At 37.4% G+C, this 1,153,433-nt stretch overlaps 1 protein-coding gene and 1 long non-coding RNA gene across 8 annotated transcripts; both read right to left on the bottom strand.

The window, feature by feature from the left end:
* Positions 1–310,162: 310,162 nt before the first annotated feature.
* LOC142063019 (uncharacterized) lies at positions 310,163–324,399 on the bottom strand. Its single transcript, XR_012662610.1, has 3 exons — positions 324,153–324,399; positions 322,632–322,669; positions 310,163–310,337 (listed from the first exon to the last, which is right to left on the bottom strand). It is a non-coding gene; the product is annotated as an uncharacterized LOC142063019 (long non-coding RNA).
* A 69,435-nt stretch (positions 324,400–393,834) lies between these two features.
* On the bottom strand, positions 393,835–914,159 carry PCDH11X (protocadherin 11 X-linked). Of its 7 annotated transcripts, none has more exons than XM_075106676.1 (7): positions 913,478–913,567; positions 864,028–864,611; positions 836,414–836,461; positions 831,321–833,807; positions 667,436–667,507; positions 542,201–542,399; positions 393,835–398,550 (listed from the first exon to the last, which is right to left on the bottom strand). In XM_075106676.1, exons 2-7 carry the CDS (start codon positions 864,565–864,567, stop codon positions 398,159–398,161), a joined length of 3,738 nt encoding a protein of 1,245 aa, XP_074962777.1. In that variant the 5' UTR covers positions 864,568–864,611; positions 913,478–913,567; the 3' UTR covers positions 393,835–398,158. The 7 variants fall into 7 exon arrangements, with proteins under 7 accessions (XP_074962777.1, XP_074962781.1, XP_074962778.1 ...); XM_075106679.1 differs by lacking the exon at positions 393,835–398,550 and adding an exon at positions 493,683–493,730; XM_075106680.1 differs by lacking the exon at positions 864,028–864,611 and having other exon boundaries at positions 913,478–914,159.
* Between the last annotated feature and the right edge of the window lie 239,274 nt (positions 914,160–1,153,433).

The raw sequence follows: 1,153,433 nt of genomic DNA, 5'->3' as shown, positions 1-1,153,433 counted from the left end.
AACATCCTTTCCCTTCTTGAATAAAAAAATTGAAATGGCTTTATTGGCTAATTTGGTCGGCTATCAAATACATACTATTTTAAAAACTTCTGTATGCATCAGGAAACAATTTGTATTTTTAATATATTGGACAAGGAGAAAATGTTGAAAGATATTCTCTGATGTTGAATAGAGAGTTGTTATAAATGTAACTCTAGATAAATAAATTTATTTAATAGTATAAATAAATCCAATTCTGTATTCTAGGAAATAAGCAGGATTGGGGCATAATTTTTTCTTATCACTAGCATTCTTTTCCAAAAAAATTGTAGAAACATCACTGAACTCTCTTAAAAGTTCCTGCTGTGCTCTTAATTAAATGAAATCTTCTGCATTTGGTCACTCTTTCAGGTGTGGATCACGTGGGCATATGTTAATGAAGACTCAAATACTTTAATTTGCATATAGCTGCAATCTCTCTTTAGTGCACGGTAAAAGAAAAATTCCGATCCTGATCCTGTTTTGCAGTTGTCTCTACAAAGAGCAGTCCTGGCTGTTACATAGTAATGATATTTGTTGTTTTCTGAGAAATTATTACATTTGGAAGGAATTGATTAGCAAAACATAATCTAACCAGAAGATTAAAGACCTGGATTATTACTTAAGATTTCAGCAACAACAGGATTTCAGATCACAAAACTCATATATGCAGCACTGTTTGCATATAAGCTAAAAATAAAGAGTATCTGTGGTAGGTTAGATGAAAGGTCTGTGCGTTTAGTATCTTTTCTACAGCAGTAGCCAAGAGTAGGTGCCTGTGGGAGCAGGTAAGAACAGGGTAAGCATATTTCATACTACTTCCAGGCACTTCCAAATGTCAGGCATTTATGGCCTAGGGACTTCCTGAACGGCATGTGGTGTCTATTTACTTAGCATGCCCTGATGCTAAGACTTGCCATACTAGTAATCAATAAATTAATCAATAGCCTTACCTTCTCATGTACCAGTTGCAGAATGAGATTGGTTAAATCTCCAGCCTTGGAGATACTCAGAGGTCCGAACAGACTGAACTAACTCTGGAGCATGTCTAACTTCATTTGACTTGTTAGTTAACGTAATGTTTGCAGACCACTCTATTGCTCCCTCCATTATCTCTTTTTTTTTTCCCTGGTTTCTTCTTTCTTTCCCATCTCAATTACAAGTTCTCTTTAGAAACTACTTGCCCTGACTGAATTTATAGTGACTACACAACCGAGCCTTTGAAGTCTCAGGGCACTGTGGAGCTTGAACACCAACTACAAAACTGGTAGGCATTAGGCAAGCTTATTTCTACTGCAAATAGTTTTGCAAAAGTTAATATCAAGTTATGTGTCCTAATGCAACTGAGCAACCAATGGCATTGCTGAGCTGTGGGACTTTCTGTGGCTCAGTTATCTCTGACTGACGTTAGAGGGGCAGCCCGCTTGCTCTTCTGACTTGCACAGTACGTAGGAACGTATATTGGTAGGAGCTATGTATGATAACAGTAGCATATGTATATGTAAAGCAACATGTAGAAAAGCAACGTTTCCTGGCGCATAATTATTAGTGTTTACACAAAAAAGTAAAAAGGGGAAAAAAAACCCACAAAACCTAGTATTTTCAGTTTAGTATTTAGTTAAGCTCAGCAACTACGCAGACAGTAATGGATTGAAGTTTACTTCAGGAGGAACACAATGATGATAAGCTGGGATATTTCCTGTCTTTGGACTTACTAAAAAGAGATTTTGGGGGAAAATATATGGCTCAGAAATTCCAGAACAGTTCTTAATTCTTGATCCTGCATATAGTGAAAAGTACTCTTCACTGAGGTTGAAGTTATGTAATATGTTTTAGTTGATCTACAGCTCCCCACCACGAAAATGGGCAATTATAACTGTCCCTGTCTGCCTTTCCTTCTGTTACTCTTCCTCTGTGTGTGCTCCTGGCTGTGCATTTCTGTCTCACCCTTGCATTGACTTGGGTGTTTCTCACCCCATCATAAAGCCAACCAGTTCAGGAGCAACGTAGCCATTTTTTGCCCAGGTTAATTTTCCTGGATAAATGAATTGAATCAGCTTACCAGGGAAGAGCTGAAGTTCTGTCAGTAACAAGCAAAATATTTCATTCCAGCGCAACCTGTTCTGATTCTTATATTATTACATTGAGCTGTACTCTAAGAAGTCAGGTAAGATTAAGTCTCTCTGTTTCTGTTCCTTGCTTGTAACTGACCTATTGAGCTTCCTGTCTCTCACTTTTGATCCGTTCTCCTTGGAACAGAGACTGTTTCTCAGTGGATGTTAAGTCTGGCACTGTAGGGCCTGGAAGCATTCATCTGGTGTAAATGAGTGATTCAGCAGTTAGCACAGAAAGTTTAGCCTTCTATTTGCAGTCAACAACAAAATAAAATCAACCTTCTCTGTCTTTTTTATTTTAGGAGAATTGTATTTTGAGATAATTAAAAAGAAATACATAATTGTTGTGTGTCGTTGTCGTCGTCGTCCCCCCGCACCCCAAAACCTGCATGTTCATTAAGTTTAATAGCATTTTTGAAAGTTATAGTATTTCCAGACACACTGATTCTCTAAGAAATCTAATTACTTATGTCTCCATTACAACTTTGGAAGGATTATTCAAATATTTTATAGTCCTAACTGCACAGAGTACTTTAATCCTATTGTTTGTAGATTGTTATCCTTCTGCCTTCTTTCTGCTTGCAGTCTCCCATCAGACAGTACAGGCACATCCTGGTAATCTCAAAATCCAGGAGAGTGCTGTCTGGCAATCAATGTCTGCCTGCCCCCTCTATTTACTTTCCACTCCTTGCATATTTTAAAATAAAAGAACTAGACTCACAGTCTTCTCTCTAGCACAGTACAAACTTTGACTTAAAAAACCCATATATAATTAGTATCTGTCCTTCTTAGTCCTGAGCTTGTCGATGCCATCTCTTCTCTTGATCCTTTATCTCCCTTCTGATAACTCCAAAGGATTCACCTGTTTGCTCTCAGACAGGGATGCCGCACAGAAGAAAGTATTAACTGAGCAAAATAAGATTCCAATCTCTTAGTTAAAAGGGAAAGGGATACGACCATACATCTCCGAGTAACGGTGCCTAAATCACAGCTCCTAAATTTCTGTGTAAGGTACTAAAGTGAACGTGACATGAATTTGCAAGAACGGTAAGTCTCCGTTTACTTCTTGCTCCCAGACCTCTCAAAGAGCAGCAGGGGCAGATCCCGAGCATTGGTGCTTCCGAGTTGAAAACTGGTTCTTACCATGTCTGGTGTAGGTAGTGCAGCCTGTTTGGCTACATGGCAATACCAGTGATTTCAGGACAGTCCGTTTTTCAAACTTCCCCAAGAATCGTAAGACAAGTTCTACTTCTCCAAATGTTCTTTACCCCTGTGCAGTTGTTGCTTTTCATTTTTAATAGAAGTCTAGAATTGTGTGGGTACATAAACATTTATGTTTATACATTATATGTGTAAATTACATGTATTTTAGTGCAAGAAAACATTGCTACCATTTATAAGAACAGTAAACAAGTGAGAAGAGATTTGGGAAGAGATAGATGCATAATCTTTTATCTGAAAGATTATTTTTTCCCTTACAGAGAAAAAGGAAGTTCCATAGTCTGTTAATGATGCCAGTAGATACCGTGCAGATGGCAGAACATCTTCCTCTGCAGTAAAATTCATTCCTTTTGATTGTTACCGGTTCTACCAAATTACTCTTTTTATTGTCACCAGTGCTGTTGATCTGGTGCAGGAAATACTTTGTCTGGGATTTATGTAAAGTAATAAGGAAGAAGAGGTTCCGGACAAATATTTGGCATTTTGCAAGCTTCTGTAAAGAAAGCGGGAGGTATGTAATAGTCACATTGCCTCATTTCTCATTAACTGTTGTGTGCTTCAGGAATCAGAAGTGTGTATTTGCTGTTCAGAGTCATCATTTGCTGTCACCGTGGAACTAATTTTCAAGCAATAAGTGCCTTTCCCTGTTTGAAAGGGGCATTTGCTCTGTAGCTCCACATGACTATTCTATTTATCACACAAGTGGGATTAACTGAAGCCTTTTTTGCACCATCATATCTTACTATATCATTATATATAATTTCAGCTCCTGGGGTTTTACCTGTTCTGCTAGAGAAAATTAAGCAAATCAAATTAAGGAGATCAATCCTCATTTCCTAGCAACCTTTGAAATGTGTTGGGAGTGGGCTAAATGCCACTTTAGCCATTCTAATTTGCTTCTGTATTCCTTAACTCCACTGTTCCAAAAGCAAAATGATCTGGGAGTTAATAGGACTGCACTTTTTATAGTCCCACTCTTCATCAGCTGCATTTCATAGCATGGCATGTCGAAATTTATCTTATTTCTATCTGTGCTTCTGAAAATAAGTGTTTTAAGCCCAGTGTGTGGTTCCAACTTTTTTCACTGCATGTGAACTCCAACCTCCCCCATTGCTTGACTAATAAACCAGTCTGTTTTTCCAGTTCAACAGATTTGTTTCACAAGTACATTACCGTGTGAGAAGCATTTGCAAGTAGCTTTGCTGACAGGGGAAAAGGCTGCCAGAGCAGATTTTAGAAATGGGGAGCTTTGGCCACCTGTATTGTTTGGAGATTTAAGAAGCTAACAGACTGGTTAGTTGACTTGTTACAAGGCCTTCTGATTACCATCTGCCACACACAGGTTGCATGACAATTTACCAACAGGGATGAGATCTCCAAATAGATTTACAGCTGGCATGTACTTTTTACAAGAATTCACAACAGTTGCTTTCAGGTAAGGACCAGAAATGCTTTCATTTCATTTAATGTTTTCTTATAAGGTGTGAATCAAACACCCATAGTTAAATGTGTAATAAGTGTGACTTGCTTTATGTTAAATAAACACCCCACATTCAAACAGGAATCTTGTTCAGTGTGGAATTGATTATTCCAAAAAATGAGCCCTTTTCCTGATTCAAAGGAACTTTTGTTTGTCACAGTGTGTATGTACTTCTCCTGCCTTTTTTTAGGGAATTCAGGTTAGTTGAACTCTTTTGCACTTCTCATGTTTTAGCTGTTGTGCTGGACCAAATCCAGTAAGTAAGTTTTTTTTCTCTAGGCAGCAAAGAGGAAGGGTTGTGGTTCTCACCTGCAATGGGAGGAATGTTGTGAAGGGACAGCGTTGCAGGAAATAGATATAGTTCTATAAAGCAGCCAGTCTGACACCCCCTGTTGTAGCTCAAGCTGGCCAGTGCATTTAATGGATGGAAGAAATGAAACATTAAAAAATGTTTTTCTACTCAAATGTTTTACTTTCATGTACAGATCATTCTGTTGTGATAACAGAAGAATTAAATTCCTTTTGTTCATAATTTTTTTCTTAGATATTAGTAAAGTATGTGCATATAATCTCAAACATCCAACAAACTTCCAACCTGCCAAACAATGGAGATTTTATTGAATTTATTTTTTTTATTTCAGAAGAACGCTACTTTAGACAAGAGGTAGAAGGAAATGCTGTTACTTAAAAAATGGGGTTATTCTTTCATGGTTATAACTGGACTTTCAATCCTGTGAATATGTGCTAAAGGAAGAATGTTGAAGGACATGAGAGAAGGACAATACTTAGGATGCATTTCTGACTGTCATGTATTTAAGTATTACAACCATGAGATGTAAAGCAACTTTTGCCTAAATGTTCAATTAAATTGTGGAAAGCCATAAATTAATGGAAGCTTTAAAGTTCAGTGGAGTTGAGTTTGGTAAAAAAAATGATATTTTATTTTTGCATCAGGTTAAGCAACTCTTACAGTCGTACCACTGAATATTCTGCCTGCAATCGATGTTAATGTTTGTTATTTATTCTGCTCTACTTATCATAATTCATTATCTACCCAAAATATAATCTCTTTTATTTGACATTCTCAATATTTTGTGTTGTTACTAGGTGTCCGTTCTGCTCATTTTCATCGCTTGTTTGTGGGCAACAAAAAGATGGTGGGAATTGTATAATGGAATGTGTTTAAACTACTCTATACCAATGGGGTAGGTATCTCTATATACCATGGAGTATAGATTGCTATTTTTCACAAAACTTCTGGTGGGAAAATAAGGTTACCTCAATAAAACCATAACCTAAAATCATGCACTGTGAATCAAATTCTTTGGTAGTTGTGAGGATAGCAATATGAGAGGGTTCCAGGGATATCAGTGGGCTCATATTTGAGGTACTTGGTAGTATATTGGTACCATGTAGAAGAGAAAGAGATTTTTTCCCCAGTTTTGCATTTAAATAAGAAGTGCTAATAATGCTGTAATACTGCCACACATTTTTTTCTACTTTAGTTGCTTCAAGGGCATGTGTCTGACTATCAAAATCTGTCTTAACCTTTCATTAAGGAAAGAAAAATTGGTTTATGGGAAGCAAGCATCTGGCCTAGGATTTCATACAATTAGGAAATAGTCAATATATAGGATTTTATTTCCTTCAGTGTCTCTGTTTTCTTTTAAAGCTAGTTCAACTCATTTATCCTTTCTCCTTTCTTCCCTAGCATTTTTGCGGCTTTGAAGATGTCCCTGTGATTCTTTAATTTTTTATTTTCCAGTAGGCTGTAGGGCATAGTAGACTAGTGTGATATTAATGGGCCTAATTGAGATAAAGTTTAATGGTTTTTCTCACACACTTCATCATTAGGCCAGTGGCACATTTTATTGTCATCTTTTCTCTGTAGTCGTTGTGTTAGCTGGTCCTAATTATAATTAAATGTTTCAAGGCTAGGTAGAATAACACTTTTATTTTTTGATGCCTGACTCCTTTTTCTTTTTTTTTTTTCTCCTCCTCCTTTTTTTTTCCCCGCCATTATGATGTGTTTAATTCCATCTGCTTAACACCAGCTGGAACAAAATATTTTTATTTACAAACTGTTTTCATTCATCCAGTTCATGGCTAAACCAATTTGCATATAGCTCATAAAATCTGTTAATCGTCTTTTACTAATGTTTAAAACATACATTAGGCAATCACAAGAATGTGTGTCATAAATATATCAAATGGACAACTTTAGCCTCTTAAACCCCTTATATCAAGGGAGGAATACTTTCTGAAATGGTCAGTCATGTCTATAGTGATCCTTAAGACATGGAAGTAAAATATTTTCATAATTTATCCCCATGTACTAATTCTGATTACTTGTGTAATAGCCTAGCTCTACAGGTTTAGAAAGGATAATACCTCCTAATGGGTAAATTTCGTTTTTAAACCTGCAACTGAATGTATCTTGTGCAGTCAGCCCTGTTTTCTTGCAATTATGTTGTCTGTGTAGTAGAAGGGTTCAGCTACTGAATTAACGAGAAGTGAAGGGGTTATTAAGATGCATACTTCTAAAATATTACTGACGTGTAGTCATTAGTAGCAGTCTTCAGTTCCATTGCACAAACTGGGCATTCACTGTGGACAGTAATGCAATTCTGTCTTTAAAGCAGATTACTAAATGTATTAAGGATTAAACTTGTCTTTGGCCCTATGCAGAAAAGTCCAGTGACAGATAATATAACAATATTTAATAAAAACATTAGTAAAGGTTTACCTGTGCTAGTACAAGACATAATGATTATACCTTTGAGTAGTCACGAAGAAATAAGTAAAATTACCATCTTAAGCAACTTGCAGGACCTGCACTGAGTATTAATCAGCAGTGTCATTTAGCTCAAATCATCGGATCTGCTGCAACAGCCAGACTTTGCATTGCATCAGAAAGAGTTAAAAAGAGTTGAAGAATGTAGTCAGAAAAATTCTACTGTATTGTAACACCACAAAATATTTTTGATTATTTCCTGTAGTTTACAATTTTAAGACAAGAAATAATGACAAAAATTCATTGGTCAAATCTTAGAGGCCACGTGACCTTACCCATGTACATCCTGTAAGCACATTTATTGTTGCTACCCTGTTGGCAAAGACAGCCTTTTAACACCTCTAAAGCAAAGCAGCTTTCTCCAGGTTCTATAAAACCCAAGCACTGTTAGTTTGTGTTCTACATTTTTATTTGCTAATGCTTAGTGAAGTCCCTCAGCTATGCTGGCTCTGATGACAATAGTGGTGATAATGGCAATAAGCACTGTAGGTAAGCATTTATGCTTATAGTATATTGGTGGAGGTAAGACTCTGTGCAAGTAGTATACAGATATCAATAGCGATTTTAAGTTTATTGTCTCCTTTCCATTTTTGTGTTAATAGTCTACATAGACTTGGCAAATTACGGTATGTGAGCAAATATAATAATCCAGCTCTCTTTCTTTTAGCTGTTTTCCTGGCATCCAGATGGATTACTGAAAGTTTAATTTGGGCAATACAATGGAAACTGGACATGAGATTAGTCTTGGAGAGCAAATCTGAAACAGGGAGGTGTCACTTCTGACAGGTATTCATAGCTCAGATCTACACTGTAAGCAGTGATTCAGTTTTCTTGCCCGATTTTTTAAAGAATATGCAGGTATTTCTGTGCAACGTTGTCATGGCACAATAGCTAATTACAAATATGTTAAATGTAAAATAACTAGAAGTTAACTTTTCTAGAATAAAATTTAAAAAGCGTGTTAGATGTGAGCATCTTTGGAATATAAAGATGTCTTTTTTGTACTTGGCGTTTTCCACAAATGTAGATTTGATTTTAATTCACCACCTTGCTTTGCCGAGTTTGTTTGCAGCTGCCTTGTACGTATAAAAACTGAATATGGTGCGTTCCATACTTTTGAAATTCAGTTGTATGCTTGGCTCGAAACTTGGTTTCAAAGCGGAAGGTATTGAGGCCTCAGTATTTATCACAGTTCATCTTTTGCAGTGCCATCTGGTGTCAATTAAAAGAATAGTAAACTCCTTGCTTTCTAGGTATTCTAGCTGAAAAATTAAACCAACAGAAAGTGAAAATACAGCTAAAGTTCAGTATAAAGCCAGCCTAAATTTTATGTTTCTTAGACATGTATTTAAAAAAAAAAGGAGGACCTGGATTTTAAAGTAGAATCATGACAATTTATCATTTGTTACTCTTTCGAAGTATTTGTGGTTAGTCCTATTTTGTATTACTCATTAGGAAATAATCTGGGAAATACAGTTTGTGGAATTCAGAAGGCATTTTGGGCGTCATTGGTAACTTGGCCTGCAAATAGCTTCATGTCACTATAGCAACTGGCTTCAGTTTCTACCTTCCAAAAAATAAAACTTTCTACCTGAAAGTCTGATAACAAATTCTATCACTTTCCATCTTTACTTTAAGTTATTAAATAAAAACTAAGGTTTTATTTTGTCCACAAAGTTTTAATATGTATGATCTGAACATCTAGTTGAATGTGGGAAGACACCGTGCAACCCTAATGGAGTATTTCATGTGTTCCTTTGACAGTAAATTTCTCATAAAGAAAAGCATACCTGTGACAGAATCGTTATTATTCCAGAATATTTTTCTTAGATTTAGGATAAATATAAAGATACAGTGGTGGCTGATGCATTATTAGCTGACATTGTGAGCAGGCTATACCAATGGATGGTGGTTAGCCAAATGAAGTTCAAATGAATACATTGTCTGGAAACTTTTCCTGTTTTGCAGGGTTTGAATATTGATGACTGGGTTGGGTTTTTTTGTCTGGGGGGAGGGTGGTACTGAAATTCATGCCAGCTTGGATATGCTGTATATTTACAGACTTCAGCACTAATATAAGCTGGGATTTCTACCTGGAGAGCCTCTTCCTATTTTTTATGGTCTCAGAGGAATTTGTTCTTTTGAAGTTAATAAAAACTAAACCAAAATATATATTTTTTGCTGACAATGGAGGTCTTGGTTTGCTTTATTCTGAATCTAACAGATGGTATTTTAGAGGACAAAAGGATTAGCTGCCTGTGCAAAAACTTGATCTCAGTACAACTCTCACTTGAGGTTACTGTAAAAACTTACTAAGCAGATTATTCTAATTGAACTGATTGACCCAATCCTTTGTCTCTTTCAATTTATCCTTAATGTACCCATCAAACTGTGCCTTAGAAAATGTCTAATTCTGAAATGCTAGACTTGGAAGACATCTGCCTTGCTTCCTAATACTTTTAAGATTTGTGATTGGCGTAATTTGGTTAAATTAAAATGGTCATTCTTTTTGATTAGTTAGAAACTTAAAAAATAGCACCAAAGAGTAGGACAATTTTCAGAGGTTAAGCATCAATGTTAACCGTTTCATTTTACTTCTCTGGACTCAATCTAGACTTTATCCATCAAAGTCAAACACAGATGTTTGTATCCTAGCCTGAAATAGGATCAGGATCTATTTCTGCTTCATTTTTCTTGACTGTGCCTTTACATCATTAATAGTTACTGCATACGCATGAGGTCAGGGAGCTAATGAGAGCTGCGCGGCTTATGCCATGTATCTGTCTGCTGTTAGTACAAGTCACATCTGCTGCACTGGCATTATTCTTTTCACCAGCACCTGAATCCTCTTTAGAGCTATCTTACACTCGTGCTTCTATGTAGTTTGTAACTGTATGACTTGACTTGTTTAGGTTTAGGTGCTTGTTCATTTAGATTGGATTCAGAGTTCATTAAAAGAAAGATGGTAAAAGCTATGTTTCTGTCAAGCTTAGTGTAATAATGATGATGATGATGATGATAAATTCACCTGCTAGGCTACCTAGCTGGAGTTTAGCTAGGCTTTGTGCTTTAAAGTCTATTGTCTAGGCTTACAAAAACAGATACCTTTAAAAGCAGGTAGATACAGTAACTAACTCCCATTGGAATAAATACAGGCTTGCCATGAAGCTTTAGTAGAGAAAAGGAAAAATTGCTGTCTCTAACTTCAGTCTCTTGAAAACTTAACCCTTCCCTTTATTTTTTTTTCTACTGTATTGAGAAAATCTCTTTAAGCATTATAAGATTGGGGATTTTTGGGAATGTTACTTTCAGCATGTATCTCACCCTTTTTGTAATCTAAGGTTGGAGGAAGAGTTCAAATAGAGTAGACCCAATTATCCAGCTTTAATCACATACAATTATGCATTTCATGTAAAGTAATCAAGCATTTCATTTTAGCTTTTATTGTTATTTCATGTCAACAAATTGCTGCTTTTCACTGTCTTCTGTTTGCCAACAGATGGCAGCAAAGGATTGAAAAGTAGATTTGGTTTATTTTGTTGGAACAAATAATTATCTACCAAGGAGCAATCAAATATCACTGAAGGCATGTTTTCTTCATCTCAGCAATATAAGATAAATTTTTAAAGATGCTTTTTAGTGATCAGACAACACAAGAAAAATAAAACTTGTGATTATTTTTCAAGGTTGTTTTTAAGCTCATCTATCTGTTAATGTGTATGCTTCAAACTGAAATTCTTTCTAATATAATACATTAAGGAACACTGACATTCTGTCATCAGCATGCACAAGGAATGAATCATAGTCTTTTTTTCTTCACTAAAATCTATATTTCAGATAAGCTTATGGCACATGACAGTTTCCATGGAATTTCCTGACATGAAGGCCCCGATTCACAGACGCTTCAGGAGCTTGGCTTCCTGCATGAAGTTCCCAGCATATTTTACCATTCTGCCAGTGTTTTTGAGTGGAGAACCATAGGAGTAGTTGAGAAGAAACAAAAGATACACACGTGAAATCCTGCTGCTCTCCAGAACGTAGGTGCCTGTCATCTACCATAGAAGAATTACCTTCACTGCCTGGACAACATTTGGCATGAGACTTAAGGGAGCACAAAGAACCAGAGCTTGAATTTGTAGGTGACTTCCAGTACTGAAATCATTGTTCAGGTGAGCTGAGCTGTATAACTCATATGCTTCCTAGCTTAGTGGCAGGGCCACACTGGTGTGGTCATGCTCCTTCCAAAACAAAGCTAGAGTTTCTGTAAAATAACGGGTTATTCCATGTGGCTGTGTAAATTTGGGTTAGGACTTTTGGACAGCTAGGGATTACTGCAGGGCTGGGACATATTTTAGGGGCATGGGCTTTCCATAGCCCATGGAAGACTATGATGTCCTTTGCTTTCAGAATACAGGGGTAGATGGTGGTGGTTCCAGCTGGGTCTTACGTGATTGCCATGTTCAGCAGTTGCTGATCTGTTTTGGGCTGGTAGAACTACCTACCACTTAAAGCTGTTTTTTTCTCTTTCTCTGATCAGTATGTTTCTTTTTCCCTTTTTTTTTTTTTTTTTTTAAAAATCTCTCTATACCCAGTGCCTAACTGCCTTTTCAGTCACCCTAGTCTTTTCATGGTCTCTTTTTGCTTTCCCTCATCACATACTGCTGCTCTCTTGTGCCTGCTGTGCCTTTGTCGCAATTCCAGTGCTGCAAGGAGGCACTAGCGATATTAGAATAATGATATAATTATGTCTTTAGTTCCCTTTCACATCTTTACAGCTGCCAGCTCCCAAGAGAAGCAGATCTTTCAAGGAACCAGCAAATCATGGTGGTGTTACTTGTCTTGCGCTCTGCCCTCATGCAATATACCAGTAAAATCTCTGCTGAAGTACCAGTTAGAACAAATTCCCAGAAAATGACAGATTTAGGTACAGTTTTAAATCAGCCAGGGGCACACATATTCACATATTCCACCTCCTTGGAGGATGCCCAAGCCACAATTTCAAAGGCTACTGTATCACTGGCCAAAGAAATGTAATATATTCCTCAGGTGAAAACAGGGCACAAAAGTAATGAGAATATATACTTGTATGACAGAATTCAATTCTACTCTGTTCCAGGGCCCATTTCTGTATTTTATCTAGTAGTTGCTTGACTAACCCAACTGGCTATGATTTAAGTACCAAAGTATGAGAGTTAGACAGGAAATGTCTTTGAGAAGCTGGGCGTTATAGCAGTGCGTTATACAGAACAGACTGAAATACAAACATGGTGTAACTTGCTTAATATCTGTATTAGAAGAAATCTTTTGAGAGTTTGCTTTACAGGTAAGGGAGTGTTGGCTTATGCGTCTCCCATGTGTAGATTGTTCTCTATTCAGTTCAATAGAGAGCTAAAGAGTCAAATATTTTAACAATTTTCCTTAGTATGCATTTTCCAGTAGCCAGTATAGGACCAAGATAATTGGTTCTAATCTGAATATTAACATTGACATTATTATTGTGTCTGTCAGGAAATGAGGACTAATGACTAAGACATTGATAAATTGAATAAATTGATGTAAGTCATATTTAATTTGCTTACTTGCTATGTACTGTAGTGAAATATTTGTGTCAGTCTGGATTCGTACCATTATGTCTGCAAATTGCTCCTTTTTTGGTTATACAAAGTATCTTTCTTTGGAGAGGCACATCATTACGTTTGAAAGTCTTGTTGACGTCTAAGCAGGCAAATTACGTTTCCACTCTCATCCCATCTCACACAACTGCTTACAGCTTTTCTAACACATGCCTGCGGATCTCTCTTCATGTGAAACTTAATCCATTTATGTCGAGGACAGTTGAGAGACTAGTCTGCTGCTCATTAAGGAACGTAAAAGGAAGCCTAGGATAAGGAACATGTTTTAAAACAGTACCCAGGAGAGGAAAGAGGTAGGCAGGGGATTGGAGTGTGAGTATTAAAACAGTTTTAATTGTCATTATTTTTTATTAAACATTGAGAAGTCTGAGGAGACTTTATAATACTAAAGATTTAATTCTCTATACGGTTTAGGGGCTGAGAGAGAGGATTTGTTTTAGAACACTAAAGTAAAAAAGAGTTGCATCGTGTTTCTAAAGGGATAGAAAATATACAAAAAGGAGGTTCTGAAAGCCAGTAAAGTCCTTGATTCCTGCCCTATCCCCTCCTTTAAACAGTAATTAAATGAAAGCACCAGAGAAGCTCTAATATTTTTATAAGGGTAGATCTAGATTAGGGTTCAGCTGTGCTCAACTGTCAGTGTGTGCAGAGCTCACCTCATGGAAAAAATGCCGGTAAGGTCTTTAGAAAATTCCTTGGAGAAAATGAGTTTGAGAAATCAGTACCTCACAGAAAATAGATTGTAAACATTTATGACAAGTTAAAAGAGATTCCATGGCAGGTTTGGCAGCCATATGCCACGGAATGATTGCATGAAAATACTGCATTCTTTCATTCCTGTACGAACCTGCAAACACTCCTCTTAAATATCTTTTATTTCTTACATCAAATTCCTATTTTCATAATCCTAAATACCAGTGTTAGAAGTCTCTTTTGACAAGCATGAATGAAGCATGATCTGCAAAAGAACTAACATTTTTAATACTTAAAATTATCTTATATCTGTTATATGTTGCCATAATGCAACAGCTCATTGTATCTGCATTAGTAAATCTGGATATTAAAGACAGCTTTTCGTCCCTGGAATCCAGAACAGATCAGTTTTATTTTAGATAGCACTTATAACACTTTTCTGACTAACGAAAAAAAAACCAAACCCAAACCTGCCCCCAACAAAAAACCCCTCATGCTTTATTAAAGTTAAATTTAGAAATTAAATTTCTATTTTTTGAAGGAAAGTTAGACAATGACACTTTGTCTTCTCAAAAAATATAATTCCTACAGAGCCATTGTTTAACTTTCCTTTAAAAAGAAAAAAAAAAACAACAGGTTGAAATCTGTATGTGTTATGAAATGTGTTTAAATGTGTATGTTCTGTCCAGTAGACACTGGGACCTGTGGTTGCCCTGTGAACGTAACTAGTATGTTGAAAATGTTTTGGATTTTCATTACCTCAATCCTGTCAGCACAGATTAAGGCCACTGTATTTCACACATGATTTCATGTCCTGTAGTCTGTATAGCTAACCTTGAGTGTGGGAGAAAGGAGGACTTGAATAGAGAACCCATAAAGTCTGATGACTGTTGTTGAGGCAAATCCACATCTTAATTGCTTAGAAGAAGGAATTAGAAGACCTTTTAGTTTTAACACTAGAATTGGGAGGAATCAAGTCAACAGCAGAGGCTTTCAGCCCACAACACCAAAATATTTTGTTGCAGGTTTTTTGACTTTGCAGGCTCATCCTCAAAGCCTTGCACTGTGGCTTTTCTTCCCCCCCCCTCCTTTGAGTTGCTACAGGTTAGTGAACAACTTCATTCTTTGTTCCTTTCTTCCTTTCCCTGGGCCTTCCTTTTCCAATAATTGTCTATAAGGAACAGAGTTTGTTGCCAGGTAGCAAAAATAGCAGAAACTTTCTAGGAAGTAATTAGCTCTGGAGAGTTTTTTTCTTTTTTTTTTTTTTTCCCCCCTTCCTAGAAAGACTGACTGTCTCCTTTCTAGGTGAGAATTTACAGATCCAGTTTTGTAGTGGGTAGCGATTCTGAAATAATGTTCAGAGATATGTTTTAATTGACCCATGTACAGGAAAAATGAGTGTGACTTCTAGGATCTATTGAAAAGCCATAGACATACAAAGTAGAGGGAGAGAATATGGTTGCCATAGACACAATTTCGTATTCTCTTCTCTGTTTACTGCATTGATAACTCCTTTATTGAAACCCAGAAAAAGAATCCTGTGGATGTTCTGAAAAGTCTGTCGTCCTTGCTATCATAACAAAACTATTTTCAGAGCTCTTCAAACCACTAATTACCATAAAGAGATTGTCCCACAGAGCTCCAGTTTAATATTTGCATACACAAGAATACATTCAAGATCAATATGTAATTATGATATGCATAGAAAGATTTCATAGTCAAATTCAGCAAAAACAGATGGGCTTGCTACATATGTGTAGTAGAGATTTAAAGTTAGTAGGAAAAGTGTAATTTCTGTTGATACACAAGAATGTAAGACTCCTTATTCTTCCATATCAGGAAGACAATATGCAAATTCATCTGAAGTCAGCTGCTTTCTTCTTTTGTACATAATACCTAAAATGTCAGTAAGAGTTGATACAAGTGTGCATGTGGCATAGGGAAATCTAGAGAAGTTTTTCCTCATAGGTTTGCATGTTATTCTACTAGTAAAATTCTCCATCTAATCACTGAAAGATGTAATCTGTTCTTATGCTATTTCAATGTCATCACAATAGCCACTAAATATCCTTGAAAATTCTATTTATTGGAAGTAGACATGAGATAGATTTTTAAAATATGAAAGGGAAGAATTAATTTTGTCTAATATAGAGTAAAAACCAGACCATTCATTTTAAACCTTTGGTAACTGGAAGCTTCCAAGGATATAATTGCTTAAGAAAAACCTGACAACCCAACATGTAGGGATTTAGTAGGTAACTCCATTAACTCTAACGGGAGCAGTTCAGCTAATCTCTGACATTGCAACTAGACTGCTGACAAGCTCAGCTGTTCTTTCAGGTGAGGGAATTGTGGCAACTGAGAAGGTGATAGTCACATATTGAAAGACGGTGTCTGAAGAAGAGTTAGACAGGATTTTTTCATTAACATTAAAGAGCTCTTGCTATGCATAATGGCAACTTGCTCTCAAGGCCATGTGAGAGTTGTCACTCGTATCTTTTAATAAGGAATGCCTGTACTGTATAGAATTGCATTTTATCTGTTTCCTTATGGAGTTTCTGCACAAAAGCAAAATACAGACAGTTTGGATTTTTTTTTGTTAAAATTATTTTATCATAAGTTTTGAAGTGATTTACTAGAATTAAAAGGCCTTTTACTGTTATACTCAAGTTAGCATACCATGTCCTGAGAAGCATTGGTGGCAACGTTCACATATAGGAGGCTGCACCAGACCTCAACAAAAATGCAGTTTCAACTTTTCAAGGCCACATTCCTTTCCTGATGCATGTGCACTGTACTGTGTTTTCCTGGTGTTATACTCCACACCAGCATCACTCTGACATGTGGTATGGTTAGTCCTTGGTTGTAAAACACTCTAGTAAAAAACAGAAGTGGTCTCTAGTTACACAAGTAACGTTCAGGAGGGCTGAACATGAGACACTCATCTCAGCTATGCAATTAATTATTAGATTGCTCAAGAAAGCAACAGAATAAGCAGCTGGCCAGACAGAAATTTTATGGTCCCATTACCAATGTCCAGTCTACGCAGGCCTACAGGTCTTCTGCCTTTTGTTCTGACCTCTAAAAGGCTGTTGTAGATTATAGGTGGTCAAAGCAGGAAACACTTAGAATACAGAAATCAAATGTGAATGCTTCAAAATAAGGATGTATGAAATTGATTGGCTTCCGGTCCCTTTTAAAACTATGGCTAAAATACTTGCCCAATTAAAAATGCGTAATAGATGTATGATAGAAGATACCAAGAAGCTAAAAGGAAGATACTAAGTGGTTATGAATTGAAGCCATTGGTCTTTGCCATGACTTCAGTAGCAGTACTCCATCATGTGCATTGATCATCAATACTAGTGTCGTGCTTGCCCTTTCTATGAAGCTTGAATAAAGAATCTGAAATAAGAAATGTCACTGGAACAGCCCCTTGTGTGGCCGAAGGAAGGCAACAACTAAGAGTACCCAGGTATAAAAAAAATAAAATGAAGATAGATATAGCCCTTTCTAGTTCAGAAGCATTTTGTTCAGTGAATTACTGCACAGGTGAGGGAGGGCACGCCGTGTTTGCTCAGGATTACGTTGCATCACAAATTTACACGGTTGCTGTGAGAATTACAAAATATAGAAGTGTTTTTCCTGCTCCTGCTGTTTTGAAGTTTATTTTGAAGTGCACCAAACAATTCCTGTTTGAAGCATTCTTTGATAATAGCAAAATTAAAAATATTGTTTCTGAACATTATCTGTATATCTTATAGTTTTGCAGAAGTCTGTAACATTGCCTCACTTACAAACAACAGTGACCTTTTTATTCTTTTGAAAGTGTTCCTAGCTAATGAGACGCATTTGTTGTAACCAGTCTTATCTCCTATGCAAACTAGATTATTCTGATGGGATTCTGTTTGGTTTATGCTTTTAAGGAATGAGTTTGTAGGAACAAAATGAAATGAATCTGAGAAGTAGTTGTTTTTTAGAGATACATTCAGGGTAGCGTTTCTTCTGCAAGACCCAATTAAAATAAGAAATGTGGGATTTTTCCCCCCCTTGCTTTTTTCCTTTTGTTCCTTCATCACATTCTTCCTTTTACAGTGGCAGTTCCAATTACAGGGGTGTACCTGTAGTCAATATGGAAACTTTCACCAAAATGGAGTCCTAGAATTGGAGGGAATGCAGGAAATGTCACATTAAAGATTGTCTGGTGCTAGATATTATTTTGGGTACATTGCTCAAAGGTTATAAAATCATTAAATCTTTAATCTAAAATTGTGATTATCTAGGAGTAGAATAATGGGAAGTCATTCTATCTCAGTAGAATTACATGAATACATGGATTGCTAATTAATTAAAATGTGTGTCAGAGATATGCTGCAATGTACAAGGTTATACTTTTGGTGTTTAGGGTAAGTAAAATACGTACACTCTGTATGCCTTTTTACATCTACTTTTTATGGGGCAACAATAAACCTTGATCTAGATACAGTTTACTACCCTCCATTAGTCATATCTAAGCTTTTAGTTTAATTTCTTCTTCTGTTGTCTTTACCACTGCATTTAAATGTGGAGCTGTACTGTGATGTTCCATTTGTTTTTTTAATTGGCTTTATTTTCTATTGTGTAGGACTTCATCAATTGTATTGGATGTTATCTGCAGGTGCCTACAGTAAGGGCATATTCATTGATTTTTCATTTTTCACATCAAACCAACTGCATACATATAGTTCTTGCTGTGTTTGCTATTGACAACAGGGTTATGTACATGCACTCAGTCAAAACGTAACACATATCAGGACAATTACAAACTCCATAGTATAGATCTATTAGACAGCAAATAAGAAAACAGTAACTTGTGACAGCTGACTATCCAAGATGAAAGATTCAGAGGGCATGAAGATCTTCGGAAAAGCATTCCACACCAGTGTAAGGGTTCTCCAGCTGAAGGTGAATGTCTGCCAAGATACTGTGCTGATGAGTGAAATACAATGCTGCCTCCCTATTATGACTATTCTTATGCATGTGGGTATTTGATTTTGTCGAAATGCGGGTCAACATATTATCCGTCATGTTGAAAATTTTATAAAACCTGTAAAAACAGTTACATTCCAAAGGTAGGGGACATCAGAGGTAGATGGAGAAAATGTATATATGCATACTTATCGTAATTTAAAATTTAACAGTTCATTTTCACTGCATACACAAAGCATTCTGGCAGTTCCTCTTAACTGTGAGGAAAGGTAAAAGAGGTGAACCTGAAAAGGCAGATATTATGTGTACTCAATGCTAACTTCAAATGTAATCCTGTCATCGTTCACTGTATTTTCAGGTATTATCAGTTTTCAGGTATTATCAGTTTTGATATTTATTTTTTTCCTTCCGTATAGTAGAGGCTAATAAAAATCTACAGCCCAATTCTTTTCTGTTGGTGAACACAAAGTGGATTGATTAGAGTCACACAACCATTTGGGAGTGTAGCTGTGTTCTGACTGAAGAAAAGGGCTGTAATCAAGCAGGCTGTCAGTAGACACTAAAGAAATGCTGCAAACAGTTCTGTATTTGTGTCAGATTTTCTTTCTAGGCTTAACTCTGTTCTTTTAAACCATGAATGACGACTTTTCTCTTGCTTTAAGTTCTTATCAAACTGTGGAGAGGTTTGGAATCATTTAAATCCAGGTTGTACATAAAATCACCTGTTTCAGTTGACTCCAATATAGAAGAAAATAATTTTAATAATATGTAAAGACTTGCGTGGCTCGATTTAGGAGTCCAGCAAGAACTTCTTCGAGACATTTTGGATGCCAGTGAATTTCCTTAGAAGGTCTACCTATGAATCTATGAAAGTGATTTTCCTTTGTCTTTGAAAACACATTTGTACGTCTAGATACAGTCTGGCCCATATACTGAATTGCTGGCATGCTATAAGTAGGTTTTACCTTGCATCTTTTAGAGATGCACTATTTCTACCCAGTCTCTCTGTAGGAGTGCTGAAAAGGAAATCTCTTTTAAGCTCCTTTCAGTTAGAAAGATCGATGTCAGAGAGATTTGGCTGTCATAGAGAAGCCACTAGTCTCTGCTTGCTGTATACCCTTGAACATTGTTAAGTATTGGGTTGCATCAGTATAATGCATTACTCTTTCTGATAAAAAAAGTAGTGCATTTCATTGCTTAAATGGAATTTGAATAACACTGTCGAAATCAATAGTAGCTTCTTATCCATATAAAGATAATTGATCTTTTTGAAGCTCTTTAAATACAATGAGTATTTGATTGTGTTTCCTTCCATTGTTCAGCTTAACATGTTAACAGTAAAATTAAATGTTGCTTGTAAAATGACTGTAACAGTCCGTGGTTTTCACTTCTTTGTGGTCTGTTTTAGCAGATTAGTTGTAAATGAAGAAAAGAGCTGCTGCTTTGAAATGGGCAATATAGCAAGCACTTTTCTTTGCAGTATATGGATATCCGTCACTTCTGTGGTCTCTGGTCATCCTACAGTATGCACGACTCACTCCAGCATAATTGTTTTTCTTATTTTCCAATGTTAGTCAGATACCTATGTTAGTCCTTGTGTGTCCGTCTGATCTGAAACTTAAAGTTTTGGACTGGAGATGCAGACTATCTTTTATATTTCAAAAATATGTATATACCTCTTAATCCTGCATTGACCCAGAAATGTACAGTTCACTGCATAAGTATGTTACAAGCATGTAGCAGAAGTAACATGGGGGATTGGTGAGAGCACAGGTTTTAAGACTCTGTTTTCCCTATGATGACACGGTAAAGAAACAGCTTCAGCTAGCGCGTGATGGCTGCCATCCTCTTCCCACTCACAACATTAGTTCCTGCTAGGATGTAATGAAGTATGGAACAAGGATCTGCCTTGTAACATTGCTAAAAGGCAGCTTTTCTTATATACCCAATTTCTTCTAGTATTCAAGGTGTTCTACAAATTTTTAACTGTTAAGGCTGTTAGAGAAAGTCCCTCATCTTTTTTTGTTTTAAGGTCTGATTTTCATTTCATTTATATTTGTGTGTACTGAACGTCGAAGTTTGGTGTTGTGTATTAGTCAGAGCAAAGGGTAAAGGTCTTTGAAATTTTCACAGTAGATCACCTCCCATAAACAGCTGCCAAGGTTAATTAATTTGCAGTTTCCCAAAAAAGCGCTATTTATTTTAATTTATTTTGATCATTTAACTATCACCTCAAACATTTTAGTTTGCTTTTGCTCTCCATTTATCTAAATCAAGCAGTTGGCCACTACACTTAAATAAAACCTACCATGATCAGAAGTAAAGCCTATCAACCTGCAGTACAACTACTATGTATTTTGTATAACTTTTTCTGTTTGAAAAATTACACAGTCTTTAGATTAAGGGGATGAAAATGTTGCTGAAAATTTTAAATGTGTGTTAGTCTGGAATGGAAGGGGAAAGTGAGTCTTTTCTATGCCACACATGCTGAAACTTTTATTCAAAGATTTTCTAATTTTATCTAGTACTAATAAATTTTACATTACCTTTCATCCCACTGCAGGTGACAAAATTTATCACATACACGTTGACAGAGGCTATGCCTGATGAAGTGGTCTTGTTACTGAACTGATGATAGGTGATCACCATTACCTTGCATGTGTTTGGTCAGGTAAGTCATACAATTACTAGCTGGCCTGTGAAAATACTGCCCTAATCCATTTCAGCACAAACATTTTGACCCAGCATAGCAGCAAGTAATTTATGCGTAGAAGACAACAGAACTTCAGAACTTCCTGCAGAATAGATTTGCTGAAGCGCAGAAGGTGTTAGTGAGGAAGTAAAGGTAAAAAAAGAAGATGAAATTAATTATTCACTGGATATTGTTCAAGGTCACTGGATATGGTACCCTAATGGAGGTGAGGTGAGCACAGCTCTGTTCCCAGGTCTGGACATGTGTTTGCTGTAGGTGCACACACGCAGAACTTTCTAAGCAGCTCAACACAGACAGAAACATTCAGCGCTCATGCAGATCCAAACAGGATCAAAAGCCTCACCTTGTTCCCTTCTCTGGCTGTTCAGGCTGGAATTCTGTTAGTAGGACTATGAATATTATATACACAATGTGCATCTCTTCGGTCACTGGCATGGGTTGGGCTAGCCTGCGGCTGGCCCCTGGGTCCGTGGCCTCCCCAGCTGCTGGCATCTGGCCATGTGAGCCCCCAGCGCCCACAGCCCCACTCCAGTTGCTAGAATAGAGCCAACTGGTCATTAGGGGAAAATTTCTGTACAACTGAGCAAGCTAAAAGAGAGCTTCAGGCTGGCCAAGAGGAGTTCGAACAAAGGCTGACAAGCCTGTTGCCTGAGGCCTTACCAAGTCAGCAAAAAGCCTGCGGCCTGTAACTACAAATGGCAACACCACACTTACTGGGCCGCAGGGCTGTGCACTACAGTGTACACAGGCAAGGTAAGTCGAGTAATAGATCTCAAGATTATAAAACAATCCCTGTTCTGTTGGAAGTGGAAAATTTTGCCCAGAAGCATACCATTCAGCTTAGTAGTTTCGGTTAAGCATATTTAAAAGTACTGAATTTGGACTGTAAATTGTCAACAGATTACATTAAAAACATATGCCATGCAGTGTATTGCAAACTTGCTCAATAAAGCAGCATATTTGTAACAGCATGGCTTAGCAGTGTGGATTATCTGGTCTTTAGAAGTAACCGGAAATCAGGCGGTCCTATTGCAGCTCTTTTTTTAAGCTTACATTGCAAATCCAGTGTGACCTACACAAAATGGTTTGCTGGATGATGATGATGAGCTTTGCTATAAACAGGAAAAAGCAGTGTTTGTGAGGGTTTTTATAATGTTTATCAGTAGGAAAACAGAAGTGGCAATTGCTTTTAATTGCGCAATAATTTTATTATTCAAAAGATGGAATTTACAGGAAGCAGCTGCAGTTGTAACTGAACCAGCTCTTTTAACGTGTTCCTGCTTTTTCCTGTATTATATTATCTAATGGCAATAAGCTGCTAGCTTCAATCAAATTTTCAATACGTAAGAGTTGGATTTATCAAGCCCTGGGATAAATACTCCAGTACTCTCACTGAGACAGACCTTTGTGTATTTGATGGTTCTGAATTGTCTATAAAAATCCCATTCCTTAAATTAAATCAACCTGCATTCTTTGTTCTCTCAGTACACAAGAATTTTAAGATTCATAACCTATTTCTGTTTGGCTTTTCTCCCTTTGTAGTTTTTCCACCCGCCTCTAGTTTGTTATTCAGTGTGTAAGAAAATGCAACCCAACAATGAACACACACTCTGAATTAATTAGCTACTTTCTGTAGATACAAATAAATGACACCAAGATCAAAATGAAAAGCAAAAAGGGGAGGACTAGCTACTGTCACACCTGTAGTGTTAGTGTTCTTAATTTTAAAAGATGTTTTAAAAGCTACTGCAGTTCCTATACTGCTGAACGATGTCGATTGTCAGTGATGCTGCTCTTCATGTGGCAACATCCCACACCACAGGGTTGTCCCTGAGGGTTGCGCTGAACCCAAAGCAGACATATGATTTCCTTTAAGCATCAGGCCATGTTTGAAGGATTGTGAACAGCTATTTAGCTAACATGACTAACAGAATATAACTGAGTCATCAGAGATGACCAAAATTGTCAGTAGACTATAATATCCTCAGCACTTTTGAGATTGTGTTGAATGTAACTTGGCCCGCTCAGCAGTGAGGAGAAGAGGTGCCAGTTAAGGTACGTGTTCATAGTTCTTTCTCAATATGACACTTTTGTCCAGTGTTAGGCAAATGCAAATGCTCCCTGTGTGATCAGGGCTGACTATTTGTGAGAGAAGCAGAATTTCGTGGAGCTGTCTTGTTCATTGCAGACTAAGACAAGAGTTTACTGTCCTTGCTACCATGCTTTTCAGGGACTTTTGGTAGTAGTCCTGATTTGCTGGTCTTGTCTTGGTGAAAATTCCATTTGATACGATCTTAATTCACAGCTGGCAATAGAGTATTGAAAACTGCAATGTGGCCTGTTACAGACCAAGCATATACTAAATTTGCAGCTTAAATATAAAGATAAAAATAATATTTTAATTTGCTTATCCTCAGATAGTTACATATTTCTTTAAAAATAACTCTGTTCACAGTTTAGAGAGCTTAAAATCTTGTGTGATGGTATTTTCATGGAATGTGAGGAAGGTAACAGTTAGTATTGTGTGCCATGTTCTTCAACCAACTCACCTACATTCCACATTAATGTTGAATAGGACTCCAGAGAGATACGTCTGTGCTTTTTGTTAATCTGGGCAGGCAATTATAAAACACTGTTGTAATTAAATTTCTCTTTTTATTTGAATGGTGAAATTAAACAAATATTTTCCTCTGGAGAAAAGTAATAATTTGATGTTAATTGCTTCTAGCTGTTTCTCAGCATTGTCAAAAAGCTATTGTAAAAGCTACTTAATATTTCCAGGGGAATGCCATATATTGCCTAACTTATTTCCTGTGCTGGTTATTTCATTTGATGGTTAAGTGGTAATTGGAATGAAAGGAATAACGAAGCACTTGTGGGTTGGGAACCACTCAAGGGATTGAGAATCTAAAGAAAAACAATGATTTAACATTTTTTCTTTTGTTAGGCTTTTTCTTTTCATATGTGAATTACATGCGAGTAAGAGAGATTATAGGGAGAAAAATAAATGGAGAATGCAGAACTCATTTAGATCAAACTGACTCTGCCTAATGAGCAGACAGAAAATCTACAAACTGTCTAATCTTTACAGTTTGTTCTTAGCCTTCCTAGATGTTGTAGAATTCACAAAATCATTCTGAGAAAGGAAATTAGCCTATTAAAAATGAGACAACACAAAAACAAAGCTTCAGCATCATATCAAGAGATATGTGGCTTCTAGTTACTGTGGAAGGGGCAATCAATAGAAAAAGCAGGAAAGGGAAGAAAGAGCATCCGCAGCAGAGATTTCCTGGAATGAAAAATGTGCTTGGATTGTTACTTTATTGAATTTTGCTACTGTAGGGCATATTAAAGGACAACTCAACTCTCAGGCATCCATCCAAAATATACAAGATATTTACATGTGAAAAAATATCTATAAATATATGTTCATTTTCAAATATGCAGTATCACGAGTGTTTATGGGCTATGTAAAAGGCAGCAGAGCTGATTACTTACAAATATTTACATATGTAATATGGGTATATCATTTTTTAAAAGGTGTGGCGGGGCAGTAAGCGGGAAGGTCTTATTTATCTTGTCCTACCTGTTGGGTTTTGAGTCAGGGAAGGTGTGTCCAGGGAAGAAACTGGTTCTTTCCTGAAAACAGCCAACTATATATTCAGCTTGAAGAATTTTCCTGCAGTACAGGATAGGACTGGGAGGGCGACACATAGGAAGTTGTATTTAGGAGTTGGGCATGCTAATTGCAAGACCTCTATGAAGCTCAAGGCTCTGGGCATCTTGGAACCTGTAGAGAGTTTCTAAGCCAGGAGTTACAGAACTATGAATCTAACATTTTAGTGGAGACATGCTCAGTTGTGCATGTGACTGTCTTTGAAGGGAAGATGAAATTGTGAATGACATATTAACCTATTGGATTTTTCAGCATGAGCTGTGAATCAACCAGTGGCACCATTATTTCTGAGGTGCAAAGTGAAATTTTTCCCTCCATTTCTATTACAGCTTGAGTCTGTCCTTCCTGCTAAATACATGCTGGATTGTAAAACCAAACCAGCAATGTAGAAGAAATGAACTATGAATTTCCTAATTTATCATAAAACCAAAATCATTAACCATGTTTTTCACTTACAAAAAAAAAAAAATTCCAGATATTTAGCAGTCAATTATTTTTTGTAAAAAAATTAAAAGATACGGGTGAAAATCAAAGAAAAATTTAGATATTGCACTCTATAACATATCTGAAGCGTGTTCTATCTTTATTTCAGTGTTCTGAAAAAGAATAGCCCTGACTTTTTGTGTGTGTCTGATTTTTCTATTAACTGATTTCTGTCAATTTGACAAATGAGTGAGATTTTGCTGGGCCAATTTTGCATCTTTCTAACCAATGAAAGATGTGACTGGCTTTCTTTGTCCACCTTTACTCTTAGTCAGTATGGATTTGGGCAGTACCTGATTATAGTTCTTATTCCTGACTGTCTTGTGAATATTCCTGGAGGCAGACGCTTTTCTTGGGTAGTTGGTTCCTCAGACTGTGTTTCATGCACTGGACCTATTGCCAGGGCTGTCTTTTTTCAAATTTCACCTCATTCTCAGGACCAAAAAATTCTTGTGTGTTTTCGAGTGGAACACGAGAAGACAACCATGAATACAGGCCCAGCAAAGGAAGCTCTTCAATACAGAGAATGTGTTAGTTCATGATGGAATGTGCTTTGAAAAATATTCTTCATAAAACTAGTCTTGCTGCTTTTGTTAGCGTCCTTAATAACAGACCTTACATGTCTTTTGACCTGATCTTCTTACGTTGTCTGATATATGAAAAGCAAAGAGCTCTGCTTTATTAAAAGGCAAAGCCAAAATATCCCTACCCTTCCCTGTTTTCAAAAAAAAAAAAAAAAAGAAAAGAAAGGAAGAAGCAGCTCTAACTGGCCTGTTTTATTTCACGCGATTAGCTGAAGGAGCTGTAGACTGCACCACTCCTCACTCTTGTAGCATCGACTTAGTTTCTGTACAGATTCTTCTTTAATATTTATACAAAACCTACCTATGTATGGCAGACAGACAGCCCTGGTGATCCTCAGTGGCACTGTCACAAATCTTCTGGCATAATCTTTCCAAAGCATCAACTTCTGTCCTAGCAAATGACTAGACTAATTCAGGGAGTGTATGTAAGAGTCACACTGCTGTTCAGAATAGGAAGCCAGAGTTTCTGAAATGTAATAGTATTCACAAAACACAGGAGCCCACAGTTTCATATGTAAATATGTCTGGTAGGGTGGGATTCCATTTTTCTTCTTTGATATGGAAAGTTGCTTTTAGCTTAAATGATACTATTTATTTACTCAAAAAAACCCCGATTTCTGAATGCCTAAGTGGATCACAGAGAGACATTTTTGCCTCAGTGAAATGGAAGAAGGGGCAAACTGGAGCATTACTGGCCTGCATGCAAATCTCCAAGTTATTCTTGGCATTTTTAATGTGAGGACCAAGATATATTAATTAAGTTTGAGGATTTCATCTCATTTATTGAAAAAGTACATGTTTGAATACTTTTTAAGGATTTCGATTAAGTATACTTAGACTTAAATGTTGCTGTTGTATTTTCCTTCCATATTCACCTTTTAATTAGACATAAGAAGCATATATGTATTTAATCATACCTTACTTAAGTAAGAGTATTTTCCAGAGAATTTTTTTTTTAATCACCAGTTCTGTCACTTTAAAGCCTATAAGTCCATCAGGTATTTAGAGTTATTTTTCTTACAGTGTTCTGGTAACATAACTGAATACCCACCAGATGTGCATTTGCACCTTAAGGTGAATATGGATACAGAGCAAGAATCATAAGAGCCAGGAACATAATCCTCTGTGCTTGGATTTCACTTGCTCACACAGTGAACTCATGTAGTTTTCATTGCCTGCTTGTACTTTTGAGTTTCACAGTTGTTATTTCATTAGCAAAGGTTTCTTCCCTGCAAAGCTTTACTGTGCTTCGTGCAGTTTTTTTTTTTAAATTATTACATAGGCTGCTGTACCTCTTACAAATAAATACTCAAGTCTAAAAATACAGGTTAGCAATTAAAGAATTAAAAGTGTGGTTTACAGTTTCCTTTTAAGTCTTCATCACAGTATGTCTGAAAGTTTTTTTGTACTACAGCCAAATTTGGAATAAATCAATCGCTCATTGTACGTAACAAGTAAGAAATTTGAAAATGGAAAAACTCTGAATAGATTGCAATAGGTCAGACTAGTTCTTGGAACCATTATGCAGATAACTCTGTGGCCACGACTTCCTCGTTTCAGCAAACAAAGACTTGGTCAGAACTTCTTTCTGAAGCAGGAGGAAGAGTGGGGAGAAGATTTACAGGAGTTGGTATATGAGGTTCTGTGCCCTTGGAAATTAATAGCTTGGGTGTTTCCCATATTTTTCAAAATAATTGCAATTGGAACAATAATTTCTCTCTCAAATAGATTAGGGCATCCTTTGGTCTTTGATTCAGCCTTAGCCATCCCCTCACAACTGCTAATGTGGTGCAAAATGATCAGATCATTAGGCAGAATCAGTAGGTACTGAGGCCTCTACAGTAACTCTAAATGTAGTTTGGGGTTTCACTGTATTCCCTTGGAGCAACAGCCACATCATGCGTGTGCTTCAAAGCTGTGACAGACCAGTTACTGATCTGGATCCTTATGTTCCCGCAGAGCCCATGCACCAGGGAGTTCAGTTCAGCTTCCTCGGCGTGGGTGTTTACATGCACCAAACCCACCGTGTGACCTGGCCTAACACATGGGGAGTCAGAATAATCAAGGGTTTTCCTAAAAACTGCTGTACTTCTCTCAGCCAATATAGTGGTATGGACACAGTCATATCCTTATGGATATTCTGTGTAACAACAAGCATGGATGGGAAGACTGAATTTATACTAGACACAGTATAAATTTATTTCCAAGCAAATTCTGCAAACTTTAAAAGCTGCCTACTTTTGTTTGGTGAAATGAGTCCACTTTACATCATCTTTAGGTGAGGCCAAGCCCTTTATGTTTTATAATTTTTTCTGAAAATTTGAAACCTGATTGGATGTAGGTGAATTTGCAGGGGGGCTGTAGAAAGAGTTTGGTTTGTGAAAGAATTAGTTCTTTCCTGCTTTGATATTTTATTTGCCTTGGTGGGATGGGACTGGGTTCTTGTTTTGACATTTTACAACTAATTCATTAAGAAATAATTAAAAACCTGTAAAACTGGAAGGTTCTCTGCTGTAGAGATAGGTGTTGTGCCCTAATGGAGTTGAGGACCTTCACATAACTACTCACAAATACGGTGGAAAATGAATGATAGAAGTACATTTGAGCCTTTAGAACTACATCATCTGAAAGCTGGATTATATTAAAATACCCTCCATTTTGCAATAAGGCTCAGGCCCCCTCCATATTAAAAAGGTTCCCCTGCAGGAGACCATCTAACCCACTCTCTGAACAGAACTATATGCTGATCACTGAACATCATTAAAGGTGATTATATATATATATATGTATGACCTGTCAGCAGTAAGGCATTATGTGACTACTACAGAAGGAAGTGTCTGCATTGGAAGAAGAAAGCTCTTTTAAAAAATAAATACTTAAGAAATTGTATTACTTCAAAAGTAGGATAATGGCAACATTGAGCATTGCTTTGAGTCTAACCCTAAAGAAAAGCAAACACAAAGTGTACAGGAGTTTGTGTCAGGAGTCAGCACAGGTGAAAACACAGAGACCTTGGGTCACCTTGCTTTACTTTTTTTTAAACACACTTGTGTGGTGATTGCACCTATTGCTAACTGGGGTTAATAAGAGTAGAATACAGTAATAGGAACATAATCTTACCCACTTAATCAAAGGAGAAAATAAACTAACGTACCCTTTCAAAAAGTAACATACCCTTCAAAAAGCTGAAGGTGCTGGAAGGTGTCCAGCAGCAGAGGGGGATTCTCAGTCTGTTGCACCACATGTCATTATCTGCCCAGAGGGCTCATGCGGTGCAGCTAGGAAATTAGAAGCCCTTTACAAGGATGTTGTGGATGTGAAGATACTGTGTGTGAAGAATTTGTGTCTTCTAATAAAAAATCCTCATCTATTGTCAGTGAGTCAAATTTAGGTTCCTCCTGGTACAGGCCTCTCCGAGACAGTTCCCCTTCACTGTCCATAACATTCAGTTGTCTGACTTCAGCTGGTGGCTGCCTCTTTTTCAGGGTTTTCAGGTTTCACAAGAACTGCATTTGTGTCCTCCTTTGCACTGAGAGATTGGGAGAGAGATTTGGGTACAGATTCTGAAATAAGTCATTAAACTAGCATTATGAAAATGGGCTGAAATTGAAGAAATAGACTGGCTCCTGGAACCTAATAGTTTTGCCAGGCATGAGCTGGGAACTGAATTTTGACTTTGTACCTGAAGTTGATTTGAGATAAAAGTCTTTCAGTCTTCTGTTAAGAAAATTGGCCCACCAAAATCTTACTGTCAAAGTCCTTCCCCTCCACTACCAAGAGTGTGTGATAAATGCTTTAAGTAAAGGGTTTCAAATTATTTTTGCAAAGTCTCATAGATGTTCCATATGTCACTTTCTCTAAAATTATAATCTATTATCTCACTCAAGTGGAATAATAATGCATTGAACAAACTAAATTTATCTCAGGTGCCCCAGCAGGTTGATTCTTCATTATGTGTTAATCGTTAATGGCAATTTTCCATGGAGCATCTGCCAGTTCTAGTGAGCAGAGCTTCCAGAAATTATATTTTAATTTTAAGCATAGACACTAACAGAAGATGAAGGGTGGGGGTTTTTTAATCAATACTTACTTTGTGCGTGTTTGTATGGGTGTAAACTAGCTGGGCATAGATATTATTTCAAGCAACTGTACAAAATATTATTATTCATAGATCTTAATTTAAAAACTATTTTTGTGCTTTTCTAACCTAGTGAAATTCTTTTACTTATAAAGTACTGAGTTTTCACCACACTCTGGGTAAGGCAATGACAATTATCAGCAGAGATACTCTGCTAGCATTTTTATGTTATATATATATATATATACATATTAGTAATATAATAATACTATACAGTATTAAGGTTTAGGATTAAATTCAGCTGATGTTGAGGAATTTTACTGTGCCATTTTGCTACAACATAAGTCAGTATTTCAGTTCTTGTTTCAAGGTAAAAGAAGTGGTGAAAAAAGGTAAAGTAGGATAAAAATGAAAACTGTCTTCAGTTTTTTGAGGTCTGCTATTCAGCACCATCTACACTGTAGGTTTAAATGGACTTGATTCAGGTGACTGCATGTATGTCTTCTCTTCATCCTGTGAATTTAAATTGGCAGTTACAGTATATTTTATAAATACATAGATGAATAGTAAGTTATAATTGTTTGAGAACATAAAAATAATCAAGGTTTACTACATTTCTGAGTCCCTTTGGAGTCTATCTTTGGGTGATGTCTAAATTGTGATCTGTTCAAGTTCTTTGTGCTCTCACACCTGAATGTGTCTTTGGCTGTTCTTAATTCCATCTCATTTAAGAAGATTTGAGGGTGCAAGGTGGGAGGAAGCAGTCGTTCTGTCTGTCCTGATCTCTGACCTGTATAGTTATGTGACCAAAATTGCAGCAGGTCAAGGCATAATCTTCATGTCTCAGCATGCCCTCTGCTTTCCTTGAGACAAAAGTTCATGCTACAGGAGTGTTATGTATCCGAATGTTGTTTCCATAGTGAAAAAGTGTACTCCAAGAATGTATTAGCAAAAAATATGCCTTATTTTCATTATACTATTAAAAAATGCTATACCTGTATTAAAAAATGACTTCATAGCAGATAGATTTACCATGTATATTAAAACCGGTTTTTAAATGACATCCAACCAATTACCCATATAAGGAACAAAAGGAACAGTGGGTTCAGGATTATAATTCCAGTGCTGTGCTAACTACTTTCTAAATACATGGAAACAAACACCTTATTTTGCTGATTGTCTTCAGTCTAAACAGGCAAAGCAAATAGCAGATTGGAAATATGGATCTAAGGGAGATGGAGAGCAACATGGTATGACCAGTTGTATAGATGGAAGACATTGAATCAGTGGTTACCGTCTACAAGTAAGGGTCCTCAGCTGCTGATTTTTGTTTTCTCCCACCTTTGAAAGCTGAGTCATTGAATTGACGGAAGGTAAGGGTACCCATAGATGAATGGTTAAAGTGGTAGCGTTGAATAGAGCTAATGTCTGATAGGGATTTGCGGAAGTGTGAATAAGCAGTTATGGGGAGTAGCATTTCTGTCTCAGTTTTTTTGCAGAATAAATTATAAGTGGAGGACAATAAAACAACTGAAAAATTAAAATACATTAAAATATATAAAAATGTGATATTTTTTCCTGTGTAATATAACATATATATATTAAAAAGTGCATAAAATTAAATAAAGTTTTGGGTTTTTTTTAAAAGTGACTTGAAGAGGCTCCTGATGAAAAGATGTTACTTGACAAAATATTCAAATTCAGTTCCTGATTGTGTCATTGAAGCATGTCGTATTTTCCAGTACTACATTTCTTTCACATCTTTCACGTTCAGTATCAACTTCTGCTGTGAACCTTGTTTATATTGTAGAATTTATAAGCAAGCCTTGCTGTTTAAATGACCCATATAATCAAGAAACTTATTATATAAAACATGGGAGGAAATGATGGGAGGGAAAAGCAGAATATATTGTTTCCTGTTTGTAAAGTCCTACATGTTCTTTTTAATGATAAATGTGTATTTGACTTGAATGTGATTCAACCTGTGATAAATATGTCAGTATTTTCTTCATACATGGCCAATTTCCCTTGAAAGTCAGGAAAACAGTGTAGTTTTCTCTAACAAATACTTTTGTAAAATCTTCTCTTTTTTTCACATGAATGCGATCCAGACGAGTGAATTAGGGACTTATAAAAGAAAATGGGCATTCAGTTTACAGGTGTTTACAGTTTTCACACTGTCTGAATAGAGGAAGAAAGGCTCTTCATTAAAAGATAACAAGTATCTTAAGGTTTGCAAATACTTAGTCTCCTGAAACCCAACACAAAATTTTGGGAAGGCATCTGTGACAAAATGATCAGTTCTCTTTTTCTTATCTGCAATATAATTAAATACATATGATTTTATCCTGTCAGGAGGCCAGCAGCCAGTTTGTTCCTGAGTTCTGAGTGGTTTTATTTGATACTCAAATTAGTCATTGGTTTTGGCTTTTCACAGTCTGGTTGAAAAGAATTTGATAGATATCTAGAGCATGCATTTATACAAAAACGCCTGATTTTATTTCCAGTTCATGTGGTTTTTTGTGTTTATAAGGAACTGGACAAAGAAGCAGTATAACCAAAGAGAATCAACTGCAGGGATATAGAAATTATCAAGATGAGCTGTTCAAGATAGATCACAGAGAAATCATCTGCTATAATGTCTCAGATAATGAAGAAGCTACATTTTAATTCAGATTTCAAAGAGTGGCTGAGAGGATTTCTAGGAAGAACCTGATCATGGGGAGTACTCTATGTAGTCAGGCTTCTGGATTCCTATTTTTGTAAGCTTTTATAGGAAAAATGCTGGAAGAATTTGCAATTTGTACCTCAACTTCGCTTTCCAGTAAAAATGCTGAATATAATGTTAGGGTTAATAAAAGGGGTTATAATGATAAGAAATTGCACATGTGCATGTGGTGGTGGTGGGGAGTCTGGAGGGAATTGTTTTTCTCTTCAGTAGTCCAATTAGTTGTTTTGGAAGGGAGATTCTTAAAAGTAGCATTGCTTTTATTGGCCAATTAAACTGTTTGCTTGCTATAAAATTGGAGGATGTAATAGCAAATCTTTGCTGTCAAATCCTAGTTCAGAATTTAATACCTTACAGGACTTGAAAGCTCTAGGAAGAGTTCTGCATATAATGTGAAACTAATGGTCTCTGATGGTCTGATAGTTTTCTACGATTTTGCCAGTATATTCATTTCTTTGAGTAAATAAGCAACTTAAAAACATTGTGGGAAAGTCTGTTTTCCACCATTAAAACTACAAAGGTCTAGTAATAAGAAGGGCAGGATATGATTATGATAGTGATTGCTTGGTCTCTGACCTTTCTTTTCAAGCAAAGTTTGGCCTTGTGACATTTTCACATTATAAATTAAGAAATACACTGTACAGATGCAAATAGAATAACAGCCTTGCTGAAGAACTGGACAGGTATTTAAAGAATACTTGGATACGTTGATTCTCTATTGAGTCAAAGGTGCTTGTATAGAGGGAAAGCTTAGGATTTCTGAGATATCAAACAGTTGCTTATACAGGCACTCTAAAATGTTGACAAACGTCCAAGGCAGTGTTTCCATTTGTCTGTAAACTGGAAACTGAATTTAAAGTAAGAAAAATCAGCATGGAAGAAGTTAATCCTTTGAACTCCAAATGATGCCATCACAGTTACTATGAATTTATCACTTTGCAAAGTGTACAGTGGGAAAACACGGTGCAGTGTTTCCAAAAGCTACACTGCTGCTGTGCTCATGGAGGATGGGCCCTGCAGTAGTAACTGGGTTTGTGCAGGGACCGCAAATGTGTCAACAAAATTGTGACTAGTCATGTTGCTTTACTTCGCTTTGCTGAGTACTGAGTTACAACGTTATTATCTTAAGTCCTAAAATGCTTAATAATATTTTTATTTGCATAACTGTACCTGACTAGAAAGTGTCATCACCTCTTTTGCAGTTCTGAAGTTATTGCATGTCTGTAATGCAGGATAGACTAGAGTAAACCTAGATTAATCACAAAAGAGATGACATGTTTAAAAGAAAAGAAAAGAAAAAAACCCCACCAAAACAGAAGTGAAATACAAGATGTAGAAATGTCTTACCCTGTGCAGAATACTTAAGTCCTGAGAAAGGAGCCTGCTATCTTTCATTGACATCATGAACTAAAGCAATGTACGTTCCAATTTCTTTGTGTTACAGGAGTTTTATGGATTCATAGTTTTTTCATAGAATAAACAGCTTAATGGAATATTACCTGCAAATGTTTCTCAGTTTTATGACACACACAATATGTTTATGGGTTTTTTTATGTTTCAAAGATCATTTGGGTTCTCACACAAAAGATATTATACTTTTGAAGCATTTTCCATATCCTTTTTTGTATTTCAACACTGGCCATTTCCTGTGAAATTTCTTGTCAAAATCTGGAAATGTCAGATGTTTGTATAAATAATCCGACGAAGAGGAAAATTAATGAAAGAGCTTTTCTTCTATGAAAGAATCTTTATTTTGCCAACAGTGGTTTTAGCCTAATTAACATGAGATGTGTTTAATTTTGTTTTCAATAGACTTTTCCTGTCTTCATGGATGAAGTAATTTTATTTTCCAGACGATGTAGTGGACAATAGTGTTAGAGTCTAGATGAGCACTCTCTTAAGTTATTGTTTGGAAAAACTAGATTCCTTTGAGGACATTGTCTAAAATAGAATTAATAGGCTTGTTGAAACTGCTGAATTCCTCTTCCATGAGGATTTGCAGGGAAGCTGCAATGACTGTAGAAGCAATAACTTTCCCCCCCCCCATCCATTTACTGATATAGTATCTAGATACAGTTGCTAATGATCTTGTGTGTGTCAAAGATTATTTCTGTTTCAGGTTTTTTCTTTATGTTTACCTTGCTTTTTGAAAAGTGCATGATTATCCTTGGCTCATTTTCAAACCCACTGTTACTCTTGCATAATAATTAATAACTTCCATTCTCTGATTTTTGGTCAGCACTTGCAGGTTGCCGTTTGATATTCTTTACTGTATGTACCCTTTTTAAGTATCATATAATGTGACAGTGATAATAGGTTCTGAACAGGAAGAAATGGTAGCAATCCATTTTGAAAGATTTATAGCACAATAGGAGATGATCTGTAATAATCATGGAGGACCACACTACAAATAATTTTGTTCACAGGGGTGACTCTTTATTTTCAGTCTTGTAGTGGCTAGAGCTATTTATCATTTTTAAAATGTTTCCATCATAGTATTGGTCTCCTGCTGTTGATCTGACAGACCAAGTTGAAGACGCCCTGTATTTTTTGCGTTTAAAGTAAATTCAGTAGGAAGGCAGCCGAAAAGATTCTGTAGCCTTCTATGAAAAATTGTGTATAAAGAGACCATATCCTTATAAAAAGTAATCTTCAAAAGTAGAGAGACTTGAGCCTTTAAAACCTATAAAAATGTTTTTTTTAAAAAAATGAATAGCAGAGTTTATGGAATACTCCCTTGATCTACTTGATATTTTTAGTTTAAAAATGTCAAAGAGTGATTTCAAAATCTCACCCTCTCTGAATGGATTTTGTTATGTAGTGTAAATCAATGCATTTTTACACATCACTAGATCATTCTGCACTCAATGCTCAGAGTTTTCTGAGACCAACTCTTATCAGTGCTCATGGGAATTAAATGAAGTTCCAAATACAAAGAGTTGTTCCTAATATGGATGTATCCTTTCCAGGGTGCAAATACGATTATCCTTTCTGCGTCGAGAAAGAAATTCACCAGGTTACCCTGTGCAAGGCACAGTCTTTTCAACAACTTAATGAAATGTGTTTGGCCCAAATTCCATGTTTATTTGTTCAACCCATCTTTGCAGGGAGATGCTCCTATTGCCTTTAAGAGAAGAACCATCCTGTCTAATGATTTGTGCATATTTTCACATTATACAACATTGAATTTTTTTAGCAATACAATTTTCATGCGGCAAAAACACTGAACTGGGTAGTAAGTAATATATTGAGAATAGGAAATGTAACATTTACTTAGCTGTTTGAAGTTTTTTAAAAAAGTCTATCTTTTTGTAATTAGTAATTAAGTAATCTCAAATTTGCACTTCATTGCTAATTGCAGCAGTGTTTTCTTTCCCTGCACCTCATTTGTCCACACACCAGTAAGCCTACAAAAACATCAGTTTTCAGGGAGTTACATGCTGCTTGGCATTTTCTGAAAAACCCTCTTCGTTTAGCTCGAATATATTTTCCAAACAGCTCAACATAATTTCGTGAGCACTGTTTTACATTCAGTATCACTGGCCACCAATTTAATACTGAAGGTTTTTTAGTTCTTCTATTAGTTCTACCAATAAAATAAGTAATATTATCTTGTCATAACGCCTTTTCTATTATTGTCATTCAGTTGCTGAGATGCTGATTTTCAGGGTCTCCTAGGTTAACTTAGCACTGAGAAAAAATGAGTGATGCACTAGCTAACTTGTGCTACATTCAGTGTACCTGAGACTTGGAACAGAATCAGCAAACAAAATCTCATTTTATCAAATTTCCACCCATTGTCACTATTCAGTTCTGAGGAAGGTGTTCTGCCTGAAAAGTTGATAGTTAAACAGACTTTTTAAAAAGGAAGGAAAAAAAAAGTAAAAAAACCACTCACCCCCCCATTGCTCAGCAGAACTTTCTTTGTTTTCATAATTTAACAATATGTTCAAGCGTTGTAAGCTTGCTATATACAATAGTGCCTCCTACTATGATCTCTGAAGTCAGTATCCCCTACGTTTTTCCACCACCTTCTAGCCTAGGAAGCTTGGAGATTCTCTTTTTCCCAACTGTTCAGACACTCTATTATGTTTCTTTCAATTCATTTTTCAGCTTCCTTTCTTGCATGGTACATTGGTTCTGTATCGTTTCTGAGCCATATCTATGGTGATCTCTCCATTCTTTTCATCTAGTCTTAGTTTCTCTCTTAGGAACAAGATCCTTTTTAGCATATGTTATGCTTAGCTCATATTGTAAAATTTTAATAAGTATTTCTAGATTATTGCATTCATATATTAATTGAAGCCAGATCCACAAGATATTTTGTAATTAGGAGGCAGAGATAAAAAACAGTCTGCTGGACAGTAATCAAACACTTCACATTCTTCCCTGTCTGTTCAAATAAGGAGCAAAAAGCAACATACTACATTGTCTACTGAGCAAAATGTACAATAGCCCCAGCCTGTGAAGTGAAGCCTCACAATGGTTGCTCTTAAAAGAGAACCCCTATACCTGTGCTACAGAATATAGAGTTTCTGCCATCAGATATGAATTCATGACTCCGGCCAAGAATATAGGTTATTAAAAAAAAAAAAAACACCCTGATAAAGAATGAAAACATCCAGAAGTCATGATAATGTTACAACTCTAAAGCAAGAAAGAGTTTATATACTTTATACGCTTTTGAATAAAGTGCAGTAGATGATAACACAGCAAATTCGTTTCTGCACATAGGAGAAAAATTCAAAAATATTTCCAATAAACATTTAAGTTCTTGAGGTATAAAGCAATACATTGGACAAATATAAGGCTTTTTTATACATCATAAATATAAACTTTAAATATAATCTATGCTCATAAGCTACCTAATGTAGTAAGTGTAGCAAGTAGGTCTGGTGGTCGGTAGAGAGAAATAAGTACTGAAGTTTTATTCCTTTTAATAATTAGCCTGCTGCATCAGTTAACTTGCTACATCATGGAGGATAAGTAGTAAAATAAGGTTTCTGTATAATAGAATACCTTGAACACTCTCTGCTCTTTATAAAGCAGGGCCTGTGAATCCTGGGGAAACTTTCATGACGTGTCTGGGGACAGAGCCTGTTTCTGTCTGCCCTCACTCCACTTCCAGGAGTGATTCAACACCCTCTGTGCGCGTGCCTTTTGGGTCAGACCTGCTTTCATTGATAATATTTTATTTACTCATTCCTAACCCCACACACACTCCTCCCATGTTCTGTAAAGTTGTGGCTCATTTCTAAACATTAAATCAACAGCACACTGTGAGAGCTGACTGATCCAAAGGGAGTTGGATCCATAAAGAAAGAATCCTTGAAACAGAGAAAGAACAGAGAAGACCAAAGCAAAAAATTACTTTCGAAATACCTAACCTAAACCAGAATTTGAACATCTGGAAAAGAGATACCTAAGAGGGATATAGAGACAATGATAACATTAAGATCGGTATAAAATAGTGATTTGTGAATTATCCTCTATGTCCTCTAATCCAATAGAGGAATCCATATTGGCCCCACAAGAAGCAGGATAATGTGCTGGATGGATCTTGGTCTCGCACAGTGTGACTCTTCTAATGATTTGTTCATTACTTGTTTGTTCTCATTCTGGTCATTTGTCTCTGTTTAAAAGCTACAGTAACACCAACATAAAATGTAACGACAAACAAATTATGGAGAGGTGAGGGTAAAATCAGGGTATTAGGCTGAGGTTTTTCCATAAGGAACTTTTTAGAAAAAGATGTTGATACTATTCACAGAATTGAGAACAGATTATGATTCAGGATATTTCAGTGTAAAGGCTTTCAAAATGGTTATTGCTCATTTCTAATGAGTCTTCAGATTATTTTTTTTTATTAGGACTCGATCCACAGCACACAAGTCTACCATTTGTAGTTTCTTTGAGAGAAAGAAACTACTTTGCTACCTGTATGTGAAGTATTCAGATCAACAGCCTGTAACCCTAGCAATACTTCCACTTCAAGCACTGGAATTTCCTCTTTTGGCTGCAGCTCCATTGCTCACCCACCTCAGCATGCCAGGTAAGTGCTTGCAACTCAGGAGAACTGGAATATTTATTAAGTCTGTGGAAGAAAAATGCTTTTTTGTCTTGATAATTCCATCAGACGTATCATTTATCCTTGCTACAGTTTCAGAACCGTGAATTTTTGAGGGTTCTGAATGGTACCTCAGCTCTACTCTTGGGACAGGGCAGAGGAAATTCAAAATGTACATGCAGATCCAGTGGTCAGGACCTAGATCTTCATGGGATATGTGGGTAGAGATAGAAGACTGTCCATATGTGAACAGGAGTAAAAATCATGATGAATAATAATTTTATTTGCTGTCTGTCACACCGTGGCATTATAAACAAGGTACTCTGTGTAGAGCATAGTGCTATGCTAGTGTTACCCATGGATAGCTAAGGAAATACTAAATCTGCTTTGTGCCATCCAGGCATAGAAGTGAATGTCTGAACTATGAAACAGCGGCACACGGTAAGAAGTGTGTTGCTTGAGGTTGCCTAGCAATAATTCATTACGGCTGCTAATAGGATGATAGGTTTGATATGAAGAGCTTTTAAGAAAGTGAGGTGGGTGGATGCAACAGCATAGTATAACATAGGGAAATGTTGTGTAGGACAAATTATCAAAAGCAACAGGACTAAGCAGAGAAAGCCAATTGCAGTGGGATGCTGTAAAGATAATACAATCACAATTTTAGCATAGGAATTTGCCTCAGGGCAATTACTGTTTAGTGAAGTTGCATAGGAATAACTCGCTTTAACCCTAGAATTTAACCTGACTTACAATGAAAAGTAGAAATGCTTCATTGCTCATATTAGCTTGAGGTAAACCATTTTGAATGAAGTAGTTTGCATCTGTATTACCCAGCTTAAATGCCCAGTTTCCACACATAAGAAAAATGAGTAATGTATGAACAATTGCTAATTAAGTGTATCTCGCATATTACCTGAAGTTGGAATAAAGGCTGCATGTGTGTACTCTCTTATGGAGGACAAAGTGTATGTATAAGCTCGCAGAGATCCCATTCCATCCTTTTGTCACAACTGCATTTGTGTTCAACTGCATTTGTTCCCTGCTTTATGCAATGTGGACCACTTACTGTTTTAAGCTGTTTTTATTAAATATATCCCGTGTTTCCTTCCTGAAGTGATGTTGATAGAGATAAAGTGCTTTGGTATCCTTTTGAATAAAGCTTGTTTTACAAACATGAAATAGTAATTAAAGACCACTGGTAGCTTAACGGTGACCATTAAGTTAGCTCATAGTAATGAGCCACGTGGGAGTCTCTTATATTTGCCTCCTTTACATTTTTATTTGGTTTATGTTTTCATTTTGTGTTTCAGAAAGAGTCTGAGAACAGGCCCCTGTGATGAGACTAGTCTGGAACCACACTGGTGGTTGCCACTCTAGAAGTAATGAAAACATATACAAAGTTACAGGCTTCATGCCCAATTAATTATTGCTCCTGCAGTGTGGGGGTTTTGTGGTTTTGGTTTGGTTAGGGTTTCTTTTCTCATAGGCAAATGTCGCTGCAGGATTTTAATTTAATACTAAGAATAATTTAGAAAAGAAAACATAAATTAATGAGTTGACTAAAGATCGTAAAGTGCTTCAGGAGGTGTTAAGAGAGTTTTGAGTGGCCGTTGCTATATCCTGTAGCTTTTTTTTTAATTCTTCCAATCTTTATGTTTCTCTTACCTCTTTTGTTTCAGGTATTGGTTCTCTAATACAATTGTTTATGTATTCCATAATTTTTCAGAGTATTTGAAGTCCCCTAATAACCTGTAGTATAAACTATCAATAAAACAGTATATTAAAATTTCCCTCACATATCTTTATATATGAATATGTTATATGTTTATATATGTTGCATGTATTAAAATTCATATATCTGTAAAATGGACCATGTCTGGAGTGCTACCGTCTACTGGAGTGCTGGAATTTCAGGGTGGATGTAGACTGTAGCACTTGAAGTCACTATGAACTCATAAGACTTGTTTCCGAACAACATAACTTGTAATCTTTCCATGTTATCAGCACAGTTAGGTCCTGCTGTAATTTTAAACTGTGCTTTCAGAGAACATCTTTGTTTGCTGAAGCAAAAATAATATTTCATGGATTTTTGGACTATCCGCAGGCAAAAGTAGATGGTACGGCTGGTCAGATTAGCTTTGATTTACACAGTATTGTGTAAAAGTAGATCCATAAACAGTCATATCCAGCCATTTGCATGTTCCCCTTGGTCTGCAACTAAATGTCTTGATCAGAACATGTTAAATTGCTACCTATCTGTTTCAGTTTGCTGGAAGGGAGTGGTGATAGCCTTTGCTGTTTAAGATGGATGGTTCACTTGTTGTTCACAGGAGGATAAAAAATTTCCAATCATTCTGCACCACTGGAGTCTGGCATGAGCCACTGAGAAAAAGGAGGATAAATGCCATCAGAAAAAAAGACAGATGTGAGGGAGCTTTCCAATGTAGACACTTATTATTACTAAAACAGGTGGCTAAAATGCACAAAATGCCATCTCAAAAGTAATAGAACTTAAAGAGTTTACCTTTTTTTAAATAACCATTATGAAGAATTTAACACAACTGACAATTTTTCTTTTTCCAAACCCCTTACATACTGAAGTTATTCAGTCATAGCAGTCTCAAGGTACGTAATAGATTATTTTCCACTCATTATGGGTTTTTTCACTCTTTGGAGAACTGTTTTTTTTGATCCTATGTTAAGTACTGCCACGGAATTATTTTGGGTTAGTTGTTGCCATAAAGATAAAAATTTCAATTCCAGGCAGCCCAACTTTTCCCATCTTCCGTGATTCTTATAGAGAAAGCTCTGAAGATGTGGGCGAGTGGTTTTGGGGGGGGGGAAGAAGTGTTATAGCAGGCTTTAATTTGTGTTTTCTGGCTCTAGCCATGATTTTCTAAGTGATTTGTGGGAAGCTGTATCTGTTTTCTGTGGCCGAAGCTGTTTGCTGCAGAGTATGAGGAAGGGAGCAATACTTTTTACTCTTTTATTACGATGCTTACTACTTTGCTCCTGATAAGACATTATTATGAATATTATTGTATAATTCACCAAGGATTAAATCTTGATCAAGATGGACTGTATCAATACATATGCAGGAGAAGAATTTAATTACTTGAAAATGCAACTAGAAGCTCCAGGGTTGCCATTTCCTTTGTCATTATGGGACAGTGCTTTTTTAATCATCTTCCTCCTCCTTCCCTTCAGCTACTTGAAGTTGCATTTCTGCATCCCGACTTACAATGAAATATTTTACAGAGTGTATTGCATCTCAACCAAAAGAGGAAAGGCTTAGGTGTGGGGTTAGTGGCTTCCCAATCAGTATTGACACGTGTGTCTGTCTGGGAGAGAAACAGTCAAGCTAATTAAATCCAATTTTGCAATTTTTTTCCATTTTTCACTGTTCACTAGAACAGTAGAATGTAGTGTTTGTTGTTTCTTGTACATCTAAGTCTTCTACCACATGCTGTTGCTAAGAAACAGTCCTATTATAAGTGATCCAAATAAAAGAACAAATTCCTATTAAATTCACTATCAAAAAAGAGGGGTTTATCTGCATGTATCAGGATTTTTGTTTTCATGAAATACACCAACCTAATCGTTAGCTTTTAATTTATATGTTTTTGATATAACAGTAGATGAAGTCTATAACGTTGAGGGAGTAGAAGAATGAAGAACATGAAGAACCCAGCTCAATGTATTTGAATGATCCCACCAGCTGAAAAGCTCATGATACTCTTTAAAGAACTTATAGCTCGCTGGTGGGGAAATGAAGTCTTGTATGAGGTACAGAACAGTACAGCTCTATGAATAACTGAGTTCCTTAGCTGAAGCAGAATAAAAGAAAACAGGACCCAATATGATCTGATCCTTGAAAAGGTGGAGAAGTTGACATTTAAAAAAGGAATAATGGTTTGGCTCAAGTTTAATGTTTTGAATTTTTTTTTCAACTTTAAAAGAAAAACTTCCTGCCAAAACAAAATATCACAGAAAGAAGCCAGCACATCAAGAAAATACAAGAAAATGATTTTTCCAGGTTGTCAGAGTTGTCATTAATTAGCAAAGAAAAAAGTCATTTAGCATTAAATGAATTTCTAATTAAATAAGTTCTACCCTGAATCATCTGAATAAGGGAGAGGGCCTAGTTCTTAGGGATCTTCTGAATGCTCACACTCAAATCCTCAGATTGTGCCTTGGTGTGTGGATGGCAGCAACGCTTTTAGAGCCAAAAATTATGTCAGTGATTTCTCCAGCGAACTTGATGACAGAATTCCATAGTATTTTCCAAAGCATAGATAATAAATTACAGTATTCATATATTAATGAAATTTTGTAGCATTGCTATAAAGTATTTTTGAAAGCTTTTTTGCTTTAATTTCTGTTTGACTTGGAGTGAGCCTGAACTGTCAGTAGTGAAATGGAATAGAGTATGTGCGGATGAAAGAAATTAAATACTAGCTGTTGCTCTTCATTTTGAAACCCTGATTATTTTTTTTTTAGCTTGCTGTCTCAACTTTGATTATTAAAATATGTATGGTAGTTCTCACCCCATGCTACCTGTGAGTGTTTGTCCTCTTTACTAATTAGGTGTCAGGATGTCAGTGATTAATATAAAATCATGAATAAATTACAAATAAAAGCCATACATATGTACAGAGCCATTTAACTAATTAAAATGCTATGCAGCACAAAGTACACTAGTGATAACCACTTCTGACCTTTGAGTCAGAGCTTCATTTGCCTGGAATTTCACTGATTGATTAAGTAGATTATAATAGCCAAGTCAGAGTCACAGCTGTAAAACTCATTTGTCACAACAACACAGAAGACAATCTCCATCTGTCATTACTGAAGAGAGTTCAACAGATTTGATCTACTTTTCTGTCCTGTACCTATTTGTCATTCAGCGTCTACATAATAGGGAAAATATGATTAAGACTGTAGCCCCAAATAGTGATTAAGACTTAATCATGATGAAAACAAGTGGGGAAAAAATAGAGATAGGTCTGGGAAAATTGTGCATTCTTGCTTAGCTATACCTACCTACTTTTTAAAATTATTTTTTCGTAGGGAGGAGGCTACAGACATCAAATTAAATGTGATGGGAGATGGACAGAATGCAAATGTAATCATTGCTGATATACTTGAATTAGAAGGAAAAGTAACTTAGGACAGAAACTGTCACCAGTTCTTAGGTAGATGCATCTCTGGGCTTTCCTAAATTCCTGCAGGGTTTTTGACCTGCATCCAACTGCAGTGACAGGGGCTGAAGCCCAGACAAATTGATGATCAATAACTGTGGGTCATAGAATCCAGTCAGAGATTCATATTCCTATACTACTTTTGCTAGGTAGTACCACTGTCGTCTTGGCTACTTAGCTGCTCTCTAACTTCAGGGAGCACAGATCCCATGTCACAGTTTTTTTGAGGGCTTTTCCCTGAACTGGTGATTGTCGTTTCCCCCTTGTCCCCTATTCTTTATCAGAGCCATTATGATTTTTTCATCTCATGAGTTATGTTTTGGGTATTTTAAGAAAGGGGGAGATTTTGCTCAGAGGCCAGCCTAAAGTATTTTGATGTTTCTGTTTCTTTTGAATGAGAGAATAAAAAGAAAAAAAGCCCAGAACAAAAACAACCCTGTCCCCCAAACTCAGGAAATAAAATACATAGCTTCCAAACAATATGTGTTGTCTCCATACCACAGCTGCTCTCTAAAATTGTTTTTTGCGTGTTCCAGTTTCTCTGTTTCTACCCAAATATCAGTTTCCCTGAGCAGATGCAGGGCTCTCAGGATCTGTGCCTTATGGCTGCTCTGTCATCCAGACTGCCTAAACGCTCCAGGACCTGGGGACCCGGCCCAGAACTTCCAGGCTTCCAGCTCTGCAGCAGGGAAGCCCCAAGTGTCCTGGATTCAACCCATAGTTTCAAGGTTTACAGGTTTTCTAATGCCAACAGAGAAACGGATAGAGCAGTGGCTCCCCAGGCTCTTGGCCTCCTGGCTCCAGAGCTGGGAGCTTGGGGAACCACGATCAGTTCAAGGGAGCGCAGCACAGGAGCACCTCAGATGGGTGTAGTGTAGGATAGCTGTCAGCCCTCCCAAGGACTGACCCGATGGTGTGCCACTGGTGAAAACCTTGATATTACCTGAGCGTACTGAGCATCTCTCCTGAATTCAGTTCCACTCTAGATGCCTAACAGCTTCCCTAGCGCTGTGCTTTAGCGGTTTACGTTTAGTCTCATGGTAGAGGTGCTGTGTAAGTCGGGTCCCTATATCATCTTGACCCGTCCTGTATGTGGTGGGTGCTACAGCTCCCTTGCCACCCAAAAATGGGGCACTGGGGAGGTAGGGCCAGCTCTGTATACTCTGATATGGGTTCAGTTAGGAGTCCGCGCCTAATCTTATAGAGATGCTTTTTGTCAGATTCATGTGGGATCAATGTCTCCTTCAGAAATAATCTGTTGGAGAATTGCAGTTCTTTTTGTTCAGGCACAGAGCTTTCAGCAGCACAAAAGCCTTCCCAGTACCAGATCCAGGATTTTACAAACATCTGGTCATTCAGCCGAGCTATCGGAAATGGAATAAGTAATATAAAGAAATCGAAATAAATCATTATTACAGATCTGTCTGAAACTTTAAAGTCCAAGATGAATGGATTTAATTAGTCCAGAACCCTTTGGTTTTCCTATAACTCAAATGTGTCAAATTTACAACATGCAGGCCCTTAGGCCATCATTTGAAGTGAGTCATCTTTATTTTACAGTGTTTAAACTGGGCATATATTTGGGTTTTGTGATACTCTGTAAAATCTGACAGACTGTGACTGGGGGCTTTATTTTCATACCTGTAAATAAACAAAGAATTGTTTTACAATATTCCAATAAGTCTATTTTATGATCAGTCATGAAAAAGCTCAGAGAACCATTTTTAGAACAGGCTGTGGCTCTGCATTATTATGCTTTCAGTTAAGGTAATGGGAATTCAATAGAGTCCTGTCTGAAAGGGTATATCCTACCAGGGGTGTAAGTGCAATAAGGACCAATTTGACAGGTTTTAATTACTTTAGCGCTCTTCTGGTGAAATTATTTTTTAAATTTTTATTGTGAACTGTGTATTACAGGTCTAGTATACATGCACAAACCTAGACTTCTTTCCTTTTTCATACTTTAAAATAGAGCTACAGCTCTATTTAGAGGCTGCATCCAGCAGTGTGGAGTGTGGAAAGAGACACACAACGTTACTGGGAACTTTGAGTTCAGGTCATTCCCCCTTTGGATCATTTGTTTTTTCTTCCTCCAGGATTATGTCACAATCTCTTTCACTTAAGAGGACAGGGCTTGCACCAGATTTCAGTATTGATGTGGATCTGAAAATGCATTAAATAAATGAAGACGTCAGCCAGGGGCCAATTACACTGCACACTATCAAATGATACTGAGAAGACCTGAGCTTCCCATTCAGAAATGATACTAGGAATCACAGCCATGAGAATATTTGATTTGCATTATAAAAGGCTGTTCAGAAAAAGAAAAAGACAAGATAAATTGCTAGTTTTATATAGCTGTATAGACAAATTAAAACAATAGCTTCTAGGGTACTAGAAAATTGTCCTTGCTCTTTGGCTTCTGTCCACATATATTCTTTGAGTTCTTGTTTATACTGGGGATTTGCCTCCATTTCAGTCAAGGACGATCTGCTGTCAGAATAGCTAAGCTGCTGTAAATGCCAGCCCATGTAGGGTGTCCCATTACCAGAGTCTATCCTCTAACTGACTGTGGTTTCAGGCAGGAGACATTTGTGTCAGTACAAGTAGCAAACTTCATTACCAACACTAAGACTGGGGTCATTGTGACATTCTGAGCTGGGTGAAAATATTGCTGCTTACAGCTGTTTGTCACTGCTCTGTCTCTGCTCGGCCCTGGAAATGAGCCCCCCTGTCTCTCTCCTCCTGTTCAGCTCCGCTGGTGTAGCAGCACGTGTGGCTGTTCCCTAGCTGGGACATACACAGCTGTGCGGGTAAATTTGGAGGAGAGGCAGTTCTGCCGTGGGAGGGGAGTGAGGGCAGTAGGATGCTTGGGTGGCTAGTAGGCTCAGCTGCAAGGAAGACTGCTTATCTAACCCAGTCCAAAACTGCATTGTACAAATAACCCAGTAGCTGATTGCTGCTAGCTATCTAGCCTAGCTAATAAAGGCTTTTTAGAGCCAGCAGAGGAACCTGTTGCTAGTGTCTGCAACAGTATTTTAAAGGAGCCAGAATGAACTACTGATAAAATAATTTTCTGCTTGTATTAAAACATTCTTTAAAATATTGCTTTAAAATAGTGCAGAGCCAGCTTTCTGCTAACAGGGTGAATGCTGTAGTCCCTTGATTTATGAAATCTAATTTCAATTGCAAACCATTGGCTTTTCTGTGTTTGTGCCTGAGCACAGTATGATTCTGCAGACAGCTTAACTAGCAGCATTGCTAAGAGAAAGAGGAAATTGGATGTATTAAACCTGAAGAATCAGTGACATTCAAATAACACTTTTGCTCCTGTATTTCTCATTTGTTAGAGGGAGTTCCTAATAAAAATTCTAACATGTCTTAGCCTTGGAAACAATGATCTGTTTTATTAACCTCAACAGAACAAATATAGGACAGAGGTTCTGACACCTTCTTATAATTAAGAAGATACCTGGTGAAGTCTTTAGCTCCCGTTTGTCTTCATCTGAACTTACCTTTTTACTCTTCATAGTTGTAACACGCTCCATCTCAACTTCAGCTTTAATGAGAAATGATAAATTGGACCGATGCTCATCTCTCATCTGAAATTCCTTTTAGAATCTGTTTTGTAGTGATATGAAGTTGAGACTGAGGGAGGTGGGAACTTCAACAGTGTTTAGTGTCATAGAAGTGCAAGTCCTCCGGCCTTTGGTGTAACTTGTGTTCATAAGCCACTAAACATGTTTGTAAAGCCATCCGTAAATACCATACCCAAGATCACAGAAGATGCTATACCTCAGCAGTTTATTCATGGGAATGTATTTAGGTAACGAAGTGAGCTCAAAGTGGCTTACCGCTTACATATTTGATGAGCTCCGGCAAAGTTAAGGACTGTGTAACAGAGGCATGACTTGTGCAAGAAGACTGAAACACTTCAATGTATGTATCTGGCTTTCAAAACACAAAAACGAGTCACCGCAATGAGTCAGTGCACATCGCTGTCCAGAGCTGTGAATAGAGTCTGCAGCTGTGGAAATACCTCTGCAGTGCTGCTAACAAAAGGGCTTTGTGATCATTTAAGAACAGAAGGCATTGCAGTTTAAGATGAGTGAACAAGCACAACGTTTCCTACGTTTCTTAGTCTTTCCCTAGCAAAATAGAGAAAAAATGGTTCACCTTTGTAGATCTGTGGGAACTGCTGATATTGGACTTAATGACTGTCTGTTCTTACTATAGACATGAGACATTGTCCAAACATTACAGTTATTAATTGGAGTAACTTATAGTAAATTTTGATGTTTTACTTCAGTTTAAGGTAGCCTTGCCATGTGTTTCAATGCAGACATATTTATATCTCTCTACCTATATTTATGTACATGTAAGTAGATATATATATGTGTGTGCACATACACAGAGAAGTTTCACTGTTTGATTTTGCAGGAGGTGCATCTACCTCTTCTCAATACCAGAGACTGTATGGTAATAAAGCTTTTTTTTCCTTTTTAAAAAATATCTAAGGCTGGAATTGGGCCACTGTTTTTCACATCTCTTTCAGAGACAGACAAAATTACAAGTATTTGGTGGCTGTACTTGTCTCTTTTTGAGAAGGCAGGTATAACATTTTTTTCCTTAAAAGCTGGTTGTGGTTTTTGTTCTTGCTGGCTAACTTCTTAACTTGGCAAGCTAAAGTTTCAGAATTAACACAGGAAATATTATTCTAGGCTATTCTTTGAAAATCTCATATTTAATGCCATTTGTAGATATGCAGGTTCATTATGGAAACAGAATATCCTTTTTTTTTTCTATACCCTCCTGTAAGTTCATTAAAAGCTTGGATATATTCTAGGGTTATTAATGGCTTGGTATTACTACCTGTAAGTCATAGCTGAACTGAGAAAATTCAAGCAGCTTGGAATAAGTGTGAGAACCTGGAGGTAGTGTTAGGTATGCAGGTATTTTTAAAGGATAAGTTAGGTTTGAATTAACATCTAGAATAATTACATTATACTGGGAACAGAAATGCAACTCTTAACTGTTACTTATGTCATGATCCCCTCCTCTTCTGTGAAACCTGGAACTCTGTTTTATGTTCGGTGGGTTTATTTGTTTTTTCATTAATGTAAAATCTCAGCTGTCTCTGTTGCATAGGAGAAGGGTTTTAAACCTCATTTCTTCCCATTGAGAAATTGAAATTGTAATTGTGCTTGGCCAATTTATACCTGAATGTGTTTTTCCATGGGATGTTAATGCTGTAACATGTATCTCTTTCTGGTTTTCCTTTCAGTTTTTCATTAGGTTTGTATCTATCAAATTATTTATATGATAAACTTTGTATTAAGTATATGCAATTTGTGGTGTGACTATAGTAACAAATCTGAGAGATCCTTAAATTTTGGAATTTCTTACTTCTGTGTCTCTGCTTATTGCAATTAGAATTTTCTGTAGGTAATGAAACATATGTGATTTGTTTGTTTATGCCTGAGGACAGAATTTGTTGCTGAATAATGCAAGGACAAGTATAGTAAATGGAATTAGGAACGTGTGCACAGAAGATGTGTGAGCAAAGTCAGTTGAAAGAGATGTTAAAGCTTTGGCTCCATCTCTACCTGCTCAGTGCAGCTGGAAGCATGTTTATGGTAATACCTGTGCAAGTGGAAATTCACCAGAGGCTGCACAAGAATGGCTAATGTTGTTTGGCAAAAAATTAGTAACTCATACAGGGTTTTACCTTAAATGGAATTAAAGGCAGCAATCCGAATGGCTCAGACGTCGATGGGCTATTTGGCAAGATACAAACATTTGCATTCCTGCCCTGTGCTCTGCTGGCAGATTCTGAGCAGAGGACTCTCTACACAGCTATCTAGAAAAGGCAGCAAATGAACATTCACATTTCACTTTCAAGTATGTTAATGTTTGAAACCAGGCCTACAGCATAAATATTTTGCTAAAATCTGTTTTGTGAGATTTTAAGGCAGCTTCTTGTCTAGGAAAAGACTAATATAATTCTACCCCAGATCAACAATTTAAATTTCTTTCCCTGACACAACCAGTCATTACTAGTCCACATGTAATAGTAGTAATCTCCTTTTTAAAAATCTGATATTTTTCAAGCGATACAGAGAAGATGAAGGAAAACCCAGTTTGTTTAATTGAAAGGTATCAAATGCTGCAGACTTATGTTAGTGGATTAGATTTTCTCCCAGAAATTACTTCAGTGGAATGGCATCATGAATGAATATGGTCCAGTTCGTTTTATAATTACATTTTGAAGGAGTGTAGAAGTAGGGAAGAATGGAGTCTTATATCCAGCTTGTATAAAAATTTCTGCCTTTGATGTTTCTTTGATTGAGAAACTGCTCTGATTTTTATAGCAGCATAGTGAGTGTAGAAGTTGCACAACACCTGCTTTTCTCTGGCATTTATAGTGATGTGCAGTGTCAATAGAGTTTTGCTCATAAACTTTGACAGATTCAGTATATAATCTCTGCCCCTGCAGACAGTCTTCAGGTCTGCTGTCTATGTTGTGGAATTAATGCCACACAGCTCAAGAATTTGCCTTGAGCATGTCCTTGTAATATTTGACTGGCCTATCTCAGCCATTCACTGTATTTTAAATGGCCATATAGAGATAGCTCTGAGCAGTATTTACCCCACGTATGCATTAAATGCCCACACCAGCACAACTAAGCTTGAAGGATCACTGGTTCAGTGCTTAGTATTTTACTGTGACTTTAATTTTACATTGGCTATAATATCAGCCAAGTATCCTCCATGGGGATTGTACTGTTCAGCTAATCAACTAGCAGAAATTAATTGAAAGTCTTTGTGCCTGGTTATGGATACAAAGTGATTTTCTTGCAATATGGAATTCAGCTAAGTTCTGGAGTACAACGTAGCTCATGGTGATTTAAAGGCACTCTCCTAAAGTATCTTGAGGTCTTCATTCTCTTATACAGAACTTCGTTATATATTTATGCACAAAAAAAATCAATTCTTATGGTTTTACAAATGTAAACCTATCTTCTGTGTTTGAAGAAACTTCCACTGATGCATATTCTTTCCCAAAGCAGCCTAATAAAAAAAAAAACCAACCCCAGACTTGTAAGAGATTATTCATCAAATTATTCATATGAATACATAACACTACTGATCATGTGGTCTGATGAGTGGATTGTTTCCCTAAGAAAACATGATTAAAAACAGTGTACATTGGATGCTGTGTATTTGTAAGCAATAACTTTGATGAGATGTTAATGTTATCTGTAAAGAAATGGTCAGTGGCTTTTTTGATGCCAGTTTTCCTAGAGGAATAGAAGTCCTGCCGTGCACAGTTCAAATATTTTATCTCATAATTTAATATGTAAGTTCTTATTAAGGAGGAAGGGTACTTCCGTACAGACTCTTTTCATCATACTTGATAAACATGGTATTATTTATGTACTAAAGGTGGGTCCTTAGTGCTAGTAAACTTCTTTGCTCAATAAATTAATTGTATGTTTATTTTCATTAATAATACAGGTAATATGCACCAGATAAAGAAAATGAAAAAATAAATTTTAATGAGCTCCAGATGTCACACAGAGATAATAAAAAGGGCAGCCCAACCCACTGATACCCACTAGAAATCTGTTACCTTGTTTTAATGACAACCTGGTATTCTTCTTCCAATGCAAGTGACCTGGAGGGGAAGGCCTTTTCCTAATGGGTAGCAGATATACTTATTAGAAAGTAAAAAATTATTGCAGTTGAATTGCTTTGTGAAACTTGCTTTCTACCCTGTGAAACTGATATTTCTCCTATATAATCATTGTTTCAGTGACCTCACCTTAAATAAACAGAAACAACATGTGAAAATATTCATTCCTTCCATGCAACTTTCTACTGCTAGGATGTTTGCGGGGTGAAATACAATTAACTATGATGGGTACTTTTGTGTATTCTGATAAACTTCTCTACATTGGTGAAAGTAAATTAGCTTAGTCAGTGAAATGCCTATTTTAGATATTCTAGACATATCACTATTTCATTGATAAGAAATAATACTTGTTTAACAGTTTTAGTGGTTTTGCACCATTAGTGCCTTGTGCTGGTGACTCTTTTAATGTAAAGGATTTGTCTTCCTTTCTGCCTCTTTTCTATTCCTTTTTTTTTCTGAGGGAAAATTAGAAAATCAAAAACAAAAGGCTGGGGATCTTTTTTTTTTAAGGAAATCCACAGATATACATTTCACAGTAGCCCAGTCCATCCAGGTGATTTTATTTTTTGCATATAAGATCACACTGGTGAGTGTGAGTGGTATATTCCTGCATATATGTATGTTTGCACTTTAACATGAATTATAAAGTACAAGGTAGTCATTGGTACACCATTGCCTGGGAAGGGAGTTACTCAGAGTAGGTATCCCCTAATCCATAAGGCTGTGTCTGCATTTGCTTAGCCAGTTAAGCCCAAGTATCTGAGACTTTCTCAAAAGAAAAGCTTTTACTGGTTTTGTTTTTAACCAGGACTATTTTCTGCTTTTTTATTTTAGGGGGCAAGCATGCCTCTGATCACATGCCTTGTCTCCCTTTCTGGCTGATTTCCCTTGTCTGTGTGTTGCCTGAGGCTATTCTACCTCAGGTGAACATCAGATGTTGAGGCTGCCTTTTGAATTTCAGCATTACCATGCGTCAGATCACAGAGTCCTCATCTACTGTGGCATGGAAGGCAGTTACTTTCCACCCTGAATTAAGACAGCTTGCGTATGCTTTGAGCTTTAATTATTTGAGTCATATTGCAGACATTAAGAAGATGTAGCCTAAAATTTTATATGCATATGTGGGCAAATGTTTGCAGAATCAGACTCTAATTTCACAAATGGGTTTTGTGGTGAGGCTTAAGAGACAGGCAGAGTTTTATAGATTGAGGGGAAGGTGGGGAAAAGAACAGGTTTTCAAGAAAATGAAAGATTAATAGAAACCATATGTAGGACACACTGAGTGATTCAGCGGGGTCTAGACAGTTGCCCTTTCTTTCTGTTCTAATGTCGTGTGCAGCAATGACAGAAGCCATATGTAAGCAGCAAATAAACCCATCCTAACTCATGTCTTCCCTGTTTAAAGTTTAATCAGTCTGTTTTAGCTGAAAGAAGATGGGAATTTAAGAGTGAAAATGTCACACAAACAGCATATCAGCATATTATACCACGAGGTATGTTATGAAACTCAAATCATACTGTGTGTACTAATCCCTTAATGAAACCGAGTAGGAGCAGTAACTCCAAAATCTCCAGCTATCTTACGATGGATACATCTCAGTATTGGTTATTCCATATCCTAACCTCTCCCTGTTTTCTCATTTTCTTTACTTCATACATCCCATGGCTTTTTGACTGGATGTATTTCCTCATCTTTGTTGCTTTTTATCGCCTTCCTGTCTGGTTTTTTTGACACACTTTTTTCCCGTTAACTTTTGTTATTGCTGAGAATCAGACAATTGGGTATGTTTCTCAGTGCTTCGTATGCCTGCCTCCTTTTCCTGTGTGAATCTCAACTTAAATTTTAATGGAAGAAAGAAAAACTTTACTGCCTGTTTAAAAAATTTTCATGAACAGTTACAATTCAGGACAACATAAACTTGTTCGGAACTTTGATTCCATTTTCAAGACTGATTTCAGCATGAAGAAACCAATCTTTGCTATCTATTTTTTCCTGATTAAACACTTCTTTTACATAATATTTGAGAAAGACTATAGGTTTGAAAATCTATTGTAAAGGATCAAAAAGGAAAGAAGGGGAAAAAAGTTCTTACAATGATGCCATGATTATTATTTAAAAGGGAGGAATGTAGAAGAAAGAACAGAACAAGTACTAATTCTCCTGAGAGCTGTACCTAGTACCAAGTTTCCAGTCTTTAAATGGCCTGTTTTGTCCTTCTGTTTCTCACAAAATCTCTTCTTCATTTGCCTGCCTCCTGTACAAAACTGTGAATTCTTCCTTTATCCTTTATTCCTCTAGTGCTGATTTCACAGAATCTTTCTGGCATGGGTTCTTGTATTTTCCTGTTAGTATTATGCTTGCATCTTCATCAGATGAGGTGAGTGATGGTTTCTGGCAGACTGGAGTAGTAATATAATGCAATTATCTCTCATACTTTAATAATTCCAATGATTACAATTATGCTAGCTAGTTAATACTATTTTTTAACAGTGATAAAGAAAAGTAACAGGTAAGTAAGGTGAAGAATATTGTTCTTAAAAGTGCTGTGAAATTAATTGTAGGTGTGTGAGATGGAAGTAATTATACCATATTTGGGGGGGGGGAAATCTTTGAAATGACTGTGGTTTTCTTTCTGAAAAACTGCATTATGGAGTGTTGGGTTGCCATCAGGAGAAAACTGTCTCCTTAATTAGCATCAGGGCTTGTACATCTTGCCAGGACTAACAGTTTGTCAGTTGGTAAATAAATATTTGACTCAAATGTAATCAGTGGCTTCGGCATTTAACACATTGTATAGCTGTCATAATATTGGGAAATTAGATTTTTCCTAGGCCAGTACAAGCCTTAATGTTCAATCCATCATAAAGCTTAGGTAGACCCTGACAAGTTCTTAAAGATTTATACTGTTACAATACATTTAGTAATGGTAGCAAACTGACTAAATATTATATTTCACTGTAATGCACATTTCCAAGGAGTTGTAAGTTTTTTTCAGTCACTACGTAAAGCAAACACACATAGATAGCAAGACATGAGATCTCTGAATTGGTCTCACTTTTAAATCAAATTATGTGATATATTAATGAATGACAGTATTAAATGAGGCAGAGTAGAATAATTCTGCCAAAGTAAATGCTCTAAAAGCTGAACTGTTTTCCTTTGTATCATTGCAACTTTTTGTGTAACTGGCCTAAAGAGCAAGGAGAATTTCTGCTCATTGGGTTTGTGGATATACTTCAGTTTCCTTAGGATTTGCCATTGATCCGGGTTTTCATTGCAAAGTATTTAGAAATTCAGTTAGTTGCAACCAAATATAAAAATGTTTTCTTATTTTAATAAGTTTCTCAGGTTTATTACTGAGATTTGGAGCTCAACTCTTAAGGACACACTACAAGATAAAGCACCTAGTATCTGCAGTAGCTTCAGAATCTCTTGTCCTGCCTTCACACTATTACTGTGGTTGTGCTGTGGCATGACATTCCCTCATTTGGGCTGGAACAATTTCCTGCAGGATTTTGCTCTAAACTGCGTCAGAGATTTGCTGTGTTTTCTTTTAGAAGCTGATCTGGGTCACAGAGAGGCCTTACAGTGTAAACTAAAGGGGATGTAACCCACGAAGAAGGCCAAAAATAAAAAGAAAGTTATTAAATCAGAGTTGCCACTAATCCTCTCTACTGGGGAGCTGTTCCCTTGCCTAATGGCAGAAGAATTCTGTTGCATCCTGAGGTGGACTTTCACACTTCTGCAATATTGTATATGTCATTACATGGGAAAGAATCTTTTGCATATATTTATTGAAGTCTGTCTTTCAGTAACTGAGCTCACTAATCTATACTGTATACTAATATACAATTTTTAAAACACTTATGCAAGGGAACAGTGTTGCTGAAATAAATTTTGTCAAAAAACTAAGTAAATCTCTCAATTCAGAACAAAGAAAAATGTCCAAGAAACTACAGAAGGTGATTTTCCCTTAATAGTCTAAAAGGGTAACTCTATAAAAGGGTTTTTATTACAATATGGAAAACATTTTTTCCTCCCAAAGCCAAACTGCCTCATTTCTGTGGATTGTTTGTCTATGCTGCCTATATCCTCCTTTCTCCTGATGAAATTTCCACAAAGCTATGCATATGCTTATTAAATGTGTGATCAGACCCTAATATTTATTTCAGGTAATGGAAAAAGTAGCTGGAAATTGGATTTCTGTATTTTGCAAAACACACAGAAAATAAATCATCTTCTAACTTATTCTGATCTTTGAGCACTTACCTTTCTATTATTTACAGTTCAGGAATGTTCCAAAAAATCTCATTTAGTGAGTGAAATTGTTTTTGAGAGGTTTATTGTCAGTTGCCTTGCTGCTTGCTTGGGCAGCTCATGTCAGCTCCACTTTCTGTCTATAAAGGCTTCAAACCCACAACTTTGATTTTCTCAAAGGACTTCAGAAGTCTTTTAGAAAAGTTTACATTTTCTGTTGAAAATAATAATCAGGTAAGTTCTATTAAAAAAACCCCTTTGAACATATTTGACTCTGCCTGTTTCCCCAGGACAGTATATGATAGAAATTGTGAAAAGGAGATATCTGATCCCTAATGTTACTGAGAAGCCTAGCTTTGCCTGGTAAGCTGTCAGTCCAAGAATAGTCTAGGGCCCTATAACTTACTTTAAAATAAAATACAATTCTCTTGATATCTGTACCATTTCTTTGGCCGTGAAAAACATCTACTATAAACTTCATTTTGGACATATGAATAAGTAATATTTCACTAATTTTCTTCAAAGAGTTGAAGACAACTCATTTTAAGCAAGTCAATACTTTTTGTGTAGTGTTAGTATAAACCAATAAACTAAACCTAGACTTTTGTTATCAAGAGTGGGTAACTAGGGCCTTTGAAAATATTTCATGCAGTGAGATGAGAAGACAGACTGTTTATCTTACAGAAAGAAAGAATAAGAAGGGGCACAATAAAAGAAATCACAATAAATAATTTTGTGCCTAGGTAGATTTGTTTAGGGCTTTATTCATTCCTTCTAACAAAATAAGGCATCCGATCAATTTGAAGTATATGAATGAAAGTAATTTCTTTGCCGTTCCCAATTAACGTATTGAATTCAGTGCTGCCAGAAAAAAATGGAGACTGTTTCTTAAGATTCAAGGAGAGTTGACAGAGGGTAATGATAACATCTGCATTTCCAACCTCACAAAAAGTCTAGTATTTCTACAGTGTGATTAATCCTGTTATAGAAAAGTATTTTACAGGAAATATATTTTCTGACTACTTAAGCAATGAAAAACTGAGCCAAAGAAAAGTATAGAGACTTCTTTTTAGCAGTTCAGTTTTTACCTGACTTGACAGTAATCCCAGGCCCTGAGATCTAGTCTAGTATTTTCTCCATTGATTTGGGAGAAATATGGACACTGCTTCAGAAAACAACTTAGCAACTCACCAGTGTTGGCTGGAAGGAACAGGTAAATGGAGCAATTTAACTTGGAACAATCAGAATGCTGTGAACTTCCCTCGGAGACATCTGATCTTGCCTGGTCTTACAAAAGTAAAATGGATCATGGAGGACCACTGCTGTGGTCAGGCATGGTGATACTGTGCTACTACGCTTGGGGAAAATGCACCAAAAAACACCCCACCTTGTTATTACTGCAAATAACAATAATATGTCCATATCCACGTGTCCTTTCAAGGCCTGGTGTCTTGGAGTATACTCTATGCCAGTTAGTCTAAAAGTAGGCATTTTGTACCTCGCTGATGCATTGTCTTTTCTTTTTTTCCATCTGGTAAGAAATCCTTTGTTTTCTTTTTTTGCTCCTTCTGTTCCCTTTTTTTAAGTAACATCTTATTTTTCAGTATAATAGCTTCAAAGAAATGGTGACATTTTCTTCAGAATCGTAGCGTATTTGTGTCATTTTGCTATTCTACTCTCTTTATCCAAGAAGTTCAGTGATAGGGAATGAAACTGTGTAAGATGAAGTTGGAGACAAGAATATTAGAGTGCTCGGTAGCTAAGAAAGTCAACTGAGAATAAGGCATAATAAACTAGGAAAACTTAGGGTAAGGAGAAAGGAAATAAAGGGAATTGGAAGAGTTGTGATGGAAGACAACTGTGAAGAAGATAGAGAAGCAAACAAGAGGCAGTCAAACACACTGGCATGGGTAAAGAAAGTATTTAATATCCTTTGTCCAGCAAATATTTGCTAGTGTATTAAGACGTCTAGAAGAAAAAATGTCTAAGATATCTGAGCTCCCAAAACGTCCAGTAGCCACAGAATAGGAGAATGTAGTCTGGATCAATGCTGGTAGAGTGATACCATACTTTCCTGCCAAAGAGTTAATCACAGCCTCTCTTTTTATTCACTTCTCTCCCTTCTGTGTTATGAATGGCCAGCAAGAATGTTTTGTACTTCAGATGTTTTTAGAAGGGAGCAAAAACCCCTTTTATTTTTTGTTTTAATTTGGTGGTCATGCACAGTATATCTTAGTGTGGCAATATTCTCTCCCTGTGAATGGTTATTGTGAACAATTCTGCACCTAATCATTAATTGTTGTCTTTAAGCTGCACTTTAATTAGTAGGTTTCATTGATAGGTTTACGTTTCCCAGATTTGTTCCTTGATACCAGCAGCGACTGAGTCCTAAATGGCATCTGTAACTAGGAAACTTAAACACACCAGGTTCCCACTCTGCTTCCCAAATTGAGTTCTTTGTTTCTCACTGTGCATTTGTATAGGTTGTGACTGAACTTGTTAATGCAGAAGGGTGGTAGAGCTTAACATAGCCGTAATATTTCTCATGATGATGCTGCAGTTCAGGGGAAACAAATGCACTAATCTATCAGGAGACCAGTCTGTCATGTTTTCATATGCCAGGATCACTTTGGAGTCATCTCACCTGTACATTGATTTGTCATTCTCTTTAACATTCCCTTTGTTAAAAGAGAAATTAAAAGTAATTAATGCACTAAGAGCTGTTAATTAAATGAAAACTGTCTGCAATGTAGATTGGGGACAAATAAAAGGAAAACAGTGTTTGGTGTTTGACAGGAGCAAATAGCGGAGCCTAAATGTGCGAGACAAAAAGCTAAGCAGAGCTAGAAAGCTAACCTTAAGGAAACTCAAAAGAACGACGCCCATGGTTACATTTTGAAGCACTAGATGCAAATTCAGGCATCCTATAAAATGATGAAGTTATATCATTGTGTCTGGAAAGCAGCCAGCAGTATTCTGCACATGTTGGAAAGGAGATGAAGTAATCCCTGACTAAGGATTGCAAGAGTCTCTTTATGAACATTGAACCGTGCAGGGAAAAAGAAAAAAGAAATTGAATTCAGAGTCAAGGCCACACTGTCCTGTACTTGGTTTTATTCTATATGTAGTAAGGGATATCAAAAAAAGATTTTCATCTATGTTTGGAAGATATCCTGCCTGGAACATTAAAAAGACACAAAAAATTGAAATGCATGAGAATGCCCTATACACCTCTGTGATCTAAACCCCAGAGAGATCTGTATTAATGTTTCTTTTCTGAAACACAGTGTTAAAAATCAAGGAGACAAATCTTTTCGTCTGACTGCTGCTTTAGCTACCTAAATCCAAAAATTGTGTACCTCTACTGCCAGCAGTGAAGTCCCCTTGATCTCCAAATTGTGTCTTAAATCTTACAAATGTCAAAAGCTAGGTGACTCTCTCAGACTTAAATCTCCAGTTCCTTTGTCTCTAATACAGAATAAAGTAGCAACACAGCAAATATATTGATGAGAGATATATAAAAAAGAATAAAGAACAAAAGAAAACTATTTATGTCATAATTAAGGAAGGTGCCAATTAAAACACTTTTGATATGTCTGGCCAAGTTAAAGATAAATTTGTGCCTTAGCATGTAGTAAATTGTGTGTCATGTGGTGGGACACAGGAGGGATAATCACTTGTATATATCTACATTGCTTTTTGAACTTTTTCTGTGATGTATACACAAACAGGTTTTTTTCAGTAGTCTCAGAACTGCAGCAGCAAACTATTTTATACAAGAAAGAATAATGTAAACTTTCTGGTCAGCTTTTGGTCAGCGTTATGATGCTGGGAGGCGCACGTTACTGGATACATCAATGGCTTCAACAAGTTTAGCATTTTGTCACTGAGTAATGGTTAGCATGTAATGCTAGCTTATCTACCATGTTTTTAATTTACAGTGCTTAACTTTTTTCCTATGGCACCACTTAAGTGGCATTGATTTTAAGATAACTTGAATATCTTCTAGTGAAGACTAGTGGCATGTAATATACCAGTGACACTAGGAAAATTTGATTTAAGTTCCTACTCCTACCTGCAATGAGGAAAATCCAGAAATCCAGATTCTGGAATGTTACATAGTCAAAACAAAGAAAATACAGTAAGGAAAATCTCAAATATTTTCTTAAAACCAGTACAGAGGAGAAATTAGAGGAAGTTTACTACTTCTGTTTGAACACGTGCGTGAGAGCAAAATGTGAATCAAAGTATCTGCGCTGAATCATCCTGCAGTTTCAACTAGTTCAGCTTTTGACTGTAGACAGGAGTTGAGACTTCAGGACCTGATGACATTCAGAGCCAAGTGCGTTTTACCAGTCAGACACAAGAACTAGTTAATCTAAGGTATATTATGGTGTAGCTTTACAAAGTGAAAGCTAATCTGTAGTAGTTGCCTTTTTGTATGCTTTTACTCCACAGGAAATAGGAGATAATAGCTCACAAAAAGTAGGTGATGTGTCCTGCATTTACTGCATGAGAACAAAACGTGTATGGGCAGTTACTACAGGGTAGTCACTGCCCCACGTATCTGCATTTTGGCTGTTTTAATGGTTACTGAACACGTAATGCTGCCAATTACACTGAGGAATGCCTACGTTGCTTGGGTTCAAAAATGAGAAATCCTTTACACAGATCTCTAGTTATTGGTTCTGTTGCATAGGTACTCGTGGACTGAGTGCCTGTTTAAAAAACAAATTTATTTGGAACTTGGCATCAGGTGATGTTTGCATGGGGGATAGAATCTCTTGAACAGGGTTGTTGGTTGCTCTCTGGGTGGTAACAGAAGTCCCTGTTGCAAGGGTCCTTGCAATGACATGTTCAGCTCCCCAAACTTTTGTTCTCCTGAATACTTTTATCCCACTGGCCAGTAGTCCTACCTGACGAATCCAGCGCATGCATGATCCATAGCTATTGATTAGCTTAAATTGCAAACAAACCATCTAGCTACCTGAGACATATTAAAAAGGCTGGTTTACCATTTCTGCACCTGTGAAACACTTCCTGCTATTTACAGATGTCTTACCTATGTACCATCTGATCTGTTTTGCAGTGGGTAGTTTCTGGAAGGGCCAGACTCTCCATGAGGGATGTTAATCAACACATCGAAGCATAGAAATTTGTGTAGGGCCAGCAGAAGCTGCAGGAGGGAATCTTCTTAACTGACTGAAATTCCCAGCTGGAGAGCTGCTGCGCCTACTAGTCAAACATTTAATGCTGAAGGTGGTTAGGAGTTCAGTCGAGCACCCAGTCTGGAGGTGATCCACTGGCTCACCTCTGCAGGGGACTGGCCTGGGGGTGCCTGGGCCAGCAGAGGAATGAGCAGGTTGAGTGCTCTGGGGGTGTGTGCTCAGGGGCACAGCCCCAATCCCCACTTACACCAGTTACGGCTCTAGGACAAACCTGAGTTTCATACTTATATCTCACTAACAACTTCAGTTCCATGGCTCTGGCCACAGTTATGTTGAACTTTTCTGGTTTTTAGAGATCATATATATTAATGCAGGAAGTAATTGACAAACTGATGAACTGTTTTCATTCACTACCTGTATATTCATTCTCTCCTAATCAGTATCGTATCAGCGACACTGTTTTTGAGAAATGATTATATAGAGAAAAGTTGATTGTACTTATGATAATTGTGTTCAATGCCTGTTTTTATTAATGGAAGTAATTTTCATAACTCACTGTGCATAGTACTGAAAATGCACATCTCAATGTCATCTTAAGAAAGAACTGTGGAAGGGTGAGGCTTTTCAATTCTGCCAATGATGATTTTTAAATTAAATTTGTATTTTAGCTCGAAGCTAGTTGGCGCATAGTGACACTGAAGACCAATTACTGTTGGGGCTCCTGTTGTGGTGTTTAGTCTCTTAGCCTTTGAGAGAGTGAAAAGAAAAAAGAAGTAATTAGTTTTAGAAGTGTCATAGTCCATTTCTTAGCTTGATCAGTCAGAAAAAAGAAAACAAATTAGGTAGGAAGAGATACTAAATTAGGGAAAAGGCACTATTGACATAAAGGTGGGCATGGAGTATTATCTTGTGTGCTTCCTTTGCTAGACAGTTAGTGGTACTACAGTAGAGTATCACAGCTAGCAGGAGTTTGGGTTGGTTGGGTTTTTTATTTTCAGTCATTAAATTAAACCAGTTTGTTTCTACAGTAAAACCAATCAATAACAACAGAACCTAATACTGCTATATAACCAGTCCTCTCGCTCTGTAAATGCACAGACATCTCAATTGTTGTAGTTTGCTGGCCAAGCAAACAGATATTGTATCTTGGAAGATTTCTTTGGTCTATTATTTTCAAGCACATTTATAAGCCCTCTTTAAGCAAGGTATTATCACATGTCTGTGACTTACTGATGAGGTTATAGTAATTGTCCTTTTCGGCAGTTGCTCTGTTGGCCTCATACATTATACCCAGCTCTGAAGTGAATTTGTCTTGTCGTGCCCAGGACAAGTTTGGGCATAGTTTAACAGAAAATCTTAACCACCGAACATACCGCATGTAACATGCTTATTACTATTATCTCTAGCATTTTTCTTTCTTTGATATGAGATAATAGATCTAGAGATTAATAGTACTTTGTATTGGACATATCTGTATCTCTTTTTATGTCTGTAAAGGAAAATAACTAGGGTTTTTTTCTTCCTGAACTCTGCAGTGCTTTTATCCAATTAATTTAATTTACAGCAATAGGTTGCTTGGAGAATTTCAGTGTTATTTATAGCTCTTTCATAAATCCAAAATAAATATTTTTTTTTTCTTTTGGAAGTAGTGGTTTACATTTTTCTTTCAAAGATTAATAAAGCAGAAAACTTAGCAAGAATGTTTATAAAGCAAAAGTACTAAAGCTTGTAAGTGATTGAGAAAGGATAGAGTTACAGAGATGGCATACTGCTTCACCACGGGAAGATAATTTTCTTAATCCTGTGCTCCTAATCTGCTTTAGTGACTGAAGGTTGAGGTTTTGAACAGGCGTATAGAGCAAAAGGCAAAGTGTGACCAAATATCACACTGCAGAGGTGTAGCTGTAGATACTTGTGACCAATTCTACAGGGAGCTTTTCTTCTCCGGAACCTCATATCATGGGCTCAGGGTCTTTCTGCTGACTCCCTATAATTAGTCTTTCCTTTGTTTTGAGAGAGCAGAATCTGTTTCACAGATTTTCCCTGAAAACCTTGGCTAAAATGATTCCCGTTTTGGTTTAGGTTTTGGTTTTTTGTTGTTTTTTTTTGGGGGGGTTGGTTTTGGTTTTTTTCTTTACTACAAGTTAAGGGGGAAAGCTAGATGTTATCTATGATGCAGGTTTCCTTGTCTGGGCCAGAGTGACGCCATCCTAGCTCTGAAGAAAATCAGCATCAAGATATTCCAGACCTTCTCTGAACTTCACACTCTTTGTCTCATGTTTGATTCCTTCTGCAGTCCTGGCATTTACTGAGCTTCTAACTGAGAAACAGCTTCATGTGAATAAAATCCAATCTTTATTCATTCACTGTACGGCTCAAAGTGCATCATGGGTCAGCTCAGCCCATCAGATGGTTTTGCCCTTTATCTCTTGTCAGCATTGCTGTCTGTCAGAGGGTTACCTCCCACTCCCTGAGGAGCAAAGTGCCCTCTGTTAGCTCTGCTGGCCTGTCAGTTTTAGTCACTGGACTCTTTGCAGTAAGTTGGAGTGAATTTGCATAACTATTCTTTGTAAGGTCCTTTGTTTTGTCTTGATTAGGTGAAATTAATATTTGTTCCTGTGTTCTCACCTGAAGATATTTTCTTTTTCTTAGTGCAAAAGCCACTGCATATCTCTAGATGTTTGTAGTCCTTGCTAGTATTTGGAAATTTCCCATGCTAGTATATATGTCTTGTCCCAGAAGAGCACATTGCAGCCTCTTAGCACGCATGTGGAAACTCAGGGGAATTAAATTAATTGGTTAAAGCCATGCAGGAGGCTGTGATAAAGCAAGTCTTCCAGATTTCTAATTTTCAGACGAATACTCCAAGTTGGTGGATGCTCCTCCCTCCCTTGTATATATTCTAAGCAAATCTTCTCCTGTTTTTCTTAAGCTATTTCCAAAATAAGCTTTACCGCATATACAGGAACCCCTTCTGTAACCTAGCTGACAAAGTATATTCTTTCCTGGCTAACAGTTAAGGTCATTTGTATATTTGTTCTGTCCCAGTTGAAACTAATATCCTTTCCCCCCACCCCCCCTCCCCACTCTTCTCTCCGGCATCTGTCTTTCCTGGCTGCAGTCCTTCTGGATTCTAATTAGGCTTCCAATGGCTTGGCTCAGGGTGTAACCATAACCAATTTATCATTCTCTTCATCTCCCTCTGGGACATTCATTGAAAGAACAGTACCTGAACATTTCCCCTTTATCTACAATTTCCAGTCTATATCAAACATGAAATCTTGACAGATGGAGTCCAATCTGTCACAGTGAGTTAGTGTATTTTTCTTCTGATTGAATTTATTTATTGCACAAAGAAATACGGAAAATTTGTAAAGGTGAATATTTAATATTTGGGATATAGAATGGTTGGTTGGGCATTTCTTTTGGTGGTTTATTTTTTTACATTTGAGGATGTGGATTATGTTAGATGAATGAGAAAACGATGTGAGACTTGGTTTTGCTGTGATAAGAGGAGGGACAAATCTGATCATAACAAAAACAGATGTAATGTGCAAAGCCATAACGTAATCTCTTATGTTATCTGCTACGCACTCTCACACTGACCAGCAGAGAATGCAAGGAAACATTCTGCCTTCTGCCAGCAGAGCCTCTGCCAGCGAATCAGTGGGAAAGATAGTTCCTGAAATACATTATGCCATAGGAAAGTGTGATAAAAAATTATTCTGCCAAAGTGCTGGGCCAATCAATCAAGTGTTAATGATGGATCATGAAACCCATTTGTTGACAAATAAAACCTGTGTGCTGTGCCAGTGAATCCAACTGTGTCACCCATCTCCCAGTGACTGCCTGAAATATCATTTGCAGAGGCAGAATTTATTGATGGAAGGGGCTAATGCTATAGATAGCCCATCCAACTGAATTTGCAGGTGCATTGTAGTCTTAACTCTTAATGGTGCTTGGCCCCACACAGGATATAGAAGTGTTCCCTAGACCAAGGGTTCTGTGGGAGGGAATGGACCAAGACCAAGTGTACAGCACTAGCTCATTCGTTTAGATCTTGCAGCTGGTTTCAGTATTTTTGACCACGTGATGCGGTTAGTATGGCTGCAGGCTTAAACAGGAATACTAAATGAAATGTTTTATTCTGGGAGGCAGCGGAGCTGAGCAATTATGTTTAAAACCTCGGAGGTTATCCAGTAGAGATCAGAGCCTGAATTCCTTCTATTGCTATGCCTACAAGCAGGGATGGGAAGCTTTCATGGAGAGACTGAGTCAGCTGGCTATCAATATGTTGATGCTCTTTGTTGCTCATGAGTAGTTTTTTTCTTTTCCCAGTGCCTAGCTGACAAGAGCGAGGAATAACTGACTGTCCAAATAACTCTGAGTGATGCTGTGTGAGATTGCCAGTGTAGGAAAGAGAGGATTTGACCAAAGGGTTACTGAGGTGTGTATTCAAGGATTCCTGGCTCTCTACCTGCCTTTACATGCTAAAGCAGTACTGTTTTATTCATAGAAATTGAGAAAGGAAATTGTGGTATAAACCTTGCCACTATTTGTTACTTCATATTTTCAACTACTTTGACCCAGCCTACACAACAGCAAAAGGCTAGGCTCTTGAGGAACTTTAATGTTAAATTGTAAACCACCTAAGAAACAGCATAGTTACCTCCTGTACTGTAGGTGATGACTGGATGTTCTGAATTGTGGTACCTAAAGACCTCTGTGTAATGGCATTCATTTCTTTGTTTTATCACTTAGTTTCTGCTGCTGATCTGTTTTTCTGTGCTGTGTTTTACCTAAAAAGCAGAGTAGCAACTCTACCATTGAAAGAAAACATATTTCATATTGCCTTCCCATTCAAAAGGACAGTTGGGATGAAATGTTTCCTGGGAGAGGGATTTCTCAGAATTTTTGAGCTCTCAGGGTATCTTAAGTGATGTGAAAACCCTTTGAGTAATGAACTTGAATTTGTTGTAGCGCCCATGCGCGAAAGAATCACAAAAGGCACTCGTTAATAATACCCAATGTTAGGAGAACTAAAAGGGCAATCTTTTAGCCCTCAGTATTATTACAGATTTTGAATTCTCTTAGCAAAGGGCAGAAGCTACCTTCTAATGGGGAGCTTGAGTGAGCATTGGGATTTTGAGGTTTATGTGCCAAATTTTTGATCTGGCATTTACAATTCCTTTTTTGTAAAGACACATAACTTTTCTCCTCCCCCTCAGTTTCCCCCGCCCCCTTCCTTAGCTTTTAGAATATTTTGTTAGTATCTGTTATGCTATATCCTATCTGGCTTTAAGATAGTTAAGGAAATAAGAGACTGAAACTAAAAAGTCCAAATTATTCCAGAAGTGGCAAGTAATTTTTCCAAAATAATGCACCTCTTCTGTTCTGCAATCCAGAAAGTATTTGACTGATTTGTACTGGACTCTCACAAAATATTCTTTTCTTACTTGCAGTGAAGCATGAGAATTTCATTTCAAAAGGTTTGATTTATTCACCACGGTGTTAGGTGATTGATGTCATATTCTGGCATAAACAAAAATATTGATTATAACTTAAATAGGAAGCCAAAAGCTACAGTTGTGAAGATGAGATGCCTTTGTCATAGTTTTCGCAGGCAGTTATAAGTGGTTGCAAGAAGCCAGTATTGGAAATATTGATGCTCACCATGCTATTCAATATGAAGGACATGAGGTAATATGTAAGAGTTCACTTCACTGACTGACTAGCTTGCCTTTGGAAAAAAAATCCACACTTTGTTGTGCATTCAAATGTTGCCTTGGGTTTTGGACACAGACAGACCATCATATGCTGCAGCAGTCTGTGCTCTTCTTAGCACAGCACAACCCCTCTCTCTCTCTCACTCATAATCTCTTATGTTAGAGCAACAGCTCCCCAATCATTTACAGGCTCATAAACACAATCCAGCAGCATCCGTCTGCCCAACAGACCAGGGGAACAGCTCAGAAATGAAAGCCAAATAAAACAATAACTCACGGCAAACAAACAGGCAACTACAACAATCAGATCATGCTGCAGGAACAGTTCCAACTACCCAGACACTTCATTAGGCGTGGAATAACAAAGGAAAATAGACCAGAGTCATCTCATTTAACTCTCTTAGGCAAGTTACCCCTCTCAATTCCCCCCCCAGTTCCTATTTATTCTTATTTTCTACTTGAGGTAAGGAAATGCAACTTACGTCTGGAGACAGAATGAGCTGTGTTTTGCAGCCACAGGACTGGGGATTGAAGAGTTCTGGAGTTCTAGTTTTGCTGTCAGTGACATTTTTCATAGTCTTTGGCATTTTAGTAACTTTCAATCCCTTTTTTTTTTTCTTTCTTAATGTACGTTTTACACCAGGCTTAACTATAGCTTTAAATCTGTAGTAGAGCTATGTAAAAGAGAGAGAATTGTTCTTCACCATGTATCAGTTACAGGCAAAATACTTTCTGTCCCTCCTAGTATTTTATCTGGGCTTTGTTTGACTCATTTGAATTATGCACATCCTTAAATTACAAGCCATTTGAAACCAATGTTGAGCCTTGTCCAGAGGGGAGTTACAAGGTTAAGTCAATTAATGGTTGTATATTATTTTGCTGATATGAATTTCAGTTGAAACAGTTAAGATTATTTTAAATATTATTATAAGGTCTGAAGTGCCTCTTTCTTTTCATAAACTTTTAATATTTAATTTCATATGTTGGGTTTTTTTCAGTCATGAATGCAGTGTTTTGTGGCAGCCTCTCCCTTACAGTGCTGGTCCAGAGTCTAGGAAGCTGGTTGTTACTGCTAGCCCCAGAGAAGCTCTGTGGCCCGTTCCCTCCCTTCTCTACTCTTCCCACGTACTTGGGTGCACACTGTCATTTACTGCAAACTTCTCAGACTGAGAGGCTGTTCAGCCTCAAGTGTGCAATGGGTACTACCGGGGAACATAAACAGATAATGTCTAAAATTTTGATCCTTGAAAACCCCTCCCCAAATGCTCCCTAAATACTGGAGCTAACCAAACAGTTTTTAGGAACCTCTGTTTGTTTGTTTAACTTGGAAGGTAAGAGTTTATTAAGTGCTCCAAACCTGAAAACTGTGTGTGCTTAGGTGTACCTAGCACAATGTACCCTAAAAATGCCAGATTTTCAAAAAGCCAATAGTTTAGCAAGATTTAAGTATTTTAAGTCCCCTAAGGGAACATAACTGATGAAATCAAGATGTGGATTAAGACTGCAACGCTGCTTGTACCAATACCAATATACATCCTATGTAGAAAATCCTTTCATGTCATTATTGAACAGACATTGTAAACAACAGATATTCTAAATTTCAGAAAAGGTCACAAACATCTACCTACTGCCAGCGGTTTGTTGAACAGGTGGGTGGAATAGTAAATCTGTGAGGTACTGAAGCTGATTTCCTTACCTCAGAGGGAGCTTCAGATCTGTGAAAAGCAATTTGGAGCCTGCGCTTTGGAATATCCACTGCTGCAAAAAGATAATTTTTATTGAATTAAAAATAGCAACTATAATCTTTGGATCTTCACAGTCTGTTGTTAGGATCTTTCTTGTTGGGTAACTGATCTAAATACACTTCCATCATTTAATCGAAGCTGACAAGCTTTACAAATATTGTTGATCAGAGAGCACTTTTTCCCAGTATTGAGTGAACTGGGATTTTCCCACAAGATATCCGTGTGACACTTTCGTGACTTTTTTGTGAAGAGGATCATTTTGCATGCCCTGGTTGTTGAATTGACACTCATGGCATTTGATACTGCAAGCGATGGATGATAGTGATGGCACTTCTTGGGTGTTTAAGGCAGGTTTGGCTGGCACATCACAGCTTCAGTGCTGAACAGGCCTCCGTGAGCCAGGTCATTTCACCAATAGGCATGTCATTAGATAAGAAGAGATAAGTAGATATTAAGGGAGAAACTGAACAGCAGAAGGTAAGTTCAGTCTGTCTTTGTAGCCCTTGTTGAAAATGTAGGTGGTAGGCTTTACAGCAAGCATTTCAGGTGGGCGAAAGAATGGTCCTGTTTATGAACTATCCAATTTAAACCAAAGCGAGCGTCACTCGTACGCAACATTCAGCTGGTAACATCTCTCCATATGTGGGAATTTGGGATAACATTTATTAGTTTTGTGACTGCTTGCATATCAGTTAGTAAAATGCTAAAACTCTTCTACACCGACATCAGTTGCATGTGCAAATGTGAGATACTCTGCTACGACACCGGTGATTAGTGTGAATTTTCTCCTGTTTTGTACCTGTTAACTTGTCCATGTGCTGATTTTAAATTCGACACAAAATGCATCATTGCAGGTTTAGTAAAAAGCTATTCTACTAAAATGCTCAATGCTTGTATGCAATTATTCATTGATATATTCTATCCCTTAAATATGTAAAAGTATGAGATGTTGTATACATCATGCATATTTATTTCTTTGGAGAATGCTAGCTTACATTCTGTGCAACAGTAAATTGTTGACCTGAATCCTAGCATTCAAATCTGGATAACGTCTTATGAAGATCTCAAACACTGTGTGTGCGTAGGAAGCATCCTGCATCAGGGTCACGGAACAGACCATATCAGTGGCAGAGACAAGGATGCTCTGATAGAAATAAAATTGATTAAACCGTAGCATTAGCCAATACTATACAAAACTCTTGTATATGTGAAAAATAAAACAGTATAGCTAGATCTCCTGAGTGTATTTGATTTATCAGGTGTGAAAGGGAAGGGTATTTTTGTATGAATGGAAGCACTGCACTCTCCTCCTTCCCTCCACATACACTCAGCTGGATGTCGGTGAAGGTGCCCTACCTGCCTCCTCTTTAGCATTTTGGTGCTGCGTTTTGTTGAGAGAGCGCCAAGTGAAAATGCAACCTCTGATCAACACCTTGGTGGAGACAAGAAGATTTGCGCAAAACGGTAGACCCTCAGCTCGGGAGGAAATCCCATTGGAACCTACTTCTGACTGCTTTAAATATTTAGTTTAATTGTCAGAGACCTGATTAATCATTCCCTATTGTTTCCTGCCTAACTTCTGTATCCCATACTGAGCAAAACCGCCCGTGTTGCTTGGTGTTCAGGTGCTCCGTTGACCGAGTTCTTCTTATCTCTCTCCACAGACCAGTCAAATGCACTCTAATATAAAAAATGTTTTCTTCATCTTCTCTCCAGCTAGATTTCTGGCTATCATCATTCATGTGAATGAAGGCAATCTTTCTTATAGTTTTTGGACTGAAAGCCACTCTGTTCCAGTTCAGAGATGAGCGATTCCTTACCTTTATTTATCTTCCCCGGTGAAAATCCATTGGCTTTCGATGCAGGCACTCTTGCCTAAGTCGCTGCTTTTGCAGATGGCGTGGTGCCTGCCCAGTCTGCAACACAGACAAACTGTCGCACTGGCACGGTTCGAGGCTCAAGGACACATTAGGGTGCTGCTGTTAAACTGTGGTCGTGTTTACAGTGTGTCCTGCTAATTTTGTTTTAGCAGCTAGATGTCTCTCTTTCCTCCATTATTAAGAAATAACAGTAGGTGAGCTGCTTTTGCCTTTGGAAAAGACTTGTTGCCCTCCATCATTTGTCCATTTTAGAGGCAAATTTAAGGTCTGGATTTGGCTATAAATCTGTAACCCAGTGAGCATGTGGCTTGATTTTGCACACAGCTTTTTCAGATCATTGATTGTTTCCCTCTATTAATCTGTTCTGGCCTGAGGCTGACCTATGTTTTTGCTTTTCATGTTCCTCTGTGCTTTCCAAGCAGGATTGTAGATTGAGACTCTTTCTGCCAGTGGCATTCTTCTTTTCTCTTAATCACAGCTGTTTTCCACCTCATGTGATAGTTTGCATTTTGTGATATTTTTAAAGTCAGAAATACTGTCCTGCTACAAGAACCAAAATCTTTGGTGTAAGCAGTGGATTGTGTGTGCAGGTCTGGAGAGCTATTCCTTTTGCATGGACCACTCTGTGCGCTGCAGGGCCATAACTGCTGCTGGGTTTAGCAAAGTCGAGTGGAATATCTGAAGTCTGGGGAGGGCCTGGCATTTTTTGCCATATAGTGGAAACCTGTGGGTTTTTATTTTAGTCGATCTTTCTTGCTTACGCCTCCACTTGCATTTCTTGCATTACCTTTTCTTTATTCAGGGTGTCTTCAGATTGTTCCTGCAGGTGTGGAATAACTGACAGGAACCAAAGGAAATGTTCCTGTTTCATTCTGTTATGTGGTGAAAATGATACGGTGGTTCTTATCTCTTTTTCTAAGCTGTCCATTCTCAGGCCAAAATACCTCCAGCTATTTCTAGCCCAGCCAGTCAATGAACACTTGTAATTAATAAAGTATGTGGCTATTTGCCTAATATGAAAATGAGACGGCACAGATATAAAACTTTCTTTTAAAATCTCTATTTGTAGTTTTAAATATTTTTATAAAAAACCATTTTCTTCAAAGGGCATTCAGAGGTGAGCCAAGGAGAATTGGTCTTTGTTAGTAAAGGCGAATGATTTTTCAGAGCACAGGAGAAGTGAATACACTGATGTTTGCTGTTGCATATACAATGCTAGAAATAGCATTTTATAAGCATCATGGGTCTTGGCATTTAAAACATTTTTTCAAGTATTTAGTATAATTAACATTGTACTGTTCAAATTCTGAAGGTGTTATAAGGCAAAAATAACTCTGTTTAAGAATATATGTCTCTAAGGTAAAATAGCATTTGTAACACCAATATAAACTAATAGATAAACCAGTCCATTTATTTCATTATAGGTAGTGATGGTGGTAGGTAATGTGCTTATATATTGTATTTATACTAGGTCTTTGCTAATAAATTTTACAAAACCTTTAGGATAATATACCATTTTGATTGTAACATGGCTGTATGTCTTTAGTACCTGGGCTGTGTCTAAAGCCAAGTCCTGAATCTCATTGATTTCCTATTTGAAGTTGATATTGGGTAGACTAAGCATGTGAATTTCTTGTATCAGGATCAAGACATAACTGTTTAATATAGTTCTATTTTAATTCTAAATATAATTCAGCAGGTGATTAGTTGCTTGGGCTCTGAAAAGAAATATGTACACATATATGATATATTTAATATACAGTAAATCTATAAATAATATGTGTTATGCCATAGGATTGTAATGCATTTATATTGTTTCCTATAATAATTATATGCATAAGTATGTATTATATAACATGTATTTATGACATATATGCCAATATAATTTATTGACATGAATACATATTTGCGCCCATATACTATGTATTGATATAAATATATACGAACATGTATTAAAATTTTGTTATGCATGCAGTGAAATATCAGTGTAAGCATATGGTACTCTTGCATGTTTGCAAATGAAATTCCACCCATGCAATTAAACATTAAGCTTTTCTGAAAACTTCTAAGTATTTTATGCTTTAGTGGAGGAAAGAAGGAAAATAGAAGCAGCATTTCTAAATGTTGAATTATTAGTTTGGCCCAGGAGCTTAGATTTGTAACTCTGTTGTAGTGTTTGAAGTCTGGACATATGTGGCTATGTGGGCAGATACGTGTAATGTATTGGAAGCGTGTAAAGTAAACTATACTTGTCACACTTGAATGTTCATTTTTACAAGTGGGTTTTGGCCCTTCATTTTTGTTGGTTAGTGTCCTGGTTTCAGTTGGGATAGAGTTAAATTTCTTCGCAGTACCTAGTATGAGACTATGTTTTGGAGTCTTGCTGGAAACAGTGGTGATAACGTGGAGATGTTTTAGTTGTTGCTAAGTAGCGCTTACACTGGTCAAGGACCTTTTCAGCTCCCCGTGCTCTGCCGGGGGCACAAGAAGCTGGGAGGGGACACAGCCGGGACAGCTGACCCCAACTGACCAATGGGATATTCCATACCATATGGCGTCATGCTCAGTATATAGAGCTGGGGAAGAAGGAGGAAGGGGGGACATTTGGAGTGATGGCATTTGTCGTCCGAAGTAACCGTTACACGTGATGGAGCCCTGCTTTCCTGGAGATGGCTGAACACCTGCCTGCCCGTGGGAAGTGGTGAATGAATTCCTTGGTTTGCTTTGCTTCCGCGCACAGCTTTTGCTTTACCTATTAAACTGTCTTTATCTCAAACCATGAGTTACCTCACTTTTACTCTTCCGATTCTCTCCCCCGTCCCACCAGGGGGGAGTGAGCGAGCGGCTGCGCGGGGCTTGGTTGCTGACTGGGGCTGAACCACAACAGTCAGCGATAATTGTTAAAAGTGATCATTTGCCTGAATAACAGTATTCTAAACGTTTTACTCATTCACAGAAGGCAATTAGCATGTGTTTGGTAAGAAGGTATCGGAATTTATTAAGGTCTTTTTAATAGAAAATATAGACCTGTAAGTTTTAACAGTGTTTGTGTGAACACAGTTTTCCAGTCAAGCTCGTACATTAGAGACTCTGTTTCTAAAGGCCAACGGACATTGCTTACATAGGTATATGTAGGCAGAGACTGTCTTTTTCTGCCTGTACATTCAGCTGGGCACATCCGAGGCAGCTTCGGCTGAAGAGCCGCCTGCGCACAGCACCATGCCAAAGCCAGAGCCAAGGCTGGTGAGCACTGTTCCCTCCGCAAGGGGTGCCTTAAATAGCACCAGTCTGAAGCAGAGGCAGAGTGAGCTCGTGCCTACCTCTATCCCTCCACGCCCATACATGTCCAAGGAGGGTTTTAGGCAAGTGCGTTTCAAACAGCAATACAGTGAAATCGCTGGGGTCAGGAGCAGGATCGGGGGGCATTTTCAAGGACAGGCAGAGGTGAGTTCTCTGCCCTACGTGGACTGGCGTCCACGGGAACTTGAGTCGCACAATAAAAGCTTATGTTTTTTAAAATATGCCCACTATGTTTATGAATGTTAGACCCCTAGCATACATGCTGTATGCATGCTGGGCAGAAAACCTTTGCATCTTTGAAAATTTCCTCCCAGTATCTTCTGCCTGCTCTATTGCAACCTACAATAATAACCCATTAATCAAGTGTCACCCTTCCTAATACAGAGGAGTTCTTTTTTTTATTGCCTTCATTTATAATAATTTAGTTTATACTTTACAATGTTATTGATTTTATGAAATGGCTCATTACATTTACACAAAGCTAAATCATTCAATTAGATGCTGTAAATTAAGTCATATAAATTTCTTACTAGATTTATTGTTGGATTGAATTGGAAATCAAGCCCTAAGAAATTATTTTTTGAAATAATTATTGGGAAGACAATTTTACTTATGTTATAGGCTAGCAAAAGAATATAAATTGCTCAGCAAGTATTTTAAATTATTAAAACCTAGACTCCCTTTTGTAAACTGCTGGGTGGCATAAGCAGTGGAAAGTTTGCTTGACTTCCTCTGCATGAACTTGAAAGGGGAAAATCACCATGAAAGGGGATTTTCTGTAGGTTCAGGTAAGTGAGAAGAAGCAATATTCTGGAAAATGGTCCATCAGTCAGCCCTTCATATAAAGGTGTATGCATAGAAACTGAAAAGACAGGGAGAAGGGTCTGTGTAAGATCTTGGCCTCCTCATGCCTTCCGCGCTGTCCTGTGAAGTAGGGGGTGAAAGCTGGTCTGCTTATTTCAACAGGAAGAAATCAGTCCACCCAATAAAATCTCTGTGAATGTCAATGCCATTCACGAATGAATTCAGTGGGTTTTTAAGTTCTTTTTCTTTTCTCCCTGGTGGTGCTATTATGAAAGGTTTTATATATATTTAAGAAAATGAAACATTGTTTTTAATTTTTAAAAATTGAAATCAAGAGGAATATGCATTAGAGGAACACAGTCCCATCAGAGGCAAGTCTATTCTGAAATGCCTAAGTGAGTCTGGAGCAGTGGTCTCGTCATCACTGTTCTTTAATAACGCACTGCTTTTGAACAAAGTTATTTTCAGTTTAGAAGCAGAGAGAAAACCACATTGGAGTTAACGTCTCAATAACTAAAATGATAATTATTTACAATTCAAAGTTATTTCCCTTTTATTCAAACTTGTCAAACTTTTTTCCCCATGGGAATGAACTTTAAAATTATATTTGTCCTAAATTGTGTCTGACCAAATCATGGTGATAGAATTTGAAGACGAGGTGGCTCATTTTTAGTTAAGATACTCCTTTTTCTCCATTAGCTTTTCCAAAACTTTTTTTCTTATTCCAAACCTGTTAACGTTACAATTTTCTAGGCAAAGACTTCCTTTTATACTGTCTTAAGAAAGCAAAAGCATGCAAGTCATTCTTCAACTGCAAAACCTTGCAGTTGTTCCTAAAGGTGGTTTTTCATTCTTTCTGTCTTTGGGAGGGACTCCCTCGGACTGTCTCTTCCCTGTGTGTTTCTTTGTTGGACAATAGGAATTTGTGAAATTATTTTTCACAGTTGCTCACAACTGTGAAAAAAAGGTCTAGTAAAACAGTGGTTCTGGTAATAACAATGGTAACTAGTGATAGATACTGTTGTTAAGATAAATGGTGGGGGACAGGGATGACTACCACAAGGCAGTGGCAAGGAACTTGCCACAGTGAAAGGCAGTGCCATAGTGTGTCCTTTAAAGCCCAGCAGTGGAGATTAGGGCCATTACTGAGTAGGTGTCGAGGTTTAATGCACTGGCCAGGCACTGGCACCTCCTATTCACTTTCAGCCACGATAGCCCTACAAAATATGCGTTTTGTTTACATTCCTGTGTCACCCTATTTCTTTTCTAGTTTTATGTTTTATTTCTTTCTCTGTTTTCTTTATTTGTCTTTATTTTATCTTTTTTTTTTTTTTTATGCTAGCTGCAGTGCAGTTTTAACAATTTGCCTTTTTATTCCCTTTGGAACAGTTTGTCTTGCTGATATTCCTGCAGCTTCTCTTTGTCAAAGATGACAGGATTACTGTCTTTAATTTTTTTGCGTAATTAAAAGCCTTGAATCTTTGGTTACCCTCTGCTGGACTGTCAGGATTTGTAGCTTTAAAAAAAAAATTAGATGCTCTGGGCTCTTCAAAGTATTCTAAAGGTTTCCTCTTGCTGGTAATAAAAGTAGCTCTTTGTATTAGAAGGGAATCTATTCATCACAAGAAATAATACTTTGTGTGCACATGTAGTTTGTAGGGGATATTTTTAATTCTTAATACATACAACTGCACTTTTTTTTTTTTATTTTGTCTTGTTTTTTATTTGTTTCCAGTGTTGCATATCACATGGATACTGAAGAATTGCCTCTTTTAATTTCATTGTCTTATGTTATAAATTATCATTAATTATGTTTACTGTTCCCCTACATTTATTCAACATTACCTAGGTGCTCTGGAAAAACACTTTCTGTCTCTCTTGAACTTTTCTCTACTTTTTGTTTGTGTGTGTGTGTCTCTCACCTAGTCCTTAGCAAACCTTTTCACTATGTCACTTAGAAGTATCTGTTCAATCTCTAATCACATTTCTGAATTTAAATGACACTTTTAAAAATTATGTTAAAGATTCTCCCCTTCAGTGCTTTTCTTCACAGTGTGATGTCCCATCACCGGTGCTTGACCCATTTCTGCTGCCTGTGGTGCAGTTCTCTTCAGCCTGTCAGCTACAAACACAGAAGACCTTAAACTTGAAACAAGTCCTGCATCCCTGTCCTCTTCTGTTGTCAAATCAACTTTGGCACAGTCGTATCGATGCCCTTGCTAGGACAGAGCCCCTTGGCTGGTAGATCAGCAGCAGTACCATGGATGGTCTCCTCTTCTTCCTCTCAGTTTTGGCTGAAAACGGCAACACTGCTTATCCTCCTGCGTCACGGTGCCTCCTGCGGCATTGCAAAGGGCTCCTGGGTCTTTCTGAGCACTCGGCACAGGTGAGTTGGCACTGCTTTGCCAAAATCTGAGCCTCATGGACAACACTGAAACAGTCATATGGGGACACACTGGCTGGAAATGACTTATAAAACACATCTGAGTTAATTCCCATCAGTGGAGAAAGGGACTTGTGTAAAGGCATTAAGCAGAGGAGGAGAGAGATCAAAATCACCTATTTGTTTTTGTTCCTTATTAGCTCACTCCACGTATACTGTCTGGTTCAAACAAGCATCTTATCCCATCCTACACTAGAGGTAAAAGGATAAAACTCTATGGATTATTTTGCAGTTTTTCTCAGAAGGCTTTGATTATTTCAACCCCAAAGTCTCTGATATGAATTACATTAGAAGTCCCTGAAATCCCAATAGCTAACATCATGCTGTATTGCTGCTCTGAAGTTGGTCCTTTTCATACTTTCTTGTAATCGTTGTTCTGCTATATATAAAGTAATTAAATATTTGTTGACTTTAAGATTTTAATCTGGGTCTCCCAAGACCCATCTTGACAGTCTTTACCAGCCAGACAGTTAGTATCTTTTCTTTCTGTGTCCTCCACTGAATCTGTAATTATTTATTCAAAAAGCAGTGGTTAGAAATCAAGAACATCTACTCAGAATAACCAAGGATATGGTGGTGAGAGAAATCACCTAGGAAATTGTAGTGGGCAGCCTAATTGAATTGCCCACCAGGAAGGAGACTTCAGTCGCTTCGTTTCCCAGGTGAGCTCAGAGCAGTCAGAGGAATCTGCACTGGGTGAAATCCTACTTTCCCCCTCTCTCCGCATGCCTTTCCTCTTCTATGCAATTGAAAAATAAATTTTTGACACTATGTAGTGCATAACAATTTTTTTGTTTCTCAACAACAACAAAAAAATAGGGTGAATAGCTTTCTGAGAGGTAGAGAAGAATGAAAAACATTTATGTAGCAAATAAATCACATAGCAAATAAGTAGTTTTGGAACACTGCATTTCATTTGCCTGTGGGGCATTAATGCCAGTCCTAGAGGACAGAACAGAAAGAATAAAATTGAGTTAAATAAACCCAAAGTGTTTAGCCTTACAAACTCACCAGCAGCCATCAGTGCCAAGCATTAATTCCTTTCCTGCTGGCAGCAGGAAGGTGGGTGAGACAATACCGTCAGTTGCACAAATTAAGTCAGTGGCAGAAACACAACACAAATGAACAGGAAAAACAATGCAAAGGAAAACAGACTGTTGTTGCTGCGTAAACCTTCTTCCAAGCTGGAGGTACAGAAAAAGGAAATGTAATGACTTGGTGCATGTCGTCTTGTAGCCTGACAAGCCCTTTCAGAATAGAAAAAGAGTGGAAGATGCCAGAAGAGGTCTCGCTGCACATTCTGATAAAGAAGAGGGGCTTGTGGGTAGCAGAAGAGTCCTCTTTTCAGCAGACTGAGAAATAGAACAAGTCAGCTGTGCTGAGCCCTGGAAAGCTAATGGAAACCCTCATCAGGGTTAAGTTGAAAAAGAGGAAAGATATGCGATAAGAGCACACGGATTTTTTACTCACTGTCAATTAACTGCCATAATATTACAGGCCCAACTTCCAAGACCCCTTTTCACAAAGAAAATAAAAATAAATCTATCTGTAACAAAAAGCTCTAGAAGTTCCCTCTTGTCTAACACCATAGGAGCTACTTTTTTTCTCTTCTTCTATTAGTTTTTAAAATTATGAGGGGAAACATATATTTTCAGTCACTTTCTATCTTTAATTATCATATTCTATAAGTTAGAATTATCTGTCAAATTTAAGTTTGTTTTTTTCAGCAGTTTTAGCACTTTCCACGCATGATCCTACTTCTTCATTATATTCCCAACTCAGCTGTTTTCAGAGAGTTCTGTTACGGGGATGAAAACAGAAGTTGAGGATAGAGAAAATATCTAAGAAAAGGGATTGAGTACATGTCCCACGTGCTTCTCACAACAAGGGGCTGAGAAATTACTGTGGATCAACTCTAATTCTTATAACAATTTAGAAGTCCACACTTGCATGGTATTCATTATCTCCTCTATTCCTAAACTAATTCAATCTAGCTACACTGATTTGAAAGTAATGCATAAAATCCAGTACCCAAAGCAATCTGGTTGCTTGCTAACTAAAAACATACTTCGGGAGTCCAAATCAATGTTTCCTCTGTAACTGTTGCTCCAGACTGACAGGAGCACAGGGGACAGGGATGTTGCCGTATCCATTAGCTGGATATAGTACCTGGAGAAGAGAGGACATGCTGAGAGAATACTGATGTGCATATCCTCACTGGATAACACTGGGTTTAAGATTTTTAGTAGGGGTCACAAAAAATCATGTCACAATAAACAAGTAACTGATGATACAGGCAACAAATTTATTTGGATGTGCATATTCTGCCTTAATAGCTAAGACTGCACATGGGCTTATGCGTGCCATAATGCTTGATCCCATGTGCTTTTGTCTCTGCTCCCCACATGAGGACTTTGCCTAGCTGGGTCTGAGCCGCGTGTGGTTGGGGCAAACCTCAAACTTTTTGGTTCATCTCATCTCACACATATTTTGTCTCCCATCCACAACAAACTCTGGGCATCATGGGAATGATCACAGATTATCTTTAGTGCATGAATCCCTGTTGTGGTGCTACATTAAGGCCAGGATAAGTAGAAGTGAGACCTGAGAGCATGAACAAGATTGTCAAACTGAGTGGCTTGGTTTGGAAGGGATGAGCCAGGCAGTGACTGTGTCCATACAGCTTCTGGGGCAGCGGTACTTTCACACAGTTGGGTTTTTTTCACTTAGGTGTAAAAGTTTCCCCAGCTGATGATCCAGTTGCCTCATTCCCAACTTGTGCCGAACTTGAACAAGGGGGCTGTCAAAATTTTTGATTTCCAGTGTGAGCTCAAACTGTGAGCCAAAGTACGAGTACAGATATTCCCTTTCATCTTGACTGAATTTATACTTTAACAGCGCTTGCTGTGAGGTGCTGGAGGTGATCATGCTTTTTTGAATATGATTAAGTATATCATCTTGTTTCTGCTTCACTGTCATCTCTGAAGACCCTATCTACTCAGCACACAGCCCCAAAGTCTACGAGGTTGTAAGGTCTTCCTAGCCGAAAAAAGGTCATTATTTTATAATGCCAGTTGGTAGCTGACATCCAAAGTTTATATTTATAGCTGTGCTTTCTTATAAAGTGATCTTGTCCTACAGGTCTACCTGAAGACAATAAAAGCTCTGGCTTCGAGGATTCCATATATTAACAAATTAAATTGTTCAGGTCATTAATTTTACTGTAAGGCAGGCAAATAATTTTTCTAGGAGTTCAGAGGAAGATTCAATTCTTATACACTTAACACTTGGCTCTGGAGAATGCATTTCATCCCATCCCCAAGAAAAGGATGTCGATATCACCCTGAATGCAGCAAGAATGTAAGCTCCAAAATAAGAGAAAGGCACCTAAGTATGTTTTTTAATTTGGGACCTAATGCTCCAGGAGTTCCCAAACAAATATGCTTGGAATTATGGAATTTCATCTCTTAATGAACTTTTAAGAATACTGTAGTCTTAGGCTTGCAATTCAATGGTTTCATAGTTACTACATTTGCTTTTAAGTTCACCTTATAGATAACCTTGGAAAAAAAAAGAAAGACAGCTGTTGCGGAGGCTGATGCACAAGTGGCTTGCACAAGATGCATAGGGGGTTTTGAGAATGTGAAAAAGGAAAACAGAAGGAGAGAACCTGGAATGGGAATGGATATCACAAATGGGATTGTGATACCTTATGAGGTCACATACTTTAATCATGTACAAATTTCTGGCATACCACTGTAGTATTTTAATCTTATCAAGCTGAAATATTCTACACCTAAGGCTTTTTCTTCCCTCCTCCCCCCGCCCACACACCCCCCCGCCATAAAGAAACTATTTTAAGAATTTACATCGGTACTTTCCATCAACTACATGCTTATGGAACATGCTCTTTAACCACTGTTAGCTTGGGCAGCTCTTTGATTTGCCAGTCCAAATCCTTTGTCAGCAAATATTATTCTAATGAATGCTTTGTTTGAATTTTTAATTTTTTTTTTTTAATAATTCACTATGTTTGACTCTCTTGTTATCAAAGATATTAATGGAGATAATTTAACTATAATTTGCCTCATTTAAGGAAGAATTCCTTTTTAACATGTCATACGTTAAACAAGTAAATAAGCATTTAAAATGTAAGCTGTGTATTTTCCTCTAGTATATCTCCTTTGAAAGTGAAGATTTATTAGCTTCTGTCACGTATAACTGGATAGAAAGAACATGTTTAACAATACTCATTGATGAGAAAAAGAAGTTCTCACTTGACCGCATGTGTCTGAAGTTACTTGAAGTGTAAATCTAAACAGTGGATATTTATTTATGAGAACTGAAACTTAAGGCTATTCAAAGTGCCATTGTTAGGTACTGATATTCTAAGTTTATATTGGTTGTTAGTGATGCATGGACAAACAGGGACTTAATCAAATAAAAAGAAGGAAAATTCTATAAATCAGTTATATATTACTTCATACGGATTAGAACGCCATTTAGCATTCAGAAATTAACAAATAATTTTGAGTGATTAATTATTCGTATTGCACCAGAAAATAAGGATATAAGCTTCACTTCAGAATTTTTTCAATAATTTTTCACAAGTTGTCATGACAAATTTCAGGGAAAGTATCCAAACATTTTAGTGTATATTTAAATTAAATTGTGGAATATATTAACCTAGGCGTGAGCATAAAATCAATAATTATGATATGATGGTGATAAAGTTACCTTCTTTCTGTTAATAGAAAATAATGACAAATTTCAACAGCAAGCAAATCTGTAATAATAATAATTCAATTCAGCTAGTTCTTAGCTTAATCTTTCCTTTAATAAATGCTTTTGGGTTTCTAATTGCTAATTAGAAAATTAATTAAAAACATTGTCTGATATTGAAATGGTCATGATATACTGCACGAAAAAAAAGCATGAGAAAATCTTTTCAATGCTACATTTCACTTTTATGTATTAAAAAAAAAAAGAATTGATCTCTAAGAAGCTACAAAAGGTTCTTGAATACAAGGTTAAAACTTGTACTAATATACTGCAACAAAAGAAAGAGGCATTCCTTGTTAGCATGTGACAGCTCCGTGAACAAATTTGTGAAGAATACAAGCAGGGCCACTGGGGTTTCCTTCCTCTCACGTTAGTTTTGCGATGAGCTCTGCCAAGAATCTGGTTTGTTAAATTTGAACTAGAAGTCCAGGCTTCTGATCAACATTATTTTTGATAATTAGTAAATTTAAAGCCTGCAGGAAGTGAGTGGTTCTTTACATATCAGGATATGATTTATTTTGGCAAATTACTATTCCAGGTCTCAAGTCACATCGCTGGAGTATGGCGGTATATCAATCCCATGTGAAAACAAGCAAGGATTTACTTTCTAAATGGGGGGTGGGGGAGAAGGGAAAGAAGAACGGTGTGAACATATTTCTTAGAAACACTTCCTAACTACAGTGGAGAAGCACCATCCATACTAACTGCCCCAGTATTATTCAAGAGATGCAGGTACTGCAGAATGTGCTGTAGCAACCAATTTCTACAGCTGATTCACCTGCAGAATTCTTCAGCTTTATATCACATTCATTGGAAAGTTGTGGTTCATTCATACCAGTCTAAATGTGAACTCATTTTTGGACTGGTCCCTGCTTTAATTTGTGGGCAGGGTGGAAGGCAGCATCCTCTGGTTTCTAAGGAAGCAAAGGGAATGAATTAATGTCAGGGTTACCAAAACCATGTGCATGAATTCGAGAGTGGGATATAGGAATGATAGCTCAGTTTTTGTGGTTTTCTGCTCTTTCTGAAGAAAAACGAGTTTGTGCGGTTAGCTCATTCTTATCTCTTTGAAGAGGAAGAGCATGTGTGTGTCTGAAATCTGGACAATCAAGCAGAATTCCTGAGTTTTCAATCAGCATGAAGCAGTGCATAATTAGTCTTCAGCAGTTATTGCTGTGAACTTCCTCAAATCTTAGTTCAGTAATCATAAAAACTCAATGTTTAGCATTTGCTTGTCAGCCTAGTTTTAAATGTCTTCCTCTGCTATTTATTTATACTGCTAATATATGTCAAAGGGTATCACACGGCACTCTGTGAAAATGAATTTCACTGAGTGTGGTCAGGTGGTAAGGTTGCAGATTTTAGCAGAACTGTCTGAAACAATATTCCCAGTTAGCTGCAAGAACTGCAGTTCTCAAGAATCTGAAATAATAAATGGCAGTCTGTCTTTCCCAAGGGCATTTTAGGAATATTTAGCACGTGAACACATATGAAAACTACAGTGGGCTGAAAAGAGTACTGAATTGTACTCAGCATTATTGAAACTGAAAGGCAGTGAAGAGGTGTAGAAATGAATGGGCTCCTAGAGGCTTTTTTATAGATTATGGAGGAAGGGTGTGTTATAATAAAAGGTAATAAGAGCTTTCCTGCCTCCGATAGACTCTAGCTTCAACTAACCTACAGCTATCAGGAGTCAGTAATCCATGTTGTATAAAGAGACTTTGAGGAGCAATTTTATTCTATTGGAATGCACCAGTTTGCACAATGGATTTGTTAGCTTTTTGCAGGCGGCCTTCCTGAGAGACAATATTTCTGACGCGCCGCAAAGCACTTTTTCTGTTTTCATTCTGCAGTTCTTTAATTGCATGAATGGGCTGCAGGGGCCTCAAAGTTGGACTGAGTAAAATTTGCACTCTTTCATAAACCAGCCAAACAAAACACATCGAGCAGTTTCACGGGACGCTAGGATAAAATGAGCATAAAAGGAAAGCCTATTTAAAGAACAGTACATTAATGTTTTAGTGGTGTTCACTTCAGGCCAGTACGTTTTACGTGAGTCTTTTTCCCTTATGGGAAAGTAATATGCTCCAAGTTGACTAAGTGCAGATCCTTTTCATAAGAAGTTGAAGGAGTAGGCATTGGGAATGCAGCAACAGTGGCGTACTGAACGCAGAATTGGGATATAGTGCCATAAGGCTAATTAACATCATGTACTCCCATTGTGTTCCCTTAGGGGGAATCGTGGTTTTAAATGATAAGTATGTAGATTGAGACGTTCTTAATCTAGGCAAGTGGTGCAGTAAAACATTACTCTACTCACTGAATAACAAAAGGAGTACGAAACCGAGTATGGACAGTATATTTCAAATGAAGTGCAGTGTGTCCTTTTTCTCCTTTTCATTGTGTTTAGTAGCACTGATTTATTCACCGCATAGAATATGGAAGATGTACTATTTTAGACTTGGAGTATAGGGTTTTTTTACTGCACTCTATAAAGAATTTTGGCTTCTGATGGGTTTGTCCTTTGGAATATTTTTCCTTTGGTGCAATCTCAGTGTTCAACAATGACAGGAAAAGTCACGCAGACTCTTTTAAAAGGGTCAGTAGAAATAAGTTCTTCAAGAAGCATTGATCTGCAAGATTTTTCCTCACATATGTTAGATGCTCCAGAACATCCTTATTGGTGCCCTACTGTAGCAGACTCAGTATAGCCAGTACCTTCTGCTACTTCTGGGAGTTCTACTTTTCAGATACTAGATAGAAAAAATACTTTCAGAGACATGCTGTCTTTTCTTTGTCCCAGTTGGCACCCAGAATTTTTCAAGAGAGTCAAGCTGAACCACTGACCTAGGATAAAGTTTTTCTGTAGTCCCTTATGACTGAGTAATTTATCCTTTTACTACAGACTTTCCTGGAGAAATTTTGCTCAATGTAAAGAAATAAATCATGACTCCAGGTGTATATATGCATGTGTTCAGATAGACCACCATCATCTTCAGAGATGACAGTAGAAAAATATTTATACATGGATTTAGTGATGGAACATGTTATGGGCAGCAGTATTTGCAACTTTTATTGGTCACTAATGTCATCCTCATAACTGAATGTAGTTGTGCATCATCTGTGAGGAATTCTGTTCATTGACTGAACATGTGCAAATATGTGGTGAGAGAAACTCCTGACCTATGCACAGCAAAAGATTGAAAAGTCATGAGAGCAGTGGGGAACCAGTCCTTCAGGAGGGCTGGTTAGTAGGCTGAGACTTTCAGCAAGATGCTGAATGGGAAGGAGAGGGTGCATTTTCTAGGGAGATGTGACCCATTCTGGAAAAAACGGAGCCTGCAAGTGTAGCAAACAGCTTCAGGGTGAATCTGGGAATCAGACCGGGAAATGGAATGAGAGAAAGGTCAGGGAATACATCATTCTTTTAAGGGTAAAATATTTGAAAGCTGCACAGGTAAAACAGACCTTTGCATGGGAAGGAGGCTTAGATGAATCAGCACAGCTGCTGAGCTATGCTGGTGTGGTGAGGTGAGAATACATTGCTATCTGGATTGTTCTTAGGCTTTGTGGCTTTGTAAGAATTTTTTACCTTGAACAACGTTTTGTCCTAGTTTTGAATGATGCGGAATCCGTGCACCTCTAGCAGACCTGAATTTTGCGACATATCTAGGAATGGCGACAATTGTAGGTCTGTGTCCAATGATTTTGAGTTGTGGTTCAAATGTCAAGTGTAGTGCAGATCACAGTTTAAAATACCTGACAGTTTTTGATTTCTCTTCTGTCACTGAAGGAGAGAGCAAGTTAAATTGTCTGTAGTAAAAAGTGATTGAAAAAATCATTTAAAAAAGAATAACAAGAATATATTTCTTTTTCTGCTTGATTACTAACAGTAGCTTTTGGGTATTTTCAAAAATTTGTGTTTTGTAACAAAAGAAAAAGTAGCACTATTTTAAAAACTGTTCATATTTATGTTTTCATGCATGTATGTATATGCCTGTATATGCGTACAGCTTATACGCAAACACACACACACATTCTAGGTGTAAGTAACCTTATCGTACCATTTCTGAAGAGTACGCAAAATAATTTCAACTTTTCCGCCATTTTCTCACTCTTTCAAAAGACTGAAAATGGAAAGCTGCCATGTTTTGAAGTAATGGATAAATACACATAAGAACAAAAATTATTGCTTCTCTCAGGTTTTTTCTGTACAGTGGCACTTCTCATAGGAGAAAATATGTCCAGGGTTTGTAACTATTATCCTTTGCATTCAAGAGCACACGTGAACTGTCTCAGCCACAGAAAGGTGTATGGTTTGGAGATCCTTTCTCAGTGCTTGTAAACACAGCACGTGTGACCGAGACAAATTAAAACTTGTGTGTGTTTCATTGAGTGAGGGGGACTTTTAGATTATATTTGGCTGAAGGCTGAATATGTGCTTTTAGCTTTTTTTCTGAAAGAAACAGTTGTGTGGAGTTTTATTATCTGTTTGTTAGGCTTGAGGTTTGGTCATTCCTACTACTGCCCCTTCCTTTCCCCTTCTTTTTCTATACAGGATGTAATACTTGTTCTCTGAATCATGCTGGGACATATTTTGGGAATTCATGGGATTATCACCAGGGCTACTGCTATCAGGCAGAACACATGCACATTATCTCATCCAACAGGTTTTCATTTTCTATGCACATTGAGTCAGCATAGAGGGGGAAACATGCTGAATTACTACTGGCAGAACTCGATAAATATTATAATGGTCTTTTCAGTGCTGCAGAAGCTCATTCTGTCATGATAATTCAAAATCTCAAAATTTCTTATAGTCCTTATTTCCTGTGCCTTCCTTTCTCTCATCTGCCCTTCCAAAATGGTCAGTATCCTGATCCTGGGCAACCCAAAAGATAGTGCATATTACTAGACTATGAATTAATTTGGTCAGTGAAATGAATTTGTGGAGCCTCTGAAATGTAAACATGCAGCTGCAGCCAGCATCCCCATTTGGGAACTGTGATCTCTGTCAGTCAGTTTGGAAGATAAGACAGGCATATGAAGTGAAAATACCTGTTAAAGAATCTAGTTACATTGGTTTTCTAATATGCTGAAGAACATCAGTCTGGTAGCTTAATAATACTTGGAGTGAATTATAATTTGTTGCATATATACAAACTGCATAGGGTGTGGATGTCTGTTGTGAGGTGACTAGCTCAATGAAACCTGGTGGGGTTTGTGAGAAAAATGCAGGAGACGAGACAAGGTTAGCTCATCACAGAAACCATATCCACATGAAGTTGACTGTAGGACAGTCTTTGTATAAGTGTATACACCCTCTCCCATGGACACAGAGTGGGGCCCCAAACTGCTGCAATGTACCAGCAGGCATCAGCAGCTCACATCTTTTTCTCTTTACTTTGGCTTTTCCCTGTTCTCCCTTTCCCCAGCGGGGCGGGGGAATCAATTTTTTCTGGCAGAATTTTGTCACTATGACTGCGCGTACCCTAAATGCAGCTGACTGCACACAGATCACCTTTCCACGCGCTCCTGACCAGGTTGCCTCTCCTGCACAGCCGGGGGCTTTGCGATGGGAATTCACACTGCACCGTCCAGTGAGTGAAAATGAGTTGTGCTCTGGCAGAATTGCCCACCAAAAGGGGAATTTCCCCTCACACTGTCTGCCTCTGACAGTGCCTTTGGAGGTTTGTTGTATAGATGTGGTTTAGTATTTTAAACAGACACTTCCTTTTCATGTATTTATTAGAGATGATGTAACTTGGTTACTGTAAGGACAAAAATTGCTTCTGTGATTATTATCATCTCTGCACATCTGAAATTTAAGGCTTAAAACTCTTGGTGTCACATGTAACACAACCTGCCCAATTCATTTAGTGGGTTTTTTTCAACACAGAAGTGCCTTTTTTCATTTTCCTATTACAATTTCTTTCCTTTGTATTGTGACTTCTGGGTCTTGGAGGAAATATTTATATTTTTGTGTGTTTCCATTGGTGCTCATTTTCTCTGAATGTATTTTCTTAACCACTTATACCAGTCCTTTTCTGTTCATTTGGAGTGTGTGATGGTTTTTGCACGGATTTTTTCTTTGTCTTCCCACCTAAATTGAGAGGTGGGTGACAGGGGTATATCATGTGCCATTTTCAGCTCTGCTGCCTTTTCCAAAGTTAAGCCACTGTTCACAGTTCTCTTTTTACAAATCTTCACATTCAAATGTATGCACAAAGAGCTTGGAAATTCTGCGTGTTCTAGTTATGGCAGTACAGAAGTTAAGTTTGGAGCTTGCATCTCTCCTTGACAAAATTTGAGGAAGGTGTTCTGAAACCTTTCATTGCATTAGTGGTGATAATTCCATCTCTGTCTATTTAAAAGGGGGAAAAAGAGTGTTTAAGTAGTCAGATCACCTTTTCACAATCAGAAATCAGCCCACCTGCAACAAAATTAATTGAAGATACTTTGCAATTTAGGGCAAAACCCCAAAGCAATCATTTCATTGTATTGGAAATGAAGCATTCAGGTATAAGTTAACTCTGGCAGTAGGAATGAGGTGCATAGGTAGGGAAGACAAACTATGCTCATAATTCAAGGGCATTTTGGCAACAAGCCGAGAAATCTATTTTTTTAATTACGTAGAATATTTTAAAAAATAAATAGTGTGTACTTTCTTCTACAGCACCTGTCTCTGATGGCTTAATCAATGACAGCAGTGTGAGAGCAAGCCTTTGTTATCCCCGATCATGCCTTTCTTGGGTTTACAGTAACAAGATCCAAATTCTAACTTTATATTCAGGCGCTCTAACTGACAATTCCCGACCATACCCATGTTCACCGTATGCATTTCTATAAGGCAGGCCTTGACATGAAATGCAGGATTCTGAAGACCTGATTTTTAGCTTGCTTTCTGTTGTGCTAGAAGTATTTGTCTTCAATATACAAGAAGAATTGCTCTGATGTGGGCCAGTCAGAAAGTACAAAGTGCTCCTCTTCAGGTGGATGGAATAGGTTAAATCTCTCTGCCCAGCATACAGCTAGGAGTGTGCAGAGAATCCATTACCCTCCATAACCCTCTAGGTAGTGAAAAACCTGAATTTTTCCTTTTCCAGCTGTGGCCTTCTCTGTTTATATTCTTTCTTTTCTGAGCCTCATCATAGGTCTTTAAATATGGGATGTTGTTTGCTAAGAAACCACTCCATTATTCCAGGAACATATGTTCGTGACAAGTACAAGTCATGAACATTTGAATAGTCTCCATCTGGCATGAATTAACATAGTATCATAATAAATGAGAAGTGTTAATACTAAGAAGATTGTCTTGGAGTTCTAGATTTAACCAATATTTATAGTTATGTATAAGGAGTTTGGTTTTGGTTTTGCTTTGAAGAGCATAGCTAAAAGTATGATTTGCTATACCAGAACTGACTGCAAGCCATGGGATGCTGCCAGTAGTGTAATTCTTGAAATAACCTGATTATAAACTAAAGTTTCTGTGAAATCCCCAGGTGCTTTTAGCTCTTAAAAATGCTTCTAAGGAAAATAATAAATGAAGAAATATATTACTGTATGCTGTAGTGAAGACAGTGATGCACGGGTGCCAACTCAGCATTATTTGTTAACATATGTACTTTAAACCCTTCAATGCCCCTTGAGTATACAACATATATCTAGCATCCATATGGCCATATGGAGACACTGCGTTCATTTAAATAACAAGTATACAGTAAAATTATCTTGGCCCCAGAGTGCATGTTGTTTATAAAAGGGAGTCACTCTTACTTCCTAAATCAAACAACAATAAAAGGAAACCGGAAGATTTTTTTTCTACTGAACCTTAAGCCTGAACTATTTACCAAGAGAAATTTTGAGATCCGGTGAACTCTTACCATAATATAACAGACACTGGATTTTACTTACTGCTGTGTATTCTGTAGAACAGCCAAATATATTTTAAAAAGTCAACATTCCCACTGCAACTTTGTCTATTTTGAGTATATATAAAGCTTTACTGTGCACTTTTGCCGTCCTCCTAAAGCTTCCCTGTTCTGTTTTCATTTTATTTTGATAATCATGCAATATTTTTGAATGCATAGAAAAGGCAGTCAATGTAATACCATTATGGAGGCTGTACTTTGTGTCGTGGTCTTTGCTAATACTGATGCATTTAAGAACACAGCAGCCCTGCCACACTTGAGTTAGACATGGTTTTTTTTCTAGCAAGCTTTTCTTTTCTGATTTTATTCCATTTAAAGCGGAATTTCCTCTGCTACTCAGACTGCGTACATCCTTGTGCTGTGCATGCACCTTCCTTACTGCCTGAAGTGGAATTTTTTAGAGTAAGAAAATTATTTTTTCTTTGGTATATCTTTAAAAGGAAGTGAAAAGGCAAAATCACAAGGTAAAAAAAAATTACTATTTTGAATGTAAAAATGTTCAGAAAAATTTATTAAGATCAGCTGTGACCTGTGGAGCATTTATAAAGGATAAAAGTGTTGGCTAGGACTTCTGAAAGTGCCAGAAAGATTTAAGCCAAAAGACAGAACACAGTTTCATCTGGTGGCTGGGGTAAAGTTTCCTCAAAAGGACAACGTGCAAGCAAAAAGTGATCTTGAGTCCCAAAGGATCAAACCCAGTGTAAGGGGGAGGGGGGGAATTGTTTTGCTTTTATTTAATCTTTCTTACTCAGCTCTGTTTTACAACACTTGATGCTATCTCAGCTGAAACACCATACATGGATGTAGGCTGTCCTGCAGTGTGTTGGTTAGGTGCCGTATAACAATACAAATTGCCAAATTTGAGGGTCCGCAATTGAGAGCAAACTACACCTCTCTATAGCACATTTTAAAAATGTGTATTCATTCTATATAGCATGGTATTGTCCAGCTGGTAAAAAAAAAACCTACAAAATATGTTAAATTACCCCAAAAATATAATTTGGAGACTTCATGTAAATACATGCAAATGGTTTATATAGCAATCCTGTACTTCTGTATGTCGTTCAAGATATTCACCTTTATTTATTTATTTATTTATTTATTCTCTCTAGTTTTGGTTAAAAGGACAGACAGTAAAGTTCCAAATTCCTTCCAAATCTTTGTTTTAGTGTAAGTCTTTGGAAAAGAATGCTTCTTGGAATAGTTCTGGACTCTGGAACATTTTGTTAGACACAGACAACGTTCCCAGTGTGTGACCAAAATTAAACTTTGAGCCCAAGGTGGGCATCTCAGCTGAGGACACCCAGAACCCTTCACCAGCTCATTCTCCAGCTCATGCTTTCATCATGCCCTGCTGCAGCAGTTGTCCCACAGTACGGCATGGGGTAGTGCTTGTGAGGACACGCACCTTCGTTAGAGACGTCCCTTTGGATTCCTTTGCACTTAGCTAAGTTACTCTCTGTGATAACCTTCAGTTCTGAGGAAAATCTGAAAATGTGCTGGCATAAGGAGTTGAAGAAACAGAAATACATGGAGCCATGAATTTTCTAAGAATTTTCAACAGCAACTCCTGTATTTTGGCTGAACCTCCGGTGAAAGCCAATGGAAGAGAAGCAGGTTTTTTCCCTTCCTTTAGACGCGAGTATGACACTATGTTAGAGTCAGTAGTAGGAAAGGTGCAGAGTCTGGCAAATTGCATAATTCAAGTCCTGTTTTTAATAAAGGTCCTAGGATTTGGCAGTGTGGAAGAAGCAGATGGGTAGTGAGATAGCAGTCTCAGCTGGCTGCCACCCACAAGTAACATACAGCCTCCTTGTTTAGTGTGTCTGAGCGTAATTTTCACTGACATACAAAGAAGTATTTTTAGGAGAGATGTCAGTTCATTGGCTGAACAGCATTGTTTGGCTTGCTGAAATGATTCCCAAAAGCACTCACTGCTTTTGAGAATGGCACTTTCCTCTTTGCAGAATGTCATTATTCTGCATGGTAATGACTGTTTTGAAGGGCAGGTCAGGTAGTCAAATAAATGTGTGGATGGTGCTTTCTGATTGTTTCTAAAATAGGCAGGCCAATTTCTGCTGAAGGAGAGTGAGTCTGAAGTGTGCCAAAATCATTCTGATTTGCTAGAGAAATTCCAATATCTGTAAGCACAGCCAGGGTAGCCGGGCTAATGTGCGCAGCAGAAATGGTCATGTAACGTTCGCAATGTGGTCATCTTATCTTAGTGCCTCTGTGCAGCCCATACAACAGAGACAAACAGGGAGAAGAAGCAAAACTGGCTCTGAATTGTGACCCAAAAATATAGGTGTAGAATTCACAAATAATTGTGCTTGTGATATGAATGCTGCTTGTGTAGGCAAGTGTGCAGTGTTTAGTGACACCAGAAAGAAAAATAATTCATTTGGGTTATTTTCCATTTATAGCAATAAGAAATGCCAGAGATTTTAAATAAGGATGATTCCTGTTTTTGAAACTGTATGGCCTGAGAAGTCTGAATTGCAAAAAACACTACCCAAATGCAGGCCAGACTCTTTAAAACATTTCTGAACAATTGAGAAACAGGTTTGTCCGAGGGAATTACTTTCCTAAGTCACTAAAGCAATCTACAAAATTCCATCTGTAATTACAGAACACAGTCAAAGAGTGAGTAATAATAAGAGGAAAATATGCTGAAAGTTGTTGCTCTCTGACAGTGTATAATGAGCATGTCAGGTAATACAGCTATTCTGTATGGCAAAGTACAATCTTTCATCCTCTGTCAAAAAGCTTCTCTAAAGTGCTTTTCATATTAAAAATGTCAGATATATATCAAGGTTTTTTTGCAATTTTATGAGGCAGAAAGTGAAGAATGAGTTAGTTATTTGCTAAGATCACTAAGAAATCAAAAACAGAATGAGGAGCCCAATTCTTCTTTCAGTCCCTTCCTTTGCTCTCTTGATATTTTAGGAGTTTTTCTTTTTAAGTAGTTTTAGAAATGTAGGAATGATACATTTAAAGACACTAGGTATTACATCCAAGCCAGGGAGGTTAATTCATTCCAGCATGTGCCTGTCATTTTGTGCCACTGAATGCTAAGCCCTCATTTTACAATTCATCTAAATGGATTTGTTCCCGGCTTCCCAGTAAATCTATTTTATAAAAAGTTCTGAGCCCTCAGCAAGTACTCTTGAGAAGAATCAGGATGAAACCAAGATATTTTGGGTTATGCTGTGAAAATTGAAAGAGAAAAAGCCAGTGGTTGAGTTGTCTCAGAGCAGTGCCAGCTATGAACTTTCTTTCCCTTTTTTTTGTTTTTGTTTTCTTTTTTGAGTGTTGTTCTATGGAGCATGGTGGTGGTGTGCTGTTGTGGCTAAAGATGAAATTCTTTTATCTTTCCTCAGACCAAAAGTATTGCTGAAAATGAGGCAGCACACTTCAGTGCAAATAAGGTCGTGTTCACATCACGGAGCTGGGAACTCTGAAATGAGGCTGGGACCCACAATTCAGAACTTGGCTCCCAAGAGTTGTGCGTCCTGCAGAGATTGGGGGAGGGCCTACTCATTTCTTACCTTCCTACGACCCTTTAATTTTCAACATATATCTGTTTCTCTTCATCCCATGGAGGCTAGCAATTTTAACTAGTTATATTAATCAACTGTTAAAAGATAAAAGCAGTTTGTACTTTACAGCAATAAGGGATATGATCAAGGGAGTTAATGCTGACCTTGTTCCTCCTGACAATCGTTCCCAAACTGTATTTAAATGAGGTTTGCTTCTTTTGTTTCATATCCCTAGAAGTGCTTGTGTGCCTGAAATAATGAATTGTTCAAATAGCAATTTTAACCTAGGTCTTGAAGCGTGAAGTTTCATGACACCTTGGAGTTCATCTAACTAACAGCTTGCTGCTTCCAGGTGCTCCTCCTGCTTCTCCTGTGCCAGCTTTAATACTTGTCACTTCTTTTTTTTTCCTCCTCCTGAATTGTTATTTTGCTGGCAAAAAGCTGAACCACTTCCCTGAGCGGTCAGATGAGCACGTGGCCAGTGCAAGAGAAGCTGGGAACAGCAGGACTGCCCCTTTTGACATCAGCAAGCCTTTTGATCTTCTCAGATGTCTCACGGGGTCCACTGCAGGGTGTATTTTGGCAAATGCTGAAAGCTGTTGCCAACAGCAGTCCAGCCGCCTCCTGCCCTGGGTAGCTCATTCCTTCCTGTGTGCTGGTCCTGGAGGCCCTGATATGGTGCCTTCTGAACTGAACCAAGGAACTGATGTGGTTTAACTAATGAGTTTTAAAAAGGAAGTAATTTTGTTGGTGTAGTTCTCCTACCTATTTCACTTGTAAGACTCAACAAATATTTACCCTGGTGTCACAGCTCCTGGTGTATTTGGGGTTTCTGCTGACTGAGGGGCAGTTTCATGAGATGTTTTCATTACTACCACCTCGGCTTTGCTGATGTAGGTGTTTGTGGAACTATTTTGGAATATCAAACCAAGAAATTATTAAGCAGCTTTGTAACTGAAGAAAATAAGTCATCGGACTACAGAGTAAACTAAACTGGCCCATTATAATTTTAAACAGACCTGAGAAAGTCTACTTATTGGTAGTGTATCCTGAACGGTTAGAAGAATCAAGATCTGTATTTTCTGTGCACCCCTATGTGCTCTTTCCCAACTAAGTAAGAAAGTGCCAACTACTCCCAAGTACTGTTGCCTACCCACAGAACACATTTCCTGCTTTTATGATTTTCCAACCGGTCTACCAAGTGAATTGATCATATTAATGTAAGAAATAACTGTGATAGTAAAAATTTTGGAAGCTTTTGAGTAAATTAGAGGACTGCAGTATTTGACTCATATCCGGTTTATCGGGATTTCTTCTATCCAGCAGTTAGACCCTCAATCCATTTAAGCAGCCCTTTGCTGAAAGCATGCATTTGCAGAAGGCAGTAAGAGGTCTGTGTGCCGTAGTGGTTCCCGTCGCTTCACCTTTTCTTGCAGCAGTAGTAATGTTGTTCCTAACTGGCAACCAAAACAGCTGATGTTGGCAGAAAGAATCTGCAAACTTGACTAAATGGGATTTAACAAATTAGATTGAACCAGGTAATGTTGCAACTTAATTTTGTTTTGCATTTTAAAAATTGTCCTGTAGTGATATTGAGACACAATGCACTATTGTATTAATGCATTATCATATTAAGGCTTCTGAATGTATCTCTTAATTTCATAAAAACTGGCTAACAGCTTGATGGAGTGCGGATGCTGCAGTTGTTACTGATTCTGAAATGCATTTAACTGGCTTTTTTTTTTTGATTCAAGAGGGTAAATTTCATTTATTTATCTTATATATTTAATTTAGAAAATTAAATGATTTGCACTAAAGCTCTTTGAATCTGTTCAGAAAAAAAAAAATTCAGCTGTATCACAAAAATTCTGGTTCCAAGCATTTTTATCATGACATTTTAGCAGTGCATCATTTTGTAATTTTACAGGTCTTTGCTATAAATCTACTCTTAGGACTTTTTAATTAGCTAACTTTTATCCTGAGTATTCCTTTATTTTGTCCCCTCTCTTTTCCTACTAAGACCTTATGGTGTTGATATGAAAATGCCTTTTTTCTACATTCAATTGATTGAACAAGTTTGTTCAGGATTTATTTGTCAAGTGCAGAGGATCTGCCCACCAGTGTTCCTTCTGCCTGATTCTGTTCACAGTGTTTGACGACCACAGCGACAAGTAACCTTTAATGAAGACATAAAGAGGTTTTAGACTTCAAACAGGTTCTTCCAGTGATTTGCACTTCTCTACAGCCTTGAATTTGCTGCTTGTGCTACTCTTTGTTGACCTACATATAAATGAAATGAACCTGTATTTGTAGATACCTATTTTGATATATTGTTTTCATTGCAAAATATGGAATAGAAGATGAGCTGTAGAATCCCTCTTGCAGAATAAAATTTTCATAAGTTCGACTGGATATATACGAAGCATTCCTGCTGCCTCAGTTTTCTGTACCTGCCTAGTGTAATGTGGACATTCTGGGTGTGTTTTTCCAGAGGAGTCAAAGACTTCTCTTGCCAAGCTGGTCACAGAACCCAACTGTGCATGGTGCTGAGGGTTTCTGTAGGAACTGGTTTGAGATTTAGGGAAAAAATATTTGAGTTGTCAATAGAGATGTAATGAGCCACCTGAAGCCTTAATGCTCAGACTGCTTACTTTATCAGTCAGCCTTGTAACTGCCAGGAAAGAGTTCTTCCAGCTATATTTATGTAGAGCATCCAGATGTCAGTTAGCTAAATCACAGTCATGTGTTCTCTAGAGAGATTTTAGGTCTTGTTTCTAGTTAAACGATACAGCAGGTGGTAATCAGAATTCAGATCAGATGCCAACTACACCAGAAGTTTTCGTCATCTCTCTTCCCCCATTTTTGTGTGTGTTTTTACATGAGGCGGACAGAGGAAAACATCAAGCAGTATGATAACACTTTGATAGCTGCAGTAAAAGAAGTTTTGCTATAAGGAAAAAGAAGGAAATGCTAATCACATTTCTTATCAGTTTATTTGGTTTTCTTCGTTTGAAGAACTGATTCAATAACCTGTTTTAATAATTAATACAATGTAAAATCTAAAGTGAAGAATTAGAAAAATGGGAAGGCATGTGTATAAAATATTTTAAAATAAATTATTTAATTTGTTGTTCTGAATTTTATGGAGAAGCAGCAAATAGAATAGTTTCTCTTTCTCCTTCACTGATACTACCTTTTCATTACAAGTATATAGTTATGTACTTTACCTTTATTTTTTTCCAAAGCCACCATTACTTTTTTCAATACATAATTTTTAATTTCATCATAGCTAAATCTGAAGATTTTGTATGTTTGAAACCTTCATGGTTATTCAATACCTATGAGTGTGGCTTTATGGGGAATGCTTGGTGGTCTAACAGGTCATAGGTTTTTTTTTGTTTCATTAGGTCTTTGGTAGAAACCTCTTTCCTCGTAATTCTTGGTTATCAATGAAATTTGTTCATTAACCAAAGTTTTATATGAAAACTTTATGTATTTGTTGTTCTTTTGCATAATAAGACAGTCGGAAAAACCACAGAATTATGCTTTTGTTGATAAACAGCACTATTCATTCATAAACACAAAATCATTATGTTATCACAAAGATTTAAATTTTTTTTTTTTGGTCAGAACCTGGAAGTAACTTAAGGCGTTGAATCGTGGTTAGTCACTTTAAAAAACAGGCCTGAGGGGACATCTGTCCAGCCCTGTGTAGTCCATCATTTCACCCAGATAAGAAAGACCTCCTGGTCTGTGGTTCCCCCTAGACGGTCTCTGACATTTCCTCTCTCAAAGGTATTTGGATTTAGTAGGCAGCATGGCAGCTAGATCTCAGGACAGCAGCAGGCTTCAGACTGCTCAGAGAATTGGCCACCTCAGGTAAAGAATATAATTTGCCCTGCATTATTGAGGTAAGATGCATCTCAAATACAGATTATTTTATTCTTGCATAAGATAGTCCATTTTTTAATACTTTTCAGGTGTTGTCAATGGAGTAAAGGAAACATTAATGCTGTCTGGGACACATTCCTGGGACGGAACATCTTCTCTGGTCATTGCCCAGAAATCTATTTTATCTTAGGTCTGTGACCTTTAGTGGATTACTCTGCTATGCAAGTCTGTTTTTATTGCGTGACCACACGTAGGCAAGAGTAGCCAATGACGGTAGAGTTCAATAAGAACCTGGAGCCTTGCTATTTGGAAAAAGAAAAAACTAAAAGCAGAAAATTGAACATACTTATTTCAAAACTTTTAGACCAGTTTTGTTTCGGGTGCACATGTCACGCAGAATGCGAGCCCTAAGCAACAAAACAACACTTTGTTTCAAAAGAAAGAGGCTAAGGGGTATGCTCATTAGATGCAATGCATGCATTCCTTGGGAAAGAAAGAACAAACCACAAAACCCACAACTTTTTTTTTTTAAAGGTAGTGCATAAGTTAAGGCTGTCCCCTGATGGCAGTAACTTTTGAACTGAAAATTTATATACATTCCACGTGCTTATTTTCCTCTGCAGTTCATGAATAAATGAACTGATAGTGCAACAACAATATTATAGCTCAATGCACTGCAGTTTTTGTAGACTGTTGGGTAGATGCTTTGTGCCATACCAGTGTGGTGTATAAGCTGTATCAGTGTCTTGGTTACCTGAAGATGAATATTGATAAAACCTCAAATGCTATAGCAGTCAATTTTATATAATTTTCTCTTTTACCAGATCTATTAATTTTTATAAGGAGAAAGGAAAGAAAAGGAATAGTACTCCTGCCTGGTTTTGCATCTTTTTCCTTGATCCTGTTGACATCACACTACTGTGGGTTATTTTCTACTAATATAATATTAGAGCCTCCAGCTGGAATGTGTGCTGCTCGTCACAAACCTTTGAGCCCAACAGTTCAGCAAGTTTTCAATCTGCTTCACTGTCTACTTTTCTGGTTCATGCCTTGTCAGTTTTTCTACGGGGCTGTTATGGGAGACAGCATTGAAAGCCTTGCTGAAGTCAAGATACACATCATCACTGCTCTCCCATCATCCACTGAGCACATCTTCTCACAAGAGGGCTATCAGATTCATTACATGTGATTTCCCCTCTGTAAATCCATGCTGACTACTCACAGTCATCATCATGTTTCTATTTCATTATTTCCAGTACTACAATGAAAGTAAGTCTTTATTAGAAAAAGTGGAGCCTAGAAAACAAATTAGTTATTTTTTGTCTTAATGCCTTAGAGAAGTCATACTTCGTTGTAATATAACCTGTATGACTCTAGATCTGTGATTTTCAGAATTTTAGGTGTAAGTAAATATGGTCATAAGTCTTCACCTTCAAATGATTATTTTTAAAAAACTTTATTGTCACACAAAAAGTGTAAATACATGTATTTCCAGTATCTGAAACAAATTGTCGTGGTTAGGTGCTGTGTTTGGTTCCCTAGGTCTAGTTCACATGGCGATCCCCTTAAAGTGTAAAACCACATTTCCATTAGTGGAGTATCAGGGCGAAAGTAGCAGAGTTGGTTTGTTTTTTTCTAGTATCAATAGAACATAAAAAAATAATGTTTTTCACTGCTTATAAAGGTTGTTATTTAAATACGTTAATTGGCCATTTCCACCCTATTTATTATTAACAGCTTGACAAGTTTAGAAAAACTTTTCAGGATCTGTAACAGCAGCTATTTCTGAGCTTTGCTAATTAATAGTGTCCGATGCATTAATTATTTATTTTCAAGTATGTTTAAAATACCCCAAGGAATTCTTGTTGAAAAATGGGATAATTCATGCTGCCGAAAATTAATGTGAAAATGTTGCAAGACTGAAGGTGGCCAGAAGCAAGCTATTTGACAAGGCCTGCAAGTCTTGTGTGTGTGTGAACTTCAGTGCTTCCATGTACTGCTTGGTGCTGCTGCCTTATTATTATAGTTGCCTGTATTAAGGGAGTCTGTATTCAGGGGTTTCTTTCCCCTAAAGAAATGCTGATTAGTGGGTATTTCATGAGTTTCTATACTTCTGTCAACTAAACAAAAGTTAACTGTAGTCATATTTTCATACATCATGGCTCAGAAATGCATGAAAATATTTGTTGTCTATTTATTGGTAGAGGTAAAATTTTCAAAATAAAATTCTCTTGAAGTCCACGTCTTTTATCTGAAGCAGAAAATACACGTAGAATATACTCAGAAATGTACTGAGAAGAATGCCTGTGGTGAGCTATGGTAAGGAAAAAAGGATTTTAATATTACAAAGTGATTAGTCTATGCCAATATGCTGTGTGAGGCTACTTCTAACCACATTGAAGATCAAAGATTGTATTAGAGGTGTTTCAGCCACAAATATTAGAAAGATCTTTGTCAAAACCTGATGATTTTGTGCTAGTAAATGTCTTCTGAAGCAACTGGACAGAGACTGGTCCATAGGCATAAAGGGTGGCTTTTGTTCTCCAAAGCAAAATCATAGAATCATTAAGGTTTGAAAAGACCTCTAGGATTGTCAAGTCCAACTGTTAAAGGGAGCGAGCGGATCCTGCCCTCTCTTTTAGAGAGGAAAGGAGTTTTCTGTCATGCAGTGGCAAAAAAAAAAAAAGGCAAACAGAACCAATGGGGAAAAAAAGTAATCCTATGCAGTTTTTTGCTTTCTGCAAATGAATTCTTGTCTTTTGCCTGTTTCCCGAGGTGTGTTTTTGGGAAGCAGTACTCGTTTTCCATACATACAGTGATATTCTAGCATCTTTGTTACCTTTTTTGTTTCCCTAATTACACACCTGTTAGTTTTTAAAGAGTTTTTAATAGGTTTTGCCCCACTCAATTTGGAAATTACCCTGAGAAGTTCTCCTTTCTTTTTTGAATCCAGCTTCTATTTTTTTCTTTATGCTGTTTTTTGTCCTCCTACAAAATCCAATTTTCTTATGAAAAAATATATTTCAAATTCCAAGTACATTGAAAACTGACATTGATACTTTTCAGCTCCATCGTCTTTGTTGGAATAGTCTCTGCCCACATACATGGCAGTGACAGCATTTTTAAATTTACCTCTAGAAGCTGAGCTGTCTTTATCTTTAGTGTGGCCATTCAAAACCAGCTAAGCCCTCTCTTTGTCTTTTAACGTACTGATTTTCTATTTGTTTCCGTGGCTGCTAGAATGCTCTTTAATACAAATGTTCTGGTTTTTTTATGGCACATCCCAAAGTAAGGAGCCTGAATGGAAACAGATTAATGAGTTGGTGTTGGCTCAGCTCTGGTGAACACGGAGCTGTTCTGTGTTCAGCACTCTCAGCACTGGCCACAAAGCCTCTACCCTAGTCATGAGTGATGTATTTATGTTACTGTTAAGGAAATATGGTCACACGTGTTCCCCTACTTCAATATCAACCAAAATAATTTCGTATGTTTTTGTATAACCAGGTATGGATGGCCCATATAATTTTAGCCATGACACTTATAGTGAAAAATAACTATGCAAAATGTTTCAAGTTTGCCAGTTCATGAATCCCAAATAGCTAATGGGACCAAAATGGAGAAAAAAAAAAAGTGAGTGCTTGCACCAAGAAGAATGCATTATCGTAATAGTACCCCTGCACTGACTCTTGTTAGTCATGATGGCTAGATTCTCTGACGGGGTGTTCAGTGTTTGATGCATATACACTTATGGATTTTTGTTTATTGTGTTTTACAGTCAAGTAGTTTTTTTTTTTATTTAAATTCCAGAGTAAGTATATATATCTGTTACACTAATAAGCATCATATTTAGACAGTGGGAGAAAAATGACAATGTACCTTAGCTATACTTTGGAAAGAGCCATTAATTTTCTCTGTTCTATTACACCTAAGTCACAGAGGTGTGTTTGTTTCCTGTGACCGTTGGGCTATATTTACTGTAGTTGTACCTGGATAGATAATGCAGTGTTGTGCTGAATTTGAATACTGGCTTATGTTGACTTCTGTTTGGAGTGCATTAAACACTGTGATCTTGAATTGTAGCCCAGGTTTTACTGGCACCTAATGAGGTTGGTGGAGTCTGGAGAAAACTGCTATCAGTCTTTTAAAAGTGCACATAGTGGTAGTTGGAATGCAGATGGAAATCTGTTTTCTAAGTAGACTTTAAACACCATACTTGACCAGGAGATGCCTATACCTTAAGATACACTAGGAATTTATTTGACTATAAGATTTGTGTTGAAAATTCTTTTCTCTTGCAACAGTGAAGACATGACAAGGAATGTAATGCAGGCCCAATACAATGTAATAAAGACTGTAATTTATACATTATCCAGTCTTGGACTGACTTAAACTATACGTGACTTGAAAATTGCTTGACATAGAATTTTTTTAAGATATCAGCAAGCAACTAAAACAAAAATGACCGCCAAATAATTTTTTGCTGGTATTATATTTTAAAATTATTTCTGCTGCTTCTATAAAAGCAAGTACATCCTTAAAATGTAAATTCTAATCTTGTACATCATCTGTACACAGTATGTCTGTATGAATATATGGAAAATCAAATGTCAGACATTTGGATGATCAGTTCTTAGGCTGAGAACTGCAGTTGGATTTGATGATCCTTGTGGGTCCCTTCCAACTCAGGACATTCTATGAGAACTTGAAGAAATTAATTCTTTTTCATGGAATATTCACAAACCTTCCATTTGTTAGGTACATTAAAGTTCCACATTTGAATATAAATCCACAAAAAATTATAATTACAAATTATCCAGAGTTTTCTGCCTTTTTTTTGTTAGTTATAAGTTATTTTTCTTTTTACCATTTTTTAACAGTAAGATAAATTCTGAATAATTTCTGGGATAACAAAGAAGCAAAGAGAAAAAGATAAAGGAAGAATAGGACTAAAAATCTTTGAAATCATACAATTTGTAAACTTTCAAAAATAAAAAAAAGAATACAAAAAAGAAGCTTTGGGAAAGAAGAGTAAACATACTTCTGAAAACCAAAAAAGAATTATTCATTTCAAAATTAATGTTTTCAGACCTGGGAAAAAGTTAGTTAAAATAATTTCTGCTTTCATTCTCATTTCATTTAGATCTTATTTTGGCAGAGAAGCTATTTCATTGAAGTGCCGTAAGAAGGTAGCCCTATTCTGGTTGTTTCAGGACTACTGCTTCTAATAGCTACGAAAATTTCTTCTGACTTTACAGATTTTCCGGTGTTACCAGTAAATACTGGGATGCTGGACTAGTAAATGGTATTTATTGCTCTGAAGGAACAGTTTAATGCACAAAGGTACAATACAGTGATCTAAGGTTGTTCATAGTTCCTCAATCACAACTACTGAGCTCTAAGTGTCAGAGTCGTGTTTTGGCAGTAAAAACATGGCTTTGAGGTCTTGTTTTTAACCATTGAAATAAACTAATATTAGTTATATTATTTACATGCATAATACATTAACTGCCTCTGTGAAGATTTTATATATTTAAATGCTTCAGAACTGTATCTTCAGCGGTATTTTCAACACTATTCCACAGTGACAAACTCAGTTACAAAGTGGTTCAAAGTATTTATTTATGAAAAAATGCAATAGACATCTCAATCTTAATTGACGTGTTTTAGAAGATTATTTTTAAAAGTGGACCAGTTTTTACGGAAAATCAAATGTGGATTTGCAGCAAATTATTGTGTGTAAATATGTTCATTTCAGGAGATTCATGTCCTTTATTATCACAGGGTAAGAACTTGATGAGATAAAATTATATGCTCGTTTATCTGATACGGGCATTTCCATATTTTTTATTGGAAAACGGAAACTTTTAAGGAGATAGATAGACCTCTACTTTTTGTAGAACTGTGGTAGAGGTTGAAGCTCATAAATTACAAAACTGCTTATTACTTTAGGACTATAGCATCTATACCCTGCTATCTGGGAATAGATCCTTGTGTGAAGTTCTTCAAGCATTCAGGTGTCAAGTCTGGCAACAGGAAAGAACTACCACTTGAATTGCACATATTGTCAGCTTAGACATCCTTTTCAAAACCCAAAGTCCAGCCTGAATACAGATATATCAATACTGTGTCCCGTTCTCACAAACTAGTGTTCAAGAGCTTTGCTTTTGTCCTTGTGTAAACACTCAAAACTCTGTCAAATGTTCATGTTTTGAAAACTCCTGAATTACTGTAAAATTGAATTTCACCTTTTGCTTAGCTGTAGTCAATTGATTTACATAGGTATCAAAAGGCAGATAATCAGTTTTCAGGGCTTTGAGAATGCTTCTAATGCATCAGTTGTCAGCAAACCTCATCCATTTGCAGTGTTTGGATTAAATATGTCTCTATTACTATAATATTCTAAATTATTTTAAAATAATGATTACTTAAACTTTCTCTTAACACAGTTCCAATGGAATTAGGATATAAAATTCTCTACAGAAATAAGGTTTTTTTCTTTTTCTCTCTGCCTTAAACATTCATTTGAGAGGGTTTCGGAAATCTGTGCAATGTGTTTGTAAGGACATAAGCATTCAGTTTTACCCTGCTTTCTGGAGAGCAATCAGTGCAGATTTTTATCTTTTGATGACTTCAAATACTTTTCTGTCTCTCTCTTTGGGGAAAAAAGGTAATGTCCTGTTTAGTCAAACCTGTTTTATAGAAGTTTTCTGTTTAATATTGTCCTGGTATTCCTGAAAAACTTTTGGTTCTCTTAAAGGAATTATCTTCCACCTTGGATATTCCATCTTTCAGATACTCTGTTTGGAAAGTACTACGTACCTTCTTACGTTATACTTGTTTGAATTACATGTGTCCAAACTTGCTCACTTCTTTTGTCCTTGAATTTCTTATTTATTGGTTCTTTGAACTCTCTCCACTGAATTTAATTGCTGGTATTGAAGCAGAGTACAAGCCAAAAAACTTATTCTCTAAAACGTTACAAACAAGTTAAACAAATGACAACTTTTGGTGAATACTTTTGACATTGTAATTCGGTAGTGCAGTCACTATATTTTTGTCTAGCCTCTCTTCCAAACCAGACAGCCTGAATATTCTGAACTGCCTAAGGACTCATTTTATCCTACAAATGTTTATGCAAATGTGTTCTGTACAAGTTAACATATTACATAAACTGAGTTTTATTCTCAAGCTTAGCATTTCATTTTATCAGCCTGTCATTAAAAATAGCCAGTTGCAAATTAGCAGTGCTAGCTGACTCTCTTTAATCAATTTCCTTAGCAATTCTGAGGTTCAGAATTACTTTCAGAAGCCTTTAATAATACTAGTGTTACATTTATATGGCATCTCAGGACAAAGGAGTTAATTACGACACAGAATCTAAACTGCAGATTGACAGAAATAAATCAGATGAGGGAGAAGAATTCCCACCAATATTATTTCACAAATGGTGGCATCTAATTGCCTTCCGTGTGTTCACCAGGACTGCTCTGAATCTTGTTTCTGAATGATTGATTGCTCAGCTCAGCTGTTAAACTGGATTTGCAGTTTATCGAAGGCTGTTTTGGACTGAGTAAGTCTTGAAAATGAGTTGAGCGGCACCGTACATTACTGTGGGCTGCTGTGTTGGTTAATGCTGCACATCTAGCCCTCTGACATTATCACAGATGTTATAATCTTCTATTACTGCAGGGGAATGGCCTGCTATCAGTAATGTGTTCAGTCCTTGGAAGATTCAGTATCAAAAGCCATTTACTTCTGTAGGAATGCAAGTTTGTTCTATGGATTCCTATTGCCTTATAAAGGCACGTATGGGTTGTTTGGCCAGTATGTTCAGGTGGAGCATCCTGAGTAGCTGCTACTACTATATATACACATAGCATTTAGGTTTGACATTCTAAATGCTGCTGGCCCCATACGTAATCTGTGTACGCTTATATACAATGACTTCCTGTACCATTTGCTTTCTCCTCTCTGCCTCTACACAGTGATAAACCTGTCTCACTATCATCCACAGGTCTCAAAGTGCAGGCATTGAGCTCCAGAGTGCAAAGCACATCCCTGGTCTTCAGTTGTACACTCATGAAAAAAAGTACTGGATGGAATAATGGAACCATGGAGGCAAACTGGAGTGATGGAGAAACTTGAAAAGTTTAAGGTTTGATTCAGAGTGTATCACTATTCAAACACTGGAGAAGGACAAAATTTTTCTTATTTTTCACAATTGTTTACGCTGACGGAGAAATTAACTGTGCAGTATGGTGTCTTGCTTTTCAGTCTAGGATTAGCTTGATGAAAAGTAATGTTATGTTTCAAATGGCTTGTTTTAGGTATTTCCCAAGTATGAATATTTTATATGAGTGAAATGTCAGCTGAACACAATGCCAATCACAGCTTTGCGGTGACATGTACAATATATTTGAGTCCAGTGGGAAGAACTAGTGAAGAATACTTGTCACCATGTCTTGTTTTTATTTAGAGAGAAAAAAAACACATTTAATAGACGTGTATGATATAGAAATATATATTTATGAAGAGACAGTGTTGATTTACAGTAGAAGCTAAGTGTTGTCCAATCTCTGATGAATTTGCTTTGTCCAGTTTTTATCTGTGTTCTTATGGCTGTTTCTAGTGCTTGCTATAGGCTATTCTGATATCTCTTACTCTGGAGAAAGTATTACTCAATGTCATTTTAGGTCACTTTCACAGAAGAGCAGCACAATCATGTAGTGGGGACTATATGCGCTGGCAGCTTGCCCAGCAACAAAACCAAAATATTAATTGGGAAGCAGAATTGCAGGTGGGGAATACTGTGGGCAGTCATTCGTTCTGCAGATCAGATGGGAGGGTTTGATTTCAAGATGGATTTTTTTTTCTTTAATATCTTGGGATTCTGCTTACTTTAGTTTGATGCCACCTTGTTAAAATATTTTCTGCATGATTCTACATTAAAATTTAAATGACTTTTCTTCCCATAGTCATTGCTTATGGGCATAATTTGAAGAAGCTGATTAATTTCACCATCTTTTGTATGTAAATCAATAATGGACACTAGGAAGATTAATGTCAGTAAAAGAAAAGATGAAATAACAGTACTAAATCTTTTGTTGGGACTCATATGTCTTCTTCAGTTACCAGTACAGAAATGAGCCAGTTAAATCTGGTGAATAATAAAGATTGCCTGTTGGTCACAGGGCAAAACACAGCAATGGTGGGAAAGGCAGGTGCAGTCTTTTTGCCAACATTGGGTGGCCCCAGTTCTGCAGCAGAGGTCTTAGCACTCTTTTCTCACTGTTGTGTGCACAACTTGCTCTTGAAGAATTCACACAGAACTTTTAAAAGCTTTGAGGAAGTAAAATAACTTCCACTTTTCCAGTGGCTTTTTTATTGCCAAACCCACATTCAATGAATTTTTATATATAAAAAAAAAGTCTCTCTGAAGTAATGTCTTGAGGAACGTGTCCCTTTCCTTTACCTTTATCATAATCGACAGGCCTTAGAAAGTCATCTCCCAAATGTTTTATGAAAAATGTTTTGCCAGGACAGCTGAGCAGGCTACACTGAAATGAAGTCCCAGCTCACATGTGAATAATCTCCACCCTGAACAATTTGGAGCTGTAGTGAGAGTGTTGCCTGATAACAGATGGGTGAGTGCATGCCACAGCAGCTGAGGGAGTTGCAAGAAATGCCGTGTGGCTGGATTATTTTTTTTTTCTCCCAAAGCCTCTCTATTGCTTCCTTGCCACAGAAACCTATTCCCCCAGCTTTCAAAGTGAGCAGGAATTTTTATTGTCTCCTTAATCTCAAAGTCTTTTTCCACCAGTACTACCTAGAGAGCAAGGGGACAAAATCTATGCTGAGACACAGCAAAGAAGTTTTCCTTCACTCAAGAGGTTTTATGTGCAAAGTAAAACATCCATCATAAAGGTCATTTTTACTCCAGTGGTTCTGGCTCCCTCCTTCTAAACAGGTAACAATGTCAGCTAAACCCAGATGCACAGAGCAATTCAAATCCTCCTTGCAAGGTACTACACTCATATCACTCTTTCAGGAGTCACAGAGAAGAATGTTCTTTGGCCATACATTTCCACAGGAAAAAAAAATACAGCCTCTATGGACTATGAAGCTTGATTTTTATCCTTCAGTTTCACCTTTGCAACATCCCTATAGGCTCTCTGTAAAGGTTATCCTGACAAACACCTAGATGAGATGGAAAAAAAACCCCAAACCAAAACAAAAAAACCCCAACAACAACCAAACAAACAAAAACAACAAAGCAAAAAATAAATAAGAAGTCAAAAAAAAGACACTAATGAGAGAATTGTCTCTGGAGTGGGAACTCCCCTTAGCATATCACAGATTCTCAACCGGCCTTCCTAAAATTAACACCAAGGGGAGATGTTTTTATTCTAAACTGAAGCACCAGAAAAAGCCTTAGAAAGTTGAATTCAGAATTCTAACTCTTCCTGAGCTAATACATGTAAGTGGGATTAAGCCAAAACAGTAATTTATGAGCTAGAAGGTGAGCTCTTCAGTGGTCCTTGATCACAGCAGCCTGCCATGGGGAAAAGGGGAAGTGATAGGCTTCTGGGAAGAAAAAGATGTTCACAGCTAAGACCGAAGTTGGATATTTCAGACTAATTCCCGAGAGTATGGCCTGAAGTGTTTCTCATACAGGAGCAACTCCAAGATTGCTGTGAGGGTGTTCAAATTTGGCATAAGTAAAATCTATGTTGGGTTTCTTTAGCAGATTGGCGGGGGGGGGGGGGTGGTGGTGGTGGTGGTTGTGTTTACCTAATCCTAGAGTCATTGTCCATTCATAGTCTTCCAAGGAGAGTCTCAGACTCTTTATCATGGAGCACATATTCAGTTACATTACAATTTAAATAGATCTCTTAACAGCAGGTGGATTATTTCTGTGGATTATTTCTGTGCTCAGACATGACTGCACTGAAGTGCATTGCTGGATGGACTGTAGATTGTAGAACTGTAGATTGTAGAACTGTAGATTCTTTGTGTGAGAATGAATTTTTTCTTGCTAAGTGCAGCCTGCCACCAGAGCTGAGATTAACTGTTTGAAGTTTCCATTGGATTTTGCAAAAAGATTAAGTTGGTTCAAATGAATTATCTAACATCAGTTAAATCATGTTAATGCTGTTTTAAGGAAGAGCTTTTAAGCTTTTTGCAAATAGAGTTTGGTTGAATTTGTGCAGCTTTATAATTTATTGAACATTTTTATACACGTTCATATTTTTCTCTGTTTTTTGTGTAACAAAAATACTGTTGCAAGAAATAATGAGTGAATGTCCATCATCTGAAAGCTTGGTGGATCTCTGGTGCCACAGTCTGTTTGAGCAGGACTGAAATGGCATTACATAATTCATTTTTCATTGATTCACAAAATCAGCAGTGCCTTTGTTTCATTCTTACTGTGCTATGCTGTTGTAAGCAGCACCTCCTCATGCTTTCAACCTGAAAAAGTACTATAACATTTTAGTGTGAAGCATTAGGCAATTGTAACCTTAATTATTGGGAATCTTAAGCTTCATAGCTTTAATCTTGAAATATAAATGAAATAGAAGCATTAATATTTATTTATTGGTATTATTCATAAAGTGCAACACAGATTTATGTGTCCAGGGATTTCTTTCAATTTTTAATATATACTTTTAAAACAGGATAAAATTAATAATTAAAAAATGCCTCACACATCTAAATTACACCAGATAATATAAAGATGCACATTATAGTAGCTCATGAGAGAATACAGTTTGAGAAAATTGTCAACATAAATTTGTCTGATAAGGTCAAAGTAATGCTGCTGCCAGTAGAATAAGGAAGAGAAAATATTTTACTGCTTCCAGGCATCTTCATGTTAAGTCAAGTAAAGAATAAAAAGAACAACTCAAGATATATATGGAAAAAAATTTCACTCAAAGGGAAAATATAGAAAAAGTTTTTGTATTGGTAGTCCTGTTGTAATGTTCTGCATAAATGAAGCGTTTTAATGCATGGAGGTTATTTCTGATATGAGCTGAGACTGAATTAGGCAGTAGATTTAGTTACATCTGGATCAGGTAAACGCATCCTTTACAACGCAAAATCACAATCAGAGTAAAGGTTTAAGTCCTGAAAGTCAATCTTATGATTTAAATTCACTTTCATATTTACATTCAATTTATTCACCATGGACAAACCTTAATACTGTGAATACAAATTGAAGGCGTAGACTTTTCTTTAGCACCCCCAGAATTTGGAAACTACCCTTGTGCATTCTGATGTTGTGTAAATACAAATCGAATCACAGACTGGTTAGGGTTGGAAGGGAGATCATCCCGTCCAACCCCTTGAGCAGGCACAGCCAGAGCAGGGGGAACAGGCAGGGTTTGAATGTCTCCAGGGAAGGGACTCCACAGCCTCTCTGGGCAGCCTGTGCCCCTGCTCTGGCACCCTCACTGGGAAGGAGGTTTTCTCATATTCAGGTGGAACTTCTTCTGTTCCAGCTTGTGCCCATTGCCCGTTAGCCTGTCCTTTGGCACCACTGAAAAGAGTCTGGCCCCATCCTCTTGGCAGCCACCCTTCAGATATTTATAAGAATTGATGAGATCCCCCCTCAGTCTTCTCTTCTCCAGGCTGCACAAACCCAGGTCTCTCAGCCTTTCCTCATAAGGGAGATGTTCCTGTCCCCTGATCATCTTGGTAGCTCTCCGCTGGACTCTCTCCAGTAGTTTCCTGGCTTTCTTGAACTGGGGAGCACAGAACTGGACACAGTACTCCAGACGTGTACTCCAGAGGGGGAAGATTCCTCCAAGCAGGTCTTCAAAGAAGCCAAAGTTGGATCTCCTGAAGCCCAGGGTTGTAATCCTACTTGTTGCCCTGTTTCTACCATGCAGGATCCTGAACTCCACCATCTTGTGGTCGCTGCAGCCAAGGCTACCCCAACTCTCACATCCTCAACCAGCCCTTACTTGTTCTTTAGTATAAGATCGAGCACATCTTGCCTTGTCGGCTCCTCCACTGCATGTAGCAAAAAGTTATCCAGCAGGAACCTCCTGGATTGCACATGCCTCGCTTGCTTTTCCAGCAAATATCAGGGTGGTTGGAGTCCCCCATGAGAGCCTGGGCCTGTGATTTTGAGGCTACTTCCAGCTGTCTGTAGAAAGCCTCATTGACTTCCTCCTCCTGACCAGGTGGCCTGTGGCAATCAACCATGACAGTGTCACCTGTATTTTCCTGCCCCTTGATTTTTACCCATAAGCTCTTGACTCATTCTTCCTCCACCGCTTGGCAGAGCTCGATGCATTTCAGGTGCTCCCTCACATAAAGAGCAATTCCCCCACCTCCCCTTGCTGACCTGTCTTTCCCTAAAAAGTACGTAGCCATTCATGTCCACATTCCAGTCATGTGAGATCTAATTTCTGCTTTCTTCTTGTGGCTTGCATGTGAACAGTTTTTAAAATCTATAAAATATAGTTTTAAAAATTTTAAAATTTATATACTTTTTAAAAGTATATAAAAATCTAAGTATAGACATAGGAGTCTATAAAGAATTTACATGGCAGATATAAATATTCACTGGCTTGTTCCTAATTTCTGTATTACTTGCTCTGTTTATGTATTATACTGTACTTGCTTCATAGTTTCAATGTTTTTCTCCTAGAAATGTAAGTTGCTATTTTTAGGCCCATTCTGCAAAGCACTAATTGTGTTCTCATTGAAATTAACAGAAGTGGTTAGCTCCATATGGAACTCCTTGTATCTTTAAGAGTAGGACCAGAATTTCATTTCTTAGATCTTTACAAAGGATGTGATGTCAGACCAATCTCAGTCTATTTACCTAAAAATGAATACATACAGCCGTTATTTTTCCTTAAGCAAATAATTCTGTCTTGCAATCAGGTTTCTAGTTTCAATGTACCTGTGACTCTAGCACTCTCCAATGTGCCTTTCCTCAAGACAGTTTATGGCATTATTTTGGGAGGGAATGAACTTGTATGGACAGTGTCCTGGTGATTAAGGAGAGTCAGGGGCTGGAGAGTCACTGGGAGTGGAGCAGAGCAAACCAAGGATAGCAGGGAGCATGAAAATAGAGCAACTCCAGGACAAATGGAAGTGGGTTATTAAAGAAGGCAGCCCACATGTTAAAAGCAGAGGGGGGAAAGTTCACTGAAAGCAAATTCCCCTGGAAGAATAGAAAAATTATAGAAATAAGACCTTCCTCTTGTTTCCCAAATGGCTAATTTTGTTTTGGTCAATGATGCTTAAGAAAAGTGTGGAATAATACTGTTTTATGTGACACAAGAAAACAAAGAATGAAAAAGGTTACTTTTATTTTGTGGAAAATATGTGTTTTCAGTGTTGGTGGATAATTTTGGCTTTTGTTTTTAAGTTTCAGATTTCTTAATAAAATCTGTATTGAAAAAGTTTAATTGGCATTTTAATTGCATTATTCAGCCTTGCTCAGGTAACAGTGAACTAAGGACAAATTGCAAGGAGAAAGCAACTTTTGCTGCTGATAAGAAATGTTTTTAGTCCTCTAATAGTATTTCCAATGTCTAATTTACTTACGTGTACCATTTAACACCTGTTTCTTTTACACATTAGGGATTACCATTCAGGTGCCTCTAAACAAACCCTGAATTATCTGTCCTCCTCTGCTAGGAGGATTTAGTAGTTGGGGTAACTCCAAAGGCTCTGTTGATGCTCTACAACATGCCTCAGTGAACTTCTGTCAAATGCTTTTAAGAATGCATCTGTAACTACCAGCAGCTGCCTGGTATAAATTCAGTTTGCAAATCATATAGACCACGTTTTTTGTTCTTTTTTTTTAAAAAAAAGTAGTGAAGTAAATCATAGGGGAATATTGTCTAGGTCCCCACTGACAACAGTGATAAAAGTTAATGGGTAGAAACATGAAATTTCACTCAGGGATGAGCTGTCTTATGAACATCTCTCTGTTCCATTTCTGATAGTTTCCATGCTGTATAAACTCTTTGCTGCTGGCTTTTCCCCTGCTGTTGAAAAGAACTACTTGAAAATAGTAAAATATAACTTCCTTTTAGTTTTTACCAATGTGCTTGGACTTTAAAATGAGCGATTTCTTCAACTCTTTATTAGGTTTCTCATACTACCTCTCTTAGAGGTCCTTACCCAGTAACACTTCCAGGTTGCTAATAGAACAAGATTCTCTTCCCACTCAAAGACACTGAGGAATTTGTGTATCCCCTCTGTGTCTGTCTGAATAGGTGTTTAGATTATTTCCATCAAAGTTGCTGTAGTCCACTTGTTCCATTTTTGTTATAATTTCAGTTGTGGTAAATTAACAATTTTCTTTGTTTAACTGTAGCTGAAGAGCTCTGTTTTCTTTCCCAAAATTGTTTGGGGTCTCTGGTCATATTTTTTTTCCCCCCTTATGGGATGCCCCACATAACCTTAGATGATATATAAGAAAGCTGAATGTTCTTTTTTGTGTGTGTGTGTTTTAAAAGTGAGTGCAACGTGAAGAAATAATGACTTCAAAGGGTACTGAATCTGTACAGAAACATTTTTTAAGGTACTTGCAGTGTTATATAACTTTCATATATTACATGAAATTATTTAAAAGCCTATAGAAATGTAATTACAAGAATGCCTCCCTTTGTTAACAGTGTAAGCTGTTCTCTTTTTACCTTATAATTATTTGATATAATGTATAAATGAGGGATTTTTGTCCCTCTCCTTCCCCCAATAAGTGTAGCCACTGTGATGATTGGTCTTGGTTCCCAAGAGATAAGCTTATTATTATTAAAATTATTATTTTTCAGCAAATGCAGCCTTTCCTGAGGCATGAGTAGTAGGCTGTAATGCTGGTTTTCTCAAGTTTCTCTCACCATAAAGACTGCTTTTCTTATTCTTACAGTACATTAGGTATTCTTCACTTTCAAAATCTATTCATATTTCATTTTTTCTGTCTGTATTTCCTCCTGTATGTATATACTTTTATGCATATTTCAGGGTGTTTTTTATATGATATATGAAAATATCTCTACTTATTTCTGCACCTGACTTTGCAGTATGGCATATTGATTATTGTTTTGGGTGCTTTCAGTCCCTGTTACAGGGACTTATGTACAGGCAAGGTGAAGTTAATTTTATAAGTAGGATTTATGAAAGAGCATATCTGCGGGATTACTGTAATTAATTGTTAAGAGATTGGACAGATTTTTCTTTTGCTGGGGTAATTAAATTCAATTCTTTGCCTGATATTTTATGTTAACTACAAGTTGTAGGCAACGTTTGAGAGTTGTTGACTGAAGCCTAGTCACAGTTGTTCCTTTCAGTCTCAAATATCCGTGTGTTTTTCAGCCAAAGCCGTAAGAGTCTTTCTGAAAACTTTCTTTTTGAAACTTAAAATTCTACGATAAAGTAGTGGTCTCAAAAATTAAACCACAAGAAAACTGTAGGATCTACTCTTTAATACTGAAGTAACATTTTGTACATCTAAGAGCCATTTCAGATTGAGTTTAATCCTCTAGCATTCCCTAGGCCAGGAATGCTCATGGTTTACTGGTTGAAGCATGTGTAAGGATCCCAAGGGCTAATCCAGGACTCAAGTGACTTGCATGAGATTACACATAACACATGTACTGACAGATAGTTACTGTGAGGTGTGCTATAAAATAAACATGAAACTGATTACTTACTCCTGCTTTGGAGTGCATTACTTTGTACTGCCCACTAGGGCTGGATTATCCACTAGTCAAAGGCCACTACCACTAGGCAGTAGTAGGGCTTTATTCATTTTAAATGTGTTCCAAGAGAGGAGTTAATGGTCTTCAACTTCTCTGATTTCAGTACTGCTCAGGGTTGATGTTTGAAGGGCAGAGGGGAGAAAACTAGTTGCTTCCTGGAGTAGGTGCCACTGCTCTCCACCTTTCTTCATTCACATAAAGCCTCATTGTACAGAATGCAGATTAAATCTCTGTGTACATCCCTATCTCTGTGTAGCAGATAGAAGTACAAGCAATATCAAAAAACTGAGCGCGGTTTTTATTCACTCTACACCGCAGGGTTCATACATGCTAAACCCTCTCAATTCTTGGCAAGAAACAGAGGGCTGAGTCTCCTGCCTAGATGCCATTGGAGAAAGCAGCATGCTGGTTTGCCCTTGACTTTAAAATTCTGCAAAATTTAGGTGAAGATTTGAGACTCTTAATGTGAAATACAAGCAAAAGATTAACTTGTTGGTCTGTTTGTTTTCATTTGATTTTTTAATAACTAAGAGAGGGGAGATCAGTTATAATTTCCAATAGGACACTATAGAGTAACTTATAGAGATTGTTAAGATACTAATCAAGGTCTTTTAGGTGAATGATACCCTTTTCATTCTGGATTGCAGTAATTTATGTAGTGTCAGACCCGACAACGTAGGCTGTCAAACCTACTATCTCAGGAATTTATGACTTTTTATTTAAGATTTATTCTTTAAAATTGATCCATAAAGGTCTTTGTTCTCAAAAGACTCGGATTGTATGTTAGGATTCAGCTATTTGTCAATAGTTTTAAACTTCTGATTGAGACATTTATATCATCAATTATGCTTATTTTTCCTCAAAAAATTTTTCCTCAGTTTGACAAAAATAGATATGCTTCCTATTTTCATTAAATATGGGAAACTTTCTAGATGGTTCTCACTATGATGAAAATACAAGATTAGTATTATCTTTAAAAACTCTAGATTTTAAAGAAAATCTAAAAATTGAGGAAAAAATTATCAATGTATTTTATTTGCCCTTTTCAATGCTAAACAGGCACAAAACCCCCATAAATATTTAACTTTGTTGTTCTATTCTTAATATAGGTCATATATTGACCAAATATTGCTTTTTGGATATTTTTGGGTTTGGGTTTTGGGTTTTTTTTTTTGTAAGCTGAAATAAATTGTTATGGATGGCTTTTCTGTTCAGAAAAATAATGAGTAAAAATTCAGCGTAGTTATAGTCCTATGAATTTTCACATTGAGGTATGAATATTAACAACGCTAAGAAAGTGCTCAGCAAAAACAGATTCTGATATACAGAAAATGAAAACCACATGTGTATCACACTGTTACTGTGTCCAGGACAGTTGCTTATTCAGCCCAACATATCAGCATTTTAAATTTGTCATCCTTAGTATTTGTTTTGTTTATCTTTTCACTTGATATCACAAAATAAACTTCTATTTGCTCAAACAATTATTCGTTATTTAAAGAAAATAACTACATCACTAAAGTAATAGTAACTTTTTTATTCATGCATGAAAAAGTAAGCTCTGCAGTATTGAACTCAGAATGAAAAAAGTATGTAATCTGTGGATTGTAATAGAAAACACACTGAAGCTTAATGAAGTTTGGTAGAGCGTATTTGATATCTGTGTTTAGTTAATGTTAGTGGACAAAAATACACAGCACTTAACTCTTTGCTTGTTGTAATCAGCAGTCTCACTGGAAGTGTTTGCAGATCAATAGGGGACCAAAACCACATGAAACTATATCTACTTTGATGCAGTCATCACTGAAGTGTGCTGGATGAAGTATGACCACACTGCTTGTGGAACATCTACCAGTGGTGGACAAGCTGATGCATTTTGCCTTCACTAAGAAAAATATCATTTTTAGTCTTGAAGTGAAGAGAACGGCACATGCAAGATCACATAGAAATTTAAAATATATTTTCTGCTTCACTCACAGTTTAAGGTATCTGATTTCAAATATTTGTAACAAGACTTATTTAATAGACAAGTATTATCAATAGCACATAGCATTTTCCAGTTTCATTATGCCTCCATTTAAAGAAATACATCCAACAGCATGATGGCAGCTAGTAAGCACATCAGAAAACTGTCATTCAGCATAGTACATAAAGTAATGAAATCAGAAGGCAAGAGGAAGAGATTTTGTGTGTTTGTCAACCTCTGACAATTTGTAATCAGTAAGGATTTGATAATGTTGAACTATGCTCAAGGATAATTTCCTAGCTGATTTTTCCCCAGCCATATTGCTTTACCCATACTTTCTTTTACTTCTCAGCTGAAGAAAGATATGCAACACAGGGTATACTGGTATAATTAACAAAAAATAGTGTATTGAGTGGGATAAATGTAATGAGAAACAAATTATCTTGTTTATAGCTTGCACTGTCCAAAACCAAATATATTTTACTGGCAGTCTTGCAAAGCTGCTCCTTTACATTTCTCAGTGGAGCCTACCTCATGTGAGGTATAAAAGACATTGCTTTTTAAAGTAAAAGTAAGACCATAGTACCATCTAGTACATAGATGTCATTTATCAGGTTTTGTGGTACAAAATGCACAAATGCTTTGGGAAATTTGGATAAAACAAAGAGAAGATATAAAATTCTATAGCTTCAGAGTTAAAATAGGTAGTAATAAATACAAGGAACCATGTGCTGACTGATACGTTAAATTGTATTTTCAATGGCTATGCTATGTACCTAGGTGATTGCTCTTTATTACTAGGGGCATCTTTGGTCAGTGGAATCCCTTTAAGTGTGTTACATGTCAGGAGTCTTTAATATAATGCATGAGATCAAAAAAATACACCACACTGCCACGTTTTGAGACTTCAGTGGCACATAAGACAGGATGCATGCAGTGTTATTTATGGTTCTCTAACAATTACATAAAATGTTTTTTAAAATATATTCAATTTGTATATACTCCTGACAGGGAAAGAAAAATTAACAGCACTTTATGTACAAAAATAGATTTAAAAAAATATTTATTTCTAGAGCAGCTATTTGTAATTTTTTCAATCTTTGTGCTTTTCTGCTACTCAAGGAAGTCATACACAGTGACCTCAGCTAAGCTCAGTAGCACTTTCTGAGGAACTTGCTTAGAGAGTGAGAACAGAAGGATCTGAGGCTATGAATTCCCCTGAAAAGGGAAATATATTTTAAAATTAAATATATTTAACAAGAAGTAGTCTTGCTCCTTTGGATTGTTTATAATTAGAAATTACTTGCTATTCTTACTTTGATGTTCAACTGAAGAGAGGGACATATTCCGAATCATGAGTGTTGTTGACTAGAACGATAAAGTTTGATGATGAACCTATTTCATGGCAAGGTAATGTTAAAAAATAAGGGAGTTTGTGGAGGATTAGAGTTCATTCCTTGATTAAGTCCCTTTTTGTGGTCCAGGCTTTGGACGAAAGATCTGTTACTGTTTGCAGAAACTTCTGGCTTGCTCAGCAGTATCTATGCCAGTCTTGATGAAATGGTGAAGCCATCATTCTTTGGTTTAGACTAAAAAGGGGATGTAAGATTAAACTTCAGCCTCTCGATTAACAGAATTAATTATGGAAGTGAGAATGCAGTGAGCCCATTAAAGGGAACCTTTGCTCTCTGTGGGAGCAAGTGCAATATATGCTCACTTTCTTTGTTGCAATAAAAAATGTTCCCATCTGTTTTGCTGATGTGAGGACAGCTGTAAAGTTCCCCTAAGGGAGAGAGCAGTTACAGAGAACCGAAGCCACGGATCTGAAGGTTCAGTGCCCAGCTCTGCTGGTAATTCTCTGAACTTCCACAAATCAGCCACTAGAAAATAGGTTTTGATAATACAGCTTGTAACACTGGACAGCCACAGACCTGCTTGAAGATTATGGCAATGGTATAGAACAGAAGTCTACTTTATAAAGAACAACTCTGTGAATCTTGATTTTCTTTAGATGTGCTTATTTGTTTGGAGTTACTAGTTGGCATACATGTTCAGTTAATAGTGGTAATGAAATTAATTTTCTTTCTTCATCAGCTGGCAAGAGAACACTGAGGTTTGTTAGCACTTTAGAAGCCTCATATTCCATTGTTAAATGAAAGCTTCCAGAAACAAAAAAGGAAAGAAAACAGTCACCTCTGGCACTTACCCAGTATTTCTTAAACAACCAGCCAAGTCAAAATTAATCAGTCATAGTGTGAAAATAGTCACATAAAATATGTTATTGTTCTTGTTCAGTGATAACACCAGTTTTTCTAGATGGGTAGCCTTTTCAAAGCTTTGATCAGGTATTTCTGCATTAACGTCAGCTGATACTTCATTGGTGAAGAAAATGATTTATTCTGCTGAGTTCTTGTGATAAAATTCTGGGATTAGAATATAAATACATCAGAAAACTAAACTTTTACTAATCTTTTAAATGTTCTGTTACCACACCATGAATAAATGTGTATCCCTTATATTAGGTGTCTCATATAGCGAGGTACTGCGTTTTAGTATCAGTTATTACAGAAATGCAAAAAAATTTTTTTTGAACTTTTGTATCAAAAACTTGTTCTGACAGGAGAATTGGCACTTCTAAATATCCTGATTTTCTCATAGCAGTTTAACGTGCTGGAACTAGCTACTTGCTACTTGTATGCTTTCTAAATTGTGTTGACCATTTATTTTTAAAGCTGCCTTTTTTCAATGATTACTGATATCTAGCATCCATTTTTGTAAAGTATATGTATTTACCACAGAAACATTCAAAAAAAATTGAAAAAGTCATAGTACCACAGTATTTTCTGATTACCTCAGCACTCAAAATGGACAGATGACTATTAACTAGGGCATTTTTCTGTATTTTCCAATAAAACCATACTGCTTTGTCTAAGTAGTTAAAAGTTTATTGGAACAGGGAATTTATTCTCTTATCCTTTTTGATTCAAAAATAAGTCTTTCTGGCACAGTGGGTATTCTTTTCCTGAATATCAAGCTTTTATTTTTGTTCTTTTCCTCTGAGTTGCATTTTGATTAAAATAGTAAAAAGGCTATAGTTACATGCAAAGGCAAAACTTTTAAACCTTGATAATCATTTTTTCTACCTATTATAATATAGCAAAAGAGGATCAATTGTAACATTTGCAAAAAAATGGGTAAAAATTTCTTTTTTTCTTAGTGTTTCAACTGCAGTAACATTTGTGACTGTATGTCTTTTTTCATTTTCTATTCTAACACATAAATTCATATTAGAAACTCTGGCCACCTTTGAAAAATTACTTTTGAATCTATTTTTTCCTTGTTATTTATGAGACACATGCTAGTACCATCTGTTAATGAGTATGGTGATAAACTACATCTTCTGTGATTCCTATCATGATCTCCTTTGAAGATGTTTTCAAGAACTCATTCCTTGATAAATATTATCAGTCTCAGACCAATTTATTACAAAATTTTGATCAAGGTACATAGAAAGAAAGAGAAATGTTTTGAATAAGCTGTATCCTATTTAAAATGTGTTACTGTATACCCTGATCCTATGTAAAACTTAAATTTAGAAGAATTATTTACAGCAAAATTTAACTATTTAAGGTGTACTCTGAGTGAGGTCATTCTCCCACACAAAATGTACCTTTATAAAGAGAATACTGATACTTCAGGACTCATATATGGCTTGTTTGTTGGGTGAGTATGTGGTTGGCACAGTGGAATGTTGGCACAATTCTTTTCTTATTTGCGGTTAGCACAGTACTGGCAGAATAATTTGATCCAGATTTTTATGAAGCTAGCCAAACTCACCTTGGTTACTGCATGCTGATTAAAATTATTTCTGTGCAGGTGAATATTTTGTAAAGTGAACATGGCAAAAAAAAGTGCACAATGTTATCTTTTGTAATCTAAAGAGTGTTCTTACCCATGCATGAACTTCTAACATGCTTACCCAAAAGCTCATCCAGCAAAGCCCAAGCAGATGTTGGCCAGCATCTTGAATTTGTCATATTCATCATGAAAACAATCCCGGTAATAAGAGCTGCTACCTCTCTCTCCACATAATGAACCACTCATTCACACAGTCCTGGTATGGCTGAGGTTGGAAGGGATGTCTGGAGGTCGTCTTGGTCCAACACCTGCTCAAGATTCCAAAATCTGCCAAGTGCATGTTAAGCTCGTGTGGATTTGAAAGTTGTAACCCACTCCCTAGAATCTGTATTCTTGCTGAACACAATGCATAATAACAAACTCATTGTTTCTTGAAAGGGACTTGGTGTGTTATGAGATCAGCTCCTTAACTACTGTAGAATTCTGCAATATTTTTTAAGTAGTTACTCTGAAAGAAGTATTTCAGAATACACACGTCAAGCAAACAGGGTTCTTACTGAGGCCATAGTTTGATGTTTCATTCATTCTTCATCACTGTTTAACCTTGATGCAAAGGCCTTTCTTTTATTGTTCTTTATAAATAAGCTACAGTAACACATTTAAGGTAGTGAAGCTATGAACTAATGCAAGTGAATCTACATTCACTGGGACTGTCCAAATCAGTAATTGTAAAACATGTTTCAGTCTAAGCAGCTCTTGAGAGTCTCTCCCCAATATTACAAAAGTTGTTTAGAGAGAGATCAGATCCTCAGATGCTCTATTCTGGCCCATGACCACCCAAGTCAGTAAAGATAGTGATGTATCAGCTGAGGCTATGATCCTCTAAAATGGTCATTTCCATAACACTGAAACAGACTGCATGGAATTTGTGCTGCATGATCTGATGGGAAAATAAGATGTAAACTATTTGAATGAATAAAGACTCCTTGTTGCCCAAGATTACAGGAATTGCATTGTTCTCAGCAAAATCTTCTATAATTCAGCACCAATACAAATGTTTCTGAAACATCACTTCTCTCTCTTTTTTATAAAAAAAAAAAAAGTTCTTAGAGATTTCGCCTACTCTTTGGGGATGAAATTATTTCCTTGACAGTTGGCAAAGGCAAGAGATTCACAAGTCTCAACAACTGTTTTCCTGGTGGAAAAATCTAAGTGAAATGATTAGAACATCTGGCAAAGCTCTTAAATAAAACAGTACTTTGAAACAGAACTGATTCAGTGTATCCTAGGACACTACATCAGTGACATTAGAACAATTAATATTCAAGATGTGCTTAATTATAATTATACTTTGCAGATGGTCTACAGGAAAAAGTGGAACATTGTGATTTCAGGTTGAGCTCTCATGCAGGCAATCTAATGCAGTGGCACTTTACTTTCTTCCTATAAAAAAATATTAACAACATTGACTGCTAAAACAAAATTATGCATGAGAATTTAGCGATGGCAAGCGCCCAGCATTTCAGATTATGTAAACAATAAATACAGCGTTTTATCAGCCACTCCATCAGCTGTATTAGACTGAAAAAGTTTGCACATGGTGGCACATTCCTGACAATTCTTTTTAGTTTAGGCTTGTCTAATGTAACGATAATGGTAAACAAACCAAGGAACTCTATGCCTGAGGCAGGTGTTCTGCTGCTTAAACACAAGTCTGCCCATTGTTTTTTGCAATCCTCTCTATCGTTCATTTGCTACCAACTAAAAATGGGGCACTCAGATTGCAGAGTGCTGCTCCTTTTGTGAGTGAACAACTCCCCACTAATGTAGTCAGTGAAAGAAAAATGGGATATTAGCATGCTATTAAAAATTAAAAGTGTTTAATGGTGCCTAGGAGGTAAACCAAGGTTGAAAAGGAAACCTTGGGGATATTTCCTAGCCTTCAGTACTTGAATTAGCAACTTTAGCAATGCTTTCATCTGTGAAAAATTTTGGTATGTATTAAGCAGTTATGAGCTAGATATAATCTAGCTAAGAACACAGGATATATGTCATTTAAGATAGCTGTGAGAGATCATTACAATTTAGTGTTGAAAATGAGGAGTTTCCACATCCAAACATGGGTAGATAACTGTATTATTGAAGACAAAGCTAAGACTGCTCAAGGCATGAGGTGTAAAAGGATTCCCTTAGCTCATCATTGTACTGACTAGGATGTGTGTGCGTGTGTTTAGAGACGAGAAGCAGAAGACAGAGCAAGAAACAAGTGTGGTCCACAACCAGGGCCACCAGAGAACACAGCATTAGGAAAAAAGCCTGACACAAAGGTTTTGTAAGAACCTTGTTGAAGAGACCTTGTTGTTCTGAGCAAAGACATTTTTCTTTTGATATCTCCTGTTCTCGAGAAGTTATATTTTATAGAACAACAGATTCTCAATTAAGAGAATATCAAGCAATATCCATTATCAGTTTCTCCTTCTAGAAAAAGAAAAAGTCAGAGTCAGTATTTTTATTTTAGTTGCTGAGGTCATAAGTACAGCTACCGCTCTAGATGAAAAAGCAGCTCCATGATTCCATGAAGTCACTTGGGAATACTTTAAGTGAGCTGAAATGCAACCTTAACTCATCTGAAAATGCAGGAGATCTGCATCTGAGATTTGATTTAAAAAAAATAAATTACTGTGACTCCATCAAGCTAATATCTTCCAATGATGAGCTGCAGTTAACAAATGCTAGTCCCATTCCACTCCTATTTAGCCACCTGTTAATCGTGAACAAACTGTTACAATAATTCATGGTTCATGGGAAAAATTTATGGACATAGCCATTTAAAATCAAATAGTGAAATATGTGAGTTCCAAGAAAGGAGGATAAATTATTGAAAACTCCTGCTTCCAGACAACTTGAAAACATGTCCAGTACTACTAATTAAAATTACTCAACTGAGCATCTGAATTTAATTAACCGAATGAGGCTGTGATGGATGTGATGTTTATGTTGTTTTGCCTGATATTTCATATCTAATGAAACTTCACATTTGTTTTCTCAACTTGTGAGAAAAATAAGTGTTCAATATATTTATGTAATTAGGTATCTCTAAAAACACTTTAAATAAACAGGGTGGGTTTTTCATAGAACTGAAATGTTCACTGCTTACAGCACCTTAAATAAATCCTTTAGGTTTAAAAACCCAAAGAATCAGGAAGGTGGTGTTTCTGCAGATCCACATGTTCTTTGCTTTCAATCGAAAAAGTCTCAGGGGTGTAGAGTGTAACATATCTGCTTGCAGTACAGTTTACTCTAAGTGCAAACACTTAACGTTCTCACATTTGTCAGTGCAAATCCCTCGTTGTCCCCTGTGTATTCTGAACAACACAAAGGAAATAATTTTCTCTTATGACTACATCATCTGGATACGAGTTTTTCATGTGAAATCCTGGGCTACCAGGCTACTCTAGTAAGTCAATTCATAATTCACCTTTCCTTTCTTATTTTTATAAATTATTACTTGAAATGCTGCTTGCAATTTTAATTTGCATTTTTTTAAAAAAAAAAAAAAGCAGTGTACAAGGGGAAAGACATGATTTAAAAAATTTTATTATTTACTCCTAGGCTAGTCTGCATGTGCCAGTGAATCTAAACTACAGACTCATTTTAATCAAAGAGTAACACTACTTTTATATATATTTTTTTCTACCTCAGCTTTAACCAAAGTTGGATTTTTTTGGTAATCTTTGGTGTAAAATCCGTGTTTTAAATTTCCACGTTATTTTCATATAGCTGGTGATTTGTGCTGCATTTGGCTTAGTTTGGGATTAAAGTAAAATTCACATCAGTACCCAAACAATGATTTCTTACTACCTTTTTCCTTTCTTCATAATTTCCTTCCCTAAGCAAGCCCTAAGATTTATTGAACAGGTTCATCTAATACATTCCTGGTTGAATGGGGGAGAGAGGAAAAGAAAACGGAGAAAAACCTTTTTTCCTTTTAATTTTTATTTCTCCTACCTAGCAGTTATTAAACTATTTTTATGTAGGAAATGTTGTATCATATTGTTTAGTTCTGCTGACTGTAGTTTATAGAGAGGCACTGAAAGCAGCAGGAGTTTCCACATTCACCTCTCCTCGTGCAGACAGCCTTTTGGTACTGCTCTTTCAATGAATCAGCATGAATTAGGATTTTATGGGTTTTGGTATGTTTTCCAGATATGTCTAGCTGCTTTCTCTTATGAATTTTAAGGTCAGAGAACAAAACTAGTCATCTTCAAAACTGCTAGTTTTTGAGGATACGAACTGCTATTATTATTGCAGTTTTCCGTAAGCTGTCATGTGGCTTTCAGTCTCATCGGGTAGATCTCTTTAGGTTACTGCTCAGAGTGCCTTGGGACTCAATTTTATACGTGAATCCTGAAAAGACCATTCTGAGGAGTGACTGTGACATGTAAGACAATACTGTCTTAGACAGTAAGCTCAACCTAAGCCTGTGGTTGAGCACTTGGCAGGTGATTTTAGACTGAAGTATCTTAAATTTGATCCAAGAGCTTATCTGGTCTGCTCTTAAGTGATAACAGGAATCAAGGTTAGTGAGTTTTTCTGTGTTCCTGAACCATTCATCTATAGGCAAAATCAGAGCAGAAACATCCAAGACAATGGATTTTCGTATGTGCTTTTTCATACTTACTTTCAATAGTATTTCAATAAAAACTTCTTATTTGAAAAACAAGGAAATAAAACCCCCAGACATGCCAAAATTCAGATGTGCATTCCTTGTCAGACATATACGTTTCTTGACAACTGGTAAAATTCAGTAGAAAGAGGGTAACATTTATTCTGAAGTTTTCCTTAAACATAAAAGTAGTATTGTTGGAGTTTCACATAAAAGGGCAAATATGCTCTGTATTGTGTTCTGTTGTGAGGTAATTGCGACTAGAGACATTTTAGCTCGAGGTTTCTATTATACTTATTAGAAGTCATTTTATTACTTTGCAAGGTTGTAGCCTGTATCTTTGAGATTCTGTTGCATAAAATTCTACACCTCCTTTTATTGGGCTATATGACAGGGACAGTAATTAGCACTAAACTCCAAGGCAATTTATTTTCATAAAATTAATAATAATGAAGATAATTTCATTTTTGAAAGTAGCTTTGTGAAAAGGCATCTCAGATCACTGCATGGAGATCTTGATTATACAGTGAAAAGGAGCTATTCACAGGAGTGAGTATTAGCATAGCCACATTCTACTAAAAACACTCTTACTCTTGCCAAGTTTCTGTGCATAAAATCATATGCATGCTGTGTTGATGTTATTAGCTTCCATCGTTCAAGCTGCTGCAGTCCCCTCTGTATAAATCTATACAGAAGAATCTTTATATGCCAGGGGAATATGATCCCTAAACACTTTAAAGTGTGATGCATTTAAAAGAATGCAAAACAGAGTATGCCAAAATCCAGAAGACTGGGTGAATGACTATTTGAATTATTTATGTTTCCTATCTGGGAAAATAGAATTGCCTGACAGTAGAAAAAAAACACTTAACCGGTTTTACTGTATTAACTTTTATTTCAGTGGCTTGTCTTTAAATTCTATGGTTCCACAATAAAAATCTTGAAGTGAGTTAGAGAAAGCAGCCTGAGACATTATGGAATCAATGGATAAATGTAAACCCTATTTGAAAAATGTTACTCTTGTTTTCCTTCAAAGCAAAGTAGTATGTGGCTTATAATGCCATTGCAACATGTAAGAATAAATTACTGTACTAAATTGCCGACTGACAGTCCTTTTAGTTCATGAATTTGTGGTGCCTGAATGCCTTCCTGAACAGAGCATATTGGTTCAGACGTATTTTGTGAGTCTACTTAGAAGCCTGATTTCTGAAACAATCATCTCATAGGGAAGTAGGGAAGAAGCTTTAGGCTTCTCCATTTATTATTCCTCTGCAGCTAAACTGTATCCACATCCTCACAGTTCTCGTGCCATTCATATGTTAAAAGATCAATTGTCTGATTTTTTGAAATGCAAAAGAAGGAACCTAGGCTTGGAAAAACAACTACTTATTGAAACCGAAAGTATTGGTTTTGGGGGTTGATTTTCTGAATACACAGTTAAGCTCTGGCATGTGCTAAGACTTCTGAAACATCATCATTTTTGGCTTTGCTATCTCAGTTCTCAGCCTTTCAGCTGAGCCAGGGTGCCACTGCACTATGGTATTTCAAACTACATCACTTTCCTTCATCCTTCTGTTACATGTTCTGAAGTTTGGAAACCCATAACTGGGCTAATTGGTGGAGATGCTGTAGGTCGGGGGATGGAGAGTCAAGATTAAATTAGTGGGAATTTTTTAGGTTTGCTTTTGGTTTGTTTAAGCATAGGAGAAGCTATTCACACAAAACACAGCCAAAGGAAACTAAGACTGCAAAATCAAACCCCAGGTTTAGAATTGTTAAGACTGAGGACGTCTTTTTGTCCCATTTAAAAGAATTGTGATATACTCTTTAACATGCAACTTATTATCTTGACCCTCGTTAGGACAGATGTGTCTGGGAGTGAACCAACCCAGTGAATGTGTACAAGTGGTTTTATACATAGAAAACCTATTTTGATCATCATAAAGGCTGCAGAATTGTCATTGTATGATGTAGTGGGAAATACTGAAACAGGCTAGAAGGATTTCAGAGCACAGTCTCCTGATTGAGGCTGTTCAGATTGACTTTTATCCAATTTGGAGGTTTGGGGAAAATACTTAAAAGGACTGAAACAAATATTAACGCTGCTTTCCTCATATATTTTTTGGCTTACAACTTGAGAATTTGACACTGAATTCCAGTTTGAAGAAAAGTAATTCAGTGATTTTAATGTTCACTGTGCTATAAATTTAAGCACTGAAAAATAGACCTCTAGGTATTTTAGACTGGACTTCCTAGTTTAAAGGAAACTTTATTGTTTCTTTGTCTCACTTCTCTGACTATAAAATGAAGATAACACTATTGCCTCATCAGGATGTGGTGGTTCCTGCTTGTTACATGTTTGACTGCTTTAGTCAGAGGATTTAAAAAGCTGATCAGGAAGTGAATTATTTCATATTCCAGAATGAGTTGAACAGGGTGCAATGAATACACACGGATGTAAATATCATCAACAGTATTTACATATTGATGAAAATGATAGGTCAGGGTGAAATGTAAAAATATTTACAAGTGCTTTGTCAAAGATTGTTGATCCTGAACTTCTAATGAACAAATGTACTTGTTCTGGCATAGGGCATTTCAAAAATTTACTTATCTTACAGCCTTTTTCACTCTTTTAATAGTTTTTTAAATTCATAGCCCTTACAAAGATTAACAAAAGACTGGAAAGCAAATTAATCATTAAGAAAACCTCAAGCTTTTGAAATAGTTTCTTTAAGATAAAAGAAACTTGTTTGTTATTAATCATTTAAACTCAGTAATTTGATTTAAATAAATTTAAATAATTTTAAAATAAAGCAGCCATATATATGGCTTATTTTGAAAACTAAGACTTTTAAGAACTGTTTTTAGTATTTTGGGGGATTTTTTGACGATAAAACATATTAAATATGGTATAGTCTTTATAAGAAAACCGTGTATTTTAAGGAATAATAGACTGCTCTGTTATCAGACTGTTCTGATTTTTTCCCCCAGATATATTTACAGTGAATTTTCACCAGGTTGTTCATTTTATGCTCATTATGGCTCCTCATAATTATGAGAATTGAACTAGGCCTCAAGATGTGAAATAAGTATGAGACAGAGCAGAATAAAATGGCATTTTTCAATGTACAGAAAAATACTGAAGTAAAGCACAGCTGTAACATAGTTCCTCTCCTGTTGAATACAGATCAAACATAGGTTCTTCCTGTTGCTTTGTTTATTATGGCTGCTCAGAACAGCTACAGAATTACACAAGCAAAAACATGATGGAGAATCAAGAGGCTAGAGCAATTCTCTATACATCAGCTCCCTCCAGGATTGCAGTGTCATAGAGCATTTGCTATTAGAAGAGGAAAGAAAGTGTGGAATATTACTCTAACTCTTCTTTCTCTCCTCTGCAGAATTGCCAGATGTCATTGGATCATTGTCTAGCATTTCAGGAAGCCTAGAGCAACTCCAGACTACCATGGATGCAGGTATATAGATTTCTTGTGTCATGAATTTTGTACCGATTCCTGACAAGGTCCCCTATGTCACTAAGCTTGTTAAGGTCTGTGCTGCTCCATGCGGTACATCTAAAATCAATTTCAGTCACATTTGACCATTGTGCAGATGGAACATTATTCATGCATTAGACTTCCTAAGTGAGGTAGAGCAGAACCTTACGTTTATTCCTTACAATTATATCTGCATTCTTGTATTATATATGGTTCAGCAACCTTTTGTAGAAGACCAGAAGATGCCTCTGGAGGCAACAAAATGTGCATCAGAACTGATTTATACTGTAACATCTGTCAACTTTTCCCTAGGACCTAGTTGTACCAGGATACACATGTCATCTTTTCTAATGACTTCTCAAAAGAGAGAGGCTGACTGTGGAAAGAGATGTACCACGGGAATGAGTCTGACACTACTTTCTGCCATTTTTCCAAGAAAAAGTATCCAATGTGCATTTATTGGCTTGAGGATTTGTAACTTCCAGTTTAAGGTGCATTTTGCCCATGGGGTTAACTTTTTTCTTAATGAATTTCTGAAGATAAGGCATAGAAATGCTGTTGTAAAATGTGTAAGTATACATGTAATGAATTTTGAAAATATTTGGAAGAACGTCATTTTCCTGTTTTATGAGGTTTGTTGAAATTTCAAAAAAAAAATCTTCAAACCAATATCTACATCTCTTCCTCTCTCCCCCCAGCAAACAGAAAAACAGGTATAGAAAGGTTTAGAATAGCCAATGCATCTTATAGCACTGATTAGCGCTTGGACTTGAAAACAGATCACTTGCATCTCACATGAACATTTTGCCTACTTGGATATTTTATCACTCTGTCATTTGGCATAACTATTATTTAGTATGCTGGGTGAGTGACAGCCAGATACTCAGAGGAGTTACCTAAACTATAAAAGATGTAGAGCCTCCAATTTGCCATTATCCTTTAATTCTATGGTTATTTTGTTTTCTTACTATTAATTTAGCTAGAATTTCCATCCTAACCTTAGAATCTTTCCTTAGCAAACTCCAAAAACACGCTTTACTATAAAACGTTCACATTAGCTGGTACAATTAATCAAAGACAGGAAACCGAAAATCAGATCACATCCACAACCTTTCCTTTATAAAGGAATGGTGTCTTCATCATATCAAAAACATAAGCACTGATTTCCTCCTGAAAAGTGAATTTGTATTAAAAGAAGTACTCTAATATTTGCATTATTACATATCCTTTATAGGATAAAAACAGTCTTTAATACCGTAACTGGACTTCACTGACATAGGCATCTCAGATCCTTGAACTGCTTCAATCGGGCAGTTCTGTTGTCTGTGAGCGTGATGTAAATATGACCATTTTGTCATGGGAGGTCTGGTTCTGTCTGTTTTGTCCTTAGGGTAATTGCTAGCTACACTGTAGCAGTTATGAATTAAGTGTGTAAATGAGTAGGAATTTTCCTTTTACTTGTTTTTACAAGAGAGGCTGAAATTATAAATTAGCATTAGCATACACTTGAGAAGTCTTATTTTAGTCCATCTCAAAATATCGTCCTATTTGTAAGTAAAGTTGCAAACTGTAAGATGGCATTTTATTATGATTGCTATTTGGGATTTAACTTCTTTTGGTTAATTTAGTTAGACCAAATAATAACTTTCTAAGGTTACACATAGTGCATGCATACACAAAAAGTAAAAGGTAAAATTCAAGCATAACCTAAGCTGAGTAAAACTTCACTTATCTTCAAAGATTTTAATTCTGCACCACGTTTCCTGTCTTTTTGTGAAAGCTGACTTTACTGCTTTTACATTAATTCGGTTTAACAGATTGTCTTATATGTTAGAGTGATTTAGCATGTTACTTTTAAAATTTATTTTCCTATTTAGATGTCTCTTGTTAGTAAAAATACACCGTGTAACCTGAAGGACATGTATTTATGAGTTAACTACGCAAAGCTGCATTTTAAAGATTGAGCATAATGCTGTAGTATAACATAGTTACGTGTTTACAACAGAATGCAGGGTAAAACTACTGTTCCACCTGAGCTGTACTAGCCATTCTGGGGACCGATCATCTTCCTGCCTCCTGGCAGCTGACCATATTCTAAATTATCTAATATTCATCAGTTAATGGGAAGAAATCTGACTTATAGAGCTAATTAGTTTAATTAGTGGAATTACCTAGAATGTGAAGCCCGGCTTCAAGCTCTTGCGAAGCAGAGCAAATCTAAAAGAAGAAGCAGAAAGCTTCCCTTGCAATAGAGAGCATCGAGGACTTGGCATGCTCACCAGAAATATGGCAGGATGAGTGATGGGAACTTGGCTAAACCTTTTTCTCAGGAATTCTCAGTTTGCTCTATGCAGCTGTGTACTGTGGTGCTCAAAAGACACCCCAGTATGAGTTAACCAAGAGCACTGCAGTGAGGTTTATCAGTTTATATATGGTCCCATAGTGTCTGTGATAGAGTTTCCAAAAACACCTATGTGCTAAGAAAGTTTTAGCAAAAAAGCATGCTGTATCAGATCAGTCCATTCTTTAATGCTAATTCATTTTGGAAAATGTAACAACAAAGGGACATGACACAATTGCTTATCTAATCAAAACGAAAACCTACATATGACAAGCAAAAAGGAAAATTTAGAATTTGCTCTTTTCTTTCTTTAGAATAGATTTCATTTACAGTTTGACAAAGAGCTGACCTATGCAATCTAGTAGTAGATCGTTTGGCAGACACCGGTTTGCAGGTTTGGGGCCACAGGTTGCTCAATATCTGGCTCAAAGTCTGTAGAAAGTACATCTGTTAATGGTTTTCTAGCTGTGTGTGGGCATTTTAATCTGTTTATTACTGCCATGTCTACAAGAATTCTGTTCTTGTCCCTTCCTCTGTGTTGCAATGCACAAAAATAACATTTAAAAAATAAACATTGTGGCTTGCTTTCTTGAGATGTCCACAATTTGAATGAATAATAGTGCCACATTATCCTCAAAAGGTCGATGGGATCAGAATGTTCTATGAAGCTGTATCAGACAACATTTGCTTACCATTAACTTTCTGTTCCAGCTGTGTTACATTTAAATCTCCAGGCCAACACTGTGGGTATAATTCCTTTTATTGTTTTGGTCAAGTGAGAGGATTTTTGTCTGTAAACATTCCAAAAAACTTGTATGTGGCTGCCAAACCAAGTATTCAGTCTGGCATTTGTGAGTTAATGAAAGAGCTTCTTCAGCTTTATAGCTGGATTTCAAAATACAGAATCTGGAGAAGTATATTGCAAGTGTAATGTTACCCAAGCCTCTCTCAATGAGAATTTAAATAAAGAATGACCCAGTGGAATTGCAGGAGTGTATAGTGCTGCCATTTAGGAGAATGGAATCATGTCTCAAGCCTAAAGCAAGTTAAAAGTAGGTATTTGAAGCTTTTGGTCTCGGGGGCAAAGTAAGTGCTTTTCAGTTGCTCAAGCCATTCTGCTGACTGTAGTGTTCTATAGATAGCTGCTAACAGAGGGACTAAGATGATTAGAATATGCCTAATATACTGAAAAAATTTACAGGCTTTATTTTCATTGTGCTTTTCAGTCAGTGAAGAAATAATCACAAGATGAATGCATTTTTAGAGGAGACTGGTACATAAAAAAAATACAAGATGAAAAGCAAAAGCATATACCTGAAACATTCAGGATTCCTGGGTGATGCCTAATTCAAGTACTAGGTAGGTCTATTACCTCTGCTTCTGAGAACTTCATGCTTCTGATATTTTCCATATTTAACCTTCCATATCTGTGGTCACATGTATAAACAGACTGGAGAGGGTACGCTAGAGTGAGAGAACAAGGACCCAGCATTCTCCCAGCTATCCAAGGTTCCCAGATGAAGAACTGTATTACCATAGATTTCCTCTGTAGTCATTACGGAGAAGGAGACACACAGAATCTGCAGTTCCTTTTAACTCCACAGTTAAATGCCTGAAGTGTGCTGGATAACTCTAGGTTTAAGAGTGTTTCACTACTATCCCTACTTACTGTCACCTTATGAAACAATTGTTACATAATTTATTTACAAGAAAAGATAAAAATGATGGGTAGTATAGAATGTAAAACGGTATCTCCGAGTTGTTGGCTGGGATCTCTTTTGACATAGTTAAGTGTTTATATAATGTAAACCATGACACGGAAATATATGTGTACCAAATATATGCTAAAAATCATTGACAAACTCATCTGGAAGACAGATACATATACGTACACATAAGACTTCCCAGTGTGTGAATACTTGTGAGGTGAGGAGATTTCCGTGGCGCTAATTGCAGTGGTCCTGCAATACATCACCATCATCGCTGCGGAGAAAATTCTCCCCAGGCCCAGTGAGGGTCGATGTTTTATATTGGTACATTTCATTCATACTTTCTTAGGTCACTTTTATTTCAATCTGGAAGTATAATCAGAAATTAGCTTAGTTTTTCTAGTGCCATAAACTGTTTAGAGGTGGATTTATGAAAATCGCAGGCTTCTTAAAATACAAGACTTGAGCAAAAGAAAGATTTGTTACCGCAGAATGCTTTACAAGTCATAAGTAATTGCCCACTACCCTTCTGAAATAGGTTTATAGGAAAATATACATCCTCCTCCTTCAATGAATAAATGAAAAAAACTGAGATAGAAATGAATTGATTTCCTCAGGGCCATAAGCTGCAATTGGAATCAAAATTATTACTGAGTAGTTTGTGATTCCAGCCTGATACCTGGGCTGTTACAGTACTTACAGGGTCTCCCATGCCTGTCTGTCACTTCTAGAATTACTGGCCCTGGGAGCTATTTCTCCGAGAATGACAATCATAGTTTACAGCTTCAGCTTATTCAGAAACAAGTTTGGTGGATGAGTTCGCATTTTTTAATCTGTCCAACGTTTCACTTGTAGATATAAATTGTGATTGAATGATTTAGTTCAGATTGTTTCTAGTGAAAATGCTGCTTTCATAACTTGCTCCATGAAATATTTCCATTTCTGTTAGCAAGTATCAAGTGTTTTCTAGTACTTGGGGAAAAAATTCTTCATTTCAATGAATATTACTGCTCAGTGCAATTGGATGCTGTAATTCCTTTTATTTAGCTGACTTGTAAAGGGTGAAGAGAGGATCAGGCTTTCATTTCCTTCTGCTTATGGTGAAGTTAAAAGTGATACTTTCACCAAGGTTAAGGGAAAAATGTTTTGATCCCTAGGAATCAGGGTTCTGCTCCTGACACCTTCCAATTCATGGGAGTTGTGTTATCAGCTGGAATGCTTAACAGGTTTTCCTGGGGTTCTTTGATTCCTGTGACCCATCTAATCCCTTTCCCGAGATGATTAAGACACCCAAATAGCATCTAGGCCTCATGTGTTCCTCAAAGTTTTCACAGAGAGACACTAAAAAGAGATCAAATAAACAATCTTGAAAACTTCAGAGATAATCCAGTGGCTATTTTCTTTGGGCCATGCAAAAATTGAACTGCTTTGGTGCCTTAATTATTGCTATAGCTGATGAACGTAGACCTTAAAAAACACACTCTGGGAAGATCTCTTAGCACTTCTGAGTTTGACTCACTAGAGCTTGCCTCTGGCAGGAGAAGGTTTATAGCTGCTTCTCAGCATATTTGAAAGATTATTACTGCTGACGCTTTGCAAAAAGGTAACATTTGTGTGCATCAGTGACTAAATTGCCCTCTATTACACCACATCCCATAAAATGACAAACCTCATCAATAAAAAAATGCAATAAAGAAGGCACTTTGGGATTTGTCTGGCTGTGGGGAACTAGAAGTACTTAACAACGTGAATAGCTATATCCAGTGGCAGATGGGAGGAGTTACTGCTTGTTATTGGAAAATTACCCACTGTGGATGACTTTTGGAAAGTTTGTCTTGTTTTCTAATTTCCCAGATAAAGAAAGAAATCAGTCATAACACCAAACATTTATAAAGTGGAAAGAAAAATCTATTCAAAAGCAAACAAATAACAAACAAATTCCAAGAGGAACAGACTTTTTAAAAAAGTTAACATTTGAAGGCTAAAGTTTGTTCGAGCTTTAATGTTGGGGGGGGTGGGGTTTGGGGAGAACCATTACAAGCTGATAGCTAAGTAGCATCCAGAACAGGTAGAGAGAATGAATAGTCACAAGAGAAGACCGATTATTGCCAGATGACCCTACAGGTTAAGACAGTTGGAAGAGCAGCATATTGAGGAGGTCAATATGACTCTGAATTAGCACCTCTAGTTCACTGGTAGTTCAATTGCCTTATTGATCTTGTTAAAAGATAATAGCTTTAATTTATTTTATTTTCCAATTTCTATAAAAACAACTAAAGTCCTTATCTTCAGCTGTGAAGAAATGGTACATGTAATTCAGCCTAAGTTAAGTTTCAGGAAGGGTGCATAGTAATGTGTGTTTCCATGACCCGTGACTTCCCTGTTGTCTTCCTTCTAGCAAACAAAATTGAGGACAGATATAATTTTCTTTTTAAGTGGCTCTCTTAAGCGCACCTACCAATGCTGTGCACCAATACTTCTTTTCAAAAGTGTAAATCGTATTACAGAATGCAGTCATCAATTTTATTTAAAGATCCTGTATTTTAGGTCTCAGGTCTTAATCTTACAAATGATTAGACATACTCTTTTTCACCACTGATAAGAGTAATCCTGATTATTACAACTTCTATTCTTATGTCTGTAAAGAAATTAAGCTTTCTTAATGCTATATTTTTGCCTGCTACAGAGAAGTAATTTCTTAGCTGTAGAACTTCTTTCTCTGAACAAGACCAAGTACTTGCGTAATTTTGCTTTTATAGTAGTGTCGTACCTGCCTATGGACAATGGCAGGTGCTCGGGGGTGTGTGTGCGTTTCCTTTAGTCTTGACATAAAATGACATAAAAAGTCACAGAGTAAAGGACAAAATACAGCATTTAGATCTTTATTTATTCATTAACAGACATCTTTACATTTAATTGTTGACTGAAAGGACATGAACTACTTCTCAAGATACATCTAACAGGTTGGTAAGACCTAGCCTTGGAGTGGGTAGATTTCAAGGCACATGTTTTGTACCTTTCATCTTTCTTTGTTAAAGCAAAATTAATCTTTTCTTGAATTTTATCCAAGGGTTACCATCTGTACCACGACAGATTTGTGATGTAAAGTAAAAAAGTCAATAAAAAGGGAAATTGGGGAACTGTGTAAGATGGAAAACCAGTAAGAGTCCTTCATGTATTTAACTTTGCTATTTAGCTCTGATGGTGATCTATTCCAGTGCATTTTATATAAGCTGCGTGTAATATCCTGGCCTCAATTAATCAGTGAAAATCTAGAGAAGCCTTGAAGATAGAGGCCTGCTTCTTCAGACAGAGCTGCATTAGTGCTTACTCTCAGTTTGTCCATCATTTCAGGATTACTTTCTCTTCCTCTTTTTGGCAGATGTTTCTTTGAACCAAGAAGGATCATTCTGCTGCTGTTTCCATCTTTTCTCCTCTCTGATGTGGGGTTTTTTTGAAGTTTATGTTTTATCAGTGAGTGAGTTACAAATCGACCTACACTTCCACTGAACTACAAAAAGCTATTAACATTACATTGTTATGGGGCAGGTATGAAAGATGCTATTGGAATTAATATCTGCAGCATTCAATGCTTCTGAGTGTTGGGAATGTTTTAGATTAATTCTGTTTATCTGATAAATGCCTCTGAATTTCAGAGGGAATTATATCTTCATCTTAGTTTGTCTGAAATACTGAAACTTTATGAATGTTACAACAGTTAATTAAGGGCAAGAGTGGGCAGGCCAGTCATAGTTTTCTTACTAGTTGAAAACTTAGATTTACCAGTTGCTATTTTACCAGACTTCTACAAATATTAAAAGTTGGTTTGGATTTTTTTCTGAAAAACACATATTTTTTTTTATTACACTAATCTTTTGGTATGTTATCAAATCCTCTGCTACTTCTGTGGTAATTATTAGCAGTAGGCTTTCTTCTGTATGTCAGATAACTCAAATGTGTGACTCTTTAGGTAGCAGACAATGCTTTTCTGGCTGCCTCATGTGGCTTTGAATTAACTTCTACTTTTTAAATCAAAGACCTGAGGAAGGCTACCCTTACATAAACTAATCACTGATGAAGCTACCATTGATTAACTGTTGGGCTTTCATTGATTGCATAGTTACAGTTCCACAGGAAGATTTCAAACTTTGTGTAGTATTTCTAAATCATAAAAGAGCATTTTGTGTATTGTATGCATTATGGTGTGGTTGCCAGGTATAAATCAGGAAGAGGGAAGAAGAAATTTTTTTTCCCTTGAAGCGCCAAGAACTTTCATATGCTTTATTCCTGATTTGCTAAAATAAGGGTTTCTTATGCTATTCACTTAAAAAAGAAAAGTAGGTTTTCCAGCATAAAGGGAAGTGGTTGGTGCTGCTGTAATTCTGTTCTGTGACTTCCGCTGTAAATAACAGTGAATTAATAACATTTTCTGTCCAAAGATCTCAAAACAGGTCATCAAACACTTTTTTAAAACTTGCAGAGAGAATGAACCACTGTGAGGTTTGGGCACAGAAGGAAATGTTTTGCTGTGGAAATGAAGAGCAGCCCACTTCCTGCGTGTGCTGTAGGCTGCTCCTGATGCATTCAATACTTTCATACGATTATTTTTGCAATTTTCGAATCAAGGTTAAAGTAAGGAGTTGCAAACCTGTTTCTTCCCCTCTTTTCTTTCACTCATACCTCCCACGTCTGGGGTACAGTTGGCTTTATCTGCACTTTTGAGTCCTGGACGTTATTTTTCTTGGTTATTTGATCCAGTTAATTATTCTGCAGCCTCACTGCTCCTTGGGTCTTTGTGAACTGATGCTCCAACAGAAGGCCAAGATTTTTCTTTTCAGAGAGCAAAAAAAGTTTTGTCACTAATATATGCAGGATGCATACTTGCTACTAACATACGCCCATAAGGAATGGAGTCTAGTATCCTGTCTAGGACTTGCAAAACTGAACTTAGGTTCAGCCACTTCATTTCATTTTCTTCTTCACTCTCATGGCAAAAATTCTACTGGCTTTTCAAGAGATTATTCCCATCCTTTGACTTGTGGGAGTAAGCAGAGCTCTCCAGCATGCCTGTTGCTTGGAATTAGGTGTTACAGATAGACTGCCTCATTAGTGCACTCTCCTAATGGGGTTCAAATATTTTAAGCTCTGCTCTGTTTTAAACACTGCTCTGTTCTGATCCTGTTCTGCTCCGACAAGTGAGCCTTAAAGCTGGCATAGCTGTGCTGACTGCTTGAGTTCTAGCCCTTCACTTCTGCAGGCTGCAACACCTTCTTTTTCAGTATTAGTTGTGTCAGACCTTTCACAGCTTAGACTGAACTACAAACTGCCCAGAGAACTACAGCTGAGCAAGTGGTGTGATAGCAGCCTCCTGAAAAATATGGGGTGATCTTTCCACCTTCTCTGAATCCTTTTTGTATCATCTTATCCTTGTTCTAGTAATGTCTTTTATTCATTGAAGTCGCGACAATGAAGTCTCATGTACCACCATCTGCAAACACTACGGCAAAAATATTCTTCTAAAATATTTTATTTATTTTTTTTTTTAACATCTACTTTGCCTTTCTCCTTTTGCTTTGCAGAAGGTGGCCTGTTTTCAGAGAGGGCAGTAACAGAGAGCCCTCAGCTGAATACACACATGTTCCTGAATGTAACGGAAAGGATCATTTGGCAATTTGAACGTGGGGGATATACTGCAGATATATTTCTGAAGTGATTTCAGAAAGAGTAGCTTTGACTAGTACTTGATCATGTTTCTACTATTTGTGGGTTGTATTCCTCTATGGCTTACTTTGGGTATGGTTTTTGTTCTTCCTGTCAGGCAGGGACATGTAAGCAGTTGTCAGAAAAGCAGCTGAACTATTTAACAAATGAAAAATCTATCTAATTAACAGTATTGTGCTACAGATGTCTGAGATCACATTTAGGATATTTGGGGATTTTAGATAGATTATTTTCAGTGGTGATATGGATAGGAACATGCTTTCAGTTAGACTGTTGTGTGATGATTACCTAGGGTAACAAAATGGGATGGTACAAGTAGATCCATACCAGAGAATGCTGTAACATACAGGAGTGAGAAGACACAGCTACATTTTTTTCTTCTAGGAAAAGAAAGATAAACAGTGAAGTGAAGTTACAAGGAAACGGTCAGGTGTTGGTTTGTGGAAGCTAAATAAATAATGAGCAGCTCTCAGCTGCATGGATTTTATTACTGAAAGAACAGATTTAATATTATTGGGTTGATGTAAAGCCCTTTATTTCATAATTTATGATAGAAATTTATAGTTAACACTTGTATAAAGAAGAGAGTGGCAGAGGTTTATAACTTTTAAAAACACACAGTGTGGAGCAACTATAATTTCAAATAATGAAGATACTTAAATTAAATAATAGATTATTCCTGTTATCATTTTAATGCCTATATTTTGCCCAGCAAAGTTGATATGAAATGACAATTTTATCATAATATTCTTCACATAATTTTAGTGCTGTAATTTGTAGCATGGTTATAAATTTGTGATTGGCATAGAAAATAGATGATAGGATTTTTTGCCTGGAAGAAACTTTTAAAATCAAATAGAAGTGAGCCTGTTTATATGCATATAATTATTATCATATTTTACAATCTTTTCTTTATATGAACATATTGGCTTTGGCAGATTGTTAATTTTGCTTTTAGGGTATGCAATCGAATTTAAAGAAAATGTTTTTATTGAAGCTATTATAATCTGAATCTGTTACATAGGGCCAGTGGCTCACTTCTTCTCAAAGTAGTTACACTCCAGAGCTGAATTATTAAGTAATATGAGAGATTTCTAAACAGAAATCATTTTATTATTAAAATATATATGGGAGAAAGCTTAAAATTGAGAAACTGTACCTTGCCATATGGCCTTACAGAAGAGAGACTTTAATTATCTTTCATAAACTGTCTTTGATTTCTTGGATGTAGCAGCTTTGAAGCACAAGTCTGACATAAACAGTGAATACTGCAGTATTTAATTGTTAGCTTCATAAAATATATGGGTGGGTAAAGGAAAAATTGGGAAAAAATATAGAGAGAGGCCATTGTCTTGAATAACTGAATCTTTTGCTTCATTTATTTCAAAGTATATTTGTGGTACACTCTGCAGACTGTAACAGCGAATGACCTATATGAGAGAGCATATGGAATTAAGGACTAATGAAGGAGAAGATTTATGCTTAGAAATGAAACCATTAATGTTATATTCTGAATCATGAATGCTTAACCAAGTAACGTGCTTGTATGTAACAATGCTGAAGTCCTTAACACATATATTCTTACAGCTGTCTCTATCTACATAGAGTTCTTAAACATTCTACAGTACTTAGTGAAGCCAGTTTTGGAGTGATGTCTATTAAAAATAAATGTTAATGTCTCAGGAAAGTGTAGATGTTTAAAGGTGATTCATGGTTTCCTTCTTTTAAAGATGAGAATTGTGTACTGCAGGACAAGTTCAGGAAGTATGAAAGCGCTTTACAAAAGAAAGAGATTGAGTACAGTGTAAAATATTAAAGCTTTATACCGACAGATCTGTTTTTATTTAAATTTTTATTGAATTTTTTCTTTGAAGTAACAACAAGAGACACATGCTGTTGGCAGATAAACGATGTTGTGCTGAATGAGTGGCTACTTAACCCTAGAACTGTCAGACTCCATTATTTTCAATGTCAAGGAGCTGGAAAGCTTTATGCAATGTATTCTCTTCTTCAAATTAAAATGGTCAAATTTCTGTTCTTTTATACATTTCTATGCCACAGCTACATTTGATATCTAGACTAGCTCAGCAGGGAATGCTGAATTTGGCTCTAGAACTGCTTACAACATAAAGCCAAATTATGCTTCAGGTTATCTTGAAAGCGCAAGCAGCAGTGCCTGAAGCGCTGATGTTGTTGTTCTTTTGCTTGGAGTTTTAAAATATACTAATGTCTGGGGCAGACATGCTATTGTCCTAATTAATAAATATAACAACGTAAAAATCTCTCAAGAGCACGGTGTGTAATTCTATGAAGGGAAGAATTTGCAATACGTTACATTCTACTTCCGTAGCTGATATTTACCTGTTAAAATTAATTTGAGGACTTATTAGTATTTTGAATTAGGGATGGTCATTATGTACATCTCTGATGAAACTGCTATCACAAAAGGCTTGTGTATTACTCTTGCTAGTATTTTCATGTTTGACCAGAGAATGTAGGTTCCCAGATACCTGATGGCTAACCCCCTGAAAGACTGGACAGACCAGTGCCTTTGAGTGATGATAGTGTATGCTGTCATTATCCCAATAAAATATCTACTTTATTTTATTTGATCAAAGTGTGGATCACCATTATGCTAATGTTGTACTGCACTTTTGGATTCTGATTTAGATTAATTTAGTAAATGTGAAAATAATGCATTGGAAAACTAAGACATAAAGAAGCCAGAACTTGTGCATTAGGATCATGGGATCAAAGGATAACTCAGGTTACAAGGTTCCTCAGGAGATCATCTAGACCAACCTTGTGCGCTAAACACGGGGTCAGCTCTGAGCTCAGGACTTCATCCAGTCTGTTCTTGGAAAACTTCCACAATCGCTCTAAGCAGCCTCAAGCAGACATTGCTTGAGTGTCCTCATGGCAATAAATACCCAGGCAGTAACTGATTAGTTCAATACATTGAAAACACATTTGATCATTATATGATGATGAGCCGATTTAAGCCAATTTCTATATCATAGAATCATTAAGGTTGGAAAAGACCCTTAAGACCATCGAGTCCAGCCACTAACCCGTCACTGCCGAGTCCACCACTAAACCATATGTGAAGATTTTTCCTCTCCTATTTGCTTTTTCTCTTTTATTTTTATCACACTACTTTTTTTTTGTTTCCAATGTGAATCAAACTTCATGAAAATGCAGACAATTTTTCCTTTGTAAGAAGGAATGTGTATGGCCATGTACTTCAAAATTCATTGCAAAGAATCCACTGGGTTGGTCTGCAGAAATACAAGAGGCCACCAATATTCTTTTAGTATCAATAAATATTTCAATACTAGTATTCAAGTCTATATTACAGCAATATTAATGAGTATTATATTAAAATTATTCTGTATATTCTTGGATAAAAGTTATAATTATTCATTGTACTCACAGTAGGCAGGCCTTACTCTCATATTTTGAAGGAAAGGATAAACTCAAGAACAAACAGTGCTTTTACCCTGAAGTTCTATAATCTCTTCTAATTTATCCTCAGAATTTCTGACAAATCATGCAGAGTTTTTGATCAGATAATTTTAACAAGTCTTCTTTCCATTTGATCACATTCTTCATTTACCTCCCAAGAAGAAAACTCATACCATCAATGAGGTGGTGAGAGAGGGTGGGTTTAAAGCTCTGCGAAGACCTTGAGGAATCAAGACAGAGCCATGGAAATGGGTATTTGTGCATTCCCTGTCAGCTTCACCCCCTGCTTTAATTCCAGAAGCATAGAATACTGGTGGCAGAATTCATTGATAGCAAACTCATAGGAATCAGTGGGTTGTGTTTAATCTGTGCATTATTTTATAATGAAGTATGCTCAGTTAACAAGCATGATGTGTTGGCACAGAGCACCAGTGTGTGTATGGTATGGACCTGGTGGACAATGCCCACAGAGAAGTTTTGAAGCTGGTGAGGAGAGGCACCATCGGTCCCTTCCCGGTCTCCATACCTGACTCACTCTTTCTTAATATAGTAACAAAACTAGTGGGGGGAAAAAAATGCTCATGAGAATTGGTTACTTCAGCCACTTTACTGCTTTACTTGAGGTGAGGACAGGATTTTCTTTGCTATCTTTTCCAAAGATAGATCTGATTTACTCTGTAAAGTGGTGAAATGTTCTGCAAATACTGCAAAGGCAGAGTTGTGGTAGTTGTGTGTTGTGCCTGAACAGCAGGAAAGGAGAAAACAGGTGCTAAACAGCAACGATTAGCATATGTATACCAACTGATGAGGTGTTAAACATAATCTCATGCGGAGGTGTCAAAACCCTGGCCAAAGGATCTGTTATAACCTGTTGTGTGAAATAATACAGATGATATATACCACAACAGAATGTTAAGGGCTTCAAATACCACATGACCTGGTCAAAATCACTGCAAGTCCTATACCAGGATATGTATTTTCAGGAGAAAATACACTGTGTGCATTCAGAACCAATGCATTTCTCAACATGGTTAATGATTGGATAATTTCATGCTGGTTTCAAAACAAATGTTTCATTGTGTACTGCTGCAGCATAGCCTTAAAATTCGATCTTATATTTTCTTTTGTCACTTGTTTCATTTACTGTGTGGTTTTTCTTTCTTTAATTTTTTTTTTCAAGGACTGCTTGCACTGGAAGCTGGAATGCAAGATTTAGTGATCTTAGTTTAAATTGTTGTCATGGTCTGCTGCTTTTCCTACACTGAAGTTATCAGGTTCTGCTAGAGACTGTGCTCCTCTCTTTCATTTTTATACCGTATATTCTTTATGATCATTTAATGAATGCACTTAACTGTAATACATGTGAATCTGACAGTCATGCATCTTTCATGATTTTTTTCTTTAACTTTTGCTCTCCATTTCATGCCCCAGGCATGGCTTGAACTTTTTTCCTTTCTATTGTCAATATAACCTTCATTGTCTCAATTTTCATTTTGTTGTCTTCATGATAACTGAAGGATTCAGTCCCCAATAGAAAAGCTTGCTACTTTCATATTAATATTTACTTGTATGTAATATCTAAGCTTTGTTAATTACAATACAGTGAAAAAGTCTGTTATTAAGATAAATACTACTTTAATTTTCTGCATCTCTTCTTCTCCTTTATCATATTGACAGTTTTATGAAAAGTGGTACTATTACAAACTGCCAATCTCCTGGAAGATGTTGTGAGATATTGTGAGAGCTGTCCACACAGTGAGACACTATCCCATGCTGCATTAATGTCTTCCTCTTCCCAGCCCTCTTCTGACAGTTTCCCCTTGGACAAAAGACATTCTCCTTTAATCACTCATTTTTTACTATTGTTATATACATAAATGTTTGTAAAAAACATACTTCTGGAATTAAGTTGTGACTCTTGAAAAGTAATCAAATGTCTAAATCTAAGGATCAGTCTCCAGAATAGTCTTATCCCATTCGATCTTGTGTGACCTTGCTTGTACCCAAGGAACGCTTCCAGGTAGGTTCTGGTGCCCTTGAAAATCTCAACATCTTCTTGTACTGAGGTAGCTTTGCTTACAGTTTGACTTCACAGCATTTTGAAGATATAACTGAAGCAGTATACCATGAGGTAGGCTGAAAAATGGAAGACTCCATGTAAACACCGTGGGATACTAGTCAATGTAAACTACTTTAGCTTGTCTGTTAATCAAATGCATTATTGAATGTATTGTCAAATGCACTCTAATGTTATGATAAAATATTACAGTTATGACTAGTAAATGAGAATATAATAAAGCTTAGAAGGAGGAACGGTACACTGGTTAACACAGTTCTTTTCCTCCCTTAATAGCAAGCACATATTCTTTATTATATTTTGTGTATTGTAACCAACTTATTGTAAAAAGACTGATTCTGGTGGGTGCTGAGCATGTTCATGTCTTGCTGATTTTTAGCACTGTATAGCAATGACTGAGGCATTGGGACTTGCATTATTTTTCAGTGATGGATTACTCCTAGTTGGCAACAGTTCAAGAAGCTTTTAAGCATATGCTTACCTTTTTCCTTTTGGGCTAGCTCAGCCATAGCAGGAAAGCATTGAAGGACAGAGTCAGATGTAGTTCTTCAGATCCTGCCAGTCAGTCTTGAGAATCACAGCTAGTCATCTTAACCTGCACAGAAATTGCGAATTTTATTTGACTTTACTTTGAGTTACAGCCTTGATATGAATCTCATATCTTAGAACAATGAGCATGTGTTTGGGGGCAGAATGTGAACTAGTATATATCTAGACTCCTGATTTTTTTTTATTTTCTTTTTTTAAGATTTTGCATTTAACAAACGAGCCATTCATTAACATGAGATTGCCACTTTCCTGGCTGATTCACCAGGTACTAACGGAGAATTTCAGAACTGAAAGCATATTAAGTTACAGAACCTCTACTTTATATAAATCAGTTCTTACAAAATTGCTTCAGAAAAATACTTTCCTGCAGATTAAAAATTAATTGCTAGCTTCTAGTTAATTAGATTTCTGAAAATATGGTGAGGTGGGCAAATTGTGCTGTGCCGTATTATACAGAGGCTGTGTGATTTAACTGTTATGTCTCATGTGAAAAAGAACACTGAAAAAAAAGCAGGAAAGTTATATGCTACTTTCGTACAGTAACTTATTTCCTTTATTTTAAAATAAATTAGTTGTTTGTTGAGTCTTACAGTCCCTCCAGCACTGTAAAGTTGGGATTTTCAACAAGTAGACGATATGTTTGCTGCACTAAGTTCTCTTTTTTGGTCTAGATTGTTAATATATGATGTGGATAAATATAGGGGTTAGCACATTTCCAGCATTGTGTTGAAACCTTATTCATGTTATGAGATGGGGGTGGTATTTTGGAAAGGGAAAGAACATGCAGCAGATGGCACTCATTAATGTCCACTCAGCTAATAGCAGAAGCACTCATTGCCAGTAGGCCTTGAGATATGAAATAATAAGTCTTCCTTGTAACAGAGTAATTAACTGTTAAAGTGTTAAGTGAGGTCTCGTTGGCTATTTTAGATGTGATTTAGAATATGGGTAAAGAATGTGTATGTTTTCTATCAGTTACTGCTCCTTATACAGGGTGTTGCAGAGAATTAAATAAAGGTAATTACCCTCCTCTGTGCTTTTAGTGTTATGGGCTTCTTTCCTATACAGTGAGAAGCAAGCTGTAGTTGTGAAGCCCTGAATCCCACTCATAAGGGAATCTCTCAGTAAGAGCTTCTGTGGCACAACTTCTTTACTGTATAAGTGCAAGGTTTAATATCTATTTTTTCCAATAATAGGTCGTTTTGTTCCCACACGTGTTAACCACAAAGTTAATTTTCTCTTTTTTGATTGTGTTAGAGATGCAAGGCAAACTTCCCAACAAGTGTAACTGAGTAATGTTTAAAATCTGGTGTGAGGGAGTTGAATTTTCATAGCTTAATTAGTGTCAGCAGGTTGCCAATTAATTAATGAAATTCTTTTGTGCTTTCTCCAGCTGTATTTAATTAGACTGTTTTAGAGAAGAGAAGGCTATTGTCTAAATGTAGATAGGTGATGAAGCTTTTTCAAAAAATTGTGCTTTGCACCTTGTTAAAGGCTTTTTTTTTCTTTCAAATTCTGAATTCTTCATATTCTGCAAATAAGTACAGTGTGTTCTGTCAGCAAATAAGCAAGGTTATTAGCTTTATGATATGACGTGGAAGCATTTCGGGATTACAGTGTTTTAGATAAACAGTTGAAGTTTATCAAGCAGAAAAACCCAGTATGATTAATTAAAAATGTATTTGTTAAGATCCAAGTTAGATGCTGGTATAATCCAGCCTGATGATACGGCATTTTAATAGTGGACTGTATTACATTACAACAGGGAAGACCAGATCATTATTTATTTTGTTAATTTAAAAGACTTACATAGGTATAATCTAAAAGTAATGACCTATGCGTTAAAATTTTGCACAAGTCAAAAATATGAATATTAATGTTGTCGGATTTTTAGTAACAGAACTTGCATCTTACAATAAAGTGAACTTTCAGTATCTCTCCATAGTTCGTAATTACATATCCCTTTCCAGTTACTCGCAACACACCCATATTAAAAATAGTGATTTCTCTCAACTTTCTTTAAAACAGAAAATGTATTTAAAAAAAATAAGAAGAAAATAAAAAAAAGAAACCTTTTCATCTTGGTATTAAAAGTAACTGTTGTAGATGATCAGGATCATCATTCTTTTCCTAACTTTCTAACTAATTGAAAAGTACAAGCACCAATTATCTGCATTTTACTCTTTCTTTCATACTTGAGCATCCTTTATGGTTATTCTGAATCACCACAAATGGACAGGCCCACCCTGGGTATTGATAACAAATGTGGAAGATTTCAGCATGTCAATGGAGAAAAGGTTTCAAATATTAATGAAAGGCAATGCATCAGTGTGTCAAAATTTAGTACTTGAGAGCCATTTTCAAGTGCAAGATTATTTAACTCCATTTTTATTGAAAAATGATAAAGAAAATAGCTGTGAGCGAAAATACAACCCTATATTTACAGGAAGATAAATTTAAGGTGTAGTCTTAATTGTTCCCTTTCCCAGGCTTAAATGTGCATCACCACTCTCTAAACTGTGAACTAGGAATGGAGGCATTTATCCAGCTGACTGCCTCCAGAAGCAACACTGAGCTTTTAGTCTGATAATCATGACATAGTTTCAGACTAGGATTCAGAAATTACATGTAGATCATCTGGACACAAGTCTGCCTGGGCCTTGGTATATGTGCATGGTGTTTTGATGCAAACAGAATGGCTTTAAATGGCTTTGCTAAATTGTTTAGTTTGTATTTAAGAAAAAAATGCCATTGAATAGTAGAATGTACCTTTACATATTTATGTATTGGTGTTAATCTCCTCAGGATTATGCCAAAACATTATTGTTTAAAAAGTATGTGCACAGGTGGGAGCAGCTATTAAATTTCTGTGCATTTTGCAATAATCTTGTCAGTTCATCATAGAGTTTCTTGGGTGTCTCCATCCAGATGCACTCAAATTGCAGTCATTGCAAATTATACACTTACCTTGGCAAACCCTCCTTCTCTCTGTACCAGCATAATAGCTCCAGCAAACTAGAAAATCCACTCCGCTGATTTTTTTTCTTTTTTTAAATTAAGGAATACAAGCATTTAAGATATTATTTATTTCTCTTAGCAGGGGAGAGTACTGGAAGGAACATCCTGCATCACTGAATCCAGTTTCCTGCTAGTGCAGTCAGGCATAGGAGAGAAATTGTGAAATAAATTGATCAAGCTACATCTCAAAAGTAATTAGGATCTTTGTGTTGGCTCTGCTGCTTTAGAACACCACAGCTCAGGGAGCTTTAATTTCATTTCAATTTATTCGTATACTCATTGACTTTCATTTATCTTACTGCATTCAACAGGGTCATTCCAGTTCTTACTCTATGATATCCCACATACCTGCTTCACACTTATAAACTTGGTTTTTAATCTTCTTTAATATTTCTGTCAAGTCGTATCCTTCTGTGTTGAAAAATGTGGTGGAGCAATGTGCTTAATGACTGAAACTGAAGGGCGTGTTTTAATTCCTCTTGTTGGAAACCAACACAGTTGCTGTCAGAGTTACCTCTCAAGGATGTTAATATACATAGCTCCTAAAAGCCATTGTTTTCAAATTGATAAATTCCTCACTTTTGGACTTAATTCCAGAGTCATGTGTATGTAAGGGAAAAAAACTTTCAGGTCATGTTCATTGCTATTTATACAACAATGGCAATTCTTGCTTTGCAAATTGTGTTGTGATCACAGGTAAGCTGATGCATCTCTGCTGACTACAATCGAACTGATCTTGCTTAGTCCAGCACTTAATTTGGCTTTCTGCTGCAAAGGTATATGAACAGAGTAGTGTGCTATAATGTATCCACTAAATCTTTCTTTATAGTTCAGTGGGGAGGTAGTTGACTATTTTAATGTGGAAAAGACTTATACTTAAAAGTTAAAGGGGCAGTGATAGCTTTTAGGCCTAACATTTAAGCTGACTTGGTAAAATCCACCTCTGGACATTTGTTTTACGTTATAACTTTATATGAACTAGAAATAAAGGCTTTTTAATATATATCTAGATACACACATCTAGAAAGAGAGAGGAGTGGCTAATCTAGGTACACATTTTATTTTCATTTTACGAGAAAATCGAATCTGAAAAGCTTTATAGCTTTTTAGAAACATTGTTGGCTTTTTTTTTTCAGAAAGTTTTAGAGCAGAATTGCTCCGTTATCTGTTCCTGACTCTGCCTTTATTAGTGACTGTGAGATTGTTTTTGGACCTCAGTAAATATTATGGTGGTTGTTTTATCTTTATTACTATATCATGAAGTGCTATTTAGGTGTCTGTGTCTGGGAATCATGTAAAAAAACTTTGTGAGCTGTGGGTAGCCAAACTGGAGTTTTCTGGTTAAAACAAAGCTTTTTTCCAAAATGAGGGAGGAGCAAAAATCTGTAAAGACAAAAATCTGCTCATGGTATTATTGTGAAAGGCTGCTTGGATTTACAGACAGATTGAATGTCTTTCCAGATGGCCAGTGCTTTCCTCAGCTATTTGCATGCTTTACTTTAATTGTCCTACCTAGAGTGGTGAAATAAGAGTGCGTAAAGGTTTGAGACTGAACATTTATTCTTAATGAGTAACTAGCTGAAGTAATGTAGCTCACAAAAGCTAAACAGCAAATGGATTCACTTAAGAGTTACATATCAGGAGAAGGCTAGGTCTTTGTTTTTAATTGTGAGATGCACACCACAGATTTTTTTTCCCTTCGCAATCTTGTCTGCTGGCTTAGGCTGTGTACATAATATGTGCTTGTAAACGGAGAGTCCGTTACTTTCCCAGTCACCACACTTGGTGTATCATGACAATATACAATGTCATGATATTAAATATTAATATTAAATATCAATAAGCTAATTAATTATTTATTAATAGTTAATTAATGTTAAATATTTATTAATATTAATATTAAATATTAATTAATAGGATCAATATTAAATGCCTAAGGCATAATTTCATGTCCGAATCGAACATCAGTATTGTTTTTTAAGCTCCTATGAGATTAAACAAGTTAATTCAGATTTTTCTTCTCAATATGAGCTTTACTTTTGTGCATGGTCATAACTGAGGTACCGGGGTTCATAATCATATCCCACTTTATATTTCTAAACTTTGGTATTCTGTCTTTGTCGCTACCATTAAATGGCAACATATACTAATATAAATTTGAACAGGTCATCAGTTGTGTTCTTAAAGAGATTTTATGAAATTTTGTCAGACAAGTTATGCCAAACTCAAAATAAAAAATGATAATAGGATTAAAGTTGTGTTTAATATATGAAAGTGCAAATTCAAGATCTTGCCTTTTTAAAATGCGATAAAAATCTTCCATTACTGTTAGAAAATTCTCAGATGTCTATTCCATGTTATAACTATACCACAGGTGGTAGAGTTTCAGACTAAAAGAGGATGCAAATGGTGTCTCTCTCTACAGTCTTCATACTGTATCATGTCATATCACTGTATCATATGGTGAGAACAATGGGATGAATTGGATTTTTTTTTGTGGTAAACTCTTCGTTGGTTCTTCTGCATGTCCTGGACACTTTCTGTGCAAGACTACGATATTAAAAATTCCAAAGTGCTGCCAAATAACATCTGATTTTGATTCTTCTTCTGATTACTTGATTTATGAGTGCTTTTCCTTCCTTCAAAATACAAAATCCCCTTCCCAAATGTCACACAAGCCAGACTGTTCTGTCTCTCAGGTTCAGGCCTGTCACATTTCTGTGTTCCTCTTGCTGATGAGATTCAAGCTGTCAGAGCTTGCAAATATACTTAACTAAATGAAAAAGAAACCACATGGAAAGACTACTTACTGTTTCTTCTATTATAATCATAAGAATCACACCTTTAATATGATTAGAAGACCCACACAAGAGGCATTTTGCATAAGTATTAAGGAACTGAATTGTTTAAACCTACAGAAGGTTGCAGTTCTATCATCTGCACTGGAATAATATGAAAAAATAACAGTAAAAGTACTCTACCTGATTTCTAAAAAACTGTTTGGCAAACAGTGCTGTCCTAGCTAGTGGGAGTAAAGTTGTTGAGATATGCCATTTTGCTCATTTTCTTAGGCCAGCTGGTTCACTACTTTTCAGTCTACTGTTCATTATCTCTGTGTAGGAGAAATGGGGGATGATGTTTCTGTGACTCCCCACAGGCAGGAAGAACTGAACAAGAACAGTGCCTTTGTCTGCTCTTCTACGCTTGTTTCTGGTCAGGATGTTGGCCAACATCTTCCACTTTCTGATGGTCCCATTGCTTGTCTGTGCTTTTCCAGCAACCTACAGGTTTCCTCTAAAATGCTTTCATGCTCTTTATACATCCTTCCTCACTGACACCTCCACTGCTTCAGCCCCTGTATTACTTAGGTCAGCTTGCCAGAATTACTGTGGCTCCTGCTGCATGTGGGGATTTTTAATGACACGTTTTCATGTGCAGCTGTTTGGGGTTTTGTTCTGTTCTTTCAGTGACTTTCGAATGGAGACGCATAACTTCTAATGGTGACTTTAGCAAGTTTTGACTGGTACCAATGTTACAAGGTGGAAGAATTGCTTCTGAACTTGAGTAAACAGGTACCTTTTATCTTTTTGGCATCTGGTCCTCCAGCTTGAAGCCAAACTGCTGCAGACCCATCTGTCTGGAGAAAGGGAATATGCAGTGATGTAATAAATAGGAAAATGCTCAGTCTAACCATAAGTTTTATGACTTTTATGCAGATGAGAACTAACCTGTGTTTCATGAGTCACTAATATCTCAGTTCTGAAGACATGCTCATGTGCCTTAATTGTATATGTATATATATATGTCTCCAAACCTTGTAAAGAAGAAAAAGAAAAGGTTCATATGATGTATATAAAGTGGGATCATCTGAGGTGACACAAATACATTTTTGTGCACTGACACCACCTTGCAGTGCTGGAGTGGAGAGGTGAAAATTCAGGGTCTGTACCTTCATGAGCATTTGCTTTTGGTTTCTTTAGTAAGCCCTTTTGACTTACAAGACAGGTTGCAAAGGTTATTGAAAGGAAATGGTGGTCCTTATTTATGGCTGCTGACTAAGTAGATTTCTGTCTGTGTATTGAAGTTTCCATTAGTGTCAGATTTTTAAATTTAAATTTTATAGCATGCGTATTTGTTCCTGGGAATTGCAGTCAGTTCATTGTAACAAATAAAATCAGAGTAAAATAACTTTGCTTTTTTGCAGATCACAGATTATTGAATTGATGCTTTAACATGGAAATTTAGCATTTAAGATGTATGTTATTACTGTCATTTTTGCTCTAAAGAAGCTTCTCACAAAGTACCTTCACTTTAAAACTGCCTAAGTGCTTTACACTACACAGAATAAGGCAAATCTAACTTTGCACTATTGAACAGTAGGACAAAGCTGCCTGTTAATAGACCAAGGAAATGATTGGGAGAAAAATGGAGTAGCTGAGTTTTAGAGAAACTTGTACTTTTTTCTTAATGAGCAGTTTAACTGCCAGTTGATCAGTCATTCAGCATTACAGTAAATGGTCAATGAAATATATAATGATGCAAGACTGCACTTTAACGAGACCGACTCTTGCGGCAATCAGGAATGCTTAAGGACAGAAAAATAAGTACAGAGCAAATTTCTCTCTGTGCTTACTTTTCAAAAAAAGCCAAAAGAGCAATAGCAAACATTCAGGCAGCTAATCGATGGTATTCTTTGTGTGTGTGGTGACACCCTGGCTCATGAGTTCCCCTTTTGTGCTTTTGTCTTTTGTTTGTTTAATGCTACAGAATTTTTTACTGTTGGATTTCAGTCAAATCTGGCTGCTAAAGAATAGTTGTTATGGAGGTCTTGAGCTCACAAATCTACTTGCTTAATTTTGTACATGCGAGCTCAAGGCAGATATCCAAATAGATGGAACTGGGAATACTGGTATGTGTTCCAATAGTAATTCCTACATTAACACTTAGGTAGGTTAACACTCAATGTAGGGGAGAATTTCTATTTTTAAAAATTTAAAAATGTAAATATTTTAGTTTTCAGAAGAAAATCGTAGATTCTAATTAAGTAAAAAAATCACAGCACATGACTGTCTTGCTTCTCAGCAAAAACATGGTATCAAACAGTCCTTTGACCAGTGACATTTGCTGGTGTGACTGAGAATTACTGGTAAAACAAACAGGTTTGTTTTTTTTCTTTTCTTTACGCGAGGTGTGAAATGTACCATTATAGGCAGCTGTCAGTGTGAACAGGTTAACATTTACCTAATTTATAATGTGTGAAAATAGACACCTACTAGCAGAACTGGAATGGAGAGAGAACAGTCTCAAAAGAGCACAGTTCACATAACTTTTACCCCTCTTCCCTGACTCAGGTCCTCTGGCACTGAGTACATTGTTTGGAGGGTTGTTAAATATTTGGCTTTTACGCTGTGACCTCCTCTTTCAAGTGTGAAGGGAAACAGAAGGGCTCGGTTTGACATCTCTCAAGAGATCAGGTGGAGTAATGGGTAGAACTTACCTTTTTGATCCCCAAGTTAAAGAAGAAACTTTTTTTCTAATAACTTGCAGTGAATGAAATTGCTGTTCTCCATGATGTGACCTAATGATCCTGGGAGGCTGAAAGAAAGTCATAGCATACATATAAAAGCAACTTTTGCCAGGAGACAGGTGAGTGACTGATGCATCTTCCACTGACAGTTTTAATCTTCAGATATATTCAGATTTCTGGGTACTATCTACTTATTTCTGAGCAAACTTTTCTATGGGCTCAGAAGGATAGGAGAATCCCTGTATCTCTACAGTTTCACGTATGTGCACTGTAAATGTGCAGCCCAAGTTTCTCTTGCAGCAGGTGCAAATAATGAATTTAATATTCAAGTAGTCTGCAAACGGTACAGGGGAGTTTGGCAATTGCAGTATTAAACAAACTAATTATGAGAGCATTAACAACTCTCTTCTGCATGTACAGCTTTAATTAAATTTGATTTTAAAGCACCTAACAGAACTGTCTCTGGGCTTTGAAAAGTGTAGTAGTTCTGTTATTGATTAAGACTGAACGTGATTAACATTAATTATTGATTAAACTTCCCCATATCTTCATATAGCATCAAAGTGAGATTTATTGATGAAGCCTGAAAGGTCTTAAAACTGTAGTTATTATGCTGTAATTCCTTTTGACTACAGCTTAAGTGGAGCATTCACAAGATACCTTTATGCATGTGGAAATTGAGCATAAAGTCCATCTCCTAAACATTACCAGTTCAAGCACTTCAAATATTCTTGAATTAGCTGTCTTTATTGAAGCATGAGTTTGTGTTGGAGGGTTTTGTTTGGTATTTTTTTAGGGGTGAGAGAGGAGGGAAATGGAGCAATGTAGACACTAGATTAGAATGCTAACCTGAGATACAGGAGAAGCAGTTTGCTCCTGATTATATGTCTGGAATAGAAAATTCTGCAGCATTTCAGACAGTCTTGTGGCTCTCTGTTAGTAATTGGCCTTAAAAATATCCTCTCTTCACTTTTTTAACACTTTCCTTCAAAGATGAAGCACTGGAAAATGCTTTGTCTTTGACAAATCATCATATAGCAGCAAAAAATAACTTAAAACTACTGTATTAATAAATAATGCTTGATTGAGGAAAATACTATAACATTGATCTTCAGGACCTTTAGGAATTGGAATGATTGTTGCATTGGATTGTTAATTAATGCAAGTCTATTGCAGAATTCTGTCTTCAAATAAATTGTCATCACTTGTAATTTTTCAGGGGAAGTTAAACAGCAGTTTAAGACCTTTTCAGATTAATTGATCTTCTTATTTATCAACTACCCCATGTGTTCAGTAAATATTCAAATGATGTATTCTGAATTAAACAAAGAACAATAGTTCTGTTAAACACAGGATGATGTAACAGGGAGATAAAGAGGATGTTGCTTTGTACAACCAGTGCGGCTGCAGGCACCTAGCACCAGATGAGGATTACACATACAAACAAGAGGCTATGAATTATGTTCAGACAGTAATTTAGGGAGAAAGAAACATCTCTTTCCTTACTGTGTCCTGCTGGCTCTACTGGTTAGGCAATTTTGGACTGGTAATCATGACTCTTCCTACATGTTGTATAGGGAACTCATTACCTGAATTGCTGAAATTCTGAAAGATGGGTGTTCCCCTCAAATGGCAACAAACCTACAACAAGGAATGGTTGGCTGTTTTCCACGTGTGTTTGTTTTCCACCTTTTAGATGGAGAAGAAAATCTTAGTGATTTTTGAGGTTGATTTGTTTGGTTTTTTTCTTCTGAAAAGCCATAAAGGTGGAAAAGAGAGAAGGTTATAACTAGCATGATATAAAGCAGGATGGTTATAATTTTTCAAAGTATGAAGATAATTAAATACTTCTTTGGGAACAAGTGTACCAGCACTGGCAAAACATTATGTACTTGTTAACACCATGGAAGGTCACCATATTCTTGTTACTGCTGAGTTGTGGTATGATTTTAATTGGGCTTTGCCCACTGATCTGCATGCTCAATTTGCAAAAGATGCCAAAGAACACGTGGCTTTGACATTAAACTCCCTACACAGTATAATTAAAGTTGGGGTTAATCCCAGTGTAGACACAGAATTTTCTAACAGCTCATGGACAAACGCAGTTGGACACTTGACACTGAATATTTGCTATCAATAATTCTTAATGTAGAGAGAAATTAAAAGTGTAGGCACATGTGAGTTGGAAAACTGGATCACTGGGCAAAATGATGTGGAAGTACAAAACTGAGGCATTCAGAAGGTGAATTATTTGTGCACTGTATTTTCTCCTATTTTTTGCCTCTGTCCCATATATTTGATTTGGCTGATGGGCGGAACTGACATACAAGAAAAAAAAAAGTTTGCCTTTACTTCAGATTCATCTTTTGGAAATTGAACAGCAACCCCACCTTCACTTCTCCGTATCCACATCAGCCCAGGCTGTAGAGAATTCCTTCCTCTGTGTGTCTTTCCTGTCTCTGAAATTTCTGCCTTGTGCTCCTGTTTTCCTGTGTTTTGCATCATGTTTAGTTATTTCAGAAGTGGATGTTAAGCAGGTGTGTTTTAGAGCTTGTAGAAACATTTCAGGTAAAAAGTTTGTTTATGAATCTGGTGTTTCCTCAGTCAAGGGCAAGACTGTTTGCACGACACCTCCAGGCAATTATTTTATATTTCTATAGTTGGCTTTAACAATTCTGTGAACAGAACTTTAAAAAAAGCAGGTGTGGATTTTTTTTCATAATTTTGGGTTTTTGTGGTTTTGGGTTTTTGTGTTGTTTGTTTTTTGTCTTGGTTTGGTTTTTTTCTTAAATTTTTTGCAAATTTACACTGAAGAAAATGTTTTACTTCCTAGACTTTATGACTTTATCTTCCCTGTCAGCGTAGAACATTAGCTGTGTTACAGCCGTTGAGTCATTCTCTGATTTATTTTTGAGCATTCTGTAGACTGCAGAAATAGATTATTTACTAGTAACAACACCTGTGTATGTATATGTAAAGGGTTAAAAGTGAATTATTTTTCCTGATGCATTTTCATATACTTCTAAACCAAATTTTATACTCTGAATTGAAGGTGCCTTAACAGGAAAAAAAAAATTGAACATTCATAAATTCTGTGTCTGGGTTGTTTTTGCTTGTTTGTTTGTTTCCTACGGTTTTCCATTGTTAGTGTGGGAGGTAGATTTTTGTTATCTGTGTAATTAATTAATAGATGATGTCAAGTCATTTCCCAAGCTGAGACACTCAAAGAGATACAAATGGAGGATTTTTTAATAATAGGAAATTCTTAAATTAAATGGCCACTTTTTGTAAGTAGAGATAGAAGTGCAGATGAGTATATAGAAGATGAAGAGTTCTTTATTAGGCAATAATTACAAATAATGAGATAACGTTATCTAACTTGGCTTAAAGGATTACTATGTTAATCTATGTCCCTCTGAGATATGATTTTTAAGTCTGCTAAGGTAAGCAGTGTGATATCTGATCTGGACACTTTGCAAGAATACCAGTGGTCTTCAGAAAAAAAATACTACATTCAGGAAATAACACGTTCTCTGTTACAATGTGCAAAGAGTGAAAGCTCTGGCACTCTGGGCAGCTGGAAAAAGCACAAGATCAAATGTATGTGCAAGGCAAGATAGTGCATTGGTTCTCTCTTCAAGAGCCTCTTCTGTCAGGCTTGTGAGCAGTGCTATGTGCCCACAGGTATCCTAGCAGGGAATTCTGGCAGTCTGCAAATCCACAAGCAGAATGTGACTGAGATTCAAACAGAAATGTAGAGCATTCTCTTTTCTATTTTTTTAAAAATCATGTTAGGTGAGAAGTATGAACATATCAAATATTGTAATTGTTATAACCTCTCAGGAGTTGATGTTCTTTAGGCAGGCTTGTTGTGTATCAATGAGTGATTCAGATAGAGGAAAACCAGAATAGACAGGTTTAGCTCGGAGACTTGAAAATAATTATATTCCGACCAATCTTAAGAAGGAACATACAGAGTATATTAACAACGGATCATGACATAGATTCTGGCACTCAGATGCAACTGTTCATGTAAATTACCAGAAGCCAGTTTTGTGATCCTGTACATTTTGCATAGTCATTCATAGCTCATTAAACCTTCACCAGTGCTGTCATTCACTAAATACAAAGGTAGCATGAGAACAGCATAATTAAGATGTGTAAGTCAGACTGTTTCTAAACAGTAACTGCTCTATCTGCAACTCACTGTGGTTTTGAGGAATAAGCGGTTAGAGCAGATAGCGAGCAGGATGTATCCTAGTGGACCCCAGAAGCTTTGGCCTTTTATTGAACTTGTAGAACTTCCTTATGTTTAAATCTTTGATTTCAAGGTGTTCTAGTTACTGAAGCTGTGGTCCTGCTGTCCTGCTAATCCTTAGATTAATACCATAATCATAGTATCATAATATTGTTATTTTTTTGGGGGGTGGGGTGGTCGTTTGGCAGCAAAGTTAAAAGCAAGTGAGTATAGGTGGACCACTTGGTGACATACTGATAACATTTGTGTGAGCCTGTGCCCACAAACACTGTTGAATTTATATTAACCAACAATTTTGCTTAGGTATCAGCTTAGATGTCAGAACAAGCAGTTAATATTTAGAGAATTTATTTTGTATCAAAATCTTAATTAAGAGATAAAATGGCTTTATGTATGTTATTGACTGCTACTATGTTGCTTCTCAGCTGCTGACTGGTTTGCTCTGGAGAGCCTCAAACATTTGATACATATACTCTTCTGCTTCCTTGACCTAAATCAGCTTCAGCACTCATGATTTCTACCTTAGTATCTCTGCCACACTTCCTTGGGAAACAGGAACGAATGACAGGGCACTGATCCCTAGACTAGCTGAGAACTGACCATAGCTCCGCATGCTGTAACTCAGCTTTAGATCAGTATTAGCATGGCACCTTCCAAACTAAGAGCTTGAGCTTAGTGTCACACTGGCAAAACTACAGGTATTCTTGACCTGAGAGGAGTCTAACCCAGCTACCTTAGGAATTTTTGGCCTGAATTCTTTTGTGCCTCTCTGACAGAAAATACAGCTACTACAGATTTAGTGAAACCCACAGAGCAGCTGCCTGTATTGACTTAACCAAGGTTGCCTCACCCTCAGCACACTGTTTCCTATAGTCCTTCACCTAACAAACAGTCTTGATTTGCTATTCATTTTTTAACTAAAAGCAGATGTGCAATTTAACTTAGCCAAGGTTTCTGAACATCTGTCATGGTTTTAGCTGGGTGTTCAGTTGACAGCTGAGGCTGAACCACGACAACATCAAAGCTGTAACAAAGAGGGAAACGTACCCAGGCACCAAAGCTAGTCACTACAACTATGATAAACGTAATAGGAACAACTACCCTGTCAATTAATTTATCTCTTCAGTTCTATTTCCTAGTCCCCTGATCATGTGTGTTGCATAAATCTTAATTCACTGATGATCTCTCTTTTGGTTTGAACTAATTAGTTCTCTCTCTAAGTTCTCTTGAATACAGGTATGGTTCTGGGGGTCACTTGCTGCGGGGACTTCTCTCATTGAGCAGTGTGGAGGAGCCTGACCCTGGTTTGGCTATCCCTTCCCTTGGACACCACTGAGGCAAGCTTCACGCTCTCAGGAGCTCAGATGCTCCAGAGCTATACCCCCAGCTGCATAAAGCATACCTGTCACTTCAGACCATAGATACTGTTATTCAGGTGGGCTGTAACACAATCCTCACATCCTAACAGTACTCATTAAAACAAAAATCCCCCACATGAAAGAATGGGACACAGTGATGTGAAGCTCAGAGGAACCCAGGGCGACTCTGCACAAGCTGGCTGCAATCTGTGGTTCATTCCCTCAATAGGGACATAATTAGCATTGTAGATATAACCATAGTTTCTTACTTATAACGTTCGGACTAAAATTACACTTTATGTAGTTACTAACTGTGACCATTCTTTGGTCACAGATGAAGTCGTGAAGAACACAGGGTCTTCCATTTTCTTTGGAAAATGCATGTCTCTCTTTCTTAGCTTTCTTCCAGTCACCTCCCCTGACATTACTTGCAGTAGGTTCTGTGTACAACTGGTGTGCAGTGAGGTGTCCCGAGAATGCCTTTAACTTCCAGGTGCTGACTTGCCTTCATTTTGCGTACCATGTTTAGAGGTACCTATCTAATTTAAGCACCTAAATTTGCAGTTTCACTGTCTGCTTAATTTGATCTAAGATAATGCTGCCTTTCGAAAGGAGGATTTTGTTCTCCCTTCTAGCATCAGCTCTAATGTTCCCACAGCTGTAAGATAACCTGGAACAGCTTGACAGAAAACTAAAAACGTTAAATAAAAAGAGTTGGCGCCATGAATATTTCAGCTCAATGGCCGCCCCAGCGCCGGCACACGAGAAAGGGTGGGAGCATGCAGCAGGGGTAGCAGTGCCAAGTGCAAGGTCACACCTTTCATTGGCAGCCTGTAACACGATCAGCTTAAGCTGATTGTGGAGCCACAGGGTCAGGCTCTTGAAAATAGGAGTTAGGTGCTTTTGAAAAAGAAATTGTTATCCCTAATGTATTCCATATCTATTGTGTATTCCTTAGCTGTTTGTATGTTATGTGGGATGTATGTATCCCAAAATACTGCATCATGTTTGTAGCCAGCATTTTTAGAAGGGTTTTCAGTTCTTGAACAAAACAGGGCATAATACAGTGGTGTTTCTCTGTGTTTTAGTTCTGCGCTTTAGTGCTGATGATAAATCTTTTTTCCTAGCTCAGAACATGTTTTTATATGTGAGAATGTTCTTGTTTTTCATTGCTGCTCAATGCAGTCTATTGTGTGTATAATTAATGTAATTATTGCTAATTATGTAATTACTGTAAATACATGCAATCAGTGCTTCTGATTTGTAATTACAGAATTTTGATATTTATTTGTGTAAAAATCCTTACAAAACTTATAAGGGGAAGAAAAATAAGTCATGTATAGCAGGCAATTTAAAAAATTTGTAAGACAGAAATTACACAATTTTTTTGCCAACTACCAAAAGGAAATTAGTTTTCATTATTTACTAATTGGGTACACATTTTTGTTTTTTATAAAAGGTAGTAATTACATTACAGAAGCCTAAAACTAATTTTCTATCCTCTTATGTTATAGCTTAAATGAGTTAGGAAAATATTAGAGTAGTAGTGTAGGTGCCAAATTTAACCTATAATTACAGTAGACACTTGAAGTGAAATTACAGCACAAAAATTCTAACCAAAAGAGATAAAAAATATTTCTGCAAAACCTCCTTCCCTCTGTCCCAGTATACAAAGTTGGTTACTTACAGAGAACTGGCTATTGCTTTCAATGCAGACACAAAGCTTCTGCTTGGGAGAGTGTAATTACCCAGTGGAGAAAAGAAGTCAGATGGAAATTAGCTTCCTACCATCTGCATATCACAAAATACTTTGCTTATTACCATCTCCTCAGTTCTCCTCCTTCCCCATCCATCTAAGCTAGAGGAATTCCTGCAGTCCTAAAACTCCACCTGGGTCTCTTTAAGTGGAGATCAATAGCTATGAGTTTCAGTCCAATTTATAGCTGTTGGTTGCTGATATTTATAGCTTCCTATTTTGTGCGGAAGAATCTATCCTAGTGGTATGTAAATTATGTGCATTTTTGATTTGGTAACCAAACTGGAAGTTAAAGAAACTAAATCAAATCTGTTCTAACTGTACTTTCCGTTTCCAAACAAAATGGACCTCTCCCTCTAGTCATTTTTTGTGCCATGAACTGCTTTACACAAGATAAACTGGGACCTTTTACACCTTTTATATTTAATTTATTTGGAATAAAAGAGGATAAATAATGAGCTAGATATGCAAATGTAAATTCATCATGATGATGATGAAGATGATGCTTCCTCCTAATATCCAAATGATAAGTGCACTAAATTAAGATGCGGGAGAACCAAGCAGAGATTTCAAATATTAGTCTAACTGGTTAGGTTTTAAAAGTGAGTATTCTCAATTCTTCAAGCTGTTTCATTTTCTATATTTACATCTTCAAAGAAAGGAGGAAAGCTCTGGCTGTAGCTGATGATCAGGGCACACTCCAAAGTTCGGAGTATTTCCATGTTTGCAGTGCAGTGTGGATTTTTGGTGTGTTTTTTTCCCAGTTTCTTGAAACTGTTCCATTTTCTATCCAGCTTTTTTCCATTAAAGTTGAAACTGCTTAAGGAAAATTTTGAAAAATATTTCCTTTTTGTTGAGAATCAAACATTTTTGCTGAAAGCAGATGGTTTTCACAAAGAATTTCCATTTTCTGTTTCAAAATTGTTCAAGGGTCAATTTTTCTAAACCGTATTATTAGAAAATGAGAAAAATAGATAAGTTTACCCAAAATACTTCTAATTTCAGAATAAAATTCTTTTTGGTGGTTCTCAGTGTTAATGAAATTGAGAAAATACTTATGCTAATATTTAATATATGTTATACTAAATATATACATAGCCTAATTGGATATTGGGATGTTAGTTGTACATATAAATCTATGTCTTATTATAATTTTATATTATAACCATTTGTTGAAATGAAAGCTGAAATAACTTGAAAAAAATGCTTTTTAACTTGAATCCAGTTCATGTACCTGAAATATCTTTATAAGATACCATTATATAGCTTCACATCAATATGTATTATGATTTTTAGAAAGATAATTAGGAATTGAGTCTCACTCTAGATTCCCATCTGGTAATCTATAAATTTCTATTGTCCTTAACATAAGAATTTCTCCAGATTGTAGAGAAAAAGTGTTCCTTAGGTATAAACATGGTGGTATTTGGGGGGATTTTTTCAAGTTGGAATTCACAAGAATTCAACAGTATGTTAAATGCACTTAAGTTCGTGTTTTAGAAATTATCAGTTCAAGTTAAAATAGCAAATTTGGAAAATAACTATCCTCGCAAATAGTGGATGAGGTTTTTCTTATTATTATTACTTTGCATTTGGCAAATGTAGATACACTTACCTGTATGCACACCTATGTGCATGTCTCACCTATGTCTCACCTCCAGTTCTCACCAACTCAGCTGTGATCTGAACTTAACCATTGATTCCAGCACACTTTTATTCTCACTTTCTTTTCTAAGGAATCTTTGCAAAACAAGGCTTTATGCTGTTTCAGAACCCTCTAAAGATACTTTTAAAAAACCCTTAATACTAGAGGAAAATATTGTTTTCCTGTTGTAGGCTAAAGTTCAGATTTGTTTTTATTATTAGATTGTCTTGGAATAAACCATGTTTATGCATTATTGGCAGTTATTTTGCCCGATCTGTTTGATTTTAGAATAACAGTAAAACGATTGTGTTAAGACATATTATTCTACATTTCTAAAATTCTGTTTGCATCTATTCCTGCCAATTCAGTATGCCCACTTCAGGCCATAAATATGCAAGAGTAAATAAAGGTAATTTGGGGGAACATGGTCTTACAGATGACACCAAAAGTTAGAGCAGCATATATGCCTGGAGAAGTGGAAAGTACTATGCGACTGCATATTCCAATTGAGATATAGCCCTTAAAATGAAATTTTAACATACAATACAGTTCAATGGAAGTGTCTGTATATGGAAGAGGATCTTTCTCTTAAAAAGCAATCTTTTGTTTCCTATTATGCTACAAATACTTAAAGTATACATGGATTCCAGAAGAGGTTTGAAAGTTTGCTGCAGGGAAATTTTATTCATGTTTGCCAGATAGACTAAAGCCTCAGGAAGCCAGGAAACCTTTTAGCTTCAAACTGATGGATTATGGGAGCATTTCCATGCAAGTGTCACTCTGAACTTGTCCTAATCCTAAATTTTTCCTTAAGAATCCACATAGAGACAGACAGGTCATTGCCACTGAGGGTTCCTTGATCTCATCCATTTGAGCTCTTCTTAATGCTTTCTATGGTGCTGTATTTCTGACTGAAAAGTTGAGGTTTATCAATGGTGTTTCCAGGTCTTGACAAGTGAAGCTTGTAATAATCTGCTTTCTGGAGTGAGCCATAATTTGTCATTTTCTCCCTACCTAATGTAGAGGTCTTTTTAATACGATGATAAATTCCATAAGTGCATCTGTTTGTGCTTTCTAATGATATAGTGCACAGTAGCAGCACATTTATGGTTTGGTGGATTCTAAACCTGAAGTGTATGCTCTGGTTTTTGAGAATTGGCTTTTAAATTATATCCCTCATCTTTAGCTTGGAGCAGAATATGCCTTCTGGAATATACGTGAAATTTCTTATTACCCACACAAAGCTTAAAAACCCCCAACCTCATAAACTTCTTCATTAAATGATGCCTGGAAGCAATGAGTTCCATGTGTTAATTATGTATTATATTAAAAAAAAAAAAATTGGTCTGTTCTAATAATTACTTCCCAGTTTTCATTAACTCTCAGATCATTTATGATGAGATGGTGCATTTTGATTCATGTCATTCATTATCTTATATACTTCTGTCATAGATTTTCTTAAATCAATACACGTAACATGATCTTTTATATCTTCTTGTTGAAGAACTATGTCATTAGTTTAGCTGATTAATTTAAAGGTTAGCACTTTTTAGATTATAACACTACAAAATACATGGTCTAAACCAGAGCAGCACTGGGGTAGTAAGCATGGATGTGGCATCTAAATTCTTAGCATCTCTGTTTCATGATTTGACAAAATGGTGCAATATTTAATAGCTCTAAATACCATAGATTGATCAAACAGCCTTATAATATACTCTCGACAGATTTTTGTAACAAAGGACTGGACTTAAGTTGAAAGTGCTTTTACATCTCTAATCAATGTTTTTCAGGCAGATTGGTAACACTGGTATTCTTGTTGAAGATCATACCATAATCTAAATCTACATCAGCTGTTTGCAGTTAGTTTTTCTTGATGAAGTGAGAACCTTCTTGCACTCAGTTCCATGCAAATATCAGTTTGGAACAGGTCAAATGTTAGTGTTTATAATGCCATGTGTAAATATAATGAATATGAAAAGAGTGAACATCTTTTTCTAGTGAGAAGTGATTGCTCAAGTGACATCACGACCTCCAGCCTATTTAAAACTATCTACTGGAAGCTGGCTGCTGAGGATCCTGGCTTTAAACTAGCATAATACATAGTAACGTTCCTAAGAACTGGTGTAAATGTGATTTTTTTCACTCCTGTAACAGTTGAAAATTACCCTCTGGTGCGAATGGAAAAAAGCATTTGTGCAGAAAAAAGGTGTGGGTTAGTATCCACGAGTTTTGTATAACTGAACTTATCCTATCCTTAGGTCCCAGAAAATGTGCAGGAGTACATTGAGGAGAAAATATCATCACTGAATCTATATACACTTGAAAGATCATATGAATATGGTACTCTAATATCGTAAGGCTAAATTGGCATATTGTCTAGATTATTGTTATGAAATGTGAAATCAGCTATCATTTTGTTCTTTATTTTTAAAATATAAAACTTCTTTGGGTTTTGCTAAAGCTTTAATGGTAGATTTACAAAAGCTATAGATAAATTTATGATTGATTATTTCTTTTTTAGCAAAGATTGGTCATTATATGATATGTCTCACTCCTAATCTGGGAAATTTAGTTTTGATTTAATCCTACAGGTAACCTTAAATCTTGATGCATATGCTACCAATGGCTTAGTTTCTTAGTTTCCATTATTTGGAATAAAACCCCCAAACCCAATGGCCTCCCCAAACAAAAGAAACAAATATGATTATGTATTAGAGTTCTTGTTACATGTGTATTTAACCAACAGGTCTGAAATCACAAAATTTAGGAAAGAAACATGGATGATGGAAATCCTCTTGATTCAACTTTGAGCCAAAATTGAACAAGTTATCTTGAAAGACGACCTGTGCCCTTATTAGACCTGTGAGTTGTTCAATATTCTGTCATGCTGTTAAATTTGCACTCTCTTACCAAACCTTAAAGTATCAGAAAATTTAGAAAGCTATACATAAAGTTTCTGTAAACATATGGTCCATTTTAAAATTTCAGTTTTAAAGATGATAAAGCATTATTTATAGAGTAGATCTGTCACTGATCAATGACTTGTACAAGGCAGGTAACTTCACTAGGATGCTCTAGAGCAGCCCTACGATGCTACTTTAAAGCAGCAGAGACCCTTTTGTTCATTTCTCTGCCCACACCATCCTGCCGTGTTTGTGCTCCTTCTGAGACCTGAATGAGTGCAGCATTACAAGCACAGGACTTGTATAAAAATCTCATTCTGAGTTGTACAGTAAAGACTACTTGCAAGTCAAATGCTTTCAACAATTCACTGGAGCCTGCAAATCCTTTCCTGCTCTTACCCAGAATATTATCTCCAATTCAGTTGTTGCTATTTATTCTATTTATTATAAAAAGGTACTCAGTATTTCCTTATACATTCAAATGAGAAAAAAGAAAGACGTTCACACATTACAAAAGTGACAAGGAAAGGGGAAGGTGATTTGTTCCATCTCCAAAATACAGGTAGAACATTAATTGGCATGGCAGAACACATACTCCACTGACAGACTGAGCCAGTCATATAGAAATCAGCTGTGGTCACCAAGTGCGTTGCACTGGTGATTGCTTTAGGAGCAGTTGCTCTTAAGGACAGTTTTGAAACTACCCTTAATGTGCTCGTAAAGCTGCAAGATTGAGTGACACAATACAGCTGCTGTTGTGGGGTTTGCTTTATTATGCCATAGTGGCATATTTGCTTCTAGTTTTGGCTAGAAAAGGGTTACCCTTAGTATCTGGATTTTGTGCCTAGAAATAGAATTATTTAATTGTTAACAAAATTTATGTAGTGCTATGCATTTATATAACAGTTTACAAACATTGACATGCTTCCTGCCCTGCAGAAATGAAGGGAAGAAAATAACTTTATTTTTTCTGATTTTCTTTTTTTTTTTTAAAGTGGGTCAGTGCCTAAGGTGCGCTAATTACAGAACAGCCATTGGGTAAAGAGTTGATGTGTTATTTTGTAGAAAACTTAGTATCTCACGTTTCTTATCTACCATCAATATATTGCAATTGTTTCAGGGTGAATAGTAAGTCAAAAATATTTTACTTTAATGGTTTGCCTTCATCTAGTTTGCCCCTACCACAATCTACTGTCACTTACAGTTTTCTTGATGGTTGTGTTTGCATTTCCTCTCTCTGTTACTTTACTTCAAAAATACTCTGGAAATAATACATGTTTTTGAAATAGATCAAAGCATATAATTTTTATTTCTGTAGTTTTGGATGGGAGGGTGATTGTAGCACGATATCAGAATACGGAGCATAATGTGTTAAAGGATTTGAAACTAGAAAATGCTGTCAATATTTATCTGTGTTTAAGCCAAAAGGACAAAATTTGCTATGAGTTACATTTTTCTAAATATAAGGGACTCCTCTGCAATCAGCAGAACTACACTGCTGCAAATTCACAGTAAATGGGAGAAGGATTTGTGAGGAAGTCTCTTCTGAGCTGCCAGACCAAACCCATGGAGCTTAGTTGTGCCAGCTGCTTCAGCCAGGCTTTCGTGGACTGTACATGTGACACCCAAGATGTTAAAAAATATGTAATTGCAATGAGGCAGGAATTGTCTGCTATTTCACTATGTTTGTAAAACTGTAACAACATTGTGTGAATAGATTGAAATGAAGCAAGGTAAGGAAGGCAGCTGCTAGGTATCCCTCAACCGTGTGGAACCTAATTATCCATGGACAGCTAAGTCTTGAACTGAAGGGACTGGTGCATATATACAGAGACTGTTAATCAGGTAAGCATGAAAAATACAACCAAAGGTAAACAGAAGTGAAAAACAGGATCTAGTGAAGCATGTGTTAATCTTGCTGGAGATTTTGCCTTCAGCAATATCATATTACATGTTGCTTCTAAGGAGTATGAACTATGTTGCTCTCAACCTACATATAAATGTGTTCAGAGAGTAATACAGTTACAACTTGGGAAAAGAGGCTGTTAACTTGAAAAGCTTATGAACTGAGTCCTGTGATTGCTTTCAAATAGTCCAAGAGACTTAGTTTAATGGCATATTAGGAATTTATCTGTCAATATTTAATCCCACAACTTTCAGACCTGAAAACAGCCTGGTGGAGGGAATAGGAAGGTCAAACCCAGTCTCTGAAGAAAGCAAGAACTTCTGTTTTCCCTTTCTTCTTTGTGATGGCTGATGAACAAAGGTCATTCTTATGAACTAAATGTGCAATGTAATTTGTGTGGTCAGTGGGGGAAACTGGGAGGAAAGATTCCATTTCCAGGAAAACATACTCTCCTTGGCCACAGACTCATAAAATTGCAAGAGGCTGGAAACAAGGGTGAATATGATATGCCATTTTATTTATGTACTAGGAATAGTAAATGTTGGAGTTTGAAATGCTTAGTTGTTAGTGTGAAATTATGCAACTATTAAATGTGTTAATTTGCATAATTTTTCTCTCATAGAAACCCAGTTTTGAGCACTTGCTCATCTGTCCATTTACAGATAATGTGGGTTTTGATTACCCTTGAGTCTGAAGGGAGGGATAGTCCTCATAACATGTAGACTGCTTTACAAAATCTCTTCTTCCTGCCCAAATACGTGAGTAAAAAACCCAAAGCATTTGTAAGTACGGGCCATTGCTACCCAGGTGTTTGTAGAAGGCTCAACACCATGTCATACACAGCAGAGTAAAAGTAAGACTCTGCAGATCAGGGTGGTATTTGGCAAGATGAAGAGACACCTAAATACCACAACTTTCAGGTCAAAATGATAGTCTTCTCGGAGCTCTTTAGAGGTGGTATTATCAAGTACAATCAAATACAAGTAATACTACTTGGATTTATTTTTTTGTCTTATGGATGTGAAAAACATTTCAACTCTGTAACTATTAGTATTATTTGTTCCTCTCAAAGGACACACCTGCATCACAGATGAAGCAACTCACAGACTAAGCTGAGGTGCTCCAAGCCTTGTGGAGCAGATGCAGAGATACTAGTCTACCTGCAGTATAGCTGTGCTCAGGGGACAGAGTGCTGAAGCCAGTAAGTCCTAATAAACTCTGACTCTGTAAATGAGTTCATTTGTGGTACTGCAGGAATGGGATGTTCGCTGGCACATTGGCACAGTGCTGCATTGAGCCATGTCAGTGTAAGAGTGCAGGGTAACACTGCCCAGGGAACTCCGCAGGGTGCTTGCACTGCATGGCTATGTCTGGCAGCACTCATAAGAAAAATTGTACTGATACTTTATAATGTAAATAACATAAACTTTCAGCTCTGGATAGTAGGAAGTTTGATTTCAGATAATATATATTAAATAAGAGCAATCAGCAGTGTGAAGAAAACAGAAGGAAGGAAGAAAAGCATTAGGCCATCTGATATTTTTGTTAGCTTCATGGCCTGAAAGTGTTTGACACGGATGGAACACGTATGCTCACCTCTGTGAAATAACCCAAATGCATGTAGGTAAACACATTACTTGTTGTTCATTGTTCTTCACTATAGCCAGTTTAATCTGAAGGTTTAGATTTAAACTGTGGTTAGAATCAGGCTTTGAAATAGGCCCTAAAATAGTCAGTTTTTGCATGCACATGATTAATAGCATCACTTATATTGTGTTGTAACAAGCATAGATTCTTCCCCAGCTTCAGGAAATACCATAGTACCTCGAAGTTCAATAGATAGAAGAGACATACTCGTTTTAGCTGAACTTGAATAAGAACTCTATAATGTCTGTCTTTAAACTACAAAAGCACATATAACTGTACACAGAATCCTTGAAGATAGCCTTTGTCTAGTATTTAAGAGTGTTAAAACATCTCATACTGAGACCGCAACTTAAGAACTTGTACAAGTCAACAGCTGTGACCTCAGTCAAGCAGGCAACTGAGTTTTCAGATAGCAAGCTGTGCCTCATTCTTCTTTGGCCAGAGCTGTGTATATTTAATTAGTGTCCTCTCACCTTCACGCTACGTGTTTTCCCACTTGACAGTTCCTGGCATCAAAAGAATGTCCTTGAGAAAAAGTCAGGCCTATTGACTCCTAAGCATATTATTTGACTTGCTGTTCAAGTAGTCTGAAGAAAGAGCTGGAAATAATGAAAGACACTGCAATGTGGAGCTGCCTTAACTGACAGTGTCAGGTGGGTCGAAGCTATTGAACAGTTCCTATTAAATTAGCTTACCTTCATCTCAGCTAGTTAAAGCTGGCATGCTGACAAATTAGTTGCTTTCTGTATATAAAAGAGGAGAGGCAGGATGAGATTCCCATTTTGTAGCTTAGTGACAGTAGATATGTCACATCACAAGGTCAATAACAATCTGCCCATGGAAGAAATGTAAATGTTTGGCTGATGTCAATACATTCTGGATTAGATTGTGAAATATTCATTCCTATAGCAGATGAGCTCATTTGCACTAATAAAGACCACTTTATTCCAACCCAGTTAATTACAATGCTTTATATTGTCTGTTTTAAAATCTGATTACAGCTTTTGTTTAGCTTTTCCAATATTAGCTCTTGCGCATTCTATATGCTATTTCTATCCTAAGAGTGTTAATAGAGAAAGTTAACAGACATGCTTGGAATGTGAAAAGGGTTAGGGTTTTATTTATTCATTCTTGCTCACCAGAACAGATGGGTTTTACAGTTTTCTTTAGAGAAAGACTCTGAAACTGTCGTAGGCTGTGTTTGAAATTCAAACAAAACATTATTCTGGTTGGCTGGTTACTATGGATGTAGATTATCTCGTATAGCTAAACTCAGATTTTAGGAATAAAAAATGTTTAAGAAGGTAAAACTGCTTTCATTTTATCACACTGTTCTGCACAGGACAAGTCCTCATAACTTTCATATGTTTTCAGCTCTACAGTAAGGGTTGGGGATACTTTGTTGCCCCCCTTGCCATATTCATTTCAAACTCCTTTATTGCTAGGTTTTGATCCTAAATTTCTCACTGCCTAAAAGACTGCACTTCTTCCTCTTTTGGGAGTAATCTCTGTTAAGGACATCATGACCTGTGTTTAAGCATTTCTAAAAGTACACTGCTAATTACTACAGAGCTACCTAGTAATGTTCTCAGTTATACCACTCTTTCTTACGTACGACAGTGACTATTTTAAAAGATTTTGAACATAAGTATTTTGAAATTTAAGTACTGAAATCACCAGTTCAAACAAATACATGATTTTTGGAGGGCTGGCAAGGTTTTTTCTTTATCGTTGTCTTTTGCTATGACTGTTCAATTCTGTGAACAGTTTCTCTCTCTTCTTCTTCATAATATTTTATGAAAACATTTCAGTCCTGTAATTATGTCCTAGAGTATAACATTGAACTCGCATCTACTGTTTTCAGGATGCCTGTAAATCTGTGAAGTTTCATTATCACTGAATTTAGTCTTGCCAAGTCATTTGGGCACAAACCAAAGCTCCAAGCGTACCACTTACCTTCTGGTCTGAAAAGGTACTGTACTGCATAGGGCTTAGTCTAAGTAGAGGTGAGGGCATTTACCACCTCAGTGGCTACCGAACCTAAAAGAAAGCTTTTACAGACATAAAAGTATTTTTTGACATATTTTGAGAATTTAACAGGATAACGGAATTTTAAGGTCATTTTCCTATAAGGAAAGTTACACTAACCGTAAGTATACCTTCAAATGTGTACGGCCCTTTTTTGTTTTCCTTCATTTTTGTATATGTTAATCTGATTTATATAACTTGACACACAGTCAAGTTAGGAGCTTGTCAGAATTCTTAGTGTCTTGCACTTCCAGCAACCTGTAAGTGAAAGAGTTGTGTACAGTTGCCTGACTAGTTTAGAAGGTGAGCGATGTGGGCAATTTGAACCATTTTCAGTGCTTTTTACTTTTATTGTAGGGCCTTGATTCTGCCAGAAATCACACAAGGAGTTAATCTGTACTTGATAATGATCATGTACATGCAAGCAAAGTCTTATGTGGAAAGGTGCCCTGCAGTAAGACACATTCTGTAGTTAGCACCCTCATTTCTCCCATCACATGGCTTACTGTACTGGTGTAACAACGGGAATGACCTCATGTGTGTATTGTGCATCCTATTATGCCAGAGGAACATCTTACATATTATGGTGTAATGCATGGAACTGACTTGTCTGTGCATTTCTGTAAACTCTGGTTCCAAATACAGCCTCAGTGTCCGTTCTCCAGGAACTAAGCCAAGTAAACAGCACATTTACACATAGTGAAGGACTACCAGGTAACTGTGAATAGACTGATTAATGTGGAAGTGAAAAGTCCAAAGCTGCTCAGCAGTTCAGACTTTAAATGTTGAGGAAATATTTCATTGGGTTGAAAATCAGATTATGTGTAATTTATTTCCTAGGATTCATCACTGAAAACCCTCCTTGTATGGCATATTTGCTCTCATGTAAGGGATGATGTTTTATCAATATTTGTATCCATTTAGCAATTATACATCTTTAAAAACTGAAAAGGCAGTCATATTGCATCAACATCATACGGGGAAAACACATGATTCTCATTATAAATAAATTATCTGGAGTCATAAAAGAACTGGTGTTTTATGAACCAACCTATCAGCTTGATGCCTTGGTGTATACCTGGAAGCAGAAAAGAAATAAAGTAGCTGGTGCTCCATGCTTCAGATTTTGATGAACATATAATAGAATATGGAAATACAAAGATATTAAAATTATAAATTTTTCATCTGGCATGCTCAGCAAGCTTGTTCTTTTGGTCTTATCCAATCTTTCAAGCCTATGAGTCTCTTTACTGAGGTTAGCAAGCTGTCTTAATATTTTAAATAAACAATAGCTGGAATGAGCACACATAAATTATCCACAGGTAGTGGGGTCTCTAAATGAACATGCTCTCAGAAGATATTCAGAATACTTGTGTCTTCTAACTTTCAGTTCTTGATGTCCTATTTGTATCTGTCTACCGATTTGTATCAGAAAATATGGAGGTCATTTTGGCAAATGCAGTGGAAATTTTAGTTTGTAGAATTAGCTATAGAAGCTGATTTTAATCTGTGCCTGAGAGAAATCTATTATTGGCAAGCAATTTTAATCAGAAATGACGACATCTGTTACAGAGGTATAAAATTGCATAAATATTTTTGTATTCTCAGTAGAAAAATAAACATTCCTGGAATATCTAGTCTGTATTTTTACATCTAAAATATATCCCTACTTTTAGCAACAGTTATTATTGACGGATACCACGTAATCTTTGTGGCATTCCATTGAATCCAGTTAACTGCACAATCAGGCCCTAAGGTATCTAAAATAACATAACAACCTACACAAATATCACTTTTATTGGTATGAAAAACCATTCATTCTATTGATGTTGGCAAGGAGTTGATTCTTTTTCATGGCGTTTCATGTATTGTTTTATACTGAATCTCAGCTTTAGACTTGTCTCCAGAGAGGAAGCGCAGAAGCATATGGAAAGAAGCACAGAACAAATTACATACTTCCCAGTTGTGAAAAATGTTGTCTCATGTGAGTGTGTCTTGAAAAGAAGGTAGTTTCTTGAACTCTAGCTGCTTTTCAAAAGTTTTTTGTGGACTGGGTCCATTATTCCCAGCAAAATCATGTAGATTTTTCTCTGTGATGCAGATTTTCTGGTCTCTTCCTTTCATGCTTCATGTTTTGTGATAAATTTCTCCTGTGAAAAAGTAAGGAGAAAGAACTAAAAAAGAGGAGAAATTTTGAATTCCAATTCCATCAGGAAAATGACTAGTGTTCTTTTTAGATAGCATTTTGTTTGGGTTTTTTTTTTTTTTGAGACTTTCATGTAGAAATAGAAGTATCAAAGTGACATGAAAGCCATGTACAAAAGATTTTCTTGTACTTTTGTTTTCAGTATAACTAGGTAAAGTCAGAATATGGTGCTATAATGTTTTAATTGAAAAGAATCCAAATTATTGGCCTATGGAAAGATATTTCTAGCTTTGGTGAGTCTGAAATTCCCTGTCTTAGAGCATAAAAGAATCCTCAAAGTAAGTTTACTAATCTGCAAAACATCTGATTGCATGATAATTTATTTTGGTTTGTCATAGATACTTCTATACTTAAGTTATTAGGTATTTTATGATTTTAAAAATAATATTTATCTAAAAAATACTAGTGCTAAGATCTGTGAAGTTTCACTGGAAAAAAAATTAAGCTGCTTACTCAGTTACCTTAAGTTAAGCAGCTAACGTGCTGACTACTTGCCTCAGCTCAAAATGAGATGGCAGGTAGCTCACAGGAGAGAATAAGGTCTCTGCTTATTCTATAGTCTATAATGAAGTTCGTCTGAAATCATACAGTATCTCTTGAGGGAATCAGTTGCTAAAGGTAGGGCAACAGTGGTAGGAGACTATCATGAATAATAGTTATGATATGACCAGCAGTGGCTGGTAAAATAGATTTCAGCATGACATCCTATTTCTGTTGACAGAAGGTATATTGCAGTTGTGTTGTGTGATAGAGGATATGCTGGCCAGAAAGCATTGGTTATCCCCATCTGTTTTCAAAATGTTTCATGAGATCTGTAGCAACGAACCCAAATCTATAACATCTCATCCAAAGAACAGCACATAATAGATTGCAGTGTTAGTTTTGGCTAGGTCCCAAAAGCCTGGTCTGGAGGACAGAACCACCACTTTCTGGCCCAGGAATAAGGGCTGCCAAAGGTCATCTTCATTGCCCTCAACAGAGTCACAGTTGATAGTAGACCTGTTACTTCCCTACATTGAACTATGAAGTGAAAAAAAACCCTGCAGCTTAAAAGCATGGCTCATATACTGCCGATTCAAATGAGTACCTGGAGGGTCATATCCGTTTGCAGGTCTGAGATGCTTATCCTGCTTCCAAACTGTCTTTGGCTATATTCATGCACTTCAGCAGCAACAACTCTTAAGCCTAAATTCCATTACTAAAGAGTGGATTACTCAGATGGTAAAAGTTAGCAGTTGTTAGTAAGATATTTAGTAACTATACTGGAGTATGAATGGCTAATATCAAGAAGTTGAGGGAGCTTGAAATTTAGGTTATTATCTCGAATCATGCAAACCAAAGAAATACCTCATTCTTGAATGATCAAATTGTAAATGTTGAAAGCTTCTCTTTACTTAAGTCCTGTTCTCAGTGTCATGCAGATTTTCTAGTCACAAGTTTCACTAGAACGCTTTTATGTATTCAGATGGTGGTACTGAAGTGCTGCTGCTGAGCTTACAAGTTTTCTCAGAAAAGCCATGAAGGAGGGGCAAAATACTAATGGGATGATCTGACACCACTCCATCAAATATTTAACCTTTTTCATTTCTCCTTCACACACTAGTTATTCCAGCAACTCTACTTTAATTGTTTAGGGCTCAAGTCTCACAAAGTGAAGTGGTATACTTGTGACCTGCTTTTAGTGCCATCTTATCCTTAATGGGCAACATGGGAGATGACACAACTGTAAGCCACTTCCAGGTGCTTCTCACTGCTCAGAGAAACTATTGCTATAATATTCCTCTGATCCATTTGAAGAATCCTTCCATTCACACAGTCAAATTTTCACACAGTTTCTAATTTTGCCATCAAATAAGTACAAGGCTGAGAGGACTAGATCTCCATTTAGTAAAAAAGAAACACCTCAGGGTTTTAATTGGCCCAAAATTTTCAATAGACCAGATTAATTTTGCGTATTGATTTTTTTGTAACTGTTGAGAGGTTCAGGCTCAGTAAGCCTGGTAACTCAAGCTAGTTTCACCCATGATATCTTGTGTTCTGGTTGTTTGTTATAAACTTACTGGTTGTATCATAATTAAGGCTACCAATATTAATGCAAATTTAACACTGCCAACAAGATAGCAATTCCTGTAGCTATGTTGCTGGACACTGCTGTACCCAATACCATAAAAAATCAAGGTAGTTTTCATTGGAGGACTAATTTAGAGTATAGGAACAGTATGTTCAACAGTGAAGTGTCTTTAACTGTAGCTGAGGTACCAATATGTTGTGTAAGGATTACTAGATAATGGAGGAGATTGTAAGTCCATTGCTAAAGTTAGCAGCATGATAGGTCTCTTCTAACCTGAATTTTGTATCCAACCTACCAGACCATGTGGTTATTGGCAACGGGAGACTGCCACCACTTCATTCTAATTCTAGATGGAAATCACTTGCACCATCTCTGCTATGCAAAATGCAGCTGGTAATAAACTGCCAGCTTGCTCACATTTCCAAATGGCCTTATAAATTGCAGAAAAAGCTTCGTGTGAGGGAACAGTACCACTATATGCCTATCTGAATAGAATTGATGATTATAACAAAATCTGCTGTTTCTTTTTCTATTATATACTCTTGCAAGACAGAGAAGTGCTTATGTATAGAGTTTTATCTGGGTCTGCTGATAGTACTAAAATCTTTGCGATTCTTGATGGAAATTCGGTCTGCTTTTCTCAGAGTTTTCTCCCAAGCTTTTACATGTTCTTTCAATGGTACTCTTGTTAAACCTGAAGTTATAGCAAGGTTTCCATTCAATGCTCTTTTCAGACTTCCCTCCCCTGCCCCCCTAAAGATTACATAATTATCCTGGAGACGAGTGGAGTGCAAAGAAGGTATTTCTCTTTGTGCCCGTTCTGATATTTATTTTACAGTGTGCATTCATCCACTGATAATTATTCAGTGCTATATGCTAGGATAATGTATTCTGCTGCATATAAACAGTGGTGCAACTTCGAAAGGTATTAAACAATGGCAGCTTCTTTGAAACGAATAAGAGTTGCAGGTACTCTATCTGTGCTTACATGATTATGTATGAATTTTGTATTTTATTCTGTCTGCATGGTACCATCATGGTTCAGCAAAACTAAATCTGTAGGGAAAAGAACTAATCAGATAGGAAACTGAGATGGGATATAAATGAGTTCACTATGTAGTCAGAGAAGAAATATAAAAATCATATTCTTTGAGGAAAGGGAGAGAAGATTAAAAATAGGTAGTGTGAAATGTGTTACAATTGTTTGCATTCAAATTAAAGTTAGAAGATGGACCATCCATGAGCAAAAGTATAGAATGAGATTTCAGTAAAAATTATCTTGGCTAATCATACTTTGCAAGTTATATAAAGTCTATTCTGCTGATTAATTCTGCAGAATTAATCACACTAAACGTGAGGACTAGAAATAGCAGGTATCTTGGTTGGGAGTCCAGGCCCCTCTATCATTAGGAATTAAAGTATATAATCCTATTGGCAAATGTTGCAAGCTTTATCTTACAATTAATTAGATTTTGAACCTGACTAGTGCTGTCAAAAGGCTATCTGAACACTCTAAAACCTTACTTCCACTTCAGGTATGATCAGGGAGAAGGTCAGTCCAGAAACATGGAATAATGGCATCCTAAGAATTGTGTGTTATTCTAGTCTATTATATCCATTTACCAAGTGCTGGCTCAATAAGATTTTGGAGGCATTGTCATAAATTCAATGCTCTAAAATGTCTAAATTGTGAGATGAGTGTAATGTGTTCACTGAAAAACTCACTGCACTTAAAGTGCTAAGGAAGAAATACTAGCAAGAGAAAAAAGCACTAATTAGTTTACTTGTATACTTCTGGTGTGGACTGGGTGTCATAGCTACAGAACAACGTCAGCTAAGTTTAAATATTTTACTACCTGTAATTCATGATGTTTCACGTTTCATTAATGTCACTTTTCCTGTCTTGGGAATGTACGAAGGAGAACCGTCATCACTTTAATTTCTATTCAGGTGGAAATAGAAATATACCTTTCAAATATGCTTCATTCTGGAAGTGGAGAAGATGCAATTTAATGACAGCAAAACCTGACAAGGTATAGGAAAGAATTTGAAACACTTGCTAAATAATTCTTAAGGAGGTTTTTTTTTATATTACTATGTGCACAATAACTCACAATTCATTTGATAGTTGCCTATTCAAAGATTATAAAGTATTTAGCAGGAGTGTAGCTTTCTGTGGCTTAGAAGAAGGGTGATGTATAGAATGTGACAAGGATTGAAGTTTTGTATAAATGTAAATATTTTTAGATTATGTTGGAAATTGATGCATCAATAAATGCATGGAATGGGATTGGACCTCCGTGTGCTCACACGTTACAGTGACAAGGCTGGTATATGTATCTGAGTAGATCTTCAGTTATTGGAATATAATTGAGCAGAATTGTCAGCAGTTTCCACTGGTACTTACTTAAGGCATTGTAATCAGTTAGTTGAACTAACAAGAGTTGCATCTAAGAAAAGGAGGGCAGAGAGAACCATTACTGGATATATTGTCCAAAAGACAAAGACTTATGGAATTCAGGGCTTTTCTTCCCATTAGAAATGGAAGATTGTTACAAATTTCACTACATAGAAGAATGTTAATTTCATCTGTTGGTTTTACAGACTTTTTGTTTAGGGTAACATGATGTTTTTAATTCACAGTCATCTTTGGTATCTGTTAGGCACAAAACCAAGAGACTATTGTTTTGTCCAGACATAAAGTTTTGAACAATATTGTCGCCTTATGTACAATCTCAGATTTACTCCGCTCATTCCTGGAGGTTTAGCCCTCTTGCCTTTGAATGTAATGACAGAATTAATTATGGCTGCTATTAAAGTAATTCCCACTGCTCCAATGTTATAGGGCCTATATGCTCAATACTATTTGTGTCAGCACTGCATTTGATGTAATATTGAGGAGACATGGCTGTACTTCAATAAATCCATAGATTCTAGGATCAACAAAGACTGTGAATGTAAAATACAGGCTGCTAAGATTTCTCCTGTAAGACATTTTTAGCATATATTATAAGGGACATAGTTTTTGAATACCTATATAGATATTTGTAGGCAGGTATATGTGGCAGTCAATAGTGCTTAGGAAGGAAAATTAAACTAAACTGTGCATAAAAATGGTTTTCTGAGTAGTCCATCTGTTGATATAAAGCCAATGGAATGATTTTTATTCTAAATTCATTGTTGAAGATCCCTATAAAAGTACTATTAAAAATTATAATATCATTTTACCACCCAGACTTTGTTTTGATTGTCATGTTTAATTATCATTTGATTATCAGAATAGAAGCAAATAAAATATTCCTGTTGGAGATACTCACCTACTCAGGGCACTAAAAATAAAGTTATGAACATCTAAATTTATATGGCCTAGATCTGGGGTCCTGTTAAAGAGCTTTTCTTAAATTGATGTTCACCCAGTCAGAACATTAAAGTAATATCCTTTTTCATTAATGGGCTCAGATTTTTCAAAAGTACTTCAGATTTATATTTTTTACAGTGTATCCTGTTCTGTATGTGCAAGCTACTTTTCAGACTCCTTATTTAGTATTGTCATGATAAATCTGTTTTAGTGAACCTTAAGAATACATTTCAGCCAAATTTTATTATTTCAGCGCTATTTCCCAATGGCATATGAGATTTTTGTTGTTCTTGTTAAGACAGCATGTATCATGTTCCCATAGCCAGTCTCCAAAACACTTCAAGAGGTAATCTATTTGTACTGCCACACGTGTGGGATTTGCAATTCTTGCTATACAGATCCTGCTTCCAAGTCAGAAGGTATGGGTTGTTTGTATGGCAACGCATTATCCTGTTAGACTTCATCCAGTCCCAATTAAGCTACATCTTTTTGACATTCCAATCAGTGTTTAAAAAGCATATTTTTTCTTCCAGTTGCAGCTTTCTTAATAAGGTCTCAGAAAACGTTCCTTGATAAATTCCACTTTTTTTTTTTTTCTATTAGAAGCTACTTTCTTAACAGAAGTGAGGTCTGAACAGTTGAAGCTGTAATTAGGGGTAAAGTTGCCATCCTAGGGGAAGATTAGTTCCACTACCTCATTCATTTTCAGCAAAATGTAAGAGTTAGTGTTTTAAATATATTGCTTGTTATGCCAGTTTATATTCATTTGTTTTGTGCCACAGATATAATGTGATGAAAGGTAACCCAATTTATTATGACAAACTATACAGGTAATTAAAACCAAGTTTAGATCACATCTATTACTATACTGAATCTCCATTTACAATTAGAAGCAAATGTACTTCGTAGTGTATTATAAATGTACCAGATAGCAGAGTTCAGAATACACACTGTCTTGAAAGGAAACCTTATCTGAATGTTCTTTCGAAAAAAATCTACATCTATATGACACAGTTTAAGAGTTAATGCAGCAACTCTAAGAGAACTAAAAGTTCTTACAGAAACGAATTGCCAAAAGCTTGGATTGTTTTCATATAGTCCTTTATTTGTTATTTTTTTTTATCATCCAGTTATCTCCACTTCGTCACTTTTAGGAATCCATGATTTGGGTCGGGCACAGTTTCGTTGGGTGTTCCTGATTATGTACACATAGAAATAGCTTTTCTCCTTTGATGCGCTCTGTCACTAGTCTTATAAATGAGACGATTAATGCTGTGAAAGCATTTATACAAACATTCAGCTTCTCAGTTAGGAATTTATTCATTACATTTGATGTGTAACCAAGTCTTAATTATCAGTTCTATATTGTTGAAATCTTTCTGTTCTAAAGTTGGTATCATATAGATTCTGTATCTATTTGGACTTCATCTGATGGCTCTTAGAAATTATTCTTAGTGTTTTAGACACTATGGTCACCTACAATGGAAAATTAAAATATTTTTGAAGTTTTTCCTGATGACTGAGCTCCTTTCTCCAAAGGACTCTTTTGTCCCTTAGCTAACTTGCCAAGTCAGATAAACTCTGAGCAGCACATCTGAGTTTTTTTCTAACCTGCTGAGCTCTACAGGCTGGCCCAAAGTATATCTAAGGTACGTGGACCTAAGGGAAGGCAAATATATCAACCTGCCTTTCTCTCCAGCAGTAATAAGAATTCTTTCCTTTTCTTCTTGATGTGACCCACTGAATTTGAAAGCATATTTAATTTCTTGACCACTGACTGGATTCTAGCCAGACAGCTCATGTGAAGGTTTGGGGTAACCTTTCACCAGGCCCCTTGTTTGCCCCTCCCTACTGATTTGCTAAAAACCCCAGTACAAGTGTCTGCATTAAGACAGAGACAATGCATAAACAAACATGACAGAGGAAGGTCATATAGAAGACATTGTTCTGTGGAACTGTGATCTGCGTAAGGCAGGGATGTGTGAACTCAAATTTATAGGCTCTCTGTTGAGCCATTTCCAGAATATTGGTCATAATGCCACCATACTCCATCAATCATCTTTCTCTGGGCTTGTTCTAACTCACTTTTTTAAATTACAAGAAAAAAAAATATTTACAACTTTCCATTTGTATTCTTATCATGAATTGAAGCTTCATAAGCACTACTTATAAGGCTTATCTTTTTTATTTGATTTATTATTTTGCTACTTTTTATAGTCCAGCTACTGTTCTAAATATTGGTTATTGTTGACATACAGATAGTATTGAAAACAAAATACTATATAAAAATACGAACTCAAATTTAACAGAGTTGAGGATTTCTTGAATTGGTGCTGTCTGTTCACTCTTAATCAGTTTGTTATTGGTATGAGTTACAATGTCTTTAAAACAATAATCATGTATTTTCCATATGACCCTACCGCCTTTAAAACAAGATGGACAGCTCTCATATAATGCACATTTTTGTTCCGTTTCTTGTCCTAAGTTATGATATGCAAGTAAAATTGCACTGTTAAGATGGAATTAGTTTCCACCTGGGTTTTGTACAGAATTTGAAAAGTCTAAGTGCTTTAAGAACATTAATTTATTTATTGTCAAAACAGTAAGATGAAATAGAAATACTCCATGTAACTAGGGAATTATAACTAGGGAATCAGGGCACAGAAAGAAGACAAAAATACTCTCTCATACAGGGTGCCCAAAATGAGAAGGCAAATGCTGGTATTTTCAGCATATTCGTTACATGGAACTTTGTATTTTTATACCATAGCTTCATTGGCTTAGTTAGCTGCTCTAGTAGCATATCTGTAAGGAAGATCAATTTTTAAAGCTGTCTGTAGGGCATTAATGAAGATACCATACTTTCCATGAGGAAAATGACCACCTGTAGAAAAACCTAAATAGAGGAATCACCTAGTATTATATATGAATTGTGCAACCAAGGCAACTCTAATTTCTGTTTTAAAAGAGCATTCAGCTGTTCTGACTGTGAGATAATCCCTTTTTCTTTTGTAACAATGATACATTTACATTCCAGTTTCTTCAGGAACTGAAACAATAAACAAATGCGCGATGGGTTGGTGTATCATCCACTAATCAGTTGCTAAATACGAGACCGCTAAATCATTATTTTCTAGCAAGGTTTATTCTTATGTTTTAGAAGTTGATTTTTTTTCAGCCCTGACACTATCATATGTCTCTTTTTGCTTGGTGACATATCTTCATTGGTTTTTCATCATATTGGTGTTCCACTTCCAGCATCAGTTTTTGAGCTTTTCAAGGTAGTTCTGCGCAGCCCTGCAGAGTACCTTACTGAGGATAACAGCTTACTACCACCCTATCAACCAGCCCCGGACAGACGAGAACACTTTACTGGTAGATTTCAGATATCTCCTGTAAAATAATACTTTAATTGTGTGTCCCATTCCAATGGACCACTTCAAACATGTCACTTCTCCCTATCTTTTTGTTCAAACTCTTCACTGAGCCAGAGGTTTTTCCCTGGACTAATTTTTAGCTCTCTCAGTCCCTCTATATCCAGAAACAGGCTTTTCACCCCAGTGTCCTTGCTCAGTCCTTCCCTCTCTGTCTGATTGATAAGCATATAAGTGATATTTCATGTCTTCCCATAACATCAGGGTATTTCCTTCTAGTTTTCAGGATGCTGCTAGTCAATGGAATTCTGGAATAAAATTAATTTTTCTGCTGCATTCAGTGATATGACTATATTGAGCCCTCTTCAGCTGCAGCTCCATTATTGCATAAGTACAATCAGCCTGGGATATATAAAATTTCCTTATGGCAGCCCAGATTTTTTTTAAAATGATCCAGAAAATTATGAGTCTACCTGCAGCTAATATAAGCAAAAAAATAGGTGATGTAAAAAGCTTAAAGATGCTGTTTGGTATGCCATTTCTCAAGTTAATGAAGAATCATTCCAGCATGAGGAACAATTGATAGTGCAGTAGGTCGCAGTGGCTCTACAATTCTGGTATATAATATTTATTTCCCAGTTTTCTTCACACATTACAGTGACTCATAAAAATTCTCCCAAACATACATTTCTTCATTCAAACCTGGTTTTAACTTCTACAGAGGCTCTTTTAAGGACTGCAGTGGGGGTCAGGTCGGGTAAGTGGTTGGCAGCCCGTGCTCGATGCCGGCCCTGGGAGCGGGCAGCCAGCTGAGGGGAGCTGCCCCCATCGCATGGCCGCTGGGCTCAGGCTTGTGCCCCTTCCGTTCGTCGACCTTGCACCTCACTGCCGAGACCCAGACACCAGCCCTGACTTCCCCGTGTCCCGGCGGGTGTCTCTGAGCCTCCGGGGCCCCAGACCCACTGTGGGTGCTGGGTATGCAGCCCCTCAGTGAGGGCACAGCTGCCCTGCAGGCCACAGGCCTGCTGTTGAGTTCTAAGATGAGGTAAATGTTTTGCATTTAATGAGTCACAAATGTTACTTTTGTCTGTTTTGAATGATTTCTCCAGGACTTGGTTCCCACGTGGAGGATGACTGTGCCCAAGCCTCTGGCAGGAGGTGGGAGGGAGCAGCGAGCTGGGGAGGGCAAGGGGCTCTCACGCAACCTAAGGCTCCCGGATCCTCAGCGTGGAAAAGGCAGGAGGATTTGCATGGGGCTGACTGGCCTGTAAAGAGTGAGGGGATGGCTTCAGTCTGTGCTCATGTCTGTCCACTGCTTATGAAATATAATAAATTTCAAGAGTGTTGAGCCATGTTTTCTATTAAATACAATGTAAACAAGGGAAAGCATAATTTCAGTGAAAAATATGTCCATAAGAAATTCCCCAGGGACTCGCTGTGGTCTGGGGATTTGGTTTGGGATTACTTTCAGAATTCAGCAGTGACTTATTGTGTAATTTTTGGTAAATCATTTAAGCTTGGAATTTTAAACTTTCTACTGAGAAATGAGGTTGATAGTTTCTGTCACATGCATTAGCATTTGTAAAGCACGCCATGTGCTTTATTCTCTACATTAAATCTGCTTCTCCTGGTGGCTGGATTTCTGTTTCTTTATATGTTTTTTAAAACTATGCACTTTCTTTTCTGGTCAAATTGCTCATGAAAAATGCCCTTCTATCTTTTAAACATAGAACTGGATTAACTCATATATATGTGGTGCGTGTTCAAATCAAAAAGATAGATTTCTATCTTTTGACTGAATATATGGAAAATGAAACTGCAGAAACAATACAAACGAGTTCCCGAGGAAACTAAAGAGAGAGGGGAGAAAAAAGAAATTCAGCCAATCGGTCTTGATTTACCAGTTGCAGATATCACTTCTCTCTAGAAATGTCTGCTATGTGAGCTGCCAGGCAGGACTTTCTGACTTGTGTGGGTTTTTGTTCATTATTTTGTGGCCAATTCTTAGTTCTTTGTTTATTGGTCATGCATTAGGTAAGTATGTGACCTTCCAGTAATCTTCATCTTATTCGAACTCAAGAATAGGACAGCTGTTCAAAGTCTGAGTTGAGTTACCCTCCTAGTTGTTAATTTCCAGTATCGTGGGAGCACTTCTGCTGCCATTACTCACCCCTCTCAATCTAGGATTATTCGCTGCTGGATACCCACTCAGAAACTTGTACTGTTGTGGAGATACCATTTGGTGTAGCTGTAAAATATTTTGCAAGACCTCCTCTAGGTGTGTAGCTTTCTAAGATGTGCAGCCTCCTATAAAATAAAGCACAGAAGCAAAGGCTGCTGGCATGATACTTTTGTTCATATCAACTCACCAGACAGTCCTCCTGGGTGCAGAAAATGAAATGGTTCCTTGTTTACCTAAGCTAAGTGAATAATTCAGTACTATTTTACATGTCTTGTCATGGTAAGCCTACAAATGTCATGGTGAGTGAACTTAATCAGGTTTGTGTTGTACTACTTACTACTAAGTTAACTTCTATGTAACAGGTGTTAGTGTTCACTTTGCGCTTGGGTCTCACCTACATAGCAGGAAAAGCTTTAATTTATTTCTTGAGCTGAGTGAATAATTCATCAGTATTTTTTAATGTCTTCCTGCTGTCATTCTGCAAACATCATGCTGGAGGAAGTTAACATTTGTCTTATGCTATTGACTACTACATAACCTTCCATGTATCAGATGTCACTGTTCACCTCTCTGTTGAGTATCAGCTGTCTACCAGGAAATACTTTCCATTTACTGTAGCAATATTGCTGAGCAGCTGGAAAATAATTTTTCTAACATGTGGCAGAACAAATTATTGCACAGGAGGGGGTTAATGGAATTGTCTGCCAGAGGAATAAATAACTGAAGGGACATGGATCTACTTATTAGCTTGAATAGAGACTTGATGTCCTAAATTATACCTTGTTAGAGGTAGGGAGCCTATGCTTTGTTTCAACAAAAGCTGACTTAAGGAAACAGAATCAGTATACCTGATATTTTTGTCTGTCACAGACAAGTTGAAAGTTGAAAAACCGGAAGTTGTTGTAATTCTCACATACAATTAAGGTACTATTAATATTCTCTACAGTGACACAACAGAGTCAGAAGGGCTGAGCATAAAGTGCCATTTTTAAAAAGAAGGCTACAGACATTTTGTATTGGTCTTGCTAATACTGCTATTAATGACAGGGCTCTGTGAAATTTAAACAGCTTGCTGGGTTCTTTTCACTATTTTTTCCATACGTTATTTTTTTAATGAAGCTATTTAAGTGATATAGCATATCTAGTTGCTGTTCTCGTATTAAGAACTTCAAACAAACTACTTCTTGCAGTATGAAGTTGTACGACTTTTCCTGGAGTCTTTTGTCAAAATGACACGGTTACTTAAAATTTTATTTCTGCTTACACTTTTTTTACATAGAAACAGAACTTAAGGCTGACTGCTTAGAATAATATTTCTTACTCCCTGAATTTGTTTATTGTATGCATTTCATAGCAGTACTTACAAAGATAGCCTTATATGTTTTTCAGCTAGGGAGAAGTATTTTCTTAAAATTAAGTTTGTTTGTTAGGTTTTTTTAAAGAAAACTGAATGTATTATTTTGCAATCTACCAGAGCAGATACAAGGCAAGGTACAGAAATTGCTAAACAAATTCAGAGATTGATTGGGTTGCAAAATGATTATAGGTTATCATATGGGCAAGAGGGCTAGATATTTAACAGTAAAACAAGTAGTCCATTGAAAATATTAGCATTTGCCTCTATGTACCTTCAGGCACTAAAAGAATTTCGGCAATCTGCCTGCAAATAAATTAAAATACAGGTTACAGTCTTCCAAAACCAGTTTATATAAAAACTGATTTCAGCTACTGATGATTTTACTGAAGCCTTGTGTTCTTCATACAATCACCTTGGAGTGCCAGCCTAAAGTTAATCCTGGGATTCTGATGCAGGACTGCTCTACAGCAGAATTACCCATAATTGCCTCAATTCCTGCTGACGGGTTATTTTTGCACCAGTGACTCAGATTAGGCACAGCTGGCCCTAGCAAGTTGGAGTTTAATAACAGCCAATTGTCAGAAACTAGCTGATGGTCAATGTTTTTGTCTCAAATGGGTGAAGGGAACAGTGACAGTTCTCCTGCCTCTCCCTCCCCTGCCCCCAGAGAAGTAGGTATCTACTTTCTGAAGCTGAAGAAACAATAACTCGAGTAAGCTTCTTCCTGTGAGGAAATGTTCTTTTCCTGCTTCTGGACAGCTGCCGTAATATTGAGATGTCTGTGCTAACCACATGAATATTTGATGGGTGTTAACAACAAAGTACAAAAAAAGTTCTCATTCATTTTTGTGCATAGGCATTGTACATTGACCCAATGAAACTGAAAAATTAAAATCTGGTTTAATCTGAGAAACTTCTTACTACAGAGGTAAGACTAGTAGCTGGAGTTCACCCAGATAGCAGTGAAAGCTGATTTGGAAATGAGACTGAAAGTGGTTGCTCAGGTACTACATTACCCTTTCATACAGCTGTTGGCTGATTTTATCAAAAATCCAGAATAATGAAACAGCAGTCCACAAATCAGCCAGAGGGAGTCTTACTGCTAAACAGGCAGTTTTCTGTTGATCTTGCTGTCACTTCTGGTTGCTGCTTCTAGCAGCAATGCTATGATTTTCATTTTGCATAAAATGGTATCTGATGCTCTTTTTCTTGGTAGAGATGGGAATGCCTTTTGTGGCAAACTTGACAGGACACTTTTTGCAAGAATATATAGTGAAGATTACAGCTCTGTCAATAACATACTGAAAACATTTTGAGAAATCAGCTGCTAAGTAAATCCATGGATATATGATGTGTAGCTGCAAGGTAATGTTTCTGCTGCATTTGGTTCTGACAAAGTGTACAAGCTTTTGCAAAATTCCCTGTTTAAATTCTTGCTGGCTATACTGTAACAGTGTGTGCCCACTGTTTCCTGCAGGTGAGAAGCTTAGATCCATTACTGTGTTTTCTTCAGTGCTGACCTCTCTAATTAATATGAAAGAATCCCTTGAAGTTAATTAATGTTGCATCAAACAAGATCACTGATGACAAATACCAAAGTTAGCCAAAGTGGAAATGCAGATTTTCATTCACTACCGTAAAACTATCTTTAAGCAGTAACAGTCTGCATTCAAAAGCAATGTGCAATGCAGACAGGCATATTTTAAAATAGCATTAAAAATTTGCTACCTGAATATTTAGTTAATAAAAAGATATTTTCTGCTTATGTCTTTCTTCATTATTTTGTGAGACCTTTAAAAATCAAAAGTGTCAACACAGAGACATTATATCAAGGCATACCCAAGGGTAAGTTGAATAAAAATTCCCTAGAGCCTATAAATCTATTTGAAGGTGATAACCTAATCACTAGTATGCCTGTCAAATCTCAAGGAAAGTGATAAGTAAAACAGTAATTCTATGAAATATGGACTTTTACTTATCTGGCTTGACCTTTCCTCCTGCTCTTTAACCTTTCTGCCCTTCAAGTCTCAAAAAATGGATGCGTACAAAGAATAATATAATACAGACTTCTACTTGGTAAGCTGGAGATGTTGAGCACTTCAATACTGCATTGAATCTTTCACCTACTGAGGATCTGTTTGGAAGCCAACATAACAAAATGTGCATAATGCGGTTGTATTCAATTGACCATTTGTCCTTTTGTGAAAAGAAAGGTTCCATGGGACAACATGCCCTAGATGATACTTTGAAGATACATTTTGGAAGTAATGTGCCCAAAAAAAAGTTAGTCAAGAGTGTACTGAGCTCTGTACTGCCCTAGTTAGCTGCTTTCAACATTGAAACTAGGTCATTCCTCTGTATTACTCAAGTATTTCTGTGCTGTAATTCAGACAGCAATACAGAGAAATGCAAAGAACTGAGCAATAAACAATTGAATCAAGGTCAGAACAACAACTTAGTTTGTATCACCTTTCTTTAATCAGTGTTGGTCCTGAACCTCTGGTGACCTGAGTGGATACCAGCTGTCAATGTAAAAGCTTGACCAGTTCCCCTTAATGAGAACCCTTGTGTTTCACAGATACGCTTAATAAACATTCTGATTAAATTCATGGGCCAATCAAGTATCCTAAATGATGGAAAGGATGATTAAATTTTAAAATTACCAAAGTGACTGAGGGATTAAAACATACCTGAAGTCTTTAATGATATGACAATTTTATGCAAAACTGACAATGGAAATCAAGAAATTGCCCGCCAAATTCAACACAAATGTGTTCTTTTGAAGAAAAAAGATAAGACTAGATTTTTGTGCATTAATTCATTTCTACTTAGTCAATAAAATAGCAAATATTAATGCCTGCATGAGCAATGTTTCACATATAGGAAATGATCTTATTTGCTTCATTTAAGCTCTCTGAGTCATAGTTTGAACAAGGGAACTATAAAGTTCTACAGATTCACTTTGCTATATTCATGCTATTCCCGGTAATTCAGCAGGTATAGTCATATGAAGATAAACATGCACATAGGCTTTTAGAAACAGGGACTCTATATGAAAACTAGTAAATGGATTAACAATTCTACTTTTAGCTGCTACTCAGTCCTGATTACAATAAATCCAATATACCATAAATTACACCCAGGTATGAGTATCTGAATTATTTCTTGAGCCATAAGTAATTAGAAGTCAGGAAAAAAAAATCGGTCAAAGACCCAGAATTTTTTGCATGCTATGAAATCAGTGGAGTACATAGTTCTTATGAAAGTGCATTTTCCCCTCCTGTTATATATTTCCAGTTGAGCTACATATTTTATTTCTTTCTTCCACTCCCCCCCCCCCAATTTGCAAATACCTTGTATGAAACAAATACAATATTTGGGGAGCAGGAGAGGACTGTAGCACCTCAAATTTTTCTAAAAATTGTAATTTACAATTTAGGTGAAAGATTAATTTGTTCCTTCAGGAGCCGACATTGCATGAGGCTAAAATCATACAACCGCAGTTTGGCAATCAGTTTTCTTCATATCATTTCTTTCTTCCCTTTTTAGCCAGCTCACAGTGTAATCAAATACCTGCTAGCTCTCATATGCAAATTCCTTGGGCTATTTTATGTATGTGTTTGTACTTATGAATTTGGTTGCATAGGCCTTTGTCTTATAGAACTCCCTTTTTTTAAGTCACCCAAGTTATTGCTCATCATGAATTTCTTTATTTAAAAATAAAGCATGCAGTGGAAGCTGGCCTCACATACCTTCCAAGAGGTTGAGGAATGCTCTCAGGTGGATTCTGGTAAATTTTCAATGGGTTTTTTCTATAAGCTTATCCAAGATCTCTTAGAATCCCATAAGAAATATCTTGGTTTAATCTGGTGTTTTTATTTATTCAGCAAGGGGAGAGCGAAGAGGGATGTATATGTGTACGTATGTGTGTGTATTAGGGGATAACTAATACCCGTATTAGAACAGCACCTGATTTATTTCAAATATATTTGTAGCTAGCTTTCTTTTTTTCTGCCTGGGACTTTAGTAAGGTGGACTCTACAGTGATTTGTTCTTGTTAGGCTTCCTGTTGGATCGTGAAGACATTGGAGAACAGAATAAGATGTTGCAGTGCATTTCAATTTCTAGATGATTACCTGAATTTGAACTTCCAGTCATATATTTTAATGTGTTAGTATTTACATGCTTGTAATGACATGATTGGTCTATGAAAGCTGAGTTTCCTATTTGTGCATTATGTGAGGCAACGCATTCTGTACCTGTTAAAATGGGTGACTGAGGGAGATCGCTGGGTGAGGTCTAGAAAAAGATGTTTTTTAACCTTCTCCTAGGCGTATTTTTCCCTTTTCTTATAGCTATTCTTTTTCTTGCTTGAGAGTGCCTCTTGGCCCCAAGACAGATTTCAATGTTTAACTTATTTTCATTTTTGGTAGGCTTCATTCTATAAGTGGTGAAGTAAGCTCTGCTGTTTGTTTTACAATTTTATTACCAATAGCTTTCAGTGTATTCAGTACTCTGCTTAGTCTGTGGTAGCAGTCTTTGGAATACTAAATCAAGATGTATTGTTCACTGGCAGTTCTTTTGTCTGTTGATTTGTATTAATTTTTTAAATGCACATAATATTTAGAAAATTTAAGGCTAGAATAGGCCATCTATGGTTGTAAAGTCTGTCTTCCTGCTTTACCTGGTTATAGAATTACACCTACATCAAATCCCACACTTTCCTGGCTAAGCCCAGCCTTTGAAAGGCATCAAAAGTAACCTTTAAGGTGAATCATAGCTGATAAGTTTTGTATAGGAGACAAAAATAATGGGGCCTTTTGAATTGCTAGCCTAGGTTGCAATCAGCTGGATATAAACCGCATGTGAGGGAAGGAAGGTCCTCAGTGTACTGTTGTTTCCCTGTGTTGGCTTCCTGAGGGTCAGCCTTACTGAGCTTTTCCTGACCAGTTGAGGACTTTTGAGTCTGGCTCATCTTTGTTACTACTGGGTAAGAAAAAGAATTTCAACTCTGGCTCAGTGTGCTCTCATTATGGCTGCTTTCCTTCATCTCACTCTTCTTTCCTGTCTACATATTTATGTACACTGACCATTTACCCTGGCTATAGCCCTGTATTACACTTAGTGGAAAAATTCCATGTATTGTCTGATTCTGCACTCTGTTGTAGAATTAGCTTCTGTTGGAGTAAGGTACTGACTGTATCTTTAACTTTTAAAAATTACTTTAGAGGTCTTTAATCAGAAAACTGAGCTTAAGCTTTTGTTAAAATGTGGTTTTGGCCATGGGAATGCTTTATGTCCAATTTCTTCTATCACACTACATATTCATTTAGAAGTGGCTTCTTATTCATGTTGTCTACTCACATTCCATATAATTATAATTTCAGTGAATATGGGCTTATTTGTTTTATGCATTTTAATTGTTAGTAAAAAAATCTCGGAAGAGTAAACTCAGGTAAGAGGAGAGGATGCCAAAGTAACTTCCATGAGGTTCCAGACTTCCCTCAAAATGTCAGATGGTTTTCCGTTTCAAAGAAAAAGAACAAACTTTTTTTTTTTCTGACAAAGTGAAAATTATGTACTTGATATTTTCCCTGAAAGGTATAGCAGTCAAATAGTTCAACAGTTACGTTAAAAGACCTCATTAGGCAAGCTAATTAAATGTGGCTGGAGCAGAGTTCTGTATTTCTGGTGTGAAAGTTGACTTCTAGTTGACTTATCTTGAAGATGTGTCTGTATGCCTTTTTTATATGCCAGAAATTTTAACCAGCCATCAAAAGAACTACGGTATCTTTGCAGAAGCATACCTATTTCAGAAGGATGCTGGTTTGATTTTAAAATGTTAATTTCATTGTCTTTCATATTTTATTTAGCTTTTCTGCTGCAATCTTACTCAGTGCCATCTGCTCTTCAGCTTGATTTTTCTCTATTTTGTTTCTGTCTTTAGGCTCTACTAGCAGGAAACTAAGTTTTGTATTGTTTCCAAGATACCAGGTCCACCTGTAATGATGCATATTGCAAATAAATGACATTTGCTTGATCTGCTATTAATACAGCAAAAAGAAGCATCCATAGAGATTCATAAAGAAATGAAGTATTTCTCCAGACACTACCTTTGGACAGTTCAGATACTTTAATCCAGCTTTTCAACAAGAGACCATCTTTACCTAAATTTATACAGAAATGCTTAACCTACATATTTCTTAACCTACATATAGCTTATATATATATATATATATATAGCTTATATATAGCTTATATGGTAGCTTAACCTACATATTTCCAAGGAATTCTCCTGGATTTTATTAAGTTACACAAAATCCAAATTACATGTGATTATTATACTCTTTGGAGTTATAGATTGGAAAATGCATTTATCAAGTACTTAAGGCCATCTGAGCCATCCACCCATCCAGATGGAGGATATTCTTTTTTGCCAGAAGTATAATATAACAACAGGGTTATTGCACTAGAATGTTTTGCTTTAAGTGCAAGCTTTTTTCCTCTTAGCTGTGATTTCTGATTGCAGAAATGATGCAGAGAGGCATCTCCTTAACACTATACTAGTTTATTTAACTATGTTTAGGTTTGTAAGGACAAACCAGATTGCAATTAACTTCCAGGAATAAAAGATGATGTGTGATTTCTAGTAGCTGAATAAGGGCAGGCCCTATCATGCTACATGTTGCAAACAGGCAGCCTAAAGTCCTTCAGCCCAGAGTTGCCCCTCTGTTGTCCTAAAGTAATGTCCCCGGAACTCCCTTTGCCTCCCCAAATAGCCACATCCCTCATGGGTTTGGAAACACAGCAATGAGGCAACAAACGTCAACAGCAGCCTACCTGAACCACAGCGTGCACTGCATAATGTCTCTGAGATTTTTATCCATGTTCTGCAGGTGCTTAGAAAATGGTAATCAGCAAATGTTAAGTTTGTGGGCATTTTGACTCTGTGCAATACATTAAGTGTGTGAAACAAATTAATTACTCATTCAAGTAATGTAACTGAAGCAGAAATAATTTTGCATCCCATAACTATGCCAACAAGTTTTTGAAGACACTAAAAACCATAAAAGCACAACCTTTGATCAGTTTAGCTTGTGTAATTAGGATATTATCCTCTAGGATACTTTTGCACTTTTTTCTTTACTAGTGAGGCGATGTAAGGGATGCAAGATTTTGCACAGTATTTTACAGTTAATATTAACTCACTAACATTAATAATCTGGATTTTGAAAGCGCATTGAGGTCACTTATTACCCTGGCTTTTTCTAGGATTTATCTGGCTGCCAGCACAGTGTGGGAGTTGTTCTGGAAGACTTTTTAAATGAGTCAAGCTTTGTTTTTATCGCCTCTAAAGGCAAAAATTTGAGTTGTTCATGAAATTGATTGCAAACTATTTTACTGCCATAATTCTTATGATAAGGGAGGACTTTTAAACTGTAATGTCCTTAATAGTAGGCAATTAATAAGTAGATAAATTGGGAAGGAAAAAAATCTAGTTCAGTTTTTACCTGATTCACTTTTAGTCATTCTCTATCAATGTTCCAGAAAAATCATTAAAAAGGTGAAACCGTTTCCTGTAATGCAGGAGAGGATGGGATGATTCTTAATAAAAAATATAAGCAGTTATCAATGATTAATTTTTCAGCAAATTTATTAGTATATGGAAGATTTTTTAAAGTGCTATTGCTAGCATATTCATTGGCAGGATGAGCTGCATCATCAAGTTTATGCACCTTTTTTTAATGTTTATTACAATTAACGAATGCCATGAAACAAACCAAGCCTTCTTGGTTGGCTAGTTTGGATGAGTTGGTGTTCCTCCAGATCAGCAAACTCCTGAACTGCACTGCACAGTTACAGGAACTGAGATTTAGCAAAAGAAAAATGAATGGCTGGGAAGAGGAGTGAGAGAAGGCGTCCTTTTTTAGCAGGAGCCTACAGTTAGAATGGGCAAAGTTTAGGGTGAAACTGCAGTTTTAAATAACTGCATCCTCGTTTACCCTTACAGTTGCATCCACGTTCTGTGAACTGGCTGCTGATCCTCACAGCTTGTTTTCTGCCTTGTTATATCCATGTAGCAGACTGAAATGGGCTACCTGTACTGGTATTTCAGTGACCTGCATTTGGCAAGAGGTAGTTGTAGCAAGATGGCACAGTCCTTGTCTCTAGCTTCCATACTGCAGCTAATGCGTAGTGGAAGAACAACTTATATGCCCTGGAGATCTGCTTTCTTTTTGCAGAGGATAAGGAAGTGAAGATCATAGAAGATAGTGATCAGCATGCTTCCTTGTCCAAGATCATTCTTGAAATAAAATTGTTAAAATCATAGCAGGGACTTATACTGTGCATGCATTCAACTCTCAGCTGCTTCAGGAGGCATTAATCTTGGTAGAAGTCCTTCAGACCTGCTCCCATAAGTCATACAATGTTCCTGAAGGAAGAAGCTAAAAGCTTCACAGCTTCTGGTCCGTGGGACCATAGAAACACTGCTGGGAACCTGTCTGAGCAATTAATTGAAAAACACTTGCTTCAGGCCTGGATATATTCAGCCTCTGCACCTTCATGTATTATATTGTCTGTTGTGGTGCTTGAGGGAAAATGTTATTGTCATTTCTTGAAGGCCCTGGCTTCATTAATAGGTTCCTCACTACCTGTTCCGTGGAGGATAATATACTGTCCTATACAATCCGCACAGAGAATGCTGCATTTAAAGTTATTATGTCTGAGGATAGTTCTAAGGTTTAAGAACAAGGCTGTTTGCATCACATATTTTCCTGTTTAGGTGAAAATGTAAAAATACTGGTATGCCAGTATTTACTACTCTGGCTGTTTCGTCAAAGTTTAAGGAAAATTTGCAATGAACAGACAAAAACTTTCTGATTAAATTAATGAAGGAGCTAATTCTGGATTAAGAGACCTGGTAATGTGAAGTTCTCCACGTATGCTGATGATATATTGTTAAATGTCAGTGATTGTGAGACGCCAGGATTTGCTTTAAGTTTACTGAGGACCCTTTCACCTTCTTTATTACCTAGCAATAACCTTAAGGGCTCATAATACAGATTGGTCCAAGCCCAGATTCTATTCTCAGCTGGGAAATCTAGGGAAGTGTGTTACAATAAGGCAAGCATTTAATGCTCCTTTCCTTGTAAGTTCTACACTGACTCTGATTTCTGTTCTTGTGCCTTCCTTGTGCTTAATGAGTGATGAAATGTGATGATGACACTGGACTCAGACAAACTTTTCTTATGTGTTTGTGCAACTGTCTCCTTAAACCACATTGGCTTTTTACCTTACTTTTTAAAGGATAATCTGTATTAACAAAAGGAGTCTTGCTGGAAGTTGATGCTTCCATGATATTGGTGTAGCTCAGGGTAGAGTTTGACCTGCTGTGTTTCTTCATAGTGTAACTTTATCAGGCTGTGAAGCCTAGCATGTGATTGCTTATATATGAAGTGTGCTTACAATAAAAAAATAATTTGGTACTTAATATGTTTTCTCCCTGAATGGTTTCATAAAATATAAACTTGTCATACTTACATGTGACCATTTATATAATCAGATGGTGGTACCTTTCTTTTTCAGACTTTCAGCATTCTGCCTCATCTTTGAGTTCGGCTACATTTGCTATGCAAATGACATGTTGCATATTTTGCTGCTTGCAGCTTGCTGTTTCATTGTCAGTTTATAAATGTCATGAGGTCAAAATTGCAATTACATAGAATATGTTTGTTTGATCAGCTGGAAAGACATTTTATAAAACCAAGAAGTCAATGTTGGTTTTTTGGTAGAAACAGTCTATGTAACCAATCATTTAATTTAGAGATTCATTATACTTTTGAAGAGGAGTGAAATTTCTAGAAAAAAGTATTTTGAATTAAAAAATATACAGTATTGACAATATCCGATATTAAGACACTTCAGGTTAAGTGTATAGTGGTTTTGGTGATTATTTCTTGGACTTCTAATTAAACGTGTTTTTATTCCAACTCCTCTTTTGAAAAAGGCACCTTGGGTTCAGCTGAAGAAATAGCTAGAACTTCATCTGTTGAATTAATAGCTTATCCAGTAATTCAGTAGATTGAGAGGATATTAGCTTTGCGATGTTCCTATATGTCTGTGTATCATCGTACCCGTTCCTAGTTATGATAATCTCATTCATTCTGAATCCAGCTTTTGCTTCATCCTTTCAATTTCTGTTTGGCTTGCCAAGTAATTGAGTGCAAACTGAATGCATTCATCAAAATTATTTAGCTTCGTATTGATAGTTTTCATAAAACATCCAATATTGTGTGAGCTCAGCTTTTTGTTAAGTTGCACTAATATAGAAATTTTTACTTGAAAAAACTCTGAAAAATATTTTTGCGTCTTTGTTAAATGATATTTAATATTTTTTCTGCAGTATCATCCTTCAAGAAAATCTTAAGACAACATTAAATATGTTACACAATTGTTTTAAGAAAATATCTTTTGAAGGTTTATATTTTTGTAAATATAAACAATATATGAAAATATGTACTCACTCTTCGAAAGTCCTCCTTCTTCATTAAATCTTTTATCTTTTACAGCTATATCTTCTTAAATAGTTTCCACAGAGAAATACGGATCACTTTCTGTCTTTACAGACCAACTTATTGAGGTCTTATCCTCTCCACAGTTTGTAGACTAAAGATAGTCTGGAATAAAATAATCTTTTCCTTGTACCCAAGATTAGACCCTTCCATTAAGACTTCTGCTTGACTTCTTTTCTGTAGGAGCTGAACGCTACACCTGTATTTTTCTTACTCTTTGGTTGTTATTATTCTTATGGTTCCTGATAGAAAACAAGGGCACCTGCAGCGCAGTCAGGGGAGTTACTTAGGAATGTCTCATTGTGTCACCAAAGGCAATATATGTGGAAATTTTCTCTGAATTGCTGGTGATTCTCCAAACATGAAAACTTGCTACTTCTACCTTCCTCCCCACCCCATCTTTTTTAACATCTTAGGGGATTCAACATCCAGACTTCATATAGTTCAGTTTTCTGAATCATTATCCTTATGATCTCAAATTCCTGAGCAGTTAATCTTACTAAACAGTATCTCCACACGCCAAGAAACCTCATTTGTATTTGCCAGGTCTTGAGGAGGATACCCACTTCTCAGGTAAAATTTTCTGATATCAGGTACTCCTTAGAAAAATCTACTTGCTTTTCATTTATTAGGAAACCTGCAATTTTGTCAGGGGGAAGAGGAGAAACACACAGAAGTAATAGAGGTGATTAATGTTAATGTTAATTTTATACATCTGTCATTGCTTTTCCCAGCAGTACTTTTAAAATTTTCTACTACAGGTAGTTATCTGTATGTGACCTATTTCTGTATCTGTGCTTTGTAAGAGTGAGGCAGTATTCTTGCACCCAACAATGGAAAGTGTGTTTAAAAACCGGTGTTTTTTGACCAAGCTACTGTTCTTTATTCAGAAGTGCCAGCATTCTGTGGAGAAAGCAAACTCCAACGTCAGGCCCCGAAAGTTTTTCTGAAGTCAAATACTTTTTTTAGTAGAGTTAAAGGTTGTACATCCTTGGATAAGCGTCTGGTTTTTACAGTGCAAACAATGATAAAGCAAAAGCTGGAATAAATCCAACTACATAACATACAAAATGTCATGGTAGCAAAAAAGTTCCAAACCTTCAGAAGCTCTAGCGCTAATTTGATCCCTTTGTGAAGAATAGTTTAATAGGAAGCTTCAGACTGACAAATCAAGAGACTGCGTGTTAAACGTCGCCTTTTTTGTTTGTTTTGTTGAAGTACTTCATCAAGTGTAACTAGGCATAGGTATGGTATCTTTTGAACTGTCATTTATAGAAAAAAAAAAAGAAAACACTTATTGTAAAGTTCTACTTGAAATGCTGGTGGTTCTTGCTGGCTACACGAAAACACTGGGCATCCATTTGGGTTAGGGAATTCTTACCCCCTTTTAATGACATAATAAACTGTATCTCAATGGAATCTCAACGGATCGCAGAATGCAGCTAGTTTCCTAAAAGAGGGAAATAGTTTCCCCTCTTTGTTGCTATTCTGGTGTTGCATAGAGCAAATACAGAGACAACAATGAACAAAGCAGAATATTTTAGGCTGTTGGGTTTTTTCCCTAATGTGTATGGGTTGGTTTTGTTGTTGTTATTGTTTTGTTCTGTTTTAGCTTTTTTGTTCTTTAATACAACAGTATCTATAAGGTTTTTTACAGAAGGGTGGTTTAGTTTTTGCTTCAAGCCTGAAAATTTTTTCTCAATAATATATTTTTGATGTATTCTTACACTCTGCAGTGATAGCAATGTTTTTAATTACGTACCCTAGTAAGTGTGACATGTTTACCCAAGGCAAGGATTTATTTTAAAATTCTTTCTGAAAAATGTTATTGATGCTTCAGTCAATTCCATAAAAAATAATTGGGGACTAATGGGAAGTAGATACTAAAATATTTCTGAATGTTTAATCCTTTACTTTATATAGATAACATCAGAAGGTACTCCATTAACAAAGTTGTCCATCTTTAATAATTTCCTTTTTACTTGAAACCAGAAGAATTAGGAACTTGTAATCAAGGTATGCCTAATGGCATAGATGGGATTGCTGATTTTAGTTCAGTAAGCCTTAATAAAATGCTTCAGCCAGTTTTGAGATTCAAGTGAAAAAATCTCATTTAGAAGTTGTAAACGTAACAATAGATCCCTGAAAAGAGAATAAGTCACAAAAGAAAACTCAAATGTGTACACACTAGTCAAAGTACGGCAGGGATTTTACAGCCACACAATACAGAAGCTCTTTTGTTCTTAAGAATTCTTTATGTTATAGTTCAGGACAAACACTGTTATTTGTCCATACCTCAACTGATTTAAGAACTTTGGCTTAAGGCTTGTGTCTTTTACAGTGCACACTACACTAGGGCATGATCAGAGCAAATCTGATTAGTGATGAAAAATATAATGTTAGAAACTAAAGACCTGAGGAATGAAAAAAGCTTCTTTCCTGAGATTGACCCTGTGGGGAAGAAAGGGGAAAGAGGGGAGACATTTAGAAATTCTTTGAAAAAAAACCCAAGCCAACCAAAAAAAAGGTGAATTTTATACTTTGCACAAACAGCATTGGATAAGTCTCATGAAAATTTTGGGAGTGTTTTAAACGGATTCTTTTTTCCCACTCATACATATGTGAAAGCTTGGCTATTATACCATATTAGCATTGGTTTTATAAACTCAGAAGAGCTATAGTATTTGTCTCTGTGGTGGTGGCAGTGTCTATTAATGTTATCTTCTGTGATTTCATCTTCTCATAATGTCTGAGAGCTCTGCTTTAAACTAGCAGTCTGCGATTGTAACTGGTGAGATAAAAATTTCAGTGAGTTAGAGAAAGCTCACACTACTATGTGTGACAAATTGCAATGACAAGGCTGTGTTGATAGCAGTTTATGATGTGAAATGAAATCACAACCACAATACCATGAAGATGTGTGCTTAGGGCATCTTTACAGAGCTCAAAGTGAAAGAAGATACGGTCAAAATGTCTGGTAGACACTGTGTTCCTTTCCTGCACTTTTTTGTTGCTACAGCTGGCCAGTACTGTTCGATACAAACTTTTCATGCATTTCCAATATTTCTTTTTGGCTTTGCTGTGTATCTTTATCCCAGCTCCTGTGTAATAGCTACAATTAGCATCTGAAAATTAGCTAAATTCACTATACAAATACAATATTTTTTGGAGTGTGCAAGTTACCTATTTGATTAATTCAGTTGGCTGAATGATCCATTTGAAAAATAGCCAACAGGAGAGGGTAAGTAACTGAGCAGATACAGAATGCACTCCATGAAACTTCAGGGTTTTGCATAACTTTATTCATACGAGCTATTTATATGGTTGACAAAGTACAAGCTGACAGTAGAATAAACTCTGTTTGTGAATGTCTTCTGGATATTAAGTGTAAAATTCTGTTGCTTAAATATTGAAATCTGGAGCCATTTTTAAAAAATATATTATAGGCACTTAAGACAGCTTTGTGGGGCAAGCAGGTATGAGACAGGATGGATGGGACACCAGCGCCCTTCTGGAGCAGCAGCTGGACGACACATATATCTAAAATGGCACAAGAAACCTATAGTTAAAGAACTGAATTATTGAGTAATGACCTTTATGGCAACTGAAATTCAGGGTTCTAGGAGAAAAAGGGCTCCAGGAATGGCAGGAAACAGCCATTGCAAAGCTGAAAAGGAGTAGGATTCAAAATTTATATAATTTTTAATAATCTCTAATATTATTAAGCCCATAGGGGGAATAGAATGTTTCCAAATCGGGACACAAATTTGGAGGTGATATCCTTTCAGTACAGGAGATGTGCGTTCAGAGCACAGTTGCAGAGATCCTTGAAATCATTTTAGTTTCCTGATATGATCTGCTAAATAAATTGCCATTGAAGAGCTGAGTTTTCACCCTTCTGAATAAATAATTGGATCCGTAATCAAAAAGGGGAAAAAAGAAAGCTAGAAAACCTTTTCCAAATCAGTCCTATTCAGAAATAACTTTCATGATAACTATTTCATTGATATTTATTGTTTATTAATTTTGGTTTAGCTTATTCTTTTTAGCATTACTCTACTAGTCAAATACCATTCAAAGAATAATTGTCAATTAACTCTTCTCGAGTTGCTTTAGATAGTGCTTTGCTTGCTAAGATTCAGGCATGCTCTGCTTCCATTTTAAAACCTCTGTTTTTGTAATTTGATTTCTGTCCCATCACACTTACTCTGCAGTTCTCCTGAGTATAAGCATAAATAAGTTAAGAAACTTCTTGGAACACTTCACATAAAAGAAAAAAAAATTCACTTTTATATGGGTTAGAACAGGTTTTCCCCCTTATTATTCTTAGTACCAGTTACTGCAGGACAATATAAACAATGGAAAATACTCTGCTAATGAAGCAGGAAGGGTGCAAGCCAATAATTACTATAAACAGCATTTCTGTTCCTGATTAAAGAGAAAATAATGTTGCATGCAAATATTATTTTCTACCAATAGGTGCCAGTATAATCTAATTAAGCTAAAGTATGTAATGACATATTTAAAGCAGACATTAGAAAAACATATTAAAAAGCCCAACAAAATGCATAAGTTTAGTGACTTTTCTTTCAATATCTGCTTTCTTTGTCTTTATCTTAGAAAAAGAAAGGTAGTCTTAAAATGTTCTGGGGGCAGAAGTAGAGAAGAATTGTTTTCTCACTGTCATTTGCAAAGAAGGTAAAAACCTTCAAAGGGACTGCTGAAATCAAGCTAGCATACAATATGGGTAATGTACTGCATCAGCCTCTACATGTGGTCTCTGCAGCTTAAAAACCCTCTAGTATCTGCTGCAGTTTAGCCATCAACTAAGCAAAAAGAGCTGATTTGCATTGGACCTGTTCGTGTTTGACTTTCCAGAGACATGAAGAGTGAGCTAGGTAAACCATATGCTAATTGTATCTCTTTATTTTTTATCCTTTTAGGTAGGGCATAACCTTTCTTGTGAGGATTTTGGGTGCTAATGGCAAAGTTTCAGTTCTGTCCCTTTCCTGCTTCTCCTCCTCTTTGTCCAGTATACCCGAATACACACATCCCTTGCTTCTGTGTCTAACTGGTAGGTCTTTGAAATTAGTCTTCTTTTTTTAAAACAGAGATTCTTTAAAGCTCTTTAACAAGCAAAATTTGCAGGGAAGAAAAACAGCAGATGGTGATCCACTACAGTTGAATCTTGCCGTTGCAGGTTTCAGCAGCTGGACCTAATTTAAAGGGAAGGAGGAAAGAAATGTTTATTATGTAATGATAGAGTGAACTATCATTACAGTATTTCTTTAGTCAGATGTTTCCCTTTAACCATTGCGAAGATGTGTTTCAAACTCAGCTTCACCAAAATGTGGCTAGCCAGTTTCATGGGAGTGTTTCATAAGCAAAGCCATGGAGTATCACTCTGCATTTTTTAATGCAACTCAGCTCCTAACCTTCTCCCTGTTTGGTGCCCTGTTGTAGATGTCTGTAGCCAACCATGTAATTCAATCTCATTTCTAGTCAGTCTTAATGGAAAGATGACCTTTCAACAGATTAGAATTGATTTGTTTATAAATCTGCTAGACTTATCAAAGCTTTGTGCTCACAGACAATAGTTTTGCTATCATCTGGCCAGTGCTGATACTTATCAGTGTATCATAGCAGCTGTAATGATTTATTTTTTTTTAAAATCTGCCAGTTTTTTTGTGGGATCTGCATGGTACAGCATGCTGGGCACCTCCTCAGCCATGCTGTCTGTCATTCTCCAAAGCCTGGACAGTGTCACCTGTAAAGCATCCTTCCATCTACCATGTGAAATGACGCAAAGACCCCTTTCTTTTCCTTCCTCTGCTCCCCTCTCACTGCAAGCAACACACGTATGCTGAGCCCCTTGTCTACATCAGCAGTGCTTTTCATCCCAAATTTTGCTTTCTATTCAATTGGCTTATGCTGAACATGGTTGTAGCATGATTGCATCATCTGTATATAGACTCTGTTGCTACTGTAAAAAGTTCAGATAGTGTCATCGCTACTTGTTATGGTACTTGCCAGATCGAACCCTTCATCCGTTTTACCAGGCTCTCTTTACTTTGTGTGTTGTTTGGGTGGGGATTTTTGTTTGGTTCTTTTTAGAGCAATTGACATGAGCCTATGACAGTAGGCTGTTTTCTGTAAGCTGTTTTCATAAAGAAGAAAAGTAAGGTACTTTTCAGGTTTGCTAGGGATCATGGAGTTATTTGCTGTATGGCTTTTTCAAGGTTGATTGTGAACTTCATATCACATCAGCAGTAACCTTACAACTGAATGCAGGCATACAGACATTTGTATAGCTATAGAAAGGCAAATTCTGAGAAAAAATTAAGATAAAATATAGTGAGGAACATCCTGTTGGTGGCAGCAATAACTTATATTTAACTTCTTAGAAGTTGGAAAGATGCCTGGCTACTATGTAGTCTGTAGTGACTGCATGTAATAATGGGCTTGCTGTTCATTAGAACACTCGACAGTGATTCTTATCTCTTAACAGCTGTTTAATCCAGACTTAAAATCACACATTGGGTGTAATGTACAGCTAATATTTTGCATAAGCCTGTGAATCTGGACTAAAGTATAGTGATATGCCATGGATGTTTAAATTTCCAGCCACATAGCCATGGTTCAGGTGTTTGGGGGGGTGTGTGGGTATTTTTGTTATTTTAAAAATTTTTTTAATTTTTTTTTTTTGCAGGAAGAAACATGATCTAATGCTTGCATGCTCTTGAGTATGCAATAGTAGAACTTTTGTAGCTTCTGTGCTCATAGTACATTTTTGATACTGATTATACAAGTCTATCAGGAAAAAAGTGGATTGGAATAGTTCGTTGAAACAGTGCCTTATATGGCGTGCATTGGATAGTAACATATAGTGAAATGCATGGGGATGCATATTTTAGATTTGGATTATCAACAGTAATTGATCATAGAGCCCAGTTTGGGCTGAATACTTAATAAACAATTATTTGAAGTTGAAACAAGATGGTTCTTTTAATGTTAAAACTTCACTTAGACTTCAGGTTTTGGATTAAGCTGTATGTTTTTGTAAAGCTTAATCAGAATTTCTCCCCACAAAATATTTAAATGAAAAAGCAAACAAAAAGAAATATGAAGGGAAATTATGGCTCCTCAAACAGGCGTATTTATTCTGTGCATGTTTAAAACTGGGTATACCTAGAAAGATCTTCTAAAACCTGACGACTATTTTTTTTTCAGCTAAGAGAAAATGGTTCCCTTTTTACAAGGTAAAGAAACTTATTCTACCAGCTAAGATGGCTTTTTCTGCATTTATGACAAGAAAATATTTTTTTCACATGTTATACTCTGAAAACAAGCACTATGTCAATACTGAGCGCTATATCTCCTGCAACATAACGGCCAAGTTCCACAGTAAATGCCACTAAATATAATTTGTGTATGTGGAGCTGTTGTGATCTCTCTCTTTGTTTTCCACTCCCTGTCTTTCTAATGCAGCCCTTAGTGACTGTGTTTCTTGGACGGTGGATCTGGCGGTGTTCAGATGACATACTATAATTTCTGACCTTTGGTCCCTCAGAGAGAAGGGGCCTGGAAGGCTCCTTCTCTCTACAGACTTACAGACTGTGCAAGTGTTACCTTTAAAAAATGCTTTCCTTTCACAACCAAAGCAAACAGTAGTTGTCTTGTTCCATTATTTCATTGAAATATTTGAAGAAGTCCTCAGAAATTTATCGTATTGTATTATGCACTTGGATACCTCATTATATATTATACTATAGTGTAGTATTACATTATAGTACAGTAAATTTCTGACGTTGTTTTGCATAAGTACTTTGATACACATCTTTTTAAGACACATGGTTGTGTGCATGTTTTCAATGACTTTCTTTGCTGCAGTTTCTATCCTGAGCCAGGCAGTGCAGAAAGGGATGCATAACTTCACAATGCATTGGTACAGCAATGACTCCCAGCAGCAACCAGCTGCAAAGTGTCAGAGTTATGTGAGGTGCAGATCTGTACTTGGCAAGGGCAAAACCAGTCCAGACAGAAAGGACAGAGAGAAAGCAGCTGTCCCCAAAATGTTAATGAACTGTCATAGCTATTTTACTTTCAACTATCTGTACTCAAAAGGAAGACAGTCTGTCCAGAACAGCTCTGTCTGTTACACAAAATCTAGGTAAGACTAGAACACCTGGGTTCTCATCGAGTTCTGGCTGACAGTGGCTTTATCATAATTATTATGGGTAGTAATCCAAGACGTTAAATTCACTGTCACGTCTGAGAAAACTGCAGCCAATCCTGTTGAGCACAGTACGTTGTGCACAATTGTATGTGTAGGTGTAGCTTTATCTCAGTACTTATGGTCCTTTCACATCTCGAAGAAATTCTTTCATTTCTGGTCCTTCCACTTCTGGGAGCAGACCAGCCTGCCTCTTATCTCTTTTCCAACATTGCTGCAGATTGCACCAGGTTACTACAGAGATGAAGCTGTACTTTACCAGAGAATGTTTTTGTTGGTTCGTTGTTCACCTGGTTGGGGGGTTTTGTTCGTTAATTTGTTCCCCTTCTACCACACTCCATCTCAGATTTAGAGGTGAAGTTAGGAAAAATGCTTCAAAATAGTTTGCAAAAATGGGGTGTGATTTTCTTTTTAGCTACAAAGAAATAAAGACTATTATTGAGGTACACATTTACAACATCGCACGGCTTTTAAGAATGAAGCAACTTATTTTTAAAGAATTCCTATTTAATAGAGTAATTGTGACCTCAGTAAATTAAGCCAGAGATTTGCCCCTACCCTTTTTTTTTTTTTTAAGCTACAGGATATATCATATACATCATTTATGCCATGTAAGGTTTGTACAGAATCACCTGTATTACTACTTCTCTGAACCAAAACATAGCTTACAAGTTGCAGAGTATATGTCCATGATTGTTAACTTTCCTCAAGCACTTCCAACATGCTGTATATCATTACTTCATAAATACAAGTCACTTTGCATCCAGGGTTTCAATACAATGTAATGAATAACATAAATTTGTTGGTTTTTGTCTGAAGTCATTCTTCCAAGCTTGTAAATGTTTTCTTATCTCAAGACCATTATTTTTTTTTCCCCTTATTTGGCTTTGTTAAATAGGAATTTGTGTCTCAGTGAGAAACTATTTCTTATTGTGGTGTTAAACCATGCATTCTTAACTGAAGATAGGATACTTATGGAATTACCATTAATTTGGTTTGTTGGTTTTGTGTTACTGCACTTTGCAAAGGTGTTTCTTTCAAGGAAGTCTTCCGGTGTTTTGCAGTTGTAAAACTAGACAAGTTTTTGTTGTTGTTGTTTTTGGGGTTTTTTTTGTCCTGAATGAATGGTTAAAGGATCTCCCCACCTGGTATTTAGTTACTATTTCTCCCCTGATGCTTATTTTTAAGCAGGAACATTTAATGCATTTGGCTGTGATGAGTAAGGCAAATACAAAGCTCATGCAGGCTGATTTTTCTGCATTTTCGATATTCCCAGCCAATTATGCTAGCCAAGATCCATGCCTAAATTAATACAGTTTTTATTGTTCTGGATATCTTTTCCAATATGTACACTGAATCATAACAAAATTGTTTACTTTGCTGCCATCATTGGTTCATAGCTTCCCAACTCCTCACAGCAGACACGATGGAGCAGGGTAGGCAGGGTCGTTCTGATTTGCTGGCTTAAAAGCAGTTGCCATTTGAGGAACCAACTACATTGGTTCTTACAAACAGTTGCTCTTTTCTGAGCACTAAGGTTGGCGACACAGGCCATGTGATTTTTATATGTCCTTCTGAACAGTCTTTAACTAAGGAATATTCTAGAAGGCAAAGACACCTTGATATAGTTTGATAATAGTTTTTTTAATAGGAAGAGTTCTTGTCACTCACAGTGCCGAGCTGAGGAGCTGCATGCTGTGCTCAGGCAACAGGCTTGTATTCATTCATTTTCAGATCATGATGAGACCTAGATTATTTAGCTTGCTTATTTTTCTGTCATGCCTGTTTAACTATGTAAAGGTTAAGGGAAAAGTACTTGTTATCAGCTGGAGCAGCACATTTTTTGACCTTCAGAGAAGTTACAGGTGCTCATACCCATCAGTTTTTGTTTATTTTTAGTCTGCTTTGAATTGTGTCTCCATCATATTACTTCAACATTTGAGACTTTCTAGAATAGAGCTCCTCCTGTTGAGTTACATTCCATAGTTATGAGCTCTGTACTGACTGATTTGAGGTTGCATATATGAATGACAGTCAAGATCATCATTGGGATTTAATTGAAATAAATTCTCTTAAAATATTGAAAAGATAGCTGACTTGACAGAAAGTAGAAACTTTGTGGGAAGTTGGATGGTGCTAAGCAAGGTGGGAGGAGGCGCAAGTGGTTTTTCTGTGTTTTTAAGCTGGAGTTTGCCCTAATTTAAATTCTTAGAGTATTAAATGTGCCACAATATATTGTGAAAGAATTATTTAAGAATTCACTGGTACTTAAGGTTAGAGAACTTAAGTTGGTAGCTCTTCAGTGTCAGACCTTTGAACTAATTGGGTTTCGTTCTTCAGCTTACAAAGCACTTTCTTAATTAGATTAGCCTGCCATAGGCTCTTGGTAATTTCAAATGTTAGTGGCAATGTGAACAAATGCAATTAATTAATCCATACCTAAAAAAGGAAGGGATAAATGGTCCAGCTACCCTGGCAGGAAAAACTCTGCTATAACCTCAGAGTCTCACTGCAACTTGTTGCAGTTCATTTATGCAGCCATGGATTATGCAAATGTATCTACTGGAAGGCACAGAAAATTTACTATGGCACAGACTTTGAAATTCACTCTTATTTACAAAATTGCAATCCAATTGCTTATTTTGCACTTACAAGGGGTACAAATCATCCATTTCAGAAATGTGAAACTGACCTCAGGAGAACCTTATGTCCTTATTACAAACCTTTAAAGCTGGCATTAATGTTTATTTCAGTAATGTTGCTTCAAAGTATAGTCAGATGTTTTAATTTTTCATGACATTTGAGAAGCAGCATAGTCTAAGTGATTTTCTGTAAATACATTGTCTTTCTAATATTAAAGAGTTTATTCTTTGGTGGAAGTTAATAGCACTGTTACCATGGAACACTTATTCCTTTAATTTCATGTACATTTAAATTTTATGATGTTTGCTTCTCCAAGATTATATAATCCCTTTTTATTGAAAAGAATCACAATTATGCAAATTATGATATCCAAGAAGACAAGCAGCAATTAACTGCAAAAGACAGGCTGTTACCATAAGAGTTTACTCTCAATGAACAGGACTTCCTTTAAAATAAACCTTTATTTAAAAAAATCAGTTTGGCATGATTTCTAGAAGAAGACAATTCATTCAGACAGAAGTTTCTAGTCTTAAGAGTATGTTCGACAGTATCTTTGTGCTTTTTTCCTTTGACTTCAAATGCATTATTTCTGTACATGGAAGACGGAAAGAGGAAAGCTTCAGCATCACCATGTACCCTGCTGGCTTTGCTTCTAAGAAAAACCATAAAATATTTGCCTTTCAACAGGAGGTTATTAACAGAGCAAAATAATCATCCGGTTCCATGGAGTTACACAGTGTAAGTTTCACCAGTCATAGCTCTGGAAAGGTAAAATAGTGCTCAAAAGACCTGTGTGGATTACTACTAAACTCCTTACAGGAGGAATTTATTTAGATTCAGCCATGTGCCATGCATTTCGCTTATACTCCAAATGCTGCCATAGTCTCCTGCATGTTTTGGAACACACTTTATAATGCTCACAGATGGCTTGAGAACATACTTGCAGAGCTATCTTTCCTTGGATATCTTCCCTGTGCTTGATGGAAGAGTTATGCTGCTTCAGATACAGGCAGACTTGCAACTGGCAGTGTGTGCTGTTATATATTATAATTAATTTTGCTTTCCTGTTTTCCTGTGTAGTGAACTACGAAGTGTTGGGAGAGGACAAAATAGCTGCTGGTGTCTTCCTTAGTAACATTGATACTATGAGTTGTTAGGGAGCTTCAAGGAAGATTGTGGAAGGGAACACAGGAGTTGAAGGTGGGATTTGAGCCAGAGAGCATGTGTGTCATAAATCACAGTGTAGCACAGCTACAAGAACAGGCCCATACACGGGCTACCAAAATCCTCTCTGCCACTACATACTAAGTAAAACATGTAGAATCACAGAATGGTTTGGGTTGGAAGGGACCTTTAGAGGCCATCTAGTCCAACCCTCCTCAAGTGAGCAGGGACATCTCCAACTAGGTCAGGTTGCTCAGAGCCCCGTCCAGCCTGACCTTAAATGTCTCTAGGGATGGGGCCTCCACAACCTCTCTGGTCAACCCCTTCCAGTGCTTCACCACCCTCATTGTAAAAATTTTTTTCCATTTATCCAGTGTAAATCTACCCTCCTTTAGTTTAAAACCATTACCCCTTGTCCTGTCACAACAGGCCTTACTAAATGCCAAACATTTTCTCTTACCTTTTTACAGGGTAGATGTGAATAAAATCTGGGACTAGGCCTACATCCTCCACAGAGAAAATGTGATGTACTTTTCCTCCTCTACTTTCTCTTCCAGTGAATCAGCCAAGGCAGCAGCCTGGACAGGGATCCATCTGACTTTAAGGAGGTCTGTTGCTTCAAACACAGTTGTTACAGTTGTGCACAAGCTCAGGGAAGTCTACTGTCTGCCAAGAGTCTGAGGAGCGTCAATAGATTCTGTGTGCTTTAAATCACGAGAACTGTCAGCAAGCTTCATAGCTACCGAAGATTGTGAGTGGCGCCCTTGGGAAAATATTTTTTCCCATTAGTGGTTTTTCCTCAATATAAGTCAAACATTAAATAAAAAGCTTCTCCCACCTAAAGATGGAAAATAGGTTTCAGAATTTGTCTGATAATTGTAAACCAAAGAGACTTCATTTTAGGAGTTTAATTTGCACTACTCAAAGCATTTTATAAATGTGTTAAATAATAGTTGTGGTAAACATTTGGCTATCACATTTTATAGGTAGGTCAACACTAAAAATAGAGAAATTCAGTGAACTCCTCATTGAATCCTTTCCTGTACACGTGTTTTATCCGTAATAGGAGTCATACGGATATGAGGTTGTGTACATGATCAACTCACTACCCTGAACATGTTGAATAGAGACAATATCAAGTGGGATTAACAGAGTTCTTATTCTATTTTGAACAGTTTTAGGGTTTTTTTTTCCCATGCTTTGGGATAATATTAATGTGTAAAGGGTTACTGTTCTTTTAGAGATGAATGTCAAGTGAGTGCCAATAACATGGATGACACATCTTTCTGATATACTATGCTGTGGTTACGGTGCAACTGCAAGGACCATAGAGATGAATTTCAGCAAGTTTCTGATACTGAAAAAGGGCTGTAATAAACTGTGTGCAGGAGCAGGGGAGCATTGGCATTTCAGTGCAGAGTGAATATAAAGTCATGGAGAGGTGTTGACCTCTAAACATTAATTATATTTACATTCCTCCACTATGGTCCCAAATGCCTTGCCCCCAAATTGCTAATACCTCAAGGCTGCATTAAAGGCATCTCAGACAATCGCTGTTAAGTGGGGTGACTGTATTTTGTTCAGTGAATATTATGTATGAGGAGTGGGCTTGACCATGACTCTAAAAAGTAAGAGACTTTGGAGGCTGCATATGATAACGCATAGAAATGTCAAGGTGGAACAGTTAACCAGACGGATGGCTCTTGCCCACTTAAGTGTAGTTTGGAATTGGCTTTCTCAAAAACAGACTTTTTGTGTGTGTGTGTGTGAACTAAGTAAACCTGTAAGGCAAACTGCCTGAAAAGCTGAGTTTCAACAGACTGGAACTTACTCTGTTTATGTTTTATTAATTTAAAAATCAAACCCCAGGTGGAAAGTGAGTGTTGATGATGATCATTTTGTAATGCCTGTACAACAAAATGAGAAAATCAGCTATCAAGACAGAGTAGAGGCTGAGTGAATATTGCATTGGCTCAAAAGTGTAATGTTTCAGCTTCTTATTTATTTCTTTAATACTGAATACAGAGGACTAAAACCACTTCTAATTAAATAATAAACTTTGGGAAATTTGATAAAATGCACAGAAAAGCACTGAGCATTTTAAAAATAGCTATGGTTTTAAACTGATATATTCAGTTGTGAGGAGACCCTGTGTAAGTTATCTATGGAAATGTATTTTAAATGTTACAATTTTCATTGTAACATAATTATAATTCTGATCTCTATGCTGATGTAAAGGTACAAGGGAACAAGAACCTTAAGATACAGCAAAGATGAGAAGAAAAGGTTAAAGTTTGTGGAAAGGTTGTCTTGAATCGCACAAGAAACGTATAATACTTGAAAAAGGTATTTGGTGATCGGTGCGTGTATCATCTAGCTGATTCCTATATCAGGATCTTTTTCTAAGAATTCTGTTGGTATACATGTCTCTCCTCTGATTTCACTCTTTCAATTTACAGTGACACAAGCACTCTTCATTTAATAAATTCTAGGTAGTACACCAAAAAATAATCCTAAAACCCATAAACCCCTAAAACTGTAGCTCAACATACTGTTGGTTTGGAGAAAAGATCTTGATGAAATAAATTATAATATTTTAAATTTTTTGAGGCAGAATTCAGTGAAACATATCCTATAAGTAGTAGTCACTGCAATAATTAATTTATACAGCTATTAACTAATTTATACTTGCTTTCTGAAATTTCTTCTCAACATGGAAAAATTCTCTTTCACAGCTAGTTTAATTTTTTTTCCACCCAGAATCAGAAATGGGTTTGGTTTTAATTCTTCAGGAACAGTTACCAGAATAAAAGGGGAAATATAAATCCACTATGTAGTAAGAGCCCCTATGATTTTGTACATTATACAATTATCACGAAACTCAACTACCTTTAATGTATTTAACTTTCTTCTGTCATTTCTGAATCTTTGAGATAAAGTGATGCTGAAATGATCAGTGGACTTTTGAGGGTTTTTCTCTGCCTACATCTCATTTTTCATTTAGCTAAAATATCATGGAAAAAATGCTGATTTCATTGAGTATCTGTACCAGCAAAACACTCCTCACCAGGAATCTTACGTACAAAATCTGTGAAATGTCAAGGCTTTCTCTTCCCCCCACCCCCGCTTTAGTATTTCTCAATTCAATGGGGCTAAAAAAGAAGCTATTGCTGATATTGCACCTCACTTACTGCCACCTGTCATATTTCTAGGAAAGCTTTAGCAGGGTTATGGTTTAACATGCTACAGCACCTTATGGAGGTTTCTTCTAGATTAGACGTTTCACAAAGAGGTTTTTGTCTTCCAGAGCTTCAGTAGTGTATGAAACGTAACTAGGATGATTGGTATGATAGAATTAGCCAAATTGTTTCAAAGGAAATCAGAAAGCTCTCAGTTAAAGGCCACTTCGATGATCAAAGGAAGCAGGCTGAAAAGGTTTTTCAGAAGGGACACAATTTATGAGAAAAGCTGAGAAAAAATCCATATATAAAGATGCAACATTGAATATACGTAACATTTTTTTCTTGTTCAGTGCCTTGGTTCTTCTAAAATTTGTGCTTCTGAACTCCAAGGAATTTATCTATAGTGAATTCTTTGAAATTTGAAGTTCATCCAGAACTTCCTGTTCTTTCTGGATGTAAAATATTTGTTGGCAATACAAACTCTTGCTTTAAGACCAAGGATCACTTTTACATTTGTTTACAAAACCTATAGGAGATTTTTATATCAAAATCTTTCTGAAGATCATAGTTCAGAAATAGTGAACTGCCCCTAGGTAATAAAGTGAAATAGGTGATATTCATATGACACAGACTTTAATGAACAGAGCAGGAGAGAGAGGAGATATGAAACACACAGACATCCCTTAGGAAGAGTTAAAAAGCACAGCCAATCTGCTCAACTAACACAGCAGTGTTTTCTGTTCTGTTTGTGCAACAGGAGATTGCGGGGGCTTAGTGGGAGAGATTGAGAGATTGTGCAGAGAGTTACTGGTGAACACGCTCCAAAACATATGCAGATGATAAGTCCAAAGCTTTGCATGTATGAGCTAAGATGAAATCTCTATTGTCCGATAGGTATTAGTCAAATATTATATGTTCTTTTAAAAATTGTTCTAAAAAAGGAGTATGAGGTGCCAGATATTCACCATTCCCTCTATTTATTTTACCTGACTCTCCTATGGGTACAGCTGTGAAGGGAGATCAGACTGTTATGTGTGGTCAAACCCCAACTGCTCAAGATCAGCAAAATCCCTCCCTAAGTTTGTTAGACTGGATTTCTTTCTCAAATCTAGTATTCTTAGGTGCTTATACTTAGTTGTTTATAAAACACTCCTAATAAATTCAGCCAGGAAAAAGCAAGCCCATGTTGAAGGCAATAGTGCAGAAAAGTACTCTGGACAGCTTGAGCAAAAAGCCTGAACTTAAGAATATGTGGTAAATATGAAGTTGTATGACGTTATGAGGTAGGAAAGGCAAAGTCAAAGGGGAGTGCTGAAATAGAAAATAAATAAATCCTGAGTATAACCTGAAAATGTTTTATAAAAAAAAGTATAAAAGTAAAAGTGATCTTGTCTAGATGTAATAAAAATTAACTAAAATAAAGAGAATGTTATTTTAAATTTATATAATTTAAATATTTTTTACATAGGTACTTAGAGGCAAAATACAGCATCTTTGATTTTTGTATCACTGTTTAAAAGAGGAAATAGAAACTTTTAAATTCAGTGCATTTCTAGTCATTTCTTTTAGCCTTTTGATCATGCTATAGAAATGTAGCTTGTACCATCTTTGTAGGATCACTTGTAGATGGCTGGCTGAGTTTCAAGTCCTTTTTCTCCTGGGAAGTCAAGTCTTTTCCAACTTTCTAGTAATTAAAAAGAAAAAAAGGAGACTCCCACTGTGAAGGTATGGCATATCAGCAGAATTTTTATAATGCTGGAACAGAATGATTTTATAAGCTTTGGTAGGACAAAAAAAAAATGAAGTTAGTGAATTGTTTCTTCATTAGATCATATTCTCTAGCTACTGATTGCATTTTAGCGTGGTTGTCATTTTATAACTCTGAGTTTGAGCCTTTGTATGGGAAGGTGTATATTTATACGTTGAAGTCCACCTTTTGGAGAAAAGCTTGCTTTCTGTACCTCAGCTGTATTTTACCTGAAAAGGTAAGTATGTTTTTATGTTTGTAAGCTCCTTAATTTTGTGGTCTAGTTTACAAGTCAGTCCTCTGTGTTTTTCAGTCTTCCTTAAAAATATAAAGCTAGTTATTCTGAACTCAATAATAGAGTACTTGACTTGAGGTGTGGCCATTCAACCTTTGGCTTACATAGCGTAATAAAAAAGAAGGAAAAAGGGCTCTCTGGACAGCAGAAAAATACTGGTAATTATGGTAAATCAGAAAATACATGTTATGGGTTAATCCTGCTGTCACAGATTACTGTCAAGAGTTGTGAGCCTGGAAAGAGAATACAGGCAATCTCTTCTGTGACCAAAGCCTCCAAAGAGAATCTCACTGTAGGCTATATACATTGTATTAGATCCAAAATATACAGGTAGTGAGGGGTTATTAACATAGCCAGAAAGATGTGCAGCTAAGTCTCCACTGCAATGCCAACATATACTGCTGTCTGTAGGAATCATAGTTCAGAGGATGATGAAAAAGTGTTTTCAAACAAATCAATAAGAAATCCCACAAGAATGAATATTCCATCAGGAGAATATCATGAGATGAAGTATTCTATTTTTATATGTATAGAATTCCTGCTGTGAAAGGAGTTGCTACAAGCTTATGGCATCATGTAGAACTTCATGTTTCTTTAGCTGTGAAGGCATTCAGGTGTTCAGGAAGGTTTTTGTTCTGTTTGCTTCTGTAGCATTAGTTAACTTTAAAGAAGTTGGCTGTGATTTGCCAAGGAGCATGACTCTCAGCTCTCATAGCTACAGGAATGATTCAGGCCACAGACAATAATCTAGGAAACATGAAAAGGTTTCCAAACTAGTTTTATAATGTTTTTACATCATCTGTATCCTCCCCTCTGGAATGTTCTTTTCTCCATGTAGCAGTGCTCGGTGTAAGATGCTGCTTAAAAGAAAGGAATTTTTCCATGGCTCAGTTTTGATCCTTGAAGCTATGGGTCTTTATGGATATCAGCGACTGTATATACTATTTTTGAGATGTGGTCTGAAATCAAAAAATCTTATTATACAATGTTCTCTTCTGAAGACTGGCTGAGAAACCCTGTTATCATCTAGTCTGTATGCTGGACTAGAAATGGACTCTGAAGTAATACGCTCATTTAAAAGTAAGATAAACTAAGAGTAAAAGACAAATTTCCCTTCTCTGGAATGAAGAAAGCATAAAGAAACAGGCCAGTTCTTCTTACATGAAGAACATGTTCTTCTTACATGAAGAACAACAACAAAGAAATAGATGGGATAAACAGAGCAAAAATGAATGAGTTCTAGTAGAGTCATTTATTTCATCTTTCTGGCAGCAGGATTTGGACCTTAATATTTATAACACCACCTCTAGTAGGACTCATTTAGACACAAAAGCAATAAATGAATAAGCATGATAGCTCTTAAAGCAATAGGTATGCTGTGTAGGGTAACACATGCAGACACATACATTCAAAGCATACGATTGTTTTTTTTGTTTTCATAATTGCATATGGCATGTGACATATAAAGAAATACCAAACAAAAAAGAAAAGGAAAATAAATAGCCATTAAGTTAAGAAAAATGTGTCTTATCTGGAGATGATGGAAATGCTACAAGTCAAGAGATTCATAGTCTGAGTTGCCTAAGCTCTGCCTTTCCCAGCTAAAATATTGCCTTCAATTTCCCCCTCCTACAGAGAGGTAGGTGCTTACATGTTTAAAAGTCATAGTAAGGCCAGGTATCCTTACACTCTCCCAGCTGCAAAAATCTCATCAATTAAATGTGAATGACTTAATGTTGGTTTTGCTCAGTACCCTTGTGATCATGCAAGTCATCATCCAACAACAGTCTAAAGCTCATTCAAAAGGTCTTATACTGACAGAAATGAAGAGTTTTTACAGCACTATCTGATTTTACCAAAACGTTTTATGTTGACTGTCACCATCTGAGGAGCTTCCTTGCAATGTCAAGCTAAATTACTATAATGCTTTTTCCTTTCTCATCTCTCCAGGTTTTCAATCATTAGAGTGGAAGCAGGAGGAGTATATGATGATGATGTTCGACATATATAGGAGAAAATGAATTCATTTAACGTGGAGGAGAAAGAGACTTAAAGTAGATTAATGACATAGGAAAAGTACAAGCTTCATAAATGATTTGGAAAGTCTTGGAAATAGAAGTATCTGCTATTTGTTTTTTTTTCTTTTTTCTTTTTTGAAAAATAATCTTTACAACTTTCTTGAATGACAGATAGGAAATGGCAAAATCTGATGCTTCATGAGAGGAGGATGGTCAAGGATAACAAAGCAAGAGCAATAACAGAAAATAAGAGAAGTACGTGGATTTTCTTTCCTACCTATTATCTGACAACTTCTGTTTTACTGTCACACTAGATTTGTCTTCTACTAAAACAAGCTACTTTTATTCACAAAAGCAGCTATTTTAGAGTGTTAGGAAAAGGAGAATTTGCAGGTTTACATCCCTCAGTGAGCGAGAACACCACAGATGGAGGGAGGCAGTCATCTACTTCCTCTAAAAAGAGCATGCATTTGTTGTCTTATAATGACAAACGCACATTCATCTCTTTCTGACCCTTTCTCCCTCTCTTTCAGTCCCTCCCTCTCTCTCTTTCTTTCTCCCTCTTTCCCCTTCTTTTCTGTAAAGCTTTTGACATCTAATCCAACTACTTTGCAGTTTGTCTTTTCCATGCCTCAATTTTCCTCAGAGAATGTTTAAAAGTGTTGGGCCACATATTCTCCGTTTGTGGACTGCCTAAAGAGTATCTGTGCTCTCCCTCCTGAGGAAAGTATTGTGTCAGACACCCACAATGAATAGCAAAAGTCTGTCTTTGACAGGAATACATATACTGACCTTCAATTAAGCTGCAGGTTAAGACAATAGTGGAAAATCAATAGCTCATTTTCTGTCTTTTGTGCTCAGATTTTGATGTTTACTAAGATAAAGGATGACAATGCTAAAGGCAGGAGTCTTTGCGGAACATCCATCGATGTTGCCACAGGCTCAAGGGCCAGGTGTGGCCTAATCTTTGCAAAGCTTCCAAACACCAATATGTCAATAGACATCAACTGTAGCTTTAGACAACATCCACTATCTCTGAATTGTCATCAAGTAGTATTTTCTGCTCTCCTCCAGTCTTCTGACCCAGAGATTCCCAAGAAGGGTCATGAGTAATCAAAACTCTGTTCATTGGAGGTCCCAGTTACTGTGAGGAAAATCTGTAGCATGAAAGCTTAAGCTGTTTGTATCTAATTTTTAGGATCAAGCCCTAAATTGCAGGTTCTGGATCCTGCAAGTTTGGGTTTCTTTTTTTGGATATGTGTGTGGGAAGGGCAGGAAGGCCGAGTTTTATTTACCTATACAATATAAATCTACCCTGATAGCTGCTTCTTTGCCTCATTTATTTTAGCATCTATACGGACATCCAGAATGGAGAGGGGACAGTGAACTCCACTTTTTGGCACTTACCTGTCTGACAAGGTAACAGCTACCTCCAAGTAACATTTGCCTAATTGTACACACAGCAACAATGAATAAATTAACCTGTGAGGCCGAAGTTAATGCTTCAAGGCAGGACCTTTTTTACAATGGCAAAAGAGAATTAGTTAACTAAAAGATAGATAATCTTGTATACAATAGGAGTAAATGTATCTTAATGGGCTTCTTTTCATTTTCACAAATTTTGAAATAAAAAACTCCACACTTTTAATCCAAGCAGGTTTTTTTTCCCAAAGGAAATATATGGAAATTTTTTGTATTTACAAGAAATACGATTTAAATATTATGAGCATGTTAAAAATGCTTGTAACGGTGAAAAGGGAAGGACATGACCCCTGTGTGAACACATTGAGACCTGGAGCTTCTCCAGATGCCATGTCAGGAGAGCTCACGTGGTGAGGCTGTCTGCCAGGAGAGACACAGAGGGGGGAGATCCAAGGAAGAAAAAGATGCAAATTGGAAGGACAGAATAGGAGGGGAGAAAGGCTAATTATCTGTCTCCCTCCAACTCCGTTTCCCCATTTACTGCTGTAATGACAAACTGTTTGACCTTAACTGTAGCTGGAAGTTATTATGAGTAATACACTAGATTTATCACAGGTATATTAATGTGGGCAAACAAATAGACTAAGCAAGTCAGATTTCAATCATAAGAAATTAACTATTTTCAAAGTATCAAAATGAAGATTGCTCCTTGTCCTAAATATATTTAAATTTTGTCCTGAAAGATATTGTCATTGACCTTCACAAATTGCTAACTCTTAATAAATTGTATTCAAATACCCAAATCATATGTAAAATTTGGACTTGGGACAATGTTATGCCATGTTGTATTGGAAACAGACTTTGGCTTTGCCCTGATGTCTGAATTAGGCCTGCAAATTAAACATTTGTTAGTATTCCATGTTGACCTGGCTGGATGGAGTGGTATTAACTACCTCTACCTGGCAGCCTCTAGTCCTTGACTAAAGATCTGGTAATTGTGATGTGAGACCCTGAAGCAGAGAAGTGTAGAGGTCAGGAAACTTATAATGTCCCTTACAAGCTGCTGGAGGGAGGATTCCCAGGAGATCATCTGCCTGTTAAGTAGGAATGCAGAGAGAAGTGGAATAGTTGTGTGTGAAGGAAGTGAAACATAGCCATGCTCGTGCATATGAATAAGAAATATTCCACTCGTTCTGCGTTTTGTGCTGGCTGCCAGAGCACCTTTTACTTTCTTTCACATTTTTGCAGGTTAGCATCTCTCCTTTCTTCAGGTCTATTTCTTGTAAGACCGGCACATCACATCCTAAAAAGAATAAAAAGGTGTAATTCTTCCCAGGCGAGGTTTCTGCCTACCCAATAATCCCGCTGACATGCTGCTTTCTGAGGCACTTGCTCTGTGTGAGTGCAAGATTTTAGAGAGGCAGAGCAGCACAGGAGCGCTGGAGGCATTCTTCTAATGAGCTGTCCAGGTTACTTTCAGATTCTCTATTTTATATACGCCTCCTTGGTTCAGGAGAAGCCAAATGCTGGGATTTCCCTACCACTTCTGTCCACACAGATTTTAGAAGGAAGAGCCTAGTTCTTTCCTGAACTTTTTCAGTCTCTCATTTTCAGTGTTAAAGTAATAGCAACCTACCCTAATACCTGAGCAATGAGTGTTCACATCTTTAATATTTGGCATGATGATTCCATTCCAAACGATGCACCCAAGCTCATTTCTTACGTATTTTAGAAACTGAAAATAAACTCAGCTTTCCCATTGATCACAGAAAAGTAAGGAAGCAGAACTTACTATATTGTTTTCTTCCTTTCCTACAAATCCTGCAGTGATAAGTAAAGGAGAAATATGAAGCCTGGCTGAAACTTTGAGTCCTCTAACTCAATTTTTTTTTTTTATGTTTACTTTGCCTGTTTCCTGACAATGTCCACAGCTAGTAGAATCCAAATATAATTCCGAAGTGGAAATATAAGCAAGGATCTGTTTCCAGTGTAGTTTTGCAACCGCAACTCAGAAAATAATAGCAAAGTCCTATAAGGACAACTATTCCTTCCTCAGCTCAATGTGATTTTATGAGGGGTTCTTTAAAAATGTGATTACAGCATTATACAGTGAGTTTTGTATGAAACTATCATTACTTTCCTCAGAAGATGATTGCATAGATTAATGCTTTAGTTCACCTTTTATACTGAAAGTAGATGAGCAACACAACTGGAATGTGTACCTGAAAATGGAGAAAAATTTATATGAATTTGAATTTTCTTACTGAGAAGTTTAATGAAGCATAGAAGCAATGATTCACTCACTAAACTGAAAAAAAAAGCTGCATTTTCCATAGCTATCACCTGTTATTTCACTCTTCTGGAGGGGAAAAATAAATCTGTTCTTAAGGGGGCTGATATGGAAGGAAAGGAAGGATAAAGTGCCTGCAAAGTTGGCATTGGAACAAATATTGGATTTATATTGTTCCCATGCAAAAAGTAAACAGGGAAAACTCTGCCCAATAGACTTCTGCAAATATGATTCTCCATGAAAACTGAAGCCACTAAAATTATAATTGAAGTTTGATGGAGCTAGGTAGTTAATATGTTCACTATAAAATCTTAAGTCTCTTTTTCTGGTGGTTGTTTATGAGCAGATTTTTTTTTTTAACCAATGTTAATAGTTCAAGAAATCAAGTTTTTGAAATAAATTTGAACTCTAGAGATCATGAGTAGTTCAGTAGTTATTGACTGCTGGAGGCTGGGATTTTATGGTAAATCAGTAAGTCCCACAGCAGTAAGCCCTTCCAGCACAAATACCTTCATGTGTGGACTTTCCTTTCCTTTTGCAAATACTGGTGCATAGTACTTTGAAATTAACTTTGCACAAATGTGCATGCCAATAAGTTAGTCACTCAAATGTGCATGCCAATAAGTTAGTCACTCAAATGTTCATGAAAATCAAACACCCCAAAGGATTTGAGCATGGCCTAAGAGAAATGATTTAATAAAGTCAGCTGTATATTCAGATATTGTATTTTCCTCAAGAAAATTGTTGTGCCATAGACAGAACCTTAATACTAACAATTTTGATAAGTACCTCTGTAACTCTGAAGCAATGTTTTGCCTAGGGGGCCTCATGCATTCAATCATAGCCAGCTTATGGGGAGATTTTTAAAAAAAGGGTGATTGAAAATGGCATCGTTTACATGAAGTAAAAATATCTTAGATGCTTATAGCTTGAGTAATGCAATTGCACTTGCTTCTGTGTCATTCCAAAGCCTTTGGAGTCTGTCAAATGCAGCTTTCTGTGGTTTAAGTAACACTGGACCAACTGCACATCTACGCTCCAGCTCAAGCTTTGCACTGCATGAGGCTGTGAAAGTTTGTACTTGGTTCTGATCATATCCACCTGGAAAACCATACTTTGGCATAGTAACCACTTGTGAAGTCCCGTCACTTTACATTTATCATAAGGAAGCAAACTGCTGCCTTAGCTAGATTTGTGATAATGCGTTCATGTGCTCACACCTTTACTCCAGTTGTGTTTTGCAATCGATGTATTTCATACATCTGTCAGCTGTGAGGCCTCCCAGAAAAGTCTCACTGAAGTCCTTTTCCCTAAGGATGTAAAGAACTTGTATCTCATTCCCAGATTCTTCTTCTCTTTCATTATGTGTAAGGTTTTAAAAAAAAAAAAAAAAGTTCAGAATTCAATTTTTGAAAGTTTTCCTTAAAAATTTTTACTTTTGTGATGGTGAAATCTCAGAGTTAGCTCTGTGAATGGGATTCAAAGGACCAGTCCTTGACCAGGTCTATGATCCCAGAACTAATTTAATTTTCAGATATCAGCTTAAGATGTGCAATAAAACATAAAGATTATATACACTATATAATTTGGCAGCTGGTCTGACAGATCCCAATAGAGTTTTCACTAAATAACATCCCTTGATATGTCCAAATTACAGCTAGCAATGACAAAAACATGGCATTTCCCAGGACTAACGTGGGTATAAAAGAATAACCCTTAGTTATGAAATGGCAGGACATGGAGAGTTACTGTTTATTCCAAAACTGTGCAATAGATTTTATTTTTCTTCATAGATGTTCAACACTTGCAAAACAACTTATTTGGAAATCCAAAAGTGAAGAGAAAGTCCAGATACTTTCTCTATAAATATTTTATCTTTAAATCTAAGCATAGCTTTGCATTGTGGTTTAACAGGATTTAAAATTACAACTTGAAGGGGCCATTCAAATGCCTATATGATTAGTAAGTTTAAATATAGACAAATATGCATTAAAATTTGAAGTATCAACAACGTTTATTTAAGGTCCAGATATTAAATTAGTTCTTCATCACCACTGAAAGTAACCCACAGAGTGCTAAATTATGCTGTTAAAATAATTCACTGGAGTCTGCTTTGTCCTCCAACATCTGGAAACTCCTTCCAAACCATGGCCATGTTTGGCCATGTTAGAACCAAGAGGAACGGCAAAAATCTGGGTGTGTGTGTTTATACCCGCTCCCTATATCAGCTTCTATTTGTCCCAAGTAGTAGTATGGGAATGTAAATAAGGAAAAAAATATGACACACACACACCCCCCCTCCGCTGAATTTAGCAATTATTTTATAATGCTTCTATGAGTTTTTAAATAGAAAGCTTACACAGAGCTTCAGTTTTTTAGCACATATGCAACTGCTTTTTAACATTGCTCTGAAATAGCACTTGCACAGATCAATGAAAACAGGAATAAAATGAAATCAAAGACATTGTGGGTACAGTTTTTTCAAAAAATCTTTCTGAGTGATACTCAAGAGCGTGTTCTTTCACAGGAAAACTGTTCTTCGATGTTTGTCACGCAAACTCACACTTAACATTTTCAGGAGTGACCAACCAATTTGTTCTGGTATAGAAGGTTTTATCCATGATTTTAATTCATCTGTTGCCATCTAAACTGAGACCAAATTAATGCTGATGTTCTCTGACCTCTTAAATTGCAATGCCGATTATATGCTACTCCCATTAGAATGCAACTGCCTTCCACATCTGGAGCAATGAAGCTGTAAATGGCTTGGGGTAATCTGGGCAGGGCATGATGTGCCACCATCAAAATAAACTTTAACTATGGATTGCAGAGGACTACGCTTTCTTTTATTGACTTCTTGAAAAAGACAGGGTATGAATTTAGTGATTTTCTCAGAGAAGCTTCTAAATTCTAGATAGCAGATTAATCTGGTGTTGAGAAAAGTTGGTTTTGCATTTTGTTATTTGGTGTCTGATACACGTCTGGAGTAATAAGATTGCGCACATTAAGAAATTAACCACCTTTTTAAACAGCAGTTGTGGTGTTACTGGATGCTTTATGGATTACGATTCATAATCATACATTCATCTGGACTAGGTCCCTTGCAACTGAAATATTCTATTCTATTGCACTTATATGTAGATGCCTGGCCTGAATAATAATAACACATTCTTGCCACAATTAAGTCTCTTCAAAGAAGAATTTTAAAAATCACTGGCTGCAAATGTGGTATTTGCTATTTAGTGCATTAAAGTGAGAAATTGGTATTGATGAAGATGTATCTCATAATAAATGGCAAATATGTAAATCATCTTTGAACAAGCACTGATGGCTCTTTTATTTCACTTCATATTAAAAGTCATCCATTTAGATTTGATGGTTTTGTTCTGAGGCATGTTAGCCAATATGGTTACTGTTGCTATACTCTTTTAAACTATAGGCATGTGCTTCTGAGAAGCCTGCCAAAGTAGATTATGAATTCAGTTCAGACTGTATGGGCTTTGTGATTTTTTGCTTTTGATGTCAACTGTTGAAGTGCCAATAAGGCATGACAAATGATGGTGCCTCATACATGTTCATGGTAAGAAATAGTTTTATTGCTGAGCTATTAACACATATAATCAGAGAAAGATATGAAATAAAAGTAAGTACAACCTGTTCATCAGAACCCAGATACAGAGGCAGAAACAGTTATGATTATGGAAAGACCTCTGCTTGAAGAGAGACTAAAAAGAATAGGCTTAGCAAAGAGATGAAACAGCACAGATGAGCTGATTTTGTCTGGATTTTACACTGAGTGTATGTTTATGAATTAGTTGACTTTTATTCTTTATTCTTTAACTCCTAGGTATATAGTTGAAACTATCCTCAATTTTCTTAGAAGAGCTAAGAATTAGAAATCAGCCATGTGCTAAAAAGTGCAAAGGAACAAAACTACTGCTAGAAATAAAGTATTCATCAGCTGTCATCTAAGATGTTTTTGTATATTTTCTGTAATATCTGGATAGTAAATTTAGACTGTTTCTGTGAGGTGAAATAGTAATTTTTCTTTGCCTGGTCTGTAGGAAAAAGGAGTGCCATAATCCTATACAGCAGACAGAAAAGTATTGAAGCAATTCTGATCACTAATCTGCTTGCAGTGCTTGAAATTTGGTAGAATGACAGTTAAATGTAGTGCAGAAAGCCCTTCATGCCTGTAAGGAAATGAAAGTATCATGGTATGAATCTTCATTGCATGCTGCATTTACCAGGTGTTTTCCATTGTTTTAACTGTAATAAGAGTTAAGATTTCAGTAGTTCATTTTACTGAATTCTGATGATGACAGCAAACAGTGATTGCACATTGAGGCTTACCGACCTGCAAGCGTGTGGCCAGCTGACCCAGAACATTCAAGTTCCATAGAAAGAATTTGTCTGAATGACATTCTCCTGTATAAAAGACATAACGACACTCTGTATTGAATTAAAGGCAAATGAGATTATTAGAATTATGCACTTTATAAATAGCTGTAAAGAGACTGCCTGTGTCTAGCAAATGTAACATTTCAATGCAGTCATATTTCACAGCTAGTTACTAAATTCCCTCATCCAAAATACAAATTAATAAACTGGCTTAAGTGTCACACTGCATACCTCAGCACAATTGTTCAAATGTCCTTTAAGTGTATTTTATTGGGAGGTGGAAAGACTGTCAACTGAAATCTCAGCCATTTCTGTCTCTAAGTTTAGCATAATACTGTGGGAGCTTTCTTGTATTTTTGGTTACTATTACTGATCATAACTTTGCTAGGTAGTGTAAAATTTTTCTACCTTTTAAATGACAAAAAGGAGGAGAAATTATAAGACTGGTAATAAGAAGCTTCTTGGCACTGCTGGGAACATCAATACTGTTTTACTGATATGGTGACCTGGAAAACAGGAATCATCATGTTGATAAATTTGCTGCAGATGAGTTTAGGAGCTCATTATACAGAGACAGATCTTTTTTAGTATTGCTGCTAATTGTTGCAGTATGCATCCTTCAATGGCCCTTGTGTCGTGCTTTGTTGCTTCACTGTGGCATATGTAAGAGCAGGGTAAGACACCATATTCCAGAACTGTTGCTTATAATTTAAATTCAGGCGCTGGTGTTTGTGTTCTCTTTGTGAGTACAGGTCCCTAGTACACGTAGGAAGTAAAAATGACTTAAAACTCATGAGAAAGTGTTCTTCCAATGATGTCCAATTACTTCATTCACTATTCACAGAAAATCACTTACAAATTTCTATACATGGAGAAAGAGATTTGTACACAGTCCTTTCTTGAGCAGAATTTTTGCCAGATGGAAAACATATCTGGTCAAATCCTCACCTGTTAGAAACATTTCGAAGAGCAAGAGAAGTTTCTTCAAAACAATACTTGTTGCTCTACAACCAATTGTTTCATTTTTCTGTATTAAAACTACTCTGATTTCTTTATTCCTTCTTTTGTTGAGCTATCCTCATATGCTATTAGATATTTCAGTGTTTGGATGTTGGGTTACTTTGCTAATTTCTTTGGATAAACTCTCATTCCAGGTCCACGAACTGCATCTTTTGAGAAATATAAGTGTATTCTACTAGTCTCATTTACGTATTTAGTAGCTGTCCTTCTTTTACCCTTTGACCTTCTTGTTTCCCTGGAGCACAGTTAGTGTACTTTCTGACTATAGTCTCACCATATTGAGCTTATCTTCCTCACTTTAGCTTTCTTTCTGCTGTCTTTCTGAAAAGAGGAACAAAATAATTATTAATAAATTCAGCCTGTAAGATAGAGTCTATTAATTGGTTTAATGACAGCAATATTGGTTCCTACAAGAACTAGCTGTAAGATATCAGCATATCTTCAATCAGAAGACAAGAAGTCATTGAATAGTAACCGAGTCACGTTTTTATGAACAGGACATCTATATGAATATATTTGGCATGTACATATGCACGTTATTTTTTAACTATATGACTAATGAATTAATCTCCTACTACTTTGAACAAGCAAACAAACAAACAAAAAAATGAACAGCTTCACAAAAATAGTGGAAAACTGTTATCAAGATGTACTTGAAATACAAGATGATGGTTACATTTTCTGATTTTTTCATCTCCAGAAAATTTTATACTTCAGGGACAAAATACAGCATAATTGATATATATCATGTCACTAATGTCTGTTGCCTTACCTTATTTTCCTTAAATATTCAATAACGATTTTCTTTTTTTGCTGGGTTTGGAAATCAGTGGTAGTATCCAGAAGACAAAGCTGTCTCTAGAGATACCTTATCTGCTGATATAAAGTATCGACCACACATTTCTCCAAGAACTGCATATAGTGGGAAACATACAGCCATGATATTTGGATAATTAGAAAACTTTCTACAATTAAAACAGCAAATTTTTTGTATTCTCAGTGGAGGCAAATCACTGTTAATTATAAACTATATTTGTTGCATTTAAGATAAGCTACTTCCAAAATGAAAATCATTATCTTTTTTAGAAAAAGAATTTTACCACTTCTTTAAAAATTATTATCATATTTTAAACAATCATTTCGTTAGAACAGCTTGGACTTGATGAAGTATTCTTGTTGCCGGGACAACCTTTAAAACACCGATTCCCAAATTCATTGGGTTATATTCCTTTATCTACCATCAACACTTCTCAGACTATCATGGATCCTTATCACAAAACTTTTAATTGAAAATGTTCCAACAGGGGTAAGATTTGGAGGCCACTTGTGGAATACTTGGTAAGGTATTGAAAACATGATTTGTTAACTACAGCCCTAAACTAAGAATCTTACAAATAAGAAGGAATTTCGCTAACAATGGGTTTACTTGTAGCTTTGGGGCATTTCTGAAGTGATATGCTAAACTGACTCTCTAAAGCAATTAAATTCTCTTTTAAAAAAATTAAGACTCACTCTCCAGCTGTCACGGCATAACCAGAAGAAAATTACTATCATGGGAAAACTAAACTCTTACCTCTCCTGGGCTTTTCTTCAGTTATATGTTGGCATGTCACAGGAAAGACACTTACTGAAATTTATGAAGTTTTATTCAGCTTTATCTTGTTTTTTAATAACTATTTGAAAAAAATTACAGGATATTTGTGGAATTGGATTCCAAGCCCCACTGTAAATCCTGTGCCTTGTCTATTTTCTGAGTGTGAGATTTTGTCGAGTTGCAATGTGACAGAAAACAGTTGGTTGAGTTCTTTGCTCTAAATTTACATCTTATTTCTTTTGTAAAGGAGTGATCAGGCAAGGTGACACGGTCTGGAGAGAGGGGAGACGGTGTCTTTCCCGGGCAAACACTGAGCATTGTCTGGGGAGATTATGCCAGGCAGAAGAGAGAGACACGGTCATAACAGCAAGCTGGGCCCTCACAAAGGATCTGTAGACTAAGCAGTGCAGGGAACAGATTTCCAGGCCTCGACAACTGTCTAAATAACCTTCCTTAATCAGCAGGGGTTATTGAGATTTTGCCACCTTCAGAAAGGTGCAGAATAGACAGAAACCGACCTGGAAACAGGGACATATCTGGGCACTTGCTTTTAGGTTGCTTTTGTATTAGCTGTTTTGAATTTTCTCTAGCAAAACAAATATCCTAACTTGTTTTCTGATAAAACCTAATTTTCGAGTCAAATGTCTTTTAGTGTTTTTAAGAACAACATCAAGACAAAACTACACTAGAGGACTGAGTAATTTAGAGTTCAGTTGCTGTAAGTTTTTTCCTCCTGAGTAATTATTTGTTGAAAAAATATATCAAAAAATAAGAAATTCTAATAAAAAATACATTTAATAGTTTGTGATATAATATTTTATGAAGCCATTAATATAGAAAAACGTGTAGAACTGAAAATTTCAGTTTTGTCTATTTTTACACCACATTCAGGGTTTTGGCTGGTGTGTTGGTTTTGTTTAAACTGTGGTAGACTTCACAGTAGTTCATTGAAAAGTGTGGTGGCTTTTATATTTTGATTCTGTTTGACTGGATCAATAGAAATAATCAGGTTTCAAAATTTCCAGTCAGTCATATTTACACAGAAGCAGAGCTGAAGTTTTTGGTGTGTGGAGTGTAACTGATCTACACTATCAGTCTTGCTTTTTCTAAATTGGGTTCAAAAGCTCAGATTTAGTAATTTTTCAGTTTATCTAGCTGTAATTTGATTGGTGCTTCTGATTTCCATTTTGCTAAATTTTTCCTCAGTCATTTCCCCTTGCCACCATGCTACTGTCATACAAGAACAACATTTTTTACAATAGAATCATAGCCTTCTGCAAAGATACTAGATATAGGATACATGTAGGTATACATGTTAACAATGAGCTGCTTTTATATATGAGATTGAAATTTTTTTCTGTCTGATGAGTGTTTGCTCATCCGTGTTCAGCAAAAAGCATATCATTTCATTGCTTTTCTCAGCTTAGAGGTGAAGATAGGCTGTTAGACTAACCAGGCTTTGTTGTTTGGAAGTATCTGTTGAATTGCCATTAGTCAAGATGAAGATGCTCATTTACTACATCAGAATTTTTTAATACACCTGGTTTGCTTGTTCTAATCTATTTTGTTCTTTTATGTTTGTAGCTAAACCTGGGTGGGAAGAACAAAGAGCTCATTATGCTTCATTCAATTTGAAAATTAAATTTTGCAATTTGAGAGTTGTAAATACTTTTGAGAAGCGTTGCTTCCTGTAATGGAAAACAACACATTCCTCTAGTGTTGTTAGGAAAAAAAATTTGTATCTTAATAAGTCATTTGATATGTTGTGCCCTTGGGCTATTGATATACCAGGAATTGTACCTGTATACTAGAAAAAATGTGCAATTTGGAAATCTTTTCTTCTTTTCAAGGCACGTAACAATTTGAATCTTGTAATAAGCCACAGCTACTTCAGCCTTTTCTTCTTCCAATAAAGCTTCTCAAAGACAGATAGCTTCCTGTCATATCTGTTTCCCACCACTAAAACTTTGCAGGTTTGTTTCAGCAGTATTGAAAAGAGAGCACAATTATATTGATTAACACACTTTCCAGGATATATTGCATATATTTTCAGTATCCTTCAGGGTCTTTGGTTGAGTTAGTTGTTATTGAATCAGACCTTCAAGAGACTAGACACTGGATAGTCTCCTGCCATGAACCTTCAAGTTATACATAAAGTATTTATTAGAAGAAAGCTGAAAAGAGAAGACCACGTTCTTTTTCCAGAGGTCTAATGTACAACAATACAGTGTACTATTGCAGCAACTCTTTAAAAGATGCCTTTTACTTTGAAAAAAAAAGCTGTATTTTGTGTGTTCGCATGCAGTCACGTTTGAGTATGTTATTTAGTAAGTGGAATTAACAGATTTAAGAAAGTCTGAGTGAAGTACTTCTTTCAATACCTTGTATATCAAGTGAGAGCTGGTATCTTTCCAGGAGTTTTTAGAATGCTTAGGCTTGGAATTTAGATAATTAAGTTTTAGAAATTGAGTGCCTGGATTTAGAAGAAGAAAGTATGCCTATTTCAATAGCTCTGACTAAGTTGTCAGAAACCTAGATTCTTTTTCTTCCACTTTGGGAAGCCATTTTACCAGCCTGTTTCTAACTGTTTTTATTTGAAAAATAAGGATAGCAGCAATATTCTCCTTTGGTCTTTTCTGGGACTACAATTTTTTTTTTTCAGGTAGAAGATACTCTGAAAATAGCTTCAGTATTTTTATTTATTCCATGGACACTGTTCTTTTCAGAATACTCTATTTTAAAAAACAAGGAAAGCATTCTCATCCAAAAAACTAAAGGTATGACAAGCAGAAAGATAGGTATCGGTTGATCCTAAGTCTTGCAAAAAATTGCATGTTCTGAAATTCCCTGATGAAGGCAGGCATGATCAGCAGTATTTCCCAGTTGTGTAACTGGCTCATGTGTTTTGTCTCATCATTTTTTTATTATTTTTTTTTTCAGACTGGCATTAAGGAATTCCTCATTCTGCGTAAATTGTCCTAGGGCCACTATCTGAATATTTCTGAACTGGGAGATAAGAAGAAACATTATTTACTTCTCCAGAGAAAAAGAAATTTGACACTTTTAAATATATTGCACATAGTTACTCTTCTTAATATATGCATGCAGAGGGCAATTATTAACTATCAAGGAATCCAGGATTGCTTTAGAATGAAGTTTTAGAAGTAAAGAAAAAAATCAATCCAGGTAAAGCAGAATTTCCTTTGAATGTAACTGATTTGTGTGTCTCTGCAGATCTTCAAGCAGAACAATAAAAATATTACCCAGTTAGAACCTTCCCTTAGCTCAGAAGCAGAAAATCATCAAGCACAACCTTTCTGCATTTTAACTTTAGCATTACATTTGACTTCCGTTCATGCTCAATAACTTCCATTCTGTTGTAGGATCCTACCACTGACTTAAAGCTTGATTCTCTTGGTCCTCAAAATATCTTTTGTGAAGTCAAACGTAAGAACAGCAGAAGACAAAGCTAAATTTTATAATTATCATTATTATGGGTAATACTTCCAGTCTGAAAAGCTGTGCTGTAGGAAAGACCAGAGCAACTCTTTACCTGAGTAATGAATGAAAGAGCTCAGGTTAAGAGTGCACTTACTCGCTATTGTGTGACTGATCAAAAACTTATCTTTGAATGGTAATAGATGAATACAGTCAATATAATTCTGAGTGAAGATGATCCAAAATAATGTGGAAGAGGACATTTCAATACTAATTTCATGCTGTATGGGACAAATTATCTCAAGGGAATTAGTTTTTCAAACTTTATCTTTGGGCTCTTGCTTCTCCGCTCCCTACTTAAGGAATATTAAGGTCTCTGTGGCACAATGAGGTGAAAGTTATCGATGATTGTTCCAATGCTTACTTGAGTTAAAATAATAGAAATAAGCCTACTGGGAGAAAAATCTTCACTTTTCTTATCAGTACCGTATTAATTTCCAGTGTACAGAATAAAATGTACTAGGCTTGAGATAATTTAAACAGAACTGTCTTGTTGATGATACTCTCTTGCTTCTCGTAAAAGTTTTTCTAACATATTCCTTAAGATCTCCGCTGATGGACACCCTACAGTTTCTCTGGTTTTCTATAGTCCAGGGCTTCATCATCACTCTGAGAAAAGTCCCTTCCCTCCCAGGTCTAGCCCTAGTTTTCCTCACTGCAATGTAAACCCACAAACATGAAAACCAGGTTATTTCTTTCCTATTTTCAAGGGCCTCTTAAATTCATAAAGAACCCTGTCTTTCCTTTCAGCTAAATAGTACCTAACTCTCTGTCTTTTCTAGTACATATTTCTCTTGACCTCTCATCCGTCTTATTGCTCTCCTCCAAGTATTTCTTGGAACACAATGTCTGAAGCTCCTATTTCAACAGAAATTCTATCCGTTCTGTGTAAATAAGGATCACTTCATATACCTTGCAAGTATTAACTCCTGTTTGTAGATCCTGGTATGATATTTGCCTTCAACAGTATCACGACATTGGCTCATACTTTGGTTGCAATCTAAAACCAAGCCTAGATATTCTTCTGAAGAATTTCTGTCTAATCTTTGATTCTTTATTTTGTATTTGCAAAACTGATTAGCCCTACTTCAGTAGCTCCTTCATACCTTGAAATTTGCTTTTAGAAATGTGTGTAGGTGTATATAAGGTTACAGAAGTATGTAAGAGGGATTAATGCATATCAGTCAGTATTAGGCAAAATCCTAATAAAAAATGTGGGGAGTTGTTGAGTTTCACTGTCTTGCCCTTAGTCCAGCAAAATATTTAAAATGCTCTTAGAAGTAAGACTCTGAAGTTGCATTGTCAGGCTGAATAAAGTAATTAAGGACATGAGGAACCCAAGGCTCCTGCACAAGAAACTGACGCTTGGTCTCAAACTCCATGCAAGAAATTGTTGGAGTTTGGGTTTTTGGTGTAGGTGGTTTTCGGTTTGTTTGGGTGTTGGTTTTTTGGTGTTTTGTCTTGTTTTGTTTTGATTTTAACAAAGCATGGGAAGAAGATATTGGTTAAGTTTGTAATTAATTATGCAGGTTCTGTTCCCATTAAAAAGTCTTATTCTATTTGTGCAAGCTAGCTTTCAAGAATAATATGAGCAGGGAATATGCGTAAGGTAAAAACTGCACAGAGAGAACCCTTGTGTAAGGAAGATGGGCTTGAGTGATTTAAATGGCTATGCCTAGGCATTTCAGCTTCTGACTTCTGCATAGGAGTTCTGTCTGCCTGACGCTAACAAGCTGAAATCTTGGACTGGGAGTGAATGCATATATTGAGTCACGTTAACTTATGCAGCTATTCACTATGTAAATAGGGCCAAGTTGCTATGGTAACTTGCTGCATAAAACAGCTATCCTTGCAAGCTGAATAGGCCCGTCTGATGTCGAACCCCATGGTGTTCAGGATCTGCTTTGATCCCAAGGGGCCAGTGTCAGATACATGGTGAAGAGGACAATACTGCACAACCATCCTGTTCTGTGTGTAATCAGTGAGCAATTTTTCTTTGTGCTATAAACCCACTACCTGCTCTTCCTCTACATGGAAAACACCTGCCACACATTTATTTTTTTAAGGATTTTTTTTCTATTATGTTGAAATGAAGGCAAATTATAATTTGCGACCATTAACTGTGACCTTCAGTGGTTTGAAATGAGAGAAATCTTCAGGTTTTTTTCTAGTGAAGAGTTAATTATTTTGTGACTACATTAATTTCTCCATTATTGTCCTCCTGTATTTGTTCAGAAGTTAGCCTACCAATCATCCTTTTTTTTGGATTTGCCTTAGTCTCTCATTGCAATAACAGAAGTCAGTTTTATTAAATTTCACTAGAAAATACATTTTTTACATATTTGAGGCAGAGTGAGCAGACTGCATTAGTAGTCAAACATCATACGAAAGGCTCTGGAATGGTTAAAAACACAGCAATGCTGTTAAAGCACAAATGCTACATCATTCATACCTTGTTCTTTAAAAGGAGCAGTGTTTATAGAAAGGCTTAAGGCTTAGCACTAGAGTAGTACAAAATATAAAATAAAGCAAGCAAGCAAACCACCTGATGAATTGGTACAGGGATTACCTTCATGATACTTTTCTTTCCAGTCTGTACGCTTACAGCGGTTACTGTGGAGACAGAGCATTCTTGTGTATTTAATTGAATTTGCAGTAGAAACTGGGGGTTGTTTAATTTTCAACCAAACTGCAAAGTTTTCTTGTTAACTCATAGGTAGACAAACCTGCCCTCATTTGCAGAGTCCTCCCAACAATCATGTTTCCTTTCTGAAGTGTGCACATCTCTTTAAAGTCTCACTGGACAACACGTTAGTAGGCTTGAAGTGATTTCAACAATCCCTTTAATCTTATTGGGAATACAGGCTTAGAAAGGCCTTCCTCCGCTGGGGTTCATTCTTAAAATTTATCAAGCTTCATTTTAAAATGAATGTATTCTTTTCTTTATTGTGTTTTCCGCCTCTCCCTCTGCCTTTACCCCATGAGAATGCTGCTTCAGAATCTCATCCTTCTGGGAGTTATAAACCAGTTTATTCTTTCTAGTAGAAATTTCTTCTTTGCTTTAATGCTGATCTGACAACATTATCAGGAGTTTTAACAGCTTCCCCCCACCCCCAGTGGTTGCTATCACTAATATATTTGTAAACAATTGCTCGGTCAATAAATATATTTTATTGTGTATTTAAACTGATGTTTAAAGTCATTCTGGAAGGCAGAATGCAAAAAAATTTTAGCTTGATTTCCCAGCAACAATTTAGCTTGAGTCCAGAAGCTCTGGTGAAAGTAAGAATGTGCTTGGAGACTTATGTGCAGGCCTATTTCCTTAAGACAGTAGGAGCTTAATTAGAGGTCCTGAGCACAGGACCAGCATTCCTTCTTTCCATTGCTAATTCTCCATCCCAGGTCTATTGTCAGCCTTTAGAAACAGTCCAAGACTCCAAACAGAGTCAAGACCGAGGACCAAAATGTATAATATGAGAAACATCACAAGAAGATGCCTATGAAAAACTGTGACCCCTATGATTTGACCAAGACAAGGATGACTATCAGGGCTGGCTGTAGATCCCATTATTGATACATAATTATGCTTTTCTTATTACACGTGTATAATTAGCCTTCAATACCAAAGCTGCCTCGCTGGATAAAAGTTGAGAACCTGGTATATGTTATAATATATTCTAAATATAGAAGTTTTGAGTGAAAACTCAAAGCACATGATCGAAAGTTACTACTTTTCTGTTGAATTGATGCAAACAAGTGTTTAAAAAGAACTTATTTAATTCATAATAACATGCTGAACCCTAAAATTAATAGATCTAGGCAAAATAACTTCCAGTTTGTATGTCTTCAGTGACTTAAAGATAATGACCTGTATACACATGTTTCTGGTCTTAAAAGGCTCTCTGAAAAAATATTTCAGACTATACAGTTCAGTGTAACCTTCAGTACAAAGTGACTGTTGCCTTAGTTGCCATTGCATGTACTGTTCTTCTAATTTCCAGAAGGGATTGGGATATTATGATTTTCAGCATTAAGCTGAATATGGTTAAAGGCTGAATGAGTGACAAATGCCTCTGGAAACATTTAGAGAGAACCATCTTTTTTACAGGGACACTTGAAAGAAAACGGCTTTGAAAAGAAAAAAGATAGAACATTTATATTTTTGTCAGAATAAATGGACTATATTGAATATAGAAAAATCCCCATCTAGTAAAAGAAACAAAAAATTATTTTTAATTGTTCCAGGGCATTGTGTTAGTAATTAGTTTTATTTCACTGTATATAACAGTTCATTTATCCACCATCATGTGGCTTTTTCTTCAGAGTTAATGCATTTGATGTTCAAAGAGATGTATTTCTTGTTCAGCAAGGCAAGATCTTATAGATTTGTCTAAAACAAGGGAAATTTTGTCAAATTTTTCAGTCCCCAAAATTCAAAGATAGCCTGATTTCTCTTTATTTTCAATGAGATGTAATCTTCTATAGTTGTAAGTTAAAGCAAGTTACCGTCTCTCAGGATCTGGTTTTAAATGATAACTGAGTCTTCAGGGGCCATAGGTATATAGATGGATACAGATGTAGAGATACACAGATAACTCTAGCTACACAGTTATGTAATCAGGCAAGAGTTTGGAGTTTAAATACATTTTAAAATACCTGGTCCTTGGAAAATTAAATATTTTTCCAGAATGATTTGTGTATAATGCATGGGACGTGGTGGTATGTGTGAGTTCGTTGATTTGCTACTGATTAATTCTTTTCCTTTGAAAAGAGCTTGCCTTAAGTCTCAGTTTAAGGAAAATGGAGAAGACCTAGTTTGGCAGTGAGGGACTGCAATAGCTTGGAAACCTGGTGAAAGAATTTTCTGTATGTTTTATTTTCTAACTATTATTCATCTTTATATTTTAGTAGTGAATAACAATAATATTTAACTGGATTCATTCAGAATGCAAGAAAGAAATGACCTATTTTTATCACCTTTCATTTAAAGTTCATTAACTAGTTTGCTTTTGGAAAAATCTCTTAATCACTTCAATTTTTAAAAGAAAACATTTACATGACAGAAAGGGGCTGCTAGGTCTGATCCTTACAGTTATTAGTAATTAACACTTTACTCAATAGGATGATTGACACTGTTGACATTAAAAGCAAAAGGATACCTTCCTTAACATTGGAATCCAGTCTTCCTCTGCAGACAAGAAGTTGTTCAGAAGGAATATTTCTATAGAGCCTCACAAATATTCAACTCTTATGTTTTCAGCTATATGTACAACCATAGTTTTCTGAACTGCTGCATTCTGTAAGCAAGAATATTTCTAAATTAAAACCAAGTTATATTAGACAGAGATCTGCCAGCTTTAGGTAGGCATCATTCATATTATGATAGTTACAACTTTATGGCTGTCTTGGCACAGCAGGGAAGAAACAGGAGGTGCCAGTGTTTCACCCTTACGGGATTGTCTTCATCAGCGACAGCAGAGGGAAGAAAGCACACTGATATATTTGTATTAAAAATACATTTTAAAACTGTAAGAAGGAAGCAGGTAAAGAATATTTGAATACTTTCCCAACCTGATATTTGTTATTTCCAACTTAAATCTCCAGCATCTGATTAAATAGCACCATTGATTCCATTAAATATGTGTGTGGAATGAACACACGTTTTTAATATTAGGTTCCAGGAGTAATTTTAGTTAGAAAGAAGGCAAACTTTTGTATAGCATGCAAAATTTTATTTTTCTTTTGTTCTCAGTTTTAATTGGATATGTTTTCTATTAAAGTTATAGACTGTCATGTGCAATTTTGGACAAGGATTGTAACTTTTGAATGCATTTCATGGGAAAGATCCTCTTAGGGATCTGGTTTTCCCCTTTGAATAAAGTATTGTTTATTAAATTATTAATAACCTATCTTTATTATTTATTGTTCACAGTAGTCAAAAATAGCACTTAAATGCTATTTGTTTACATCAAATACCACCTCACTCAAAGTTGACATTTTCTTTTTTGTTACTTGTTCATCTGAATTTGTTTTATTAATAACAAAATTAGGTTCTGAGACTGTTTTTTGCTTACTAAAGACTGTCTATAAAAATATATATAAAAGCTGTGTGTAATAAACTTTACCCAATACTTCAACAGTGCAGCTTAATGGGGTAGATTGTACTAAAACGGGATCCTGCTTTTGTCAGCTTGCTTTCCCAGCTGGAATATGCAGTTAAGCATTGAAGTGAGCTTAAGGAGTGGAGCATGGAGTCATAAGAGTGTTCAGAAAGGAAAACTAAAATAGAACAAACAAAATAGATATAGGAGGTAAATGCTGAAATGTGTATTCTTCCCTTCTGTCCATGCTTAATTATATTAACAGTAAGGTTTTAACTGTAATCTGTTCATTTTATCTCATTAAAAAATAATGGACTTTATTCTGTATTCTGCTACATTAATTTTATGTGGGGGTGACTTTAATAGAGCTTTTGAAATCAGAAACCTCAATTCAATATGGATATCACAAAGCACTGTCTGCATCCACTTTGCGTGAAATCCTGACCCAGTGAAATCGATGGCAAAATTCCCATTGACTTCAAAGGGGATTGGATTTCACACCCAATCTCCTCTTTCTTTTTTCTTCGGCCTCTCTGCTTTTGCTAAATGGGATCTCTTTTCCCAGATGGACCTTTTAATGCTATGCACAATGATCATTTCAGCTTTCTTTTAGAAAATGGTGAGAGTCTTCTAAGGAAAATTCTGTCTTTTCTTCTTTGGTTTCTTTTTAGTACAGTACTGAATTCCTCCATAGTAATTCAGGAACGCCATACCCTGATCTGTTGACTTAACGCTATTTTGTTTCTTTTTTTCACTCACAATTTAACAAGGCATGGCTTTCAGAAGTTCACATTTTAAATATAATTTGGCTGTATATCAAGGGAGCACAAGTTTTAGATAAAAGTATGTTCCACAATGTTTATATACACATATAGTCAGTTACACAAACAGCTAAACCACAATGTATTTAAAAACAAATTTCCACCTTATTCATAACCTCAACTTTGCTATGTTTTAATCACGTCCTGTTACCTTCTTTATACTTTGAGAAATAAACTGAAATATTTTATGTGTATATACTACAAAGTATCTAACTACTAGTGCTATTTTTGGCCCTCCATTTAGAAGCTGAATTCCCCATTCTCGATTCATTTAAGTTTTTTCCATGAAGACCACCACCATATTTGCAGGCATGGCTGTTCTTAGTCAACAGATAGAAAGATCTGTTTACTGCTTATCTAATATTTTACCTAAATGTTATGCCTTGTCCCTAAATGTCATAAGTACATTCATATTTCTTTAAGGATTACCCCTTTTCTTAAAAATATGTACTGAATAAGGGTCAGTCATTTATTAGGAAATGTTGGACCTAATGTACAGACATTTTCTTTGCAACCGTTGTTGAGTATTTATAGCTTTTATGTTCTGTGAATAAGGTAAAATCTTTTTACAACTTGTTACGTTACAAATTATACTTGTGATTATGGTATTAATCATAGAGAAATGAAGCATAGACTAAGCCCTCAAGTGTTTGGAAGTCTTTAATGTCATCCAAAATAAGAAATCTTCCATCGGTTTGAATGGCTTGTTGTTGCCTGTTCATCCGAAGCTAGTAAGCCTAAAACTTTCCCTTTTCTACTGAGATTTTTGCATCAGGAATGCACTTACTAAATAGCTTAAGAAAATACATGGATAACTCAGTAATTTGAATGCATTTATGGAAGACTGACTTTAACTATAATGGGAGTAGATGCTGAACCCTATTATGTAAAACATGCTGGCTACTGTATGGACATGAAACTCTTAATCATACTGCTGACAATAGTCCCAAGCTCCTCTTTCTGAAGTGCTTCCATTCTGCTGGTTTTTAGTTCCCTGACTTATAGAAAAAAACCCTCTTATTATATACCTCTGATAGTGGCATCTTGTTTTGTCTTTTGGCTCTGCTTGACCCCAATTTGTGGGTTTTTTCCTCATTATTTTGTCTTTTTTTTTTTTTTTTTTTTCTGTTTTACTAGCTGTATATGAAGATGAAGTGTTGCATTTACTATTTTCTCCATTCCTTTTTGTGCTCCCTTCACTTATTTTCAGGCATCTGTATGTCCTTTCCTCCCCATTTATTATTGTTTTCCTACTAATGGAATGAAAGCAATCTGCCAAATGTTTTTTAACGTCAATCCCCCCAAATCTTAACAATCACAATTTATACCCTTTACAGCTATCTAATATAAAAATCTATGCCACAGGCCAGATTGTTAAAAATTCAGATACTCTGATGAAATCAAGAATGTAGCCAGACTGTACATAAACCAGTAACGTTCTTAAAACACCACAGATAAAACAGTATGGTTCTTTAAAGTTACAATTTACTTCTAAATTACAAGGTATAAATATGTTCCTGCAGTTATAATATCTAACTAATTTGCAGTTATGTTCTGCCTGATATGCTCTTACTGCCTAAATATGTAATTTGACATTTCAAAAGTTATTTTTATAGTTCATGCCCTAAGTACCTAATTTTTCTTGTAACACTGTTTCACGTTCAACACCTTTGAATAATTAGTATACTTTAAAAATCACACGTAGTTTTTTCATGGAAGGTCTACAACAGATGGGCGTAGAGAACATGCAACTATCATGCAAAACAATTCAACTTATTGAAATCAATTCATGCATTAGGCTGGTTAGCAAAGGGGCTTTTATGGCATAGGTTGTACAACTTTTTATTTTTAAATAGAGGACAATTTTTGGCAATTCTTTTTGTATTATTTGATAGTTTTGCAGTTAGCTCTGTTACTTAACTCTCAGGTTACTTTCTGGTTCACGTACCCGAAAAACAAAAATAGGGTCTAAGTATACTAACCTATCAGAGTTTCTGTGCCTTTGTTTTTCCTACCCTATTGCCAATAGTATCGTTGAAGTTCAACAACATCCCCTTCTGTGAAAAGATTCACCAAGGCAAGAGTTTATGTGCACTTCTATGCCAGGTCATTCTATAGCAGACTTGGACTGTCTGCTATTACACATATGTTGTAAAGCTGTGATGGAAAGACTGGTACTAATTTACTACATGCTTTTTCTCTGCCATTGTGGGAATACTTTCTGTCAAATAATTTGTGAAACAGAGCCTTCCTTTTCTAGGATTATCTTCTGGTATTTGGTTGAATTGGTGACATACAGTGTTCAGTCCCTCCCTTTCCCAACCCTCCCCCATTACAATACCTTTAGATCTGTTACTGAGGTAAACTGGAGACATTCTGCAAATGGATGCTAGTTTCTAGCAGTGTTTGACTTCCCTCGGGGTAAAACCAGATTTCCTTACACTTACTTGGAATTTTCTGTGTTGCAAGTTTTGTCCATTGTCTCTCATCCTGTCAGCAGGCATCTCCAAGAAAAGTCTGCCTTCATGTTTTCTCTGTCCTCCCACCACACAGTTACAGATATCAATATGATCTCCCCTTCATCTTCTTGTCTGAAGGCGGAATGTATTCAGTTTCCCTGGTGTTCCAGCTCCCTGACCACCCACTGGTGTATGTTGGACTCGCTCCAGTATATGTCTGCCTTCTGCTGAGGAGCCCAAAACTGGACATACACACAAAACTACTAAATAAAAGGCAATAAACACATCCCCCAACCTCCTGGCTGCACTCTTGCTAAGGCAGTCTAGGATGTGTTCAGTTGTCTCTGCCACAAAGACAGGTTTCTCTCTCATGTTTGACTTGTTCACCAAGACCTCTAGGTCTTTTCTGCAGAGGTGTGTTCTGTACGGCTGGCCCCAACCAGTGCTGCTGTATGGGCTTATTCCATTCCAGATGCTGAACTTGCATTTGTCTTTGTTGAGCTTCCTGGGATTTTTGTCAGCCCATTTCTCCAGCCTGTCAAGGTTATTCTGAACGGCAGCTCACCCTTCCAGCATACCAGCTACTCCCCCTAGCTCAGTATGGTGGAGCACTTAGTATGCACTCTGTCCCCTATTCCAGGCCATTAATCAATGCATTTACCTCTACTGACCACAGTATTTGATACCTGAAGAATGACACTAGTTACCAGCCACCAACTGGACTTTGAAATCCTAATCGCAACCCAACAGTTGAGCCGATTTTCCATGCAAATTATCACCTACTTGCCCAGGTTCTTACTAATTTGGCTATAAAAATACCGTGAGTAGCAGTGTCAAAGGCCTTGCTAAAATTGCAAATAATATTAACATCAACTGATCTCCCCCTTCCTATGGAGCCTGTCATCTTTCCATGGTAAGCAATCAAATTGTCAGGCATAACATAGCTTTGGAAGGGCTTCCAGAAGAATTTGCTCCATAGCCCTTCTAACAACAAAGCTTTAGCTCATCAGCTTTTAAAGAAAGCTTTGTTTATGTCATCTTTTTGATCAGCTGGTCTGTATCAGATGCCTACCACAGCATCACCTGTGCTGATCCCTTATTTTCTCCCACAGGCTTTCCCCTGGCTTATCAGTTGCCCCAGGATGAAGCTGTGTGTTTCAGCTACTCCTCTGCACTGAACGCAACCTTTTCTCCACATCTCTCCAGCTCTTTCCTGAAGGGCCTCTATCTCTCTACTTTTTTCAAGTTTGATTTACATAGGTAAGGTATGATTTTGACTGTTGCACAAGAAAAAAACATGGTCTTTGCATGTCATGTTGACGGTGGAAATGGGAAATACAGGAATTTTTGTTTTAATAACATTGTCTCACACTGTGTCTGTGTCAGAAACAACTACAAAGAGCTGCCCCCATAACAGATGCTTTCACTTAAAATTTGGACGCAGGTAGGAAATAGAAGCAATAAATCTGGGGCTTATAAACAAAAATGGTTTAGAAGAATAGTCTTAATATTGCCTGTGACAGATAAACACAGTTTGAAGAATGCTTGAATTAGTTCAAACTACTCATACGTTCTATTTATATCTTCTTTTTATCTTTGAAACCATACATTTGTCTAAAAGAGCCACAGACCCATGCAGAATCATGGGTAGCAGTTAGGCAAGACTTTCTGACAACATTAGCATTTTTTTTATTTATTTTAATTATTATCTTGGGTTAAAAAATTATGTCTTCTGGTAAGATAATGGTAAAGTGGTATGTACTGCTTCAGCAGGATTTTCAGCTTTTTTCTGTTTTCCTTTTAAAAGCTAGCTAGTTTATGGGGTAGGAGCTATATACCTACCACAGTCTGAGTAGCAATTATGATAACACTGTAATAATTAAGTAGTGAAGCTTTTGCCATGCGTTTCTGAAGTTCTCTATGAAAGTTGCATTCTTCAGAAAGGATTTGTGAGTATTGCACCCAACTGCTTTTGTTTTTCTACCAATATGAATAGTTGAGTCTGTTCACCCATTTCTGCTCTTCTTGAAACGTCTGATCCTGTATAAAAGGATATTTTTTTTGTTAGTAGTCAAAAGAATTTATGTGGGACTCAAAGGCTGAATGGGACTGTTCAGGAAGGCTACTGAACTGTAGTCAGTGATAACAGTAGAAAAGGTGTCTGAAATATTCTCTCCTAAGTATATTTTGACTATCATTGAAAGCAAACTAATTGAAATCATACTACTTAATATACATCACACTTAGTTTTGTATTATTTTTGTATGTATTTGGGGCTATTAGTGCAAAATTACTAGTAATTGTGTTAGAAATATGAAATCTATAAATACCTTCATAATAAATTCTATCAAAGGTTGTTTTTTAAAATAATTAGATATGCAGTTTGGTACTGTAGTCGCTGCTGTCTCTCTTTAAAACTGAATTACATTTTCTTAGCTCTAAGAAGTCACACTAGAAAAATTCTTAGGTAAGAAGAAAAATATATGGATTTATGATCTCATAAGGAACACATCTAAAGTGTATCTGGCGTGATGATTAAAGATAATGCTATTGTACATCATAAAATTTCAGTTTTATACAAAAAAATTCTAAAATTAGATGCAAGAGTTTCTAGGAATTCAGACTAGCTAGATTTTAACTAGAATGCTATTTATTTCTATTATGCATGTAGGGAAATGTTAAAGAACTTGGCCTTCCGCTACCTAGCATGAAAGCATTTACAACTCCATTAAATTGAGGATGTATGTTTCAACTAGTCTGTGTCTTCCTCTGAGACATTTAATTTTGCCAGCATTTACTTTAGTTGGAACTAAAAGGAATTATATCAGTAAACCGGAAACAGGAGTAATGTGTCAGGATTATGAAACATCATGTTTTCTGATTTTTTTAAAGACATTTAATGGATGAGATTCTGCTGCAGCATTGAAGCATGGCACAGAGCAAGGTTTGCAGATAGAAAGTATCTTTATAAAAAACGTCCTTAGTCACTGGCCTCATAGATATGCGCATCCATTCTGAAAACACTCATGCTTTTGATTTTGAAGATTTGCTAGCAATAAATGGATGTTGGCCACTATTTTATCAGCTTACCGGTGTCCTGGATTTTTATTTTCTTGCTTTCAAAATACATAAGATATGCTGTTATGAAACATTTACCCTTAGTGTTTATTATTAGTTTTTAAATAGTAAAAAAAAGAGGTTGCAATTTACTTGTGTTGTGACTTAGGACTGCTGGAATAAACTAAATGAAAAATACTAGTTTCATGGAAAATGTTTTTCCCTCTTCTTTTCCTGTAAAGAAAGAGCGTTAGGACAAATTAACTATTGAACCGTATAATCAAATTCAGACTAGTGTCAGATACTGCTGCACCACTGTTAGGTGAGAAAATAATTTTCCCAGTTGTCTAAAGGATAGGATGCTAAAATTTAAAACCAAAGTACTGTCAATCACATTTGCTCACAATCTGGTAGGGAAATTTCAGTTGCCACAATATCTGACAGGAAGTCTTTGATGTTTTGTAGAAAACTATTTTGATATTAAAAGTTTGTATTGATTTCTCAAATTCATATTAACATTTCAATTTAAAGTCTGTCTTGGTGTGAAAATTATGTGTAAAACCAACAATGGATGTAAGGATTAGCAGAATCAAGAGGAGAGAAAGAGTCTTTTAATGTGCGACATGGGCAGGCTTGATAGTCTTCCACAACATTTCCCTCTTGACCAAGTCTATAATCCTCTTCCAGAGTTTGACTCAAGTGAAATGCAACGAGCTTCAAGACTTCATCTGCTGTCCTCAGGGAAGGTATTTTTTCTGTTTCATTGTTTCCATCAAAAAAGACAGATGAAGAGGAAGCGAGGAATGAGGGAAAAAAAGAGGTCAAACGATTTCAAAGGTCAAACAAAAAAAGAAAGTCAAGGATCCTCCTGTGAAGCTTTTTGAAGTTTATCAGGAAGCTGGTTTGACATCTGCAACAGTTCCTCTGACATTTAGATAAGATTTTCACTTATATGTTAAGTGAGTAAGTTCTGGTTTATTTTATAACATTCCATATGTTCGTGTTCTGAAGACATTTTGAACAGTGTCATTAATGACTTTTTCTCTTAGTTTTTCAGCATTTAGTCAAATAGTGTGTTTTTTAAAAAGCGTTAAAAGTGATTTTTCAGATACTTACATAGAGCATCTGCATGACAGGCTGTATCGGATAATTTCAAATTCTTTGATAAAACATAGGTTATAAGCTTTTACACCAAATCAAGTAGCTACATTTTTCATAGCTGAACAACAACAGTCAGATGTGCTGCAGGCTATAGCGTTTATCAAGTACAACATAAGCTAGATAAAATTTATCTGTGTTATTTTGACATAATTTTGAAATACAATGTAACTTAAGGCTTTTATTAATGTGGATTACCCTACTGACTTTTGTGAATGAAGAGATGTATTCTGATAATATTTTGTATAGTTTAAGTGAAATATACTTAGAGGACTTCCAGTTTTAGTGTCTGGAATACCGATTTTTGCTGAATGGAATGTGCTTACTATAAAACATGTGTCATAATAATGGAACTTTCTTGATATTAATTTCTAGCTGAAGATGTGTATTGATTTATTCATTGATCCTATCTCAAAAAAAACCCCCACAAACAACAAAAACCAGAAAAACAATATAGTTTATCCATACCTTGCGTTCAAATTTCTAATCAGCAATCACATAAGCTCCTAAGTAAATCTTAATTTAAAAATATTTGCTTATTATTTTGTTCAATTTACAATTTCTGGTATTTTCAATTAAAGAAAGAGTGGCATTGTGTAGACAAATTGAGATCCGGTGGGTCAACCGGCAGTAGATCATGGTGTCACTGAATGACTGAGATCCATGACGTAAGGACAGAATTTTCTGTATCTTAATGTGTTCCTTTGGTTTGAATCTGGAATTTGCTAAGAAAGCTTAAAATTAACAAGATGACACAGAAATCATTATTATGCAGGTAAAAAGGAAGTCAGTGCTCTCAAACAGGAAACACTGGAGTGAAGCATGTAATTCCCCAGAGTAAAGCAACCTGTTTTATTGATAACCTTTGATTTTCTGATTTTTGGTACCTCAGTTCCTCCATAAATTTCCAGAAATCTCGAATTTCTGAAAAGATGCACATTTTCTATTGTTAGTTTATTCTGGTTGTTTTCCATCTTTACCTTCCAAGAGCTGATTATTAAATCTCCCAGAATTTTTGTTTTGGGAAAAAAAAAAAATGTATTCTGAGTGGTCTGGTGAAAACTTGGTGAAGATAACACATTATTCTTACATAAATTGACCTTTAGGTTTTTCTTAATGTGCTTAGTCTTTTGCAAAAATGTTATTTTACTAAAACTGTTGATGTTTGTTCTCTTAAATTGAGTTTAATTAACACATAAATTTTTCAGCTAACAGGAGAAACTTTCCATTTATCTGTATGCATTACTCTCTGTAGCAAATTAGCATCCTGTCTTTGGGGCTCTGGTTAAACAAGGGCATTCTGCAGGGTCATCTCCTCTCCTCACACCAAGGTCTGTTTAATGACATTGTGTGTTTTTGTTGAAGTTGTATCAGGGCAGAAGCAGCTAATTATCAAAGGTGAACAATGAGTTGCCTACAGCACGTTATGTGTGAAGTAGTCATTTAACAAGCAGATTTCTAGTGATTATGAGAATATAATTTCACTAGCATTATATAAGAATATAACTTCACAAGCATTAGACGCGCTCAGAACCCCCCAATATCTGCTGCCAATGCAAATATGTGAGTGAAAACTTAGGAAATTTTCTGAAAGTGGCTCCTGTAGACCTCCTACAGCATACACTTCAGTTGATAAAATCTATGCATCATTGACTAACACAGTTACAGATTAGGGAAAAGCAAATGAATTTGCATTTGTTTTCTTCCTTTTCCTGTCTCTTTCTTGGCAGGGGGATGCCAAAATTCTTTATTCTATTATTTGCTCCACTCTGTTTTCTTCTCAGCAATATTTCCTAAATGGAAGATAGAACAACATTTAAATCAACCCTTCTAAGTGCATGATCCTGCAGATGTTTTTGAACTAAACTTAGTATGGGTATATGCCTCTAATTTTGCAGGTCACTTATCCCTCAAAGAAATATTTGTTCAAGTTATGTACTCTTTCCCATCTTACAACATTCAAGCTACCACAAAAAGCATCAGTGGCTAAATCACAAACTTTCTCATGGGTCCAGTGTGACTAAATCATTAAAGTTCCTTCTATCTGTAAAAAGTTTATGAGTATAGTTGTTTGCAAGATCTGGATACAAGAAAATAGATAATATTATATTGTCATCTTTTGTCCCTTTTGAACTTCTAACCAGAAGGGGTTTTTTTAACTTAAGTTCACAATGTAACGCATTTAGTTTTCAGCACTGTCCTGAAGGATAGATCTGTGACAGAGCACAGACATACATTTTTATTAGTTAAAGGGATCTGCATCTGTAGCAGAAGCTACTGGAAGTCTCCAAGGTTAAAATTCTTTTTCATGTATCCAGTTATGTGAAGGAAGCATTTGGTTTACTCTACTGCAAGTTTCCAGCATTGAAAAAGAATAAATATTGCAAAAGAGAACACAACTTGCCTTCCTATAAAAAGCACAATCCTATGTAAATCTCATAAGCTAATTTTCAAAAAGTTGTATTACTTGATACTGCAATTATAAATAGATTTCTAAAAATGGCTGAAGGATACTGTAGTTTTTAATCATTTGAACACAGAAGGAAGTCTACTGTAGTCACGTGGGGCACCAGGAGAAAAAGCTTTACTACAAATTTCTCTCTTTTTGGTATTGTATGTCTAATTGTCTGTCTGAATTGCAATAAGGACCTCAAAGTGTAGGTTACCCTTATTTCCAGTTAACAACATTTGAAGAGAAGTGAACATTTTCCCCTCAGTGCTCCACAAAAACAAAACTCAGACTGAAATTGTTCTTTTAAAATCAATGCGGTTAAATGCGATTTCGCAAAGGGTAAAGCAGCATATTTATGATAATATATGCAAAACAAATCACTTGCTTGTGATTTAATTGGTATGTTCATGAGACAGTTTCCTTCAAAAGATTTGTTACACAGTTATTTTAGCCTTGTGTCCCAAGGAAAGCATATTTGTGTGATCGGGCTCTCTGCCTGGCCTCCCTTGCTCCCTTCAGTAAATGTTGAATCCCTTGGCTACTTTCAACCAGATTTGACAAAGGGACGGAAGTCTTAAAGGTAATTAAGTTCCGACAAATTTCACGACAAGTGGTGTATAGGGGACAGGGGACAACTCAGATCGATACTGTACTGAGAAACACCACAAGACAATTTCTGGTTTTATCCCCTCGTTGCCTCTAGCGGGCACACTGACACGTAAAGACTATGTGGGGTGCTGCAAATAAAGCGAGGGGCTCTGTGGATTATAGACAGAGCTGAATCAAACCAGAAGGGCCATAGCAAATGTTAATGATGAAGAGATGGGCAATAACTGTTTTAAAGTGGGCATAAAGAGCAATTTAGGTTGTGTGAGGTCGGGGGGTGGGGGGGAATCTACCCAACAGGCTACTTTAATTCTTCCAATGACTTAAGATTTGTTAACAATCTTCAGATAATTGGAGTTGGTGGGTAAAGGAAAATAGAAAGCTTTCTGTTTTCAGAAGGCAGGACTTAGTAGCAGACTGACTGTAATTTCACAGTGGTAATGATGATAAAGCTGTATATTTGAGATTGAAAATACCAGGAGGCAAAAAGCCTTCAAATATTCGTTTGAATTTAATAGGTTATTTCACCAGTGTATATCCTTATTATGCTCAATTAAGAAAAGGAAAATAATTTTTTAACACTCCGTAATCTAAATCAAATGAAATTATAATTCCCTTCCCTGTATCTGTAAATTAAGTATATTCCTTGCAACAAATTTTACAAAAATCTTCATAGCCTGAAGTAATTGCAACACTTTTAATGGAAGTGTTATTTGTGACAAAAGGTAATTTTGGAGAGTTCACAACTTTCTGTGGGAACATGGCCATTTTGATGAAATCTTATTCTGGAAAGAAGCATTTAAGTCTTTCAAAATAAAAATATTTTTTTCTTTAACTTTTAAGAAACAATTAGATGAATGCAATTTCTATAACTAATACTGCCCAGTAAAAATGTGGAGTAAGTCATATTAATTATGTTGAAGAAAAAAATTTCTGTATTAAAAGAAATATTTTGAGATTTTTTAAAATATATAAAATATTTTACATCATATATCATAATTATGCCATATATACATCCTGTCATATATGCTTTGTATTGTAATTACCAATGAAATGGTAATACTAAGACTTGTGCAGTACTACAGTTATATTAAACTTTATTCAGCATAATTTATAAGCTTTGATGCATTTAATGTGCAGTACGATTAATGAGATACCACTGAGGAAATCAAAATGAAACACATCAAAATTAATGTTTACGTTAATAACCTAGGTTTATATTTTGCATTTACCAACAATAATGAAAAAAATATTTCTCAGATCTCTGAGTATAGAATAAGTGATCGCAAGTAAGGTAATGACATTTTAATTTTAGTAAGTCTAATTTGAAAGCAGGGTTTTTTTTTAAAAATGATTATCAGTTAAAAAACTGTAAGGTATTATAAAATGTTACAACTTTGGTCTATTACATGTATCATTTGGTATTAAATTATAAAGAGCGTATGTTTCTTGATGGTTTTTATTACCAGAAAAACTTATATGGTAATGATAAATATGTATATATTTTCACGGGGTAGGCAAGCAAAACTGTACGAAGTTACATAGTCCATTCAAAAAAGAAAAACAGAAACCAACATTTTCCTTAAAACATAAGTAGCTTCTGCAAAGTGTTCACCAAAATGTGTGCGTGGAAGATAATTTTTTAAATGCAGTTCAAAGTTATGTGAACCTATACAAATGAAAAAATATCAAGCCTTACAAGTAGAAGTTCCCAAGGGGTTTTTTATTTTTTTAAATTGTACCAAAACTCTTTGGCCTTGTCTTGGCAGATGTTAATTATGCAGCAGCTTACTTATCTGCAATAGGTTTTGCAGATTAATGCAGCCTTGCCTTGTGTTTCCCTTATTCCTTCCTTTCAGTTTGTCAGTATTCAGTGCAGGAAGTATAACAGAAAGTTGTATCTGAAGTTAAAAACAAAGCAAAACAAAACAAGGAACCTGAGCCTCTGGCTAACTATAAAGAACCAGCTGGGATCAAGATTAGCGATAGAAGTGGCAAAAAATACATAAAACTATTCTAAACCTCTAGCCGTTGTGAAAGATAGAACATGAAATGTTTATATAGATAAGGAGCCATAATGAAAGAACACAAATTTGATCACTACTGAGTTTTATCATGACATTGTCTGGAATAAGAACTGAGGATCAAGAAATACGACAGCCTTTCAGCAGATAGGTAGTCTTACAGAGCTGTATCCTTTATTAATCAGCAAACAATACACTGGAAAGAGGCAAAAAGGAATTGTGTCATGGTAGATATGGTAAATTGGATAGAAGTTTGGGAGTGTCTTTGGAGTGATTCAACTAGGGAAAAGCAGGTGAACTCAGGAAATATTCTTCAGTAGGTAAAATCATAAAAAACTTCAACATTGCAGACTTGAACAAATATTAATTGGGCAAAAAGGTTATGTTTTTTCTTTAAACATGCAAATGAGGTAATAGCAAAGTAGTGTGTGTTTAATATAAATCAGTATAATTAGAATAAAGTAATAATAAAAGCCATAATAAAAAGATGTGAACTTTCAAGAAGAAGATGTAAGTTTCTACCTTCAGTGCTTGCATTATATCTTTTGAATAGGAATTTCTTCATGTTGTGGTTAAGTCTAGTCTTCCACTGACTCACTGGGAGCTAAAAACAATAGATTTTTTTGTGACCTATGTAAAATTCTGGAGTCTGTACTTGGATTTAAGAATCTACAGGAAATTGCCTAAGATGGCACTAGAATACCTATGCACGCTTTACAGGGCCAAGTCCTACAGTTTAACAATTTTTATAAAAACAGAGGTTGCTGCAAGCCATTTAAGAAAGGAGGCATCTTAGTAACTGAAGCTGCAGTAACAGAATCATTTAAAGATCATAGTTACATTTGTAGCTGAAGAAATATTTGTATTCTCAGGTAATGATGGGACACAGACATATATGAGAGCACGAACTGTACAGTAATGACAAAAGTTTTGACTGGGTCACCTAATTGTTTAAAGAAAGAATGAAAAATACATGTATTCTTGTATTCAGTGTGTGTATATATATAAATCATTCATTGCTAACTATTTTTTTAAAATCCTGTTTAAATTAAAAGTCTTACAAATAAAAATTTTCTAATCTGGTATGATATAGTCCACCTCTATCAAGAAAAGTGGATCTACCATGTAGCCTATTATTCTGGATTTTGGCATGATATTGATAGAAATATTGTAAATGTTTGAGGGAAACCATTTAAATCCATATTATAGTTCCAAAGTCATTATTAGAATTGTATATATGCTCCCAATGGTCAAATTAAAAGTTTCTCTTAGAGTTATTACTGTAAGTATGTAAGCTTTTTTTAATGATTTCTAACTAAAAGGGCAGCAGCCTTCATAAGACTTCTTGCTTTAGAATGCTACATTTGCTTTCCTTTATCTGCATTTTGGACAGACTACTAAAGAAATTATTTTTTTCCCTAATAAGACAAATTGAGCTCCTCTCAGCTTTGAATTGCAAGAAAAAAATATGCTGAAGTGTAATCTTAGCTGTATCCATGGAAACCAGTTGCTTCACTGGAGAATATTCTGTATTCCATTCAATCGACTTGTGTACCATAAAAGAAAAGAAGGAAACTGGCCTGAACTGAATCATTATCCTCAAGAAATCATGAAGTCTAAGGTTACCATAAAGGAGTTTGTTATTAAAAAGTATTCAGCCTAATAGTCCTTCATGAGTTTATTCTGGATATCTAATCATTGTGTTCTCTGGCCCATCTGGACTGGAGAATTTTATTGTGGGTCTAAACGTACTTCTGATGAATAGTAGAGACCGTGGGACTCCAAATCACACTTGTGTAGTGTTGCAGAAATTTTCTCTGAGACTCCATCAGCACGTCTGTTGGAAACTACTAGATGAAAGCTCTAATCCTAAGTAATTCATAACTGGATAATATTAAGAATTGTTGTTGTTTGGGTGGGTGTTGATGCCTATATTTTAAAGGGTATGATTCAGTGAAAGAATTCACAAATTTCTGCAAAGCCTTAGTACATATCCCTCTTCTGTATATGGAACAGCATGGAAAGTGAAAACTATTTTCCATAAGTTACTTCCCACTCTGAAAAACTGAAATGCCTTGTTAAAACTGTCTAATATTGTTGTCCTCCTTCTTCTGCCTATATAAGAAAGCACTTGCAAAGTATGATGAAAACTTTCTGAAAGTGTGAAGTGTATTGGTGTCAAGAGAATGGATAAGAGGCTGTATCTGAAGAAGCTGAAACCAAAAGTTTCAGAAGGACTTGTTTGCTGAGGAGGGCAGCAGCCTGTGCGCCAACAGTGGCAGGCGGAGAAAGCGCCTGAACTGCTGGGAGGGTTGCTGAAAAACTGGACAACTAAAATTGGCAAACAATTCACTCTGACTAGGGGGTGAAAAAATTCACCCTGGGATACCTTCAGAATCTGTGGAATTATCCAGCTTTGCCTGACTTTCCCCGATATCTTTGTAAAATGACAAGAGAGAAAAAGAAATCACTGTTCTCCATACAACTTTAACAATTTAATTGAATGGTTCCTCTTTATGTCTTTGTGAAAGGTAGCATTGAAGAAAAGCGATTACAATACTGAATAGTTTATAGAACAAGCAGGAGGACATTATAGGACAATTACTCTGAGTGCTCGGTTAAGAACATCATGCCCTTCTTTAATTAGATAGTGGTCCTGGCATAAATGGCAAGTGGGGCGTGGGGTTTTGTGTGGGATGAGGTAAATTAGAAAATTAGGAGCTAAGAGGTCGAGGGTAAGTTTTGGGTTGTTATTTCTTAAATGACAGAAGAAAAATGGTCCAGTATCATTCCTGCTGATGAAGTGTTACCTAATTCGTATAACCTGATTCAGATTAGCGGTGAGTAAAAATGGATGAATTTCAATTCTGTACTGTTTTATGCCTTCAAAATATTATACTGCTGTCAACTTAATACCTCATTTATGCGTAGTTACAATAGCAAACTATGTTTCTATAATTTTGCCTCTCTGAATACACCATTGATATGTAGACACCCATCTTTGTAAAGCCTTTACAGTGCCCTGCTACTTTGACTTTCTGAAGCAGTCTCTGTGGACAGCTCTCAAAGGAGCTGATAACATTTTAAAGCCTGTTTTTTTGGCGCATGAGTTCAGAAAGACTTGACTGTACTGTGAAATGGGATTTCACAACTCCTTGACCAAGGCTGTTAGTGAATGTTAGTAAAACTCTCAGGATTCATTTTCAGAGGCTGAATAGTGAATAAGCTTGACTAGAGAAACGTTTTGGTTTTCAGAACTTTGAATAACTAAGTTTATACAACCTGTCTCATACTGAGCATCTTACAGTCAACAGTCACTTCTGAAAACAGAAATCTTGACTAGGTCTCAATTTCTGTTTATGTAGGTTGTTGCTACCATCTAGAATGCGGACTTACTTCATATGTTTTCACAGACCTCATGCTATTCCTATAGCAGAATTTTAATGTTTAGAGAATTGAATTTTTTTTAAAAAATTATAATTAAAAAGGATTTCACCATATTTTTTTCAGAGAATATTCTCATTTTAGTAATTGATTGTATCTTTCAAAAAGGAACTAATTTTAGCATGGTTTTCCTTTGATACTGTATTGGGTCTGGCTGAGATGGAGTTAATTTTCCCCATAGCAGCCCTCAGTGCTGTGCTTTGCATTGGTAGCTCGGAAGGTGGTGATAACGCACCCGTGTTTTGGCTCCTGCTGAGCAGGGCTCCCACAGCATCAAGGCTGTCTCTCTAACATTTCCCCCCTCACCGGTCGGCTGGGGGTGGGCAGGATCTTGGGAGGGGACAGAGCCAGGACAGCTGCCCCAAGCTGACCAAAGGGATATGCCATACCATATGCTGTCTGCACAGCAATAAAAGCGAGGAGGAAGTGGGAGCATTCGTCATTTACGATGTTTGCCTTCTGGAGCCACCGCTACGTGTGCTGATGCCCCGCTCCCCGGGAAGTGGCTGGGCATTGCCTGCTGGTGGGAAGTAGAGAATAAATCTCTTGTTTTCCTTTGCTTCTGCACATGGCCTTTGCTTTTGCTTTTAATATACTGCCTTTATCTTGCCCCACGAAGGTTGGGGTTTTTCCCCCATCTCATTTTCTCCCCCTACCCTGTTCTGCCGAGGAGGGGAGTGATAGAGCGGCTTGGTGGCACCTGGCGTCCAGCCAGGGTCAACGCACCACAGATACTTGGTCTATGTTCAGTTTCAACAGATCAATGTCTCTATTTCAGGCCACGATTAATGTTCTCACTCTGATGTAGTTTGGCTTCTTAAGGTTTGTGATGCGGCCGCATGTGATGACTGTAAAGAATTCCTTTTGAACATTTTTATGTCCATTCATTTCAAAGAGAAACAGCAGTAACATTTATTTCATCAGAGATTAATATTGACTGAAATCAAGAAAGGTATTTCTTTAAAAATACATCAAACATTTGACTCCTTTTAAAATAGTATTACAATTTCCACAGAACTTTTTAACCATGTTATCATTCCAGTTTCTTTGGTCTTCTCTTTCATTATTAACTAAATACTTTTGATTAGGGCCTCTGTGATTTTTATAATGAAATAAAATAATTGTTTGATCAGTGTATGAATTAAGTAACTGAAAAGGGCTCTTTCTTATAGGAAATGTACAAAGCACTTAAATTTACCATCTACTTTTATACAGTAGTCAAACAATTTAGGCAGAATTCAAAGATGTGTGTGTCCTGATTAGTATCTGCAATCAAGTAAGTCAATCTATTAGCCCTGTTATTCAGTATATCTCAGTATCTGAGTGCTGTGCGACATCTTTACATTATCTAGGGAGTTCTTACCACTTAGAAAAGTTGCTTCCCAACTAAAGTCCTTTAAGAAAAACAAATCATAAATTCTTTGAAGTGTCTATGGCAGGATTTGGAGTAAGGCCTGGTTTCAGAAGATTTTAATAGTATAAACTAGGTGACAGCCACTTCCTTTTAAGCATTAATGGATAGATTTGCAGACATAATGGACCTGAAATAGGGAGCAAAATGAAATCAAACATTTTTGACTGCATTTCTTATGTTCGTGTAGGAATGGAATGCACTGTCATGGTTTGTTCCATTTCGTCTCAAGTTCTTAACAGTGCTGACAAAAAACATAGATTATCAGAGCTGCATTATACAATTTTATAATTATGCAAAAGTCACTCTGCAATGCAAGTCAGATAATGACCCCTGAGGACAGTAGGTTTGCGTAAAACAACACTACAGGTTTTCTATAACTACTAAAATGCAGCTTTGAATGTTAAAAAAAGTTATTTCATCGTATTTCCCATTAGGCATCTGTTTAATACCAGCCAAACAGGTCTTTCTCTGAGAGTGTGTGGTAGCAATGCTGCTATTATGTTCCTGCCCCACAGAATCAAAGCAATCAGCCAGCTCTTGCTATGCGATCTGTGACAACACTTGCTCCTTTACATCTTTCATTTTGTGGCACTGAGCCAGCACAGTATTGGCGAGTCACAAAAGGAAACTGTAATACTGTAAAGGGGCAAGTTATGCTTTATTACCTTACACCTGACTCCAGGAGTGATGTGTTCTCTCTATATACAAAGACATGTGGAATGCTTACAGAAATAAAAGGAAGAATTGTGTATAGATTGAGCAAAGCAGAAACAGGAGGTCTGTTGATTCAGCTGGATACCTGCTAGTGCTACAGAGCTGAGAGCTAAGCTGCGGGTGGGTGGCATTGCTTGCTGGATCAGTCAGTGCTGGATCTCCAGCGAAAGGGATGATGCTTTAAACATCCAAGTTAAGAGTAACTGAAGTCAGTGCACTTGGGGGTAGCTCCCCATGTTCAATTCACATGTTCCTAACAACGTGTGTTGGACCAATAACGATTGTAGTTAGACCAGTGTAGTCTAGAGACACTTTTTGATTTTAAGAACTCAAATGAGAAATGGTTCCAAGTATGAGTTTAGTTGCTGCAATATGTTGTCATGGAAATTTCTTCTCTTGCTGTGTGCTCATTTTATAAAATCTTTGTAGCTTATATGGGGAAACAGACCCAATACCAAGGCAGAATGCACCTTTCAGACTCTGTTCCTGAGATTGCCTACGGTTACGTTCAGGAGGGAAGGACAAGCAAAAGAGGTAACCTGCAGCGATGCTTCTATCAGCTCACACCTCTGTGTGATTTGTGCTGTCATTGTTAAGTTTTCCCACATTACCACTGTAGGAAGGGATGTGACCTTAAGAGAAATTCTCATCAGCTTCAGATGCTTCTTCAGCACATTACATGGGACAGTGGCTTTTGGTAGTGGAGTGATGGAATGACCTCTGCAACTTTTTGCACTGATTGATTTTCATTCCCACTGCTCCAGCACTTTACCTGAATGTACTAATTGATCTGTGACTATACAGTGCTGAAAAGCATTTCATTTTCAAAGGTAATAAAATTGGCATTTAAAAGGAAAAAAGGAAAGGAAAAAATCAAGCTTAAAATATTTCTGAAACAGACATTAGTGATGGTAGAAAGCAAATTGTTACTACCATTTGGCTGACATTGATTTAATGTGCATTGATTTCAGTGTATCTTTTCTGTTGAGGTATCTCAAACAGTTTTGCCTAAGTCTTTCCTTTTAAATCATGACAGAGGCTTAATAAAAGCTCTAAACTCTCTAAATCTTGGAGATACATATTCTCAGGGTTGCAAGTACAAAATAAGATACTTGATACAGTACTTTGGGAAAGCAGAAGTTTTTATTACTTCATTTAGCTGAGCATCATAAAAGAGTGTATCTCACCATAAAACAGAACATGTCATCCTCAAACAGGAAGAATAACTTAACTGTACAACTTTCAGCCAAATAGGGTTTGGCTTTTTGTGTCTTGGCTTGGGAGGAAGGGCAGGGTTAGTTGGATGTTTTTTGAGAAAAGTGGATTTTTTTTCTCATTGCCACGTGGCCTCTCCAAGGCAAAATGACACCTGACAACCAGTCCTCCCTGTTACATTCTTTGTAAGTCATAAGCATAAGCCATAAGCAATAACTGATGCCATAAGCAATAGCTGATGGCTAAAAAAAAGTATATAGACTAAAGTTTTAAAGTATCTATTTTAGATCACATAAGAGGTGTGCTTATCTAAAACAAACAAAAAAATACTCTAACACTCCAATAATTCTCAGCTGTCTGGTGTCTTACTTTTTATCCTTCAACTCTGAATGGAAAACCTTATAATATGTCTGGACTTTTATTCTTGAAGCTTTATTGAGATCAACAAGAGACCTGTGTCACTGCCAGACTTGTAGCTCCTCAATTTTTATTGCTTGGTTTCCAGAGTGGAATCCTAACCCAGTTCAGCTTCTGTCAATGTGGAAAGATTGCAAAACTCAGAGCAGCAATTTCTACATAGAAAATAGGGAGCTGCCTTATCCCAAGGATGTATTCTTAAATATTGCCCTTGGGAACTTAAGCACGGTGGATTCAGTGCTGCCCCACTCTGAAGCTCTTCCCGTCAACAAAGTATGTTGAGTAGGATAGTTCCCACTCTTTCCCCTCCAGAAAGGGATGGAAGACTCGGTGGGGTGGGGGGCGGGGGGAACCCTAACCCAAAAACCAAGAGAAGCCTTAAAAAGGATTCTGTACTTTAGAATTATTTCTGTTCCTTGGAAAGAGCAATTGTGTTTTGGCTCTGGCTCACTGACTTTTATTAAAGTTTAAAGACTGCTGTCTTCCATTCCATCCTACAGTCTCTTGCATAAGCAGCACAGAGTAACAGTGCAGGAAAGACATAACGCTTTAGATGGTTATTAAATCTAGAGTTCGTATTAAAGCTGGAGCTCATAAATTACGAACAAGCTCCCCAGATTATCACAGCTCAATTCTCATAAAATAATATGAACCAGAGTGTCATGGTACTTCATACCTTCCTGTAACTTGGAATGCAAATTACTCTCTGAGTAAAGCACAAACAAAGATTACTAGAAGTACAACCTAAATTTTTATAATAGCAGTGCCTCTCTAGGAATGAAGGCTTTTAAAAACTTTTTTTTTCCTCTTTAACTAAAAAATATGAATAAACAGAAAGTAAATACATTCATAAGAACACCAGCCCAAAATCAAGGGTGTTCTCAAAAAAAGAACTCAGAAAAACAAATCATAGTGCTAAGAAACCTTCTTGGTTCCCTCCTGTGCCTAGCAAAATGATGTCTATATGAGCAATTCCCACCATTCTCACCCATTTGGCGTTTTTTCACCAAAGCAGTGACAGGTGAGAGCAACATGCTGAGAGAAGGTACTGGCAGTACCTATCATATTTGTTATACACAGTGCATTTGCACAAAGACTACTGCAGCATTATGCATGCTATCTCAGGTGCAGCATTGAGAAATACCTGAATATAGATTCTACTCATTGCTCTCAGTGTAGCTTCACTAAAAGCTAGCACTCTACAGGTTATTTAGAGACTAAAGGAAGATGGTGTTTGCAATGGAGCCATCTCCGGACGGGGAATTGTGAAGATGGAAATATTTTCTATATTGCTATTCAAGAGCATCAGAGAATATGCTGCAGGTCCACCATAAGTGCCTGTCCTTCAAGGCGTTGTACTTGAGGTTGTGAAGTTGTCACTGTGGTTTGCTGGCTAACATGTTTGGCTGTTAGTGTCAGAAGTTCTTCTAAATTGATGACCTTGCACAGTTCTTTTTATTTTGGCTAATTACTGTTTGTTGATCTTCTGGGACTGTTTCTTTGTGTGAAGTTTTCTTATTATAATTTGTGCTTTCCTTCATAAATATCTGCTAATGAATGTATTCAGAGCAGTGTCTTGAAGCTGTTCTGTATATTGATGTACATATCTTTCTTATGAAGAAATAGTAGAGACATTTATTTATATGCAATAAATAGGAGGTCTTTAAGATTCAGGACTGTATTTTTAGTGGCTGGAGTTTTACTGCTTGAGACTACCCATGGCTATGTCTTTTATTCTTTGGAGGGACTTATTTTCTATGTATATTTTAGACTCTAAAGCTGTTATCTTTGAGTTTCCATATGTAAAACTCCTATACAATAATAGCTACCATCATTTCTGTGTAAGGATCACATTTTTTTCTGCTTACAGAAACTACTACTATTCTTTTTAGGCATCTAAAGGCAGAAACTCTTTTTACGTAGAAAGACAACCTAATGGAGTCAAGCTGTTGTTCATGGACTGTGTGCTTGTCTCCTGGAAATGATTTGCTATTTTGAAGCAGAAATGGTTATTGTAGGACAGTAGCTGCAAAGTACTGCATGCTACAACCTGCCACATCTGGTCAGCTTATGCATCCCCATTCCATTTTTTCCCTTTTCTCTCATAACAGAAGTTTAAGCAGTTAAAACTTTTTATGGGAGCAGCTGAGATCATAAACTCTGCCTGATGAATAGGCTGGTAATAGTCTTCATCTTAGAGAGGGAATATTAATGCACCAAGGTCAAATGATATGGATAAAGACACAAAGAGAAATCAGAATAGATGGAACATAAGGATTTCTTAATCCTATTTATTTTCTTTGTCTGATAGATTAAGGATCTCTCTGTCTCACATACTTGGTGCAAAAGAAGGCTGCCTTTTGCATTGTGGACCTGACTATACTGGCTATTTTAAAAGCTGTGTCCCAAAGCTGACTGACCACTCCATGTTGGATGCAGTTCTCTGATACTATTGGGACATGAAAAAAATTTCTGTCAGTCACTCAACAAGTACAGTAAACGTCCATTGGATGCATGTGCATTATTATTCAAGCACTGAAATAATGGGATGTCTTAAGAATTGACTGAGACACCAAATACATATCCTAAGCACTTAATAATATGAACATGTGACATTGTTGAAATCACCCAACACAGCAGAGAGTCAAAAGGTTACCCTAAGTACAGCCTTATTATAATTTTCTGAGGCTTGCTCATTACTTAGCGGTGGTGACTTTATATGAAATGCAAAGTATTGAATTAAATGAAGCTTAAGTACCTTCTTTTAATGCAATCTGCATGTATTTTTATTATTGCTGAATTCAGGCCAATAATCAATCCTACGACAAAACATGTGTGTCTACTGTTAAAAAAGTGAACCAAAGTAACAAATAAATCAGTATCTTGTGCTTTACCAGCAGAATTGTCCATAAGCAAAACCTTTTTGAAAAATTTCTTTGAGACATCAGCGGAATATGTAATTTCATGTCAATGCAGCACTTCAGTAGACCTAGTTAAACCAGCCACCAGGTGTCCATAGCCAGCCACATTCGTTTATTTTCTTCCTTCTCCCCATACAGTTTTTGTTCTTTCTACTGTTACTATTACTTTGGATCACAAATTCTCTTTCTTATTATTGTAGTAAATAAAGGTCTTTCCATCTGATACCCCTTCTGTAACATGCTGTTTAGAGAAACTGTTTAAACTAATTAAGTAGGTAGGAAAACATGACTAATGATGTAGTTTGGAGGAGGGTGGTAGGAATATTTTTGCTCTCTGTATGAGTAGGAGATGAAATTTCAATAGGCACTTCAGATTTTTAAAACACAGATCCTAGCTGTTTTAAAGCTGTCTATTTAGAATCTAAAATCTATGGGTAAACTAAGTGTGCCTGGTAGACACACATTTTCATTAGATGCATGCTAATTTTTCAATATTAATTTTGCATGTAAATAATTACAATAGTGGCCAAAAATAGGTATCCGATTCACTGTAACTAATTACATAAGATTTGTAATCCGTAACTGTGTACCGGAGGAACCTAAACCTGGATTTCTTCTTCTCATTTCAGTAAATGTCAGATCAGGCTCCACCTGAAAACTTGCCTTTGATTTTTAGGGAAAACTTCCACATATCACCTGGAGGTCCGCAAACACTGACACTCTTTACACAAGTTTCATTGATTCAACGTGTGCTCACTAGTTGCTATTCAAGCTTGTCTGGCTGTGCTGATGAATTAACAGACCACAGGGGTTATGGTTATCCTAATTTTCTTCCCCTAGAAATCTAATTTCCTGCCAATTAATATGTGCTGATACAGCCACTATTTTTCCAAAGATGGGGATAACAGCCAACCGCTCTTAGCATATTAATCAAAGACCATGGTTTTCAGTGTTCAGGAATTGCATCTTGTTCTTTATTAACTTCACATGTATAATTTTTACTGAAAATATCTGTCCAGTGACAAATTCAACAGGTTGCTATTTCTGGTATTCTTGCAGTCCTGGAGCCTAACTTGTTTGAGTGCAGACAACATGACAGCCTATGCACATTCGCCAGTGGAAAACATAATGTAAGAACACACAGTGTTTTCCCCCCAGTCACATTAACTGAGCTCTAAAAAGTGAAATAAGGATATCAGTGACTTTCTGAAGCAGTTGACATGTCTTTAACGTATTTTAAACATGTCTTTATTTCCTTTTCTATCTACAAAGTAATTATACATGTTTTCTGTTCGAGTAGAAAAACAGATTTCAAACAGACCTTCTTTTTAAATGCATTTAAAAATGGGTCGGAAATAGTCACGTGTTAGACTTTCAATTATGGTTTACAAGTCTTAGGTGGTTATGGATAGCCTCCCTTCGAAACACATAGTTCCACTGACTTTAGATAGCATTTTTCTGTCAAAAGCACCCCTTTAAAACCTTTGATGCCATTTCCTGCTATCTGTGCTCAACAAAGCAAAAAAAGGCTGGGAAAATTTGGCTAAACAGCAAAGAGATTAATGCTAATATTGATTCTTGCGATACTTAGTATGTAGAACACCCATTTTTGCCCAAAACTTAAGGAAGTAAGCATGAGGGACTTCTCCTCTTGGAAAACTCCATAAGCCCTACAAATGCTAATGGATGTTTGACACGCTGTAAGTCACAGTGTAAACATGATCCTCCTGGCAATATTCTTTAACAGGTGCTGAACATCTGCAACTTTTATACAAGTTATTTGGAGCTGTGGGTGCTAAGAGACAGCTTTAAAATGAAGGTGTTAATCTCTTATTCTACACTTAGTTTTTCCTAGACTTAGAGCTACTGTGCTTAAGAGGAAGGTTAGAAAAGTGACTTCACAAACATTTTCACTGTATTCAGTCAAGAGAGAAATGAGAATCATGAGAAGTTGTTACTGTTCAAATTAGGAGTCTTAAGTGTAAGAACACTTATAAAATAAATGCATGGACTGAACACTGATAGATTAATCATCTACTGGCATCTTTATGTTTTGATATTTTGGGTTTTTTAATAAAGTTTTTTCAGGGCATTAACCAAAGAAGTTGAAATTTAAATACCTCAAAAGATAATTTTTTGAAAAAATGGCACTGGGCTCTGATGCAGGATCAGCTAGCAAGAATCTTATGCCCCAAAATGATGCTCTAGTCTGGCTATATTTCCAATAACTTTGTCTTAAGTCTATCTTACAAATTTGTTTTTTGAACTCCCATTGTCGTGAGGATAGGCCTTCTCATTCTGAGTTCTTTCCTCATGAGAACTTTAAATAAGAGTGAAAATTGTTGCAAGAAAAGATTACCGTACTCTTTAAAATAATACTTGCCCTTTAAATAGTCTAGAGATGAATCCTTGAATTTATTCTTTATTTTATCAGAACACATTCACCCATTCAATAGAAAATAGGATGTAGCAAAGTGCTATATTCAGCTTACAAAGCATACGCATCAATATCTCTACTAGCAACATAATCTGAAAAGTAATTCATTCATTTTGCGCTCCCTATTTTATGCATCACTCTATCAAGCCTGATTGGAATCATACCAGTCAAATTTGCTAATTCTAACAAGCAATAGCCTCTGGTTACTCAGTTATCAGAACAGTGCCCTTACTGAGCCTACTGCAAAGTGGATCAATGCAATTATCATCCACTGACATATGGCAAGGAGCTATGAGCATTCTCACATGAACTAAATTGAATGGGACACAAATCATTGACTTATGTCAAGGAAACCAGAGACAGCACCTGAAATACAGCTAATTTCAGAGGGGGCTGACAGGAAGTGAGTGAGAAAAACAGAACTGCATGTTGTTGATACTATTCTGGACAAAAATCACTCAAGCACAGTGCAGCTTAATATTTGCTCTGTCACCCAGAGCACGTTAAGTAGTGCAGTGTGATCTGCTTCCTGTATGTCTGCTTTATTTATGCAAGTGTTTGCTTGCTCATTTTCATATTCTTTCCAGAGGGTACATGCCCTTATTCTGTTTAACGAGTAAGTTTGGTTAGGTATAATCAGGAATGCTATAACTGCTGCTGGCAATTTATATGGAAAAATAGCAAGAGTTTCAATACTTTACGCACTCTTACCAGCTTCAGCAAAGAAGGTAACAGTTTAAAAGGAGCGGACATGTCACTTCTTTTTTCTTTTTTTTTTTTTCCTTAACATAGACTGTCAGTTTATGAAAAAAATAAGTGACTTAATTTGAATACTGGAAATTTTATTTCAGCTCATTAAGTCCACATTTATAGTCAAAGAGAAACTGTAGTTCAATGTGTTTTGTTCAACCTGTTTGGTACATAAAGAGAGTTGCACCAACTTCAGAAGTTTTTGGTGCCTAAATCGGAAACAAATCTTCTTAAGCCTCCAATGAAATTCATGATGACAGAGACAGATTTCTCCAGAGGGCAATTCAAAGTAAGAATTTAACTTGGGTGCTTTGAACTGGACTCCTCCAGAGAATGCCCTCCTTCTACTTTTGGGTACATCCTGTGTGACCGGCTTTCTAACTTAGGCACCTTAGTTAGGTGAATGAAAGACCACGTAAGTATCTCCTACAGCTCCCTGAAGATTTGGAATGGGACAAATATTTTCTTGCTAAATAGTGAATTCTTTGTGAAATACAATATACCTGTCTCGAAACAGTTCATGGACATGAGTAAAATTCACAAAATAAATGTAATTAGGTAGCTAGGTTGAGTGTAGGGAAGTACAGTTTCCTGGTGAGTGGTAGTTGCGCTTTTTATAATTAGTGTATTTGAATGTTATTTCATTTTTGTCATACTTTTAGAAAATACAAATTGAACAGGAAATGAACATGCAAAGGTTAAATATTCTCAAGAAAGAAATACAACAATGACAAATAGATATATATTTATATGCTATGTTAAATATATTTGTCACCTTGTTTAATCAAATGTTTGAAATAGATTTGCGAGTTGCCTTGAGTGTTATGGATTTGTCCAGATGCACAGCTGCTGAATATCATGTGACGTTTTATTTAATTCATATAAGACTTCATTTCAATAGCTAGTTTAACAAAGTTTAATCCTGCAAGCCATTTTGTTTGACCAACATACTTCAATGTAAGCCATCAACTCTTTTGAGACAGACACTGCAGTAGGAAAGTCAGCATATGCAGAGCATACAGTGAAAGCAATTTCAGCTTGACAGATGGTTCAGATAAGCTTGATCCAGGTTCTGAGCAGTTGGATCAGTGTACTGGGGAGGGTAGAGAGAAAAATCCCCAGTAAAGCTCAGAGGTTCGTTTCTTCACTTCTAGTCTAGCAGGACCCCCTGACTGCTTTCTGCCAGTGCAGTTCTTCAGGAAAAAAAGCAAAAACAACAACAAAAAGCAGCTGCCTAAGGATTCACTTTTGCACTTTTTGAGTTTTCCCCCTTTTGCTTCTCCTGCAGTTGTCAAAACCACCTTATTCTTTCAGTTACCTCAGGCCTGGGCACACTCTGTCCATAGACCATTTCCTTCTAAATGCCTTTTGGCTTTTAGTCAAGTCTCCATCCATCACGGCCTCCTTCTGAAAAGCTTTAAAGAGGGCAGCTGTGATGAAAACTCTGGAGAAACAAGACAGCTTTCAGGCCTTTCATATACTGACTGGACAAGGAAAGAATGGAGAAATAGGCTTAGGAGAGTACACAATGAGTTTATATTCAGTAAAAAACTACAAATACTCAACAGCCATTCTGATCTAGTCTTCTTCAGCTCACAGCAAAAAGATGGCTCAAAACCATTTTTCACTTCCATTTTTGATGTGATTCAGAGGCCATTGTGATCTCCGGTGAGAAAGCACCCTCAGAGACTGCAGCCTTTAAGTTAAGCTCTAACTAGCCAGAGTGATACACTCCCACCATGCTCCTCCATGTCAGCTAGTTCGGGGGGTAGGGTTGGTGCAGTGTTTCTCTAAACATTCTGGTCTAACTTGGAGAAAACTTTTTCTCAGAGGCCATACTGAATGTGTATTCATTAGCCATACTAAAAAAGCTCTAGTGAAATGGACATTATAGTAACAGAAAATATGGACATCAAATGCTTTCAAGAGTTATTAAGAATTAATGAATTCCAACTATGCCTCTGTGCATTTTGCCTCTCGTTCCACTACCTGGATTTGTTTTTGCTGATTATGTTTCAGTTGCATTTTTTTCCTAAATGTGTCTTAAGAAACTTGTAGCACAGAAAGAGAAGTATCTTATCCCATACCTTATGAGAGATGCTTATTCTGTTCAGATGAATAATGGAGTATTTCTATGGATATGTTTAACCATATCCAGCTCTTACCAAGCCCTAACCTTGTTAGTGATAGCTAACACCTTAGCCAAGAGTTTCCTTTAATAATTGTTGACGTCTTTTTAATTATTGATGTTTTTGTTTCAAGTAAGTTTGCAGTTCATAGTGGTGTTTTGCTATATCTGCTATACCTGAATACACGTTATTTTGTTTATATTGATGACATGTCCTTCCTTCTGTTTTTCCACACGTTGCTTTTCATCTCCCATCAGAAAAAAAAAACATTTTTTGTTCTCTCAGGCACAGAACAAATTGCTGAATTTCATAAACTGTAAAATTTCTTGGCCGCCCACTCTGAGCTCAGAATAGACATCGTTCATTTTTGCATTAACATGTACTTAATCAAATAAAAATTCAGTAGGCTGCTGTAGATAACATTTTAAGGATGAAGGTGAAAAATAATGTTATTCAGAATATTTCTGTGATTTGTAAATCTGTACAAAAAAAAACAAAGAAGAAAAAAAATGTTAGCTCAAGGTTATAACATTCCTCAGAGTGGAAGAACCTTTCCTGAGTCTAAGCCTGCTGTACATAGCTTTACTAGTAAGTAGTAGGGTTAAAATTGATTTGGATATTGCTATGTTGCACAGCAGTCGCTGGAGTACAATTAACTCTCAGCAAGCTAATCTTCGAGGAGCAGATTCTTTTTGCCTTCTTATATATAAGAAGCTGTTACTTAAGCATTACTGTATGACTAATTTATTTCAAACTTATATCATACTTATATAGCTTCTAATATAACAAGGCAAAGAGAGTATCAAGGTATCAAGTAGTATATTCATATTCAGTATTCATATGCTGTATCAGATAATTATTATTAAGAGACTGTGCTCAAATTCAAATACTTTCAAAAGTGACTTTAATAAAGCTTATACCACAATAAGTATTGGAAGCACAGAAAAGGTATTTGGGTCAAATCCAAACAAGAATTAGAAATGACTGATTCTCTGGTTTATAAAGAACTGAATTTCAGAGTACTTTTACTTTATGGGAATCCCTGGATAGAGATTCCATATGAGAAGAACTTTCTTACTGCGTCTTTTCTACTCTCTTCCCAGAAAAATATATTGTAGGGCTTGGAAAATAATTTCTTTTAAACTGAGTAAAGGAGAAGAGAGTTACCTGCAGACTTAGTATTGTCATACAAAATTTATCTTCCTTTATTTTGTGTGTGACCATTTTGGCTGAGCATGGACAAAGATGTCTCAATGTCTGGTACAAAGCTTTGCAGTGAGATATGAACAACTATGATGCTTGCATTAAAAAATCCTAGCCTATTTATATACGCATACTTTTTGGATTTTTTTGCAGTTCAGTGGAGGAGTTTGTCAGCACCACGTGGAACATGTAAGCCTGGTTAGTATGTTACCTGTAATTGTATGTAATTGAACGTTGGATTGATTGAAAGGTCAATGCACCATAAAGTTCACAGTAATCACATGGTGAAATAATGAAGGTTGAATTCTGCCCTTAAATAAATTCTGTAGCTGCCCCAAAAACCATACATGTCTTAATAGGCAGAAAGTTGCTAAGACTTTTTAAGTATCTGACTTCAAAGCTGTGTAAAGGTATTGTAAGGACAGCAAGAGGAAAAACAATTGGTCCAGAGAGCATTCAGATAAAATCAAGTCTTATCTCTTCTGTTGTACAGAGAAAAACAATTTAACAATTGTGAAGCTTCTCTTCCCTCAAGGATCTTGCAGCCTGTTCACTCCAATCCTGCCCTCAGCTGCTGTTCTGCTATCCATTTATTCTCTCTAGCACCACTTAAAAACAGGTGAACATGGACCAGGAAGCAGCAAGCGCTGAGAACACAAACCTTTGCTAGAAACCTTAGCTGAAAAAGAAGGGAGGAAAGGGAGTTCAGGAACTTTAAGTGCTGAAACACTCTTGCTGCCTTTTCTTCCACTCATACATAGCTATATCTTGCACAGATGGGAATAGAAATGAGATTAATGGACCGATCCTATCCTAGTGATTTTTCTTTTTAAGAGACTGGTTCACCCTTGGTAAAAGGTCCTTTTCTTTCCCCTAGCAATTTTAATCTTTAGTCTTATTTATTTTTTGCAGCATACTGACTTGTCTCTTAAATGAGACTCACTTATTTTTTTCCATAAAAAAACCTCCTTTCCCATTATGTTTAATCTCTGTTACTTTAATAAGTAAGCCATTTTCTAATAATTAAATTAGAACCTGAAGTAAAATATTATTTGCAGAGCCACACTTAAGCAAGTAGCTACAGCAAGAGTAAACAAATTCACAGATACTGCAATGCAAGTCCTGCAGCTATGAAGCTGTACGTGGTATAATATCATTTCACTCATTTGGAAGAGCCTAAGTCTGGTTAGCCACCAAACTGGGCATTGTAAGCAAAGTGGTACTGATTGTGTAAAAGATACATATATGTAGATAAGATGTATAAAGATATATAATACTCAGTATATTGTAAACCACACAGATTGGAAATAATTAAATTTAGCATGTATGTTTTATTCCCGACATTGCTCTCTAAATAAAGATACAGAGTGGAATGCAGTCATGTAGGTCAAAAGGAGACAGCAGAGCAGCAGTAAAACAGGACAAGGGGTATAAAAACAGGAAAAAGTTAGTAAATACAAGTTACTATTTAAAAGGTTTGTGCAATTACTGAGGGGGAGAAGAAATAAAACAGGGATATCAATAGTGAATAGAGTAAGTAAAAAGGGAATTTTTTTCAAAACAGTAGTGTCTGGGTTAAAAATAGCACTGTAAAATCTGTGTAAGGAATAATAGCTATGCCAGGATTTTAAATAAAGAAGCTGTTTCCAGCCCTTGTGAAATAGAAAGGTTGCCAGCTATAACTGGGAAGGATGAAAAGAAACATTTACTGAAAGTATACCACATGTAGTCATCTAGCCTAGGTGACATAAAACCTGGAGTCAGAGAAAAACTAACTTTGTAGTCCTGGACCAAAATTAATATCAACATTAACAAGAAAACAAGGGTTGCACAAAAGATTGAGGTTATAAACTTGCCCCATGACCTGGGAATTATACATGAACTAGAATGATATTGATTCTAAATAAAATTGAGTTGGGACTTTCAAGACAACAAATTATTACAGTGCTGATTCTTGCATTACTTGTCTGGTTTTGTGGAATTTGTCTTTTCCAACTTTCCTTTCCCTATTTGTGTGTTCTGACAGGCTTGCTAAAACAGATAGTCAGTATGATAATATCTGAGTTTCTCCAGCTTCTTTGTGATTGAAAGGTCTCATTACATGGAATAACAGAGTATTTTGCAGATTAAGTTTCAAAGTGACACCCTCACAGAAGACAAATTTAAGTTGCTAATAGGAAGAAAAGAAAGTACTGGCCCGTTACTGAGCAATTAATATTTGCTGGAGAAATACAGAGAGTATGTGGAGACATATATATGAATTTTGCAAATGCTATAACATTTCTGGACTAAGAAATTATGAGAAGGATGGGATACTAATGCAGAGCAAGGTATGGATTCAGCTGATGACCTGATTGAGGAGGCTCCTCAACAGCAGCCATGCAAATGGAGCATATTCACTGCATCAGCCCATCCTCTCTCAGGGCAGAAGTTACAAGTCCATTAATCTCTTCCTCCTCTCTCCCAGTACATCTGGTCTTAAGAATGACCTGGAGTACTTAATTAAGTGGTCAAAGTTGAATACTGATATGTATAATGATATGCATTTCAAAATGAAAACCACACACTGTGCTTACAAAGCTGGAGCTCTTGTGTAGAAATACAGTACGTTAAAAAGGGTGTTAAAGGTCATTATCAGTAGATACGCTATAGAAATTAATTTCAGAGTTAACTTGAGAAATACACTCAAAAAAATAAATTAAGGAAAATTTAGGTAATGAAAATACTTTGCCTTTTTTTTCCTGACTGTACTAAAACTACCACAGTTCAAAGGAAGTATTAAGATAATCAAGTGGGAATAAAGGAAACTCACAAAACATATCCAGAATTTGGAATATCAAGCCTTATGTCGCAAAAAGTGGCCCTACCCAAACGGAAGTTGAGAGAAGACTTGCTCTCTCTTTAGAAGTGCTATTCATGGGTGTGTTTAAATGGTGTGAGGCATGAAGAACCTTCTGTCCAAAGGCTGTTAACTGAGATTGGAGAAAGTCATTGCCTAATTACGATATGATTCCCTAGCAGTCTGACAGACGATGCAAAGATGCAAATTCTTATCATTCAGAATCTGTGATGTGACTTGGAAGAGTTTTCTAAGATGTAGAAGATTTAATTAAGCTTTTCAGAAATCTTCAGCCTGTGTGAACTGGTGAATCATTCTAAATCTTTCAGCTGGTCTACTGCATCTTCCTGGGGCATTCATGGTACATTCTTTTTGCTCTAAATACTCTCATAACACGTAGTTTTGCAAAAAAGTAACATTTGTTAGGTTCATGCTTCAGAGCCTCATTTAGACATCTGACCAATCAGAAATCAATATTTGTTTCCCCTTCCATAGGAATATTAGTTTACCATGACCTGGAAGATTCTTTCTCCTTTCTGAAACATCAGTGTTTTTTTCCAAATGAAGGTAGGATGATAAACTGTGGGTGCTTCAGGGAGATATTAGTTAGAATTGCTGCTCGGCTTGACCGATATTCTTGTCTCTCCTGCTCAGGGTAGAGTAAGCCTTTCTTCAGCCTTCTTTTTGGTAAGATAACTATATAAAGCTCCTTAAACTCTGCAACACAAGACTGATTTTCCACTTTTGGGATTATTCCTTTCTTCTTCAGTGTGCAGTAGAGCTCACCAACAGGATCATCTGTGTATCTCACACAAGGAATTTCCTGCCATTGGGGAGGTATTGGGTGTCAGTGGTCTGCTAGGCTTTTTTTCTCTTCTTACTGTCAGTGTATTTTGGAGGGTGTGCTGAGAATTCTGATTTTTGAGTAATCGAAACTGCTGTTTGTTAGAGGGAAGTCAAATGGTACAGAAGAATATATTATGTCCAGGTGGCTGACTTCAAAAGTCTAAAAGCCTGTCTAAGAACATTTAGCTAATACCTGGGTTTCAGTTAGGTGCCTGGTCTACAAAACTCATCTGGAGGTGATCTGTAGTCAGTGAATATGTTCTCCAGAGGACAATTCAGCTCACTTTTTTAAGAAGGAATTAATTATCTTCTGGTAATTGATGGTCCAATAAATGGATATTTTAGAATTAGACTATACTTCTTACTTTCTGGTGGCTGAAATTAGATGAACTCGATGGCACCTACCGTGATATAAATGCCTAATAATGTATTTTTTTAATTGAAGTATTACTGACGTAACATTTGGCTACAGGCAGGTGATACACAACATTTTTATTTAGACTTTCTGATTCATTTTTCAGGAATTGCAGTGTTACTATAGCTGTATCATTATATTAACAATTGCCACATAATTTTGGCCACACACATAACAATTACAGTATCTCCGTAGTTATTAAATGGGAAAATGAAAATGGGTTTGTTGAGCAGCATCATTAGTCATAAATGCTTCCTTTGTTACAAAGTATTATCTACTGTATTTTTCTCTTAGAATTAATAACATTTAAGAGCAAAACAATTATGCCAAATGTAGAAAGTAATTGTACAATATCTATACTCCGACATAGGATTTATAATAGATAATAAGAACATGATCAAAATGCAATTACACATGCAATTTGTTTTGATGTACATGCTTTTGTGGGATAAAAATGCTTTAATTCAAGCCTTCTTTTTGTTGTTTTGGTTCGGCTTTTTTTTTTTTATTTTAATGTCCATTACTATAAGGGTAGGCTAAATTCAAAAATGGCATGTATGAACTTCAGTCCACTTTTTGGTTAGAATTATTTCATCCCCATAGTAAGTGAAGCACAAAGTGATATGTGTCTGCTCCTGTAAGACGGAAAACCTAACCCTCAGGTCTGGCTGATATTATTACTTATTTTGGGTTTTATTATAAGATACTCATACTGTGGACTCAAACCATCATTAATAGGGAACTTCCCTGCCAGAACTGTCATCTTGTGGTACTGGGTGAGAAATTGTAGCAAAGAGACTGTCCAAGCCATGAAGGGTTAGGATTAAGAACTTGAGTGTTTGTTTCATATCTCGTTGTTATATATGGAATGACCTCCAAATGAACATTTAAAAACACTGTGATTTTGAGAGGAAGTTCACTATGAAATGAAATTTTGTAGCATATGCAGCATTCACCCCTTTGGCATATTGTCCTGTTACAGCTTTCATTTGGAGTTCATTGGCATAGATTTCCAAGAGGCGTTGGATGCAGGGTAGTGGAAGTTTAATGTTTAGATCCTGTGCTCAGCATGGTCAGAGTCATCTATGGAAGCAAACAAATATCTTAGAAGGAAAAGATGTCTAATACCCCTAAGAATAGCTTTATTTTTTGCGGCATAAAGCTATGTGTGTTTGGAGGTGAAGGGGAGGAAGGGTTACCCATTAACTGATGGTAACAAAATTTCAATTTCTAACTAATCTGTACAACTAGATTTCTCATTGAAAATGGGGGAATTTTCTCTTATTTCATTTTAAAATATTTTTTTAAAAATATTGTAATTAATCTGATCTAAGGCTGCATGTAAAAATCTATATTACAAAATGAATTAATATAGCTTCTGTTCTTATAGCTTGCTTCCTGATAGTGGTGTAGGTTCTGTGAGCTGCTGAAATATCAGACTTCTGTCCAAGAAGCAGTTAACACCATCATATTATATGACAAGTCTCTATGCATTCCAAAACACGATGATTTTGCTGCACCTGCCTAATACTGTTTCATTAGCCTCTACTCTGGATTTTTGCACTAACCATTAACCGCTTCATTTTGATTGGGATATTACAAACAGGGTATAAATTATGAGTGTGCAACTCTATCAGCCTGTTTTCATGCACAGCAGAGGTATATGTTGAGTATGCACTAGAGCTTTTCCATTATTTCAGCTCTCTCCTGCTATCAGAGTTAAAAGAGCTGTACTCCAACTCTAAGCTTGACTCCTCTGTTAAAAAAGTAAAACTAACTGCTAGGAAGGAAGAACTAACTTACTGGATGTCAGAGGACCCTTGACGGTGCTAAACTTTAATGGAGGATGAGCTGCCTCTATTTTTCCATGCTGAGATGCCTACCTATTTTGTCTGCTCAGACTGACAGGTCTGAAAATGAATGATTTTTCCTCAGCCATGATGGATACCATTTCTAGACATATTGTAGCATAATGGACAAATAACTTCTCTTAAAGACTTGTCATATAATTTGAAGGAAAAAAAAATTGTACCACTGAGACAGACATTTCTATCTATGTCCTCTGGGAATAGTGAGACCTCAGAGCAGAGTCTAAGGCTAAGAGTTGGTTCAAAATACTATGATGTGATGTGCCCTTATCTTCTTTTACAGATAAGACAGGCAGACTGTTTCTTGCACAGAAAATCAAAGAGCAGGCTGTAAAATCATAGGAAATAAAAAACAACAACTGAAATATCTCCTTTCCTTTGAAAAATGTTTCTTCCAGAAATTGTTTTTTTCCCTCTCCCTATTCCTTGGTGACCTCCATTTACCTAAACTGTAGTGACCATAGCTGAATCCAGAATGACTCATCTCAATATGGAAAATATAAACCTCTGTGTTTAATTTCAAATATTTTTGTTGTTAGTAAGCCACCTTGAAAAAAAACCAACCACTTGCTAGTTAATAATAAGAACACAGAACTGGAGGTCACTAAGTCCCCTACATCCCAAGTGTAGTGGAGACATATTCAGGACAAAAAGAAAAGCTTTGCAAATTGATATATTGATCCACCCCTTCCCTCAAGTCCTTACAAGTCCACTGAGGTTGACTTGGAAGCAGTTAGTACGAAGGTTTTGTTTTACTTAGCATGAAGAGCTCGTGAAGCGGAAGGTGGTGGGAGGCCTGGGACTCCTGCAAAACATGCTCAGGCAGTGATTTACTGTACATTTGTATAATCTCATTTGTATAAAATGTTTTTGTTGTCTCCTGGGGAGGCAACTGTTACCCACCAACCCTCTTCTTCTCCTGCCCCCTAACACACCTGTCCCCTATGGACTTTCTGAGCACCATAAGTGGAGACATGCACTCATATTGCAGTTACCCTACAGCCAAAGGTTTGTAACCTCATGCCTCCACAAAGCATCATGCACGTGCTGCGACCCTGACAGGCTGGGAAGCAGTTCCCTGAGCTGGAAAAGATGGCCTATAAACCTGTGGGAATATTCCAGATTGAGAAGCCAGCTCCAGGGCATCAGGTGGGAACTGTGCAGCTGGGACAAAGAAGAGTTCTTCTAGGAGAAGACATGACCATGTCTGGAATAACTAGTGGTAATCATGATTGCATTTGAGAGATGTGCTCACCTTAGCTCAGAAGACATCGTCGGTGTGTAAAGGAGCAATACCCTTAATCTCCTTCAGCCAGTAACTGATTAGTTTCCCCTTATCAACACAAGAGGTCAGATGGTTGCTGTAGAACTTTCTGTGTTGGTATCAAAAGCTGTTTTATCTCCTCAGGTCATAAATTTAATCAGTGCCCAAGAGGAAGGTGAGTATGCATATCTGTGGATCCAAATGGTAAAGATGCTGGTGATGGGCTCTGAGAGGCTAATCTTTTTCCCAGCTCTTCTCATCTACAGCAAAGGATTCTTCATATGTGCTGAAAGCCCTGCTGGGAGACGATGTCACGGGCTGTTACTGTGGGATGACTGGGATGTGTCCAAAATGCCACAGTCCTTAACATCTTGATGCTTTCCATAGAGAAAAGGACAGCTTAGCAAATAGTTCAGAGAAGGCTAAAAATAGACTCAGGGAAGATGTGATGTAAGAAGAAAATATTACAAAATAAAGAAAAAAGATTGGCATCTGTCAAATATCATTAAGTACATCAAATAATCATAACAAAGGATGTAATTTATTTTAAATCTGCATAGCAATACACATAGAGAGCATTATACTATAAAGCATATAATTAGTATTTGGGTACACGATGCTTGTGCATGGCAATCCGTCACTCTACCTATTTGCTTTACAAATTGCTATGTGGAACTGATTAATTGTTTTTTGTTCATTAACAAGAGAGTTCTGCTTATTTCTAAGTCTCTCATGGTTTCAGAATTGCTTATTACTACAGCCTCACCTTTTTGAGAACCTTTTTGGGAACATGCTGTTTGACATGCTTCGTTCGTTGGCAGTGAATAGCAGTCACCTTCTGTGGGTGCTGAAACAGAGAGGTATCTACAGCTGCATGAAATGTCCAGGGCAACTTGGGTCTGCAGATGTGTATGGACCGGTACAAAGCTGTAAGCAGTTTTTTATTTGGCAAGTAAATTGCATTATCCATACACACACAAAAAATAGTTTTAAGATTTGAAAAGAAACCTACATAAAGGCTTTTTAAAAAAAATTTGAAATAACATTTCATCTAGAAATCTGCCTAAAACTAAATAGCAGATTTTAAGGTTAAAATATATAGCTAAAAACAAAGTTTCATTTGACTCAAAACAACGTCTGTTGTTTATTCTAAGCAAACTAGAAAAAGATTGACCTAGAATTGATTAAAAATTGTAGTCTCTCACCAAGCCAAAAACCAATAAAATTTTTTCACAGATCTAGTGAAGTACTTCTTAACATTATATATTAAAATATCTGAGTTGTATGAGAAATCATATTACAAAATCCCTATTGCCGTTTATGAGGAGAAGTACTGTTTGCAGCCCCTAATCACTTCATAGATGTCATTTTGCCGGAGGAAATATGATTTTTATTTACTGGGAATGTGTCTCTGATGAATCAACTGTAATTAATAAAACATATTAGTACGTTTTGTTTTAAATATGGACCAGACTTACAGGATGGACCTGTTTTTTGTACAGAAGATGTGAGTGGTCCTATCACAGAATACTGTATTCTGTGTTTGATTGGACTCACACACTTTTACAACTTTTCTCAGAAGAAAAAAAAAGATAGGAAAAAAGCAATGAAATCATAGCTTTTGCTTCCCTTACTCACTATTTGGTCAAAATACCTCTTAATTTCAATGAGCTTCTTGCCTGATAGGAAAAAGGATTTGTGAGTGGATTATATACAGCATCTTCCAGCCAAGGACCATGGTTACCTTGGATGTATAAATCCTTGAATGCCTACATTTTCCCAGAGTACGTTTTCTACTGTGTTAACTGGGATGCAGAAAAAGGTAAGGCCAAAAGTTTCAAATTTTAATGCCTAATTCCAGAAAATTCAACTGTGGCTGGGTACCCTGAGTGTTGCAAGTGCATGGCAATAGTGGAATTCAGGTACTTCATTTAAAGGCTTAGAAAACTTGGAACTGAGTGTCTTTAGAAAGGGATACACTGAGAATTAAAGATCCTAAATAGCAGCTTTTATTGTTGCTTCTTAAATTACAGTGGAATTGCAACCCACAAATTAAATCATTGACCACGAGCCTCATTAAAAGTCAATATTTATGGAGATTACTGCATTCTGGGATCTGAGGAACTGAAGCTTTTCTCTATACACAGAAAAGGCAATGACTATTTCTATGGCATACATATCAATATTTTAATAGCACTACTGAGGGAAAGTACCTCAATTATAACTTCAGTGTCTTACAATGAACTGTTTGTAAATCTCTGAAAAATATTTTAATTTTCTTCTTTTTTCATCCTAATGTTGGAAAATACATCCTTACAAATGTAAACATAAGTACTAAGCTTAAATCAATCTGTTTATATAATAAGTTCTTCTGAGCTTCTAGTAGCTAAAATGAGTTAACAAAAATGCAAACCAATTCTGATGGAGGACAAAAAAACCCAACTGACTGTGGTTGCTCTGGTAACAAATTGCCTTTCTCTGTGAGTGTGTGTAGGCATGCATGAATATGAGATGGATATCTGTATATAGCTCATAGCTAGTTGCATATTTGTACACCTCCATTTACACGTGCATCATTCTCTCAGATTCCTTCACATGTTATATTACCCATGGATCTATCATTTTTTTCCTTCAAATTTCATTAATCTTCCTTGTAAATGGAATACTTCCCTTGAGTGACATTTTTATGTTAAAATTATATTATCTTTGATTTGAAAAGCAACCTAATTAAGGTAGGCTTCCTGTAACCTATTTAATTCTCACCTCCCAGTGGAATCATGGAACATTTAGAAAAATAATGAATTACATATTATATAATCTTTATTGCTACTTTTTAGAATGAATAATATATTCAGTTTGGGTTGGAATAACATATCCCTAAGGTACAATTCGTCTCCACAAATTAGATTGGTCCCTCACATACAAGATTATTAAGCATGAAGAAGAAAGTTATTGGGTTCCATGTGCCCCCTAGGAATAGTATTTTTTCCCTTCACATCTAAGCTTTAAATGTAGCCTTATTCAAACCAAATCTGGTAAACAGTTGAAAGAATGATGCAGTTGCTTGTTCTTACATATTAACCTTATTTTTTAAAATATTCCTCCTTTTTTGTTTTGAATATGGGCTTGATATGTACAGCTCAAAGAACACAAAGAACAGAGGTATTACTGTGATTCTCTGTTTTTACAGGTTATGGATTCATTCTGATTATCAAAGTAGGGTTGAGTTGTTATTTCTAGACAAAAATGTGATTATACCAGTAGTATGAAGTTGGGTGAAACGTATTCAACAGATTTACCATTAAATACTTTATGAGTCTGATAGTTCCTCTGAAAAAGGCTTGAATAACCAGTTATGTGATGAATCATGGAAAATTATTTGCAAATGATGGAACACAAAAGACTTTTTCAAATCATTGACTGAGACAGTCATGTGGTTCTCAGTGTGTTCCCTTATAATTACATTAAATAATCATTTAGTTTTTTACGTGAAGGTAGAGGCATATATTTGTTACAAGTCACTTTAATAGGTTGAGAAAAGCCGGTACTACTGCTTAGAGCTAAAACCTCCACTCCAAGTTACATTTTAAAAATACAGCTGTTTAGTGTTTATACTAAATAAGAAAACTAGTAAAATCAAAATTACATCATGCAGTATTTCCTGTCATATCTGTTGATTCTGCTAAAGCATATTAGTTGATGTAGTGAAAAGACAATAGATTTTTTTTTAAAAGTGGGCTGGTAACTGTATCTAAAAGCCTTACTGAACTGGAACCTTAAAATTGAGTAGTTTTGAAACTAAAATGAATACGAAAATAATGCTTCTTTGACTTTCATTTTCCTGAGAATTTTCCATCTTTCTTATTATTAAATGTCTGTTTAGAATAGTTTCCCCAAGTTATATTAGCCTGTATTCTGCCAGTACCTGAACTGAATTGAGGTACTGAGCTGAATGACTATTAATCCAATCTGTTCAGTGCTATAAGAAGGTTGTCTCAGTCTGTTTTTCACCAACATCAAAAATGCATGTATTTCAGCTCTTAGATAGTAGGTAGATCTACTCTTATGGTGAAGAGTATCCAAAAAAGCACTTCATACAGTATCATAATGATCAGAATATCAGACACCCGAGAAAGTTCCAACTGTTCTTGTCAGTGGAAACATTTGATCAAACTTGCTGCAGACGATGGCTAAAATTTCAAACGCCATTTTCATCTAGCCTTGCTTTATACCCAGCTTAAGTGATACAACTGGTAAGAGATGGGAAGATCTAGCATAGATAAGGTCTTATATTGTTGCTGCCCTCTAAGCTCGGAAGAAGAGATTTTAAGAGGCAAATGAGGTAAAGCTTCTGCTGTAAGCTCATTAGAATTCTTAGCATTTTTATGAATCAATAGTATAGACACATATTAGTCTTAGATTTTATTTCTTTTCCTTTTTTCTTAGAACAAATTGTGTTCCTTTAAGGGAAGGTATGAACTTACTAAACTTTCTTCAAATACAAGATATTCTGGTGGTTAGAGAGCTAAAAATCAACTAGGAGGCCAAGCCTCAACTGCTTGCTCCTTTATCTTCATTGGAGACTTCAGAAGAGTCAGCTGGAAGATGGAGGTAGGGATTTCTTTCACAAAGATGAAGGTGTAAGGAGGTCAAGCTCCCAAAGCTGCCCAGGGAAAGAGATGAACTTCACTAGCTAGTGTTTTGGAGAAGAAAACTTACACTAGTATTACAGTTCTTCAACTGAAAAATAGTAGAAATGGAAAAGGGAGATAAAAAAGAGAGCTAAAAAAGGTGAGAAATACGGTTCTGAGGATATTGTCCTGTACATGGATACTATGACTTGTATATCAAGGAACCATCTATCCATTACTTGCTAGATAAAAACTTTTCTGCCCAGTGGTTAGACCCTAGGTATTCACCTATTTAATATATTAAAGTCAGCCTATAGTATGTGTGCACACATATAGTATAGAACAACAGGATGAATTACACCTCTCCTCTTTCTGTGCTTGAATGCGGGTTTGCTTTTCCTTTAAGGAGAAAAGTTAATAGCTTTTTACTGTAACTGAGGGTCTGTTTTATTTGATGAGAAACAGCTGATTTTGATTTAAGAAAAAGCTGGTTTGTTTTAAGAAAAACTCAATGTGTGAAACAGTGAATCACTCCCAGGAAATTGCTGCCATTCAACCCAACTACAGCTGGAACTAATTTCAGGTATCTCAGGTGTGCAAGGGAAGAGGAGCATGGGGGAACTGCTGGTGTGGGGGAGATGGGAGGTTGTCTGTAGTGGTCTTTATGGTTCCGTCTGGCCTAGAGCTCCAAGGAAACCTCTCCGGGGCAGTAGAACTGCAGTGCCATAAAAACAAGTGTTTCTGCATGTTCTGAAATGTTATAATGAGGCTTTTGTGAACTCTATGCAGTGACTCAGTGAGAAGCAGGGAGTACCTCAGTGACAGAGTATATGCATTTATTGCTATTTTACCAGAAAGATGTTTTTTCATGGCCAAAGCAGGGATCCTGAATGCTTGGGTACAATTTGGCTAACATGCCTGTGTTTTACCTCTCTCTGTTTGCTTGGATGGCTTAAGGAGGCTGTTGGTATAATCTTACTGATTTGTTTAAATTTTCATGACTTGGACTTTGCTTCCAGGCAGACTCTCTGCAAAGTCATTGTTTTTGGAATTTTTTCTGGTTTAGGTTGTGGGCTATGAGTTAGGCAAGGAGTCTTTTTCTTAAACTTCTTGTGATGGTATAAAGTTATTTGCATTTTTTGTTTGTTTTTTAATTCCTTGGTCTCATGTTTTTCTTGCCCAGGATGATTCATCTATGGCAGGTGCCTGTTTTTCATTATCACCAGCTATGAATTCGACTTCTATGCTGCTTTGTCATGCCAAAACCTCTTTGTGGTTTAAAACTCCCAGTGGTGTCCCCACAGATCTGAAGAAGTGACATATGCAAAGACGACACCCTGGGCACTGTTCAGGAAACACTATTGTCTGTTGAACATAAATATCATTTATTTGTCAAAGTAGACCTATAAAAAGAGAAGGAGTGGGGAAATGAAGAACAGAAAGAGGGTTTTTAAAAAAGGTGTAATTTTGGTCCCTGGTTCTTAAATTTTTGAAATTACAGAAAACAGAATGGGATCCACAGTGCTGATTCTGCATACGAGCTCACTCCGATTCCTCTGCCTGAGTCTGGCTGGCATTTGAATTGGAGACTAGCCGTTATTATTTACAGTCTCAGATTTTCTCACCATTCAGGAAATGCCAATAGGATCATATGACACTTATGAGAATTAAGGAGGCAGGGGGGTTACCTGGAATAATGTTTATTCAAGTAGATACTATATGTATTAAAGCTTTCTGCTTTCTCTTTTGGATTGTGTGATGACTTAATCTAATGCTGCTGCTATTTCAGTCATAGAGTTGTAGTCGTCTTTGAACAGATGTTAATGTTTGTGTTTTTAATATAAACCTAAAATGCCAGGGAGACTCTGAATTTCATCTTGTCTCTGAAATAGTTTATGAATTTTTCCTAGTAAATCCTATATCCACTGAGGCCAGTGGATTTTACATTGACTTTAATGACATTACATTTTTGACCCTTATTCTGTGCAGGTAACAAATAAACCATAGCTTATACATCATATGACAATATTCCAATTCTGTCAGAATGCCTCTGATTCATCATAACCAGAATTTCATGCACTCTATTGTATCTTGGACTTCTAGGAACATGAATTAATACAAAAAAAGAATCAGCAGGAAAAAAACCACAAATCAACTGCGGTAACGAATATTTGTTATCACACATCTTTTTCTGCACTAAATTGATAAATATTCCACAGTGTTTTTCCAGTATACATATCGTCCAGTTTACATACCGTTTACAAAAAAGATGGCCTCCGAAATCCAGAACGTCCCAGGATGGCTCCCACACCAAAGGTGACAGCGCTAAAAGCTATTGCCGCCTCTCACCGCCCTTTGGCACCCCTTGCGCAGGCACACCAACACCGGGGCTCTGCGCCTGCCTAGCCTCCCAAACATCCAAACGTTCCCACCCTTGCCCGAATTGCATTTTTGCCGAGACGGCCTCTGAAATCCAGAACGTCCCAGGATTGCTCCCACACCAAAGGGGGCAGCACTAAAAGCTATTGCTGCACCTCACCACCCCTTGGCAGTGTTTGCACAGACACACCAACACTGGGGCTCTGTGCCTGCCTAGCCTCCCAAAGATCCAAACGTTCCCTCCCTTGCCTGATTCTCATTTGACTTCAGTTATTTTCCGTTTAGCCAACAACTTCTAGTACGGGTTTAGTAACATTTTATTTTCCTGAGATTTTTCCATCTTTCTTCTTATTAAATATCTTTTAGTCTATTTTCCCCGTGTTATAGCTTGTATTCTGCCAATACTTGAACTGAATTGAGGTACTATTTGAATGCCTATTAATCCAATCTGTTCAGTGCCATAAGAAGGTTGTCTCAGTTTGTCTCTTACTTTAATCAAAAATGCACCCGCTTCCCGGCAAGGGGGGCTTCAGCTCACATAGCGGTTGCTCCCAAAGACAAGCTTCATAAATAGCGAATGCCCCCTCTTCCTCCTCCTTTCTCCTAGCTTTTATTGCTGCACGGTCGGCATATGGTATGGAATATCCCTTTGGTCAGCTTGGGGCAGGTGTCCTAGCTCTGTCCCCTCCCGCGATTCTGCCCATCCCAGCCTTCCTATCTACCAATACAAATCACAGCACTATGCGTGCTGCTATGGGAAAATTAACTCCATCTCAGCCAGAGGAAATTCAGACCTGAAATTACCAAGTTACCGCATTAGGTATCAGGCCTGCATTTCAGCACTTGCTGTTGCACGTGATGGAGGTTATATGCACCCCATGCATTTATCACCACATTATAGTTACAAATTATGCACTACATTGCACTCAAAGGATGTAGAAGCTGCTGACTTGTTTGTAAGGCTCTCGGTAGATGACACAGAGGCAATGCTGCCTGAATCATCCCTGAAGTGCACTGTCAATGCATTTTTCTGCCTGGAGCTATGCAGCATGGCCAGAGGGCTCTTCCTGGGTCATATTCAGCTTCTCTGGAGAATTGATGCAGCCATCCCTAGCTGGTCACCCAGGACAGCAAAGTGGTGCTCCAGGCCTTGAAGACTGACTGATGGCTGATGGTGGATATCTGAGAGGAATGAGACCACTACATGGGAAACACCATTCTTTTTCTTTAGCCTCTTTGCTATGCAAGGTTCCCGAAGCAATGCAGTGGGATATTTGATGCCCTGGAATGGGACAAACAGCGGTTGCTGAACTGCATTCAGACTTTTTTAATACAAATTTGTAGCAACAGTTGTCTGAGACTATCACACAATCAAGAACTGTTAGTTCATCTGTCATCAGCAAGATGCAGGCAAAGACTAGACAGCCCTAATCAAGAAGAATGTTTCTGTAATCAGATGGGATTGTTTGTTAGCCAAAGAAATTAAAGAAAATTCTTACAATACAAACATTAACAGAGTTTATTACCTCTGTAGTAATTTTTTCTCTTCACAGTCTCATGATTTGCAATAACATTTTGATTTTTTTTAAGTTGTTTGGATTTTGCTACTTCCGCTACAGTGCTTCTAGGCTGTAATGAATGAAGATAATATATTATCTTAATAATTTACCATTACAATAATGCTGTGGTATTTTGGTTTGGATTTTTTTGGTCTTGTTTCCTCAAGGAAGTCAAGAGAATCTTCTTTTAATGATATTCTTTATGTGTCACCTTCCCCCTCTTATATCTGTTCCCTGCTTATGTCCGTTCATCAAGCTACAGCCATATCACCACATGAATATAGCGAGTTGAAGCAGGAGCTGCAGCAAGGAAAATATTGGTTCTTCCAGATATGTGAGTATGTCAGCAATACCTGAATGCCATCTTCCAAAAAGACTTGAACAAAGAAAGTTGGAATGCACAACAGAATGGCAGGTGTAATGCCATTAGCACACTGTGAGTTGCACTGGTACCTTGCAATCAGCATTAATAAGGGTCAATATACAACGTTCATTTCTAATAAACATCAGGATCCAGCTCATTTTTGCTTGACAGAAGGCAGTCACAGATCAGTTCCAACACTTCCGTCGGTGAACGATACGCCACGCTAGATGAGGCAGAGTTATCTGTGTCGTTACAAATACATAAATCAATTTCCCCGGGGCTATCAGTAGGTACCTTTTATCCTTCCTCGGTATGAGAAAAGAATAGGTTTGCATCTGAGCCTGTGAAACTATGTTCATGGCAACTTTAGTGTTACAGTATGAACACCTCCCAAAAACCAGACTTGCCATGCATGCAGTCAACAGTCTGAAATGTACTGGTGGCTGGATTAGATCTCCATGAGTCCTCATGGCTGTGCACGTCCCTCATCTTTGTCCTCTGCCCAGCAAGGTCTACGAAAGGCTGGCATTCTTTGACAGCTGTCTATAGGGATGCCAAACACATTCATACATACACACACAATTTGATTTTATATAAGGTAAGTACTGTTGAATCAGTAAATTGAATCACCAGAATATATGGGTCCAGATGCTCACCACTACAAAAACATTCAGTTTTACGAAAGTAAACTGAACTACAACACAATAGCATAAAGTATTGTAGAGAATAGAAGTTAAACCCTGAAGTTATTCTTAAATTAAAAATATATAAAAGAATTAATGGTCAGGATAATTGACACAGCTGGTTGAAAAAGTGCAAATAAATATTTTTATATGCTAGGATTACTTCACCCGCCAGCACACAGTTGACTATCTGCTGTGATGCAGTTCTTGTAACCTAGGCAGCATTATTATCTATCAGCATGGACTCCACATGATTGCATTATGTATTTGTGCATTGCACCGAGCAGCAGTCAGGCAGATACAGGCAAAATTAACAGGACTGCGATACTTGCAGCTCAGTAGCGCTCGGCACCTTTATCCAAGAGAAGGCTCTAGCCTTTATACTCAGTGCAATACTTTTGAACATTTACTTCAAGGAGGTAGAAAGGAGTGTTCAATAAACAAAACACAGAGGAAAGGTGGAAACTGTCCGAGTGTGGCCGTATCATGTTAGGAAGTTGCCTTGTAGACAGGTATTTGGGACAGGATGCAGCAAGAAGTCAGGTTCTGCAGGAAGTTAATCATATGCTATTTCAGTAGTTCAATCTCAGCTGTGTGGTTCTAAAAATCCAAGTAGTAAAAAAGCAGGTAGTTTTTTCCATTTCACATCTGAACTTCAAAAAGGAAACAAAAATGCAATTGCTAATTATGTTTATTTTATTTAAAATGTCACGCTCTTTAATAAGTATATATATTATATATAAATATATATAATATATAAATATATAAGTATATATTTTTATATTTCATATATCATAATTTTTAATATAGAAAATAATTCTATAAGTTATATAATATTTATATTAAAATATATTAAAAGAACCAATAAAATTACTTCTACCAACTGGTGTTTCTACTGTCTGTGCATCACTCATGTATGACGGCTTTACTCCTGGATACAAAGAAGGGTGAAGAGAGGAAGTATATTCTTCAAAAGTGCAGTGAATATAACAATGCCCAGACAGAACAGCCAGAATTGTACTTTGTGCATTAAATATGTGCAACTCCCATTTTCCAGAAGCTTTCCGTCAACTATAAAGTGCACGGCTTAACAGAAAAAATATGTCATTGTGTTACAGTGACAATCCCAGGCCTCTCTGGAGGTCACCCACTGCTTCAAAGCACCAGAGTTGTTGGACCACACCTAAAGAATTGGCAAAAGCAGCCCGACTGTCTAAGTGCTGGTAACAATTTAGGACTAATGATGTCAAAAAGCTATTGACCACTTCTATCGTGTTTTGCCTCCCTGCAGGAAGCAAAAAATATTCTCTTGTGCTAAAATGTGCCTCCATGCTCCAGGAAATGTTTTACTTTATTACAAAAATTCAATGAGATTCTATAACTTGTACTACAATACCAATTAAATGAAATATACATATGAGAAAGGAAGATTTAAGCAAGAAGTTACATCCTTAAGTTTTTTCTGTGGAAATCTAAGTTTGGAACACTATGCTACACAATGATTAAATTTTCATAGTGAAACAACTTGTTGCAAACCATGACAGGAAAGTGAATTGTTTTGGAAGACACAACCAGTGTTTATTCAACTCTCTGTTATATCAAGTATTTGACCCCAGATTAGAACTGGGGGAGGGAGAAGGCACTATACCCGCCTAAAGAAATGTCCTCATTCACGTTGCTCTGAACAAGCGGTCTGCCTATGTGCTACTTGCACCTTTGTAACACGGGCATGGTTCAGTCTGTGGCCGACAATGCAGAGTGCTGAGCTTTCTAAACAGGTTTTAAATAATTTTCTTTCACCCAACACAAGAAATACTGAAAGTACAAAAAAAAAAGTTAATAGGCCCCAAGACAGAAGGGGAAAAGGTCCTTGGAACTTGGAAAAAAGTAGTATAAATCATTTCAGACACAATATCTAATCATTCACGTAAGTCTAGTCATTCTAAGTCTCATTTGGAAAACACTGTTTTCTTCTGAGGGTTCAGATTAAAGCTGAAGAGAATTTGCAAGCCCTAGTCTGTAGCGATCAAAGTCAGAAGTCTAGCAAGAGCCTAATTAAAGCTAATGAAGAAATTAAAAAATGAAAACCAGAAAATAAGAAAAGTACATAAAGAAAAGGAGATCAAAAGTTATGGTGGTCAGGGTTGGGCTTCTTATATTATCTTTTGAGTTATCCAACCTACAGTTACAGCATCACAGAAATGCATGCATCTCTATGCATACATCATGATATTCTGGGTTCATTTTTCCCCATCAGAAGCTGAAAGTCTATGTTATACAGAGAAGCCCTGAGAACAAATTAGCTGACTCCCTGCAGGAAAACCCTCAGGGTCAGTTTGAGGGAAATCCTGCCAGTGCACCCACTTACTTGCTCTATGGGGCAGTTTGGCACCTTTCGCATTATCCAGTGCTATGTCAGCTATCACAACTCTTCTTGTAGCATTAACCTCAGATGAAATAGATGACTCTTATCCTATTTTTCAGTGGTTTCAGCGTCCTTCCTAAAAGGACACCAAGACATCGCCTATTGTGGAGGCAGAAACGATTTATAGACTGCCTGAACTTACATCCTGCATTGGAGGCAGCCTATCCTTTGTGCATGGACAGATCACCCTGAAATTAAGACAGCTGCAGAGCAACCCTGTCAGGAACAGGCAACATAACTGTATAGTTCAGGTTTCCCTCATACTCAGTGTATTTTAATGTAGTCAAGGAGGGATCATCTCTAAAAGATTAACTGGCTTTGGTACAAGAGGTTGGGTATGAAAGCTGGACCACTGTGGGAAAAAAATCAGTTCTGATGACTGTTTGGGAATGAATCAACTCTATGGGGAGTAATGACAACATGACATGAAGTCATGCAGGTCACCAGTCCATCATAAGTTATTACCTCTCCTTCTGTGGGTGCAGGAAGTTTGATCATGCTGAATCTGAGACTTCATAAATAGGTCTAGAGGGATTTTAAAAAAAATTAGTCCTTGCAGCTGTCTCTTATTTTTCTAGCAATGCTGGAATTTGTTTCCTGTTTTCAGATCCCTATGTTTTGATTCTTTTTTTCTAATATTTTCATGGATTTTGCCCTTTAAATATCACAAAAAATACTCACAAAAGACTAATTATAACCACTTCATACTATTTCAGTGCTTAAGTAAGTTTTAAAAGACTGACTGTGAAATTGGGACCTTTCCAGCTATAGGTGATTATACCCTATAAAATGACACATTTGAATCACGTACTCTGACAAAAAGAACTATTTTTTTCTTAGTCACCGTTGCATAAATAGGAAGAAAATCCAAAAAGAATCCTTAAGCAAAAGTAATAATTTTGTCTAAAACCTAGCTGAAAAGTCCCCAGGTGCACACTAGCAAGAGCCCTACTCTGCCGTGTCCTCTGATGGCTGGGTACTGGAGGTACGGCTGGGGCCGCCTACCGCTGGTTTACTGTACGTGCCTTTCGGACAAGCTTTTGGTGAAGTTCACATCTGAGAGGTGTGTACATGAAACTGGAATTCTAGAAACATCTTAAGGCTGGCATTAATGAAAAATGAGAATAACATAGCAATGATGAATAGGTGACATTCATGGCAAAAATACCCACTGCTAATCTAGACTTTGGTCTGAGAGGGGTTGGTGGTAGTTTTAGCTGTTGAATTTCTGATGTGCAGGAGAATTCTGAAATATGTTATTGAATAACAAGTGTTCGTTTGTGTTGCTTGAGTTTTGTGAGTATATTCAGTACGTACAGGGTAGTCAGCTATCTAATAATATTTAAAATATGATCAGTACGTAAGTAGACACCTAACGGATAAGACTGTGCCATACATGTTACAAACTACAAAATGCAAGTGAAATCTTCATGGTAACACTATCTACAGAAAGGAAGAGTCTGAAAGTAGGGAATCTTAGCAGTCACCCAGAGCCAGGCTGGGCACCAGACTGATCAATAAAATAATATTTTTGGTATTATTTCTCTGTAGCTCATGCATGACATATTAAAGAAAGGTCTGCCTTGACATATGGTCTATAGTCTTGTCTCTCATAAAGCTGCTAGGGCCATATCGCACCCTTTAAGTGGAAGAAGCACTATATTATTCTTTTCTATGACTTAAAAAAATTCTTTCTCATCTCTGTGAATAGGAAGTAGAGTTACCTGTCCTACAGTCATATGGGCTTTCTGAGCGCAGGTAGTTACATTCCTATTCTAGATGCTGAATTATATATAGGTTGTTTCAACCAAATAATGACATAAAATTTGACAGTTTTCTTTCCAAAAATAATAATTCCAAGTAATTGACATCATCATTACAAGGGTCTGTGAAGTAGCAGATTTCAAACAAAACTTTTTAAAAAGCACAAAATTAGAGTTTTCTGCAAATAGGTTGAAGTACAATTGCTGTTCAGGTCTTGTGAAATTATCCCATACTTTACTACCAATTTATCAGTTTCTAAAATTAACAGAAAGTGCCATTATTTTCTCTCTGCAAGGTGGTAGAAAATATTGAAGGTCTTGCAAGATCTTTTCCCAGCAGAGAAGAAAACAACTAAATGGAATCTGAGTATACATTCAGTATAACTAGATTTAGATTCAGACATAAGCTGTAGCTCAAGCATGAGAGGACTACAAGTGATAGAAGTTGAAACAACTTCATAGAACATAACATAGTTTTCAAGCACTGACTCTGCTTCAGGTATGTAAGCACCTTGTTAGGAACAAATATCCTTGTACCACTCAGAACATTACATAAGAAAAGTGACAGCAGCACTTTGCATATCTTCTAGAGACACACCATTTATTTAGAGACTTAAGAAAGCCTGGAACATTCATCTAGGCAGCTTGTTATGCAATTTATATGGTACAATTTGCTTCTAAAATAGAAGAGTACAGACTGCCTTTTATGCCTTTATGTAATATGCCATGTAGGAACTATAGGCTTTACACAGATTTGGGGTTGGAATCCATACTGGCTTCCAACGTAGTATAGTCATTAAATCCCAGCCTGTATGTTCTTTCATTCAGAAACACCCTCAAACAAAACAGATAGCACAGCTTTATTTTAAGTATTCTTTTTGCTAGATTTTATCCTCCTACAGCTTAATATTACAGGCACAAAGAATACACAAAAGGGAGTAATAAACTTTAAAAGGCAGAGTCAGTGGAAATTTGCAGATGCAGATTTCTCAGGCAGAGCCAATGTGATCTTCATGAGTTATGTGTGGAACACAGATTAGGGTTGCTATAAATCTTGGTCAACTCATTTATAGGGTTATATTATTGCATACCAGAGTGATAATTCATGTGACAACTGTAGAGATCACATGAACATTGATTTTTGCCAAACTTTCTTTATTTAGCTGTACCATCATTGTGTGTTTTGACTAGTCAGCATAATTTTTAAACTGTTAATCTAATGATAAATAAGGCTGTTTATTACCATACGAGGAGATTATCACAAAATTGTTGGTCCAATGACCATCCTTATAATAACAAAGACAAGTCTTTATGGGCTAGTTTTATTCACTCTATGTTAGCTTTGCAGTGTTCCTGCTGTCTGATAACAAAGAAAATACAAACTGCTTTGCAAAGCAGACAGACTTTCCTGCTGTGCACTTCCGATGTACAGCTTTGCAAACTGATTTGAACATTACCACTAATTTTAAATATAAAATGATTAAATAAGCAAAAAGACTAGTAAGCACATAACTCCATGAATAGCACGTACATCTTTTCACACAAAAAAGAAGCTGAAGTTAATCCTTTGCAAGTGCTTCAGACACAATGATAGATATTTTGCCATTTAACTCTGAGTCATTTCTGGACATGAGCCCTCGTTTTAACCAGTGTATCCCTTGTTGCTCTCTGCAATTTGTTCAGTATACTTACTGACTAAAAGAAAAGCGTTGAGCTGTCGTTAAAATACAAAGCTACTGGAATTGTGGACATCATAGAGAAGGGAAGAAAAGCAACCTATCACCAAGCCACAACGCTGACTGCAATAAAAGCCAGCCTTTGGCATTTATTCATCTTAGTGAGACACTGTTATTGAGTAGGTTCACACATTACATTTCATGCAAAATATTATGCGCAGCAACAACATACGGCTTGGCTGACATTTGACTGTTGAGCTAGTGATAAAGCCAGGAACCATTATCTGGATGCTGGGATTGGCACAGATTTGGGCTACTATCTAAGAAATTACTGTGCTACATCAACTGTTCTGCATATTATGAATAACCTGGACTGCATGGGCAGAATGAGTTTTTAAGGCCAGAGACATCCCTGAAGCATAAAGGGCTATTGGGCTTCTACGACAGCAGCAGTGAACAGCAAAGATCACACAATGTGGGAAAGAAGCATGTGAGACGCATGGTGAAATATCAGCGGAAGAAGCCTTCACATTGATCTATCAGGTTGCCTGAAGGAATCATCAGGGACAGTAATGGAAAGAAAAGCAGTGAGGAAGGGGGACATATAAAACTTTACAGAGAGTCAAGTACAGCAAGGTCCTTTAAGTGACAGTAAAGAGGCTCAAGTACAGTCACCCTAACAACACTGAGTTTATGTGATTGTCCTGAAATCTAAAACTTAAACTATTGGAATAGGCTAGTGTAACAACTAATATGCCAGATTAATGATTTACCTGGCTCTTTTGTTTTCCTTTGAAAGTATAACAAAAATCATCTCCTCTTAAATGAAAATAACTGAGAAAGACAGACTCAAAACAAACTTTAGATAACATGGAAGAAATGTTGCCTCTTGATTACATTACAACCACATTTTCTCAGGCATAACATAAGTAGTTTAACAGGTGCTGAGTTCTGAACTCTATTGTTGTGCTAAGTATTACATTCACCACACTAATATTATTGGTAGTTGACCTGATTAGGAAAAACGCACTAATAAAGGAAATCTTTTTAACCTATGTTGATTTTAGTCTTATCTAGATAAGTTTTGCCATTAATTACACCCCAAAGTCTAACAATTCAATTATTGCCAATGCTTCAAAAATGGTTTCCTTCATGCAACAAATTTTTTTTACTTCTTGCAAGAAATTGTAAGCTTGCTTTAAGTCTGATCATGTTTAAAGAGTTTAAAGAATTTTCAGTTGATCACTGATGTTATATTGTGTAGAAAGACAACAGTTGTTCTAAAGCTAGCATTTTTATGTCAAGCTCATTAGAAACTTTCTAGCTAAAAGTATTTTTTCTTTGGGGAAGTCAATGTATCTCAGTGAAACTAATCAGTTACGTTTGTACTTTGATAGTGAAAAATTGCTCAGGCCCAGCATGTGCTTAAGGAACCAGAACAGATGGAGAAATGTGGGATTTCAGCCTTGCCACCTGAATGAGGTGAAGCTGAACCTCAGTGTTCCCAGTGAGACTACAAAGTGCTCGGGTTTGCAAAGCAGATCTTAACAGCGTTGAGCTGTGCATGCCTGTCAGTAAGGTGTCACGTCACTATGAAACTAAGAGTAGCTAGTGGGCAACAGACATTTTTTTTTTTCCTAAACAAATTTTGCTTCTTCAAATTCAATAAAATCATAGTGAATTATACCCCTTTTGGAAAGTGTGGTAATAAAGTTTTCTGTATTTTAAAATAAAAAAGAAAATATGACATATCAAAAGACCATTTTCTTGTTTCAGATAACACATTCCTCTCAAACAAATATTAAAAAATAGGCCAGAGTGCTGAAGAAGCATTCCATAAAGCAGGTGAACATTTCACCTGAAAATCCCAATTGCAGCGATACTAGTGAGCTATGATTACAGACAAAGGCAGGAAAAGAGTTTTTCAGTTTCCTAGCTCTGCCCATCAGCATTATCGTGAAACAAATTAATCCATCATTAATAACTTTTTCCTTTTTTCTAATCTAAAAAAATACAAAAATAATGCAAGTATTTGCATAAAATACAAGTTCTGTGGCAGTCTGGGCTCTACACTTTATCGTGGCAATACCTGAAAACACTTCTAAATGAAACTTCTATCAGTGTTTTCCATTCTAAATTCTTTTTTTTAAGAGATTAATAAATAAATAAATAATAAATAAATAAATTAATAATAAATTAATAAATAAAGTTTTTTAGTGATTAATTTATTTTCCTCCACTGTACTTTCTGAACTGTGATCCAGCATGCCAAGCTACAGACCATGTGAACATCTGCAACACAGAAAATAGCATGACCTGAAAGGACAAATTAATGCCAAAGTTATAGATTGCTTCCCAAGTATGAAGATAACATGGATACCAGCCTTGGATGAAATAACCACTTATCTTGTTCATGTTACTCATGCTGCCTGCCATGGTAAGGGAAATCACCTAACGGAAAAAACACAGAAGTAATAGTTGGGTTGTTTGACTTCAGTTATTTTCTGTTCAGCCAACAACTTCTAGTATGGGTTTAGGTAAGTAACTGCATGTCAGTTTTCCCAGGATAAAAATGGTATGTGTCCTCTCATTGGAAGTACTGCAAAGACAATGTATCTGAGTTCTGAGTCAAGGTGACAGACAACTTTTCTCTGCAACTTAGAAATGTAGCTGATAATAAAGAATGGGTAAAAATCTGTTATGCTGCTGAAATATGCCGTTTGCAGCATACTGCTCATCTGCTAGTGCAGAATTTTGTATTTGTTGATAAGTTTATTCAGTGTATGCATATCTGCATGCATACACAATGTTTATTTTTTATATACTGTATTTTTACGTGTACAGGTTATGTACATATACCATTTTGTAATAGAAGTCTAATATTTTGTGTATCTCTAGATTAAACTACATACTATTACATGGTCATATTTAGTGTCAGTTTAGTAGTCAGTCAAAGGGCTTTCTTCCTACTTCTGTAGTAAACAACATACTGAGGGGAAGTGTTTTAGTGTGCAGATGCATGTGAACTCTGTTGAGAAATAATCATCCGTACTTCACTTTGCCAGAGCCTTCCCTCAAGAGACAGCACAAGTCACTGAAATGGCTTATCCCAGTACCATATTGAAGTTCGTAGACTTAGACCAACATCCAAAATTTCCCGCACAGTCAGTGGGAAGATGTTTGTATAAAAAACACCAACTACCTAAAACATACACAAACCCAAAACCACACCAAAAAGAGTACAACAAGCATGATCCAGCATGTCCACTTAGAAGCAGCCAGATTCCTTATAATGCAGCTGATCAGAGTTTCCCTCTGGAAGCACTCAGCTCCACTGAGTATTTTGGGAGCCTGTTTTTCTAAGTTAGATATTTTCCAGATACTGTTAAGGTTAAGAGTGCCTTTTCCATTGAATACAATGTCTACTGTTAAGGTTAAGTGTGCCTTTTCCATTGAATACAATGTCTCCTTGCTGATGTGATCATTTCTGTAGTTTCCTGTTCGTAACAAGCAGGTAATATTTACCTCAGAGGAGACTTTTGAGGCTAAGTACCTTGGTGTATGGAAAATTAAAGTTATGAGCCAGTATGAATGTCTACCTTGGAGTCAGTCAATAAGAGGCTTCTGATAAGTACTGATAACTACATGAGACATATAAAATGTAACAAGATAATGATGAGGAAAAGTAGTGAGAGGAGCAAGCAAAAAATTGTGGATTTTTTGTTATTTTGAAGTACCTAATTTTCCAGTAATGAAAAAGAATGAAAGGCTTTCTCCATACTTGTGAGTGAGGCAGGACAGCATCAATCAACGGCAAGATGCATGTGTACTTGAGCTAGGTGTTCTAGCTGCAGGAATGAATGGCAACTGTTTTCCTTGTAGAAGAGAAAATGGGTGCTAGTATGCAGAAAGAATTAACAAGATATAGACAATAAGTGGCATCCATGTCAAATTTGCTACCTATGTTATAAATGTGCATGGCAGGCAAGAAGCTGATGGTCTGTGTGGTGGTAAGAGATGAAGTTCTGGTGAAGGATTAAGAGCTGTTTAAAACAAGCTGAGCTGCAGCTCAAAACTAGGTGCATTAGATGTATCAAACATCTAATTAGATGATTAGAGTGATTAGAGTATCAAACAGACAAAATGGAAGAAAATCAGTCTAGGTCAGAGAAAGCAGCTAATAAGGATAATTCAATTTGAAAATTAAAATTGTTGCAGACAAAGCAGAGAGGAGAATGGGAACCAAGGAGAAAGTCTTCTGGAAGCCCATAGGGAAATATGGAGACATAATGAACAGTAAAAAGAGAAAAAGAGAAAGGAAAAAATATAATCACAGGAAGAAAAAAACCTTAACAAAAAAGAGGCAATGACGATACTGAAGACATCTTACACGTTGTGACAAGATACTGAGTCAGCCTGTGTCCTGAAGAGGAGCTGTCAGCAACAGTTTTAAACTGAGGAAACAAAAAGATTTTTTTAATCTCCATATAATTATACCTTGGAATACTAGTTACAAGAGAATAGAGAACTTTATATTGAAAATGCAGATTTGCTAGGTAAAAATTAATGCAATCTGAGTGAAATTCCTTCTCCCTGGTGGATTGCATTTCCTGAAAACAGACAGTAAAGAAATTCTTAATGTGAAAAGACTCAGTGTTATCCTAGATTAAATGAAAGGAATCCTCTTGATTTCATAGTTCAGGCATTCAGCAGAGGGTTGGGTTTTTTCCTGCATTTGGCTCAGAATGCAAAAATCTTAAATTTTAAGCACCTTGGTGAAAATCTATTGGAAAATTGCTGTGGGAGCTGACTGGTTTTGTTTGGGTTTTTTTTTTCAAATCATAGTTCAATAAAAAAAGCCCCTTTCAGTTAGCTCGTTGCTTTACCTCATTGTTGTGGAGTGCGTTTTTAATGTTCTCAGAGTTTCCTCCATGGACAAGCTATGGTGAATTTATTTCTCTTGGCATAATTATGAGTCACTCAGTTTATAAAATATATGGAAAAGCTATCAGCAATCTATCATTTTGCATCTGTAGCAAAGTCCCTCAAGCTCCTTACAGAATAAGGATCCAAATGCAATTTATTGGCTTACACTTTACAGAAGCTTGATGCACTAGACAAGAGCACAGATTTAGCATAAGTAATTTTTTTATTATATTCCTGCCAAACAGTCAGTAACTACACTGGAGGCAATGGTACAACACCAAAAATTTGGTGCCTGGCAGAGAAAAAGTAAATTGGGCAATTGAACTTAAATCTCCCTGGAAAAACATATTAGTGGGTCCCACATCTTTCCAAATGCCCATCTTTTGCTGGCACTGAAATACTCAGCAGACGGTCATCACACAGCTTATTGTGAATAAGGGTGATGATGTCACTTCTTTCTTGAAATGTTTGTTCCATATTTTACCTGACTGAGAGCAGTGTAAATTGACAGTAGTGATACCACACAGAAGGTGAGCAACGCCGGCTAAGAGCTAGGCTAAACAGGACAGTGAACTTCAGACACTGCTGGAAAGTGAACTGTTTGGAGCATTACAGGTCTCAATGGAGGTGGTATTACTGCCTCATAATAGTAGCAAATTAGCTTCAGAATTTTGAGTAGGTCAGTGCCTGGTATTAGTGCAACAGGGATTTACACCCTTCAGATTTTTTCCTTTACTTTTTATACTTCTCTTAAGACCAAAATGCACACCAAGAGGTGTATTGTAAAAAGAACGAACAGACTGACTATGTATTAACCTAGTGCTTTTATTTCTAGACTTGAACAGAACAGAAAATGGTACTTGAGGCCATGGGGATTTGCGTGAGGTGGAATGCTAGTGTCTAGAGAAAGGAAAATATTTTGTTCCCTTAGTCATTTAAAAAAAATATATAAAGAAAGTGCCTGCAGGCTAAAACATCATCTTTTCTTCTGTTCAGTCTCAAATGAGGGAAAAATGGGAAATAGCAGGTAGTGAAGAGAATGTTAGAACATAAATAGTCCACCAAGCTCTTATTTTAATTACAGATGTATGCTCTTCATGAAAGCTGTAGCAAAACCACACAGCACAGAGATCCAAAAAATGACACAGATGGGTTTTGTCATTATCTGTACCATGGCTGGATCATAAAATGTCTACTACCAAGATGCTTTTACAATATTTTTTAATTTTTAAATTACACTTACCCACCTCTGCCACATGCTGAGAGTTCCAGGATACTCCTCCTATACATGTCCCAAGATCTTGCCTTACTAATTCTAATAATAGGTGACTCTCACTAAATTTTTTGCAGGAGAGGAACCCAGGAAACAGCGATGCAGTAAGGCAGGCTTTTAAGTGCCTAAAAGTGCATTAGCTGCTTCTTAGGGACTACTGCTTACCACTTGTTAAATATGGTATTTTTATATATTATGTGTAAAATAATTATGTAGTATTATAGTCTTCTTTCTAGAAGTGCTGCTTCTTTATCAGTGATGCCAGTGAGCTTTGAAGAACTTTAATGAACTTTTTAAGCAGGCCTAAGTTTTGGATGCTAATCGTACACTTTCATGTTTGCAATTCAGGTTAGATCTCAGAACAGCAAAACTAATACTTCAAAAACATACAAATAAGAACAGACATGAATATTTTTCCTAATAAACCTTGTGGATTTAAGGCAAGAAATATTTTTTTATTTCTCCATCTCCCACGTAACTTGAAACACACAGCTAAAAATTATTCCTTTATCTCAACTATTCTCAAAGTTGAATTGTTTTGGTGATTTTGGTTGTTTTCTTGAGGCTTTTGATCTGAATCTGACTTTTATCTCTGAGCAGAGAATTCCAGCTCAGCATGGTTTTATAAATGCTTTTTTTTTTACATTTACAGTATCCAAAACATAATAGTATCTTTTCACTTTTATTTGTGCTACTGGTCTTATATAAGTATACAAATTCACTTACAAATAAAAGATGATTAATGTAATAATCTGATAGATCTCTTACTACATTTTACTTCTTCAGCTGTACAGCTGCAATTGTTTGGGGGATCATGTAATCAGGGTTAAGACTTCTGAAAAGGAAAAGAGACAGAAAATTGTTAGTCTGGATGATTTTAATATAAAGACCCCAAACACTGGTGATTTCTTTTAAAGCAAATAAGCATGGCAATGCCAAACTACTATAAAAACCCACCGTACTTTCTAGTCATCTGTTTTTACATTTATTTTTATTTTCAGTGATGATTCCTGGTCCCATTTCATTCTCCTCTTTCATTCTCCTCTTAGTTGGTACTTCACTTGTTTTCAGTACACCCATTAACTATTGCTTTTGCAGAATTCCTTTCTGAGTATTTTCAATGTAACTCTGTCTTGAACAAACATTAGGAATGAAAATGTTTATTTTATCCCAGGAGAGAAATTTTTCCCTGTTGGATGCTTTCATTTGACTTACCACCCCCTGAAGTTTTAACACGTTTTGACAATTGTTCTAATTCCACCCTCTAAAAAAAAGAACCATTATTTCACTGTGATTGACAGTGTAAACTTTGCAGTTCATTTCAGAGCTGCAGGTAATTAGTCAGTCATTACAGTGTGCTTCAGTTAGATGGCAGAACTTAGACCTATTTTCTGAGCTACCCAGTCATAAGGGCATGACAACAACATGTCATTTGCCAAGGACTGCAAAATTAAAGCTTTCAGTTTACCATGGTATAAGAAAAAATGATCCTTTACAATAGGCTCTGTGTTTTAATGCTGGATCACCTCTGAAACTGCTATCAAACTGTGCTTTGACAACAGCAGGGGAACATTTGATTAAGTACCAACAAGAAAGAATGCAGCGAACAATGAGACATCAAAGACAACAGCTTTCTGACTGCATTTATTGAACAGTGATTAATGAATGACACAAATGAAGAATGTATACCCTCCAGTATATTTAAGAGGCCTAATCAAGTATCACAAAGTCAAGTTCAAAAGAGTCATTAATTGGTAAAAACAAAGAGCAGCAACTTAAAAATATGATTAAAATTTCACATTTGCTCTGGTTTAAAAAATATCAATTGTATAGGCTGACGTAACAGCAACTTTCTTTTGCAATTTAAAGATCTTTGATTAGTTTAATTTTGGAAGATTTATGTTGATTTCAATAAGCATTACAATAACTCCTAAAATATTAGCCATGCTTTAATGAAAACTAATCCTTATTTACTGTCCTTATTTTTTATCACAGCTAGTTACTGTGGAATTTTCAATGGCAAAACTGAAGAGTTCAAGGAAGAGCACAAATACTAGAAACGTCAGCGATCCATATAAGGGGAGAGGTAATTGAATATTATTACCACTTAAGCAATCTTTCTTGTGCCCTTGGTTTATGTCACCTATAACTATTGGTCCAAATATGTATGAAATGTATTTCATTGCAATCAGATCATAGACCCATAGAATCATAGAATCGTTAAGGTTGGAAAAGACCCTTAAGATCGAGTCCAACCGCTAACCTATCACTGCCAAGTCCACCACTAAACCATATCCTCAAGCACCAGGTCTACCCTTCTTCTAAATACCTCCAGGGATGGAGACTCCACCACCTCCCTGGGCAGCCTGTTCCAATGCCTGACAACCCTTTCGGTGAAGAAGTTTTTCCTAATATCCAACCTAAGCTTCCGCAATGTTCAGACCAGTACTAACCCTCTGGTTTGCTTATACTTCTCTCACGCACTGCAAAATCCCATCTGAACTGGCCAAAGTGGATGTTGTGGTCATGATGCAGTCAGAAGCTCAAAACTGTGAGAAAAATAAAGCTTGCCACTTTATGTGCTGCTTTCCTGCCAGCAGCTGCTTGATGCTGGTGCTCCCCTTCCAGCATGTGTTCCTCACCACTCAACAACATGCTCTGCCAGAAATGAAAATGTGCTCCCTGCATGGCTCACTCCTTTCATATTTCATCTTGCATAAGCTCCATCCAGCTGAAGGGAACCAAGGCCTGTGCTAGAGACCCTCACACAGAGATGTGTACCTAGTGGGATTCACAGTTCTGGCTTAGGTACATAAGCTTATTTTTCCATGGAGGAGGAGCTGGTAATACGCTCGGATCAAAGCCAGCATGTTAAATGGTAGGCTGTGTGTGAGCTACATAAACAACAGCAAGTGCTCGGTGCTGAGTTTTGTCTCAGTCTTAACTAGTTTCTTAGAATCAAATAAGCTGAACCATCCACAGCTGGAGTGAGACATGACCAGTACTTTTCTCACAAACGGTGGCCACTAGAAACCCTCTGCTTCCCTTTGCAATAGCACAAAAATGAGTTAGTTGTTGGGATTAGAAGAGATCAGATTCAGTTCCCTCTTCTGCCTACAGGGATTGTTAAATCTCTCAGAAGTGTCCTAATTAGTGTGCTATGAAGTATTTTGTGGAAGAATGCTCTTGGTCTCTCCTGATGTTATTGCACTTGGCATTAAATAATTAAATCTTTGCTGGAGAAAAGATGCAAGGGAAAGGCAGGGGGAGGGTGGGAGAGAGCACACAAACATGTCTTTTAAGCATAATGTCTGAGAAATTCAGACTTGTATTCTCATTCCCATAAATGCACCAACATTTCACACTATGTATTCATTGAAGGAGGGAACATACACCTCCCCATCCCAAGTAGCTCCCTGTCTACGAGTCAAATCAATTTTTCTTTTAATTACATGCTAAGAGATTTCAGGGAGACACACAGAATGTCTGCTGTTGCACATGCTTATAGCACTTCTTTCTTGCGGGGAGGGTCAGACACCTTCACTGAGCAGAAATGTGCCAGTGTCCCTGAGTAGCTGGAGTTGGAGATAAATCCTTTCAGCTGGGTTGCTTAAAAGTGCAGGGCATCTAGGAGGGAGAGATTTATATATGTGATCTTGATGCTTCTGAAGTGAAAAGTTAACACGTGATAAGGCAGATGTATGGCTGAAGTGTTTAATTCAATTAGGAAGCTGTAAGACAGAGGTTTGAATGAGTGCTTCTGAGTCTTTGCGTTATGAGATCACTATGTTCTTTTTCTTATTTGGGACACAGCAACTGCTGGAAAAGAGCTGCTCTGTTTGATGTCAATCACGTTTGTGACTGAATGACCTATATAGTTCTCCTGATACCGCTACTTAAAACTGTACAATTGTACTGTTCGGGGGATTTTTCTGCTGTGAGAATTTTTTCTGACTTTAATGCTGGGTAGTAATATATTTTGTGTGTGCATCTACATATAAATCACACTAGAAAGATGTGCTTGAGAAATTACCTCTTTGGTGACACTTGTTTAACTGTATCTGTGGTCTCTCTAGGTGATAGCCTGAGTATATATAGTTCTCACAAACTGCACATTGAGGCAGTGATGAACATGTTCAATAATTGTTATTTCTGGGCTTTTTGTAATGCTTTAATAAGAGAAAGTGATACCTGAAGTTAACACTTTTCTGTGTGAGATTTAATGTGTAATCTAGTAATAAGAATTTATCTTGTATCATTCCAAGATGATAGTAAGTTTTCTGCGTTTATCAAAAGTTTTGAGGCTTGAGAAAAGAAAGATCTTTTCTTGAGACCTCTAGCATTGCCTCAGTCAGGCTAAAAACAATGTTTCACTGGTTTTAAACCCAGGAAAAGGCAGTTATAATTAGTAATGTTAACTGAAGACTTTCAAAGAAAGACTGTTACAGTCTGTGAAGGTATTATGGGTTAGGAAGGGCAAGGTCACAGTTTCCAGTGTTATGATCCTATTAGTACGGAGCACTTAAGCTAATCTGAGCTGTGTTAAGACTAAGTTAACACCAGTGTTCAGAAATGGTGTTGAAAGTTCAATAGGCAGCACTTAGGACTTGATGCGACCTCAGAGCTTCTGCATGGCACAAAAAGCCTCCCTGGCAGTAGCTGATACACGTGCCTTATTAAGCGCTTCGGCTGCAGGTGCATGTTTTTGAAGAGAACTTGCAGTACAGCAGCTCTAATTGTGCTGTTTGTGGCTAGATATTCAAAACACTAAATATGCTGTCTACTACTGAGCTACCTCACTTGTGCCTGTCTGGAAATTAAAGTCTGTGCACCTTGCTAGACACATATATACAGATTTGTATTTGAACATAATGATGGTCTCGATTTAGTGTATGCTATTCACTCCCTCATTATCCCCAAGGAGGTTTCTTTTCAGTGATGAAGGAAATTATCTCTGTATGTAATTGTATTTTTTTGATATTCCTGTGACTCAAAGGCACATTATAAGTGCGAAATAGAAATTTAATATTTTGATCTAAAGTGACAAATACAAAAGAAAGTTATTAAGCTCCCATTCATCTGAATTCTGGCAAAACCTCTGGTGTCTTATGGTGATATTCTCTGTCTGCAGCTGTGTTGTAGAAACCAGATTGTACTGCAAAGCTTTACATTTTGCACACTGTATCTGTTATGCTGCATGAAATTCAACTACAGTTAAATTATTACGACAGATTTTCTGCACTTATCTGGAATGGAAGAATAGGAAGCTCCCAATCTTGAAGGAAAAATGAGCTTAAATCCTTTAGCTCCAGAGGGTGCTGATCATCCTTTCCACTCTCAATATTGCAGTATATTTTTACTTTCAGAACTTCATACCGTGGTAAAGAGGTGATCTTTAACTGAAATTAGCATTTGCCACTAGTGTAGTCATTGCAGAATTTACTGTCTTTGGGTTTTACTAGTTGTGACTCTCCTTCATGTCAAGATGTGCATACAGATACTAATAAGCAGCCTGCAGTGCTGTCTGCTCGTCTGACCAAGGTCACCATCATTCTGCCTTTCTTGGACATTTCTCCAGGCCCCTACACGTTTGTTCTGTGTGGGTTTGCTAAGGAAACACCTGTCACAGCAAACAGCTGCATCATCTCAAGACTCAGTTCTGGCAATAGATTTTCAACATCCCCTCTCTTGACAACTGCCATGTGCATGTTTCTTTGACATCTCTGAGAAGCTGGTCTTTCATGTATCCTAATGTTTGTAGCACCTCAGTCTTGGCATTCTTTTACTGCTGCCTCCTGGCCATGAGGTGAGCGAGAAACTGCAGCCCAGGCTCATCAGAATGTGCTTTCCTGTCTGCCTCTTTCTAATTATTCATTGCCTTTTTTTTTAAATTGAACTGCAGGATCTTTACATCAATGATTATTCACTTACATCACACCTTGAGCAATGATAGAAGAAAATCATGGAAAAACAGCTCATAAGCTAATTTGGAAAACAAAGTGATGAACAAAATATTTCTTGCTGACTGTTTATCCCATCTTTAAAAAAACGTACAGATTAACCCACTAAACTTGCTTAGTTAATAAGCTAGTCACATATGTAAAGTTCAGCTATGCTGACGTTTCTAATAATCAGGAGATTATTAGAATACAGCAGATTTTAAATGCAATGTCAGTGACTCACTGAATCATGAAATAGAGTACATCAAGCCCTGGCCATGTTTTCTGCTTCCACTGCTCACCTCTCTATCGTGTATGAATCCCAGCATTGGACTTTTGGGCTGCTGGATTGTGGAGCGGGAGCAGGCTGTTAGGTATAAATCTGTAATTTACACTAGCCCATAGACTGCCTGGTTGGACCTCTTGGCTCAATTTTTTTGTTTTGATTCTGCAGTAATCTAAGTACCTTTTTCTCTCTAGGATCTTCAAACTTACAGCACTAGTTTTTCTGCTGGTTTTCAAGAGTATGTTACTCTTTGACAGATTTTTCTACTATTACTGCACTTATTCTACTGGTGCTTATTTCTGGAAACTCTTCGATATATTTAACCTTAGCTAAGAGCTTTTGCTAAAAAAGTGGCAGGGGCTTAAACAAAGGTACCTATCTCTTTTCTCCCCTAAATTCAATGTTATAATTTAGGTCTATAAACATAAAGCCATGACATGAGAGAAATTAAGTTTGATATTGCATGAAAACTATTAGGTTGTCTTCATTTTATCTATTTATCCTGCATAAATAGTTTCATGACATCTTTTGAGAAGGGCCATTTTTCTTGGCCAAAGCTATAGGAGTTTGCTAGAGAAGTAATGACACGTAAATCACCTTTCCTCTCCTGCAACCACTTATTTTCCACTGAAAGTTCAAGGCTCTGCTTTTTCTACTTGTGTGTGAGAAGTTGCACTAGCATAAGTTAGTATCTATTTACAAAATCTTTAAGTAAACTAATTTTACTCATTATCTATCTCAAAACTTGCATTCATTCTCACACCAACGTACTCAAGTGCAGACATGTGTGTTCCTAAAGAGTCCATGCAGGATGTGCTTGACACAGGTCAAAAAACATCAACTGTTGAATCCTGCCTCCCATCCCATCATGTTTCTGAGGTTCTTTCATTGTAACAGCACACTCATTTGTGGTCTTTCAGACTCAGTTGTTGCAGAGCGGGCCTTTGCTTCTGAATCTTGCCTGCATTGGTCTCCATAAACAACAGGCGAGGTTGCTGTCTTATTGTTTTTTTCCTGCTTGAGACAGACCCATCTATAGGACAAGAGTGTGTTTTCCTTGTGAGCTATCTGGAAAAGGAGCAGGCTACATGGCATGCTGCAACCCTGATGCTATTGCCTCACTTGCTGAATGCAGGGCCTTCTGCCAATACGTGGTCTGTGGCAGGATCAGAGCACAGGATTTCTGGTTTTGACAAAAGCAGCACATTCCTCATTTTATCGTTGGGTATGGTTTCCTCTGTTATCAATACAGGACATCCTTTTCAAGGCTTGTTCTGCTGCTTCATCTGGTGCTTACATACACACATGTCTATTAATACCTCATTCATACCAATCTTTGTTCTTCTATTACGAGTCTTTCAAAGGACACTTAAGCAATGTGCTCAACTGAGTAAATTAAATTGCATTAACATATTAATACCTTATATGCCTGTCCTGAGATACCACCAGTTTTATAGATATTGCCCTCTAGAATACAGTAGCAATAAACTCTGCTAAATATGTAACTCTTCCTACACAGATTGTGGCCTATAGCAGCTATGCTTTTCCTTTCCTTCTGCAGTTGCCATTTTCCCTCAAACGTTACAGTTCTAGCTATATTTTTTATGTTTGTCATAATTTTGTGCTGGAGACTTCTGGAAGACATGGAGACTTCTGGAAAACACAGTTATCCAAATGGTAGCAGAAGGTAACACGTGAATTCAGTCTTCTGCATTGCCACTACATTTACCTATGACATTCTCACATTTGCTGCAGTATCTTTAAGGAAGTAAGCTAACTTAATTACAAAGTCAATGTTAAATGAATTTATGTGTCATGCACACTTTGCAGAAGTATGTTCTTCCATGAACTTGAATTGTCATGTTAATTCAGCTTTCTCCTAAAGGGCTTTGAAAGTGATAATCTGATTTTTCTTATCTAGTTTCACATGTAACAGAGAAACAGAGATGATGAACTACTGGCCTGGAGCACAAAATCCTTCAAATACATAGTAGTATTTTAGGAGTCTTACAATATAGTGAGCTCAACATTTTCTTTTTTAAAATATATTCAAAATGAATACCTGAAAAATATGCAGCATAATGAAAAGAGATATGAAGTGATTGCCTTGAGAATAACTTATAAAGATGACTTTTACCCTTCAACTCACACTCTATTCGAAGCGTTTCTCTCACATATTAGTTTCCAAGTGGATTTTGGTGCCAATAAATAATGAGTCTTTGAAATGGCTAGAAGTAAAGGAAGTTCTGCTCCTAGGAATAAAGAACACTTTATTACAGAATCCCCTCCACCCCCTTGGACTTATTCTGGAAGCAATTTGCCACTACAGTGGACGTCCCGCTCAAATTCCAATGGACAATCAGTTGTAAGCTTGTCTAAGTGCCCAAGGGTGCTGATATGATTCTTAGTTATATGAAGAAGAGAGTATTAAATAGAAAAATTCCAGAAACTTTTCATTTGACATGGGTGTGATAATAACAGGAGTGAAGTGTCTGGTTCTGCTCGCTGTATACTTGGTAAGGTGCACATACAAAGTGACAGAAATCTGTGCAAAACACTTGGTGTGTTTTCTGTTGGACTCCGTCATCTCGCAGTCTGGGAAGACATAGGTTCTTGGGGTAATGTCAGAGCTCAAGAGAAGCAGACCTGAATATTTCATGGGAAGATCCTGACAATATGAGCATTGATAGCTATGTAAACTGGGCACATAGAAACTGAGACTGGCAAAGAGAAGGTGCATGTAAGGAGGAGTTATCCTATCAAACTTATCAGATCAATTCTGTTCCAGAATTGTTGCCCATTTCAGAGCAACCTATTGCTGTAGAGACACCCCTGAAACTCAGAAGAGCCATTGTATGGCTAGGAAGGCTTACAAATTCAGTCCGAGCATCAGCTCTGCTGGAAACAAAGCTGGCTTTGATAAAGCATGTGGATACTGAGGTTTTCGATATTGGCATTCTGAGGGAGATTACAGACCTGGGTAGGGTGCCCTCAGGAATATTTGGTAGCACAATACAGAAATAAGTTTGTGTTCAAAAACCAGATCAGACCTGGGGTGTGTCTAAATTCATATTCTTGGCTGTAAGAAGATGGTACAAGACTGGTGAACCTTTCCATTCATTGTGCAAAGTACGTTCCTCATAGCATCTTTATCTCAAGTTATATGCTGAATAAGCTACCACTGGAACAATTTTCCAAAATTTGTGTATATTCTCCATCAGCAGTAACTTAAAAAAAAAAAAGGTATGTCGGTTTCCCTTGGAATACCCCAGTCAAGCAAGAATTAATTCAAGAATATCCACTGGTTTGAGTTAAGCAGAAGGCTCTTAGACATCGTAAGTATGGTTCTCCATGGATTAAAAACTTCAACTCTTGACTCTTAAGCATTCTTGAACATGTTGCCCTCCCATGTCAGCGACCATACAGCTGTCGGTAGGATTCCAAATTGAAGGGGAATAAATTGTCTCCTGGCCAGAGCTGTGTGCTAGGAGAACACTAAAAAAGTAGCTTGTGTTTTGTCACATGAAGGAAGCCCTCTGTTTCTGGCCTCCTGGACAATAAACTAAAATGGTTCCTTGTTAACTGTTGTACTGAAAGAGATTTCCTTTCCTGCTGTTCTAATCTGGTTATAATAACAAGAAGAATGGTTGTACATATTTCCTTCTCTTTTGTGATAAAAAACACATTTCTGGGTTAATGGTGGAGGGCAATGATTCTCTAAATTTCTATGAATCAGCCTTATCTTTCTTTTTTCGTTTTGACATTTAAATAAAAATCCCACTTAGGTGCAGAATTCTTCTTACTAATGCCAAAGACTTGCCTACAGAGACCCAGTATCTCTTTTCAAATATGCATATTTTAGATGCCATGCTCTTAATTCTAACTGAGATTCTGTTATTTTTAAAAAATAAATAATTAAGTCTGCTGCCCTTGTATCTGTCTCTCTTCCAGCCTTTTCTTGGTAACAAATTGTACTATAAATGATAGCTGAATCTGGTAATTAGACAAGACTTCCCTTTTCTGTCCTACTTTTTTTTTTTTTGCTGTAATGCATTTTGTCTGTTTACTGGCTTGAGATCCCTTCGCCTGTGAGACTTATCTTTTTAATGGCAGTCATTTTTAACATGCACAATTTTTCTGTAAGCATGACATTCACTATCTCTATAATAACAATCATTTGGCTTATGATTTAAACCATTACAGCAACGTACCATGCTGTGAGACTCAAATGTTGTCTTCACTTTTACATTGTTTACTTTCCTATCAGCATGTTGACAGTTCATAACTCTTGGCTACTTCCACATTGCAATTTCTGTAAAGCTCTAGTGGAAATAAAGAACTCCATCAGACAATTGGGGTTTTTTTTTATTACTTGCCTAAGCGTGCTGTACTCTTGGTAAACTCCCAGTAAGATACTGAGCTAGATAGTCATTCTAACATGGCATGAATTTGCTAGTAAAGTGTGAAATAGTGAAATAGGTGTAGCACCACTTTTTAAAACATATCTTAAGTGTAATAGACAGAGATCAATGAAAACCTTTTCACAACATAAATACGAGATAGGATATATTAAGTACTAAAGCAATGCACCGACTGTTGCTTGACTGATTTATTTTTTGTCTTGCTCCACCCATCACCTCTCCCCTCATGAAGAATACTGCTCCATTTGAGGGATGCTTCTTTACTTAAATGTTTAGCCAAGATGCTCTTTGGGAGAAAAGAAAACAGAAGGGTCTATTTTAGAGGAGATGGTTTTATTTGGATGAGTGGAATTTATTTTGCATATGTAATGGGTCTACAGAGACCTGTGTTTCCTGCAATCATTTTACCTATTTGTCCTGCTCTTCAGTTTTCCAACTAAATCTCTGTAGCCAGCAAGAACATGAGAGTGCATTGCTAGGAAAACTCATCTTAGTGCAAATAGACTCTGGAAAATTAGCACACAGAACTCTTCAATATGAGCAAAAGACTAGGGTTTTGTTTTTTAACAGATTTATAACTTGGATAAATTGAGTGGAGATTTTTACAGCTCTTTCTCAAGTCATATCTCTGCCATAAGAGTCTTGGCCACGTTTTGAGTCCCGTCCTATTTCAAAGAAAAGATCTAAAGAATATTTTACATGGAAAGGAATTATTTTTGAAAGATATCCAACCTGAGGTGTACATATATTTAACTTGGGCAATGTTTTATGAGGTACAGTTTCTGATCTGCATATTTTAATCTTAATGAGCCTTCCTTGTACAAAGCGCTAGTATTCTGGACTTCTATACATGCAAGTGTAAGTGTTGGTATATATCAAAAATGCATACTAAAGCTGAAAATTTTTGTTGTATTCATACTTTTTTTACTATGCACTTTTATTTCTTTTCATAATTAGAGTTTGTTTCTTTTGTAGCAACTGTTTGTTATTAAAATGGTAAACAGAATGAGGGAGAACTCTTTGTCTTAAACAGTGCAGAGTCAGAACTTGTTTTATAGAAAGATAACTTTAACAAAATCTCATTTCCCAGACTTTAATACTAATCAGCTGTGGAGTTTATACTTTCAGATACTACTAATGATTTACAATCATGTTATGCTGTACATGAGTCAGTGTTACCTAGTTACACGATTATACAAGTTTGCCTGGCTTATATTTAAGCTTCAGGAAATGTGTGATTATACACTTTTAAGAAAACATTTCCAGTATGCTTAGATAGATAAAAAGCCTGAAATTATGTTTTGAGTATTGATTTTAAAGGCTTAAAACCTAGAGAAGTTAGAAATATTTCAAAATGTTTTTTAATAACTCTTATGTTGGGAAACTGACTGAAAATTTCTGAGTGACTGGAGTTGTGGTGTACTTTTTGCATATGGCAAGTGTTCTTCGTAATGAATGGGCATGTACATGTATCCTTTTATGACAGGATTGCAAAGGCAGGGTGGGTGGATTTCCTTTTCGTCCACTTTTTCTTAGATGACCTCTTGGGTACCCTGAGGGCACCATGCCCATTCTTGATGTCTGGAGCTGAAAATATTTGGGATTTTTTTTTTCCCAGTTTCTTATCTTCCTGATTAGTGGTTCAGTGAAGTTGTACAATATAAATTGATGACACGTTCTAAAGAATATTTTATACTGTTTTACAATTTGGATCATGTTAGTGTAGAAATATTTCTAAGCACTACTTCCATTTACATTGTATACTAGCATCTGAATTCATATTCTTGTAAAAGTAAGTGGGTAGGAGGAGGGTAGGGGAGAAACTATTCTCGACACATTCTTATTCCATTTGGAGTTGCCTTTGCTTTTCAGCTTGCAATTAAAATTGATAGCAGAGAATAATTTGTGTTAATGCAGCTGTTATTCAGTTTGAAAGATGGCTAACAGGAAGATAGCACTCTTAGCTGGGAAACAAAGGGTAACAAATGTCATTCCGCACATCAAGTTTTTCCAAAACTGCCTCTGAAGCAGACAGTACGCTAGCTTTTTTAAAAAAAAAAAAAAAAGAAAGAAAGAAAAAAGAGCATTTGGAGCATTTGAACAAGTGCAGTGTCAATATGCTCGAACAGTCTCCTAAACCTCTTGTCATCTGTGATAAGGACATCAATAATAGTCATTGTCAACCTCCATTAAGTTCAGATCTTCCATTTTTATGTCCCTCAGGATGCTTTTCATTGATATTTTCCCTGGGAAGAAAAAAGGCCCTACATTAAGCTAGTGTATAAAGCGTGATTCTTTTCCTTAGGGGTCTTAGTATTAAAGAAACAAATTATTTTAATTACTCTTTTTCTTTTGTTGTTATTGTGGGTTTTTTTGTTTTGTTTTTTTTTTGTTGGTTTTTCTTTTGCGTTCCTCTAAGGTGTTTAACCTGTTTCTAGATGCAGAAGAGCCCTTGCTTATTAATCCACATAATAAAGTCTAAGAAAATGGGAATGTTCCTCTTGCAAACAAATAAAAAGGAAGACGTCAAGAAAATTAGATCCATGCTTCCCCTTGTCCAGGGATTTGTCTAAACATCAGTGCTGATGCTGATATTCCTTAGTTTACACATGTCTAGAGTTAGATTTTTAGAATCTCATTAGCTCTTCCAGGTTAAGCTACCTGTGACCAGTATCATGTGAGTTCTACAGCTTTTTTTCGGCAAAGACAACGAGGAAAATAAAATTCCTGACTCTGAACAGAGTTTGAAGTCTTTTCAAACATGGGAGGTAGATGGTTTGGAGAATGGATGTGGATATGTTCAAAAACAAATAACTTAGCTCGCTATTTGATTTTTATTGAAGGAAAAAAAGAAATTATTTCTAAAGTCATTGTGTTACACTCTTTTCAGTGCTCTCAGCAGTTCTTTCCAATGTGAATAGAAAATATACTGTGTCAGATCAGGGAGGCACATTCAACACTGCCATAATTAATGTGGAATGGCATATATTGTACCTGAAGCTTTAGGAGTCCAAGACTTGGATTGTTGCTCCTTTTGAAATTATTTCCTATACAATGAGGTCTTTTCTCAACCTTGCTAGAAATTTTGGCTAGAAATAGAGAAATATTCTCGCACAAAAAAGAAAAGAAAATTTATCCAAAAAATACTTGGAAGTGCAAGCAGACTTTCCTGAGGCTGCAAAGAATTTAAACCAGATATTAGGTCCAAAGACGCTTCTCATATTTTATATTAATGTATTTTTTTTAATCTAAAATTCAGAATATCAAACCATTTTATAAAGCTGGTTCCTCTTGGCTTTCACTTACAACTGAAACTGTACAATCTAACACTCAGCCTTGCAAAGTGACTTTGAAAACAGAGCATAAAGCAATTCTATAATCTAGAAAGCGTCTTGATGCCAGTCTTGCAGACCTGTGTGAATCAAATTGCTCCAGCTGGCTTGTAAATTATTATTTAAATGTTATGTAACTTTTACTATAGATTTAGTGGTGTTACACTGACAGTGTGGTCTCTATCAAAAAATGTGAGCACTTTTAGTAAAAAACAAATTACAGCACAAAATAGAAATAGGTTTATAACAAAATCTCTTGAACGGGGTGTCATTTTCTGCTTTCAACTAGACCTACCAAAAAATCATCCTTTTTTTTTTTTTTTTTTTTTTGCTATTGCTTGTCCAGCTGAGTTGAAGTGTGTGTTCAGTTTCAGTAAACAATCCAACTGATAATAAATCTTATAAATCTTGTTAAAGAACTGAATATACTTCCAGCCTAGTTATAAATAAGTCTACTCACAAATTCTCATAAATCTGAAATTAGTTTCCAACAAATCTGGACTGACCAATTTCAAATGTGAGTAGCTGTAAAGTTTGAGTAATCTTCATCATGGTTGGGCGAGATCTGAGATCTTGTGATCGTACATTTGTGTGCCAGGCAAGGAATCTGGTGAGTAGAAAGACATGTCTGTTCAGTGTAGGAGCTGGGGTACATAAAATAGTACTTCTTTAAAAATATGTATCAGTGAAAATCCATATATTAGTTAATTTCTTTGCTTATTTGTGAGTTTTGGTTGGTTGTTTTTTGTAATGAATTTTGATCAACCAATCCCACTTGAAATTTCATTAGTGCAGTGTTTGCAGAGCTCAGGAAATTTCTTTCTCTGGCATCACTTATAAAAGACTCTTCAGGTGGTGAATGTCTTCATCATCCTTCTTTTGTCAGTGTTATGGGACTTCATTACAGTGTGCAAGCTCTTAAAAGGGCAATACCTACTGTGTGAAAGACCTGTGCAGCCTATGAAAGAAGATATCCCATAGTGTCATTATCAGTTGTCAGTGCAATTTTACCTTAGGCCATTCCCACAACATATCTAATTCTGTTCCACTCTGACCCCTTTCATGCCAGAAAATGGTAGAATTGTGCAGTTGTGTCTTTGAAAAATGGTGTAGAGACTGGCACAATAGATTCATTATAGTATCATACAGCATATTGAGCTAGACCTACAGAGATTTTGAAAGAGGTGAAACTATGCTTATCATCATCATATGGAAGAGTTAAGTCTTAACTTCAGCCTTAAAAAAAAAACACGGGCGTACATTTTTTTTCTGTTGAAAGCCACTCTATAAAATGATGCATGAAATGATCATGAAAGTCAGTGCTGGCCGAAAAATGCACCATATTTTGAAAAATAGTTCAAATCCAAGGATTCTGTGTGAGTCTTTCTAACACTAGAGTACCGGCTGACCCAAATCCACCAAAGGGACTGTGCTCTGAAGCAACTTAAATGCCTCTGGCATCCGAAGAAGTGTAACGCTCTAAGAGCTTCTTGAGTGTGAGGACCTTGGAAAGACAATATTGTTCCCTAATATGGCTTATAATTAAAAGACACTTTTTTTTCTCTCGCAGTGGACTGTAACTGGTGTATGTGACACAGCCCTTCCTCATCCCCAGCATGGACGCACAATCTAAATTCGTCACCTGAACGACATGTTGGTGGGAAGGCAGTCACTGTGGCAGCTGGTCACATTTCCAGAAGGAATGGAGTCAAAGCTGCCTGAAAGGAGGGAGGAGCACTGCGGGATCCCTCTAGGTGTAGTTTAGGGATAACTGACATGCATTTGAATCTTGAATTTATATGCAGGCAAGCATTTCCCTTCCTCACCTCACTTTTACACTTTGCTAAATTGAGATTTAGTGCCTTCTTGTTACATAGATGTGAGGACATGTAGGCCAGAAAAATCTTGAATTTTACTCCTTTTTCCTTTACCTTCCCCAGTTTAAGGCTATATTTCCTGGGAGAAGGCACAGGAATCTGGAAGCAAAATTACGTTCACCTCTTGGCTTTCTGTTGTAAGCATAATATTCAGAGTGTTTTCGCCTTATTAATGTGTAGCTCATAATTGTTAATATTGCCAGTGATTTACTGATGAGCCTCTTAACTTTAAGCAATGCTGTGACTCAATCCCTTTCCCTGTAGCATTAAGAACTAATTTGACAGTTGCTACAGGCAAAGCTGCAAGATGACTCAGATTGTCAAATGTCCTTTGTCCTCACAAATGCAAAATCCTCCAGCCAAGTTTCAAATGCAATTCCATTTTATTCTAATGTATTGTTCATTTCTCTTCTTGACATAGCAGCTCTCTAACAAGTCCGTACATCATTACTTAAATGCTTGCTCACAAAGGACTGTTGTCAATCACTGGCACAGAACATCAAGCAGAAAGAATGTCTGATCAAACACATTTTGAAAGGTCTGCCACAACAATAAAGAAAAGCTGAATCAAACTTGGGGGGAAGGGAAGGGCTAAACAATCAAGCAGATGAGATTACTTTAAATAGGCCTAAGACTCTGAAAATCATGTGGAATTAACTCATTTCTAGATACTTCTTAGAGTGCATATTTTTTTAAGCATTTATGATAACGCAAATGGTGGATAAAATACTAATACCAATGAGCATAGCAAAAATGATCCATCAGCTGATTCAGACCTTCCTGGGGCTGCAAAGAACCTTGGAGTCAGCCTGAAAATTACTAAAAATAAAATGAGAAATTATTGCTCTGGGGGTGAATCACTCCTGGGTCATCTGTATTAACAGCATCTTAAATAATCATTATTTTTTCATGCATCTTCTTGAGTCATGATTTTGATTTTATTTATTCTAAAATGCCCCAAATAAGAGAACATCTGTGGTTCAGTTTTACAAACAATATGTTCACTTTTAATTTATTCTAAGATATAATTGTTCTTTTCTTAATGAATCAAAGCCTCCATCAGTTCAAGAGGTAAACTACACAGAGGAATTGATCAATTTTAAATTCAAAATACTGAAATAGATTTTTCATTTTGTGTACCTCAATGAAAGTAATTAGATTTTTTTTTCCTAATCTGAGAGGAATTTAACAAGAGTGTATAGCCTTGAACTTCCCCTGATCTCTGCACTGTAGCTGCATACAAATCAATAACACACTTCACTTACAAGAGTTTATGTCCTTGTCAGCTCAAAATTCTGGTCACTCAGGGCTGTCATGCTGAAGGTGAGCTTTGTACATCTCTCTGGATTTGTTTTTCTCTCCTGGTGGGGTAGGCACTGTGAATGGGAGGAAAATAGTAACAGTTGTATGATTCTCTGCCAACCCTACTTCACCCCAAGACTAAAAAATAACAAAGTCTTTCCCACAAATGGGAAAATATTGCAATCCCTGAGAAATTTCTGATACGACATTCCTCTATGGACACCTCAGTTTGTTGGGCAACAAGACCAGCTGACTGGGTTTCAGCTGTACTGAACAAGGTTCCTGCTCCGGGCACTGAGGCAGGAGACCAAAAGGAAAACCAAGATAATTTAATATAGCAATAACTCACATGCATCAAGAGACAATAATATCTGGATAGCATTATTCTATCATCTCTAATGTTTACATGCCTTACTGTGAAACTGCCTTTTAAATTGTTCTAGTGTAACTTCCTAAGTTGGGGCTTTTTTTAGGTAAACAAAAATACCCACCACCTCCATTGTGTGAAACTGCAATATTCCCATGGTCCACCATTTGGCTTTATACACAGATACTTTTGGTAATTTGAAAAGTTGAACTAAAATCATTATGTGTGGCCAAACAAAATGACATAAAGTATGTGAATATCCCTGAGGCATGGTTACAGGAAATCTAGCTAGGGAGCACCATTACCCTCAGAAGAGCTGAGCAGCTTCCAAGACCAGTGTGTTGTGAACGTGTCGCCTAAACTACAATTGAGAAGAGATCCACTATTTGAAACAAGACCTCCACTCTCCCCTCCTTCAGTATTTGCTGGGCCTTGTTGGGGTTTTTTAAAGAATTTGCTTGTTTGTTTCTAACTGGTGATCTGGAACATCCCATTCTCTGGTAAGAAAGTGGACATATTGCACAATCCCAGCTATCATAATAATTAATTAATCATCATCTTATTCTGAGAACCAGCCAATAGAGATGAAGGGACTTCTGGTGAAAATGAATTCTTACTGAGCAAGAGAAAAGCTGGAACCTTGCGTCCCGGAGTCGGTGGCAGGGTCTGGAGTATACTGCTGTGACTGCAGCCCAAACCAATTCCATGACATGGCTATTCATGGAGCAAATTACAACATAAAGGTGCTATAACCTTTGTAAAAGACTCAGTGGAACCTTGGGGCTAGCTTCAGCTAGAAACTAGTAGCATAGTTAACAGCAAAGATATTTGTAGCTTTAGGGGCATTGGAATTCGTACACGATACAGTTTAGAATAATGAACGATAATATATGCATTAGGAAAGGTAATGGAGAAATACGCTACATTTATGTAAAGGTTGAACTCAAGCAAATGAATCCATTTCATGAAGGGGAAAAGCTACCATAGCATCCTCTCTTTATAATGTTATGAAGCAGGTTATGTCTTGTATTTTCTCATAGTATTAAAATAATAAAATAATTATTCAAAGGTACCATCAAAGAAATTAATGATACCCAGAATCAATGGGTGATCTTTGGTAAACCTGCAAAACCATTGTATCCTTATAGCATCAATTAAATTTTTGAACAACTTAATCTCATTGTCTTAAAGCTGGAACACTTTTCATTAGTTTACCTATTAAAAATTTTTAGAAAAAAAATCTAGGAAAATATCAATATAATTAACAGAAGTGTAAAATCTATTCAGGGAGAGCTTCAATTTTATACTTGTAGGACAAGAAAAAAAAATTTACTAACAGTGGTTTTCTTGTTGCTTTTGTTGATGACTGTTGGTTAACTTAATAATTCCATGGAATACTTTAGATCCAATGGTATGAGCATTAGAATTTTCTAAATAAGTTACTTAACTTAACCTGTGTTTGTACTCTACCCACAGAATATGTTGATTTAATAGCTATGGTTGTTGGCAGCTTAGGTTCTGTTTTGAAGTGTCTTTTTTTCCCCATGTAGAATTGAAGGTTCTGAATTGAGTCCTGGCTTCAGTTCGGAGATCGGAAACTAGAGGAACAGTAATAAGTACCATTTGGATGGAATATAAAATGTAATATATAAACAGTGGGTAAAATTGAGCAACATCAGCTGGAAAGGGAGCAAAGGCAAGTGCCAGTGTTACATGATGTTTTGGTTTGATTTATATTGGATGAGAAAATTGCTGGTAGGTTTATTTTATTGAAAAATTAAGTAAGAATCAATAGAGTTTTTAAAAAGTACAGATTGCTTTTGAATTAACAAACCATAAAGCTGATTCAGTGCTACAAAAGTGGATAACCATTGTTTTATTCTTCTCTCAGTTTTCTTTTGGTGATCACACGAATCACTACTGTGTCATAAAATAAGGCCTTAAAAGTGAGCTTGAGACAATAGAAAAAAAAGCCTTAAAATATTCCTAGGATTAAAAGATTGTTTTATTTACTTTTAACTCATCTGAACTTGGTTGCATTGACAAGGTCAATATTTTAGTATTTTTTTCATACCATTATAATAACTGTCTGGGGTAAAGATAGCAATTTCTTTTATTACACCTCAAACAGAGAATGGGTTGAGATGTAAAAGTGAACCTTTTTGTAAAGTGATCATCTCTAAACAGCCATAGTTAGTTTCCAAGATGGGGAAATCCATACAGGGAAACAATTAATGATTCATAACACCACTAAACATGTATTCATTGCCGGGGTATTTATCTTCTGCCAATTTTTTTTTCAATGGGACTCAAAGAGACCATAAAACCCTTTATAAGAGAACATACTGCTTAAATCGTGGTTAAAAGCGCTTCTGGACTAGGCAAGGTTGTTGATTGGTCTTACAAACTATGTATTCACATCCTGTAAGTCCACAATGCCTAGAAAGCATTAAAAAATGCTGTATATGCAGGTAAAAGCTTTCTGCAGTAAGTCTAGCGCTTCTTAGTATAATAGTTGTAGTAGCTTACTGCAATGAACAGGTATTTGTACAGGAAATCTTCTGAAAGCTTAAATATTGAAAAAATATCCAGTATCATTGGCACTATCCAAGCCGCTCTTCCTCCCATTTATCATTCTTATCGCCTTTGATATTCTTCCTTCTATAGTATGAAAACTAAAAATTGTTTCACTCAGAAGCCTGAGGGTTGCCCTGTGTGTTATCCAGACAAAGAGTCCCATCAACAGCTAAACCCCTCCAATAATTTCAGAATAAAAGATCTGGCAAAAGGGTTAATTCTATTAAGAAACAAGACTCTCAGTGAATGGCTGGACTAAAATGAAGCTGTTAGCATCAAGCACAACATGTACTGTTTGCAGAGTAAGTGGGTTTACTCGGCACATATTCCTTGTCTCTCAGAAACTAAGAAGAAAAAGCAGCAATTCTGTTAAAACCCAACTCTTCTCCTGTCTTGATTCCAGGTACTCTAAAAAAATCTCTCGCTATACTGATTGACTTTCATCAAGAGCTCTTTCAATGTCACAGAAACAGATTTCATTGGTTTTGACAGCCTGGCTTGATGCTAAGTGTATATCAAAAACCTACCAACAGGAAAAAGGCTGCTGAGTTGAACATAATGGTCGTATTTGGTGTTTCTGCTGTGCCTGTCTCTGTGGTGGATGTGATTTCCTCTATTTTGACCCCAAGAAGCTTGTACAGTAGCTCATTTAAAGTTCATGTCTCCAAAAGGAAAATTGTGGAAATACAACAAGCGAAATGATCAACTGCAGTTTTATTTTGAGTAGCCTTCCCACAGTCCATGAGCTCTGCAGGGGGCAGGAGATGTGAAATCAGTGTTGCCCTTAAAAGAGAAGAAATGCTTTTCTAACATGATATAAATGAAGCACTTCAGAATTCCCACTCTCTGTAAATGACTGAAAGATACTAGATGCAAAATCTAACAATGTGGCCAGCTCTCCTAAATCTCTGCCCTCTTCAAGCTTCCCATGCTCTTGTTGCCTTTTCCTATACATTTAGAATTATGTGGCCTATTAAGGGCCTGTGAATAAGACAACTATGAGCAGCTTACACATCTTCTGGAAATATTGCCATTTTCTAAAGGAGTTTGGATCAAGCATGCAACTGAAACAATACACTGAACTAGTATCTTTATACTGGCAGCTCTGAAAATCTGGTCCCAGATTGAATGAGTGTCCTGGTTTTGGCTGGGATAGAGTTAATTTTCTTCCTAGCAGCCAGTACAGTACTGTGTTTTGGATTTAGTATGAGAATAATGTTGATAACACACAGATGTTTTAGTTGTTGCTAAGTACTGCTCACACTAGTCAAGGACTTTTCCAGCTTCCCATGCTGTGCTGGGTGCACAAGAAGCCGGGAGGGGAGGGGGCACAGCCAAAAGAGCTGATCCAAACTGGCCAAAGGGATATTCCATATCCTATGACATCATGCCCAGTATGTTAACTGGGGTGAGTTGGCTGGGGGGGGAGGGTTGTGCAGCGGTGGCACCTCAAGGACTGGCAGCATTGGTCGGCAGGTGATGAGCAGTTGCATCACTTGGGTTTTTTCTCTGGGTTTCACATCTCTCTCCCTCCACCCCGTAATTTTCCTTTTCATTATTGCTGTTTTAATTATTAAACTGTTCTTTCCGTAACTCACAAGTTTTCTTACTTTCACCCTTCCAATTCTTTCTCTATCCCACTGGGGTAGGGGCAGTGAGCAAGTGGCTGTGTGGGGTTTAAACCATGACAGTGCGCTGTTACATATTTCTGTATCATTTTCTTTTCCTGTATAGTCATTGAAAAACCCCTAGAAAGAGCCTAGTACCTCACCTGAGGTATTTTATGTATCTATTAAAAATATATATTATATATGTTATATATTATATAGATACCTCAACTAACAGGCAAAATCCACTTTTAACTCCCACTCTTCCCACCCTCGTTAAGTAATCCTGGTTTGGAAACAAAAGAACAAAACCAAAACTATAACCTCTAAGAACCTGTAGCAACATCCTAAAACTTCACAATTAATTCACGTCTGCTGGGTAAGGTTTATACTACTGTTTGCTGAAATTTTTGCCAAAGCAGCAGAATGAAGCTATACTTTTATCCTTAGCTATGACTTCTTGAGAGTATGACTCAGGCATGGAAGGGAGCTTGTGGTTAAGTTCGGAGATGATGTGTGCAAATCTGTTCCCTTAACACCTTTTTGGATTTATTTATTTATTTATTTCCCCCCAATCCATAGGGATGTAAAACTTCTCATGTGGGATGTGGTTCAATTAGTGTAGAGAGATACAGTTAATTGTTTAAAAATACTTTTTAAGTGCTGTGATTTGTTACAAATAATTTGAATTATAAACAGCAAAATTAAGCTTGGTACTAATTTCTCTTGTGTTCCTCCCAGTCGGCAAAAATAGAAAATGGCTAGTCAGCTTTCCCATTGTTTACATAGTTTTGAATTTTTTATTAACATAATCTGGTTATTGCAATGTAGCTGCTAATTGCAGCCAGTTGAAAGTGAGGGGTACAAATTGCTGTGTTTATGTGGTAGAAAAAGGAGCCAAATAATTAGGGAAACTGTTTCCCATATAGAAAATGATAACATTCTCCTTCTTTACATGGAAACATAAATAAATCTGTGACCAACTGTTTAGACAGCATTTAAAAAGCACTGTAGCAAAGAACTTCAACACATTCAAATGGTTCATTTCTCCATCAGCTTGCCTGAACACATTTTTCTTTCTAATGAAAATGAAGTTTGTGTTAAAAAAGAACTCTGTGCTTGATTTCTGAGGATTTAGGGGGATGTCTGCAAAGGGTCACTGACCTTTCCCAAGACCACACTGCAGCAGAGTGCTATAGGTGCAGTGATACTAGCTGTGCACTTTCAATATCCGAGACTGTTGCCAGAATTTCTCTGAGTTTTTACAAGGATGAGTGTAAGTGTACGTGAGCATTCCAGGGCTATTTTAGTGTCTTGATTATTTGCAATTAAAATGATGGCTGTTTTTATTTTTCTCCAGACTGGAATGTTTTTAGCAAGGAAAAAAAATCAATGGTTTTGGCAAATATTCAGACAACAGACCTGGCTCTAACCATGCTTTATTATTATATATAACCCTGCAGGTGAATCAGGCAAAAAGAACCATTAATTTTGACTTTTTCTGCAAACCTAAGCAACAGAACCAAACCTAATTACGGAACTGAGCTTTGTCCCAGCCATATAAACCACTGTGCAAATTTTACTCTTCTGCACACCTCCACTGCAGCCAAATATGGTAAAGGTTATTAAGTATACTAATCTCGTAAAATAAAAAGGAACAAAAACGGATGCTGTTAAGATGACTATGTTTTCTTCAAACACAGCAAGATTTACTTTATGCTAGAGTGAACAATGATTAAGAAGGTTTGACTGTACTATTAGGAGTCTTTAATTGCAAAAGGAGAAGCAGCTATGTATTTTGTAAAATGTAATCAAAATCATTTGCAGTAGCAAATTAAATGTATTAATGAGTAAAAGTTCCAAATATTTTATCTGTTGACCTTTACCATACACTCTAAAATTTTAGTATTCATGCTATTGTAAAACTTTAGAAATAACAGTGCTGAAATATGTTGGCCTGATTCTGATTTCACTTACATCTAATGTAATTCTTCTGAACTCTGGAGGCAACTCTTGAGTGCCAATGCTGACAGACAATTGGAATCGTGCCTTATGGCTCAAAGGTTGCCTTTATGCCTACAATAATACTGATTTTTGAAACTAATAAAAAGGACAATGGTTATTGATCTATTTCAAATTAAACTCTCTATGTGCTTTTCTAGGCTTGACACCTGAGTCAGGGAAATGGGTGGTAAATTGATGGGAGGATTAAATGGCACTTTGTAAGTAAGATTTTTTTCTTTGAATCTTCCAAATCATGGTTACTAATGAAATCTCTATGCCTTCTATTTTTCTCTAAAATAGTGCCAGATATGTTCATATTTCCCTAACAGGTACAGTAGGACTGTGTCCTAAAATAGTCTTTTCTAATATCTGGTACAGCCTTTCTGCCAACAATGTTCACAGACTCAGCAAAATAATATATCAAGTGTGCATTCATGACTACCAGTTGCATAAAAGAGGCTCCATCTGTGTTTGACCTCACAAAGAGAATGTCTGCATGTTTGGTATAAGTCGACAAATTCATGACAGAGAAATCAATTAAAGGTTATTAAATACAAAGACATCTCCTCTGGGTCTGGAAGTCTGACTTGCAAAGTATTGGTGGCTGTGAGAATAATTACCTCATGTGTGGCCTCTTCATATTTCTGCTGCGAGGTCAGCACATGTTAAGGAGTAGTTGAAGTTGTCATGCATGGATAAGAGAACACAGTTTTAATACGTAATGTCTGTTTTCCAGCTTACACTAGAAAATGGTTGCAAATATTCTCCTACCAAAAAATCAAACTTCTGATTTAGAGTTCTGTTCCAGAAGAGCATGCTTAAATTTCTTTTCCCTATTTCTTCTGTTTTTATAAAAACAAGTTTGGGCAGGTGTCACAAAGAGAATATTTAATCAGGACATAATTTTTTATACCCTAATAATTTGTTCTTCAATTCAAACTTGGATGGAAGCAATCTCAATTGAAGCTAAGATGCTGCATATCTGTCTTATGAGCAAGCCAAAATCTGGACCTTCACATATTTTTAATATTAGCTATTTCCTCGATGATTTTCCACCTTTTCTTCCTACAATTTATTATGCCAAGCTTGTTAGCCCATTACATTGAAGTAAGCTCAACACTTCCTTCCTTTTTTGTGTTCACTTAGCAACAGTACCAAGGAAAGACTGCAGGTGTAAGGTGTCACCCGGGTTCCCTGATGGCGTTTTCAGGCACCACTTGGCATTGCAACAGCAGGATGTCATAGCACATGGGATGCAAAAGGCTTTGTAGTCAAGCAGGAAGCTCTGAAGAAAAATTATTACTACGGACCAGCATTTCTAATTCTGCCATGCTGAGGCCAAGTTTACTTTCAGAAAACTTTTCTGCTGTTGTTGGCTACATAGCACTTAGCACAGTGCTGTTAAGAAAGCAGCTGTCATCCATGACAGAACACTGGTGTTTATAGTAAGGTTTACCTCAGTCTGATGCTACAGAAGAATGACCTGATGAAGTGTGTTCAGTAGTTTAGCAAAGGATAATAGATTCCCCAAAAAATCCTAAAATGACCACTAACGTTGTTTTTCAGGAGAGGAGGTTCTCCTATTTACACGATATGAAGAAGGGTGATAGACTGCTTTTAGACAGACAATGAAACAACTCTTAAAACATCCTAATGACCTCAGAATACTACCTTGCCCCCCTCTTTCTGGTTCTTTATGATTCCAATCTCTTTTGAGTGAAAATGCCACAATGAAATATATTATCCCTTTTATAGAAATGACAGAGATAGAACACTTACCAAGCAATTTAAGAGACACAACTGAACCTAATCACTCCTGAAATCAAAAGAAATAAAGGGAAAAATTATTTTTTTCCCTCCTATTCCCTGGTAATGAATGTGAATACTTAGTTTTGGTCTCCTTTCACCACTCTGCCTCAATAAATGAGAATAGGCAGGGGAATAGATCTTCACATAGCTGTACTGCTTACAGCTCAGTGCTGCTGCTCCTTTATCCTCTGCTTCATTTCTCTAGTGCTTCACCAACTTTTTAAGGGGCTTGCAACAGCAGTTATCAATTGGTTCAGTTTTCAGAATAGTTGTTCTGTAACTACACTGATGAAAAAGTAAGCGTGAGGAGAAAAAAGAGCTTGTGTTTCATGTGAGTCAATATTCTCGATATATGACAGAAACCCTTAAATATTGTCTCAGTCTTTCCTGTCTTTGTAAATGGGCTTAAACATCCTGGTTTCATTATGCAGCTTTGCGCACAACAAATTCTTGGGACCACCACTTTTTTCTGCCCCCAGGGTAATTAATAACTATCAACTGGTTAGAGAGAGGATAATTTAAGCAGGTCAAACTTGCCTGTAAATCAAGATGCTTGAATGCCTTGTTTAAGTGAAGATAGGAATGCATAGAATTTTTGTTGAAGTCTGAACCAGGCACAGGCTTTGTTAGTATTGTTCATGCTAGAACCCTCCTGTCTGGTACCCGCAAGTAGAAAGTGCAAACAGACAGTGCAAAAGTACAATGATGCAATAGCTGCTTTTGCTAGATCTTGTTCATGTAGAAGGGTTTTTGTTTCCTCTGGCTTTGTGGTGATCAGGTGATGGACACTAGCACCAGCAGCACCAGAATGCAGATGGTAAAAAGATTACAAGGTGTCGCATCAATCAGTCCACATTATTTTGCACGCTTCAGTAACCTGTGGAAATCAGTGCAAAACACAGTTCTGACAACTTAGAGCAGATTAAGCAACACTTGTATAATAGATTATGAGACAGCCTTTTAGCAGTTTGCTGGCAGGGGGAAAACTATTTGGAGGGGACATTTGCACAACACACTGTATTTGATTAATTTAAATTGCAAAGGAATCAACAAATGGAACATTTTTCTTTTTCTTTTTTTTTAAATCCCAAATGAAGGGAATAATTCAGATGCTGTAATAAGATTTTTCACAAAAGTCCAAGGGATAAAGGAAATGGTTGCTGGCTACAGTGGCATCTTTGCAATTCAAATGGATTCTAATGATGAATAGGAACATCCAGAAACACTTATTTTGTTTTATTTTCACTTTTAACATGTCTTTGTAATAAACAAGTTCTATGAATAAATATACCTGATGAAACAGTGAAATATACTACATGCTATTGAGACCGTTCCTCCCCTTTCAGTAGAGTAGCTGGAAAATTATGATAGAACCGCAGTGACATAGTTCCCCCCTACGGAGCATTTCTGCGGCAAGGCAAGTTAAGAGTAAGAATAAGATAAAATGTTATTACAGGGCCATTGATCTTCTGTTACCTAAAAGGAGTGAATATAGGTGTCACAGCTGACAATGTGCTAAGCTACCCCAGCCTATGCAAAGCTCAGTACAAAACAACGGAAAACCAGCCTTATCAGCTCTTTTCCCAACTTCGGGGAGGAGGGAAAGAAGATGTCCTTTAGAACCAATAGGACTATAAAAGCTGTCAGGTTCCCAAGCAAAACAAAGCTTGGATGACAGCTGCAAGTGCATACTCCATGAAAACAGAAATTCCACTTAAAAAAAAAAAAAATGTTTTCAAGCATCAAGTCTACTTGCCAAGTAATATAATGGAGTCAGATTTTATTACCTACTTAAAAAGTCCCAATCCAGAGGTTCTAGAATAGATTTGTTCACACAAAATAATCTATAGAGACTCCAGAAGTGCTGCTGGAATGGTGGGATTCAGAGCTGAGAGACAGGCTATCACAGGAGGTGCTTCCTACTGACCAACACTACCAGCATGCCTTGGCGACACCAGACTCTGCTACGCATCCTACCATCCTGGAACAGACTGGCATGTATGAGCACAAAATCCTAATTCTGCTGTCTTAGTACTTAGTGTGATTTGCAGTGCAATTTTGTTTCTATGCTACTGAATTATAATTATAATACTCGATTCTTTCCTCATGCAGTTTGTGTTGATCTTTCTTTCTCCGCATTACCCTTTGTTTTCCTTCTTCTCCCAGTCCCCTACAGTGTGAAAGTCATTCTACCATGTGTCTTTTACTGCAGAGATACAAGTCAGTAGAATGCATACCTCAGGGTTGTTTTTCTTTCCTTAACTACCAAATCATGTGGTAAGTCTATTTGAATCAGTGCTCTTTCAGTTTTGAATAAAGTTTTAAAAGAATTTGTCTGACGCTTACATACAACATTTGTGCCACATTCAGTGTTGACAGTCATATGAGGGCTAGAACTAGAGCAATCCACTGACATAAATAATTTCTAGTCACAAATGCAAATTCCACAAATTCTATCTATTCTGAGTTCTTTTATTCTCCTACCCATGAATCATTCAGGAACTGACTGAATAGTCTCAGAATGTACCTTGTTTTCTCTCAGACAGGACTTTTTGCAAACGCCTCTTTCTGCCACCTGGTCAGATGGCTTGGTATCATTCAATGTCATTTCAGTGAAAAAGTGGAAACTATTGGGTCAAATAACTCTCCTCCCCTCTCCTTTAGAGCTGTGCTTACACAAGGGATTCTTGTGGAAGAAAATGCCGTAAGGGTGTCAGCGTGTACTCTCCATTGAAGGAATTCTGCTTTAGGAAGAAGTATTGCAGTATAATACCATAGAGCACAAAAATAAGTCCTGAAATGTGAAGAGCTTGTTTAGTCCACCCACACTACCCATGAGAGGCAGGATTAGCCTCCTGTATCATTCTGACACCTCTGTTGAACCCAGGCATCCTCAAAGCATGCATCTGGCAGTCTACTGTGCCATAAGAACACAGAAATGTGGTGACAAACCCAAGTGCCTGGCCAGAGCACATAGCTGATGGGCGCTGGGGCATTAGATGTATCCTGTGAAAGGCTCAGCAAGCAGCCGTGGGACTGGTGCCCAGGGTGGGGGCAGCTTGGGAGAACTAACAGTGACTGCCAGTGATTTTGATTTGGTTATCATGAGATGGGTCTAATCTAATCTTAAAACTCTTCAGTGAGAGGTATTTTATATTGCTGTGTCAGGCAATCTATTACAGTGCTAAGCTCCCTTTCTTGTTACAGACGTTTTTCCACTGCCGCTCCATGTATAAACCCCTGCAGAGGAATGGGTCCAGATGCCAGGAATTAGCTGCACTCCAAGGAAGGTGGATGTGGTCTGAGGGACCAGCAAGTATTATGCTACCTTTAGACTCTGGCACCAGTATTATTAAAGTTTTCCTAAGTTTGTTTTGTTTTATTTAATTTAAAACAAGCGTAGAATATGAGGAATTCGTACCAGAATGTTTCTTGTGAGCACAAAATCTGTGTATTTCCTTTTACTGTATGTGATTAAATTGTGGGTGAAGGAAGGATAAGCTAGCACCCAGTGTGCAGAAACACCCTATCCTCTATTTGTTAGTCTCTACACCAACTAAAATAAATAGCACTTGCATGTAAAAAGCATGGGAAAGAAATGATAGAAAAGAGGTGTAGTGAGCCCAGCCTAGTGGCTGCTCTACAGCAAAGGCTTTCTACCAATAGTCCTTGTAACACCTGCTGTGTGGGCAAGGCCACCCACGAGTTCTTGATGCTTTTTACTGAGGAGATTTCCAGGAAAATAGGCAGGTGGTGCATTCTGAACAACAAACTAAACATCTTTCCCACTAATTTCATAGCACTGTTGTGTGTTTATATACTGCTTGTGTTTTCTTTGCCTTAGGGAAAACACCTCAAGGTAATCCAGGTGAGTTTTGTTATGGTCTCCAGAAGGTGGCTTATATATCTTGATTATTCCATACAGGTTAGGATTTACCCGATGTGTCAAAGCACAATGGTCAGGTTTTCATTTGCAACAGTATTACTTCAACACAGATGCTCACCTTGGGCTCTTTGGACAGCATCTGTTAGAAGGTTGCATCTGAAAGAGAAATATCTGGTAAAGCTTCTATTGCTAAATAGCCATAAATGAGGACCTAATATGCACCTTTTAACTTCTCATCTGCTTACAAACAGCTTAAATAGAAGAGTTTTCCAAACCTTAATTCATATGTTTACAGATATTTATCTTATTTCAGTACTTATCCTAGCAGAAAACCAATCATATTGCTAATTATTCAACATAGTGTCTTTTCTTGGCAGGAATATTAGCAAAATACAAGGAGAACTGTTATTCGTGGGCATGACTCTATAGGAAGAACTGATGCTTAAAATCCATATTAGGTTGTTTTATTTGTATCTCTATGGCAGCGCCTTTGAGTAAATGTATTTGGATGTAATTTTTAAGCCCTTTTTAGGATCCAAAGTTTTGTTTCCACATAAGCCCTTAGACAAAGGAAAATGCATTTTTGTTGGGTGAGGAACATAAACAGCCTCTCTCACGGGAAAATGAGTTTTCTTTTCTTGTGTCTGTCCCTAGTATTAAATGCCAGATATGAAATGGAGAACGTACTAGCCAAAGACTGTGCTAAAGTGAAATCCAGTGTGAGACCACCCCCATCACTTTATTCAAGATAATTCAAGCCTCTCTGTTGCAATGGACCAGTGACATCTGTACTATGTTCAGCTTGAGTAAAAGATGTGTTCGTAGACTTTTATAGTAAGTCCAGCGATCCGAGTTTTGCACTTAAGTCCTCTATGTGCTTTTCAGATGCTACGGTTGTTTTTCATAAAAATCCATGCTTTCTGATAAATGAGATTAAACAAATTGACACAAAATAAAAACTAATTAAATCATGTGATTATAAAATGTTTATCCTTAGAGAATAGATTATAAAACAATGAAAATAAATTATGTCAAGATGCAATCTGAATAACAACAAATTATTACAGCTTTTGGCTGCTAGTAGCTAGCTACCAGCTGAGTCAAAATGCACCCTCCTCTCCTGCTTGCTGCCTTTGAACAGCAGTTATGGATTAAGTCTGACAGTGTGAAAATAAATGGGAGAGTGTAGCTGAAGCCAAGCATTTATCAAGCCTGGTTGTACTCTATGCAAGGCAAGTCTGATACAATTTAATAAGATAACAGAAAACTTAACACTGTCTTCAGGATGTCAAAATATGGATTTATGCCCTGTGCCAATGCTACTACTATTGACTTGATGAATTTTAAGCTATTTCAGGTTTTGGGTTTAGCATCCATAAGTCAGTGGTGCAATAGGAATAATTTTCAGATACAGAACTGAATACCTGTGCATATGTATGGCAGGAGTATTCAAAACTGTCATCATAAAATGCAGGGAAGAACCAGAGAAAGCATTGTGATAACAGGCCTGCTCTCTCTTTATATGCTATGTTGCGCTTTGCATTCTCCAAATGCTTTGTTTCAAGAAGTTTAGGAATTAAACCTGTGAATGCAGGACGAGAGAGACCAAAAATAAACTAAAAAAATAACATTTCCTTACCTTTGTTGTTGCCCTTTTGAAATTGGAGCTGTCTGTCACAGATCTTCTTTTCTCTGGTCTTCATTACGTTTAAACGGAGCAAACTTTGAATGCCTTCATCAACAACCAGGTTATTTTTCTGTCACTCATTTAACATTCTCACTGGTTACCAAACCTGCAACTAAAGTAACATCCTACATTGTGTGTTTGGTAGATTTTTTGCTGAGGAATGCTGTGAACTTTCACAACAAATCACATGTGGGCCTCACTGTTGCCTGTAGCACTTCTCTCCAATAAGAAAAAAAGATTAAAAATTGCATTAAAAATACTATCAAGATATCAATCATGCAACGCTGCAGGCCTGGGGCAGAGTGGCTGGAAAGCTGCCCGGCGACAAAGGCCCCGGGGGTGCTGGCTGACAGCCGGCTGGGCATGAGCCAGCAGTGCCCAGGTGGCCAAGGAGGCCACCAGCCCCTGGGCTTGTGTCAGCGCTGGTGTGGCCAGCAGGAGCCGGGCAGGGATGGGGCCCCTGTGCTCGGCCCTGGGGAGGCCCCACCTCGAATGCTGGGCTCAGGTTTGGGCCCCTCGGGACAAGAAGGGCCTTGAGGGGCTGGAGCGTGTCCAGAGAAGGGCAGCGGGGCTGGGGCAGGGTCTGGAGCACAAGTGTGCTGGGGGGCGGCTGGGGGGGCTGGGGGGATTTAGCCTGGAGAAGAGGGGGCTGAGGGGAGCCCTTCTCACTCTCTGCAGCTGCCTGAAAGGGGCTGGAGTGAGGGGGGGGCTGGTCTCTGCTTCCAAGTCACTAGTGATAGGACGAGAGGGAACGGCCTCAAGCTGTGTCAGGGGAGGTTTAGGTTGGGTATTAGGGAAAAGCTTTTCATGGAGAGGGTTGTCAAGCCTTGGAACAGGCTGCCCATGGAAGTGGTTCAGTCATAGTCCCTGGAGGTATTTAAGTGTCATGTAGATGTGGCGCTTAGGGCCATGGTTTAGTGGTGGGCTTGGCAGTGCTGGGTTAAGGATTAGACTTGATGATCTTAAGGGTCTTTTCCAACCTAAACAACTCTATGATTCTATGAGTTAAGGTAACCTTTTGGACTATATAAAAAGAATCCCCATAGTCTCTCAATGGCTATTTATCATTCTTTTCAAGAATGATTTTGACCCAAATAGATTGTTTTCTTATGCTACTCTATCTTTATACCCTAGTCCATCTTCAGCATACACTACGGCACTATCTGTTCTTGAGAGTGCAAGGACTTTGATAAATGTACTCCAGTCATTACTGCTTTTTCATCCTAGGTATGTATTGATTCTTATAATATCAACTTTCATGACTTGCATCATTTGTTAGAATTCCTCTGTTTAGTTTTAAAGGCCGTCTACCTTGATATAGAAACAATTCAGTTCTTTCTCACTAGTTCCTTTCAGCATTCCTTATGGCTCCTTTTATCAATCATGTCTGCCTCAGTTCAGGAATGACATGCCCCAGTTACTCTGGCTATTCAATGAAGTACCACAGGACGGGGTCCAAAACTCCTCCAGGGTCAGGCCTTTATACTGAGCAGAGAGAAATGGAGTAAGTAGGTGATATTCCTGAGCCCAATTTCCAGAATAGGAGGCTATGTTTAATACAGAGAAGTCAGTAAGTACTTTTTGTGAGAGAAGAAGGGAATGGCTTTGCCTTGATCTTTTTCAGACATGATCAAAGAACAGATTAAAAGGCCTGAAAGCTCTGTTCAGCCATCATTCATCTGTGTGCTGTATAACAATACTGCCATGCTTCCCTCCTGCGTTGCTGTCAGAGGTAGACAGGTAGCTCAGCTTAGACTGGCTTTTTTCCTTGTGATAATACTGCTTCCCCCACCATTCACGTATTTTCATAACTCCATGCGTAAAAACTAATTTAATCTATCTGGTAGTGAGTGGGTATATGCTTGAGGTTAAATGAAACAGGTGTCCAATAATAGGTGCAGATATTCCACCAAATATAAGGGCTGCTTTCTTGATGGGATGAAGGGTTTTCTTCACACATACCCTGGGATGGAAGTCAGGAGGCCAAGGAACAGGGAAGATTCTCAGTGAAGCAAAATGGATGCAATTTTACTGTGCAGCTTTTCCTGTAGTCAGACAACAGCAGTTCAAGCCTTACGTAACAATGAGCAGCCTACTCTTTGGAGACCATCACAGAAATAACTTGGAAGCTAACATTATAAGGAATAACATTTAGTTGACGGTATACACAGCAGTCATACCTTTACTCTGTTTAAGAACAGAATAGCTGAGCAGCTACTCTACATGCAGCCACTGCACCTTCCGTTAGTTAATCCGTTCTTTGGCTGACTTATTGGCTTATTGGACTGCTAAAATACTAGCCCCTGATTAAAATTAATAGAAGATGATTTTCCAGTACTATTTCATATAATAAATTGCCTATAATAAAATGTGGGGTTTTTACCACCAACTACTGTGATGATTGTTCCTCTGGAGCTTGATGTACGAGGCATAAGGCTATACTGCTAAAATCCATTTTAATCAAAGGAAATGAAAATTTTACTATTGTTAAATACAATTTTTTATTAACTTTTAGAAATAGTCCTAATTATTAAGAAGTCAGGTCAGGTCTTCCACTTTAGTAAAAGTACCAATACATCTTGCTGACGTGAGAGCTGATAATCCTCTTTTCTATGTTACATTTATGCAGATCTCAGACACATTTATCATTTCAGCAAAATATCTGTTTTTAAAACCAACTTTAAAAAAATGAATGTCATAGATACTAATTCAGTTGCATTGTAATTAGAAAAAGAAAATAAAAACCAGTGAGATCTACAGCAGAAACTTTTTCATAAGTTCAACTCTCTTTCCTTTTGCATTCATTATTCAGTGGGTTGGAAAAGCACTTCTCCAAAACAGGTGCTGATCTCGTTTTCACTTTTGGTGAAGAAATTTCTCCAAAAGAAATCCATAAAAGTTGTAAGGAGACCAAAGCTGACAAAAGGTTGAGGGCAGCGAGTGGTCAATAAATGGTATTTCTCCAAGCCATGTGAAGCACAGGCAAACCAAGATGCATGACTTGATCAGTGCAGTGTGATGATTTGGCACTAAAGAACAAGCTGAATAAGGTCTTTTTTCCCTGAATGGAGCTGTTCATGGCTGTCATGGTCAGAAGGAAGAAAATCAAAATATGTTCTATTGACAGGTTTTGCTTTCCTTTTTGTAATCATATTAAAGGAGTCAAATCCTTCTTATTCAGGTTGGGCTAATCTTTACAGACTTCATTTTAGTTTAAAAGAGTCCTAAGTTTCTTTCACTGGGATTGTGGGTTAAACCCTAAGCTGAGTATGGAGACAGTCCACAGTTTTAAAGGGTTAATTACAAGCTGCTCTTTCTCAAATTATTATTTTAAAAGCATATTTCTCTATCGTGTGAGTACTATCTATGCTGCCTGGAATTCTTTTTTCTTTCTACACAAGAGTAGAAGAGGCAAAAGTAGCTGGAGTCTGATATCTTACTTGATCTCTTAATAAAAAATTGATATGGTCAAAGTTATACCTCTCCTGGTAAAAATATGACAAAAGCTTTTGACAGGGAACAGGTAAGCTAAGGAACAGGAAGTCCCAGGGGAGAGGTACGAGTTGGTGGGGCTCCAGTGACATGTGCACTTGTAAGAAATGTTATGGCACATGTTCACTTGTTAACCGTGTGAAATAGAGCTGGCACTGTATTTTCAGGTCACGGATCAGAAGGCTTTAACCACCTCAGAGAACCAAGACAGGCCTTAGAAGAAAAAAAAATTTTCTGAAGGATGTTGTAATGGCAATCCAGTCCTGTGTGTTATATCCAAGACAGCAAAGGAATGAATGCAGTATGATGTGTAATTCAGAGTAATAGTCAACATTAGAGAAGGTGAATGTTAAATTGGAACTGCACAGTATGGAGCAGGGAACAGTAGCCAACACTGAACATTGTGAAGGGATCAAATATTGAATGAGATAATTACATGAACAGTTTTCAGGTAAATATAATGCACTCTTCAACTTATTAGGAAGTCAGATAATTTAAAGAGTACGTACTAGAAAAGCACTAGTATCATTTTTGAACAATATTAGGCTGAACTAGCACCTTACCATTTTACTGAGCACTGGCCTATTGTAAGTCACAGATTACAGCTCAGAGAAGAAAATAAATACAAATAGTAGGATTTCTAGAAAGCAAATGGTCATTTTGTCTATTAAGGGAGAGTCAAACTCGGTGCAGTGTAAGGGTTAAATCAATATGCTATGACTCATGAGTGTAAAGGCAATGTAAAGGAAATATGGGATGATTTGAAGGTGAAGTCACCACAATGATCACTTTATTTTGAACACAGTAAGTAGTCTGGTGGTTTCCGCAGCAAAGATGAGACGCTTATAAAATGTAATAAAACTCTCTAAAGCCAGAGCGTTTTGTTGGGTCTCAGGAGAAATTTTTTTGCAAGAAAAAATATCAGCCATGTATCAGATCTTTCACTGTTCTGGATTTCAGTACTCTTCCCATCTTGAACTTGTGTCTTCTTTCAGGAAGAACTGGACTATTAATATTTCCTTCCTGGTTTAATTAATCACAAAAAGAATGATTGCTATTTCTTTTGTCTACTTCACAGGAATCCATGTAAATGTATATAACCCTTCTAATGATTAATAATTTCAGAAGGATATTCTGTTGGGTTTTTAAAGCCTAAAATGCAAACCCAACAACCATAATACGCATGGTTGAGGGAATTTTACTTCAGATTTACTTTAATCTGATCCCTGGGACTAAAATCCCATTACCAGCTGGTGCTCCACCATGTGAAGCAAAGCACAGTCAGTGGGGAAAGTAAGTTCATATATATAGGTTTCTTAAGATTGAAGTACTTAAAATACTAAAGATCCTGACAGAGAGTAAACCACTTAATGAAGTAAAGATCTTGAGATCTTGAGCTACTCAGAATCATTGAATTCCATGTTATTCTTTATTTTTTTATCTTCTGCTTACTCCTTTATGAAGCTGTCAGGTCTGAATAAACTGGTTCTAAAGGTAACAGTCTAAATTATAATAGAAATTTAATATGTATTTAAAATTATTACAAAACATACTTAAACTGTAACTCCTTGGTCTTGCTTTTGAATGTCTTTATGAATAAGAATAATATAATTTTTATATATATTTTAGCGTGATTTCCATAAAAATACAAGCCAGTTATTGATGCATGCAGAATTTGAAGGTGATAAATACATTAGTTCCCATAATGGGACTATGTACACCCGCAGTCTTAGCTTTGCTGAGTTTATTGTGGTAATAGAAGTAGTAGCAGAGACTAAAAAGTCTCCGTTTAAAGTGGGACTAACAGGAAAATAGCAAAAGATACATCTGTTGGTTCTTGCTTTTTTCATGAAGGAGATAAAAATCTCTTGAAGGGTGTTTGTTCAGCCAAGTGGAAGCCATAAAGAGGGAGCAAGCAGCATATAAGCAAAAGGTACTTATTTCTCCCTGAAAAAGACTACAGGGAAAATGCTGAAATGGCCTTGTATGTCTGTTTGTACAAAGGCCTTCTAGGATGTGATGAACAGCACAACACAAAGAACAATGTATTTGTCCCTAACTCCAGTAAATATCTGAACAAGCTGAGATGAGAAGTTAATCAGTGGTGGCACTTGATGTATCAGTAGCTCATGTGAAATGACGAGTTGGAGGAAAGGCCATAAAGGCACATGACAGTCAGGTTGTCTGTGAAGTGACAGAAATGGGTAAAAAAAAAAACCGAAAGGATACAAGGAGAGGAAAAAAGAAATGCTCCTTGCAGAACCATTTCAGATGGCTGTCAGTAAGGCAACTCTGTACTCGTAAAATCTGCAGAAAGAGGTTGCAGATAGAAGATGAAAGCTGGACAAAACTGTGGATGAAATATGGCCCACATGATTACAGAGCTGAGAGGTCTAAGCCCAGCTTCTATCCAGGTAAGGGATTTCAGCAAGGAGTATGAAAGAACTGCTCTCCTGGGTCCACTTAGTTCATGGTCCTGTCTCTGAGAAAGACAAGTTGCAAATTCCTCTGGAAGAGAACCAATATATAAATGGAAAAAGCAAGGATGGCAATACTGACCACAGAAATAACCTGGCAAGATACTAGGACATTTGGGGACAAGGAGGGCTGACTAAGAAAACACAGCTAAGCCAAGTTCCTGTTGGCTACCTTTGGCCACCTTGTTTCTCACAAGTAAGACTGCAGCTTGAATAGAAAGTCAGTAGCTTTTTCTCCCCATCCCTTTACCAGATCATGTCAGAGGAAACTGCTATGCCTTAGTCCCCTAAAGAATTGCCCAGCAAACTCAAGAAATACTAAACTTAGCAAAGACAATGTTTCTGAAAGCTAATGGAGGAAGAAAAAAAAATCCCAAGCCCAAGAACAACAAACCAGAGATTTTCACGCACACTGTAAAGAAAAAGAAAGACAGAGATACCTGTTTCCTATCATTGTAGGTCATGCTTCAGTGTTTCGTCTTGATATGAATAGATCCCTCAATAGTTGACTTAGCCAAGGGAGGATTCAGATCAATCCTCCTCACTCCAGCCATGCCTTCTTTTAAATCAATAATGGCTGATGAATACCTCTGCCAAGCTCACAACACAGACACAATGGAATCCTGCTCTTTTAGAAAGTGCCTTTGCAACCTCTTTGGATAAGGGGTGCTTTACTGCTTCTCTGCTAAATCTCAGCAATGAAGCTGAATTCCTGATGATGCTACCATTCTGCAGAATCAGCACTGCACTGGTAACCTGCACTTTTCTGCTCTTTGAGGATTTAGCAAGAGCTGTTCAAATTAATTTGGAAACGAATTCAAGCACCCATTTTATATAGCTTTCATCTGTAATAAAGTCTGGTTTTTTGAGTTAGATTCTGCTTTCACAATACATGCAACTTTGTTTTTCAAAATACCTCTCTGATAATTGGTGATTTCCTTTTCTTTTTAAGTTTAGACTTCTGCAAGCAATGTGAGCTATCCATATTAAAATTGAGTTAGGGGGTTCATCTTCTGCAAAAACTAGGAAAAATTTAAAAGTTGGAAAGATCAGCTGGATCTTGCAGTTCACATTCATGAATCAAATCCCTTAATTGCACTGAAGCATGAAAAGGAGAATAATTTTTGTTAACTTGAAAGATAGGATGCACTTTTCAAAGAATTAAATCCTTTTTGCTATAGATATTCCCAGTAAAAAATATGTCTGATTATAACCTACAGTAGCATTGTCCATAATTAAAAATATTTATCAGGATGCTTTTTCAAAAATCTCCAATAATTAAGAATAAATATATCTTTTCAACAGCAAAACAGCATGAATCTACAATAATAAAAGAAGACTAAAGTTACAGGCATACCACTCTACACTATGCAAACAGACTTGGCAGTTATAAGTACAGATTTATGGCTGGAAGGATGCATTCTCCTTGAAGCTGTTTGTGCAACCTACTTCTCAGAAGAAAGAGATTTCCTGGAGATTTCCTTTAATTAGCTGGAATAAGCCATTAGGAAAACAAGCAACTAAACCTATAAGTATATAAGCTATTAGCCTTCTAGCGTAGTTTATTAAAAAAATTTTTTAATATATCCTAAAATTCAAGGAGGGAGTGGCCAGGTTCAGTAATAACCATTCCTGTGAGGACGACAATGTTTATAAGCATCTAGGAAGGGAAAAGTTAGTAGTCTGCCAGTAAAGATAACAAGAGGAGAGAAAAGACACGATACATGTTTATGTGGTTTATGACCCTCCCTTTTAAGCTTCTGAAAGGCTCCACTTATTCCTGTAGCAATTAGGAGTAATCATCACTGCCAATGAAGTATTTGTACTAGGTTGTCAATACAATGCAATGTCATTTCCAAAAATTCTGAATCAGATGAACTTTAAAGTTTGAAATGTAGTTATTTTACTTTGTTACTGGAGTATGCACTACCCAATGTGATTTGCATACGAATTGCGAGGTGCACTTCCAGGGGCTTAGACAGAGGCAATGGATGTGTTTCTTCTATTATCCGTAATAAGAATTGCATGACTCATTCCTCTCACACCAGGCTAAAATGTACCCCTGCGGTTCTGCACTATGTATATTGACTTGAATGAAGCTTTGTGTAATAAGATTTAAATTGTAATGAGTCATTATGTCAACCTTTTTTTTCTGGTATTTTACATAGTAAGTCTGCTGCATAGTGTGCAGTATGCTACTGCAGAAAATCCTAGCAAGTACGATAAGTTGGCAGTGGGTTGGTATAAAAAAAATCCTACTATGAAAAATTCTCACAAAATCTTAGCAGGATCATAGTTTCAAAAGGATGATTTTTTTGTGTGTGCTTACAACATCCATTTTCATCAGTCCAAAATACACCCCTGAATCCATCACATTTAGATATATGTCCTCATTTGCTTTTAGTGGGACGAGACAGTCTTGTTTACATGGGCTTGAGGTGAATGATGTCAAAGGATTATTTTTCAAGATTGTTTAAATATTCAGACATGCACACATGCAGACACACACAGAGCTGTCTTCTAGTAATCCTTTTATCATCCTGAAGCTGAAATCACTTAGTTTCTTGCAAGGATCTGTTACTGAGAGTTTCTTTTTAATAACTAGATGCTGACATTTATTTTATTAAAAAATAAACACAGCCTTTTGATTTATTTCGATTTCATAACATGTAGAGTATAAACACCAATTGCTTTGCTCAAACCTGTACGTCTTTAATTGCCTGAATCAAAAGGATTTCTGGATCAGCATTTTCTCTAATTTTTCAGTACATATTGGTGGCATGTTACCAAGGTACCTCTGAAACCGCTAAGGCTGGCTGGGGCTGAAAGTGATGTGGAAAATGTATTTTTGTGTTCCTTGTAAAGAGCATTCAAAAACACTGACAAAAACCTTTAGTTTTACAGTAGCAAAGTAACAGCTATTTTGTGCAAAATCACAGGTAGATAAATATCTTTTCTTATAATTACCTCTACAGGACCTAAAGAATTAACTATGTCTTGAGATACCATTTTGTGTCCAGTAACTTTCATAAACAAATCTTGTTAATCTACACCAAAAAGTAAACAGATTCTAAGCCTAGGCTCTAGCTCTTTGGTGTCAGCTTTTTAAAGACAGAGGTTAACAGAACTCTTAATGAAAAAACCCCACACACGCTCACAAACACCTTTCTCTGCATAATTCTGCATTAATATACAAAGCACTACTCTCCGACCAGTTTCTAAATTCCGGTGGTCCCTATTTAAATATCCACAGCAACTGTGAATGTGCATCTCTCCTTCTGCTCAACTCTTGTCTAAGAATTTAGTATCAACATTTAAATGATTTAATAATAAAAGGGAGCAGGTTGGGGAAGTGGGAGAAGGACCAGAAGATTGACAAAGAAATGGGAAAGATAACTGAAGCTTAAAGCTTCTTATAGTCCACCACAGTAGCTCATATTACTCTTACATTTGCACTTTTGCTTCTCTTAAATATTTAAGTGTTTACAAAGTAGACACCAGAGGCTGTAATTGAAAGCTACAGACCTGGCAAATATCAATATCTAATAGCTGGTGTCCTCCCCCTTTTCTCCCCTATTACATATTGCCAGTGAAATGGTGTCAATGAACAAAAGACCACATAGCTGGCTTTTTATTTCCCCGACTCATCCTTAGTTGTACTTTTTCTCACCCTCCCAGCAAACTGTTACATATTCTACGATTGGTTTGCTTGTCTTTTTTGCTGGCAGCTCTTCCTGCTCTTGTTAGTACATGGAAGTCTAATTGTGCTGGGCAGCTCTGTCTTGGCAAGCAACTTACAAATTACATGTGAAATGGGACAGGAGCCTTGGAAAAGCCTAGCACTAGATATCATTAATTCTACTCTTAGTAGATAAGTATTTCTCAGGTGAATTATGTGTTCTGCTTCTTACCTGAAGGCTCCCTCCATTTTTTCCTAAGCCTTCTGCATTGTGATCTCAATTAAGGTGTATAAAAAATACTCTTATAACTGATTAGAAATCAATGAGAAAATCAGTGTGAAATTTAGAGACCGATTAATGGAGAACAAAACAATTAATTCATGCTCAATATAGTGACTCAATATTCAGCTTGTTACCGCTGTTTATTTTTTATCTGTATCTTAATTCAGGAGCAGGCAGGGAATATATCCATATATTTTACTTCTTTTGTAGAATTAGCTTAAAGAAACAAAAATTAAAACATAAGATTGCAGACTCACCTTTTTTTTTTCCTGGAAGGATCATAAATTATTTAAAGTTTCTTCATCTTCAGAATGCCCAGATGAATACACTGAAATATTCAGAGGCTAGAACCTAAAAGATACACAGGTGATTCAATAATTCTTGCCAGCAACTGAAATAAAAATCATACATTTTCTTCATATTTTAAGTATAAGGAATTTTTTTTCTCTTATTTTTCCCCTGTATCAAAAAATCATTTAAGATAGATCAATAATAAATGAAAGCACATAAATAAAGCTGATATGCAAATATATGTTATCCATCCATTTTTATGCTCCTTGGAAATACTTCTTTTTTTCCACTTGGTTTTCTATAGTTGAAAAAGCAATATTGCTTTATGTGCACACTAGTAATTAAGTTTGGCATTCATATTTTTTCTATTACAACTTTTCTTGGTGCTTGTTTAAGAACTTTGTTTGCAAAGTTGAATACACAAGGTTCCTTTCCAACACTTGTATTGATTTTTCTCTTGTCTTTTAACAGAAAGCAACCTGTACACAACATGGAAAAAATAACAAGCAGCCAGTGCTCAAACAACAAAATCAACATTTTTCTTCTAAATGACTACTATGAGCAAACCAAGATCCAGCACTACCCCAATAGAAAAGGAGAGTCCTTTATTTCTCAAGTATCAATGATACAGTCAATAGTTAAACACAATGGGGGGGTGTCCCCCGTCTTGAACCTAAAAATGAAGAAATAAATTCAAATGGAAGGTATTTGGATTTTTTCTTTTCTTACCAGGCTTTTCAGCATACATGAGTTATTTGAATTCACTTGCCTGTCCAAAGACGGGCTGCAAATATGTTAATCCAGCAGGGCATGGAAAATTAATATGGAACATAAATTAACATTGTCACTATAGTCCAGATAGTCAAGACATGGATATGCATCTCAACTCTTTGTGCAGAACCTGACAGGAGTACAATATTATCATAGCATTTTATGTATGCACTTTCGAAAGTTCAGTCATGTGTCACACCCTTCTGCATGAAGTTATGTGAAATGGGTCTAGAGGTACTGATGTGTGTGGATGGAGAGAAAGTTACCAGAAAATAGCTGACAAGAGGGAAGGTGTGTGTTGAAAGAGAGTGTTTAAAAGCCATCCAGGGTCTGATAAGCTCTGGAGACTAATGGTCTGGCTGATTCTGCAAAAATGAATAAAAAGCCAAAAGGCTGCTGAACTTGTCCAAAGCCACCCGTACACAGTAGCATCAACAACAGGTCATATCACTTGAACCACATCCAAAAAGGTGGTGACTGCTGCAGTCAAAGAAAGATGCCAATATCATACACACACCCTTGAGCATCTTCCACACCTACCTAGCAGCTGCTGGCATCTCCATGGCTTTCCATGTGGTTGGCCTCCCCTTTGCTCCATCCACATAACCGTGACTCACCACATGGGAGTGTGTTTATGACTGAATTGATTGGGGAGTAAGTGGATGTATAGTTGTCTGTAACTAAAAATAAAGACTGGCTTCTATTAATAATACCAGCTTAATTAATATAAGGTTTTAATAAATATTAGTCCTGATCTGTGTCTCCCCCCGCTTGATCCCCTACCAGGGAAAAGGGAGTTCATAATACTTGAACATTTTTTCTACTTGGAAAAGACAAGAGATGAACCTTCCAATGCAATGTCTGCTACAAGGTTGCAGAGAAGACCCCTTTTATTGAAGTAACTTAATTTCCTGAACATACCTATGCAGCAATAAACACCTTACAATTTCTTTTTAGTAAGATCTCTATGAGTCTTCACTTCATGTTAAGTTTAAAAGGGTCATACTCTTTTGTGTTTTGACAGGGCAAAGGATTCTGATTTGGGTTTCTTTTTTCTCTTTTTAAATCTTAACTGGAGTCAGAAGGCTGGATCATCAGTAGACATAATACATTATCATTACCCTCATGAAGCAATTTCTCTTGTACAATTTTGCTAATGCAGACATTCTAGCTTTTAGTTTAATTGAATTTGTTGATAAATCTGTCATGACATGCCTTCTATATATGATCTTCCTACAGAAAAATTATTTCTACAGAATAAAATTCACTTCATGAATAGGATTAGAACAAGGCTTGTATATTGTTTAATCACATATTGAATTGGTTTTTAATAAGCAGTAGGAATGACTTAGATTGGCCTTCTGTTCATTTATGATTTTCCCATTAACATTTGCAAAATAGGCAATGAGAAAAAAACCATACGTTTTAGCAATTTTTTTCATTAAATATTACCAATTTTTTTCATTATTGAAAATGGAGTATTCTCATTTAACGGATGAATCCAGTAAACAAATGCACTATTGCCTGCAAAGTCTTTTGTACTGGAATTTCAGTTTCTACACTTGTCCCCAAGGCCAAGGAAGAGCGTGACTTTAAGTTGTCGATGTGCTGTGTTTCATCAGGTTGTGTCTTAGTATATACATGTTACTTTAGATCTAAGCAGATATGACAGAAGGTAACAGACTATACTGTGGTGCTGCAATGTCAGCCTGTGCACCAGAAAGATTAGAAAATACAGTGCTGTAAGCACGTTGACTGGAAAGAAGAACACATAGTAACATCTAGTTTTCTGACAGGAAGTCAAATAATTGGAGTGCACATGCTCCTTCATTGCAAAAAAACCTGTTACTGCCATAAGAATAATAGTGGTTTGCTTTCCCTTTTGGTTTGGCAGCAAGTGATTATCACCTTCGGCAGAACTCAGACAGTGAGTACATTGCATATAAATGGAAAAGGAAATAGTGACTAGGCGCTACTGGATTTAACACATTTTATTACTGCATGTAGTTTCTTGGATTTAAGAAGTGGAATCAATTTTCCCTTTCTGAATACTGATTGCATTTTTTTTTTTTTTAATGAAAATGCTACTAGCTTCCTTTAGCATATTTCTTGATAAGACGACTGCCTCGGTTATTATGGTGCTATGTTTCATATCTCTTTGACCACAATACAAGATCTTGCATTTACTTAAAGCTTTCTTGATGTTATCAGACTGAGAACATTTACGTCAGTAGCCCTGAAAGCCATTCCAGGAATAAGACTTGATCCTGCGCTCAATTATCTGTCCATATTCCATCAAACATCTGTAAAGAGGTTGAACAGAATGTAAGGACACCCAGGCCTTAGATTAGCCAGTAAATGTTATCTGGGAATTGACTTTTTTCTTTCCCCCTAATATAGCAAAAATTAATGCCATCCAGGCTCTTGGCTGTATCAGAACTAGTCTCACCTCCATGACTGCTGAACTGTTTTACAAACTCCATTATCAAGCATTTTAATTTCACTATATTTCACACAAAAAAAAAACCGCAGAGGAGGACTCACATCTCAGAAGAGGATGCAATACCGGTGTGGTCATGCAGAACAACATTGTCCTTAAAAGTTATTAAAGCCAGTCAGTGGGAGAAGGGAAATAAAATTAGGTCATCACAGCCCTATTTTATTTTCACTGTCATTTGGCTTTTGGTAATCATCAGCCTTATCCAACCATCAAGCTTACATTCTCTAGCTCACTTGGTAATTATGTTTCCATAAACAAGCAAAAGTTTACTTTTGGAAGCTTTTAGCTGGCCAGCTTCTCATACTTTTCAAGTAGACCTTTTCAAGGAAATGTCCATTTGACACCAAATAATTTGGAGAAATACATAATGAGTTACTGTCATGGTTTTAGCTGGGATAGAGTTAATTTTCTTCACTGCAGCTGGTGCAGTGCTGTGTGTTGGACTTAGTATGAAAACAATGTTGATAACACACCGATGTTCAGTTGTGGCTGGGCAGTGCTTGTACTAGGCAAGGACATGTCTAGCCTCCCATGCTCTGCCGGGTGCACAAGAAGCTGGGAGGGGAGGGGGCACAGCTAAGAGAGCAGATTCAAACTGGCCAAAGGGATATTCCATATCACGTAACGCCATGCCCAGTATGTTACCTGGGAAGAGCTGGCCAGGGGAGGCAGGCAGCAGTCGCAGCTCGGGGACGGGCAGCATCCATCAGTGGGTGGTGAGCAGCTGTATCGTTTGTGTTTCTGGTTTTCTTTTATCTTTTTCCCTTTTCCTTTTTATTATATCATTGTTACTATTATCATATTCTTTATTATTATCATTATTATCTTATTTTAATTATTAAACTGTTCTTATCTCAACCCACAAGTGGTTTTTTTGTGCTCTTGCTCTTCCGATCCTCTCCCCGTCCCACAGGGGTGGGGGGAGTGAGCGAGAGGCTGTGTGGTGTTTAGTTGCTGACTGGGGCTGAACCACAACAGTTACCATACCTTCTTATGTTACCAAATAAAGGACTAAATGTTAACATTATTAAGAATGATGAGCCATCCAATTTTGAATTTGGTGGCTGTGGCCACTATGGCATGCCCTGTATTTATGACAATTTCTAAGAAACTTTTAACATAGCCTAAAATTAAAATGGAAGATTATCTTTGGATAGTAGTAGTTCAGCTAGGTGTGCCCACTTGCATCTTTAAGCACACTAATGCATATAACAGCACAGGAGGCATGGAGAGAGAGTGTAAGTGCCTTAGTAAGTGGAAATACAGTGAATAACCTTAAGGATTAAAGTGCATCAGATCCTTATAGCAAGCGAAACAGGCCTGTTGTCAGTTATGGGAGAAATACGTCTGGTCCTTTCATGAAGTATCTCTCTCTGTGAGGTATAAGAACAAAATGAAGAAGTTTTGCTGGTTTTGTTTCCATCCAGTTATTAATATATGGCATGAAGAAAAACCAGGCTGCAAGGATTTTGACCTGCAAGTGTCTTGCTGTTGTTCTAGGGCATGATAAACTCCAACAATCCAATCCCTATTCGGATTGTACCCTATTTGGGTAGATATTAATAAATGATAGATCTGAAATAAAGGCACATGTTAGACAAAAGAGTTCAGAAGTTTGTTGGTTTAGTGTAGCCTTAATGGAAGGAAAAAAAAAAACAAAAAAAAGGAGACAGTAAGATTTAAGCAATATGAACAAATTGTTAGATAGTACAAGGAAAAGCAACATGAGAGAAGAATTTTAAAAAAGCAAAACCATCTGGAATTAATCAACTCTTGATGTTACCTTCACCAGTAGAGGAATTTGTCTCATTATTCATAAATATTACCAAGGAAACAACTAACTTAATAATGCTATTTCCTCCTAGTAGAAGGAATTTGAGGCATGCTTTGGTCCATCCTCCCCAAACATACAGCCCTTTCTGGACATAAAGAGTAAAACTGTAATATCTGTGTTCCAGGATGCTTTAAAAAGGAGTGGGTTTTAGTAATATTTTCCCATCTGCCACAGAAAAGTCAGTTCTGACTTTGGGATATGAAGCAAATATTTATCTAAAATCTGGGCTTCTATTTAAGTGCGTTACCTCTGTGGAACAGATAATTTCTTTAAATTACATAGCTAAGGAAATGTCTTTAATAATAATAATAAAAAATATCTCTTACCATCTTAACCTCTACACTGATGCAGAGCTTATTCTAATCTACTTTTACTCCAGGTGTTAAAAGGATCTGGCAAAAAATAAAATGAGTTTTTGAGAAGCTGTACCTAACCATGGATACTAATGTCCGCTAGATCTGCTTGTTTCTGAGACAGAAAGTGAAAACATGTAGAAAAAAGAAAGTATATTTTTGCTTTTTCCTATAAATCTAGCCTTTCGCTGAATTACAAAAAGACAAAAAGCTAGGTTCGTGGACTATTGCTAAACAAGCTCATCCTTTATTGCTGTTTACAAACTAAAACTGAAAATGGTTTAGATTCTGGAGGTTTAACTTACCTAAGCATGAGGCAAAACTTCAAATTTCAGGTGTGTTACACTGTTTGGCCAAGGTTTTACAAAAAATGACACTTACAGGTCACAAACTTTATTTTGGTGGAAGAAATAAGTGGTTTCATATGCAGTGTGCTGAGATCCAGGACAAAGAACAGCAGATGACCTGCATGTCAGCTGTCGGCTCAGGCTCTTCAATTTATATGCCCAAATTTACAAAATCTTGACCAATCTGCATGCTAGACACTGAAATTGAGAGCCTAGAACTCTAGATTTGCTGGCAACCCCAGTTTAAGCAGGCTGCTGCAGCGCCAGGCTTCGGGCCCACAGCCACAGCACATAGCAGGACAGAATAATAATTCTCAGCAATTATGAGAAACATGAGTGCTTGTGCCACAGACTCAATTTCTTGTTCATGTGGGTTTTGTACAGCAGATTACACTGTTGTCAAATGAAAAGCAGCCTTGTGGCTCTCAGTAGTGTTGGCAAGTTGGATGGGAGAGGATAGAAATATGATGTCTTCCTGCATGTTCAGGACATGCCTATGGAACTGCTGAAGAGTAGCAGGAGGATGGCTGGGGAAATTCTGGTTGGCTTCGAGTTTGATGACAGGAGGAGGTCCCTGGGCAAGTTGCTTTCTGTACTTGGCTTTCTGTGAAGAAATCTTAGTTGAGGATGAAGCTATACATTCCTAGTGAAGTTAGGAAGGACCAGGGGGAAAGGCATGTGCCCAAAGACAGCTTTTTAACACTTTAAGAGTAAAGATTCCTTAACTGCAACAGCACTGTACCTCTTAAATTTAAAGTTTAAATTTAAAGAATGCATTCCATCATTTTTAGGTTTTGTAAAAAAACTTCTTTGGCTTGTCCTTGCCACACACAGAACACAATGAAAAGAAGCAAACAAAATATATAAAATGTGCCTGACTCAAATCTCGCTGTGTCCAGCACATAGTGGTGTAGCAGGGGAAGCTGTGGTCTAAAACAAAATATTCCCCATTTAGCCTGTAGAGATCTGCCTGGTTGGTCTTGGCCATGTGATTCCCCTCCTCCCTCTCCTTCCTACAGTCCCAGACTATGGCAAGTGTTTGTCTTAATCTCTTCTTGTATATGTGGCCAAAGATAACTGCAATGAGTATGGGGAGTATGGTGTTCTCTTGATGCCAAATGACTTCAGCTACTCAAGATGGAGACCCAGAATCTCCTAGAAGGCAGCCTTACCTTCCATTTAGTCATGGAAACTTAAAAAGCAGAATCAGGCTTTTAGTTAGGTTATTTTTCAATTACCATGCACTGCAACTTCTCCTTGCAGAGAAGTCTAACACATTTCTAAACATTATAATGACTCCGGGACTTTTATTTTTTTAACATGTGTGTCCATCCACAGGAGCTTGTTTTGCCTTTCTTCAGCAGCTATACAATAACTTGGTTTCATTTTTTAAAAAGTATAAGAAATTAGCCGGGCGTCAAGACAAAACTGTTCAAAGCCAAGATTTTGATCATTTAAACATCAATGCCACTGGCTGCACACAAACTGTAGAGAATCCTTTCACAAGGTTGGCAGAAAGCAAAGAAAAATGTTTTTCACTGCTATCAATTAAGCCACTTGTGTCCCAAAGGCAACCTCATGCCTTTGGACTCACCCTGAACCAAACAGATTTGGTCACTGTCCACCTCAAACAGGAGGCAAGAATGTCTTTCATGCATTGACCTCGGTTATGTGGTCGCATAAGTTATGATTAACATTTTTAATGTAAGAATATAGGTTAGATTGGAGAAAGCAGAAGCTTCGTGGGGGATAAATACCTAATTTTTTCTCCCTAGCTATAAGGTCCACTTGTCTTCATTGCCTGTTGCAGTCCTTAAACTACAGCAGAGAGTTTGTATAGGACATTAACTGAGTCTGTTTAAAGTCTGGGTAGGCAACAATCAGGTCTGGGTATGTGCAAGGCCAATCGTAATCAGCATTTTTCCAGAACTTATCCAGCATATCTGCACATAATGAAAAAATCCATGAGCTTCAGCAAGCACGGCAGGTAATAGTCCTAAAGAGACAATTTTCCTTGTTCCTTGATTTCGCTTAGCAAGGAAGACAGCAAAACAGGAACAGGAATGTTCCACCAAGCATTTCTTTCTCTCACATAAGTGATTCAAATTCCTCCATTTCTAAAATGAGGAGACAAAAAATGGAACAAGCTCTGTGAGTTTATTATCTAATGTTTCATGCTTGTCCACAGAATGTCAATGTATAGACATTCTTGTTTCCTCCATTAATTTAACAGCATCCATGACACCTTCAGGGCAACAGGTAGCAGAAGTCTAACGAAAGCTTTTCTGAACAATTTCACTCACTTATTGTCTCCTGATGCCTCCAAACAGCCTTATAGACCAACTGGACCTCATGCTGGTCTTTAAAGTTAATAAGCAAGTAGTCATTGGCATTTTAGTATTTTTTATACATTTATATATGTTTAGTATCTCATATACATGTATACATGTGTATATATTTTTTACAAATACTGGCATTCTTTTAAGAAAATATTAACACATTAAGTGTCTGAGTGTCCCTGTAGCACCAGCATTAGAGTTAATTAGGTATCAAAAATAGAAACTGGAATCTGGTTAATAGCTTCCAAAGCTGATCTTATTAGTTGGGGATTGAGAAAGGCATTTTCTCAGCGATTTTTTCAGACATCAGTTTATGTGAATGCTAAGTTACTCAAAATAGCTTTGAGAATCAAATAATTAGAAAAATAATACGCAAAGTCAATAATATGTGATTATAAACAAGTGACAAATGTATGACCAAAGGAACAGTATTATTCTTTTAGTTCTACTTAGCTGCAGAGAGTTCCATCAGATTAATTGTTTATTCCAGTTATTCCATTCATTCAAATGTATAAGAAAGCAAATCATTGATTTACTGCTGTCAAGGAGTACTTAGTGCAGCAGTTTAAACAAAGCATGGCTGTCTCCATATATAATTCATGTGTATTATAAATATAAAGGAGAAGGAAAATGCTGCAAGAGTATGTGTAGGCTCAGCTATGTAAATTCCTGTTGTTTTCTGAATGTAATAAATACAATGTTTACCTGTAGAAATAATCAAACAGAAATTTCCTGCACTGAATAGGTAATTTCCAGAAGGAGAGATAGTGTTATTAAGAGCATTCTCCAAACACTGATTGCTTCATTCTAAATTAAAGCACATCATTTGGTATTTAAAAGCTGCCTGGATTTGCTGCTTTGTTCTTAATATGCTTGACACATATGCCTCACAAATCTTCAAATGGATCTAAAACGTGTCCTTGATTATTTTTTGCTGGGATAGCACTGACTGAGAGACTGCACAATGGTACAATCTTTCCCCCCTCTCTCAGAACTCTGCTCTTCCTTTATTGAGCTTGTTGTAATTCAATTAGTGTTCAGATGTAAAAAGGGCATTCAGATCCTGCCACTCTGACAGACCCAACTGCAAGGCTGAGTTATATTTTGGATTTAGGCTAGTAATGTATCAGAGGTTATGTCAAGTTGTCTTTAGACTTTTGAACTTGTGGTTCACTCCATTTCATTAGCTGATGTTTTCTGCTTTCTCAGCTGTGAGCATCATGTAACGGCAATGAACTCCTTCTCCTTCCAGGAGTCTGTAATGCCTTCACCAGATAGCCCCCACTTTTTCTTATCCTAATAAAAAGTAGAGAATCACTTAGGCTTTGTTCCTCAATTACATATTCACCACGTAACTCTGACATAGGAAAAGTAAAGTTCTGTGTGCTCATTTCTAATTAAAATACCAGTCCAATTACTAACTTGAAATCCAAATCCTACTGTGCAGTGGTTTATTATGAAATGTATTTGAAGGAAGCAACACAGGGCAACGCATAGCCCCTTTCTTTCAGAGACTTTAGCAAAATAATAGGCCCAGAACACCAAGCTGTTCAGATATAGCATATCAGTGTGAATGAGAGTGTGTATAAGTCCCTTGAAGGTATAATAATGATAGTGCTTGTTAAGGTCAGCATTTTCATTTCAAACTACAGCAACAGCTATGTAAAAAAAAAAAGTTTACAACCAAGAAGAACTTGGAGTCGGCACAGTGTTGCAGCATATTTACAGATGTTATGTCGTGTCATGTCTAGATTAAAAAATCCAACTTTGAAAGTAAACAATTGCGGAAACCCGTTTAGACTATAGAGAACTATCAACCAGAAATTCCAAACATTCTGGACAACAGAAGTGACCAGTCATCATCCAACCACCAGTGCAGATAGGCTGTATGCTTTTAGAGAAATAGTTGCTGTGTTAATTCCTGTCTATTTCTTTGCCTGCAAGGTCTTCAAAAAATAATAAATCTGATCTTGAAATAAATAAGGTTTGAACTTCTCTTACACTTTATTATAATTCTTAGCAGATTAGACCTGGTAAGACTCTTAGCATTTTAAATCTTAAAATAAAGTCTTTAAATAAGCTTGTCTTTGCTGACCTGTCACCTTTAAGTTACTTGCAGAGAACTTTGATTAAGTAGCATTAACTGAGTCTTCTCCTTAAATTATTTGAAAAATGTAACTTTAAATAGGTCAATTTTTAAAAAAACTTTCTGAGCTACTTTCCTCAAGTCTCTCCCCTACAGATTGTCTTAATAGGTAAAGCACTGTCTGCATTTGCTATGGGTTGCAGCCTTTACTGGCAGCAAAGTCAGCATGTTCAGTCAGACAGATTCCTACAGAGACCTCAGAGCTTTCATGTGGGACCTCTCTCTTGGAAATGATATTGTATTTTACACGGAAAGCACTTTCCCCACTCCCACTCTGCAGAGGGCACTCAAAACTCTCTGCAATCCTATTTAATCAGCAATTGAGGTAGCCCTGCTCAGCTATGGATTGTGCTGAGAGATTTTACGTTACTTTTATCACTCTTATTTGCCACCAAGAACTTCCTGTTTTATCAAAATACATGTGTGATTCTCACACGGCAAATGTCTCTTTTCCTGTATGAACAACTATTTTTGTGTTTTCCACCTATGGTTGGGGCAAATAGCTAGTTGCAGTCTAATAATTATAACAATAATAGTTTTAAATGGCTTATGTTTCCAAAGCTCTTTGATGATCTACAAACACAGAGCATCACTCTTACACCCACTATGTGAGCTTAAATAAGTCTGCAAAACCAGTCTGGTCAGCTTCTGAAGCCCATCTCTCTTCAATGCTGTTTTCCAGCATGCTAGAAGAAGCTTAAGAGTAGCATCTTAATGTTCTCACATTCTCTTTTTTTGACAGAAACATTCAAAAAGAAATTTCTTAGGTTTTTTTTTTTCAAATTGCAGGAAAGCCTAAGCTAAAGACTTGAGCTTCTGTTATTTTTGTCAAGTCGCTTTCAATAGTCAGTCACCGCTGACAGACTTCAGTCACTACTAAGGAGAGCAAGAATTTATGGATGTTTCTAAAGTAACATCTAAAATCAGGCCCCTGCTCTGACAAACTGGTGACCTAGAAATTAAAGGCTTTTGTGATATTGGGAACTCTCCTAGTCCCAGGATCTCCTGAGAAGTACTTGTTAGCAAAGGAAGACTGTGAGATACAGAATTTCATTAGCAAATAAATTTCTCTTACCTTTGAGAACTGCGTTACAGCTAAAATTTGCCATTTCAGTTTATGCGGCTGGTATATCACTCTTCATTCTGTTAGGTTCATTGGGAAGTAATCTACAGCAAAAGCCAAGCAACTAGACATATTTACTTACCAATAAAAACACCCTTCTTGGAATATTTTCATCTGACCTTTTTGGTCTTGTTAACTCAAGAAGGGGACATTACTGATATTCTTTTAGATGCAATCATTTCTTAAACATGACATTTAGGACTTGCTTAGAGGTGAGATGCAGTAAGGCACCTTTTTCCAATCAGTGAGCAGTGTCTTACATTTCTTCCCATGATCCTTATCCTCAGCTAAACACATCTTGTACACAAGAACTGTAGAGGATGCGGCAAATTTTCAGCCTGTGGGAAGTTCTAGCTGTTAAGAAGACTAGCATAGCACTAATAAAATCTAAACACTTAGAGTCAAATCTTATTCCTGATGCTGCTAAATGGGAACTTACAGCTTAACATAATAGGCAATTTAGCATATAAATATGCCCCATAAAAGCAGGATGTTGGCAGTGCAAAACTATAAATGTTAACCTTTGGGCAGGCTGTTACAAATGTGCTACAGGCTCTTGCAATTTTAATGACCTTGTTTGCACACATGAGGTTTATTTTGTACTAAACATGAGGATACACACACCCGATAAGAGGAACACTTTCAGAAATGGAGACCTGTGGGAGTTCATCATGAAGGTCTGGCCTAACAGATTTGTTAGCTAGCATTTTATTTTTTTTTAAACCTTGTCATTCTGAAGTTAAGTCCTACTCATCTGTTATCACAGGTTTATACCAGCAGGCGAGGACAATGCCCTTCTTACCCTCAGAAATGTGGCTGAGAAACAATATACCATTCTTTTAACCATGTCAGAGAAGACAGGAAGTATTTTATAACTGCAAGGGTTTGTGGTCAAGACTTAAATCCTGGACAAGTACAGATGTTAATGAATGTGATTTTTCCTGAGTCATCATTTCATTATTTTTGGTAACTTCCTGGAGAGGCAGAGAAGGTTGAAAATGTAAGAAATCTATAGTAATTTCAAATCTAAATCAGGGCTAATAGTTATCTCATGAACTAGTAAACACCTGCGATCTTTTGTTTAAAATAATTTGGGTTTGAGGAATCAATGTCTAAGCACCCTCAAAATCAGATAATCCTGCAGCGCAACCAAATTAAGTTGCTCTTTTTCAGGAAAGCACTTGCAGAAACACACATTTCCAGGCAGGTTTGCTGGTCATGGACACTATAGGCATGATCCAGGCTTGATGGTATGTTTTCAGTCCAAGTCTCTCACGTTGTTTGGCTTTGGTAGGCCACTTCATTCCAAAGCAGAATTATTCAGAGCCACTCTTTCAAGCTAAATGTGTGAAAGATGAATCATAAAAAAATTTCACTCCTATCTGACTTCACTGCCAGATTTTCTTCACCTTACACCCTATGATTGCCTCAGCAAAATATCAAGTTTTCAGTTTGCATTCACACTGTTTAATAACATGATATCTACTGAAACATGCATAACTAAGAACCTTTTTACTTGCTTATTCCTTCATGTAAAGAAAAGGAACTCAAAGAACTTTCTTTTTATTTGGCTAAGACTCTCAGTTATCCATGTGAGCTTAGGTAATGGGCTAGGAGACCTACACTGGCTGTGGGGGTAGAAGTGTCTGCTGCAGACATAATTTATTTTTTCCTTACTTGAAAACACAAACAAATCTTTAGTTACGATGCAAATCCTTCTAATAGTAGAAACAAGCAGTATAATTGTTAGGATGCCACTTTGTCCCATACCGTAATCCTTGCTTTTTACTGCTGGTCTCAATGACAGCACACAAATAAGTTGAACTATACCACAATTAAGAACAAACACGAGTAAATTGAAAATACAGCAACTTCATATTCCTTATCTAGTTATAAATGAACCTGCTGGCCTATTAGTTAGCTAAGACCTAACTTCATTGACTAGCTTTCCTGGAAGCCAGATCAAATAGTTTTTAGTGGATCAGATTTGGCTGATTGGTATGCACAGACTGTATTATTTTAGTAAAAAGGTATTTTTTCCCTTGGGTATAAGTGCAGTACAATCAGGAGTGCTTTTCATGTATCTATTCCAAACGTAGCTCTTGCCTAGTGCATTCATGTAGCAATAATTTTGTGAACGTGGCAGCAAAAGGTTCACTCAGTGTTGTAAAGGCCTGCAGAGATCCTAAGTACATGCTCTGAGTGTCTTTTTTATAACGACCCTGTGAGTGTCTTTGTGACCGACTGACTTACTGTCACATTCCTAAGTTGCACATTGGCTGTTTCATCTGGAAAGTGGCAAAGTTACTTGAACTGTGGAAGTACCCCATTAATTTTAAACAGTCCACTTATTTGAACTAAATATTTTGTATAAAATAAGATTGCAGAAGACACAATATTTGTATTATTTTTTTCCATCTGAGTTATCTGTAAGAAATTTAATAATTAAAATAAAACAAAAATGTGTCTGAAAATTAAAAAACAGAGGTTCATTCATTTAAGAATTAATCTTCATTAATTTAAAAATTATTTCATAGTAGTACGATTGAATTAATGGAATTAATGTTATCTTACCCTACTATGTATGCAGAGCACTTAACACACAGAGGTCTAAAAGATTTTAGGTTTGAAGTTTAAGAACAGAACTTCACTGGCATTGTTGGTTGCTTTTGTTGCTCTGTATTATGCCAGTTTACATACTGCTAAATATATCCTTGACATTAACTTTTTTGTAGAAAACATTAGGGAAATTATTTCCATAACTGTAAAAACAAAACCCCTTCAGGTCATTAGTACTGAAAAATATTTGTGTTCGTTTAAACTTGCCCTGTGAAATGTCCAGTCCAGTGCTTTCCAGTTGGAATTTCTTAGTTTAACTTAACCAAATCAAAGGTGATTATCTGTCTCAGTTCAAGAATGTAATAAAACTGGTTACATTAGGAAGACATTTTATTATTTGTACAAAAAAAAAGTAAAGTAAAAAAAAAAGGTTAAGAAAAAGCAATTTTGGTGGAACCTTCTATGCTTGATTTAGTTGCAGCAGAGGTTAAAACTCATCTTCTCAGGCTTAAACTTACAGAACTGAGAAATCTTGTGAATACATGAGATGGAACATGTATGATAACACAGAAATTACACTTCTTGCCTTTGTGTAGCTATATTTATATTGCAGATGCAGATTCATTCTTTTGGTGTTATTCCAGTAATGTTATGTTTTATGGTATGAAGAGTAACCCTGAAGTAGAGAAGGAAAATCCTTGGGGCTGCATTCTCTTTTTCAGGTTATTGCCTATTATGATCCCTTGGGAAAAACTGCTCAGTCACATTGTGGATCCACTTACAACAGGAGACAGAATCAGGACAGGAATATATTTCTTATTGCCCTTACTAGTCTTGCAGAAGATACTCAGTGTCAATAGGACTTGAAGATAACATGGAGTGTACAGACCTTGGATGAATGGCACAGCTTCTTCAAGCCTTATTGCCTCTGCCTTTTCTGAGTATGATTAATAAGTCAAATAAAACAAAAAACAGAGATATTTTTCAGACACATGTTTTCTAAAAACATCCCAGTAATAATGGGAAAAACATTCTTTTTCATTTTCTGGTTTAAGAAACCCAGCACTTTCTTGCCATATTACATCTGTAGCAATTGCACTACATTTGCTTAAAATGTCAGAAAATTGTGAACCTGAAATACAGCAGCCTACCTCTGGCTCATATTACTGTAATATTTATGATTTTTGTCTATTTTCTCCCTATGTGCCAAAGTTTATTTATGTCTTTGGCCCCCAGCCTCTCTCATCTTTCCATGAAAATTGTATGTTAAGATTCACAGGGAGATTGAGGCTGATGCTTAAGTGAGCTTGACTTATCTGTCATTCAGATTTTAAAATTTATTAAATTTTATGGATCATCTGCAAAGATATTTTCTCAAATTTTTTGCTACCTTAGCAGAACAAATTTGGCAAAGCCTTCAAATCCAAGGTGGTTGTCAACGGTGTGAGTTCTCCTCTTAACTCCAAATATTTCCACTATGTCTCTCACCAGACGTAGTCATTTTTGTTTGTTATTAAAGCAGATTGTGTGTTGTACACCCAAACATAGCAGCGTTTTCATGACCTGATTATTTTAATGGTACTTTTATCTGTCTCTGTTTTCAAAACATGTAAATGATAAAATTCAGACAGAAAATAAACTATCGTACTGTAAACATGTGCAATTTCATACTGAAGTGAAGGGAAAAAAAGCCCATGCAGTGGACTATACTCTAAATGACATGTTACATTACATTTGTGATGCCATTTCCTGACTCTTACGTAACATTCAGCGAATCAGCCACTTCCAGTGCCACTTCAGATGCAGCTTCCACAGCAGCCAGCACCTCACTTCAATCAAGATGCATCACCTTTCAAACCAGAAACATCACCTGATTGAATTAGATACATTAAGAATGGAATCTAATACACGGTATATTAAATCACTTGATGAGATCAACTTGTGATTACAGAATAATGCAATGATATCCTTGTCTGGATTGCCAGCGGCTTTAAGGAATTTTGCTTCTGTGTAGTTTTCTTTCTGGAATTTTATAATTAAGACGGTCTACATCCTTCAATGAGACTGACATAACTGTGTGGCTTACCAGAGCCATAAAAGCGTATTCATCTAGGTATGTTCAGGAATACTGGTTAAGAAAAAGTAAATTGTTTTTACTGCCAAACATACCTCAGCAACTCCTTTCCTGACATAGCTGGAGTTTTTCCCCCAAAGTGCTGATAATCTGTTGCTAAGCTTTCCTATCTACTGTTTGGTACCATTCAATCAAGTACATTCGTTTTACTCATGCAAAAACCTTTGTGAGATTGTGCTTATCAGGAGAAGGTTTTCTGAATGTGTTTGGCTTCACTTTTATGGTCCTGTTTCAAGACTGGCGTCTGTGTCTAGATATCCCAGAGTAGTGATAAATAAAGCAAAGGTTGTTTATTACAAACGTTTGCTATCTTGAATGTGTTGCCATCTCATTACAACATGTTTCAACTTCTGCATGGTCAGACCTCTTTTTTACACTCTACTGCATTCCTGTAGGAAACACTGATATATGAGGTGGTAGAAAGCAGAGTGAAAGCACACCATTTCTAATACATCTAAATATTCTTTTTTTTCATTATTTTTAACACCAGAAACTGACGTATCTGTATCAAACATTTAAAAGTTTCTGATTTTAGGATTTTCAGACAAAGATGGTTATGGCCAAAGCCTAGAACTGAGATAAAAATTTATGATAGTCTGGGTCACCTAAGCTTCTGGGAGCTGTCAGCCAACTAACGTATATAGACAGTGAAAAGTATGGATTGCTTTGGCCTCAGACTCCCAAAGCAAGTTTGAGGGCACTACAGTACCATAAGGACTGTCAGCCACCTTAGAAATTTCAGATGAGAAGGTACAACATGTCTTCTTTTCTGTCCCGGTTTCTAAAATGTCATTGTGTTATTTGTGATTTAAATGAACATGACAGATTTTACCTATATAGCTCTATACAGCCTCATCAGAATATTCACAGGTAGATAATCAGGACATACTCTGTATGCAACACTTATTTTAGCTGTACTCTCAATGAGTTCTGTGAAGAACTAATTTTATTATTGTACATAACAAGTGATGAAATGATAGCTAATTTCTGCAATTCCTTAAATAGATGAAGAAATTACTCTAAAAATAAAGTAAGAGCAAAATTCAGAACCTCAAGTGCATCAACTGTTTGAAGTCTGCCTGGCAGCTGATTAAAAGTGGCATTACTGAGAGCCAGTTAGCACAGCCCCTCATGTTTCACATCGCTGCCTCCCTGGATGGCAGGTGGAAGGCACCCTGTGCAACCTTACAGGTGACAACAAACTGGCCAGAGGGATCCCAAAACACTGAAAGAAATTAACTGACAGAAGCATCTCAACAAGGGCAAATGCAAGACACATCCTTGGGACATCACAGCCCCATGCAACAGTACTGGGAGGGCATCAGCTGGCCAGTAAGCAGCTCTGCAGAAAAGAATCTGTGTGTCCTGGTGGGAAAGATGAAAATGATACAGCAGTGTATCCTTGTGGCAATGAACACAAACTTCGTATTATGCCTCATTTACAAAAGCACAGCTGGCAGGTCAAGAAAAGTGATTATTTTCTTTTACATGGCATTTGTTGGACCACACTTTGCCCAGTTTTTGGCTATCAGTACCTTGCCAACTTTTTTTTAATGAGAGATCTAACATCTGTTTTAAGTTACTTAGTGAGTGTTTCATAGGGAAGATGGAGCCAGACTTTTCTCTGAGATGCACAAGACTAGAGGCAATAGACATAAGTTGTAGCAAAAGAAAGTTTTTATTAGAGGTAAGCAAAAATTTCTTCATGCTGAAGGTGGTCAGACATTGGAACAAGAGCCCAGAAAGGCTATGAAATCTCCATTGGAGATATTCAAAACTCAAAAAAGTGTTGAGCAACCTCACAAAACTAAGGCATATGTTTGAGGGGTAGACCAGATGATGCCCAAAGGCCCCTTCCAACCTAAAATATCCTATATTTCTGTACTTCTAGAATGTTACAGCTACCAATAATTTGTTTGCTTGTATCTCCAGCCAGGATTTTCTTATCGGTTATAGATTTTCCCAGGGTTGTTTGGTTTGGTTTGGTTTGGGGCAGGGGTGCTGAGTTTTTCTGATGAAACTACTCTTAGCTCTCAAAATAAAAATCTGATGCCAGAAACATTCTTCAAAAGACAGTGACTGACTGAAACTATTCCATATCACAGACTTCCAAGGAGGGTAATTCATGGCAAATATAATGTTTTCCCCATACTTCCTATAACCTATTTCTTCAAGATCCAAATAAATGCTGTCAGAACAACGAATAAACTGTTCTTCCAGAATGTGAGAAACGCAATCTTTCCACATTATACTATCTCCCTCTCTAAGGAGCGAAAAAGGATTTGCTTCAGTAAAGAAAGCGCTCTGCTATATGACTTTCTCTTTTGTAATCTCATATCTTATGTTCCAATGGGTAAACTTTGCAAGTCAGATTTATATTCAAGTCTAAAGTTATGTTTTGTTGCAGTAAAATCAAAGGAAGCAATGACAGATTGATCTATAGAAGAACAGGTGGGAACTGAACAGACCTTATTAATCTTTTTCTCTACTTGGTGGCACTCGTACCTTTAATACATGGAGAGAACTTTATCGGTGGCATGTACAGTTAACCTTGAATAAGACTTAGATTTCTAAGCATCAGATGCAATTTCTTCTGAGCTAATAACTTGCACTTTTTAGATAATTCAGAGATATTGGTAACATCCCCTCAACTTCAGTGTTCTCTGCCAGCTGAGCAACATTTAATGGGGATGCCCTTCGGAGATGTCTCTTCCCATGTTTTACATTGGAGACAGTGGGATTACTCCCTTTGTGGAAGAGAGGCCTCTGGAACGAAACTTTCAGGCACCTCAGTCCACTATCTAAGGCATTTTAGAAATTTTACAGAGCACAAGAAAGAATTTAATCTTCCTGTTGAAGTGATTTTTATTTCAGTTTAAGGCGAAAAAATTAATTGAGCTAAATATAGGCTCATTTAAGTATGGCATTGAAGGCTAATGACTACAAAAGAAATGGGAGGATCCCATGTTCAAGCATCCACTGCTCTGTGTATTTTCCATGGAATTGTTTTTTGTAAAATACAAAGCATAGAGCACAGACTGACATGCCTCTGCTGGCTCTCTTTAGCTGCCCATCCAAGAGACTTGAGCATAAAGCTAATCTGTAAATGGGGTCAGAAACAACAAAGTTGACATTACAAGTATGGCATAAATATGTCAACTGTCATTATGCATACTTACAGCTACATAAATTTAACTAAGTTCAGAATATTACCAAGCAGTATCTTCACTATGTCACTTCCTTCTGATTAGAAGGACACCGTATTTGTTATCCACCGAGTATCACTGAAAAATGCAAGTGAAAATTTGCTGTCTTACACAAAAAACATACAGCTCTGCACATAAAGGCAACATCATCACGATGGTCTACGAGCCTTCATCCTGAGAGAACCAAGCTGAAAGAGATGCTATGGGGATGTGGTGGCTAGGAGGGGAAATCATCCCCCAAACTACAGTGCTAGTTTGTTTTTTATACCAGATCTGCTTCATGAGCTGCTTATTCCTGTATGAAAATGCTCAGGAGCAGAAGATAAACTGAAGACCTATGCAATTCATTGGTTGTTGTTGTCTTTCACTCAGAGTTTTGAAAAATGCATCTACTGGCATTAATGCCATTAAAAGAATTTTAAAAGTTAATGCAATAAAATTTAATTATCTTGATTTGAGTGTGTCTCTAGCTGTTGCATTTACATGATGAAAGTGCTATAAGGCTCATTATCTTAAATAAACTCCTAATTTTCTACTCACGGATGCTAAAAGTGTTGTTCCAGAATCAGCAGCACCAAAATGAACATTTCATTCACTTCCGCATGCTTACAAGCCTTCAAGCTTAAAAACTGTAACCTTCACACTATGACTGAAAAGAAATAATATTTTTGCAGGAGTACAAAATTGCCATTGCTAATAACAAGCCACAACCTTTGTCCCAAGTTTGCAAGGTGTTAGGACTGAGGCAGGTCAGACTCTGTCCAAGCTTTATGTGAACTGCCCAGAGGTCTGTTTTTAATTGATTTGACTACAATAGCAGTTTTTCTAAAGACCCAGTGCCTACATGATTTCTTTTGGTAATCTTTGCATGGTAGAGCCTTTCTTTTTATATAGATAATAGTAACAAGTAGTTTAGTTATTGTGTGCTATGAGATATTTATGACTGCGGCATAATGATTTCATGCAGAGAAATACAGGCCTGGTACGATAGCAGAGGTGTTAAGAAGTGGGGAAACAGGATGCTGTGTAGGAGTGTGAAGGCTTGGGATCACAACCGATGGGCACTGGCTGACCCTGGACACTCTGTAGCATTGTTATATGCAAGCTTCTAAGTTTCTACCCTTTTTTTCTGGTGTTACAGTCACCCTTCCACTTCCTTTTGGGTGTTTTAATGTTGATGACTTCGGTCTGGTTGGAGGGAGCTGGAGGAGTTGGAGTGCGGCATTTCATCAGCATCTTAAGTCCTTTGCCTGAGGAATATGATGCTGATGTTGAGGGGTTGTTTTTCCTTCTCTCCTTCCTTACCTTTCTATTCACCTGCTGCCTTTCGGTTTTCTAACATGCTTTCACATCTTGCTCTTTTTGCGTTGACCTGCAGCTGCAAATTACATCTACATTTATTAAATATGGTGTGTCTAACATACATCAGCTATTTGTTCTCTTCTAACCTTGAAAACAGTTCTGCCCGCCTCCAGGTCTGCCTTTCTCTGACCATCAGATTATATGTATGTTTCCTAACTGCAAAAATCAAGATGAGATTCTTGAATAAGCTAACTGGAGAAAGAGTGGGTTATCCTCAACACACACAAAATATCAATTGATTTGGGATTTTGTTTTGTAAGCTACAGGATGAAGAAATGTAACAATACAAAAAGAAATATTAGTCTATTGTGCACATAAGTCCTTCAAAGCAAAGACTGACTTTGAATAGATGAGAAACCAGATTTTCTGCTCTCACATATCATTGGTGAAACTTCCATGTGAGGGTGTTGCATTGTAACAATTGTAGTCAATCACTCAGCAGCAGGAAATCGGTCTGAATAACTGACAAAACAAACTTAGCATTTTCTAGCCACCCCTAATAGCTCAGGAGACGGCTCTGTAGTTTGCATCAATATGGCAGTTCATAAGTCTTTTTCAATAACATGTCTTTTCAAGATGAGGGGTACATATTTGTTTTTCCAAACTACTACTCATGAATAGTCCTTCCTGTAGGACCAGAATGATGGTAAATATCAGTCAAGTGAGTGTCATTTAGTTTATTTTGTCAGAAAGTGAACACATTAATATCTTTGATGACAGTAGCAGAGTTAAATCTAGTCCATGTTACATTTTTCAACTTCTGTAGAACTATTAGCCTAAATAAAAATGCCTTTTTTAAAAGATAATTGACTTCTTGCTTTTTTCTGTACAGCTTCTTCTTAATATGCTGAATTATTTCCTTTTAAAATTAATGTCATGAAACAACTATTGCACATATATGTCACACAAATATCACAGACCATGAAGCAGGTTGGTTGCTGATAAAAAAAAAAAAACAAAAAAACACCACACACACAAAAAAAAGAAAACAAATGTGTGCTTTTGTCAACCAATAGACTAAATAGATTTAATGAAACTACATACAGAGAATACATTTTTTATCATAGTCTGAATTACACTTGATCTTGTTTGCCACTTTTCTAGCAGTTACATGTTGTTATAACTTTACTAGAAGAATGGCAGACAAAAACAGGCTTAAGGCCATAACAATTTAATTTAACATGTTAGACAGTAGCCAAATATCCTCATGCTGTTATCAAAATCATTAATATGCTACATGAACACACAAACAACAAACATTCCTCATTTATTCTCCCTGCATATCAGCAGGATTAATGGCAAATACTCTCCAGCTTCCTGAATAAAAGGTTTCTTGTTTTTGATGTGACAAATGAGAAACAAATCTCAGCCTGAACTTTTTCATGAGCTGATTATTTTATATTGTGATTTGTATTTTGGACAGGCCCAAGTTCCAGGTGGACCAGAGGTAATACCAGTCACCCATCCGAGTTGGCAGAAAGGCAGCAGAAGACTACGAAACTGTACAAAATGCTAATTCTCATTATTCTGTTCCCAGCCCTGTAAAATTAAGGCTTTCCTTGGTGTACATGAGTTACAGTTGTGACCCGATTCCATTAAAATAAAACTAGGATGTGTGTTAAAATTTTTCCTGACACTATTTAGGATATTTCTTTTCTGGTGCAGAGACCTGTGGAAATAGCCACTCTTGTTGTGAGCTATCAAGTACATGAATGCACATTATCATGGACTGTGTGCTATAGCACCTACAGCGCGTAGAAGCAATTCTATTTGTTCTTTCTGTAGAGGTAAAATCAGGTCCTACCTGTCTGGCCTTCAGAACTGTGCAAAGGCACTATTAACATGGTTCTCTCACTTCATTAAAAAACTATTTTCTTGAATTATGCCCGTAGTCTCTAGTTTTGCAGAACTGCCTAGACCTAACCATGGCATGAGCTAAAAATGAAATCTGGAAGAAGCAAATTGTGATACAAATTCAAATCATTAGCCCAGGATCAAAAACACCATTTATTGGTGTATAAGAACTTCCGTTAGCCAGAATTATGTTGCACACTAGAAAAACCAAAGACCATCATTTATTAAACAAAAGACCAAATCCTTCGCTCTTCCAGCCTTACATACTGTACTCCACAAGACCATTTTTATTCAGAGAGAATCCACAACCAGGGTAAAGGAAATCAATTATTTATGCAGGTTTTTTCAGATCATTTTACTGTTCTTCAGAGATTGGACTAGAATGGGAAAGAGGAATAATTTTAAGCTAAGGAGTCTTAAGGCTTCTCTGCTAGGAAATCCCAACTTTATTCATTTTCTCTTGCAAGCAATACGATTTTGCTTTGAAATAAATTCCCATTTAGTGTCATCTTCCCTCTTCGGGGAGCCTTTAAGACAGTGCTAAGGGTCACATTCTGCATATTCAGTAGAAGGAAAAAAAACTATCTGACTGTGAATTTCCTAATGCCAAGAATAACACCTCTAAAATGAAAAAAGCTTATCTACTAACTATTGCCAGAGACAACGCTACAACTTTCAATTAAGCCAGACTAGTTAAAATGCTGTTTATGAACTGGGTGAAACCATTTCAGATAATCATAGCAGTAACAACAGAAGAGGTCTGGAAGAGAACTGGAAATTTCTTGCTTTCTAACACACCAAGAGCAAACCTAATCCAACAATTTTGAGTTCCAAGTTGACACATGCTACATTTTTGATAGCTAAATACAGTCACCATACAGCCCCAAAGTTGACTTCAAAATTAAGGAATCTAAAAAGCTACACCTAGTGATAATGAAGTTATCAGCATAGGTGCAACTGATGTAGTGTTCAGGACCTTCAGTAAAAATTTGCAAGACAAATCTTTCTAGGGAATCCCACAGAATATTTGATGCGACCTGCTCTAATGCTTTGCTTAGGATTGTACCTGCCCAAAATCAGTGCAGCTACATTAAGCTCATACCCTCTGAGTAATCTTAGCTCATTTTTAATCAGTCAACATCCTGTGATACAGACTGTGTACTGTACAGGCAACCCTGTGTGATTTGACATTCAGACTCTATCCGTTATACTGTGATCCTGGACTGTCACGTCTCCCCAGAGCAGCAGTACCGATAGATCTGTGCAGCCACTGGTGGTGGTGTTCCCAGTTCAGGAATCAAATCACAGAAAGAGGGGGAATGATTACCTTTGTCCCCATCTTCCTACTGGATTTAAATTGATCATTGGATCAAACTGTTGTGAAAAGCAGTTTTGGGGTTTTTTTTCTTCTTGAAGTTATTTGGTGTTTCTGGAAATGCTTTACCTTCCCCAGAGATACATAAATTCTGTTTTTTAGACCCCTAGTACTGTACTGGATGATCCTAATTCTCTCCTCCTTCACATCTCTGAATAAAACCTTCTGCAGTCATTCTGATGCTAGTTTGACCAAGTGTGAAAGTTTATTCGAGAGCTGGCTTCATACCCTAAAGTTCTAGTTATATCTATTCTGTTTTGTGCACATTTAGAGATAATCTACAATGCAGAAGGAAGAGGACTCCCTACACTGCAGAAGGAAGAGGACTTCAATGACATTCATGGTACCCTCTCCCATATGAGGCCACTTGACTTATCAAACAAACTTAAATAGATTGTACTTTGAAGTATTATTTTCATTATATTGTTTCTATTGTACAATAGGCCATTTTCTATCCTCAAATATATTGGCCTGTCAGTTAAGTAACGGTCTACTTAAATTAGTAAATTGAAACAGATCAGTGACATTTGCTAAATACAACAGCATCTACAACAACTAATTGGATTGTATATGAATTTTATTGACTTGTAATTAGAATATATTGGTTTCTGTGTAGCAAACTGTTTACCCTACGTGTGCTGTCTGCCATGATCAGTAATCATCACATTTAAAACAGATGGGTTTGTATATAGAGCATATTGGGTTTTGTGTACATTATAATACAGTGTACCAGTCTACGTGCTCAAATATATATATGAAGTTACAGAACTCTATTAAATAAATGTTCTTTTTATATCTTCCAGCAACAGATCCTATATACTTCAAGAAATAGTCAAGCTATTAGAAATGTTTATTTATGATTCTATTTATTCTATTCTTATAGCGTGTCCAAATGAAGGAACTACATGCTACACTAGCTGTTAATGAAATGAAGATTCTCATTAGACCATATTAATTTAACTTAAGCATATTTTGCCTTTAACACATATATTTACTCATATTAGTATATCCAAGACAATCTGATGATTGATAGTCATATGGAAAATTTGTGAAGGTGTCAGCAATTATTCCGTACTCAGTACAGTGGAGAATCAAGGTTACTTCCTTCAAAACAAATTTTCAGTTTGCTTTTGTCACAGTAAATGAAATCCGTGAAATAAAGGCAGACTTATGTGTGGGATTGCAATAGGCCATTGTCCATGGAAGTCCAGCTACTCCAAAGATCACACAGACTTCCAGCCTGCTCAAGGCCCTTAACCAGAGGAAGGGAATGACACTGCAGGAAGAGAGTCAAAAGCTAGAAACCTAGCTTCAGGGAAACATGCAGAGGAGCCATTTATGGGAAATTTGAGCACCGCATGACATAACCCACTTTAAACTACGCTTAAATATGAACTAGCTTGAAAAATAAAGGAATTACATCACTTTGGACGCATATTGTATAGTGTTGTATTTTTATCAAGACTGTAACAACATGAGCGGTTTTATAACAAAACAAGAGAGAAAACAAAGCTGAAGTTCTCTAAGAACAAAGTAAATACATTTTTTATTTTTTCTGTATGATTAGAGCCAGCACAGTAAGATTTGGACCATTTCCACTCTCAAAGATGTTAAAAATTCCTTTGAATAAAGTGGTCCTTGGCATTGACATGTCAATTATTAGAAGTACATTAATCATTATATAGTATGTACAGTTTCATCGTTATTGAAAAATATTACTTTTTTTCTTATGCTATTCTGTACATACTGGTGTATATAAGATTCAGTGGATTACTCCTGAAAAGCTAGATATTTATTTGAGTACAAGGGTTATATGTGGCTGATTTCAATTAAGTACTGAGTGCCCTCAAATTTTATGGGAAGCATTTGGTGTCCTGTTAAAATAAAACAAATCGATTAAGCCTATATATATATGTACTGTAACAAGCTCTTAATGAGGAAGTGCCTGCTCATCAGTGGTGCTTGTCAATCTGTGTTTTACAGATTTCTCTGGTCTTTATGGGCTTTCTCTGGTCTTTATTCTGATGATCTGCTACTCAACACCAATAACCTTGTAAACACCTTCATGCCTCCTCCATGCATGGGCAAACCTCTTCTCTTCTTGGTCTCTTATTGCCACTATTCTCCGAACCTTGCAAAATCTTCAGAAGTAATGTAGATCTTGACATCCGAAGACTGGCTTTCCCAGGAAGCTAAGGAATACACTAAGTTCTACCCACTTATCTGTATTTACGTGAAGCTTTTCTGAGTCAGATACATTGTATCTAATACCTTCTCGAATCCTAGTATGATTCATTAAGTGATTGCATTTATTTTTTATTTATATAACATTCATTATGACTAGAACGCTTACGCACTATACAACATACCTATTAAAAGGGTCAATAACTTTTCATTGTTAAATGATTTATATTATTTTGATAGATTTGTGACTTTGAGCAAGAATATTTTACAATAAAATTGCAATGATCACAAATGTACAAACTACTAGCTGCTACTTCATTTCTCCAACAGCACACACTGTACCATTCAAGTTGTCATCTACTTTATACTGAAGTTAATGGGAACATTCCAATTTTATCATAAATGAAATGGGGATCATGTCTTAGAAAGATATTTTCAGCAGTATTTATAGCACAGCACTGCTTTTTTAATTATTATTTTACTTTCTATAACATTAAGCAAAATGTTTGGAAGGTTTCATGATATAAAAAAAATCCTCACTGAGTTTGCCAAACTATCCAGAGGTTTTTATGAAAGAGGAAGGGCCATGAAAAACTAAACCTCAGGGTTCAGGATCTTAAGATATTAGAAAGACCAAAGATTATTATAGGATGACTTTATGGTTCACCAACTGCATTAGGAATCTCAGAGTAAACATCTTCCTCTATTCTTTATAAATAAGCTGTCCAGAAGTATCTGTGATTATTCCGTTCAATAGCAATAAGCAACGAAGCTGCAAGCTCTTACTTTGACAAAAATACATTTACCACCCTGTATGGGTGAGCAACACTATGATTAGCGCGTGAAGATATGCCACAGGCGTATATGGACAAGGGGGTTAACACTGGATGCACTGGCAGACTTGGATACTCAGCACCTATGATTGCTCAGTTCGGATTGTTTTCTCACTGCTTTCTGAACACTATGAATTTGACCCACAGACCTTATCATTTTAGAGGTTTCTGATGCCTTTGGATAACATCCAAATTCATACTAATTTCCTGCAGAGGACGGCATGTTAAAGAACTTTCTGAGGACAACAGGGTTTCAAACTATACAAATGGATTTCCATATTTTAAAAGGTCATTGAATTTAAGAACAGAAAATTGTAAGGGACCACAGAGCAGCAGATCTTCTAAAGCCAATTGCCTTTATAAGAACTCAAGCAAGTTGTAGCAGGATGGAGGATTTTATTTGAATTTGTTTACTAACAACTATTTCTGTAGTGGTTTTTTTTCCACTGGTATTAAATATATTTTCATTTAATAACTTAAAATAATTTAATGCATTTAATTTAGGTCAGCAACCTGAAAGTTTGAAATGTAGCACTTTTTTTTTTTTTACAGTGCATGAACATATTTTAAAATAGGTTTATGAACAGAGAAGTGGCTAGCAGTGCTGAAAAACACCCTAGATCTGGCAGAAGAGTAGAAAGCTTTCATCTCACCGAAAATACTTTGCAGAGTTAGGAAGACCGTTTTAAAAACCATTCTCAGCATAATTTTTCACACAAGTCCTATTTAAGTGGAATTATCTCCATGTTTCCAGAGGCAAAAAGGGGGCAGACATTCATGTAAATCCTCCAGTCTCTCTGTGGGAGAGTAGAGAGGAGATGACAAGTCTTCAAAGGACACTTTTTGTTTGAGTACATCTGTTTGCAGAGTCCTAGAGCTTTGGGGAGTTGATGATTCCAGGTCAGTAGGAAGCATCTGATTGATACCAGAGAGATACTTAGTATGTAACTAGGTAAATTGAGCTCAAATGCTTCAGTTGGAGCCATTCATTGACAAGTCTACTTGTGAAAATCAAGGGCAATGAGAAGCAAACAGAGGATGTCCTCCAGCAGTAGGTCATTCTCTAGGCTATAGACATGACAATTCTCAAGAAAACAGGAAAATGAAGCGGTGAAGTACACATTCTCCTAAGCAGAAACTTTAAGAGATATTGAAATTAGACAGAACAGAGGTGGAAGGGATCAGCTAGTTCATCCTGCTGACAATTCTGTGATGTTCCTGTGAGGATTAGCATATTGTTCATTGTGTTAAATATTCCTTGCTAGGAGCTGTTTTTTTTTTTTCTTGAGAGACCATTTAAACTAGAACAGGTCTTAGTATCAGGAAATAATCTTGTCTGTAGCCTAAATATTCATATTTCTTAATTTCATCCTATTATGTCTGCTGAGACCATGACACATACTGCTCTGTCAAATAACGTCTATCTTGTTTAACTCCTTCAGATGCTGGATACTGTCTAGTGTCTACCATGGATTGCTTAGTCAGAAATCACTCCTGTTAATGAGTTCTTTTCACACTTCTGCTGCTGTTGCCATCTATTACCATCATATCAAACACTCACATATTCTAAATGAAATAGAATATCTGAAATTTATCACTTGAAAAGCAACAGTGGGAGAACAAACTCCAGTGTGAGTTATTTTATGTCAACTGTCATTTGCTTTAAAAGTTCTCATCAGACTGCCACAATAAAGCATGAAATAGAAGACATATGTTCCTCTGAAAACATCCCCAAAGGTTCAAACTTAAAGATTCCTACCATGCCAAATATCAGGCAGTCTTCCAATAAGCTCAATTAGAATTTTTGGCTAAATTAAGTAGCACAAAATCAAAGCATATGAATGAAAAAAGCATCCTCTGAAAGAATAGCTGTCCTGTAGGTGTAACAAAAAACTTCACAGCTCAAAATAAGTCTCAAATTATAGCGATATTACTTGACTTTAGGAAAGCACAGATGTGTTAAGTATTTCATTGGGAATACAGTGTGGTTAGTTGGACAAGCATAAAGCATACATAATTAATTTCACTCTTGCAGTGCCTCTGCTCTTTAACACGATATTTGTCACCGTAGCAAAAGCGGCTTACCAGGCACCATGTTTAGCTGACAACATTGAAGAGAAATGTTAAAAAAAGAAAAATCTCTTTTCATTCCACTCTCAAATTTGCACATAGTTTCAGGCCGTATGTCTGCATTTAGTGTTTTAAAGCAGGCACAAGAAGAATGGCAGGTTCCTGCAGAGAAATATGTCACTGGTGATAAACAGCCCCGAAGTCAGTAGAGCAGATAATACATTGCAGGTCAGAACTACACCCCTGACAATACTGCACATGCAGGTAATACACCAAATGTCACATCTGAAGGGGGTAATTCTTTTTCTACTGCTACATCCTCAACAAATTGTAGTACATAGCTGAGTTACTTGCTGACATGCAAGCAAGAAGGATTTTTAGGAGGCAGAAAATGCAATGAGAGACTGAACAAGAGACCACCAAAACAAAAAAAAATCCAGCAAAACTCACAGCCCAACTCTCATCAGCAATATAAGCCAAAGAGTAAATCATCTTAGATTGCAATCGTAACCTATAAAAAAGTAATTGTTCTTTATAGCTCTGTACTAAAAGATTAAGCCCTCCAGACAGAAAGGCATCAGACCTTAATAAGGTTAAAAATTGCTTGCTTGTTTGTTTTTAGTCTTGACACATTTTTATCCTTTATGTGCAGGATTTTTAACAGCACATTTCCCTTTAATGGGTGCAGTTGAATTCATGTGTGTTGTTCATAATTCTTAGTCACATACATCTTGACTTGTACCTTTACGGCACTGACACTAACTAATTCATTCTTACCATATATTGATGAGCTGGAAGTGCGAGAAGGTGACAGTACTAGAAAATCTGCCTAAAATCATACTAGCTTTGCTCCTGGCATGCAGCGGTCCTGCAATTCACTCATGTGCTTATTCTCCCAACCCATCCTTCCTCTTCTTCACCATGCTTCTGGTATATTGAGGAAGACCCAGACTGTAGCTACCAATTCACTGCCTTTAATACATATCTGCAAAAAAAAAAAAAAATGTGATAGGCAGAAGTATCTAGTTAAGTTTCTCATCTGGACCAAGCTTTCCTCTATCTTGGGTGATCATATCAGAGGTCAACACCTGAATATACGGACATATGCATGCGCAAGCATGCACACATATATGAAGCTAAGGCAGCAGTCTCTAACCCAGAACAGGGTGGGGTGAGAGAAGAACTGCCAATTAAATAGATCCCCTAAAATCACAGGGCAGCCTAATGAACGAATTTTAAGGGTTTTTTTCTTTTGTCATACACAGTATGCAGCTTCCAGATTAGCTCCACATAAAACTGCTAGATTCAGCAGACTGTTTTCAAGCAGGAGTATGTTAAAATGTAGAAATATTTTCAGTAGCGGAGGGCGGCAGGTCTGTTTTCTATAATGAGTCACTTCTTGACAATCTGGGAGTTTTCCTTTCAGGTCTGGAGCCAAGGAAAAAGCTGGACTATTTTTGAATCATCACTTGTCTCAGCCAGCAAGTAATTCTACTAGTAGCTTACTGGCCCAGTCTTGTGCTCAGGGTTTTAAAGTTCACAAAATCTGCCAAACCGAGCAATGTGGCAAATGGTCTACTGTAGTGCAACAGAACATGTTTAGCATTTCTCTTTCCTATCCCATAATCAAACAAGTATGAACTCCTGATTTCTCAGCCAAGAAGGGTAACAGTTTAAGTAGGTGTTGCTAAAAAGTCATGCTACCTTCCATGGACAGTTTGAGTGCCGACAGGGGTGGGTCAGATGACATGAGGACCCACCAAGCCACTATTTTTGGTGGTTTTTTTTCCATTTTTCAAAGTGCTCTTTGCAGCATGGTCTAATCGGGTATATGGTGATTCCCAGGATTTGTGAGGATTGTACCAGGAGCTACAGAATGGATAATGATAGACAAACATGAGGAAAGTTGGCAGCAAACCCTTAACTCTGGTTCTGTCTATGGTATGTGACATCATACCCGATTCTGCAGCCTTGTGGACAATTCTCTGGCACCTTCTTGCCCTAGATTTTTAATTTGCAGAATACATAGGAAGGGAATGTCTTCCAAAAGGGAGAGGCAGGGAGAGGAACAACGTAAACTGCCTGGAACTACTACAATTCTGTATTTTTCTAATGTCTTGAGTGGATGTTCGCAGCAGTGATTCACTCCGCACTGCTGTACCTCCCAGTCTAGCTGGATGCCAGAGGTAAGAGACCCATCTTTGGGATAGTGAGTAAACTGGAAGTTTGTTGAAAGAAATAACATGTTTCATCTTCTAATGCTAAGTGAAAGATAATGTTTTATTAGAACTATAGTCATGGGCTAATAATATTCAGGGACTTCAGATTTGTCTTTGGTGAGGAACTGATGAAGAACAGAGGTATTGCACCACAGATACAACAACTTAACCTGTGCTGGAGGAAGAAACAAACTACATTTGTTAGTAAATAGACATACTCTTAGTGGAAAATTAGGATTTATGTGCATAAACATCCTACATTTACCTACAAGACCATAATGAGGAAGCAAATTTATCTGGTATATGATGGGGCTGAGTCATATAGCCAGCAGGTCATTAGTGGAGAGCTGTTGTTTATGCATTCCACTTTAATTACATTAATATTTATTAAGAAATCTGCTACAGTTTAATGCCTTCAGTTATCATTAAGAAGTCCTTCCACACGGGCAGGACGACTTAATGCAGCATGCTGTTTGTGCTACCACTTCTTACCTTTGTGTTCATGCATTTTTCACTAATGAAGAAGAAACCGTTATATGCCTGTGCAACTATTTGTTTTTAGTTACAGAAAATGTGCAAAGCCCAGTGTGTCAAATTCCAATAAATATAAAACACATGATATGACAATTCCAGATCAAAGTGGCAAACTGTATATATGACAGCTGTCTGTAATAATAGTCTTGTCGAGTGCTGAAATGATGGTTAAATATTGATGCAGGGACCAGGCAAAGAATCACAGCTCCTCACAGACCATGTCTTTAAATATTTCACCTCGTAAGTCCAATTCTTCCTAAATTTACAGAGGTTCAGCTGATGTAAACCTTTGAGAAAAGATCTGAAATCTTATTGTTCCTGCTCTTAAAAAAAATAATAATAATAAATATAACCTACAATAATAGTGTGAAATTTTTCAAAGAATGTAAAATTGGAAAATTTCCATACGCAGGGCATGCCCATACTATGCTGTCAGAGTAGCCAAGAAGCCAGAGAAATGGCCTATTATGACCCTCCTAATGCCGTAATTATGCAGCTGTTTCTGACAGGGCGACTAAAATCAGCTAGTTGGGTTTCTCCATACTATTTAGCAGGTGCTGGAGTGGACTGATATCCACTGATTCCTAAATCAAAGAATCTTGAATCCTAATCTATTTCATAGTTTCCAATGGAATATTTTCAGGGTGGGCAATAGCACTTTCTGTATGTCTGCCAAAGCATTAGAAGTATGAAAATATGCTGTCAGTCAACAAAAACAGTGGGGTGATTTGATATGAAATAACGTACAGGAGCCCAGCTCCATACTAAACTTGCTCTCCCTTTGTGCTTTGATAGACAAGTGTCCACTACTGCCTACTTGGTGACCTGCTTTTCTCTAAACCTCTCCCAGAGTCTAAAGGATCCCATTAGGACAGTAAGAATTGCAAACCAGATGACAAAACTAAACCCATGTCATCTTAAAGGAAAATTTGTGTCCCTTTCAAAGGAAAATTGATCTCTTAGTTTAACACCACTGCAGTTCACAAGCCTGGAAGCTGAAATCCATTCATCACTCTGACAAGGCTGTCTCACGTTGTGATATGACGCTATTCAAATATAGCAACTTTTCAATTAAAATTATTAACTTACTGGAAAAAAGCAAACACAGAATACCAGTAATAACTGTCCTGACCAATCACTTCTACCTCAGTTTCAGGTGAACAAATATGATATTTTCTTCTACACACCTTCTAGAATAACCTTATCCTGTCCTACAGGTCCCTTCCACGCATCAGGAAATTATTTAGACAGAGAAAGTATCCAGCCAACCCGAACTGTGTAGCATGATGTGAAGCACATGCCTTTGTCCGCATACAGACTAGGTGATTGCTTTGATAGCAACAGTTCATGCTGCTCCAAAGAAAAACTTAAGAGGATGAGAAAGATTTGAAACATTCCTGACTGAAATCTGAAGGGCTTTAGCAGGATGATGACTCCTTTTTCTCACTGAGGGGAGTCTGGTAAGGAAATCTTACAGGAAGGGATTTGTAATGTGTCAGGAAAGGGAATGAAACAGGTGGGTTTTTCCTCGAGAAAAACTTAAAATATTTTCTGTCTATAACCCCTGTTGATAATTTCCCACCAGTACATCCACTTGTATTCTTTACCTCACAGCTCAAGGTGCAAACAACCTTCACTGAAACAGCCCAGGACTTTGTGTTTGGACCTTCTGGGCTGGAACTGAGTCCATTCAGGTTTCCCTTTTGCTGACCAGCACTGTCATTTTTAACTCTTTGACATGCATCTTGAGCACAGCCTGTGTTACCCTGTCTCAGAAATGGGGTATCACCATTGCATCGCCCTGAGCTGTGTGAATGCAGAAGACCTTTCCCAGGTTCCTTACTGGCATTAGTATGCCATTTCCCAGAGTCCTAGACTTTTGAGCAGTCCTATTTTTATTCTACCTCGAAACAGAAACAGTGGGCTTCATGCACATTTTCCACAGACTTTGTAGATGGGCTTGGAAAACAAAGTCTTCACTTAAAAAGTCCAACAAACATATCAAGATGAAAAATTTCTCATCTTATTTCTTCACCCTGCTCTGCTCTCTGGAAACATTCCTTGTGGTGAGGTTGATGAGCTAAAAGTTAATAAGTTAGGGGGTAAGGATCCTTCCCCCCCCCCCTTTTTTTTTTTTTTTTTACCAGTTTTATGGTCCGTTTCTGGCTTCCTCCACTTTTCTCTAATTATCTGGAAGGACTCTCCTTTTACAAAAGCAAGACCTTATCACTACAAAAGCCTGTTAAGATTCATCAGGTGTCCAAAATCAGATCTCCAGAAAGTGTGTGGTTTTGCATGGTTATTACCCTGTTAGATGTTACTCCTGAAGGGCAGCAGTGTGCTAAATGCAAGGTGTTCTCCTAAACTTTCCTAAGAATTTTGACCTAGTACAAAGGTGTACCTAAGAAAAACACAGAACTTTTTTACACTAAGATATGATCTCAAATGTTTCTTCTTTCTTTTTTTAACTAGAATTTGTAAGTGGAAAATGAACAAGAAGCCTACACCCTATCATTTATTTATTTATGGTTCCTGATGCACTCAGTTTAATCTGTTAGCATAAAAAATAAAAACAAGTAGATGCATATTGGTCATACAGATCATTGGTATGATTGTCATCACCAGCAGATCAAATTTCATCTCAATTTGTCTTTCTCTTGCATCCTCAGCATGGTTTTACCTTCACTGCAGTGTACTTAGCGCACAGACTAAAATGAGTAAAAGACACTAGCCAAGGAGACACACTACTAACAAGACTGCATAAGGATTTTATATTATGCTTACAAAATATGATACACTAACATGAAACTAGTTTCACCAGTTTGCTAAAGAGTATAACTTTCGTGCTTATTATCTTGCATAGATATAATTGCTCTCTTTCTCCTGACTATTGAGCCACACACAATTCAGCTGCAAGTCAACTGCTCTGGAAAAGCAGAATAAAGCTGGAACTGAAGGGAATGTTGCCACGGTCTAGGCTATTTACTTATTGACCTGTCCTGCTGAGGATAAAGTTGTGTCAGTGCACTGTTAACCTTAATGCACTTTCAAAGTTACAGAGGAAACACAATAATCATTTAAAAGTTAGGAAAGTAGGATAGGGATGATCCAGGCAACTCCCAGTTAGACAGTAAGTCTCAGATAAAGACTTCCACCTGCTGTTACAAAACTTTTTCTGCTAGCCTTCCTTTTCTCGCGACTACAGATAGATACAGAGGATGTATTTGGATGGGTCACTGCTCAGTATGCAGTCCTGCGGACTCATTTGTTCCACTTGGCCTTGCAGCACCATCTTGTGGTTACTCTTGAGGAAATAACATAGCCTATCACCAAATACCACCTGCCTGCCATAACTACAGACGGAATTTGTAAGCAGGCTAGTATCAGATGGAGCAAAGCCTATGTAGAGGGGAGATGGGAATCACAAGTGCTCAGAATAAGGAACACTGTATGTTTTCTCAAGGTCATGTGGTTTCTTACCTCTGATTATTAAGTATAATAATTGATACTATTTTAGCTATTTCTGCTTTCTTTGTGTATCTCCCAAAAAATGAGATTTAGGTCTTTGGGCTTTCTGAACATAAAACCATGGCTGATCTTTTCTCCTTCTATTATTCCTCCAGACTTTAATGCATTAGAACTATTCTCTTCAATAGTCTGACCATGGAAGGAAGTGGAACAACTTGAATTCATGCAGCCTCTCTTCTGGTTTGGTTTTGGGTGGGTTTTTTGGTTTTGGTTTTTTGTTTGGGTTTTCTTTTTGTGTGTTGTTGGGTTTCTTTTGGGGGGTAGGGGGCAGGCAGCAGGGCAGGGGTGAGAAGGAGATCCTCTAACAGGGAGAAAAGATGGGGTTTATACATGTTCATTGTCTCCAAATTCTTTAAGTGAATGATTAAGAGCATGTTTCAACATCTTTGCTTCATTTATTTTGATCCCCAGATTAAAATGTTTTAGGCTTACTAAAATAACACTGAAAAGTGTGTGGCATTATGTCTACATATGTTAACAGTCATATGCTAACTTATAGATTCAGAAAGTTCTTAAAGGTGTTAAATCTGATAGAAAAAGAAAAGCTAGAATGTCATGGTCTTTTTTCCTATCAGATTTGTAGCATTTACTAAGCTATAGCCTCAATTCTGGCAATGGACCATAAACCTGAACATGAAGCAAAACAGATTCTGGCCTTGAAGTTACAGTTGCTTCTGTGGGATTGTTCACTCCACCTGGCCTAAATAAGGGAGAATGTCTTCATTTCTAGCAATTTGAATCTAGCTGAGGGACAGAGCAGTATGCCTGCACGAGAAGCAGCATTTGGTCCTATAACATGGCAGTTTCTGACAACAACATTGAAGTGACATAACTCTCAGCAGCTCAGTATTTACAAGACATCTTATGTACATTTGTCTTTCATGGGAGGAGGGGAAAGCAACATAATTTTATGCTAAGGCACACTACTTCCCTGGAAAAGGAAAGAAAAAGACAATGTCACAATCTGCACATAAACCACTGAAAAACCTGTTCAGCTTAATAAAACGGTTTTCATCTAGAAGTACTAATCTCAGCAATCCAGCCAGTTTTATTACACATGCAGATACAATAAAACTATGGTCTTGCCAATGTAGTCATAATAGAAATGCAGTGTTTAACTTCTGTAGCTAGTCTTAACATGCATTCTTTACGTCACAGTTGTCACAGCGTAGAATTTTAGAGCATATTACCCAAAGTGGCAGTGGCCTATTTTAATTAATAAGCAAGTCTTTTCTTCCTCCTAAATTAAGGAATTTGCTGAAGACATGGTCCAGAATGCATTTCCTCACCCTGTTTCCTTCCAGCTCCTGGGTGCTAAATGGGTTTTCTTCTCCATTCCTCTTCCCATGCTACTATAAACACTCCTATTTGTAGGCTAACAGTTAAATCAAAAATCGGGGAACTAGCAGAAGAGCATGAAAGAGGTTCATTCAATATAATTATTATACTTTCTCACTCAAAAAGTCTTGCTCATCTTTCTCGCATAAAACTAAATATCCACTTTCCTGCAGAAATAAAATTCTATTGGCAGCAGATCATATTTTTCACCAGCTGCAAAATTTGTAGGATAAATATCTGTTAATATCTGATAATACAGTAAAATAAAGCAACAGCAAAGTACATGGCTAGAGCAAGGTGGTCAACAAATTATTTGAGAAAGGTACTGCAACGTTGTTCTTTGGTATTCCTGGGATCCTTAAATCTTTTTAGGCCTAAGCTTGTGATGTCTCACAGACTCTGAAGCTGGCTCCTAAATTATTTTGGTGTTTTGCAGACCTTAGAGTTCAGCGAAGCTCTTAAACTAGATGGGTTTATTGGCACCAGCATTGTGCTAGGAAAGAACTATTTTTTTCTGTAATGCTTTTGTCCTTTTCCACACTCCAATTTACCCAACTACTATCCACTAACAACAGTTTATGTCCTAACCATGTCTTCATTTATGTCCACTGCATAGCTAATTGATTCCAAAGACCATCCCTACACCATCATTTTCCACCAGTGGTTTTCCTCCCCGCCCACGCCCCAAGACATGTTTTATCCAGAGCATGGTAATGCTGAGGATTTACTGCGGCTCTGGTATATATTCAGGGTATCGTGTCTTCTATGGTCTCTGTTAAGAGATATTACAATATGCCTGGATTACCCACAGTCTGACCTGGGAATAGATTATTCTGTGATAAATTCACAGGACTACTCAATATTAAGCCATGAGGAAAACCTCATAAGTTTTCATGCAGAGTGAAGTAATTTTATTTGATTAGGGAACATCAACATTATCATACTCGTCAAGAATTCTGTTATAACAGCTAGTCTGTGGGAGCCTGTGCGGTTCAGCTAGAAGTGCTTTAAGTGTTAGGGATATGAATATTACTTAGTAGGAAGGAGATAACAGGTCTCTACCCCTGTGAGATAAGGAGCAAGTACTCAGACTAAGAAGATAGACTGAATGATTGAGTTGAGCAAAAGTCATTGCAGTGCAGGTGGTATAAAAGACTATTGCAAAGAAGGTCATCCTTTCCACATTCACAAGCTCACAATAAACAGCAGTGGATTATTTAATATTGCAGCAAGGCAGACTCAAGTCAGACATTGCAAAAAGCTCGGTAACAATAGAGAGAGGTAAATTTTGTAACAAATTGCCTAGACAGTTGACAACAGCTTACAGGAAAGGGTCGGTCCTAGTGACTTTTCAAGCTCTTTCAGACAAATTCTCAATCATTGTGTCATTGTTTTTCTGAATATTTTGGCATTTAATGCCAAAATGTCCAAGATAATAGTATTGGAAAATAATTTGTATTTCGGGTCCAGATATCCTTTTCTTTTAGACTTCACACACTTTTGTCTCCAGACAAAGAATTCAACCATTTTAAATAGATAAGCAAGGGACCTGACCTTAGTTAGGTTTTACAGCTTTGAATTCCACAGTCTTCAGCATAGTCACTGGAATAACACTGCTAAACACTTCAGTGATTTTGACAGCTTCCCTGCTATCACTTGCTGTTGCTTTCACAACTAAAAATCAAAGTTGTTATCCATAAAATATGAATGATAAACACAAACTGTAGCCTTCCACAAGTTCAGGCTTTCATGCCTTTCTTAGACAACATGCGGCACAGTGTACCAATGAGGTGATCGAATTGCTTCTTGTCTTCATTGCTGCTTTACCATTTATCCTTGGACTGCAGGAACAAACCACTGCTGAACAATTCAGGGCTGCTGGCCCAGGGTGAAGATGCAAGCAGACTTAGAAGTCAATATGACCAAAAAGGCAAACACTTCTCTTCAGCTAATCCCATTCCCTTTCTTTTGCAGAGTAAGAATGCGCTGGTCACACTACTGTCGGAATTTGGCCTGATAACTGAGTAGAACTCAGAATACACAGCAGAACTAACGCAGAAGACCAGTGTAATATTTCGTGACATTCAATTCAAAATTAGCCTCACAGGAATGTTGCCATATCTCGCGTACTTCATTTAGAGGTAAGCTTGAAATATTGATTTCCAAATTTTAAATGGATGAAAAATAGCCACATTTATTTTATTAGACACCACACACAATGGATTATAAAACAAATCTCTGACTCAATACAGGACCTTTAAAAAGGGAGAAAATTGGAATAGAAGACACATGTAAGACCTTCCCTAAAATTTCTAATTTACCAGTACTTTTTAGTTTCAAATTCAGCCCAGACTACTTCTTTCTTAACCATGTTAATGACATTAGTCCTGTAGGCTTTAATTAAAAAACATCAGTACCTTTCTCGGGTAGGAGAGTTGGCGGGGGAGGGGAAGGCAGAAATCAGGTTTTTAGTAAATAAATATTAGGAAAACACAGAATGTTTATTTAGAATAAAATGCTTCAACCCCCTCCAAGTAATCTTTATATACATAAAAACACAGACTTGAAGACGGATTCTGTACCCATTAAGATTTCTGCAAGTAGTTACACAGGTTTATATATTTAGCTACACAGATGTACTTACACAGGTTTATGTGGGGGTAAAAAAAATTGCAGATACCATTACTTCTACCTGTAAGAGAAAGTATTTTCAATTCACACTATGTACCACTAAACTACTCCAAGATATCCCTGTGAAGGAAAAGTGTAAGATGAGGCAGTATCCTCAACGATGGAGAAAGTGGTTGCCTGACTGATGTTCTGTTAACTTCCTGAGAGGGAAAAGGTTTATTAGTTATTTTGATGCTGCAGGAAATTTGTACTCAGATTTTCATGTCCCTGTGAGGGTTGAGCTGATACGTCTAAGTGGTATTTCAGGGCACTGTTGCCTAAGCTAGATGTTACATTCAATCACGTTTCGGCCACTGCTAACAAGAAAAATTAATAGAAATTCAAAAATATGATTAAAGAATGTCTACCCAGGAAAATGAACAGGTATACTCAAAACAATATCATTATAGCACTCTGTGTTAGTACAAGTCTCTATCTTTGGAATTTAGTGGCAGTTTTACTTTCCTTTTTAAATATTTTTTGGTGGTTTTGCTAAAATTGAACCACTTCCAAGGAGACAGAAACAACACTCTAAACGAACCTGAAACAATGTGTTTATACCAAGAGTTCTATCACTACAACTATCACTAAATTTCCCCATTTCAACAGTCCTCACGCTATGCTTAGGTATATTTAATATCTTATAGCCTACACTTTTGTTCATAAGGAAGTGGTGTACAGAATAGCAGAGCTGCAGAAGCACGTCAGAGAAGATGACCTGCTATTGCTATCATGAGAAATACTAAACTCAACTCACTAAAGACACAGTAATGTAATGCGCTGAACTGCATGATTTGTGCAGCCCAGTGCTCATGCATTCCAAAGCACATTTACAGAACTCTACCCCCATATCTTATAGTAATCAATAAATTAAAACTTTGCTGAGCTATTCTGTCTGTTTCTTGCTAATGCTGGATTTAATATTATTATGAAAATAAAACATGTAAAAGAAAACACCTTCAAACGTGCAATCAAACACATTTTAAAAAGCAAATTGTTTAATATTCCCAGGACTCCAGATGGCACCATCAATTTTTTTAAGACTGTAGGGGAGTTACTGTATATGTCTGCTAGTTTACTGCAGTTCTTAACATCTTCTGTAAAACTGTTGGAAGAGCAAAGGGTTTCCTGACAGGAATAAAATACATATGAAGAAAGACCAGAAATAAAAGTGAAGGGTTCAGGAAGTTTAGATTAATTCTCTAGTTGAGCCTTTCACAGATGGCTCTTAGTACCAGTCACATTTATATGAATTGCATTCAGTTGTCATTGACTTGTCATTGATTTCTTACCAATTTTTTCTCTCATTAATATTATTGCCTTAGATTTTCTTATTCATTATATAAATATCTCTACAATTGAGAGTTACTAAGCTCCTATCAGAACTACTAAAGCTTGGAGGTATCAGGCAATGCCTTCTAATTGATGGAAAACATTTAATGAAATCCCAATACCGGTGCAAATGAGTTCAAATTTACAAATTTGATTTATTTTTTCCTTAAAGGGCAAATTAAGATATTTTTATTTATCTTTGCCTGCATCTCAAATGACCCTGACTCTGGAGTGAGAAAGCAACTCAAATAAAAAGCATGTAGAGTTAATGCATAGTCTGAATTTCAAATTGAAAGGAATTAAACACATTAGTGAAATGCTTTATAACAAAGTACTCTTTTTAAACTGGCCACTGCTCAGTGGAGAGGTTAGCAATTTATGGTGTGGGAGACAGTCTATTCATCTCTATTCAGCAGCCCATAATAAAACTGCCACAGCACAGGGACCCAAGAGCCACGGCACACTGAACAAACTTGTGAGAGGCAGGTCCTCCTAATTTTTGGCTTCCACCCTATTCCAAACCCATCGGAGGGGTGTTATTGGCACCATCTACCTCTGCATTAATCAGTAGCATCTTGCTTCTTGTGAAGGAAACTCAGGAGTCAGGAGATGATGAGAACACATAACCTCTAATTTGGAAAAGAAAATCAAATTTAGCACTTAAAAAAGTTTGCCAAAGCCTAGTCTGCAGGCCAAACTCTCCAACTGTTTTGATCAGTGTTGTATGGGAAATGAACACATAGTCTGGAATGGAGGAAATGAACTGGCAATGGGATGGTGCTGAAAATTCTGACAGGCTCAAGGATATCACATTTGATAAGCAATCAACTGCAATTATTTATTTGGAAGAAAATGACTGGCACATATATGTTTGTACACACAAAGTATAAAGTCACATTTAGAACAGTTAAAGAATATTGAATGATTCCTACCAATTTGAAGTCAAGCCTGGTCCTCGGGGGCCCAGAAGATCTATTGATGAAATGAAGCCTGTCTACCTCTCAGTGGAAGAGGCATTAGGACTGTGACTAAAATTAGAAGAAACCATATATCAGTTCTGCACAAATAAGCTATGAAGAGATCAAGAACTGACCCTAATAGTAAATAACATTTTTCTCAATAATTAATCATGACCTACCTCGACCTTGGGTTTAACTACATCCGGGTGAAACTAAACTAAAATTAAATGTTAACCATTAATTCCAGCAATCAAACCTAAACCATCCTTTACATCATCTTAGTGACAAATAAAACCCTATAATACACACACTGATCAGCTCTATGGTGGCACAAACTCAGACCATGTGGACTCCATCAATATACCCCACTCATCAGGTCTACTTGTCATAATTGCTACCAAATCCTTCACCTTATTGTATAAGCTGTACCTCCATCAAGCAAGTTTTCTTCCATCTCCAACGCTCACCCTAAACATTAGGACCTCAGCAATAAACTGTGTGTACAGCCTTCTTTATCCAAACCGAGACTTAAATGAGTACTTGCACCAAAACTAGTCTGCAGAGTTTTAGCGTTACTTAGTCCATCTGTAATCTTACTTCAGAGTCTCTCTTCCTAAACCCTGGCTTAGTGGTTTGTCCTAATCCTTGATTAGTCTCATTTTAATACACATGTATGAAACCAGACATACCTCACTAACACTTCCTTTACTTGACCTGCTGTCAATCTAGAAGATTCAGTGACACTATTACTGTAGTCTCTGTGCCTTCATAATAATCCCAAAGTCATCTCCATCATCAAAAACCATTAACCATCACTATATTTACTTCTGATATCAGCTACTAGTCTTAACACAACAGTATGCCTCTCTCTGGCTTCTCCAGGATTTAAAGAAGCCAACAATAGCCAGATGCCTCCTAAGGTTTTTTCTTTTATTATAGAAGTAACCCAAGCCACAGCACCAGCCTGGACTATAGATGAAATCAGGCCCTTATCTCCCTTTTTAAAATCTATTTGCTTTTAAGAGGAATAAGAATTAACAGTATTAGAATTCTGTGAAACAGAACAGAATTTGAACTTGTCACAGTGATGTTAAATTCCTTTTTTTAAGGGCCTATACCAGCAGAATCAAAAATCATATATGACTCCATTTATACGTGTATCCCTACCTCAGGGATACCTCATTATCAACACAACATTTCTAACTACCTTTGCCCAAACTTGTGCTGTAGCTAGCATGTCTCACATCAAAGCTGTAAACATTAACTATTATTTCTGTCTAGGTAGGAAGCTTTGAGATGCAGAGCTTACTGTTAACCAGAATAACATAATGCTCTATGCCTGAAGAGCTATTTTAGTGATAGTTTGTCTAGAGATGTGGACTATACATCAGAAAGCCTTGGTAAATTATGGTAAGTAGAAAACCAAGTAAATATCTGTAAACTGTTTATGTTCCAAGTTCATTTAATCTTTAAAGCAATCAAGCTAAATAAATGCAGGGGTTTGTGTTTTTCTTTCTACAAAAATTTTCTTTATGAAGAAAATCCTGAATTGGCATTTTTGCTTCAGTTGAAACTTGTAATAGGAAAGCAAATCTTTTGTGGCTTTAGTCAGAAACATTAGGGCTTGAAGTCTGAAAAACTGTTTACTATTCCACCATCTGATAAAACTTCAGAACCCTAGGGAAACTAAAAGACAGACATGAGATCTAGGCAAGCTACTGCAAATCTAAAACTAGTCATCCAAAATGGAAATGAGAGAGAATTTCAGTTTACCTGATAGCTCTTTATCTGAACAGTGGTTCTATCATGTGCTTCTAGTCATTATTGCTCATTAATTATAACCTCTTCAAATCCCTCGATTCATAACTCACTAGAAAGAAGGAAAACGGGTTTCAGAATAATTTTGTGTTGTAAGGTATGCTACAATGTATGCCTAACTATTTAAGCATTAAAGGAAAGAACAAAAAAGCAATGCAAGTTGCTGAATTAAACCTTTATCTCTTTAACTAGAATCTTCAAGGTGTTTGGGGTAAGTTTTATTCTTCATAGCTGATACCTTAAATATCACTTAGACTGTTAGGAAGTTATCAAGCTCCAATTCAGCAGAATATTTTAGCCTCTAATTAAATCCTTTCCTATTCAGCAGAGAAATGTACATACACATTTATGTGCCTGACATTATACAGATTATACAAAAAGAAAAGAAATTTTGAAAAATGACCTTTAAAAGGAATCAGTTTAAATAGGGGAGAGGAAATAAACATTTTGCTATATTCAAGCATGTTTCCATTTCCTTACAGGTCTTAAAAATGTTTTGGCACTCCCTACAGCTTTTTGGACACAATAAGGCAATCCAGTAAAAATGAAGTGATAATAACGTTTGGTACATTAAACATACAAACACAGTAAGTCAACCAAAGAATTCAAGAAACAGCAAGCAGAAATCAACACTAAAAATCTTTTTCCAAATATAGCAACAGCAGAAAACCTTTCAAAAGGTCTGTAAGGTCAACACATATACTCCAAGAGAAGCATTCATAGAAACCAAATTCTTTGCATATATTCCCTGTGGCAGAAAAAGGGGAGATTCTTACTCCAGAATACTTCTCTGGAGGACTCAAAGGATCTGTCTGAAACTGAAGTGACTATAGATGAGATTCCAGGACATTTTTACATTATAAAGGACTAAATGGTATTCATCTAAGACTTCTAAGGGACATCAAATAGCCAAATTTCTCAGAGTGAGTAACCATGCACTTAAAATCACCTTGGCATCTGAGCAATGGGAAGGGAAAAAATACAGTACCAAGTTTTAGAATTATGCCAAGAGAGATGTGAGAAATAACATGTCTGGAAATGTGACATCTATAGAAACCGTAAGAAAAAAAATAATGGACATATCGACAAAAATAAGGTACTTTGAGGGAGTCAACTTGCCCTCAGTTAAAGGAAATTACCCCTCACAAACCTAAAAGAATTCCCCAAAAAGGTCACCTCTGTGTAGTTAAGTGATCCAGCTGATAAAATTCTACATGTATTTCTAAAAGACTTTCAAGAAATTTCTCCATCAAGGCTTTGAAAGAAACTAAGGAGCTACAGCATAAGAGGGAATGTCATGGATAAATGATGGCTTAAAAGATAGGAAACAAAATGTAGGAATAAATGATCTGCCCTCATGAAGAAGGGAGGTCACTAATGGCATTCTACAGGGATGTGTACTGTGGCTGTTGAACGTTCACAAGATGGAAGAGGGATCAAGCAGCCATGGAGTTAGGTGATAGTTCAACGATACAAAGTAATTCGAGGGATTAAGTATTCTGGGACTAGAGCAAGATGAAGAGAGAATTTCTGTATAAGGCCTGATAGCAAGGACTAATGAAAAAGTCCTTTATAGCAGCCACCTCTACTTTCTTTTAGTAACAATCCCTTTGCAGAAAATCTGGAGAAGAATCTTAGCAAATCAGTAAAACTGCCCCATACGTTTTTAGAAACACCTGCATGGTAAGTGAGGAACTTCTTTAAGACTAGTATTTACACTATTTCAGGATCTTTTCTCAGACATATTTTATGAAATTCATCTTGGGGAAAATCCTTAATCGTTTGGGGTCATGCTTCTAGCACTTCTACAAATTATTCTTTCACACTCTCCTGACCTTAAAAACCAAAACAATCCCCCTCATTAATCACTTGTATTTACAATGTGACTGTTGAACCCTGAACACTGATCATGAAGATAAAAGTAAATTTAAAAATGCCATTGGTAAAATTAGAATTTCAAAAGGACTTAGTTTCTGGGTTTATGTTTGTTTTGGGTTTTTTTCCTGCCAGGAATGTTATTCAAAAATTCCTGCAAGGAAGTATTTCAAGCTTTCCTCTTCAGCAAGGGAAATCATGATCAGTAAAATCATGCAGAAAGAAATAAGGAAATGTTAAGTGTGATATTCAAATTTCACATAGACTATTTCTGTTAATAATTTTATTCAAAATCTACTGCAAGTGTAGACGAAAAGATGTATTAAAGGCTTACCAATAGGATTCATAGAATAATTTAAGTTGGAAGGGACCTCTGGAGCTCATCTAGTTCAGTCATCTAGCTCACAGCAGGGCTAAGTAGATCAGGTTGCTCAGAGTTGCCCAGCTGAGTTTTGACTGTCTCAAAAGACAGATTCTACAGCCCATGATCTCTGTTCCAGGGTCTGACCACCCCCATGGTGAAAAAGAATTCTTTTTCACCAAACCGGACTATCTCTTGCTCCAACTTTTATCTTATGTGTCTCAGCTCATCCCCTAGCATTTCCAAAAAGAATCCAGCTCTACACCTTCACTTCAGGTAGCTGTAGACCGCAATAAGGTCACCCCTTTGGGTCTGAGAAAAGAACTCTGGGAAGAGAATAAGGTCTTCTCTTCTCAGTGTTGAACAAACCAATTTCTCTGACTCACCTGAAGACAAAAAAAGGCCACAATGGCCAAAGAACACTCCATAGCCAGTATTAAGTGTCAGTCCTTCAGGATGATGTTTCTATTTCATGGACTTGAAGCTTTAACAAGGGTTTTAATAGAAGCATGGCTTAGCCCAACTTGCAAGGAACAGAAAAAAGCCAAAATCAGAAAAAGAATTCCCTCAAAGCTTCATATCTACTGTGTCACTATAAATAAACTTTGTGCCTGGAAAATGCATTTGTACTCTCATGCATTCGGCCAGAACATTTAACTTGGCTGAAGGAAGCTCAGCTCAAGTGCCCTGGGAGAGTTCCTGGACCCTGCCTGACACCCCAAACAGGATGGCAGCCACCAGCACTGGGACCTGGGTCTGCAGGGCAGGACCACGAGAACAGAGCACTCCCACACCTTTCTGGAGAGTTTCCAACCTCCAACCAACCACAGACAGCCCCATCAGCCACCTACCTGCTCGGGAGGCATCCCAGCACAAGCAGCCAGCAAGCCAACCAATCAACAACTAACCCTGCAGGCCTCTTTTATTCAAGAACGAACCAATCAGGACTCAGCTAACAATCACAAACCTGCCAATCACAGCCCAGAGAAGCTGTGGGCTGTAGAACCTTCTAGAAGCTCCTAGAAGCGAGTGAAAGCAGCAGCATTCTAGTGCTCAGAAAAACAAAACCCAGTGTAAACACATAACCAGAAGCAAACAAGTAAGTAACTGGTTGTGTTCTAATTATCTATAACTGAAAAATAATTCACAAGGAGGGTGATCAAGTGCTGGAACAGGAGCTAAGCAAGGCAAGCCCCAAGACGCTTGACCTCACCTTAGCTCTGCCTTAGTGGGATGGATCAGATGGCCTCCAAAGGTCCCTTCTAACCAACTTAAATCATCCTCTGATATATACTAGTGTGCACACATCGATTAAACAGTGTTATATTAAGTTGCAGTCTATACCTGAGCTCAATAACCTAACTGGATGGCTGTGAATGAGGAATGTTAGAGAGGCTGCAGTGGGTTCAAGCCAAGAGTCTGATTAGCCCAGTGGAGGTATACCTTGAAAGATAGTAAGAAAATGCTAAAGCAGGTACAGCATTTCCTCCTGATACTCTCTCAGGATCCAGCCACTTGTAGCTTCAGCATTTCCTAAGCTGACGTTGTTGCTACACATTTAATAAGCACCAGAGGATTTCTCTGAGGATTTGTTTTGCCTTCCCTTGAACACATTAGGCTCTAAGAAGTGACAGCATCCTGTGACTGGGAATGCTAGATGCGAACTGCAACCACCTGAAGAGCCATCTCTTTTTGCATGCTTTGAACTCTTGCTAGCTTTGTTCTAGTTCTCTGATAGGCAATTAATTCCTCTTCACCTGTCAGACACCACTCATCATTTTCTAATATACTTCTAATCACTCCACTTTTGAGTTTATTGCCACTTTACACATGTCATTACGGAGTGACAGGACCCAATGAAACTGTGACTGCAGTATAGATGTAGGCTTTGAAGAGATTCAGCCTTAGTTAGAAAAACCTGTGCTGCAGCTGGGTCTGCCCATGAGGAAAGGTTCGTGTATTAGATTTTCTGAAAGTCCCAAGACAACTGCTTCTCATCTGTGCATACGCTCCAGTCACTCAAGGACCCAGTCGGTGCTCTGTTTGTTCCTGATAGATTAGCTGTATCATCAGGTGTCATTGGCTTCTGAGTCAGGAACATCTCATGTTACCTGCCGCTGATCTGACAGATGTTGAATAAGATAGAGGACAGTATTAGCTCATGTGGGACCTGGCATATGAGAGCTTTCAGTATTAAAAATAGCTGCCCGTCTCAGATTTGTGAGATACAGGAGAAAAGAAATGAGTGAAGAAAGGATAATGTCAACCTAATGATTCATACTGTGTTGTGCAGGTGGGCAATTATACTTTATAACTGAATGATAAGACAGGAAACTGAGATATTTTCCCCCAACACTGTCAATGCTTTGTGTTCTTTATATTATAGTTAAAAAGAAACCATTTTTTACAAATTATTTCTATTAGGTGTTGAATCTCTTCTAAAACTTTTCCATAATCAAGACACACCAAGCTCATCCTGGAAAATGGTCCTCTGCCAGGCAGCCATTCCTTCACCCAGACCGAGCTCCTTCTGTATAGCACCCAAGTTCAGCCTATACCTAGATTGATTAACATTTGCTAAATACTTCTCTCAAAATCAGAGAGTACCAAGATAGCATACCACTTTAAGACGCTTACTACACTTGCAATTACTTGCGTAGATGAGTTCTTTTATAAAAATACATTTCAAATAAAGACATTGTTCCTTTTAATGTTCAGCTTAAGGCCTGAATATTCTGAAAGGAAAAGGTGGTGCGTAGCAGCAGGCAACAAACATACTCAAAATACTGAAGGCAGGAAGAAAGAGGACTAATCTTCAAAGTAAATATTAATATAAAAAAAACTTTTACTAACTAATTATAAATAAGTTATCTTTTTGACAGGTAATGCTGAAGTAAAAAGTAAAACCAAAAGAGATATATTTTTCACTGCTCTAAAAGAAGCCTTACTCATTTTATACATGACTCAAGGTTCAACAAGAGCTGATGAAAATCTTTTGGTCGACTTCACTGGATTTTGGTTCTGATATCTCATCTCCTGGGAATTCCAGCCCCCAGCAAAGGCATGGATAAGGACTCAAGATTTAAAAGGGATAATCTATATTTCACTCCAAGTTATATTTGAAGAAAAAAATATGGATAAAGGATGTTCCTAACCTTTTATCTGTGGCATTCTACCAACTCAATCATTCATCTTCCTGCCACATTTGAAACAAGGAAATGTTTGTCAGATAACTCTCTAACTGCAGCAGAAGTTTTATCACAGGTTTGAAATGGAAAGTAATGTTGCTGTTAAAATCTAGTCTTGCTAACACACAAATCTACTGACATTATTGAGGTTGCCCTTCCAGTGTATTTCAGCATGTTTTACTAGATTTATGATGAATACATGTAGATGGAAAAACAGACAAGATTAAATAGAAGATGTGACAAATACATTCTCTCTGGTTCTGCTTTGCCCTGTTCACACTATAATGAAAAAGCACTTGTGTGTATGTATAGATATACATATATAGTATATGACTTACCATTCACCGAAAAAAATTTTTAATTAAATCTATATATGCATGCAAACATGCTCAGAGTTGAGTAGAAAAATATATTAATACTTAAGTCACTTTTTCTTACAGTTCAGTGAAGTCATCTAGAAGGAGTTCAGTATTTATTTTATTTCATGTTTCCAGATTAGTGTTAGGTTCTGAAGGAAATCTGCATATTCTCTGGCAGAAGTTGCTTTTCTTCAAGATTATTGCAGATTTTTCAATGTTTTTGAAACACAACCGGGTAAAATATCTTTATTCCAGAGGCACAGCACATAAAGCTAATGGGAATATAGGCATGTGGAGACATTTTGTTCCTTCAGGACTAAACAAAAGGGGTTCGTAAATCCCATAGCTCTGGCTTGCGGCTTTCCTCTAGGAATATCCTATCTGAGATGAAAAAACTCTCTTGCTCTTTACTCCTTCTGCCTCAAAATAGAAAGCACATTCGGTTTGAATATAGGGCCACTGAATTCAGTGGAAACAATCCATTGATTTTGATAGAAATTGGATCAGATTTGAGGTCTCAAACTTGCTACTTGATTTGACCATTATTTTTATATCTTTGGCAACAGGATCATGGCTCAAGGTACGTCTGCCAAATCTCAGATTCTCAAATGCAAGCTGCAATTTCAAATCCTGTTCAGAAGTGTACTAGTTCCAGGTTGTTGATTCAGTTTAAAAATAGCTGTATGATTTATATTGCAGCACCCAGGCTAAATTCATATTAGAATGTCTAAAATATGTTCCTTCAGCATTGGCTTTCAGGTTTACATAAACAAAATTCTCCTAGCATGAAGGCTGTTCAGAACTATTCTACCAACTCTTTATTTTATCAGCCCCAATGACATGAAACCCACCACTGTGAGTGTGTCTGAAGGAACATGCTATTACTTTTTCAATGTTGAGAGTCAATATGTGTGTCTTCCTGAAGATTTCCTCCCCTCCTGCCCTGTCACCCCCTGAGAAAATTTCATTGCTTGTGAAACATTAGGGACCCATGCATTTGTTGAATGGGCAAACTGAAACCAAGAAGGAATAAGTCAGTATCTCAAGAAATAAATACCGGGTCACAGAAACAGCAAGGAACTCCATTCTCCTATAACAGATTGTTGCTTTCTGGTCACTGTCATTACTTTTACCAGTTTGGCATCCCTTGTAGTTCCTGGGAAGGTCTATTTGAGTCCAGAAAAATCTATACAATAGAAACAGCTAAATAAGTCAGCAATCTAAACATGAGGTACTGTTGCACAGGACTTAGGATGCTTCTTTTTGTAAGAACGAGAGTATGCAGATGCATTTAGAAATGTGGTCCAGCTTCTTTTGTTTTTTTCCAAAGAAAACTCTTACTTGGGAATGCAAATATCTTTGGGAGATTTGGTATATATACCACACTATGAAAAAACAGGGAGCTGTAGTGAAAATCTCCTGAAGCAGTGCCAGAAAATTCATTGTCATAAGTAGATTGTAATAGGGAGGAAACAAAGTCTGGCTGCAGGAGGTGTTTTTAATTAAACGCCTAAGATCTCATTCCTGTCCTGCCCTTGATGCTGTCACTCACTGGTTCAAAGTGCCACCAGCTCAGCAATGCTCACTTTCTCACAACAAATGGTGGCATTTTTCACATGTTCTTTGCATGGCTGTTTAATGACCGACGACCTGCATCTCACCGTTAACCGAGACATAAATGCGTTGTGCAGAAATAGAGTTTTACCTGCTTCATTCGAAGCATGGGGCACCTGCCTTAACAACTGTTCTTGTGAACATACACATTACTTTAGAAGGCTGATTAAAGGTAACAAAGTGCAGAAACCTACCCTGGACGTTTTTGCCCTTAGGTGGGTAAAATAGTTACACTGATTGAAAATAAGGAAAAAAAATCCCATTTCCTGTTATGAAAATGGAGTAGTTAATATGACTAGCGACTCTTTTTGTTACATTGTGAATATTCTGTTCACAATATTCAATTTGAGTACGAGTTGCACTATTTGAGGTTCTTTGAATAATTCAGATGCATTCCTTTACTCTTGATTAGCGGATCAGATTCTTCAGAAAGTGAGTATTTATTTTATTTTATGACATGTAGCATTAATAATGTATTATCTTTCTCACAAGCTGCTTTTTAAGGGCGGCAATAAAAACATGCAGGGAGACAAGACTTCTGAATAGATATTAAGGAACCATGGAGCCACTTAAGCTGTCATTTTGAAAATAGTCTATTATAACTGCTATTTCTCAGGGAGGAAAAATACAATCTTGATAATGCAAAAGGGTGAGTAACCTGGGTTGAACAGATGATGCAATGCCAGAGAATTACAGCACTGCTTTCTGTACAATAAATGACAGAGACAGTCATATTCCATGCCTTCATGGTGATGAGTATGTGTTTGGAGAACAGTTTTGAGTAGTTTTATGAAGCAGTACATGGAAGTTCTCTGGATTATCAAATACTGTTTGAAAATTGCAGTGGGAAAAGGCCAAATAAAATTACTAGGACCAGTAGTAATATTAGTTATGGCAAATGAAAAATAAATCACAGCTACAAACTCTGAGGACATTAAAGCTTGCATTCAAAGAAGAGGAAGAGTTTTTAAAAACATTTGCTTTTGCAGAAACTCTTCTGAAGAGAGGCCATTTCTGCGGACATATTAAAGAAGTGGCTCCTGGGAGACATGATTAATCTCAGTGAGCTGTGAGCACTGTTAATTGTCCAGATGTCCTTGACAGGCTGCAGTAGCACATGAGAAATGCCCTACTCAGTGAGACCAGAAGTGTGTCCAGCTCTGTGTTCTGGCTCTGATAGGGACAGCTGGATGTGCTGCTTAGAAGGAGCAAGGGAACGTAGTCTATCTTCTGCTGTCCAGGCCCCAGACAATCCTCCAGCGGTCACACTTTTTGTATTAGTGATGTTAGAAGCTGTACCCCTGTCCATCCCTTTTAGTATCTGCTTATAAATCTGTTGCCCATGAATTTGTCTAATCCCTTGCTGACCATGCTGTTGCTGTCTGCCTGTACATCCTCCTGTGACAGATATGTAGGTAAGTATGTAGGTAAGTTAATTGCAACTAATTAAAATGTTGCTATCCTTTGTGAGTAAAATCTTCATGTGTGCTTAATTCTTTTGAAAGTAAGATTTTCATTCTAGCCTAAAATGTGAAGATGTGACAAGCACAAGGTTAAAACTACTAATAGTAGAATAATCTTTATGTCCCTTTAAGGACACAGGTTCTTAGACAGAGATCCCAAAGGGGAGTATCTGACAGTGAAAGAAGTTGACTGTAAAAGTTCCCATGTTAATATAAACTTTAGTGCTAATTTCATTCCCTTATCGAATTCAACTCCTAAAACTTCATTATGGCTTTAGAAACCAGGATGTCCTTTGTTGACAATTTCCGTATTGACTGCCTTCCTCAAACACTTAGTTAGCATAACTGTTTTCCCTTCATTTCACTTGTTGATAATTATATTAAAATTAGGAAGGCTCAATTACTTTTGCTAGCTTCATTTCTAGCATCACACTTAAATTACTCTAGAATGGAAAGTCTCTTAAACAGAAATTCAGAAGTAAATTTGTTTTCATTTTTGCTAAGATCTTTTTTTTGTTGCTGAAATTGTGGTAGTTGTATGGAAAGACCAGAAAGGAACAAGCTGCCATAGTATCCAAAGAGACTACCCAGACCTTTTCTTATTCTCCAGCTTTTCTGAACTGTGCTGATTAAGGATAGAAGTATGTGATATAATGCTTACTGATTTGCACAAATCACCTTTGTCATAGTTGCTTCAATACATGTAATTTTCCATAGTAATAACAGTACTATAAATTAACACTTTTCAGGACTAAAAAGTAATTTTACTACACCATCTGCTGTACACTTTCTACTGTAATAAATACATGGTTTTCTTATTTTTAATAGACAAGGTTACAATAACCTTGATTAATTCAGCTTTTTTATCAAGCAATATAGTTACAATCTACTTATGTCAAACTTCTTAGACTTATGCTGAACAGCTAAAGCCTCTCTAGAGGGTCAGCACTCAATTGATCACTACATTTTAAACCCTTTACGCAAACTACCAGTTATAGAATCAATAGTCACAAGCTCTAGCTTTTTAAATTAGTGTTCATAAACTGAGCAAAAATGGGCACGTTCCTCTGCAGAAAAATCTGTAAGCCCTTTAGTTACTACAGCTGCCACAAACTGCATTTAAGAATGGAGTCTGTGTGAAATACAATATGAATATGTAACTTTATCACGTGCCTGAACTTCAAGATAGGAATTGTAACGTAGCTGTATAAAAGAATAATTTTCCTACTCTGGATATGAACTTTCTGCACTGAAATCACAAGCAGAAGTCCTATGAATTTGTAGTGTTATTATATATTTATGTCACATCTGGTCTGTGAAGGTAACTGTAACTAGGCAACTAAGTTGTAAGGATTTGGGACAAATTTGAGAAAAAGGTGAATAACACAGGAACAGAAGTATTTCTGAGTAGTTAAAAGACTAAAGTTGAGGGGAAGATGGAGAGGAAATAATTTTAAAATATTAAAAACTACACAGTACATATTTACGTTACTGTGCATCTTTATGCCCAGTTGAACTGAGAACCAGGTACATGTAACTCATTAATCATTTCCTTAATACCAACATCCAAGCTTTTACTGCCTGTGCACTTTTCTCATGTTAAACTGATATCTCACGTCATTTATCATCTAAGAATTGACTTGGAGAATACTACTAAAGATGCTTTACAGACAGATTGAAATCACCATTGCATGTGCCGCAAACGTTCTACCACTGGTGTTACTTTAACTAAGTTGTTTCCAACTACAGCCAGCTATGACCTTATGTAACAGGCATTTCTGGAAATCTCATGAGTTGAGAACCTTTCTGGAAAGTTGCCAAACCTGGCAAACAAGTCCTAATTCTAGTGCCACATGCTCTAGCCTGTGAGGCAGATGTGATGAGTAAGGCAGCTGCTATTAAGTTATAGGTTTTTGCTAGCTCATTCTTGACCACGTGGAGAACATGCAGTGTTGAAACAGTCCAGAAAGTAATGAGTTAATAATTAGTAATAAATTATCAAAACTAATGGTGCACTCTGGAGTAAACTTGTGAAACTTAAGTGAGGAGGAGTTTGAAACGTGCATAGAAGAAGCTACTACATATTGAAACAATTTACTGGAAAAGTAGATTTTAGTACTGTCCCTGTTAGAAATGGCACCATCCGATTTGTGTGACTGTACCATGTGGATGATGGCATTCCAAGAGATCTCCAAGTAAAGGAGACCTGGGGATATCACCCAGGTCAGGCCAATATGACCTTCTCACAGAAGCGCTATTTCCCTGCAGCTGATCACCCTTCCTCCAGGTGATCAGCTGTTAAACTGAAGCTGAGGGAAAGCAATTTCATTGACCTAATTGTTTTCTTGCTTTGTTACAGGCACAGGTTGTTCAGCTGTAAGCACGTAGCAAACAGGTAAACTCAAAAAATTGAGACACTTCTTCCCAGTTCAGAATAATTTTCTATTTTCATGAAGAGACAAGACTATTTACCAATTTCTCCGCATTATGGCAATGCTTCTTGTAGAATTTTTTTTGCTCTTGATGTTTCTCCTGCACAAAGAGAAACATTATTTAATGTTTTCATTTGGTTCCTCTGTGATACAGGTGCACATGCCTAAGCACAGCTGGCTCCCTGTTAGCTTTCCGAAAGTCTTGTCACAGAAAAGACAGTGATGTGCCAGCACAGCATTTAGCAAGGGAGTGAAGAAAGGGAAGTGGAAACCCAGCAACTGCACTTACCTTCTTAAATAGATTCTGTTTTACACTACAGGAGCGCACTTCTCTGCATGGCTGGCTCTTGTGCTAGTTAAGCAAAACTTGTCACAGGAAACAAAAATATTTGCCAATTTGGCATTAATGCAAAACCTATTCTTTGTTCTTCTGCAGACATCAAATGTCAGCCTCTCTATGCCCCTCTGACAGGAAGCTGGCGTGGAAGTCAAAACACAACCAGGTGCATCCTGGCAGGCAAACCATTCTGAAGAGGTTAGTAGTCGTGCTTGGTGGGAGAAGAGGGGCTGGGCTTGTTTTGTTTGACATCCCCTGATCACGCTAATTTTCATACTTAGAATATAACCTTTTATGTAAATACTAGGTTTTGGATTCATTTGGCTTTAGCCACCTAAAAGACAGGCATATGATTGTCATTTTCTAGCTTTCCTCCATCATCAGCTGGGCATGTGCAGATTCTGAAATTTTAGAACTGAAGGAACTACCCCGCGGTTATTTTTTCCCAATACCCAGCTTAGCGATGCTTTAGACAATTGACAAACACCTCCCTAAAATTAAGAGTGATGTCCTTGGCTATTGTGTCTGATTAGAAGTACATAGAAAAAATCTTTTTTTTTTTTCCCAATGTGTAATAGGCAAGTGTGTATATATATTTATATGTTTGTTTCTAGTTTGTTTCTATTCAGCCTACCAGCAAGATTTACTTTCATTGTAATTAGAGTCAGGTACTCACTTTACGTCAGATGTTCTGAGCAGAGAAAGCATTAACATTCTTGAATTTTCATTACGTTTCATATACCCTATGAAACATTGATATGCAAATTCACTCAAATTTTACAGCAAAAATCTTCAATGCTAGTGTTTTCTTCGTCCTTTCTCATATAGTAGCATATTTTGAGGGAATTTCAGACAAGCATTTCCAAAACAGTAATAGGCTTCAAAAACTGCCTTTTGTAGACTGAAGTGCTGGCTTCTGGGTTGGAAAATTTGATCTTTACTCTAATATTCAGTAGTATTACACTGACAAAAATACGTTTATTATTCAATAGGCTGAAATCTGATAAAAAACATGTAAAAATCCAAGTAGATTGATTGTGTGTAATCATTGCAAGAGAGTGAATTCAGCTAACAAAAGGGCTTTCTTACTATGCTTCACTGTGAAAATTTCTTTTATATGGATATAGCTGTGCAGCACATTATTTGAAGCACATAAGCTGCAAATATGACCCTTTAGATTACTTTTCTGCATTTAAAATACTTGTTTAGAATTTCAGAGACTTGTTTTCTTTGCCAATTTCCTCAGCACCATTTTTATGAGCCAGTCAGCTCAGACAGTCTAATCTTTTTAGATGTCAAGGTCTTGTATTACGTTTCCTATGTTACCAGGCAGGCACAGTGCTAAATGTCTCCACTGCAATTAAAACAAACAAACAGCAACTTGTATCTGCCAAGACAGGCAGCTTTGACTTTGTGCACACCTACATAATATAATGAATATTTTCAGATTATATATAGTAATTGGTGTGATGCTCAGTGATGACATTTGTCTCTTGTACAAGGATGAACTTTGAAAACAAGGCAAATTAAATTGGGAGTGTGTATATTTATATGTAGATTGATTACACATCTTTATATTCTCATTGAACTTTAGTTTTTAAACCATTATGGTCTATTCTGGTTTCTCTAGTTAGAATCACTTGAAAGCATTACCTCTCGCACAGCAACAGCAAGAGTCCCTTCATATTTACCAGAAATTAGCCTGTAGCCTGGTACAAGGGCCCTTTTAACTAGGCCTAAACATACTCCAGGTATGTCATCTTTGCCATTACAGATCTTGATTATGCTGGATTTAACAGATGTTTTTATGCAAAACCAAAATTTTACATATCTACAAAATGTTAACTAATAAAATTAGCATTGTACTGCAAGTCTGCAGACAACCCAGTGTATCTTAGTATGGCTGGAAAATCGCTCATTTTACCTGCTTGCTTGTGTCTTTATAGTATTTCGCTCAAAGCATTCAGGGTATTCACCTTCCCCCCCACTACCCACCCCACTTACAATCACTTCAGTTTTCAGACTGATTTTAACTTTTCTCTGTTCAATTAGTCTCCTGAAAACTATACACTGGCTTATTGTAGTTCATTACACATGTAAATTGAAGCTTGATCTACACAGCAGAGAAGCAAAAATACACCTTTCATAGAACAGCTGATATTTGGAAAGTTTAGACAAACTTTTGGGTAGTCTTTTATCATCTCTGATAACTAAACAACAACTCAAGCAAAGTACAGGTTAAAAGCAATTTCTCTTAGTTTAATCTTATTATGTTAATCAACTTTTTTACTACATGCATAACAGCTGCAGTAGCAATGATTAACTTCATTTCAGTGCCTTAGAAAATGTCTTTTTCTTTGCACATCCTACTCATCTGCTCTAGAACACTACACAGCTGGTGACTTATGGGTTGAAGTCTACTACAGTGCTTCCAGGCACTTCATTTATCTGTCTCTTTGATAGGTGTACATACTAACTTTCCTTTTTATAAATACAGACTTCTTAATCCTTGTGGAGAAAAAGCATAAGAAGTAGCATCAATTCCATAGTTAAAAGCTATGCAGAAAGCACGGACCTACAGATTTAAGTTCCTGCTTTGAATTACATATGAAGACACAGTTTTCAGATCATAAATGCATTTACTGTGAGACCTTTAGTTTTACGCATGGAATTACCATCACCAGAAGACCACTAAATCACTAAAATAATACAAATAAAAATGGAAATATGTCATTAGTCTCATTGTAGTTATCAGACGTGATATCTTCATACCGGATTATGAATGCAAGGACCAGGACAAAAAGATTACATCTTGGGAAAATGCTTGTTATTTGCAAGTGGAGTCCATATGTACCTTCTTAAAACAAGACTTCCACCACCACACAAGGGAGGAGAGCTGTCTCCCATTCATTACAGAAAGTACCTTCTTGCTCATTTCCTTCTTTGCTTGATATGTAGCTCTTCTAAGGAGGAGCAGACTAGCTGCTGTTCAACCAAACTACGGTTCAGTCCTAAGGCCACACCTGGAAGAAACCTGGAGAAAAGGCAAGAATGCTATATGGTCATATGGGTAGCTTATCTCCAAAACTGCCTGCTATTGGTAAACACATGTTCTTCTTTAAATAAATCCATGTGTTTGTTCTAACAAGCCACTACCTCACCACAGATTACCTAGCAGGAGGTCTTGGAGTCCACCTCATAGGTAAGAGATGCTGTTTCAATACTGCACCAGCCCTCCCTCGGTGCTGCAGTGCTTTGGTGAAAATGTGGCACTCTATAGAGCTACACAGCAAATAGCTGGGATTCGATTATTTCCAACGTGGGCAGAGAAGTGCTCCAAGTATGTGCCCGCAGGGAGGAAAGCAAAAAGGCAGCTCCCAGGGAACATTAATTCTGCAATCCCCCTTCAGGTTTGCACAGTGACACCAATGCTAAAATTATGCACCTCTTCAGATAATGCATATTTTTGCCTTGCTGTATTATTCTGGTTTATCAGATCTCTATGAAATTCCACAGTTTCATTGCCTCCTGAGGTTGCCCTTCAAAATATTACTGAGCTGAGCTAGAGAATTTACCACCCAGACCAGGGAAACCTGCCATCTCCAGAAGTTTTTATCATTTTTTTTTTTTTTTAAATTTGTACATTGTTTAGAATAACAACTAATGTTAACATTATGTTAACAGTTATTGTCAGTGAAGGAATATACTTGTGCACAGTTTTGATGCCAAAATAAATATTATTTTCCTGCTTGAATAGGTCCTGCAGACAAAATAGCTACACTTGCAAAGCCGTAACTGCATCAAAGAATAAGCTACTACTGCCTTAGTGTCAGGAAAACTATCAAAAGAGTTGTTTTTTAAATATGGACTTTAATATAGAAAAACGTGTAAGATGTTTCATTAGTTCCTCGTTTGACGGTTATTTCATTATATCACATTCACGATGAGAGGATAATCCCCTTAGCTCAACAACAACTTATTAACCGTGTTCTCTCAATTAGAAATAGCTTATTTTCTAATAAAACAAAACCCATAAACACTCCTGCCTCGAGCTTGTAATGATTTTCTATAAGTAAGTGTATCAGAGGCATAGTAGAAGGAGGGAGCTTAGGATGAAAAGAAGCGACATGGAAATGGAAGATATTTCTGATAATATAAAGCTAGATCGCTGTCCACATTGTGTGTGAATATGCCTACTGTTTACCAAAAGCCTGCTACTCAGTTGCATGAAGGAACTGCAATTGAAGTTAAATTTTCTTCCCTTTCTGACAGTTTGGGGCTTCACAAAGAAATGAGTTTTGAAATGCTGGAAATGGGAGAGAAGCGTAGCTGGAGAAATACTTTTAAATCCCTTATATTTCAGAAACACAAAGAAAACAGCGCAAAGGAAAAAACTGCTTTTGTGGATCTAGTTTATTAATAAGTATTGCAATTAACAAGACATCATGCTGTACAGAAACCTGAAATAGAACTACTGCAAATTTACTGGACTTTAAATGCTGCTGGACTGTAGTATATGATGTCCAACTGCATGATTTGTAAAGTGTGATTAGGGCTGTTTCAATACACAGACGTACACTGCTCACTCTTGGATCCTGTAGTATGCCATAGAGCAGGGAGATTTCCCAGAAATATAAACTCAAATATTTACAAGAAATCGTCAATCTCTTTCTTCACTAGGGATAACATAAGTTATACACAATTTTCCTACATATACCAGATAAAATCTTTGCCTTCAACTTTACTTTGTGTCTGCACAAACCAATCCCTTCCTTTTTATTTATCCAGTTAAATAATGGTAGGAAACTGCAGTGCGATCATTTAATTGATAATCATTCATTAAGGATTGACATTAAAGCTGCAAAAGCAAAACTTGAGCAAAAAAATGAAGTCAAGTGTAAATATTTAAGCTTTAAGAACTCAAACTTTATAAGCTTGAATCAAACAACCTTGAGCTATCAGCCATTACTGACTAGAACTGACTTAGGCCTATTGTCTTTGGCTTGACCACACTGGAAGCAGGGTATCAATGGTAGCTCGGGGCTGACGGGGTTCCACACTGGATTACAGCTTGCTCAGAAGACAACAGACCAAACTTTCACTTCTCTTACAAAAACCCCAAACAGATCTATACGCACTGGGGTCATAGACGCCTGAATTAAAGCGGCTGCTCTCCCCCAGCCCTACGCCAAGCAAAAAGACCTGGCTGGATTCAGAACCACATAACTAATGTTATGTCAAGCTAGCTGTCATGCTAACATTCATAAGCCCTCAGGTCCTATTAGCATGGGCTCGTTGCCATGATAATTAGCTAAATGACCTGCATCCGGCCAGCTCACAGCCCAGAGAGAGCAGGTGCTCAGCAGTCTCTGTCTGCCTAAGCAGACATGCCTAATTATTCTTTCTTTAGAATTAAGTTACACTTCATAATACAGTACAGTTTAGGAGAACAAAGAAACAGCATATTTTACTTCAAGTAGTTTGACTTCAGTTCTTTAAGTTTTTTTCTTCGTAACTGACTGCTCTACAATATGTAAAGAAGTACCTTTCTCTCTGCCACCACCACCCATAACTTTGATGCAAAAGTTAGAAGTGCAACAAGCATGTATCGAGTTTGGGGGGCGGAGGGAGAATAATCTAGGCTAGACTGTGTGACACATTACTTTGAAGGCAAAGGTTTTCCTTTATTGTTACACCGTATGAAACAAATCTAATCTTGTAACTATCATTTTACTGTATATTGTATATAGGATTGTTGTCTCCACAAATTCACACAAGTAAGATAAAATAAGTTAAATGACTAAAAAAAATTACACAAAAATATACAGTCTATGTACTAGATAAATTATTTATATATATGGCAAGATGTGTAAAGAGTCTCTAGTAACGTTATTCCTCCAGATACTGACATGCCACTCAGAAAAATGTCACCTCAAATGCATAGTTTTATATATTAGATATGTAATATATAAAAGTGAGGGAATTTAACTCCTGATACAATGTGGATTTACAATTAAGTGTTCTGTATCTTCTTGACAAAGTTTTAGAAAAGCACAACACAATTTCACGGGTATACCATTTAATACTTCCTATAACCAGATTCATCTTTACAGTGCTTTTTGTTTAAGCAAGTTGTGGTTGTCGTTTGAGTTTGTTTTGTTGGGTTTTTGTTTGTTTGTTTTCAAGACGAAGGGTGATGGTTAATTGCTTCTGTACCTTGGTGGGGGGAGCAGGAGGAAGGGAGCCAACCCCCTAAACATTCAAATGTGAAGTTTGTTGGGTTTTTTCCTCCCTACCTACAAAAAACCACTAAGCCTGGTTCCTTCACCTTCTCCTATGAAAATCCTAAAATTGTGGAAATGAATTCTTTGCCAAGAAATTTCAGTTACAATTTTCAGCCAGAAAGGAAATGTTGCAGGCAACAATGAGAGTTTTCCAATACAGCTGCCAATTCTGTAAACATTTGGTATGGCAGCCCTCTGTAACGAAAACTGAAGTCCTCTGCTTATAGTTGGAAGCATTAGCTGTCAGCATTGTTCTAAATTTGCACGATTAATATGTTTGGTAAATCTGTGTAAGCTACAGATAAGCTTTTTTTTGCGTATCCCTGAACAGGACTGCTGAATTTTCTTGTCGTGACATCTCCAAAGCAAACAACAAAGGGTTTTGTATATATCAGGTATGAATTAATTTGTCAAAATTTTAATTGTCCTGGAATTGGAAATGAGTTGTGTCAGCTATTCTGTGTCAGTACCCAAAGGATTATTTCTTTTTTTCCAGGATTTACATGCCAGTGTGCCACATCTTTTCTAAATGTTATTGAAAACTACATTAAAAAAAAAGAAGTACATCATTAGATAATCTGATGTTTGTTAATTAAACCCTATCAGTAGGTTAAAAGTGAAGCTTCTTTTATTTTGCACATAAAATCTAAATGTGATTTGAATAGATTTACAGTGGGGACAGTGATATATAAAGCTACTTATACCTGCTGGGCACATAAGAGAAGCTCTTTTAGCATTCATTGGAAACCCTCAACAACTTCTGTAAATTTTACAAGCAGCTAATATTACAGCATTTTTACACACACAGTTTTGTTTATAAATTACAGATTTAAGTTACAGTATGAAGCCTACACAGAATTCTATCCATAGGAAATATTCACACACTGTCTTTTTTCCTCTCCATACAACTTCGATTGTCTCACTTAATGTAGCCATAAAACTGAACAGAGTTATGGAGTCTTTTTAAAGAAAAAAATTCTTGGTATGTACATACTGTAAATGATGAAATGGCTAAACAGCAACAAAATACTAGAAGGAAAATGTGTTTTTTCATCTAAGAAAGGAACCTCATTTTCATCTATGGTAGAATTTACCAGCTTTGTTTTGCCACTATTAAGAACATATCCTCCAGAACACAGAGCACTGAAAAAAATCCTTCATCTTTAAAGAGAATCATCTTGAGAGTTTATCAAATAATATAATTGAAGTGTGTTTATGATTGCTTTTATCCAGTTTTCATTACCTAATTCTTTCTGTGCTGAGAACTGTCAGTCATTCTCTAATAAACTAAGCACAATGAGTACTCCTTCTTCTAATACGTTTGTGGTGAATTTAATATTATAGTTAGCATTTTACTGAATACTTCCAATAGGTGAATATAGCTCTTAAAAAAAAGCCATATACATTACTATAATAGTCTTTTAAATGCCAGTAGTTTGCAGCCACAACACCACATCAGCCAAAAACAACCTACCCCATTTTCCTACTCTTTTCAGCAGTGCCCATGTAATTTTCAACTAACAGGAACAGTAGCCAAAGCAAGCTCTGCAAGATGAAAAAAAAAAAAATATTAAAAAAAATAAGAAGTAGACTTATGGCTTGACAAGCTTAATATATATCATATTGTTGCTTGCATTATTGTAGAAAGAAAAATCTTGGAAATTAAAAAAGGTTACTTATACATTTTTTCCAGTTTTGATCTTGCATATCCTACTATTGTCATGTTGTTTATTTCACACAGAAAAGCCTAGCTGAAAGCTTTCTATTTCATCTAGTGCATTCTTTCAAAGAATAAATACCTGAAGACTGAGCCAAAAACATAAAATCAAAAGCAGTTGTCACGTCTTTAAAGTACATTTTCCTTCCTAATTACATAAGAGATAAATTATGGTGGAAAGATGTACCATCCTTCTTAAGAATTAGATTTTAGGATCTTATTAATTTTATTATGTAATGAAATAAAATGAGAAAATGCCCACTTGATCTCTATTGCTAAGCAAATGGAAGATGAAATCTATGAATATGCTATATATTAGAAATTATAACAACAAAGAAAAAATTGAGTAAGCTATATTTAGACTGTAATCATTCCCCTAACTGTACTAAGAAACTGCGTTCAACAGGGAGGAAAAACTGCTGGCAGGTAATTGCACTATATGGCCCATATAAGAAAATCAACAGGATTTTCTGTTTGTCCTTTTATTGTTTCTGGGTTGTGGGTTTTCTTCCCCATTTTGTTGATTTTACCAAGAACTATGGTAAATTTCTTTTAACCAAGTCCTAAGGATTTAGCTTTTCAATTTCAAATTTAGGATTCTATGTACATAAATATTCACAAGCCTAACAAGTTTGTATGCGCACTAAGAACAGCGTTAGGCTGTGACTGTATACAGTCACACTTAAAGCCTGAAATAACAGATTTGTCAGATATGCATTTATAGCTGGTGCTCATGTATAAACGTAGTGCTACTCCCAGACACTGGTGTCTGGTGGGACGCAGCGAAGTTTGCCAGAGGAATGACTTTGACAGGATCTTCGCTGGCACATTGTCTTTTGCAGGTGTTGTAGAACTGGGGCCTGGGCCCAGCCTGGCCTTTGTCAGTGTCGTCCTTTGGAAGGGGCCTCCCAAGAGTGTGTCGTCCCTCAGGCCTGGCTCCTCGGCCCCAGCCTTGCTGGAAGCCAAACGACGGCAAAGGGGTGTTGGACTGCTGATACTGTGTCAAAGAGGGCGGCATCCAGCAGTTGTCAGAATGGCCTAGGATGAGACACTCCTGCGTGCAGGTCTCAGAGGCTTCAGCCAGGGCTTTCTGCAGATTTACTTCGATAGCTGGGAGGATGGAAAGACAAGACATTATCAGAGGTCTGAAGACCAATGTGCAGAGGGAATCAAGGTTAACAAAGACTATAACGGTCCCAGTTCTGAAAGAAAACACCGCCAGGCGCACAACTGAAATGAAGGTTTAGATGTTTGCAAGTTTGGGGCCCTCAGCCTTGTCACTGGCTATCATCAGAAAAAAGTTAATGTTTAATGAACAGATGATACCATCATTACAGCTATGTAACTAAACACCTCATACATTCTACATACAATGACCATTTCAATTTTTGAAATTCTCATTTGTGTAATAAAGCTAAAAACTTTATAATAATCTAATACCATAATTTAATATATTTTCACACAACTACTTGAAAAAATGTAATTATTAAAATTAGGAGGTTTTTTAAATGTTCTCTTAAAACTGGATTTTTTAAATTGTTTTGCTTTGCTTAAGGTAAAACAAAATTAATTTGGACACCTAGCCAAAGATGGTACATTGGCTTCAAAGATGCACTCAAGAGCTTTAAGAATGATAAACAGCGTAACAGCTATTTTAAAGAGAATTGATTTCTCCACGCGTTCGATACTGGAAACCTTGAAAAATCAAAGGGTAATAGCAAAAGAAGCTGTAACCTCTGTAGTTTACTAGTAATCGAACCAGATTTCTTCAGTAGATGCAAAGTTTCTGCCCTTGAAAAAGGATTATAGAAATTATAATTTGTTCAAAAGCAAAGAAAACAACTAAATCTGAAAGATATAATTTGCAACACACAAAATCTTCATCAGTTTCGTTTAAACTGTGGCTTTACCATGTTGTGTAAATTCAAACTAATAAAATTAAACTTCTACAAATCATTCCTAGAAATAGTTTTCATATTATGTGTTAGTTTTATATTCTCTTGTTGTGTACTTGGTTTAAATACATCAGGAGCAAAGAGAGTATCTGATTAGATATTTCACTGTATTTTCTTCACAAAACATTCCAATGAAAGATACACACATATTTTAATATCTGTCTTCATGAGAATAACATTTAAAATTGGATTCTGGCGCATAACCACTGGAGAAGATAGGCCACTAGAAATTACTTACAGCAATACAAGTTTGAAGTAGGAGCTTCTCACCCTCTGAGCTTGATGTTTAAACACGTGCCGCTTTTCTGTTTTAGTAAATACTTTGCATGTTGAAATCTGTGTACAGCTACAAAGCACAAATACATATTTCCATCTTACATCTCAATACAAATGAATTAAGTTTTCCCTTTGGGCGCTGAAATACATAATGCTGCTGTCCAAAATAGAGAATACATCATTCTTAGCTCTACAACGTTTAAGTAGATAACTCGTTGCTCACTGTATCAGTAATGCTATAGTCTTGGTTATTGCTCCTTAAGTATATTGTACAAGTATGTGCCAGTTAGAGAAATGATTGTTTATAAATGCTATTTTGCCCTATTTCTGGCATTTCAACATGTCTTCAGTCATTTTGTCTCAGTATTTTTCGATGTAATCCTGACAGAGCTTTGGCACCTTGCTGTTGAAATACTAATCCAGTTTTGATGGGCAGTAGGAGACAAATGTGGAAATAATTCAGCAAAAGCAATAATTCCTGAAAAAAAAAAATGTTACTACCAGTAGATTAGTCTAATCTTTCTGTGTCCTGCTATCTGCTATTAGAGGCATAAATCTGAGTATATGCAAGTCTTGTTAAGCTCTTTAATTATCCAGGTTTGCTTCTCTTGTGATCAAGGCAATTCATTGAAATCAGGTGCAACCTTGACAGAGTGTTGAGTTATCCCTGTTTTATAGAGAAAATTGTCTTTTTTGTATTTATTAAGAAAACTTTTTGACACCCAGTACCTCAGTGTTTCTTTTTCTCTCAAGGCTTTCTTGTTGCTCTTAAAAGGCTATTTATTCTGTTAAACTGAAAATCACAAAATTATTTATTTGGAAATAATACTTATGCATTTCTAGCTCTTCACAGCAAGCGGGTACAATAGTTGTTTTATCTCTCTCAAACTTCAGTCAGAGAGCAAACAAAGCTAAACCATCAAAAGAAGTGTTTGGAAATAAAAACTTAACATTTAAGCTTTAGACAAGGCAACTGCAGAAATAAAAGGTCACTCATAAAACATTCTCTACACCATCTCGACAGATCAGTAGGACAGTAATTTTGTGCCATGTGTTGCCAGACTACCTGTAGACGTAGAACATGTTACCATGCTGAGAATAACAACATTGTCAGAATGACAGTTCTGTTTATTCTGTTAATAAAGAGATGTTTTTATCTGAGTTTTAGTTTTAGGGGGGAAAAAAAAGACCAAAAAAAACCCCACAAAACAACACAAAAAAAACCCCACTTTGGAACAATCCTGGGCATAATGATAAGTTATGCATAGAAATTATTTTGACTTTGAGTTGGGGTTTTGTTATACAACAGCCTACCAATGCAGGGTTGCTTAGAACACCCTGCTACACTTTTTGTAGCAGTCATAATCTTTCTTTCAATGTTGGTATGTGGTACACGTAAACTTGATTGTCAGAATATGTTTTTCATCACCGCTTATATTTAATAACATGTAAAATACACAATTCTCATTAACTTAGAAGAGTTAAGACCCTTTTCTACTAAGCATCTCTGCAGTGTTGCAGAAGAACAGGAAAATTAAAAGTATTTAGCAAATACTTTTCTGGATGATGTCTGACTCAAAACAGTAACAGTCAAGTTTTGTTTTATAATAGACTGCACTCATTAAGAAGAAAGAAAAGAAATAAATTTAAAAAAATAGATCTACTATATCCTTAACCTCTAGACAAACTTTAAAAGGACTACATTTTTTTTTTTAAATTAGTAACACAGTTTTGTGGGTTTTTAAATCCAAATCACCTGTGTACCCGCCATAGCATTAGTGCAACGGTGAGGCAGTCTTCAGGAGACTGGGTGTGCTGTAGGAAACAAATTAACTAAGGGTGTTACAATGAATATAGTGTGAGGCAGGCAGGGTCTCCAATACCTGCATTTAAAGGAAACTTAGAAAATCTCATTAGCTGATCTGCTGCAGTAAATATACTAGCAAGGATAACTGGGATGCAAAACAATTTCTGCTTGGTATAAAGTAAAAATAAATATAACCAGCAGTGTGAAATATTATGCTTTTAGCATAGTGAAGTTAAAAATGCTGTTGGAGCACAATTGATCTGGTTTTGAATGAACCTAGAAGAAAATGTAGGAAATTTTCTGCATGAATATTCACCAGGCTTTATCTTTTTTGCCTGCTCTTCCAGGCCATGAAATGTAGCTTCTTTCTGTCAGTGTAATTCATTCTCTATTTTCCTAACATATCATCGTTCTCCCGCTTCTTTAGCACCTGAAATCCTTCTAAATAGCTACTTGGCACTGGCATTGCACTGTCATCTAAACTATGCTTTACTTGTTACAAATACATTTTTAACAATTCCGACTTTATCAAAGAAGAGAGCTTTATGTGAGCAATGTATTACACTAGTGGTACCAACCTACAATTGAACACACCCAATTTCCAAATATTCTGCTACAGACTTGACACGCAAAGAGGTCACTGTAACTAGCATTGAGACACTGTCCTCAGCACCATGTCTGGCTTCCTGTCCACCACTTGCTGCCTGCTTTAAACAAAGGATTCTCAGGCAGGCTCAGCCAAGCATCCCAGAGGACCATCTGAGGAGGAATTCCAGCCACACAGCTGCGTGAGCGTGAAGTTCAGTGCTCATGTGGCCATTTATCAGAGGCTGTGTAAATTGCCCATAGCATTTTCCAGCTGCAACTCTTTGAGCCTCCTTCTATTTCACATCTTGGCAAGTCATTGCTAAATGTGGGTGAAGGAGAAGTTTTCTAAGCCCTTGTTTCTCATTTGAAAGTAGAAATGTAGGCGATTATTCTGCATAGTCAGATAAGTACTCAGTGGTAGGAAACATCTGTGACATTTGCCTCCACCAATCAAGTGAAAGAAGGTTCCTGCTGTCTCTGAATGTTTTCAGAAGAAATTATGGTTTTCACTACTGAAAATCAGTGTCTAGTAACATCTTCTCGCATAAGATACGACAGGTTTATAAATGGAAATAGAAGCGTACATATCCCCATCTATTATGAATAAACAATACATTCCATCAAACTCTTACCAGTCTACCTCATTTCTTACTTCACTCAGTAATAAACACTTATTTTACATATTTTTCTCATACTACATAGAGATTCTTCAACCATGACATACAAGTAGTATGAAAGAGAATTTTTAATTCATAGAATAGATCACGCTCATGCACATGTGAGTTTACCACTTTCATTTGAACTCCAGATTGTTTTAGGATTGAAACTATTTTTTAAACTGTCTGCCTCAAAACTAAGAACATTTTTAAAGAACGTGCCTGTCAGCTCTTATGAAATGTTTAGATCAGAACTGTCAAATATAACTAAAAGCACAATAGTTAAAAGACTTTCTTCATTGTTCCATAGTCTTTCTCATTTATAGGTCAGAGCAGTTTTCAGCAAGAATATTTACTTTCTCTTAAGAAAATGTGGAATTCCAACCTTACCAGGTAGCTATCCTTCAGTCAAAACAATTATAAGAAAATTTTTCCCTGTTTGTTTTGGTTAGAGACTTTCTGTACTGTGAAAGGTTTTATAGACAGTAAGCAAAAATGTTGGTTATTATCTTTGCTTTTGGGGGATGAAAACTGAAGAGCTCTACAATGCTGCTCTCCCTCTCAGTCTACAAAATACGTGGCACAATACTACATACTTTAGCTTTTCCAGCTTAATATTATGTTCCAGTTTTGAGAATATTTCTCATAGAGAATTCTCAAATGAAGACAGGCTCTTAGTAGAGCTGCGTTATCAGCAGTCTCAGTGTTGAAAAGCTGGAAGCATATACTTGGTGTATAAATGATACACTTTCTTTTCTACCCTTATGCCCTCCCCTCCGCCCCCAAAAGGGAGACATACTACAAAGAGGGCTGGCTCCTTTCTCGGTCTGCCACAGCAGTCATCACTCGCATCACAGAATCACAAAAAGACTTAGGCTGGACAGGACTTTTGAAGATGCCTGTCCAACCTTCTGCTCAAAGCAGGATAGCAGGATATCCTGGTCAAAATAGAATAGTTTTTCCAAAAGTTTAGACCAAACTTACAGAATTGCACATATCCCTTAAAAAAAAAAAATAAATCTGCCGCTATATGTGCAGATATATGCAGAGATGTGCATTTCTAAGAGTTGAACAATCAAGAACATGAGCTCCTGGCGAAGCCTTAAAACATCTCCACCTTTATCCACATGCGTGATAATGATCAAAAGACATTTGTAAATGCATTCATTAGCAAAGTACTCAGATTCATTGAAAGTTCAAAAACTGCCAGACTGCACTGTACCAATGCAGGTTTAGGGGCTTATAAATTGTGTAAAGAAAATTTCTAAAACAATTAAAAAAAAAAAAAAAAGAAAACAACTTAAAACACAGAATATAGAGCGCTTGAATTTTAAAGCTATGTAGCTGAAGTCTTAATGAAAAGCCAGTATTGAATTTGACACATTTTGGATGCAAACCATCCAGTGTTACATTTAGAGCACTCTTGTTTCATAATAAAGCAAGCAAAAATTAGCAAGCAATTAAGCAAATTGCCCATGATTATGCCATTGCTGAGCTATTTTTCATATTTTCACAACACAGCACATATATGAATACATGGCTTGCAGTGCCAATGCTATTCTGTCAGCATCCAGAAGTGCCTCTCATTTACTGAAGCGATTCGTATTAAACAGCTCCCATTACACATTCAGTGCTCTCTGCTCAGCAGGAACCCACCAGAGTGATGAAGATGACAACCTTATACTACTCATCTCAGCCAATAGCTCCTAAGGAATGAGTCGTGACCCCCCCATTTTTTGCCCATGTGTATTTACTAAATGTGGTACTAAATCTAAGCAGGAATTCAAGCATAATATAGGGAAATTATAGTCCAGAATTACCCTGGTGACCAGAAGTGGCCACTTGGGTAACATCATTTAGCGGTCTCCACTATGTGAAGAGAACAGAAATGACATTAACAATAAAAAAAGGGAGGGGAGAATAGTTCTTAGTGTAAACTGGGTTACTTGAATAAAGTTAGGAGGAAGAAGCTTGACTGTAGAAACCCTAAATAACTACTGCTATAATATACTCTACTTTTTTTGGTTTAATAATAAAATGCCTTTGGGAGAAGTTTCTTATGAATATTTTATTTCCTGTATATGTCTCAATAAATTGAAAACCTAAAAATCTTACTTAAGTTCTTGCCTTTGAATCTTTTTATTCAAAAAACAAGTAGGACACACTGCTTTCTTTAGCTGTGTGTACAGAGCTTGCCTCTGCCAGAGCCTGTGAGAAATCACACTCAGAGGAAGATTGATCCTCCAGATGTTCTAAGTGAGGAATCAACAGGCATGCAGGAAATCACACATTTTCATGTGCTACCGAGGCTTGCCAGCTTGTACTGGATATCTTGCAAGAACAAGCTCTGCTTTCATTCCAGCGAACACAGTTTTTATCCTAACATCCATGGGTTTAATTTGAAGTTAATTCTGAAACTGCCATGAGTTAGGCTTCTTATTATAAAATGCCAATGGAATGAGGTGTGAGTGTTTTGCACCTGGCTTCAATTAGTCAAGCAAATGTTTTCAAAGATGGCTGGGGAAAGCTGGTGAGGAAGACAAGGAATGGAGGAAGTATCAAGGCGAAAGCGACAGCATATGGTAATTCCTGTATAATTAACTGTGCTTGTGGAGTGAAGCGAATCTTTCCTTCACAAATAATAGCCATATAAATAAAGCACATTAATCTTTCATTAAGTCATCTCTTATTGTTATTCTGACTAGAATTTCAATCTTGTATTAATCAAAACCAATAAATGGTCTAAAAGCAATGCTCCTGTAAAAAGTTCAGTTTCAATAATTGCTGTTTTCATCAAAAGAAACCTCCAGCCCCCAAACCCTCTGCAACCTCTTCTGTTTCAGCCTAATGAACACGGGTGTGACAGCATTGTAGAATATATAGCACTGACCCTTATCGCTTCCACAGTCCAACTGTGTTCATCTTTAATGTCCATATTTCGTTGCTAATTATGGCAAAACAAACACGGTAATTTGCAAAGGATGCATGTTTCTTAGCCTTCGAAGTGTATATTGAGTTATGAATGAGGATTTTAACCATAACCTGTAAAGTATAATGACCATCTAAAATGAATAGCTTAAAATCTAGTATATTGATTACAACACTGGGTAATACAATGTGCTTTACTTAATATTTAATTAACTGCTTCACATTTGTACTGAACCTTTTTAATTATTAATACATCAGCCATTATTTAACACAGAATATAAATTTAAATTCAAATCAATTAAACAAGGTGAAACTACATAGTGAAAAATGGTTTATCCTCCAGCAATCACCTTTGACCCGGAAACATAGTAAAGAGTGAAATTTGCATTTTTTCCCCCGTACCTGAGAAGACTATGCATTTTAGGTGGTATATATTAAGCTCTTCTACTTATGTAAAGTTTCTGTAATAAACCCAACATACTACGAAAACATGCTGGATGAAAAAAGGGCTTCAGCTGCCATTTTTCAGCCGGTACCCGGAAAAAGGAACATTTTCAGTATGAGTTTTCTGTAGGGCGTTTGTAACACAGCAAACTTTCTGTCTTCATTTTAAGCCTTTCAAGGTACAACTGTTATTTGCAATAAGGGAGAGAAGAGTCTATAGAAAGTTGTAGATACCCAGCAATTATTATCCTGGACTGACTGCCTCTTCGAGTAACATCTTTATCTTAAAGTGGTGGGCTGACCGCAACCGGCAGCTAAGCACTACAGAGCCGCTCACTCCCTCCCACCTCTCAGAGGTATTGAGGGGACTGAAAACCTTTTACTGTTCTCTGGAAGATGAGATTTTCTTACCAACGCTGCCTGTTACAGTGATTGGGAAGACAAAAAGTGTAATGTTAGTGTATCTGCAAGCACTATTTGGAGTCTGCAGCAAGAAGTACAACAGTAATTTAACTAAATACTCTGGACGATGTTTCTAAAGCCTTATTGCTCACACATGTATGTGTACGTATATAAAACCTAGTTTTATGCTTTCTTAAATATCCTTAAACATTACTTGAAACACAAGATACAGGAAATCTATGAGAAAAAGTATATCTCACATCAACTGCTAGAGATTAAATTTCAAATGCTCAGTAAAAGTTGCTCTTAAACATGCAAGTGGAAGTCATCCCTTAAAATTTTTTAAATTAAAACTGTGATTTAGTAAAACATATTAAAACAGAATGGGGGCTAATTGACAGAAAAATCACTCAACCGATACAAGGTAACTGTACACTCTGAAATACCTTTTATATCTCCTTTAGTGATCACATAGTTATTCAAATGCCTCATTAGGAGTGTATATGAGGAGCCATTATCACCAGTTAAACAGATGTGTATTTGTGTAAATTCCTTTATTTATTTAATCGAGGGTCAGTTCAACACAGTATGTTCTTTTGTTTCATTCAACATTGAGGAGAATCTTCTGCATGTGGGTTTCCTGGGGAATTTAGGGGTGTACCAATATACTATTTTAAGATGCACTGAACATGTTAAAAAGGATAAAACATGTGATAAAATGTATTATGTAATGGAAATGTGGTCATTACTATACCTTTCCTATAAAAGCAGGAAAAAATACATTAAAACAATACAACGAGCTTGAGGTTTTGTCTGTACAGAAAGGTTGTTTGTCTGAAACTATAAAGTAAGCAGTCTTCAAAATGCAGCTTCGTTTAACTAATCCTTAGAAAAAGAAATTAACTTAGCAATTTCTACAGAAAATTCATAACATCTGTTCTCTCTCTTCTTCAAACCTAGCTAAAGAGGCTGCTCAGTTTCATTCACACTTGCAATCAAATATATATTAAGTTTTCAAAAGAAGAAAATTCTTGCTTACAATATCTACAGTGAAAGTACACAGAATATATTATGTTCAGTTTTTAAGGTGTAAGTTTTAAATAAAATTGTGTGTGTGTGAAGGAGAGGTAGTTTACTGATTTTATCATAAATCACTAAATACCTCAAAAGGGTGAAGATTCATAAAAAAAGCTATGAATCGCTGAATCTACATAAACTCATTTGGTCTGGAAACAGCAGAAAATACATTTCTTAAGCTTAGGCTGTGGACATTGTAATAACAAACAAAAAAATGGATTACCTTTTGTGGTTCTCTGGCTAGAGAACAAAGGTCTGGGCTTGGAGATAGGAAAAAGGATGAACTTCTAAGAGATAAGAAGGGAACAGAATTTCTAGGTGGAATAAGGTTAGTAGCATTTATTCTCGATAAAGGATCTACACGAAAATATTAGTATGCTCTCATACTACTGTAATAACGAATTCTAACACTTGTGACAATAAGCAGATCAGATGAGTGAGTAATCCTCAGCAGAAGGCAGAATACAGAATACAGGCAGGGTGATGAAGAAGAGGACAAGCAGAAGTTCATTTTCAGTTATGTTTGAGATACCTCACATATGGCAAATCCTTCCAGGGATAAGTGTGGGATAAAAGACCAGGAGTTCTGCTTCAAATATCTGTATTTACACCATTTATTCACTTTAGTAAGAGTTTCTTGATGTATCTACATGCCAAATGGGGCTCTGTTTTCTTTTTATTGACTTTACAGTAAAAACAAACAAAAGTTTGGTTTAAAGTAGAATGCTAAGAAATTCCTTTAAATTAAGTAATTGAACACCTGTGAGAATTGTTCATGATTCAGTCACTTTAGTGAAATGTTAATTTTCAAAAGGAAAACATAAAAACTCCAAACGCTAAGTAAGCCAGTAAACATAGCTTTCCTGTGATAACTCAAGAGGTAGACAATAAAAGATGTTTTGAAATTATGTTTTCATCAAGTAAACAGAAACAGAAATTTAAAGTCAAAGGTCACTAGAGCAGCAAACAAAATAAACCTACAACAGCCTAAAGATATTCTATGGCTTTTATGCTGTGACTCCAATAGTATTTCAAGAAAAAAAAAAGGCATTTTGCTTTATGAAAATGTAAATAAAAATGATTTTTTTTTATTATGAATACCCCAGCTTTATTTATTTTACGAATACTTTTAAACATTTTTACAACATTCACCTATGCTGGTATCTATGTAACACACTATGCTTATCTGAGTGCTGATAGATATTACATTTGATTGGACCATCAACAATATTGAATGTATTTATTCCAGTTTAATATATATGTAAAGCTCGCTGAAGTTTTTTTGACAAAACAATTTTCCATTACAAATGTAGTTTCAAAGTTCAACTCTTTTGTGACAGTGTTGACTCAAATGACATTTTGGGGTATAAAGTATGGGAACTAAGAGTTTCCATTTTCTCTATTCATTTTTTTTTTTTAATTTAGATTCTTAAAGTATGAGAATCCTTAATATTTCAAGATTAAGCAGAAATGACATTATTGAAAGGAAGTGTTCTTATTTCTCCAAAGCTTTTCCTCATATTTTCCATTTCACAATAAATTTCAAGTTCAGATTATGATTCTGAAAAACAACACTGCTTTCATTTCATGGCATCTGCAATGTGGTCTAGGTCTAACACAATCCACAAACATTGCCCTTTTCTAAATGTCTTGTGACTCCCTCACCATTGCTAGAGAAGAACAAACCTTGTGCTCCACCGAAAAACCTGAAAATCCAGAATTACGAGTAATTAGGGTAAAAATTGCTGGGGCAAGAGGGCAAAATTTTTAATTCCCCTGAAGTGCCCAGTAGCATGTTGGTTCTGTTGTGCTTATTGGATTCCTTAATGACAATCTACAACCTTGCAGAAGGACAGACAGGAGGCGTACGACTTTGACAACTCATATCTCCACGGGACAAGAGGATTCCCCTCCTGCAGCTTTTGTCCTCCCCAAGAGGACACTCTCCTCCATACGGCTGCAGCTCAGGAGGGTTTTTCTCTTGGAAAATCCTCTGAACCACAGACTCCTTGATGACTAGACAACATTTTCTAACCAATTTTTCACAGCAGTTTTCTGTCATTACCACTTTGTCAATCTGCCACAGACTACCCTCAGTGGAACCACAGAGCTACTCATCCCTTTGACAAAGACCCCCCAAAACTGTGAATACATGGAAAAGGCCACATTTGATTAACAACTTTGTGATTGCTGTAAAAATGAAATTTGAAAGGTAATAATTACATTTGTAATTACTTAGGTGTATATCTCTTCTGTTTCCTACTCCCTCTATTTCTGGGCAGCTGGAGCAATGACTCATTAATAATAATAAAGTCATTTAACCCTGCAGGCACATTACAAGGAGAAAGATGTCATTTGTCACCAACGCAAATAGATCACTGAAGGATACAGAAAGACCACTATTTCATATTTATTGTAAATGATAAAAGGGACGTTTTGCACTCATTCTTATCATGACATCCTAATCTGCTTTTTAATTATCAGCAAACATAAGGGGACAGCATACAACATATGAGGGACTACTAATAATGTAATGTCCTGCAGTGACATTTCCATAATCACTTTAAATATATCCTATACATATGTACTAGTTAAAGCTTTCAGCTCATGAAATCATACCCCCTAGTAAGGAATGAATTATCCTTTGCAGTTTTAGCACACAAAGCAGCTCTTTCCCAGAGTTTGAGAGTCTGATAGCTGACATATGTATTGCTATTACATTAAGTGATAGGGTTTGGCATTCTGATGTCTTTACAGGTGAATACAGTATAGGTTAAAAATAAGTACATGTGTATATTGGTATTTTTAGGCCAGGAACTTTACTGTTATAATTCTTACTGGCACTAATTTAGCCATGGACTTCTGCAAGCCACTTAATTTTCCAATGCTTTTCAGTATTGTTCTGTACTGTGCTACTACAAGAAGTCTGCAGGAAGCATATTAGATGAAACACATACCCTTATTCATAGGGAACTCAAGTAAGTAACTTGGAATTTACTGGATTTTTAAAAAAGAACTGCTGATATAACTGCCTGCCTATGAAATAAACTTCTGAGGAAGAGAAAACACTATTCTCTCCCAAAATGATTTATTCAGGACACTTGAAACCTTGAGGAAAAATTATGGAGAAAAAAATATGGTATTAGTTTAAAAACAAATTAAAGGAAGTTTGAAGTAAATAAAAGTCATCATAATCTGAGTTTCAGATCTATCAAGCTAGAACTTCAGATTCTTCTGTGCTTTGCCTTATCATCAGCACTCATCTAACCATCAGGCGTGTAGAAAGACCAGAGAACACATTTAACAATATGAAGTTATAAACTGTTATTGTGTGGGGTAGAAAGGAAGTAAGCAAACCTCCTAAATCTATTTATATTTTCCCCAGGTACCACAATAGGCTGTATAAAGACATGCTTTTAAAAAGTTAAATAAGTAGTGTTAAGAAATAAGACACATCGGGAGAGAGTAAAATGCGGAGAGTAAAATGCATATTTTCACTCTTAAGATAGTGACAACACAGAAAAGCTTATATATGGAGTGAAATGTTTTGTCAAATTGAAAAATGGAAATAATATGAACACTACAATTTTCACATCAATTTGAGGTAAAATGTTTTGAATTGCAGTCATTTTAATCTTGTTTTATAAAGAAAATTACTTCAAATGGGTGATAATTTAAAACAGCATAATCCAAACTTCATTGTGCTCCAGTCAGGCATAGAAGTGTGGCTGAGTGATTTGGAGCAATCTTTGCACAGTAGCTCAGAGCCTCGTTCAGAACAGACATTTGAAAGAAGAAAAAGGATGCCTGATTAGAGTTTCCATCATTTACCTATGAGTTCAAAACTACTTACTGTGATGGCTACGACTTCCTAATTGGGCCTTTATAGGCACTGCTAGCATCTTCAGAAATTTTTGCACCATTCTGATGAGGCAATACTTTCACAGCTATCAGCTCGTTAAACATTCAGTTGTGACCAGTTTTTCCACTGAAGTTTTGCTGTTTGATTGGAAGTTTCTTGTATCATTTCACATAAGCCTTTTCCAACTATTAAGAAGTTTTTGGCATCAAGAAGTTTTGCTGACAGGATAGAAATATATATATATATATTAAGAACTTTCCTCTTTTCCTTTGCTGAAAGAAAAAAAATTACCTCTCAGAAAGTACGCTATTTAGTTTTAATCCTCAGTTTCCCTTGAACAACCTCCAACAGTGACTTCCAGATTTTCTTCAATGTTCTTTTCTGTTCTCCCAAGTAATTTTCAATTAAAATACAAAAACATTCTAATTTTAGCTAGTAGCATTAGTATACTTTTAGTGTTCTTCTCCAAATGAGATGATTCTCCCAGCACCTGGAAAATTAACACATGATGGGAATAATTTAGGCCAAATCAACATTTGACACAATTCTTTACAGAACAGGATGTCTCATAGCATACATAATTTTTAAGACAGTGTTAGGGAACAGTCAGAGCTGTGATTCTTCTGAAAGATTTTAGGGTCAGTAATAACAGCCAAGAGAATGGGAGTGAGCAACTGCTGACAACAATCTTTTCAGCCCATTTCAACAGCTGTGCCTACAACCATGAGGATTATGATGATGCTTGAAAAAAGGGTACTGTATTTATTATTATTATTACTATTATTATTAATCTATTTTAAGAAATTCTTTTGAGCACAACAAATATAAAACCGTGGGGGTATAAAGTTAAACTTCATGAGTTATCGAATTGTTCAGGGAATTAAATTCCATTACTTCAAAGATAGAAGTGTTTTAAAATAGGAATTTAAAAATTGGTTGATCATTAAGGTATGCTTTTAGAAACTTAATGATATGTCCTCTTCTTATAACCACACACCATATATGTGTGTCTATATTGAGTATTCTGAAGAGAGAGATATGTTTGTCAAGCTTCAAATTTCAGAGAGTAGGTGTTAAATTTTGACTCAGCCCTATTTGAATAACAAGATGTCCTAGCATAAAACAATAATTTGTGGTTTTATACATGTAATAGACTATAATTGTCTTTGCAAAAAAAGTAACATTCGCTCCTGTTTGATAAGCTTTGGCATGAGTATACCTAGGCTAACAAAAGCCTAACATATATTGTGAAATGAGGTTAAATACTAGCATTCAGATTTGTCAAGGAATTTATCACTTTCTTTAGTATGTAAGCCTCAATCAGCCATTTCTCTGTTGCATATGACAGAGGATCCCTTAGAAACAGATTTAAGAAACACTCAGTTCTTATAAAGTCACTGAAGCTTAGCATCCAGCTCTTTTGAAAGTCTAAGTTTCAAACTAGTTTGGAAATCCTGGACATAAGCAGGCATATGTTAAAGTAAAATAAGATGAAATCACAACAGTTCTTGTTAGAAATGGAAGTTAATCTACTACCCTAATCTCTAGTTTATAAAAGCAAATCCACAAAAGCCCATCATTTATGTTTATTTTTTTTTTCATGAGCTCTACAGAAAGGATATTTTAAGTCTCAGTAAGCGCTGCTCTGGCAGATGCACATAGAAAGCTCTCACCATGTTTGCAACACAGATTTCTTTTTAAGAGGGTACCAACCTAAATTTCTGAAGCTGATGTCTCTTAAGCTTCAGTGGAGTACATTTGACAACTCTCTTTTCTACAGCAAGTATGGATGGCAGGAGGAGCTCATTCTTAGTCTGCATTCCAAAAGGTTGCTTTAAAATCTTTCTATGGTTTTTAATTAGCCATAGGAAAAAAAAAGGACCTAAATGAAAAGCTACCAGTCAATTGCTGACTTCACCAGCCTGTTACTGAACCTATTCCATCTATTTATTCCTTAATTCATCCATAGTCTCCTAGACATGACATTAATATGCTCAAAGTTAATTTATTATCATCTATTGCTTCTATTCAAGTTCAAGTTAACAGTATAAATTCATCAAAAATTATCATACTTGAAAAAGCAGATTTGGATCCTGACAGAGAATAATTTATCATGGCTGGGAAAAAGCCTCCCACCAACTGGGCTGTTGGAATGCTGGGAGATGAAATTGTAACGACTGCAGAACTTCTGCAGAAAAGGACATTAAAGTCTCAAAGGGAAAACAAACAAACAAAAAACCCCCAGAGCATAACTCCAAAAATATGTAGGTTCCTGACATGGAGTCTTTTTTATTTTCATGCTCACAGGTCCTTTCTCTCACCCTCTGTTCTGCCTTGAGGCAGAAGTAATCATTAAGGCTCTGCTCGCCATCATTTGCATACCATAGAGCCTAGAAATACAGAGGGGCACCATCATGCAAGTACAAGGAGTGACAGTGACATTCAAAGCTGTACAGAAATGGTGCTGATACTCTGAGGGTCACAAACTGTTAATCAACAGATCCATGCAGCAAAGGGCTTCATAGTAATGCTGCATAATGTAACACTAATTTCTTTTATTTACAATCTGTTGTAGTTATCCCTTTTACAACAGTAATTAACAGGTCTGGGGTAATTACTACTCTAAGTATAACACACTTTCTACACATCCACAAATTATATGAATTTCAGGAACAGCTGGATATAACAGCATTTATAACATATTTTAGATGCTATTACAATGGAAAAAAAATTTTGCCATTATAGAGTAGAATTGGAAAGTATTGTGATACTGTCATGAATGTGGTACCACTGTAATTGTAATATGGGTTGTAGAGATTTATTTTAAAGCCTGGAAGCGCTTGATTAATCACCACATTATAGTCAATATTCTAGCTGTTACTGTTTCACACAGTTATTGTTTCATCCCCCTCTGCAGCATAGGGAGAATTTTCCCTCCCATGTACTACAAGCTGCTGTATACTGGACATGGCCACTTCCCCAAGGGACTGTTACTCCATTTACCCATCACTTATATACTCGTATTCTAATTCTGTACATACCAGAGCCATTTCCCTGCTTCTTGTCTTGTTACACAGAGAAATTATGCAGCTTCAAGACTTTAACTAAATTTCCCCAGGGAACGGGGAAAAAAAACCAACAGTGAGTACTCCAGACGTGCCCAAGAAATACAAGACTCGCAAGGCTTTGCCTAGATATTTTACAGAGGATCTTAAATGCGAGTATAATCATAAATATTCCTAAATATCAGTGCTTAAATATGTGTAAATATGTGGACTTATCTGGCTGACTCAATCAGTAGAATCACAGAATGCCCTGAGCTGGAAGGGACCCACAAGGATCATCGAGCCCAACTCCTGTCCCTGCACAGGACAGCCCCAACATTCACACCATGTCTCTGAGGGCCGTGTCCAAGTGCTTCTGGAATATCGCCAGGCTGGTGCCGTGATGCCTCCCTGGGGAGCCTGTTCCAGGGCTCCATCACCCTCTGGGGAAGAACCTTTTCCTAATGCCCAGCCTAACCCTCCCCTGGCACATCTCCCTGCCATTGCCTCGGGTCCTGGCGTTGGTCACCAGAGAGGAGAGATCAGAGCCTGCCCCTCCTCCTCCCCTTGGGAGGGAGCTGCAGACCCCAATGAGGGCTGCCCTCAGCCTCCTCTGCTCCAGGCTGAACAAACCCAGGGACTTCAGCCACTCCTCAAACCGCTTCCCCTCTAAACCCTTCACCAACTTCGTGACCCTCCTCTGGACACTCTCCAGTAGCTTTATACCATTAATGTCCTGTGGCACCCAACACTGCACCCAGCGCTCGAGGTGAGGCTGCCCCAGCGCGGAGCAGAGCGGGACAATCCCCTCCCTCACCCGGCTGCAATACAGGGCTCCATGCACCCCAGGGCACGGTTGGCCCTCTTGGCTGCCAGGGCACGCTGTCGGCTCGTGTTCAACTTGACGTCAACCAGAACCCCCAGGTCCCTCCCCGCAGGGCTGCCCTCCAGCCTCTCGCTCTCCAGTCTGTCTGTACATCCCGGGCTGCTGTGCCCCAGGTGCAAAATCCAGCACTTGCCCTGGTTAGACTTTATACGGTTGGTGATTGCCCAGCTCCAGTCTGTCCAGATCCCTCTGCAGGGCCTCTCTGCCCTTCAGAGTGTCAACAGCTCTCCCAGTTTAATGTCATCAGCACACTTAATTAGTATTCCTCCAGTCCTGCATCCAAGCCATTTACTGGGACATTAAAGAGTATGTCCCCAAGATGGATCCCTGCGGAACCCCGCTAGTGACTGGCCGCCATTCCCATGTAACCCCGTTTACAATAGCCCTTTAAGCCCGACCCATCAGCCAATTGCTCAACCACTGCAGTACGTGTTTATCCAACTGTGTGCTGGACATTTTGTCCAGGAGGATACTGTGAGAGACAGTATTGAAAGCTTTACTGAAATCCAAAAAGATCACATTGACTGGTTTCCCTTGGTCAGCTAGGTGGGTAACCTTGTCATAGAAACAAATTAAATATGTTAGGCAAGACTTTCCCCTCCTGAACCTGTGCTGGCTGGGACCAATGACTGCGTTGTCTTTCAGGTGTTTTTCAATAACTCCCAGAATAACCTTCTCCATAATTTTACCAGGCACAGAAGTGATGGGCTTGTAGTTACCGGGGCCATCCCTGTTGCCCTTCTTGAAGACTGGGACGTTTGCCAGCTTCCAGTCAACTGGGACCTCTCTAGATTCCCAAGAGCATTGAAAAATCATTGAGAGAGGTCTTGCTATGACACCAACCAGACCTTTAAGTACCATTGGATGAATCCCATCAGGCCCCATTGACTTACAGGGATCCAGCTAGAGCAGCAAGTCACACATAAGTTTGGCATTGATTGGGAATTTATCATTTCCTCAGCCATGGTTCTCTAGCCCAGGACTCAGGGGGGCCCCAGAGCCCATCATCGGTGTTGTACATAACTCCCAGCTCCCTTTCCCTGCTTCCTTCTACCATACTCCAGAGCCCAATAGAACTATGCTTCCAACTGCACTGCTGTCATCATTTGGCATTTCCGATTCAAGATCTATACTTACTTTATCATATTAGTGCCTTAAAGCTAAGAAATTCAGTGAGATAAGCCAAGTGTCTGATCAGTACATTATGTCACACTGAAGAACCACTGTATTAAAAAAGAGTTAACATTTCCCTGTGAAGCACTGAAAAGTTAGGAAGTGCAAATTCTGCAATATTAACTCAGCTCCCTTGGGTAAATGTGTTTTGATGCAAACTTTAATTAAATTATCATATACTAGTTTTCTCATAGGACCCTTGGGCCCAATTCAGAAAGTAAGTAGTTATTCAATATTTCTTCTTATCTACTGTAATCAGCATGTGGCCATACACCTTCTTAATTAATACTTTCAAAGCCTTGTGTTGAATGCAAATCTATTCATTTCCTTGTGTAGTTTTTTTGTTGTTTTCACAGCACAATCAAAAGCTTCATGAACATGAATAACATCCCACTTGCATTATTTGTTTTATTGAGGCCATTTGCATCTGGGAAACTGAGGCATAAAGAAATTAAGCCAAATTATTCAGTCTCCATTATTTCTGGGCTCCTAACTCGAAATAGCTTAAACCAGATTTTCGCACACTTGATAGCATACTAAGCTTTCAAAGCATACCTGTTGGAGTAGTGAATGATGCCCTTGGTACCCAAAGAAACCTGAAGGTAACGTATTAACAAAAATTCAGCTTTCTCTCTCCACCAAAGAGCTGTGTTGTACATTTTGAAACGTACAACAAAACCTAGCCATATTAATGATTAATCTTTCACTGTCATTAGTAAATCTAACTAAATACAACATCAAGAAAGTCATATATATAAATAGTCTTCCTGTGATGAAGAGCTCATAATAATAAACCACTAAAAATCCCAGGATTATATGCACTTTGATGATTTGATATGGTATCAAGTCTTTCCAAAAGACATATCTTAAAATTTATCATTAACTCTCATTTAATAAAATTTAATGATTTCATAAAATTTTACATGGTAAAGCAATTTCTAGAAATTCCTTAAATTTCTTCTCGGAATTAAACTTTAACTCTTTTGTAAATAGAAAGGATTATAGTTACAACTAATCCCACTGTAAAATATTTCTGGTTTTGTACGTAAATTAAAAGTTGTTTTGGCCATATGTAGTTAAAAATAGACATCTAGATTAATATTTCTCAGAATTACTGTGTTATTATTTCTTACTGATGAGTATTTTATTTTGAAGATTTTTTTTTCCCCGTGTGTTTCTGACATGGGTTGTAACCTTTCCTTCCTAACCACTCTAGACAGGCTACAGTTTCTATGCAGTGAAGCTAAATACTTGTTTCCTTAGGGACCAAGCCAAATACAAAGACAGATAATGAAGAGAAGGGAAGGAGACATATGCAGAAGAAAGTGTAAAGTCATTTTGATAGCAGTAGGGCTGTTCTCCCTTTCTAGTTCCAATACAATCATCTTCTGTGAAAAAGTATGTCTTACAAATTGTTATCATACAGATGGCAGAATTTTAAGAATTAATTCGGAAGGGCTGTGTACAGCTACATACAGTAACACAGAGGTCTATTCTGCAGTCAGCACAATATGCTTGGCTCAGTTATACCCAAGTCAGCTCAGGCATAACTACCGTTACGGCTACAGCAACAGGGAGCTCATGGTAGCAACTGCGCAGCTTTCCTGTGACTGTAGAAGTGTTTCAGCTACACCCATGTTACTGCAATGCAACAATTAAATTTCCCCGGACAAGCTTGCACTCCTTTTGGCTAGAAAGACTGTGTTGCAGAAACAGAAGAACTAAGAAGTATAAAAAAATGGGTTAGAGCTTCCATTTCATGTTAGTATAGATTATACCAATACAATTATGTAACAGAGTTTGTAGATGGGCTTCAGGACATCTACAAAGGAGGAGGGAGAGGAAGGGATATCTAACTCTTATCACAGAAAAAACGAGCTTCACATTTGGCCCCTATACTTATGTCAGATTGAAGAACCAAACTTCTGAATGGAACAGTCATATTCTTGTAATCCAAAGAAAAGAAGAAAAATAGCAGATACGACTGTCTTTCCTTTCATGAAAGGAAAATAAAGTAGGGAAAGCAAGATCTACTCTAAAAGAGTTCTGGTCTATCAGGTTTTAATGCCAGACTTTTCATTACAAGGTTTAATCTTCACAAGCAATAAGTTGCTAGCCACAGCAGAGATCTGTTCAGAAAATCATATTTTCTAATTTAAGCCTTAGGTATCCACTAGAAAGGCCATTCGTCCAAAGATTTTTAGATACGGTTGGTCTTCAGAAATTCCACAGGCTCACAGTACCCATCTGAATGTAAGCTTCTCTCTTCCTCCAGCAAAAAGAAACCAACCTGTTATAAAATCTCCACAACTTAAACACAGTTAAAAAGTTAGGGCTCAAAAGGGTTCTGCCAACTAGCCTGAAATGGTGATGCACACATGTAGACATGCCAAAAAAAGAAAGTATAAAAATAAAATTGCCCAGAGCACATAGTTTCAAGTATATATTAAAATTAAAGCTAACAGTTGCTGTATTCCATTCAAATAATAGAATGTTACAAGAAACTCTTGAAACAGAATAGAAATGTCTGATGTAGCCTAAGAGTACAAGCAACTGTGAAATGATATATTAAAAGCAAGCTGTTCTAATAACTGCCTTTCAGTCTGTCCATTGACCCTGTATTATATCAAAATTTGACACATTCATATACTGCTATGTCATTCATTACTTTCTTCTCTGAAATATATACCATATTCTGTCACTCACCAGTCACAAATTGTTCATTACAAATGCATTTTTTCTGACTTATTTTATGCATAGTTCATCATATTACCAAAAACATTTGGCTTGCTGAAGAGGAGGCACAGAAAAGTATTGCTTAAATTTAGATTTTAAAATGGCCCTGAAACCTTGAATGGGATTGTGTGAGCTCTTAAGAACATGTTACTTTCTGTAAATCATTGGCCTAGCGTTCTTCATCTCCTGAAGAATCATCTTCCTTTATATTAGATACTGCTTTAGCCTGTCCATCAAAAAGAAATAGAGAGGAACAAAACACCACAGGGCGCCTAAAATGTATCTAGTGTGAGGTTTCATCAACCTCCTTTAAGCAAAGGCTTGATCTTTTTATTTCTTCCTCTTCATAGCAAAGCTAGGCAATACACTGAGAAATCTTCATTATATTCTCACCAGAGAAGATTTTATGAATCTGATAGTACTAAAATATTACCTTGCTAAATGGTACACCATTACCATAACACCACATTAAATCTATTACATTAACATGTTTTTTCCATGCTAAATGATCAATACAAGATTACTGATAATGCTAAATGGCTAGTGAAGTAGATCTTCTTAGAGAACATACTTGATTTCCAGTCAGCCAAATGTGGCCGCCTTCTCCTATATTAGACAAATAACAACAAAAGTCATCTTTATATCCAAAGAATTCAAACTGCTTTTATACTTTTCTAAAATTGGGTCAATTTCTCAGAACCTGAAACACATCTGAATTCACGTGCTTCTGTACATGAATCCCAGCAACAGTTCATGCCAATCATTGTGTGGAACTTCTGTCATAAAACATGGTGAATAACTCACAAATTATGTTGGGAAAGAAGAAAAAGTTGAAACAAAACAAAAAAAATCCCTTGAAATCCATGTTTTGAATTTGGCATTTAAAAAATTTTTTTTAGTACGGACAGCTGAATGATTACCTAAAAGTTATGTTATCATAATTTTGAGAAGATCAGTATGCATCGCTGGAGATGCAGGTGACAAGATTCAAGAAGAATGGATAAAGGAATAAAAACAAACCCATAGGAAGTGATTGGGAATTTTCTCTTAGCGACATTTTACTGATACTGTTATGGTAATTAAGCCTGCAATATGCAAGAGAAAAAATTTTTAGTATTTGTGAGTCTATTTAAAGTGAAGACTTTTCAGACTACTTTTTAGAAACCCAGCAGAACTGGTAAAGATTTGTTATAATTTCTTTTTTTGTTTCTGAGGAAGAGGAAAGAACATTTTAAGAGGTGATTGATTACAGAATGTACAGCCATACAAAAAAGTGAAGTTGTATACAGAATGAAAAGATCTCAGTTCACAAAAGACTCAATATTTGTCTAATTTATTGCTTGTTTCTTCTTCTCCTTTCCCTTTCTTTCCCCTGCCTCCCTCCCCAAATACCCTATGCAGAGCCCGGCCTTTCTGTTTAGTCAGTAGTCAATTACAACTTCTCAGATGCAGTTTTTCATCCCAAGGCAATTTGGTAATCTTACACTGATTAATTAAACCAGTGCCTCTAAACAAACTGTTAAAACCCCTATATCCATAGCTTGCATATCTAATCCAGATAACAGGATAAGCAACATGATTGTCAAAGTTCCGAAGAAAAGAAAACACTCTGTATTCATTCTTCTTTGTAGAGTTCCTAAACAAAGAATAAGTTGTACTTCTAGGTAGAAAATCTAATCTGCATTTAAATAGAATTTCTCCAAATAATAAACAAAAGCCTGAAGCAACATTTTTTACAGCAAGTCTTCCTGCTAGTTCACAGCCTAATCCTTCTATCTCTATCTGTAATCCTTTCTACCCTTGTACTTTCATTTCCTTACAAGTTTATCAAGGCATCTGGGCAGTTTGAGCTCACAGTAACAACAGTAACTTTGCATTTCCTCAAGTTTCTTCAAAGCTCAGCCTAAAACTGTTAAAACTTTGGGTGGTTGGCAACTAAAGGCAAACTCAGATAGAACCGCCTTGATTAAAACAAGGAGAAATTATTAACCCAAAGATTGAGAAGAACAACAGATTGAGAGAACATGCTTTGCACATGAAACACTACAACAGAATGGCTTCCAGGGTATGGCTACAGCCATACTACATGACGTTACCAAAAAAACTCCGATGCATGTGCAGTTGGTGTTCTCTGAGCTCTGAACAGCTGCCCATGCAGAGCCTGCGGAGAGCCACACATCTCCCACGTGATCCAAAATAACCAGAATGCCACACCAGATGTCACTGAAATCGGAAAGCACCTGCTGATGAACACGGTTAACAGCTAGCCAAACAGCTAGTAATGGTGAAAACGAGCCTCTTGGGAAACTGAGCATGGGCTGCATTTTCATTCTCTTTCTCTGAGCACGACTTTGCTTCTCTTTCAGGCTGTAGGGTAGCACCTGTGCTCACTTGAAGAAATCTAAACCAGAGGCAGTGCAGAACTCCCCAAATGAGAGGTTTAGGTTTAAAATAGGAGGTTGGTAAAAGATAGAGATTACTTTAAAAGATCTTTTTAAACAGAGAGCAATTCAATTTTCAGATGCTACCTCACTACTTAAGCAGGGTACTTTATTCTTCTCTTTGAAGGCAACAGATCTGATTCTTCTTAAAGTACCCATCTCTCCTACTGCTTTCTCTCTGAAAGTAGTATTTACGTACTGCAGTGCAGAAATTAAATCATAACCTGAAAAAAGAGGGCTCTGTCCTAAATTCAAAAACAATGAAGAAAGTCATTATTAAATGAAAAGTGTCTCAGAGGAAAAGATGGAAGGATAGAATTAGCATCCTAGATGAGATAAAGACAGCTAGTACCAGAGGAGCAATAACTAATTTAATTCAGACAGCTCTGCTTTAATAAAGGTCACTTCTAATTAGACAAATGCCCACTAGATTTTGTCTACCTGATTCCCACTTTAGTCCTAATATTGACAGACCATCAGCACATCATCCTTTAAAATATTTTCTCGTTCTACAGCCCAACAAATGTGACCTATAACTCTATTGCATTATTAGATATTGTTCTAAGCTGACTTGCTCTTTACAGGGCCAAGGAGACTTGCCTGCCTTTGAACCAATATAGTTTGCAGGCACAGTGATCATCTTGTTTACAGGACTCAACAATACAGAATATTTTTCTTCTGAAAACAGACTTATAACTCACAATTTGTGAAAGACTTTTTTTTTATTATTTCAGGAAAGAGAGGTTACTTAGGAATAGTTCTCCTCCAGACTGTCTGTAGCATTTATTTACATTCAGGGAAGAAAAACAACAATATTAAGGATTCTGTAAAAGGACTTGATAAGCTCCTTTGGTAAGCAGGGAAAAAAACCCAAACAATTACTCTCTCAAAGAAACGTTCTCTATATGAAACAAAGCCATGTGCCAATAAATATTTCTTATATTTTTAGTAAAAGACTCTTGCTCTTCAAGGTAGGAGATGGTCACTGCATAAATTGCTGAAATGTTAAAGTAAAGAAGAAAATGGTTCTAGGCAGGAAAGAAACTGAATAAAAAAAGAGAACCTTTCCACTTCACAACTACTGATAGCAAGTTAAAAAAAGGATATACGTAATTCATTCATTATTGATAGATTAATAAAGTATTTATTAGAGAGAAAATAATAAACTTTGCTTCACTAGAATGCCATGTTTCCAGAGACTATGAACTGTTTTCGAAATATATACGGAATATTTTGGCTATGGCCAGAGGCTTAATGTTTCACCATTCCACTGAAAAACATGTAGGCACCCAGAGGGAAAACAAAATCCCATGTAAAAGACAATCAAAGCACAGCAAGTATAATTAAAACACTATTTTATGTTACTTGTACAATCAACTATAGAGATTATTACTGTAAACGGCATTACAAAAGGTCAGGCTTTCCTGCCTAGATGGCAGATATGGGGATACTCTACAGAACTTCCTCAAACTGTTTTGTGCAATCAGTTTAAAAGCCAGGTACAGGACAAATGCTGGCTCCCCTGATGGGCAACAAGGCACGAGGAAATGAAAGAAGAAAAACTTTAAGTATTCCCTCACTTCTCATCTGGTCAGGGTTATACCAGACAGAGAATTAGAAATCTGTATCTCAAGGTCCTTAGAGAAGATTATGGAGGGTTAGCAGGAGAGGCTGACATCTGCCCCTCTTTCTTTTTTGTGGAAAGTGCATTTTTACACTACATTTGCTATGTTTTGGCACCAAAGACATCCAATAACACACAAGAATTGTCATGTCTCTTAAATCTAAGCAACCAGATGACTTTCAGAAAATCACATTCAAAGATCAAGCAAAATGTCACATGTAGAGAACATTTTATAGAGCTGCATTCACCTGTACCTTTATGATTTTTGCAACTTTAGGACATATGCCTGAAGCTTTTATCTCAATCCACACAGGTAGAAACTTCTTTACAAAAAGAAAGTCTTTCCAGATTCTCAAAATCTGAGACCCTGATCAAGTAGCATGAAAATAAAACTACTAAATAGAACTGAGAATCAGCAATTCAGAGAAATTATGAAATTGTGAGCTAATTGAATTTATTTGTAAAAAATTGGTTTAATTATGAGAAATTTGATTACATTTTCTAAATTATAATCTCTTAGAAAACAAATTTACCCACATAATACTCTATCTGAATGTTTCCTGTAGGTATTTTGTTATTTTTACTGAAAAAAATTACAATATTATCAGTTTCTCCTTAAGGAGTCTTACAATACAAATAACGTCATTCATAAAGTCAATTAGAAGTCAAAAGTAAATAAGCGTTGAACTGAAGTAATTAGACTATGCAATAGAAATGATTAATCCATCAGAGTTCACAGCAAAGGTAAGATGCTGATCTTGCATGTACAGTGCCCCTAATGGAGAATAGATCTAAAAAATGCTCTAATTAGGTGGAATTAAGTGGTCACCTCTCTTAATTGGGAGGAAGACAGAATTCAAACTGAAAGAGGAAAAGTTCATGTTTAATACAGGAACAGAGCTCTCCCTTCCCTCTGGCTCTGTCACGTCCTTGCGCAGTCCCACGCACCAGGATTTGATCTCTCCCTGCTGGCACATGTCCACCTGGCCCAGCCACGCTTCGTCCGGCAGAGAACAGCCGTGAGCTCCGAGCTCTTACTGCTGTGTCTCCTTCAGTGGAGGAAAGGGTTACCGCTGAAGATGTAGTGTCAGCTCTCCCCATCCTTACATCAAGGAACTGAGCACGCTGATTTCTTACCAAATTACTGCCAGTTCAGCCAGAAGGATGAGATGGAAATACAAAGGTCTGATCTGGGGTGGTCAGTGGCCACTCCAGCAAAACAAGGATTTTGCTGTATTTCTTAGAATAGGCATTAGCAAAACTGCATCTCCCCTTCATGCATTTAAGTTTTACCTTCAGTGACTGTGGCATTTGCAATAGAGTCAAAGATCAGGGGAGAGCATCCTGGAGCCAGGTAACAGAAAGAGAAGGCAGTATTAAACAGTGTCACCCCAGGACCCATGCCCAAATTATTAGCATATCTCCACATTGGCATTACTGGGGAGGTGGGGGGAGAGGGCAGCGGGGATCAGAATTTTAGTCTTACACCAAAAGAAAGATATTTCTATTTTTGAGGAACACAACTAAAAATTTACCAGTCACCTCTGAACACTTTTTAAAAAATAATTATTCAGTTTGTTGTTAACATAAATCACACTTCTCTTACAATCTTCCTGGTACACATGTGGATACCATAGCAACTATCACAACGTACAAATCCGATGCTCATAAAACACACAACTGAGTGATGAAAGGATTGCTATCTGTAAATCCACAGATCTGCAATCACCCCTTAGCCATGGCTTAATAGCATAAGTAATTGTAGTATGTCTTTTTTTATATATAGAAATTCAGCAAAAACAACAACAGAAAATCAAATATTGCTCCTCCATTTGAGCTGTATCAACATATCCTGCATTACATCTCTCTTAAGAAACTGAGTAATTAATTACCTTACCTTCAATGTTAGTGAATAACTGTCAGGAAAAAGACTTACAGTTTGGATTCTCTTTTAATTTATGTTATTTATGGGCACAAGTGAGGCTTTCGGGTAACTTAATACAAAGTAAATTGGACTGTGAATGCTAAAAGAAAAGTAGATTTAAAACAGAGGTAGATTTAAGAAGAACAGATATTTTAAAATAAAAGAATTGCTTTAAAACAAACCAACCTGGCCATGAGAGTAAACACAAGAATGGGAGGAGGAACACAAGGCCAAGGTGGAGAGGAGAGTAGGACCACTCTGATCCCTGGTAGTCCTCAGCCATATGCTTGAGTTAGCTAGGATAAACCAGGGTCTAAGGTACTAAAACACCTCTCTGTACTAACTTTGCAGAGTCATATCACATCCTTTTGAAACCATCTTAGTCACAAAAAGAGTATACTTTAGAAAAATCTGTAATTAATATAAGCTCGTTTCTAAAAACAGGTACTTCTGGTTTAGGTCAGGTGAGAGGAAGTGTATAGCCACAAATTGTATTCAGAACTATTCTTGTTGTGCCTGAACCGCCTTTTTTCCTCCATCCAAACTAATTAGAAAACGTTCAAAAGAATAAGATTTCCTCAGCTTTCTTACCATGGGCAGGGATTTGTTTCTGGGTTTCAGGATTGCAGAGGTATTATTCAGATAATCAAAAAGGCAGCCAGAGACTTGTAAACAATGGGAAAACAGCTTAACCATTTGATCTGTGCTTTCCTAATGGTCACTATTACTGCACTTATTTTGTTATTATATGCTGTTCTTCCGGAAATATCAGGGGAAAAAAAATAGTTCAGCTTACCCTTGAACAACCTTTTAGCTCATTTTATCAGAACTTAAGAATTACTAAGCATTTATACGCTTAGATCTGTATTCCATAGGACTCAACAATTCCTGAACAGCTGAAGCCCTGAAGAAGCATCTCTTGGCCATATATTCCCTTTCTAAATTCCCAGATGACGCAATTTACAATACTCCACTGAACTCCTGACTTTCACTTACAAAGCTCAAAAGAGAACTCGTAGCCAATGCTATGCTATTATGTTCACCAAAGGATACCCATTTGATTAAGGCTAGCTCTTTATTCTCCAAATTTGAACAGATGGAGTAGGAGTAGCTTTCTCTTCTCTTTCTCCTCATTTTTGCAGATATTTGTCTTCAGTGCGAGCTACTGTCATACAATATTTAGCTAGAAATTCACTAAAAAAAAATACTGTCTTTGTGGTAGAAGCATATAGATTACATCTAGAAGTAGATTAAAAGGTACAGAATTAATTTTCAAAGGGCTGGTAAAATTGCCCCTGAAATATCTGAAAGCACAGAGCTTCTACGTATTTAAATACCACTGTGATTAGTGCTTTCGGACAAGAGAAAAGCCCCTTTAACTGAGCTTTTCCTGTTTGAAATTTTTTTTGCATGTGTTACAGATCTGCTTGTTCAACTCAGCGCATATAAACACCAGGGGCTGCTTGCAAGTGTGTATGTATGATACTTCAGCAGTAAATCTACTGTGCGTTCACCTGTAAGCCAGTGCAATTAAAGAAGCAATAATGAAGGTAATAGTATTTTATTATTGCAGGGCCAGAGTAATGAAAATGATCAAGCATCTAATTAATGTTTTTGCTATCATGTTCATGACAACTTCCATTCGTCAAAGTATATCAACAGTAATATATAAGTACATGGTGGATCCCAAGTGATTAGGGGTTTGAGATGAACCTGTCTGGACCTGAGCTGTTGTCAAATACATCTGTCATGCCCTGGCACACTCTTCCTCCACCCAGTGTATTCACCTGTGTAGGGTACAGCAGTCACGATAAAAGAGTTGGCCTTCCTTTTGGCTGCCCAGTCACACAAAAAATAGCGTAAAGTACGAATACAGTGAACTGTGAGCAAACAAACCAGATAGCATCCGTCATAAAGAGTTACAGGGGCTTCACCTGGCACGTCAGAGGGATGGTTATTGCATTACCCAGCAACCACAGTGAATCGTGATTATCACCGCACTGTAGGGAATCGCAGCTGTGTTTTCTTGCTAGCGTAGCACTTGCAGCCACGGACTAAATTGAAATCAGTATTCAAAATGCTGATTCAGATGTATCTAGAATGAACTAGCCATACAAAAGCATGAAAAGGTTGTCTTTTTTTTTTTTTTTCTTAAGTAAGGGGTAATGGCAAACCTATCCGTGTTCATTCCCCTGAAAACTCTCTTCAATCCTTCCATTTGGCCAAAACAGAATATGTCTTTGCAGCATTTTACTTGCTCTATGTTTCTGGGAACCTTAATTTAAAAAAAAAAACAAAAAACAAAAAAACCACCACACCCCAAGCCTGAATATACTGTTATAGCCTGAAGAATACCAAATGATTTTTAAGAAAACATCTTTGAGAACTACCGTTAACATGAGATGTTACGATGTTAGTAACAAGTTGTTTGAAAAGTATCTCTCACACACTCTCATTCACACACACACCTGCGTACGTGTATATATTCTTTTGCTATTACATAACTTGAATTTTCAGGAACCCAGAGAAATCCGGGAATCTTAGAGTAACAATGTTTGGATGACCGAGAATATATTAAGGCAATCTTGAACCACGCTTGGCAAAAAATGAGTAAGACATGGTTCAAAACAATGTTATCTGTTACCAAGGAAAAATATATCCTGATGGATGGTTCACAGATAACCAAGATATGAGAAAATATATGGTCCACTAGATGAACAGGTTACCTGAGAAAATATAATTTGTTGGATGTGCAGAGAATGGATACATTAGCAAATTGAAACCAACCAAACAAACAAAAACCCAAACCAACCACCCACAACAAAACAAACCAGAAACTCTCTGTGAGAATTAACCCAGTACAGGAACCACACAACTTAAACATGGAGAATCAAAGTTGACACAACTTAAACGTGGAGAAGCGACGCTGACCATAACTAATAGCACACGTGAAATCACATCTAAATTGCTTAAGTAATACTGCAGCAAACCTTAGTGAGCTGTATACGTTCCCTTTTGTTCAGAGTTGGGTTAAGCAGAATTAATAGCCTGTACTGCACTACTTCTTTATATATAAATTGTTGTCTTATCAACGTTAAAAGGAATTGTATCTTAGGATCTGGTTTAAGGTTACTTGCTTTGTATTTGATTGGTATGTTTATGTCTGAGGACTCACTGCTAAGACTGGATGCAACATTACACAGTGAATACATCAGTGAAAATATGAGCGGTTTTCATTCAAATCATACCTTACTATATATTAAAACACATTCTGCTGTCTCGGAGTCTGCCAAATGTAATAATTAGGTGCCATGCCCCTATAAAAATGTAAGCAATATGACAATGACTAATGAGGAAAGCATTGAACGCTAAGTGAAAATTAATGAATCAATGGAACAGCTGGAGATTCAACAGAGGAATCCCAATTTCTACTCTAAATACACTTCTGACGGAATTTGTCTAAGGTCTCAGATCACCTGTAGATGAGACTTTCTGCTTTCTGATTTGTAGAGTTTGGACATTTTGAAAAGATCTAAGTTAGTTCTAACTAATACTACAACACGAACAGCAAATTCACAAACATTTGGCCTGAACTTTAAGACAGTCATTGCAATCTCCTTGAAGACGTGACTTTATGACAATCTCTCACAAATTAGCTGACATAACACAAAATAAAATTAAGTTTACCCTTTAGTAAGACAGGGTTCACAGTCTTCAGGTTCTGAAAGTAGAAACTGGAGCTGAGAAGAGGCCAAATTTCTTTAACATTTAACCAATTTGGATCAGACGGACTGAAGTCTACGGTCACAACAAAGTAAATGAAATATAAAGGAAACTTAATTCTCCCATTTTGTTCTGCTGAAAAATGGGTTTCTGGTAAAGCACAGTTAATCACAGTCAGGAAGTGACATGTCATGGCACAATTGTGACAGCAGGGCTGCTGCTAATTCATGAACTCTGTGACCATTTGTGATTCTCTTCTGCATGTACCAACTCAAAGGCTGATGGCCAGAGTATTCCAGGCTTGTATTAGAGTTTGTTTTCATGGCCAGCTTGTGCAGTATATCCTTATAAGATAAAGGTGTCTATTATACTTACCATTTTGAAAGTTCGGGAAGCAATATGTCAGGATAACTGAACTAGGTATTACTGCATGGCTAAAATTTGTTGTGGAGCCCTTTCATCATTTTTTTTTTGAGTGATTAAAAAAATAATAAAAATTGCCCTTCCTAGCAAAAAGCACACCAAAAAATACCACCTAAAGGACAAGAAATTTTTTTTATTTCTTTGGGATACACTTTGCTTTAATAATGTTTTCATTTCACATTTGCTCTCTAGGAAGATGCTTACTGGAAAATGGAAAGGGACAACGCTGAACAAAAAAGTTCCTTGAGGAGTTATTTCATACAGGTGAATCCATGCAATAGAAGTCTATTTGCTATTTCATGTACTGCCTAATGAGAAAAGATATTCCAGCTTTTAAATCCAAGTCCACTTCAGCTGACCTACAGTTCTATTCATACAAGAGCAGATGGGAAAAGGTAACAATTCCCACCTGACTCAAAGATGCAGGACAGTTATACATTTCAAAGCATTATTCTTCTGTAGGCTGAGTAATCAAGAGTATTTTTGAGAAAGTGAAAAATAAATGTATTTCTGCTGATATATCGACACCAATCTGGTGGAAATTCTGCAGGAATTCACACTACCAAAGAATTTTGTGGCCTGGGAACCACAGTTACATGATTAAGATGCTAAATTTCATTGTTAATGAGAATCAATAAGTGCAGGTCCCCATTCAGTAGCTTATGGCCCAAGCAGAACCATCCCAGTTTCTGCTTGAGGAAAACAACCCCCATTCTTCAACATGGTGGCAAGCAGTTTAAAAAAAATTATTCCAGCAAAAAAGGTGTAACAATGATCACATAAAATTACATCTGGCCTATAGTGGACATGCTGCGACTTAGATGGTACCTTAATAAGCAGGAGGAAGAATAATCATGTTTGTTGAAGGTGTAAAATAAATTTGAAGAAACTGAAATTGTTGCCTCCGTATGTGGCGGGCTTAAACAATATTTAAGTGTTATTAGTACACTTCAGAAATCTGTTCTGCTGTGTGTTCTACTGAATTAGATCAAGAATAAATTTGGATGGAGTTAAAGTGCCAGCTCCATCAGTGAGAGTGGAACAGAGATCACACTCAAGTCAGAGGAATAAAAAGAATGATTAAATGAGGTCTACCTGGTTTTTTTTAAGATGTACAGCTGGGGGCTTTTTTATGTGAATCGAGTTCAAAGCTACCTTGTAAGAGTACCTTAAAAATAAAATAACACCCAGAAAAGATATGAGAGGGCAAAATTTTTACCCTGAAAGTTTCTGCTTTTTGTGGTAAATTATGGATATCACTCAACAGCAGTACTTAAGCCCACTTCTCTTCCAAGAACTCGACAGTGGCAGCCAGGAATGTGGCGACAGTCCAGCTTCTTTAAGCGGTAAAGAGACAGCCTAGAAACACCCAAGTGACAGGAAGATAGTCTTAAAGGTACAATGATTGTAGGGACAAATCTTTACACACAGAAGCCATCTACTGCATATACTGCAATAAAGACAACATTCAACACAGAGAAGACACTGAATTGTACTTTCTAATCTCAGGCACTGACTTTACAGATCGATATTCATAAATTTGCACACACCAGCCCTTACTGTCGCTGCATCCAATCCAATACTATATCTGTGCACTGATGGAAGCCAAGGTACTCTGCCTTTATTAGAGTAAATATATTTGGTATGCAATCCTTATTTGGGTTATAGTGTCAGGTTTTATCCTGATGCCTACGCACTTACAAAGCAAAAGCCCCAGAGATGGAGTTAGATTTTGTACTTGTGATGGGAGCATTTGTTGACATTTTTTAGCCAATATACTATCTTTAACAGACATTTAATGTTCATTTAATGCCAATATATCTGCTACATAACATATCCATGAACCACTTGGATGTTTCAGATCTCTTCTCTTTCCCTCTTTCCACTGGCTTGCATTCTCATTACAGAGCTATTACCTTTTCAAGGATGTAGCTGTAGCAAAGTTGCCAGTAGAGGCAACTTTGGGTGAGGGGAGCCACCTCTTCTGCTCTCATTTCAGTGGGCTGTAGTACCGCAAGTATCCTCCTCCCTCTACCCATTTCTGTGTCACCCTCCCATCCACCTTGTCCGGGAGTTCCTCTGCTCTGTGCTCCACCGATGGGAAGGGGAAGGTGCTTGAAGCTGGGGAAAGGAAAGGGGACATGGCCACCCCAGATCTCCTTTTCCACTGCCAGGTGAGTTGGGAGTTAGACCAGATTCTGCACTCTGGTGTAAACGAGGTATGAAGATACTGCTGTTATATCTGTGCCTCCCACCTCTGGTACAGTTTGGTATCACATACATATGGTTGAGCATTTTGGAAGTATCACAAACACAAAAACAGCAAACAGAGGACGTGTATACTGACAGTGTTGATATATGACTGCCTATGTCAGTGATATGAGGGCATGAGAGACAAGCTTCAGCCTACTGACTTGTAGATTGAAAATCTTGATTGGCTAATAGTTGGAAAACTCTTATATCTCATACTGACTTCTGAAACAGTGAGAGTTTGCTGGTTAAACAGATGCATAATACCATGCATGTCTATGCCATTATTTTTAGGCAGATGCTAATCTCTGCTGATATACAGCCAACATAATATTAAATCCAAAAATTTTATACAAATATATGCAGCATATACTGGTTTATATTTCTAAGGGAAGACAAATCTGAAATTAATAAAAGATTTCATGTGATTGCAAAGTGGTCAAAACTATCATATCATGGAGCACAGTATTTAAAACTTGATGAACAAAAAGTTGTAATGTCTTCTCAGTGAAAAAAAACCCCTCCTGTGTGTTATTACTTATACAGATTTGGTGCTTTACCTAAAAGCGGAAGGTAAAGGGTTATTAAACCACTAGCAGCCTGAATTTTTATGATGACAATTCAGAATTTTCAGTGTCTGAGTCAATTAAAACTGAAAAGCAATTTACTCCTCTATTTACCTTCAAAAGTTACTCTATAACAGTAACTTTCAATTTGTAAGCCCGTGTGAACCCATTATTACTTACAAAGCTTGACAGCATTTTCTTTAACCCTTCAGTGCACTGAAGAATTGGTAACCTTTTATACATTATCTCTCCTTGGATCTAAGGTAGGATGTCACCCTGACTCCATCTTGGAGAACTAGACCTGTGGAAACAGCACCCTGCCTCAAGTTGCTGGCTCCAGGACTCACTTACCTAATGTTTTGCAGAGAAAGGGACAGCAGTATCCCATGAGGATTTGTTTTACCATTTCCAGACAGCTGCGGTAAGAGCTTGATGAAGAAAGGATGGAGAAATATTGCCATACGTAGAGCAAGAAAGCTGGACCACCTACCACTCCCTGCTAACCTTAACTTTAGCCATACTGCTTCCCAGTAGGAGAAAAACGTAAGAGACTCTTCATTATTTTGTATTTTCCTTATCTTAATTCCATTTGTGAAAGACTGCACATTTTGCGCAGAGGTTCAGTACTTTTGAAATTTTTTTCCACTTCCTGATCTCCTACATATCATAACTTCCGTGCAGAGGAGCTTCATGTATGGAAATTCAGCTTGTGACCTCCTTCTAGATCCGTTGATGCATTTTTGTGGCACCTAAGTAAGAGTGCACACGATATAAATACAGGACATATCCCTCAATATTAACCTGTTTACTCTTGAACAGTAACAAAATACTAAATTAGTCATCTGCTATGTTTTTAGATTACTATTACTTATAATTTATTACTAACTGTAGGTTGGGGGGGAGTGGAGAATGAAGTAGAGGCAAAAAGGGGAGTATTTACAAAACAGTTCCATTTGTCACTTTTTTTAGACTCCATGAATTTGAAGACAATTTCAAAATTAATTTTCTCCCTTACAGGTTAAATCCTTTTCCTCCTCCTGTTCCACTGCTGTTAACAAAAAGCAGCTCATAAATCAAACTTCAATCAAGCTGAAAATCCCAATTTTATTTCTTCTCTTCCCTTGGGGGTCTGAGCATTCTGCAGAATCTTTTGTTTTCTGAACTTCTCCACTTCAGAACTTCTGTTTGCTGCTTGCTTTCTCTCCTAATAAAATTACTTTCATTTAAGATTACCACCCTCCTCCCCTTCCTGACACTGAACTTGTTTCTTCAGCCTCCTGTGATTGAAAGTATTTAAAGCCCTGCAACTTAATTGGAAGAAACGTGATTGTAAGGGATTAGCAACCCCTCAATTCAATATACAGAATTATGTTTACACAGCCAAGGAAAGATTAATCTGCTATTTCTCTATTTTTTCTGGTGTTTTCCTAGCGTTAGACTTCAAATCTTTATAAACTAACACTAAGACCATATTCAAGTAGGACAAAAGACAGAAGTATAGGACACTGTCACTAACTACTCACACTGTTAACAGTGATTACGCTGAAATAACTTCCTAAACAGTCCAGTAATATAAATAATTCTTCTTTCTTTAAAATTCCACTATATACATTTGAAAAATAACAGCCTGTTGTAAAGTTTAAATGTTACAGCTGATTTCATGAATCTTGAAGCAATTCCTGCATTACTTTATCTTGGAGTGAAACATGGCTTTTCCTTTAAATCCACAGTTAACAGACAGCAAAACATTAATTTGGGGGAGATAGGTTCTGCTTTCAAATTTGGACTAGATTATAAACTTTTTAACCCCCATTCTGTTTTATTATTTTAAAATATAGTTTATCATTTACAATGTTAAATTTGAGGCACCATGAAGCCTCCTTAAGGCTTATTTATGAATAGAACTGGGGTGAGAATGAATAAAACTAAGCAAGCTCTCTTTGGATAGCATGATACAAGAAACTCAACCTGAGCAAGCAAAGGAAAGGGATGTTTCCTAAGAGACTACGTTATGAGATTTCCAGAATGACTAAGATTGTCTTTAAGGTGATAAGCCAAGTTTTATACTGCAGTTTACGGAATCACTTCCCAAGAATGAATAGAATTATGCCTATGGCATTTAGTAAAAATCAATGTTGAAGGACAAGAAAGCCCCACAGGTAACACTTATAAAAATCTGCCTCTTCTGCTTCACTCTGTTACCTAGCTGTTTTCTTTTATTGTATGATGGAGATAGCTCTGAGCTGCAGGATGTGAATAAAAGAGAAAACTTCTTCAAACAGTGAAACTTCCCAATTCAATCTGTAGTAAACCCAGGCATTGCAGATTTCTTCTGGAATTTAATTTCTTCTAAACTTACTTCACTACTCAACAAAAAAAGATAAAAGCCCTACCAGCAAGTAAAGAGGAAGTTTTACACAGGAGGCACCTTCGCACCTTCCTTATTTCTTTTAAACAAGGAGCTATCTTCCTCCAGAATAAAAGTTCTGAGTAAAGCAATCAAACTGATACAACTGCAAAAAACTTCCCTGAATCAAAGTCCCGTTCCAAGTATACATTTTAATTGCACAGAATCCCTGACACAAAGCTCAGGATTGGATTTCCTGTCATATGGCCATGGAAATGTCTGGATCCTCAGAGTTACATGAAGGAATGCTTTCGGAATGGTTTGATTTAGATGCTATAACTGTATCGAATACTCGCACAGATATCAAAGTAGAATATAAGCAATACATGTAAATCGGCGCTAAAATCTCCTCAGGTGCTACTTGGACCAAATGCAGGGCTTTGGAAGTGATCTATTGCAGACTGCCTGCTATTCTGTTGCTAAAGGTCTAAAGTCTCTCCAGGTAGCTGCTGTGTTCTACTGATTATGATGAACAGTTTCATATTTTTGGATTTTGCTGACTACCGCTTTTCTATTGACAAGTAATAATACTGTGGGGTTTTGAGCACTACACTAAAAGTAATAAACATTGATTGTCAAGAAATCTTCCAGTGTGTTAGCTCTTTTAAGTCGAGATCATCTTGCTAGTAGAAGACAAGTAAAAGCCTACAGCAAGGTCGCAATCTACAGATGTTAAAGTACCACTAGATTGTGTCATAAGAAACATTTCTTCTGATGTACAAAAGTCATTGTAATCAATCTGGATGAAAAGTATTTACACCTGATTTAAGTAGGCTAAATGACTTGGTTCCGTCAGTAATATGAACAAACCCCACTGAACTAATCGTTAATGGATTTTTATGTTTTTCTTTGGTTTTTTTGTCTCACTGTTCAAATAGACTTTCAGTAAAGTAACTTCAACTGTGACAAATAATGAATTAATTCTTCGAGGAACTGCTATTAATTCAGCATTGAATGTCATGAGTTTATCCTTCTCCAGAAGTTCTAACTGCTTTTATAAAATTTTGTTATACCCTTAATAGGACTTTGGATAAAATTAATTCTCAGAGTAATTATCCCTATTAAGTAGTTGACTACATCTGCTACAAATGAAAATGTTGAATACATCTGAGTGTGCTGCATTTTAGCTGTTATCTAGCTATCTAGTCTTCCTGTGAACAAGACTGCACAGTTCAAATATGATTCAATGAACTGTGTAGACAGTACACTCCATCACTTTCAAAAATACAGGTAGGAGAATAAGGATTTGCATGAGTGTCCTGATGCTTTGGAGAAATGGGGGACTACTTTAATGTGTCCTTCACACAGCAGATGGTACGTGAAATCTGTTTCATGGTTGGTAAGCTTTGTAAAGGCTTGTAAAGATTTGTTGTCCACTGCTTTAGCCACAAAATGAAGATATACACCCACACCAAAAGCACCAAAAAATCAATTGTAATCACCCTCTCATAGAATAACCCAGGATTTTCTTAAATTAGAGAAATACTCAGTTTCAGTTAAATCATGGGCTTTGACATGACAATAAGAAATTTTGCACCCAAAAAGTGAAACTACGTTCATATTCCTCTGAAGCCATACTTTCCAATTAAAAAAACAAAACAAACAAAAAACCAAACAACCACATCAAAAAGTAGAAACATGTATTTACAATATTCAGTAGGATTTAAAGCACCCATTGCCACAACACTTTATAGGATGTCCATATATAAACAAGTTATATATATAAACCAGTTGTCATACACTGGTGATTCTAAAGTTTCTCAGCTGAGATCAAATCTTTGAACACCCTTGAACCTCTCTGACATTCACTAATCTATTTTCTCATGTGCCATCTATCAGTTTGCAACTTCTTTTTTAACTTTTTTTTGGGTTAGTGTAGCAGAGTAGAACCTTGAGGCAACACTGTTCTAAACTGTTTACTTATTCTTATCCTATTTCAGTGTCTTATCAAGTTTCTAATCCAAAGCAATAATTTACCTGACAATTCATGACAACTTTTTTCCTATTAATCTGTCAGACACTTTAATCTTTTAATATTCCAAGGAATGATTCCAAAAGTGTATCTGTTATTCAGTCAACAAACTGAGGAAATTCTAAAGAAGCAGGATGGAAAAATGTACTATTACAGAAACTATTCTGGTATAATTTCGTTTTTTAGAATTCTTTTCACATTGATGGGAGGTTTTAGATCTTTTGAAACATTTTCTCAACAAGTTTTCTCATTTTGAAATGATCCCAGGATCATTTCTAGCATTTTGCAAAAACTAGATACAGCAGCTGCTACCTTCTTTCACCGTTTATTTAGATGCAAACTACACACTTTTGTTAACAGCTTGCTCATGTTAGTACGTTCCTTCAAATTTCATACATCAATATAGTCTATGCTTGACTATTTTTTACACCTCTTCAATAGGCTCTGGCACCTCTGTTTTTGGCTCAGTTTCTAATGGCACTGGAATAATGCAAGTAAATAATCTGTATTTTTCACAATCTCATTCTCAGCTATGCTTTCTATTTCCTAGTATTCTGACAGACTTGCTGATTTTTTTACAGTCTTCATATTTCTGATTGATCTGGTACATGAAGTGTTTTCTGTTGGCTTCTAGCACTTTGTCTACTTGTTCCACACTTTCTTGTCTCGTACAATTTTTTATTGACTTCATTAGATTAAATTTCCATTTTCTGGTGGAAAAAAAAAACTTATTTCAGACTCTACTACTAAGACCTTTGAACTGATATAAAAATACACATTCTGATACACGACAAATGCTTTTTTTCCCAAGAAAGAAGTTCTAAATACAAGATGTCCATTCTACAGGCCTATCTAATAATGGAAACATTATATGCACAGGCTACTTCATAAGGTACATTGAGGTAAAAGTCCTCATTCTAGTTCATAGCTTGAACCTTCCGCATTAAATGGCTTGCAAAGACTCACAAAAGGAAAGCTGAAGGTAGTGGATAGGTTTCTATATTCCCTTCTGCCATACACATTTGATTCATTGTCTGAACTTCCCCAGGTTTGCTGAAAAGACTCGTAAGTGAGATTTTACACAACTGGACTACTGCTGCAGCTGACTGAAAAATAGAGGGAAAGGTGAAGGATCAGCTAATGGTTGTAATGAAGTAGAGGAAGAAAGCAAGCAGCCTAAATGGCTTCTATAATTTACTCGCTTGTAATTTCAACCCCTTATAATGGTATTTCTATCTGTTCCTATTCAGAGTAGTTCTCAATTAAGAACTTGTTGTTTACAATATTATAAATAGTTCACAAAACTGTAATACCATACAAGATTCTTGAAGTCTTAGCCATGACTTAAGGATGCTGGCCATGCAAAATAATTCAAGTTTGTTGACTACACCAGTTATGAATCAGCTAAGGCTTTAAAAGTGGGTATGAATACCCTATTATTACACATATAATATACAGATATGTATATACCAGTCATAGTCCAAATCAGATAGCATAAATGCCACAAAGTATTTCCATATATAATAACATCTTTTCCACACCCTGACCCACATAGAAGCAATGATCATCGGATTCAGCTATTAGAGAACCAAATATTCTGATACCCTAATTCTATAAAAGTTTAGTCCAAATTAAAATATTACAGAACCAGAGACAGCAATAAGCCTGCTTTCCTCATCATTTTATCTGACAAGGAGAAAAAACCCATCTGAAACAACATATTTTATTGGTCTTAAGTATGAAAAAAAAAAACCAACAGTTTGTCTTTCATTAGGGACTTTTCTCCTTCTTGATCTTATTTTCCCAGAGAAGAGAGAGGATTTCTTTGTTAACCATCTCAGCTTTTATCCTACAAGATTTCTAAGAGCTACATTTTGGAAATTGCGTTTGTGCATCATGGCAGGTCTGGCATGTGAGGAAATCAGCTACGTGCTGGATTTTTCCCCCCGTTCCTGTCCAAAAACACACAGCACAATTTCCATCCCATCATTTTGGATAAGAAGAAAATCTGACAATTTATTACAGTCCTCCTGTGCCAGATAATGGTCCAATTGATGGTATGTGACAGAGCAGCTTAACTTCAAGAGGCAGCGCTTCTTCATATAACTGCTGTCACTTTTGCTTTTCTCAACTTCACCTCAGTAACTGATTTTTTTTTTTTTTTCTGCTGTTTTAATTTTGATATGTCATTTCCTCAGCAGGTTGCCAAGAAACTGAATAAAAAATAGGTTGATGTGAAATACTCCATATAAGGTGCATCATTTTCCATCTAATGTATCCACAAAGAGTAGTGTGCAGATATTTGCCATAGGCTGGTGTATACAAACAAATGCTTAAAGTGTTCACTTGGAAAACTGCCGACCTGCCTACACATCTACACTGAGAAACCCTGTTATTTAGGTTAGAATGAGGTCTGTCCCGCTAGGGTCAGCCTGCTACTGTACCTAAATTTGCCCATGCAAAACTAGTTTGGCTGAGTTACTCTGCAGTCACCACTAAGCATTTGTAGCAAAGTAATACATTGCTGTAAATAAGGTGGAAATGAAGAACAGAAGACTAAGGAGTTTTGAAAGTTTTGGGCCAGTTTAGTACAAGGGAAGCACTTTATTTCTATACACTCTGCCCTATCAGTTCAAGATCTTTTATAAATTTTGCAAATTGTATTTATCATTTATAATACACATGTATCTCAATGTCAAAGCATTCTTCCTGAGAGGATCCTTAACCTCAGTATATAAGAACATTTGCACTGGATCATGCCAAAAAACCATTTGCCCCAGCACTGAGACTCTGGCAAAGGCCAAGAAGATGGCTCTACTGTCCCAGCCTGCCCTGATTTGCAGCTCAGGAACTGTCTGAACCAGTGTCCGCGAGGATTGCAAATGCACTGCAAATAAGTTTTCATGTTCATTTACTATTCTCATAGGACTCTACATACATACCCACCCACTCACAGTGTTTTAGAGGCATAATCACTAATACCTACAGGTTTACCCCTCTAGTGAAAATTCACCTTTAGGGACGTCTGCCTCAATTGTAAAAGAAATCAGTGAGAACAAGGCAGCTAATGTAATTATACTTCATAAGTAATGCAGTATTTTTAATTTATCCATTTGTAAAATAAATAATGGTAATAATAACAATTAATTGTAGAACACAAAGCAACTCAATCCATGTTATGACATGTTATGATGTGTTATGACATGTTATGACATGGATTGTCAAGACTGTACTTAACTGCAGACTCTACAGACATGGGATGAAGTTAAATCAGAGTTATGAGTTAATGCATATACTTAGGCCTTTAACATGCTTAAGGTATTTACCATCACAAGGGCCAAAGAAGTAATACATAGTGATACTCAACTTATATATCATATATTAGAGTATCTTAGATGTGAATAAAGCAAAAGTTAATTATCTTCTCTCACGGTTATACAGGAGTCCTTGCCAGAAACTGAAATTAAGATTTTTAACTATTAGCTGTTTGCTTTAAAGGTTGCACAGAAAAATTTAAGGCTTTTTTTTTAAGAACTTGTTTAAACAGAAAACAAGAGTTAGAGTCCTTCACTGATGTGTACTTCTTCCTATAAAGTATCAGAACAGCCTGTACGTTTGAATCTCATGTTATTGAATCACACCAAAAATCTGTTATTACATTATAGCCTTTAATGGCTAACTGCTTTGGAAGAGATGCATGAACCATGCTATGTTCCCTGCATATTTTAAAGGAGTAACAAGAGCACTTCTTTGCAACACTTAAAACATCTTTTTCCTTTTATTGAACAACAGATAGGATTCTTCTTTTAGAATTACATGTTTTCTTATAATGCTCCCTGGCTGCAAGTCTTCTCAAACACAGACGCATTTAAACAATAGAACTCTGATTTGCTAACGGTAACAGAAATAAAATGACAATCTGATTGTACTTTAGAGATAATGCTTGCACCTCGTCTACCCTTCCACCGCTATCTCTTCTCTCCCACTCACAAAGAATAGTTTGGGATAGCTGCTAGACTAGACAAAGCTAGTCGATACTTAGTACCTCTTCAGACGCTGGAAAATAAAAGGTGAATGTTGTGCATTCTAATTATGTGTGTATTAGAAGCATCTTCTGTCAAAGGGATTTTTTAATTACCTATTTATACACCACTTAATAACATGGGAATAAAGCTTCACTGTCAAACATACTTAAGTGTAGATCATCTTTCAACAGTGCATTTATTAAATTAATAGAGTTTAATACAGTATAGAGAACGACAACAAAATTCAAAAGCATTAGTATTTTTATTGAATCTGAGCCCCAAAGTGTTTGGAAAGTACCGTAAAATTAAAAGCTTTTTAGCCTTAACTCCTGTAGTAGTCACAATTATTTCACTGGGTTTGCCTGGGAGTTCACTCCAGAATCCACTCTAAGTCAGTGGAAGAGCTTTTGTTGAATTAAATGAACAAAGGGAAAAGCACTGAGCTTACTGGATCAATTAAGTCACATTGCAATTTGTATATGGTTGAACAAGAGAAGAGTAGTTAATTCTGTCAATGTGGATCACCCTTGGATCTTGCCCTGAGGTTCCTGCCCACACTATGCACATGCTAACTCATTTCCAAAATCTCTTTTGGACTGGAAACAATAGATCTCCTACTAGATGAAACCTGGGACTACTCTACAAGCTAGTATGGCAGAGGCTGCATCAGGCGTCACTCCTCCCAGCTCAGTCTTCCAAACGCTCTTTCAGAACCACCCTCAAACGCCGTCTGCAGGCTTCCCACACCCTAATATCCTGCTATAAAAATACATACAAATTTCTCTGTGAATCATGCTGAACATATTGTTAAGAAAAAATAAATCCTAAATGATCCACACAAAAACTGAATGTTTCAGAACGACAACACTGAGCCAGGCGCATGACCTTGTGACAGTGTGCCTCACAGTATCCCAGTCTTACCAGGACTACACATACTCCTGTGAAAACCTCCTTGGCCACTTTCAGGAATGAAACAGCTTTGTGTTTCTGACTTAGAGCCCTGAAAAACACTGGCCAAAATAAAAAAGCTCCGAAGCCTTCATTAAGGGTCTAAACTGCGAGCTGAGAAGGTCCAATATAATACTAAGCAGGAAGGATTCAGCCTGCTACGTCGCTGCGTTTGAAACTCTGGGGACGTTACCATTTATGGGGCAAATGCCCCAAGCAAGGGCGAGCTGTGAGAGCCTTGCGGACTGCATGCACCAGGCTGCCCTACAAAACGGGCGTCATATGGATGTGAATATTTCCAAAGTTAAACAAGCAGAAGATCACTCCCAAAATTGGATTAAACCAAAGAAATAACTTCAGAATAAAAAACCCAAAGTAAGCACAGCCACTGACGCATATGTAAGAACAGAGCTCAGTGGAATTTCCTATATGCAGCCATGGGAAGAAAGAATCTACTTTTTCTACTCAGTTTTTTAAATGTGAAGACACTTGCTTCATCATTCCTCCCTTCCTCCTCCCCAGTAAAAATCATCACCTGTCATCAATAATTGGAAAAGATACTTTTAGCAGAGGAATAGATGCTTATACACCCAGGGGTTTTTTAGCATGGGAGTTTTAAAAATGAGAGTTTCTGGATCAGCATCTGTTGTGATAGATGATATGTTCAAATATTTGTAAGAGCTCCTTCTAGCCTACTGGTTTCAAGGTAAGCTGTTTTTCTATGCAGTGTCACTGATCCATAATAACTATGATCCAAACTGAACACTTCCCCAAAATACAAAATATTCTTATTGAATTCATACAACCATATTATCTTCTATGAGCTGACATTTTGGGTTACGCTTTTCAGGTGAGCATTAGATAAGCTAGATTTGTACACTAGGAGCTGCTTAAACTTTGACTTAAAAATCCTGAGCCAGGATGGTCACAGTAAGGAACTATTAACCACCATACTGTACCACAGGACTCTCCAAAGACTGGAGACTTTGCATACCGTATGTGCTGTGAAGGTGTCGTAAAAGAAGGGACTCTGTAGTGTTTTGAGTAAAAAAAAGAAAAAAGTTTGATTATTCTTTTACAAAGAAGAGATGTAGGGCAGAAGGAGAGTGAGAGAGAGAGTGTGTGTGTTTACAAGCATGCACCGTATTTCCACCAGTTAATCAAAAAAAATCATGTTACTTCTAGACAAGAAAACATGATCCTATTATTTCATTATGTACATAACCATTATTTTGCAATTTTTCAAGTATGTGCTAACTAAACATAGTATTTTTACCACAATTACCAGCCCAGTTTATGACATTATCTACTTGTCAAAGGCATACTGACCTTCATTAACAATAATACCACTTTTGAATAGATGTAAAATGCTAGCATTTGGGGAAGAACTTCAGGCATCTGCTTATCCCTCTCTCAAACCTTTCTCAATCTAAACAAGGGCAATTTTTTTTTTTTGCTGTCACTATTAAAGACGTGAAAAACTGAAATCTTTAGTAGATTATAAAATAATATTTCATAGATTTTCCGATACCCTCTTAATTACAGTAGCACAGGTTATTCAAACAGAATTAATGGCTCCTTAGCATTTTCATTACTATTAACTACTACTGAGTAGGTGATAATTTGTCAGTAAATGTTCACTGCTGCCTAAAGCTTGACTGAAAATCTCAACCCATCACAGCACTTTGTCAGGTCATGGAGCAACTCTCCATCTCCCAAGGCAGCCAGATGATAAAAAATCTTCAAGGTGACAAGTTTTACTCCTAGAACTCCTTGACTGGAGTGTCAAGAGGAACGGCCAGCACAGATCAAAGCAGTCATCCACCTAATCCCAAATCCTGTCTTGAACAGTGACATTTTACAGGAAAAAAAAAAAACCAAAACTCTTCATTTAGGAGACAAATCTACCCTGCGAAAAGCGTCCTTTTTACCACATGTGCCACAAGACTATTCATGCAAGGAAGCATGAAGATTTGTAATCCTTTCAGTACCCTGACATATTTTTAAATACTAATCATTTCAAGTAGAGTGTTATTTTATTCTTATTAATGTTCAGTTCAGGAGACCATATGGCAACAAGTGATGCAGATTAATCATTAGACCCTAGAGAAAAACAATCTCCCTGTGCTGGTTTTGAACAGGCCAGCTTTCCATTTCTGTGCCCTTCTTCCTTAGAATACAAAGAGTTTCAAAATTCTGAATCTATCCTCTCCACGTTTTCCATGATCTCATATCACAGCTTTACCACTTCTCCTCTCCAAAATTAACGCCCTCTCTTCTATTAGGAGAGTTCAATGAACAAAAATGAAGACGTGTCTAGGTTGCTTAAAAACAGAGTGGGGATCGTTTTCTTAGGATGTGTGCTAGGTTAAACATTAGGTGAGAATCAGTATTTGTAGTTTTAAGCCACGGCAGGGAGATAAGGAGAAAGACCACGACAGACAGTAGGTGGGAGAACAGACCACCAAATAGCTGGAGACCCCTTCTACATATTTGTACTTTCTGCATGACCTTACTATTTGTTACTATCATTTCTCCCCTATAATAAAATTTGACCTCAAAATTGCTTTGAGAGGTTCAGAAGGATACTGAAGTACTCAAATACAGTATTATTGGGGAACATATAAGTCCAAATTCAAGGATAAATAAATTAGGCCTGTAGTGTGGTAGTGAGTGAGAGCTGTACTACAAAAATAAATCAGACTTAGAAAAGATGGAGAGAAGTACAGGCAACTGATGCTTTTTTTTTATTTTTAATGGGGGGAAATTATAGTGATTGAAAGGAAAAACTACAGGTTTCTAGTCACATACTTGCTTCTTATCTGCCTGTTTTTTTGTGTGAGCCCTTTGGCATCACAGTCAATGTTACATTTTTGTACAGTGCCTGATATGTCTTGGAGGCTATTATTAATAATATATAATCCAGCTAGACTTGCAAATTATTTTTTTACATTTATTATAGCTGCTCAGGCAAGTTTGACAGACTAAAGTATTCACTTAAATAATGCCTCAATTTACCAGAATATATTGTAGGCTAGTTTATGCCATAACTTACATTAATACTTTAAGTTAGGCTTCCTGAAGTAGGAGAGGTATTTAATTAAAACACCAAATATCACTTCATTCAAGGTAACTTGTAAACACTCATTAGGAACTTTATACCTAAACTAATGTTAGGTGTGGGATTTGCTTCTTGGCTACTGTATGGCTCATTAAATACCTGTTTTTCTTCTCACTGACGACAGGTGAGGTGGGCCAAGCCATAATTAAGGACAGTGTTAACAGCTGTATGGGAGAGAAATTTCACTGAAACCCAGTCATGCTACAAAACCTGAATTAAGGTGTTCTGTGAACTCAGTAGATACTATTCTTTAATAAATAAGACAAAATAAACACCCACAAACAGAGATATTACTGCAGTGTAGGTATACACAGCCTTGCTAGATCCTAGCCATTTAGCCAACCAGATACCGACCATTTTAGAGTCTGAGTATTTTTGTGGAAAATGATCATTCTTTAGCATACACATATACTCCTGAAACAGTGGTTTGGACCAGCACAAATTTGTGCTACTAAATGGAGTCCTACAGATGATAAAGAATTGAATGATTTGCAAATCTAGATGTCAAACATATGTAGTAAAGTGACTCTCATACATGATGCTTTCTATATGAATATGAAAGAACGTATATGTACATTGATTAACCTAGGAGGGGCTACTGAATGGGAAAATACAGCGGCAAACAGAATCCTAAAACACAATAGAAAAGGCCAAAAACATCCTCAGTGGAGAAAAGAGATCAATTGCAATATAAACACCCCTGTTATGTGCAGAGGAATTAATAAGAAAAAAAAAAAAGGGGCATAAAAACTACTAACTCAAGTCAGAAATATTTATGCCTAATGTCACAGATGGCTTAAAGGACTGATGTGCCAATGCAGGGTTGGAAAATCATCTGAAGAAACACTGCTCTGAAGTGTGAATTTGTCACATAATGATAATTTAAGATTGGTCACGTTTGTGCACATTGTCCCAGCATGCCAAGCCATTTGCTAGGAATGTCGTTCCACTCACAGTGCTCATCGTGTAGTGTCAACTGGTTAAAACTGAGCAGTACTGCTATTTTAGGGGACAGTATGGAAAAGAGTGACAAACAATAGAATTCAAAAGCGAACAAAGGCATTTGGTTTTCCCATGTCCTCATGGACTTGGGAGCAACAGGCATACCCACTGATGTAGGAGTTAACTGCATGGATCTTATACCATACAGGCATACTGGTATGAAAGCCAAATGGGGACTGTCACAATGGAGACTGTTCCCATTGGAGTTTTCTCACCCAAAAGGAGAATTCCCTAGAAAAATGGGATGGCTTTTTAGCTCCTGCACTTCTCAGTACTCTGCAGCCTGACTGGAATGACGACTCAGATCCTAAAAGGGTTCCCATCAGTAATTGTTCACTAAGTAAGTGGTCACTGTTACCTTTTCATCCCAATGAAAGAAGCAGCCTGACAAATCTATATAAATGCTTAGGGGTGACTATTTACAGATCAGTCCTTGTAACTATTTGACAATGAATTTTTGCTACAGGTAAGAACAAACACGTCTTGCACACAACTGCTTCCAAGCAGTATTTCAAGCTATACCGATCCAGACAGAGTAAATCCTTTTGTGTATCAGATAAGTATTCTATCCACCCTCTTTTTCTTTAGACTATTACATGTTCATGTATTTTGTAAATTAACTGAGTAAAGAAAGTATACATTACTACAGTTTTGCTCTGCAAAAGTCACTGCAGAAAAAAATTCTGACTACACAACATGTCAGTTTTTTCTTTACAGAAAAAAGTGATAGGTGCACTGCTTATACAAGTATCATGACAACCACATCAAATAAACTTCATTTTTCATGGAGTAAACTGACAGTGACATTTAATATTGGGAACAGGGGACAGATTTTCAAATCTATGGAAATCTTTGACAGCTTAGATACAAAAACAGGATAGGATACCATAGACATGTCAGGGAAGAATAAAATCTAACATTTTCATAGACAATAGACAGGATTTTACAACTTATATATTTATAGGCTTGTTCAATTACTCTACAGCAATGGTTTTAATCACTGTATTTTCTCAAATCAATAAATAATTCACATTAATCATATCTAGCTACTCTGCTTTAAGAGAGGCATTGAATATCCTAGAACACCAGGTGCAAGATTTCTCATGGTTTGCCTTTAGAACATGAAAGTCACATATCCACTGAATTAAGGACAAACATTTTGGTTTCAATAAAATTTAAGTTTTAGTTTTGTGGGGCAAAGAGAGGAGAGCTTTATAAAACCCCTAAGGGCAATTTCTACAATATGATGTAAGTTTCTTTACCTCGATCCCTGGAAAGTAATTGGAGAAATACAGATATTCACACACTGAACAAAGAAACTTCAGATTTCCATTGTGCTGTATGGGATTCAGATTACTCTGAATCCTAAATGTAAATCTATGCAAATAGTACTGTTTCCCTATGGCACAACATTATTTTGGTGGTATAAAACCAAAGGAAAATCAGCTTTTCATGGAAATGGAATTTGGAAATGATGTAGTAAGAGAAGCTTACGAATTTCAGAACTTCCTACAGTAGGAATCTCCTTCAGCAGGATTTTGAATGATTTAACTAAAATTTTCTAGTTCTTCTGTTTCCAAAGATAGACTCTCCACTGCACAGGAATTCATGGCTGTCTTGCTTGTTCACAACCAAATTGAGGCACTTACCAAGGCATGAACAGCCACCATTTATCTGAATGGAATGTTAACATCCAAAGGCAATTTTCACACATTAAATCTTAATAGGTGTATGGATAGTTTGTTCAAAACAAAAAGTAGCTACTACTATATTATATAACAATGCTAATTCAGGATACAATATCACTGAAAACATAACTATATTAAAGGCTAGCTAACTACAGTATCAAAATAACTAGGCATGTATGGAGGCAGTATAGATTTCAGTTTTGTGACACATAGCTTGTCCCTGAAAAGCTGACACAGGATATAATTACACAATACATTTTCTTCAGAAGTGGTTTAACGCACCCAGCCCAGTCCATCGTTCTTGTCACTCATTTTGCTGGCCCTCCATATCGCACTGGTACAGCTATTTGCAGGTCTTTGTTAATTCAAATTAAAAACAACAGTTGAAAAAACCTTGGTGTTTCTGGGCTTTTTTCTTCATGTGCACGTGTTTTTAGGGTTCATCTAGACCTTTTCCAGGGTTCACAAAGAGATGTGTCAATACATACGGGGTGTGGAAGGCAGGAGGACAGAGAGGGCAGCAAACCTGATATAGGAGTCAGAAGGGCAGGGGAACAGAACAGGACCTTCTCAAACTGGATGTTCTGCTGAAGGAAACATGTTGTCGAACTATTCTAAAGCAAGTATCTCTCAGGAATTTGTGGCATAAGATTGTATGAACAATTATTATAAGCAATGATAATGATTGTTGATAAGAAAAGAGTATAAACAAAATACAGAAACATGCTGAAAACTAAGGAAGGATTTTGCAAAACCCCCAGGCATCTTTGTGTTTAACATAACACATGTAATAAACCATTATCTTACAGTATCTTAGTCATATTAGATAATTATTTATGTTAACTTCTGTAGCAATATTGCCAAGAAATATGGTAGTTCTTCACACTGAAAACAAAAGCCAGGGCTCTAGATAACATTCTGTCTGTCATTCTAATATTTGATTAGGTTTGCTTTCAAATAGACTCAGAGTTCAAGGTAGGAGAAGTATCTACTGTTATCATTTTTGCTCTGAGCATTTTAGCACACCATCTTTCCCTTTCTTGTGTGTGCGTGAAATACCTGGATTCAAAGCAGCTGCAGGAACTTAGAAGCCAGTGTTAGGTTTCACTGAAAGCATGGTGGAATAAGCCAGCTTGGTAGTCACTAAGTTTCAGAGGGTCAGGATATTACCAAGGAGCTCACCAGAAGGACCCTGCCTCTGGGAAGTAGTGATTTTTGACTCCTATAACCTACTGAGCCAAGTCAACCAGGAAATACAAAATTCTTTAAGATTAAATACATATACAGGACTTGAATTTATTCCTAAAATGACTGTCATTGTTACAAAATTACAGATAACAAAGTGGATATGATTTTCCTGCTCTATGCAGGAAATTCAACTGTAGATACTTGGACTGCTCTCGTGAATCAAGGAATCGAAATGCTCCCATACCATACTCCTAGGCGCGCTGCAATATTCTATTTTATTGGCTTTGCATGTTCATGTCAAAAGTTTGGTTTTTCCCCAAGGAAAGAAATTCAGATATAGTTTGAATTATGCAGAGAAACAAGTCAGGAAGGCAGCACTTGGTATAGAGCATAAAACATGGGTACTATAATTCCACAAAAAAAGAAAGCACTTGAATTACTTGCTGTCTAAAATAGGCTTGGAACATACAGAAAGAAACTATCTTTTATTGTTGAACTCCTCTGTGATGAGTTTCTCTTCCACACAGAGGAAAGAAACCTGTATGATATTACTTTCCTTGTAAAGACACTGAGGTATATATGATAAATGGGATGACATAAAGCATAAGTTTACGCATGACTTTGGATGTCAGAATGATAACTGATTTTATAGATAAAGGAAGTACGGTAGAACTAACCTATCTCAACCTTAATATTAAGTATTTGACATGTATAAGAAACTAATAGTTAATCTGAAGAAAGCGGTAGTAAAAGAATTGTAAAGATAGATAAGGAACTGCTTAAAGGGTACATAGCAAAGGCATTGCAAAAGTAAAAGGAACAAGTGGGCTGGAGGCTTCTTATCTAACTGCTTCCATAAAAGAGCAGGCCATGCTTGTGGGGTGTGGAATAATCACCGGAGGTGACTTAGAAATTATACTTATGTTTTTAGAAGAGGTACAGTATTGAGGAAGCTTTCAGGGTGAAGTGCAGCTGATATGTGAGGAATCCATTCCATGGAAGTTCCCTGGTAACCACAGATGTCGGCAATGCCAGGAGAACTCGGCGTACTGACTCTAAGAGGAGTTGTCCAGAGGGTGGAGTGGTGTGGAGGCATCACGGCCAGGCTCTGTGATAAATGGGAACTCGAGGTACCATGGAGGTGTCACGCTGCATATTTGCCACCCTAGGCCAACAGCCCATCGTAATTTTCACAAAAAACTGTCCTTTTGGTGAACTTTGCTCATTATAATATCATTATAATATCAAAACACACCTCCATCCCAAAAGTTACCCGCCTCTAAGGAGCGACCACCCCTCACTGGGCATGCGCTTTGAATTTCTTCTAGTCTACACTTTTAGAAGCAAAGAGAGGAAATTTTACAGCAATCATAATAAAGGTATGTATGACTAGAGTCACTCAAACTACACCTGAAAGATAAAAAGTAGTATAAAATGTGTGAAGAGAAAGAGGGTGTTGGGGAAGATACCATTGTGTACCACTGTGAATTCTGGGACCAGTTGACGGGCTGAGCCTCTCTTCCACCCCACTGGGACACATTCGGGTAAGATTGGAAACCTCTATAGAGTCACTTTAAATCCCTAACGTATTAGAGTTGCTCTGCTTCACATTAGAGTTGCTTCATATTTGTTTAGCATACTTGTAGCCTAGCAGCGTACTCATATCTTTGGCACTTATGTGTGTCTTTTAACGAGCAATCTTATCACTGGTAATACAAAGAACCTGTGTATCTGTTGCTTTAATAAATTGCACTGTTCATTAACCTAGCCGTGACCGTTCTCGTTGAATGTGACCAGCCTGGGCATCTGCCAAACTAGTTACTAACAACAAATACCCTGATGAGTGGTTACTTCTACAACCCTTAGAAAATAAACTGTTGACCAAGTCTGAGACTAAGACTGGACTTAGCTGCACCTAGACTCCTCTTGGAGAAGGAGTTTAGAAAGCAAGGGGGTCCTCTCTGAATCTCGTGACTCAATGGTAGCATCTCTCCCTAGCCACTCCTCAGACTCCTACCATTAATGCAACATGGGGTTTTCTGGTGGCAGGAAGCTGGAAGCCATCAGCTTGAAGTGCACTAGAACATCAAACATGACGAACTAGATGACCTTGAAAATGATGGTAGAATGAAATTTAACGCTTTTAAAATTTAAGTGTACTAATAACAGGAAATGGTAGCCCAGAGGGTAGTTCATAGGAAAAGTTACAAGACAAAAATATTTTTTTAATATTAATTAACAGGATTATTTAACAGGATGACTATGTCCCAAAATTCTTCCACCCTAGCAACTCCCACTTACTCCCCCCTACTTATTTTTAATGCCTCAATTTTCGCACCTCTGTTTCTATTCTTCCCTACATTATATATATTTAAAGAATTACAGAAGTGTTTCTGACTGGGAGAGAATGAGTCTTTACAGAACTACCCCAGATGCTCCTCTCTCTAAGTAGTCCTGATTAACGTGATAATGAAAAAGATAAATGTACTCTATACAAGCATCTTTGGTATTTTTCTACAGATATTGGGAGGAATTCATGCTCTAGCTCAATGTATGAGGGTCTTATCTAGAAGGTTTTATACAAATATTGTAAACCGCAATAAAAATGAAGTTAAATTGGCATAGGGTGTAGAGAAGAACTACTAAGGTCAACTGGTGAATAGTGAACTCTACAACAAAGTAGACTAAAGGATGGTTGTATTTTAGAATTCCAAAATACAATTATAATTTATTTTTAAAAAATTATCAGAAGAATAACAATTACTGAATTAAAAGAATAGCATTGATACAAAACAAATGCCATGAATAAACTGACATGGAAATTAGAAAACTTAAGAACCATTAAAAGAATCTGATAGCTCCAAGCAGTCATAAGAATAATTTTTAAGGCAGAGCCTGACATTATGTGATATGCTTGCCAGAAACAGAGGCTGAATTTGTTTACCCAGCAGTGTTCTGTGTTCATAACTCTGAATATGGCAAACTGTTTGTGCCTAAAATATGTGACATACTTTAATCACAGGGACCTTTCTTGGTGTATATACAGGAATTTTCACATAATACATTTACATTAAAATATGTATGTATACAGACAGAGTTTAGCCAGAAAGAAACGCATTAGATCCTTGCATGAATAATTTTACATTAAAAACCCCATTTTTCTGTTGCTATTGTTTTATGAAAAAGCAGCATATCCATTTCAATTATTGTACAGACACACACATACGTGTGCATGTTTGTGCACAAAACTGTATTTTAAAAATGCATATACTTGGAAAATAATCATGGACATTTTTTGGTCTTATTCTGAATCCACTTTTGCAGTCAACGAAAGTATTTGTTATTGTAACTATGAACACAAACAGTGAAACTTCAGTGAACTACTAGTTGGTCTATTAATTGCAATGACACAACTTCTTCCTGGAGTGGAGGGTCTATAAGCAAGCCCAATGGAATCCTGTAATATTTCTTACAGTTTGAAAATTCACTCTACAAAAACCACCTTAGCCCCAATTTTTTTTTTTAAATACAAATTTTTATCTTTAAAAATCAAGCCCCTTTTTTTTCAGATAAAAAAGTAAAACAAGTGGTTTTGATTTTTCTTCTGTAATATGCACTAGAGAAGTATGTAGAGGGAAACTCTATTTTTGGTCTGCAGTTCTTTTTAGAGGTCTTTTTTTCCTCACTTTATACCCATCGCCTGTTTCTTAATAGTATTAATAGAGTTTTTTCCATTTTTCTCTCCAAAGGACAGCTACTGCATATTTCAGAACACAATCAGCCTCTGAGGCACTTCCCACTTAGATAACCAGAATATAATTCTGTATGTACAAAAACTGCATTACAATATTAGGAGTTTTAACTGATATTTATGGAGGCTGGAGTGGTGTAACATAAATCTCTGTAAAACTCTTCATGATTTACACCTGCTTAAGCCCCACTGTGACATATATACATAACAAAAAAAATTGGGTTTTACTCTCTGAGTAAGTTATGCTAGGCAACAGCTACTCTAAGTCACAAAAAATAATTTTGGAAGCATTAACTATCTCATAGCAGTGGTCTCCCAATCTTTTTAGACAAATATCCTTAAATCACTACATCCAATGACTGTGTAACATCTCACACACTAGGGTCTTCTGACTTGCTGCTTTGAAAACACCCAAAGGATTACAAACTGCATTACTTTGTTAAATCATCGGTTTAAATTCTTCCAAGTTACAAAGAAACAACCAAACACGCATATAAACAACCCCAACCCCACATTTTTACTCACAGGCTGACTTTTGGGGGTTCAGACCATGCAGGATCACAGCTCGCTGCCCTGTCCCCAGGGGTGTGTGTGGGGGTGTGTGTGCGGGTGTGTGTGCATGCATACAGTGCAGGGACATTGCCTCACAGGTGCAAACACTCATTAATTCACTCCACCTGCTCAAAAGATAGTGACTTTAAACCCTGCTCCCTCCCACCAGATTTTACTAACATGTTGACAAAAGTAGGATAGAAAGGTTGGGGCCTGGCAGGAGAAGCCCAGTGGCTCCTGCCTAAGCCCCTCTCTCCCAGGGGAAGGCAGGCTGTAGGGGAGGCAGTGAGGCCACACTGCAGTGTCTGATGCAGGGTTTGTTTTGTTTGTGCTCCTTCAGTTGTGTCCCCTTTCTCTAAGAAGTGACCAGCTCAGGAAGAGCCCTCGGGAGTGAGGGAAAGCTGGTCGGTGCTTAGGGGACAGCTGGAAGCCCTCCAGAGAGGAGCAGGAAGGAGGCCATGGGCATGGCCCAGGGGCTGCCTCCCATGTTCCACACAGCGCGGCCGGCCTGTGCTCCTGTAACTTGCTCAGGACCATGCATGTGGGCTCTTTTGTTTTGTTTTGTTTTGTTTTTTTTAAAAAAAGCCTCTTGGGACCTCTGAAAGAAGGCATGATATCTGATGATCTGAACTAATATATATGGCTCTGAAAATTAAGAGTGCTGTTTTGCTAAGTGACTGCTAGGGTGAGTTCACTAACCCTGAGAACAGGTCTCGCAGTGCTGTAATAAGCTATTAAGGAGAAAAAAAAATTAGGAAGCTAATTATGTATGGTCCCATAAAGGAAAGTGTTTTAAACAAAGATTAATTTTTAAAAAGATGGCTGTATACCATTCACATATTGTTCAAGAATTCCCTTATTATATGCAAATAATAAATGTTTGCTTCTTTGGATGGCGTATCAGTCTATGTCAGTTTGTGATGTTTATCATAAAATATCAACACAAAGCCTCAGTATATATCAGTCCCTTGTGTTTTAACCCATTTAGCACTTATGGTTCTATCTCAGTAACTTTGTACATATAAAAATTCACAATATTTTTTCCACTTGATAAGACTATACTTAAGGGATCCTGGCATATTGAGACAAGTTATGCATGCTCCAAATGTTACTTTGGGTTTTTTTTTTTCCTCCTATTTCCAGATTCTCCCTTATTTTTGTTTTTAAAAGAATTTTAAATTTGGATTTTTTAGAGCAGATAAAACAGCCAAGTGCTCACTGATGATCTTACAAAAATCCCTCTTTTGAATGCAAAAGCTGTTGCAGTTCATGCTATCCATAGCAGATCACACAGGTCTAACAAGCTTCTGTTGAAGTACTGAGCTTTTTTTATTATTATTATTCCAGTCAGTCAACTGACAACAGCTCCAATCCAGTTAGAAATCCTTTAAACTGCACTTCAGAAATCACCATCACAATTGCTACTAATTGGCACTTTTGCTGGCAGCCTCAGGAAAAGAAAGAAACCAGTAACTGAATGGGCCATGGAGAATGAACTTCCCTTCCCGCCTGTCAGAAATCCTCTCACCAGAACAGGGCTGAAGCACATTCCTGTAGCAGTAGGTTTTAAAAAAAACAAAACAAAACCTCCCTTAGCCTGCTCCATCTAGGCTATACCTGTTTGTAACTGGGAAACATCATCCTCGGACTGGTAATTGTATGTCTTTTGGGGATCCTAAGAATCATTTAGGAAAGGTTGTTAAAATATTTTTTTAAAATATTTACTCTTTAAGCATGCTGTTGCAGGTTGTCTTTTGTTAGTTTTCTAGCTTACTATTTAAAAGGAAACAAATTGTCTGAGGCTGGATGAAAGGAAGCTGTGGGCTAGGCTGTGCCCTGTGAAATCAGAGCTGGGAGATTAGAAAATTGAATGTATTTAAAATTTTAGAATCTTTTTTCTCATTTCTAGGGAAACCATTAAGTCTATGTGCTGTGTTTGGATTGCAATCCATACATAACCAATCTCCTAGCCCACTTTCTGTGGCACAAACTTATTTTACACAGACCTTGTGTAGTAAAGTTCTTAACTGAAAATCCACAACAACTGTTTTTCATAAAGTAGTAATTCCATTAGTTGTTTTCATTTCTTTTTGACACCTAGTTCTACGTTAGGACCATAAAAGCAATCCCTAGGTTTTGTTAGGAGCTTTTTGTGACTCATTTAACTTAAGGAAGACCAGTCCTTAATTCATGTTAAGGCAAAAACCTTGTTCATGTGTGTGAAACCTGCAGAAATTATGCATGTTATGTAAGTGACTACCCTATTGATTGTTTGCTAAAATTACTTTATTAATATGTGGCATTAGATTGTGGCATTCCTGTCTTGAAAGGCTCATTATTGCAAGTCAGCCAAATACAAAGGTTTAGGTTTGTGCTTTATTTGGAAGATCCATTGCACTACTGGATACACACAGTATTCCTCTGTAACTACTGGATTGCTAACATTGTTAGTCTTGCTAAGCATATAATAGCATAAATTAAATCAACCTGTCCATTAAGTTCAAGGAACACAGAAGAAATTACTACACTTATTTCACATATTAATGGATGAACACCATTTTCCCATTTTGAGCACCTGGTTTTTTTTCTGAAAGCTTCTCAGTGTCATATGTGCAATAGCTAGAGAGAGGGCGTTCATGCAGTAAGACTAGGGCTTGGGTCTACTGCTTAGAATTCCTTACTATTTTCCCAAATGATGATTTAATAAGACTAAAGTCTATACACTGCAAAGTTCACCTTATGTTGAACAAGTTGAGAATTGTAGATCAAACATACCATCAGTTCATTGCCTGTGTGCCATTTAAAAAGGCACCTTTAGTCTCTACAAAGCAGCTGGCTTTGTCAAACTACTGGTCCTAGGTTGCGTTATTGTAGAGAAGAAGAAACAACCTACACTTGCAAATCCCTCTCAGGACCAGGACAATGGGTGTGCTGCGCAGAACAGAAAAACTTAGGTGGTTCCTTGGATCCATCCTACTTGGATGAACTACCTAATTTACTTCTCCAATCAGGATAGTGAACCAGTGAAAGTGGAAGTTCAGATACAAAATGCAGTACTTCACTTACTGAAAAAACTATATTGAAATAGCCCAATCTAAAAATTCGCTCTTTGTTAACATAAATAAATAAATAAATAAATAAATAAATAAATAGATAGATAGATAGATAGATAAATAAATAAATAAATAGAACTCCAAAAACCAAACAAAACCCCACAACTCACCCAAAACCTCTTGGTATTTCAGGTTAATTATATAATGATTGAACTCTTCTGGCTATTAAAGGTTAAAATGTTTCTGTCAATATATGTTGTATAAATATTAAGAGATATGACAGTTTTATATAGCATAGTGGTCTGCAGCTTCCTCCCAAAGGGAGGAGGAGGGGCAGGCTCTGATCTCTCCTCTCTGGTGACCAACGCCAGGGCCCGAGGCAACGGCAGGGAGATGTGCCAGGGGAGGGTTAGGTTGGGTGTTAGGGAAAGGTTCTTCCCCCAGAGGGTGATGGAGCCCTGGAACAGGCTCCCCAGGGAGGCATCACGGCACCAGCCTGGCAATATTCCAGAAGCACTTGGACACGGCCCTCAGAGACATGGTGTGAATGTTGGGGCTGTCCTGTGCAGGGACAGGAGTTGGGCTCGATGATCCCTGTGGGTCCCTTCGAACTCAGAGCATTCTATGATTCTATACCAGTTTAGTGTAAAGCAGCACACAATTGGTTTTTAGATATTTGGAAAACAAACTTCACCTTTTTTTACCTTACAATGGAAGCAGTTGCTAGCAGCATTAAATATTTTTTCTACTTACTGATTTATTTATTGTTCTGTCAAGCTAAGAACATTTTAAATACTTCTGCACTAAATGTGTCCAACTTATCAAAAATCATGTTCAGAATGAGAAGTGTCAGAATAAAATTAGCAAGATTTTTTCCAGTGTAAGTCATAAGAAACAGCGCTTTATATTTGGTGCAATGCAACTTTTGCTTTAAAGTCAAAGTTTAACCTTTAAAATAAATTGTAGAGTTAAAAAGTGGAATCCTGTTTTTCTGAGGAGGAATTTAGGAACAATATGTTGTTATGCATATAATTTTAATTAATGGAAATTACTGCACAACAGTAATTATGAGGCCCACATTTGAATGACACCTGATATTCAAGTGGAAAATGAGTAATTATGTGGGTTTTGGAAAAGAAAGGGGCATATTTTTTTTTGTTCAACATGTTAGTCAACTGCAGTAAGGATGTGGAGTATAAGAATTAACACCTACAAGCTTTTTATGTAATCAATCTCTACTATTTCGACTGCCAAACGAAAAAGAGAAAATGACATTACCACAGAATATTAACAGAAATCTTCATCAAATTGAGTTCCATGGGGAAGGTGACTTTAATCAGACTGCAATGGACTTTGTAGCATGACTTTTAGTGTGTTAGTTAAGACTTACCCAAGTAAAATGGTAAAACTGACAGATACTTAACAGAGAGAGGTCATTAAAACTTACCATTTTCACCGTCTTGGTGTTACCAGTCAACTAGAGAGAGCTAAACTATACCTAATAACCAGTGTACCTGATTTTCACAAATGCCAGCTGTTACAAACTACATTTTGAGTTTTTCATTTGCTACCTATTATCTGGAGTAACAAGTAGTCATAATTGCAAATTTAGTTAGTAGCAGTTGCTGGTAGCTAGTGCTGGGGAGACTTATAGATCCCCTTACAGATTCTTCCCGAAACTTGCTACACAGTCATGTCAGCTGAGCAAGAAACAAATACTGCTTGATTGTTATGGTTAAGACTCTGGAGTGGAAAGTATGAGACCTTCGTTATATTGAATGGCTGAAATAAGCTGAAATTCATATCATATCGTATCATATCATATCAATCACCATGGTAGACGCTAACTTTCATTGGCATTAGCCCTTATGCCAGACAGATATGTCAGTAGTAATAGTGTATATAGCAACCTAAGTTACCACGGAATAATCCAACACTGAAACCTTTCAGTGTAGATGTTTTGGTTAATTCTCCTATTTTGATTAAGCTAGCAGCAAAATGTTTGGGGACGTTTGGTTTTTGTCCCCTCTATCTGAGAAGTGTTGTATCCTTAACTCTAACATTACTTTAACAGGGATAGGAAAATTGGACTGACTTGCACCAGCACTGACCATTTCAGCTATGAGTGAAACCATGTATTACCCCTCAGGTGAGTATTCCATGGCTTGAGTGATATGCTTCTATTTAAGACCTAAACCCAGGATAATACTGAAGTGGAAAAGTGACTATAATAATATATCTTTCAGCTGGTAGAGTAAACCCCGTTTAAGAAGGACAACACTGTACTTGATTTGTATGCCTAATTTGCAGTGCAAAGATAGGAAGTCAACTCCTTGTTCTTGACTCAGATTTTTCAGTGAGCTTGCTATTTGCTCCGCTCAGTGTTAGTGCAAGAAAAATTGTTCATCGGAAAGTAAATTAGAAAAGAACAAACAAACAAGAAATTTTAGCTTAATTTTAATTTGTGCATGCTGGGTAAACGGCATGCATTTTCTTGTAAAAATTGTGTTGAAATCGGAGCCATTGAGCTAGGCAGTGTTCAGTCTCAGTTTTGCTTGTCTAACCAGTTCTTGATTTCTATGCAAGTGAATCTAATGCAGTATGGCTTGGGGATGTTTCTTACTGTATTTCATTACAGCTGCTGAGAATTTAAAGCAATTAGCTTTTCATGTTTCTCTCCGTTTGTTTTTGTGTAGTGTTCCCTATCATGGGACTGCTCTTATTATCTTGTACGTTAAAGCTCATCAAATTTGCATCCTTGTTTGTCAGGCAAAAATTAGCTATGAACTCTGAGCTGAGCTTGAGTTATGTTATGTACAGGTTTCCTGATTTCACAATATGCTTCTGTTCAAAGATCAGTATGTAGATTATTGGTATGCCTTAGGGCTTAAGGAAGTGCTCTCAGTTTTGGTTAGTTCACATGAATTTGAACACCAAGCACTTCTTAATGTAGTGTCCTCCTTGTTGTCGAAGTTATTTGAAGAAACTGCCACATTGTACAGTAGGACATGGATTCTAACTGGTGAGTTCTGGTTCTGAAGGAGAAACTGTACCATATTCATTCTATTTTGCACAAATGGAGTGATTTTTAAAACTTGTATAAAGCTATTCTAGATCCTCATTGTCTTTGTATTTTGTGACCTTTTTCGATAATCATTCCGATTTAAACTTACCAAAAAGTGCATTCAACTCCCAGACACTGAGATAGGCATTTAATTAGTTCAAAACAAACTCAAAAATCTCTAGCAAAGTTTCCTCAGCATACACGAGTATTTTTTTTCTGTTTTTCAGGCTGCAAACTACAGTAGGGAAACCTATTTAAAATGCTAAAAGTGGTAAGAAGTTGCTGTTTCATTAGTCCCAGGGGTGTTGCCAGTGTCCTGCAATAATGTCTCAACAATGCTGCACTTATTTCAGTGTTTTAAGCTTGAGACGATGCAAGACTCCGGTTCAGTCAGGCTTTGAGAGCCTGGATCTGTGTAGATTTTCTATTTATAATGAGGACATTAGACAAAAGGCCTTTCTAACACAAATGCCAAGTTTGGTTAGAACACACCTGGACCTATTAACTTCTTCAATAGTTCAAAATCAGGAAGAGGCAATAAAACCAAAAGATTTATAAACAGGTCACCCTTTTTGCCACTGTGTCTTTACAGGATATTGAAAAGGCCTTTCTTCCAGCCTTACTCTCAGTCTAGCAACCCTGACATTGTTACAAGCTCTATTCGTTCTGCTCTAAGCCCCTAAGATGTTTCTGTCTGCTGCCTCTCAGGCCTCCACATCTGTCTGCATGTCGGCTCCCTGCTGGCTGCCTCTCATTCTCAATCCTGTCTCTCTTTCTTACCTTATGCCAAAGCAACTTAGTCACCATCTTAAATTAACAGGAGATACGGAAAAAATACTGCTTTCTACCCTTCCTACTAGGTGACCCAGTTTGCAGCCAGCAGGCCAAGACAAACAGCAGCCTATACCCACACATTTTAGAAAGAATGTTGCAAAATAAAATGCAAACAAATAAAACACTTCGCAAAATAAGTCAGGCTTGTGAATAACGGGAAAAGGATCACAAAATCCCTAGCAGAAAAACTAACAGGTGTGAAGCTCGCACAGTCTATATTGTCAAGCTAGCAGCCTCAGAAAAAAGGAGGAGAAAGGGAGGAAAAACACCAGACAACTAAGACTCTAAAATTTTGATGAAAAACACTGAACCAGTTGAAAGCTTATTCTGAAAATTTAAAAGCAGCTTACAAATAGTCAAATTAACCTTCCTCCACAATGGACTATAGCCCCACTAAGAATCCTGTCTGTGGCACTCCAACACTCTGCACTTGGCATCAAGTGTACAAGGGACACAAACACAGTATCATAAGCTCTGGATAGCTGGATAGGAACATGACAAGTCTATGCTACCAGATACATTTCATAGAGCTATATCTTTCCAGACACTTTAATAATTCACAGCCTTGGTGTTGATGAGCAGTAAGCTTGGACTTGAACACCATTCTTGTTTTCTACCATTTTCTGGATGCTCAGGCAATAAAACTAGCATTTGATGAAAAAGTATGATTCCCCCTAGTTGTAAGCATTTTCTGTTTAACTCGTCTTTAAGGCATGACAAGAGCAGCCTAAGAAATGTTTTCAAAATGGAAAACTCTGCTTCTATCCTATTCAATTTTCGCTCTATCTGCAACAGTTAACAATAAGCAAGTTGACTATGGTGCTCTTCTTGTTACAGACTTTTTTCCTGTAGAAATAAGTTAACTCCCCTTTAATCAGAATGTGCCGTAGGCAAATGAAGCCCACATAATAATACAACTACTACTTTAACCCTTCAGAATGTAAGAGAGACACAATCTTCATACCAGATGGAAAAACCTGTAACCAGTCCTAGGTGGTTTTTTTCCTGCCAATGGTAGTGTGTGGGAATGGGGATCTCTCTTACTGCAGAGGCTGATTAACCCTAACCCCACCTTGCTGATGGGCAGTTGAAGTAGGCATCGTTCTCTGAAGCTCTGGCATAGAATAGATAGTGCAGCCACATCTGCTCCTTTCCTTTTGTTATTAATTAGAATGGACCCCGTTCTTCACACTCTCTTTTCTTGAAGACTGAAGTGTCCTCTGCCCAAAGCTGAAGACAGTATCTAAGACATATTCTTACATCTTTCATATTTTGCTTCACACATTCTATTTCTTGCTGTAGCTTGGGGGTGAGTTTTGGGTCCTTTTCTTAAAACTGTCATATGGTTAAAACTGAAAGATTTTTTTGTGGAATATAGTTAGTACTTTACATCTAAACCTCCGTTCTGCATTTTGACAGTAAGCTTGAATCTGGTAATATAACAGAAGGAAAAAGCAGTCTCAGCAGAGAGACTCCAACCTCGTGTTCAACCATATTAAGAATTAATACTTAGTCTTGCCGTACAACCCAGCTTTAATAAAGCTACCTAAATCCTCTTGGCTGCCGCTTTGGCAGGGCAGCATCAATCAGAGTGCTCAACTTTTGTATTTGCTAATTCAATAGGCAGCCTGACAAGGCTTTCAGATCTGCGTTTATGGGATAATGAGGCTTTTTACATAGTTTCAATATTTGCTATGTTGACATAAAAAAAGCATTTTTGAGAACGATGGATTTTAAAAATATTTTCATAATAAATGCTTCCTGCATATTAAATGAACTCTTTTTTCAAAATGTTTAGTACATCTTCAGGAACTTGGGACTTGGGATATGCCTTCTTTTTGTAACTTCACTGTCCATTTTTGACAGAGAAGAAGCCTTAAATCATCATTAGTTTAGAGTGAATATAAATCTAAGATTTCAAAATAGAAGAAGAGGCTCATTGTGTCTTTTCTCTTGCATTTTATTTAACTTTTACTTCTCTAGAGTAATACTGCTACCTGTTTTGGCAGTTTCAATTACCTTTTAATATTGTAAAAGCACAAACATGCATGTTTAGTTGAAGGTTTGTGCATCTGAGTGGAAATTTAGAAGATGGCTTAGTGCTGATCTGGTTAAACACACCATCATTCAAAAGAATTTTGTCTCAAACCTGCCTGCATACAGCTCTGTTAAACCTCCTGGCTCAGCAGAGCAGCTCATCTGTAGTTTGGCTTGCTCTGGCTCATTAGAAGGGGAGCACTATATAAACGTTAATTGACTGATCTTTTTAAGACATGTTATGAGACTGAAAGGACTCTGTTATGCTCTGAACAATTCTAAAGTAGACTTTAACTGACACGTAGAAAGCTAAATGTTGGCAGCAACAATGCATTGTGGCAGGTACAGACAAGATTCACAAATTCTGACTTGACTACCTTTTCTTTAACTGATAGAATAAAATTTAATTAAGTAGAACTGGTCAAATGACTTCTTTACTCTTTTGGCTCAAATGGATTGGGAATGTGGACCTTTGCAGATAAAATCCAGACTCAAAGTGTCAAGGACAAAATTCACACTGATTTGACAATGCCAAGATTTTATTTATGATTGGGGAAGATAATTTTCTAAAAAGAGTTCTTTAAGCAAGCTTTTTTCCCCACTCTGGAGGCTCTACTCTGAGGTCTCTTCTCTTGTATCTTTGGAAGCTTTTGTACTGTTCCATTTGATTTTCTGTTTATGCAGTTCTTCTGTTCACTTCTTTTTCAGTACATACTTAATTATGTTTGGATCTTGATTGTGAATTTTGACCTCTGAAGTGTTTCAGTTTTAAAAATACCTGTAGTGATCAAAATAGTTCTGATTTAAAACTCATTAACATTTAATATTTAAAATCAAGAGCCTTTCAAGCCTAACTTCAATCAGCAGTTAGGGACTATGGAAAACTGTTGTCTTTAGGGTATCCGTGCACATATAAGCACGGATCTATCAGTATAGGCATGTTGCCCTGAATGCTGCTGTATGCTTCTACTAGAGTTAGATGATAAATAAGTATAGCACATGTGCAGATAATGGACAGATAAGCCCTGTTACTGGCATTTGCTTACTTAGCTGTTCTGACTTAATCAGAACTACTTATCTAAACAGATGATATTATGTATCAGCAACACCACCTTCTGACGTATTAGTATTCAACTAGCAAGAGGTGTTTTTTAACAGGCTATATGAACATCAGTTCAGCTTCATATCTGTCTAGTATGCTTCAGGCAAGCTTGATTCCAGCTTCTATAAACCATGCATGCTTCAACCGTAATGCTCACAAAGACGGTGAGGTGGTTCCCCTGTGACTCAGTACTTTGACATTAATTCCTAGTAAATATTGTTCTATATAGTTTTTTGATGAAACATCATTTCAGAGGCTTTACCCTTTTGTCATTTCTGCAACCAGTTGATGTTTGGGACTACACAAAACAGGATTTATTTAACAAAAAACCCCAAACAACCAAGTTAGGAACTCTTAAATTACAATGGAAATTGAGATTCTATGAATATACAGCCTTCTCTCTTAGTCTTGAGTTTTTTCCTCATCCTGCTTGCAGACACCTTGTCTCTGTAACCTGATAATTTAGTTGTTTCAAGCTCTGCATCTTTTGACATTTACTAAGGTCCTTCATTGATTTATCTTAGTTAAGTACATTCATATGTTGACAGCTCTTGATAGTTTATTCTTATCTGCCCAGTCATGGCTGTACAACCCAATCTCTCTCAATCTTCAAGGAAAGAAATTACCACAAATCAAAGCCCTTAGGTAACAAACCAGAAAACTTAGTGGGCAAACTGCGAACTGAATCACCTGTTACCTTTCTAAAGCAGGTTTTCCTTACTTCTTCCTCAGTTTTTGAACTAACCTGGAGAGACCCTTGAATGGATTTATTTTATAAGATTAAGTTGGATTACGAGCTCTGTTTATGAGGTTGAATTGTGGAAAAACGACCATAAACAGATGAATTTGACACCTTGCTGTTTAAAAGCCATCCTTGCTACTTGCTCAAGTCAGGAATGGTAGTGCTGATGTTGTCAGGGAGTTAGTCTCCTATAATACCCAGGTGAATGTAGATGCCTGTTCACATTAAAACCCATTTCTCATGCAATATACAGAGTTGCTCAAAATGCGAGTTTGTCCCCTGCTGCTGCTGAGCCATCCCTTCACTTCACATGCTTCTTTTGCCCAGGGGCATGCTGGTTTCTATTCATAAAGGCTTCACATCAGTGGCCCACTGCTGCCTAATTGCAGCTAGGAACTCGAAAGAGCAGTACTGTGGCTTTTTCTAACGGGTTGTGGTTAGAAATTCCCATGCATAATATATTGTGGCAGGATATCAGATTCCTGTCACACAACAAAATTCTAGTCAGCCATTTGAGTCGTAATTTGTTAACAGCAAATTGGCTGTTGCCGAAATCTTTTTGCCCAGTAACAATGTGTAAAACTATCACAGAATTTTCAAAGTAGAAAAATAATAATATATACACTAAATGTGTCTATATTTTCCCCTGCCCTGGAAGTACTGTATGCATTGCCATTTCTAAGCCTCGTAATTCAGCGAGTTACTGACTCCTGCACTCTCACCACGACTGTAGGTCAGAGATGGTGACAGTTCTGCAGTCTTGAAAAACCTCACTGATCTCTGAAGCCCTGTAATGACAGTAGATTTAGACAATTATCAGCATTTTTAGCTCCAGTCACTATGGGGTTTGTGACTCAGTCATAAAAATAACCAGGCAATGCTGGAACCTGACAGACGAGCTCTACCTTGCAGAGCTATTAATATTGGGTTATGCATTTTAAAAGGAATTCAACAAAATGTTTTTCACATCATAAGTGTATGACAAAGAACAAATCAGTGTGGAAGCTATTATTATTACACCCTTTTATTGTCAGATCTGTTTCCAAAGAAGGTATCTGACAAGGTGAAGCAATACTGATGACTGCTGGTTATTTAATGCAGTATCGTTGGTTTGTTATGTACATACACCTCCAAGCACAATGAAGCTTTGATTGTCCTTACATTACATACAATTGTTAAACAAAACAAAAAATAGACTACTTCAAAACAAATGTTATCCTTTAACTTTTTTTTAAATCATTGGATTTCCAAAAGAAGCTGACTGAAAAAAGGCATAATATTGCTTTATCCTAGTCTAACTAGTGGTCTAATAAATAGGAGAGTTGATGGAAGAAACAATGATTACATAAATTACTGAAAATATTTTAGATTTTCTGTATTGTAATAACAACACAACATCTTGTTATAACTGAATAAATTAGTGCTAACTAAGAGTGCGAGTTTTTGTAATATCAATTAGTGGAAGCTATACCAGCAGTGTCCTTTTTAAAGAGGCTAATGTCATTAGATTAAAAAAAAAGCAGCATTACAGATAGATTTCTTACAGGCTTTTGTGTTAAAAGTTTGTTTAAACTTTAAAATTTAGAGGATAACAAGACTTTTTAACAATTTTAATATAATCCTAGAGGATCTCCTAAAAGTGTACATGACCACTGAAGGAATATTTTTCATGTGCTGGAAAGTTTCTACTTTAAGATCTTTCTTCTGTGTCCAACAACTGTTTGCCTATGGCCAAAAAGCATTAGATATACCAGGTGTGTCTACTGTCCACCATACCATAGTGGAAAATCTAATATAATCAACGTCTGTGTATAATTTACTGAGATAATATTCTTGATATATCTGGAGGACTTGAAGTTTACCTAGGTACACAATCACACATTAGAAATGCTAAACTTAAAATTTTTAATTATAGCTTACATTGATCTTCTTTAGTTTAACTAGCAAATGTGTTTGTTCGCAAATTTTGTTCCCAAATTTCAATGGGGGAAAAACTTACTTGTAATATTAATCTTCATGTGTGATCTGGTTTCCTGTCTTTTACAGTGAATATGACCTAGAAAACAAGCTTTACTCATTAACTGGTGGACAGGTAGTCAGAGAAACTTTAGAATGGTTATCACTGAGACCTATAAATGAAAATACCTAGACTGCACGAAGCATATGATCGAGCACCATTAATCCCACAGACAGGTTTTGCATTAGAAGAGGAAGGTAGAAGGACAAAAATAAAGCAACTAGAGATGCTTCTTTGAATCTCCAATGCCAGATTCATGTAATCTACAGCATTATTCACTTTTATACCCATTTTCCCACTTCAGTGTCTGAACTTGAATGTACATATTTATCCATTCTATGTCCACATCCACTTGTAGTGTAAATAGTCTTCATCTGTACCAAAAGAGTCCAGAATCATACCTAGTACAATCATCCATTCCTAAAAAAAAACCTTATTGTTTTAAAAACAACTTTCCTTTTTGTGTTTTGACTGCGGAATTCAATATGTAACAACACATTCAAAGCAATTTCAAAGGAAGTACTTCTCCATTAAAATACAGGGTTAAGTGGGACCAATCAATATAAAATATACAGCAGGAATAAAAAATAATTTGAGGTCAGATACTTTAAGAGATATAAAATGTCATAGTTAATTTTTCATTCATCTAGTCTGGAGAGGGACTCCTGAATTATCTATGAAAGTGAACTTAGATAATTTGACATCATTGCTGCATAACATTATCCAGCGTACAGCCACTCCATTATTTACTAACATGCAATATCTACTAATATAGTACATCTATACACACAGAATCAGTACGCCTTCCAAATTACAATATTACAGTACAATATTAATTTTGGGAAACAGGAAAGAAAATGTAAGTGGCGGGAACAAAGTATGTATGCATATATGTGCTGTCTGTCCGTCCGTCTCTCTCTCTCTCTGTCATGCCATGCACGTAATGCTCTTACAAGTCATGCAAAAATACTTCTATGCTCAGACTAGGTTTGGGCCATTGCAAATTAAATAATTGTTTTCTACAATGTTAAAATTAATCAGGTTATTGAAATGACCTTCTCCAAACACTACTGCCTCTGAACTTTAATCTGCCTACTCAGTTGCCAAATTGTTTTCCTCATCTTCAATTGTTCAAGAGACTGTTCTTTAAAAAAAAAAAAACAACTCAAAAAAAGCCCCTCACTTATTAAAAATACTTTGAAAGATTTTCTTCTGGTTTTGTTCGTCTCAAGTATTAACCTTCAGGCTTTTCCAAGCCAAATAAAAATAATTACTAGCCCGTGGTAATGGCTGATCTCACACTGAAATTACAAGCACTTATGCAAATTTCCTGTCCATCAACTTTAAATAAAACATTTCTGTAACAACCTCATAATGCAAGAAGTCTGAATACTGCCTACAATTTCTAACTATTAGACAATCTTTTGCCATCTTAGACCCTACACTAGTGATATTTTCTCCTTTGTTTTTACAGAGACTTTTTTAAACTTGTCTTGGTGGTAGCTATGGTGACAGTGATAGCAACGAAGAACAGATCCAAATACATCAGATGAGATAGAAATGATGAGACCCAGAGATGTATGAAGATTGCATGATTCCTGGTATGTTAATTTGTAATTAATAATTAATCAATCAAATTAGGATTTCATACATAGATACACAAAAAATATTGGTACCTAACTGGCAGCCATCAACTTTCTGCAGCCTTGAAAATAAATTCAGGATTGGATTACACACACACACACACAAAAAAAACCCAACCAATCCATCAGTCATAGTAGGAACCCATCTGGAAATTAAATGTCAAAGATAAATGAAAGAGAGGGTAAAAAAATCAAATCAGAAAGTCAGTGTGCTTACAGGAACACACAGTCTGTTCTGAACAAAATTACCAAAGAAATGAGATTTTGCTGAATGCCAAATACTTGCTTTGATCTGTTTTCATAGTATGACCACCTAAGTATCTTTTAAAAATATGATCTTTTTTGTAAACTCTCATAAAAAACTACTTCTGTGACACCTTTCAGAGGAATTCAGTTCAAGAAAAGAAGTACACTTACACTATCTTTTTACAGCTTACAGATTGCAATTTATTGACACATAAGGAAAAATCTTAATCATTGTATCTGGACATGGGTATGTTCTCTCCCTTCTGTTTCTTGAGTGGATTTCTCCCCTCCACATGTCTGATAAGTGATTACCATTAGATGACTGATCGAAAGGACCACGCTGTAAAATGCAAAACTTCTATGTGCTTTTATGGTATGTAGCAAATGACCAGATTTATTTGTGAGATATTAGCAAGCTCATAGGTAAATTGACCTGAAGAAATGGATAGGTAGAACTATAGCCCCATTTCCTTAAACTTCAAGGAAAAATAAGGGTTTCTTCACTGCTTAATTTATTCTAATGGCTTCCTTCAAACAGGCTTTTTAAATTTGCGTCACAACTATTGACAATCTTCGTAATTATGTATGTGAAGATATTCAACCTTCTGTTGGAAGAAATCACCAGAGCCAGCATATGGGCGGTTGCACAAAACCTGAGCAATAAGGAGGCTGTTGAAAGAGAAGTTCTGGCAGGTCTTCCCGTGATAATCTAAGGAGTTACCAGCTGCTCCTGCAATGCTTCTCCTGGAAGTTATCACACACAAAGGAGTCGGCGGAAGAACAGTGAGAACAGCTGGTGGCTCCATAGATTCTCACACCCACAGCAGTCGACAAAAGGAAACGCCTGCGTGCATCTTCAGTACTTCAGTGCAGAGTCAGAAAACTGAACTTAAATCTACCTAGCAGTGAGATTCATCAGAGCTAACTTATTAATACCCTCTGTCACCTGCCGGTATTTTGGTAATGAGAGATCTCCTTTCTTACTGAGCTGCTGTGAGGAACGCAAAGGTTTGCCTGAGCAACAGGGCTAAAATCAGCGCTCTCAAACACATTTTGTTGCACAGCGTGCACAGACATATGTCTTTATTTTGATGGCGTTTATCAGTTGTTAGGCCACTCCTCATTTGTCTCAAATGCGAAGCTGTGAAATCTTGAAAAATTCACATCAAATTAAGGGTTGGGATCTTAATCACATATGTTGCCGGATGCAGGGGGCCCAGTCCACTTTTGTCGGTTTTTATACAGTCGTAGAAATGTATGAAACTGAAGTAATGAGAAATATGTAGTTACGAAACCATCAGTATGCCCTAAAACATCTGTTTATTACTATAGTCCTTATTTCATTATATACTAGGTCTTGACAGCACGAATGGTGCTGCTAACAGCGCTGCAATAACTTTCATGACACCTTCCTAAATATGCAAGTATAATCAAGGTAAAAATATCACTGAATTTCATCACACACAAACATCAGAGGATATTACACAATGACTAACCTGAACCCTCCCTTATTTAGATTAGGAGGTCATTAATGAGTGACTCAGGCATTATATGTCTGATTTGAACTTTTGGGAAATAATCCTTTAATCTGCAAAAATTTGACACAAATTCCACCATGTTGTACCTTATTGGTTTGCCCCTCTGCACAGAGCTGAGCCACCTCCTTAATGTCCTGAGAATTTTTCTCAATTGAGAAAATTACTGCAATATTGAATGCAGTAATTTTTGTTTCCTGATGGTAGCTGTGAATAAAATGCAGGTTTGCCTTGACCCAGTCTGGCCCTTTTTTCCATATAGCAGGAAAACATTCTTACAAATACACGCTGTGAACTAGATTTTGGTAATCCAGTTAATATCTTGGGGGGAAAAAAAAAACAGAAGAAAATATGGCTGACCCATTCTGAAAAAGAAGTAATAAAAACCATAAATAAAGGTATGCAGTTTCTCTGAAACTTTTAGGAGAATGCTTATAGGTGTCATAGTACAAAGGCAAAGTTGAGATTTTTTTTTTACTTTCATTGACAAAGTATGAAAGAAAAGGAAATTGCTAAATAATTAGCAGGAAATACCTTGAGATAGCCATCAGGGAGTGATCTCTATGGAAGCACTACCATAATCAATTAGCAGGGATGCCTTCTTAATTATGTTCAAGCAATGGGAATGGTATATGCTGCAATGATAGTACTGAATTAATTATTTGTAAGTAAGACTGTGGGTAGAAACTGTGATGTACAATTCTTATAAAGAATCCACTCTAAAACCAAATATACATTATATTTACTTTAAATTTGGTATTTCATGACCTTTAACCTAAACTAATTAAACTTAATAATTTTAGAAAACACACAGTGTCTGCCCAGAATAGAAGCACTTAAAAAATTACCTTTGTTTCAGAAGTGACCACCCAAAATAATTAACATGAGGAACATGACCAATCACTAGAATGAAATATTTATTCAATTTCTGCTGCAGAAAAGAAAGCACTTCTAAAATTATTTTTACCACATACGCGGAAGTAGTAGAAATATAAACATATTTATCATGCTTCTTCCTGAAGCACCCAATTCCAGCTATTGGTCTGTGTTCACTAAGAGTGCCCTTTCACAAATTACATTACTGGGTATGACATTTTTATTGGAGTTTCACTGCTCTCAAAGTCTTTCTCCAGGAAAATATAATTTCTAATCTAAGAATTAGATTTTTTCTAAGATTCTTTTTTACAGGTACAATAGAGCAGCTAAGAGCAAGGAGTGACCTGTATCACTCCTATAGACATTGGCTTCAATAGCAATATTGCTGGACAGCCCCTACTTTGGCTTCTCCACAAAGCACTACACATTGCTTGCCCTTTCCAGGTTGTAGTTAAGACAGCCTTTCCTGTGGCTCACAAAAGTACTTATTACTTTTCTCATTCTGCTGGGAAGAAGAACAAGATTTGTCTTGGATTTCCTATATAAATAAAGATCAAGAATAAAATCTTTACTTACGAACAGCGTTGTGCTGCTTTTCTAGTGGCATTTCAATTTTCACTCTAGATGACCTTCAGAGGTTCTTTCCAACCTACGTGTTTCTGTGGTTCTAGTATTACATCTGCAATATTTCCTCCAGTATTGGAGAAGTTTAACATGCTGGTCATAAACTATAATACAATGACGTGAGAGTAGAGCTACAGAAAGTGGGGCTAGCTTTATAGTACGTAAGCGTAAATGAAGTCGCAAAAAGAATTTTCTACAACTCTGACTAGTTTTTATCCAGAGCCATGCCATCTTGGAGAAGAGGAAGAGTGAAATTTTAATGTTATATTTACAGTTATTATCACATATCCAATGACAGAGATGCAGATGAGTTTTCATATACTGGGTGAGGGGTGTGCAAGGAAGCCATTAGTATGTCCTGCTTGCTTTTACTGGTGTATCCTGAAATTGAAGGACGACTCTTACTCAGGGTTTATTTATATTATAGTATCACTGAAATAACTAAATAATCACACATTACTGTCAAGAAAGTTATTTACCAAATCAAGCTATGTAAAGATAAGATTTTCTTACTCTGCAATACCCATGCCTGTTAGGATCACAGATAAAGCATGTGATAATGTGATAAAGCGCATCAGTAAGCCAGTCCCAAGAGTAAGTACACTTTGGGCCCTCACCCAGTTACTTCCCCTTGGCTCATGCTTGAGACTTCACGTTTGCTGGGCAAGAACTCTTCAACATTGTTTTCTCCGACTCTGTGACAAAAAGCTCTTAAAATATGTATTGGTCTCTAGTTCTGTCAGTATGGCACAACTCTCAAACATTTTCTGCATACAAATTTGTAGCTGTCATCACAGTTCTGGCATAGTGCTGTTTGGGTGTCTGCATGTCCCAGTTAGATTTGTGGTGTATGTGACATGCAAACATTCTGTGCAAACACAATAAATCTGATGTGTCCAACATCAGGTTTACTTTGCATGCACAACTCGTCTGCGTGGAAAACCTTGCTCTGAAGATCCGATCCTGGACTGGTGGGTCTTGGTTATTCCTTCACTCCAGAGGCTTCAGGCCCTGAGCAGAGACCATAGAAACCCAGAATATAAGTAGCTGCAGTTCTGATTTTCTCTGGGTTTTTATGATTAATCTTAGATTCCTTAATTTTAACCATGAATTAAGTAGGAGAAGAGATTGCTCTGAGGCATCTGTAACTTTTGGCTTATTATTGCACTTCAGCTATCAATGCATGTAACAGTGTGCATTTCCAGGAAGACAAATATAATTGTCAATCCACTTTTTTTGGAAGGGGAAGAGCCTTCATCAGTAAATACTAGCCACTAGACTACAACCCCTCTCATTGCTGAGTGCCTTACAGGGGACACCAGAAAAGGTGGATCCCAGGCTGGATGCTTTTGGCAAGATACTGCTTCTTTCTTCACTTAGTTCATGAGTGGAGATTTCTTCTTCTGAGTTCATTATTTCTTCTGAGGAGACAGACTGGCAACTTGACAGATTAGAACCTAATTTCAGTTTAGAATTTAGTCATCCATTCATTCATTGGTATCTATCTGTCTTATATCTGATCATCTGAAGAACATGACAAGTTACCAAAAATGACCAAAATACACAGAACATTTTTTACTAAATTCAGCCTAAGACCCTTTCTCTCTTTTCAGCATATTCTGTATTAAGAAACATATTTAATAGTGGCCCTCAATAGTGAAGAAATGCATAGTCACATGTTAATTTTGAAGTGACTTATTCATTTTCATGAAAAGTTGTATATACAATATTGGATATACCTTAGCCAAAGGCATCTATCCTTAGAATACGCCTTGTTAACTTTCCAAGGAAATGGGATCCAAAGACATTACCATAGATGAAGCATCTAGTGACGGAGTCATTTTTCGAAATGCCTTTGATTGAACTGCATTGCTACAGCAGGTATGCAAGAGTGCACGCTGAATGCATTTTCAAAGTGACCCTGCCAAACTCATAGTGACTGTATCTTCTCTCTCTGAACTTTTGATAAAATGCTCATGATTACATGCTGATTTTGTCAGAAACTCCATCCAGGCATGAACAGCGTATCTACTGACAGCAAGGTCACAATATAGCAAGTTTCTATCCCACAAAATAACCTACCATTAAGAACTCATTTTTTCCGATTTATTGCCAAAGCCCCTCTGGAATGTGTCTATAGATGTTTTCCTTTTATACACATCTTAGCAGATGATCTGGTATCCAGTGAATTCTAATGACTCAGAGAAGTGCAAAGAAATGCTACTTGTATACAGCCTGTGTTAAAGAAGTATCCGACGGCACATATGGCACGGAAACAGGAAGCGTTTTCATGTACTGTTGGTAGTTCCATTTCTCACGCCTCTAGTGTTTTAACTACCCATATTATCACTGACTGCATTTATCTTATAAAAATCAAGATGATGACAAACCAACTTCCGTATATTTTTACCACTTCTGCACATTGATTCGTTGGAGTGCAAATCCCCACTATTAACAGGGCATCATCTTGTATTCAAATTTGATATGCCCTATTAAGCCTAGCTGTTCTTTTTTTGGTTTGTTTTTCTACGTCGTCTGCTTTGTTTTTATTCTAGTTCAAATAGAATAGGAGGAATAGGACGATTTAATTGTATTAGTTATGACAGTGAGATATTTTTGAGACATACTATATTTTGCTTTGGTTTTGTTCTTTCTTAGAATCTATGTGCTTATTCTTTTTTTCACTTGAATACTTTAACTTCTGTTTCCTCGCTCTTTGGAAGAAAATGAGAGAAGTAAAAACAGACTCCTGTTTCATTCTGGTAGTGCTTCAAATTCATCAACAGAAAACACAAGAACAACTGATCACTGCTTTTGAAAATTGTAACAATTTCTAAATCACTATACATTCTCTCTGACCAGATTTTAAGATGCTCCCCACAAAAATTCTGATAAATTTATTCTCTGGAACAGGGTTTGGTTTGGTTTTTTTGATTCAGGTTTTTTCCCCCCAAGTTGTAAGTCCGCGCCTCTCTTCATAGCACTGTCCTAATCCATTGCCCTCTTCAGTGTTTCTCATAAAAGTGTAATTGCGTAAGTGGAATTGTTTGATACAGATGTCAAAAATGTATAATATACTTTTTGGAGAACATACTGTAGTTCAGAACTGTTTAAAAACATCAAGAAATGATTAAAAATTGCTCATTTATTTGTCTGTTGATGGATTTGAACCACAAGACCACCATAAACTTTTATGATCTACAGCGGAAACTAGCCTTTACCTATGGATGCACCGATGAAAACTCTTACTTGCATTATTTCGTAACTTTGTAGTCTATATTTTTTTAATGTGTCAAAACAACTGGCCATTTCTATGGGCCTATTGAATGCTGAAATCTAAAGTTTGCACTTGAACCATCTACCTCTGAGCTCTGTGTCAGAGAGCTGTTCAGCCCCACAGTTTTCCCTATTTCTCTGTGTTAAGTCATAAAACCACATATGAAAAAGTTGAACAGACCATTATAGGAAATTAGTAAAGACTGAAGGGAAACACTTAAAGTTGTCATCACATTTTCTATAAATTGCATTTTTCATCCTCTTTTACTGATTGTCTCTTGCTTCTGTGTCCTGAATTTAATATAATTTTAGCAGTGTTCTGTTTTCTATAGTCTAAATAGGTATTTCTCCTTGACACTTAGGCACTTCTACCTGGCAGGGCATTAGGGGATAAATGCTTTTAATAAGATTCCTTCACCTGTGCTGTATATTATTTTAACTTGCTTCTCTCTCCCCAGGGAAGAGAGAGTTGTGTACCCTACAGGGTGTCTTTTGGTTTACTATTGAGCCTCTTTCGCCTAACAACATGCATCCGAGTACAATAAGGAAAAGGTACTTATGCCATTACTGAGATTTAATACTGCATTTATGAAGAGTCCCATTGCTATTTTAGGAAGAAGGTACAAAGGGTTTGTTAAAAATAGCAACAAAAATCATTAGGTAGTAAAGGCACTGGCACTATGCTTTGATCATTTCACAGAATCCCGCGCATCCTGAAGGGGTTGTTGATAAAGCAGCCTAGTGCAACTATTTAAAAGAATTGCTACAGTTTGGAAAGCGTTCAGTGTTCCGCTGTGTAAAGTGAGTAAACTTCTACAGATTACTTTCCTTGTGACAACTTTTACGAAATACTTAAGAAACCAGTTCTGACTGAGTCATGGAGACTCGAGGAAATATTTAATAAATACTGAGCTTTTTTAAAGTCTTCCCCCTTGGCCCTCTTGTCTTCTCAGAGAAAAATAATTGCTTAAAATTATTTACTTCATAACTTCACAATCCTGCCAGAATATACAGCGTAATCACACCAATTCTTCCTTGTACACTGACTTTGCTGCACTACATAAGCTGGGAGAAAACTGTTCTGTATATTCTGAGTATTACAGAATTGACAGAACTTTGTTGTAATGATATCTGTCAGGACAGGCCAGATTTGATATAAACATGAATCTTTGTACTGTAGTTGACTTGAAGACTTGTTACTGAATTAGAAATCTATTTTATATAACACGGTGTTTGATGTACTAAAATACAACATGGGTGACAACATCACTAGTGGAACCAACCAAAGTATGTTAAAATAGCTCCTTACTCATTTCAGAAGTGTGCCCTGACATATGTCTTGTAGTATTGCCAAGGAATCTTTCTGCCATTTCTTAGCCACCTCCAGCACTGACTTTAAGTCAGAAAGCTTTAATACTGCTGCAGCTGTCAGCCTCATATTTCTGCAATAAGGTCATTCTTGAGTCTTCTCAACTTTGAGGCTTTCCAAGGGGAAAGAATCTGATCTTCAAATCTCTAGTGACCTCTTGCTCGTCGTGGATTTTGGAGTAATACATGCCTTTGTTTTAAAGTTGAGATTCCTCCTAATCATAACAATTGTGAAGCATTGCAGTTTGGAAACTGGTTTATAGATTCTTCCAAGAGCCGTTCTCTTTTTATCCCTTGGTTGGAATTACTACTACTTTTGCTCCTTCAAATGGTATGTATTAACTCTTACTGTGTGACCTTTTAGCCTAGAGGCATGGACAATGACAAAAGCAAGAAAATAGGTTTTTCACACTGCTGTACTGGTCAGAGCTGACCCACCTCAGACCTGCACCAAATGGTAGGCTTCTTACCAGTATGACAGTAAGACCATCAGCTAAAGAGTGACGCTATAATGCTGCTTTATGCTGTGGATAGTAGGAACTGCATGGCATCCTTCATTTGCAAAATCCAGCCCAACAGTACATATATCTGTCGTGCAAATGGCCGAACCTGCTTAATGGCTATGTGAGTCAAGGACAGTGTTCAACTGCAAGGCACTAGTGTTTTTTGGATTCTGCTAAAGATCTTGAATATTTGGTTTATGATGTGCTACATAACTAAGCTTATTTAAAATCTCATCAAGGCTTCTATTTCAGAGAACACATTAGTAATCCATATTATACCTGTGTGTGTGTACATGATAGATATTATTTTGTGTAACCCACTGTTACTTCAGTAATATCCTTTATCATTCTAAAAAACTCATTTGAATTCTGCCCTGTCTGAAATTTTTTGTTGCATTTTGCCTTTTTTACCTCCTGTCGCCCATTCGATCTGGAGAAGATATGTGACAGTGTTATTAATTAACAGCCATACTTTGTGGTATGTTTTTATGTTGAATGAAGCTATTTGATTTTATTTCTGTCTATAGAACTTTTATATTTTGAAGAAGAATAATTTTTTGGTAATTTAAAGCAAACTGTTCTTGAGTAGTATTTTTTCACGCAACCTAATAAAACTTTGATAACACAAGCTTAGAATGAAATTTTTTTTGCTTATTTAAGGTTTGGTGCCTCTCAAATAGTGGTGTTATAATGGTATGAATTTGATATGCAACAAAATGAACAGAAAGTGTCTCAGGTTTTCATGCCATTTACAGTGAAAACTTCATTATTTGTATGTGGGGGTTCAGCTAGCATTTGCCACTTTCCCAGTATGTCATTCTGCAGTAGTATCTCAGGAAGCAGCATCCACTATAATTGTCCTACCCCTGTGTTCACTTGCTCTTTCAGGTGTTATGCTAACAGTGAGAATATTCACGGCTTCCTGGGGCTACAGGGGAATACGACTGCATAAGTACGTTCCAAGGTACTCTACATACTCATCAAATACAAACTTTTAAATATCATTATATAAAGAGTACAAATAAAAATATAGCGCTGATACATTTAATAACACACAGATAATAGAACACAAAAGAACAGGTATAAGAAAAAAAATAAGCTGAGCTTTCTTCCTATTATGAATATTTTTATATTTCAGAAAATTATATATGATACATTTGAGAAATAAAATATCCAAAAGAATGAGAAATATTTTACTAATTTTCTTTTTTCCCCCATTTTCTGCCTCAGCTGACAGCACGTGTATCTGACTCAGCTGTATATTGAATTTTTGCCTTATGGTAAATTTAATCCCACTGAACAAATTGAAATGTATTTCAACAACCAAGAATTTGTCTGAATGAGAAACATTAAAACTGTTTCCTGACAAACAACGACAAGACTCATGGACCTTCCATCTCAGGCTTCAGAACAGAACATCCCCTTGTGTGTACTTCTAGTATTAAGAACCGAGCGTAGTCTGTCATATTATCGCACGTGAATTGCCGGATGGTTTTTGTGAGAAGCTTCCAGCATGCTAGATTTGAGCAAGAGTTAGAATTCTGCCAGAATTACAATCATGCATAAAAAACCGTTATCATAAGCAGAATATTGGGCAATGTTAATGAGGAGACAGCACTATCACATACACTTACATAATAGATATGAAACTATTTTTCATTTTATAATAGTTTTAATGCAGTAATTGATAGAGTAATTTCCTCATGTCATTATCAGAGTAATAGGTTAAACACACAGGAATGAAAGTAGAGAAATTGTTTGAAAACACAGAATATTAGCAAAAAAATGTGGAACTCATTTTCTTTAAACTTACATTTTTTTCTTTTTCAGTGACAATTATCAAACACTCCAAAACTGACACTTGAAATTGTGTAGGGTTTTTTGGTAGATAAGCACCAAATTTAGACTATATGCCAGAGTACAGGAGGCTTTTGTATATTTACATAGTTCAAGAACAGATTTCTTTTGGTCACGTTTTTCCAGCACTTAGATTTTGGCTGACTCTTACCCATAAAATTTCAAATTAAAGAGGCACTTGTTTGACACATTGTCTGCAATAGTGCCTCCAAGCACAGTGATTTGCTCAGTATTGACTTAAGGCGCAATTTATTCAATGAAAAGACTCTAAGGAAAACTAGGATGCTTCAGGAATAGCATGAAGTATTGACCTAATCCAACCTCGCTTAGACAAACTGGCAATATCGGAATTGAAATGGTACATCTGGAGGCAAGAAGAAAAAAGTCTGGTGCCTCTATAATTTACATATTCTTCCAAGTAGCAGTATAAAATAAAGCCTCGACTGCTTCTGCAAAGCAAACCTTCTGGCTATGTGTAAATTTCTGCATAAAATTCTTGTAGCAGATCCTGAGCTGACACAGGCTTCAGACACAGTATTTTACATCAGCAGATGATCTAGCTCTGCTTGGTTTTTTTATGACGCAGTGTGATAGAAAGATCTGGAACCGCATTTCAAATGCCCAGCTTATGAAAACCATTTCCCACACAGCTCACTGAGCACAGGAAGATCACTGCATGATCTGAAATTACTGAGCCACATGTTTTGGCCCATCGCGCAAATTTTCACAAGCACAAAAAGGCACACAAATTGAAAGGTAGTTCTTTATAAATGATTACTGAATCTGCAGTAACAATCTGTGCTGAACGGCAAATCAAATACCACCACTGCAGATGCTTATCTGCAGGATGTGGTGTTCTTAAGAGCAGAGACAGAGTTGGAGCCTGGCATTTCTTCCTGTTCTTTCTCTGTTTGTATGCTTTGTAAGGGCTGCACATCTTTTTTTTCAATACACCCTATTTATCTTCTTTTTGCCATGAGATATTTAGAACACGTTTGACATGTATATATGTTCTTGTTATGCTCCAAAAGCAGTTCCACTCGGCTTTCATGGTTGCATTTCTTCAGTGAACAGTAATTGGCCATTTGTGATCTGTATTTATACATTTGGGGTCTCTAGTACTATCATGTGCCTGTTCTTCCATGCGTCTGCTGTCCTCTGTCACTTGTACCCTTAGGGACCCTTGCGATACAGCAAACCACAATACTTTGTTACGTGTTTTTTCAAAATGTGACTTTTTTTATTGTTGTAGCTCTGTATGCAGTATTTTCATGTATGTGGCCAATCATTTTTTAAAAGCTGATTCGGCAGCAGTTTGAGTTATATATAAGTAAAGGAAATAAATGTAGAGTTGTATCACAAAACCTGTACTCTCCCTGCCCCATCTTGCACTGACAACTCTTGTCCTATAATCTACAACTGTCCCTAACCTCTGCCTAAGGCTGGGGAACAGGTTGGAGCAGAAGGTGCTTTGTTGTTGGGAGAGTCACTTTGCCCACCCCAGCTCAAGACTTGCTGCCCTGAGCTCCCTTTCCAGCCCAAGAGCGTCTAGATATGATTCTCTACTGCATAATCCTGCCATAGCAGAAATTTTCTTCAAAGAGAAGCTGTGAAATAACATTCTTTAATAAAGCTTTGAATGAACAAAATGTAAAGAAGTCTGCTTGGTGTGACTGCACGTGTAATAAAACAGTTTCTTCTTCATTGTTCTTATTATTCCTCTAGATCAAAGTGAATTTATTTTTTTTTGGGGGGGGACACGGACGGATGGGCGGGCTTTTCTTTCTATTTTAATTTCTAAAGCAGTATTAGTTGTGAAGGAAGATGATTGCTTAGCATCTATCTGAGGTTAAATGAAAAGTTATTGACTATTTTCTACCTGAGGTTGCATGAAAAACACAATATTTGAGATTATAGATTCATGAGTTTAATCTTAGACTCCAAGTGAGACGTTATTGAATTGTGTATGGACAATAATAATCAAGATTGCAGAAATTATTATTTGATTTTCATTAAAAAGTTGAATTACTTTAATGCAATAATCGTACACTTTAGAGTAAGCTTTATGGATATAGCTTTATGAATATGTATTGCATAGCTGTTTTTTTTATTTTCTAACTTTATATAAAAAGTCTCGTATGCTAATTCTCACTGCAGAGAATCTCTGAGCCCTGAATTTACTTCTAAGTTATACTCTCATTTTTCAGGGACTAACCTTAGAACACTTTTTCTTAATGTTCAAGAACAAATTTTACTATACTAAAGGTCAAATAATGTGGAAAATTCCAAATAAAAAATAGCACACTTGAATATGCAATACTATGATCCAGTATCTGTTTTTTCCTGTAAACAATATTAATTTTAATAATGTTCTAACACTAATATCAGGTGCAGAAATAGTCAGTCTTTCCTGATGTATATTTTCAGTCATTCTGCTTACAAAATTCATATGCAACAGTTATCTTGTACTCATGTTGGTGGTTTCAATGAAAACTTTTAAAGACTAGATGAAATTTCCTTCCACCTAAAAGTTTCACAGGCATATGTTAAAAATGAGATAGACACCTACCTACTTTGACTGCAGTGCCCAGTAGATTCTAAGCTAACCCCTCCGATTAGCCACAAATTACAATTCTTTCTGCTCTAATGCTATTTCACTGAAAACCATAGAATTGCCGCATAGAATGTTTTCTCATTAGAACAGCTTAATCTACTCAACAGCAGAAGTTGATGATTTACAAGCTATATCATTCCTCTCATGTCATGAAGTGTTTTAGAAACAGTTTGTTTACACAATGAGATTCTGTTGTATACAGATCGTCTGATATTCCACTGTAGTTTTTCAAAGATGTACGCTGGATTTTGGTGAACATTTCTCAAAGGTACTGGTGAAAAATATCCACAGTCTTTATGCACTTTTGAAAATCCTGGATTTCTGCCTATGGACTTTGACATAAGTGAATGTTTGGGCTTTTTATAGTCACTGAAAATAGCGACATAATTACTTGGAATGATTTGACATTTGTCCAGTGTAGGATGAAGTACCACATTTTGTTTTTTTTTCCTCTCCCATTTTTGCGTATGTGATGAAGCATCACTAGTATAATAAGAAGAGAATGTAGCATTGTAATTACTAGATGAAATACACTGCCTCCAGGTAGGTGTGATTATTACCCTATAAGTAGCCCTAATTTACAGTACTTCGTATGCTACTTACCACTTTGAAATGTTACTTAGCCTTGCACTTTTAGATAATGTCCTAAAATCGTAAATGCTTGTGCCATGTTTCATTTTAACCATTTTAGCTCTGTAAGCCATTTCTGTGCAGATTCTCAAATTCCTTTTCTTACTTAAACTTTACTAGCTTCTTTGAATGAAACAATATGATTTAAGAAAAAGCTAAGCTCATTTAAAATTTTATGATTGGTATGATTACAAAAATAGAAGCCCTAATTATGAAATAAAATGCTGTGTGGTCTTAAAGAACAGAATACAGTAAGACAAACGCAAGACAGATGCAGACTAATTCCATAATGGGATGGAATAAGAAAACACAAGGAATTACAAGATATCAAAAAAAAAAAAAAAAAAAGAGCATGGCTGACTGGTAAAAGCATCTGACAGCTCAGGTAAGATGAGAACCGTTTTAAACTAAAAATGTGTGATTAAAAAATTTGGTAACAATCGTTTTAGCTGAGTGCAGAAGCTGGAGTGGGGCAAGATTGAGAGGAAAAGAGACAACCTTAAATAGAGTATTGCATAAACCAAAAGAAAATGGAGAGAAGAGCATAAGCAGTGTTTCAGGTGTTTGGGTTTTTTTAAAGGTTGAGAGCCTTAAGGCTTAATCATGTTTTTATTGTCAAGTGAAATAAAAGGAGAGACAAAAACAATGCAAGAAATATAAGGAAATGCGATGGGACAAGCAGAACAGTTAGAATAGGAAGCAGATGAGAAACTTGGGCTTCTTTGTAATGAAGGATGTTTGTGACGGAGAAACGAATGTCAAACTAATGGAAAGGCACAGATAAACACCTCATTTTGTCAGGTTTTTTTCCAGAAGACAGTGACAACATATTATGCAGTGATATAAAAATAAATGGAAGCAAGGGAAGAATAAGAAGGGAGCACAGATTTGAGAGAATTTTGAAACAAGTCCAAAAACTGTAGGGTGCTACATGCAGGAAAAAGCTGATGGCAGTATTGAATAAGGCATCTGTGGAAAAGGATGAACAAAAATATGACTCAAGGAAAGAAGAGTGTAAGCTTTTTTGGTGCAGAGAAGTGTTGTAGTAGGGCCGTAGATTAAATGAAAGCGCAAACAAGGAAATACGCAGCTCAGAAGAAATTGGTCATTAGCCTGTAAGCTGAGGCATCCAGAATGAGCGCAGGAAATTGCAAGGAGAAAAACAGAGAACCAGGCGGAAATCTGCTCCTGCTAATGGGAAGAGCTGATTGAAGAGTAAATGGCAGTAAGTTAGAGCAAGAAAGGGACAGAGAAGCAGTTTGCAATATCACTCTGGGGAAGAGAAACCATGTGAAGAGAGCAAACTTCTTGGAAAATAAAGTATAATTTATTTCTGGTGAGGTGTGTGAACATAGCTTGTCCAATATCATGTGATTACATTTAAACTTTTAAAAAAATAGACCACGGGTTATTTTAATTTTAGAGTCTATTCTCACATTTAATATGTTTGGGAAGATCATAGTACAGAAAAAGATTCTGAAGCCTTGGAGTTAAAGGTCTTGAAAAAAGTTCATTATAAACTTGAAATGTATTGCTTTTTGATAAAGTCGTTCTTAAAAGTTTTTAGAGAAAAAGAGCTGAAGATTAACTCAACTTTTTGCATGTCCTTCTGCCCTACCTATCAGAGTTGAAACAGTACTAAGTGATTAAATATTAGGTGCAGTGTAATGAAAACACCGTGCAATTAAACACTGGTTCAGTCTGAAAAGAATGAATGACAAAATTACTTTCTATTTCACTCAAATGTATCTCCTCATTGGACATTAACTATGTGATCTCCATGATCTATTTCCTGTGCGTGTACATACAAGCATGCACACTGTAAGTGATACGGAATAGGTAACTTGGAATCTGTATATGGCACAAAGGATAAATGATAAGGATAAAATTCTGAATCTCACAAGATCAGGTAATGTAAATAGTAAGTAGGGCTGAGGAGGACTAACTGAATGCAGTTCTGATCCAAAATCTGAGCACAAAGCCTGAAATTTCAAAGGGTTTCCTTAAAACATTTTATCATTTAGATTATGTCAGCATTGCAGATTTACCTGGTTTTTACATCACAACTCTCTCAAAACCTCTTACGTGCACTGTACTCTAACAGTAGATGTACAGCTTATAACACAGACCCTGCTTTCATCCAAATTAAAACCCACTGTCTTTGCAATGAGGATTCAGGGTGAGTTATGAGGGCTAACAGTCTTCCAAAGGTAATGGTCTCACACCATCAACAAGGAAGAGATGTGACAGCATCTCACTCTTAAAAAAAACACAAACACACATACACAAACCAAAAAAACCCCCACAATCTAACCCCCAAAATGGGATATATCTGTACACATGATAAAGGAGTGTGACGCCAGTGATGATCCAGTGAAGTGATGAGAGAAGTATATATTTGTATGAACACAAATGCTTAGAAGTCTAGAAAAAGTAAGTCTAGAAAAAGTAAGATTTTTGGTATTTGGGATAATGCCTTTTGTACCACACATTCAGTAATGTAAACAGCACAGCATTTGGGGAATTCTATTCTTCCTTAGAAAAATAAACCTACAAAAATCCTGTAATATTCCTCAGAAAGTGAGCCTAGTTAGACAAAGCAGAGTAACATAGCCCAGAATCACAGAATCCCAGGTTGGAAGGGACCTCAGGGATCATCTAGTCCAACCTTTCTAGGAAGAGCACAGTCTAGACAAGATGGCCCGGCACCCCGTCCAGCTGGATCTTCAAAGTGTCCAACGTGGCCGAGCCAACCACTTCCCTGGGGAGATTATTCCAAAGGTGACTGTCCTCAATGTGAAACACTTCCCTCTCGTGTCCAGTTGGAATCTCCCCAAGGGCAACTTGGGTCCATTCTCCCTTGTCCTCTCCATGGGACGCCGTGTAAAGAGGGAGTCTCCATCTTCTTTGTAGCTGCCCCTTAAGTACTGGTACTTGGGGATGAGATCCCCTCTGAGCCTCCTTTTCTCAAGGCTGAACAAACCCAGTTCTCCCAGCCTATCCTCGTATGGCAGCTTCCCAGTCCTTTGATCATCTTGGTGGCCCTTCTCTGGACCCCTTCCAGCCTGGCCACAGCCTTTTTCTATAGCGGGGACCAGAACTGTACACAGTACTCCAGGTGTGGCCTGACAACCACTGAGTAGAGTGGGATAACGGCTTCTTTATCTCTGCTGGTGATGCCCTTTTTGATGCAACCCAGCATCCTGTTGGCCTTCTTGGCTGCAGCAGCCACTGTTTGCTCATGTTGAGCTTCCTGCCCACCAGGACCCCCAGGTCCCTTTCCACAGAGCTGCTCTCCAGCCAGGTGGATCCCAGTCTGTGCTGCACTCCAGCATTATGCTTGCCCAGGTGCATGACCTTACACTCGTCCTTGTTGAACTTCATAAGGTTCTTGTTGGCCCACTCTTCCAGCCTATCCAGGTCTTCCTGCAAAGCAGCTCTCCCTTCTGGAGTGTCTACTTCCCCACTCAACTTGGTGTCACCAGCAAACTTCATCAGGCTACACTTGATGCCATTATCAAGATCACTTATAAAGATATTGAATAATATTGGGCCCCCCAATATCGATCCCTGGGGGGCCACACTTGTGACAGGTCGTCACTTTAGGTGCGGTCTGTCAACCAGTTCCCCACCCACTGCACAGACCACTTTTCTAGGCCATAACACATTAATTTCTCCAGGAGGACACTGGGGGGGACGACTGTATCAAAGGCCTTGGAGAACTCCAGGTAGACAATGTCTACCCCCCTCCCCATGTCAACCAGGCAAGTCACTTTGTCATAGAAGGACACCAGGTTTGTCAAGCACGATCTGCCTTTAGTGAAGCCATGTTGGCTTTTCCCAATCACGTGCTTCGTTTGACTTGTGATGGCCCCCAGGAGGATTCGTTCCATAAATTTCCTAGGGATTGAAGTAAGGTTGATGGCCCTATAGTTACCCGGATCCTCCCTCGAGCCGTTCTTGTAGATAGGGGTAACATTTGCCTTCCTCCAGTCCTCTGGGACATCCCCCGTTCTCCATGACTTCTTGAAGATTATAGAGATATGTGGCCTCACAATGATGTCAGCCAGCTCACTCAACACCCTCGGGTGGATGGCGTCAGGGCCCATGGATTTGTAGGGGTCAAGCTCCTGTAATAATTAATGTACTAACTCTTCCTTCACTGATGGTGGGTCGGTGTTTGGATCAAAGGCAACTTCGTTCCCAAAGCCTGGGACCCGACGGTGTTGGCAAAGAGAGAGGTGAAGACAGTGTTGAGGACCTCTGCCTTTTCAGCATTGTTGGTGATTGGCTCTCCTTTTCCGTTTAACAGTGGGCCTATGTTTGCCTTCTTTTCCTGCTTGTGGTTGATGTACCTGAAGAAACCTTTCTCAGTTTTTTTCACGTCTACAGCCAGTTTCAGTTTGAGTTGGGCTTTTGCTTTTCTAACTGCATCTCTGCAAGCTCTCACAATGCCCTTGTAGCTCTCGACGGATAATCCTCCACTTCTCCATCGCTGGTATGCTTCCCTTTTGGATTTGAGTAGACCCAGGAGGTCATGGTTGAGCCAAGGGGGCCTCTTGCTCCGCTTACTTCCCTTTCCTTTATAGGGGATAAACTGGCTTTGTACTTCCCATAGAGAGTTCTTGAAGAGCTCCTAGCACTCACGAGCTCCTTTGTCTTCCACGAAATCCCTCCCAGCTGAGCCCTGAGTGAGCTGAAGTTTGCTCTTCTAAAATCCAGAACCCTTGCCTTAGAGGTGACCTTCAGCACACTCAGCAGGATCCCAAACTCCACAATATTGTGGTCACTGCAGCCAAGGCTCTCACTAACCGAGATATTACGAAGCAGGCTTTCTCGGCTTGTGAATAGCAAGTCCAGCAGTGCCTCATTCCTGGTTGGCACAGCTAACATTTGTATCAGGAAACAGTCCTCTACGCATTCCAGGAACTTGGTGGATGACACGCCAGCTGCCGTATTGTTCTTCCAGCAGGTGTCTGGGTAGTTGAAGTCACCCATAAGGACCAGGTTCTGTGGGCCAGAAGCTTGCTTTAGTACCCCAAGTATCGCTTTTTTGGCTTCATCATCATTGTTAGGAGGTCGATAGCAGATGCCCACTGTGAGGTCCTGCTTGGAGATGACCTCTTTGAGTTTAACCCAGAGGCATTCGATAGAGCAGTCGCAATCAACACAGTTGACTTCGATACGTTCAGGGTATTCCTTAATGTAGAGTATGACTCCTCCACCTCTTCTACCCTGCCTGTCCTTACGAATGAGCCTGTAACCGTCCATTGTGATCCCCCAGAAGAAAGAATCATATTCAGGAAAGATGTTCTCTGCTCTCACTCTGGAAAGAGATGCCAGAAGCTTTCTGTTCATCTACATTACTACATTAGAGATAGGCTGTTCGTAGGAATTTACCAACATGACGACACTCAAGAAGGTTAATTGGAATTAACTAAAATATATGAACTTTGAAGTGGATTAATTACATTATCCTAAGTCCTTGTGTAGATATTCTTATTTAAAATTAAAATGATCTTAATTTAGTTTATCTTGTCTCACTCCTAAACTAAAGATAAAATGAATTAAGATAATTTCAGAACTAATTTGCATTAATTTTCCTGTGTACACATGTGTAAACAAGCACTGAGATCCTAAAACTTAAAACCTCATTCAGTTTCATTAAGCATATCAATAATGCATCAGAAGGGTAAGATTGGTTTTCAGACACAAGCTCTTCATGATGACATCGTTTAGGATGATCACAATATCCAGAAAAATGGGGACCACAAATCTACTTTCTTTGTAAAGTTTTAAAATCCTTTAGAAACAGGAATTCCTTTAACAGAAAATCATTTCTATGCAATTGTACTAAAAAGTGGATGAGAGCAAATGGAAAATTTTATAAACATCCTGATTTATACATATTTCACCTTTGAAATAATAACATCCTAAAGACAGAAGAAGTTTGCAAAGTACTTCACAAAAACTAACACTTGCTCTGACTGCCATACTTCTTTAAAGGTCAATGAGCACAAAACATGAGAAAATGTGTAATTCTGTAATATACAAATAAGATCAAATAAATTTTTCAGTGGTTCTTCTGAATGAAGGCAGACTGCTCATTGAGGTTGTTCAGCAAATGGGTGATGAAAAAGGAGTTCTAATGAAATCTAAAGACATAACTCAGGTATTCTGAAAGAAATGCTAGAAACTCATCTGAATCCAGATATTTTAGGCAGTTTATCTCACATTACTGGCAAAAAGCACAAGTGTCTAACAATTCCAATAAAAGGAGACCTAAAAAATACTTTTAAGGACATTGCTTCATAGTGAAAAATCTATCAAAATTGAGGAGTACACAGATTGGCAAAAATATATTCACAAGAGAACTGTCAGAATGTTTGTTGTGTGACAAAATGTTCCAGTCAAAAGAACCAGATATTGTAATAACACAATAGGTAAATTAAATCTTACTTACTGAATAACGCTACTAAAGGAGCAGCGCACTGAATGCCCAGATCGACTATACAGTAATTAGGGGGCTTTTCACCAAAAAAATAATTACAAATTGCATTGTATCTGCCTAATGGCTGAATCTTACTAACTAGGAATACTTAAATTGACAGAGACATGCTGTATATTTAGTACAAATGTTAGTTTGATGTAGAATAACATTTCTTAAATAGAAAACCTTTGCTACATTGGCTTTTCCTAGAGGAAAGTTGTGACAAATGATCTTTAAAAAGGTTCTTTTTGAATGGAGTTCTCACTGTCTTTGATCCTGTGCAAGAACAAAACTTACTGAATACTGTTATGAAGAAGGGGTATAAAATACTGTAACAATGTGACTAACAGGTAAGGAACAGGAATCAGGAGAGGCATTTGCTATTTCTAAATCTACCACTGGTATCTTGTGTGACCTCAGGTATCTAAACTCTGTCTCAGATTCTCTATTTTTCAACTGAAAACAGTATTTCTTTGTCTAACTTCATGATACATAAAACTAAAAGGAGATATAAGAAAATGTCTTTCAGCTGAATAAGAATTTTGTAATTGTTAGGCTAATTAAAAGAACTACTTTCAAAGCTGGTGTGCTCACCATAGCACTCAGTTGCTCTCAAAAAATGGGAGAATGCCTGAAAAAATCTGTAGTCCTTACAGAAAAACGAACTTGCAAAAAACAGTGGAGGTAGATTACCCTGTATTAAAACAGTTTTGAAAAGAATCAGAATGTAATGCTTTCCTTCGGGTCTCTGTCAGGCTAGGTGTTCTTTCTACCGAGTTTTGCATTTTATAACCACAATTTGTACTGTAGTTTTGAACTACCATTATTCTTCCTCATCTTAGGCACACTGCTTTGGCAGAATATTTGCTGCTTTTTCACCACAGAGCACTTAGAGGATAAAGAATAACATTAGTTCAGACTGCTGCTGGTCTGACTGCAATTATAGAACAGAACTATGCTGGTTTGTGTTCATTAAATAGGAAGGTCACAGGTTTCTTTGAACCGACACTCATTCTTTGTGTGCAAACACGTTCTCTTTCATGTACTTACCCCCCACACTTTCATACTATCCAATGTGAGTTTTTTGACACTTCTTAAAATATTTTAAAGAGAACTTATTTAAAAATTGGAAAAGTCAACTCATTAAAGAACATATTTGTAGTAAGAACCTTTTATCTTCCACTGAAGGCAGTAACAACAGTCTCTCCGAAAATTTTCAACAGACAACAAACAACCTCTTTGAGTTTAGCGCTTTCTGAAGTGACTGATCCTGACTTTCTCAGAAAGGTATTTTCCATATGTACTGGATATATGGAAACACTGCAAAAAAGGAGAGCATTCTGAATTACATATACTAGAAGTTATACCATTTTACATCTTCAGATTTATTAGAAATACAAAAAGTATTTTTTGAAAGTCATATGGCTTTCCTATTCTTTCCTTTATTTATGATGGCTTAATTGAAAACTAAATTAACTTCTGGACAAATTATACACTAACTGATTGTGACCCAGCAGGACCTCTACTAAAGACAACATGCATACTCAAGTGATGCAGTTAATAAACATCTCTGTTAACAGGTACATCAGTAATTCCAACTTGGATGATAATTCTGAGTGGAACCTACCTTTTTTTTTTTTTAATATTATTCACAGCAAGATCTAACCAACACCAGCTGATAATTACATTACTAAGCAGTAAGTACATGATGTTGATTCTATCTTGCATGTACAAAGAACGATGCAAGAAACTGACATTCCACTATTTAAGCACCAAAAATAATCACTAACCTGCAGGTCAAGAATGCAACAAGAAGCTGAGTTAGGAGCAATATGGAAGTGAAAATTCTTTCCTTCACAGTCCTGTCTGGGATACAATTATGGTATAGCTGCTGCACTCAAAGATATGTCTCAGATGTTTGTACATTATCTGAAGTATCTCATACGACAGAAAGAATACAAGGTGAAACTGCCATTTAAAGCTAAGTGTTGCGGCATACCCAGATTGCCTGTAGGTCTCGTGCATTCTTTATAAGTTTACTTCTTGGTTCATGTTTTTCTCATTTCCTATTAGTAATGTTTACATTTTACATAATAACTAAATCTCAATTCTTTCTTTCTTTCATCCCTTTCCATTTAGGTGGAGAAGAGACAGACACGTGTCAAACTTGTTCTTATTTGAACTTCCTAGTTCCGAACTGCTCAGCCAGGAATGCAAATTACAGATCCACGGTGATCCTGTAAATGATATCACTCTAATGCTCCTCACACCTCAGCAGACTCAAACTTTTTGATACTGTTATATGCGGAACCAGAGAAGCACTTTAAATATACTCAGTTCTAATTCAATAAAGAAAGAAAAGGAAGAAACATTTCTTGTAAGCCTGTCTTTTTTGTATCTCACACTGAAACTATATCTAAAAAGAGCAGAGATTTTTGCTCATTTAGAAATGTGATGATTACCTCAAGGAATATTAAGAGAAACAGGAGGATAACTCCATCAAAGCTTTTAAAAATCCTGTATGCAATTTGTCTTTCTTTTCTGAGGGTTAAGAATCTAAACTGCAGTGGCAGAAACAACCGTTTTTCTGCCATTGTTCACTCCCAAGGGCTATTCATAAGCACTGCATTAGTTTTCAGAGGGAGCTAACTACCTCACCTTTTATTCAGAACATGTACTGTCTGCACTGTTCATTGGTTGGGTCATACACAATTTACTCTTTTATGCATTCTCATCTCATTTTTGCTTTCTTATTTAAATGCGGTATTATTTATTGTGGTGTAAAAAGAAAACAGCCTCAGTCCAAGGTGATTGCTAAGACAAAATAAGCAATAATTAGCTTTTGTCATTACTGCCCACACAGTGTCATTTTCTGCATGCTGGTGCCTAAAGTTGGGAGAGTGGGAGGTCTTTATTTCTAAGATAGTTATCAGTCTTTGTTTACTTACAGAGACATCAGTAGCCCAAAGAAATCCAGGAAATTAAGAACTTGAGCCATAAGCATAATGCAACAATGTGTGATGTTGGCAGAATGGATTTAATTGCTATTGTTGTCACTTCTTGCTCTTTTTATTTCTTGTAGGTTTTAAAAAAATACTTTACAATTATGAATTATGGTATGTAGTTTCCCATATGCTGTAGCAATATACGGTCTTGGGCGCAGAGGTTTTATTTAACGCATAGTTCATTTTGTTGGTGTGTCTTCATTATGTGTGACTTGTTTAATTTTTACTGCACACTTCACACTCAGCTGTCCAGATAGATCTGTTCACATCTTGATGGGAGGACTGTTCATCTCTTTACCACCACTTTGTAACATTCATCACTGGAGTATCTGACTCTTCACTAATAATAATGAATCTACTTTCACGGAGTCTTCTTAGAGATGAAATATGTGATGGACAAGAACTAAAGGAATTGCAGTGGAGCGAAATTAAGATTAAAGGAGCTCACAGATTTCTGATGAGCAGACTGAGGCCGTTAGGACCCAGCAGTTCAGAGTACTTAGAGCACTGTACAACAAAGCTTGTCAGTAAAATTCTACAGGAAAGTCTTAGTTTGAATTTGTCGATTTAACAAAATTATAACATACACTGAGAAATATACCATTTCACCGACGTAAGTAGACCTTGTCTGGGCTTCATGTTTAATTAAAGTAATAACAGAAAACTAAATTGCAACCTGCTATCTATCCACACTTATAAAAGATTATGTAAATCATCTTTATACCCAAATACTATTAATCCTACCTGAGAAGTATTCCAGTCCACACCTTCATCCATACTGTGCTAACATAACATTGCACTCTAAGTTTATGCATTACAAGAATTAGGTAGCCCTAGTCTCCATGTTGTTAAAATAGAAACTCAGCAATAGAGAAATGTATAAATAAATCCAACATTTTGCTAAAGAGAAAAATAACTGCAGTATTCGTAAGAAGAAAATATTTTCAGAATAAGGAAAGGAAAAAGACAATTGTGATTAATGTGTGTTCTTGTCATCTGCTTTGCACAATATATTTCCCACTTAAACTCTTAAAAAGTATAGAAGAACATGGTCACACTCAGGCAGGCTTTAAGAAGTTTGCCAGAATAGATGCCAGTCATTCTATCAGGTTCTGCTTTCTCATTACATACTTCACTTCTGCATTTCTACACGCATGGCAGCCATTCTACTCATTTCTTGAAAGCCTTATTCCTATTTTATTTCCTTCAGGAAAGCACTGTATATTATCTGTTAAGGAGGATGATCCATAACCTAAGTTATACTGTGTTCACACTGGACTACAAGGAGGCATTGCTATAAGGTACTCCACCCAGTTATGAGAAGGTATGGGGCAAGACTGTCCTTTTCTGGATCTAGAATTCTTTCCCATTAAGCTGCCTAATGACCCTAGGATATTGGTGAGTCCTAACCATTTCTTAATAATGGATATTATGACTCATCCATCCATCCTGCCTTACTTTACAATGCACCATCGAAAAGATAGGAAGCCATTTTAGTAACATACCCTAATATATCATAGCAATTTAACTTCTAATAGATTTTATTATGGCTTTTAATTATTTTTGCTTTCAAGGATATTGATTTTGAGACTACACTATTCTTGCAATTAGATACAACCGGTTTTTCAGTATGTAATAATTTTTGCTTTATAACTTTTGCAGGAGACAAACTGCCTTAATAGAACCTCTGATCTATCTGAGTCATGTACAGATGTTAAAATAACAAGGACATAAATATGATGCACAGGTTAGTGAATACAAAACAAGACTGGGGCTATAATACATTAAAGAAATGGCTCCATTGTCTGACTTGCCAACACACTAAACCCTAAAACTGCTACACACTTGCACACACAGAGTGCTTAGAAAGCAGTTAGGTAAAGCAGCCCAAGGTAACGGCTGGGCAACGCAAAACGCTCAAGTCTTTTTTTTAAAAGTTCTCAAAAATAGTCCACCAAGGAAGGGAACAGCACCTCCACTGCAGTCTCAGACATCCGTTGCTCAGCAAGCACATACTCCATCCTCTGCAGAACTGTTCTATGCAGAACATATTTCATGGTCTGTTTCTCTGTGACAATTTACATAAAACCAGCAAGATTCTTCGGTTAGAAGGTGGTGCTTTACAAGGCTAGATCACTGTTTGTTCTATCAATAGTACTTGTTTAAGCATTACACTGCGAGCTGCTTGTCTTCTATTAACAATTTTGCTGCTGTTCTGCACATATTAAGCAGCTTCCCTAGTGATGCAGAAACGAGGCATTAAACCATGACAAGAAATGTTATTCTAATATTATCACAAAAATATATTTACTATTTACAGGAGGAGAATCAGTATTGATGCTTAGTACTTTTGGAGAAATAAAGTGTTAAAAAGCACATGGAATTTTGTCAGTTCATTTTTCCACAATTAATGCTGATTGCTGTACATACAACCTACTTTAATTTTCATCTTTATTGTCATAATCTAGGTCACCCAGTCATAGCTCTTTATTTTTAATTCCAAATTATCTTTTATTTTTGTTCCACGTAGAGCAAGAAATTGACATTTCCTTTAGATAGCAGCAGGGTGGTACCATCCCTTTTTTTATGTCCTACATGAAAACATGGCTATTACTGTAATATGGAGTTTGTTTTTAGTACACGCCGAATTGCCCCACCATGTCCGTCAAACTACAACTTGTAATTATCAATGCCAGAGTAAATAGCAACTTCTTGCCAGAGACTATAAGAAACTAAACACAGCTACTGGTTAGTGCTCCAGAAAAGAAAAATAGTCCTTTCTCATGATTCCATCAAAATTAAGTAGGATTTAAATGACACAAAGGTGTCAGACATAATTCAGGGACCAAGCTGTCTTATTTCAGACACCTTCAATGTGCACACAAACTGTGGTCAACACTGCCTCAAAAGGTTTTTTAAGCAATAGTAGAAATTACCACAAAAGGTTTCATATTTTGAAGTTATCATGGTCTTTTCCTGTCTGTGATTCAGACTAGCACCCTTTTTGAGAAAGCACTGGAAAAGTTGAGCCACAAAGAGCTGTTCAAACCAACCCCAACCACCTTTGGAACAACACAGAAGTCACTGTGCTCCTAGTCACTGAGAGCTGCCATGGAACAAAGCACCTACTCCTATGAGTGACCGAAAAACTAGTAAGAACAAATTCAGGGCTTAGTTTTTTTGTTTGTCTTTTTAGTCACAGGAACATTTTTCTGCATGTATATGTTCTCGTGCTTCTAAGGGAAATAATAGCTTGTAGTGTATATAGCATTTAAGACACCAAATGCATACCTCTTTTCCTCAGAAACAACAAGCTTCTGCACCAGCATGGGTATCTGAAATATTTAAAAATATAAAACTAAGACCATTATTGATTTTACCATCTATAAAGCAGCTGAAGCATTAGACAGCAGACATTCCTAGTCATAAACATTACAAGGTATCTCTGTATTTTCAGCAAATACATAATGCTGCTGTTAATGTAGCAGATTATTCACTTTGGAATCGGAGTCCTGGAAGCGTCCTTGGTGTCTGCTTCTACACTCTTCAGCTGCAATGACACTCAGAAGGGCAAGGCTACTACTACTTGTTACGACGTAATGCCATGTTAAGCACATACCTGAACAGTCATCTTGCTGGGGACTTATCCTTGTAATTGCAGTTGCAAATCTGTCGTATCTGGAAGCCCCTGGAACTTTTTGTAGCCTTATTAGATGTGATAGAATCAAGCAAGCTCAGTAGCACTGTGCTCATGAAAAACAGCCCAAAACAACTTAACTGACCGTATCACCTGTTTTGCACTCATGGCTTTCCTAATTCTAATTAAAAAAAACAAAAACAACAAAAAAAAACACTCAGAAGTGTAATACCCTTGTTTTAAATCACACACTGTATAGGGATTAGAAAATAATAATTATTATTCCTTTTTTAGATAAGCAGATTATCATGCCACTAATTATTCTCAACAGAATAGGAGAGATGAGAAAATAATCTAAAACTTTTCCTGATGGAACTAAACTCATGACTAGGCTTAATAGGTTCATTATAATTATCAACAACTTTTACTTCGCTGGTTCCAGAAAAAATTCTTACTAGGATAACATTTGAAGCTGACTTTCTATATACAAAAATTCTGTTGGCTGCCTACACTCTTGCATGAATAAAGATGGAATAATCTCTCTGTAGTACTTGGGAAAGAAAGTTCATTTTAAAAAAAATCTTATGATTTAATGGTAGCATATATAAAATTTGGGGCAGTTAGGAGTGTCTGACCTGGGCAAAGAGATATCTGGGCAAATTTGAGTACCGAGCAGGCTACCCGAATAAGCAGGGGAGGTTAACACCATTCTCAGTTTCCCAGCTAGCATGGCAGCTCCGTGCAGCTCAATGCTGTCCCACTGCAGGTGTCTTTTGCAGGTAGTGCTTCAGCAACACAAAGCTTTGCATCTGCTATGCTGCCATCTAAAGGATAAGAAAATAGGGAGGAAGATTAGATTTTCCATGTGCTCTGGGGAATTATGAACGAATTGGCACTTGACTATCCAAATTCTAGGTTTTAATTAGAACTGCACTTGAAACTGGAGGGATATTTATAAGTGTTGACTCAATGTGGCAGACTGGATCACCACCAGCAGTAATGTAACACTTGTACTTTTAGAGATTTCATTACCTGGGAATGTCAGGAGTCAGAAATTATTTATGGACTGTATGACAATTTACCGCTCAGAAAAATTAGGACAGATAGCAGATATCTGTGTAAACAAGAGCTTCAATATACCCTTTTTCCATTCTATAGCTGAGTAAGCAGCCATATGAAAGTCCTCTTTAGTCTGCCTCTACAATGACTTGAAAATAAATTAGAACTTGGTAATATAAATTAATGAAGTACAAGATCTTACTCACCAGGTGCGTTTCCCCAAGAAACCTACAATGCTAATTATAAAACATAATTAATACCATTGTAATTTTTGTAGTTTATCACAGTTTTATGTTTACACTTTGCTATCAGCTTTTTTAAAATTAATTGTATTTTTTTGCAACTACATTTTAACCTACATTTAACAAACAAACAAAAATAAAAGAAAACCGTTTAGGTCTGATTAAGGTTTTAATCTCACGAATGGACTATTGAATTTATGTAGTTTGTTTATATAAACTATTATTCAGTGATGGATCACAAAACAAAAAGTATAAACTATTAGAGAATTGTTTTTTCAGGTTTTGTCCACGCACTTTTATTTAGAATTTATTCTATGTACTGTCAAGTGCTACTAAAACGTGATCATTCTGATGTTCACTTCTTGCCTACAAAGAAGGAAAAGGTAGTTCCCAAAATCCTTGGTTTGCTAAATTGTCCCGTCTACCTTCAAATAAGCAAAGGAAAATATACTCATTTCTAAAGCCATAGAAGTTATTAATATGAAAACAAGGCAATTAAATCAGAGCCTGGAACTAGACAATAATATTTGCAATTAATCCAAATTTCATATTGTAAGTCATCATTTCTGGTAGCATTGATTGCAAAGCTCATACTTAGGTTTATGGCTAGAATACCAGTAATAAAGATGAGCTGTTAAAATAAATAAAGTAGATAGAAGTAATTAAAAAGGCTTTAATTTAAAGAAGAAGTATGAATCAAAACAAAGGAAGGAATGTTAAATGAAGTGAAACTGCCTATTAACAACTTATTTAAATTGTTTGTTTAACTATGGAGTTACTGCAGTCATTACACATTGTTTCAGTCAAAACCAGTCAGAACTGTATGAACAGTCTGGTGACTAAAGAACTAGACTCAGAAAGGACGATTTCCTGTCCATCACAGAGTTTCTAGATGATAAAAGTTTTTTATTAGGTCTTCTTCTGCCTGTGTTTCCAGCTTTAAAACGGAATCATTACCACAACCCACACAAGAAGCTTTACAAAGATAAACTGAATAGTGTCAATGAAGTACCTGGATAACATAGGGAAAAAGATCAAGAACCAAACTGATCAAGCCTGGTTTTGAATATTGCTTTGAACAAGCTAATTCGCTGCACTATGATTACAGTAAGAAAAAACACCAATATGTCATTACAAAGATTTCTGCCTTAAAACCCACTAGCTCAGTGGCTCTGAAATCTGGATATACGTCTTCCTGAAGATAGAAATGAAACATATCCATCTAGAAACTGTAGAAGAGTATACTTAAAATGTGACTGTATAAGCAGAGATCCGAGACAATTTCCCAGTCACTGTTACCAGTGGACATGACATGAAGCAGCAAATTCAGGAAATGAGGGTGTTTTACTCTCTGATGTTACTCGACCTACAACAGTAACCGTGCAAACTCCTGACAGAAGTTTAGTATTTTCCCCCACACATTCCAGAGCAAATAGCAGCTACTGAACTGGAACTACTTGAAGTCAAATATCCAAATCTCAATAGCTAGTATCAAGCTGTCAATTCTGCTCAGCCAGATCTCTGCAATTGAGGAGGTTTTATACGGAACATTGTACGTACCCAAGTGCTGAAAATAGTATGTATTTTCAGTAAACTATGCCAAAATTCACAATGATTATTTCATTCATTCTATGGCTTATGTACTGCAGCAGAAATGAACTTTAAAGTACATAAAACAAAAGCATTGATTTCCTAGTGTACTAATAGAAAAAGGACTTGTAGAGAGGTGTGTATATGGAGGACAATGAAATGTGAAACATTCCATTCAGTTTTGTAAGAGTAATGAAAGGTGACTTTAATCCACATTTATATATGCCGCAGCATGAATTAACCAGCTGCCTTCCTCACGAGTGGGCAGAACAAGTTAAAGCAACCGGAAACATGGTTTGATTTATGCTTTCTCCTGCAGTCACACTGAATAGTATCTATACTGCCACGTATTTGGCTAGGATCCCTGCCATGTGTCCTGGCTGAGAATAGACTATTTGATCTAAAGAAAAATCATCCTTGTTCTTCTCCACTGATTTTAGAAGAGCTTTTATAATTTTTAGTTGGAATTATATTTATTCAAATTATAAAAAATAAGAGCCTTTTCATGATCGTATGCAGTTGTTTGTGGAAACCAAAACACCCTGAAAAGTCTGAAGACTTCAACATTTAAATAACAAGACATTTACTTAAACTAATTTCAAAAATGTATCTTCAATATGTTTTTAGAAAAAAAAAATTTAATTTTAAATTGCAGCAACAAAATAGGTGATTTCATCCAAAAGTAGTACTTTATTTTAATTTTGCAGAGCCAAATTTCCAGTGTCTAACTGAAAATTAGACCCGCTTAAACACAGTCAAGTTGCAAAGAATCACCTTACGTCTGCAAAATCCAAGTAAAACCTTTGTGACCGGAGGCTGTAATTACAACGGCCAAATTTATCCTCTCAGGCAACCATGTGCATCCACATACTGCATGCACACATTGTATTCATTAAATACATGTTTAGGGTTCTCTTTCCACTGTAAGACTGTTGTGTTTTTCACCGCATAAGCAGCAAACCAACACTGCAGACTATGACAGGGCAGGAAAACTGCAATGAATCCTAAGTCAATGTAGCTCATTTGCTGAAGTCTTAAGAATAGCCTAGTTTGCGGCCAGCTACTTTGTTCCGGTATTATTTTGTTTTGGAGGAATTCTCTCCTGGCTTGTTGCTAGCTTTTACAACAAATACGATATACATGGCAGAAGTTGGATAAATTTACCCTAAAAATTGGGTCAAAACATAACCCTTTTAAGAAATGTTTTAAAAAAACCCACCCTACAACAAACACACAATGCATTACCCAAGGCAAGGGGAAATATGGAGTGCCTTAGCTTGTGTTAAATAAACTAAGCTGGTTACAGCAGCAACACTCTGGAATTATTTGTTAGGTGGAAATTATTTCCTGGTTGCAAAAGGAGTGTACTTTAAATGTTGTGGAGTTTCTCAGAGAAAAGAAAACAGGTTAACTCAGAGATATGATGTTTCTGTTTATGGGAATCTGATCACACTGCTCTTAAAAATATATTTCAAGCGCAAGATGGATCATATACTAAGTAAATGTTTACACCTTCCTATTAAATAGTACAAAAAGGTCAGGTTGCATTCCCCTAACAACATACTGAAAATTGCAACAAGGAACCTGACTTGGACATGCTGGCCAGAAACTGAAAAAGGTTAATTTCAAAATTATTGGGAGATTCACAGCAATTTGTATTAAAAGGTGACTCCAAGGCATGAGCAAATAAGGAAATGCAAGCACATTTTTACCATACCAGTGTTAAGTGTAAGACAGATTTTTGTTCTTGCAAAGGAACGTCACATAGATTGCCAGGGCATCCTGAAGATTTCTAGGGTAACAGGAAGTTAAAACAGTGCACTGTTTCGATAAAATTAGGCTGTCTCAGAGTTTTAAATGGTTTTTTTCTAAGGTTTATGAGTAGTAAGTTGAAGAATGTTGGTGAGTCCGCTTGCCTCCAATTTCTTCTTGGCCTCTACAGATCATTGCACCTGAGAGTTTATGTCCCTTGGGAACTTATTATGCAGTAAATAAGGTTGTAAATTTATAGGGGACTCTGCACCTACTCCACTTGCAGAAACTGATAATGTGCCACAAGAACCCTCTGTAAGAGTTTGCTCTCCCTTTTCAAAAATGAACAACACTCGGCACGGACAATCTACATGGGGAATCAGTATGGATCACTGAAAGGGATGTAATTTCCCATCTACATTTACTTCCTTGCAAATACAAACTTGTTGTGTAGAAAGAATAGTAGACTTCAATCTACATGTGCCAGAGCACTCGCTGCAGGTGCTCCTTACCTATGCTCTGGTCTCCCAAACCCAGCGACCTCCACTAACCACTGCCACATCTGACATGATTAGCTTTCGCTCTGCTGCAGATGTCAGAACTGTCCCTCCTTGTTAAAGAACCCAAACAAATAGAAAGCAATATAGAAGTAAATATAAGCGTAAATAATAGGAAAAATTGCAAAATAGAGAATATTGCCCTCAGAGCTATATTAAGTTGTGCTTCAGTGTTTTAGAAAACACTGCGTACAGACTACTGTGCCACTGCCGGTAACCTTCTGTATGATTTGTACTGAATATTAATAGTACTAATGATAAATGCACAGAAGTTTTAAGAGCTAAAGCGTGGAATGGAACTTAGTTGCAAGTACTGTCTCTGCTAAAGTTTCTAAGTTTCCCTGGTGCTTGAAGCCTACAAGGGAAGAGTTTATTTCTTTTCAGTAGCAAGTTGAACATTTACAAATGTTACAACTTAGCAGACTTCGCTAGTCTGATCCAAAAGCAAATGCTGAAGCTAGAAATTGAAGGCAGATATTTAACAAATGAAGTTAATTAAATTAAATTAATTAACAAAATATTTTAAATTCATTAACAAACTTAATAGTGGCTTCTCTTGTGTTGCACTGAACAGAAAAGAAAATTTTACTTAGCGTTCCTATCAGAACTTCAGCTGGTATGGTGTTATAGACCATAACACAGCCCAAATAAGCCTCTGAATCTTGCATTCCTTGCGCTTGTACAATTCATTTCTTTTATTAAAGCATCAACTTGCAAATGCATTTTGGAATTTCATTTTCTGTGGTGAGAAAAACAAAGCAGCAGTAAGAGTTCCAAAACCAACAGTGTTTCTATCATTCATGGCTGCAGAGGAAAAAAAAGACCCAAACCCAAAACCCAAACAGAAAACGTAACAAGTTTTACAAGAACAAGTACAAAATTATCCAAAGCAAGCCATCCCCCAAATCCAATATTAATAAAACAAAAGATCCTCATGATTCATTCTAGAGCACCCTTTAATAAACTTGAATACACAGGAGCGACATTACCAAGAGCACATTCTTCTACTGCATCCACTGCAAGTGACCAAGCTGTGGAATCAGAGCCAGGAATCAGACTTTTTTTTTTTTTCCGTGTCTCAAAAAGTAGAATTTTCCAGGCTGTTAATGCTAATGAGTCAAGCTTATGGAGGAAGCCAAAAAGGCTCAGAAATAGAAAAAACCAAAGCGGTACCATGTTAACATTCCCCAATCTATGTGACTTTGTGACTTTAACAGTGATGCCTAACCTTAAATTAGATTTTTTTCTCCAATATTTCAATATGCTGTATCAGTCTGAAAACAGAAAACGATAAGCCTCAGCGCTGTGAAATAGGTATACACACAGCTACATGAGCTGAATTATTTGAGGATAATTCAACTCATCACATCATTTGTAGCATTTCTTAAAGCATATTTGAATATATTCAGCTGAAGGCTTTCCAATACAATTTGCAAGGAGATATGAGAATTGAATGTATTTTTCCTTTTATGATATGCACTCCATCACTTCTCCAAAGCTATTGCCATTCTGTAATGAATATTTCTGATTATTTATAACAGAGTAAGGGTCAGGGAGCATTAGAAATTGAACTCAGGCAGAACAGAACTGCATCCCAAGATACACTGCTAGCAGGCAAAGTCTGAGATTTCTTTCACTCTGTTGTTCGTGACCTCAGTCCTGACCCGTCTGTAAAAGTGAGAGGTAAATATGTCTGCTTCCAGCATAGTCCAAGGTCTTTGACAACCAAATATCAGGGAGCTGTACGTGACTGAATATGTCCATCTGCTGAGCCTGCTTTAAACTGCAATCCATAAACCTGTCATCTTGAGTTTGAAGAGTATTATTTTTCTCCCCCATCTCCAGAATTGATGGAATTTATTTTATCTTTGTTATTTTGTGTTAATCGCGCCTGTTACTCATCAAACATTTATCAACTACATGTCAAAATTGGTTAAAACATGCAAAATAAATTCTGTGAATCTAGGAATCAATTCCAGTAGTAGCTAACAACACACACAACCTACAAAAACATATACTATAATAGATTACTTTACTCCAAAGTAACGGGATAAACGCAGTAGTTATATATTTCTCAGTATGATGTGGTCTCTGTGAGTATCTGCAATAAATTTTTACCTCAGACCCACTTGCAAAAGAAAATTAAGTCGATATTGTTTTGTTTTGGATTGGGAAGAGGACGAAGCCGAACACCAACAAACAGAAAAACCCTAAGGAACTGTGGTCGGTGCACGTACACATTTCCCGTGACTTCTGCTTTGCAGTTGATCATTCGTCACCTCAGTAGGTACACTTACAGGCAAAGAAAACAAGATAGGAGACAGTAATAAAAAGAAAATTTGGTATAAGTTACTGGAATTTGTAAAAACAAATGAGCAGATGCTTACAGATCATTTTATAAGAGCTGTTTTCCAGGGAATTTTGTACAATAGTAAGGTGATTTACAATTAGCAAATCCTGATTGTTTTCATTCTGTTGGTTCAAGATAAGCATCTGAACAACTTCTTTTTTAATCAGTACTATTGTGCTTGAAATTCTAAAAAATCTGCATGAGATTTTCAAATAGGCCTATTTGAAGTCAATAAATTTTCTTTCACTTCAGATGGCACTGAAGTTTTCATTCTATCCTATTGGATTTGTGTTTAAAAATATGGAAAATATACTGAAGGTATGTTAAACACCAAAAGTACACATTTTTTCCAAAATATCTTCCAAACTTTTGAGGAAGTTTCTTGATATAGCATGAATCATAGAAAATACTTGCACGATCTCTAATGAATATAAGTGTCAACGGATATTTCTCATTCCTTATTTTAGCTAACATCTCCTCCTTCTTTTTTATTAAAAGCCTTCGACAAATTATAAACAGCATAGTTAATAAAAGGAATTGATATGACAAATGTTAAATATACGTATATTGATACACATATTGATATACTATTACATAGTACACATACAACCTATTCTAATAAGTTCTGAGAGAAATTCCTACCCAGTCTGCAAACAAAGACCAAAGCAGTAAGATGCTGCATTACTCTTTAAAAGTGTATTTGGTGTGGGGAAGCTTAATCATTTCCTCAAATTCATGTAGTCAGCCAAGTGGTATTGTAGTATTAAACCAATTGACGCAAAGCTACAACTACAATCGAAACTGCAAAACAAACAAAAAGGCTGTTTTGCTATACAGTCCCATTCCGTTCTATTCATGACTACCTCTGTAAGTCCCAATATACTAATTCTCCACCTGCAATTCTTTTGCTACAGTGACAATATTCAGAATATCACCTATGGAGTTAGATTAAAGGTACCTGGGGTGCCCCACTCAACTGAGAAACAAAAAACCCCAACTAAACAACTATAGACTTAAATAAATAATTTCTGCAGATTCTTTCTTTTGCTATTCAGAGAAAAAGAAATGTTATTTCCTCCCATTCTCAAACAATTTTAAGATGAGCAAAACTCTATTGGCAGAAAGGTTAAGTCAGATAAACGGAGTTTTATTTAAATCATTATAAAAAATAGTTTTCTTTGTAGAGATACACAACTGTCAGATATCATACTGAGCCTTCCATATTTCAGACAATATAATTTTAAAATTACAAGCTCTGAAATCAGCCAGATGATGTTCCAAAACCACTGAGTAGTCAAAACACAAGACTGAAATTAGCTGCACAAAGAAAAGCCAAATCAAAAATGCTTCAAAAGTGGTAGACTTGATAAATGCCTAATGAGTAACCTGTAAAATAACCCACTTGTGGCTACAAAAACGTACAATGCTGCATTTGCCCTTTGAGTCCACACTGTGACACAGATTCAGTCTGATATTTACAATTTCTTTTTGCAATCCCTTATCGTACATAATAGTGTGAAGGACAACAATTTACAGTCCTCCCAACATCTCTGCCAGTCTAGACGTTGACTGGAGAACTTCTAAATCTTTTCATTAGAAGTGTCTTGGCAAAAGTTGGAACTGATGCAAATTGCTATCTATCTTACTAATTTTGATATATCTACAGCTAGGAAAGTTTATCTGTGCTTGGATGTTCAGATGGGAAACAGCTCTTCAGAAGCATTTTGATTTTAAATTATTCGGCTCTTTCAAAATTAGCAAATGCAGTCTCATATACGTATAAGTCATAATTAATGCTACAAGCACAGTACACAAGGAAAAGATGAGACGCAGATCATGGGAGTCTTTAGAGATTTATCGTAGTTACCAGATCTTGTGAGTTACACAGTATTAGGAACTAAATCCATAAAATACATGGGTTTTGCCCTGAGCGTTTTTAATGGGTTAAAAGACATTTCACAGACAAAAGCAATTAGTGACTATGTTCAGAAATTGCTAATACCATCTTGATATGGACCTGAAGACGCCGGAGGGTTCAATTTGAATCTTTTTGATGTTCTGAATTTTAGTTAATGATAAATTTCTTTCTGCGGGAGTTCTGCATCTATCTACATGCAGACAGCAAAATTACGTCCTCTTCAAACACCCTCCCACCCCTCCTTTCTAAGTATTATGGATAGTTACTAAGATTAGGAAATACAATTTTTTAAATGCTAATGATAAATATGACAGAAAAGTACATTAAATCTGTGCTAAGGTCCAGAGAATGAACAGCTCATAGAGAAAGCGAAAAGTGTAAATATTTGTACATAGATATATCTTCAAGCTATTGAGGGGAAGTTCTGGAATGACGCATACCATTTCATATTCAAACCTTGTCTCATCATATGTTAAGCCTATTCAGGTAGCCTTTCTGCAAAAAGCAGTCTACTGAATAGAAGACAAGCAGTGTAATATTTGTTCTTGTTCTTTCCCATACTCCCTGAAAATTGATGGCATTCTTAATGGTATTTTAAAAATAGAAATGTATATAGGCATGCATATAATGCATACATATTTTTACATACAAAATGTCTTAAAAACATTAAGCTATTAAGAAAAACAGCCTGCACACCTTTGCAGAATGGGCATTCAATTGGTATAAAATTTGAAACTATTTGAAAACACTCTTGTCAGCATGAGACATTTGGGAGGGAGGAAGTTGGCTGTGTTTGCAGGCATTTCCCACTCTGTCCTCAGCGCAGGCTGTATGGTGTGCAAAGGCTCTTGGCCAACATGACTGGAGGGCCACAGCTCCAGAACTTACAAAGTAGAAACCTTTGCAAAGTGGTTTAAAGTCATTTTTATACTGTGGGAGCTGGCTAAGGAGTTGTGCTCAATATAGGCAACCCACTGAAATCAGTAGTTCCAGCAAGATGGCAATTTAAGATTAAAATATGTAGATAGTTTATTTGCTAAACTACAATGTGAGGAGAGTAAAATGTAATAAATACAACTTATCGGAAAAAGCAGAAACTGCATCCATGTGTCCTTGTACCGTGAAGCACATACGTGCGTTTGTGTGTCCGTCTGTGGTCGCTCAGACTGCTGTGTAAATTTTGCTTTAGTTAGAATTTGAAGAATAGTCTATATCTTACTATTAAGAAAGAAATTCAGGAAAGGAATCCACAAGGCCCAGCCTATTGCAGGACTTCCTTGAGTGAAGTTTCTCCAAAATAAACTACAATAATATTATAGGTGTAAAGAACAGACATGCATGCTTTTAAATAAGGAAATTCTGGGATAAAGCTCTCTGTGCAAAAAGACACACAGAACTCTGAAACAGCTACTCTCTGTGTGCTTCATAATTATGTATATATACCTAAGCAACCTGCTAAACTGGGACTTTACAATAGGGGGAGAAAAGCAGGAAATATTTGTAAAAAGCAAATGTCTGAAGACCTCAGAAAAATAGTTTGAAGAGTCTAAATGTTGTTATCATCAACAAAACTGCCAAGGCCAGTCTCAACCAAGCTTTTAAAATAGTCACTTTCCTTCCAGAATTGCATACTGAAAGGCAAACAGCATTTTGGTTTCCATCTGTAAGAAAACAAATACAGTAGAGAAAAGGGCAACTTCACAGTTCAGGACATTGTGCCAAACTCCAGAAGCCATAATGAACAGCTTCTTTGTGAAAAGGTTCGTGCTTGCAGCGATCACATCCTATATTGCTGATATATGAATCTTTGAATATTAAATTATTTTGTCTACCAGGCCATTCCTTGTGAACAAATTATTAATGAGATATGACTGCAAGTGGATTAGGAAATGACATGCAGGGCCTTGCTCCTGCATGGATTATACAGGTATATCTTTGTTGTGGTTTAACCTGGCACATAGCTAAAAACCACACAGCTGTTCGCTCACTCCCCCAGTGGGATGGGGGAGAGAATCAAAAAGAAGGTAAAACTCCTCAGCTGAGATAAAGACAATTTAATAGGACAGAAAGGAAGGGAAAATAATAATAATGAGAAAAGAATATGCAAAACAAATGATGCACAATGCAATTGCTCACCACCCGCCGACCGATGCCCAGCCATTCTTGAGCAGTGGCAGCGCCCCAGCTTTTGTTCAGCATGACGCCATATGGCGTGGGATAACCCTTTGGCCGGTTTGGGTCAGCCCTTCTGGCTCTGTCTCCTCCCAGCTTCTTGTGCCCCCCAGCCTCCTTGCTGGCACGGCATGAGAAGCTGAAAAATCCTTGACTTGGTGTAAGCCCTGCTCAGCAACAACTAAAACATCAGTGTGTTATCAACACTATTCTCATCCTAAATCCAAAACCCAGCAGCACTGTACCAGCTACTAGAAAGAAAATTAACTCCATCCCAGCTGAAATGAGGACGATCTGCCAAACCCTTTTCACAGTACTGTCTTTAGTTTAATGTTCAGATATACAAATATAATTCACCATGCTATGATTTTTTTTGTAAACTGCACTTTGCAGGCAGTGCAAAGCAATTTGATGTCTCTCAAGGTGGATAATATCATGAATAATTCATTAAGCTCACTGGAGTTAATGTTGCTGCACTCAAGGTTAAGTATTCCCCCATCTCCATATAAGGAATTACTTGACTACTTACCTTAAAAATAAACTTTCTTTTAAAAAGCCATTGTATAAATAATTGGATATGTATGACCACCACAATTTGCAAGCTAATCCATCAAGGTACCAGCAAATAATGGTATACTGAACAAGCTTACATTTTTTTTTCAGATATCTTACAACTCTATAATAAACAAACCCATTTAGTAAAAATATCTTTGTTCTGAGACATTTTTTACTCCTTACAGTAGCTCTGCCAATGATAAAGGTGATTTTATTTATTGAGGACTATAATAAAAATCAAGGGACTGTGTCCAGATTAGTCATGATCTTATCATAGATAAAACTACCAAGAGTAAAGCAATGTGCTATTTAGTCAGAATCACAACTAAGCTGTAGCATTCAGATTATCCTTGGACAAACTGGGGGAAAAAAAACCTCTGGGAAACAAGGCCATGGAAACAAGCCAGGTTGTTTGGCTGGTGGTCGATTTAATTAAAAGGAGCAGCCAGACAGCTAGCTATGTTCAACTGCATCTAAGTAAATGGTTTCACCGTGTCCGCTATGAGCAAGTCCTTCTGCATGGCAAGATCAAATCCCACAGAACAAAAAGTACTTTCTGACAAGTGCAGCCTTCACCTCTAGCTAATAACTCGCTGATCAAACTCTGAACCCAGTAGGAAACAAGGACTATGTTGAACCACTGTGAAGGGACACAGCATCTTAAACAGTTATCCTGGCCTCTCCAGGCGATAATATAACGCAGATTATTTGGAACAGGACATTTCCACAGGACACTGTAGGAAGCTCACTTCCCTATTCAATGGACACTAGGTACCTCAGACTCAGATTCTTCGGAAACTCCCAGTCTCAAGCACATATTAAAAGAGCATGTATTTATGTGTTCAGCTGCTTGACTGGCTATAAAAGCTTGTTCAGGCGCACAGTTAAGTGGATGATGAAACTCCTGCTTCTTCCCTCTCCTGCAAGTGAGGCTTCGTACGTATGCCTGCACTACAGCATGCTCCATTTCAGGATACGGATGCTCTCCCTGATCACAGTGACAGAACAAACATATCTCGATAGCACCACTGAATGTTTATCTATTATTAATGAACTGAAGGTGGTAAACAAGTGTGAGAAACTACTTCAGTTTTATTGCATTCTAACAGTACATTTTGAGGGCTGACTCTAAGGGATATTCACTGGGTGTCTACCACTGCAGTGGTCCTGCCTATTCAGCTGACTGCCAGCTCTCTTACTTCGTGCTTCAGCAAATGAGAACAAATTATTAATTTGTCTGCAGATGACATTTACTCACAGCATAAAGCAGAAAGCTACACTAAAGAAAATGGTAATACAATAGCTTAAACAAGCCTAAGTGCCGGCTACCAGGCACTGTCATCAGTAAAATAAATTAGCGAGATTTCTGTTCTGCTGATGCAATAATAGTCCATCCTACAAAAACTGTACTCATAAAGCAATACTGAACTCCAAAGAAAGCTTCGCTTAGTAAGTCTAGGGAACTGAAAACATAACCAATTGGCAATCATCTTTTATTTACATTTAACAAATAGCAGATTCCTTGTGGGGAATTATAGCAAGAGAGTATGAGTCCCTAACGTTAGCAAAGGCATGGGACACACGTCTAACTGTGGATTTCACCACATTCAGGTGAAAAAGAACTGTGTGAAAATTTGTTGTTATGGGAGACAGATAATGACTTTGCGAATAAATGTTAACCAACAAACTTGGGAACAATTCCTTTTCAAAGTTTGTAGGCACAGATTCTGCTTTTCCCCCCCAAACATGCTTATGGTCTGAATACTATAGAAAGTTTGGAAGAATCTAACTTGAAATTACCAGTTTCAGAATTCCAGCAGGCAGACTTCAAAGTAACAGGTTACATTTATTTCATCTTGAATCACAAATATAAAGTAATAACCACAGGTTAATATAAATCCTCATGTATGTCCCTAACACATCAACCGTCGCATGGACACAAAACCCATTAAAAGAGACAACAGGTTTGCATCTCTTGACTTCCATTCAGAGACCTTACCTAGAATTTCTTAGAGCTGTAACTAATTACCCATGCTGAATGAATAACAGCATTTTATTCATACTGAAATAACAAACATTTATATCTCTGATTTCCACATTATTTCAGGACCACTTTAATTGCAAGTATAAGGAGATAGAGTACAGCACCATGTGCTCGTCTCTGAGCATACTGGAGAAAATTTCACTGTCATTTCGTGAGTAAGAAGGTACTTGCACGCTGTAATAAAACTAAGCCAAAATCAAAGCAAGCAAATTAAGATTTATAGGATAACAGTGACTATGGGTCCCTGGCAAGCCATATAGCTCTCATCTCCAATATCCATTGTCACCTTTACTACTCAGATTGCACAGTAAATGATTTTATAATGCTGGCAGTAACGTTGTGTCTAGCTAACATTTGCAGTTGGACAGTGAGTTCAGTCAATCACTATTGTCTCCTGCCAAAACCCAGGAAAACGTTCTCCACAGCTGTTATTGCAGAAACTTTCCAAACCATTTCAGATGAGTGGGTTTCATGATTTTTTATGACATGCATCTTTTCAACCTATAAGTCTTACATACATAACTTTTTCTTAAAATTATTTTGGTCTCAGACATCAGCGATGGCATATAGCTATCATGCCAGGTAGTTTATGAAGGCAGAGATGCCATTGCTGGATTAATGTTTCAGAATAATGAGAGTGATTGATGTCAAACAACAGATTGGCAAAATGAAAAATGGCAGCATTGTTTTGCAAAATACATGTGAAGAATTATTTCTTTATTCATTTCTATTTGTAGGACTATTCTTAGCTTTTTCTTATGTTCTACCAATGGACTTGCAAGTTTAATCTTCCTTCAAATCTCCACCTCTTCCATAATTTAATTTGAAAATTTAGTTATGAGTGTAGACTGGCAAAAAAGTGGGGTTTTTATATTAATGAATTACTTAATATTTGCTTCTAAAACAAACTGTCCCTTAAAAAAATCTATTTTCATAACTTCTAGGAAAATTCCAGCTCTTAAATATGTCAACAGAAATTGAATAAAGCTCCTTAAAACCTAATAAACTTTTCTTACAGTGCCTTGATATAAACATCATTTGAAGTTGCCCATCTAGGATATTATTTAATTATGATAAACCCTTATCATGAATGTTTAAAAATATGAACATGAAGAAAATATTTGAGAATATACATATTGACCTCTCAAATTAATTTCTGAAAATCCCTGTCATTTTCCTTGCTTGACAACCCTCCTATAACTGACAGTTTTCCCATGATGTAACTCCATATTCATACTTTCATAACTCGTTTATCACACTTCACCTTAGCATTATCAGTTTTTATATTTTATTAGTGTCCCATAAAACAAATGAAAACATGTTCAACTATTTTTAACTTCCTGAGCAAAACCAGTATGTTTTTTCCTCATTTGAGACAGTATGGAAATACATGGCTAAACAGGCATTTACAAAAAAAGTAAGAACACAGTATCGAACTTCATGTAATGGGGAAAACTTTCATGTATCTTCCCGTAATATCCTTATCTGTAAATATAGAACAGATAGGAAGGACATGGGCTAAATAAAGTTCTTTAAGATGCTGTCAGGATGTCATCGTGCCCATTTCTGCAGTCTAGTTTATTTTCTGGAAAAATAAATAATTTTGCACTTCCTTGCCTAATCCTGCTGTAAACTATTTCATTGTCACACTATGCAGGATTCATAAATATTTCTAATATGATAAGACTACACATTCTTTCATTATTGCTTTTTAGCTACCTGGATGGCTTGTCACAGTCTTGCCAGGTTTTCAGATACTGTTCATTTAGCACATGTAGCCTGTTCCTCGTACCTGTGAGCCACAATGTTGCTATTTCTCCATTAGGAGAAACAACTAGCAGATAATACATACATACTTTTACTATTTTGAATGTGGAATGGAAGCATCTCACTTTTATCAATACATCTCATTTCTATCAACACATTAATATTTCCTTTAATATAATTATTACCCATATCTAATATCTTTCTTATAGTTTGTACAGAGACAAATTTTAAATTTCCTATTCTCACAAGATCAATAGTTATTCAGTCAGCTTCATACTAAAACAGATCTATCTATATCCTTTTTAATACCTTCCCTCATTTGGCCTATTAGTGTTTCCTAATCTTTAAACAAAAACAAAACCGTCCCCCAAAAAAACCTCCAATAATTCAAATTTCCTTAAAACATTTTATGTTTTCAGAGAAAACAAACTGAAAATGCAAAGAAGCACAAAGAATAGAAAAAGGTCCCTTTCCCCTCCCCGTATGAGACATACATATAGTGTCTGTTGCACTTGCTACATAATAATGCCTCCATATGAATAAATGAAAACCCTGCAATGATTATGTGTTATTCATAAGCACATCATTTATAATATTCTGCAGAGATACTGTTAAAGTTTTTCACATCGAGGGTCTCTAATCTCCGTCTCTCTTCCCTTTTCTTCTAATTTCACGGATCTTACAGAACCAGAAGTGATGGCTTGGGAAATCTTGTTTCTCTGTGGACATTTGTGCTGTTTTTTTAAAGTCAGCCAACTCCAAGCACATATTCGCCAGAAGCAGCAGAGACCTGAGCTTGTGACTGTGCTGCTACCGGAGTAAGCCAGTCTAGGAGAAACAGCTGGTATGATCTATCATCGCGAACAAGTATGACTAGTACTAAGTGCTGTTAGAGTGTTTGTACTATGAAACATTTTGAAAGTCGTGATTTCTAATGAAGTTCTGTCAAATACTTATTTTTCAAGACAACTCAACCTCTATATGTTCCTTAAAATGTATATACATACACATAAACTTAAGTGTATGTACACTAGGGAAACAGATTTCAGTTTAATCCGTTAAGTTTAAATTTAAATTCATGAGACACATTCTACAGAGAGTGAGAAACTATTATACATTACTAATGCAGAAATAAGTTGAATAAAGGTCAGTTAGTTGAAAAGTTTTGTTTTTCTTTAATCCATCTGCTGTTCTCTGGCAGAGAATCGTATTTAATCAAAGATAAGACTACTGAGGTTTGTTACAGGGAGGAACTAAACTCAGTCGCTCCACACTGAAATTTCCCATGTTGGACTGGTAAGGCAGCTACTGAGTTTATAAGTTAGTGGTATCAAAAAAGAAAAAGGTTCTTTAAAAAGAAGACTTAAATTTTAACCGTATATTTTCATCTTAATTTTGTTCCTGGAACTAAAGAGCTGTTACATTTTTCACAAACTCCTCTGTTTAAAACAAACAAACAAACTCCCTTTTTGTGGCTTCACACTTGTAACTTTGTGGTATTTCCACTGAGAAGTGCAGTTAAAACCTAAACAATTCCTGCGCATGTTCACTGGACAGACAGAATGTAGCGGGGTCAAAAGATTCAGCTTCAACACAAGTTTTCTAATATTTTCATCAGTTGCTGAACTTGTTTCTTTTTGTCTTATCCTGAAGGTATAACTCTGCATTATTAGATTGGCAAAGGAAGAAGATATATGCGCAAACCATATATAATGGATGTTTACAATATACTTCTTTTCAGCTCTTCTATCTTGAAAGCAGTACAGTCTCAAGTGAAACATGAATATCTCACAAGTGAAGCACTGAGATTACATTCATTATTAACCAACCCTTCCTTCAGGTTTTCAGTATTTTCATCAGACATGTTTCATTGTTGCAATGCTTGATTGTTATTTTATGAGGAGACTTTAAAATCACTCGATTCAAATTTTTGTCTTGTATTTTTAAATACATCAGAAAGAGTGACTTTTTTCCATATGACGTTATTTACATAGTGGCAAAGATGTGATCTGACAGGATGATCAAAAAACAAGGGGCGACGGATCATGCCCTGTCAACCCCACGCAGGAAAAGTTATCTTCATCCCACATAAGCCCCTGCAGAAGTCTCACGTCATTAAGTCTGGCAAGGAAGAATACCCAAACAGGTGTTTTCTTCCCTGTTTTGAAACAAGTCATTCAAAAACATCTACTCCTGAGGTGCATATATTTTTCATCATTACAGTGCATGTAGAGGGATGCCAGCATGAGTACTGCGCCTGGGACAGAGCGCCCAGCCGTTCTGGATGAGCAGTCCTCATTCATTAGGGAGAGAAAAGGGATTCCAGCTCTTGGCACTTAATGAAAAAAATGCTGGGTCACTTTTAGCCTTCCTTGCTGGAGGTGCTCGCCAAGATATTTGAACTAAAGAATCCATTCACTGAATGTAGAGGGTGTAAGAGTGCTGTAAAAACTAGAACCTTTGTAACAGAAACGTCTCAAATGTTTTATCACAAAAATTATCGGCTTGCTTACAATTCTCTTCTGGGGTCTCTTTTCCCCTCAATGAAAATTAACAGACATTATGGAAGGAATAATCTTAAGAAAAATTCACCCAATTCTTAGAAATGAACCCCCAAATTAATGATGTGATTTACGAAAGACCGTTGGAAATTATCACAGACCTAGAAAGGTTGAGATAGAGTTGCTAACGTTTGGGGTCCTTAGCGGTACCTGGTATAAGAAAAGGATGGAAAACATTTAGCATAGTATCAGTTATATCATTCTTCTACGATAATAATTAAGCCAAAGACAGTATTAATCAGATTTACTGCAAAACAGTGTGCTACTCATTAATAGAAACGGGATGTGCTCAGCTTCTGAGCTACAATGCCAACCGGAAGTTCAGCAGGTTTTTTAAGGGTAAATATTTTACTAGTTCTTACACAAAGGAAAAAAATCCGATAAAAAGCCATAGGACAACCTGGTCTTATAAAAAGAATGTATATCTATACTATTGAGAGTAGGCTGTGAAACTACATTGCCAGGTATTAAAATTTTCACTGACTTTTTGCTACAGGTGAAGAATAAACAACCTATCAGTTTCAGGAAATACACAGTTGAAATTCCACTAATTACTGGGGAGAGAGCTCTGTTGGGCAGTTAATTGCAAGGTGCGAGGTGCTATCGCCTCAGCGGCCTGCTCGCTGCAGCCACGGCAGCTCTGTGACACTGCTTCGCTCCTGCCTCTACTCTGTTGCTGCAAAGCCAAATCACGGTGCAAACTCCATGCAGTCTCTACACGTGTGTCAGGCTGACATTACAAATAACTCCTCTGAACCGTCATTCTATACATTATGCAGAGTATTATAATTATACTTTTATAGCTGCTGGATTGGCATGGGTAAGAGTTTCTGCAAGACCACTTTCCCATTTGTATACAGAAAAATATTGTCACAACTACACCGTTAAAAATAGTTCAGTTATAAAGATCTAGCCAACAAAATTTCTTGGCTAAACACATATAAACAGGCATTACAGTTCAGTATAATAGAGGACGTTTACAGGATTTATTTTAAAAAGGTATTAGGGAATTGGGATTTCAGGTCAGTAAAAAAGCAATGTATGTAACTACAATGAAATATAGTCACATTTTTTAAGCTTTTTTCAGACTGGATCTCAATCATCCTTTCAATAAAACTTGGTGACTAAGACCAGTAAAACCACCCATTTGTATTTACCCCTTTTTATGGCTGTTTATATGAGGAAAATTAAGTCTCACAAAAGAAGCTTGAAAACGTGACTCTGGTGTTTGTTCTGTTAGATATTATCTGCGGACAAAGCTTTGCTTATCTCCACGTCTCCCCTGCTCTTCTGATTGCAATCTCATTTCACTTGTCCTTGGGATCTCATGTCTGCTACGACCTCCAGCTTGTTAAATATTCAGCAGAAAGTTTATGGACTTTCCCATAACCTTGATTAAAAGCCTACGGGGAACCTGAATGCTGAAAAAAGCGCTTTATTTGAAAAGAAACTTGAGTACACTGTGCTGATTTCTGTTTCACTGATAGTATTTATAATCAGCGGTCACTGGCACAGTCAAGGCCAGAGGAAAAAATTATGATTCAATCTTACCTGTTTAATAATTATTGTATTATCATGCCAAATCAGGATTTTACAGTGGAGCTTAATTTAGCTAAGTGGAATTTGTGGGAGCGATGCTGAGAGGGAGTGGAAAGTACGTACTATACAAAAATTGGTCTTTCAAAGAAAACAGAGAAATAGTATTTACAGTACTGCAGAATTCCCTCGAGGAGGAACGCTATCACTGTTTTGAAGACATGAGTTTCTGCGGTTTTGGGTAACTCCATCTCTTAGCCCAAAGGATTCTTGCAGTCCTGCTCTCTCTGGCACGCCAGGCCAGTGTCCGGCTGGTGGCTTGCCAGTGTTTTGGGTATGTTTCCACAGCTCAAAGCCTGCAGGTGCTCTGGGTTCACCACTCTTTTTTTTCAGGGAAACATTACAGGAAAACAAGCAGCCAAGCAAATTTTCTAGGGGCTTGTCAGTATTTGCTTTCTGCTAGAACAATTAAAATACAAAGCAAGATGAGAAGAAGCAAAATGTACTCAAGGAAATGTCTGAGTTTCCCTATTACTGTGGAACATCTTTAGGCACTGATAAGAGTTTTTAGGCAGTACAGAGACCCCCACCCCCGTGAATAATTTCGTTTGTCATTGTCTCTATTTCTATTCTTGGTCTTCTGTTCATCTTTCAGTAATGGACAGAGATCTTTTCTTTTATAATTGTAGGGTGATTAAAGACCCATCAGGTAATTTTGTGCTTAACTATTATATCCTTCCTGCTTTAGGCTTCAAAATAATTTGTTCTGAGTGATAGTCCTATTTCTGATCAAGATACACTTGCTAAATGGAAGATGTCAAATTTTATTGTAGCTTTACAACTATATCAGTACAAGATGCAGTAATTTTCTTCATCAGTGTTTGGAAATTATCTCAATATGGGAGGAAAAGACAGCATAAAAGGCAAGTAGTGTCAAAAATTAAAACTATATTTAAGCCTTAAGTAGAGCTACTGCCGGGGATCCTATACTGTCAAACACAATTCTCAATCATACATCAAATGATTTGCCACATGATGATAAGATGGTTTCATGAAGACAGGAGACTATATTATGTAACGCGTACAGTGGAACAAAAAAATCAAAGCAGCCTTTTCACAATAAATGAGGTATAAAATAATGCAAAACATTTCAATAACGATTTTGGCTCATAAAAGCATTTTACAGCTGTTAATCAGTGCTTTATTTTTAATTCTCCCTCAATTACATAATAACAGGAGGACGAGTGAGATATAAATTCTAATTCTGGCCAAAGGCTAAAGAAGGAAATAAGAGAAATATTAGTAGCCTCAGGAAATCCTCCCTCTTCATCATACCTGATTACCATAGATCACAATACTGGCAAAAAGATTTATAATAAAATAGAAAACATAGATTGTCTTTCATTATTTCTATCTTTTATTTAATGATCCTTGAACTGAAGCGGCTTTGCATAAGGTTATGTTTGTTATATACAATTGCAAAGATGTATACAGATTATATTAAACTATAATCATACCAACCCAGTATTGCTTTCTGAGTGGATTATCCATGTGTTGCATTGATTGGGATCCCTGAATAAGATGCAAACTGCTAGAGAGGTTTAAACAGCTATATTCTTTCTAGAGTACTCTTTAATTAATGTTGTCTAGAGCACTAATTATGAAAGCTTGTAAAGCCTAAAGCCTGAAAACACTTATGCACCTACTTAACTTTTCTCATTCCGGGTAGACACCCTGAATTCATTGAACTACTCACAGTATGCAATTTAACTAAAGAATCCACATAGGCTGTTGCAGGTGAAAAGCTAAACAGTGACCACAGATTTGCAAGCTTATATCTATGGTAGACTTTAACGCATTTCGCTCTTTGTTATTTCCAATTACAAGACTGTCTTCCATGGGCATATTTGTCATTCCCCAACAAAGCGTGGAACTGGTCCCTGACAGTCTCTTTGATAAAGGGTTGAATTGAGAAAAACCGAGCCATCAGTCAGTGAGGTATGAGATGCATGCATCTGTATATGCATATGTTTAGATGCACCCATAATTTGTCCACATTATGAAGATAAATATGCATATATATGAGTATATTTCCTACACAGTGAGAAATATTGAAATAAGCATAGAAGCCCAATTACTGTCTACTGTCAATGGAAAACTCCTAAATCTCTTTAAAAATAAATGTTTCTAGTTCATTGACTTTAACATTGTAAACCATTTATATTTTGCTAAACAGATTTCCACTTGTTTACTTAACAGTTCCAAACAGAGAAAAGTTTTAAAAGGATTACCAAGCTTCCCATTTATAAGCAGCCAGTCAAGCTTTTGTTATCTTCCCCCTCCACTTTAGCTATAAACATTACCATGTTGTTGGAAAGTTCTGACACATACATACTTTGAAACCGGGACTAACAGCCGTTAAAGAAATCTTAATAACATTGCTGTTCTTTTTATAAAAGTTTTTTCCTACATTTCCACACCTTATTTAAAAGAAGAGAGAGAAAGGAAGTGGGATACCACATGCCTCAATTATATTTCAGTTACATATTCCAGCCTCCTTATATTCTCATCTGTCCTTTCTAATTTTTGGCCTGGTTGTACAACCTCTGGTGGATGTGTGCTGGTTAGTCAGCCAGTTGGCAAAGATCAAACATATTGTCTTGTCTCAGCCATTGGCAGGTCCAGCAGTGGCTTCGGAGGCCTTTGTAGAGTTGTTAGAAATTAGTAGCTAAATTCCATCGTCATATCCCAGTCCCTTTCCTCTGCCCGGCAAAAGTAGATTGCCTGTGCATTACCCCAAAAATCACTGACTGCCAGCTGTGATAGCACCAGCTCCAGCATTTATCTCTAGAAATACCTCCACTATGCTTCCCAGTTCTCTGTCTTAGAACCAAGGAAGTGATGAGGAGCAAGAAGGACATTAGTCTTTATTAAGACGAGTCTTCAAATAAGGCTCAATAATTGCAGTATCTATTAAGGATTTAAAATAAAAATTGAGAGGTTGCTCATCCAAACCACACTGTCCATCCTATGACTAAATAAGGAAACTGTTTTGTAGAAAAATAAGATTTGACCCAAAGATCAACTGAGTACCATGCAGCATATGCAAAAGACACCGCATTAAGACTACGTAAGAAGACTTGATTCTCATTTTACTCACTTCTGCATGTTTGGCTTTGAAACCTTAGCAGACTGTAAACGTAAGTCATGGGCATACTGCTAATAATTGTGTAATTCAGGCTTAATACAGAACCCCTGAAAACCCTTCCATCTCATGTGAAGAACTACATAATGAAAAGCCAAACCAAACAACTTTAATATGTCAAAAAGTAACATTTTTCATGTTTAAAAGCACACTGGAAGAAGGGCGTCTGACTCAGCAGAGGATTTATCTACAATTCACTCAACACAGCGTCATTTATGGAACTATGCCATTAACTAAATAACAGCACACAGCGCAAAGGCATCATTGGTTCAGGCTTATATATTTTCCCTCCCCTGCATCACATTACTTATGCCTACTGCATTACTGCACGACATCAAGTTCTTCAATGGAAATTTTTTATATGCTCATAGATTTAAGCTAACATAAGATACCCTGGTGTTATCGTTATACATGGATTTGAACAGTTCCCACAATAAGGAACACTTTTGCCTCAACTTTGGTTGTAATCTTAGAAGGTTCTCACTGACAGGAGACCCTGAAAACCACTAATGGCAGGACAAAGTCCAGGAAGTAACACAGATACATACACTTTGTATTATGTATGTCATATAATTTCTGGATCATCTGGGTTTTTTCATACAGTTTTTGGGGAACGCTAGGGAATAAAGCCATTCTGTCAACAGCTGGTGTCAGATACCACAGTGACGGATCCATAATATAAACTTACAGATGCAGATAAACACTCTTCACTGTCAATGGAGAGACACCAAAAAGCAGTTGCTGCAAGATGAAAGAACAGACTTTGAACTTCAATACCCAACGGCACTAAATATGTGCAACTCTTGGAACAGAGTATAACATTATGAAATAAATTTATCCTACTGCCACAGACTGCCTTATCCACACGATCCACAAGAAACAGAATTTGAGTCTTTAGGAAACACACACGTTTTTTATGGTTTTAACATGCACCTATGACTTAGCCACAATGTGTTGCTCAATGTATGGAGTACTCAAAGATGATTTAAAAAAATTAATAGCCCATTGTATAAAGAGCATTTAACTGCTCCCACTGATGTTCTGTCTGGATGGCATATTCATTAATCTGTCTCATGCACTCTGGTTTGCTATAGCAAAGGTGTCATTCTTAAACATATGATAACATAAGAACTTGTGCTGCTGTTACAACAGCATCAGTACAAGGCCCTTCAATGTTCCTAACAGTAAGACCTTGAAAAACTAACTGGTGTGGATTTGATTACAAGAAAATCCATAAAATCTTATCTTGATCTTGCAGTCCTAGTCTATGCCTGATTTGCTTGCTCAGTGTTACTGACCAAATGATGCTATTTCACTGACATACATTGCCAAAATACAGAGAAAATTAATTGATGACGTCATCTGAATTTTCTGGAAAGTTAGTGACAGCCTGTGTGGAGTGGTAGAACAAGTGGAATGATATATAAAGGTTGGACTATACAACAGTTAGTCTGTGAAGATGTGGCCAAGTCACACTTGGCCAGGAAGAGAGCCCAGAATAATCTGCACAGTAAATATTTTCTTCTTGAGCAATAAATGTGGTTTAGAATGCTGATATGCCTAGAGTTTGCAAGACAACCACAGTTCTGTACACCCCATCAAACCCAAATCTTCCTCCTGATACAACACAATCTGCTAGACTCGATTTCATGCATGGATTCAGTTGATGGCTGGAAATACACACAAATTTGGGGCCTCTGGTCAATCCAAACTTTCCCACGTATGTGCCATCTTCTCAGTTACTTGCCCAGTGGGGTAGGATGGAAGCTTCTGACATTAGCAACAAGAAAAAGTGTTTTGCTCCATCTACACATTCAGTTGGAGAGCGTCCACGGGGCCCTGACAACAGGAAAATAGGCATGTCCTCTGACCACCAGCCCATTACATGCAGGCTGAAACCTGGTTAACATGGAGATGAATCAGACAAAGTATAATTACACTTATGAATCTGCCTTACAAAAACTGACGCTGAAGACGGTATGAACAATGTCCTTCACTACCTAGGAGTGGAAGTAGACACTTCTGTTCAATTCACAGTTCATATGTCCATCCCATGCACCCATGGTCCTAAACCCCAGACTAGAAAGGGGAAACTCAAAAATGAGTTTTCCAGCACCCTGCTGCTACAACAAAGGTACCGCCAGGTCCTCCAGATAAGGGGATGGATGACAAAAATTCCCCTCCATGTCCACATAGTCATACAGAGCTAATGCTGCCTTCAGGTGCATGTTTATCCCCAAAGTCCTTGGTAGTGGCACATTTCTACACAGGACTGAAAACATATTTCATACAACATGCAATTTGCTTGGAACAGTACCATCTGATGCTGCAAGGTGTGTGGAAGGGATTACTGGCACTATTTAAGGATCATTGAGCCTTTTCTCATCTCACACAAAAACGATGCAATCTATATTTGCAATCCATTTCTGTAGTTGCTTTACCAAGCGCAATAGTGGTGAGGGAGCTGAGAGAATACAAATGAGACATTATCATTTGATCTACAGTGTTTCCTTAAAATTCCAAATCTTGCTACAGAAGCTCTCATGCATGCTGAACATTACCGTCATTAGATAATTACTCATTATAAATGAGCACAGGCTAAAGCCAGACGTACTGTTCAGCTTCCTGAGCACATACAAGTTTCAATGTTAAAATGAAAATATAATCTATTTCAAAACAATTTTTACTGATCAAATGTGCCAGATTTAAATCTAGAAGTTTGTTTTTCTGGTGACTGGATAAAATCTGCCTTTGTAGTACTCAGTGACTTGCAGAATCTCAATGTAAAAGGTTATTTGAAACTTAGGTTAATACATTCTTTCCTTTCTGAGTTTCAGAAAACAGACCTTTAGAGAAACTGGTCTAGAGGACACCTCATGTTTACTAGATCTTGGGCTGGTATCATGCCTGTAACTAACGTGTACTGCATTACCAGCATGTGATATCTGCTGGATGCTTTGAAAACTACTTGGATTGTTTCACTTCAGCTTCCAGTGGGAAACTGGAGAGATGCCCATCTTTCAAGAGCCCCTGACAGTAAGTTTGTAATACATTCAAAGGCCTGAAGCCAAAGTATGCCATATCCCTTGGAAATACAGCCTAGGATCAGTGTTGCACTACTATTATCTGGTGTGTTGTGGACGAACAATTGAATCTTCAGGTTTGTCAGTAAGTCACAGCCCTAACATCTCTTACTAATATAGCCGATTTTTAGATGCTGTTGGCTGTTACCAACGGTCTTTTGTCTATTTCCTTCACTGCTGAAAAGCTCAGCAATCTCTCGCACCACCTCAAAACCCTTCTTGTTCAATTTATTTGCATTTATCCATAGAACAGGTAATTTCTGTAGATCTATCACTTCATTTCTTCACTGCACTTCATAGCGAAGTTTGGCCGTGGTTGTGCCTGTTACACTGGTGCCCAGAGTTTCCTGATTTATGTCTTAGCATTCATAATTGCAAAAAGTAATTGTAATGGTTTATGGACTGATTGTTCTTGCTATTAACCGCTTCACACCTTCACCATATTTGGAAGCAGAAAGCACCTCTCCCACAAGCCTGTGTCAAGTATAGCTTCTATCCTGACACCACTATATGGACCCCGAAGTTAGACCAGAAAAATAGACCATCAACAGGCAGAGCAGGACTAACCTAAATCACGCCAATACTGGAGACTCACCCAGTGGCAGATATAATTTTAGATAAGATTCTGGGTGGCAAACCAGGGCCTCGCTGAAAGGCAGCGCTAAGTTCAATATGTTTGGGAAAAGTATATCACAACCCTATCGTTCGGATGCTGAATAGGTGACCAAGCTGAAACACATGAAAAGAAAAAAAAGAACAGCTGTGCTGCCTGAGCAAACTGCCTGTATTTCAGAGCTATTTTTTCTTCTCAGTCATTCATCTGTCGGCTCTATTTAATCAAGGCTGCAAATTGCCTGGTTCAATCAGGGTTTGTGCTGGGTTTGGCTGGGATAGAGTTAATTATTTTCTTCACAGTAGCCAGTACGGGGCTGTGTTTTGGATTTGTGCTGGAAACCCTGTTGATAACCCAGGGATGTTTTTGTTCCGCTGAGCAGGGCTTGCCCAGAGCCAAGGCCTTTCCTGCCCCTCACCCACCCCACCAGCGAGGGGCTGGGGGGGCACAAGGGAGGGGACACAGCTGGGACAGCTGATCCCAGGGATGTCCCACACCACATGGCGTCACGCTCAGCACACAGAGCTGGGGGGAGAAGGAGGAAGGGGAGGACATTTGGAGTGATGCCGTTTGCCTTCCCAAGTCACCGTTAGGCGTGACGGAGCCCTGCTCTCCTGGGGATGGCTGAGCCCCTGCCTGCCCATGGGAAGAAGGGAATTAGTTCCTTGGTTTCCCTTGCTTGCGTGCGTGGCTTTTGCTTTACCTGTTAAACTGTCTTTATCTCACGCCATCAGTTTTCTCACTTTTACCTTTCCAATTCTCTCCCCCACCCCACTGGAGGCAGTGTGTGAGCGAGCAGCTCTGTGGGGCTTAGTTGCCGGCTGGGGTTAAACCATGACAGGGTTGCTTATTTTTTTTCCAAACAAACCTAGCACAACCGATGCAACATTATTGTTACATATCATAGATCTTACACATGACACTAGACTTATTTTCACATCAAATAAACCAGGGCTTTTAGTTCAAGATTCTCAAACAGTAATTTAGAAATACATTTTATAACCAAGACTACTTCTGACACGAGAAGTTAGATAAATTCCTGACACAACGGGAATAAAAATGCAAGTTCCGTCAAGGACTCCAGAGAAAGCTCTCTTATTCTTGCAAACCTTGAGAGAAAAGTGCAATCCAACTTTTCAGGTGAAGCTCTCCTCTGGAAGAAGGAATTTGTTGAAATAGAACTATGAAGTTGGATTTTTATCTTCCTGATTTTAGAGTGAAATCTGCTAAACATGGTGCTGTGCTTTCTTACTGACAGCTTCAGATACTTATTCCCTCAGACTGGGTTTATTTTTATTTTTCTCTCTTCAGTACCTGAAATTATTCCTTATACTCTACCAAGAGTCAGAGAGACTGTGAACAACCCAAAGGTAAGCTTCGAGCAGCTGGATGGCTTGCACAGTCCTCAGTGAGAGTTTATAGAGATATTTGAGGAGTTACAATTTTGCCAGGTTTTTCCAATTGTGTCAGTAACCTACCAAATAATATTATTTCTCTTCACAAAATTAAATCAAAAGTCACCCACAGAATCCAACAGAATTCTTAAGAATTCTTTTAAAATATATTATTTTAAAATATATATATATCATCTATGTATACGAGCCCTTTTTTGCAGCCCATCTCATGTCACTGGTTGACAATTTTTTAATTTCCCTCCAGGAAGAACTCGCTCGCATGCCCAGCAGGAAAGAGGTGTGTTTAGGCAGAAGGATTGTTTCAGAGCAGAATCATAACAGAAGCTCAGACAAAGCGCAAAACGTTCAAATATGTTCCAGAAATACCACTGATACTTGAGTAAAAACCCCACTTGTCTTCAAAGGCATTTCTGTTGAGCAAAAAGCTTGTTTATTTTCCTCTTTTTGTTACTGTGGACCTCTGAATAAAGATAGTATATTTTTACTGGAACCATCTTCTACTGCTGTGGGGAAAAAAAAAAGTTGCCATCTGCATTAAAATATGTCCTTCTTCAAGTAGTTATACATGCAATGAAGATGATGACAATTTGAATTGAGTACATATGGAGCCAACACCTGAGCAAGATCTTGCCTCCATACAAATACTTTAACAATGGAAAACAAATATGTCTTAGTTAGACACACATACACTGACATCAGATTTTAAAAATCTTTTTATGATGTATTTTGATGTACTCACGGCTTTTTTTTTTTTCTTTAAATCTCTTTCTTCCTTTAGAGCAGCTTAGGTTGAAGGAGAAATACCGTCTTTAACCTTGAGATCCCTGTTCTTGCTGGTTTGTGTCATAAGCTTATTATTTAAAAGCAATTCTTTGTATTTAACATCTCACCTCAGCATGCAAAATGGTTATGGATTAGAGTACATTTGCTAGGGGGGAAAGGATAGAGTGACTGTGAAATAGAAATGCTGGCTGCCTGGCTGGGTCACAGTTTCACTTCCAGCAACCCCCCTATCTACTATCTTTATGTGCTTATTTCAAAATTGTGCATTTCTAGTCAAAGACTGTTTAGTGCAGGACGTTAGATCCAGTTTCTCTGTCACTGTAAATATTAAGATACAGTTACAGTATATGCTTAGAGTGTAATCAATTTTTCAAGCATATATGCAACATAGTATTGTACTATATATTCTGGAGCTTCATCAATGTTGCAGGTAAGAAACTATCTTCTTGCCTTCCGGCGCAGGCAGCTGTCTGGGTCTGGTTTCTAAATTCATAGATTGGGCCATCTGTAATTCAGCTTGCCAATCATTTGGCTACCAAGATCTTTTCTGACATACAGTCTATACTAACCGAATAACCTAGAAAACTACTTAGGTAATGCCAGTTCCAGTTGAATAATACAGTGAGTAACCTGTGTCCCCACGTCAGTGGCAATCACCGGCACTGTCTGCAGCGCTGCCCAGCGTACAAAGCACCGGAGCAGGGCACACAAACAGCCCGGACTGCACTCCTGGAGCCTCCGCTGGGAATGGGGCAATGACTGTAAGATCACCTTGGGGAAAAAAAGCCTAAAAATAACTGATAGCAAGAGCATTAAAACTGTATTATTATTTTGTGTCAGCATTTCTTTGAAAGACTCTCAGGGAACATTAAGATGACGGTGGTACAGTTGGCAGCATTAAAAATACACTGCAACCACAGAATGATGCTACAGAGACTCCTGCTATGGGAAAAATGGCAGCTCTGTCAGGGAGTTAAACATTTCTTTTTTCAGGGTTATAAAACAAGACCAAACCAACCCCCCACTTCACAAACTTATGTCTTGATGAAAATTAGCAGCTACAGTTCCTTTTAAATAAATTCTGAAAATTTTCCTGGATAAAGCATTCCTCTATTCCTGTCAAAGAGTTGTGCAGCACAGCTGTTTTTAACAAATTCCTATTTTTACTCCCTGACTTTTGACTATCATTATGTATATGAGTTTCTTCAGCCCACAAAGCATGTTTTAACAAGAAATATTAATGTCCCTCTACATAGATCATCTTTTCTCCTTACTCAGCAAGAATAGGTGTTATACAAAGTAGAAAACATCTGTTTACTTGTATTATGATTTCTCTTGAACTCATTAGATTAGAAATACAAAGTTGATAGCAGAGGTTAATGATGAATGTATAAAGCAGAACCATGTTTCTTTGTAAGTATGTTTCAAAGGAAAAACAAAGCCTAAAAGACAGTATTTATAAAAAAGCATAATGAAAGAGATTTTATTAAGACCTCTTTAGTGGCTATATTAATATCTTAAGTTTTGTAATCCTTATAACGATTCAGCCCTAACCCAGGAGCTAGAATAAGGTCAAGGCATTTTCTTCTTTTCCCTGCTCCCAAATATCTTGCCTCTCTTGGGGTTTGTAGCAGTATTGTCTATCAAAGTGTTTAATTCTTATGTCAGTGCACTGAATTATCATGATGTGGACAGTGGTCTCCTTGGCAATTTTAATCATGTGATGTGAATCCCTCTTTTTCGCTCTTTGCTTTCAACTGCTGGGGCTCTGTGCAACGAGCTCTGATTGCAAGACGCCTGTCACAGCACGGGCTTTGCTAGAAACAAACACTCCTAGGAAATGCTCTGTAAAGGCCTCACTGTGAGCGCCTTGTCTTAGCTCAAAGACAGAAAATCTACTGCATTAAGATTTAGTGAGTCAGCTTTCTTGTTACAGAGGCAGGCGGTTTCAGATAAACCTAGTGTACTCATTAGGTTTATCGAGCAGTTAAGTGTTAATGTGAGAGCCCTACTAACTATAATATTAGCTGATATCAGTAGCAAAGGAAGTCCTAGTAATGTCACAGCTCTTTCCTTGGTGTTTTCTTCTATTGTGCCATTTATATGATGACAGAGGGAGAAACATTTCTGAAGCTGTGACACATTACTTGGCAATCTGCTGCATTCTGACACAAATTAAGGGCCAGGAGTCACACAATGATCCAGACATAAACTCCCTCCACAGAAAGAGCGATGCTGTATCAGAAAATCAGAAGAATTCAGGGGGAAGAGGAAAAAAAAAAAAAATTGTCCTTTTCTGACTCCAGAATAATTCACAGCACTGCACTTTTGAAATCTCTGCAGATTAGCAGGTGTAGACAAGAAAATATAAAGTTGAGAAGAAAGTACCTTATTCTTTCCCCAGAAGCTAAACATCTTATAATTATGAACCCTTAAATGAAAAGCTGTATAGTTTAATATCCAAGCTGATTATGTGGCTGTTAATATTCTTTACAAAACAGATGTGCTATACTTTAATCATGTAAACTCCTAATTATCACATGACAACTGAGACCCCACATACAGACATAATCAAATGCTATTCCATTCACAGGACGTGGCAATGAAAGGTAAAGGCCCTGTTTTATTTACAGCTCTTCGCTGGCACGCGTCTTTTTCACAATGCTGTGATTACGGTTTGAGTATTGGAGTAGGTCAGAGTAATGCTGACTGATAATGGGCCGATGGAAAGATATTCTTGTGATCTTTGCAAAAAAGAGAAATAAGGAGATAATTTTAGAGACAGATGTATGAGAGCTCCGCCCCAGCAGAATCTGTAAACAGTGATATTTGACGCCCAGTGAAAAAATGAGCATGTGTACAGAGAAAAGCTTTAATATCCGTTGTAATAAGATAAAAACAATTTTTGCCTTTATAGTTTCAAAGCGCTTTCTCTCACCATTCTTATTTCCAATTATTGCCACTGTTTTTCTTTATATGTCCTGCTCCTGAGAAGGAGAGGCAGAGGTGGTCTGTCTTTCTCTAAACAGTTCTTTGGTGTACGATTATTATGTGACATGAGTAGGCCCTTTCTGGGTAGAGAAATGCTTGCTTTCTTTTAAAGTATTAGGTGAGGGCTAGACTTTATAACATCTCATCCTATAGAGGACACATCTCTGGGACACTGGTTTTGGAACATCAGTTAAGATAAACAGATAAAAGAACAGCTATTGAAATAGTGTCACTGTTCTTCCTGATATTTCAAAGAAACAGTTATTTTGGATGAGAGGAATTTAAGTATGGTAGACCATACAGAATCAGCTAGCCATGTCCTTATCCTGCAAACAGCATTTTAGCTGGATCAGTTGTTGCTTCCTATTTTAATTAGAGAGAATTTTAATTTGTCACAACAAAGTTTGAAGTAGAGCTCTGAGCATTGCAGGGACAAGCATTGCAACTGTGCTGCTTGGCAGCAAGGCATGGCAGAAAGCAATGGTTTTTTCAAAGCACGATAAAGGGAAGAGGCTGTTACCCACTGTTCCACCTCACCATCCCACCCTATTATCCCACCTAAGCCAAGCTATTCAGGATGCGACAGTGTTGCTCGCCCTGACAGAAGTGACACAAATCTGAGGAACATAAAAGCGTTTGTTAAATACAATCAGCAAAACAGTGTTACTATCACACACGGATGCAGGTGAATATTTGCCAGACATCTTATACCATAAGGTAAAACTAACTTGTTGTTGCAAGAAGCTCTGTGAAATAGATGATCTGGCAGTTGGGTGACTCTGCAAATTAAAACAGCACGACGCTGGCCCACCACAGTACTGCCCAGCAGCATTAGCACATCTCCTCATCCACGCATGGCGCCTGCCTTTCCACAACATGATGAGTTGCCCAATTCACATCATCATTAACAGTGTGATTGAACTTTGCGAATCCAATAGAAGACAAGCTAACTATTTTTACAGGATGAAATGAAAACAAAAAGACCTAATATGCCCTTAGAAGCTCTGCTAGTACAGCATATGTTGTCTGTATAGATGCACTCCACTTCTGTTAGACAAGTATTAGTGAACATTTTTACTGCAGTTGTACTGGAAGCATAAAATGAGCGTAACAGCCACATTGTGCTCAGAGCCCCACAAATAAATAGCAAAATTTCTGCTGGTAATTGAGGGAGTTTACAATCTAATTCAGACTGAAACATGGGAATGGATATGAACAAATTACCAAGATAGTGTGTAAGAGCAGGATGAGAATTATAAAAGGGATACCTGAGACAGGAGCTTCTGGCACTGCTGAAATCAGCAACGTAGAGAGTCAGAGTTAACTCTGAAAACATTTACGAACAATTAGAATGTCACTTGGTTTCTTAACAAAAGTACTGAGTCACACCACATTCTGAATAAAACACAACCCATACAAAACTCTGCCACTAACTAGAAAGCAGCAACATTATTTATGGGTATTAAACACAAAGGCGAGAATCTTAACCTTTGATGTAATATAAATCTGAAAGTATCATCATAAATATTTTGCCTAGGTCCCTCCAGCTCAACCCAGAGAAATGTATTTTATTTCTCAGAATGTGTATATAATGTCACTGTCCATTGGATTTCAAGAAAAACTGGTGTTACACTAGGTGATCAACAGCACGTACCAAGGACGCTAGTCCTGCGTTCCCCTGATGCAGAGCCTGCACAAGGGTTTCCGCGCCTTCGCTTGACCTTACCGCAGCAAAGTTGAGGTTTGAAAAGTAGCCAGAAAATAAAAGGATTACAATGCAGATTATACAAGCTCAAAAACCACAGAAGCAGCAGTTTATTAAAAATGTGCTGCTTTTCCAGAAGACTAAAAGATATTTGAAACATAAAGGCAAAAATACCTCCCTTATTCAGGAATATATGGACCTACCCAAGCTTTTTGGAACAAAAATTCTAGTTGTTCCTAATGCATACTTGAAGATCGGATCCCATTTCCCTAGCAAAAGTCCAGTTAAAAGGCAAACATCAGTTTAAGGGATGCCCACATCTCTACACAAATTAGGACAACAATCACTAGATTTATCGAGTTGATCAGCTATGACTCAGGAAATGCTGTGACTTTAAGTGGGAATCTTCTTTGTTCAATAAATACAATTCTTCCATTTAATTTCAAATAGAGACTGATAGCTACAGACAGATATTAAATATATTTCCTAATATATTTTTCATTAATCACAGTGAAATCAAGTAATAAATTATGATGCTTCAAGTGACATTACAATAATGTAATTTTTCACATGGCTTAAATTATATAAAATAATAAAAACGGGTGGGGTTTTTTTCTATATTTCTATTTTTAACACATAAATTAGATGCTAACAAACAACTTAATATTTCAACTAGCTAAAAGCTCCTCCTGGTGCCACTGATTAGCTTGACTTGGAAAAAAAAAGAAAACAAAACAAATTGTAGCATCTGTATTTTCCTGTTCTTAAAGATAAGAAAGAAGTGAAAGTTTGGGACAAAATAAGACAGACAGAAGAAGGACATAAAATTAATCCCTTTGCAGCTCATAAGTAATAGAAACACAAACGTCGTATGAACTGTGTGGGTGGCTAATAAAAATTAGAAGCAAAGAAAGGCTTATTGTCAAGAGGGGGCCACCGCTTCCCTCCAACAGAAGCCTTGCTGGAGCACGATGACTTTGCTGCCCCAGACTCCCGCTGCTGCCTGGCACTTGTGCCTGGTCTTCACACTTGTCATTTGCAAACCCGGTGGACAAGATAAGGGACTGCTTTGCTCGCAGAGGTCTGCTTCACTGTGATAAACTTCTATCTCACCCATAGCTAGATTTAAGATATGTAGGATACACTCGTCTTCAAAGCTGTCACCAGAAGGGAACTCTATCAATGACTTCAGCTTTCATATCCTCCAGATAAACTTTCCGTTTTAATCTGTGCCCTTTGTGACTTTTCAAGCTATCGTAACCATCAAAGCCCTAATACACTCCTGGATACAGGGTGTTCCAAATTAGATTCCATTTATCCAGCCAAACTTCAGGGCCTCTATTTACTGCAAATGTAACAGCTCTAGTCAGATCTAAAAGGAGTTTGAAAAAGTAGAGGGAAGAAATTTGTTGTCTATCCACCTCTGCCCCACCAGGCTGCTTGCTATAGTGATATATTTTAAAACTTTCATAAACCTCTAACAGAAAAAAATAGGATTATCCATTACCAAGTCAGCTTAAGTGATAACATAAATATATATCACAGACCATCTGCCACTAAATCACTGTTTATAGATGTCAGATCTCATTTACTATTAAAAAAAAAACCAAAACAAACACTTTAAAGCCTTCCTTATTATTTCACAAAAAATTACTGATTTCTAAACTGCAAGGTGGAGCTATTCTTTCTAATCTTCTTATGCAGAGTAACTTCTATTATAAACCTCAGTCAAGAATAACATTAGATGGTATTCAGAAACACATTATTGTTGCCTGAATTGCTTCATGCCAGTATGTAGTCTAGAAAAATCCAACAGATTTTCCCCATTGATTTTCCTCATCAATCCCCATTGATTTTGCATGAAAGAACACGGCACATCTCGAAAAACTTGCTTTTACCTTACTTTTCTTTGAACAGTAGAAAATGTGCATCAAGGCATTATATTCTGATATCAACGATAATATAGCTAAAATTTACTTTTAGAAGAATTTATAGAGTGGTCCTTATTCACAGAAAGTATAAGATTTTCAAAGCCAGAGTCTGTGTTGACAATGCTGTGTTTGACCAATAGGGTCCAAGTGGTACAATCTTTTTGCTTTTGCATTTTTTCATTTAATTTGCTTTGTCCATTTTTTTCCTCTTTGTGTCAGCTGCTTTAATAACTCCTAAAGCAGGCGCTCAGGGATCAAATTACCCAACCATGGAATTATTTCTGAATATGCAATCTGTATCCTCTCAGGTACAAGTAAAAATCTGCTTGCAAAAGCCACTCATCGGTGTCATTGTGAATTCACCTCTCCAATCTGACCTCTTCCCTGCTCTCCAATCTCCAGTCATCAACAAGTCAAGACCATCATAATGTTTTGTTTTATAGGAGTTTCTGTTGGCTTGCTTCACTGTATGTGCTTATGACTAGACAGTTATTTTATTTTAGAAACAGATAGCTAAAACATCTGGAAAATCCAGTTTTCAGCCCTGTGACATTTGATGCCCTCAAACATATGCCATACAGATATAAAGTTGCACTTCTAAAGAAGACATACTTTAAAATGTGAACACTGAGCACATCCTGATTTTGATCTCTGCCAGTTCCCCATCTTTTAAATCAAACAGCCACTTAATGATTGCTGTGGTGGTTTATATATATGTGATTCATGGGCATGCTCTCAGGAGGTCATCGGAAAGGTTGGCACTGCACCAAGTGGTACAGTACCATACTCAGCCATTACATTCCCCCACCTACATACAAGCTAATTTGATTAAAGGTAGAAGATCAATCAAACTCTATTGCCTCAGAAAGATTAATTACCTCAGCGCTTTCTGAATTAATTATTAGTGTTCAGCCATGGGGATAGAAAAACCCAATACAGTAGAAGTAAAAGGACCCAATGGGCAGATGTGGTAGACTGGGATGTGTTTTAGCCCAAGATTTATTATCTTTAACTAACGACAGTGTCTTTATTTTTTACTCAAATTAGATCTAAGCACTATAGTGTGTTTATAACTCAGCAAAACCAGAATTAAATTACTGTTACTTTTCAACCTTGTTGTGGAACTAAAAGCACACAAGAAAAGAACAACAACAACAACAAAAAAAAAAAAACAAAAACACTGTTAAAAAAAATCGTATCTGCTGGCAATCACTCCTAGCCCCAGTTTTCGGACAGGGAACAAGATACTTAAAACTTTGTAGTTTTATTTTTTCTCGTGCCCCAGCATGAGGTCTGAAGTCCAGCTGCCCGAGCAGTCTTACTGATGATGTTTAAAGAGTATATTTCAGCAACCACAGAGTTTCTGATTATCGGACAAGTCAGCATGGCAAAAAATGTAGCTGTTTTCCCCAGGGAGAACAAGCTCCCTACCTTCAGCTGCCTGCCGTCAGTGTGCAGTGCTGACCCTTTCTTCTTCACAATGACATCAATGAGATTTACAGGACCCTGTGAGCTGTCATTAAGGTAAACTTCCCACAGCGCTTGTGCAAGGACGGGCTGCCGTCACGGCTCCCCGTCAGCGTGGGCGGTCGGCGGCAGCAGGGCAAAGCTCCCTGGCCGGCTACTGCAGCACGTGCACCGGCCCCGTGTCCAGCCTGGTGCTGGAAGTCGAAGGCAAGGGCTAATGCAGAACTGAGATTCGGCAAACGCAGTCGCTGACAGCTTTTATATTACAAACACAGAAAAGGGACCTCTTAAATCACAGAACAGATTTGCTGCTATTACAGAGGACAATTTATTTGCCCTCTCATAAATTTATCAAACTTCTTTTTAAAACCAGTTAGCATTCTCATTCCCTCCTTCTATACTTCCTCACTGATCTTATTTGCAATCCCCAGATTTCTGGCCATGGCTGATTTACAGACAGCACCTGTGAAGCAACCCAGTGCTTCATTTTGGCCACCAATATCTCTCTACGCCCATTCTCTGCTATTACTTGTGAGCAGTCTTAATCCCCAGCCAGCCTTTAATTTGCAGTTTAAACAAGCCCATATTAAGTGCTTTTTCTGCATATAGGCATTCCATTCCCTTTTTATTAATAATATTTCTTTACACCTGTTTCTCAAGTGAGTTCACCTTTCGTAAAATGTGGGAATCCAGCTCTACTCGTAATATTCCCGTTGTGGTATTATCAATGCCTTGGGTTTTTCATTTTTCTTTCTTTTTTCCTCTGCATGAGGGGTAGCCCAGGATTTTTTCACAATCATGTTAGGTACTGGTGATTTATAGTTTATCTTTGTAATACTCAGTTGGTTTTTTCTTGATGTTATTTTCAGCTGCTGATTTATATACTGGTTACATACACCCATTCCTTTGAGAAATACTCTCAACTATTAGATTTCATCCCACTGCTATAACTCCAAATCCTTAGCAAAATCCAATTCTTGTGTCTTACACACCTCCTCCTCTCTATTTTCAGGCTCTGAGACAGCAGAATATTTCATTGACGCATTCCTGCTTTTTAATGCCAAACTCATTAATAAATATAATGATGGAGATTTTTTCCATTCTTCTACTGTGCCTTTTCCTTCTTATTTAATAGTGCTTCACCTTAATGTCATAATAATAGTTACCAGTTCTTAAATCTATATAGACTAGCTATACATATACCCCACTCCCCAAGATTAAAAATACAAGTCATTGAAGTGAGATGATCCAGATAATCTAGTACTATTCTCGGAAAACTTATCATACCTTTTATTGTTTTCTGTTTACATATATCTTATAGTTTCTTTCTTGTAAATGTTTTCCAGTAGCAAAGCCTTTTTTTTCTTGACACCTTATCTCTTAGAGTTACAGAAAAATAAGGAAAACACTATCAGTTTTGATATCCTGGGAGGAAGATTATCTCCTCTCCTCCACATGAATGCACTGAACCTGATCTGACTTTTAGTTCCATTATCATCATTCTTCATCAGCCTGTCTTTGCTCCCATCAACATCAGCCTTATCAAAAATTAAGGCAAGGTGAAACTATTCTTTTAATTTTGGGGAAGAAATATATGCTATCTTTAATCATGAACAGATGTCATCCTTGCTGCAAACCTCCTTCTTATGTCGTTAAATACCATAGATTACAGTCCTAATACTCTTGAAGTCTGATGATCACTTAAAGCCAGCCTAAGCTTTGCCCAGCCACTCATTCACTCGTTTGCTGTCCTCAAGTAGTGCCTCATGTAACTTTCTCCCCACCCAGATCAGGTTGAAGCCAGATGAATTCTTCTATCCTGACCACCCAAGAAGCTCTACAAATGCTTGTGCTGCCACAAGAGAAGGTGCAACTGGGAGAGAATAAACAAGCAGCCATAGCCACCTCTGGGAACGCTGGCTTGAAGTGACTGTGAAGTTACCGTACACATTGGCTTGCCTTTTGGCCATCCTTTCCTTAGGGCTCCACTTCCTGATTTTCAAGACAACTTTCTTGGATTATTCATTAGTGGCTAATTCATATTAAATATCATTATGGAGGTGCCCTCTCCTTAAGATCCCATTTTTCTCCTATTCAAAACCCTGAAATCTCAGTGTGATTTGCCTCATTAACTAGTCCTTTAATTTTCAGCTATCTTTGTTTATACTTCCATTTTGTCTATACAAAATAATTACAATTATTTAATTGCATATTACTTTCAGGTTTTCTGGCTTCCTCCCCCCAAGGCTGCAATCATATTCTTCTTACTCTGCCCACGTTCTTAGCTAGACTGGGCATATTTAATCTTCTCCAAATAAAAGTAAGAAAAATAATTTTATTCCCTAGACGGAAAAAAAAAAAGAGTCAGATTGTTTTGATAATGCTATAAAAACAGGTGAAGCATGAAAATCTGTCAGTAATACGTTACACATATGTTAAATAACCAAGTACAACCAGGGTTGATGTACACCTTTCAACCCCTTCGGTCAACATCACTGCTTACAGCCACTAAGTGGGCACCGTTGAGAGACAGTTTCCTGTGGAAGTTTACCAAAAGAGAACTTGTTACTTTTTGTCTATGTTTGTAGGGTGTTTTGTATTCAAACATAATACAGGGGGGAAAAAAGAAAAGGGGAAAAAAAGGTGGTGTGGTTAAAATCCTCAGCATAGGGAGCCATTGGAGCATCCTTATTAGTTTGAGCGATTTATTAGCAGAAAATATGAATACGCATACATTAGTGCTGTTACTTAAGGATAACGTTTTTGACAAATCTACATGCATTTTTACATTACTGTTTACTTAGTGTGAGTTTATAGGCATCTCTTCCTTGTGACGCGTCTACTACACTGCACATGATGCTTTTTTGAAGAGGCAACTAAAGTAAGAGAAGACAAATCATTTTAAATAGCTGTGCTGGTTTTGGCTGAGAAGGGGTTAATTCTCCTCACTGTGGGGGTCGGCTGCCTTTCCAGCTTCCCGCGCTCTGCCGCGTGGCGGGGGGGGGGGCTGGGAGGGGCGGGGCCATGGTGGGGGCGGCTGACCCCGACTGGCCAATGGCAGGTTCACTCCATACCATGTGACACCATGACCAATATATTGAGGGGGGGCAGTGGCAGCGCGGGGGCGGCGCGGCGTCGGGTCGGCGGGCGGCTGCGGCGAGCGCGGTTCGTTTTGGCAATTCGTTCCCCCTCTCCCCTCCTTTCCCCCTCCCCCGGGGCTTCGCGCCTCTCGTTGTTCTCCTTTACATTGCATTTCTACTGTTGTTTCTTTTAATTTTAATTATTAAACTGTTCTTATCCCAACCCACAAGCGGTACCCTTCTGATTCTCTCCCCCATCTACCGGTGGGGGAGTGAGCGAGCGGCTGTGTGGGGCTGAGCTGCTGCTAAACCACGACAGTCTTTTTGGCGCCCAACGTGGGGCTCAAGGGTTGGAGATAACAACAGCTGCTGGTCACAGCACCATGTTGTCCTTTTTGCAGTTGGTGTTAAAAATCGGTGTTGGTTTGTTGAGTCTGCTGTGTTCTGCTGTGATTAGTAATGTTTTGCCTACAAGATTTGTTATACAAACACTCATTTTCAGCTTTATCTGGTATTTGGGGGTTTTGCTGAAACCGTTACTGTACTTTGGATACCACCTTGTTGAGGCAATTAGCAATTATACCTCCTCCTCTGAGAGGTTTTATATGGAGGAAATACAAATAATACCGTTGCAACTTTGTTCTATGATGTCTGTGCCTTTGTAACAACAACGTTTTTGTATCTTGAACATCCTTGGGTGGTTAAGGTGCACTTATTGTTAGTTTTTGGGCATGTTGTTTTGGTTTTGACTAAGCAACTTAAGAATAGCACCCAGAAATCTGCCCCAAGGCTTGATAGTTACGAGTGGCAGGGCATGTGGGATAGCATGGGCAAATACCTAGGGCAGTGGGCACCCCCAGTGTTTTGGAGTTTCACCCCCGAACAAGTGCAGAATCCTAAAAAACTAGTAGAATATTTGGAGAAAGTATGTTGTTACGCTGGGAACTCCAGAGAGACACAGATAACTGCAACATGTTGGGGTCTGGCCCATGCATACCGAGCCCTGCTCAACAGTATTCAGTGCCCCCAGGGGGAAGAGAAGGTCTCTGGATTGAAATGCAAAGTGACTGGCACTGTAGACAATCCAGCCCTGACAACAGGCACTGCAGCCACTCAAACCCCCACAACAAGTACCGGAGCTAGCTCAGAAAATAAACCCGTACCAGTATCAGTTGCCCCCATACACAAGACGAAATATTGGAAGCAGACATCAACTCGTTTAGAACGGGATGATGAAGAACCAGGGCCATCGCGGGGAGAGGAGGGAGAAGTAATAAATGAAATAGAGACCACCCGATCCCTGTCCTTAAGCGAGTTGCGAGATATGCGAAAAGATTATAGCCGTCGTTCAGGTGAGCACATTGTCACCTGGCTGCTCCGATGCTGGGATAATGGGGCCAGTAGCCTGGAACTAGAGGGAAAAGAAGCCAAACAATTGGGATCCCTTTCTGGGGAAGGGCGCGTTGACAAAGCAATTGGAAAAAAACCACAAGCCCTCAGCCTCTGGAGGCGACTCCTGTCTGGAGTGAAGGAAAGGTATCCCTTTAAAGAAGATGTTACATATCGTCCAGGAAAATGGACAACTATGGAGAAAGGCATCCAGTATCTAAGGGAATTAGCTGTGTTTGAGGTGATTTATGGTGACCTGGACGATCAACGGTCATCCAAAGATCCAGATGAAGCCGAGTGCACACGACCCATGTGGCGGAAGTTTGTACGGAGCGCACCATCTTCGCATGCAAACTCATTGGCAGTGATGTCCTGGAAAGATGACGAGGCACCAATGGTGGCAGAGGTGATAGATAGACTCTGGGATTACGACACAAATATCTCTTCCTCGCTTTTCTCTGCTGTGGAGAAACTATCCCAAGAGGTCCAGCAACTCAAAGAAGATCTGTCCTACTCCCCACCTCGACAGAGCAGTGTCTCAGCTGTTAGGAATAAGCGTCCTTTGGCTCAAAGAAGGGGATACACACCACGGGCCACCCTATGGTTCTACCTGCGTGACCACGGAGAGGACATGATGAGGTGGGATGGCAAGCCTACTTCGACCCTACAGGCACGAGTACATGAACTGCAAGGAAGAACAGTCACTCAGGGAGGCTCTTCCAGGAAAGCTGCTGCTCCAGTTTCCAGTGAGCAAGTCCCCAGACAGAGGAGTAGAAGCGCAGATTTTATTTCTAAGTGTAATAGAGGGACTCCTGACTCACATTTACAGGAAGTGAGTTGTGACTGCCATGATCAGGACTAGAGGGGCCCTGCCTCCAGCCGGGTGGAGGAAAGGGATAACCGGGCTTACTGGACTGTGTGGATCCGATGGCCTGGCACGTCCGACCCACAGGAGTATAAAGCTTTAGTGGACACCGGCGCACAGTGCACCTTAATGCCATCAAACTATATAGGGGCAGAACCCATCAGCATTGCTGGAGTGACAGGGGGATCTCAAGAGCTAACTGTATTGGAGGCCGAAGTGAGCCTAACTGGCAATGAGTGGCAGAAGCACCCCATTGTGACTGGCCCAGAGGCTCCGTGCGTCCTTGGCATAGACTACCTCAGGAGAGGGTATTTCAAGGACCCAAAGGTTACAAGTGGGCTTTTGGTGTATCTGCCTTGGAGACGGAGGAAACTGAACAGCTGTCTACCTTGCCCGGTCTCTCAAAGGACCCTTCTGTGGTGGGGTTGCTGAAGGTCAAAGAACAACAGGTGCCAATCGCCACCACAACAGTGCACCGGCGGCAATATCGCACCAACAGAGACTCTCTGATCCCCATCCATAAACTCATTCACCAACTGAGGAGCCAAGGAGTCATCAGTAAGACCCACTCACCCTTTAACAGTCCCATCTGGCCAGTCCGGAAGCCTAATCAAGAGTGGAGACTAACAGTAGACTATCGTGGCCTGAATGAAGTCACTCCACCGTTGAGTGCTGCTGTGCCAGACATGCTAGAACTTCAATACGAACTGGAGTCAAAGGCGGCCAAGTGGTATGCCACAATTGATATTGCTAATGCATTCTTCTCAATCCCTCTGGCAGCAGAGTGCAGGCCACAGTTTGCTTTCACATGGAGGGGCGTCCAGTACACCTGGAATCGACTGCCCCAGGGGTGGAAACACAGTCCTACCATTTGCCATGGACTGATTCAGACTGTACTGGAACAGGGAGAAGCTCCAGAACACCTTCAATACATTGACGACATCATTGTGTGGGGCAACACAGCGGAAGAAGTTTTTGAGAAAGGAGAGAAAATAGTCCAAATCCTTCTGAAAGCTGGTTTTGCCATAAAACAAAGTAAGGTGAAGGGACCTGCACGAGAAATCCAGTTCTTAGGAATCAAATGGCAAGATGGTCGTCGTCAGATTCCAATGGATGTGATCAACAAAATAGCAGCCATGTCTCCACCAACTAGCAAAAAGGAAACACAAGCTTTCTTGGGCGTTGTGGGTTTCTGGAGAATGCATATTCCAAATTACAGTCTGATCGTAAGCCCTCTCTATCAAGTGACCCGGAAAAAGAATGGTTTCAAATGGGGCCCTGAGCAACGACAAGCCTTTGAACAGATTAAACGAGAAATAGTCCATGCAGTAGCTCTTGGGCCAGTCCAGGCAGGACAAGATGTAAAAAATGTGCTCTACACCACAGCCGGGGAGAATGGCCCTACCTGGAGCCTCTGGCAGAAAGCACATGGGGAGACCCGGGGTCGACCCCTAGGGTTTTGGAGTCGGGGATACAGAGGGTCTGAAGCCCGCTATACTCCAACTGAAAAAGAGATATTGGCAGCATATGAAGGGGTCCGAGCTGCTTCAGAAGTGGTTGGTACTGAAGCACAGTTGCTCCTGGCACCCCGACTGCCAGTGCTGGGCTGGATGTTCAAAGGAAACATCCCCTCTACACACCATGCAACTGATGCTACGTGGAGTAAATGGGTTGCACTGATCACCCAGCGGGCTCGAGTAGGAAACCCCAGTCGCCCAGGAATTTTGGAAGTGATTATGGACTGGCCAGAAGGCAAAGACTTTGGAATATCACCAGAGGAGGAGGTGACACGTGCTGAAGAAGCCCCACTGTATAACAAACTGCCAGAAGATGAGAAGCAATATGCCCTGTTCACTGATGGGTCCTGTCGCCTTGTGGGAAAGCACCGGAGATGGAAGGCTGCTGTATGGAGTCCTACACGACAAGTAGCAGAACCTGCTGAAGGAGAAGGTGAATCGAGCCAGTTTGCAGAGGTAAAGGCCATCCAGCTGGCCTTAGACATCGCTGAACGGGAAAAGTGGCCAGTGCTCTATCTCTATACTGACTCCTGGATGGTGGCAAATGCCCTGTGGGGCTGGCTGCAGCAGTGGAAGCAAAGCAACTGGCAGCGCCGAGGCAAACCCATCTGGGCTGCCACATTTTGGCAAGATATTGCTGCACGGGTAGAGAAACTGGTTGTAAAGGTACGGCATGTGGATGCTCACGTCCCCAGGAGTCGGGCCACAGAAGAACATCGAAACAACCAGCAGGTAGATCAGGCTGCCAAGACTGAAGTGGCTGAGGTGGATCTGGACTGGCAGCATAAGGGTGAACTATTTGTAGCTCGGTGGGCCCATGACACCTCAGGCCATCAAGGGAGAGATGCAACATACAGGTGGGCTCGTGATCGAGGGGTGGACTTGACCATGGATGTTATTGCACAGGTTATCCACGAATGTGACACATGCGCCGCAATCAAGCAAGCAAAGCGGGTAAAGCCTCTGTGGTGTGGGGGACGATGGCTGAAATATAAATATGGGGAGGCCTGGCAAATTGACTATATCACACTCCCACAGACCCGCCAAGGCAAGCGCCATGTGCTTACAATGGTAGAAACAACGACTGGCTGGCTGGAAACATCTCCTGTCCCCCACGCCACTGCCCGGAACACTATCCTGGGTCTTGAGAAACAAGTCCTGTGGCGACATGGCACCCCAGAGAGAATTGAGTCAGACAACGGGACTCATTTCCGAAATAGCCTCACAGACACCTGGGCCAAAGAGCACGGCATTGAGTGGGTGTATCACATCCCCTATCACGCACCAGCCTCTGGGAAAATTGAACGGTACAATGGACTGTTAAAAACTACACTGAGAGCAATGGGGGGTGGGACATTCAGGCACTGGGATACACATTTAGCAAAAGCCACGTGGTTAGTCAACACGAGGGGATCTGCCAACCGAGCTGGCCCTGCCCAGTCAGAAATCCTACATACTGTGGAAGGGGATAGAGTCCCTGTAGTGCACACAAAAGGTATGCTGGGCAAAACAGTCTGGGTTCTTCCTGCCTCCAGCAAAGGCAAACCCATTCGTGGGATTGCTTTTGCTCGAGGACCTGGGTGCACTTGGTGGGTGATGCGGGAGGATGGAGAAATCCGATGTGTGCCTCAAGGGGATTTGATTTTGGGTGAAAACAGTCAATGAACTGAATGGCACAATGTGAACTGCTATATAATACTGTGTGTCACCTCTGTGTTGTATCAATGATATCAGAGTACGAGCCTCCCAACCCATGGAAGATCAACTATGAAACAAGCTGTGCAGCAGTGACGGAACGATGACTGACTTGGTATGCAGCAACCCAACGCCACACACCATCTCTCCCACCCTGAAAGACTGATACAACAGATGGAGCCCAGAGTCATGGGCTGGGTGAACTCAATGGACATTTTAATGGACATTTTACAGGGAAGGTCCATGAACTAAGGGAATGATGTCTGTGTATTATGTTAAAGGATGGGAAGGGGAGGGGTGGTTATGCTGCGGGTCTTCCCTTTCTTTTTTACTTAGACGTGTGAGAACACACAACACATCTATTTGTATCTGCTTTTTTTTTTGCGCTGCTGGATGCTACCATTAATATAACCATGAAACACTAAAAAAGGACTGCAAACTACACTTTCCTCACTGTCAGCATCACGCTATATTGTGTCATTTGAACTGTTTCAATAAGATCAGTTAGAAGGGCAAAAAATCTTCACATAACAAAAATGCTAATTAAACTGTGATTTCAAGTTTAAAACTGAACTGTCAGGTAATTAGACAGGTGATTAAATGTTCTTCACTTCAGACTTGAAAAGACATCGGATGCCTGCTTAGTCTCCACACAGTGATATGTGTCAATGATATTCAGATATCAAAGCTGTATTACATTTAGGGCAACATTCTAGAAGAGTCATGACACATATTTCTTCTGAAATTGCAAAAACTGGGCTCAAAAAGCACTGGTAAATCCAAAACCTGAGCCTCTTTGTAAACGGCAAGACAGGATCCACATGCCTGTTCTAACAACTCCTCATATGCCAGGTCCTGTCCCACGCTCCCTGCATGAAAGGACCCAAATACTGATCTCATGTACATCATGCTCACTGTAGTAAAGCATATCAGAGTTAAAATGAAAAAGAGTTGGAAAGCAAGTTCAAATCATGAGTACGCATAGCAAAAGCAGCAAACCCAATATATAATTTGATATTTTCTTTCTTTGGGGGTACATCTGTACCCCTTAGAACCTCATTCTGTGAGGAATTCAGTTTGACTGCCTAGAATATTCTTAAGGGTATACTAAAGCCTCAAGTGTATAAACACAAACAAAAACACTGTTTTCAACACAACGTCCAAAACCTCTGATGGTTCTTGTCAGCTGTCTACCAGCTCAGATAAAATATTCTGGCGTTATTTCAGGAACCATACAACTTTACAAATTTTAGGGTCTGAAACTGATGATCCCTAGTTAATAGTTTATGAACTAAAAGAAAAAGAGGGAACGGTCCTCATCCATGCAGACAAGCCCCTCAGACTCCAGTCTCGGGCAGCACAATGCAGAGGCAGCAGCGTGATTTCCGAGAGCCAGGCTGAATTTGTCAGCGCCAGCTCGGAGCTGGAGGTAATGCTCTCTGCTGGATACTGTATTTGCCAGTGCAGAGATGTAACTACCTTCTCACAGAGCTATTTCAGGTGCATAGGACTTTCTAATTCATTTGTCATGATACAGTAAAGCAGCTGAAGTACACCTTTCGGGCCAAGTTTTGCCCAGAACAGATGTATTTTCAAATCACTTATGAGGCTACTAACAAGGCCTCAGAGGCTTACACACATTCAGGTGTCTTTTTATCAATGGCATGGTTCAATTTAATCCAGATAAAGAGCCCCTGGACAATTAACAGTTAACTAAAGTGCAGTGGAGTCTCTAACAGGCTATCACTTCATGGCAGAGAAAGCAAGGTCAGTATCCATAGCTCTAGTGTGGTCTTGAGCTCATCTTGATTTTGCCTAACTGTTTTCAATACCCTAAGAAGCCAGTGATAACAGTAGAAGATGACAAACTCTTTTGAGATGATTACTACATACCATAGTTACTCGCAAAAGACAAATCAAGAAACCCTTACTTCTGGAGGCTGCAGTGTCTTCGCAGACCTACTCACCATCCAGAAGTTTGTTAAAACAAACTCCAATGCACAGCAGCGTTGGGTAGGGAGACACATTAAAAAGCGTAAACTCCCTCAGAGCAGTATTTATTACTGTAAGGGCAACAGCGTTAACCTCTGCAGAAAGCTCCTCTGCACATAGCACAGCAGATCTATAAAAATACCAGGTAATGCATAAACTCTTTACAGCTCAAGAGTGTTTTACTTCCAATGGTCAGACTTCGCATTTTTAGAAATATAGGGTTTCTATAACCACATTAAAATCAATGTTCAGTTCCAACAGTTGCCTGAAAAAGAAGACCACTTTTGATACCCAAATGATTTAACAAGTAAGATGACCAGAGTTCATCACTTACTGGACTCCGGGTCTGAGTTGCCGTCTCCTTCCGTCCGGCTGTTGGGTGAAGCTTGCTCATAGTACTCTTCCTGGGGGAAGCCGAGGGGCAGGGGGTGCGATGTGCTAGCACCGCTTGTGGGTTCATGGTCTCCAAGCCCACTGTCACTGCAGCTTTCCTGGGAGCCATCTGGTAGGTGAAACGTGACACGGCGCTGAGGCTACAAGGAAGGAAGAAAATTATATGGTTTCCACCACAGTATCAGTAATTGCTTAATGCAACCAATTTAGGAAATGTATTATTTCAGTTATCTGCTGAAGACGCATTATCTGGAGTTGTGCACAATTTCAGGCTTTCATGAACAGGCAGCCTGCTTTCAAGCCCGCTTCACCTGACAGCACTGCTTTCTTCTATTTTTAAAAAAATGTAAGCCCTGATGCAAAATGAAAGACACCTCAAACCAAAGAGATTCCGTCAGACTTCACAAGTCTTCGGATGCCTTTTGTATATTGACTGGGAGATTTCAATCACTTTTTGAGGCTCAATTTATTTCACTGCTCAGTTTTCTAGTTTTCAAATAACATTTTCTTTCCCATTAAAAGCTGTTCCACACTTCTGGGCCTAAAAATGTGACATACTTCTAATGTTGGATTCTTCTAAGGCAGAGAAAGAACAAACAATAACAAGCCTTATGTATAGAAAACAATTCTAACAGATTTTCCACATCCATTAAACTAATGAATTAAAAGTAGATTCCACTACTCTCCTTCAGACATTTCATTATGACCCCTTTGATTTCTGTTATACCACAGACCTGTATCTTAACAGTAAAAAGCTGGAAGCTGGGAAACAGAGGGCTGAAGAAGGAGAGCATCACAGCACAGTTACTGAAGGAAGGGCCAAGTGAATGAAGCACTTGATGCATCAGTCCTAAGAAAATAATTTTCATTACCTAAGTGACTCAGCCTGATGTAGGAGCTGAGTAACTGAAATTTAAGTCTGTCACAGTATTAAAAGAAAATATGAACAAAGAAATAAGCAGCCCTCCTCCTTATTTCCATGTGTCTTGGAAAGGTGAAACATGAAGTTTTTTAAAAAATAAAATAAAATAAAATTAAAATAAAATAAAATAAAATTAAAATAAAATAAAATAAAATAAAATTCCAAACAATTTAAAATGTTCTTAGCTTGACATTACTCAAAATTCTATTTGAAAAGCAGTGCAAAACTTTCCAGTTCCAGAACTGTTGGGATTAATAATGCTGGATGCATTTACGCAAAAAAACGTATACACCTTGTTTATAAGACAGTAGATGTTGTTAGAGGTCCCTAGATATTTGGTTCCTGTAGGTGATGGTGTTGAACCCTTCCAGTTATATAAAGTTTTTGCTAAAAAGTTAAGTTCCTCTTTTTTCAAAATCTCTTATCACTGTGACATTACTACATATGCCCACAGACAGCTGCTCTACAGTGTGGTACAGCCAAGAAAATGGCAAGACCAATTTGACCTATGCAAGTCCTGACAGATGTGAGTGAAAACTCTTCGTAAAAGCTACCTGTGAGAAATTCACGGCTTTCCCAGAAAATCTGTTCTAGTGCTTCACTATTGCTAATGGAGAGGTTTTCTCCTAATTTCTAACATGCCTCTTTCTTGTTACAAAATAAATCACTTCTTCAGTCCCATCCATCATGGTCTGGTTATTCCCACTCATCTTTCTGGCATTCGGCACTTTAGCCTACTTCAGAATAAACAGACCTTATTATTTCAATCTGTTGTGTACCTTCTGATATCTCTTACTGCTCCCCCCTGCATACATGCTCACACACGCTTCTCCGTGCGCTGCTCAAAACTCATTATGCAGCTTCATCTAAGAGCTTTAAAGCATGGAGTAGAGCAGAAGGATCATTTCACGTCTCCTGCAGGCTCCACTACTGCTTTGTCTTTTTCATGGCAGCGTAACGCATTTTCCTTGCCAACCACCATAATGCCCAGCTCCTTTTCTAATGATCTTTTTCTAGCTATCCCCTTTCTGGTTATTGCCATTGATTGCTGGAGCCCAAGTGTGGTACTTTGCATTCATTCTTCCTGCCATTCTGTTTTTCCAGATGATTTCGTCTGTTTATCATCAAGTACGCTCTGCCTTCTCATCCTGCTTTCCTCTTTAGCAAATTTGCAGAGTTTAGATTCCCCCTCATTAGGCAAATCTTTAAGAAAAACTGGAACAGATCAAGCCAAGACATCAATTGAGGAGCTCTGAAAACCTTTCAGAGAATTACTTCAATCACAGAGGATGGAAAGGGGCCTCCTGTAACTGCAGGAGAAGCCTTACAGCACACTGGCAAAAAATTGAGACTGTGAAAAGTTCACAGCTAACACTCCCCCATGCCCCCCCACCTCCCCCCACACCCCAACCCCTACCCCTCCCCAATCCATTTTTGGTGTCACCAGACAAATCTTACTACTTAACTCTCTAGTCGGCTGCCTGTTGCTACTCCCAGGGCTCTCTGGAAGGCTGGCTGGGGCAGTGGTCCTGCTCCTCCAACCGGCTGTCTGATCCTTTTCCCACCAAAGACAGGCAGAGATATACAGTATCTCTGCACAGTCCAAAAACCAGATGGATCCACAGAAATTGCTGATAGGGCTTAGCCTATTCTACTACTTAACTGTCAGTTGCTTCTCAGAGCCCTGTTCACACCAGCAGTCTCGGTTGACTCTTATTTGGAAATCTGAATAACTAAAGTTTTATGGACTTGACCCAGCAAAAATATTCCTGCAACGTTTCTGGTTTACTCCCTGCTTACAAAACTGCACCAACCTTGAATAGTTGTATAGTAATGGCATGTGGAAATGGAATATGCTGTTTCTTTGGTCTTAAGTGACCAAATGTCTGCTAGTCACAGTATCGAAGAAAAAATCAACCTTTGTTACATAAATTCTTTGTAAAAACTATGCATATTTTGTGAGGTATACATTGCTTTCATGCTGTCTCGTGTTCAGCATGTGCTGTTTGGTACTCATGTTATGTTCACAGAATCACAGAATGCCAGGTTGGAAGGGACCTCGGGGATCATCTAGTCCAACCTTTCTAGGACTAGAAACAGTCTAAACAGTCTAAACAAGATGGCCCAGCACCCCGTCCAGCTGGATCTTCAAAGTGTCCAACGTGGCTGAGTCAACCACTTCCCTGGGGAGATTATTCCAAAGGTGACTGTCCTCACTGTGAAAAATTTCCCTCTCACGTCCAATCGGAATCTCCCCAAGGGCAACTTGGGTCCATTCCCCCTTGTCCTCTCCATGGGACGCCGTGTAAAAAGGGAGCCTCCATCTTCTTTGTAGCTGCCCCTCAAGTACTGGTACTTGGTGATGAGATCCGCTCTGAGCCTCCTTTTCTCAAGGCTGGGCAAACCCATCTCTCCCAGCCTGTCCTCTGTGGCAGCTTCCCAGTCCTTTGATCATCTTGGTGGCCCTTCTCTGGACCCCTTCCAGCCTGGCCACAGCCTTTTTCTATAGCGGGGACCAGAACTGTACACAGGACTCCAGGTATGGCCTGACAAGCACTGAGTAGAGCAGGATAATGGCTTCTTTATCTCTGCTGGTGATGCCCTTTTTGATGCAACCCAGCATCCTGTTGGCCTTCTTGGCCGCAGCAGCCACTGTTTGCTCATGTTGAGCTTCCTGCCCACCAGGACCCCCAGGTCCCTTTCCACAGAGCTGCTCTCCAGCCAGGTGGATCCCAGCCTGTGCTGCACTCCAGCATTATGCTTGCCCAGGTGCATGACCTTACACTCATCCTTGTTGAACTTCATAAGGTTCTTGCTGGCCCACTCTTCCAGCCTATCCAGGTCTTCCTGCAAAGCAGCTCTCCCTTCTGGAGTGTCTACTTCCCCACTCAACTTGGTGTCACCAGCAAACTTCATCAGGCTACACTTGATGCCATTATCAAGATCACTTATAAAGATATTGAATAATATTGGGCCCCCCAATATCGATCCCTGGGGGGCCACACTTGTGACAGGTCGTCACTTTAGGTGCGGTCTGTCAACCAGTTCCCCACCCACTGCACAGACCACTTTTCTAGGCCATAACACATTAATTTCTCCAGGAGGACACTGGGGGGGGGACTGTATCAAAGGCCTTGGAGAACTCCAGGTAGACAATGTCTACCCCCCTCCCCATGACAACCAGGCAAGTCACTTTGTCATAGAAGGACACCAGGTTTGTCAAGCACGATCTGCCTTTAGTGAAGCCATGTTGGCTTTTCCCAATCACGTGCTTCGTTTGACTTGTGATGGCCCCCAGAAGGATTCGTTCCATAAATTTCCCAGGGACTGAAGTAAGGTTGATGGCCCTATAGTTACCCGGATCCTCCCTCGAGCCGTTCTTGTAGATAGGGGTAACATCTGCCTTCCTCCAGTCCTCTGGGACATCCCCCATTCCCCATGACTTCTTGAAGATTATGGAGATATGTGGCCTCACAATGATGTCAGCCAGCTCACTCAACACCCTCGGGTGGATGGCGTCAGGGCCCATGGATTTGTAGGGGTCAAGCTCCTGTAATAATTAATGTACTAACTCTTCCTTCACTGATGGTGGGTCGGTGTTTGGATCAAAGGCAACTTCGTTCCCAAAGCCTGGGACCCGACGGTGTTGGCAAAGAGAGAGGTGAAGACAGTGTTGAGGACCTCTGCCTTTTCAGCATTGTTGGTGATTGGCTCTCCTTTTCCGTTTAACAGTGGGCCTATGTTTGCCTTCTTTTCCTGCTTGTGGTTGATGTACCTGAAGAAACCTTTCTCAGTTTTTTTCACGTCTACAGCCAGTTTCAGTTTGAGTTGGGCTTTTGCTTTTCTAACTGCATCTCTGCAAGCTCTCACAATGCCCTTGTAGCTCTCGACGGATAATCCTCCACTTCTCCATCGCTGGTATGCTTCCCTTTTGGATTTGAGTAGACCCAGGAGGTCATGGTTGAGCCAAGGGGGCCTCTTGCTCCGCTTACTTCCCTTTCCTTTATAGGGGATAAACTGGCTTTGTACTTCCCATAGAGAGTTCTTGAAGAGCTCCTAGCACTCACGAGCTCCTTTGTCTTCCACGAAATCCCTCCCAGCTGAGCCCTGAGTGAGCTGAAGTTTGCTCTTCTAAAATCCAGAACCCTTGCCTTAGAGGTGACCTTCAGCACACTCAGCAGGATCCCGAACTCCACAATATTGTGGTCACTGCAGCCAAGGCTCTCACTAACCGAGATATTACGAAGCAGGCTTTCTCGGCTTGTGAATAGCAAGTCCAGCAGTGCCTCATTCCTGGTTGGCACAGCTAACATTTGTATCAGGAAACAGTCCTCTACGCATTCCAGGAACTTGGTGGATGACACGCCAGCTGCCGTATTGTTCTTCCAGCAGGTGTCTGGGTAGTTGAAGTCACCCATAAGGACCAGGTTCTGTGGGCCAGAAGCTTGCTTTAGTACCCCAAGTATCGCTTTGTCGGCATTGTCATTGTGGTTAGGAGGTCGATAGCAGATGGTCAGTGGCAGATGTTGTATCTTCTCATCTCCAAGCTACCAGCAGATCTTAAGAATAAAGTATTCTTTAAGCCTTATTAGCTCAAGGCTTAGCATTAAATACCGGTGTTAGCTTTTTCAAATGGCTGGGAATGCAATGGTTACTATTACGTGCAACTGGGATTCACTAAGTCTAAATGAATTAATATTTCTGTTCCTGGTTTGTTGTCAAAATACAGAAAAGTTCTTCAGCAGATGACTGTAAAGGAGACCAGAAAGTCATTAAGTCTTCTTTTAACTGTCTAGCCCAGTGAGAAAACCCAAAAGCCACACCCCAAACAAAATAAAAAATCTCACTAACTCTCACATTCAGTAAAAAAATTTTAAATATTTAGTTACATTAATTGAAATATTATTAGTAAGAAAGACAAAACCCATACAATTTAAAATAAGTGGCATCAGCTAAAGGGTCATGATTTTGAATTTGATAGTGATCCTGAGGATGTCACACCTGATAACACTGGTGACAGAGCAGTTTTGGAAGAATTTATCAAGACGAAAAAACCCGAGCTATTTCTTTACATGCCTGTGCTGCCATTTTCTTAATTCATGCAGGCATCAGACAATGATCTGGAACAAGTAATTCTAATAAAATTTTGCCAGAAGCTGGGACTTATCTTCTGTCACAATTATTTTGGAAATTTCCTCCTTGAGGCCTTTAAATTTCAATTTATAAGATTACAAAATCTCCTCAGACTCCAGCTGCTTTTCTATTTATCTCCAAAGGGAGTTAGCACAGATAGTAATAGAATAACAAGGATTATGGTTTGTTTTATTTATTTGACTGACAGTATATTTTTTCAAAAAGAGAGAAATGCAAGCAAACCCATTATGCATTCCTAGTGGATTCTGAAAATGCTGATGTAGGAACTTCTAATACAACCAATTAGACAGATAGGGGAAAATGAAGTTAAAATTTAAGGAAAAATGTATATAGTATATAGTTTCTCTGACATATTTAAGAATATTAAATTACTCTTTATTGGTATGTAAAAAAGAATTTTGCTTCCAGAGATGTCACGAACCCAGACACAAATTCTGTCAGAGGTCTCGTATGGCATCCAAAAAAGAACTGTAGTTTGTAATAGCAGTGTGTGTCTGGAGGGATCAAATTATCTCAGAAAACCGCAACCCTTTTACTCTCATTATTGAAATTTATATGAAGACTGATCAAAGCCCCAAACTATTCTGTGTTCAATCTTTCACTACAATAATTAGACTGTGGCAGCGGGAATAATAAAAGATGAGTCTAAGTAAATAGCTTTGGATACACTGAAGGGATGATTTCTGGAATTATACACTAGGGGTTAGCCAATTTATAATCAAAAACTGAAAAAAGGTAATAGAAAAAGCAGCAGATATCAACTGAAGAACATTAAACTATTAACCTTATTATCTTCATTCACTGAAGCAAATTAATATCCTTTTAAAAGGATATAATAAAGAAGAAATATTACTGTTTAATTTCTGTTGAATTAATTGTATTATTTAGATGATAATTCTGATTGAAAACAGCCCTTATTTAGGAGATGCTATAACACAACATGAAAGTAAAAGAATAGGACTACTTCAATGTTTTTTCTACTACTAGCAGCTAGTGAACAAAGTAGTCAAAAATATTTTTTACCTTTAAACTCTAGTTTTGCTACTAATATTAATTTTCTCAGTCGCTTACGTCTTTCAAATGCCAGGAAGGTATGAGATGCATGCCTTAAATAACCAGACAGCAACTATCTTCAGCTATGACCAGCACTACTTCTCAGCTGTTAAAGAAAATCCCTAATCAAACTGTAATTCCCAGCTCAAATCTTTTTATACTGAACTGTCACCTTTTGTTCCAAAACTACAAGCTTTTGTTCCATATGCTTTGATAGAGGCACACGGGACCCAGCTACTATCAATGTAAAATTCTCAGAATAACATAAAAACAAACAGCTTAAATGATCCAACCACAAACCCACTGGGGAACATGTCTTTGTGTTGAAATTCAAGTGGGAAAAGGCAGTATTTTTATTAGTAGTGTACAGCAGAGCTATTATGGCCCAAAGAATTTCTATCAATTATTTTATAAGTCTGTATTTCACATATTCATTGCCGCTCAGAGCATTAAATCTAAGATCTTACTATGTTATCTTGCTCACTTTGTAATGGACAAAATATATAACATAGTTCGTTACAATTTTTCACTCAGATTAGAATAACTTCTAAGTTTTTACCAGCAATGATCTCTATTTTCCTTCTGGAGTTTTTAAAATTTCTTGAATATGGCATGCAGTAATCCTGCACAGGACTGTTTTTTTTTCAAAAGAGCAAAATGAATGGCCTGTCTACAGGGAGGGGGTGGGGAGGTGGGGTTGGAGGGTGGGAGGGGAGAGGTAGTATGTGTCAGAGTAACAATATCCACCTGATTTCATCTGTCCAAGCTTAGTGGACATTAATATCAGTATTTTCGCCATCTCACATGAAAAAGTAATGACCTCAACTATTGCCAATACTATTAGCCCTAATTGTCATCTCATACAGATCAAGCTTGTTGAACAAGCCCTTTTTTTATTGAACAAATACAGCTGTATCAGTTACTGTCCTGTCTTTGCTTATTGCATCCCTTTCAGCTTCTGATTTCTTACATGTTTGTCAAATCAAACAGACCTACTGTTTTCCCGGTTTACCATATTTACCCTTTAAAATATTGGCAAAACATTACATTTTCAGATCTTAAAATTGCAGAAATCCAATCTAATCCTTCTGACGTTCTTGTTATAAATTTATCTAGTCCTTCTGATTTAATATCATTAACATTGATAACTGCTATCTTACATCCGCACTAATTACTAATGGAAAATACAGCATCTGGCTTCCTTCTAAAGAAGACATAGCTTTGATAAATACTTTTACCTTTCGTCACTGTGCTTAATGACTTAACTGTTCCATAGTAGTATAAGGTATGTAAATAGTTTTAGCCTTTCACTTATTGATTTAAATAACTCCTCCCACTTTATTAATTTATTTAAATTCAGGAAGCATAACCTATTACTTTCAAAAAGGCAGGTAAAAGCTTGGTTGACTGCCCAGACAAATGCAAATTCAGTATGGATGGCTATCCTAGACAGATCTGTAGTTTTTCAATGAAACAGTTACTACCTACACAGCAAAACAGTGTAACAGACGGTGCCCCTTTACCTGCTCACGTGGAAATCACTTAAAATTGTCAGATCCTGTAGTTGGAGTCACTCACACAAAGAGGTGGCTCAAGTGATGAGAAGTAATCTTGCAAGGCTATCTTGTAATTCCACCACACTCACTCAGGCTGCCTCATTAAAATCATACTTGCACGCCCTTACAGGCGTTTCTTGCAGACATGTAAAACTGCACCTAACTGATAAGTGAAAATGTCATATATTTCAGCTATTACCTACCACAAAAGAATAATTTTGTGAAATCCTTTTTCATGTGGGTAAGCAACAGGTTTTTTAACACCACCTGCTTTAAGAAGCAAGTTTTCACTGAAGCCATTTTTCAGTGAAGTAACTAGAAGCTAAGCCGATACTCCAATCGTCCTCTTGCGGCACAGAGGTCATGGAACAAACTCATTATCCAAATCATCGTGTAACAAAAACCTTATAAATCTGGAACTTCACAAATTTCTGATTAACAACCTCAATGGGTATTTGTTTTCAGACTCTAATCCTTGTTGTACCAAAGAGTGTATCTCATACGACATTTCCCAGCAACATTTAGCAATTAAATTGTATTTTCTGAGCTTCTTGAAATAACAAAGAGCTGAAATAAAAAAGCAAATAAAACTGAAAATAACATTTAAAGCATGTCAAACATTTTATTTAGCTTTCGAAAGGCAGTTATTGTATGTTAACTAGATGTAAAAATGATAGCTGAAAGCATGCTTTTTAAAGTTTAATTCATGTAAGTCTTCAATTTGACATGTGATTAAATAAAAATTACAAATGAAAGTTGCACCATGGCTGTGCTGTTGCTAAGGTTGAGAAATAGGAAGGTCTCAAATTTTATTTTTATTTTTTAAATATGTTTTTCACTTCCCAGGTTGTCACCTGTGGTGTTATCTGGAACACTTGATTTCTGATAGGCAAAGCCTATTGAAGTTATAAGAACATAATAATAAAGAATAATACAGAAACATTTTGGTAATATTTGGCATCACTTCTGACTGCTGGTCCAACAACATGGAATCTTTTTAGCAGAAATGTTGTTTGGGTGTTATGAATATTTCTTTTAAAAGCAACACTATTGCCTACCTAGTATTTCTTTTGTGTAAATACTGAAATAGAGCAGAATTTATACTTTCATAAATGTACATAGCACTCTAGCTCTAATTTCATTCTGTTAATTTATACATTTCAGTTGTAGCTCAGATAAATAGTAAGGTATAATAAATGTTGTTCCAGTGAATTACTCGGTGACCTCCAGCCCCTGCTTTTGCATCATAGCAGTCAAGGCTAAGCCATTAAATTCAAGCATGGTGAAGTTATTAGAGCTATAGAGACCTGGAAGAAATCTCAAGAACCTGATCTAATTTCCATTTGTGATTTTTTTCTATTCAGTTTTTCATTTAAAGGTCAAATCTTTCTGAAGCAATACACGTGTATAACTTCATAAGCCATCACAAGCATTCACTTAAAGAGGCTTGAAAGTGTGCCTTCATCATTTCTGACCAATAAATGGATCTATTCTTATTAATGGTTCCCAGAAAAAGGGACTTTTATCTGATTTTGATTCTTTGGGTTGAAAGTGTACTGAAGTCAGAAGAAAAACAGAGACACATACTTTTAGTAAAACATTTTCAAGAAGTATTCTCAAATACTCTAACACAAGTAGCTGTGTATCGCTTTAGTTGTATTTCACCCTGTAAAATAAATCTTGGCTCCACAGAACTTTTTCCTGCAGGTGTGGATAGGATACTTGAGTGGGAAGATTATCAAGCAGTTAATGTGTAATACAGACTTGGAATAAGCTTACGTTTGACGTTCACATATGTAGTTGCTGAATGTGAACTCATTTTGCTATGGTTAAAAAAAAAGGTACACAGATTATAGCAGAGAGCAAAGCTGCAGTATAAGCTTAGAAATCGAAGAGGCTGAGGTACCTCCTGAATAAAGAGAAAGAAAGAAAGACAGATCTCAATTTCTTGTAGAGTAAAAAGCCCCAAATTTTTGGATCCAAAGTTTTCTAGACTCCATTTCCACCAATTTTGGTATCATTCACTGCAGCCTTCAGAAGCCACGGAGACCACCTGTTGCTCCTGTCCCCAGGGAGCAGCCAGCCCTTGCTGCACCCTGACATCGTAAAGAAGCAGGTTTTCTGTGGTATCTCCCTAGGAAGAGTCAACATAAAAATTAAAAAAAAAAAAAATTAAAGCGAGGGGCCTTTTAAAGTGAGTAGAAAGGCAGCCTTTTGGCTAGAGCTATCTCACTACATATGTTATGAGAGCACACCTTTGTTATAACACCATTTAATCTGCTACAGCAGCAAATCTATGTTTGATATCAAGTGTTTGATTAGCTAGAATGGGAACTGATGATACTTAAAATGAAAGGATAAAACTAATATGTTTTATGCTGCTGTCAAAAAAGAAGACAGCATCTTGCTCTTTCTGGAGAAGAGAAAGACTAAACAAAAAGTTACCCTTTCACCCAAAATGGGCTCTCAGGAAACCCAAGACTGACTTAGAGTGCAGTCAAAGCATTCTCTTTTCTGCAATCTGTTTCAGTCTTTGCCTGCAATGTTTATCTTTTTGGCCTTTACCAAATATCCTTTAACCACCTAGACTACCCATTCTTAATTCTAAATGTGCAGTGCGTTTGCCATCTGAGGTCACCTACTGAAAGTACATTCCCATGTCAATTATAATTAGTCTACCTTTAGGTGAAATGGTTAAGGAAGAGGCAAAAGAATAAAAGAAAACCTGCTGACCTGTGTAAAATAAAGCTGCAGGCCAAAATTTACAAGCAGTGATGCAGTTCATGCTGTATTTCCTTTGTACAAAGTAAAATTCTAGTGTTTAAATATGGTGACGCATTACACTCTTCAGCAGATGCCAGTGGTCCACGTCAATCTTCCCTGGATCAAGAGAACTTTCACCAGAAGAGGTACCACTGAGAAGAATCCAAGAAAGCTTCCAGAGTCAAAATACATATCCTGAAATTGCCTTTCCAATTTCCAGATAAAATTGTTACTTTCAATATGAGAAATTATTCCATATACTGAAATAAAGGAATTTTTGACTGGTACTCTTTACTTTGTTTCAGTCTTCTGTTATTGTAAATAGGAAAGATGCCATGTGATAAATGTCACGGTGAACACTCTTGCAATACTTTGTTTTTATTTAAAATATTTGAAATATCCATTTTTCTCTTCAAATTGGTTTAGGGAAAAGTACTACATTTTATTCTATTAAAGTCAGAAATATCCCATTTGCATCACTATTTTCACAGCTTAGACTCTCAGGGTGATAGTGATGAGGTTTTTAGCTGTTATTTACAGAATACATGAAATATCCAAAATTACTGAAGTGAGTTGAGCCACATGCTACTAATGCATTCTTAAATGGATGTCTGAAATACCTATTTGTAAATGGGAAAAATTTTACAAATTGAAGTGCTGTATTGTATCATCGATACCATCCTTCACTCCTACAGGGCATTGCCTCTGCAACTGCCCTTTCAGATAATCAGAATATAGAACTATCTTTCAGAATTCACCACTTGTGTAATTTGAGTAAAGCAAAATATAAAGCCATTACCCTTCCCCTGTTCCTTAAATCTTTGTAGCTTATTTCCATATTCAGTGCAGCCATTCGTTAGGACTATTAAGATTACTTACTCATCTTTCTTCACGGAGCAAAATATACAATACAAATTACTGAACTAATGCAGCATACGTTAGTTTGCACAAAGAAACCATGCAGCTCTGGGCAAGGGGAATCAAGGGACTCCAGCTGAAGCCTGGGGAAAGTCACTCCCTCGCAAAGTAAGCTGAGGGCTGCTGCGTGCTGCCGAGAGCCAGCGACCTGCCAGCAGTCAGACCCCGGTGCCTGCAGCTGCCCTGATTCCAGCCCAGCCACGACCTGCAACCACGGGATTTGTGCTCTGAAATCACAATGACAGGGCAGCTGCGGAGGGAAGCTGTAAGTCAAAGTCCAGATTTGTGAAGTTCAGGCATCTGTCACCAGGGACCTGGCTTTATAAAGCACAGACCTGTGATCTTGGGTTGCTTTCCCAACAAAGAGTTACTGAGGTGAGTGAGAAAACAGGTGAACTCAAGCCACGCACAGTAAGTAGAAACTGAGACAGAAGCGAAGTTGATTCCTTAGTAACTCAAGGAATCAAGAGAAAGATACTAATGCAAAAACACATAAAGCACCAAGGGGAAATGGTAGAGAAGCCTGCCAAAGTGAGGACTGAGCACTTTCAGTGAGCCATGAAGGCCAGCTCTTCCTCACAGGACTGCCGGCTGCGTAGCCCGCGCAGACCACCAAGTGCCTCTGCCAGCAGCACTGAGCATACCGATGTTGTGCTTAAGAGCAACTTAGTCCCAGCCATTTACTGGATAAAGCCAAAAATAACATTACTGCATTCTCATAAACAGCATAAACCTGAGTCCGAGTCCCCGCATCTTTGGAAAGATGCCCAAGTAGAAGAGCCCCAAAGAGCTGAGAAATAAAAGGGACGGGGGAGGGAAGGCCAAAGGCACAGTAAATGCCACTCCTGTAGCAACCCAAGTGCATTCAGTGGCTACCTCTACTTCCTCACCTGCCATGCAGAAGATTAACACTGCTACCATCTTTACTTCAGGATTATTCAAATTTCCTGTAAAGCTCAGTTAAATCAGAGGTAAATATTATTCTCCATACAAGCCAGCCTAAACTTGCAACCTACAAAACTGCAATACTTTTGCAACTCTGACCCCAAGGACATGATCAGGACAGGCAACTGGCTTGCTCTAGTTGATCCAGAAAGGCGTGATTGTGCAGAAATCCCTTGTAACATGCAGTCACGCAAGAACAAATGCAAGGCTTTGGGTCTGTAGGCCTGTGTATTCTTAACGCTCAGGAGAAGGCAAATTGCTGCAGATATCTGAGAGCCTGGGAGGACCTTTGAAATCAACCAGCAGGAAAAAACATGTGTGGGGAAAGGTAATAACATTGATGTGAGCAGAGCTGGCATAAGGCATGCGGGCAGCAGGAAGATACCATGGGCATGATTGTCTTGCACACACAGCTTCACGTACATGCACACAGACCTGCATTCCTCCGCCATCAATTACGCTATCGAATACCCATGGTAGCTGCCCTGGTTGCTCACCCTGAAACCACCGTTATGCAAAAATTTTCCTGACTAAATATGTCAATTTAATTCTACTCTTTAAGATATTTCTTAGTATTTTCTTATTTTCATTGGCCTACAGTGTCTGTGCTTTGCACAAAACAAAATACACTTCACACATTTTTCAGGCAAAACGTGTAAATATAAACTTGCAGCATTAATTATGTTCTTTCTCCTACTGTTTTTAATTAATTTGACCTTTGGTCCTATTTTTGTCAATTCAGGAGGCATATTGCAATCAGAAGAAAGCTACAGTGTAAATATTCCATTCTGCAAGTCGCCAACTAAATTAGTAAGCAATGGAGGAAAATCTATAGCATGCAATTAGCATTATCCTTTTCAGGTTTTTTTTACCTCACATAACTCATTAATAACTTTTAGTAGGTAAAATTGGAGCTAGGAACCCTCCTACACCTTAGGCATACTATATTCTACCTTTGCACAAAAGAAATTCTTTTGATGTACTGGAAATCTTATTAATAGATTCACCAGAAAACAAGCATGTAAGCTGGCAGAGGCAATTGCAAGAGGTAAAATGAATGTAAATGACAGATGAAAGCAAGTTTCCATGCCGTTCAGATCAATATAAACAAAAGTGCTGCAGCAACCACAGCACAGAGGCGAAGGGAATTCATCAAACTTGTATTTCAGATTATTTGTCCTGTTCCAAATGCACCCTCTGTGTTCCTGAGCTATGTTCTTCCTTTACCCAATTAATACTACATTAAGATGCACTCCTGCAGGGGCTTTTTCTTTATGTTGCTGAACTGAAGTTTTTCAGTGCACTCAGATATGGGGGGAGGGGTGTGTGTGTGTGTAGAGAACAGCTTCTTGCTTCTAAATACTGCCATTTAGAAAGCCTGTAATTGCAGCATTTAATAGTTTTCCAAATACTTAAGCCAGAATTAATTATCCCTGCTATTATTGCAGGAGTATGGATCATATATTGGGTATGATGAAGAGAATGTGTGATAGAACATTTTATTGTACTCAGTGCATGCAGTGGGTGTGCGAGGCACTTAAACTATTAGAAGCAACAGGCTTCTCTGCTTCAAGTATATCTCAGTATGATCATCAGATATCTACAGAATCAGCTTTGCTCATTCCGTGCTTTTTGTTGTTGCCTAATTAAACACTTTCAGGACCCTTCTTTATACCAGGGACAAATCATCATTTTAAAAAGAATCCTACTTCATTTAAAATCATATTTATTCTTTGTAAAGGATTAGAGGAAGGTAAATGCTTATTGTTAAACAGCTTCCATTTCAACAGACTTTGAAATGTATTTCCATTAGCAGCCAGAAATCAAGGCACGTCATGAACTTCAGCAACCGCCTTTAATGGAGTGAATTCTACAGCCTTCTGGCAGTTTTATATGGTGTTGAGGAATCAAAAATATCTGTAGCTACTGTTATAGCTAATTGACCACACTATTTAAAAATCCCTTTATGCAGAAGCCGAGCGAACGCAGGAGCAGTGGTGGGAAGGGAGGAACGACTCCAGAACTGGTTGTAGTTGTTTCAGCAGTAGAAAAACTACCTGTAATGTATAAGACATTTAAACATTTTGAGATGCATAACAGAGAACACACATAACATGGTATTTGCAAGGAGGAAATCAAAGCCACAAGGAGATGAAGCTTCACTTTGAGAGCACTGGATTCAGACCTTTGCACAGAACGCAAACTAAAGGGACTTTGATCTCATTCTAGTGCATCGAAAGCAAAAAAATAACTTATTACAAAAAACAAGCACCCTCTCCAAAAAGCCAATGCTTGTCTGAGATTCAGTGGAATAATATTACTGTTGAGGCAGGCTCATTGTTTGAAAGAAGGCTGGCAGCATTGCTTTGGTTTCAGAGTAGTTTACTGGGAAACCAAAAGTGAAGCAGCAGCCTGAAGCACACCGGCTGACTCTTCCCAGAAGTTCAGAAGACTGGGGCTGTGTTGCCGTAGGTAGCTGAAGCACAGACAGGGATATATTTACTAAAGAAATGTACTGCCACATCTCAAATGAACACAATCAAAATAAGCACAGCTTTCAGTTTGGGCTCGTGCAGCAAGGTGGCAAGGTACTGAATGACATCACAAACAGTGAAACAAGAGGGATCCAGAGCACCACTTTGTCCCTTTCACCTGCATCTCTAGAATTGCCTTTGAGACTCAGGACTGTGATATGGTCATTTATTTCGTAACAAAAATAATGACCAATGCTGAGAGTCTCTGATGAAAGAGATCAGGCAGCTATGGAAGTCATTTCCCTAGTTGGGAGGAAATAATTACCTCTTGTGTTATATGCCCTTGTTCTGGCTCACTGTAACCCCAGCCAACAAATTCACTTTCTGTAATTGTTTACATCCCTGCCTCAAAAGATATACCCCATTTTTTTCCCCACAGTTGAAGATTATAAATCCACCCTTAGTACAGACTATAGTCTAATTCCCAATGGACTCCCCAGGGACTCACAGAAGAAAGACAATCAACAACAAGAAGATGACGACTCTCCAGCTCCAATCAATAATTTGCCTGTCACTCCACAAGCGCATCACCCTATTGGCATAACTCTGCTAAGTTCCTTTTCAGTGATGCGTCTTACACTTGCTATGTAGACATTAAGCCTTTTTGCATCCTGTGGGTTTTGCATTTCAGTAAATCTCCTTCTCCCAGCAATTCAAACGTACAATAACCGCCACGGCTTGACAATAGATGTTAGAAATTTGAAAAACAGCATATAGTGTAATAGTACTTTGCACATATATATCATTACATATATATCATTCTTTACTTGAAAGGGCTTTAGAACTATGAATTCAGTTTCAGAAACACAGAATAGAAAAGACAGTTATTAAAACAGTTTACAAATCAACAAACCAAAGCACAAATATCTATGTCCTCTTGACTTTCACGATTGGAGGTTAGGCTAAGTCAGTGGCAGAATCAAAAAATGAAATCAGGAGTCCTGGGCAGAACTGTTAGGCAGGTTGTAATTACATTTCATGTTCTCCATGCCTCCCCAGAGAAAAAGCTCTTCTCTCTCAAAATATACCAAAAAGAGGTATTTACATTCCAATAAAGTATCACAGACTGCCCGAGACAGGGAATCACACATGTGCATTCTGTAAGAATAATGCACATAAATACAAGCACATACAGCGTCACTTAAAACCGTATCAAAGCCAGACAATTCACCACAAACCCAAAAGAAAGTGACTCAAAACCTGTTTTCCGACTAGTTTGGCCAATACTAGTGGGTGTTCACTGAAGTGAGTGCTAATGCAGTCTGTTTCAATGGAGCCATATGGATTAAAAAATGTTATTAGCAACATCATCTAACACTAAACCTCTGTGAGCAAATGAGAGAACAATAATGATCTTATCTGCTCTAACAAGACTGAAAAACTGGTGACTGCAGAAGACGCGTTCTACCAGATATTCCATCTGGGAGTAACAGACTAGTTCATTAACGGAAACCTTGAAATTAGAGCTGAGAAACGCACAGCTAAGAAAGGACTGCCTTGACAAGCAAAGCTCCTGCTCCTGCTTAAAAGCTCTATGGGTTCATGAGGCTTAAGATTGAGTCATTACAATTATCTGCTATCACTTTTAAATATGTCTCTTTCTTGTTCTGAAGTTGCATTGACAGCAGTGCTCCTGCCAGCATTTGCCACTTGTTCCACAACAACAGTCTGAGCTTTGGGAGGAGCTCTGAGCACGGAGCCTGAAATCGGTCACGTCCGACAACTTACCGTCTCTGCAATGTAATGCAGAATTTAGATTAGAAGCATGGGTGTTCCTTTTAGCATTTAAGTCAATCTTACAATTAAACTGCTTCAAGGTAGTACCACCATACCCCCGGCAGACTGTATGTACTTATGTACATACGGCAGACTTGATCCAAAGCTCCCTGAAGTACTCTTCTCCCAGCCTTATCTCCCTCCAAATGCTGTTGGGTGAAGCTAATGGTAAAAGCCACAATAAAATCCAGATTCATAATCTAAGACATGGTAATAGTGACCAGCTTGAAGATACATAAAACGGCTAAATCTTGAGTCGCAACAAGCTATCACTGGCAAAACCAGACATCCTCAGAGGGAAAGCAGACACTATTTAAAATGTTAAGTTTCCCTTCACAAAGGAAACATTAGTAGAGAAGTATTCAGTGATTTTCTTTGCAATTCAATATTGACACAGCTTGTATCAAAACATCAGAAGAAATAACATTCTACAGAAAATGACCATAATATTTTCCCAAAGACTCCCTTTAACCAAAGCCCTGCTACAGAGCAGCTTCTGCAGGAATGCTAACACAGAAGTTTTGTGAAGCTTCTTCATATTAAATGAATACTGAAATGTTTTATTGTTATTCATTTTAGAAATTCAAACAGAACACCAGAGCTCTCTTCAGCTTCGGGCCCACCTCAAATTTTTCCCATTTAGTTTTTCAAGTTCCAAAGGCAGGCAGGAAGGGAGCTGCACTCAGCGGGAGGCCAGAGGAGAAGCGAGTGGCATGTATCAATAGGACAACTAGGTAAAAGCCTAATGGGGGATCAAACAGAAAAGCCCACACTTATAACGCCAGCCTAGAGGTAATCAAACAAAAACACAGGCAAATCGATGCAAAGCAAAATCAGCCAAAAGGCATTATATCACAAACTAGCACACCCATCTGAAAAGGCTTGATTTTGTCTGAGCTTACATCTCCTACAAGCACACTGCTACAGCTCCAGCTGCAAATACTCTCAAATAAGCAACAGCAACACTGAATGTAGTAACAGCAAATTTACCCGTAAGTTTAGGTTGAATTATTGCATAGGTACCCAAACATTCTGCTTCATTTCAAACACCAACCTGAGGAAAGCCTTCTACGAAAACCTTGTACTTCACTTTCCCTTGGCAAGAGGCCAGCCAAGAGTCCTCGCTGCCTCCCGGATAAGAGTACGGCAGCAAAGAACTAATTCGCCCCCCAGTGCATGTATGCAGCTGCTGTGGAGTCACGCTGCTGGGTATGATTTACTCAGTAGGCTCTTGAAAACCGCATTAGCTCACACACCAGCATTTTTTCGTTTATGCCGTGTTCTTTTTCATCTCACCGCAAGCAGCACATGGATTAACTAGTTCTTCAGCCATTTCAAAGCCTTTAAAAAACAAAAATAATCCCCCCAAGAGAGCAAACAGAAAAAAAAAAAACCTCTAGCTTTTTAAATTTGTTTACAATTTCCTTGTTCTGGGGTAATTTCAGGAAATATTTAGTGATACTGTGCTTAAGTCCAAAACAGGAACCAGAACGGATCCAGCTAATTTTCAGACAGCTAAAGACATTTTGCCCTCAGATTTTTACTGTTTTGTTCATTCAAAATAATTATATTATTGTATGTTGTTTGACTCCTAAACTATTTTGAGGAGACTCTTGATAATTCCTGTGAGAAAAACTAATTAATCTGGTTTTCTGATAGTTTCAGTGACTGAAGAATATTGAAAAACAAATTGATTTTAGACATATTTTCAATCACAGATGGCAGAGATCTTGTACCTTAATGCAAACATGCAAATAGATTTTTCTTCTTCTCTTTTAAAAGGATCTCTTATGAGGTGAAAGGTCATTTGTGAGAGTTATTTTCCTTTAAATTGAAAAATGCTCAGCTCATTAAAAATAATAAAATTAAAAGGTCAAATCCTGCTGTTAATGATGCTGATCATCATCTCCATACTGTTCTTCTCCCATGGTGAGAATGCTGTGCCACCCAGCCAGGGACAACGTGCATTTGCCTCCCTGCTATGACTTTCTTTCAAACAAAGGGATGCCAGTGAATTAGAAGACTCCAACTAAAATACTTGTGATACTTGCTACTTGACAAGAAAGCGTAAGGTAGATTTTCTCTCTAATGAGTCTGTTTTGCAGCTTGGAAATCCAGCACAGACTCTAAAACATGCTGCCTCACCTTCCACCAGCGCTGAAAGCGTGCATGTTTGCACAAAAAGCTGAAAACCTAGTTGATTTACAGAGGTGAGAGAGGCCCAGACAATTAACTTCAGAAATGGAAAGTTAAAACAGTCAATGTCCCCTCAGTGCACGTTAGCGTCTGACAAAGGTTCCCACTGAGATACCCCTACCAAAGGCAGAAGGTTCAATTATTGCAACTGAATGTTTTAAGTGTAACGATTTGCATTATCCCAGCTAGCTTAAAACATGAGTAAAACAATCAATGGCTGTTTTCTCATCCATGAAAATAAAGCACTGGACATGTTTTTTTGGGAGCTGGTTGCTTGTTTCTTTGTTTTATTTGTGGGTTTGTTTGGTTTTTAATTTAAGATCACCACAATGGAAATTCAGGCAAAATCCAATTTTCCGACTGTAGGAAGATACACCTGAAGCCACTGAACAATACTGAGCTTCTGCATGAAACTGAATCACAACTCAGGAAGTGAAGAAATCCTGAAATCCAAAATTCAAACCATTACCTTGACTTTACATCATTCCATTTAAATTATTTTTAAAAAACCTGAAACAACAAAAAAACAAACCCACTCTTTCCCTACCTTTATTCCACATTACTGTATTTGTATAGTATTATTCTGCCACCAGAGTAAATCCAAAGCTTGTGACTCTTCAGGTCAACACTCACGCTCATCCTTCGGATGCGGAGTTCCAGCTGTTGACAGCTAAACACAGACCCACTACTTTGCCAGTAGTATTTCAGTCATATACAAACCCAGTAAATCCCTACAGAGAGATCACACAAAATCTTTCAGCGCTGGAATTGTGGCTATAATCTGGCATATATAGCACTATTTGCCACAGAAGCACGCTCCCTCATCTTTGGGTATTTTGCAAGGAAGATTGATTCCTCCATGCACAATAAAAAGGCTACAATGCAGAAGTAGTGTTACCGTAAAACAGAAGCCATGAGGCTGGAGCTCGAGCAGTGCAGCAGGAGGGCACTAAGCCCCTCATGGGTCACACAGGAGACCGCAGGTTCTTTTGTTTACAAGACCTGGGTTACACCTGGAGATATTTTTAAGTTGCTCCATCAAAACGAAGCATATTTCCCTGTCTCTCCCAGGAGGAGAAAGGGTGTGAAAGAAGGAGACTGCACACCAAGAATGACTGCAGCAGAAATAAAAAAAAATATGCCATTCCTAAACAATGCGTACATATTTATCTCTTACCACTTAGGAGATTTTGGGTGCTAAAACAAATGAGAAAATAGAAAGGGGAGTGGGGCACAGCACAACCTTAATTCCTACCTATAACTTGCTTAAGTTCAGAGACATTTATCTTCCCTGATTAGATGACATCTAGTGACACAGTGGTCCATGCCTATGAATAAAATATATTTTAGACATTCTGTTTCTCTACTGTGTTTGTACTTTTGACAAACCTATATAACTTGTCTGTCAAAACCACAAAGCTTGGGGCAGACTGTATATGCCTGCGCGGATGGAATTCCAGTAGACTTTACAACTGGTAAAGAAAATGCAATGCTGAAGTATGGAATAGCATACTGCACTAGTATAGAAAATCCTGCTTTCAAAAATATCATATAACAAAAAATCTTTTCTTTAAAGAAGAAAAGAAAGCTTTTAAAGAAGACTGAAAGAGTGAGCTACATCTTAATACACAGAGTAGACATTCAAAAAAAATTACCCCAAAGTTGCTCAAAGTATTTAACACCTTGTCCTTTTGATTCCTCAGTTACACAGAGGTTGCTCACATTCTGATCCAATCCTAAGATCAGTGTAATGACCGGTATATTGGCCAGCCGTGCATCTTAATAAATGCATCTTCATTAAGCAATCTCCTAAATCCTTCAAGAGCTGGTCTGCCACTTGTAAGTGCTAATGAGAGGTCAACAGTAATTCCGCAAATAATAATTTGTGACTGAACCGCAACCTGTCTTTTGCATTCATTATTTATTATATGCTATGACTCAAATCAGACCATTGTGAACAAAAGACAACTCATTGCAGACAGTGCTTAAATGGATAATTTACCTTAGTGCAGCATCAAACATTAGACTCCAAAGTTAAGCAGAAATCTTAGCATACTGACTTTTGGCAAAGCACAGGAGCTACCAACGGGAAAAAGCCAGCTGGTGTGACACCTCTACTTGCACAGCATGAGCACAAAAATAGCATCTGGTGATTCTCAAGAGCTACAGCTAACTCAATAAGATAGACAGAGGAATATTTTAGGGATAGGCTGACAGTTTAACTTGCTCAAAAAAGACTTTTTATTTGGGTCCATTACTGCAATCAGAGGCATTATTGTCAGTGTACAATCATGTCAATGCAACAACAGCCTGCTTTTGTCCCCTATCCTGTTCACATGTACATTCTCATCACTCCCTGAAATCTTACTTTTTCAGAATCACTGACCCAGTCTGATCTATCATACAAATTACTTGAGAGTTTGGACAAATACATGAAAGCCTACAACATATGAAAAAAGGAAAATGTTTCAGAAGTATAGGAAGAATTATTTTCTCCTCTCCTCCCCCCCCCCCCCGCCCCCCTTTTTTTTGTGGTTTTTATTTGGTTGGATGTTTTTTTTCTCCCAGGTGAAAACAAATAAGCAAAATTATAAAAACCCACAACAACATTCCCAAACATTAAAATCAATACAGAGAAGTCTTAGACAGGACACAAATTTATGAGATGGATACTGTGGTTATTTAAATTGTGCTCAAATCTGAATGAAATCAGCATTCCATTTATTTCTTAAGACTTGAGGTACAAAGTCCACTTAACAGCCTTCTCGGATATTTAGCCTTTTGACACAGAGGGAGACTCTTTTAAGCTTCTGAAAAGATGACTTATATTATATAGGCACACAGTAATCAAATTACATGTTTTGGTCGTGAAGTACATATAAAAGACTGCCCATAGACTGAGGAAGATTCATCAGGAAAATGTTTCTATATGCGGTTTGATTAGCAATCAAAGAAGAGGAGGAAAAATGGGTGCTGAAAATCACAGGGGGAGTGAGCACTGTTGCACTTAATACTTGGATTTACTTACAAATGCTTACTGCAAATTACCTGAGTCCAGACTTTTCTCTTTGTGTGCTCAGTGCTCAACATCTACAGCAGACATGGCCCTGTTGCCTCTGCCCAAAACTCAACATTTAAGAATGCAGGGAAGGTATGCAGACACACCTTTCATCCTCATTATTAATTATTAAGAGGGATCAACTATCATTTTCCAGCATTCAGATATATCAGTGTCTGGTACCTTTCAGGAGTCATCCACAGGTAAAGAAAATTAGCACAAAGGGCACGAATGAAACAAGCACAGCAAATGTAGGTGCCAGCTTTGGGAGGCGTATCAAGGTTTAGTTTGTAAAAAGGTAAGCGTGAAAAAGGCAGCTAAAAGTTGCAGCTTACCGTGGTGAAAGAAGAAAGAGAAAGGTTTAGTTTGTGATACGCTGGTAGGGAATAAAACTGTAACTAAGGCTTTGCCTTTGTTTTGTAGCCTAGTAGCCCAACAAATGCTGTGTTGCCATTGCTTGGAACAGGCCAGAGGCTTTGTGCTAAGCTGCAGCACAGGCCTCAGGTGCTCTCAGGGTTTGCCAAAACTTGCCTTGGCCTGGCTGGGTGTGCTTTGCTTTGCTTGTTTGTTTGCTTTGCTTGTAACGGCAATTCCCCAAAACACAGGTGCTATTGTTTCTGTGCTTCTGGTAAGGGGAAGTAGCTTTTTTATATATATACACATATAAGTGTATGAAACTAATAAATAGCAATACATGAACGGTCTATGAACATAGATAAAATGCAGCATAGAGGAGTGCAGGCATGGGATGACAGTAGTGGCCTTAAAAGTACAGGCACAGCAAGATACTGGAGGCCTAAGAGCTATAAAACCCCACCTCATTATGGGGAACGCACCCCTGGGAGCTGGGTAAAACTAGTTTTGGGGTTAACAAAGAGAACAAAGAAGTATCATCCAGTATATGTAAAAGACACTGTATATTGTAAATTTGCACCTAAGCGTTCGTATGAAGAAAGAGCAAGGTGTAGGACATTTAGCAAGCACAGAAAGGTGACCCCAACTGGACTGAAGGGCAAGAAAGAAGAAACCATCATCAGCATCACACTTTTGTCGAAGGACTCAAATGCTCATGACTAAGGTATTCTTACCTCCCTCCAGAACAAAGCTATTGAGCAGTGAGAGAGTGGAAAAGTAACATAACACCTGAGAAAGGGGCAGACACTAGACAGTTTGCATATATTAAATTTAACTGTATATAATTTGAATTATAAGTATCATTGTAACTGGATTAATAATAATTCTTTAGACCACTAAGACTTCAATTAGACTAACAAAAATTCTTGGTTTTGCACAGAAACTGTGTTTTCTTTTGCCTGCAATAGGATTTTGACTGCAAAATAATGGATAATTCAAGCAACCTCCTCTGTAATTTGGACGCAACAAACCGGTAACAGTGGCAGCGTACAAGACTGTGTTTGTGGAAGCAACTGGGAAAGATGCTTACTCACCTGAGTGACTATGAAAACTGTCACATTAAACCCCTGACCATAGCCTACATCAATTCCATTTTCAGAAAATAGAAAGGAGAAATTGAATTGAGAAACTGGAAAAGAACAACATTGATCTCATTCCTTATGAAGTTAATTAGTGTTGTTCCTTCTTCCTAAAAAGCCTGGCTTTAGCATGCTTCCCAGATTAACTAAAATATTATGTAATTTGAGATGTCAAAATGCGATTATAAATACCTGTTTAGCTTTAGAAAGGAAAAATGAACACGTAATAACAAGAAAACTTTCTACACTAGCATCTTGCTACAATGAATACTCTATAAGCATGTAAACACTATTAAAAAAGGCACAAAGCGAAAGTCATTGTGCTGATACCTGTAGAAACATAATTACATTTAATTAGTACATCAGGACCTTTGACCCTGGTTGATTCTTCATCTCTCATTTTCAAAGGTGTGTTCTTAACGTCTCTCTCAGAAATGCAACGGCTCCCTCAGAGCCAATTCTGCAGCAAAATTTTTGTGGTTTACTGATCAGAACCCCTCCCCAGATTTTGAAAAAGCAACAGTGCGGGTAAGGGAAGATGAAAAGCAGCATGTACTCACTACGAAGGTAAGGTCTGAATTCTTAACACACACCTTAGAGAACTGGAAAATTTTCATTTTCAAACTCTTTATGAATACTAGTTTCGATAGCTGATAGTCAGACTTCATAGTAAACAGCTCACTGAAGTTCAATCATCCCTCCATTTGTTAGAGGCTGCTCCAAAAGCAATGTCTGGAAATCTAGCACCTGGCCAAAAAAATATCATTAGCTGTGATAAAAAGGAAGTTACACCCTTAATCAATATCCTTTCAAGCTGTCCTGACAGACTACAGCAAAAGGTGGTATAACTAATGAGATAAAACTCCAGCAGCGAAGGAGTTCCATCGCCAAAGTGTTGTGCAGCAATCAAGGAGGAATCACTTCAACCTTTTGAGCTATAGGTAAGACCACATCAGAGCAATCTTGAGTTCATTTCTTTTGTTTCTGCAAGAAGTCAATAGGCACTGGTGTCCAGGGCTTTCATCACTTCACCTTTTATTCCACCTAAGCCCAATATTTAAAAAGTTGAAAATGTACTTGAAAACTTAATTTGCTTTGTAAGCAATAGTAGTGTTTGTAGAAAAACAGCAGGAGGGTGCAGAGATAACAACAGGGGAATAGGATACGGGAAGAACAAAAATCTGCCTCTCTCCCAGCCAATACCCTAACGTCACGTATGCCACTCTAGCTCAGCATGCCCTCATTGGGTCACATCTTCCTTGCACTGCTGAAAAATGGATTGGGGTGCGATCCACATTTGTGGATGACACAACTCCAAGCTCTCAGCATGTGTTGATACCTAATACAGGACAGTTATCTTCCCAAAGCCACAAACTTTCTTACAGTGGCCATTTAGAAATAGTGTGGAAAGATTATTACTGAGCTAAAATAAAAAGGAAATACATGTTACTGTACCTGTCATAGACTACAATGAAAGGGTTAATAGAAAGCTGGAAACCAAAAATATAATTACATATATATCCCTAGCCTATTATTTCTTTTAAGAGCAACACAAACAATGGAACATCATCAGACACGCTACTTTTCTGGCATTGTAGCACCTTATCTGGACTCACCAGGACAACTGTCTGCACATGTGTCCATTCTTTTTTTAACAAATGACCTTCATAAGAGGAGATGAATAGAAATTGAATCCCTGTCAATTTTCCCTGTAAATACTAGGACTGAAATGTAACTAAAAGGGATAACATTCTATCATGCCAGGACCAGCACCCTAATGCTACTCATATGCCTGGGGGGAAATTCAGTAATGTGAATGAAAGGTCTGCGTATTTTGTGTAACATTATATGAGCATGAGTGTAAGTGTTACATCAAGTCAGGATCAACCTGATAAGGATCACTGTGCCATCACTTCCTTAATTCCTTTATTCAGTGGTAAACTGTAATGCAAGCATTTCGGGCATGGACTTTTATTTCTCTATGCAAACAGAAGTAAAGATTCTGACACAATTCTGGTATGGGGTCTTTACCTCTTTGCAGCTGTATTTTGCCTGGGGGGTAAAAAACTTGAAGCATTTAACTAAGTGGCCAAGCAGACAGCGTTAATAATGAGAAAAACCAAGCATGTGAGCTATTCACAAGCTGACATTTGTCGGCAGGAAATACTTAACAGGTAATTCAGAACAGGAAATTCATAATGATGAAAGCTTGCAGATGAGCAGAATAGGAGGTGAAATTTGTCAAGACGACTTGTTCATTAAGCCCAGTCCTGCTACGTGTACTCTGGAATGTTCTTTTCCCCAATGTATGCCAAAGCACGACTGTCCACTTTTGCAGGTGCTCAGTACGGTATGCTTTTCTTTTCAGCTGTTTGTTGTCTGACTAATATCACATTATTTATTGTTTTTGTGAGGGTGGTGGCAAAGTAATAAACTGCCTTTTGGGAAATGGTCTGACATGTGCTGAAAGATGTCTACATGATCCAGCAGGTTCTGTCCCGCAGCAATGCTGATGTGGTTTAACCTGGCAGGCAGCTAAATACCACCCAGCCGTTTGCTCACCCCCCACAGTGGGATGGGGGAGAGAACGGAAATAAAATGTAAAACTCATGGGTTGAGATCAAGACAATTTAATAGGACAGAAAAGAAAGGAAAAATAATAATAACAAAGGGAGAATAATAATAATGATGATAAAAGAATATACCAAGCAAGCGATGCACAACGCAACTGCTCACCACCTGATGCTCAGCCAGCTCCTGAGCAGCGGGGCCCCAGCCAGCTCTTCCCCCAGCTCTATGTGCTGAGCATGACACCATATGGTGTGGGACATCCCTGGGGTCAGTTGGGGTCAGCTGTCCCCCCTCCCAACCCCTTATGCCCCCCCAGCCTGCTCACTGGTGGGGCGAGGTGAGAGGCAGAAAAGGCCTTGGCTCTGTGTAAGCCCTGCTCAGCAAGAACTGAAACGTCAGTGTGCTATTAACATTGTTCCTATCCTAAATCCAAAACACAGCACTGTACCAGCTACTAGAAAGAAAATTATCTCTATCCCAGCCAAAACCAGGACAAATGCTCACTTGCACATTTCCTCTCTCATCTCCAGCCATGTGCATTGGCTCCAGTGTTTACAAAGAACGCAGACAGAAAATAAGCCCATTCAGTACTAGCAAAACACACTGATCTCAAAGGAGGCATATTTTGGGAAAAGAAAGCATTATGAGATTAATCAGGCAAAAATTAAAACACAGATATGCTCTGTTGCTGTAGGACCTGATCCAAAAACGGCTTGATGACCTCAGCAAGGCTCTGATCATAGGAATAGAAAACAACATAAACATAGTACCAGGGATTGCTTGTTACAAGTCAGGGATCTTCATTCCTTCCTAGAACAGTATTTTAAATCCTTTTCTTAAATGATGGCAGCTAATACCCTGTTAAAGTACTCTGGAATAGGAAAAGTATACTTCATTGCAGCTACTTGGTATACAATATAAGAAAGGAACAAAACCAACTTGGAACATTCGATTCAGCCGCAGAATGATTGCCAGAATTTATGGAAAGCTATTTTGAAAAAGGGGTAGCTAACAGTAAATTTTTATGTACCTGCATGACATGTAGAAATATGCTACTATTATTTTCTTTATTATATGCTACTGTGCTGGTTTTTTTTTTTAAATGCCGAAATTTAATACTATTTTTAAAGCAATTTGCTTTCAGGATTAATTTCCAAAAACATCAACTTTTAAGAACAAATCCTCAGAATGTTCCTTCATGACAAGAAATTAGTATTATCCTCATTCAACCTGAAGCATAGCAAGAACATATGACTAAAATGCAAGAGCCTGAACCAAGTCAGAAAGCTTCTGGAGACTTTTACAAATCCAGCTCCTTAACATAGCGATAGGCATATATTAAAACCTTTCTGAGGAATAATACTCTTTACAGATTTCCAAACTCTGATGTGATAATGAAGAGAAGTATCTTTCCTCTCCTGATCATTTTTGGGGTGGGTGTTCATCTAAGAAAGAAAATTATGTTCCAGTGTTGTTCTTGGTAGACAAAGGGCTCAGAATGGTGGTCATGAATGTCTGGTCAAAAGGTCCTTCAGTTCTTCCAGAGCTACTCATTCTCATACATGGCACAGAGCACCAGAGCTGCCATGCAAGTCCTAAAATTTAGGAGCAGATCCAAGCAGCCCACCTTTTTTTTTTTTTTTTTTTTTTTTGTTTGTTTTTCAATTAACGTGAGTCAACTACCTCTTCCACCGAAATATTTGAAATATGGGCAGGTTGAATTTTACCATAAATTAAGCCGTTTTCTTCAAGGATGCAGATGCTCAGCATAGAAATACATATGGATACAACTGAGCTGCAGAAGACAGAATGCAACCCATGCCGAATGGCATTCAAGGAAATTCACCCATGCTATGACATAAAAGGTAAATTATAGAAAAAAGAGAGAATCATAGAGCCTCCCTTATGAGAAAGGCGATCATAACACTGAGAATTCAAAAGACTGCCAATTTACATTTCAGTTTTCAGCTGAGCAGACTCCAACTGCACTTATTCTTGTCACTGCAGCTCGTTAGTATCCCTGTTAAACAGGAAATTAATTTGAACTACGACAACAGCACCTATAACGGTAATTTCAGTCAAAGGGAAGTGTTGAATCCTGAGCAGACAATGCTCAGAATAAGGAGCATCAAACTTATTCAGTGCATAACCTCACATGAATAGTCTGATAATTTTGCTTGAATGAGAAATGAGCACTGATAAACAATACTGTATCTACACAGTGATTGAATTAAAAAGCACAATCAAAGCACTGGAAGCTTTCATTTCTTCAACAATTCAAGTCCCTTACAGTCACAGGCAATCAGATTATACAGGGGTGGTATAGACAGATCTGCAGAACAGCTGTTCCACGAGCCACCTCCCAAAGAGACCACTGAACACATCCTAATGTCCAATAACCGACTCTGTTGCTGCAATTTAGGGGGAAAAAAAAAAGGTAAGATAATATCAAAAAATGTCAAACAATGGTGTGTTGGAGGAATATGGAGAAGAGATCACAGACATCAAGCCAAAATGTGAGCCCTGCTTCACGTTACGTAGAAGCAACACATTGAGCTAACACTCAGGCAAACACAAGCTCTTATTCTGGAAGCAGTACTGGTATAGTTACAGATGGGTGGAACTACGCTTTCCAGGAGACTGACCACAAGCTTTAGACAAGTCAGACTGCTACCTGACCAGGAAAAAGAGTTCTTTGTACTAAATTCATTACTACTTCTTCAGTAATTAATTAGTTGTTAGACATTAAATCACATCTAAGAGTTTGGCAACATGGCAGAACAATCACTAGCAGAATGATTAAACAAATAAACCTGCACACATAAAAGGCTTAAGTATATTGTGAAACCAAGGCAGGATGACAAACAGCATCAACATTGGCCACACAAAGGCAAACTTGTTCCTAGCAAAATAAAGCAACAACACAGGGAGACATAAACCCCTACTGTAAGCAATAAGACAGGTGGGTTATCATCATGGATATAGACCACATTTTCTAAGCAGACTGGCTATTCTGGTCAGTGCTCTGACCTGATAAATTTTGACTTTGCTAATTACCAGAATCTTAGAGATTCAGAAAAGACTGTGTCCCATGCAATCCAGTTATTCCCGTGTCCAGTACTAGATGAAGTGTGTACTAAAGGAGAATATTTTATCATTGATTACAACCTATTTGATAGCATAGAAATCCAAGTTGACAGTTAACAGTTATGGAAAAAAAAAATAGTCAATCCCCCAGAAAAAAAAAACAACAGGGTCAACAATGCTTGAATTGTCTGAAATCTGGAATCTTCATGGGCACTATGGAAAACCACTGAATGGTTTGTTTTAATACTTTGAATGTCAGCGTTCCCTAAACTGTCAGAATGACAGCTGTAGAGAAGGCAATGTATTTATGTCTGTAGTCCAGGGGGAGTTACAGTAGTAACGGTAAAGGTATGCAGCAGTAAATTTCACCTGTACCTTAAGTATTCAGCTGACTCATCACGGTATATTTCTGCTTATTACAGGGGGGTAAAACCACTGTGTAGCGAACAAAACAGTTGAAATACACAACATCTTGGGACATGCTTACTAAAACCTACAGTGCTCTTGAAGCAAAAGAATGGCTCTAGGCTTACGCATGACAGAGCTGGTAGAAAGGGGGAAATTTTAAGCCAATTAATGTAAGAATTTTAGTGTGAGAACTGAAGATTCAGCTTTAACATGTGTACTAAATGGATATTAACTAAAGACATGACTGCTGTGCTTGTGTGTTTATATAGATATATATGTAAATCAGTTGAGCCTGTTTAACATGTGAATTTCACAATATTTTTAAAACTCCAATGGCTAGGTCTTTTCTTTTAATGACTGAAGAATGAGATAACCAACTTAACCACAGTAGCTTTGAAAGCAAATATAAACTGGGATCTGGCTTGCCTGAGATATGCCCGCCTTCTGACGTACCTTGGCAAAAATAAACAAATGTGAGTTTACAGTGTGGTCCAAGTGAAAAATACATAGTTTAAGGGTTTTACTTATTGCGGTTTTCTGCGTCTGCAAATCTACAAACAAATCTGGTGGATATAGTTTGGCAAAGGTAAGCTATTATAAAGGGCAAATGAAACGAAGAGAAAAATAGTATTTCTCGCCCTAGGCATAGAACAGTGCCCTTGAATTATGTGTTACAATCAATTTTTAAGCTTACACTACAGATAACATCTTTCAGTGATGTCTCATCAAACAAATTAGATCTGACCAGTGAAATACTGTAAGTTAGCTGGAATTGATGAAAATATTAATGCGCTTGCTTTACCCCACTGTCTAAAGTATTAACTCCTTTTGAGACCAATAGCTACTTTAGTCTAAGCTCTGCCCCATGGACAACAGAATCTAACAAAACCTATGCGGATTTACAGTTACAGAATAGCATTCTGCATTAGGCAAATGCTCCAGTTAAAATCTGGAGTGGTAGAATGTGGCTTCTGCTTATTAGACAACACTATTTCAGGAAAAGGGAGGAATCCCAGCATAGACATGAACAGCATTTTGCAGCGTGAAAACTGAATGGGCAGCTGTTGCAGGGCATCTTCGAATTCTGTCGGGTACCACAGGATCAAAAAGTTATATAAACACACAGGAGTTGACTTGAAAAGTTTCATTTGAACATACTTATTGTGGGTGGAAATAAGCTTTGTTTCAGAATGAAACCCTTACTATTAATGTCACTATGCCAGACTTACAAATAAGTTTTAATAACTGCATTCGGTATATTGCAAATCAGAAGATCAGAGATTAAAGCTTAATTCCAGGTCTTAAACTTTTTATCTTGTTTCTTTTCCAGAATGAGGTGTTTAAAGCTACATTCCCACTTATACTTTTAGAAAACCAAAACCTGTCCTGGTGAGGCAGATGGGAATAACAAGTGACTGATACTTAGAAAAATCAGGTCAAGACTTACTTAGGAATCTAAATCTTGCAATTTAATTTGTACATCTAATTTGATGTCCCTGCTTGTGTATACCCTGGCTTTCATTTACTTGGAAGTCAGAATTCCCACTGTTAAATCACAGATATATCACTGCCTAAACTGTGTAACAAGACGGGCTTTTATACTAAGCTGCGACCTTTTTTAGACACCTTTTTTGTGTCTCTGCCACGTAAAGAGATGAGAACGTTAAAGTTTAGCTGCAGAATAGGATAACCCATATTTATATTGGCAATGTATTTGAAAGAATAACTTGATAAATAAAGAGTTTGCAATAAATTAATTGTTAATTTTGCCGAATCCAAACTAAACAAGTCGTAGAAGCCCATGCTTCAAACCGATTGAGTTAAAAAAAAAAAAAAAAGGGATAACGGTTAATCTACAGCCTATGTTTGTATAGGCATGGAACACTTTAATATTGATAACGGGATTTCTTAAAAAAAAAAAAAAAAAAGGCAATCTAAATTGCACCTTGCCTCCAGGTAAAGTTAAAGCAGTTCTATGCATAAAGTAAATTAAGTTATAGTGCATCAAAGATGCACAGAAATAGTTTCATTTTTGCTTTGCCTTGCTATTCAGATTATCTCCCAGGGACTAATTCCCCCATGGATCAAAGTGTGACTGCTTGCTAGGAGCACTGACATGGGAAAATATCTCAGGATATATTTACATCATAGAGAGCCTGTGTGCAGGCTCTGTGCTCTTCTGAATCTCTGCTATGGACTCAGAGTGCAGACAGACCCTGCTCACGTCCAGAGCACGATGTGCAGATGTCCCATCTATACCACCAACCATATAAAATGGCAGAACTTTCCCTAATGCTCTGCTAGGATACTTGAGAAGGCGGAGAGCAAAATCAGCTGTGCTTTCGTGTCTTGCAAGACAAGCTGAATGTGAGAATCTGAGATTTAGGCTGTTTTGAGAGCCAGCAGGGAATAACATTGACAGGTTGGGTTTGCACAGACATTGCGTGTCTGAGATTAGTGCACTGGAAATCTTGGTCAGAAATCCACAAGTACTTTTCAAGGCAAAACTCCTATCACCATAATCGTACAGTCACAGTCTGATTTAATTTCTTGCTGAAAGTAATAAATAGGAATTCATGTATACTATCCCGTGCTAGACACCACTGAGCAGTATCACTAATTGTTTATGTTACAACTAGCATTGATGACAAGCATGCTACCCTGCAAAACTCCATCTGACGGAGGCTTTAATGAACAACAACGCAATCTCTTTTGATGGAATGTATTGGCAGTGCCCCAGACCTAGTCAAGCACGGAGCAAACAAGCAGCCTGTAATTTCCTGATGGAGTAATGAAGGCGACCAGAAAGATCCTTACAGATTAGCAGGCAATCAGGGAGAGTTTCACTGTACACTACCTGCTTCTCTACCTGCCAGCTCTGCTGGCAAATGTAAAATACAGTTAGGAGTGCTAATAAGGAAAAAAATAACAAACACAGTGCTTCATGCCTCCCTCACTAAATTAAGCTTTTCAATCAAAATTGAAGAAACACGTTGCATACAATGCTAAAACACAGGATGACATTTTAAAAGGCCTCAAACCCGACTAGCAAATTGAACACTGCATCTCTTAACAAGTACATAGCAGACGTACAGTTGCGTACCTAAATGCAGATTAAAAGCACATACAGCTGCTGAAAAATATGAACACAATGCGGGAGAGAGAGTGAAAAGAGAAGCAAATGATTTGTGGTGTCTGTGCTTTATGAGGCTGGATTGGCTATGGGACGGGCTTGGTCTTCTGTCAATGATAATGCAAAAATTCATCACTATTCCTGCCTTTTTATATCCTAAGTTTCTTCATTTTATCTCCCTGGATATATATTTTCAGGGATAATCTTGCAGAAAACTTCTGGACTATCTGCATTTGAAGAAAGTTATTCAAATGCTAAATGAGGAAATTATTCTGTTGCACGGTACCAAGTAAATAATGTAGAAGCTACTACATCAGGCTTTTAACTTTTAGTAACCAGGTTTCTGATACTGATCTTTACATTATTAGCCCCATGCTAGTCAGACATTTCTTTTCATTGCTCTCCCTAAAAGTGAAAAATCAAGTCCTAAAGACAACAGATACTCAGAGAAGCCAACCCCACACTGTTATTCCACCTGACCTCAAGAAGCCAAAAAGTTTATATACAGGATTTGTCTGAGCTCAACATAAACAGATTTCAAAGCCCAAAATGACAGAAGGACCCAAACTGTTAGAGGCGTTTATGACCTGACCTGTACAAACATGGCAAGAATTGGCACTTTGTCTGTAGTTAGCCTGTACAAACCACAGAAAAAGGTTTCAGAGATCAGTAGAGTTAGTGGAGAATCAGAAAACTATATTTCAAAACATTTTAATTTTTTTCCAAACCAAGTAAAAATTTCTCTAAATCAAGTTTTTAAAAGCTTTTTGCATAAACAAAATGAAGATAAAATGAAGGTATATATCAGTTAAGCTAAAACATTTGCTCAGTTTTTAACTGAAAAAAAATTAATTTACCCAATAAAGTTTAAACATATTTCCACAACAAAAAGAGAAAACTTCTACCTCTTCTATTTCAAAGTTCTTAAAAGTTTGAAAAAAAAATTTAAAAACATTTATTCAATCTTGATACATTCACCCCTGGGGAGACATGATGCAAAGGTACCAAATTTATTCCCTCAGATTTCCGTATCATATGACTTGATCTATTAAATATATGCACTGCGGGTCCACCATTCCCAAACCATCAAACTTCCAAACCTCCAAGGCACAGCCAGGAGATGCTCATCAATCTGGGTACTCAAGGCCTCTTGGATTTACTGTGAAAGCACAGATCAGTGCCCAGCATATACAGTGCTGCTCCAATCAGTTGTATTGGTCATTGCTAAAAGAACTGCTTTTGTTGAGCATGGCTGAACCACTATCAGGGGCTGCCACATGTCAGGCAGCCCCATGAGATAAGTATTCAGAGAGAAATAAATTTGGCACACCCATGGAAAAAGGGGAGGATATAATAATCAAAGGCTGTTTGTAAAAACATGATTACATGACATGACCTGAAAACACAAAAAACAGCTGTTAGTATTAGCTGATTGTTACTTGCATGGCACCTACTTTTCTTCTTCTACAAAAGGGTCCATTCCTGATGCTTGCTTTTAGACATGCAAAAAATTAAACAAAGAAAAGACAAGCACCCCTTCCACATCTTTGGCTAAATTGTTGACCAAGATCACTATTGTCTAGGAAATGGAAATGGCCTAATAATTTGTAACTATCAGATGAATTCTAGAAGACCAAAAGTTATATTATTGCCTTAAAAAATAGAAATTAATTAGTCAACATTGTTAAGATTTGACTAAAAGGAAGTATTTGGGGATTTTGCAACCCTGATCTTATGCTTAGTCACCTTTGACAAATCACCCTGAGTTGGGACACTATGTTTCAAAATATGAAAGTGGTAGGCTCATAAAAATATTGATCCAGATGGATGTAAGATACGCTGAACTAGACTCATAATCAGACGCTAAAGATGTTCATGGGAATACATGGCTGCCAAACCTACATGTTCATCTTAGACGACTTTCATAGCGTGAGACTCAATGTACCTGTAAAGATAAATTTCCCAGTTCTGCAAAACTAAAAAAGAAGGTAGATACAGCTCACTAACCAAGTTGCTTTTCAGTATTTTCAGTATTTTGTCTCCTTGGTTATTTTAAAAAAGTATACTGCATTTCCATATACTTTTCAAAGATTTTTCTTGTACTTCAGATGACTTCATTATTAATCTTCCTAATAATTTTCTACATCATCCATTAGTGTAGCTTCTTCATAATTCATATCCACTAATTATTTTACTATTATAATAGTAACCGTAAAATATTTTCAGTGTACTTTTTTGTAGTAGTAGTAGTAGATTATCTAGAGAAAGGACACATGATTGTACAGGGGCCTGTAGTCAGTTCTTACACAATGAAAACCTACACCCGTTCCCCTGCCATCCCTTATTCTTCCATGGCAGACAGTGGGAATATACTCCTCTGTCCTCAGTGGTGTTGCACCTGAAACTTCACACCACAAAGTTCGTGCTTTCCTAGGCAGAAAAATATGTGATTTTTTTCATAATGAATAGACATAATAGTTTCACTGAAAATGTATTTCTAGTACTTTCTAATTTTTTTAGTGAATGATTTTGTAATTTTCTTATTTCCTTTTTCCATGTCATTTCCTAGTTTTCAAAGCAACTTTCACCTCATTCACACCACCAAAACAATTACAAATTCAAAACCCTTTTATTTGCCACATTACATCTATGCTCACAGACCTGATGAAATAACTGACAGTGGAAGTAGGTTCCTGTCCCCTGTAAGAACCAGAAATGGACTGAAATACATCATGTGTGTCACATCTATTTCCCTCTGGTTAGGAATGATGAGACTCAACATCCTTTGAGTAAATCACAGATTTTTACGTCTTCTGCAGATTCAGTTCCTGTCCCCTCAAGCCAAGTGCCTTTTAGATCAAAAGATCATTTCAATACCCCAAAACATGCATGTACAGTTGCTTCAGGAACACCTTGTTTTTACTCAAAACCACTGAGGACGCTACATAGCTAAGTGGGACTAAGATGCATTCCAGCTCCATCTTGCGCTATCCCACATGCTGTCCCACAACGGACACTGCTGGGGAGTGCACTTTTTCTAGTAAACCCCGTTAAGCTGCTGAATTCAGGGAAGTATAGCAGATGGCTCGAGAATGTTAGATTCAGGTGAAAAATGACCTTTTTGATAAATATTGTTAACATCTAGCACAGCATTGATATATATTCTCATTAACTTGAGCCAGACAGATTGGCAATAAAACTTTCCATGCTGAAGTCAGAAAAATGCAAAAGTGTCTTCATTTCTCCTGCCATTAAAAATCTGAGGAACAGAGGAGGAAGAAAATCTGTAAAATAGAGGTTAAAGCCAATCTTGCTTCTGTCAAGACAATTTTAGGTTCTGAATTGCAGAAGTATCTGATTAGGCATTATTGTTTCCTATAGTCTGGAGAACACTAGAACTGTGATCACTGCAAATAAATATTTTGCTTTGTCTGTTGGTTAAAAGCTGGAAATCAGCTGCCAGGCTTACTTTTCCCCTCTGAATTGCAAAATGTTCTGTATGGGTTCAAAGCTCCTCACAATCAAAGGCAGAAATGCAGAGATGACTGCCAATTTCCTATGCCTGTTACTAAGCAAATATTTTATGACAAAACAGAGAATAATCAAGGCAGTTGTAGGGAACAAGGAAACATGCTTGGCAAAAGGATGGAATATAAAGCGTAACATAAAATTTGCGTGCCTACATACATTCTGAGTTTCCCAATGGAAGTCTCTACAAGACTGTCTTCCTACAACTGCATTAAGCAAGAGGCAGTCACATTTGGTTTCTTTGTATGGAGTGACACAAGCTGATGGGATAAACAGGCACAGTCTCTGGGTGGCTAGATACTTGACAAGGTACTTGTAAGACAGAAGACTTACATGGAAGAGTCTAAAGCGCTCAATTCCCAAACAATACTTTAGACTAACAGCAGCGCAAATGCATCCATCCCAGGAGAGATGCAGTAAGCTTTTGCACTGTATCTGAATCTAAAAACCAAAGCAAAACAAACAAAAAACCCCAGTAATATTAACTAATCCAAGTTTTGCTCTCTTTTTCAAGAAAAATCCTGGTCATGAGACAGATATTATCTCATTCAAGAATAGCTTTTACTATCCATCCAATGCTTGCCTGTCATAGGTAAACTGTTAGGTAAGTTCGATTACATTTAACTATAAGAGTAGAATAATTTCTCATGATCTAACAGACTACTAAAAAATTAAAAGTAACAGAACAGACCTGATATTAGGAGTAGAGCACAGAATTCCAAAACAGAATTCACTGAAAGGAAGACGATGAGGATAGAGTCCAGTATTCCACAGCTTGAGAGAGTGGGATGCAAAATGATTTGGGAAGTGTAAAGCACTTGGTTAATTACGATGGGAGCAAGAAATGGCTTTTTTTAAATTGTTGTTCATAAGTTATCTGAGCTCTTAATAGACATACATTTGCAGACTGTTGTTATTGTCTGCTTTTCCTTTATTTCAGTTTTCTGAAGCGTTTTTGAAAGAATTCTACATGCTATAAGGAAACCTTTAATGAACATGTTAATACAAATTATACAGATGGGTGAGCTAAGGATTTATTAGGAACTCCAACTGTTAAATTTCCTTTGAAGTGTTCGGATTCAGCACATCTGCACTATAAACCCAGAGGTGAAGTGATAAATACTGTAAATTGAAAACATAGACACACTGAGCTCCCTGTTCTTTAAATGGTTGCTCATGGGATTCAGGGCAGAAACTGATTAGTTTATGAAAGAAAGTTAGATGACACAGTTACCAAGGATAATGAGGAATCCGACCGCGCTGTAGTCATCGGTTTCTCATCTGCCACAGCTGAAACACACCTGGTATAACTGTTACGGTGTGGTAGTGAAACAACAGTCCAGAACCATCCTTCTTAAAACTCAATTGTTTCTGTCCAATAGAAACCATTTTTGCTTACAATTGCTGTTATAGGTTTGCCTCTACCAATATTTTGATTTCTCCTTCAGCTTCAGATGCTTTGTTCATCATAAATAGCAAACATGAAAGAATAATTATTAATGTAATTATCAAACTTATCATGAACGTCAAAAAACAACAACTCTTCAATAAAACCTACTTTATAAGATTAAAGCTTCCCAAGAGACCCAGAGACATTTACATGTTTTGATCTGGAAAGGAATGTAAAATAATACTAATGACAGCAAATCACACCATATATGAACAACACATTGCTCCTAACAAGAAGGTATTGAAAGCAAGCAAAATTCCACAATAATAGAGGGAAGGTAGACAAAGGCCTGCCCACCAAATGTAACTCCCGAAATCGAGGACAAAACACTGCAAAGATACCTGTCTCTACATAACTGACTTTGCTGCTGTAACCTGTGCTCGACAGACATAACCGTTTTGCTTTGTGGCTTATGAGGACTGTAAGTTGATACATGTCCTCTGTTTCTATCAAAAAAGGCCTCCAAGGAGTTATGAGAAGGTATGAAAAATCAGGAAAAATAATGTTTTGAGGATGAAAAATGAAACCCAAGCGCAGAAGGGAGAGGGAAGGGACTAAGAGAAAGATTGATCCTGAAAAAGAAAGGAAAAAAAATTACCATAGGTGAAAGGTGGAATAAGCAGTGACACAGAGGTACTGGAGAGAAGCAGAAGAAACAGAAGATTAAAAAGGGGAAGGGGAATGTAGGAGAAAGAGGCAGGGGAAGAAAAACTGAAGAGAGTAACATATAACCTGAACTAATTAATTCTGTCTATTTTCCTAGAATTTTAGCTGCCAAAACACTGGCTTCACTTGCTTATGGTGTCAGACTCTGGAAGATCTGTAATTAAGTCCCCTGTTTGACTAAATAACCAAAACTTCCTTATTTTTGGATATTACTGCTTTGCCAACATACCTAATATTAACAAAGACATTGACTGATTAAAGTGTATTGCCAGGTCATTATTTTTGATACTATAGGATTTTAAAAAATTGCACCTAGAGTATAAGGAACTGTTTATAAGCAATTAATTTCATATTTTACATTACATATTTCATTAAATCAAGCTGCATGAATATGCAATGCAATATAATTTGCCATCACTTCTGAAAGTCCTTAATAGGTAATTTCTGTGAAAGAGTTATTTCAGTCATTACTTATTAAATAAGATTCACCAATTATCGCCAGAAATAACGTGAAAGTGCTAGCTGTTAAAAAGTGTATCTTTCTTTGAAGGGTATTCCTTATGTAGAAGGGCACAGTAAGAAAAAAAGCCATGCAGCTAATTAAAAAACACGGCATGTGTGCACACAAAGACACACACACAAAAATAAACACATCTGCTAAAATGATTTTAGTTTCTGGTGATAGCAAAACTTCCTTCAAGCATATTAATTTCAGGTGGTCCAATTTTACCCAGTTTTATGCCAAGCCCCCATGTGTACAAACCATTCAAATGCACATACACATATTTAACCTCAAGGTAAACTGCAATGAAAACGTTTTTATCTTAAGGTGGGGAAAAGTAATAGTTCAGAAACAGAACTCCACAGAGCAATAAAGTAAAAGCTATCACTTACTACTACAATTAAACTATTGTGACTGCCAACAAGATTTTTTTCCATTTTTATATAGCCTGTAAAGATTAGAAAGGAGAAGAACAGAATCTTATTTTATCAGTACAGGAAAGCTTTAAAACAATGATATTTTGAAATAAATCATTTAGGTAAATATACACATGCTAGAAATAGATTCATAAAACAGAGGAGAGAGATGGAATAAAACAAAAGGCAGTACAGAAATGAACTTGTTCCTTATAGAGAGCTCAAAGGAATTATGAAGTCAAACTTTGTGTGGGTAATATGCCTTTATTTACCATCCCTTCCTTTAAGCCTTAAAACACCACTGCGGCGCCACTCGTTAATCACTTTGGTCAATGGTTTGCTTGGCTTCTCTGGCTGTACCTTCAGCCAGGAAGGAAAAAGGACTCGGAAAATCCACTCTGAGCAAAAACCGTGAAATATTTAAATGTAGTATCATGACCCTGAGCTTGCTGAGTCTTTCATGATGTTAGATACCTGATACCAGGATTATTTTGTCAAGAATGCAGAGAGGCTGATTTTGGAGAAGAGCTATAAGGTGGACAGTGCGTGAATGCAGAATCAGGGTGTAACGCCAGAGGAATCCCATCTGAAAATGACTTAGGATTCTGTTATCACAAGGTTTAAGTAGTATAAACTTTGAGGTATAAGATAAAGTGTAGATGTTTTGCTCCAACATGAATCTCCATCTGGGCTGTTCACTGACATTAAACAGACATTTCTATTTTACAGGAGACTATGACTGCCTGATAAGAGAGACATGACCTTTCCTTTTCCTCTCTCTTTTCCTCAACAAAAATGGTCTAATTCAAAATGTCATGGAAGTGTAAGAACTTAATCTCAAATCTGTCACAGGACCAATAGATTCATTGCCAATGCAGTATCTTTTTTTTCCATTCGTAACATGTGGTAAATAGCAAATCAGCCTTTGCTTTCCTAATTACATCCACTCTTGAGCTTGCCCTCCATAGAAGTACAGAATGTAAATGACAACACATTAGGTGAGCTGTGGATTCCCTTTTTCTTTATTTATTTAGGTTATCAAAATAAATTCAACTGTCCACCACTGTTGTGTCCTGTCCCGTCCCCCCCATACAATAAACTATTTTGTTTGAACAAGTATACGAGATCATGTTTTGGATGGGATGATTTAATTTATAAGATACTGATTTTTTACTCTAGAACACACTGAAAAGTAGCAAACTCTTCTCGACAGTGGCCCTGAAACCCTTCAAAATTTAGCAGCGTAGCACACCGTCATCCTAATGTTGACTCGTTCAGAAATAATACGACAGCCAATTTTCTGAAGGCACGTATTTGCTGCTGACTCAAATAGCAGCGTACAGCGCGGTTCTATAAACCTGAGCATAGTTTTCAGACTGGAAGAGTGAGGGGAAAAAAAAAAATAGTGCTTTCAAGCCTATTTTGCAGGTCTGTATATGAGAGTTTGTTTCTTCCATATCTTACTTCATAGTGAAACGCATTCCCTTTAAGTCTTGTAAGGAGATGGATCTGCATGATATTAAACTTAGTCGTCCACTTACCATCTCTCAATGACAACCAGCATTTGCTGAGTTCCTATTTATACAGCAAAGTTTAATGAATTATACTTGAATTCTCCATGTGAATGCTCTGGAAAGATCCATCTACTTTTTCTCATGATTTTGAAATACCTTCTTCTTTAGGATAGAGGCAATTTAAATTCATTTTGGGAAGTGGACATATAAAGGATGTATAAAGAACAGATAATTCATTTGATTTTCCAGTCAGCTTTTCTTTTTGCAAATGGTACTATTAAGACAAGCAGAATTCTTTACTTCCAGTTCCCAGTAAGTCTTGATTGAAATATAGCTACAATGCACACCTTTTAATTGACTTCGGATGATGTAGAAATGTGGTATTATTACAGATATTACCTTTTCAAATGAGATCAATGGATTATCTAAAATGTTAAAAGCATAAGTTACAGTGAAGACTCAATTTTACAATGAGCTCGACATCCTCTACGTCAACCCAGGTGGCCTTGGTTTTCATTGACTTTAAAAAAAGGTTGAGAGAACTCAGTACTTTGTAAGATTGCAGCTCAAATGTACATAGTCTAAGACACATTTTTGAGGCAGTATTGAGTTCAAGGACATGACTGTTTAAGTGATGTCATTACAGCAAATTCTTTACACCATTTTACTCAGTAACTTGCAAAATCTGCTTAATTACTAAATGCAAGCAATTCAACAAAGTCAGAAAAAGATATAAAGAATGTTATGTATTTCTTAACATAATTTAACACTATTCTGTTGTAATTTCTTTTCAGGAAAACTCAAAGCTCACGCTTGGAATCAAACCTCATAAGAATTGCACTGACTTTTAGTGGGAGCAAAACATAAAGATCATCAAAAAAGCCTTTAAGGAAAGGGTTTTGCACCTCATTTTAGGATACAACCCAGCAGGGACCAGACATGGATGGCTGAGCATGCTGCAGCAAATCACAAGTTAACAACTCATATCTAGCAGGCTGTCAATTATTTGCCAACCATCAACCTGCATGTGTTTCTGAAGCTTCTCTGATGCAACACTGTGTAGGCTGCATCACAGGTGAAGTTTTCAGGCATGCAGCACTGCGATATAATTGCACAGTCTGTGGGAAAATACATGGGAAAGCATTATGAGGCAGTAAAACATTATTATGCAGTGGAAAGCAGCCAACTTTTAAAAAAGCCTAGCTTTATTTATGTGCTATCCTGCAAATTCAATTACAGGATTGAAAATTAGCTACAGGTTTTCTACTTAAAAGTGCTTGTACTCATTTTAGTATAGACTTCTTTCTGTCTCTATGCCTAAATTATTCCATTAAACACAGGAACACAGTGACAATCTTCTGCAGCTGCAAATTCTGCTCAGTGCTCTCCTAATGTGGACTGGTCAGATTAATACAGCACGTAACTCATCTTTTCTGAAACATCAGTATTTCATTTACCATTAACTTTATGAAGAAGAATCAAAGAAAGAAGAGGCAGCTATCTGTATATATATGCCTGAAAGGGTTTGTCAGGCGGACTTCAGTTACAATTGTACTATGTAAGAGGGAGGAGTACCTATGTTGCTGGGAAAGCGTCTAAAGAAACACCTATAGGTATTGTCTCTAAGTACAGTTTTACTTGCATATTTCCATTTAAAAGTCCAAAATCAACGTTTGCAGGTGGAATCATTAACCTATTTCTTCCTTCTCCTACCCATTTGGCTTCGAAAATCTTTAGGATTAGGACATCTTACGAATGTCACTTAAATAGTAATGTAAAAGTAGCAAAAGAAGGATTTTACAACTGTATTCTTTTGAAACTCCAGTTTGGAAAAGAAAATAAGGCAAATACCAAGCTGGATAAAATTTATATTTTCTGTAACTTGCAAGAGACAATTTGCAGCTAAGATTCGCCATATTTTGTGAAAACTGGTGTCACATTTTTATGAGCTCGGATAACGAGATCTCAAACCCTGCAGCCAGTTTCCTCAACCGGATTTATACACTCTCCCTGGTCTGACTGCCCTATACCATCCTGGAATAGATTTTTCTGCAAAAACTTATTAGACAAAAAAGATAAAAGTATGCTAATGAAGCTGTCATTGTATGTATTATAAACTAAGCTTGTAATGGGATTATTCTCTGGAAAATTTGTTAAAGAAATGAAGTTCATGATGCAGCAAGCTTGGAGAAAAATTAATGAATTCACAGATGTTCACCTTAATGAACAACAGATTGAGAATATATTATTAAATTCAAAAGGAAAAGTTTGTATATGTTGTCAAAATTAGGTTTTGATCTTTACAAGCATTGCGCTCATGTGAATAATCAATTAATAATTGATTAAAGGCTTCCTCCAAATTTATCATGTCGGTACAATTTATTATTTATTTAATTTCTCCTCAGCACTCAATAGATCAATGTGTGAGTGGGTACCTTAATATATAATATCTATCTCTGATAGAAAAAGTCCCATTAAAGTGGTTAAGGAGTTGCCATATCATTATGGCTAAGCAATAACAACCTTTGCACCACAAGAATCCTTTTTCAGAAAGATTTGTTCACCTTCCCCATGTTTGTGCTAAGCAGCAGCTGCATTAGGAATCTTCTCTGTCCCCATGAAAGGAGGGAGGTATTTGATCTGCATTAGCCTTGGATCTGTTGCAGTTACCACTTGCCTTACACAGTGAAAGGTGGGAAGGCAGGAAGGGAAGCATGGCCAGTTCCCAACCCTTACATAAAACCCAGACATCAATCCCCTTGCTCCTGGGAAAAGGCCATCCAATTCACACGGCATTTAGGAAATGTGAAAGTAGTGTCGCATAGACCTGCAATTTATGGCATTCTAATTTAAGGAATGAAAGCTAAGTACAAATATGTTCCTATAGCGCTACTTTGCATTTAATCCTCAAGTAACTTGAAATTCAAGGCTGGAACAAAACCTCTACCAAACAAGGAAAGAATTTTATCATTTCACTGCTTCTCCCTAAACTGCGGTCTGGACTTTGGGCCAGTCCTGTATTCAATGCCATAATAAATTAACAGCAACAAATATCATGGAGCTTAACGAGCTCCCTGCGGATGGTGGGGAGGCACTCGCTGGATCCTGCCTGCTGACAGCGAGCAATGCCTCAGACAAAAGAAGCTGCTGTTATTCCAGTGGATTAACTATTCATATCGGTGTCCCAAGTATTCAACTGTGCGGAAGAGCAAGATGTGGTGAGAAAACATTGTACTGTAAATAATTACATCTTTGTTACGACAAGAAATTATCTCTTTTATGTGACTTTTGCCCTGGCCTGTAAAGCGAAGGCAGTACGGTATCTGCTACTGACCGTGAGTCGGGGAAGAAACCACAGAACAAATGCAGTACTGTGTTTTTCATCAACGACAGTGAAACAATCATGAAAAAGACTAATGACAGTTCAGTCCATTAATGAGGACCACACACAATTTTGTATCTATGGTTTAACGTTACTCTTCTGAGGTTTGCTTCATGTTATAAAATCCCTAGAAATAAACCTTACTGGAATGGGTCTAGCTTAGCTGCCTAACAGTGTTAACCCACAACACTTAGGTATAATAAACACACTGACAGTTGTTTCCATAAACTTTGTATCTGTAGAGTTTGATAATTTAGAGAAAGCATAAATAGAGTAATTGCATTAGAATTTTTTTAAGTCTATACAAAACCAGCCTACACATACCCCCCTTACTGCATAAAACTCAGCCCACAAAACAGTGAAGAATACAGCCTATATATTGTTTTATAACTGAATTGGATTCCAGAAGTTGTTTTATGTGAAAAAGCAAACAAACAAAAAACACCCCTTAAGGACTATGATAGACTACATTGAAGAAAGAACCCAGATTTCTACCAAATTTAGGCAAATTACAAAGAACACTGCACATTCAAAGCTATGAAGTCACAGGAAAACCAATTTTGAAATATTCTTCCGCTACCTACTCCTTTTGGCAGTCACTATATGGACTAAACCTCATTTACTCACAAGAGTTCAAGCTCTGAACTTTAGCATGGAACACAGTGCAAGGGGAAGAGCAGTGGAGCCAGTATGATGCTCAGAGTCCCACGCTCTGCAGTATAGTAGAAGATGAAATTTCCAGACAAACGCCACCTGCAGCATTTCAGCACATTTAACTCTTTATTAGAGGCTTAAATCAAATTGGCAGCAAATTGAACGGGGACAGCTAGGGAAATGATTCTCCTTAGCAGCCTGCCCAAACCCTCTTCTGGAGGGTGCTACTCTGCAACCCCACTGCAAGATTGCCGAACTGCCTTTCTGCTAACGCAGCTCACAGGCCAGTGGGTGAAAGGAAACAGTTTCTGTTTACTTCACCCAGTTAGGTTTAAAGAGAGATGCTTCAGGGGTAGCTGCATCCCATGGCAGCCATCCTTCTGCGGGATCTCACCCTTCGCAAGGCAGGGAAACAACTCTGTTGTCGCAGTTTAGTGCGGAGCTCCTCATAAACCAACACCCAAAGAGTTTAGCACTTCTGTTGGGTTCACGGTTTCTTAACAGCCTTTTTTTCCTAGCGCTATCTAAAATGTTTTTGAAATTTCTTGGCAAAAAAAAACAAATCCAGAAAGTGAAAAAACTTTCACGTACACACTTGCAAATACATGGAATACACAAATAAAATTAGTATACGTTGGCTAGGAACTGAACGGCTCTTCGATGTAGAGGCAGCCTGTCCCTACAGGAATGTTAATACAATGTAAATAATATTTTGGGATAAGTTACATCATCACTGTCACCTCAATAGCTCTCAACAGTTGTGAAAGAATGTTTTTGATTTATAGCACTGTATGTATTAGCAAGCTAGAACATAAAGTGAATTTATGCCACCATAAAACCAGCCAAAACTCTCCACACAAAATCAACGCCATCTTGCCAGGACTTAAATAGCAGAGCTTATTTTCCAAGGGATATGGGAAATAAGAATTCATTTCTATACCGGTTCTCTTTCACTGAAATTCCTAATTTTTCAAATTATAATATAGCCTAAAATAATTTCCAGGTTTCCTTTAGGTGAGCTGGTTTTTAATACCAGTAATTTAACTCCGAGCTGTAGAGCCTCATCCAGAATATCCACAAAACTATTCCCCACATATCAATTAATTTAAAAATACTCCAGGTCAGGGCATAATTTAACAAACTTTTCATCTCTAATATAATAATTTCAAACTTAGCAAAAAAAGTTATCTTGTTCAGACGCAGAATATTCTGAAACCTAGACAAACAGAAAATGAAATAACACACTTTGAGAGGGCCGATAACAGAGCTTGGAGCAAAGCATTATTTTCCACCTGCCTTTTGCAGACCCTAGAAAATAAGTTCGGCAAATTCAAATGCATATTAGGTCATAATGAAAATACCCAGATACTCTTCAAAATTCAGCAAAACCACTGAAAGATAAGCCCTTCTCAAGTCTCTGCATTTGGAAATAGTTTAGAATAGTTGCAGCACATATGGAAACTGGTCATCAGAGACATTTGTTTAATAGCTTTATTAATTCTGTTTGTTTATTGAAAGTCCTTAACCAAATTGAATATTAATGCTATTTTCTGCAAGACATCCCAACAAAACTAATCCTCAGATGTGTAACAACTAATTAAAAAGTTGCATGCATGAGAATTGGGTTACTCTTCACTTTGTCAGCAGACTTATACAATAACACATAGATTTCCTGCACTTACCTAGAAGGAAAGTGATTTAATTATGAAACAGAATGTAACTGCAATGTAAATGCAACTCTTTTGCCGTTGCAGAAACAAAAGGTACAACTGTAACTACATCAAAGTGTAAATATACAGGCTACATAAATATAATTTTTTATTCTGAAAGTGTATTTTTTTGAAACACCATAAAAACAGCAGTGAAATGCTGAAGACCTGCAGTAAAACTAAGTAAAAGAAAATTAAAGCTTTATAACAAGAGGAGCTCCCTTTCTAGAGATTTGGTCATATTTGCCGGAGATACCACTCTCATGGAAATATTCCTATTATCTTTCCTCATTTTAAAATTACTTTGAGGCATAGGAATAAAAAGAGTAAAGATGATGAGTATTGAACGGTTGGGTCTAGACAACAGACTCAAGCTGGCCTTTACCTTCTCTGGAGAGGCCTTCTGCAATTATGTGATGCAGTACCTTTCTTTTTTCTTTCTGAGAAATGGATGACTAAAGTCCGCAAATAATTTAGACAAAACCCAGCTTTCACAAGCGTAGTCAGAAGAATATTTCTCTGATGTTTTATTTTCTTTATAAGAATTGCTCTATTAATTCTATGCATTTAAACACACACAAAAAAGTGGCACTAAAATGGGAGATCTTCCCTTTCGCTCCCAAGAACTTCAAAAGAACAAAATTATTATATAAAATCAAATCAGACAATGTTTTCTGGTTTAGAATACTAGGTATTTTCTAAACCTGAAGAACAGGTGAATTATGACTGTCCATATCATCATTTATATGAATTAGTACTTCTTTGCCACCCACAGCGTTATTACTAGAAGCCGGAGATTAATGTAGAGACATACAGAGACATGAAAGTGCTTTATGTGTTTGCCAAGATTATAATTTGTTGTATACTTAACATTCAAGACTAGAAATGGAATGTGCTTGCAAATACTGTTTTTCTTTAAGAAATTATGACTGATATTCATATCCCTAGAAGTCAGCTTTTACCTGCTTACAAATAATGTATTTGAAAAACAAATACCAGAGCAAAGTGGGGATGCAAGGCAAATGGACTATTAATAAAAAAACCCAAACAAATTTAATTTTATTTATATTTTATTTATATTTTCCCTTATTTTCAGTGTTAAAGATTAAACCCCCACAAACTGTAAATAATACACAGTTTTGAATTTGTAGTGAAATATGAATTAAGCTCTCTACAATTACCTGAGAGGAGGCTGTAGTGAGGTGGGTGTTGGTCTCCCAAGTAACAAGTGATAGGACAAGAGGAAATGGCCTCAAGCTACATCAGGCGAGGTTTAGATTGGATATTAGGAAAGATTTCTTCACCGAAAGGACTGTCAAGCACTGGAACAGGCTGCCCAGGGAAGTGGTGGAGTCACCAGCCCTGAAGCTATTTATAAGACATGTAGATGTGGCACTTAGGGACATGGCTTAGTGGTGGGCTTTGTAGTGCTGGGTTTACGGTTGGACTCCGTGATCTTAAAGGTCTTTTTCCAACCTAAATGATTCTATGATTGTAAGTAGTTACTAGGGAGTTCACATACTTAACGGACTCTGAGTGAGGCAGAGTCTGAGCTTGGCATTGTCCAGTTGACTCTCAGGTTTAGTAGTGTAAAACTGAATCGCTCCTGGAGCAGTGGCTTGTGTGATGCTTAAGGAGGAATTACCCTGTTACAGCAACTCAGAAATGAACCATTGCTCCAGCAAGATGTTAGTACAAGGACATAATTAAAGTTCCTACTAACTGGAAGAAAAATCAAAGTCTTCTTACATGATTAAGTATCTCCTGCCTGATTTTTAAGACAAAGTGTCCAACTTGTCTAAATTACAGCAAGATTTTGCCTGGTAAACTTTCAAGCACAAAATTGCAAGGTGAACAAACCCAACATTTCTTTCAAATTTGCAACTTTGTAAAACTTGTCATCACACTTTCTGCCACATCTAATTTGAATACAAATTTCTCATTTTCCTAGGTGTACCTTCCTCAGCCAGTGCTCCTGCCAGTTCAATCAAGCTTTTATAATGATATCATTATTCTAATGCTTGAGAGCATCCACAAGCAATAACCAATGTATTGTAACACAGTAAGGACCAACTGAGACAGTTTGACATATTCTGGAGAGGTCTCTAAATGTCTCCTATCCTCTGTTTCAAAACGGGTATTTATTTCTCCCACGCTTTAAAGGCTGATTTGCATAGGTTTTTATAAGAAATCAGACAATACAGTAAATTAAAGGACATGAAAACCATATTAAAAGTCTGGTATAAATTCCCCTTTTTAAAACTGAAAGATAAAAAAAAACCAAAAACCCAGTGAATCTTGTTTCCAATGAGATGTCAAAAAAAGCAATCGTTTTATGACACAACTTCTTGCCATACATGCCAAAAGAAAGTTATTTATGCCACTGGTAATTTCTCTTTTTTTTCTCCTAAATTGAATAGAATTGAAATGATGTGAGACTGGTTTTGATTTCTCTGAATCAAAGGTATGATTAAAAATTAAAGCCAAAGTTCCATTTTCCACATTTCTGTATGAGATACATATGAAACATGACATACGCAGGACTGTTTTGTTGCGTATGGACGCCTCAACTTACAAACTAGCTTCGTGAAATCTACTCACATCTTTGCAGGTCTCAGACACAAGCCCTAGACACATCGTTATTGAGTAACACATGGAAACCTTGCAGGCAATATAAAGTATTTTAAGACACTCTGAAGCAGGGTGCCTACACGCTTTGTACAGCAGTCCAGCATGCAGTCAGAAGACTGAAACATCACAGATGAGAAATGAGAAATTTTGAGGGCAATTGAGCACAATGAATTTTCACAGTGGATCAACACAAAGTCATTTAGAATGGGTATTTCTGAAGCACTGATACAACGAACACATTTACAGTGTTCAATGGCCCTAAAAATTCACCCTTTCACCTGTGGCACAGCTACTGCTGTGAGTGAATTCTTAGATCGTTTTTAAAAGTATATTCATATGCAGTATGCGTAAATATATGTCTAGATAACACACACATGCATACCTTCAATGTACCGATCAGCTTGTTGGTGCATGGTAAAAGAAAGTAACTACTGAAAAAGAACAGCTTCACTGAGCTCTAAAAACACATGCTTTTTTACTCTTTTCAGCTGCAAAGTAAACTCCATGGTAATGGAAAACCTCACCTTCAAGAATACAAAACGCATAAAACTAGTGAGCTACAGAAATCTGATTATGTTGAAGACAAATAATAGGATATAATTATCCTCTCCAGTTCCCTACTTGCATGTAAAATGGTGAACTGAAGAGCAGGTCACCATCAGCTCACTGTCCACACTTGTGACAAGAAGCCCAGCTATGGTGAGAGGGAGTTGCTAAACATTGCCTTTCAGCTTCTTACAGTTCTCCTATCACAGTTTATAGAATGACACATATACTCACTACTGGATTCCTATTTTGTTTTAGGATTTTTATGCTTAATCTGGGGTATTAAATAACAAACAACAGATGTGTACTTTCTACCATTCAGCTACTTCAGCTGACCCAGTAACTCATTTATCAGGGCTGCGCATTCTAAAGCAAGCCTGTCTTTGCATCAGAGCCTTGCTTTCGTCAATAGCCAGTTATTCTGTCCCTAGGCATGGCAGCTAACAACACGTGACACTGTCCAATTTTATTCTGCACCATCTCCACGCTTCCCGTTGCAGAGATAAAGTTCCCCTAAAGAAACCGTCTTGTTTCTATTTCTGTGCCCAGTGCTGGTTATTTCTGAAATAACAATACATGCTTCAGTAATAACAAGTTATTTCTCCTTGACTGCAGAACAGATTTGCCACAAACTTTATGTTAGTACTTTCAAGTCCGGTCACATTAACCTTTTGCCTATGTAACAACCCGCTGTGCCCCTAGCACACCTTGTCAGAACAGTTAAGTGCAGAACTGGGAGACTCCAAACCACCATTTAGAGATTACACAGAATTTTGGCACGTCTCCTGTGCCATTTGGATGAAATACTAACTTACTACTTTGTTCTTATACAGGGGCTGCACACCAGCCACAGAAGTTTTTTTTCACAGGCAAAGCATTGAAGAACACATTGCAGTGTCAATAACGCTGTTTGGAGAACACAGAAGAGGGCTATACATTATTTCTAAACTTTGTTATTATTAAAGAACTCATAAAAGGTAATAGCAGATCTTTTGCAGTTTCCCCTCAAAAAAATCCTCATTGCTACTTTTTGAAGACCACCCATATTTTAATAGCATAAATAGACTTCTTTAAGGAATTATTAAACTTTGCTTTATTTGCCACATAAGTTCATAAATGATCATCATGTAATCATTTTAAGAGCAGGTGAATCCTCATTAGCCTAATCTCCTTTCCATTTTGACTTCTCCAGCCATCAGAAGGCTGCTCATTAGCCAAGAAGTAATGACACAAGTGTGTGACACTGGAAGATAACACCTACTAACAAAAGACGACTATTAAAATAGGGAGCTACAGAAGGATAGTTAGCTTGATAGCTACAAGCTTCCAATGCCGCTCCTCACTTTATGATATACATCTCTAGGTTTAAGATACAAACATTAATAAAAAAACCTGTTTGTTGTTTGACATCTTTTGAAAGAGTGTTGTGATCTCAATGGTATGAACATTGACAGAAAATAATACTTTAGTGACCACTAATTCTCTACAGTTATTGCCGCGAGTGGTGGTATCTTAACACCCTTTTCTGTTATAGAGCTTTTCTTTCACTTAGTAGAACCAGGAACAAAGCAGTAAGTAACCCTCCTAAATCTTTTTCAATTCATAAGGATGTTGCAGCAGCTGCAAAGGTGGTTCACTGAGGTATCTCCTTATCTGCTCAAGTTTATAAAGTCCCTAAAGGCTCTCAAGACCCAAAGTGTCTTCAGGATATTGACAGGTATTTGCTCACTGCGACCTTGTACATTTAATAGCCTGATGCAAATCCTCAATGCCAAGGTGGAAATTAACCTGTGTGAATCTCAGAGGCAGGCAAACAGAAGCTGTCAGAGGCAACTGCGGTCAGGCATGGGAAAGCAGAACTTCATCTGCAAAGCTGTTAACTTCTTGACTTTGGAGTTCGACAGCTGAAATACAGTAGGGAAGACAGTTAAGGAAATACAAAGTGCATAGATTAAGATGCTATCATTTGTCACAAATGCAGCATTCATTTCCACTGCCATCACATTCCTGGGAGGATAATTTAAGACAGTTTATTTCTTGACATTCTGCAAGAGAGTTCTGAGATCTGAACAACCTTCATGGGGTTTTCTGGGGTTATTTCTCTCATCTTACCCATTGCTTTTTTCCACAATGGCAAATATCTGTTGATTTGTACTAGTTTCTGTGCTTGAACAAACAGTAAAACAAATCCTCAGATAAACCCTTTTATTTTTTTTCTCCCTTAACTGCTTTTGTAGATGATGAATACATTTTTGAGAAGGTTGATGGGGTGAAAAAAAAATCCAAGAGAAAGCATAATTTTGATTAAAAGCAACCTATGGAGCTCACCCAGTCCAACCTCCAACTCAGAGTACGGCCACTTACTAGAACATGTTGCCCTGGGCTATGTCCAGTTGGATTCCAGAACATCTCTGGGAAATTGCTTCCAGTGTTTGACAACACTCATAGTGCCTCCACCTTTTGTCTACTCTTTTCTAAGACAACTGCAGACTACAATAAGCTCGTCCTTTCACCTCCTCTTTTCCAAGCTGAACAAAACCAATTCACTCAGCAAGACACATACACCAGCTCACTGACTATCTTGGCTTCTGCTGAACTTGCTTCAGTCAGTAAGTCAAATGTCTGTCTTGGAGCAGGGAGCCCAAGCCCTGGCACAGTACTCCAGCCACGGTCTCACAAGAGCTGAATGGAGGGCAACAATCATTCCCTTGGACCTACTGCCTGCACTCTTGCTAATGCAGCGCGGTACGTGTTTGGATTATTAAATGTATAGTGTTTTGCAATTCAAAACCTCTTTCCAATACAAAGGATCCTCCAAGTCAAGAAGAAGACATGCAAGTCTGAGTTATATTCCCAGAGTTAAGGCGTCAGAAACTTCTGTTGGAAAAGTTATTATTTCAAAGCATCCTCTCAGGAAGGGCTGACAGAGGAAGAAAATCTCAGAATATGACAGAACCTACTCTGCAATGCTTTTCACAGCTCACTCCAATCAGCAACCAAGGACATAACCTCAATAAATTCTTAGTAAGTTTACAAATGCTTAAACTACGGATGCTCACAGACCATTTAATATCTCGCTTCTAGAACTTTGCATCTGGTAGTATATGAGTTTTGTAGAGTCCAATACAATTTCTTTTCTATACTCAACACAAACAGTAGAACCAAGTATTTCAGCAGTAGAAGCACATATTTCAAATACTGCCATAAAACTAGTAAAAATACAGATTAGTTTAGCTGTCAACATTCTAACAATCTAGACTGTATTTATTTTAGTATTTAATTATATTCTGAAACTACTACAGAGATGCTGCTCTGAAACTGATACTATCATCTACTTTAAATTATTGCTCTAATTCTTAACTTCATTGAATTCACTTTGTTGTAGTTGCCCAGACAAAGAGATGGCGAGGCCTGTAAATCCTCTCCCCGTACAGTGAGAAACTGTACATCATCCCTGTCAGCTTAATGAATGTAGTGAAAGAACTTGAAGATACAGCTTGTGCTTCTCTGCAGAACCATCCCTTATTCCAAAGAGTGACCCGTGGACAAGAACAGGGTAAAAAAGTGCCTTTGACTATGGTCACCCTCGGGATGTTCTCTGGCTTCTCAACCACAGCTCAAGAAACTCTAGAATTGTCCATTGTCTCTTTTTTTTTTTTTTTTTTTTAAACCTCCTCTGGAGTAACTTAGTAGTTTTTGCAATTGGATTACAATTTGACAGTTAACGTGTTTTCATCAGATGAATGACAATTTGTAAAGAATTGTTGTAGTTTTCACTTAGTTTATAAAAGCTGTTTCCAAGCAAGCACAGACATCCATTCCTTGTCTGCTTCAGCACTGTATATTATCTCTGCATATTACTTATTCAGATATTTCTGGTTTGATCTGCTTTTTAGTGGCTTTCATAATAAACTCCTTTAAAAAAGAAATACAGACTATAACTTACTAAGGTTAAATCACCTGAAGAAATTAAATTGGAAAAGAAAGTTCTTCTACATTATACTATAATAAGCCTCTCTTAGCCTGGTAAGATTACCTTTCTCCACAGTAAATCTAATCAAACTTCATGTTGGTCACCTAAAATGGTTGAAACTGTGATTTCAGTTGCTGACTTAACTCAAATCTTCACATTAAAGGCTATCTTTAGATCTATCTACAAAATCCTTAGCTACAAACAATTTGCAGCATAAGGTGTTACAATGGACTGAGGTCCATGGAAATCAAGTAAATGCAAAGAGATGAAAACATTGTAATCTCTAATTGGAGTTAGTAGGTTTTCTATTTATTTGTGCAGCACTCCTTTCCTGTTTTGGAGACCGTCACAGAAATAGTGCCCACCTGTCCTCCTCTCCAACTATTATGGCTTAGGTTGCACACAGGGGAAATGGGAAAGCTCAGCCGTCTGAGCGCCAGTGACGGAGCGACGTAGAAAAATGAACCATTTTTTATATTGCTATAAAAACAAAAGACAACATAAAGGCAGTGCAATGCCAGCTAAACCAGTGTAGTTGACAGGTATATGGACTGAAAATATGCTGGCAATTAGAAGCCTTGGCTAAAAATCCTGAACATATACAACTTTCAAAACTATGCTGCTGTCTACAGATTTCAGCCATTTCTGAGTTTTGACATTAGCTCGCAGCTGGCAAGTAAGGAGGACCTGCCCTGGAAGGGGATCATCTGTAGTTTCTCTCAGATTTCTCAGTACTGAAAGGGATCAAATACCTTTTACTTCAAGGATCTGATGTTGAGCAGGAGGCTCAGAGGAAAGGATTAAGCACTCTTCCAACAAAGGCAGCAAGTATGAACGTCCATCCTTCTCTGGTACCAAAGCAGCTTTCATGGGAAGGTGCTCTACGTGGGTGAAGCATTCAAGAATCACCCGCTACCTCCTACTGCTGCTGTTGAATCTGTCCCAAGGAGCGAGAGCCCTGCCAGGGGCCCGGGCTGGCGCAGGCACCTCTCTTCCTACAGCTGCCTGGTGCCATGCACACACCTGGAGGAGCTGCACTTTCAGGCTATCCCCAGCATCTGCAGACGGAAGCCCTGATGGAGAATATCGAAAGTTTTTTTTCAAAACTTCTGATATTTTCATATTTTTTGAAACAGGCAGGCAGGGGTTTGAATGGCATTTGGAGGCTTCCAAGGGCAAGAAAGCAGGTGATTCAGTAAGGACTCGGGGGCATGCTGTATATTGCAGGGTTGAGGTTTTATTTCCTCCTCTGGTAATTTGTCAAACAGATTGTTATAAAGAGTTACAGAATCAAGAAATGTCAGACAAATACAAAAAAGCTTTGAAACCTTTTGTGATAAAGCAAAAGTAACAAGTATAGTTACAACAGCTGCATGCACAACTGTGTTTCCAAGGCAACAACTCACAATCCTTACAACTATAAAAAATCCTATACACCACGGGGGAGTTGTGAAATTAGGGAGACTCCAGCTAAAATAGAATATAGAAAAACGGACTAAAGCAGAGAAGCAGCAGGGACACTGAAATTAGGAAACTCACGCTGCTTTTAACAGCTGCAGCCTGAGAGCGCCTTGGCGATGTTTTGGTGAAGTCCTGGCCTGCCGGTCTGCCACACCGGTTTCCCTTTGTCTCCCAGGTTCCAGACTGCCCACTCGTTGGTGCCACGGGAAAAAGAATATTAGCCTAAAATTGGCAGTGCCGTTACTGTCACTCCATGTACTTGCAGGGTAATGGCAAAATCCTGCCCAAGTTATTTGCTAGCTTAAGCAAGAATCTAGCCTGTTAGCAAACCAGCGCACTAGGATAAGCTAATACTTTGAAATCACTTCAAGGAAAGAAAGAAAGAAAAAAGCCCATTGCTTTCCTTTTAATATTATTGTTACATTTATGTGACAATAAAATGTTAATCCTTAGGGTTTAAAAAGCACCGTTTGTCTTGTATGAACTCATTTATAAACATACTAAATTATTAAAAAACAACTTGCAGGTTTACGTACAGAACTTCAGCTTTTGAAAAACTGCAGCTGCCCAATTTCCAGCACTTGAGCAGCCAGAGAGGAGCTGGGTCAGGCAGCATCTACAACTGCCTGCATGATTCCTAGAGTGCAAAAAGACAAAAGCTTTGCATAATGTCTAGTTACAGACATACCCGCAACTACAGTAAAACCTAACTTTGTAGCAGAGGCTCATCTGTCAGTAGCACAGGTATCTCTTACATGCTCTGGACTGTATGTCATGGAACTGGGTATGTGTGCAAGCAAATCATAAACAGAAAAGTAAACCTAGGGAGCTAAAAATATATAAACACAGTGTAGGGGCATTTAGTAAGAATTGTTAATTTAAAAAGACAACAGGCATATATCTTTCCTCCAAAGCATTTGAATTTGCAGTTTGAGGATTAGGAAGGTGCAAAATCAAGTTATGGAATTTCAGAGATGTATAATTACCAGCAGTGGTAGTTCATACACAAATGAAAATATCCTAGACAGGTAAATAGGCACAGAACACCTTACATGTAAACAGGAGTCTCCACTGTTCCACTTGTGTGAATCCAGGGCAGTAGGACTGACATAAATAGCTATTTTGCATTTCTAGAGAAATAAAACCACAGCTTTGTTCAGTGCTTCTGCAGAACCATTGGCCATAACTCTGTGCCATTGGATCAGCTCTGCATTCAGTCCCTTCAATTCTTTTCCTCTAAATTCAAGACACTGGTTCTCTCAAGCCTCACTGGTAAGTGGAGTATTACAACTATTTGATTGGTGCTATTTGCATTTTTTGCACATAGTGAAGTTTCCAGTTAAATCTTAAGGCTCCCTCCCCTTCACATCATCATTTTCTGCTGTTCGCCAGTGCTCAGGACACACAAACGGTGTGACTTGATGACCATGGAGGACATTTCTCCTCTCTACGTAACATTGCCTATAGCTGATCAAAGACAAAGCGAGAAACTCTATACCCGGATCCTACTTCCTTCTTTCATCAAATGATTATAAATAAAAGATGACTACAAACACCTCTGCAGACATACCTGAATAATTTTTAGATCAAGATAACTGGTTTTTTTCTTTGTTATTTATGTGAGATTTCAATTGCAAGGCAATACTTTACAAAGACAGCTTTAGATTGACTAATGTGAGCTGTGATCTCTTCCATAACGTTTTTCTGTTCATATCCATTTTCATTTTAACAGCGATATCTGAGCCATAAGGACTGATTCGTGACTTCAGGAATTGTGACAGTGGCAGAAGTCAGACCAGTGCTTCCAGCCTCCTCAAGCGCTCGTATTTTGATGGTTCAAAGCTTTCAGGGGTACATTCGCCACTATATATATATATAATATATACTTATTCTAGAGAGAAGGCAGGAAAGCAGGACAATGTATATATGCTGCGCTGAAAAGAGCTAATTTTCATGAGCTAATGAAGTGACTAGTGAACTTCTGTGCTTTGTGAAGCATTAGTCAGTCATTTCTATTAAAATATTGAAAATATTACATGCTATATCATAACCCCTACACATTCAGTGATCAAAAGCCTATTAAAAATATGAATATAGACTTAACGGAATGTGTAATTTTTTCACAGTCTTCACTGTACCATTTTCTCATATTTTGTTAAAAATGGGACTGAGTTGTGGATTATGGGTTGAGTTTGTTTCCCAGTCCTCAGCGTGTCGTCGCCCCTACACACACTCAGGTATTACTCCTGTATTTCCATACAATCCAGAGCTCAGCCTGGTCATACTGAAGCTAAAGAAAATTATCTTATAAGCCCAGTGGCAGAGGGCTTGGACCCACTCTTTCCAGGGATTATCAGCGTTCAAGAAAGTACAAATGGACTATGAAGCACCACCTCCCTGCAGCGAGAACAGATTTCGCCTTTTCTACTGAAGGCATTGTTAGCAGCTCAACACAAGGGGAAATATCAATAGGTACTCTGAGAATCAAAGCAGCCTGTATATAACAATGCTTTTGTCTTTGATGATAGAGCTAATTGTTCTCTACTTTCTAAAATGCCTCTGTCTCCCCTATAGATTTTTCTATACATTATTTTTCAGCCACTTCTACTGGACAACGTAAAGCTTTCTTAGCTTTGCAGTCAATAAATGAAAATATACAAGTCTTTATTTACACTACCAGACAGGGGCTCTAATGCAGTCCTTGTAGTGCAATACATCACAGGTCTATAGCCTTCCTTAGGGTTTATTCTCTCTCTCACACAACTGCAAATGGGTCTAAATCAAACCAAACACCTGGAGACTTTCCAGTTGTATTTTCCTATCCTAAATGAGTGGGTCTCACTCTACCTGTCATATACCCAATCCATACAACAGTGAGTAACAGTTTCAGAGTATTTGGGAGAAAAGGAAACAGTCACACTGGCATATCCTCCCATTTGTGTGATATAATAATCTGTCCTAACACTTGTTCTTTTATATTTACGAAGAAAAAACAGAAAGAACACATTTTTAATCGCCTGTATCCTTCAAATGAAAGGAACCCAACTTGTTCTAAATAAAGAAATACAAGCAACAGTAACTACTTGCAAAAATGTTAGAATGAAATAGCCCTAAGCCTTTCCAGCAGCACAGATTGAACTAGATTAGACGCTAAATCATTTTCACAATTCAGATACTTGATATTTTATCTCTTTAATAGGTTCCCCATTTGTTTTCTCTTTACAACTGTGACAGCAATTACAAGTCCAATGAATATTGATACGACATAAAAACAAGTGTTTTTTCCTCACACTGCTTTTAAATATGTAACAGATATTTAGACACTACTAGTCTTGTGAATAACACATTTCACCAACATAAATGATAAAACTGTGGACCAGAGGTGGCTGAAATGTCAAGGATAACAAGTCCTCAACAATGAGAGTAGACTCAAGATAAAGACAGACACAGGTGAGAGAGAGAGAGAGATATTACAGGGAATGGAAAATAAAAAAATTGTTCTTTCAGCATCTGAAAACAAATTACTTCATAGCTACCTATGTACCTCATTTCTTTAGGAAAAAGTTCAGTCATACCCACAAGTGTCAAAAAATTTGAGATTATCTTCTGACATGGGAACATCACAGTACTTTCAGACACACATGCACCACACACCAGCTCTGCATGCAGCTCTCATCCAAAGCTTGTAAGGAGAACTTAAACTGCAAGGACTGTGAGCGTGCTTCCTTTGCTTTTTCATGTGGTACATTCATGCATACCTATTCATGTGTAGCTTTTCTTAATTTCAGCAATAATTAGTGTTCTGAGATACATTAGGGATGAAATCAGTTGGGATGCTTGATTTATGAATGTTGTTTCAGGGTAATGAATATAGTCTAGCAGGTAGTCACTATAAAATTAAGAAAGAAGAGAATATTTAAAAATAAGGTGAAGTTTGGGTGAATTTCATTAACATGTAGTAGAAACGCACCTTTGTATTTAAGAAATACAGTAACCGCCATTTCAACTTGCATCAACCAATAATTTGACCTCCCCAATAGAATGTCAAATTTTGATGCATGCTCTCATATAGAATATTTACAACTTGCACAAATTTCCTGACCAATTTACAAGTGAAATACAATTTTAAACACAATGTACTCTAATTCAACTTTCTCATTTTACTGACAAGTCATATACTTTTATTTATTATGACTGGACGTGAAACCAGAAAACAAGAGTCTGAACATTGAGTTACTTTACCACTCCTTTGCAAATTAAATGTGTTTTCTTCCATCTGTTTTGTATTTCTCTATATTGAAAATGTACCTAGTCATATTCTAAACATGTGCTGATTATTTTGCAGACAAATTATTTAAGTAATCAGAAAAATATCAAAACAAGTATAGGGGAAAGTATCAGATAAAAGAGACAGGCACTTATCAACTTATATACACACACCCAACAGTAACAAACAAAAAACGCCATGCCAGAGCAGTCTCCTCATGAAAACAGAAATGCAACATGGGAATTTTCCTCAAACATTGTATGGTTCTCTTCAGTTTGGAGTGCCCTCAGGCAGAGTGACTTTGTGCCCAAATGGGAGGCACATCACGGTAGATCAGTATGAATAACTCATTGAGAAAGAAGATGGCCTTGACCATAAAGAAATGGTCACTATCAGTCATGCAGTGTCATGCTTGTAGAAAATTAATGTTCCTTGCAAATCTTTACTCTAAGATGTATTCATCAGAATTTTGGTTGTGGTTTTATTTTTTTTTAAATCAAAATCACAGATTTAAAAGCAGACTAGCACATGGGTAATATGTAATGTAGCATCCATTAACTTTACAACTGTATAATTTGTTAAATGTGGAGGAGTATCAATTCCTCTTCCAGAAGTAGCATAACAACATTATCAGATTTATAGTGTTAAAATAAACATGATGAAAGCAAAACAGCTACAGAAATGGAACGCATTTATAGCCTTCATACAAAAGAATTTTAGAAGTTGTCTCAAGCACCTGATAGCTTTGAGCACCAGGATCCAAGATCCCAGCGTATCTTCTATCCATGTGACCACGTTTGCCTTCTATTACCATGACCTTCCAGCATTGTTTTCATATGATTATAATGTGAAAATTATGATCATTCCAATGGCTGTCATGATCAAACACATGAGTTGCTGTAACCTGTTCTGGACAAAAGTCCCTGCAGTTAATTTTTCTAATGTAAGCCTTTGTCTAATTTTCTGAAATCTTGCCAGCACTGCACCTCAAAGATTTCAGTTTTCTTCCTGTCACCAGCAATTCTTTCTCATCATTCACATCCTGGCTACTGAAAGAAAAAAAAAAAATTGCACTTTTTACCAGTTATGCCTTGTACAATTTGTATTTCCCAGTGGTTTTACTTGGGAATTTTAAGAGCTCCCAACAACAGATGCATTTAACTGACAAGCAGCACAAACTAGTAATTAGTGTAGAAGAGCTTAGGTTGGATCCTAAATAACTGTATCAATTTAGTGTCTCTGCAGTTCGATGACTGTGATGTGTTGCATCCAATTTTGATTAATGAAATCTTAGGTTTTTAACATATTCACAAACAGTCCTTCTTTGCAATATTTTGTTGCTTCCAAGTTGGTGGTTGTGGAAAGACACTGTTTGGTTGATACAGCTGAAATTTGTTCAAGGATTTTAATAAATGGTAAATCAGTTTCAATATGTAAGATCTTTCCCTCACCCCGTTTCACTTCCCCTGCCACACGAAGGAAAGGCTGCAAACTGAAGACATTCTTGTCTCATACCCTCCCACAACCTATTTGCTTGCTGTGATGACAGAAATTATCTGTGTTATCATATAAATATGCACATATATTATTAGGCACACACCATGATTATATATACACATCAATGAAATAATAAGAAATAATGTTTCTCTGTAGTCACTGAAGCAATCTCCAGTTGCTCATGCTATCCCATGTATCTTCCAATAATTTGATGGGGCAATATCCTGAGACATAAAACCATTATTTGTAATGGCTAGAGACAATTTCCTCTCATTAATCTTGTGCAGTTTATAGCCTATAAATCTTGCCACCTTGCGCCACTTGTGGATCATCTTGTCTTTGATACTTTGACAAAAAGCATAATTACTGTCTCCTTGCTTCATTTCCTCTTGTTTGTGGCTGCTGGTGGTTGAATATTCCACACAAATTCCACTTCTAAAGGCACTTTCTTGACTGAGAGTCCAAGCCATACCACGAATAAAGCCAGAGCTATTTGCCACTTCATAAGGTTTGAGAAGTTTCAGAACTACAGCTCAGCTCCGGCTGCCAGTCAGTTACAAATGCAATTGCTGAATAAGATTCTTGTAGCTGGACTCAATGAGGCCCATAAGTTTAAATTCCTGAATTTGTGTTAAAAATGCATTTCCATTATCCAGATGAGTTTTTGTCTGAATATCTAACAATGCATACATTAGACAGAGCTGTGACATTAATTTTCTAATTGTTTTACAGATGAGCATAAAAAGAAAAAAAGTGCTCTAGAACAAAATTCCTGGCCATATCCCAACAACTCCAGTGAAACTGCCATTCACCTTTGCATCAAAAAAGTAAAGCTTCCGAACCTCCTCCAGCCACCTGAATGAATCTCGTTGAATACTTCCCTGCAACCTCCACACTATTCTTTGCACCTCAAGTCTACGCAGCTACATTAAGATTTTATTTTAGTTTCAGCAGTGCCTTGGCTCTGGGACTGCTCTTTTTTTTCAACCCAAAAACTGAGCTGAAGTGTAGTATTTTGTTTTTCAAAGAACTATGTCTATACCTTATTTTTTCTTTCCCTCCCCCAAAAAATCACCTCTAACCTTATTACAGCTCTGAGTTAACTTCAGCCATTGTTCAAAGGAGGCCTTCTGTATTTTCCCTTCATCTATCCCATTCTAAATTACTGGCAGCTGTACAATCCAGCTCCTAAACATTTATCTATAATTTGCACCCTTCAATGCAGTTAAAAACATTATGAATTCTGTTCTTTCAGGAACATAATTTCAAATCTATGTTCTTTAGAAGAAAAACAATTTCACATTAGTTTCAATATTGTTTTCAATAAGCTTTTGTAGCACATATTTACCTTCCTTTAACACTAACCCCATTCTTCCCGTAATCAAATTGATTCTCTATTTTGATATAGTACTTTTCCACCAGTGTTTCCTTTTTACTCTGTTATTGTCAGTAACTTCTCTGTATAAATAAAATCATGCCTTGTGCACTGAGATCTGGAAACTCACTGCTAATTGCTGCATTATTCATTGCTAAATCAACTAGTGGCGACAGGGAATCCAGCTGCTGTCTCTGGAGGGCCAAAAGGATTGTCAGAGAAGTAGCTTCTTTTTTTTTATTAGCTGCTCTGTTTTCTTTCTTTCTGGGCATGCAGGCTACTTTGTTTCTCTGAAAACATGCAAGCGGTGATAGAATACAAAGAAACCCTACACAATGGACCCAGTACACTCTAAGAGAAGCATCCTTTAATTAGATTATGTCACTAGAATTGCTTAGTAATGGCTATTGAAGGCACAGAAGAAGAATGGTACAACTATAATTATAGCACCTGACAGACCAACAAATTAAGTACTAGGTACCTTCAAATTTACCAAGCTTTTCCTTTCCCGTCTTTCAAGTGATGCAATATTTAAAATGCTTCACACAGATTCATGCATGTACAGCATGACAATTGATTGGCACAAGGTGATTTGTTTTCCTGAATGATGCCGGTATGATCCTCACTCACAGTCTTTTATTGATCCTTGAAACAAATATCATCCTGTACTGGTTTCATTAGACAGGCTCTCTCTTGTTAATTACCGCTCACTCAAATCTTCTGGTGTTTCATTAAGGTGAACAAATTGGAAGAATTAAATAAACAATCCACGTCAGCTGCCACTGTGGCATTCTCATCCCTGGTCTTTAATTCCCCAGAATGCCAATAAGGAAAGGGTTCCACCTTCCCCCCCCCCCTTTTTTTTTTTTTTTTTTTTTTAGTATTTCTGACATCAAGTCACAACAAAGTGGTGCAATGCACCATAAGACTTGACTAAATCAAGTCGGAAAATAGTCTGAAAGACTTGGCTGACTACATCCCAAATCCTTTTGGACTTTAGGGAGAGTTCTTCTACCTAACTGCAGATACATGCAGTTTCATCTGCTTCTCTGCAATGAATCAAAAAGAGTTGTTTTCCTCTGTTCACAAAGAAGAATGTGAAGGACTAAACAGCAAAAATAACTTGTATGGAGATTTCCAAAATGAGCGGTATTAAATTACTCTGATAAAAACATTTGAAAATTGGTTCTGAAGAAAAAAAAAAAGGACTTTCACATTTCCTTTACAAATAAAATAAACATTTTTCCTCCTGTTGGGTAAAATCTGGAAATCTGAAAAAAATGGAAAAGTAAAAAATTTACTTATTCACTACACCGGGTGTAAGTGATTTTGGAAGGCTCTGTAACACTAGCCATTGGAATTAAAGAACATTCCCTATAGTTAGGAATACCTAATATAGGCTCAAGATTCAAGATGATTAAGAATAGCCAGGGCACTCTTTACTAATGAATCCTTTACTCTGTGTTCTCAGGCTTCTGGAAATGTCTACATCTCCCTAAGCATATTTAGCACTTTATCGGTATTAATGTAACGATTCCCACACCTCTTTTCATTGCACTATCATCCAGTCACTAACAGATTTCCTTACGACCTGCAATGAACCACTAGAAAAATAGAAAGCAGCAGAATTTAGAGGAAGCTGCTATTTTTCAGAATTTTCCTAAAACCAGAAACATCTGAAAATAATTCAGCTGCTGCTTCAGTACCTTTTTTCCTGTTCTTTTCACTTCTTTACTAGCTTGCCTTCCCCAGGACACAACCTGTGCCAAAAGAAACCCCAAGACCATCTACAGCTAAGCTGCAGTAAATAACGGACCAGGAGGGGATCCGGGCAAAAATCCACTTTCTTTTTTCAACATAACCACACTCTATGTCATATTTACACTAAAGAAAGTGAGATGCAATAATCTTAAGATGTAAATCAGATAGATTTTTGACGTTTTGAAGCAGATAGTGTCTATCTTGAACCTATGCATTTGGGTTTGGGGCCAGGGGGGTACTCTAGTTTTCAGCAAACATCTGTTCATTTTCGGAAGGATAAAGCACAAAACCCAAGAATTACACTGATGAGCACCACTATCAGTTGAAAGCAGCAAGAATTAAAGGCAATATTAACATACATTTAAATGAACCGGAGACCAAAGCAGCACAACTGCAAAGCAAGGTTGGAAATACTGATTTGTCATCTTCCATTCCTACTCTATCCCCCTTTCACTCCCCTTTCTCTTCAGTTTTCTATCTTCTACTCGTCTTTATCTGAAAGGGACCTATCAGCTATTATGTGGGTGACTGGTAGTGATGAGACTGCCAAAATGTGACAGCCTTATCTACAGCGCAGCCCTGCAAATTGCCAACCATTGATCCAGCAGTCTCTGCCAGCTGATCAGTGCAAAGCTGTTTTGATTTCTTTTCTTCTGGGAAAGAAATGAACTTCTCTGCCAGCAGCCAGTATCCTGCCAGTGCTATTCCCCAGCCAAACAAAGCGCCTGAATATTAGAATTTAGTTAGATGAATTAACATGACATCCCCCTTTCTCTTTACTTGATTTTTGCTGTATTATGGATGTTGCATCCATTCTGAAATGCGAGGAAAAACAATGCAATTGATTATAATAATTTCTCTTCAGGCTTTATGTACATAAATGTCTTCCAGGTACATAGTTTAGCATTGCCAGATCCCCATAACCTTATATCACAGGAGCTTTTCAAAGCAGTCTTCCTCTATTATTACAATCAAATTTCACTCCTGAAGAAATTTCAGCTAGTTATGTCCCATTGCAAGAAGGAATAATATTTTGCTTAGTTTCTTCTCTCCAATGATGTCCTTGTGGGATCATTTGTAAAACTCTGTTTATTTACCTCTTAAAAAGAAAAAAGAAGAAACCTGAATCTTAAAAAGGCAATCTCATAGTTCTGGTTTTACATCAACATTCTATAGCTTATGTGCATTTGTCCCTCAGTCTATAACAGCTTTACAGAAATAAAGAACGTGTGTATGCTTCAACACACAGAACAGGCTAGATACACCCAAGAAAAGTCAACAATATCACCTCCTTGGCTAATTTACTCAAAACAGGGCATTTCTTAGCCTCTCTGTGTTTAACTCTGAAATCTAAATATTCTTTTCGTAGGCACACTTTTATCTCTTTTTTTAAATTAATCAGGGACTTCGAAAAATGAAATAATAGCCCAAAGGTTGGCAAAGAGGACCCTGCTGACACTGGAATAAGAAGAGATTTGTAACTAAAAAGATACAGTATCAGTCCTGAAGCTTTGACTCTTGCTTTAATATACAGCAGGATTAAGTGGAAAAAATAAAAATAAAATTCTTTTGTCTCTTTTTATACCAAATTGCCTATCTAAACTGAAAGATTTAGTTTTCTTCCTTTTTTTCCACCCTGAAGCATTTCAGTTTCATCCTTCAGAAGTTTTTCATTTTATATCATCATTTCCTTTCCTAAGTATTTCTCAGTTTAGCTAAACTTTCTCAAAGGAGTGCTTTTATTGGACCTGATTTTACTTCTGCAGACACTTTCGGATAATTTTCTATTTTATTCTGAATTTCTGAAATATTTACTGGAACTTTTTTGTTACAACATTTTGTTAAGTCAGAATATTTATCAACCCACACAGTATATTGCAAAATTAGCAGAGCATTAACTGAGCCCTTTCTAAGTTCCCAAATTGGGGTGGAGTGTATCAGGAAACCCACCATTTCTTTCAAATTGCAAAAGATTTGTTGTCCCTTCACCCAAAATAAAATATTTTATATTGATGGATATCTTCTGGCTCCAGGCAAGGCTAAATCTGTATAGCCAGCTCCAAAATATAACATCAGAAAGGAACTCACACCTCTCATTACATCAGAGAAAGATGTAAAATATGCATCATGGCAGCTGAACTCTTCAGAGGAAACTGGGTTGTCACACTTTATAACACTTCTTTCCGACTGCTGTGTTACCTTTACTGAACTTCAGTGTATGGAATAAATTAAAGGGGACACAGGCAGTCAGCGGTCCACAGGCAACCATTAAGTAATATTAGCACAGCCTTCTACAAATACAAAGAACTATACAAGTCCTGAGGAATATTAAAATGCATTTTATCTTGATTCCTCTGTGCAGATTGGAGTGAGATCTCTCTCCTGTCCTGGGAAGAACGTATTTAGCATCACTGCAACACTGGTTTTAATTCCTCCTTTAGATGTTACTCATGCTTCCCCCCCAGCCCCCCACTTTGAGTTTGAAGTCTTCATTACACTTGGAAAAACACATAAAAATACAAAGATGCTGTACCAATAAAAAACACTTGAAGAATGAAAAGCCATGCAGAAAAAGAACGAGTTACTAGATGATTATTGTACTAATTAGCAAATGTAAGCTTATTCATACTGATAACACATGAAGGAAATAGCTCCAGTTCCCTTCAGTAGCAAGTACAGGCTGTAAAATCTGCTGCAATTGTACAAGTTATATTCTATATTCCACCTGACCACTATATAATGCTAGATGGAAAGAACATCAACCACATCTAAATAAAGCACTTATGAAGGTCTTAAGCACATAAGTAGCTGAAATCAGAGTATCTAGTTAACCAAAATTAAGTGGGTATTTAAGTGCTAACTTAAATTAACATGATTTCCCTAATTTCTCATCTTGGTACCCTCTTCTGGATATTGGAGAAGCATCAGTTTATAGATCCATGGGAATGCCAAGTTCAGAATTACTGCAACACTTTTAATTTCTCATTAGAATTTTATTTGCTGACTGCAGATGTGATGGGGTTTAACTGCGGCCTATCCTTGAGGGTTCACGAATCAGAGTAAATTGCAATTACAACCGTTACCTTCCACTTTCTCTCCACTACCACTTGCATTGGTCTCAACCATGTAAAAAATTTTAGCCAGCCAAAAAACTCTTACCAAAATAAAAGGTCACTGACTGACTACAAGCAATCTGCCAAAGGAAAGATTCAGTCAGAACCAGTGGCAGAAAGAGAAAAGAACAACAGAATCCAAGCCAGCATTTCATGAACTGAAGGTCTAACAGCCTATTAACAAAAGCAGGCAATCCCAATTAACGGCAAATAACATAAACAGATTAATGTGCAGTTCTGAATTCAAGACTATGTTCATCCACTTCCTACTTCCAAGATTAAGATTTGTTGAAAGCCTGAGTCAAGAACTTTCAAAAATCATGTATCAAATATGCCATCCTATGCTGCTTACTTATTTAGAAAGCCTTGCAAAGCCTTATTATACTGATTGTTTAACAAAACAAGACAATTAGAAAAATAATAATGGTGAGCAAGTTTCAGACATGAGCGAGAATATCAATCCATGACTTCAACACAAAGAATTAGAAAAATGATTCTGTTAATATAATTTTTAATGATCTTCAGAAAAAAAAAAAATTAGTGAGACAGACTAGAAAGAAAAAGAGCTAGAAGAATAGTGCTGTAAAATGAAGATGCAACCTGCTGTCTTTCTACTTGTTTCAGTATCACTACTGTGATCTCTTCAAAGCCTAACAACTCTTATTTTGCACACTGTGTCATAGGAAGTTACTCTAATTTTATGCTACTTCACAGTGTACTTGTAACCTCTATACTCCTCACAGCTACCAGATAGCTATGAAGCCGTCCACAAACTATATAACAGATCACCATACCACACACTACACCACCATACTATCTGATATCTCAGACTGCTTGACAAAGGCAGGACTCGGATCACTCTCCTGCTATCACATCTAGAGTCCTGAGCTGGTGCAAAATCCTGAAACCTGCTTCTGTGCCGAGCATTGATCCCAACCAGTTCTGTAGCCAGAAAGAGGCAGCAGTCATTAACCTTCATGAACTATGATGTCTACTGAGTTTCCCTGGTATTACAGGAACAGAAAAACAGAAAAGAGAAACAATATTAAGGTCACTTTATTCGCTCGTGGGCAGAAAAAACGTTTTGGTTCTCCAAAATTTTCACATTCTGCCCTGTGTTAAGAAAATACTTGATGTAACTCCACAGTTTCTTCTTCACACTGACCTTGACTGTAAAGAAAGGAAAAGCCAATTCCCACCATGTTTTTATTAGCTTTAACCATAGTATTATTCTGTCTACAGAAACAAACAACTCGGTAGTTTTCTGTTTCTGCAACATCTGTTTTCCTCTTCAGGATTAATACACGTACACACTCACTTTGAATGCGCACACATGCACCTCCACATATATACACACACAAATGCACGGAAGCCTGCCAGCACTGTGAATTCAACCACAAAAATGAAATTATGAAGATAAGATTTTTAATTAGTTTAACACCGGTATATCCTTCTCTTTCCTCCCGTTGCATCCATGAGATCCTAATGAAGCTCTGGGAATACAGATAACTACAAAGGCTCTCCGGCGGGCTCCCAGCACAGCCCGGTGAAATATCAGATCTTCTCACCATTACAAGTTTCTATGAACAGGACAGGGAAGATAAGTGTACTGGGGTCATGAGCCTGGACTTCTGAAACTACCAGCGAAGCTTCGGGCTACAGACAAGCAAGGGGAGGGATCAACAGCAGCTAAAAGAAGCACAGTGTTCTGTGGGGGAAAGTCAGCCTGTGAGAAATACATCCTGCTCAAAGTGGTAGCACTGTGCTGCTGAATAAAATGGTGGTTTATTTTTCCTTTTAGAGGCTTTAGGAAGAAGATGAATTGTTACAGGGATCTGACCTCTGCTAGCTGCTGTCCATTCCTAACCCTCATTACCCACTGGAGCACAAAGCCTGCCAAAGCACTCCCGGGCCACAGGATAACGGCTCTGCCGCAGACAGAGAGAGCCCTAATATAACCGCACCACTGGAGGAGGTTCTTGTAAGCCATTATTCTGCTGACTAAAAAACTAAGACAGACTTTCACATTTCAGAAAGATGAATGCACCACCTGTGCTTAAAACACTCATGATGTGGTCTCTGCTGAGAAAGGTCTATTTGAGATGTACATCTAATTATCGCCCATTCTTACAGATACCATTTTTAAAGAAAGCTGAATTAGGTGTTTCAAGTTTTCCTTCCCCTTGAAGGGCTGCTGCTATCCCCACTTCAGTCCTCCAGCTGATTAGGATTATTTCTCCTAGGATTCTGCATGTACAACCTCCCATCCAGAGCCAATGATATCTGTGCCAGTCTTTTAATACCACATGGCAGCTTTCATTTTGTTCATCCACAGTTTTTCCATGAACTCATATGATAAAATGATGCAATTTTTCTGCACTGCCTACTGATTAGTTTATACCCTGAAGCAGGAGGATTAAGAATCTTAGTAAACAATATCTTATGTAATTAATAATTTTATTTACATGCTGTAGATATCTAATCCTTGCTAAATCTAAGCTATTTAAATGATGAGGTTATGTTGTGTTAAATGCCACTTTTCTTAATACAGTTTTCATTCTTCTTCCCTTCTGATATTTGAGATAGGGACAAAGTGCACTAATGAGAAATGAGCCAGAGCCACTTTTGTAAGAGAAAAGCTTCATGTGCCTTTTCTGCCTAGCTCCTTGAAAAACAGGTCAACCTGGAAAAGCCAGAACATCAACAATGAGAGTGTGGATTTCAAGCTAGCTGGTGTTTCTGTAGTCTCTATTGCCAAGCTGCACCATCTTATTGGCTAGGAGGAGTTTATCCACTGGTAACAGCAGCCTGTTACAAGGATGTTAAGTCATGTACCAAACCATACCTGATAAAACCAACAGTGACCAAGCTTTACCATGGCGAGATCCTGTAAATAAGCCTCTTATCAAGGAGGAATAGCACTGCACAACATGCTCACAAATAAACACTGAATTTTAATCTCAATTGCCGTATATTTGTTAGAGCTGTGCAAAATCTGCACTTATTCCCAGTACCATTTATTTGTATATGAAGCCGTGGATCAATCTGTTATTTAAATAATACTCAGCTCCAGACTTCTCTATATATTACACACCTTTCAAATTTTGACGGAGGGAGAGAAAAAGGCAAGAAATAAACAGAGTTTGACCCAACTCGGGGAAAATGTGACACATATCAATAATAGGGAGGCAAATTAATCTTAAAATTACTACCAGGTTTGACAGTATAACATACGCATAAGATTTATTTCCATCTTTTCCTCTGGAATATATTGAGCTTGCAGTGTTTCTACTTACACTTACCCATGTGGTTGCATCTGCTCCTCCCCTGAGAAAACTACTATGGATTCCCTTTTAGCTAGAAAATTTTTGCAGAGAGGCATGTTTGCTGACTTCCATGAACAATCCCGAAAGACTCGTGTGATAGAAAACTCACTTTTTTGAAGAGTCCAGTGTCAAGCACTTATATCAGTAATATCTTCTTGGCTGTAATTCAGAATGTCATTTATGACAAATATCCAAATCCCTTTGATATTAAAAGGTAATACCCTACTGAGGTGAGCCACAGTTAGACAAGTCTGAAGCACTCTAGGAATAGTGTTAAGAAACTGTGCCGTTACCTTCTCACAAACTAACAGATGGGAAAGAAAGAATGTTGGAGTACGAATGAGGAACATCCCTAAAACTAGAAGTACAAGAACCAGGAACACTGAGTACCTACAAGTATATTCTGTGTCCAGAATCAAGCTGCTTTCTGGTATACCCGTGAACGTTTCAGAGGTACACAATTCAAAAAAGCTACAAAGCCAAACAATTATGAAAAACTAATCTAGATTTGGTATTAAATATATTCTCCAGAGAAATAGCATTTTGCATTTAGCAACCACATTTGCCTTGCTACTCAATGGTTTCATAAGTTACCATTAAATAATGGTAATTATTTGCCATAGCAACTATAACAATATGTAATTTATATACAGTTGTGAGCTGTAACAATAGGTCCATTTCATTAAGTAGCACAGCTAACGTACAATGAAAATACCTGTACTTTCAATCAAACAAAAATAAATGTGTTTCACAACAGGGAGAGATGGCTATTTGTCCTCATTTTGCAAAAACACTTAATCATCTGTTTTTCTCCAAATCAGAGTGTATTTCTGTTATTGATTATATTAAAGCACATCAAAGCATTTAGTTCAGTAGGAAAATACAAAGTCAGTAATTTAGACTGTTGCCATTTAGCTTAAAAACCACCAAGCCTCAAGATAGTTTATATAGAAATAAAAGCATATGTTTAAAAAAACGTTCAGGGTTTTTCAGCCATGATCATTAGCATGTAGGAAAAACTTATATTAATCCCTTAATTTCACCATTAGTGGCAAAACTAGAGAAAACTAGAAAAAACATAGTTGGAAAATAAAACAAGAGTTCTGATATTTCACTCAGATCTTTTCCACTTAGTTTCAAGTATGTCTGATTTTTCTCCCTGTTCCACAGAAGCCTCTTAAGAAGAAGGAAATCTATTTTATGTTAAATAGACCAGAAAACCTGATGCAGATGTTTTCAGGTTTTTTTCCAGTTACACAAATCTGAGCCTGTCACTGCTAGTGGGAGGGCTGAGGGGGTACGGAAAGCTGCTACCGTGGTCCTAGAGCACATCATATGCATTGAGCATTGCAAACATGAGACAAACCTTTGGATCCACGACAAGAACCCCCTGATGGAAAATAAACAAAAAGAGTACAAGACATTCAAGGAGCCCTTAAAGATCTGGAAAAGGGAATGAAGGATTAAAGGAAGATAAAGGATTGGGAGAAGGCAGGCAAATTTGATGGAAATAAAAAAACAGATTGGAAAAAGGGAAAGAAAAAAGCTAAAGAAACCCAGCAGTTCAACCTCAGAGATACACCCAGGAAGGGAGACAGGCAAAGTCTCGTGCTCGTTTTGTGGACTGACAGCAAAGAAGTGAACAGCAACCCAAGGATGAGAAGGTGCAACATCTCTACTGAGCACCTTTGATAAATTACTGCAGCCCTCTGTATATTGTTCCACAGTGCTGCTGAGGAAGGACTCACTGGAGTTACGGAGAAAAAACAATGTGCTCATTCTAGTATTTACTAGTCAGTTTCTACCATGAGCCTGCAAACAGGCTCGTTCAGTGTGAACAAAAAAAGGAAGCGCACTTTGTCACTAACGCACATTTTTATGATGTTAGAAGCTTCTCTGGTGTCACATTCTGCAACAGAGATGTAGTGGTTTATACTGAAAACCTGTGGTAGACTGTTTTCCATGATCAGGCAAAAAACCAAAACAAAGCACCCCACAAACAATGCAAAAAGAAACAGAAAAAATGAAGATCTTTAAAGTTTGTACAAACTCAAAGCAAAATGTGAGATGAATTTCAGGAGTTACAAAGCTATGCTACTCTTTACACATCAAAAAAATCCATCAATAAACATAGAAAAAAAAAAAACCAACTCTGTGTACTCTACTCTCTTTTCCTGCTTCTGGCGAACACAGTCATATTGCAGCCCAAGAAATCTTACTGCTATCCAAAAATTTAGCTGGTATTGCATTATTCTAGAATAATTACTGTATTTCCCTGGACAACTTCAATCACTCACCAATATAACCCTTTCAGCCTGATTTTGATAAAAGCTACCTATGATCTGCAAAATATAACTAGTCAGACTACAGCCTGTGTCAGGCTGACACAGAACCCAAATCAGATAATGACTTATCAAATAGATCATTGTGAATATTCTCAAAAATGAGTATATTTATTAATGTCTTCCATTGCACTCATAACAGTTTTATTTTTGCATATCAATAGTTAACAAGCTTTAGTAATAGCAGTATTTTCTGAAGCCATTAGATCAATCTGAAAGGAAATGTCTTCCTAAAGAATCAAGCACATCCACTAGACGTTGTACTATAATGGAGTTAAATTATTTAAATGTAATTACAAATACAAGCCACGCACCAATGTTACAAGGTGACGTGATAACAATATATAATGCATTTCTGTGAGGCGTGCTATGAATGCTAAGAATTTTATTCTTGTATATGGAGGAGCTTTTAAACTATTTGGGCCCAGAGAACTTTCATCTTTTTAATTCCCTTTTGTGATACTTCAGCACGTTTCTTGTACAACTCCAGGTACAGCGTGTCAACTAAATGACCAGGCTTGATTTAAAGCAACAAACCAAACAAGAACAACAGAAACCCCAGAAAGAACAAAACCAACAGCAGAACCTACTGCAGAGGAAGGTGAATGACAGCTGACTGTCAGAGAATCACAGAAATACTTTTACACTCCCCCAGTCTGAAACAAGTAAATTATATTTCACGTACAAAAGCACCACGATGACACAGTGCAATCGCTTGTGAAGTGAAACCGTAATCCCAATATATCCGTTTGACTTCAAATCTATGCTATTATAGCCTGTTGAAAACGGGTGCATTTTTCCTTTTAGTACACAGTTTAGTACAGGAAAAGCAGGTTGACAAAAACATTTGAAGCATGGTTAGAAAAAAGGAAAAAAATGCAAACAAAAAACCAGCAGGCTGACTTTCTGTAGTTATCAGCTAGTAAGTCAAACTCCAGAGCTTGAGGGTAAGTGGTAGAAGGCAAGAAACAAGCTAGAAAAAAGATGAACAGAAAATGGACAACACAGACTAAATAATAAGTACTTTGAGTCTCCTACCTGTATTGTAATAAACTTTTCCCTTTGTACTGCATCTGAGTGATCAAATCAAAAGCCACACAGACATTTGGACATTATTTTACTGTAGCCAAACTGTTTTAACATCTCTCTTCTCAAACTCCCTATTCAAAAGAAGCATTAAGACCCACTGCAGTCACAGACCAGCTGGAAGCCTAGGCTTTATTTTTGATATTTTCGTTTAGCTTTTGGGCCCCTGAAGAAATCTTTGAAAGAAACAGTGCCTCTGTTTCCCCCAGGTGCCTACTGTGCCACAAAGGCTTCCAAATGTTAAAAATCTCAATTTTCAATTCAAAACACCTCCTATTTAATATTTTCCTTAGATCTCTGCTTCTAGAGAGATGTGATTACGTGACACTCAGAGATTTAAGAGACTTGCAGAAGGATTTAGTATATGATTCTTAATCAAAGCTGTAAAGCAAATGCTGAAAAATCTTCCTAAAACATTGAATGCAAATGTTATGATTTTCAATCCAATCTTATGATCCCCAAACAAATGAGACCGGAAATGTTGGACAAAAAGTTCCTAACTTTGGAAAGATGGATAGGAACAATTTACTAATTTATTTTTTAAAGATTTCTGACGTTGCCAGATGGAAGACACTATATACTTCAGGTAGCACAGTGCCAATTAAGAGTTCCAAGAGAAACGTCTGAAAGGGGATCTACCCCATCACCCCACAGAAGGAATAAAAAAAGAAATTCTGCCATTTTTTCTTACATGCTGGTTTTCAATGACAGAATTTCTTCCTTGAAGGATAGTTAGCTGTGACTATTCTTATCCAAATCAAGAAGTGCACCAGAAACATCTCAGGGTGTTTTACGAGGGTGCCCACAGAGAACCAGCTCCTGGCACTGAGTTGCTGGTCAGGACCTTCCTTCTCTCTGCGATGCCCTCCTGCACGGGCTGAGTTCAGATCCATCAGAAGCCAGTAACTGCTTTCCTTTCCGAGGTGCCTGGTGCTCCTGACAGCAGGGCTCTGTCCACATACTCTTTTTCACATTGTTTTATAGGTTCACAGCTTCATGGAGAAGGCAAAATGAAAGACTGCTAAAAATCAAAGTCCTTGCCTGATCAGGATATGCTGGTTTGATGTCTTCTCTTTCCAAAGCCAGCAGATGTCATTGTCTCCTAATCTTCTTTTTCTTATCAGGAGTGATACATTATACTCAGAAGGTCTTGTTCATAAGCAGGGTTACAAGTCATCCAGACAAATTTATCTTAGCCAGAAATGAGGGAAATTGGCTTATTTGCCACTTCAGCTCTTTCCAGAGGATTCCAGCATGTCTAGGAAGTCTCAGCTCACGCAGAGTGCTCTGCAGGGTCTCTACCTGCACATAGACCAATGTTAAAGCTCTCCTTACTTGATTATCATTCTGTACCTTCTGGCTTCAGGCCCTCATTTGCGTGGGTAACACAGGCACATGTTCCCCGGTGGGGACCAGCCCCCTTCCATGCAGCAGCAGCAAAGCATAAGCATCTCAAATGATAAGCAGCCCTTATGTTTTATAAGTGTTGTACTGACTTGATTTAAAAAGGGAGCTGCAAAATAAAGGGTCTATGTGTGGCTTTTAGCAGAGTCTTCCTCGAGTGATAATAATGAGATCAAAGTAATTAAATTTCAGCGGGGTTGGGGGCTGATTTTTAAAATCTTTTCTGGTATGGTAAGAACTCTCCATCCACTTCGCAGATTCAATGAATAAGAATATGAGGGTGCATAGCCTCTTGTTAGCAGGAATATGAAATGGAAATGAAAATAGTGGTCACAAATACAGAAAAGTCTTTTTAAAAAGTACTGAGTTTTACTTGTCAATCAGGAAGTAAAACTGACTTTTTTCACCCACCGAGTCTGACTTTGTCCTCCTATTCAGAGTATGGCTTTATACACACCACTTTTTTTTTAATTATTTATGCTTTCCATCCCACAGAACTCAGCTCACATAAGCAGTGCCTTTGATTTTCTTTTATTTTCTTTTCATCATTAATATGTTCCTATTTTATTTACTGCAAGACCATCAATGTTGGTTTTATTTCCTGATTTGAAATATACTCATATTCTCACTCAACAGCAAGCACAAAAACACAGTGCCACATCACTAAGGGTGCTACAATAGAAAAAGTCAGTCACAATCATTTACCAGTAACAATACAGTTTTGATTGGAAGTCAAAAAGCTGTAAAGCCTTGAATGGTGACTCATATACCTGCTTTATACATAATTTTGTCATATTTAATACAAATTATCCTTCAGACTTCAATCACACTATGAACTGCTCCTGCAGAAATCAGTTCCTTAATAGAAACATATTCTTTTGCAACTAATGAACATAGAAGAGGTTTCCTCATTATCACCCTAATCATTACCACCATTTTAAGGACTTCATTAATATTGTTACATTCTACTGCTTTTAGAGGAGTTCACAATCCAGCGGTTGTTAACATTGCTGCAGCAGGTAGAATTATATTTTGAAAGTGGTACCGCTGTCAAAAATAGGCCAGAAAATACCTCCATGGAACATGGAGAGCAAAACATAACACTACTGGTCTATGCATTGAACTGTAAGATCTGGAGCCTCCCTTGTTAAATTAATATTAGCCTGATTTTACTATGAATAAAATCAAACCCCAAAAGCCTAGGTTTGCCTTTGTGATTGAGGCACAAAAGTAAGAATAAGGATTTCCACATTTTAACTCCAAGTTTCTCACTAAATGGATGTTTTTGGATGTAGTCAACCACATCTAAGATCAGAAAAGATAGATATTTCACATGTATTTGTATTTCACAATTACAGAAAAGTTACATGACTTCAATGTGAAATTCAGCTCTGTACGGGGAAGCTGTGCAGGTCAGTGACCACCTCAAATGGCACTTTTTCCTAATGTGTCTCTTAGAACGGATTGCAAATTATACTCCTGACTTTGGACAAGAGTGAATTGCCATATGCCAAAGTTGACATTACAAAAACGTTTACAGAGATTCCCATTTCACTGTTTTTACATACGTGTTGCTATACAGAATGTATACATCTTGGATAGACTTTTCTACAATTTTGAGAAGAGTCTACCAAAAAGCCTGGCACAAAATAACATCAAAAATAAGACTGGAATTGATAATTCCAGCAGATATCCAAATATCAACTACGGACAAGAGTTCACGAGGTTAAATGATTGCATTTTCTTTCCGTTATTTGGGATAGCACTTATGGGTTCTTAACCTATTGCAATTACTGTGGTTCAAGTCATCCTTTTCTAATAAGTCATCCCCTTAATTTGTCTCCAGTAAGGTAGCAGTGCTAATATAAATGCTACATGATGAAGCAAACATGATTTTTCTCAGAGACATTTATTAAATTTGAAATTTCTATTGTAGTATTTCTATCAGGGAGTGTGTGTGCGTGCTGTTCTCTTTACATACAACAGCAACTCTGAAGTAAGAATAGGCATAGGATTTGCCTTACAAAATTTGTTGCACCACCAAATGATATTTTAATTTCTTTTTTGATTACATAACAATTTTGGTTTTGCTTTAACACTAGCTTTTATTTCAATTGCAGATTTACCTAGAATTTACACAGCACTTAAAGTCAGCTAACCCGTTGGGCTTTCTGGCCGACCCTTGTTCAGTGTTGGATACCTTCAAGGCTAGTCTCGCTTAGGTTGCCACATTTTATTCATTGATATCAGAAATTCTGTATGATACAATGTTATATTTAATTCCTATATCTTTCAACACCTGTCTGTTTCCACTACCTGAACCTCATCTTCATGCCCTAACACTGAATGTGTGTGCAAGTGTTCCTGTGTATTACTGAATGAGATAAAAGAAGGAAGATCTAAAATGCTGAAATAAAAAAGTTTAAATTCACATTAGACAGAGATTAGCTATGGTTTAAGCATTTTAAATATGTGCTTGGGAGAAAGGTCCTTAACTAAATACAAAGCCTGGCAGAAAAGCTGAAAATTTACATTACTGAAAGGGCATCAGATGCAAAAGGATTCCAAAGGGTTACTTCAAAACTTACCTAGCTATGGGATAATCCAATTTCATATCTAAGAAAATAGTTTATGCCATTGATCAAAAGCAATATCCTTCCCCCTCACTGTGAAGACCTGGGAAGATGTTACATACCCTATAATTGCTCAGAAATAATTTAGTACTTTTGTCTTTGAGACTCCCTCAGCTGATCAGAGTACAATCAAATGCATTGAGAAGAACTAGTCTAGCTCTACACCAGAAACCAACCAGTTAGCATTAATGTAATTGTTCTTCCCATCTATACAGATATTTAGTTATGGATGCTTACAGACATGTAGACTAAAATCTCAAGTTTATGTTAAATGACTTCATAATGTTGGTATCCGAGGGGTACAGAAAACCTGAAGTTAATTGAGAGTAGGTATCACCTTTTCCTATGCATCAATTTCATTAGTTTGCAATTTAGAGAATTAAAACATTTCTGATCTAGTTAAACAGGAGATACCTTAGCTCTGACGCCGTATTTTTGAAAGACCTAAGCAAAAAGCTAAAAAAACCCCATCTCTTATACTACCTATGGGCCTTGATATTGTGCTTCACCAGCTACCCAAATTGTTTTCAGCAGTTTCAACAGTTCAGTATATCTCATAGCGTTTTCAAATTAAATGTGAAATACAGTACCTGATATGGAAGGCTAGGATTTTATACACAACATCACCAAGCAATAGGTCTCTTCTTACACAGCATTTTGGAGAAATTACAATGCATTAGTAACATGCAATCCAAAGGAAAAAGTATAAAATTGATAGTCTAGAGAATATCCTGTGTAAAATCTCAAACTCTATTTGTAAAAAAGGAAAGTCTCCATATAAAACTATGTCCTATAAACTTCTAGATGAAGGGGAACCTTCACCTGAAGAAAACTGTTCCATCAATAATAAGCTAGTGTTTGCTGCAGTCAAACAAGCACTTAGAAAGCAACCCTAGTGTACTGCCAATATAGCCCTGGGTTTTTTATTCTAACATTTCATGAGGATGAAAACACCATTTGAATGTCAAGGCTTTTGAATTGGGGAAAGGCTATCAAAGACTCTGGAAGCTAATACGTGTACAGTTATTTTAAGATTTGATTATGCATGTCAGTGTGTGTGTGTGTGTATCTCCTTATTCACAAAATGTAGGATGCCTCTGCCCCTAAAATGTCCCACCTGTGTCTCAGGTGTTTCTTCTCTCCATCATGATCTAAATTCTCCATAATACTGCAACATCACTCAATAACTCCATCAACAAATGGAGATTATAATGTTCTGTTAGCATTATAATGGATGGAAAGTTAAAATAATTCATATTTTATTATATGCTTGAAGGTATTCAACTGCAAGGCTTTACAGAAAGTCAAAGTGCTCTTTTTTCTCTAATCTTTAAGCATCTAATGAAAAAAAATGTGGATAGGTTAATTCTTCTTTCACTGGAGAGCCAGAATATTCACGTCAGCGAAGTTGCAAGAAGTTAACTTGCACTCTTGCTCAAAACATGGAATCAGTTTGCAAGGCCTAAACCCCCCATATATATTGTTTCCCTTTGAAATAATTACAAGAACACATAAGGAGTGATATGCACATAGACTTAAAAAAAAAAAAAGACATCAAGACTAGCAGACTTTTCAGGTTTTGCAGTTTGGTTTTCCTTCACCCTGCCAAGGACGCTGCAGTGGAGTACCAGTTCACAGGCACTTTCCCACAGCTAGCTGCCCCCCATACTCAGTGAAATGTCTCCCAGGAACAATTAATGCCAAAGAGCCCATGATGTATGGGATGTGGATTTACCTCAAAGGAAAACAATTTCTTGTACTGCTCTCTAGCTAACTGGAGAGTGGACAAGTGGGCAGATTATATTCAAAATATGGGATAAACCTTGCTGCTGTGGAGGACTTATTTTGGTACCTCTGCAAAACCATTTGTCACAACAGGAAAGGTGCTAACCCCATTGTATTAGAAAATAATTTGATTCATGGCACTTGATACAGAATCATCCTGAAGAGACAAATCAAGGTTTAGGCATTGCAGCAAGAGCTATAAATGGTGAAAAATGTATTTGGAAGCATGGATTCCATCTTGCTGGGCAGTAATATGAAATAAGTCCCATATTAAGGATACAGTATTTTAGGCGAGAGGGAAGTGTGTTAACTGAGTGACTCCATGCTTTTGACACCAGTCCTTCAACTTAGACATCTTTATTTCAGGAGAGGCATCTCAAAATGAAGACTGAAGGAAGCTATGGTTATTGGAAGTCACAGGACAACACCAGCTGCTCACTCTGACTGGGATGTGCCATTAGCACCTTCTCTCGCCTTCAGAGAACTCCCTCCACACACCACCATTGACGTGCAATCCAGAATCAACTATCTAGATCAATTATCCCAACCATTTTAAGCTACTAATGCCACTATGGAAATTTTGCTTCTTACTCCAGATCACAACTCAATGTACAAACACAAACTTTCTCCCAGGTTCTTCTACATCCCCACTTGTTCCTTTCCAGAAGCTTTATAAGACTTGTCTCACGGAAGCAGTTCTTCACAGACCTTTGACCACACAACACATTTCAATCCATACCTGGAATCATTAGGCATGTTTTTCTTTGTCAGCAAAGTTCTTATGAGCCAATACACAAATATTTCTCTAAGATGATGGGTAGGGTAACATTTTTTTTTTTCCCCTCACAGTTGTGTCAGTTCTATTAAGTTGCTTGTTGAAATAGATGTCTTATGATGTTAGTAAGTACATGCTATACAGGTTGTTCCTCCCTACAAAGGGAAGATCAACTTGGAACTTCTAATGAACATGATGATTAATTTAAAACTGTTATTTGAGGTCTTGATTCTACAAGAGACTTTATACAGGCATATTCAGCAGCCACATATATTCAAGCGTACCTTCATGGTTCTCTTTGAAATCTATTCACTTAATATAGACATGCAAAGCTGAACTGATCCTGGAAAATGCTACTGAATGCTTGTGTCAACAGGAATTTGTTCGTGGACCCACAGTGTTCAAAAATATATTCGTTGCTAAGTTAACCTTAGAATCAGCAAACAGATAAGGAGAAAGAAATGGAACGAATACTATCTCTGAGGACTATCCAGTTCCTCTGAAGGAATGAAAAATATAAAGATAGTACAAAATGGCTCCATGTTTAAAGTAAAATATTAAGCTAAACGTCCTTTGCAACGGAACAGTTTCTTATAACTTGTTCTTTTCATTAAATTTTCAATACCAAAGCTCTGCTTCAACTTGCTAGAAGTTAATATCTCCTTAAAATAGCTGATCTAGGATTACAGAGTGAGTTACCACAGACAGGGGTTCTTGGGATTCAATCATTTTTGAAGACGAAATTCAGCTGACGCCATGCATCATTTTCTTGACAATGAGGGTACACGTGATGCCTTGTCCTCAAGAACAGGACCATTTTCTGGATGACCAAAACACCACAACAGACTCAGTGCTAAACACAGATTCATTGATCTGGAGTCAGGTGATAAACCCATTTCAACATCCAAGTTAAGCACTTGGTTTAGACTCTAATAGATCCCTTAATACTCTGCTTCTTTGATCCCAAGTATCCTCTAGCTACTAACCTTGAAGGTAGCACATAGGTTAAATTCAGAATGGTATACTTATTTAAGTTGCTGTTAGCAATGTGTTATCGTGTGACACTTGAGTCTATGAATTCTTTCAGTTGTCAATGACAGCTCAGTGGAAAAATTCCCTTTCAGCCATAACATCCCCCGATGCACCTTATTTTCCCATTTGCTTTTATGTTTAACAAAATGTCATACAGATACAAGCAAATAGGAATATATTGCATCAAATATTACTCACACTAGCATTTTCTTAACAGACAATGACACAGACAAGAGATATATTTGTTTCTTTGGAAAATACAAGAAAATCTCACTGAACAATCTTGTTCGTCTTCAAGCTTAGACCCCTAGAACAGACTGCATACTGAGATTCCTCTTTTCCTGTATTTCCAGCTCTATAATAAAGTACATGTTCATATTCTAAAAGATTTTTAAACCTATTTTGACTATCTTTCATTTTAAGCGCTTATTTTCCTCCAGTAGCACACTTCTGATCAGAAGGGTTAAAGAATCAGGAGGCTTTTTTGAAGCTGGTATCGAGGACTTCACAGAAAGCATGCAAGAGTCCTATTAATTAAGGTAACTGCTGCAGAAAAGTGTGTTATGCTGCCTCAGCATCCTCTTGCTGACCCAAAAAAAGTTGTTTGTTAAGCCATCTAAGCTCCGTTTAAATTATAACAATAAAAGACTAAGTTAAATCGCATTGAATACACAAGTTTAAGCATATTTTTCTCCCCTCTGAAAAAAAAAAAAAAAGTGGAAGGAAAAAAAGGATATACAGTCTTGGGAGTAAAGAGAAGAATATCAATATTCAGTAGCTCATAACAGACATATAACACACATAGTCAGTACTGTGTGAAGCACTGCAATGAAGGAGTGGAACTCCTAGTTCTTTACTGTTAAGAATAACATCAGGGATTTTATTTTTTTTTTTTTTAAAAAAAAAGCAATAATATCATTCTCCACCAGCAAAAACAAGAAACATCAATAATCAAGGCATGTTACATAGTTCAGGGTACAATAAATATTTCCTTTGAACAAATCTGTCAAGCCCACGTCAGAGATTTTTATGTAGCATAGAAGTAGTACTATATGCACATAAATGATTTCTTTCAACAGGCCATTTATTAAAGTGGGTCAATAATACCATTTATTGCCTACTGTTCCTCAACCTCTCTATAGAATTTAAGTGGTTGTCTTATGTTCAACACACACACACACACTCTCATGCACGCCAGATACCTACAAGCACACCAGGAAAAAAAAAAAATCCAGCTTCCCTGATAACTCAATTGCCTTAACTAGGACTTTCCTTTTTCTGTGCTATGCTCACATGTATGCACCCAGGAAAGGCTCTCTTTTGGTAACAACACCGAATAAATAAGGATATACATGCCCCATTCCCAGATGAACCTTAAGGCTTCTTAAGCAAGTCTGCTATGCTTCATTTGCCATGCTGTCCAGCCTATGAGATCAAAGTAATACCACACCTTCTCAAAGGTTTTAAGAATATGAGCTTATTACAGCAGAGAAAAAATCAGGTATTTTACAGACAAGTACAACAGAAAAACTCCTAACAAAATAAAACAACTTATAAATGAATCATTTAGCAGTATTCATACTCTGATACCTTCTCCTGGAGAGAGCCTTCCCCCTGGAATACTGACAGACAAACAATTGCATGAAAAGATAGAGCTTTATAATTTCAAACAGCTCTTATTAAAAGCACTAATAAAAGTAATAAACCTACATAATTTGTAATTTTAATGTTTCTAAAACACATCTATACTTTCATCCCACCATACCATTACTGCTATGAGATGGATAACATATGCGAGGGATAAGCTACGGGAGGATATGAGCAGGAGGGATGTTTTCCAGCCGGCACTCCAATTACTCAATAGGTATTCCAATATCGTATCTAAGAGCTCCAATGTTCATCATAGAAACACAGGGTCAAGCAGCAAGTTGAGGCTGCAGACCTAGAGAAGCCTTGTCCATCTCACTGCTGGCTACAGCAGATCTCTTTACCTCCTGTATCTCAAGCTACACACTGCTGCCCATCTTTTGTGCTAGTTTTGATCATCCAACCCTTTCCTAAAACTTTTCAACACACTGTGCTGGTAGGAAGGCTAGTGTGGTTCCCTGGTCTTGAATTTTTTCTTACATCAATATGTAGAACAGTATTGTAATAACCCCATTAACGATGTTCTTCTCTCACTGGAAAAAAAGATAAAAGCAGCAACAACCTCTTAAACAGCATTTAAACACTAGAACTAGAAAAGTGAAACTAAAGAGGTTTTACTCTTCAAGAAGTAGCATAGGCAGGTCCAAACTAGGTATTGGTTACTGGAAGCTCTCAGAATTGTAGGGAATCCTACAAACCAAAAAAAATAACAAAAATTGAGTATTCTACTTTCAAGTAAGTATACACACACACAGAATCCAATTACAAAGGAAAAGGGAAAGGTCTTTGCTTAACACACAGGGAATAGTGTATGAATCTGAAAACCAAACTCAAGAAAAAAAACAATCGGTACCCCTAGTGTATTAAGAAATTATTTAACAAAAAGAAATTAAGGTAATGAATGGCCTGAAAGTCCCGACAACATTTATTCATTTATTTGGCATCAATACCCAAAAGGCAGCCGAAAGAGGTGGCTGGAAGAAGAGATACATATGTTCTTTTTGACACTGGTTCCAGCCTATTAACAGTATTGAAAACATATGCTGCTGCTCACTCATGCTTATCAGAACTCTCTCCTTACACACTTGCACTCCTATGAAAGAAAGAAATCCGCAAAGATCTGATTTTCCATTAAAAGCCTAATTATGTGGACAAAACTACTTTTGGCAAGTACTCTGGGCTTCCAGCACTTAAAGTACTGGAACAGACAGCTTCAAAATTCATTTTTCCACTCAGAAATATATTACATCCTTCTTCAGTGATAATTGACTGGGGTTTGGTTGTTGAGGGTGGGGTAGGTCTTGGGCTTATGCGTCTTTTTGGGGGAGAGGATTTTTCTGTATTATTTCTCAAAGTATTCTGTTCGTTGCCTATTCTCTGCACCATGCTTCATATTAAATTTTCCTCTGTCCCCCTCTCCTAGATAAAGTTGGTGATGCAATATCGCACTTCCAGTTTTCCTACTGTTAATTCTATGACTGGGTACAGGTAAGGTGTGAGGACACTGATTATTGGCTCCTCTCCACCAGCACCTTTCTAGCAAATGTGCTACTAAACGAAAAACCACCTCTAGTCCTCTGAGGCTCTGTGGTAATCACTACTTCACAGTGAATGGTTCCCTTTACTATACAGATGTGTATTTACACACATCTAATACACATTACATGTATGTATGTGTGTTTACATGTGTATAATAACCATGCATCTATATGGAGATTCAACTTGAAATAATCTCACAGAGACAGGAATAAGCTCTTCTTCATACATGTATGTGCAATACTGGTTGTCACTAGGAATGAATCCCCATACTTCCTGAGATGAGTAGTTTCTAAGGCTTCAGCTGTTTTAAGATTTGTGTACTCAATGGAAATTACAGGAAGGATACTTTGGCCTGGAAGCAGAGTGAGACATACCAAGCCCTACATAAGCTGTACAGATAAAAGTCATATGCATGAGCAAAATTTTAGTGCCTAGTCAAGATCTATAGTCTTCCAAATACAGCAGAAAATGTTTAAACATTAACAGCCAGACATCTGAAACAAACGGTGTTGGATAAAACCTCCCTTGACTGTAAATATTTAAACTATTTCCATATAAGGAACATACTCATCTGATCAGTTTGGAAGTACAGATTCGAGTTGCTGCAGAGTATGCACATCCCTCAGCACTCTGTGGGTTTCGTCTTTTGAGTTCGGCTTTGCTCAGCATGGCAGAGAGCTAATAGTTTGGCAACACCTTCATTCCACTGCTCAAGATGGAGAAGTTACTTTAACTACATTAAAATCCATAGACAGCTGAATTATAATCCTACCTCTACAAAAATATAATATACACAGCACACTGCTTTATCAGTACTTGGTTACTTTTATGGCATAATCTAATGATTTGGTCTTTTTCCTAAGACAGCACAATATACCGAGCCAGAATTAAACCAGTGCAGTATCCTAAATACTGGGTAAATGAAACATTTTAACAGAATCTTGAACAAGATGCTTCTTAACAAGCCAGTGTGTCATAGCTGAATCTGAAGGACATAATTACACTCTGTGTCCTCTTTCAGCAGGTAGATGGAGATATACAATACTTAATCATTTTGACTTGCTATTTTTTCACAGAGATTTAACATTTAAATGACTGCTGGTGGCCAGCCTCCAGGTAGCTACACTTCAGTAAAGCATTAGGGCTGCTACTGTCGATACAGTCACCATCATGCAAAATGTATTACAGCATTATAAACCTAATAAGTTGTGCACACTTTCATCCATTGAAACTGGAATTTTGGCTATTTGATGATTCAGTAGGAACCAATATGTAAATGTCTAGTTCCATGAAAAAAGTGTAAAGGATTTCAATTATTTGCTGTTAAAAACTGTGGTAGGAAGTGTCCAAACTACAAAGAGAAATATTACTGTAAGATTAACATATGACACCCAAATCCATAATATACATCTCTATGAGACAGTCTAGCAGCACTTCATCAGTCATAGAATTTGCATGTTCGAAATTGCTAAGGCAGGCAGAATGTAATGCCTGATGAGAGCTGACAGGCAAGGGATTAACAAGAATAGAGACAAGTAATTCCACTGTAGGTTTTACCTGTAACTGACACAGGTAGAAGTATTTAATGAATTATTCCAAGGAGATGAGGAGAGTGACAGAGTCCTCCACCTGTCTCACATCAGCTCAGGCACTATTTGATAGCTCTTGGCACCTGGTAGCATCCTGGGTAAATCCTAGATGGGATTGCTGTACTACTCCCATAGAAGGAGAAATTAGTTTTAAGCAGGTGAAATGCAAACTGACTTTACAATCCCTCACGGTGGGATCTTGATATTGAATATGAACATAAACCCATACACTAATGATACTTTGTATTACATCATTACACTTCTTTCTGAGGACAGTGGAGGAACAATTCAGCAACTTGTTCAAGAATATATAACAATCCCCTTACAAGGAGTCCAAGCACTCTGACTTGCTGGTATTATGCTTTCCTCAGAGGATCACCCTCTCATTCCCCTGGCTATCTGCGTGCATTACTGAATATTCATTTTGTGATTCACAGGACTACAGCAGTTTTTAGTTTGCCTCTGGATCAGAGATAAAATTTCTGAATAGAGCTTTGTAGCTTGGAGTGTTTAGTTTTCCTGTAACATCATTACTGAGCTAGCTACACACATCCTAGGACATCTATTCCAGATATCCTGCCAAAGATCAGATGAGATCCAAAGGACTGCATTCATTAGCTGCCAAAAAAATGCTGGGGGGAAGGGATAGAAAATTGCCTACATCTGTGACAGTGGAAAAAAGAAATACAATGTAGTTAAATACAAAAATACAAGCAAATATTTACACAAGTTAAAAATGAGTGTAGCAAACCAAGTTTTATTTTCAAAACACAAATAAGCTTGCTGAATATTAGAGAGAACAGATTTTTGAATGAAGTCTTATAAAAGCACTAAAGGAAATTGTCACTTGGTACTTAGGTAACATTTATTTACTTACTTCTATTCTATGTTCTCATAGTACTCTCTGAGGAAGAATGTGAGCTGCTTTTCTTGATTGTTCCATTATAGTGCTGAATATTCTGTATTCTCTAGAGGTGGAGCTGTATATTAACAGAGTTGGTTTTGTACAAACAGCTCTATCAGTGTAACACAAGGATTAATCACCATATGCCTGATTTCCTATAAATACTGGGGAGAAAACCAGGGGCTTGCAAGAAGAGCCCTTTTAGCCCTCACAGGAGCTGTGTGTTTTTCAACTTCTTAAGACACTTGGGCTTTGAAAGGCACAGAAAACATTTCATGTTTTTACTGGTTGGCATCCACGAAGTATCCTGAAAGGAGTATGAAAGGAGCTGGGGCATTAACCTGCTTCCCGGTGTAGATTTTACTTATGTTCATTGTGCATATTATAAATGCACACTCCCCTTTTCAAAGCACTCTTATTCTAAAGATGCTTTATTTTACAGCTTCCCGCTCAAAGGAAGCATTTGATTACTGCATGCATATCTATACTGCTCCTCTAGCAGCTGTTCAATCCATACTGCTAACTGAACAGCAGCGTAGATGAATCTATGCTGTTAGTACTTCAGAAAGAATTGTAATTACAGGAATGGCTGTACATTAAAGCAACATACATCAAGCCCTTTGCCTGTCTGAAGTGTGAATTATTAAAAATACACAAATGTAATGGTTTTCCCCTTTGTTCCATGTACCTTGGTAAGGTTAATCTGCGTCAGGTAACCTCATCAATAATATACCTCCTGGAACTGGAAACAGAAGCACAACGATGCCAATAAATGCAAAGCGAAGAAGTCAATCCATTTTCTACACTTTGTTTCTAGCACATTGTTAACTAGTACAACATTATTTTGTTCAAATAATGTTTCTGATTTTAAATACACATATAAAGTTTGAGGGTAAGGTTTTTTCAGTAAGAAGAGGCCAGTCTTATTCATTGCTCTTTAGACCATACCTACAAGTTGAATTTTTCTCGTAAGTTAATTTAACCTTATATAAACTCTTCAAAAGTGGCTTTGAAAGCCATATATAATAGTGAGAGGGATAGAATATAGAAGCTTTAAGTTGTTACTTAATAAAAGTTTAATTCGTATAGTAGGTCCATCAGTGCTTTAGAGTGTAAATAACAAAACTAGTCTAAAAGAGAGCATAAAAGAGAGCACAGACACAGAACTCAGATATGTTTGTTTGCCTAATGGTTTTCATGTAAGTTAAATAATTGCTTAACATTATTTTTGAAAACTAACAGGTAAATTATTTTGATTTCAAAATAATTAAATCTGATTAAGTACTAAAATTTTAAAACATGTGAAAGCATTTATAAAACATACACACTACATTAGAAGCAAGAAGGGACCTTCTCTGTTAAAAGGAATTGAAGGATTTAAAAACATTATGTAAAATTATTTCACTACCAACCAAGTCACAGGAACCTGCCTGCCTATGGCATAGAAAGAGGTGGAGTTTCATGGCTCCCCATTACTCTTTGCAAGCCCTTTTTGAGCCCTGTGTTGACAGCTGTTTACTTCCTCTCCTACAGACTATCAGTTCTGACCAGAGAAGCAAGCAAGTACAAAGAGGCAGCGATTTCTTTCCATATTCATCATAATCCTACACATCAGTAAGGGTAACTCTGGCGTAGAAGTGCCATAAAGCATCACAGACTTACTTCAAAGCTCATTCTGAGAAACAAAGACAATTTAAGGAAAAAAAAAATGAGAGGGATCTTTCAGCTGCTGCATCCATGAGCTAAAATAAAAAGGGACTCTAGGAACTGTACATAAGGTTCTTAAAAGGCAGCTGGCGCAACCCAAACACAGGGTGGACTAAATTTCAAAAGAAACTCTAGAGCAGAGCATCCACTCATATGACCCTTCTTCGCAACAGCTGTATTTCCTCCTGCTCTCCCTCACACCCAGTTACTTCACTTTGGTGTATGAGCTCAATAAATTTCCCGCTTCAGAAAGAGGATGTAACAGGGAGCCCTGCTAACCACAAAAGTCTACATAATTAAGCTCCTGTTTCCTATTTTACAAATCATCTCTGACAATCCTTAATAGCTACTTAGCAGAATAACAGCATAAATATTACTTTTATAAATAGGAATGATCTTTTTAATACCTTTTTTTATTAAGGCATTTAATATAATTATAGAGGAAATAAAATTTCCCTAGTTTGAAGTCGTACATGCAGCTTGCACTCTTGAAAAGTTTGCTTCACTTAGTCTATGAAATACAGAAGAGACCTGAAAGATCTGCCCTGTGATAACCACAAGCTATATTCCAGCCACTTGACTCAAGCTGAGCTGAGCCTTGTAATTTCACACGGAAGTTTGGACCCCGAAAAGCAAATGCATGAAGCACTGTCCAAAGCACGTACTGAAAGGTGGAACAGAGTCAAAATCAGAAGAAAATTGCTGAAGGAAGTAATTTCCTAGTATGTTGTAAAGCCATGAAATGGTTAGTGGGATACCTGGGGATGAAAAGGCGCAGTATGACACTGGCAGGCAAACAGGGAAGTTTGCATCTGAACGTATGTTTCCTCAAGCCCTCAGAGGGTTCTGCACACCTTCATGTCAGTACGAGCACGCCGGCCACACAGCTGACAGCTGCTCTTAAGACGAGCGGCCAGGGGCAGGCAGCGACTTTTACATTCCAGCTACTGAGCTCCTATTTCAGTTACCTGCTCACCTCGGCGATAGGAACCACTTTGTAACTTCACCTCAGGCAAATACAGAGTGGTATGTACCGTGCTCCTCCGAGAATCCCCCTCCGTTCAGCTCCTGCCACCTCTCGTTTGGCACTTTGGTGAACACACTCTTTTACAAGGCTGGCCATTTGCTCAAGGCCTGAGGGCGATTTAGTTTTAGACATTAGTGAGAAAAAAAAGCCTCCACGCTGAGCGGGAACCTTTCCACCCTAGGATCTATAGGCCAATTCAACTAAGCGAACGGTGATTTTTTTCCTCACAGGAATTTCACCTCTGTGAAATAGCTACACAAAGAAAAAGAGTCTTGGAGGGACAAAACCTCAACTCAACCTATCAAAATACTCTGGAGGGAGTCCTGAAATATCTACATATATTTACATACACATGTACAGATTCACTCCTTAACTGTCTTGCATAAAGGCAGCAAAATAACTCAAACCTCCAAGTATTTTTACTTGAGAAAAATGTGAATATGAGCTTATTTGTGTGATATTCATTGCTCTCTTCTCTAATGCCTTTGCTCTGAGAAAATTGAAACTTGTATTAATTAAGAAAAGTTCATTAGTTCTACAGGTTCATTAACCTTTTTTGGGAAATGTACACTGAGCACCAAATTAATCAGCATCCTGAAATCAAGTCACAATTTATCTCCCTCTGTATTATTTTTTGAAAAATATTTTTCAATGTGGATGTGCATAAAACCAGCATACATAATTTTGGGAATACTTATTTCCTACTATAATACCCTAATGGTCAGCTCTCACATTAAAAACAAAAATACATTTTTTTTATCTTATTTAAACAAAAGACCAATTTAAGAAACTACCTGGGATTTCAAATCTGTTTTCAGACATTATTAATTTGGAAGTCTTAGGCCATGCCCTCCTCTGACTGCAGCAGTGCCCGCTGAAGAAGCTGTCTTTCCACCAAATTAGCCCAATCCCCACTGATAAACCCCCTCCAGACCCATGTGTGTCTTAATCACTTTCATGAGTTCATTTCTTTCAAGCTCAGTTTCTACCTATCAGCTCTTTGCCGAACAACTTCATTTTACTTGGAAGGGCACACCTAAGGCTGTGATGATGTCGGGCACATTTTGAACCAGTTCTTTCTGGCTGTAGGGAGCTCCAACAAAGCTATAGCATGTTGTGGTGGTCAGGGTGGTGATTACTGAGGTTGCCCAGCAGTCCTTAGCATATCTTATTTATATTTGTTTATAAAGACTCCACCAGATGTTAATAGTTCTGGCTGATCTTTTTTATGGCCATCTCAGTTTAGTCCATTACCGAAAAAAGTGTGCAAAGTAGATTACATAGACTGCATTAAAATCTTGTAGGACATTTTATTATAATTTTTCTCTCAGTTCCATAGTTAAGGACATAGAGTTTGTACCAGCAATCTGCTATTTGTCATGCATGTGAAAAGCTGTACTGTAAAACCTTTGTTCTTCATAAAAAATAAGGGCAACAGCCTGCGGGCCTAGGCAAGACAAGTCTAATTTAGGACTGATAGAGTCCTTCCAGTGGCAGTGTTGGCAGAGATCTGCCAGGTGCCCTTGCAGCAAAGGCCAAACACATCATCATTTTACCACCACATTTGTTTCAGAACCCCTCTCATTACTTTACAACTCCTAGTGGCTAATTTTTGGCACGGTAAAATGAGAATTAACATCAGTGTACTTCCCTTTATCACTGTATGTTACATTTTCATATAAGAATATTTCAAAGTGATGCTGCCAGCTGCATGTAGTTTCCGAACAGCAGGAAACTATTGGTGGGAAAATAAAATCAGATTGCAATCCGCTCACAAGAGGAATATCAAAGAGTTAGCACTTTATAATACTTGTTTCACAGAAATCAGCACATTTATATCAAACAAAAGGATCTTGGGAAAAAAATTCTCATCTTCAATCACATGTAACTAACATTTAATTTTCTGGTTCAAATGAGTTTCATTCTGAAGAGCTTCTATAACTTCAGCAAGATTCCAATTTCATGAGAAAAAATATCTCATTTTCAAACACAGAGGTTATAACTGCCTGATCAACACAAGAAATAACTGGCAGTTAATTGTATTAATTTTTTAACTCTTGATAGTTAGACACGTAACTTACTGACTCTGGTACGTTAGGATGCTTGTGCCTTTTTACATGTAGTTTACAAATATCTGTAAGTTGGCACCATCACGTCTTATTTACTCTGTTAGGACTAGACCTGGACCAGGCAGAGGTGAGCTTCTGTGTTTGGTGTTTTTCATCCTTGAGGACACAAAGACCCAATGGTCCCCATGATACAGCAAAACCCAGAAATATTCCAAAAACAGCCACCTGGGCTTTTTTATTATTGTCATTGCTAGCCTTTACCTAATTCAGTCCTGATTAAAAAGCATTGCATGGGCCTCAAACATTACACACAATGTGCGTGAAGTACTAGGGATGAATATTCTTAAACTGGTAAATTTTCTCAATATTTTTACAAGGAAATTAATTATGAGTGGTTTAGTCATAATGAAGATTTTCTGCGACATAGTCACGTCTCAGGCCAGAACACAAATCAGAACCAATCTGCATCGCTCAGTTACCACAGATATGTGAAACTGATAACAGTTAGATTTTGCCCAAGTTTACACTTGTCTGCTCACAGATAGGGTGACTTCATTAGCACACAAGACATCATTCTATACTTGACGTATTATATACATCTCCTTAGCACAAGCCACATTTGCATTGCTTTCCTGTTGCTTGTTTTCACACAGTTTATACAAAGTGCTAAGCATGGTACATTTTCCAGTGCCACTTGGGTTCCATAATTCACCACAGAACAAAACACTATGATAACGACAGTATGGGGGGGAGGGAAACTCTTGTTAAAAAATCTGCAATCTTGCCTTTTAAATATTCCTATAGACTAATTTAACTAGCTCTTCAGAATTCAGATTCTAGGGAACTTCCACTTAATATTCAGAAACCGTCATACCTGCAAGAAAGAGCATTCCACTCTGAAATTAATCCAAGCTGTCATTTATCCATTACTGTTTACTAACTTTTTTCAGCATAGCACTAAATCCTAACTGTCTGGCAAAACACTGCTAGCTGAATTGGTTTAATTCCATAATCTCATTTATTCCGTTAACTACTAGAAACTAATTAGCAATAGTAAAGCCAGTGAAGACTGCTATAAATAATTTTGTTTCTCCTTCTGTTAGTCAAGAAGGAATTTGGTGCTGCAAATTTCGAATAAATACACGTTGCTTATTCCCATCTAAAAGCTAGAAACTTAATGGATATGTTGTCGAGAAGCCTCAGCTATCAATTGTTACTTCACCACATCTGTGATAAATTCTAATGAAAAACAAAGTTTTAGTTTACAATTTTGGAATGTAGTTTACTATTTTATATTGATTGGTGGTTTTTCATCATAAGGTTTGTCTTTACATCTGCCAAATCTTACATGGTGTTAACTTTAACTGTTGTACCAATATGGACCATAACTCATAGGCAGCTTTCTATCAAACAAACCCCTCAGAGACAAAACACAATGTCTTAACTACACACACAGGAATTCAGGTGTGGTTAAGAGAAACTAGATGTAGTGCGGCCTTGCAAGGATATGAAGAAAACCACTAGCCAAAGCGTAGCCATAAAATTCCCAGCCTCCACAGGCTGGAAATCCAAGGACCTACATGACTCTTTGCTCTTACAAACTGTGGAATTGTCACCTATAGAGATGACCTTAATAAGACTAGTGACCCCATGTTGAAGGTTGCCAATGTGACCAAGCCTTGTGGCCAACTGAACGTACATCTCAAATCTCCCTACTCCTGCCCCTTTTGCTTATGAATCTATAGAGCAATCTGTGTGAACTTCATTCTGTTTTCCTAGGGGAAGTGAAACTCTATTCTGTGCGCTCCTTTTTAACAGAAATATTGGATACCACATCCCCAGCGAACCTTGAAAACTTGCAGTTAAATGGAAAGAATACACTTGACCATAGATCTCAGACTGATGGAGATACACTTCATACAAGTAATAAAAATAAAATATTAATCCTAAGGTAACAGGGGAAGTGCCTTCCTAACTTTTCCTTCAATTTTAAAAAAAGTGAGACTTCCTTAGCTCAAGAGAAAAATTCCAGCAAGTTTTGAATTTCCATATAAAGCACTAAAACACTTCTAGTGCACAAAAAAGTTATTCTCAAACCCTCAAAGGTATTTAGACATTTACCTCTCTGCTGAAATCTTTTAAAATTAGGAGTCACGCAATTCTGAAAACACATCTGAATTTATGGATTCTTACAAATTTAATTGAGAACTGCACACATCCTTACAAAGCTAGACAACGAGCTTAAAGTTTAACTAATGCAAAAGTGCTAAACATAAAACTGTAGAATACAGTTCAAGTGGATGGCTAGATACAACCATCTCCATGCAAATTTTAATTACTAGTCAACATTTAGGAGTGTTTTGATGAGACACATGATTTATATTAATGCTGTTATAGACCTAAAGCTGATTTCACTGAGGTCATGCTCCAAGGCAAAATTGCACTACATAGCAGTAAGCCCATGTAACAGACAGACAATACGGTGTCTCACACTAGCTAATAAATTACAAGTGTGCTATCAGACCATCTGTTGGGAGCGAAGCATGATGAGTTGCAGTGAACATGCTGATTGACATTCCAGTTTGAATATCTAGTCAGAATTAGTTCACCTTCTTGGCTTCAATAACTACTTCACTTGTAATACATATTTACAACATTGTTCACAGGGCTGGTGGGCAAGAGGAAAGTTCATCCTCGTCCTCCCATAATCCTTTACACTTTGCCTAATAGCATCTCCAGCGAATGGAAAAGGTAAAGGCAACTTCATTTGAGACTGATTACATTAAGTTAATAATTTTATAAAATTGATTTAATGGTTTGATATTCTTCACACAGTTTCTACAGTAAAAAAATAAAATCAATAATAAGCCACAGAACTGTAGTTTTGAATATGTTTTGTGAGACGACAGAACTGAAACCTGAAGGAGAGGAGCTACAACCCAGACTGTTGTTTCTGTGGGGAAAAAAACCACAATTCTATGTCTTTCCCAAAGTCCCACCCATTCATACAAAAAACATTTGTCAACCATTTGCCTTTGTACATGGTTGAGTCATGTAATCCTCTGTTGGTGATGTACAAGATTATAGACTGCTTTGTGCCACACTTTGGGATCTTTTGCACAATATATTGTGCACTTACATTCCCGACATATGCTATTTATTGTTCTCATCATAACACTTTGCATTTAACTTTTCACCTAAGGGTGCCATAGGACTTAAAAATAACTGGTTAAGCCTCAAAAGAAAACAACCATACATCAACTAATTATATATACACACACACACATATAAAAAATATTAAATATGTATCACATATAAGATCACTCTCTCCTTCATTGAACAGAAGCCATTCCCAAAGGTAAGGAAAATGAAGATTGAAGCATGGATGGTACTTTTAAAGTAAACAAATTATAATTTTCTGATGGAACAAAGGAACATAAACCACATCATTGTAGGGTATGTTGCCAGGACAGTTTCTTTGGGTGCCATGGACACAGTGAGCTTCGTCATGGTAGTGGTTTAAGAAACAAACAGCAGAGCAAAAATGTTTGGTTAGTCTGATTCATCAAAAATAAACAGCTGAGATTGAGCTCCTTGTACAGACACTGGTGGGAAGGTTGACTTATTCAGCAATTTCACCTCAGTTACAGCAGGAAGGGTGACCAGCAGAAAAATCATAGAGTCGTAAAGGTTGAAAAAGACCTCTAAGATCAAGTCCAACCATCAACCCAACACCCCCAGGCCTCCTAAACCATGTCCTGAAGTGCCATGTCTACACCTTTTTTGAACCCCCACAGGGATGGTGACTCCCCCACCTATCTGGGCAGCCTCTTCCAATGCCTGACCACTCTTTCAGTTAAGACATTTTTCCTAATGTCCAATCTAAACCTCCCCTGATGCAGCTTGAGGCCATTTCCTCTCATCCTGTCACTGGTGACTTGGGAGAAAAGACCAACACCCACCTCACTACAAACTCCTCTCAGGTAGTTGTAGAGAGTGATAAGGTCTCCCCTCAGCCTCCCCTTCTCCACGCTAAACCCCCCCAGCTCCCTCAGCCATTTCTCATAAGACTTGCAAGAAAGTAAAAAGATTGGAAGGTCCTGCCTCTCAATCCAAAATATCACCTTTTTAAATAAACCTACAATATGAGGTCATTTGAAGCATAAACATTACAAAGATTATGTCACAATAATAGTTTTACAGACTTCATATTTAATATATAAACTTACCATATGAAGTCTGCAAATCTGTTCACAGAGCTAATTTGACAAATCAAGACACAAACAATTCTCAAAAAACTCACACACAATGTTTTAACAATTCAGAGATTAAATATTTGTATTTACTATGCAATTGTCAGTAAAACAGATATACACAATGCATATGGAATATCATCTGAGCACTGTAACTGAAAGTACATTTCTAAAACCTTTCCCTTTATGAGATTTACTATGTTGATCAACATATTTCACCATCAATGGAGCAGTATGGCAAGTGCAGTTGCTACACCGACACAAGGAACTCAAGGCATGAAGTTTGTCATTCAAGTTTGTGGTCACTCGGCAAAAGATTAAATGGGGCAAAAACCAGCAGAACCATCTTGGTGCTGCTCTTTATATAGGGCTACTTGAACTTAGTGACAGAAGTTAGAAAATAGATTTCTATCACCTGGGTATGTCTGAGCAGACTTCAGGCAGTGAGGCATGCCCTGTGCTGTGGAGGTCACCTAACGATCATTTCACAGCCTAATGCAGATGAAGTGCCACACTACACCAATAAAGCATTACCATTTGGCCACAACTTCTCCATTGCCTCTAGAACATAAGGATGTAAGAGCATCTAATGAAATAGCATACTAAATGTGGCCAATAAACGCTTGAACCTCAGGAGCTTCAAGTGTGGCTCCCATGCTGTAGCCCACCACTGTGCTTCAATTGCACTGCTGTAATCGAGATCTGAATATAAATGCAGAAAAACAAGAGCGAAAAGAGCCTGCCCTTGCTGGGTGGCTGCTGGACAGAGACACAAACTCAGTGCAAGTCCTCCTCTGTGGTAACAGAAGCAGTCAAAACTCCTGTACGTGAATTAATTATCCCTCTTCATCCTCAGCTTCATAGGTCCAGGACATACACTTTTGCCCATGGAAACATTTTGGTATGAGGCTCCCAGATTCAGCTATGTGATTGTGCTGACCTATAAAGACACGCCAATTTCACAAAAACTGTTAGAGGTCCCATACCACAGACCTGTCGAGTTTCACGCAAAAGACACCAGCCTCATCCACAGGACGTGCCCTGCTGGTGAGATGAGAGGCATATCACCCAGCCTCCCCTGTGCCCCGAGGTGCATCTCTGCTAGTCCCGAATAGCAAAATGACTCTCAACATTACCCTAGATGTTACCCAGTGTTACAGCTCCCATCACCTTTATCTTATGGGAACTTCTGCAATAGGGATTGGGAGAGTTGAGGTCAACAAAAATTGGTATGAAAACTTCAGTAATGGGAAGATTCTAACACCTAGTACAGGGCTGGGGCTCCCGGCTGCCACAGCGTTTCTGACCAAATAAATAAAAGCACTCTGTATCAGAATAGCATTCGGGTAAGCACTGAAGTAATTGGGCAAGGGAGCTCCCCTCTGATACCTGAATTGCAGCACACACTAAAAAGGAACGCTAATGAGACCATTAAGATACAACATTTACACGGCAATGCCACCTTTGTTACACAGGGAGTTAAAAAAAAATCCTGGAGTGGAACAGGCCAAAAACCACAAGAAGGAAAGGACACTTAGAATTTTTTTCCCCTTATAATACTGAAATGATGTCCTTAACTGTTGAAAGAATAGTGATGACAATATTTTGCTCAACAGAGGATTGCACAGGGCGGCAAGTAAAATCTGGCAGAGGTTGGCAGTAAAATAAAGATTTACAATCCATAACATGCCCATGTCTTGACACAAGAATTACTTTTATTGAAAATGTTATATATTCTTCAACACAGTTTAAAGACAAGTTGTTCCACAGATGGCATCTATAATGAAAACAAACTCTAGCAAACATCAGACAACTTCAACGTTAGAGCAAAGCACCAGCAGAAAAAAAAAAAAAAATTAAAAAGCTAACTTTTCTTGCTAAAAAGCATTATAACAAAACACTGCATGCGCAGTGCTGCAGAGCTGACATCATACACAAGGACACTACCCCACCTTGCAAATACACCTTCTGTCAAAAATCGAAACAAAGAAATAGAAAGATTTCCTCAGTTGGTGTGCAGCTCTAGTTCAAGGTGAACTTGAAATCCTAAATTACAGAAAGTGTCAACAAAATTTACTGAGAGAGCTCATTAAATATGCTGAAATAATGAGAAAGCTCTAGAATCTAAAGTTAATCTAAGTGTAAGATATGGCACACAAAAACGTATTCTTCTGTTTGTTGAAACAAAATCCCCATGAAACTAGTAACTATTATCCTTCTGCTCTCTTTTAAGAGAAATTTTAGGGATCTGAAGTATTGATGTAAGTGAGAAGAAAGCCTCCTCATATCATCTATAATAAAAACTTCATATCCTAATTGTGCCACAAGACTTATGGGACTGCCTTTACCGAATCAAGTTAAAGCATCCAAAACTCCTTTCAGGGCATAGGTTTTAAAGTAAAATTATCATTAAAAAAAAAAAAAAAAACAAAAAAACAAGCCACACAACCCATACAAATCTTGATTATAATAAATCTGTCACATAAATTGTATGTCATGTCTTTTTTCTAAGCTGAGGTCCCTATGACTGGAAGTTACAGTGAAACAATAATAAAGGACATAAAAGGATCCGTTGTAAAGGTTCAGAAATATTGGTTGTTCCTAATATTCATCTGTATGGTGATTTTACAGAACTTCTCTTTACTGCATACTAATTTTACCAATGTCAAGTGAAAACTAGTATGTTTAACTGATGCTACAGGGACTTACCTTTTTCCCCTCACCCTCTACTTAAAATTTATTTTATTCTTGCCTTTGTATTATTATAAAACTTGAGGCTGCAGCACTTATGTTCTGTAGCATATATTTGGCACTAATGAATCACAGCCTTTCACAACCTGGGCGAAATGAGTCATCGTAATGACACCTTTTTGCTACACTATATTTATTTGCCAGCAGGATCCCAAATGGCAATACTTGCCATAACACAGCTGCTGCTGCTTGATTCTCAGTCCTTAGAAGGAAGGGGCAAATAAGGAAACTTTATTATTTGTAGTACTCATGCAGGAAAGCACAAGAAGTCTTCTTCATGACCTGAAGAGTACTAGAAATTGGCTGCCCTGAGAAGGCCAGTCTGAAATAAATACCAGTAAAAACACGTACATATGCATTCACTACAATATAAAGCATTGCTCATAACCTTCATTCCAGAGTAATTTTGAAGTATGTTGATCTGCAGTATCCTTATTTGAAGGTGTAATATCATACTGCTTTATTTTTTATACAGCATATATAAAAATCTGTGTGACTATGAAAGCAAGTACGAATAAAATGATAAAAGGAGAGGGAAGGAAGCAAGTATTATAAGAACAAATAAACAAGTTTTTTCCTTTCTTTGCTTTTCATGTTCTGGTATTCAATAAGATCAGCAAAGCAAGATGACGGTTTTGAGACTTGTGAAAGTTTCCTATAATATTATAAATTCTTTACATACCCAAATACAATAAAAGGGAGTAGACATGTATTAAAAAAAAAAGTCATAAGTATTAAATAACTATATGTAAAGCACACACCTTTGTCTACTAAATATAAGCCCTTTGTAACAGAGAACAGGATATGCCTATTCATTTCTAACAAACCAGTACTGCATCAAAACACATACAGACAAAAAACTATTCTTACACCATCCTCAGTAGTGACAAACTTGAGACAGAAGATGAAAAAGAGAATGTTCGCTTAGGCAAAGACAAAGGCAGTAATTCAGTAGCAAGTATGAAGATGGTGATTATTTTCGATCTGAAAAGTAGTTGTTGGTTTTAGTTCGTCCTGCATGACAAAGTGCTATCAACATTATCAAAAAGAATATAAAAAATAAACCTATTCGTAAGAAAGTATTAGATGAGCCTTTTAAGACCTTGCAGCACTTGCCAGAAATCTAATGGTAATAGTAAGCAAACAGTTTAAATAGTAATTTGTTCTCTGAAAACATTTCTTCTAAGTATTTCTATTCTTCATGTTCTCTTTCCATGCTGTTACAGAAATTCAGCTTTCTTCATTCATTTGGTCTATGCTGAGACTTTTGTTGTTTACAATATCATTTAAAAAGAAGAGATCATCCAAGCCACCTCTTTTTGGACTAGTAATTTGAACTCCACTTAAAATTCTCAAAATTCTGTAGGTAATACTTTTGTGGTGAATGTCAATGGATATATCAAGAATGCAGAAGACATTTTTCAGTTATTGAAGCCAAAAAAAGTTTCAGCCAAAGTTTCTTCAGATTATAAATTTCCCCCGTATTATTGCCTGTATGGCATAATGTAAGATAGCTGAAATATCTGAAACATCTCTTAAAAAAAGGAGGAAGGAGAGGTGTAATAAGAGCAACTGAATTTTAAATTTATGATCTCCAAATTATTTCTATTCTCACATACCATAAGATGCCTGTACTAAAAAGGACCGCAGTCACTTGTTCTATCTGTAATAAAGTCCTATAACTTAACCCATGAATGGTAAACTAAGCACAGCCTGGAAGTTCAGCCCATTTGCTCTTAAAATATTCTGGCACTTCTATTACCCTCTGTTTTCAAGGGTGTTGCTAATGACCATGAAAAAATACCACAAAAAGGTGAGCTGAAGTCTAATTAAATGTAATACACTTGAATTCAAAGACCACTAGGCCAGTCTTCACACCAGTTCCTCTTGCTATACTGCCAAGCAACAACTTTTGCGTGTTCAAATTCTCATGGGCAACTGCCTCTAAATTCTCCCAACAGCACAAGCATTATTTATGGAAGAGGCACCTGCTTACATGTAGGAAAAGGGCAAAACCCACCCAACAGAAACAGGATTTAACTGAGCCTGACAAAGAGGTACAGCTCTTTGTAGCTACTCTGAATCTATTTACTAAAGACACAGTGTCTGTTTCTTTATCCTAAGCACCTACAGCTTCAGAAGCTGTATCAAGTCCTCCCTTTAAGATGTACTCTTCACCAAGCAGTACAAGCAGCAACACCGAGCTGAACGGCTCAGATTTGTGACAAAGCAAACGACCAAAGCAAACAGCTCAGTGCCTCACAGAGTTAAACACAAAACAACAGGAATAGCAAACACCACAAAGGAGACCAAAACTCACTTTCAAACAGAATTGAAACGGAAGCTAAATTCACTAACTGATTTATTTACAATTAAATTATTTGCAAAGCTTAATTTTAATAGCAAAGTATTTAATCTTTAATCATGCTGGCCTCACCTCAGATCATTACATTAAACTACACAGACTCACCTCAAGCAGATGCAATTCACCTAAATACTGCGTCGAGATTTTAATTTGACTTTTCAAGACCATGTATTCAGTTCAGCCACATCTTGCAAAGCAGTTTGTTGGTTTTTTTTTCATTTAATTCTACTATCAATTAGGAACTATCCCACATTGTACGACAGGACCCTACGCCCTTGTTTAGGATGGGTACCTAGGAATAGCTAGCCACCCGCTCTTCTGAATAAAGGTGTGGTATAGAAAGAGCACAGCTCTAGTACTATTCCTTCAAATGAACAGTTTTGAAATAATGATCCAGGTGGTACTTTATGTGTATATATAAAATAATTATATTGTTCTACAAGATTAATTATGCCATGTATGATTAGCCTGCTTTAAACACCAAATCATCATCTCAAATTTGTTTTCTTTTAACTGTCTTACTAGATTTAGCACTTTCAGTTCAAATAATCCTGCTTCAGATCAGATCTTAGCTAAGTTTTTCTACACGTGGGGAAGGCTGCTTTATACCCTGGCACCTCCAAGGGCTAAGCGACACCCTATGAATACTGCAATGCAGAATCACTTATAAAATCATGAACAATTCATGGCTTAGAAGGTTTAATATGGAAACCTTTTAAATCCCCTATTTGTTTTTAGATTACTTATAATCTTCCATTCAAAACCAAAAACCTTTGCAGAGATTTACCATAAACATGAATGACTGATAGACATAAACTGTGTTGATAACTTCAACAGATTTTCATGTTTCTGAAAAGTTTCACTTTTGCTGAAAAGAGTTTAAATAAACCTCTGAAAAATGTATACAACTCCCTGAAATCCCATTTATACCAGCTTCCTTCTGATGTCAAATTATTATTCTAGTTGCCTTAGTTACATCATTTCAGTATCTCAAACATGGATACCTGTGGCTTATCTCCGCATAGAGATTTTAGAAAATTCATTATTTCTCTATGCATGGAATCTTTATTTTCAGGATGTTGCTTGCACATTGGTGGCTTCATTTATTTCTGTACTTAGGGCAGATAAGAGAGAGACAGTGAACTCAAAGAATTTCTCTGGAAGATTTATACAAAAAAATGCCCCTAACAGCTGGAGGTTTAAAATAGCAGTACCAGACATATTTCCCTATTTTCGGCATAGCCGGACATACTGGCTGTTAATGCTGTCACAAAGTTGCTCTTTGGTTACATAAAATCAGGCACAGCACTCTCTGCTAATTTAGCCACACATCTGCTCAAGACTTATCAATAAGCTGAGGCACAATGAGGGAATTGCAACCAGACGTTCTTCCATGCACAAATTCATAAACATACTATATCCTTAATTTCAACACCTATTTTTCCAGCTGGGGGTGCGCACCACCCAGCAACTGGAAAGCCAAATCACCACAGAGAGATCCAACTGTAACAAACTATCCAGTTTTGAACAGACTCTGTAAGTCAGGTTAAGTTTATTAAAAGCTTTAAACATTTAAAAATCTCCAGGGGAGCATGACTTTAACGCATAGCGTTTAGAGGTAAATCATTGGCGTAATAGAGAGGCTCCTTCCTGCAGCCTCCCGGGACCAGAAGGCTGGCTCAGATGATGAACTCCTTTATCATCCTCAGGCTAATTGTAGCACATCTTGAAATGATTAGATCTATTGTTAGAACAGGCCTTGTCAGCAGCTGGGACACTGTGATTAATAGAAATTTCTCTTTAATTCCTTAGGATGTAGAAGTCTAAAGTCACAATTGAGCCCTGGACCCCAATTATTAGGTGATTAATGAAATTATAATTGCCACCCTTTCATTCACATTCATCACTAGGTTTACTATTAATCATTAGAGGTAAAGTACAGGAAAAAGAAAATATTTTACAAGTGCTGTACTACGGCTACATGGGAAAAGCATAAATGGATGAGGAATATATTCTCCAACCCACCAGGTTGGGGCAAATGGGTATCATTACCAACAACTTTACAGTAGTGACAGTTAAAGTGAAGGTCAAACTTGCTAGTAGGAATAATTTTCTGCCTGCTAACAAGAGCTACCACCTTATCCAGCACTTCAGACCAGACACAGACCAGCTGGCCATCAAGGCAGAAGTTTTTAGCATCCCTGTCAGTTAATGGAATGATCAACCCCAATAATGGGATTCCCTTCTGAGTTTTAAGAATGGTTCTTTTAAAATCATGCAATATAGAGATCGCATATATTCATTGCGTGTGCCTGTCTCTGTGCATGGACAGTCTTGCACCATTGGACATCATGTACCTCCACCATACTGCCAATCAGCTGACAGAGCAGCCAGGTACCTACCAATGCTTCCCTCCGTTCCTGCTCCCCAGTGCTTTTACTCACTGGTGCCTCTGAAATTTTATGGGTCACATTTTCCAAGCCTGATTATTTCCCAAAGACAATTCAAAGTGGCCAACACTGTTCCAACAATTAGGAATTAAGTGACTAATTCTTTTGTCAATAAAACATACATCTGAAAAAAAAATATTTAGAACTGCTTTAGCCCTGTAGCATTAATGCCAGGAAAGGTCAGATGCAAGATTTTTTTTCCCTTCTCAACTGATCAGATTTTACAGAAAGAATAATTAGTTTTTCACAGATCAAAAAAAAAACTATGCAAGAGAAGGAAATAAAATGCAACTGCAGAGAAAGACTAAGGCCCTTTATCTCCTTTGGCATGAACTGCTCTTTTAAGATTTAAGGGCCCAACAACCACAACCCCGCAAGAGAGACTGCAAGAGGAAGAAGGAAGGTTTCCTCAGCTGCCACAGGCTGTCTGTGTCCTCAGGCAGAAAAATGCTCAGAGAAAGGGACAGGACTTTGTCCTTTCCCACCATGCAGCCTCTGCTCTTCAACGCTGCAATACGTTTGCATACACCTGTGCGTATTACATGGTGTAATGTAAAAGACTATTTACTTTGCACTGATCTGTATCAGGTGAAAAATCACTGTAATTTAGACCTCATTTGTTTATGTAATAAATTATTTGTTTATACTGGATTTGATGCTTTACCTCAGCTACTTGAAATTTCATTAAATAACAAAACACTTGTAAGACCATGCCTAGGTAAGGCAGAAACAGCAAGTCTGCCACACATGCCCTCTCTGTATTAACATCAAAGTGCACAACCACTTTACTGTGTTTACCGGGAGAAAGAAATGATTTCTGTGATCAGCCATTTTTTAATATGTCTGAAACTCTGCAGGCGCTTTTTTTCAGTGCCGATTTAAGCAAACGTTGCTTAACTTACGTCCTGCAAGTTTTAGAACAGAAGGTGGGTGGGGACAGCAATGCTGGTTAATTTTCATAATGCTAAATTTCAGTCTCCTGGGAAAAATAAAAGACCTCGCTAATATTTGATGTAATTCACCTGAGCGTATGCCAAAACGTACTTAATTGTGTGAGAGGATAATAAATAACTACAGTGCATGACAGAGTGGGAATAAAGCACTGTGGAGTTACATTGCACTGTTCAGCCAGACGCTTGGGTCAGTTAATGCATGAGCCCAAGGCTGAACATCAATCTTGGCAGCTGGTGCGACATCCAGCAACGTGGACACCAAGCAACTCGCAGTTCCTCAGTTGGGTGGGCATGAAAACAGGAACATCCCAGAAATTTACAGGAATAAGCGATATTATCCATCACTTTACCCTGTTTATTTCCTATAAAGCAGTAAGTATTATTATGAAATCTCATCATGAAATTGAATACTAATATTTCTAGTTTCTGTCTGGAAGCTAACAGATAGATCTGTAAATTGGGTTACAAATTTGGCAGAGGACTATGGCTATTCCAGATTTCTCCTACTGCAAATTACACCAAAGTTGCTTTTCCAACATTTCTTAGTCTGAGACCTATACAGTGGATACTAGAAAGCTTTTGACTTTCTAAACCTGGAGTACTGCTAAAAAACAAGGACGATAGGTTTTTGGGTGTGGGTTTGGTTTTTGTTTTGTTTTGTTTTTTCTCTCCTCTCTTCATTCTGATTTCCACAGCAGACTAAAATATTGTGCTCTTTTTTCCCCCAGTTATGGCTTAATGACAATTTCACAATAAAGTAATACAGCATCACCTAAATGCTAGGAAAGATTCTGAAGTCGTATTAAGCTTCTGATAATTCATTTCTAGTGGTGAGATGACATTTATTACGTTACCATTTAGTCTGATGATGCAGCATTTTAATTAATTTCTTTTCTAGTAAAGCCCACAAATTTTCATACTTTGGAAAAGATACTGTTAGAGTTCAATGTGCTAGTGAACATGTTACACAAGAATCTCTCAAAGACTGGTGTATGTGCTCCTGTCAAACTTTTCACAAGCATGCACAGCACTCCTTATTTCTCTTACATACTCATACACAGCAATTTTACTTATTTTGTATTGTAAGGGAAATCAAACTGATTTTGTTCACAAGAACAGCAGGGCTATTTTACAGATATGATCATAAAACATCATTTACTCTTCAAAAGTAGAAATTACTTTGCATAGGTTAATCACATACTTAAAAACATGATCCTCCATATACTCCTCTCTGGATTTCTTCGCAAACTGATAATTTTCTGAATTGTTGACCATTTGAGGGCTCTATACACGAAGTGAGAAGTTACTAATTGGATAAATTACTTGTGGCTGCTGGTTCATAGTCCAAATGTAACGTAGTGTGGTAGATGCAGGTGGCTACTAAGTAGGTGCAGGTAGGTAACTAGGCAGTTACATAAAACAAGCTAGGCAGCTACCTAGATATGTATTTGGACATACCACAGAAAGATGTACTTAAAAAGAAGCCTAAATTCAATAACTTTGTGAATAGATTAACTCTAGGGAAACAGTGGCTTTCTAAATAATACAGCACATATTATAAAGGGTCACATTTATACTGGCTTTAACAGACCCAGGAGGGAAACTACAATAGTTGTCTTTGATCTATTGGCCTATATTAAACAGTGATGTGCTGGAGCACTGGGAAATGTCCTAATTTATTCCTGGAAAATATGTATGCATATTGTCAGATGGAACATTCTTTATACTGCGGTGGTCTACTATATGGGAAGGATTTAAAAAAGTAAAAGGAAACAGAGGAGTATGTCATTTGTCCAAAACTGAACAGAACGGCTGGCTAAATTGCCGAGAAGCAATTTTGATTGAACTTCTTTGCATCAACATATTCACTTCATTTCGTCCAACAAAATGCTCCTTTTTAAGCTCAGAAACAAAGTTTAAAAACCGTCTATAAAAGTAGCTAACTTCAGATCACAGATATTACATAAGAAAATACAATTTCCCAATAGATATTCAAGTCTACGCAGGTACAGAAAAAGACCAGAACATGAGTTGTCACTCCTGAATCAACACTCAGGCTTGCAGGGCTCTTTCAGTAGACTCTTGTGTTTGGGGTCCAAAGGTGCAGCAGAAGGAACATCACAACACAAACATCATAGGAACTTCCCTAAGACCTGAGCACACCTGTAGAAACTTTACAGCCTTGTATCTGGTGGTAGTGTTCACAAACTTCCTGAATTTTAGAGAGTGCTACCACTACACCAGAACTATTCAGCCTACACCATGAACTCCATATGCATTCCAGCATATTTAAGAGTTTTGTTAACAAGTGCGAGTTAAAAACAACAAAACAAAAAACCCACTCCAAGACTGGCAAAGAGATACAGCTCTGTTCTCAAACACTAGATATGTCATCCTTTTTCACTTTTTCCAGAGCACAAATAGCAAAGAGAAAAAAAAAAAAACTTTCCTTCGCATTTTCTAAAACTGAATTTTCCCTGTTTATCTCATATGCTCGCATTGCAGTGCAGCATTACAGTCTGACAATACTTTCTGTAATGGGAAATATTGCACATCTGTTTCTAATGAGAAGAATTTAATAATATTCCATCAATGGAGGCAGTTTGCATTTGTACCATCACATTTATTTTTCCTTATAAGAAAGGAGTGTGAATATTTGTTGCTGGCCGGAGTAGCCATGGCCATGAATAGCAGTCTAACAGCCTCCCCCTGCACACAAAAAGCATACCCCTTGGTACCAGCTGAAATTCTAATCAGAGTTCCCTCACAACACAGATATTGTAGGTGTGCTGTGCTAGTCATTTCTGTTATTATAAATGACCTTTCAGGAATTGAAAAAATTGTAGCTTGTCAGATGAGACTTGTAATCGTTATCCATTCAGCTAAAGGATTTAACAGGCCTGCTTGTAAAGGGAGAAAAAAAATAGATTCCCTTCTCGCTAATCTCAGAAAGACACAAGTGGTCTAAATTAACAATTACCTTAGAAATTGAGGGAGATTTCTAATAACACTGTATTAGAATGAAAGTTAGTATATTCTGATGGGAATTTAACAATCAGCTACAGCCTGACCAGACTTTGTGCAGCATTTCGATTACCAAAGAAGCAGCCGTTATTCCTGTCCCCCCGAAGCGCTGACCTAAACCTGCAGAGTGAACCCCCCTCTTTGGGTGCCACCTGCACTGGTTATGCATTTAGTGGTGGCCATTCAACCATGCTGAGGGGGCACATGAAATAACACAGGAAGGTACATACCCTAAAGCAAGTAGAGGCCACATGATAAATTTTCCCTAGAAGCAAAAGCTGTTTAATGTCCTGTGGAACCCAAGAGGAGTTCCAACACCTGGTGTTGTTATTGCAGTCTTAAATGGAAAGTTGTTTTAATATAATCCTTTATGGTAACTTCAAATTGCTCCTTAAAATGTAAATAAATGCAAAAGATGGTTTAAACTTTTGGATCTTTAACTATGTATTTATACATGTAAGCTGTATAACATGCTTGTACTGTCTTCGCATGAAAAGGGAACTTATATTCATAATCTAAAGTACAAGTTATGTTATTAACACTTCAAAATATTTAATAGCCTTTCTAGATGATAGCCTGTATTAGAAATAAACATGCAGGAATAATTCACAGTACAAGCAGATAACTATGAGACAAGTGGTGAAAAAAGATAATAAGGAAGATGATTAATATTAAAGCTGTTGTGCTGGCCTATTGGGGAGGAAAAAGAAAATAAATAAAAAAGGTAACCACTGTTAACCATAGACTTGAAACAATAAATCCTTTTCAAAACAAAACAGAGAAACCTAAACCGACTGCAAATACCTCTGTTCCTAACAATATTCCTGAATTATCAAATCTTATCATTCTCCGAGGAGGGCCTCAGCCATTAAAGTTAAGCAGAGCATTCTTTTTTCCCTGCGCTCTCCTGTGTTACTCATGCTGCTACAACTCCAGCACTGCTGTCAAAGCAAGTTGAAATCACGCTGTCCACTTAGTCATAAAATTGGAGCTACCTTTGCTTCACATGAAGCAATTCATACTCTAGTAAGCATTACAAAAAATATGAAGCACTGTAGGAAGAATGGCCGTGTAATAAAAGTATAATTGAAATGGCTCTACTGCTGCCTCATTTCATCACTCACACTGGCCTCTGCTTGTTAAATTTTAAGATCTCTTGGGAAACCAGTGCATAATATAACTACATTCCATAGTGTCAAAACAACCAGTGCTTTTATTTATCTCATGCATGACATCAAGGTTCTATTTTAAAGTAAAGATTTTACCAGTAGAACAAGCCCCTAAACTTTCACACTTCCCTTAAAGATCGTAAGCTAAAAATTTTGGAGGAACAAAAGGAATTTTTAGACTTCCAGTCATCTTTGCCTTTCAGGAACATTTGAGTCTCCTTACTCTTTTGCCCATCCAAACTCGTTACAAGAGGAAAGCAAATGTCAGTTTCTTGGACAAAGATTAGCATAAGAAAACAAAATGTTATCAAAAAGGCAACTAACAAAAGAAAAAAAATCAAACAAGTACAAAATCCAATGAACAGTTTTAAAACAAAGAATTTCTAAGTAGTCTGGTAAATTATCTTGGGTTCCACCCAACACAGAGGGATTGCAAATATTTCTGTTAACACACACTAACATCTTCAGGAAAGAATATCTGGATACCCAACAGATATACTCCTCCTCCCATGAGGTGCTCTTTTGGGCCCGGCTCTCTGCTCTTCCCACTCAGTGCTTTGAAGTTGCCTTTTCAACTACGGTTTTACTAACATGCTGAAGATAACAAAATTTTAACAGTGTATGTTTCTCATTATTGTTATCTTTTCATGTCAAAAACAACTTGTCATTGTCCTGACTTGACCTTTCTTGTGCCACTGAGGAATTTGCCACCCACCTCCAAAAGAGGTAGGGACCCACATATTTGCTGTGGGAGCATTTACAACTTTCTTCAGACAAAAACATTTTGGATCTACACATATTTTTCCATTCTCATGGGATAATTTTACATTCTGTAGGGATAATATGACATAAATTGCGCTGCTACCGCTCTCATAGGTGACAGAGGTAGAAGATACCTGCATTTCTGCACCTCCTTGCTAGCTTCACCAGCATCTATAATTAAACTGGAAAATCCTTAAAACCACAACTAGCATTTGAAAAAATCCCTTCTACCTCACACCCCACTGCGGCAGGTAAGGTCACCGCAGAATATTTCTTGTTATTTGTTTCTAAGGAAAACTACCACATGCACAGCAGCAGTGCCATTTCTTCATTTGGCCCCATAAAGTCTGCCACAGCCTTATGATGTTACCTATAGGAAACACACCATAAAATTTTGTCTAGGCTTAATTAGCAGTTATACATTCTGTTCCTTCCACTGCACAGAGGAGCCTTGACTGCTTTGTAGTAATGCCTAGAAGTCAGTAATAGGGCATATACAATACTACTTTTTGCTTTCTGTTCCAATAGCTTACTGCAGCTATGCAAGATTGGTTGTTTCCAGTATGCTTTTAGTTGGAGGCAATTTCTTCTTTGTGTTAGGAAACTGTCGCTAACTTTAAGGCAAGCACCCTGGCAAAAGAACATTCAGAAGAATACTAAAATAATGATTTAAGCAAATACTTTTTACACCCACTTGTCCTCACCCCATAAAAGCTGACCAAAAGATCAGAACGGGCTCAGGAGTGACCAAAGGCGGTTTCCCTTCAGGATCCTAGACCTGTTATTTTTTTCAATACTATCCAGCCACAAGAGTGTGCGTCAAAAGCTTAGATATTGTATACATCATGACATCCCAACACTGTATCTCAGACGAAAAACAGCAAGAGGACGCAAATTACAAGGGAGATCAAATCCTCTTTTTGAAAAATTCACCAACAGTAGGAGCAGACACGTCAGGTTTGTGCTCCGTTTTCCTGTTTCTTCCTTGTAGATCTATGAAGTGAAACCTTCAAGTTGTAACTACTGTTCACCACTTAGTAGCCCTCAGTTTACTCTAGCATTGACTGGCATAAAAAGAAATGCATTTCCTAGGCATTGATAAGAGAAGAGGACAGCAGGCTGTCACAGTTAAATTTGGTTACCAGCTCCCTTTCATTCTTCCAGCAAGTGCTGATCATTACTCCTCAGCCCTCAGAAAGTGGCAGAATCACCAAATAACAGTCAGATCAATGTATAAGGAAGCACGCAATTGAAGCCCTGTGTCTCCACACTGGTAACACACCCCGTCTATTCTCCTTATTTCCTATATAAATTTAAACAATTTAAACCTTATCGTTTAAAACATTGGGGAAGTAGAAATCAACGGAAGTTTTTTATTTTAAGAAAGCAATTCCGAAGAGTCTGAAATATTGTCTCCTTAAGTTTTCAGTTTGCATTTTCATGCAATTGTGTGGCAAATTCTTTGGCTGTAGAAGAAAAACAAATGAAGGAGCTGTGTGTACTTTCTGTGCAATGTTCCCTACAGAATAAAATGAATCACAGTTACCTGACTTCCACTTTACATAAAAAGTATTGCTTATTATTTAACTAAAAAAATTGAGATTTTTATTGTTACAGAATCTAAACTCTTTCTGACCTTTGCAGTTTTGTCAGGTGGATAGACTTAATGATCAAGATCTCAAGGTCAGAAATAGAAAGAACTAAGTAAATCAGTAATTTCACACTGTTGACCAGTCTCTGAGAATACTGGTCCCTGACATATAATGCCATGAAAGAAAACAATGAACTTTCATTTTTCATTTAAAGTGTGTAAGTTTACTCAAAGGTGCTCTGCTATCCCCCAAAGTTTTAGAGCACTATAACCAGCCTTTACCACTTGTCAACATTTAATAGCCTACACCCCAATGATTGATTTTGTTCAATTGGATTTTTTTTCTCTCCAACTCATGTATTTAGCTTTTAGCTGCAGCAGGTTGACAACACATCTATTACAGCTAAACAGTCTTATTCAGAAGCATTTATTTTCTGCAGCTATGTTTGTTTGGTGTTCAGTTACATACATTGTTTCGTATGTTCCCACATATCAACACAGGTTTACCTTGTGTCTGCTTACAGTATCACATAAACTGTTTTGTACCTCCTCTTCATTCTCCATCTCCCTCCTCACCCTCATGACTGCCACTATTGCCTTCTAAGGGAGCTTAGTTTCTTTGGAGAATGAAGATCACTGAATAAGGACCAGTATAAGTGTTTTGGTAGTCATTAAAAATAATTTAAAGATTCCTATGCTCACCTCATTTAAAAATATGATCTCTCAAGACACTACTTAAGTGGAATGGGAATTTTCCTGTCCCAAAAGGTAGTCATGATACTTTCCAACAATTTGAATTATGCCCTCCAATATTTCTGATATCTGAGTGCAATCGATAGACACTATTTTAAATGTACGGTGTCAGTCACATTCCTGAGTTTCTAAAGCAAAGTGGTATCAACGAAAAAAAGTTAATGAGAGTGACTTCTGCTAAGTTCTTTCAGGGAAGCACGGCTATAGGTAACACTTATGCCTGAAGACCTAACGTATGCTGCCACAAGGGGTGAAGTAATTCAGCATGAGTTACCTGCAGTCCCTTAAACTAATACAGACATCATAGGGCTTCACAAAAATAAAAAAAATTAAAAAATAAATAATAATAATAATAAAAAAAAGTAGTAATAATTCTGGGGTGTATTCTGAGCTTCATCTGCCTCTGAGTGTGGGGATACGAAAGAGGGAGTTAACAGCCTTCATAAGAATAGTGCAGAAGTCATCTACAGCAATCTTTCTGCTTTGGGGAAAATGGCACTAGGCAATGTTTTTAAGGTGTTTCTTAAAAGTGAAGCTCCACCTCCTCTTTAGGAAGATAGTGGGGAACTGTCTTTCACCTCCCTGCTGTTTGGAGGTTTGGTGAGGGTAGGAGCAATACATAAATAATTTGAGAAGGAGCTGAGTTAAATCATGCCTGTTTGCAAAAACTGAAACCTCTCAGGGTGTGAGTACTGTTTTATAAAAGTATAATTAATGGATTTGTAGCCCACAGAATAAATATCGCTAACAAGTAAAGTAATATTTGAGGAATATGTGAGGAGTAACTATTTCATACGTAGGAAAATACTTCTTCAATAATGACCAGTCTCTCAGGTCTCACAGGTATTTCCCAGCTCCTTCTATCAGCTCTCTCTAGGTAGTTCTAGCATGAAGATTTATTCCTTAAAAATCCTCCTTATGTTCTAACTGAGGGCCAAATATTGGGTATTCTCATTCAGGAAAAGTGCTATAAAAAACTTGATAGAAAAGTTCCCCAAACAGAGCTCAGTTGTCAGGCATGACTGGCTTACTTTACAATGGCCAGCAAGAAAGATTCATTCCTTCTAAGGGGAAAACAGGTTTTTTCCATTAAGTGAACTCTTGTATAGTACAGCAGCATATCTCTTCTTCTTAGAGTCTACGCAACACTTGCTATCCATGTTTCCAACTGAGTTGTTTACTTTCTCTCAAATTCTCAACTTGGCAGAGCTTGTGAACAGACTGCCACTCTGCTGAGCAGAGTTCCACAAATATGAAAGAAAGAAGCAGTTCTAAAGGAAGCACATCTGAAAGCAGCAAGATAAAATAGTGATGGCATGATTATTTTTTTTATCAAGTTGCTGTAAAACTGCCAAGCCTAGAAGCCTACCATTTTAGCTGTGTTCTGAAAAAGAAATAAAGCAACCTAGTCCCTCTCACCGCTCGTCTTCAAAATTTCAGATGCTTCTGAGTCACAACACTAACACTTGTAAATCTTGAAACAGAGAATGAAACAGATCACAAAGCATCATTACTTTTACTTAAACAAAAATCTGTGTGTTAGACACATATACGAAAAGTCTTAAAGAAAAAAGGACCAGAATTCAAAAGCACCAAGAGCCTTGTTCTTGCTGAGACCCACCTGTCTTGTCCCATCACCTCACAGGCAAGCTGCTGAACAGGAAAATAAAACCAGCAGATACAAATCATAAGAACCCACTGTGAATGGCGAAAGTTTTACAGTTCTTCACAAGTGATCCATAATGTTCAAAAATGAAATTTGGAAGGATAAAATCTTAACTCTCACATGCCAGAAAATCACTGTAAAGACCAGGTTTTCCTCTAGGGAAAAGTGGCAAAAAAGAACAAGGAAAAGCCAAAGAAATACATGAGAATGGGCAAACAGGCAACTTTATCATTCATCTTTAATTGTAGTGACTATATCTCTTTTCTAAGAAAAGAAAAAAATCCTAGAAATTTTATAAAGGCCTTAAGTAATAGCATTCTCAAAACAAAAGAAAAGCCACCAGCTTTAGACCAGCTTCTTCCTATTTTCCAGAAAATAACTATATATAAAATCACAAATAATGCTTCCACACTTTGACTTATTTGTATAAAGTTAGCAAACAGAAGAACCACCAGGTTTACTCTGTGAAATTCTGTCAGTACGCTTACACCGGTTACGGCCTGGCCCACCACCGGCCCACCTGCTGAAACCACCCTTCGGTCTGTGGAAGGCCTGGCTAGGCCATGATGTATGTGTGAAGTGAGAGACAGCCAAATATATAAATAAGCTGAATCCATATTAAAAACATTCTGTACAGCATGTTGATCCATCAGTACCGGCTATTACCCTGAGCAAAAGCCAGCACAAACCAACGTAAGTGCACGATATACATCTCAGCTCCTTACACTTCCCACTCTGCCCGGACAGTGCCGCTGCAGGTTCAGCCTGGGTTTCTTTCCTGATAAAACCAGGGTCTGGATGCTCATAGTCCACACTTGGGTTGCACATAAATACCTGGAAATCTGTCCAAGATCTTCTAGCAAACACATGTTCTGTAGTAAACATACAGAATAAAGAAGATGATACTTTATCATGTTGCCTGAACCACAGAGCCAAGAGCTAGAGCAATTTGTAGGGTAAGTTCTAGAGAAATTGAACCTTATTATAAATGTAAGTACACCCTATTGCCAGTTAAAGAACCCAGTATTAAAAATGTCTCCATATTGCAAATATTTAGGGAATTGTTAGTACCTCAGATTAGGACGATACTGCCCTGAACACACTGAATTGTAACAATGAGCACCTAGAACTAATCTTCTCATGGAATCACAGAATGCCCTGAGCTGGAAGGGACCCACAGGGATCATCGAGCCCAACTCCTGTCTCTGCACAGGACAGCCCCAACATTCACACCAAGTCTCTGAGGGCCGTGTCCAAGTGCTTCTGGAATATCGCCAGGCTGGTGCCGTGATGCCTCCCTGGGGAGCCTGTTCCAGGGCTCCATCACCCTCTGGGGGAAGAACCTTTTCCTAATACCCAACCTAACCCTTCCCCTGGCACATCTCCCTGCCATTGCCTCGGGTCCTGGCGTTGGTCACCAGAGAGGAGAGATCAGAGCCTGCCCCTCCTCCTCCCCTTGGGAGGGAGCTGCAGACCCCGATGAGGGCTGCCCTCAGCCTCCTCTGCTCCAGGATGAACAATTAATACACACAGAGTAAATGCTGAATATAATGTGATAATCGTCACTTCTATGCCTCATTATTTACTGGATCCTTTCTCAAAGGCAGATGGAGACAACAGTGGTGTTAATCTCATCTGGGCTTTGTGGATACATAATATCCATTACCAGATAGCCATCAGGGCACCAAGTTGGAGTGTATCTGCTTTATGTGCAATAATTTGCAGCCAAAAAATTATTCAGTCCATAAAATATCCTTCAAGAAAAAACAACTGATTTCATAGCTGAAAAACTGACTAAGAGGGTGAGTGACCAGCAACCCAGAGCCACTGTCCCCACTACAGATACACAATAATAATCATATAACTTAACAGACTGGTGAAATACCTCATTTCAGTTAACTACATTCAGTCAAAAACTATTTTCAACATTGCAGATTTATGAACTATGGTTTGGTCAGTGAGCACTGGGGACCCTAATAGCACCTGTGAATAATTTGTCCCTCTTACCTGAAAGCTAAAACTGGCTTTCAGTCTTCTTCCATCATGATTGATAGTAAAATGTTCAAGCATTACAGAACCATGAGCAGACGGACATCTCCAGGTGATGCATCTAGTGCCTACTCCCATTATTTCCTGAGACAAGACTTTTATGACAGTGACTGTGTTTGCTATCCAGGAAAATAAAATTGGCGTCACTAATTCATCAGGAGGGAAGGCATAACATCCTTATTAAACATTGTGAATGTTCTTGTTAAACATTGGACAAGTTTATGGCAACTAACAAACACAAAATAAAACCCAATGCTGCCATCAAACACCACCACAAAGGAATAGTGGTTAAAAGTTTCCTAAAAGCACAGTGTGGGAAAGAAAAACCTCAAGACATTAACAGACAGTTGAAAGGCCAACACCTCCAAAAACTTTCCCTCACACACTCACTCTTCATGCAAAGCTCCACCCTGAAGCTGATACCATTTTTAAGGTTTAAACATAACACTAGAAAGCTTTTATTACGCTCATGTTTTCCAGAAGCCTTTCAGACCACTCCTCTTACTTTGAGATGCATAAATACATCCACCAGCTGCAGTAGTGAAGAGGATGGATCTGTTTCTGTGCCCAGCTCCCACCTTACATTACAGCTAACTTCTCTGTGAGTGGCAGCAAGCTGGACACTGGAAAAATGGACACCTCGATGAATCACACCTCGTTTATGTTTTCTGTTTTAAGATTTATGCATGTTGAGCACAGCACAGAGCAAGTAAGTTACAGTTCAGTGCAACTTAATGATTTTGTTACTCTGTGCTTTCTCCTAAATAATGGGGATGTCTCTGCATTCTTGCCAGATGGGGGTGATGGCAGAAGAAATACTGAGGGGAGGAACGCTGTTCTGAGCATCCGGATAGATAACTAAGCACCTTGAAGATCTCATCTACATTTTCTGAAAGCAGGTCCGCAGTGATTTACTTAGACACTGACAGATCTTTTGGCATCTCACAAGATGAAGAAGTAGCTGTCTACCTGCCCTTTTTAAACAATGTCATGGATATTTCACTACTGAGTACCCCATCTCCTCCAACTCAGCATCCAGCAATGGAGAATAAATCAACTGCCTGCACTGAGCAGTACAGCTCCCTCCTGTAGCTCCAATATGATGCACACTGACAAGATGCTTTCCAGGGTTACCCGTTTTCATGCACACTGGGCTGAATTTCCAGGTGATGCTCTGCAGCTGAGCTCCCTGCTCCCATCACCAATACCTTCCTCATTTACACCGCTGTTCAAGTCTGTAATAACAACGCTGACATGTCTGAAGCAAGAGGAAGGAAAAGATTTAACAGTGTGAGCCAAACAAATTAGACAAACATCGCCGCTGTCATGGTGGAGAAAAAAGGAAAATATGTTCTTCAAAGTCTCAGTGAATGACTTAGAAAAGATTTAAATATTTCAAGGTAGTAAGGAACTGAAACCTTTACTATCCCCCAATTTTCCACTCAGCAGCTTTGACATTTGGGTTCTGAAAATACGTGGAACAATCTGGCAGAGACAAACATGCAAGTGCCTGTCCTCAGAGATACAGACCCCAAAGAGACTGGCTTTCTCCTCCTGAAAAATATACTGAGTAAATTGTATGGAAACTGTCTGTAGACTTCTTATTTATTTTAATTAACTCATAGGAGAACTGTAGCTTAGCTCACATCGAGAGTTTTTAATCACAGAATCATGAGCTGGTCTGGAGAACAGACAGATAAACTAAATCGGAATTTTTTCTGCTTTTGTAATGATCCCCCCTGCTGAAATCAATAGCAAATTCAGTGCTCGCAAGTCTGATATCCTGGCTTTTTTTTCTTATTCCCTTCAAGTGACTTTTCAGCTACATCAGCTACTAACTTACAGTGCTCATACACTATGGCAAAACTAGATCTTGAAAAAAATAAATATTCTTATATATACATAAAGCCTGTCAAATGTACCAAAATCTTACTAGATTAATAGAGTTCTCCCTTTTGGCTATGTTATTTAAGCAATGCTACTCCACTGCAGAATAAGTCTTTATTTAGATTATACTTAAGTTTTTTATCTGCAAACATCTCTTCATTAAACTTCACTATTGAAATTTACAGTTGAATACTCCCAGTGGCCTAATACAGCCACAACATATGCTGATATACTGTTTTATATATGGCATATTAGTATTCTTCTATTCTCATTAAAATGAATAATCAGGGAAAAGGACTGCTATAGAAGAAATAGTTAATGCCCGATTCCAATTAATAAATTGCCTTTCCATTAAGTTACCTTCCAAACTGTATACTGATTTCTGGATACATTATTTGTCAGAAACACAGCTAAAATGAATAGTGGTGCTATCTGTGAGAAGCCAGGTTTGTACCTTTTGGCAGCCAGGTACTGCACTAGCTGCTGCTGGAAAGATTAAATGTTTATGAGGGTATCCACTATAATTATTTTCAAAGTGCAAAAATTAGTGTGTTTTTCTATTAAGTTTCATAACAAATTACTATTTCATTCCTGCTGGTACTCAGATTAGACCAAAACACCTCCCTGCTTCCAGTTGGCTTCCAGTTTGTGAGGCTGCCATTTTAAGAGACACAAAAAAAAAAAAAAAAAAAAAAAAAAATCAGGTTTTGAGATTAGAGCGTTCAAAGAATAGTTCAGATATTTATGCAGCCATTTAGAATCCTTACACCTTCTAGACTGATCTTGATTTTTTTTTTATTTAATTTTAAGTAATTTTTTTAATTTACCAAGTATTTTGTGTCAGAACTCAGGATTACAATTGAAGTTCTATTAAATAAGAAATATACTTGAGGCATATGTAAATTTATTAAGGCACCAAATAAAATGGGAATAATTTTGAGCACACAGACTGTAAATACTAAGTAAAACCAGGGTATAACTAGACTGTATAAGTCTAGGTAGGTGTCTGGTTTGTATCTAAGCTGAAGACACCGAGTCAGAAATAAAGCTTCACTTTCATTTTGACTTTCACTGATTTCAAATCCTAAAGGCTGAAGCTGTGAGCTAAGTAAACAGAGCACATCAGGACTTCATGAAAAATAATTCAGTACCCATGAACTGTGGGAACAAAATATGCACAGAATTATTATTAGTTGCTTTTCTTCAAATATTTAATCATGGTTGTTAATATTTCTTCCTAATGTAAAACACTATTTATAAAATTTTAAAAAAGAAAACCCTTTTGCTTTTGACAGTTTTTTGAAACAAGAAAAAAAGACAATCCATATTGCAATACACCTCACTGGCCTGTAAAGCAGGGGTCTAAACTAAGAGGCTTAAACCATATGTATCAGAAGCACAGTGGCGAACGTGGTTGGATTATATTTGTTACTGGCAGCTCTTCGCCTACGTGCAGAGGGTGGACTCGCTCCGTCCCTTCCCAGCACAGCAGGCCAGGGGACCACGGTGAATTGCCAGCTCACCTAACAAGACGTCTCTGTCAGAGGGTGCTTGGAGACTTAGCCCTCCAGAAGTCTCTTCCTTGCATATTGAAGGGAAAGCGTGGCTGCAGATTAGGGTACAAAACAGATGAAAAGAACAAAAAGTACTGCACATGGCTCTGCCTGCAGTTGCTGGGCATTTAGAGGGAACGAGAATTACACGACTTGATTTACTTTACAAAAACTGATTAGTAAAACCCCCTGTGGATTTCTTAACTATACTGTGGAGGGATATAAGATTAGTGTAGCAATTCCCATCATCAAACGTATTTACTGTTAAAATATTGGATTAGTAATGTTGTTATCCACTGTTCCAAGATTATGAAGTGATTCTTTAAAATTGAGCAGAAAAATACTGCACTTTATCATTTGTAATTAGATTTCAGTCTCAGTGTTTTTGCCTTTCCACAAAAAGTAATTCTGCTTCCAAAGAAGAATTAAGAAAGGGAAAAGGACTGTGCTCTGCACATAAACAAAGAGAAAACAAAACTTTAGATGCAAAAGAGAAAGTAGATTTTTTTCCTCTTCTGCTTTTGAGAGACAAACGCTTGCACTTGGCCTGTATCTTGTTGCTCCCGCTTGTCATGCTCATTGCTGTGGGAATGCACCACTGTTACACCCAGTGGTAATAAAGCCGTGTTGGTCCTAGGTGTTGCCTATTTGTAAGAATCATAGAATGGCTTGGTTTGGAAGGGACCTTTAGAGGTCATCTAGTGCAACCCCCCTGCAGTGAGCAGGGACACCTTCAACGAGATCAGGTGGCTCAGAGCCCTGTCCAGCCTGAACTTGAGACACACATGTATGTGCACTACCTGAGCCTGACAAATCTCAGTCCTTGGATATTTAACCCTCACAGAGAACTTTGAGGAGAGGGTCATCATTGGCTGGGTTTCCAGTGACAACGTGGACTAAGAAGGAGGAAAAGCATGAGGAAAGGGGATGAATTAATGTGTTCATTAAAGTAATTATGTTACATTTGGGCCAGGAAAATTAATGTAACTGTACCCTGGCTTTTTAGCCATTATCTTAAGTGAGTAAGAGCACCTGGAGCTATTACAATTAATAAACAAATAAAAAGCTACAGCACTAATAACACTACCCTCTCACATTTTATCCTGTTGAACAACTCCATGAATCACTTATATGCAGTATTTCACAGAGATATAGAATAGATATTGATGTAAGAGTCACAAAACCCAAAAAGTTTTAAGTCAGAAATACTCTGCAACTAAAGAACGGGAGTTTTGCTGTGTCTGCCATGCTATTTGACCTCACTATTTGCCACTACTGCAGTTTTAAGCTATACAACCTTAATCATTGTTCTTTTTCCTTATTTTGGTAAATCCTTATTCTCTCTTCCTAGATTTATCCTCCTAGTAATTTGGAAGAATAGAACAATTTGTTTCTGAATCAGAATCATCATGATTAATATTATTTCATGGCACTACCACACAAAATTCAGATTTTAAAATAGCATCAGCAACTTCAAAAATTTAAACAATCACGGATTAGTTTGATTTTAAATTATCCTGTTTCCAACTGACCATAAAAACAGAGGCTATAAATATGTCATCTGAACTGCAGTAGCTCTGAACAGCCTTGACAGGGTTTATCAGCTAAGTGTTTAATCAGGCAAAGCAGCAAAAAAAACATAACCATAGGAATACATGGTATTTAGCATTTCAATAAAGCTTGTAAACCAATGACAAGTCTATATGGGCAATTACTACCACACATGTTCCTTATCTGCAAAGGTCTTCTCCCAAATTTATCAGAATGAGTCTCTCACACTTTATTTTCCAGGCAGTAACATCAGTTTCCATTCACTGAGTTCACAGAAAAAGATACAGGAAACTGCAAGTTAAAAGGCAAGGCCATCAAAAAGAATTCCCATGTCGGCAATGTCATGTTGCTTTAGGAACTTAAGTTACAGCCAAAAAAGCAAAAAACAAAACCAAGAACAAAAAAAATCCACCAGAGAATACAAAATGAGCCTGATGAAGCACTACTGTTCTTTATTTTTTGTGTAATTGAACAGCTCACGCTCAAAATTTTCAGCTACCTGGCTGCTTCTAAGATGAAACCTTGAACAAACAAGGCAAATGAAAGCCATGACAGAACAGGCGGCATAAAGCTTTCCCTCCCTCTGCACGAAAAGTACCATTTCTTGTTTCCCCTAGACTATAACCTCTGTGTGAAATTGCCCAACTGCTAATAGGTAACAGCTTCTCACCTCGTGATATTAGAGGCCAGATGTGGTACTTTCTGCTTCACTGACTGTTTGGCCCTGCACACTGGAACTGTGCTCTCAGCTATTTCATTCATTGTCTCTGTTGATAAAACGCATCCCACAGCAGCCCTCAACACTGAACAGCAGTAAGTAGCCCAAGAAAGTGTAATGATTTTTTAATTGTTATTACTAGGTAGACAAAAGTAGTGAGTCTTTCCCTTTGGCGGGGGAACTCAGAAAAACTTTCATGTAAATAACACCTTGTAAACAGGAGTTGGTTTTACTCATGATTCGTTCTAGCGGCTTTTAAATATATTCCTCCTCCTTGTAGAGTTGGGAACCATTTGCTTTATGAGCACCATTTGGATCATTTGCCTGTTGCTCATAAAACAGACAAAGCTTTTATCCATGCCATGAATTTTTACTCACTTTATACAAAATATCTAAGGAGGGATTTTCAGGGGCCAGAATTACATCCATGAAAGAATTAACAACTAATTTAATTTTCTGCTACACTAATGGTTCCAGCAGTTTTTTATTTTGTTGATTACATTTCCTCTCTCCGTGAAATAAAAAAGCATATTGGTGTTAGCTTTTTTGTATGTATTTTTCGAAAAGGAAGACTCTTTTTTTCTCCAAAATGAATAGATATTACAGAAACATTTCACACATTTTTAATCTGTGTAGTTACTAAATAAAGCAGTGGAAATGCCACTTTCAGAAGTGATCAAATAACACGGTGATGGTCTGTATACTCAGGAAGAACACTGATTCTCGTCAGCACTGGGATAGCCCAACAGAATATTTCTTTGACAACGCTGCTGGCAGCAGTCACACAAACCACCTCTTGCAAAAGCTCCCTTCTGACACCCATGTTCATGCACCAGGGCTCCCCTAAACAAGGATCACAGCATCAAGCCGCTTCAACTCCTCCTCTCACAACTCAGAAGCCAAAGTTTTCTGATATGTGCCGACAAACCAAAGCCCAGCCCAAACTCCAACCTCTCTACTTGCCTGCTCTGCAACACATGATGGAGGCAAGAAAACAGGAGGAGCCTGTTAGCCCTCCCTTAATGAGTCATCTGCTGTTTAGCAGTAACAGCAAAATTTTGCGGAGCAAAACATTTTCCTCAACAGTTTTGTTTTGCACATAAAGAGTTACTGCCTCTCAGTAACTATGGACCATAGCAAACTCCTGTGGTCCTGCACATAAACATTATTGATTGCAGACACAGATCAATGCACGCTTAATGCGTGTTGTGATTAGCAGCTGCCCGGATAGGAGCATTTGGAGATTTGGCCATGCAGTAGCTGGAAACAGTTAAGGCACACGCTGCACCTGGGAGCTTTTTATTCAGGAAGGAGGGAAGATCCTGTGTTTGGAGAGTAACAGCTGAGGGATTTCCCTGGCAATACAAGGCTTGCATGTTTACAGAGAGCTATCTTTTCTTCCTGTATGTAGAGGTGCGCAAGCATAAATACATATCGGTGATTACAGTGAAGGATTTATCATTTAAGAGCTATTATATTTTAATCAGCTGTATAGATTGTAGCATGAAAGCCTGCACAGTTAGCATTCTAACTAATAAAAAAAATAAACTTGAGCATGAACAAAGTTAGCAGTAACAGATGCGGGGTTTTTTTCATTCCTACCTCTCAATTCTTATGCTATGTTTGCCACATGCTTTTGGAGTGAACGTGCCTCTAGAAAACAGCTACGTTCTGGGATTTCATATACATAGTTTGTAAAAAGTAGAGAAGAAATAGGAGAATATTTGTTTGAGCAGAGTGCTTACAGCCTGAAAATACGAGGCAGAGCCGCCTTAGACTACAGTGACACTGTAATTACAGATCAGGGGTTGCTACCTCTGCCTGGTTCTCTCCATCTTTGCCAGCAAACTCAACTTTGGCATTACAGCTATAGATTCACTGCGGCCTTTAGTAGCAGGTGAAACCTGCAAAGGAAGAAGCACTGTGCCGTATGAATTACAAATATGGAAGCTTCTGAAGGAAAAATGCCCCCGCATCCATAAAAAGCAGCAGCTATCTTCCCCTGGGAATTTGCAGAAGCAGCCTGATTCTCCAGGTTGGTCTTCCTGGCACCCTCCTTCATCTCCACCCTGCTCCAGTGCCTCTTCTCCTTCAGTCCCAATCCTTATCCTTGGAACAACACCACCCAGTTTCACCTGCACTAGGAACTGGCTCTTTCCTCCCCTCCATCACTTCCGAAGCCACATATTTCAATGTGCAATTCAGGAGCGATACACAGGGAATAAATAGCAAAAATAGCTCTGAACTCCTGCACTTAAGAATTTAGAACAACAGATTTGCTCAGGTAAGTACATAACTGCAAGGCCAAAAAATCTAAACCCACTTTGCGTTAAGGAAGATTGCATATCAATATCCCCATTTCTTTATCTCTTTTTGCATGATGAAGTATGGCTTCATTTTTTATTAAATCCTTATGATGCAAAAGGGTGATCTTTCAAACCTTCCTCTCAAAATAACAAACTTTCACAAACTTCATTTCTACACCAGTTTCTTGATACACCATTCAGAAAGTAGTTTTGTTTTCTAGAGTTCTGCAAAGGTTTTAAGCACATAAGGAAGACAAACTGAAGGCAAGATAATCCTGGCATTTCTGCCTTAGAAAAAAAGCTAAAACTTTAAGTAAAAGGACGCTAGCAATAGTCTGGGCAGCCAAACACCAAAACAAATCATTTTGACATACAATGCTAAGAACCACACTGCTACCTGTTGCAGCATTTCTTTAGAGCTCCAGATTGATTCTATTAAGATGTACAGAAACCACTGTTACAGAAAAAAACATTATCAGAAAAGTTGTTCCAGCCTACCTGTGGCTGAGTCCAGGGCTCCAGGGCTGTTTCTTTCAAAGGAGTTTGCGGCCTTCCCATGTCTTTTGTGTGCTTTTAGAAGAGAAAAGTATGCATCAGTTTTATGTTCAACCACACTATCAGCACTCAGCATTAATTTCCCTTGAGGGAATAAAACAGTCAGGTACAAAATTCATACAAACTAATGGCAATGTACCACAACTGCATACATTTGGAGTAGACTGTAGGTCTGATATTTTTCCAGATAAGTAACTTATTTTTATAGAATTGCTTTAAATTTCAAGGTGCGAGGGCGCACACCTTCGTCTGCGTGTTCAGGTGAAAACCTCAGACAAAAATATGAAATGATTTGCCAACAGAGGAACATTCAGCAGCAGAATTTCAGAGAGAACTCAACTCCCGTTTCTCTGCTGTTTCCTCCCTGGGCTGTGCTATGTTTAATGGACACCCTGAACGAAGGACATAGGCTGCAGGGGAATTAACTTAAATAGGTGAATTAAAATAAATATTACTGAAAACTTTTTTAAAGTCTGCATTATTTGGGCAGGGGAGTCATGTTTTCAGACGACAGCCCTTGCCTTTCCTTAATGCTCTTTGGAGCTGGAGCCAGAAGACTGAGCAGTTAACAGCTACTTGTCTCTTCAACATGTCACTACCATGGAATATTTCAAGATCGACCACCCCAAATCAAAAGCCAGTATAATCAAACAGACTAAAGTAGTCTTCATAGAATTAGTCTTGCTGACCCTTCACATTTCCTTTTTTTTTAATATTACAAAACCATCCTTCAAATATTTGTTGATACCTGTAGTGGTTCTGCTTCAATAATAAATGCGTAAGATTTTTGAGCACTGGGACTGAGCACTGAATAGGATGTTGGCTCCTTTTAATTTTCTCCCTATGAATTTCCCAGGGAAGGAACTTTACACGTTGCTGCAAAAATACAGACAAGTCTCTCATATTTTCTGTCTCCATAAATGCTTTGTCACAAAATGGGAACAATGACATTCACAAAAAAGGTCTTCTGCTGAAATGCACTATTTAAGTAGTGCCAGGATTTTCCTCCTCCTGAAATACATCTCTAATGTGCTACCCTTTGGATACGGCCTTTGACAAAATGTAATATAAATAGCATCTTATCCAGGTCCCACATCAGAGTGATCTAAATGCCCGTCGAGACTGCAAGGATTGACAACGAGAGGGAGAGATATGCCATTGTATTTTCTGTCATATATAGTCAAAATATGGTCACTTAAAAGGAAACATTTTTTTAAAATACAGAATATGTGAGCAACTACCGTTAGCATGGAGCATTCACAGAGCTCATTTCAAAAAAACCACCTTATTAAATGGCAATTTTGTTTTGGCAGGTTGGATTGCCTGTAATAATAGATTACAGGCAATCATTTTTACCATTTTTGTTATGTTATATTTTGGGGTAGCAACAGAACATGATTCATTCTTGAAATAGAACAATAAGTGCATTTCAAAAGAAAAAAGAAATAACCACAGATTTGGTGAATGCTAAACAGAGTTAAAATGAATGCATCTGGAAAGGGAAGGTCGTGTTTTTCGAATGTTCAAAAGCAAATATATTCTACCTTATAATTTCTCTTTAAATGTAATAATCAAGCATCAAAGGGACCCAAATACATAATGAAAATTATTAAACATATCAATTGTGGTGCCAAGATACCATAATAATTCCATATGGGATACCTGCCAGGAACTGACATTAAAAATCACGTGATTCCTTGAGAAATAGTTTTCCTTAGAATTTCACATCAGTTTTTTTGCACAGAATTTGTCCAATCAGTTCTATTTTAGAGCAGAGAGAAAAAGGGAAAAGCAAGAGCATGAATACATGAAGAAAAGGGATGCAAAAGTACATTTAGGTGAGACAATACTCAAACATTTTGAGTAACACTTGAAAACCACGCTCTGCATCTTAAATATGACTTAATGAAGACTCAAACACCTCTTAATGCTGAATTCCTTACAGACTAGCACCGTGTGTTCTTTATTTACTTCCTATTGTTTCCACCACCCAGCACCCAAAGGGACCCTTTGAGCCAAAGGCAAGTGTTGGAAAGTAGTGACAAAACACAGCAAGAGTGAAAACAGAGCAGGTTCTGGGGCGACTACTAGGCAGTCAGTAGCTTGCATCCTGGAGCACATGGAAGAAAGAAAAAAACCAAGCAGTAACTGCTTTCAGCCCCTACAGGCTTTCCACACGCAGTACACATCCTTCTAGCTCTCGTTGCATTTTGGCAATGCCATTTCAGAACTAAAACGATTGAGCTCTAGAAATTAAAGGCCCTAACACACAGCACCCACCTGGTTTGCCACAGAGAACCTGGAAGTGTATTTGCATTGCCACTTTCAGCGTGGAAAAACATCTTACATGTGAGCTGTGACTACACGCGAGATAGCTTACAATGAACCAGCACTTGTACTGCTAACTAGCGGCACATCCGCTGCAGCTTCCAACTCAGCATGCTGCAAAACTCAAATTGTGCGAATACCTGTTCTGAACTACCTGCTACTATAGCAATTGTGCTTCTAGTATACAAGCTCCCTGCTTGTATGCTGAGATATACACACGTTCTTAATGGATCGCATAAGCAGCACTTATTCGCAAGTTCTCTTTAAAAAAGAGGAAGAATGTGGTAATGATAGACAGTCCTCCTGGGAGCTTCTTTCTTCCAGTGCAGGTAAAGAAGCTCTTACTAAAAGTAGGAAGTTTCTGGAAGCCTTTATCCCCCCATTTTGCTTGGAGCACCTTCCCACAGCCTTCTGCAACTTCTACAATTCCTCTAAAGAAACAATAGAATATGCCCACAGCCTTCTGTTTATGTTCCCTCCACTTCCTCAATTTGACATTTAAGTTTCATGCATAGAAGAAAATTGTACTCATAATGAGATAAAGATGGAATGATTTCAACCTGGATATTACATTATGGTTTCAGCAGTGCCATTAAAGCTCCCTTAGCTCTTGTACATGCACCGATTACAATTCCTCTAGCAGGCAGGCTTGACTTCTGGAATAAATTATGTTCTTTTCATGTTTGATGAACCTCCTGTCACTTTTGTTACAGCCAGCTACCGTTCCACAAGCACGGGGTGTATCTGGACAACTGATTCAGTTCCTACCATTCATCCAACACCTTCTGAGACCTCCCCCACTCTGCCAGAGTTGAGGAAGACTCATTTTGCTCTAAATCATTACCTGACACCCCTTATCACTGCCCTGGTACAGGCACTGGGGAAGGCAAAAAAAAAGACAGGAAACCACATAAGGTCTCGCTGTAAAAGTCTCCTTTGTCTCAGTAATCCCTTTTGCCCAGTGCGAAATACAATACTTTCAACTGTTCCCCAAGGCCAGGCAATCCTGTCTATCCACAGAAAGTCCAATTTTCAGGTATTCTCAGTGATACAGTACAAAAGAAGTTTTAGTTGGCTGAGTCATCCTACAGCCAGTCACATCAGTCTTCCACCTGACCACCTAGAAATTACCCTGATCAATTATGTTGGCAATCAATAAAATCCAGCATAATAGCCAGGTAGTAAAAAGATCGTACACAAATAATTCGCTGATATTTGGATTTTTCTATCTAGTTGTAACAGTAAAAGAAAGCTTTAATATTTAATCAAAGTAGTTATTAAATCTTTTTTTAGGGAAAAATGAAATTCATCATGAATATTTCTTGTTGTTTATTAGGAACAGTCAGTTAACAAACATGTAATTACTTATGACAGCTTGACAGGTAATATCCAGGCTTCCAAAATTTACCAGAAAAGGAAAAAAAAAAAGTAAAATAGATTTTAAAGGTTATGAAAGTCATCATTTTAAGTCAGACTTTTTCTTTTTTCCTTTAGAGATGCCACACTAACGGTCCCCAGTCTGAAATACGAGGAGGAAATCTCTTGTACACCTGAGAAAATTCAAACTAATATTACAACAAACTGTACATGCACAGAAGGAGACCTCCCTTCTGGCGGCACCCTCCGTGTCTGTACAGTTTAGGCCAATCCATAACATGACATTGCTAATTTGCTTAGCCTATTTTCTCCATCAGACTCAACACCATTCTCTCTCTGCCCCAACATACTAGCCCAGCTCGCTCTGTCTGGGATCCTGCCCTGCCAGTCCCCTGCGTAGGTGAGGAAGGAGGGGTGTAGGTGACTGAGGAAGAGATGTCCGTTCCCGGTGATCCTGTCCGACAGCCACTCGCCGAGCTCTCCCCTTTGCCTCTCCCTCCCCACAGTGCATCGTGCTCAAAGCGGCATCCAGAGGAAGCTGCCACATCCAGCTGTACACACGAAGAGCCCCCCACTCCGCAGGCACAGGCAGGCGACTGCCTGCTCTCTGCCACTGCTGAACCCAGCTCGAGCTGTGCTCCAAGCTGCAGAGCCTGCCATATCCCTTCACTTCCTACAGCCAGGACTCCTGAGCTGCCAGACAGCCACCTCTGATACAGAATACATGTTCTGAAATTGTGGGAAAGGCCTTTTTTTGCTGGAAAGAAATTATGTTCAATTGGTTGGTCTCAGCTTTATGAGCTGGGGTTTTAAAATAATCACAAAAATTTCTAGTAACTTGACCCACAGATATGACCAATTTTTCAATGACTATCACTTTTCCAGGCCTTAAAGGGAATTCGTTCAGGCCCTCAAACTTATTCTAATACTAACTGCTGGATCTGTTCAGCTAGGTGTCAATCTCCTTTTCATCCCACTTCCCTATTGACAGTTTTTCACTTTTCTTCAAAGCAAATCTGGATTTGTTAGAGTTAAAAAGAAAAGAAAAAGTTACAATATGACAATTTTGGTTTGTCTATTTTGATTTGTGGAAAAGCCCTAAAATTATCTAGCTGGATACTACCACCAATAATTCTAATGGTTATTGATTGCTGCGAGAAGCAAAAGCAGACTGAAATTCAAAGATAATACGATGCATTTTTCTCTGGTGCCTCACAAAATTGCTACGGCAGCATTAAGATTGTCTGACTCAAAGTGTTCCACTCCTGCACTTTACAGGAAAGGAAAAAAATAAGTGCTTTATGAAATTGTCTTTCAAGCAAAAATCCTGTATGGCTTGAAGTGAGATTTAGGAAACAAACAGCAAAATACCGTTTGTAAGTATTATATTAGCTGTGTTACATTATCGAAGTCTGATTGGGATTGCACACATTTATTTGGGGCAGCTTTTGCCTTTTCTAGTTATGTTTAAAGTACATGGCCGAAAGGTACATTTTTAGACAGGAACTGCAGACTTTACTATTTTTCTGCCCCACATTATAATCAGGAAGTCATGTATACTAAATTCACTGTCCAGGCAGAACAGCTTTATCGTCAAGCTGAGACAGAGAAATGCTGTAAGCCTGAGACGGAGATTATCTCCATTAACACTGCCTCCTTCTTGCCTTTAACTTGCTTTCAGGTAATTGGATTCCTGCAGTCCCCTCCTTCAGCCTCCTAAGATCCCTCATGTGAAAGGAGAACAAAAGGGTTAATTTAAGTGAAGAAAGTATAATCTTATGCAACAGATTGCTAGAACAAATGATTTGGTTCCTTGTTTCCAAACTTTTAATATAAATATTTTCATATTTAGATATATATGAAAATAAATCTGTATGACACAAGTACATGGGAAAGCCATAGGACAGCTGAAATCAAGATGCTAGTAATGATTCATATGGGAGGGTTTTTGCTTTGCATTTGAGAAACACATTAGGTTTGCCATTTGCCAAAGGAAAAATAATACAATTTGGAACTCACAGATAGAAACCCTTTTGTGGAGGTATTGGCGAGGAACCCACAGCCTAGAGCCCTGAAATGTGGTTTAGGAGTGACAGGAACAATCAGCCTTCCACACCAAACAGGCACCTGGAATCACTGCTGACCCAGCTTCTACTGTTTTGGCTGTAACAACTGCAGCTCCGTTTCTGAAAGTATCAAAATTCCTTGTGATGTTGCTATACGTCCTCCCAGTGATTCCTTGGCCTCAAAAACCACAATTTAGCCCAGCAAGTCTCTAATGGTTCTGCCAACAGGCAGCTTTTATCTTGCAATTACCTCTTCAAAGATGCAATAAATCACCTAGTGCATAACCAGCCAGCCAGCAATTGTAAAGGCATGATTTCCAGAGGTGCAGCACACCCCCAGCCTCCATCATTTACAGATGTTATACTATTCCTGTAGAAAGATCAGCCCTTTGCCTACTTATTTCCTTCTTTTGTTCCAACATGTTTATGAGTAAAGCGGGTGCCTGGCAGGAGACAGAGCAATGGAAGACAAAGGCAGGGTGTGGGGTGGGGGCTGAATGACTACGGCATACTAGGAAAGCTCAGAGGTTTAACAAAGCCTGACATGAGATTTGCCAGATGGTTCTGTACCGGATTGTAAAACTTTAAACTAATCTTCATTTAAGAGTTTTAAGGGCTGTATCCCTCTTATAAAGCCTCTTGCTCTTTTGCCTGGTTGATTCTGGTAAATTATAGATCAGACTTTAGAAAACTGCTTCCATGAACAGCAGCTCCTTAAATCTCAGCTAAACTGAGCAAGAAGATTACATGTTATTATGATGTAGCACAGCAGGATTTTTGTACAGCAAACATAATGATGTAGAGAAGGATAAAACTATCATTCTGTGCAAGGAGGTCACCCATGGAAGAACAATGCTTTTTATACAGCTAGCGAATCCATACACACATAGTGAATCTTCATATGGCAAATTCTTTTTCTTAATGGTTCTGTAAAGAAACCCAACCATAAGCAAATCCCAAATCTGTATTTCAGAATTCCATGATCAAGCATCTTACAGGAAAGAAGATGTCATTTGGCAGAAATTACTCCAAATATTACTAGAAAAAGTATTTGCAATTTTAGGGTAAATATACCTACTCATTCTATGCAAGGAGAAAGGATTTCCTCTGAATCGCCAGTGAAATGTATGATATTGTACATAGTATTAAAAAATAAAATGCTTAGTAATCTTACAAGTGCATATATATACTTTTAATTGTAAAATACAGTTCACATGGAAAAAGCATAACACAAAAACCACTATACCAAGGTTAGAAGTTCTTTGCACCTTCTGTCAGTATTTGTAATCTTACACAGTATCTTCACAGCTGAAATTATACTAGAGGGAATTCATAGATTTCAGACGCTAAATGATGAGAAAGTTGAAGTGGTAAGTATGGAGAACAAAACCAAGCGCTTGGTAACAAGCAACAGCAAAATTTCAAAAATCAAGAGGCTAAGACCACCAAGTTCTGAGACTTGATGCAGTAATTTAATACTAAAGTTTTGGCCTATCAATCTTTTGAACAGGTGATACAAACGTTAAGTCTGTTCAGCTTTGAGTCAGCAGCCTGTTGCATTTGCTCTAATTTTCTTTTTCTGTACATGATTTTCAATCCAATGTAGCACTGTCAGATGACCTCCCCCTTCTCCCTGTTTTTAATTGAAACATTAGTTCCTGTACATGAAAGCTTTTGACTTAAAAGCAATCAGGTGTGATATTCACAGCTCTGGTCCTTTCAAAATGTCATGCACAGGAATTATACGGATTTATCCTAAAGCTCTCTGTAAGAATATCAGCATTTTGGAATGCCTAGGAAAATGCTTATCTATGAGAACATGCTGTTGAAGACTTTGTTGTTCAACTGACTCTATTAAATTTAAGTAACGATCAGATCCTGTGTTATACTTCTGTTATCTTGCACATCGTTGTTAACATACTTATACAAGATTCCCAAATTTCAGAAATTATAAAAAATTCTTAATCAATGCATAGTTAAATTCTTTCTGACATAAGCACAGAGGCATTCCCACAAATTCATATAATCCTAAAGGAGCAAAATTACTTTAAATTTTGATAAACACAGAACATTTCTAGTTCGTATACGTAAAAATCTTGGTGGTAACAGATGATAAAATATGCTCACACTACATGTTCTGTCTTGAAAGTATTTACATATATAAAACTAATGTGACATTATATGCTAAGGTATTCTTGCATCAAGTGAAAGGGGGGAAAAATAGAACATAATATCAAACAGCTTGTTTTAGTTGCCTGAGCTCTACTTAGCTTTTAAAGAATGAACATAAATGTACACAAATCCATTTTATGAGTCGGATATAAAGCATCATGTTAAAAATGTAGCACATGGTAACAAAACTACAAGTTTTCATACTCCTGCATATTTTCTCAGGAGTTGTTAAAATTCACATTTCTTGTTATATGCTTTCATAAAAAGTTTCTCTTTCTGTAGGTTATTCAGGAAAAACAGCAGGGCCCCTGCCGGTATCCATCCTTGTCCAAACGTTTTGGGTTTTTCTCTAGGGCTTGTCATCTTCTTTCTCTATGATGTGACTAAGTTATACTTCATAGAAATCCAGCTTCTTATAATGAACATTTGCAATTTAAATTGCTCTTTCTCTCTGAACACTAAGTCTGAATTGGATAAAGTTGTTAAAAGCTAAGGCTTCCTATTTTTTTTTACTTTACTAATAAAGCAAACTAAAATTACATTATCAGAGTTGGCCAGGAGTAGATCAGACCTGGCTGGTGGAGAAAGGCCTGGACGGGAATCTCACACACCGATTATAGTCAGGAAGGAAGGGCTGACAAACCCCTATACTTTAAGCTTTGAAGCGTGGCAAAACTAAGGAAAATGTGCCACCTTAAATTAGGTTTTCCAGAAAGTTGATAAATAGGCTTACTTCTAAAGAGCAGCAAGACTAATCTGCAATTCTCCTGACATTAGAGACAACATGATCTATAGAAGCCCTGTTGGTTCATCAGCTCTTTTCACTTCATGTCATCCTATTTACATTCCTTATCCCCAGCTGTGACTATTTGTCTTACAAAGTATGTTTGATTTTTCTAGTGCATGTTGTAGATCTTAGTATATGAAGTAAAATAAAAAGTCAAATTGTTCTTCAGGTGGCAAGAGTATGTCCAGAACAGGCACTTGTACCATAAATAATCCCTCAAGAGATAAAGAAGTATGTTTAGAAATAAACTTTTTTGTCTTATCAAGTTTCTGAGTAAATTATTCAGCATGTATCCTAACCTTCAGCACAGAACTTGGACTGAATGCAAACAGTGTAACTTGTAAAATAGGGAGGAACAGGGAAATGCATGTAGGTGTCACCAAGGGCAAGTACAGGTAAGAGCAGCTCCTTCTACTCTACGGCAGGTCAATGCAAGGGAGATCCATCACCCCACTTAAGCCAAGAATGTCTGTGGGCTGCATCAGTACAACATGTGTAAAATACATACAGGTCTTTTCATAAGCATAGACATACGTAATCACATAATCCTATCATTTGTTACTTTACATGTGGTCAGGATAGAGTCTGAAATCTCAATATTATCATAGTAAAATCCATTTAAAGTTATATTGCATTCTTGTTATTTACTCGCTCAAATGGGAAACTGCTGTCCACAGATAGAGATGTCCACAAAGTCCCATCCCATCTCCCTAATACTCATACATTATACCAACCCCATCTTCAGTCTGTGGTGGGAAGCCCTTCTCATGTTACAGGAAAAATCCTACCTTGGTATCATATATTTAGTTGTGGTAATAGGGTGTGCTGTCAAGAGAACAGTAGTTCTATTTCAGAAAGAATTATAAAATTCTAACCTTTTTTTTTTTTTTCAAGCTAAACATAATAAATAACAACATTAGGAAATGACTTTTGCTGACCTATATAAATCCGTCTGTATGATGCTTTTCTGGAAGGAGGGAACCTACAACTCATCAGAAGCTTGGCGGGCCCGGGGACATCACCAAGGGAGGCTGCACTGAAGAAAGGGATTTTGGAAGTCCCAGGGACTGAGGCCAATGCCAGAATTTCACTGCTGCTTAACTGCCTCCATACTTACAGTACATGTATATGTTTGGGACATTGTGGTGTAAGTACCAATCAGGCAGGCTCAGAAGCATTCTCAGTGGTTTTTGAGGTTCTGTATTTTGAGTGGGTTTTTGGGTTGGTGGGGGTGTTTGGGTTTTGGGGTGGTGTTGTTTTTGTTTGGGGGTTGGGTTGGTTTTTTTGTGGTCTGTTTTGGTTTTTTTTTAACTTATGTAGGTACAATTAATGGGCCCACCCAGGAGATTCAGGGAAGTTATCATAATATAGAAGTGCTTTCATTATTGTCTAGACATCATTACAAGATTCCTTGGCCCAGATATTGGGTTGGCTTTAAAACTTAAGTACTTAATACAAGTATTACCTCTGGTGCGTCTGTTATCTTGTCCTTAGTCTGAACAGAAATATGCTTAGGCATGCGGCAGAGGCAGAGTTCGCCTACTCCTGTTGTACCCAGCACCAAGTGTGGTAATGACACAGTAGCAGCATGTTCGGCACAGACTAGTGATCCACAGGGATTACACAGCCTGCGCGGAAGCCCGTGTTACTGCAAAATTTTATTGCTATTATAACTGAAGACAGTTAGATGAAGTTTAGAAAATAAAATAATGAACACAAGAAGAAATAAACCCCATGCTCTCCATGGGTTTTATAAACGAGGTGAGAATTAAGAATGCAAAGGGATCAGGGGAGATCCGAGTCTTTTAAATAGTGGGCAAGGCAAGAAGAGCATTTCCAAAGTAAGTTGACAAGCGGGTGTTACGGTGGTGTTAAGGATGTCCAAACTTAATCCTGTGAGGTGTCTTCACTTAAGATAAATCAGTTTGACTGTTTTCTACTAACTGTATTGTACCTAAGACCAAGTGCATTCTCACCTTCTATTTTAAAGTTTAATTTAATCCTGACACACACTGTTTCTCAAATACGTTTCCTGACACTGTCTATGTTTTCTAGTTTGTTTTCTATTATTCATGAATTATTGAATGAGAGATTTTTCCCCCCCTTCAGACAGGGAGGGGGAAAGAGAAGGAGAAAACTCAGAACATGGTATCTGAAATCAAATCTTCCATAAATATATGATTAAATTAGTTTTTGCAGGTCCTCTTCCACTAATAGTGCCTGCAGTGGAAAACTTCTCAAGCACAGTCCTGTTTTATAACAACAGTAATGAACTGATATTAGTATCACTCCTCTGGAAGCATCATTTTCCTCATTCTAAAAATGGCAAACTAAAAAGCAGAGTCACACATACAGTAATTTTTAAAGCAACAGACAATTTTTATTCCTAATGCCAAGATGAGAGACAAAATGCCCTCTCTTTGATAAGACTGGGAATAAAACTCTGATTTCCAGAGCCAATCTAGGTTTCAAACATTTCAGATGTGCTACATGAAAATGTATTTGATTGTTGTTATGCATTTTTTCATAAAACAGACTGTTGCATTATAAAGGATGCTTTTATTAAGCAATGCACTGTATAAATCAAGCTTTTTTCTAAATTACTGCAAATTATTCTTTTTCTGCATCGGACTTCCCAACAGTACGTTACAGATCCAGGGCACTTGAAACCTGAGGGAATGAGTTAGGTGATCTGATACAAGCTCTGGCCCTAAGCAGATGAATATGAAATTTCTGAAATTTCAGCAAAAATGTTAGCAAAGGATTTTTAATGCTGAATCCAAAACAAGGTAACCTGTACAAATACCTGGTGGTTTAATTCTAGCTAGTTTGAACACCAAAAATAGTGAAGACATAATAGCAGTGACTTCAACTTGAGACAGCTTACAATAAGATACAGGAAGCTCTGCAAGATTTAGAACTCCGTTTTTTTTGCACCAAAACTCTACATGTTGTTAAAAAAAGTGCAAAAACTGGAATTTATAATTTCCAGTAGGCAGGTCTTAGATATGAACTTACAAAAACAAAGACACTTTAAATCATCCTCTTCTGTTTATTTTGTAGAGGAAATACATCCTAGTGGATTAAGGAAAACAATATCAAAGGAGCAACTATTTTGTACACAGAGCTCTTATGCGTGTTTAAAAAAGGGCAGTTTCCTTATTAGGGGGAATGCTTTAATTCTTCCAGATGATGTATTCCAGGAATTATTTGAGCTTTTAGAAACAGTTACTGAGATAAAAATCATTGAAGCATCATTTTGATGGAAGATGGAGGTTTTGTGTATCTCACTTAACATAACAGACTTGTAAATAAGCATTTGGAGCCTGTGAAAAACAATGGCAAAACCACAGAAAATGGCCATCGCTGGATTTGTAAACTATTTATACTGAATTGCTACTTATCTTAGATTAAGCACACTTGCAGTGAACAAATAGATGGCAGTGAAATCATACACACTAGCCACTTCCATTAATTTATTATAAAGTGCATTATTCTGTCCATATGCAACAGACTGCAAATAATTTCACTTATAAGGATTGCGATCATTTTCTAAAGGGTTATTCAAGTCTGGTATGATCTTCTCTAATACCTATAATTTATGTACTCCATTAAAAAAAAAAAAAACACACCCAAAAACAAACCCAAAACCAAACCAAAACAAACATTCTGTTATTTCAGGATTATTACACTAAACCTCCTGGTGTAAAGTTAAAATCTTAAGGAATATGGAACAGTCTCACAACTTGGATGGCAGTGGTCCTTAGTCCTTTTCCAATTCCTACACCTTATGAAGTACTACTGAAATGAATTATCTGAACTCACTCCAAATGACTTTTATAGGGGCAATATTGGTTCAAGGCTCACTGCAAAAAAAAAAACCCCACAAATTAACAAAAAATATTCTGGGTCGGTGTTCTTTACTTTTACAGATTATTTGATTTTTTTTAATGCAAGTACAGTTTAATATTATGTGTGAACTGAAACATTATCAACAAGAGAAATCAAGGAAAAGTTATTGATCTCCTTCTGAAGTAGGAAATGGAAAACTTTGCCCCCAATCCTTTAAATATTCTTGTCAGTCCCATTGTAACACAAATAAAGATAAAACACCATTATTGCAAGAATGTAAAGCTGTTATGATCTATCTATACACGTATAAAGCCTCAGTGCTCAAAGGTAAAAAGAATATTTTTCCTTTCTTTACTATTCCAGACTTATCTCAAAGGGAGCAGTTGGAAAGAAAGAGGTGGCCACATAAAACTTGTTGACAGAACCAAATGGAATTTTCTAGGCAATCACAAGCAGTGCAGATAGGCTGGCTGTACAAACGCCCCAGCTCCTCTTCCCTTCCTTCCGCTAGGCAATTGAGTACATACACTGCTGCTCAATATTGGTGAAGTGGAACTCAAAAAGCAAACATCATAAACTTTTCATGCCCTTCAAAATTTCTATGTTCGATTCTGATGCAGCAGCGTACCTGGCACAAGTACACTCGGCAAGATTTATATCGGCCAGCCCTAGGAACCCATGCTGACAATATCCTAAAACAATCATTCTATTCTCTTTCTCTAGCAAACAAAGAGTTGGAATAAAAATGAAAACGGGAAGAACAAAAACGTCACTGCTGCTCAGTCACTGGGTGCTAGGAGACACTGCTGATTAAGATATTAACTGAAAAGTCCAGAAAGATAAACCTTTTGAAAGAGGGAATGAGACATGTTTGTTCTCCTTTGTAGACATACACTGATTATACTAAGGAAGTTTAACCACTGCAAATAAAAAAAAAAACAGATAAAATAATAAAAATGGTAAATGACATAAGAGTTCCCTCAAAATGAGCATGTGTCACATGACTGATGTTAGACAAAAGATATATCAACAGGGGTGGAGGAAGACTTCTGGAAAGCTGCAGATCAAATAAAAAAATGCAAAACTATTTTCTACATTAAATATGTATGATAAATGTAAACTTTAAGACAGCAGACCCAACTCTGCATTGTCCCAAATCCCGTGAGTGAGGAATATTACATAACCTCGCATCTCTGTTTCATGGAAATTTTTTAAGTGCTATGTTACATCAGTAATTTTAGACTCTTTTCAAACAATCTTAGAAAGGCCAATAGCAGTAAACAGAATATAGCAAAGTATCATGACACATTATGCTTCTTAACACATCAACAAATCACACTAAAGATTCAAGTTACATGTCTTTCCCCTATTAGCCAACCCATCACACAGAGATTCTAGAATTACTCCTCACTACATGAGATACCAGCAATACAGCGTCCATGTTTAAACTTCCCTTCAGATCATACCTATAAATGCAGGAACTATTACAAAATCACAAGATTTATAGAAAAAAAATCCACCATGGAAATAGTTTTTCTACTTCTCTATTTACCTTTTTTCCCACATTTACCTCTTACTTTAGAGAAATATTCCACTGTAGCATAACATACCACTGATTCATTTTAGTCAAGCCAGTTTGTTTCAGCAAAAATTAGTGTGGAAGAATCTTATCAGAAAAGGCTAACATGGCTACAAAGGACATTGAGCTACACAGCTCAAGTGAAGTCTTAAACAGCCATCTCCTTACAAAAGGTAAATATTATATCTCAAACAGTGAATCTCAAACAGATTCACTTTTTTAAAAATGTAACATTTCCCTCCCAGAAACATATTGGGATTTTTTTCATTTCTCTTTCTTACTCAGTCCTTATGAAGCTATCTCTAGCTTATAAAATTCCTTTAAGCAATTTTCTGCCAACAATTGGCTTCTTTCATTTACCTCTATCACAAATTCCCAAGCACACCAGTAGGTTTTTTGCTGCTTTGAGATCTGCATTTAATTCTGCATTCCCTCCTTTCATTTCAGAAACAACCGCCGTTATCTACATCATTTTACTTTGGGGCATCATTTAACTTAGCCCTCCATAGCCACAAGTCCTAGCAGACCCTCCCACAAACTCCTCACTTCAGTAAATTGATTTGCTGTCTCCTCCAACTATCCTTCACAACAAATCAATCCTTTGACTCCTCCAACTTTTCTGAAGGTTTACCTCTTGCCTGCAAGAGGAAAGTTGTAATCATCCTTCTTTTATTTTTTTTTTATTTCTGTGTGGCAGTGGAGAAAGATTAATTTTATATTAAGCATTTGCCACCACAGCTGGGTTCAGACAGAGCCAGTGGACCAGTCAGTGCTCCCAGCCTCACTGCCATCACTATCCATCGGAGCTGGAAGATGACAGGAACACTGTGAATACACTGCTCCACACAACGGAGTTACTTGAACCAGTAGAGGTTCTCCACCCGCTCACACACATCAACATGACCCACAGTTAGAACTTCTCTTAGGATACGCCTTTCCTTTCTACAGTTTTGGAATACTCTTTCACTTCTTTCCATTTGCCTCAGTGTTACAGAGCGTACTAGAAAAAAGTATTGGGGGAAGAAAAAAATAAATCAGGATCTAGGACTTGATCTCAACTGAGTAATGACTAGAATCAGCCACGCAAAGAAATACCATTAAGAAGCTCTACTGAGAGTGACTGCTGTACCTCAACAATCCGGAGCATAATTAAAGACTGAGCTGTTCAGACATTCTGGAGTACGTCAATAACTCAACTTCACATGAGATGGTTTTGTATCTTGGAAAGAACACCACATCATTAGGTAGGTCAGGGAGGCAGGAAGAAAATGGATACAGAAGAGGTAAACATATGGCTCCTAAATTAAAATTAATGGTATTGCTCATCTTAGAAGAAAATGAAAAGCATATACTGACACACAGAGGTGTATTTGTAGGTCAAGTAAATTATATGGCGACTCTATGCAAAATTCTAGTTCAAGACAAGGGAGAAGCCAATTAAATTAATGTTAGTTTTTAAGGGAATAAAAATATCTTGTGTGCTGTATGGTTGGAGTGCTGAGCACATCACAGATTTCACAACATGGCATTAAGGAGTAACGATATTCAGAGCTATAAAAATTAAGACAAAATAGACGTGATCTGCAGAGAGCAGTGGAGAACCTTATTTTCCAGCACCTTTAAGCTATTCTAAGCTGTGGGAGTGAGATCTTTATAAGTGATAATTCCACCCTATGGCACTTCCAACACATTTTTCATAAACAACTCACATTTGCCCGTGTTAGTTCTGGTGTACTTTACAGTTTTAGCAACACTGTGTTTCTTGTTTCTGCAGATTTGCATTTGTCTGCACACGTTTGATGTAAGCTGGCAAACCATAGCTTGCCTCCAGAGTGAAACGACCCCCTGAACAACACAAGATCTCCTGCTGACAAGCAGGCTGTGCCAAGATGTCACTCTGTGTGTGCTCCAGTGATTTAATTTCAGTTACTGAAAGTCAGAGCTCTGAGGACGTGACTTTCCCCGTGTAGGCAGGGCACAACACAGCATTTCATGGTTCTCATCACAACCCACGTCCAAACAGCTGTAGATCACACAGCACCAGCAAAACCTGCAGAATCATTGAATCATTCAACAGTTATCATTTCGGTAAGTTACACAGTGCGGTAAACTCTGCTTCAGCAATAATAAAAACAGTTCACAGAAGAAACCATTAGGTAGTAACAGGAGATACGTTTTCCTGTATTAGCTGGAGCATGTTGTGGTAGTTGGCTTCCAATCCCATGTTTTAACATAGGAAAATTCATTCCTGACTCTCAGAGAAATCAATAAATTAGAAGTTTTATGACAGAAAGCTGTAAGTTGTAGCAGTTTTAACATGGAGAAGTAAAAAAAAAAAAAATTCTTAAAATTCTTTCAGGGAATTTAAAAGAAAAAAGTTAAACGTGCTGGGGCACAAAGGTCAGCTCCCTAATGCACAGTAAGCGTTCACTAGCTTTTTAAGCTTTTATGGTTTCCTGAGGCTCAGCATGCACTCTTCTGCTTTTAGATGTCAACAGGTTCATCCTAACCATGCCCTTAGCATTCATAAATCATCTACTTCATTATCAGCCAGTGCTGATCAGCTGTGTGAGTAAATCTAGAGAAGTTAACTACCAAACACAACAGCCCCGGTGCAGCACACTACTGAATTTGAAACTTGTATTTCTGAGATTGCCCTCTGTGCCAAACACACGGAGGAGATCACCTTGCTGAAAGGCGCAATACAAGTTGCTACGAATACAGCACTAACAACAACAAAAAAAAAAGCAAGCACCTTGACCTTGTCAACCCAATGTTAAAAGTTATAGCCAAATTCTTCATCAGAATCATTAACTGCTGCGTAGCAGAGAGGTAACAAAGGTGATGCAGTGGAAAGGGTCACCATGGAGTGTTACCTGCCAGCTGCCCTCCACAGCCACCTCCACACAGAGCCAGGGCAAAATTACTGTTCACATATTTATACTCTACTAATAAACCCCCAATCCCTGCTACTGGGGATAAAACCAAACTGATTACAAGTTTCCAAAATTTCTTCCAAAGCTGAAAGTTCTTCTCTTTCCTACTGTATATGACTTTGTGAAAGAGAGAGAACAGGTTCAACTGTAGTTCATAGGCATTCTCATTTCCAGAAGAGTTTTCTCCAGTGCCTATGGCCACATCCATCCCTCCCTTTGTTTCTTCGGTCCTAGTTTCCCAGTCTGGAGGTTTGTTGGAGTTCATAGCTTAGATACATACTTACATAGACATATGTGTTTAGGTTTCTTTCATCTAAAGACGACTAGTCATTTAAAGTTATCAGCCCATGATTAAAAAAAAATAATCATGTGTGAATTACAGAGTCTTCTGGAATCTAATTTTTAAACCCTTCTTAGGAAGGCTGTGAAAAGGGTTTTTTTGTTTGTTTATAAGACTCGTACCAATATAAAACAATACCATGAAATCCCATACCTGTAAATATCCTCTTTTTACAGAAAACTAGGAATACATGCCCATTTTTATGGAATTCACACTGGTATCTGGCAGCATGACAACCCCATTTTATAGAAGTTGCCACCAAGAGACTTGTTCTGGCCAGAATAAATTTGCTTACCACAAACTGGTATGTGCAGGAATGTCCCACCAGTATGAAATGCCATGCTTTGTCCATACTCTGTAACAATTGCAGTCAGAAAGTAAGAATACTTTCAACATAACTGAAATTCTTCGAAATTCCCCAGTCTACTGCTTTGTTTATGTTGGAACAAATCCAAAACTCTCAGCTCAGATCTACCTTCCCAAGGAACACTCAAAGCTCATCTTTTGTGCCCAGTATCTTTATGAAGAACAAAACAACGAGACACATCTGTGCTACTGTTTATTTATATTATAGTAGTTGTTACTGGGTTTCAGCATACCGTAAAATATTAATAACAATTAAAAGAGTATGCTTATTATCCTACAGGGTGTAATATAGACTGCATATCAATTTACAAGTATTTTATCAATTTCTATACTTAGTTTTAGTGTATGAATAAAAATGGTACTTATCATTAACTTTTATCCCTCTTTTGTACTCTTTAGATATATGCAGACACACCAACTTAAGTAATAAACAGTGAAGTACCTTTTAAAGGTAAAAAAGCCAATTAAAAGAATTTACTGAAGTACTTAAGTGTACAATAATAACTTTTTTGTTTCAATTATGCAGATATTGAGAATCTTAACATCTCAAAGTATCTAGTTTTGACAGCTTTTTTTTTTCTTTCTTTGATCAAGTAACATTCTCCAGTCTCTCAAAAAAATATTTTAAAACATCATAGGTAAAACATAATTGCAGAACTACAAAGATCCATTACGGCTGACATGGCACTAATAGTCTTCGTGGGTGTATCTTTACTTGAAGAAAGGATGAAAACTTTTTGTTTTCTGGCTTTTTGTCAGAAATTGCATTGTTGTGGGTTTCTTTTTTAAAAACATGTTCAAGCACTTTCCTCAAAGCTTTTCTTCCTCTCTTTTCTAAGTTGAAGAACTTCACCATTTCAGATACAACACAGCAAGTAAGCCTTCTACTGAACTGCCAGTGTTTAAACTACTGAACTAACCCTTCTTGCAGTAAGAGTTGAACTTCAAATGTTTAATTTCACTTACTCTTCTGTCCTTTCAGTTATCTATTACTAGCCATCTGGATTACCACCATTAATAAAAATTGTTTCATGCTGTTAGACAGGGTTCAGCGTCTTAAAAAGACGCTCCACCTAATTATATAGATTTAAAATTACAATAGTGTAAAACCCTTAACATCTACAAGTTAAAGCTATAACTTATAGCCTATACTGAAATAATTAGAATAGTGAGTACTGTCACATACTCTGTTCCTTTGAGGTAAGCAGCGTAGGATCCACTCACACTTACCGTTGTGACACCTAAGGAGATGCATGTCCCAAATGTTTGACTAAACCATAAAACGGAACCCTTCAACAGGGCACTAATGTGTGGAAGATAAAGCAGAGTCACAGGTCCAACCCCATACCCCTTCACACAAGGGCTCCCACCTAGGCTGGCCTCCAGGCACCCCCTCTGAGCACGTCAGAGCTCCTCTCACCATCACCACTTCTTTACAGTCATTTTCAGTCTACGTGGAAGAAGATATAATGCCAGATTTCACCCCCCAGAGAGGTAGGGCTGTACTTCAGCCATCCCACAAATCAGACGCTGAAGAGAATTCACAACACAATTATAAAGCAACAATCTCCTGGATTTTCAGATAAAGTAACCAGTGAGAAACTCCTGAAACTCTGCTGGTGAGAACACCACAATTACTAAGAACACAACACGATGACTGAGCTAATGCAGCATTTCTACCCTGAAGTCTTTCAAGGGCAACTAGAAGCCTTCAGAAAGCACTTTTGGTGACTGCCAGGAAGAATGGCTCCAGTAAATACATTTTAGAAGGTGAAAGATAAAGATCTGAATTTCTCTTTTGTCTGGAAGGCTTTGTCATATCCTCTTCCCTCTCCCATCCCTCTGATGGCTCCAAAATACTCAAGAGAGCAGTGGAAGTCACAGACTTAGCTTGGTTTCCTTACAGTTCTGCTTTTATGTGAAATCTGTTTTTTCATCTTTGCTTTCTCTTTACACACTTTAGCATAATCCATCCTTGTAGACAAATAATGTCTGCTTTTCTTTTAAATACAAAATGCATTGTTTGGAAAAAATGCAGAGATCAAATTAGGACAATACATGCGTGTGCATATTACCATTTTAATTTAAATAGGCTGTTAAGCAGAATAAGGCAGCAATCTCTTCATCTCTCCCCCCAGGATGATAATAAGAGAAAGATATGAGTATTTTCAACTAGAAATGTCAACAGGTATTCTAAAGGTGAATTAGAGATATTTCTATTAATGTTTTTATGCACGTATCACCACAGGAAGAGGCGAGCGCTACCTTACATGTGATGTATACATCATGTCATATGCATTGCCACAGAAGCTAGTCCCATTCTGAGTCTTGTTAGTTCTTGAAACAAAATACTCATCTCAAATCTCTTACTAAGTGCTGTAAACACTATTTAAATTTGATCTTTACTTACAGATACACTATCCTGAACTGTATGCTTGCTTAGAGTGAAAAGACACCATCTGCAATATTAACTGGCCAGTCCTAGAAGGGATAGCTTCTGTCTACCTACCTAGTGGATTATTTTGTTCTTTCTGGGTTGGATGATTTTTTTTAAATAATAAATATGCTTGGCAATATTTTATAGCTCTTTCAAATGCAACTACGTAATTAATTCTTTGAAGCACAAAGACTACAGAGATATCAATGAATCAAATAATTCTCACCCTACACAAGCACTATTATCCTGTGTGGTTTTTCTTCCAATAACAGAAAGATAAAATGAGAGATTAAGTGAATTGCCCAAGGTGGTATGTTGAGAAATTCATAGAAACTCATTTCATGGAAGTAGCCTCTTCTAACACTGAAACATTTAGTCTAGCAGACTGGTAATATTCTAGATGAACGATATGTTGGCCCTCCTATACAATATCAGGTGCACATTTTATTTCAGACATCAAATAATACTGCAACCAGTGCTAACGACCCCTCTTCAGTGGGCAAAGCCGCATATTGCACAATGGAGCAGTAGGATGAAACCACATTGTTCATTCCCATGAATTACTTTATTCAGACAGGAATACATATTTCCAGACCAGTTGCGTTACCAGTTGAGTCTTAGATTACAGTTTTGAAGAGATACACCCGAAAATACAGCAACATGGCAAATTCAAACTATATAAAAGTTAGTCACAACTGTTACATGAATTTTTGATGCCAGTTCTAGATACAATACAGACTACTGCAAAAGTTAAAATTGTATATCTCAGTTTATGTATCTCTAATTTGTCTCACAGATCTTGCAAACTAACTCATTCAATAGCAAACACAATTTTAACAATAGCAACTCTATTCATTTGACACAGAGAATTATTCAACCTGTTGAAGACTACCTAATTTCACAAAAGTTGTAACAACTCAGACAAAAACTCTCCTCCACTCAAAGTACAAAACACAGACCAAACTAGAAAGAGAGAAGGAATAAATAGGATGTAGCCTAGGAAATGTAAGAAGGGACTTATCTTGGAAGTATCAATCCAATCAGAAAAAAAGTTGAAATCTTGTAAGTAAAAAGTTCACTCTCAACTTAAAGTTTAGAAAGACTTTGCCATATTCGTTAAGAGATAATTAAACTTAGAAGAATATTTTCCAGTCTGTCAAAGAACTCCTGCACAGCACACACGGTTTCAGCACAGTCATCTTTTATTTTGAAGACTCTAAGTTACCAAAGTTTCCAAGACTTCCAAAGCTTTTGTGGCTTTGGAGTTTTTTCCTTTGGTTGGTTGGTTGGTTTGGTTTGGGGTTTTTTGTTTGTTTGTGTTGGTTTTTTGTTTTGTTTTGGTTTTTTAAGCTTTTGATTCTTCTGCATGAGAATCTGCCCATCTCATATAATAATTTGTTGTGACAGCACAAAAAACATTTTTTAGGTGTCTACAGCAACGCACCTGCTTCTTTTGTTTAGAATCAAGAAAAGAAATAGGAGAGTAATGCTTTCATAATGCTGAAGTTATTTTTGAAAGTGTTCTTCCTCTAATGGAATAGACGACTTCTTTGTCTCTGTGACTTTCTTTCCAAACTGCACGTACTTGATATGAAACATAGCTCGGAGGCTGTCAATTGAGCTTGAAAGTTAATGTTCCTGTAAATCACCAACTGCCAAAACGAGTTACACCATTTACCTTGTGACTGTTTCTTGAAAGTTATCATTGAAGTATTTAGCTAGTCACACTTCAGACCCTGTTTGTCTCTCAAGTCTGTATGGCCAGCAGCCATTCACGTATACAAGACCAAACAACAGAACTGAACGCTTGCTGGGTAAGTGATGTTATGGTAAGTCATTAGTGTGCTATACCAGTGATGGATTTCAGAATTGAAACTGCAATGAATCATGTCATTAACTTAAGATTCTCTCTCTATACTAACGCGTCTTGTGGCAGAAGAGCCAGAGCAACAGCACAGTATTTCAGAGAAGTGCTTCCCACAGAACTCAAGAGGTAAAATAAAGGGTTTTCTTTCTTTAAATGCACAGTTTAGACAAACAGGTTTGCAACCAGCAATCTTTATTTGTTTTCCTTTATAGGATTTTCATAGATTATTTGTAGGCTTATTTTTACACTCTCCTAAACCTACTTGAAAAAAAAAACCACAAAACATGCAACAACTATGGCACAGCCTTAACCTTACACACTGGGAGTAATTGCCTGGAGTTCAATAAGCATTAGAGGAAGCAACCACTGCTCTGACCCAACTCAGTGGCCGAAGGCAGACGTTGTGCAACATCCATAGCAAATGATCAAGAAAGGCCAACCAGCTCATTTTTATCACTTACATTGCTAAGTTTCAGCTGAGCATAGTATTTCAAATTAATGATTGGAAGAGACAAAGTTTAAACCACATATCAACATGGAGGAGAAACCTCAAATCCCAGAAGAGACTGGAGTCTGCTGTGGAGCGAAATCAGTACAGCGAAATGGTGGCTGATCCACACGGGAGGTTTACCCTGTGTGCGTTTCAGGAGTTTCAGTCTCACTTCAGTCTGGCCCCACAGTAAACAACCAAACTTAACTGAAGCACGGAAGGTGTCCTCCTGGAATGTATCCCTCACTTTATTTTACCTACAACCAAATCCAGTTTGCATACTGTCAAACCATTTCACAAAATGAAGTGAGGCACAGGAAGTAGAGGTCACTTTATCTGAACTAAAATGCAGATGCACCTTCTGCATCCAACTGGCAAATTCAGGATGATTTTCCAAGTGTTCAATAAGGCTACATAAAATTTCAAAATAGTTTATTTTACCTAATATCTCTTAATTTATAGTCAACTTTTTTTAATTTAAAATCAGTTAAAATAATCTGATTACTATTTTGTAATTACTGCTTTTAGTAAACTCTCCCAGAGAGAGGAAACTGGAACATGGAGCAAAACCAGTCTCAGGTTGGGTACCTTTGGTAAATCGCATGTTGCCAGGATGCTATTTATCAAAAGACCATGCCAGGACACCAAGGAGGGCCTGAACTGCTGTAGACAGTTGTGGGAAAACACCACACACACACCCACACACACACCCCAGAAAAAAAACAAACCACCAACAAAATCCCACCAAACCCATCAGACTCATTTCCATTTCAGTAGAAAATAATTTTTATTAAAATTATGTTTTTGAATTATACCCTCTTTGCTTTCTTTAAATCAGCAGAGGACCCCTATGTCATTACAAAGCTCTAAACAGCACTTCAGCAACGATTATATGTTAGCATTGTCATTCTTTCCTCATGCTTATTGTGGGTCATATTTCTACATAGATTGAGATTATTTTAATGTTCCAGGCCAGCAAGGATTAGTAAAAACAGTACATAAATAATACAGTGTGCCACCAAAATCAGGGTATTTGAGGAAGGGAAGAGCTAGGTACGGATTTTAAGTGACAGGGAACTGATTACTTTAGTGTTCATAATAATAAGACCTGCCAACAGAATAAGGAATGGAGTCATCAGTTTACTACCAGTGGTGAAATTTCTTGCTGTCATTCAGCAAACTAATTGCCTTTTTTGTCAGGTATGAATTCCTTCTAACAGAGATTTAAAGGCGATGGTGCCTGGCCAGGAAGATACTCTGATTCTTAACGGTTTCCCGTTTACTAAAGTTCTCCAAGTTTGTTTATCATTTATGCTGATGTCTGAGGAGCTACGAGGTTCTTGCTTTTCAGAGCAGGGGATAGAAATAAGACAGAAAGCATTATGAAGCAATTTGCCAGCCTGTACATAATAACCTAAAGCATGTATCTATTTCTTCTTTAGAGAAAAGGAATCATTTAATCATTCCTGAAAGACCTACTTATCAAATTGAATTACTTTAAGCATCTTCCTATAAATCACAAAGAAAAACTCTTTTATGGTTCCAGAAATGAAGCTCCTATTGCAATGAGCGGAAACGTTAGCAAATACTTCCTATTACTATGATAAATTCTGCATACTCCTCTAACTTCACAATGTCGATTTTTGCTGAGCAATATTACTCAGTCCAAAAAAAGTGATAAATAATTAACCTCACCTTCTTAACTCTAGCAGCCCACCTTTAGAAGATATACCCTTCTGGGGAGAAGTGTTTATCTTCCTGAAGGTTTTGCTCTCATCTTTGCAGGCACACACTGAAGCGCTTTCTGGTGTCAATCCTGGTTGATAAAGCTCAATAAAATTATTCATATTGATCAGGATTTACTACTTTTGCATTATCAGGCTATGCATCAAATTACCAGCCTGAAAGAGGCATCCTATCAGACTGAAGAGATTTTACTTACAGCAGCCAATGCACTCATATCAAAAGGGCTCCTAACATTACTTTGTGACTTCCTTTTGTGCCCCCCAAAAAAAAAGAATTTTACATTTACCTCAGTAAAGCACTTACAGTTTTTCCACATTGCTACCAGACAGGCAGCCATTTTTTCCTCATTTGTTTTAAAATCAATATATGTCATCCTTACAAAACAGTAGCAGAGATACAGTACTTCACGTAGGCATAGCATACACATTTATTGGGGAAAAAAACCAAATGAACAAACCAAAAATGCACCAAATGTCTTTCTATTAGTCAGAACTTGTGTAACATCACATACATAATGGTTCCACCCCGAAGAAAAAGTTTTAAACACAATTTTAATATAAGTGTATCTTTAGAAGAGAGGCCAGAAGGCAAAGTGGCTGAGTGGTTATCCCTTCTATTCACAAGGCTGATGTGCCGTTACCAGTAATGACAGCTAATTGGAAGATCAGAACCGGGATCTGAACCACTGTGCAAGTCTCTTAAAAGCAATGAAGCTACCTATAGAGATATGAACACGTGATTGTAGAGTCTACACTGCCAATCAGTGTGCTGAAAAACCACAATCGTCTTAAAACCTCTCTCCCGTAGTCCAAGTGCAAAATTGGACACTGAAAATGAGTGGAGGTAGGATGGCTGCAAGTTATGATTTAGTAACATAAATCTGAAATAAAAGTTAACTGTCTAATACCAGATGCATTGAGAGAACGTTTCTAAGCTGGTATGGGGTTGGGGATGTTAGCACTCAATTCAGCCTTAAAGATGGGTGAAAATCATTGGATGAAATTTACAAATCAGATGCTGACCCTTAAAACTTTATGGTCTTGAACATAAACTACAGAAAGGGTAAACACTCTGAGCTCTACACATAGGATTACAAACTTTTCAGATTCAAGCAACTATTAATTAAACAAAAACAGATTTAGTCTTACTAACCCACTGCTATTCCCCATTCCCCTCCTTCTGTAACAGCTGGTAATCTAACCGGGAAATTCAATTTGCATTTTTGACGCTATAAAAATCTATCAGAGGAGACTAAATAAAGTAGTATCTTTCATGCTTTTCGTTCCCTGTGAAAAGGGATTTCTTTTAAAAATAGAAGTTTTAGGGTCTCCTCTACATCAGCACATACCTACAGGTATTTAGGAGTATTAAATTTAGGATATTTGATAAATTGAATAGACTTATTTTCAATGAAATATTCCATATAGAATGTTATCATAAGAACTTCATCTAGCTGCCACCCATGAGTACTTTCAAAACAAAATTCTATGGCTTGATACTACTAAAGTATATCCCAAACCAAGGGCTAACGTGATACCTCTCATAGGCTCCCTTAGGGGTATTGCTGCCTTTCTGCTAAAAACACCCCAACTTTTTAATAATTCACCCACAAACTTCAGAGTATTACACAGGTTACCAGGACTTTCCCAACAAATACTTACACTAACACAGCGGCGGCAGCCTTAAGCACAAGGCAGTTCAGTTTGGCTGTGTTTCCACAGCATGTAACAAAGCGCAGTATGAAAATGGTTACCTTAGTTCAAAAGTCTCCTAAAACAATGGCTGAACTACATAACTATTATCAAGAACTTTCTTTTTTTTCAAATATATACTCAGGGGTTTTTTAACCTCTCTACTGTTACTTCACAATTCATTGCACTTCTTTACTGAACTCACTTTGTGTTTTAAGCCATCTCCAAACACAATTTGATCAGAAGGCTTCAAATTAAGAAGAAAACAGAATTTGTCAGTGGACACAATATGCCCTAATGTAAGATGGAAGAGGTTTATCCCACTTACTTTCTTGTTCCTAAATTTGGACAGCATTATGGTTGCGATGAATCTGTGAAATGTTTTCAATGGGAGGAGTAATTAGGAATCATTTACCCTGGAGAGGGATATTTTTCATGCATTTAAAAGAGATAATTCCTCTCCATCTTCACACACTCATGGCTACATGACTTCATATTGATGTTATAAAAACAAGTAAATCTTTTCCTGGTTTCAGTATTGTCAGTCAAGCTTTTCTCCAGTGCCATGCAGGATCCAACCCCTGTTGGAGTATCCACTTGCATGCTGTGCTAGCTCAGTACTATGAGATCTGCAGTTGGAAAGAAAGCCAGGCATGTTATTTGTCATTTTTTTCACAAATAAGATAGGCACAGGCTCCAGTTCGGGGGGGGGGGGGGGGGGGGGGGGAGAAGATAATGATTTTAATTGTATCACATCTTACTAAAGCATAAGGAGTTACTCATGGTTCCAATATATAAACAGATTCTCATCTTCCTGCTCATGTACCTTAAAGTAATGAGCAGTCACCCCTGTGATTTCAGGTGGATTATTTGTATATTTAGCGTTAGAAACATAGCCTAGGCTCATACTGATGTGAAGCCACTGAATGCAGTGTGAGTTATTCTACCGATGTCTAGTTATCCTGCAAGTGCAGAAGGCTTTGCATGTGACTTTCTGCAGCCTCGAAATGACAGAATAGTCTGCATGAGGGAGGCACATCTCTGACACTCCCCTATATTCTTTTTGGTACGTTGTATTATATTTCAACAGGGGAATACTTTGATGTTCTGATAAGAGGTATAAAATATGTATAAACATCTTTATGAAATTCCAGTCACCAAAATGCAGGAAGTCTTTTCTTTCCTTAACCATAATTAATCATCATCGTCAGTGTGCCACCAGGACACAGACACATTTTTATCATTAAAAATTTGGTATTTTAAGATGGGGGGTGGGGTGGGGTGTAAGAAAAAAAAAAAGAGAGACATAAATTGGTTGTGATGAAAATACAGGAACTTTTATGACTGAAGCAGGTTTATAAGAGGAACACTGATTAAGCTCCTGAAAGGATACTGATTATGATCAAAGTGCTAAAAACAGTTTCTCAGCAGATATGCTAGGTGTTACAAAACCCCCTACTTAACTAATGGAGCTACCTTGAAATGTTCTGAATTATTTACAAGATTCAAATATTTATTGACTCTGGTCAATAAGGTTTTTGTACTGATATTAAAGCTCCCAGAAATAATAGTTAGGAGGATACACAAACAGAAGCCAGAAAGGAGTCTGAAAGCTCAGCAAGAAAGTCTTGTGTCTAATTTAAGAAATACTATCGGTATAGCGTAAGTACCATATGTAAGCATACAACTGAGTGCAAGTCCATAAACTAATGTAATAGTAAAATACTAAAAGCAATTTACCCTCTATCACATTAACACACAACTAAATAAAGTAACATGCTCTATCTGGTTTAGAATTAACAATTTAACCTTTAGCCCTTGTTTTTCACGACAAAAGTAACGTGGCAATATTCTGACATAGGTGATACCGTAATACAAGGGTGATTTAATTGCGAATAGGAAATCAGTAAAATAAAATATTGAAAAACATCGTGAAAGACCTTAAAAGTCGATCGAGCTTACAAATAGCCATGAACAGGATAGCTCAGAAGATAGAACGGTCACCTTTCTCTGTTTCACAGAACAAGGTGCCTGTCAGTTTTTTTGTTGACCTACTCGGGTGGTTTGCAAATACAACATTCTTAGGGTTTAGCATTGTTTAACAACTTACTTGACTTATTACCATTAAGGACTATTAACTAACTATAAACGTCACTATTTCTACAGTACAAACATACAGTACTTAGTGGAATAATTTATGTAAGTTTTGCATGACTTTAAAAAGACCTAATTAGAGAGCATGCATTTAATAGAGCTATTTTTATCTGTATCTAAATCAAGATTAATTAATAACCTTTTTGAGCCAGCGCTTAAATTTTGCTACTGTTCTTCAAGGTGTAAAGAACTCCACACTTCAGCTGATTCCATACTCTCTACCTCCTCAGAGATAATTACATTTACATTGTACAGCCATAACAAGAGAATCCGTACTTATCTACATAATATGGATACTCTAATAAATATTACATTGATCAAAGTCTCCAAAGAAATAGATAAAATCTGACTCAAACAAAACCACTAAAGGCATATTTCTTCAGCTCTAAAAACCAGTCACTTCCACAAGAGCTATGGGATTTAAGGTGTGAGTTGTACATACGAAAAGCCAGTGTGTCCTTGAGTCACAAGTGTGGTGCAGCTGGGTATCAGGGCCACATCCCCGAGCACAACCAGAGCACACTCAGCGCATGGATCCCCTGCGTGGCCCAAAAACTCCCAGGCCCATCATCCACACAGATGACTCCCAGTAGCAACCCTGAAACGTCGTCTTACGGAGTGTTATCAGATGTGTAGTTCTCAGTGCACATATTTTCCACGTACCCAACAAATGAAAACTGCTGCTGAAAAAAACCTGCAAGGACAACTGCTGCTGAAGAGACAGCCATGATTTCAATATCTACTTGGTAGGCTTAAATTAGAACAAATTTTAACAACAACAACAAAATTATCAAACCATGCCTAAAGCATTTTGGTCCTCTATTTAGCTAGTGCACGTTTAGACTGATGAATAACAACTGCAAGATTGAGAACTGTGACAGTTTTATTTTAGGTAAGTAAATGATCCAAAATAATCTTGCAAGAAAAGGAAACAAAAGAAAAACAAAACAAAAAAAACCACAAACCAACAGAGCCAGAACACTAGAGATTGTGTTTTTAGCTTTCTCTAAGTTGACTGACACATTTTCAGCATTCAAAGCATTCATGAAGTGTTCATGAAGCGTAACAGAAGCTACATAAGCAAATATAAATCTGCTATATTGTTTAACAACCTTAGGGGAAAAAAAATCAGTTCTTTTGATTCAAACTCTTCAGGTACAATATTTGAGTGAGCCAAAGAGCAGCTCACACAAAACTGAGTAGTATTAGTTCCTATCATTGTATCCCTACTGCAGTGTTAAAGAAAAAAATTATTCTCTATTCAGTTTGTTAAAGTATGTTTTTTGGGGGACAACACTTACTCACAGGTAAGTTCTGGCACCCACCTTTCCCTTCTCTTGCCAGGCTCTTTGTCTCAATTGCCCACCCTCGGGCAGTCTCTCAGACTGGGTAAGATAGGGTACTCTGTCCAGTAACTGATAAATGAAGCACTGAGAAAAGCTCTAGAATTTGCCCTGTCTTCTGAGATGATTAAGTTGGCAATTTAGTAGATGTATTTAGCACTCAAGCCTCAACATCAGTCGAAAGTTCTGCAGATGGGATGAAGTAGGAGACGACACTATCTCTTGAAAAGGGGGAACTGAGGGGGCATTTGCAAACTGCTTTGAAGCATCTGTATTTTTGACACAGAAATGAAGTTTTCAGAATAACATATATGATGACCGAGAAGTATTTGGTGCTTGGAGCCTGAGGCAAGATAAATGCAAGGTAAACCGTGCAGCACAGAGGACAATAGCAGGTGCAACAAAACTAAGTATTTACTTCATTATGCTGGGTGCAAAAGCACAGAAAAAGCCCATCCCAAGATATAATCTGAGAAACAATTCTTTGACATTCACTTGCAAAAAGCTGTGCAGTGAAACATCTCAGGGCACCTGAGCCCCCCGGAATACTCAACATGCTACTGACACCCTGTGAAGGGGACACCACTCTTTACACCTGCCAAGGTATACTGCCAGATGCAGACCGCATAATCACTCACAACGCCTTCCAGAATGAGTCTGGATGAGAAGGCCTGGGAGACACTATCAACACAGTAAACCAGGTGCAACATTCAGATGTAGACAGCTGGCAACTGCTTTTACCTTAGCTAATGTCATCCTTACATAGGTGTCCTTGTGATAGATTGGGTATGGGTACCACACCTAGGAACGGAGCACAGTATAGAAGGATGTGAAGCCCGACCACATTGTGGCATTATGCCTGTTGAGGGACTATGTGTCATTTTATATTAAACACGAATGACTGTAGCAAGGACAAAATAAAAATACATTTTCTCAAGAAAGTAAGATTTGTCATAACAAAGAGATTTTCAATTCATTAAAACCAGAAACCTTCTGACCCTCCAGTCAACTACAGACGGGGGACATTCTGTTTCTGAACTATGCAAATCATAATACAAAAATCAAGAATTTCTGTTATTCTTTTTCATATGCACAAACCACAGTTTCCATTTTAAAAAAGATCACACTATACTGTGGCATTCTAACTCTGAGTGAGTGCTGCTAGCTAAGTTTCTTCATTTAATATGTAGCACCTGCATTTGGCACAACAAAATTAAGCATTCCCTTGGAAATCAGATAGCTTGAATGTTTGTTTCTTTTTTAGACAAGGAGAAGACCTACCTCCAAATTAGTATCTTTGATGTTGACTTTTCATCAGTAATAGAGAACCTGGTTTAAAAATTAAAATCCCAAACATCAAAATGCATGAAAAAGCTGTTAGAACTAGGCAGTGAGGTAACAGTAGAAAGTCACCAGATTGGAAGGCTGCTTCTGCTTTTTAGGTTCTGATGAAAAATCCCATGAACTTATTTAGGAATGAAAGCAGAATAATCTCTGAGAACTTTCTGCCGAGATGGCCAAGACTGGCTACTATCAACAAAAACAAATGTCTGGATTCATATGCAGGCTTAGCTCCTTTAGCTCTAATTAAGACTTCCTACAGAAGACTCTCCTATGCTAGTTGCAAAGTAAATGGGAAAACTCCCTGTTTCTGATAGTTTCCCAAATATTTTCAAGTGACTGCAACCCGAGGGATGAGCTGCCTGGTATGGCGCTGTGGCACAGGGAAAGAAGGGCTGCTGTGGATTGTGTGGTGAAATAGCAAGGGCTCTGGCTCCCACTGACAAGACGAACATAGCGCCATGAGACTTGCGCTGGAATGGAATATTATCAGAAACCAATTTTAAACTTGTATGCCTATCCTGGATAGGAATTTACATTAAGTAGGTTGGACGCTGCTCACAACTAGTTTTTCCAGCTCCCCATAGGCATATAGGCAGCACCTCTGCTCAATTGTTCTGAGTGCTGTAGAGTATGGCGTACATGTATGGGAAACAAATCCTGTATGTACCCTTTCTTTGACAATATACGAATGCAAGCTGTGATCATAACATGGCTGGTGTATTTAAAACAGTTACACTCCCAAGAGAGATGGAAGCCACATGAAAGAAAAAGGAATGGGCAAAAGAGACTATAGAGATTTGAGCCATCATTTGACCTGATTTAGCATCAAGGTAAGTCTTTAGGCATGCACAGAAATTGGCTATGGTGTTAAAAATCATTGGTTTTGGACAAGCTTCTCTCTTACTGCATACTGCTGATAACTGACTGCTGAGAGAAAGCAGGTTAAAAAAAAAAAAAACCAAAACCCCAAAGCCACAATGGTTAAAAAGTGAAACACACAATAAAGTAGCTGAAGATCCAGCGGGGAAAATGCAGAGTGACACTTGAGATAGGCGAGATGCACAGAAAATCCTCAGGAAAAATGGGGGCAAAAAACCCCAAAGGCTTTGCTAACCCAGTGAGCATTTCAAAAGCAGTTGCAGAGTGCCCTGTTTAAGGTACTGAGAGCATTTAACAAGCTAATTCTAAGCTCCCCATAGTGAAGAAATGGCTGAGAGCAAAGCCACAGCAACTATAGCAAGAAAGAGCAATGGAACAGTGGCATAACGCACTGTCTGTCCTTCTGCAAGACATCAACAGAACCATCAGACATTTAGGATACCACAGATCTACAGATACACAGCAAAAAAAAAAGGCATTTCTTCCTCTTCCCACTGATAAGCACTAGCTCTAAACAGCATTATTAGCCTCCTTTGAAATCTTCTATTCTGCACCTACCAGGAAAGCTCCTGTCCCTCCAACAATGAGTGGGCGACAGAGGCAAGGAGGGAGGAAGAGAAAGATTTGCAATAGATGAATCCTCTCTGCTTTCCTTTACCCTGTGCAGCTCCACATCTCCCACTCCCTCCTGGGAATACCTACCTCCTCCACCACATATCCGTGGTCATGGTGTTTCTAGATTGCTTTTCACCATCTGCAATTTTATACCAATGAAGTGATTTTATGATCCTGCCATATTTATGAATTACCTTACACGCTTCTGGGGTGAAACACAAACTATTTAACATTGCATAGCAAGCTACATAATTGTTCACAAAATGAAATCAAGGAAGCGGTATCTAATTAAAAGTACACGGGGAATCTACTGTAAGCAGAAGGTATTGTAATTATCTTGTTTCGATGCAAATGTACCCAGTAATGAGAACAGCATAAGCAAAGTATCTAGCCTTTGCCTTCAGGGACACACAGGTGAAGCTAGAAACGCTTCTGATGATACTACACATGTAAACACAAAAAATCCTGCAAATAAAATTCATACTAAAACACTCTCAGATGTTTGATTTTTAAACAGGAAAACTCAGTCCAAACTCAACTTTAGCAAGTTAATGCATTAAGTGTATACGTGTGAGATTTTCCAGGTATTGTAAACTAAAAAGCAGTTGCAAAATGCAAAACTAAGAAATAATCACAAAACCTACCAACAAAAACTTTGCTTAGAACATATTATCAAAACTTGCACACCTTCTCAAAGACATGAAGTATGTGAATGAAGTGTGGAAAAATCAACACTAAAAATTTTACTCTGGGCTTTGTTATTCTGCGGTACAGAACTGTAACGTATGTTTTATTTTTCATGTTACCTAGACACAATTGCATGTAGTTTAATAAAGTTTAGGTGAAGAAATGTTCTTGTGTAACAGCTTATTATCTTCACAAACATAATGGGCTGTTTAACAAGACCTCAGCTTTCCTGTCTCAGCCAGTGTGTGGTGAGCACTCAGCCTGTTTTCTTCTTGCACGCCGGCACCTTCTTTGTTTGTCATGGGAGACCTGTCAGGGTGTTTGCTAGGTCTCCTGAGAGCAGTGCTGCTCCTTCCATGTCAGACCTGCTTGTGGAGTACTGCTTTCTGACTTTTAGCTCCTTGCTCAAACAACATGGAAACTCAGATAAATATAATAAGATCTCAAAACCCCAAACAACAACAAAACAAATATAGCTGTAGATAAATTAGGCTCAAGAGCATCTGCTAAGTGATTCTAGCAGCTTAAGACGTGCACAGAAAAATCTCCACCAACTTTAAACACATTTTCCCAGAGAAATCCTTCCTTGCATTGTGTATTCCTTTATTAACCATCTACTTGAAGTATCAGGATGTACATTTATTAAGCTATGGCACAACCTTATCAATGTTTAATTTCTATTTGATTCAAGTGGGACTTCTATGCATGTCAACTCCTGCAATATGACTGAAGTGCACAGAGAAAAATCTATGAGGGAATGAAGGAAGAAGATTTATTCAAATGTTCAATTACACTGACTTGCCAAGCCACAAAGATTGGGGGCAAGGAAGTAAATTGACACACACACCACACACCCCCCAAAAAAAAAAAAACCAAACTCAACACACATTACCTATAATTCATTTATTAATTTCTCTCCCCTACACATCCACCCCAGGATGAACACAAATTTACTATGATAAGGAAATAAACCAGAATGAGGCATAAGAAACAGTGATATCTCCAACATGACAAAATACTTGTTCCTCAGATTTCTCGAGATGTCTGTGTAAATAAATCTGTAACTAAGGGGTGATTTGGTTGAGCCCACATATTCACTGAAGCTTCTTTCTTGCTACGTACATACCTGTGTTAAGCCCTATACGGAGCTGATGGGAAGGGCTACAGACATGGCTAGGCTGGGATGTATTCTTTAAGATGGACATACATACCTTAACTGCACTCTGCTCTTTAGGAAAGCGTTTAATCCACTGAATAGAGAATATTAACTTTGAAGAAAGTTGAACACTTCCCTACAAAGGAGAACAAAAAATTGAAATGGAGGGTAAGCCACTAGGTTTATAGGGCCAGGGGAAACCTGGTGTTAAATGTTCCACACAATTTGGTTCTCACTGCTGCTCTGAGACCTCAAAAGCAAGCGCTTCTTTCTGAATGCATGTAATCTGTCTCACAGTCACTGGGTAAGCTCTATTGCAAGATTTGGACTTTCCATAGATGCATCACAGCTCAGAGAATGCCCATTAAATGGTGGTTTGCAGTATCTGATCACAAGAGCTGATTAGCCAGGAAGTAGGAAAAAAAGGCTGCCCAGCATTAGTCTGCATGCATCAGAAGCAAAACAAAACAAAACAAAACAAAACCTAAACAAAACAAACAAACAAAAAAAAACACAAAAAAACAAACACCAAAACCACCTACTTATACACCCAAAAACTATAATTTACAAAATGTAAAATTAAGGTAAGATTAATACCTAGAGGATAAAGAGGATAGAATGAAAATACAAGATTTCACTGAAACATTAGTGTTTTCCAATCTTGCAATTCTGTTATCAAGCCTGCTGACATCTGGACACAGCAGCTATATAAACTGATCTAGAACATTTGACTGTAAATGCTAACTCCACTGCTGAAGTTATAGTGCAAAAATAATAATAAATCCAGACAACTTAATTACTTCAGAGTACAGTAAAAATTTGTCTTTGAATATGGCTGCCAGACTCATTTTTACTCAATTAAAACACTATCCTCCAGCTCATATGAGACCTTCATAGTATCTCAGCTTATAAAAAGGGGGAAGGAAAGTTCAGAGAGGAAAAACTGAATTACCTTGTCTAATTTTTGTGTACACATGATGATCCAGCATTCTGTCAGGCCACAGCTCATACAGAAAAAAGGCATTCTCTGGTCTGTTCAGTGTCACTGCTTTTAAATGCGATACAAAAACCTGATTTGGAAATGATGCTGTTGCATCCAACAGTGGCATGGCTAACACCAGAGGATGTACTAGGGGTCCCATCCACATCTGCCCAAACAACTGCATGACCAGACATGTGAGTAAGAACCATCGCATTTCCTACCAGTCAATAAGGACTGCCTGGTTCTTTCACGATTGTATAACCACCCATTTAGCCTTACGCCAACGGCCCCAGTTCAGCAAACCACTCCCTTCACATTAATAGGAGTATTTTGTCCCTTTGAATTTAACGGTGGCTTTTAATTTTGTGCAGGGTTTCTTTGCTTATTAGGGATAAATTTAATCCTAGGCTTTAAGTACATGTAGATAAAGCAGAAAATTGACATAGCAACAGCCGTTTTCACGTTGGCTAAATTCCACCAATACAGTGGGAAGATCACCAATAAAAAGAAAATACAGATGTAAAAATATACACAGTTCTATCCTGGCAATGTATAGGTTAGTGAAGAAAATTAATTACCGTACTAAAATGAACCTTAGTATTTTGATCACTGACCTTCCAAGTAAGCTCACTGGTAGAACAGAAACTGAATATAACATAAGTCTCAGCTATACAGACATACCAAAATGCTTTTAGTTTGCTTCCCAGGTCAGACATACAATCACACAAGTCAGCTTTCCTTGCATCGAGCACAACCAGAACACTCTCTTGGTGCCGTATCCCAACAGGGCAACCCACGTTATCTGAGTGAAAGAGAAAAAAAGTTTGCATAGCTACTGTATTCCAGTAGCTTTCTTGAATAATTAAGAGAATTTTCTAGTAAAATAAAATTTTTCTTTTTCTGATTCTTTATGCTGACTAATTAATAATGTATTCTCTGATTATCTTATTGATGCACACTTTTATTTTACAGATGCACATTTATTCCAGTAGATAATCTGGAAAATGTAAGAGACTAGCAATCTTTAGCCTTCTCAGCTCACACTGGTGACCTGTCAGTGGAAAAAGAAAGAAGGATGAAAGAAGTTCTTATAAGTGGACAATCTTTGCATTTTTAAGTTGTGCTTCTGATAGGTAGAAAAAGAACAAGAGCAGCTTTGGAAACACCATGGGGTAGAAGCTGGGAATTTGGGCTATTTTAAAACATGAGCATAGAAACTTAAGAAGACAGATACTGGTGATACACAATTTCCTTAGCTTTTGAAATGAATAGTCACGTGACATATTTATCTGACAGTCTTCCTCAGGGTTTGAATACTAGCGACCTTTTTTTCAGCATGCTGGAAGGACCACATTTTATCGCTGGCCCAGTGTTTCTAGAGAATGAGAGGCCAATCCTTGGACTCTTATTTTGTTTCAAAGTCAGGTAAAATTTTAGAAGCTAAGTCTGCGTGCAAACATGTAAGTAAACGTAAGACACAAGTACCTAATGGACTACCCAATAGCACTGTAGAAATCTGAAAGCAAGTATAACTTAATTCATCATGATCTACTTGGCAAAACAACACACAAAGCTAAAGACAAGAAAGAAGGGAGATTTACATTTTTATTGTGATTATATCAAGAACTGTAAAAGAAAAGGCATCACAGTGAGGTTAACTGGGAAAAAGGAAATTATTCTAAAAATTTCAAATCAAGGGTGTTGAGAGAGCTGGCTGACATCATTGTGAGGCCACTCTCCATAATCTTCAAGAAGTCATGGAGAACGGGGGATGTCCCAGAGGACTGGAGGAAGGCAAATGTTACCCCTATCTACAAGAAAGGCTCGAGGGAGGATCCGGGTAACTATAGGGCCATCAACCTTACTTCAATCCCTAGGAAATTTATGGAACGAATCCTCCTGGGGGCCATCACAAGTCAAACGAAGCACGTGATTGGGAAAAGCCAACATGGCTTCACTAAAGGCAGATCGTGATTGACAAACCTGGTGGCCTTCTATGAAAAAGTGACTTGCCTGGTTGACATGGGGTGGGCGGTGGACATTGTCTACCTGGAGTTCTCCAAGGCCTTTAATACGGTCCCCCCCAGTGTCCTCCTGGAGAAATTAATGTGTTATGGCCTAGAAAAGTGGTCTGTGCAGTGGGTGGGGAACTGGTTGACAGGCTGCACCCAAAGGGTGGTGATAAATAGCTCCTTCTCCAAGTGGCAACCTGTCACTAGTGGAGTCCCCCAAGGATCAATATTGGGCCCAATGTTATTCAATATCTTTATAAGTGATCTCGATAATGGCATCAAGTGTAGCCTGATGAAGTTTGCTGGTGACACCAAGTTGAGTGGGGAAGTAGACACTCCAGAAGGGAGAGCTGCTCTGCAGGAAGACCTGGATAGGCTGGAAGAGTGGACCAGCAAGAACCTTATGAAGTTTAACAAGGACGAGTGTAAGGTCCTGCACCTGGGCAAGCATAATGCTGGAGTGCAGCACAGACTGGGATCCACCTGGCTGGAGAGCAGCTCTGTGGAAAGGGACCTGGGGGTCCTGGTGGGCAGGAAGCTCAACATGAGCAAACAGTGGCTGCTGTGGCCAAGAAGGCCAACAGGATGCTGGGCTGCATCAAAAAGGGCATCACCAGCAGAGATGAAGTCTTTATCCCACTCTACTCAGTGGTTGTCAGGCCACACCTGGAGTACTGTGTGCAGTTCTGGTCCCCGCTATACAAAAAGGACGTGGCCAGGCTGGAAGGGGTCCAGAGAAGGGCCAAAGGACTGGGAAGCTGCCATACGAGGACAGGCTGGGAGAACTGGGTTTGTTCAGCCTTGAGAAAAGAAGGCTCAGAGGGGATCTCATCACCATATACCAGTACTTGAGGGGCAGCTACAAAGAAGATGGAGGCTCTCTTTTTACACGGCGTCCCATGGAGAAGACAAGGGGGAATGGACACAAGTTGTTCTTGGGGAGATTCCGATTGAACGTGAGAGGGAAATTTTTCACATTGAGGACAGTCACCATAGGAATAATGTCCCCGGGGAAGTGGTTGACTCGGCCACGTTGGACACCTTTAAGAGTCATCTGGACAGGGTGCTGGGCCATCTTGTCTAGACTGTGCTCGTCCTAGAAAGGTTGGACTAGATGATCCCTGAGGTCCCTTCCAACCTAAGGTTTTGTGATTCTGTGAAAAATAACTTCTGTTTATTTAAATTCAGTGTTCTAGACCAAATGAAAGCAACCAGTGAAAAGCACATTGTTTGATGAGGTCACTTATTTGCAAGCCAGGTGATTAACATTCATTAAGAGGAAAAGGGAAAACAAAAGAAAGGGAAACGTGAAAGTTGTGTTATCCACCAGCACAGAAGCACAATGACAGTTTTAACCAGGTTTATTGAAATGTTTCCTTTACATTTCCCTCTGTAACAAACCAATCAATCTTGTAGACGCTCTGATGAACCTTCTAAACCTGTGACAACTTCTCTGCCATACCCTGACCCGTTGTGTGTTAAGGAAATTACAATAGGTTTTTTCTCTACATGATCTACTTTTCCAAGACCACCATTTGCCAAGAATTACCATGCCCTGGATTCTGAAATGTGCCTGCATAATCTTAAAATCTGAAAACATTTTTATATAAATCAGAAGTACCACTAGTCTTTCTAAGTCCCCTCATCACCTCTTGTAGGCCAGCAAGGCTGTGTGTATTCATCCCCTCTCTGCAGCTTTGGCCCATTTCTTTACAAATTAAGCTTTAATTGGCTGGAGACTTTAGAACAAATATCTCGGTTCCCCATATCCCCTCCTCAGACAAAGCTCCTCGACTTCTTAGGGAAGGGAAAAAGTCCACTTTTCTAGTAAGAAAGGTCAGTGCAGGAAAGACACAGGAAAAGGACTGCCCAGTAATAAGCAGAGAAAAAAAAGACTATTCAGGTAAAAATAAAAAGCAGAATTCACTCTGAAAAAGCAGTGTAAAGTCTCTCACTAGTTGGGGGTTTCATCTGTCCTTATGGGAGTAAGAAATACATTTGAAGCACAGGATCACAATGGAGCTGAGTAAGACCAGTAGTCTTCCTTGAGTCAAACTCCCGTACAAGGCCAAAGTCTGAAAAAAGATTTGTACTGACATCTCCTCCTTATCTCCCTCTGCTTGCAGCACACATTCAGGATGTATCCAAGACTGTGGTTTTCTTCCTGGATAATGCAAATCCCACCTCCCCTCTTACAGAAAAGATGCGCATATATATACATGCGCCTATGGACAGCTGACTGGGAAATTGAAGAAAAAAAGTTGTCAGCTCAAACCTGATAAGGTTTATCCAATATTTAATACTTATTTAAGAAATGTTTCATATAGGTACCTAACACCTACTTTTATATTTCAGTGTTGAGAAACTTAGTGTGTAAGCAGAACTGGTCAAGAAATCTCCATCAAATAAAATATTGACAAAAAGAGGTTGTGAAACCAAGAAATATTAATAAAAACATCTTTCCTGTGATCAATAGCAAAAACCCAGCAGAGATCGGGGGGGGGGGGGGGGAAAATCCATCTATGTTATTCCTAAAGCACAAATTTGTTTGTAGCAGAATAGACAACTAGTCAATAGATTAAAACAAAAGCAAACAAAATAACCCCAGACTTCACTGGAAGTTCCTGTAGGTACTTGTTACAGGCCAGCCTTTGACTTTCTGCTTCAAAATCCCCAATACATAATTTTGGCAGTAGTGCTTTGTCACCTTGTAACTCAAACAGTTGAACACAGCTAACGCTATAACAGCAGCCCCATTTTTCTGCAGAATCCATCACACACGGACAAAAGAAAGTACTTTAAATCTCAATCTTACAACAGCTCTTAAGCACTGTAGAGGCAGCAATTCTAATGAACTGATGTCATATACAATACTTGTTTGTACATTAGGTTTATAGAAGAAACTTTAAAAAAAAAAATAACTGTACAGGTGTGGCATCATGGCAGTGCTTATAAACTATCAGAAAAGCTCTTCTGAAGTGTCTGTCCTGGCTGCGGGGAAGTGACTTACTGCTGAAGATCTGTGGGCTCCCAAGACTGACAGAGAAAAGCCAACAAGAAAGATTGACTGACATCTTCACCAGAGCCAAGCACAGCTGAGCTAAGAGGTAAGCTTCTGGGTCATCAATAATTTGATTTGCAGGGGTTCCTCCTGGTAGAAGAATGTCTTCAGTACAGACTCCAACCGTGCATGAGAAACTAGCTGTTTCCAGTGGTTAATGTTCATGCTATAGAACAACACTTTAAAAATTCAGCCACTTGAATTGTATGCTAAAGGTAAGACCAGTAGCACTTGCGACAGCACACGGAAGCTAATGCAAAACACTCTAAGTAAGGCACACAGAATATTTTTCATTAGACCTGTTGTACTATTCCTCATATGAATAATTCAGGACTGCAGAGAAAATATGCTCAGTTTCCCTACTCCTGCCACAGGGCAGTAAAGTATTACATGACCCTTTACAGAAAGGGCCAGGGGTAGGTAAAAAGACCAAAAACCAAAGGACTTGTCACTGATGAGCTGCAGGCTATGGCTAGAGGAATTCTTTTGTGAAGTGCTCACAGTTTTAAAGACAACACTTAATTTACCTATTTTTTCAAATAGTGACCCCAAACGTCCTAGTCATGTTGCTGTCTTAAACATTCTTAATCTATAAGGTCATTTTGCATTAAATCCCAATTCTAAATCATTGGTCAGATGGGAACATTCAGGAAACACCTCTGGAAGCACAGTTCTAACTCAGGCAGAAGACTAGACTTTGCTCTTCATCCATGTATATCAAATTCTATCCACATACTAAGATAATTTCTTCTTTGCGCATAGGAACATACATACGGTTCTCACCTTTTATTGAGTAGTGTATGGTACTTCTTACTTGGTATAAAAACCCATGCATACCACTTCCTATACAAAAAGCGCTTCCTGCAGTATTTAGTTGCAAATGTGCAAAAATCAGTCCCACCAGAAGTAGCTGACTGAAGTTTACTGTGCACCCAGCAAACAGCCAGGGAAACTGGGCTTCTAGAATTGTAGAACAGCAAACAGAAAAAGTTTAGCAGCTTATGCTTTAACATACACATCACATGCTTTAACATCTACACCATAATTTGTTTGCTGTTGTGACACCCAGTGTGTTCATCTCTAGTGTCATCCTTAAGAGAGTCCTCAAAAAGACAAAGATTAGTTTCATATGCAATTTCAATTATTCAGCTTAAATTGAAAAAAATAGACAAGATACCATGAAACTGCTTTAAATATTTAGGATCACAGTTCTACACGTCTTTATTGTCTTCTCTTAAGGCAAGTACTGCAGTTTACTGGAAAAAAAAAAAACCACAAACCAAATTTAAAGGAATCTCAAACTGTGTCACAAAAAGAACTGTGCAGAAACCAAAGAGAAGGGAGTCCTCTGCTGCACAGTCGTTCACGTCTGCAGCAGGACAGTATGGCTAGGGGTTTATGGATATTCACGGGGTCTGCCTGCAAATACAGGTAACTCCCCGGGAAGCATTACAATTCACTTCACACATACTGGAAACTAAAACATGTCAGCTGCTGTGCTTTTGTGGTAGGACATAAAAGTAGTCATCACACCTGAACGGCATCAAGTAGGCTACACCATGAGCTGAGATATAAATCAGCACAAGCAGAAATGGCACTGACACTTTATCAGGGAATACAAGAATAGGGGAAGACTAAGGGCACTTATCAGCGAATACAACACACAAACATCACATTTACAGTATGTAGGAGAAAGGGAGAAGAGCTCTTGTTTGCAACTGCTAAGGTCTATTTTAGTTCACCTCTTGGAGCAAGTCCCAAAAACAGATTTTCTTTGGGTTTTTAGGGTGGACTTTTTTGTTGTTCTTGCTGTTTCAGCTTTTGCTAAACTCCGTCATGTTTCCCCACTTGCTACACCCATTACGTTATTGCTACGATGGCTCCCGTTTCTTTACTCTTTGATGGTAATGTTTTCTGCAAAGAAAATATTTTCATAACTGTCCTCTCAATTATAATTTTTTAATAAAATATATTGTAAGTTACAGATCAGTCTCTGAGTAAACATTTATTTTCCCAGTATTTCCTTTAAGACATGCTTCATAGCTTTCCGTTAACATTTGCATTTGCTTCTCCTGCTTGGACGTAGCAGGAAGGCTAGTGATCTGGGAAAATGGAAGGGCAGAGGGAAAAGAGACAGCTTTTTTTTTAGATAATGATTCTATCTCCTAGGAAAACTGAAGTGTACCTTCAGACACAACTAGATTAATACCAAGATATATCACAGCATAAAAATTGTTGCCAAAGTTCAGTAATTTAAAATACATAGTAATAAGATCTCATTAAGCAGAAGTTTACATACTCTGACTCCAGCAATTGAGCTCAGTTTGTGAGCGTACAAAATCCCAACATGTGTTGGAGGAAACAATACATCCTGAGACATGATACAGCAGCATTCCTTTTAACATATTACATATAAACACATCGTGGTTTCTGAAAATAACACTAGAAATGGAATATTCTTAAAGTTATCTCACAGGCACACATGCTTCATTTGCTGCTAGAAGTAACGATAGCATTGTGCAAGGCAGCCAGCAGGGCTCTTCAAGCCCCTGAATCAGATCTTTGGGAGAAAACAGCTATCCTTCAGTCTGAATAACAAGGTGTTGCAAGATGATTATTTTCACATACACACACTCTCTCTCTCATTTTACCAGATGCTATATTTAACAAACATAGGTTGAAGCAAGATGACACCATTTCTGTTACATACAACCCCGGCGAGGTTAATCAGTGATGCTGCAAGCATATGGCAGCCCCGGTTGCTTATGTGCCCCATCAGCTCACTGGAAGGACCAACGCTGTGGAAGATTTGCACTTAAGCTTCCACATTTGCAACTTAATATAGAAACAAATCATGTGATATTTAAGTGGCTATACAAAGATCAGCTCACATAAGCATTCCTATCTTCACCATGTCCTGGGGTCTATTTCGATTAAAGTAAAAAATAAATAAAAAGATTCCTTCTGTGATATCAACTGTCTAGATAAGTACCGATTTTCCCAAGAGGTCTACTGCTTTGAGACTTTATTTAACAGGACCTCTCATCTGATTAATTGTTCATCAATATAAACTTCAGTTTTATATGACTAATTTTTACCTGGTTGTGATAAGAGAGTTAATTCAATATATATTCACCTTGTGAAAATATTACAGTCCTTGCAGATTCCTTAAAATGTTATTGAGAGTAAACCTGCAGGAAGAGAGGGAACAGCTCTTTCTAGAAACATAATCTCACTGATTTCTATAGGTGCAGCTGACACTTCAGTATGTAATAGTAGGAAATAATTACCACACATCCAACAGTCCCCCATGACCTTTAATGCTTTTTGCACTGCGGTTGTCAGTTTAATAGAGTTTAGCTACTTAAAAGAGCTAATTAACGTTCTGGCAAAGTATACTCATCTTCACACGCCCAGGCTGTACCACACAGATGTTTGCATCTTGTGCTCATAATAAATAAATGAATGGCACCCACTGGCTGGATGCCATTCAGACCGCCTTGAAGAGTAAATTCAGGTACTGCCCTCCAAATGAAGTACCCATGCTTCCTAAGGAGCTAGCAACAAGCTATTTCTCCACACCCAGCCTTTTTCTAGTGTATTTGGTCACTTTGGATCAACAGCCTAACCCAGGTTAACACTTAATAGTCAATGCCAACTTTCACGATTCTACTGTTTCATTCTCCTAGTTGATGTTACGCAGCTCCCTGCCCAGAGAACCTTGCTATGGGCAGATGTACCACAGGACAGTAAGGAACTGACACAATTTTTTTTTAAAGTACATAAAAAAAAATATTAATATGGCTCCCTAAAATTTAAGTTATGATTATCTACAACACAGAGGCTTAAAACTACCAATTCTTTTTGAACATACTAACAAAGCTGTATGTGAAAGACAGAAGAATCACAGAATGGTAGAGGTTGGAAGGGACCTCTGGAGCTCACCCCGTCCCACCCCCTGCGTGAGCAGGCACACCCAGAGCAGGGGCACAGGACCGTGTCCAGGCGGGGTGTGAATGTCTCCAAGGAAGGGACCCCACAGCCTCTCTGGGCAGCCTGTGCCCCTGCTCTGGCACTCGCGCAGGGAAGGGGTTTGTCCTCATGTTCAGGTAGAACTTCCCGTGTTCCAACTTGTGACTGTTGCCCCTTGGCCTGTCATTGGGCACCACTGAAAAGATTCTGGTCCCATCCTCTTGACACCCACCCTTTAGATATTTATAAGCATTCATTAAATCCCCCCTCAGTCTTCTCTTCTCCAGGCTGAACAAACCCAGGGCTCTCAGACTTTCCTCATAAGGGAGATGCTCCAGTCAAGACCACAACTTCACTCAGCTCCAATGAGGCAGAAAGAGACAGACAAGAGACTAACAAAATGGTAAAAAGTTTAGGAAACAAGATATTGGGTGGGAGGAGTTAGGAGTGCAGCTGTTCTTTAGAAAAAGGTTAAGATGGAGCATTAGAAGTGGGTAAATATGTATTTAGGAAACAGTGACATGTCAGGAGCGTGGATGTGTTTTCACCAAATGGTAATGACCTACTTGATCTTGTTCCTTTCACAATGAACTGTATCAATTCAGCATTATCTACAATAATCTTGGCAGTAGTTTATTTTTACTGAACTTCACAAGATCCTTAAGGACCAACCCTGTCAGGTTAGAGCAAGCATTGAAAATTTTCTACAAATACAGCAGAATAATACCTTATTTCTCTTTACGCCAAGCCCTGTAGTAGAAAACATCATTTAAAAAAATTAGTGAAGATTGATAACTGTTAACAGTGCTCAGTTTTTGGAGGTGATGCAGCGCAAGCCAGACTCTGAAATGAAACAAACATGCTGAGTGCTGAGAAAGAAATTTCAGTATCTTTCTTTTCTCAGGGGAGGACTCTTGGTTTTGCAGAGCAAAAGTAGCAACACCTGCACTCAGCGGCTCTGAAGGCTTCCCAGTTGCAAAGTATTTGCCACAGTGCTCTGCCATTCCTTCCAGCCCATTCAAGGTGGGCCTTTAGTAAGTTATTTTCAGGACCAGCTTCCATAGATGGGTAACTCCCTCCTTATGGTACAGGAAAGTTAAGCTGTAGGCTTAGGATTCCACTATAGGGGCAGAGGTTTTAATGAGTTAGGGACTCACAAGTAGAGTTCTGCAGTGCTTAAGGCATTAATGGGATCTAGTCCTTTAAAATCGTTATGTCCTCAAAACCATTCTTAATTTTAAAAAGTACATATAAGGCATTGAAATAGCCAATCATTTCTAATAGGAAGAATTTCTTGTTTTCCCATGGCCCAAAAAGATTAGTTATCTATCTTATGCCAACACAGGAGAGCCTTTAAACTACAAGAAAGATTAGCATCACTCTCCTGAGATAGGCAGCCTCATCACAACCAATTTGTCACAATGATAGTCTAATTAAATGCATTATTCTTCAGCAAAGAAGTGAACGCTTGACATGTATGAGTTAGGCATACAAGTTTTTCCCCTCTTCTTCAATCTACCTTTCTTTGTAATGGCAGGCCCACAGGGAAGGCTGTGGGCCTTCATTTACAATGAAATCAGTGAATGTAAGAGTAATTTTTTTAAAACAATTTTCTGTAATGGTCGGATGAATAAACCCCGTGTGTTCACATGGATCGTGCTTCAGGGTAAACACTGAAGTTAGCTTTGGCTGGTTCTTTTAATCAAAACATTTCTGTTATTCTAAATCAAGCAAAATGAAAGCGCCAATGCCTCCAGGAAAATGTATAATAAAGCCCTGAGATGTCAAGTTTGCCTGAAAGGTAGAAGCAGCTAGCTGGCTATTGTCTTCAGCAAATACAAGGTCAAATGTCCAGTTTTTCCTCAACGTTATGAGAAGGACAGTACTTCTCCCTAATATCATTTTAATCAGCAATTCAGAGAAACTTCAGCCATTTTGCAATAGTTTAGGAAAATTCAGTTACAGGCTTGTGAAATTTGCATGTGATGCTCTGCAAACTAACAGAAAATCAAGATGGTATAATGGAAAAGTCCAGGCTTATGGACTAACTCCCCCTGTCACAAAGTTAGAACTGGATTTTCTTTCCCAGCATGTCACTGTTTTAATCTCACAGTAAGATAGAGGGGACTTTTAGTTGCTTTACATTTGGTTAGAGTTTACTTTTTTGGGGGTACTGAGGTTAGTTGTACTACACAGGATTTTTGACACCAACAAAATTCCTTGCTATTTCCAACAGCAGTTAAACATAAAACCTTGGATGCATTTATTCTGCTCTGGAATTGGCATTGAGACTACTCTTAGGAAGGATTCATAAAAATTTCCTTACTGCTAATCTCAATGCTATCACCTCTGTTATATTTCACAAATTTTTGCCTTTCCTTGGACAAAATTTCCCGCAGATGTGTTACTGTTACTACGGATACCACAGTCACCAATTCTAGGTACTCAATTTACAACACACTAAACATGCCTGCTTTCTCAGTGTTTACAGCACTTGAGTTATGACAACTGGTGATTGTTTGTGATTATGTGCCATGTTAAAATCATGTACTAGGCACTGGGGACTAAGTCTATCTGCATTCCCTCAAAGGGGAATACAGGGAAACATCCCTTCTCCTATAACAGCCCACAGGGAATCCTAAATCCAAGAGAAGATGAAGAGTTGATCTCCCAGAATCGGTCATTAATTTTTAAAAGCAGTCATTACACATTTGGATAATGCTCATGCAACAATCACATGAACAATAGAGTAGGAGAAGCAGCAATCTACTTACACCATCAAGTATTTCAATTCTTATGCTCATTTGACAAAATCTGTTCAATTTTATGTAGTAAAGGATTACAAATTCATTATGCATCCTATTACACTACTGAAAAACCTGTGCCAACTTAGCAAAAATTAAACAAAAAAAACAGAAAAGGCTAATGAGAAATAGATTAACCAGGCATAATAGTATTTCAAGTATTCATTAGATGAGCCATGATCACTCAATATCAAACAGCAATGACTTCTGCAGGTAGAACCCCAAAACTACATCAAGAGTAACAAATATATTCTTAATAGGAGCTTATCTCTAGAAGGTGTTACATTGTTTTTCCCTCAAACCCAGAAATAAATCAAGCATGCTCTTAAATGGAAATCCCCATTCCAACTGATCACATTCGTAATTGTAAGTATGCATTTACATGCTTTACTGAACTGCGTTCGGAGTGCTCAGCATTTTGCTGAATTGAGCCCTATAGTCCTATTACTACAGAGCAGCTGAGGACCTTCAACATTACAGGCTTAATCAATTTGAAAGAAAATAGAAAATGCAAAGATAAATAATGAGACGGGGAGAAAAAAGAAGAAGACATAAAAAACACCCAACACATTTTTCTATTTTGGACCTGGCTCCCAATCTGTATATGCTGGCCCAAGTCTGCTCAAGCTATATACTCATTTCCTAACACACACAAAAATCACATTTTGGCCTCTGGGCTAACACACAAAGGAGAATCCCACCAGCCAACCATGTCTTTTCTTAACAGAATAGTCTATAGTTAATGTGCAAGGCTGTAACTGAATTATTCTTGAGCATACTATATTTGTACCATCTGCCTGCCAAGTCAGTGCACTACCAGCATTTAACTCATTATTTTGTCAGCTCCAGGAGAAATAAAGAGCCTTTCTTACTCAGTCTAAAACAGACCCCACTCTCTAGCAATTTAAAGGCTCAGACTTTTCACTCCAAGTGTGGATATGGCCTTTTACTAGAGATAAAACATGAAAAGGAAACAGGCAGCTCAGTGTCTCTTACTGGCACATCTTCCTTGTATGTACCATAAAAAGTACATCTTAGCTTCTACACAAAGTCTTCACACAGCATTTCATGATTATTTAAAAAATAGCTTGTAATAAAACCGGAGGCACCCTAGCATTTATTTAGAAGGGCAAAAGCCTCAATAAGGCTCATGTGTGATGAGCTTAACCTACATTAATGGCTCAAGAAAAATAATCAGCATGAATTCCTGGTTAAAACCCAGAGCTAGAACGATAATCACGTCCAAATCAAAAGGGGGTAGGGGAACAGTAGGCATCTTCATAAAGCAATGATCAAAATTTATAAAACATCTCAATTTTACTTGATAGGATTACATACTTTTCATTACACTACATTGTTCACCGATTTATAAATGTAGGATTTTGAGTGGCTTTACGGGGGGGGGGGTGGGGGGGAGAAAATTAAGAATTAAGAAAATTAAGCCAGATAAATGTTTCTCCTGAGCATCGTTTCAACACAACCAGACGTCATGTGTGTTTCTCAGTGTTAGTTCATCTCAGAGACTTGCACGTTTCTACAAAATCAGATGGAAGCAGGGAACTATCTGTGATAATCTAAAAGAGACGAGTCACAGCACTGTGTATCTCTGGGCCTCCACAAACGTTTTTATAGTCAGCACATATTAGCATACTGCAGAGTATTGCAATACGTAAAGAACTATTAAATATTGCTGATATTCACCATTAATTAAAACTAGAAGCTTGGCCATACCTTCACAGTTTATCTTCTTCACTGATTCTTTCTTTAGATTACAGTAAAAAGGCAATTTTAAGGTACATTCTTCTCTGCCACTCTGGATTTCACTTAATTTATCACTGTAGCACTTCAGGAATAGAAATACTGAAGAATTTGAGTTTGGTATTTAATTATTTCCATTTATTTTAATTTAACCAATTACCTTGTAGATTTATTTAAAACATTTTTCAAGCTCTTCTTGAGCCAATGTCAGCCTGCAGGGAAGCCTAGCTAAAAAAACAAAACAACAAAAAAAAAAACCACCAAAACAAACAAACAAAAACCACCCACCTTTGACATATATCAGGATGGAAACATCAAAATTGCTCCTCCTTGTATATTGTGATTAATGCCTCACCATATCAGGTAACTTTAAAATAGGTTTATAAATTCCATGCTGACTTGTTTTAGTCATTAATTCTCTCTGCTTTCAAGTAATTATTGGATTTTATTAGAGATAGATGAAAAAGGGAAATGGCACAGTTTTTTCATGTCCCTTAATTATGGATTTATTATGGTTACCCAGGCACATATATATCACATCCTACATTGTGAAGGATGCCAGAGCTTTGAGAAACGGTGTCATTTTATTAAGATCACTTCAGGTACTACACACCTGGACTTGTGCATTAACATTTAGCAATTCAGTCCACCATATGCACGCAACAACATGGAGAAAGAAATGCCATAGAACACAGCTTCGGCATCCAGTGTCAACTGGTGCGTCGCCTTTGCCATCAGCAGTGCAGGATTAAGGTGTAAAGTGTAATCTGAGGATGAAGGTCTAAGAAAATTTTCACTTGGTAGAGCATAACTGAGAATTGGGCTGGAGCACCCACTGTTCTTCCAGATTTACTGTGGGTCTTTCAATGCCCCAAAAGCAGCACAACCTGACTCCTACAACTCTTCTAATGATACTGGCTACCAGTGATAAATAGAAGTTATTGGCTAACAGTGCTACCTAAATCCACTCCAGAATACCCTGAGGGATATTTTAGGGGATTTGTTTGCTCTAACTCTACTAAAAAAAAGTAGTATTCTTCCATGGGCACAGCCTTATTTCCTCAGTTAAAAACACACTTGTCTGCAACAGACATGGCACATTAAGAAAGGTTAAAGTCAAAAGGACCTCATTTTGTTAGATTAGAGCAGAATTAATTGATGTGTTTAATCAAAGAGATGCTACTTGGCAATGGCATAAAGCTTCTCTTCTCCGGGGATGGTACCAACCTCACTGGCAGCCTGGCAGCTTTTAAATAAATACAAAACAATAACAGTAAGCGTCTGCTTCTGTCAGAGCTCATGGTTTATAAGACTTCTTTTGAGAGTCAAACTTCATACGGCACCTCTTTCTTACATATACTATTAATCTTCTCTTAGCAAGGGAGAGAAAGTAGTAAGAACTATATTGATAGTAATGGTAAAATCAAACATATGCTAAAAGCACACAAAAAAAACCATACACAGATCATATTTACTTGGTTATGACAAAAATCAGAGTTCACAATATTGTCTACAATCTCATGCCTGCCCTACAGAAAAGAAAAAAGATGTATATGAGGACAAGTTTTGGCAAAATCTCATCCTTTGTTTTCATGTCCCCTTACATAAGCTTATGTCTTATTTCTGCCAAGCACTTCTTCTGAAATAGTAGTTTGTGTACTTGCAATGTCAATTTCCAACCTATCCATCTTTCACCAGCTAATAAACAGAAAGTGATGATAACTAAAAGGATTCTTTATGCACTATGTGCATGTGTCATTTTTTATTAGTGTCTTCTGTTAAAAGAGATCATGTACTGACCACAAAAAAAGGAAACCCCATATCTTCACATTCTTTGGCAGTACCTCATCAAACAGAATTACTTGCTTAAAACTGAACTTCACACTTTTCTTCCACCATCCACCATCCCCCCCTTTACATAAGAGTTTAAATGGGCTAAAGTATTTGGGGAACTGGGTATAAAAACAGAATGTAAGAGAGTATTTTTGAAGGGAACAGTAGAACATAACAAAAGCATTTCATTACAAATGGACTGTTTGCCAAATAAGCAGTCAAGTTCCTTGAGCAACAATTCCCATAATTATCTTGCTGATTTCCCATGATGCTTATTGCAGTTACATTGGAAAAGCAGCTACTGATATTCCGATTAGACTGATTTTTTGGAGACAGAAGTTTCTCTGATCTTTGTTTTCCTAAAATTGACTGAAATTTTCAGACCATAAATTTCTTAAGAAAGAAATTCTGGTTCCTGAACCATAAGTAAAAGCTTGTAGTGATAAAGTGGCTAATAACAACACTGCAGAGCAGATTAGCCTAAACCAGCAAGCTTTGTTTTGAACTGCCTTTGGACGCCAATCCAGCGTATTAGCATTTAACACCAAACATCTCCTTCAGTTGTTAGAAACCCATAATTGCCCCCCTTTTTTTTTTTTTTTTGGACAAGATATCTGCTCTTTCAGATTCCTCTTAAGCTAAAGGAAGCAAATCTCCCTCCTCTCTTCTGCATGGTTTCACAAGTGTGCAAATTCCTACTTCGAAATTGCACGTCGCCGATGCCAGGGACCACCTAGGAAACACTCCCACACATTCTCCTTCATCTTTTCCAGCATTATTTCTGTAAGGACAGATGGACTCACAGGTATGCTATCCTTGAGTGATCTCCATTGCAGGGGCTAGAAGCGATGTTTCTTTTTAGAAATATCTGCATGATCATTCTAGACCCAACTCCAAAAGGTGCCTTCAGACAGAAAACATACGTAGATAAATTTAGATTCCTGTTTTCTCAGAAGACCTCAATATGGAACAGCATAGATGCAGCCACTACAAAGTAATACTCTTAAAACATCTCTTCTGTTAGGCTACTTTCTGCTAAAGAGAAGAATTGGAAATTTGGAAAAAAACATGTCTGAACTTTTGTCCATTACAACAGTGTGTTTCTTTAATGAGGTGGAATTACTTTTTAAGAAGAGGTATACAGGATTGTTTCCTACTATGTAAAACACAAGCAGCAGAAACAAAAATAGCATATTTGTTTGTTAACAGCAGTCTTGCAGCATTGCCCAAGACAGCACACAACCCCTTTATCTGACATGCATTGCACAATTATGTTCCATCTGAGACAAATGCTTTCTCATTTCATAAAATCTCATACTGTTATCATGTAACTTCAGACTTCAGAGTGGCAATTTTACGCCTTATCAACATGTAATTTTGATCCCAGAATAATGTAAAAGAACCTTTTTTCCCCTCACATTTCCCTTTCAGCACAAACAGTTCAATGAGCTAGATGTTACACACCAGTATCTTCTCATTTCTTTTTTGAATAAAATTTCTCATGGCACCCATTACATAATTGATGTAAGAATAATAACTCCAGCTTGTATGACAAACCATAGATATCCCGGTAGGAACAGAACAGTGCATTATTTTGAAGAGACAGAGTAATGCATGATTGCACTATTTGGCTGTTACCCTATTCTGGAACTTGTCAAACCGAATATAATTCCAGCCCCTTCAAAAGCACTGATCTCCAGAGAACCATTACGAAAACTTGTAGAAGAGCTCATAAGATACAGCGGTGCCCCAGGTAGCATTCTTTCACCTAGGCACAGCTTTGCTAGATATGAAAATTAGCATGCCAATTCTGCCAGAGCTTGGCTTCTTCCTATTCCATATGGATTGAGAAGGATGGGGAGAGAGGGGTAAGGCTGCCACCGTTGCTGGTTCCATATGGCCCAGCTGGACCAAGCTGGCTCTGAAGTTGGCTGTTTTATGGAAATCACTTGCCAGGGTTTCCCTTTTCAGAAGCATAATATGTATCAGAACTGGCATACAGCTGCCAATGTGGTTTCCAAGCAAAACTCTACCAAATTCTTCAGCTGCTAATGGGGACTTATTCTTTCTAGCTAATTATCTGCCGGTTTCCAGTCTTGCTCTTCTCTGAAACTAATTATAAAACTTCCATGGTTTGTATGAACTATAAAATTACTTCCAGAACTTCAGTGACTCATAACAGAGCCAGAATAATTTAAGGAGGATATAGAAACATAGCAAGTAACAGAAGAGTCTCAAATACTGAAGAACTTTACAGTGTCATGGGAGAGAGTCCTTGGGGTTCAGCACAAATTCCTCCTAAATCGTTCAGACAAGTCTGACACTAGCATATCCTGTGATACTGCATATTTAATTCCTCTTTTTTTGTTGTTGTTGTTTGCAAAAGCACAAAGTAAAAAATCTACCTTTACTAATGCTGTTTATGAAGTCCCCAGCAAACGATGAACTTACAGTCAGGGTACTAGCCTTTCAAGTCATTTCAAGTTCAAATAAATTTAAGTTTCAGGAGGCATTACAGCAAATGCCACCGAATATGAATGCTTAGTCCAACTAATTCTGTGTACTGTTAGACAAACGGATTAATTTGCTAACATGAGCCAAATTAGCTATTTAATCAATTTACTCTTAATGGCAGTTGAAGAGATTAGAACCTTAACACGTGGGTCATTGGCCTGCCTACAATGTAGCATTTAGCTAAGTGAAAATACTTGAAAGATGTAGCTGAACAAATAAAATTTAAAAATCATGACAGTTACAGCAAGAAGTAACTTCTTTAACTGTTAAAATAGTGAGACTTTAAAGAACTTTATTCAGTCTGACGTGACTCCACCAGAAGATACATACATGAATAAACTGACATGGGGACTGAAAAAGCCTACAAGAAGCCACTTGCTAACACTTTTCTCCAGCTTGTTTGACACACACATTTCTTTTTAAAACAGCTTAATCTTGAATTGAACCAAGAACAAAACATTCTTTTTCCTGCCTGAGCCTCTCTCCTCAGCAGCGCTCCTCCTACCCCCCCTGGCTAAACTGACTTTGGTCATATCACAAACAAGTTAATATCCACATAGAAGTTCTCTATAAAAGCACCTAATCTTACTGGGGGGGGGGGGGGGGGGGGGGAGAGAGAGAGAGAAATAAAAAGATGTGCTTCTCCATTTATGTAATTAAGTTACCTACTGTGCTGTAAAATCCTAATGGAGTTAAGTACCTTTACTTCTCGATGAGACAAATGAGGTAGGGTCAGTCTGCAGGTCAGGAAAAACTGCAAGTTTATCTTTTCAATACAAGTCTTGCTCTCTGTTTCTCTTAGGGTTGAAAGTGGGATAAAAATTGTGGGTCAATGATCTCACTGTACTAGTTCCAAGACTTACAAGAGCCATTCACACTGTGGGAGCAGACGAGTAAGGAACTGACTGATGAAGACCGACAGTGTAGTTGCATCAATAACCTGAACTTTATTCTTTCAACAATAGCCACATACATCTTTTCCTCAAGTATTTCATCAAGCTTCTGGGTGGAGGCAGACAGAAATATTACTATTTTGAGTAACAGACATAGACTAAGGCATTTGCTCTGTTCTTACAGTATTTGTTAATGTGTGTTCAATTTTTTTTTTCTTTCTGTTATTAATCATCCCTCTTCCAATTGCCTCTTTCATAAGAAGCAATCTTTCAGGCAGTGCAAGTTCTTAAAAAGCACCCCAGCATTTTGGTATGCTTTTTGATAGCAATTCCAGCATGTCAAGTCTATGTTTTTGAGATTATTATTTAAATTTGTGCTACTAGTGAAAGAATTGCTGTTCCTTAACTTACCTTTACTACAAGCTTTGTCTTGGCATGCTACCAAACATTTTTTCAATAAACTTCTAAGCTGTATTTAATTTCCTTGAATGCAAATATATTAAATGTACAGAAATCACATTATACTGATTAATTTATCATTTGAAGAGCTCTGCAAGTCCTTCCAACTCAGGACATTCTAACTACCTGAAAGGATGTTATAGCCAGGCAGGTGTTGGTTTTTTCTCTCACGTAAGTAGAGACAGGATGAGAAGAAATGGCCTCAATCTGTGCCAGGGGAGGTTTAGATTGGATATTAGGAAAAATTTATTCACTGAAAGGGTTATCAAGCATTGGAACAGGCTGCCAAGGGAAGTGGTTGAGTCACCATCGCTGGAGCTATTTAAAAGATGGTGCTCAGGGACACGGCTTAGTGGTGAGTTTGGCTGTGCTAGGTTTACAGTTGGACTTGATGATCTTCAAGGTCTTTTTCCAACCTAAATGATTCTATGATTTTGCCTGGCAATCAAATTCTCTACATGAATGGAGTGGCTTGGACATAAATTACAGGAAACGGCTATTAAGCATTCCTTCTTGACAGTCATTCTGACTTGTAGCTTTTACTATAGGCCCCTCTACCTCCTATAAGCAATAAGTCTAAGAAAATACTTGTTTTTTAAAGTCATTAAATGTTGTGTCCAAAAAGTTACAGTCTTTGATTTACTGAACGCAGTACTGAACTGATCAGGCATGTGTTCTGACAAAGTACATGAGTGTACAGAAGAAGTAAAACGCTAAGTGGATTTTCTTCATTAACAGTATGAACTGACCAATTCTATTCTTCAGAAAGGAGAGAGGAGCGTATCTATCACCCTGCCTTAGAAAGCTGTCTCCTGAGCAACCAGAGGAGAGCTCTGGCTTAAAGGCAGTCTTTCAAAAGTTCCATGTTTTTTAGCAGGAGTCTAGGGATAATGTCACTTCTCATTAGGGAGTATAAGTTTCAGATGTACATCTGAGTTGAACTCAAACTGGAAAGGGGCATACAAAATAGGTCTATGGGAATTCTAATACTGAAAATTATCAGCAAGCTTAGTGTGAAGCTAAAGGAAAAAAAAAAAGTTAGCCTTGTGGGAACAAATAGCACAAGGAAAATTCAGGGTTACTTTTGTTATCAGAAATCAATGTTATTTTTCAGTGAGACACCTTCCATATTTGCAATGCAAGCCTGAAATAATCTTCACCAGTGGGTTATGGGGTACCATATGAATCACAGTTAAATTTATTTATTAAGGAACACAACCCAGCAGGAATTCTTTCAGATCATCACACTGGCTTGAATACACACAACACAGGCTCATTTAAACCAACACATTTGCACAGAAACATTTCCATACACAGAGCAGAGTTCAGTTTACTAAACAGATGTCTGGTGCTCTACATTTGAACATGTTCCCCTGCAGACAAAGAAAGATCCCTGGTAATTACTTGGTAGATAAAATAATAAATTACTTCAGCCAATAAATAAAATTCTGCTTCTCTGTCAGGGGTACTACCAGTGAAGTTATCGTTAGAATTACTCTGAATTTATATTGGAAACTTAAATAATTATCCATGTTGCAGCACCCACTTTTGATTTTTGTCTACTGGAATAGAAATGACTCACTGAAGAGGATTCTTCTTATTCACTGGTGAAATTCAGAACTTTCTGAATGTAATTGGTTTGTTGTTAAATTAATAAATGCGCTCCATACTGAATGAATCCATCACCAATAAATATTACAGAAATCTTACCAAATATTTTCCTTAATATGCAAGCAATTTATGGAAAATTAATCAGAAGAACTTCTAGTAATGCTGTTTATAAAGATTTTAATGACCTAGTAGAGAGCAGAATTTTAACAGTTTTGGCCACGGATTTACTTTGCCAACACTTCATGGTCATTACAATTAAATAAAACTTTGCTAGCTTTTAAAATCTTTGAGTTTAACCTAGAAAACCAGGAGGATTAGATCCTTTACAAATTAACATACATGCTACTTAACGTATTGAATAAATCAATAATCCAATTTGAAGTTAGAAAAAAACCTGAAATTCAGAATATTAACTAGTACAAGGTTACAGACCACAAAATATCAAGATCCCATTTAGAACCACATTCCATCTTTCACATCCTTCAAATTCCTTTTCAATCTTCCCTTGCATTAAACACCAACTTATTGTCTATGAAACACATGAAGCATCTGTACAGGTTGGTTTTTTTACTCTAAATATTTATACGTGTGCATATATATACACGATCTGTACAACTACAGTACCCAAGTGTGTCTTGACTATTTGATCTATTAAAACTGTCGGGGAAATGGAAAGTATTAATATCCCCATTAACAAAATAGAGACTTGAGGCAAAGAGAAAATTCAGTTTTATGCTCCCAAAAAAATTTTTTGGGCAGAGCCAGAAATTTAGGCCAACTCTTAAGTTCCAGCCAGAACTAACTGTTCTTGTCAAAAGTGTAGCAAAGAAATGTTGCATTTTTCACTAAGGCCCTAGTAAATTCTCATTCTGCTTAAAATACTTGACCTATGTGAATGTTGAACCAAGCAATTATGAGGAAGATTCTCTTTTTAAGAGGATATAATGATGTGATAGGAATATTCAGGGGAACAAAATGCATCTTCTTAAGAAGGGAGACAAAGAGACACTGATGAAAATGCATCCATTGAAAATGCAGTACTAATGAGGCATGAGAATATAAAAATACTGAAAGTGTTCTTTTGCAGAAGTTAGGCGAGAACTACAAATAAATATTGTCCAAGTAATGAAGAGTAAAAGCTTTGAAAGAGACACTTGAATTTAATTTGTATGGCTTTGATGAGAAATTTATCAGCAGAGAAGGTAATAATTCTGTTCTACTCTAAAGGTATTTGTTTGCAAACTGCCAGACAAAGGTGGACTTCAGATATTAATAGGGTTTTGACAGTTTATTTTTGATTGGTATTTCTCTCTGAAAAATATCCTTATGTGCTGGGGAAAGACTGCTGACTTCAGCAGTTCGAGCAAAAAGATAATTAAAAGAAAACTAATCTAGTAAAGGTTTCAAAAACGGCTCAGTTTGTTTGCATGTTTGTACAGTGAATTGAAGTATCACATAGTCTAAATCTGTGGAGATTTAGACAATAATAACAATTTAGGCAATAATAAAATATAGCAGATACAAATTAAACAAGTAAAAGCCTGAAAACACTCCTTTCAGTCAAAGAAAACTAAAAGCCATAATAGTTGAGATATGTAGACATTGAATAAAATGCCACATTAAAGAACCATCAAGGCTGTAAAGGACTATTTTTTATTCTATCTCAACAACAGCAAGACAAAGTTTGGTAGATGAACAGGGCAAACATATAACAGGAAAATACAGATCTATCTTGAATATTTTGAAATGGGACATTAATAATTCTTGTTTTGGGATAAATACTAAGTAACTAGGGATAACCTTTCCTTCAATGTTAGGATGCAAGAAATGACAAATTATTATTCATTTAAATATGACCTCTACAGAGTCACTGTTATCTGCTGATATGCAACAGGCAAATATCTTCTTGACAATATCTGCAATAGCTTCTTGAGATAGGTGGTATTTCAGAGACTTATCGCTGTCCTTTAGCTAATGATCACGGAGGTAAATTGAGTTAAGTTGTATGCCATGGAAGTTGCCATAAAAATATAAATATGTCAGAATCAGATTTTTATTATGTTTTAATAAACTTTTATATGCTGTACATCTATCTTTCAATCAGCAAGAGAAAAACTTCTGAAAATTCAGTTATTCTCATTTTAAAAGAATTAAGCTATTGCCCTTTTGCTGGCAAGAACCTCTCACAATCCCTGTAACAAAGGCTAAGGCGGCAAGCATTACAAAGCACCGATTTTCTCCTGTAGCATGAGCAACTTCATCCTAACATCTATCTTCCAACCAATTTTCCGTTCATGTTACTGCTAATTAGGCTTCAAACTTCTAGAATTCTCTTTGAGGGTTATTAGAGCCAGCGTTCCTATCAGTCATGATTGTACATCTAGATGTATACAGTTGATGTACAGAGATACATGCAGATGTATATCTGTATGGCCATAAAGAGCACTTTGATTGGATTCCTTTTTAAAATGCATGATTTTGATTTAGTTTGATTATTTAAAATCTTCAATCAAATTAGTGAAATGGTTGAACTTATTATATTTTGGTAGACTGTATTGCAAGAATTAATTCAGTGATCTATTAATTCTTTCCATCTCTTACTTTTATAGAGAGATATAAATACAGCCAGTGACAGCTCTTATACCCCAACCCCCCTACATTTTGGGTTCATGGTATAACAGCATATACTATCCTTTCATAAATATTAATGGCCGTAGTTATGCTGTAAGTCAGGCAATTTGCCTCTTAGACTCTATACACGCCAAAGGGCAAGTGGTTGCCTCTGTGCAGTTATCTGACGTGAGTACTTTGATTGCATTACCCCTCAGCACAGATTAAGGAGCAACTTTATGTCAAGCACAAATGGGAACTCACTAGTTTAGATTTTAGTCTCTTATTACAGCACTGCTGCAGAATTAATCTGAATGTCATAGAAGCTGTTCAAGAAGCTATGATTGATCTACCTACAGAGCTCTGTCCAGGCACTAGATTTTTTGGAAAAATGCCCCACTGATTCTCTTTAAAGCATAATGGCAGTATGGCCACACTTTTCAGAAAGTGATTAATGCTTTCTTGAGAATCCACTTTTGACAGTTGGAAGGAAATTTGGTTCAAGATAGTAATAATTGGTTTAAGTTAGTAGTTTGGGGTTTTTTTAAATCTTGCCTGCAGCAGTTAAAAAAGTTCAAACACACTATGTGACTTGGAAAAAAAGGATGAGTTTCAAGATCAAGTATTTTTGCCAAATTCTTTTAAAATGAGGATAGAAAATATTTCCTATAGCCACTTTTAAAGATACTGTCACGTCAGATCTTGTAACCTGCTAAAGGGAGGACAGAATCACTGTCACTAGCAATTCTAACAGGAAGGAGCTTGTGCACAATGTGGATTACACATATTTTGATTTTGGTCTATTAAAAGCATATGTTCTTGATTCATTAAAACGTTTTTTAAAAACCTACACTCAAAACTGATGGATAAAAAAAAAAAAAAAAAAGCTTCAGAAGGGAAGAGTTTCAATCCACCTACACAAAATGGAATTGGACCTGAAGTTAGTTTAATGATCAGTTGTTTAAAATCATATTTCAAAACACTTGCAGTTTTAGAATTCTTTTCAAATGCAAGGACTAAGAATAATTTAGTTCTGATATACTTTGACAGACAATTCATATCATTTACTCTTTCAAAGTACTTAGGTAAAGTAAAAATCTTTGATAAGATATTCACTTTCCTAAAAAAAGTTTTACAGAATAGGCTACCTGAGGTCTTCAAGTAAACAAATAACAAAAATATGATTCTTCAGCAGGTTCTTTTGAGCCTCCCAATCAATCAGCATTTGGCAGTATTTCTCAGCTTTTCCCATGAAAAGCCATGTACAGATTGTAAAAGTGTCAGTTGGTCTGATAAACCTTACTATGTTAATGAGGTTGATTATTTCCTCTGTACAGGTGAGGAGAATACTGGCATACAGGCAGTAACCTGTTATTAGCACATTCCTAACAACTGCTTTTATTTTCTGACTCATCTGACAGAAATCACCCATAAATCTCCCAGGATTTACACAGGCATAATGAAATCAGCAACTTCCCCTTGCTCAGTGTCTGCCACTCTGAAATGTATTCACACTAAGTCTGTTGAAATTAACCTGTTGAGGAGAAGCTGCGTACTCTACGAAGTAAAAATACCATAAGCGTATGACTCTCTCTCTCATACTGACTATGTATTTGCACTTCCAGACAGATAAGTCCTGCAATTAATCTATTTAAAAGGAAATACAATGTATTTCTGTTGTGGCCATCTAATTACATGCCACTTATCAGACCAAAACTTATATATGTCTTTATATAACCATTTATTTAAATCAATATTTAACTGGGAAAGCTGAACTTTGCACATAGCACACAGTTTTGGTTTGTCAAAAAAAACCTGTATGGAATAGGTTTTGGCAATTATTTTTTAATTGTATCTAGATCTCCCATGCGCGTTATCAACAAATTTACCCATGTTCGATTCAGTAGTGTGTCAAGGATGCAGTGGAGAAAGACAGGTGACTAATAACCTAAGCTAAGCGACATCTGCTCCCATGAAGTTGCTCTCACATAATTTCTTTACAAACTGAGTAAGAAAAATATCTAAACAAATTGTATTTGCAGAGTTGAAATGTTTTAGCAGTTCTGAAAACAGCAGAAGTAATTTAACCTTTCACCCCAAGTCAAAATGACAGAGATCCAGAAATTGGTGCTATTATCCCATGTCATAATACACTCTAGTATATTCAGAGCAATAAATATCAGGCAGAAGTTTGAACTACATGATACATGATGCTGAATAGTGAAAAACAGAGCTGCTAGGCTGAAACAAAACAAATGGAACTTGTGGACAGAATATTTTGATGCCAGACAGATGAGTAAGAGATTGCATCCTAGAGAAAAATTATAGAGAAATAACTGCTATTTCATCATTTGGGAAGGAAAACAAAAAGTTCTATGTGTTAGGAGTTTAACTCTTGAAACTCCAGTCCAACAAGGATCATTATCTGTGCAAACACTAATTACAGAACTGTTCATACATGTGTGTTTAAATCCCTTCCTATAGCAAGCCAGTTCAACCACTCCAGCAAAGCTTTTCCCAACTAAGAAGTCACATTCCCTCAACTGCCTCCTGTAGGAATGCCACTGCCTGATTTGAGGTTGAATTCACTGCTACACACAGTGTTTGCATCAACATGTACCCATGGTAAACAAAGGGTGTGAAAGCCTTCAGTATGTGTATCCAGCTGTTAAGGAGCAATCAGAGTTCACCCATAGTATGGTTATAGCATATAACAACTACTGACAGTGATCCACAATTAAGAGTTTCCTTACCTCACCACCTCTCAGAGTCTACCAGTACCTGCCACTACCCTCCATAGCAAAGCCTTTTCTCATAGCTGTACCTCCACCTGAGGAATTATCTACTGAACCGCCCTACAAGCAGTAAGCTTCTACCCAGCTGAAGTCTACAAGCAATCAGCTCCTGACCTCAAGTTTTTGTGCCAGGAGAAACGAAGTGTCAATAGCACCTGTTGGGGGTCAACCACCTACAACAACCTCTCAAACGGTTATAGATTCCTCTGGGTGAACCAGAAACAGTAGAACAGTAAGATCATGTTTTGAAAGGGAGAGCAGGGAAGATCCACAAGAAGCTCAGGGACCTTAAGATCCCTTTTATGGTACCCACATAAACAGCCAAGCTGAAGCTCTAGACTAAGGATAATGAAGACTAATGGCTTTGTTTACATGGCTTTTTTTGACAAATCTTAAGTCCTGAAGGGGCACTACTTGTCTCTCTATTTGCTCTGGAGTACAGACTAAAAGAAGTAGTTCCCAGACTTATATTTTTTTCTGAAGGTCGTGTATATTGCTGTTGGCCAAGATGACAGCTTGAATTTACACATACCCTAAATGAACATTAAATTCAGAAAGCCCAGAAAAGAATCACAGATACCAGCTTATCTCACAGAACCATGACGGAGGTTTTGTGCATCCAGAAATCAGTACCCCACTGCTGGTGATCCCACTTCTGGAGTGTCTGTGCATGAACAGAAGAATGAAAGATATTTAACATCCAAAAGACACTTAGGAACTGAATGAGAAAAGGACCAAAATGATAAGCAAACAATGATTAAGACACCAAATGCCCTGATCTGATACCACATAACATTTTCTGTCAAATAGGTACACACCCTTAATGTCTCTTAAATTCTGGCAGTATTTTTTTCATGCAAAAGTTTAAATGGAAATGCACAAATGATAGCATATACCTATACCACAGTTCCACTTATCTATGGGATACTCATCTTGCTAATTTTATCAAAAATTAACTTCAGCATCACCAGCCTGCAGACAAAGGAGCAGACACAAAAGCTGGGGTTTTGCTGGCTAGCACACCCGTTTCCTACGCTCCTGCAATTCTAGGTATCCAAGCATCACCTGAAACAGCTGAGGCTGTGTTTGAGAAGTAAAGAGGGATTCAAAACTGTCAGAGATGCTGAACAATTAAGGCTCTAGGAGTTAGTCTTGGAAAGGGTTCTTTTTGATATTTTCTGCCTGTCTGATAGGGAAACTGTCTTTGATAATCTGGACGACTGGCTCAGAACATTATAAAATCAAAGTTAGTTCCCACAACATCAAACTTTAATTTAGACAGAAATGCCTCCCTCAGAGTTGAAATGCTCTTAATACATGGTTAGCCTTAATCTTGCATATTCCCCTGATTCAACATAATATTTCATCTTGACCTTTTGCTGAAAGTTAAAAAAAAAAATGCTGGCAATTATAATTATGTACAACTGAAGATAAAAGTAGACTCAGTCTACTTTATACTACAAACATTCCACTCATTTTGGCCAGTCTGCTTTCTGCAGCTGGAAAGGTGAAAGGAAGGAAAGATGAAAAGTTAACATGGCAAACAGAAAACAATCGTCAACGACAAACTTTTAGATTTTTCACGATATCACCTGTGCATGCACGTTTCTATAAAGAAAAGGACAACATGCCTCTAAACATATTTCCATGGTTTCTTCTCTGAGGAAGGCATATGTATTTAAAGTTCGGCTTTGCTGGCTCCTAAAGGGGAGAAGTTTTACTAATTTTACCATTGAAATACAGCCTAATTACATTACAACAGAAATCTACAATACATATTGTATATATACAACTATATATAATGTATATATACACTTATGGAGCGAGAGGAAAATGGAATGACACATAGACCTGACGACAGAAGACAAGAAGTCTGGGAACTAATCTATAATGAAACCTGAATAGAAGGATGCCACTTCAAAATGCTGTTCTGCCTTTGTTAAAGAGCTTTCTAGCTATGTGGGGCTTTTTAAATTGACTTTCAGTTTTAAAGAAGCAGAAATCCCTAAGCCACTTGATATACCATGGGAGGGTGAAGAGGATCACTAAAGCCTTGCTGTTTATGCTAATAAGATAGTAACTCAATTTACCTGAGTACTGATCAATGCTAAACAATCAGAGAAGTTCATGTATTATGTATTTCAGAAGAACCTGTGCTTTTTAGTGGAATGTCACAAGGTTAAACTACTGGTAGACACTGTTTCCCTTGAGCCCAATTTCTGCTGCAGTGCTTCCTATCCACATAATGAAGAAACAATAGGAAAATAAAGCATTGTTTGGAACACATAATGAACTGCTCTCATAAACTTCAACCTTCAAAAGTCATTATACTTTACAGTTTGTTGCAGCAGACAATTATTGGGCCTCCATTTGGCTGGCTACATCAAGCAATGTACACTATTTTTTACCATGTCTCAGTAATTATTGATAGAACAATTGTCATGGCTTGCACTGTTAATATCAGGGCATTAGCAATTGAAACAGTTTGTTACATACTTCCTGGCAGGTATACTGCAGTGCTATAAAATCTGTCTCTACTTATCATAGTTAACAATTACTTTAGGAAATATCCAAAATATAAAACTTTCAAGTTATGTTTTCTTCCTGCCACTGACTGTCTTCTGTGGTTTATTTAATCCTTTCACACTGAATTGCACCAGAAATACCATACACTATTTTTTATTTCACAGCAATTCACAAGAAGCTTTGGTTTGATTTCTACATCAGATGAGGCCATTTCATATTCATAACTAAAGAGAAAATACTTTTGCATTCCTGTGCAGCATTCTGCTGATGGGTATCTGTGAGGGCTGTTACTCTTAAACGGTAACTCAAATATGATTACAAAGTAATAATAATTAATGCTAAAATTCAACTGGTAAAAACAGATACAAGATTGATTTATTTAATGTTATCATGTTACATCTCATTCTTATGCTAACTAACAGCTCCTCTTGAAGTTACAGGACAACTACGATGTGTTAATCGTAATACTTCAAACCCATTTTTATTCGTTTTGACCCTATAACGTTCACAAATACAGCTTGGGATAAGCTGCCCAGAGTTTGTGGAATCACCATTCTCTGAAATATTTAAAAATAACTGGAAAAGGCCCTGAGTAACCTAATGAAACACCAAAATTTGCCCAGCTTTGATGGGACTTGGACAAGACAATGATCACGGATCCTGCATGGCCTAGATCATGATTCTTTGGCCATGATTCTTTGACGATAATTGGCAAAACTAGGTTCCCAAACTCTCCACACACAATCCTACATTTCATGTGAGCAAAACAAATGGCACACAGTGTGAGTTGTAGAGCAGCTCTATATGGGATCAGGCCCTGAGAATTCCCTAAGAAAATTATATATGCTAACAATGGCTTTTAGAACTGAGAGAGATGAGGAATGTACGATACCATAAAACACTTATCAAAATGTTCAGAGGCATTAATGCCACTATTTATACATCAACATATATTGCAAAGGTTACTTAACTTCTCCTTAGATTAGTATGTTGTTCAGAATCAAATTAAAATTTATGACTGGAATTTTAAATAATTTACAGATATCACATGCTAGGGTACTTCAGAGTTTCAATTCAGCGGAATGAATATGTACATCTAGATCAAACACATAATATATGGATATGGAATTAATTGCATACAGAAAGAACGGCAAGGAAGAGAGCAGGATGAAAAGGAAAAGCGGGTGCATGTTCTGCTGAACACAGGCACTTTTTTGGGAGGTAAGGAGAAAGCACTGCAAGAAATGGGTCACAAAGAATAACAAAATGGTCACAAAATACATCATCCTCCTGTTCTGAAGTCTATAAGAATGGAAAACTTGATGAGAAGTCCAAAGGGCAGGAGAATGCTCCTGTCCTGACAGAGAACATCCTGAATGCTGTGGGTCAGTTAACATCTCTCTGTCTCCAATCAACGTTTTAATACAGCCAGACCCTTTCTGCCAGTCTCTGCCTGACTTATGTCCCTTAAACTGCAATTTGAAGTTCATTTTTAAACTAATCTGGTAAAATGTAAGCTGACTCATTATCTTTATTAGAAATCATTAATTAAAAGCAGTATTAGAACGCATTATGGCATTGGTGTCCCAGAGTAATTTTTCCAGGTAAGTTAGATCTAACACAATGAGAATAGAGCCCTTTTAACAGACAATTTTCAAGATAAAACTGTGAGCCCTTAGGAAAATCAGTATCGTCTGCTATGAACTTTAACATTACAAAAAGTATAACTTACCGTAGCCTTTAGGACTTTTAGGTACATAACGACACATTTTTACTAATAAGCATTAGCATATATTTACTGTAACTGTATTCTTGATTTTGTTTATCAGTAGTGATCTGTGTTGGTAACCGACAAACTCAGCATAATTACGAAGGTTTGTAAAAAGATGGTTTGTGTGCTCACACAGACAAGACCCAGGAAAAATTTTTGATTTATAGGACAGCAGTCTTAATAATCTTCATAGTAATTAAAATCTTCTTATACTAGTGGTTAATCAGATGAGTTGAATCTCCCCTCAGGACTTGCTTGCAATTGTCCTTGGAATTGTTGTTAAAGGAATCAGAACCCCCAATCTTTCCAGTTTAACAATTTACATTCTAAAACCCCACCCTTAAAACATCAAGGTTCAGGATCGCTATTTAAATCAAAGCTTAAATATGCAGACACTACATTTTTTTCTTCTTTCAAGTGAGTCTTTTTGAAAAAAATAAACATTCCTTTACTTCCACTATATCAGGTTAACATATTTCCAAGGAGATATTACTTTTGCAGATGGCTTGAATTAGAGAACTGCTATAGTTATCATTATGCAGCTATTCAAGTAGAAAATTTTTAGAAGTTAGCAAAAAGGAGAAAAATAATTTGTCTCATATACACTGTCCAGAGTCACTGCAGGCAGGCAGGAAAATGAGAACATGTAAAAACCAAAATACTAAAAATAATCAACCAGAAGAATGCTTCAAAAATTGAAAATTATATCTGACATTAAGATATGAAATTAATGTACCCAAGGAAGAAGAAAAGCACAGTGATAGGATTATTTACATAGAAAAAGGAATCTGAAGTCTGAACAACACACAGGAAAGAAGTAATGCTATGTAAAATTTGAGATCTAGAGATGCAAAAACAGTGGGGTTTTCTTCCTTTGCCTTTTTTCCTGCAGGTTTTACACGGTGCTGAAGATGGATCCATATGTACAATCAGATATACACATCGAACCATACTAAGTGTGAGGATTCGATTTCCAAGTGTTTGTGGATGCAACCACAAGTCATCACAAAAACTGGAAGAAAAAATGCCACTAAAATAGCTAATGACTATGAGCAGATAAAGACAAAAGTCTGATTTATCTTATGCAAAATTTTATTGTGAGAAATAATATAACTTCATGAACTGATGCACTAACTTGTATGCTATGGGGACCTTGACTCTAATCCTTCTCTGGGAGTTAACTACTAGCGTAAAGGTGTTTAAAATTCTTCATCTAGCCCATACAGGTAATTGACATCACAAAAGCAGTCTATAATCAGAACTGGAAAAGAAAGTGTCAATCAGGTCAGAAATTAGATTAATTTACAGATATGCAAAAAGAGACTTTTGCACATTTTCCAGAAGTTTTTAATCTCTATATTTTATCAGTGCCATTTACTTTAATGCATATCTTTTGCTTTAGGCTGCAGGCAAACAGAAAAATGAAATAAAAAGCAATTTAAGTATAAAATCATAGGATCATACAATCATTGAAAATGGCCACATCCAATGGGAGCAGAGTTAGGTCAAACCTCATCTGTTTTAAAAATCATAGCAATGTGCAAATGACTCACATAAAATGGTCTATTTTTATTATAACAATGTCCTGTCTGCAGAATGCGATAATACAGGATAAACCTGAAACTAATCTCAGAATACTTCACTTACTGACTCTTCTATAAAAAGTAACTGCAACAATTAGCAATTTAATACATTTTCTTTCCTGAGCAATGAAGAAAGGTCTTGTTCACATTTGATAAGAGCATAAAGCAGATCCAAGGCAATGTAATTAACCAGTTATACTTCTTATTAAAGTTGTCTTTTCAGTCATAACTGATATTTATAACTTGCCATCTGAAATAACAGTTTATCTGTTTTCACCGCATTGCTGTATTACAGAATGCTGAGTTTATTGTGTGGTTTTGTTAGAAAAATATCAAAACAAATAAATAATCATAAAAAGTTACCCTGGTCTCAGGCTTCCTACTACAGAATCCTATATACCTATATATAATTATATGTGGATATATGAACACACAAACACGATACTTACATATGTGGCTAACAGTATTTTCTAGAATTCTTTGTGGGACTACTATTTGTAAAGAATGGCTGAAAAAAATCAAAGTATGAAGTTGCATTAACCTTTTAATAAAGAACTTTTATTCTACAAGAAAAAAAATCACAAATAGCTTAATTACCATTTTGGACCTTTTGTCGTATGTTTTTTTATTATACAGGTATGGCAAGACATTAATTTAAAATGCAGCCCCAAAGACAACAAAAGCAAAGGAAAGCCTGCCAAAGCATACAGATTGATGCCTCCCCCTTCTGAGAATATGCAGAATGGTATTCTGTTTACATTTATTTCATTTTTGAAAGCCACAATGGAATATTCCTCCTATGAGTTCTGAGAATTACTGTCTCCACAGATGTAAAGGTGATAAGACAAAAAGTGATTTGCCTTGACCTTTCTATATGGATTTCTGGAGGTTTTGTTTTGTTGTGTGGGCTTTTTGTTAAGTTTCAAAGGCATTAGAACTAAAAATGGAACAGCAATGATACTCAAAATACTAAGAACTGGCAATTTTCTCCCTGCATCATTTTTTGCTAACAGATATGTTTAAAAACGAAAAAATGCTGCTTTTTTCTTTTGAAGCTGAGCTATATAAGATTTAATATTTAGTTGCTTTGTTTGTTATATAGTATTGATTTCAGGCTTCAAACACCAATACAAACAAATTTGCACCCCAATTAGCTTTCATTAATCAGTTTGTTTCCTGGGGCTACACACTACCACATAGCAGACATCAGCTAAAGTACTAACTGAAAGCAGCAATATGCAACTGTAACCAATTAATGCGGGGGGGGGAGAGAGGAAAAAAAAAGGCAATGTTATAACCTTATCCTTTCACTAATTTTTCTGTGTGCCAAACAGAATCTAGTTCTGATTTTTAAGTTGACAATTTTCCTGTTAAAGTGATCAATACGGAGAAGAACTGAAAGAGACAATAAAATACATACTACTGCAACAGACTGCAGGAAAACTGATTTACTCTTTCAGCAAACATTTTGACTAGAGTGGAATACAATATAACATATTTGTGAATGGATGAAAATATCTATTCTTAATAATTTTGATTACTATTTAAAAGGAGAAAGAGGGCAGCTATAACTGCAATTCTAACTTTAGAAGCCATAGCAAAGACCACGTGGCAATCAGGAGATCTTAGACGGCCAAAGATGTCTGATCTAGCTTTGAAAGTAGGACAAGGCAGGGCCAGCTGCTCTTAAATCTCAGGTAATTATCTTAAGACCTTCTTCCCCCTTCCTTTCTCCTCCCTTGAGCTACAACAATAAAAACTTTTAAATGCATATGCAAATAAATAATTTAACTAAATCACTTTGATCACCAGAAACTGTTAGTTAACATTAGAATGTTTCAGCTGAGAGAGATTCAGAGAGATTAATTTGTCTTCCAGTATGCACAACAGCTATTCAAAATCCTCTAAAGACCAGGCTGTGTTGTAATGAAGCATATTTACAGCTTTCTTTATATTTTATTTAGCAAGTAAATACTCTGGCATTTTCAAACTGAAGGAATCTTATTTGTTTTCATGGAACACATCCTTCCAAACACCAGCGTGTGCAGAGAAGACTATTTAAATATACTCCGTTCACAAACCAAAAACCACTCAGGAAATTCTTGCCATGGGTCTCCAGACTTTTGTATCATATTCATGGATATTAAATTTCCTACCCAACCATACCCTTAGATTTGGAAGAACATCACGATACCTCGCTGACTGCAGCTATTAGTACCTTTTTGCTTTCCAGAGACCCATCCTAGTTAAAACTGCTCTCTGGATGACATTTCCTCCACACCTCAAATCCACATCACTAAATGGCCTATGAAATTTCTAGGGATCTACACACCATTACTCTTTAAATATCGCAGAATAAAGCATTAATGAGAGCTGAATATTTATTCAGATTTCAGCATCCTGATTTACAGATGACACCCTTTGGTGGACAGTTTGACGTTGACCAGGAAAAACTTATACTTAACACAAACATGCTTTAAAGTAAATTGAAAATAGTAGTACTTTATGCACCATCAAAAACAGACATTACTGTTTCACATAGCTACAAGAAGAAACGACAGAGGACCCTCACTTAGCCTATCAAACTAGAATTACATCTTAAAGGGCTCTCTCTTCCTGTATCCGGCTGACTCGCTTTAAATGCTTTCCTGACAAAACATCCTCAGGGACTTTTGTCTTCCTCAGGTTTCTTTAGTCAGAGAAGCCCATTTCAAAGTGGAGCCTGTTAGCTTTTAGTTATTCTCCGTTTTGAGTTTCTCCAGGAGCTGAGCAGATTTAACACATTCCTCCCCCCACCACTTGTTCTCACATCCCAAACGTTTATTTTTAATTGCTGTAAAAATAGTTATGAAATGTATTGAAATAAATGAAATATGTTGACTATTTTATTCCTCCTTTGAGATGCAAATGTTGTTTTCCCCGATCAGGCATACCTGCTTTATCTGACTGAGCAGTGAGTTAGTGATCTTCTGGCCCTGGGAGAAGTTATGCTTTTATGCTCTTCTCCCTTACTCATCTGGAAATCAGAGACCTGAACGTAGACACATTCTGCAACAAACTGATAGTGAAAAGTGTTTGGATGCACTGAATTTTTATTTTTCATCAATCTGTGCATACTGTCCTTTAGATAACCTTCATATAAGATGAAGTATATGTTGTGCCATGTGTTTTTTCATTGAAACTAGAGATATAGTAAGTCACTTTCAAGTGACAGTACTTTTGGGTTTTAAATCTCTTCAAGGAATACTGTATATCATCAAAAGTCTTCTGTGGAGATGCACACTTTCATGTCTTTAAAGACAACAAATATCATCAACACAAAGATGTAACTCCCTGCATCCCTTCCAGAATCTAAACCTCCCATAATGCAGTGCAAGAAGGCACCAGTGGGTTTAGGCTAACTATATACACTCACATTACCCCAGTCGTTCATAGAATTTGTAGTGCAGATTCCTTTTATTAAACAATGGGATTAATTATGTGACAGTCAGATTATTAGTAGGTAAGTGCAGAATTACAAATTTTATACATGTTTACCAGAAGCAGGATTCTAAAATTCCCTGTGAAGATCGCTGTATGCAGCTGAATACCCAGACTAACGTATGAGAGATGCAGTATTTTAGCACAACTCTTATGAAGCATTTTGGTTGCATAAGGTTAAAAATTATTACTTTTTCCATTACAATGCTAGCAGCCTCACGGACCAAGTGGAAGGTGGTGCACCACTTCTAGCAGTCAAGTATTAATCAAGAAAGAACAGAGTATTTTACAAACTCCCAGCTTTCTATTTCAGTCTTAAAGAAACTAGAAGTTTTTACTCCCCCAGGCCATAATTACCAGTAAGTGGAAGAAGCTCATGAATTGAAGATATAACAATTGTGATTTTCGTAATTAAGGATAAAATTTTAAACATGGTCCAGGTTTAAAGGAAGAAGAAAATTAAGGTTAGACTAAAAAGATTTCAGAGCTAAGACTTTCATAATCCTTATACCAACGTTTCATTGAAGCTTTGCTGTTCACTTTAGGGGATAAAAAACACAGTTTAAGAGCTACAATATTTAAAAATTAAATACGTAAGAAAAGCCAAGTTGAAAAGATATTTTCTCACACATTCTAGTCAGTAGACATAGCACGTATGCTTTTGTACAGGATGTCATCAGAAGAGGTGCTATGATTTGGAAGATTGTTTTAAAAGACTGTCATTTCAAAACTGAGGGATATAAATCGTGCTTATAATATGATCTGAAGGGAAGAAATATCCCCAATATGCCCATCCTTGTTCTCAGGAGATCAACCGAATCACAACTCTGCTTTTCCTCGGCTTGTCACACAACAGCAAGACAAAGCATGCCTGTGAACGGTGATGACAGCAGCAGGTACTAGCAAGGCTGTAGGAAGGCTTTTAAGTATGAAAATTCCAAACTCAGAGTGCCAAATTCTTACCTGGTTCAAACCAGAGATAGTTTTGAGATCAACAGCATTACGCTTCATGCTGCCTAAAAGTTTGGCCAGAAGAGTGGAAGCAATTGCCTTGGTGTACAGAGAACTTTGTCAGTGTGTGGAATCCAAAACTGCTAACAGTGCAGGCTGATGGGGCGAATTCAGGGCCCTGTCCTCAGCTTTAGGAAAGACCCCCCAGGGGAAAGAAAGTACAGGGTGACTGCTCAGGATGATCACTGCCTGCAGCAAGCTACTGCCGAAGGAGCGATCTTGTAGCTTTCCCTTGCATCAGAACTGTGATGGTTAAATTGCAAAAGGAGTTACTTCAGTGACCTGAGCTGGAGACAGCTGCATTTCTCATTTGGATTGTTTCGTATTCCCTCTTTGGTCATAAAAAGAATCACCCTGATCACTAAGCGATCACTGCAACCAGCTCAAGTGTGCAGAGAGATTCAGAGAAAATCACCAGCACTTAACAATGTCATCAACCAGGTGAAATTTCATCATGAGAGTCTGAGCCTAAAAACAATCCACCAGATCTATAAAATTATTATAACCTTAAACAAAATCTATTCTTACTTCAAGCTTTTTTCTGGATTTCATATTCATACAAGTATATAAAGAAATGTAACATTTCCCATAGCTCTTGGCTTGTACTAAGTGGAGGGTTACTTGACAACCAGCAAGAAAACCTACTAGAGCTGTCTGGGGTGAACATTTTTCTAAATAGTATTTTTTGTTAAAATTGTAACATGTTTAATTATCAGAATAAATTTAGAAGGAAAGCAAAATTACTCCTAAATACCCTTTGAAACATGATTTCTAAGAGACACTTATTCCCATGCAATACCTGATTAATCTTTACTATTTTGCTACACAGTTATCACATTTATTACTTAGAACAGGACAATTTATAATACATTTGAGTTTTAAAATGCCATTCACTATATACTAGTATTATATACTAGTATTGGCACAGCTGTCAAACACTGTCATAAAAAGCGAAACATTTCTGGAGGCTTTTGACACTTGCAGAAAAGATAATGAAGTAATTGGACAACATTATCTGATGGGATACCTTTATAAATGACAACGTAAGGTAAGAAAGTAGAATTTGAATGTTCCCCTGAAGGGATATTGCCATCATTTTAAAATGCTTTATTTGCCAAATATTACATTCATGTTTCAATTACAGATTTACTACTGAAGCCTAGTAACTGAATGGAGGACAGGCAGTCATAATTAATTGTAAAACAACATACTAGTTTTGAAGTGTACCGCTACCCTACTACAAACAGTGTTGCAGTGGATGACTATTTCTTTAGCCTGCATTCTGAGAAACCACACATGGTGAAAAAGTACCTCAAAATATAATTTTATAGAATGTAATATTATTTGTAGAAGAAATTCAATTTCATAAACTATGTAAAGGAAACCTTTTTGCTGACTTCATATGGGTACCAAAGGGACACCTACAAGAGCAGTATAAACTGTGAGCACCCACATTTGTCTTGACCAGAGACAGCTCTGCAGAGGAATCATTTCTCCTCCCCAGCAGAGCACTGACCTGTACTGCTGCGTCCTGCTGAGGGGTCGGACAAGAGCCAGCCCATAGGGCTTGAAACCCACAGACAGCAGCAGAGACACTCTTGTGTGTTTTCAACAAACAAAAGCTGCAGCATTTCAGCAGACAGTGGTCAAAGTGCTCCTGCTCCTACAAAATTTAAAAAAAACCGTAAGCAGCTAGTAAAATATATCAAGACTAATTTCTGTTAGAAAAATATAAGTAGAAGAAATTGGATGAATCCCCTTCCTCAAAAGACCCAACTTTGATCCTTAAAATCTTTCAGTAAGTTTAAATTAACTACACGTAATCGCTATTCACCACTGTAGCCTTTTCTTTACCCTCGGAACCTCACTTAAGCTTTGATCTCATTCTTACCCAGCTAATTTCATTCTCCTTAAATATTACAGATTGCTTTGATAAAGTCTTCCTGTGCTTCTCTGTTTTACAGGTTTTACTTCAATAGCACCACTCAATACAGCTGCTAACTTAAAGCCACATTTGCAAAGTAGAATCTATAGGTCACTTTATTTGTGAAGATATTATATTGCTAAAAAATATGAAGGTTTCCTGATCAGTTTATTACATCTGTAATTATCCAAAGCCAAATAATGTCAGAAAAAGGACAAATTGCCTAGACTGACATTAAATAGCTCCAAGCAGAAAGTCTTAATTTACACGCTGACTGGACTGCAAAAATTTACCTTTATATTTTTATGATCCTATATTTAACCAAGTATGAACAAAACTTTAGGAAATAAGCTATTAAAATGCAATTATATATTTGTCCATTCATTCTATTATCCAGCCTCTCTCCAAACTACAAGGGTTTAACACAGACACAGGGAGAACCAAAAGCTGACAGTCAGGTGCTTTCCAAGCTGAAAGCTTGCCACTCCATGGACTACAGAGACAATGTCGCATCAGCAAGAGGGACTCACATGTCAAAGTAATTTTCTCAGTGCTCATTTTGTTATTGTTATCATGCCAGTGTGAAGTCAAACACAGTGATTACAAATTGGAGGCAAGATAAAATTATGGTATCATCCTGCTACTCTTATGAAGCAAAAACTTGATTACGGCAGAGGTTTTCACGGAACAAGGACTGTGAAAATATGCAAACCACATGAAATAAAATGCTACAAATGAAAAAAAGAGTTTACCTTATTCCAAGTCTGTATATGCACCTTTCACCAGCCCATTTAAGTGCCTTTTTTATTTCAGAGCTACAACTGACAATACTAGACATAAATCCAATAAGTTGGACTCCGTTCCATCAGCCAGTGGATGTGACAGTAATTGTCTTTCTCAAGAGGGGCTTCCAGGACAAACAGAGCTCCTAACTCCTAAACCAAATGAACAAGATTACACATTATAGATTTCAATGACAAAATACCAGCTGACTTCAGTAAGTGTAAGCCGGCCTCCTAAGAATAAACACCAAGGCTGCATATTTGAGAGTAGAACCTGTATTTGTGTTCTTCATTTTTCATTCCCTTATAATGTATAATGTAACCGCAAAAGGCAGACTTTCTTCTGGGCAACTTACATAGTTTTTTCATGGCATCACTTAGGAATGATGAAGTATAAAAAATAAAATCAAGGGGATCGTAGCTTACACAGGGTAAAAAACCTGATCCAATCCCTTGGCAATAAAGCAATTCTACCAAAATGAGGACAAAGTCCTAAATGAAATACAGCTGGGTCACAACACCACAAACGCAAAACCAAAAGATTTTTAAATACACACTTATGGATTAGCAGCTGCGCTGACACATTAAGCATTAAAACTGTGGTGTTATTTAAAGAAACCACAAAAAACCCTAGATTTGTCCAGAGGGTATTAATAAATATCTAATATACAGAAGTGTATCTAAATGTGTGCTATATCTCACTTCTTTCCGAGGGTGTAAAGTCTGCTATAAGCTATTAATAGTATTTTATTTTCTGCAAGTCTCAACCTTATGAAACTGAGGACATGCAGAAATAGCCTATGAACATGCCATTCCCCTACAGAGAAAGAAAGAAGTCACAATATACTTGAGGAACACCATGGTTATTTCACAAACTGCTACTATACCTAGAAATTCTACTCTGCTGAATGCAGTTCAGGAGTTTACATGACAGAGATTTTGATAACAGAATGTTCAGTAAACAACTTCTAACTTCTCACCTTGGATTTAACCAGATATTTTTCCAGAAAAATCCTTTGGAACATCATACATGAGAAGGATAGCATTTCTAGCACCTCTTCAAAAAGTAATTTAAACACGGAATATGTCTTGAAAGCAGTATCTGAAGGTATTCTTGAAAATACCTACCGTGTGTTTAATTCTTCCTGTTTCATTTCTTGAGTGTGGCAATAGATACTGAAACTATAAAAATATTTGATCCTTGAGCACTGAGACGTGTTTTTTCTCTGTGTATAATGCATTCAGCGGGGTGCTTATGTCATAGAGATGCCAGTGTGAGCACAGAATAAAGCACTCAACAAATTTGTTGGCCTGAGCATTTTAGCAGAAAGAGTTACAGTAAAAATCTCAATATTACCGCCACTAGGGAACATTATAAAGATATTCTTTCCTTTCTTAAGGAAGGAAACCAAATGCAGAAGATGAAAAATCCCTCCTTTTGATTGCACACACATGTATCTATATCTGATTCTTCTAATCTGTATTTGGACCCATTTTTTATTTTAATTGCAGTGCCCAGATTGTAAATCAAAATTCTAGGTGAGATTGCAAGTAAGTTTGTATCTATAAAATATATATAATGCAAATATTGTCAGTGCTGAAAGAATTAGCTTCTTTTTTGTTCAGTCAGCTTGTGAAGTATCATCAGTTACACCCATTTGACAATCCTCTACTGAAGGGAAAAAGGCAAAATAGTAATCAGAATGATATGATACTATAATCTCATACTGGGTGTTTGAGTGTTACAGGAAGAAATATTTCCCAACTCCTTGTGGAAGTTGTCATGTTGAAAATATGAAAAACCATGAAAAACACTGAGAACGAAAAAAAAAAATTTGCATTGCATAAACTCCATTGTGCTGCTACTTTGCTAAATGCAAACAGTGATGTTCAGCCTCTCTGTTTCCAGTATATTCAACCTCAATTCAATAGTAAAGTCAAATCCTGGCGTTATACTAAAAGATATCCTTAGTTATCTGCAAAATAATTAAGGTAAGAGGATCGTCTTCCAACTGTCACAGTCAATTTGGACTAAATGCTATCTGTCCAGCAGGCAGATTTTGCAATACTAAAATGTGTTAAAAACCCTGAATATTTAACTTATTGGAAAGTCTGTTGAACGAGATACACAGGTTAGAGAGTATAAGGGAGTAAACGTTCCAAGCTCTTGAACATGCTGGATGTGTAAAGCCATGCACTTTCATGCAGAATACAGGTACTAGGTAGATTTGCAGCTAATTCGCTTATTATGAAAGCATCAGTTTGCTGCATGGATAAATCACCTGCACTCTGCATGTGCAATGGACACCTGCTCTCTTTGAGCATCCAATGCAAGCAGGGAAGAGAGGGCAACTGTAAGACACCACTACCAGGCCAAGTCATCGACAGCCTGCTTCTGACTGCCTAAGGAGCCAACTGTGAATTAGATGAATAGATCTGGAAGCACCTTTTTTCCCAGATCGCCACTGGTTTTGTGACTACAGGCAACCCATCACTTGTGAAAAAAGGGCTAAAAAGCAGAGAGTAACCAGCTGGCATTTTATAATTAGATGCTGGAATAATATGAAAGGATGTTAGGAAAACAGAAGGCTGTCTGTAAGATTGTATCCATGGCCTTGATACAGGCTTTGCATCACAAGGTGGGAAAACCTCCTCAGAGACTGGACCTGTCTTCAGGGCTTTCTTTTAACCAGGAGAGGTGCACACATCCTTGCACTAGCTCAATACTTTATAGACTTTATATTCCATCACATCTGCATGTGTCATGTCCTGTGACAGACATCCTCATACCCATACATACTGTGTCTGCATGAAGGATCTCAGCCTCCTCAATTTTATTAGAATCAGAATGACAGGATGTCCTGAGCTGGAAGGGACCCACAAGGATCATTGAGCCCAACTCCTGTCCCTGCACAGGACAGCCCCAACATTCACACCATGTCTCTGAGGGCCGTGTCCAAGTGCTTCTGGAATATCGCCAGGCTGGTGCCGTGATGCCTCCCTGGGGAGCCTGTTCCAGGGCTCCATCACCCTCTGGGGGAAGAACCTTTTCCTAATGCCCAGCCTAACCCTCCCCTGGCACATCTCCCTGCCATTGCCTCGGGTCCTGGCGTTGGTCACCAGAGAGGAGAGATCAGAGCCTGCCCCTCCTCCTCCCCTTGGGAGGAAGCTGCAGACCCCGATGAGGGCTGCCCTCAGCCTCCTCTGCTCCAGGCTGAACAAACCCAGGGACTTCAGCCGCTCCTCAAACCTCTTCCCCTCTAAACCCTTCACCAACTTCGTGACCCTCCTCTGGACACTCTCCAGTAGCTTTATACCATTAATGTCCTGTGGCACCCAACACTGCACCCAGCGCTCGAGGTGAGGCTGCCCCAGCACGGAGCAGAGCGGGACAATCCCCTCCCTCACCCGGCTGCAATACAGGGCTCCATGCACCCCAGGGCACGGTTGGCCCTCTTGGCTGCCAGGGCACGCTGTCGGCTCGTGTTCAACTTGACGTCAACCAGAACCCCCAGGTCCCTCCCCGCAGGGCTGCCCTCCAGCCTCTCGCTCTCCAGTCTGTCTGTACATCCCGGGCTGCTGTGCCCCAGGTGCAAAATCCAGCACTTGCCCTGGTTAGACTTTATACGGTTGGTGATTGCCCAGCTCCAGTCTGTCCAGATCCCTCTGCAGGGCCTCTCTGCCCTTCAGAGTGTCAACAGCTCTCCCAGTTTAATGTCATCAGCACACTTAACTAGTATTTTTCAAGTCCTGCATCAAAGACATTTATAGAGTACTGGCCCCAAGATGGATCCCTGTGGAACCCCGCTAGTGACTGACCGCCAGCCCCATGTAACCCCATTTACTATTCCTTACATGTAAGTAACAAGTAAATACACTCCTATTTGTATGTAAGAACAGTGGGGAAATCTTATTTCAGTGACACTTTAAGACATGTTCCTGAAGCCAAATTGGCATAAGGCAAATGGATGTTTTAGTACTCTGAAGTGGCTCCTTTGCTTACTCACCCCATGTACATTTACCCACCCGCTGCTCTCACTAGTATCACACTGGTATCTACTTCAATTTCAATATCGAGTTCCTTTAAAATAAGCTAAATTGGGAACTATTTGATGCCTCCTGAATTAGCTACTTCTAACAGGAACATCATCCTGAAAGAAGCCTAGCCACCCGGGAAACTGTCAGATGCAGTCGACAGCCTCTGCTCAGCTCAGCAAGAAGTATTCACCCACCCAGGCTTCCGCTTTTCTAAAGCTCTGGATATTCTAGCATCAGCAATCTACAAGAAAAGCAAATGCAGAAGGTTTTCCTGCATTCTGTATGTCTCTTTGGAAAGCCAACAGCCCCTGGGCTACTAGGGAGCTCTGCTGGAGACAATAATCTGTACCTCTGACATGTAGCAGTTATTCCAGCAATGGCCGTGATTTCACCACGGAGATTCTTTACACAGAGTTTTCTTTTCTGCATTACTTTGGCACACATGTGAATATCTACCCAGATGTTATTATCCAACACATAGAGATATAAGGACTGCTGTGGGCAGCAAGGACTTTTTAATTTGTCTTCATGCTGCAAATGTATGTTGAAACGAACATATACAGCCAAGGTAGCTGAAATAAATCCAGGTATCACTGTTCCTTCCCACTTTTCAACAAGTGTGCTGAACACATTTTCATGTATGCTCTTTGACCGTTTCTGAGCTCTACTTTCAGACAATAAATAGACTGGCGTGACGTCTCTCTGATTAGTACTCACACCTCCATACTGCTTGCAGTTTCACCAGTCTAGACTACCTTCATTTTCTGAAGCAGCAATGGCCCCTCCTAATCTTGTCAAGAAGTTTGTACAGGCTCATGGTAATCTTGGAGCAATAATCTTGCAGCAGTTTGTGACTGACATGAGCAAAACCTGTGACTTTAACAAAGAATATCATTGAACAAACCGAAGTGTTTCTAAGAAGCTGCAGGAAGAACATGAGATAAGGAAGCTAGACATCAGTGTACAGGAAAGATAAAGTGATTAAAGGAAGGGTACTCAGGAGCAATAAAACATATTTCTTTTTTTCATTCAATAGTAATTCCAGGTGGTCTCTGAGATTTCTTGGCATGACAAACCTCACATTGCTACCACTGCTACTTGTAATTCCCATTTGGTTATTTATCAGTTTAACTGTCAAATGACATAGGAAAATTTCTTCAGCAAAACCAGATGGTCTCAGCCCCAGTGCATGAAATAACAGGTCTTTCTTACATTGCAGTATCTGAAATATCACATCTTGTAAAGCTGCAGTGGCTGCAAGTGGTTAAAAGGTAGAATTATCCAACTATTCCTTCTTCTGTAGTAATTTCAGTGTGTATGTATATATGAAACAAAGGAATTTGATTCTTTTGAGTAAAACAACCAAAAAATCCTATACTATTTAACTGTAATAGTGTCTGCATATGCAAGAAAAACATTAAAAAACGAGTTTTCTTTCTGGAACAAATATTCAACTTGTCAAGAATAGCACTTGATGTCAGGATTCTGAAGTTGTGGATGAAATGACAGACCAGCAGAGGGAATCTGATAACAGATTAATGAGGAGTGCTCCATGCAGTCATAAAAGTACTTCAAATAAGAAACAAGGAAATGGGAAAAAAACAGAGAGAAACAACAGTGGAGAGAAAGGAGCTGCTTTCTGAGCCTTCTGTTGTGATCCCGTGAGAAATTTCAGAAACTGTGCATCAAGAGCCAAGGGAGTGAGCTGGAATACACTTTTCATATGCACATTTGCCTTCACATACTCATGAACTACAGCTTTTCTTACGTGATATTTGGGGCACTCATTATATTTGTTTGGACTGACGCTAATTAAAGGCAGCTATATATCCACCATTTAAAAAACTATCAGCTCATACACTTCTACAGAAAGCAACAGTCCAAATACACAATCAATTGTGCATTTTCATATATCTGCCAACCAGCTGAAGAGGAATCCCCACCTGCCAGGTAATACAACTCTAATTGTTGGTTTTATACAAGCCCATTCTGACTCAGAGCAATAATAATGACTCTGTGACTACGTTCTTCTCTTGGTATTCCCCTTTGATTTCTCATTAATGCCCATTCATATGATGTGCCACAGTTGTGTGCTGTAAGGCAATGAGTGGCACCTAAGACCAATGCCAACTCTTACTTGCTCAGGGTGTATTTAAACTGCCTGTTTACCTGCTGGCAAAAATCTCAGCATGAGGATTACTTTGAAAGGGAAGACAGTGAATGAATGCTGGCCTTTCCAGAGGAAGGAACACCTCTTTACAACTCTACTACTGTGGTGAACAGCAACGAACAGGTCCATGGGACATCTTTATATCTTGTCTCATTTCACTGTTCCTACTATATACGCCAATGAATTTGCTTCAGGATTCTACAGACTTGTCTCTAAAGGTCTATACAATAGAAGAAGTATTCTTTCCTAAACTTATTTGCTTGAAATAGTTTGCATATGATATTTATATATCTGCCTGAACAGCTTGGAAACTTCATCTATTGCATTCCTACAATAATCACAGGAATATTTTCACTGTTGACAACTCAGAAGACAACACAGCAATAATTGCCTCACAGACCTCACTGATCACAGTGTCAAATGCAGACTTTCCAGCACTTAATTCTTAACAAAAACTGGGTTGACATTTTTCAGAGATTACTCCGTTTCTCTGACAGTAACAAACCAGACCAGGGCAGGGACTCAGGCGAATACAACCTACTGCATCAACAGCGGAGCACTAGTCATGCAGGTTGTAGGAGTCAGGGTGAGGACAGCAGTATGGAATAACCACGGATTATTGTCCACGTGACAGTACTGAAATGTAAATAAAGCATAATGCAATGTATTACATGTTCTTCAATGCTTCAGAAAACCAGCAGCTCTTCAGCCACATCTCACTCATAAGAAACAGGTATATGGATCATCATCGTCAGTACAACTAGTAATAAAAGTGCAGCCTCAGAGAAAAGAGGTAGTCATTGGCTTTAAGATATGTCAGATGTTTTAGTAGCCCGCTGACACATACCTCACACCTTACACCACTATGTCACCTTCAGCCCCAGAGTACAACCAAAATCTAGCTTAACTAACTAGCCAAATATGCCCTGTCATTTGGCTGTTATGATAGAACCCAAAATGAGAATCTTGTGTCTTGAATATTATACCTTGTCTCTATGAAGATGCTAAGGTACAATGAAATAATATAAGTGTATCCTGAATCTATGGGCATACAAAAAAAAACCCCACAGTAAATTCTAAAAAATTTTCCCTATTTCAACGAAAAATTCATTTTAGTTTACATTTAAGCTGTTTTATTTTTTGTGAAGAAAATTACAAGAATTCGGATAAAATTGTGTTAGAAAAATTCACTTTTTAAGACATTTAATTCAAGAACACTAGGTCTTTTTCCAGTCTGAGACCTTAATCACAAAACTTTTGTCACTTCTAAATAATTACTTCAGTATTTATCAACTCAGCCTAAATGTGGAAATCAATAGGGATAATTCACAGGACAAAACATACAGCAACAAGAAATCATACAGAAAATAGAGGCTGGTATGAGGCTCAGCACAGTTACTGCCTAGACAATCCACATGGTACCAGACTGTGGAAATGCAAGAATTAAAGTACATAGAAGCAACAGGGATCAGATTCCAAAGTTCTTACCGCTTCTAGCTATTTTTAGGTATTTTTAACAATAGTCTTCCTGGTCAAGAGTCTTAATTTGAAAACAAATAATACCAGTTTTGATCAATGAACTGACAAAAAGCAGCTTTATAGCGGCACAGTGAAGGAAACTGAAATATTGTTGCATTTCAAGTGTAGGAAATAAAATACATCTACGTAGTGAGATTCCTGGTAGATTCTTAGTTGTTGCCATTTTTTTGCTTCACATAAAAATGGCCTTGGCTGTAAACTTAAACTTACATTTAAAAAAAGAAAAGAAATAGCACATTTGCTGCTGTCTTGCATTTCATACTGTTTTATTTATGGATTTTTTTTTACCTCACAAGTTTAATGGAATTTTTACTGTGACTTTATAGCTGTGTGATTTATAATACATCAAACAAGTCAAATCAATCAGCAAAGGCTTAAAAATCAGCACAGGTTGATATGGCTCCTTTAAAACAAATCATTACAGCTGTTAGAACTCAAACATACATAACAAGGATTGACCACTAATGCGAGTTACTTTAAAATCTCATTTTCTTTGTAGGAAATGCTGCCCTTTGTATATACCTTTTTAACAAGCTAATAAAACCATCTGCAGAAATGCAATACAGAAGACAGTTCTTCCTTATAAAGCTCTTTGAATACTCCATAGGATTCTTTTAAAGGAAACCTATCCATATTGTCATTGATATGGAAAGTTAAATCTCTCTAAATAATCTATACAATTATTTAAATACTCTATACTATTCTTTAAATACACTATACTATTCTTTTAAAGGAAACCTATCAATATTCTCATTGCTATGGAAAGTTAAAACAGCTTTTTAATTGGCACACCTCTGTCATTAAGCTGTAGAAGTAGTTATTCCCATTATGCTATAAATATAATAACATGCTTTAAACATTCTTTTTAAGTCAGAAAATGGCTTTTCCATTATTTAAATATCTAAATTATAGAAAGCACAAGGCAGCGTAACTGTGACCAAACCCAATTTGAGCTCAGACATTTAAGATAATGCTTAAAAAGGTCACACGCTTATAAGGATTCCTAGAAGAGATATATTATAACTCCAGCTGTCATATGCAAGATGAACAAGCCCACTGATGCACCCTCCTGTATTTTGCAACCCCTGTCGGCCAGTGGTTTCTATGCCACATGAAACTAGGCACTAAGAACATTACAGACCACAAGATACTGTTCAAGCTTGGAATAAGCAGCTGCACAAAGACTGGGGGACACACACTTTGCCTGTTTGCGATAGATTAGCTGAGACTTTTTGACCAGCTTCTAGAAAAGCTGCAGAGTCTGAACTCGGGAAGCAGCGTGTGTTGGGTGAGGTTTGGCAGGCTGAGCTGGCTACGCCAGTGAGACTGTTCAGGAAAAGAGCGCAAGCCAGTTGACTTGAGGAGGCTCTTTTATCTCACAGCTAAGTACAACTCAGCAGAAAGAGAGGTATATATACACTGTGTATGGGAGACCATTAGTCAGTTCTAACAGGAAGAAGAAACAGCAGATAATTTTGTAGCTGAAGGGTATGTGTATAGGTGTTTATGAACATAAGTTATACACAAGCATTGAGATGCATTACACTCACTTGTTATTAGGTTCGATAGTTACATTGTTAATTTTAACTTGTTATCTTAAACTTTTTATTAAGCTCAAACTACATTTTGATTGTTATCAATTTAACACAATCACCCAATAAAAACTGTAAACTTGAATTAACCTACATAATCATTAATAATTGATGTATGTCCTCGGAAGAGTCCCAACCACCAGCTACAAGAACTAACAGCACTGTACAATAAATAGTAAAAAGGACTATTCCCAGTCCATTCAGTACAACAGATCCACTTTACAACCCACTATGAAGAAGAAAGCCAATGATACTTCCTCCAAAATATTCTCCTTCCACTCTAAGCAGAACATGAATCTGTAGCATCCAGAACTCCATTAAGCTTGATACAAAACTGCAATATAGCCTTGCATTTTTCTTTTTGCTATCAGTCCAAGGGATCTGTAAATTGGTGGCTAATGTTGTCCCCCAATTATCTGAATAGTCTGAGAATTACACCATTGCCTAGCCAGAGTTAACAGTAATTTACACTAAATCTAGAACAGAGATGCGTTTTGTCGTACCCGAGTTTGGTCAGTGTTCATTGGTACTCCCTACAGCTGCAGCACAATAATTCATAGACTCTGGGTCTGTGGGTAGGATAGAGATTTTCTTTTTAGCATTGATTTGCATAATTACAGATAGTTTGGTTTTCTTGTATTTTACTTTCTCACGCTGAATGTCCTGAAGCCAATGTGGGTTTTGTTCATTATTTTTCCCCTCAGAAACAATGTTTTGGCAGCATTGCTGTTGATTCTTTTGTTCCTGTCAGATTCTTACTCTCTATCTTCCCAAAGACGAGCATCTGCCCTGCATGAATGTTTACTCAGAGTTTTTGTTTGTTTCTGGAAACAGAAAGTGCTAATGAGTAACAGAATGTATGTGGAAAGAGAACAGCAAACTTCTGAAACCAGTACCAGAATGTGTGGTGGTGTCGTTAGGTAACTAAAGAGAGCAGCACTTGAATTTCCTCTGAAATTCTGAAGCCCCCTTGTTCCTAGATTGTCAGACACAGGACGTGCATTGCCACATGACCATTCCCCTAAAATTCATGTTAACATCATTATTTTCTCTCAAGCAGAAGTCAGAAGCCATACATACAGAAAATGATCCTCCTATTCTCGCAACGTCACTGGAAACTACAAAGTACTGTAATTCTTCAGTTCAAAAACTGAGTATGAGACATGATGCAATTATGAAACAGCCACCACTTCAACATCCAGTTCTAGCCCCTTCTTCCCAACCCATGCTGAGTTATACCCTGATTCATCTCACTGATTTTTTCCAAGATGCCATTAAATTTTTTTATTAACATGAATTTAAAAAACGTCACTAGGGGATGTATAAGGGGTTGTTTTGTTTTTAAAGAAGCTCTTTTCAGAAGTACTTTTATCCCAGGTAGATGCAAAAAGCCACAGAACATGCACATTGTCTCCATTCTTAGGTTTCAGCCATGATACTCTCACTATGGTTTTAGAATGGATTTTCTTTTAAATAATTTTGCATGGGTTTCCCAACGCTGACTGCTACAACACCAGTCTCGCTGAAATTTATACTCTTGTTGGGAATAAAATTCAGTAAGTATAACACCCAGTTTAATCAATGTTTTCTTAGAAATATAAGATTAAAAAAAAAAGAAATAAATTATTGATGACAATAAGAAGAGAAATGGAATGGTACTCACATGACTATTCCTGGCATCGTATTTTGCCACACAGAATTTAATCATCATGAACTAACACATTTTTGGCACTAGCTCACATCTGAAGGAGCTCATGTAAAGGGCCTCACACTTATGTGTCTTTCAACACTGAGCTACTAGAGATACTATTTTCTTATTATAAAGATATTCTGCTTATCAGTGACAGTAAAACAGTGCCAAAATAATAACAATGTTCTTGTATTCCATTTTTAAAGATTTTTATCTCCTCTCTCATAACACACTGAACACAGAGGTAACAGAAATTTTGTGGGAAAGGAGAAGGGTGTGCATGCCTCAGTAATTTCTGGAAGCAATAATATTGCTAAAAAATTAGGCATCTAAGAATCTGGTACTTAAAGGTGTTAAGTAGTAAAAATAATCATCAGCTCTACTGGTCAGGATCTCACTGTATGTCTGAGTAAGAAACAAAACTGATCTGACTCTTCTAACATTTTATATAATTTCACTCTGAATTCACTTGTAAAAGAACAAGTGGATAAAATTGCTTTTCATTATTCCTTTCTAGGAAGTTTTCACTACATAATTACATTGTAAGTGCTAGTGAATGAGCCAAACTGTGATGGAAGCAAAGTGAATGGACTGAAGGGAGGATTAGCAGCTAGTTATATGAATGCAAATGAAAGTAAAGAACTCTTGAATGTTCTCCACTCTTAACAAAAAAAAAACAAAAAACAAAAAAAAAACACAAAAAAAACCCCAAAACAACAACAAAAAAACCACCAAAACCACACCACCACACAGACCAAAAACCCCTCTGCAATTCTGAGTACATAGCATATCTTTTGTTGCTTTTTTTCTCCCTTTTCACCTGAAATAATTTCACTTTTTAATGAAGTTTTAAGGATTAATCTACTAACTTTTAAGAGCTTTGCAAACAACAGGTTCTCTATCACATTGTTTACTAAACACTAGGGTCTGCTAAAATCATATTATTTAGAACGCCACATTTCTTTATAAATGTCTGATCTCTCGTAACTACTGCTCTTGCACACCCACTCATCAGTGGTGTAGAATACACGTTCTCCAATACACCTCCATTTTCAGAGATGCTTCTGGCTACTTCTGAATCCATTAATATTCCTGGGGTCTCACCCCTGACAACCATGACAATGCACTGTCATGTCCACTGCTGCTCTTAGCTTTCCATTTTTAGATCATACATCGTTGCTGAATCCCTTTGTTAAGGCATGCATGCTTTTAATGCTTTGAGTTCATTATCTTGGCAAGCATACACACAAACTGAAAAAAAAGTACACTAACATTAGAGAAGTTTTATTAATAGTTTCCTTTAGCACACTTTCCCCAAATATTGTTCTTTTCTACGGATTTTAAGGTTGGACAATAAAAGGAAAATAAAAGAGAAGAAATGTAACATAAACTCTACATCCATTGAGCTCATTCAGGCTTTTTTTTCAATTAGTGGGGTGAAGTTAAACAGTGAGTTAAATGATGGCTAAAAATGAGAGGCTACTTACTGAAACAAGACACAAGGTATTTAGCATGTACAGAATTCTTCTAAAGAAATGGTGGCTAGTGTTTTGTGCTGTATACTTCGTTTTTTTCTTGAGACACTCATTACTAAAAGACAAGCATACGGGGTCTTTGTTACACTGAGGATCCTATGGGCAGGTGAGTAATTGGGCAGAGGGAATTCTACACTGAGCAAGACTTTGGTCATGGAATGCTAATTAAGTTGGAAAGAACCAAAAGGTGAGGTCTAATAGAGAGAGAAAAGTAGAAAAGTCTTTTTCAGACTATTTCAAATCTATGAATCATGTAAGTGACTACATACATATATACACACACACAGAGACACATGCTCAGATTTCCTTAAGAAAGTATGAGATAACCCTGACAGAATTAATTTTGTTAAAATTCTTCAAAAATCTCACAAAATTCCTAAAATTCCTTTAGGAACATGATGCTTGTGAAATCACCAGAGGCAGTTTTATGTATGGCTTCCTCCTGTTCAATCCTGTTCACCAAAAGTCCATTCCTTTCTTTGTAGTTTTATTCTTTTAGTTCATTCTCATCACTTTTCCTCATGGCAATCGATAACACAGATCGCAAGTATTTGTCAAGTTTGTCAGGCGAGTTTACTTGGAAAGAGGTAATGCTTGGATTTCATCAACTTGCCATTTTATTTTGTAATTATCTGTAATTATTTTCACATTTGGTCTTTTGAAAGAGTCTCAGGAATATATCCTCCCTTCTTCGTAAATGCAGCCCTACTCTGGTGGTTTCTATTTAGGATTTTATCACCAAGACATTTTCAAAATTCTGACTGAACATGTCAAAATCCTTAGGAAGAAGGGCTTATGTGCCTAAAATCTTCTCTGCTATAAGCTTTCTCTCTATTATCCTATATTTCTATATATATATATATTATCCTATTTCTCTCTATATCCTTAAATCGTAAGAGCCACAACACCATAAGTGTGCACCTTTTTTGTGCACTTTATCCTGTGATGAGGCCAAGTGGCCAGGAAGTGCAGAGCATGCTGCTGCTGTGCTACAGGATAAAGGGACTCGCCTCGACCTGCCCAAGTCAGAGAGGCTGCCCTTGAGAAAACCGGTGGTTAGATACAAGCAGGCAGTGCCAGATCATGTCATCTCAGCTGCAGTATGCACCCTGCCCATGTCCGAGGTCACCTCAAAACAGAGGATGGGTAGGAAAAAATAGGATGAATTGCCTTGAACTTGCATACAGCTGTAGAACCCATACACTTGACTGGTGTTTGGACAAATATTCCATATGATCTCACCGTGGAGACAAAGAAATGCATTGCTTTTTTTACGAGTTATACCTTCTTTAATACTAAGTCTGTAGGCTCCTGGGTCTGTCTTGCTTTGTTTTCTCCTAGAGGACACAGCTCTGGTGCCCTGATCTAAAGATAATTTGCAAGTAGTAAGGATAATGTCGTAACAACAATACAACTCTCAGAATCCCATGTTTCCTTCTTTCACGTCCTAATGCATAATAAAACATGCTTTATGGCTCTGATCAAAAGCCTACAGAGTTCCACGGTAAAATCCAGTGACTGCAGGTGAGCTTGACATTTCAGGAATATGTCATGTTATATTTGTCTGTCTTTGTTTAGATTAAAGAAGCAGCAACTCTCCAACCGGAAATACATGCATTAGTAAAACTGGGCCAAAACTGATATTTAAAATAAAATGTTTTTATTATTGTAATGTTTTAAATTCAAGCAATTAAAATTATTCATGCCCGTTAGAAAACTATCCCAATTCAACACCGGCAGTCTCTTTTTTTTAACACTCAGTTTACTAGTGACAGAGAAAGAAAATACCCCTTCTTGTGAAATATTCAGATGCTTCAGATGCCTAATAAAAATGCAGGTATATTATCTCGATGTTACTTATCTTGAAAGGAGGCTGATGTTGAGACAATAAACTGTTTAAAAATAAATCCCCCTCTGACAATCCACAAAACAATGGGGAATGTATTCATCTCCATTTGCCTTACTTACTGGCAGTAAAAACTGATAGACAACACAGTCATCTGAATTACTTTGTCACTATTCCACAGAGGTTTAGCTAAGTCTTTTCAAGTCCATTTTATTAGTCAAGAAAAAAAAAAAAAGACAAATCCTGATTTAATAAGTGGTGGATTTGAATAAATTACTCTAGTTCTGCGTTCATTGAACTTTAAATGAATTGTTCCACCATCCATTGCCAAGCAACTGGAATATATCCTTAGGAAGTTCAACAACACACTTCTATTAAATTGGTAGGGTGAACAAACAGTTTACTGGGAACTTCAGGCTTACAAAATGAAGATTTACAAAAGCAAAGTTTTCCTCATTAATTCTAGCAATCACCTATAAATAGAAGCTTATGCTTAAGACATTGATATAATCACATTAGGTCTGAAAACATCTGTATTTCTGATAATGTGTTTGCCCAGAATGCTGTTGACATTTTAAGACTGTTGAAATATTACAACCTTATCCTGAGCCTGAGACAACTACAAGAATTAAAGTCAATCTTTCTTATAAATGCATACATCCTGAAAAAATGTTCATATAACAGATAATAGAGTATTGTATTTAAATAACTACATTTGAGGATAGAGAACAGTCACAACTTCTTTTTAGAAATGTATGAGCGTGTCTCAGCTTTATTATCTTGGAACTTTGACCCACTGAGCTTGGACAAGAGAAATCATTGCACCCCGAGAATGTCTGCATGAATCAGGGTAACAAAATTTCCAACAGTTTTAAATAGTGGAAAAAAGGTTCTGCTGAAATAGGGTTTTTGGATTATTTTGTTTGAAGAGAAAAACTGGGAAAGATCGCATTTTATTGTGCATTTGGGAACAACCTTCCTAACTCTGTAGAGAGAAATGAGACTTAGGAGCCTTCCAGCTCTACCTGTATTAAATGATTACAGGCTAATTTACTGAAAGTTTTAATATTTTGGCTCACAGTTTGGATAATATGAAAATTTTATCTTAGTATAGAAGTTTAAAATCCCCATTTCCTACTGCTTTACATTATGATCTTTACTATTCATAAAACATAGTTTCTGGCTTTGACTGCCAGGCTTGCAATGGAGTATGTCAGGAAATAACCATCCTTCAGCTCTTTACAGTAATAAATTCCTACATATAGGAATAATGTGAAATATAAAGTCATTCCACATTACTTTTGGTAACTACAGGATTACAGAGGGGTAAAAAGTTCAAGCTCAATCCACTGGACCCACTCCAGTCTGCAAAAATAGCCAATTTAGAGCTATTATGAGAAAATAACTTTCATTAAGCTTTCATCATTTGTAGTCTACTACATACCATCTCAGCTTTCTGAAATGTCAACATCTAAAAGTACCATTCTTCATTGTGCTGCAGGGAAAAAAATAGATCAAACGGAAACGAAGAACTATCACTTTCCTTTTGGATAAGCAGAGAATGCCAAGTATAATTCCACAGCAAAAATGAGGATCTAATGCTTTAGCACTTACACTTACCCTAACTATTTATAATAATAGAAGCAAGAACATACTTGCATGTAAAAATTGTATATATTTGATTGCATCGCTCTCCTGTCATCGTTCATGTAAACCTTATTAGGCTGTCATTGTGTTCTGGTCAAGGAGTGTACCATCATATTTCACCCAGGACTAGCCAGGCAATGTTTATGAAGGAGCTTTGGATATCACTGTACGACAAATATACCCAGTCTGTAGCATTATTTGGGCCCTGATTTACAAATGGAGATGGCTAAACCTGTGACTTCCACAAAAGCTCCACGTTGCAGGCTCTAATGCTCATATAATATTCACTGAATCACTGAAAACTACAAGGAAATGTATTAATGAAAACCCCAAATCAATTACTTCAACACAATATGAGATAAACTATAGCAGTTAAGCTGCTGATTCACAAAGATGTGAATGCTAAATGAAACAACACAGAGCAGTAGACTACTTTGAACAGAAACAACAGCACTGAAGGTGTTACTCCTACCTGTGAGTCCTTACTGACAGCTTTCTGCATAGTCACTGACTTCAGTGAAATCACTTGTAGGAGCCGGGATTCATTAAATAAGACTGAGAAAACCCTAGTCCCTTAAAAATCTTTCAGCAACTTTTAAAATGAACTCTGACAACTTTGCATAATGCACAGGAATTTAGAGATAAGCCAACTCCCACTCTTACCCAATTTTTAAAATTTTACCTCCAAATATTCAATACATAATATTTTCCTGACTAGAGAGAACAAAAAAAGACAAGAACGGAGTTTTTATTTTCATTAGCCACTGAAATCATCAAAATCCTTCCAAAGACCTTATAGGATCTAATATTTGAGTTTACGTGAAATTTTATTTTATTTAAGTACATCCATTCAGAAGTATTCAAATGTAGGATGTTCGGTTGTTACTTTGCATGATATACCTAAGCTTCTAAAAGTATTCTATACTACTGTAATATAGATCCCTGAAAAATATAGCCTTCTGGAAAATTTTCAACAAGAAATAAGCTACTAAGCTTTAATGCTGTTTGATGCAAGAAGATTTATTTAGGGTATTAAAGATCTGTCTGTTGGAAAGACAGTTTTCAATTTCAAACTTTAAGTATTCCTCAAACTCTATAACTAACACCTCTATTTAGGAAAACCTCAAGATTATGCCAATTCTATGTCTATTTTGTAAAGCCGAAGGAAATGTTTAAATATTCATTTAAGTGCCAATCACAAATCCAGACTGATCTGTTCAGGAAATGTATTTCCTAGACCTGTTGCACTTCACTTATCCTGGAGACGTAACTCTCAACCCAGGGGTTCAGCTGTCTGTGATCCAAGGCTTAGCTTTGATGCAGCATAGCCGGCTGACCTTGGCTCAGGTTACTGAGAAAATCAATAAGTTGTTAGAAAAAAGTGTGAGAAAATAAGCTAGAACCAAGAAAAGAAGAGTAAAAACAGTGTGAGATGGTAGTAGCTACTGGCTCAAGGATATAAGAGGAAAAACACTGACATAAAAAGGTATGAAATCTGAAGGGTCACAGGGTGGGAGAAGGGGGACAAAGGGGTAACAAACTTGTAAGATGGCAGTTCAGTACCACTGCATTTTAGCTTGTCCAAGGAGCAAAGGTGGCCAGCCTTCCCCCATCCAGCTGATGATTGCCTGGCCAGTAAAGCCTCACTGTGTGTGGTTTTGGGGCTGGTGAGCATATTAACACTTAACCTAGTGGCCTGTTACCTTTAGCTCTGTTGTGTGAGCATTAATCAATAAATACATACTTGTGTGCTGAGAATATTCTGCTTGTAGGGTCTCTTTTTATGAAAACTGCCTAAAAAAAACAACCCAAAGCAGGAGGTTGCAGACAAGCAAGACATATTTTTTGACCCCTTTCTTTTCAAACATTTCTTACTGATGCCCTTTGGTTCTGTAATTAGATTATTCTATCAATAAGGTGAATCAAATCAGGGTCACACAAAAAGACACACAAATATGGAAATGCGAATCAAGCCAACAGACTGGCTCCCTCTAAGTGAACCACATGTGACTATGTGAGATGTACCCAAAGATTCTGTCCTTTAAATCAAGCTCAGTAATTCATTCCTTCCTTCAAGCAGCTCAACCTATTACACTATTAGTTCAGTCTATATACTTGCTAATATTCCTTCTATGTTTTCCTACATATTCAATAGGAAATAACTTTGAGTTTTACCATTCCTAAGTGGCTGGATATCTGCCAAGTTATCCAAGATAATTCACTGAATGTATATAAGATTTTCTTTTTCTCTTTGGTGTTTGAAAATGTGAGAGAAATTTTACATGTGTTAATTGTAGCTGAACTACATTCCTGCAAAGGTGAGAAGGTGCAAACTAAATCTGCACGTGCATAAACTTAGCCTATATAAGAAGCACATATTCAAAGAAGCAGATATTAGAGATAGACTGCTTCAGTACAACAAAACAAACAAAAAACGCAAAAAAGAGAAACATTCTCAGGCAGAATATTCATAACTGTTGGTCCCATCTAAAATATCCATTATTGTTGACCAATAAGGACTCTATAAAACTAGAAACTGAAATGCCTGCAATGGTTCCAAACTTCTGTTTCACTTCATGATCTAAAAAATTGATATTTTTTTTTTGCCAAGCTTTCACATTACTTCCATGAAACTCAGTCTTTTCATCCATAAGGCTGAAGAAAATTATATAAAACTCCTGGAAAATCTGGAAACACAGAACACCTAGGAAAGTGTACCTAGAAGAGTGTCAAGAGACAGTACCTTGGCCCTTCCATCTCTTTTACATCATATGCAAAAAAGTATGGCTTACCTTTTTCAACATGCAGCCAAAATCAGCAACTGAATGATCGGCTTCGTAAAGTCTGCAAGTTTTGCCAAGATGGTTACCCATTTCTTTCCCAACATCAGCTAGTAGACCTTGATTTATTCTTTTTATTTTGTTCTTTCTATTTTCCTCCTTTCTTGCTGTAGAACATTTGCATTTAAACATTCTTTCAAAGAACATAACTCTAGGTTAAGGATTTATAGATGTAACATTCAAAACAAAAAAGGAATAAGCACTACGTTTTTTAACACTACCACCTGCATATATCAGATGTTTTGCAGCAGCACTGAACCATGCTGCTTACTGGAATGAGGGGTCCACTGATAAGTTCATTGCCCAAATATCTTTGCACACAGAAAGCTAACCCAAGACAGGGTTTGGTTACAGGGCACATACCAAAAAGAAATCAGAAATCATACTTAAGAAGATACACCCTTTCAGCAAGCGTGACAGAGAGACACTGATTGTCATACGCTAACAACTATGTCATTGAAGAAGAGATTGAAGAACAGGGATCCAGTATGACCACAATGCTGACCAAAGCCACCTTCACAGAGGGGCTGAGATTCCAACTAAGGATGGCAGCAGATGTCTTATTTACTGTATTTATAATGAATTCCTGGTTTATTGCATTTTACTGGTATCTTTAACAAAGATCTTCAAATATCCTGAAGAATCAGAACCCCAGCTGACAAGGAATTTCTTTAAACCTTTCCTACCGATCACCTGAACATTTATTTACAAGAGATCACATTTATTTATGAGAGATTATCACTGGGATACTAAGAGATAGAACTCTGAGCAAAAGGTGGCTATGCCAGAACGTTGCATCCTTAGAAGAGGTGCAGAGTCCAGGAACATTGCAAAGGACAGTGATTAAAGTTCTTTCAAAACCTTGTTGCCATGAAAACACAAATAATCCAGCACATGGAGAGACTTTTATAAATGGTGTCCAAGACTTAGTCAGGTTGCAAGACATACTTCCGGTGACACCAGGTATTAGATTCATAATTTAAAATATTGATATTGAAAATATAAAAATGCATAGATTACAGATAAATAACACATATCTAAAAAGTACCTGCACTCTTCTCCAGCAGCTAAGGTGCTGAACCATACCTGTTCGGGTTTCAAACTAGTTCATGAATTCCTGCGCACCACCATAATTTCTCAGTTCCCTTTTCACTTCCAGGTTCTCATGTCAGTGAGACATGTTTTAACCACTTATTTCAGAAAAAGCTACTAAGCATATACAGCCACCAAACCTGTGCTTTGATCTCATTTCCTAGACCACAATTACTTCTCTAGTCAGTGTTTCTTGGCACAGCTGAACCCTCTGTCAGCAGCGCGTGTTTAGCATTGGGGACAACTGTTGAAATCTTAAAGGTACTTTGAAGTCTGGTAAACTCCATGAAAGATATGCCTAGAGCTAATGAAAAGTTTCCAGATGTAGCACTAAGAGCAAGAAGATTTTTGAGACTCACAGATGTCTTCCTGAAAACTGCTACTTACAGATAAAAATATGTAAAAACAAGACAACTCTTAGCAATTTGTCCTATAAAATTCAGAATATGAAGTAGTTTTCTGAGACCACTTTACATTTCAGCTTTAATAGGCTAAAGACAGCATCCTCAAAAGCTTTTCCAATAGGGAATGACAAAAGGGAATACTTGTTAAGTGAATCCAAAGAACTCTGCTTCTGGTAAATAGGACGACTCATTTTCTTTTAAACAAGAAGAAATACAAAATGAGAAACAGAATTGGATAAACAAAAGGTCTGCACTGAACTTGCTGTTACAGTAATTCTTTATGATAATTTAAGAGACAGTAAACAGAATGAAAACAATGTTAAAAAATTATAGTCTTGAGGTAAGGTAATCACTTATCTGTTTTATATTGATATGGATTAAACTTATATACTGTTGGGTGATCTGAAAGTAGCACAGCATTAAACTGGTATTATTTACACACATGCCAGTGAGAGAAAAGTGTTTGTAGCAGGAAAGGAAAACCTGCTTTTGCGTTTCTTACTCTCGTTTATAGCAAATCATAATTTCTCTTGCAAATTTGCATACAATTCATGATCTGTGCAGATGACTTTCCAAGGAACATTTTTAAAAAATGTAAATTTTAAGCATTTTTTAAGCTAAGGAATGCACAAATTAAACTTTCTTTTTGGTTGCTTTTGTAACCTTCTCCAACTTTGGGGGTTGGAGAGGAAGGTAAAAATTAGAAGGAAAGAAAAAACACTGCAAGTAGAATTGCAAACAGAAAAGCAAGGACAGTGGCAGCCAACTTGGGAGCAATTACATCTTTGATCAATTACAGAAGCAGTCCTTGCAGGCTGGTGCAGCGACAGCTACAGCGCTGGAACCAGCAGTCACCTGTGCCTCCCTGAACCCAGGGTGCCATATTTCTTTCATGAAAAACCAGCTGAGCTTCATCATGTCTATATGAGATCTCTCCATGCTCATTTGGTGCAAACTTAAACATACAGGGTTATATATTAGAATCCCTGCCCTGTCCTTGCGCAAAGATGCTTGGTGACCCCCAAAAATCTCTTCATCTGTTTAAACAACCAGGCCTCAAAAGGGCTAAATTCTATCCCTGAAAGAAGGGTAGCCTCTTTAGCACCACTTGTCACCTGCTGACACAATCTGTTTGTACAAAAGTTAAGGCCATTGAAAGACTTCCATTAATGATCTTAAAGGTCTTCCTTTTTTTCCCTTTTTTTCTTTTCCTTCATCATTTCTACCATATGCCAAAAAGGGTAAACAGGTTCTCCTGCAATATACTGCAACTTAATTTTTGTAATACAGTCCATCTTACCAAAGTATTACAGGTGATCTGATACGTCCTTCAAAAATCTTCATGGAACATTATTTGTGAGATACATCACAGAAAAAAATATACGTGTATTTACATAACATTTTCTTTGGTGTCCAATCTATTTTAGGAAGTTCTTGCCGTATATTCTGCTTCCAGCTCTTGAATTTTACCAGCACACAGCTGAGTTCCATCCCCAACAGCTGCTGTGGTTCAGTGCTCTTGTGGCTGTGTACTAGACTTGTGAAAAGGCACTTCATTCAATTAGCAATCTGTAAACCTTGTAATCTAAAATCCAGCTTTCTTGACGATTTCAAAATATACTTAGCTTTATCTTTTAAAAGCCACATGCTAAAGAACAGCCATACAGAGAAAAGAGTCATCAAACTCTGTATCATGTCCCTACCAGTGGCCAACAAGGGACTGACCCCACAACGTACTGCCTTCGATTTTTCCCTCTGCTTCCCCCAGCTTCTGACTCAACCGTCTCCTGAAAAAGAGATGGTATTTTGCATTAAACTTCCCAGTGGATTTTTTATCACTTCAACTCATGTAAAACATGTTATGAACAAGGCTGTGTGGCAAAAAGATTCCAGAGCTTAACTGGAACTGGGAATTTTTATTATTCTGAACTTTCCAGATGCTAGCTTAACTTGATGCTTTCCGGTTCTTGTTTTGGAAAACAGTAATTAGTTGCTCCCTAGCCTCTTTTTCCATTGCACATGTGGGTTTACAGAGTTCTGTCACATCACATCTTCATTCAGGTGCCTCTTCTTCACTTTGAAGAGTTTTGTTTCATGCAGTCGCCCTTCAGACAGAAGCAGCTTCACGCCTCTGGTCATTCTTTCTACTTGCCTGCAACTTCTCATGCTACTACCCTTTCCAAGTCTACAGTAAAAGCAGTAACAAGTGCCTCAGGCAGCACCATTTCTTAAGTTAATGCTGTTGTAGAATGATTTGTAATGTGTAGAGCAGCACTTTCATGTAGCCTAGCCTTGCTGAGGGGAGTGTTAATTTCTGCAAAGTTACTTCTGCAGAAATAGCATATCTTGATGTACAGCCTACTCTGCCTGGCATTTTCTCAGTCTTTCGTTCTAACCCTGTTTTTTGGGATGCTTCTTCACTCTACAGCCTCATCTGATTCTCTTTGGCCGTGGGCATAATTGAGTGTTTCACCACCAATACAAGGTACCTCCTTTGACCACAGAAACTTTCTTCTGGGAATGCAGAGCTAGGCCCTCAGCAGTGCTCTGCAATTAGTCCCACTTTTACTACAGTGATGAGAGTACTTCTTGTCTGGTTGGGTGTTTCGCTCACACTTCTCTGAACTGCCTAGCACATACACAGCTGACATTTCACAGACATATTATTTAATGTGTGGCATAATTAATACCACTGACATAGGATGTCCTTTCAATTTGGATATGAAGAGTCTTTATTAATTACATTTACAATTTTAGTAAATGTTTTCTGGACTAATTTTGAGACAAACTGATACAACAAAATGGTTTCAGGGTGCTTTAACTCCTTGGGCTTCAGAACAGTCTAACACAGAAGTTAGATCCAATTTATGGATACTGTAAAGCCAGGAATTTTAAACATGTTTATCCTGAGAAGATGCCCCTTTTTGTTGTGTCCAGTGACAAGGGGGAGCAAAGCCAGGATTCATTGCTGCTTAGCCAGCTCACATTTGCAACTACAATTTCATTTAAAAAAATATACATTATTTTGTTATTCTATCACGGCATAGAACAATCCAGCTTACCTATAGTAAGGGAGGTGGAAGAGTGATTTAGCTGTCTTCCCATCTCATACCTTCCGCTGAGGTATTGCACAAAACACAATAGTTCAAAGCAGTCCTGCACTGTAGCTTGTTAAGTCTTTAGATATAATTTTGTACTGCACTAAGATTCTTTTTAGTGTATACTAAAATTCTAAATATAAGAAATAACAATATGCTAATACTAAATTATACGCTAAGGCTACCTAAAGTATTCTAAATATCAAGGTTAATTTTAATAAATTCTGAAACTATGTATATTTAGCAAGCTGAAAATGCTGTACAACCACCAGCTCTGCTGAACAATCTCAAAACAAGGAATTACACCCATACACCTGGCATGATACAGATACACAGTTTTCAACTGGCAGAGATCCAACTTCACTTAGGTAGTGCAGTGTTAAAAGACAAAGCCTGAAGAATCCAAATGCCAGCTGTGCCACACCAGAAAAACTTTCCTACAGTCCATGCACTATCAGTAGTTTGAGATATCAGAAATCCAGGAAAATAGAAGTATGAATTGAACTTCAAATTTAGCACAATCTTGGTTTTATGTATCACATAGATCACAGAAAACATCCACTATGGGAATACTGTGTGATATGGTCTGTGGATTTTGTGCTGTTGCTGTTGAAAAACGTAGACAGTTAGGTAAGACAGCCCTGAAAACTGGTGCGCTGAGCTATGTAATCCCGTTCAAGATTTTTGTTCTGAGTAAAATCAAAGTTTTCTTTACATGTAAGTGCTAACAATTATCTTGCTATGTGTTGTATTTACAATAATGCTCAATCTCTTGTCCGCTATTATGATTAGTCATTGGCCATGAAATGTTTTATCCTGAAGCATTAAACACAAAGGAGACTGCAAGGTAATAATTTTTTACTTCAGCTGTGCGTTACTCTCTGTGGGTTAGATGGGTAATCAGCAGTGCTGCAAACACATTCCTGTTCTAATATTCTGGAGGAAAAAAATCATATAAGTCTGCTTATCTGAGAGAGGAGACAGTACCAAAAGCAAGATTTCATGACTCCTTGTGAATTTATATTTTCAGGAAAGAATAGGTGAGTAACAGAAAGACTGAAAGAAATTTTTTTTTTAACTTTCAGCCTTAAGTTTAGGCTCTGGGTGTCATGCTGCTGTTCTGTTTTTCCATTTCAAATCATGACATTCAGTATGCGTCGCCATTTGTCAGCAAGGGTAGAGCATATGCATTTTTTAGTTCTTTGTATTTTAACAAAGAACATTAATTACTAAAATCTCTAACAAATTCATTTAATCAAATGCAATCTGATTACTTGAACACATAATCAGTGTCACACTTCTGCCTACTTGAGAATTATTGATTTTGTCTATCAACCCAAATAGAGGTCCAGGTGATGCATATAATAATTACTACAGCTAATGCGATTACTGCATGTGAACTGATTACTATAATTAAGAAGTGTTTGTTTGTATTAAAAGGAAAAGTAAAGTAAATTGCCTTGTAGATTTTAAAGACAGCCAACAACAAAAGACAAAGAAAGAATCTGTAGTCTAATTTTACAGTCTTCTATTAAAATACGTCAAGAAACCTACTCTCTGCAGAAAGTTAAAATATTTTTTTCTAAAGAAATACTATTCAGCAACATATTGTTAGGAATAACGTATCAAAGAAATAGCAGAAAATTTTCTCTCTATAGCTTTCCTATAAATGACACTGAATAACATATCTTTCTAAAATACTGGCATAAATAACTTTTCTCTTCTATTCCAAGAGATTCTATTCCTTAAATCACTCCTCCTGTATACTCTGTTTTAACGTCTTCGATAAACCCCAAACATCTTCAGTTGTGCTACACCTTGCTTTTTATAGAGAACCATTTGGTATTCTTTAGATGTTTTTCCTAAAGAATCAGCACCAAGAATCTGACTTGTGAAGTTTTACACACCATATTTCACCAAGAATGGAACCGGACATAAAGCGGATTTCCTTGGGACATACCTGCACATATGCCCAGAAGAAAGACCAGTGTCCCATAAGCATTTTATATACACTATGTTATAATTCCATGCAATTCATCACACAAAAGCTTAGCAGACAACTGTGAAAGATGGCAGTAGTGGTAGAGATTTCATTACACTATATATTGCTCATTCCACAGGCAGGAACAATCCCACAATCAGGGTGTTGAAAACTCCCCTCAATCACTAACAACTTGGCAAAATGACAGATAGCTCCAACAGGCTGAAAAATTTGCTCATTATTTGCACGAATTCTGTAACATGCCTTAGGTTTATAGTAGCCAATCCAATTTTGTCCCCCAGGAAGAAATTCTACTGTTACATGAAGCCAATTGTATATGCATTCAAGATATCTTAAATGAGAGAGACAATGAAGGAGAGAAAGAGGGAAGAAAAAGAGAAAAGATTCAGTCTGTGTTAGAGCCTGATCTGTAAAGCGATGACAAAGCAGCTTCCTTTCTCCCACCACATCTTTATCTTGTAAGATGGTAAGTTAGCTGGAGAATACCCTTTCTTTTGCTTCTTTGCATGTCTATAGCATCTGATATAATGAAACACTTATTCAGAGCTTCTCAGTGCTTCTGTAATACTGCTATTACACAGTCATAAATAAATTATAATTAATAAAAAAGTTACATCAAAATAGGAATTGAAGACTAGTTCATGGAGTTTTTTCCAACTGTGCCACTAACTGTGTTTTCATATAGAGCACAAAAACTAAACGATACAACTGTGTACTTCGAAAACAATTGGAGTTGACCCAGTCCCTGAATTTTTAATGGTCATTTCTATAAGTGATTAGCAGGAAACCTTAGGGAAAAACAATGAAAGATTAACATACTTATAATATTATTAGAGAATCACTAAATGTTTCCAGATAACTGAAGATACTGACTGAATAATATAGCAAGGCCATAAATCTCCTAGGAGCTTAGATTTTTTGTTTGACTTCACAGCCTGAGAAGTTCTACATTTAGAGGACAGCCAACTTCAACCAATTATTTTTTTCCCCCCAGAAAACTTGCATTAAGTATCTGGACATTTTTCTACTTTCTTTACCCTAGTACAGTAAGAGTTTAGTACATTTACCAGAATCAGAACAAGAGCGAAAATCTATCTAAGAGAAAAGTATCCTAAAAACTGTGAAGACGTTCACACACGTTTAGGTGCTGTTTTCACCCTCAGCACAGGAACTTTATCTCCATTGCAGCTTCTGTAAAGAATATAGAGGTAATTCTTAAAGAAGAATGATTGTTAGTCTGCTCACTCATAGCACTGAAGATTCACGACTGCTTTGAATAAAGTTATATTATCATTTCCAGTATAGTCTTTCATTTCTAAATCAATACACAATAAAGGAAAAGCATCTCCTCATCTTCCTTTTTTAGCTATTCCTCTGTACAAAAGGCAGGACACGTGATCTTACAGGAAAACCTGTTTTATTTAAATGTAAAGGTGATTAACCTAAAGGAGGAAGGGAACATGTAGAGAATAAAGAAAGTAGAAAAATATCCAGATAATATATGCAAGTTTTCTGGCGGAAAAAATACAGTTTTCCAAGAAACTGTATTTGCTGTATGTCTTTTTAATACAATCAATACAGGCAGCAGAAAAAGAGGGGACTAAAGCAGAAAGCTCATTCTTATTTTATTAACTAAGTGCTGGAAAAGAAAGTGTACATATTAAAACCTAACACTGCACTCCAAGAGGAATTACAAACGCATGCCATAGCCCCCTTGTCAAAGGAATATAAACAAAACTAATCAGCTGAACTATGTTTTCATTGTAAATTTTGTCAGGAAGTCATTAAAGCTGTTTTCACAATAATACATTCAGATCTATGGAAAACTCAGCTCTCCTGATTCATTATCATTGCAATTGACAGGGCTGCATGTTTGGGATACTCATTACCTTCAATGAATGCACACATCTCAAATACTGAATTACATATCCTACCTGCAAGGTATCCCTTCCCTTTCCAGTGGCAACATTCATCTACATTCACCAGCTTGACAATGTAAAAGGAACAGCCACAGCAATTTCAAATACTTGTCCAGATAACTCAAAATTATTCTAAGCTTAGCTCCATTTTATAATATTTCTATTTGCAGAGGCACATAAAGCATGTACCTGACTGTAGTCCAACTCAAAAACTCATCTAATAAACTATAGAAAGGATAAAGCTTCTTAGAGACAAGATAATACTTGCATAAAAAGTTCAGCTGTATCTCCAGAGGAATAAGAAGCAGCTACTGAGTCAGGCTATAGTACATATATCTTAACTAACAGTGTTCTGACTCAACAAGGTTGGTTGTTCCCATGACTAATTAAAGTGCATGCATGATCTCAGTGCATTCAGTGGTACTACGGTTCAGCAGGACACTACAAGGCACTATGGCTTGTGTTTGCTCTTCAGAACTTTTGCTGAAACCCTGAAGAAAGCGTTCTTTTTGATCTTATCTTCTATTAACCCTACCCACCTATCTCAGCTTCCATTTTCTTAAACCCTTTAGTACTATTTTACCTGTTTTACTGTGTTGGGGTACTCTTACTAGTACCCACACCTGAGGTGTTTAGTGCTGCTTTGCCTCAGTCATCCCTAGCAAGGTCTTCTCTCAGTCATTGTACAGGCCTGTGTCTAGCAGCAAAGTTTATGTAGGCAAGAAAACTTACTCACAATAGAGGAGGCTTAAGTTAGGGACTGCTTGGACAAGCACACATACAAATCCAGGCACGAGATCAGATGGGCAGCATCCAAGGGTGTGAAGGAGCTGAAAAATGTCATTGTGAAGACACGTGTCATTTCAAAGACTATGAGGATTGAAGAAGACCCCGTGACTATAAAAAGGCAAATACTATGATCATCTTCGAAAAGGCAAGAAAGAATTCAGGCTAGAATGCCTCGCCTCCGTCTCAACAGAGGTTATGGAACAAGTCTACATGGAAGTCACATCTAAACACAAAAAGCACAAGAAGAAAGAGCCATAATGGAACTAACACTTGGCAAAGCATACTTGACCAACCTGATCAAGCCTTTTACAATGAAACGGATGGCTCTGGGGATAATGGAGAGCAGTCGATATCATTTATCTTGGCTGTAGGAAGGCTTATGAGAGTCTACCATACCAAACTGGTAAATCGAGGTGATATGAATTGGTCAAGGAAAGTACAAAGTGGACAAAAAAATACCTGTACTACTGGGTTCAAAAGCCTGGCCAATGATTTGAACTATAGCTGGCAACCAGTTACATGTGGTGTTACTCGGTGGCTACTAGTGGGGCTAATACCATGTGACATCTTCATCAACAACCTGAATGAAGGGGCGGAGCACACCTTCAACGAGTTTGCAAATGACACCAAATAGGAGGGAGCAGCCAATGTGCTGGAGGGCCGAGCTGCCTACAAACCTTTGCTCAGGACTTGCTGCCTTCTAACAGAATTGCAGCATGGAAAGATACGTGAAAAAGAATTTTCTAGATGGCACGACCGCTTAGCGAAAACTCAAAAATTCACCTTGATTGTTTTCTAGTTGTTCACATTTTATTTTAGGTTGCAGTAGTATTTAGGTGTAGGATAGCTGCAGAGTCTCACAGAAGGAAACTAGATTCCAAGACAAAGGTCATTTTAGAATGACTGGAATGCTGTGAGGACAGAAGAAAACTGTAATTTATAGTGGCAATCCTGGCTGTGAAAAGATCTCTTTGTAACTCTTTTTTTCTCCTTAGTAGCTTATAAAAGAAGACTATAAATTAACATAAAATCAAAACCAAACATAAGCCCATTTTTCTCTCACTTTCCTCCTTAAGCAGACTACTTCCTAGGGGAATCAAATAATAAGTGATATACATAGCACTGTAATCCTCTAACTGTGGTCCATATCCCTCCCTCTGGTTGCGTATTTAAACAAAATGTGAAAAGGAATCACTTCTTAAAGTAAGAAGATGTATTTTCCCAGCTGCCACACAGCTACAAAGTTGGTTTTGCAGAACTAATGAATGATCTCCTTAAGGCTATCCATTTATTTACATAACACATTCACATCTCGCAGCCTTTTTAAAGGAGGTCTCCTGAAAGTTTCTTTCCTGAAATAATATACACTAAGCTATGCTGATTCAGTGATTGTTAACATTTTACAGACAAGCATATATTTCTCTCTCTCCAAAATGCCAAAATATCTTCCACAGGTGGGACAAAACTCAATTCCTTTTTTTATTGTCATAAAACCAGCACTATGCCTACTCTCCATTTTAGCACTTGCAGCTGTCCAGTCATGCCTCCGGTTCTTACATTTCCCAACAAAGGCCTATTTGTTACAGCCCTTCAAGTGAAGGAAATCTCACAGAAGCATTTTCCACTATGTTCTTCTTTCATCTACCTGTTCGAAATGTTTCAATTCACATTTTTACAATCTTTTTCCTTTATTGAAATTTAACGTATTAAAAATATTAACCACCAATAGAAATGAAAATACAAGTTTTGGACTTGAAGAAAGATGCTCAAAAGTAGAGAGGATCAAAGATCTTCAAACATCTTTGAATTACGAAATGCTTCTTTCATCATTAGCGGATTATCATGTTAGAAACAACTTCTTGCTTATGCGTATGGTCCCTAGTAGCACAGAATAGGACGTCATTACAAGAAGTTCTGAAATTTATGCTTGCAGCTCTGTACAGAAGAAAAAAACAATGCAAACAGACCTAGCATACTAAATACAACAGGTTTAAGCTGCCTTTTGAATTTCCTGGATCACTTCAAGATTCCTTTTTTCATCTGTGTTTTCCCCATCATAGTTTTAAATCCTCTTTTGTTTATTTCCAGATTAAATATCTTTATAAAAATCTCACCATCTGCAACTCTCATCTCCAAAAAGGAAGGTAAATACATTCATAAAAACAGAATTACTTATGAGGATTTGGAAAGGAATTGAATACATAGAAAATTAGGGAGAGATGTACTCACCTGTCCCAGGGAAAAAAAAAAATTTATTTCATCATCTTGTTTATTGAACTCAAATCTATTTTTAACTGGGGAGATTAAAAACTGATTTTCAGCACCATGGGAACTGCTGGATACAAAAAAGGGAAAACCAGGAGCATGTGTACCTGGTTTTGCTTTGGAAAGGATGAGTTATATCACCAGGATGAGCGAGTATGAAAGATCAAATGAAATATTATGGAAAGAAGGAGAAAATATTTTCTCCATTGATATTTATTTTTATGTAAAAGTTAAGGGATGACTTGTCTCAAACCTACTCGAATTATTGCTTGAAAAATAGGGGAGACAAGAAGTTGAGCCAAAGATCAGTAGACATTCGTCCTCCTCTGAAGTCAAAGTAGCAGAGCATAGCAGCTGAGAGGAGCAGAGCTTAAAACTTCTCCCTTCAAAGGATATGTGAGCTTAGTCCTGTAAAGGGAACACTTGCAAGTAGGGTGGCAGTGGAGATCTCCAGTGAGATCAGGAGGGCTGGGAAAAGAAGGCAGAAGGAATTATCCACTTGTACAAGCATCTGAAGGAGCACACTATATGCACATAAATCCTAGTTGAGTGTTCACACTGAAGTCCAGGTGTACATAAGCTTTTTTCCCTTTTCAGGGAAGCAACAACCAAGAGGAGTGGGGAGTACACAGTGCAGAGGGCAGCCAATACACTTTCGCTGACTGCAAAGCCATTGAGGAAGAATATCAGTAACATGCAGTATATTTGCATAGACTTGTGATGTATATTCCCTGTTTAGCGTTCACGTTTATTGACTTCTTTTTCCCCTGTAAGAGAAAAGAAAAATTATAGTGGCAGATCAGGAAACCTAAGTCAGGTTGATTAGACAGGGCCGCCAACAAATGAAATTTGTGATTTGCATTTTAAACCATTTTACAATGGGATGCTGACTAGAAGCAGATGGCAGAAATGGTTGCACTTATTTTGGCTAGAGAGGCCTTGGAAGTAAAGTACAGTGCAGGTCACAGAAGTATGGGAGACAGCAGAAGACAAGTCTTCTCTGACACAAACTAATTCTGAAAGGACGAGCTGTTGTACAAACTGCATTGACTGTCTCGTACATTGCAAATTTATCCAACCTACAAAAAGACTCCCCATTAGGCCTTCATAGGTTATGCAGCCAAAAGTATCTTGATTTGTGATACTAAAATCACATTCTTTATGTAGGTCAACGTCGACTACATATGATTACCTATGGCAATTGGTTTGACACATTCTCTAATAAGGCAAATTGCTTTACAAGTTAAAGGTACACCAGTGGGATTTAATCCAGATTAGTACAAACCCAGTTTACTGCAAAATCCACTAGCAGTTTTTCACAAAAAACTACCAGATTTCTATGTATTACAAAAAATCTCCCAAAATAAGTTACAATCTCATGTATGACATTGTGTAGATTAAAAGCTTGAGCCACTAAATTCAGGAATACGACAGAACTTACACCAACACATTCAACCATATTAAGGCCTTAAGTATCTCCATTACAGCAAACCAAAAGATCCTAGAAATAATAAAGGCTGTCTGACACCTGTTCACTTTCAAAATTCAGCAAATGAAATCTCAGAACAGCAGAAAAAGTCACTTAAAAGGATAATGCATCAAGTCTTGAAGACAAATTACTCACTTAAGGTTAGGAAACTCGCTTTAGAGAAGAAACAGCCATGTTATCATTAGGACAAAGTTCTCATGATCATATGGCCACCTGTATAAAATATTCAGCTACCTCAACTTTAATGAACATTTCATCTTCTCGATGAAATTCATTATCCTTAGAAGTGACAAGTCCTCTTGGTCTGACCTCTTGGTCTTCCAGTTTAAAACCCCCTTCATCTGGGGTGAAGTGAAAGCTGGGTGACTTCTTAGTCCACGCGCTCCCTTTCAATCTTCCCCCATTCCTTTCCCAGACCCTTTTTTCTTCCCAGTTTACAGACTACCTCCTTTAAAAACAGAAGTTACGTGCCCTTCCCAACTTCACAAGCGTCCAAGAACAACCAAGTGAGTTAGCCTAATTGAATTATTTTGTTTTTTCTGAAGTATGCTAAGTTGCAAGCCTTTGTTTTGCTATCATAACCTCAGGCTACAGTAAATGAATTCTCTGCTACCTTTGAAGGGAGAGATGAAGTAAAATTCCCTAAGTGCAAAATCAAACAGAAAAGAAAGCCTCTTCTGGTTTGCTTGAAATATACATCTTGTCCTGCTGTTCCTTTAATGTTTTCTTTTATTATATGAATCAGTGAAGGGCAGGTAGAGGGTTTTTTCTCCCCCTCCTACAAATACCAGTTTATTACAAAAGCATATTGATGACTGCAAACCATTGTAACTCAGATTAATCCACTTGTTTACATCAAATCAATCTACTTATGTGTCAGATCAGACAAGAGTAGGTTTTCTTCTTTGGCTTCCCTCACTCTCCTAACATTTTAATAGATTTTTGAGCATCGCTATGAAGCAAGAGCCTCCTGTGGTTAGTTTGTTGATACTGGATTCTTTTGTTTTGTTTTGTTTTCTTAAGCTATGCAGCGTGGCTGGCATTCAGTTGAAACTAATGAAGAATGATTTTTAAATTGCCATTGCATCATTATCTAAGATTAACGCTTTAAAAAAACAAACAAAAAAAAAAAAAAAACCAAAACAAAACAACCACCACCAGGTCTCTGCACTTAGTCACTCATTTCACAGCTCAAAACTGTTCCGCCACTTAAACTGCTTTGACATGTGGAAACATTTGCAAATGCCCACAGGCTTCCAAAGAGTTCCTCCCTAGATCAAACTAAATCTCAGGAAAACATAAAACAGCTCTTTTTAATAGTAGCCGCTTTCTAATCAACTCCAAATACCCGCACCCACCCCGCAAAACTCCTCACAACCCATCTGAAAAAATAAGAACATATACTCTTTTGGGTTATAATAAGAGATCTGATAATTCACAAGCTAAGAGGTGAAGTTCCCTAATCAAGCAATACATACTTGAAAACTCAGGACCAGATTTTTCTTTTTTTTAAATAAGAAGAATCCTTCTGTGTTTCTGTTCAGAAAACAAATATTAGAGTTTACACTTGAAAATTTCCATGTGACAATACAATGCACCTGAAGTTGGCAGCAATGTTAATTACACCACAAGGCCTCTAAGTCCAACTTCATCATGGTTAGAAAATTCGCCAGTACACGAAGTGGGAAATGGTTGCCTAAACATCAGACTATAAAACCATTACACGTGCCCTAAGTTGTCTTCACTGGACACCAAATACCAACCAAGAAAGATACCGATCTTCTGTAGATCCCATGTAAGACCTGTTATCCCCATGCTGATGTTTTGGATATCCTCAGGCAGCAAAAATAGCACTATGTAGTATTTACCAGAAATTTAAGTAAAATAATTCTAAAGCCACACACGACCCCCTCCCCATCCCCATGCCTTCCTCCCCCTCTCCTCAGTTCTGCTCCACTGTTCACTGAAACTGTGAGCACATTTCTATGTCGCAATGAGGACAGAAGTTCTCAGCTGTAAGCTTCTTGAAGAAAACACTGGGGACAAGAAGACCTCTTCCCTAGAAAAGGCTAGGTAAATTACAGAATACTGTATCGATATTCTATACCTTCCAGTAAAATGGTCAGAGTTTAGCCAGAGAGAATTGGGCAAGCCAAGGAATGCTTTCTGCAGTATAAAGACAATGGCAAATATTTAAACTTGAACATTAATGACGATTTATGTATCAAAGATTTTAAAGTTTCGACTTTTTGGGGGGTGGGGCGAAGAAGGGGAAACATGCAATGCTTAAAGCCTTAGAAAAGGCCTTTAAAACTGTATGATACTAAGAGAAAGAGCTGTGGGCTGTTGTGAGATGTATCTGAACTATATTAAAACAACTGAGAGTCTGGGTGGATAACAGGCAACCACCCCATAAATGTTTTAACTTTTTGAAACATGAAGTTTTCCACTCCCAGGAGGATGACACAAAGACGCCATGCTAATCAACACAATTAGAATGCATAAACAAAACCAGTGATCCTTAATTAGGGGAAACATAAAAGTTCCACCTATATATGTCCAGGCAGAGCCTTACATAACGTAACAAAAACTCATGCAGGGTTAAACTGAAGATCTACGGTATCTCAGCCAGATGGCCCAGCATCCAATGCAAATGCTATGGAACACCTAACAAAAGAACACAGCAAGGACACAGAGGTGTCTCCTTACCTTAGAATGGGAAAGTGGGTCAAGGCTCCCACCCCAGAGATTTGCAACTCAGACTTTGAGAGACAGGTGGTTGCATTTTAAACTCCAGAAATCAGTAAAAATTGTGAACAGTGCTTTTACTTCTTATCTCATTACATACCAAAAGTGCTAAAAACCTTTTTTATCACAAGGGATAACTTCTGATTTTACAGTCTTTCCAATATTTAAAATCTTGCTATATTGCTTTTAAATTGTGAGAGCTTTGAGCTACTATACCTAGAATTCAATTAAATGCTCTTTTTTGCATATTTTAAAGCAAAACTCAGAAAATTCCCATTCTATTTTGAGCTCAGTATCTGACATATTCAAAAACCTGCAGGAAACAATGAAGAGTCTATTTAATGAGCCATAAAATATAGCAGTATTCAGCACTATTTAAACTTAATTTTAGTAGTTTTCTAAATCCTGGTTTTTAGCTATTTGCATGGTTTCACACCTGTGGAACAAGAAAGGCAGACTGGTAACAAAAAGGGAGTTCTGTACACTTCTTTTAATTAGTGTTGTTGCAACCATTTAAAGCTCTCTAATACAAAAATAAATTAAGCTGGTTAATATAGCTTGATATACTCTAATTGGTATAATTTGCAGTACTAATCTTGCTTGAATAAAGCTTTTACAAATATCTTGACATTTCTATAAATAAATAGGCTGTTTGCAGGAATTTTGATGACTTTTTGTCAATCCACAAATAACAGAGCCAATCTGTCAACTGCTTCTTGCGATTACAATTATTCAATATCATGTGTTTGGACATCAAAGAATGTAAGTGCTCACTTAGGAAGAACATCTGCTTTCTACAGTGACATAAAGTATCAATAATTAATAAATATGTATTAAGTTTATTGCTGTAGACCAGTGTATTATGAGCAGTCATATTTTAGAGCTTATACTAGTCTGTGCTACAAGAAATATATTCATGTTTAAATCAGTACTAAAATTACTATTCACAGTTGGTTGGTTTTTCTTAATTAACAATTCTCAGTCAAAATTCTTCTCCTCTCTACCTACAAACAACAACATCTCATTTCTACCAGTAGCCAAGTTGATGGGAAACTCACATGACAACACACACTTCAAAATGTGAGAGAGTCAACCTTCAGGTTTCAGCCCCCTGTGTATTTGTCCTGAAGCAACTTTCAGGCTTTCAACACCCTGAGACAATTTTCCAATTGCCTTCAGAAAAATCTGAAACAACAGGAAGTATGTTTCTGATATATTTGTATAAAAATATATTAACTAGCATAAAACCCTACATTAGACTCTCACGTGCTAGAGAAACACAAAATCTAGCAATATCTTTTAACTTGTTTGCCAAGTAGTAAGTTTGGTAGAGATACATAGCTATTTGGAGGGGTCCCTTACTGGAGATAAAGCAGAGTTTAAAGTAGCTCTGCAGTCTCACATCCAGCTATTCCCTGTTTGTGTTTCTTCCCAAACATCACTTCTCTTTTCCTCAGTTCAGGCTGCTCAACCAACACCAGCTCCTGTTTCACCCTTATTGCTACTAACAAGTCAGGAGGAGGTAAGTTGCACTGGAGGCTGGAGTAGCGGTTAGCTCTTCCCATCCTTCGGAGAGCTAAACAAGAGAATTATTTGTCCAGGGCAAGAAGGAGGAAGATGAATATGTTTTTTACAGGAAGTAGCGCCCAAGTATTCCTAGGAGTTGAAATACTCAGATAAAAGCAACTTGCAGTGTACAAAGTGGATGCTGAAAGTCAGTCTTCGGTTGTGTATTCCCAAACTTCTGGCTCTTTCAGATTTCAGACAAGCATGTGTTTCAGCTGTTATGTTTGCAAGAAGCTTTTTTTTTCCATTCTCCATATGTAGATTTATTTGGGAGAGAGTCTAGTGTTGACACAAAGCCACGTTCTTGCATGTTTCATAAACTCCAGGATAAAAACCAATTATCATTTATTTTCCAGCTTTTTTCATTAGTCAGTGTTGCGTACAACCACACACACACACAAAATCACAAAAGTACAAAGGTTTGTGTACTATCCATCCCATCCATATCTTGATTTTATATACGTTAATTATGAAAAAAGAATTTATTTGGATTTAATGTTCATACAATTTTTCAGATCTTTATCAGGACTGTGACGGAATACCCCAAAAGCACAGCTCTTCAGCAGACAATCACAACTTGTACTTATCTTTATGGTGATGTAAAACACTTCAAGGTGGACAAATGCTAACATGCCTTCTGGCAAAATCAACAACCTTCAAAATGAAGAAAGAAAATTGTTCCTGCGTGTTTGAACAGTTTGTTGAAGCGTGATTAAAAATTCAAAAAGCAAAAAGATTTCCACCCCCCACCTCTGATTATTGTGAAAGACTGCAGACGACCAACATGATGTGCTTTCAATTGATCACTCCCTGTAAATTCAGATCTTAATATAGTAAGTCTATTTATACTGTATGTGAAAATTTGATCATAGGTATCTGGGATTCTCCCCTCCAGCATAAATAATGAAAGCTATATCTGCATGAAAGCAACAATGAGAAGAAAGAGGTTCAAAACAGGACAAGCAAAATGCATAAAGACACTAAAAACAAACTTTCCTTTATCAGATATTGACTTGAAGAAAGTATAAAAACTACTTGACAACCTTAGTCACTGTCAGCTAAGTAACTGTAAGAACGGTAGGGCTAGATTACAGATTGCAGAACTCAAGTCTCACTATCTGGAACTGTTCAACCTATCTTGTTTTAAGTAGTCTTAATCTGTTTCTTGCTTAGTCTTGCTGACCTCTGAACAAAGATGGATGCATGTGCATTTTCCCTACAATTCCATGTATGGATAGCCCACAGATCTGCATTTCCACCTTTGTCTCTGAAATACATTAGTTGTTTAAAGTAATGGCTTGTCACCGGTTGTCACCTTTCTGGTCCCAAAAGAATGAAGAGCTGGAAAAAATAGAAAATCCATTTGACCATCCATCCATGAAAGGAGAGGTTAGTACTGGTCTGTTCAAGGTAAATAAGTTATGGATATCTAACCACAGATTAAAAAAAGAGGTCTTCATAAATCTGAGATAATTTCCTCGGAACAGCTACTGTTTTTCATTACCCTCATTGATCAACTTAAACTATATTTAGTTGTGAAACTAGCACCACTATCTGTAAATACTGCAAAGTTTGAGACGTGTCAAATCCATGCAGGAAAATTTCAGATTAGCAGCCACAATACCAAGAGAAAGCTTCTAAATGTATCAAGAAAAAGAAGAGCATTGGCAATCAGATATTTGGAATTTTTTTCATTTTCTTAATATTCACCTTGTCTAAGATATCAAAAATGTTTTCATCCTGGAGATGGGTATGCACTAAAGATGAAACTGCACAAAGACTTCCTCTCTACGCCTGGGGAAAAATAATACTGACAGATATTGGTAGTATCAGTACAATTGCTGCCCTGCTGTTTTAATCTGTTTGCAGCAGGACTGTTGCACAGTAGTCCATGGAAAATAGCTACTGCAGTTCGCTGACTTTCAAGTGCTTTTTGTTCTAGGTGTTTTTGCTGATAGTTTCCTGTCCCTCTATTTTAAAGCTGGAGGGTCAGTTACAGCAAATCCAGCAGACACACAGGAAGAACATAAACCAAAGATGACTAGTCCCCATTCCTGCACGGACAGTAAGATGTATTTTGACTACAGAAATAGGCTACGTTGAAACAAACATCTCCAAAAGTTACAGAAATTCTCTTACAGAGTGTCATAATTTATCTGCTCTTAAGCGTATTCAAGTAATTCTATGACTGTATAAAAGAAGCACACACGTAATTCACTCTCTCATTAAATCCTCTTAAGTAAACATTAAGTCCTCTTCTTAAATCATGGAGCTCTTTATAATACTCACTAGCATATGTCACACTAAAGACATTGACTTAATATATGTAAGAGATATTATGATCCTTAATTGCCCTTATTGACATTGTGATTTAAAATCTGAGATGTAAACACTTTAGAGCAAGAACAAATCTAGCTATTTCTCACTTCAAGTCAGATACTTGAAAAACATGTCGAATGACAACCAAACATTCACCTTAGATTCATCTAGTTGTCAGGTAACATCAATCTAAATATTAAAGGTACCTTTACTCCTCGACCACAGTCTGTAGCTATGATTTTCTGGCAATTAAGCATGAAACACCATCTAAAGAACTATCAGATATTACAATACTGTGTGTAAGTTTGGTTACACTCATCAAAAAATATGTAAGGTACTTCAAAAAACCCAGAGACAGCATAATCAAAGATATGGGACGCTTTCTGTACCAGGGACAGCTAATGACAGCTCTTCTTCTGTCAGAAGAATTGACTTTGGGGTGTGTGACATAAAACCTTTAAATTGAGTGGCACAGAGAAGGCAAAGTTCCCTGTTTACTATGTTTTCTTTATACTGGAATAAGAGTAGAAGAACTTATGGGGGGCATCAAGGGAGACTACCAAGTAGCAAGTAAAAAACAAAACAAGTTGCTTGTACAGACACCCTGTAGTTTAACTGGGTAATTCATTGATGAAGAATGTTATGGATGTTGTAGGTTCATAAAAAGCTGGACTAATTTGTGAAAGTAAAATACATTAAACCCTAGAAGAATCAAAGGCATAACTAAGACACATGCTATCGTAAGCTGAGAGTGACTTCCACCTTTCCCACTTGTCTTCTCTAGAAAGAAGATGCTGGTCTAGATAAACATAAGAACAGCCATACTAGTTCAGACTAGAAGTTCTTAACTTCTAGTTTGCAATGCCTGAAATGCATCAGCTACAGCTTTCTTTTACATTTTCCATTTCCTATTATTCATGTCTCGGTCTCAGACCCAAATGGCTGGTGGCAAATATGTGTTGGGGGTGGGTGGGGTGGAGGGTGAGAAATACAGAGTTATTCAAAGAACACTTCTTACATAACATAACTAATGGTGGCTAACAAAATCACCTCAATGAATAGAAAGTTCTTTACCAAGGTTCTGTTTTTCTGGCCTAATTGCGTAATCTGCTACCATATGATTAAAAAAAAAAAATCTACAGTAAAAGAATGCTAAGAATTTCCTTCTCCTTATCCACTGCCTACCACTCTACAAGGGCGTTGGGGGTTCTTTGTCCTCTGCCTACAGCAATTCCACATCTAGCTACATTCTAGACAAAATGAAGTCTCGTTACATATTTTCTAGCTGAAAGAAAAGAAGTTTATAGGTGCTAATTTACATTCTTATATAGTCCAAAATGCTGCTTTGTGAGTGAGAACAACCTTTTATTCTTCATTCAAGGATGTTTCCCTGATTTAAAGCACTGAGTACATTGTATATTCTCTTATTCAGACACAGGTAAAACAATCATGCCACAGGCAATCAGCTTTGGAAAACAAATGGTTGAAGGGGGCAGTTCCTTTCATCAAAGAGCATCTTCAGTTACCAAACATTATTTCAGGGACAATCACATATGAAGAATATCTACTGCTCTGAAAGCTTGGAATGATATGTCTTTGCACGCAGTTAAAAGAACAAAGCAATTCCTTGTGAGACCACCAGCACACAGAGCTGAAGTGGGCAAGGAGGTTTGGATGGGTAAAAGCATATAATAGTCCTGAATTATAACATACAATGAAAATGCATTTGGGGTTTGTCTTCACTACCTGCCAATCTTCCCCTGCAGCTTTTAATATGTATGTGTCAGTCCTCTCAAGCTAAAAATGCAGTAAAGTTGAAATCCAAGTGTTTAGAGCTGATCTACCAACAACTTGTGTGCTTTCTTCAGTGTGTTTTTTTAATACTAGATTGCTACCGTGTTAGATACTTTGTGGCAAAAAAAACCCTTACTTTTTTTTTCCTTCTTTTTTTCCCCCCAGTAAAGACAAACCCTTGGAAGTAAATTAATGAAGAACCAAATGGCAAAGCAGATTGGATCGTTACTACCAAATGGTGTTTCAAATACAATCTAATTAGGTGATAAAATGGACCAACATACACTGAGACTAAGCAAGCAATTAAGTGCTGCGTATCATAGAGTGCGAGAGGCATCAGTTATACAGGACTGTAGTGCGAGACATTTGGCATTTAGCTCTCCAGCAACTTATCTATCTCAAGGGAAGAATAAAATGTATCAGAGTAGAGGATGGTGTCTCCAAATTGAAGCATCTTCGTTTTCATCCCGATTTTATGACGAGTCAAAAAACCCTTTAAAGTATTGACACTCTCAGGAAAATAGTTAACCTCTGTACAACAGATGATTGCGCTGATGTTTGACATTATCAGCACTTACCCATTTACCACAAAACTTGGTTCTGAGGCTTGACTATTTCCTACATTAAAAATCTCAAAACCTATTATAATAAATAATAAAAAAAGACAATTTGTATAATTAATTTAACTTCAGATACGGAGATGGAAGCAGCATAATGTGTTTGATTTAGCAGGAAGCAACTAAAAGCACAAATTTATCAGTCATTTACTATTTTTCAACTTCCTCAAAATTCAGAGCAAGTCACATCTCAGGCAGAATTATTCATATATGGGACGTATGCACCCGCATACTCACAAAAGAAAAGCACGGAAAGCCACCCTGCACAAAGGTACATCAGGAGATACTAATGCTATTAAAACTTGAGTACTTTCATGATACTTCTTCAAGATTAACTGCTCCCTTCGTTGTGCCTATTTGATTCCAAATGGATAATATCTGAACAAAACAATGGATTAAATTTACGGTTGATCATTCTTAACACCAATAGTCCAGCCCTAGATATTGAAATAAGCCTGTTCTAGAGAAATACTCTTAGAAAAGAGAAACCTCATAGCTGTATGCTCACATGTGTTCATAATTCAGGTTACATTATAAGTGGCAGCAATGATATAAACTGAAAACTCCCAACACTCTTTAAAAAAGTTTACTTCCCTTGAGTGACAGTCCTCATCCTGCATTCTCAGGGGCAAATTACTATTACTGCATTACTATCAGCTTATCTAGTAATCCAGGCTTGAACCACAATGTGCCAACGCACGTATCACATTAGCCCTCTTTAGGCATTTTCAATATGAGAAACAGGTTTTACAATCAGGCTTTTATGTTTATATCTTGATTACTGCATATACTACATTAACTTTTACTTAATAATACTAACAAAGATGAATATTTGCATACATGTAAGCTTTTACATAGCACAAATGCTAGCAAAGAACACGCAGTATTGCTGTAATTCAGTCAGATGAGCTAGATGTGTACCCGCATGCTATTCTTTCAAAGGTACTTTAAAAACTGTTCTCAGATGTCAGATGAATATTCTATGAGATTCTCTCAATAAATATTATTTAAAAGCTCTACTAACTTTGTGAAGTACTTAATTGCTGTTAAAACCTGCTAAATGCTTAGCCCCAGTGAATAAGACTGATAATTATTTAAGAGATTTATGTGATTAACATGGTAAAGTTAACTTTGAAGACATTTCCTAATAAAACCAAGTCCCCTCATGCCAGTTCTTTCAGCATTACCCGTTTCATATAAATGACTTCTATTTAATATACTTTACTAGGATTCTACACAAAATGTCATTTAAGATGCAGAATTTCTAACATTACAGAGACCCAGTAGGTATTGACATACAAAATACATATGAAAGTATTTTCAAATTCTTTTGTAATTGACAGTTCTGTACTGACATTTATTCAGCACCCACAAAAACTAATAAGTTATTATTTGATGCGTGCATGTTCTTTTTCTTTTTTTTAGTAAGTCAGTCATACGATTCTCATCTATTGCTGTACTAGGGCTACTGCACAATTATAAAACAATCTACAATATTTCTGCTACTATTTTAGGGGAAAAAAATGCAACCTGTATAGAGACTCTCGGCAAGGAAACATATTCAAATACTACAGGAGAAATTGTGCACTTAAAAAACAGTTTAATTTCCTATACTCATGTGACAGACATGACACTGATATACATCCTTTGTTAAATATTTCATCATTACAGAGGTTAAGTTTATTTGTTTTTCTACAGTATTGCAACAAGGTGTAAGGAAAGGAGATCTTTTTGCTTTTGAAAAGCCTTCAGTTTTTGCAGCACAGCTTTGGGAAAGAGCTACTTCATTCACAGAAAGTTTTATGGAAAAATGTAACAGCACGGAGAAGATATATGACCACTTCCCTGAAAGCTGCCGAACTGATTGCAGGTAGACAGCACCCTGACTTCCATGAACAGAAACAACATATTTACTAAACTTCTATGAAAATCAGCAGTTTCTCATTACACAACTTTTAGTATTTAACTTCATCACGATTTAATATTACCTCAGCTTTTCACTGAAGTAGAATAGTCACAAAATATTTTATACCTTTTCAGCAAACCACTGAATACTTCTTATTTTGTAGCACAAGAAATAAATCATTTAAGGACCTCCAAACCTTGCTCAAACATATTTCAGATTTCCAAATTTCTAATTTTGTTCATTGACATATCTACAAAGTATGTATGCACTTCTGTTTCTATTCACAGCTGAACATTCAATAACAAATTATATTCTGCAATCATTTATTAAACTACATAGGTGAATACAGTGCTAAATATATAGTAATATTTAAACATTTTAGGTTTTACTATAACTTGATATGATTGTGGATTTTGGGGGAATTTTTTTTTGGTTGGCTGGTTGATTGGTTTGGTTTGGTTTTGTTGGTGGCTTGTTTTAAGATATAACTGTCTTCAGGCTTAGGTCTCTGTCTTATGTGATAAGCTGGGTTACAACAAGCTTTGTTCCAAACCTGATTCTCAGTCAGAAAAAGAAAACAATAAACAAACAAACAAAAACACCAAACCTGAAACCAGCCTCAGTTAAATACCATGGGTCCTTAAGGGCTTACACTGAATTCAAAAGACTACCTAGCCCAGTATACTCAAGCCTTTCAACTTGACCCAAATCAGAGAAGTCAAGCTTTCTGGATATAGTTGGTGGCTGTGGCCAGGGAAAGAATTACTAGTTTCTCACTCCCAGAAATGATCTGCAGTAACGCCGACTACCTCAGAATAACACGCTGATACAATTCTTGCAAAGAAACTACTCCTTTGTCTCTGACAAATTGTAAGTGCCTTTGGTTAACCAGTGTCTTAGCAGTGTCAGCGGGTGGTGCCCTTCACTGGGCATGAACAGCACTCACACTCCATGGACTATTACAGAGCGCCACAGTTCCTTTAAGTGATGCAGGGGAGGCATAGGTTAAAAAGTTGAAAGACGCTGGTCTAACATAATTGCAGTTTCTTTGGGGTTTGACTTTTTCCCCCAGACTGGCCTCTTGGATGACTATATGGTATTCAATATAACAGTCAGTCAGTCAGCCGGTCTGTCGCTCTGCCTTTCTCTAATTCTGGTATCCTTTAATGCCCTTTCCTGTGTTTCTATTTAACACAAGTAAGAAAAAATACAGTAGACTTAGCAGTAAATGACTAAACACTGAAAGAGCACTAGTATTTTCATCCTAACTGAAAATAAAAGACTAGAATTACAACATTATTACAAAAACAGTTAGCTGATACAGTATGTACTTTATTAGGTATATCTGAAACAGGAGGATCAGCAGCAGTTGAAAGGTGCACCTTAAGATTTGGTATACTATCTAGAAGTTCAATATATTCTAAAGTTTCAAATATTGAGTATCTGTTTGCTTACTATAAGTTTATGAAAACACTCTTCAAAAGGAAGAAATGTTTTCTTACCGCTGTGTCACTGCTCTATGAAATCCACTCCTGGGACTCCCTAGTAGCTCAAGCTGTGATCCATGGGAGATGCCAGTGCTAAAAACAATAAAAATGATCACAGCAAAGAAGCCTTACAAATTTGTAAAGTTTTGGGGTTTTTTTAAGATTTCCAAATGAAGGTGATAAATTAGTTAAACTTTTTAGTTTAAGCCTAATCGTGGCTGATGCAAACACACCTTCTTCCTATAAAAGTAATATTTCTCTGCAAACATGCTTGCTGTCAGGTTTCATTCCAAAAGGATGCCAGATGAGCACAGAGCTAGTAGTTCAGAAATGTAATGAAATCTTCAAGGTCAAAACAAAGGCCTTCTTAGCAAGTAATAATACAAGTGAGCTATTTATGGAAGATGTATAAATGTTCTACACAAAAGGAAAAACAAGACTTACAGGAAAGTGCAATGAAAGAAACCATTTATCAAAGTTCTTGAGTTTTGTGATCCAAGGAAATTTAATTTTCTTCTGACTAAGTAGTGGGAATTTCATGGAAGATAAAAAATTAAGTAAGATGGGCTAAGAACACGCTAGCATAGCTATCACAACAATTTGTAAGTAGGCAAACTACAAAAAGAATTAAAAATAATAATTAGTTTTTTAAAAATCCAGCATCCACCACAGCCACTAATATTCGTTAATAAAACAGTGCCTTAAAAGAATTGGTAAAGCAGCTTCCTACCAGACTGTCTCACAGAAAAATGTATTCATTTAACTTAGAGCTCAGTTCTTTTTGTTGTGTTTTTTTTTTTCTAGCAAACACTGTAGCGTGCAGTTTTCATCATGTACATGCTATTGTATGGCCAAATGGCAGATTTCACATTTAATTTCTTGTATTTATTATCATACCCTACAATTGTATCTTCTACATTTTGTTTCTCTTTAATAGGGGAAAAAGTTGTAACTTATCCATTATAACAGTGTCCCTCAGTTTTAAAGGACAAATAAAAACCTTGTTACTTCCCAGTTTGCAGAACAAACTGAAGCATCATTTTTGAAGCATGTGTTTCTGTTAGAGATGCCCTTCCTAGGGAAAATTATGTAATGGAGATTTTGTATACCTATTAAATATGAGATGACCCAGTCTAGGCAGATGTTCCAAACTGGTAAATCTCCAGTTTTTGCAGTATCTCTAGTCTCCTGCTGTGATGAATTTTTGTAGTTGTGGAAGATCAGAAAACCATGAGAAAGAACCTGGGAGCCAGCTAACATTTACAAGAATTATCATTTGCAGGAATTATCATTTGCAGGGGAAATGGAACTGGTTTTTCAAAACTATTAGCTACTGCTGGCTTTCAGCTGCATCATCAAGATCTAAATCCAGACTGAAAGTTTGAAAATAATAGGCTAATTTCCACTAAACAATAAAGCTCTTCTTTCATAATATTTTACGATCTCTGTGCTAATTATAGTCTTCTAAATTAATTTTAAATGCATGTACATGGCAGAGTAAATCATAAATCAGCTGATGCTATACTTCAGTTTAGAATTTTAAGTGTCACCATACTTACTCAAATCAGGTTTGGGACTTCAAAAGCTTTACTCCTCAAGGATTATAAAATTAAATTTAAATTAATCATAATTTGTAAAATAAAACATTTTATATTATTTTCCTTTACCATCTGCCTAGGTTCTTTTCCTTCAACCAACCTGCCGATGATTAATTTTCTTCGGGGCAGTATAACTTGGAAATGATTATTCCAACATCAGAGCAGTACACTGTAGAAATACACAACATGACACTACAGCCTTATGTCAGACCAGTGATATATAGTGTACTTGCAATGTGAAGAATGGAAAGCGAAAACCACTTCTCTAACAAATTGCATTTCGATAGCTTTAATAGCGAGAGTAATACAAAAGCTTGGCAAAAGACAGGTGTAGTTTTTAGTACATTAAAATGCTGACATTTTAGGCTCACCACTGTTGCTTGACTAATTTCTTAACTGAATTTCATACGATTTCTAAATAGAGATCCTCAAATTAGCAAGCCACATTTTTTTCTTCTGCAGCCATTTTAAAAGGTCTCAATGCAAAAAATGGAGGCCTACTTCTGTAATAAAGGTGAACTACTGAAAATCTGCCACATGAACTGACAGTACATACAGTCAAAATAATATATGGTGCAGCCTCTTACATGCAGACTGGATGAGAAAACTGAGTTTAGATTGTGGTAACCTGATTTTATTAAAACAAGTCTAGATAGCTGTTCCTACCGACCCGGGAGAGACTGCAGCAATGACATACCAAAAGAGGTAGGGCTCTCTTGAGCATTGTTTGGGTTTTTTTAACTATGGTTGTGTTTGAGCAAGGGCTTGAGAACAGCGTTTAGCAATAGTCTGCACAGTAAAAGAAATAAGGTTTAGAAAAGGAAGATGAACTTGCACTTCCTTTTTACCAATACCCGGACAACATGAACAGCTTTAAGAAACTTAGCAAAGAATCAGTTTTCATTAGATTCCACACATTGTATATTGGAAATTAGGAATACACTTTCTTTATTCATTTATTGACACTTGCTATTTTTACTAATAGCCTCATTGTAAATAAAGTCAATCTGAACCTAACAAGCAAAGGAACAACACTTAACATTCTGTTTCTCCTCTCACTTATAAGCACTCTAGTGTCTGCCTGTGAACTGCTACAGACGTCACGCAGGGTACCACCTTGGATGCTATATGAGTCATAACTTTGAACAATAACAGGGGGAAAATGCCTCTTGCAGGCTTCAGAGAACAGAGCTGTCTAACTATGCTCAGGTGAATAAAATAGTCTAGTCAGAAATTCTACTGTTAAAATTTTCAGAATACCTGATAGAATTAAGTTTAACCTCTTCTGAACACACACACAAATCATTCAGCATGTTTTCTCAGAGACATATGCTCTGAATGTATTTCCACAGAGATACTGCACTCGTATTTATGCCTTCCTATACAAAAGCCACAATCAGAGATGTAAGCTAAGATCCTTTTTAGGCTTATTTCTAGACAGGATAGTGACGGGCTTACAAAGGAAATGAACACTACACCTACAATTAAAAAAAAAAACAAAACAAAACACCTTTTAATCTGCAAAGGAGATTGCACAAGTGCTTTAAGCACTTGCTATACAGGTAATACAGAACTGGACAATTGTAGTCATTGCAAGAAGCAGAAAGACCCATTAGAAGGATCAGTGCCGAATTCCAACTGCACAGGCAAAATGCATAAGCAGTCAGGATGCTTGCAGAGTGATACACAAACTCTTACAGAATTTTGTGAATTATGCATGCGCTAATCTGAACTGTCTACTTCTAAAAAAAGGAAAACAAAAAACAAAGGAACATCCATGAACATCCACACTAGAAAACATCAGCCAAAGCTTTTGCCCTTATATATTAAATCAGATTAGTAAAACATCAATATTAAATTAAGATAAATGATGAAACAGCAACACATTATTAGAGGTACTTCTAAAATCTTTCTGAAGTGTATATCAACATGAGCAGTTATTCACTGAGGTGAATCAAGCATGGAAAATAATAGTGCCTAGTAGAAACAGGCCACCCTTTCTCTCCACTGCACCTCATTAGGGGAATTGATAAGCAATCTTGTAAAGCATGACAGAGCCACAGTTTCAGCTAGATATGAGAAATATTGGACAACAGTGACTTAGAGTTCCATACTGGTACAGAACAACATCAAGGATAAAAGTAGAAATTCATCACCACCTCTACATCTGTAGGTGTACAATATGAGAGGGCTTCACTGTAAACCAGTTTCTGAGATCATGTATTTAGTAACAACAATGAACATGGGCCATAAAAACCCCTCGGCTTTCAAATCCTCTATAGTCTATTAAAGAATCCAATATTTAAACTTTGCAATTCTTACTATTCTTAGTTTTCAATCCAGCCATGAACAGACTTTTATTAAGTTGTTTTGAGTGACTTGAACTTCCATGATTTATCTGGCTTTGGAAAAAAAAAGTGATGGATAAAGCCAACAGCTTTGATCTTTATTTTACAAGTAAGGAGCTTAAAAAAAAATCATAATAATATAATCCAAAATGATGGCACCAAATAAAACAGAAACCATATCTAGCCTACTGCTTCATCATATCAGGCATCATCACATAGATAAAAATACAATTTTGGATCAAAGAAAAAAGGAAAAGAAAAATAAACCTATGGGCACTGCAACTACAATATCTTCTTCAGTAGCCCTTCCTTTAATAATAGCACTCATTAGCATAAAAGTTATTATTAATGACCTTTTCTGTTTGTCTTCTATGTTAACTGAAGAATAAAATATAATGTAAAATATCATTTACTATGTAAAACACAGTAAACTTCTGCTTGCTCCCTTTTGGTTATTTCTGCTCTTGTCTGCCTCGATCGCATGCTTTGTCTTTACTTTCATCTTTTTTTCAATTTATTTAGTACACTATCGATAATGGTCATGATACATGACCAAACATGTTGCCAGGATGTTAAAGCTGGTCTTTTTTGATAAGGAAGTGGACTGCATGAAATGAGGTGAGAGAGTGTTGAAGGGGGAAAGGCGGCATAGTTTTCATTCTTTTATTAATAAGCCACACTGTATTACTCCCAGAGGGTCTATTAGTCTTTCCTGAGCATTTATTGAATTACAACAAAAAAATCTAGGAAGCAAGGCTAGTCTTCAAGTTTATTCAGGAACACAAGACACTGCAAATTGACTGCAAGCCCTAGAATGGCTAAAGGTATCTTTACAATCTACTTTTGGTCGTTAGAGGTGTACTGTCCTCAGAATGAAGAGATGAGAAAATAATAGGAAAAAATATATTATTTGTTTCCTCCAAAAAGTCAAGCAACAAGTAGCAGAAGAATCCACAGGTCCACTTCTCCTCACATCATCTTTTCACCTTTCCTTAAGTATTTGCAAAGCCAGACAAGATCATAATTTAATTCAATTCAATGAAATGAGAGAAAGGTCATATTTGCATGAGAAAATAGAGTTAGGTGAGATGAGCCATCAGAAGAAATAAACAACTGCATTTCCACCCAAAACCTACATAGGGCAGTAGAGTTCTCTTTTCAAAAAATTACCGCAAACAGTGAAAGATACTTATAATACAATTACTTTTTAAAAGTGTACTTTTATGGAGTAACTGTGTCAAATATTGCCTGTCAAAGTTCACATCACAAACAAGACTGTATTTTTCCTACACACATCATTATAGTTTCTAAATCAGGTTTATTTTATGTTTCCATTTTCCTTTTAGTAGTCCTTGGAATACATAAACAAAGCAAAAATAAGAAAAATTCCATAAGTGGCCTGTTTGCCAACTTCTCAAACTGAACTGTATTAATCAAAAGTAAATGATTTCACATCTAGCTTATAACAAATTCGCTTTGCACATTTAACAAATCCCTCCATGACCACATTAACATTAGTACTTATGCACTGATCCAGTGGACAAATTACCCTTTACCCTTGACACATTCATGTCCCAAATTGCACAGTAAAATTAGGCTGCAAGTGATCAACTCCTGCCAATTATTTATTTCATTTACTTATTAACAATGAGAAAATCCTCTCATACTAATGAGAAAAATACTAGAACAGAAATATACCTCTCCCCATTCAAAGAAAGAGGGGGACGAAAGTAAACCCCATAGAGTTTGATAGATATTAGAGTTATTTCTGTGATCCTCTTATCTCTTAGCCTGCAGATGGATGGACCATTTAATGAAAAAACAATGGTCCACCTGGTATTAAAGCCACAAAGAATGACCAACTTCTTAACAACAGAACAGCTAGAATACCTCGGAAGTGCTCTGATCATCTCGTCTTGTTTCTAACTGGAGCCTTACAAAATCCCTCAATTTTATCAAAATATGCTCTCCATTTCTTAAATTTATTTCTTCATTAATTTGTTGAAATTTAGTTACTAGTATAACATTCATAAAATTATGACTACATTAGTATAATTCATAGGTATAGTACTGAAAGATACTGTGCTAGTCATCATTCTGAAATTCTTCTTAGGAACACAAGTGGTGAATACTAGCACAATACCGCAAATACAGCATGCTGGCTATTTCTCCTTTCCTGCATTCCCAGAAGCTTCTGACTGTGCATGACAAAAACTGGAGCAGGCTGCCTGCTTTGGATCTCTTGTCATTTGGATATTTTTCAGAGCACCAAACTCTGATCAGATTCCTACTGTTAGGAAAGCAAGATACAGAATCTGATTTGTTTTACAGAGTAAAAGTGTTAGGTTTCACAGAGGTATTTCTGATCATGTTTCTGGCAGCTTCTAGGATTTTAACTATTTGTCTTCTGACTGTTTTTCTAAATGGCACCAACTCTTTGCATGAAGTGAAACGCTCATTTGCTTAAATTAATTCACAATGAGTAGTGCTCACATAATTCCCTGTAACTGATTCTTGTTCTGCCTGCAGCTGCACCATCTAATCTGCCCATTGCTTCTGTACCTTAACCTACCTTCTAACTCAACAGTAACCAGGACTCCTCACATCATCTCCTCTATACACTCTCCTCTTGAATCAGCTCATTATGTTCTACACAATGTTTCAGACTTTTCAGTTTTATTCTTACTCTTATTAAGACTCAAACCTGTCTTACGCTCAATATTTCTCCCCTCCCTGAACCATATACCATCTATTTCCACACACACTTCAACGCCATCAGTTCTGAGTGCTTGTAATGTTAAGAATCACATGTTCATTTTGGATGGCACACACAAATTCCTATGGGTTTTTGGCTCTTGGTAGTTTTTTCATCCCTGTCCCAGAGGTGAAATGAAACAGTCAAGATCTGAGAATTTTAGATGCTTTTATTTGACTGTTTTCTTCACATTCAGAGTTTTGGCTATAATATGCATTTTTAATTATGCATCACACAAAAATACTTTCTCCTGCAATTGATACATATTCCAAAATATCATTTCTCTCTCTTAGGAGTCTCTTGCATTCCATTAATTTATGACTTGCTGAGCTGCATCTGTTAGCAATGTTTCAAGTACTGGGATTCTTTTCAAAATCCCTGACAAATATAGGAACGACATGCATTATTTCAGTTGTAACAATTTAATGCATTTTACTAGTCCAACAGACACATTCATTTATCAAGTCTCTATGATATCTTTGGATGTTAAATTATTTTGATGAAAAAATAGAATTTTGCAATACTTTTATGGTCTACAGAAAGAGAGGCAGAATGAGACCTTAATAGTCATGATAACTATGCTCGAAGAGAAGACAAATTAGACTGACTGGTATTATGGTCGCTACTTGTTCCTCTTGGAATCCCAAACACCAGAAATGCCATAGAGGATGTGAATTCTCATTTCGGAGAAGTAATGTAGCTGGTCAAGTCATGCACTGAAAATTCCAACTACTCTCAGCAGCATTATATATACATTATATATGTAATAATAACGATGTGATAGACTAACGATACTAGGAGCGAGTCATATTGGCATTATAGGGAAGATATACACTGTATTCTATTTAGATCCAGGGAAATGATGCAACTTTCAAGGAGAGGAAAAAGTGTCACATTACTGCAAGCTAAATATATCCAGAGTGCCGTAACAGTTAGTCCCACTGTGAAAAAACACTGTGGAGTTGCAGTGTTGAGGACACAACACTTACTGTGAAGGATTTCAGAGCGCCCATTCTGCATTATTTTCTACTAATGCTCAAGATTATTCAGAAGAGAAAGGTCACACTGATGACACTTCTTTCCACATCATAAGAAGAAGATAAATGTGTGACTAGCACTAGGTTACTGGGTCACTATGACTCAAAAAAGGGGAATAAAATAGAGAATTCTCAAAAACATACCAAGAAATTAAATAATAAGAAAAGTGCAGGTGAAAGTCATCAAAACATTTAAAATTCTACTAGCTGGAAAACCGCTGCTTGCGACACTGAAAGTTATCTAAGTTTCTTGTTTGGAGCCACAATTTGATTTTCTGAATGCATATCTGGATTCATGACAGCCAGTGGGTTACTGTGTCCTGGAGTCAGAAGGCATTCAAATATAAAGAGGACGTACTAAGTCAGTTGAAGTATTCCTACATGCTAAGGGAGCAACGGGGGATCGCGACATTTCAGATTAACTGGCATTACTGAATCATACTTAATACAGACAACCATGAACCGTGTAACACATTGCAAACTAATTCTTGTCTAAGAACCTCTAAGCTTTCTAACTAGGAGTTCCTTCACTCCTATACATACTGAGCAGCTGTAACTGGTCTTAACAAAACAAACAAACCAACAAACAAAACCACTCAAACCACTCATAGCACTTATCAGATGGGAACAAAGCTTCTTCTTAAAGCTCTATGCATTCTTACATATGTTGCCAAATGTTTTTCTAGTTCAGAGATTAAAAAATTGTATTTTAGAGCATCTTTAATGATATAATGAATTAATTTTGCCAGACATGACTGTTATACCAAGGACCCTAGCATTAACAGCTGATCTATAACATGTATGGCCATGAAACTCAGCCCAGTGGGAACCTGCTTGGCACGTGGAAGCAGAAAGAGAACAGAAAAATAGACTAAAGAATTTGTTATCTCCTGTACTTTATGGGCAGGACTCAGTCCTTCAAGAAAAGTAGGAAAAAACAGCTCTTGTTATAAGGACACCTCTAGGTGTACACACATTTTTCCTCCTTTGTGGGTGCAAAGTGCAAGCAAGCAGAGGGCATTTACGTTTTGAAGCATTTAGGTGTTAATATGAGACACGAAGGTAACCAAGCCAAGCAGTTACACATATGCTTAATGTTAAGTATCCAAGGGGCTCTAGAAGTGAGAACTGACAACTCCAGCACTGTGACAGCTAATTCCACTATACGTAGTTACACATGTAGCACAAAAAAGTCGTCTTATCACTATATATCAGTTGCTTCAACTATTTTCTAGTTGTAAGTATTACTCCACTTTAAAGTTAAAATTCTTGTTTTCTTTGGGTATTGCAACAAGGTCTCCACTGTCAGGCTAATAACCATGACGTTTACCCACGAAGCATTCCCAGCCTCTGTCTGTCTCTGTTTTCTGATTACTGTCTGGTCAGTTAATTTCTGCAGCTTTTCAGCTGGCACTAATCAGGAATTAAAAGCTGCCATCAGCTTTGCTAGATACAGATTCCTACCCCTGGTTAGAAAGGATTTTCAAAATAGGCAATTCTTGGCCTTTTCTGATTACCCACAGACAAGCTCATAATCCAGTCACTAGTATTTAGGAAGTCAAGCAGTGAAATAAACGATGTTGATTATTACCTACTGTTCTTTTTTTAAAAATCAAGAAATAAAGCAAAAAAACCTTCAGCATTCTAATCTTCAGACATCTGTTTTGGGGTTTTTATTTATTTTTAGTTCAACAGAAGAATGGATTTGGGTGAAGATGAAAAGGAAAGACAGGAATCCAATAAAAATAGGCCTTTTTAGATGATACATTTACAATGGCCAGTACATATTATGTCTAACAGTTTCTTTTGTGGCAAGTAAACAGAGACATTTCAGTCAAGTTTATTACGATTAACACAGTGATTAAAGAGATTTTGCACTTTTAAATGGGTCGATTTCAGGGGGATGGAAGGGGGGAGATCTACTAGAAGGACTGGATGGGAAAAATCTCCTTTTAGTTGCTTTTCCATGTGAGGAAGCTCAGAATAAGCCTTCTGACTAGCCCGTAACAATCGAAAGATCACAGAGTAATAGAAATTCTGTTATAACACCAATAATAGAGTACTTGCAGGTTTGGATACATTATCATCTTACAATTCACCTACATATTTGTAATGAAATTTCTATCAACATTTTTGGTTCTCAAATGTCACTCAGATAACCACTTCTTCAAGTTGTTGTACTTGCTAATTTCCGCTAAGAAATGAATAACATGGGTTTGCATAACTCTCCTCAAAATTCAGTAGAGGTACTGAAAATCCCAAATCTTCTTGCTGAATTGTATCTGAATTTACCGGAATTATTTTTTCTGTTGTCTGGAACATTCCTCTGTCAGATCACACAGACAGGACTTGGGACAAGATCTGTGACAAACCACAGGGAAAGATCACTGAGGGCAGGCAGCCTAAATACTCTAATTAGATACCAAAGATAAAATTGTTGGAAAAGTATTACATACATACAGATGTATATGCTTTTAAGAAACAGTTATTTTGAAGGGTGAACTGCCAATGACTCTCTAATAATACTGCATATGGAGTGAATCCCAGGTCGAGAGCAGAAGCCTTAACGATGCAGCCACAAGATGAAACCATAAGCCACAGAAATATATATGTGGATGACCACTTGTGAATAAACACATAACCCAACCTGGAAAGCAACTTGCTTCAGGGCATAACAAAAGCAATGGCAAAAGCAAGGTTGCGTACATGGCTTGTGTTAATTAAGCCATTGGTTATGCCATCACAAATCTGCATCCTAAAGAGAATTCGTAAAAAACAAAATTCTCCTGTTGAAGAAATTTCTCCTCTTGAAGGATGGCAAGAAAAAAAGGAATCTGTTGTAAACATCAGCTAGCTGTTGTGTAGAGGTCACACACTCAATTCTTCATGTAACAACCGGAACACATAGGGAGCCTTTTCTTTAAATTTTGTACGCAAGCCTGAAACAAAAAAAAAACCACTAGTTTTGCTGCTGCCTTTTTTCACATTAAGATATGAAGACCCAACCTCTCTAGTAGCCTGTATTGCTACATGTGCAAGTTTTTTGTTTACTTTAAAGGGAAAGCATAAGCTTGTGTTAGGGTTAGTACTGCACTGTTTGTGCTTAGTCCGGTACCCCATCCTCAAGGCTTGCAAATTTGGATGCAATGCAGTGAAAGCTAGAAGCAGTCAAGGCTAGAAAAAAAATCAAAAGCATAATTCTGACCATCACATTTCAGTTCGATGTCTATGGGAGATATCTGATGTACAGTAAGGCTGTAGAATTGTGAATCACCAGTACTGTGATGGCCTTTAAACTCATCTTATTCAGATGTATTATCTCACGGGAGACAGAAGAGGTAATAAGGACAGGACAATGATGAAAATGGACTGAAAGAGTAGTACAGGATAGAAGAAGAGATGATATTCTGTTGGATAACACAATAAAGAAATGATCAGAGAACCAGGAGGATGATGAGTGGGTGACCTAGTGAGGAAAGTCGTGACACAACTGCCACGGTTTTGAAGCTGTATTTCCAAATCTGTAAAACAGCAGTTTTAACTGCAGATATTCAGTGAAGTAACTCGGTAATGGCAGAATTTCAGTCAATTTTGCATTTTATTTTATCAACTAATTTGTATTAACATTTTAAACTGAAAATTTATTTAGCAGGATAGTTCCTTGGTGTTTGAAAAGAATCTGCATTATTATTAGTTCATATCCATGTAATGTGAATTTTGGGAATGGTACTAGACAGAACAGACATTACAATAGGTGGTCCTGAATGTTGGGGTTTTTTTTCTTATTTGTTCACTTTATTAGACCTGGCACTCTAAAAAATTAATTGCATTAATAATAGCACATATCTATAAACTGCTATCAACGCTGGCAAATTGCCTGCATATAATCAGTGATATACAACACGAAGGTAGTGCAAGACCTGCCCTAAAATGAGAATGAGTGCAATGTAATTCAGAACATTAATTCAAAACTTCACACGTACAGCACAGCCATGTAACTTGCCTGGCTGATGAAAAAGAAAAATGCTCCTAGTCACCTGAAAGAGAATGAGACTGGCTTACATTAAATAAAATGATGGCCTGAAAAGTTTTACTGACAATCATAAATGCTTCAACAAAGGAGTATGAACTGTTCCCAGAACTACAAGTAGTTTTAAAATGATGATCACTGATAACTGACAGAAAGGAATAGAAAGCAGTAAAGAAATAAAAGGATAACAAGAAATATTTGAAATCAGTGCTCGTATTTCCTTTTGTTCCCATGTGCTCTCAGACCACAAAAGGTGAATGTGATGTTGAACCCAAATGTATTGCTTTCTGTTTGGCCTCTGCTATGCACTCATTATTGCAGGAAGCTTAGCTTCACAGCAGAATACCATTGCTTTTCTAGTGTTACCCCATGCCTCTTAGTGTTTCGTGAGGGCACAATTCTCCTCTTCCTTAACCTAATTTTACACCAGTAGAACCCTCTTGATTCCAGTAGAACTTCTTTTGATTTTCAGTAGCATAAACACAAGAATCAAACTACCTTTTCAAGGTTTGTCTACCAAAAAAAAAAAAAATCACTTTTAAAATCGTTCTGTTGTCAATAGAGTACATACATAAAGTATACTACTTGGTAAATGGGAAAATGTAAGTCTGAATTATTTAGTGTATCAGACTTGGCTGGAGTTCTAGAGAATGTGCCTCAAGTACAATGCAGTGCATCACTATTTTATACACCATTGAACAGAACATCTACAAATTGCCCTGGAACTTGCATACTGCCATAGGGCTAACTGACATTATTCCTGGGCTGTGGTTACTTCTAATGCTCTGCTAATCGTTCTGTGCTCTAACATGCTCTGGAGAAAAATCTCTATGTTCCCACAAAGTCAGAGAAGTCCCACTAATGAAATTAAGTGAAAGGAATATAATGTATTTTTGTCAATGTGAGTCCCTTAAGCTAAAGTTTAGAGGGTGAAGCACATGTATTATTCAATAGAAAAGCTTTAATTAGTGTTTATTTAAAATTACTCTGAGAAAGGACTAGAAGAATCAAAATAGTCCATCACAATTGTTGAAAGTGTTGCTAAGTAAATCTACAGTAAACTACCATCACTGTACTGATGCACTAGAAAACTACCTGAAAGTTAAGTAAAAACAGGTGACAGTGAACCAAGCTCATTTCACAGAATATTCAAGTTCTTTCCCATGGTGTACATGACAGCAATTTTAATCAAGGTCTGGCATTCATTTTTTCCCTGACTATTTTTAATGATATTATCTGATCCTAAGAATCCTGAATGTAGACTATAAAGTGCATTTTCAACAGCAGTAACTCCAAGCCTGGAGAGGGAAAATTATTAGTTTATTTTAAATAGGCTGTGCAGAAAAAAAATTGCAAATATCTCACATTTGCAGATATTGATTTCCAACCAGCCTGACGTGTGACTATAACTGCTTTAACAGACCATTGTCTACAGCTTGTAAACTTGAAACTTTCGCTGGAAGATCCAAAAGTGCATTGATTCAAATGTCACCTCTTAAATTGAGATAATCTTTTTGAGATTTCAAACTTAATTTGTTGATTGCCTCTAAGTGACACGGGTTCAACACTGTCATCAGATGAGTGAAACTGTCCTTGACAGTTCTGACACTTTAAATAGTTGGCTTTGCACTGACTGATTCACTGGCAATGGACTCATTATCTCTAGTGCTATGTGGAACTTGGACGACTCGATTCTGACCTAGGTAGTTTTCATCTGCTTCTGAGCAGTGGATTGCTGTGCACCCCTACTGAGTTTCAAAGTAATTTTTGCTTTTGTATTTCCTAATTGTATGCTTTTTATTTCCTACCAGTCTCCTTGCGGGGCCTCTTTGTGCTGCAGCCAGCAGGTGACACCCTGTACATGATTCCCTAGAGAGAATCATTGTCACTCCTAACTACTTATACAGTGGCTGCCTAGTGCTAAGTTTCACTCCCAACTGCTATTTAATGTCCTCCATCTCATGCTCCACAGAGGAAACCAATTATCATACAAACAAAGTAAAATAAGAGTATTAAGTGCCTGATTTAGGTTTATAAACCTGACCATGCGCTCCAACATAGGATGTATAGCAAAGGCTGGACTGCCGAGTGGTGCACCAAACCACATATTTCATCCTTCCTTCTACCAGATTTAACTCTTTACAAAAGTCATAAGCACTGAGCTCGCTTACATGGCACTAGTTAATTAACAGAGTGGAAATAATGGTCTGTCATAATCTGTGCTATTACCATAGTTCAGGAAGCCAAGATTCCATACATTCTCAACTACGTGAGCTCTGCAGGTGACATGCAGAGCAAACTCCTTAATTATTCAATGGCTGTACGCGTGATGGCCCCATTTGACCTTTCACTTGTTTGTAACATTACTAGCTTTTTGATCTTTAATCCACTTTATTTCCTGTGAATTCTCAGAAGGCTTCATCCTACATTACACTGACAAAAAAAGCTGCTTCTTGTAAAAGTTTTCATTTAGTTTCTAACAATTCATTTTACACTTTTTGGAGCATGACAGAAGCAGGCAAGAAAGCGCCTTCAGGAAAACTCCAAGAGAACATACTTCTTATTATCCATTTTGTTCTTTTAGAAGACCCCAAATCTCATTGGTCTTTCTTAAATATAAAATAAAATAGCAATACTGCAACTGTGCAGTTTATCATTCCTAAAGCTTTTTCAAAACATGTGTCTAATCACAATGGGTCCTGTTCAGCACTCCTTACTCATGACTTCCATCAGAGTCATGCTTCCATGGGAACTTAGCCTGAGGAAGGAATGCAGGGTAAGCCAAGGTGATTATTGCAATCCGTTACTGGGGAAATACAAGAAAATCTAATGTTTATTGTCTTCACATTTAAAGAAAGTTTTCAATGTAGATTGTGCTAAGGAACTATGTTCTTAAGAAACTTCTGACAGGAACAAAACATTAGAAAATGGTCTGAGCAAGATTTTTAACTGAAGTACAGCAGCACAGTTGCACTGAGAGAGAAACTTTTCAGTTAAACTAAATTTAGAGTGTAGTCCACTGTTTTAGAGTGGTAGAGATACATGTCATTATGCCATACTACAGTATATAACTCAGTCCTTTTGAGTCACCGCTTACAGGTAAGAAAACTTCTTTATAAGCAATATATAATGCTACATGCTTGACTAAAAATGCGCTTTATATCTGTAAAACAAAAGCTTCACTTTGTAATTCACCTTGTCTCTCACTCTTATGAATGTTATGTCATTTTGATTTTTTTATGCATCTAATTTGAATTAGGTCATTGCAATGTGTGTTTGCCACATCTAAAATATGGAACCATACTGCACACAAGCTTCATTTCTGGCCATGAAGACAACTGGCGGGGGGATCCTGACTCCTGCTTTTGGAACAAACTGCGCTAGACAAGCATTGTGAATCTTCTTCATGTTGTGAATTGAGCTCCATTTATTGTCTAAGCAGTGACAACAGCCAGTGGTAACAGGAAAGCAGAGGGAGAACTTACAACAGAATATATACAGTGTCAGTATCTTTGAGCATATTGATTTAGGTGCCAAAAAAAATCTTCCTTTCTTACTTTTTTTCTTGACTGCTGTATGACATACGCATTACCCTTACATGCTTAATTAAGTATGGCTCAACAATCATTAAAGGGAAAGTGTGTTCACAAAATTCAGACAGCTAAACAAAATGCAAAATGAAACTGATACGTAAACTAGTTTGAAGTCAGAAAATATATGGTTAATTCCTTGCCCAATCAAGTTTTGGTTAAATGACCCAGTTTGACAGAAAAACTAGCAGTTGCTTTCTGGTTTTAGTAAGATCATTAAAACTTCATTAGGTTATTTTTAACCTTGGTACAGAATACAATCACTTCATTTATTATTTTCCTGCCATCAGGGGGTAAGTTCCCAAGTACATTTTCTAGACTATAGATATCACAACCAAGTACGTTACTCATTTCTGAATGTAGCTAAATCGCACTGATATACTGCTAACGTTTTGTCTTGTTGACGTTGTGCCAAGTTACATCTATGTTTGTATAAGTTATGTCTACATTAGCATTTTGAAACTTGTCAGATGATTTCTGTAGAAATACATGAAACAGAATATATTTCTGCATATAAATGACAATATTAGATGTTAGCTATCATGCTTCATCTTTAAGATGTTGTATGAAAATTAACAAGGCCTCAAAACCTCCTAGGAATTTGGGCAAGGACCATTGGTCCAGTCACGGCCATGTACTTTGCATCATGTATCTCTAGAGAGAAGCCTTATAACTGGTGTAATCAGATACTGAGTACAGCTCCTGTTTTGAAGAACATATGGCAGTAAAGAACTTACCAGGTTTCCTAACCCAGCAGCACTCCTGCAAGTACCAGCAGGGCAGATCTCAGCATCACCGTCCACTGAGAGACAGAGATCAGTACCCTTGAACAACTCCAGTGTGTGTCTGCCTGATCTGAATGACAGTCATGGATGGGGGAAGGGGGGAATTTCCTCATTGTGTATGGCTGAACTGTTTCTTTGTAGCTGAAATAAAAACTGACCTAGAGATTTCTCACTTGAGTGCTTGAGACATATTTTCCTGGGCTGGCAGAATACAAGGCCAGTTTGAGAGATGTTCCTGCGTCTGTAATCACCATGTAATGTCACTACACCACCACTCACTTTGAAGTAAAGTAACTATTCAGCTGTGTTAATTTATGCTGGTGGATCCTTTCAGTCCATCATTCCAATCATGCGTTCCCTGTGTTCTGCTGAATGCAGAGAAACAAACTTGCGGGAATCATTGTACAAGTAGAACAGACATAGATCTGATTTTTATATCTGTCTTTAGGAAGAGCTGCAATTGTGTTGCCTGGTTTGATTGCCATGAAAAAATGGTGGTGCATTTACTTTTTTTTTTCCCCTACCTAAAGTGTATTTTAAGCTATGGAATAACAACAAAACTCCTTACCTAGGAATGTAGAGAATATATAAGCTAGGATCCTCAAGCATCTTAACATATCTGCTAGAATGCCAAACCATCCTCCATTTACCCAAACCATAGCAGTAGGCCTCCGCTTCAGGTATCAAGCTATGTGCAAGGCTGGAATCACAAGAGGCAGTGGAAGCAGAGGATGTCTTCTTGTGAAACTCAGTGCTTTTTGGGATATAGTATGTCATGCCTTAACATTCAGAGTGCTCTCTCAGTAGCTGGTGTATCTGACAGCAGTGAGACTTATCTTGAAAGATCCCTCTGATACTCTCAATTTTGTGTGTCTAATTTGTACACAAATGCACAAAGAAAAGGATTTTTTAAACGTTAGCTGTTTATTTTAAAAAAATTAATTAAAAAATAATTTTTAATTTTAAGAAAATATAATTAAGGTTTTTAATTCTGTCTCTAGCTGCAGTTTTCTTAGATTATAAAACCTCAAACCGAATTGCATAAATGCTATTTGTGCTAGTAGAACGGGAGGGGATGAACTTCATGAAATAAAAACAAAGACAAAGATAAATCTATCTAGTTTCCACGGTGCACCTCATAAAAATATGTGGATGGTATCTATTCATCACCTTTATTTTATAAGCAGATAGAGAAAACCAGAACTTAGAGAACATCATTCAGCTGAGATTGAACCCTTTAGATTTATCTTAATTATAAAAATTTGACAGATCCTATCTGACAATAAGTATAACTAAGAGTGGAAATGCAAGTGATGGACTTCTGCAAATGAAGACTCAGACTTTTATCTGGCATATTTCAGAGTCAAATGGCCAAATTTTGCATTACTGCTTCACATGCATTTCTATTATCTGTAGGTATATGAAATATTTAGAAAATGAGAAAGCAAACAGATTCGGATTCTGTACTTTTTCATTGCTATTTTATTCTAAATAACAGCAGACTTCAATAAATACCAAGCCTAAACATTTCTGGGGAAAAAGTAAATTTTATTTAATATATTCAGCAAGATTTAAGTGTGATTTATGATTACCGTTTCTCAAAATTCTGTCCCCTTATTTTGGAATGGAGTTTATCATAGGTTCTTCAAGTCATAAAATCAAAACTTATCCTTACTTTGTCACATGATTTTTTTTTCCACTCTGTTCAACAAAGAAGCCACAGCTGCCTCTGCCTAGTCCAAAAGGCTGTTATCAAGCAAATACCTTTCATAGTTTCTTGGTCTTTGTTCCCAAATTAGAAATAAGTACCTTATTCAACTTTTTAAACTTCAGTTGTATTTTGCATACTAAATAACTTGCTACATTTGTATTTTTACACCATTGTCTACAGTTTAAACATGGAAAATGGTATTTAATGCCTATGTTGTCAAGTCAGCATTTGTTTTCTTTATAAGTACTTTTGTCACAGCAGAAGGAATGAAAGAACCCTGGCATGCAAACACATAAATTAGTATGGAAGCCTGAAGTAGTTTAGAAGAGTATCAGAAATATTTGCAGAAGCTACTTTTGCATTTTACTATACTTAGGCTATTCACCTAGATAATCTATAAAATATTGATTTATTTCTTACAGCTCTCTATTCTGACTGATTTAAAAGGAAAACTATACCACGTAAAATCCTTATCATGAGTGAGAGTTAAGGGAACTGGAAGAGTTAAGAAGCTTCTTGCCAGGTAGCAAAAAGTTGGTATATTTGATCCTGATAGGAAGGTGAGAGAAATACATACAATTAGCATTACTAAACTCATTATTGTTACAATCTTTTAAAGCTTAAAAATTTGAGAAAACACCTGTTTGATTGGAATCTTATATTGACCAAATAAGCTAAGCAAAGCTTTTAGCAAAGGCCTCTTCCTGATCATAAATTGGACTAATCATGAAATGAAGGTACACCTTTAAAGTAAGTAAAGTAAAATCATCACTAAAAAAGTTATTACTGCTTAGCAGTTGATTTGTGTGAGAAACTCCAGCTCTAAGGACTAACAACACAACGTAACAACAACAAAATAGCACAGATGCGATGACAATACTCTTCCATGTTACTGCGAGGTAAATTAGGCCTAGTCAGCAACATGCCTCAGCATATGGCTGACTTCACCTAGCTTTCATTGTGGTGAAACTGATGTGCCCTTTCACTGTGCCTTTACCTCAAGACAGCTTCTGTATATAAGTTAATTCAAGCAAGAAACATTTAGCAACAAAGAGAAGGCTTTTGATTTGGCTTCTAGATGGCTGTATCAAAGTGCTAGTACTCAGTTAGTTTCACATTCTCTAGCTTATCCTTTATCAGGATTAATTTGTATGGCATTTAAGGATAGTATAATTTTAATCAGGCTCTTTCTAGTCCATGCCTGGTTACCCTAATCACTATTCAAACAAAACTTTAAAGAATACAGAACTGCAGGATTCTCCAAGTTCTTGCTTTGTAGGCGTTTAGAAGCAGAGTGCTATAATATGGAAACGAGGGATTACAGAATGTAAGTGAAGCAGCTTCCACTGTAACAGACACCTTCAAACTTCGTAAACTTCATTTATTTAGCCGGGTAGATCTTCAGGAAGTATCTAACAACAAAAGGTACAGGCAATAAGGTTCAGTATGATAGTTAACTCCTAGTCCAAATCTCCTGAAACAGATTTTGATAAAGTTTTTCATCCTATTTTTTCCGGATGGGGGTAAAGCTTAAAATAATACATTATTTGTACAGCTGTATCAACAAGAAGTAAAATCAGTCATATTTCCAATGCTTATAACCTTTTCTTTCCAGTGATATAAATTCTGTTTTGAATGTCTATATCATAAAACATCCTGCACAAAGGTATCTTACCCATTCTCTAGTTACCATCACTCCTTCCAAGGCAAACCGAAAGAGAGATCCTCAGTGAAATCCATCATCTAATGGAGCATCATTTACACTATACAGTAAATTGAGGCATAGTGAATGGGTACATATCTAATACAGTCTCAGATCCTTTCTAGGTTTTGCTCTTGGTTTCCCTCTAATTAATGGGTCCCATGTGCTAGGACAAGGCTCTTTTCAGTGGTGCCCAAGGACAGGCCAAGGGGCAATGGGCACAAGTTGGAGCACAGGAAGTTCCACCTCAATATGAGAAAAAACCCCTTCCCTGTGCAGGTGCCAGAGCAGGGGCACAGGCTGCCCAGAGAGGCTGTGGGGTCCCTTCCCTAGAGACATTTACACCCTGCCTGGACGCGGTCCTGTGCCCCCTGCTCTGGGTGTGCCTGCTCAAGCAGGGAGTTGGACGAGATGATCTCCACAGGTCCCTTCCAACCTCTACCATTCTGTGATTCTGTGGAAATTCTCCTACTACTTAATACCAACACACATCAATGAATGTTCCTCTCTTTAAGAGGTTCCATCACACACTGCTAGGCTGGGTGTACAGCATTATATTAACTGCTGTACAACATTAAAAAATCCTTAAAAGAGAAAGTTTAAAACCTGTTTTATTTGGGGAGATTTTTCTTTAAAATATGATTCCTGTACTGTACATGCTCTGGGTTCTTTGGAGTAGTTCATTATATCCATTTTGCTAAAAGGAAAATTTTTCTTTAACTGTGAATTGTTGAAGGATAAGTAAAGAAAATTCTTTCAACTTAATAAAATCTTTTTGCTGGCCACCTAAGAATATTCAGTTTTCTGAAGTGATATAGTTCCTTTAAATAATGGGTAACCAGTAAGGTTAGTCCCCACTATGTGAAACAAGTGGTTTATAATTCACAATAGTAATTACTCTGACATTTTTTTCAAAAAGCTTGCAGTGATATGCATTTCCTTGATATGGAAATATAGCTAATGGAGACTGAAGAGTATTAAGCCACAACATCTGTTTCAAATGTAGTCAGACTAATGCCAATGGTTTCCGAACGATGAGTTCCTGTGCTACCCGAACTAAGAAAATCTATGAATGTATTTATCAGACTGTAGGGATTCACACTGTCCAAATAAACTGTCACTAGGTTCTAATGTGAATAGGTTGGTTAACATTCATGATAAGAAATTCTTTTTTTTTTCCAACAAATTTTGGGATGGGACTGAACAGACAGTGCTACAAATGAATGTTGCTCTGTGTTTATTTCCAACATTGCAGATAAACAGATTAGCCAGCCAGTACAAGTTTCTTCTTGCATCCCACTGCCTGGTTCAAGTACGTCCTTACATTTAGGCTTCCACAGCGAAACGGGGCGCAGGACAGTGTACAGCAACACACTTATTCAGGAATGTGACACAAAAGTTCTCTTCAAAAACAGACCAAGAAAATTCATGTTTAAAACTCTCTCATCATCCAGAGTATCTAAATCTTGCTCTCACATTTTTCCAGTATGTAATAATGGGCAAAGTCTTGAGTGAATCCTTGCTCTTTTTGTTTGCTTGAGCAACATTTTATTTTAGTTAAATTTGAGATGTCCCACAAAATGGTCATTAGATCCTATCTGTCCTTTCTTGAGATCACTGGTGAGGGTGAGCGGCAAAATTTAGCAATGCATTAATCACCTGTCTGTATGTATACACTGTTACATACAATGTATATACATTGTAACTTCCACCACTAAAATGGAAGACAACTTTTCTCTGTTCCCTTCTACTGCTTCCTCATGACCTCCCTTTCATGAAAAGAGCATCCAGATCATCATTCCTACGCTGACAATTCCCTCCCTCTACAGGTAGCAAGGTTACTGATCCATTACACCTCACTTGGATCAATCCACTGTCCCAGTCTTATCAAACCAGAGGGGTCTTGTTTAAACTTAAATTCATCCAGTCCTAATTTCACGTCAGTAACAAAGAATCTCAGTAAATGGATGCAAGTAGCAGTGGATTAACAAAGAAAAGCCTTGATTTTAACGGCTATTTATTCCTGAATGTTTAAATTCTTCTAATTATTTAAACTTTTTTCTGTAGACATCTGTAAACAGCCAGTGAAATAAATGTGTACACACACATCTCTCTGATTACTCCAAACCAATTTCTGCTTCAAATTTGAGATTGAAACTTGAGTTTAATTTCATGTAATGCGAAGTTTAGCTTAATGTCGTGCTTCTTTAGACAGACACACAGAATTATCTGATTTGATACAATGCCATAAATGGTATAGTTCTCAGTATACTCCATACCGGTTTGGCATGTGGATAAAGAGATGGATCTCCAAACTGTACAGAACACTGAAAGATACTTTAAAATAAATAAATATGATATTAGATAAACGAGTGACAGTAATGGAGTAATCTGTAACTCCAGCCATTTCAATGACACTTGCATCCACAGTTAACCTCCCTGTATCACAATGGCTACCTTCTTAACGGTATCCTGGAATGAAAACCAGATAAATGGAGTTTTGCAAAGCTTTGTGTGTTGACCTTACTCTGCTTCCCCAGAAGTCAATAATTACACTTCTGTACTGGAAGTGGAGTTAGCCTTCGTAGTTTTGAAAAGCCCATCCTAAGCATGTACAGAAGTAAGGACTTCTGAAGAACAGGACTGACCTCATACCCTACAAGTTATGCTCAGCAGCTTCAACTCCTCAGTGAATGCAGTCTTCTCTAAACTCACTGTAAAATACGAGTACTCATTCACTATGATAACCAAGTTCCAGTGCTGTGAGTCACTCACAGTAGGTAACAGAGTGAGCTAAAAGAAGATAATGACCCTTGATCCAGAACTTCAATTTACTGAAATACTTCCATTACTCTATTTTCACTTTTTGTTTGTTGTTCAGTAATTGAAATTATGCAAAGATACTTGGTTTCATATAAAACTCCAAGCAAATAATTTCCTATAAAGTAACAGCAACCTTTTGCCACTGAACAAAGAAATAAAATATAAGATGTCAAAGCACAGTGAAGGACAGATGATTCTAAATTCTAACCTATAAAATCTAGTAGCTAAAACTAATACAGCAAGACAGGATGGAAAAAACTGGTAGCAGAGATTACCATGCTGATTTCAAGGCATGTGAAGAAATACACACACAAAAAATAATTTAGAGAAGGGCACTGGGGGAAAAAGAGATATCCCTGCAACTATCCAATAATGAAAGAAAACAGGACATAATGAACATGAACCTCCATTAATATAATTTTCCACAAGATTTTTTTCTTTTTTTTGTATTAAACTTCAACTCATACATCAAAGTGAGTGATAACTCAACTGACTGGTTTGCTGCTAGAGAGCTGCAGATTGCTTCTGAATGAAGAAAATTGTGTGGGACTGCATTGCGTTTTAAAGGGTAGCAAGACACCTTATGCTCTGATACTGTTCTCATTTCATAGGGCTTTTTCTCTTAAGGTTTCATCTCCTTGCAGTTTTCTTACAGTGCAAAGCTGTGAACAAATACGCAATACAATGTACAGTATCGCACAGACATCTTTATAGAGTATCATTCTACTTCTTCATTATTATACTTTTTTCTTGGCCTTCTATTCATACAATAAAAGCATGTTATTTCTCCAAACTAGAAGAAAGCAAATGAGATGAAGCATCAAATAATAACTGTACCTTTGATTTTGCATTGATATAAGTTGAAGATTTGGCCTTGAAGAAATAATAACTAGCCAAATAATAAACAGTAATAATACAAGTTCTTTTACAAGGTTTATCAAAATGGAACCATCAGAAACAATTTTTTTGTCAAATTATCTTAATAGAAACTTTTTTTTTTCTACTTCTTAAATCTCGCATGTGAGTATTAGGACTACTCGGGAAGGTTCAGGTTTGAAACCTCTCCAGTCTGAATACATATCACAGTGTAAGAGCAGCTTTACCATACCGCTCCAACACATGTAAACCCTGACACGATGGGAGTTGCACTTGTGTTGAAAATATAGTTCAGCTGTCAGATGCTAATTAGACTTTGAAATCCTTCTGGACGTCACAATAAATGTGTTAATTACTATCACATGGGATGGTCGTTTATGAGATTTGGGATGTCTATGACAACAGTAAAAGAGCAATAGACTAATGTGATAAAGGACAGAATTGTATTACAGTGGAGTTGAATTTCAGTTTTCCCACATGATGAGGTTCTTTTCACCGCACACAGGACTCGTTCCAAAGGAAGGATAAATCAAAAACTGCTTACGCACATCAAAATTCCTGGACTTCACTAAAAGCTGTGCAAAACAACAAGTTTCTTCTGCTTCAAAAATTTCTGTGACATTTTAGGAGTTTCTAGATTTCATCTGGATAAAATCCTCCCCCTCAAAGTCTCTATTTCCCATCTTCCTATCACCCTACTTCCAACTCTGATCTACTTTTGCGTAAAGATGTAACTGTGCTGCTTCGTCTTCCAAAGGTTTCTGGGAAGAGGAAATAGGCAACTTCCTCATTTACATCCCATCTCAGAATTATTATACTGACAAATTATCATTCTTAGTCCCATTTTCCCAAAAGCAGTCCTGGTGGCATAATCCAAAAGGAACATGAACTCTTCAAAACCATTAACTCAGTTTAGGCTTTGATAGTAGTACTTATATGGCAAAATATCCGGTGTTCCCTGGAAACAAGCTCTCTATTGGACTGCTTCTCCAAAATGTTTTGCTGCAAGTTACGAAGTAGCATCACAGGAATACGGCTCAAGAAGACACTGACTCTTACTTCTCTTACCACACGACATGAACTTTATCTTGTAATGATGTGTTGCCAAAGAGACTTACTAAACTGGCCAATGCTTCATTGACCGAGCTCAGCAGTGACTACTGTCAGAGAGCAATGTGGACAGCATTTTCTCCAAAGGTCAAATGCTATCAAAGGAAATGAAAACATGCATGTTGACACTTGTGATCTTTACAAACAAAAAAGTGATTACACTGTCCACATAGCCTGAAGACAACATTTCTCACTTTCTCCTCAGGCACGGTTTTTGGATTATTGGAATGGACCAGGGTCCACTGCAGGTTGTCTGCCGGCAATACGGAGACATGTGCTGATATGCTAAATATTCTCCAAATCCTTGTTCTTTTTTCCTTTGTAAATATACTGGTAATGAATTATGTGTCCAAATAAACAAGCAGAATGAACTTGAATCTTTATCAGCTAATATCAAAGAGTAACTGGGGTGAATCAGACTGATGGAAATACACACACAAAAATGATGTAATGAAGAAATATGATCATTATAGCATAGCATATAAAATGTTTATTCTCCAAAAATAAGGGCCAATAGCAAAGAATTTAATTTCTCTTTACATAGTAAAATTTACTAAGATTTCAATTTCTAACAACATATATGGAATATGCACCCTAACATTAGAGTCAATGAAAGTGAAAATATGAGTACAACACTTCTAGTCACTTTGAAAACTCCTCTCTGCACTACCTATCAGTTAATTACCTCCACTCATTCTGAGAGTGCGTATGCCTATAATACTGAAGGTCATAGCTTCAAAATGTTCTCAGCTTTGTGAGCCCTAGTTTTAAAAATTATTTTCATACTAGATTTCAGAAATCATCTCGCTCAGCTTTAGCTATCTAAAAGCTAAGTGTTCATATAGTTTCCTCCCACAGTACACAGAGAAAAGATAGTTACAGAGGGTGACTCATTCCAGCTTATGCTAGGTATGTGAGACAGCCACAGCAGATGATTCTCTAGGTGTGCCTCTCTTCCTTTACCTCCTACATAAGAAATGAATTCCAACCTAAATCCTTCATAAAAAATATTTCTCCTGCCTTTATAGTCATTCAAAATGGAAAGCATTACCACTTGGAGGAAATCACTATGAGATTCTGATGTCTGTCTTCACCATCAAGCATTACGTAATACAAAGTGAACAATGAGGCTGTGTGTGCTCCCCAAGCCTGTGCTTCAGCCCACTGACAGTTGAGTACCTAGGCCTGATACAACATATTTACTGATCCAATAGGTGAGCCAATCTGTTCTAAATTTGTAAAGGAGAATGAAGTAACCCAAAGACAGAAAAAGAAAAGTAAAGCATTACCTCGTCACTTTTCAGCATTTTTTCCTACAAAAATAGGTACAGAATATTCACTTGTATCAGTCTAAGGCATTCAGTATGATCACTGCCTCAGTGAGACCATACCTACACCTGCTATGGTACGTTAACTCTGTGTGAACATCATGGTGTACAACCAATGTAGTTGTGAATTAAGAAAACCCCATTCATCCTCAACAACACTATAAATGGTAGGGCTGTGAAATTCAGTTTTCTTTCATTTTCTCTGTCATTTACTTAGTAAAGAAGGGTCATTCCATCTCTATACACCTGCTTTTGGATATCCTCTCAAGGTTTTATTACAGTATTTCCTATTGATTCACCTTTCCCTCTCGCTATCCTCTTCTGGTTACAGCAGATGTAGTGCTGACTTGTAAGGTCTTGCATTTTGCATTTGTCTCTGTAATTCGATGGTTATTGGTTGATCCAGCAGTTACCACTTAAGCTGGATCAACCAGTCTCCCTCTTTCAAAAACAAAATTGCTATCAAGCTCCTCTGACCTTTTTTCTCTTTCTTCTAATCTCCAGCCTCAGTATGGCTAAGACAAAAACAATTACAAAAAAGAAAATCCATACAAAGCCTACCACCACACACGAGTCATGGAACAGAAGCAGCGTAAGACAATCTTCCACAATCCCTGTGGAAGATTACAATATATTTGCTCGTGAATTCCCACCACATAACATTTTTTTGATCAGTAGTAGTGGAACATCCTGTTCCAGCTCCTCACTCCCTGTCCCTTAACAAAGTCGGCATCAGGTGTGTTGTACTGCTGAATAAAGCCAGAAATAAACAGAAGCGAATTAAACACTTAACAACAGACTAATAACCCTCTTTTGGATATAAAAAAAAAATATGACAGCCATGAATATGAAATTAGCATAGCACAACTTTTGGTTCATTGTAACCAATCCGATTTCTTCACCCATGGAACCTAGTACTTCTGAGGTGTATAAATTAAGTGACTAGTCAGATACTTTTTCCTCTGAAATAATTCACAAAATAAATATTTACATTGAAACTAGTCCAAATACTACAGAACTCCTTTGCAATAACAGGTTATACAGATTCACTCATAAGGTTGTGACATCCATTGGTAAATTCTGATTTATTAATAGAATATTCTGTATTTGAACATGAAAGAACTGAGTCTAATTTAGAAAATTTTTTTTTGATCACACGAGAAGCGACTGAATTCAAGGTTCACATTTCAGCACACAGAGTACTAAACTAAATACCGCCATTAAATACAGATCTACATTCTTGACTTGCAGTCTTTAAACCTGCTTGATGGAAAATAAAGAGTAAGTGGCATTTTTCATCATGATTTTATCTTGATAAAAAGTCAGTTTTGCAGATATATTTGATATTCATTATGTTCCTGTAACAGCCTCTGCATCCTAAATGTTATCAAACCCTGGCAGAATCTTTTCATCCTCATAACACAAAAGTAGACTTTTTATTCTCAACCCTATTTTGTTCAGATTATCAATAGGAAAGGTTTGATTGACATAGGGAAAGGAAAAACAGTTCTGATTACACCCAAGAGTTTTTATTTGGGCTGGATTCACAAGGGGAAAAGGTTATCTACCTCTTGTGACATATGACAGACTTTTTCTGGACATTATTTTTTACATAGACTATTGGACTATTATTTTCAAGAATAAGTGTAGGTAGCCTTCAAGTAAGCTCGGCATTTGCGGCTTTGATGAATGCCTTCAATATATCAAGCAGCCAGATTCTGTCTTTCACTTCATTTTCAAAGGGGACAACAGTGAACAAATTATTCAGGCCCACAAAATGAAACTGACACGTTTGACATTACCCAAACCAATTACAAAGGACTTCATCGAAACACCAAAACAGCAGCTGCCTTCCACTGTTTTTAATTTTATTTCCATGACATCCACTCTAATTATACCCAACTTCTGGAAGGCAGTGATTCATCAGGTCCTACAAAAAATTCCCATGTTCTTTCAACAATTTTTTTCCTATTAGAGAATGGATAAATGTTCATCAGTCGCACCTACTGAAAAATTTGTAATTACTGTACTACAATATTTCCCAGTAATACTGCAAACTTTGCTCTGGGTTTGTGTATTGCTGAAAAATAACTTTAGTATAAACACTTATAATGTACAGTAAAGTATCACTCAAGTAAAAACAATAATTAGTTAGATAAAGTTTCTGTTGCAGCTAATGTTTTCATTTTGGACTTTATATTAATATAATATTCAAAATAGTTCACTGCTCTCCCTTTATACAGTATTCCCTTTTTGTTTTTGTTCTAAAATGATAATTTTGAAGCATTTCAATGCAAAATTAAAAACAATGCAAGTAAGTTTTAAAGACACACATAAGATCAAAAGATGTCACTAGTCTAATGTTTTCAAATTTACATATAAGTCACAGAACGGGATACAAGTGCCTGTCATATAAAATATTTTTGTTACCAGAAAATTCAATATATATAACATACATTTGCACTGCTCCTGTACCTAGCACTGAATAATTTCAAAATATTGTGCTGAATTTGAGAATCTAGATTACTTCATACTTTCCATCAAATAGGGAGAAAGCTGTTAAAAGGTATATATATAGTGTTCAGTAAAAAGGAAAAATATGTTGTAGGCTACTGCATAACATATTCTGTACTTGGAAAAAATCCTCAAGTATTTAAAAAAAAAAAAAAACCAACCCACACAAAACGAAACAACCAAGGAAAAGAGAGAATAATATGTTTACCTTTACAACTGTTCAAGTTGCCATATCAGAGATTCAGAGATACCTTTTAGGCTATTGGGGTATCTCAATACTTCAAAATAATCTTGACCTTTCAAACAGAAACTTTTATAAAGACATATTTGCAAGCATGAACTGCATCCTTTCCCCTGCTGTGAAGCCTTCCTTCAAGGGAATTTCATTTCACCTCTTCTCCGATCGAGGTAGTAATTTCACTGAGAGGGAGTAGATGAATTTACATGAGCCATCAGTTACGTGTAAATAACAGGACGTGCAGGGCTTGATAAGTTATGTCACCTGTTACTTAATTCCTCTACCTATGACCATGAAATCCAGTAAATCCTGTAAAGTTCAGTAGTCACAGTAGATGGTCACTATTCAGTGGACAGCATACCCAGGAGCGATTTTCCCTGCGCATTTTCCTGATGCAGGCTGCACAAATAGAGTTTTAGTTTTCATTTCATTTATGAGAAAGCTTTGCAATTAACTGAGTCATGTTGGTAGTATATTTCTTACAACAATGTAAAGAGTTGACACAATTTATCTTTTTTGGCTTTTGAACTTTTGCGTTCTGAAACTTTTACTTGAGAGTCTGAATCCTGGCTGTAACAATTATCTCTTCATGGGATATACTTTCAGAGATTTAGATGCTGTTGCTTATTTGCTTCACTTTTCTATGCAGGTAAATAGGAAAAACGGTAAGCCATTACAGAGTGTAAACACTTTACAAATATACAGCTAGAAACTAAGTCAATATTGAGCCAGGCTACACATTATTCTGTTGACATAAAGCCCACTAAATAATCTTAGCTGTCCACTGAAGAAAACCTCCTATGAGGATCTCCAGATACTATGAAGTGCTGTGTAGACTTCTCCATTCATCCATCTCCATCCATACTATGACCTTCTTTTCATCTGGTATAGAAGGTATTGCATGGGGACCATGCTGGTCTAAAATTGCCAAGGAAATATAAAGAAAATACAAAACCGGCTTTGGATTTACTCCTTCCTTTGCTTTTCCCTGACCAGCTCCTCAACAGATTTGAGCAATCAGTCATTTAGCCCTGAGTTTTAGCATTTTCTCTTTCCTTCATTTTAGATACAGGGATGCAGTTTATAAATGCAGTTTTAAGAACGAAATTAAATTTTAATTATTTTAAATGGAAAATTTAACAAAATACATCCTGTAAGTCTTGGCAGGAAATATTTTTCAGGGTTTTTGAGGAAAACATTTTACTCTTTCATCAGATATTTTGAAAAGTAGTTTTGATATTTCAATGAAAATAAATAAGAGAAAAATAGCATACTAAAAAGAAACAATAATTTTTGCTTAAAGTTAATTTCATAAAGTGACAAAAGAGATGTCTGAGGAACATTGAGTTAGAGATAGCCATTCAACTGCAGAAGCATAAAAAATGATCTACAGTCACAAAAGGCATCAACAATGTGAATTTGATGCTGAAAGAAATAATTTTTTAAAAATTTTGTTTAGTCAGCTTTATATTTTTTCCTATTTAAATACAGATTAAATGTCTACTATAACTTTAAAATTGAAGACTTCCCCCCCCCTTTTTTAAATATAAATATGCTTATTCCTAAAGGGACTTTATATGACACAGGAAAGTGTTTTCACATTGAACTAACTTTCTTCGAAGTATTCTCTACTTTGCCACTGAGAAAGAACAAACCCTTAAAATTTTTGATGTGCAAAAATGGACTGCGTATGTTGATTCTGTTTGTGGTACATGTACAGATTTCCCTCAAGTAGCGAATGCCCTCTGAAAACAAAGCTCCAAAGGGGCTTCATTTTTTCCATGGTAAAAATTTAGCTTCTCCCATCTATCTCAAGAAGAATGATATACTTCATGAGTAAGATTATTGCAGTTTATTCCATGAAATTCCACAGTTATCACATCCTCATGTGAATTTAATAAAGCTTAGCCTTAGCTGCTCTTGAACAGCAGCCAAGCTTTTGATTTGTTCTATTTCATTTTATTCATTTATATGCATCTTGCTACCATCTGGAATCATAAAAACAAACAGTTCAAGCAGTTAATGTGTTAAAAGGGGGCAACGAAATAATGAAATATTCTCTTCCAATCCCCCTACCTCCCCACCCCATTTACTCCGTTTCTTTCATATCCATTTCAGAACTAATGTTGCCATTTCCTAATTCCAAAATGACTTTCTGTAAAAGGATTGTCAGGACAGATGTTGGAACCCTCACACAACTGAGCATGTGCTGTCTTATCCATGTTCAGTGTTTCAAAGCCAAAATACTGTAACTAATAAATCATTCTTGGTACCTGAAAGCGAACAGATAATTGCACCATTGTATATCTTGTATACAGAAAACATCAAAAGACTATTTTTCCCTCCAATTACATTTTCCTTTGTTAACTGCTATTGACAGCATTGTTCTGTCATTTCTATCTGCTTTTAATACCCAACTTTCATAAATTTCTGAAAAGGTTTGATTCACTCATTACTTTACAAGTAAAATAATCACAACTTTGTCAACTTACAGGTGTTTTCCCTAGTAGAACTAGACGGAATCCAAATGAAAATTCACAACATCATAGTTATAAAATAAAGACAAATACAAAAGCTGATGAGCCATACAACCAAGCAGAAAACAGGGTTATTTTGGACTTTACCCTGAAAACATATATTAATAGATATATTTAAAATATTTACATCTATAAGTTAAATTCATTTGGATCTTTATGCATATAAGTAGTGGATCCATAAAACCAATTAATATTCTGATTTCCACTGAGACACCTACATATACTCAAGGATCCAGAAATATTAAACATTTGTACTGACATAGGAGTGCATTAATCTCAAAGGATTCTGAGAGGATCCCAGACGATTCTCAGAAGATCCCAGAAATAGGCTGAAAAGGTACTTTCTTGAAAGTATTGACACAGCAAAGAGTCAAATTCTCCCAGATATGCTTGGTTTTCAGCATTAGTTTAAAATTCATTTGTGCGAACATTCACAGATTCTGTATTAGCAATAATATGAGCAACACAAAATACACAGTGTGACGATGCAACATGCTACTGTATGCATTAAAACAGAAAGAGTGCAAAAGACCTGGAGACTGAAAAAGATGAAGACCTCTTTGGTGAAGCATGGTGAGCAGCTGAAGGCTGTTCAGTATCTAGAAGTGAAGAGGAAGATGGAGATACAGACAAAAGTGAGACTGTGAGTAAGGAAAGAACTTAATCCTGCAGCTTCCTCATGTGAAGTGGTTCAGTTTTCTCATTCAAAATGAAGCCATTTTCAAGACAGGAAGGAAGGGATGAAGAAAGAAAGACCATGCTGAGTGGAAATTTTCACATTACCCCATCATGACTTTTTCAGCTGGGAAGCCAGTGAACAAGCTTCTTGTTTGAGTTCACAATACAATCATTTTAAGTATGACTGCTATCTGGGATACAGTGCACACCTTTGTCCAAGAAACAAAGAGATATGACTGAAAGGAAATGAATGGCTGATCTGCTTTAATGACTTCTCTTCAAAACAGACTTTGCTGGATTTTCTCTAAGGCCCCAGAAAAGGTTTCACTGGTACTCAAGTACTTCATATCAATCTGTAAAGTATATACATGCTCTTTCAACAGAAATTAAACACAACAAGGGAAATTCCAGTTAAGACAAGGAAAAACTTTTCACCATGGGGGTAGTCAAATAGGAACTAGTGTTTTGGAAATGTTTTGGAATCTCCACCTTTAGAGATATTCAGAAGTCAACTAAACAAAGTCCAGAGTAAATGGATCTAAATTAGCCTAGTTTTGAGCGCCATCATTGGACTAGGTGACTTCCACAGGTCCCTGTGAACCTGGATTATTCTATGACTCCATGATCTGCAATCTTTAAGAACTCTGATATAACAAATAGATGTATATTCTCTGACTCACCAACATATCTTAAATGGTTATAATATATTGTCAAATGAGATTTATACATCCGATATTCATTCCTTTGGTTATTAACACAGTGCCTTTGTTAAACATCAAGTTGACACAATGCCAAGTGCCAGAACTTATGTATAACTGGACTGTTACACAAAAAAAAACCACCACAGTTTCAATATATTAATATAAAAATAGGGAAACATAAATAAGACAATCCAAAACCCTCTATCAGAGACTAGAAAACAAGAATCTCATGGTGTTAGACCACACAAGTATTCTTTTAAACTGTCAAAGAACAAATATAATATTTGACGAGCGGGATATGAAGTAACTTGAGTTAGGAAGTTGGCCAAAGGAATAATAGACTGAAGTGGTCTACCAATAAACCTGATGAAGGAAGGGAATTGAATCAGCAAATATCACTTATCAGCTATTACTTCACAACTTGGGCCACACAACAGCCAAAGACTGTTAGTACTTTCTCAAAATTTATTCATCACATACTCAGAAGTTATTATCTTTGAGTTACTAAGTTTGAAGGAATCCTCAAGCCTAATGTTTTCAGAACTAGTAGGTTTGACGATTGCCCCATTTGTAAGTTAAAACCGATCTGTTTATCCATGTTTTTTAGTCACAATGTCATTTTGCTAAATAAAATAAATTTTAAAATAAAATTTAAATACATTTTATTGAATTTTATTAATATTATTAAAATTATTAAATTTAATTAATATTTTTAAATAAATTTTAAAATAAAAATCTATTTCAGGTCATCAAAAAATGCATTCAGCCATGCTACTAAAGAGCAAGAAGTGTCTTAGAATACTCCCTTACAGAGAAAATAAGCATTTGAGAAGTATTAGAAAATTACTTTCTTTTCATGTGTCTATCTATGTATAGGCTTCTACAGCTCCATAATATATAAAATAAGAGTTTAAAAGGTAAATATTTAGTGTGAAGAATAAAGATTGACATAGAAACTATTATCTTACTTCAATGTGTCAAATGGGACATACTTCTGCAAAGTATTAGATATCTGTATTTGGAACAATACCATACTACTATTTTGAAGGAGGAAAATGGGACTTTCTTGTAGGATTTCTAGTAAATCCATTGTTCCCACTCAATTCTAAAAAATATTATAGGTCAAGCTGACACAGTCTGGACTGCAGAACAGCAATGCTGATCACTGTTGCAAATAACAATATCAGACAAAACCAAAAAGCATACCAAGTACAAATGAAAAAAAAAAAAAACTATGTAAAGGACTGCAGAAAGTCAGTAGTACCCGTGAAAAATTCCTGGTAACACACTTACTTAATACCCATCTGGATTAATTACTGAATTTTATTTACATGTGTCTATTTATGAAATAAGCAAAGACTCACAATTTGGAAGAAATACAGAAATGCCATTTTCATTACATTTTCAGTGGTAAGATTTAAGAGAGGAGTCTATATAATAGAAAAATGTTACTCTAGAATAGTGGGAGACAGTAATGGAATGAGTAAAAGTGAAATAGTGAAAGAAAAAGAACTGAAATTCAAAACTGTACTTATCATATTGTATCCTAACCTCCAAGGTACCAAGAGTCACTTTTGAAAATAGTGAGAACCCAGTACATTCTCAGAAAGGAAGACCAACGTCTCCAGATCTCAAAATAATGTGGTAAAGTGAAAACCTTAGCACTTGGCTATCTTTCACAGCAAGATATATTGGGTACTGAGACAGGCATGTATCTTCAGTTATAGTCTATGTACTGTATACTGCCTAGAAACTTTGCTTATTAAATATGTGATAAATGCATATACACCTTCATGCTCTTTCTTCAGATACATATGCACATAAAACACACACCTACAATACTTACATACACAGATATGTAAGCACTATATATCTCTCTCTAGCTCTAAACACTATAAAGATTCAGCATACCTGTAAAAACTGTTAAAAGATGTGCAACCCTTGGAATTCCTACTTAGACCAGATTTTGTTGAAGAAAATATAAACAAAAGAAAAGTACTGTGAAGGAGTATGAGGTTTTGAAAAAAGCATATTTCTTTAGGTAGATTACTAGTAAGCTTTACAGTAGTTTTTGTGTGGTAAAGTTATTTTAACAATTATAGCTACTAATCACTGTAAAACATACCAGTATATGTATAGATTTGATGGTGTGCATGCATTAAGCAAACAGACCAGAGGTGTCTTTAAAAAAGGTGCTTCTCCAGAAGGTATACAAATATAATCTTAAAATTTATTTTAGAAATAGATAAATAACACATAAAAGGAACAGTACTCGGTTATTCAATCCGAAAACAAAAATAGATATTAAAAATATTTGTGAAAAAGCTTTTACAAATAATACTTAAGAGCAGGATATAACATAAATATATGTTTTATGGTAAAATGGGAAATCACAGTTAATGTGAAACAAAAAAACCCCACCGCATTACAGTTTATGTTAAAAAAATAATTCCATTTACATCACAAACCTGCTTTGCTCCTGACAGTGCCCTACTGCCCTTCAGCAATCCACCACTCAATTAAATTCAGAAGGATTTAAAGATACCCTCTGAAGTCCGATGTATTTTATGATCTGATAGGCAGCTTTCATACAAACTGCAGATTGTGTGCCATAGTTTTTCCTTGGAGTGACTCACTTGATATCAGGGCATGTTTAAGATTGAGTGGAATTGAGCTCTGGTAGACACACATCCATATGAAATCCAGGCATTGACAATATGACAAAGGATGCAGAACAGCAGATCTGAGAGCCATCTTTGGCTGCTGGCATTGTAGGTCTAAGAGCAGTGATGCGATTAATTTGCTCTGTAAAACTGGCAACAAATAAAGAACTGTTCTTTTTGCTGAGCCACACATAGCACTGTAACTAACAAAAAAAAAAACCAACTCTAGGACTTTATCTATAGACACAGACCTGCCTGCACTGGTGACAGCGGTGACGATGTGCATGAGATAAAAGGATGAATCTCTTGAGAAGTTTACTGAGATGATGGAGAGTAATAATAATTGCAGTCTAAAGTACACTAAGGTAACTTGGAAAGTATGATTGATATTCCAAACAAAATATAATGAGTTTTCAATTTCAAAAGCAACATTTGGTCAACTCAGTGATTTTTGCTCTTAATTTACTCCAACTTCTATGAAGTCAGAAAACAGTATTTCTGTAGGTGAGAACATTTGAGAAACAGAGATGGTTTTGACATATGTACACCTAGCTGTGACTCAGGATGCTGATACTGATTTTAAAAAAACCCAAAAACTAAATATAGAATTTTTTGACTGGCCTTCATGTCATTGAGAAGTGTATAAATTGATACTTGGCATGCACACATATTTGGTCAGTGCACATATAGGCTTTCATGAGACTTTCATAAACTCATTTAATCAGCAGAAGGAAATGAGCTCTCTAACAAGTCTTGTGTCAGTCTATAAAATAATTACTTTTTTAAAAGGGATACTTAGATGTAAGAAAACAAAGATCGAAACAGAGGAAGCACATGAACTGAACTACTTAAGAGGTTGCTGGCTTTTCCCTTAGTGCATTTGACGGTTATTATATTTGGCTGTGCTGAGTCATGAGTGAACTAGGAGAGACATTACTGATCTGGACCAGTAATTCAACCCCTTGCTGCACCTTTTATTTTGTACATGTAACTTTTTTGAAGTTTAAAATCATCCTAGATACTTTTAGAATTATTTCTTGATGGACTAGAATTATATGACCAGTGAAATATTTTGAAAAAGGTAGACTTTTAGCTAGGTTAAAAGCAACAGAACTAGCAAGCTCATGAAAAATATTTTTCTCTGCAAGCACGTAACTGGCACATTTAAATTAGAAAGGTACCTATCAAAGGTTCTCTTCACACTTGGTGTAAGAAAATAGGCACTTCTAGACAGTATGCAGTCCTAAAGTCAAAACAACCTGCTATAGTCTATCTATACCTTTTCACTACCAGAGAAAAAACTGAGGGCAACTGCACATCCACTTGAGATGACTAAGTTACGCACTTGAAGTGAGGTTTGATTAACCTAGTCCAGTATCTCAACTCGTTATCACTCAATTAATGAAAAAAAAACAAGTTTCAATGTAAACATTCAAATTATTTAGTGCTTTTCTCAATCAAACATTAATTTTATGAGTTTTCTCATCAAGGAAATCCAACCTAATTGTCATAAGAACAGAAGTCCAAAGATTCAAATACCAAAGAAAAAACAGAAACTGGAAGTCTGTGAAATCCTACTGTCTTCCTGACAAACAGCTCTCCTAGGCCAAAGGGTTATTACTCTTAATGAATACCACCCACCTACAAAGCACCTAAGTGAACAACTTTAATAGCAACAGGCAGGACCAATCCTTTTTACACTAAACAATACTTCTGGAACAAATTCCTTACTCTGTTAGGAACGAACTTTCAACCCAAAGCAACAGACTGAATTGTGGCATTGAGTCAATAAATATCATTACTGTATGTCTAACCACTGCAAGTGTTAGGTTTTTAGTATAAAGCAGAAATGCTGCAAGGGTATGATAAATAGGAATAGCAAAAATTGTCTTACAGATACATAAACTTCTTCCCAGGAAAATTATTTCATTATCAGAAATGAAAAATTTTCTGTAACAGTCATTGCTATAATAATGCAATACAATATGCTAAATTACAATACGTACTTCATTATTAATAGAATTTATTTTACAGATCAAATAGCCAAATACACATTTTTAAAAGAGCCAGATAGCAAATGTGCAGGAAACTATAGGCAACAGTCATGGTAGACATTCTACAGTCCAAGAACTGAGGCAACGTGATTATTAAGTACAAGCTTATAAATATCTTTACATCAAACATACAGTAATGTGTAAGAATTCCATGTTATAGTCTAATTCATGAATCACTAATAACTTTTTCTTTAAAAGAAAGTTATATATACTGTATACATCCCAGTTAAAAGCAGTGTCTGTATTTCATTTTATTCTAGCAAACTAATATTACATGTCTTCATATAAGTGCAGAAAACAGGGTTCTTTATACTCCTTTGCTTCCTAAGAGATTTTTGCATTGCATATGAAATTCTAATATTATAAGTGATACATATTAAGCATTACTCCCTAAAATATGAGGCAATATACAAGAACTTGCAACCAACCTGCAAACGAAGCTATGATATTCAAATTTTATTTTCTAAATGAACGGTGCTAAAGAACAAATTATAATGTAAAAAAATTAAATTAAAAAGAAATTAACTATATAGAGAAATAATTGGGGAAAAAAACCCAACAGTGGGCCATTTTTTCCCCATGTGCTGGCTAACAGTGAAAAATGTATGTATGAGATTTCCTATTTTATCACACTGAAAAGCAAGCCACTGGGTTTATGACTTCTTTTTTTAAAATAAAAGTACTTCAAAAGGTTAAATGTATGGCACCTGTTACACAGACATTATCTAGATTTCAGCAAGCAAAATGCAAACTAAATTTTATTTTTAAAAATCAAGTAAATCATTTCCAGTTATTTAAAAAGTGATCATTTATTACAAAATGTGGATAAGAAAGCAGGAAGTACTCATCTTTCACTACTGCTATTGTGCCCATAAAATGAGAAAGCAGTGATTTGATCAATTCTACTTATGATCCATAGCAGCAATATCATCATTAAAAATATTATGGAATAGATATAAATAACACTTAATCCTTAACATGTATAGTGGTGCTATAAGTGACAACAGTTCATTTGTTTTTCTTTTAAATGCAGGGAGTATAAAGAACTTTACATTCTCTTTTTAATGTATGAATAAAATTTATTGCTCCCTTTTAATATATTTAAAGAAACAAAATTCCTAATTGTTTCAACTAAAATAAATAAGGAAAAAAATCTGGGACAAGAAGAAGATTACAAGCAAAATAATTTACCATGATCGCCAAATGTGAAGAAGGATGGATCACATTACTTTTTTCTTAGCAAAACTACGTTATAGAACACTATAGCACAATGTACTAAAATTTCTTTGTCTTTTTGTTTTAAAAAATTCTTGCCCTTGATACCTTTCAGTAGGGCAGCTTGAACAGTTCATCATCACTTCCAAACCCCTCTGGAGATCAGACGATAAATTTCTTCGGCAATCAGAGACAGGACAAAGGGCTTTCTCGTGCTATTTCCTTGTTTTCATGTTTGCTGGCTTAACATCATTGTGTACACGTACGACTTCAGTATATAACATCAGATGCGATGACGTTCAGAGCTGGCAAACAGAGAAACAGCATGAGAAAAGCCCTTTCCTGCATAATTTTCCCTATATATAGTAAAGTTTGTTTCCAAATTTCTACCATGTCAATCACTGTATGGCTTAAGAAGTACTGAACTATTGCTGTTCTAAGCAACCAACCATTTTTTATGTGTGTGTGTTTCCAGGTTTCTATACACAAGCAAATATCTGCACACATCTATATACACATAGCAAGAATGCTGAAACAGAAGGAGCCACAGAAATGGCTTCTGTGTATGTCATGCTAGGTATCTTACTTTTTTTTGTTTGTTTGTTTTGCTTTATGAGCTCAAAACCCCAAGTGCTGTTGCGAGATTATAGCTATCAGAAGACTACCATCCTACCTAGAACACGTTCTAGAGGGTTTTAGCAGACTTCATGCAATAGCATCATTCCAAAGAGCATACAATATTTTGATTTGAAGGTTATTTTGCATCTTTAATCTATATTTATCATCAATAGAGTTAGAGTCCTGAAAAAATCACAGAAATTAAGCCATTCTGATCAATTATTTCACAGGAAAGCAAGCACTATCAATACCACAGTCACCAAGACACTAGCCACTCACTGGTCAGGAAATTGCTATCAACTGTAGATTATTGAGTGTAATACCTTCTGGGAGAAAATAGGAAAAGAAAGAAGTGTGAAAATTAACCCGCAGTGAAATCAGACTTCTTTGTTGACAATGGTTTATAGCTGTAGATCACTTAAAAAAACAAAGTTTGGTCATGAGGAGAAAAGAATAAACTTTTCAGTTATCCCACTGAGAAATGAAGGTGAAACGCATTTCAAGTTTAGGAAAATTTATGCTGCCGCTACCCCAAGGCAAGCTGCTATTAGAGAGAGCACCGCATATCATTCTAGCCTGCATAAAAATTATCCAGTTATTAATGCTGGAACTTCATCTACCAACTTCAGTATAAACTCAGCCAACAAGTTCTTACTGGGTGGGGGGGGAAGCCCTTGTTTTATCCAAGTTAGTTTTTACTTAAGTGTCATATTCAACATTTTTCATTTTTTCCTCACACAAAACATCAATTTCTTTTTACTTCCCATATGTGCTCTGGTTTTGTCTTCTACTATGAGGCAAGGGGGCACTTTCCAGATATACAAAAACTATATATTAAAAGAACAATTCTGAAGAAGTTTTTCTTCAAAGTGTTCCACAGAGGAAAAGCATTTTCTTGACCAGCTTTACTTCAGTAGTACTCCACATTTAAGTAACTGCTCACTAACTTCCAAGTCACAGACTTTCACTTATCCTTCAGTTAGAAATCTTTTCTCCAGATGTGAATTTCAGGTTTTTTTCTGAAATGTATAAATATACATGGCAGCATATCAGAACTGCCAGCGAAATAACCAGCCAGAAAATTAAGTGAAAATAACAAGAATATTTAGAATAATAGTAATCAATTCTGAAACGGCTTTTAGGAGGGGCGTATACCGACAGCTATTTAGCTGATATTTAAAAGAAAATGCTCTTTGAGTGTAATTTACCCTGTATTTGTCAGCACAAAGTACCAGTGTTATCTCTGTACCCTTTTACATACTGGAAGCATTAGCACTGCCTGCTGATTATTACAGTATTCTAGATTAAACTCACTAGTCTCACTGTTATTAAACAAAACAATAAATCCTGCAGCTAAATATTTACATAACAGGTGAGTTTTCAGAGCTATGACCTTCAGGAACAGTGCAATATTCTTTCAATTCACATCGTAAGGACACTGGTCTCATAGTAAGTAATAATAATGACTTTTCACCACATTTTAAACCAGAATCAGAAACCCAAATATATCATAACTGTAAGCAGGTCTAAGCAGTCACGAATTACACAGTAGGGCCCCAAAAAGGCAATGTACTTCCTATTTTTATTCTTAAGTTAGGACATGTTCACAGTTGATAGAATCCTGGGAACTAAAATCAACTAATGAAGATTTGTGTTAGTAAATAGGAGAAAAATCAATCTGCATTCCTGTTCACTCCCTCAACAACTTCCCAAAGATGGTATAGTGTACTAGCTGTGGAGCTAAATTAACATACAGATCAGACTCCACTGTGAAACAGGGAGAAACAGCAAAAGGCTGTTTCATAGATTCAAAGCATGATCGCAGCTTCCAGCTCTATCAGTGGAAGAAGTGGACTGAAACAACCGAGTTCTCCAGTGCTGCTTTCATGAACAGTCACACTCTTTCACTAACACAAAGTCAGATAAAACTTGTTCTTAAGTTTAAAATGACAACACAAAGGATCACAGGACCCTTCCTGAGTGACCAGGTGTTTCTTTTCAAAGATTTCTACTGTTCCTATACTATGCATTATACTATTTTCAAATGAAAAGAATGTCTGAAATAGCAGTAATTAAAAGAAAGGGACAAGAAGAAGGACGAATGGGAAGTTCTAATGAAACTTTGTGGCAGTAGTTTCTTCGAACCAAGCTGCCAGAGATAACATTGTACTCCATAATTACGCATGTTTTGAATAGAGGGGTTGATACCTAGACAGGCATTTGAATTGTCTGAAAGTTGTTTAAAGTACTTGAGCAAAGATTTCAGATTTTAAAACTGTGTTACATACTACATGAAAACTAGACTGGAAAAAACCTCTCCTTTCTTTTCATCACTCCAGTGCAAATGCAAAAAGAATTAGATGATTTATGTCAGTATGGAATAATTCACAGAGTCTGCTCTCACTAAGGTAAATGTCAAAAGCAACTGAGCTTTTCCAAAGCTTTCAGACAGATAAACTTTAAAGATGCTGTATGTTTTTCTACCAAAGAAATACATCTTTCTGAGGCCCACAACTACCAAAACAATGAAAATCTGATGACACTGAAAGTCAGTTTGATTTTCTGAGCATCCAAATATCCCAGTTTGAAAAACTTAGTATGAATAAGAAGCCCCTTCACAGCTTATCACTTGGGAAAACTTCTTTAAAAGAATTAGCTCTACTACATCCCAAAAGAAAGCATGCTGTTCTGAAGGTCTACTGACACCAGTATTTATTAATTCCTACCTCAAAATAATATTGATATCTCTCTCCCTTGACCTTTCTCACACACAAGTACAACAGAAGCTCGATCTCTCCCTTAGAGGAGATTACATTAGGACCATACTTGTCTCTCTTTGACTTCCTGTAGAGTTCATGGTTCAATGTGTCCTCAGCTGCTTCAGGAGTCTCTGATTCCTTCTCCATAAAAATGTCAGCTGTTGCATTGCTGTCTTTATTTGCTCACATGACCACTAAGAGATACTTTGGCTTTTTTAGTAGAAAAACCTTTCGATCTGCTCTTGCATGCTTTTTGAGTACAGCTGCTATAATGACCTTGTCGTTTTATAGATCACGTAGACAAATTTAGCAGTAAAGCAAACACATAATTTCCTTTCTTTAAAGACCTGAATCAATACCATTCAGACATATACCGAATTTAGAGCTTCAGAAGAAAACATATATTTTTAGCTTTATCTCAATATTATTTCAAATATATGAGTAGAAAGTCTTACATGGACAAAACTAAGAACAGTTGAGATGTGTGGCCTGTTAATATCAGCACCCATTAGATACTGAAGAGATATCTTCATAGTGAATGTAATCTTCTTTAGCCTCCTTCAGAGAGCTTCTGGCTTGTAAAAGGGATGCATTACAGTAATTGGTAAAGTAAAATATTTTTTCTCACATTTGACATATTTTCATTTTCAAACTAGCACATCTCCCTTTCTAACTGAACTTATACTCCTTCAATTCTCCAGACTGTCCTACAGTTTTCTGAAAATTCAGAGAGTGCATGACACAAATGCATCATTACCCATAAACATCCTGTTAGCCTCCGAGGCTGGAGGATGGCAGGACAGCATGACATCTAAAGCACTGTGGCAGAAGCTTATTTTTGTTTGTTTCATTTCTTTAGTGGCTAACAGTGACAACTCGAAGTTAGTCTGTCCTGAGCCCCCTTCTCCAGACCCACAGGAGATAAAACTATACAGACTACAATATACAAACCCAGGTTAGGAGTAAGACTGACTTAAAAGATCTGTTGACATTTAAGAAATACTTTGCTCGATTTTCTTAACATGAAATACAGGTCTGCCTTTGTGATCACAGTCCAAGACAAAGGATTTATCTCTAGTGGCCTTTCTTGCCAAATTTATTTAAATAAATACATTAATCAAATTATTTATATTGTATTTAAATAAGTAATAAAAATGTGAATTCATGTGTGTAGAGGTAAATGTTGTTTTCAAATTAGTGTAAAAGGCCATTGATAGCGAGATACAATGTGAATACTTTCATACAGAAAAATAATCCTAAAAGAATAACTGTAGATTTAACAAAGTCAATACAAATATAGCAATATTAATCCCTCTTTGATATATTCAGCGCATCATACTAATACAATTTCAGGTACAGCTATATGAAGATAAGCTAATATCAGGTAATGAGTAATAAAATAACCCAGTTCTATTCTGCTCTTCCAGATAGGAAGTCCCTGCCATTGACCTTTAAGGTAGAGATAAAAGAAAATGCTCTTTTCCCCAACCAGCTTCTAAAGACGAGAATTGCTTTCCATTCTACTTTAAAAGTCCCTTCTGATGGAAGAACTATGTTAGTAAAAACCTAGAGTCATGAGCTTGCTTTCTTTGTTAGCAGCATTACTACATGACAAAGTGTATTTGAGCAGACAATGGAAGAATCTTTTTGACTCAGAGAAAGTAAACCACAGCTCAACTGAAAAATCACTTAGATCAGGCCCACAGAGATGCTGAAAACACCGCCACCCTCCTCAGAGTTATGAGAGTTCAAACAGATGTACAAATTAACAAGAAGCTTTTCTAATGTGTAATTTAAATTAGCACATTCAAATACCTTTAACAGAAAATACTCAAATCTCAAAAAGCTATTTTTCATTGCTGTCACGTCTTAGAAATAAGAAATTCAGAAATTCTCTTTTTTTCCCTTCAACTTTTCTGCTAATGCATCTCAGAAAAAGATGAAAGTTTTATAAAGTGTAGTGATATGGACTACTGCACAGATTTGTGTTGGTAAGGGGAACAAAATACAAGAAAATAAAAAACCCATCCTGCAGTTTTCAAAAATATGACTACTTTGAATGAGGAGCTTTTTTTAGGCACATTTTATCACTATAGTGATAATAAAACAAAGCCCACAGAAAAAAAAAAAACATCAAAACCTCAGCTGGAGCAAAAAGTCTAACAGACAGTCATGCTGAGGATTTGTTTCCGAGCAATAGTATTAAAATATATTATCAATAATACAATAAAATCTCCTAAAATATTTGTTTCTTTAATGATTAATTCCTTGACTAATTAAAGCTTAACTAGAAAACTATTTTCACTGAAAACTCTGTGATATCTGTGAAGAAAGAGAAGTAAACAGACAAACAGCAAAGCTTTATTATTAATGACACTTTCCAGAATATGGTGAAATATTAGATTCAATTTCCAGTGACTTAAAGCCTTTCTGTAGGGTCTTGAAGAATAAAAGGTACTTTGGTTCTCATTTAATTTTTAATTTTAAGCTGAGGATTCTTTAGACATTTTCTTTGCTGTACTGAATTTCTGAGGAGCTAATACCTGGTTTATCAGGCACAGCAGCAAAAAAGTGAGATTAATTATACTGTTCTTTTGAATTTTCCCCTAACTTTGCCTGTTGACTGTGTCATTCCACCAGATTTAAGTACTCCAGTATGTTTCTAATCTGAAAATGGCACTGAAACTCTCGGAGGAAAATCCTTGCCTACTTTTGAGAGACCTTGAAGTAAAGCTATGCCCAAATGAAGGCTGCAATTCCGGACTCCATTAATATTAAGAGCCACTTATCAGATCCTGTAAAGCTTTATTGCTTTCCACCTGGCCTAGATGACTTCAATTCTTGAGCATACAATCCTACAGAGGACAGTACCATAACCCCTCTCTGCCTCACAGAGCTGCGCTAGGTACTGCAGCAATGCAGGAAGTGCCATACTGCCATCTGCAGCCAGGAATACCCACCAGTGTAATAATTCACTGCTCAGTCATTTTCTTGTATCTCGGTTAACACTGATGAATCTCAAATTGTTTACCTTTCAATGCCTCAATCAAACATGACCTTTCAAACTTTTCATCCTTGCAGAAAAAGTTATTTTGCAGTGCTTAGAGCTAGAGTTATAGGAGTAGCAAAGTAAGAAGGGAGGGAGAAAGAGAGCACCTTAAAATTTCCATTACCTGTCTGGTGTGTATGGGGCCTGGGGTCTTGAAGCCTCCTTGACAGCTGCATTCAGAAACACTGTAAGGGTCCGAGCTGCTCGAGGAGCACTTGGAGAGTGAGTCACAGCCCACCACAAAGGTGTTATCTAGAGGCAGTTCCTGAATGACATGGTGCTTCTTGGGGGGTACAGGAGTCTCAGGTTTAATTTGAAAGGTAGGCTGTGGAGAAGCAGACTTGTAGTGCTTTGCTAAATCTGGGCTATCAGGCTTAAATGTGGTTGGTGTGGTGGCCCAGTTATATTTTCCCATAGTCTGTTCTTCTAGCTCTACAGGAATGTCTAAAGTGCCATTTATGTGCTCATGGCCAGGATCATCAGGCTTAGATTCTTCGATAGTCACAAAGTTGAGGAGGAGGCTTTTTGGAGAGCGCTTCTTTTTCTTCTTCTTTTTCTTGATCTGCCTATTCTCTTGGTTTGGGGAAACCCATTCACCACTCTGCTTGTTTTTTTGGACAACCTTGTGCCGAGGTGTCTGGCGGCACCGTACTAAAGCAGTTACAAAAATCACCAGAATAACTGTCATAGTGCCTGCAATAATGGCAATGATGATCTTGACATAATCATTGGTTTGTGGGGTTATCTCACCATCCCCAACATTCTGGCCAACTGGAGTTTCCGTATTTCTGCGCACTAGCTCTTGTACATAGGAACTATTGGTGACTGTCTCATTCACAAATAAATGCACAAGAGCTATAGTATAAAGAGACTCCGGCTGTCCTAGGTCATTGACTTTTATCACCAGTCTATGCAAGCCATGATCTGATGTAATTACCTTCTCTTTCAAAGTAATATTGCCTGTTAATTGGTCAATTGTAAACAAGCCCCTTGAGTTCCCACCTATGATGCTATAGCGGAGCTCTGCATTCATTCCTGTGTCATTATCAACTGCAAAGACTTTAGTAACTACAGACCCTGGTGTGGCTGATGTTGGAACCAACTCATACGAATAATTGGATGAAGGAATAACAAAAACAGGCCTGTTGTCATTTACATCAACAACATTGATGGTCACTTTGGCAGTTGAGGAACGCTGCAGTCTTCCTCCATCCACAGCTTTTACCTGGAAAGTATATGACCCCTGCTGTTCCCTGTCAAAGGTAATATTAGGTCTTATTACACCAGTAAGTGGATCTATAATGAAATTATCTCTACCATTTAATATAGAGAGAGTGACTGCAGCATTCTCTCCGGAGTCAGCATCTGTAACTGTGATAAGCCCCACTGTGCCATACATGGGTAAGTTTTCTGGCACATAGAAATTATATTCATTATGTGTGAAAGTGGGGCTGTTATCATTCTGGTCCAGGACAGATACTGTCACAGTAGCATTGGTCTGCAGGGGTGGCATCCCATTATCCTTAGCCAGCACAGTGAAGGAGTACCTGTCTTGCTTTTCTCTGTCCAGCTTTCTCACTGCTGTCAGAATGCCTGTACGGCGGTCAAGGTTGAAAATAGGGGGTGCGTCAGAACCCAGGATGTAGCTGATCTCAGCATTGCGCCCACTGTCAGCATCCGTAGCACTTATCTTGGTTAGCTGAGTACCAGGAGCATTGTTTTCAGGGATGGAAAGACCTATGATAGGCTGTGTAAAAACTGGGGCATTGTCATTTTCATCTTTAATTTTGATCAGGAGCATTGCAGACTGGTTTAAGGGAGGTTTCCCTGAATCTGAAGCCACTATTTTAATGGCATATTCCCGTGTGGCTTCATAATCTAGAAACGTGGCTGTCTCCAGAAGAAACTGATTATCAAACACTGGCTTTAGCCTAAAAGGGACATCATGATCTGTAAAACAAGTAACTTTTCCATTCAGATCAGCATCCTTGTCCATTACTGTTATTAATGCTATTTTTGTATTAAGGGGAGCCTTCTCAGACAAAAGCACTGTCCCGTTCACCGGATTGATGATGTACCTGGTGTCTATTGATGGGACATTGTCATTAATATCTGTGACATTAACAGTCACTGTTGCTCTTGATGGAGTTGAACTGCCATCACTTGCTAAAACAGTTAATTTGTGTACAGGAGATTCCTCTCTGTCTAGTGGTTCTCTTATAGTGATGAGGCCAGTGGTGTTATCAATGGCAAACAGCCTTTTGGCCAAACTGGAGATCTGATTGCTGAAATAGAAGTGGATTTGTGCATTTGAGCCCAGGTCTGCATCAGTGGCATGGAGCTGAGAAACAGAGGTGCCCACTGGAGCATTTTCTGGAACACTGACTTCGATGTCATTCTCTTTGAAGACTGGGCGATTATCATTTACATCCGTCACTGTGACTTGCAGGATGGCAGTGCTAGATCTTGGAGGGCTTCCACCATCTTCAACTTTAATTTTCATCACATAGGTATCCTTCTGCTCCCTATCCAGGATCTGCTGGACAATCAGTTGAGGCCACTTATCTCCCTCAGGTGTCTCAATTATATCAAGACCAAATACATTTTGACCCTACAAAACACAAAAAGAACACACTTTATCATGACAGTATATTTAAATAGAGAAATATCTCATTAATATTCTGAAATTGTCAGGGAATGTATATTTTATATATATACTGTATACAGGAATACACATTTATATATTTACCTTTATTTTGTAATTGCCGATTTTGCTTTAAGGTCTAGGGCCTTAAGAAAGCTCCAGAGCAAAGCTCTGTGTGTGAAGAAACAGATACTTTAGAAAAACAGGGAGGGTGAGTTTGGAGTGGGTGGTTCTGTGTTTTGCTTTGTTTTTCTAACTAGTTTCTTAGTTATTAAATTCCTGGACAGATGCAATTTGGTTTCGCTGTTGTATGAGTGAGCGTGGAGAAGAGGAACGAAGCCAAAATTCAACCACGTCCAAAGGCAAGAAAGGATGCATACACTGGAGAATGGAAACCAATACTGAATTTCAAGGAAAACAAGAAAGATAAAGGGACTGTTTCTCTGTTCATGGAGCAACTCTGGACATGGTCTGAAACCACCAGCATAAAGAAACACCACCGTCATTGAAAAGGGGCTTACTGCATAATTGAGGCATTAGATGTTACAGACAAAACTAAGTCATAACAGTTTATTAGAAATATATTTAAAAATGCACTAAAATCATTCCTTTCGTCATCATTATATATTTTATATTTGTAGTGAAAACTACAATCCCAGTGAGAAAAGGAGATCAATTTTCATTTCAAAAAAAAGTCACAGAACTATGAGATCAATTTGAAAATAATCAAATTTTTTCATGGGGTTTGTTGAACAACTAACACTCGTGGAATTGCAAAGAAATGCTACACATATTGCACAAGCATAGCTTTTTTTAAAACCCTAATGTTGACAAAGTTCCCTGCTAAAATAAAGATCGGAATCTGCAAATAGATTCCCTCTTCTGCTGTCTCCTCAGACAAGCAGGAATTAGGAATGCCACAGTTATCCTCTTCTCTCTCATCTCTCACCCTTCAGAGAAAGAAGGGATGTAAAGGCAGTTTTCCAGCCGTGTTTTCCATAAGGGCAGAGCTAGAATGCAGATCACTACAGCTGAATGTATAGGGTGACCAAAACCAGAAAGCATCGACAAAGATGAAAACAGTTGAAACCATAAAGCAAATACAGCTTTGGCTTCTTTAGCAGAAGGCCCATGAAAACATAAGCCTTGCAAATCGCTTCTAAATCAAGATATACATTTTGAACCAATTAGGTTAAATTTTAGAATGGTGATTCTATGCTGATCTCTTCATGAAGGCAGAGTGAGAGTTTCCCCTTCATCTTCAATCTGGCTAGCAGTTATTTGCAATAAATTTCATAATTACTGAGAAATAATGTATTATATACTCTATGCTTTAACATGGACTTCCAGAAAAAAAGCTACCAGAAGCTAGTGGAAAAAAAACCTGTCATCTATCTTTTACTTCTTTATTTGTACACAAGTTGACAGATGGGTACTGATTATTCTGTCATTAGATCCCACAACTACAACAAACACTTCAAATAGACTTTGAATACATGCAGCTATATATATGCATACCCATTTCTGCTTTTCTTTAACTATCAAGTATGAGAAGGATATTTTTCATGATACCATATGAGTTTTATATAAAATATAGAGCTTCGGTTCCCCGTCACTAGCAGTAAACTACTGGAAAAACAGAAAAGAATGCAAAGATCTCTTCCAAGTTAATTATCCACAAGTATTTCTTGTTATTCATTACAAGTTTATACATCTTTTTAAACTACAGGAAAAAAAAGAACAAATTATACTTTCTCCTAATTCAAGCAAGCCTATTTCACATTGTTTAAGGGATAAGGTTAGCTGTGACATTACGCTGCATTTTAACAAACACATTTTCTGAGAATGAACAGTTCTCCCATTCTAAATACTCCAAAAAATGATGAAACATTCAAGAAACACAGCTTTAAGATTATAATCTTAAAAAATTATAGAAAAAAAAATATAATTCTTTCCCTCATAAGCAAAGAAATTGAGAGTTTAAAATCCTGAGAAAAACATGAAGAAAACTCCTTGGGATTAAATTCTTGATGTTGAAGTGAATGGTTTTATCATCATTAAAACCTCAGTGAAGTGAAAATTTCCATTAGGGTCAGGTTGTTATTTGGACTGAACTGTACCTCAGTCAGCACATTACCCCAGTGAACTGAAGGCTTTATTCCCACGAGGAAGGGTATGAGTCCATAGGAAAAGCATAATAGATTCTTAACACTTACATAGTACCTTTTCACCATTAAAATGACTGGTAAAAATATTCTGCTATATTATTATGTCCACCACTACAGAAGGATGGGAGTGAGAAATAAAGAGAGGTTGACTTTTTTTAGTCTAAAAAGACAGTTTAAGCAATGTAACCTAACTATTTGAGACAAATCAAGGTAATGCCCATTTCAGAGCCAGGTTTAGCTTTAAGAAGCTCTGGCCCTGATCACAAGATTCTTTATTGGGGCAATAAGCAACTCTGTTACCTTATTCCATTTTCATGACACCCTTTTCAGTGGATTCATGTACACAGTAGTCTCTGAAATAATGAAACTGATATTCTTGTTGAACACTCCCTACCGTATATTTACCTGATCATTTGTAATGGATCCAAATGTCCTTTTCGGAGCTGTTTTGGGCTGTCATGTAAATAAAAAATTAGAGAGTTTTTTAAGAATTTTAACATTTAGATAGATTAATAAATACATAATGACACACGGACACTTAATGTGATAAGCTAGAAGAGCTTCTAGTATTATGGACAGGACTGCATGTGACAAGGTGCACCTCAAGTCGACACATGACTTGCCTTTAGACATACATATTGCGGTACCACAGGCTCTCACAGCAGTGTTTTGTTAAATCCATGGGGTATTGACTACCTGGACACTATAATTAATGTTCTTTCACGCCACAAATTGTAATGTGGACTTCATTATTGAGAGGAGTGGGAGAAAAGACCAGCTTCTGGTTAACGCTCATAACCAGCATGGTCTGTTGTGTTCAAAACATCTTATGAACTTGCACTTGCACACCAGTAAGGTGATATAGTAATTTCCTCAAAGAAATAGGGAAGGGAAAGAATATATTGTACTAAATATCCATACAGAAATGACTGCTTGTGATACAAAGTACTCTGAAATTAAGACAGTCTATCAGTAATTATTTCTTAAAACATTACAAATTCTATAACTGTATATAATAACTATACATTGTTAACTGACAAAGAATAGGTCAACACTGTCCTCCATCTTCGTTCAGGAAGGTGTGCTGGTTTTGGCTGAGAAGGGGTTAATTCTCCTCACTGTGGGGGGTTGGGGACCTTTCCAGCTTCCCAGCTCTGCCTTGTGGCGGGGGGGTGGGGGGTGGGGGGCTGGGAGGGGCGGGGCCATGGCGGAGGCGGCTGACCCCAACTGGCCAATGGCAGGTTCATTCCATACCATGTGACACCATGACCAGTATATTGGGGGGGGGCAGTTGCGGCTCGGGGGCGGCGCAGTATCGGGTTGGCGGGCAGTGAGCAGCTGCATCGCTTGCGGTTCGTTCCCCTCTCCCCTCCCTTCCCCCCTCCCCCGGGGCTTTGCGCCTCTCGTTGTTCTCCTTTACATTGCATATCTGTTGTTTCTTTTAATTTTAATTATTAAACTGTTCTTATCCCAACCCACAAGCGTTACCCTTCTGATTCTCTCCCCCATCTACCGGTGGGGGAGTGAGCGAGCGGCTGTGTGGGGCTGAGCTGCCGCTAAACCACGACAGTCTTTTTGGCGCCCAACGTGGGGCTCAAGGTTTGGAGATAACAACAGCTGCTGGTCACAGCACCATGTTGTCCTTTTTGCAGTTGGTGTTAAAGATCTGTGTTGGTTTGTTGAGTCTGCTGTGTTCTGCTGTGATTAGTAATGTTTTGCCTACAAGGTTTGTTATACAAACACTCGTTTTCAGCTTTATCTGGTATTTGGGGTTTTTGCTGAAACCGTTACTGTACTTTGGATACCACCTTGTTGAGGCAATTAGCAATTATACCTCCTCCTCTGAGAGGTTTTATATGGAGGAAATACAGAATAGTACCTTTGCAACTTCGTTCTATGATGTCTCTGCCTCTACTACAACAACGTTTTTGTATCTTGAACATCCTTGGATGGTTAAGGTGCACTTATTGTTAGGTTTTGGGCATGTTGTTTTAGTTTTGACTAAGCAACTTAAGAATAGCACCCAGAAATCTGCCCCAAGGCTTGATAGTTACGAGTGGCAGGGCATGTGGGATAGCATGGGCAAATACCTAGGGCAGTGGGCACGCCCAGTGTTTTGGAATTTCACCCCCGAACAAGTGCAGAATCCTAAAAAACTAGTAGAATATTTGGAGAAAGTATGTTGTTATGCTGGGAACTCCAGAGAGACACAGATAACTGCAACGTGTTGGGGCCTGGCCCATGCGTACCGAGCCATCTACCGGTCGGGGAGTAAGCGAGCAACTGTGTGGGGCTGAGCTGCCGGCTAAAGCATGACAGTAGGGTATTCTGAACCTTTAGAGAAAGGCACACAAGCAAAGACAGTTCATTGTTTTGTGTCTACAGCTTCGCCCCATGCTTAATATCAATAATTATCTTCCTGCACTATAAATGACAAACACATTACAGGATGTATGTCTTTAGTTCAACTGAGTCTTAAAAGTCAAGGGCTAGACAACATGCACATAATGAACTTTTACTGATGTTCTACAGTAACTCATTTCAATGAATACTGCAAGAAGACTGTGAGAAGTTTTTAGAAGTGCATGCTTATTTATTATATGTCAACAATCCTCGTAAAATCAGCTAGTTTTATTATTTTTTAGATATCTTACTCTGCCTGAAACCTAAAATAAGCAGATTCAGAGTGGCTAAGTTCCAGCAGGCCAAATACAGCAATACAGGGAAATAAAATGAACAAAATGTTAAAAAGACATAAAAAGAAAAAAGAACAAAAAAGATAAAAAGATCAGCTTCCCATTAGAGAGTAATTCATTAACTCACTGAAGTATTTACTTAATAATAAAACCTTTGGCTGAAATGCAATCTTGTGGCCAAAGAACCCTAAAATCTTTTCAGAAAGTCCAGGAAATAATGCATGTTTGCTAACTGCTAGTTATTTCAGATATAGCAACACAGACAACCTTTGCAGGTCTCCTGCAAAATTACAAGACAGGTCCCAGCCACTGTTTCCTTGTCTGTTTTTATCAAGACATATGGAACTAATCTGTAACTGTAGTGTTATATTAGGAAAGAAAATAGTATAATAGCACAATTTCCATTCCTAATGCAGAAAACTAGACAACAGTTATACATTGGACAGCATTTGTAATAAAAGCTGAAAATTAAACTTGGATTTTTCTTCCAAAGGTGATACTTCGGATGTGAAAATGTGAATTCCCAAAGCCATGCTAAAGCCTTAACCACAAAATATTCTATACGATAGTCAATAATGGATGCAAGTTCCAGTAATATGTGCATACTCGTATACTCAGATCTATAATATCTTAAGTGTTGTAGCTCTAATAAAGGTCCCTTGTCTGCTATTACTTACACAGTGTACAATTCACGTGTTCACTCAGTCTAGAAGATTAAAATTTGTTGGACAGCTGTCCTGTTTAAAGACTGCACAGTCACTACCCTCATCACCTCGCACAGCTTACAACCCAAAGTTACTTGAAATATGTATTATTAATACTGATGGTTGCCTTATGAACTGAGTGACAGTACCTTAAAGGAGAAAATATAATTACAAAGGTAAGAAATTTTTATAATGCAAAACTCAGCAGATGCAAAGCTGTTTACCTATTTGAAACAGTAGCTCTTTGTCAAAACAACTACAGACTTTTAATTTGTAGGGCAAGAGTCCTATGGGTTTTGTTCATTTTATTGTTTTCTGTCAGTAACACAGAGTTTCACGTGGTTTCCTTTGAAGTAAGTCAAAGCTTAGCTCCAACCAAACTGAACCTACAGGTTCAAAACCACAGCAAACGGAGGACTTGGAAGCTTCCAATCATGCAAGAACCTAAAGTTAATTTTGTGCATTCAGAATCCTAATTAGCTCTATCCCTACGTAAAAGTTCAGGGCATCATTCATTAGCAATGTCTATATCATAACTTGCTGGTTTTCCATCTTTGATTATAAAAGAGCTTCTACAAATGCAAAGCACTGCCAAAGATTTCCTCTCCATATATACATATACAACCACACACAAAACCTTGCTCGCCCTATGAAGCAGACAAAAAGCGAAATGCTGTAGATGGGATCAATAGAACACAAGGATAATAACGAACCATTTCATGCTGGAAAGGAACAGTAAAAAATATAATATGGAATGAAGCAGCAGACAATCAATGCATTTAATACTGATTTTCTGAAGAAAAAAGGCTAGGCGGTATACCTAAACACGAAACTGCTTCCTTGGAAATCTGAATTTAATGTTACTACAAAAAGACTCACACAGTTCAAACAATTACATCACTTGAGCCTCCTTAATCCATTCAGATTATTTGTTCCTTTCTGTAAAGAGTTCCTTTCAATCTTGTCGTGTTCCAAACACTGTCAACTTTATTTTCTAAGACTGATAGATAAATAGGCAGATAGACAGACAGATAATTTTTTTCTGAGATGCAGACTTTTTGCATTCTCCTCAATTCTTGGCATCCAATTCTCAGAATGTATTTATTAGATCATGTTCACCTCCATTAAGGAGTAACGATTAGAGACAGTGAATATTATACTAGGGTCAGAGTAACGGTGTATCCACATTACTGCATCAACATGATATAAAAATACCAAAATAATTGCATACAAAAAAAGTGGCAGCAGAAATTGGGCTGTCACTTGACTAGTCTTGCACAATGTTCTGTAGACGTACAATTATATATTTCAGCAAAATATGCAACTGTACCACAAAACTTTACAGAATTTATCTTAACAATACTCCTGCTATATAAATAGCTGTACCACTACCTAAAGATGGGAAAATGAAGTCAGAGACATTTTATCAGTTGTCTAAGGTTTGTAGCTTGTCTGAAAGAGCCAGCCACTTCAGAATTACCAATCATGTATTAAACTAAATTTTAGAACATAACTTTAGAAACTCACCTTTAGAATCTTAAACTTCAAACAAAAGTTTTTTCATTTAGAGACACTCTTCCCAAAAGAAGACGGGTCAATAGCTGCAGGTAAAGCAATTAGGGAAGTAACCTCCCCTTTAAACTCCTCCATTATAGTTGTTCAGAAATATTCACAGACATCCTATTGAACAGGAAGCTACATTTTCAATGTGCCTGAAGGTGTTCAGATTAAGGTATTAAATATGTTTGAGCTTCACTCTGAATTCTCATGTTTCCACACCCAGATAGATACAGCTGCAGATGCCTGACTTGTCCTTCAGTATGTTCTCTGTCTTTGGAGTGACACTATAGATACATAATGAAGGAAAAAATTAGGATTTGTATTAGGCAACAATATATTCAACAAGTTAATTTTGATATTTGCTTTATATATGTGTGCCAATTATGTATTTGCTCACTTTCCTAGTTGAGAACAGCAACAGGAACAGAATGGAGGATCTCTAAAAAAGGGAAATAAATGAGTACATGTTTTAGCGATGCAATTCTCTAATGCATCACTGTGCTCTTGGAGGTAACAGCTAACAGTTCTGTATTGCTGTTCAGAACAGCTCTTAAATCACAACCTCGTTTTGCTTCGACAGCCAAACAAGGTATCTTCAGCTCCTAATCACACATTTTAGAGCTCTCAGATGAATGCTGACTGGGTGTTGGAGCAGTGTGAACCTGTAATGCCCTCCCATTCACTACCTGCTCTATAACCAGATCAGTACTTTCAGGCAGAAGGAGATTAAAACTGACAGCCACTTGTAGACAAGAAAATAGAAACAACTGAGACGTTTCTGAAAATTCCTTCACCCTAAAGTAGTGACTGTCCAGTATCCTCAGCTTCCAGTAATTTCAGTGGGAACTGGGAGTGATGGACATATATGGATTTGGCTTGTGACAAATGGAAAAATAAAAAATAAAGTAGACAGAAAACCTTGGTCCTGCCTTAAAAAGGGGTACAAATATTTCACAGAATCACAGAATGCCAGGTTGGAAGGGACCTCAGGGATCATCTAGTCCAACCTTTCTGGGAAGAGCACAGTCTAGACAAGATAGTCCAGCACCCTGTCCAGACGACTCTTGACGGTGTCCAACGTGGCCGAGTCAACCACTTCCCTGGGGAGATTATTCCAAAGGTGACTGTCCTCACTGTGAAAAATTTCCCTCTCGTGTCCAATCGGAATCTCCCCAAGAGCAACTTGGGTCCATTCTCCCTTGTCCTCTCCATGGGAGTCCGTGTAAAAAGGGAGCCTCCATCTTCTTTGTAGCTACCCCTTAAGTACTGGTACGTGGTGATGGGATCCCCTCTGAGCCTCCTTTTCTCAAGGCTGAACAAACCCAGCTCTCCCAGCCTATCCTCATATGGCAGGCTTACCTTATTTGATCTGAGGCCCTTTTAAACTAAAGTTTAGCTGTGAGCAAAACATTTTTTCCTGAAAAAAATGTTGACAAAACTTTCATCTGAATGGCATGAGTATCTCACACACGCAACCCCTTCTCTTCAGGGTCCTAGCATTCAGAAACACAAAGAAAATAAATGAATAAGATAACATGTTCTCTGGATTTACATCACAAGGACATTCTTTCACATGCAGAGACCACACTTTAATATTCGTGTGTCACTGCTTTATGAATTTTGACATTGAAAAATACACAGCCTTAATGCAGAAAATTAATAATTCATGTGGGCAAAAATATAACCGAATGAGAAAAAAACTATTATAATAAAGTTCACTTCTTTCATTTTGAGTAGACTTCCCCCAGCTTTCACAAACAGGCTTTAGGAACTGTAGGCCTCTCGCAAATACTGCTGAAATGAACGTGACAGTAAGCTTTTTTCAAGACCTTCACTCTTTGCAGGGTTTTGTAAAACTCAAAAGAAGAGAAAGTTTGTATGGGACATTTACCTACCACAGGATCATTTTTGCTTTTGAATGAAATGAAGTTATGCTATTCCAAATAATGAAAACTTATCCTTTTTGTATTATTCTGGGAAAATAACAGTGGATCTACCATATTAAACTGTAAAGGTACATGACATACGAAGTGCAAGATGCCACTTCACTACACATTGCAAGATAATATGTAACACTGCAATTTCAGGGTAATAAATTATAGACAGTTGCTGAAAAGACATACAGAGTGATAGTAAGTATGAAAATAGTCCAGAGAGACTGAATTCTAAAACTCATTAAATAGACCTCTTTTCACCATGTTAATCAGGGAATGTAGGGGACAGACCAAAAATGTGTTTTCTGGTGCCAGCTTTATCAGGAAGACAAGTTTTCTTCCTCCTCCAGTGTTACTGACTCCTATTGATCCAAATCAGCAGAACAAAAGCTAGACAAAAAGGAATAAACATTTCCTTACTGTAAGGCAGTAACTCAACTCTGAAAGTCAATTTTGAAAAGATATCTTATGCTACCTGTGTGTACTGAAAATTCTAGTATATAAACTGTCATGACTTCTAGTTAACAGGTTGTATTCCTTGTAACAGCTTCCCTGTGAGTTGTTTGGGATCAAAAATCTTAAAGGATATTTGATACATACTTTTACAAGTAGTTATACTGAGGAATATATTCTTTGCTAAGAACAAAAATAAATTCCAATTTTACTCTAACTGAATGCACTTCTGCTATTTCTCAGACTTAAAATCAGTGAAAAAATTGATAAAATTGATTTGCAAGAAAGAAAATAAAATTAAGAATATTAGAATGGCATGTTTACAGGAGAAACACCAAACACTCATCATTCCATTCCAGCTTTCCTGCTCAGTTTTTCTTCACTGTTTATATTCTCTAGTAGTTCAGTCTCGAATATACGCTACAAATTTTGGCTAATGGACAAGGGTTTTTCCTCTGACAGGAAAAAATCTGAAAAAAAGCATAGAACCATAGAACACAATTAGCCAACATCTAAGCATGAAGAATACCAGCTTCAGAAGGTAAATATAATACCCATCTCCTGTTGCAAAGATACAGACTGGTCCCACGAGGTAACATGTATCCTCCAATAAATTGTGAACTATCTATCCTCTGAGGCTCAGACAAGCTCTCCCACAATTCATGGAAAAAACTGCATAGAGTGGTTAATCTTAGTAGTGAAGTAAACAATGGGGTGTATCTGCACAGGAAAGCTAACACCAGAGCACTCAAAAGAGCTGAAGTATTATTTAACAATATGACTGACCTCACACAAATGCCACTAGTCCAGAAACAGCAAATTAAGCAAAGATAGTTGAAGCCATTTCTGCCCAATAACAACTTGTGTAACCCAATTCAGAGTAAAAGCCAACTTTCCCAGGTCTGGATCCACTCAAAGTTCTTTCCTGAGGTTAATTCAATCACTGTCCTAAAACAGATGTTTCCAAATAACAGTACACATGCTGTTTGTGTATGTAATATGCACACAGAAATTGGACCTGCGGCCTCTTCCTTACTATAAAATATAAACAGCTTTTGGGCAACTGACATGTTTTCAACCACCACGGTGTCAGTGTGGCATACAAGAACTGAGAACTTTCCCTAGATTCTTCATAACTACTCCACTAGGATAATAACCTCAGGTTAAAGAACCATCACAACACCCATAGAATTAATCTTGCTTTGAGACACTTGCTAACAAAGGCAGCAGCTCTCAGCCACATACAGGTTAGAATTAGGAAAATGGTTGTAAGAAAGCACCCTCTGGGGATGACAACATGCTCTGAATAATTTAATGCGAAGTTTAGCCTTCATGTTGTAAAAACGTGATGTAAACAACTGAATCTACCAAACAAAAACTATTAAAATTAATCAACCTAAAATCCAATCCTAAAACATGTTAAATTATGACCAACCAAGTGGGAAACCAACCATCAGCATGGAAAATAAAACACACCTAAAACAATTTAACTTAAACACTCCTTAAACAACTTTTCACTTAGACACAAACACTTAGCCTATACCTTGATTTTTGCACTTAAATGTCTTTATTTTAAAGGGTTTAATATATTGTTAGGATTGTCGTACATTAAGATATTAAGCTATGAACAAGAATTCCATTTCTTATGTTTATGAAGCAGCGAGTTAAATGAACAGTTTATTTTGAATTCAAAACTTTTGTTAGGCACATTGCTATTTTTACAACACACCTAGGACATTCTACCAACTACTACACCTGTCATTAGACATCAAATTCACAGATACACAGATAAGATAAAACAAGCAGTCTCTGAGAAGGGATTGAGTCTATCTGTTCATAGAAATCTGCAGGACTGCTCACTGCAACAAAATAGTTTTCAGTTGTTGCATGGATTCCCAGTTTAGAACACTGTCTCAAAATCCTAAGGTGACACTATAAAAGTAGTCGCTACATTTGTTATGCATTCTACTTACAGAGTCAAGATTCTACTTCCACCCTCAATTAACTTTACTGTTACCATAAAAAGAGGCCTACTGTGGATATATGTGGAAGAACCCATTGTAAATTAAATTAAGTCTGTTTCGAAATTCAGCATTACATCTTTTAACAAAACAGGAAACCTAGACTAAATCAGTGACAATGAGTATGACAGCTGAAATGACGGTTTCCAAGAGGGCTAAGCATTATAAAAGTTTTTCCTTATTATGCTCTTAGGCACAGTCTGATTAGTTCCAACAGCTGCCCATTAAGAATAGCCAACCAATCATTCCACAGTAATATGCATATTAATGTGGCTCTTTAGTTTTCAGTGATTTCAGAGCCAGGTAGCATACAGCACTACAGCACGAGCTTGTACCTTTTGATTTATAGTAATACTGAATATTTCAAATGCAAACCATGTCAGAAATTCCTTATCATCACAATGTGACTACCTTAAAACCTTTTCTGATGGATAAACTTGTTCCACCCACTAGTATACAAAGGAAAAACAAAAAATACAAGGGGGAAAAAATCCACTGTGTGTAACTATTAAATTAGTCAGGTCTTTGTTAGAGGCAACAAGTAACAAAAAGCAATTTTCTTTGTTACCTTGCTCATGAAACTCATGAAGCCTGTAGCATAGGCTATGCTGTGACAAATACGCAGTTGAGCTTCGCTCCTCTTTATAACAACTCTTCTAGTATTGTCTGAACATTACAGCAGCAATGAGGAGACTGGTGGTTTTACTGTTTCTTCTAGCCCTGTTGCTGTACGCTTCTATGGGAGAACTTATCTTGGGCCGCATATCTCCGGGACACAGGGCTCTACCCACCCTGGGGACAGCGATGCACAGACATCAATATGATGGATGCAAAATGTCCGTTTATTTAGCTGCGTCACACGCTTATATAGCTCTTGCGCTTCCTGTTCCTGCCACTCCTATGGGGAGGAGTCTATCTTTCCGTCACAGCCCGTGATCTTCCGGTCGCCGATCCCTGTCTATTCCCCTACATAGCCCCATGAATGTTAGATACAATTTCTACACTCACACATACACAAGCCTGCCCCGCCCCACCCCCACATTACTTATCATTAAAGGTTTCAATCGAATGGAACACTGAGTTATACACTCATACGTCAAATGATTTTAAAATTATTATAAAAGATAATCATTAACACGGAAGCACCTAAACCCCCAGGTTTTAATTCCACAAAGGTAAATTTACTTCTTAGAGAGCCTTGACTGTTCTTCCAGTTCCTTAACATATGAAAACCTAGGAGAAAACCTTATTCCTTAAGTAGTACAGAGTTTTTTGTCACTGGGTAGCAGAAGAAATTCTGTTTATATCTCTGGCCTTTACTTCTCATCTTAGCTCAAGCGTATATAGATTCCAAATATGAACCAAATTAATTTTATTTCTACTTAATCTAATACAATGGGCATGATTATTTGTGAAAAATGTATTTGCAGTTTCTGATCTCTATCAGCCTATGAAAAACTATATACATTTTGAAGTAAAATAATAAAGTTTAATTCCTTCATCACTGTATCCAAACACATTTCAAAGACAGAGCTGTTTTCACATTATAAGAATGTCACCAGTGGGCTGGTGTAAACAGAAGCTGAAATAAGTCATCGCATGATGTAGTTTCTAAAACTTTACCCATATTCCGAACACTTAAATTTTACAACTTAAAATTTTTACAAAATAGGTTCAAAACCCTCCTAGAGAACTGCACATATGAAAAAAATCCAGATAAGAATATTAGACCCACCACTTCTGGACTAGAACTCTGTGAGCCTCATATTGGTGGAAGCTCAGGAATAGCTATGGAAAATATACTTGTACTGTTCTTACGATCTCTTCTGAGTATCCGATATCAACAGTTAGAGACAGGATATAGGATCAGATGAAACTCATTTTCATCCAGCAAGGCCATTCTAGGTTCAAGTCAGTATCATTCACATCACTTAGCTATGAGGAAACTGAGGCACAGGAAGCAGTGTGACTCATTCACAACTACTCCGCAGGCCATTAACAAAACCACAGTGAGCCAAGTCTCAGAGTTCAGTGACCCTCAAAGATCATGTCAGCCGAGTACAGAACATATGTGTTACCGAAAACAACACAAAAGCACAAATACTACTGGTTTAGATACTATTACAAAATGACAACGGGATTTCAAGTCAATTGTCCCTTTTAGAAAACCACCTAGGCAGTTTGAAAGAAGACACCACTACTTCTCACACAGCACTGCTCTAAATAACAAAAAACCTTTATTCAGATTGCTCATTTATTACCTCCAAAAGTTAGGAGAAAGAATGATGACACAAACAGATCTTTTCTAGAGGTCATAAATATTGTAAATAATAATCCTGCCAGCCATATCCCACAGCACTAGAAGACCGACCACTGGAATGGTTCGTAGCCTTTCTATTTTTTATTCAGACGCTTTGAACAATTTTTTAATGTTTATTTTTCCCTTCATCATGATTGAAATGCACACACTTTTACCTTCTAGAACCCCACCCTCGCAAGCAACCTGGAAGCAAAAAACACCACAGAAACAAAATAGATTCTATTGCTGCCATTGGTTAGTACTGAGCAGAAACAGCTGGGCTGGCTGAGATGCCTATTTGAGACTTTGAAAACAGAGACAAGGGAAGAGTGAAAAGACAAAAGTCCAGGTAAGATTCATATGTGCAGGTGTACAGCAAAGGTCAGAGTCTCAATGCACTTCAAAATATGAATAATAAACAAATAAAAGCATCAGAAGGAGATATTAAAACACACTTTTTTTTTCTTTAACTTTGTCAAAGGTCCAATTAGGCATTTAACTTAATTGTCAAGAACTCTGGGTGATGCCAGCAGTTTAAGGTTTAAATTATTCAAACGACAATTTTTTTTATGAGTGAGAGACAACTACCGGACTACTTCAGAAGTTAAAAACCCATAAAATTAATGTAAAATCTTACAAAGAACCAGGTAATCCATAAACTTCAAGGAACTGATTCATGTTCCGATATTTTACAAGCATAGCAAGTATCTTGGAAATTCATCTTGGATGAATATTTCAATTATGGGAAACAATAAAAGGTGTGCAACACTGATGGAAAGCAGGAAAGTTCTATCAGTCTATGGTCTATTTGTAAGACTGACTTTCAAATTACGGTATTCACACTTTGTGTTGGTTTTCCATACAAAGGTCAATTCACCAATGCAAAGTACTAATACATAACTGCCAGAGTACTATTTTTGAGGTTACATGGGAAACAAGACGGGGAACAAAACAGAAGCCACTACTTTGTTTATACCTTTGAATGTGCTACAACAAATAGGTTTGAAAAGTCCCTAATGAAAACGAGGATGAAAATTATATGGCTGGGATTAAAATGAAGAGGAAAAAGTAATCTCAAAGTGAAAAAGCCATAATATCTAATTCTGAAAAGCACAGAGGAACATCCTGACTCAAAAGAAAAAAGAAAAGGGGAAAAAAAACCAAACAGAAAATGTCAATTTGCTTCATAAAGCAAAGACAAAAAATTACAATTATTTGACTTTGGAGCATCAGCAATAACCAAAGCAATAATACACATCACATTAATAGAGCCAGGAATTATAGCACAATGTGAGAAAAATATATTTCAATACTAACAGCTGATGACTCAGAATTCACTCCTTTTACCAATGTTTCTTTTTGTTTCTTTAAAATTGTCTGAAATGTTCTTTGCTGCATGTCCCAGCTTCAAAAGCTCTACGGGACTTCAGTGTTCAGACCAATTATATTTCTGGGCTAGGGAATATAAATTACTTTGTAATAAACCTTTCTTTCAGGAATAAAAATAACCATACTAATGCAGTCAAGTGCCACGATCCATGGTTGACACTTGATTTAAAAGTATTCTTTGATAGCTAAAAGAATAAAATGTTGGACTTGCCTTTTTCTCCTCCCTGTATTTCCTCTTGAAAGGAAACAAAATATTACATACAGTGTATTTGGGGGAAAACTGGCTAGGAGTATTTAAATCTGTATCGCTATGATACAATACTAGAAAGCTAAAAGCAAAATTAAAATCAAGAACACATTATTATTGTAAAAGCTTCCCTAATATTTTAAGTGTGTATTTTATGACAACTAAAACTAGGAAAAACTGAAACTAGCACTCCTATTTTGAAATATATTTTTAACATTCCTCCCAAAAACAGAGGTTATAGAAATGCGAGCTGGAACAAAGAAAAATCTGAAAACTTTGTGACTGTCACCATTCACCTTTATTTTTTCTTCACTGAACACTTTGATAATGGTCTCATATGTATATGTGAAAAAGACAGCTATTCATTAACAAGTTAGAAATTTTAATAATAAGAGTTGGAATAATATTAGGATTTTCATGCAGTCTTCTGGAAACCTAATTCAAGGTTTCTCATGATAGACATCCAAAATATAAGTAAAATTTGTATTGCAGCAGCCATTACAATAGCTAGAAGAAACAGAAAAAAAATAATCCTCACAAAATTATTCTGAAACTAGAATTACTGTGGATCTAAAGAACTTTTACGTTCTACACAGCAATACAGAGTACAATTAGGTAATTTTCTTCTAGAACTTGAGATAATTATTTTTAATTTGGTCAAAAAAATAATGGTCTTTAAACATAATAAGTTTCATGCTCAGATGGTGATAGCTCTTGCTGCCATTAGTAATTAGGTTCTTATTTAGTAGTAGATGAGTTTAATGACAAACTTTTTAACTAAGAAAATTACCCAAAAAATTAAAAATCCTGTTGGATACATTGGTGATGACTACTATATCATGCAGAAAACCGAACTCAGTTTCACTACCATAATAAATAAATGGTTTGAAATTCAGAAACCTATGTCAGATCATTCTTTAAAGATAAAATACGGGCCAGAGAAAAACATCTTTATTCATAGTTACTGGCACTGGATATAGAAAAATAATGTATCAGCACAATGGCAGTAAACTCTCACGGTATTTTGAAAAGGCTCCTACCTCTTTGTGACATACAAAATATGAAGTCTTGTAGATTTTGAGGCAGTAGTAAAGATTATGGGCGCAGTATAATTTGTCCTAAGTGCACTGTTAGCAACCTGCCAGAATAAAAGACGTCCCGTATAGAAAATTGCTATATATATATATATATATATAGTTGTCCTGGTTTCAGCTGGGATAGAGTTAAATTTCTTCGCAGTACCTAGTATGAGACTATGTTTTGGAGTTTTGCTGGAAACAGTGGTGATAACGTGGAGATGTTTTAGTTGTTGCAAAGTAGCACTTACACTGGTCAAGGACCTTTTCAGCTCCCCGTGCTCTGCCGGGGGCACAAGAAGCTGGGAGGGGACACAGCCGGGACAGCTGACCCAAAGTGACCAATGGGATATTCCATACCATATGGCGTCATGCTCGGTATATAGAGCTGGGGAAGAAGAAGGAAGGGGGGACGTTTGGAGTAATGGCGTTTGTCGTCCGAAGTAACCGTTACACGTGATGGAGCCCTGTTTCCTGGAGACGGCTGAACACCTGCCTGCCCATGGGAAGGAGTGAATGAATTCCTTGGTTTGCTTTGCTTCCGCGCACAGCTTTTGCTTTACCTATTAAACTGTCTTTATCTCAAACCATGAGTTACCTCACTTTTATCCTTCCATTTCTTCCCCCGGCCCCACCAGGGGGGAGTGAGCGAGCAGCTGCGTGGTGCTTGGTTGCTAACTGGGGCTAAACCACGACAATAGTCTAAGCTACAATTTTTTCTTCTGTTGCACCTGAGAAAAAGTTCCTAGGAGAGGTAATTTGTTAGCACTGTTCTCACCTATCAGATCTGGGGAAAGATAACAGTTGGAAACCTGGAGGCCATATTTGATCCCTAAGTATTTTGGTGGGCCCCGATTTAAGCAAAGCAAGTAGAACAGACGAATTTTCAACAGCATAGGAAAGAGAGACACAAAGAAATTGGGTGACTTATCACAGAGTCGGGAACAGGCTTATACACCACTCATTGGATGGCTGCAAGATCAGTGTGTGTCCTGATAGCTGCATTTGGTAGCTCCAGAAGAAAAGACAATAAACAGCTATCAATGAAATAGGTATAAATACTACTCCAGGAATGATGTATTAAGCAGATATCTGTTTAAGAACCTACTAGTAAAAGCAGCAGGAAAGACAGGCAGACATTTATGAAATGGCAGTTGATGACTGCATGGGGATTCCCAGCCTTACCAGTCAAAAACACAGTAACCCACTGTGGCACAACATAAATCTGTAATCACTTTAAAAGATTGTGAACAACTTATTGTGGTAAAGCTCCACAATTACAAGTGAGCAAACAACTGCTACCTTTTTGGAACAACGCACAGGTTAGGGAAGTATAAAACCAATGGCAAGTGGGAACATGTGATGAAATCTGAGGCCCCTGGAATTCTTGCAAGTTGCCTGAAAATCATCATCAAGTCATGAAAACTTAGCAGAGATCTGCTGAATTCCTCACTCTTCTCCACCTGTGCACTTTTCATTACACTGTAAGGCATCAAGAATGTCTTAATACATTAGGAAAGTAGGCAGTGATGTTTTCCTCTTCACCCAAGTACTTCAGTGGCAAATTTCGCATTCATTTCTATATACAGTGTTCAATTTTCTTTCTGATTTTAAAAACCGTATGTAGAGGTTAAACAATGTTCAGGAGCTGCTTTTACAATTGATTTAAGCATTTACTCCTTAAAAGCGCTGATAAATTTATTTCATTTCAGGCTGTGAAGGTATTGATTTTTCAAAGACTGAATTTCAATGCTAGATTGTCATGAGGAAAGCTAATGATAGCTGCAAAAATTAAAATTTCAATTTAAAAATTTTTACTTACCTATATTTTTAAATATAGCCCTGAGGAAGAGTGTGAAATATGTTGAGGGAGCACACATTTCTGTTATCCTAACTCAAATTAATTTTCCAAGTAGTGACGTACTTATACATGAGAAATCTACATGTAAACTGTAGCACTGATAGCTGATTAACACTGTTGTCCTCCTGCTTTCATCTTGTAGAAAGCCAAAAATAAAGTAAAATCAAATAAAAATAATAGTTTCTTACTCTCTAAAACTAGGGAGGATTTTGTGCCAAGCATAACATAAGGAAAAGTTTAAGACTCAAGGCAACTTCTACTGAAATCAAATGAAGTCTTGATCAAGTGACCAGTAAAACTCAATCACGGTTTCAGTTTTAACTTTCAGAGAGATCCTCCTAGAGAATTTTATTGTTTGTCTGCACTTATAAAATGTTTAACTAATACTTTTTGCAATTAACTGGTGGAAAAAATTCTCGTCTTCAACAACCCTTCAGCACTCTTTGAAATACTTTTGTCTACGTTCACATGCTTTATAAACCTTCACAAGTCTCAAATTCTTTTAAGCCAGACTTACTCTAGCTTGTAACACTGTTTCTTTCCTCCAAGTAGCTCGTTAAGTTATAGCTACCCCAAACCAAATAAGCACACAAAAAACCAGAAACTCTGTCGTTCAGATAACCGTCACCAACATCTAAACCTACAGAAAAGGGCAAAAAGAAGTTTTAAGTATACTGCTGCTTATGTGAAACCTTCAAAGACCTTCAGAAAGTTCAGTTAATGAGTGAGCTTACTTTAAAACTTGTAACACATAAATGACATATGGAAAACACTATTTCTGCCATACATTTTACACCCATAGTCAATTCAGATATCGCTGACATTAGAAATTTTGGCAACCTGTAAGGATTGTAAAAGTATTCATAAAAAACAAAATTAAGTCAAGTTTGGAAAAGTCACCTGAACTTGAAATATGAATTAACTGATTTTGAATATGACACTTCATATTTTTCTCTGAATTTTCCTCAGAGGTGCATTACATTGCCATTGCATAGCAAACAAAAATACACCGTTCACATGAGGATACTGCAAAGTAACTGCTTAAGAATATAACACACTTTTTGTAACTTTGCTTGACATTGCATATTTGCAGTTCCAATATCATGCCTATATGCAAACCAAACTATAATTTTATTGAGATACATGGGGGGTTTGTTACTGCTTTTATTGTGGTTTACTATTGAGAGCATTGTAGAGTGTGTAATTGGCAATTTCTTTCTGTATAAATGAAACTGAAGTTTTTACTCAATATATTTTGGGAAAATAATAATTTCTAAGTGTTGTCTATATAGTAGGTTTCACAAGGACTATGTAAACAAATCCTTAGTCTATTATGCTCAGAAAGCGTCACCACATCTGTGTTAGCTAGCATACTGGACATCAGCAAAAGATAATATTCATACAAGATAGATGAAGTGAAGATCTCCATTTGACAGATTTGTGCCTTCCAGCTTCAGTCTATCATCCTTCCCACACAGAGACGTGCTAAGTTATATATTATTGTTTAATGACAGCTAGTGTGAAAATCAGAGCCCTGAATGCAAAAAGATACACCAGCTTGCCCCTCATCCTAACTCACTGAACTCACCATGCCCGGAAGCAAGACTTTCTCCTCCAGTCTTCAGTCAATCCCCCAAAGGAATGTCAGGATAATGGAACCTGACAGTTTTACAGTAATAATGCCATAAACCACCCTAAAGGAGCCTTGTATCAACCAACAAGAAGCAATTGCCTTGACTCACTACCACCAGTCAGTAGTAGAGTTTTATCTACTTAGAGACACTAATTCACAGCTGTAAGAATGCAAATCAGATATTTTCCCCTTTAAAAATCAGACCCAGTGGCTTTTTCAAAACAATGTTCATAGATGACCACTTGTCTGTCCAGACAAATTACTACCGAGCAATATTTTTATTCTACCACAAAACCTTCTCATAAGGATTCTATACTCTGATCCTCCAGATAGTAAGAAAAATGGGTAAATGGGGAGGGCTTTGTAAGAAGGTGGATGTTGAACTACATAATGAAATAGTCAAAATAGTCTTATGATGCAAAGATGTAAAAAGATTTTGAGGTAAGGGAGCTATGTAAAATGAAGAGGGGTTTGTTTTGTTGGTTTTGTTTTTGGTTTGGTTTTTTTAAAAAAATTCCTTATGCTCCAGAAGTTAAGTAATTGGAAAACAGTGAGAAGCAAATATATTTCGCTAGATGTCCACAGATAATGACAAATGTGAGGGATAAGAATTCTACCTATGAATATTTATAATTTCTCCCTCAGTCTATCTTCCAAGTGCTCCTGTAATTACTAATAGAAAATAAGATCAAAATGCAGGTTATTTGTCCCTTTCATATATTTGCAGGGGAGCTTTTCAAGATTTTAGGGCATCAGTTAGCACTCCTAAGCATCCCTCAAGTTTCTGCATCTCATTTTATAGCTTACTTCAGCTCACGTCATATAATCCACGAACCCAAAACTACCTGACCTAGACAAAAGAAATGATGGTAGGGAGCCACTTTTCACCTAAAGTGAAAGCTGGGTAAACTCTGTATTCCATTCTATTTGAACTACTTCTCATTACTTCAACATACCTTTTATATCATAAGGAAACTGGTAACAAGAAAATTCTGTACTACTTTTATATTAAGTTTTATTTAATAGTAAGAACTTTTACAATTTGCAATACTAACAGATTTTTCCCTCTCTTCTCTCAAGAACAACGTAAGGGATTACCTAAATACACCCCACCCTAAATATTATCAGGCCTAATTGTACCTATCAGACAAAAGCCTAAGCAAAAGGAAAATCATTAACTTCTGAAAATATATTTACATTTCAAGAACTGATTTCTAGAGTAAATGACACCTTTGAAGTTAAATCTAAAACTGTTGTATCAAAGTTACTACTTCACCTGAAACCAACCGATCTCAGGTTTCTGGAACAAAAAGGCTCTTTCCCCTGGTAGAGCTTTAAATAGTCAGCAAATTAAACTCTACACAAAGGTACTAAGGACAACGTTAACTAAAGCACATAATCAGCAGGAAGTGTTATGTCTATGTGAATAGCTTTAGACTCTGTGAGACTCAATCTTTCAAAGAATTAAGCCTTTTTACTAATGCCTGAACTTCCCTATAGTTGAAGACTGATTTTGAAATCTATCCCTGTTGTGCAGCACATTACTACTTCATGAGTAGAATAAACCAAACAGAATTAAAAAATCCTAAATTACTTGGAAGACAGGTGCATCAAGATTTAACAGAAATCTGCAATGGCACTTCAACCGCTACAAATGTATATTACAGGAAATAAGGTAAGTTTTACGAACAACATCTATTTGGCCATCTCAGCAAGTAAGATTCATAAGTCTTCAAGGGACTGCTGAAATTCTTGTCACTTCAGATGGTAATTATCCACATCTCAGTGGAAAAGACAAGGAGAGGGAACCACCCATGTGAAAAAACTGAAGCTATGTTATAACACTAAACAAATACACTGATCTTCTAGCGGTAACAGAGAAAGGGAAAGATGTTTCAGTTCTGACCTATTCCCCACTGCCCCTGATGACTTAGGAAAGAAAGTACTCAGCATCATTCAAGAGATGGCCTGCCCGTCCTAGAAAACCTCTGTCTTCTAAAGGGCAGCTAAAAGTTACCTTAAAAAGACAGCATGTCCAACTCTCTGTATTTATTAAACCACAGGCACTATAGAGTGACCTTAGAGCTTGACTGGAGTGCCACTCCAGAGCAAAAAAATTCCTAAATCTATTTTTGAGCTCCCTAAATCTATAACCTTCCCCATCTATGCTGGCACATGCAATGGAAAAGACGACACAGCACTGTTCTGCAAATACATGAAGTATAATCCATATGAGCCATTACAATGAAGATGGAAGTTAACCTGTCCTGCAAAGTTATGCTGAATGAAATCCCTATGCTAATTCAATGAAGGGACCGTGAAGTAAAAAAAAACAAGTCACTCCCCCATCCAAGCAGAAACTCAAAATCTTAGCCTAAGTTACATGTCAGGGGGAGTAAAGAAAAAGACCAAACCTCAAATGCTCTTTTAAGCATTAAAACGGCATAAGATCTTCCTTTCATCTTGTATATAAGCACTGTCAAATCTAGGATTTGTTTTAACAAAACCAACATTTCTCAGTTTTAAGTTCAAATACCTAAGTACTATTGTTACCTGAGACATCAATATGTGTGTCATTGATTTTTGGTTTAGTGTCTGTGAATCTTGAAATATCACTGACCAATCAGCCTTTCTCCAATCACAACAAAGAAATACTGAAATGTTATTGTCATTGTCTTATCAGGAAGTCAAGAAATTTCCTATCTGAATCATGTATTTTCCTGAGTGTATATAAATCTGTAAAATGAACATTCTTGGGATCTTAGGCAGCCATCTTTTACAGTTTAGCTGTATGCCCCTTACACAATTACTAGATGGGGTTGCTAATAAAATAGAAATTAGAAAGTGCAAAAATACTTTGGTAATGGTGGGTTACCATAAATTTACAAAGGATTTTTGATAACGGGAAAATAATGAAGTTGGAATTTACCTAATCTTATTAGTGTCTAACTGCAATATTCAGTACGACCTGACAATGTTAATAAATGTCAGTTTACATGTAGAAAAAGCTCTATCTTGGCAGTTTTTTCACAGAAGGCAGATGTTGATAACAACCACTCCAGGCTTTCTGTGACCTATTTAAAGGGCCAATATAACACTTCATTGTCCTCTCATGCTGCTGAAGCCTAAACAGAAGAATCGTCCACATTAATTTCAGCATGATTATCTGTGGGATGCTCCCTCATTCAAACATGGTTTGAGAGTAAAGGTGAGGGTTGCTGCCTCAGCTTCCACTTAAAGAAATGAAAGCAGCAAAAAGAACAGAAATGAGAGGTTCAAGTAGCTGCTGCTTGGGACAGTGAAGGTGATCTGGTAAACACCTATGTTACGAAAATATAAGTCCGTGTCACTGTGCACTGAGTTTGTAGGGACATTAATTATGATTCCTTCCTTTCTCTCTATGTACTGACCCACTCAGATAGTATTGGTGTAACGTTAAAACACAAACACACCACAGAAAAGTTTGGTCTGTCCTCCTCTACTGTTAAGTGCTTTTGACTATCAAATTTGTATCACTGCTTACATTATGATTATCAACAATTATTTCATTTTCTGATTTATCTACAGGTCTAGTTTCGCTCTATAATTTTGATTTAACTACGTAGATTTCATTTTACATAAAACACATCTCCTTCCATTCTTGATTTTCACAAATCAAGACATTAGTTACTTGATCCAGGACTACTGTGAGACTCAGAAATAACCTAGCTGCAAGAGCAGGCTTGAAATCTACTGAGGATTTGTGATCTCCATCTTCCACCAGCCATGGAAATGATAAACTGTATCAGAAAGAAGTGGAAAGCTTCTACTGAAAGCCATGACAAGAGATGATTTACAGTACCAAGAGGTAACTCTCCTCATCAGAGGTAAGAATGACGTCTTGTGAGACTGAGTAGGAATCTCTTTTGTCAGATTACAGAGGTATGAGCTGACAGCTACAAAAAGTTTATTATATTATACTAGAAGGAATGCACCAGCTGCTTATGATGATAAGTAAATATAGGAAAATTACTGTAATAGGTAATGGAACTGTAAGAGTAACACCAATCCAATTTCCCCCCAAACTGCACAGATCAGAGCAACGACTTATTAGCACACAGGAGTAGCTCACAGAAGAAAATGCTCTGCTTCTCTAAGAGCAGAGTTGTGTTCACTCTAGTTCACTGCTAACTGGGTACTGTTGCACTTCTGCAACATCTAGTGTATATGGTATACCTAATTGACAAGAAATGCTAAGTAATCAATTAAAAAAATTTAATTTAAAACACACAATTACAGAAATCCTTTTGGAAGTATGAATGTGACTCTCCAATACAGTGGTCTGAGCTGGAATTCTATTCAAAATCTGCTCTAAAACAGCTCCATTTTTTAACATCTAAAAGAACAAAGAAACATCTCATACTAGAATCTTGTTAGTTAAAGCATAGGCCTGTGACACCTGTAAATTCTAAGTGTATTAATCAAATTATAATAAATATTAGTTTGCCTTGAGCTCAAATATAAGTGTACTGAAATAGTGTAATCAACAACAGCACAGAAGTATTTTTAGCGCTGTGGTGGTTGTGCTGGTTTTGGCTGAGAAGGGGTTAATTCTCCTCACTGTGGGGGGTCGGGGACCTTTCCAGCTTCCCGTGCTCTGCTGCATGGCGGGGGCGGGGCTGGGAGGGGCGGGGCCATGGTGGGGGCAGCTGACCCCGACTGGCCAATGGCAGGTTCATTCCATACCATGTGACACCATGACCAGTATATTGGGGAGGGCAGCAGCAGCACGGAGGCGGCGCGGCGCCGGGTCGGCGGGCGGCTGCGGCGCGTGCGGTTCGTTTCGGCGGTTCGTTCCCCCTCTCCCCTCCCTTCCCCCCTCCCCCGGGGCTTTGCGCCTCTCGTTGTTCTCCTTTACATTGCATTTCTACTGTTGTTTCTTTTAATTTTAATTATTAAACTGTTCTTATCCCAACCCACAAGCGTTACCCTTCTGATTCTCTCCCCCATCTACCGGTGGGGGAGTGAGCGAGCGACTGTGTGGGGCTGAGCTGCCGGCTAAACCACGACAGTGATATAGCCAGGCACAATGACATTTTACATCAGTGTGTAAGCAATGTGAACACCCTGAAGAAGTGAACAAAGACCTGCAGGCTTATCTGCCTACTGGGCTTAAACCAGAACATTTGCCTTTGTAGATTCATCCTTAATCAGAAATCACTTCTTATTAACACTTTAATTTAAAAATTTGCTCTTGCATCCTTCTGTTTTAACATACTACTACTGTTTACAAATGCCTGTCTGTCTCTGCCATTCCCAGTTTATATTTTAAGTAGTTACCTCAACTGAGATAAAATCATGTTTTTTTTCCATCTGGCTATTTCCTTCTCTAAACTCCTTCACTATCTGTCTTAGCTGCCCCTTCTATCACCTCCTGCTATCAGTGTTATGCCACCTTTCTGTCCACTCTAGACTTGGAGCTGTTTCTCATTCTAAATGCTTTTTCTTGTATTTTTAAATCATACCTAATTAAGTTGTCCCTCCCTAGCCTTGTTCATAGTAAATGCTGTTTACCATTTGCCATCTGAACCCTTAATGTCATCTTACCCGTGGTCAGCTTCAGGCATCTCAGTAGAGAAATACGATCCCTTTTAGTGCTACTCACAACAACTTCGAGTAACAGCAAGGTGTCTTGAATGGCTGTTTCCTCCAAACCCTCTTTTCTATGGGGGGGAAGAGGGAGAGGAAGAACTTCACGTAATGTCAAAGTGTCACTACTTAAATAATTCACTCTGTGTAAACTTCTACCCGAGCAACTCTTGGTCAACTACTAGCACTATTTCATGGGTTGGGTGGGAAATATCTCTTTGCAAATTGTTGCAACTCATTTTCTAAATAAGGAAACAATAAGTAGAACTGAAAAGCTATTCAAAAGATATGTTTGGGTCTTCGTTTAAAAAACAAAAAAAGGAAAAAAATTAAAAGCATTGTTTTCCTTAGAATGCCTCTTAGAGCTTGTCCTCCACATAACTCCTAAGTAAGTCTTACAAGAATAAATGCAGAGGTTACATAAAACTGTTCTCTTTGTAGAGTTCATGCATTTCAGGCAGTATATAGCTGAATCACAGACACATGGAAAGTTCTGAAGTTGCAGTACCATGAAAAAGTTACATATAAGTTATTTTCTATTGAGGTACATTTTGAGATAATTCAGACAGTCAAAAAATGCCTGAATGCTAATTTGTGTGGTAATTAAAGGCTTCTCTTGTATTAAATATATGAAATCCTATGTTATGAAACTTCCAAGTAATGCTGAACCCAAAATACAAGAATACCTTTTTTACAATGTTTTGTTTTCTATTTTAAAAGGGTTTTTAGAAAGAGGCAGGAGATTAAAATAACATGAGTGTCTTTCATATAGTCAAAAGATTTTATGATTATCTACTTTGACAAAGAAACTGAATATAACAATGACTTGCAAGCTTTTTCCCCACAGGTTGATAGGGGCAGTAAGGGAACTGTAACAAAGTGAGGAAATATTGTAATAGAGGAAAGTTACCTTCCCAATGAGATACAGAGTTGCTGGAAATGCGTTACAGGCCTATAAACTACTCAGCTGAGTTTGTAGTGAGAAATTTATTCTTTTTTAGAAACTGTTATGGCAAAAACCTTTTTATCTTCTGGCAAAATAGGCCTGGCTTCACACAAACAATAAGCACTTTCTTTTTTTTTTAAGTTATATTTAACTGAAGAACTTTCTCTTCATTGCACAGCTTGTCAAATTGCTATTACTTTTTCTAAAATATAGAGCAACATATTTCACTCTGTTGCTGCATGCATACTAAAGCATCAGCCTTTGTGCTTCTGTGAAGTGACTTGCATATTTTACCTCCCACTCCTCTGCCATCCTCTAAGTAAGCTGTCCGGCCCATCATCTTTGGATCTGGCACTTCCCAAAATTCCCCACAACACTGTCATATCAGCCCTGTTAGACTCATCCTGTCCAGAAGGCAAGACAGCTTCATGTGCTGCAGTTTCCCCACTTTTCTGTGTGCTGGTTATAAAAGGAAGGAAAAGGTCAATACACATCACAAGCCAGAAGACATCTTCAGAGCACACCCCAGGGAACAGCATGGGATAACGCACATGAGAAGAGCGTTCTGGGAGAAAGGCAAGCAACATTATCCTTGTGCACCTGTCACACTCCCTCCTAGTATTTCAGTGTTACTCAGGAAAGAATTTCTCAGACACCATCACTCTTACCTTCCTTTTTCATCTCCCTATTCTTACCCCATGATGATTCTTTGTATATGCTACATCCCCTGCCTACTCACCAGAGCAGGTATTTCTACTACTTTCTCCTCCCTCTTCTTATATGATAATTTTTGGTATTAACATTGTAAAAACTGCCAATGGAATAACATCTGGACATTACTATTCTAAACAGTGGCTGGCTGTCATAAACCACTTCTTGGTTTTACAGATACTTTCCAAGGTATGTGAAATTGCTGGCTTATTTAAAGGCAGTGAATCCATAACTCAAAAAGCACCTGACCAACAGGCATGCAAGAGAAAATGCAATTAATTCATTCAGGTGACCTATCTATAGGGCTGTGATCTTACATATTATTTTGGCTGCGGCACATCTAGCTCAGAACTTTTCGGTCCATACTAGCATGTGTTCATCCACGACACCTTTCTTTCCCTTATGTGGTAAAAGCAGTTTTTCTGAGACACTTGAATAAACATGTAACAGGTTTTCTTTTTCTATCCCGCCCCCCAAATCAAATTTTTTTAAAAAGCTATTTGCACACCCCTCAGTGAAACCTGGCTCTCTGGCAGACCCTCTCATATCACATGAGGTATTTAGACACGGTCTTACACCCCACACTACTTCTGGTACAGAGCTGTAGCTTGTATTTTAGATGAGTTCCCACTTGTGTGATACAGAGATGTTATCATTCTGCTGATCTGTTACATTGTTTCTGAACACACAGTCTGAAAATAAACTCACAAGGCTGCTATTGTGGTGATCTGAACTGTTGCTCACTCAGTCCCAGGGACTCCTGATTCTGCTGGTTTTGACTCTTTTTCTTTTCTTAGAGTAACAGCACATTTCTCTCAGATATATTAAATAACACTTCTCTATTCAGACCGTGTATTATTTTGCCACATTTTGTCTGTATGTCATGGTTTTAGCTGGAATAGTTAATTTTCTTCACTGCAGCTGGCATAGTGCTGTGCTTTGGACTTAGTATGAAAAAAATGTTGATAACACTCCGATGTTTTGGCTGTTGCTGGGTAGTGCTTGTACTAGTCAAGGACTTTTCTCGCTTCCCATGCTCTGTCGGGTGCACAGCTAAGAGAGCGGATTCAAATTGGCCAAAGGGATATTCCGTATCATGTAACGTCATGCCCAGTATGTTAACTGAGAGGGGCTGGCCGGGGGAGGCAGGCAGCAATCGCAGCTCAGGGACAGGCAGCGTCGGTGAGCAGTTATATCATTTGTGTTTTTTGTTTTTTCCCCTTTTTTCCTTATTTATTATCATTATTATTATTATTATCATTATTATCATTATTTTATTTTAATTGTGAAACCGATCTTATCTCAACCCACAAGTTTTTCTTTTGCTCTTTCGATTCTCTCCCCCATCCCACAGTGGTGGGGAGAGTGAGCAAGCAGCTGCGTGGTGTTTAGTTGCCAACTGGGGCTGAACCACGACACTGTAGCCCTGGCTTCTTTATTATTTTCTACTCCTGCTGTAATTTATTTAAAATGCTGTTATTTATTCCCCAGAATCTCTTTTAAAATGCCAAATAAAGAAGACTGCACCCTACTGGATGCTTCTGGTTAGCTATCTGAAAAAAAAAAAAAAAAGCCCACACATATACATCTGTCTGGTCTTAGTATAACTAAGGTATTTAAAAGTTTTAAAGACCTTACTACAAAGACCTCAAACTCTGTAGCAAGTTCTTGAAAAGTTCTGAATACCTAGGCTACACTAAGAGCAGACAGACGTATGTGGTTGGTTTTGCTTTTTAGATAGCTAACCAGAAGCGCCCAGTGGGATGCAGTTTTCTGAAAGAGATTTTTATGTCTTTGTCACTAATTAGTACCCACACTGCCACAACTACTTCAGGTTGTAAGCAATTTAAAAGATTTAAAATAAAGCAGCACTTTATTAAATTGCTAGTAAGTACTGACATCAGTGAATATTATCAAGTCAATCAAGCAATATATTGGCCTACATATTCTATATTCTTGCAGTCAGTAACGAGGGTGTCAGACTGGTTGCTGAGCAGCCACACTACTCACCAGTTCCCTATTCCAAATCAAGGGAAGTGAAGACATTTTCAACTTCTCACATAATAACCCAACAGTCTTAAGATAAATTCCTTTCTTGTTCTAAACTCTCTACTTAAGTAAACTCACATGAAAATAACCCTTCATTTAGCGGTCACACACTCCTAAACACCACATGTTTACTTGTTATTCTTTTGTTCTCTAATTGCAGTTCTGTCATTTGCTACAAAAGCTATAAAGCAGCAATAATATGAAATCTCTGCTCTTACAAGGCCATTGGCACCGCTATCCTTTCATTCATGCATATCTTGGATTTTCTCCTGCCCAGACATTATGCCCGCTCAAACATTATAAAGCTGCTTTGACATTCTGCTTTCTCATTCTGGAATAGCTCATCAGTATAGAGGTGGGCATCGCATCACATAAGCTTCCGGGCTAAGCTCTACTGCTCAAATCCAACAGTCATACAAGAAGGAGGCGTAAACCCAATTCAAAATATCATTGCACTTGGTGCTGTCATGTTGATGGCAATAAGAACACATCTTGAATGGTCTAGAAAGCCTGCTAGCCAAAGTGTACCAATACTTCAAATGCTGGTGGAGAGTTCATGAAGACATGCATGTTTCATCATAGTGTTACACAGACAGACATACACATACATAAATAGCCTTCCACAAAGTGAAGGTATGATCCACGGGAATACACTCAGAGGTATAGATTAACATTTTAAGACAGGTCTCTGCAGCGTACCGTTACTGTGGTACACAGCTTCGTATTTCTAATGGGTTGATGAGGAATGGCAACATTTGTGGGAAGACAGTAACACAGACAGCAAGTAACACAGAAGAATGGAAGAAACCCACCTTAAGGAGTTCATAATGTTGAATACCATTCACACCAATGTCCGGATCGATGGCAGATGGGACAGAATACCGAGAATTAATTGCTGTGTTTTCAGGGATAGAGATGTTAATAACTGTTGAGGGGAAAAGGGGGGCATTGTCATTTATATCCTCTATTAGGAATCTGATCTTGACCAGTCTGAAAACTTCATCAGGCAAAACAGCAACCTCCACCTCATAAAAGCAGCGATTCTCACTAAAGATGCCAGAGCAGAGCTTCTCTCGGTCTATGCGGTTTGCAGTTGTGAATATCTCACCAGTGTTCTCCTCCACCCGTACCAATGGTACATCCCCAGTCTTATACACAAGCTTGAACTGTAGCGGTGAGGAAAGGGGCACATCTGGGTCCAGTGTTAGGTTAAGATCCTTGAGCAAATTGCCAATGAGGACATTTTCAGGCAGTTCTTCCCGCACGGTATAATTCTTCTCCTGTGCGCCAGATTGAAACACAATACAGGCTAATAAGACTGCCAAGAGGTAGGTTCCAGACAGCAAGTCCATCTCCAGAATGACTAATGAGTATTCGTGTAGAATGCCAAGAGTAGCTGGAAAAGGAAAAGAAAGAAATAAAAATTCTTAAAAATTTAGGGAACACTGTTTTTAAAGTGATGGAGACATGAAAGGAGTACCTTCCCTATAGCAAATAACCTGAACTGTTTGAAAACCCTATTAGAAAAGTGATATTTGACTTAACAGTCCATCAAATGCATACAATTTCTTGCACAATTTTTTACTTAAGACTGTTTACTAAACACTGAGGTAAGACTCTTAGAACTGGATTGGAGTGAATGAACAAATAAATAGAAAAATCCCTATTTCCAGCCCAAGATTTTCCTTTGCTCCTTAAGAAATCTCTTCCTTTGAACACTCTGCCACATTGTCCTCAATCTTTTTGTTTCCAAAGTAAGAAGTAGGTAAGAAGTTTGCAAGCAAGCATCTGCTGAGAACCAGGCCTTTTTATACCTCTTGCTCAGAGACTGGAAACCAAGAACACCTGCCTTAATTTTCCCCCACGTTTGGCACTGACAATATTATGTAATATTTGTTAACAGGAAAGAAATCTGGCTATTTTTAACACAGGAACTCTTAAATCGGCAAGAAAATGTTATCTAGATAGAGTCTGGTGAACTTCAGCCAACACTAGCTGGAAATCTGTCTAACACAGGGACACTAATACAGCAGTCCTTTTCTTTAAGATGACAAGATCTCATTTGATCCTTGGAAGTAAACATAAATAGTAATACTCAACTCACTGAAATTTGGATTACATGGCTAAATCCACAAGAGCAGGGCACAAATTCTAACACAGAAGGAGAACAATAAAACATCAAAGGTTTTCCATATACAGCTAAAGCTAAAAGGAAGAGTAAACTTGTAACCCTCTTAGTTCCCCAACTGCCCACCATATTGCCAGATAATTTCCATTTGGATACTTGTCCTTAATTTCCAAAACAGCTGAGATTTCTTTTGCTTTCTTTGAGTTTAGGGGAAAAAGAAAGAAAAAATAAGAAAAAAATTATATAGACTGCACAGCAATATTCTGGTATGAGACAACATTTAATACATCTCCTGGAGAATGAACTGTAAAAAGTTTCATATAATCTTAAATCTGGTAATGCCTGCTCATGTATGAGCTAAGTACTCTGAAACAGCTATACATTTAAAGTGAGATACAGATTTGTTCTCTGCTGAAGAAAGAAACTAGGTTGAAAAGTGAAAAATTTTCTTGAGTAACAATCTATTCTCCTCTCAAGATCGTTAACAACCTCAAGAAAGATGGAAGTAGAATGGGATGACTCAAAGGTACATACAGCTATCTATGAACCTACAGCTGAGAACTTTTAGAGAAAATCACACTATTGAGGTCCTTGTATAGAATATGCTGCTTTCCCTAATCTTTGCATAACTCTGCCTTTCGAGGATTTAGGATAATCTAGGATAGCACTTCTTTATGGTAGATGCTCAAGAGTTCCATCTAAAATGATTTTTTTTAGTTAATGAAGTTTTTAGCTTCTACCAGCTTAGCATTTGTTTCAAATATACCTGTACTAAATCACCTATATTCTTTTCATTGTTTGGGTAAAAATGTAATTTTTTTTCCTACCTTTTCTGATTTCATTCTCCCTGCCATTGCATAGATTGATTTACTCCTGCAGATCAAGTAGCAGTGGTTGAAGAAATTACTGAAGCCAGTAATTGTCTTCACCCGTTAGTTACTGCCTTTCAGCAGTACGCTTTCAGGGTAATTTAAATTAAAACATTTGACTTTACAGTGAAACAGATTAGGAACATTTAATATTGCTGTTCCATTTCAACCCTGCAACCTTCTTTTGACTGGGACTGATAAAGAACATTCCAACTAGATCCGCAAGGTGTATCTTTCCACATCAGCACGATTTAACTGTAAAGCATTTTCCGGCTTTATGATTATACAAAAGGAGCAACATGAAATAAAAATCCAATCCTGCAAGTCTTCACTTATGAAAAAGGGCATTGCTCACTGGAGTAATTCAATTAACTTGAATGAGAATGCTGACATGGCTGAGAACTGGATATGCAGTTTATTTGGAGCTGTTACTGCATTACCTGCAGTATTTCAATAATTCACTGTATTATTGGCAGTACTTTAGTAATTCAGTATAAGGCACAATACAACACTAAACAGGCATTCAGGAGTGATGAAAGTGTACTATAGACAGCCATTTTATAAAGAGATAATATTAAAGTCTAAATATGTAAACAAGGATGTCATCAGCAGATACTGATTATCATTAATGGTAACACTATGGTAGCAGCATGACTTTAATGAAAGATCTGTGGTGATATTGTACAAATAAATTAGATTGACTTTTATGATTTTATTTGTTAACTGTCTTATATTTCTGGAAATACATCTCCAGCAATTGTCACCCCACTAAAGCAACTGCCCATACACATTCAACCTGCAGAAAGCTCTTATTTTGGGAAAGTACATTTTTGTATCCACTATTATTAAAATAAATATATTTACATTGTTTCCATGAAAAACACCAATAAAAATGTATGGGTTATAATTAAGAGCTGATATCTAAATGTTGCCCTCAAAACAAAAGTTCAGAATGGTACCATGTTCTGTGAATACTGAAAAGCACTGTTCTGCCACCCTTTCTTCTCTACTTGAAGTTAAACTGAATAACAACAAAACGGGGGAAAAAACTCTTCACATCCTGATGTTTGCAGAGTAATACCTTAAACTTGCAGCTCATTTCTGAGGGGAGAAAATAAAACCAAAAAAACCAACCATAAATATAAACCAAATTCCAGTGGCTATCCTAAATCCTTCTGTGACAATATTGATATAAGGATTGCCTATAAATTAAAATAATATAAAAATATTGTACGGTCATGTATATACACCTTCCAAATAAATAATCTTACTCTATAAAAAAATCTTTTTCTTATTAACAAGGTTATTAACGCCACACTGCTCCTCTCTCTATATCTACATATCTATATCTACCAGGAATTTTAGTCACACTCAAAACAAAAAGTTTGTGTTTTATCTATCAAGTTTTACAAAGCAATTTGAGGATGAGTACACAAATTGAACGGTCTAAAGAGTTCATGAAAAACCTCCCTGAATCAATTCTGAAAGTTGTGATAGTGTCAGTAGATAACTTATATTAAAACTAACCGATAAGAATTCCCACAACCCCAGCTATAACTGCAGTGGAGTTTCTAGGGATTATGAAATAACAGCAGGACTCAAAGAGGTTTGTCAGGATAACTGCGGGGTGAAACTTCTTAGTGTTACACTACTATGTGTATTTTTATTTGCCTTTTTAAAATGAAACAAAGTTTGAACCATTTCATTAAAAATGTTTCTGTCTTATTAAAGAAAATACATTAAAACATGGAAATAATAGAACACCACTGCTGCAAACCATGTCAGATAAACGCTAACATGACTTTTTGTGGTGTCTGTTACTGCAGTAGATTTTCCTAAACTACGAAAGGGTATAGACATGTAATAAGTTTTGAGTTTTAACTGAAACTGTTCGGTCTCGAAGTAGAAAAGCAACCAACAATGACTTACAATTCTTGAACTTCTGTAGAATGCACTATTTTTAAATGGTTTTTACCTGTCTTTCTAAACAATTCTAGGAACAGTTTTGAACCGTTAAAAATGGTTCAAGAGCTGTAGACCTTTAGGGGGAAAAAACCCAACATGACTCAAGTATTCCCTTAGATATACAGTGGCACATCTTATGCCATGGGGAAAGTATTGTTCTATGAGCAACCTATTTACATAGTCATAGCGGTGTCTTGCCTGTTATTTGTACCACAGCACTCATAGGAATACTATAGCAACAGCAATGCAAAGAAAAAGAACCATGAGGTACTTTCAGGCTGCCAAGCATCATCCTGAAAGACATTTACGAAATCAGAGTATTTCTAATGACATACAATATTTAATACATCTCTCACATTTGTCTACATGTCATAAATATACATACCACAAAATGCAAAACCAATATAAATACAAATCCAAAAGCGAAAGGCTAAAGAAACCGTGAATGGAAATGGCAGGGTCAAACAAAACAAGACAGTAAGAGAAATTATCAAAAGAGACCGTGTGAATGGTAAATGGTAATAGATGGTGGAAGAAGTTAGAGATGAACTAAGGAAGACTGACAAGATAAAGATATGAAAAGGAAAAAAGAACGAAACTGGGCAGAAAGGCAGTCACAGTGCCGTGTGTGGAAACAGCCTTTCTTCATGACTGGAGTATAGAAGCAAAAAGAAGTAGAAGGCTAAATAGAGTAGTCCAACTCTAAAGGACCTGTCATAAGCTCCAGCACTCTCCAGCACCTTTAAGGTGGTAAAAAAAAATTAAGAATAAAATTGTTTAACAGAAGGTAACATTAAGCTTGCCAAGCCATTTTCCCATCTTTCAAAAGAATGCACTGATGTCTGTACTACTGGCTTCTGTAACGAGTAAGGCAAACAGCCCAGATGGACAGAATGGAGGGTAGGAGGGGGAAAAAACAACTTGAGATTTGCTCTCTTTCATCTGAGTATCTCTGCACTTAAATATACCTGCTTTTCTGTCCAGTGTACCAAATATTAATGGCATAATTTAAATACTATCATCGTTCATTATTATCTTCATTTAGCAGCTGTCAAATCATACCTTGAAAAGTAGACAGAATATAAAATCTTTAACTACCTAATGGAGTAAGATGTGAAGGTAGAATCTAAATCTGTTCTTTATACACAATGCTCTACCTGGTCCCATTGAATCAGAATTCCTCTGGCTTATTACAATTGCTGTTTCTTACTTAAGAGGATCACAGAAAAGTATAAATGCAGTAAAGAGTTCAGGTGTCCACTTCAGATGAAAAAGTAACACTATTTCTTGATACCTGGGTTCAGATTTGACTTAGAGGAGGAATAAATAAGCTGTGGTAATATTTTGTAACTGCTATATCAAGTTTTAAGAAAAAAGTATTATAGACTATTTTTAAAATTTAGGACTATTACATTCAAGTCCAAAACTACATCAGTATCCAAATAATGAAATCATAATACAGAAGAAGTCCTGAAAATATCACTTCCATTCTTATCGTCATATTCCTATACCTATTTTAGTTACATGGACAAATTTAGCTAGTATACCACACTTTTTCAATACAACATCCCCTTCATTTGCTGCTAATCCACCGTGGACTCCTTAAATAGGAGTATTTAAATCCCTGTGTTAAAACAGCGTTTCTCAGAGCAAAAGATCCTGATGACATGGGCTCTATTTGTCAGTCAATGGCACGATTGTTACTGAAGAGTGAGCTATTTGCAACTATTCCAGTTCACAAAGGCTCCCTCTGAAGTATCCATTGATAATTAATCAGTTCTATGCTAAATGCCAGGGGTTTTTAATTTCTGAATCATGTTGATATGGATTTCAACTTTATGCTGTAGACCTCAGCTGCTGGATTGTCAGGCAGGATGTTTTCTGGTACTGTGGATGTTTAGTGTTGGGTGTTTTGGTTGGTTTGATTTTGGTTGTTGGGTTTTGGTTGGGGTTTCTTTTCCTTTAAGTTACTAACATAGCTGAATACAGAAATGTCTATCCTTTGTCACCACACATACCATGTTTCATTTAAGGAGCTGGCTGGTTTTAAGGTAGTTAACTTTTTTAAAAAAGGTAAAGACTTCACTAGTATTTCTTACCATTTTTGGTGACAATAAGAAACACTACAAAGATGTTGCCTGACAGGAATCCCCCTCATTTTTTTTAAGGCCAGGCAGAAATTATAACAAAGAACCTGAACTCATTTTCACACTCTATAATGTTTCAAACATAAATTATTTTGTAGTCATCAATATTTATCCACAGGATCCACTCCCTACATAGTATACTTCATGATCATATTAAAAGAAAAAGACCTACCTCAAAAAGAAACACACAATTTGTTATATTATCAAGGCTTTCAAATTAATTTCCTCAGATGATTTTACTTTAAATCCACTAAGGGACTGATTTATTCTTTGATCTATGTTTTATTAGCATGATGGTACTGACTTCAATGAGATTTCTTTAATTTTATTTTTTTTGCCCAGTGATGAGCAAAATGAAACTGGAAATTCTTATTACCAGGAGAAAACATCACCCCACATCCATTTAAGTCAATAAAAGAAGTAAGCGTGAGCCACAACTTGCTTACAGTTAGATGCTCTCCTGATTCAGAATCTTCATGGCTTTTGAAACAGTAATTTTAGGGTTGTTTTTTTTTTTTTACTTTACCATCACAGGGGGTAAGAAATACTCTTCACTTGAAGAAATAAAAAGTTAATGACCATAAGGCAAATTCTTCCACCACATGAAGAAGCAGCCAAGGTATGGAAAACAAGCAACTGATAAATCCTTAGTGAAACAGAATTCTGTATTCCTGATATTAATCTGCAACTAATAGCAAGAGTGCTCATTAAAACTTGTGTCAGGATGCTGGAAACAGTGAACAGAACTATAAATACACAACAGGCAGTGAGCATGCTGAATGGACAAATTGAACTCAAGCACATTACTATGTGCCATAAAGAGCAATTTCTTTTAATTGTTTCAAATGAATCCCTGTAAAACTGAAGTCTCTTTTTTACTAAAATAGTAAGTACAGTCCATGTTTTCGAAAAATGCATCTATCACCCACTCAGCAAATACTTTAGAAATATCCTGTAACTGATTTCAGAAGACATTCAGGCAGAAGATAAGCAGTATCAAATTTATTTATATACTGGTAACACTAGAAAATAGATAGCCCTGCTAACAGCAGTGAAACAATTTTGAACCAGAAATAGAAAGCTAAAGGTTGAGAACAGACATCTTGGGAACAAGGTGAAGATCTCTCTGATAAGTATGTCTATTTCCATTTTCTTAGAAAGAAACACTGGGATACCTGAACAAATAGGAAAAAAAAAAAAACCCAAACCCAGCACACAAACCCACTCTAAAGCTGCTAATGTTGCAACTCCAAAGCTAAAACAACATTGCCCTAAAAATTCAAATATATATTCAATAAAATGCAATGACCGACTTTCAAAAATGATACAAAAAATCGAGTTATTAATGGTATGATTCATAATGGCATTTTCTTAGTGTTTTATTTGTGTGTTTGTACACATGAATACATTTTACAAATCAAGCGAAAATTGCTCTAGTTTTGTTCCTTGAAAATCTGTTCATGCCTCAAATCTGAAAATTAAATCTCTGCTAAAGCAAACAAAAGAAAAGTCATCCATGAACTACTGGCAAAAGAATGCAATACCACAATAAGAAATTATATGAAACCACATATGTGATCATTGGATGTATTTCAACCTCACCAGATTTTTCTTAATTTAAAAATGAAAGTAGATCTGATTTTAGTCACTTTTGTCAAATCCCTTGAAATGGCAATTGTCAAGATCACCTGTTTCATACATAACGCATTTTGCTTTACTGCCTTGTGGCCAGTTAATAACTTTCATTATCGAATAGTAGAAAAATGCACTTCACGAGGTCTACTAAACAACTCAAGTATTTGTGAATAAGGATGGGAATACTGCTCACAGATGAATGCTATATTGTCTATTACCAACTTATACTAAATACAATTCTGCCTAGAGTCCAGTCATATACATAACAATATTTCTTCATCCTACAGTAGCAGAAATCAGCTGCCTTCTTCCATCCCCCCCTTCAGTTCAAAACACAGAGATGATGTAACTACACTAATTTACACGCATTTAACCAAAAGTTCCACTTGTGAGAATACTATTCCCAAAACTTTGGGGGGGGGGGGGGGGGGAAATCAACACAACCTACATATATTGCCACTTTTCTTTTAAAGAAGTATTGAGTTTAAAAAAAAAAAATCTTATGTTTATATTTTGTAGTTCTTGTTAAACCCAGGGTATCTGGAACTTTACACTAATTGCATCAAATTCCTGATGGGGGGGAGGAAGTTCTCCTGGGTGTCAGGATTCACACATTAGACTTTAAACGATACCAGAACCTTACTTTTTCTACTCATTTCTTTTTCAATTGCTTAAATGTTTGTATTTCCATCAGTTTCTCTCTGCCTCAGCACAACATACCCAGAGAAGGCCGAGTGTCCTGTGAACAAACTCTCACAGGTTTTGGTAACAAGTTCTTACAGCACTCAAAACCTGAAAGGAAAAGAGTAGCTGAACTTTCACCGTAATTCCTGCTCAGCAAATTATCAGCATGCCCATGTAAAACAGGACTAGCAGGCTACAGCAACAAAGCATTTATACAACACTTTATTATTTGTTTATTCTGACCTCCCATCAGGCTATCTGGATATGGTCACTGTGTTCCATTTCTGATACTGTTAGGCTCATGAAGGATCACGTTTAAACATACAAAAGTCATACACTTACATGGCCCTCAACCAATGTATTTCATTACTTATCATTATAATTAACAACTAGCTAAGCATCAAATTTCTTCTTCCTCAGTAAAATGGGAGGAAAATAGTTCAGTAAATTTTACATTCATCCTCGTGAACGCTTCACAGAAGCAAAATGTTTCCTATTCAATCTATTTCCTTCAAACAAAAGTTTATACAGTACAGCAAAAAAGAAATTGTTAACAGTAGTATAGTCTCCATGGAAGTCTTCAGACAAGAAACAGTATGTTTTTCATCCAGTGGCAGCGTAACTACTAATTTTCATATGGGATTTTTTGGTCTTCTTAAAGATAGCTTAAATATAGATGAGATTCAAATGAGAAGGTACTGGTCAAGAGTTTGAAATATAAAATACATCATGAAAGAGGTTTTCTACACCTCTGTATATATCTCACCAATTAACAGCCTAATCACCATGTCTGTCCAAAGTTGTCGCATGCAACATGTGGATACAATACAGAAGAATACATATTTATAAATCATAAACTCAACTCTGGAATCTCTAAGCGTACCACGAGTATGGAACTAGTTGCACGTGTTGGAATGAATTTTCTCATCATTTACGTATGGGTCCAAAAAGCAACCACATTTTTTAGCTAACTGACCCTACGTAAACACACTATATGAACAAAACATTGCCGTATGTAATATATGACTCTCCGATGAGAACATGATTTGAGAGCAAGACTTTTCCAAAGGCAGAACAAAACCACTTGAAGTTATATTAAAATATAAAATAAAAAATATTCCTTTAAAAAAAAAAAAAGCAGATTGAGACAAAGCAGAAAAGTAAGATTTTAAGTAAATGTCTCTCTGCTCTCTGTCCTGGGAGGCCCGCTCCTCCCAGACAGGCTCACCCTGACCCCAGCCAGCTCTAAGGCTTATCACTTGCTCTACAGACCCTCCGGCAGTCTCTAGGAAAACCCTTTATTGTTTGTTAACTGGACACAAAGACAGAACCACCATCTTCAACTTTGGAAGTTCTTGGGGTAGAAATTGCGGGAAGCCCAGAGAAATACCACAGGTTATCGCTCCGACCCCACATCGTGTCGACCGCCTACGCCCGGACGGCTCCCTCACAGCCATACCCGCCCCCTCCTTCTGGAAGCTTCCCGCGAGCGGGCGGGGCCTGCGGCCTCCCCTCACCGCGGGGCTCCTACCTCAGCAGCCTACCCGCCTTCCCACCCCCGCCTCTCGCCTGAGGGTGGCACCCGCCGCCTGTTGAAAGAGCGACAGCTGGCAAGGAAGCCCGCCAACTACCACCGCCTAACAACCGCAAATGGATGGTCAGTCGTAATCTATTCGGTAGGACCTGTGGCACTGGTGTGTGCATTCTCTGTTCCATGAGGTATGCAGACGGGGAAAACTTGAGGCAAGGACAGGCTGTAATTTTTTCTAAACTTTTACAGGAATAAACACCAATTCTCTGCAAATTCTGCCCTGAGTTACCACAGGCTGGCCTACATAAATGCCAGTATTTTGTAGGTTCAGGTGGAGAGGTTATTCTGCGTTCCCTTTCCCAAAGCCACTTCAGTACAACACTGTTGGTGCAGACTTTCAGTGGTACGAGGAAAAATACCAGTGTATTTAGAGTCTATAAAGCACTCTGGGGATCGCTCAAAGGGAAAGGTGCTGTATACAGGTGATAGCAATAGGAGCTGCAGCATCGTGTGGCTTTAGAAAAATTTTCTCTGCAGAAGTGAACCACCCTTTTTCCTCTACTAATGACAGGAAATAAGTGTATATGAAATAAAATTAAATGCAGTTTGATAAAAGATTTCTTGTGATTTATTAAATGGGAGACCAAAAGCATCTAAGTTTGATCCCAGCTGGTTACAGTTAAAAGAATTAAGATCAAGCCTTACAAATTCCTACTGTACTTTATTAAGGACATGAATTTATCTCTTATGATACTGTAAAATAGATAGCATAAATACATATTTAAAATACAAATTGAGTAATATCATTTTGTTATTTCCATGTAGCACAACTCTGTCTGTAATTACCCGTTATTCTTCCAATCCTCCTAAGAAGGATTTCCAGCCTTACTATGTTTGTAGCTTGAAATGACCTTTGGTTCAATATGTTGATACTGTGCAAGTAACTGAAGATAATAACAACAATAACAACTATTTTATACTGTGCCTTATGCAATTTTTTCACATTATTTGATTTGACTTTCAAACAAAAGATGTATAGCAAATTATGCATGAATTGCAACAAAACTTAACTTAATCCATTATATACTGATGGAGTAGGAGTGAACTTTTAATAACTCAATGTTACCATATGCATGACTATTAAAAATATACCAACTCTTGAAAGGTAAAATCATATAAATTTTTGAGAAATTTCTCTTACTAGTAAAAAGTATCATGCCTTATTGATAGATAATAAAAATAGGTCTTTAATTCTATAGTTTATATAGACAAAATGTGAAGTATATTTCTCTGTAATTTTTAAAATAATAAAAACAAAAAAAAAACCACCAAACCACCACTGGAATCATCTAACTGTTCTGGGAAGATACTTTCTAGTGCATAGCACCTCTCATCCTGACAGATCCCCAAACTGCTGCAGGGATTACAAACACATGGGCTGCTTCTCAAAATGCTGAAATTCTGTCACAGGAGCACTACACTAAAGTGATTCTGGAAAGGGGACTGAAAACTAAATTATCCAGTGGAAATGATGGAGCATAGCTGTTTAGACTTGGGAGAAAGCAGCTACCAAAATTCAGTCAGACTACTTGTACAAAAAATACTCAGTAAAAACAGTCATAGAAATGGATGAAGCAGAATTACAAGAATACTTTAAAATATGTTACAGTGGTTTGGTGTTCAGGACCTGATTTTGTACTTTAAATTTTGTTTAACTGTATGGTAAATATGGTTTGAAAAGTGGAAGATCTGTTAACAATTTTCTATTAAATTGATTCAAAGCCCCCTGAAATCAGTGGCATCTTCAGTAGGGTTTACAAAATTTGCCAGAACTATAGCTCTGGAAATAGATTGCCTTAAACTTAAGCATGAAGTGAGAGAGCCTACATATCTCAACAACAGAACTTTATTACCTATTTGCATATACTGTTCTATGTCAGTATTGAATGCTTAATTTTAGATTTTATTACAAATGATAGGCCAGATCAAAACAAGCTATGGTCTTGACTGAAGCCTGCCGTGGTAAAGCTGATGCTCAACAGAATCTCAGAAAACTTTGTTTTTAAAGTTTTGGCTAGATCCATTAGCTTTACTATAGCTCCTTCACAGACTTTTACTCAAATAATGGAAATTGTGTTGTTTGCATTTCTTCACTGCCTCCTCACTAAAATGTGTCAATAATTAGGATGACATAAAAGGCATTTTGTAATGTGGACAAAATATTTCAAGCTAGAAATCTGCACGTCCATTGACTCAGTGTGGCCAGCCTACTGTCAATGATGTCCAGACACAAGTTATGTGGCAATGACTCAGTCTTGCAATGTAGAACATAAAAGTTTGGGATATTCTTTCCCATCCATTCTCCTTCTTCTGACATAGTGCAAGAGGATGAAGAGCTTCAAAAGGTTTTTAATGGGGTGGGGGAAGCCATACCTACATTTATAATGAGAACAGTGTACATCTGTATATCAGAGTCCTGTAGGTCATCGATGTTCATGAAAAAGCTTTTAAAAGTCATGTTGAAGCACATTTTCTCACACAACATCAGGGGTCCGTGATGCATTTTATCATTACTGGTACACTGCACAGAACATTTTTTAAGAAAATAGAATATGAGATCTTGAAAGTAGGAATTAAATGTGGAAAAATCGTAAAGGAATAATGTGAACAATTATTAAAGTTTCAAATAAATGCATATTCTTCTTCCTCTGATTTGTCTAAAAGTCATGTCCCTACTCCACAAACCCAAGTGAAAAAAACTAATTTTGCATATAAATGGAATGACTTTCACTACTTGATAATATCTTATTATTTAAATGTAAGAAAGATAGAAAAGAGCACAAAAAATACCACAAAACACATACCAGCCTATTAGCTAAAGTAATCACAACACAGAGAATCTTTGAATAACATGGGATTGTATTAATTTCAAGCTTCTCATATTGGTGACTTTGCCTATTTCAGTGAACTAGAAATGACCAAAAGTTTTTTGGTTATTTCTGGGAATTAGACGTTTGTATTAGGATTGTAATAGAAATGTCATGAAAATACATCTGATAGACTGCTCCTTTACATCAGTTAATTGCACCTCCAAGACTAAGACTTACCAGAAAATGGGTTGTTTTCTTCATATACAGAAGTCGTTTTGAATGACTTCAGCAAGAGCAACACGAGTGACACGAGGACATTATTATATGTTGTTTCACCAGAGAGAACAACAACAGTGATAAGATTAACTGCTCCATCAATTACCGGTATAAGAAGTAGAAATATTGATTGGTGATTAAACGAATAGAGAAAATAATAACATTTCAAATCTTTAACCTCTGACAACATAACTGTCAGTCAGAACTCTTAATGATTTCCAGTAAAACAGATGCTCAGAACTTAGAAAATTCAAACCCTGAGTGTTTAGTAAAGAAAACTTGGTGTTCTGTTACTAAAGTCTATCAGAATTCCAGTGTTGCATTATATGCAATATGTATTACGTGCACTAGAGCAAATTTCCCAGAGAAAACATTCTATTCTGGAAGTATTAAATTATTGTGGTATTGAAAAGTAGCCACAATTTCTATTGAAACATAATCATTAGGAACAAAATATCAGAAGGCCTAACAGGATTACTAGAATACTTTTCTGGAACTTAATGATGTTAGTCCCATGTATACTTTAAAGTATTATGACATATTTTGAATCTTTTCAAACGTGCAAATATATAAGAAGAGTGTGATATGGTGTCTTAAGTTTGCAGGTCTTTTTGCCTAATAAAATTCACTATATTTTATGTGATGCAGTACATTACACCTATTTTCTGATATCCAGAGATGATGAGTTCCTAGAGACAGTCTAATGTCTCACAGTGATGTTTCTCCGTGTGTCAGTAGAAGCGTATATATCATCAGTAGCTCATTTACTACTGCTACTACCAGCATTAGTGATGGGATATTTTGTGTGTGTGTGCGCGTGTGCCACTTATCACAGATTTTTTTTCTTTTTTTGACAGAGTTTGAGAAGGCATATTATTCCTTAGTGTACAGTGTGGATGGATGCTGCATTGTTTTAAATGGAGAATCATTCTCTGTAAGCTGAGGGATACTGCCAAGTCTGATTTCTTTAAAATCAGTTCAAGAGATTCATGCTCAGACTTGGCTGGAATGTGGAGGCTTACACTTTTTGATCAAATGACAAAAATTCAAGTTCTTGTCATTCCTCTTCTATTGGTATTGGTTTTCTTGTAGGAAAAAGATAAAAAATTCGACATTTTCATGGAACACATTATATTCTGCCATATATTTGCTAGTTTGTTCTACACTTACTCAGATTAAAGCACACAAATATCACTTTGAAATATCTTTTCTGTCCCAGCAAAATACAGTCATCTGAATCCATTGTTTAAATTCATATGATTTCAGGAGAAAACGAAGCAAGTAATTACACTAGCTGTGCAATGCCCTTTCTTATACAATTAGAAATCAGTGCAGTAGGGCTTTCTGTTGTTTGTTCATTTATTTGCTTTATAACAGAGACATTGGGGGAATTCAGTTGAAAAAATATCTGCAAGATTAATTTCCAAGCCAATGACTGAAAATAGTGTTGCCTGGAATGCAGATTATGTTCCGTTCCTTGGTTCACATACGTACTTCTCAAGTAGTCTCTGCAGAACAGTAAAAGCTTTGCACTCTCCTTGACTGCTAATATTTTAGAATTCTACCAATGATAGATAAGATAATCATTAGAATTTCAGCCATCTCATTAGTCTTTCGTTTGACCTGAAATTAACAACAATCATATTGAAATAAATCTGTGGTTAATTATTTAGCCATTCAATTGAACAGTAAAACTATTTTTAATGAAGGTTTGTTAGTGAAATGATTATTTCATTATATTTTAAATAAATGAAATCCATACTTTAAAAAAGAAAAAAAAAACAAAACCAAGCAATGTCCAAAAGATCAAACTGAACACCACCTCGAGTCACCACGTATCTCCTCCTTCTGACACTAACAAGAGTCACAGATCAACAAATGAAAACATCGAAATTGCTGAAAAATATAGTTTATTGTGGTTTGTTCTAGCATGGGACTCAGGTTGCAATACTCAAAGAGCACAGGTCACATCTAGCCTTCAGTTACTAAAAACCAAACCAAAAAAAAAAAACCAACACAAACAGCAAGGTGTTGCTTTGCTTACTGTTCTTAATGATTGTTTCCTACAGATTGCTACCTGTGATCAGATTGAATCTATGTGTACAAGTAACTCCTGAAGAGTTAGCTGTTACATTTGGTCCTTAGAACAATAAATAATATTGACCCTTTTGATGTTTCTGAGCATAACACAATAACTCATGAGGTTTCTAAAACAAATCCTACTACTACATTGTACTTGCCAGTTTTTAAATTCCCTCAAGTGAATGTAGAGCTTACAGTTTAGAGCTCTTAATTCTTTTGGTGGGAAACTTTGATCTTTTATGGTAGCGGGAAGGAAAAAGGCACATATAGCTAGATATTTCAGTGATGCCAGCACTGTTAAGGCGTTGCAGGGTAGGAGGGGAATGTTTTCAATACAAGTATTAATGAGTTATTGGTCTTCCTGAAGGAAACATACAGAGAGGAACTAAATATTGTCTGCAAGACAAGAACAAAATAATTGTGTACTAAGTTGGTTTTAGGTAGGCTGTACTATCTGCAGCTTTCCACACATATGTTACTTCGCATCAGATGGTTTAAATGCATCATCCTCTATTACAGAGGAAAGATGCATTTTTATTTACTTCTTTTTCACTCAGTGCTATTGCAAATTGTCCTTGTGTAAGTCTCCCTTACTATGTTTTAGCAAGCAGGCCACCTAGTGCCTAACAATAACAAGTACTCCATAATGACTTTAAGTGTTCTGCAAGACCTAACATTACCCTTAGTCAACTGGGTATCAAAATCACACTGCCATGTTACAACTCTTCAAAAATAATAGAGAATTTATTTTCCACCACCACCATCCTAGAGTAGGATTGTGCCAGTTTCCTATAAAATGTTGAATTATGAAATAGCTATGCACCTTTTTCTTGTTAAGAAAGACCAAATTCTTTTCTTTAAAAGCTAATTTTGTAAATAATCAAGCTACTTGTAAGATTTCAATTGTTTCAATCTGTTGCTGAAAAAATAAATGCCAGTCTTTTTCTACATGTAAGATTTCCCATTATTCTTGGACACATGTACTTTCTAATTTAATCTAATAAAATGAAAAATAATGTAGTATTTTAATAGTGTAAATGACACATCTGGTATTACCATTACAAGGGATATTTCCTCCTAGTTTCATTTGTGTCAGTATTTTAGATTCCAATTCAGCTTTTTTTAAGATTGTTGGCAAAGTTTCCATAAACATCAAGAGATACAGTGCCTGTTAAGCTTTCTGTTTCATCTTGGCAATATACTGCTTTCCGGTATACTGGAATGAAAATTCAATAATCTCAAGAAGCAACCAATAGTCCCTCAAAGTAAAAAAGACTATTTATTCCTTTACTCAATTTTAAATTACCCTTAGTGCTTTTTTGAATAGTGAGATTTTAAGCCTGTGGAATGTCTATGTTCAAAGCTATCAGAAGATACTGAAAATATTTTCTTGTTCAGATTCTATAGACCAGTTTTCAAATATTCTAATTTGACATGTCTCCATGAAAGTAGGTCATCACAAATGCTTTAGTCAGAACCAAAGCTTTAGTCCTCCTGGACTTCAGTGGAACTTAGGTTCCCACAGCACTAGGAAATTTGTCTAGTGCTGGATGTCTCATCTAGTGCTGGATATCTCATCCAGTGCTTTAGTCCTCCTGAACTTTAGTGGAACTTAGGTTCCCACAGCACTAGGAAATTTATGTCCAGTGCTGGATATCTCATCCAGTGCTCTTAAAGTCCAAGCTAAATATTTTTTCAAAAATCTATTTACTCTGGAACGCATAATACCCTGATTCTTCTGGTTTAATTTATAACTTACTTAGGACTTATGTGTGTATATATATGTGCATATAAACACGCTGCTTGTATGGGAAAGAAATAATGAAAAGCATTCAGTAAAATAAACTTCTTTTGAACATTAAAGCAAAATTTAAGAGAACATGCCCACTACTTACAAATCTATCTCAAGGGAATAGAGATTTCCTTGCCCTGAACATTTTGTAGGTGACGGTGACCATATAACTGTCCAATACTACCCAGCGCCATTTAGATTGCACTGCATTTACTCCTGATGAGATTTACTTTGATGGGCATTTATATCTACACAAAAAAAAAAAAGAAAAAAAGAAAAGAAAGAAAAAAAAAACAAAAAACACTCCAAGGTGTTAAACCTGCCTAGAACAGGAAGTAAATTCTGAATGTGTTTAAAAGAAAAGAATCTACTTCTGTGATAAATGAAAGCTTCCATTTGCCAAATTTTAAATCTAAATTTAGATCCACAACAGTAAATTCCCCTGTAGCATTTTGTGAGCTTTTTAGAGTCTCAAAGGGAGAAGGAATTATCCTTTCTGAAACATGATAGGTGAATTACCCATCTCTTGATATAGACTAGTCATGTATTAGAAGGATAAAGGACATCCATCCATACCTGCTTGATTGATTACTTCTGCTTCTGTGATTTGAAAGGCACCATCATTACTCAGACATTAATAATGGGGGGAAAAAAAAACAACCCAAATTGAACCATTATTTATCCCCTACCCCAAAGAATCTGGGGACTGTAAAACAGAGCCAGTAATGTCTAGGATAGTTAAAAACAGGGTACATGAAACAGATCATGACATGACCATGAATCTCTCCCATGATACACTGTCAGTTGGATATGAATGTTACAATATACGAAATTAAAATTTATCAAAACAATACAATCTAATACCAACATGCTGAAGTGAGGTGGCATTCCCAGAACCAAGAATCATAGGCTAAATTGGTCTCTAATGCAAATACAGTGAACAATATCATAATGCAAGGATTAATTTTCAGGTTTGCTGGGGCTCCTGCAGCGGACAGAATTTTCAGTTTTTCCAATCTTGAGGAACCAATTAGGAAGCAGGATCCAAAAAGTGAAAACATCAATACTGGCTGCGAGAATGGCTGCACTAGCAATGCTGCTTGCCCTTTGCTGCCTAGCAGTTTTCCTTCTTTCAGAGTGACAACTGTAAAAGAACTTAATCTAACTACACGTTAGAGTAGAGGACCTGTGACTGGTTGTTGTCATCAATGTGTAACATCCCTTGGGTGACAGGTTCTCTCATTCATCTGAGTGCTCATGCATATTGACAAGGAGCTGCCTGCCAAAAATGACAATACTGTACAGTATTTCTTTAGCTGTATCTCACCTTCCAGACTGCTGCATGCCACAGGATAGTCTGCTAACCCAGACTTTTTCACAAGTAGATCCTACACCAACAGCACTCTTTCAGGTCCTTAAGAACCGGGGTCCTTCCCTGGAAAACTAAATTTTTTTTTCTGATATGAGTGAAGGGACTTCAAGGCAGTGAAGTCAGGCATAATTAGGCTTGTCCTATTAAAAGGCTAATCTATAAGGCTCTGCCTTTATTCTTTCTATCCTCAGCATAAGACCAGATTAGAAATAGCAACAAAAGGGTTTGGTTTCCTGACAGACTAAAGTAGGCTGGAGGGACAATGGAATTGGCCGTTGCAATTTCAACATTGGCAACTATTCTAAGCTCTGAGTACCATACGCTGCTGCAAGCAGAGTGTAAAAATGACAGCATATCTGTGTACCAAATCTAGTCCTGCAGTAGAAATGTGGGTATTATTTGCAAAGTGGTTAATCATTTATAATTCTTCTATTTGAGGAAATGGCCAATAGTATTAGCCATGCAAGCCTCTGTGGGCTAATGTAATTAGTGTTATGCATTCTAAGACCAGATAGAATGGTATTAGAAAGAATGGAGGACTATTTTAATTGGATGATGGCAAAATCCCTCTAAGCAATATGGCTGTCTCCTGTCTTCAAAATCCTTCAAAAAGTTCACAGATTTCAATTGTTTTCTGTAGTAACAGTATTTCTATCTAAATTATATTAAATGTGTCAGCTCATTTCCAGAGTAAAAATGATAAAAGCACATTCAACTTCTGCAAAGCTGATCACTTTAAAGAAAAATATAAGATAATTAAAAGCTGTTACAACTGACAATACAACACTGCAGCTTCAAAATTCTCCCTAATTACAGCTGCTAACTTTTAATAGCAGCTGTAACAGTGAGTCAGATTTGACATTACAATAGCATCCCAACCTCTTCTTTGGGAGAAAGGCTCTTGGGAAAATACGATTACAAGGTGATCATATCCAGCCAAGACCACTGCAAGTTTTGAAAAGCCCATGATTGCTTTCATTTTTATTCTTGTTGAGAAATCTTGATTAGTTCCCCTTTGTTTGAATGCAGTCTTTTATCAAGGTCAAATGTAACCAGGTGGAGCTGATGCCCTGAAAACATTAAGGGGCCTTAAGGGGAATGGGCACTACTCCTTGGAAAGAACTTCTTGTATAGGTAATTTCTGAGCCGAGCGTAGGGCTGATATAAATAGCTTTATACCATTCCTTTCTTGTAAAGTATTTGCATGACAGGATAGAGGAAGGGCATTCTGAAGCATACTGTACTTCTTGGTTTGGTATTAATTAACCTTTTCTTAGTTTGGTATTAATGTGTTACAGAAGGCAGAGAAATTCTGAAACTCCTATAGCTTAAAAACAGTGGATGTTTTTGCCTTCCAAGAATATAGTGTCTCCATTGCCTTTCACAGGGATTAAAGGAGGGACAAAAATGAAAATTAGAGCCACTTAGGCTTTTTCTGAGCTGTTGACTCCTGGTCTCCCAGTCAGCCTGACTGGAGATCAGGTAAGCATGTGTCTCCTTTAAGCTTGTGCAACTAGCATTTCTTTCTACAAAAGGAGGATACAAAAGCGGAAACGTCCGAATTCCTTATCAGCACAAACTGAGAAAATTCCCATGACGGACATTTTGTCCAGAACCTGGGAAGACTTTGTAAGTCCTGTGCTTTATATTACCCACAGGTTTAAAGTCTTATGGCTACACATCTCTATCCTCTCAGGACACTTACTAACCCTCATATGATTTTGGGGATATGTACTGTATCTGACAACATTTAAACCAAAGTGCTTTTTAAACCAAATCACTTTCAGTGATTTTTATCCATCACTGAGAATTTGCAATACGAAGAAGTAGTTCCATCAGATGGTATTGGTGATTCAGTGCACAGAGAAATTGCAAATATCTTATGAAAAGGAAAACACACAAAATTTAATCACTGGTCTACTGTACTGAAATTAATGCTAAGATAATTCTAAGATCAATACAGTGTTAGAATAAAAACTGAATCAAATTCTTTTCTCAGATAGTCAGCGGTTTAGGCTTGTCAAATTAATGGGCAATTCTTTGTAGACTTCATGGCTTATCCTGTCAGTTTCTCGCATTAAGCAAAATTACTATTAAATAATTCCTTCTGAGGAAATCTTTTGGCTTAAAGCTAATGCCAACATTCAGGTATGGAAGATTTATTTCTGTAGGGTTTGACCTGCTATACATGCAAGCAGAAGGAAGAGCAGAGGAACATGATGCTGGGGTTTTCAGTCTCTAAAGTACCTTCTGATTTGTGGTGTTGCATAATTCCCAAAGAGTGACATACAGTCTATTTTGAGAAAGGGTGGAACAGAATGGTGAGAAAATATGAAGTGTTGAGTTACCACCCGTTAACAAAAATCTTCCTTAAGATACAGCTGCTTGTAAAATCCATATCTCTGTCACTGAATAGCTACTAAGAGCTGCCCCCAGGACAGAGTTTCGAAAGGAACCACCGTCCTGTTGCCATAGTAGGACAACACAACATCAGTTAGACACCCTGTACCAGAAGGGTCTGATCCAAGCATCTGCAGTTCCTATGTGGCCATCTTGCGACATTTCTAGATCCATTATAATTATTTTAAAATATGTGGGCATCATGGAGAGAGCCATATAAACAATTAATATGGACCCAGACATCATTGCCATCTGCTATGAAATCTTCAGTGGCCTTAGATGTGAACCACATTAAATCCTTCTACGGCTACTCTTGGTCTGACTATACCCTACATAGACCTTGCTTGTCTCCCTGACACACTGGGGAGTGATCAGCTATCCTGAACCTATGTCATTCCCTCCAAAGTGATCATGGGGAGGAAAAATATTGCCACTGTTGTTTCAGGTCTCATCTGGTTTTAAAAGTAATTGAAGAGGAACATTTCATTCCATTAAAAGTATCCCAAGAGTAGAAGTTAGTGGAAAAGAACTTCTAAGAGCAAACAAGGACGGTTCTAAAAGAAAAATACCCATGGTATCATATCTCAGACACAAATATTTTTTTTTAAATTACAGGTGCTCATAATTACTTGTTAGGGAGAAAACTAATTATGGGAGTCTTCAGGGAGCTTAAACATGGTAAATACTGAGAGAAAGCAGCCTGGGTTTTTGAAAGTGATTTGTATACATTGCTTACACTTTCATTCCTTGCTGGTATGTAACCATCTCTCTTTTCTTTTTTTCATTTTATTGTTAAACGTAAGTATTTTTATTTAAGTGTGAGAAATAAACCTCAGTTCTTTCTGAATTTCCTGCTTTTAAAAGTCTTAACAGGTTTTCTTCTTATAAACAGAGAATACCCCCATAAACAGAGAATGCTCCCATGCTCACTAAATGAACGCATGAGATCTTGTGTTCATCAACAAAAAGAGCTGCCTGAATGTATTCTGTATTGCCAGTATATATTTAAGCCACGGTGGGAAAATGTATGTCTTTTTAAAATTTGAATGAAATTTTTTTATACTGAGACAAATAACAAACATTGAAATATTTCATATATTACTGTGGAAAATTGCTGTTGTACTAGAACACACCATATGATAACAGATACAGATGTGCCTTACATTTAAACATTTAGAACAGCTGAATATGTCTTGAGTAAGGCTTTTGCATATGTCCTAGCTATCTTCTGTACACTATGTATTGCATCGTTGTTCAGACTCAAATTACCACAACCCCAAGGAAAATGTATGCAAGCTACAAGCCATGCGTCCCTTTCTAGATGTCAACTATGTTAGCAAAATAAGGAGCAGAGGAGAAAAAACTCAGTTTTATTGTACATTACTTAGCTAGTAGCTTAATACAGCATGTCTGGATTCACCAGTAAGTTCTAGAGTTAATCACCATAAATTAGAATTAAGTATGCTTTTTACATGATAAACTGTGAATACTCAGCACTGTGGTTTATCATATATGGTTTCCAGTTGCGTGTCATTTAGACAGGATGCTATAAGCTTTAAAAATCTCCTCTTCCACTGACTTCAGGAACACAGAAAAGATGGAAGAACTGAATTAAATAAACATTCTTTCCATTAGAGAAAAATAGGACCCCCCTTCTTTCAGTCACCTTCCTCTTTTTTATACAAAAATATTTTAAATAAACCAAACCAAAGCCTACCTCAGTATAATCCCAATAAAGCCAATGTCATAGAGATATTATTCATTTTGAAGAACAGTACAGGCATGTACTATATTATTTTGATTTGTATTGACCTTCCATTGACTTGGACAAGACTTCCATTGCCCTAGTTCGATTGGAGTCAGTGTTCATTTTGACATCATGAGACATTCACTGCTATGGTATTTCTGATCTTGTATCAGGTCAAAATATCTGCAGAGCAAAAATTCTGTTGTATAAAAGGCATAAATTGTCTCTAATATTACGGCATTAGGAATTTTGTCCCCTGAATGCTAAATCTGATGACAATGAGTAACTATACTTGCTGAAGTGGCTAGTCATGGACTAACTATATGTGTTGCGTAGCTTTAAAATATGGCACCTTGGAACTGAAATCCTGTGACCGAACAGTTAAAGATCTGTTTTGTTACCAGCTTTTTACTTGGCACAGCTATTTAAGCGATCGGTTAGGTCTAATTCTAATATTCTTTTCTGTATACTTCCCACTTAGATCTAGATTCGTTTGAATTTGTAACAAGCAGTCTCATTCTCTATTCCATCTGCGTCGCAGTGACAAATTCTTAAATGATCAATCAGTAATTAGTTACCAGAAAATAGCTACCCCTCACTGAATTTGGTAAAATGTGTCTAGTTGTACAAGTATATTAATTAAGAAACTCCTGTATATTATTTGATGCATTGTAGCAGTCCAGAAGTGATATTCAATCAGGATCCTGAGGACAGCAAGTAGCAGAGTACTTCTCCTGGACTTTAAGAGGACAGACTCCAGTGTAGGCAGGGATTTCTTTTGGACGGGTGAGATCCCACATGAGGCAGCACTGAAAGGAAAAGTTGCTCAAGAGAGCCAGCAGATCTTTAAGGACAACCTTCTGCAAGTAGAACACTCCATTCTGGCAACCCAGGAAAACAAGCAGGCATACCAGGAGACCTGCTTTGTTTCACAGCAAACTCATGACTGCGCTCCAGTACAAAAGGGACACCCACAAGACACGAAAGTGAAGACAGACAATAGAAACTTTGCCCCTCTGACTTCAGGAAAAACGTCTCTGTGCCTAAAGTCACAAGGTTCAAGGAGAAAAGGAACTACCAGCACAGAAAAAATAGCAGGAGGACATAGGCTGGCCCTTTACTGAGGTGCAGAGTGAGAGAACAAGAGACAGGTTCATAAGCCAAAATGGGAAAGGTTCTGGCTGGATACTATGGCAAAAAAACCCACTTGGGATAGTTAAGCACTGGAGCAGGTTGCCCAGAGAGGTTGTGGAATCTCTTTCTGTGCAGGTTAAGACCTGACTGGACACAGCCTAAAGCAATTAGATCTGAATTCAGTGCTGAGATTGCTCTGAGCAGGAAGAGATTGGACTAGAAGCTCCCAAGGTTCCTTCCTGCGTGAATTATTCTGTGATTCTATAAAAATTTAATCACAAGGATAAGATACAGGTAAAAAGTATGAGCTTGATTTGTGGAATGCAGTACTTGCATTTCTTTAATCTTGTGCCAGGGTAAAGGTCTTAAGAAAACCTTCACGGCTACCACATGTGTGTCAGGTCAAGAAGTCCGTGTCAGTTTTTAAATATCAGCCAAAGATCACCAAAGACAAAACCTTGGTGAGCACTTTGCATAACTGAAAAGGCAAATACTTGGTCCTCAAAACCATTTTAAATAATTCTTTGCAGTACCAGGCTTATTGGGCATGTTTTTACTTTCTACTAATGAAAATTATTTGAACCATGAAAAGAGGTTCACCTTTAATCCCAAATACTGATTCAAGGGAAAAAAAAAGTATTTTGTATGTATTATAGATTCATTAAAATATTCAGCACCTCTTGAAAACTGGAAAATTTGCCAGCAAATGGAAAAAAAAATATTTCTCACATGATGTAAATAGCACTTAGTATCATAGTGAAGCACACCATTTTATGTTCAGAACAATGCTTCAGTATTTGTTACGACGGTATGTGTTTTCAGTGAGACGAAGTATTCATACTCACCATCAGGTAAATTAAAGTAATGTCTGCATAAAATAAATACTTTCCATGTCTTCCAAATTTAAAAAGGACTGATGCAAAGCCAGAATCTACAGAAGTGTTTTATATGAATTTCTGCTTTCTGTGATGCAAATATATATCAATTCCCTAGCCTTGTTACCAGGGCTTTGAGGAATAGTTATACGAACCCTCAAACACAATGCAAATTTCCAGCTGTTACAGCTGTGCATCTTACATGCTGCAGTGTCTGTAGACATACAGCTAGAGGACTCTCTTATGTCCACCTGATTACTGTTGCTGCATAACGATCATCTTAGGAAACTACATCTGTGTTCTGTGTATCTGAAAAACTTAAAGCAAGTTTTTCCATTGAGGAAAGACAAAATAATACAAAGAAACTGTAACAAAGGGGAGTAAGTACATTGCCTTTAAAGATGGAATTAAATATGGATCAGGCACAAGTATCTGGTTTCCAAAGAAAACTCTCAAGTCATGAGCAACGTTCTAAGCAATGATAAATTCAGATTTATTTTTAAAGTTGTAGTTGTGTAGTTATGAACATTTTATATAGTTTCCCTTGATAAATGGATTACCGTCCTGCACTTTCTCATAAACAGGTATGTTAGTTAATTTAGTTTGTTAATAGATTAAATGTGGTAGGTATCTGAGATTGATACACATTTGTCTAAATATAAACCCACACAAAACAAAACAAAATTTTTTTTCTGCATTTCAACTTTACGGCTAGCAACTTTTTAAATGGATGGAATATATAAAGGATGCCATACCTCTAGTCAGAAGTTAGAAGTGCCTCAGAAAATTTCCTTATGCTACAGAATGAAAAAAGGAGACAAAAATACACTTTTCCCACAAACTTCTCAGAAATTATAGCCAGTAGGCGGGCATGCTTTAACTTTAAAAAACATGCCTGAACTTTATGACTTTCTGCCTTTACCTTCCAGCAAGGTTTATTTTTTCTTCTTTTCCAACCGAAAAATGGACTATGAGATCTCTTCAGGTTTAAAATAATTAGTAAACCCTTAGAATATTCATTATAAATAGATCAAAGCTTCAACCCAACTTCAATACAAAGGCAAGCCTTTTAGATCAAACTTGAACTACCACCCACCCCACATACGTCCTGCTGATATCTTACTTGGGGTTCTGTTAAATTATTAACACCAAAATACTGAATAATTCATTATTTAAAGAAAAATAATAAGAAACTTCATTTATACAACTTTTTTACCGATTACATTTTCTCTTCTCGTCTTTTCTTTTTAACCTGGAGTGCTTTTTTGCTGTAAATTTAATGACTCAATCCCTCATTTATAGGTGAAACAAAACTCAAGGTAATTAGGAAGTCAAGAAAATGCAAGCAGGAGGCATTAGGCATTAATTGAAAAGGTAAAAATAAAGTTGTTTGCAATGATCAAACTCTCTTACTCTGCCAACAAGTACCTAAAATTCTTGACGACCCTCCTAGACGTGCAGTCACCAGGGCAATTCAGAATTAATGTAATCAGATGTGCTAATGTGTCACGTAAGCGTAACAGACAAAAGTGCCCCCGGGTGTTACTGTCATCTACAATAACCAGTTGGATCTGAGCAATAATAGAAAAGAAGCTACACTAGGAGTCTGAATTCTGGAAACAACTGTCTGGCTTTTTATATATCAGAAAGTCCTCTTCTGTGCAGAGTCTGTAGTTTGTCTAAATGGAAGACAGTCAGTAACAACTGTATGTAACATTTTGCCAAACAAATTCAAAAATACATCAAGGCTGAATATAGTACAAAGAATACAAAAGTAGCAAAACACGGGAATCTTTAAAATTTATGAACAATATGTGATATCAGAAGCATGATACTTAATGAAAATTATCTTCAATTTCTAAAAATTAAAGCAAAAAGGTAGTTTATCAGTCAGCTAGCAACTGAAATCAATGGCACATTCCTTCATGGTCTGTTTACCGTAATCATTTCAGTATTCACACAAGTACACTCTCTGTGCCTCATGTCTGGCTTGTGTGCTTAACACTTACAAATCAAGGCAACCCCTTTGATATCAAAGTAACAAATGCATTTATTTGAAGAAAAAAATCTAACTCTACATATGTAAGAGTCAGCATTTTCAATATGGAACAGTATGTTTAATTTAAGAAAAAATCCAAAACTCTCAAGATCCTTATTTGTATCCTGTTCTTTTAAGCTTCTACCATAACTTCGAAATGATTAAATAAATTATTTTCGAGGGCTATTGCAAAAAAAAACTTTTAACAATGGTTTGCTGCAGCAGCCTGTGCACTGATTCAGGACATATTGTGTAGGTTATGATAAAAATGTCTGCAGTATCACTAAAAAGTATTTATCAGTGAAAATACAGGTTTAGAATTTGTCTAAACAAATAAAAAGAAAATTTTATAAATATTTCTTTCCTCCTCATTTATTTTTTTTTGTTGTTCCTAAAGAAATGTTTACAGTGACTCCACAGGACAGATAACTTAGAAATAATATAAAGAGAAGAACTTGCAGCAAACAACAAGGATTCTTCTAATTCTCCCAGATAAAAAATACAGCCATTCATGCTGCAGTACTGCAATCTCAATAACTGTTTCTCAGTATTCTTCCAGTTTTATTCCTTCTACACTTACTTGAATTCACCATATAGATTTCAACAGCTGCCAGTGCATAGTGTACAGTATATTACTGTATAGCAGCTCAGGCTAAATAAGCAGATCTTTCTTTGGGCTTTTCATTATCACCAGACTAAGATGCCTCTATTAATTCAAGCCCTCTGGTATAACATGTCTGGCAAAATAAGGCACCAAACGTTTGCCACAAGTTAGAGAGCAGTGATGAAACTTGCAATAAATTATTCTGTGCCACTACCCTAGAAACAGAAAATGAAACGAGGCTCTGGGACATTTTGCAGTTGGGTGGGTTGAAGTTGCAATGTATTTTAATTTAAATAGGAATAGGAATTTTCGCTACATCACACTTATGCAACTGAGACCATATTCAGATTAACTGATAGATCTGACAGAGGTATAACTCCTTAAATTGAAGAGTAGCCTTGAAAAACAAAGTCTTATTATCTAAATGGTTGTTTTTTATTCAGGAAACGTGATACTAATTTTAGTTGATACTCATGCAATGAATCTACTTCTCACACATTCACACGTATTCACATTGTTATTAAAGGTGTCTTTTCTGCAGAAAAACAAAATGTAAAAATTATTCAGCAGCTGAAGCAGAAGTCAAACCAAAAAGTATTTCCTCTGAGACATGAATAACTCACAGATGCTTATCTAGCTCTAGCTTTCAAACCAGCCTGATACAAACCTTTTGGTCAATTTACACATGCAAGCATGTAGTTGCACATGCCTCTCATTAGCAGTAAAAGACAATTGAAAAGCAAGATACAGTTATCTTATTTCTCCTAAAACTTTGGCAATTTAATCACTCTTCCAGGATGTAAGATTTGTAGGTAAATCTGCCAGTAATCTTAATGGCGATGCCAAGCAAAAAAATGTGCATGAATATAAAATTCTAAGAATATAGATTTTTGGTTTAAAAGTTTCTTATTTTCTTGTCTATGTTCATGAAAATCAGCATGGTTAAGCATAACTTGAAAAGGAATTTAGAGACATTACTTTGTTAGTAGCGTATAAAAGTATATTCACGTGATAAGACAGAATCAGGTGGCACTATGGAAGTATGAGCTTTCCAAGCCCTGTTAAACTGACATATGTGGTTTCTCTTCTCTTTGATTTGCTTTGTAAGGAATACAAGGTCACAACTTAGCTCATTGGCTCCCTTGCTTACAGAAACTAGACTGTACACTGGTTGCCGATTCTACTACTTAGAAATGGTCTGTCACATACTCCATGTCTAGGGTCTTGGTACTCAGTGTTGAACACTCAGGATTCTGTTTTCCTAATATAATATTTGGAAACATATTTAGGTAATAGGAACGAACACCAAAAAAAAAAGGCTAAACAGCAAATGAATGTTATGCAAAAAGAATCTATCAATTTTCTCCATCAATTTCAAGTTATAATAGCAATGAAGACCTCATTGCAGGTATTCCTGACAATTAATAGCCAGATGAGTTCTCTTGATTACTGCAAGCTAGCAGTTTCTTTCACTCTGTCATTAATCCCTGAAATAGTTCATACCAATCACTGTTGCTTAAACAATATTAATTTTGTTTGAATGCCATATTGTGCCACTTGTTGAATGTCCACAGGTACTGATGTGTGACTTAAGATTCTGGCTTTTCACAGTTTTCCTTATCTCCCTTTTAATTTTATGAATTGCTGACTTCCGGTGTTGTCTTTCTTTTAAAAAAAAAACACCTTATGTTTTCAGTTTGAAGGCCTAGAGAGGGAAATTTCACTCTCACAATTGAAAACAAAATTGGCTGTAAAAAGAAATCTCTCTCGTATATGTGTAGGTACATATCTATAGATCCAAGACAACTGGAATCCATGAACACAGACATTTGCAACAAAATATAGGTTTAGTTTTAACTAAAATGGCAACAATGCAGATATTAAAAAGAGAAGCTAATGCAGGTGTACTTGCGTATAGCATCACAAACAGTACCAAATAGCTCTGTGGATAATTCAGATTTTCATTGTCTGTGAGAGTCTGTTCACCTCACAAGAAATGCCTAGTGTAGCTAACCTCAAATAACTCAGCACTAAATATTTGCATCTACGAGTTTAAAGTTGAGCAAAGCGATGTATCACTATAGGAATCTGCTGGAGTTTGGAAATCTTCAATCAATTCTTAGCTGGCAAGAGGAATTTTTATATTTCTCTACTTGGGAAGGGGAAAAAAAGACAATGGAAGTTCTGAGGTGTGTGAGAATTTTTTTTGCAACAAAATCTTATCCTTTTCCCATACTCTTCATAAGATTTAAAGTCTGTGAGCACACATATGAAAAGGACTATACAGTGAGGTGTTCGCAGTAGCAAGGTTCTAGATTGTGAAGCCCTACAAGGTCTCTTCCAGTCTTCACATACTCATTTTAGGAGTACAACTAGATGTGATAAATAATCCCATTAGTACGAATTTTAACAGTCGTATTCAATCTGCATATAATTTAGTCCATATCCTGGTTCATGCAGCAGGCAGAGAAGCATGTGACCAGGCATGGAAGAGACCTGATCAGCTGAATTTTAGCAAGAGAGCTGTATGTTCGATTTTGCACATTTTTACATTTATTGTTAGTATTTGCATTTTACGTTATGCTGTAAAGCTATTTAGAGCTCAGGCTAAGGTGTTTGCAATTTGTGAAAGATATACACTACTATTTCCATAACAGTAAATATTTATGGCACATGGATAAGAGTCATGCTCTAGGATTTGGTAGCCTAAATCCGTGGTTATTTTTAACTTTGGTGGCAAATTTTCGATTAAGGTTCTCAAAGCTTTAATCATCATGTAAGTAAGATGATCCAGACACGTATGCAAGATAGGCATCAAACAGTAAACTGCTAATAAGAGTTGCACCCTATGGTACCGACACCTACGGTACAGTAAGACCCAGCAAAGCAGCTCATTATCACAACAGGGAATCTGAAACTCACCTGTCATTCATATAAAAAAACAAAGCATTGCAGCAGTGTGGTACAAATACCAATGATTAAGATACACCAACGTAGAACGACAGTATTGCACGCTCTGCTTCCTCTGGATTTGTTTCCTTTTTAATCACAGTCCAACATTATATTCTATTATAAAATTCAGTTTAACAACCTTGCAAACATAACACATACATAACTAATAGCATTCTGCTTAGTTCCCCACTGCGACTTCACGGGAAGTCACTGAATCACTCACATTGGAAGGGTCTTTGAAAGGGCTATAAGTCCAATCTCCTGCGCAGGTAGTGTCAGTGCTGAATCCAGACCAGATTGCTTCAGGCTTTGGCCAGTTGGATCTCGAAAACCTCTAAGGAAGGAGACTTTACAGTATTTCTGGGCAACCCACTTCACTGTCTTTATTATGACAGTGGTCAATATACATTCCAGAAGTGAATAGAAATGAGTAATGACTTACATTAAAATTTGAGTATTGTTTTGAATAATTTGTTGGGGTTTTTCCCCTTCTTAGGGGGTCAAAGACTCATTTACTCTATTACACATACACATTTCAGAACCACAGAGTCATGCTGGTAACCAGTAGTTGAGAACAATGATCACAAAAAAAATGATGAGTGATTACATACAGGTGACACTTATGCAATCATTATACCAGTCGCCAGGTTGAACAACAATCTGCATGCATACTTAATATGCAGACACTTTATAAATAGCTAATAAATGATTAAATGAAATTGCTGTTTTCATAATGAATTAGTACACGATCTGTTGTAGATAATGTTTGGAATATTTAAATGGTTTAAGATACTCCAGTTATAAGTACTCTGCAGCTGGCTGTTACAACACAGATTCATCACTTAAGTATTTTTAAATTGTTTGTATGTGTCAATACAATATGCCAGAACTTGTATAATTTTTTAAAAATCATTTGTAATTACTGGAGTCAAATCACAAGCCAGTTCTCTAGAGAGAGAGGGGAAAAAAAAGCAAGAAAACCACCACCAAACCCCACGGTTCCCTCTTTGGGCAGAATGGAACAGCAGAAATGGGGGCTTGATTTGCATCACACTTGAATATAAACTGCAACAGCTGCTGCATTTGATCAAGACAAAGTTTCTTTACTCAGATCTCATTCTGGGAAGCAAAATGTCATTTTTTCTAAATCGGTTGTGAAGCTGAGCCTGGTTACATAATGTACACTCTTCCCAAGTTTCCAGCATGCTGTATTTGCCCAAGAGAGATTTGGATCATGTACAAATTTGGTTCTGATTTTCCAGTAATTGTGCCACAAACTTCTAGTGCCTATGGAGTTACAATGTGTTCAGTGCTACAGACCAACACTGCAAACACTTGAAGGGTAAAGGGAAAATTTTGGCTGCTCCAATCTCATCCTTTTCCAAGCTGAGGGAACCTTCTATATGCATCTGTGTGATTTAGCCTCTGAACATTTTAAAACCTTGCACTGGGCATCTCTCCTCTTATTCTATAAAGATGGCATTATGGAAGATGGTAATCAAAATATATTTTCCAAATTTCATATTGAATCTGTGATTAAAATGCATGCATCTATGTTCTGTTGCAATCTCTCAGAATCTGCACAGAACACAAGATCCTGTACTCTGGAAGTGTATATTATTTCTTCATCTGTTTGTTCAGACAGCAAAAGTGAAACTACACTGGTCTTATCAGGTGATGTAGCATCTATGTCACACTGATAATTGGCACGCTCATCAGAACTGTAAAAACCTTTAAACTAAAGCAAAAGAAAAAAATAAAACGTCTCTCAACATCGTACTAAAATCCTTATCTTTATAGAAAAGGTCTGCAACTATCAAAAAAGTATCAAAAAAGCCAGTCAGTCCCTGCATAAAGTGAGAGTTTACACAACTGGGAACAGAGTAATTTCTAATTAAAATAAATGCACAGAGTTAAATAGCATTTTGCCAACTCCATGGACAAGACCACCATATATAGAGTATATACAGTATTCTCTTTCTAGGTGCACTGAACCATGACAAATGTGCATTATAAACCTTACAGGATTCATACGCTATAAAATTCCAAACATGTCGTAGAGATATTAAACAAGCCTTTGGTCTTAAGGCATGTTGGTATCATTGGGTAGGATCGTGTAGACTTTAAGTCTCCCAAGGAGAATTTTTACCAAAATAATGTCCCCCTTTGTATTTTACGCACAGCAAATACTGCAAGGGGTGCACTTCTGCCCCCCCCCACATAACTTTCCTCTCTCGTAAAAACCTGATTGTCTTCTGTGTTAGAATAACCACTGCTATCTTACACTTTCATAAAAGTACCCCATTTGTCCCAAAACACTAATAAATCCTTTGATGTTGCCGTAAGTTGACTGTGAATCTAAATCAGAATGAATTGTAACATCAGCTTCCCCAAAAATGTAGTTTCAAAGAAAAGAACTAATTTGACAGCTTCCGTGGTTCCTCTGCTCAGCCATTCAGTTTGAAGCTATTGAACTCCGCACTTTTGCTTTCGCCTGTTAAGCACTCTGCATTAGAACCATCTATTTTATCCGAACTTTTTAGCATTTTCCTTCAGCACTTGGGTGCTTCTCCATGAGAATTTATTGTTTCGCCTTGGTTCTTGTTCTCTGCTAACTTGGGAAAACATCTCAGGCTTTTTTGATATTTTTCTCAGTACTTCAGCATCTTGCCTCAAAGCTTCCTGTTATTGCAAGGCTCCAATGCCATAGTTTCTTTGAACACTTTCCCTTCATATTGCAGCATATTCATCTGAGTACTCTAGTGTTCTAGCTACGTACTTCTACAACCATGTCCTCACGTCTATGAAATTTTCCTCTAGGACTCTGCTCTATTTCTTTCCTATATAGTTGGTTCTTTTCAGCTCCCTTATAAATTTATGAGGCTTAAGGCAGGGTCTGACATAGACAGCAGCATAACACAGTGCTCCTAGGTAACACAAGGTACTCTCCATCCCTCCTCCCTGAACAAAATAAAATAAACATAAATTACTTAATGAATGAACATCAGCTCCTGACACAGAAAGTTAATGCAGTGAAGTTTGCCCGGTTTGTTTTCTTTTTCTTATTCTGATACATCAGAATGTGTACGATGTTCTTCTGCATTTTCAGTCGGAGAACACTAATAGGAGAACGACACCAAGCTCAGTTCTTTCCCAGTGTGAGTCCAATGTTTCCTAGTGTTGGTGCTTTCTTTTGTAAAGAAACGATCATGTAGAATTCCAAATTTCAATATACTAACTCCTCCTGGATCAGTGTCAAGTTCATACTGATTGTTTCATTGCAAAAATATACTAATAAGGATTCATTTACCAACTTTTTTTCCCAAGTTGGCCACTTCACCGACCAATACATTAGACATTCTCAAAAGCAAAGCAAGCAGCTCTTAACACTGAAAATATTTTGTTTCGTTAAATACAGGAGGCTGAATTTTTAGATATGTCTGAAAAACAGAGATACTGTAACTTTGGGTGACATATGATAGATACAATCCATGGTTTTTGTCAGTACAACTCAACAGGCATCAATCAAGACGTGCACATTTATATAGCTGTAAAACAGTCGTATACATATCTGAATGTTTACACTACATACTGTAAATGTATTCAGCTCTCTTAACACTGAATTTATTTTTGTAGAAAAAAAAATATCCAAAATTACACATTCCTTCATATAAATAGTTGTTCAAAGAAACAGTGGCAGGTGTGGGTTTGGGTTTTTTCCCTCATCTCCGTGATCCGTTAAAGTTCTATCAGTAACACGTTGGTCAGTAAGATGAAAGAATTACATCGAGACCCCATCACAAGCCATCCAACTTTTAAATTTTGCTCTTCAGTAAGTGCTGTGCAAGAGAAGGAAAAAAACCAAGCTAGCAGTGAACATTCTTATCAGCGTCCTCATCCTGTCCCGAAGGCAGCAGGGTTTTGAGATAATGGCAACATGCAGCTATTTACAACTTGTTAACCTTAACACTGGGCTCTGAGAGCCAAACTGTCTGTGCACTAGCTGGCATTTTTCCTAAAATCTTGCAAGCCTTTCTGAAGAAAATAGTCACAGGATTTCAGATCAGCTTTTGGAACCTATTGCTTTCATAACAAGAAATGTTCCTTTTAGGGCCCATATCTGCGGAAAAGTACAAGTCCGTGGGAGACAAGCAGGCACAGAAGGGTAGTAGTGGATAGCGCATACATGAAAATTGGCAAAATGCTTTCCAGTCACCTAGAGAAACGACAGTCCAGATATAAATTCATGTAAAAAGAATATGTAAAGGACGTAAGATCTAGAATGTTGCAACACTGATATTTAAGGCATACCCAAACACAGTACCGCTAGAAGTCCCTTCCATTAATCTTCCACCAACAGGCTTTGTCACAAAAATAATTCTACATGAATGAGAACATTCTTTTGTGTTTTGTGATATTTAGTTTTAAGCTAGAGCAGATTTGATGTCCTTATTCTTGTCCTGATTTACCTTCATTATCAGTCATACTGCTGTTAAAAATGCCATCATCGAAGTCAGCTCAAGAGGATTCTGCACATGGGTATTTCAGGTCAGAGATGAATTTTACCAGGAATGCTTCATGAAGCTTGCTCAAAGCCTGTAAGCTTGATGTTTAGCTCAGACCAAGGACAGAAATTACACCTTTTATGACCACAGCATGTCCATGCATACACATAAGCAGCAGACGCTTTTCATTAAAAAGAAAAAAGCACATGCACATATCTCGGAAAAAAATACTCAGCAGCAGGTAATATTTACAAAATACTAGGGAAATTCAGCAGAAGTATCAATCCTCTTGGTGTCACAATGATTTCATTTTGGAGTCCTGAATACATCCAGTATGACAATAAGACCAGATTCAGAGTCATGAACTGTACTGGTAAAATCATGTTGTGAATGGCAGTGTCAGCCGAAATACATACTATTCGTAACAACGAGGCACTGTGAATACAGCAGTTTGTTATGCATATTATTTGCAAAGGGTATGACCTCTTGGAAAGCTGAATGAATGCAAAACTACTACTGTTATGTTCAACAGATGTGGTTAGGACACAGTTCACGTTTTGTTGTTATCCAAGTTCTCAGTGTATTTGTGCTTCATTGAAGAGTTACACCAACAAAACAAAACTAATGCCAAAATTAACTTGAACTACAAACAAACTGTGCTCTTCATGGCAGATCTAGAGCTTTCTGAAGAAGCAGGAGATATTAACTACAAGAAAATGTTCAGAGTAATCTTAGATGGCCAATTTAAAAGTTTCAAGCAGCAATTTTTGATGAATTAGTTTAGAAATATTTATCTGCAGTTTACCTGTTAGCAGTAGATTGGAAACTGTTCTCTTCACTGCATCTGTTAATACTTCAGAAGAAAAAGCCAAGGATTAAACAAACCGTTTCATCACAAATTATGAGTTTTTACTAGCATGCTGCTGGTTCAGTCAAGCTTGAGTGAATAATCAAGAGTATGAAGTACCTCATGGAAAGGCAAGCCTTTTAGCAGTCCTGTGCTGTCACTTTTTGATTTACCAAAAAAGTAACTTGCCAGAGGACTGAGCTGGGGTTTTTGGGGATTTATTTATTCAATCTACAGACCTTTTATTAATTCATTTTTATTCAATTTAGAAAATCAGATTTTCAACATAAGGCCCTCCAAGTTGATTAACTATGCAGTAAGGATTTTTTCTTCCACTCTAATGCTTTTTCTAATCTAGAAATGAAGGAAATATTAGTCTCGGGCTTCTTCCCTTCAAATTCAGATCAATGCTGTCTTACCTATAAAATTCTCCAAACAAAATAGTGAAACTGCATCTCATCTTGCAAACAGACTTACTTTCAATCATACTTTGTATTTCATGACATAATGCAGCAGTACAGACCATTTAAAGACAAAAAGCTTTTTTGTTTGTAAATCATCTTGAGGATTTCTGTTCCATAAGAAATGTACAGATAACTCACATTCATCTTCTCTTTAATGACTACTCCCAGTAGAATGTTTACAGCTTTTTTAACCTGTAAATCTGATTAATCTCTCAGGAGATTAATTAAAAACTTGAACAGGATTTTCTTCTCTTACGACAAACAATACTCTGGTAATACCTTCTAATAATGAACACATTCCAAGGGAAATTGAAAATCTGTGATTTCCCTATGGTTATGCAGCCTGTACATATTACCTAAGATGGTAACTATACGTTTAAATTACACTATGTTGCCTAGCTATGACTGCAACAAAGTATCTTCTGAGAATTTTTTATGGTGATTCAAATAAAGGAAGATCAGAACAACTGTCTGGGTTCTGAGTTTGTGGATACCATCTTACATTTGTATATCATTATTTTCTTGCTGTTGCACCAATGCAAAACCAAACAGAATCTGTTCGTAGATATGTGCCTTAGAATATTTAATACGAAGTTTCTACAATGAACACTTGTAATATCTTAACAGAGGCAGCCTGGATTAGCATTAGAATAGTGTAAGTAGCTCACTTTATAGCCAAAGCTGACCGTGTAGGGCGCTATGTCCTATTCCTGACCATCAGTCAAGGAACAGCTTTCACTGAATTATCACCAGTTCACACTGGTTCATTACAGCATTTATTTTATTAAGGCTTGTCTCATGAAATAGCCCATCCCTGAATACAAGATGGAAAAAAAAGTCCTTGGTAAATGTTCCCAGTTGATGGCAAAAATAGAAACCCTGAATGATAAAAAGTAACTGAAAACCAGTTCATCCCTTCCTCCACATAGTGAAAAAAAAATGGCAAAATTATTTTCTCCTGGAGATGACTAATTGTATTGACATTTTTGTATTCAGCACCATCAGGGTTGATCATCTCAAAGCAAGCCTAAGCCCCATGTCTAAAATATGTGCTAACAAGCAAAGACTGAATGTTGAAGATCTCTTTCTACAGCATACTTTTTCTATAGAATATTCTGTTTATTTAGGAAATGTTACAACATACTGTATGTTGCCAATTTATTATAAAATTATTCCTAGTAACAGAAAATCGGTCCCTACGTAGGGCACCTCCTGGAACTCAGGGAAACTTTGATTTACCTTCTTAGCCTACCAAAAATTTCCCTGTATGCCACCTGCTGTTTTCATTGATTTAAAATCCACATCTGCAGGATTCTGAAAATATCGGACTGAGAGCCCCTAATGGTACAAATGCAACACAGCCTTTCACACGCATTCATTAAAATAAACAAATAATTAGGATAAGAGTCTTTCCTTCATGTAATCTGAAGGAAACAGTGCATCATTATGGAACAACTATGTTTAATAACCAAGTAGCTACAAATAAACTGCAAATGGTAAAGATTTACTGAAATATTTTAGTAATATCTAAGCATTTTTCAAGGGAAAGAAAGCGTTCTTGATCAGACAGCAGAAACAAAATGGATCGTGAAATGCTACATGAAGAGTCAAAGATGGAAAATATGAATGAGTACATCCAGTATACTGCAGAGCTTTCAGTTAAAATGGGCCCAAATAAACCAACACAGAACCATGGAAGTAATTTTTAACCTAAATTTCAGTTACATTTAGCATAAGCGGTACCATGATCCCTTTAGACACTTAAAAAACGTACCAATGACATCATGTTCTACAGACAGCATTGAAAATAAGTGAAAGCACCTGAAAGGAAGGAATAGTCTAATCTAGGTTTAACAACAACAAATAATAAAATGCTAGTTCAGACTCAGGCACCTCATCACGACTTCCAGTGCACAGTTTTTGTTTGACTGCCTGCTTTGACAAATAATTCCATTATGAAACAAAGAATAAATTAGAGCTTCTGTAACAGTAAAGATCCTTTTTAGATAATTTTTAAGAACGTTTCTTTAATTTACAGTGGTATTATACCTAGTGAAGGTGCTTAAACTTCTGCCCATAAAAATATTGTCTATTCTCAACCTTATCTTATTCTGCTATCCACACAGTCCATACATTGTGAAGTCCCTCTCTAGAAACTGCATTTCTTGCATTTTAGTAGTGAACCTCCAGACACTCTCGTAGTAAAGAGCACTAAACCATCAACATGAAGCACTGGCAGAACACCTTTCACAAGTACAAACAAAATTAGACTCCATCTCATGTGTCCACTCCAGAGAACCTTCAGGAAAAACTCAATTAACAGGTTTGTCTTTCAGCTCTGAACGTCAACTCACTTCGGTCTTGCAGGACCAAGGGAAAACAATCAGCCTCAGGTTTTCTTGCCCTCAGCTCAGTTTATAAAGCTGAGGCTTTTGCCTTCCAGTTGCTTTTTACAGAAGAACAAAAACGTACAGCAGGTCTTCCTCAGAAAGAGAAAGGAAACTAGAAAGTGTTTCAGAGATCAAAAGCAGCACTTTAAACCATATTCAGAACAGCACTGTAGAAAGACAGCAAATAGATGACCTGTTGAAGTGGCAGCCTATCTGTGTAACCTCAGTTCAAGGAGGCTTCCAAAAATTACACCAAATAGCACACACTGAGACAGGAATAGCAAACAATGTTGAGATCCAAATCTGAGAACAAAAATAACAGCTCTCTTCTGTTCACCAGCAGGTCCCTCTTCCTGTCCTGTTCCTCATTTCTTAGCTACTCCTTGAACAACCAGAACAGGAAGGACATAGCAATCTCCTGAATTTGAGCAAAAGATCGTAATCGCTACAAAGCAAAAAGGTCTGACTGTAGAGAGGAGTCAATGGCTTTTTCACAGAACGACAAAGAAGTTCAGACTGGAAGACACGTCTGGAGATGCTGTCTAGCCAAACCTGCTTAAAGCTTCTAAGTTACATTCGGTTGCTTAGGGCCTTGGGTCCGGCTTTTAAAATTGCCAAGGATTCTTCTGAATATTAAGTGAACATTTCTATAGTATGCAAAAAGGAGAAACCATATTTCTTTTCGTTTACCACCGAGATTATCTTATGCACTTGCAGCTTCAAATAATTCACACTTTCTATCAGTAGGAGACTCAGGTGAATACACAGTTTAGGTTTGGGAAAATAGAAAACGGCAAAGGATCTAGTGTAAATTAGCATGCAAAACCCAGCCTAAAATCACATTGATGTCAAGGACACCAGGCAACTCTTCGTATTGACAGAAATATGTAACTACAACTATGGCTCCCATTTAGAGGGTCCTTAATAAAACTGAGAAGGATCTCCAAAATCTGAGAAAGAAATTAGCTGTTGCCAACCCACAAAGGATTTGACACGTTTCTCCCTTTGAAACAGTTACGGGTGAGTTGCAAGAACTACATCAGTCAAAGCTGCATGCATTAAAATAAAAGGAAAGGAGGAAAATGTGCAGTACAGTGGTTCACAAAATGATGGATGGCATCTTTAATCTGTTCTTATTGATCACAAAATAGTCTATTAAAAATTATAATTCCCTCAACGATCAGACTAAGAAATACCTGAGCATATCTAACTTTTTTGAGGCTCATCAAGAGGTATTTTACTACCATAGTAACTTACTGAAGCTGTTTCCAAGAGTATTTTGAAATTTCATCACTTCAACTTCACTGTCCCTTAGAGGTTCCCTACACTTTATCCGTCTTCCCCATCAGGGATATTTGTAATGTCACAGTGTTACATATTTATTATATATACCTATAACCACAGATACAGCAGTTAAAGAGATGGCCTGACCAAGTTATCACTTTAATCACTGAAGCACCTCAAATTTTTCAGAAAGTAGTTTCTGTTGGTTGATCAATATCTCCATCAACCACTGTCTCACAGTTCAGCAGATCAGCAAAAGCAATGACTTTTGCTTCAGCAATGACAAAATCAAGACATAGATCCAACACTCTGAAGTGACCACATTTTCAGAATTTAGTTAGCTTGCAATAGCCATACCATACCACCTGCCAGCTTCATCTAAATCACTTACTCTAAACCATTCTCCCAATGATTTCTTTCAAGCTTTTTTAACATTTATAATACAATAAAACCTAAAAGTACTGTACCTGCCAGAATGAATTACATATAAGGAACTGAGACTGTACGCATTTTTTGCAGACTCATGTTGCACTATTTTTGATTCAGACATTATTTTTAAATACTCATTTTTGGTAAGTGCAGTACAACAGAAATACAAACGTTGACATTAAGGGGACTCATAACAAATGGCACTTATATAAAGCCAGATTAAGCTTTCATCAAACTCAACAGGAATATATTCTGGGTTTTTATATTTTCCCGTTGATGTTAAACAATAACCAAAACCTGAAACCTGCTTTACGTTAGCAAGATAAAAAAAAAAAATCAAAAGAAAGCAGCTACTGAACAAACTGTACAGTGTATAAAGCTAAGCAGTCCCAAATAGCAATAGTATTTTGTTAAATAGCATTTTTTGGTAATTTAAAAATACCCTACACAGTGATTCTGAAGAGCACTACTCAAACACAGAATGGGAGCCAAGTCCCATTCTTACTGTCAGAAACTTCTTACTGAATCTGCGCTGTGTAATGCAATACAATCATGAAAACGACTGTCCAATCATAACAAATTTACCGGCATATTTACCTTCTCCACCTTAATGGATAGTTCAATGGATTTCTGGTTTAGTCCACCGTTGTCTAATGAATAAACAATTTTTATCATAACTTCAGGCAAATTTTAGTAAGTTCTTTTCCTTTTTACTAAACTTTTCCTCCAGTGTTTTAACTTCTGTTTATTGTCTCAGTTTGTCAGACTGGATTTTAAAGTTTAGGTGAACAGAAAGTCGGGATCTCTTTCCCTGACTGGTATTCATGCTTAGTGTGATTGTCTTAAAATATAACCGGATCTTTTTTCCGGTGCAGGAGGTTCAACTCAGGAACAGTTAGTTAACTCTACAGGCTGGTTGATGCTTAACCATACCTGTCTGATGAGCCACAAAATACAGAATGTTAAACAAGAAGTAACAGGCCCCAAACTCAACCCACATCACGATACTTCATAGCCTTACTGTAACAGATTCATTTCTTCGACAGCTTTTCTACGTCTTCTGCTCTTCCTCCTCCCTCTTTCTCTATTTATTTAAAAACTACTTGAATAAAATAAAATTGATAAAAAGGACATAATCATTCTCTTAAACAGTTTATTTTGTTCAAGTCTGGTAAAGGCTGCAAGTTTTTAGCTTAAGTTCAGACTTTGTTTTTAGATTTTCAATAATAATCCTCAAGTTGAATATTGGACTAATATTAATGTCCCTAATAGTCAAGGAAATGTAAGAAAATATGGATGAGGTACAAACTGTTACTATAACCAGCCTTTAACAGAAATGGCCTTGTTTTCAAACACACTGAAAAGATTCCTGAAAGCAGACAAGCTTTAGGCTCTTTCAGAGTCCGACGCACTTTGAAGATGGGACTTGTACACTTGCACTATGGAAGTCCTTTTGAAAATATTAGCCCTGACTCAGATGCATGATAAAAATTAGTTTACTTCTTTTCAACTTCAATTAACAAAGTTACTTGAAAGACACATTGTTTCCAAAGAACCTAAAGAAATTGAGTTTCTGTATTATTGAAGAGGAACACAGATTCTTTATTATTTTATACTTCCTCATTGTTGTAAAAAGGAGGCAGGGGTTATTAACAAGTTTTCACCTAAATGTTAAAATGACACCTGTATTTCTATTAGGAAATATCCTTTTACTCTATAATATTATGCTCTAATAAACAGCCTAGTCGAATTTAAAGTGAGAAAGAGTGTGCACCATGTAAATTCAATTTTCTTTCTTTTCAGGGACAGGAGAAGAAAGGAGGATTTTTTAAGCACTTTCATTAAAACACTCAAAAGTGACACAGGCAACACCCCAACTCTCTGGAGAGTCATTGCTATTTAGTCACCAAGAATCTCTCTTCCTTCAGCACACAAGCTTCAGATAGTTTGGTGACACTCGTGGCTCAGTACTGACACGGTACTACAGCCAGACAATATTGCTGGTTCATTTCTCATCATAAGGCTATCGACGTCCGACACAACCTAACCTTATTCCTCGGTTAAGAAAACAGCAGTTTCTGACCACAGACACTAGTGATACATTTCTTTGACACACATTATTGATGTCTTTGCTTTCTGACTCACATTCACTTTTGTTAAAGTGGTCAACCTTTTTTTCTCAATGTGCCAAATGTCTTTTTTCTCTCCCTTTGTAGCTTGAAACACCTCGAGTTAACGTTCTATGAACTCATCTCAAACATACTTTGTATTAGACTTCAGTGTACTTTCAGAGCAGTTCTTGAAAATAGTTTTCTTTGTATATGTAGATAAAGCTAAGCTCTGAAAGACAAACTAACTGATATTTGACTGAACGTATTGTCAAGAAATAAATAAATATAACTGATGGCCCACAATTCTGTAGCCTTTTGAAGGGGTATTTAAAATAAATTGTTTTTTAAGAAAGCGTGGTTTGTGGTGTTCTCCTAGATTACTGCCTTTTTAAGGAGCTTATATATGAAAACGAGAGGGTGGGGGAAGAACACGTCAATACCAAAAATGTTATGATACTTCCATTTTGTAGTCATTGTATTCCAGATCGATTACATAGAACTAAAATACACTTATTTTCCAGTATCTAGGGACCCTTCTATATCTTTCATTCCTCAGATTTAACCAATGCCATAAACAATTATGTATGTACACATATGCAATTGTTTTCCTCAAGTTTGTGGTGGAATCACAGAAGATAAAGGAGTAATGCCTGCTCCTTCAGCAACTCTTTGGCCAGAGGAAAAGGCCTTTCTCAACTACCTATACTAAAGCGAACTAGCTAGTACAACAAAACCCTTAATTTACTTTATAACCAGTTTTCTTTAGTAAGTCATAAAATTACAGATCTCCTGAACATTAATTTTGAAGATAATTCTCTGATAATTAGACATGAATGTACACTTGTCTGACAAGCACTTAACTGATCATCTCTAGTAGAATCCCGATTACAGGAAACTATTATGAATCCCTTAGCTGGAATCCATTCATTCTGGTAAAGTCTCACAAGGCAGGGAGGTGAACAGAAAATTAATTTTATGCATTTCATTCCCAATTTTCATCCCCCAAATTATTACTGTGTTGCCTTGTATTCTAGATCTTAATTTACAACACATTGCCACGTCCATTTTCCAAGGGTCAATTAAATGACTGACAAAGTAAAGCCATTACTCCACTTAATGATAGCTTCAGTTTCTTGCCTTGTATCTTGCAAATATTTATAAATTACTGGCAGCAACTACAACCTGAACAAACTACTACAGTGAGGTCCCAAATTATTTGAGTCCAGAGTTCTATATGCACGTTACAGTCGCTATTAAGTCACCATTTAATGAAGTTTAAAAACATTAGAGTTCCTCCGCGCTTTTCTTTAGGGAATGCTATGGCACACTCTTCCGCTGTTTAACATTGACAAGTCAAGTCTAGGTCTTTTCACAGACATCACACAAGTCCTAAGAAAATCTCTTTCCAATTTGTGAATCCAACCTGCACCTTGACATAATGCTTCCTGTCAAAGCTACGCTCCATTTCAGGAAGAAAATGACTAAGTAAAACCAATGACCCAGGTAAGTGTGCGCCTGGCAGGACACACGGTTTCATACTTGTTTGTCAAAAGACAGGAAGGTATGTATTTTTATAATGACAAAAGCAATCACAAAACCTGCATCAATGACTAAACATGGGTTTAAACTACGACTTCCACTAGCAGAGATAAAATTCAGTTCCTCCTCAAAGTCATGCAACTTCCTTTCTCAGGAGGATTTTCAAAACCCATGACCTTCTAATGAGATCTGAGTTACAGGCTAAAGGCAGGCAGTTGACTTTTTTATAGCTTTTCCCTACGCTACATTTTAACGGAACCTGCAGTTCTGTTATCCCCCAAATATTTTTCACTTTCCTTTTGGTGAGCATTATACATCTTACGTGCCAGGGACTAAAGCTGGAAACAAGATTGTGCATGGCTTTAGTGTGCCCGTGTATGTGATCGTAGACCTGGTAGGTCATCGATCGCCATAAATACACATTTATTTATTTAACAAGAGAGCACAGAGCAGTAACAGTGAGGGAGTAAGTAGTTGGTTAAATGATTATGCTGTGCCATAAAGCATTCCAAACTTTTACTTGGAATTTTTTTCCCTTTAGCATGTATTTCCTGCTACTTCAGTAGACAGCATAAAGCACACATAATTACTAATTAAATTCTTACAAAAATAGTAAAACTATGTCCTTAAGGATGTAACAGATATACACTGATACACAGACTACATCACCAGTGACATCTTATTTCCAGACCAGCTTGGAGGAAGAAAATGATCCCCAGAACAACCATATCAAATCAAAGTAGTGCACAAGGCAAGATGTTCCCCTGGCAGGAAAACCAAGCAGGCAAAGTTTCTTGGCACAGTGAATGGCCATATTAAAGCCCATAGTGCTGGGTTTTAAATACAGTGGGCCACCTCTGTTTATAATTCCACTATTGAATTTTGAAGTCTCCAACAATTTCAGCGTTCATCTGTCTCTCTGCTGATCTGGTTATGTAGGTTGCCTTGAAATTATATAAACCTTGTGGACTCTGTCCAAACTGAAATGAACTAAACCAACAGTTGTTTAAAGAACTTCCCCGAAAAGTTATTAAAGCACTTGCTGTTGAACAGGCCGAGTTCTGCCATCCCTGCAAGCAAAACTCCTCCACAGCAATGCCTTCTGTACCATGCTGACATGCTGAACTCCTAAACAAGCGGCTGAAGTTCAAGTATGTACGCTCTGTAATGCAAGAAGCAATCACTGAAGGCCCCGCTGTCACAGGAATATTTTCACAGACTGCAGCAAGTTCTGGCTCAGGCCGTGCCGGGTCAAGAAGGCTAAACCTTATGTAATCAATGGGAAAACATTTATTTTCTAAGCATATCAGAAATAAAGTAATTTTCATCAGGGTTTTTATTAAAGGCAATGACAACTTCAAATAAAAAGAATGCTTAATTATGGCACAGTTACAGAAAACACTTCACAGTTTCTTATTTACTGTCAAAACTACCATTATTTCATTGTATCTATAAGCTAAATACCAGTCTTTTTAATCTGTATTCTAATTTTTACTTTAACTTTCCCTGGACCTTCACGAAACCTCCCATGTGAGTGAGGTGGGTTTGGTGCTTTTTTTTTTTTTTAAATATGAAACCTTACTGTCTGATTGTGAGAACATTATTTATCTTCCTTATTTGGAAACAGGTGGGTTTTTTCTAAAAGATTTTTTGAAAAGTAAAAAAATGTATCTGTATTTCATTTACTTGTGCCGGAGGTGATAAATACTATTGTTATCATGCAAAAATGTATTTTCCACTAATCCCACTCTTATTCACAATATAACATCTTAAGGACAAATTTAAGGCCAGTTTAATCTCCTCTTTCAGTGGAGCTTTTAAATGTGCAAAAGCTATAGAAGCTTTTATGCTTCCTGGCAAGTCACTCTACTAATTCAGAGTCCGTAATTGAGAAAGACTGTTTTAAACCTATTGTCCTTGCTTTACCGTTGGATAATGAGAATGGGATTCTCCCCACAGATCTTAAGGGATAATCAAATTCCCATTTCCATCCTAAATTCGCTGCCTCATACTACTTGCCTGTATATTTGCAGAAAGAATGAATTTTCAGAAGACCCAAGAAAGCAGTGGTCACCACTGCTTCACTGCACTGAAGGAAGACAGCTGCTACAGCTTTCCTCTCAGTGATCTCGTTGCAGAACAAAGTAATTGGGACAGAGACTATTTGTCTCCCTTAAGAATTTTTATTTAAATGACGAAACATTTGTTCAAACAATACTTACTTATTTCATCCAATCCAAACTACCTGGAGTACAGCAAGCTGCATCTTGAACCTACTACTTGAACATCAGTACCATATAGCACGTGTAACTGTAACAGTGAATCCACAGGTATTTGTAATTCTAGGCGTTTAACTTCTAACCTGAAATATGCACAAAGTTGTTATAATCATTCACATACTTCATCTGCACAGATGAAGCAACTCCTCCACTGTTAGAAGATGGCTATCTGTCCGAGATAGGCAACTCTAAAAGACTGTGGGATGCTTTAGAAGAAAGGGTTCTGTGGCCCTTAGTCCCAGTGACCACCCTGGCCACTCCCAGGTGGGCTACCTGCCCCCTGCACTTAAGTTTAGTAGCAGCATCCCCCAGGTGCTTTTAACACCTGGGTGACAATCAATATTATGCAAAAATGTATAGTTCTTTTCAGCTTATAGAAAGGATAACTTCTCTGTTTGAGATACAAGGCCTGGGGTTTACTTTTGTTTTTCTTGTAACTTAACTCTCCAAAGCGCTAACTGGAATGATGCCAAAGGCATGAAACTGAGATCTGACTAATTCCTGTTTTGAGCCAGTGCAGTTTTCCTTTAAGAAAAGCCCTACCACCTGCTTAACAATCACAGGCCCCTTTAAAATCCCAGTCTAAACACTCACCTGGATCCACCAGGGGATTTCCAAATCTGAGATGATTTTTTCCCCCTTTTTGTCTCTAAAGTTTTCAGGCAGGAGTTATTTTCTGCTAAGCTTTATATAAATTCAGCTTTACAGGGCTCTATCAGCAGATGCCAATTATTACTATCCTTCATTGCTTAGGAGATCTTTTTTTTTAACTCTATGAATGTGTTTAACTCAAGCTTAGAGCCCGCCTTTAAAACTAGCTGTTAAATTGCTAAGCAAATGGGTGTTTTAATAGAAAGACTGACATATTCTTAACTATGGGAGTGCGAATGGCTCCAGTATAAGATTACTCAAACCCACGTAGAATACAAATGCAATACAGGACCACAAGTTCAGATCTTTGATCTCCTTTTTTGCAGAGGCTGTGATGTATAAAGCCAATTCCACTGAGCAGACACTACTACACTGAATATAAATTATCCTTTAACTATAGCAAGGCTCACATTTAAAGAAATGCTGCAAGGATGAACAATGCAGCCACGAAGCAGAGTTCTTCTGTAGCAAAAATACAGACCAAGATCTGCACGGATAACCATGGTTTCAAAAGACAATTTTTTTCCTCAGCTGTTATTTGATAAAAAATAGAGTCAAATCTGGAACATTTGTACATACAGAAGTACAGTTAAAGCGCACTGCTTGCTCTTTCTGTTAAAAAAGTGAGCTAGGAATACTTGCTTCATTTTCCAGATTAAGCATCGTTCCCCTAAGAAGCAAAACAAATTATTTCAAAATGTGGAAACCAACAGTCTCAACTGAATAAGGCTTGAAATTTAAACACATCTTTTCCAGATATCTCTTCAGAGGAAGAACCTTCTGCCTACTGAGCTAACACTAAGCTCCCTGGAGTTTAGCCATGAATATTCTAAACCCATCTCTCGCAATTCACTAAAAGTCATCCTTTGCCAAAATAAAATGCTTAAGAGGAATTCAAGATGCTTACGCTGCTTTTCTTCATTTTATTTAAAATAAGTGTTTCCGTCTCAACTTTATGCCAAGTACAGAGCAGGAGGGAGAAGCTGAACTGTGGAGCTATTGCCTCAGATTTTGTACACAACTCAAACGGGAAAACAAATGACTTCTGAGAACATCAGGTATTCTGCTCTGGTTTATTCTGTATAATTTTGTATTTGACCAGCTCTATTGCAGTTATACATAAATACTGTAGAGTATTCTGATGGGAATTTCTCTGCTGCTTAAGTAAGTTACAGCTTAGGTGGTTCTAAGAAGTGGTTCTTTCCCATTCTGATGTTTATTTGTACGCCAACTTTGTGTGTGGGGAAGGGTTCATAAATAAATAGATAACTTTTCTCCTACCTTACCTCTTTTGACCCCTGCAACCTGACAGATCAGGGCTACTTCCACTGCTGACAAGGAAAAAGTTAACATTTATCTCTGGCTAAATCTTTTTGTTCTCTTCAGGCTTCCTTTCACTAAGGCTCGAAGAAGGTGCTCTTTGTAGCTCGGTTCTCTACGCCAGAATAACATTTAGCACAAGAAGAATGCAAGGGCGGATTGATAGTATCTACTGTCCTCAGCTCTGCTCTGGTTCAATAAACTTGAGCATCTTCTCCCCTCCTTTGCCAATTGAGATAAGCAGCAACAATTACTCGAAATGCATTATCAGCTCGAGCTCAGAAAGGCAGGATCAGATGAGTCGACTCCATCTCTCCCAAGCTTACAGTTTCTTTCAGTGTCCGAGGGGGGCAAAAAAGTCCCCGTTTGCCTCTTGACATACACCTCACAGCCACTTCTCACCGGCAGCTACGCCAAGGTTGCAAAAGGAAAACGAGATAAATCCCCTGCCTTCCAGACCGCCTACAAGGTCTGTGCTCGTAGCCAGCAGGCTGTAAGCTTTGTGCCATTATGGCAAAAGTCACAAATCCTTCTCTTCCCCAACCGATAAAATTCTCTCCTTGCCTTTCTGTGTTCTCCTCTTCCCCTCGCCTTTCTCTGGTCTCCATAGCTGAAGCCAAGAATTCATTGGACATCACTGCAATGCCTCTAACCAATTCTCTGCATCCAGAGCTTGAGTAAATTAAAATCTATTTCAGCTTGATCTGGTTTTTATCCCATTCCAGTACTCCACATACACAGCAACTTTAAGCTTACAGACATCCCTTCACGGTTCAGGGAAATCCTTCAATCAAAGAACTTCATTTACAATCCAGCATAGTTTTTGCTGTCTCGTCTCTCCACAGCAGCTAGGCATTTGATGCAATCCTCATTTAATGCAATCTCCATTACAGGATTATGATCACATCAATAAAATGTTCCATATGGTTCGTTCCCCCCCCCCCCCCCCATCCCTCTCCCATTAACACCAGGCACCGTATCTGCAAAAATCACCAAATGGAGCTGGCCGACGGGGTGCTCCGGGGGGGAAAGCGGGGGCAAAACCACATGCAACAGCCGATGCGAAGTGCCCGGCGGGGCCGGAGGCGGCGATCGCCCCCGCCCGCGCCGGCTCGCCCGGGCACACGGCGGGAGCCCGGCGCCGAGCGGCGGCCACCGGCCGGGAAGAAACGCGTCTTTGGCCATCATCGCTCGCGAGCTCCGTGCACACTTTCATTTCACTTGGTCAGTTCCAGCCTGTTAACGCTGCTCCGGACGAACTGCTGACGCTCGGCTGGGAGGGGGTGCCGGACAAAAGATACAACATAACGGGATACAAACACCCATCTTGCCCCCTTCTTACCTTCAACGCCTTCTCTGCGCAAGATGTCACTCTACACGGGCTTCTCAGCACACGATCAAGGCGCTTGGAGTAGCGAAGGCTGCCCCGCCGCATGGAAGTTACACCGCTGTGCAACAGCAAATCCTCGATCCGAAACACGAGCCGCTTCTTCCCATGCGGTGTGCCGAGCTCGATTCATGCGAGACCTCCACATAGGGAATCAATTGGAAAAGAAAGGCGGGGGGAGGAAAGAAAACGGTATCCTAACTTTTAGGGAAGCCTGAGTTTGTTTTATTTCTGTTGGGTCTAGTTAATTATCTGCTTTTGCAGCTGCAAGAGGATGGGAGCGCGGTCGCGCCCGAGCAGCCCCGCATCGGTGCACAGAGGTCCCGCCGCGTAACCCAAGTTGCGCGGCCGGTCCCTGGAGCGGGCGCCGCTGGGCAGCTCCGCCGGGATGCGCTGCCTTGCGCTGCGCGACGGCCGCGGGGAGCCCAGCGCCGGGTCCCCCCCGGGGAAGCCGCCGCCGGGCGCTCGACCCCCCTCCCGGCGGGGCCGCTGCGGGGCCCCTGGGGGCGCGGGATGCGCTGCCGGCGGCGCCCCGGAGCCCGCCCTGTCCCGGCGGCGGCGGCGGCGGCGGCGGCTGCGGCTCCGGCTGGGCTCTGTGGCGGCCGCCCGCGCCCCGCTCCGCCGCCGCCGCCGGCCGGCCCTCCCCGCGGCTGACATCAGCGCCGGGAGGAGGAGCGAGGCCGGGGACGCGAATGGCCGGGCTGAGGGGGGTTCCCCCTCCCGCCGCCGCCCTGCCTGCCTTCTCCTCCCGGAGAATCCCCCGAAAGCGCCGGCGGGGACGCTCCGCCGCCTCGGGTCGGGGGGCGCCCTTCACCCCCAGGCCCCGCCGGCGCCGCGGGGCCGCTGCAGCGAGGGAGGGGCCGCTCCCCGCCCGCACAGAGGCGAGGGGGGCGCGGGGCCGGGGTCTCGGCGGCGCCGGGGGAGCCGCGCCGCAGCCTCGGGCGGGGACAGGGACGGCAGCCCCGGACGAGGGACCGGCCTCTGCGAGCCGGCTCATCCTCCGTGCGGGGTCAGCGGTCGCAAAGCGAGCCCGCGCCGGTGTGTTCAGCTCTTGGTGAATGCTTGCGTGGAAACACAGCTTAATTAATCGCGGTGTTGATTTTAATAATTTGAGTATCTTGAATTATTTGCAGTGTTTTTCCAGATGCCCGCATTAGGCGCTTCTCAGTGAACACAATAATTATTAGTAAATAATTTAGCGTTTTTGCCGTACTTTGCTGTGGGGTGAGGAGACAGTTTTAAACTCTTTTTTTTGTCCTGAGGAACAAGAAAAGAAACTGCACTTACCCTAACGGCACGCATTTTTGCACGTGACCCTCTCTAATAAGAGTATGAAAATGGATGTGAAAGCCTTGTTTTACCTTCTTCACTGTAGCAAGATGTAGGTGATATCTTACTTTTATCACTAAATATAGTTTGAACACCAGAATTACTCTGAAATAAAGGTATGTAAGAGAGAGGATGAGAGAGTTCTAAAAACAGCTTTTAAAAATCCCCAGTCATTCAGCAAATTGTACCCATCTCACCTGTTAACTCCTGCATTCAATGAGATTCTTTCAATATGGACTCAGAACGAGCTGCACGGCCGTTATCCATGCTCAAATACTGCAGAACAGATGCAATTCCTTTTCTTCTAGGTTATCTTTCCAGACTGCATTTCAGTCACCTGACTTTGACCAAATGTCCATGGTACCTTACCTTACTCTGCTGGGGACTAAATTCCATGGATTTGGGAGGTAAGTTATGACTTCCTTGGCTTTGTCCCACATAGAGAACACAGAGGCACCTCATTACCTACAATCAGAACGTTACCCACAAGCCCCAGTTCACGTCCCAGCTGCAGTGCAGCACAGGATTGAGTAATGCCCACCAGGTAGTAACACTTACTGATCAACAGTTCTGAAAATTTTGTAATGAAATGTGAAATAAAGCATATATGAAGAACCAAAGGACAAAACCTAAAAGCAGCATGCAGCTACACGTGTTGGGTTTATGCCCCATTGATAGCAGACAGATCAGGGCCGGCTGTTGATCCCTTTAATACCTATTTCATTGAGCTGTCATTACAACGGGTCTCTGAAATAGCCAGCTCTGTAAAAGGCACATCCTCACAGACAGCTGCATTTTACACCTAAGATGAGGCAATTGATGAAGGAATTTCTGTGCGTTGTTTGGCCACTGTCATGCTCCTGTCTTCTTTGCTTCAGATTAAGTTAAAATAAAGATTATTACTTGAAAAAAGATAAAGTTTGACTATTACTGGGAGAGGTAGTGATCTACGTGATGGTTTGTCCTGTGCAAGAGCAAATGGCCGCGATAGCATCAGCCGCTGCAGAAGGGAAAGCAAACAGCATTTCTGGGGGGGTGGCCTGTCCTGCTTTTCCAAGTGGCATCTAAGGATTAGCTACAATGGATCCAGCAGTTCAGCTTCAGCTGCGTTTGAAATACACCACCAGAAGTCAAATTAGGTGAAAAACAGTTATTTCATTTTTTAAAAAAAAGGTGAAGGGAGTATTTAAGATGGCTTATTTAACTGATACTGGAGGCTAACTGGTACCCTTGAAAAGGGCAAAACCCCTTTACAAATCAAAGCAGTTATATCATGGAGAGTCAAAGACAGAGTAAGATTAACTCTGTCTGTGCAGCAGATGCATTACTTTGCTGCAAACAAAAATCTTTCTGTATATCGGAAAGTATTGCTGCTACCCTTGACGCAGAGCAAGGTCTAAATCCTGAAATTGTTTGTTACTCAAAGCACACGAAGAGGCCCCACAGGAACTATTCACATGTGAAAAGAGCCAGGACCAGAGCCAAAGTTTTGCGTACTGTGAAGGTCAAGCTTATTTCCTTTCCAAAACTTGCACTTAATGGAAAAACTCCCAGAAATATGTTTTCCATACAGCACCTCCAGCTGATGCTGTATGTACCGGGGCTGATCTAGAGCAACCTGCAGGTCCCCTAGCAGGTCCTAGCATGTCCCCATGACTTTGGTGCCAGTCGCCTTGCAGGCAGGCTGCTGCCTCGCAGAACAGGGACTGTCCCTGCCTTCCCCTGACTGCCGTTACTGTGGTTCCTCTTCCCACAAACCCTGGTCTTTTTATAAACTTCTCAAAATGTAAGGAGAAAAGTGTTGTGGATGTTACACAACTACTGGCTTTACAGTTTTTGTGGAATAACCTGTCAATAAAAACACACTGCCTGTCGGACGAATTCCCAGCATTTTTGCAAAGGTCACATAAAACACATTGCTTGAGTAGCCTTAATTTGGGCACCCAGAGAAGTCACGGAGAGGCTGCTGTAGACAGTGTCCAAGAAAGATTGTTATTCACTTTTATGTCTCTATGTGAGAAAATAAGAGCCACGAGCCTTCGCTTCGCCACTGGGAATGGGGCGTGCGTGGCGGCTGGGGCTGGGAACAAAAAGGAGCTCCTTTCACCAGGCTGACAGATAAGGTTGGAGGTCTCTCTCTGCTGAAGGCCTCACATAGTTCTGCTTTGTTTCTTTTTTTCCTGTCAGAACAACACAAAAACTCAGAGAACAAATTGCAACTACTCTGTACCACATCTTTTACTAGGATTTCCCAAGTAAGACTTTTATTCTCCATATACTTACGTGAACAATAGTTTCCCTTCCTTTTCCCTCATCCCCATTTACTGGAAATGTAAAATAAATCCCACTTGGGATTTTTCTTTGAGCACTAGCACTGTTTTTACTCCTGCTTCTCGATAATGGAAATTCCCGTGTTTTATCTTTTCCAGGAGCAGCGTTTATCTTCATTGCTTCATAAATGCTGATTGATATTGCACCTGGGCTTCACAATGAATGCAAACAGCGGGTCCCTCAGAGTCCCACCTTCGGCACTGAGCTGTAATTTACAGTGGCTGATCAGTTTTTCTAAAGTATTTGTAGAAATGCTATTTTTTTGCTAAGAAACTGGCATAACTGCCAGCCAAATCACTTTAGGTCAAATACAGTATTAATTAGAAACGGCAGCCATGGAAGACTACAGCCACAAATCCAGATGAATAATTGCCACGTGACTATATGGCACCTATTCCTTCCATTCCAAGTTTGGGGACATTATACATCTCTTGATAATATGTAAGAAGTTTAGACCTCATTCTTTTTAGAAGGGTTACATACCTTTTTGAGGGAGAGCCGGGCACCAGTGGCGGATATCATCTTGCAGGGCTATTGCCAGAACGATTACAACCTGGAGCCTTGGAAGCCCTGTACTAATGGCAGGAGGTAGAACATACTAATTTGATTATCATCTCAGCTGTCAAGTGACAATGCTTTTTAATTGTCATGAATTATGTATAAAATACATTCATTTTCATACTGCACATTTGGGGAGCTCACGGACACGTACCAAACGGGCATGGCTTTGGCAAGGTCGCACAGGGCAAGACGTTAGAAAGGCTCAAAATGGAACCTAGGGCACGAGCGGGAGTTTGTGGTCCCAGATCCCCACTCGGTTACGTGAGTCAGGAACCGGGATGTCGATGACAACAAAGGCGGTGTCTCCAGATGACTTAGATAAGTTCAAAATCAGACTGTCTTTAACCTAGGAATTAATGAAATACCTTTTGTATAATAAATATTTGTCATCTGTCCTCAATAACAGGCAATTACGTGAGTAATACAAGTCTGCAGAAACTGTTCAGAAACTGTTAATAATTTTGTAAACTCAACAAGTGTTACGCTGTGCTGTTCTCTGCATCTTTAAGAGTGTTCGGGGATTTAAGTCTTGCAAAATAGAAACAAACTAAGAAAGCTGAAATATATTGTGTCTTTTGCTGTACTTTACAGCACAGCTTGTGTTTAAGAAGCAGTCTAGACATGCAAAAATGCTAGAATAAACAATATTTTTTTTCATTATTTTAAATTAGCTTGTACTGGAAAGCTATAAATTTCAGAATGATGCACACTAACAGGATTTCATATCTATTCAAATATTCAAAACAAAAGATGCTAAAAGGCTATTCTGTTACCTGCCATTATGAATACAAACTTCCTTCCCAGTTAATGCAGTTACAAGTGATTTCCTATAAAAGAAAACACAAATTTCCATAAACCTTCAGGATATTTTAGAGGATATTTTACTGAGTGTTATGGAAAGCCACATCCGTTTCTGTTTTTCCCCATCCTTATTTTAGTGGCTTGTTTCATCCCTTTTAACATATAAACATTATTAAATGCTATTTAATATTCATCATAGAGCTTCAAATATTGGTCTTAAATATTTTTTCTTTATTCTCCTTTCAGATGAATTGTGTGTGCAATTAAAGCGTAATCAGCTAGAGTCATGATCAAGATTTTGAATTTATGACCATGAGTACAGAAATGAGCTCTTTATTCCAGAGAACGACGACAGAAGCGGTCATGCCAAGGCAAGCAGTTTTCCTCCCTGTGGCTCCGTAGGGTGACAATGCTGCAGGTAGATACCTGCCCTGTCAGCCATTACTCTGGCTTATGGACAGACAAACAGTTCTATGACACAACAACGATAGGTCAAGAGACACTATTTTAAGGATGCTACTGTGACAAACTTGGTACACAAACCGAAGGCTTCAGTTGAACTTCTGATAAAGTCTCCTCGATTCTGCCATACGGCATATCGGTTATAAAACGTTGGTTAATTCTCCTTAGGTGGTAACAAGGATGCTGAAGAAAAGCCTCACCGTCATCCCAGGAGCTTTGTAAGATTGTAGGTGAACAGTTTTCAAGAGGTTTCAAACAGAGAACTGTCTGTTCCTGTCTGCGCAGCCATGGCATCAGTGTGGCGCCTTCCCCGGCTCCTTCTAGGGCTTGTGGCGCCTTTTGGCAACACCTGGAGCTGGAGAAGCACAGGAGAGCAGCACGTCAGGTGCTCAGCTGGGGCTTGGGAGGCACACCTTTCCTCTCCACCAGGGTACTCTCTTCAATCTGGATTTTGGCAAGTCATTTAATTTCTGTGCTTGTCAGATCCTTCTTAAATGTGGAAGGTAAAACTTCAATAATAGAAATATCTTAAATATTGCTCAAATTATGTTTGACTAAAAGGATATACCTATTTTGATACATTTTGATATAACTCAAATTTTTCATGTTCAGAAATGTTCTTGATTTCAGAAGTATTTTACACACCTAAATTTATTTGTATTGTCTTGCAGAGAGAGCAAAGACCTGCTAAAATAAAGTGCTTTTAAATCTTCATCAGACCTAGATTTCTTAAGCTATTCAGTATATTGGATTTTGTAAAAGGGGAAAATACTGCCCTTTAGAAACAGAATTTTTTTAGGCATCCTTTCTGGCATCACTTTAATACTAATGGTATTGGTGGCCATTTAATACTGAAAGAGAGTTCCTTTCAAAAAATTAGATTTCTAAAGTTTCCATGAAGTGGCTATATTCAGGAGACTCAGGGCCTCATCTAAATCAAATCGGCTCTGCATTAAGCACAGAGCGCATAGGCCTGTGTCATTCTTGGCCTGTTTTTTTTTTATTTTGCTGACTGAAGTCAGCATATGTGGCAGACCAAGCGCTAGGGGAGTGAACTCGTCAGGGAGAGGAGTCACAGAACTTGCCTACAACCCTGCCGTGTTTCTGCAAACTTTACCCTACTGCGTGTTCATAGCTGAGTTTTTGCAGAAGTATTTCCTTCTGCCCAAGAGACCATGACGGTGCTGAAAACTTCCAAAGAGCCAAACCAGGCCAACTTTTTTCTAGGTGGTGCAACAGGAACTGCTATGGTGTTTCCATAGGTTAGACTCACTAGTTCTGTTTGACAGAAAGGGTAAAAGTGAGAAACAAAGTAGACAGCACTTTTTGAAATCAGAAACTATAGCAGCTCTATTGTTTTTGAAAAGATACATTCTGTATTAGGTGACTGAATTCCCAGTACATTCAGCGAGGCGTGCCCAGACCGTACCTAAGCAAAGTTACTATTTGGCAATCATTAGCACAAAAGAAGTCTACTAACACCAGCAATAAAGACCAGCATGACAGAATCGGCCTACTTTCAAATTCATATCCAGAGGAATTAAAAAATAGGAGACTCTTCCAATGTGCTTAGAATCTTTGAGTAGTTAGAGAAAGTCTGTTAATGAGATAGTGATTTGATGAAGCCTCATTGAAAAAAGATTCCTGACGTTCCAATTTCTCCAAATAGATAGAAGAGAGGAGTGCAAACCAGGTGACTCTGCTTTCTGATGCATGCCTTGCAGGGAATGGTGATTCCTGGCTTCTCATGCTCTGCAATCTGAGTATCGCAAATGGTCATCGATATCAGTGTTTATAATAGGACCTGGGGAAGAAACAGAGGAACTTGTGTCCATAGTCTAAAAATCCTTTGAATCTAACTTTGAAGCATTTACTCCCTGTATGCTAGAGAATGGAGGAATTGCTTTGCAAAACAGAGTTTCCAACTAACCTGAACCCAACCAAAAACATTATTCATTCAATGTAAGTAATTATGGGACAGCACTTTCCCAGTAAATGCCTGCTGCAGGGTCAAAATAATGGTGGAGAATGGGTATGAACGCTTCTCACTGTGTAATGCCACTGAGGGCTCAGTAATTCCCATTCCAGAGATTGCTGTATTGCTGTGGTGAGTGAAGCTGCTCATTTTACAAATGCTTGGGATTGTTTTGGAAGGCAGAGTTACACAGAAATGCGTGCCACTGGGGTATGGGTTCCTTTCCTTCTGTTTACATAACAAAATATTAAGTTTTTCATGGATTACATAACATAATAGCCTTTCCTTTCACGACTGGAACATAAAGTGGCTTATTGACAAGAAGACTAAGGGTTCGGTATAGGCTGATGTGTCAGTCTTACCTGGGTTTCGGGTTGGCACCACGGGACTTCATGTTAGCTCATCTCAGTTTTGGCTGCTAGGTGTGGACTCTAAATCTACTTATTGGAAAAGTAGTTATGCCAATCAAAATCTGGAATTGCATTTAAGCGGTTTTTCTCATCAAAACTACATCTGCTGTTAATGCTTCACAGAAATACCCACAAACATAAAACCATGAGATACTCGCATGTGGAAAACACCAATCCAAACACAAAATCATTATGGAATTACAGCAAATCACTTTTCAATACTAACTTCCTCACATTCTAGGGTATTTCTATGATCAGTGAACAAATGCATTCTTTCTCTTTTTTAGTACAGAGAAAACCAGGGTATCATTTGCCATGGACAGATGTTCTGAGCTCTCCATGAGGGGTTGTGGCAAACTGGAGGCAGGTCCTTATCTTTCAAGAACTGGCTGATGGCACCTCCAAAGCTGGCCACAAATATGGTATACAGTTATGGCAATGAGAAACGCCAGCATCTCCTTGCGGCAAAGTTTATCTATATGTGGAACAAATACAATATTTGCAGTCAATAAAACTCACACGGTTGAAATGCTTGTGAAAATTGAACCCACACTTGTAAAAAGTTCTTGAGATAGTGGAAGGATACCAGCAACTGACAGTAATGGTTAGCGAGTATTTGGACTGGAGAGAAGACTCTAAAATGTTGACATCAGTGAGAATGCAAATTACAGTTAGACGCAACAGAGTGGTGCTGCGTAGATCATCTTGGGGCATTGTGTCTTACGGCATGACAAACTGATGCAAAACAGCGATACACAAAGTGATGCGGTAAGTGTGTTAGAGTTATTTCTGTGGTGGAGTTCCCCAATTATCCCAAGAAGAGAGCTCAGCATTTTTTAAAACTAAGTGCCTTCAACAGCGTCAAGCGAGGGTTGCACTAGTACTGCTCAGTTTTACCATATAAGCTTTTATTTCTATTAGCTTATCAGGGTTGTCCATTAAAAAGAAGGAAGAAAGACTCCTCGCATCAGAAAATATTTGCTGCAGAACATCAGTTTCCCAAAACAGTGTATGACAGTACTTTATCCTCCTGCCTATAAAACCTGTTTAATTTATCGGGAATTCAATTGCCATTATGAGAACCTTTTCTTCAGACGTGAAGAATTTATCTAGTGACAAACTCAGGGTGATTTCGTATGGCTGGCATCTGTGGTGGGTTGCATTTCCCATAGCAGAATCACTAGAGGGAGTCATAGCCAATGTTACTCCTTCACGATCTCAGATCGCTTTGCAACTAAAAAATTAGAAGAGATTTTCTGATAATATTTAGCAGGAAAAATACACTATAATTTCCATCACTATAATTTAACTTCACTGCCTAGTTCCTGATTATTTATGAAACTGTTTTAACCTTACAACTCACCTACTGCAAATCATGATCTTGCTTAAAAACCGCATCAAACCAGCAAGATAAACGTCCCACATAAGGCTTTAAATTAACATATTTCTCAATTAGTATTAAAAAGCACAGACGCAAAGCTGATAATGTACTTGCAGGAATTTTAGGCCAAAAAGCAAAAGAAAAATAAGATGTTAAGTAAAAATCAGTTAAAAATATATTGGTCAGTTTTAGTAAGAATTAAGCACCTTTGTCTAGTTCAGCTTAGCCTAGGCCTCCTGTGCTTTGTGGCTTAAAATGTAGATTTCAGTGCAGTATAAGAAAATGAGTTTTATTCAACTTTTATATAGCATTACTGTTGTTGCCCAAGGAAGAAAATGCTTGTTGGGGAAAAAATTGAGTGTTTGCTGTCCTAGACCATTTCCATTTTGAAACCAAGTTGTTAGCTCACATAATTTCTCAAAACTGAAGAATCTGAGGGGCAAACCAAACCAGGTTAGAAATTGTTCTCATCCTTACTTCTAGTAATCTTGAAATACAATGAAATAACATGCAGAACTGCACAGTGAGAGTTCTCAGGTAATGCATTTGATTTGTAATAAGACGATTGACAACAAACTATTGTTTGTTTTTCTTAACACATGGTTATTCTTTTTCAAAGCTAGAACCTACCAATACAGCCTAAAGGGATTAGATTTCCATTTATCCAGTGAGATTAGTGTGTACTCCATGCCAAAGTGTCACAACAAATATAATTTAAAGAAACAAACAACTTTGTACTTAGGGGACTCAATAGTGAAGCACAGCTTTCTTTCAAAAGATGGCTACTTGTGCCTATCATTTGAAAAGAATACGAGACAAAAATATATAGGTGTAATTTTCTTCAGTGGCTTAGATATACAGTTTAAAAATATGTGCAATTAGCTGTAACACTATGGCATTTATGGCTGTGATTTCTTTTTTACGGACATAATCATGGCAATAAAAGTGCTAGCAGTTGATCTGGTGCAAAGAGGATTTATGTGCATAAGATTTCATCCTCCTGAACTCTTATAACTATTTTTAAACTGATATTAATCAATGAATCTTAGGTTCTGTCACTTTAACTGTATCAGTACAAATTGCAGAACATGAGCATGGAAGCACCCTAAATTTCATGAACTCTCTCTGAATATTAACTAAAAAATGAAAAGAGGACTACAGAGTGCCAGGATAAATCATAACTGATGAGCAAAATTGTTTGACAAAGGAATTAGAAATCAAGTGACTGGCAAAAAAAAACCCTATATAATACCATATACGATACGTATATGATCCAATAAATCTTTATGCATTTAAAGTATACATTCCTAGAGAACATGCTTCTGCAAACATTTTGCTTGCAAATTGCATTATGTGCTGCTAAAATTTTGCTAGTATTCTTAGCTGTGTTCTTTGGAAGCATTTTAAAGTCTTTAAATATTCTTGATGAAATGGATTTAAGAATGAATGAGGTTTCAAGACCACACCCTTCAAGTTGTTACCACAAATGATGTCATTAACATTCCTGAAGATATTTTGATTTTTCTTCTGTAAAGTAAACTCATTAACCAAAATAATCCCTAGTGTTATACCATGAAGTTTGATTAATCTGAGTACCCAAGAATACTTATAATTTTAATTATGTTGATGTATTGGCTATATATTACTGATGGAACATAATTTGATCCAGTTTGATCCAATAATATCTAATAATACATAACCAATAATATATATACTATAATGGATCATAATTTGAGGGGAAGAATACTTTAGTTGGCTGAAAAGGTATAAGCAGGGCTCTGTTTCCAGTCCAGCAATGGATGTCAGGCACAACCTCGAAAAATTACCTCTGCTTCAGTTCAAAAGTTTATCTTTGTAAATAAAATTTTTAAATAATCCATAAATATTTGTCATCATTTTTGATGTTATCATCGTCACCATCATCAATAACCTCAAATATGGAACTCAACAGGACAACCTCTGTCTACTCCAGGTAGCTGAGGTCTGTATTGCTGTAATTATGCAGGGCACCCGTATTTAAGTTACTTAGCTTTTGCTATCATGAACACATATTTAGGATTTTTTTTGGCAGAACTAAATTTTGATATTTGTATTCTTTACATTAATTTTGTAAGAGAAGACAGCTACGGGGGGAAAAAAAAGACACTGTAATGGTTTTGATAGATTTTTTGTATGGCTTGAATCAATGAAAAGGCAGGGTAAGGCAAACTAGAAAAAAGCTGCTCTTGCTTCATAACATTACCACAGAGTGACTTAAATTGCTGTAACTACATAAAGAGGGAACTCAGACTTGCTCACAAGTTATTGAAGCTTAACAAGATAATCCATCATCGACCTAAGTAGGTGACCAAGTCAGTGCCCTCTGCCCGTGGCAAGGGCGTGGTAAACATCATTAGCTTAAACTTTGCAACACACTCCCATCCTGCGTTTACCCCAGTTTAGACCACACAGGTAGTAGTTGCCATGGATAAGCTGATATGATGCTTTAATGCATTGCTGTTGTAGTAGTCACTTGTGTGCCTGAACCCCTGCTTATAGCAATATATTTCTTCTGCTTATAAAATTCCCTGCACAGACAAGACCAGCTTTTGCTTTTATCATTATTTCAATCGCTTTAGTGTAGATCCAATTACACAGGTATAAAATGTTTCTACTGGCATACCCTGGCATCAGTACAACAGCAGTTAAACAGATAACTCTAGAATGGGGATAGATGTGTGAATAACAACAGCTGATCAACAGCTATGCTGATAAAATTTAAATGAGATCAAGGCTAAACCTTATCCTACACTGATAATAGAAATGTCTGCTGTGTGTCAGACTTACTGGACGTGAGAGGAGTAAGACCAGAAGCTGATCTCAGTAAAACCTCCCTCAAGTTCTTGTGGGTTACCCTTTAACACAAGTCAGAGCCAGCCAGGTTTCTAGCTGTCCTATGGGCAGTTGTGTCCTACTCCACAAACACACAGGCATGCAGCAATAAACGCCAGACTGATGATTACCACTTAAACATATACATTTATGGCATTGGCTAACTGTACTCGAACTACGTATCACCATGCCTCACAATTCCTGATGAGCTCTGCACTGTTTCAGTATGTGAAACAGAGAAACAGACTGCAGATCTCTTTAGAGAATACTGTTTCCTCCCAACCACAGCTGTGGGTCATCATATGAAAAGGCAAAGGCAAAGTCCTTCTCCACCTCTGCTTCCATGCATTTGCTTGCAACATGTTGTAAATGAAGAGCAGAGGCTGTGATCTGTGTTAGACCTGAACTGAAAATGTCTCACACTGCTCTATGAAGGAATAAAAGCTCAACCTGTAAGCTGAACCGCCATGTAATTCAGGGCATATTCTAGCCATAGTTAAACAAAATGGTTTATCTGAACTGAAAATAAAATATCCATTGCTGTTGATATGTCTGCCAAATTTAAAACATGATATAAACTAAAGTCAACAGCGTAAGCCACTCAAACAAGGCCTCAGGGATTCCAAAATGTGCCTTAATATTTATTTTTTGTATCTGATTGCAGGTTATGCACAGGTAAGTGTAGTGCTACCCTGAGGCTTTTAAGTGTAACGTAGTCAACCATGATAATACCTTCAGTATCTCGGAAGACAGTTCTCACAATGACTAATAGGAAATTAAAGCAAAGCTGAGTGTTTTCCAGACTAATGTTAAGTTTCCTCTAGAGTTATTTAGTAGATTTCTGAAGCGTTTTCAGTATTTGCCTACTAATAAGACAAAGCCAAGTATTGCCCCGTTTGTGACACTGTATGTTCCAGCACTCAAAAAACCCTAACATTAACTTGCTGTTATAATCCTGTAATACATGAGAAATGGCTACCCTCCCAGCTATCCACCACTCCCTGCAGTAATTTGGACTGGTATTTACCAGTCATGTCCTCAAAAAATGAATCACTAACCACTGACACATATACATGTAGTAGTGACAAAAACAAATTAGCCAGAATTAGTCATCTTCAGATACTCCCATCATTTTAACCTATCTCTTAGCGGTGAAACATGTAAGAGCTAGTCATACAAATACCATGTACTTACAGACATTTTTCTTAGCCTTAATTATTTTAAAATGAAAATGCAGTGTCATAATACATTTGAAGATGTCTGTACATATTACTCAGACTTGCAAAACCAGAGTTGTGCCTCAAAAAAAAACCAGTCTTCAGATTACACTCACCAGCTCTAGCTGCTTCCTGTTGTTCAGCAGACACAGACAGATCTATGTCTGGCTTAACAGTGAGCAAATTTCAAGCAGCTTTATGTTGTTAGAATAGCACAGAACATCAAAAAGTACCACTGAACTTAATTTTATCTTTGACAAAAAGGAAAAAAAAAAGGTAAAGGGTAAAGTTAAGCCTAGGCTTCTTACACAGTCTTTTGCTGGAAGTTATACTTGCTGAATGGGATCAACAAAAATGAGTATGCTAAGCGAAGAAACGCAGTACATAACGCTGTATCTTGAATTTCTGCCTCTCTTTGAGGCTTACAGTCACCATGAGGTTTTCCCTCATTTTGGCATTTATAGCATAGAAACCTCTCTGGAAATACACAGTTTGAGAAGCGAGAAGGCTTACACAAGAAAGGAGGGATGATGTCCTCTTGCCCTTTTGCTGTGAGCAGCTCTGCTATTAGAGCGCGTTCACAGAACAGGTTCTGTTCTTCCCTGCCTGTTACTGGGTTTGACTAATCCCTTCTTGTGTGGGGTCTAAGTTTAGAGGATGTTCTTCCATTGTTAATTTAACTTAAAATCTGGCTGCTACCAAAAAGGAGTTCCTTCTGTCTCATTTGTTTCAACATCCATGTTTGTAGGGGAAGCAAAGTTCTACTTGAAAATATGGGATGATCCCAATTCTAACGATTGTGGCTATGATATCTGCATTGTGCTTGTCTTCTTGGCTGTAAGAAGATGCTTTATCACAATTCAGTGTTAAATTTCGGACATCCTGGCTCATGCCAATGGGGAGCAGTTCCTTTCCCCTTATCATCATCATAGCTGTGTCAATGGATTAAATATTAAAGCATAACAAAAACAGATCTTAATCTATTGTAGTGTTTTAAGGCTACTGTTGGACTCATTAGTTATGAAAAATGCAAAGTTTTACTCTCAGTTTTCTTGCTTTCTAAAAGCAGAATGCATGCATGCGTAAACCAAGAATTAGTGCTGGAGGTTTCTGAGGATTATAAAGTTATTCACCTCAAGGGGCTTTGATGACATTGCACTAAACAGAAAAAACAGAGCTAAAGTGGTTTGTTCTGTCACCAGTGCCCCTGAAATGTACTTACAACCTTTTTCCTAGTATAGTACTCACATTTTTAATTTATGTTGCACAAGAAAGTTAAAATCCTACTTCCTTTACTTTTTCCTCCACTCTTTGCTTCTTTGTCATCTTGGAGACCAACTACCCATGGCATTTCTTTTATTTACTTAAAACTATTTGCAAGATTTTATATATTCTTTATCTCCAGTTTGAGCCTACGTTGTTTTGTAAACCAGCAGCGGGGTTTAAATTGCACCCCTCTGTAAGTGAGGTTATTGAAGTGGTTATTCAGACTTTACGACTTCTTTCTTCTCTTTGAATGCTGTTAATGAGAACTTTGGTTCTCATTGTTCCTTTGTCCATTAGCCTGAAGAACCATATAGAATCAGTTAGGCTCTTACACAAGGGAAATGAGCTGCTTATATTTTTTATTTTACACTTTTTTCAAACCTCAGATAGTTCTGCCTTATCCTTTAATAATCTCCAACTTTAAAAATGCTTTCCTCTCTCAGCCTGTAATTTGGCTGCTAATGAGGAAGATGGCATTATCCTAACCCAGCTTACTTCTCCTTCATCTGGCAGATCATAGAGTTGTCTACAGAGACCGGTGCAGCAGAGTGCAGAGATCCCTGAAGCAGTATGGCTTCATCAAAACAATTTACAGCTGGGCACATTAGCCCTGCCTTTCAAACTGGGCTAATATAATTATATTCAGCCACACTAACATGATTATATTGCTTCTAGGCTTTATTCCTGTACTCCTGCAGCCTGCTGCAGTATGGCATACAGACCTACCTACTTCTTGGTGACCACTGCATTGTTTCAGTTTTCTAGGCTGTGCGAACTCCCTCACTACATTCCAGTGTTAGATTTATTGTGACCATGTTTTGTGACAGTGAGAATGCCCTGCTACAGTACAATTCCTTTCCTGTTCCCTCCTCCCTGCCATCATGGCTGAATCCAGCCTTGCACTACTTCCCCTTTATGTTTTATTAAAGATGTTCTTTTTGCACTATGAGAATGACAATGAAAGCTATCCTGCCAGAGTGGTGCCTCTAAATATTTCCCAGAATAAAAAGGATAATTGCTAGTGAGTTGCAAACCTCAGTTTGAAGTAGTAAATAATGATTCCTGTTTCATGTCCTGAGCAGTCAATCCCCATCATATGCTGACCACACGCACCAGTGACCAATTTCTGCAAATAAATCCCATAATAGGGCACCCTTCTGCTCTGTACCAACCCCAAAATGCATTACTGCACTGGCTTTTTAAACACTGCAAAGTAAAAAGCATTTCACAGAATTAATTTCCTCTCTTTCATGAGAGAGATATAACCCATTAACTGATTTGAAAACAGAGTGAGTTTCTTTTATAACATGGTCACTCACTAGGCAGGCTTTCCATAGGGCACAGGAGCTAAAGTAAACAATCACTTAAACAGAAGGAAGCTCTCTAGTGCCCTGCCAGGCTGATGTTTCTAGAAAGAGGGGGGAAAAAAACAACTAACATTTCATTGCATGTTGAAAAGAAAGTGTAAGCACTCTGTTTAGAAAGCTTTAAAGCATAATTGAAATTCAACATGCAGATTTCTGTATTATTACAATGCTGTGTGCACTAGATCATTTGCTGAGCAGCCAGCATTTTAAACAACACATTGCAAGAACTTTGTGCTGGTACAATAACAATGTAGAAAAATTAGGATGACAGCACAAGTATGCTCAGCCCCATAAACATTCTTCAGCTGAAATGGGAACTACAGTGCAGTGCTAGCCTATGTATTATCAGAACGGAGCATTTCTGCCTCCCTGTGCAGATGGAGCACAGATCACTAGTATGCTGACAAGCTGAACTCAAACCAAAGAGGTAAGCTACGTATGTACTGGCAGGTAAGCTCACCGATCTTTTTAACCCAATGAACATCTGATGTGATGTGAGATTCACTAAATTGTATATTGCAAATCAAGGTCAGGATGCAGGGTGACTTAGTATTTTGTAACATTCTCCCTGCTTTGCTGACTGAAAGCAGTCGTGAATTCCAGGGTACGTTTACTGATTTTTATCTGATTGCAATTCGAACACATATTTGACTATAGAACTAAGTCTATCTAAACTCAAATCTGCAAGAAGCTGTAGGAAAAATAATTGAAAAAAGTAATTTGATACTTGTTCTTGTATTACCACAATGCCAACACTGCTGTGCACCAAGGCTGGTGTCCCTGTATGGAAATAAGGTACTATGTTCACTGCCAGGAGGGCCAGGAGGTTAAACTGGCGCTCTAATATTCTAGGCTAACCCTTTGGTTTGCTGACTACAGTCACAGCAAAGAGTTGCACTGGTATGAGAATGTGTGTGACTGAAGCCTCCTCTTTGCTTTGGGAGATGGATGGCACTGGCAGAGTGGTCCAAAGCCACAGCGCACAGGAGAATCTAGTTCATTGTGCACAGTGTTAGCTGTGCCAAATCATAATATTAGCGAAACGATCAAACCACTGACCTAAAAATGAGTTCCTGATTGTTACATGTATGTCTTAAGTATACAATACACAGCAACATGTATTGAGATCATAAGGTAGTTTTGTTTTTGTTCTCAGAATAAGTAATATAAAAAAAGAATTATGTAGAGAGGAACAGTGTGTGAAAAAGAGTATTTGCACACACGGATGTGTATTTACACTCATTGAGGTTTTTACCATTCATGGCATACTGCGGGATTCACTGTCACGAGTAGGACTCAATGAAATGCCTGTTCTCTGAATCAGTCTCCCATTTAGCTACTAAATCTTTATATTTCATCCAATCTAAAGGACTATTTGTAAGTGGAAAATATAATCTATACATTGCGAAGAGGAATACATTAGCTCTTTAATAAGGATGTGAAAGAAAATGCGATCTTGGATTATAGCTGTATTTGCCTATAACTGTAGATCATTACGAAGGCAGACTGAGTGGAAATAAAAGATTCCCTGGCAACCCTCCCCCTCTTCGAATGCCTGCTCAAGCAGAAAAAAAAACCCGCCCTACATACATATTCCAATGAGCCACTGTGGGGCAGTAACAACAAAAACATTCCTAAGCAAAACAAGGGGCTTTGAACAGCCAGTTCGCCTTTTCTGAGAAGGATACAAAGAAACAGTTCTTCGAAGCAAATCCGAACATTAGGATTTCCACCCTTAGATTATAAAACGTTATTAGGCTTTTTGGGCAAAATTTTATAGATCCTTTTAGCTTCAACTCCTTCCACAGAAACGCCTGCATACAGCTATTTTGAAGCCCTGGTACTCATTTTTAGAGCGGTGAATAGAGGTTGCATGTGAGATATACAAGGCTGTTTAAGACACTATCTGGATTTTCTGTGTGTGCATTAACTCTTCTACCTGAGGGTTAAGTAAATAAGTTCTTTTCAAGTGATTATTCTCTGTGCAGGAGTTTTTCCTTGTGAGGTATAGAAACCTCTGAAGATCAGAGATTTTTGTTCAGTCTTTGTTCCTCTCAGGGCAAAATCTTGAGTGAACAGAAGTTATTACAAAAATTATTCTACATCTTAAGGGTAAAAACATATACTTTGTTCATTTTTTGATGCAACTTGGAACCACAATTATTGAGCTGCTTTGCATCCAACAATTCGGATCTATAGGTTCAAAAGTAGATTAATAGTTTTGTCTTCCTTTCTTCCATCCCAACCATTCCGTAGTTTTAATAATATCAATGAAATATTAAGACATTAACAGTTGTTTCTTTTTACGTAGTCTCAAAAGGGAAGAAATGCCTGTTTAGAGGTCTCTAATTACAATCTGACTCTTGCATTAATACAAAACTTTGGGTAACGTTCATTCCGAACAGATACTGTCCTTTAGTGCTGCACAAATTTTCACTGGATGAGTAGTGTATGCTGAAATATAGACTCTGTAAAAAGTGGAAGTATCATACTTCAACTGAAGTGTTAGAAAAAGAGGATCAAGACATACAGAGAACTGAATTACAGCCATGGCTCTTCAGTTACTCTTTGAAGATAATTTCCATTTCCATTTTGATCTTAAATCTTACTCAGAAGTAATTAACATTTGGGGATGCATGACAGATGCCATGTGCCACCTTGTCTTTCGGGGCAGTCTTTTCTTGTCTTGGCTCTTCCAGATAGATTCCAGATTTTGGGGTGGGGTGGGAAAAGAGAGAGAGAGGGAGAGATAAATGAATTTACTTTGGCTTGCAGACAGCAATGTGAAAAATCTGAAAGTTTCTTCTAATATTTCAACATTCTTCCACCTTTATTTTTACATATTTATTTATTTGTATTCAAATATATTTAAAAAATTTAGTAGATCTGTAGGTTTTCAGGTCTAGAATGCCACTCCAGTTTTACAAAGAAGAGGCTATAAATTTAATGCAAGTAGCACCAGGAGCATCATTCCACATACTTCTCTTTGAATATCCCAGCTAATGAATCTTCCAGCTGATCCTACTGCTACTCCAGGATATGAAAGATGATGCTGTCATTTCATCTCCAAACTGGAGATCCCTTACTGATGTTCCCTGGGTTTACAGCATTCATGATTCTCAGGTTTAACTTTATCACCGCAGTTATCTTTGTTTTGCTTTACTTGTTCATCAAAGAGAAACATCATGAAAAATTATGAAAAAAAGTGTTTGGAAGTTTTATTAATTGAAAGATATCTCAGGGACTACGCAGCCAGCTGAGTTTTCAATCAAAAGACCTGTAAGTGCTCATTACTAAGCCTGCAAGGTGGTGTTGTGGTTTAACCCCAGCTGGCAACTAAGCCCCACAGAGCTGCTCACTCACTTCCCCTGGTGGGATGGGGGAGAGAATGGGAAGGGTAAAAGTGAGAAAACTTGTGGGTTGAGATAAAGACAGTTTAACAGGTAAAGCAAAAGCTTTTCATGCAAGCAAGGGAAACCAAGGAATTAATTCGCCCCTTCCCATGGGCAGGCAGGGGCTCAGCCATCCCCAGGACAGCAGGGCTCCGTCACACCTAAAACGGTGACTTGGGAAGGCAAACGGCATCACTCCAAACGTCCCCCCCATCCCTCTTCTCCCCCCAGCTCTGTGTGCTGAGCGTGACGCCATGTGGTGTGGGACATCCCTGGGGTCAGCTGGGGTCACTGTCCCTGCCGTGTCCCCTCCCAACCCCTTGTGCCCCCCCAGCCCCTCGCTGGTGGGGTGGGTGAGGGGCAGGAAAGGCCTTGGCTCTCTGTAAGCCCTGCTCAGCGGGAACGAATACATCCCTGGGTTATCCACACTGTTTCCAGCACAAATCTCAAATGCAGCACTATACCTGCTACTAGAAAGAAAATTATCCCTACCCCAGCCAAAACCAGCACAGGCAGCATTAAGCATCATCCTCAAATTTTAGAGTTTCCCATCAGTTCTTTAAAAGAATTGCAGTGAGATACTTGTGTTTATTCTTAAAGTGGAAAATGGTCTAAAGATCACATCCAACAAATTTTACATCACAGGAAAAAGGAAATTAAACAACAAAAAAGTTAGAAAGTTGATAATACCTGTTCACCCTGCAGAATCAAGACAGTAATGAGAAGCCACTGTATTTAACCAGTATGTTGGCAGAAGAATTAGACGAGTTGCAGTAGCAGAATATTTGGTTTGAGGCAGGTGGAAATAGTAGCTATAGTCACATTTTAACTATGCTTCATGAGACACCTTGGCTGTGCTAGTATTAGAGACAACAGAGCACAAGGTGTATCAAAAAAAAAAAGCTCATTGAGTTTTTCACATTCCAAGCCCAGTTTAAAGAGCTGCCAGTTATAAAATCAATCTTTCTGCCCCTATGATACCTACAAATTTTTCCACACAGTAGCACATATGGTTACATTACAAAAGGGAATTCAAACTGTAAGCAGGCACTTGGAGGTGAGGAAATTAGTCAATCAGAAGTTCACACAGTGAAAATAGGAGACAGTATTAGTAGAGCCTACAGTAATTTGATTTACAAGTTGCTATTTTTAATAGATCTTTGTATTAGCCCCTTGCTAAACTCTGAGGCAGCCTTTTCTATGACAAGCAATTCTACAACACCCCACAGCCGTTGCCAGTCAATCAAAAATCTTACTTTAGGGCCCAGAGTGTTATAGAACTAAGAGAACACAACTAGGATTATTCTGATTTGAGATCTCAGGGTTCACTTTTTCAATCTTTTGTCTCCAAACATACAAACAAGTCTTCAAACATTCACATCACTACCTGCTTGTGAATTAAGGGGGAAAAGAAAGAAAATAAAGAATATCTTTCTTAGAAAAACTAAACACATTAAATCTCAATCTCAGTTGTGTTCCTACACCTTACACTGCTGGGCTGCAAGACTCACTTGATAATTTGAGCCAACCAGCATCTTCAATTCCTGCATGCCTTTCCTCTCCTTCCTCACCTGATTTTTAATTAGAATCCAGATTGTTTGTGCCCTCTTATCTTCCAGTTAAAGTGCTTTTCTTTATCAACATCAAAATGCAGCAATTCAAAGTTTTACAATGCTCAACCAAAATTATTTATCAGGGTCACATTTACCAGTAGCAGGTAACCCTGTTGCCTAGTTTGTACTATCATGGCCCTCCATGTTTAAATGTTTAAAGAACATTAACATGGAGTAGAATGAGGTACAGTTCTCTTTTTTAATCATATTGTCCTCTGTTTTTCAAGTAAAGTTTGGTTAACTTACTGTCTTAGATCTTGTCAGGAATCTGATATGATCCTTTACGGCATAAATATCTTAGACTCTCAAAGTCTAAGTAGTGAGGACTTTGTGTCAGTCACCTCGGTGATGATATTTTTTCAATGTCTTTTACAATTGCCCCCTCTGTAACGATATTGGCGATGGTTTGTGGTTTTAGTAGGAATTAATTAGTTACCCAGAACTAGCTAGGAACACGATTTTAAACAAGACCAGGGAGACTTTTAAAATAACCCAGCTATTTCTAGTATAAATTCAGTGTTTGTGCACAAATTTTGTGTGTTTGACACCAAGCCCACAGGACTGGCTATAAATTGTGGTTGGAGGTGCTGGAGGTGGGAAAGGAGTGTGGGTTAGGTTTGTACTAGGATTCTCTTAAACTTTCATTTTTATCCATTTGATTATCTTCCACTAACTAGCTTGGATCAGAAAATATGGAAATCAAATAAGCTAGGTAAAAGATTGTCAAACTTCAGAATCTTAGTTGCTAGTTGTCAGTCTTCCTTCTTTCATGATCTGTTTCTTCCAAGCACTATGTTTAGCACTGGGGACAAGTAGTCAAAATGTACATTTCACTGGAAATATTAAAGGACCACTGTGAAAATTATAGGAAATGCTGGAGAATGCAATCTTTTCTGAACTGTCTGACACACATCCTGGAAACAAATCTAGGCTGGAAACACTGATTATATATACCAGGTATAACAGCATAACTGGCAGTTAAAACCTTGTTGAACAATGCAATGATACTATATTTCTTAACATGGAAGGTTGTTCATCTAGCCTGCTCAGCCAGGACGTTCATCCAGCCCGTTTACCATTTATGAGACATTGTGTTAGCATTGAATTAGCTTATAGATTGTTTTAATATCACTTGAAGCAGTAGGGTGTATAATTGTTTGAATGTTTCTTTCCACTGACTGCACAGCATTACTTCTTTCTGCACCTGAGAAGGCTTTTTCCTCCACCTGAACACTTAACAAGCAAATTTCTAGGCATTTTGGAAGCAAGTGCAAAGAATTTAGAGCAAATCTCTTTCCTATGATTAGGGCCTAAAATTAAACTGTACCAAACAGAGCCAGTACAGCTAAATATTGGTTTTATCTTCTTTTCAGTGGTTGTTATTATTTTCTTCAGCAAGGCATTGAAGCACAAGACACCCTTCCTTATCCCAATTCCTCTTTTCTGGAGAGAAAAGTATTTTTAAACCCTCTATATGGTGAAGTCTGTACATACAAAGGGTATGAAGGCTCAACGGGATGCGTAGCTTTTGGTACCATTTAACATTTGTCAGACTGCCATCTATTTTCTGCCACAATTTACTGGGTACCATGTCATATTGTTGATGTTTTGAGTTAAATTTCCCAGTAATTGCTAAGTGGACTTTACCAACAGAACTCAGGCTTGGGAATTCCTATGAGACTGCGCTTTGAATTGCCTACACATATACAGTCTACAAAGTACTTGCATCAATCATAGTAGTGTGGGATAAATACCATTATGTGACTTAATTAATGCCTGCATAGCATTTTCAGATTCATAAGCAGTCAAAAACATTACTGTGATGGTTTTTAGCTCTGCTAGATTATTTTTTATAAGCCAGAAATAAAACACTGAGTAAAGGTAGTCAGATGCGTTGGCAATTAATTGGAAAATCACCAAAGACTACATGGTGAGGAAAGTAATTACTGCTAAGTGTAGAAATGAGAAAATGCAGCCATTAGGGATATCTGGTACTAAACCTTCAAAGGAACGTAAATATTTAATTTTTTAAAATTATTTTTGTAAAATGCAGTAGCTTGCAATGAATGTGGCAGGTAATGAATGCAAAATTACTCTTTGGTCAGTGTGGGAGGCAGCAGAATGCCTAATGTATTAAAGCTTACGTGTGAAAAGTGTTTTTATACTTGGTTGGTGAGAAGACAACACATTTATGTTATTCTAAATATAAAGTACTGTATAGTTTTATTTACATACTCTTCTTTAAAAGTCATGTAATTTACTTTGGTAAGACACATTTTGTTCTATGAAGAACTTGCAAGAGAAGCAGATGAATAACAGGATAGGAAACAGGCCCAGAGTGCTATGCTTGGGTCACACACGAGAGAGGAAGAACAACAGATGAGAACACAACTCAGGTCTCCATGCTCCAGCTAGTACCTCAAATACTGTCATGTTACTTATGCAAGACAGTATTGGGAGTTTTGTTACTACAAGCACACAATACTTCTACAAGTGCCTGTAAGTGCATGACAGCATTTGGGATCCATTGTGTCTAGTACTTACCACTGAAAAACAGCTTAGGAGAGTTTTTTGCTTTTGCTTTTTCAGAAACCTATCACTGACACAAGGGAATACATACCAAAAGAGTCTTGAAAATGATTTATTGAAAAATGTAGTTCTTGCCAACTGAACTAGACAGCTGAATGTAGAAGCAGCTACACTTTAAGAATATGTAACATAGAATAAGAGGTGTATATAGTTCTGGAGTCCCTCATCTTCCATTCTCATGAAAGGAGCACCGAGAACTCAAAATCACACATACCAGCCAAATTTTCTCATCCCCCCAATCTAATAAAGGTCTCTTTTTAGCAAAACCACTCTGTGTCTCTCTCTCTGTGAAAAAATTCTGCTACAGCTCCATTATGGAGAAGGATCTTAAAAGAGAAATAGCACTAAGGAAAGCTGCTTGGTTTTAGCGGTTGCTTTTGTGAAGGAGAGGTTGGCTGGTGTGTGTCTCTGCAGGTACAAACTAAAACAGTGGGTGACCTATCATTCCATCAAAAGCTATATTTCTATCTCATTCCTTATAATGTGATGTTTGTTAAATATAATTATGTTTTTTTCATAATTATATTAATTATAGATCCTGCAATGATATATGAATTACAATACAATTGTATGAATATGAATCCTGAAATACAGACAGCAAAGGAGGACTTTTCTGAATAAACATTTTCTAAATAAATATTCAGAGGAAAAAGAGTGATGCTCAAGAGTGACTTAAACACACTTGGGGTCTAGCTTACTTGCTAAGAGGAGGAGGTATTGCTAGACCTTAAGCAAATATGTGTAAACAGCATGAAAAGAATGAAAATGTAGAGTAAGGGCAAATGCGACTGGTAGGATAGATAGTAAATGGATATGGATAGATATTAGGAACTAGGATACAAGAAAGATGTGGAATTTCAGGAAAGACACTGATACAGATGGCAAGACAAAATAAGTAGAGCCAAGAGAGAAAAATAAGAAATTGATTGTAGTATCTTTCAGTAAAGAAAAATCTAGGGTTATGCTGCCAAGGTACAAATTTTACGAAGAATTGTACTTAAAATTCTGGTCACACGGATAGCCTTGTTTGTACTCTAAAGCTGCATGGGTTAATACTTAAAATAATATGTCACTACACTAAATACTACTGCATTTTAATCATGATAGGTGATGTAAAAATGGGTAAAGAACTCACAACTTGCTAATACTCTGAAACAACAGTAAAATCTTGTGGTAAACACCTATCTTCTCTTTGGCTTTCTGCATAAAAGTAAGTCTGAAATACAGTGCTTTGTACGAAATTGGAACAGGGCTGCTTAGCTTTTTGATATCATTTGGGACCTGAATCTCAGTCTATGTGGGAAATGAGAAGGCAGCAGTAGGCTATGCAGCAGAACGACAGGTTGTGTGCTGTAAAACAAAGAGAGAATTTTGGCGCATCGTATTGGTGTGAAGAAGCACTGCCGTGGGGCTGTGTAAAAAGTGTGCAGGGAGTAGAAGAATAAAGAAAACAGAAACAGAGAGAGAAGCCAGCTGTGAACAGCACTGTGTGAGTTTTTTTACTCAACAACCTATTCTAGAAAACGTGAAAGAACATAATAATCATTTAAGACCATTTTTAAATTATTACTAATGTGACCTCAATTATGGTTTCTTTATCTGTACCCATGTGTTTATAATCTGAAGGAAAATGGTGAGAATGACTGCTAAAGAAGCCCGATAGTGCGTATTTTATTGGAAGTATATTTTCATATTAAGCAAGTGTCAGTACAAACACCTGCAATTTGTATTGCCTGTAACAAACAGTAAGACACAAACGTCAGGTGGCTCACCACCACTCTTTTCCAATAAGCTTATTGTTACTTTGTGGCTGTTACTGTGTGTATTTTTGCACTTTGAAACATAAAGAAAAGCATGTTATTAAAAACATTGCTTCTTGTTTACAAAAAATGAAGTAAATACTAATATACAGTCTTCAGTGAAGAACTGACTGTGAATTACAATGGATTTCAAATGGAATACTCTACCAAAATTCACTGTGTCTTTACAAGTAATTTGGTTAACATTTAATTTCAAGGTAAGAGCAGAAACAAACTGAACCATGATGCTGTAAGAAAGACACTGAAATGAATTTTTAAATTATTGCAGGTACCATGACAAGGAAGACAAAGCTGTAAGTCTTTGTACTTTTAATTTCTTCTTTCTCTGTTTTACACAGCTGAGCACCCTGAGATCAGTATGTATTAGTCAGCAGTCAAGAACAAGATTCTGTGCTGAACTTTGACCAGAAGCATATTAAATTTGTATTCATTCCTTTCTCTGTTGGCTGACACATTTGGGTAGAAAACAAAATCTTTACATCTCTGCTCTATGCCTGAGAGATGTAGAAAAGGCACTAGTTGCCCAACCTTTGCTCCATCCTTCATGCCTGCAGTGACAACTGAAGGGACAGCACAGAGGTATGTTTTTGTCTGCCAGTATTTTCATGTCACAGTTTGTCCCCGTAAATGTAAACCCAAATGGCGTTTTTGAGCCGATAACAGGTCTGATCCTTCAGGCTTTCTGGGCCTGAAGAAAAATCTGCTCATGCCAATGAAAATCTGCAAAGTGTTTTCTGTGGGGAACTGGTTGAGAAAACAGCCTGTGGGGCACTCGCAGATGCTCTGCTCAACATTTGAATACAAGGTAGAACAAAATTAGCAGTTAGTTAAGAACTGAGGGTTGCAATATTTGGGGTGGGCTTCTTCTGTTATTAATTTCAGTTATTTACTTCTGCTTGCTTTTTAATTTTAGAGTAAAAAAAAAAAAATGAAACATTTAAAAAGTTATTCATTCCAAAAGAAAAAAAAAAGAATGTATGTATTATTGCACTTACCTGATGGCTTCTCACTGATGCAGTTTTGTTTTCCCACTCGTACATTGCCTGCCCTACTGCAGGAACTGGAATGTGATAAAGGACCATAAGTGCGTGGATGTAAGTTACAAAATTCTGAGATAAAACAGTGGTATTTTAGTTCCTGCTCTTGTGCAAACAATTACACAGGATTCCACATACCATCACTGTGGAAGGCATTGAGAGACTGTGTCAGTCTGTCTGGGTGTCCTGCCTTCTGCTATTGTAAACTGGACATAGTACTCTCTTTTTTTGTTACATTGAATTACATGCTTGACAGAAATCGGGATTAGACTTTCATGCATTTTGTCCAGAAAGAAACTTTTTTTAAAAAAAATACCTGGTTATTCTGATCTGTTATAAATATATACATTTTTTACATACTAAACAAAAAAATGTGTTTTAAATTTTTTATGCGGTATGGCTGGATCAGAAAAAGAAAGAAAAAAATCAAAATTTTTACAGCTCCCCATAAAAGAAAAATGTAAGTAAAGGTATTTTAGAGTTGGTGTAGAGGAGCATTGTCAGGAAAACATCATTAAATCAACTAAGGTTAAAATCAAAAAAGAGGTAAAAAATAATTTGTACTAAGAACAAGTATAGCCAAATAAACAAGAACCCATTCCTTATTTTCTTAAGTGCAGTAAGAAAAGTCAAAGACTAACTGGTAGTATTTGTTTATGGAACAGACCACAATACCTGACTCACTGATAAATGATTCACTACATGAAAGCACATGTAGGACCTACATGTCCATGTACAACATTGGTTGTGTACCTTTTACCTGAAGGCATCAGAGAGCTACTGAACAGGACAACTGCATGAATTGGCTATTAGCAGTATTCCCTCATTCTTTGGCAACTTGTATTGTATCATGCTAACTGCAGAGAAAATCAAATAATTTCAGTCCAAATTAAAAAGGATTTTCTACTCATTGGAAATAATATGTATTTCTTTTTCTTTTTCTTTGATAAAGTCTTGGAAATTTATTTTGTTAGCGTGCATAGCCAGGCTTCTGTAAAACAATTACTGATGCAAACTTCTCTATAGCATAATACTAATTTTCTATTATAACTAAGTAGAATCCTAACATTCAACTGTGTGTTAGAAAACACAGTCTTCTCATAGTTAGTAAGAAATTCCTGATAAATTTGCATCAAGCTATGAAAAAGAAAATACAAGAAACATAGTAACTGAGTTTTTCAGCTGCTGGTATTATGGGAATGGCTTAAAAATCAGAATGCTTTTAGTAAATTCTTAAAAAAAGCGAATTATTATTCTAGTAGTTCATGAGTAACAGTTAAGATTTTTTTTTACTGAGAGGACAATAACACGGAAACCTGATATTCTAGGCAGTGATGTATTAAATTAAAACAATACATTTAAAGGATTAATAACTGAGAAGTCAGAGGGAAATTGTCATCCAGCTGAAGTCTTTCTGATATGATCCTAATGTAACTGGTTCCTTGTCCTTCACTGCTTGACATTTTATCAATGAGCTAGAAGAAAACATCAAATCATCTAAGATAATTACTGTGGATTACACAAAGGCAGAAAATGAAGAGGCCAAGTCGCTGGTCCAGATCACTGAGGTAAATACAAACAAGTACTATGTATATATACTGTATGCTATACCGCCAAATTATCATAAACCCAAAACATATATCTAGGCCCAAAAATAAAGGTAGTACTTACAGGATAAATAAAACACGAGATCGTTGGGATAATGGTGCATAGATGGCTAAACTTGTGCTCCCATTGTGAAGGTGGCCAAGGGAGGGGGGTCAAGCTTTGCCCTGTAGCTCTATGGGAAGTGAGGTACCAAGGCACGGTCGATGCGGGGAGCAGCAGGGGAGCCTGAGGACCCTTACCACAGCTGCAGCCATGAGGAGCTGGGCGAGGCGAGCGCAGCAGGCCCGGGCACAGTCACCACGTCAGCCATGGGCTGGTGACACCCCTGACAAGAAGTCCACGGTGAAGCCAGGAGATCAGGTCTGCAAGGCAAGGTCAGCGTCAGCATGGCACAAACCCAAATGTGCTCACTGCTTCCACTTTTCTGTGGATTCATTAACATATGTCATGTATTCACAACCTGGCAGGCATCATGGTTCATGAGCCCTGAATCTCATTAATATCTAGGTTAGTTAGCTCATCCCTACTTAATAAATAATGAAAAGATGTTAAGGCCTATCACTAGAAAAAGCTTACAGTGATCACACTTAATTGGCAGGAAACTTACTCATCCTAAACACACAAATTTAATCATTCTCTGTCATCCTGTGAGGGAAAGAATAATCTGAGTAGTCACTTAAAGCAGCTCAAAAAGGAGAACACGGCAGTTGTGCAGAGTGCCAGGAGAACAAGGGGGCTCAACACACTGGTATCGAAAGGTGTGACCAAGCCTTTCACTGGCCTAAGGCTGCTCCTCACCTGCGCAGCACCATGTGTGGAAGCTATTCAAAACACCTGCCAGGAGCTGCTGCAGCCCAGCCTTTGCCACCTCAGGAGGCAGCTGCGGGGCCGGCAGCGCTGTGAGGTGAGGTTGATACCACGAAAAAAATAAAATTTTCTTTTAAGTAATAACAATGAACCACATAAGCCTTGCAAAACAGAAATGGGTGGCCAGAGAAGAGAGCTGAGAGATAGGGAAGCATTTGTTTTACGACTGTATATTCAAAGGGAGCTGGGAAGCTGATAAAAGCAAACATCCCATCTCAGAAGACGCTGAGAACTGCGTGATAAAGTGTATAGTCAAGGAGAACAACTAATTGCGGTGTTGATAAGAACTAAAACTAAGTGTCCTTTAGGTGAACTATTCTCATTATAACACTAAAAATCATGCCTATAAGCCAGAAACCCCTCTACTCAAATAAGACCCTTACTCTGAGCATATGTGGTAAACTTAAATGGAGCTGTACCTTTAAATTGAAATGAGAAAGAAATTAACCAAATATTAGCTGAGGTGTGTTATTATTAGTTGACTGACACGTTTAACTTTATAAATGCCTTGTAGTTTTTTAGTACAGGGTGGTAGCTTTGCAGAGTTACCACTTAGCACCCATCTTTTGCGCAAAAAATGAATAAAATACCCCTGCTCTGTGCGTAGTTTGGGGTTTTACACACTAGGCAAAAGAAGCTGCTTTTCAAGAAAACAAGGCGAAGTCTTGCCCCCGAGGGCGAGGTGAGGTGAGGTGCGGGAGCCCGGCGCAGCCGCGCCCCTTCCAGAACCTTCCGCGCCCACAGGGAGGGGGACGCGCTTCCCGCTTAAAGCGCCGGGGCCGCCCCACGCTCTCGCCTTCTCCCCCGCCCAGTGAGGGGGGAGAGCAGGGGGCAGCGGGACCCGCTCGTCGGCCGCCCTCGCCTTTGAGGCAGCATCCCGACGCGCGGAAGGGTGGCCGGGCCTCCGGCGGCCCCTCGCCCTAGGGACAGGTAAGGGGGGCGCGGCGGCAGCCCGGTCCCGCGGTGTGAGGCGCAGGGCGCCGCGCCGCGGACGGGGCCCGGCGGCTGCGGCCCGGCGGCTGCTCCTGCTGGCCCTGTCCCGGCGGCGCTGGCGCAGCCCTCCGGCCTCCTGAGCCGCTGTGGGTCTTGTGCGCCCTCGTCCTCGGGTCGCTCTAGGCGCAGCCTACTTTGTACTGCGGTTTTGCGTTGACCTAAACCAAGCCAGCCCTTCATCAACAGGCTCGCTTGCCGCCTCCTCCCAGGGCCGCCTTATCGGCTGTATCTGCCCCTGCGTGGGGCGTCCTCGCCCGCCGCCTCCGTGTTAAGGAGCACGCCCGTGCGTGGATGCCACGGCTCGCCCCGCTGGCGCCGGGCCCTGGCACCCTGCTTGTTTTTGGCTGTTCCAATACACAGCGAATAAAACAATGGAGTCTTGAGGACGAGGTCCTGGTAATCGGCCGTTATCGTCCCTCCAGCGGGCAGCGGGGTAGCTCTCCGCTCCTCGAGCGAGGCTGTGCACGGAACGGCAGCGTGCTTCTCTCGCACTTGGCGGGGTCCTTCCGTCCCACAGTTGCACCGCGTGTTTGTTCACTCGGGAGCTAATTCGGGGAAGGGAAGGGCCTCTCGCTGTTTAACTCATCACCCGCAGCACACCGCTTGGGAACGTAACGCTTTGTCAGAGGGGGAAGGAAAACAAACCGAAGATGCGTTTTTGTGACCACCAGCATGTTGTGGAATTATTGCCGTTTTTCTTGATTTTTTAATTGAAAACTGAAATACGTGCGATTTGTAACTCTTACAAAATCGCTACTGTAATTACAGCTTTCTCAAGATTAGGTGTCATTTGTGGCTGATAACAGTGTTTGAAAGGTTGACAAATAAAGGGATTAGATTGGTTCAAATGGGAGTTAGTAATTTTTAATTAGAATTTTTGTTCTTCTTTTCTGAAACACTGCTTAGGTAATGATTGAGTGTAGTTTTATTTTTTACGTGTTCCTCACGATCAGAACGTGCTGTGTGTCAAACATATAAATTATTCCTTTAGTTTTTAATTTGTGAAGTTACGTCACTGAAAAATGCTATTGTACTTTTAACTACAGACAAAATAGAATTATTTTTTTTAATGCAGATCCTATGTATTTGTGTCTTTATTTACTGCATGTTTCAGTACTGTTGAATTTGGTAGACTTTAAACAGGTGCCTGAAGCTAAGCGTGCATGCTGGACTTGTCTGAATGAGGTCTAGTGGCTCAGTGAAATTTAGTGATAAAGTTGAAGATACTGGGCACTCAAGTTCCAGTTGGAAGGAAGAGAAGCTAAAAAGGGCTCACTGACCAGTAAATAGAGCTTAGAAGTTGAGTTTTTTTCATGTTGCTGGTGCATTTTATAAACCTGTGGTCTTGTCTACTTCTTTTTGATTGGGGTTGATAATTAGCATTATTTCATGCTGAACAGGTGAGATTATTTAACATTAAGAACAGTAAGTACTGAGTGTGAAAGAATGTGATGGTGGAAGATGAGGTGTATGTACTGGTGGGAGAGCTCAGGTAACTGTAAGTAACAGTTCCCATTCTACAGCATGAGGATTTTGTTTATTGAGTCTGTGTGTGTGTATCATAAGTTGTATGTTAAATATGTAATTGAAGCAGTTATTCATAAGTCTTTGTATTAGACCCCTTGGGGTAATGTGGCCATGAATTCATGGCTTCCAGAGGCTGTGAATATGAACCAAAATCCCTGTCCGGGGTGACAATGATAATCAAACTCCTGTTAAACCCAAGGTATAATGTTCAGGCAGGTCATTGTCAATATGTTCTGTTTCTCAGAATGATTAATAAATAAACCAATTTCTTGTTAAGAATACTCATTCTTACTAGTTTTCATTGGGGATCTTTGGTATGTTCCTACAAAACTGATCTCTCTCGTGTTGTTCTTGTGTTATGCTCTTCTGACTTCTTACCTATTTATTTTAAACAAAGAAACTAGTTATATAATCTCTGCTTCACAAATGTATCGCAAAATACTCTTTCCCTTTGGTAATAATTGTACCAAATATCCAAGTTGAAAGAAGAATACAATTGTTTCTGAGAACAGATCTTTCTCCTGCACGTCTCTGTAGGATATAACTCATTAAAATGTTATGTTCCTTTTTGTTTTTCATCACTGTCCCCTTTGTAGTAGCATGAACCCTCTATGCATGTGAATTGTGTAACCTTCTTGCTTGATGCTGACTGCCCCTGCTTTATACTTTAAGTGAATATTGTCACTATGGTCCATGTGGCATTATATAAATCTTAAGAGGTAGTGAAAAGAATAGTATTAATCTTAATATTGATTCTTGTGGCACTCCTGTACTTTCTGCATTCCTTTAAAACTATTCCCACTTGCAAGTCTCCTTTGATTTGAAATCTGCTTTTATTAATCTACTCCGGTAACTCAAATATTTTAAGGTAACTTTGTAGAATTGCTTTTTATATTGGGCTGCCTCTAAAGCTTTGCTAAAGTGTAGATAAACTATATTCCTTCTCCTGCATCTTATAAAATATCTTTTCCTCTTAAGTCTCCAAAATGATACATTTTATTAATGACTGGAGCGATAAAACTATTTGTGAGGAAAGGCTATTGTATTCTAACATCCTTACAGTATGCTGTAGTGGTAGGGAAACCAAAGGGAGGTATGGGGTAGAGCCATGGTCAGGGACTTGGAGTTCAGCTAGGAAGCTTCTGCTTCAGCAAGCTCAGAGGTTGGTTTGTCTGAAGGCAGGGATTACCATGTTAACTGAACAGCAAGCCTCTGCAGCAAAGGAACCATTGAATTTAAGTGCCCTTCTGTTTCTTGTTTTGACACCTGTGCTGTGACTAGGGGCCCTGTCAGTCACCACCTTCTCCACCAAGAAGACGCAAAAGTCAACCACAGTCAGTGACGAATCCCGTGCCCTCTCGTGACGAATCCCGTGCCCTCTCGTGACGAATCCCGTGCCCTCTCGTGACGAATCCCGTGCCCTCTCGTGACGAATCCCGTGCCCTCTCGTGACGAATCCCGTGCCCTCTCGTGACGAATCCCGTGCCCTCTCGTGACGAATCCCGTGCCCTCTCGTGACGAATCCCGTGCCCTCTCGTGACGAATCCCGTGCCCTCTCGTGACGAATCCCGTGCCCTCTCGTGACGAATCCCGTGCCCTCTCGTGACGAATCCCGTGCCCTCTCGTGACGAATCCCGTGCCCTCTCGTGACGAATCCCGTGCCCTCTCGTGACGAATCCCGTGCCCTCTCGTGACGAATCCCGTGCCCTCTCGTGACGAATCCCGTGCCCTCTCGTGACGAATCCCGTGCCCTCTCGTGACGAATCCCGTGCCCTCTCGTGACGAATCCCGTGCCCTGATAGCCTATTGACAGCCTTTCTTTTACAACTGCCCTATTCTTGTCTTAGTACAATAACTATGGTTTAAAATAATCATCATTAGATTCATGCACCTTTTCTGCCTAAGGAGAGAGATAAATTTAATTGTATATCTAATGAATATTTTATTGGTATACATACCTCTGCTACTTCATCTCATTCTCATTCCTTGTTGCAGATAATTATTTAACAGAAAATACTGTAGAAAAGCCAAATCAGGATATGTGTGCAAGCGATATAATGGCTAGTCAACTGCAGTTAATACTTTATTATTTTAAAATAGTGTGTACGTTTAAAATTTCACACTAACTTTAGCCTGAAGAACCACTGAGGAAGCAAAGAGTAGCTTCAGATATTATCAGTGGAGAGCAAATCAGGCTTTCCTTTTTCCCTTGGCACATAAGAATGAGTGTGTTAAAGATCCTTTTCAGGTTAAATTATAGTGCTTAGAATTTGTTTTCCTGTATAGTTTTGTAATTTATTTTGATTTCTGATTAATCATCTGTCTGTTCTTAAAAGTACATTAAGAGTTTCCATATGCTCCTTTTGAGCCCTACCAAAGAGCTCCAAGTTAAAATCCTTGTAATGGAATCCGATACAGGCTTAAACTGAAACAGATGTTAGTTAGTGTGTGAGCCAGTGAAATAGGCAACAGTCACTGCTACTTGCACACTTTTTATTAAATAGCGCCCTAGAGGCAGGAGCACAGACTGGCTTGTGTCAGGGCCATGGTTGCACTTACAAGCCCAAATTGCCCTGACCAGACATAGGGGGCCTCCTCTCAGCCGGACCCCCTGCACAGGCTGCCCCTTGGTCCGGCACCCTTGCCTGTGCTCTGCCACAGGTATCCTGTACCCAGCTGTGTCTCATGCTGTCTTCCTTTACTGTTTTTCCTGATGGACCTTGGAGCTGTGCTGTGGGATGCTCTTCTCCAGTCTCATCTCTGGTTTAGTCTCCAGGAAGAAGGTTGAATTTGTATCAGCCTGCACTCCAGTCCTCTCTCTGGCCCTGCCTTCTACCTCCCTGGATACACCCTGGACCTTGCCTTTTCTGGACCCTGTGGAAGCTGTCCCTCTCCCAGCCTGGCCGTCTTTGATCCTGTGGGACTCTGTCCCTTGTTTGGGGAGGCTGCCCTTGTCTGTGCTATGATCACCCTCGGTTCCTGGCTTATCTGTGCTCTTGGAGCAGCCATATTCTTGCTCTTCTCTGACAATTTATATGTAACACCTTGTTTGCAATCTCCTGCAAAGTTTTTCAAAAACATTGTAAAGGTTCTGTCATCAAGGGAAAGCTTATATTGCACAGCTTACACAAAGGGCCTTGTGTAAAAAGAAATCCACTTCCCATTTGAAGGAGAAACTTTTCCTGCCAGCAGAGTTCCCAAGTGATATCTAGATCAGCAATATTGCAGAGACTTAATGGGCAAAGCAAATGGAACCTGATTAAGGAATGTTTCCCTTAAAGTTAGTCTTCCAAACATAAGCAAAATTGACAGTTGCCATCTGTAATCTGGAACTTCTCTAGATTTCATTTGATTTCTCAAAACCTGTGAATTCAGTATAAAGGGGAAATCTCTGTGGGTCACAACTTAATATGTTTAGAGATGTGAAATGCCTTGACAAAAAAGCAAGAAAGGAGAGGAGTGGAAAAAATCAATCATAATGATATTTCTGCATGCAAGACTACTAAGATGTGGTAGAAAACTCCAGCATCATGGGAACAGAATGTCTTGTCTACCCCTTTTGGACTGTATTTAGGATACAGGATTTGCTTTTAAAGAAATTAGGACCATGAGTGAGAATATTTCTTCTTAAATCCATTAAAAACAAATAAGCCTTAAACTGTAAGAACTGAGCCTATTTTTAGTGAAGGAACTACAATTATTTCAGAGTGTTTTTGATTCCTTAACATGGAATTAAATCAGTCTTAAGCTGTTTAAGAAACGGGAGTAATTTTGTAGAATAAGACCCACAGAATTGCATGGTATCTTAAGTGTTTTGCAGCATTTTTGTGTATTAGTGCTCTCGTGTTTGTGTCCAGTGTGCTTGTGTTGCTTCCTCCTGCTCCCTGCACTAGCGTGGAGAGCAGTTCAGGGCAACGTCCTCATCCTTGGGGCTGGGGGAAGCAGAGGTGTTGGTCTGGTAGTGCTGGTGTGTTAAAAGAGGGATGAAAAAGGGATGTTTCTTGTGCTGTTTCTGAGGAGAGAGAAAATAGCTCAAAATGGTACAACATGAGACAGGAATATGCTTCTGAAAGCCCTGAAGGGACTGAATGTTTTGTAACAGTAAGCTGGTTTGTTAAAATCTACTGTTACATGGAGGACGCGCAAGATGGTGAAGCTTTTCTACAGAAGTGTATGTTTTCATTCTGCTTTTATGGTAGAATGCTTCTGTTCAAGTACTTGGATCTCTGCATAGGAAGAAACAGTGTCCAGTGTGAGAGAGAGAATGGAATTCTGAGAAAATATGTGATACAATGGAAATTAAGAATTTAATGAGCGAAAGGCAGGTAGCGATAGATTTGTATTCCTTTCTTGTCTTCATTTAAGCTGCTAAATAAATGATGGTCAGTATTTCAGTAATGGAGACATGATTTTATGCACTCCACATTTAATAAAACAATAATTCAATGCTGTATTGTGAGTTTACTTGCACAGAAGATGAGCTACAAGAAAAATCCAATTGTAAATGGGCAGTCTGGCAGTCTTTTGAGGTTTTTGTCATGTATGCATAGCTTCTATAACACACACCATGTTTCATCTTTTATGTTTCGGTATCACAAAGATGACTATGGGAGCTCTCTGCAGGTGTTCAGCAGTTAGGAAAAAGTTGGAAAAGATTAGGACTTAAACAAAGAGTGTTTAGCTGATTAGGGTACAGTAGAATGTTTTAGACAGCACACACAACAGGGTGCTACTACAAAGACTGTTACAATATCAAACCAAGTAACATTAAAAGGAACAAGATGATTTAAATAGGGATTACTTTTTTTAGCTCTCTGTTAGGGCTTTTTATAATGTGTAACTGTGGTACCTCAAAGTACCAAGTAAATCTGCATAGTGGAATTGCTTGCAATATTTTTTGGCTGTTTTCAAACATACTTTGCAATTACACAGAAAGTAAGTAGTAGCTTATTGTATATTTCCAGCCTGTTCGTAGTGGTAACGCTAAACTTTTTTTAAAGGAAGTCAGAATGATTATAAACTGATTTTCATGAAGTTTATATACTTTTTTTTTTAAAATGGTGATAGAATATAGCCCTCATAAGAATTTTTTGGTGTAATTCCTGTGAGACGAGAAGACCAAATAAATGTGAAATACTTTTCATTGTGTTATGTAGCCTGAAATCCATTTCACTTCATTTATACTAGCAAGTTTGCTCCAGGAAACAAAAAAGATAGGAAGGAAACATTAGATTAATTTACATAAACATGGAGCTGTTACAGTTTTGGGGCCATTGTTGTGGTGATCCTTTCTATTGGATCACTTAAGGCCCATCCAAAATAATTTAGTTTGTGACTTTGTATGTTTTCAAGGTTTTGAATCAGATTTATTTAGTTTTCATGAGTATTCTACTTCAGAACTTCTACTATGGTTCAAAATCAAACCATTTTTTTTGTGAAGAGAGCATCAGACAAATCAAACACTGGGACCAAATCTGAACCAGTGAACAGCTACTTCCTGTTCATCTGTTGAAATGTCAAGTAAAGACAGGTAGAAGAGTAGTCTTAAATGTCATTTTGTACTGGGTAGAACTGCAGTGTCTGACAAAATGGCAGACTTGCAAAAGGGAACATCATGTGGTTTTGATGCTCTGGAGAACTTGCAAGTTCATATGGCTGCAGCACTTGCTGCCCTTTGTGTTATTTCCCTTGTATGCAGGCAGCTCTAATGTTGGAGATGGAAGTGAGTTTATGCATGCTTTACCTGTTGTACTGAATTTTTGTCTTCTGCATGCCAGGGCTTAGTGATCCTCACCTCCAAAGGCTTGTGACTGTGTCTGTTTCTTGTATGATAGCATAAAAATGATTAAAGGATGCTCTCTGTACCACCTTCGGAGTCATGTTGAAGGTTTTGTGAATCATTATAAAACTGATCATACTTGGGACCACTAGCTTTGTAGTAATAGTGGTGGTATTTTTGAGTGATCCTGCTGACCTTCTGTATTTACTGAGAGTCAAATTTCTCATTAACAAATTTTGCACCTTGTTATCTGACTCTCTGACGTCAAAGTCTATATTGTGTATGTCGTTTTGTTGTACATTTTTGTCTGACTTGAGTGGAGTTTTCTACCCAGAGCTTTTAGCTAGTTTGGTAAGTAGAGCTGAAAATAAGTTTCCTTCAATACTGGCTGATTACTTAAGATGCATTATGAAAATATTTCTGGGAATGCAGATTGGATGTCTCTTACTGTGATTTCTTTAAATTGGTTTACGTACTTAGAGGGCTCATTGTAAATCTGGCTAGATGACTTTGTCACTTCTGGCTTGAAAAGCTTGTGAAATTTGTAGGCTGTGACTTCAAAAGTATCTCTTCAGTGATGAGGTCCGCAGTACAATTCTGATTCTTCGTGAATTGGATGCAAAAAATTGTCTCAAGTGCTAAATAAACGGTTCTGTATTATGTGTCAGAAACTTGAAGAAGGTCAAACTTTGGCAGACTAATTCCTACTAGATCAAATGGCTATGTCATGTAATTCAATAAATCATTTGGGTTTTGTAACAATTTTTTTTAAAAATGAGAGTAGGATGTCTCTGTGGGCTATCATCCACTTAGAGGTGGATTGATATAAACCAGAGGCAAGTAATACAAAGTTTTTACCCGCTCTAGGTAAAATGATTATACCCATCTATTGTTGTAAGATAATGAAGTGATGGTGTAAATATACTTACTTGGTTTATTACTTGGTATTATTTCATTTTAAAGAAAGCAGTATATACTTGTGAAGAAAAGGAAAATTAACCTGAAATATATGGTTTTATCCAAAAGTCTGTATACAAAGTAGAGAATGTTGACTGGAAAAATATAAATAAAGGACAATTAAGAATATCACAGATGATAACAAATTAGCAAGCCATAGTTAGTTGTATTAACTTATTAATGGTAGTGGCCACTTTGCTTAAAATCAGTACCTGACAAAGTTGCTTGAAACCCGTGCCTCACTAAAACGCTGGAAAGACTCCTTGCAAACATGGTATGTGCATAATTCAGTTTTCCTAACACTCTGTTGTGCAGTTTGGCTTGATAACTGTTGCCTGGGTGGTTTAGTAACACCAAAGATAAGAGCTTCGCACCTTCAATACCTATTAGAGCTCAGTCTGATATTTTGGTTAGCTTAAATATCTTTAAGTTTTTCTCCCACATTGCCCTGGAGCACAGAATCTGCATCCTCCAGTTTTTATGCCCCCAGGTGTCAGTATAGCATACCATGGCATCTGCAGGTTGAACCAAATAGCAAAAAGTGCTACCCTTTCTTTTCAATGGTGCCTGTATAATATTTCCATCATACCAGTGAAATGTTAAAGGAGGCTAAAGTTTTGGCTTTTGTGAGTATCTCGATTCTCTAACTCAACAATGTCTTAATAAGACACGTAGAATAATGATGAGTGTGGTATTTTGGCTAGTGCCTTTTTGTTGATGTGAGCTGCTTCTACTTGGTATCTGGTAAAGATAACTGAATTAGTCTTGTCTAGAAAAAATGACTGGGTTAGTGAAGTAGGTAAAGGGACAGCAGCAGTTAAAACATTCTTCAGAATTTGCCTTAATGCTGTAATATGAGAGTTAAAAGAGATTTGTTTATGCGATGGTGATTAACTTGTTACTGAAAATTTATGTAGCTTTCTGTCGGGTTAGATGTGTGTGAATTTCTGTCTTCTTTCATTACTGGTCTTAAATGGAACACATGGAAACTGAAAATGGATCCTGGTTAGCTGCTGCCATGTTAGGATGGGAACATAAAAACTTGTTCTGTTTCAGTTACCATGCTACCTTTACTGCTTTAATACATCAGCTAACCAGTTTGCCATGTTTTTAATCTGTGAAATAAAGAAATACTTCCCTACGCTGAGTGAATTTGATGCTGTATGCAAAGTGTTCAGATTACTAATACTTACCCTTTTGAATTACTCATGTGCTTTTAGTCAAAGATTATAAAACTGGTTTAAATAAATCTAAACACATTTGCTTCATTTCAAGTGGATTGTGTATTCTGTTGTAAATGGAATGACTTGCTTTAATTCACAGTTAACTGCTGACAGAAGCAGAACTGGATCTCTTTGAGGGGATCCTACCATCCTTCCACTCAATAACTTAGCTACGTTTATGGGTGTGGCTTAATTAGGGGTTTTAGGGCCTGTGGGTAAAGTGTGATACGCTTCTAGTGTGCCTATTTATGGATCTAAGTTTGAAAAGTTGGAGTAGTCTACAGCTATTAACCGTGATGAAGCCAGAGAGAGAATGCAATGGGTCTAGGCACCCAGCAGGTGTGGTTATGTTCTTCCACTCATTAACCTGTAATGGAGGTTGCTGTCCTTATATCTCAGTTCATTTGTGCAGTGTAAGCTTTTCAGAGCTGAAAAACTGTGCTATGTAAACCGGGGCATATTTTGGAAGGAGTGAGAGGAACAGTTAGTTTTCTGAGGTTCTGCTACTATAGATTGTATAGTGGTACACACTACCCCTTTTTTTTCTGGTGAAAGGAGGCAGTCGTGTGTTAGCCTGTCTTGGGCCATGAGTCTAATGTTAGTCCTGTGTGCAAGCATAGATGTTCAGTTGTTTTCTTGTCACCCCATCTTTGATGAAGCTTGACATGGTCTTGCATAGTAATTTTGGAAAGCCTTGGTAATATAATTAGCTGAAGTACGTTGGGTATTTTTTTGTAAGAATAAAACAGAAGGAGTCTGATCTTTATGGTTATGATATTTGCTAAACAGTCCCAGAATACATAAATAAAACTATGTAGTGCATAACTGGAAATTTTTATTTTAGTTGAATGGATGTCTGGGATTGTTTCTGTACTGAATTATTCAACTTAGCGTCCAGAATGGAAGTACAAGCTACTGCCTACATAAAACTGAAATATAGCCTACGGAAGAAAACATGAATCCAGTAAACTACTTCACTAGAAAGCGATTTATCAGTGCCTAAGTTTGTTTAATATCTTGAGATTCCTTTTTGCAATTTATTGTATCAGAAGTGCCAAAGGGTTCCTGACTTCTTGTTGAATTGATGTGCCTCTCTAGTATTGGTAATTGAAACGCTGTAAACCTGAATGTTGTCTTGCATAATATTTGTATGTTTAGGGAATGGTGCAAAAGCAATGAAGAAATTAAAGATAAATTTTCTTACCTTACATAATTAAGAATCTTCCAAAACAAGAAAACCCCATACATGGAACTAAAATTCATTGTTGATGTTTTTCTAGAATGGGCAATGTGTGACTCTTATTTTTCATTTCAGCCTTTTTAGGAGAACACTCTGATGTTTTGGCCAGATCATAGGAGAGACATCTTGCATTTGGGGGTAGGGAAGAGACAGAAAAGGAAAGCCTTATTCTGAAAGCTATTGACTTCCATGACCTTTGTCTCAAGCCTAAAGTTAAATAAAACAACAGGAAATCTGGCCTCCCTGAGTCTAATCAGAACATCAGAAAATGTAAGTGAACCATTCCGGGCACTGGTGTTCCTAAGATGTGACATCCATAAGGTAGCAAGCACGGTGGCTGGAGTTCTGAATAGCTTTGCCTGATCCTAGGCGTGCCAGCCCCAGGTAACCCCACTGTGCTAGACTGTTCCATGTGGTTGGCTGTCAAAAGAGGTAGTTAGTTCTTCTCATTTTCTGGTTTAGTAGACGTTTTTAGATGTGTGTCTCTGAAAATTCACAGACAACTAGTACAGACAGCTTATTTAAAAACTAAACACAGCTAAAAAATTGCACAAATCCTTAAAACAAACTTGTGATCTGTAAAGTTTCCTTACAGTGGATGTCTACAGTAAGCCTATCCTTCAATATACTCTACCAAAACTGTAGTAGTAACTGTAGTTATATATTATATATATTGATAGTTGACTCAAGAGGCAACAGGCAGTCATGTGCCTCAGAAGACCCTGCTGTGGAAGACATCTAGCAATTTTACTTGCAAATAAAATCCAAGTAATGCAGTCAGGCTGCAAGATTAATTTTCCATATCTTACCTGTCAAAAATAAGACTCTTCTGGATAGCAGTACTAAGATTTGTGAAGTGTGTGGAGACCTAAATCTGGAAGGTCTTGCCTATTAGAAAGAGGAGGAATTCTGTCAAAATTTGTGAACTTAGATGGGCATATGTATATTTAGCCAGGAAATATATACATACCTATCTTGCTGTTATGATTTTAGTTATGATAACCTGTAAGAATTTACACTATTGGGAATGTGGACTGTGTTTTAGCTATTGGGTTTTCTTAGGTATTCTGTTATTTCGCTGAATGAGTCTTTGTTCATTGGCAAAGAAGGATGCATCTTCTTTTTGAAGGATGTAGTTCTGTGCAATCAAGATGACAAGAAAACAAGTCAGGTTTGAGCATGTTTTAAGTAGGCTGCTTCAACACCACATCTGTCAGTATTCAAGAATTGCACAGGAGCCACTGCTGATGTGGTATACTCAGTGACACTACAAAGGGTAGGGTTTTGGGAGTAACTCCCAGGAACTATTCAGGTAAGCAAATCAGCTGCTTTGTAATGTCTTACCCTAGCTGTGAGTCAAAATCAAAAGGCAATAGTTAGATTTATTTTCAGGAGACTTTTTTCCTCACTTCAAGAGTTCTTTTCTGATTTCTGGCACTGCAGGTGCCGAAGATGGCAGAGTTTTCAATTTTTTGAATTCCAGGGAAGGAGAAACTGTTATCCCTTTGGTGTGGGGGAAAGTAATACTGAGCAGGGATCTGTGTGTTGGCAGTGGTCCAGCTCTGGTGGTTCTGTTCTTTCTATCTGGCAGAAGATTAGTGTAATGCCTATACAGTGATGATATGAGGAAATTACTGTGTTATCTGGGCACGGCTGAAGAGAATTCAGTCCAATGACACAAGTATGTTAGCATTGCCAAAACATAAGGAAGAGCAAAAATACTCTAGATGTCTCCAAAGGGACAGTTTGTCCTGGTGTTACCAAAAAATGTGGTAAAATCAGAAACAACTCTTTAACACAAATTTAGTATTAAAGAGCAGGCATTCTTTATTCACGGCGCCGGATGCATGGGGGATTGCTCCTCCTAACGTGCATACCTTACACACTTTTCCCATACAATCTATAGATCAAAAATTTACATATTCATTCATATTCATTATTGTCCTTTCTACTGATCGGTACAAACTTGCTCGTTGCACATGTAGATTACTGCGCAGGCTCAGTTGTCCTCTTCTGTTGTTCTCTTTTGAGTAGGTGGTATTACTTGGGTCAGTGGTCCGTGAGTCGGTGGTCGCGATCTCCCCCTGTTGGAATTACCTTTTACCCTTTTGGCTCTCAGTTGCAGCAATCCTGGCCAGTTTTCTCAGTCTACTACGTGAAACCACACTTTATCATTCCTTTTGACAGAAGTGCATTCTTCTACTAACAAAACACATTGTCTATATATAAATGATTACCTAGATACTAAAACACAAATTGTTTTTGATCACAACACAGATCGATGGATATACTAATTCCTACACTCCATGTTCTCATATAACAATTCTAGTTGATTTGGAACAATACGCTCCATGTTCTCATATAACAGGTCTAGTTGATTTGGTTACAGTGGAAGTGCTTGAACGCTGTGTTTGGGCACTTATCCCTTGTGTCCATTTGTCATTACTGTGCTTGTTTCAATGAGAAGATTATTCAAATCAGTGTCATCTGCCCCTTTTTCTCTCTCAAGTAGAGATACTCTTCATTGTTTCTAAGTGAAACTTCTGTGACTTCTGACTTCTGTATTTTAACTGTCTTATTCTTCATGTCCTCAAGCAGAAAAGCATGTCACTATTACCTCTTTTTTTGTATGTTGGTTACAGTTTATGAATTAGGTGCTGTGCTTCTGTCTACTGATATTCCTGCCAGAACTTCTACTAGCTTGACTAGGCAATGAATATAACCTTTGGAGGGCTTTTTCATGAGGTATTAAGAGCATCATACACCTGCATTTCCAGTCCCTTGAATGTATAATAATAAAATGGAGTCATATATTGTATGTTTCTTTCTCTGGATACTTTCTGATTATTCTGTTAAGTCAGGCCCCCTTCTGCATAGGGCTGTTTTCATAAGCAGTGTGTTCCTGTGCTCTGAAGTAGCCAAAATACCAAAATGTAGTCTTTTTCCACAACACAGATTTGGTTGTTTTTTTTTTTTTTTTTAATAAGGTCTTATCTGGTGAGCTGCATCCCTTAACTGGCTGTGAAAGGCCACCAGTTAGAATTTGTGGTTCAGTAACATGTGAAAACCGAAAGGAAAAAAAGAAAAACACTATTAAATTTCTAACTATTTAAGTCAAGAAAGAAAACACTTAGTTTTTCCGACAGATTTCCAACGTACTTGGAGGACTGAGATGTGTGATGCTACAACTTTGGACTTTAGTGTTGAAGTTACTACGTATTGACCCTCATTTTTGTACTGACAATGTAAACTTTTAGTCAAGACTGTGCTGAAGACAACACTGACTCCAGTCATCAGGAGAACAACTGGGTCCCTATAGAAAAGCAGAAGACAGAGAAGCTGTAATTGTTTCCCATGTTGTATATTCTGTGTGATGAATGTGCATTTGAAAAGTGTCATGTTCATGTGTTTGATTTTTCCAGAGGTATTTCTTGGCTTTATTCTCTGTTGCTTCTGTACACAGAAGTGTGCAGAATATTCTCCATATGAACCATAGAATCAATTAGGTTGGCAAAGACCTTAAGGTCATTGAGTCCACCCATTAACCCATCACTGCGAATCCCATCACTAAGCCATGTCCCCAAGCACCACATCTATAAGACTTTCAGATACCTCCAGGGATCGTGACTCCACCACTTACCTGGGTAGCCTGTTTAAGCGTTTGACAACCCTTTCTGTGAAAAAATTTTTCCTAATATCCAATCTAAACCTTCCCTGGTGCAACTTGAGGCTGTTTCCCCTTGTCTTATCACTTGTTACTTGGGAGACGAAACTTACCTCCCATCCCACTACGGCCCCTTTCAGGCAGTTTCAGAAAGCGATAAGGTCTCCCCTCAGCCTCCTCTTCTCTAGGCTAAACCCCCCCCAGCTCCCTTAGCTGCTCCCCAGCACACTTGTCCTCCAGAACCTTTCCCAGCTCTGTTGCCCTTCTCTGGGCATGCTCCAGCACCTCAATGTTGTTGTCCTGAGGGGCACAAAACTGAACCCAGGATTTGAGGTGTGGCCTCACCAGTGCCGCGTATAGGGACATGATCACTTCTCTAGTCCTGCTGGCCACACTATTGCTGATACAAGCCAGGATGCTGTTGGCCGCCTTGGCTGCCTGAGCACACTGCTGGTTCATGTCCCATGTCCTTTTCTGCCGAGGGCTTTTCAGCTACTCTGCCCCAACCCTGTAGTGTTGCCTGGGGCTGTTGTGAGCCAAGTGTAGGACCTGGCATTTGGCCTTGTTCAATGTCATCCAGTTGGCCTCAGCCCATCAATCCAGCCTGTCCAGATCTCTCTGCACAATCTTCTACCCTCAAGCAGATCGATGCTCCTACCCAACTTGATGTTATGTGCACTCAGCCCCTTGCCCAGGTCACTGAAAATATTAAACAGAACTGGCCCCAACACTGAGCCCTGGGGAACACCACTTGTGACTGGCTACCAACTGGATTTAGGTCCAGTCACAACTCTTTGGGCTTGGTCATCCAGCCAGCTTTTTACCTAGTAAAGAGTATGCCTGTCCAAGCCATGAGCAGCCAGTTTCTCCAGGAGAATGCTTTGGGAAAATAGTTTAAAGTGGAGTATTTTTTGTCATCTGTGAGCTTGAAAGGTCATGGTTTAGGCAGTCACTCCTAAGCCGCTTGGATAATGTTTACAGTGCTCTCAGATGACTTAAAATGGACTAAATTGTTTTCAGCCGACAGTAGTAAAGGTCATGGAGGAAATCTGTTTAGTCAGCCTTGCTTGCTTCCTAAGTACACATAGTAAAAATGTGCCATAAACTGCAGCAAGAAAGAAGTTTTAACTTTAAAAGACACTGGAGGCTGAGGGAATGGAATGTACCTCCTGTGGATATAAATTGCTTGGCAGAGAATTTGCTAAGCAGGGGTTGTTATGGCAAACTTTTGTCCAATCGCTGCTGGCTTCTACCTTTTCCTTTTGTTGTCCCCTTTCAGATTAGAGTTCATTACTTGGAGAATTTGTGGATTTAGGGGCACAGCCTAATCTCAGTGTGGGTGCTCATAACTCCTAGCCACTCTAATAAGAGACAGGCATGCTTTAAGGAGGTGGGAGTGGTGGGTTGGAGCAGAGAAAAAAGGCTATACCTGAGTGTTGAGTTTCTTGAACTCGTTTTCGACTCTCACTTGCAACCAGAATCTGGTGCTGTTAGTCTCATTGTGTTAGCCTCTGTGCAGTACCTCACTGTGAATGTCATTGTGTTGATTGCAGGGACAGTTCTTGCTGAGTAAGGTTTTGCCAAATATAACGATTAAATAGTCTTACCATTAGAGAAAAACAAAATAAATGTCTCCAGTTTGGCATGGTACCATGTAGCAAGGAGTAAGTTTAGAAACTCCAGTTACAAACTAATGCTACTGAGCTGATTCCAGGCAGCTTCTGCTGCATTTGCCAAGTCTTTGAAAATGGAACTCTTAAATGGTGTTTATGGCCTCTTTGTTAGTCAGTACCTAGTGGTGTCGTATATTTTATCTAAGGCGTCTCACATAACACAGTTGAAACTTATCCTCTCTATATATACTTAGATAAACAGAATGTGCTTCTAACAGTTCAAATGGATCCTCATCGTACTCTTGTTTTGATTTAGGCAATCGTAGGGACAGATTCTTAAGGCTGAAGTTCCTTTAGTGTAGGAACAGTGAAAGAAAGGGGGAAGTGGCAGGTTGCCACATTCATGAGTCATCTGACCTTGGGGCTGGTTAAGAGCTGCTAGAACTGCAGTTCCAGGGGTTGTCTACTGAGCTTTTGTTAGGTGGTTTGGGTTTTTTCTTGATCCCCTTCCCTCCCCAGCCTGCTGCCTATATTACACAAAGGGAATGAGGTAATATTGAACGGCATCATTTGCCTCATGCATTCCAAGGACTGCAGTATGATGCAAAAGCACCCAGAAATAACTCACCTGTTACTCGCAACTGAGGAAGAGAAAATAAAATCTTAAATGGGTTACTTTTTTCGCCATTCTGTGTAATGTTACTTTTTTAATATGCATGATTAACTCATATGCTGTACAAATTATTTCATTTCATAAACTAAATACAAGCAAACCTGTTTCATATAATTTATCTGGTTTGTCTCGATATGCAAAGGAAGACTAAAAGAGCGTAGCCAGCATTTATTTATTTATATTGCATTTAAAAAGAATTTTATCCAAGGTAGAATATTCTTTTAATCAGTTGAGACCTTGACATAGATCAGGAGAATTAGCTGTTTGGTTGTACATGAAAAAATTCACCTGTGAACCTACCTACATACACACATTTAAAATGTAGGAATTGCAAGAATTAAAAAAAAAAAACAACCAAAAAACCCAAAAGAGCAAGTCCCAGCATTACTTCAAGCGCAGTAGCATGCAAGTGGCAGTTTGGCTGTTTTGATAAATTGGAACTATTCTGAGAAGGCATCTAGCTCTCTGGTCTTAATAGGTTAAAGAATTTCATTAGTCCTAATGATGATATCCCCACAAGCCTCTTTCCAATCTTTGGGCTGGATATTGCCACACTAATTCTAGCTCAAATTCTGATTAGGCTTGTGATATCTGTCTTTGTTCATCCCTGCCCCTTCATCACGTATGTCTCGCAAAACTGCATTTTCTTGTTCCATAGTGCCAAGTCATATAAAGAAATGAAGATTTAAGATGCAGAGCAAAAAAACACTTTGCATGTATTGAAAGATCACTTGGTCTATTTGCTGCTGAAAACTATTGATGGATTTTTTTCTTAGTCTGCTTCTTCTCTAATCCAGATGACTGGTATTTGCTAATTTGTTATGGAAATGAATTGTATGCTTGGCTGTAATTGACATTGACTTTCCTTGTGAAAAGGGTAACACCTTTATCCAGACATGCATTCAGATACGTTGCAGGCAACTTTGCTGGGGGTCTATAGGTGGTCAGTGATGACTCGGAGGAACCCCTCTGTCCCTTCTGCACACTCTGCAGGTACAAAGTATGCCAGTGCCTGACTGAGAGAAGCACCAGGAACACTGTGCTAAGGCAAGGGTCTGCCCAGGACATTCCACAGAACTCCCTGCCATTGGGTCTGCAGCATCTTTCTCTTTGCAGGAGTGAGGGCATCTATCCATATCCAGGATTGAGCATTTTTAAAAGAATTATTCTTTCCCAGCATGAGGCTTGTTAGATGTGTTTATTATTATGACTGATGGACAGCCATTGACTTGTAAAAACACAAGTTATGTATGATAATGTTAGAGAGAACTTTGTTCTTCAGTGCAAAGCAGTCTTTCTTTGAATAGTAATTCAAGCCTCAGCAAGAATGCTGTGATTCTGTATGCTTAAATCTTTGTGTAGTTGATCAGGTTTCTGAGGAAATGAGGTCTTCCAATTAATGTGATTTCTTCTGATGCTGAGCCAAGACTTTCCTGTTTTTTTGGTATGTGTGTGTGGACTCTCCAGCACAAGAATTATGGTCTCCTAGGAGAGCATTTAGTTTCTTTAGTCCTTTGCTCACTGTCAGAACCATGGGTGCCATAAGTCCTAATGGCCCTGACCAGACAGAGTTGAATTTTTCAGCTAATTTTCTAGCCTTGAGGTGCTGATGACAGCTGAGCAGTTAGTATATACAGGCTGATGTAAAAACTTTCCAGTGACAGAAGCAGCCCTCAAAGTTTCTCTTTTAATTTATTTTTATATTGAATATGTTTTAAAATCAGTTTAATTTCAGTGTAGCTTTTATTCCTATTTTATTTTAAGATGTATTCTAATTCTACCAATTTGGGTCAGGTTACTAATAGCATTTGTCTGTGAATTTTTCTCATTATTAATGTCAGTCCAACCTTTTCAGAAATGTATTCTCAAAGTTACAACAATTATGTAGCAATTAGTTTGTCTTTCAGTAACTGGTATTGTACAGAAATACTATCTTTCTTCTGTATTTTCTGGAAACCCCAAAGCAGTAGGACTTATGCACCGAAGTCTCTGAGGAACCTCTTTCACATTATAACAAAACAGTTCCATTCAAACACATGAAGGCATGCTATACATTTAAATGGTAACTAAAGTTTTGTTTGAATCTTGAACATAAACAGTGTGTTAAAGCTCTTTTGCAGGTTTGTTGACATCTAACTTCCTGCAATATCATATACTCTCTCCCATTCCTTTAATGTCATGCCAGCTAAGATGATGCTTTTAGATGCATTTGAATATTAAGGATTATTCAGTCAAAATTAAACTTCTAAGTAGATACCGAAAAAGAAAATGTCCTAATGAAGTCCACCCAAGCTAAAGATGCAGGATCAATATTTCTTTCATTGTGATAAATTCATTGCTGAGTTTATATAAAATATTTATGTAAAAGTTACACTGAGCTCAAGGGATTGCTGAGATTACAAGTAAAGAACAATTCTTTGGTAGAGAAGGCAGGCAGTTTTGAATTTAAAATAAAAAAAGGAAGAGCGCCTCACTACAGTAAGGCATAGGTGACCATTTCATGGCACCATTAATACTAGGAGAGAGGGAAAAAATGGTTTGGAGTATGTGAATAGAGAAGGAGTTTTTTTCAAATATGGGGCCAGATCTATGTCACTCAGTTTCTGTATGTCTGATGCTTATGCTTATAAAGCCATGATACTGTTTTACCAATAACAAAAACACAGAATAAATATTTCTAGCTATGGCTTCAAAGCAGTAAATACACAATTTGATTTAGCATATTTCTGAGATAGTGCTTTGCAGAGCAAGTGAAGTTCCGTACCACCCAGGCAGGCTTACCTTCTGTACATTTGAAGTGAGAAGACAAGACCCCAAAAGTCCCTGATGCACTATGATTTGTAATGCACATCAAATACCCTAATGTGGCAGCTCAGCAGATGCTAGGTGAGTTAGTTCTCAAAATAAACATGAAGTCTTGTATGATTGGTTTCTGTGGGTTTTCTTAAACAGTAAAGACCAACACCCGAGTTAGTCCTGTATTCTTAGCAGTAACTTAGCCAGCCTGGTTTTCAACACCTGTTAAGTGATCCAGGTAGCCTAAGTTGTCCTAAGGTTTTTAGCAAGAGTAGACATGATCTAACATGATTAAACTAAGTGAAAGGATTGTCTTCCTTTCTCAGATGGCATCAGAAATTGTGCTGCATTCTTTGAATTGATGAGTGCAGTTGCTTAATGACCTTTTTCCACAAAGATACGGTAGCAGAATGGAAGACTTAAGGTCTGTGGTTAAAATGTGCAAAGTGCTTGCACAATATATAATTACAGAAAACCCTATGTTCTATTACAGTAATTCCATTATTTCCCAACTAAGTGGTTAATTCAGGGAATGTAAGTGATACAGCATTATGAAAAGATTGCCTGGGTTTCATCTTGTGGTTCTGAAATATGCGGAGCCTTTCTGCAAAATCAAATGGACACCGAGTAAGGTCCTGTGATTAGGATTCCATGGAAATATCATGTATTTAATTTACCATGTTTTCGGTGTTGAACAAATGCTGATTTGAATGTGTAAACTCTGTGAGTGCACAGTGAAGTGATTTTTATTACATCCTGTTTTAGACAAATTTACGTACGTTAGAGTTCAGAGGAAACTGAAAAATCTTGCTTTGAATACCCATAGACCATACATAAAAGTAATGCTGAAATAGAGAAGAAACTTTTGTTATTTATGTTCCTATAAACAGCAAAATAAGAGTGGAAGGAAATGATCCAGGAAAGCTAAATAGTCTCTAAAATCTGTGAAGTCCCAAAGATTTAAAAAAAAATTATTATTATTTAAAACCATTGAAGTTAATTTGCTAAAAGGTTGAATTTCTCCTAATTGCTCTAATCTGGAAATGAAGTAAGAAAATTTGAATGCATTCCATTTAAGCCAAGTTTAGGCAGAACATCTGGCATGAATAAGAAATACTGTGTTTTGATAATAACTGCTAAGATTTTTTTTTTGCTTAGAGTAATATAAAGGGAAAATAATCTTTCTTTAATACCTATTCCCCTCTTCTAGTCTTGATTGTTCTTTTTATTGATACAGTGCTGAAAGCTTTAAGGTTTAATCATCGTTTGTCCCTGAGCACATAGCCTTCATATTTGTTTTGAATCTCTCCATGGCTCTAAGTGTGGTAGCTTTCAAAAGAAATAATTCATAGCCATCACTTCCACATTTATGAGTAATGTTAAGTTAAACAGGTGTTTGTGTGGACACCAGAGGAAAAGTTTTGAAGAAAACAAAATTTTGAAACAATCTTTTTCAATGATTGTTATGAGAAGTAGCACATTTACTATAGACTTAAATTTACTATAGACTTAGATTAAATGAGAAACCTAATGAGCAGAACCTTTCAGAAAGTGCCTGTCTGCTGCAGGAAGTCAGAGCTACTCCCTATTTAAAACGAACAAAAAAATTGTGAAATCCGTAGAAGGTTGATTGCTCTGTAAATGCCAAGTGATGTCCTTAATTTCACATAACTGTGGGAAATGCCCCTCTTACATGAATGAGCTGAATTAGAGTATGTGTTTTTCATCTGATGCTTAGACACAGCCTTAGCACTTCTGCACTCCGTATTTGAAAATGTCCATTTAAAAGTATATGAGATCACTTAATTGCATTTCCCAGACCTCATTTTTAAGTCATGAGATATGCTACAGAAAATATATTTGTTTTACTTCAAATGCCCTAAACACATTTAAGGTAAAAGCACGTGTTCTTTTGAATGTTGATGTAGAAATTTTAGATGAAATGCTGTTTTGTACTTTACAAAACTTCTAAATTCATGAAAGAAAAACCTCCTGCCCTTAAGTATATTGCTAGAAGTGAGAAATGTAGAATTTGGTTGCTACTTCTCCACCCATGTATAACTGTTCTGTGGCACAGCACTCTGGTTTAGTGGGTTTGTTTGTTGTTGGGTTTTTTGTTGTTGTTTTTTTTTTTGGGGTGTGTGGGTGTGTGTGTTTGGGGTGGGTGGGTGGGTGTGATTCCATGTAATTTGAGTCATGTCATCTATATATCAGGCTAAGTGAAGCACTTCTCCTTTCCCCACCCCTTTGTCTCTCACCTTCCTGCTTCCATAACAGTTTATCATCATAGCTGGGAAAGAGCTAAGTTAAAAGGATAGGAAGACCATGCTCTTCCATCATATTTTCATCCCTATGTATTAGTGTGTCAGTCAGATATGTATCATTTTGCTGCATGTCACACATGGCAAGCTGAAGGACAACAAAATCTGACTTGTCCAAGCCTCTGTAGCAAGGTAGTGCCCTGTAGGCTGTATGACCATAATTTTTGAGTATAAACTCTTGACCAATTCAACAGTGGTCAGAACCAGTAAAATCTATGTACATTTGTGCTCCATTAAATCACTGTTCTGGAACAGTTGAGTTCGTGGCAGTGGCTAATAGGTCACAAAAGGCTTGTTGCTAGTGAGCAGAACTGTTGAGTTTAAGTTATCTAATATGCTATTTTGTTGTAAGAAAAATCTACTAATTACACATACCACAGAAAGCATGAATTAATTGAAAATAGATGTTAAAATGGTTACAGAGGAAGGTGGCCTATTGGAGCCTTTTTAAAAAAAATTCCATTTAAAAGAACACACACACAACCAACCAACCAAAAACCACAACAAAACAAAACCCCAAAACCAAGCTTCCCTTCGCTTTGGTGAAAAAGACTACTCTTGAGTTGATTTTGCCATGTACATAACTGAACGCAGACAGGAGGCTTAGCAAATTGGTCTATCTTTTTCTGGAAAAGTTTGAATAGAATCTGTTACTACCGTTTACATTAGTTTTACTTAATAATTTTACTTTTACATTACTTCCATAGTCTTTTCAATTTATGTTTCCTTTACATTTGTATTGAGAGTTTTCACACTGTGTGTGTGTGCATGTGTGTGAGAAGCTCAGAGAAAGCTGTGTTTCCCTATTAGAACGGATTACTTTGGGGTCCTGTCCTTGCGTCAGGGTCCCGAGCTGGCAAGGCAGTCATTCCCACCAGCCCGTGGAACTGCAGCTCCCCTGGGAAGGTGGACAACCATGAGCTAGGTGTGTTGCCTTGGCTTTTAGTACTTTACGAAAACAGTAATGCATAACTGAAATATACATGTAACTTCTGATATTTCTGTTACTGTGATTAAATTTACTTTGGGCAATCAAGTATTCTTTTTATCTGTGTCTGTGTTGATGTTTTCATAGTACCATAAGCTCTTTAAATGCCATCTGAAATTCTCCCCCCCACCCCCCGCAAGAGGTATTTTAATGAAGAAAAGAATATTAATACATTATTAATTTGATTTATTGATGGTCTGATTTATCTGTGTGGATCAAGGGGTCTAGAGATGCCAAGCCTGCTTTATGAAGCAGCCTCATTTCTTTGGCCTTCTGTACTTCAGGTGTAATTCAACACGGAAACTATTAAATGCTGAGGTAAGATGCAAGCTCTGCTAGCAAATTGAAAAGATAGATATTGACTAGGTGTTGTGTCACTAGAACCAGACATTCAGGCTCCCTGAAGTTTTAATTTTTCATTTAATTTTTTGATAATGCGGCACAGTTGTAGCTATGTGTCTGAGGCAAGAAAAAAATGACAAGCTGAGCCATTAGGGAGTCTGTATCTACTCACTGGCCCCCCTACCCCACCTGAATCCAGGTTTACCCCAAGTAATCAAAGTATGTGATAAAACCATTATCTGACAGTAGGGCAGGGACTCAAACGAAAGTAAACAAAAGATCACTTTAAAGCTTAAGTTGTATCATTCTAATTAACAGGCAGTCACATATTTTTAATGCAAAAATACGTGCTTAAATTAGTTCTCAAATGTTACATATTCGTATATGTAGGCTGAGTCAGACTTTGATTAGTTTCTCATAAATCTCATGGAAAAATATTTGCATTGGGGTTTATTCATATATTTATTCATGCTTTGGGAGTGGGTGCAGTCCTATTTATTTTCGTGTGAAAAACTTACATGAACATCTCTAAATGAGAAGTTAAAGCAAAACTGTGGAGTGATATTTGGCAGGGATTGAGGTGCCAGAGTCAAGACAAGACACCTCCAAAGTCTCTGAGTTTTTGTTTGAAATCGTGCGATTAACCAAAAGTTGGTGAACAGGACTAGGTTATGTTAGTAACTAAGTTAAGTTACTAAGGATATGTTAGTAAACTCTAAAGTGGATTTACAAGCTTCTCAAATCCAAACCGTGAAACTACCTTTTAGTAGCTGACAAATTTATATGGTAATGTGCGACAGCTTCCAATCCAAACAGCCCAAGTTCTGGAAGCAGTTGAGCCCCAGTTAATCGAGCCTCAGGTAGCATGATGTCCTAATGAGCCCCTCCTTCCCCGTTGCGGCCTCAGTGTTTTGGATTCTGCTGTTACCAGCATTGATAAACTAGTTGTTCCTGCAACATTAAAAATATGTTTTAGATCAGGTCTGTGCTATGTATAGTTACTGTTCTTGGTTTTCTCAGTAGGCTTATTACAGAACTCCTGTCATCAAAAAATGTGACTTTTGATGCTCTGATAAATGGAGTTATGGAATCAGCAGTGCAGTTTCAGTGAGGGATTTTGTTTGCGTAGGAAATGCACTGACCATCCTATACCAGTACAAGACAGTCTGGGCAGTAAAGGATGTTGTTATATTGATGTGGAATTCTTAGTACAGACATAACATGAGGAACCATAATCTTAATGGTGCTCAGTAGTGCTCAAACTGTTTTAAGTATAAAACACCTTTGAAAACAGGATTCAGGTTAAGTCATTTTAGACACCTCATTATTAATTCATAGTTGTCTTTGTCATATCCATGGTGGTTTTTTTATTATTATTCTTTAAGTGCTGGAGTATCTTATCTAGCTGAAGAAAGAATAGGAAAAATAAAGATCATGCTACTTCTGAAAAATTCTTACTATTTTACCTGTATTACATTGTATTCTTTTTTTGTAAAAACTTGATGGTAAAAAAACTTGCTGTAGTTAAACACTTGAAATGTGAGAAACGAAACTAATTATTTCCAAGAGTTATTTCATTTTCTGAAACATTTTATAAAAATTTTGGTAATTCTCCTCATGAACACTACATTTCAGGTTCTCTTTAGTAACAGAAGTTGCTACACATGATCAATGTAGTAAAGCAGGCTGAGCAATGGGTGTGATTCAGCCTTGAGAAAAGGAGGCTCAGAGGGGATCTCATCACTGTGTACCAGTACTTAAGGGGTAGTTACAAAGAAGATGGAGGCTCCCTTTTTACAAGGAGTCCCATGGAGAGGACAAGGGGGAACGGACACAAATTGCTCTTGGGGAGATTCCGATTGGACACGAGAGGGAAATTTTTCACATTGAGGACAGTCACCGTTGGAATAATCTCCCCAGGGAAGGGGTTGACTCGGCCTCGTTGGACACCTTCAAGAGTCGTCTGGACAGGGTGCTGGGCCATTTTATTTAGACTGTGCTCTTCCCAGAAAGGTTGGACTACATGATCCCTCAGGTCCCTTCCAACCTGTGATTCTGTGATTCTGATCTAGTTTTTGTGTACTGACCCAATCAGAAAACCACTTACATAACTGAAGTCAAACAAATACTGTTACCTGTTTTTTCCTTTCCAGTGGCCAACAGATTTGTACCTGTATGAAATAATTAACTGTGGGGGTGCTACAGCGTTTTAGTGATAATAGCAAGAACGCCTCTGTCTTCTGTAAAGAATGTAACACCATTCACTGTGTTCTTGGTATCGCAAGTTGGGTCTACTTACATTCACTGAGGCTTCAGCCTTAGGAAGACAAACGAAGGCAGTACAGGATCTAGCCTGCTGATAGTCTCATTAATTTCATCTTATCCACTGCTTTTCAGTCTCTTGTTAAATTTTCAGATTGCTAGAAGAATGCAGTTTATTTCCAGATCCTTGGTTACTTGGTGATGTTTTGTATCTTCATTAGTTAATTTAATGGGAAAGGCGATTAAAAGCAAAGCAGAAGAGACATGCTGGGTGTTGATGCTGGGTGCAGCTTATTAATAAAAAAGCACATAAGAGTTGGCAAATCTGCAAGCAAACAAATGAGAGAAAGCAAGCCTGTTGAGCAAAAGAGCCTGAATTATAAAGTACACTTCTAAACTCAGCTGTTGGAAAACCTCACTACTTGTGAATTTTCTGGTCACAGTTATAATGAGGGTGAATTTTGTTCTTAAAAGTCCCTATTTTCTTACTCACCTGTGTCGCTTATTTATAGGTAATTTTGAAGTTTGCTTTAAAAAAAAAATTGCCATGTTGGTGTTAAATACAGAGACTATTTTTTAGTAGGTAGAGTGGAAAGCTAGTCTAGGTCAGTGTTAACTTCTCTCTCACTTGACTTATCTGTGAAGTAGAATACTTCTTTTAGTGGGGCACAGTCTGATACTGAGTCATATGCTCCTCTGAGTACTGGTGAAGAGCTTAGTGTTCCTATTAAAAGCTGAGATAATTGTTGTCATACAAATGCACTAATCTATAGGTTCAGAATATTTGCAACTAAAAAGCACGTGCTTTGGCAAAGGAAACAAAAATAGAAGATCACAATAGGGTGTTTGCATCTTCCTTAGGAATAATAACTGAGGGGCCACAGTTATTAAGAAATGACAAACACTGGTTTTGGTGTCTTCAGATATTAATTTGTGGCAATGGTGGTGTTTTCATGCTGTCATAGCAACAGAAGAATATAAGAAGGTAAATACATGGAATATAAAAGACTGGGAGGCAAAGATGGGGGAAAAAAAGGCTGGAAATAGTAGTACAGATAGCCAGATCTGGTGTCAGTTTGACACAAACTGAATAAATCTGCAGACATTTGTGGTCTAGAGAGAATGGGCAGCAAACGGTTCAGCTGTGTTGGTAGAGGTTTACTTAATCTGTACTGTCTCCTTGTGATCCCATGAGAGCCATATGAGGCTATTTCTCCAAATGAATCAGCATTTAGAGGTTTTTATTACTTTCCCCCCCTTACAGGGATCCATAAAGAAATACTAAGCTATTCCTAGTGGAAATAAGGTTGTGAAGAAAATGGAAACATGCATTTCTGGAGACCTAGCCATTACTTTCAGAGTAAAACTGCATTTGTTCTGGTCTTTAAAAAAAAAAATATTGTGAATTGGCTTATCTAAAGTTATGAGAGCAAAGCCATCTTAAAATAAGAATTTGAGAGCAGAAGGGGAATTAATATTTAAAGATTTAATATTACTTATGTATGTTTTAGAGCTGATATTATCTGATGCACTTCACCTCTGCTTTTTCAAGAATGAGATGCTACTCAGGGAATGGCTCTGTAAGGTCCTCGGAATCAGTTCACAGTGTCATCTACAACAACTAGGAATATAAAGTATTACTAATTAGACCACCCAAAAGACAGTTTTAGGTAAACAGATTTAGATCAAATATGTTTCAGATACCTTAATTAGGTTTCTGTGGCTTTTCTCTAATTGCAGAAAACCTCAGTCTCTTGCTATCGGTAGAATATACGATATCCATGCAGTGCTGTCTGCCTGGGGTATTTTGCCCTCACTTTGGTTGTTTCCCATTTTAATATACTTGAGCATTAACTGTTTAGTTATTCATTAGCAGAAATTAGACATTAGTTGATCAGACTGGGATTGAAAGGGACTGGACAAGCATTTTAACAAGCAATCCTAAAAAAATTTTCTAGTCACTCTGGATCAATGAATATTTATGTATTTCATATCAAGTAGCACAGTTCTGAGAAGAACTGAAGATAACCCACCTTGGAAAGCTTTAAGCTGGGTGATTGCTTTGAAGGGTGGCAGAATTCAGTTAATTAAGTTTCGATACTAATTGGGTAGACGAGACTGCTAATCTTTAGGCTGTCTAACAAAAAAGTATATGAGTAGGAACACCATCTCAGACTGCCTTTGAAGACCCTTGCGTAGAAGGTTGTCCAGTATTTACTCCTTATTTCAGATAGATTTTGGTTTTTTTACAAAGTACAACAGTTCCAATAGCAGAGACTAAGGAGACTTTTCTGGGGTAAAACAGGGAATTTCCAGAAAATGGAATGGAAGCTTAGACATCCACAAGTGTTGTGTGATCTGATGCATAAACCAGTGTAGATTAATTTCTTACCATTTTTTAAAAAAATCTTAAACTGCTCCTTTTATTTTCAAACATTGTTCTTAATTTTTTCCTGACTTAAAATGAAAGGGGGAAAAAAAAACCTATGTTGAACGTATGTTTCCAAAACACATTGTAAATGAATGAGGGAGGATGGGGAATGTTTAGTCTGAAGTCAAAAATTTTTTTTCTTTGTATCTTTAATTTTGGGGAACCGTGATGTCTCTGGTTTTGTGTGGTGTTTTATGTTTGTTTTTCCCTTCAAACCCTTGGTAGGTGCTTCACACCCTGTACCTAAGAGGGAACGTAAGGCCTTAGGACTTCAATTAATTCTGAATTTAATACTAATTTTTTTCAATAGACCTACAAAAATTTTGTATTTTACAGTTGAGACTGTATGCAGACTTCATGAAAAAGATGTATTGACTCAGTGAAATTTAAATAAATTCTTATATATATTATATATATATGCAATATATGTGTATATGTATTATATAAATATTACATGCATTATATGTGCATGTATATATTGTGTGCATGATAGATACATGTTTTATATATGTAATACACATGGATACATAATATACATAATTAACATATATAATAATGTTAATCAAAATCTTAATTTGAATATGATATAGCCATATAGCAGAACTGATTAGTCTCTTCAATACTGACTCTCCCCTCCCACGTAGTCATGCTTGGTTCGTATGTTCATGTCTGCCCATTGGAGGCTCAAATGAGTTTTGCATTAAAATGTAGGTATTTCTTTGGGTGTTGCAATGCAACTGATCAGTTAATTACTCAGTAGAGATTAGAGGAGTCATGCAATACAAAATTCAATTAAAGGGGATGGTTGCTTAATATGTTGATAACTTTCTACAGGTCACCAAAACTACAATTAGGTGTAGCTAACAGCATTGTTTTATCTTGTGCATGTATTTCCTATTGACTTTACTTCCCCGCCCCCCCCCCCCCCAATTTCATTATAGTCCTAAATGTTACCTAAGCCCCCTGTAGCTATTTAATGGTAGTACTGGGAAGGGTGACTTTTGGTCTTTGAAGTGAATGATTAAAAATGTATAGACTGAAGAAACAGAAACTCACAGATTCTGTAAGTACAATTACAGAAATGTAAGAGGATGATCCATTGCCCATGAAGTGAGAATATAGGTTTACCCTTGACTTCGAGCACAAGAACATGAAAAACTTCAGACTTATTTTGTCATTTGAAATGAAATGTTGTGTTTTATTTTCTTTGAGGGTGCTTATGAATGCAGAGGTGATTATAAGGTTATGTTAACCTCTGAAATCTAATCTGCAATAACAACGATGCAAGATCTTTCAGTACAGCTTTTGTTACCTTTTGGCAGCTTCCATACAAAAGTAACAATGGGACTTCTGTATTAAATGCACTGATTTCCGCAGGGCTTAGGAATCCAGAAGTCTGAGATACGTCTGCTCTGTGTGCATGTTGCAAGCACAGATTCTGTATGTAAGATAGTTACTTTGAATTACCAAGTCTTTGAATTACCAAGTCTTACCAAGTTACTTTGAAATACCAAGTTGGATTACCAACTTAGTATCAGAAGAGCAGTGTCATAAATGTTTCTTCAAAAGTAAACTTTGAAGTAAGTTAAAACACTTTAGTTCTTGAACACAAATCAAAAGGAAAGAGATTCGCAACATGACTAATTCTGATGTAGTGGCTCTGGTTCGAGGGTTGAGTATTTATGGTGTTCCTCTAAAAATATGAGAAACTATTGGGTTGCCTCCTTTGTAATGTCCCAGGATAGTATTACCAAGTCCCTTGGTTTTAGATGTTCTAACAGATCTTCCCCAAGCTGTTAGTATTGCTCCAGTTTGAAAATGCTTGGTCACTGAAGGAGAAACAGTACATCTCACGCTAACAACTTAATCGCCTTGTATATCAGGTGGAACATCTGGGTTCCTGTTGCTCCTCTAGAAATCCCTTATTTATAGGAACTGCTGTAGAGTGAGATTAGAACTCCTCAGTCCAGTCCTGTTACAGAGAGCAGTGCCTGTGGTGACTAGGAAATGCCTTTGACCAGTAGAGAGGTGAATTCAAAGGAAAATGAACAACTTTCCTTTGTATCTTGTTTAGGCTTTTGTGTTCAGTGGGATGTAGTAGTAGTAGTATACATATATATAGTGACTATCTACTGTCTTTGAAAATTCATTTTAATGGTGTAAGAATGTATTGATTGGATTAAGTGGTGCCAATGTAAAACTCCCTAGTAGAAAGTTTATTATAAAACACTGGTAATTTATATGTTAGTTGCTTTAATTTTAATTGCTTGTGGTTTTCATCTTAAATTTTAATAACATTAACTTTTTTACTTTCTACCATACTTTCATGCATTGCTTTTGTAGTTTTTATTGCACAGAAATACAAAAACAGGTGGTGTCATTTTTCTCAACCTAAAAATGCACCTACTCTCAAACAGAAAAAAGCAGAGGAATAGCATAAAGAAAAGCAGTAGCAGAGTGTTTGGTCATAGCTCTATCTTATCAGCTTCTGTGAACGGGTATGTGCTTCAGTGAAATTTTCTCATTCTGTGTCCATTTGGACTACCTTTTCAGTTTTCTGGATTGAACTTTGAAGAGAGAAAATAATCTAAAACGGGCTCACATTCTTTTTTTTTTTTTTTTTTTTTCTTAAAACAATCAAGGCTTTTTGAGCTTATTTTTGTAAAAGTGAGTTTTATTGTTGTAGAAGTTATGGAATAGAGAGGTTATTTCCATTACTTTTAGTGGGAAATAAAATGGATTCACATTCCAAGATCAGTTGGGTGCCTTAGAAGATCTCACTGGGTGCACTGTTACTTCCCCCTGTTTTTTAATCGCTCTCTCTTTCTCCAGAAGTCTGCCTTCCCCTGAGCAGTCTGTCTGACCTTTCTACTCTGCCTGTCATAGCTAATTACAACATCGTCCATCTGCAGTGTGGAAAAAAAAATTAAAAATCCTAGAACTAATAAACTCTGGAAAATCTGGGAGAAAACCCATTGTTTCCTTTGGCAGGTACAGCTGACTCGATCCTTTTAGAGCTGTGCAGAAGTACATGAGTGTATACCTTTCCTTTTCAGGGAGAGATGTCCCTGAGGATAGTATGAAGAACAGCCATTCTGTTCTGTCATCTGCACTGATGGTTCCAGGATCTTGTGCAGTCCAGCAGGAGTTGCTTTACTTGTACAGCTGTGATGCTTCATTTGGGATTGGAGAGTGTTACAGTAGGTTCTGGAAACTTAAATTAGGGTTTTTTTTCCCCCTTGTAACCTTTCATGTCCAGCTTTAGTTAAGCTGCAGTGAATCTTGTTTCAGAGTTTTTCTGTGAGTTGGGAGTGTCCAAGGGGATAATGGGGAGGTTTATATACAGAAAACCCCTGGAAAGAATGGATCTGGAGCTCATGTTGACATATCCAAGCTGGATTTAAGCAAGAACTATTTAATAAAACTATAATAATGGATTAATGTTTCCATTCCATAAGAAACTTCCTTCTAGCCTGTGTTCCCTAGATAAGCAAAAATGTTTATAGTTGTTGCTGTTGTACTGGAGGGAGATTTTTCATAAAATGCTGTGATGTATGTCAGTACGGGAATAATAATAGTTGTGTAGAAGTTCTGTTTCTGTAATTAGTCAACAGCTATAATACAAGCTTTTTATTCAGACTTGGCATACTTAACAGCCTCCTTCCTTAGCAGTACGAACACTTGGAAGATGACAACTGTGGCATATATTGGATGTATCGTTAATTAACAAAGCCTTAAACTGGCTCATAGCTGAATAAATGATTGAAACAAGTTCTAAATTGTGTTAGGTAGCTTTTGGCTAGCTTGCTTTTTAATTTGTAAACTGTCGGTGAAAACATATCAACAATTGTTACATGTTAAACAATCTTTGCTTCTGCCTTTCTAGATGATAGTTTGTTACTCTTGTAATTAGTTAACAATAGCTGTTTTTGATTAGCGGTTCTGGTGACGGGCTGGTATGCTTATGTTCCTTCCCAGGATGAGCATAACTCCTACTATCAGGATTGTGGTGCAGGTGCAAATTAGAAATTTTCTTTTCAGAAACACTTGCTAGTAATTCAAGACTTCCTTGAACATTCTTGCCAATCAGCTAAGTGTTAGAAAGTCAGCAAAGTGTGTGTAATGCTGTGAACACACTTGAAGTCCTGAAAAACCCAGTTGCGTGTTATAGTATGCATGATTAATATAACTTCAAGGAAGGAGTTCAGTCTGTCAAACTTCCCTGCCAATTGCATTGATGACAACCTGGTGCCTTTTTGCAGAACAGTTTCCCTTACATAACACTGCAGGCATTTGCTGTCTGTTAAGTAGAAAAACTTGATAACAGAACAGCTTTTAAACAAACCAAACCAAACCCTGAAGGTTTGTTTTCCTTTGTTAACAGTTTGACTAATGGGATTATTATTTTTTTTTTTCAACTAAAGTAAATCTGTTAGCCATATCACTCATGCTTGAAACCTCATCTTTCCTCTGGAGAATTCCTGAAGGGTTCCTGACATCCCATACCTGAGGAAAATGATCTTAGAAAACTCAGCAGTAGTCTACTGCTTCTGTATCACTTTGTCCTAATATTAGGTGTTCTTCAGAAATAGAGACTGAGCCAAATGATCTTTTTGATATATCAGGGCACGGGCTGTATTTCAGAACAGCAAACATTATTCTCATGCCACTCAAGCAGGAAGTGTTTAAACATTTTTCCTAAAAGTATGTGTGTTATTAGTATTTCTGTACACTAGTTATGAGACTATCACTGACTTGTGACTCCCTGACTAACAAATACTGTTCTAGTACAGTTGCTATTGTTGTGATTAACCCGAAATTCTGGGTAGTGTCTCAGCAGGAATGGATTTCTACTTTTGCGGTTGTGTTATTGATCATTCTTTTGAAAAGTGCATATTTAAACTACAGAGATGAGCACTTGACATGTTGTTTAGAGTCAGTCAAAAATGAAGGTATGTTTCTCCAGCAGTGCTCGGTTCATGGAAACACTCACTGTGCATCACATAAAAGACAAAGCTTTGCTTTATTTAATGTGTAGAATCCAGTAACTTACTGCGTGCATTTTGACAGTCAAAAGCTTCCATGTCTTCAAATGCTATCAGTAGAAATACAGGCAGGGATTCCTGGTGTAATTTTGAATTCAGAATAGGTCGTGGAAAGTAGCAAACACTACCAGCATGCGTGAAAAGAAGAAAATAATTATTGTATCGTGTGAATAGCATCCTTAAGTAGAGTGGCTAGAAGAAGCAACAAATTAAGGGCATAACCCTGTGCTATGATGAATGACTTGAGATAAAAATTTTTGTTTCTAATAACCCACAGTAAGTAGAAGGAAATACAACATAGAGGCAGGTTCTCAGGGAATAAGAAGTATTTTGGTCTAATAGTATGCTGTGGCTTGCAGAAGGCTCTGTTGAGAGAAGTGACTAATACCACTGTTAGCAGCATGACTATAAACAGGATCAATTTTTGTTCTGGCTAAACTCCAAACTGAAGTCTTTGGACAAAGAACACTTTAGTGAGGATCCAGGCTTCTAGCTGGTGGACCGAACTGTTCAAGCCCCTGCCCTGGTATGAAATTGTACATTAGAACTGTCATGGCAGCTCAGAACAAAACTTGTCAAGGCTGGTGCTTGGACAGAGGAAACCTGTACTACACTGCTAAGTGTTGAAACTGTTTGCCCAAAGGCAGGATAGGACCAATGAAATCCAGATCTCTTGAGCTGGAAAGGTACCTGAAAAGCAAAGGAAGTTAGTTAGTAGATATTAATTATATCACAAAGGGCAAAAGTAGAGTTGGCAGAAATAGCGTTACTCCATACAGGGAAGGAAGGGAAGGAAGATGTTAAAGAAAAATTAAGTGTATATAGGAGAGATGGTCAGAGGTTTCATTTAAAATCTGTAAAACGGTGTTCCTGTTCATAAACCCCTAAATCTTGGAAAAATACAGTGCTGCTGGTACACTACCTGTATTGCTGATATAGTAGCTTGTAGAACATGTAGATGTATGGCTTCATATATCTTAGTGGGTGGCTGGTGATTATTTTAAGATTGTGGTGGTCCTTGAATTTGTTGGACACTTCTGAAGCAAAACCAGGTACATATGATTTAGTAAAAGGCGTGCTTTTGGGCACAATATATTTCATATTTGTTGAATCTCTTGAAATGTGTATCTGTTTAACTTCAACTTGTGGTGTTGTCACCAAAATCAGGTATAAAACTCCTTAACACCAATGTGGTATTAAGAAGTAGGTATTCTTTATTACAGCACAGGATGCATGGGGATAATTCCTGCTAACGTGCAAGTTGTGATAGACAGAGCTTATATTGCTCAGTTATATACATATGCATTAGACTTCCTGGAATAGTTATACAGATTCATTCTATTTCCTGGAACTATTTATAATACTTGCTTCTTAATTACCTGTGCATCTTAAGTCCCTTAGGAGCCCCTGAAGAGGTATCAGGTGGTCTCCAGTAGTCCGTAGTGGTTTGTTGAAGGGGTGTTTTTTTTGTCCTTTCTGTTCTTCCACATACAGTCGTGAGTTGGCCCGAGTAAGCTTGTCAGTGTGTTGCAAGGTGTATTGGTTCCAACTGGTGTTCTGATTCTTACCTAGATGGAGATGTCCTTAGTTCCTTTAGTCTTGGGTTCCACTGGTGCCTGCTGCTGGGTTGTTTGCATTCCTCCAGGATGTCCCCCGATCATGCTTGTGAAGATTATTTCCTTGAGTGCATTCTAGCCTGAGGCCCCTTACAACAGTGTTGGTGAAGTAATGGCGTAGAATATTCTAAATATTTGAACATGATACGCTTCTCAGCTGCTGCTGAGACTAGAATGATAGGTACAGTCTAAATGGCGATTTTTAACTGCAGTCTCAGTTTCAGTCCTGTTCTTTGTTGAACTGTCATGAGAACTGACAACCTGTCCATGAGAAATACTGGCTTGAGGGAATGGCTGGTAGTCATGCTGCCACGGATGTGGCACCCTTCTAATATGGGCCACCATAACCAATTAAGGTATGTGGCAGAACATCATCCCTTGAGAAAGTGCTGTTTTGTACACCGGCTTATGAGCTATTTTCATTTTTATTTGTGAGTACTTAGAGGTGAAGGAAGATCCTTTGCTTGTCACAGTGACAGCAGCATAAAGCCCTGTCTCATAGAAAGTCCAGGAATCTTAAGCAGATGTGGAGGAAAAGTAATGATAAACAACAATAAAATGGAATGTACAGAGTTTCAAGTCTTAGTAGGAGGGGACTACTACTACGTGATGTGTAACGTCCGATGCTGGAAATGAAGCAGGAAGGAGAGGCAGGGCGGGGGGAGTGGGGAACATTTGCCAGTAGACTGAAACAATTGAACAGATTGTAGGGCAGAAAAGGCTGTTCAGCCTTTCAGCACAAGGAAAAAATGTCACAGTAAACATTCTAAAAACAGTATTAAATAATCAACCAAACATAAACAATCCCAAATGGCCCATCTTTGATATTCTATCATCTTTGCTTCTGAGCTGATAATGTTTTGTGTTAATATTCGTTAACTAATAAAAATTTGTTGGAATTGAGGCTTCCTCCCAGATATCTCAAGGTGTGATATGTTCTTTAGGCAAAGAAAATTTTTTCTCCTGGATTTAATACCCATTTCTGTATTGCCCTTCTCCTCCCAGGAGGAGTTCAACATTGGTAGCTATTATGTTCCTTTTGTTTGTATTTAGCTTTATATCCATAAGTGATCAAATGTAATGCAAGAATTCCCAAAACACCAGTAGAAGTTGGTTTCTAATGTTAATTGTTTCGTATTCATCAAGTAATTTTAAGAGGCAACCCTAAGTAGTAGGGGTAAAAATGCATTTTACATACTAACACTTCTAACAGGCTAATGGTGGTACTTGTAAAAATAGCAACAGCAGTCTATTCAAAACTGCTAAAATTATCACATGGCTATTAAAGCTTAATTGTGGAGCACAAGGGGACTAAAATAACAAAGTAAAGGTCTGGCCTTGCTCCTGCCTTCTGTGTGTGTGAATTGTAATAATTTTTACAAAGCTCGTCATTTCTCTAGCAGTGCATGTTATGTCAGCCACTATTTCTCATTCTGTACTAATGTTCCTAATTCTGTAACATGTGGCATATTTTTCTGAAACTTGAGTGCTTGCACAGCTTTTGTGGTTGTGATAGTTCAGTATATCCCTATTGACTTTAGACTTTTTATATTATGAGTTTCTTTAAGTTGCAAATTTTAATGCTTCTCCCAGCAGCTGCATGCTAGAAACTTTGTCAGTGAGCAGCACAGCTTTCTGCAGGTGCAGCTCATAGGGTGAGGCAAATCGTGAAAGCTAACAAAGCTGTCATTCTATGTTAGGTGTCCTAGAACATTATCGTGTGCAAACTTCTACTATTGTTCTGGACCACAAGTTTGGTAATGTCTTGAACAAATGTTTCACTCTATTTACCATGCTCGTGATTTTCATAAACCTTTGATATATTAGAATGCCTGTTTGATTTTATTGATGTTCTCAAAAGAAATCAAATGGAGAAAGCACTAAGTTCAAATGTTTGGGCTGTTCTGTCAGAAATAATTGCAAATAGTCTGGCTATGACTGTATATCAACTTAAATCTAGTTCTGTCCTCATTTCTGGATGCTTTTATATTCAGTGATAACATACTGAAATAAGTTCTTTCCATGAAACTTGGTATTCCTTGAAGTAAGAAGGAATAAGTAAGAAGGAAAACCTTATTTATTTGTATCCTTTCCCCAATACCTTGGTAAAGTCATCATTAGTATCTATAGAAGGAATTTAACTTCTAATTACATGGGAAAAGCAATACATATATTTTCATATGTACAGTTTTTAGACCTCATGCAAAGTCTCTTGATGAGAATAAAAACTGTGCAATTATTTTATTTACCTGATTGAAACCACTGTCAAAAGTGTAGGGAAAATAAAGCAGTGTGATTGCAGAAGTGCATCATAGAGTAAACCAGTGAATAGTCACTTCTCAGCAGACCTGCTCACCGAATGTAGAATCCTTCCTGTCAAAGGTGATGACAATTGCATTATGTTTTAAAAGGTATTATATTGAAAGCGTTATTTTAAATAATCTTAAAATGAAATACTTTTTCATTTTATGTGTAATTTTAACATCTTCCCATGTTTCTGAATTCCAAGAGAGCAGACTAATTGGTCCAACACTTCCAGAAGTATGTCCTCAATTGGAAAAACAAAGCTAAGATGATTTCAGTACAAAAGGTGGAGACTACTTAATGAGATCATAAACTGCAAGCAATTAGATTAGACTGGAAATATTTCTGCAGCCTTAAATGTAGTAGGAACTGCCTGTTGAAATGAGTGTTATAAATAACTCGGTACTCCCCCCCTCCCCCCCATTTGGCAGAGTTTTTTGCCACTTAGTTCTTTAATTTTACGATGGTTACCAGATCTCCAGGCTGCCAAAATACGTTAATTCATCTTGTTCACCTGAAGTTGGTTAAAAGGTGGCAAATAAAATGTATAAATTAATTCGTAGCCTTTACCTAGTGATAGTTTGGAGTTTGCTTCCAAAGTCTGAGCAGCTTTTTTGACACGTGTGCCAAATGCCACTGTCCTCAGCCTTTAATGAGAGGGGAGCTGTGGACCAAGATAAGGACAACTTTTATTGGGTAGCTGACTGAACAAGCAGAGATGTGAGCGTTTGTATCTGTAATGGAAGAACAGCTCAAGTCTTTCCCCCTTGACTAAACAATTATGCAACCACAGTAAATGTGAGCGTTTCCATTTTAATTATCAAGCACCTGCCCATCTTTAAGTGGTTGTCTTGAGTGAAAGAGGAAGAATGTCTTAAACGAAATGAGTTGTATTCCGGTGGCATGCAAGCCTCTGGGCAGCTGACTCAGCAGATAGTGCTGAAGTGCATTCGCACGGTTAGAAAAGCAGTAAGCAAAAACTCATTAAAACAAACTCCACACCCTAAAAACCAAAGAAAACCCTAACCAAACCAACACCAAAAGCACTTGTTGTCCCTAAACTTATTAATATCAGATTTATTTTTTAAATTTGTTTTTTTAATGTACATTTCACTGTTGAAAAACTGTTACCACTGGGTTAAAAATACTGGTAAATTAGTGAGGATGGCATGCACTTCCTTCCTCAGATAATTAAATGGGAAAGGAGTTAGTTCCCCAACTTCCATACTTCTGAGTTTGACCAAAGGAAATGGACCAGTATTCTGGCAGTCAGTTCTGCTTTTGACTCCTCGAATGTGCTGTATGTCCATAAGTTTGGACGCTTTTCAATAACACCCACAGCCATTGCTCTAACTGGTCACTGGGAGCGGAGGCCTGCTGCTTTGAGCCAAGGCAAAGCAGATACCATGGCAAATGTGCTGCTTGGCTTTTGGGCAGGCCTGGAGTAGCAGCGTTTTGTAGACAGTATCAAGCAGGTGAGAATTGCAAATTATTTAATGGGGCTGTGCACCGGGAGTATAAAGAAAATAGATGGGAGTAGCTGAAGGGAAAATAGCTGTGTATACTTTGTCAACAGTAGTTAGGTCAGAACAGCCTGAAAGAAGGTGGTAGTGCTATAGAGGACTTGTGAATAGCCTGACTTGTAAGTATCCCATTTTAGAGATGCTTTTGCATTGATTGTTTCTAGATAAAGAAGCTTAGCGGGCTGTTACTGTCTTGATCTTCGTGCCCAGGGCTGTAATACTTAATTCTCATCCCACCATTAGACTTTCAATCCATTTGCTTTTATTGCAGTTTTCTATTTTAAAAACCAAGTTACCTAATTCTCTTTATTGTCACACTTGCTCCTGAAGTTATGTTCTGGTGCTCTGTGGGTCACATGCTTTGGCTGCAGGTAACGTTCATACTGTGCTTTCTCAAGCTGAGATTTAGGGGCACCAATTTTGGTAATGATCAGAAAACAAAAATGAAGTGTCCTAAGCACAAGTACCTCTTCACAGGAAAGAAATATTGTTTCACTTTTTCTAAATATAACTACAGGTTAATATACTTAAAAAGTTTAGGGATAGCTGTCTCCTTTCTGAGGGGGAAAACTTACACTTCATTTTCCTGTCTTGTCAAAAAGGACCAGGCTTCCAGAGGGACCAGCAGAGAAGTATTTCAGCTGCGCTCTTAGTAAACCTGGAACTGCTGGATGTCCCAGTGAACATTGCTTTTCCAGAATTTGTGACACTCTTGAGATAGCCTCAACCACTGTCCCTACCACTGCATGCTGGGGAGGCGAATCTACCGTAGACACTCTGGCTACAGCTACTGGCACAGTATAAACCAAGCATGTCCATAGGGGCAGGTTTAAGAGTGTTTTTTCCCTCCCTTGGTGGATGTCACAAAGCATCTGTTGCTGAGGAGTATGGGGGAGAGATAAACATGACAGGATACTTCAGGACATTCTGTTTGTGTGTTACTGTCTACATCCAAGTGAGGCAGTGTCACAACATTCCTGATGTTATTTGTGTGCATTAAGATGGTCAGAGATGCTTTAGTACTGGGTGCTATTATGGTAACTCTGAGCTACATACCTCACCTGTGTAGCTTTACCATAGGCTTTCATCCTTGTATATTATCTAGAAGACTGGTCCTCTTATTAAGCAGTATCCAGGTTTATTTACAGCAGTCTTGTCTTTGTGGCTTCCAAAGCAAAGTCTGTATTAAAGGACTCTGAAACTTTGTAGTGGTTTGGGTTGGGTCACTGCAAAGATAGTTGCTGAGGCAGTATTGCTTCCTACAATGCTGAGTCAACAGTTGGATGTTAATTGCAAAGTTGGTAGCAGGTGTTTTATAAATATCTCTTTATGCTAATGACTTCCCAAAATGATAAGTTTTTAAGGATCAATGAAGCTGTTAAGGGTTATGGTCCTGAAAGTGGCACATTGCCACAGAGCTGAGTCTGTATTCATTGCTAGCAAAGATTAGAAGAACTATTTTAACCATTAATTTGCTTTCAGAATGATGAAAGAACAGTTTCTTCAGCTGATTCAGGAAAAAAAGCCAAAAAAAGGAAAAGGCACAGAGACTGTAAATTGGGGAAGAAAAAATAATGTGCGGTATGCATTTATTTTGTGGTTTAAAATGGGTACCGTTGCAATGGCCATTTTTCTGCTGCTGCTAATTCATAAAACCTGTCACTTTCATCCTTATCTTTCTTCCATACCATGCATATCAAGTCCCTTCATTCTTTCACGTGGTTAATTATTCTCAAAATATGTAAAGTTTTACTTATCTTCTGTAACTTTGATTATAAGTATCTAAAAAGACTAAAACACAGTAACACCCCCCCAACACAAACTCAGTTCTTTCTCATAGTAGACCTGTTGTTTTATTATGCTTATTCACTTATATAGCAGCATCTCTTTTAACAATCACTTCTGAGCTTCAGAACGTCTTAATTGACTTGTTTACTAGCTCTAGTGATTGCTAGCTGTACTATTTCTGTAGCTAAAACACGGAAAACTTGCTTGAGTAACTTGGGATAATAGGTTTTAGTAGCAATTTTCCACTAGAAAATTGACTCTGGCAGTTGATTTTCACCTTAGCATTCAGGAACTTTTAAAACGAAACTTAAAATGTATGTTAGCAAACTTTCAGTAAGCATTCATAGGTTTTAAACTCATCTTTACTCTGTTAATATCTCTTCGTAGGGTAGGTATAGCATAAACTACACCACCATATTCTCCAGGTGGTAATGGAATATATTTACTGACTGCCTGGTTTGGCTGTCATGTAATTGGAGCTTTGCAAGGAGACTGTTACATGTGATGCCATTATAGTTCTGATAGGAGTGGGAACAGGCTGTGATATTCCTCCCCCTTGAATATACGATGTGAATTATAAGCTTACCTGATAATGTTATTTTACAGTATCATCATATACAAGGAAAAACCCTGTCTCACCACAGACAGCTGGAGAGCATCACTACGTTCAAGAAGGAGATGCTTCGTTTCAACCATAACAAGCGAATGATGAAAGGTGGGGCACAGGAAAATGTGATTACACTACATTTATCTAAATAGATATTTAATTTAGATAGATTTAGTCATTTCGATAAAGGCAGAATTACAATAGATTTTGCAGGCTAAGCCAATAAAATTATTTCTCAAAACCTCTCCTAGGAATTCTTGATTATAAAATTACTTTTGTAAGTAATTTCCTGTGCAAGATTGCCCTATGAATGTGCCCAGTATGTTTACTCTAGTACTAAAAACCAAGAGAATGTTTAAATTTTCTCAGACTCCTTTTTAAAAACAGAATGGGTTATCATTTACATTATTACAACTATAGTACTTCTGCGTTTCTTAGAGTTGATTGTAATTTGATGCTAACAGTTCCATTGTGATCTGAGTTCTGGTGTAATGTAAACTGTCACCAGTGACACTTTTATGCCCTGACAGCTTTGTTTCTAGTGTGTGGGTAATTGTAAATTACGCTAATAGACTTTTTAGCTAGAATAAAGGGACCTCTTGTTCACCTTTTCCTTGAATGTGTGTTAAATAGATGCATACAGCAATTACTCATTTTGTTTAAATATGTAATATTTTACCTTAGTGTTGCACTTGTCACTGTCAATAAGTAATGATGTAACTTTATTTAAATTGCTGAGTGTCAAGTTGCCTAACTGGCCTGTTCTTTTTTTTTCCTTGTGTTTTCTTAAGTGAAAGCTTTCCTATATAAGAAAGTTGTATGTACCCATATTTACAAACCTACTCAATAGTGAATTCTACAAGGTTTCTGAAAGCATGTTTCATCAATAATTGGGCAATGTAATTCACTATTCTAGATCTGTAACTGCTCTATATTTTATAAAAGCCAGTAGTCTTCAATTGCACTAACACAGTAGATTTTCCTAAATGAATAATCATTTAATCATAATTTTATAACTAGGACTTTCTCATTTTGCCCTGTATGATCTTTGTTATGTTTGCCATGACAGGTGTTTTCCACAATTTTCCCTACTAAAGATTTGTAAATGACTAAGTGTGTAAATGAAAAGTGAATTGGAAATGACTCAGTGATTGATTAGATGCCTCCTTGGAAACTGTGTTTACATGAAATATATAAGAATATTTTGAGGAAAGAAAGAATTGTTTAAACTAACGGGTTTTAGGGTTTAAATTGCTGGATAGTTTCCTGATGCTGTGGGAAAACTTGAGTGTTACCTCCCACTCCCTCCATTCATTTTATCCAAGAGAGGAACTGTTTTTCTTTCTGTCAACAGCATCCAGGATTAGGTTTCCTATTGTTGTACCTGGGTAAGGTAGGAAATAGTTCGCTTTAGAAAAAAAAAGTCACACCAAACCTACAGAAGTTGAGACAGCTAGGGACTGTCGAACCACTGGTTTTCAAACAGAGTACTGCCACTCCACTGTTAAAAATACCTGGAGACTGGCTGCGTAATGTACTCTTAAGCATCTCACGGCTCTTGTAATTCTGTCATGTTTGAAAATGACTTGCTTCTAATAATCTTTCAGAAGTTTAGATTATCTGAACAGTAAAATACAGTGTTACCTAATAAAGAATAATTACCATTTAAAGACTTCAATTGTCCTGTAGAATAAAAAGGAAATGTATCCTTGGACTGTGTGGTAAAAATTAAGTTGAAATACATTTAGGAAGAGTTAGTCCTAAAAGATGACTGAGGTTGTGACTCTCCTCATTATAATAGTTTTCTTTAATTATGGGATTTCAACTTTCAGCGATAAGTACCCACTGAATAATTTCATGGTAAGAAGGGATCAGTTATGCAAACTAACCATCTGTATTCTCTGTACGTGTGATTGGGAACGCTTTAGTTTTACTGATCTTACGGGGCTTTTTTGTGGAAGTTATAAATACCTGTTAATAGACTCTTAAAAATCTTTATGCTGCTTTCAGAGCTTGGTTATTAGAACAGAGTAAAGTAGTAAAGCAAGTGAAGGTTAGGACTTCCTGCTAGGGTTTCCTTTTGTAGGCATTTTCAGATAGTTGGCTGTGTACCAGTATTGTGGGGTTCAGCTTTAGGGCTCTGCTTTAAACCAGGAGGGGATGACGGCCCTATTAATGTTAATCCCTTGTATATGAAAATGCTGTAATGGAAGAAAAATGCCTTTACTGTATGTGATGTCAAATTGTTTAAGTACTGTATTTTTCAAAGTCAGGACATAAATACAATATTCCTCTTTAATCGGGCAGTGTAAAATAAAAGGATGACTCCTTAAGTGCCTAACTGGAGTTTCATGTGCAAGAATGTAATGTAAGATTACTGTATCGTGACAAATGAAAGTGTTTGTGGATACATGATGTCGAAGGGAGTAACCTGATACGTGTATCTGCAGAATGGTATAGAAGGATTAACTTCTGCTTGACTTTCCTGTGAAAAGAGTATGTTAGCATTGGTGGCCTCAGAGACACTGTAGTGTTAATAAGAGTCATTAAATGACATAATGATCTTGGTACAGAGGAGGCAGTGATCAGCGTATTTGTATGCATACTTACGTTTACGTAGTGCACATAAGTTTACATTTTATTTTATTGAAATAATTATTTTGTAGTAAAGTATGAGGTTCGCACTCAAATGTACACAACAGATCACCAAGAGCTTTGACTTAAGGAGTTCATAATCTGGACTAGAAGATGATGTCTGTCAGAACTGCATGTTTTGGTGAGAGTTCAAGCAGGGCCCTTGAATAGTGTAAAGCCTCTGGTATTCCTCTGGCATGCCAGGACCAAGAGTTGTTGGATTCAGGTTGCTTGGAAATGCATTCCAACACAGGTTATGACCTCCCTGTGAGGCTAAATACCAGACCAATAGTTAACAAGTAGTTTGCTCTGCTACCAGCATTGAGGAAGGGTGCCTGAGAAAAATAATCCATTGCAAGGCAGCTGGACAAGCAGAGGGATGGACTTCAAACATTAATAGGGTGAACATGCATTTTCTTTCCCTGTTTTCCACCTAGATTCTTAATATTTGTAGCTGCAGTGGGTATTTTGAATACTGTGAATACATATTTTTGATTCCAGATTAATTTTAAATTCAGGGTGATTTAAGGTAATAATAACACCAAGGAGAGAGGGAATGTAAAACTCAAACTTCTTTATAGTGATCAGTGTGCTGTTCTAGGTACTGTTACTGCTTTATGCCCATACCTTCATAGCTCCTTAAACAGTGGAAAGTACTTTAATGGCTTCCATTCTTGGGGTGAGGAAGCTGATGTTTAAGAAATGAAAGACTGAGCCTTATTGCTGAAGCACAGTGTAAGTGTCTGGGTTTATGGCCTTCAGAATCTCTTTCTGCTTAAATCTTAAGCTATTCAGCAGAAGAGAGAACAAATGGGATAGTTGCATATCAGCATATTTTTCCTCTTTTTTTTCTATGTATTACTTCATACTGCACTCCTTCTATCAATGTTTGGAAAACTTCAGTGGTGTGGGAGTCTATCAGGAATTTGTAATTGTCCCTACAGCTGCGGAAGATGTATGTGCCCCCACTCCCTGAACTGCTTGCTCCCAGGATCGTCCCTTGCCCAGCAGAATGGCAATAGGCCCTGCCACTAAGGCTCCGTGCATTTTCTGTGGCTGAATAAGCAATTAACTTTAGGGTGTTTCAGTTTGCTCCGTGGCTATTTACTGAGGATAACTTAGTATGAATTCTTAGTATTCTAAAAATAGTATTTAGATTTCAAGACTCCCTGTCTGTGCCTAAATCACACACATGCTTGTTTCCACCAGCCCCTTAGAATTTAAAGAATTTGAGTTACTCCTTGATGGAGCAGAAGTCTTCACTGACAAAATGCTGATGCGTTTGTTAGTAACAGTGGAAAACAAGTAAAAGCAGAATAACAGTATTGCAAAATATAAGTCACTTATTTGTCTTGAGAAAACTGGAGATATGATTCTGAAGGGGAGATAAAGGGTTACATTTTGCTTGAACAGTAAGAGACAAATATGCTCTGACATTAAAAATTAAATGATACTGAAAGAGGGAAGAATAGTAGCTGCCGGATGGAATCTTTTTACTTTGTGATAGACCTGGCTTGCTGGCTCAAACTAAGAAAGATGGAAAAGCTTTTTTGTAACGACACGAATGTGATGGATGGTGAGCACAATCAGCAGTCTTGACTGAGATCTGCCATCAGCCAGTGTAGTACTTGATCCCTGCGGGTTCAGAGCTTTCTTAGCAGTTCTGGTATCAGTGTCTGTGCTGCTGGGCAGATGCAGCCTCCAGCATGGCCTGCAGTTGTGGTGCCTGAGTCAGGAAGGTGAGGGGAGCTCCTAGAATGTATGGCAGGTCCCTGCCATTGTTTTGTCCTCTCTGAAAAGAGGGGTTGGTTTGCATGCATAGTTTTTCTGGGTGTGGTGGAGACGTGAACCTAAAGCCTTGACTGTGGAATGGACCTCTAATGCAAGGAAACAAAAAAAAAGTAATTGAAAGCATTAGCAGCTAATCAGATTCAATCTTAATGTGAACGACTGTTATTGCCTCTTCAAATAGGAGTGACTATGGCCAAAATACTAACTAGAAGCCTGGTTTTCTTCAACGAGTAGCTGACTGTTTTGCTATTTTTCCAGTCTTGCCGTGCTTTTAGTCTTAGCAGACTTGGATTCTAAGATTATTCTGTAAAAGCTCAGTGTTTTTCTGAGCTGAAGTCACCTGTTCAGGAGTGTATGCAAACTGGATCATTGCAAATCCATGGGCCCCGATGGGCTGCACTCACAAGTGCTGAGGGAGCTGGCAGATGTTCTTGCTGAACCACTCTCCGTCATCTTTGAAAGGTCGTGGAGGACAGGAGAGGTGCCCAAGGAGTGGAGGAAAGCAAATGTCACTCCAGTCTTCAAAAAGGGCAAGAAGGAGGACCTGGGGAACTATAGGCCAGTCAGCCTCACCTCCATCCCCGGAAAGCTGATGGAGCAGTTCATCCTGGAGGTCATCTCCAGGCATGTAGAGGACAAGATTATTATCAGGAACAGTTGACACAGATTCAACAAGGGGAGATCATGCTCGACCAACCTGATAGCCTTCTACGATGGTGTGACTGGCTGGGTCGATGAAGGGAGAGCAGTGGATGTTGTCTGTCTTGACTTCAGTAAGGCATTCGACATTCCCATAGCATCCTCACAGGCAAGCTAAGGAAGTGTGGGTTGGATGAGGGGACAGAGGTAGACAGAGAACTGGCTCAACAACAGAACTCAGAGGAGGCCTGTCAGTAGTGGTGTTCCCCAGGGGTCTGTGCTGGGTCCAGTCCTGGTCAACATATTCATCAATGACCCGGATGATGGGATAGAGTGTAACTTCAGCAAGTTTGCTGATGACACCAAGCTGGGAGGAGTGACGCATATGCCAGAAGGCTGTGCTGCCATCCAGTGAGACCTGGGCAGGCTGGAGAGCTGGGCCAAGGAGAACCTCATGAAATTGAACAAGAGCAAGTGTAAGGTCCTGCATCTGGGGAGGAACAACCCCATTCACTAGTACAGGCTGGGGGCTGAACTACTGGAAAGCAGCTCTGCTGAGAAGGACCTGGGAGTGCTGGTGGACAGCAAGCTGACCATGAGCCAACAGTGTGGCCAAAAAGGCCAACGGTATACTGGGATGCATTAAAAGGAGTGTGGCCAGGAGGTCATCCTCCCCCTCTACTCTGTCTTGGTGAGGCCACATTTGGAGTGCTGTGTCCAGTTTTGGGCCCCCCACTTTAAGAAGGGCGTGGAACTGCTTGAGCAAGTCCAGCAGAGAGCTGTGAAGATGATCAGGGGACTGGAGCATCTCCCATATGAGGAAAGGCTGAGAGACTTGGGTTTGTTTAGCCTGGAGAAGACTGAGGGGGGATTTCATCAATACCTATAAATATTTGGAGGGTGGGTGTCAGGATGATGGGACTAGGCTCTTTTCAGTAGTGCCCAAGGACAGGCTGAGGGGCAATGGGCACAAGTTGGAGCACAGGAAGTTCCACCTGAACATGAGGAAAAACTCCTTTGCTGTGCGGGTGCCAGAGCAGGGGCACAGGCTGCCCAGAGAGGCTGTGGTGTCCCTTCCCTGGAGACATTCACACCCTGCCTGGACGCGGCCCTGTGCCCATACTCTGGGTGTACCTGCTCAAGCAGGGGGTTGGACGAGATGATCTCCAGAGGTCCCTTCCAACTCCCACCATTCTGGGATTCAGTATTTCTTTGCCGTGAATGATGGTGCAGTCTGGCATTTGTCTTCATTCACTTGCCTTTTAAAAACTTCAGCTAATGGAGGACAAGTGATTAATATGAGTTGCTTGGATTTTGTTGAACAGGGCAGCAGATGTCTTTCTCAGTAAGCTGCCGATATCCTATCTGTGTCTTGAGTAACCTGTTTGAACCAGGGCGTTTACAGTTTCCAGCAGCATCTCTTTCTGTGGACTCAGTACGTGTCAGGAAAGAGACTGCCATATAGGCTGTGGCACAGTGTTTGCATTGGGAAATTAAAGTGTTAAATGCTTTTGCTATTTATTTTCATTGCTGCTTGTTTGCTAAGTTTTAGAAAATAAATGATAAATCGTGATGAAGTTAAGCTTTTAGTTATGGATTTGTGTAGCCAGCACCTGCAGTCTGATACAGTGATAGGACAAGCTGAGAACATGACAAACTAAGTTTAAAAAGCAGCAATACAGGTGTATAGGATTATCCTGAAAATGATCTGAGTTAGCAAAGGGCCTGAGTGATAAGTACTGTAGACTACAGCAACAGCTACTATCTGTGTAAGATCCAGCAATCAGTTTTGTCTTAGAAAGAAGTAGTACAAGTTCAGATCTACTCATGGAGGCTCTGCTAGTGGAAGTTGAGTTCTGATCTGAAAGTGGTTCAGCAGAATTGAATTCAGTGAATGATAGTGGAAGGCTCTTGGTGTTTAATCTTTGTGCTCAGAAAATAGGTGTGGATCTTAAAGGTGTTGAGGGCAGTTGTCTTGGATGAGTCCTGCATGAGTTGTTTTGGTCCGTTTTCTCATTTACACTCTGGTTCCCATAAAGATGATTTATCTTACAGGGAGGGTCTTAAACTCTAAAATAAAACTCTAATCTGGGATCATAGCATAACAGGATGCCTTCTGGCTCCCAACCATTAATGTAGCTTTAATCAAAAGTACATGAAGTAGCTCAGATTTTTGGTTTTGATATAGATAGTCTCCTAGTCAGTTGAAGTAGTGGATTTGAGTTTGTTGAACTGATTTAGGAATTTTAAGATATACAGCAAGCAATGTCAGGGTAAGTATGATTGGCTGTATTACAGTTTATCACATGTTTTTCCCTTGCTGATGTGAGGATTACCTCATCACCACGAGAAACCTCTGTGTTGGTGTCCTGGTTTCAGCTGGGATAGGGTTAAATTTCTTTGTAGTAGCTAGTATGAGACTATGTTTTGGATTTTTCTGGAAACAGCAGTGATAATGTGGAGATGTTTTAGTTGTTGCTAAGTAGCACTTACACTGGTCAAGGACTTTTTCAGCTCCCCGTGCTCTGCCGGGGGCACAAGAAGCTGGGAGGGGACACAGCCGGGACAGCTGACCCAAAGTGACCAATGGGATATTCCATACCATATGGCGGCATGCTCAGTATATAAAGCTGGGGGGACGTTTGGAGTAATGGCATTTGTCTTCCCAAGTAACCGTTATGTGTGATGGAGCCCTGCTTTCCTGGAGATGGCTGAACACCTGCCTGCTGATGGGAAAACAAGGAATTCATTCACTACTTGCTTTGCTTCCGTGCACAGCTTTTGCTTTACCTATTAAACTGTCTTTATCTCAAACCATGAGTTACCTCACTTTTACTCTTCCGATACTCTCCCCCGTCCCACCAGGGGGGAGTGAGCGAGCAGCTGCGTGGTGCTTGGTTGCTGACTGGGGCTGAACCACGACGGTTAATATAATTGTGGACTGATCAGAGGGCTATTTAAGGTGGTTTCAGGTTTGACACGCAAAAGTGGTATGCTGATTAGGATGTTCTGTCACTGCTCCTGTCAGATGCCTTTCATCATTGTCTATTCAGAGAGGCAGGATTTCAGAAGTCCCAGGTTTTTGCTGTACACTCAGTATTACTCAGTGACTCAATAAATCTCTATATATGAGTACACAATGATTATATTGCTGTTCTGGGTTACTGCAATTTTATTTATCTGGTTCTGTTTTCCATGGTACAGAGCTAATCTCAGATCACAGGCAGGGGGTTGATACCTTGTAGTGATCTGGCAGGACATGATGTCAGTAATTGTCATTGATGGATTGACCAGCTCCATCACTTTCCCTTTCTTGCTGTGCCAGAACTGTTCTCAAGGCTTGCTTCCTCTATCTGTTTCTGTACTACCTGTCCTGAGGAAAAATGGACAACTTAATTACCAATGACAAACTATCATGCACCTTTCAGAAGCAGTTGTGTATTGTAATGGTTTTTTTAAAAAAAAATTCATTGCTAACATCAGGAGTTTCTTGGGCAATGTACAATATTTCTGCACGGACTGTGCTTTCCAAAAATTTTGCCATACCAACTCAGTAAAAGATATTCTTTATATCGTTTCTCTTCGTCTATTGAATACCATATTTCTGATTTATAAATGTAGCAAAAATATAATAAAATACAGTGTTAACTGTGCAGTTGTTGGGGTTTTCAGATTTTCTAGGTGTAGCTGTAACTGGGTCATTGCCAGTTGTTTTGGCAAGTAGTTTTAGGCCCGAGACTGGTAGTGTTGAGAAGCTGGTCAGAGAAACATGGATGGATGTTTGCCAGCAGCGTTCACAAGAGGCTACTAGTCCAGAAGAGTTATATTTCCAAGAAGACATAGCATGTCTTGAAAATCAAATGGAGTTTGCAAGAACAACAACTTGAAGTAGTTTCCTTCAGTAGTTCCCTTACACACAGGGGTCCCACCTTAAACTATTTCCTGTAAGACTTGCTTGAGCCACTACCATGAAACTATCCTTCGGTGGTAGATGAGATACAGCAAATGTGAATATCTTTCTGGCTTTACTGTTTAGGTTTCACTGTTTGTAAAGCTGAAATATCTTCTAGGTGTCTGTCATAAATTCTTACAGTAGAGGTGTAGAAAGAAGACAAAGTCTGTGCCAAGCAGTCTTGAACAGCATATGACTCATACACTTAAGACATTTCTCTAGGAAATTGGAGCTCTGTAATATAGAAAGCATGCTTTCAGATTAATCTAAATGACCGTATTATTAGCGTGCAATGGGATACTCTCAGCCAGTTGAGAATATTTTTTTCCCCAAACAGTCCAGGGGGTGAAAAGCAGATGCATTTTCTGGCCCTGTTGATGGGAGCCAGAGGGAGAATAATCAGCCAGGAGTTATCCTGTAGGTGTATGGATGATACACAGATAAGAATGGAAAATGGTGCAGTGTTCTGCCCTCTCTCTTATAATCATTGCAGTCTGAGTTGCATAGATGGGTCCTGAGGAATAGCAGCGCTATATGATATGCAAACTAGCCTGGCAATGGAATAGCAGTACAACTATTATGGCCCACCAAGAAAGCGTTTCAGTACAATGCTGCTTGTGTCTAAACTTCATCTGAATTAATTAAGCAGGTATGTGGTTTGTCCATAGGACAAGTATTGGGTAATGGCATTAAGTAGGGAAAGATCTAAACTGCTTTTCTAAGAACAGGTAATTTAGAGGCTCAGTTCCAGTTTTCACTCATCCCTTTCCTCCTCTCCTGCATTTTGGGAACGAAATGGTATATCAAAAGGAGAAAAAGAAAGAACTTTCTTCTTCTTCCCCCTGACTTATTTTACAAGGAAATGTCATTTAGCTAGTTGAGAGCTGCAGAGATGATTTTTTTTGTTGTTTGTTTGTGTTTTTTGTTTTTCTACAGAGACATAGGTGACTGTTGGGAACTGTCGTGGGTTTAGAGTGAAGAACAGTAGCGCTTTGCTGCCTTGTAAACTGCAGTTAACTGTTCTACCACCACACAAATGATAAAGTGGTGTCCTGGTGCAGGTGATCTCACAGTGCTGTGAGAGGACATGGAGGAAGGGTGGTAACTGTAGGCGTACATCTTGCGTGTTTCTACAGTGTCTGTTGGTACTTGTCTGATTTTAGACAGGTTATCTGTGCCTTGCATAACTTTACAGTAGGTTTGATGTAGTGAGGGGAAAAAGTCTTCTAGAACAGATCTACTACACAAGGTGAAGACTTCTTGGAAAAAAGTAGTTTGCTGTTTATGGGCGACAGCAGGTGTTTTCTTCCTGCACAACTCTTTGATATGCACCTGCCTTTCTACTGTAGTTATGAACTGTGCAGCCATAAAGTTAAGCATAGCCCTTTTGGGCAGGGAGGAAGAACAGTCTAGAGAGGGAGTGGAGTATTTATATAATGAATAAAGGCTGAAACATGCTGCAGGCTTTAATTAAGCCTCCAGAAACATTGTGTCAGAAGAAAGTAGATACCAACATGAACTGAGTACTGATCTACTCTTCAGAGATCATAACCTTGGTCTAATTACATTATTAGTATATAAATTATTGCATTAATTATTTATTTAAAATTAATATTACAGATATTAGTTGTCATTAATAACTTGGAGGTGCCTTTTTGTCACAGAAGAACAGATTAACATTATAATTACTGCATGAAAAATAGATATTGATGAAAAATTGCTGTTTGAGAGATATCAGTGTCAGTACATTATGTATTTTTTTCTATTCACTTTTCTCTGTTCATTATTCTGCACTTCTAATTATTGTCTTTGAGGAGAGCTGTTAACTTTGTGATTTATTAGTAGATACATAGATATGGGATATTTTAGCACCTAAAAGAATACAGATGCTTGGTTACTTGTGGAAGGCAAAACAAGAAATTCTGCAACACCTTAATAAACTAACTTACAAGTATTGTGGCTACAGTTTTGTGAATCTGTGCTGACAGTGAAATCCTGGTCTCAAATAAATCACTTGCCGTTTGTTTTCTCCCTTTGAATTTTTGCCCCCCCCCCAATCTTCTCAAAGAAGGTGAGAAGAATCAGCAGCATAATTAAAGCCATGATATACATTGCAAGAAATGAGAGGGGTTGACATTTTACTTTAATTGTTCAGTGCCAACTGTTGGGGAATACTAGCTAGACAACCATTTAACACAGAAAAGGCTTCTCAATTTGAGATCTTCAGAACAACTGTTGTGCCTACGTTGTAATATTTGAACAGAAACGTTACAGCCCCCTGTCTGCTAGTGACCTCCTGAAACTGCTCAGAGATGAATAATGGCTATAGTTAAAAGCTGAGTGCCCCTATGGACAGAGTTTTGGAGTAGAAAGGTCTTTTGTGCTTGAATCAAAGAATCCTGATTTTATCTTTGTTTAGATAAACATTTGGGCTCTAAAAGTAAGTATATAATAACAATCTTGTATGAAGTGATTTTAGTGAAAGAAACTGAGACATCTTTCTGTGAGTTAGCTTATCCACAAATTCTACTTTCTTCTCAATGACTGCCTGCTATTTTACAGTATTCCATACATGGATGTCCTTTCAGATGTCCTCTGTACAGGAGCACCTCGGAAATAGGCTAAATTTTCCTGCTGTGTAATTGTATGCCTTTCTTATCCTTCAGTCATTATGTACATCGCTCTTAAGTTGTTGGGTGTGGGTGTTTTGTTTTTTTTTTTTTATCTGCCACTAAGAGTCATGCTTCTGTTAATTCAGGGTCATATATGAATGGCCCAAATTCATTATTTTCAAGCTTTATCACCAGAGGAACAAGAAGGTAACAGGAAAGCTATTCTGCCTTTTGTGGGAGGCTGCTGTTCTTAGCACAGCTGTGCTATGAACCTAATAAACTGCTGCTTACTGTTAAGCGGTTGCATCACTCATTGAAGATGCTTTTGTGGCTGATTCCTAAGAGAATGAAGATTGTACTTGTCCTAGGCTTTAAGACTGAATAGAGGTTTTGAGAGTTGTAAGAATTCTGACAGTTTAATTCTGTCACTGCAAGTCTGGTGTCTTATGTTAATACTGAAGTTTGTAAGTACATAACAAGCAGCTAGTACATTCAAACTGCTACTTGCAGCAGTTCAGAGATCTAATGTATTTATTAAATGCTCAAGAAGGGAAGCTGTCCTTTCCTGGTACAATGATTCATTGTCTTATCAAGAACTACAAAGTTACTTCCCTGGCCAGCAGAGCTTCTGTTAAATTGATGCTTAATATGAAAAATGATTTATACTTTGAATAAATGTCACTGAAATCAGTACAGTATTTGGTTTTAAAAAATAGGTGAGCAACTCTGTAATTTTTATTCTGAAATATTTTTCTCCCCCCCCCCCCCCCCCCCCGTTTAAGAAAAACTGATTTAAGAACTTTGCCGCAGCTTATGCTATGTGAAACAGGCTGGATGAAATCTACAGCAGCAGGTGAATTCTTGTTGAATGGCAGTGTATTTCTACTTTGTGCAATGAGCATTTTTCTTTAAGACTTAGGATAGTTTTCCTACAGATCAGGATGCAAGCATTATGTGGTTTGGGTTTATTTATTTATATAAAATATGGAAAGCAGGAACTGTGTGTCTTGTGGCTGTCATCAGGAGTTGTGTGCTGCTCAGTCACTTGATCAGCTTTCGATCGCAATCATGTTGTTATTAGGCCTTTTTGTTTAGGTGGATCAGAAGTACAAGTATGAATTGTCTTAATCTGAAGGTTTACCCAAGTCTTTGTTTTGGATAAGTTACCTGGAAAAGGATAACCTCTTGTTTAGGTAGGAGCAGTCACTGCTATGTTACCTGCTGAGCCTGTTACGATAGGTGTATGTTTGACAGATCAGGAGGGAGGATTGCCTTGTTTATTGATCCCAGCAGGGGATATTTGTTAGCATTATTACAAACACTGACAAGAACTGGTTGCTTCTGAGTGCGCACAAAAGGGTAAACATAGATGCTTTGGATACTGTCATCTTCAGAAGCTGTACTTAGTTGACTTAAAATTGGGTGTTGTGAATTATCTAATTAAGGGTTTCAAGATTCCCTAGAAACTATTCTTAATGATCAATTTTGGTGCCTGTCTGCCACTGTGGTTCCAAATTTTAGTATTTTTGAGTGCTTCAGTTCTTTGCCTGTAAAATAAGCATAAATTGGCTTTTCTGAATTACAGCGGTGCTGCCAGGTGCTGGGACACTACTGCATCAAAATCTGGAAGTGCTATTAGGATATGTGCAAAGACGAGTCAGACAACCTGGGTTCTTCTCTTGCCTCTGCTACTCACCTGCTGCATGACCTTAAGCTATTTGTGTCAAGTTTTCTGTGCCTTGCTGTGCACATGCGTGTAGGCTTTTTCTTAAAACACAAACACACGTGCACACACACAAACAAGGATAAAGGTATTCATTCCTGGTAAACAATTTCCATATCTCTGGATGGAAAATACTGTGAAAGGCAGAATGGGGGTGTGTAGAAGCAGGAGAGAAAGTCCATAAAAATAAAAATACTTTTGCTTTCACCAGAGACATGGTTTTGATAGCTCCTCCACAAGTAAGCTTTCCATGCTCAAGTTGATTTGTGGGATGAACCCTGTTTCTGGTTGAGTCTGATCCTACTTCAGTGGAAATGTTTTTATGTAATCAGTATAAGCAGTTCAGGAGCACAGTCTTTCAGTGGGCAAACATTTCTTTATTGACCTTAGCAGTAGAATATCCCTGAATGCGGTTGGGTGAGAATGATCAAGCACTCTAGAATGCATTTTGAGAAAAACACCATGAAGTGTGATTAGCTGCAGACAGAAGTAGAAGCAGTCATTATTTTACTGTGCATCCATTTCTGCCCAATCTTTGACTAGACCAGCTGATTTTGGAATGTCACTGAGGTTGTAGCAGTTCAGTGGCAAGCCACAAAGTGTATCTACAAACCAAAATACTTGAGAACAAGTCCTTATAAATTAATAACAGCAGAAGGCAATTATCTGTATTGGTCTTTTGGGAAAGTGAAGATACAGTTAACTGAAGAGCAATTTGATACTGAGGTGCAGCAGAAGTGTGGTTGGTTTTTGTTCTGTCCTGTTTTTTCTGAAGAACTGACTTTTATCCGTACAATCTAAAACCAACAAATTGTGCACTACCATGTACTCTGTGCATGTACGTGCTAAAGACCACTGTATTCCTTTGTATTTGAGATGAGTTTTACTGTTACAGTTAATAGAGCTCTAGTGTTTAGACATTTAACTCTGTTGATGTCAAAAGAAATTATGCACATAATGTCTCTGTCAGTACAAGCTTTTTGCCTTCATCTTAGACATGTGTAACTTTCTGGTTTTTGTTTGTGTACAGATTTCTGTTTCCCATGATGACATGGATGTTAAATTTAAGCTTTATTCTCAAACTAAACTATGTTGTGGTCCTAGCAGGAGCAGAGTTTGTTCCAGCTCTAGTTGCCCCTTTGCATTTTACTAGATTTGTAGGTCAGATCCTAGACTGATATTGCTTTTCTGAGTAAGGTGTTACAGGTGGCACGTATTTGCCTTAAGCACAAGCTGAATTGGTAACCTTTCCATGCATGTTTCAATTTTCAGCACATTAAAGATAAGCCCCCTCTGAAAAGGTGAATATAGAAAGCCTAGCTAGCAGCTCAGTGCATTGTGTAGTATGTATACTTCATATATCCATGTAGGTAAACTGTGCAACTCCTTTATGTATTTGTTTATAAGTAGAAAAGCTCACTTGCTTCCTCAGTGATGAATGAATACGTGCAAGTTGTGACCCTCACCTGAAAAATTAAACCAAAAGATGTTACTACCACAAGAATAACAGCTTCTAGTAATTTTGAAATAACTGGCAGAAGAGTTGACTTGCTGCATACCTTTTTGAGAAATGCCTCTGATTTATTTAGCTGTATCTAGGAAGTCAACAGACTTGCAAAAGCAGGAGTATTCTAATGGAGGTGCTCTGAATCACGGCATGTAGGACTCTGTCCCTGCCTTCCTATATTGTTTTTCTTTACAAACAGTATGCGGATTCAGCAGTTCTCTAGGGAAATGACTAGAATGAGTGGGGTTGGACTGTGGGGATTTTCTCTTATCACTCATGGGTTAGGGCAGTCCTTTAAAACACGAGAATCATGCTTCATTTATTTCTCTGCCCAAATAATTTTGAGCTGTTAATCTCTTCTGTTCATGACACTTCTGTGACCTCCGTGCTAGTTGGTGTTCTCTCCCTTATTCTTTACTGCTAATTCTTTTTTGCTTGGCATAAACAAATACATACTGTCAACCACAATCCATTGCTTACTAAATGAGTGTCCAAATCATCAGAAAATCATACTTGCTTTTTTTTATTCCATGAATATGTACCTGTTTTAATAAAAAGTGGAGCAATGGTTCTCTGTTGCAGGCAGGAGTCTCCGATCAGCACACCCCAGAGCCTGACATTATGAGGTCAGTTCAGCATATTTTAGAACCTGATTGCCTTTGTGAGAAAAGTTGATTGAAATCTTTGCAATTAAGCAGGCAAAGGATAAAAAGCCAGATTGAGCTCCCAGTAGCTAAGACTGTTCCAACTCTGGAGTTTGATCTCCTGGAAGGAAACAGAGCTATTCACCCATTCTCTGTTTCAGCATTCATCTGTATTTACTTCTGCATTTTCTCTGTGTTTAAGTGCTGAAAGTGAATTGTTCCATTTCAAACGGAGTAATTTGTTTCTTGTAACTATTTGTTTGTTTTGGCAAAACGAGCCAGAAAAAGTTTTCTGTTAGATGTTGTAATTTTTATGCACTGTTTGCAACTCAGACAGAAAATTAGTTATTGGATGCAATTTGCTCTCAACCAAGAAGGACTCTCTTCAAGTTCTGGCTTTTTTGTGGGGATGGGAGGGGGAGAAAGGAAAATATCAGATATGTGGTTATTGGTAAATTTTCCCTTTTTGAGCTGTTAATATAGGTTGTACAGTTTTGGGAGTGTGTTGGGGTTTTCTTTGTTTGCTTTTTTGTTCCTTTTTGAAAATAGAGACTTCGGTAGAAAACACTAAAACACAATTATACAATGCAGTTTGACTTGAGTAAAACTTATCTTTAGAGCTAGCAGAACACAAACAAAACTTCTCACCAATAAGTTTTTCTACTGTTGATGCAGTAATTGTGTGCAGTTACTTAGCAGTTATGAGGGGATTGTTTTCTTGTACAGTGGTGGTCTTTGCTATAATCATTGTCCGCTGCGATCGCATTTGCGTTTGGTAATGGAATGGTTTCTGTATAAAGATCAGCAGAAGGCAGAAATCCTGTTGGGAAGAACTTAGCTGACATTTTAGTGTCTTCAACCATAGAATACTGCATCACACCAAAATCAATCATGGTCTGCTACAGCTGAATCTTCACAATCTGCCAGAGGGAAAATAAAGAGTCCTAGTGCTAATGTACATCTCTTAGGAGCTGTAAGAACAGTAGTGACTGTGAAACTTAGTGGCTGAAATACTAAATGCTGACTATTCCTGTAACGTGTTTTGTGACTCTTTGGAAGCTGTCAGAAAAACATGAATGATGCAGCATGTTCATCCTCTTGTGAAAAATGTAGGAAAAGGCAGCTCACTTTTTGTTATGTGCAACCTAGTGGGAGGAGGGGGAAAAAGATAAGTGAGAAAATGTGTGTAAATGTTTGAGGGAGGAGAACCCGCAGAAAGCCATAAGGAATAACTGAGGGGAAGGGATATGTGGGAGCGCAACTGAGGCCTGCAATGTGAATGAGCAGACAGCAGGTCAAAACTAATCCGAGAAGCGAAGAATTACAAACAGAAGAAAATAAGAGAGAGGCTTTGGGATAAATGCTCCTAAGAAATGGTTGTTATTCACTTAAAGTCCATTTTTGCTGTCTTAAGACTAAATGCATAGGCAGGATGGTTCCGCAATTTTATCTAAAATAGAAAATATCCTTAGAAGGAAACTTCCAAACCCAAAACTCTTGTGTTCCCACTGAATATGAAATGTCACACTTGAGCTTGTGCTGCCAATCTTTAAATTTCCCCTTTGCGCAATTTTGATTCTAACATATTAGTGATACCTCAAGAGATGCCTCTAACTTTGCCTGTCCAATGCTAGCAGCCCAAATACAGGAAGAGCATGGCTTCAGGAATTTTCTGTGTGTGCAAAAGATGCTGGTTCTTTTCCATAAGAATGTACTGAAGTTAACAGAAAACAGTTACTTAAAGATGGCTAGCAATAGTTTTGTAATATTTCTGTGGGGATTTCTTAGGTGTGAGCTAAATACTAGCAAGGAAGAAAATTTTGTCAAGGGCATTTCTAGCACCAGCTGCTCCAGAAAACAGGCACTGATATTTTATTTTATTTTTACATTTCATCCTGCTTTTTTGTAAATGTGTTTTTCATTTTTCAATATGAAGAAAAAAATGTGGGTTTTTTTTTCCCTCCAGATCAAGTCATGGAAACATGACTGTGATAACTGAAATCTTTTAGGGGGTGGAAGACCTCCAGGATTACACCCCATAATTACTGAGAAAATTCTGTTCTTTTTCTGTGATCTATTCTGCCAGTTTTTCTGGAAGTAGGCAATCAAGACTATTTAATTTTGAGACAGTATATTACTCTAGCTGTAAAATGCACTGTGTTTTCACTGCACATTGTGATTCATGAGAAAATTATGTTTCATTTGGTTCATTCTTTATATCATAGTAGTGTTTGTGCACAAGTGTAGAATATTTGATGGCTGAGCAGCCATAGGATACTGGTTTCATCCAGATCAGTCGCCAGTGCTTCTCGGTCTGTTAATCCAGGAATATTGCTGGGTTCACTGTAAGTGTTCCTGCAGAAATTAAACTTCCTTCCACTGTATGTGAAAGTAGGTAACATTTCAGTTTTCACTTGGCACAGCTTCTGAATGGGTGAGGATTCCTTACATGTTCCAGGTTTATTGTCCTTTGCTATAATGAAGACGGTTCCGATTATAAAAGCGAGTATCTGTATTTAAACTGTCCCCAGATTTTTGGACTTCCTGGAATTGCAGCAAGTGCATTTTCAGCTAAAGTGAGCTCAAGGTGAGCGGACAGCATGGAGAAGCATACAGTGCTTTCAAAGATTAATTCAGGATATTTGGGATAATTTTGTACTACTTATGTTTGGTCAGTATGAACTTTTCAGTGGTGGCTTAAGGAATTGTAAGGATCCCTTTTGGCTTTGAATCTGAGGAAGTGACAGCTTTGTTAAGGAGGAGAGGGAGGATGCATAACTTAAAGCCTCTGAAGAGGCAGTAGCTTACTCCTAGATACTGCTGACTTGACTGCTCACTCTGCTGGTTTCTCCCTGACTTCTTGAATTTCTGTTCCCTGCTGAGTTACATAATGAATGTTCTCTGAACTCCCACACTTTCCACATGCGTTCCTGCACAGCCTCTTTCTTTTGCTAAAAATGGATGGCAGAATTCTAACTCGCTTGTTGAGAAGCTTCACACAATGCTGCTGAATCACATCTCGAAATAGGAAAAAAATCTTTCAAATTAGCTTGGGGAAAAAAACCCACCACAAAACCCAACAAAAGAAAACACACCAAAAAGACCACACACAAAGAAACCTGACCTGCTCTCCAATAAAATTGACAAGGGCAAAACAGCTGTAGGATTTGTTTGCCCTTTTAGAAGGGCAGAAGAACTGTGAATCAACTCTAATTCTTGCAGCATCAATCTAAGAGAAAGGTTGTAGGTTAGCTGCCATTTTAAGAACAAAAATCTATGATGTAGTTTACATAGCTACCAGACGGCAGTAGCTAACAGTGGATAAGTAGCACAGGTATTTGCTAGTCAGACAAACAGTGTATAAAAACTTAATTTACAGTAAATATTACAGTGAAAGTAGGAAAATTTCTGGTTTGATGTTTACATGTTTTTCTTTGTGTGGTTTACAGCTAGACCCAAATGAAGGGTGTAAAGCCCACTCGCAAGACCTTTTACTGGCCAAATTCCAGTAGCTGTTGTTTTGAAAATAACCTTGATATTTTGGGAACATGAGAATCTTTTCATCTCTGGGAATCAAGGCATAGCAGTCTAACAAGGATGTTCTTTATAGCCAATTCTAAATGCACGTAGAAAACCGGTGCAAATTCACATTTCAACTGACTCTCAAAGTGTGAAAGCTTATTAGAGCCCATTTAAAGTGTAACAGGACCTTGCCAGAATAAAGTTGGAACCTGTAACCTTTATTTGATGGATATTAACTTGCCAGGTAATATCAAAGTCTTCCAGTGTATTAAGTATAATTTTCTTTCATATTTTTTCCTGTAACAGAAACTGCCTAAATAGCAAGAACTTAGATATTTTAGGGATGATCTATGGAAAACTGATGTGTGAGAGAAATTGAATCTGGAAAGCAGTCAACCTGGGTCTTACAGATTCTAGTAGCCTTGTCTTCTGGCCTTGCTTTTTAGAACAGGAGATTTCAATGGTTGGTTTAATCAGAAGAAACAGCATGTGGTCTTTTTTGTTTTTTTACTTCATTCATTTTGTATCACTGTGATGAGTAAGGGTGCTGGTTTATTCCCTGTACCTTCAGGGTCCCTATCCTTGGGTGTGTCAATCTGCACTTATACCACAACTGTCATGCTTAATGGATCTTCTGCTACCCTGTATTCCTATGTCATCCAAATGTACCCTTACAATGTGGAAAACATTTTTTTTTTTTGTCTGTCTTCCCTCCTCGTCCCCAACCTGTTTTCAGTTGGCACCCATCAGGCTAATGTGGGAGGGCTCAGTCCCTCAGAATCTGTCTGGAGTTCAGGCACTGCTCCTGTTTTGGGTTTCTGCGCAGATTCATTGTATTAACCTTTTTGTTCTCTCCTGAGAAGTGATGTTCATGGTATAGTTGCGTAGTTCCTACGTCAGTAGAAAGAGTTTTTTTTGGTAAGATTTCTCCATGCTGTATCCAGAGAGGGAGCATAGTTTCTTTCTTTTCTAAGCATGCATTGCACCAATAGACATACATGGCTTTCTTCATACCTCTCTTCTTTCTTCAGTATTGACAGTATTCTTTTGTATATATATTTATATATGCTTCTAGCAGTATACATAAATAATGAACTATATGTGTGCTTCCCTCCATTAATCTTCTGAAAACATTTGGGGAATTAGGTTCACAGTTTTTCAAACAATTCCTTCTGTGTTCTCCTCCTTAGCTTTGAAACTCTCATTCTATAATTATTTATGTTTTTGCCCCTTGTTCTCATGGTACTTTGAACAGGTAGACCTGTTCTACTGCTTGTAACTTTGCAAATGCCCACCCCACCCTGCTGGGCGGAGGTTTTCTTATTAAAGTTTTCATTAGGTCATTTGTCCACTGAATGTGTGTGGAGGAAATGGGACCTTTAAGTCACCCAGGAATGGTGTTTGTTTTTTTTTTCATAAACAGTTTCATTTTCTAGCTAGGATACTGCATGCAAATGATAGCTGCAACGTCCTAATCCACAGTTGTTGCATAGGCAGACAAAAATTTCTTCTCTACGCTTCTGTGAGTGATTAATGTACGGGAGGAATTGTTCTTTATGACACTTGAATTATTTTGTTGGTTGTCCTTAAGTTCTGGTTGGTTACTGGTGTTCCTTTTTAGTACTTTAAGGGTTTTGCTTATTTTCTTCCAGTATGACCTATTTTCTTCATTGATAGTTGAGAAGAAGCTTTTCATGGTTTAAAACAGTGCAAGGAGTTAAAAGCACTGTGACTGACTCACCCGCTGGCTACATCTTAACGAGTTTACACAAAATCAGAGTCCAATTGTACACTGTGTTTGTTATCAGCTGCAATGAGGAGATGATAAGGAAAGAGTGGCCCAGAGGGTAAGAACTGCATATGCTATCATGGTTGGCGGTAAAAACATCGATAACATTTCAGTTTTGTTTTTAAGTTTAAAGGGAAGCCCATAGTCTTGGGGTGTTTTTTATGTTCAAATATAAGTCTCTATGGTTGTGTAAGACTCGGTCATTTTTACAGATTAATTGCAGCAGTCTCTATGTGAGGGCTACCCAGTATGCCATTCATCAGATGTGCTAACTGCCTGATCATTTTGTGGGTCATAGCAAAGCATTGACCTGTGAATTCCAAACTCATGTAATGTGTGTTTTGCTCTTCTTGAGTACCGTGTGTACACATTCCTTGCTTTAATAAAAATCAGTAGAAAAATCTACACTGACCTTCAGTATTTATATTGGTAACTTCTCTGTTAATTTTGGAACTCAGGAATACATTTTGTACCATTTGACAGTGTTTGTTACCTCCTGTTGAGGGGGATAAAAAGTGATTATGATCTTGAATCCTGGTTCCTTCTAACTCATTGACTGTGTAAGCCTCTCATTATTGGTACAATTAGCTGTTAATGCAGGATTCAAAGGAAGATATCTTATGTAAGACTTAATCTAGGAAACAAAACTACTAGTAAAGGAGAGATAAATCTGTTTGCTTTCCATCTCTAATATTACTAAGTCTGATTGCATCTGGCAGTGACTTGTGACTGCCACCTAGGAGTGATCAGTGTAGTAAGGTGGCCATTAGCAGGGTGTTTGAGCCTTGTGTGGCTTGTTCGTAAAATACAGGTGTCTGCCAGTTTACATCCACAAAGGAAAAAAGCCGTTGTCTTTACTATTCAAGTGCTCTCCATATTAGAGAGACAAAAAAGACTTTAATTATGACACTTGAGTACAAGAATAGCTGGGAGAAAGACAATGGGAGATGGCTATGAACCCTTGTCCTTGCATGTTGCTGGCCTATAGTATTCTGGGCATCGTTGTGATCTACCTACTACCTATTTACCAGGAACCCCAAAAGTACCTTTGCAGAGCAGCAGGTATGTATCAGTCTCGGCTGGCATCCGCTGCTAATAGATTTCCTCCTGCAAGAGTTACTTTGTCATGTTAAAATAATGATTGCTTTTTCTACCATACCTGAATATCTTTGTGCAAACTTAACTAAATTATGACTTGTAGTGCATCTTCCTCTTGTTCTGTCTTTAATGTTGGCTTCTCATTGCATTGATAAAGCACTTGATCTCATGCAAGTATTTGCATCTTCTCTGCACCCTCCCCCCACCCCCCCTCAATTTCCCTTCCATGCTGTTAGTTCCTTTTCGAGTGTGATGGTGAGATTTGAATAGCTGAAGCAAAACCACCATTTTAAATGGTGCCCAGGACCAACCCCAGCCTCATACAAAACAGCTGTTTGAGATTCCTGCTCCGGAGGGTTCATGCCCTGCTGCCCTGCAGGGAAAGGACCTTCTGTCTGTACAGGCAGAGATCTAAGAAACCCACATGCCAGGCTGAACACACGAAACTCCTGGTGCTTGTTGCTGTTGGTTTTTTGTTTTCATTGATGTCAGTATTCTGATGTATATTTTATTTATGGTATCAGGGAAGAGCACAATAGCTCTATTAGTGACATCTTCCCGCTTAAAAAAGTACCTGTGCTCTTCAAATATTGAACATGTCTCTTTCATTTTGGTTTAAGAATTAATACAGTGCTGTGTTCTCTGTATAATGTGATTTAGATTTAAAGACTACTGAATGCCTTGCTATTTTAAGACATAGATGGATTAGTTTTCCAGTGCAGGTCTATTACAAGGTTCCAGCAACACAGGGTAATGCTACAGTGTACATGTAGAAAGATAATTGTTGTGTCACGAGACCCCAGTAGACCACCCAGTCTGTGCTGTCAATTTTATCTGTGTTGAGCAAGAGAAGATGGCAAGACTAGTGCTGCCATGCTTCAGCGATACCTGGGTAAACACACGGTCATCAGGACTCATGGTAAGTTGTGGATCAGAGCAGCACTGGGAAGTGAAGGTGTAACCAGAGTGATGGAATTAACCAACCATGGATGTTGCTATACTCCTTGTACAACCCTATCCAGCTGGACGTTAAGTCTGGGGACATGGTGTATAACAATCAGTGTATTCTTTGACCTGTATTTTAGTCCCTAGGTAATCACTAATGTGAACAAAACAGTAGACAACGTGCTTCTGTCAGAAAAGGATGACAAAATGTGGTTTTGTGCAGCGGACTGAGAAAACTAGCCAAGACCGCCAAGATTAAGAGCCAAGAAGGTAAAAAGTAATTCCGGCAGGGGGAGATCGCGACCACCAATTCACGGACCACCGACCCAAGTAATACCACCTACTCAAAAGAGGAAGAGGACAACTGAGCCTGCGCAGTAATTTACATAAGGAACGAGCAAGTTTGTACCAATCAGTGGAGAGGACGATAATGAATATGAATGAATATGTACATTTTTGATCTATAAATTGTATGGGAAAGGTGTGCAAGGGATGCACGTTAGGAGGAGCAATCCCCTGTGCATCCGGCGCCGTGAATAAAGAATGCCTGCCCTTTATACTAAATTTGTGTTAAAGAGTTGTTTCTGATTTATCACATTTTTCGGTAACAAAGGTACCGTTGATAATCCTGAGAACTGAAAAGTGCAGTAACTCCATTCTCAGATCTGGGAAGGAACACAGTGTGGCTGGAGCCAAAGTGTAACTATAAAATTTACATTAAAAAACAATGGACAAATAAAATAAGTCTTTACTGGAGAGGTGGCTTGTTTCTCATGTACGTGGACACATAGGTATCTAAAGCTAGGTGTCAGCTCGTGTCTGACTTGCTCTGCTTCTACCCATTTTTATGTATTTTTCCACAAGCTGTGTTACATACCTATCTCAATAACTACCTCTTGGATAGATTGCAGTATCTTATTTTGTAGTGCACAGCTAGCTTTTTCTCATTTTATTTCCTATAGCTTTATCCGGTGTAGTAATTTGACAATTTTGTGTTTGCTTGGTATGCCAATGTAGTCATCTCCAAAATGATGGAAGAACCAACCCAATGTTAAAAGGACCAATATTTTTGTTACTGTTCTCCTGTAATGCTTTAAGGAAGCTCTTAGTAATAAAATGAAAATAGTAAACCATTTACTGTTTTTTTACATAAAACTATCAACATAAACTATCTTTGGGATTAAAAAAAAACCACAAAAGCCACAAATCCAGAAAAATTTGAATTATATTGTTGGTTTTCTGAAGCGTAATTAATACAAAGTTTCCAGTTCCTCTGAGGTTTGATTTTTGTGCAAGACATTACTTTGACCAGAGGCCTCAAACTGAGATTTGAGTCAAATAAAAATTATGTAGTTATTCAAGTAAAATAGTTTAGAATCAATTTTACATTTTATTAGAAAAGAAGCAAAAATATATTTTTATTTTTAAGAAACTTCTTTTATCCTTTAAAATCAGTCTCAAAAAACATGAAGTGATTTGTTCTGTTACATAGAGGCTTATTTCGTCCACATGCACGTTGTGGGTGGAAGAAGCATCTGGTGGTTATTGGTTATTTCATTATTTGCAAAACAAAGAAGATAGTTACAGTGAGTGGGACAGTCATGACATGCTGTATTAAATCTCATCCCTGTCTTAGATAATTCCTTAAAATCTAGAAACATGAAAAAAGCCCTCTTCCCCTCCTTCACTCTTATTTAGAAAAATCCTAAGGCGCAAACCAAATGTAAGGGGCAAACTTTCAATTAGAAACACAGAGATACACACAGATAACTGAAATGTTTAATTTAATGTAATGTGATTATTTGTTTTTACCATGCAGAAAATATTTGCAAAATCTATTTAATTGAATTTGAGGGTGAAAGGACTTGAACTTGCAGTTTATTTTTGGAGTTTTCAAGAGGAAATTCTTTTTAAATGTGGTAGCAATGATTCATGCTTTTGGAGTTAGATCCTTAGCTTAAATTAGTGTATCACTGATATTCATATCCTGTGAGTTTCTCATCCTCCTTGTTTTGCATTCTGCTTAATAAAGCCTGGAGATATAATAGCAAACCTTTTAAAAGCAAAAAACAAACCACAAAGAAACAGGCTTGGAAGCCAAGGATAGCCACCTGTTGCAGTTCAAAGGCTGAACTAGAGGTATAATTTGACTGCAGTTTTTAGATTGATATTTTCCTACAGTTGCATCTGACTGCATCTCCACCAAATTTCTAGTCAGCGTACAGGACTGGAAGGATTGGGGTTTTACCTCTGAGGTTTTGTGCTTTGTTAAATTCACATATAGTCACTTATTACTTCTCATGGTTTCTGCAAGAAAATTAGGAGTCTGCTATTTATGAGTATACCTTAAGCTTCAAATATGTTGATCTAATAGATACTTCAGGTACATCTGATGCAATTCTACTGTCCTGTTAGAATATGGAAGGTAATTGTTTAATATATATATTTTTTTAAATTCAGGTGGCAAATTTTAAGACTAAAAATAGAAAATAATGTACCTGTGACTGTCCCAAAATAAGAAATAAATATATTGGAATCCTGTCTACCCAAATTTATTCTGGTAGCTGGCAAGGGCTTTCTTACAGCCATCCTTTATTAACCTTCAGAAGGTTGCGTAGGCTGAAATTGTGAATTGCTGGTTTAGGGCATTGTGATTTTTCAGTAGGAAATTTTAATCTGGTTCAAGCTGAAGACATTGGTGTCTACACCATTTGGTATATATTTCTATACACTTTTGGATAACACAGCCTTAAATTTCTTTGGCTTATCCTGTTCTCCATTTTTCAAGTGGAAATGGTATTTCCTGTTCTTTCCAAATAAGATTATGTACTACTTCGTTTAAGTCTGTAACAAACATCAGACTTCGATAGAATTGCAATACTATACCTATAAGCTCTTCTTGTTAAATTTCTTGTTACCGGTGCTAACAATCCGAGAGCAAAAATAGCAAAACACTCTCAAATGCTCTAAAAAGCCTGAAGCAGGATCTAGAAAATATTACATTTTGAAAATTCATTGTTCTATTAAATTATTGCGTTTCTAATTCATAGATTATCCCAAAGCTTATTCCTAGTAATACGGAGAACTTGCGTTGTTCCTTGTCTTTGTTCCTTGCTAGGTGCTTACTTCCTTAGCCTCAGAATTCTGATTTCACTTGAACATGAAGGACTTCTCTATTGCTTCAGGGCACTCTCTGCCCAAAGAAAGCACTAGCATTTTTGACAGGCTGATTTCTGACTGCAGACTGTGGGTAGAAAACCCTCCCATTTCTGACCAGTAATCCAGTAACAGACACATTGCTAGGCAAGGGGCTTAATTTTCCTTCTCTAGGATGTTTTCTGAACTGAATTTCACTGTTCTGCACACAAAATGGAGAAAGCTGCAGTAAGTAATAGGCAATTCCTAAACTTGTTAGCAGTGCCAGAAATTAAATTTCAGCCTATCATTTGTAATAGGCACAACCTTCTGTTCCAGGTTAGTGTTATGTTGTATAGCTTGCTTCAGCTTCTAAGGGCATCTGAAATTGCTCATCAGATTACCCCGTTCTCTTGCAGTATGAAGTTACTTGTGCTATCAGAAGTTCTTGTATTCCACTTAAACCAATTTCCCCATTACCTTACCTTACCAATCAGGGGGTAAGTAGACTCAGTGAATACAGTGTGGGCTGATTGCCTGGTCAGGTTAAACCACACATAGGGAAAGGATTGTGATGGGCAAATGATCTACGGCTTATCAGCTCATTTATTCAGAAGTAACTTGGGCATTACTGTGGCTCAGGGTTGCCAGTGAACATGAAGTTTGAAAGGTGTAGCTTCTGCAGGAGCTGAAACCACAGCTGGAGAGTAGCACAGCATTCCTGACTGTGGCTCTCTCCCTTTGCCAAATAAGATATTTTAGTCACTTAAGTTGTCTCATTATCTCAGAAGACTCCTTATACTGGGTGATATAACCTGGACTAAACATGGTGTGCTGTAGTGCTAATCTTGCTCCACAGCAGCAGTCCTGTGTCTTAAGTCTCAGTGAACAGCAGTCTCTCATTCCTGTTACCTTAGTGAGTAGCTCCAATTCTGTACATATTGAAAATTACTCAAAAAAGGAGAAGAGAATACGCTAACACTTGTAGGTACTGGTCAATTGTGTTGGAATAAAAGGAAGTTTAGAACATATCCTCACTTGTAAGTGCTGATCATTTTTGTTTCAATAAAAACTAGAGAGGTATTACATAATAGATTTTTAAGAGTGTCTGGAAAGAAGGACAAATAAGAACAGTCATATCTATGAATTTGTATAGCTCACTTCAAAAGGTGAGTGAAAAAACAACACACATATGTTAACAGTGCTAGGAGTTGCAAATGTGTAAGGACCCTAATACCGTTACTCCTGTGGACTTCTGCTGGAGTAAAAATTGAGCACTTCAAAATGGGCCTTATTCCCTCTGTCTCCATGTGTACGATTTCAAGCCTTTACAAACTCCTCATACAGTGCTTTGACTGATATTGTGCTTTACGTATGTAATGTACTACATTAGAAGTAAACAAATACATAAATTTTTAGTTCCTAGTTTGAATATTCTTTATATTTTTGAATCTGCACAGTTACGGTACCTTATGGAGCTTATATGATTGAATGCCTCTTTGCATACCTTTCTCAAGTGTGTGTCAGTACAAGCCACAGAATGAATAGGATGGTGAAGCTGTGGCAAAATAGCTTATGCAAGACAACATTGTTGAATACAGCTGTGAGTGTCATAATAGGAGTTTTCATCTCTCTGCTTAACTAATCCATTTCATGCTGAGAAATAGTTTTTCCTTAGTCCACGCACTCCTGATGAAATTTTTGACTAACTTTGAAAACTGCTTCAGGTGGAGGACGGGGTTAGCTTGCCTGCTAAACCTTGCCTGCTTGCGTATTTTGGAAAGAAAAGTTGACAGCTGCCCTCTGCTCCCAGTCCGGTGCTGAATGATCATGAGTTCAGATAACACAGAAGACCATGTTGTACTTGGCCCCTTTGCCTACTCCAGCAGAGTGGCAGCAGTTGTCCCAGGGTACCAGGTGAGGAGTTCTGTTCTCCACCCTACTGACACTCATGTGTTACGCACTGCAGAGCCATAAAGTAATGCTTATGGTATTTAATGCTGCAAAGCTTTGAAGTTGTTGTGCTTCCTCCCTATCATAGTTGTAAAGCTCTCTGTTACAAAGATGAAAGGTGTTGAATCAATGCAAGATATATAATTAATATGTTGATAAATACTTAAAACTACACATAGGCTGCAGAACTAATCATCAATTTGAACATGAACTGTCAAGCTTACTATATCGAGAGAAAACAGGCTGTTCATTTAACTCTTCGCCTGCTGTAATCATTAATTGGTTTCTTCTGTGAAATGTTATTTGCTTTTTTGTCTGCCTTACAAAGATTTAACAAACAAGAAAACCCCAAAACATAGTGTTGTTAAATTTGATACATACTGGGGGGAGAACAGAAGTTGAAACAAAACTGAGATTCTGTGATTCTGTGTGAAATATTGCTTATATGTGTAAGGTTGAAATCCTACTTGTTCAGTCACGTCTGTAAACTTTCTGGTGAATGTGCAGGTGAAATTTTGCCCCTGGTAGAAGCTTCCCAGGCAACAGAGGAATGTTAACTGTGTGCTTGCTGTAGCAATGGAAAAATAATTGGAAGTGTCTGCAACTGAGTGTGCTGTGTGTGCTTTTACACTGAAGCATATGCCACGTGCAGTAGCTACCAAACACAGAGGGGCTGGTGGGGTCAGGGGATGCTAGCACAGATTAGAATCTCTGAGACATTCCTTAGTGCCCTGGATAGCTTTCTTACTTATCTCGCATCATCGGTAAGTTACAGAAGCACAGAGTGCAGCTACTCCAGGTGTGTGTAGTATGAGATACCATCTTCTCAAAGGAGCTGAGCATTCAGATCATGTCAGATAATTCTTTGCTTACATGAGCAAAGTGCAGAGCACAGTTCGTTCTCAGTGAAGAGAAAGAAAAGAATAGTATTAAATATGTATTTTGAGCAGATGATTCAAAACATCAGGTTGTAATTTACCCTTATAGCTTCAGGATGAATGTGTGAAGAATCCTTGCAAAACAGATTTGATCTGTCTTTTCATACATTATTTTCCCCTCTGTACTGTGTTCTGTTTGGTGCTCGCTGTGTTGTATCTAAAGTAGACCTTTTTTAGTTCCACTTCCTTGTCAGTTAACGTTCATCTTTGATGTGTCTCATCACAGTTGTTGCTGGTGTAGCAGATTATGATCTCTGCCATTAAAAATTATACCGCTATTCGGGTAGCCTGAGCAGGAGGAATTGCTGAATAGGGCTTGTACTGTGCATTGATTATCTTCAGTTTAAGGAACAAAAATACTAGGGCGATTATGTAGTGGAACACTACAGCTGTAGTTCAGATTGTAGCTTTAACTTTTTAAATTTTTTTTACCTCTAAATTATACTTAAAATATAAGATTTGGCTACTGTAAGACCTCTGGAGGAGTTACATTTTTAATTTTTGTTAATCCCATCCCCCCCACCCCCCTAACCATATTCCAAAACCTCAACCAACCATAATTCTACTGTGTTTTCTAAAATACCAAGTCTTAAAGCCACCTGCTATCAGGCTTCTTTGTCATATTTTAATGAGAAGTAGATTCAAAGTGAGAGGCAGGAGGTAAAAGGTGTACTCTGGTTTGCAAAGAAAACAAAACAAAACAAAACCCAACAAAATGTCCAAACTCTCCTGTGGTACCTCAACTGTTGTAGCTGACTGTTAGCATTAATCAGCTGGCTCAGCATAAAAGATGGGGCAGAGTTTCTATGCCTGTTTCCTTCTCAACAGCCTTTTTAGTGCAGTGGATGCTGTCTGAATTTAATCTTTACTTGTGGGACTGATCTCCGTGAAGATGTTGAAGGCCTGAGGAAAGGCTGGTGCAATGGTAGCACTTTTTGCTCTGATGCAGTCTTTTGAACAGGGAAGTGGGTAAATGTCTTCCTTTTTTGCCCTATTGTTTCCTTTTCTTCCTTCACTCTTTTCTTTCTGGACAATGTGATTTCAGGAAATGGATACACTGTGCCTCCAGTTCTATTTCAGTCAAGCAGTTAAAAAACTGGGCAGAGAGTTGTAATAAATGGACTAGTTTGTTTATGCATATCAAGTTATTCTTAATATAATATCATCATACAGAAAAATGACATTAGAGAAACAGTTCTGAAAGTGGTGGTAGTAGCAGATTTATATTTGTAAGAATACTTATTAGCAAAACATTTAAATTTAAAATTAAATTCCTTTCTTTAAAATGCCACTGAGCTGCTTTTATTTCTGGCCATGCTGGTGGTGGTACAGGTTGATCTGAACCAAACTGTAACTTCTTTCTTCGGTTTACTTTCCTGTCAGAATATTTGGCTGAAGATTTGGATAGGGGTCTGATAGTTGTAAATTAAGATGTTTTTCCTAATTGCTGTACTTAAAGATTATTTTTGCCTACCAAATGTTTCAGTGCAATTTACTGAAACCTGTATCTTCTGTTATCTCAGTAGTCAAACAGCATATCAGTATTCCACATTTGAATGTGAGATGTGAAATTAGTTAAGTCTGATATCTTTCATTTTTTGCTCCTGAAACCCAGATTAGGGTCTGGGTGTCTCATTAAAATATTATTGGCAGAAAATGTAATGGTATTTGGTCTCCTACACTAAAAGGAAACAAAATTCTTCTTGGCATTCTCCTTTCATCATAAGCAGTCTGATTGACTGGGAAGCTCTGTGACAGAATGACAAGCCTGGCACAAAGACAGACTTCTGAATCTTTGGAGTTTTCATGATCAAGTACTTTTTTATCAAATAATGTGTGTGTGCATACATACGGTTCATCGCTGCTCTATCTAAGCACCACAAACGTGCTATTAAGTGATGTGACTAACAGCACCGGGCAAAGCTATCCTTTGTAAGTACAACCCAGTGAGCATCTGCGGTCATGTGAGGGGTGTAGGAACTAGAATCCAAATAGGCTCAGTGTCAGTGGTTGAGTTCAAGCAAAGGAGAAAGTGCGCTGTGCTTGCAACAGTGGAAAATTTATTTCCCTGCGTCCTGATAAGTGTTACAATACCCTCTAGTTTGCCTTTTAAAACTGAAAACAAAGTACAAAGCTCTGTTATCCTGCAGAGAACCATGGAAATGGGCAGTATCTGTATTGAAAACCCACAGTTAGACTGAAGGAGACCATGTAATCAGGACAGAAAATATGAATTATAATTACTACATTTCCTTCACAGGGAAGAGCCATCTGCAAGACAGACTTTTTGATCTACAGTAGATATGAGAGGGCATATCTGTTCAACTGTGGCAATGTTTAAGTGGGAAAAAAAAATCTGTGATAGAACAGAATAGTATACTTCCAAGTGTTCATGCTTTGCAGATGAGCTAAAACAATAAACAGAATGCAGACGTGAGGATAATAGCCCCTGAAAGCATACTGAGACTGTAACTATTGACTGAACTGTGCTGACTGTATCTACCAACCCAATTTTATTCTTAATGTATTCCCTGTTGCTTGACTTGTTTCCATTGAAACATCTATGACGTGGAAAAGGTTTAAAAATGCAATGCAAATGGTGTGGTTCCAGCTGCTTATTACTGTCAAAAATAATTATTTTTTTTTTATTTGAATGCATTTGTTTCTGTCTATCACTTGATATTTTTATTCTAAGTGCAAAATAAACTTGTGTTTATTGTTATTCCAGTACTCTTAAGCAGATTCAGAGCTCTCCATGTGATGCAGCTTTGATCTCTTAGAAGCAGCGTATTATTTGACATTAATATGAATAGTAAATTTCATATTTTGCCAAGTTGGGCTATTTGCTGGGCTCAGGGTTATGAATCTCCTGTTGATGTGCAGAAGATGCAAGAAAGCCCATTTAGAGAACGCATGGCTTTGCAAGCACTTAAGGCAGTTGTCAGTTATGAGAGGTGGGCAGGTAAATGAAGACTTGCCATCTTTTTTTAATTTTTTTTTTGTCTTTGTTAATGCAGTGTCCTTCCCCCCCCCCCCCCCCCCCCCCTTTTTTTTTTTTTACAAGTAAATTTGATAAGTCCTGCTTGGTAGTAGAAGTATCACTTAAATGTTTTTATTTGATTACCTGTTGCTTAGAAAATACTTTTTAAGTGTTCTTCATCAATTGTTTGTCTCACTGTCTTTGAACACACAAATGTTTTCCTTAGGCAAAACAATGCCTCCTCTTTCAGGCAGCGCAAGGTCCATTTACTGGTGACATCATAGGAATTCACAGCACTTTCCCTCAGAATGACTTTGAGACAGGGACTGTGACCATTACTATGGTGGTGTTTGGAAAAATGACATATTAAAGCTAATAAACTAATTAATGATGTGCACATTTGAGGTTAAAGTGGATTTTGTTGCTGAGGGCTGTTACGTTCCTCCAGATCTGATATGATGTACGCGCATTTTACTATGGTTCACTAAGAACTGTAGGGAACCTTGGGCAACCCTTTGTGCAAGTATTTTGGGCTATTCAGCTAATCTTCAGTTACACATAAACCATTTCACTTTCTTATTTTGTATCTGTTATGATCGTGTTAGACTATCTATCACCCAAATAGCTAGACTGCATATCTCCATGCTTTTAAATCTTTAACTTTCCACCTAAAGTTTATCTGTTTAATTTACAGTGTTAAAATTTTCATGGTTACCTCTGTGATATCTCATTTGTGGTGAATGGTGAATCATAGAATGGTGGGGGTTGGAAGGGACCTCTGGAGATCACCTCGTCCAACCCCCCTGCTTGAGCAGGCACCCCCAAAGCAGGGGCACAGGAATGTATCCAGGCGGGGTGTGAATGTTTCCATGGAAGGGACCCCACAGCCTCTCTGGGCAGCCTGTTGCATGTAAACCACAGTTAGAATAATGTCCCTAGTTGTTCTGTGAGTGTTGCTGCATAATGTGTTCACAGGAGGGGCACTGTATGTTCTAATGAAGAATCAATGCAACTACATTTAAAAAGGCTTTTAAATATTTTGTGTTATATATTCATATCTTTAATGAACACTTCAGATCTCTCAATTATAACTTTTTTTTAAAATTCAGGAGCAAATTTGTACTAAATCATGTCATATTTATAGTTTCCTTTCAAAAAGCTTCTAACTGCCTTAATAATGTAGCTCTAAGCTAGGTGCCTTGAGCTACCAAGAGAAGAAGCTCCAGGCATCAGACTAAAGTGGTAGGCTCAATGTAGTCTTTTGAGAATGGAATCAGAGAGGAATGTAAACCAACAGCAGGGACTCAACTGCTTCCCTGTGTCAAAGGAGTACTTCTTAAAATGTTATTAGAGACTGTCAAGACAGTTGCTCAGTGCTCTACCTTCCCTAAAGAATGCCCCAACTAGCTGTATTGGGTTTGCGTGGCATGGTTTTGGTAGAGGGGCGCTGCAGGGGTGGCTTATGTGAGAGGACGGGACCCACCACTGTCCAAGGCTGAACAACTAATTTCCTAGAGGAAGCAACTAATTTCCTCTTACTGACAACACTTTTTTCATCTTCACATATACTGTTGTTTTGAGTTATGTCAGTATTATGAAAGCACCGTCATAGCAGTTGCCTTGAGTTTGAGTGCTAGAATTCAATAAATAAAACTAAGAAGATTTTCGATTAATACTTCAGGAGAGATTGTGATGTTTGTTAGAAATCTTTAGTATGTCTTGGTTACTAGTTTTAGAATTAACACACTAGTCTAGTCAGACACTAAGACCACGTTACTCGCCATGCTCTGAAATTTTTACAGTCCTAAGATCTTCCTGCCTGCTGACATTAATCCCACGATGGAATTCATCCTCTCTTTTTCCCAACACTTCTTACAGCAATTTTTATGAAATACCCCAACTACCCAAGATGCTTTTACTGAATTTTACAAAATCTTGTAAGAATATTTGTATCATTTATTCTTGCCTGTACTTTTTTAACCGTGTGCTGTCAGAAGACGACTTCAAAACCAATGGTATTTGCCATTATCAGTACCTCAGCACAAATCTCTTGCAACCAGTGCAGTTAATGGTTTCAACAACCCTTTTCTTAATTTAGTTATGCCAGAGGTACTTATGTATTTGGAAGTAATTTTGATTTTCTAGGGTAGCATTTGGATGACTGTCTGGTTTGTTTTCAGAGTTGATCAATATTGTGTATGCTTGAGATCAAAGGCATGGTCCCTTCAAGCATTGAGAGAAAAGGACCCTGATGCTTGAAATTTCATTAACAGTAATTAATACAGAAGTTAGTAAGTCATTCAACGACTAATTAATTAAGGAAATGTCAGGTTTTACATGCATTAAGTCAGCTGATGTTAGGTGGACCAGGAATATCTATCAAAAGTGATAGTGTAAGAAAAAGGTATTTAGTTACAGAAAAGTGTTTTGTGGTGAGAGGATGCACAGCTTAAATTTCAGTAAGTCTTCTAGACTTCATAGACTTAAATTGCCATGAGCAGTCAGAACAGAGCTTAACTTCATCTATATTTCTGTATTGATTATTCATATAAAGAAATGCCTATTCCATTCCAGCAAGTCCTTTGATAACCATCTTAACCTTCAAACAAAACGCAAAGAGTAGCAGCAAATAAACAAATTTCCCTTGAATAAAGGTGCGAATGGCTAAAGTCTTACCTTGCTCAAATGGAGATGTTAAGTCACAAACACAGTGGTTTAAGAACAGTCTTCCTCAAATCTGAGGCACTTCTTCCAAGGCCTGTAGTTTATATACTGTTAACACTGTCTAAGAGAGCAAACTCCAAAAGCTCTGCAGCAGGTTTTCTTTAGGGGTCTGTTCTTGAGAACTGCTTAATGTTTTGCAGTTTGATCGTGATTTGAATCCATGTAAACTTGGGGAATCTACAGACTATGAAACTCCTTGCTGTAGGCTGTTGTGGATATGAAAGGTCTGCGTGGGTTCAGTAAGAGACTGAAAAGGTTAATGAAGTGAGAGCTAATAAATGGACCGTTTCTGGCTCAGACTCTGAACACAAACAGAGCCTGAGGAGAAAAATTATTGTATTATTTGCCTTGTTCTAAGACTCTTCTGTAGGCATCTGCTTTATGCCGCAGTGAGAGAAGAGTCTCAAGAGAGACCATGGTGCTACAGACTCTGTGGTGCTACACTGAACTTTGATTGGAGGAAGTACATCTGTTAGTACTTCCTTAAGGCTAGGTGGGAAAAAGAGTGGTTCCTTTGCACAGCGTGATGATGGTCTGCTGCTGGGTGTTTTTTTTTTTTTTTTTTTTTTTTTAAATGGAGATCTTGGAATAAGCAAAAACTACTTTTTTTTTTTTGTCTCCAGCAATTGCAGGAAAACATATCTTGTAATAATACATAAACATTATTTTGAAAACTATGTTAGCCTTACAAGAGAGAATATTTGTAATTGTCATGTCTTAAAAAGTACGTGGGGAAGCTCAGAGAAAATGCATATTTCTAGATTATTGTGTTAAATAATACATAAATGCAAATTTCTTTGTGATCTTTTGGGCACCGAATATTAGAGAAGTGCCAAAGGTGCTGCTGCTTGATAGCTTTTCCCAGCAGATAAATGCATCCTGATTATACTTAAGCCTGAGCAGTAACTAATATCTGGGTGCATCTGTGTTCATATGTATAAATTGCCCTCACTGGTGCACAAATTTTCCCTGTTCTAAGAAAATTTAGGGACAAAATCTCCAAACCAAAACCCACTCTTTCCCTGTCATCTTAGAAGTGGTGGCAGCTGAATGGTAGCAGTGTGACAGAATTTGAGGAGTGATGGGAGGGTGGTAATGACACCTCCCCTGACAGGATCTTTGGGGGCTGTTGGCTGTCAGCTGCTGAAGTTTCCCTTCCCTGTTACGCAGCGATAAGGGAACACAGTCCTGCACTTCAGCTGCCCCGGTTCTCAGTTTGGTTCCTGGTGTAATACCTGCCTGTGTTGGAGGTAACAGGCGTGCTCCTAGGAGGAGCATGGAGCAGATAGCGAACTGTAGCTATTGTAAACTCCTGCAAGATTTGCCAGAATCTGATTCTCTAAATTGATTTTTTCCTTCCATCTGGATTCTGTAACTAGTACATCTTGTCTCTTGTCTGCTCTTGCTGTTCTAGTGTATAGCCTTGAGTGTACAGTGAGAAGTGCTGCTTCCCCAGTGAAGCCCTTAGCACGCACTTCTGCTGGTCGCCTGTCCTCTTAGATGGACAAAGCAGAATCCGGGACTTATCTGAGGACTCGAGCAAAGCAGGGAAAATGTCTTCTTTTAGTGTGCCCCATTTTTATTATCTACTGATTGAATTTCCAGATAAAATGTCCTTAAGAAATTGTGTATTTTTTGCATCCCTGATTTTCTAAACATTCCATAGTTGGTGGCACTGTATCTGAGTCAGTAGATGTGTTGCTAAGAGGTATGGGGCCCTCCGGATACATATGAGTGTTTTGAGAATATGGGTGTTTGGAATGCTCTTTATAGATGGCTCTTCAGACATTTCTAAGGGAGGAATAGTAAGGAACACTGTTTCTTTGACTAACTTCTCCTGCCACTTTCTAGATTTCAACCCTAATAAAATCCTGCTCTGTGCAGATTTTTGAGTGTCAGTTTCTAGCCAAGATTGTCATGGCATTTACATCTGGAACTTAGAGTAGAGCTCTGAAAGTCTGCTAAGATTTATGAACCAGCTTTGCAGACCTGTGTTTTTCTTGGCTAACGTGCATTTTCTCCCATGTGAGAGATCAGGAGCCTGTCTCTGCAAGTCTTCCCCCTCCACCCCTTATATCATATGTGACTGAAGAACTGAGTAAGTGACAGATTTCAAAGTAATTTTTAAATAGCTTCTTTCTTTAGTTTTATCCATTTTGGATTCCATGTGGAGATAGTTATAGCTCAACTTTGCAATTCCTCTATTAGTATGCTACTTTATAGGAATTTTGTATTGACAATCTGAAGATGCCTCAGTGGAGTAATCAGGTGAGAAAAAGCCCATTTTAGAGAGACTATTGTGTATGAGAGACAGAATGTTTTTTTCCCAAACATGTTCAACTTGTGCTAATATTTTAATGAAGGATGTATTTGGGAAAAATTATGACAGTTAGAGGCAAACTTCAATACCTAGGTATTTAATGAAACAGCGGAAATCTATGAAGATCTAAATCTCTGCTGAAGGACCTCATCAAAACTATTTTATTAAAGTTAGGTCTTGTAATTGCTTCCTCCCTCATTCCTCCCAATAAATGACTTGCCTTGGATGAGCACATTGGTGGGACTTCTTATTAGTAAGTACTTTAAGAATGCAAATGTTAAGCAAAGCTTATAAAAAAGCTTTTTTTCCCTATGTTTCTGCTGTTTAACAATATCTGTCTTTAACAGAAATCAAAAAGTTGTCCTTTAAATTTGTACTACATGGTGATTCTTATTAGAAAAAGTGAGAAGTGCAAAATAAACTGTTTAGCGGAGCATGGAGGGTTTGCTTCTTTGTTGAATTACTTCATTAGAAGCTTTAGTGTTTCCTGGGTATATTGTGTATGCTTTTTCAAATAAGCTTCTGTCTTAACAGTTGTAATGCACACCATTTCCCATTTTGGTGACGATTTGAGTTTGTATTTTAAAATCCCCATTCTACTTGTTTGCTCTAAAATTCTCTGTGTCTGTTTAAAATTGAATGTTTCCATATAGGATATTTTAGCTTCAAATTTCATTTAACAATTAGCATTTTCTAATGTTATTTTCTAACTGCAGGAGCCAGGCAGTCAGCCTGTCTGACTTGCAGCGACAATTTTCAAGACTAATGAAGCCAATTATAATGTCAGTGTAAAACAAATTTAAAGTAAAAAGTCTCTAGATCCTATATGAAAGTTAGTAAGCATTGATTACATTTTACCTTTTCTACTTTAGTTATCTATATGCATTTCTGTCTCTGAACTCTGATTTCTTTTATGTTTTTGCTAGTATCCTATTGTGGAAGCAGATAAAAGATTCAGTTAAAACAGAACGTTGCCCCAAATGTATCTTCTGTCTAAATGAATAGAACATGGTGGCTTCAGAGACACATCGTATAAAGGCATATCAGAATTTTAAAAGGAAGTAATGAAAAAATCCAGCAGTGGGAGTGGGAACTGGCTTGCTTAACAAAATGAATCATGAGGTAAAATAAGTGGCTAGATTAAGGAATATGAAGTAAATTTTCTTATACAGTATGAAATTCTAAAAAGTTTTATGGCAGAGAACATTTTAGAACTAACAAATAACACTGATTCATACCAGATCAGGGAAATACGAGAACAAATCCCTGGTGTATTTCAAAGTGAGAGTTTTCAAGCAGGAATAGATTAAGTGTGATGTTAGAAATCAGAGTGCAAATGCATATGTGTTACCACTAATGCTCCGTGATTTTTATTCAGTCATCGGAGCCCCTTGCCCCCTTCTGCTGTGGGGGTATTGAAGTGCCAGATGTGATGGAAAAGGAATAGATGGTAAAGTCAGACTCAAGTTCACAATAGTTCTGCCTTGATTTTATTTTGTTTGGTGACTGTGGGATTTCAAGACAGAACTGATAGACTGAAGAAGCAGCTATGGTGTTAATGTTTCTTTCAAACACTTGGGCTATTAGTTTTTTTCATGAGATGTTTTTGAAATCGCTTTTCATGCACCTTACCTAATGCCAATTAACGTAATTCAAAAGAAATATTTGAAAGAAGTCATAAGGTAATATCAGCTGTACACTGCATGATTCCACAGTGATAACTGTCAAGATTTTGATGTTTCCTAAAACATTGCCACAGTGCATATTTTTTATGCACTATAACATTCTCTATGTATATAGGATAGTAGAAGCTGAAGGGCGATGCATTTTGCCATATAATAACTGTAGAAAGTTCTGGCTCGTGGTTACTGACAAGTAATGTATATACAGAAGTTAAATGCCCCAAATCCTCAATTTTTCAATTTCAGTGCTGAATACATCAATACCAATGCATTTTTTTGTCCTAGCCTTCCTGTCTTCTAGATTTTCTTATTTTCCAACACTTGCTATAAATTAATATTAAAGGATTTTGACATACTTATCTAAAGACTATTTGGGAGGAGGATCTACTGAGACGTCTTGAGTTCTTCTGTACAAGGTGGATGGGCCATAAATGCTAATCATTCTTCATCAATTAACTTTTATTTTTCATTATTAATTCCTAAAGACAATCTCTTCTGCTTTTGTCGTTACCTCAAGTCATTGTTTTGAATGATTCTTAAAATTGAACATCAGCCCAACAGTTTGGAAAAATTTCAGACTTGAAATAAAGACTTAGTATTGAATATAGGGACTGAAATGTTGTTGTATTGAAATAGATAGTATTTACTTATTCTGAAATCACGGGCAAAGAAATTGATTAGTTTTCTTTTTTTTGTTATTAAAAATTATAGTATATCATAAGTGCATCAACCTGATCTGGGAATCTGTGCAGTTAATTGCACTGTGCAGCATAGGTGCTCTCCAAACTAAATTATAACTCTATCCAACTGCCTATTGAAGAATGCATGCAGTGGCTTTTAAATCTTTTTAGAAACAATGTTTCTGGAATTAAAATCTACAAAAGGGTGCCTGAAGTGCCTTAGCAGACCCAGCTCATACAAGCCAAGGAAATATGTAACTGTTCTTCAGTCTTAACTTTCTTGCCATGTGTAGCAGCAAATAAACTGTACATGCCTAATAGAAAAATGGTTGGTATAGGTGTCTTGTAAAAGTCAAAACCATTTGAACAGCAATGCAAAATGGGTCTGTTTTGAGGGATATTATTCCACAAGCTTGAGAAGTTACAAAAAATTAGAATACTTTGTGTCTGAACACCTCAGATTGCATAAACAATATAAAAAGTTTATACTTCAGTGTAACTAGATAGTGGAAGATAAGCCTCCCATAGTGAATGTTCGTGCTGGCATTGACACAATTTTAACCTCTTTAAGGACAGCGCTATTGGATCCCATGTCTGGCTCAGAAGTCAGACTGCTGCAGGCTCCTTCTTGCATTCCAGACTGATGGTTGATGCATAGAAGCCCTTCCTCAGGTCTCTGCATGCTTCTGGTTCATAAAAAAGAATGGCCAGGAGCAGGTTTAATGGGAGCTCTTTTTTCCTTGCAACCTCTTGACACCTTTTCTCGATCTACTGGTATCCTGTTGTGCTGTTGCTCTACTATATACATACCCACACCTCTACCTAAATGCATAGGATTTGGCCTTGGGGAGAGAGGGGTGTTTAAGAATGCAAGTTATATCTGCATGTGCTTTCTCTACTACTTCAGAATGGCAGTTTTGAGATATGTAGTTCTATGATGGGGGAGTTGAATGGCTTTCACTTGGGGAGAAGTACTTTCAAATATTGGTCATTGATTCTTTATCTAAAGTTGCTGTCCTATGAAGAAGAGAATTTGGGTTTCCAGTCCATTTATTTGAATGCAGTTATTTACATAAACAAAACCAGTCTTTAGAGTTCACACTCATTACAGTAAAGAAAACTGAGTTACATGAGGTAGGGCTTTTTCATGCTACATTATAAATACTATTAAAAGGCAGTAAGAAGGAAGCTGACAGCACTGCATTAGAGATTCTCAAAAACGGCAAATTCCTCTTTCTGTGTTTATTCCTTAAATAACATTGAAATAGCTAAAAAGAGAGTGAGGCCATCTAGCAAGACAGCACCTTCCCATCTGTGTTGAAAATGTAAAAGGAAAATAATCCCTAAGTTGTTCCCAGTAGTTTTTTCAGCTTGCTTTTGTCTCAGAAGTCCCAACATATTATTAGGCTGTCATGTTTTTCACCTCTAACAACAAGGCGCTCTGTTCAGAAAGCACTTTATCTGAAGCAGCTCTGAAAAAGTATCTTTCTTCCAACAGTGGCATTTTAGAAAATTTACCTGGTCTGATAAAGAGAAAAGCCATTGGTGAGAATATCTGTTCTGTTGGTGAATGGACTGTAGAAAGATTGAAAACTGTGTGGTTAAAAACTGAAAATCCTAAACATAAAACCAACAGGGGAGTGGTTTGTTTTTTTTTTAAATACAGCTCAAATCTCTGCTTGTATTAATCTACAAATAGCATGAAAAACATCTATGTCAGATTTGGAGCTCAAACCAGCACAGACTGATAAAGTGAGCCAACGCTCAGCAAAGGGAAGATTCCATTTGTTGCATCCAAATTTTGGGAAAAATTTGCAGAAGCAAGAAAGATCTGATTTTTTTACTTTTGAAAGGCAGCTCATTCACAGATGTAAGCAAGCGGAAGTCATTTCAATTGACTGTCAGGAATTATCATGGTTATTTCTAAACATGTAGCTTTCCAACACACTTGTTTTCAGCTTAGTTTTCTATGGTGAGGTTCCTCATTAAATGTGTGTGTAAAAGAGGCTTCTAATAACGGTTGAAGCTATGAACCGATTTCAGTGGAACTAGGCAGGGGAACAGAGACCGCTTGATTTTGAGATGCCTACAGATCTCATTAAAATAGATCTCTGTAGATGAAATCCTCACTCACAAGAGTGTGGCTAAGGCCAAAGTGGGAACTTGGAAATAGCTGGTCACCGGACAGTCTGCATGAGAAGGGATTTATGATTGGCAAAACATTGAATCAGCTGAAAATGAAGCTTGTGATCAACCCTAGTCAAATCCACAGAGGAGGAAGCTTTAATATGGGCTACAACATCAGTACCAGTGCTTGATGACTCTAGCTGTGTTCCTTGAGTAGGCAGAAAGAACACAATCCACATCCAACCACTAAACGACACCGTCTTCCCACAGACCGAGCAACCTTTTGGTCACCAGCAGGACCACTTTAGTCCTAATCATTATTTTTCATAGTTCAGCTAATAGTCTTTTATTGCTGGCTTTTTAGTAAGTGAACAGCCGTCAGCAGTATTTCTAGCTAACTCTTCATGCGAAGACTGCATGTATGCAAAACTGCAGCAGCTGACAACCGCTCGCTGCAGCTGTGGTTCCTGCTTCTATTCCTATTGCCTGTAAAAGTCTGAAGGCAGTTTAAATTTGATGTGTTCCAAGGGAACACATAACTCTGTTCCAAAAACCAAATCTGCTGTTGGCAAGAGAGAAAAGCAGAGTGCACGCAAAACTCATCATGTAATATTAGAATTATGGCTATATATGGCCAGGTATTCTGCAAAGAAAAACAGATGAGTTTACTAAATTTACTAACTTACTAAGTCTGCTTGTTAGTTCAGCCAATGTGATTTTTAAAAAAATATTTTTATTTTTATATGCAGCATTACTGGTTTTATCTGAAAATTTGCATCAGGTCCATGGAAGTGTTGATCCTTTTGTGTGTGGGTGAAATGAAGGCTTAGGGGCTCCACAGAGATCAGAGCCCATTTTACTGAATGAAACAGACTTGTGATTTAACTGTTTGTCCAGATAGCATGTGACAATGGCAAGAGACTGAAACCTCCAAACGGTTGTCTGGAAATGCCCGTTGCCCTAGCATTTGGCATGTGTTTATAATAAAACATATACTTTAAAAGGCTCTGTTTAATAATCTGTGTGTGTTGCTGAAGAAAATATGATTAACAGCGTAAGTAAGCAAATCCAAACTAATTCCTCTTTAGCTAGCATTAGTAAATATGTGATAATTGAGCAATGGGAACTCCAGTGACCCATGTAAAAATCCAGAGTCCTTGATGTGTTGTAAATGCTATGCTGAAATTTGGACTGGTGTGTCCTCATTGCATAGGTTGCTTGTACTTAAATTGCGGTTTTAGAATATGACTATTTCAAAGGAAATTAAAATAAACTGTCATGCAAGAAAATAATGGTTATTAAACACAATTCCAGAGCCAATAGCTCATAGGCATGTAAAAGGAAAAAGAAATCTGTCTAGTTTTAAAAGGTAGTTTGATCAGCTTATGGAAATTCTAAGTAATACAACTGCTTTTACTAACAGTCCTGGACTGATGGTCCAGGTAGTCCCTTTCACTACTGATATTTTTGTCCCATAATCCACTGGTCTGCCCTGCAGGAATGTTACTGAGGGGAAAAATTGCTGTGCAGTACTGTGTTTTTGAGCTGTGCTGAAGTTATTCAGGAATCAGAGCTTATTAGAAATAAAATAAAGATGCTTCAAGAAGCTTTCAAATGGGAAGGGGAAAAGGGATGTTTTCATTAACAAGATCTAGGATGAAACACTTGCACTGTGACCCAGGACTGAAAGTGGTATCTCATAAAATTGTAAGTACAGACTATCATGGATCTTTCTGAATCCCATTCTGTCAAACTCGGCTTTGCGTAATAGGCTTGCGCTCAGAATTAAAGCTAAAACCCCCCTACCCCTTGAGCTTGGCATGCTACACTGAGATCCAAAGCACAGGGTGATTAGGTAATGCAGCAAATACAGCTTATGAAATCATCACCCACATTATGTAGCGTGTGGGTAAATTACAAAGCGTTTAGGCTAATTTCTTTGGCATTTATAGTCTAAGTTAGAGAGAAATGTTAACAGAGGGATTTTGTGAGTAGTCATAGGTCTCTTTATTGTCTTCTGTGAAACAAAGATCAATTTAAAGGTATTAAGGGTATCCAAACCCTGTCTCTAACAGTCATATGTGCTAAGTAACAGTGCCCTTCATTAGTGGATGGACTTGCTGTGTGCAATAGTTCTGTTGCGGTCCAGCACCAAAAGACCGTATTCTAAGCTGCTTTAAATTTTGGGGGTTTTTCCATGTGTGTTATACTTCCTGTAAATGTGCTTTTGATTGTTTCCTTATTCTCTAATAACCATTATGGAAATTCAACATAATCTGAACATCTTTTCTGAATGCTCCAAATCTTTTCCATGATTTGTACCAATGGTCTTAAACAGATCTGATTGTTCTGCATTACATGGGAAGTAACCTTCCTCTGGAGGTCATAGTCCAATAACTTGAAAAAAATAAAAAAAATGGTCTTCCTATTTCTGTTTTATGATAAATACATACTTGACATCAAGTCTTACTCTGCATATGAAAACAAAGCACTCGTAATTCAGGTAAGAAAAATAAGTATGTTGGATTTCACTGCCAATCTCCAGAGCAACTTAAACTTGCCATTTGCCCTAAAGATGTGTTTTTTAATGGGTTTTGTTCTGGTTGGAGGCCTACAATATGCTGTGGTGCTCCTGAGATTGCTTTCTAGAACAAGGCAAAATACAGTATGCTGGTAATTAATTTAAAGTGGGTTTTGTGTGAAATGTTAAAAAAAAGTGTGCCTTTAGAATCTGCAAAATTATCCTCCTTTTCATTGACAAAATCTCACTTGACCAAATTGAGAATCTGATCAAATCTCAATTTCCTCATAAGAGGTACCAAGTTCTTGTGCCTTATTAGTTTAAAATATGGCATGGTGATTAGTTTGGAGAACATGGACGTCGTTTTCTTGCGAGGATGGCACCGGCTATAAACTGGAATTCACTTCCATAATAAATGTGTGGCTTATAAGCAGTATTCTAAGCACACACACAAACACCAAAATTCAAGGGAGAGGAGAGAAAGATCATTAAGGTTACTCTACAAGGCATGCAGAGCTTCTTTAAATTCTTCAATATTATATCCATTACAATTAAGTTGAACTTCAAAGAAGTTTTAAATAATTTGGCTATGGGTCATTAAGTAAACAATGTCATTGTGTTCTTGCTATCTCATTTACCTTAATTAGAGTGCATTTTTATAAACGATGGCAACACTGTAACAAGCTGGATTTGATAGCCACTGCCAAAAGGCTGGTTTTAAAGTGTTTTTGTTTTGCTCCCTGTTTCCTTGCTTAATAATAATCTATATCAAGTTATTCTTATAACAAGCTCATCATTGCTTTGGGATTTCATTTATGAGAGATATGTCCTATTTAAATGTTTATATTGGAAAGAAATTAATGGATTGGGGTAGGCCAAGGGGGTAGATTAAGAGGGTGAAAATGAAGCTGGTACTATGGTAGATGTCTAAATTTTAAACCTTCTGAGAAATTTGACATTCTTTCAAAGGCAAATTTTTGTCAGAAGAAATATATTGTGAGAAGAAACCACTGAAAAACTAAATTACTCCATTGTTCTCACCTTTCTCATGAATAGGGTCAACATATGTGTATAGGGTTAGTATGTCCAGGCAAGGTGCACTTTTTCTTCATGTCTCTGCAGAAAGCTGGGATGACGAAAACGTATTCTGAGTTATCACAGTTATTCTTTTCACTTGTGGGTTTGTGTATTTCTTAAAGACAGAGCACACTTCTGTGCTGTAGCTGATACAACTTTCATAGAAATGCTGCTACTTTTCCTAAAACCATCCTTTCGTTTCTTTGGGGACCTTTTCCTGACGGCTGCTATTCAGATTGGGGATAGCTATTTCTGAAAGCTTACCTAAATGAAATATCAATTCACTGAGGGTACATATGAAAGAAACATGAATTACCAGTTCTTTGATTTCCTGTGTTTTGATTGCCTAGGCTGAGGCCCCAGTGATAAAGTTACTTTTGATCTGTCCCTACAAACATGCTTAACATTAGTTATCTATCTCCACTGTTGCAGTTCCTGTTGGGAAATTTAATTTGTTCAAAGACCTTCAGTTCTAACTTTCCCCAATGTGAAAAAGTCAAGAAGATGGAGGGACCATTGGGGATCAGTGGGATTTTAGTTTAATTTTAATACTCTTGGAGTTCCTGATAATAAAAAGAAGTTAGGGAGAGACAATCTGTAAATTAAAATATCATCTTGATCAGGCTATGCTAGTACACAGCATTGCTAGTCTAAATACCTGTTGCTCAAAGAACATTGAGGAAGATAAAACATCCCCCTCCATTGATCTAAAAAAGAAAAAACCCAACAGTGTTGGTCTGAGGCGAGAGGTAACTGCAGAGATTTAACTAATGCTTTAAATAAAAGCACAAAGAAAAGTAGCATCCTTGAAGGACCAGAAGGTGCAATTCCTTTATGTTAGTATTTATGTTAGTACAATTGTATTGTGGGCTGTTGTCTAGTAACAGTTAGTAGCTTGCGGTTAGGGGTGTGATGCTCCTTCTCAGCTTGTGCTGCATCTGAGAAGGGTGCTGTTTCAGAGGGAAAGGAACATAAATTAACGAAGTGGACAAAACATTTGCAATACTTGCTGAATTGTGATACTGCATAAGAAGTATAAAATAGGATGTAACATACTAATAACATACTGCAAGCATGCTCAAACTAGTTAGATCATAGCAGCAACTGGTGATGCTTCATGACTGAACAGATATGACTAGTTAAATAAAAATCAAATAAAACTTGCTTGTGAAGCATTGAACAATACCTGGCTCATACAAAACCTCTTCTCTACAGCTGGAAACCCTTTCTCAGTGCTGTCAGTGTATCTTACAACTCTTCTACTTAACTCTACAGGTTAAAGAACATACATACTAGTATAAAACAACTTTTATATACGTTAAGCTCCAAGGCTTCCCCTATGAGGTGCTCTTAATTTTGTCATTAAAGAATGTTTTTCAGCTGTAGAAAATGTCAGTGCTGTTCAGTGCAGCAACTGAGTGCCTCTGCTCAAAGATGATGCATGTTGCTGGTTAGCGTGAATGCGATTTGGTCAGGGCTGGTGGTACATGGCCATCGGGATGTGTGCACTGCCAGTCAGGATTGTTTCTTAGTCTCTCGCTAGTCCCATCCCACCATCAGTGTCTTTCACACAAGAACACTTCAGATGCAGTGTTTACCTGAAGATTTGAGTTTTACTGTGAAAAGTTGAGACTGTCTTTAAAATAAAAGTGTGGCTCGCTGTCAGTTGGGAAACCACTTAGTAGTAGTTTATATTACTTAAGTTTACTTTATGTTGCATGGAACTCATGAAAAATGGTTTCAAACCAAGACAAAAGGAAATAAACAACAGCTGTATCTCTCTCCCTTGATGAAATGGCAGATGGTAATTATGTGGCAATGCTGCTTTGGACATTCAAAGGAAACAAACAGGTCTATACATATGGGAAACAAATTTATGCTCTTACCTGTGACAAAGCAAGAAAAAGAATACCTCTGTTTTGGACATGTATTCTCTCATATTGTCTGGTACTATCCCTCAGCTGAGTGTACTGCAGGAGAGGTCATTAGTTCTGGTGGGATGTGATGGGAAATGAGGTGTGAATGCTGATCCATTGCTCCCTCACATTTCTGCTGAAATAATCATACATACCATCAATAAATCTGTTTAATAGCTCTTGTACTGTGCTGAAGAGGAAAAAAACAGGGAGGCAAAGTGTGGTTTCTTTGTTCTATTCATAGTATTCTCAGGAATACCAGATCCCTCTTGTATTCTGCATTGCACTGTAGCTCACCTAGTCTTCTATCTATCTGGAAAAAAACGTTTGCTAAAACTGACACCTGAAACTGAAATCAAATCAGTCTTTTAGCATCTTGTGTGGGAAGCCATATAAGTATATGCTTATAGATGTGAGAAATTCAAAATCATAGAGGAAGGGGTGAAATCCAGTGTTTCTTTTCCCAACCCATGAACCTCTCTCTGATTGACTTCTACCCTTGACTACCCTTGATTAGACGTAGAACAACAACATAGCAAAAATAGTTTTCTCTTAGAGTTTGGGTAATCTAGGAGATACATAATCTCACTTTTCCTAGCTTTGGACTATTCTATGTCACGTGCACGAAAATGTCTGCAAATAATATGCTTTCATTTGTAAGTGTCAAGCTTAAACTACTCTTGACAAGTTGAGTGCTTAAATCCAGTAGCATTCAGTAACATGCACTATGTTCTTGCTTGGCTTTCAAACCCATCAGCTCAGCCTTCTTCACATCTAGTTACTGTAAAACAGGAGGCAATGCTTATTTAATTTAGAGTGTTGGGGTTTGTGTACTAAGGTGCATTACATTTTGCAAATTTAAATTGATGCTATTTAACGGAAAACAAACTTCCATAGAGCTAAGCTGTATGCGTATCTGTACATGTGTGTCGTTATCTAACGGATGATGGGTTTCTCTTAAACATTGTATTTTATTTAATGTTTTTGTATTACTTCTTAATAATTTAGATTTAGATTGAATTTCCTGCTTCTCTAATGGATGAATGATGAGAAGATAGACCTTGGAACCAAGATCATTTGAACTCTATTCTCTAATGAACAGGTAGTTTTACGTGTAATGTATTAACAGATTTTAGCTCTTATATACAGGTATGGAATATCCTGTTAGTTGTACATTTACTGGCATACAACGTAGAAGATAAAATTACACACTGTGCAATTTTTAGATAAATAAGATTAGATGTCTACAAATCACCCTCCAGAGTAAATCAGATTACAAGCTCTGTCTGGCCAAAAACCCACGAGAGAAGATGTCTGAAATCAAATATGTCAGTGGTACATAACAATGCAGAGTCAGACAGAATCTTAGATTCCCTACTTTCCCTGTAGTATGGAGTGAGGAATTGCTCAAAATATACCAACACACATATATGTTTTTAATCAAATGAATAATTAAAGGAACAAGGAAATTCTGGCTACCTTTCTGATTATCATTTCCAATTTTTCCCATCTTGTTTTCCCTTGTAACTACTTGAGCATGAATGTGGCTCCATCTGGAAAAAGTTTGGCACCATGAAGTCCAGTTTAAACAAAGTGGGGAAATGCAAGCAGCATTCAGCACTTACAGGAGTGGTGCAGACTTTCCATAAAATGGCAGTCTGATTGTATGTTTATTCTGTAATGGAGGAGAGGAAGACTCATGCTACATACTTGTTAAGCTAATTCGGAGCAGCTGTTTGCCAGTGAATAAAGACATGTATTCTTTTCATATCAGAAAAGATGATTTTTAAAATTAAAGTCATGCTGTTTGTGGAATAAGTGCTTGACTATTTACTATATATCACATCCACTTTGCCTGGTATTCAAACTATTACTGAGCCATTTAGTAGCTCTCTCAAAACTGTTTTTTGGCTTGACTATCCTCTAGTGCATGCTTAAGCAAATCAACTCTAAGTAGAAACTGTAATATGCAGCCGTAATGAAACGAAAGTCCAAATTAACTCTTTAGGAAAAATTTCTATTGCTTAGAGCTCATATATTGCTGCTGTTCCTGTATACTAGGTGTATTCTTTCTAGCAGTGGGATAGACTATTTCCTATGAAAGATAATGAACATTTGTTGTATTTCTATTTTAATTATATTTAAATATTATATTTATTAATATATTTCTGTAGACACCACTTATCTAGGAATTAAGTAGAAGTAGATAGACTGACTTTGAAGACTACTGAGAAATAAGGTAGAATTGGTTTCTGTCTGTGACTGTCGGGATGTTTCACAGAACTGGGGCACCGTCCTGCTTTTGTATGAGGGAAAGCCAAATGCAGACAGACATTGGATCTGGACCTAGAATCTTCAGGTGCAAAAACTACTGGCTTTAGTTCTTAAATTGCCTCAGGTATGGGAATCACCACAAGAAAGAGGAATGGTTTGGGTCTTGAAGTTCTCTACTAAGTTCTGTTTCATACCTATAAACCAGGTATGAAACCCCTAATACTGCTACATCTGTTACATTATCAATTTTATGTTAATCAAAAGGACAGTCAAATTGGTTGAGTTCACTTTTGCCTTTACTGGTCTGAAGTTAAGAATGTTGTATGACCCTGTTTGAGACATATAACTCATAGTTTGCATAAATCACTGAATAATACAGCAGTACAACGTAAGTAAAGAAAGAACAATAAGCAGAAGTCTGACTAAGTTAGAATGAATTCAGTGGTAGGGTGAGAGGACAGTCTGTTTTTGAAAATCATGAGACTTACTGCTGAATAGCCATCTTACTGAAAAAGATTAGACCAGTTTGAACCAGCTGTTAGGTATTACTGTGCTAGCAAAACTAGATGAATGTATACAGACTGGATTGAGAAACTTTGCAGTTACTGGTGAGATGTATTAATTGTAGCACTGAGGTTTTTTCCTTTTTTTTCTTTTTTTTTTCTTTTTCTTTCCCCCCTCTTGTCAAGTTAATAAACTAATCTAACCCTGGCCTACTGCTTTGTCTTCTGCCTTTGAGTTTTAAATTCTAACCTACGATGTGCAATGGAAATGTTGATACACTGGTGAAATTTATATCCCCATATGTGAAAGATAATGTGCAATGTATCACAATTCTGGTATTTCTGCTGTTGTTTTAGAATGGTAACTAGTGGCAACACCAGCATTAATCTTCCAAATGTAAGTTGTTTTCATTGCAGTTGAGGCCATACAGTTACTATTCAGTGAAATGAGGAACATGGCAGCTTTGTCCTTTACAAAAATGCCCTGGGAATTCTATCCTTTTTTATTATTTTTCCTTCTGGTAAGGGTCAAAAGTGGGTGTGGAAGTTCCAGAAGCCTATGTTACAATATAAAGAAAGTGAGGATCTGTCAGTGTTTGTGCTGACATGGACATTCAACCAATGCTATGCAATGACCTTAGATTTTAGAAGCTCGTTTAATTTCTCCATAGGGAACACTTTACTGATTCCTGTATGCTTTTAATTGCAATCTAATTTATCCTTTGCTACAGGCCTTACAATCATTTCATCACACTCTGGCAAGGAACGGTTTCTACTTTCAATGAGATCTATGGTCAGCTGAACTGCTGACTTAACAAGTGATGCCAGGGAGTTAGAGGAGTTTTAAGATGATGGCTGCAGGGGCTCTTGTTTATTGAATGTCACCACCCTGTCATTGAATGTCCCTCACAGAATCAGCTTCTTATGCAGAGGGTCAGCGATAGCAGTTGCTCCTTTCTTAAAAAAAGATCCTGCCTGCATAACCAGTGCTGTGTAAGACAGGGAAGACCACTTCCATAACTTTTTTGGTTGATAAAATGCTGGTTTTTGTGACTGAGAGATGATGGCAATAGTGACATTGTTGAATACGGCTATCTCCTTTACATAGGCAGTGTAACAGCTGTGTTGTGAATGATGGGAGTCCTTGTGCTCCAAGGTCTAGCAGGTGGTTAAGCAGTGGCAAGCTGTGGAATGATTGTGGAGTTCACAGGGGCATGGCCTCTCTTCTCGTGTTGGGCTTCATTAGTAAACCTCAGAATACAGCTGCCTAGAAAACCAAAATTCTGGATGTTGAAGCATATTTTGTCAAAAATCTTCCATCAGCTTGTACTTGAAGGACCATTCTGCCTGAAAATTTTCTTATAAGGACATCTTTTCCAAAGATGTTTCTAATGTTTCTTCTCTCATCCAGTATTCAGATGCTTTTTCATCATTTTGCACAAATAGCATAAAGCTTTGCCTGTGACGCTGATGTTAATGATTTATTCTGAGAGTAAGGGGTTGAGGTCACAACATTTTCTGACTTTGAGTAAGTGGCTTCCAAACTAAGAAACGTTGCTCAATCAATAAACTGGTTCTGTATGCAAAGAATACAATTCTAGCTAGGTTGTCTGTTTCTGTAAAGTATGGAAAAGACTGAGGGAAAGGTTACCTGATTAAAGTGTTTTCCCTTGCAGAGGTCTGAGTTGTTCATGTAAATGCACTTTCATCAAGTCCAATGACAAACCAATAATTCATAATAAACATATTTTGAAATGGAAATGGAATATGTTTCATTGAAAGGGCTGTGGGAACTCAGATCATCAATCACTTCTCCCACAATTCTAATTTTAAGCTGTCTGCCTAACAAGAAACATTATAGTCCACTTGCATATTAAACAGCGCTTGGGGAGGGGTAGAGGAGTGTGCATTTGTAAAGTCCACTGAAGCTGTTCTATTTTCATTGCTTGGTCATTATGAGTGGTTTATAGGAGTCAGTACAAACTCCTACTATTCCATGCCTCACAAATTAATAAATAAGAATAATTCCAAACCAGCAATACTAATGTTTGCTTCTCCTTCACTTAAAATCTTAGAATGAATTTGCTGGAGACCAGCTTCTTATGTTAGACGTCACAGCAGAATTGCTTTGACTTCTGAAATAGTCGCTGCACAAGAGATAGATCACAGTTGGACTGTCTGGCTTATGAATTACAGTGTTGTAAAACTAATTCTGTATAGCATTTGGTCCCAGCATGGGAAGCAAGAGTGACACAAGTGATCTATGCAGGGGCTGTATCTTTTGTTACATTTTAAGAATAACTTCAATATTGTGATATCGTTAACTTTCAAGTCAAGGTTAGAAGAGTCTTTGCTTAGCTTCTGTTTGCAACATGTGTAATAGCTCTTCCTACTTTTTGCGGTACTTTTTCTAGCAATATTTAATTGGTTTAGGGTTTTGTTAGCTTGTTTTTGTTTTGTTAATAGTCTAATTCTTAATTTCAGGTAATATTGCATTTTCCTTTTGAGGAGGGAGAACATTCATAAACAATTAGCTTTCTTTTGAGAGAAACTACCCCCTATCCCTGTCTTCACAGTCAAGAGATTCTTTCATGCACTGATTCTGAAGAGATTAAGTTAGCCTCTGAATAATACTATAAAGTCTTCTCCAACCCTCCTCCTTGGTTATTTTTCTCCCAAGTAGAGTTATGATCTTCTGAAGCAAGCCCTTCACTTCTATTGGGTTTTTTTTTTTTTTTTTTTTCTCCAAACATGGGGAGTCTTGTGCTGTCACACTATGGCACCACAGAAGGAAAGACAGCTGGAGAGAATATGCGCTTTACAAAGGAAATGTGCTTTTTAAAAAATTCCTCTGGGTTTTCTGCAGTCGTCCTTTTCCTGTCCCCACCTGATTTTAATAATGAGCTTTAATAGGGATGCAAAATTTCTGGTAACAAAGATGGACATTACTTATGCCTCTTCTGTCTTCAAATAACCTCTAAATTAGGTCTGGATAGCTATCTAGGCCTAATTAATTACATCATGGCTATCTAGTCCATGCTGCTGTTGGTACTCTTTGACTTCTGCACAACGATATGGTGTTATTAGACCAGCTTTGATGCTGGGGCATGGACTCTGCTTGTGACATTCCTGATCCATGGCCCGTAAGCCATGCTCTACCAATGCTAATGTTACTGAAAAAAACCTGCAAAGAATATTAAACACTCCTAAACTGTATATATAAACCGTTCTTCACAAGGAATGTCAATTTGATAAACATATATATACACCAGCACACATAACGTGCATCAAAATTTAAATGTGTTTCTCAAAGGTAAATTTTTGCTTCTGATTTTTAACTTCTTGGACTGTAATCCAGTTCACCACTCCTTAGGTATAGTACAAGGCAAGGTGCTGCAGCCTTCCTTTAGGAGGGTTAAAATGCAAGCGTGGAGCCAACACGGATAGCTGCACCTGTCTGCAGTGCCTTTGCACTGTGACTGCTGGTACTCCTGAGTGCTGCATTGCTCTTTGTAGGCTGCTAAGCTTGACGTTGGGCTCCCCGGCTGCCTACGGATGGTTTTCCCTGCCTGTGTTACAAGCCTCTGCTGTTGAGCGTATAATTTTGATTTTTAATACAAACAGAAAATTTTAATGTACTTTTCGTTTTTAGAGATCACCAAATGAATAGTTACTTACTTTGTATATGAGTTATTTTCCATGCACAGATTTCGAGGGAAGATTATTTTTTTCCTCCAAAGTCAGCCAGCCCATTGCTGCAACTCATCTACTCTTCTAATAAAGCTGACCATAAAACCCTATCCATGAAGCAATCAGCATTTGGTTCAGTTAACATTTCTTAAAGATGAAATATCACATTCCATAGTAAGATCTGAAGGGTTTATATGGAACTTTATAGCTTTATGAATGATATTTTCTTGCTTTGTTTTCATCACTGTTAACTTGTTTAATTTGCATAGTGTACTCCTGTCATAAATGTAAAGTTACACAGAAGGAAGACAAAAGTGAAAAAGATCAAAAAGATCCTTGTCTAGTTTAAAGTCTAATTAAAAGTAAGAGAAAAATTTACAAGGGAAAGGGGAAAAGCATTAAACCACATCTTGGAGTCTTGGTGTACAGCAAGTTATGTTTTGTTTATCACTTCTTTTTGGTGCTGATCAAGCCTTAAGGTTTGCCCAATGAAAAAATCCATCTAAAAGAAAAGCATGACAGTAAGCCCTATTTTTTTTAGCGCCTGAAGGGTCTTTTCTCTGAAGTAGTTTGGAAATTTTTTCTGGTTCTGCAATAGTGTGTTCTTCATATACTTTGCCTGACATCTCATCTTTGTCAATGAGCTAAAAGTACACATAAAAGCAATTTGAAAAATACTATCTTATCCAGTTCACATTGAAGTCAGCGTAAACCCACTTAGTTCTGAACTGTAGTTTGCTCAAGTCTTAATGCTTTCAGACTATGAGCTGCATAATGTTACTTGGGAGATGTTAGTGAACACATTACCTCAACTGGTTGCTCATGGCTTGAATGGGCATACTCTTCACTGAGTGAAAAACTGGCTGGATGGGGCTGAGGGGAGACCTTATTGCTCTCTACAGCTAACTGAGAGGAGGCTGTAGCAAGGTGGGTGTTGGTCTCTTCTACCTAGTAACAAGTGATAGGACAAGAGGAAATGGCCTCAAGCTGCATCAGGGGAGGTTTAGATTGGATATTAGGGAAAATGTCTTCACTGAAAGAGTGGTCAGGCGTTCGAAGTGGCTGCCCAGAGAGGTGGGGGAGTCACTAGCCCTGTGGGTCTTTAAGAGACATGTAGACGTGATGCTTGGGGACGTGGTTTAGTGGTGGGCTTGGTAGTGTTAGGGTAAGGAGTAGACTTGGTGATCTTAAAGGTCGTCTTGCACCTTGATGATTCTGTAACTGCCAGTTTGCAGTGGTGGCCAAAAAGTGTTTAAGAAGTTACTTTTCTAATGTAAACACTAGAACAAAGGTAGACAATGACTGATAACTACGTTTTTCCCCGATGTCTGATTTGAATTGGTGCTTGTAGTAATTTGCAGGACCACAGGAATCACTGTGCAGTGTCCTTTACAGCAAGCTCCAAGGGCAGCGCTCCCTTCCACAGAGTGCTTATGATCTAGATGAAAGAAAGGGCTTTGCCATTAAATAGAATACAAAATTGGAAGCAGAGGTTATAAAAAGATCTGACATAGCAAATATCGAAGCCTTGTAGTTAAGTCAGTATCAATAATTTGAACTGGCTGTTGCAAAGGTGGCTTCCTCCCTTCTTTCTTCCCAGCAGTGTAGCGGTAGAGCTGACTGGATACGTAGCTTCAGGTGATTGTTTCTAGCAATGACATCTTTAAATGTCTGGTTAAGGTGTCATGCCATGAGCAATAGTTGAGGGATGGCTATAAATACAAGTCTGATTTCTGAGTTGTGTGCGGTTATCTTGACTGTAATACACTACCAGTTGTCTCAACCATGATTAGAAATCTTCTGTTGAACATACACTGAAGTCTTTGCAACAGACCATGTTTTTCTCATCAGTAGAGAGTCTCAGAGCTTAGTTTGCAGTAAGGTAAGATTTAAATAAATATTCCTCTCAATTTCTAGAATTTCTGCTTAAAAATTAATAGTTCTCATATAGAATTTTCAAAAAAGCACTTCAAGATAGAATTAGTATTGCAGCACCCACCTACGCTGCAATTTAGTCCTGAGCCAAAATGCAATTTGGTGATTTAGTGCATTAGATTCTGGGGGAATAAATTTTATTTCAACCTTCTAAAATGAATTTTCCCATGAGAATAATTATTCTTGCCCACCTTATGCAGTTACTAAACATATTTTTTTTTAACTGTTAGCTTTTTCTTGTTGATTTAGTAGTTTTAAATCTATCGACTAATCTAATGTTTGACTGTTTGCGGGTCTGGGGGAGGTAGATAAAACCACTTTGCTAGAACACACAGTTCTGTGAGAACTACTTATTTTACTGGAAATCTGTTTTGGGGAGAGGGGAAGAAGGTATTGCTTTTCTGCAATTTTACTTCTGAAACAAGCTTTTCTGTATAATTTTTATGGAAGTGTATGGAATTTTGAAAGAAAAATATTTTAATTGTTCTGAAAAGTGTTTATATTTCTTTTTTCCTCCTGAGCTTCAGTGTAAAGACCAGTTTTTAAAACTTGGAATTGTCTTGATTCTGATTTTCAGTGGTTTGGGGTTTTTTCCCAATTCTGGTTTCATTTGATTCTGGGATCATTTGCAGAGAAGAATAGATTATGATGGATATACACTACGTTTTACTAGTTTTTAAGCTATTGCGTCAGTTTTTTAACTTTTCAATGGTTTTAGCATGATTTGAGCAATGGTTAATTCAACTATTTTTACTTAGTGGTGCTTTGTAGACATTCCAGAAGATAGTGGTCACAGAGGGAAGGGCTTTGTAGTCAATCTCATTTCATTATTGAATTTTACATTGAACGCACTGCCAGTTCCACAGTGAGAGAAGGGCTAGTAAAATCCATGGTAGTTTCCTTTAACTACTCCAAAATGGAAACTGATTTCCATGATTTAGGCAGTATTTCAGTCCAGTTTCTGGATACACAGGTAATCCTGATGACTTTGGTAAGAATTCTGATGACTTGGTGCACCATTCTGTAGTGGGCCTTGGAAGGAGCCATCTCCTGCTCTCACCCTCACTACTGCGTGTGCCGTTCTGCCAGTGGTGGTGGTTTACTGAAGTAGCACTGCCTCATGGCATAGAACAGTATTTCTAGACTAGAGTAGAATTATATAAATCTAATCAGCTACAAAGAAACATAAATTTTACATAAATTTATCTTCTGCTTGCTTTCTAGAAGAACCTGTCCATTATCAATGGTAAAAAAAAAAAAAGTCCTGAAACAGCAGTGTGAATAGCATTGTGACTGTATTGTACTGATGTAAAGCTGTTACCTTTATTTTAATGTCTGCATGCATGCTTGTATTTATTTTCCTTCATCAGTAGTAACCCAGCTGGATTATTGAATTGAGGGATGATTACCTTCTATTAAAAAACTTAGCACAGAGCGCTAACATCAAATATAGAGTAATCTCTCATACAGGTAGCTTGAGACATGTGCCTTTTTTAGCAGCAGATAAGCCTCGTTCCTTGTGAAAAATAACAACAGTAAGAGAACCTGTCTGCTGTAATGATCACTGGTTGATTCTGCAGTCACATACAACAAAGCTGTACCACATGAATGAATCACTGCTAAAGTCTGAGGGCTTTAGGGCATTTTGCTCTACACAGGAGAGTTTTACAGCATCCAAAGGATGAAAAATAACCTTCTGAGACTATGTGATATGCTGTAATGGTGAAGAGGTTTGCTGCTTTGTATCTCATCAAGAGTTGTTCCGAGCGCACAAGTCTGGTTGCTGCCTTCCTGTGATTAGGTAAAGCTTTATTGTCAATTTGCAAAACAAAGATAGGGGATATGAGTGTGTTCTTTCAAGAGATGCACACTGTACTACATTTATTCACCAAGATTTAATATAAATAAGTTAAAAGTCACCTAGCATTATTATCGAACTTTGACCACCGGGAACTTTATTTCATTAGTTGTTGCTGCTCATGAAAGAGCATCTAGTTATTGTTATCTGGGTTCCTGTTCTGTCATTCACTGTGTGCTTGTTTACGTGTAGTCCAAGGGGAACAACATGACTGTATTCCCAAATCTGCAGTGATCGTAAGAGTAAAGGCACTTATGGATCCAGGGAGTTGTCCAGTCTATGAAGGGGACTGAATTAGGTTTTGAGTTGTTGTTTCTGGGCTGGGTTGCAACATCAACCATTGATGACAACGGAGCATGTCTCTGGAGCTACAATCTTCACTATAATGCTCCTCTTCCTTCACTGATTGGAGACCATAAAAAAGATTGAAGTATTAAGTATCAGAATGACTCAGACATGAATCTAATGAACTCTCTTCCTTCTCAAAAAACTCCCAACAAACAATAAAATCAGAAGCTCTTTTACAATCAAAGCATGGAAAGGAGAAAAAGATAGAGTGTGAAATTCTTAGGATTTATTTATCCAATGCAAAAATCTGAAATTTATCTCAACGAGTACAGATGTATGTATTTACCTTCTCCGACCTTAAGTTTAGCCATTATAAAGGTTTTTAAGTATCCAGAAAACAGCAGCAAAAATTGTACCTTAAAAATAATGTGCTGACATATCTTGGCAGATTTCCTCACTGAAGAGGTTTGGATGGCCGCAACATGCTTTAGATACTCAGCAAAATAATTGGGTTCTGCCTTGGCCCAACTTCAGATATTTTTCTGAGGCCTTGATATCACTAGAATTCAGCCACAGAATGCATATGGGATGGTAGCATGCATTGTCACTTCATTACTCTTCCTAGCCTGAGGTTCAAACTAAGAACCAGGAAAACTTTTCTGTAATGTTCTGGTTATCTGCAGAACTTAATGTTAGCTAATAGCAAGTTATAGCTAGTTTTAGTAGCCTAAATAACGGGTAGGTAGCTCAAATGTTATTTCCAATCCAAATATATTCTGATCCATAGGCATAATTGTGGAAAATGCTAAAGACTATTCAGTGAGCACCTTTCGTAAAAATTAGCAGAAAAATAGACTGAATTTCAAAGATGGAAATTAAATTCTACTGATTTTTGTATGCAGTGAAGTCTCTGAGCCTGCAGATGAACAAGCTCTTTTGGTTAGTCTAATGCTGTGCCAGGCGGACTACGCAAGATGTAATGTATGAGCAAAAAAGTGGCATATGAGTTTCAGTGTAGATAAATTTAATGTAATGAATCTGGAGAAAAAAATCTTACCTAAGCCTGATAAGACGCTGACAGATTTCAGAAAGCAGAACTTGGAGTCATTGCTAACAGTTTTTGAAATCGCTGGCTCAGTGAATACCCGTTCTCAAAAAAGCCATCAATGTCTCTGGCATTATCAGGAAAAGTATTGAGAAGAAGAGAAATGCTGTTCAAAACCTTGCCTGTATCCTGAGTACTCTTAGAAGGACACAATAGTTAGGGTATAGAAGATCACAGGTAAAATAATCAAGAGGATGGAGAAAGCTACCTTGTAAGTAGAGGTCTGAAGTTCTTCAGTTTGGAGGGTAGAAGGCTGAAACAGGGGAAATTTGAGGATTACAGAATCCTAAAGGCAGTGAATAAAGTAAATACAGTGTTGTTACTCACCAAATCTTGGTACTAGAACTAGGAAGCACTAATTAAAATGGGTAAGAGATCAACTTAAAACAGATTCTATAAAGTGCTTTTACACAGAAGACTTTGGAAATTTGTTGGTGTAGGAGGTTTTGGAGGTAGTTAGTTTCAGCTGGTTCACAAAGGTATTGGAGAAGTTCCTGGACAGGTAGCCCATGAACAGATATTGAAGGGAAAGAATGGATGTGGGCAGCCCTAATCCAGTGACTACTGATGGGGAGTGTGTGAGGTAAACGAACTGCAGAGAGCTAGGCTTGCCCGTGCTCTCCCGGAATGGCTTCTCCTGCCTCTGTTGCTCTCTCTTGGGTCGGGTGGATTACAGGCATTTCTGTCTGTAGAGTATTTGTGTGGCAGGGTTCTTTCCCCATCCTGCAGTCCAGGTCTTACATGCTGGGCAGATTGCAGATGAAGCAACTGGGTATCTGTTCCTGTCATCAACTTGTTCTCCCAGTGTTACAAAGGCCAGGGAATGCAATGTGTTCCACCATGTATATTTATAATTGCTTACTGTAACCAATGGCTGTATACCAGGAAGTACAGAAATACCAATTTATTTTGACTTAATGTAGTTATAGGAGGCCATTAGTTTTACCTTTAATATTAAATTCTGGTTTTGTGTAGAACAGTCTAGGACTGGGACCAGATAACAGAAATGTCAAAGATACCAAATTAAACTCTGATTCTTGTGATTATTATTTATGGACTTGTAGGATTTCCTACATCTAACCTCTTGTTTCTAGTTTTTTACTATCAAAGATTATTTTGTGGTTTTCTACCTTCATGTGTTATATCTTTTTTTTTTTTTTATAACCATGTATGTCTGAATGTAGCATTGAAATAACATATTAATAAATGATGACAGATAATCTGTATCTGTTGTATCTGGTGGGTTGCAAGAAAGCCAGAGCTTAATATAAAGTACTTCAAAGTATTCGAAGAAATATAAAGGAAGTTGGTGTGTTTTGTGTAGTTATATCAGCTGTTTCCAGGTACTGTGTGGCTAACCAGTCATTGCTATTTTTCCTCTTTTGACCTTTTCTCTTTTCCCTATTTTTCACTTATAGTTCCATTTATATACGTTGGCTTATCCTGAGGCCCATTTTCTTGCTTTCCTTTTTGATCAAGTGTGTTGCTGTTAAGTTAGAGTGCTTGAACAGATACCTACTGCAGAGATGGATGTTATTGACATCCAGAACAGGGGGATGAGGTAGAGAATAGACAAACACTCTTTCCTCTTCTGTTAAAAATTCTAGTAAACTTTTTTGACACTTGATGTAGTCCTTATTCCAGCAATTTAAGGAACACAAAGACAACTCAGTAATGCAATGAAACTCTGAACTTCTCAAGGATGTCTGGGGAGGATTTCATCGGATACATATTAAAATCCTAAGAAACTTCTTTATAAGATTGAAATAAATGGCAATGGATCTATCCTCTGGCTTTCTGAGATTCTGAAAGTAATATGCAATGTCATGCTTTTACAGATATGCTTTTTGGCAGTTTTTGGCAGATTTGATTACCAATATTTTGTGAGGAGGAACATTTCATTTACAAATTGTAGTTGAATGTGGTCATCACTCGATAGATTTTCTTCAAAGTCCTGGCAGTATGTGTACATTAGATTCTTAACAAACCGTCGTTATCTAAGAAAAGAGCTTCACTGAACTGGTTTAGTTAAAATACTACTTTGTTCAGTACTCAAAGGTCAAATCTTCATAGCAAAGTGGCTATTGATACTATCTTTTAATAACAATTTTAAAAAATTACCTACTAGGAATACTAAATCATACAGTTGCTAATAGTCTGTATTCTGAAGGGTTACAGTTAGCTGCTTCTTGGGCCTGCAAGTTGTTTGGTGATCAATGTGATTGCTGCTAATGGTTTGTGATTTAAGTGATTACTGGGCATGAATAACAGTTTTGTAATTTGTTTTCCCCAGTATATAATCTTTGGTTTCCTGGATGCATTTTTTTCCTGTTTATCAGTTGGTTAACTTCAGGTAAATGAGAGAGAGGAGTGCATAAAACTACATCAAAGTACAGCTCAGGCTGTACCAGGCAGTCTTGGTTTCCTCTCAGCCCAGGGAAGTATACTTGCCTTTTGGAGCTTTGCTCTGTAATGCAGGGCTTCTTTGAATTATTGCATTTGACACAAGTGGGGGAAACTTCTGAATTCATTAAAGAAAGCCAGTACACTGACTGAGCTGAAATAGTGAGATTTTTAGGCTATTTATGGCATAGTTCCTGTGGAATTTGGCCCAGTGTGATTGTTATCTTCACAGACATTGGCAGGAAAAAAAGGCATTGTTACCTTCACCAAGCTGTAGTTATTATCTACTAACTGGACTCATAAAAGAGGTGGTCTATACAAAATGCACGATAGTGCTGTACAATAGAAAGGGTTTTAACTGTTGGAATAGGTATGCCGCTTAGTAATTACAAAGCTGTGATGAGCTGTTCAGGTAATTTGAAATAAGCACTGACAAAAGCTTTACAGTATACTTCGCTCTGGATTCTGTCTATTTAAAAAACCTCCCATATTTTAAAAAGGAACAGTAACTGTTTCAATGGGAGTGTGTTTTCTACCTATCGCTTCACTAAGTGTGCATTAGGTCCCACTGTTCTGTCACAATGTAAGACAGAGAAGCAAAGGAACGCTTTTATGTGTTTTAAAAAAAAAACCCTGAAAAACAGGTTCTTTAACATAATATTCTGTTTCACAATTTCAGGTATGAGAATGGGATTTTATTTCTTGTTGAAATAAAGTTCTTATTTAGAGTACTCCTAAGCCTTAGAAGGTAAATCTTTTACTGTTGTAAAAATGATTGTTCATCATGATAAACAGCTCTTGCACAAGAAGGCCAGGTCAGAGCTAGTTGGTTCTCCCACACATGCCAGAAGCGCATCAGTTAATGTCTGTAAGTTATGAAATTTTGACAATTCTGAAATTGTGATAATCTGAGCTTTGTATGTACTTCACACAAACAAATGCAAATGTATGCCCATCTATGCATTTTTCTACACATAATATTATGTCAGCTATACTATGTTAGAGGAGGACTGAAAATAACTTTTAGTGGTGCTTCAAGAAGATACTATATTTTAGCAGTTTTAAAGCCAGTGTGAAATTTGTCCTGGCATATGGGAAACCCAACCTGTTTTTTAAGCACTGAAATGCTTCTAGGATGCACTGTATCCCAAGTCACTGCACAAATCTCTTCATGACAGAAGTTTCAATTTTAAGGTAGACTTGAGAGAAAATCTTACAGATGGCATTACCTGGAACAAAATACTGGGTTTTATGGTTCAGGTTTCCTATAGCAGTATTTTACACCTGTTGGATTCTCAGTTCTGAGTAAAACTGGAGAAAGCAAACCAAAAAACCCTCACCTTTTATCAGACTGGTAATTAGATTTTGAAGTTCTGCCTTCGCAACAATCCTACGTTCCCTTTACTTCTAAAAGCAGTGTTTTGCACTAGTAAATATCTTTTATTAAAGAGAACTAGGCAAATTTTGTCCTTCTCATGATGTAACATGGCCAGACTCATGCATTCTTTATATATAATTTCTCTTGTTAGATTCTCATGTTTAGAGGAGATCTTTTTTGGCTGTGGCACATGAGGATAAGCAGTGCCCTCAGTTCTCCCTTACCCTTGTAATCAGGATTTGTAATCAGCCACACATTATGCGAGGAAGAGAACGATTATAGCGTCACCTCAAATATGATGCCAGAGTAAGTTAATTTCCTGGGCTGGGAAAATTTCTTTAGCGGCTGAACGTACCTTTTTAGCTTAAGGCTGAATTCAGAGATGCTAAAAAAAAAAAAAAAAGCTTAATTTCAAGTTGGTGAAATTACCTGAAATTGTAGGTTGGTAGATTTATTTCTGCTGTATCTGTTATCTAAGGGCATGGGTGCCACATGTACCTTGACATTTAATATGGTACACTCTGGGCTGACCATTATCAAGCACAGTATGATACCAGAGGCCTCAGGGTTATAAACGACTCGTGTTTATAGTCAATGACTGGTTTTTAAATCGAAGCAACCTGGACAGCAGGGTATAACCAGTTTTAGATGTAACAAAGTGAACAGGAGAAGTATCCAGCAGAGAAAAATCTGATGTTACATGGAACTGCAGACCAATGAAGAGAGAATGAGCAACTTCTTCACCAGGTTGCCTGTTGCTGCCCAGCCTGTGCTGCTGCACGGGGCTGTTCATCCCAGATGCAAGGCTTTGCACTCACCTGTGGTGAACTTCATGAGCTTCCCAATAGCCTATTTTTCCAGCCTGTTCAAATCCATCTGAATAAGCCATGCTCTCAGTTTACCGCTTTCCCCAACTAGGTACCACCCGCCAGTTGTGGACTGATGAATTGCACTGAGTGATTTGAACCAATATATACAGGTGGGCACACTGAATTTTTTTTAATGAGACATACTAATTTTTGTGTAGGTAAATGTTTTTTTGTAGGATGCTCCCAATGAAATATGAAAATATCTTTATCTTCTGCTGCAATGGTTTAGATTCACGTCTTGAGTTATTTCTATTCAATATTCTTATATAAACAAGCTCTAGGGAATTTGGCTTCATTCCAGGGGACTCCTATTGTTCCTTGGCTAACTTCTGTAATACACAAGTGCTGTACAACCAACGAAAGGGGTACAAAGAGTACCTGTGACAGTGGGAGAGTTAGACTTACAGCAATGCCTAAAAAGAAGCGGTCAGAAGGAGGGATGTCAGACACCTGGTGGCAGCCTGAACATGTACGTGGCCATGGAGGAAGAAATTAGAAGGAAAAAAATGTCTCTGTGCAGGAGTTCTATACAAGTGACTCTTGAAAAAAGTTTGTACAGTTTTTATTTCTGCTTTAAGTAGAAAAGGTGTTTGCCTCACTGCCCTACAGAGTGAATGGAAGGACTTTTTGTAAGTCTAGCCTGTCTTTTTTCAAGTTCCTCTCAAATTCTAAGGTTAGTGCCATTTTTGGCACTGCAATTCGCTGTAAACTAATGCACACTCTTTGATAGCGCAGTTAGTGCCACATCATATTTGCACAGTTAAGGTGCAAAGCTCAGTGTACCCACATAAGCTTAAAATATCAAAGCAGTGTATATAATTTCACATTAAAAAGTTAAAAATTTCTATAACATTCATAGAAGTTTGATTTTCTGTTCTCCAGTTTCCAGTAGCAGGTGACACTAATGCATATGAAGGTTATGGCCTTTAAACTTCGTGCTGCGTATCATATGTAGTGGTACCAGCCAGTCCTGTCAGGCAGAGACTCTGCTTGTTTTGTGGCTCCTGCAAGACAAGATGAACCAGAACTGGGTGGGATGGCTTGAAATCAAATGTTTGAGTGAAAGGAGTATGGTATAGGAATCTAGGTGGGTCTAATAGTAAGTTATAGTTGCTGGACTTAATGAGTATTTATTTTTAAAGTATAAGTTGAGAAAGTTTTTATTTGCTTGCCAGATACAGTATTGTATAAGTCAACTGGTTTTCAGAAGTAGGTCTTTGATAGTGGCTTTCTCATTTTTTTTCTCTTTTCCTTTGGGTGGAGGATATGTCTGTATTGACTTCAATGAAGTAAATGAAGAGCCCCAAAGTGAAACAAGGGCTGGATCAAGTTGTTTTGTAAACTCTAAGTTAAATTCTTCCATTAGCGTGAGTTTCTGATCAGGAAAAGTAGATTTTGGTGAAAGAAAGTCTTTAAAGCTGCATTTCTGTCTCAGTTTTCAATGGCAATGAAATAACTATTATTTATGTGGTATTAAAATTCATCAATGTTAAATGGTATTATTTTGTAAATTTAAGATGTATGGGTAGCTATTTACAGGCTGGCGAAAACAATAGATAGTCAGGTATATAAATGCTGCACCGAAATCTCAGTATTTACTTACATTTTTCTCTCTGTTTGACAGTACCAACAATGACTGTCTGTCTTAGACCTCTCTTAATTAATTTCACACTGGGGAGTAATGTAGGGATTTGAAAATGGCTAAAAATTTACTTTTTCTGTATGTGTCCTGCTAAATATCTAAAACTGATACTCCTTTTTACATAAATATGTAATAATAATAATAATAATCTTTTTACCATCCTTCCACTGTTAGCTGTTTCTACTATATGCCTATATTGTCTACTAACCTCGTATGCGTATTAGTCTTTCAGTAAGATGTTAGCAAATTTCTTGGCAGGAAATCTTTTGGTGACGCACTGTAGGAAAGCACATGGCAGTTGAGACTGAGCAGCCTATCTAGACAGAAGCGTAAGACAAAGTTGCTTTGGTTTACTTGCTTTACTTCATTCAGCTATAAGCTTAAACTATCAATGAAACATTCCTACCATGAGCTTTATGGACAATAGCCAGATTGCTGCCATTGCCTTAGTTCTGACCAAACTAAAATCGATGGTTATTGGAGAAGTCAAGGTACTCAGAAAAGACTTACTGTGCTACAGGATTGAAAGTTATGTCTGAAAAGGCAAAAATTAAGTACCTGTGTTATGCAGCTATGTGTAACCTGTGCCATCTCCGTGCTTCAGGCAGTTGATATGCACTGTTAGCAATCTCCTCCGTTAGCAAGAGCGCTCTGGATTCTGCAGTTCTTCAGTGGATAGGCGGAGAACAAGTTCTAGCCGTTACTCTGTGAGTCTTACAGCCAAGCTATAGTGCATGACTGCATTCAGAACAAAAACTACTGAAGTAGTGTAGCTTAAAAAGGACGTGTTAGTTTAAAATGTTTTTCTGCAAGAGATAATGGCTTTTTAAAAAATAATTTAAAAAACAAAGGGGTAGATAAATAGCAAAACCATAGGGGTGTAGCTTTCCCCATGAGACTGTGCTCTGTGACAGGAAATGACTTTGCAGGAAAGGTCCATCACAGAGTGAGCAGGCGAAGGGGTCTCATGGAAAAAATCTGTGCAGGCTTGCCTGGGTTGTATGCGTGTGGGGAGTCGGGAGCCGGGAAAGCTTCTACATGTTCAGTTCCTGACCATTCACTAATTTCAGCTGATTTCAAGGTCTGAGTTGGAAGAAATTTCCTTTGTGAAAGAAAGCAAGATGTTTGGTTGAGCTCTAACAACTCAGAATAAATTCTAAAGATTATTACCAATGAGATCTACATGTTTATTAGATTTGTCTTCTCTAAATCTGTATTTAATTTCTTTTACTATCTATCTAATAATGATTTTCAGGAGTATATCACGAAAAAAAACATCTTAAACTCAGTGTTTTTATACTTTTTAATGTTTCAATAGAATTTAATTTCTTGACTTGATCTTCAAACGTACATAGCCGATTTATCAGTAAGTCCTTTGTTGCAAAAATAAATCACAGAATACATAAATCAATACAGAAGATAGGAAGTTAAAAACATTACAAAATGTTCTACCTGTTGATTTATGGATTTTTGTCTTTGATACACTTAAATAACATATCAAAGAAAATATCTGCTCGAAAGTCATTGGAAAATGGAACCAAAATTAAATAGTGTGAAAGAGGTGGAGAAAGTGTGATTAACGTTATCAACACAGAAGCTTCAAACGCAAGATGAAAATTATTTCATCATATGCTTAAAACTGATAGTCAAAGGACGTTTGGAGAAGGCAAAATGCGTTTTCTCTTCCAAAACAAAAGAAAGTTCATATAAAAACTTCCTCTGGTGATGATGTTACTCAGCGTGCTGGTGTAAGGTACCTAGAGTGCAGATGTTAAAGCTACCATCAACAAAATTGAAAAAGTTTATCTGAAAATTTAACAAACACCTTTTTATATGAACCTTGATACTAACGTTTGACAGACGGGTGTTGAGAGATTAAGAGCCTGACCATGATGCTCATGCTCAAAATTTAGGAGGACTTGTTTTGATTTCTCATATAGAAAATGGTCATTAAATTGAGTAAGTTTAGCTTTATCTCTATCAATCTTTTGTTATCAAATACTGTATAATTGTATATTTACTATGCATATGTGCAGTAATTTGAATTTGCAGGCTTTATATTTAGAGAATGTTATCAAATTATATGTGCTTTTTTCTTTAAGGTGCAAAGTTGACAAGGAATTGGTTGAACAAAATGAAAGGATGCGCTGTTCTGAGTACATTCAGGTATACTCAACAGTCAGCGTTGGGTGTCCTGCAAAATTAACCTTCAGACCTTACTGGTAGAAAAGCAGAAAAGTGAGGCATCTAGGTGTTAAGATCCATCATCCATTTATTAGAAAAGAACTTTACAAATATTTTAGAGTATGTAATTTTGGACTATGGAATTTGGATCTATACCTTTGTAGCTGGAGATCAATGTCTAAATACTTGTATTTGGAATATATTTATCTTTTCAGAGTTATGTTGCTGAAATTTTTGCCTTTATTTTTGCAAAGTGATCAACGAGCCAGCATTCCTTTTATCACATTAGGAAGCAGTGATGAATGTGTGTCTTAGTACACTAAATACAGGGATTTCTGTTACCACATTAATATTCCTCTTCTGGATTTTGTCACCAGGTTGTGGTACCGTAATTGAAAAACTGAATCTGCTTTGAGTCCTCAAACTGTGGGCAGATCACAGGTGCTACATTTTCCCTGTTCCAGTTCCCTTCCTGAATAACAACATAGAAATTTGAATCAAAGGGCTGCTGTGATTCTCTCAAGATTTCTGCTTGCTAAAACACATTGAAAAAGATGTTCTCCTTTAGAGTCTGTCTTTTCCTGGGCTGTGTGAGAACTAAATCCATAAAGAGACAGACTTTGCTAAACTGTTTATTCTTTGCTTTAGGCAGAACAAGAGAAATACAAAACTGTGCAAAATAAGAAACAGTTCTGTGGAATGGCAGAAGAAATGCCACATATAGGATATCCCGTAATTCAGTTTCTTAACTCTGGTGTTGGAATTCAGACAGTGTTTTCCTGAGTTTCTGACTTTTATTCCAGCAGCATGGGTTTCTCTCTTATGTCATTATCTCCTCTTTGACTCAAGCAGCCAGCTTTCTTCGGTCCAGCATATATTAGGATTTAATATCATTCATTTGGTGTTGCTTCAGAACAGTATCATGTAAAATGAATAACTGTCCACAAAGGGGATTATTCAAGACTTGAGAAAGTCTTTGTGGATAACAAATTACTTCAGTTGGCTTTGGGCTCTGCCTGAAATTTTAAAAAGATAAAAACTTTGATGACCAGCCAAATCATAAAGTTTCTGAAAGCAACAAGTGAAAGAATCATTTGAGGAATGAGAAATCAGGTACTGTGTGTTTTGTTCAGCTGTGACCAGTGAGTCAATGCACATTACTGCTTCGTTACGGCGTTATATGTAAGCGTCTTGTTTTGGGGCTGTGTTGTCCCACCATTTTGCCTCTCTCTAATCCACTGGTAGTTTTAGCTGTGATGTAGTTTAAAACCCAGCACCATCAGCTAATCTGTGCTGTCAGATCATTGCTGCTAAGAAGTTTAGTTTACTGGGGGCTGATTGTGGTAATTGCATAGGACATGGTAATCTCTGACAACCTGGGCTAGACACTGGGTGTTAAAGTAATTGTGAAGCTGTATGAAAAATCCCTGTCTGATATGGTCTGTCATGTATGTGGCTTCGCTGGACATTAAGTTTGTTCAGTGCTTCACTCGGTGAGAGGTAATGACTATTTAGGCACAACAGTGGCAACCCTCCCCATCTCGATTTTGAGTGTATTTGATCAGTGTTTACCTCTTCAATTTCTAGGTTTCTCTTCTGAGCACAGATCTGGTTCCCAGCTGGTGCCAACGATTTCCTCATCGGGCAACACTTTTATACTCTGAATATTTGTCAAAAAGAGATGGGCTGTGGAGATGCTTGAACTCACATGGATGTGTGACACCATAGCTCAGGTTTATACTGAATTAGGTCCAGTTTTTCTCTAATATTTAAGTTGCAGCCAACAGGGCAGCACATCCCTGAATATGATATCACGCTATACTTTGTATTTAAAAAAAAAACCAAAAAAATTACTTACATGTACATTTCCATAAGAAGTAAATGTATGAATATTCATTTAATTAAGATAAAGAGAAAAGGGTTGACTTAAGAACATTTTAACCTTTTTATATTTTACAACACTTTCTCTGGCTATTTATTGTTGCTCGGTTTTATGACTTCAAGCCAGAACCAGAAGTTTAATTCACCTTTACCCTGATGAACTCATTACAATGAGTCAATGCAATTTTTTAGTGAAAAACTCATTGGTATAATGTGTATCAGTGTGATATCAGCTGATATCAGTGTGTATCAGCTGGAATTTTTTAAACAACCTTCTATGAAAACTATAAATATAAATCCATTAAGGCAGAAACCTTAATCGGTATAATATTTTTTGCTCATTAATTCAGCTTGATTTTACATGTGAAAAGGTTTTTCATTTATTGCATATTTATAATTTTTTAATAAGGAATAAGATACAAGATCACTAATGCATTGTAAGAGTAATTCGTGTTTATACTTTGACAACCTTGGATACAAGCCTTTTAAGTGTAAATATTAATTGGTCTTTTGTTCATAAACAAGCACATTTAAAACACTATATTTTCAGGAAATTAAGGTGAGGAGGTCACCAAGGTTCAGGAGAACGGAAAATACACACACACACATATGTATTCTTTACTGACTCTGAGAGCATTTCTGGCACCATTTTTTAGATTGCTATGATGATAGTGCTGAGAGGCCCCAGCTGAGATCAGAACCCCGTTGTGTCAGACATTGTACAATCATAGAATCAAAAATAAGCAACCGAGAAGAAACATCAGCAGAGATACTTTGTAATCAGTAGGACAGTAAACATGTTTGTTTATTAGCAAAATACCTACTTATTATAAAGCAGTTTTCCTGATGCCTGTTTTAGTGGTTTATTTCTATGCATATTAATTTGTATTGCCATTTCTTTAAAATGTTTCCTTGTTCTTACTGCAGTTGGGTGAGGTTCTACCTCTGATGCCTCTGGCTGGCAGGGCAGATGAAAGGTTCTTTACAAAGTCCCTGCAAAAGAGACAAAATGGAGTATAATAGAATCAGCCCGACAGCGCTGAAGGTCTGTGTGTTAGTGCTGTGATGGCATTCCCTAGTCATGCGGTGGGGAACTTTTACTCCTTGAACTAAGGTCACTTGAATGGTGGACTGCCTTTCCTTTTTTCTCCTACTTTCTCTCTCCTCCGTGCTCCCCCCCCCCCCCCCCCCCCCCAAAAAAAAAAAAATAAATAAGACCATTTGAACACTGGTCAGCAGAAATAAAAAATATATATCTTAAATGACATTTCTCTGTGGACAAATTACTTCTTGAATCCTTTCTGGTTTCTGCTTCTGCTCCCCCCAACATATTGTACTGTAAGAAGTGATTTAGTGGCTTATTTAGACTGTTATGTACCAGCTTCCAGTTAGGCCATTTATGCATGAGGAAATAAACAACTGTGTATTTCCAGAGTTCGGCATATTGCTGTATTTGCATTTCCCTCCTGTTTTAGAAAAACAGAAATTGCTACTCGATGGGCTCTGGAGATCTGAATATAGTGTACAGCCATAGTTAAGTTTACTGTGTTCATTTTCAGGATGTGCTGCAAAGATGAGAGGGTCTGGCAAGTTTCAAATACAGCTTTCCTGATTACTTCAACTGACCTGGCAGTGTGAGAACAGATACCGTGAGCAATGGCTTTGCTGTGCCATTTTCCTTGGCAGGGCACAGAACAAACTTGGAAATCAAATGTTTGAGCCATGTCAGTGTGTGCAACAAAACTGTGCAAAGAACAGACTACAGTGTTGGTGGTCAGGTTTTTATTGTATCGCGCCTCTTTTTAGTGCCCCTGGATGTTTTCTTGAGAGATCTGTTGGTATCCTTTTCTTTTTTTGAGATTTGGTTTGGTTTTCTTTTGTTTTGCTTCACTCTGGTTAGGGTAGAAGTGATGGCTGTAGGTGAACTTCTGCCCTTTAGAGGGAGCAAGCTTAAATGAGAAGGTAAAAGCATATTTGCACTCAGAATAGTGGTTGATTATCCAGGGTCATAGCTGTTATGGGTTGGAAGTTAGAAATTAAGTGTGTTGAGACAAAAAGCTTTCTTGTATCCAGCTGCCTAAAGATACCAAAACGTTTTTACTTTCAAGAGCTGAGCTTCATTGAGATGTAAACTTGAACCGCAAGTTTTACAGTTTCAAAATAGAAATAAAAGGTTGAGACAGAAGTATTATTATTATTATTATATCTGCCTTCTTCCCAGTTTTACAGGCTTGCAAATGGTGCATACATACTCTCTTTTAAGCCTAAAGACAATTCTTTCCATCACTCTTGAGGTCTGCCCGTGCATCTGTACCAGGTTCCTTTCCACAGTGTGTCTTTACTGTCTTTACTGCATTGCAGATCTGCCCTTGCCCAGTCAACTTCCCCCATGCTGTGCCTGCCTCGCATGCACTCTGGAGAGGGAGAATGTAATCCTGGTTCCTTTCAAGGGGTTCCTCCAGACACTAGTCCAGCAAGGAGTCCTCTAGTTGGTTGCCCAGGACTCTGCTTTTAAAGAAACAGTATGCGATGAATAAAATGACCTTGATATTTTGCTTAGGTACTTGGTTCCCAATTTTTCTTCTCTTATTTGCTTGCTGGCATTATTGAGATTTAAGAAGTAAAAAATGTAATGGCCACAATAAATGCTTTTCAGTCTACATTCTGGCCAAGTACAGGAGTCTGATGGGCAGAGAGTTAAATGTTGCTGGTGCGAGGTTAAAAAGTGTTGTGTAGTTCTTAAGCAATCCACAGCTGGAGACAATCATGAGAAAACACTGAAGGTGCTTAAAAGGCATTTCTACAGTGTAGTTTCTTTAACTACTGCTTTGAGTGCTTTTAGCTGTTTCAGAAGTCTTTCAGTTTTAAGGAAAGTGAAACATCATCTTCCCTTTGACTTCTAATATGAAGATTAATAATAAATATTAAATTTAGTATTTTCCACTTCAAATGTGTAAACAAAATTCAAGGTGCCAGCCCATGAACAATTTCACTAAAGTTTCCTTCTTAGCAAAATTCCCCTTAGATATAAATTAATGTCAGTCTTAGAGGTAGCAACTTTCATGTTTCGGTACAGCCAAACACCCTCTGCCATGTGGATACTTGTTTGGAACATTTATTAGTATGTAGGCCTAGAAACTGAATGGATGCCCTGGTCTCAAAACGTGCCGAACATTTACCAGGTTTCTGTTAAAGGAAATCTGTTTGAACATACTTGTTTAGTACATAGCTACTTAAACTAATGTTACTTATATGTGTCTGGAGTAGTAAATAGCATAGGTAATACAGCTAGTATATCACTATAATAGTTCCACTGTTATTGGTTAGCCACAACAGGATTTCAGTGACAATTATTTGATAATGATTGTTGTATAACAGAAATTTCAAGAGCATGTATTCTTTAAAGGTATTCATAGCATTTTGGGGGGAAAAGTAATTAAGCATTACATTACAATGAAGAATGCATCTACACTGAGCTTGATGTAATAGGTTTGAGATACACTGAACACTCGCCTGGTTTGTAGTACCTTAAGGACTTGTAACTAACTCTGCTTGCCTGCTTGTTTATTACTGTTTGAATTTGAATGAATATTTTCTAATAAAAACCTTGGAGAAAAGAAAGTTTGAGCCTTCTAATATTACCCTGGAATCCTGGAAGAGTCTCTGGAGACTTGAGTGGCTGTTTCATGACAATACCCTAAAACAGTAGATATGTTTCCTGTTTCCCATAGGTGGGAGCCTGTCAACAGCTATTTCCATTCCAGCACTTTTCTTATATCATATTCAAACTATTCATGCTTGAAATCAAGTGACTACATAATTGGAACAGCTTGTCAGTCTGCTTTTTCTTTTCTAGGCAGAATAAGTAGATCTATAAATAAGAGAGTAAAGGAGTTGTGAGACTAAGAATCTCAGTTTCTGCTTATTAAAAAAAGGTATTTGTATAATATTAGACAATAATTACACAGACATATGATGAATATAGACAAAACTGTGCTGCAGTGAGCAGATCTTTCCTGCTTATACCAACAGCTAACCTTGCTGTCAGCTTTCAGGCCACACCAAAGTAAAATTTTCTGTAGGTGATTTGTCTCCACCTCCCTGGTATTTTAGTTCTAACATGTTCAGAAAGAACAAATTTGATATATATCAACTTATCAATTAATTTGCTAGTACTGCCTTAAGAGTTGAAATACTAAAATCTATCTGCTCCTCATTATGTAGATGACCTAAAATACAGGGCTTGTTTTGTACCAAGCTCAGGACCGAAGGCTGGGCACCACTTGATTTTGTACATTTGGCTGTTTGCAATTCTATATATTGACGCAAGTCCATATCCTGAAGCTCTTCTACAGTTATATATGGTACTTGTTTTATGTATGGATGTAGGCAAACTTCTGTGTGTAGTAAATCGAATACACTGAATGAAATCCTGTCTTCAGCCAAGACAGAAGTTTTTTTGCCTCTAGGAGAAACTTGATTTCTCCTACTTGCTCTTCCCTACATTTTTAATGCTTGATTTTTGACATTTTTCCCCCTTCCCATTAATGTTCATGAGGGATAATCGGCTGCTTTGAATGCAAGCTTCAAGTTCAGAAGAGCTGGATTCTGTTTCTCTCTTCATTACTGACTAGTGATGTGAAATTTTCTGGGTCATATAATGTCCTTCACATCATCATCCTTTTGTGTAAAATGAAGCTAATCCTGCTTTGAAAAACATTGGAAGAAAAGTTCTGTCCTTTACAGAATGTGTGGAGTTCTACTGGCATTCCAAGTCATCATTAAAAAAATACTTACGTTCCTAAAAGCAGTACTTGCTATTTATGCTGTCAGATCTTCAGATAGTAACCATTAATTTTTGGAGCTCTTGTGTGATTATCCTTTTAGCAAATTATTCTGGGAATTTAACTGTGTTCGGCATATTAAATAAATACATATACATAATTGATGCTATTTTGAGCAAATGCATTTATGTCCAAGTGTTGAGCGCAATATATATGGTGAAAAGCGCACCTGTATTAAGAAAGAAATATGATTAAGTAGCATTCTTCTATTTAAACAAGCATTTAAATTAGGGTTGGTGTAATTTAATAAGACTGAAGGAAAGACGAATAAATGTAGGGGAACTAAAATTTTTTCTCATATAAATATAATATATTTTTAAGGTACTGTCATTACTACAAACAGCAGGAAAAGACTTGGAGATTTAAAATGGACTTGATATCTGTACAGCCTGTTACTTGTAAAAGCATAGTCACCTAGCCTGTAATTTTAAGAGCCTCATTGTTCCTTAGTCTTTCAGGATGAAAGCAGCACCTCAGGCATTCCCTCTTCTTTTTTTTTCTTTTTTCTTTTCTTTTTTGTAGTCTTTGTTTTGTGAATTGAGGCTTTAACCTTTCTTTTAAAAACTGTACTTTCAGCAAATGGCCAAAACGTTTGGTGTGTTTTGGGGACTGAAGTATATGCAACTGGAATTTTTAAGGATACATGAAAATGGTCTGACTGCAGTTTGTGGCTTGTAGACTAGGAAAGTTGGAAGCCTACTTTTGCAGTGCTTAAAAGTGTTAAGGATCTCGCCATTAGCAACTCAGCGGTTTGCACATTAGAAAAATAATTTGCTGTGCTCTGACTGAATCATAGAAGAACAGTGACCTTGCTCATATTCGTGCTGCTCTGGTGTTGCGTTTTATCTTCACACGAGCAGATTTTTCTTGTTGAAGTGTTAAAATACAGTTTCTTCTCTGAGAACTTATAAATGTTTTTAGGATGGGGACAATTTCAGTTTCAGATGTGCTCATCTCTTCTTTATAAGTGAGTAAATTTAATTGGAAGAAAAGACAAACCTAATAGTTTAACTAGAAGCACTCATAATATTATTACTTTTTAAAAGGCAATACTGTAATGAAGTGGCTTTAAATTACTGAGTAGATAGATTGGGAAGCTTGTTCGTTGTAATGGCTGAATAGCAGTATGCTTAATTTCATTTGATTTCCAGAATGTACTGCAATATTTGGCTGAATGGTGCGAAGTAAAACCTTTTATATTTAGTATGATATGGTCTCATCAGTAGCCAGCCCATACTGTCTGGCACTTGTAAGTTCCCAAAAGTTTTGAACCTCAGATGAGATATCTGAATTTAACCATTAACTGGAGAAAAAGAGATGTGACCATCTGTTTTTCAGATGTTCTTCCTTCCTCTTCCCATATCTTTCCTATGGGAACTCTGAGAAACATGGGAATTTAGCTGGATCATGAGCCCTAATATGAACTCAAGTAGAGGATGAATTTTGGCTATTTTCGATGTGTTCAGCCCTTCCTTAACTGCACTCACCATGCTCTTGCTTACGTTTTTTAGTTGTAATCTTCACCGCTGTTGGTTTAAGAGACAAATAAATAAATCCTAATGTTTTGAGGTTTAAATGAAATCTACCCACAAGAGTTTACAAATAGAGCAAACATTTAAAGTCACTGAAGACTTAAAAATAAACAAACCACCTTCTAGTCTACCTGTAAAATTGTGATTTATCAAACTGAGAGTTGCTCATTGGTGGCCAGATGTTTCTATGCGCATCCTTATTGAGAAAGGCTAATAAATAATATCTTACTCTTTATGGGAGAATTTTGAACTCAAATATTTTCCATTATTTAAACAGGTTTCTAGTTTCCGTTAAGTGTATAATATTTATAATTGCAAAACAACTACCTAATTTATAATCTGTATGCTCAAAATGACCTTTTTCATTAGGTTCACTATGTATTTCACAATTTCTTTGCTAATTTTGCCATTATAAATTAAAGCTAGTGTAAGGTCTTTTGAACAGGGTTTTCTCATCTATACATAGCCTGATGATTAAATTGAGCATTCACCAAGAGGCGGGTTGTCTAGATTGCAGTACATCTGCTTGATTCAGATGAGGAATATGAATCAGGATCTGAATAGATCTTCTATAATAAAAAATTTCTTACCAACCCATCTTTCTGAGCTGATTGCTATTGTATGGCTCAACCTGTGCATCCCATGTGAAGAAAGACGTAGTGCTGCCATAATGCATCACTAATTTCTAAGCTTTTTTGGGTGTAAGGAGGAAGGGAAGGTTGACAAGTAGCCTTTTTTCAAGCCAAAAAGACGCTTACCTAGTAAATGGAGTGGCTGCAAGTTTGTGTGCAGTGTATTTTGTGTTGGTCTTACTGATTTGGGCTGTCTGTTATTGTCTGCAGTGCACGTGCCTGCAGCTTCTTATCAACTCTCAAGAAACTGCTCTGTTAGGCACAGCAGGCTGTCTTCCATAGGCCGTTTCAGCTTTAGAATGAATGAACCCTACTCCATATTTTATAGTTAGTGAAGCATTAGATCATGTTCAGAAGCGCTTTGCCGTGATGGCACGGGTTTTCTCTGGCACTGTTTTGGAAACTTTAGTAGCAATCCTACTAAAGTGAGAATCATCTCTGTTGTCCACAGGTGAAACTACAGGCATCTTTGATCCTTAACAGATTTCATTTATGGGGTGGCCAGAAGGGTTGCAGAAAACTGTCAGTTAAATATATGACCGTGACTCATGACTAAGTAATTTTGCACAAGCAGCGTTGGGAATATCACATACCCATATAACACAAAACATTATTTGCCACCTTTCTGTATCGTATAGTGGATTAGATACTATGTATACTGCCCTTGCTGTCTAGGGGGGCACTGCTGATTAAATAAGGATACAGTATTTATTATTAGGTATTGTGTGGAAGTGTGCTGCGGCTGTAAACAGTGTAAAATAAATCTTTAAAATACTTTTCCTAACATAACATGATTTGTCCTGCAACTCTGGGATGTGTACCCATTTGCCCCCTGAGATCTCTACAGGTACAAGAAATATTCAGTGTATCCATATACAAATGGTAGGGAGAGACAGAACAGACCTTGAGCAGAACTTCAGAGGCAGGTCCCAATGTTAATTCTCAAGAAAACCTTCCTGTTCTTGATGTTTTCTCCCTTGAGGTGTCATCCCTGGAGAAATCAGACTAAAATTGTGTGCTGTAAGGTAGAGCAACACCCCTCCTGTCAAAGCTGGGTATCTAGTACGGGGCTTGCTGTTTTGACTACCACATCATCAGTTTTCTGGGAGAAAGTTGTTTAAAGATATTAGTATTTTCCTGAAATTCTAAAGTTATACAGACTCTGACGCACTTTCAGATTATGCTGAACTTATTGTTTCAGAGGTTTGTCACAGAGGTGAGACACTGGAGGTGAGACCACAAGGAGGCAGAGCTGGTTACCAGTGTTCATAACATTTCTAACATTTTTAAAATGTCATTCGTCCAATGTACAACTGGAACATTCATGTGGACGCTAAACCAATACATTGGACCATATGAGGGCTTCCTAATTTTGCAGGCCCCACTTCTCCTTTTTATTTCAATTGTGCTTTTAACCTTCATTATTTGTTTTGGTAAATAAATACAAAACACAGTGACACCGCTGCAGTTAGAGATTTTGGAAAGAAGAAAAGATGATTTAGCTTAAGTAAGAGTTAGTGACAAGCCTTGTTATTCTTAAGGAGCCATTCAGTTAAACCACTTGAGTGCAAACCTGTTAGAGCAGAAAGGAGGTGTGTATGCAAAATGTACAGGTGGATGAACTGACTGACAGTTTTCAACATCAGTTACGGTTCTCCTGGTCCATTGTAATGTCTTTCATTTACAATCAAGGCAAAACTGTAGCATTTTCCACTTGCCTTCCTACTGAAAACTTTGTGTCTAGTAGGGTGACTTTCACACCAATCAGGTTTTGGGTGTAAGTCTCCTTTTACTCTTAAGAAATCAGAATGTTTGAAGATCATTGGCTTGTGTGTGAAATTAAATTGTTTTATTATTTTCCCCAAAGAATAATACGTTAAACTCACAGCAGCATAGCTAAACTATAGCCTGTGGGTCCTGACCTACATTTTTTACTCTGCAGAGCATGAAATATCTTGCTATACATGATGCAAAGTCACTGTATGATTAGAAATTATATTAACTTGTATGGTTCTGGTATTCTGGATTAAAAAGTGACTTAGAGTTAGATCCAGCTAATCATTATAGTAAGTAAAGAATTGATATATTGTAAAAGGAATTTAATGTTTCTTTTTTTTTTTTCCTTTCTTTACATTGATAGGTGCTTTTTTAATTAACAGATTTGATACTCCAGTGTTTAAGGTATTGTAAGGATATGGGAAACCCTGTTTTTCCCCTGCACTTTCTGTGATCCAGTGATGATAATGATCGGTGTTTCAAACCCAACTTGAACAAAAATAAATGATGCCCAAAATTTCAGTGTCTTGGAAAATCAGCACTCTTCTGCCTGTGTTTTCCACCACTGTAATTAAACAGTTCTATTTCCACAACGCAATGAATAAAAATAATTTTAGTTTTATGGTAAATGAAGATGCTTCATATTTTCTTTTTTTTTTCTTTTTTCCTCCTTTATCCTGACAGTTTTTTTTGCTTCTAAATGGGTTCAGTCTCTTACCAGTGCGATCATCTACTGCATGCCAGGTTAAAATATTCTGGTCATGACGTCTGAAATTATAAACCCAATGATATTTCTTTGAGCTACACTTACGGCTTTTGAACTCTGCCATAACCCTTGTAGCTGTTGCTGTTACTGTGAGAAGCTCTCCACAGGAGAAGAGAGGTTACTTTTTCTTGCCCTTCTCTGAATCCCAGAATTGAGAGAAAAATAAGCTTCAAGCAGTAAATTCAAGAAATATGAGAAATCTTGGCTGGTATTTTGAATTTTTACTGAAATGCTTGCCATTTTTGATCCCTTATCTTTAAGCCATTTGAAGGTATGACTGTAAATTCTCATGAGTGTAGTCCTTGGTCTGTGAATGAAGTGTCACAGTTATAAATGTGGCTGTTATGCAAGAAGTGACTTACAGCAGAGCCATGTCACTAAATTTACTGAATATTGCAAATTATGTAATGTCTGATGATACATTATTAACGTAGTTAATGATGGTGATAGTTAAAATACAGGGAAAAAGGCAAAGCAAAGAACCTGAAGCCTGGTTAAAATAAAAAAAATATTTTTAATAATTTCTTGGAGAATGTTTTGATAAATCGCCAAAGAGGTGAAAACAAGAATTACTGTTGTCCAAATGATTCTAGACTTGTTACGTTTTAAGGCAGTGATAAAGTTTCTTAAGGTATCCTGGAATTAAGAGATGTAAAGGTGAAAGAAATATCATGCAGTGCCTGTTCTTGTTGCCTTGAACCTGTAATGGTATAGCAATGTGACAACAATCATTGGGCTTCTCAGAAGTAGGCCAGAAACAGAGGATGGTTTAAGTTGTGTAAGGCTTTATCTTTGGCCATAGTCCCACCTTAGAGGATTCCTGACAGATTTCCCATGCATGATTGTCGTCTTGTTATAAGTCTTGATGAGGATAAAGAGGACAGCACAACCGTCCTCTGTAGAGCATTTGCTTCCCACTATTTCACCTTGCAGACAGAACATACAGATGAATGGGCTTTTTGTGAAGGGGGGGTGTATACCTATTCTAAGCCATAATTTCTTACGCTGGGGATATCTAGAGCCCTGTGGAGATCAAGGGATTTGATAAAGCCCTGAAGAAAGCTTCTGAACTGTGTGAGATACCGATTTCATGAAACTAGGAGAATATAGACTGTCCTTCAGAATTCTGCCTAGAGTGTTAAACTAGCAATATCTCAGCATCTCATGATCAATAGAAGTGTCCTTTTTTTCCCCCCCAGTGAAAACATGTTTTGTGCTATACTGAGATACAGCTAAATGAATTAAGCACATAGATCAGCTGATCTAAAAATCCTATTATTATGATGTGTAAGAAAACGGCGAGACTCAATTTTGATTGATTTGTTCAATACATTTGGACATATCTTTAGCTTCTCTGAGTTGGCTTTGCTCCACTGAATTCATCAGAAGTACTTTGATTTACGTAGTGCTGTTATCTCAGTAGCTCTACTTTTTTCCCTCTTGACTCTCGTTTGCAGGTTTTTTTTATTGAAGCATTCATTGTACTGACACAAACTAGCTTTACAGGAATGTGGAATTTCTAGTAGATGTACATTTCTAGTACACATAGTTTGCACAGGCCAGTTGCAATGAGGCAATGGAAGCCTCATTGAAACCTATGGCACTTGGTGTTCCTCATCATTTAGGAACTGTAACAACAAAAACTCTCCTAAAAACAAAAAACCAAGCATTTTTTTTTTTTTTAAAAAAGGAGGGTTTTTTGTTGGTAATATGATGTATAGAGTCCATGTTGTAAACAGGTATGGAGACCGTGATGCCCTTGATTGAAGTTACTCTTTCCTTCCTTGTAGATGACTTTGGAAGTTGAGAATTATTTGACAGTCTAGGCTCTGTGCTATGTAAGTGCGTGGTGGTACGCTACTGTGTACGTGCACATAGGTGTGTGTGGATTCATTATACTGTGTAGAGGGGCTTTTGGTTCTTAAACATGAAAAATAATACCTGCCAATGAGAATTGACTGCACATCTTTAATTAAAGAGTTTAATTGCTATTGGAGGATAATGTATTCTCCTTTCAGTGCCAGAATTAAGCTGTATCTGCTATACTTCAAGCTAAAGAAGGAACAGTAAAAAAATTGCAGGGCATTCAGCTACAAGTCTAACAACTGAATAATAATTTTAGAAACTATGTGTGGTACGTACATATCCTATATACTTATGTTTGTGCCAAAAAAATGACTACAGACATAAATAAAGTTTAAAAAGAGCCTTGGAGTCCTTACAAATGTTACTTGCAGAGGTTTTCAATGCACTGTGCAATCAATTTTCCTTTTCATATTTCATTCAAGCTTATCACCTTTACCATTAAAAAAAAATAAATTGAAATTAAGAAATGTTGCTGAATGAGAGTGTCTTGAGCAGACACCATAGCTGTGCATAAGCAGATGTCAGTTCACTTCATTTTTCAGACTCTTCCTATATAGGAAGCAAACCTCTTACTTCCAATAATAGTCAGGCTTTGTGAAATGATCGTAACATTGATATCTGCTTTATTTTCTACCTTAAATATGAATTACTGATGCAGAAATAAAAGCTGAGGTAAAAAAAAAAAGAATTAATTGTGTCCACAAAATATGTTGCAATTACATTACTGTATTTTTTTATTATAATAAAATACCAAAGAATTCCTGCTTTGCCCGAAGATAATTCTCGTATTCAGCAATTTGTTTGAGAAGCTAAAGGGTGCCTATGAAATCTTACAAGAAGGCTTGGTTCTTATAAAAATCAGGAAGGAAATTTTACCTAACTCATTTGTGTACCTTTTTTTTTTTTTAAACTTATTTTAATGCCACCAATAAATAACCAGCGTCTATTTTGGCTGATAAACCCTTTTCTAGGATATATAGTAATAAAAATCAGAAACGCTGGAGACAGGCTAAGAGAGTGTGTGACAGAGCAAATTGTAATGCACGTGATGGCTTAGAATATAAATCTGCAAAATGCGCAACTTCCCTCACATTTGTGCCTTCAGAGGGAGTCAAAGTTGATAACAAAGACATTCAGCACTTTACAAGATAAGGCTCTTGAACTATACATTTTAAAATCATGAATTAATTTTCAAGAAAAAATATTCTTTTGCAAACTGCATCTACAGAAAAGATCTGAAAGTAGCCAGGTATGTTTTGTGGACTGAATTTTTTGATTCATTTGACAGAATTTTTTAACCAATGGAATCAAATTAGAGATTCAACTAAATTAATTTCATTTTGTGTGTAAGTCCTGCCTGACAGGATAAATTCAAAGAAAGAGAACAACACTTTGGATATAAAAAAGTGTGTCAATTAGAAGACAGGAGCATGAAGTCTCTATAACAAATTGTTCACTAACGGGTAAGAAGTGGGTTTCCAATGTAGATACCTTCATTACAGAGACTTTTTGTTTTGATTAAATTATTCCATTTTTTCTTTCTTGAGAAATCTTGACAGCTATGTCAACAACAAAAATATTTTCTGTGCTGTTACTAGTTTCAAGTGCTTTTCCCCCAATATTCATTAAAGACAGAGACAAAATTCTAGGGAGAATGCTGAGGGAAACATTAGATGTTTTGATCATTTCTTTTCAATTGCAAGCAGACCCATTTCTTTGGGCTTCTTTTCACTTTGAGATTAAGTCTTAGAGAAAAGACAGCAACTCTGTAGATGGCAGATACTTTGCAGGCAAAAAAACCCCACTGAACATTAAAATGTATTTTATTCAACTGGTTGAGGTACCTCAGGAAGAAACTGGAATTGCCAAGTAACTTATACCAGCATGGCTCACCAGGACATTTACTGGCCTTGCAGAATGGAGCTCTCATGAGAGAACAGCGAGGGCATTAAAGAGCCTTTGTGAACACATTGAATCTGGTTCTTGTGTAAACTGCACTTGCATTATGCCAAAGAAAAATGTTTGAGTTACAGCAGTATCTCAAGAATCAGAATTGGATCTACAGCATTCAATTAAGCAAAGTTTATAAGGAAGCTTAGAGAAGTGCTACTTCTGCTTCTTTATGTAATAGCCAGTCTTCCTCCCCGTCCTTCAGATAATCTGTTGGCTCTCCTTCTTACCAGACTGTGTAGAGTCAATGGGATGTTAATGGACACCCCTGCCAGTCCTGGTGATTTTAGTGATTGTTCGGAGTAGGGATCAGGTAGAACTGATACTCTGTAACCTTCTGGTTAAGGTATACTAGTGGTTCAGGTTTTTTCAGCTGTATTTTGTGTATTTTGGGAAGTTGACATTCATATAGCCTTGCATTTACTTAAGGGATTATATTCTATGCTGAATGTTCCTTCTGTAGGAATAAGTCAACATTTGCAGCATTCTAGCATTAAAGTTAACCAGTACTTTGTTGTAGTATTTTATAGACTTCGCCATTTGTTTCTAAAGTTTTAAATGCCTAGTGCTGTGATGGATGGGTATTGTCCATCACTGGCTCACACAAGTGAATTTTTGTGAGCAAATTTTTTCGCTCCACCACTCCTGGAAGTGAGCATGTAGTTTGTGTCAGTGAAACTAATTGGAGTCTTGATATCAAAATAAATCTGTATTTTCTTACCTGAGATCATTAGAAACAAGTCTTCCTTGTGCAGTACACATGGGTGGACAGTTTTCTTACATTTGTTCAACAACAGCAAGTGCTATATTGCAGACCTTATCTATTTTAGCAATTTATGCAAAGTAGCAATTTATTCACCTTATGTATTCAGATATATAACACCAGTTTCTGAAGTAAATTCAAATTCTGGATCTCCTTGTCTGTTGGACAAAAAAGCTGAAACAAATGAGTTGAATCTGCAGTGACCACAACATCGGTGTATGGCAGACCAGGGGGGGAGTGTAGAAATATTGCCTTGAGGTAGTAAGGCAAACATCTGAGCTGCAGATAAATGCAGCCATCCTATACATAACATAACAACCCATTTTCAGTTAATTACACTTCTAATTTTAAACTTAATATCATTGATGCTCTTCCTTATTCTAAATTCAGAAACTAGGCACTAGTTTATGATACACAGGTGTCAGTGGAACAAAAGACTGTATATCCATGTACTTTGTCTTTGTGTCACTGATTACTAGCATTTACTTTGTGTTACCGGTGTTTCTTTTTCCTAATACATGAGGGTGATTAATATTTTGACCTCTGCTGATGATAATGAACTATTACCTCAACAAGCAAATTTCTCTCATTACTCTTTCATACATTGATACATGACAAGAAATGCAGGAAGGTACTGTAAGGGGCATCATATACTATGGAGTTAATTAATAGCAACACCAGATTCAGATTTTCTGAGGTTCAAATCATCTTTCATCTGAAAGGAAGCCAGACTACTCCTTCCAAAATTAGGACTTTGGACCATATGCTCAAAGAATTACGTTTTTGAATGGACAGAATCTCTGACACTACGGAACTTCATCATCTCCAAATACTTTAATTCAGTATTTGCTTTATAGGTTATGGTATTATATTGCTATTCTTTGCTGTCTTTGCCTAAAGAAGAGTATGAGAAGTTGTTTGTGTAATCAGAAACCCACTGTTTCAGAGAAGCGTGTTTTAGGTTATAATTGATTTCTGAGCTAGGCAACAGCAGGGGAAGGACACCTAAAAAGTGTAACTTCCGTCAGGGGAAAAAATCTCAGCTGTTTCCCACAGCAAAACCAAATTGATAATAAACACTACTATGGAATTTCCCATTCCGGCTTTTATGTGCAAATCACCTGTGAGGATTGTTTATGCAGTCAGGCTGATAAAGCCTGTTGAAGTCAGCGTTTCACCTTCAGAGGAGGGTGTGCTAGAGCTTCATGTCTGAATGCCAGGCAAACTCTGTGGTTTAGTTATCATAAACACTGGCCCTGGCAGCCTTTTCCCTTAAAATGAAGCGGTAAACAAAGACAATAATGCCTGTTTTGAGTAACATTTCTATTTAGATTTAAAATTATCAATTAATTTTGTAGCAGAAGGTGGTGTGTTTTAAGACTCTGTGCTTGAAGTAGTTAATGATGTTGGATTTTTACACTTTTCTTTAAAAATTAAACTCTGACAATAAAAAATAGGTGTACTGCACGAGCCTTAGTAAATGTACCAGGTTATCAATTATCAAATACTATGCCTGACTTATTGAACAAAACAGAATTCTGAGGGGTTTTGCTACAAGTCTGGTGAGACCTTGTGCTGTTCTTTACCATTTACAATGTTAGCCTTTTCCCTGTTTGTCAGCCACGTTAGGGGAGGTACAGGTGAGATTGCCTGTGATTTTAATTGTTGACTCACTCTTGCCAACTTAAAATACTGTTTTCCTCAAAATTATGTTTTTAGTTTTATGTATTTCCTACCATATTTTAGTCTTTATAATTGCTTACGAAGTGTTTAACTTCACTTGTAATAAAGTATAAAACTTAATCCCTTGACATTAAATTAAATCCCTTTAATCTCCAGACATCAGGGCACACGTGATTGGTGAAGCATCATGATAGTCTTTGCAGCGTGTCTGGTCTGCTGAACTATTGACTGTATTCATTTGAACATGTTATGTGCATTAGAAATTCAGTGTGGCAGAGCAGATGGAAGCTTTTAAACTGAGATGACCTCTGAGACCAAAATGTTTCGTTCTGAGGTCTTCTGACTAAAAAGAAGTGTAGGAGTAGCGGACAACCTCGGCTTATGCAAAAGTGTGTTTTTATATGCTTATTTATGTTTTTTAATATTTATTTTACTTTTCAACAAAAATATACATTCATGTTGTATTAGCTATAGAAAAGTCTTCATTTTGTTTCTTTATTTAAGGTCTTGGAATGAAAATGACTTGTCCATTACTGACAGAAGTAGCTTGTTTTTACTAGGTTACATCCAAGTTTGACACTGAATAACCTTCTTGCTTCTGGATTTTGAACTGTATCAATAGATTGGACTTCAAAACTTTGTCAGCATTGATTTTTCTAATGCATATACTATGTTAAATAGATCAATATTTAGCAGAGCATATGAGCTGAAGTACAGAGCACATGATGAAACTTCTCCATGAAGAGTTGGCTGTCCGAGAGATTGGACACGCAAGGAAAAAAAACTGCAGGTGAAGTGTTGGTAGATTGTGCTGATACCAATACGGGAGGAAAGAGAGGCATCAGAGGTGGTAACTTTGCCAAGGTACAGAGGCGTATTCAAGATTTATTTTGTACAGTTTGCAGGCTTTACAACTTTTTGCATGTCCTTTCTTGTGATCTCGGTATTAGGCTCCTGCTCCAGAGTGTTCAGACAAGGCTAAAAATGCCTTTACTAGATAACACAGTTGGCAGCGGTTGTGGTGATGTCTGGTTCCTTTCCAGCCCTGAAAGTGACGTGTCTGCATGGGTGTCTGTATTGAATGCTGCTTTGAACACTCTTGGTGGTACGCAAAATATATATTGGGGACCCCTGGGGTTAAATGCAGCAGCCCTACAAGCCCAGGGTTAGCACAGTGTGCATAACTTTACATAACTTCATGCTAGCCTGCTAGGTCCAGGGTTTAGATGAGGATGTTGTGAATTTGCCACTGGAACCTTACATATTATATTTTCTGTGTTCTAACATCATGGAAGAAAGTCAGAAAGCACCTTGATTTCTTATGAAGGAAATTTCTTCTGTTTCTTTTTTGGAAGAATGTTAAACATAGCTTTGTAGTTTTTAATCAATGATGATTTTAAAGCATCATGGGAAGGTCTATGTTGTCCATTTGTAAAAACAAAGAAAGAAAAAAATAACCAGCTGAACAGGTGACCAACTGAAATGCGGATCTTTTCCCTACTCATAAGTGACAATAGATATTAACACTCACAAATGATATAACTGCAGACCAAATGACTGATTTGAATAAAAATGGTATACATAGTTTTGAATGATACTCTGTGAAATTGGTGAAAGCCTTAACTATAATGTAATGTTTAAAACGGCAGCACACTAATGGCCTAAGGAAAGAAATAGGCCATTGTCCCTTTTTAAATGGATTGAGAAATGTTATTTAATAAAATAAATTAAGTCAATTGCTGCCCTGCTTAGTAACATAATAAAAATAAACATAAGACATTTTGAAATTGAACTAGTTAATAATAGCATCTTATTAGAATTTGCGTTATAACCAAATTAAATTAGTTTAATGGGGAAATGTAATAGTACCCTCTAGATTTTTCCTGTTAAGTTAACTTTGTATACTTTAATGAATACCTTAATTACGTACCTTTATTGATGCAGACATTTCAGAAATAAAATTTGGTTCTATATTCTCCTTCACACACCAGCATCCATTAAAAGAAAAGTAATCTTGTCATGACTAAAGGGCAATTATTTTGAAAACTTCCCGTGCCTGCTGAAGGGCAGGCAATGCAATGGTGGTTCTGTCTGTATGAGGGGATGTTACGGTTTCCATAGGCATATAGCTGTGCCGTTGATTTGGTATTAATTAATGTGATTGAAAGTTCTTGAAGAATGTTGCCAATGGTCTGTTACACTGTATATGTTGTGTGTGTATATCCTTAAAATAAGACAAAAATCTTCTGGAGTTGGTTGTTTTAATCAGCAGTTATGGTATATTAGATGTAGAATATGAGGCTATCAAACGGTTACAATCTGTGCACTATGAAGGGAGACTTGACTGAGTGACTGCATAGATCTGAACACATTCTGTCAAAGAAAGCAACCATATGCTACGAATGTAGTAATTCGTGTCGTGGGGTTTGTGTCCTTGAGGGCTTATGCTTTGGCAGAAGTAAATGTGAGTTGGTTTCTTTAAATATCCCTTAATGCTATGAGAACTGTGCAGTCAGGCAGCCCAAAACAGTTAGCTGCCATCATGTCTTTCCTCATTTAAGAGCCAGTAATGAGGGATATATATATATGTAATTATGCACACGTGTCATGTATGTCTTTAATGTTCAGACTGATAAGAGAGTGCTAAGGTCCAGTGGAACATGCCAAACAGTAGCAATTGGGCTGGAGGAAGGGTGGGAGGAGCACTGTCATACATCTTATTGAGAAAAGGGGCTAACTGCTGTAGGTGAGTCTTATTCTAACAAGGACATACTTGCATAATTAAGTCAGTGAAACTACCTTTTTTATTTATTATTTTTTTTTATTAGGACAGTTGCCCAATAGTCTGTTTAAGGAGAGAATAAAGTATTTTTTGGGGGAGGTGGGGATGTTAAAGCCATCTGGACAGCTCAAAAACTTCAAAGAGAAGACTAGCCATAAAACCCAACACTTTCCAAGCTGAAAAGGGAAAAGGGGTAAGTGCAACTCCAGCTGTACATGAGAATGCAGATCATGGCATACTTTTACTTGTGTTCTCTGGTGGGAACTTTCCAGGAGGAACTCTTTCCTGTGGGTGACTCCTCTGACAGAGGTTTCTGAATAAGCATAATCTGAGGCAGAGGGAATACACAGAGGCTGAAGAACTACCTTTGAAATTTGTTCTTTAATCTCTATAAGGGATCACAGTTCTTCATCTCTGAATTTTAGTATTAGTTGTCTTCTAGCCCACTGTGAGGATGGCTTTTCTTTGGAGGATGAATACATTCAAAAAGAGGTGATGCTCCTTTCCGGGTGTCTTGTTCATTTGGCAAACTTTTTGTATTTGCGGAAAGTCAACACTCAGATTGTTTAACGTCTTATGAAGAGTTTCTGTCTTCACATTTGAAGTAGCTGCAAAGAATCATGTGTTACCCACATGTGGTTTCTTTTTCTGAAAGAGTCACTTGAAAGAGGCCTCAAAAGTACCACCTTTACATACATGCAGTGGATGAGGTTCCCTTTCTCTGTCATACCTGTGATTTACTAATTCCAGCCATGGTTCAGGTAAGCTAGGTGAAGTGAGCTGTCTTGTGGTAATGGTAAAAGGAAGAAAGAAATAGAAGTACCTCCTACAAAACCTTGAAAAATGCAGCAGTATATTACAGTAAGTCTCAAATACCATAGTGATGTTATGTCTAAATTGTTATTACAGAATACTGTGCTATTGCTGTAAAAATACTTTATTTATAATTGCAGATTACAGGACAATGCTGCAAAAATATTTAACTTGCTTTAATTATCTGTAGTCATGTGAAATTTCCAAATATGAGATAATATAATCCTTTTACTTAGTTTTTAATTTACAGTATTGCTTCTTGACATTAAGCTGTTAAACCCATGTATTATAAGTTCAGAATAACTTCTTTTATGTTCTGGCACTAAGCTAGAATTCTTGCCTTGTATACTAATGTTGAATAATGGAAAATAATTAACTTTAAATTCAAAGTGTTGCTTTTTACTATGTGACAGTATTAGTTATAATATGGATTTCAAAAGACATTTTTAAGTGCAGGCACAAATCAATTATACACAAAGAATAAATTATCTCTATTGCAGAAAGTAATACTTATTTGATGAAAATCTTGTTCTTACAGTTGAGTGCCATTACTGTCATAGACTTGTATGTTGTCTGTATGTATCGAAATGAAGATACACCAGATAGCTGTGGTGCTGTTCAAGGTCATCTCAACAGGGTGGAGAAATGGGCTAAGAATGTTACGAAGTTCACCAAAGGCGAGTGTGAAGTCCTGTACCTGGGGAGGAATAACTCCTTGCACCAGTAACGGGCTGGAGGCTGACCGCCTGGCAAGCAGCTTTGCAGACAGACACCTGGGGGTGTCTTGGTAGACAAGCTGCCCTTCCAGTTTAGGCCGCCAACAGCATCCTTGTCTGTAATAGAAAGAGCATTGCCAGTGGGTCATGGGAGGTGATTCTCCCCCTCTACTTGGCATTGGTGAGACAAGTCTGGTGTGCTCTGTCTCGTTCTGACATGTGAAGAGAGGCTGGGAAAGCTGGGGTTCTTTAGCCTCAAAAAGAGGAGCCTATGAGGATCTAGTCAATGCATATGAATACCAAAGGGGTGAAGATGGGGGTAGCAAGAGGCAGTGGGAGTAAACCAAAATGCAAGAAATTACATATAAACATATGACAGGACTTTTTTAGCGTGCAGTCAAGCACCAGAACAAGTTGCCCAGAGAGGTTATGCTCTCTCTGTCTTTGGGAATAGTCAGAACCTGACAGTACCTGTTGTATTTAGGGCTCTTAGCTTGAGATTGAAAATTTCAGTAATGTCTTGGTAGACCATCGACCAGAAATGTAGAGGATCCATCTGCTTTTGGATGAGGGCAGTGACACATGAGGATGCCTGCCCTTGTGCACTTTTTCCTGTGAGGCCTTAGAGAAGAGCTAGTAGTTGTCATTTCTTAATTCTAATAGTTTTTGCAAGGATTGTGAGCTGAATGCACAATTTCAAAAATATATATTAAATACAGTGCTTTTGATGCTTTTTGTTTCATTTGTGGCTTCTTCTTTGTAATTATGTTGATATTTTTAAATGCACAGGCATTTGAATTTTTTTGAAGTAACACTTTTGTTAGAAACAGAAATCTCTTGTGACGTTCACTATAAATTTTATGTTTTTAACTGTCATTTATGAGTGTCATTGCTAAACTGTGACTCTGAATGTAAATCACAGTTATTGAGAGGTTTGAATGGGAAATCTCATCATAAAATAGAAGATGATTTATGAACAGCTAAAGGAGTATAATTTTTTTCATCATCTTTATTTTCCAGAACAGAAAACAAAAAGGTCAAATTACTTCCTTATCTTTGGTTCTGTTTTTATTTTTCTTCTGTCTTCTTTTTCTCCTCTCCCCTTGTGAGTTTGTATGGTGCACCAAGACGGCAATTTTTTGCAGAGTTGGTATACACTTTTGTGCTTAATTGTGAAAGAAAGGGATCCGATATGGACATCAGTGCCTTTTCTTTGTGTAATAGTTACCATAGTGAACATGTCATATGTATTCAAGTTGCTTTAGATCAGTACAGAACATTAATAACCCGTACATTTAGAGAGCGTTTTTTAAAATGAAAATAGAATGTCCATAAAATGTAACATTATTCCATGTTACATGAGACCGTTTGTGTAAGTCTAATGCAGAGTACCTCTGAAATGTTTTTTCCTATAGCAATCAATATTCTGTCTGCAATGTTGCTTTTCTCTGCAGATCTGCTGACAATAAATTCTTTTGTGGTGTTTTCCATTGTTATTACCACTGAAACAGCTCACCTGGTGATTTTTTTAGGATAGGGAAGGGCAGTGATTTTGACTCCCTGTGAATATCGTTAAAAGAAACAATGATTAGACTGTCAGGCACCATGTCCCACTGTTGTATCTACGCTGCTGTAGTTGGGATGGTATTATTTTAGGGGGAAAAAAGATTAATGCAGCTCTAGCCAAAGGTAATTTCATCTTTGAATTGTAGAATAACTCAGACAAATGTACCAAACCATATTTTTGAACCGCAGAAGCTTTTTTTCTATTCTGCAACAAAAGTTAATTTTCATTCTTAGCATTAAAAAGAAATAGTAACTATGTGTGTGTCTTTCATATTTCTGAAAGTTTCTGTGATGTTTATAGGAAACTGAGAAATGAAAAAAAAAAAAAAAAAGCCCAAAATACTTGACTAGGATCAATTTTGGAAGTTTATTAATCTATATTAAATACTTGCATATTTGGCTCTTCTGATATAAAGAATTGTATATGTTTCTATCCACATATAAAATACAGCAAACTGTACTCAATGATAGTTCTCCATTACAACCTGTACCTTTCTTGGGAATGATGCTCAGTAATGAGAGTGAGTTCTGCAGAGGGAATGCCGGGCATGAATTCACTAGAAAAATAAAGGGTTGGGTTGCCATTTCAAAGCTTCTTTAAGTGGTACCAGCCCACAGGACTGTCAGGAAGGGATGCTGCTCAGGCTGTCCCACCTGGCCGGATAATATTCCTTCTCCAACACATATGAAATACAAACCGGTTCTCAGCTTTCATGACTGTATTTGCAAAGATATTCCCAGGAGGGGGTAGCTAAGTTACTTTTGGCAATGGTGACAATCATATATCAACTGCAGTAAGCGTAAAAAGTTGTGGCTCTTCATGCACTCATGCAAAAAGTCTTCACACTGCGGCTCAAAAGTAATTTCTTCTGTGAAACAAGGGATTCCCCTTTCTCCCAAAATAATAAAATTCAAATAAGGAAGAGAATCCCTGGCCCCTGATTTTCTGCTGCAGTATACTCTGAAACCATTTAAACTTAGACGCTCCAAGGTCAAACTTGTTATTAAATGCTGTCAGAGCAAAAGCATTTGCTTGGGTGGAAAAAACTTAAAATTAGAAATCCAAGCAATGGAAAATTGGGCCCAACAGTATTCTCTGGTAGAAGAGAGTGAGTGCTTTGTTCTGTTGTAACGTGAAATAGCACATTGGACGTTTTCAGCAAAGAGGTGCTGCGTTTTGTACAAAGATTGAAAACAGGAGGGAAGGTTGTACTCAACTGCTGTCCAGCCCTGTAGTTGAATCGGTCATAACTTTTAGTTATTCATAGGGGTGTTTCATTATTGGTAATATAGGACATAATGTTAAAATATTAATCACATTGAACAAATCCAACTATTTTCAGAGGAAAGTATGATACTTGTCTAATTCTTGGTGTATAGTCAATTCTTGGGAGGTAAAAATGTCAGGGCTTTCAGATGGGGGTTCTCTGTGTGCTTAAAAGAGATAAGAGGGATACAGAATCGCACCTAATTTCAGGTACCAGATATGCCAGTAAGATCAGAGCCCTCTCCAGGGCCTTCTGTGTAGTGAAGAGCTGTGTGGTGACTCAGCTTCTCCCTGGGAACATCAGTGACCTGTCTAGTGCTGGTTGAGGTCAATTCCTTAGATTCAGGACAATGTGACTTTCTTCTGTCTTCTGAAATGGCACTTAGTCCTGCTTCTGGTCTTTGGGTTTTATTTGTTTTAATTTATTTGTGTGGCCCTGCCAGAGGTGGACTAAAGTTATAATGATTGAGATTTTAGTTTGATTTTTGAAATTTAAATTAAAAATTTAATCTCATTCTCCTGGTGGTAGCTAGGAGGCATTTCTCCTACTCTGTGTAGCTGCCTACTCCAGGAGAGAGAGAATTAGGAAAAGGAGCCTACCAGAGAATGGGGAAGCAAGATGGGGCTTTGTGGGGAGTTGTGAAGGCGTTAGGAAAGTTCAGCATAGGCTGTCATTTAAGGAGGAGAGAAGTCATGCATCGAAAAGTGTGAAGACCACCAGAAAAATATGGGAAGAAGAGAAGGAAAGAAGGACACAAAAGAAAAAATATGTGGTCCTGGGATGGGGGAAGGTATGGGCTGATGGTGAGGAGCCAGTTGCCTTGTGGGACGTATTTATTCTGAAGATACTTTCTCAACTCCTTCTTGCATGCTTTGTGATTAAGATACTGATGCAGTGTAAGGAATCTATGGAATATTTGGTACATTTCATCTAGTGTGCTTTTTATTAATGTCGGCAATTGCATTGCTAACCGGAATGGTACACTGGCCTTGACAATTTTAGGTGCTGTGTGCTTACAAAGGGAAAAGAACATGTGGTCCCAAGCCTCACATATTTGTCACGTTTGACAGTGGGCTTTTTAAATGACTGACATTTTATTCTGAGCTAATATATAACATGATTGCTTCTCTAGCTGAATCCTGTTTATGCTTATTCATAGTTCCTGAGATCTGTAATTCTCTAGCAGAACCTTTCCAAAATGGATAGTGGTTGTGAAGGCTGGCATGAAGGTAGGGTAAAGGCTTTTTTATTGTTGCTTTTTGTTCTCGGGCATTAGATAAAGTACAACTTCTCAATTCTGAGGGGAGAAGGGCTTCAAAGTTATTCTGAACATTACACAAGAGTATCTGTGCATCATCCTTGAGAGTCAGTGGGAGTAGGCTAAAATACCAGGTCAAAAGTGTGAAATGAAGCTTCACTCTCTGCATAACACAGGCAGCAGTAGTTGAGGCTTGAACCATTCATGATGAATTGGTAATAACTCTAACAGAGTAGAAGTAAGAGTTTTCATGATCTGTAAATTGCCGTAATATACAATGAATGTCACAGACTGGAAGTGGAGCGTCGAGTAGCCTTCAGCTGCAGGGCTGAGCAGAGCTGTAATCTTTTCACCATGTTTAAAAATTGATCCTGAAAAATGATTCTTAAAAACTATAAAAATGCAAGCACTGATTTTTGAGCAACTTTTTCTCTTGCTTCTCTATCAGCAGATCAATATTTACAGCATGTACAACTTAAGTAATATATGCAAATTATTCCCTGTAGCTTCCTTTTTAGAATGTGTGAAACATCTTGAGGCATCATGTAAGACTAAAAAATTATAGTGGAGCTCAGTAAAATGAATACCTGTTAAAGCAATACATCCTATATGGGATATGTTTGCTTGCGGAAGATGTCAAAAACTTAAACGTGAGATCAAGTGAGTAGATATGTGAAGAAGCATTAAAGTCCTTATTATAGCAGTAAGATATTTTTACCATACAGAAATAGAAGATACTGAGTCTGCTTTAGAGGAGATTCCTCCATCCTTGGACAACAAAGCATCACCCAAGCTTCAAAGTGTTTCAGTCTTTATTTTAGAAATTGTCATTTGAAATACTCTTCTCCAGTCTTTTGTTTTAAATAAAGGCTGAAGAACTTTTCTCTAGGTTCTCTAGGTTCCCTGGTACTTGGGATATTTAGAGATCTAATGCGTGGCATAGCAGTGTTACAGATTTAGTTCCTTCTCTCCCAGTGTTAACCCTGTGGGCGCAGACACCATAATACAGTAAGAACGCAGTACATTAAGATAAGCAGGAGAGTCTGAAAGTAAAGGTTCATGTCTGTTCTAATGCTGCTGACTTGAATGATAACTAAAGAAGAGAGTTCAAACGTGTTTAACATACCAAAACCAAAACCCCAAACTGAAAACTGCAGGCTTTCTTTACCCCAGATATTTTCCTCTCCTGAAAACTTTGTAACAGTAGCTGTAGAAAATACAGGAAATTGTTTTATTTATTAATGGAAAACAGAAATCTCAGGTTAGATTACTCACTAATTCTTGTGGAGATTTTAGCTTAGATTTTTGTATGTTTATGGAATATTTTTTTTGTCTGCGTTTGCACATGATCTGGCTACCATACAACCTTTCAAGTTCTTAGTGTCTGGTCTCGGGTGTCCCATTTTGAGTAGTTAGGGTATTATCAAATCTATGCTTCAGCTTGTAAAGTTGTATCATTTCAAAATGCATTAGATGACAAATCATAACTCATAAATCATAATGTGGAGTATTTTTTTAGAATGGATGTTTGGTATAATCAGCTAATGTGTTTTTAATTATGATTATCTTTGCCCAAAAATGAAAATTGTGTTCTACTTTGCTAGCTAGAACACATAAATGAAAACACTTGCTGACATGATTTAATCAACATAAAGTAAGAACAAGTAATTTTCCTTGAATCTGAGAAAAACACACTGGAAATACAATTAAGTAGCAGTAGCTACTCTCAGAAGAATGCTCTGCAGTCAGTCTAAAGTTACTTTCGTTTTCAAATACAAAGGAATCAGGGATACAATATTAAATGGTTGTATCTCATGAGGAAATTATGCTACTCATCTGAATTTTCACATCCGAGTAGTTTTGTAGGGGTATTAAAACTCTGGCCCTGACCATTTCTGGAAGAAAGTTCAGATTTTAATTGGATTCAAAGTTTCAAATTGCAATGATCTTCATAAATGACTAAAATGTTTGCTGCATGTTGTTTGTTGGTTGGTATCTTTCCTGATGGCAAATTATTATAATGTGCCCATTCGTAAACTGCCTTATCAGAGTGAATTTAAGTAATTTAACATTTTCCTGTTTTCTCAAAGGGTCTGATCTTTAAATCAATAAAGAAAATGCACGGGGTAAAATGTAACAGCCTTAAGGATTGCTTTGTAACAGGACACCTTTAATGAAGTGTTTCTACTTTTAGGGTAGCTACAAGGTAAGGGTTCCCAACATAGGTGAGTGTGCAAGTTGTGTTTCTTCTGCTTACGTTTTTCTCTTCAGTTCACAAGCAGAATTACTGCATATCTGTAGATACAGCTGTATCAGCACAGCTTTGTCACCACATATACTTCGCTGAAATTCTGGCTTCACTGTAGTAAGCATGAGTCACCCACCAGAATCATTCAGATCTTTTGTAACAGGATTATCTACCAGAGTTCATGTTCTGTTTTCAGTCTGTCTGCAAAGTTCAGCCTCCCCCACAAAAGAACTTAAAAATGTGTTTCACTTTAAGCATGTATTTTATTTGTTGGTGAGTGTATGCTTACACTTTGTTGGCTAGAACTCTTTGTGCCAGTGAAGGTGATGTTTTTAAGTTATGAACACCTGCGTGTTCAGAAATGAACTGAGATCATCAACTCATTTCACAAAGGCCAGCAAACAGCTGTCAGATGGCAATGATATAAACTTTACAACAGCAATCAAAATTCTTGTGAAACTGCCCAGAAATGGTTCAGGGTGGGGAAGAAAAAAGGTCACACAAGCAGCAATGTTGGAAATGGAGCGGCTGTGTCAGCAGAAAAAGTGCGTTGGGTATGAAGGGTTTGAGCAGTAAGACAATGCGGAGGGAATATACTTTTAGATAACATTTAAATGAGCCTTTCCTTGCACTGCCAATGTAGACAATAGCTTCTGTCTTGATTATGACAACCTATTGTTAAAATAGTGAAAAGTCTTAATATTATGCCATATAGGATGTGTGCTGCTGTAACAATGTTTGCTTGCAATCCCATCTCACTTAATATAGAAGTTTCTTCCTGTACGTCTGAACAGGTAGAAGCCTTCAATGGAACAATACAGAAGAAAATGGAATAAAAATAGTAATAGCAGATAGGCGCTGTCTTTAGTATTAGTATGAAGTTCTCAGCAGCAAATTAATTCATGATAAGTTATTAAGCCAAAGAGCATTGATGATATTTGAAAAGTGACTGTACTCTATATGGGTATACCTTGCTCTCTTTCACAGCTCTACAGCGTACATTGTAATGCTACCATCAGAGAAAGCCTTTTTCCTATTGTATATTTCTGACAATTGTTAATGTGATATTATGTAGTTAAAGTTATGGAGATGGAGAGATGCAGTGGGAAAAGGTGATCTGTTCTAACTGTACCGAGGGTGCCCTCTGCAGAATGTTAAATTCTGTTAGTATGCAGGGAAGGCTGTTGACTTTTTTATTTTTTTAACTTAGAAATACTATAAAATAACATGTTTTTACATTCTTTAAATGCTAATACATATGTCATGTAGGAAGGAGAAAGTGGAAACTATGAAACTAATAATGGATGAAGTATTAAGCTTGCACTACAGATAACCTATTTTGATTCTGGTATGATACTTTACTGATGACTGTGATAGATAACTATCATGATGGACATAATTTCTTATCTTTTCTTACCTATGTCTATCAGGCACATCAAATTAGCATGAGCTGGATTTAAGTATGTAAACTGTTTGGCAGTAGATTTGACACTAATAGAAGATTTTGCACCTTGAAGTGTCATGATGTTCATTTCCTTTTCTTCTTTTCAGGAGATGGAATATAGTATGTTCAAACCTGGTGATTCCTTTGAAAAATGCCATATGTTTTGCTAGTACAAACATTAATCCATGTGTTCAAGTCAGGTACTTAACCATGCAGCTTCCTAACTCTGTGAGCTGTAGATACAGAAACAGGGAGAGAAGGAAAGCGAAAACAATGCTTTAAAATAGCAGAACATACAGTGAGTGGTTTTAAATTTGTACGAACTACTTTTCCGTCTTTTCATCTCATGACAATATGAAGACCTAATTGATACTGCAATTAATAACATGCTTTGATGTTACTGAATATGTGGTAGGAGAGACAGGGTAGGTTAATGTAGATAAATCACCTTTTTTCCTTTGTCCCAGTAGGTTTTCAAATTCTTTCCCTTTCATCTGTGAGATAGCAGGACAAGGAGAGAATTTTAGTTTGTACTTCTTTACACCTGGAAAGGGAGACACTGTGATTTCATATGACGATGTTCAGGCATCAGGTAAATATATCACCATCAGTGACTGGCGAATAATTACTTTCTTAACAGTTTTTTTTCCTGTCATTTACAATGAACTGTTAGAACTTCTCAGGTCTCATGTAATGTAATTTGCGCTTAGCTTTACTTGGTCTCAGATTTGTGACAGAACCCAAGAATCTGACCTGAGTTGATCAAATAATTTATTTTGTGTCCAGTGATTTCTAACATGTTAAGTAAATATATGTTAAGTTGCAAAGGTATTTTAGTGCAGTTTAAAACCGTTTTAGTGAAAGCTGAGAAAAACAGCCTGAGCATTGACAGCAGAACATAGAAAACATTTTATGGATTTGGATGGGTTGTTCTTTGCCTCAAGTGTGTGTCATCACAGGGCTGGAGCTGATCTAGAAATAGTCCTTGTATGGTATTTACACTGCCTAAGCTGTAGATAGTAGTTGGAGTATAACTGCAGATTGTATGTGCTAAAAATGAAGTAGCAAAAATTGTACTTAACTTAGCCAAGTAAATTGTGCAAAAATATTTGAAGTAAACCTGAAAACCTAGGATACTGAGCTAGATGACCTTCAGTGACATTCCTGTCTCTGAAAGTGGCCATAAATAAAAGCCTAGGGAGAAGGGAGGACAGGGCAGGCATACATGATACATCCACCTGATAATAACTGTCTTACGTCTGATTTCACCTCACTAACTCTCAACTTCAGCTCATTTCTGTGTATTTAGTTAATTTATGGAAAGAGACATTAGGCTTTTTGAACACGTGTGGAACTGCAGCATCTGCAGCATCCTTCAGCAGAAGTACCAGAGGTCAGGTATGCTGCTTTTTTTTAAAATTATTTTTCTGAACTGAGCAGGTGGTGCCACCTTCTGAAGCCGCCTTGATTCTGTACTGAAAGGAAGAGGACAGCCAGTTCCTACTCATCTCTTCCATGTCCCAAATGATTTGTAGGCCCCAGCTCAGCTACCAACAACTCCACATTGTCCTCCCTTCATTCTGAAAACTCCATCTCTGTTTCCTGCCTTTACCAGTTGCTTTCCATGCAGGGACCTCTCTTCCTACATCTGCGTAATTGCCTTGACAGCCTTTGGTGAAGGACTGCATCTAGGGATGTGGCTTAAAGGTAGGCAACGTCAGAGCTAACCCCTGCAGACAACATCAGTACCTTTGCAAGGCAGAACCCTGCCAAACACTTTCCCTTTGCAGGCAAAATAAACTAAGGTTGGATTCTTCCAATCTGGGTTTTGAATTTATACCTCATACAGATTCTCTTTGGTTAGCTTGTTATGTTGGCTTCACTCTAAACTCTGATATCTGGCAGCATCGTGACTGTCACACTGTAGTTGATTTTTACTGTACAATAGTACCTACAGAGGAGTCAAGAGGAAAATACGTGTATGGAAAACAAATCCTCAAATCTAGGAATGATCTTAGAATTTCACATGTAGGTGAAGACAGTAGGACTTAACAGTACTTTGGTGGTATGTTTAGTCTGTTCAGGAGGTCTAAATCAGGTTCAGTTATTAGTTACTTCTAGTAGAAATAATTTTTCTATTGTTTTTGCTAACATTTCTCTGCTGTCCTTTAAGTCCACTTTTTCATGAAATGCACCACTGTCTGTGGTATTGTTTAAAATTTTCTTTGTTTTTTTTACATACATGTCTTCATCGGCGCTTGAAGAACTTGAACTGCCATTGCTACTTGTTTTTTATCTCAGCTCATTATAATAAAAATCTTGAATGTTGTGTTTTATTTCAGGAAAAAAAAAGGTACAAAACACCCTATAATGCGTAGTTATGCAAGAGGTATTTCAGTATGCTTCTGTGGTGGATAGCTTTATCAACATTAATCATGTCTGGTAATTAGAGTTTTTTATAGATAGTTTAGAGGGTTAAATAGACTTTGTAAAAATATTTTAGAAGCACTTCCATTAAAATTTCGCTATAAAAGTGTCATCAATAAACCTTTCCTTTATTCAGCAAGAATTGCCATTCTGAAAATGCTGCATTATCGCAAAATAATCTAAAAGAATAAAGCGTTATCAATGATTCGCTTTAAGGCTCATCCCAGCTTCTCTTAAACAAATCCTGTAGAAATATAAAGCTAGATTATCAGTGCTACCTCAGGGACATGTCTGGTGGACTTGTGTATTTTAAGAGTGGAACCAAAGAAAGATAAGACAATGAATAACAAGAAAATCATATATAACATAAATCATTTTAGCTCCTAATTAAAATAGATAGGTATGACGAGCTTGCATGAACAGTACATGGGATTTTAGCAACACCTTGTGCTGAGAAGGACAGAATGACCTCTGCTCATGACAGCTGAGATTTCCATCTGTCCTTGGCAGGTTTCCCATGTCAGAATCTTAGAACTTAACCTCTTCATTTCACATCATGGAGTAAAGCTCAAGCGTTACCTTGTTCTTACAGCACTCGCCTGGTGTAACTGCACAGAATGCGAGGCCTGATAGAAAGACCACAAATAACAGGCTTTTCCCCGTCTTTCCAAATACTTTCAAAAGGACTGGGAGTAGGTGGTGATTTTTGTAATGCAGATAAAAGCTGGAAGAATGATCATAAATACCTGCTTATCTCGTATTGCTTATAGGCTGGTGTCTTACTCTATCATGTAAAGTGCTTATATCAACACTAAGCCTTCTGCTTTAGTAGGGTATACGATGAAGTTTTGTGTTCAGTCAGGGATTCTCAAAGATGAGGTATAATTCTCAAAGCAAAGGAGCAATAGAATAGAAATTAGTTCTTCTCTTAATCACTAAAATGCTGTTATTTGAATTGCAGTATTTACACTAGTTGCTGACTAGTGAGACCATTTGAAATATTCTCATCTATTCTTTACTTCAATTATATCTCAGTGCTTTCCAGACTGTTTCACTGTCTCGGTTCTCTAGCTGGTGATTTTTCAATTAAGATGTGAAACATTCCTTTTTTGTTACATAGATTTAATTAAAATTCTTTGAAATATAATACTTGGGTGTTGGGTGTGTGTCTGTTACAGTTCAGGGAAATTAAATTACTGCTGCTTGTTCTATCATTTGGAGAAAATTCAGTTAATTATTTTCAAAATGTGGGAGGTATCTTTGGAATCTAATACAAAAAGCCCTGGTTATTTTGGTATTTTAAGGTATTCCTACCAGTCTCCTAGTTTTTGAATAATAAAAGTTATTATCTATACATTTTAAAGACCACCAATAAGAAGGTGTTTCTGCAGGATTTTTATTTTCTTTCTTTACTAGATTAAGAATGTGTGGAATGTATGTTCTATGCTGGCATTTTTATAATTAGTTTTCTTATAATTGAATATTTAATGTTAAAATTATCAGACAGTCAGGTGAACAAGATATAGGACACTGTTTCTACCTCAGATTTTCTCTGGCCTTCCAGTAGTGTTGCTATAAAAGCTGCAAGATCCAAAATACCTCTAAAGATAATATGCATTATTAGTTTACAGTCTCTGCTTCTTCACCAGGCTAATACTATTTTTAAGTTTATCTGAAGACATAGGAGATGCAGAGAGGAAGAAATACTGGAATTACTCATTTAGTCCATGCAGATTCATAGCGAAGTATGAAGATTAATAATTGTTTCTAAAATTCTTTGAGATGTAAGGCCATACTAAGTATTGGCATTATTTTATTATAATGGAATATTGAGCCTTCACCTCAATATGACCTATTTCTATCCACTGCTATATGGGCAGAAGAATTTGCTGTTTGTCAGATTTTGTTGTGTAGTGAATGATTCAGCCCCTTGATTCTTGAAGAGGTTTGCTTTTATGAAATAAGAAGTATCCAGAGAATAATAAAGCTGGTATTTCAAAAAGCACTCAAAAGTCAAGTCATTAAAGCAGGTGGAACAAGCACTATCTGTGTCTCTTGAACTATTCTTGAACCTGCTTGTGTGAGTGATGAACATGTATGTTAAATATCTGTGATAATCAGGTTTACACTTCTCCTTTAATATGCATTTCTGGATAATAGTAACTCAGTAACTCTCAATTTGCTTTTAATTGTGTCATTACACAGTAATGGATTAATACATTAATGGATTAGTTGTTTAACCCGCATCCTATGTTCAAGGAATTCAGTATTTAGGATGGATAATAGTAAACAAAGTAAAAGATAATGTATACCTCTGCTGTGCTAAGAATGATTCCTCTTTCTTCTTTTTTTATATATTTAAAGTTTCTTTACAACAATATTACAATGTGGGGAAAAACATTATTCCCACCTTTTTCAACGCACTGAAGTGCAGGAAATGCCATTTTTGAACAATCAATAATACTTCTTCCACATAACTCTTTGCAGTGCTCTCAGTGGAGTGGAGCATCTGTAGCATTTTCATTACAGCTATGAAGCGGAATTAGTACCTCCACATCTTGGGTGCTAACCCCAGTTTTCCTAGTAACATATTTCAGTGCTATAAAATCATAATGTAAAATCATGTTGTACTCCCTTCCCTTAAGAAACCCCAAACAAACACGCAAATGGAAGGAGGCGTGCAAGATCCAAATCTGCCATTGACATCGTAGTTTCAAAAAGAATCTGTTGAAAGATGAAATTATTAATCTAAGTGCTGTGTTTAAGTGGCAGGTGTGACAAAGCTTGGGCGAATACAGTTGCACAGCTCTGGCCATATTTTTGCCTCTTAATATTTAGAACGGGCAGCAGTGCTGACTTGTGCAAAGGGAACTATTGTGCTCTGGTGGGCTCCTTTTGAAGTAGGCTAAGGTGAAATACTGAAACTGTTCACATCATTGCCAGGAGTCTTCATCTTGGTTGTTCAGCAAATGCTTTGAAACTAAATAACCACCTACAGTGGACCTGCATAAGCATAACAGAATACTTTAATATCAAATAAAAACGGAAAAAGTGGTAATTCGGTTCACTTAGTTGACAAGATTAATAAATGACAAAACACAAGATGTGATAATTAAATGAGATTATTTCCAGACTTCATTAACCACATTTATCTCTCCTCATTCTCAAATTGCTCCAAGCTTTTAGTTTTGTCCCCTTTGGGACATCAAAAATTTTTATAAGATCAGAATCTAACAATTCCTAATTCACATCTCAGATGGATTTCCATTTGCTGAACTGAGCATAGTTCTGCTGTGAAATTGGGTAATTTTAAAGCCTTTATTTACAAATTGTATGAAAATTACTGTTTAAGCCATCAACATTTCTTATCTTTTTCTTCAGAAGTTAGTTTTTAGAGAAAGAGTTCTGGAAAAAGAATGTTACAAAAGCTTAAACTATTTTTAGTGGACAGTGGGACTAGTTATGTGTATGAGGTAGAAGTCTGCTATCTCCCACTTCTGTGGGGTATAAAGAAAATATCATAGACATGATCTCCATCAGAATATATTACTGATAAACCATATAGAAGCCTTTTCTCAGTATTCAGCCTTTCCTGTGCATGATTTTTGTAACACCTTTGGGAATCCCAAATACAGGCAGCAGTGGCATGTGATTTCAAGAATTCTTAATATACGTGGGGAAAAGGGGGGAGGAGGCAATTGCTGCATAAAGAGCAATAAATGAATTAATAGACGCATTGCATGAGAATCATGGGACTAAAATTAGATGTCATTTGAAGCAGATTGGTTTGGGGTAAAGACCTAATTAGTGTGTATTTTTACTTTATTGACCTATCTGATGTCCTGGTTTTCAAATACTAATGCATTTGGAAAATTGAAGGGCTGTGAGATACACTTCAGCTATCTTTTTCCAAGCACAGATATCAAAGCAAAGGAATTGGGGTAAACTTATAGGTAGGGATGTGCATTTCCCCAGAGTCTATTTAGTTTATGCCATGTCCAATAGGCAAGAGGTAAGTAACTATACCACAGTAAGCTGAAGTAAGTAGGATGGAGTGCCTATGCTGTCTAGGAGAGACACAGACTTGGATAAAATGTTGATGATAGTTATGGATTACAGGAGCTGATTGAAAGATGGCTGAAAACCTTTAATTTCAGGAGCTTTGGATCCAGTACTTGCTAAATCTGAGTATGCGTGTTCAGAAACAGCTCCAATGATTACAGGGTTTAACAGCATGTGTAACATCTGATGCCAGTATAGCTAGCTAAAACTGAACAATGTGGTCAGAGTGCTACATACCACTCAAATCAGGATAGGTGAATTTCCTAATGATTTATTTTTCATGTACTTTCAGAGGTAAGTATATCCTACCTTTTCCAAAACTAATACACCAAAATTTCAGTATTTAGCAGTTTCACAGGTGCATCTTGGGATGAATAAATTATGAGTATGAATAATAGAATGAACGCATGAGAGTGATTAAAAAATTAAATTGATCTGATCCTTGAAGCAGACTGCTTCGCTTTGCCTTTCTAAAACATCAGGGTTTTTTTTAAATTTCCTGCTGACACACCAGATTAATTTTTTTGCTCATAATTAACTTGAAAGCTAAATGTCCAATCTAAATATGTACGTTTAATTATTGGGTTAGTTACCTGTTCTTAGCAGATAATTTTTTATTATCTAAATATAACGGTTACTACATATAACGTCTTTGCGTGCCACATGCATGTTATGTATCCTTTCCTTCCACGTACCAAAACATCCTTAAATGTTTTCTCATGGCTTTAAGTGATAAAGTATCTCCTGAAAGAATATATTTCTTAGATGTAATACTAATTGGAGTCTATTTATTGTTTTTCCACTGTTAATACGAAGCCACATAGATTTTGTTGAGTTTTACTGCACTCTCAGGAGTGACGGATGCACTCAACACTTAAGGGAGAGATACAGCTCTGAAATGTGAGCCGTATTTTTGTCTGAGAGGTGAAACTTTCCCTGCCTACATGCAATGCTTTCTGAAATATTGGAAGAGTTGCCCTGGAAATGGCAAAAAAGAGTACTGTTTTAGCTAGTAGAACCACAGCGTTACCACAAAATTATGGCTGAATATCCAAATGCTATTTTCCTAGGGTCCAATTGTTAGAGGACTGCTTGGAACAAGAAAGGAGGGGCAAGAGTTTAAGTCAGAAATAGAGAAGAACTATATTATTGTCTTTATTTGCAAGGCCTTGTTTCCACTGATAAATCACTGTGGCTAGTAGAGGTGTAATTCCAGCTTTGTACAGCAGCTTCTAATCCTAACAAAAAAATCTGCAAATCTTCATTTGCAAGTGTCTTTCTCAACCTTAGTAATGCGGAACAGACACAGTAAATTAACAATCTCAGTAAGTTTTTTCTATTTGATTGCTGTTGGTTAGAAATACAAATGGTACTTAGTAGTATAGAGTTATTAAAATGGATGTAAAGTGCTCTAGGTTGGTAAAGGATCTGGCCCTAATAGTGAGAAGAGAATGCGAAGGTCTTTTAGACCTGGATTATACTGAAGAGACAGGATATGCAAGGGCTGTTGTTTTTTAGGTTAAACAACATTTTTGCTTTGTGCAATGGAATTTTTGTCTCCCACATAGAATTTTATTGCCCATCAACATAACTGTTTAATTTCCGTTCTACCCATTCTTAAGTTATTCTGTCCTGCAGGCTCTTCAGAATGATAAAATAAATAATAAACAGCAAAAACTATGTTATAACAATGATAAGCATTTCCCGTGCATTATTTTGTTCATGTTGCCCTGGTTTAAATACATGAAATGCTTGTGTGTGCGTGTGTGCGTGAGAGCATGCTCTTCTAAACTAAATTGTTCAGGACATAATTAAATAAATTCCCCAAATTCTTTCAGTACTGTTCTGGTAACAGCAGCATTAATAAAGGCACTCCCCTACTGTTTCCTTAGTGCCTTTAGTACTTATTTTCCATTAAACAAATATGATTTCCTCTTGCTGAAGATGACAGTCCTAAAGAACAGCATTTGTTAAGCATGAGTATAGAGACATGATGTCTTCAAAGACTTGCCTTAATTTCCACTAAGCTGTCTAACATATCCATGTGGTATCTGCTTAAGTATTAGTGTTTTAAGACTCAAAAACATTACTATAATAGATGGTCAGTACTTAATGGACGGTAAAGTCAATTTTCTGTCACAGGGCATGGATAAACTTTGTAATATGGCAACAGCTGAACTGATGTCTATCGATATCTAGCTCTAATAAGTATCTTCTATGGATTTCTCTGTTGCAATTTAGCCTGTGGTGTTGGAGAAATGTGTGCAGTTTGCATAGTAAATAGAAGAATCACAGAAGCTAGTTCATTGGTCTAGTTGGCATTGTCAGGGTTTGGGACCTTGAGTGTGTAGTTCTTTTAAATCTGAACTTCTTCATGCAACTTGATTCTACTAAACCTATGCTTGTTAGCTATTTACCTGCTGACTATATCTTTCAATTTTCTATAACAGGAAAATATCGTAAGCATTTAGGTCTCATAAGTATCACAAAATAGCACTGAGCACTCTTGCCAACCTGAGAAATTTTGATCGTTTGTGTGTTTGGTGGGGGATCATATGAGGACTTGACCCAAAGAGATCCTGAACAAGAGAGACTGAGCAGGTTGAGCTGTGAATGAGCAAAATACTTTGATAAGTAACAGAGTGTTCAGCTCGTTGTCTCTTACAAGAAGAGACTTTTTGTCCTTAGATTGGAAGTCCTGGAACTGGCAGACAACTATTGTTAAAGTAGAAAGCTGAAAAAGGAAATAGTTGCATTTGCCAATATGTGGTCAGGAACTCCCAAGTAAATTGATATTGTTCGTTGTGTAAAATTTAATTTATTCTGTAAGAAGAAGGCAAACCTTGGGACTTCATATAAGCAAACTAAAACTATTCCCTTAAATATTTTCACTGCTAAGTGTGTGTGCTTTCACATATATCTATCTTTCTATGTAAATATACATAGAGAGATATAGATATAAAACACTCTTGCCAAGGTTAGCTGATTTTAAAATTCATTAACTTACTGAATTTTACATCTGGCTTGCTATGTTTTCTGAAGCGTAAGGAGAAAAGAAGGTCCCATGAGTTGCACTGACTAGCAATGCAAAGGTACCAAAATTCATAACTGCTGAGCTGAGGACTGTGTCTCTCTCTGTCTGAGGCAGGTAGATGTGCAGATTTGTAGGACTGGTTTAGCACTTTCCCTTTACTGACTCTCTGTTTTGTCAGTTCATCTTTTCTTTTCAGTCCATGCCAAGAGATTATAACTGCTGATGAAATTTATTGACTTACTGCAGCCTCCAAGTAGGCTAAGTCCCTTCCAGAAATAAATCAAAATGAATAGGTGTTCTTTAAGATGAATTAACCTCAATGTTTTGCAATAATTTAAAACTAACTGCATGACTTTGGGCTACTACTGTCTAGAGCATAAAGGCTATCGTGACCTTGACAGAACCAAAAAACGAATGCCGTGTTCGCCGCTGCTTCTAAGCTTCTAAACACAGATGTGCATTAAATAACATTGCTATACAGTAATCAGGTAAATCTTGTTTATTGGTTACCACTGTTTTTTTTCCCCCACTTAAATCTTCTGGATGCATTAGACTTGGAGTTAGTCTTTGCATTCATATTTTTGAGTTACAATTGATTAGAAGACTATAAAGAACTTCAACTCTATGAAGTGGAACATTATTTTTAGTCATTATTTGCCTTGATTTATGGTGGCGTAGAAAGGCACCCATTATTTTCTCTGTACCTCCTTGACAGTATTTAAACTAGCAAGGCACTCCAAAATGGATTGACAGCATACCTCTGAAAAGAAACTGTAGGAAGTCTGCATGCCTTACATAACTCGGTGAGGCTTCCTCCAATAAAATTGTGTTCAAAGAGAACATCTGGTTCTTTCCAAATGCCATTTGAAAATGCGAGCTTGTCAAGATTGGCCTGGAGGTCAGTGATCTGGTATTACTGTGTGCTCAGCTAACAAGTCTGGCTTTGATTAATGGGGTCTGGGATTCCTGCTGCAGAACGGGGGGGAGGCATGCAGTCAGAGAGGGAGAGTCAAAACCTTGTAGGCTTGGAAAGCAGCAAATGGCAAATAGCAATCTCATGCAGTAATTACTAAGGGGCCCGTCCCTTTTAACACCATCTTACTTTCCTACAATAAGCAAGAGAGTGTAGAAGGGAATATTAGGAAACTCTTGCATTTCCAGACTAAAAACTAACAGTATCTCAATCAAACATTGAAATGGTAAAAGAGCCTTTTTTTTTTTTGCCAAGTGTTCCCTTTCCTCTTTAGTACTTCAGTATTTGGTGAGACCAAGTTCTGAGAGATGTAAGAGTGAGTGTCACTGGTATGTTGGGATGGCTGTATGGGAAACACTGGAGGAAAAATCCTTAAGCCAGACGTTATTGCCCAGGTTGCAGGCTCAGACTTCGTTTTTCAGCCCTGGCTTATAATACCAAGGCGTTTTGTTAAGGCTTGTTGGTAGTGTACATGATTCAAGGGATCATTTCAAGAGTAATGAATAACTGCTGCTTGAACTTTCTGCGTGTGAGGATGTAACTGAGCTGTTGCTTCTATCCCTATTTCTGCTGGGCTCTGTTCTTTCTGTCCCTTTCTGCTTTGCTGGAATATTGCATCATTAGTGAGGGGAGAGAAAAGGGACCAGAGCAAGGTCAAGGCTTGATTCTTTTGTACCAAGGAAAGAGAGAAGGAGGACGTGAGGCTTGCAAGGCAGAAGAGAGGCAGAAAGGACCAGCTTTTTGCCCTTTGTGTGTGTGGCCATCCCAAGCACCTGCCAGCGGCAGTGGTGGCAACAGCAGAGAGCTACAGATTAGAAATAAGGAAGGATGTTCAACCTATATCCTCAGCCATTAGAAGTATGAGGTGCTACCCAGTACCCTGCTGTACTTGACAGCTGGCTGCGTGCCTGTGTCCCTGCGAGCCCTCCTGCCGAAGCGCAGGATGTTAAGCTCAATAATAAAAGCTATTTCTGTGACTCCCAGACGGTGTCTTAGGTGAAGACTGTATTGCCTCATTACTTAAGAGTGAAGTGTAATGCATTTGTGAAGATATTTACATGTTTCATATGCAGTGCATTTCAACGAGCTACAAGTATGTTAAAATATCCTGATCAACACCTTTGGGGAAAAAAGAAAGGAAATAGTTATGTTTTGCTGCCATCTGTAAAATCTTGAGAAATGGTAGTGATGACCCACTGCTACTGTAACAAGAGAAAACATCTTGATGGAATGATTGCTTAACCATTAAACAGGAAAAAGTAAATGCACTGGCTTCTAATTTTTGAACGCTTTATGCTGCACAGTGTACTAACGTGTAGTCTTTTCCATCACACTACATTTATCACACTTGAGGTATGGTTTTAAAAACCCCTCTGGAGAAAATGTAATTTGTTCTGTGTTGTCTCCACATTCCACTAAATGCTCATTATTTATAAAATTCTATAGGGTCTTTCTACAAAAACACTATCAATCTTTCATTATGGAGTGTCAGCACTTTGATTCATGATCTGAGGTTAAATGTCCCAAACTAGGGTGTGATCCCACCCATTGTAACTTGCCATCTGTACATGGTGGCAGACTAGAAGATCATGAAAGAAGGAAAGCTTGTGCTTGTAAAGACTACTTCTTGAAAATATTTTAATCAGTGAAAGCATGGGACTCGTATTTCTCCTAAAATACAAGATAAAAATTTCTTGTTGTTGTTATGTATGTAGTGTTGATATGGTGAGAACCAGCACAGGTTATTTTCAGGAAGTTTTAAAGGAAACAAGTTATCAGTCTTCACTGAACGTGTTCCTTTCGTGTTCTGAGTTAGTTATAACTCACTTAATAATTGTCACTGAAACTTTTTTAAGGAAATGGAACACTGACCAAAACTATGTTTCTAATGGAATATATCTGATCATCCTGAAGAGTTTAATTTTGTCTTGAAAATCCAGAAGCAAACATTTTGGGATGGGGATGCTGGAACAGTAGGTCAGTTTTAACTGATTTTTTTCAGTCTAATTAGGTAAAAAACCTCACAAACCAAAGTGAGGCTGTGGAATGGGGGTGGTAATGTAAGAGAGGAGTTTTATAATTGCTGATGGTCATTTCAGTTAAGGAATCATTGATTATGGTAAATATCTAGAGAATTTCTTTGGGTAGAGAACTACCTATGCACATAAGAAAATCCTTGGCCTGAGGATTGCAAAACATACACAAGAGTGCACTGCAGTCCCTTTGCTGAAGAGGGCTGGATCCCCACCCCCTGTGATGGTGATCACAGTGTTGGTTAACATTTTTTAGCTCTCCTGCAGTGTTTGGAAGTAGCAGTGGCTGGGGAGAACGGAATCATCTGATCTGTTTGGTGGTGGGCATTTGTTTGTTTTGGGTTTGAGCTTTTTTGCTACATTGTCGCAGAAGATTACCTGTCTGTACTGCATTTTTATGTGCTTTCATGCATTAGTATGATTTTTTTGTTCATATTACAAAAAAACCCACAACAAACCCCAACTACCTCACGCCTTCCTGCCATTTAATCAAAAGGAAGGAAAAATGAGAGAATGTGCAGATCTTTTGAAAGGTCAATGATCCCTCTGTGTAAAAAGTGCTATTTCTGCTAAAACTTAGCCTCTCCCTGGAGCAATGGGGTAAGGATAATTTCATCCTCTGCAATATTCCTCATTTTAGGGGGCTTCTTACTGTCAGAGAATGATTCCTACCCTGGAAGACTTTTAGTGGAGGTAGGTTTGTATTTAGTGCCATGGAAGAAAAGTCAATAGGGCCCTGCAAATGGTGAGAGAACGGAGTCATAAAACAGTGTGTTTGTGCTATGGGGTCTGTGGAATAGGGTAGTATTAACCAGAGGGTTAACAGGAGCAGTGATAGAAGATAGAAACCACAATGACCACCAAAGGTTAAGTATTTGGAGACACTACGGGGAAGAATGAAAACTCAGCTTTAGAGAAGCTGAAGTTGTGCTTTTGACTATACATCCACAAATTTGTATCGGAGAGCTTGAGATGTTTCTAAGTAGATAAAGACAATGATGCATGTAACTAAACTTGATGCAGAGATGATCGGATTTGAGCTGATACTACTACACAGGAGTGAGATTTTTGGGCTATAATAGTCTTATAAAGCAGGGATTTCATTTGAGGGAATACCCTGAGGCAGGGTACAGAGGAAAAGTGGGACAAAACGCAGAGATTGTCCTCAGGAAAGCAGTGTGGGAATGCTTGAAGAATATCTGTGGAGTATAGAAACACAGAAGTTAATGACGATAAGGTATCATGAAAAAGAGAGTGGCTGATGGGTGTCAGAAGTGGCTGACAGGTCAGTTAGGATAAAACAAGTATCGATTCTGAAGTGTAACCAGTGAGATGTAATTAGAGACTTTGTTGAAAGCAGTGTCAGTGCAGTGCAGGGCACAGAGGCAGAGTTGGAGACTGTCTAGAATGGAGTCAGAGAGTTTCTTTCCAAGAGAGCAACTGTAAATAGTTCATCCGATGAGTACAGGGGATAAAAAGAGAAGAAAAATGGGGTGGTAGTAGATGAATAGGAAAGACAAATTACCCAAGAGTGAGGTTTATATAAGATGGGAGCAACTAAAACCTGACTTCTAAATAATAAAAACTGAGATTCCTTGAACCAGTGCAGAAATAGAGATTTGACAAATCAGAGGCCTCAAAGAACAGATTTTGTGCCAAGTCTATGACAGGTTGCCGTGCTGGGCAGCTTTTCTTTTGCAAAATAAGCTCAGAGCAGTTCACACCACTCTTCCTAAGCATCAGTGTCTCATCTTCTGTTTTTCTTATTACTTGGGGTATCTTTTATGCCTTCATTAATGCTTCAAACATAATTCCAGCTACTGGTCATTAGAACTGTTAATATAGTTAATATTGTCATCAACTGTAGTTAATTTTATACAGCTTTGTTATAAAACTCACAATTCTAGTTTTCAATACGTAAGATTTATCTGTTCTGTAAAGAATTTTTACCACAAAGTTAACTCGATGCTCTCTTCAGCATTGTATAGACTTATGATGATGGTAGTCTTTAAATTATTTCATGCAAAGATATTTGTATTTCTTCTGTGTATTTTTGCATTATATTATGTTATCTACTATGCATTATGAATTAGAACAGATACATAATTAGTATTAATAATACCTTTGCGAACTGCTTACTAAATCTGCTTAGTTAATTATTGTTAATAGGAAGAAACAAGCATAGCCACTTGTATTGTCATTTAGATAATAAATTTTTTAAAAAGTTGTTTTTGGATTCCGTTAAAGTTCAGGACCTTGTCACTCTGGGTTAAGTTTGCTTTTCCACCTTTGTTGAAATACACAATCGAAGGCAAGGTGTTATGTCTTTATTGCCTTGCTTATCTGTCGGTAACGGCAGTTTTTGTACAGTTCTGTGTGAAGTCACCCATGGAATAGCCATAGGACTCATGTATGTGTCCTGCTCTATTCACATGCTGCTTATAAAGGAGCTCTAACTCCTTTTGTTGTGAAGATTTCCTAACGCCCTCTGTGACAGGTTTCCGTCTTTGGTGCTGGCTTTAAAATTCACATTGGAGATTTTTTCAGGGCAAGGAGTCTGCCAGAGAGGGTTATTTTTAATTTCTTGCAGGAATTTTATTATTTTTTATCATAGGAAAAGCCTTGCACAGAATACAAGGGGAAAATTTTAATTCTTCTTAATTCTTCTTAATTCTTCTGTTTAGGTTCCATAGTAAGTTTAGGAATTGCCGCTTTTTAGGGTTTTAGTCTAGCGTTTTTGAGGCTGATAGGATAGATATATGATTCTGAGAATTTAGAAACTGCACTGTTTTCAGGTATTTTACAGTGTTACATTGCTATGATACTGTTATCCATGGAGAGAAAACGCCATGGTTTGCAGGATGACCTTGAAACTTTATCATAAGTTAATTTTAGTGTAGGGACCTGCCCTTTGCTGTTCCTGTAAGAAGTCATGCAAATTTGCTAGTGCATCCTTGAGCGTTTCATCACACGTGTGCTCCATAAGGTTGAGTGAAAAGGAAATTATTTAAAAATCTGTTTGCATTAAGCACCTTCTAGTCCTGCAGAACTCCTTCTTGCTACTCTGCCTGACGTCTTCTGAAGCCATTACACATGTAAGTTTATTACAATTTGAAGTGTGAGAACTAAAAGGGAGGAATTTACACCCTTTCTGCTGGAGGGAATGACTTGACTTAAACACAGAAGGGAAAAAAGTGGTCCGGGGATAGAAACCTGGGAGGGGATAGGAGGTGCAAGGCAATGCAGATCTGAAGCAGCACTGCTCTCCAGGACTACATGTAGAACACATTCTGCGTGTGTGAACAGTCCATTCCCACCAGTAACAGTCTTCACTTTTTAGAGAAGGGGTGTTTAAAGGCGGTGGAGACCTACTTCCTTGGGAGGCTCCTCCAGTTGTTTGTGTGGAGGGGGGCTTTTGTGCAGCGCAAGGCAGTGGGAACTGTGGTTTGAACGTAACACGTAGCCGTGCTGTGCAGTTAGATACCACTAATGCAGCACAGAAAATGAAGATATGTAACTGTAGTGCCTTCGAGCTTCAGTTTCTTATTTATAAATCGACTATCCAAGTGCTATGAAGAAGAATTAACTAATTATTTCTAAACCATTCAGATACTTCATTGATGAATATTATGGATAACCTTATGAAAGAAACTGTTCCTTGTGGTTAAGTGGAGTTTTTGGATAGCAAGCAATTGATTAGAAGTGAGAGCATGAATTGTGCGGTGAGCAAAAAGTAAATATTAAATAACTCCATATTCAGTGAGGCAGGGACCCTGTGGGGAAAAGTGGTCTGTGGTCATGGAATTGGACTTTATTAGAATTTGTACTTCAAGTTTGCAGTAACAATGTAATTCTGTCACACGCTAATTTACAAGTGCCTGATTCTACAAATCTAATCAGTTAACACATTTTGGAAGATGCTTGGAAGGTGTATATAAAACATGCATTTCTACACAGCATTACGTATGTGGAAGGTGCTCTCTTAGAAATTATGGCAGTAGAACTGAACCTGTTAGATGAGCTGCATAATGTGGACTGTGCAAGGAATTGGCTATGAACTAGCAGTTACTATTCACTTAAGATATCCATTACAGATTGCTTCGAATGTTTGAAATTAAATATTAACTTTCAAAGTTAGGAAAACTCATGGAGAATTTTTGTAGTGGCAACTGCTTGAGAAATACCTTTTCTTGATGTCAGTGTTTTCATAAAATCAGAACACTTTAGATCCATATATGTCCCAAAGGCCTGAATGCCTTTTGAATGCTTCAGTTTGACTCCCTCTCCTCCTCTTCATCTGTTTGTGCTTCGCTTTTTTGTTCTGAAATTTGGATTTTACAGACAGGCTGAAGAACAAAGACAAAAATTGGGTATGAAACATAAATGGTCAATGTCTGTTAAATCTATTTTACATTACATTCTTCTGTTTATTTACATACAGAGATTTTATTACTGCATCATCTATATGGTAAGAAGCACTGTCAAAACTCCTATGGACCAAATGTTTCTTTTCTCCTGCTAACGTCAACAGAGTCATATATTGCTTTTATGAGATACTTAGATTAATCTGTTGACCTCTCCTGGTTTGAATGAAATGTTCTGTGATAGTCGCTGAAACAAAATTGTTTTTTCACTTAACAAATTACTGGTATCTCTGGGGAAAGGATAAGTCAAAACGGTTGTTGTATAAAGTCAATAGAGTTTGGATTGAATTCAGAATGTACATGTTGAATTAAAAAGAGTGCATCCACCCTGTCTACTGAAAAAGAAAGAGACCTTAGTGATATGGATTTCCAATAACTTAGGGTTTCTCTTCACCTTTTCTGTTTTCTGTACAGAGGTAATATGATAGCGGACTAGTTCATTAAATTGTGAAGTGAAACCAGAGACTCATTTCTCACCCTAGCTGATTGTATAAATGATGTATATCTTATTTTGGACATTTATAGTCCTTATATCTGTATTACAGTCCTTGTATCTCTGACCAGATTTAAGGAAAAACTTTTTTATGATGCGGACAATGAAACATTGGAGCAGGTTGTCCAAGAGAGGTCGTGCCACGTCCGTTCTTGGAGGTTTGAAAACGAGATTGGATAAAGCTCTGAGCAACTTGATCTGACCATAAGCTGGCCCTGCTTTGAGCAGGTGGTTGAACTACATGATTTCCTGAGGTCCCTTCCAGCCTGAATTATCCCATGGTCCTGATTTTGTTCCAGTGTTCTTATTTAAAAGATTTGTTAATTGAAATCTGTTTTTTGAGCTTCTGTGAATTACAATTGCTTTTAATTTGTCTTTATTTTAATATGTTGGAGGTCTCACTGAAATCGCTGTAGATCGTATGAAGGTGAGGAAGATAGATCTGCATACTGTTATCAAGCATTTACACAAATTAAAAAGGGGAAGATTAATTTTTTAATGCTCTCTCTCATGGATTATGTGTCTTATTTTAGCTATGTAGCCTTCTTCTAAAAAATGTTTTGTTCAAATACAGTTAATAGGTTCAAAATGCTTAGTATCAATTGGATTATCCCTGGTTTCCTATATTCATCCTTGCTTTTGCAGTAAAGTAGTGCATATGCCTAAATTAGCGACGGTTGTTATTAATTCTCTCTTTAAATCCCTCAGCATCCTCTCTGGCCCCATTTAATAAAAGCTGCAATACTTGAACAGTAAATATTGTGTAAAAGTTTCATATCTGAAATGACTTTCCTTCAGGCAAATAACAGAAGTAAGATGATATTTTCCAGCGTTGTATATTAAAATAAATATACAGCTAGTTAGAATAGGAACATTTCCTTGGAAGTAGAGCCAAAGAATGTGAAACAGAGCTTTAATTTGATTAAACTTTGTGTGTTTTGAAATATGTAACATTTACCAATGTTTACCTATCCCGCTTTACATTCAGAGAAGGAGGTGAATTGCATCTGCCTCAGAGTTTTACTTATAATTTAATACTGAACTTCACCAATTCTTATCTGTTTATGTGGATTATATTTGAAAAGCCTAATGTATCCTGGACAATAAAGCCATGGAGAGATGGGGGAAAAAAGTGAATATCTGATTTCCAGAGCACTGTAGTCTCTCCATGTTTTGTTTTGTTTTGCTTTTCTCTATAAATGGTATTTAATTTATTTAATTGACTGGAGCAAAAATAATCACCTCTGCAAGAAAAAAGATGAGCTAAAGTAAAGTTAAGTTAACACCTTGGTGACAATGAGCTTACCTCTCCTTCATTTTCCTCTTTATCCTGTCCTTCATGCACATGAAAACTCCAGTTCATTTAGATGCTGTATTCAAAAAGGTCACCTCTGGAGTATCAAAAGGTAGTATGCACTGGAGCAGTCTAACCGTTGTTAGAGAAATAAGCTTGTAAAAGGAACTACCTCACCTGATCAGTTACACGCTCTTAACAGTTTTCAGTTGTACTTCAGAAACAGTTTTATAATCTTTTCAATTACTAGAAATTGGTCAAGAATCCTTGAGAGATTATTTGGAAATACCTATATGGGAGAAATATTTTATCTACATTATATCATGCTATTAAAATCCTTCATAAGTCTGGATGTAATTCTTTACAAATAACTATCAAATACTTTCAATGTCCTTTAGGCAGTTACAAACTCCCTTTGGAATCAAAGGTTATTCTTTGGAATACTTTTTTTACAGTTTGTCAGATTGTGTGAATCTTTAAAATATAGTGCTTGGCAGATACTTTAATACCATTTCAAAATATTTTGTAATTATTCAATGACACAAACACAACTGCTAACATATCATGAAATTTTGTATGAACCTGAGCTATGTAAACATCTGCTTGCTACAGGGCTTGCTCCTCTGCCACGTCTCTCCATCTACATGTTCTGTAAAACAGCGTGCACAAGGAAGAAGTTCCAGCAGTCAGAGAAAATGGTTCTCAACAATTAATAGGCAGCACGAACTTAGATCACAAACTTTGTGATTGAAATTGCCTATTGTGAAGGCAAACTATAGATACTCCATAATTACTTCATTACAGCATGGCAAGCTTTACATTAAATTTACTTAATATTTTCAATTATAATTCCCCTTTTTCACTTATGTGTGAAGGTAAAATAATTCAAACAGCGCTCTGCGTTTATGTAAGAATGTTCTTACAAACACATCACAAATACTAGAACCTCAACCACATCTCTGAAAGTCACTAGAGAAAAAATAAAGGATTTTTTTAACAGAACACGCTAGGCTGCTTCACTACTCAAAAATCCAATATGAAAGTACTATTTAACTAGGGACTTTGTATCAGTCTTGCTATCTGAACTTGTAATTACGCAAGGATTCTACATGATATTCTAGTTAATTTATCTTTATTTTGTGTGTTAATTTTCTGGATAAGCCGGTTTTGTAATTCATAGTCCATAATCCCACAGAAGTATTCTTCTCCTGCCTCCAGAGCATGAACCTATGTTGATTTGGGGGTGGGGGGAGCTGTAACACAGTGTGTGAATTCCTCCTTTATGATAACTGCTGTGAAATGTTATGCCTAATACATGCTTGTACAGGCCTCAGAAGATGATCTTGCAGCAAAAGGAATATACCAGGCCTCCTCAGTTGTTGGTTGACTGCACAAGACCATGTTATTAAGATTAATGTCTCCACAGAATCCCCTCCGCCCTTTATTTGCTCATCTAGTTACATCTGCAGTGCCCTGGGAAAGGCAGGGGCAGGCACATTGGACTATGCTCTTCAAGGGCAAACATTTTGTCATTCCTGGAATCCCACTTGGCCTGTACAAAGTTCCTGGGAGTTCTGGAGGTGTGTTTTTAATGGCATTAATTTATTTTCTCATTTTAGCTGCCAGAGTTGCAAGTAGATGGAAAGGAGATGAGTTTGGTTTGTAACTTAGTCCATATGTCGGTGCTGTTCCTATAAACTGAAGAAACAATGGTGTTAAGAATAGAAACTATATTCTTCTGGTACGTTATTTCCTATAGCGGTATCAGGTATGTTTTTTGGAAGTTACGTATTTCCATAGGAGAAATCTCCATGTCACATCCATAGAAACTATAGAAGTAGGTGTAGTTTCGGAAAGCACCTAAAGTTAATCTAACTCTCAGCGATTGCGCCGGTTTATATTTGAGGCAATAAATAAGTCTAAGGAAAGAAGCTTATTTCATTCTGCATTGTTATTTATTGATGCAGAATTATGTTTTTCAGTAATAATTTCCTCAAAATTCAGTGTAGAGAACAAGTGGTTGTTCTCTTGTTTTCTGTGTGTATCAAAGGATGGAAGGAAGAAAAGTTAAGCTTGAACCCTGATGACCCTTCCTGAGTTCAGAAAACACAAAACACTAAAACTGCTCTAAATGAGCTTGTGTCTGTGTCTTTACTGATTGCACTGAAGAGATAAAAAAACTTTCTCTCAGAAACATATTTCACATTAAACATGCGCAAGAAAGAATTGTTATCTAGAAAGTGCCATTCTCGCTCTACTAGGAAAGGTTTTGCAAGTTTGAAATTCAGTTTCACAGGGTTTTTTTCTGTTTGTTTTAAAGAAGACTATTGGCAAATTTGAACCGGCAATCCAGTAAATAAACCAGAATACTTCTTGTATTTATGCTGTTTTCTTCCTTTTACGGCAAAACTTTTTATATGTCCTTGAAAATTGTAGTTGTTAATGAAGTGATGAGATTACAAGAGCCATAGCGTTAAGCTGGCTAGTAACTAATGGGCCAAAATCAGTAACAGCATATTTCTGTCTTTCAGCCTCATTGTTTTACCCTATCACCTGCACTTCCCTATACATCCCATGCCTGTTGTTGTGCCTTTCAGGTGGAAATTGTTTTGTGGGACAGGTCTGCAGTACTAGCAGAGGCGTTGCCAAGGCTGTGTGCGTACCTCCGGTTCCGGCTCAGACACTGCATGTGGCAGGAGTATGGTTGTACAGGCTTCAGCTGTCCAGCAAGAACCTGCATTTTGAAGTGTGCAGGAAGCTGGGTTGTTAATCGAGTTTCAGATGCCTACTTGGGTACTGACTGCTACTGTGACACTAATGCTAGTAGAGGCACTGCTTTACAAGGCACCCCCCTGGACTAACAAGAGTTACTCTGAACAGTCAGAGCTGTGGAGAGGCAGCCGTGTTCCTGGGTCTGCACTAACGCCGGCTACACCAGGTGCGTTCAGAGGACTCACAGGGAGAATCCCCGAAATACAACTCTAAGCAATTTTTAAGTCAATTAACACAGGAGAGTATCTTTGCCAAATGTGATTTACTGCCAAAATATTATTCCTGCTGTTGATCAGTATTTCTGATTTATGAACAAGTGCTGAGATTTACATTCCAAATTTCTGATTTATAGAACATGTGACTTACAGGACAAGCGACTGATTTATTACAGTGAAGCCATATTACAGTTATGTCAGTGTTGCTATTATAAACTCCTGGTTTTAGAGATTTATAACTTGCCTATAAAAATTGCTCTAACTGAAACTGCTTTCTCTCAATTGCCTGGCCATATTTAAAGGCCTGAGAAAGGCAGAAGATGGGTGACTTCAGTGCGGGTCTGATTCTACACATGGGACTAAGAATATTTTGAGTTTTAAAATGTTAAATATGCTTAACATATACATTACAGAAGATTTCATGCTGCTCCCACAGTTGTCTCTCCAGAGACCCAGTGGCTACCCTAGACCAAAGTCCAGCAAGTGAGTTTTATTGATGAGTGTCTGTATGAATTCTCTACAAATGCAGTCTTAATCAACTCTGAAAAGTGCTTAATTTGCACAAAAAGCTATGCAGTCATTCTCTTGAACTGCCAAACATTTGTTTGTGCATTAAGCTTATTTCAGCCTATTTCATGTGCTTCCATGTCTCTGCAAAATTCCATCTGTGCTCCAAAAGTTTCATGAGGCAGCTCTGAGGTGGTGGCATCGGTCAGTCACTGGAGCAGGTAGTTCTCCCAAGCCCTTCGCAAAAATCTGGACAGCAGACAGCCATGAATGAGATCCGGTGTATAATTTTTAGGGGAGCATCTGGCTTTACCTTTTATTTCAGTGTGGTTGTAATTCTGGCAATTAGTTATCATATTTGAAATGTAATCCTAGATACTGGTGAGCAGAGACCAGGCTGTCTGGCCAAACTAATGAAAAAAGTTTGCAGTGCTGTTGGTAGAGACAAAATCCCTGAGCCTTCCTTCTGCTCCTGTCTTATCCCCGAGAGTAATTGTGAGAAGGTGGTAAGAGTATCGCACAGGGAAAAGATGAGAATATATTAAACTGTCTCCTAGAAAATGTGTCCCTCCCTCTTTAATTTGTCTTAGTGTCTTGGCAAGGGTGCAGGTGGGGCGAAGTCATTTGAGGAATGTAGAAGAAAGGTAAATGGCCTGCATATAAAAGAGGTTTGATAAAGTTTGTCTTTTTTTTTTTTTTTAAACTTTTCAGCTAGTGATCAGCTAGTAAGTGCATTAAATTAATTTCTCAGATTTTGATGAGGCAGTTACAGAAATGAAGATCCAAACAAGACAAAGATGTTAAAACAATTATTTCTGTTTTGAATTTGGCATGCCCACTTGCTGGAGGCAGTGAGGCCAACAGATTGCTTCAGGTAATATTAATAAACCCAACAACACATTTATTCTTGGCAGTGCAGGCAGAGAATAGGTGCCATGTTGCCATAGGAGGTTCAGGAGGATGACATTTTTGTTGTTGAAATCATTAACCCAGTAAAATGAATTAACTGATTGAAGCATGTTGGGAAAATTTTAGCTTACTTCTGAAAAAATGTCCCTAAAGAATCTCAGATGTTAGGATTTATCAGGAAAGGAATAAAAAAGAGAACATTATTAAGCTCTTTTGTAAATCTGTGGTGTACTTGCATTTTGAATACTTCATGTACTTCTGTGTTTTGCCATATATAAAGAGCATAGTACAGTGAAAGTGGCAGAGAAAGCTGAAATTGATGTTCAAATGTGTGGAAAGGCTTCCATACAGCGACTGATGATACACACTGAGGGGCTTCAGCCAGGAGAAATGGTGGGTGAGACACACAATAAAGGTCTCTAAGTCATGCACCACGTAGAGAAGAACTCTCGGGAATGATGTTTTTTGTCTCTCTTCAAACAAGAATACGGCATGTCAACTGAAATTAAGAGGTGTCAGGCTCAGGAGAAAGAAGAGAGTATGCTCAAATGGGGGAACTCTGCCACAAGAACACGAAATTTTATGTGGGTCAACAACGGTGTACACAAACACATAAAAATCTATTCAGAGCTAACGAATATCTTCTGGCTCAAAAAATGCTTGTCCTGCAATTCCCTGGTTGTGAGACTTGATTCAGAGAGACATCATTGCATACTCCCCTTGTTCTGCAGCCACAGCGTCACATAATTATATGTATCTACAGTTTGCCTCTGTTGAGCACCGAACAAAGGAACCTGTAGTCTGATTTATGGTCTTACATTACAGTCCTCAGTATGCTTTCATGGGATCAACGCATGCGCTAGCAAGGCAATGAGAAGGCTGAGATGACCAGCAGGAATGTTATTACTTTTGTATCATTTTCAGTGGTTGAATATTTATTTGGCATGGTCTTACAGTTTGTTTTTGTTGGTGTACTGTTTGGGTTTTTTTTTTGAGAGGGATTTAGGATTAAAAGCTTGCAGCTGTATCAGGGAATTTTTGTTTGTTTTGTTTGTTAAGTCCCAAACAATTTTGCTTTCTCAAAAACCTTTTTCAGAAGTTACTGGCTATGCTTTCAAACCCCAAAATGGAAACTGTCTCATATTGTGTGGGTGACTCAGGAACCCTTGCTGAAAGATTGCTGTTAACACTTGACTTGGGTGATTTCTTGTGTGTAGGAGTGAATGAGGCTGCTTTTGTATCTAAGCAGTCAAAGAAAAGCCATTGTCATTTGGTTTTGATGTCCAAAGCACTTAAAGCAGTTAGGAAAAAAGGCAAAACTTTCCAATTGTTTTCACTATAATTCTTTCAGTTTTGGGAGTATCGAAACTAAGTTCACCATTCTCTGATGCTGCCATCGTGTGAAAAAGTGTGCTTAGATTTCTTTACCTGTCTCTTCCATCTGTGGAGCACATATGGTTATGGTTCACTAACTCACAGTGACTGTTTTAGTAGTTAATTACTTGGTAAATAATGAAGAGTATGTGCACCCTAAGTCTTAAATAGAAAGAAATTAATGCTATTTCTTAACAAGGTTATAAGAATATTGCCAAGAGTGAGTACCAGGGCCTTACGTGGAGCTGACAGGCTGATTCTGTAGTCAAGTTACTGTCAAGCCAAGGTGTGTTAGAAGATTCTTCCTTTTATCCTTATAAACCAATGTAATTTCATCAGAATTCCTCATTCTGTGTGTGGGTTTGTTTCTTTGTTTGTTTGTTGCTATTTTCTATCCTCCAGACAGAACCTGAATATGTCTTATCTGGTCTTACGGGAGTTTAATGTCACTTTCTGAAGGATACTTAGCAACAGGTACTTTGTGGCAGAACTCATTTGATGGTATAGACATGTCATTCTGAAAAATGTGTGCTTTAAGAGCCAGTCGAGGCTGGAGTGACTGTTGCAAGTTGTAGTGAAATCAATGCAGAGAAACATTTTCTGTTTCATACTTCATTTACATTGATCACAGTTGTGCTTCACAGAATCCTGCTCTTTGCCATCGAATTGTCTTTCACCAGAAGTTGCCAACTGGGCAGATAAATCACCTGAAAATGTGAGGATTTGGAAATCCTTTTTCGTTTACTGTTTTGCATAGAAATAATTTGGAATGACTCTTCGGAGCTGTCGCTTTGCAATGAGGTAGGGTTTTCAGCAATCTTTCCCAGAGTATCCTAGCCAGAGTAGAATGTAACCGTCACTTTCTAAAGGCACTTTCTGAAAGATTGATTGCTGTACTCAAAGCAATGGCAGTCATAAAATGAACCTCTGGATAAAGCTCACAAATTCAGAGTTTTCTCATTCTATTTTAGTCATGAAAAATACTATTCTTTAACGTTTCTGCTGGAGGTCACAAGAATGACAGATGTAATAAAGTCTATTAATAAGAATCGAGTATGTATCAACTCTCTGATTTCTCTTTTATTTTTGATTTGATGTCCATATTGTAATAAAGTACCAGCTTGGGTTATGTCAACCAATTAAAACCAAGATTCTGACTGACTTTGAACCCATTTGTCAGGGACATCAAAATTCTCCTTTTTAATCAAAAGAAAGTCACATCTGCAGAGAGGTGAGCTAGAAGAATATTCTACAACCATTTAAAAGTTAATCATTATTCTAAATCCTTGACTTTCCACTTCACTTCGTACGGGTTATAACCCCCCTTTTTCTGATTCCTTTTGTAGTTCTCACAGTCCCTGAACATGCACATAGCAGTGTTACTGAAAAAGGGTAGTACTGCTGTATTAGAAGTTCAAGTTAATTGTCAAAGGGTACTTAATCTAAGCACTGTCATTACTATTTTACTGTGTGCTTTAAGAGTTTTTTACTAACAAGGTATATAGAATAATACTGGAAATCCAATTTTTTTTTCCACCTGACTGTTAATACCAAAAACCTCTTAAAGTACACAATAATCCATTATAAATGGGTAATTTGCAAATCCACTATGAATGAAATTTAGGTTTTGGTTTATAATACTCTGATGATCTTTATTCCAAGAATCACACTAGCCACTAATCTGAGTGATTTTAGATTTGATAATAAATCATTAATCCCATAGCAGACCGTGTTTGATAAGACATCCCTGCCAGTATATTAAGGGGATTATTTTCCTTAACCACAAATCATGGGAATCATGCCTTCAAATCATGCCTTCAGAAGAAGAAATGAAGTTGATTTTCTGAGCTGTTGATGGAGGTGCAAATAGCCAGGGGTAAAACACAGGGACACTACAGAATAATACTTTTCTTTTCCTTTTAATGGTACAGCTGTCCATCCAGGCCAAAATTGCCTCTGCTCTCTTTGATAGAAATAAATAATAGTTTCAAATTCTTGTGTTTATAGGTTTTGCAGCTACTTCACAATCAATGATCTATAGCTAAATCTGTTTTATTAAAACAGAGAAGAAACTAAGTATATTAGGTCCAGACCAAATATGAAAAGCTCCTACAAGAAACGTAGATCTAGAAAACTTAATCAATCATCGCAACATGGTTTTTGTTGCGAGCGTACGTTGCATATGTAAGTCTGTATGGTATAGAATGTTACATGAACCCATTTTTCTTGCAAGAACCCTTCTTTGTAAGTAAATTTGGTGCAGTTTTGTAACATTTGAGACTAGTTGTCATGGAAACGCAAAGCTCAGTGATGTTTTTCAATAGTGCTGATTGGTTAGAAAAAATATTTTGACACCATGTTATTTTCATCTTGAAAACTTGGTTAAAAAACATCTTAACATTGTTGTTTAAAGTCAAGAGCATAACACAGGAGAGGCAGTCATTTAACGCAGCTGTCATGATAATATATTACCTTCTTACCACAATTTTTAAAATGGATTATTGTTGCTATGGCATCAGATAACAGGAAAACCCACCATGACTGCTGGAGTACTTTCAGCAAAACAGTGTAGCTTGCTTATTTTGACTGAAGAACTGTTTTTCATATGCCTCACTTTTTACAACTAGCATTTCATGTTGTGATCATCCTCTGTGTGCCATGTTAGAATAGAACTCATGGAAAGACTCTTTTTTAATTTACTTTTTGATCAAACAATTTCTAATGTGATCCTTCACAGTGTTTCACTACAGTTGCTTCATAGAGACCTGGTGAGTCTATTAAAATGACTGAACTTAATGTCTGTCTTGTCAAAATGCAGTGAGGCCATGTCACACGTGTGGCTTGCTGTGTCTGTGTACTTGCTGAAGGTCCTTGCAGCTCTTTCCCAGTTGTGTCTCTCAGCATTTTAGAGTTGATGTAAATGACTAAAACTCCACTGACCTAATAAAATCATTTTGAATTAAAGTAGATAGGAATTGTGCTGAGATTCATAGAGCTTGAAATTTTACTGTGGTCCATTGAAGCCCAGGCGCTTATTACATGCAATTTTTTTTAGAAATGCAGTATAAATATCTGGAAATTAGTAAGAGCATGGCTAGAGCTCACTGTTTTGTCTCTAGAGAAGTGAGCTAGAACAATTCCAATTCTAACCCTGCAGGCTCTAATCGCTAGGCTAAAAGCAGTAATACAGAAGTTAGCTATGAGATTAGTTCTATTTGCTCTTGAGATTTTGATGTAATCATTTGGTAATGTGGCATTTTATGTAGTAAATTAGTTAGCCTTATTCCCATTCTCTAGGCGGGAGGGCTGCAGCACAGAAAACATGGCTTTTCAGGTGACGGTTTTGTGGCAGAGCTTAGACAGGAGGTAAGGTGTCTGGTCCCCCATGCTGCTGCCTTACCCACAGGATCGGAAGGACTGGCCCTGAAGAGCACTGGGACTACACAAGGATCATGAACTAAGTCCAGTCCTTCAAAGCCAGTGTCCTTCTCAGCAGCACTGGAAAGGAAGCCCACCTGCGTTGTAGTGAAATCAGTTTCTCTATCTGGACAGTGCCCCTTTGTGGCCAATTTTACAATACAAATACATTGCAAAACATTTTCAGACCTTCTCTGGACTCTTTGAAAGGTGTGGCACAGGGCAGATTCCATTTTTCCTAATCACTTGTAGTCCAAGGAGACGTGTCTTTAGGTGCAAAGGCCTTTACTCAGAAGTTTGGTAGTATATCGGCTATGAGAAAAGGCAAGGTGAAATATTTGTTACAGTTTTGTATATTCACAATATCCCGGTTAGCCATAAGAAATACTTCATCCTTTCATTTGTGAGTTTCCCATGTAGGGGAAGAAAGAGCAGTGTTCAGGGAGTGTTTCGTTGTTTGTAAAAACTAAAATACTTGACCTCCTGGCTGAACAAGCACAGTTGAAGTTGGCCTAGTACGATGTGGAAATGATGTTATTAACTCTCCAATTGAAATTCTTCACCTGCACTTCACCCGTGACATATTATTAAGGTACTGTCTTGTAATGTAAAATACTGCCAAGTTTGGAAACTTGAGTTCCTTCAGATGAGTTCTTTTGAGGTTTTCTTCTGAGCTTTGTGTGATTTCTGTCATGCTCAGGTATATAATTATGTGACTAACATCTTTGAAACTTTAAGCATTTGCCTTAGTCTTAAATTTGCACAGTGAAGAAGCAAAAGAAATGCAGAAGATTAAATAAAAGCTCAAAGTAGATCTGAATCCAGCTTAATAAGAATTTTTTTATTACTACTATACACTAACGTTAAGAGTGGGACCAAGTCGGGTTCGAAATAGTGTATCAGGAAAGTTATCTAGGAAAGAATAAAAAGAAATTGTTTGATCATTTTGCTGCGCTTTAGTACACCTGGATTTCAATTCATCTCTCATATAAGCAGCTGAAAATAGATTTCATCTTAGGGTTGTGTACCAGCTCACATCAAGACTGCGGTTTGCCTCCTGAGTAAACTTTAAGTATTAGGAAAGACTGTATGTAATAGATTGCACTGTCTGGTAGAGGCGGAAGACTTCAGCATCAGTGGCTTTTTCACAGCGAAATAGTTGCAATGAATATAGCTATGGAAAATATAGTATTCTAGATGTACAGGATAAACTCTGATAGCAGCAGCCCACATAAAGATTTGCAACTCAGGCTACACCAGCAAGTACTGTTGTCTCACCTGTGACCTCCCAGGTGGCCCCTTCTACCTGTTTTGGTTTTCATATGTAGAATGTTTGATAGCACAAAAAAGTGATAAATATTTCCTCTGTTAACATACTATAGGATGATAAAAAGAAATTTAATGAAAAACTCAGTATTTGCTAATCTTTGAAAGAGGTCAAACTACTAATAAGAACAACATACCTTTCTTTTTTTTTTTTTCCCCTGGTATAAAATTGGGCAGAAAAAGTATCCAGGGCTTTTGTGAAAAAATAAACTAAAACAAAAATCCTTAAGGCATTTACTTTTGTCCTGGATATTGTGGTTATAACAGTAAGACTTTCTTGCAAATTCTTAGCAGTTTCGTGTGGAACTGTTCCAGCAGTTAATCACCTCTTACCTATACAATGTATTAGAAAAATGAAGTATGTTACAATACCACGAATACCTGTATCTCCAAATTCAGGTCATTAAAGAAAAGAAAAAAACAGTTCATGCAATAAAGGTTGAATGAGTACTAAGGAAATAGTTTACTTCTAGTGAGACTTATGAGGCTTGACAACATGTTTGATGAGTCAGTAAATGGTTGGAAGTTACGAAGGTAATGTGCTGTACGGAAGACAAATGCAAGCAAGCGTGAGAGGGAGGACCAATTACATGTGTCTCCGAAGCTGAGTGCGCTGCTCGTGCAGCAATACTCTTGGGAAACAGGCGATGCAGAAATGGGGGAAACACTGGATTTCTTTTTCTGAAGAGGCATAAAATACATCTAAACAGTAGTGTATTGCCTTCAGTACTAAACCATCTGGAGAACATATCTCTCTCAAGAACTATAGTCATTTCTGTAACGCTTGACTTTATACCTTTTTGGCTCAATTTTTATTGTTTCCTCCTCATCTTTACTGTGGGTTTGTGTTTTTTTTTTTCTCTTGAAGTTTGTCTGTTCTGAACTACTGAGAATTCTCTGGAAACGGGAAATTCTGAGCCGTACCAAGGAGACTGCTCCTAAAAAACATCGCTGTGAGAAGTTTGCAGGAAATGGACTTTGAATTAAATTTTCTCTAGCATTTTTAGAAGATGTGAAAAATGAAATTAAATTACTGTTGTCAGCTCTTAAGGTTTTAAAATGTTGTTAAAAAATGTGCACAGTCCTAAAATTAATTTTGGTATAGTTCGGTATGTAACGGAAAAAATGTGAAGTGACATGCCGCATAGAAATAGCAGGTACAGACTTACATTTCTGTAACTACAATTAAATTCAGGTTTTGGTGTTCACAGAAAGCAGTTCACCACATTAAAACTAGACAAATGAAATGCTTTTAAAAAGCATTATCGAACGGATTAAAACTACAGCAAAGGGAATAATTTCTGGTATAAATGTGTTTTCTTCTAGGACTAGCATAGTCTCCCAGTTACTTTCCAACTTGATTCTCAAATTTAGGCCAACATTGTCTGGTAAACACCATGTTTAGTAGTTGGGGTTGAATCTTTACTTGCTTTATATTATCCCTTGAAGTCAGTGGAGTGGGGACTTTCGTCAGCTGAAGTTCTAACCTTGTTTGGGGGGATGTATTTTGTCTTAAAACCTAGTGCAAAGACGTTGGTATTGAGAATTAGAAGTGCAGAAAATTTATTAAACCTAGCTGGAGTTCAGAATATACATATTTTTCAAAGGTTCATCCTGTGAAGTCTCAACTGCCATTTTTGACAGTCCCAGATGTCGTTATGGCAAACTGCATAGATATGAGTAATTTTTTCTGCTATGCTGTATTTGGCTAATTCCTTTCCTCACTAGGTTTTTGAGATTAAGGCTCAGCAATTAAAATTCACAACCATGCTTTGCTGTATGGTTTCCTATTGCCTTGAACTAAAAAAAAAAGAAAGTCTCATAATAAAAAATAACAGTGTAATTAGAGCTTGGTGCCATAATTGCAAGGCATATTAGAACTGCACTTGATGGCATTGTGTTATTACTTTGCACACATAAAATCTAGAAGACCAAGCCAATAATCTTAAATAATGGTTCTGCTGAAGCTTCTGAAGCAATAATCAGTTTTTAAAAATCAGTATGTCACTGGGAGTGAAATTCACCCCCTTTTAGAGGTCCAAAAGGTGGTCTGTAAATCACTTAAGTTTAGATACTCAAAGTAATCTAGTATTGACATGTAAATGACATGGTGGTGGTTTGCACGTTTGATAATCACAATACCCCTAGGTGTAGAGGTACTGGCTAAGGGGGAGCCCATGGCAGTAGGTGGCAGCTGTAGGTACACACTAGGCTTCATGAATGTCCACCTTACAAATAATCATCATGCACCTTTCCAGTGGAGGTCTCGGAGACAGTTCAGCCTGTGTCACTAAAGTTTCATATTGCCAAAGAAATAATGGTTGTGTCGATTCCATTCTGATTAGTTAATGTGTGCAAAGAACAGAATTAATAGAGAAGAATTGTCTTATGTTAATGGTTAGGCTTGGGCTCAGCAGATTTGAGTACAGTTGGGGTCTTTGAGTACAGAATATTGCAGGTGCCTTTAGGCAGGTTGCTTTGGGGATTTTTTTAGCACGTAATGCTGATATCCCTGAGCTCGCACAGAGAACTTGAAGCCTTGGGAGGCATAGTTTATCAGATTGGGTACAGTGATACACTACTTTACTGTTTTTGTGATTGGAGCTAATGTGTTTTTATCTTTCAAGAGGAGCACACTCTTTCTGTGTGGTTTTTTTCAATACATGTGAACTGGGAAATATTAGAATATTTGAGTGTTGGAAGTACCATCACTTAATGTGGATACCGCATCAAACATGTGAATGGCCTGAGACTGAGCATTGTCTAATAAGCGGTGTGGGGTCCCTATCACATACAGAAAAAATGATTACCCGTTGATAATCTTGCATAGCATGAACAATCCAAGGTAGGGGCTTTTATTTCTCAAATGAAATTCTTACTTAGGTACAGATAAAAATGATTACTGGCCATAGGGGTGAATGAGATATTTGGGTGGTAAAAATGGACAAATATAATCATCAGGTATGTTAGCAGTAGTGAAAAGTCTACTGTTGTTTTGTGTAGTTGCTCTTTTACTGAGATGCTAAGGAAGAAAAAAAGGTACATAAAAAAGACGTATCTCTCATAAAGCTTTGAACATTTTAATGTTATTTCATATCTGCATAAAAATGCATTTGGTTTTTCAGAAGTGGTGACCTAAAATGAAAGACACAGTGTTGTTGGCCTGCCGCTTTAGCCTCTGAGATTGGCCATTCTTTGTCTGGGGCTTAGCAAAGGGAGCCTGTGATGTTTAGAAATTACCTGTCCGGGGAGAAAAAAACTGACTTGGAGGCTTTAGATGTTTTTTAAATTATTTTATTACATATCTTACATTTTTCTCCTGGAATGATTTTAGTATTTTATTTTTGATAGGTTATGCTTAGTGACAAAATCTGCCTTTCATTAGAAAACACTGAAGCAAGAACAACCCATCCTCCAGTGATGAGAGCACTTATTTGGGTGTATGTGTGATCAACTTTAAGTCCCCAGTAGAAATCAAGCACCATAGCAACTCCCACTAATATTTCTTCTGATTTCTAGTAACTTTATATTTCTATATATTTTATGCCACTACATCCAAACAAAACCCATAGGCAAATTTTGCATTTGGCAGTATTTATGACTGTGGATATTTAAACATGGATATCCAAACATTTAGAGCATTAGTGAACAGTTCTCAAGTTCAATCTACATCGAAAAGTAATTATATGGATCACTGATTAGGGAGTCTCCCTGGCAAAGTTGATAATTGTCCTGAAAAAGGTGATTTGATCACCAAGCCTTTGGAGCCAACACCATGCCCTTACACGCAGTCTTCCCTGATGTGGATGTTGAAAGCTCACTCCTGAGCTCCTGAGCTTATACTCCAGGTACAAGCAAATCGAAATGTTGACTGTCTTATGCAAACTGATTGGACTTAACAAAATCAGCCATCCAGAGATATTTTAGAATACTGCCATGGTGAAACTTTGGGAAAGGCTCTTCTACTGAAGAAGATGATAGTTACAAAACGATGTTCTCAGTAGTTGGAACATGAAATGCCAGGTTACACAAGCAATTATGAGAGTATGGGCTGACAACAGCAAAATAATGATTGCTGCTTCACCTCTGGAAAGTGTGGTAGGTGGCTGGTGTCATTAAGGGAGAGACAGGTGCCGACAGAAGCTGCTTCTGGAAGTAGTTATCTTAGCGGCAGTATTCTCTCTCCCCGCCTTTCTCATTCCCCAAGTGAAGAAGCAAGGAGGCTTTCCAGAACTTCCTTCTGTGGCTTTTTGAATTCACTACATCTCTTCCCATGTATGAATAACTTATATTTTTGGAACATAGTCATTCTATTTTGCATTTTATCCTATTGAGAGACCTAAAAAAGTGGCTAGAAACAGACAGCATGATTCTCACCTCTGCCCACCTCTTAAATTTCATTTGAAATTTTCAACAGTCTGCAGTATCAGTGATGAATCTTCTTGACTCCACAGACACCATAAAATACCAGCAAGACTCCCAGGATGCTTATGCCTCAAACATACAGATGATAAGGAGTGCTCTAGGAATACCTTGCAGCGAAAGATGACAATTCTCTAAAGCAACCTGCTACTCCGTGGAGCTGAGTGTTGTGCGCTGTTGGATTGCCGAGTCCCCTGGCATTGTTAGGCTCCACATCTAAGGACCGGCATCTCTGCTAAGACGCTTCTTTGCACAGAACTGAATTTACTGAGCAGCCCCCCTTGCTGACACAGCTTTTCACCTTTTACACAGGAGAATGGAAGCAACCCTGGAACATCTCATGAATAATGTAACTCTCTCATGTGTGAGTCATACTCTGTTCTGGAACTGTGCAGATGGCTGCCAGATCCCTCGCTGGTAAAACAGGAGATTCTATATCGCTCTGCTTCCTGGAGAGTAAAACAAAGCATAACTACAGCGGCAGGCAATCCTAAAATACTGTAAAAATCATTCTGCTCTGATACAGTATATTTATTTCATCTCTGTATTAACAAGAGAAAGTATATGTGAAAATTTCTGCCCACTTTAAGCCATTTCATTCTGGCAGATTAAAAAGAAAGGCTTTAATTACAATGTCTAGTGGATCTTGATTCAAGCCCTAGCAATCTTCAATGAAAAATTCTATTCTTATTCCCGTATGCAAAGATACATCTTTCCCAGAAAAATTGGTTATGGTGGTGCAACTCATACAAGCAGCTTTATTTATTGTGCTGATGGCAGCTTACAGATTGCACAGGAAGCCTCAAAGCACTGACGTATGTGCAATTAAATGGAATGTAAAATCCAAATTGATTTGTGCCCCCTTTCCTTATCACAACAGTCCATCAGAACACAGTAAATGCGTTGGAGTAGTGGAAAATCCACTTGCTCTTTTCTGCACCATCTCGTTTGGATAATGTCTGTGAAATACCTGAGGAATGCTTTTACAGTACAGTTGCTTGGTTGGCTTTATGCAAGCAAATTGCAGAGCTCTTTTCAGATATCTACCCACTAAACAGAACCTTTCTGAAAGTAAAGCTAAAAGGAAGAATGTAAAAATACTTTTTCATCTAATAGTTTTGAACATTCTACATCTTAAGTCTGTAGAAAACAGATGGGTTTTTAATTCTTCTCTTGTTTTCTCCTTTTTCTCCCCTAAAATGTTTTCAGCTTTCAAAGAACAGTGACATCCAGTGGCAGGTTGATGGATCACATGTCTAAATTTTGATGTATAAGCATTACGTAATGTTATTTTCCCTTGTATTGAGATTTATAAAGAATGTGGTCTTTCATATAGTTATAGATTCCAGGAGCCCTTAATCTACCATTGTTTGTTTCAAAGGGCCAAAGAGGTCAGGTATGCAAAATGACTGTTCCTGCAACACGATCTGTACCCCTAGCACAGCTAGGGGATCATATCACAAATATGGATCATATCACAAATATGTATTAAACTATTGGGCCTTTCTGTTCAACTTTGGTTAGTTCACATGATCTAGTACAATACTATTAGTTTTAGTAAAAGCATCTTAAGAAATAGAGTACCAATGTTCACAAACAGGTTGGTATGCTACAAGTTTTTATGTAGGTTACTGACATCTTCAGGGACGTCGGGAATCTCATTTAGTGGATCAATTCTGTTAGAAGTTCAAACTTGTTGGTGATTGTGTAAAACTCCATATTCCACCTCTCATTAGGAGGCATGTATGCTGAGAACCGGCAAATACGGGTTGATCTGCTGGACGCTGTCTGTACTTCTCTGTACTTGGCCTATATCACCAGAAGGTGACAGAAGTGACAAATAATCCTTGTTACCTCTTGGTTTTGTTCCACCACCTTCATCTTAGAGCACTTGCTGCTTCCAGTCTTCTGTCCTTCCCTATGATTCTGTTCTCCTTTTCTTTTATCCATTTCACTGTCCTTGTCCTTTTTCTACTTCCCCACTTTCATTGTTCTTTAAGCTATGCATGTTTCTGTAATGAAATAGAAACAAGTACACAGAAATGTGAACCAGCCTTCATAGTTCAGAAATTTCATGTGTGTTCTGCATCTTTGCCCCTTCATCCTTTTGTCTGCTCGGTCTAGTTTAAGTGGAGGATGTACCAAACCAGGAGCTCCTAACCATTCTGTTGCAGTCTGACTGACATAATCATTAATAATGATAATTTTTCTACTTTATGAACTTGTGCTATGTTTTATAGAAGTGGATAAATCATCACAGAGAAGTTAACCTCACTTTAATACACAGGAATTTATTTCAGATGATTATGTGGAAGCACACCAGCTTTGATTCATAGATGCTTGGGGCACCCTTAAATCCAAAGAAGTGAACAAATACATGAGGGCTTTATAGTCAAGTTGCTAGAATCTCAAGGAATCAAAAATTAATGAATTCTCAGACAGAACAAATAACAAGTTGTTAAAGTATACTGTGGCCAGTAGTCTGCCAGTGATGATACTGGATGGTCATTCTTGGTCTGGTGAACAATGAAAGATAGCAGGCCTCAGGAAGAAGTGAAAAGCAGTCTGCTTTAGAAGATCACTCAAACACTTGTGAGTCAATAGAATTGAAATTTGCCCCCTTCCCCTTACAACTGAGAAGAATGCTTTCTGTGCTGAATATAGATTACCATTTCTTGCTGGCTTTAGATTTATAGGTGTGTGAGACACAGACAAGTCTCACTGGCTCCATGATCATTTACTGAATTATTCTCTGACAAGATGCAAACCCAACCCCTACCTGCTCTATCCCTCCCATATTATCCTACATCTATCTCCATGCTGTGTCTGTTGTTCCATCAACACCCCATAACATGGATAGCTTATGCCTGAAAGTGAGCAGACTGCTGTATTGTGGGTAAAATGCTGCTACAGTTCCCTTTATTATTGACACACCCATCGTCACTTGTTTGAAATTCGCCCAGGATTTGTGCTGACCAAACATCAAGGAAGGTGTGCTGAGTATTGAGTGTTATTCCTGGGAGATGAGCTCTTCATTCTTGATGGGGCTTTTTTTGAGGATGGATTTGGACCAAATCCATCTGTTAGTGACACACTGTCCATCATGTTACAGCATCTGCTATGAATAATGTAGTTGATTGGCTTAAAACAAATGAAAGTAAAAAAGCTCTCAACACACCAAAACTTATTTGATGGGAGAGTGTCAGAAGTAATTATACTGAGCAAAAGTTAAAAAACCACAACCAAACAAATAAAATTGTAGAGCTAATGTAGCTATGAGAAATGAACGTGTTTATGCCCAGATGAACAGCTGTCCAAAAAATTCAGTCAGATTTACGAACAGCACATGAATTTAGTGACAGCTGGTAATTCTGTTAAACATGGCAAACCTACAGGGAAAGGATTCCACAACAACACTGTTTTTAAGGAAAGATTAAACAAAACCCATATTTATATGAAAAAGGTGCGCGTGCACGTGTATGTGTGCGTAGACGTGTGTGAGGTAAGTGAGTGTGTCAGCACGTTTTGCAGACATACTCTCAAAATAACTAATGTGTTTTCAGAGCAGGGGAAAGACTGAGGTAGGTAAAACACAACATGGAAAGCTTCTAATGAATGAGCAAAAAGTAGATGAGGAAGATGGTCTGCAGTAGGTGTTTGCCTCTGGCAAGCTCAAGGTGCATTTAAGACACTTAAGGCCCCCTCAACTTAGGAAATACCATTACTTTGTTCTATGGTCTGATGAACTAACTTGGCTTCTTGCAAAACTTCCATAGTTTTTGATCTTCTTATTTTCTTCTCCTCATGTTCTTCTGCCAAAGTAGAAAAAGGGGCAGAATCAAAATGCATAAATGCATGGCTTTTATGTGAACTGCATCTCTAATGACTTCCCTTTGTACTTGTATAAATTTAAGCTGCTCTGACCAAGTTGTTCTTATTAAATCTAGCCCTCTGAGTCTGCATAATGCCTGGAGTGAGTTCAAGAGGACTAACTTTCCAAATGTAAATGCAGTGTGAGGTTAACACTTGCAGTGGAATAATTTAAAGAGTCCATGAAGTTGCTGTCGCAGTCTTTGCCGCTGACACCTTCCTGGTCGGTTTTCTGGAAGATGTGCTACAAAAGGAGGATAACATCTATGTGGCTGAATAGTTAAATTGGGCGCAGGGAAATTGTGCTTCAGGTCTACCAGAAAATGCAATAAAAATACAGACGAATGTATTCATCCTCTAAAGGAAAATGAAGAGGTGGTGTGGCTACAGATGTAAATCATCTGATGAAGTGACCAATTGAAGACTTTATGTTAGACTTTCTGATAGATAGTTAAATTAGAAATTGTGTCAGTACAGCGCACAGGAGTGTTGTAATACCAGGAACCGTTGTGTTAGGTAGGTATTGGAAGATAACAGTAGTCACTGAATGTAATCACAGGTCTGACTGCTTTGCCAGTCTAACTTGAAAAAAACCCAACCAACCAACCAACGAAAAAATTTCCCAAAATGCACAAAAAGCCAAACTTGTTTGTTTGTAGTTTGGGGGTTTTTTTTAATTTTGTGGATATTTGAAAAGAAGTTAAAGCTGGATCAATGATCTGACTTGGCGTGAAAATTACAGATCCTGTTGTCACCTATATTTGAGTACATTATTTCAAATAATTTCTGGTTTAGCTGTTACTGATAATTTATTAGGGAAAATAGAAGAGAGAATTCTACACTGTTACTGATTTGTTACCTTGTCGGAGGTGACAAAACCTCCGTGTTACGTCATGGAAACAAAATATGCTTGTGTTTTCTCAGTGGCTTTCCATCATTCCTTCTTACAGACTTCAGTGACTAGCTTTTTAATGGCAACAGGGTGAATAAATTAATACACCTGTCTTTAAAATGGGAAGGTGATAGTCTGAGAAGATGAAACCATACAGTGTTTAAACTTCTACAATTCTTTTACTTAAATCAAAATCCAGCTGAAGGAAAAAATTCCTTCATTTTCTCCTACCAGTAAGAGCATGGTACTTGGATTATGTGTCTTTGTGGAATAGAAGATGGTGTGTCAAAAGGCCTAAGCATACATAAGTCCCATTTCTCACTTTGTGTCAAGGTGTCGGTATTTGACATTTCTTGGCTGCCATGGCATTACTGAGACTCATCTCAACATGTTAACATAACAGAACATGATTGATATGACAGCACATGATGTAGCAAAACAATACTATCAGAGGCCAAGGAATTAAATTTTTAATACTGCTGCAAAGAAGCTATTTTTTGGAATTTTTTTTCACTCTCAGACTTCCTAAATTTTTGTCATTTTGATCTGAATCCAAGTGAACTTCTGAGGTGTTATGAGCAGAGTCTGTATTTTAAAAGCCAGAAAGTCCACAGACAAGTCCCTGAAACAAAATCAAGGTCTGAACATACAACATTTGTAATGGATAAAACAGAAAGCAAAAAACCCAGTGTTTAAATTATGTTTCGTTCCAAAATGTCTTGGGTTTGCATCAGCACAGTTTAGAGGTTTGTTTAACCCACACCTGAAATCAGAGTCTGCTTTCAGGGTTTTGCTCATTACAAACATATGAAGACATCATAATCTTCAAATGATATTTTTGACCCACTAGCTATTGCTTCGTATGTAGGTGGAATTTCACTGTATACAGCCTTTTATCACTTGGCTTCCAGATGTCATCCATGGTTAGAACTGAAAATACTGTCACTATCATATTGTTTTGTTTGTTCTAGAGTTTCTTAAGCTTTTCTAAGCTTCCCAGCAGTGTATCCAAGAATAGTACACTTGCAAAAGGGAGCGCTTGAGGGAAAGACTGCAGTTACTTAGAGGGCCAGCTCAGGTCCCCATAAGAACTCAGTCATATTAAACTCTCCTTGAGCTCTGAAGTTTGCATTGTTGATCTCTTCCAAAGTATGTTTTGCACAGTTTTATATGGTTTCTGTTTTCGTCTGTTGGATATGGTCACACAACTATTTTCTGACACTGCTATTTTTAGATACATTTAGAGAAGCAGTGTCGAGTGGCACGTGCATTGCCTCACTGGAGAGCTGTGCAGAGGTGTTCTCCCCTGGGAGAAGATCCAAACCCCATAGGTTATAGTTAATAGTTGGGCAAGATTTGGGTACCAAGCTTGAGAAACTGAGCAGCAATGACTACTTCAGTTAAAAATAGCCAGGCCTGTTAGTCATGGATTCTGATGAATGTGTTAAAAGTGCAGCTCAGGGTGCAGGAGATCCCAGTGTTGACCAAAAGACTGAGAGGCCAGAGAGAGCAACAGTAATTTTCTTCTATATTGAGAGAAAAGAAGAGGTGAAAATGTCAGGAAACTTTTGGACCTTTTGTGTTCAAAGATGAAGGTGAACCAGTGTGATTCTTCTGGTCTGTGTGTACTTTCTCTGGAAACATAGGTACTCCTCGGAGAATTTGTACACAATTTCTGCAGCAATGTAATAGAAGGCTAAAGGAGTTTAAGAAAACTTTTTATTAGGAAGAGTTTGAATATTTCTTTCTTCAACATCATTGGAAAAAATGTGGCTTTTGTTATTGTAATGTGATTTTTGCTATTGGTGGTTACTCCAGAAATAGAACAAGTACTGTCCTGGAGATCAGACTTCTTTTTTTTTCCTGTCTCTGAAATACTGTATTCTAGAATTTTAGCATATAAAATAGCAATCAGTGAGTATTGTGCTTTGTTTGTTTATTTATAGCTATGATGAACATAATAAAACCAGAAAAACTGAAGGGCAATAGAAGAAAGAGCTGAAAAAATGAAATGCAAGCAGGAAAGGGAAAGAGACCATTAAAGAACAGAACGATGACGTGTCTGGTGCTTTGCTTAACTATTTGGCAGATACTGGTTGCACGGTAGGTTGGAACACTTTAGATCTCACTATATTAAATTAACCCTAAATCATCACAGTTATAATCTCTTAGATTAATTAAGAGCAGCCATTTTCAACCATATGAAGCTATTTCCTCTCTTCAGTACAGATTTCTAGCCAATGCCTTTATTTTGCTAGTAGACACATCTACCAGATTTTCAAATCCTGATAACTAGCTGGGTCTGGGTGGATCCTTGCCCTGTTTGGATGAGGTTCTTATGTTTTGATTGTTAGCTTTTCTGACTATTGTTGAAATAAAATGATCATGGAGTTACAAGACTTGTCTGGATTCCAAGTAACGTAGAAAACAGATTACTTCCATTTCAGTGTACCGTGACATTTTGAAGAAAGTTCTCTGCAGCTGTCTTCTGCCAAATACCTGCTAATTTATAAGCAAATAACATTTGGGGGGGCAAAACACAAATATAATTTTTTTTGGTGATTCATTTGTTATTTCTATCTAATCTTTCTTAGGTTTGTTATATTTTGAACAACAAGATTAACATATGTCATATCACATATCATGGGGCTAACTGAAATTTTCTGGTGTTTATGTATCGCAAACACCTTCGGTATGTAATTTCTTTCATAAACCCCAAATTCTTTCTTTTAGGTCATTATATTTTTTTCTTCCACTATCCCTCTTGGAAGACTGTTCCAGAAAAGATATTCGCTATCTTTTTCATTGGGAGTCTTGCTCCAGCCTCTAGCACATTCCTATACATACGACATCATGTCTGTTACTCTTCTGCTGGAAATTGCTGGAAGATACATTTATTTGTATGAACTACTTTTGCCAATCAGGCAGTGGTAATGAGTTATATGATGTGAATATCAGCAGTCAGATATCAGTATTCATAAAAGACACAAATAACAGAGGTTCACTGAAAAGCAATTGCAGTCTTACATCTGTAATGCATGTTAGTTACAACCGAAATAAATGAGTTTTCTGGAGACCTGACTTGAGCCCCAAGTGTAAGTACTTCTCTCTTACCTATTACCATCCATTCAGCATCAGCTTCTTCATCTTAAGTAGAGGTTTTTCATAACCCATCGCTCTTTTATCACATGTAGTTAAAAAGTGAACCTCTGTTTCGAAACACAAAGAAGAAATAACAGTCTTCGGACTGCTGATCAGCTGCAACTAATATATCCTGGTCTCTTCTTATGAGAAGGTGACAGTTGTATTAGTTCTTGCAGAAACACAAGAAAAGTTGGGAAGAGAGTATGAGAGATTCTTCTCCTCGTTCTCACAGTAGAATTAGTTATTGTCAGATACTTATGGAGGTCTCTCCTGCTTAGATTGAGAGTTGTATCAAGAGATATATCTGCAACCCCCTGAACTCGTAACGGTACCATAGACTTGCTACTATACATAAAAATAGTATTATACGTGAGAGATTTTATTATATGCCAGAGACCAATACTACATCTTTAAGATAGCACATTCAAGCACAAATCAAACAATTTCATGTGAATGGAATATTCTTCATTACATTCAAACATTAGTGATAGGTTAGTGTAATGGACAGTCCATTTTGTTGGGTGTGCCCAATTTCTGAATGAAGTGGAATACATGCATTGTGTGGGGCATGGCATCTTTGGTGTATGTTCTTTCTAAATCAGAGTCCTGTTGAAATTTTGGACATAATTTTACTTTACAATTCCTCCCCCCCCATCTTTGAAAGAATGGTATAGGAAAATAAAAGATCTAAAGTAGACAGAAATTTACTAAATGCTATTTATTGTGTTTTCACAGCTGATGAGTTTGCCTTGGAAATATGTGCAGGTAGTCTGTGATGCTAACATAATGTACTTGCACCTACTTGGTTCTGTGTGCTATCCTCATCTACCTGAAAACTGAGAAGGAAAACAGAAATCTGAAAACTATCAATGGTACACATACACATCCAGAGAGTATTGTTTTAATTCTTCCATCCACGTCCGTGGCTTCTGTTTTATCTCCAGTGTAACTGTGAGGAAATATGTTTCTACTATAGGCCACCTAGCCAGGATGATGACGCTGATGACTTATTCTTTAAGGAACTAAGGAATACCTCTAAGTCATCTGCCCTTGTCCTAATGGGGGACTTCAACTTGCCAGATGTCAACTGGGAATACCACACAGCTGGGACAATGTTCCGGACTGTTCCTATGCCATCTGGATGATGACTTCTTGGCATAGGCACTAAGGGAACGAACCAGGAAAAGGTGCAGTGTTGGGCGCCACAGGACATTAATGGTATAAAGCTACTGGAGAGTGTCCAGGGGAGGGCCACAAAGCTGGTGAAGGGTTTAGAGGAGAAACCATCTGAGGAGTGACTAAAGTCCCTTGGTTTGTTCAGGCTGGAGCAGAGGAGGCTGAGGGCAGCCCTCATCGGGGTCTGCAGCTTCCTCCCAAGGGGAGGAGGAGGGGCAGGCTCTGATCTCTCCTCTCTGGTGACCAACGCCAGGACCCGAGGCAATGGCAGGGAGATGTGCCAGGGGAGGGTTAGGCTGGGCATTAGGAAAAGGTTCTTCCCCCAGAGGGTGATGGAGCCCTGGCACAGGCTCCCCAGGGAGGCATCACGGCACCAGCCTGGCGATATTCCAGAAGCACTTGGACACGGCCCTCAGAGACATGGTGTGAATGTTGGGGCTGTCCTGTGCAGAGACAGGAGCTGGGCTTGATGATCCTTGTGGGTCCCTTCCAGCTCAGGACATTCTATGATTTTATGTATCTTTTAGTGAATTCCATAGAACTTTAAATACTTCAATGTGTAAATATTTTGGTTTTAATGATCATAGAAACTCTGACAAACCCCTCTTATCAGAGATGTCAGCATATGCTCTTCTCTTAGATATGGTCCTGAAGAGTCAGACACAAATGATAGAAGAAGGATTTATTTTAATATATGAACAAGTTACATGACTTGTTATAGGTATCCGTTTCAGTAGTAATTAATGCTGTAAGTAATAAAATATTTCCACTATCACTTCCATACTGGGCTATTAATCGTTTCTTCCAGGCATATCTCTGAAGCGGTTTCTTGATTCTTAAGAAAACAGAGTTTGCATTTCATTCAGAGAATTTAAAAGCTAGATTTCTAATTTTTTCTGTTGTTGCCAGAGAATCATTAGCAACTGCTGCAAGATTTATATTCTTGGAAATGTCTACAGTAGATCATAGTCTTTAACTACTGAGGATGATCAGGGAAAATAGAATGCGTGTTTAGACAAGATGAATTGTGTTTGTCTTTCCACTTAGTTTTGAAATATTTATGTGTATTCTTGTAACATTACATTAGAGAATTTGCAGGTTATCCACATGTCACATCACATTAAAGATGATTTGACCTTAAACTATATTAAAACAAAAGTGTGAATGGCAGTAGGGGTAGTTTACATGTAATGCTTTCCACTCATAAATACAATTAACTTTTAACCTTTTTTTTTTTTTTTAAGATTTTTTTCCTAATTGCATTTCTGTGATCACCCTTGTATTTTACCATATTTCATTGCAATATACAGATATAAAGTATAAATGAATTTCTGTGCCAGATCAGCTGAGAAATCAGCCTAATCTAGTATTCTATCTGGTAGTAACCAGTACCAGAGATTTTAAGGAAAACTGCAAGAAATTCTTAAGTGAATAATAATGGCACCCATTACTCAGGAGGTAAATTTCTTCCTCAGATATGTTGGTGATTGATGATATCCTATATAGTCATATACTTCATTTACAAACATTTTATTGGGGAGAAAAAATACCCCATTCTTGGAAATCTCCTTGTTGTTGGAACTCCAGATAGTTTTGGGTTTGGTTCTTGTGCTGTGTGTGGTTTTTAGTGTTGCTGGATTCTAGTAGTGGAAACAATGCCAGTGCTTAATTTTCTACAGTATAAAACAAAGACGTCTTGTTACATTTAAAATACTTTCCTTTTAGGAATTGCTTCAGCAGTTTGTCCAGAAAGATAATTCACAAGCAGGGAGTAATGAAATCAGGATGATTAGGGTGTATGGGCAATAGAAGTACAGAAGATAGTCATGTTGAAAATCCAAGACATCATATACTTTGAGTAAATTTGGAATAATCTATAGCTTATTTCATTTGAATGTTCCTGAGATGTGTGTTGAAGGAGCACAGCCTGTAGGTCTGTGGCACAGGAGACCACCACAAGCACTGAATGACGACTGCTGCTTGTTCCCAGTTCTTCCAGGAGCTCTAATTGTTTTTCACACTGCCCACATGAGTGTGGGCCAGTCCCAGAAGGATGAGGAGAAAGGTGACAAAGGTGAGAAGGAAGGCTGGTCAATGTCCAAAGCTAAAATATTCATGATGGAATGCAATAGAGGAAGTAATGGCAGTAAAAATCATCTTCACCTTCATTATGGCTTTACTGATGCACTGAGTACTAGACAAGCTGAGCCCTCTCTTCAGTGATTCCTGATAATGGAAAAGAGGCTAAAAATGTCACAGTTTGGCCCCTCTGGTTTTTGTAGACTGAGATATTTTTTAAAAAAACCTTAATTATTTCCCATTTTTCCCACCTGTATTTATTCATTAATCAGAGTTACTACTGATTCTGCTACCAACTCAGCCGCTCAGTCCCCAGGTTGCTGTGTGCCTCACACAGCTCTCAAGTAGCAACACTCATTTATCTCAGAGTGGTGTAACTCATATTTAAAGGTCAATATTGGCTCAAATCATCTGTGGGTTTGAGTGCTTAAAAACAACAGTAGCAATGTACACACACACACACACACAGACACACAGAGTGTCCCTGGTCAGCTGCTTTAAGTCTAAATGGTTGCAGTTATCAAAAGTGAAGACCTGTCTTTCGGGAGCTGATATTTCCTTTTTTTTCTATAGGCAGAAAGCATTACCATATGAGAAACATTTGTGATCTGGTATTTCTTTCTGAAACTCTGATTTTTATTTTTCTTTTTTTTAATTTCTTATGTTGGATCTTAATGAATGTGTCAAAAAGTTCTAGTATTTTTCTACATAAATGTTATTAATATGAGGCACCTTAAGTCTCTGAGACAGAAAAAACTAAAAATGGTCAGGAAAATATATTCTTCAATTCTGAAAGAAAATATTTATTTGATTTTAAGTATTTTAAATATGATAACAGAGATTGTTAAAGGGCAGAGGAATTTGAGTAAATGAACATTACTATACATCATAAGCTACAGCAAAACTTTCATCAGTATATTCAGTGCAAGGCATATGGAAAGACAGGGATTTCCCTCTCTTAGCCATCATGACTCTTAAGGTGTGGACTACTTTCTATTATTTCTGTATACATGCCTGCATATTGTATATTTCTGTATATGGAGCTATGCACCTACATTTCAAGTCCTATCCTGCAAGTTCTGTCGCAAAAAGACAAGACTTGAGTGATATCTTCATTACTTCTTTTTATTACAGTACAATGATTTGATTTTGCAGCTAGGAAGATAAGGTTTATAATGTAACTTTAAATTCCTAAACCAATTCTCTCTACCAAGGGACTGAGAGAGGAGAAAAAAGATAAATATATATATGCTTGTGTGTTTTTGCCCATAGTGTATAGCTGTGCAGAGTCCAGTGAGTTTCTGCTGCATAAAGCCTGGAACCTTCTGATCAATAGCTAATTAATAAAATGCTAAGAGTATTGAATGTCATGTATAGAGGCTTTCATGCAGGAATTTTACAGTTCTTAAACCCCTCCATTCTCAACCACACCACAGAAATAGGTTTGGCTTTGGTGGATTGATAGAGATGAAGAGATATGTGTCCAAGGTCAAACAGATTTACTTTATCAGAAAGAAGATGACTTCTGCTCCATTTCCTTAAAGGTACAAGTATTCAGCTGCTACCAAAAGAAACATTTTTCTGAGCTCTTTTCCTTTTTATAGAGTGATGTGAGATGATTTTTCACAAAGCCTTTTTGTTATGCAATCTATAAAACAGAATTCATCAGTTTTCTTTGTAGCATTTGAGTGTCTTTGTCATCCCTTATGTATTCCACAGCTGAAGTCAATTAGAACCTTCCACTGACTTCACCCTGTAGCACGACAGGGCTCATGACAAGGGTTTCTTCGTATTTAGCCTAGAAAGGAAGGATTAAAGGTTTTTCAATCCCATGACTTCCAGTAAATGCTCCAAACCTTTGAAATGTAAATTTAGTTATTTCATGTTTCAGTTTTTTTGCACCTTATTTATTACAGGCATCTAGAATAGGGCCTTCACCATATAAGCAAGCCAATTTTTTCAGCTAGGCTGCAAAATTACCTGTGATTGTGGTGTGCGAGATGGTGGCTTGTACATGTATGTGCAGCTCTTACCTGACAAGCTGGTCTGGGTGACCATGAGACTGCCTTTTGGACACCGACTCTGGGGCTCCGCAGGGCCTGGAGTTCTTGATGTTATTCTTGACATGTCAAATATTTGAAATTAACTGTCAAGTACCTGTTAAATATGTTATTCTAACACTGAGATAAGTGCTGATTTTCTTTGTGTTGTCAAACTGAAATTTTCATAGGGACTTCAGTAACAGTCAATGGTATAAGTTGGGACCCAAGTCTGATGATACTATGGCGAAGAAAAAAGGTTGAGTTCCTGGTTTTGGATTGAACTTTTCCTATTCTTATGGATGCATGCCTGACTCCGCATGGCTTTAGGTGAAGAACTCCTTTATCAGATTAAAGGGATAAAACATTATTCGAATAGGACAGCTGCTCAGCTGGTATGAGTTAGCATAGCTCTGTGGGAGTTGACAGACATATGGAGGATTAAGAACAGCTCAGGGCCTGGCCTAGCATCATTCTAAACATAATTTCTTAACATAAGCCTTAAAAGACTTTCTTTGTGATAAAGCCAGGGAAACTACTAGGTAACAGCACAAGTCTGGCAAAACTTGCTGCCCATTAAGAAAATATCTTACCCTAAGGAATGAGCTGTATAAGCTTCTCCAAGTAGAATGATAAATAACACTGGGGAAGCGGACGCCATGTACGGGGGATGAGTGTTGTGGATACTTGCATTTGATGCATTTAGCGTTTGTCTGGCAAAAGGACTGGTTTTTTTTTTTCTTGTTGAGTTTCATATTGGCAGGGTTGCAAGCTGGTATTATAAACAGTACTGAGATGTAGTCTGATCTACTTAACAGAGCTGGTCAGGAGCTACGAGCATGTGGCAGCTTAGTCTGCTTGAACTCTTTAAAAAGGCCTTATTCTGTCCAGCATCTCATCTTCAAATGTCTTGAAGTGTCAGTTCAGGACAGAATATGAGCTTTCTGAGCCTGTGAGATTCAACGTTCAAGTCTGAGTCCTTATTTTCCACATTCTTCCAGGTTTAAAAAATAAAACCCAAAAAGCAGACAGAGCTCAGGCAGTGACAGGAACATCTCCTGTACACATCATGCTTTGTTTACAAGAAACTCATTCAGGCAGATAGCAAGTGCCACTCCATTTTTCACATGCAATGAGTCAAGCTGCTTGCAGATAGCACGGCTTCGCACCAAATGAATCCATGTTATAGTAAAGTGTTGGCTTATCACTTTTTTCTTTCTAAGAGCTTGTTATTTTAAACTACCTTGTATATATTTGTATATTTTTGAAATGCTATAATGAAGGTTTGTCAGCATTTACTGATTTAAAGAGGTAGAGAAAGGAGAAGCCCATTGCAACGCTCGAGTGTTACTTGACATTTGGACAGGTTTAGAGCATGATAAAAATTAAGTTCTGGTGCTTCTGCCAAGAGTTCAAGATGAATTAATTAAAGATGTAATGTAAATAATGTCCTCTACCTATAATCTAATACTTGCACTATGCTCTATATGGAAAAAGATTAGGATGACTTGGACTTGGGAAAGGACAATTTTTATGTTTCAGACTTCAGTAATACTGGAATGTTACATCAAAAGCTGTGGTGTTGTGCATCTGGAGTCCAGCATCCTCCTTCAGATGTGCTTGATCCAAGGGCCATAGAAATCCACACTGCTTTCATTTTTTCCTAGTACCTTTGTTTCTAAGAGCTGTATTCTAAAAATAAAAGCATGTAGAACATGGGCTAATGATGACACTGATCACTTGAGATCATTTATTCAATCTGAGAAATACCTAATTTTTTGCAGTGAATTGTGGCTGCCTATGGAATAAAAAATATAATGTAAAGGCACCAGTGAGTTTTCCTCTGCAAGTATATATTAGATGGCTTTTATCTGTTTTTGTCATCAATTTCTATTTTATTTAAACCTTCGTGCCTAAACCATCTCTTTCTCTATGCTTATGAAGTGTTGAACATGTTTTAAATATTACCACCGTATAAGGAGTGACCTCTATTTCTGTGGGAGTAAAATCCTTTGCATAATCCAAGTAAATGGAGAATGTTCCCAGAATGTCATACTTTTTCCCATCTCCTTACATTTAATTTAAATTATGAAAGACCAATTCCTGTTTTATCTCTGCAGCAGGGGAAGCAAATGAAGGGAGCAGTTTCCTTTTTGGTGTCAGTTTTCCTCAGCTTATTTGGGTTTGGTCGCTAATATGTAATTTGCTCTCTCTGACAATATAATTGATGATTACAGTGTCTGCCTCCCTTACTTTGTTGAAGGATCAGAGTTCTCTACTTCAAAAAGACACACATGAGAATCAGGTGCTGTTATATTCACTATTTAGTAAAAAAAGGCTCTTTTAATAAAGGGATAACTTTGTTCTTCTGACTTCAGCAGTTTGGAAAATAACTTGCATTTAGCATGACCAGAGGGCAGTATGTTGGCTTCTAGTTCCAGTAATATTATTGATTTGAAGTGCATTGTAGAAATATGACAGTAATTATATTTCAGGATATCTCTGAAAATGATGTTATGACATGAAATTGCTCTTCAGTAATTTAAAAATTAGACACTGTTGTCTGTTTATTTGTTGATTCTGTATTTTTATTTGCATGTATGAAGGGAGAGGTGTAGGTAAAACTGGTTGAAAATCTATTTAATCACTGGCCTTTTTTCTTTGAAATAATCTGAATAAAAAGTTGTTACTTTAAAGTATCTGCTGGACATAACCATACCAACTAAGCAGGGATTTGTGCAATTTTTTTATAACACGTAAACATAGATTTGGAATCTAACATGTTCTGAGGTCAGATGCTTGTCTGGTGTAGATTGGTGTAGCTCAATGTACATCAGATGTGGATCTGGCTCATTTTTCTCTCTTTGTAATTGGTACTTGCATAGAAGACTCCTACATCACCTCAAAGTGCAAAACTAATTTAAATAATTTGGGCAGAAATGGGAGATCTGATAGCAGGGGGTGTCAGAATGTATTGGAAGTGTATAATTTGTTTTACTGCAGAAAAAAGAGGCCAAGAACCCTTTATTTAAGAAACCCAGCATATGAGCCCTACTACTACTTAGGCAGTGGAAGCTGGAGACAGGTCACCATTTAGGTAAATAAATCAATGTCTGTCCAGTGTTAATCAATGAGCAGGTTTTCAGGAGAGGGAAGATGTCTTCTGCTTTTTCTTTCCACAGTGGAAAAGAAGCCTTAGCACATCTGGGATGTCGTCCTACTTTTCTTTTTAAAACAAAAGGAAGCTTTTGTAGTTTGTACACATAAGTCCCAAGCATCAGAGATTCTTCTTAGCTTTTTCTTTCAGGTGTTTTGGAGACAAAAGCTAGTGCAGCTAATAATGTGATAATTCTTGAAACTAAATCAGATGAAACCAGGATGACACAGTTGAGACTGTGTCAACTTCTGAGGTTTAGACATTTGCTTCGTTTGCTCTGGCTGTACAGCTTAAGTTGTAACAACAGAATACCTTCAGGAAATTTGCTTTAGGGGAAGATAAGTGTATGCTGAAATAGCCTGGTGATTAATGTGGAGGAGTACTGTGTGGGAGGAACTGGGGTATAAGTTCTGCTCAGTCTAATTCTAGATACTTTAATTAAGTTTCCTGAATTTAAAGCTGAAGTCTTAAACATGTCAAGAAATAAGAGTGTCTTTTCTTTCTCCAAGAGATACTTCTGTGAACTGTGTTGACTGAAGATCACAATAATTTGGTGAAATTGTATTTAGCATAGGCTAGATAGGGCTATTGGCTGTCTATTATTTTCTCCAAAATGACAGATAATTTCATGTTCTTATTCATCCACCAGGCTTACTTGCATTTTCAGTAATTATGTGATTACCATTTGGAATCAGGAGCTAGCTAAATAACATTTGGTACTCTGTCTTGTTTAATGTTTCTTAGGAATTTGTAATACAGTTTAAAGATTTCAGGTCTTTGCTCCCCAAAGCCTGTAGCCATATGATTCCACTATATGTGAATTCGCTGCGGTCCCAGCTATGTATACAGATTGACACCATTTTCTGACTTCTCTTCTTAAAGCTGTCCCAGAAGCCTGACTTGGTATAGTCCAGAGCTTTAGAGTACTTTTGGGTGGCTTGTGTCCACAACTGGATAAATACACCATAAAGATCTATTTGCAAGTATTGTCTGACATGTTTTAAAATATCGTGTAGGTTTTGAAAGAACTTGCAACCCAGGTTTTGCTTCTTATGCAGAGTTTCCATCAGGAACATTTTAAAATATTGACATTTTTCATAACAGAGACATAATTTGACAGTGAAAATTCTGTATTTAGATGAAGGACATTAACGTGTGGTATAAACATTCAGCATACGGTCTCAGGAATGGAAGAGGGGATATGGTCCTCTGATAAGAAACTCTGTGCATGTGATACAGAAATGGACCCAAAGCGCGGTGGACAGGATCTAGTAGATAAAGTTTCTTCCTGCCTGCCATTTCTAGCATTTTTTCATTGATGACTGATGGTGTCATTTGAAAAGTCACTTAAAAATCTGTTACTGCTAGCAGGTATATAATTTAACACACTAGACAGCGTATTTAAAGAGACAGTTTTATTAGCTGTTATTCTGTCTTAACACCTCAGCATTGGTTCTGCCTTATACTCTTCATTAATCAAATCTTCTGATACTTGTGTTGTTTGCAATGGAAGGTGACAGATAAAGGCCCATCCAGGAACTTGATTCTGGTTATGGCAGGCAAGTGCGTTCCATGTGTTCAATGATAAAGACACAGGGTGTTCCTTGAAGAAAGATTACATGTACCGTAGCTAGTTACACCAAAAGAAGGCCCTTTTCTGACTGGTCGTGACCAGCAAAGAATCACTGTAGATAACAGAGGTGATAAAGGGAAAACTCACCACCTCAGTTTTGCAACATCCATAGATGAATTCACTCCTTCCTGGAGAGTCTCCTGCATGACAAACCAGGCGTCTCGTTAATATTACTGTGAATAGAGAAAGGGATTAAAGATTAAGAAGGATAGAACAAGAATATAGTTGCCAGGAGTAAAGAGATCCTTCCTGTGTTTCCACCATATCACAAACAGGCAGTGATTAATCTGCTTTTACAGCTTTTCCCAGATGTCCAGTGCATGCTGCGGGGTTTCGCATTCAAGAATATGATGAGATGCTAATGAGTTTACGGCTTTTGGGAAACAAAGTAAAAATGTTTCTAGATGCCAGTAACATCTATCTTTTACAGTCTACCAGAAACAGTGGAATTGCCCCATCTCATTTGCAGTGCTAATTTACTGTAGGTTTCCTAGAGAGAAGAGCTATCATTAGATGACATACAATTTCTGCAATTAGCTGGTTAAGCAGCATTTCTTTTTTAAAGTAGCATAAAAATGACATGTTCAGGAACAGCACATTATATTTTCTTCTAAGTGGCTACTCCAGGGAATAGTATTTGTCCTAGAACATAAAGGTCAATGATAATTGAAGAACGTCAATAATGGCCAGAGCCACTAAAAAAATTCATATAAATCTGCTAGACCATTTTATGTGTTCTTTCTTCAGTAATATCACAGGAGGTGATAGTCCCATAAGTAAAATTCTGTAAGTAGGAAAGTGCTCGACCTATCCTTCAAATACTTGGTTTGTAGAAAGAAACGTATTAAATTACTACATTTAATCTGTAGCATATTTCTTTTTAATTAGTATTTCTAATGGGTGGAGTCAGGTGGCAACCGGAAACCTATCACGATGCATTTATTGGTGATCCACGGAACAGCACAAATGAACAGTATGTTGAAGTATGGCCTTAGGAGGGTATCATTTTGATACGTGTAAACTTTGTGTGCTCACCTTTCTTATCTGTAACTACTCACTGAGTAGAGGTGTGATGGGAAGAATGAAAAAGTGAAGGATGTAAAGAATGAGAGTTTCTTCCTTGTATGCAGTGGAAATTCTTAGTAGTTGTCTTGATTCCAAAGAAAGAAAAGGCATCTGGGACGTGGAAGCCCAGAAGAGAGGATCCATTTACATTGTGGAAAGTGTCTTCCATGTGCAAAAATAACAAAGCAAACAAAAGGGTTTTGTCCCTCGTGCTGGAAGTGTGTCTAATGTGGCAGCATCTGTCATGTTTCATTGCATAGAATCTGGTATCTAAAATGCACGCACGATTGTGAACATGGGGGCATTGGAATGCACATTCCTAGTTTTAAAGCTTTAGTGAACTTTTTAAAAAAGGAATGAGAAAATTTCAGAGTTTCTCTAGATAAAAACTTAACCAAGAACATAATATTCAATTTCTCCCTTTTAAATGCAGCATTTAACTACAACAGTACTCAGTTTGTTGTGTTACATGGCTTTCCTCTACAGACTAGTTTTCTTTCTTTCACATTTCTTGGAGGTGAATAACCCATATCTCCATTCTTTTAAAAAATAAATACAAAAAGTACTTTTTCCAAGGGAAGAAATTTTCCAGGATTAGAGCAGGAGGGAGCAGGATTTGGTGACCTGGGAAGCTTAAGTTTCATCAGAGAAGAAGGTGGAAGTGGTGAGGCAGACTACAAGCAAGCTACCAGGTGGTTTTCCTCAAGTCATGTAGACATACACCTTGTTTTGGTTTAGTATGGAAAGTCAAACGCAGAGACTTCTTGTTTCTGTTTTGCTGCATTTGTTTTACTTTCTGCATCCATATTTGAATGGGTTTACTCATTTCTATATCACATTGTAGCATGTGTGCAAATTCATATCTGTCAGTGGTATGTGTTGATGCGTGATGTGTCTTCTGCATACAGATATTCTTTGCTAATTGCATTCATAAGCATAATACTGTCTCATATCCAATTTTCTGCTCTGTTTTGCTTTTCAAACACTAACATACAAATAAATTGAGTGACGATTTTATTCATTATAGGTGGGCTGAATAGATTCAGAAGCAATCAGGTACAAGCTGCTAGTACAGTTGGTGTTTTCCTTTCCAAGAAGCTATTCGCCAAATCTAAATAAGAAGTGTTGTTAAATACTGTGGAGATTTGGCTCTACTGACTACTAGCTGTGGTGTTATTCTCCTGAAGTACCTTGGGAATGACATTATGCTAGTACTGTTCCTCACACCTGGAAGCATTTATGATGGAGCATTACCAATTAATTTTCATCGAGGCTTTCAGTGGTATTAAAGCACAGCATAGCAGAAGTACAAATAAATTAGCGTAGGATTCAAATGCTTTGGTTTTTTTTTTCCTTAAAAAGCCAGTTATCGCTTCAGGTTTGGAGCAACCACTCGCTTGATCCTTAACTGTACAGTTCATCCAAGAACACTTGTTCTGTTGATAAATTAACTGATGGGCTTAAAGTTCGCTGATGGTATTAGAAGCCTGGACGACATGATATAGCACAAGATAGAGCCAACATAAATCGATACCTCTGCAGTGGAAATAGTAACTCAGAAGAAGAAAATTATTGTCTCTGTAGTGAGTGTACAGCAAAAGACAAAATAATTAGCTGGTATTACACCATTTGGAAATCAGTTGTTGAGTGTTCTGTAACATAAAGCTACATCAGTGTGGTGCCGTGCAGAAATAACTGAGCTAGATCTGAGCAAGGCAGTGCCTGTACCTGCAGTGATACACGCTTAAGAATCAAAGTGGAATGCTACTGTAGCGTTGTGAGGGTTTTTTTTACCTTGATATGAGAACAGCTCAAAAATAGCTTAGCTATTTATTTGTTTCTGAGCTATGCTTCTGAGGCTACATAGGATTTGATGTTCAAGCGTCCACAAAGTCTTTCAGCAATATATGTCCATATGCCTGTTCTGTATCAGAAGTTGTTATGATTGCGAGCACAAATCAGACTTTTCCTTGTACAACTAACCCATTTCAGTCTGGAATTTCTGGGAGATAAATATATATAAATGGCCCATGGTATGCATATGTGATGGTTCTGCACGCACCAAGTAATTCTGGCACTCATGCATGTGTTGTACTTCCTGCAGAAGTGAAAGTTAGACTCCCTCCATGTGCACAAATAAGCTGTATGAAGTATGCTTGGTGGATGTGTTCAACACTTCCCGCTTGGGGTGGTGCTACTATGTTGGGTTCACGCCAGTTCAGACATCTACCCCAGGCTCTGCTTCACGATACAGAAACATCTTGTTAGAGACTTCTACACCCATCAGTTAGACAGAGCGATAACAGAAGCTGCATTACAGGAATTCTGCAATTTATCTGTAGCCAGACAGTAAATACATCCAGGTTTTGTGTAGATATAATAGTTTGGGTATGTGCGAGGGATCCATCAACATGTCGGACATCAAGAAACCCATGATAACGGTGGAAGTCTTGTGCTTGTGGTAGCTTTATTCAGTCTAATAATTCAAGTTCCAATAGTAAGCATTTGAGTAATATATCTTCGTTCAGGTGTGCCATAAGATTTCATGGGTAATTAAACAAAATATTTAGGTGCAGATCTGACCTTTTCTATAAGAAATAAAGATATTTTTTTTTTTTTAATCTAACTATGTGTATTTTTAACACTGTGGGAAAGATTACTCTGTTTATAATACAAAAATCCATCCTGGCCATCTGAAATGAAATAACTTATTTTTGAGCCAGGACTGAAAATACTTGTGTATGTATGAAAGTCAGGAGTGTTCAATTTACCAGTCATTACATTAAGCACTGGATAAGGCGAGAAGAGTATTGAATCAAAACTTTAGAATCTGTTGTCACTCTTTAAACAGGTTTGACACAATGGCAGAAATATGAAAATATTCCAGTTGTACAAGTTGGATGCAAAAGTGCTACAAAGAAAAAAAAAAAACAAAAAGCAATAAACAAACAAACAAAAAGCCAATGCCCCCAAACACCCACAGCAGTAGGCACGAGAGAATCTCAGGAGACAAGAGCTGCAAGAATCCAGTCTTCCTCAGTTTTACTGTTCACATGAGCACTGTTCTTTGAAGGTCTCCATCTGCAGGTATTTGTCAAAAGTCAGCACAAGAAAGCCTTTTTTTTTCCACATTTGAGTCTGAATTACAATAGACTGAGATAATCAAAGGTACCAAAACTGACAAAAAAAAAAAAAAAAAGAGATTAATGGTGAAAGTTCTTGTATTCCTCTTACGGCTAGAGTGGTAGTGAAACTATCATGGAATATAATCCAAAGAAAGCTGTGCTGGACCAGTTCATTTTGGCAGCTACATCTGGAACAATTCCAGAGCAGCTCATCTTTTATTCAAAGAAAATTTGAAAAGGGATTTGACTTGGCATAGTGTCTCATCTACAGAACAATGAAAGCAAAAAAGTAAATAAAAATAAATGCAACAATAAAGGCATGTCAAAACAGTAAGCCACACTGAAAAAAACCCGCATAAAGTTGACAAACAGAAAGGAAGATGAAGTAATAGAAAAAATAATAGAAAAAACCAGTAGAATAAGTGAAATAAAAGCAAGTAGGAAATTGCATGTCAGAAAAAGAAGTGCCGTAGGAAGAGGAAACAGAAGAAACCATGTGGGGAGAGCAAATAAAGCAGAACAATATTGAAAATCAATTTAAAGGTGAAAAATATGTAATTTGTTGGGGGTTTCTTTCCCTAGAAAGAATTTAAAACATTATCTGTTGTTTCAAGTCTAATATAATTCTTTTTATTCAGTAATGTATGGATTATTTTTGCCTAGACAGTAAGGATAATACAAAGGTAATTCTATCACTATAACTAATTGCAGTTAAAACTGAGATGGTTAAAATATCCAGTGAAGTCTTGGCTGATTTTAACAAAGTTTATGCCCTTGAATAATGGAAATTAAACATTAAAAACAGATGTGTATTATTTTTGATACTTTTATCATAATGTAAACCATTAGTCTCTTTCATGTTGGTTATTAAAATATTGTATATGAGGTGAAAATTAATGAACTAACAAAGGAGCAAAATATTAAGATCCACGTGAGCATCATAAGTGTGGAATGTTATCATCCAAATTCCAGACTTTCAACATCTGTCTTTTGCTACTTAATTGCTCTCGGTGGTCCCTCTCTTTCAGTAAATTTAGTCTTTGCAACCTGCAGAAGTAAATGCAGCTTAGCATGGACTAGGAACACTTTTCTTCTGGTGCCAAGAGGAATCTTGGCATAAAGTTAAGCACAGGTAATTTAGCCTGCACCTAGGTGGATTTTGCAGCTTACTCTGAGCCACCAGTGTGCTGGCCAGGCTCTGGGTCAGTGGAACACAGTGCAGGGCCATTAACTGGCACTGTTTGCTCCAGAACTGAACTTGGAGCCGACTGCTTGGAGCAAAATGTGGGAAATTATGGCTACTGTGAAGCAGAGAGGTAAGTTAGTCTGTTATCGTGGGCTTTCAGTGCTTTGCTATTCTAACCTAGGAATTCTAAAAGAGTGTATTCCACTTGTCTAAAGTATTGTGTTCCAATGCCAGCTCATTTGGAAAAGGCTGCTCTTTGTCTCTGCTAACACCTGCTCTTGTATGGGTCCAAGAGGGATAAACTCTTTATCAGAAGTCTAAGCTCATTTAGACTTGCAGGGGGAGCCTCAGTAAAAAAGACAGTTGCTGAAACCAGGGAGACTCGTCCTGGAATAGTAGAAGCGTAGGATGAGAAAACTTTTGCTTAGGCCTTGGAGCTAAAGCATGTTTTTATAAAAATCACCAGCAACAGTGAACAGCAAAACTGAATACTTTTAGATTGGGTCTAAGAAATTTTCCGCGCTGGGCAGATATTTTTAGGGAAGAAAAAAAAACTTTTTCTAGTAGGGACTGAAGTTACTGTATTTCAAAACCAGAACATGAGGAGAGAGAGAAACGAATTATCCTTTTTGGTATTGTTTCTTATGTGCTTCACTACAGATATTTCCACAGTTAAAGGGCATGTTACACCCTATGCTTCTGTTATCTTTTTGTAAATTGTTTGGTACATTATGCTGATATTTGTAGTTAGGAGTTTGGATATTCTTGATACTTCAAGTAGTTTTATAACTTCAGCAGGTCATTGTGTAACTGAGCTGAGAGTATAAGTACGGCTGAATCGGCCTTTTCAAAGATGTTAGAAATACTTGTATGGTTGTGCAGATGCTGTTGTCTCTTAAATTTGGCCCATACCCTTTCCTACCAAAATCTGCAGGAATCATGCATGTATATATAAGATATGGGAGATCTCTTAAGATGGGTTTTCTGCTGGTGAGCCATGGCTGGAAGTCCCTTTGATAATGCATTGATTTTCCTTTTGAGGAGAAGCAAGGAATGAACCTGGTCATGCCCTCGTGAGTGCTGCATGCAGGTTCTGTGATAGTGAAATAAGAGGCAAGGAGCTTTTCATGTTCCACTTCTTACAGAATTGTTTGCATTTTTACTATTAGAGAATAAGACAATTTCAGTTTTTATAACAGGTTAAAGCTTTATTGTCATAATCCAAATTGTTTTACTTCTCTTGATGATATATTATGGCTTGACGATATTCTTTCCTAATTTTGGTTTCTGTCCTCATGGTGGAGTTTAAATTCAGATTACCTTTCAGCGATCGGTGAAGCTGCAGCTTCCCTTTATTCTGGATCAAACACTTGTCACAGGCAATGAAAACAGTGCTGCGCTTTCCTTGAGGTGGAAGAGAAGCCCTCATTCGATGATCTCATGATTTCAGCATGAGTTCCCGTCACATCCAGAGCCATTCGTTTCTGTGCCATGCTGCAGCATAGTGCTCCCTCAGTTGTACTAACACAGCTGTTTATGGAGTCGTGTTGTGAATTGGATCAGCAAACTCATCTGGGTTAAAACAAAACAAATAAACCTCCTGCAAAATAGGTGGAAGGGGAGCACTTATAACTGGTGTTGCTTCTGAAATCCCTCTATTTTCAGCCGTGCTTTGAACTCTAGTGTCGTTCATGTTTATCTTGGGCTTATGAGTTCTTTGAGCTCTGGGATGGCATCCATCATCATTCTTTCTGACAGCATATTGTTAAAACCTTTGGACCCTTGCAGGATCCCTCACTTTCACCTATATCTGGTGGCCCATGCATGCACTCCTGTGCTTTCTTTAGCAGCTCCATAGTGCAGCTTCTCTCCCCCACGTAAATGTCCCACTGTTGTTTTTTATATCCCACTACTGCTGAAGTGTTGTTCCGACTGTTAAGAATGGTAATTTAGTCATAGGCTCAATAGCTATTTTTGCGGAGAATATGGTATTGAAAGCAGTTAATATATGGACTTAATAATTACATTTCTAACCACTAAATACTATGTGGAAAAAGTAATGAGTATGTACAGAAAAAGAAAAAATGCACCCATCTTTGAGTCATGTTTCAGTTTCCTAGCACTGTAGAGCATTTTTTTGAATCAATAAGACCTCAAATACCACACCTGGAGCCATATTGCATTTAAAAATTATAGGCAGTTAGAGTTTGGAGGAATCCATAAGACTCGTTCACAGTTCAGCTGTCTTGCCAGAGAGTCTGTTTTTTCATACTAAACCCATTTTTTGAATACTGACAGCCATAAATAACTCTCATCCAAAGGCAGTCACTAAGGTATAAGTCTTAAACTTTTGGGCAGAAACATATGAAGGATTTATGAAGTCAGACAGAGATACGTAAGTATGAGAGACTTGCATGCAGTCTGTCAAATCACTTGAGATTTGTAGGTTGAACTCTACTGAATTAAAGTAAAATTCAAAAAGCTGCTGAGACTATATTCTGGTCTCTTTGATCCGTCCCCACTATTCAAATTAGACTAATGGTTTGTCTAAGTTCTGCTGAATGTTCAATATAAGCATTTATACACTGCACAGACAATGTGAACAATAAATGACTTCATTAATAATTACATAAAAATTATTCCCATGTAAGCAGGTTCTTCCCTGTCCACACTCATTCCGGTTATTGGGAACAATGCAGCGTTCAATTTGCTAAACAAAAATAGCTACTTATTATGGTGGGAACAAGATGCAGATTGCATTAGGGTGGCATTTCATCTTATCTGTTAGAGCTTCTGGGATTATTCTTTTCTTCTCCCATTTCAAAAGGAATTTATTATGCTGTGATGTACAGCAGGAATACAGCTCCCTTTATGAAATTATTAAGCTGCTTTACAATTAAAATTGCCATCTTTTGTCCTGTTGCTGTTGTTTATAAGTGAGAAGAAAAAATGAATGCTAAGTAGAATTATTGTAAAGTACATGCTTATTCTCCAGGAGTGTATTTTCCATCTTATGAAGTACTGATGTTGCTCTAGCGTGTATTATTGATCACATATTTTATTTATCTTGGAGTAGTAGAAGCCCCCAGTTGGGACTGGCAGTCCTACTGTGTGATTGCTGCACACCCATGTAATAATAAAAGAATACAAAAAGACCCTGTTTCAATCTGTACAGAAGGCTACTGCCAGCACAGCTAAAGACCTCCTTTCTGCAGGCCTCGTGGAGCAACAACTTCATTCAGCTTTTGTTAACAACATTCTTTTGCTGCCACAAAGTCCACATGGAGCAATTGCTGCATCCAATTAAATCACAATTACAAAATGGCAGTGGATTTGGTTAAAAAAATCTGCAAGAATTCTGTTGTCTTGTGACAATTTGTTTGGCGTTCCAGCCTGCTTTGTAGGTGGTGTTACTCTTGCATTGATTCTTGATGGCATCATAACCCAGTACACAAAGCAGGGCTTAATTTATTGGATTGTATCAGAGAAGATCCAAGAGGGATGTTCAGTAATTGCTTTCTGCCTCAGGAAGCTTTCATAAGTGGGACTCTACTAGGTTTCACAGTTTACACATGGAGCAGTTGAAGGCACTGGGAAGGAGACATTAAGATTAAGTTATAATATGTTGACGGTAGTTAGCTCTCTTGTTTTCATTCATCTAATCCTAAAGGAACAGCATTGTCCATCCTAATGCCTGGGATGCGAAAGACAGCTTTCTGAGGCTGAATCCGGGTGAATCTGAGATGGTATTGGTAGTTACAAAGCATCAACAGGGTTAAATTGGTGCTTTTTTTTTTCCTTCAGGATAGACCAATAGTAATGAAAAGATGAGGTAACTGATGTAAAACTCTGAATAAATAATGAAAAAAATGGGGATTGGCAATTATCTAAAAAGGTTCCAGTCTGAAAACCTCTGGATTTCTTGACAGACTGTGTATCGAGGTTTAATAAATGGAGTGTAAAGAAAAAGGAATATACATCACATGGTCAAAATGTGGAGATATATCACAGAAACTTCTGATTTTAAAATAGACTTCAGAGAATCATTGTCAATACTAATTAAACATGATGTGATAGTGAGATGGATTAATTTCGTAAGGAATAGCAAGAAGGAGCAAAGCATGCCAAGTGAAAAGCTGAAGGCTGGCTTCAGTTCAGTTACTCATTCCTGTCTTTTGTTCAATGTTTCATTTTGGCTGTTGGCAAGAGAGAGAATAACAAGACCTAGGATGCATTGCAGAAAAAAATTGAATATACTAAATTCTTCATCTTGCACACTCTGTATGATGAACATGTGCCACACACTGGTGATAGGCAATGAATATGCTACGTTTTAATTCATCGTTACTTAAGTGATGGTATTGAGGTGATTGAAACAGCATTATATTCTGATGACCCTTTGTTAAAAAAAACCAAACAAATAAATCCCAGAGGTCTCAGATGTGAAAACTTCAAAGGTTAGTAACATCGTAAGTTAACCAACTATTTCAGTCAAGAGTTATTTTTTGGTTTTATAACAAGAATGTATAGTAATAGTGATAAATACATGCAGTCTTTATTAGTAACGTGGCACATTGATGTAAAGAGTAAATACATCATCAGGTTTTGAAATGTGCTTCATTAATCTTAATGAACTTAAAAGTGATGAAGGATAAAATCTGTCACACCTCTTTAATTTTAACTGCATGTGAATAGTATTGACTGCTACACTTGAGCACAGAAGTCTTCTCTGCAGGGAAGAGACACATCAAGGACAATACCTATATAATCTTTATCTACTGTTTTGTCAATGCATCTGACCTGTAATGGGGCAAAGACCATTTCTAGGAACAAAAGTGTGCTTAGTTTCTAGCCTCATTAATCCTCAGCCTATCTAATGAGATGTCCAGTGTGGGTTTGAACTGATTTTTTCTGATATGGAGTTTTATCCCCTCAGAGCTAGACTGAATTCAGTCAACTCCCTTTTCCAGATAAGTGATTTGCTGCTAGATGGCAACGGTTTTAAATCGGTGATGTACTGAGAAATATTTGCAGTTGTAGTTTAGAAGAAGAAACCTTTATACTTTTTCAATATCCTATCTTTTCCAGAGCATTTTTAAAAATAACAGGAATTCTAAAATGATTTTAGTATAAGCACATCATTACTTTGTTGGAACATTATTGTCTGTGTCAAAGACAACTTGGTACCACCTGGGTCTTGATTTGCCCAGCAGAAATGATATGCTTGTAGTGACATGTTCGTTCAGTATTATGTTGTGCTTTGCAACATTCACTTTTTGGTTTTATTTTGTTTTTGTTTGGCACAAAGACAAGTGTTGGTTAATAAAGTGGAAGTGTAGTTTAACAAAGGAATTACTCTGGATTAGACACACTAAGTTGTTATGAACAGCTATTAATTTTTATAAAGATTTTTAAATTTATTTCCTGCTGTCTGATACTGTTGTTTGTTTCTTCATTAAACAGATAACTTGCATTAAGAGCTAGCTGGCTAACTATGGCAGCTTTCTGCTGCTGACGTACTAGTTTTGCTGCTAAAATATAACTTGCAATATGACTTGGAAAGACATTATTATATATGCATCCCATAGCATTCATTACATGAGGAATTGTCTAAGATTATAGCTGAGTTTTTGACCAAAGCATACAAAAGGATTATCACAATGATCTGTTAAGGATTAAACTTTTTAGATCTGATGAAAAGAAGAAAACGAACCGAAGTGAAGGTCATCTGCTCCTAAATTAATAGAAACCTGTTGCCTTGGGAGTGTTCAAGTTTATTTCAGTTCAGGAAGTATGGGATCTGGAATCTATCCTTACAGCCAGGCTTATATAATTTTCTGGAGAAGGAATTTGATCAGGCCATGTACAGTCACCAGATTTGTGAGAAGACAGAGAGAGCCTGCAGGGAGGCGGCAGTGTTAGTGCTGAGTAGGATCTGAATCAATGCAAGAACTGTCTTTGGAGGAAGTGCATTGCAGTACTGAAATCAGGCCCTAGAAATTATTTCTGTGCAACGACATGGGCTTGCATCATCTTTGTACGCATTCCCAACTGCAACTTTCCTGCCACCTCTATTTCTCAGCAGAATAGAAACTTGTTAGAGTGTGTTTTCAAGCACGTTTGTTTCCCGGCATTCGAATATTCCATTGTGAATTCTTGCTCTTTGGAAGATACATGGTTACCTAGTTTTGCTGAGCAGTGGATTTATAGTTGTATCATTTCTAACAATGTTATGTCAAGGCTGCAGAGTGAAAAGGAAATGGCAAGGATTTAACAAACTCTTATGATGATTGTTTGTGACTTCTAAGTCAAAGTCTTGTCATGAGATGCAAAAGGAGGAAATGTCACTTGCATGGTAATTTCACCTCAAGTGAAATGTGGGCTCTTAGTATTTTTAGCACATAATTGGCAGAGCAGAAACACTTAAGAGATTATTATGGACTATCTTCTTGTCAATATTTGATTTTCAGGATTTGGTTATGGAGCTTCAGTATTTTAATTTTCTGCAGAGTCTAATCTAATCAGAGTTCCTTCTCTTTTCCCCATGGATGCTAAGCCTTACATGTACATAGCTTCTTAATGCTCCTGGACATAACATAACTGATGTAAACAGATATGTACAGTGAAAAAATGAAGGAGCCAGCACAATGTTTTTTCTGATTTCTAGTTCCACCCGCATTTTGGGGCAAGAGGCAGACATAGGCTCAGCATGCATCATGTAACAGATTACCTGTCAAGACAGATCCCTGTAAGACCGCCATGTTTATGGTGGCATTCTTCTGACAGTGGAGACAGGACAAACACGGTTTTCCTCTGAAGCAGAACTGTAGGGCAAAATAGAGTGCACTTGCCGACAACCAATATGAAGGCAAAGTAGAATCGGAATAATTAAGGAATGTTTAGGATTGTCATTCTGTTTATAGCTTGGCAGACTGGTGTTGTAGCTTACATGTCTCAAATGCAGCTTTTACCTTTGGTCCCATTCAACTGGAATGTTTCTCAGAGAAAACAGATTAGCAGTGACACTGTTCTTTCTCTTGCAAAGACTATTTCACACTGCAGGGTCTGGTGGCATTGAAATGTGCAAATCTATGAGGAGACGGTCACATTCGCACTTCGGCTTTCACAAGCTCTCCGGAGAGAGGGTTCCCTGGAAGTGTGAGCAGCCTGCTGCAACACAGTAGCTGCTCCATGCACTCCCTTTCGTTTCACAGTTGTATGGGATGTAATGCCCAGAAATCCTGAAGTTCTGAGGAGAAAACGGAATGCTTAAACATCTGGTTTTCTGTTTTGAAACATTGCCGTAAAATCAGATAGCAGCAATATCTTGGTAATACCTTTTATTGAGAGGAAAACAAAAATCCATGTTTGCCAAAAAGCTATACTTTTTTCAGGAATATTTTGTGCTTAAAATATGTCTTGGGCAGCTCTAGCAGCAAACCTACCCCAAGTGCTGTTGCATAGTAAGATTTGTTTTTATGATAAAGCCACAAATGCAAAGATCCAGTCAGGACTAAAATGGGTCGGTAACTGAACTGTGAATCAGTGAAATGCCTGAAACCCCCCTTGTCCCAATCTGCATATGAGACAAACATAAGTAAATGCCTTTATGGTTGAGTTAGTTGTAAATTCTATGTAGTTTTGTAGAGCCTTATAGGTTAGAGAGTCTTCTAACAATCTTTGAATACATTTGGCAGATGAGCGTACCATACTCTGCCCAAAAATCTTTGTAGGATTCCTAAGTCACAGGTTTTTCTAAGATAAGGTGCACAGAAAGGGCCATCATCTGGAAAGGAAAAGTCCATGGTTGCAGCATGGAAAAATTATGGCCTCCTCAATTCTTTGGCACAGAGACATCACTGTTGGGAATCATGTACCTTCCTGAGATCAGCAATGTAATTTTCAGATTATAATTTAGAAAATAGAAAGAAAGCATGAATTAAGCGTAAGCGTAGGAGACAGGAGACATTATGAACACTGTAGCTATTAATTCTCTACACAGAAGAATAAGGCAAAGGCTTTAATTACCTCTCTTTGGGGTGCATTTGACATTCCCCCTCTGCCACAGCATGATGTTGCTTGTTTTCTGGGCAAAAGTCAGACCACCTCTGCTTTCAGCAATACAATTTCCAGTGACGCTGACTGAGAAGAACTACTGTGGCTTTAAAATTAGTGTCGTCTTATTTGTCTTTTCAAGTTCATTTATGTCAGTTGCCACTGGAGCCAGAGTGCAATCTCTTTTTAATAATTTCTTCATTCCCCCTTGAATGGTCGCAGTATAGCTGGCTAGAAACTGAGATGAAAAACTCCACTTAATTTGGTTGCCTTTCATCAGGAACTTCACTTAATACAGAGCCACTCTATTAGACCACAGATGTCACGGCAGCTCAAGACATTAGCTGTCAAAGTAACTCTCCATAACCACCTGCTATTTACATGCAAAACATGCCTCCCTGTTGAGACTAAAACTGTAAACACATTTCTAGGAGAAAACTACTGGCTTAAGCTATGACAGAAACTTTTTCTTTTTTGCTTTTATGTGATCTGGAAAAAAAAATCCCTTGCTGTCAAAACGAATGCAAGAAGTCCCCTTTTGAAGAGCTCTTATTGCTTTAAATGCTTCCACAAAACAACTTCGATTTTACGTTTGCAAAAAGGTTATAATTTATTTGTCTCTCTTCACTCCGGTCAACCCCATAGCAACAGTGATTACATACAAATAATAAAATCTGATTGTCTTGTCTTGCAGTGTGACAGAATCGCTGCTTCTGCTGCAATACTAATAGCTGGTTATTTATACCTTTGTGCTAATTCAGCTCTGCTGAATGATGCTTTAGAAGGTCAGCTTCTCATCCATCTGTGACTGTTTGCTACTCAGCTGAACATGTGAGGTGTCTGTTTTCTCCAGATCCACTGAACAGCTACTGAATGAGAGATAAGCCTTTTAGTTCCTTCACCCTAAGTTCATCCCTTCATCCTCAAGTCACATTAAAAAATAAGAGCTGTTCCACTGGTAGCATGAGGCTGTGGCCTGAAACTCTTGACGGTATTAACAACTTTTGGTGATCCGTGGTCTGGAGCTGCTTGCTAACACTGTATGGATGTGGGTAGATATTCTGTCACAACTTCTGCTGGTGAAACTGGTTGATTAAACAGATGTCCAGGTCAGAGACCATTTAATGTTTTAAGTTCCTGCTTATGACAGTAGCACACATAAGGTAGTGGTGTAGCAGAAAAGTTGCAGAACTAAGCAGAGAGCAAATGCAGACCTATTAGCTTTTGCAAACAGATCCTTATTTTTTTTTTCTGAGAGGAACTGCTAAAGTGTACCTTGAGATGTTGGTAGTCATCTGTGTAAGAAAGTTCATTATTCAGGAATTTCAAGATCTTATCTTCCTGTTATGAGAATTAGAGAGGTGTATGAGAAAGGAAGTAGCCACTGCATTGGCATCAGATGGAATTTCATCAAGATTAAATTTATTCCAGTACATTTAGAAAGTAATTATTGCCACAGAAATGTTATGCCAGTCTAATATTTTTTCTTGTTAATACAGAGCCCAAAACTTGGGGTTATGTCAGGTTAAGTTGGTGGTTTTAATGTAACAACTCTCTGAGCTTCTTGGCCGTTATTCCTTATATATTCTGGTTTTGACTCCTCCTTGAGATTGAAAGGGGACATGGGGAAGAGTGTGTGACTGTACTACTGGAAAGAAATCTGTGTATGGAGTCCCAGGCAGGCAACGAAATGGAGGATATTTCAACTCTGCAGAACTCAGTTTGTGCCGAAAGATAGATTAGGTGACCTATTAGGAGTTTTTTCCATTTCTGATTTTATGCTTCTGAGAATACAAAGCTTGCCACCAATGCCTGAAATTCATTATTCCAATGTTCCTTTTCTGCTGATGAGAGAAACGCCCCTCAGAGATTTCTGCATATTCTTGGCATCTAAGAGATGGCAAATTAGGCAGGGAAAATGGGAGTAAGTTAAAGGATATTGTAATGCCTAAATGGAAAGTAATGGACTCCCGTATCAGAATATCCCATCTACCTGCAAAAGACCTGAAAGGTTATTTTGATATGACTTTTTTTGACTCATTTTGCTCCTGTGTGTATTATGAGTAGAAAATGAAAACGATAAAACAAATTTGAAGGTACGTAAATAAAACAGCAACCTGTAAATTAAAGCGATCAGTCCTGGAACTGCTGCTGCTGCCGCAGCAGTCCACAGGAGAAAGTTGTCCTGGTTGGGAGTGAGAAGGCAGACCGTCCAGGGCATGTGCAGCACAGCTGCTCTCTTTGTTGAAAATCAAGCAGCACCTGCAAACGGCCGCAACAGCAGAGGCTGAAAATCTGGGACTGCCCCCAGCAAATTATACAAAGGGTTTACTGCCTAAGGAAGCAATAAAGAGTGCAAACTTAGTCAAGGCTAAACAAGAATTACAGGGCTGTGCACTCCAATTAATAGTCTGAATGCAGAAAGATGGATATTGCAAACATAACCAATTGTTTCCAGTTATATCTTTTAAGGAAAAGGCAGGAGGTGTGTTTTTCTTATTTTATGAACAGAAGACAAAAAAGCAAATGCACCTTGTAGTTCTGAAGTTGCGTATATTATATTTTGTAGCATCTCTTTAGCGAGGAGAAAGCTAAATGCAGAAAACTCCCTAAAGCTGGAGATGCTCAAGGTTCCTTAGAATGAGATGTGAAAAGAGAAAAAGTGTTCTTTGGGGGAAGAAGCTTTCAGGGATATTTCTGACAGTGAACATGCTTTTGGACTTGTATTGGAACTAGCTGTGGAGGGACTGTAACAGTATGTACAGTACACATACAGCATGGAAATACTGATTGGTTTTGTTGCTATAATTGAGATACTTCAGTCATGTCATACTGTTAGAATAATTACTTCAAAATTTCAAGGACAGAAACTTGGAGTAGCACAGCAGAGGCTCAGGTCCACTGTATGTAGCCTATATATCTATTAAAGATTTAAAGTGATACACTCAGCTGTTCTAAAATAGTGGAGTGGTGCTGCTCTGCACCACCTGATTCCCACCCTACATCTTTTCAGCCTCATGCCAACTGTAGGTATAAAGCTGTAGCCAGTGACTGAGTCCAACCTATGTATCCTAGAACAGAAGACAGGCCACACAGTTGCAGCTGTGATTGTGTCTCTGACAAAGGCTATGACTTCAGGAAGCTCTACACAACAGGACTTTTCTAAAAAAAAAGTTTTAATTAGATATTTCTTTAAACAAGCAGACTCTTGAACATCTCCCTAACATTCAGCTTTGTATTCTCCAAAATAATTACTTATATGAGGTGAGGACTCTTTTCATGACCTCTTTACCAGAAGGCATTCCACAGAGATTTAGTTCAATGTTTTGGGCTTCCTGCAATCTCTTTTCCCAATAATTAGCTCAATGAGAACACAAATTCATCTTTTAACTCTAGTTTCTTATTGTAGAGGACTTGTATGTCATAGCTTCACTACTGTTCATAATTTTTATAACAGATAGCTTCAGAGCTATTTATTGTACAACATAAAAAACAACAAAGGCTTTTGATTACTAGCCTTTGATAGAGGCTAGATAAGTTGGCAAGCAGATGGATTGGGAGATGATAAGAGAGCTCAACATTAAATATGGCTTGCTACAATGGGGAAGCAGAACTTAGGCAAATGCTTAAATCCTGATTAAATGTATATTTTCTGAGTAGAAATTGGCCCCCGAATTAAAGATCTCCTTAGGTAAAATATTTATTGACCTTACTAGTTAAAAAGATACAGTCTCTGTATTACAGTGTCTGGGATTGATTCTTATGCGCTGGGTTTGTATCAGTGTCATGTACTGATTTTTATACAAAAGCACATGACAATAGTTCTTGGAGATGGGAACAGCACCCAGAAGGTAACAGGGTTTGGGTGGCTTTCCTGTGTCACAGTTTGGAGTTGGGGAAGGAGCCTTGGTGGTGCAGGCTTCCAGGCTAACTCCAGCACAAGGATGCCTCCAGGATGACTCAACACATGGAAGTGTAGCACAGGGGCCAATATTAGAATCATCACTGAAAAAATAATCCTGTGTAATACCAGAGTGCTTGGCACTAGATTGTGAAACTGTAAATAGACCAATGGGAGTATCACAGTTTACACCACTTTGAAGTGAGGTCCTTGAAAATGTTTTCAGTCAAGCTACCTACAAGTACTGTATAAATCTAAGCATCGTTAGAACAATCTATGTTATACCTTTTCATGTGATAAACAACAGAAAATTTATTCAGAAAGTATAGTAATAATATTGTTGCAGATATACTGACCTTTGTCATCGTAGCTCAACTATTGTTGTTTCTATGGTGCAGTAAATCTACACTACCAAAGAGTAAACAAGGATCTTTTGGGTTTTTTTTTTTCCTGCCACTTAACTCCATTGCAAATCTGGAGTAGTACACTGCAGTGATTTGAGCTATGGTGTGAGAATGGGGCCAAACATCAAGATATTCATGATGGCCTCTACCTCTAGTATGCTTACAGTAGTTCCAGATAGTAGCATTTTCTTTGAATTACTAATTTATCCACGCTTCAGATCATAGCTCACTGGAGAGAGCAGTAGCTGAAGAACCTCTCCTCCTTGGGAGTGATGGGCTTGCAATAAACATCGTTGTCTCCTTCCTAAGCATTGCCGCTGAGGGATGATGATGGGAAAGGTAAAACTCACATGTTTAATGAAGGGAGGTAATAGTGAGCGGTCGAATTGCTGCTTCGGATGTGGACATTATTTTCCTTCTGTGCTGTTTTCATCCTGAAGGTCTGACTTACTCAGCAACAGGTGCTTTTAAAGGCATCATTATTTCTATGTGCAATTAAGCCAAAGGATAAGTATGCATCCTAGCTCTAAAGTTAACAGCCAGAGGTTTTCTGCTCATTCATATTCTATGCATTTGGGCTTCAACTTTCATGAAAGTCAGATTGTCTCCCTGCATGAACACTAAATTCAACATAAAGCAGAAAACTAAATTAGGAGATGAGTAGTTGAAGTAAACTATTAAACTTCAATCTGACTTTAATTAAGTGGCTATTATGCTTCTAAGTACCTGAAAATTTAGCTTCTATATATTAAATAAATATTAAAACATGATTCTTAAAAATTAATAATACAACTTTTTAGAATACATTAAAATATAATATACATGCTTATATTTTTGGTGTTTGATTAGAATTAATCAATAAAACTAGCTTTTAATCATCCTTTTTTGATCATTTTTTTACATTTATGCTGTCCTTTGTAATACTGTATAATGAATACATTTAGAAGCATCTGTGAGTTTTTGCTTCATGTACTTGACATGATTCTGGCCTTTTAGCTTTTAAAACATTTCTCCAATTAAGCTGTTCAAGCCCTTAAGGCTGTCCACAGCTGCTGCAAATTGATTTCTCCCATGGTGATATTTAGAATCCCTTGCTGAAACATGAGAGGGCAAAACCCCAGCATTTTTTAATATCTCTTTTTTATCCTTCTGGACTTCCTGCGCATTTTTAAAGGTAATCTGAAAGTTGCATTTTTCCTTCCTTTCTTCTTCATCATCTCCCCTTATACTGATCATCTTGAAAAATGTTTATTTCTAAAGGCCATCTTATCCAGGGTTAATCTTTAAAAATGTCCCACGTAGTACCTTTGGCTAGAGGAAATCTGAAGTGTCAGTAAGAAGGCCTGAAAAATTATTGAGAAATAAAGTTGTAGCTGCAGTAGTGTAAAATTATAAGGTTGTTTATGTTCAAATGTTTGCCCATTTTTTCAGTTGAGGTATTAGCCAGCAGCAACCTGTGTGTAATCACTCATTATTGGTGAAGTCGACCATAGCCTGAGAGCTGAGCACCACTTAACTCCTGGCATTGCCATTGAGATTTAACTGATGGAGAGGCCTTGTACTGGTCTTCAAGATGGGAGTCAACTCTTCACCTCATCAAAAAAACATTTCTCACTACTGGAGCCTTACTTGTAATGGTTCACTAGGGAGTTTCTTTGCATTTGATCCAAGGACTTGTGAGAACATTTAGAGGGCACTCATTTGGTTTCTGGATACACCTTCACATCAGCACATGAGCAGGCCCCACCTGGCTTTCATCTAGAGAGCTTGTGTAATGCATACAGTGAAGACATTGTGGCATTGATTTAGCATTAAATCCACTATTGTAGGTCTCTTCAGGCCCGTAAAATTAAAACCTTGTGTCTTCACAGCAGGTTAATTAGGTCAAAGATAACATATATACACACACACGTGTGTACGTATGACATGCATGTGCTTCACTATGGCAGTGTCCCATGGCACATTGGACACAGAACAACGGAAATTTTTAGTTTTGCTAGTTACGTGTTTTCTACTTGGGTGGTGTGTTGGCTCAGCTAGGTCAAATACTGTTTCTGGTTTTTGCTTGGATGCCTTTTGGGTTTTTTTTAATGGAAAGTGAAGAGATGACAAGCTGGTCCCTGTTACAGAAATTCCATCCTGAGTGTTTGGAAGGATGGTCAAATCTCCAAAACCTACTGAATTTCTGAAGTTAATAAACAGCCAAAAATACCAAAGGTCTGCGTTGCTTTACAAAGAAAGAAAGCAAAGCTAAGCTAAAGTTAAGCTAAATATATCCAGTTCCTAACGTGGTTGTAAGTTTCTGTATTTTGCCTGGACATTGATCAGGCCTAGATCCCCATTAAGGGAAAAGTTTAGGGAAGAGTTACAGTCATAACCAGGCAGAGGGATGGCTCCTGTTAGCCATCATTTAAGTAATTTAATTTGTGTCACACCACAGACATAACATTGATAGATCTCTGCAGTCATTAATATATTTGTATATTTTTTTATCTTAAGCTTTTCAAAATAGTCACTATAGCTTCCATAAGAACCTGTTAATAACTGTGAATTTAGGAATTTGGTTTTCCTCAGACCATTGTGTAATTGGTTTGTGATTGAGTATCACACTAAGCTCTCTTGGTATGCTGGGATTCCAGATGAGTGTCTGAACATTGATAAATGAGGTTTTACTATTGCTGGAAGTTCAAATTTGGCCAATAAACCTGTTACTTACAATAGAGTGTATGAAAGCGATGACTCTGAATTGGCAAGCATCAGAAATAAAGATGTTATGATATTATTTAGTTTGACATTTAGTCTTGATCCTCTCATTAACCACTGAAATCTCCTGCTCTGGTTAATTCAGCGAAGCCCCCTTCCCTCTAAGCACTTTATTTGAGAAGAGCTAAAATATAATTCCTTAGGTTTTCAATCTCATTAGGTTGACATTAAATCAGTTTGCTTACATAACTTTTATTTGCATGCTGATATTGATGGACACTTAATACTACATTTCAACCTGCAGTGAAGTAAATTCCAGACAGGCAGCCAAGTAAGTAACACAATGATTAAGTCTCTGTTATCAGGAACACCGTTGCTCTTTTAA

This window comes from Phalacrocorax aristotelis, chromosome 11, assembly GCF_949628215.1.
Source record: "Phalacrocorax aristotelis chromosome 11, bGulAri2.1, whole genome shotgun sequence".
Lineage (NCBI taxonomy): Eukaryota > Metazoa > Chordata > Aves > Suliformes > Phalacrocoracidae > Phalacrocorax > Phalacrocorax aristotelis.
Note: the sequence above shows the minus strand (reverse complement) of the source record. Positions and strands in the feature narration are given on the sequence as shown.

What these genes read in the sequence shown, in the direction of transcription:
- PCDH11X (XM_075106676.1), bottom strand. Translation starts at nt 864,567, where the DNA reads ATGGACTTGCTGTCTGGAACCTACCTCTTGGCAGTCTTATTAGCCTGT. An exon ending in GATCCATTACAAATGATCAG is followed by an intron (nt 833,808 to 836,413) that starts GTAAATATACGG and finishes TGTGTTTTGTAG; the next exon opens with GGTCAAAATGTATTTGGTCT. An exon ending in AGCCCTGGACTCAGCCACAG is followed by an intron (nt 542,400 to 667,435) that starts GTAGGCTGGAAC and finishes CCTTCCTTGTAG; the next exon opens with CCTCAGCGCCGTGTCACGTT.